The 1,027,087-nt window shown below is 46.7% G+C and overlaps 347 protein-coding genes across 347 annotated transcripts, besides 4 other annotated features; 175 read left to right on the top strand and 172 right to left on the bottom strand.

Moving 5' to 3' along the window:
* Window positions 1-609: 609 nt before the first annotated feature.
* Window positions 610-1,026, bottom strand: N7479_000827 (uncharacterized protein; the record flags this gene model as incomplete). The annotated part of the gene is made up of 3 exons (XM_057248525.1): window positions 610-641; window positions 729-939; window positions 997-1,026. 3 exons carry the CDS (start codon window positions 1,024-1,026, stop codon window positions 610-612), a joined length of 273 nt encoding a protein of 90 aa, XP_057112957.1.
* A 1,352-nt stretch (window positions 1,027-2,378) lies between these two features.
* N7479_000828 (uncharacterized protein) lies at window positions 2,379-3,166 on the top strand (the record flags this gene model as incomplete). Its single annotated transcript, XM_057248526.1, has 2 exons — window positions 2,379-2,472; window positions 2,568-3,166. The coding sequence occupies 2 exons, from the start codon at window positions 2,379-2,381 to the stop codon at window positions 3,164-3,166; spliced, it is 693 nt and encodes a 230-aa protein (XP_057112958.1).
* A 637-nt stretch (window positions 3,167-3,803) lies between these two features.
* On the top strand, window positions 3,804-5,126 carry N7479_000829 (Acyl-CoA N-acyltransferase; the record flags this gene model as incomplete). The annotated part of the gene is made up of 1 exon (XM_057248527.1): window positions 3,804-5,126. The coding sequence occupies one exon, from the start codon at window positions 3,804-3,806 to the stop codon at window positions 5,124-5,126; it is 1,323 nt and encodes a 440-aa protein (XP_057112959.1).
* A 685-nt stretch (window positions 5,127-5,811) lies between these two features.
* Window positions 5,812-7,330, top strand: N7479_000830 (argininosuccinate lyase ARG4; the record flags this gene model as incomplete). Its single annotated transcript, XM_057248528.1, has 3 exons — window positions 5,812-5,866; window positions 5,929-6,759; window positions 6,822-7,330. The coding sequence occupies 3 exons, from the start codon at window positions 5,812-5,814 to the stop codon at window positions 7,328-7,330; spliced, it is 1,395 nt and encodes a 464-aa protein (XP_057112960.1).
* Window positions 7,331-7,596: 266 nt separating this feature from the next.
* N7479_000831 (uncharacterized protein) lies at window positions 7,597-9,299 on the bottom strand (the record flags this gene model as incomplete). Its single annotated transcript, XM_057248529.1, has 2 exons — window positions 7,597-8,459; window positions 8,543-9,299. 2 exons carry the CDS (start codon window positions 9,297-9,299, stop codon window positions 7,597-7,599), a joined length of 1,620 nt encoding a protein of 539 aa, XP_057112961.1.
* Window positions 9,300-10,276: 977 nt separating this feature from the next.
* Window positions 10,277-12,524, bottom strand: N7479_000832 (uncharacterized protein; the record flags this gene model as incomplete). Its single annotated transcript, XM_057248530.1, has 6 exons — window positions 10,277-10,496; window positions 10,555-11,943; window positions 12,000-12,163; window positions 12,221-12,294; window positions 12,357-12,411; window positions 12,483-12,524. 6 exons carry the CDS (start codon window positions 12,522-12,524, stop codon window positions 10,277-10,279), a joined length of 1,944 nt encoding a protein of 647 aa, XP_057112962.1.
* A 685-nt stretch (window positions 12,525-13,209) lies between these two features.
* Window positions 13,210-14,713, bottom strand: rpt1 (proteasome regulatory particle base subunit RPT1; the record flags this gene model as incomplete). The annotated part of the gene is made up of 4 exons (XM_057248531.1): window positions 13,210-14,089; window positions 14,144-14,373; window positions 14,432-14,546; window positions 14,619-14,713. The coding sequence occupies 4 exons, from the start codon at window positions 14,711-14,713 to the stop codon at window positions 13,210-13,212; spliced, it is 1,320 nt and encodes a 439-aa protein (XP_057112963.1).
* Window positions 14,714-15,037: 324 nt separating this feature from the next.
* Window positions 15,038-16,968, top strand: N7479_000834 (chaperonin-containing T-complex subunit CCT4; the record flags this gene model as incomplete). Its single annotated transcript, XM_057248532.1, has 7 exons — window positions 15,038-15,085; window positions 15,139-15,190; window positions 15,241-15,263; window positions 15,320-15,349; window positions 15,400-15,429; window positions 15,484-16,056; window positions 16,114-16,968. 7 exons carry the CDS (start codon window positions 15,038-15,040, stop codon window positions 16,966-16,968), a joined length of 1,611 nt encoding a protein of 536 aa, XP_057112964.1.
* A 1,015-nt stretch (window positions 16,969-17,983) lies between these two features.
* Window positions 17,984-20,836, top strand: dapB (dipeptidyl aminopeptidase dapB; the record flags this gene model as incomplete). The annotated part of the gene is made up of 3 exons (XM_057248533.1): window positions 17,984-20,342; window positions 20,412-20,681; window positions 20,757-20,836. The coding sequence occupies 3 exons, from the start codon at window positions 17,984-17,986 to the stop codon at window positions 20,834-20,836; spliced, it is 2,709 nt and encodes a 902-aa protein (XP_057112965.1).
* A 443-nt stretch (window positions 20,837-21,279) lies between these two features.
* Window positions 21,280-30,052, bottom strand: gtb3 (glycosyltransferase family 4 protein; the record flags this gene model as incomplete). Its single annotated transcript, XM_057248534.1, is given in 4 exon segments — window positions 21,280-22,214; window positions 22,234-29,740; window positions 29,802-29,891; window positions 29,975-30,052. The coding sequence occupies 4 exon segments, from the start codon at window positions 30,050-30,052 to the stop codon at window positions 21,280-21,282; spliced, it is 8,610 nt and encodes a 2,869-aa protein (XP_057112966.1).
* A 2,012-nt stretch (window positions 30,053-32,064) lies between these two features.
* On the top strand, window positions 32,065-34,963 carry agd3 (putative extracellular serine-rich protein; the record flags this gene model as incomplete). The annotated part of the gene is made up of 2 exons (XM_057248535.1): window positions 32,065-34,635; window positions 34,697-34,963. 2 exons carry the CDS (start codon window positions 32,065-32,067, stop codon window positions 34,961-34,963), a joined length of 2,838 nt encoding a protein of 945 aa, XP_057112967.1.
* Window positions 34,964-38,118: 3,155 nt separating this feature from the next.
* On the top strand, window positions 38,119-39,099 carry N7479_000838 (endo alpha-1,4 polygalactosaminidase; the record flags this gene model as incomplete). The annotated part of the gene is made up of 1 exon (XM_057248536.1): window positions 38,119-39,099. One exon carries the CDS (start codon window positions 38,119-38,121, stop codon window positions 39,097-39,099), a length of 981 nt encoding a protein of 326 aa, XP_057112968.1.
* Window positions 39,100-43,573: 4,474 nt separating this feature from the next.
* On the bottom strand, window positions 43,574-44,922 carry N7479_000839 (spherulation-specific family 4 protein; the record flags this gene model as incomplete). Its single annotated transcript, XM_057248537.1, has 3 exons — window positions 43,574-43,894; window positions 44,160-44,517; window positions 44,699-44,922. The coding sequence occupies 3 exons, from the start codon at window positions 44,920-44,922 to the stop codon at window positions 43,574-43,576; spliced, it is 903 nt and encodes a 300-aa protein (XP_057112969.1).
* A 791-nt stretch (window positions 44,923-45,713) lies between these two features.
* N7479_000840 (NAD-dependent epimerase/dehydratase family protein) lies at window positions 45,714-47,024 on the top strand (the record flags this gene model as incomplete). Its single annotated transcript, XM_057248538.1, has 1 exon — window positions 45,714-47,024. The coding sequence occupies one exon, from the start codon at window positions 45,714-45,716 to the stop codon at window positions 47,022-47,024; it is 1,311 nt and encodes a 436-aa protein (XP_057112970.1).
* A 734-nt stretch (window positions 47,025-47,758) lies between these two features.
* On the top strand, window positions 47,759-48,546 carry N7479_000841 (mitochondrial 54S ribosomal protein mL54; the record flags this gene model as incomplete). Its single annotated transcript, XM_057248539.1, has 2 exons — window positions 47,759-48,239; window positions 48,296-48,546. 2 exons carry the CDS (start codon window positions 47,759-47,761, stop codon window positions 48,544-48,546), a joined length of 732 nt encoding a protein of 243 aa, XP_057112971.1.
* Window positions 48,547-48,811: 265 nt separating this feature from the next.
* N7479_000842 (uncharacterized protein) lies at window positions 48,812-49,667 on the bottom strand (the record flags this gene model as incomplete). Its single annotated transcript, XM_057248540.1, has 2 exons — window positions 48,812-49,566; window positions 49,619-49,667. The coding sequence occupies 2 exons, from the start codon at window positions 49,665-49,667 to the stop codon at window positions 48,812-48,814; spliced, it is 804 nt and encodes a 267-aa protein (XP_057112972.1).
* Window positions 49,668-50,198: 531 nt separating this feature from the next.
* On the top strand, window positions 50,199-52,677 carry N7479_000843 (putative phosphoinositide-specific phospholipase C; the record flags this gene model as incomplete). Its single annotated transcript, XM_057248541.1, is given in 5 exon segments — window positions 50,199-50,603; window positions 50,702-50,903; window positions 50,918-51,451; window positions 51,507-52,107; window positions 52,512-52,677. 5 exon segments carry the CDS (start codon window positions 50,199-50,201, stop codon window positions 52,675-52,677), a joined length of 1,908 nt encoding a protein of 635 aa, XP_057112973.1.
* Window positions 52,678-55,129: 2,452 nt separating this feature from the next.
* N7479_000844 (uncharacterized protein) lies at window positions 55,130-55,432 on the top strand (the record flags this gene model as incomplete). The annotated part of the gene is made up of 2 exons (XM_057248542.1): window positions 55,130-55,215; window positions 55,264-55,432. The coding sequence occupies 2 exons, from the start codon at window positions 55,130-55,132 to the stop codon at window positions 55,430-55,432; spliced, it is 255 nt and encodes an 84-aa protein (XP_057112974.1).
* A 1,178-nt stretch (window positions 55,433-56,610) lies between these two features.
* Window positions 56,611-57,047, top strand: N7479_000845 (uncharacterized protein; the record flags this gene model as incomplete). Its single annotated transcript, XM_057248543.1, has 2 exons — window positions 56,611-56,705; window positions 56,828-57,047. The coding sequence occupies 2 exons, from the start codon at window positions 56,611-56,613 to the stop codon at window positions 57,045-57,047; spliced, it is 315 nt and encodes a 104-aa protein (XP_057112975.1).
* Window positions 57,048-57,242: 195 nt separating this feature from the next.
* N7479_000846 (putative transporter) lies at window positions 57,243-59,133 on the bottom strand (the record flags this gene model as incomplete). The annotated part of the gene is made up of 5 exons (XM_057248544.1): window positions 57,243-57,267; window positions 57,324-57,407; window positions 57,466-57,584; window positions 57,646-58,815; window positions 58,873-59,133. 5 exons carry the CDS (start codon window positions 59,131-59,133, stop codon window positions 57,243-57,245), a joined length of 1,659 nt encoding a protein of 552 aa, XP_057112976.1.
* A 1,240-nt stretch (window positions 59,134-60,373) lies between these two features.
* Window positions 60,374-61,766, top strand: N7479_000847 (TauD/TfdA dioxygenase family protein; the record flags this gene model as incomplete). Its single annotated transcript, XM_057248545.1, has 5 exons — window positions 60,374-60,570; window positions 60,625-60,830; window positions 60,900-61,391; window positions 61,459-61,592; window positions 61,653-61,766. The coding sequence occupies 5 exons, from the start codon at window positions 60,374-60,376 to the stop codon at window positions 61,764-61,766; spliced, it is 1,143 nt and encodes a 380-aa protein (XP_057112977.1).
* Window positions 61,767-61,934: 168 nt separating this feature from the next.
* Window positions 61,935-63,896, bottom strand: N7479_000848 (HECT-type E3 ubiquitin transferase; the record flags this gene model as incomplete). The annotated part of the gene is made up of 3 exons (XM_057248546.1): window positions 61,935-62,231; window positions 62,333-62,634; window positions 63,167-63,896. The coding sequence occupies 3 exons, from the start codon at window positions 63,894-63,896 to the stop codon at window positions 61,935-61,937; spliced, it is 1,329 nt and encodes a 442-aa protein (XP_057112978.1).
* Window positions 63,897-64,395: 499 nt separating this feature from the next.
* N7479_000849 (questin oxidase family protein) lies at window positions 64,396-65,787 on the bottom strand (the record flags this gene model as incomplete). Its single annotated transcript, XM_057248547.1, has 4 exons — window positions 64,396-65,093; window positions 65,160-65,287; window positions 65,350-65,495; window positions 65,581-65,787. 4 exons carry the CDS (start codon window positions 65,785-65,787, stop codon window positions 64,396-64,398), a joined length of 1,179 nt encoding a protein of 392 aa, XP_057112979.1.
* Window positions 65,788-66,123: 336 nt separating this feature from the next.
* Window positions 66,124-68,445, bottom strand: N7479_000850 (GABA permease GabA; the record flags this gene model as incomplete). Its single annotated transcript, XM_057248548.1, has 15 exons — window positions 66,124-66,293; window positions 66,348-66,426; window positions 66,489-66,636; window positions 66,686-66,814; window positions 66,875-66,952; window positions 67,006-67,207; window positions 67,261-67,318; window positions 67,368-67,396; window positions 67,445-67,479; window positions 67,534-67,612; window positions 67,663-67,777; window positions 67,831-68,072; window positions 68,136-68,205; window positions 68,267-68,300; window positions 68,360-68,445. 15 exons carry the CDS (start codon window positions 68,443-68,445, stop codon window positions 66,124-66,126), a joined length of 1,554 nt encoding a protein of 517 aa, XP_057112980.1.
* A 1,145-nt stretch (window positions 68,446-69,590) lies between these two features.
* N7479_000851 (uncharacterized protein) lies at window positions 69,591-70,796 on the bottom strand (the record flags this gene model as incomplete). Its single annotated transcript, XM_057248549.1, has 1 exon — window positions 69,591-70,796. One exon carries the CDS (start codon window positions 70,794-70,796, stop codon window positions 69,591-69,593), a length of 1,206 nt encoding a protein of 401 aa, XP_057112981.1.
* A 1,735-nt stretch (window positions 70,797-72,531) lies between these two features.
* Window positions 72,532-77,050, bottom strand: pex6 (AAA family ATPase peroxin 6; the record flags this gene model as incomplete). The annotated part of the gene is made up of 3 exons (XM_057248550.1): window positions 72,532-72,988; window positions 73,053-76,794; window positions 76,861-77,050. The coding sequence occupies 3 exons, from the start codon at window positions 77,048-77,050 to the stop codon at window positions 72,532-72,534; spliced, it is 4,389 nt and encodes a 1,462-aa protein (XP_057112982.1).
* A 2,613-nt stretch (window positions 77,051-79,663) lies between these two features.
* ace1 (putative C2H2 transcription factor (Ace1)) lies at window positions 79,664-82,456 on the top strand (the record flags this gene model as incomplete). The annotated part of the gene is made up of 6 exons (XM_057248551.1): window positions 79,664-79,758; window positions 79,820-80,172; window positions 80,293-80,546; window positions 80,630-80,874; window positions 80,929-81,204; window positions 81,265-82,456. The coding sequence occupies 6 exons, from the start codon at window positions 79,664-79,666 to the stop codon at window positions 82,454-82,456; spliced, it is 2,415 nt and encodes an 804-aa protein (XP_057112983.1).
* Window positions 82,457-84,426: 1,970 nt separating this feature from the next.
* N7479_000854 (PX domain-containing protein) lies at window positions 84,427-87,538 on the top strand (the record flags this gene model as incomplete). Its single annotated transcript, XM_057248552.1, has 7 exons — window positions 84,427-84,523; window positions 84,599-84,828; window positions 84,894-85,202; window positions 85,274-85,895; window positions 85,954-86,050; window positions 86,099-87,242; window positions 87,311-87,538. 7 exons carry the CDS (start codon window positions 84,427-84,429, stop codon window positions 87,536-87,538), a joined length of 2,727 nt encoding a protein of 908 aa, XP_057112984.1.
* A 238-nt stretch (window positions 87,539-87,776) lies between these two features.
* Window positions 87,777-89,093, bottom strand: N7479_000855 (ankyrin repeat domain-containing protein; the record flags this gene model as incomplete). The annotated part of the gene is made up of 1 exon (XM_057248553.1): window positions 87,777-89,093. One exon carries the CDS (start codon window positions 89,091-89,093, stop codon window positions 87,777-87,779), a length of 1,317 nt encoding a protein of 438 aa, XP_057112985.1.
* Window positions 89,094-89,477: 384 nt separating this feature from the next.
* On the top strand, window positions 89,478-90,581 carry N7479_000856 (Zinc finger GRF-type; the record flags this gene model as incomplete). Its single annotated transcript, XM_057248554.1, has 2 exons — window positions 89,478-89,634; window positions 89,719-90,581. 2 exons carry the CDS (start codon window positions 89,478-89,480, stop codon window positions 90,579-90,581), a joined length of 1,020 nt encoding a protein of 339 aa, XP_057112986.1.
* A 540-nt stretch (window positions 90,582-91,121) lies between these two features.
* On the top strand, window positions 91,122-92,736 carry trm5 (tRNA (guanine) methyltransferase; the record flags this gene model as incomplete). Its single annotated transcript, XM_057248555.1, has 4 exons — window positions 91,122-91,416; window positions 91,480-91,581; window positions 91,640-91,717; window positions 91,769-92,736. 4 exons carry the CDS (start codon window positions 91,122-91,124, stop codon window positions 92,734-92,736), a joined length of 1,443 nt encoding a protein of 480 aa, XP_057112987.1.
* A 387-nt stretch (window positions 92,737-93,123) lies between these two features.
* N7479_000858 (DNA-directed RNA polymerase II subunit RPB4) lies at window positions 93,124-93,747 on the top strand (the record flags this gene model as incomplete). The annotated part of the gene is made up of 3 exons (XM_057248556.1): window positions 93,124-93,314; window positions 93,379-93,506; window positions 93,620-93,747. The coding sequence occupies 3 exons, from the start codon at window positions 93,124-93,126 to the stop codon at window positions 93,745-93,747; spliced, it is 447 nt and encodes a 148-aa protein (XP_057112988.1).
* Window positions 93,748-95,138: 1,391 nt separating this feature from the next.
* On the top strand, window positions 95,139-97,258 carry N7479_000859 (putative C6 transcription factor (OTam); the record flags this gene model as incomplete). The annotated part of the gene is made up of 2 exons (XM_057248557.1): window positions 95,139-95,449; window positions 95,527-97,258. The coding sequence occupies 2 exons, from the start codon at window positions 95,139-95,141 to the stop codon at window positions 97,256-97,258; spliced, it is 2,043 nt and encodes a 680-aa protein (XP_057112989.1).
* Window positions 97,259-97,969: 711 nt separating this feature from the next.
* Window positions 97,970-98,403, bottom strand: N7479_000860 (uncharacterized protein; the record flags this gene model as incomplete). The annotated part of the gene is made up of 2 exons (XM_057248558.1): window positions 97,970-98,215; window positions 98,290-98,403. 2 exons carry the CDS (start codon window positions 98,401-98,403, stop codon window positions 97,970-97,972), a joined length of 360 nt encoding a protein of 119 aa, XP_057112990.1.
* A 1,964-nt stretch (window positions 98,404-100,367) lies between these two features.
* N7479_000861 (VOC family protein) lies at window positions 100,368-101,786 on the top strand (the record flags this gene model as incomplete). The annotated part of the gene is made up of 1 exon (XM_057248559.1): window positions 100,368-101,786. The coding sequence occupies one exon, from the start codon at window positions 100,368-100,370 to the stop codon at window positions 101,784-101,786; it is 1,419 nt and encodes a 472-aa protein (XP_057112991.1).
* Window positions 101,787-102,403: 617 nt separating this feature from the next.
* N7479_000862 (uncharacterized protein) lies at window positions 102,404-103,603 on the top strand (the record flags this gene model as incomplete). Its single annotated transcript, XM_057248560.1, has 4 exons — window positions 102,404-102,571; window positions 102,637-102,744; window positions 102,794-103,170; window positions 103,222-103,603. The coding sequence occupies 4 exons, from the start codon at window positions 102,404-102,406 to the stop codon at window positions 103,601-103,603; spliced, it is 1,035 nt and encodes a 344-aa protein (XP_057112992.1).
* A 573-nt stretch (window positions 103,604-104,176) lies between these two features.
* Window positions 104,177-106,087, top strand: N7479_000863 (GMC family oxidoreductase; the record flags this gene model as incomplete). The annotated part of the gene is made up of 1 exon (XM_057248561.1): window positions 104,177-106,087. The coding sequence occupies one exon, from the start codon at window positions 104,177-104,179 to the stop codon at window positions 106,085-106,087; it is 1,911 nt and encodes a 636-aa protein (XP_057112993.1).
* Window positions 106,088-106,428: 341 nt separating this feature from the next.
* N7479_000864 (mitochondrial 54S ribosomal protein bL21m) lies at window positions 106,429-107,214 on the bottom strand (the record flags this gene model as incomplete). The annotated part of the gene is made up of 1 exon (XM_057248562.1): window positions 106,429-107,214. One exon carries the CDS (start codon window positions 107,212-107,214, stop codon window positions 106,429-106,431), a length of 786 nt encoding a protein of 261 aa, XP_057112994.1.
* Window positions 107,215-107,652: 438 nt separating this feature from the next.
* N7479_000865 (rRNA-processing protein NSA2) lies at window positions 107,653-108,706 on the top strand (the record flags this gene model as incomplete). Its single annotated transcript, XM_057248563.1, has 5 exons — window positions 107,653-107,655; window positions 107,729-107,739; window positions 107,795-108,337; window positions 108,420-108,632; window positions 108,691-108,706. The coding sequence occupies 5 exons, from the start codon at window positions 107,653-107,655 to the stop codon at window positions 108,704-108,706; spliced, it is 786 nt and encodes a 261-aa protein (XP_057112995.1).
* Window positions 108,707-109,486: 780 nt separating this feature from the next.
* On the bottom strand, window positions 109,487-111,940 carry N7479_000866 (serine/threonine/tyrosine protein kinase MPS1; the record flags this gene model as incomplete). The annotated part of the gene is made up of 1 exon (XM_057248564.1): window positions 109,487-111,940. The coding sequence occupies one exon, from the start codon at window positions 111,938-111,940 to the stop codon at window positions 109,487-109,489; it is 2,454 nt and encodes an 817-aa protein (XP_057112996.1).
* Window positions 111,941-112,985: 1,045 nt separating this feature from the next.
* N7479_000867 (PWI domain-containing protein) lies at window positions 112,986-114,516 on the top strand (the record flags this gene model as incomplete). Its single annotated transcript, XM_057248565.1, has 6 exons — window positions 112,986-113,089; window positions 113,162-113,252; window positions 113,319-113,489; window positions 113,539-113,616; window positions 113,654-114,155; window positions 114,206-114,516. 6 exons carry the CDS (start codon window positions 112,986-112,988, stop codon window positions 114,514-114,516), a joined length of 1,257 nt encoding a protein of 418 aa, XP_057112997.1.
* Window positions 114,517-115,421: 905 nt separating this feature from the next.
* Window positions 115,422-117,398, bottom strand: N7479_000868 (putative cell wall protein; the record flags this gene model as incomplete). Its single annotated transcript, XM_057248566.1, has 1 exon — window positions 115,422-117,398. One exon carries the CDS (start codon window positions 117,396-117,398, stop codon window positions 115,422-115,424), a length of 1,977 nt encoding a protein of 658 aa, XP_057112998.1.
* Window positions 117,399-120,886: 3,488 nt separating this feature from the next.
* N7479_000869 (uncharacterized protein) lies at window positions 120,887-122,221 on the bottom strand (the record flags this gene model as incomplete). Its single annotated transcript, XM_057248567.1, has 1 exon — window positions 120,887-122,221. One exon carries the CDS (start codon window positions 122,219-122,221, stop codon window positions 120,887-120,889), a length of 1,335 nt encoding a protein of 444 aa, XP_057112999.1.
* A 528-nt stretch (window positions 122,222-122,749) lies between these two features.
* Window positions 122,750-124,430, top strand: N7479_000870 (uncharacterized protein; the record flags this gene model as incomplete). Its single annotated transcript, XM_057248568.1, has 4 exons — window positions 122,750-122,871; window positions 122,924-123,870; window positions 123,923-124,074; window positions 124,128-124,430. 4 exons carry the CDS (start codon window positions 122,750-122,752, stop codon window positions 124,428-124,430), a joined length of 1,524 nt encoding a protein of 507 aa, XP_057113000.1.
* Window positions 124,431-124,614: 184 nt separating this feature from the next.
* On the bottom strand, window positions 124,615-141,132 carry N7479_000871 (non-ribosomal peptide synthetase; the record flags this gene model as incomplete). The annotated part of the gene is made up of 5 exons (XM_057248569.1): window positions 124,615-126,316; window positions 126,394-127,402; window positions 127,464-128,558; window positions 128,629-140,486; window positions 140,552-141,132. 5 exons carry the CDS (start codon window positions 141,130-141,132, stop codon window positions 124,615-124,617), a joined length of 16,245 nt encoding a protein of 5,414 aa, XP_057113001.1.
* An 844-nt stretch (window positions 141,133-141,976) lies between these two features.
* Window positions 141,977-142,784, top strand: N7479_000872 (Oxoglutarate/iron-dependent dioxygenase; the record flags this gene model as incomplete). The annotated part of the gene is made up of 3 exons (XM_057248570.1): window positions 141,977-142,003; window positions 142,068-142,395; window positions 142,465-142,784. 3 exons carry the CDS (start codon window positions 141,977-141,979, stop codon window positions 142,782-142,784), a joined length of 675 nt encoding a protein of 224 aa, XP_057113002.1.
* A 776-nt stretch (window positions 142,785-143,560) lies between these two features.
* N7479_000873 (Cytochrome P450) lies at window positions 143,561-145,093 on the top strand (the record flags this gene model as incomplete). Its single annotated transcript, XM_057248571.1, has 7 exons — window positions 143,561-143,567; window positions 143,619-143,800; window positions 143,854-143,975; window positions 144,026-144,254; window positions 144,303-144,460; window positions 144,515-144,765; window positions 144,813-145,093. 7 exons carry the CDS (start codon window positions 143,561-143,563, stop codon window positions 145,091-145,093), a joined length of 1,230 nt encoding a protein of 409 aa, XP_057113003.1.
* A 1,138-nt stretch (window positions 145,094-146,231) lies between these two features.
* On the top strand, window positions 146,232-147,992 carry N7479_000874 (flavin monoamine oxidase family protein; the record flags this gene model as incomplete). Its single annotated transcript, XM_057248572.1, has 1 exon — window positions 146,232-147,992. The coding sequence occupies one exon, from the start codon at window positions 146,232-146,234 to the stop codon at window positions 147,990-147,992; it is 1,761 nt and encodes a 586-aa protein (XP_057113004.1).
* A 992-nt stretch (window positions 147,993-148,984) lies between these two features.
* Window positions 148,985-150,926, top strand: N7479_000875 (cytochrome P450; the record flags this gene model as incomplete). Its single annotated transcript, XM_057248573.1, has 7 exons — window positions 148,985-149,183; window positions 149,243-149,375; window positions 149,435-149,626; window positions 149,688-149,839; window positions 149,896-150,143; window positions 150,192-150,463; window positions 150,530-150,926. The coding sequence occupies 7 exons, from the start codon at window positions 148,985-148,987 to the stop codon at window positions 150,924-150,926; spliced, it is 1,593 nt and encodes a 530-aa protein (XP_057113005.1).
* A 3,044-nt stretch (window positions 150,927-153,970) lies between these two features.
* Window positions 153,971-155,501, top strand: N7479_000876 (glycosyltransferase family 1 protein; the record flags this gene model as incomplete). Its single annotated transcript, XM_057248574.1, has 2 exons — window positions 153,971-155,175; window positions 155,234-155,501. The coding sequence occupies 2 exons, from the start codon at window positions 153,971-153,973 to the stop codon at window positions 155,499-155,501; spliced, it is 1,473 nt and encodes a 490-aa protein (XP_057113006.1).
* A 272-nt stretch (window positions 155,502-155,773) lies between these two features.
* Window positions 155,774-156,182, bottom strand: N7479_000877 (uncharacterized protein; the record flags this gene model as incomplete). Its single annotated transcript, XM_057248575.1, has 2 exons — window positions 155,774-156,022; window positions 156,135-156,182. The coding sequence occupies 2 exons, from the start codon at window positions 156,180-156,182 to the stop codon at window positions 155,774-155,776; spliced, it is 297 nt and encodes a 98-aa protein (XP_057113007.1).
* A 348-nt stretch (window positions 156,183-156,530) lies between these two features.
* On the bottom strand, window positions 156,531-157,440 carry N7479_000878 (fumarylacetoacetate hydrolase family protein; the record flags this gene model as incomplete). The annotated part of the gene is made up of 3 exons (XM_057248576.1): window positions 156,531-156,958; window positions 157,077-157,288; window positions 157,385-157,440. The coding sequence occupies 3 exons, from the start codon at window positions 157,438-157,440 to the stop codon at window positions 156,531-156,533; spliced, it is 696 nt and encodes a 231-aa protein (XP_057113008.1).
* A 1,402-nt stretch (window positions 157,441-158,842) lies between these two features.
* tif1 (putative eukaryotic translation initiation factor 4) lies at window positions 158,843-160,356 on the bottom strand (the record flags this gene model as incomplete). The annotated part of the gene is made up of 5 exons (XM_057248577.1): window positions 158,843-159,496; window positions 159,554-159,912; window positions 159,971-160,039; window positions 160,099-160,173; window positions 160,323-160,356. 5 exons carry the CDS (start codon window positions 160,354-160,356, stop codon window positions 158,843-158,845), a joined length of 1,191 nt encoding a protein of 396 aa, XP_057113009.1.
* A 536-nt stretch (window positions 160,357-160,892) lies between these two features.
* N7479_000880 (putative F-box and JmjC domain protein) lies at window positions 160,893-162,506 on the top strand (the record flags this gene model as incomplete). Its single annotated transcript, XM_057248578.1, has 2 exons — window positions 160,893-161,176; window positions 161,312-162,506. The coding sequence occupies 2 exons, from the start codon at window positions 160,893-160,895 to the stop codon at window positions 162,504-162,506; spliced, it is 1,479 nt and encodes a 492-aa protein (XP_057113010.1).
* A 199-nt stretch (window positions 162,507-162,705) lies between these two features.
* Window positions 162,706-163,549, bottom strand: N7479_000881 (low-affinity Cu transporter; the record flags this gene model as incomplete). Its single annotated transcript, XM_057248579.1, has 4 exons — window positions 162,706-162,823; window positions 162,883-163,060; window positions 163,190-163,394; window positions 163,466-163,549. 4 exons carry the CDS (start codon window positions 163,547-163,549, stop codon window positions 162,706-162,708), a joined length of 585 nt encoding a protein of 194 aa, XP_057113011.1.
* A 319-nt stretch (window positions 163,550-163,868) lies between these two features.
* On the top strand, window positions 163,869-164,811 carry N7479_000882 (chromatin modification-related protein EAF6/MEAF6; the record flags this gene model as incomplete). The annotated part of the gene is made up of 3 exons (XM_057248580.1): window positions 163,869-164,066; window positions 164,212-164,439; window positions 164,512-164,811. 3 exons carry the CDS (start codon window positions 163,869-163,871, stop codon window positions 164,809-164,811), a joined length of 726 nt encoding a protein of 241 aa, XP_057113012.1.
* Window positions 164,812-165,165: 354 nt separating this feature from the next.
* Window positions 165,166-168,494, bottom strand: ams1 (alpha-mannosidase; the record flags this gene model as incomplete). The annotated part of the gene is made up of 2 exons (XM_057248581.1): window positions 165,166-165,793; window positions 165,844-168,494. The coding sequence occupies 2 exons, from the start codon at window positions 168,492-168,494 to the stop codon at window positions 165,166-165,168; spliced, it is 3,279 nt and encodes a 1,092-aa protein (XP_057113013.1).
* Window positions 168,495-168,786: 292 nt separating this feature from the next.
* N7479_000884 (Transferase) lies at window positions 168,787-170,160 on the bottom strand (the record flags this gene model as incomplete). The annotated part of the gene is made up of 1 exon (XM_057248582.1): window positions 168,787-170,160. One exon carries the CDS (start codon window positions 170,158-170,160, stop codon window positions 168,787-168,789), a length of 1,374 nt encoding a protein of 457 aa, XP_057113014.1.
* Window positions 170,161-170,436: 276 nt separating this feature from the next.
* Window positions 170,437-171,793, bottom strand: N7479_000885 (uncharacterized protein; the record flags this gene model as incomplete). Its single annotated transcript, XM_057248583.1, has 4 exons — window positions 170,437-170,956; window positions 171,006-171,373; window positions 171,422-171,526; window positions 171,575-171,793. 4 exons carry the CDS (start codon window positions 171,791-171,793, stop codon window positions 170,437-170,439), a joined length of 1,212 nt encoding a protein of 403 aa, XP_057113015.1.
* A 404-nt stretch (window positions 171,794-172,197) lies between these two features.
* N7479_000886 (uncharacterized protein) lies at window positions 172,198-174,051 on the top strand (the record flags this gene model as incomplete). The annotated part of the gene is made up of 6 exons (XM_057248584.1): window positions 172,198-172,335; window positions 172,385-172,455; window positions 172,513-172,709; window positions 172,758-173,132; window positions 173,195-173,532; window positions 173,590-174,051. 6 exons carry the CDS (start codon window positions 172,198-172,200, stop codon window positions 174,049-174,051), a joined length of 1,581 nt encoding a protein of 526 aa, XP_057113016.1.
* A 228-nt stretch (window positions 174,052-174,279) lies between these two features.
* Window positions 174,280-174,639, bottom strand: N7479_000887 (uncharacterized protein; the record flags this gene model as incomplete). Its single annotated transcript, XM_057248585.1, has 2 exons — window positions 174,280-174,545; window positions 174,627-174,639. 2 exons carry the CDS (start codon window positions 174,637-174,639, stop codon window positions 174,280-174,282), a joined length of 279 nt encoding a protein of 92 aa, XP_057113017.1.
* An 811-nt stretch (window positions 174,640-175,450) lies between these two features.
* On the bottom strand, window positions 175,451-176,817 carry N7479_000888 (LysM peptidoglycan-binding domain-containing protein; the record flags this gene model as incomplete). The annotated part of the gene is made up of 3 exons (XM_057248586.1): window positions 175,451-176,480; window positions 176,534-176,703; window positions 176,800-176,817. The coding sequence occupies 3 exons, from the start codon at window positions 176,815-176,817 to the stop codon at window positions 175,451-175,453; spliced, it is 1,218 nt and encodes a 405-aa protein (XP_057113018.1).
* Window positions 176,818-180,629: 3,812 nt separating this feature from the next.
* Window positions 180,630-181,906, top strand: N7479_000889 (NADP-dependent oxidoreductase; the record flags this gene model as incomplete). Its single annotated transcript, XM_057248587.1, has 5 exons — window positions 180,630-180,805; window positions 180,853-180,968; window positions 181,026-181,196; window positions 181,250-181,381; window positions 181,431-181,906. The coding sequence occupies 5 exons, from the start codon at window positions 180,630-180,632 to the stop codon at window positions 181,904-181,906; spliced, it is 1,071 nt and encodes a 356-aa protein (XP_057113019.1).
* A 168-nt stretch (window positions 181,907-182,074) lies between these two features.
* Window positions 182,075-183,102, bottom strand: N7479_000890 (uncharacterized protein; the record flags this gene model as incomplete). The annotated part of the gene is made up of 2 exons (XM_057248588.1): window positions 182,075-182,925; window positions 182,988-183,102. 2 exons carry the CDS (start codon window positions 183,100-183,102, stop codon window positions 182,075-182,077), a joined length of 966 nt encoding a protein of 321 aa, XP_057113020.1.
* Window positions 183,103-184,163: 1,061 nt separating this feature from the next.
* On the top strand, window positions 184,164-184,955 carry N7479_000891 (uncharacterized protein; the record flags this gene model as incomplete). The annotated part of the gene is made up of 4 exons (XM_057248589.1): window positions 184,164-184,244; window positions 184,439-184,537; window positions 184,629-184,837; window positions 184,898-184,955. The coding sequence occupies 4 exons, from the start codon at window positions 184,164-184,166 to the stop codon at window positions 184,953-184,955; spliced, it is 447 nt and encodes a 148-aa protein (XP_057113021.1).
* A 3,507-nt stretch (window positions 184,956-188,462) lies between these two features.
* On the bottom strand, window positions 188,463-189,710 carry N7479_000892 (uncharacterized protein; the record flags this gene model as incomplete). Its single annotated transcript, XM_057248590.1, has 1 exon — window positions 188,463-189,710. The coding sequence occupies one exon, from the start codon at window positions 189,708-189,710 to the stop codon at window positions 188,463-188,465; it is 1,248 nt and encodes a 415-aa protein (XP_057113022.1).
* Window positions 189,711-190,110: 400 nt separating this feature from the next.
* N7479_000893 (ATP-dependent Clp protease proteolytic subunit) lies at window positions 190,111-191,154 on the top strand (the record flags this gene model as incomplete). Its single annotated transcript, XM_057248591.1, has 5 exons — window positions 190,111-190,278; window positions 190,344-190,362; window positions 190,448-190,473; window positions 190,534-190,675; window positions 190,733-191,154. The coding sequence occupies 5 exons, from the start codon at window positions 190,111-190,113 to the stop codon at window positions 191,152-191,154; spliced, it is 777 nt and encodes a 258-aa protein (XP_057113023.1).
* Window positions 191,155-191,609: 455 nt separating this feature from the next.
* N7479_000894 (DSC4 family protein) lies at window positions 191,610-192,733 on the bottom strand (the record flags this gene model as incomplete). Its single annotated transcript, XM_057248592.1, has 2 exons — window positions 191,610-192,429; window positions 192,513-192,733. The coding sequence occupies 2 exons, from the start codon at window positions 192,731-192,733 to the stop codon at window positions 191,610-191,612; spliced, it is 1,041 nt and encodes a 346-aa protein (XP_057113024.1).
* A 308-nt stretch (window positions 192,734-193,041) lies between these two features.
* N7479_000895 (M18 family aminopeptidase) lies at window positions 193,042-194,768 on the bottom strand (the record flags this gene model as incomplete). The annotated part of the gene is made up of 6 exons (XM_057248593.1): window positions 193,042-194,051; window positions 194,098-194,190; window positions 194,242-194,377; window positions 194,433-194,534; window positions 194,588-194,649; window positions 194,711-194,768. The coding sequence occupies 6 exons, from the start codon at window positions 194,766-194,768 to the stop codon at window positions 193,042-193,044; spliced, it is 1,461 nt and encodes a 486-aa protein (XP_057113025.1).
* Window positions 194,769-195,876: 1,108 nt separating this feature from the next.
* Window positions 195,877-197,872, top strand: N7479_000896 (WD40 repeat domain-containing protein; the record flags this gene model as incomplete). The annotated part of the gene is made up of 4 exons (XM_057248594.1): window positions 195,877-196,184; window positions 196,277-196,404; window positions 196,456-197,048; window positions 197,108-197,872. 4 exons carry the CDS (start codon window positions 195,877-195,879, stop codon window positions 197,870-197,872), a joined length of 1,794 nt encoding a protein of 597 aa, XP_057113026.1.
* A 554-nt stretch (window positions 197,873-198,426) lies between these two features.
* On the bottom strand, window positions 198,427-199,733 carry pdx1 (uncharacterized protein; the record flags this gene model as incomplete). Its single annotated transcript, XM_057248595.1, has 3 exons — window positions 198,427-198,465; window positions 198,748-199,523; window positions 199,655-199,733. The coding sequence occupies 3 exons, from the start codon at window positions 199,731-199,733 to the stop codon at window positions 198,427-198,429; spliced, it is 894 nt and encodes a 297-aa protein (XP_057113027.1).
* Window positions 199,734-200,198: 465 nt separating this feature from the next.
* On the top strand, window positions 200,199-201,056 carry N7479_000898 (uncharacterized protein; the record flags this gene model as incomplete). Its single annotated transcript, XM_057248596.1, has 1 exon — window positions 200,199-201,056. The coding sequence occupies one exon, from the start codon at window positions 200,199-200,201 to the stop codon at window positions 201,054-201,056; it is 858 nt and encodes a 285-aa protein (XP_057113028.1).
* A 412-nt stretch (window positions 201,057-201,468) lies between these two features.
* Window positions 201,469-205,514, top strand: N7479_000899 (cohesin subunit SMC1; the record flags this gene model as incomplete). The annotated part of the gene is made up of 6 exons (XM_057248597.1): window positions 201,469-201,499; window positions 201,551-201,644; window positions 201,696-204,651; window positions 204,701-205,008; window positions 205,068-205,434; window positions 205,497-205,514. The coding sequence occupies 6 exons, from the start codon at window positions 201,469-201,471 to the stop codon at window positions 205,512-205,514; spliced, it is 3,774 nt and encodes a 1,257-aa protein (XP_057113029.1).
* A 761-nt stretch (window positions 205,515-206,275) lies between these two features.
* N7479_000900 (uncharacterized protein) lies at window positions 206,276-207,280 on the bottom strand (the record flags this gene model as incomplete). The annotated part of the gene is made up of 1 exon (XM_057248598.1): window positions 206,276-207,280. One exon carries the CDS (start codon window positions 207,278-207,280, stop codon window positions 206,276-206,278), a length of 1,005 nt encoding a protein of 334 aa, XP_057113030.1.
* A 1,159-nt stretch (window positions 207,281-208,439) lies between these two features.
* N7479_000901 (lipase family protein) lies at window positions 208,440-209,381 on the bottom strand (the record flags this gene model as incomplete). The annotated part of the gene is made up of 2 exons (XM_057248599.1): window positions 208,440-208,824; window positions 208,921-209,381. 2 exons carry the CDS (start codon window positions 209,379-209,381, stop codon window positions 208,440-208,442), a joined length of 846 nt encoding a protein of 281 aa, XP_057113031.1.
* Window positions 209,382-210,529: 1,148 nt separating this feature from the next.
* N7479_000902 (endo-1,4-beta-xylanase) lies at window positions 210,530-212,027 on the bottom strand (the record flags this gene model as incomplete). The annotated part of the gene is made up of 9 exons (XM_057248600.1): window positions 210,530-210,619; window positions 210,678-210,743; window positions 210,806-210,879; window positions 211,050-211,138; window positions 211,193-211,338; window positions 211,394-211,515; window positions 211,579-211,627; window positions 211,686-211,726; window positions 211,781-212,027. The coding sequence occupies 9 exons, from the start codon at window positions 212,025-212,027 to the stop codon at window positions 210,530-210,532; spliced, it is 924 nt and encodes a 307-aa protein (XP_057113032.1).
* A 1,173-nt stretch (window positions 212,028-213,200) lies between these two features.
* Window positions 213,201-214,187, top strand: N7479_000903 (glycosyl hydrolase family 62-domain-containing protein; the record flags this gene model as incomplete). Its single annotated transcript, XM_057248601.1, has 1 exon — window positions 213,201-214,187. One exon carries the CDS (start codon window positions 213,201-213,203, stop codon window positions 214,185-214,187), a length of 987 nt encoding a protein of 328 aa, XP_057113033.1.
* A 5,644-nt stretch (window positions 214,188-219,831) lies between these two features.
* N7479_000904 (DUF2841 domain-containing protein) lies at window positions 219,832-221,499 on the top strand (the record flags this gene model as incomplete). Its single annotated transcript, XM_057248602.1, has 5 exons — window positions 219,832-219,924; window positions 219,996-220,197; window positions 220,260-220,721; window positions 220,790-220,975; window positions 221,054-221,499. The coding sequence occupies 5 exons, from the start codon at window positions 219,832-219,834 to the stop codon at window positions 221,497-221,499; spliced, it is 1,389 nt and encodes a 462-aa protein (XP_057113034.1).
* Window positions 221,500-222,192: 693 nt separating this feature from the next.
* On the top strand, window positions 222,193-223,904 carry N7479_000905 (glycerophosphocholine acyltransferase; the record flags this gene model as incomplete). The annotated part of the gene is made up of 2 exons (XM_057248603.1): window positions 222,193-223,118; window positions 223,172-223,904. The coding sequence occupies 2 exons, from the start codon at window positions 222,193-222,195 to the stop codon at window positions 223,902-223,904; spliced, it is 1,659 nt and encodes a 552-aa protein (XP_057113035.1).
* Window positions 223,905-224,400: 496 nt separating this feature from the next.
* N7479_000906 (MRS7 family protein) lies at window positions 224,401-226,179 on the top strand (the record flags this gene model as incomplete). The annotated part of the gene is made up of 3 exons (XM_057248604.1): window positions 224,401-224,467; window positions 224,535-225,037; window positions 225,106-226,179. 3 exons carry the CDS (start codon window positions 224,401-224,403, stop codon window positions 226,177-226,179), a joined length of 1,644 nt encoding a protein of 547 aa, XP_057113036.1.
* A 1,187-nt stretch (window positions 226,180-227,366) lies between these two features.
* N7479_000907 (NUDIX hydrolase) lies at window positions 227,367-228,650 on the top strand (the record flags this gene model as incomplete). The annotated part of the gene is made up of 4 exons (XM_057248605.1): window positions 227,367-227,499; window positions 227,598-227,624; window positions 227,822-228,181; window positions 228,448-228,650. The coding sequence occupies 4 exons, from the start codon at window positions 227,367-227,369 to the stop codon at window positions 228,648-228,650; spliced, it is 723 nt and encodes a 240-aa protein (XP_057113037.1).
* Window positions 228,651-229,064: 414 nt separating this feature from the next.
* On the top strand, window positions 229,065-230,387 carry N7479_000908 (uncharacterized protein; the record flags this gene model as incomplete). The annotated part of the gene is made up of 1 exon (XM_057248606.1): window positions 229,065-230,387. The coding sequence occupies one exon, from the start codon at window positions 229,065-229,067 to the stop codon at window positions 230,385-230,387; it is 1,323 nt and encodes a 440-aa protein (XP_057113038.1).
* A 1,952-nt stretch (window positions 230,388-232,339) lies between these two features.
* Window positions 232,340-233,022, top strand: N7479_000909 (LURP-one-related/scramblase family protein; the record flags this gene model as incomplete). Its single annotated transcript, XM_057248607.1, has 2 exons — window positions 232,340-232,670; window positions 232,745-233,022. 2 exons carry the CDS (start codon window positions 232,340-232,342, stop codon window positions 233,020-233,022), a joined length of 609 nt encoding a protein of 202 aa, XP_057113039.1.
* Window positions 233,023-235,339: 2,317 nt separating this feature from the next.
* N7479_000910 (alpha/beta hydrolase) lies at window positions 235,340-236,599 on the bottom strand (the record flags this gene model as incomplete). The annotated part of the gene is made up of 2 exons (XM_057248608.1): window positions 235,340-235,439; window positions 235,689-236,599. 2 exons carry the CDS (start codon window positions 236,597-236,599, stop codon window positions 235,340-235,342), a joined length of 1,011 nt encoding a protein of 336 aa, XP_057113040.1.
* Window positions 236,600-237,324: 725 nt separating this feature from the next.
* On the top strand, window positions 237,325-238,457 carry N7479_000911 (cytochrome P450; the record flags this gene model as incomplete). The annotated part of the gene is given in 3 exon segments (XM_057248609.1): window positions 237,325-237,607; window positions 237,622-238,355; window positions 238,425-238,457. The coding sequence occupies 3 exon segments, from the start codon at window positions 237,325-237,327 to the stop codon at window positions 238,455-238,457; spliced, it is 1,050 nt and encodes a 349-aa protein (XP_057113041.1).
* A 491-nt stretch (window positions 238,458-238,948) lies between these two features.
* Window positions 238,949-240,482, bottom strand: N7479_000912 (uncharacterized protein; the record flags this gene model as incomplete). Its single annotated transcript, XM_057248610.1, has 3 exons — window positions 238,949-239,734; window positions 239,783-240,362; window positions 240,424-240,482. The coding sequence occupies 3 exons, from the start codon at window positions 240,480-240,482 to the stop codon at window positions 238,949-238,951; spliced, it is 1,425 nt and encodes a 474-aa protein (XP_057113042.1).
* Window positions 240,483-241,170: 688 nt separating this feature from the next.
* N7479_000913 (uncharacterized protein) lies at window positions 241,171-241,510 on the bottom strand (the record flags this gene model as incomplete). Its single annotated transcript, XM_057248611.1, has 2 exons — window positions 241,171-241,270; window positions 241,296-241,510. 2 exons carry the CDS (start codon window positions 241,508-241,510, stop codon window positions 241,171-241,173), a joined length of 315 nt encoding a protein of 104 aa, XP_057113043.1.
* A 1,447-nt stretch (window positions 241,511-242,957) lies between these two features.
* N7479_000914 (uncharacterized protein) lies at window positions 242,958-244,174 on the top strand (the record flags this gene model as incomplete). The annotated part of the gene is made up of 5 exons (XM_057248612.1): window positions 242,958-243,041; window positions 243,110-243,131; window positions 243,232-243,300; window positions 243,351-243,442; window positions 243,506-244,174. 5 exons carry the CDS (start codon window positions 242,958-242,960, stop codon window positions 244,172-244,174), a joined length of 936 nt encoding a protein of 311 aa, XP_057113044.1.
* Window positions 244,175-244,668: 494 nt separating this feature from the next.
* N7479_000915 (uncharacterized protein) lies at window positions 244,669-246,859 on the bottom strand (the record flags this gene model as incomplete). The annotated part of the gene is made up of 3 exons (XM_057248613.1): window positions 244,669-245,230; window positions 246,190-246,225; window positions 246,732-246,859. The coding sequence occupies 3 exons, from the start codon at window positions 246,857-246,859 to the stop codon at window positions 244,669-244,671; spliced, it is 726 nt and encodes a 241-aa protein (XP_057113045.1).
* A 744-nt stretch (window positions 246,860-247,603) lies between these two features.
* N7479_000916 (replication factor C subunit 2) lies at window positions 247,604-248,937 on the bottom strand (the record flags this gene model as incomplete). The annotated part of the gene is made up of 4 exons (XM_057248614.1): window positions 247,604-247,768; window positions 247,818-248,630; window positions 248,681-248,759; window positions 248,813-248,937. The coding sequence occupies 4 exons, from the start codon at window positions 248,935-248,937 to the stop codon at window positions 247,604-247,606; spliced, it is 1,182 nt and encodes a 393-aa protein (XP_057113046.1).
* Window positions 248,938-249,210: 273 nt separating this feature from the next.
* On the bottom strand, window positions 249,211-250,519 carry N7479_000917 (putative protein transport membrane glycoprotein Sec20; the record flags this gene model as incomplete). The annotated part of the gene is made up of 3 exons (XM_057248615.1): window positions 249,211-249,797; window positions 249,854-250,098; window positions 250,200-250,519. The coding sequence occupies 3 exons, from the start codon at window positions 250,517-250,519 to the stop codon at window positions 249,211-249,213; spliced, it is 1,152 nt and encodes a 383-aa protein (XP_057113047.1).
* Window positions 250,520-251,071: 552 nt separating this feature from the next.
* Window positions 251,072-251,392, top strand: N7479_000918 (mitochondrial 54S ribosomal mL53 protein; the record flags this gene model as incomplete). The annotated part of the gene is made up of 1 exon (XM_057248616.1): window positions 251,072-251,392. One exon carries the CDS (start codon window positions 251,072-251,074, stop codon window positions 251,390-251,392), a length of 321 nt encoding a protein of 106 aa, XP_057113048.1.
* Window positions 251,393-251,825: 433 nt separating this feature from the next.
* On the bottom strand, window positions 251,826-252,886 carry ipp1 (inorganic diphosphatase IPP1; the record flags this gene model as incomplete). Its single annotated transcript, XM_057248617.1, has 4 exons — window positions 251,826-251,967; window positions 252,030-252,457; window positions 252,536-252,655; window positions 252,710-252,886. 4 exons carry the CDS (start codon window positions 252,884-252,886, stop codon window positions 251,826-251,828), a joined length of 867 nt encoding a protein of 288 aa, XP_057113049.1.
* A 1,024-nt stretch (window positions 252,887-253,910) lies between these two features.
* On the top strand, window positions 253,911-255,297 carry N7479_000920 (tRNA-dihydrouridine(20) synthase (NAD(+)); the record flags this gene model as incomplete). Its single annotated transcript, XM_057248618.1, has 2 exons — window positions 253,911-254,291; window positions 254,347-255,297. 2 exons carry the CDS (start codon window positions 253,911-253,913, stop codon window positions 255,295-255,297), a joined length of 1,332 nt encoding a protein of 443 aa, XP_057113050.1.
* Window positions 255,298-255,781: 484 nt separating this feature from the next.
* Window positions 255,782-259,144, bottom strand: N7479_000921 (DEAD/DEAH box helicase; the record flags this gene model as incomplete). The annotated part of the gene is made up of 1 exon (XM_057248619.1): window positions 255,782-259,144. The coding sequence occupies one exon, from the start codon at window positions 259,142-259,144 to the stop codon at window positions 255,782-255,784; it is 3,363 nt and encodes a 1,120-aa protein (XP_057113051.1).
* Window positions 259,145-259,611: 467 nt separating this feature from the next.
* On the top strand, window positions 259,612-260,065 carry N7479_000922 (vacuolar ATPase assembly integral membrane protein VMA21; the record flags this gene model as incomplete). The annotated part of the gene is made up of 3 exons (XM_057248620.1): window positions 259,612-259,706; window positions 259,775-259,866; window positions 259,929-260,065. 3 exons carry the CDS (start codon window positions 259,612-259,614, stop codon window positions 260,063-260,065), a joined length of 324 nt encoding a protein of 107 aa, XP_057113052.1.
* Window positions 260,066-260,440: 375 nt separating this feature from the next.
* On the bottom strand, window positions 260,441-261,036 carry N7479_000923 (putative cystathionine beta-synthase (beta-thionase); the record flags this gene model as incomplete). The annotated part of the gene is made up of 2 exons (XM_057248621.1): window positions 260,441-260,875; window positions 260,932-261,036. The coding sequence occupies 2 exons, from the start codon at window positions 261,034-261,036 to the stop codon at window positions 260,441-260,443; spliced, it is 540 nt and encodes a 179-aa protein (XP_057113053.1).
* Window positions 261,037-261,982: 946 nt separating this feature from the next.
* On the top strand, window positions 261,983-263,432 carry N7479_000924 (putative mitochondrial phosphate carrier protein; the record flags this gene model as incomplete). The annotated part of the gene is made up of 6 exons (XM_057248622.1): window positions 261,983-262,258; window positions 262,323-262,487; window positions 262,556-262,809; window positions 262,875-263,220; window positions 263,278-263,297; window positions 263,357-263,432. 6 exons carry the CDS (start codon window positions 261,983-261,985, stop codon window positions 263,430-263,432), a joined length of 1,137 nt encoding a protein of 378 aa, XP_057113054.1.
* Window positions 263,433-264,145: 713 nt separating this feature from the next.
* N7479_000925 (DUF3602 domain-containing protein) lies at window positions 264,146-264,984 on the top strand (the record flags this gene model as incomplete). The annotated part of the gene is made up of 4 exons (XM_057248623.1): window positions 264,146-264,193; window positions 264,271-264,326; window positions 264,385-264,643; window positions 264,865-264,984. The coding sequence occupies 4 exons, from the start codon at window positions 264,146-264,148 to the stop codon at window positions 264,982-264,984; spliced, it is 483 nt and encodes a 160-aa protein (XP_057113055.1).
* A 565-nt stretch (window positions 264,985-265,549) lies between these two features.
* On the bottom strand, window positions 265,550-266,930 carry N7479_000926 (DUF2406 domain-containing protein; the record flags this gene model as incomplete). The annotated part of the gene is made up of 5 exons (XM_057248624.1): window positions 265,550-266,199; window positions 266,254-266,340; window positions 266,395-266,517; window positions 266,582-266,659; window positions 266,744-266,930. The coding sequence occupies 5 exons, from the start codon at window positions 266,928-266,930 to the stop codon at window positions 265,550-265,552; spliced, it is 1,125 nt and encodes a 374-aa protein (XP_057113056.1).
* Window positions 266,931-270,697: 3,767 nt separating this feature from the next.
* N7479_000927 (Major facilitator superfamily domain general substrate transporter) lies at window positions 270,698-274,104 on the bottom strand (the record flags this gene model as incomplete). Its single annotated transcript, XM_057248625.1, has 8 exons — window positions 270,698-272,073; window positions 272,311-272,315; window positions 272,380-272,647; window positions 272,745-272,992; window positions 273,059-273,220; window positions 273,272-273,319; window positions 273,384-273,794; window positions 273,854-274,104. The coding sequence occupies 8 exons, from the start codon at window positions 274,102-274,104 to the stop codon at window positions 270,698-270,700; spliced, it is 2,769 nt and encodes a 922-aa protein (XP_057113057.1).
* Window positions 274,105-274,682: 578 nt separating this feature from the next.
* Window positions 274,683-275,890, bottom strand: N7479_000928 (glycoside hydrolase family 12 protein; the record flags this gene model as incomplete). Its single annotated transcript, XM_057248626.1, has 4 exons — window positions 274,683-274,926; window positions 274,991-275,406; window positions 275,473-275,531; window positions 275,599-275,890. 4 exons carry the CDS (start codon window positions 275,888-275,890, stop codon window positions 274,683-274,685), a joined length of 1,011 nt encoding a protein of 336 aa, XP_057113058.1.
* A 919-nt stretch (window positions 275,891-276,809) lies between these two features.
* N7479_000929 (glycosyltransferase family 2 protein) lies at window positions 276,810-279,211 on the top strand (the record flags this gene model as incomplete). The annotated part of the gene is made up of 3 exons (XM_057248627.1): window positions 276,810-277,097; window positions 277,178-277,897; window positions 277,958-279,211. 3 exons carry the CDS (start codon window positions 276,810-276,812, stop codon window positions 279,209-279,211), a joined length of 2,262 nt encoding a protein of 753 aa, XP_057113059.1.
* A 2,132-nt stretch (window positions 279,212-281,343) lies between these two features.
* On the bottom strand, window positions 281,344-281,671 carry N7479_000930 (uncharacterized protein; the record flags this gene model as incomplete). The annotated part of the gene is given in 3 exon segments (XM_057248628.1): window positions 281,344-281,499; window positions 281,512-281,544; window positions 281,654-281,671. The coding sequence occupies 3 exon segments, from the start codon at window positions 281,669-281,671 to the stop codon at window positions 281,344-281,346; spliced, it is 207 nt and encodes a 68-aa protein (XP_057113060.1).
* A 1,312-nt stretch (window positions 281,672-282,983) lies between these two features.
* N7479_000931 (aromatic ring-hydroxylating oxygenase subunit alpha) lies at window positions 282,984-284,173 on the top strand (the record flags this gene model as incomplete). Its single annotated transcript, XM_057248629.1, has 2 exons — window positions 282,984-283,648; window positions 283,708-284,173. The coding sequence occupies 2 exons, from the start codon at window positions 282,984-282,986 to the stop codon at window positions 284,171-284,173; spliced, it is 1,131 nt and encodes a 376-aa protein (XP_057113061.1).
* Window positions 284,174-284,477: 304 nt separating this feature from the next.
* Window positions 284,478-285,656, bottom strand: N7479_000932 (uncharacterized protein; the record flags this gene model as incomplete). The annotated part of the gene is made up of 1 exon (XM_057248630.1): window positions 284,478-285,656. The coding sequence occupies one exon, from the start codon at window positions 285,654-285,656 to the stop codon at window positions 284,478-284,480; it is 1,179 nt and encodes a 392-aa protein (XP_057113062.1).
* Window positions 285,657-286,771: 1,115 nt separating this feature from the next.
* N7479_000933 (putative anaphase-promoting complex subunit Apc5) lies at window positions 286,772-289,395 on the bottom strand (the record flags this gene model as incomplete). Its single annotated transcript, XM_057248631.1, has 7 exons — window positions 286,772-287,492; window positions 287,548-287,684; window positions 287,745-287,851; window positions 287,902-288,025; window positions 288,075-288,489; window positions 288,544-288,637; window positions 288,687-289,395. 7 exons carry the CDS (start codon window positions 289,393-289,395, stop codon window positions 286,772-286,774), a joined length of 2,307 nt encoding a protein of 768 aa, XP_057113063.1.
* Window positions 289,396-289,597: 202 nt separating this feature from the next.
* On the top strand, window positions 289,598-290,672 carry N7479_000934 (phosphoribosylaminoimidazolesuccinocarboxamide synthase; the record flags this gene model as incomplete). Its single annotated transcript, XM_057248632.1, has 3 exons — window positions 289,598-289,747; window positions 289,820-290,195; window positions 290,293-290,672. 3 exons carry the CDS (start codon window positions 289,598-289,600, stop codon window positions 290,670-290,672), a joined length of 906 nt encoding a protein of 301 aa, XP_057113064.1.
* Window positions 290,673-290,857: 185 nt separating this feature from the next.
* Window positions 290,858-292,039, bottom strand: N7479_000935 (CIA30 family protein; the record flags this gene model as incomplete). The annotated part of the gene is made up of 3 exons (XM_057248633.1): window positions 290,858-291,579; window positions 291,677-291,910; window positions 291,961-292,039. 3 exons carry the CDS (start codon window positions 292,037-292,039, stop codon window positions 290,858-290,860), a joined length of 1,035 nt encoding a protein of 344 aa, XP_057113065.1.
* A 928-nt stretch (window positions 292,040-292,967) lies between these two features.
* On the top strand, window positions 292,968-295,945 carry N7479_000936 (uncharacterized protein; the record flags this gene model as incomplete). The annotated part of the gene is made up of 5 exons (XM_057248634.1): window positions 292,968-293,329; window positions 293,375-293,510; window positions 293,576-293,666; window positions 293,774-293,958; window positions 294,014-295,945. The coding sequence occupies 5 exons, from the start codon at window positions 292,968-292,970 to the stop codon at window positions 295,943-295,945; spliced, it is 2,706 nt and encodes a 901-aa protein (XP_057113066.1).
* An 859-nt stretch (window positions 295,946-296,804) lies between these two features.
* On the bottom strand, window positions 296,805-301,803 carry N7479_000937 (mediator of RNA polymerase II transcription subunit 12; the record flags this gene model as incomplete). The annotated part of the gene is made up of 6 exons (XM_057248635.1): window positions 296,805-299,196; window positions 299,257-299,558; window positions 299,610-300,245; window positions 300,306-300,510; window positions 300,564-301,161; window positions 301,221-301,803. 6 exons carry the CDS (start codon window positions 301,801-301,803, stop codon window positions 296,805-296,807), a joined length of 4,716 nt encoding a protein of 1,571 aa, XP_057113067.1.
* Window positions 301,804-303,351: 1,548 nt separating this feature from the next.
* Window positions 303,352-304,124, top strand: N7479_000938 (uncharacterized protein; the record flags this gene model as incomplete). Its single annotated transcript, XM_057248636.1, has 8 exons — window positions 303,352-303,388; window positions 303,445-303,495; window positions 303,571-303,602; window positions 303,663-303,679; window positions 303,750-303,761; window positions 303,814-303,911; window positions 303,971-303,987; window positions 304,044-304,124. 8 exons carry the CDS (start codon window positions 303,352-303,354, stop codon window positions 304,122-304,124), a joined length of 345 nt encoding a protein of 114 aa, XP_057113068.1.
* Window positions 304,125-304,281: 157 nt separating this feature from the next.
* N7479_000939 (uncharacterized protein) lies at window positions 304,282-304,608 on the top strand (the record flags this gene model as incomplete). Its single annotated transcript, XM_057248637.1, has 2 exons — window positions 304,282-304,313; window positions 304,410-304,608. 2 exons carry the CDS (start codon window positions 304,282-304,284, stop codon window positions 304,606-304,608), a joined length of 231 nt encoding a protein of 76 aa, XP_057113069.1.
* A 67-nt stretch (window positions 304,609-304,675) lies between these two features.
* Window positions 304,676-305,489, top strand: N7479_000940 (translation initiation factor eIF1; the record flags this gene model as incomplete). The annotated part of the gene is made up of 5 exons (XM_057248638.1): window positions 304,676-304,703; window positions 304,948-305,022; window positions 305,117-305,209; window positions 305,274-305,404; window positions 305,475-305,489. 5 exons carry the CDS (start codon window positions 304,676-304,678, stop codon window positions 305,487-305,489), a joined length of 342 nt encoding a protein of 113 aa, XP_057113070.1.
* Window positions 305,490-306,517: 1,028 nt separating this feature from the next.
* Window positions 306,518-307,299, bottom strand: N7479_000941 (uncharacterized protein; the record flags this gene model as incomplete). The annotated part of the gene is made up of 4 exons (XM_057248639.1): window positions 306,518-306,769; window positions 306,832-306,979; window positions 307,040-307,095; window positions 307,195-307,299. The coding sequence occupies 4 exons, from the start codon at window positions 307,297-307,299 to the stop codon at window positions 306,518-306,520; spliced, it is 561 nt and encodes a 186-aa protein (XP_057113071.1).
* An 821-nt stretch (window positions 307,300-308,120) lies between these two features.
* N7479_000942 (uncharacterized protein) lies at window positions 308,121-309,169 on the top strand (the record flags this gene model as incomplete). Its single annotated transcript, XM_057248640.1, has 3 exons — window positions 308,121-308,446; window positions 308,507-308,611; window positions 308,674-309,169. 3 exons carry the CDS (start codon window positions 308,121-308,123, stop codon window positions 309,167-309,169), a joined length of 927 nt encoding a protein of 308 aa, XP_057113072.1.
* Window positions 309,170-310,071: 902 nt separating this feature from the next.
* On the bottom strand, window positions 310,072-312,560 carry rgd1 (putative Rho GTPase activator (Rgd1); the record flags this gene model as incomplete). Its single annotated transcript, XM_057248641.1, has 9 exons — window positions 310,072-310,183; window positions 310,259-310,329; window positions 310,393-310,487; window positions 310,556-310,699; window positions 310,764-311,277; window positions 311,330-311,538; window positions 311,605-312,211; window positions 312,271-312,324; window positions 312,393-312,560. 9 exons carry the CDS (start codon window positions 312,558-312,560, stop codon window positions 310,072-310,074), a joined length of 1,974 nt encoding a protein of 657 aa, XP_057113073.1.
* A 419-nt stretch (window positions 312,561-312,979) lies between these two features.
* On the bottom strand, window positions 312,980-315,328 carry N7479_000944 (transcription factor domain-containing protein; the record flags this gene model as incomplete). Its single annotated transcript, XM_057248642.1, has 7 exons — window positions 312,980-313,200; window positions 313,273-313,779; window positions 313,832-314,097; window positions 314,158-314,595; window positions 314,644-314,964; window positions 315,039-315,145; window positions 315,251-315,328. 7 exons carry the CDS (start codon window positions 315,326-315,328, stop codon window positions 312,980-312,982), a joined length of 1,938 nt encoding a protein of 645 aa, XP_057113074.1.
* A 1,183-nt stretch (window positions 315,329-316,511) lies between these two features.
* On the top strand, window positions 316,512-317,064 carry N7479_000945 (putative quinol monooxygenase; the record flags this gene model as incomplete). The annotated part of the gene is made up of 3 exons (XM_057248643.1): window positions 316,512-316,568; window positions 316,642-316,754; window positions 316,824-317,064. 3 exons carry the CDS (start codon window positions 316,512-316,514, stop codon window positions 317,062-317,064), a joined length of 411 nt encoding a protein of 136 aa, XP_057113075.1.
* Window positions 317,065-317,957: 893 nt separating this feature from the next.
* Window positions 317,958-318,924, top strand: racA (putative Rho GTPase Rac; the record flags this gene model as incomplete). The annotated part of the gene is made up of 6 exons (XM_057248644.1): window positions 317,958-317,990; window positions 318,045-318,077; window positions 318,153-318,211; window positions 318,276-318,456; window positions 318,536-318,768; window positions 318,854-318,924. 6 exons carry the CDS (start codon window positions 317,958-317,960, stop codon window positions 318,918-318,920), a joined length of 606 nt encoding a protein of 201 aa, XP_057113076.1. The 3' UTR covers window positions 318,921-318,924.
* Window positions 318,925-319,473: 549 nt separating this feature from the next.
* Window positions 319,474-320,757, bottom strand: N7479_000947 (RNA-binding protein; the record flags this gene model as incomplete). Its single annotated transcript, XM_057248645.1, has 3 exons — window positions 319,474-319,735; window positions 319,856-320,084; window positions 320,160-320,757. 3 exons carry the CDS (start codon window positions 320,755-320,757, stop codon window positions 319,474-319,476), a joined length of 1,089 nt encoding a protein of 362 aa, XP_057113077.1.
* A 356-nt stretch (window positions 320,758-321,113) lies between these two features.
* On the bottom strand, window positions 321,114-322,201 carry N7479_000948 (uncharacterized protein; the record flags this gene model as incomplete). Its single annotated transcript, XM_057248646.1, has 4 exons — window positions 321,114-321,292; window positions 321,368-321,519; window positions 321,589-321,766; window positions 321,835-322,201. Coding segments are annotated over 4 exons (876 nt in total), but the record flags the coding sequence as incomplete, so codon positions are not given.
* Window positions 322,202-322,506: 305 nt separating this feature from the next.
* Window positions 322,507-324,135, top strand: N7479_000949 (uncharacterized protein; the record flags this gene model as incomplete). The annotated part of the gene is made up of 5 exons (XM_057248647.1): window positions 322,507-322,590; window positions 322,654-322,903; window positions 322,970-323,396; window positions 323,451-323,981; window positions 324,036-324,135. The coding sequence occupies 5 exons, from the start codon at window positions 322,507-322,509 to the stop codon at window positions 324,133-324,135; spliced, it is 1,392 nt and encodes a 463-aa protein (XP_057113079.1).
* An 85-nt stretch (window positions 324,136-324,220) lies between these two features.
* On the bottom strand, window positions 324,221-325,361 carry N7479_000950 (cytochrome oxidase assembly protein SHY1; the record flags this gene model as incomplete). Its single annotated transcript, XM_057248648.1, has 4 exons — window positions 324,221-324,320; window positions 324,382-324,487; window positions 324,548-325,057; window positions 325,121-325,361. 4 exons carry the CDS (start codon window positions 325,359-325,361, stop codon window positions 324,221-324,223), a joined length of 957 nt encoding a protein of 318 aa, XP_057113080.1.
* A 186-nt stretch (window positions 325,362-325,547) lies between these two features.
* Window positions 325,548-327,004, top strand: N7479_000951 (UBX domain-containing protein; the record flags this gene model as incomplete). Its single annotated transcript, XM_057248649.1, has 5 exons — window positions 325,548-325,632; window positions 325,687-325,739; window positions 325,791-325,909; window positions 325,957-326,905; window positions 326,960-327,004. 5 exons carry the CDS (start codon window positions 325,548-325,550, stop codon window positions 327,002-327,004), a joined length of 1,251 nt encoding a protein of 416 aa, XP_057113081.1.
* A 442-nt stretch (window positions 327,005-327,446) lies between these two features.
* N7479_000952 (uncharacterized protein) lies at window positions 327,447-328,100 on the bottom strand (the record flags this gene model as incomplete). Its single annotated transcript, XM_057248650.1, has 3 exons — window positions 327,447-327,479; window positions 327,539-327,791; window positions 327,889-328,100. 3 exons carry the CDS (start codon window positions 328,098-328,100, stop codon window positions 327,447-327,449), a joined length of 498 nt encoding a protein of 165 aa, XP_057113082.1.
* A 674-nt stretch (window positions 328,101-328,774) lies between these two features.
* Window positions 328,775-329,594, bottom strand: N7479_000953 (Sas10/Utp3/C1D family protein; the record flags this gene model as incomplete). The annotated part of the gene is made up of 3 exons (XM_057248651.1): window positions 328,775-329,140; window positions 329,196-329,362; window positions 329,414-329,594. 3 exons carry the CDS (start codon window positions 329,592-329,594, stop codon window positions 328,775-328,777), a joined length of 714 nt encoding a protein of 237 aa, XP_057113083.1.
* A 335-nt stretch (window positions 329,595-329,929) lies between these two features.
* N7479_000954 (ketopantoate reductase family protein) lies at window positions 329,930-331,252 on the top strand (the record flags this gene model as incomplete). Its single annotated transcript, XM_057248652.1, has 1 exon — window positions 329,930-331,252. One exon carries the CDS (start codon window positions 329,930-329,932, stop codon window positions 331,250-331,252), a length of 1,323 nt encoding a protein of 440 aa, XP_057113084.1.
* A 121-nt stretch (window positions 331,253-331,373) lies between these two features.
* N7479_000955 (uncharacterized protein) lies at window positions 331,374-332,921 on the bottom strand (the record flags this gene model as incomplete). The annotated part of the gene is made up of 5 exons (XM_057248653.1): window positions 331,374-331,695; window positions 331,777-331,891; window positions 331,949-332,066; window positions 332,126-332,731; window positions 332,781-332,921. The coding sequence occupies 5 exons, from the start codon at window positions 332,919-332,921 to the stop codon at window positions 331,374-331,376; spliced, it is 1,302 nt and encodes a 433-aa protein (XP_057113085.1).
* Window positions 332,922-333,313: 392 nt separating this feature from the next.
* Window positions 333,314-334,241, top strand: coq4 (ubiquinone biosynthesis protein COQ4; the record flags this gene model as incomplete). The annotated part of the gene is made up of 2 exons (XM_057248654.1): window positions 333,314-333,521; window positions 333,592-334,241. 2 exons carry the CDS (start codon window positions 333,314-333,316, stop codon window positions 334,239-334,241), a joined length of 858 nt encoding a protein of 285 aa, XP_057113086.1.
* A 283-nt stretch (window positions 334,242-334,524) lies between these two features.
* N7479_000957 (DNA-binding protein) lies at window positions 334,525-335,163 on the bottom strand (the record flags this gene model as incomplete). The annotated part of the gene is made up of 4 exons (XM_057248655.1): window positions 334,525-334,808; window positions 334,912-334,922; window positions 334,977-335,071; window positions 335,140-335,163. 4 exons carry the CDS (start codon window positions 335,161-335,163, stop codon window positions 334,525-334,527), a joined length of 414 nt encoding a protein of 137 aa, XP_057113087.1.
* Window positions 335,164-336,690: 1,527 nt separating this feature from the next.
* Window positions 336,691-338,743, top strand: N7479_000958 (guanine nucleotide exchange factor SEC2; the record flags this gene model as incomplete). The annotated part of the gene is made up of 2 exons (XM_057248656.1): window positions 336,691-337,245; window positions 337,307-338,743. The coding sequence occupies 2 exons, from the start codon at window positions 336,691-336,693 to the stop codon at window positions 338,741-338,743; spliced, it is 1,992 nt and encodes a 663-aa protein (XP_057113088.1).
* Window positions 338,744-339,568: 825 nt separating this feature from the next.
* N7479_000959 (SURP domain-containing protein) lies at window positions 339,569-341,119 on the bottom strand (the record flags this gene model as incomplete). The annotated part of the gene is made up of 1 exon (XM_057248657.1): window positions 339,569-341,119. The coding sequence occupies one exon, from the start codon at window positions 341,117-341,119 to the stop codon at window positions 339,569-339,571; it is 1,551 nt and encodes a 516-aa protein (XP_057113089.1).
* Window positions 341,120-341,944: 825 nt separating this feature from the next.
* On the top strand, window positions 341,945-344,968 carry pmt1 (protein mannosyltransferase 1; the record flags this gene model as incomplete). Its single annotated transcript, XM_057248658.1, has 4 exons — window positions 341,945-342,204; window positions 342,279-342,852; window positions 342,912-344,375; window positions 344,465-344,968. The coding sequence occupies 4 exons, from the start codon at window positions 341,945-341,947 to the stop codon at window positions 344,966-344,968; spliced, it is 2,802 nt and encodes a 933-aa protein (XP_057113090.1).
* A 497-nt stretch (window positions 344,969-345,465) lies between these two features.
* N7479_000961 (uncharacterized protein) lies at window positions 345,466-346,267 on the bottom strand (the record flags this gene model as incomplete). Its single annotated transcript, XM_057248659.1, has 4 exons — window positions 345,466-345,516; window positions 345,627-345,828; window positions 346,020-346,063; window positions 346,127-346,267. The coding sequence occupies 4 exons, from the start codon at window positions 346,265-346,267 to the stop codon at window positions 345,466-345,468; spliced, it is 438 nt and encodes a 145-aa protein (XP_057113091.1).
* Window positions 346,268-346,903: 636 nt separating this feature from the next.
* erf2 (palmitoyltransferase ERF2) lies at window positions 346,904-348,847 on the top strand (the record flags this gene model as incomplete). The annotated part of the gene is made up of 3 exons (XM_057248660.1): window positions 346,904-347,892; window positions 347,948-348,056; window positions 348,110-348,847. The coding sequence occupies 3 exons, from the start codon at window positions 346,904-346,906 to the stop codon at window positions 348,845-348,847; spliced, it is 1,836 nt and encodes a 611-aa protein (XP_057113092.1).
* Window positions 348,848-349,658: 811 nt separating this feature from the next.
* On the top strand, window positions 349,659-352,188 carry N7479_000963 (putative histone-lysine N-methyltransferase (Ash1); the record flags this gene model as incomplete). Its single annotated transcript, XM_057248661.1, has 4 exons — window positions 349,659-350,772; window positions 350,829-351,202; window positions 351,254-351,453; window positions 351,507-352,188. The coding sequence occupies 4 exons, from the start codon at window positions 349,659-349,661 to the stop codon at window positions 352,186-352,188; spliced, it is 2,370 nt and encodes a 789-aa protein (XP_057113093.1).
* Window positions 352,189-353,078: 890 nt separating this feature from the next.
* sC (sulfate adenylyltransferase) lies at window positions 353,079-355,220 on the bottom strand (the record flags this gene model as incomplete). The annotated part of the gene is made up of 5 exons (XM_057248662.1): window positions 353,079-354,274; window positions 354,329-354,474; window positions 354,649-354,831; window positions 354,922-354,949; window positions 355,052-355,220. 5 exons carry the CDS (start codon window positions 355,218-355,220, stop codon window positions 353,079-353,081), a joined length of 1,722 nt encoding a protein of 573 aa, XP_057113094.1.
* Window positions 355,221-356,072: 852 nt separating this feature from the next.
* On the bottom strand, window positions 356,073-358,633 carry N7479_000965 (uncharacterized protein; the record flags this gene model as incomplete). The annotated part of the gene is made up of 2 exons (XM_057248663.1): window positions 356,073-357,181; window positions 357,247-358,633. 2 exons carry the CDS (start codon window positions 358,631-358,633, stop codon window positions 356,073-356,075), a joined length of 2,496 nt encoding a protein of 831 aa, XP_057113095.1.
* Window positions 358,634-360,225: 1,592 nt separating this feature from the next.
* Window positions 360,226-361,113, bottom strand: N7479_000966 (uncharacterized protein; the record flags this gene model as incomplete). Its single annotated transcript, XM_057248664.1, has 3 exons — window positions 360,226-360,730; window positions 360,788-360,885; window positions 360,934-361,113. 3 exons carry the CDS (start codon window positions 361,111-361,113, stop codon window positions 360,226-360,228), a joined length of 783 nt encoding a protein of 260 aa, XP_057113096.1.
* A 603-nt stretch (window positions 361,114-361,716) lies between these two features.
* Window positions 361,717-365,162, top strand: N7479_000967 (LYR motif-containing protein; the record flags this gene model as incomplete). The annotated part of the gene is made up of 5 exons (XM_057248665.1): window positions 361,717-361,767; window positions 361,854-362,018; window positions 362,179-362,241; window positions 362,309-362,358; window positions 363,038-365,162. 5 exons carry the CDS (start codon window positions 361,717-361,719, stop codon window positions 365,160-365,162), a joined length of 2,454 nt encoding a protein of 817 aa, XP_057113097.1.
* Window positions 365,163-365,806: 644 nt separating this feature from the next.
* N7479_000968 (putative ubiquitin conjugating enzyme) lies at window positions 365,807-369,289 on the bottom strand (the record flags this gene model as incomplete). The annotated part of the gene is made up of 2 exons (XM_057248666.1): window positions 365,807-369,060; window positions 369,127-369,289. The coding sequence occupies 2 exons, from the start codon at window positions 369,287-369,289 to the stop codon at window positions 365,807-365,809; spliced, it is 3,417 nt and encodes a 1,138-aa protein (XP_057113098.1).
* A 1,482-nt stretch (window positions 369,290-370,771) lies between these two features.
* N7479_000969 (uncharacterized protein) lies at window positions 370,772-372,535 on the top strand (the record flags this gene model as incomplete). The annotated part of the gene is made up of 1 exon (XM_057248667.1): window positions 370,772-372,535. One exon carries the CDS (start codon window positions 370,772-370,774, stop codon window positions 372,533-372,535), a length of 1,764 nt encoding a protein of 587 aa, XP_057113099.1.
* A 977-nt stretch (window positions 372,536-373,512) lies between these two features.
* Window positions 373,513-374,290, bottom strand: N7479_000970 (cytochrome c oxidase subunit VIa; the record flags this gene model as incomplete). Its single annotated transcript, XM_057248668.1, has 5 exons — window positions 373,513-373,558; window positions 373,718-373,725; window positions 373,785-373,944; window positions 373,992-374,016; window positions 374,107-374,290. 5 exons carry the CDS (start codon window positions 374,288-374,290, stop codon window positions 373,513-373,515), a joined length of 423 nt encoding a protein of 140 aa, XP_057113100.1.
* A 362-nt stretch (window positions 374,291-374,652) lies between these two features.
* On the top strand, window positions 374,653-376,903 carry N7479_000971 (DNA-(apurinic or apyrimidinic site) lyase APN2; the record flags this gene model as incomplete). Its single annotated transcript, XM_057248669.1, has 6 exons — window positions 374,653-374,680; window positions 374,748-374,760; window positions 374,813-374,858; window positions 374,912-375,005; window positions 375,093-375,868; window positions 375,920-376,903. The coding sequence occupies 6 exons, from the start codon at window positions 374,653-374,655 to the stop codon at window positions 376,901-376,903; spliced, it is 1,941 nt and encodes a 646-aa protein (XP_057113101.1).
* Window positions 376,904-378,392: 1,489 nt separating this feature from the next.
* On the top strand, window positions 378,393-379,466 carry N7479_000972 (uncharacterized protein; the record flags this gene model as incomplete). Its single annotated transcript, XM_057248670.1, has 2 exons — window positions 378,393-378,789; window positions 378,838-379,466. The coding sequence occupies 2 exons, from the start codon at window positions 378,393-378,395 to the stop codon at window positions 379,464-379,466; spliced, it is 1,026 nt and encodes a 341-aa protein (XP_057113102.1).
* A 1,226-nt stretch (window positions 379,467-380,692) lies between these two features.
* Window positions 380,693-384,562, bottom strand: N7479_000973 (putative cytoskeleton assembly control protein Sla2; the record flags this gene model as incomplete). Its single annotated transcript, XM_057248671.1, has 12 exons — window positions 380,693-380,779; window positions 380,845-382,059; window positions 382,117-382,266; window positions 382,318-383,363; window positions 383,423-383,607; window positions 383,669-383,726; window positions 383,784-383,864; window positions 383,957-384,114; window positions 384,188-384,263; window positions 384,362-384,379; window positions 384,453-384,499; window positions 384,555-384,562. 12 exons carry the CDS (start codon window positions 384,560-384,562, stop codon window positions 380,693-380,695), a joined length of 3,129 nt encoding a protein of 1,042 aa, XP_057113103.1.
* Window positions 384,563-385,285: 723 nt separating this feature from the next.
* N7479_000974 (uncharacterized protein) lies at window positions 385,286-388,137 on the bottom strand (the record flags this gene model as incomplete). Its single annotated transcript, XM_057248672.1, has 3 exons — window positions 385,286-387,593; window positions 387,669-387,748; window positions 387,778-388,137. The coding sequence occupies 3 exons, from the start codon at window positions 388,135-388,137 to the stop codon at window positions 385,286-385,288; spliced, it is 2,748 nt and encodes a 915-aa protein (XP_057113104.1).
* Window positions 388,138-388,949: 812 nt separating this feature from the next.
* Window positions 388,950-390,365, bottom strand: N7479_000975 (trans-hexaprenyltranstransferase; the record flags this gene model as incomplete). Its single annotated transcript, XM_057248673.1, has 2 exons — window positions 388,950-389,111; window positions 389,178-390,365. The coding sequence occupies 2 exons, from the start codon at window positions 390,363-390,365 to the stop codon at window positions 388,950-388,952; spliced, it is 1,350 nt and encodes a 449-aa protein (XP_057113105.1).
* A 532-nt stretch (window positions 390,366-390,897) lies between these two features.
* Window positions 390,898-392,974, bottom strand: N7479_000976 (proteasome regulatory particle lid subunit RPN3; the record flags this gene model as incomplete). Its single annotated transcript, XM_057248674.1, has 3 exons — window positions 390,898-391,041; window positions 391,117-392,411; window positions 392,491-392,974. 3 exons carry the CDS (start codon window positions 392,972-392,974, stop codon window positions 390,898-390,900), a joined length of 1,923 nt encoding a protein of 640 aa, XP_057113106.1.
* A 575-nt stretch (window positions 392,975-393,549) lies between these two features.
* N7479_000977 (uncharacterized protein) lies at window positions 393,550-394,398 on the top strand (the record flags this gene model as incomplete). The annotated part of the gene is made up of 3 exons (XM_057248675.1): window positions 393,550-393,614; window positions 393,670-394,035; window positions 394,089-394,398. 3 exons carry the CDS (start codon window positions 393,550-393,552, stop codon window positions 394,396-394,398), a joined length of 741 nt encoding a protein of 246 aa, XP_057113107.1.
* A 2,283-nt stretch (window positions 394,399-396,681) lies between these two features.
* On the top strand, window positions 396,682-398,617 carry N7479_000978 (putative transcription initiation factor TFIID subunit 12; the record flags this gene model as incomplete). The annotated part of the gene is made up of 2 exons (XM_057248676.1): window positions 396,682-398,295; window positions 398,363-398,617. 2 exons carry the CDS (start codon window positions 396,682-396,684, stop codon window positions 398,615-398,617), a joined length of 1,869 nt encoding a protein of 622 aa, XP_057113108.1.
* A 3,430-nt stretch (window positions 398,618-402,047) lies between these two features.
* Window positions 402,048-404,728, bottom strand: N7479_000979 (1-phosphatidylinositol-4-phosphate 5-kinase; the record flags this gene model as incomplete). Its single annotated transcript, XM_057248677.1, has 2 exons — window positions 402,048-403,542; window positions 403,611-404,728. 2 exons carry the CDS (start codon window positions 404,726-404,728, stop codon window positions 402,048-402,050), a joined length of 2,613 nt encoding a protein of 870 aa, XP_057113109.1.
* Window positions 404,729-407,521: 2,793 nt separating this feature from the next.
* On the top strand, window positions 407,522-408,852 carry N7479_000980 (oxygenase MpaB family protein; the record flags this gene model as incomplete). The annotated part of the gene is made up of 3 exons (XM_057248678.1): window positions 407,522-407,914; window positions 407,970-408,699; window positions 408,758-408,852. The coding sequence occupies 3 exons, from the start codon at window positions 407,522-407,524 to the stop codon at window positions 408,850-408,852; spliced, it is 1,218 nt and encodes a 405-aa protein (XP_057113110.1).
* A 1,330-nt stretch (window positions 408,853-410,182) lies between these two features.
* Window positions 410,183-411,416, bottom strand: N7479_000981 (histone H1/H5 family protein; the record flags this gene model as incomplete). Its single annotated transcript, XM_057248679.1, has 7 exons — window positions 410,183-410,308; window positions 410,377-410,517; window positions 410,571-410,680; window positions 410,822-410,952; window positions 411,050-411,072; window positions 411,229-411,254; window positions 411,350-411,416. The coding sequence occupies 7 exons, from the start codon at window positions 411,414-411,416 to the stop codon at window positions 410,183-410,185; spliced, it is 624 nt and encodes a 207-aa protein (XP_057113111.1).
* A 2,267-nt stretch (window positions 411,417-413,683) lies between these two features.
* On the bottom strand, window positions 413,684-415,104 carry fen1 (multifunctional nuclease RAD27; the record flags this gene model as incomplete). Its single annotated transcript, XM_057248680.1, has 5 exons — window positions 413,684-414,205; window positions 414,265-414,826; window positions 414,889-414,893; window positions 414,955-415,040; window positions 415,092-415,104. 5 exons carry the CDS (start codon window positions 415,102-415,104, stop codon window positions 413,684-413,686), a joined length of 1,188 nt encoding a protein of 395 aa, XP_057113112.1.
* A 314-nt stretch (window positions 415,105-415,418) lies between these two features.
* On the top strand, window positions 415,419-417,781 carry N7479_000983 (Transcription factor; the record flags this gene model as incomplete). The annotated part of the gene is made up of 4 exons (XM_057248681.1): window positions 415,419-415,678; window positions 415,741-416,575; window positions 416,626-416,902; window positions 416,955-417,781. 4 exons carry the CDS (start codon window positions 415,419-415,421, stop codon window positions 417,779-417,781), a joined length of 2,199 nt encoding a protein of 732 aa, XP_057113113.1.
* Window positions 417,782-418,522: 741 nt separating this feature from the next.
* On the top strand, window positions 418,523-419,975 carry N7479_000984 (acyl-CoA dehydrogenase; the record flags this gene model as incomplete). Its single annotated transcript, XM_057248682.1, has 4 exons — window positions 418,523-418,727; window positions 418,792-419,707; window positions 419,765-419,874; window positions 419,929-419,975. The coding sequence occupies 4 exons, from the start codon at window positions 418,523-418,525 to the stop codon at window positions 419,973-419,975; spliced, it is 1,278 nt and encodes a 425-aa protein (XP_057113114.1).
* Window positions 419,976-420,848: 873 nt separating this feature from the next.
* N7479_000985 (putative ubiquitin conjugating enzyme (UbcD)) lies at window positions 420,849-421,629 on the top strand (the record flags this gene model as incomplete). The annotated part of the gene is made up of 5 exons (XM_057248683.1): window positions 420,849-420,892; window positions 420,948-420,993; window positions 421,114-421,143; window positions 421,250-421,433; window positions 421,490-421,629. The coding sequence occupies 5 exons, from the start codon at window positions 420,849-420,851 to the stop codon at window positions 421,627-421,629; spliced, it is 444 nt and encodes a 147-aa protein (XP_057113115.1).
* Window positions 421,630-422,603: 974 nt separating this feature from the next.
* N7479_000986 (VOC family protein) lies at window positions 422,604-424,447 on the bottom strand (the record flags this gene model as incomplete). Its single annotated transcript, XM_057248684.1, has 2 exons — window positions 422,604-424,212; window positions 424,272-424,447. The coding sequence occupies 2 exons, from the start codon at window positions 424,445-424,447 to the stop codon at window positions 422,604-422,606; spliced, it is 1,785 nt and encodes a 594-aa protein (XP_057113116.1).
* Window positions 424,448-426,150: 1,703 nt separating this feature from the next.
* On the bottom strand, window positions 426,151-426,974 carry N7479_000987 (18S rRNA pseudouridine methyltransferase; the record flags this gene model as incomplete). The annotated part of the gene is made up of 2 exons (XM_057248685.1): window positions 426,151-426,627; window positions 426,693-426,974. The coding sequence occupies 2 exons, from the start codon at window positions 426,972-426,974 to the stop codon at window positions 426,151-426,153; spliced, it is 759 nt and encodes a 252-aa protein (XP_057113117.1).
* A 2,445-nt stretch (window positions 426,975-429,419) lies between these two features.
* On the top strand, window positions 429,420-430,639 carry N7479_000988 (ESCO family N-acetyltransferase; the record flags this gene model as incomplete). The annotated part of the gene is made up of 2 exons (XM_057248686.1): window positions 429,420-429,451; window positions 429,505-430,639. 2 exons carry the CDS (start codon window positions 429,420-429,422, stop codon window positions 430,637-430,639), a joined length of 1,167 nt encoding a protein of 388 aa, XP_057113118.1.
* Window positions 430,640-431,042: 403 nt separating this feature from the next.
* N7479_000989 (uncharacterized protein) lies at window positions 431,043-432,351 on the top strand (the record flags this gene model as incomplete). The annotated part of the gene is made up of 2 exons (XM_057248687.1): window positions 431,043-431,079; window positions 431,165-432,351. 2 exons carry the CDS (start codon window positions 431,043-431,045, stop codon window positions 432,349-432,351), a joined length of 1,224 nt encoding a protein of 407 aa, XP_057113119.1.
* A 592-nt stretch (window positions 432,352-432,943) lies between these two features.
* On the top strand, window positions 432,944-433,897 carry N7479_000990 (uncharacterized protein; the record flags this gene model as incomplete). Its single annotated transcript, XM_057248688.1, has 2 exons — window positions 432,944-433,014; window positions 433,099-433,897. The coding sequence occupies 2 exons, from the start codon at window positions 432,944-432,946 to the stop codon at window positions 433,895-433,897; spliced, it is 870 nt and encodes a 289-aa protein (XP_057113120.1).
* Window positions 433,898-434,626: 729 nt separating this feature from the next.
* On the top strand, window positions 434,627-436,913 carry N7479_000991 (translation initiation factor 2A; the record flags this gene model as incomplete). The annotated part of the gene is made up of 5 exons (XM_057248689.1): window positions 434,627-434,731; window positions 434,818-434,887; window positions 434,943-435,014; window positions 435,072-435,709; window positions 435,760-436,913. Exons 1-5 carry the CDS (start codon window positions 434,707-434,709, stop codon window positions 436,911-436,913), a joined length of 1,959 nt encoding a protein of 652 aa, XP_057113121.1. The 5' UTR covers window positions 434,627-434,706.
* An 869-nt stretch (window positions 436,914-437,782) lies between these two features.
* On the bottom strand, window positions 437,783-443,956 carry N7479_000992 (anaphase promoting complex subunit 1; the record flags this gene model as incomplete). The annotated part of the gene is made up of 1 exon (XM_057248690.1): window positions 437,783-443,956. The coding sequence occupies one exon, from the start codon at window positions 443,954-443,956 to the stop codon at window positions 437,783-437,785; it is 6,174 nt and encodes a 2,057-aa protein (XP_057113122.1).
* Window positions 443,957-444,373: 417 nt separating this feature from the next.
* On the top strand, window positions 444,374-446,373 carry N7479_000993 (uncharacterized protein; the record flags this gene model as incomplete). Its single annotated transcript, XM_057248691.1, has 2 exons — window positions 444,374-444,432; window positions 444,498-446,373. The coding sequence occupies 2 exons, from the start codon at window positions 444,374-444,376 to the stop codon at window positions 446,371-446,373; spliced, it is 1,935 nt and encodes a 644-aa protein (XP_057113123.1).
* A 532-nt stretch (window positions 446,374-446,905) lies between these two features.
* N7479_000994 (RPAP1 family protein) lies at window positions 446,906-448,280 on the bottom strand (the record flags this gene model as incomplete). The annotated part of the gene is made up of 2 exons (XM_057248692.1): window positions 446,906-448,077; window positions 448,103-448,280. The coding sequence occupies 2 exons, from the start codon at window positions 448,278-448,280 to the stop codon at window positions 446,906-446,908; spliced, it is 1,350 nt and encodes a 449-aa protein (XP_057113124.1).
* Window positions 448,281-449,382: 1,102 nt separating this feature from the next.
* Window positions 449,383-451,540, top strand: N7479_000995 (uncharacterized protein; the record flags this gene model as incomplete). The annotated part of the gene is made up of 2 exons (XM_057248693.1): window positions 449,383-451,070; window positions 451,120-451,540. 2 exons carry the CDS (start codon window positions 449,383-449,385, stop codon window positions 451,538-451,540), a joined length of 2,109 nt encoding a protein of 702 aa, XP_057113125.1.
* A 3,629-nt stretch (window positions 451,541-455,169) lies between these two features.
* On the bottom strand, window positions 455,170-456,979 carry ste7 (MAP kinase kinase Ste7; the record flags this gene model as incomplete). The annotated part of the gene is made up of 4 exons (XM_057248694.1): window positions 455,170-455,826; window positions 455,886-456,423; window positions 456,475-456,632; window positions 456,692-456,979. 4 exons carry the CDS (start codon window positions 456,977-456,979, stop codon window positions 455,170-455,172), a joined length of 1,641 nt encoding a protein of 546 aa, XP_057113126.1.
* Window positions 456,980-457,861: 882 nt separating this feature from the next.
* Window positions 457,862-462,255, top strand: spt6 (chromatin-remodeling histone chaperone SPT6; the record flags this gene model as incomplete). Its single annotated transcript, XM_057248695.1, has 4 exons — window positions 457,862-458,032; window positions 458,084-458,245; window positions 458,298-461,949; window positions 462,005-462,255. 4 exons carry the CDS (start codon window positions 457,862-457,864, stop codon window positions 462,253-462,255), a joined length of 4,236 nt encoding a protein of 1,411 aa, XP_057113127.1.
* Window positions 462,256-462,743: 488 nt separating this feature from the next.
* N7479_000998 (oxysterol-binding protein related protein OSH3) lies at window positions 462,744-465,667 on the top strand (the record flags this gene model as incomplete). The annotated part of the gene is made up of 2 exons (XM_057248696.1): window positions 462,744-462,779; window positions 462,827-465,667. The coding sequence occupies 2 exons, from the start codon at window positions 462,744-462,746 to the stop codon at window positions 465,665-465,667; spliced, it is 2,877 nt and encodes a 958-aa protein (XP_057113128.1).
* Window positions 465,668-466,220: 553 nt separating this feature from the next.
* N7479_000999 (IFRD domain-containing protein) lies at window positions 466,221-467,816 on the bottom strand (the record flags this gene model as incomplete). The annotated part of the gene is made up of 2 exons (XM_057248697.1): window positions 466,221-467,469; window positions 467,626-467,816. The coding sequence occupies 2 exons, from the start codon at window positions 467,814-467,816 to the stop codon at window positions 466,221-466,223; spliced, it is 1,440 nt and encodes a 479-aa protein (XP_057113129.1).
* Window positions 467,817-468,604: 788 nt separating this feature from the next.
* On the bottom strand, window positions 468,605-469,857 carry N7479_001000 (exosome non-catalytic core subunit RRP4; the record flags this gene model as incomplete). Its single annotated transcript, XM_057248698.1, has 2 exons — window positions 468,605-469,565; window positions 469,646-469,857. 2 exons carry the CDS (start codon window positions 469,855-469,857, stop codon window positions 468,605-468,607), a joined length of 1,173 nt encoding a protein of 390 aa, XP_057113130.1.
* Window positions 469,858-470,173: 316 nt separating this feature from the next.
* N7479_001001 (uncharacterized protein) lies at window positions 470,174-471,291 on the bottom strand (the record flags this gene model as incomplete). The annotated part of the gene is made up of 3 exons (XM_057248699.1): window positions 470,174-470,963; window positions 471,018-471,134; window positions 471,194-471,291. The coding sequence occupies 3 exons, from the start codon at window positions 471,289-471,291 to the stop codon at window positions 470,174-470,176; spliced, it is 1,005 nt and encodes a 334-aa protein (XP_057113131.1).
* Window positions 471,292-471,502: 211 nt separating this feature from the next.
* N7479_001002 (putative RNA binding protein Rnp24) lies at window positions 471,503-472,621 on the top strand (the record flags this gene model as incomplete). Its single annotated transcript, XM_057248700.1, has 1 exon — window positions 471,503-472,621. The coding sequence occupies one exon, from the start codon at window positions 471,503-471,505 to the stop codon at window positions 472,619-472,621; it is 1,119 nt and encodes a 372-aa protein (XP_057113132.1).
* A 1,006-nt stretch (window positions 472,622-473,627) lies between these two features.
* Window positions 473,628-475,589, top strand: N7479_001003 (uncharacterized protein; the record flags this gene model as incomplete). The annotated part of the gene is made up of 3 exons (XM_057248701.1): window positions 473,628-474,241; window positions 474,297-474,603; window positions 474,654-475,589. The coding sequence occupies 3 exons, from the start codon at window positions 473,628-473,630 to the stop codon at window positions 475,587-475,589; spliced, it is 1,857 nt and encodes a 618-aa protein (XP_057113133.1).
* A 961-nt stretch (window positions 475,590-476,550) lies between these two features.
* Window positions 476,551-479,262, top strand: N7479_001004 (ZZ type zinc finger domain protein; the record flags this gene model as incomplete). Its single annotated transcript, XM_057248702.1, has 4 exons — window positions 476,551-476,682; window positions 476,876-477,716; window positions 477,773-477,984; window positions 478,036-479,262. 4 exons carry the CDS (start codon window positions 476,551-476,553, stop codon window positions 479,260-479,262), a joined length of 2,412 nt encoding a protein of 803 aa, XP_057113134.1.
* Window positions 479,263-479,833: 571 nt separating this feature from the next.
* Window positions 479,834-481,153, top strand: N7479_001005 (serum paraoxonase/arylesterase family protein; the record flags this gene model as incomplete). The annotated part of the gene is made up of 2 exons (XM_057248703.1): window positions 479,834-480,142; window positions 480,215-481,153. The coding sequence occupies 2 exons, from the start codon at window positions 479,834-479,836 to the stop codon at window positions 481,151-481,153; spliced, it is 1,248 nt and encodes a 415-aa protein (XP_057113135.1).
* A 1,664-nt stretch (window positions 481,154-482,817) lies between these two features.
* N7479_001006 (uncharacterized protein) lies at window positions 482,818-486,773 on the bottom strand (the record flags this gene model as incomplete). The annotated part of the gene is made up of 4 exons (XM_057248704.1): window positions 482,818-483,004; window positions 483,059-486,013; window positions 486,069-486,217; window positions 486,294-486,773. The coding sequence occupies 4 exons, from the start codon at window positions 486,771-486,773 to the stop codon at window positions 482,818-482,820; spliced, it is 3,771 nt and encodes a 1,256-aa protein (XP_057113136.1).
* Window positions 486,774-487,286: 513 nt separating this feature from the next.
* On the top strand, window positions 487,287-488,774 carry N7479_001007 (ubiquitin C-terminal hydrolase 37; the record flags this gene model as incomplete). The annotated part of the gene is made up of 5 exons (XM_057248705.1): window positions 487,287-487,412; window positions 487,462-487,556; window positions 487,616-487,715; window positions 487,785-487,966; window positions 488,015-488,774. The coding sequence occupies 5 exons, from the start codon at window positions 487,287-487,289 to the stop codon at window positions 488,772-488,774; spliced, it is 1,263 nt and encodes a 420-aa protein (XP_057113137.1).
* A 728-nt stretch (window positions 488,775-489,502) lies between these two features.
* N7479_001008 (putative oxysterol binding protein (Orp8)) lies at window positions 489,503-491,092 on the top strand (the record flags this gene model as incomplete). The annotated part of the gene is made up of 6 exons (XM_057248706.1): window positions 489,503-489,579; window positions 489,671-489,747; window positions 489,807-489,846; window positions 489,908-489,977; window positions 490,029-490,088; window positions 490,142-491,092. The coding sequence occupies 6 exons, from the start codon at window positions 489,503-489,505 to the stop codon at window positions 491,090-491,092; spliced, it is 1,275 nt and encodes a 424-aa protein (XP_057113138.1).
* Window positions 491,093-491,474: 382 nt separating this feature from the next.
* Window positions 491,475-495,402, bottom strand: N7479_001009 (condensin subunit YCS4; the record flags this gene model as incomplete). The annotated part of the gene is made up of 5 exons (XM_057248707.1): window positions 491,475-491,645; window positions 491,702-494,092; window positions 494,139-494,280; window positions 494,335-494,458; window positions 494,511-495,402. The coding sequence occupies 5 exons, from the start codon at window positions 495,400-495,402 to the stop codon at window positions 491,475-491,477; spliced, it is 3,720 nt and encodes a 1,239-aa protein (XP_057113139.1).
* A 286-nt stretch (window positions 495,403-495,688) lies between these two features.
* N7479_001010 (serine/threonine protein kinase CDC7) lies at window positions 495,689-497,273 on the top strand (the record flags this gene model as incomplete). The annotated part of the gene is made up of 4 exons (XM_057248708.1): window positions 495,689-495,932; window positions 495,983-496,424; window positions 496,472-496,532; window positions 496,584-497,273. 4 exons carry the CDS (start codon window positions 495,689-495,691, stop codon window positions 497,271-497,273), a joined length of 1,437 nt encoding a protein of 478 aa, XP_057113140.1.
* A 134-nt stretch (window positions 497,274-497,407) lies between these two features.
* N7479_001011 (ubiquitin-specific protease OTU1) lies at window positions 497,408-498,400 on the bottom strand (the record flags this gene model as incomplete). The annotated part of the gene is made up of 1 exon (XM_057248709.1): window positions 497,408-498,400. The coding sequence occupies one exon, from the start codon at window positions 498,398-498,400 to the stop codon at window positions 497,408-497,410; it is 993 nt and encodes a 330-aa protein (XP_057113141.1).
* Window positions 498,401-499,068: 668 nt separating this feature from the next.
* On the top strand, window positions 499,069-501,881 carry N7479_001012 (putative RSC complex subunit (RSC1); the record flags this gene model as incomplete). Its single annotated transcript, XM_057248710.1, has 5 exons — window positions 499,069-499,251; window positions 499,307-499,469; window positions 499,517-499,585; window positions 499,637-500,887; window positions 500,943-501,881. The coding sequence occupies exons 1-5, from the start codon at window positions 499,112-499,114 to the stop codon at window positions 501,879-501,881; spliced, it is 2,562 nt and encodes an 853-aa protein (XP_057113142.1). The 5' UTR covers window positions 499,069-499,111.
* A 991-nt stretch (window positions 501,882-502,872) lies between these two features.
* On the bottom strand, window positions 502,873-504,665 carry N7479_001013 (putative spindle poison sensitivity protein Scp3; the record flags this gene model as incomplete). Its single annotated transcript, XM_057248711.1, has 3 exons — window positions 502,873-504,201; window positions 504,286-504,407; window positions 504,500-504,665. The coding sequence occupies 3 exons, from the start codon at window positions 504,663-504,665 to the stop codon at window positions 502,873-502,875; spliced, it is 1,617 nt and encodes a 538-aa protein (XP_057113143.1).
* A 562-nt stretch (window positions 504,666-505,227) lies between these two features.
* N7479_001014 (uncharacterized protein) lies at window positions 505,228-509,157 on the bottom strand (the record flags this gene model as incomplete). The annotated part of the gene is made up of 6 exons (XM_057248712.1): window positions 505,228-505,649; window positions 505,714-505,738; window positions 506,695-508,008; window positions 508,057-508,176; window positions 508,230-508,959; window positions 509,051-509,157. 6 exons carry the CDS (start codon window positions 509,155-509,157, stop codon window positions 505,228-505,230), a joined length of 2,718 nt encoding a protein of 905 aa, XP_057113144.1.
* A 656-nt stretch (window positions 509,158-509,813) lies between these two features.
* Window positions 509,814-512,684, top strand: chl1 (DNA helicase; the record flags this gene model as incomplete). The annotated part of the gene is made up of 6 exons (XM_057248713.1): window positions 509,814-509,922; window positions 509,976-510,295; window positions 510,350-510,988; window positions 511,039-511,704; window positions 511,755-511,925; window positions 511,974-512,684. The coding sequence occupies 6 exons, from the start codon at window positions 509,814-509,816 to the stop codon at window positions 512,682-512,684; spliced, it is 2,616 nt and encodes an 871-aa protein (XP_057113145.1).
* A 324-nt stretch (window positions 512,685-513,008) lies between these two features.
* Window positions 513,009-513,782, top strand: N7479_001016 (60S ribosomal protein uL15; the record flags this gene model as incomplete). Its single annotated transcript, XM_057248714.1, has 3 exons — window positions 513,009-513,040; window positions 513,173-513,371; window positions 513,564-513,782. The coding sequence occupies 3 exons, from the start codon at window positions 513,009-513,011 to the stop codon at window positions 513,780-513,782; spliced, it is 450 nt and encodes a 149-aa protein (XP_057113146.1).
* Window positions 513,783-514,334: 552 nt separating this feature from the next.
* On the bottom strand, window positions 514,335-515,457 carry N7479_001017 (uncharacterized protein; the record flags this gene model as incomplete). Its single annotated transcript, XM_057248715.1, has 2 exons — window positions 514,335-515,032; window positions 515,085-515,457. The coding sequence occupies 2 exons, from the start codon at window positions 515,455-515,457 to the stop codon at window positions 514,335-514,337; spliced, it is 1,071 nt and encodes a 356-aa protein (XP_057113147.1).
* A 699-nt stretch (window positions 515,458-516,156) lies between these two features.
* pld3 (phospholipase D) lies at window positions 516,157-521,628 on the top strand (the record flags this gene model as incomplete). The annotated part of the gene is made up of 1 exon (XM_057248716.1): window positions 516,157-521,628. The coding sequence occupies one exon, from the start codon at window positions 516,157-516,159 to the stop codon at window positions 521,626-521,628; it is 5,472 nt and encodes a 1,823-aa protein (XP_057113148.1).
* A 449-nt stretch (window positions 521,629-522,077) lies between these two features.
* Window positions 522,078-523,834, bottom strand: N7479_001019 (M20 family dipeptidase; the record flags this gene model as incomplete). Its single annotated transcript, XM_057248717.1, has 5 exons — window positions 522,078-522,261; window positions 522,312-523,429; window positions 523,476-523,543; window positions 523,593-523,624; window positions 523,677-523,834. The coding sequence occupies 5 exons, from the start codon at window positions 523,832-523,834 to the stop codon at window positions 522,078-522,080; spliced, it is 1,560 nt and encodes a 519-aa protein (XP_057113149.1).
* Window positions 523,835-524,245: 411 nt separating this feature from the next.
* Window positions 524,246-524,845, bottom strand: N7479_001020 (mitochondrial 54S ribosomal protein mL58; the record flags this gene model as incomplete). Its single annotated transcript, XM_057248718.1, has 1 exon — window positions 524,246-524,845. One exon carries the CDS (start codon window positions 524,843-524,845, stop codon window positions 524,246-524,248), a length of 600 nt encoding a protein of 199 aa, XP_057113150.1.
* Window positions 524,846-525,395: 550 nt separating this feature from the next.
* On the top strand, window positions 525,396-526,310 carry N7479_001021 (uncharacterized protein; the record flags this gene model as incomplete). The annotated part of the gene is made up of 1 exon (XM_057248719.1): window positions 525,396-526,310. One exon carries the CDS (start codon window positions 525,396-525,398, stop codon window positions 526,308-526,310), a length of 915 nt encoding a protein of 304 aa, XP_057113151.1.
* Window positions 526,311-526,514: 204 nt separating this feature from the next.
* Window positions 526,515-528,443, bottom strand: N7479_001022 (cystathionine gamma-synthase; the record flags this gene model as incomplete). Its single annotated transcript, XM_057248720.1, has 4 exons — window positions 526,515-526,643; window positions 526,693-526,735; window positions 526,780-526,963; window positions 527,012-528,443. 4 exons carry the CDS (start codon window positions 528,441-528,443, stop codon window positions 526,515-526,517), a joined length of 1,788 nt encoding a protein of 595 aa, XP_057113152.1.
* Window positions 528,444-528,746: 303 nt separating this feature from the next.
* On the top strand, window positions 528,747-531,959 carry N7479_001023 (rRNA-processing protein UTP22; the record flags this gene model as incomplete). Its single annotated transcript, XM_057248721.1, has 1 exon — window positions 528,747-531,959. The coding sequence occupies one exon, from the start codon at window positions 528,747-528,749 to the stop codon at window positions 531,957-531,959; it is 3,213 nt and encodes a 1,070-aa protein (XP_057113153.1).
* Window positions 531,960-532,247: 288 nt separating this feature from the next.
* N7479_001024 (uncharacterized protein) lies at window positions 532,248-533,390 on the top strand (the record flags this gene model as incomplete). Its single annotated transcript, XM_057248722.1, has 1 exon — window positions 532,248-533,390. The coding sequence occupies one exon, from the start codon at window positions 532,248-532,250 to the stop codon at window positions 533,388-533,390; it is 1,143 nt and encodes a 380-aa protein (XP_057113154.1).
* Window positions 533,391-533,736: 346 nt separating this feature from the next.
* lreA (uncharacterized protein) lies at window positions 533,737-536,496 on the bottom strand (the record flags this gene model as incomplete). Its single annotated transcript, XM_057248723.1, has 4 exons — window positions 533,737-535,181; window positions 535,233-535,671; window positions 535,723-535,817; window positions 535,893-536,496. The coding sequence occupies 4 exons, from the start codon at window positions 536,494-536,496 to the stop codon at window positions 533,737-533,739; spliced, it is 2,583 nt and encodes an 860-aa protein (XP_057113155.1).
* Window positions 536,497-537,084: 588 nt separating this feature from the next.
* Window positions 537,085-538,249, top strand: N7479_001026 (putative RAS small monomeric GTPase; the record flags this gene model as incomplete). The annotated part of the gene is given in 4 exon segments (XM_057248724.1): window positions 537,085-537,127; window positions 537,405-537,814; window positions 537,898-538,014; window positions 538,025-538,249. 4 exon segments carry the CDS (start codon window positions 537,085-537,087, stop codon window positions 538,247-538,249), a joined length of 795 nt encoding a protein of 264 aa, XP_057113156.1.
* Window positions 538,250-540,023: 1,774 nt separating this feature from the next.
* Window positions 540,024-541,108, top strand: N7479_001027 (Zn(II)2Cys6 transcription factor domain-containing protein; the record flags this gene model as incomplete). The annotated part of the gene is made up of 3 exons (XM_057248725.1): window positions 540,024-540,131; window positions 540,225-540,322; window positions 540,388-541,108. 3 exons carry the CDS (start codon window positions 540,024-540,026, stop codon window positions 541,106-541,108), a joined length of 927 nt encoding a protein of 308 aa, XP_057113157.1.
* A 1,546-nt stretch (window positions 541,109-542,654) lies between these two features.
* On the top strand, window positions 542,655-543,744 carry N7479_001028 (Glycoside hydrolase-type carbohydrate-binding subgroup; the record flags this gene model as incomplete). Its single annotated transcript, XM_057248726.1, has 2 exons — window positions 542,655-543,151; window positions 543,246-543,744. 2 exons carry the CDS (start codon window positions 542,655-542,657, stop codon window positions 543,742-543,744), a joined length of 996 nt encoding a protein of 331 aa, XP_057113158.1.
* A 1,012-nt stretch (window positions 543,745-544,756) lies between these two features.
* N7479_001029 (nicotinate-nucleotide diphosphorylase (carboxylating)) lies at window positions 544,757-545,846 on the top strand (the record flags this gene model as incomplete). The annotated part of the gene is made up of 3 exons (XM_057248727.1): window positions 544,757-544,912; window positions 544,989-545,044; window positions 545,117-545,846. 3 exons carry the CDS (start codon window positions 544,757-544,759, stop codon window positions 545,844-545,846), a joined length of 942 nt encoding a protein of 313 aa, XP_057113159.1.
* A 266-nt stretch (window positions 545,847-546,112) lies between these two features.
* On the bottom strand, window positions 546,113-550,807 carry N7479_001030 (putative anucleate primary sterigmata (ApsB); the record flags this gene model as incomplete). Its single annotated transcript, XM_057248728.1, has 3 exons — window positions 546,113-548,788; window positions 548,838-550,570; window positions 550,624-550,807. 3 exons carry the CDS (start codon window positions 550,805-550,807, stop codon window positions 546,113-546,115), a joined length of 4,593 nt encoding a protein of 1,530 aa, XP_057113160.1.
* Window positions 550,808-551,398: 591 nt separating this feature from the next.
* Window positions 551,399-555,538, bottom strand: N7479_001031 (Sec7 domain protein; the record flags this gene model as incomplete). The annotated part of the gene is made up of 1 exon (XM_057248729.1): window positions 551,399-555,538. The coding sequence occupies one exon, from the start codon at window positions 555,536-555,538 to the stop codon at window positions 551,399-551,401; it is 4,140 nt and encodes a 1,379-aa protein (XP_057113161.1).
* Window positions 555,539-556,810: 1,272 nt separating this feature from the next.
* Window positions 556,811-557,952, top strand: N7479_001032 (unc-50 family protein; the record flags this gene model as incomplete). Its single annotated transcript, XM_057248730.1, has 5 exons — window positions 556,811-556,914; window positions 556,964-557,063; window positions 557,126-557,129; window positions 557,242-557,579; window positions 557,641-557,952. The coding sequence occupies 5 exons, from the start codon at window positions 556,811-556,813 to the stop codon at window positions 557,950-557,952; spliced, it is 858 nt and encodes a 285-aa protein (XP_057113162.1).
* A 347-nt stretch (window positions 557,953-558,299) lies between these two features.
* N7479_001033 (PDGFA associated 1 family protein) lies at window positions 558,300-559,178 on the bottom strand (the record flags this gene model as incomplete). The annotated part of the gene is made up of 3 exons (XM_057248731.1): window positions 558,300-558,932; window positions 559,005-559,072; window positions 559,130-559,178. The coding sequence occupies 3 exons, from the start codon at window positions 559,176-559,178 to the stop codon at window positions 558,300-558,302; spliced, it is 750 nt and encodes a 249-aa protein (XP_057113163.1).
* Window positions 559,179-560,104: 926 nt separating this feature from the next.
* N7479_001034 (putative MFS monocarboxylate transporter) lies at window positions 560,105-561,523 on the bottom strand (the record flags this gene model as incomplete). Its single annotated transcript, XM_057248732.1, has 1 exon — window positions 560,105-561,523. One exon carries the CDS (start codon window positions 561,521-561,523, stop codon window positions 560,105-560,107), a length of 1,419 nt encoding a protein of 472 aa, XP_057113164.1.
* An 863-nt stretch (window positions 561,524-562,386) lies between these two features.
* orlA (putative alpha,alpha-trehalose-phosphate synthase subunit Tps2) lies at window positions 562,387-565,325 on the bottom strand (the record flags this gene model as incomplete). Its single annotated transcript, XM_057248733.1, has 3 exons — window positions 562,387-562,553; window positions 562,607-564,863; window positions 564,918-565,325. The coding sequence occupies 3 exons, from the start codon at window positions 565,323-565,325 to the stop codon at window positions 562,387-562,389; spliced, it is 2,832 nt and encodes a 943-aa protein (XP_057113165.1).
* An 865-nt stretch (window positions 565,326-566,190) lies between these two features.
* N7479_001036 (uncharacterized protein) lies at window positions 566,191-567,759 on the top strand (the record flags this gene model as incomplete). The annotated part of the gene is made up of 1 exon (XM_057248734.1): window positions 566,191-567,759. One exon carries the CDS (start codon window positions 566,191-566,193, stop codon window positions 567,757-567,759), a length of 1,569 nt encoding a protein of 522 aa, XP_057113166.1.
* A 481-nt stretch (window positions 567,760-568,240) lies between these two features.
* On the top strand, window positions 568,241-572,178 carry N7479_001037 (DNA repair protein SMC6; the record flags this gene model as incomplete). Its single annotated transcript, XM_057248735.1, has 12 exons — window positions 568,241-568,318; window positions 568,365-569,294; window positions 569,341-569,568; window positions 569,619-570,178; window positions 570,226-570,319; window positions 570,365-570,630; window positions 570,681-571,337; window positions 571,384-571,486; window positions 571,537-571,695; window positions 571,748-571,890; window positions 571,937-571,985; window positions 572,032-572,178. The coding sequence occupies 12 exons, from the start codon at window positions 568,241-568,243 to the stop codon at window positions 572,176-572,178; spliced, it is 3,414 nt and encodes a 1,137-aa protein (XP_057113167.1).
* Window positions 572,179-572,717: 539 nt separating this feature from the next.
* dhh1 (DExD/H-box ATP-dependent RNA helicase DHH1) lies at window positions 572,718-574,390 on the top strand (the record flags this gene model as incomplete). Its single annotated transcript, XM_057248736.1, has 3 exons — window positions 572,718-572,772; window positions 572,822-572,894; window positions 572,945-574,390. Exons 1-3 carry the CDS (start codon window positions 572,732-572,734, stop codon window positions 574,388-574,390), a joined length of 1,560 nt encoding a protein of 519 aa, XP_057113168.1. The 5' UTR covers window positions 572,718-572,731.
* A 795-nt stretch (window positions 574,391-575,185) lies between these two features.
* On the top strand, window positions 575,186-576,483 carry N7479_001039 (putative mitochondrial tricarboxylate transporter (Ctp); the record flags this gene model as incomplete). Its single annotated transcript, XM_057248737.1, has 9 exons — window positions 575,186-575,218; window positions 575,269-575,323; window positions 575,383-575,403; window positions 575,452-575,583; window positions 575,632-575,779; window positions 575,827-576,084; window positions 576,140-576,175; window positions 576,226-576,375; window positions 576,426-576,483. The coding sequence occupies 9 exons, from the start codon at window positions 575,186-575,188 to the stop codon at window positions 576,481-576,483; spliced, it is 891 nt and encodes a 296-aa protein (XP_057113169.1).
* A 61-nt stretch (window positions 576,484-576,544) lies between these two features.
* Window positions 576,545-577,897, bottom strand: N7479_001040 (putative mitochondrial translation release factor (RF-1); the record flags this gene model as incomplete). Its single annotated transcript, XM_057248738.1, has 3 exons — window positions 576,545-577,546; window positions 577,594-577,766; window positions 577,816-577,897. 3 exons carry the CDS (start codon window positions 577,895-577,897, stop codon window positions 576,545-576,547), a joined length of 1,257 nt encoding a protein of 418 aa, XP_057113170.1.
* Window positions 577,898-578,190: 293 nt separating this feature from the next.
* N7479_001041 (DnaJ and TPR domain protein) lies at window positions 578,191-579,784 on the top strand (the record flags this gene model as incomplete). The annotated part of the gene is made up of 2 exons (XM_057248739.1): window positions 578,191-579,159; window positions 579,209-579,784. The coding sequence occupies 2 exons, from the start codon at window positions 578,191-578,193 to the stop codon at window positions 579,782-579,784; spliced, it is 1,545 nt and encodes a 514-aa protein (XP_057113171.1).
* Window positions 579,785-579,982: 198 nt separating this feature from the next.
* On the bottom strand, window positions 579,983-580,803 carry N7479_001042 (protein-L-isoaspartate O-methyltransferase; the record flags this gene model as incomplete). Its single annotated transcript, XM_057248740.1, has 2 exons — window positions 579,983-580,591; window positions 580,642-580,803. The coding sequence occupies 2 exons, from the start codon at window positions 580,801-580,803 to the stop codon at window positions 579,983-579,985; spliced, it is 771 nt and encodes a 256-aa protein (XP_057113172.1).
* Window positions 580,804-581,301: 498 nt separating this feature from the next.
* On the top strand, window positions 581,302-582,084 carry N7479_001043 (uncharacterized protein; the record flags this gene model as incomplete). Its single annotated transcript, XM_057248741.1, has 3 exons — window positions 581,302-581,449; window positions 581,503-581,571; window positions 581,621-582,084. The coding sequence occupies 3 exons, from the start codon at window positions 581,302-581,304 to the stop codon at window positions 582,082-582,084; spliced, it is 681 nt and encodes a 226-aa protein (XP_057113173.1).
* Window positions 582,085-582,436: 352 nt separating this feature from the next.
* N7479_001044 (uncharacterized protein) lies at window positions 582,437-584,343 on the bottom strand (the record flags this gene model as incomplete). The annotated part of the gene is made up of 11 exons (XM_057248742.1): window positions 582,437-582,481; window positions 582,531-582,602; window positions 582,652-582,719; window positions 582,768-582,822; window positions 582,876-582,935; window positions 582,995-583,387; window positions 583,438-583,764; window positions 583,828-583,883; window positions 583,937-584,008; window positions 584,060-584,118; window positions 584,174-584,343. 11 exons carry the CDS (start codon window positions 584,341-584,343, stop codon window positions 582,437-582,439), a joined length of 1,377 nt encoding a protein of 458 aa, XP_057113174.1.
* Window positions 584,344-584,820: 477 nt separating this feature from the next.
* On the top strand, window positions 584,821-585,244 carry N7479_001045 (NADH dehydrogenase [ubiquinone] 1 beta subcomplex subunit 9; the record flags this gene model as incomplete). The annotated part of the gene is made up of 3 exons (XM_057248743.1): window positions 584,821-584,994; window positions 585,043-585,163; window positions 585,219-585,244. Coding segments are annotated over 3 exons (321 nt in total), but the record flags the coding sequence as incomplete, so codon positions are not given.
* Window positions 585,245-585,712: 468 nt separating this feature from the next.
* N7479_001046 (histone H2A) lies at window positions 585,713-586,266 on the bottom strand (the record flags this gene model as incomplete). The annotated part of the gene is made up of 3 exons (XM_057248744.1): window positions 586,184-586,266; window positions 585,834-586,126; window positions 585,713-585,765 (listed from the first exon to the last, which is right to left on the bottom strand). The coding sequence occupies exons 1-3, from the start codon at window positions 586,234-586,236 to the stop codon at window positions 585,713-585,715; spliced, it is 399 nt and encodes a 132-aa protein (XP_057113176.1). The 5' UTR covers window positions 586,237-586,266.
* A 541-nt stretch (window positions 586,267-586,807) lies between these two features.
* On the top strand, window positions 586,808-587,382 carry N7479_001047 (histone H2B family protein; the record flags this gene model as incomplete). The annotated part of the gene is made up of 3 exons (XM_057248745.1): window positions 586,808-586,982; window positions 587,056-587,127; window positions 587,204-587,382. 3 exons carry the CDS (start codon window positions 586,808-586,810, stop codon window positions 587,380-587,382), a joined length of 426 nt encoding a protein of 141 aa, XP_057113177.1.
* A 385-nt stretch (window positions 587,383-587,767) lies between these two features.
* Window positions 587,768-589,248, bottom strand: N7479_001048 (cysteine protease ATG4; the record flags this gene model as incomplete). Its single annotated transcript, XM_057248746.1, has 6 exons — window positions 587,768-588,134; window positions 588,183-588,410; window positions 588,459-588,627; window positions 588,751-588,841; window positions 588,875-589,050; window positions 589,110-589,248. The coding sequence occupies 6 exons, from the start codon at window positions 589,246-589,248 to the stop codon at window positions 587,768-587,770; spliced, it is 1,170 nt and encodes a 389-aa protein (XP_057113178.1).
* Window positions 589,249-589,953: 705 nt separating this feature from the next.
* On the top strand, window positions 589,954-591,682 carry N7479_001049 (uncharacterized protein; the record flags this gene model as incomplete). The annotated part of the gene is made up of 2 exons (XM_057248747.1): window positions 589,954-591,179; window positions 591,229-591,682. The coding sequence occupies 2 exons, from the start codon at window positions 589,954-589,956 to the stop codon at window positions 591,680-591,682; spliced, it is 1,680 nt and encodes a 559-aa protein (XP_057113179.1).
* A 162-nt stretch (window positions 591,683-591,844) lies between these two features.
* On the bottom strand, window positions 591,845-593,506 carry N7479_001050 (putative C2H2 finger domain protein; the record flags this gene model as incomplete). Its single annotated transcript, XM_057248748.1, has 2 exons — window positions 591,845-593,336; window positions 593,394-593,506. 2 exons carry the CDS (start codon window positions 593,504-593,506, stop codon window positions 591,845-591,847), a joined length of 1,605 nt encoding a protein of 534 aa, XP_057113180.1.
* A 454-nt stretch (window positions 593,507-593,960) lies between these two features.
* N7479_001051 (uncharacterized protein) lies at window positions 593,961-595,883 on the top strand (the record flags this gene model as incomplete). The annotated part of the gene is made up of 4 exons (XM_057248749.1): window positions 593,961-594,370; window positions 594,445-594,598; window positions 594,652-595,655; window positions 595,709-595,883. 4 exons carry the CDS (start codon window positions 593,961-593,963, stop codon window positions 595,881-595,883), a joined length of 1,743 nt encoding a protein of 580 aa, XP_057113181.1.
* Window positions 595,884-644,242: 48,359 nt separating this feature from the next.
* Window positions 644,243-644,260: a sequence feature (Short protein (N7479_001052, KAJ5971134.1) was converted to a misc_feature.).
* Window positions 644,261-646,842: 2,582 nt separating this feature from the next.
* Window positions 646,843-646,851: a sequence feature (Short protein (N7479_001052, KAJ5971134.1) was converted to a misc_feature.).
* A 33,204-nt stretch (window positions 646,852-680,055) lies between these two features.
* N7479_001053 (uncharacterized protein) lies at window positions 680,056-682,283 on the bottom strand (the record flags this gene model as incomplete). Its single annotated transcript, XM_057248750.1, has 4 exons — window positions 680,056-680,201; window positions 680,256-680,538; window positions 680,592-682,149; window positions 682,279-682,283. The coding sequence occupies 4 exons, from the start codon at window positions 682,281-682,283 to the stop codon at window positions 680,056-680,058; spliced, it is 1,992 nt and encodes a 663-aa protein (XP_057113182.1).
* Window positions 682,284-682,995: 712 nt separating this feature from the next.
* On the bottom strand, window positions 682,996-684,105 carry N7479_001054 (uncharacterized protein; the record flags this gene model as incomplete). The annotated part of the gene is made up of 3 exons (XM_057248751.1): window positions 682,996-683,190; window positions 683,470-683,676; window positions 683,737-684,105. 3 exons carry the CDS (start codon window positions 684,103-684,105, stop codon window positions 682,996-682,998), a joined length of 771 nt encoding a protein of 256 aa, XP_057113183.1.
* A 348-nt stretch (window positions 684,106-684,453) lies between these two features.
* N7479_001055 (putative AP-3 complex subunit delta) lies at window positions 684,454-687,618 on the top strand (the record flags this gene model as incomplete). The annotated part of the gene is made up of 6 exons (XM_057248752.1): window positions 684,454-684,634; window positions 684,689-684,885; window positions 684,939-685,322; window positions 685,389-685,617; window positions 685,672-687,398; window positions 687,457-687,618. The coding sequence occupies 6 exons, from the start codon at window positions 684,454-684,456 to the stop codon at window positions 687,616-687,618; spliced, it is 2,880 nt and encodes a 959-aa protein (XP_057113184.1).
* Window positions 687,619-687,910: 292 nt separating this feature from the next.
* Window positions 687,911-688,251, bottom strand: N7479_001056 (RAMP4 family protein; the record flags this gene model as incomplete). Its single annotated transcript, XM_057248753.1, has 2 exons — window positions 687,911-688,017; window positions 688,068-688,251. The coding sequence occupies 2 exons, from the start codon at window positions 688,249-688,251 to the stop codon at window positions 687,911-687,913; spliced, it is 291 nt and encodes a 96-aa protein (XP_057113185.1).
* Window positions 688,252-689,105: 854 nt separating this feature from the next.
* Window positions 689,106-692,722, bottom strand: N7479_001057 (SacI domain and endonuclease/exonuclease/phosphatase family protein; the record flags this gene model as incomplete). The annotated part of the gene is made up of 7 exons (XM_057248754.1): window positions 689,106-689,533; window positions 689,582-689,910; window positions 689,958-690,067; window positions 690,119-690,418; window positions 690,481-692,119; window positions 692,180-692,363; window positions 692,413-692,722. The coding sequence occupies 7 exons, from the start codon at window positions 692,720-692,722 to the stop codon at window positions 689,106-689,108; spliced, it is 3,300 nt and encodes a 1,099-aa protein (XP_057113186.1).
* Window positions 692,723-693,129: 407 nt separating this feature from the next.
* pxr1 (telomerase inhibitor/ribosome biogenesis protein PXR1) lies at window positions 693,130-694,078 on the top strand (the record flags this gene model as incomplete). The annotated part of the gene is made up of 3 exons (XM_057248755.1): window positions 693,130-693,152; window positions 693,205-694,006; window positions 694,058-694,078. 3 exons carry the CDS (start codon window positions 693,130-693,132, stop codon window positions 694,076-694,078), a joined length of 846 nt encoding a protein of 281 aa, XP_057113187.1.
* Window positions 694,079-694,658: 580 nt separating this feature from the next.
* On the top strand, window positions 694,659-695,807 carry N7479_001059 (uncharacterized protein; the record flags this gene model as incomplete). Its single annotated transcript, XM_057248756.1, has 2 exons — window positions 694,659-694,729; window positions 694,781-695,807. The coding sequence occupies 2 exons, from the start codon at window positions 694,659-694,661 to the stop codon at window positions 695,805-695,807; spliced, it is 1,098 nt and encodes a 365-aa protein (XP_057113188.1).
* Window positions 695,808-696,054: 247 nt separating this feature from the next.
* On the bottom strand, window positions 696,055-698,982 carry N7479_001060 (putative kinesin family protein (KipA); the record flags this gene model as incomplete). The annotated part of the gene is made up of 1 exon (XM_057248757.1): window positions 696,055-698,982. The coding sequence occupies one exon, from the start codon at window positions 698,980-698,982 to the stop codon at window positions 696,055-696,057; it is 2,928 nt and encodes a 975-aa protein (XP_057113189.1).
* Window positions 698,983-700,279: 1,297 nt separating this feature from the next.
* On the bottom strand, window positions 700,280-701,549 carry kin28 (TFIIH complex serine/threonine-protein kinase subunit KIN28; the record flags this gene model as incomplete). Its single annotated transcript, XM_057248758.1, has 2 exons — window positions 700,280-701,295; window positions 701,351-701,549. 2 exons carry the CDS (start codon window positions 701,547-701,549, stop codon window positions 700,280-700,282), a joined length of 1,215 nt encoding a protein of 404 aa, XP_057113190.1.
* A 403-nt stretch (window positions 701,550-701,952) lies between these two features.
* On the top strand, window positions 701,953-702,696 carry N7479_001062 (mitochondrial 37S ribosomal protein mS41; the record flags this gene model as incomplete). Its single annotated transcript, XM_057248759.1, has 1 exon — window positions 701,953-702,696. The coding sequence occupies one exon, from the start codon at window positions 701,953-701,955 to the stop codon at window positions 702,694-702,696; it is 744 nt and encodes a 247-aa protein (XP_057113191.1).
* Window positions 702,697-703,104: 408 nt separating this feature from the next.
* On the bottom strand, window positions 703,105-704,848 carry N7479_001063 (cytochrome P450; the record flags this gene model as incomplete). The annotated part of the gene is made up of 4 exons (XM_057248760.1): window positions 703,105-703,170; window positions 703,223-704,284; window positions 704,336-704,533; window positions 704,603-704,848. 4 exons carry the CDS (start codon window positions 704,846-704,848, stop codon window positions 703,105-703,107), a joined length of 1,572 nt encoding a protein of 523 aa, XP_057113192.1.
* A 783-nt stretch (window positions 704,849-705,631) lies between these two features.
* Window positions 705,632-707,764, bottom strand: N7479_001064 (uncharacterized protein; the record flags this gene model as incomplete). The annotated part of the gene is made up of 6 exons (XM_057248761.1): window positions 705,632-706,242; window positions 706,297-706,313; window positions 706,368-706,498; window positions 706,554-707,149; window positions 707,202-707,673; window positions 707,726-707,764. The coding sequence occupies 6 exons, from the start codon at window positions 707,762-707,764 to the stop codon at window positions 705,632-705,634; spliced, it is 1,866 nt and encodes a 621-aa protein (XP_057113193.1).
* Window positions 707,765-708,267: 503 nt separating this feature from the next.
* On the top strand, window positions 708,268-714,328 carry stt4 (1-phosphatidylinositol 4-kinase STT4; the record flags this gene model as incomplete). Its single annotated transcript, XM_057248762.1, has 5 exons — window positions 708,268-708,275; window positions 708,326-708,506; window positions 708,572-711,496; window positions 711,523-712,992; window positions 713,051-714,328. 5 exons carry the CDS (start codon window positions 708,268-708,270, stop codon window positions 714,326-714,328), a joined length of 5,862 nt encoding a protein of 1,953 aa, XP_057113194.1.
* Window positions 714,329-714,870: 542 nt separating this feature from the next.
* Window positions 714,871-716,933, top strand: N7479_001066 (sugar porter family MFS transporter; the record flags this gene model as incomplete). Its single annotated transcript, XM_057248763.1, has 4 exons — window positions 714,871-715,293; window positions 715,361-715,617; window positions 715,678-716,101; window positions 716,175-716,933. Coding segments are annotated over 4 exons (1,863 nt in total), but the record flags the coding sequence as incomplete, so codon positions are not given.
* Window positions 716,934-717,458: 525 nt separating this feature from the next.
* On the bottom strand, window positions 717,459-718,199 carry N7479_001067 (uncharacterized protein; the record flags this gene model as incomplete). The annotated part of the gene is made up of 1 exon (XM_057248764.1): window positions 717,459-718,199. The coding sequence occupies one exon, from the start codon at window positions 718,197-718,199 to the stop codon at window positions 717,459-717,461; it is 741 nt and encodes a 246-aa protein (XP_057113196.1).
* A 1,101-nt stretch (window positions 718,200-719,300) lies between these two features.
* N7479_001068 (putative YT521-B-like splicing factor) lies at window positions 719,301-721,217 on the bottom strand (the record flags this gene model as incomplete). The annotated part of the gene is made up of 4 exons (XM_057248765.1): window positions 719,301-719,789; window positions 719,844-720,439; window positions 720,514-721,098; window positions 721,160-721,217. The coding sequence occupies 4 exons, from the start codon at window positions 721,215-721,217 to the stop codon at window positions 719,301-719,303; spliced, it is 1,728 nt and encodes a 575-aa protein (XP_057113197.1).
* A 4,296-nt stretch (window positions 721,218-725,513) lies between these two features.
* Window positions 725,514-729,129, bottom strand: N7479_001069 (putative ARF GTPase activator (Csx2); the record flags this gene model as incomplete). The annotated part of the gene is made up of 4 exons (XM_057248766.1): window positions 725,514-726,900; window positions 726,949-728,801; window positions 728,866-728,996; window positions 729,066-729,129. 4 exons carry the CDS (start codon window positions 729,127-729,129, stop codon window positions 725,514-725,516), a joined length of 3,435 nt encoding a protein of 1,144 aa, XP_057113198.1.
* Window positions 729,130-729,784: 655 nt separating this feature from the next.
* Window positions 729,785-731,682, bottom strand: N7479_001070 (C2 domain protein; the record flags this gene model as incomplete). Its single annotated transcript, XM_057248767.1, has 2 exons — window positions 729,785-730,859; window positions 730,913-731,682. The coding sequence occupies 2 exons, from the start codon at window positions 731,680-731,682 to the stop codon at window positions 729,785-729,787; spliced, it is 1,845 nt and encodes a 614-aa protein (XP_057113199.1).
* Window positions 731,683-732,402: 720 nt separating this feature from the next.
* N7479_001071 (DNA repair protein RAD16) lies at window positions 732,403-735,333 on the bottom strand (the record flags this gene model as incomplete). Its single annotated transcript, XM_057248768.1, has 2 exons — window positions 732,403-734,358; window positions 734,410-735,333. 2 exons carry the CDS (start codon window positions 735,331-735,333, stop codon window positions 732,403-732,405), a joined length of 2,880 nt encoding a protein of 959 aa, XP_057113200.1.
* Window positions 735,334-736,077: 744 nt separating this feature from the next.
* rad7 (uncharacterized protein) lies at window positions 736,078-738,065 on the top strand (the record flags this gene model as incomplete). Its single annotated transcript, XM_057248769.1, has 4 exons — window positions 736,078-736,155; window positions 736,209-736,679; window positions 736,818-736,983; window positions 737,038-738,065. The coding sequence occupies 4 exons, from the start codon at window positions 736,078-736,080 to the stop codon at window positions 738,063-738,065; spliced, it is 1,743 nt and encodes a 580-aa protein (XP_057113201.1).
* Window positions 738,066-738,581: 516 nt separating this feature from the next.
* N7479_001073 (pirin family protein) lies at window positions 738,582-739,691 on the bottom strand (the record flags this gene model as incomplete). The annotated part of the gene is made up of 1 exon (XM_057248770.1): window positions 738,582-739,691. The coding sequence occupies one exon, from the start codon at window positions 739,689-739,691 to the stop codon at window positions 738,582-738,584; it is 1,110 nt and encodes a 369-aa protein (XP_057113202.1).
* Window positions 739,692-740,481: 790 nt separating this feature from the next.
* Window positions 740,482-742,053, top strand: N7479_001074 (PRKCSH domain-containing protein; the record flags this gene model as incomplete). Its single annotated transcript, XM_057248771.1, has 2 exons — window positions 740,482-740,595; window positions 740,656-742,053. The coding sequence occupies 2 exons, from the start codon at window positions 740,482-740,484 to the stop codon at window positions 742,051-742,053; spliced, it is 1,512 nt and encodes a 503-aa protein (XP_057113203.1).
* A 921-nt stretch (window positions 742,054-742,974) lies between these two features.
* On the top strand, window positions 742,975-746,467 carry N7479_001075 (cytoskeletal protein-binding protein SLA1; the record flags this gene model as incomplete). Its single annotated transcript, XM_057248772.1, has 3 exons — window positions 742,975-743,172; window positions 743,264-746,381; window positions 746,442-746,467. 3 exons carry the CDS (start codon window positions 742,975-742,977, stop codon window positions 746,465-746,467), a joined length of 3,342 nt encoding a protein of 1,113 aa, XP_057113204.1.
* Window positions 746,468-747,383: 916 nt separating this feature from the next.
* N7479_001076 (uncharacterized protein) lies at window positions 747,384-747,891 on the bottom strand (the record flags this gene model as incomplete). The annotated part of the gene is made up of 3 exons (XM_057248773.1): window positions 747,384-747,536; window positions 747,590-747,756; window positions 747,831-747,891. The coding sequence occupies 3 exons, from the start codon at window positions 747,889-747,891 to the stop codon at window positions 747,384-747,386; spliced, it is 381 nt and encodes a 126-aa protein (XP_057113205.1).
* Window positions 747,892-748,608: 717 nt separating this feature from the next.
* On the bottom strand, window positions 748,609-750,843 carry N7479_001077 (putative C6 transcription factor; the record flags this gene model as incomplete). Its single annotated transcript, XM_057248774.1, has 1 exon — window positions 748,609-750,843. The coding sequence occupies one exon, from the start codon at window positions 750,841-750,843 to the stop codon at window positions 748,609-748,611; it is 2,235 nt and encodes a 744-aa protein (XP_057113206.1).
* Window positions 750,844-751,178: 335 nt separating this feature from the next.
* Window positions 751,179-752,451, bottom strand: N7479_001078 (phosphosulfolactate synthase; the record flags this gene model as incomplete). The annotated part of the gene is made up of 5 exons (XM_057248775.1): window positions 751,179-751,671; window positions 751,735-751,817; window positions 751,895-751,974; window positions 752,034-752,142; window positions 752,221-752,451. 5 exons carry the CDS (start codon window positions 752,449-752,451, stop codon window positions 751,179-751,181), a joined length of 996 nt encoding a protein of 331 aa, XP_057113207.1.
* Window positions 752,452-753,352: 901 nt separating this feature from the next.
* On the top strand, window positions 753,353-754,840 carry N7479_001079 (phosphatase PAP2 family protein; the record flags this gene model as incomplete). The annotated part of the gene is made up of 3 exons (XM_057248776.1): window positions 753,353-753,739; window positions 753,838-754,360; window positions 754,425-754,840. The coding sequence occupies 3 exons, from the start codon at window positions 753,353-753,355 to the stop codon at window positions 754,838-754,840; spliced, it is 1,326 nt and encodes a 441-aa protein (XP_057113208.1).
* A 1,869-nt stretch (window positions 754,841-756,709) lies between these two features.
* On the top strand, window positions 756,710-758,677 carry N7479_001080 (uncharacterized protein; the record flags this gene model as incomplete). The annotated part of the gene is made up of 4 exons (XM_057248777.1): window positions 756,710-756,833; window positions 756,950-757,409; window positions 757,481-757,847; window positions 757,904-758,677. 4 exons carry the CDS (start codon window positions 756,710-756,712, stop codon window positions 758,675-758,677), a joined length of 1,725 nt encoding a protein of 574 aa, XP_057113209.1.
* A 755-nt stretch (window positions 758,678-759,432) lies between these two features.
* On the bottom strand, window positions 759,433-760,818 carry ppmA (type 2C protein phosphatase PTC7; the record flags this gene model as incomplete). Its single annotated transcript, XM_057248778.1, has 1 exon — window positions 759,433-760,818. One exon carries the CDS (start codon window positions 760,816-760,818, stop codon window positions 759,433-759,435), a length of 1,386 nt encoding a protein of 461 aa, XP_057113210.1.
* Window positions 760,819-761,361: 543 nt separating this feature from the next.
* On the top strand, window positions 761,362-762,967 carry N7479_001082 (putative pre-mRNA splicing factor; the record flags this gene model as incomplete). The annotated part of the gene is made up of 2 exons (XM_057248779.1): window positions 761,362-761,437; window positions 761,490-762,967. 2 exons carry the CDS (start codon window positions 761,362-761,364, stop codon window positions 762,965-762,967), a joined length of 1,554 nt encoding a protein of 517 aa, XP_057113211.1.
* A 444-nt stretch (window positions 762,968-763,411) lies between these two features.
* Window positions 763,412-764,062, top strand: N7479_001083 (J-type chaperone JAC1; the record flags this gene model as incomplete). Its single annotated transcript, XM_057248780.1, has 1 exon — window positions 763,412-764,062. The coding sequence occupies one exon, from the start codon at window positions 763,412-763,414 to the stop codon at window positions 764,060-764,062; it is 651 nt and encodes a 216-aa protein (XP_057113212.1).
* Window positions 764,063-765,078: 1,016 nt separating this feature from the next.
* N7479_001084 (uncharacterized protein) lies at window positions 765,079-766,830 on the top strand (the record flags this gene model as incomplete). The annotated part of the gene is made up of 2 exons (XM_057248781.1): window positions 765,079-765,104; window positions 765,159-766,830. The coding sequence occupies 2 exons, from the start codon at window positions 765,079-765,081 to the stop codon at window positions 766,828-766,830; spliced, it is 1,698 nt and encodes a 565-aa protein (XP_057113213.1).
* Window positions 766,831-768,686: 1,856 nt separating this feature from the next.
* On the top strand, window positions 768,687-769,913 carry N7479_001085 (tellurite-resistance/dicarboxylate transporter family protein; the record flags this gene model as incomplete). The annotated part of the gene is made up of 1 exon (XM_057248782.1): window positions 768,687-769,913. The coding sequence occupies one exon, from the start codon at window positions 768,687-768,689 to the stop codon at window positions 769,911-769,913; it is 1,227 nt and encodes a 408-aa protein (XP_057113214.1).
* A 1,502-nt stretch (window positions 769,914-771,415) lies between these two features.
* Window positions 771,416-773,055, bottom strand: N7479_001086 (RNA 3'-terminal phosphate cyclase-like protein; the record flags this gene model as incomplete). Its single annotated transcript, XM_057248783.1, has 3 exons — window positions 771,416-771,628; window positions 771,684-772,783; window positions 772,824-773,055. The coding sequence occupies 3 exons, from the start codon at window positions 773,053-773,055 to the stop codon at window positions 771,416-771,418; spliced, it is 1,545 nt and encodes a 514-aa protein (XP_057113215.1).
* Window positions 773,056-773,102: 47 nt separating this feature from the next.
* Window positions 773,103-773,828, top strand: N7479_001087 (3-hydroxyanthranilate 3,4-dioxygenase; the record flags this gene model as incomplete). The annotated part of the gene is made up of 2 exons (XM_057248784.1): window positions 773,103-773,134; window positions 773,282-773,828. The coding sequence occupies 2 exons, from the start codon at window positions 773,103-773,105 to the stop codon at window positions 773,826-773,828; spliced, it is 579 nt and encodes a 192-aa protein (XP_057113216.1).
* Window positions 773,829-774,326: 498 nt separating this feature from the next.
* N7479_001088 (CAP-Gly domain containing linker protein BIK1) lies at window positions 774,327-776,309 on the bottom strand (the record flags this gene model as incomplete). The annotated part of the gene is made up of 1 exon (XM_057248785.1): window positions 774,327-776,309. One exon carries the CDS (start codon window positions 776,307-776,309, stop codon window positions 774,327-774,329), a length of 1,983 nt encoding a protein of 660 aa, XP_057113217.1.
* A 548-nt stretch (window positions 776,310-776,857) lies between these two features.
* On the top strand, window positions 776,858-778,260 carry N7479_001089 (putative serine/threonine protein kinase ENV7; the record flags this gene model as incomplete). The annotated part of the gene is made up of 3 exons (XM_057248786.1): window positions 776,858-776,977; window positions 777,033-777,651; window positions 777,716-778,260. The coding sequence occupies 3 exons, from the start codon at window positions 776,858-776,860 to the stop codon at window positions 778,258-778,260; spliced, it is 1,284 nt and encodes a 427-aa protein (XP_057113218.1).
* A 355-nt stretch (window positions 778,261-778,615) lies between these two features.
* Window positions 778,616-779,682, top strand: N7479_001090 (putative oxidoreductase, short-chain dehydrogenase/reductase family; the record flags this gene model as incomplete). The annotated part of the gene is made up of 4 exons (XM_057248787.1): window positions 778,616-779,197; window positions 779,255-779,381; window positions 779,433-779,504; window positions 779,567-779,682. The coding sequence occupies 4 exons, from the start codon at window positions 778,616-778,618 to the stop codon at window positions 779,680-779,682; spliced, it is 897 nt and encodes a 298-aa protein (XP_057113219.1).
* Window positions 779,683-780,933: 1,251 nt separating this feature from the next.
* On the top strand, window positions 780,934-781,312 carry N7479_001091 (putative MFS transporter; the record flags this gene model as incomplete). Its single annotated transcript, XM_057248788.1, has 2 exons — window positions 780,934-781,002; window positions 781,097-781,312. 2 exons carry the CDS (start codon window positions 780,934-780,936, stop codon window positions 781,310-781,312), a joined length of 285 nt encoding a protein of 94 aa, XP_057113220.1.
* Window positions 781,313-781,657: 345 nt separating this feature from the next.
* N7479_001092 (glycoside hydrolase family 43 protein) lies at window positions 781,658-782,728 on the bottom strand (the record flags this gene model as incomplete). The annotated part of the gene is made up of 1 exon (XM_057248789.1): window positions 781,658-782,728. The coding sequence occupies one exon, from the start codon at window positions 782,726-782,728 to the stop codon at window positions 781,658-781,660; it is 1,071 nt and encodes a 356-aa protein (XP_057113221.1).
* Window positions 782,729-783,100: 372 nt separating this feature from the next.
* On the bottom strand, window positions 783,101-783,811 carry N7479_001093 (uncharacterized protein; the record flags this gene model as incomplete). Its single annotated transcript, XM_057248790.1, has 1 exon — window positions 783,101-783,811. The coding sequence occupies one exon, from the start codon at window positions 783,809-783,811 to the stop codon at window positions 783,101-783,103; it is 711 nt and encodes a 236-aa protein (XP_057113222.1).
* A 474-nt stretch (window positions 783,812-784,285) lies between these two features.
* On the bottom strand, window positions 784,286-786,528 carry N7479_001094 (oligopeptidase family protein; the record flags this gene model as incomplete). The annotated part of the gene is made up of 2 exons (XM_057248791.1): window positions 784,286-786,410; window positions 786,497-786,528. 2 exons carry the CDS (start codon window positions 786,526-786,528, stop codon window positions 784,286-784,288), a joined length of 2,157 nt encoding a protein of 718 aa, XP_057113223.1.
* A 1,047-nt stretch (window positions 786,529-787,575) lies between these two features.
* N7479_001095 (ATP-dependent RNA helicase BRR2) lies at window positions 787,576-794,268 on the bottom strand (the record flags this gene model as incomplete). The annotated part of the gene is made up of 2 exons (XM_057248792.1): window positions 787,576-788,122; window positions 788,177-794,268. The coding sequence occupies 2 exons, from the start codon at window positions 794,266-794,268 to the stop codon at window positions 787,576-787,578; spliced, it is 6,639 nt and encodes a 2,212-aa protein (XP_057113224.1).
* A 321-nt stretch (window positions 794,269-794,589) lies between these two features.
* Window positions 794,590-797,726, top strand: N7479_001096 (mismatch repair ATPase MSH1; the record flags this gene model as incomplete). The annotated part of the gene is made up of 3 exons (XM_057248793.1): window positions 794,590-794,943; window positions 795,001-795,931; window positions 795,991-797,726. 3 exons carry the CDS (start codon window positions 794,590-794,592, stop codon window positions 797,724-797,726), a joined length of 3,021 nt encoding a protein of 1,006 aa, XP_057113225.1.
* Window positions 797,727-797,950: 224 nt separating this feature from the next.
* Window positions 797,951-798,748, bottom strand: N7479_001097 (ureidoglycolate hydrolase; the record flags this gene model as incomplete). The annotated part of the gene is made up of 1 exon (XM_057248794.1): window positions 797,951-798,748. The coding sequence occupies one exon, from the start codon at window positions 798,746-798,748 to the stop codon at window positions 797,951-797,953; it is 798 nt and encodes a 265-aa protein (XP_057113226.1).
* A 1,324-nt stretch (window positions 798,749-800,072) lies between these two features.
* Window positions 800,073-800,364, top strand: N7479_001098 (uncharacterized protein; the record flags this gene model as incomplete). Its single annotated transcript, XM_057248795.1, has 2 exons — window positions 800,073-800,191; window positions 800,268-800,364. The coding sequence occupies 2 exons, from the start codon at window positions 800,073-800,075 to the stop codon at window positions 800,362-800,364; spliced, it is 216 nt and encodes a 71-aa protein (XP_057113227.1).
* Window positions 800,365-804,895: 4,531 nt separating this feature from the next.
* N7479_001099 (ribonuclease P subunit p30 family protein) lies at window positions 804,896-805,893 on the bottom strand (the record flags this gene model as incomplete). Its single annotated transcript, XM_057248796.1, has 2 exons — window positions 804,896-805,743; window positions 805,818-805,893. 2 exons carry the CDS (start codon window positions 805,891-805,893, stop codon window positions 804,896-804,898), a joined length of 924 nt encoding a protein of 307 aa, XP_057113228.1.
* Window positions 805,894-806,320: 427 nt separating this feature from the next.
* N7479_001100 (casein kinase II subunit alpha/alpha') lies at window positions 806,321-807,541 on the top strand (the record flags this gene model as incomplete). Its single annotated transcript, XM_057248797.1, has 4 exons — window positions 806,321-806,435; window positions 806,543-806,916; window positions 806,971-807,390; window positions 807,443-807,541. 4 exons carry the CDS (start codon window positions 806,321-806,323, stop codon window positions 807,539-807,541), a joined length of 1,008 nt encoding a protein of 335 aa, XP_057113229.1.
* A 1,170-nt stretch (window positions 807,542-808,711) lies between these two features.
* N7479_001101 (valine--tRNA ligase) lies at window positions 808,712-812,079 on the top strand (the record flags this gene model as incomplete). Its single annotated transcript, XM_057248798.1, has 4 exons — window positions 808,712-808,742; window positions 808,793-808,912; window positions 809,003-811,018; window positions 811,073-812,079. 4 exons carry the CDS (start codon window positions 808,712-808,714, stop codon window positions 812,077-812,079), a joined length of 3,174 nt encoding a protein of 1,057 aa, XP_057113230.1.
* Window positions 812,080-817,516: 5,437 nt separating this feature from the next.
* Window positions 817,517-818,108, bottom strand: N7479_001102 (uncharacterized protein; the record flags this gene model as incomplete). The annotated part of the gene is made up of 3 exons (XM_057248799.1): window positions 817,517-817,698; window positions 817,760-817,844; window positions 817,920-818,108. The coding sequence occupies 3 exons, from the start codon at window positions 818,106-818,108 to the stop codon at window positions 817,517-817,519; spliced, it is 456 nt and encodes a 151-aa protein (XP_057113231.1).
* A 3,306-nt stretch (window positions 818,109-821,414) lies between these two features.
* Window positions 821,415-822,503, bottom strand: N7479_001103 (fungal specific transcription factor domain-containing protein; the record flags this gene model as incomplete). The annotated part of the gene is made up of 3 exons (XM_057248800.1): window positions 821,415-821,808; window positions 821,841-822,325; window positions 822,405-822,503. The coding sequence occupies 3 exons, from the start codon at window positions 822,501-822,503 to the stop codon at window positions 821,415-821,417; spliced, it is 978 nt and encodes a 325-aa protein (XP_057113232.1).
* Window positions 822,504-822,520: 17 nt separating this feature from the next.
* On the bottom strand, window positions 822,521-823,234 carry N7479_001104 (fungal specific transcription factor domain-containing protein; the record flags this gene model as incomplete). Its single annotated transcript, XM_057248801.1, is given in 4 exon segments — window positions 822,521-822,639; window positions 822,674-822,958; window positions 823,085-823,118; window positions 823,133-823,234. Coding segments are annotated over 4 exon segments (540 nt in total), but the record flags the coding sequence as incomplete, so codon positions are not given.
* A 347-nt stretch (window positions 823,235-823,581) lies between these two features.
* Window positions 823,582-823,898, bottom strand: N7479_001105 (uncharacterized protein; the record flags this gene model as incomplete). Its single annotated transcript, XM_057248802.1, has 3 exons — window positions 823,582-823,668; window positions 823,723-823,757; window positions 823,817-823,898. 3 exons carry the CDS (start codon window positions 823,896-823,898, stop codon window positions 823,582-823,584), a joined length of 204 nt encoding a protein of 67 aa, XP_057113234.1.
* A 516-nt stretch (window positions 823,899-824,414) lies between these two features.
* N7479_001106 (uncharacterized protein) lies at window positions 824,415-826,217 on the top strand (the record flags this gene model as incomplete). The annotated part of the gene is made up of 1 exon (XM_057248803.1): window positions 824,415-826,217. The coding sequence occupies one exon, from the start codon at window positions 824,415-824,417 to the stop codon at window positions 826,215-826,217; it is 1,803 nt and encodes a 600-aa protein (XP_057113235.1).
* A 1,648-nt stretch (window positions 826,218-827,865) lies between these two features.
* N7479_001107 (glycoside hydrolase family 3 C-terminal domain-containing protein) lies at window positions 827,866-829,254 on the top strand (the record flags this gene model as incomplete). The annotated part of the gene is made up of 4 exons (XM_057248804.1): window positions 827,866-827,904; window positions 827,956-828,262; window positions 828,494-828,752; window positions 828,870-829,254. The coding sequence occupies 4 exons, from the start codon at window positions 827,866-827,868 to the stop codon at window positions 829,252-829,254; spliced, it is 990 nt and encodes a 329-aa protein (XP_057113236.1).
* Window positions 829,255-832,686: 3,432 nt separating this feature from the next.
* On the top strand, window positions 832,687-834,248 carry N7479_001108 (uncharacterized protein; the record flags this gene model as incomplete). The annotated part of the gene is made up of 5 exons (XM_057248805.1): window positions 832,687-832,842; window positions 832,893-833,037; window positions 833,122-833,408; window positions 833,473-834,092; window positions 834,209-834,248. The coding sequence occupies 5 exons, from the start codon at window positions 832,687-832,689 to the stop codon at window positions 834,246-834,248; spliced, it is 1,248 nt and encodes a 415-aa protein (XP_057113237.1).
* An 893-nt stretch (window positions 834,249-835,141) lies between these two features.
* Window positions 835,142-839,903, bottom strand: N7479_001109 (uncharacterized protein; the record flags this gene model as incomplete). The annotated part of the gene is made up of 11 exons (XM_057248806.1): window positions 835,142-835,285; window positions 835,394-836,326; window positions 836,377-837,054; window positions 837,121-837,176; window positions 837,240-837,499; window positions 837,570-837,835; window positions 837,902-838,952; window positions 839,003-839,200; window positions 839,262-839,310; window positions 839,376-839,676; window positions 839,733-839,903. The coding sequence occupies 11 exons, from the start codon at window positions 839,901-839,903 to the stop codon at window positions 835,142-835,144; spliced, it is 4,107 nt and encodes a 1,368-aa protein (XP_057113238.1).
* Window positions 839,904-840,197: 294 nt separating this feature from the next.
* Window positions 840,198-841,213, top strand: N7479_001110 (SDR family NAD(P)-dependent oxidoreductase; the record flags this gene model as incomplete). The annotated part of the gene is made up of 3 exons (XM_057248807.1): window positions 840,198-840,359; window positions 840,425-840,986; window positions 841,056-841,213. 3 exons carry the CDS (start codon window positions 840,198-840,200, stop codon window positions 841,211-841,213), a joined length of 882 nt encoding a protein of 293 aa, XP_057113239.1.
* A 191-nt stretch (window positions 841,214-841,404) lies between these two features.
* Window positions 841,405-843,501, bottom strand: N7479_001111 (putative transcription factor; the record flags this gene model as incomplete). The annotated part of the gene is made up of 1 exon (XM_057248808.1): window positions 841,405-843,501. One exon carries the CDS (start codon window positions 843,499-843,501, stop codon window positions 841,405-841,407), a length of 2,097 nt encoding a protein of 698 aa, XP_057113240.1.
* A 498-nt stretch (window positions 843,502-843,999) lies between these two features.
* Window positions 844,000-845,007, bottom strand: N7479_001112 (cupin domain-containing protein; the record flags this gene model as incomplete). The annotated part of the gene is made up of 3 exons (XM_057248809.1): window positions 844,000-844,335; window positions 844,448-844,901; window positions 844,955-845,007. The coding sequence occupies 3 exons, from the start codon at window positions 845,005-845,007 to the stop codon at window positions 844,000-844,002; spliced, it is 843 nt and encodes a 280-aa protein (XP_057113241.1).
* Window positions 845,008-847,514: 2,507 nt separating this feature from the next.
* Window positions 847,515-847,728: a sequence feature (Protein overlapping with rRNA (N7479_001113, KAJ5971195.1) was converted to a misc_feature.).
* A 15-nt stretch (window positions 847,729-847,743) lies between these two features.
* Window positions 847,744-847,793: a sequence feature (Protein overlapping with rRNA (N7479_001113, KAJ5971195.1) was converted to a misc_feature.).
* An 898-nt stretch (window positions 847,794-848,691) lies between these two features.
* On the bottom strand, window positions 848,692-850,917 carry N7479_001114 (uncharacterized protein; the record flags this gene model as incomplete). The annotated part of the gene is made up of 7 exons (XM_057248811.1): window positions 848,692-848,724; window positions 848,974-849,444; window positions 849,498-849,705; window positions 849,760-849,947; window positions 849,999-850,276; window positions 850,335-850,601; window positions 850,662-850,917. The coding sequence occupies 7 exons, from the start codon at window positions 850,915-850,917 to the stop codon at window positions 848,692-848,694; spliced, it is 1,701 nt and encodes a 566-aa protein (XP_057113243.1).
* Window positions 850,918-853,961: 3,044 nt separating this feature from the next.
* On the top strand, window positions 853,962-854,336 carry N7479_001115 (serine palmitoyltransferase small subunit family protein; the record flags this gene model as incomplete). Its single annotated transcript, XM_057248812.1, has 1 exon — window positions 853,962-854,336. The coding sequence occupies one exon, from the start codon at window positions 853,962-853,964 to the stop codon at window positions 854,334-854,336; it is 375 nt and encodes a 124-aa protein (XP_057113244.1).
* A 3,641-nt stretch (window positions 854,337-857,977) lies between these two features.
* On the bottom strand, window positions 857,978-870,666 carry N7479_001116 (AMP-dependent synthetase/ligase; the record flags this gene model as incomplete). Its single annotated transcript, XM_057248813.1, has 2 exons — window positions 857,978-864,697; window positions 864,760-870,666. 2 exons carry the CDS (start codon window positions 870,664-870,666, stop codon window positions 857,978-857,980), a joined length of 12,627 nt encoding a protein of 4,208 aa, XP_057113245.1.
* A 1,033-nt stretch (window positions 870,667-871,699) lies between these two features.
* On the top strand, window positions 871,700-876,030 carry N7479_001117 (ABC transporter integral membrane type 1; the record flags this gene model as incomplete). The annotated part of the gene is made up of 10 exons (XM_057248814.1): window positions 871,700-871,783; window positions 871,849-871,929; window positions 871,990-872,105; window positions 872,161-872,215; window positions 872,267-872,868; window positions 872,925-873,519; window positions 873,584-874,163; window positions 874,223-874,395; window positions 874,443-875,948; window positions 876,004-876,030. 10 exons carry the CDS (start codon window positions 871,700-871,702, stop codon window positions 876,028-876,030), a joined length of 3,819 nt encoding a protein of 1,272 aa, XP_057113246.1.
* A 3,294-nt stretch (window positions 876,031-879,324) lies between these two features.
* Window positions 879,325-879,543, top strand: N7479_001118 (uncharacterized protein; the record flags this gene model as incomplete). Its single annotated transcript, XM_057248815.1, has 1 exon — window positions 879,325-879,543. The coding sequence occupies one exon, from the start codon at window positions 879,325-879,327 to the stop codon at window positions 879,541-879,543; it is 219 nt and encodes a 72-aa protein (XP_057113247.1).
* A 387-nt stretch (window positions 879,544-879,930) lies between these two features.
* On the top strand, window positions 879,931-880,269 carry N7479_001119 (uncharacterized protein; the record flags this gene model as incomplete). Its single annotated transcript, XM_057248816.1, has 1 exon — window positions 879,931-880,269. The coding sequence occupies one exon, from the start codon at window positions 879,931-879,933 to the stop codon at window positions 880,267-880,269; it is 339 nt and encodes a 112-aa protein (XP_057113248.1).
* A 1,970-nt stretch (window positions 880,270-882,239) lies between these two features.
* On the top strand, window positions 882,240-883,468 carry N7479_001120 (rRNA-binding ribosome biosynthesis protein RPF2; the record flags this gene model as incomplete). Its single annotated transcript, XM_057248817.1, has 2 exons — window positions 882,240-882,403; window positions 882,460-883,468. Coding segments are annotated over 2 exons (1,173 nt in total), but the record flags the coding sequence as incomplete, so codon positions are not given.
* Window positions 883,469-883,906: 438 nt separating this feature from the next.
* Window positions 883,907-884,945, top strand: N7479_001121 (Tim17/Tim22/Tim23/Pmp24 family protein; the record flags this gene model as incomplete). The annotated part of the gene is made up of 6 exons (XM_057248818.1): window positions 883,907-883,921; window positions 883,978-884,093; window positions 884,163-884,189; window positions 884,257-884,467; window positions 884,563-884,786; window positions 884,888-884,945. The coding sequence occupies 6 exons, from the start codon at window positions 883,907-883,909 to the stop codon at window positions 884,943-884,945; spliced, it is 651 nt and encodes a 216-aa protein (XP_057113250.1).
* A 1,368-nt stretch (window positions 884,946-886,313) lies between these two features.
* Window positions 886,314-888,381, bottom strand: N7479_001122 (uncharacterized protein; the record flags this gene model as incomplete). Its single annotated transcript, XM_057248819.1, has 2 exons — window positions 886,314-886,839; window positions 886,895-888,381. The coding sequence occupies 2 exons, from the start codon at window positions 888,379-888,381 to the stop codon at window positions 886,314-886,316; spliced, it is 2,013 nt and encodes a 670-aa protein (XP_057113251.1).
* An 818-nt stretch (window positions 888,382-889,199) lies between these two features.
* N7479_001123 (uncharacterized protein) lies at window positions 889,200-890,405 on the bottom strand (the record flags this gene model as incomplete). The annotated part of the gene is made up of 1 exon (XM_057248820.1): window positions 889,200-890,405. One exon carries the CDS (start codon window positions 890,403-890,405, stop codon window positions 889,200-889,202), a length of 1,206 nt encoding a protein of 401 aa, XP_057113252.1.
* Window positions 890,406-891,277: 872 nt separating this feature from the next.
* On the bottom strand, window positions 891,278-893,793 carry hrdA (E3 ubiquitin-protein ligase HRD1; the record flags this gene model as incomplete). Its single annotated transcript, XM_057248821.1, has 3 exons — window positions 891,278-893,536; window positions 893,604-893,708; window positions 893,770-893,793. The coding sequence occupies 3 exons, from the start codon at window positions 893,791-893,793 to the stop codon at window positions 891,278-891,280; spliced, it is 2,388 nt and encodes a 795-aa protein (XP_057113253.1).
* Window positions 893,794-894,339: 546 nt separating this feature from the next.
* On the top strand, window positions 894,340-896,079 carry N7479_001125 (putative MFS transporter; the record flags this gene model as incomplete). The annotated part of the gene is made up of 2 exons (XM_057248822.1): window positions 894,340-894,591; window positions 894,661-896,079. 2 exons carry the CDS (start codon window positions 894,340-894,342, stop codon window positions 896,077-896,079), a joined length of 1,671 nt encoding a protein of 556 aa, XP_057113254.1.
* Window positions 896,080-897,109: 1,030 nt separating this feature from the next.
* On the top strand, window positions 897,110-898,004 carry N7479_001126 (putative GPI anchored glycoprotein; the record flags this gene model as incomplete). Its single annotated transcript, XM_057248823.1, has 3 exons — window positions 897,110-897,229; window positions 897,316-897,446; window positions 897,500-898,004. The coding sequence occupies 3 exons, from the start codon at window positions 897,110-897,112 to the stop codon at window positions 898,002-898,004; spliced, it is 756 nt and encodes a 251-aa protein (XP_057113255.1).
* Window positions 898,005-899,467: 1,463 nt separating this feature from the next.
* Window positions 899,468-900,847, top strand: N7479_001127 (uncharacterized protein; the record flags this gene model as incomplete). Its single annotated transcript, XM_057248824.1, has 4 exons — window positions 899,468-900,293; window positions 900,350-900,414; window positions 900,470-900,729; window positions 900,790-900,847. The coding sequence occupies 4 exons, from the start codon at window positions 899,468-899,470 to the stop codon at window positions 900,845-900,847; spliced, it is 1,209 nt and encodes a 402-aa protein (XP_057113256.1).
* Window positions 900,848-902,192: 1,345 nt separating this feature from the next.
* N7479_001128 (cytochrome P450) lies at window positions 902,193-904,178 on the bottom strand (the record flags this gene model as incomplete). The annotated part of the gene is made up of 5 exons (XM_057248825.1): window positions 902,193-902,394; window positions 902,472-902,641; window positions 902,703-902,979; window positions 903,072-903,931; window positions 904,125-904,178. The coding sequence occupies 5 exons, from the start codon at window positions 904,176-904,178 to the stop codon at window positions 902,193-902,195; spliced, it is 1,563 nt and encodes a 520-aa protein (XP_057113257.1).
* A 658-nt stretch (window positions 904,179-904,836) lies between these two features.
* Window positions 904,837-906,018, bottom strand: N7479_001129 (class I SAM-dependent methyltransferase; the record flags this gene model as incomplete). The annotated part of the gene is made up of 1 exon (XM_057248826.1): window positions 904,837-906,018. The coding sequence occupies one exon, from the start codon at window positions 906,016-906,018 to the stop codon at window positions 904,837-904,839; it is 1,182 nt and encodes a 393-aa protein (XP_057113258.1).
* Window positions 906,019-907,961: 1,943 nt separating this feature from the next.
* N7479_001130 (COP9 signalosome complex subunit 1) lies at window positions 907,962-909,584 on the bottom strand (the record flags this gene model as incomplete). The annotated part of the gene is made up of 4 exons (XM_057248827.1): window positions 907,962-908,960; window positions 909,012-909,292; window positions 909,346-909,390; window positions 909,470-909,584. The coding sequence occupies 4 exons, from the start codon at window positions 909,582-909,584 to the stop codon at window positions 907,962-907,964; spliced, it is 1,440 nt and encodes a 479-aa protein (XP_057113259.1).
* A 1,055-nt stretch (window positions 909,585-910,639) lies between these two features.
* On the top strand, window positions 910,640-911,867 carry N7479_001131 (Short-chain dehydrogenase/reductase SDR; the record flags this gene model as incomplete). Its single annotated transcript, XM_057248828.1, has 5 exons — window positions 910,640-910,733; window positions 910,786-911,214; window positions 911,309-911,406; window positions 911,479-911,550; window positions 911,622-911,867. The coding sequence occupies 5 exons, from the start codon at window positions 910,640-910,642 to the stop codon at window positions 911,865-911,867; spliced, it is 939 nt and encodes a 312-aa protein (XP_057113260.1).
* A 429-nt stretch (window positions 911,868-912,296) lies between these two features.
* N7479_001132 (uncharacterized protein) lies at window positions 912,297-912,998 on the bottom strand (the record flags this gene model as incomplete). The annotated part of the gene is made up of 3 exons (XM_057248829.1): window positions 912,297-912,689; window positions 912,743-912,837; window positions 912,908-912,998. The coding sequence occupies 3 exons, from the start codon at window positions 912,996-912,998 to the stop codon at window positions 912,297-912,299; spliced, it is 579 nt and encodes a 192-aa protein (XP_057113261.1).
* Window positions 912,999-913,181: 183 nt separating this feature from the next.
* N7479_001133 (PX domain-containing protein YPT35) lies at window positions 913,182-915,373 on the top strand (the record flags this gene model as incomplete). Its single annotated transcript, XM_057248830.1, has 6 exons — window positions 913,182-913,256; window positions 914,429-914,860; window positions 914,931-914,956; window positions 915,025-915,119; window positions 915,188-915,245; window positions 915,301-915,373. The coding sequence occupies 6 exons, from the start codon at window positions 913,182-913,184 to the stop codon at window positions 915,371-915,373; spliced, it is 759 nt and encodes a 252-aa protein (XP_057113262.1).
* Window positions 915,374-915,835: 462 nt separating this feature from the next.
* On the bottom strand, window positions 915,836-917,485 carry ergS (the record flags this gene model as incomplete). Its single annotated transcript, XM_057248831.1, has 1 exon — window positions 915,836-917,485. One exon carries the CDS (start codon window positions 917,483-917,485, stop codon window positions 915,836-915,838), a length of 1,650 nt encoding a protein of 549 aa, XP_057113263.1.
* An 819-nt stretch (window positions 917,486-918,304) lies between these two features.
* On the bottom strand, window positions 918,305-919,416 carry N7479_001135 (uncharacterized protein; the record flags this gene model as incomplete). Its single annotated transcript, XM_057248832.1, has 3 exons — window positions 918,305-918,676; window positions 918,732-919,116; window positions 919,166-919,416. 3 exons carry the CDS (start codon window positions 919,414-919,416, stop codon window positions 918,305-918,307), a joined length of 1,008 nt encoding a protein of 335 aa, XP_057113264.1.
* Window positions 919,417-919,828: 412 nt separating this feature from the next.
* N7479_001136 (GNAT family N-acetyltransferase) lies at window positions 919,829-920,523 on the top strand (the record flags this gene model as incomplete). The annotated part of the gene is made up of 2 exons (XM_057248833.1): window positions 919,829-920,415; window positions 920,475-920,523. The coding sequence occupies 2 exons, from the start codon at window positions 919,829-919,831 to the stop codon at window positions 920,521-920,523; spliced, it is 636 nt and encodes a 211-aa protein (XP_057113265.1).
* A 209-nt stretch (window positions 920,524-920,732) lies between these two features.
* Window positions 920,733-921,131, bottom strand: N7479_001137 (uncharacterized protein; the record flags this gene model as incomplete). Its single annotated transcript, XM_057248834.1, has 1 exon — window positions 920,733-921,131. One exon carries the CDS (start codon window positions 921,129-921,131, stop codon window positions 920,733-920,735), a length of 399 nt encoding a protein of 132 aa, XP_057113266.1.
* Window positions 921,132-921,280: 149 nt separating this feature from the next.
* Window positions 921,281-922,011, bottom strand: N7479_001138 (Amino acid/polyamine transporter I; the record flags this gene model as incomplete). Its single annotated transcript, XM_057248835.1, has 3 exons — window positions 921,281-921,441; window positions 921,588-921,823; window positions 921,881-922,011. 3 exons carry the CDS (start codon window positions 922,009-922,011, stop codon window positions 921,281-921,283), a joined length of 528 nt encoding a protein of 175 aa, XP_057113267.1.
* A 382-nt stretch (window positions 922,012-922,393) lies between these two features.
* Window positions 922,394-924,613, bottom strand: N7479_001139 (uncharacterized protein; the record flags this gene model as incomplete). Its single annotated transcript, XM_057248836.1, has 12 exons — window positions 922,394-922,557; window positions 922,622-922,806; window positions 922,870-923,059; window positions 923,113-923,325; window positions 923,385-923,412; window positions 923,468-923,491; window positions 923,550-923,737; window positions 923,786-923,974; window positions 924,027-924,203; window positions 924,269-924,319; window positions 924,369-924,449; window positions 924,502-924,613. The coding sequence occupies 12 exons, from the start codon at window positions 924,611-924,613 to the stop codon at window positions 922,394-922,396; spliced, it is 1,602 nt and encodes a 533-aa protein (XP_057113268.1).
* A 1,544-nt stretch (window positions 924,614-926,157) lies between these two features.
* N7479_001140 (DNA repair protein RAD50) lies at window positions 926,158-927,510 on the top strand (the record flags this gene model as incomplete). The annotated part of the gene is made up of 3 exons (XM_057248837.1): window positions 926,158-926,261; window positions 926,323-926,786; window positions 927,299-927,510. Coding segments are annotated over 3 exons (780 nt in total), but the record flags the coding sequence as incomplete, so codon positions are not given.
* A 1,827-nt stretch (window positions 927,511-929,337) lies between these two features.
* On the top strand, window positions 929,338-931,590 carry N7479_001141 (PAS-associated C-terminal; the record flags this gene model as incomplete). Its single annotated transcript, XM_057248838.1, has 5 exons — window positions 929,338-929,783; window positions 929,832-930,508; window positions 930,563-930,713; window positions 930,764-931,190; window positions 931,258-931,590. The coding sequence occupies 5 exons, from the start codon at window positions 929,338-929,340 to the stop codon at window positions 931,588-931,590; spliced, it is 2,034 nt and encodes a 677-aa protein (XP_057113270.1).
* A 401-nt stretch (window positions 931,591-931,991) lies between these two features.
* On the top strand, window positions 931,992-933,563 carry N7479_001142 (succinate--CoA ligase subunit beta; the record flags this gene model as incomplete). Its single annotated transcript, XM_057248839.1, has 6 exons — window positions 931,992-932,030; window positions 932,084-932,158; window positions 932,207-932,433; window positions 932,492-933,246; window positions 933,297-933,418; window positions 933,468-933,563. The coding sequence occupies 6 exons, from the start codon at window positions 931,992-931,994 to the stop codon at window positions 933,561-933,563; spliced, it is 1,314 nt and encodes a 437-aa protein (XP_057113271.1).
* A 433-nt stretch (window positions 933,564-933,996) lies between these two features.
* Window positions 933,997-935,638, bottom strand: N7479_001143 (uncharacterized protein; the record flags this gene model as incomplete). The annotated part of the gene is made up of 11 exons (XM_057248840.1): window positions 933,997-934,102; window positions 934,158-934,586; window positions 934,668-934,854; window positions 934,909-934,934; window positions 934,984-935,024; window positions 935,080-935,155; window positions 935,229-935,270; window positions 935,321-935,350; window positions 935,409-935,465; window positions 935,516-935,568; window positions 935,618-935,638. The coding sequence occupies 11 exons, from the start codon at window positions 935,636-935,638 to the stop codon at window positions 933,997-933,999; spliced, it is 1,068 nt and encodes a 355-aa protein (XP_057113272.1).
* A 4,458-nt stretch (window positions 935,639-940,096) lies between these two features.
* N7479_001144 (putative esterase) lies at window positions 940,097-941,226 on the top strand (the record flags this gene model as incomplete). The annotated part of the gene is made up of 4 exons (XM_057248841.1): window positions 940,097-940,405; window positions 940,457-940,548; window positions 940,608-941,146; window positions 941,201-941,226. 4 exons carry the CDS (start codon window positions 940,097-940,099, stop codon window positions 941,224-941,226), a joined length of 966 nt encoding a protein of 321 aa, XP_057113273.1.
* Window positions 941,227-941,318: 92 nt separating this feature from the next.
* Window positions 941,319-942,131, bottom strand: N7479_001145 (sulfotransferase family protein; the record flags this gene model as incomplete). Its single annotated transcript, XM_057248842.1, has 1 exon — window positions 941,319-942,131. The coding sequence occupies one exon, from the start codon at window positions 942,129-942,131 to the stop codon at window positions 941,319-941,321; it is 813 nt and encodes a 270-aa protein (XP_057113274.1).
* A 605-nt stretch (window positions 942,132-942,736) lies between these two features.
* N7479_001146 (uncharacterized protein) lies at window positions 942,737-943,409 on the top strand (the record flags this gene model as incomplete). The annotated part of the gene is made up of 2 exons (XM_057248843.1): window positions 942,737-943,013; window positions 943,084-943,409. The coding sequence occupies 2 exons, from the start codon at window positions 942,737-942,739 to the stop codon at window positions 943,407-943,409; spliced, it is 603 nt and encodes a 200-aa protein (XP_057113275.1).
* A 98-nt stretch (window positions 943,410-943,507) lies between these two features.
* Window positions 943,508-944,686, bottom strand: N7479_001147 (gelsolin family protein; the record flags this gene model as incomplete). The annotated part of the gene is made up of 1 exon (XM_057248844.1): window positions 943,508-944,686. The coding sequence occupies one exon, from the start codon at window positions 944,684-944,686 to the stop codon at window positions 943,508-943,510; it is 1,179 nt and encodes a 392-aa protein (XP_057113276.1).
* Window positions 944,687-945,618: 932 nt separating this feature from the next.
* Window positions 945,619-946,218, bottom strand: N7479_001148 (RNA recognition motif domain-containing protein; the record flags this gene model as incomplete). The annotated part of the gene is made up of 4 exons (XM_057248845.1): window positions 946,079-946,218; window positions 945,948-946,020; window positions 945,771-945,877; window positions 945,619-945,715 (listed from the first exon to the last, which is right to left on the bottom strand). The coding sequence occupies exons 1-4, from the start codon at window positions 946,096-946,098 to the stop codon at window positions 945,619-945,621; spliced, it is 297 nt and encodes a 98-aa protein (XP_057113277.1). The 5' UTR covers window positions 946,099-946,218.
* Window positions 946,219-947,320: 1,102 nt separating this feature from the next.
* Window positions 947,321-948,460, bottom strand: N7479_001149 (cyclin-dependent kinase; the record flags this gene model as incomplete). Its single annotated transcript, XM_057248846.1, has 4 exons — window positions 947,321-947,564; window positions 947,620-947,783; window positions 947,849-948,351; window positions 948,424-948,460. 4 exons carry the CDS (start codon window positions 948,458-948,460, stop codon window positions 947,321-947,323), a joined length of 948 nt encoding a protein of 315 aa, XP_057113278.1.
* Window positions 948,461-951,416: 2,956 nt separating this feature from the next.
* Window positions 951,417-951,690, bottom strand: N7479_001150 (uncharacterized protein; the record flags this gene model as incomplete). The annotated part of the gene is made up of 2 exons (XM_057248847.1): window positions 951,417-951,616; window positions 951,681-951,690. The coding sequence occupies 2 exons, from the start codon at window positions 951,688-951,690 to the stop codon at window positions 951,417-951,419; spliced, it is 210 nt and encodes a 69-aa protein (XP_057113279.1).
* Window positions 951,691-952,997: 1,307 nt separating this feature from the next.
* On the bottom strand, window positions 952,998-954,191 carry N7479_001151 (phytanoyl-CoA dioxygenase family protein; the record flags this gene model as incomplete). The annotated part of the gene is made up of 5 exons (XM_057248848.1): window positions 952,998-953,144; window positions 953,196-953,278; window positions 953,338-953,795; window positions 953,862-953,921; window positions 953,980-954,191. 5 exons carry the CDS (start codon window positions 954,189-954,191, stop codon window positions 952,998-953,000), a joined length of 960 nt encoding a protein of 319 aa, XP_057113280.1.
* Window positions 954,192-955,225: 1,034 nt separating this feature from the next.
* Window positions 955,226-956,306, top strand: N7479_001152 (fungal specific transcription factor domain-containing protein; the record flags this gene model as incomplete). The annotated part of the gene is made up of 2 exons (XM_057248849.1): window positions 955,226-956,061; window positions 956,117-956,306. 2 exons carry the CDS (start codon window positions 955,226-955,228, stop codon window positions 956,304-956,306), a joined length of 1,026 nt encoding a protein of 341 aa, XP_057113281.1.
* Window positions 956,307-957,019: 713 nt separating this feature from the next.
* On the top strand, window positions 957,020-957,945 carry N7479_001153 (hexose transporter-like protein; the record flags this gene model as incomplete). Its single annotated transcript, XM_057248850.1, has 3 exons — window positions 957,020-957,121; window positions 957,170-957,414; window positions 957,555-957,945. 3 exons carry the CDS (start codon window positions 957,020-957,022, stop codon window positions 957,943-957,945), a joined length of 738 nt encoding a protein of 245 aa, XP_057113282.1.
* A 1,634-nt stretch (window positions 957,946-959,579) lies between these two features.
* N7479_001154 (uncharacterized protein) lies at window positions 959,580-959,759 on the bottom strand (the record flags this gene model as incomplete). The annotated part of the gene is made up of 1 exon (XM_057248851.1): window positions 959,580-959,759. One exon carries the CDS (start codon window positions 959,757-959,759, stop codon window positions 959,580-959,582), a length of 180 nt encoding a protein of 59 aa, XP_057113283.1.
* An 881-nt stretch (window positions 959,760-960,640) lies between these two features.
* Window positions 960,641-962,535, bottom strand: ftmC (cytochrome P450 monooxygenase ftmC; the record flags this gene model as incomplete). Its single annotated transcript, XM_057248852.1, is given in 5 exon segments — window positions 960,641-960,828; window positions 960,895-960,996; window positions 961,057-961,304; window positions 961,324-961,996; window positions 962,058-962,535. 5 exon segments carry the CDS (start codon window positions 962,533-962,535, stop codon window positions 960,641-960,643), a joined length of 1,689 nt encoding a protein of 562 aa, XP_057113284.1.
* Window positions 962,536-963,362: 827 nt separating this feature from the next.
* Window positions 963,363-965,248, bottom strand: N7479_001156 (FAD-binding oxidoreductase; the record flags this gene model as incomplete). The annotated part of the gene is made up of 4 exons (XM_057248853.1): window positions 963,363-963,789; window positions 963,856-964,535; window positions 964,585-964,776; window positions 964,838-965,248. The coding sequence occupies 4 exons, from the start codon at window positions 965,246-965,248 to the stop codon at window positions 963,363-963,365; spliced, it is 1,710 nt and encodes a 569-aa protein (XP_057113285.1).
* Window positions 965,249-966,374: 1,126 nt separating this feature from the next.
* Window positions 966,375-968,658, bottom strand: N7479_001157 (Zn(II)2Cys6 transcription factor; the record flags this gene model as incomplete). The annotated part of the gene is made up of 5 exons (XM_057248854.1): window positions 966,375-966,492; window positions 966,549-967,510; window positions 967,564-968,060; window positions 968,117-968,501; window positions 968,551-968,658. 5 exons carry the CDS (start codon window positions 968,656-968,658, stop codon window positions 966,375-966,377), a joined length of 2,070 nt encoding a protein of 689 aa, XP_057113286.1.
* Window positions 968,659-976,121: 7,463 nt separating this feature from the next.
* N7479_001158 (beta-glucosidase) lies at window positions 976,122-978,510 on the top strand (the record flags this gene model as incomplete). The annotated part of the gene is made up of 5 exons (XM_057248855.1): window positions 976,122-976,643; window positions 976,697-977,413; window positions 977,475-977,629; window positions 977,691-978,098; window positions 978,135-978,510. 5 exons carry the CDS (start codon window positions 976,122-976,124, stop codon window positions 978,508-978,510), a joined length of 2,178 nt encoding a protein of 725 aa, XP_057113287.1.
* A 1,421-nt stretch (window positions 978,511-979,931) lies between these two features.
* Window positions 979,932-980,908, top strand: N7479_001159 (uncharacterized protein; the record flags this gene model as incomplete). Its single annotated transcript, XM_057248856.1, has 2 exons — window positions 979,932-980,153; window positions 980,201-980,908. The coding sequence occupies 2 exons, from the start codon at window positions 979,932-979,934 to the stop codon at window positions 980,906-980,908; spliced, it is 930 nt and encodes a 309-aa protein (XP_057113288.1).
* Window positions 980,909-982,199: 1,291 nt separating this feature from the next.
* Window positions 982,200-982,936, top strand: N7479_001160 (uncharacterized protein; the record flags this gene model as incomplete). Its single annotated transcript, XM_057248857.1, has 4 exons — window positions 982,200-982,386; window positions 982,444-982,541; window positions 982,593-982,837; window positions 982,897-982,936. The coding sequence occupies 4 exons, from the start codon at window positions 982,200-982,202 to the stop codon at window positions 982,934-982,936; spliced, it is 570 nt and encodes a 189-aa protein (XP_057113289.1).
* A 1,613-nt stretch (window positions 982,937-984,549) lies between these two features.
* N7479_001161 (uncharacterized protein) lies at window positions 984,550-985,287 on the top strand (the record flags this gene model as incomplete). The annotated part of the gene is made up of 1 exon (XM_057248858.1): window positions 984,550-985,287. The coding sequence occupies one exon, from the start codon at window positions 984,550-984,552 to the stop codon at window positions 985,285-985,287; it is 738 nt and encodes a 245-aa protein (XP_057113290.1).
* A 3,002-nt stretch (window positions 985,288-988,289) lies between these two features.
* On the bottom strand, window positions 988,290-990,007 carry cpdS (uncharacterized protein; the record flags this gene model as incomplete). Its single annotated transcript, XM_057248859.1, has 4 exons — window positions 988,290-989,113; window positions 989,169-989,589; window positions 989,639-989,784; window positions 989,845-990,007. The coding sequence occupies 4 exons, from the start codon at window positions 990,005-990,007 to the stop codon at window positions 988,290-988,292; spliced, it is 1,554 nt and encodes a 517-aa protein (XP_057113291.1).
* Window positions 990,008-992,235: 2,228 nt separating this feature from the next.
* Window positions 992,236-993,031, bottom strand: N7479_001163 (uncharacterized protein; the record flags this gene model as incomplete). Its single annotated transcript, XM_057248860.1, has 3 exons — window positions 992,236-992,355; window positions 992,409-992,479; window positions 992,542-993,031. 3 exons carry the CDS (start codon window positions 993,029-993,031, stop codon window positions 992,236-992,238), a joined length of 681 nt encoding a protein of 226 aa, XP_057113292.1.
* A 2,706-nt stretch (window positions 993,032-995,737) lies between these two features.
* N7479_001164 (fungal specific transcription factor domain-containing protein) lies at window positions 995,738-996,496 on the bottom strand (the record flags this gene model as incomplete). Its single annotated transcript, XM_057248861.1, is given in 3 exon segments — window positions 995,738-995,932; window positions 995,944-996,339; window positions 996,488-996,496. 3 exon segments carry the CDS (start codon window positions 996,494-996,496, stop codon window positions 995,738-995,740), a joined length of 600 nt encoding a protein of 199 aa, XP_057113293.1.
* A 719-nt stretch (window positions 996,497-997,215) lies between these two features.
* N7479_001165 (MDR family MFS transporter) lies at window positions 997,216-998,899 on the top strand (the record flags this gene model as incomplete). The annotated part of the gene is made up of 2 exons (XM_057248862.1): window positions 997,216-997,383; window positions 997,445-998,899. The coding sequence occupies 2 exons, from the start codon at window positions 997,216-997,218 to the stop codon at window positions 998,897-998,899; spliced, it is 1,623 nt and encodes a 540-aa protein (XP_057113294.1).
* Window positions 998,900-1,000,946: 2,047 nt separating this feature from the next.
* N7479_001166 (uncharacterized protein) lies at window positions 1,000,947-1,001,606 on the bottom strand (the record flags this gene model as incomplete). The annotated part of the gene is made up of 2 exons (XM_057248863.1): window positions 1,000,947-1,001,218; window positions 1,001,534-1,001,606. 2 exons carry the CDS (start codon window positions 1,001,604-1,001,606, stop codon window positions 1,000,947-1,000,949), a joined length of 345 nt encoding a protein of 114 aa, XP_057113295.1.
* Window positions 1,001,607-1,004,179: 2,573 nt separating this feature from the next.
* N7479_001167 (HVSL domain-containing protein) lies at window positions 1,004,180-1,005,171 on the top strand (the record flags this gene model as incomplete). Its single annotated transcript, XM_057248864.1, has 3 exons — window positions 1,004,180-1,004,426; window positions 1,004,481-1,004,706; window positions 1,004,757-1,005,171. 3 exons carry the CDS (start codon window positions 1,004,180-1,004,182, stop codon window positions 1,005,169-1,005,171), a joined length of 888 nt encoding a protein of 295 aa, XP_057113296.1.
* Window positions 1,005,172-1,005,504: 333 nt separating this feature from the next.
* Window positions 1,005,505-1,006,071, top strand: N7479_001168 (DUF3807 domain-containing protein; the record flags this gene model as incomplete). The annotated part of the gene is made up of 2 exons (XM_057248865.1): window positions 1,005,505-1,005,528; window positions 1,005,586-1,006,071. 2 exons carry the CDS (start codon window positions 1,005,505-1,005,507, stop codon window positions 1,006,069-1,006,071), a joined length of 510 nt encoding a protein of 169 aa, XP_057113297.1.
* A 695-nt stretch (window positions 1,006,072-1,006,766) lies between these two features.
* N7479_001169 (uncharacterized protein) lies at window positions 1,006,767-1,007,027 on the top strand (the record flags this gene model as incomplete). The annotated part of the gene is made up of 1 exon (XM_057248866.1): window positions 1,006,767-1,007,027. The coding sequence occupies one exon, from the start codon at window positions 1,006,767-1,006,769 to the stop codon at window positions 1,007,025-1,007,027; it is 261 nt and encodes an 86-aa protein (XP_057113298.1).
* A 1,142-nt stretch (window positions 1,007,028-1,008,169) lies between these two features.
* Window positions 1,008,170-1,009,788, bottom strand: N7479_001170 (neutral amino acid permease; the record flags this gene model as incomplete). The annotated part of the gene is made up of 5 exons (XM_057248867.1): window positions 1,008,170-1,008,951; window positions 1,009,023-1,009,354; window positions 1,009,413-1,009,485; window positions 1,009,540-1,009,553; window positions 1,009,616-1,009,788. The coding sequence occupies 5 exons, from the start codon at window positions 1,009,786-1,009,788 to the stop codon at window positions 1,008,170-1,008,172; spliced, it is 1,374 nt and encodes a 457-aa protein (XP_057113299.1).
* Window positions 1,009,789-1,011,331: 1,543 nt separating this feature from the next.
* N7479_001171 (uncharacterized protein) lies at window positions 1,011,332-1,011,724 on the bottom strand (the record flags this gene model as incomplete). The annotated part of the gene is made up of 3 exons (XM_057248868.1): window positions 1,011,332-1,011,490; window positions 1,011,551-1,011,652; window positions 1,011,716-1,011,724. 3 exons carry the CDS (start codon window positions 1,011,722-1,011,724, stop codon window positions 1,011,332-1,011,334), a joined length of 270 nt encoding a protein of 89 aa, XP_057113300.1.
* A 1,854-nt stretch (window positions 1,011,725-1,013,578) lies between these two features.
* Window positions 1,013,579-1,013,782, top strand: N7479_001172 (uncharacterized protein; the record flags this gene model as incomplete). Its single annotated transcript, XM_057248869.1, has 1 exon — window positions 1,013,579-1,013,782. The coding sequence occupies one exon, from the start codon at window positions 1,013,579-1,013,581 to the stop codon at window positions 1,013,780-1,013,782; it is 204 nt and encodes a 67-aa protein (XP_057113301.1).
* Window positions 1,013,783-1,014,862: 1,080 nt separating this feature from the next.
* On the bottom strand, window positions 1,014,863-1,016,807 carry N7479_001173 (acetyltransferase SAS4-like domain-containing protein; the record flags this gene model as incomplete). Its single annotated transcript, XM_057248870.1, has 2 exons — window positions 1,014,863-1,016,007; window positions 1,016,066-1,016,807. 2 exons carry the CDS (start codon window positions 1,016,805-1,016,807, stop codon window positions 1,014,863-1,014,865), a joined length of 1,887 nt encoding a protein of 628 aa, XP_057113302.1.
* Window positions 1,016,808-1,017,751: 944 nt separating this feature from the next.
* Window positions 1,017,752-1,018,690, top strand: N7479_001174 (dihydrodipicolinate synthase family protein; the record flags this gene model as incomplete). Its single annotated transcript, XM_057248871.1, has 1 exon — window positions 1,017,752-1,018,690. The coding sequence occupies one exon, from the start codon at window positions 1,017,752-1,017,754 to the stop codon at window positions 1,018,688-1,018,690; it is 939 nt and encodes a 312-aa protein (XP_057113303.1).
* Window positions 1,018,691-1,019,126: 436 nt separating this feature from the next.
* On the top strand, window positions 1,019,127-1,020,902 carry N7479_001175 (beta-N-acetylhexosaminidase; the record flags this gene model as incomplete). The annotated part of the gene is made up of 1 exon (XM_057248872.1): window positions 1,019,127-1,020,902. The coding sequence occupies one exon, from the start codon at window positions 1,019,127-1,019,129 to the stop codon at window positions 1,020,900-1,020,902; it is 1,776 nt and encodes a 591-aa protein (XP_057113304.1).
* Window positions 1,020,903-1,027,087: the final 6,185 nt, after the last annotated feature.

Here is a 1,027,087-nt window from a genome sequence, read left to right on the forward strand (position 1 = left end):
GCCTAATTGGGTGATAACTACCTGATAAAGGAGAATAAGGCTGTTTGAACTTGAAAAACGTGTATTTTCGACCTTGGCAACTTCGGCCTCAGGATACTTAGTTGGAATTGTAAGGAATATGTAGTATGATGGGGTTTCTCAAATGAAGTTTAAAAAAAAGCGGACTTTAATTGGTCCTTTGTTTGACACCTGTAGGCAATCTGCCTGTATATACATGATTGACGTTAAATATATGCAAAATGAAGTAACAATAATAAAAAAGATATAGCCCCCAATTTAGGCTTCCCAATATGTGCCGAAGAACTCCTCCCCTCGCTGTAATGCTTGCCCCAAACCCAGATGGAAAAAAAGACACGCTTGTAAGAACGAAATCAAGGTCAAACAAAAGAAAAAGATGGACGTGGAGTCGTGCCTGAGGGCATTGTTGAACATCAAAAGGTTCGAAAAAGGATAGCCTCGCATAAGAGGACATTAGGATGTCAAGAAGTGAATCGCTGGCCGTTTGCGTGTTGGTCAAGTAAATTGCCAAGGTAAAAAAAAAGAACACGATTCATGCAGTTCGTGCAGTTCGTGCAGTTCGTGCAGTTGCCCGAGATCCTCGACGATGTTTTAAATCGTTTCGGCTGAGGAGTCGGCGTAGTCTAGAAACAAAGCGGCCTGACTGACCATCTAGGGCAACGTTAGGAATGCGACCGAAGAAAAAAAAAAGACAAAAGGATTAAACTCACCATTCATACGACGCATGGACATGAGAGGATCATCAATAGGTTGTGTTGTGTAGGCTGCGGCCCAATATCCCGTGTCACGGTAACCAGTGAAAGTGCAGTTACTGGGGTTGTACTGTGGCTGCAGGGCAACGACATGCGGGTAGAGCGTTGCTAACGGTGAGAGAAGTTCATCTGGTGGAGGTGACCGTCTGCTATCGATGCTTCCTCGAGACTGAAAAAAAAATCAGGTCAGATTTGATTGAAGAAGTAAAGAAGGGATGTTACTCACGTGAATCTCATAGTTGGTTTTGTAACTCATGGTTGGGTGTTGAGTAGTGTGGTGTAGTGATGAAGTGGTATTTTTGTATATCGTATAAAGCCTTGAGATGCAAGATGACGACTTGATTAAGAGACTTAAGAAGTATTCTGCAGTTGTGTTGGGATGTTGACTTGATCAGAAGCGAGCCAGGCTGCATTTAAACAGTTGGAAATACTCAGCCGCAGTAATTCAGAGCGGGGGGGGGACGTCAAGCTGATCAACATTTAGTGGGCTAGCTAATTTAGGATCTTGTTAACCGGGGACTCGGGTTTTAACACTATGAACGTGGATATATCCTGGCCATTGGAGGAGATGGTGGCGTCTGAGCGTCAGGGCCCGATCGGAGTCCCCGATGTGGACAAGTCTATACGAGGATGCGTTTGAAGTAGGGACCCCTGCAGATACACATAATCATGAATTGTATCATCTCGTTCTACTTTTTTTTTCTTCCCCCTTGCATTTCTGAAGCTTTTTTTATATATATTATATATTATATAATTTACATTTTACTATCTACCCACGTTATTGTTTAATTTTTATTTTTCTCGGGAACATGTCAGTGTTACAGGGGATATACAGCAATAACTCATCCCCGAATGTGATATGAGATCCACCCCCGAATAGATCCGGCATCCTACTTCTCGGGCTAAGTTTAATTATTTTTTGGGGAGAAGTGGACCTTTTGGAAAATGTCAAGCATATTGCGGTCATTGACTACGCCGTATTGAGTAGAGACTAAGCGAGTAGAAATTTTATGGGAAAAATCAGATCTCTGATCTCCCGCTAGGCTAGTAAGGCTTCCAAATTATTTCAGGTGATCTAGGGCGAGATAGTCTAAGAGATCCAAGAGATCCAAGAGACTAGCCCCCCGAACTATTGAACTATTGATTACCACAACGGAGTAAGCCCTGGAGAGATCTGGATCGACCATGGAGGTTGCCTAATAGGGACTAGCGGACAATTCCATTGTAGCTTCACAGCCACACACCCCTTGCTATTTGAGGATAAGCGCACGCGCCACATCCTCGGTCTGACCGTGGCTCACCGTGGCTAGTGATCATATCTGTGGCTCAAGCTAGATTTTTCTTCGATAGCTTCCCAGATCCACCCCACCCTGCTTTCACCTCCGAAAAGCCGAACTAGTCCGCCCTTGATCTTCACAAGTTATTGATTTTGGGTACCCTTGATGGCTCGGTCTTCCCCGTCTGCGCTGAGGCGCAGAACTATAAGGCATTCGTTTCCCCCAGAATCATAGTCTATTCTAACTTAAGTCTAAATCCACCTCAACCACCTCAAGTCTGATATTTTCTCCCTCTTCACATACTATCATTCACACATGTCAACTGTCGAACATGTCATTGAGAATGCAGGGTTCTGGAAGAGAGTGTTGGGAAAACTCCCGTATGGATATGCGCGATCCTTATTCTCACGAACAACTCGTTCAAAGTGAGTTACTTCTTCCTTTCTCTCTACCCCGGTCTCTCCTATTGCACTGGTAGCACAATGAGCAATATTCTGAGACTTTTTTGCCCTTGTTCCAGGATCCATCGAACGAGACGCTGAACGCATCTCCGATAGGCACGAGCATTCTCGTGAAGAGGGGATGACCAACCCAGAGACCCAGTCGGTATTGAACGACGCCGAGTTTGGACGCGTGGACCCCACAGGCTGGTTCCCGCACTATAAGAATTGTACTCAGCACTTCATCGACTATAGTCAGCACTCACCCCAAGTGCAGGCCATTGCCGCGTTCATTAATATTCGACTACCCTGCCAGCGACCTTCTGAATCCAGTGCACCGGTGTCAACATCGTCATTTGTTTCACTGCGACCGTATATTAGACGGTTGATTGTCACGGCGCAGGACTCGCCGGCTGTTATGCAAGGCTTCTTCGGTGGAGACTGGGAAGCTGGTGTGGGCTGTATCTACAAACAAGAACGGGTGAACTATCTCTTCACGGCTAAGAGCAGCGGCTGGGCATCTACAAAGGCTGCCTATGACATTTCTCCAGATGAAGAGACTCCCTTCTTAAGGCCCCTCCGTGACCCCTCGGAGGATGAGATTCGAATGGCCGAGGCACGGTGGAGTGAATGGTTAGCAATGGAGGATTGGATGGTCGGAGCGCGCAGTCCCTGGTAGGATGCCGCGGTGATGAGGCACGAATTTTCTTTTTTCTTTTTTTTTTCCTTTGTTTCTCGTGCCCCCAAAAAAATATATAGTGCTTCTGTCATATATATTACAGAGTATAATGACAAGCTAGTCTTATGATCTTCCTCCTCTGTGCCCTACATAGGAAAAGCTTTCTCCAATCTAGCAATGTAGCATAAGCATAAGCACATCAAAAAAAAAATGGATAAAGGTTACATTCATTTAATCTGTGCCCTAGAGAGTTGAGATCGACGGGTCGTCAGAATCGATAGTCCCGCACCGCCACGGGCACTTTTAGATTAAGTGACAAATCCTTAAGCGATCCCAGACGTGAACTCGGAGATTCAATGTTTCATATGGACTACTCCGAGCTTTTTTTTTTTTAATCGAATATTCTAAAACAAAGGTATGTAACTAACTAGACTTAGCTAGGTACAATTTAGCCATATTGCAGGGATCCACAAGGGTCTGACTCACACGCCTGTCAACCTGTCAACCTGTCACTTTATGATTAAATTAGAGATCAATAGTCTACAAGTTTGTGATTCGTTTGCCATCCTTTACCCTCCCGCGGAGAAACTCTCCTGAATCGAAACCAGGCTCCCGGTAATCTACATCCACGATCGGAATGGCATCGGCAATATGCATCCACGAGCACGATGCTACCACAATAATACCGACACTCGTATCTGAATTGCCGTATTCTACAACTCTGCTCCGACGCATCCAACATGGAATCGCGTATCCGTCCGAGACTGCCCACATACTAGCAACTTTCCCGCCCGGCTTAACCCCTGAACCTGGACAGCCATGGCTGGCTGCGCGGGTGGATCTCTTTGCTGGCCGCACAACACAGATGCTCATCTACTCCAGCCTCGAAGCGGAGCACACGTCAATCCCTCCGATCGCCACTGTCAGCGATAGTTCCAAAGCCACTACACCGGAGATATTAAATGTGGACTCGATGGGAACCAATGACAAAAATAATGCCAATGATAATAATGATCATGTGGACAACGCTGACATCAACCCCATCGCCGTGGTTTCCACCTTTTCCGCCAACCCATCCGTCCTAGCCCTAGTCCGCGCGCAGGTCTTGGCTTTGCTGTCATATGTCAAGACATACCTGCTGCCATCCTACCTGTCATATTTGGCGACGTCAGCCCAGGCCACATCTGAAACTATTTCCGTGTCGATGTCCTCGGTCACCCCAAACAACACCGATCCCATTACCAATCGTGGTGTTCCCCTGATCCCCACGCCAGATCCGCAGGCCTTCCTCATCGGCAGCCTTCATACAGGTCTATTCTCCCTCTTGCAGCGATCGGGCTCTTACACGCTATCTGACCCGATACCAAATATCCGGGTCCATCGTTTCGATGATCCGCCTTATTACAAATACTTCTTTCGCAGATCTAACTTCAGCCCCAGCATAGAGTATACAGCTGCAGATCTTCCGTCCGCCGATCTGTCCCTCCCCTCTGGATATAGGTTCCATGATCGAGAAGGGAGGGAGGGTGTTCTAAGCAAACATCTAGATCTTGTGCAGAGCCGGACAAATATCCCCCGGCCACGAACACAGCTATCTAAAATGCCAGGTATGGCAGTTTATTTTGATTCTGGGTCTAGTGGTGCTGATGAAGTGCCTATTGCATGGGCGTTCTTGGGCATGGATGGAGCTCTGGCGACGTTGCATGTAGAGCCGGAGCATCGGGGTCGCGGGCTTGCAGTTCCATTATCCATGGCTGTCATGCGCCGAGGGATGTCAGTAGATGGTGTTTTTGGGGCCAAAAGACTCAACTCTGAGGACAGTCAGACTCAAGAGCGCGCTGGGGCTTGGGCGCATACTGATGTGGCTGGGTATAATAAGGCGAGTCGGAGGGTCATGGAAAAGATTGGGGGTCAGGTTTTGACGACTGTCACTTGGGCTGTCATTGAACTACATGACTAAGGGTTCTGGTCTGCTTGATCTTTGTCTCTATAAACAGAATACAGCTACATGTTAGAAATTGCGTCTAGTATATATAGATGCACCTGGGTTATCTTTACGTTGCTAGCAGAGATACCTGCCGGATTTTACAATAGGTGGCCAATTTGAGAGTAAATTATGTTTTAAACCTCTAATATTTACACATATATATAAATTGACTCCTCCCGGATTAGGTATATGTCTGCAAAAGTGAAGGTGAGCCCATGCAGCTTTGAGAATCCCTAAGCAAATATACCGGGAAAGGAAATTGAATCCCCGGGCTTGTTGAACGCTATATACACCATGACACCCTTTTAATATTCGGGTTCGGATATATGGCGCTGAATTCACTGGAGGGTAATGAGAACAAACTAGTGTATTGGGGGGCCTCGTCGGCTTCGGTTCTTCTAGGCTAGCCAAGAAGGAGATACTATGGATTAGGGAGGAATAACAGAGGATTATTAAGCTAGTTTAGTCGAAAATCATAAGAATGTAGGTGTTGGGGGAATTGTCAAATAGTGTTGACTCATAGTAAACATTGTCCCCAGATATTCCCAATTAGGTTTAGCGGGTGATCGGATGCGATTCCACGAGCAGGGGGGAACTTCAACTTTGAACTTCTCTATTTTCTCTCAATTTCAAGCCATTGACCAATTTCCCTTTCAAAATGAGTAACCCTAAAGGCGTCGCTGAGAACATGCTCTGGGGAGGCCGCTTCACCCGTGAGTACCGCATCCCCTCCATCCCGCCAAAAAACCCACTGACTCATACCAAAAAACTCCAGAGGGCCTTGACCCCCTCATGGTGCAGTACAACACGTCGCTCCCCTACGATCGCGTGTTCTGGAAGCAGGACATTGCTGGCTCAATTGCCTTCGCCCGCGCCAACACCAATTCCGGTCTCCTCACACCGCATGAGTTCGCCGAAATCGAGCGTGGTTTCAAGCAGATCGCCCAGGAATGGCAATCAAACACCTTCGTGGCCAAGGAGAACGACGAGGACATCCACACTGCCAATGAGCGCCGTCTGGGTGAGATCATCGGCAAGGAAATCGGCGGCAAGCTGCACACCGGTCGGTCGCGTAACGAGCAGATCGCCACGGATATGCGCCTGTGGCTCCGTGACGAGCTCCGTTTGATCGAGAAGCACCTCTGCGATCTCATCAAGGTCTCCATTGCCCGCGCTGAGAATGATATCGCTTATCTCATGCCCGGCTACACCCACTTGCAGAAGGCTCAGCCTGTCCGCTGGTCCCACTGGATCCTGTCGCACGCCACTGCCTTCGCTAGCGAGTTGGAGCGTCTGCGTGAGGTTATTCGTCGCGTCAACAAGAGCCCCCTCGGTACCGGCGCTCTTGCCGGTAACTGCTTCAACATTGATCGTGAGGCTATGGCCAAGGAGCTTGGCTTCGATGGCTTGCTGTACAACTCCATGAACGCTGTTGCGGACCGCGATTTCGCTATGGAGACCATGCAGTGGGGCAGCTCGTTCATGCTGAAGATCTCCCGCTGGGCCGAGGATCTGATCATCTACAGCTGTCTGGAGTTCGGCTTTGTCCGTCTGTCGGATGCCTACTCGACTGGATCGTCGCTCATGCCCCAGAAGAAGAACGCAGGTAAGTTTGAATTCTGTTGACGTAATCTGAAGCAGCATACTGATATATGTTCCAAAATTTAGACAGCCTGGAGCTGCTCCGCGGCAAGGCTGGCCGTGCCTTCGGCCAGATGGCCGGCCTGATGTGCACAATCAAGGGCCTGCCTACTACTTACAACAAGGATCTGCAGGAGAGCGTTGAGCCCATGCTCGACCACGTCAAAACTGTCAGCGACAGTATCCAGATTGCAACCGGTGTGCTCTCTACCCTCACCGTCAACCCCGAGAAGATGGTCGCCGCCCTGGCCCCAGAGATGCTGGCTACCGAAATTGCCGACTACCTTGTCCGCAAGGGCGTGCCTTTCCGCGAGGGACACCACATCTCCGGCCGTGTCGTCGCTCTGGCCGAGAACACCAATGTTCCCATGGACACGCTCACTCTGCAGCAGCTCCAGGAAATCGATGCTCGTTTCGGCGCTGATGTCCAGACTTGCCTTGACTACGAGCGTGCCGTCGAGCTGAAGGACGCCATTGGCGGAACCAGCAAGCGCGCAGTCCTCGAGCAGACCGCTGTGCTGAAGAAGTTACTGTAAAATCTTTTGGGTACGATATATGACAGAAAACAGATGTTAGGCTTTTGGTTAGACAAAAATGAATATATGAATTGACTTGTTTAGGTGTCTTCTAAAAATAAAATGGTCATGCTATATGGTGCTAATAAAGGAGGGAATATCATACAACATACCTGTTGGACCGTCGTTCAAATTTCATCAAAAAGGTTAAACTGGAACTCCAACCCTAACATAGAAATACCCCAGCATTATCCTCCACAATTAAAACCGAAAATAAATCGAATCTCTCAGGCCCCTCTTAGGCTCATACCCATCGTTCCAGATGGAGACTTAACGTCGTGCCCAGGGGCGCCCTCTTCCGCTTGATAGGCAGGCGGGACGTCAACAGTACCATCCGCAGCCGTAATATCGTGTTCCAAACTGCGCTCCGTGGGCCTAGGCCTCGACCTGGACGCACTGCTCCCACGTCCCTGCGGATTTGAAGTATTGTTACTTGTGATTCCAAGCCCGTTCCCCAAGCCGCGATCCTCTGGCCTCCCACCATACTGCATAAAACTCATAACATGATCTGTCTCGCCGCGCTCCGCGCTCCTCCCTCTATCCTCCTGGGCCTGGGACTCTCCAATCTCCATGCCATTGGAGTATCGATCCAAATTCGCGCCCAGGACAACCCCCTCGGCCGTGACAACCCGTCCAGCTTGGTTTCTCCCTGAACTACTGCCGTCGCTATTGCTATAGCTGTGGCCGCTGCCATTGCCGGTTCCTCTTCCCAGGCTCGCATTTGTACTGGCTATTGACACCAATGCAGGTGATTCCCAAGCTTGTGGACCACTCTTCGACCTGATATGATTCTGCTGTCGCTGCCGTTTCTCCATGGGTACGTTGATTAGCTCGCTCTGGGAGTGGGATGCTAGTTCAGCGCGCAGCCGATGGAAGCCTGTGTCTTGTAGCTCTGGGGTATACCCTTGGCGTGGAGGGACTGAAGCGAAGAGCTCGTTTGAATGCGGTTTGGTTGGTGGGATTGGGGGCGTTTTGTGAGGAGATTGTGCGATAAGGCTGGTTGAGGATGACACCAATGCTAGGTCTGGGGTGAGAATCATGCTTCCCCGTGTGTTATCTGCAGTGAATGGGGAGACCGCGCCATGTGAGTCTATTGTTAATTCAATTTTTGGCATCAGTAAAATGTTATCTTGCCTCAAGTGCCGGTTGGCCGTTGGATATGTTTTTGCTCACTATTTGCTTCGCTGTCTGTTGGTGATAGGGGCCCTTTCATTTCGGATGCAGTTGCTTGGTTTTTTCGACTCAATCCGCGTGGATACCATGAGACGAGAGTTGACCCATTCTCGCGCTTCCCATACTTTCTCTTGCGGCGACAACAGAACAGCAGAATGGCACATATGACCAAGGCTGCAACCCCTCCAACAACACCGCCGATTATTGCGCCCAGGTTTGAGGATGCGCCACCTGGGGTGCTGGATGAAGTACTGGTTGCAGACGCGCTAGCAGCCAGAACCGAACCTGTGACTCCTGTGGCCGCGGATGTGTCAGAACTTGTAGAAACGTCTGAAGCTGTGAGTGTTACTAGAGAGACTGGGGATGTCTCTGAGGCTGTGGATGTCTTCGAACCTGCTGATATTTCTGAAGTAATAGAAGAAGCAGTGGCAGATGGCACAAGTGCCGTCGTAGAACTGGTACTTGATTCCGACAAAGTAGAAATAGAGGAGGTGGTGGTTCTCGGCGTTACATCGGGCGGCAACAGACCAATAACCCCAACTGTGGTTAATGAGAGGGTAGAAGACTTGGTCGACGTTGTGCTCGCATCATCCTCGCCGTCATCTGGACAAATGCCCGTCGTACACGGATCACTTGAGCAGCATCCACGAAAGTTGCCTGCCGTGCAAACATACCACAGCTTGCCCCCAGTGCAAGCAGTAGATTCTCGAGGAATAAGAGACCCGAGGGACTCGAGAGACTCCATCTCGAACACCATACTCAAAGATCAAGTCTCATCCACTGAATCCGAAGACAACTCGATCAAATCACAAGATACGCATAAAATTGCACAACTAGAAGTTAGAGATCTCGTCCTTTCAACGTTTAGGAGATTTGAGGATCTGCTAGCAGAATTGACATGAGAAATCAAATAGATCGGCTAGGCTACGAGAGATATTCTTGCAAGAAGCATTCATTCACTCTCGAAGAAGATCACGACCCTGTTCCTGAAAGAAGACACGAAGAGATTTCTTTGTTGTTAGAGGTGCGGGGTGGCAATGAAATACCAAATATAGATAGATTGATGCTGCCACCAATAGGATTCCCTGTGTAGTGTTGGTTTTCTTCTAGCTCAAGTACTTTGTAAACAGCCCAGCAGGCCCCTTGGCTCTTTGATAAAGGCATGATTAGTTTGGATATGCTCCGTTTGATAAATGTTCGTAGAATCAAGTGAGTTAGTTAAGGAAAAAAAACCAGTAAGAAATCAACCAAAGCTTAAAGTAAGACTGGGGAAGAGGCTAGTGTTTTGGGTTCTTTGATAGGCCAAGGGGGCTGATTCCCCGGGGATTTTTTTAGCCGAATCAGACAAAGAAGCGGAATGTCTACATACGAGTAGGAGAAAACTACAATAGATACTCCATACCTATGGGTAGAACAGGGGAAAAAAAATTAAGAAGTAATAAATCCAATCATATGAGACAAACTGAGGGGGAAAAAAGCACTCAGTACACCAACTCTTCGCCTGTTAAGATAAAAGGAAAAAAATATGGCTATACAGGATGGTAAGTAACATAGTCAATAAAAAAAAGGTCTTTTTCATAGATGGTTTCCCCTTGAAACGGGGCCTTTCGACGCCACAAACCCTAGTTCCACCTCAAAAACCACGAGGTTGGGAGAGGGCGTCGATAGGGTACATCTGAAACAACTCCGTGGTATCCTCCGTATTCTCTGTGGGTCGGTTCCAAAATAGCGAGCTTAGTAGGTACGCTTGAAAGGAGGGACGGCCTTGCACTCCGACTCATCCAAGGTGTTAGCCTCAACGGCACGGTAGCCCAGCTTGACCTCGCCGTGGGGCTCCTTCTGCCAGGAGAGAGTGTGCTTCATCCACTTCTCGTCATCACGGTCGGGGTAATCCTCGCGGGCGTGTGCACCACGAGACTCCTTACGAGCGGCAGCAGAAGCAGCAGTTTGGGTACTATGAGATATATGTTAGCAAGCGATCCTAAACAAAGCTGTTAGTAAGGGATACGTACGCGCAAGTCAGCAGGTTGCGGAGTTCAAGGGTCTCCACCAAGTCTGAGTTCCAGATCATGCTGCGGTCCTTGGTGCCGACCTGGGCGTACAACTGGTCAACCTTGTTGACCTTCTCAACACCCTCGTCCAAGCTCTCCTGGGTACGGAAGACGCTGACATCGGTCTGCATGGTCCTCTGCATAGCATTGCGGATTTCGAAGGTCGACTTAGGGCCCTCGGCGGTACGGGCAAAGTCGAGGTCCTTGATGGACTGAGCACCGGCATCGGAAGCAAGCTCCTTGTGGGGCTTGCCAGGGGTGGATTTGTCACGGACAGTGTGAGACACAGCACGACCGAAGACAATCAAATCAAGCAGGGAGTTGGCACCCAGACGGTTAGCACCGTGGACAGACACACATGCGGCCTCACCGCAGGCGTACAGACCGGGAACAATCTTCTCCTGGCCGTTCTCATCCACATCCAGAACCTCACCAGTGTACTTGGTGGGGATACCACCCATGTTGTAGTGGACGGTGGGAAGGACAGGAATCGGCTGCTTGGTAACATCAACACCTGAGAAAATCGAGGCAGTCTCGGAGATACCGGGCAAACGCTCGTGCAGGAGCTCAGCGGGCAAGTGGCTGAGCTGAAGGTAGATGTGGTCCTTCTCGGGACCGACACCACGGCCCTCACGGATCTCTAGTGTCATGGAGCGGGAGACAACGTCACGGGAGGCAAGATCCTTTGCGGTAGGAGCATAACGCTCCATGAAACGCTCACCCTCGGAGTTGAGCAGGTAACCACCCTCACCACGGGAGCCCTCGGTGATCAGACAACCGGCACCGTAGATACCAGTAGGGTGGAACTGAACGAATTCCAAATCCTGGTTAGGCAGACCAGCACGAGCGACCATAGCCATACCGTCACCAGTGCAAGTGTGGGCGGAGGTACAGGAGAAGTAGGCGCGTCCGTAACCACCGGTGGCAAGAACGGTGTGGTGGGCCTTGAATCGGTGCAGAGTACCATCCTCCTGGTTGTATGCAATGATACCACGGCATTCACCATTCTCCATCAGCAGATCAAGGGCGAAATATTCGATGAAGTAGTTGGTGTTGTGGCGGAGGGACTGTCCGTAGAGGGTGTGCAGAAGGGCGTGACCAGTACGGTCGGCGGCGGCAGCGCAACGGTAGGCCTGACCACCCTTACCGAAATCCTTGGATTGACCACCGAAAGCACGCTGGTAAATACGTCCATCCTCGGTACGTGAGAAGGGGCAACCGTAACCTTCAAGCTCGCGAACACTGGCCGGAGCCTCGCGGGTCATGTAGTGAATGGCATCTTGGTCACCAAGCCAATCAGAACCCTTCACAGTATCGTACATGTGCCATCTCCAGTCATCCTCGTGCATGCTAAAATCTAGTTAGACGCGATTCACTACCCTTCGGCGGTTGTGGGAGAGACCTACTTTCCAAGGGCAGCGTTGATACCACCCTGGGCAGCGACAGTGTGACTTCTCGTGGGGAACAGCTTAGAAACACAAGCAGTCTTGAATCCAGCCTCGGCCAGACCGAAAGCAGCGCGCAGACCGGCACCACCGGCACCGACAACGACGGCATCGTACTCGTGATCCTGCGCAAGTTAGACCCAATCAATCTCCTTTCGATCTAGAGAGCGTTATTGTCTTACAATGATAGGGTACTTGTCAGTCAAGTAGCCATTGGACTCCTTAGCGCGCAAAGGCTGGTTAGACCATATCCGGGCTGGCGCAGTAGTAATTAGTGGTGCATTCGTGGGTTGATAATTCGAGTGTTCCAATGCGTACCTGCGGGCCTTGAAGATGAGAAAAGACGTCTCTGGTCCCTCAAGATGCGGGAAACCTAGAAAAATAGACGTATGAGTATGCTGCGGGTTTTACGGACCGACCGAAAATCGTTGCACGGCTACTCACTTTGGATGCAGGAGCTAGGCTCCGCAGGCTCATGGAGCTCATGATGGCGGGTCAAGAGAGAATTGGGATTCCCTAATTAACCAAGAGAATAGCAGAACACCGGGGGTCGGTGACGGGCTTAGCAAAGAGGGGAGATTGTGGAATAGCGAACTCCTTCCAGGGCAACACTTTGATCTGGAATCGGGTTGCAGTTGGTAGTTTCACGCTGACATAATCATTCTCCCAGTTGCCGACGGGGAGGACCGGGGCCGAACTATCCAATCAGCGGCTGCGCAATGAAAATCAACCTCGGGCAGCCGGCTGTCCGTGATTGGTCAGATGGCACGTGTCCACGATCATTTTGCCGGCCAGCATAAGCTGCCGGAAGGATACGGTAAAGCATCAACGAGATTGAAGAGAGCCGCTCGGATCAATTATTATGGAGTCTTGAAGCTATATCTAGCTACCCTTTCTGATTTTAGTCCCACTTTTCCTAGTAGAATGACATACAATTGCTGGATGTCGTACTTTTCAATTGCATATACTACATGCTTTGTCCCTCTATATCAAGATGGTCACGTGAAGTCACATGACCAGTCGTGCCAATCGAGAAAGTACAGATCATACCTACATTGGAAGTTAGAGGGAATTTGATTGAAATTATATTGCATTGACCAGGAAGAAACTCCCACGTAACAAGACAATAGTGATCGTACATCCCATCCATAATGCAAGAAAGTCAGAATCTCTAATTGTACTGCATATATGTCGCCGTCGAGTTGAACTTGAGGTTGCCCTTAATCACCTTCTCAACAGAGGCTAAGAAGTCCTTCTCGGTAGCCACCTTGCGGCGAGCCCGAATAGCAAACATACCTGCCTCAGTCGCAACGCTGCGAAGTTCGGCACCTGTAGCATTGGGGCACAATCGCGAGATCAACTCCCATCGAATATCTCGCTCGACAGACATGCTCTTGGCATGAATTCGGAGGATGTTGGCGCGACCCTCGACATCCGGCAGTGAGAATTCGATCTTACGATCGATACGACCAGGACGCATCAGGGCTGGGTCAAGTGTGGACGGACGATTGGTAGCGAACATAACCTTGATGTTACCACGAGAGTCGAAACCATCCAGCTGTGTGATCAGTTCCAGCATGGTTCGCTGCACCTCGTTGTCGCCACCAGCACCATCGTCAAAACGTGCACCACCAACGGCATCAATTTCGTCAAAGAAAATGATGCACGCCTTCTTGGTACGGGCCATCTCGAAAAGTTCGCGGACCATCCGAGCACCCTCACCAACGTACTTCTGCACCAGTTCACTGCCAATGACACGAATGAATGTAGCATCCGTTCGGTTGGCGACTGCACGCGCGCAGAGGGTCTTTCCGGTTCCTGGGGGTCCATAGAGTAGAGCACCCTTGGGTGGGTCGATACCGAGGTTCACGAAACGTTCTGGCGATAGCAAGGGCATCTCAACAACTTCTCGTAGCTTCTCGATCTGTTCTTTGCATCCACCGACATCGCCATAGGTCACATCGGGCTTATCCTCAACAGTCATCATTGTCACACTGGGGTCAATCTTTGGCGGCAAGGGCAGCATGATCTGGTACTTATTACGGTCGACGCTGTGAAGCCTAGTCAGCACCGAAAAATGACGTATAATCCACTAGATAGCTTACCCAACTCTCATGCCTTCCTCGATATCTGTCGGACTAACGCGCTCTCCTAGGTTGACAACGAACTTGGCAATTTGCTTGACGTTGATCACATATTTGCTCTTGTCCGAGTCCTTCTCGTCCTGGATAATCTTTGTGCACCTCGCGACCTGTAGCGGCTGTTCTTCTGCCATGCGTTGTCGATCGGCGGCAACATCCCAAAGGTGTGGAGGCGCAAGACCGGTGTCGGATTCCTGGTAAGGCGTAAGCTCCAGTTGTTCAAGGGGCCGAAAGAGCTGGACAAGTTATCACCTTAACGCCGATCTTCTCATTGACGCTGTTCTGTTTGTCCTTGATATCCTTTTCGAGCTTCTTTAGCGCATTCGCGTAAGGTGCGGCACCGTAAGTCTTGAGTACTGCGATGTCACTGTGATGAACGTCAGCCACTCATTGTCATCGCACCTTGTGTGGATTGAATCGACAAACGCCGGAAACTCACTCATCTGTAAGGGGCGTAATCTTTTTCTCTGGTTCCTCATCGTCTGCGTAGTTCTTCTGGAACTTCTCCCAGTTCTGACCCGTGGCGCTAGGCATGATGAAAGGTGTTGACAGCCCAAGGCCGAGCTAAGGGAGGTTTAAGGAAACAATAAAATCGAAGATGTATATGCAGATAGGACAAATTCGACGTGCTTTGAAAGAAGTGGCAAGTTGAAAAAAGATAGATAGGTTGGGTATTCGGAGAGCAAAGAACGGTGATGTAGCAGAGCTGCGGTGGTCGAGCTAGCCTCACTAATCAGGTGCCAAGCTTCATCACCGCCTCAGAACCTCGCAGAATTTCCTGTGTGTCCTCCACCACAACAACTCAGCTATCTCTTTTCACTCATTTTCGAAGGTTAATTTTGAATATCGATTTTCAAAATGGCCGCCGCAGTAGCACAAGGAGCCTCCGGCAATACCTCCTTCAAGGTGCGAGGCCTCAAAATGATGTGTGTGGACCACTGATTTCTGATTGCATGCAGGACAAGGAGAAGCCGATGGCCGTGCGGGCCTCCAACATTCTCGCTGCTCGGGGTATGTATATTCTCATGGTGTTGAAGTTGCCCATGCTAATGATAACATAGCTGTCTCCGATGCTATTCGAACAGTACGCTCGCTCAAACGATCTACAAATACCTATATGAGGGGCTAACAGGAATATAGTCGTTGGGACCCAGGGGTATGGATAAGATGGTGAGTACATTTCAGGTTTTCGTTCTATCAAGATGCTAATTTCTCTCGAGATCCAAACCGCCAAGGGACAGACCATCATCGTACGAACCCCAATTCCATTCGAACATATCGGGAGCCTCAACTAACCCCCGCAGACCAACGATGGAAACACCATGTTGAGGGATATGAGCGTGATGCACCCGGCTGCCCGTATGCTCGTCGACCTGAGTTCGGCACAGGATGTCGAAGCTGGTGATGGAACGACATCAGTGGTTGTCATTGCTGGCAGTCTGCTCGGTGCTGCTGAAAAGTTGCTAGGCAAGGGCCTTCATCCCACTGTCATCTCCGAGTCTTTCCAGAGAGCCGCCGGCGCTGCCGTCGAGATCCTCCACAACATGTCCCGTCCTATCAACCTTACCGACCGTGCCACCCTCCTCCAAGCCGCCTCTACTTCGCTTTCATCCAAGATCGTGTCCCAGCACTCCGGACTTCTGGGCCCAATGGCCGTTGACTCCGTCCTAAAGGTTTGTGACCCGAAGACCGCAGAGAATGTGGACTTGCGGGACATCCGTATTGTTAAGAAGGTTGGCGGCACAATTGAGGATAGCGAGATGGTCGATGGTGTGGTTCTCAACCAGCCCGTGATCAAGAGCAGTGGTGGCCCCATAAGAATCGAGAAGGCGCGGATAGGTCTGATCCAGTTCCAACTGAGCCCGCCCAAGCCAGACGTATGTTTATTCGCGCCCCGAGTTGTTACTATAACAAGACTGACAATCAGATTCTAGATGGAGAACCAAATTGTGGTGAATGACTACCGTCAGATGGATAAGATCCTGAAAGAGGAGCGCCAATACATGCTCAACATGGTCAAGAAGATTCAGAAGACCAAGTGTAATGTTCTTTTGATCCAAAAGTCCATCCTCCGTGACGCCGTGAACGAACTTTCTCTGCACTTCCTTTCCCGCCTCAAGATTCTCGCCATCAAGGATATTGAGCGTGATGAGGTCGAGTTCCTTTGCAAGAGTCTTGGCTGCAAGCCCGTCGCTAATGTCGACTCCTTCACTGAGGACAAGCTCGGCACAGCCGACCTTGTCGAAGAAGTCCAGAACTCCGGTGCTCGTTACGTCAAGATCACCGGTATCAAAGCTCCTCTTACCTCTTACAACCAGACCGTCTCAATTGTCGCCCGCGGTGCCAACAGCTTGATTTTGGATGAAGCCGAGCGATCTTTGCACGACGCCCTATGTGTCATTCGCTGCCTCGTCAAGAAGCGTGCCATGATCGCAGGTGGCGGTGCTCCCGAGATCGAAGTGGCCCACACACTCGCCATGCGCGCTCGTGAGCTTACTGGTACTGAGGCTATCTGCTGGAAGGCCTTCGCCGATGCCATGGAGGTTATCCCCACTACTCTTGCTGAGAACGCTGGTCTTAACTCCATCAAGGTTGTGACTGAACTGCGCCACCGCCATGCTCAGGGCCAGCACAATGCCGGAGTTAGCATTCGCAGCGGTGGTGTGAAGGATGATATCACAGAGGAGAACATTCTCCAGCCCCTGCTGGTCAGCACCAGTGCGATTGAGCTGGCTGCGGAGACTGTGAAGATGATCATGAGAATTGATGACATTGCTCTGTCGCGGTAAACGCCTTCGGCGGCCGCAAATGTGAGCTGTATGATGGAAAGCGATCTGATCGCGACGAGTAATTAAAAAAAATATCCCGTTCCTGCATAGAATCACTCTCAATTTGTATACACTGCCTGTGTGATATATATAGTAAACCGAGCTTCCTGCAATGCTATGTTCACATATTGTCTTATGAAAGGTAGGCAGTGAGGTCAACTTGTATATCCTTAGGCTCGAGGGTGGTATGTATTATGTTTCGAAATTGGTATTGCGCATTCCGAGAGCATACTGCACCTCGCTATGTATATATATACGATCTCCAATGACCTCTATTAATCTCATTCTTCGGTTTCTAACTTGGTTAAAAATGCTGTTTATTACAATGGACGAGTCTCAGGCAAACCGAGAGATTAAAATTAGATTGGAAGTCAATCCTTGGAAGATGTTCATTCATCATTTCCATTAGGCATATATGTATCTTTTTGTGCATTTCCTAGGATATTATATCCCTTGGGAGCTTCGTTATCTAGAATACTAACAGAACATTTGCCACATCCTTTTAGAAAGGAATAGTGCCGCTCAATATAACAAACATGTATTAAAATATATACAGTAACCCTTGAGCACCAATTGCCTCGATGAACAGCGAATAATTGTTCGAAGAATATACACATCAGTAACAAGGCTAGTCCGTAAGCAGCAAACTGATCGCCAATATTAAAAGCCAAAATGGTATTGAATAAGGATATTTGAAGCTAGAGAGATGAATAGACGACTCTTTGTCCGCGCCAAGAGATGGCCTCGGCCTGTTTCACAAGATCCCCCGACATTAGAATCCAGCTCTCGAAAAAGTGATCTCTGCTTTTTTATACATTGTCTCAGTCATTGAGCATATATATATGATATATACACTTACTGTTATTGAAACAGTGATTGCTGGCATATGCCTGCCTCGAATTGTTGGCGATAAGAGATAGCGTGACGATCGGGACGGGACGTCAGCTCCGCTTGTGAACTCCGATCAACAATCACCATGGGGAAGTTCGAAGATGAAGGGACCTCAGAGTCCGTACCGTTGACACGACAGCGGTCGGAATCCCTTGTCTCACAAACATCCACCGACTCGGGCCTATCGATCGCCTCCGAATCGTTCATGAAGAATCACAAGGCAGGCAACACGCTGAGGGAGGAAGGGGATGGGGATAGATACCGGGATATCGAAGATGGAGGGGAAACCGACTTAGATGAGCCTCTTATATCAAGTGGAAAGAAGGCAAGCTCATCCAAGCGCCTGCGCCAGATCGTCTGGTTACTGGTGTTTCTCTGCGTTGGTGGCTGGGTGCTTGCCTTCGTGCTGTTCCTCACGCAGAAACGACCAGATACCGCGGCGCTCTCGTCTACCTCGGGCGTGGAGATTCACAAACCAGACTCAGCCACCGGTGGTATGAGCCATGGGAAACCAGTGACACTTGAGCAAGTCTTATCTGGTACATGGTCTCCGAGGTCTCACGCGATCTCCTGGATTGCAGGCCCGAACGGCGAGGATGGACTTCTGGTTGAGCAGGGCGAGAAGCAAGATGCTTTTCTGCGGGTTGAAGACATCCGCAGTAGTAAGGATGGCGCCGATAGCCTCGAGACCAGAGTGTTGATGAAGAAGGGGTATATCTGGTTTGATGGAGAGGCTATGCTACCGACCAAGACGTGGCCAAGTCCTGATATGAACAAGGTCTTGGTCATGACTGATATCCAGTCCAACTGGAGACACTCGTACTTTGGGAAATATTGGATCTTTGATGTGGCGACGCAAAAGGCCGAGCCGCTAGACGCTGGGAACATGAGTGGACGTGTACAACTTGCAACTTGGTCACCAACCTCCGATGCAGTTGTATTTGTTCGTGAGAACAACCTATATTTGCGTAAGCTGGCCTCCTTGGAGGTCACCCCTATCACCAAGGATGGCAACGAGAACCTCTTCTATGGAATTCCAGACTGGGTGTACGAGGAAGAAGTCTTTGCAGGCAGCACCGGCACCTGGTGGTCTGGTGATGGAAAATTTGTTGCATTCCTTCGAACAAACGAGTCAGCGGTTCCTGAATATCCTATTCAGTACTTCCTTTCACGGCCATCAGGCAAACAGCCACCGCCTGGACTTGAAAATTACCCCGAAGTCAGGCAGATCAAATACCCGAAACCCGGCAGCCCGAATCCAATCGTTAACTTGCAGTTCTATGATGTCGAGAAAAATGAAGTTTTCTCATTTGAGATGCCAGAGGATTTTGTTGACGATGAAAGAATTATCATCGAGATTGTTTGGGCGTTCGAGGGCAAGGTTTTGATCCGAGAGACCAACCGCGAGAGCGATGTTGAAAAGATTTTTGTTATGGACACAAAGTCCCGAACTGGAAAACTGGTGCGGTCGGACGATATCGCAGCTCTCGACGGTGGTTGGGTTGAACCTTCACAGTCGACTCGGATTATTCCCGCTGACCCTAAAAATGGTCGACCACATGATGGCTATATTGACACCGTTATTTATGAAGGCTATGACCACTTGGCTTATTTCACACCTTTGGATAACCCAGAGCCTGTCATGTTGACGAAGGGCAATTGGGAAGTTGTCAAGGCGCCGTCTGCTGTTGACCTGAAAAAGGGTCTGGTATACTTCATTGCCACAAAGGAGGCTCCAACTCAGCGTCACGTATACTCGGTCAAACTGGACGGGTCTGATCTCCGACCTCTCACGGATACATCTGCACCCGGATTTTTCGATATTTCATTCTCCCACGGAGCCGGCTATGGTTTACTTAGTTATAGAGGCCCAGAAGTGCCGTGGCAGTCCGTGATCAACACCCAAGGTGACGAAATTGAACTGATAAACCTCATCGAGGAAAACCTTGAACTTGTGAAGATGGTCGAAGATTCTGCCCTCCCAACTGAGGTGTACACCAATGTTACCATTGATGGTTACACGCTCCAAGTTCTGGAGCGCCGCCCTCCAAACTTCAATTCTGCAAAGAAATACCCCGTGCTTTTCTTCCTATATGGTGGACCAGGATCGCAAACAGTCGACCGCAAGTTCACGGTTGACTTTCAGAGCTATGTCGCCTCGAGCCTGGGTTATATTGTCGTCACCGTGGATGGCCGAGGGACAGGTTTTATCGGGAGAGAAGCCCGGTGCGTTGTTCGTGGTAATATCGGCCATTATGAAGCTCTCGATCAGATTGAGACAGGCAAGATCTGGGCTAGCAAGAGCTACGTGGATGAAACCCGTATGGCAGTTTGGGGCTGGAGCTACGGCGGCTACATGACCCTGAAGGTCCTTGAGCAAGATGCGGGCGAGACATTCCAATATGGCATGGCCGTGGCACCAGTCACTGATTGGAGGTTCTATGGTAAGCTGATTCAAATTACTACTGTTCCATTTGTTTTCCCACACATATTGACGTGCTACTTTTCCATAGACTCTATCTATACAGAACGTTATATGCATACCCCCGAGCATAATCCTTCAGGTTATGCAAATGCCTCCATCACTGATGTCATGGCCCTAGGCCGCAGTGTTCGATTTTTGATCATGCACGGTGTTGCCGACGACAATGTTCATCTCCAAAATACCCTTGCGTTGATCGACAAGTTGGATTTAGAGAATATCGCCAACTACGACATGCAAGTCTTCCCCGACTCGGATCATAGTATACAATTCCACATGGCGCATGCGCTTGTTTACGAACGTAAGTTGATTTCTGATACCCTCAATTTTATGGCTTCCCAAGCTTGGAAAAGGACATGACTGATCATAAATCAAGGTCTCTCGAGCTGGCTCATCAATGCGTTCAATGGTGAATGGCACCGGATCGCGAGCCCGACACCACAGAAGTCGACGTGATGTAGGATCTCGCGCCATTCGTGGACTCTTGCTTTCTTTTTGGCTTTTCGGGATAAATCATTTGTTTTACAATTATCTACACCACATTTGAGTAGACTATATTCTCTTAGATATATATAGCTTCGAGGAACAATGGATGCATATTATAATTTAATATATTCTCACGATTAAGACTGAGATTAGAAGATGAAAAGACTGTAGTCGCTGGGGTATTCCACAATTTCTCGATACGTGAAAACATCAAAAACTGGTATAAAAAACCAGACAAAACATATTAACATAGGGCTTTTTAAATATTTCCCATGGTTCCTCCTAGGAACCAAGTCAGACACCGAATAATGCAAGTATTAACAGAATGTAGCGAGAAAAGTGTACAGGCGTGCAGTATGTGCAATTAAGGAGTAGTAAGGACGGTGAGGGTGTCCACGGGTATAAAACCCAAATCAAGACGCGTGACTAGGAGAGAGCCCACCGGCCCGAATGAAGTCATCCCTGTTGGCGACACTAATATCCGAATTTCGGTATGGAAGGAGGTCTTCACGCTGCAAGCCACGCAGCTGTTCTCGACCGACAGTTGAGACGGAGCGCGAGTAGGATTGAGGACGAGAGATGGTTTGAGGACGGGGATTCAGCGTAGACAACCGATGGTTGGAGGTCCACATGGGTGACGGTGACCTATTACCCGGGGAACCGCCGTTGGACATGGCGGAATGCCTCGGCGCAAAGACAGGCAGACGAGCGAAGGACTCATTATCCGTGGAGGCATTGCTCATGCTCATAGCCGAGATATCAGACATGGGACGCTGGTAGCCACCGCGACCAGGCAATTGGGACGCAGAACTGTAGATCGTGGAGATACCGGACTGGGCAGACGAGCGCCAGGAGTGCACTGCACCGCGCGGAATCGTGATGATCTCTTCATCGACGCCAGTCTCAATGGCGGCTGCCACGTCGGCTGGCTCGATCGGGTCGCCAGCTGCGCGGCTGGCCATCAACTTGGCAGACTTGCCAATCCACAACATCTGTTCGTGCTCGCGGAGGTACCGATCGCCGCTGAAAGACTTCTGAACAATCTTGCGGGTCATCATGCCGAGTTTGCGACGGTGCTCGCTCTTCTCGTACATACGGCGGGTGATGGCTGCTACTTCCTCGGGTGTGGGGGAGGAGGTTAGGACTGGTGCGGGCGATTTGTCTTCGCTGTGTTTGCTCCATTCGCCGAGCATGGCAAGCATGCCAATCTGGGCCTTTGCTAGGGCGAGGGCGTCGTTTGGTGCGACGACGGCACTGAAGCGGGAGAAGTCATCTGGGTCGCTGAGAACTCGGAGGGAAGCACCGACGTCTGTGCAGACGACGGGAGCTCCAGTCAAAGCAGCCTCTCCTAGGGCGAGAGAGGAGACCTTCGGATAGAGATGAGTTCAGGAAAAGCCATGTGTTCTCCAGGACCTTCATGGGGTCGGCGGTTCCACGGAGTGTGACTCTGCCACGAAGACCCTTTGATGCGATAATCTCTTGACACTCGGTAGAGTAAGTCGGGGCCTTGTCAATCGCACCATAGATATCCAGATGGTACTCGTCGAACTTCCACTGGTTGATGATGATATCCGCAGCGAGAAGGGCAGTCTTGATGTCCTTGGCATACCAAACGTGGGACAACATGGTCACAGTCGGACGCTCGGATTTGATTTCCTTGACTGGAGAAAACTTCTGCATGTCAGTGATACCGTTGACGACAGGATCGATCTTTCGGCGGAAAGTGTTTCGGTGCTCAATCGTGCCCTGGCAGGTACCAATCTCGACCTCCCAACCGGGGTTGAAGAAGTCTGCACAAGGAAGGATGATGTCCGCGTGATGAAGGGTCAAGACGGAGGTAATTCGCATCAATCCAAGAAGCGAATTTCGAACAAATGGCGAGAGCTTGCACAGGGCAGAAGACAGGCAGAGATTGGTTTCACGCCAACTGATGGCGTGGTCCCAAATCTGCAAGGTACAGTTGCGCTTGATCTTGCATACAACACCATAAGAGGCACTCACACTGTGATGCGAGGCCTGGAAGGTTGAAGGGATCTTTTCAGGAACCGGGATCGAGAAGATGAAGAGATAGCGGTACCAGAGCTCCAGGGCGACATCGAGTGATGCTAAGGTAGGAAGCTCAGTGTCGAACCAGTCGGATGACGGGATAGTGTTTGGCATTTCCTGGGTCAGCCACAACTCCCGCCAGCTCTGCTTGACCAATTCACTGTTCCACACCTGAGTCCAATGACGGGACTCCTGGAAGTATGTGTTTAGGTTCACAAGTGCTCGAGTCGCCTGGTGGATATCAGACTTTGAGAGATCAACTGCACGGGCACCCTTAACCAAAGCTGTGAGAATAGGAATGAAGTTCATCTTGATGTCGAACTCGCTCGCGGATGTAACATTGTCAACCTCAGCATCCAGCTTGTTGTGGAACAAACCGTGCGTTGGAGTGAGGAAGTCCATACCCCAAAGCGGGATGAGTTTGAGAGACTGGATGTTCTGTTCGGTCTGATGCTTGGGGACACCGAAATCGTTTGCAGACTCGCAAATCATATGCCATTTGATGGTTCGCAGGGAGTTGATCATATCTCGTCGACAGGCGGAGACACCACCACCTTCATTAGGCCAGGTACCGTTGTCTGCCGCCATGACATGGAGTGTCTTGTCGGTATCAGTGCCAAAGTTCTTGGAGCGGGTGTTAACAACAGCATCTCCTCCAGGGCCAAAGTTGAGCAGATCAGTGAGCTTAACAGCGAGCGGGGTCCAGCTGGAAATGTTGTCGTCCAGATCCGCACTAGCCATGATCGCATCGGCGCGGAGATCCACATACTTCTTTGCAGATCCAAGATTGCCCCAGTCACGGCTGCGCCAGTAAGGGGTAAGGACTTTATCTCTGCGCAGAATGCGGTCATCCATCCAGCGAACAATAATTGCATCGAAGTCAACTCGGTCTTTCCACGCCTTCCACATCAAAGAGCGAGCCCGAGAAGTCGACACCACAAAGCGCTTCTTAGTAAGGCCCAGTGTCCGGGTAAGGAGGTTTGACTGGAGACTGTCGCAGTAGAGAAGGGGGTTATCATGCACAAAGCTGGTATACTTCGGCTTGGACAGGACACTCAGATAATCGTGCTCAATCATTGGTGGAGTCTGCATCTTCTGCCCGTTGATAGTGGTGAAGATGGTGGGATGGAACTTATGATCATAGAGCCAGCGACTTTCATAGACATCGGCGCCTTGGACAAAGCTGGCCTCGGTGACCTTGGAGTGAGGAATCCAGCGCTCAATCTTCTCGGGATGGCGACGCGGAGGCGCACACCAAGATACCGTGCAACTGATGTGGGATAAGACGAACTCGGCTCGAAGCAACTCATCACCAAAGCGGGGGTTCTTGCGATAGTGGTACTTGAAGCGGATAAGATTGCCATCCTTCATGTAGGAACCTGATTCGATAAGACCCTTGCGATTGTACTGGACGCTTTGCAGATGGTTTGGTCCCGACACGCAACGTCGTCCCAGCGGAATGCGGGGCGAGGATTTGCCAAGTTTGAAAGCCTTCTTGGTCGGGGCTCGGTAATCGTAGTGGTATTCGTTGGTCACTTTGCCGTCCTTGAACTCCTGCTTGACCAGAAGCAACATCTCACCTGAATAGGTGCTGACGTACTTTAGGGATTTGACCTCCTTGGGCTCGGTCTTATGGTCACCTGCATAGTGGTAGACCTTGAAACCGCCATCAATCTCGTGGTGCCTGAAGCCTGTGAAGGTGCCGTCCAGACTCTGGATAATGATCCGGCTCTTCTTGATATGGATCGTCATGCCCTTAGTCTCTTCCCACAGCCGTTTGACGTTCTTGCGGCCATAGAAAAGGAAGAATGACAAACCAAGATCTTGAACGAGCTTGGAATAAACCCAGATCATATTGAATACGAAGACGGTTGGCACACGAACAACGGTCGGGAGGTTCTGAGTGACGTGATTGAACTCTCTCTGGAATTCCGGATCTGCGACCAAAGCCACCACAAGGAACTTAACCATTGTTCCCAGTTTGTGGTAAATGTAGCTAGCTGGTGACCGGACTAGCGACAATGCAATTGGGAGCTTTCGAGGTATGTAGGAAATGTACTTTGAAGTCTCGGGCTCTTTCGGAAGAGCTGCTTCTCCAGTTCCCCAGTGAGCATAGTCGAGAACGCTAATTGCAGTGGCTGCTCCAAGGTTGCACCGAGCAACATGGACCTCGAGATCATCAGTATCGAATGTGCAAAGACTGTTCTGGAGCCATTGGTGTTGGCTATTGGAGAGACTGGATTGTTGACCCAAGCATCGCTTCAGCAGCACATCCCGAACTTCGGTTGGCAGTTTGTCCCAATGGATATCGGGCTCGAAACCAAGGCAAAGCTGTCGGAGGAGTTCCTTCTTAGCCCAGCGTACGACAGTAGTTGTGTTGGCCTCCTCACGAAGCTGTCGAGCCATTGTGTGAGTCACTCCACCGGAGACAATCGATCCTGCCAATGATGCATATTCATGGGGAACACCCATCATAAGCTCTGTGACAGCATGAAGCAATGTTTCAGCAATGATCTGACAATTTGCGCTGATATCCAGTCGCTCATCTAGGAGCCCTCCCACGGTGATGGCCAACTTCAACTGGTTTCCGGTACTGCAGCTGAGGGCTCGAATGCCGGGACCGAGAGACCCAACAGAGACAAGCTCAATGACAATGTCGCCCTTCTCCCAAGATGCGAGCGCGGTATTGACAATATTTTTGGAGCCGGGGAACGCCTCTTCAATCCTAAGTTCTTCTCTGCAAGACATCATAGCAGTCTTGATTTCGATGCCGGGATGGACACCGGGATTGAGCCTGAATCGGGAATCGGAAGGAAGCAGCGAATAGCTTTCGAAAAAGGTTTGAAGCTCTTGCTGGGACCACTCAGGGTCCGACCAGGGAGTTGTAAACGCATGGAAGGTCCGGCCAAGTTCCACCGGAGAGTCCACTTTGTTTGGCATACCCATTTTGGCACTCCATAACGAGAGGATAGCAACGGTCCAGGTAGCAGACGCGAGTCCAATGACCTGCGAGTACGGGAATTTCGGGTGAGTGACCTTGAGCGCGATACCGACTGGCAATCCAATACAGATACCAACGAGGAGAGGCTTCAGCGCATGAGGCCCCGTGAAGATCTTCGTGTATTGGTACCAGATCAAACCAGTGTAGGCGAGAACGTAGGAGAAGAAGATTTTCATGCCGTCAAGCGAACCTTGGAAGGTCCAAATGAGAGCAGTGGAAAGCGCAAGACTCCAGACATGCCACAAGAGGAATCTGAGAAGGACTTGCCAGTATACCTTTCGGCGGAGTTGGGTCTCCTTTTTCTGTGCGATCCGAATATCCTTTGCAGATCTGACAGCAAAAGGCGGGCTCCTACCAAGAGCATCATGGAGCTCCTGGGCTTTGGTATCAATGAGCACGGCTCCGATCAAATAGTAGGCAAGAGCGAAGCCAACCGCCATTCGATTCGCATCATTCAACTCGCCACCGAGACCGAGCATGCGATCGCCACTCAGCATTTGCGCCCATTTGTCGAGAAGCGCAATGATAAAGTAGAGGACACCACATCCAATCTCTTTGCTCGATTGACGCCAGTGAACGAATGCATTGTGCAAACGAAGACCTTTCTGGGAGTTGCGCAGGGTGTCAAGTGCGACCTTGGTTTGGATGTTCCAACCAGAACTGAACGGAATCGGCCTCGGAACATCCGCATGACGACAGTACCAGTCGAGCAGGAAATTGGTAGACTCCCAATCGCGGGCAAGCTCAATGACCATTTTATCTTTAGATGCCTTTGAGAATATGCCACGCTTCGTCTCAGCCAAGACGTCCTTCGCCAGGGCTTCTCTTGCCAGCTTGAGGGCAGCCGGGTCACTCATGTTTGCGAACACTTTCTCATCATCATGTCCATAGACAGTGATATACCACTTACGGATCTCAGTATCATCGGTGCGTCGCACGGATTGGTACCAAGTAACCCATTTGGAGGTAACCGAGCGAAGGCAGAGCAAGAGCACACCAATGAACACATAAATAACGGCGAGATAGATAGCCGAGTCGTGGCCAGTCCAGGCTGTGATGATTGGCGACAAGAACAGGATCGGAATGCACATAATAATTGGCTTGCGACCAGACAAAAAGGTTGAGCCAGGGTAACTGAAACTTGCAAGCGAGGCGAAAGTCGAGAAGTAGATGGTCAGAGCAATCAGGTAAAGGTAGAAGATGATACCAGCGCGAGGGCCTCGAACACTTGAAATAGCAACAAACCCGATCAAGCCACCGGCCACAGTGAAGGCAATACCAGCAATCAGACGAATGAGAACGAACATATTCGCTGCTGCGAAGGCCATCGAAATGAGGTAGTAAGGGCCACCGCATGCAATCCAGGTACCGATTGCACCGGAAAGCAGCAGAGAGATCATCAGCGCCATAGTTGCACTGTCCTGTTCCTCGTAAGTCATGGCAGCAGAGAGATAGAGTCCACGGCCAATCAGGGTAAGCAAGACAATATCAATCAAAGCTGGAATAGCGAAGACACTCAAAAATGTGAATCGCTGATATCCAGGCATGGCCTTAGGCTGGTCATCGGGGTTGACATCGATCTGAGCACCAGCGTAGGAGGTAGCGAGCTGTGGGGCACCGTTGATCCAGTTCGGCGGCTGATGGTCTCCGTAATAAGCTCTAAATCGGTCGGATAGCAACTTTCCGAAGACGCTAGGAGCGACGTCAAAGTAAGCTTCACATCGCGACCCAAGGGCAAATGACTCTGCGAAGGCGGCAGCCTGATCGGTATGGTTGTTAAATAGGGGATTCCGATCGGTCACTTCGGCGTAAATCTCATCGAAGGCACCTTGTCTTGCGGCACAGAAAAGTGCAAGAGCCATCATATCAACATATGTGTCAACGGAGCCGCCTTGGAGAAGCGCACAGAGACCGCGAGTAATAGCAGCGAGGTCATCCTCGCGGCGATATCTCAAAATATCGGAGAGAACACTGTCGGCCTGATGGAAAAGTTCAAGACAGACATCGAGAGACGGATATTTGCATCCTTGATCCAGGTACCAGTCAATACGAGATCTGATCAAATCCTCGGGAGAGGTAGTTTTCCCGAGATACCCAACTGTATTCAGCGCTTTTAACTGAGAAAAAGAAGGGGTATCTACCAGTTGCTTGCGAATGTAGGCGCAGATGGCTTCAGATAGATCGCTATGAGAATCAGTCAGAGAGAGGTGCTGCAAGAGAAGAAGGCGTTCTTCGGGGCTGAGAACATCGATGTCTTGAATCAGACGACGGGGAAGGCCAGTATCGCGGGAAACATCCCGAGACCAGGTCGCAAAGGTCGCCTCGGCCTCGAAGCAAACATGCCGGGGAAATCCCCTCGCTGAGAGGAAGGTGTGAAGAATAGTTCCAGCCAGGCCTTGCGCGTTTTTGGATACAAAAATTTCAATACCATCATGTTCCGTATCAAAAACGGCCCAAAATCGGACATCAGAGCTTTTACGTAGACCAGAGTCGAGACAAAGATTCACGTGCAGCAGATCGTTGCATGCCCAGTTCGCAAGCTCTTTGATTGTGCTGGCCAAATGATCGTCATCTTCAGAGACTTCCAGAGAGTCATGGAATTGACGCAGAAGGAGTCCAATGCTTTGAACTTTTGTTGGTGGGACGGGATGAAGAAGGTTGAGAGACTTGAGGCGTTGTTGGGATTGGACGATTTCTGCAAAGGCCAATGGAGTCGAGTCGGAACCAAGAGGGAAGCAACCAAGTGAATTGTAGGCCAGCCCTGACATGGAGATGGAGAGAGGATTGCCCTGTGACTTGACCTGTGCGACCCACTCTGGAGGATCGCGCATTCGAAAAGCCGGACTATCGGGAGCATTGGAGTCGTATTCTGATGAATCTAGCAGTGCATTAATAGCAGGGAAAAGTGGCCTGAGAACGTCCCAGCCAGCCTTCTTGTCCGGGGAAGGCAATATGTTCAGGTTGGCACGCCAGATATCGTGGGCCTTCATCATTTCTGCTTCCTTCAACCAACCAAACGCGGGAAGAGGTTCGAGAGTCGTGACGTTAAGATCTGCATCGTGAAGAGCAGCTTTGGAGCCAATCCAGGTAATTGCGCTGTAAAAGCCGCACCATTGGATAGATCTGCGGACTATAGCATTGGGAATAGTGACGTTATCGTCGACGGTTTCCCAGGCCATTACGACAAAGTCTCTCATGCAAGACTCGGAAACGAATGCCTTGATGGTCGATTGTAGTTCAATCATTTGGAAATAATCCCGCTTTTCGCCGTCAGGCAAGACGCTGGCGTTTCGAATGACCAAACCCGCTACGGCATCGCTCTGTACGGCCTTTCGATCCTTCAAGAAATGCGGTGGCTCCGACTCGAGATAGACTGCGAGGCCGAGGCTGTTGATGGTTTCGAAAACCATTCTTCGAGCGGTAGGACGGAGCATATCTTCCCAGTTCGCGAGGAGAATACCGGAAAATGCACTCCCTTGAAATCCGCTTGCGAGTAATTCCTCGATCTTTTCAAGGACGGCCAAGGGCGATGCCTTTGGAGGAAGGATTTTCCCAAAATCAATACGTCCTAGTACTTGGCCGCGCTCGTATCTGGAAATAGCTTTGGCGACACCTGACTGGAAGGGATCCACAATCAACACATCCCATTCTTGTAAAAGTCGTTCTTGCGAGGCAGTAGGTGGGCTTTCGAAGCTTCCCAGGTAGACTCCGAAGCTCGTAGGCTTTCCCTTGCGCGGACCTCTGTCGATTAAGTTGAGTTCTCGGTTTGCTAGGGCGGAGATACGTTTGGATACACTCGAAGACACATTGTCCGGTGGTGGTCTCGACTAAATATAAGCTAGAATTAGCATTCAAACCAGAGAACAGCTTGCTGGTGGTATATCATACCTTATAGTATTTGATAAGTCTCCTTACTCCAGAATATACGATTGACGAAGTTCCAACGGTGACTGTGAATAACAAGACTCCAATGAATATCTGTGGAAATGGTCAACATATCTTGTTCTGTGTCTGCAAGAGGGCTGAAGGTCAAGTTGTAAAGAGGACCAGAATCAACATACGAATTGCCACCAATGTTTGGTCATATAAGCCCAGCCAAGAGGATGAGGCCTGACTGGGAGGGAATCTACACCCTTCATTATGTCGAGATGTTGAGTCCTCGACTCAATATGTCTTTGGGCGTAATAAGAAAGGTTAGGATAACCTGTTGCCAAGAAGAGATGTGACTTTCTCCAATGCAAATGCTTATAGCGACATGCTTAAACGAGTGACTGCCGTGTTCTGCAAAAGCCAAGGATGTGTAGAACAAAAAAAAAAAGAAAAATTGGAGAGCAGAGAGGAGCTCAAGTGTTGACAAGGTGATAAGGTAAAAGAGTAGTGGGGGAAGAACTAAAGTGAATATCCACTTCTCCAAGCCGCATAAGTAAAGTAGACAATTTTTGCCTGCTAGGATTTCCCTTGTTCAGTTGTCAGGGGGGTGGGGTGTTAAAAAAAAAAAGCAGGGAAGAAAAAAACTAAGTAACTTCGCCTCGTTTAGACTATTTAGGACAAAGGGTACATGGGCGTCTACTGAAGTAAAGATCTTAAGAACATGGGGCTAAAATAGCACCGATTTTTTTTTGTTAGATGTAAGAGACTAAAGCCGCTAACCAATGCACCAGGCATTACCGATGAGACGGTGGAACCATAGCACATTATACAAACACATACAATATATATGCTGCCATGTGCGGAAAAGCCATGCGATTCATATCGTGCCCATTATTACCCCGACGGGTATCTATCTGTTTTTTTCCTCCGAATCTAAACATATCAGATCAACCCATTGTGCTTTCTTTTTTTTCTTTCCCCAGGATGTGTCTCTCTCTCGGATCTCGCCTACTTGGGACCTAAATGATGCAGTTGGGCACGGGCTACTCAGAAACATTATATCATTCTGCGCTGGACAAAATTTGAGGTCTTGGCAAAATGAAAATAAAAATAGAAATTGGAGAACAGAAAAAAAAAAAAAAAAGAAAAGAAATAAAAAAGAATAGAAAATGAAAATTACAAGGAAAAGAAAAGTGGAATTGGGACAAGGGAAGAATTGAAAAATACACTTTACCCTGTACAAACAGGTAAATGAAAGTTACCAAGTATTTGCAATTAAATCGTAAAATATACAGTATCCGAATCACCCGATAATACGGCCTCGTATACGGGAATATACAAGATCAGATGTACACATGTACGGAGTACACACACCCCTACTATGTATAGTACTTCGTATCCAGCCTAAGACATGCATTCTCTTCCGCTTCCCCAGAGGCCAAGATTTGGACCTGCCGAGTCTCCCCTGAATCCTCGTACCTGCTCTAAGAGCCCCAAATTTGTACCTGGAGAGGGCAGTGCACTGGGCGATAATGGGCCTTTGCGTAGCTCGGCACCGAAAAATGGAATTATGTGTTGTCGGAAGTTTTAACCCTTGTATGGCGTTCTTCATGTCTCGGTTAAGTCTATTTCAATTGCCTAGCCTCGTTTTATTTTGATTTTGATTTTCTATTATTCTTCTTGTTTCAGTTTGATTCCAAAAAGAAAAGAAGCAAACACGAGAATGAAATGAGACTTCTCACCTGGCCGGCCCTTGCGATATCAATTGTTGATTAGCCAATAGTATAGCTAGGAAGAGCTGCGAACGCCATATATATGTATTAACCTACAGCATAGTCATCCTCATAATCTCCCCTCCGCATTTTCAAATCGTCTGACCTCTCAGAACCGGTGAGATAGAACTCGCCTTATGCTTCCTAAACCAGCCATTAACGCCACATGGAGCAAGAGAGACCCATATAAAAAAGTGTTCTTTTCTTTTATTATTATTAGATTAGAACACAGATTACTTTCCGAAATTAAGTTCCAAAGTTAGTAACTACGTAGACACACAACGCGATAGGCTTTGAAATCTTGGCTTACTCCACAATGGTTTTATCTAGGTACAAGCGACTATAAAGAAAGATGATCATGCACTTGTGTGGGTTGCAGACGCAAGCTAAGTCCACTCGTTCAATATACGTACACGTATTTCATTTTCCTAGCTGTCAGTCGTTAGTTGCCAGACCTGCATATTTTGTGTGTGTGACCTTCCCTATCAAGGAATTTGGTCAAGATCGTCATGGTTGCCGTCCCAGTCTGGGCCTTAAAGGTCGGCTGCTACTATGCCTTTATAACATGCGACACTGCCCCAGGTGTTTGGCCTGATCACACGCCGACTGTCATCGCCTATCGTCCTCCAGTCTCGTCTCCTTCTAGTACTCCTAGTAGTTCTGTTGGAGTGAGCTCGACTTCATTCGCTACTTCTACTCACTTGGGTTCCTCTACTATCTCGGTGTCTCTGACCACCCCTATTGGTTCCTCTAGCACAGTTGCACCAAGCACTACTGGAGCATCTACCTTCGTTACTTTCACCTCCTCGGGCTCAATCCCGTCGAGCTCTGTTTCCCAATCTGTAATCGTCACTGTCCCATCCAGTTCTTCCAGTGTCCCTACCCAGAGTGGGTCGTCGTCTGTCTCATCAGCCTCGGCTTCTAGCTCTGTTGTTTCGTCCGGAAGTACTTCGGTCAGCTCATCCACCTCCGCTGTTTCTAGCAGCTCGCCTTCTTCGTCAGCCGTCTCGTCCTCGGCTGTTTCGTCCTCGGTCGTCTCGTCTTCGTCAGCTATTACGTCTTCGTCAGCTGTTACGTCTTCGTCAGCTTTCTCGTCTTCGTCAGCTGTTGGGTCTTCTTCAGTCGTCTCGTCTTCTTCAGTCGTCCCGTCTTCTTCAGCTATTACGTCTTCGTCAGCTGTTGGGTCTTCTTCAGTCGTCTCGTCTTCTTCAGTCTTCTCGTCTTCTTCAGTCGTCTCGTCTTCGGCTGTTTCATCTGCACCTGCCTCCTCAAGTGCTTCTGTGATTACTCATAGTATGTCGTCAACCGCTGTCTCAATCTCGGCTTCTGCCTCTGCCTCTGCCACCGCAATCAGCAACGCTGCTGTCGCAGCTAACATTCTGGTCATTGCCAGAGATGCTGCCTCTGCAGGCGTGGCCAGCTCTGGTCTCAACGGATACGGTATCCCATTTACCACTCTGATTGTTCCCTCCGCTGGTATTGCCCTTCCTGACCTCAATGGCACCGCTGGAGGAAACTTCGGCGGTATTGTCGTCGCCTCTGAAGTCAGCTATGACTATGGCGCCCAAGGCTTCCAGAGTGCCCTGACCACCGATCAGTGGAACCAGCTTTATGCTTACCAGCTTGAATATGGTGTCCGTATGGTCCAATATGATGTTTACCCAGGTCCTAAGTTTGGTGCAACTGCTCTTGGCGGATGCTGTGATACTGGAGTTGAGCAACTTCTGTCGTTCACCGATACCAGTGATTTCCCCACATCTGGCCTGAGAACTGGTGCAGGTGTCAGCACTAGTGGTCTGTGGCACTACCCCGCGACTATCAGCAACACCACCTCTACTAAGCAGATTGCTGCATTCGCCCCTACCACAGGCTTTACCACCGAGAGTGTCGCTGCTGTGATCAATGACTTCGATGGTCGTCAACAGATGGCCTTCTTCATTGGTTTCGACACCACCTGGAGTGCTACCTCCAACTACCTGCAGCACTCATGGATCACCTGGATCACTCGCGGTCTGCATGCTGGATACCGCCGTGTTAACCTGAACACCCAGATTGATGACATGTTCCTCGAGACTGAGATTTACTCCCCCGCTGGTAAAAACTTCCGTATTCGCGCCCAGGATCTGGCCAACATTGCCACCTGGACTGATGCCATCAACGCCAAGATGCCTGCTGGCAGTTCTTACTTCGTCGAAGTCGGCCACAACGGTAACGGAAACATCGAGAACTCTTCCGATACCTCGGATGCTGGTTGGGATGCTTGCGGCGCTGCTATCGAATATGATTCGCCTCTCGACACTCCCCTCGAGTGGGTCAAGCCTCTCGGAACTGGCACTAACCTGTGGCCCGACGTTCCCACTACTTACGACTGGACTGCTACTTGCACTGCCATGGATGAGCTCCTAGCCTGGTGGACCACAGAAAGCAACCTTAACAAGTTCGGCCACATTTCCCACACCTTCACCCACGAGGAGCAGGATAATGCCACCTACAGCGATGTCTACAAGGAGATCAGCTTCAACCAGGCTTGGCTCAAGGCTGTCGGTATCGACAAGGCCACCAAGTTCACTTCCAATGGTATCATTCCTCCTGCTATCACTGGTCTGCACAATGGCGATGCTCTTCGGGCCTGGTGGGAGAACGGAATCACCAACTGTGTTGGTGATAACACCCGTCCTGCCCTTTTGAACACGGAGAATAAAATGTGGCCTCTCTTCACAACTGCTGCCGCCAACAACTTCGATGGTATGCAGATCAACCCTCGATGGGCCTCTCGCATTTACTATAACTGCGATACCCCTGAATGTACTGTCGCCGAATGGATCGCCACCTCTGCTGGTGCTGGTAACTTCCAGGACCTCCTGGAAATCGAGAAGGGTGAAACCATGCGTCATCTCTTCGGTCTCTTCCACGATGGTTACATGTTCCACCAGGCCAACCTCCGCAACATCGATGTTGATCCTATCACCATCAACGGTGTGACCGCGAAGTACTCCATCATGCAGGCTTGGGTTGAGGTTCAGGTTCAGGAGTTCACCCGCCTCGCCGAATGGCCCATCATCACACTCACCCACCAGGAGGTAAGATAAAATTCCCATCTAACACGCTACAATCTCTCATTCATGTACTGACTCCTTATAGATGTCCGCTTCCTTCCTTGCCCGCTACAACCGTGACAAGTGTGGTTACTCTCTGAGCTACGCCATCAGCAACAAGAAGATCACTGGAGTCACTGTCTCTGCCACTGGCAATACCTGCACTGACCCTATCCCGGTGACCTTCCCTGTTGCTCCTACCAGCACCCAGGGCTTCGCCACCGAGCAGATCGGCGCTGACCCCCTGACCGTCTGGGTGAAGCTTTCTGGCTCCCCTGTTACATTCAATCTTTCCACCCCCATTTCCCTTTGAGGCTGCAAAGATTATTGACCTGCCTTCATTTGAAGGTTGACGTAGCCTTTTGGCTCTTGTTGATCACCTCTCACTTTCATTATAATTTGTGGATATCTTTTTTGGATGTCAATAATTGTTTCTATATATGTGAAGGAAAAACAACCTTGGCTTCTCTGCTGATACGAATATTTCATGTGCTACATTTTTTTAATGCTTGGAAAGCTCAAATCTAATTCTGCAATAATTTACAATGATTCTTTCTCTGATGGGTCTTCGTACTTCCAGCGTACCCAACACCATACACATAATGGGGCTGAGTCTGTACCGAGTACTGAACAATCTCCTTCCTAAAAAAAAGGAGGTCCTCGTATTCTCGATAGTACCCTCGGACAATGTAAATATGCAGTAGGTATCATTTGGTAGTCTGGTAGAGCGGGAGAGTGTCAGCAATTTCGCGCTTTAAGTCCGAGGTGACACGGTCAAGAATGTCTTTTAGGGTTTTACGAGCCAAGAGGACGATATTCGTCCGACTGATCCGGCGCAAGGCGCTGGAAAATACTTCCAGTATATCTTGTACGAGTCAGGTACCCCGAAAGGGGAAGCCCAAATTTTGATTTCTACCGATGAGACCAAGCCATTCAAAGCCAATCGATCGTAAAACGTGGCAAAAGAAACGTGGGCACGACGTTAGGAGCCTAAATTGTGTCTCAATACCACGCCACGGTACCCATCCCGCCCACTTGATGATTGCCATCCGGGGCAATCTATTCTGCTTGCCAAGTGATTCGGAAAATAAAGATCATGTCTCGGAAGTCGGAAGCTGGTGGGTGTAGCCCAAATGCAAGTATGTGGTATAGGGTGCTGTCAATGTCTGAGATACATGCATATCAATCTACCTATATAGTCTACGTGCAGGGTACCTAGGGCAATCTAACTCAGCCCCGATATCTGATTCCAGACCTATTCCATAGAGCGGGGAAGCATGTACATACGTATACAGAGTACGATGGGGGGCTTAATGCAGCTAGTGCATCGAATAAGTCAATTGACTCAGAAAGAAGGAGGCTCAATGGACTTACGGCCAGAACATGGCACCATATCGGAGATATCCGCTGAAATAGTCCCCTTGGCATTAAAAGCCACCCGGCCTCGGGGTTAATGCGCTTGACTTTGTACCTGGTAGGGTCATGTAGAATGTATGTCATGTAAGCCTCTTCGGCCGGGGTTGCATTCGCTGTTTGGAGTACTCTGACTGCTGTCAGGTACTGTTGCTTTATTTTCTTTTTCTTACTCCGGGATATCCCCAGCAGTGGCAGGTACCAGGGAGGCAGATTTTACGAGATATTAAAATGGAAAGAAAATGAATAAAAAAACACGTGTTAGTATGCATTCTGGGCAAGACATCTGAATCAAAATTTATCCATCGGGTCAAGCGTAAGAACTTGGAAGCTGTTAAACGCGATCTTGGCATAGGCTCGAGCTCTTCAAATTCGGCGGAAGAGCGCTGGAGATTAATACGACGGGATCTCGTATACAGGATTTGAAATTGCCGGGTGTGGCGTCCAAAGGGAAGGGAATAATCAGGCGATTGGGTTATCTAGGACTAGATCCGCACGCCATCGGGTTTAGCTTTGTTCTAGTGTATATTTTAGTGGGCTGTTAGGTTCTAGTAGGGCTGTGGAGATAGTGTGTTGTAGGTTCAATAGAAGCGTTCAATTCGAAACATACTACTCCGTAGTACTAGTAGAAATAGGCAAATGATACGGAGTAGTAATAGTGAGTTATTTGAACTCACCATTGCAACTTTTGAGGTATTTGAAATTAAAATTTCAACTTGATCTGCACATACGCGTCCAGAGAGGAATCCAAGACATCAGATGATGGGTATCCTTGTTGTTGACCAGGGCCCAACAAGTCAGCACTGGATGATTTCTAAACCGGCCGATCATTTCAAATGCAGTTAGGGCTAGCAAAATACCGTTTGGTCATCAGGTTTTGCAAAAAAACAAAAGAACCACTTTCTGTGGGGCTCCATGGTATTTACATATATATAACATACATAGTAATAATTACCAAAATGAAAATACAACAATACCATGCTTCGGGTCTTATGACTTGAAAAAAAAAAGGCTCCCAATTTTGATGTTCTAGACACCTAAGGCTAAGTAAGGCGCTTGCCAACACATGCATCTACCCCTATAGGTCATTGGCAATGTTCCAAATGTGAATAATCAGAAGTGGAAAGTAAACTTTTCTACGTGTTTTCCCCTCAAGCCTTATGAGTCTTTAGATTGTAAGGTTTTGTTCTATTTTAAAGACGTTGCAATAGTTCACTATAGACCCTGGGAATCCTAATCCAGCATATGGAGTACCATGTACAATGTAGAGTACTTGGCATACCGAGGTTTCTCCTTTTTTCCCTCTATTTTTGGGGAAATCAGGAAATCCCTCTCACTGTGGCTATACTGCATATGTATGTACCAAGACTGAAATTTTACTTGGCAATTTGGAATATCCAACGGGCCCCTGAAACTGCTGTGGCTTGGAATTGTCTATTTCTCATGCCTCTCTCTACAAAATTATGTATATGTTCTATGTCATACTCCATATACCGATATTATCAAGATCTCGGCCAATATAATCAAATCAAAAGATCAGCAGGTCCCACCATCTTATTCGTTTGCCGCCGGAGTCTCCAAGTGGGGTCTTGCCTTCCCTTACCCTCTCAAGCCTCCTAAGCCTCCCAAGCCTCTCCAGCCTCTCTAGGCATCCTCATTTTCTTACCTCAAACTCCATAAAAAGATCTGTTGATCACCGTCTGCCTTACCCTTTCAAGTGTTTTCAGGGTCTATTCTTCGGGATCTAAACCTGAGCTTTGCTTTTTCCAGACATTTGGGCGTGACATTCAGGTTCCCGATCGTACCCTTGAAGATCTCCCCTCAGCCCCGCTGGACCTGCGCTCTGGGCCCTGTTTATTTTGAGCTTAAAGACGCCTATCTCCCGTTGCTGATCATTTCATCTCTTTTTTCTCCCCTTTTCCCCTTGGCCTACCCCATACTTACTCTCTTTCGTTAAAATATCCCGAGATTTTGTTTTACCCTTGATCTCACATATCACACACAAGCCACTAAGCCTCTCCTATCGTTTTATCTCCCACTTCACAATCTGCCCTAATGGGTGAATATTCCAAGTCAGGCTGGTGGGCCTGGTCGACCAAAAAGAAGGTCCTTGTCATTGGAAGTATTGGCTTCATCATCGTTGCTCTGGGTGTGGGTCTAGGTGCCGGACTGGGACTTGGCCTCAAAGGCGGAGACGATGACAATGATAACGGCAATGGGGGCAGCGGTCCCGACACGACAACCCCAACAACAAACACAACCACACCAACAAACACCACTGTGAAATGGCAGCCAGCCGTCGGCACCAAGTGGCAGATTATCTTACTGAAATCGGAGGAGACTAGCCAGATCGCTACCTCTGTGGACGCCCCAATCTACGACATTGATCTTTTCGACAACAGCAAAGCCGTCATTTCAGATCTCCAAGGCATGGGCCGCAAAGTGATCTGCTACTTCTCTGCCGGTTCCTTCGAGGATTGGCGCGATGACGCTAGCAAGTTCCAGGACGCAGACAAGGGCAGTGATCTTGACGGATGGCCCGGCGAGAAATGGCTGAACCTCAAGTCTGCCAACGTGCGCAAAATCATGCAGGCGCGTCTCGATGTTGCCGTAGCCAAGGGCTGCGATGGTGTCGACCCTGATAACATTGACGGCTACGACAACACGAATGGACTTGGTCTCACCAAGACCGATGCTATTAACTACGTGAACTGGCTTGCCGGCCAGGCTCACAGCCGTGGTCTCTCGATTGGATTGAAGAATAGCGGAGATATTATTGATTCTGTCATTCATAACATGCAGTGGTGTGTCAATGAGCAGTGTGCTGAGTACGACGAGTGCGATACCTATGCGGCCTTCATTGAGGCGGACAAGCCTGTCTTCCACATCGAGTATCCCAAGGGCGATACAACCAACAACAACAAGGCTGTATCGACTACGGAAGTGAACTCCGCATGTATATCCAACGGCGCTGGCAATTTTTCAACTGTTATCAAAAACATGGACTTGGATACTTGGGTTGAATACTGCCCGTGATTGAGGTTTCACGCTTGGAGTTAACTTGGCATATATAATTGGGACTTGACATTGCATGTATAAGTAATACGACATGATATTTTCGGCAGCATCCATGATTTCCTCTTTGCATTATGTTTAAGCGCTGTGTATTTATTGATCCCAAAAGATGAGAAGAAATAAATTGGCAAATTTTTACCAAGTGCACGAAGACTACTCCATGCATATCGAAGAATTTCTGGTACATATTCGTCATTGTCAGCACTAGGTGCCTTACAAAGAAAACACTTCCCTCCGTATCTACCTAATTCATCATCACCCTCAAAATCACGCATTCGGCTTCTATTGCCTTCAATAGACGGCGACAAGACACAGGACCAGGGGAAAAACACCTTGCAAACTTAAAGAAGCAAAAGTAAAAAACGCATTGGTGAGAACTCAGCTCGCCCACGACGATTTATAAGCCCAATGTGAGCACATACTCCCGCGGTCGCCATTTTTTGCCTCAATTGAGGAGGCGCCACCCTTATAACAGACCCCGACATGATATGTGCTGTGCACAGCTGATGCTTATTCACTTTGACAAAGCAGCTTAATTCAAGCGCACCTGTCATAAGTTGGCTCTGGCTCTGACAGCAATGCCAGCCTAAATGACGCGTGCATCACAGCAACCACAACCAGCGCCATCGTCGGCGCAAAATTCTTGTCTTTCTAGCGTCTTTTTGAATATAGCCTATTAGACACTTGTGGCTGTGACTACTGCCGCTAGTGAAATGTCCAATTCCCTGATTCTTCCGTGTGCCCGGTTTGTTCTTGGCGTCGTGATGTGACGGGGAAATTGAGGGGCGGCTACTCCGTACTTAGGGCTAGGCTTTTTTACCCGGCAATACATAGTTCACTTCTTTTTGCTTTTTACGAGGTATTAGGCCTCGCTTATAGTAGCCGGCTTGGCTTAAGTTGTGAAATGTCCGAATAGATGTAAAATCGAATATAACATACAATGTAAGTAACAGAATTTGATCCTAGTCCATTGTATCGAGTATTTTGCCACCATCGATGGATATGTATAATTATAGATCATGTACTTCTTTGTACCCTTGGGGTAGAACAACGCAATTACTAATATGCTCTCAGCACCCTGACCTCGATGAGACATTCTAGAATTCTAGCGCAATTAGCGGGGTTAAGAAGAGGGGGCAGTTTCCTAAAGGCAATGCTGATCAGTTAAAAGGATGTTTTGTTGGATCTTGGCGGTCTGGGCATATGCATTATATGGAAAGGTGATGGTTTTGATCTGATTGGCCAGGTTTGAGAGTTCATCCAATGCTCGGTTACGCAGGAGTTCCTTTCGGGTTCATCCGGTAACTTTTTTCTCATTACACATGTTGCTTGGGGTACTGCTGGGGTATTTTTGCAGTATTTTTGGTGGTTTAATTACATACCGCGAGGTCAAAGCTGTTATTGAAATGTATTTTACATATCATCTGTCAGGTACCCAGGTAATTGTTCAGACCCCAAGTTTATTTTCCTCCAATCATATATTGAGAATGTGCTAGCATAGTTGATCTATCATAAATCCTAACGGGGGGCATTGGAATTGACCCATCGCCCTTGCATACCCCCTGGGGCTGAACTCACACATAGTGTGTTACTTACTTACCGAGATAGGTATGCTGTACGGAATACTATCTTTACCATATTGAACTTACGCAAAAAAGAAAAGAAGGTCAAACAGGACCGAATAGTCCAGAGTCTAGAGGCTCTTAAGATCAACAGTACAGAGTTACTCTGACCTAGTTTCGCATGAAAAAAAATTTGCATGTCTCACGGCCGATCTCGATACAAAGACCGGTGAACACGTGGACTTTGGGTCTCTCTGATCACCGATGCTCACTTCTGACTGAAATAGCACCTTTGTTTTTTTGTTTTCTTTGTTTTTTCCCTCTACTTTCCTGCTTTCCTTCTTTCCTGATTTTGGGCCCAATCCTTCTATAGCCACGTGGGATATACCCGTCTAGGTACCAGTAAGTAATAAACGAACCATGGTAGCTGGCCGCCTCGCGTGCCTGGGCCCAAAAAGCAAGGATCCATGGAACAAAAATGGCGCTAAGATCGACTGCCCGAGTGGCTCTCCCGGGGCAGATCCCCCCGTTCCTGGCCACACAGCGATAACTGGTTGGCTATATGTTCCCTCCACTTGTTTAAGTTAGTTCCTCCGTTCGGTACGGAGTATAACCTTGGAAATCTCTGCATTGTAACCCAGGGTTTCTCTAATGGAACCTAAGCCGAAGTGACAGGGTGTGTACGGAGTAGCTTCGGAGACTTTGATGTAATGATGCCGAGGTCATAGTAAGCGATAATCCGGGATTGGGCATTCTATGACCCATGCTTGACCGAGAGCATGAAGAACCTCCCGAGTTCCTCATTTGAAATTGTGGCTTTTTTTTGAAAGCCTGCATGACGAACATCATGCGAACCCAACTTCAAACCTTGAACCCTGGACGCGCGCGTAGAGAACATTATGCCATTTGTTCGGATTTAGATGTGCTCCCATACATATTCATCGCTGATCCGCCGATCGTGCAGCCAAAAAGCCATCCCGGAATCCTTCGGTTATTCTCGTAGCGCTGATCTTTGCAGTTATGCTGTTAGCGCATCCACTATTGACTTCGTATACTAGCGATCGACTAGTTTCACGTCCGTAACCAGTCAGATTTGCTTAGCCCAAGCTCCCATGGAGTCGGATCAGCGATGCACGGCAGGAAAGGATTTGCGATGTTCCTACTGTATTTGTCCTGTTCCCCCGGCGGCTAGCAGGAGGCAACCCGTAGCCAAGAGATATATCGAAAATCTTTCTTGCCGAAATACCCGGCCATGCCACGAGGTGGTGGCGGTAGCCACCGGCGGCCAATTCCAGGGGTATAACCGGATTTCCATACTCCAACCTGATAGTACAACATACGTATACAACATAAACCTCAATAACAAGGGTAAGCTGGGTAAGGTGGTATTCCAAATCTGCATCTTGCAGGCAAATTAACAGGGAAGGAACTGGCTTTTGAGGGGATGGAAGATGCATACAAAATCATCTTCGGGCGAAGCATGAATATTGCCCGCGACTGTAGCATTTCGTATTGCGCCGGCAACCAGATACGGGGGACGGATGAAAGGTTCATTGAAATTGCCTGCTGTCAGTCATCCTCTGTGTAACAACTTATTGCCCCCGCTAGTCCCTGGAATATGACTCCGTTGGCATGGAAGAGGTCGGGTTCGTAACTCGGCACAGCCGCAGTTGCACCACATTCAACCTACCTACATGCATACTCAGTACGGAGTACATCCTTCCCGTTCCAGTGCAGCGTTGTATCATAGAATCTGAGTTTGGACATATGTATAGCAATGGCACACGCCAATAGTAAGTGATACTAACCGAAGTATATGTTCATCTATGTTGTATGTCATGTGCTACATTACTTTGTACTGTTTCGGTCTTTGATCACTTTGTGCGTTCTCAGATTTGGAACATAGAACATACTTTAGCTGAGCACTTGGCTTAGTACTCCGTATAATAACTTCCAATGTTAGACTCTGTTTCGAAATGTTCCAGTTGAATATATCCTAATCCTAATCTTGAATCAAGGATGATATCCATCGCCAATTGAAACAGCGGCTGTGTCATATTCCCTGCCAAGAGAGTCGAACGCCAATCCTGCAGGGTTATTTTGGGCGTACGTCCGAGCATTCAGATGGCATTGGCTATGAACCTACAGGACGCTAGTCCTAGGTCTCATAGATCGATCGGATGGCCGGTAACCCGGAGACATTGCAAAGGAATACTAGTCGGGATCGAGACCCAGGAAAGGAAGGTGTTCAGTTTGTGCATTTCTATATCAACAGTGACGTTAAATCAAGTCAAGCCAGGTTGAGCCACGTTTAGCTTATACCTCGTATCTAGTGGACGCCCTACGACCCTACATAGCCCACTGGTTCCGGTTCTCAGTAGGTAGATATATTCATATGCTCCGCAAGCCAATACTTTTGCTTTGTCACATGTCTTAATTGTACTTTGTTAGTGGTCGGAATAGATGCGCTTTTGGGGTTTAGTGGTATCGGGGTAATTTTGTTCTTGGCATGCGAAAATACCCAAGAAAAAAAAACTCGGATGAAAATTACCACAATACACGTATTCTCCACATCTTGACCTAAAACGTCAGTAGCTCACTCGTTAACAAAGACGGGTTACAAGTTGAAACGATAGGAGGCGAAAGAGAGCAGGAAATTTTTTTTATTCTAGCGTAGTCTATACTGTGAAACATGAAAATTAGAAAGAACTAGAAGGTAGCTCGAAAATCAGCTCCTAGAATCATTAAACCAAATGAGTGAAAAAAATGCTAGCTATACTAAAAAAGAATATGCACATAATCGCTTGGCCCAATTTACCTCAAAAGCGCACATTATACTAAGGCAAGTCATCCGAAAACAGAAATTCAACCCCCTAGGCTGCCATCAGACCAACGAACTCGTCCCACTTGTCCCCAAAGGAGGCATAATAGTCTGTGCTGAGATGGGTGATGTACACTTCATCCGCAACCTGGCGCACATCCTTGATCAGGCCGCGAAGTTCCTTGCCCTCCACAGTATCAGGTACAGAGTGAACAATGGCGCATAGTTGGGTACGATCACTATTTGCGATATTGGTAAACAGCTGAGCGCCTTGCCGTTCCTGGAAAGTGGTATAGGCGGCCTCGAACACAACAGTTGAATCAGCAGTTGCCAGATATCTAGAATCAGGGACAGCGCCCGGATTATGGACAACCTAATAGTCTTCGTTAGTTCAATCGGCTTCGCCTATGTACTCCAGAAAGGGGAGCAAATTGTGATACAGCCTGGATTGGAATATGGGGTGTAGGGATATAGGTCAATAAAACCAGTGTGGCTCTCTCTCCAAGTGAACTTGGGAATAGTAAACCGAGGGAATTAAAAAAAAAAAGGTAAAATGATACAAGACAGGGGGTGTATGGTATGGAGCAATGAATAGTTGTAAAGTAAAAGCACAGGCTCGGAAGAATTGCAGAACTCACAAATTGATCAGGACCAAGACCCTCAATGTCCTTAACAAAGTCCGTCAACCCTTGCAGATAGGTCAAGACCTGAGGATCGTATTGCTGAGGAGTTTCATCGAAAAAGATTCCGCGAACCGCCAGATTGGGGTTCGAGGAATTAGTCGGCCAGTCGGCGTATGTTTGAATATCCTTGCGAACAGCCGAAACATCGCGCTTTCCGTATGAGGTATACACATACCCCAAAACACGCACGTTTTCATAAGCAGTGAGCTTGGGGATTTCACGGGTGTAATTGCCATCCGGCAGGGAGTCAGGCCCTGGGCCATTCCCTGGATTGATTACGACGGTAAAGTTGACATTTGGGTGTGCAGATATCCTGTGGCGTTCAGTGACTGTATTTTCTTTCTTTTTTTTTTCCTTTCTTTTAAGGCTATGTGATGATATTGTTTGGCGCCCGGACGGCGCGACACAATTATTGTGGCGGGCTACCGGCCGGAATGGAAAGCATTCGGGAAACTGGGGAAAGGAAAAATTGGAATGAAAAGGGTTAGACATACACTTTTTCCAGCGGAGCCCAAGCCTTAGGAGCAGGGTACACATAGAGTGGAACGAACACCTTCGATTTCGGACCCATGTTATCTTTTTTGCGGGTAGTAGTGACCACAACTGAGGGAACAACAGCAACAATAATCACAATAAGGACTGCAATTGCTAAGATGAAACGAGAACGCTTCGACTTAAGACATGCCCGCTTGCTCACGTGTTTTTCGGGGCCGGACATATTGGGGATTATAGGGAGGAAGTTGGAATGAAGAGAGTGGGTTCGCGAATACTATCGGTTACATATGGGCATGAATTTTTCAACCAACGGTGGCCAACTAGGAAAAAAAACGAGATGGGAACAAGTTGCTGGTTGACACGACCTAAGCCTTAGTGTCCCTACGACCAAAAATGGATATGGGGGCGCTCGACCCCATATGCAGAAAAGGTCTTGGGTGAGGCGTCAAAAAAAATAGAAAGAAAACATTTAAAAAGAAAAATATATATGATTATATATTATATGTATACAATATATACATAAAGATAAAGAAAAAAATATATTATTATTTGGATCAACTAGCCCCAGCTGAGATCCTGACGTACAGGTGGAGAGGGCACTTAGGGCATTTTGATGTACAGAATGATATCCCAAGGCCCAGCCGCATGTCTGGCCCACCTAGGGGCATTCTGCCCGATGGTTCTGTCCCAGGTTGTTGTGCCTACCCCCCTTATTACGCTCTCTTTGTGCTTTTTTTTATTCTGCTTATGCTTGTTCTTTTTGTTTCTTCTATTTTTGCCGGGGGACTGTGCTGAATCCTTATTCGCCAAGGAAGGATGGCACAATAGATGAACTCAAACGGAGAATCCGAGTGAGGCAACGCAGGTACCTCGCTTGTATTGTATAAAACCTTGGTTAAGGGCCCACCGGAGAATCAGGATATCTCAGTCTTCATCATATAATATCATATATAACATTTTCTCTCTTTGCACTGGTAGCATCTGTTACTTGGCATTCATCATTAACTTCTCGCCATGGCTGAGCCAACCTCAATTTCCACTTCGAGATCGGACACTCCCCAAAGGTCCGATGCCAGCAGTCCTGTGCAATCCCCCATCTCTCTGGACACACCCAGGACAGAGGATGGAGACCCATTCGACAATCTCAATGACCTGTTGCGCAGACTCCCTTCACAAAGCCATATTCTTGTCACCGGTGGCCTCGGCTTCATTGGAAGTCACACCACGCTTGAGTTGCTCAAGGCAAACTATAACGTTATTGTGATCGACAATCTCAGCAATGCATTCGAGGATGTCTTCAACCGTATCGGCCGCTTGGCCAGAAAGCATCACGAGGAGAATGGCACCAAGATGCCATCTATGAGATTGCATGCATACGATTATCGTGATACCAAAGCTCTTCAGCCGCTGCTTGAGGAGTACCAGCTTCCATCCCGGTGGGGAACCCCCAAGTCGAGAATCGCTGGAGTCATCCACTTCGCAGCTTATAAAGCCGTCGAGGAGAGCATTCGGAAGCCACTGAAGTATTACTCCAACAATGTCAGCGGCCTTATCGACTTTGCCACAACACTTGGAGACTTTGGCATCAAGACCTTTATCTTCTCGTCGTCTGCCACTGTATATGGAACCCTCGCAACCTCGGGTCTTCCATTGAAGGAGGAACTCTGTGTTCACAAGGAAGAGGTGTACACAGATCACGCAGGCTCACAACAATCCATGCAACCAGGATGCACTGGCATCACTAACCCATACGGACGCACCAAATGGATGTGTGAAACCATCCTGGCCGACTTGGCCGTATCAGACCCCGAATGGACCATTGTTGCACTCCGCTATTTCAACCCCGTTGGCTGTGATTCTTCCGGTCTTTTGGGCGAAGACCCAAGACAGGCTCCAACAAACCTGCTTCCCGTCGTTGTCAAAGTCATGACCGGCCAATATTCCGAACTTTCGATGTTTGGGACAGATTGGGAAACCGAGGATGGCACTGCCGTCCGCGACTTCATCCACGTTAGCGATCTGGCTCGTGGGCATATCGCCGCGCTCAGTTCGGCCAACGAGGGCAAGCTGGTAGAGAACTTCCGTACATTCAACCTCGGAACTGGAAAGGGAAATTCCGTGATGGATGTGGTCACCACTATGGAGTCTGTTATTGAGAAGCCCATTCCTCGACGTGCTGCGCCACGTCGTGAAGGTGATGTTGGAGCCTGCGTTGCAGTCGTCGACCGGTCAACGGAGGAGCTTCAATGGAAGACAGAAAAGAGCCTGAAGGATGCATGCCAGGACATCTGCAACTTCTTGGATGTCAGTGGTCTGTCTTCATAGCCCGGTCCTCATTGTTGGTCTGATATGAGAGCTATGTTTTGTTTTGCTTTTCTTACCTGTTCCTAATATACCTGTCCACCGGAACAATGGCCCTTTGGAGGCATATGTTTCAGTATAATGATTGTCGATTTTCTGTTTTACTTAGCATGTTGATTAGAATCGCATCACTCGCGAGCATTCTCGGTCCCTTGTGACATTTTACCCCTTGTGTGTACGAGTCATTTATATACGTCGATTTCTCGTTATATTGAATGGACAAAAAGTCCCATTTTATCCTGAGAATTTGCAGCAAGTACTCTCAATGAACACTAGTAATCGAGAACTAATCCATGGATGTTTGTTGGCTGGATATGGTGCAAATATGTATCATATCACGTGATAAACCGTCCATGACTGGTTTGGATACCAACATTTGGACAATAAGTTTTTGAGAGTAATGGTAGTATGTTTAGGATATTCGTATTCGAAGTGTTTATTGTACGAATAGTCCAGAGCCATCAATGCCACAGGAAATGAAGTTGTCATACCCCACTGACCATATTTGTTGGCATATCACGTGACTGATCTCCGTCTTGGCATCAAATATGGCCGCAGTTTTCTGCGACAGCTCCGTCTGCGCGTGTCTAATTGCATCTTCAACGCAATTGGGATTCCTTGTCGTCCAGGACCTTCCGTCGAACATCTTGATATCGTCCTAGTCTCTTCTCCGTCTTTCTCTAATTTATCCCGTCATAATGATCTGCAAAAGCTGCCGCACGACGATGCTGTCCCGATTCAACCAGCAGCCAGTGATCCGGACGGCTTCAGCATGCGCGCGCCAGCTGCCTCTGGTTCGCAGTCAATTCCGCTCATACAGCAGTGATAACAACCCTTCCGTGGCTGCTACTCCTTCCCCGCCCTCCCCCCGTCAACCCACAGTCGGCGACCTCACAACCCCGTCCGCCATCTCCTCCGCTACTCCCGGTGTTTCTCAGCCTTTGAGCACCCCCGAAGGTGTCCACACCGATGTTAACCCTGGAGCTCCCACAAAACCCACTGCCGTGCGCCCACCGAGCAGCTGCCCGGCCGGAACCAAACTGAACGGACTCAACTACTTCAAGAACAAGCCTGATGTCTTCGCCAAGGAGGATTCCGAGTACCCAGATTGGCTATGGAACCTCTTGGGAGATGCCAAGAAGGATGCAAAGTCTAAGCAGGGCGGTGTTGACCCAAGCAGTAAGATACCCCGCGGACTTTTTATTCCCCATTCATAAAATGCTTACCATGTACAGCCTTGAACAAGAAGCAACGAAAGCGTTACGAGAAGAAGCTGGCCGCTCGTAATGGTCCTCTTGCTGCTACGATCCCCGCTCACCACCACGCTCACGATATCACCCCCGCACCCTACAACCGCGACGCACCTTCAACGGATGTCATGGCCGATGCTACCAGCGGCTTTGAGCAGCGCTCGGAGATCATCAAGAGTGCACGCGATGCTAGACGAAAGGCCATCAAGGAGTCCAACTTCCTACGCGGCCTGTAAACTTGTTCCATGTCAATTCGAGTGGAACACATGAAAGCGATTGTACTTTTCTTGTTGGGGTTGTGTCGCAGGCGCCTAGAAACGCCTCGATATTGCATTGAATATTGGATAGACCGGGCCCTTCGGGGCGCCCCGGATGTATTATTACATTGATTTGTTTTTTCGATTGTGCTATATATCAAATGATACTTGTCTCAGATCTAAGCTCGCCGCAAAATATCCCAAACACCCCACCTCTATCGCTGAGAAAGTCGAGGTATATGATTTACTGGGGAATCGGCCACTCCCGTTCCTCCCCCTGCCCTTCAAGCCAGGGCAAACAAGCCTCATACAGCGATTTGAATTCCCCATTCCCGAGAGCAAGGATCTTCTCAAAGGTATCCGGGTCAAAGCGCTGGAACCAAGCCAGAACCCCAGCGAGAATCATATCCGCATAGCCAGCCTTCTCACCCTCAAAAAATGGCCCCTTCTTCCCATCCCTACCCTTTAGCATCTTAATCAGCGTCTCCGACTCCTTCTCGACAAGCTGCCACAACGCAAGCAACTCTGCCTCATCTGTCGGCCTGACCTCGGAAAGTGGCTTCCCGAAAGCCGCAGAGCGAGTCCGGATAAAGTACTCCCGTCCACGCTCATCTAGTTTATATGGAACGTTGGGAATAATCAGCGCCCTCGTACTCGGTGAGAGCAGGCTCAATAGCTTCTGCACGGCAACCATCAGCGAGTAGCTTGCGTCGCCGGAAGGAAAGAGCGGGGGCGACGGGTACAGCTTGTCGAGGTACATGGCGATCGGCTCAGAGTCCATGAGCACGCCTTCTGGGTTGCTCGTTATTGACCCCTTGTGGCTGATTGCCGGTAGCGTGTAAGGTATCGTTGACGATGACTTGCCCGGTGGGATGCCATGAGCCTTGAGTAAAGGTGCAATATCAGGGTACGATACCCAGCTTTGGGTGTAGGGGATGCCCTTGAAGTTAAGGATCATTCTGGTCCGGAGAGTATTGGGAGACCATGACTTCGCAGTGCCTGGTTGAGTTAGTTCCTTTGCCCTGGAGTCATCTAAGGGTCTGATCCATACCAGGTATCTCTGATAGGATATCGAAGAAATGAATCTTGGACTCAGTCATTGTGCAATATATGTAGTTTGTATATCTGTGTTAAGGTCGAAGTTGAAATAACTAAATTGTTGATCTCCTGATGTAGTTCTCCTTTATAAACAAACGGGAGCGGGGCTCTGATTTATCAGCTGGAATTTTAGTGCCTTAGAAGTCTCCGACAGGGAAGAATATAAAAGATTGCTGATCAAGCTTGAGGCTGTGAGGTTTCACGATTTTCGCTAATAGTCGAAAGTTACACCTCATATACCCACCATGATATATGCACAGAGGCGCCACGTTGGCAGTGGGGAGTTGGACGCACGGGTCACATTAGGATTTTCTTCTCACATTGCATATTATTGTCATCTCTACATCCATGCTATGATCTATTATTCGATATAAATCCAGAAAACAGATACTTGACATAGCCCCTGAAACAAGCGGGGCATCCTTTGTCAATAAACCTACCCCTCCAGTTATCACCCAACATCAATAAGGTTGGATCTCCTATACGCCATCCTCACTACCAGAAATAGCCTACTAACAATAGATCAGTGCAAAATGGAGAAAGTCGAAGCTCTCGTGGATCGTGCTAAACAACTAGCATTCCACGAGCCACCCAATACATCGACATATACCGTGGACAAATTCCACCCATCCTTAGATGATCATATCCAGAGAATTCACAAGTCTGTTGATACATATGCCCCAACCACAAGGTATTTTCTCGAGGAAATGCAACATGACACTATCGTTGCAAATTCCTCCGAGCCAGTCGCCGACGTTTTGGCTTCTCTGGATGCCTTTCGTACCTACATGAAGGACGCGAACTCGTGTGCGATGGGACCTGAAGAGGCCTTGGATCTTTCAGCGCCTATCTCAGACTACTTTATATCGTCGAGCCACAACACTTATTTGACGGGGAATCAACTGTACAGCGACGCTGCTGCTAGTGCATATACATCTGTGAGTTGATGCTTTGCAAAATAGTCCTACCAGTTATGCAGCATGGACGTTATGACCTGCTAGGACCCTAGATTGAAGATTTACTTATCCTCCAACAGGTCCTTCTCCGCGGCTGCAGATCCGTCGAGATTGATGTCTGGGATGGGGAATTGGACACCCCAAACTCAAGCGACAGCGAGACAAGCAGCAGTGATTCGGAAACGGAAGAAGGGAGAAGTATTGGGGGGAAGTTGAAAGACAAGACGAAGACTGGGAAGAGTGGAGAGGAAAAGCCCACGAAAGAAAAAAAGAATCAGTCGCGTCCAAATTGGAAGCTAAACTCAACGGCGTTCTTCGTCGCAAATCCGTCAAGTCGCCCCAGCGACCAGTGGATGAAGAGACTGCGACGAGCCACATGCCTGTTCCGGTTGAACCTCGTGTTCTGCATGGTCATACCCTTACCAAAGGAACTACATTTCGTGAAATCTGCCACGCAATCCGTGAAAGTGCATTTGTTGCCAGTGATCTTCCACTGGTCATTAGTCTCGAGGTGCACGCGTCTCTTGAGCAGCAACAGACGATGGTTGATATCATGTTGGAGACGTGGAAAGGATTGCTCGTGGAAGCTCCTCCGGATGACGGGAAGCTCCCCTCGCTAGCTGAGTTGAAAAGAAAGATCTTGATTAAGAGCAAATGTGTTCCACGAACCGGCGAGGACGAGAAAACTGAAGGAGAAGCTCTGACACCGCAGAAATCTGATGATACATCCTCGGGCCAACAGTCAACAAAGCCATCAAAGATTCTCGAAGCTCTAGCCAACATGGCTGTTTATACTCGCGCATACCATTTCAAACATTTTGACCAACCAGGTATGCGTTGTCATTTTAGATATGATCATAGAGGCGATGCTAATGTGATCAACAGAGGCCAAAACTCCTCACCATGTGTTCTCGCTCTCCGAGAAAGCAGCGCGAGAAGCTCATATCGATTATCGGGATGCTTTGTTCGAGCACAACCGAAAGGCTCTGATGCGTATCTACCCGTACGCATTCCGAGTCACCTCGTCGAACTTTGATCCAACATTCTACTGGCGACGTGGCGCTCAACTAGTAGCATTGAACTGGCAGAACCTAGATAAAGGCATGATGCTCAACCACGGAATGTTTGCCGGAACCCACGGTTGGCGACTGAAGCCCTCCGGCTACCGAAGCAGTCATTCTCCGACAGCTGTTATCGAGCGCCGCAGCTTAACGCTCTCAATCGAGATATTCGCCGCGCAAGATCTCTCTCTACCGCCCGGTGACCACAGCGAGAAGGGGTTCAAACCGTATGTGAACTGCCAGCTGCATGTCGAAGAACCGGAAGGTGATGTCTCCCCGGATAAGGACGATGCCAGCTCCGACACCGAAAAGAGTAGCTACAAGCGGTGCACGAAGAGTTCTTCGGGTCGGAACCCGGATTTCCACCGCCAGAAGTTGCAGTTCCCGACCGTGACGGGGATAATTGAGGAGTTGAGCTTCCTACGGTCAGTATTCTCGATTCCCTTCCTTACTTACATCGATGAATCGAGTAATTTATCTCGTGATTTGCCCTCGCCCTTGCTCTGCAATATTTCCCCTTGCTGCGCTTCTACCTCCCATCGCATGAACTGGTTTTCGAGTATGCAGGCATAGACCTTGCATTGTGATACCCGTTAAAGAACGTATGCAGTTGCCCGCATCACATGAACATGACGATTGGGCTTAATATTTGCTTCTTCCGGGCTTTGCGCCTTGGTAACACGATGCATCGTCTGGGCTGTGGCTTTTCTCGGAATCACCTCCACTATCATGCACACTACCCTATAATGCGTTTTGCCTTCGAAGATGCAAGTACTATGCACTCTGTACGAACAAGCCACTGACTCGATCCTGCTTTCTTTTTTCTTAGGTTCAAGATCAAGGACGATGAGATCGGTCGGGATCCCTTGGCTGCGTGGGCTTGCATCCGACTTGATCGGCTGCGGGAGGGCTACCGCCTGGTCCATCTCCATGACTGCGCTGGCGAACAGACCGGAGGTATCTTGCTGGTTAATATTGTGAAGCAGTTTACTTAACTAGCCCGAAGATGCTGTCACCGAACTGTGTGAATTGGTCTTTCAAATCGTTAGTAGTATGACTATAACATAGGGCATGTGACAAATTGTGATATTTTACCAGAAAAATGCCAGTCAAAGAGACACAGAGCTAGGGCCGCTGTTCGTCTTTGGGCAGGGTTTGGGCAGCATGTCGTACAGCCTACTTCCATATTAGGAGCACCAGGAACAAAAAGGTTGCAGGAAAGCACCCCGATATCTGGCAAATGTGACGAGTCCTTCAGCATGTGTATCACAAACTCATTTCTACGTAGCCAAAAGCGACCGGCTACAGATTAGCGATCGTGATTGTGAGATACAATCGTGTAAGTCAGCATGCATATCTGATTCGAGGGCATTGTACGGAAATAACGGTACTTCGACATTTGGGTTTTTCGACTCTTTGGGGCTGCATTATGCAAAGTCCTGGCCGCAATGGTTTCGTAGGCGAAAAGCAGTCACTATAAACAACCCGCTAGTCCATGCCCTTGCAATTTCTCGTTGAGGGTGTCAGAAGAAAGGCAAAGGGACCGAGCTTAGAGTGGGCCTTGTTTTAGCTAGGCGGCTCCATGAGAATCTGAAGTAGGTGCATATGTATGTAGGTCCCTCCTCCGTGCCGTATGTAGTGACGTGCTGGTGCCATGTATTACTTTAGAGAGAATTATTATTAGTCGCATGATATGCATTGTACCGATGCCGCGTAGAAGTATAATGGAAGAGAGTCCAATATGTTAGTTTCCAGATATGCACATCGCATTCTGTGTCTTAGGTGATATCTGAATAGCCCTCGCTTTGACTTTGCTAGGTCAGATGTGTGAGTACTAACCTAGGGTACTTCGTATTGCCATCAACTGACATATTCTGAGACCTTGAAGAGAGAGAAAAAAGTAGCGGTGACAGATCAAACTGGCCACAACGGGCGCAACGGTGTTGAACAAAGAGGATTGTTCGTAAGTCATGTGTAAAAACGTGGGGTAGTAGTCCAACCTTGGGAGTTCGACACACTTCAGCCTACATACAGATGGTACGTAGGTGAACAGAAAAATCTCGCATGCTGCGAGCCATAACTACAATCGTGGGGATCATATCATGAAGAGGAAGATCGGGGAGGCCGAGAGGAGGTAGAGCCTGAACCCACCACGAGATCACCTTGGAAGGCCTAACATCAAGAGCGATCAACGTGCCAAGCGATATGCATCAGATTTCAGATTGATCAACATAGCTAGTGGGGACTAACAGATAAGTCAAGCTGACCGGTAAATCCCCCGATAAAGTTGCCAAAGATTATCACACGTTAAACAATCGCAATACAAACCCCTCGTCCTCCACATTCACATTCTCAGGGCCTCTAACAGAATAGATGGTGAAGCCAAGGACAAAACACGATGTGTTTCTTCAGATGCACATGCACTGATGCACATGTACTCCGTACTTCGTGGATATTTGTCATTTGACATATCCTGGTGGAGGGGTTCATGCGTCACGTCTGTGAAATTTGCATGCATATCAAGGTGATAAAATGGCTTAGGACAAACGGGCCACAGCGATATAGCCAATGATCGGGACTGATCGTCTTTTCATAAATGGAGAGACCCGTGTCGAATACCGCCAGCGAATCACAGCACTAGTAAGTCCGAAGGTGGCCGAGCGCTGGACCCATCTTGGATCTGCCATGGAGTTCCGGGGTTGATACATCAACTGTTAAATGTGCTGAGCGCTGCAATCGTAGCCCCTTTTCCTTTGAAGTATCGGTGAATTGATGCAAGTTACCGAAGCACACTAAATACATTTCTTTGTCTGATCCCCTTGAATTGCTGATCCTTTGGTCTTTTACGAAGCAAACATCAAGACCTATAAGGCTCGGAGTTCTCGGGAGGTACCGAGGACACCGTTGTGATTGGCTTAGTGGACCAGTGGCGTAAGACAGAATAGTGATGACTCTGTTTTTTTTTGGCTCCTTTTTTTTGGCTTTGATACCTGTGCAGCTAAGCCAAGCCGTCAGGAGGAGCATTCATCTACTGTCAGTGGTTGATCATTGAGGGAAACAAAGAAGAATGACCGAGCTGAGCGGGTACTACCGAGACTCCTAGTTATTCTGCTATTATTTTGCTTATTATTTTGAGATTAATTTTGAGATTACAATCCTTTTTTTTATTTTTATTGTTTTATTTCTTTTATTTCCTTTAATTCCTTTCTTTACCTCTGATTAGCCAGTGGAAACTAGATCTATTCTTCTCTTTTGGTTTTTTTCCCCTTGCTTTCCTTGCTTTCCTACGCTCTATAAGAACCGTCCTCGTCCTAATTTCCATAGCCTTGTCTTCAGACTTCAACCTAAGAGAAAATCTAAATCACACTATCCTCGGGCTCAGGCAAAGAACTCTATTCATATCCCTTCTTTACATTCTTTCTTGACCAACATACCTACCAAAATACCATGGCTGCCTCTTCCGAATGCACCGTGCCTGTGTGCTCGAACTCCACTTCCGACACCAAGGTTCGTACTCCTATGCTGCATCATCGGTCCGATACTTCCAGTACTTTTTCAAAGACATACTAACTGTTCCACAGATGCCTGGTGTGCGATGCCCCAATTGCCAAGCGCAGGGGAAAGAAGTTTGGGTTATCCCAGGCAAAAACTGTCACATCTGTCACACACCTTGTGCGTGATAGGCTCGAGGTCCTGCATATCACTCATGAGGAAAGAGACTGTATATGTGTCAATACTTTCCGGATATGAGCTGATTCCTTCATGTCACCTTCATGTCATAACCTCTCCCAATCATATGGAAAAGACTCACTCTTGAATTTCAAGAACGAGTTCAACACGTCCGAACACACAAAAAGCCCGCGGACATCTTGGAGATTGACACCCCACGCTTGTTCGTCACCGGGTAGACCTTGGGCAAAGGATGCAATGGGTTCCTACCGTGGTGTATCTATTTCTCTTTTCTTTTTAGCGTTTTTGATCATGAGATATGATATCTTTGCTTTCCTTCACCAGTGGATGTAGTGTCAACAAATATTATCGGGTACTATCTTTACAATCGGGCCGAGTCCGTCAACACTTTATCAGATCGTCTAGAAGTACCACCAACGTTAAAGTGGGCTTCAGGTACTTTTGTCCTGCATATGCTCGTGGACAATTATGTACTTTGTAGTAGAGAATGGCCCCACGTGATACATCAAAAGTTGCTAGATTGTATGACATCATTTACCCATATCTAGAACTAATATACAGAGTGTATGCGCCCCATATACATACGCAAATATAGCTACGATACGCATTGGGCTTCCTCTGATGCGTAGGGCTTTCTGACCTGACCCAAAGCTGTGTTATTGTCGTATTCGAACTAAAGCAATTGCATAATAGCTAATACTTAGTCCCTAGTTAGCGAATAGGTACTTGGTAAACCACTACTTATGTAGGTAGGTACCGAAACAGATATGAAGATATGCATCGATCTAACTATTATTTTTATGATATGTTAGTTACTATCTCTATGTTTTAGGGCAGGATATCAAAGTAACTGTATAAAAAATACATATTGGTAAATAAGAGAGTTGAAAAGTGCGCAAGTAGTATATCCCTGTATGTATAACAGAATATGTCAACCCATACAAGCACAAGTGACTCGTTTCTCTTCCTCAAATCAAAGAGAGCAAGTCATGTCCTCCAGTCTGATTTAAAATTATCCTCATGTCCTTACGAATCCAGGTCAAAACTAGCTCAGCAAAACTATACCTCACTTTTTGTAAAGCGGCAAGAGATAAGCCCCAAAACAGAAAGGGGAAGGTTCCGAGTGACTAAGGTTGACATTTATCCGGTAGATACGCATGCGTCAGCCTCCAGCTTCTATTAGTATATTTCATTGCATCCACAAGAAAGTGACACTGAAAATCCTCAGACAAGCCGCCATGACGGAAAAGTATCCCACCGGCACACGCGCCGAAAGCGAGAGTCTCGTCCGCAAGTGGGGATTTAGACATATCTTCACTTGGACAGATGGAAGGTACGTATATGAATGTATTTCCTAGACTTGATACACCCAAAATTCGAAATTGGACTGCATTGCTGCCAACAAATTGGTCTTCCTTTCGTCCGGTGCGTGTTGATGCTGACTTCGCCCATTAGCAACTACCATTATTCCCCGCACTCGCATAGTGCTCTGACAACACACCTTATCCGCCGTGGAACCCTGACAATCACTTACCCTGAGGATAATGCTAAATTGCATAATGGGGAAGTTAAAAAGGAGACGTTTGGAGTGGGAGAGAGGATTGATGTTCCTGCTGGAAAGGTCCATGAGGTCTGGATTGGGGGTGAGGGGTGTGAGTATGTGATTGGAGAGTAGAAAGAATGCAAACTTTGTCTTTAAATCAATATATCGATGGATTTTTATTGCTTTGGGAATGTTCGTTAACGAATGTTTTGATGACATTTCTGCCGAATGAGCTCAGCTCATTGTTTTGTTCTATTTGATGTTTTAGAGTCTCGCTAATGTCTCTATAATCAAATTCTACATGTGCCAGACAATGTAGTCGTGCCTCTAGTGCAAAAATCGGAAGTCAATTCTGTGGCGCAGTCATTAGCATCCGGTTGCGCAGCGAAAGACAAATGCTAGACATACCTCTTGTTTCCAAGATCTTTGTTTTCAACAACATATCGTGACCGCTCTTCACTGGACATCTTATCCCAGATAGCGGCATTTTGTCTAGAAGCAGATATCAGCAAAAGAAACTCGACCAATCAGAGTGCACAGTTCAACATACTTGTTACGTCTCACGTAGTAAATCTTGGCAATGATGAATATCGTCATACTCCACACTGCAAGACCTATAAGGACCTTATTACCAGTGTGGTAGAACGGCTTGTCTTCGGTGCGATAGACCTAGACATGATGGTTAGGTCTGATAACTTGGGCACACAAAGAAACCGGAACAAGGACTCACGTTGTTACCAATGATGTTACTAGCCTGCACCGCCATATTGTAGACAGCTGTAGCAACCGTCCGCGTCCTCACAGAGCCTGCATTACGTGATGTAATTGCAACAATAATAGCGTGCACGTAAGGCATGCCAATTAACAGGACTAGCAGAGCCCAACGCACCCAAGGACTAGCTTTCTCAGAAACAGTCTCCAACGCGATCAACAGGATCAAAGCCCAAAGTTCAGCACCGACACCAAGCAGTAGTCGCTGATTAAACCGTTCAGATATCCAAGTCCACAATAGCAGATTGAGGATGAAGATCACATAGGCCGGGATAGTGAGCATATTGGTGTTGAAAGTACTGAAGCCGAGCGACTTCAGTTCCAGACTAATGTACGACGTAGCCGGTGTACTGGGAACCAGCCAAGTCAGGCCGAGCAGGTAAATGATCCACATGTCGTAGTCCATTAGGGCCTCCCATAGCAGTTTGGGAGTAACGGCCTGACGATTGTGCATGGTTCCCTTGCTCGGGTCATCGCGTAGCACACGGTTAACCATAATTTTCTCTTCCTGCTCATTGAACCAGCCATTCTTACCGCGGAACCAGCCCGCAGTTTGCGTTGGCGAGGCTGGCATCCACATTGCAGCGGCGATACCAATCAAACCAGTAATCAAACCCTCCAGGGCAAACAGGTATCGCCAGCCACCGGTGCCATCTGACTGGCGAATGTGGAGGAAGCCAAAGGCAAGGAAAGCGCTTACAATTGCGGTCGCTTCATATGTCATCCAGAAGTAGCTGAGTCTGATAGGCAATTCCTTGGACGTGTACCAGAACGATAGGAAAAGGATGGTGTCGGGAATGAAGCCGCCCTCGAGCAAACCGAGCATAGCGCGGGTCGCGAAGAATCCGCTCCTGTCCTTGATAAATGCCTGGCACGAAGCAATGATGCTCCAGCTTACCATTTGTACAGGAATCCAGCGATCGGGGCCGACCCATTTTGATATAAGCTGAGAGGGCAACTCAGCAAAGAGAAAGGTTAAGTAAAATATTGTTTGGCCAGTGTTGTAGTCGTTCGTGGTCATGCCAAGATCATCCAGCATGTTATCCGATGTGGCTTGGACAATGTTTCCACGGTCTAGCTGGAGTGCAAAAAATGTCATACAAGCAAATGTGCAAACGCGCCAGTCAATCTGTGGAACAAGTTAGTCACTCCTAAAGCAATACATGGTAGCTTCAGTAACTCATACCTTTCTGATCACGGCTTTCTCTTCTTGCTCTGTCCACTCAAACTCCGGGTCCCAGCGATGGGCACCTTCATATTCAGGAATGGGCTTATAAAACCGTGGGTCCTCAGTAGTATCGAAAGCACATTCGGTCTGCTTAGCACGAGGTCCCTCGAACGCTACCGAAGACGAAGACAAAGACTCTGCAGATGAGACTGTAGGAGAAGCCTTAGAGTCAAGGCCCTCGGCATCGGAGGCCGTTTTTTGGGCTTCTTCAACCGTCATCTCGCAGTGACTGGGATTAAAAATCTGATAATGAATTGTAGAGGAGAAGCATTGGGTTGGATGGGCATTAACTCATATAAGGACAGCAAGACGACATTGACGTTTACTTATCACGCCATATTTAGCAGATATATGGCTTTGGCCTCTACACGTGTGGGCCAAGCAGGCAAAGGTCAAAAAACCTTGATAACGAAATGCTGTGGAACTGTTATTATATGCATGGGCAATTTCGATGCCTGATTGCCACCTATTAGGGTACAAATGGTGTACAATATAGCTGACTAGTTTGACTTGAGGAGGCCTCGATTCGAAGGTGGAAACGCCCTCTGCGGGATCGTGGATATTGTAGATCAGAATATATCCAGATAGAAAAGATTTGATTCAATTAGATATCAGTATTTGAAAAGAGACGACGAGCCGATGGATGTGGTCCAGTTGGATGTTGGCTTGGCTGAATCACGCAAGTGCAGTAGGAGTGACGTTAGAGTCGACGAGTCAATGGAGCTAAATCAAGCAGGGGTGATTTAGACTCCAGTTTAAGATCTACAGAGTAATAGACGAAGTATAAATTGTATGGAGTATATATAATTTAGGCTACCAACTACGTGGAGTATCTCTTGTACCCCTTAGTATTCTAACATTTCCCCATTAACAATTGTTAAGTTATTAGACACGGAGCATTTGAATAGTAGAATCATGTAAGCCAAAAGAATTGTGCGAAAATATGTTTGCGCTAGGGGAGTTTTCTATCACGCCATAGTGGATTGGACTATCGTGTATCTCGTCCATAGCCTACGGAATAACTATGTACTTTGTACTTTGTACTTTACTCTTTGAATCAAATCACGGGGATTTTAAGTGGACAGCATATTCATTTATCACGTCATTCTCATTCAAAATAGCATGACCTCGGAAAGGGACAATGCTTATATTATCATATATGTACGGAGTATACGCATTATACTATACCTTCCTCAACCCCGCTGGCCCGTCGGCTCGCTCGCGATGATCACGGAAAGTTGATATGCTTCATGTAACATTGATTTATTGTCATCCCGCAAATACCGCAAACCCCCGCAATAATGTCGCAATTCGTGTCGGTTTGAACATGCCGAAACGGTTATATATTGGATGTGTTAACCCTCCATACGGGGAAAGAACCTGAGAAAACATATCTGGTCACAGGGGCAATATACACACACATATACTCTCTTTCTCTCTCTAAAACTCATTCCTTAATATGGCTCCATCCCTCACTGAGACAGTGGCCCTACGGGCTCCGCCTGTTTCGCTTCCGCTGAAGTCGGACGGTGGCCACAACAAGGAGAACTTGATTGGATACAAGTGTGAAAAGGAGCTTGAGATCAAGGGCACAGACAAGCTACCTCCCGTATCCTTTCCAGAATATCTGCCCGTTTGGGATAACGAGACAGAAAGGTATGTCTATACGCCAGACCTAATGCGTGAACATCATGTCTAAAATACGTCCAGGTATCCTCCTCTGGAGCCCTTTGAGCACTATGACCATGGAAAAGATGCCGACGCCTCTTTCCCAGACCTGCTACCCGAGGGCCAAGTCAAGATTGACCAGCTCACTCCCTTCATTGGCTCTGAGATCCACGGTGTGCAGCTAAGCCAACTCTCCGACAAGGGCAAGGATCAATTGGCCCTCTATGTTGCACAGCGACGGGTCGTCGGTAAGTGACCGGAGTCATTTCTTCGATCTTCACCCCTCTTTTAAGCACCAGTCTAACTAATCCAAACAGCCTTCCGCGACCAAGACTTCGCATCCCTCCCGATTCAAAAGGCTGTTGACTATGCCGGCTACTTTGGCCGACACCACATCCACCAGACCTCGGGAGCCCCCAAGGGCTTCCCAGAAATCCACCTTGTCTTCCGCGGTGCTGACGACCGCACTGGCGACGAATTCCTGAAGCAGCGCACCAATACTATTACATGGCACTCGGATGTCACTTTCGAGAAGCAGCCCCCCGGCACGACTTTTTTGTATGCTCTCGACGGCCCCACCACAGGTGGTGACACTCTCTTCGCCGACATGGTCCAGGCATATAAGCGCCTGTCGCCTGGGTTCCGGGAAAGACTCCACGGATTGAAAGCCGTACACTCCGGCCTCGAGCAAATCAATGCTAGTTTGAATGGCGGTGGCATTGCCCGCCGTGATCCTGTGACATCAGAGCACCCCATTGTCCGAACTCACCCGGTAACTGGCGAGAAGGCACTTTACGTGAACCCTCAGTGTAAGTTTGATTCAACGCATTTGGAGAAGGATTTGGAAAGCTGATATGTCTTGTTCTTGTTGCATAGTCACCCGTTACATTGTTGGATACAAGAAAGAGGAATCGGACCACCTGCTCAAGTTCCTGTACGACCACATCGCCTTGTCGCAGGATCTTCAGGCTCGTATTCGCTGGAAGGCTGGTACCGTCGTTGTTTGGGATGTAAGTTATAGCACCAACTTATTGTTTCTTCAATATGAGAAGAGACGCTGACTTTCACAGAACCGTGTGGCATGCCACTCTGCTGTTTTCGACTGGGAAGATGGCCAGCGCCGCCACATCGCTCGTCTCACACCCCAGGCTGAGCCTCCCTTTGAGACGCCCTTTGAGGGTTAGATAGGGCTCTGGAAGCCTTCAGAATTATAATAACGCATAGCTGTGATAATATCAAAAACCAAATTGAGAAAAAAAAGAATAAGAATGGATCATTCAATTCTCTTTCTTACAATATCATCTGCTGCATACACGTCGTAGCCCTTCTTTGTATCATACAAACCCAACAACTCAAGTTTTCTGGCGCCTGAAACGACTCAAAAGCCCAACGTGCCACTCGTTAAACCTCCTAGCAGAGAGCGGTAGCATCTTGTTGCTCCTAGTCAATGCTTGTGACATTGCTTCGAATATCATAGACGGCAACTCCAACTCTTCCACCGACAAGGGCGAAGGATTCCCAATTTCCGGATGGAGAAGCTCATCCACATCGAGAGAATTTTGATAGAATACTTTCATCGCTTGCTGAGCCATGATACTACAGCCTGCGCTAGAATTCGAGTATCGCATGTCTGGATTGAAGACCCAAAGCTAGCAAGTAAAATATTCGTTAGCGGGTGTCACATGTAAATTTGATTTCCCAAAATGCCTCAAATTCAAACGCAAGTAGAGTTAAATGGAATGCCACCTACCACAAGACCGCTCTTCTGGCCACAATGAACGACGAATCGACGGGCGCTTTCTCTCTCGATCAACTCAAGTAACTGTGCAGCAACGATTGTTTCTGTTGGGTGGACCTCCCATTTTGAAATATCTGTCTCGCAGCTGGATGAATTGGTATTCAGAGATACATTGGCTTTGAGTAGTCGCCATCCCTTGGCGACCGGATCTTCCATGCCGATTATAGCATTGCAGTTTGCGCAGTCGAGGGTCCGTTGCGCGGAAACTTCAGTGTTGGATTTTTGCTCTTCGTCATCGCCCTGAATTGCATTACCTGTTAGCAAATTGTAACCGTAACGGGAATTGAAACTATTGCACCGAATAAAATACTTGGAAATGAAGGGAAAGGCATTGCATTCAAGATCATGGCTATATAGATGCCCATAGCGCATCACGCAAGGAGAATAATATAATGTACCTCTTGTAATCACGACCGCTACATTGCTCAAATAGCCGGCGCTGAAAAGAGAGGACACTTTGAGTCACAAAACAGGAAAAGAAAGCAGCTCACACAAGTTCATTGTCGCAAACACAAAGAGCGAAATCCATCTGCGGAGAGAGGATAACTACCCAAAGAGTCCGTGGTCCTGTTCCTGCGAGAGTACCACCTTCCCCTTGGATTGCAAGTACACAAAGTGCATTTTGTCCATCTTGGGCAATTGTATCGGAGGCCACCCCACTGAAAAAATGAGTGGTCCCCTTCTAAGTTGCCCGGTTGGGGGAAATAAAAGGCAGGATGAAACGAGGGAGGGAAAAGGAGAGAGAGGGGGAGAGAGATCTAAATCTTACCTTTTTCAATCCTGTACAGTCTGTTTCAGCCACAAGGAAAGTGGCAACATCAACAAAAACCGTCCCGGAAATAGCCACAACGTGGCTATTCGCACCATATCCTTTAGTCTGTGCAGTTTGATCCTCGACCTTGAGTGCAGAGTCTTTCTCGTGTTTCTCGTGGCCTTCATGGGGGTCAGGTTTGTGGCAATGCCAGAAATCCATCATTTCAGCCCAGTTGCCACTTGGAAGGTCTTTCCAGATCCATCCCCGAGCAGGGCTTTCGTCTGTTCCCTGATCAACGGACTCAGATATTAACGAGGGATCAAGGAAGACATGTTCGCACTCTCGACAACGAATTCGAGTCGAGGACGACATCTCCTCTGCTGTCCAGGGTGCAAATTCATCGATTAGTTCATCTCGAGGCGCCAGCGCCTCTTCATCAGGATCAACCTGCATGCGGAAAGAGAAATCGTAGCTAGAGTCCCCAGTGCCATTAGGATCTGATTTTGGTGCTGGTCCAGAAACTGTCTTCAACACGCGCCAGGACGCGTCATTAACGCGTGCTGGCAGCTTGATTGTTTCTGTGACATATTCAAACGGTTTTGATAGGGAAACTGTGACTGCTTTTCTTGATTCTGAAAGTTGGATATCTGGTCGGATTCCATCAAATGCTGTAGTCCCGGGGAGGGAGACGTAAAGGGTTATTTGGCGGATGTTTGGTAGGAATTCTGCATGGAGATAGAGGGGTACATCGGTATCCTGCATTGTGGAAGTTTGCACGCACGCACGTATGTGTACCAGGCGGAGTGATGCTGTTCAATGACTGATGATTGATGCTCCTAGGCTAGAAGGACTAGGGGGAAGAGAGCGAGCAGCCTAGGTAATTATCTAGCGAGCACACTGTTCTGGGAATTATGACCGTCTAAGGCCACAGAAACATATCGAGCTTAGAGAAGACTTGTCGATGCCAGTGATGATGATCTCGATCAATCGTCAATCGCGTGCCCGCGTTTCTAAATGCAAACAATGCAAACAGCTAACATCAAATCACGTGACCGTATACATATCTGTAGTAGTATAAAGTTTTGCTTCTTTAAGGTAACAAAGGAACAGTAGTCAATCAATATATTTTCTTCAATTATTCATTAAATCGTATGTATTTGAGCTGAGTAGAGCAAAAAAGTTACAAATGGATCCTACAGCTCATATCCGATAAAGTTACCGCGCCACCCTTTAAACTCAGTCGCAAATCGCACAGCAGCCTTCAAAAGAAGCTATCGGAATCGCCCCAAGTCGAGGCCAATTCCTTTAGTGCTCGGGTAGTCGTGACAAAGTACACATCAGATGAGTATTCACCTTTAACAGCTTTCTCGGCAACCCATTCCCAGTCCTTTCCATTCAGATCATAATTCCGGATTTGGTCCATTTTGATCTCGGGCCGCAATTGCGCGACGTAGATACCAACGCAGATTAACCACCATTGCCGAAGAAGAGAAAGTTGGAACTGGGGAGGAATGAAAGGCAGCACGACACGGACGGCGTGACTTGTTACGAGGTTCAAAGCGAAGAACCAATCGTAATGCCCCGTGGAATCGTCTGCTGTTCCGACTAGCAAGGCAGCTGCAAGCTCTTGGCTCTCGCGGAACTGTTCAATCGGATTCTCTATCTTCCATGCCTGCCAGTGGTTGAGAAGCGCGGCGTTGCGGTTGGAAAAAAGGGCTTCGAGGTTGTCGCTGCCGGGAGCGGAAAAGAGGCCATCCAAGTTCTCATCTTTCCTAACCAGATCAAGAATGGCAAAAAAAGACTTTGATTCATATGATGAATCGTTTTTGGAGTGACTAGGGCATCCCAGGCTCTTGTATATGTCATTGTGACAGGTTGCCGCAAGGGCGAGTGCTTCCATTGCGATTTCACGACTGTCCATCTCAAAGGCATACGCAAGATGGATCAATGGCAATCCAACTAGAAAAATTGTTAGCGCGTGCAAACTCAAGCTCGGGTTTCTCCTTGAGGAGCATGAAAACATACGAGAAGCCATTATAGAATCAAACATGGGATCTTTGTCGGTAAACAGGTATTCGGCCACAGCTTCCTTCCAGTCATAGCTGAGATTGACCATTTCATCTTCGAACAAATCCACAAAAGCTCGATCAAATCTTCTTAGAGTTAGCGAGGAGTCCCAGATGGAAGAAAGGTCGAGACAAGCTCAGCAACTCACTTTCGACATCCCAGGTGGCCTCGCCAGTCAAGAGTAGTAATCTCAGCCGGTGATGGCTTCCATTTAATTAGATTAGCCGTTTTCTTCTCGTATAACCGACCTAAAGCGTCGGCGTCTGCGCCTTGCAGAAAGGAGGAGCTCAAGAGCTGCAAGTAGGTTAATCTCATGGACTAATGACGAAGAATGCATACATAGAAAGCTCTTGTTACCAAGACGATGCAAATCACTCACATGTATCAACTGGTTAGGGAAGTTCTGACGGTCGAACAGTGAGTTCTCGACATGGTTCAATTTCAGTAGGTGCTTAAATGCCCGGGCTGGCTTGTCTTGAGCTGTCTCGGTTGCATGGATATTGACCGGGGGTAGATCGATCGCCTGGGTGGGCGAGGATGAAAATAACCCAAGTGAAGGCAATGATGGCCACCGAACATTAAACATCTTGGCGATGAGTGAGGCTATGTGTACAACAGTTTGGATGGGATTGTTGGGAAGCTATCACGTGAAACAGAAATTCATATGACGTAGAATAGTATTTGGGGTTATCAATCTGGTCACATGATCATCATATGATCTATACTGACCAGTGACCACCACAATTTGGATAAGTAAATATTCTCTGTATAAGCCAGATGGAAAATTATATCATTTTACGACATAGTACTATTTCTAAATGATAGAAGTCAGTTGCTTGAATCGCGAGGAATTCTATTTGAAACTTCCAGATTTCACACTATCATGTTACATTTGTAGAATATATCTTGGCCATCTATAGACCTATTTCTTATGCTGTTCAACGAATGGAATCGGCTGCTCTAGTTGAGCACTCGCTTCTCCATTGAAGACTTCGACGTGGATACGGGGACCAACGAAATTCTTGCGTCCATCTACAAACCACTGGATGGTGGAAATGACAAAGACAATACCAAATGCCGCAACACAGTAATCTGTCGCATCTAATCAGCTTCGTGCTTTAGAATCACAGGAGGGAGTCAACTCACTCATGTTGCTACCTGTGGCAGGCAACTCAGGGGGGAAGAGAAAAAGAACAGTAGTCAGCGAAATGTACACCAACGAGATCTAAGAAGTTGCAAGTCAGTAAAATAATCGTTTTAGTGAAATCGCAGGGGGAGATATCATACAATGTTGATGGTCCAGCCAACAATTTCTGGCAGTTTGAATGAACGTTCTGGTAGCATTCTCCTTCCTCGACAGCAGTTCACTGCAATTGGCATTCCATATGAGAGGTCGAGCAGCACCACTGACGCTGAGATAATAGCATTGAAAGCACTTGAAGACGTTAGCATTATCCAGGATAAAGTTTTACGCATATGCTTACCTGGATGAACCCAAGAAGATACAACCAAAGACAGTCACGAGAGCCAGGTTGAGGTATAGGGAGTTCAAGGGAACCTGTAGTTTGGGGTGAACACGAGAGAAGAACGGAGACGCAGGGAGACCGCCATCACTATAACTAATATCAGTATAATGGCCGATGTTGAAAGATGAGGTTCCCATGATAACATACCGCGCGAAGGCGTAGATCATACGACTGCTTGTGGTCATAATAGCGGTTGCAGCGAACAGAACACAGACTAGCGGGAAGCTTGAGAAGGTGTCAGTACAACGAGAAAGTGATGGAAGAGCGGCGATGCCTACATCAAGAGACAAATAGCGCCTGCATTGCTCGAAGTGGCATTCTTCAAGATTGCAAGGAGCGGAGTTGCCGCAGAATCAATAATTTTGTTGATATCGCCAGCCACAAAGAGCAGTACAACAAGAAAGATTGTGCCAGTAACAGTGCCGATACCGACACAAGCAATCATGATCTTGGGACCCTCAATCGAGGGGTTAGGGATCTCTGTAGTCCATTAGCCTGAGATCCATGATCAAATGCAATATCGTGGAAACTACCTTCAATCATGTGGGCAACGCCATCAAAACCAGTAACACCAAGACCGCCTTGGAGGAGCTGTTGATATGTTAGACATGCTCATGAATTTTTGCATCAAACGACATACCCCAAGCAACCACGCAACTCCATCAGGCCCTTCAAGAGTCAGTCCAAGAAACATAGGTAATTGTAGGGGAGACTTACATCCAGTCCTATTAATGAAATCGGTGAAGACAAATCTGTCCTTTGTCAGTCTGTTGATTCTAGGGAATGGTCAACCGGATACGACGTACTCTGCAGAGTTATAATCCGGCGAGGCACATGCAAGGACGGTGATGCAAATAATGGCAAATCCCGTCAGAGACCAGATAACTATGGAAATTAGTAGTGGATCCCTGACAGCTCGATATAGGGCATCTCACAGGCGCCCTTGGTGACATAAGGCATAATGCTGTTCATAAATGCATTGACGAGGAAGGCAACGATATTGTAGCCGAGGTAGATCAGGAATTGGTGCCAGCGCTGAGGGTTATAACTCTAGATTTGAAAATCAGCAAAACATGTCAATATTGTAGTCTAGAAGGACCTACCGGGTTCATAAGGGAGATCACACCCTGAATGAGCTCACTGCCCAAAAGACCACCAGTTGCGACCAGCGCAACCCAGCCAGAGCAGTTGACCCAACCCGTAATCCAGGAAAGAATTGGCATCCATTTTCTCCATGAAGTCACAGCGACCCAATGATATTGTCCTCCGGCGGTAGGGTATGCAGAAAGAAACTCGGCAAGGGAAGTAGCCATGCACAAATTACAGATTCCAGCTGTAACAAGACCTATTAGAAGTCATGTTAGCTTTGGATTTTGAGATTTGGGCAAAGAGCCAAGCGGATACATACCCCAGACAATACTCACACTGCCTCCCGAGGGCAAACTGAGTGACAAACTTGCCGATAAAGCGGTCCATGACTGTCGAGTGTCAATTGTTGATTCTTATGGAATTTAGTATGCTCCCGGTCGCATCACGTACATTTAGAATGGCAAAAGCAAGACCCAGCATCGACCTTCGAGGAACACAGAGGTTAGCACAATCCAGGAACATGTGTACAATTGCAGCACCTACATCAGTGAGAAATTTCGCTTGAGCTCAGACTTATGGCCCATCTGGGCCAGCTGAGCATCATCGTTATTGTATTCATCTTTGTCCATGGCGAGTGCTATGTACCACGGGCAAGGGATGAAAAGAAAAAGGCGAGACAAGGAGGAACAGGCATCTTAAGCAGGCCCCGAATGAAACGCCATGACGACATATTTTTGAATATCACCAATTCACTAATCTTCACCTCTCTCCACGCCCGTTCGTTCCACGCGGGGAAGTAGAGGAGAAGTGTTATGTAACGGATTTGGGGTAACTATAAACAAGCTAAGAGGCGATAACCAGCTGTGTCTATGAATGGTGCGGCGGACCGAGAGCGGCGTTTTCAGCCAGTCACAACGTTGAAAGTAGGAGATCGTCGGAAGGCCCTTGGATAATCGCGGACCGACGATCCATGGCTTGCGGCAGCCCAAGAGCTTATGTATTCATCGACATATCATTGGTCAATATCTCACTGGATCTACATGGGGAAATGGTAAGGGGAAGTACAAACAAAGTACAAAGTACAGAGTAGTTGATCTAGAATGTGAAAATATAATGTGATACATAATATATGATAATATATATGATAATATATATGATAAATGAACATATCATATACTTTGTACTGTCTTTTTTTAAGGGCTTGGCTACTAGTCTGCAGGCTTGTACGGCCTTCGTTCCTGTTTCAGTGAATTGGGCCGAGATGCTGACTTTGAGTGTGGAGCAGTGGGCCACCGCTATCTCTACAAATACTCCTTTGTAAAGATATCTCTCGCCCCGGGGTTTCATTTCCCGAGGTCGACGGGATGCTATTTCTTATTCATCTATTGGGTGTGGATCATTCCAAATTTGAGCTTGGTCTGATTCCAGTCTGAGGGCGTATTTTAACACATTTCACTCTGAAGTCAAGCAAAATCAAAAGTATCTCCTTCTTTTCGGGGAGATAAAAAGAGAGAAAATGAAGAAAAGATGACAAGATATTGAGAATCGTAGAGCCCATAAAGTAAGGGAAAACAAATTTGCCATCAGCTAAGCACTTTCATTGCCCCTATGATGTACCAAGTACATCGTTTCTCCTAAACGCCAAATTAAATTTTGAAATCATACAAGGAAATTCAAATCCCAAACTTTCCAAGCTTTCATTGTTAAGATATCGCATTGATCCCCCTTTCACCCACTGTTCCTTCTCCGAATCCCATGTCCCTGGTTGTCATCACTATTCCCATGACCAGGGCAACCCCTCATTCAGACACTCTGCATAAAGCAGGATCCAACCTCCGAGGCACTCAGTTCGAACATGCTGGATCATCTCGGTCTCACTCCGCATACGGAAAGTACGACGGTAGATTTGATACCCTCGCTCAAGCGCATCGATTTCGGGGTCAAGCCCCATCATCTTCATGTGGCTGTCAGATATGTCTCTTATCCGAGGGTGTGTGAGCATGGCAGTGCAGCCACGGCACATCTGGAGGGGGGTGCGGGTATTCCCATGAGGCACCACAGGTGCCCAACAGACAACGTCATGCCGGTAGGACTGCGGCTCAAGACTGTCTGGTAGGTCAGGTGAATACCGTGGGGAGGTGTTGATAGTCAGGGAAGCAGCACGATAAATGTCATTCTGGTTTTCGACCACAAATTCATCGTTATTGGGGATACCTTCTTCTACATCTGCGTCTGCGTCTTCGTCAGAACTTGAAGAGTTGTCCTCCGCAGCACGCTTAATAGCCTTGCGGCTGCCATACACCTCCAGGGCTCTGGCCAGTACCGCTTTGACAGGAACAACCCAGGCACCAAGATCCCCAAAACCCTGGCCATTTAGGCTCAGCCTCGACAGGTAGATGGTTCGAAAGTCAATGATATCAGGTAAGTCAAGAGCGAAAATTAATCCTGCCTGTTCAATGGGAAGGCACCAGTATGCGGTGTTGTCGTGCGTGCATGCATGGCAGATACGCTCCATCGTAGGAAGGAAGAGTTGAACAGCCGGGTCACCACATGACATGCACGTTTCACGGCGAATTGCGTCTTTAAGCTCACAAATGGACCAGTTCTTATGGATTTGGGTCTCTTCGAGAATCTTCGGCAGGCCAGGAGTCCATCGCCTCAGAAATGAAAAGGAGCTGTTCTGAACAAAGACATTGGCGGTACGGTTGACATATGATAGACTGATGGCACTGGGCACGTCTAATTTGTTAACAATCATGTCCACGACTTCGTTAGGGAGACATCTCAAAGTCCCCAAGTCAGTCGTACCCTCCTCCTCGAATATGATGGCCTCTGGCAGAGGTACTCCCTCGAAACTATTGGCTTCACGTGTTGGGATATGGGGGTACTTTGCGAGCCGTTCCAGCAGTTTGGTAGGCTCACAGTTGTTGGCGTAAGCTTGTCCCCAGGACAACTGCTCTGGGTCCAGAATAATGTTCATGATGGCGGGACAGCGTGCAAATCACGCAAGAGTGTGGAATTGAATGTGTTGGAGAGAAGACAATCAGCAGAGCCTGTGGTTGGAGACACGCTCGGTCAACAGATGAAAAAAAACCTATCAATGTGATGTCAGTGAATGATGTGATGAACACCTTATGTGGATGATAACACAAACCTTCGGGATGAGAAGGATGGAAAATCAATGGAAAGTGATAGAAGAATGGAAGATATGATGAGAAAGGGTGGAAAGATAAAGTGATGAGAAGAGGAGAGGAGACGAGACGAGACGAGAAGAGGAGACAAGAAGAAAGCTACAAATCCCCAATCTGTGGAGGGACGCGAAGCGGAAAACGCGAGACTGTGACCTGGCATGACAAACGCAATGCGAGTGGGGAGCGGAACTTCACCATATTTCTTTTATTTGTTTACTATGTACTATATTGTTTAGGCGCGAGGCTTCCAGTAAGCTTGTGCTTGTAGGGAAGGCCGAGCTCGAGGTCATCCTTCCCCGTCGCGCCTTCCATATATGCTCCCACTCTGATCTGATTGAGCATACCTGAGGGGAACCATCTCACTGAAGACTAACTCAAACTTATAACAGTTTCCACCGAAGTGGACAAAGTTGAGCTTGAGGTGATATCCCACTGCGGTTTTCGGGCTCTCTGATCCGATCGAGCATATTCCGAGCTATTGCATTAGTGTCCGCATACACTGGCTCTTAGAATGCTACAACTTGATCTAGAAACCATAGAGAAAGAGAGGAAGGCTTTAAGAAAGATACTGTATACAATTGAGTTGCTCTGCAACAAGGTTACGGCCTTGGAAGCCTCATTTTGAATATTCCATCTTGGACCCAATCCTTGAAAAGGGATCCCATGAACCGGAATCTTTGTTGGATGGCTCTGAGTTGCATGATCTGGGAAACTTAGGCCGGTTTCTAAGAGAAACCCCCGACATTATTATTGAAAAAATGGACCGACTGTCTTGGAACGTTCATTGAACTTCCGTTTTGCCAATAAGCTCGTTCAGGAGTCTAGTTGCTCGCATTTTCTGAAGAAGTAGGCAATAGGAATGCCGAAAATTACCCTGGGACTGCTAAAGGCGAGAGAGAGGTGTTGCATTTCTATCGGAATATGCTCCTTATAGAATTTATGTTTTTTAGTGCATTCGCAAACATCTAAAAAGACATCTAAAAGCACATCGGACTATTCTTTTTATATAATGTCCCTAATATCAGACTATCAAAGTCTTGCGTCGAAAGCGACTATTCTTATGTTAGAATAAACTAAAAAAAAAACTTTAACCTTATAACGCCTGGAGGTATCATCCATGGATGGTATTGAAGGTTAGCTAGGTAAACGCGCGGATAATGGCTCAACCTTGGAATATCAACAGCGAACCTTAACCTAAATTTCAACTGAAGGGAACGACATTGGAATACATGCTCTGATCACAGAGAAATCTCAAAATAACGAAACGATAGCCCTGCCAATCCGATGCAATTATGAAAGATTGGCCCATTGAAAGATCTCAGGATTTCATCTGGTCTAGCGCCGCAATATTGACCTATGTAGTTGGTGATAGAAAGCTAGGGATGTAGTAATGGCAGAGAAAGGAATTAGAAATGTACAGATAAACAATAGGTATATCAAATCAGCATAGTAGATACAAAGGCCACCTGATCGGCCAGCTGAACCGTGCCGGCACGTTAAAATATACAGACAGTGCCGGACTTTCTATTCGACCTTCTCCGTAGGGCTCATCAAGTGATCAGTCCGAACAACGTAATCATCCTCATCTCCATCCTCTTTAGCATTGGCACCATCTGCCATATCTTCATCGTCACCATAAACAGATCCATCAGATTCCGCACCAGTGCGGGACCCCTTCCCCTTCTTGCTAGCGCTCTTGCCTTTGCCTTTGCTGCTGGTCGTTGACTGGCCGCTGGCGCGGCGGACAATGTTGCCTGGCCATTTGTTGTTCAGGCCTTTGAGACGGTTGTGGATACCCCCGGTGGTGTGGCTGTCACCATTCGTGGCCGGTGCCTCTGCTAGTGTGGCCGAGCCGCCCAGGTTGAATGCCTCCATTGCCTCGGCGATTGTCTGTGGTGCGGCTGCGGCGGGATCTTGCTTTGACTTGTCCACTGCTTCGAAGGTTTGGCGAATGCGCTCGAAGTGCTCGAGTTCCTTGGCACTACGGGGGGTCAGTATCATGGTATGTAGGTAGGGTAGGATAAAGGAAGGGAGTAGATGCATACCTAACACTTGGCACAAGCTCTCCTTGAGCAGACAGGAAATCCTCCTCGGTTACCATCACATTCACGTCGTCCTTCGTAGCAAGGTGGTCAAAGAACCAAGCAGTGCTGACGGGACCATTTGGTAGGGTCTTGATCTTTTCGTCGACCGCAGTGGCCTTTCGAGTGATAGCTTTTAGCATGGCATCCGAGCAAAGTGCATACAGATCAGCACCAGTGTATGTCAAAGGAAGCTGTTCTGAAACGCGGTCAAGCGAGACGTCGGGGCTAAGAGCGAATTTCCGCGTCAGGGCCTCAAGAATAGTCGCCTGCTTCCTATGTGTATCGGACACACCCAGGTAAAGCATCTTGTCGAAGCGACCAGGACGAAGAAGTGCAGTGTCAAGCAGGTCGGGACGGTTAGTCGCACCAATGACGAAAACTCCACCGCTATTCTCCTCGCCGCCGTTCATTCCATCTAGCTCTGCGAGCAATTGACTGACAATACGGTCCATGACACCACCGCTGTCTCCTTGGTTACCACGCTTGGGTGCAACGGAATCCAGCTCATCGAAGAACACAACACAGGGACGAGCATCCCGAGCACGCTGGAATACTCGGCGCACGTTTGCCTCGGATTCACCGATGTACATGTTAAGCAGTTCGGGGCCCTTGACGGAGAAGAAGTTGAGAGAGAACTCGGTGGCAATGGCCTTGGCAAGCAGGGTCTTGCCAGTGCCGGGCGGGCCGTAGAACAAGATACCACTGCGCTTCTTCATACCCTTGGCGAAGAGCTCGGGCCGTTCGAGTGGCAGCTGAATGGTCTCGACTAAGGCATCCTTAACATTGGTCAATCCACCGACATCATCCCAGCCAACGTTTGGAATCTTAGGTGCACCGATCGAATCGGCAAAGTTCTTGCGCGCAGCTTCTACAGCAGCGTCAAAGTCTGCCTTTGTAACACCACGTGCACCGTCGCCTCCTGCCAACAGGACGTCTCTGACAAAGACCTCCGAGCCGGAGAGCTTCTTGCTAGCCTCGACCAGACTTTCGAGGCGAGCTGTTCTCGCCCCGGCAGCTCTTTCTACGACGTCAACCAGATCTCCTGCAACAAGAGCTGCAGTCTTTAGAGCAATGCTGCCTAGTTCCACATCCGCAGAAAGTCTGATACTGCGTTCTGCGACGGCATTTCGCAGAATACCTTCACGCTCTTTCTCCTCCGGGGCACCCATCTCGAACTCATGGGTGATGAGGCTGCGGATACCCTCGGGGATAGTCTCAACATCTGTGGTGGTGGCAATAATAACTCTGGCGTCGTTCAAGATATCAGACATTGCCGTGACAATGCGATCAGCTGTTAGAACCTCGATATGCCTGATCAGCAATGCGGTGCAGTTTGCTCCGCAGTGGAAAGCTCGTTCTGCTCGGGCTTTGAGATATGCTTCGGTCTTGACATCGCCACCATTCGCACCGCCTTCTGTCAAGATGTCGTACGCATCAATAGGGAATGTGTGGAGGCCGATATCCGAGCACGCTCGAGTTGCGATGGTTGCCTTGCCGATATGTCTTTGCTGGGATCTAAGGAGTATAAAGACAGGCTTCATTCCCAGCTGAATAGCCCGCGGGCTTGTGGCAGCAGACATCAGATCACGGATCCGCTGCTGCAATGATGGGATAAAGGAGTGAGGTGGGTCGGCAACAATGCCATGAGGCATTGGCACATCATGGACGCTCTTTGGGATCGTCTTGACGCCCAGCCAATACTCCCACCCGTTGCGCAACACGCCTGGAACCCGGCTCACATCGCTTCCAGCCTGTACCATGCGCGTAGTCGCCGGGTCAAGTACAGCGACGCCGCCCCACTGATCTTCACCAGTCTCCTCCAGCTCTTCTACGGTAGTCGGGGCTACCTGCCCGACACGGAACCAAGCGACGCCGATTTTGCGGGCTCCAGCATTATTGCTATTAACAACTTGGCCCAGCCGCATAGTGATGTCTTCTTCCTGACTGGCACTGTCACCGCCAGCGGTGCCAGAGAACACGGCTCTACCGAGTGCTTCATCCACGCTAATTCCGACCAAATCACCACTTTTAAGGATACGCCGACGTGACTCAAAGTACTGCTTTAGTCCTGCAAATAGCGCTGGTTGAAGGGCCCGATCCATTGAGAGAGGAGTGGAAATCTTGAGCAGCGTGACCTCTTTCGCCAAAGGCGGGTTCTTAGCAGCAGTATTCTTCATCTGATGCAAAAGACCAGGTTTAGATGAGCTATTAGGAGTGGTGAAGTTCATGGGGGAAATCCGCAGATACTTGGGGTTTTCAATGTTACCAAGAAGCAACGGGGGAACGAAGACTGAAGGGGTCAAGCGGGCGGGTGGACGTTGCGAAATACTGGGCCGGCGTTCACCGGAGTGATTAATGGCATACCGGGGTTTGGAGGACGGAAGACCCGAAAGACCAAAGATCTTAACTGGGCGCCAGTCACCTGAGTCTTCAGGGGTATCATTGAAACTTCCAAATTTGAGTGAGGCGAACATATTCAGCTGGGGCTCCTCGGCGGCTTCGATTCTGACCCAATCGCCGGAGAAGCATCCAATCTTGGCAAGGGTGCTGATATCTACAAAGACAAAAGAGTCGACGTCTTCATCGTCGCGAGGCCGGGGATGCAGCACTTCGTTTGGGACTTGCTGCAGCAGACCTTCCACCTTGAAGGTCTTGCCTCCACCACGGCCAGGGCGCATGGTGGTTGATGTGAAATTTGATGCGACAGATCCGGGGGTATGAATTCCATCTAATCGTCGGCCCCCGGCTCTAGGAGTCGCCGAGGTCAAGGAAGACATCACTCCCGATGGTGTTTGTGGCAATTCAGGCGCACTAAGAGAAATCATGTCTTCCAGAGAATCATCAGAGGAGTCACTCATAGACCCTGCTGAGCCTTCTGTTTCCGACTCCTCGGCAGCTGATGTTACCTCCATTTCTGTCCCGCTTTCACCAGGCTTATCCTCGGCTGCAGAATAGAATTGCTCGTTGGAGGTGTCGTCAGCTTCATCCTCGGCCACTTGCTTCAGAAGCGCAGACCTCGAAGGCACAGTTTGTTGAGCACGGAGTCCTTGAGGGCGGGCTTGAACAAGCACGATCTTTGTCGTCGACATCAGCAAGCCTTGCGAAACGGGCTCGCAGAATGAGATCCGCGCAGGGGGTGGCGGCGCATAAGTTATGGGATGAGAAGGAAGGGGAAGGGGCAACACGTCTCCGGTATGCACAATGCGCTGAGCCCCCAATGCTTCACGAACAGCTGCAGTAAGACGTTGTTCGGTATCAGCTGCAGCCCTTTTCGAATACTTCTTAGCTTCTGCCGACTTCCCCGCCTTTCCCCAGACTCCATTCGGCCCCTGCGCATTCGGGAACCCACCCCCAAATTTGCTCTGAATATCATCGTGATTGCGCAGGAGATTTCGCTCAACGGTCACAAATATTGTATCGAGATGAATTGGGGCGACATCCAGAATCCGAATCTCTACGGAACGGTGTGCCTGGAGGGAGTTGCGTGACAAGTCGACTTTCCCCAAGGCCTGGAGGAAAGGCTGGAGTGAGTCTGCTGATTCGGGAAACAGCACGGTCGATCGTGACATTGGAACTGGTGATCTCTCTGTGGGCTGAATGCGCACTGGGAGTATCGTCCAGGCCTGATCTTCCACAGATGTATAAGTCGGCGTATGCGGGGCAATTGCAACATAAAGCACTCCGTCATCGGAAGTGGTGACATCTGATCAGAAGGAGACGGGCCGGTTAGCATTGTTATAGTGAACAGTCGAAGGGGTTTCACACTCACCTTGAAGGGCCTGCTGCTGGAACAGGTCATTTGCTAGATCCTCGGATAATATGCCGACCTTCCCACGCAGCTGGGGATCCAGCGCTAAACGTGCTGCGATAGGTGCCTTATTGTTCAATCGCCGCTTTCCAGCTCTTCTTCTCCGTTGTCGAGGCTTCTGGGAGCTCTGTCCGTACTGTTCGAAGTCCATTGCGATGTCTTGGCCGGTTGCCGTCGGTAAATGAAGCGGGGGAGATAGGGAGATGTGAACGGAGTGCAATCACCAAGTCATCCGTTTAACAAGCACCCATGAGAAGATGTCCTACAGAATCCCGCGCCAAATTTAACGAATTACTGAGGGGAGAAGACGAGGTTTGCCGGATCCAAAATCCGGGGGAAATCAACACGCAGGCATCTCGGCACCGCCCGCTATTCTGCCATATCCCGAAGCCGAGGTCCAATCAACCGGGGAAGTAGGAATGGAGAGGATACATGTGTACATATGCACTACAGTTCTACTGCACTTTTCATGAATTAGAACTGGGTTTTTCATAAACTAGGATGATAATCCTAATAGTATCAAATACTGTATGGCTTTCTGTCCGATGGAAGCCTGCTCTAACACCATTGGCTGGGTCCTGCTTGTGATAACGTCCAAGATAGAAGCTTCCCCAGCTCCAAATGGCCGATATCATTTGGTGTCGGATCCAATTGACTGCCGCTGTCTTAACCAATCTGAGCGAACAGATGAGCTTATATTTGGGGGCGTATATTTATATATTTCTGCTATAACAACTTTGGCCAAATTGGGTTCCTTGGAGATATATATTTGTCAACTCTTATGATCAAGGCAGACTCATTCATGCACCTAGACTTCACCGCAAATACCGCCCAACATTATTCAGTTGATAACTACGGAGTACTCCGTAGGTAGTTGCATATTGAATTAATAACGTCGCAGCCTAGAATAGTCAGGCCGATGACGGGTGACTACGCCAAAGATGTAGATCAGGCACATTCGGGGATTTAAAAAAAAATGCTGTTGACTGATTGCTTTCCCCGGATGGCTTGCCAGGGATGTGCTTCCATACTAATTCCATGGCCTAAAGCTGCAAGGTTTTAGGGGTTTAGGGTTCTTAATATAGTCCTGTGGTTGGTATACTAATGAACTATGTAAGATTCTAACAAGGTTGTTGTTAACCCCTTGCAAACACGACAGGTGTTGATTTCAGGTACAATGTTGTAAAGTCAATTAAACGTTACAAACAAGACTCAAGTATGTTTTATGCAAATTTTTTTTTTCGAAAGTTGGTCCCTTTTGATGGACGGGTGGGCTGTGTACGGGCTGTGCACTGGGGAAGACGAGTCAAATGGGGCGGTGCTGTCGAGGGGTGAATGCCACTTGGCACGATACGAGTACAACATAGATAGGCCCGATCCGCATAAAATAGGGAAAAAGCTGTTTCCGACGGACGCATTTTCGTCCGAGATTAAACAGAACTATTATTGGGCCGGTCAAGTACAACAAGTGGCTGGAGGCTCAAATACACACGTGCAGCTCGTATTTGATGTGAAATCGATGAATCGGCTACCATTTGGGGTCTAGAACGAAACCTCTTGCATATGGATCTATTCCGTAAAGGATAGTTTATGGTGTTCCTATGTAGATACTCCGTACGGAGTAGGTTCGTAGGAACGGACCTTTTGTTGGTTAATTGGGGGCCAAGACTCTGGTCAGGTGCTCTGATCTTCTAATTGTTTTTTTTTCATGGCATGATCCTGGCAATGGGTGACGTAGACAGAATCAGAATGCTGACTCCGCCGGATTTCGCCGTTGAAAAATATTTCACAGTGAGGATTTAGGAGGACGCGTAGCTGAAATAGAAAAAAAAGGTTGCCTGGACAAAGTGAGGCTCTAAGAGGGGAATTCTCATCTGTTTCCCCCTTCCATTTTAAGAATCCAGTGGAACTAGTGGAGAAACAATACAATACCCGTTGATAGCCACGCGGGAACCATAGTACAACACTACATTATTTAATTACTGTCATCACTTTACAGTACTAACTTCTTTGATGACCAATCATAAATCGTAGAATGTGCTCAGCCATCCATAGTCTATACCATTTCGGTGTTAGCGTCTTCGTCTATCAGGCAGACATCCAACACGCAATGAGCCTCCCCGGCATCTTCTCTTCCTTGATCCGCTTATTCCCCCATCATTCTGTGTTCGGCTTTATTCTTTTCAATATTTTTTTGCTCGCCTTCAGTCTAAGGAATTCCACAGATTTCATATTTAGTGGGGCTCACCGCTTGGAACGCCTCGTCTTTGACCTTATATCTCTGCATTGGACAGCACTTTGAATCCGGGGAATTCATTTCATCTTCGGGCATCGCTATCGTTGATTAAAAGCTATTTAAGCCAGTTTTGTTGATCCTCTTCGCCCCGAACCCCCGCTTTGAAGTCTTCCGTTCCCCTGTCCGCGACACATTGGATTAGGAGTGCATGTTCATCGAGAGATCAGACGATCACTATCGTGATAGATCTCCAGGGCCTCATAGCGGTACAAGTCTGTCGATTACAATCGGTCTTGAGTTGCCGTATCCAACCTTGGAAGAGAAGCGGTCCTGTTATATACCAAAGAACGGAGATAATCCGCACCAAATTCGAGGCTTGCATCTCTGACTCGACTGTACGTCACTTCTCGAATCATCTGGACAACTATCCGGTGAGTCATGGCACGGGCCAATCAGCCGCAATCCACTGTTCCTTTCTTGTCCGAATATGTATGCTAAATTTTAGTCGTTACAGTAGTACGCCCAATAATGTCGGCCATCCAAACTGAGCCATCGCGGGTGCACCCGCGTCGCCGGCCCGTCTTAAACACCACCCTTCCCACCCTGTCAAGCGACTCGCCTGAGTCTAAGATGCTTTTGAAAAAAGGGGGAGACTTTCAATACCCCCACTTCTCCTCCATCGAGTGATCGCGACCCTGTTTTGAACGTTCGCTCCCTACCTCATCGCTCGGCTACTTCATTGGAAGCTATCGCTGCTGCTGAAGAGCGCATGACTTCCATCCTAGGCCGCCTGACTCTGGAATCTACTGAAGACCAGAGCTCACAGGTCGCTGGTGAGAGTCCTGTGGAGAGTGGATTAGTGCGCAGTAACTCGAAGTCTATGCCCAACTCCCCGCGTTCCTCAAGTGAAGAGGGTCGCAGCATTCCCATCCCACTAGACGAGAAAAAGACCCGTCAACAGCATAGCCACGAGTCCGACAGTGGACTCGGAACCTCTGTCAGTAGTGAAGAGGGGCTCGCTGACTCGAAAAATAAAGGTGGGTGTCACATGCCACAAGCATAAAGTGTGGTTGTTTGCTTCCCTATTCTTGCCTATTCTTCCCTATTCTTCCCTATTCTTCCCTATTGTTCCATATTTGAGCCCTAACAATCAATAGTGAATGATGGTATTCACGACAACCAATCTGCCATTACAAGCTCTATTTCGGCTTTTGAGACTGGCTCGTCGCCAAAACGTCAGTTGGGTCCAGCTGCCTGCAAACAGATTGAACGTTTTGTGCTTGTTCCTATTTTGAAAGAACCTCGTTTGAAACCATTCCACCCATTGGTCCGAAGTGTCCCTCAGCGCATTATCAATAAGCAGATTGTCTGTTTGCGCGACCTCGAAAAAACCCTATTGTGGTTGGCACCGGTAAGTCAATACATTGTTCTATTTAAAGGGTTTATGGAGTTCTAGTTGAAGCTTATTCTTTTTTTTTTTTACTTTATTTAAAGAACTCCGCCACTTCTCGGAATTCCTATCTCAACTTTTGCGAATTTACGATCCAGTGCTTGCATACTTCGACTTCGCATCTCAACGATCGTGATCAGCGACTACCAGCCGATCGACCTTACACTAACGGATACTTCCTTGACCTTGTTTCGCAGGTCCGACGATACGCAGCAATGGTTCGTGCCGAACGTGAACGAGTCCAGGCGACTCAGGGCTCCGAATCCAACAAGGAGTCCATCACTCTTATGTATGTAATATCCCATCTGATTTGGACTGCAGAACCTAACTAATTCAAAAATAGCACCGAGAAGGCTACCCTGGAAGGTGGTCTATCCAAGAACGGGAAGCCTGCTGAACTTGTAGTCATGCAAGATGGAAAGCTCATTTCCATGGCCACGGGAAAGCCCTACGAGGCGGACGTTCCTGGTGTTGCTAAGCGTACTATCAGCCTTGACGATGCGGTCGATGAGGGCGTTGAGCGCTCTATGGCCCGTCGCAAGAAGGATGCTCCTCCCATGAATATCAACCAAAAGTGTGCCGACTGTGATAAGGTCTTCAAGCGCCCTTGTGACTTGACGTAAGTTATCCTGTCCATTGAATCGAAGTATCTGAACCGAAATGCTAACCCATGTTATAGGAAACACGAGAAAACACACACTCGCCCCTGGAAGTGCGAGTATACTGACTGCAATTACCACACCAAAGGCTGGCCCACCGAGAAAGAACGTGATCGCCACATGAACGACAGGCATTCGGACAAGCCTACCCTCTTCAAGTGTCAATTCCACAAGTGCCCCTATGCTTCGAAGCGCGCCAGCAACTGCAAGCAGCACATGGAAAAATCCCATGGATGGGTTTACGTTCGATCCAAGAACAACGGCCGCAATGGCAGCAATGCTAGCAAGCGAGGCTCTTCTGCCCAGGCCACTCCTCAGACTCCCAGCGTATCCACTCCTGCTTCCAAGACGACCGACTTTGCCTCTCCAATCCCTGGCCCTAGCCCTTCTCCCAGCGACCAGCCTTACAACTGGCCCGAGAATCCCCAGTTCAACTTTGCTGACCCTCCTGCGCTTGCTCATGGGGAGGACTTCCCTCTATTCGGAGAAACATCGCCCTATCTGATGACCGATGTCAACTCCTTCCCAACCTCGGTGAACCTCAGTGCCTTCCAAAGTCAATTTGAAGCCGGGGATCCGAACAGCTTGATTCCGGCCCTGGAGATGCACCGCCAGTCTATGAACTCCATGTCTATCCCATCCGCCGAATCAGTTCCCGACTTGATGGGACCAGTGTCCTTTGACGGATCCCCGCTCACCGGCACTGAAAGCATCAACTTCGATCTGGATTGGAGCAACTTGGAATATCCAGCCAACGAGGACTACACCGCGATGGCTGCGCACCTCCCTCAGGGTCATTCCCTCGAGGTGATGAAGGGTTATTCGAATGAATACGAGCAAGTGAACCTCAACCACTGTTCCTATGATGCCTCCGGAAAGCCCACTGGCCTCTCTCCCGGTGCGCAGGGCAACGCCATGCTGTACTCGCCGGACTCTTGCAACGTCGGCGATACTCTTTCTGAGCGCTACGAATATGGACTCCAGGCCCAGGCTAGTAACGACTTCACCCTTTACAACCAAAGCGCTCAGATGGGTGCCCAGCCCATGATGCAAACTTCCAGCGATCACTCGGCTCAATACCACCAGCCTCAGCAGCAAATGTTCCCCTCTCTTGAACACGAACGCGTCCTGCAGAGCATGCAGCCCTGGAACGGCCATCAACCCCAGGGACACTACCTGCCTCGCGACATGGAGCTGGAATTCATGAAGTAGAAAGGTGGGGTCGGGTTCCTGGGGTTCTTCGCAAATACTCCCTTCTCGATGTTTTCTGAAGCGAATTTAATGTTCTTAGCGATGGAAATGCGGGTTGTTTTTATCCTTTTATCTTTTCTATCTTGATCTTATCTTAATCTTTCTACGGAGTATTTCTACCACAAATAACATGGCTGAATTTGGAATTTCTTTCCCTCGTTTCTTGCATTTTCATATCGAATATAGTAGTCTTAGTATTCTTCTACATGAGAGAGATGTATGTCCGAATGAGGGAATACGGGAACCTGCTACTATTACCACTACCATGTAGTTAGTATGTACTTAATTTCTCTCTTCTTAATTCTGGAGAAACAGCTGCCTTCCCCGTAACTCTGAACGCTTGACCTTCGTTGAGTGGGGCCAACACTAGAAATGCGTTGGACACTTGATTACTAGGACACTGCTTTTGTAAGCCCCGTCGAGCTCCCGAGGTCTGTGGGTCATTGTCCTTGATGTTGCTCAACTTCACTTGTTCTCCGCGTTTCCACCAAAACCAAATGGCAGTGTTATTCCCCATTGTCTGCATACAACATATTCCACGTAATGTAATACCTTTCTTCGTGCATCCCATAGTTTTTATCTCATTCGATCCATAGATACTTTCCCATATTATCTTCACAGCCTACCGAAGAAGCGCTCTTCGACCAGAGAGCCTCTACATCCTTGAAGTCGACTCGGACATTGAAGAATACGCATGGTCTGCCCTTCCCGAGTTTGATTGCTATGACACATCTGCGTTCCATGGGAAATGTATTGACGAAATTATTCGCATTCTTCGAGAAGGCGTTACTGGAAATGAAGTAGCAGCAAACTTGTTCTTCATTGCGGACGACCAGACGATCAGAGACCACACCTTGCTCCTGGTTCAAGTTCAAGATCAAGCTCAAGACCAAGGGAATGATATATGCAGTGTTCGACTCGCACCTGAATTTGCGAATGGAATGGCGATATCGATATATGATCCTGAATCTAACATATCAATCCAAGATATTCAGAAAGACGCCGATGATGATGGCGTGTTTAGAGGTGGGAGAGATACCCCATACATATATGTTGGGACGAGGAGTTTTTATTTGGATCTTCCAGAGAAACTACAGTCCTAATAATATATTAGCGAGTAGATCCTGGGGTTAACCACTTGGACAAATATAAGCACGTTTACGACATCACAACTACTGAACTAGATGAATTCTTCAATATTTAGATCACAAACAACGTGAATCTTTTGGTGACCTTGAGATTTATGTCGGAGATAATAGCTCGGGGTTTTATAAAAATGAAGATTCCGACAGAGATTTACTCAACATGACTCGCGATCATAAAATGGGGATGGGAAAGCCCCACCAAAGGGAACATGGTACGTACAGCTACTAATAGTACACTAGTACACTGACTAGTCCACAGTAGAATAAATGATCAATGACCGTGCCGAGAAAAAATCCCTCCTTGTAAGGCGTAGAACTAGTAGGCAACACTTTAATAACTCTTGGCGTACGTGACCCCGGCGTTAGGGACTACAGGCTGCGTCAGATCAAAATCATATAGTAACATAGACTGGGGGGCTGAGTTGGAGAGAAGGATAGTATATATATAGAATCACATATAGAGTATATATATAATAGTACAGCCTGGTGAGAGACTAATTTAAAAACATTCCTCGGGTGACGACATCGTTTTTCTCCGTCTCCGACTCCACTTAGTGCCCCCCCATCATCTTTGTTCCCACATCTTTCACAACACCAAAATATCCTGAGACCCAGTTCAGCCCTGTCTACGTAGCCGCTGAGTATTGCGGCGCCAACTAGCCCTTTTTTTAGGCAGACGCATTCTGTGCTTCCCCAGTTTTCATCACATTACCTGGATACTGGCCGTGCGATTCAATACCCTAGGGACTCAGCTTCCCCCTCAACTGAGGAGAATTATCTCTCAACATGCCGGAAATACAATCGCTTGCTCCAGCCCTCAATGTCAAGGGAGATGTGGATGCAACCCCGCCTGGCCAGGTGCTGACGGGCAAGCAAGAACACTGTAAGTTGCAGGATATGATGATCCCAAGCTCATATTCCGATTTCATAGTTGCTGACGTGTAGATAATTTGCGCAGACCTCAAGCGCGAGCTCATTTCTCGTGAAGTCCGTGGAGAAATCTCCGAGCTAAATTCCCCTACCGCGCTCCAGCGATTCGGCGCCCCCTTCAGGTCGGAATTCGGCGAGGTCGCACCAGTCGACTCGGAGCTCCCTATCCTTCGGTATATTTTCGTCCACCACGTTCGCAATTTCCCATTTCTTGATCAGGCCCGCGAGAAAGAGTTTTGGCAGGATAAGCTACAAGTAGTGGGTGTTTCGCTTCACTGAATGGAAACCAGAGGAACAGAGTGACTGACAAGTTGGGGATATAGTTCTTAGAATCGTTTGCTAATAAACATGTCTCGTCTTCGGAGGATCGACTGGAGGAGACAAAGCGCCGGAAGTTGGCTCGGAAATGTGAGAAGCTGGTGGAGCTGATGATGGTTTCGGGTGTGCCGACGGCGTCGGGATACGAGGAGCGCATTCAGTTCTCGGAGATGGAGATTGTCGAGCGTGGCGCTCAGGATTCGGGCCTACTGTTTAATACGCCCGAGGGTAATTCAATCAATGGTTGGGATGTGAACGTGGCCGCTGTTCGGACAACCTCTGTCAAGCGGACAGTGCGATACCATCAGCATGCAGTGAGTTTCATAATTCTGAAAATTGCCTTCTTTTGGAAGCTGGGACTTTTTGCTGACAATATCTGCTGTAGGAATTCATTATTCGAGTTCGTCACCATGACAAAAAGGAGATTCATATTGGGAGGAGATATGGAGAGTTTGTCAAGCTCCACAAGAGACTGAGGACTGAACTGCCAGGAAAGCAACTCCCCCCTCTTCCTCGTAAGAACAAGACTTCCACCTCGAGCTGGTGGGGCTCTAGTGCAGACGATGACGCTTCGTCTATTTCATCTCTTTCAACACTGGAAACGAATGCTCCTGAGGACCGGCTCTCTGCACCAACTCTTGCCCCAGGGAGTGTCCGCCGGTCAATCTCCCGAGGATCAATGCGATCAACAAAGTCACCGCGTACGTCAACGAGCGACGTGTCGAGGGCGAGTGTGTTGTACCGAGAGGAGCAGCGTGTGTCGCTGCGCGCGTTCTTGCGCACTGTATTGCAGAATAAGCGTATTGCAGAATCCAAGGCCATGGAAGAATTCCTGACTGCTCACCCCATCGAGTTAAATGAGGAAGAGTTGAATGATGTTCAGAAACGGAAAGCCATGGATGCCGTGAGAATTGAGGAACAGAAGAGATTCTACGAGATTGCTAGGCAGCGAGCGGCGGAGCTGGACGTGTACATGGAGCGGTTCCGGCGGGACATTGTGGAGAGCAGTAAGTTGCGAGCTTCTTCCTGCATAAAATGGTTTGCTAATCTCACTTGGATTTTTAGATGGGTTGACAAAGCTGTTCGGCGAGATCCGGGAGAAGTCCTCAATCCAAGACCTCAGCCCGCAATATCAGAAATTCGCTGAGTGGCTCCGCATTGAGTAGGTAGTATGATTTCCTGAGCGCTTCGCCTTACTAACATTGAACAGGGTTGCTGCAACCATATACCACCTGTTCCTTGCCGAGGATAACTCCCCCGAACTGTTTGCACAGGCGAAGAGAATCCACGGCTTGGTCCCATACACGCTAATGAAGAATGTAATTCGCATCGCCAACCCTGCTGCAGTCATGTCTGGTGTTCTTGACCTTTTCATGGCCCAGCCCTTCGGCTCGCGATCACTTTTGCAACGCATCTTCTCATTAACACTAAATGAAGGTATCAAAGATTTCCAAAGATCAATTGATTCTCTGGCTTCGAAGGTTGGAGATACAGTTCTTACTCAGAAGCTCAAGAGCTTCGCGGATGCCCCAGAAGATATCAAGAATGAGATCCGAGACGAGGCTGTTACCGACGATGTTGACATTATCGTGGCCATTCTCCGCTCCGAACTACTGTCACCCGAACTCACCGTGGAACAGATTGGCAAGGTGTTCAACGGCTATGTGGCTTGGAACTATGCCGTGGAGAATGTAGATCTGGAAATGCAGCAGGGCGCACAATGGTTCGCCCACATGAAGCAGCTTCTGAAGCTCTACACCCGCCAGCGCGACAAGGCGATGATGCTCGGCATTATCGAGGAGCCAGTCACACTGCAGCTCTTCCGCGATCTGTTCACTATCTTCTACGAGCCGCTTGTCCGAGTTTACAAATCTGCCAATGTATACAGCAGCATTACGGACTTTGCTCACTTTGCCGACGATGCTATTAATGTGATCGAGAGTGCCCAGCGCCAGGATGCCTCTGCTGATCCGAACCAAACAGTACAGGCCTTCATCGACCTGTGCGCCCGCCATGAGCACAACTTCTACAAGTTCATCCACGAAGTGCACCAGCACGATAACGGCCTATTCCAATCTCTAATGGGCTGGATTGAGGAGATTCTTGACTTCCTGCGCAACGGCCCCACCGGAGGTAAAATGGACATCAACGCTTTGTTCCAAGGATCTGCTGCAGTTGGTCAAATCGATAAAGACCTTGCTCTCACGGAAATCAACCAGCTTATCAAGTGGCACGAAGACCGGAAACGCTGGCATTTGAACAAGACCCGCCAGAAGATGGCTGCTGAAGGTAACTCTGCGGAGACGATTCCAGGAGTTGCAACTTTCAGGGGCAGTGATTTCGGTCTTGACGAGGTATGTGTTTTCCACCTATTCGACTTCGAAACTGTATTCGGATTTTAAGGCTAACCCGGGGTTTACAGGGTGATCTGGAGGACCTCACCATCTCAGATGAAGCATCTGATGCCTCTGATGAAGACTCTGCAGATGAGGACATGGATGACCCCATCGCCGTAGAGCGCCGGCGCCGGATAAAGAAGCAGGACCAACTTCGCCGCACTGCGGGTGAACCAGTCAAGCCCGAGGTTACGGAGATTCTCAAGCTTACTGAGCCGTTTAGTGCCATGTTGCGGCATGTGCTTGCGGATTAGATGCTCATGTTAGAATTGCTTTGCTACATTCGTGATACCGCCATAGACATGGCCTCTCCCGTTTGATTCCCCCCGGCCATTATCCGATTTTGTTTTACACACCGATACATTGATCGTTTGCTTCTACCTGCTGGCTCACTCATGGCTCCGCCGAGTACTTGAGAGGATTAGATAGATATAGCGGGTAGGAACCCCACACGCTAGATAACTAGGTCACGATACCTAAAACAAGAAATATTCATGATGGACTGCCTATGTGCCTCTGCAGTGCCTTCACTACCTGGTGATTGCCATTCTCCAATGCCACCTCTAACGGGGTCTTCCCATCTGTATCACTCACTTGTGTATCAATTCCAGGCGCCTGGAGCAGTAGCTCCATAACACCTATGTGACCGTAAAAGGCAGCATTAAACAGCGGCGTTTGACCGTTCTCATCCCGAGCATTGGGATCAGCCCGTCTAGAGCCAGTTAACAACCGTCTAACAACTCCCTCGTGGTTTCTTTCTGTCGCAACCCCCAACGGCGTAGTCCCATGCATATCAGGAATTTCCAGCCCAACCCTCTCACATCCAACCAGCAAACCCACGATCTCCTCGTGTCCATTCTCCGCAGCAACAAACAAAGGCGTCTGTCTCTTCCAATGCGTCTGCAAATTAGGATCTGTAACATCCCACTCCAGTAAAAACCGTACAACATCCACCCGCTCCGCCGAAGCCGCAATTGAAAACGCTCCCCGCCCATACTGCTGTCCCTCGGCGTTGGGATCGAGCTTCTCCCCAAAATAATTAACTAGATACCGCACAATATCAACATGCCCCATGATAGCCGCATAGAAGAACACATGCTGACAGTGCACAGCACCATCGTCACCGTCAAGAATCAACCGCAAATGCTGAGCAAGCAGCAAGGCCACGTCCCCATCTGCTTCGCGCGCAGCACGGCTGAGCGGCGTCCATCCCTGCCGATTTGACACACGCGGATCCACGCGCCCGCTACAGAGAAGCATCGTCATCATCTTGGGCTGGTGATTGACGGCAATCATAAGTGCGGTATCACCCGACTTATCTTGCAAGTTGACGTCGGTACGGTCGTCATTCAGGAGGGTCTGCACTATGGCCGAGTGGCCCTCTTTGACGGCCCAGGATAGCGGCGGGCGGATCCATTTTCTGTCGCGGGCGTTTGGGTTTGCTTCGTCGTTTAATAGGAGCAGTTTGAGTACCGCGATGCTATTGTGCAAGGCGGCTAGCATTATTGGCGTGCAGCCTTTTAGCCGTGGGTCTGTGTCTGTTTTTGATTGGATGTCGAAGCCTGCGGAGAGGCATTTTAGGGCTGTTGAGGGGTTGTCGGTTGTTGAGGCCCAGAAGAGGGATTTTGGATTTGGCGAGGTTGCATCGCGCTTATAGAGGGTCTTGTTGAGGAGGTTGTAGGTTGTTGTGTTTGTGCATGTAAAGGCGTTCAGGTCTGATGGTGATGGGAGGAAATCGGATATTATGAGGTATAGTTCTTTAGGGAGGGTTGAGAGGGGCCCTTGCGGGTGGATGCATAGTGTATGCATTTGGGATCTTTAAAAGGGCACTGAAGCATGGGGGGTTGATCATTTGGGGGGTGGTTCGAGTAGTGTATTTAAGAATTGACTTGACGTGGGGTTAAGCTTCTTATAACAATGGCGTTGGATGTGTGGGGATCCTACCTCAGCCTCAACAATGCATGAGGTCATCTGTGACCGGGATAATGCAATATATGCGATATTGTCTCGGATTGTTCCCCATATCTTAGCTATATTCTATTCATAGCACTGCTATAATCCACTTGGGTAGGACCCCATAGATGTCTTAGAAGTGCCAAGACCTTGCGGGGTGATAAGATAAGCAAGTTTCCATGGCGACAGGCAACTTTCAACTTCCCTCTGAACCACAATCCGGGGGAAAAACAGTGGAAAATGTCGTCCCCTCAGAAATACCCAGGCTCGCCAGGGAATACAGCACCTCTGCGCCGTGGCCTCTTCAGAGATGGCCTCTGGTGTTGTAACTGCCCAGACCGCCCAGTTGCCGCCCGTCGTCAAACTAAGAAGCAGGGAGCAAACTTCGGGAAATGGTGTATGTCAAATCTTGCTCAGGCTTTCAAGGATGATGCCTGGGAAATAACTTGAGATAGATTAATGACTGACCTAAAAAAAATAGTTTGGACCTGCGCGCAACCTTCACATCTCAAATGCAGCTTCTTCCTGTGGGCAGATGAGGCTACAATGCGTGAGCAAGCAGCCGTTCTTGCCAACTCTCGATCCGAGCTCGACCCTATCTCGCCCACCCCACCAAGGCATACCCCAGGACGTATGAACAACGGCTTACTCACTCCACAAACTGAGCGCAGATACATCAATACTCCCCAGCGCAACTTCAAGTCGCCTCCTAAGACAGCCAAGGCTAGAATGATCTCAGAAGCGTCGGATGATTTTGGCTGGGATGACGACTCAGATGGCAATGAGGAGCTTGTAAAGGCACTATCTTCCAGCCAGACTGAGAGCTTCATCTCACAGCCCAACTTCCACCCCGAATCCCCGTTCAAGACCCCCCGCACCTCCACAGTGACCTCACCCGGCAAACACAAACTGGCAGAAGCCACAAATGATAATCCTTTCCACAGCCAGTATACACCCGCGACGCCTTTCTCCGCCCGCTCCTCTCGCACCGATATATTCCCCCCCTCGTCTGTGGAATTATGCATGACACCCACGCCTAGCAAATACAGCAATGTACTTTGCGCAGACTCGAAGTTTGACACCTCGGATCTTGCAAAGAGTCTACTCGATATTCTGGAAAAGCATAGTGTTGTTTTGCCAAACAAAGCACAGGATGAAATTGTTTCGCTGCTTAACCGGCAGGACTTGAAGACGCAGGGGATTATTCGGGGGCGGGATATGACGCGGCTGGCGTTAAAGAAGAAAGATGACGATATTAAGAAGCTGCAAGACCGTATCTCAAACCTGGAAGCTCAGGAGGAACTGGATCGCTCTCTTATTGAAGGGATGAAGCCCTATTACTGAGGGGTGCAAATCGGATTGCACATGCAGCAGACATAACCGATGTTGGTTTCAGAGGACATTAGGATATCCTTGTATACTTTTGGCTCAGCGTTGGCCACCCATCTCACGAACTGTTACGATGATATGATAGCTTTGCGATATGCGATTATTGTGTTATCGTTTCAACATTTTGTAAAGCAGGGAAATAATAACCCTGTTTCATCAGACAAAACCAGGATGCTCAAATGAGAAAATATGATGAGCTTTATCAGTCTAGTAAATGACTTGACCACGCTACCACACTCAGTCGTCGTAAAAGATCCCGTATATTGATACTACTCAGTGGGCCAAGATAGATCTTGACGCAATTATCACAACACTAAAAAAATTAGTATTAAGCCTGATTCCGACACATTCCACATCTGGGATCTAGATAGATCTAGATCTAGATAAGGGCGTCACGTGGCTGATAAGAAATAAATTATCGCGCCGCAATGCGCCTCGAGCTTCGAACAAGGAGACAATCCCGAATAAGCCAAAAATAAACACCCTCTACTTCCAATGAAACCGACAGACGACGCTTCCAAGCAGGCCACTCTCCACGAGACCCCCGCCATGTTCCGACCTCCTGTGAACCGTGCCATGCGCACACTCGACCGGTCATTTTTCCGACGAAACGTGCCCCTCTCCGTCGCCCGAATTTTTAAACCAAGCGATATTTCGAACGTGCGGAAGGATTTGACCAAGAGCCGTGATATACTCCTTGTGCCACGCATTAGCTCTGTCCGTGAGGTGACAGATCAAGATGGCAAGGTGTGGAAGGCTATGTTGTTGCGCGAAGACCTGAAGTTTGATGGTAGGTTTACTGGGCTTGGACCGGCCGCAATCTTGATGGATAGGTTCTAATTCGAGTTTACAGATAAGGCAACATGGTCGCCTACTGTCAATGAACTCGTAAATAAGGGAACGGTCGCTTTGGGACCTTATGAATTGGTATTGGAATATGACCATTGGTCATACGGTATGCTTGCCATCGTGTTTTCTTTTCAAGGAAGTATATCATACTAACATTTTCGTAGCTGAGATCGTCTCATCAATTCTACCTGAGGACCTGATGGAAGAGATTCCTCAAGGCTTCACTCAGGTGGGGCATGTCTGTATGTTCGTCTGAGTCACTGACTATAAACCGCAATACTGACGAAAAACAGCGCACTTAAATCTCCGCTCCCAATACTTGCCATATAAGCACATAGTTGCCGAGGTTCTTATGGATAAGAACCCAACGATCCGCACAGTCATCAATAAGACCGAAGACGTCGGCTCCCACAGCCAGTTCCGCACCTTCCCATTCGAACTGCTAGCAGGCGAAAATGACCTTAATGTCATCCAGCATGAGCAGGACTGTGAATTCCGCTTCGACTACGCCCGTGTCTACTGGAACAGCCGCCTGGAGACCGAGCACCGCCGGCTGGTCGAGAAGTTCGAGCCCAGCGAAATGGTCTGCGACGTGATGGCCGGCGTCGGCCCCTTCGCCGTGCCGGCAGGCCGGAAGAAGATCTTCGTCTGGGCCAACGATCTCAACCCGCATGGATTTGAGGTTATGCAGGATGCTGTCACCCGTAATAAGGTGCAAGATTTCGTTACGCCTTTCAACCAGGATGGTCGGGAGTTTATCCGTTCCTCGGGTCGGTCGTTGCTCGCGGCCGAACCTCTTACCATCACTATCCAACCCAAGGTGGGCAGAGAGAAGCAGCGTAAGGCTGCGAAAGGCGAAGGGGCCCCGCTACCCGCGCCGAAGATATACACCCGTCCTAACATTGTCAATCACTATGTTATGAACCTGCCTGCTACGGCCATTGAATTCCTTGATGCCTTCCCCGGGCTGTATGTTGGGGAGGAACAACGGTTTGCGCCCAATACGGAGCAGAAACTGCCCATGGTCCATGTTTACTGTTTCTCGGGACACTCCGATAACGAAGTGGATGATCACATTGATATCTGCGAGAGAATGTCTGAGCGTCTCGGGTACAAGATTACTGTTGATGACTGTGTGGGAGGCAAGGGTAACCAGGAAGTGGAACTTGCTATTCACAATGTGAGACTGGTTAGTCCCAAGAAGCAGATGTTCTGTGCTAGCTTCCGTCTGCCTCGGGAGGTCGCTTTTCGGAAGGTATAGAGTTGCATAGTTGAATAGCTGCATGACTGCATGTGAGGCGTTTGGGACTTGTTACTTGGTCCATTGACAAAAATAAGACTCTGGTACTCTAAGAAACTTTGAATGCATATAGTATTAGTAGTAATAATGGATATGTAGATGACTTTGGCTTCGGGATTTCATTGTTTTCTGAAGATAGAGGCGGTAACGGCGTCACCGCCTTGAAATGCCGGATGTCAAACTGCAGAGATCAACGTTTCGCGCTAAATAGGTCACCTCATCTTCTTTACAGCAGATCCACGGCGTTGACGAAATAGCTTCGAACAAGTTTTTTTTTTCATCGATACATTCAATTCAGACGCACTAGGCCGCATACCCGAACCCACAGAATTTCCCCCAAACTGCACAATGAGTGTGCAATTGCCCCCACCTACGAACCGCAAGCGCGCGCTGCCGCAAGGCGAGCTCGAAGCCTCGTCCACGCTCAAGCTGGGCGCTGATCAAAACACACACACCCTCTCACTTTCCGAGGCCCGACTTGTTATCCACAAAGTGTTGGAGAATAAGCGGCGTGGGGGGAACAAATACGAAGAGCCGGAGTGAGTGGACCACCCGATATCGAGATCGCGATGGAATACTTATCTGTGATGTTTTTTTCTACAGAAACTTGACCAAGACGTTGGATTACCTGGATGTGTTTGCCCGGTTCAAGGATGAGGAGAACATCAAGGCGGTCGAACGTCTGTTGAATTCTCACACGGAGCTGGAGATGTTTGAGCGGTCGCAGCTGGGTGAGTTTTGTTTCGTGCTCCCCCATGCAAATCCATGGTACTTGTACCTGGATTTTGTTGAAGAGGAAAAAAAGTGACTTGGATTTTACTGACTTGGATCTTCCTCTGAACAGGTAGTCTTTGTTGCGATAATGCCGAGGAAGCCAAGTCTCTCATCCCTAGTCTTCAGAACAAGATCTCCGATGGAGACTTGCAAGAATTGCTGGATGAGCTGACCAAGCTGCGGAACTTCACCGAGTAAAAAAAAACCCCCGGATACCAAGCCAAGTTGATCGCATTTCCACCGTTGGAATGGGGGTTTCTCATTTTAGGAGCATGGAGTTTTCAAGGCGTTTGTTTTTTTTTTTTTTCTGAATTTCAGGATTTCCCAATGGAGAATCCGACGGATTAACATACCATAGGTACATATGGGGGAATTGATGATTCATAATAGAAATGCTCCCGAGCCAACCATTGCCACTCATTTCTTATTACACTCTAGGCTGTTAAGCCAAGGCCGTTCCATTCCGTTTGAAGTACCGGGGAAGGAATGATTGACTCCGGGTTGAACTAGCTTAAATAGGAAGTTTCAGGAATATGATACAGATACATTGCATATTTACGGAGTACGGAGTAGACCTTGGAATGTTCAACGTACACATATAGCACATATATAGCACACATATAGTACACATATAGTACTCCGTACACACATGCATATATTGCACCTCCACATTATACCCAAAGTATAAACACCCCACAGTCTCCTTCTCTGAGACTTCGGGCGCTACTGCGACTTTAGTAGAAGAATACAATGTGATTGGTCAGGTGCAAGACCGTTATCACTGGGTGATGATTGGTTCGGGATATCCCTTTTGACCAGTCAGAATGCCATGCAAAGGGGGATTAAATAATATTCTTATATTCTTATTATCTAACTATTTGATCTAGTTTGATTTCTATTCGACTACTTTGTACTTTTGTATATAACTAGGTATATATATAGCTATATGTATGTTAAATATATAATGAAGATGCTGACCTAATGGATATTGTACGTAATGCCATGTCTCCTTTCATAACCAATCAGCAAAGTCCGACTTATCTTTGAACGATTCCAAGTGTCATAATTTCCCTTTTTCTTCTTAATTGCATTTAGTTTTTGTTACGAGAGCAAAAGACATGATCTTCTCACAGGTATAAACCCGTAGTTTACATTACATATTACTTGGATCGTAGATGTCATCGCATTATATTCCGGGCATACATTACTTTTTCCCTTTCTCTTCCTCTTCCTCTCGGAATTTCCCATAGGAATGACGGAGCGAACTATACAGTATCTCATCCTGCTACAATCACTTGCAGGTTCATGTGCTTGAATATATATAAGATCTATATATATTATAGATCTCCGGTGCCGGCTTGGGATTATCGTGATCTTTCAAGATAACACCCTTTTTTTTTTTTTTCTTTCTTACCTGATAAGCGTATGTGTGTCTTATCACTATGATTCTTATCCAATGACTGACTCGGTATATATTCAGAAAAAGTGATTGACGCTAGAGATCCCTAGATCCCTAGATAGAGAGATATTGCGGAGAGAGGAAACTCCGGACCCTATCGTTTTCTATCTTACCCTGACTAGCTCCACATATGGCTACCGTTATCATTCAGTCAGGCTATTCCCAAGCCCATTCACCTGATCTTCGCCGAAAGACGGCCTCGACCCCAACGCTCTCTCCATCCCCCATCTCCGTCAACTCGAACCTTCCCCGCGTACGGAATGGAGCTAGCTGTGACGCTTGTCTCCGCAGAAAGAGCAGATGTGCAATGAACGAAATGGTCAATAAATGTTACTCATGCGACTTTCACCGCCAGGAGTGTACTTTCAGCCTCACTCAATCCGAACTGCCATCCAAGAAGAGGAAATTGGATGAACCGGAACTTACAGAATCAATTAAGCGGTATGGAAATTCCAGTTGGGGGATATATACTTCAGCTATAGAGAGAGGCAGAAAGATGATGTTCTAACAATCTTCAGACCCTCCACAATTCAACCGGCTCCTTCTGCTCCGGAGACCGAGTCTCACCCGCTAGCAGTGAACATGATTCGCCCCGGGTTCTTTAACCAGTCAACCCAGCATATTGGCATGACCACCGAGCTGGAACCGACCTTACTGGATTATCTACCACTAGACCAATATGACGAATGTACCGTTTCGAACTCCCGCATACGGAGATGTGCCGACGATGGCACCTTCATGCGCGTTGTCGATACCGTACCCGTCGGTGACTCACAGGCCCTGTCACTCGATGCCATTGAGAGTCTAGTCGCTCCCTACGGCTCAACACTCATCGAGAAGTTCTTCGACCATGTACACCCTTCGTTCCCGATTTTGATAGAAGAAGCATTCCGCCAATCATACCGTGAGCGTCGTAACCTCTCACCACTCCTACTCGCCGCAGTCTACGTCTTGACATTGAAGTTCGTCGACGTCGGTGCCACCTCGCAAACTGCACGCAAACCCGATGCCGCACGGCTGGAGGCTTCCGCCTTGAAGCTGCTGATGGAGTCCTTGCAATTCCCCAGTGTCTCGACTATCCAAGCCGGGCTCCTGCTGACACAGAAATCGACTCTAGCTACGGCATCGTTAAATGGTCAGCTGGTTACAGCCGCTTTCGAACTGGGCCTGCATCAGGACTGCACGAACTGGCGCATGGAGACCTGGGAGAAGGGTCTGCGGAAACGGCTCGCGTGGGCTTTGTATATGCAGGATAAATGGTCGTCGCTGGTGCACGGCCGCCCCTCACATATCTTCGCCTTCAATTGGACAGTCAAGGATCTCGTGGAGCAGGACTTCTCAGACGCCTTTGCCTCCGGCACTGACTCATCACACGATGAAACCGCCGTCGGCCACGGCCCTCTCCTCTTCTGCCACATGGTCGCACTAACAACCATCCTCTCCGACATTCTCGACCGATTCTACACACTGCACGCCATTGAAGAGTTCTCCGCCGCCGGAAACCAGCGTACACGCATGATCTTAGAAAAGGCCAAACCAGCCCAAATCCGGCTCAAGGACTGGTTCTCCTCGCTCCCACCATCACTCAAGATGGAAACCTCCACCGGCGAACTCGTCGAAACAATCACAGACGAACACGCCCGCAACGGCGCCCTCCACCTCGCCTACTTCGCCACCGAAATAACCCTCCACCGCTGCATCGTCCGCTCCCTCCTCGCCGAAGGCACAGACCAGTACCTCGCGCACATCTGCCGCTCCGCCGCCAAAACCCGCCTCATCTCCGCAATGGACTTCGTCAACCGTCTCCGCCCCGCTCATCTCCGCTCTTTCTGGCCCGCCTCGGCCAGAACCAACTTCTCCCTCATTGGCTCCTTCGGCATGCTCCTGCGCATTACTGCCCCGACAAACGAAGAAGCAGACTTCTACCGCGTCCGACTGTGTGAATACCGCTGGACTCTAGGTGTCAGCCACAAGAACGCTGAATTCATGGGCTTCGCTCTACAAAGTCTCGATAATGCCACCGCGCTGCATAAGCACGTCCCCGCGAAGCCCGGAATCGCAGAGCTCATGGCGTTGAATAGCAAGAATGCCCCACCGCGCATGCCGTCTACGGCTACTGGTTCTTACGATGATGCTATGATGGATGCGGCCGGCGCCGGGCCTTCGAGCTCGGTTATGTCGGGGCTTGCATCGCCAGCTACGTCTGTTAGTGATATGGAGGATGGGGAAGCTTCCATGGCGCCGCTGTGATAACCTTCACCTCTACTATCTCTCCTGGGTTCGGCTCCATCTATACTTCTAAAATCCGCCCCGACCTCGCATTTACCTCACGTCTTGTCATGATTTCCCCTTCTACTGCGGCGTTTTCTTGGGAATTTGTTCTTGATTTTCTGACATGAAGCGCTTGATTTAATTTGAAATTTTATTGATTATGGGTGCATGTACCCCATGTACCGAGTCTGCTTGCACAGCAGACTTAAAACCAGTTACTTTGTCACGACGGAATTACCCTGGCTTGGAATATCTAGATTGGACCGGATTATTGTGTTTCGTGCTTTTTGGGTTTCTTTTCCGCCAATGTTTATAGACATCGATTATGTATATAGATTGGATGACGAATTATGATTTTATTCTTTTGATGAATTTTGCGGCTGTTTTAGGGACAGTGTAGAAATGATCTCTTCTGACAGCGATGTTCGTTTCTGGCTTGATGTTTGGCTGTTTTCCTAGGGTGTATGACTCGAGTCTGCAGAAAGACGGTATCAAAATCCTTTCTGAAATACCCAGTGAATGGAAAGCAACAGAAAGCGAAGAGCGCTATCCACGGAGAATCTGAAGTCATTGATGATCTAGGTTCGCATTGGATCCATCGAGACCAAATAAGAGACCTCTTCGTTGTAGACGGAATCACGTATCGCCCACGATTTGGCTGTTTAATCGCTATGTGTATGACTGAATAAACTAACACCCAAGCGCAGGGTATGTAGCAAGGTCGACTTCGGCGTTGGCTGGGCTGGTACATGATCTCTGGTGGTATTTCAATCTCTTCATGCTGATGCAGACCATCGAAAGCAGCCTATCTCGACCAAACGTAGGTGTTCTAGAACTTGCATTCCCGAAAACAAGCTCACATAACGCAGAGACTCCCTTGCCCGCAATAATGGATTTGAGGGCATCGTCGACTATCCGCGGTTCTTGGGTAGAATCCTGAGAAAGACGAAGTTAGTAATGCTCGACGAATACGTATTCATAGAAAAAAGAAACAAGCAAATGCAACTTACGTTCATAGCAAGAGCCGAGTTGATTGACTGGATCTGGTCGAAAATTCCGAGTCGCATTTGCATACCATCACCCTCTTTGCACTTGATCACACGTTCGACGTCGACGCGTACCATGGAAGGAAGTGGGAGACGTGTAAGACTTGGATTCAAGCGTGACTACTTCATCCCGGTCACCAACCGTCTAGGCGGCTGGTCCTCGTCTTTAAGCAGGACATGTGAAATGAACGGAAACCAGAGTCCGAGAAGACCAGGTCTCCTTTAACATCAGCGGCGAATAGATTATGATCCCGGTCATTGTTGACTTCAAGCGTATCGGCACTGTCATCTCGATCCTCTGTGGTGATATCAAATTGTGGATGGATTTCATCACTAGAGGTGTCATCAAAGGAACCGGGGTTTCAAGATCCTATCGTCTGCATATATGGGCAGTGTTGTCAGTTAGTCAGGGGCTTGGAGATAATTGGGGATCTCCAAGGTCTCATTGTACGCCTGGGCAGGTGCGCTCCCTGAACACATTCACACCGTCATTCTGAGCCTCCGTGATGAGGTCAGTATAACAATATAACAGTATTTATAATATATAGATTTATGTAGCATAGATTATCGTAACACTCCAAGAACCTTTTGAAAGACTAGAAAGATGTACAAAAGGGCATCTGGAAGAGGATATGGATGAAGTCTACCTGTGGACGGGTATAAATACATAATGTTTAACTAATTAGACACCCGTTTTCCAATATGCTGAATAGCCCAAATCTCTCGCTTTGAAGAAAAATATTGATCCTATTCTGTTTGAGGACCATTGCAGGTGATCTAGTTGTTTGCCTGAGGATCCTTCTGCTGAAAGCCCAAACATACTAGTGCCTGCCTATATACATATGCACCTTATTGGGATTGTTCGTTAACCAAGTCCAGATGCATGATGCTGCCCTTCTCTCACTGTTAAATCCATCTTCCTCCTCCCTTTCCCCCCTCATATCATATAGATCAGCCTCCGAGATCACTGTTGTAACGGACAGTAGTTTCAAGTTCCTGTGGCTTCTTAGCATGATCCTTCTCACCATTTCCACGAATAGCAGGTGGGCGATTTCTTCATATAATACACGAAGCTATGACTAATAGTATACGCAGACCAAATTGGGTTCCCAGTTTCGCTTCTCTTATTTGGGCTCATGCCAGCTGACCGTACGAACTCTTGTGTCCGCAACATACTCTCTACGTACATATAGTTCGATAATGGGGTCAGCGCTCATCTGAATACTTATACACGTTGTGTTTGTGCCGTTGCCGGAAACTAAAGTAAGGAGTCCCCGTCATCTTGTTAGATCAATATGTTATACTAGAATAGACCATGGTGTGTCGAGGGACAATCCATGTGTCCGTGTAGGCAATGTTGCGGCTGATGAGACGATCTCGCCTCCTATTGACATTGAACTCGCCGTTAAATGATTTCGTGCTAATGGGCCTGCATCTGCAGCTGTTTGGGACGATTAAGATTCCTGTTGATGTATAGTTCTACCGGGAAAGTATCCATATATCCGCAACTACCGAAAATGGAAAATAAACCCGATCTTTTTATTAAATCATACCATCATCAACAAAATAGATGTGTTGTATAAGATATACTACCCTCCCCTCTGTATTACTATGAACTTTCAGCTTATCATATTATAGTACCTTTGGTTGTATAGGATAGGAAATTCTCTATCTATCTATCTATCTATAAATATAGTAGATACAAAGATACATAGATACATAGAGATATATGAGATGTTCAGGTTGATTTTTGACTTTTGGGGCGGGTTTACGGATATAGTAGCCCAGTCTGGGGAGTTATCTATCTGTGGCTTACCCCGACGGAGATAACCAACGAGTAAGCATGGCGAGTCGAGATCAGCTGCTTTCTCTAGTGACATTCCATGCACCTTCACAGATATATAAAATGGGGCTTGGCCAATTCAATACTACAGTTCGTATCAGCCTTCATTCCTACTCAATCCTAATACACTACTACCGACCCTCTATGCTCCTCGACATTCATTATCCAGTCAAATAATCTCTCTAAACAACCCTCCAAGATGGCCTACGACCAGAACGTTTTGCGAGCGCACTTCTGTCATGCCCTTTCAGAAATGTACAAGAGCGAAGTTCCTCTCTACGGCGACCTAATAGATGTAGTCTGGAATGCAGACGCGAAAACAGTTCAAGACAGCCACAATATCGAGGGTAACCACGTTATAAACCCAGATGATGTTCTACCCGCCCGGCATCGCGTTGAGAGACACGGAGCCATCCGACTGGGCACAGCCCATGAGCTGGCTACAATTCGGCGTATGTTTGCTGTGATGGGAATGCATCCTGTGGGCTACTACGACCTCAGCCTCGCTGGATTCCCCATGCACGCCACAGCCTTCCGACCAAATACCCAAGAGGCGCTCGACGAGAACCCATTTCGCGTGTTCACGACAGTATTGCGGATGGAACTGTTGACAGAAAGAACTCGGAAACTAGCGCAGAAAGCGCTGGACCAAAGAAATATATTCACACCCAGACTTCTTGCCCTGTTGGATATTGCGGAAAGCCAGGGCTTCTTGGCATCGGATCAATGCACAGAGCTCATCAGCAATGGCTTGGAGACATTTAGGTGGCACTCGAAAGCAACAGTCACCTTTGAAGAATACGAGGAGCTGAAAGCTGAGCATCCTCTGATTGCGGACGTCGTCTCTTTTCCCAGCTCCCATATCAACCATTTAACGCCTCGAACGATTGATATCGATCTTGTACAGAAACTGATGTTGGATCACGGAATGCCTGTCAAAGAGCGTATCGAGGGACCACCGAAACGATCGTGCCCAATTCTTCTGCGGCAGACAAGCTTCAAGGCGCTGGAGGAAACTGTCTATTTCAAGGATCCGTCTGGTTCCTATGTGAAGGGCTCCCACACAGCACGATTTGGCGAAGTGGAGCAACGAGGCTATGCTTTGACTCGAGAAGGACGCCAGCTTTATGATCAAATCTTGGACCGAGTCAATGCAGAAGCCGCGAAGAATGGGCTGAAAGGAGAGGCCTATGACACGCTACTGGCAGAGCGCTTCAAAGAGTTTCCCGATAGCCTGTCAGAGCTTCACGATCTGAGACTGGGATATTTCATCTATCGCTTGACATCACCGAATGACCAGTCGGTTAACGAAAGCCTATTATCGGAGGAAAAACTGCATCCAATATCACTTCAGGATCTCCTCGACAAGCAGATCCTGAGTTATGAGCCTATCACATACGAAGACTTCCTTCCTTTATCTGCGGGAGGAATTTTCAATTCCAACTTGGGTGGTGTCTCCCAGTCCAAGCAATTGATTATGAGCGCGGATCCGGACCTCGATGGTTTCCAGCGGCTCCTTGGGGCATGTGTGGCTGATGAGTTCCATCTATATGCCGTAATGCAACAGAAATCATTGGAAATTTGCCGACAGAAACTGCAGTTAAGGGAGGTTATATAGGATGAATCGCTTTATACTAATAGCGCCTGTTTCAATGTTTGAACACTCTACTATATTCTTTTCGGCAGATCATGGCTTCAAATTTCTAGTGTTAGTTTTATATTCATGTTTCCAGCAGAGCATATTGAATCATTTTATTTAATCTTGACTAGGATATTATTAGCTTTTCATTCAACGCGAAAATCCAATGTTATAGATCATTTTGTTCGGCTCTTCCAAGCCCTGTGGAATGTCCCTCTCAACTAAATTATTCTTTGAGAACATTCAAACCAGAACATACGTACGATCTGCAATCTTCATGGTCTTTTAGAAACGGTGAATCGTGATTCGCCTAATTCCGCCAAGACCAATTACAATTGATGATGCTGACATTCGGGCTGTGAGATCATGTCGCCCGATCCGGACAATATCCATTTTGCAAAATGGAAGAAAAGCAAAAGGCCCTGCAACATGACCGTGCACATCGATCGGCTCCAGCGATCGGCTCCAGTTTCTCCAGACTCTTTCCAGATTGTATCCTATATCCATCAGGAGGAGTAAATAAAGTACATCCTCCTATAAATGGGTGGTGTTGGAAATGAAGAACTGCTTCTTCTATAGCTAATGAAATTGCCTCCATGGCACCAGTTCAGGATCAGCCAAATGATGATATTTCATGGCGCATCCTGGTTGGTACAATTGTCAGCATTATCCCGGCTACCATTTGCGTAATCTTGCGATTTATTGCCCGTCATATCGCTCGTGCTAGCCTGTGGTGGGATGACTATACCATTGTGGGGGCTCTAGTAAGTGATGCCCTTGAGCTTTAGTGTCTCAATCCCAAAACGAACACACGAGGTAACGAGGCTAGACGATCAATTGGGCTATGGATTCTTTACGATGGGCGCAGGTTGCGTTGTACGATTATGGTCATCACGCTCAATATGTGTCACAAGATAAACTTGATGAATTTGGAAAGGTATTCCATCCAAACCTGGCTATCAATACAATTTCTAACCAGTATACAGAGCTTCACAGCTGTTCAAGTTCTATACTTCACCAATACCGTCTTTACTAAGGCGTCGTTACTGCTTCTCTTCTATCGCATTTTCGGTATTGTCAGAAGCTTTCGTTGGGCCATCTGGGTCGTTGCCTTTCTGGCTGTTGCCTACTTTATCGCATGTTCACTTACTGCGCTTGTGGGATGTTTGCCACTATCCAAAGCATGGGATACACGCGAGCCGGATCGTTGCATCAACGAAGTGACATTCTTCCGTGCGAATGGCATTGGGAATATGGTCCTTGATTTCATCGTGCTCTGCCTCCCATTTCCAATGGCCTGGCGGCTAAATACAACGACTCGACAAAAGTTTATTCTATCCGGAATCTTCTTACTTGGTGGCTTGTAGGTTTCTTTCGCATATCAAAATGGGATATATCACTAACTATACACCAGCGTCTGTATCGTCTCGATTCTCCGTATAGTCAGTGTCAAATCAGCAGTCATCCCCGATCCGACCTATACAAGCCTTGTCCCGGCCACTTGGTCCACGGTTGAGCAATCCGTCGGGATAATATGTGCCTGTCTTCCAACGCTTCGACCTCTCTTTCGCCGGTTCTATGGCGCAACAAAAGTAGCCTCAACTAGAAATAATAGCGCTGATGTTGTTTTCGCCCAGAATCGGCCCTCAATATCTGGCCGAAGGTCGTTCTGTGATGAGGAAAGCAGCTCCATGAGCCGTAATCCATCTTGTTCGACACAACAGCACAACCGTCCCGCTTCCATACGCCAGCTAAATGAATTGTCGGGTGGATATCGCAGTCCAACATTTCAATGAAACTCATCAGCATCCTGAGTCGGAGTCTTTATAGGATGCACAGAGCGAACAGAGCGGCCTCTGCAGCTGCATTTGTGAGGAATCTTTACTAGGTCTTGTTGGCGTTATAGTGGTGGTCTTTTGTTGTATGATACCCAGGTCTCAAGATATATCATTGCATCATTTTATTTTTTATATTCAAAGATTTGTTTTAACAACTTTTCTAACCTCCAATTATTTCATTTCAAGCATTTGGACCCTAAACCCGAAACCATATAAATGTTGCATCAACGATTCCCTGCGGTGCATACGGAGTACATAGGTTTTGTTCCTTTCTTGGCCACAGAGGGAACCCCCTAATAATGCGCTTTCTATCGAAATTTCCTTTCACACGAAATACCATTGGAAGGTCCAAAGAAGGTCCCACCGGCTGGATGTATCCAATATGCACAAGAAAATTCCAAGGTTACTCATGCGCGAGCTCATGTGATATCTGAATGATCGGTGTGTGCTTTCAATCTACAGCAACATACTCCGTAGACATTTTTCTTTTCTTTCACGACAGCATTCTAAATCTAGCCACCTGCTCCAGTGATGCACCCTACTGATATTGTGTGTGCTCTCCTCGCCTCATCCCTGCTGGGATTTGCATCGGCGACTCCGCCGAACTTGAACCTCTTTGCCTACGGTAATTCGGGGTCATTGCTTGGCACGTCTTTCGGCATTTCTGGCGCGAATGCGACTTTCGACTATGTGGTCGTTGGCGGAGGCAATGCCGGGCTCACAATTGCAAGTCGTTTGGCAGAGAATCAAACCGTGAGCGTTGCAGTTATTGAGGCGGGCGGCTTCTATGAAACCGACAATGGCAATTACTCCACAGTTCCTGGATATTCCAGCCATTACACAGGCTCAGACCCAACAGACTACCAGCCGCTCATCGACTGGGGCTTCAGTACGCAGCCCCAGCCTGGATCGGGAGGCCGGGTCTTGCATTATGCCCGAGGCAAGACTTTAGGAGGTTCCTCGGCTAGGAACTACATGCTCTATCAACGGCCGACGATTGACAGCATGCAGCGCTGGGCCGATGAGGTAGATGACCAGAGCTACACATTCGAGCGCTTATTGCCGTACTTCAAAAAGTCTGTTCACTATACTCCTCCCAACCAGGCGTTATACGGCAATTCCACGAACAGCCAGACTCCAGATGCATTCAGTCCTACAGGAGGGCCCCTAGAGGTCTCCTTTAGCAATGCTGTGCATGCATTTGGAACATGGTGCCAGAAGGCATTTCTCGCCCTTGGTATGAAGCAGATTGATGGATTCAACAGCGGTGGACTGCTTGGCTCTGCCTTTGTGACCTATACCATCGACCCGCGAAATGCACATCGCTCCAGCTCCGAGTCCAGCTTCCTTCAGACCGTGCTGAGCAAAGGTGTCGGACCCACAGTGTATAAGAATACCATGGCGCAAAAGATCTTATTTGACCGCGATGATAAGCACGCAACAGGGGTCCAAGTATCGACTGGAGGCACCTTTGGCACTCGATCGGTCAACTTTACACTCCATGCTCGCACCGAAGTCATTATATCAGCCGGTGCCTTTCAGTCTCCTCAGCTACTGATGGTTTCGGGCATTGGACCATGCGACCATCTGCGTAGCTTTAACATTCCCTGTATCAAGAACCTCCCAGGCGTGGGCCAGAACATGCAAGACCACCCAACATTTCCGATTTCACACCGCGTGAATGTTCTCACAACTTCAGCCTCAGCCAGCAACGCAACTATCGCAGCACTTAATGTGAAGCAATATACAGAAAATGCCACAGGGCCTCTTTCTATATTTGGGCCAGGCTACTATAGTTGGGAGAAATTGCCTGACCCATTCCGCTCAAACCTGACTCGCGAATCTCGTCTCGCCTTATCAAGTTTCCCACCTGACTGGCCGGAACTAGAATGGTTACCCGTCAGTGCATTCAACGGTTATAATCTCAACAAAGTCACAGCCGATCCAAAGGATGGACATCAGTATGCAACCCTCAGTGGAGCATTGATTGCTCCTCTATCTCGAGGCTCAGTCCGTCTCGCCGGCCCTAGCATGAACACTCCACCCTTGATCGACCCGCAATGGTTTACAGATCCAACCGATGTAGACCTTGCTATTCAGGGTTTCAAGCGGCAACGGCAAATTTGGGCGGAATTGGCTAAGCTAGGCGTGGCTGAGCATGAGGAGTATTTCCCAGGCTTTAATGTTTCTACTGATGCTCAGATCCTCGAGTTCATCCATCAGAGTATGATTACTGTTTACCATGCGTCAGCAACATGCAAGATGGGACGCAAGAATGACACGATGGCTGTGGTTGACAGCCATGCCAATGTGTATGGTGTGCGGGGGCTGAAAGTTGTCGATGCCAGTAGTTTCCCATTTCTGCCGCCAGGTCATCCCCAATCTATTGTGTATGCATTTGCTGAGAAGATTGCGGATGAGATATTGGGCTTTGTCGGATGAAACTCAGTGTTGACGCGATGGTAATTCAAGCCGACCCAAGCACTGGGAAGAGCCTGTGTAAAGAGGCCCTACACTATTCCAAGGTTGCAATAGAGAGATCTTCAGAAAAAAAATTCAATACTATAGAATACAATGCATACAGAGAACAGTCCAAATCCATCTATCCGTACAATATGCCGCAGAGATATCAATGCATCACGGCAAACAATTACCAACAGCCCAAAGATCAAACCATATCTCGACCAAATAGTACTGTCAATACCTCGAACCACTATCGGATCATGATCCGGCATCACATTTTCGCCTCAAAAAAAGCTTCTCCCAAACACCGAACAACCCAATTATGACCTGGGTTCAATTACTGAGCTATCCTCTGAGTCTTCCACGACTACCGCACCTTCCGCCAACAACTCATCCGGCGTCTTCACACGCACATCCATAACACGCATGAGCGTATAGCGGTGCTTGCTCTTAGCCTGCTTAACGTGTCTTTGTCTCCGCTTCGTCTTCTCCTTGATGCGCAGCGGCTCCGCGTCCACACCCGTCACACGGACCCGGCACTCGTAGATACGCTCGTCGATAGTCGGTGTGCCCTTCATTGTGAAGTCGCGGGATCCAAGTGCCGAAGCACGGTTGAATCGCAGAATATCGCCTGCCTTAACCTTGGGCATGAGGAAGGGCAACCGGATGTGATCACCTTCTGTCAAGAGGTATGGTCGTGCGTGTAGTTGAGCGACGATGTAGTGTGGCTTCTGGCCGGCAAGGTGGGGGAGCTGTGACATGAGGGATTTTGTCACTTTGAGAGGGGAGTTGAAGGTCGGGGCAACGGGTTGCTTAGCAATGGGAACGTGTGCGCGTGTTTGGGGTGTCATGGTGTTTTCGTCGAAATTGGCGGCCGTGACGCCCTGGTAAGTCTTCGGTTGGGTATCTTGTGCCCGGGGAGTGGCGCTGAGAGGTGATTCAGGGTGGCTGGATGCCGATTGGCTCTGGGGCTGTTGCGAATTCATCAAAGATGCACTTTGGTGAAGGCATGCTCGTTGCTGCAGGGGAGCTGCGGATGAGATTGTAGACGGCGCAGTCCAGCGCAGTTCGGAGGCGAGGCTCCGGAGAGCAGAGCGTGAGAACATGTTGACTGACCGCTTGCCAATGCTCAATGATCGAGTGTGGAAGTGGTTTGTGGTGGTTGATATTCAAGATAGAAGAGCGGTTTCCCCGTAACTAGAGAAATTCACTACTTGCGCAAATGGCCGCTCTGTCACCCGTAGTATCACGTGATGATTACAATGCAAGTTGAAGATGCAGATTTGGAGCGAGAAGAGGCCAATATTTTGGTAGTGACTGTAAAGAAACCTCTTGTATCATCCCTATTTCAAATTGCTACTCTTTGATATCCAATTTTTACAATATTCCTTGAATCTATAAAAGTTGATGAAACGGCCTTACCGATAAGAAGCGTCACGTGTCTCACTATCTTTTCCGCATCACAACTTTTTCGGTCTCGATTAGATCTTCAAGGCAAGAACTTCATCACCCATTCACCTTGTGTTGTTCATTCTTCGTTCATCATGGTATGCTTTTAATAATTTTCCAATCTCTCAGTGTCTAATTCCATCAATTTACTAACTATTTTCCTACCTACAGCCTCAGAACGAGTTCGTCTCTCCCCGCCAGCCACCACCCGATCTCCAACTGACATTTTCCCACCAGGTATATCGAGCGCTGGCAGAAGCAGCACGGCAAGCGCCTTGATCACGATGAGCGCAAGCGCAAGCGTGAGGCCCGTGAGGGACACAAGGCGTCGCACGATGCCCAGAACCTGCGTGGTCTGCGGGCCAAGCTGTACCAGCAGAATCGCCACAAGGAGAAGATTCAGATGAAGAAGCGCATCAGGGCCCAGGAGGAGAAGAACGTCAAGTCCGCCGCACCCGACGAGCCTTCCAAGACCCCTCTGCCCCAGTACCTGCTCGATCGCTCGCAGGAGACCAACGCCAAGGCCCTCTCCAGTGCCATCAAGAACAAGCGTAATGAGAAGGCTGCTAAGTTCGCTGTCCCTCTGCCTAAGGTCAAGGGTATCAGTGAAGAGGAGATGTTCAAGGTTATCAACACCGGAAAGAAGACTCACAAGAAGGCCTGGAAGCGTATGATCACCAAGCCTACTTTCGTTGGCAGCGACTTCACCCGTCGTCCCGTCAAGTACGAGCGGTTCATTCGCCCCATGGGTCTGCGTTACAAGAAGTGTAACGTCACACAGTATGTTTTATCTCTGGGAGGAGAATGCTCACCCTCCAGCTCATTTCGGTTGGATATGGTATATTGACTTTTTCTACTTCAGTCCCGAGCTGGCTGTCACCGTGCAACTCCCCATCCTGTCCGTCAAGAAGAACCCCCAGAACCCTCTCTATACCCAGCTGGGTGTCTTGACCAAGGGAACCATCATTGAGGTCAACGTCTCCGAGTTGGGTCTCGTTACCACTTCCGGTAAGGTTGTCTGGGGTAAGTGGGCCCAGGTGACCAACACTCCTGAGAACGATGGTTGTGTTAATGCGTAAGTTCCTTCGATCACTCTTATTTCTTATGTTATATCTCAAACTAACCTATATTAGGGTCCTCCTTGTCTAAATTGACCACAAGCACTTCCTCTACATTCCCGGCAGACAACCAACCCGTCTGTCTTTGATACCTCCGTGCTCAGGCAGTTCTATATTTTCATTTCTTGACACATACAGTCTATCAAGACTGTTCTACTCTTGGGCGGTGTTAATGGCGCAAAGTCAAGTCCATTGATTTCAAACGAAAAGTATTCCGCATATTTGGCTTTTGAATGGACACAGCTAGTTTTTAGATAGTCAGGAATTTATCAACTATGATTTTATGAAGACAAGCCGCATTTCCATTGTAGAGATCATAAGATGATGGATCAAAGACTTGATCCAATTTCCAAGTAGCCCACAGAGCAAGAAACATGCAGTATCCAAGTAAAGAAGATAGAGGAAGGTTGTCAAATAAACAATTTGATCAAATGGAGAGTTATTGTCACTCCAGGAACACTGACACTGAAACAGTATCCATCCGGATGCAAGAAAAAAAAAAGAAAAGGCTAATGAAATCATTTACACACGCTGCGCTGAACCGAAATTCGTCATGAAATACCCACCACAAGGCAACGTAGTTGGGGCAGACAAACAACCCGAAGGATGATGTAGAAGGAAGAGAAGAGACAATGCAAAGAAACACAAACAGTCAGATATCCCGCAAATTAATCAACCAGACCCAGACAGAAAAAGATCAACACATCCAACACCAGTCATTAAGTCGTTCTAACCAAGAATGGAAAATGAGAAAACGCCAATAGGGCAGTCAAGACAAAGGAAATAAAGTGAAAGGAGTGGTTGGGTGTTGTCATGCATTTTCTTCTTCAAGGGCGGCTTTGATTTTTGCAAAGAATCCTGCTGGCCATGCAGCCAATTCCTCTTCCCTAGGTACACCGCGGGCCTTGCAGTGGTTAACGACGTTGGCCAGAATACGGCCGAGCATGTCCTGGGTGACCGGAACAGCACCCTCAAGCTGGGCATCTGGATGCAGGAATGGATCGCGCGGACCAAGCATCTCCTCAATAGTTGGTCGGAGAGTCTGGTCGCGCTGTAGACAGCGCTTGAGAGTCCGAACAAGGCCAGGGGGCACTGGAATGCCACCGACGCCAAAGGCTGGGAAATCGATTTGTACACGGGGGTTGGGAATAGCCATGATGCGTTCATAATATTTGGCGATTTTTGCGAATGGTGGTTGTCCGTAGACCATCTTGTACAGAATACAACCCAAACTCCAGACATCGCTGGGTTTTCCTAATTTCATAACTTTTCCAACACTTGCAGGCAGACCGAGGGACACGTTGGAATCAACCAATGCTTCGGGGGACATGTAATTGGGTGTGCCAACTTGCTGTTCACGATGAACGTTGACCGTATTATCTTGGATCGCATTTGCAATTCCAAAGTCGATGAGCTTCAGCCGGCCTTGAACCATGAGGAAGTTGGCCGGCTTCAAATCCGAGTGGACGATGTTGTACTCGTGGACAGCTTGGACACACTCGAGCATCTCCTTCCAATAAAAACGGGTAAAGTTGATATCAAAAACAGCATCCTCCGCGTTTAAGCGGTATGTGAGAATCTTTTCAAGATCAGACTCTCCAATCTCCATAAGCACACTAAGAGCATGTTTGTCATTGTTCAGCTCCCAGTCAAACAAGCGCACGACACGGTCCACATTCTCCAACTTTTTCAGCAGGTCGATTTCACCCTTATATCCAGTCAAAGTCACTGGATCGACATCTTCAAGATTGACACGCTTGAGAGCGAAGATCTTGTAATTCTCAGCCATCACTCGATAGACACGCGAACTACCGCCTCGACCAATGCAATCAAGTCGAGTGAAATGCTTGCCATTGATAGCGACTTGACTCCTCTTTTTTCGTGATTGTGATGCCGATGCGCCTCCTGTGGAAGTAGCAGTCTCAAGAACTGACATTTTTGGAGGAGGAGGAGGAGCCCTATGAGGGGTGTTGTTGCTCCGCGTGGCAAGTATCTTTCGCGCAGAGTTCGTTGCTGGCGTCTCCGCTGCGTCCTTCTTCTCGATATCGTAAACAACATTATACTTTTCAGGTTTATCCAACACATTCAATACTTGGGGCTTTGTGCGCCGGAAAGTTGGTGGTGGTTCATTCTCTTGGTCACGTACCGATGGCAAAGCCGGCATTGAAGGAACCTTGAATACAGGTTGTTCCTTCGCAATCGAGGATTTGGAAGACATTTCTGATGTAGCAGGGGTGGACTTTGAGCCATATGATTTTGGCGAAGATGACCTCGAGAACGGTCCTTCAACCTCAGCAGGGCGGAGCGGATATTCTGGTCTATTAGGCTCACGGACGAGAGATGGACTTGGGTCAGCCCATGACACCTTGGGGGATGAGGGTTTTGCTGGGTTGTGAGGTCGGTATTCGATATTCTCCTCCTCTCCTTCAATGTCTTCTCGGATGCCGTCGGCTGAGAGATAGTGGTGATTTTCCTCGTTGCTTTCCTCGCTCTGGCGTCGTAGCACGCCTCTCCGGGCAGGGCCGTTCAAGAAAGTGCCGGCAAGTCGACCAACCCGCTTCACACGCAGTGAGCTGTGTGGAGCGATTTCTTCGCCGCCACGGCCCCGCAATGCAGAAGAAGGGCCATATCGTGACATTGGGTCATCGTCATATTGCGATTTCCGATCACTATCCGAGCGATCTACACTACCATACTCATCACCCGAGTTGCGTTCCGATGAGCGGTTTCCGGAGGGCGAAGCAGAGGCAGGGGATTGTGTGTTGCTGCGCGAAACATTGATACGAACACTGCGCTGGCGTGGGGCGGGAGTGATAAAATCATCGCGGCGGTTGTGGTGCTCTGGTTCTGCGCTCTGGCTATTTGATAGTGGGGAGCCTTCGCGTGAAAATCGAGAACCGGATGAGATGGCCCCTATACGAACGACTCTTGGAGCCGGGCTACCATTAGATGAGTCGTGTGGGGACGAATTCCGGGGTGAGCGGCTTTGCTGTCTAGATATTCCAATTCGAGGTTCGTGCGATAAGTGTGACTTTTGTAGATGAGGCGAAGAACCTAATCCATCTCCATGCAATAAGGCTTTTACAGAAGCACTAAATTTAGGTTCCGGTACCTCTTCGTCGGAGCTATCGCCAGAGTAATGTTTGGGCAAAGCTGATGGAGATACCCGTCTGGAACCCGAGCGTGAAACCGCGGGTCGGGACATCGGTCGAGGTGGCTGTCGGTACAGCTCGTTGTATGCTGGGAGGGAATTCGGGGACGCCATGGCGATAATACCTACATTGAAGTTGTGGATCAATGTGGCCCCCTCCAAAGTTGTCGATTGTTTTGTTGATCCTGGAGAAAGCCCAGTCTCGAGAGTCCGTCGCGGGCGCGCTATACAGTCACGTGTTTATTGTTGCTATGGCGACGTTCAACCCACAACATACCAGAGCAATGAAAGAAGTGATTCTGGGCTTGAAGGAAATTGCAGAAAAGAAAGATAGACACAGCTCTAGTCTGATAATACCCCGGTTTGTTCTAGTAGGAGGGTTATCATGCCTGTAGTGACCCCAAAGGCCACAGTCCGTACTCCGTACCACATAAGGGATCGGCCGGATCAACCCCCACTTATAGTTAGTTACTACTTGACTTTGTATGTCCACAGCTCTATAGACTACTAGGTTAAAATTGGCAATGACAAGAGGGACATTATCGTGTAGGTGTATGTTTCTATCAAATTTCACCATCAAACAAACTACTGTAACTAGAAAAGAAAATCACATAAAGATGTCGCCTCTAGTTGTCGGACCACTAAAAGTCCATATAGATACTCCAAATAGAGGACTTGTCGTGCATCTTAGCTTACCTATATAGCCTTTACGGGGTATAGTGCAGTGAAATTGCTAATAATTAATTTTCATCACCTTATGGTGTACAAAAAAGCAAAAAAAAAAAAACATTAATGGTAGTTGTTCGTAGGGGCCGAGACATATATACTTGAAGACATGAGAGTAGGGAAAAGGCCCACGGGTAAAGAACCAGCTCAGCATATCATTTTCGTTCTTTTATACAAGATTAAAAAAGAAAGAAATAGCCATGGAAGACCCCACCAGCATTTTAAACCTACCTACATATGTAGGTAGTATATTGTAGATATTCTTTTGGCAAGTTGACTGGGCATCGAGATCGGCGCCTTATAAATCGGGCGACAACGAAAGTACGGCACCCGCGAGCAACCACAAATGCAAGTCTCGAACACCGCGGCATCTATCTCGCTCTGCGTTTGCTCGCAATGAACCTTCCTACCCTCACCCCAAATTCTAGCGAAAATGGCGTCGAGCGTGGATGCGAAGCTCATTCGGCGGACTAAGTTCCCCCCTGAGTTTAATAAGAAAGTGGACATGACCAAGGTCAATGTCGAAGTTATGAAGAAGTAAGTGGCTTTCCTCGGGGTTTTTTCGGTATCTCCGCTGTACTGACATTGGTCTTCCCCCACCTCCTGTAGATGGATCGCAAGTCAAATCTCCAAGATATTGGGGAATGAAGATGACGTCGTTATTGAGCTCTGTTTCGCTCATTTGGAGAGATCACGCTACGTATGTTGGGCTGTCGGATATCTGGTGTCTCGACCCTAGTTTGCTGACATCTGTTTCTGATCCTAGCCCGATATCAAATCTCTCCAAATCCAACTCACCGGATTCCTAGACAAAGATACCCCCAAGTTCTGTCAAGAGCTATGGTCCTTGTGTCTAAGCGGTCAGGCCAATCCACAGGGCGTCCCGAAGGAGCTCCTGGAGGCTAAGAAGCTTGAGCTCATACAAGAGAAGGTGATTGTAAGCGCACTCTCGAGCTTGGATATTGTCTAATCGTATTACCTTATAGCTCGAGGCCGAGAAAGCTGCCGAAGCACTTCGACGCCAAAGAGAACAAGACCAACACCGTGAACGAGAGCTGGATGATGTGAGACGGCGCGAGCGACCAGACCGCGGACGTGGAGGAAGAGCTGGTGACCGCAGTGGCCGTGGAGGTCGCTCCCTCGGAGGACGAGACTTCAACAGAAGATCTCCACCTCCCAGAGACCGAGACCGCAGCCGAGACCGATTCCGCGAGCCTCTACCTCGACGTGACTTTGACTCCTACGTGCCACCCGGTAATCGTCGCGGCCGCCGGCCATCCGTGTCTCCACACAGCACCCGTTCCCTATCTTCCCCAAAGCCGTCGTCGCCATCTCGCCGAAACCGCGATGAGCCACGCCACAGGCGACGCGAACGACACCCCCGTTCCCCAAGCAACTCAGTATCCCCCGACCGACGCAACCGTGGAGGAGCGAGAAGGCGCAGCAGTCCGGATTACGGTGACCGTGTTAAAGCAAGACCCATTTCCCGCAGCCGTTCCCCGCGCTCACGTTCCCCCAGAGGAGACCGCCGTCGACGAAGCTCCGTCTCTCGCAGCCGCAGTGTATCCTCGTCGCCTCGCCACGCCCGGCGCCAATCTCTTAAGTCCGTATCTCCCGCAATGTCCCGCCGCTCATCTGGACGCTATGCTCGAGACCGCGATTCTCGTCGCTTGAGCCGCAGCCCTGACAGTACTGGTACACGAGATCGTGGTGAGAACCGTCGACGCCGCAGCCCCAGCGGTGGTCGGAGCCGTAGTCGCAGCCGCAGCCCCAAGAAGGATACTGACGGCAAGCGGCGCCGCTCTATGGAAATATACAACCCCGATGAGAAACGACGCAAGATGGCTGATGAGAACGAGGACTCCACCCGACCCACGTCCAAAGCGGATGACCCGCCCAAAGCTGATGATCTGTCCAAAGCTGATGACACAAAAACAAAAGATGCCGAGCAGGTTGGTCATTGAGAATTGAAATTCCTGGTGCAACACTCACCTTGTATCCTTTACCACCCAGATTTAATTCCTACTTAATGTTCGTCTAAAAATTTCACTTATCATGTTGTTTCCCAAGTTGCTCTGTTGAATCGGATACTAACAAACTCATAACAATTAGACCAAGAATCCGATTTCTCTGTGGATACATTCATCTGAGTTTCGTGAGAAATTACTTCGTGAGAGATGTATTGCTATGCATCGCCGATCTGGCGAGAACTTGAGCAATGCCTAGTAGCCAAAGCAGGACTAAAAACGAGAGCAGCAAAACTAGTGAGAGGGATTAACACTGGCCATGTGCGACTTGAACTTTGAGATTTATGCCAACGAAATGTGTGCGTTTTAGCGCTGTACATGTACTTTGTAACAATTCCAATTACTTTTTTTAATCATGATTGACGTGCCCAGTTAGGAAGATTTAAGATAGAAGCTGAAATAATTTCAAAAGTCACGCGATACTACAAATGAATATACTTCATAGAAGTGAACGAAGGTATCCATATATGCCCAAGTCATTCATAGTTGATAAAAAAAACTTCTGACACCCAGAGCCATACATAAGAATACTAGAACATGCGATATGTATACATGCGATATACATCATGAACAGGGTATTTCAATCCCCACACAGGCTGATCAGAAGTATAATTGATATTTACTGAGACATCAGAGACGCCAGTGGCGGAGACAGCAGATCGCAGGGTGGGATGGACGTTTTGTGCATGGACAGCCACGTCGACACCCCACGTGTTGAAAACCATTGTCATGAAACGGGGTCAAGAAACAGAAATTTAACAGAGACGATGAATGAAATTCTATATGAGAGACCTTCTAGTTAAAGTCGTGGCTTTGGAATATGTCCAGGTATGGTGTCTGCTTTACTCGTGATCACAGACAGTAGCGGTCACGGTGGCAGTCACGGTGGCGGTGGTAGTCACAGTCGCGGTGATGGTGATCTTATCGGATCCAGAGTCACCACCGGATGGGACAGTGGGAGGGCTGGTAGGCGCAGGGCCAGATGCAGCGGGCCAGGTGCCGGTGGGCAGACCTGGGACGGAGACGGTGAGGCCAGAGCCGTTGGGACCACTAGCCCCGGGAGCACCGGTGGGCACAACAGGAATAGTGACAGTGATAGAGCCGGAGCCGTTGGGGTTGGGGATCACAGTGGAGGTGACAGTCTGCGAGGTGGTGGTGGCAGCAGGGCCGCTAGGGACAGGTCCAGTGGGAGCAATTCCGGTGGGAATAAGTCCAGTGGGAGCAAGGCCAGTAGGAGAAAGCCCAGTGGGAATAAGTCCAGAGGGAGCAAGTCCAGAGGGAGCAAGTCCAGAGGGAGCAAGTCCAGAGGGAGCAAGTCCAGAGGGAATAAGTCCAGAGGGAATAAGTCCAGAGGGAATAAGTCCAGAGGGAGCAGGGCCACTGGGGACAGAGGTGCCGGTGGGAATAGAGACAGAGACAGAGACACCGGGACCGGAAGGCACAACGGAGGTGCCGGGCAGGTGGGGGAGGCTAGGAATGGAAGACGAGGGAGGGCCAGAGGGAGTAGGAGCACCGGGGATGCTGCAGCCGGTGAACCATTGGAGGATGATGATCTGAATGCTAATATCAATGTCAATGGAAGTGCATCCACCGAGGAAGGCAGCAAGCTCAGCACGGGCGTCGAGGGTCAAGTCAATGAGGCTACCGCCGGCACCGATGAGGGAAAGGGCACCGCGGAGGTCAACGCTGAGACCGGGGAGGAGGGTCTCGGTCAGGAGACCGGTAACATCACCAAGGAGGCCACCAACCAGGTCCAGCGAGACTGAGACATCAGCCTCAACACCGAAGGACAGCCAAAGAAGGACGACGGCCTTGAGCTCAACGCCGAGAGAGCAGTCGACGCTGGCGAGCCAGATGGCAAGCTTGGTGCGGATATCAAGGTCCACGGCAACGGCGAGCCCACCCTTGGCGCATGCCTCGAGTGCGAGCTTAACATCAGCAGCGAGATCGACAGAGAGATCAAGACCCAGGAAGGCGGCGAGGGAGGCCTTAGCGCCAATAGAGAGGAGGCCGGACTCCTCAACGTGTACACCCAAGGAAGCACCAACGGAGACGGTAGAGAGAGCAGTCTCAGCAAGAGCACCAATCTCAATCAGATCGCCACCGGCATGACCGTTGATCCAGGCGAGGACCGAAACCTTGAGGTGAGCGCTAAGGTCACAGTCCTTGCTGTGGATCCAAGCAAGAAGGGAAGCCTTGATGTCAGCCGACAGACTGGCGACAACACCACCAACGGCGCAGACATGCAGACCGACCTTGACATCCAAATCAAGATCAAGCTTAGCTTCAATCCAGGCGAGAAGGGAAGCTTGAGCATCAACACTCAGAACGAGAGCAGACTCTAGGCTGGCGGCATCAAAGATACCGTCAATTGTCACGTAAAGCTGGCCCTTGGCAGCGATGTCGGCACATCCGGGGATGTACACGGACAGAGCAGCGAGGACGTCAGCAGAGAGGACGAGCTCGTCGTGGCCATCACACCAAGAGATGAGTGACTTCTTGAGGTGGATATCAAGCTTGGCGTGGAAGAGCAACCAAAGCTTAAGGGCGGCCTTAGCCTTGTGTTTGATAGCACCGGACTTGCAGCCGAGAGCACCACCCTCGAGAGCGGCAGCAGCTTCAGCATTCAGACCAGCAAGAAGTTCAACAGAGGAGTGGACATCGAGGACTGCACCAAGGATAGCAGTCACATCGACAGTGAGGTCACCAAGGAGCTCACCGAGGAGACCCAGGGTACGGGTCTCAACGGCCACCGTTTCGGTAGGGTAGGCGAGAGCCGAGCTCGCTAGACCGGCGAGCAAAACGAGAGAAGAACGCATGTTGAGTTTCGTGTTGTATTAACGAATGTATGTGAAAAGCTATTAGGAATATAAAGGCTTCTGAAAGAAGGATATACAGAAGCGAGAGATCGGACAGGCAGGCAAAAGCCGCCAACAAAAATTAACGATAGACTGGTAGAAAGAGTGAAGAGAGAGAAAGACAGTTGAACGATCAAAGATCAAGAGAAGAGGTGATCGCCATTGTTTATATACCCCTGATCAACTATACTAGCCGGAAGGCTTCCTAGCATTGATTCAAGCCACCGCATCGGAACAGATCGATACTGGTTTTACCCCGGTGTCTAATTCAATATTTGGAGATATCTGCCCCCTTTAGGCTTCAGGGATAATGAGAGATGGAGATTTGGATCTTCCACATGTGGATCATGACTCCTGCCAGTGAGAGGCTAACAACAGGCACATTACCGCATTGTGGACCGCCCTTCATCCGTGCGATCTATTTCAAGTTAGAGAGTTGCAAATAGTATCACATCTTCATATCAAAATCCGGATCTCAACCACGTCATCCGGCTCATTAAGGTAAATCCATTTGGGAACCCTGGAAGATATGCCCTCTCGAAGTTCAAAAAGGGAAATAAAGAACGAAAAAGAAAAGAAAGTATACAAAAAGAAAAGAGAACTGCCAAGTCGTAAGGGGAAACAATCATCGTAGATCGTCGGACACATGAAAAGGATCAACGTGATCAACGGTTGGGACGTTTAACACCCAACTCTTTTGTATTATTTCGAGCCACCCTCTTTCCACCTCCACACTCTAAAATATATTGTGCTCTACTGACATGGTTGGGATGTACTACACCATACATCATACAGTTTACAGTCCAAGTCCGAGTATCTAAATCTCCTGAACGTAGGAAGTGTATGCGGCATTCCGAGTGGCTCCCACAGCCCCGGGGAATTAGCCCAGGCACATTATGCATACTCTTGACTATATCAGGTAAAGATAGACACGTCTGATTCTGCTGAATACGCAGGACGTATTAATCGAAGAATTTAAAGCCATTGACTCCCTCTCAGCCACCAACTGAATTTTGAGTCTGCTCTTTGTAAGGCACATGAACTCACTTGGGCCGTACTTTCTAGGTTACAGTCGAATCCGATTTTCCAGAGTTTGTTTGAGATAGAGCTGCTCGACATAAACACAAGGATAGCAGCATCTAGGCCCTTCGAGTGTCCTGCACTAGTCAAGGCGCTACTTAGTCGGGCTTATAATACGAATATGAAGTTATGCAGGTCCATAGGAAAATCTCCACTTTTGTGGGATGCAAGTCAAATAAGAATAATCTATATATTAAAGATAGATTAATATCAAGATTGTACTAAGAATTATTTAGCCCCCATAGTGGAGAAAGGAATACATATGATACATATCCCTTGAACTCGTAAATATATTTTCGTTTATCCTGATGGCGGATGTTCGGATGTTCCATATAGGGGTTAGATAAATATGGAAATAGTACGAAGTAGTTGGTAAGGGGCTGTTAAATGGATTAGAAGAAATGATCCTAATCATTCTTTAATATTGGACTTCTCTTCCAACTACTGCTCCACAAACTACCTGTCCTCAAACAACACTAAAAGCGCCATTTCCACTAACCCCAATCCACTTCGGGAACCAGTCCATTTTTGACGCCTTACGGATCTTGAGGCGGGATTTCATGGCGATCAACCGCTATTATTGAACGCACTAAAATGGCGAGTTGGAACGATTTGTATCTAATGTCTCGTTCCACGCGGATAAGCCCCACGAGCACTGCAGACAGTGCATGTGATGGTAAGTCTCTCGACTGGATCACCTCCCAGCCCCTGCGCCATGGAAATTGCGCTCGGGCTGATTTTCAAGAGGCGAGAGATGTGGAACTGTAAGCTGCAGCTCCTCATCTCTAGCTGCATCTGTCCGACCAACTTTCGGGATCGGTCCAATGCAGGAGCGCATGTTTGCTCTGGTCTATGTCGGAGAAAATGACTCAAAGGAACCCCAAAATCCTGGATCAAGCATTTGTAGATCCACTGTTCGAGATATCTTGTTGTGATTCGAAGGACAAGCACACGCAAAGTACGCGTTTTCATCCCTGAGTTCATGGCCCCCTGATTCTCCAATAATTCTGCTCCGTACTTCCACCCGACCAACACAACGCTTAATAATATCTGTGATACCAGTAAGGAGTACGGTGTAGAACAAAGAAAACCATTTAATATAAAGCCCCCAAAATCAAAGGATCCAACTAGTCTAGCGCCTTTCTCCTTGGCTGAGATAGTCTTTCATTCGGAACAATTGGCCGAGAATGGTGTCAGAACTATAGCTACAATGTGCTATATGATCTTTTAATGCTCTATACCGAGTACTAGAAGAAGAAAAGCCGCTGAAAGGCCGCTCTGGCTAGAGTAGATGTATTGAAATTATAAAACGTGGAAAACCGTTGAGCCAAAGATACTCCTTTCCTATTAGATATCTGAGGTGTAATATTTCCCCCACCTTCGGAAGGTGTCGGATGTTTTACTCGATAACCAGGAAGAAAAGAGTTCGGACATGTTCGAAAACCTAGTCCCGATGCTCCGATCTATAGTCCACCGGTTCGCGACTCTCCTTGAAATAGTTGTCGATTTTGTTTTCTCCTACACGGATAATCAGTGACTCACCAGTTGACGGTAAGATCTGTCGGTAAAACGCCTCGAAGCCTTAAAATCTCAAGATGTACTCTGTACTCAAACCCAACGCCCGGTATTTTGAACTTGAAATATGAGCTGGGGCTAAGATCTGTCATTAGGAACACGCGATCTAGACAGTACACACCGTTATGGAAAAGAAGTGCACCGGCAAATAAATATCCAGCCCGCCGGTAAGTTCCCCACTGCCCATGGACACATGAGTGTTGGTAAGATCGATGGCTCTCACCATCACTGATGGGAGAATGACGTCTCAATTTTACTGAGATGAACTAAATAGGAGATTCTATTCCTGCCGAGTCTCTTCAATCGATCAGCGCCCTTATACTCCGATACAGCAACCCAAGCACTTCCACCACATTGTGAGCCCCTGCATCATTGACAGCACCCTGAAAACACATCCCCCACCATAACTGTCACTTATTCCGGATCAAAACCAACGCCAAAGAATGTTCAGAGTTCACCGGCTTAGAGAAAACATGACGTCTGATATCACATGCGAAGAGCAGTGGATCGCCCCTATCTGGATTTGATTTGCAATAATTGCCCAGGTCCACGTGAGTATATACGGAATACAGAGTACCACGTTACACACTACAATGTAGACCAGGCGAGGGCTGAGAGTTTTGCCGTCATTTGAGGATTCCCCTATTCAAAGGTTCTCGATCAAGTGTATTAATCGTATGGGCGCTAATCTTCGCATAGTTGGAGAACAAGATTCTGTTTATCTACGTCCAAATTCCCATCCATATTCTCCCATCAGCATGGCGAAGCAAAGACCAGCGTGCTGATCGAGAAACTCAAATTGAATCCTTGATCTGGCCTAGTCTACTTCGGATCCAAGTAGCAAACGGTCCGAAGAAATGTGTATCAATATTACCCAGCCGCTCGCAAAACTCCAACAGAGCCTGATATCGCTGAGACGCAGACGTGGAGGTGGCACAGAGAAGCTTCGCCAGATCGACCGGACATAGATAAGGCGGCTGTCTTGCATCCTCGCAGATAGACGCGGTGCCTTGCATTGAGCACGCGTAGTACACGCAATGAGCAATACCGAAGCAGTGCCCCAATTCATGGCTCGCCGTCCGACAAACACGACCCAACCAGAGGGCAGAAAGCAATGAAGGCGATGAATCTACCTCGGGGAGGGAGCGGTAGACCGAAACTGCATCCTTCACAGGTCCGTTTAGCTCCGACGTCGAATTTTGTGATCCTCGGCTATTGGCCTGGGATCCTTTGCGTCTTTTGGCACTTGGTTCTGTCGAAGAACATGCAGACAGGTATTTCTCACAATGTGACGCAGGCCATGCATGGAGACGCTCGACACCTTGAGGAATATCCAGTCTGGGATTGTATCTTGCACTGGACACCACTGCAACGCGACTTCCTCCGTATGCACGGCCACATACAAACTCGTCATCCTCGTCCTCATATAGATCAAAGTCCACGAGTATCAAGAGGGCATAAGCATCTTTCGGTAAAATGCTAATCGCAGTATCGAGAAGGTCGTCTAGATTGACTTGGCCCCCATATACCCCATTTGACAAGGTACGTGAGCGAATCCGCACGCACTCATTGCCAAATTTTAGACCCAGATATTGGGGGCCTATCTTCTTCTGGGATCTTCTTTTGGGTTCTTCCCATGGAATAAACCGCAAGGTAGATGGCGGCATCATCTTGACAGGAAGACCATGATAGAAGGCAGTCAGATAGTCCTGGACGTCCTTCGTACTAGGAGGCTCTATGGAAGGCTCATTGCCTGGACATTTTGGTGTTGTCCATGATCGCATGAAGTCAACATCTGCGTCAGTTTGAGGAGATGGAACGAGGTACACTGTTTTTTGCTTTTCGGTTACCAGATTACGGTGTTCTCCATCAAGCCATTTTTGAAAGCTCTGAGGGTCTTCTGGATCTCCGGCAAGATCATCTCCAGGAAGTAACAGAGGGGCAGGGAAAGCACTGTCATCTTCTTCAAGGAAGAGTTTGTCTTCTCGTGGAAAGCTTCGGTTGTCTGCTTTTATCGCAGCGAGACGTTGCCGTTGGCTTTGTCTCCTAAAACCTGCTACGGCAGCATGAGGAGAGGAAGACAAACAGACAAACTTATGATCGCACTTTGAGATGGGTCTTCGTGGCATGTTGGAAAATTCATTCCAAATGTCAATAAAATGATGTGGAAGAAAAGTGTTGTTGAATACGGCTTAGGCGCACGAGCCCTCACGAAGTAGTCATCAAGGAATTGAATCGTCTTTATGCAAAATTATGCTCTCAATATATATATAGAATACTTACTATATTACACAGGAATTGATTTAATTGATTTTTATAGTAATAACATTGAGAAAAATGCTAAACTTGGGGAGCTGGTCTGATAAATGCCTTTCTGTCTTTCTACTGATCTTTTAGCTTGTTTGCTATTCCCCTTCACTAAACAATCTCTCATATTCCAGATCCTTCTTGACAAAAGAACTGATTTTCGGAATCGATAACTCACCATACTAAAACTAAATTGACAGGGGGTTCTGATCCAGACGAGCCTATCAACATCTCGTGCTTTAAAACGCCCACATATACCTCAGGACAAGATAACGCGCCAAGACAATTCCCCTCTTCCAGACCCCATTAATGCCCCCATGGATGCGACTCTCAGACACCCACATTCAGAAATGGAAAACAACGCTGCTAAGAAACCCACTGTACGAGGCAACATGGTGGAGGAACAGGAGGAGCAGGAGGAGACAGAGGTGCCAGAAGTTGTTCCAAAGCCTAATCCATGGAGTCGCGAAACGTGAGTGTATATTTCCCAACATCTGCTCGAATAGGGAATCTGACTTTGGAAGATATTTCGGTTCATTCTTATTCAATTTGGGGGCCTTCGCCCTTCCAGCCTTGTACAGCACCCTTAGCAAGCTCTGGGTGGCAAACATCGATGCGAAACAAGTGGTTACCACGGATGTTTACACTTACATTGGAGTGATTGTCGAAGTGCTTAACGAGGGCCTGCCCCGTTCTGCATGGCACGTCATTGGGGACAAATCTACGCGGACTATCTCCTCACGATTGAATCTGGCATGCACCATGATTTTTGCGCAGACTGCCCTTGGAGTGATAATGACAATCATATTCCTGGCTGCCTCCAAGACTCTGGCTTCCGGATTCGTACCGGTGGAAGTGAGACAATCCTCTATCACCTATGTACGACTGTCATCTGTACAGGCCGTGACGTCGGCTATAGAAGCCGCTTTATCGGCATCGACAAGGGCACTAGATAACCCGGACGTGCCTTTGATCATCAGTTCTGCAAAGTTCATCATCAACATCGTTCTCGATTTATTAATCATTTCAAACGTACATGTTGGTGGCTGGAAACCTACGATTGTCATGCAGGCCATAATTCGACTGGTTTGCGATAGTGTATCGTCTTTAGCCGGACTGATATACTTTCTCACGGTTGTCGTGCGACGTTGCCAAAAGGATACAGATGGTCCACATAAACTGCGCTGCAAAATATCTGCTTTGTTGATACTTATAAAACCCAGCGTTTACACATTCGCGGAGTCAGCTATCCGAAATGCGATTTATCTGTGGCTTGTCCATAGAATAATTCTACTGGGGAGTGACTATGCAACTTCATGGGGGGTCTTCAACACGATCCGCTGGGGACTTGTCATGGTTCCCGTACAGGCATTGGAGGCTTCTACTCTGGCTTTTGTCGGTCATAACTGGGGCCAGTTCCGTGCTCAAAGTGGCACTGAGTACCCCAAGGCGACCAAGAAAGACCTTATTGGTAGGTATGATGCCGAGATTTGTCAGAGTAATTTACTGAATTTCCCTCGTAGAACTGATTCGGCCAGCGCTTCGCTCCTGTTTGATTGTGTTGGTTTTCGAGACCATCATATGTATCGCATTATCGCTGCGTGGGATAGAGGCATTTGCATATTACCTATCTGACTCGAGTATTGTGGCAAAGATCACCCAAACCATGTGGAAGGTGAGTGCTAAAAATAATGAATCATGAGCATAGCCTCCATTGACATATAACAGAATATCGACTGGACCTACATATTTTATGGTTTAAATTGCCAGATCGCGGCAATTCTTCTTGCGACATCACCACGATGGTACCTCTACCAATCACTTGGGTCCAACATCCTTTGGATGCTGCCTTGGGCGATTGTCGTTACAGTTGTATCCTTACCAAAGTCTTTAGCGTGGACATACTATGCAATAATATTTGGCGGAGCCTTGGTTTTTGATTTTATTGACGTGAGCTTGACTGCTGCCCTGTGGATTTACAGGCTCACCAGAGGAAAGGTCGGAATGGGCCCAAAGCCACAGAGTGACTAGAACTTATTAAATCGGCCATTAACCAAGTTATGTTGGTACTATTGGCACGGCTATAGATCAGATCAAGAAATTAAAACAGTTGCTCGATTTCTAGACATCTTCTGAACTTGAGAACATTGACATCTGGAAGATAACCCCCCCCAAAAGAAAATAAAAATATAAAAGGCTGCTCTCCAATGACAGGTTAAATGTTACTCAGCACTGTTTCCAGACCTCGGACAAAGCGTTCAACATCATCCTGACTGATCAACTGGCGATTACCCTCGAATTCAAGATCCAGATTTCCATCCCGTGGGGTAGCATATATTTCCGGCCGGTTTCGAGGTAGTAGATCCGGCTCGTAGAACGATATCCGACTTTCTGTCCCAAGGAAAGTGAAGTTACGGTCATCTTCTTGCTGGAAAGCTGTCCGCCAGCCGAAGTCTTTTGCGTCATCGGGCCAGTCAGTGCAGTTCCGGATGATTTCTTCCATCCCAGCGGTTTCATATCGAGAATCTTCAATGAGCTGACGTTGCAATTGCAATGCAATGCCCGAAAGAGTAGCATGGTCATCAATGTGCACGCTGATAGGGATCTCGGTCATAGATGGTCCGACCACATTTTGTAGACTGCTCGGTAGCATCGATCGGCCAGTGACCAGACGACCGAAAACAACATGAGGTTGTTGGTATTGGCGGGATAATACAATAGCACAAGCGGCATGGAATAAAGTTGCGGGCGAAATCCCCTCAACCAACTGGCCTTTGGGAATTGGGATCGTCGCTTTCATCGTCAGCCGATCCATGGTAGTGTACACACGCTTAGAGCAATCTACACCACTCCAGTTGGGATTTCGAGTGTCCTCGAGTCGCGAGGACCAGTAGGCGAAAGCGTTTGCCTTATTGTCCTCCCTGTAGGCGATATATTGGGAGAACTTCGGTTGGTCAGGGAGAGTGTCACCGCAGTAGAGTGAAGATAGACTACGAAGGACAGTATCCCAACTAAAGCCATCAAATTGGGCGTGCGAAATCCGGAAAATGAGTCGATGCTGCCCAGCGGCACTCCGTATTGCCATAAATCGAATGAAGGAAGAGCCAAATGTCCGAATCCTTTTTCGATCTAGCTCACAAATAGAATCAACAAAGGTCGTAATATCATCGTCATCTTTGGCCTGGAGATTGTCATACACGGGGTTCAAATGATCGAGCAAGACTTGCCAGAATCGACCGTGCGTTTCAATGAACACCGTACGAAGGATGTCGTGGTGGTCTACTAGCCTTCGGCAGGACCATTCTAACCGTGAGAAGTCAACATCTGCCGGAAGATCAAAGATCCAATGCGGCAATCGGCTGGGCGGGTCTTGGAAAGCATCTAAAATTGCGCAGGTTTGGAAGTCGGTGCAAGGAAGCACATCAAGAACGGTCCCAGCCCCTGGGTCAAGAAGCGGATCGACAAAATCAGCGAGGAAGGGCTTTGGGTCATTCGTATCGAGCAATGCGAAGGGTTGTAACGATGGCAAATTCTCCTCCATAATAATTTCCTGCACTAAAAGGGCGAGTTGAGAGAGCCGTGGTGCGTTGAAAATATCTGCGACTGTGAGCGAGAGCTTCTCATTTCGGGCCGCTGCCACCAGTCGCATGGCTGCGATGGACTCTCCACCAATTCTGAGGAAGTTGCTGTCGGAATTGATAATGTTTGAATCCATCCCAAGAACCACCGACCATAGTACTTGCAGTTTCTTTTCCATGACCGTAGTGGGCGCACGATGGCTGCTCCCGTGGGACTGCAGCTTTGCCAACGTCTCTAAAGTCTGAAAGGCCCCCAGCTGCCGTAGAGCTTTTCTATCCGTTTTGTCCGTGGTAGTCATTGGAATCTTTTCAATGGGGATATAGGCGCCAGGAATCATGCTAGGAAAGAAGCAAAATTAATATCGGGACTATTTGTCAAGGGGTGGAAAGATGGAGTTGAGTTAGGGAATACATACTATTGCGGTAGAGAATTGGAAAGTCTATCCTCCAAACCGTCGATGAAGCGCGCCAACCTCGATGAATTGTCTTCCTCGGATTGTGTCTCTCCAGGGGGAGATATGGCAACAAAGACGGCGAGAATGGGACTGCTGTTGTTAGGGATAATAATCTCTGCCGCAAGGCCATCGCATAGATCAGGATCACGCAAGTTAGCACGGATATGGTATTCTACTTCGGCTAGCTCAATTCGTTGGCCCCGCAGCTTAACCATACCATCCTTACGACCAAGGAAATCTAGCGACCCATCTGAGTTGTATCGAAGCAGATCACCCGTCTTGTATAAGGTGGCCTGACGGCCAGGAAGGGTTGGTGCACCTTGCAGCAACCAGGATGGGTTCTGGATATACGCAGCGGCAGTCTTATCAGAGTCACCAAAGTAGCCTTGACTGACTGTGGGACCCTCAATGAAAAGCTCTCCCATGGCGCCAATAGCGGCGAGTCGATCGGGACGGCCTGGTTGCACCAGCCATGTCCGGGCCCCATATGAGTACCCTACATGATTGTTGCGTCCGTTTGGTTGGAGAAGTGTGAACGTGAGGGCCTGTGCACACTCAGCCGGACCGTATATTCCAATCACAGCCTCAGCCTGCTTCCATCGAGCAACCTCGGTGGTGGGAATAGGTTCGCCCCCCATGGCTAAAGTTTTGAGTCCAGGCATGCTTGGTGGATCCAAGGACTGCACTACCGAAGGGGTGAAGTAGGAGTAGTTGCAATTCATGCGATTGAAGGCCCCCGCAATGTCGTTTCGTCTCTCAAACTCGTTAGGAATACACAGGCAGCCTCCACGGATCAATGTCTGAAGGGTATTGGACCATGATACGTCAAAACTGTAAGAGACAAAGTCGAATACACGGGTGCCTGGTTGAATACGCAGCATCTCTGCCTGATGCACTGCAGCAGATGAAAAATTCTGATGTGTAGTCACGACACCTTTAGGTGTTCCTGTGGAGCCGCTGGTGAACACGACTGATATTGAGAAGTTAGTACAGTGATTGGAGAGTCGGAAGAATAACAAATAGAGACGCACCGTATAGCACATTGGATGGGTGAACTGTGGGCAAAGGCGGGGTGGGAATATCTGTAGCTACCAAGTCAAGGTAATTTTGGTCAATAATCATGACCTTGGCGTCAGATAAATGACCTGCCAATTTGCCAGTTTTGGCTGATGCCAAGACAACCAGAGGATTGACTTGGCTGACAATGGATTGTAGTCGGGACTCTGGTTGAGTTGAGTCCATTGAGAGACACGCAGCACCCGACTTTATCACCCCAAGAGCTGCTACTGGATGCCACATGGACTTCTCAAAGCAAAGTGGAACGATGGTACCGGGACCAACACCAAAGGCCACCAAGTGCGACGCCAACCGATTTGAAAGTTGATCCAGCTCGAAATACGATAAATGGCCGTCCCAGGCGCAGATAGCTGAGTGGTCTCCATAATTCTGAGCAGTTGTAGTAATCAAGCTGTGCACGCATTCAGAAATTGGTAGAGGGATAGATGAGTTCCACTGCCACAGTTCTGCTAGATCGCCACCACTCAGAGTCTCAATGTGATCCACAGGCTGGGTCGTGGCCATACATACTTGGCGCAAAACGTGCTCGAATTGCGAGGCAATTCGTTCCATCTGAGCTACATCCACCACTCTAGAATCGAAGCTAAACTCAAGGTTCAGGCCATTCGTGTTCGTAAGTTGGCACATGATCATGATAGCATTTGGATTGGAATCATCCAGATCTTGAGTTGCGGAGACTAGTTCCCTAGGATTCTTGTAGGGGCCACTATGATGGTCGACAGACTGGACTTGACTTGCAGGCTGAACAACGAGAAGAGTATTAAATCGGCTCCCGCGATCTGTATTTGTATCAATGTGCCGAATTGTGAGCAGCTCAGTCTGTTCATAGGCAATCATGTCGATGGACTGCTTTTGGATGCTAGTGAGCAGACTATCGACTGATTCTTGGAAGTCAAGTTTGACTCGGACAGGAACAGCATTTATAAGAGGTGCGACCATGCGGTCCAGACCTCGGAGGGGAGCTTGTCGGCCCGTAACCATGGCGCCGAAAACCACATCGTCCGAGTCCATGTACCGCGCGGTGAGGATGGCCCATGATGCACGAATGACTGGTGATAAACATGTCAATAATTTCCAAGGGAAATAGTAAAGCAATGAAAGGAAATAACATGAACATACTGGTCGATGGAGTGACATCTCGCTTTGGCCACTGGAATGCCTCCAAATTACGTCGTACTGTGCTATCCGCTTTGGGTTGATGATCCGCGTGAGGTAATTCTGGGAAGGGGATTGCCTCGAAATTTGCAAATTGACGACCCCAAAAGTCCTCTGCCTTCTCGGTATCAACCTCCATGACGTGCTTGATGAAAGCCTGGAATGATGCCACAGGGGGATGATCATCAAGGATACCATCATAAGCCTTAGAAACCTCGTCCACGAGAAGGTTCAATGAGTACCCATCATATAACGCATGATGCTGAGTGAGCAGGCAATACCTCTCCTGGCTGCATTCGTCTTCCACAATGGCAAGCCGAGTCAAAGGGGTGCCTAGACCCATTGGCCTGGTTTTGTATTTTTGGAGATATTGCTGCAGCGGTTGAGTGACATCCCAGTGCAGAGGCTCATTCACGATGCCTTGCACGAGTCCGTTGCTTTTACAGTCCACAATTCGTGAACGAAGGATGGGCGCAGAAGCTCTACTCACCATTTCCCAGGCATTCCTCAGGCGCGACTCATCGATATTCTCCTTCAATTTGAGCAAGAGTCGAGCGACATACGAGTTGGCGCGTTTTGCGGTCATCGAGAGCAGCGACTTTTGGACACCCGTACAAGGGAAGATGTCTTCAATTTGGCTGACCTGGATGTGGCATTGTCTCGCGAACTCATCCGAGATAATGTTTTGTTCCGAGGGATGTTTGAGGAGAGAGAAGGGGCTGACAAATTCTATCTCGCTGACGTCTTTCAAAATCGAAACAGACATTGACTGTGCCATCTCCGACAATCGAGGTGTGGTGAGAATAGTATGAACCGACAACTCCAGCCCTTGCATACGAGCCAAAGAGGCCAACCGCATCGCCGAGATTGAGTCGCCGCCTAGACGAACGAAGCTACTTTCTGCCCCAATCTTCTCAGCAGGTACACCAAGGACTTCGACCCACAAGGCTTGTAGGTGACACTCAGAGGCTGTGCTGGGGTCCAACATAGTTACAGGGGCATCGCTGCGTGTCAAGAATTCTAGAGTCAAACTGGAACCCATCTCGCGCAACCGTCGTCGGTCTGTCTTACCACTTGCTGCCATCGGCATAGACGGAGTTGCAATATAAGTTGCTGGTACCATATAGGACGGAACCCGGCTCGGCAACTCAGCTTCGAGATAGGGCAACAAGCCGGCCAACTGTGCTTGCTTGCAGTCGATAAAAACGGCAAGCATTGGCCTGCCTGTGGCTACTGGCTCTACGACCTCTGCTACTGCCGTCGGCGCAGTCCCCGAAGATGATCGATCCATTAGGCACTGCATCACATGGTGCTCAACATCTGCAAGCTCGATGCGTTGGCCTCTTAGTTTGACCTGCGTGTCCTTTCGTCCCACGAACGCGAGATTTCCCGTGAGTGGATGATACTTGACAAGGTCGCCAGTCTTATACATTCGACCACGACGTCCTGGAATTGTTCCATCAGGAGAGCCCTGACCTAACCAGTACGGATTCTCGATGAAGGCGGCTGCTGTCTTTTCTTCATTCTGGAAGTAACCCTGTCCCACTAGAGGTCCCTCGAGATACAGCTCACCTACCGTTCCAAGAGGTGCTAGTCGGTCTTGATTCCCTGGGTCCACTACCCATGTCAAAACTCCAATACCTTTCCCGATAGAGTGCACTGCAGCGGCTGCCGTCTTAGGTACTCGATGATAAAGGGTGATAGCAGAGCATTCTGAAGGTCCATATACCTCATATGTGTTAACAGATGGGGACCATCGTGCGAGGTCCTCTGGCAAAACTGCCTCACCCCCGAGAAAGAGATAGCGCAGGGTAGGAGTACGCTGCGGGTCTATCCACCGCGCAGTAGAGGGAGTTAGGAAAATATGCGTGGTGTCAAACCGGCGCACACTCTCAGTCAGATTGCTTTTCCGTTCATCTTCGCTAGGGATACATAGCGTGCCTCCGGCGTTCCATACATGAAAGAGGCACCAGTAGACTGCATCAAATGAATACGAAGAGAAATCGTATAGGCGTGTCGTTGGACTCATTTCAAGCGTGGATTTCTGGTGTATGACTGCACTGGTGAATTGTTGGTGATGCATGAGGCATCCTTTGGGGGTTCCGGTGCTACCACTCGTAAAGACGGTGTATAAAAGATCGTCTGGAGATATAGATGGTGGATTATGACTTTCGGCGGCCCCATTCACCACATCGGCCTCGGGAAACGTGGATCTTTCTCCCAGGACCACTGGGTGAGCGACCCATCGGAAACAGCGTTGTTCCTGGGAGATCGATGAAAGTAGAACAGTGGGGTTTACCTGTTGCAATATACCATCAAGACGAGAATCTGGCAAAGATGGATCTAGGAGAAGGGTGGCACCGCCTGCTTTTATGACGCTAAGGACGGCGAGCATGGCGTACATGCTTTTCTCAAAGCAAAGAGGCACGATCATGTTCCTTTTTACCCCCATCCGGACCAGGTAATTGGCGAGCTTGGTTGACAGCTGGTCTAGCTCAACATACGTCAAGCTACCATCCCACGCACAGATGGCCACTGCGTCAGGCTGGCGTTGCGCGACTTCCCTGATCAGATCATGCATGCATGCATTTATAGCGGCAGGCACCTTTGCGTTCCAGGTCCAAATGTCATTTAAATGGGACTCTGTCATCATATTTACAGCCCCCAGTGTGGATTGGGGCAATCTTTGTGTGCACATGCTCCGAAGGGCCTGATCCAGGTGTGCTGCCATGGTTTGAATAGTTTCTGACTGGACAATGGCAGAATCATAGCAAAATTCGACCTTCACTCGACCTGGCTCCAAGTTGCACACTACCGATAACGCATAAGAGCTAAAGCTATGGTACCGGGTGGCCTCGTATTCTTCAGCAGACCGGAAGCAAAATAAGCCAGTATCATCCATAGCCTGCTCGGGTGGTTGGATCACGAGTAAGGTTTGGAAGCGACAAGCCTCTTCTGCCGGAGTGCTAACTTGCCGGATGTTTGACAATCCTGTTTGCTCATGAGGGACCATCTCTCGCTCTTGGTCCTGGATAGATTGGAGAAACTGCGGAATAGTCGCGTCGCTTTTTATTTGCACACGCACAGGAACTGTGGCAATGGTTGGACCTGCAATCCTCTCCGTGCCCTGAATGGGTGCTTTGCGTCCCATGACAACTGTGCCAAACACCACATCAGACGAGATTGCGTATTGGCTGCATACGAGGCTAAATGCTGAACGGATGATGGTAGAAGGAGTAAACCCATCTGTGCGCCATTTAACATCATCGATAACAACAGTTTGAGTGGATTCTGTTCTTGGCTGGTAACTAGCTGAGGGAAGAAGTGGAAACTGCGAAGCTTCACAGCCTTCAAATTGTGTCTTCCAAAACTCAGCTCCAGCTTCCTTATTCTGACTGCAGACATACTTGACAAAGGCCTGGAAGGGAATTAGTCGAAGAGGTGTTTCCCCGTAATAAAGGCTCTTCAGCGTGCCCATTATCATGGCCGAAGCTGGCCCATCATATATCGAATGATGCATAGTCAGTGCAAAATACCAGCGCACTGGGCCGGAATCATCGGATTTTTCATCAGTTGATTTGCATGAAAACAGTCCACAGCGCATGAGAGAGGTACCCAACCCCATAGGATACCGACGGTCCTGGTCCAGGTATTCCTGTACGCTTCCGGCCTCGCTCCAAGCAGTCTTTTCTCGGATCACGGCTTGAACAAATCCATGGCCAGGGATATCGACGATTCGTGTGCGGAGGATAGGCACAGTGAGTACCAGCTCTTCCCAAGCGTGTTTGAAGCGATCAACATCTATCGAAGGCCCTAGCTCCTGCACATTGCGGCCGGTATAATCCCCTCGGGACTTGATTGACAAAGCAAGCAGACCTGTCTGAAGAGAAGTGCAAGGGAATAAATCTTCGATATCGGTCTCATTGACAGTACAGGCGGATGCTGCCTGGCGGCGGGCGAGCTTCTGGTCTCGGCCAGGATCCAGCAGCGTGAAAGGTTCAATGCTGTCATCTGGTGCATCATCAAGGTTTTGCAGCAGATTGGCCATCTCTGCTAGGATAGGGAATTCCATCACCCCGGCGACAGTGAGCAACAAGCCATGTTGGCGAGCTGTACCTACCAACCGCATGGCATCAATAGAGTTTCCAACCTGCAAGAAACTGTCAGTGGCTGAAATTGTCTCCAGCTCCGTTCCTAGAGTAAGAGACCACAGCCTCGCTAACGTAATCTCAGCAGTCGTAACTGGTAGTCGACCTGTGGATCCTTGGCTGGATGGCGTGGACGACGCAGCAATCTCAAGCAGCCGTCTCCGATCTCGTTTCCCGTTTGTAGTCAAAGGAACACTCGAAAGCGCGATATACCACGAGGGAACTGCATAGCGAGGAAGAACTGCCTGAAGCTTCTGGCTAAGGCCGATGGTTAGCTGGTCGATATCCTCTTGGGTGACGATGAATCCCACAAGTATGACTCCGCCTCCACCTGGGGGTAAAATAGTATCGACGATGACCTCAGTGTGCCCACCTGGCCGATTGAGACATTGTTGAATCTGGGCCTCGACCTCCTTGGGCACCACTAGTTGACCAAGTACTTTGAGCTGGGCATCCTTTCGTCCCAAGAACACCAGATAGCCGTCGGAGTCATATCGTGCCAAATCCCCTGTTCGGTAGACACAACCTTGCCTTCCTGGGCGAGCTGCCCCGAGGCCTCGAGAGAGGAATGTAGGATTTTGGTAGAAGTGCTTATTTGTGAGAGACGAATTTCCAACATAGCCACTGGCAAGTGCAGGTCCTTGCACCACTATCTCACCGATTGCACCAAATGGAACAAGTCTGTGGCAATTTTGAGGATCGACAAGCCAGCAGCGGCAAGTGTCAATGTGCGCAATCACACTGCTGGACCAATTGGGTTCATCGGCCGGGTAGACGGTAACTGCGGGGAATTCTGCAGGCCCATACCAATTACGGACAGCACAGTGCCCTTTCCACCTTTCAACATCGCTCTGCAACACGTTCTCACCCCCCATCACGATAGTAGATAGACCTGGTACATCTTGCGGGCGCAGCAGCCGGGAAGTGGAAGGGGTGATAAAAGCCCAGTTTGCCCCGAAGTGATTAATTGCAGCCGCAATACCGTCGAGGCGCTGTGCTTCTGACGGAATACAGAGACAAGCTGTGTGAGTTAACCCAATGATCGTTTCCAGGGTAGCGACATCGAAATCGTATGATGAGAATTGGAAGATTCGTGAAGAAGGGTTTACTGACAAGCGCAGTGTCAGTTCCTCTGCGTTTGCGGCCAGGGCTCGGTGGCTCCAGAGAACATGTTTTGGTTCGCCGGTGCTGCCAGAGGATGTCAGAATTGAGGCCGGGCTATCCATGTCCAGGATTGGGAATGGCGTGAGAATTTCTTCAAACGGAGTATCCAAAATTTGCTCCATGGTGATACAGCGAGCGTACTTCGAGACTGTCGCCAAGCGTTCGGGTGAAGCCAGGGCAACTTCAACACCAAGGTGCTGGAAAGTACGACTCATTCTCTGCTCTGGCATGTCTGCCGATTGTAACAAGGTCACTGCGCCAGCTTTCCAAACGGCTACCTGAGCGAGTGGCATGTACCGAGACTTGACAAAGCACAAGGGCACAGTAGACCCTTTCTTAACCCCCAGATGCAGAATCAACTTGTGTGCGACAACGGTTGAGATTTGATCCAGCTCGCCGTATGTGAACTGACCGTCCCATGCATCAATGGCGATAGCCTCGGGGTTCGCTTTGGCACATAGAGTAATCTTGTCATGTACAAACATGCTGGGATCCGGGGGTAATTCCGCATTCTGGGCCCAGAAGCGTTCCAGGTCGAGTTCGCTTGCTGTCTGGATGTTTTTCAGTGTCATCCGGTCGGGGGACTTTGTACACAACTGGCGAATTATTCCTTCTAGCTGACAGACAATTTGCTTAACCTGCCGCTTGTCGATGATCTTTGGGTCAAAGCTCATTTGAATGTCAATACCCGAGGTAGTAAGCTGAAAGATGACCATTAAGCCATAAATATTGAAAGGATCGATCCCCATGGTGCTCAAACTGGAGGCGAAGCTACGCGCCTTAAACAGCCGGCTATCCTCATGCAGACTGTTCCCTGTAGCTATTGGCTGGACAACCAACAAAGTCTGGAACAAACCGGCATTGCGATCTCCGTTGGCTCGTTGAATGTTTGGCAAACCGTATTGCTCATAAGGCATGATATCCAAACCCTGTCTTTGGAGGCCTTGAAGGAACGTCTCCACCGTATTCTCCCAATCAATTGATACTGCAATTGGAACCGTTGCGATAGTTGGCGCAACACAGTTTTCCATGCCGTTTACATTTGCCTGTCTTCCACTCACTGTTACTCCAAAGATGACATCGTTGGAGGCTACATACTGTGAGGCGAGGACCGCCCACGCCGCACGGAGAATTGTGGATGGGGTTGCTCCCTTGGAAGGCCATTCTAGAGCAACCGGATGCTCCATAAAGCCACTGGCTTGTGGCTTATACGCGGTAGATGGCAGAACGGGGAATGAACGGAATTCAGCGCGAGACAGCTGAATCTTCCAGAAATCGTTCGATTCCTGGGTATTTATCTGGCTCAAATGGGAAATGAAATGCTCCACTCCAGTGACTGTCCTGCCCGGCTGATCGTAGTACTGTGCCTGGAGTTCTTCGAGAATCATGGGCAGTGAACTGCCATCATACAAGCAGTGGTGAATTGTGAAAATGAACGTGCCATTGATGATGGATGCACGACAGAGCTGGGTCCCTAGCCCCATCGGCTCCGCCTCATCGTCGTGCAAGTACTGCTGGATGTTTTGACCAGATCTCCAGGGTGTGTCATTGAGGACGACCTGCACAAGCCCTTTGCCCGGAAGATCCATGATTCGGGTCCTCATAATAGACAATTTGGCGATTGTCTTTTCCCAGGCAATTTTGAGTCGGTGTGGATCAATATCAATTTGAAGTGGCAATACACTACGAGACACATATTGTCCTTGTCTTCTGGCCCCAAGCGCAAGCAATCCCTCTTGAAGTGCTGTACAGGGGTAGACATCAAGAACTTGGTCTTGCGAGACTGAACAGATTTGAGCAGCATATGATCGACAGTGTGACTCCTCCACTCCCAGGGGTAAAAGGGAGAATGCTGGAATATCTTGCATATCCGAGTGACCTTCACCGTGGACCATTTTCTCAACCATCTTCTCTAGCTCGGGGATATCAAACACATCAGCAACAGTGAGGGAGAATCCCTGGCTACGAACCATTCCAACAAGGCGCATGGCGCTGATTGAGTCTCCTCCCAAGCGAAGAAAGTGGTCAGTCGCGTAGATGACATCCGGCTCAACCCCTAGGACATGAGCCCACATTTGCTGTAATAGTTTCTCGTTCTCCGTGGTCACCTTTCTGGCTTGCCTTCGGGTTGGTTGAATTTCTGCCAATTGCGCCAACGTGAGTGACCCCCCAATCTCTCGCAATTGCCGCCTATCTGTCTTTCCGGTCGGACCAATAGGAAATTCACTGAGCGGTATGTAGATCCTGGGGATCATATAAGATGGGAGAATGCTGGCAAGATGGTTTTCCAGATCATCGGCCGGCCATGTACTTTGAATATATGTTTGGGGATCCGCCCAGTCAGCGGCATCGGCGGGACTGACAAAAAGAGCCAAAGTATCGTTGTCACCGCAAGCCGGGGAAAATATCTCGGCAACAACCATTGTCTCTAGGAAACCAGTCAAGAAGTCTTGGATGCACCGCTCTATCTCTCCTAGGTCAATCCTTTGTCCTCTGATCTTTCGCTGAGAATCTTGTAGGCGGCCAAGGTAGATTATACGACCATCCGAGTCGTAGGTAACCAGATCCCCAGTACGATAGACTGGACCTGGTCGACCAGGGCTCTTCCAGTGGCCATCCTGCAGCCACGATGGAGAAATAAAGCTCTCTTTGTTCAACGCGGCGCCATTGGCTCCAGAATACTGAGCCAGCATAGAGCCCTCCATACACAACTCGGCCACTGCTCCCACTGGAGCCAGTAGGTTTGGGTCTTTGGGATCGACAAGCCACGCTAGCCCAGCACAACATTGCCCAATCATACCTGGACGCCAACTGTCATGATTCACAAGGCACGAAGTAGCCACTGAGGCTTCTGCTGGCCCGTACCAGTTATGTACAGTTTTCTGCGTGTCAAGCCATCGACGAGCAGTCTTGTGCTCAAGTTTCTCACCTGCAAAAACCACTGTTTGCAGAGATGGCAAATCACCTGGGATCATGGTCTCCGATACAGACGGGGTCAGACACATCCAATTGGCTCTGTAACTGTTGATTGAGTCCGCAAGTCGGTTCTTTCGGTCTGTCTCTGATGGGATGCATAAACAAGCACCAGCAAGCAAGGTAGCCAAACTCTCTACTGTGCTCACATCAAAGTCATAACCGGCAAATTGGAAGACTCGGCTCCTATCAGTCAGTCCAAATGTCGCAATAGCGGCCTGAATGTTCGTTGATAAGACGCTGTGGCTCCACGCAATGGCCTTTGGTGTTCCTGTAGATCCTGAAGTAAACAGAAGAAGAGCCGGATCACTAGGCAGATGGCAATATGGTGAAGATTTGACAACAGCATTGGAGCCTTTGCTCTCTGGCATGATGAGGTTGGCAATATTAAGGACTGGGAGCAACTCGTGGAAGGAAGATAAATCAGACGACGTAGAGGTAACAGCAATCTGGGGCTGCAAATTCTCAACAATCTGTAGGGCTCGAGTTTTTGAAACTGGTACAGACATCGGTAGAACAGTTGCACCAACTCTGAGAGCCGCAAGCATCATAACTGCCTGCCAAGCATTTTTCTCAAAGGCCAGGATAATGATCGACCCAGGAAGCACACCTTCATAGAGAAGTCGATCAGCCAGCGTTACAGACCAGACCTGCACCTGCCTTGCTGTTAACTGATGATCCCACGCGGATATAGAAACTGCATCTGGTTTTGCATCGCTTTGCCGACAAAAGCAATCGGTGACAGATTCAAACTCGGGCTCCGACTTTGCTGCATTCCATGTCCAAATATCAGCCAAGTCGTTCTTAGTGAGAGCAGTGATATCACGTAGGTTCATCTGAATGACCTCCTCTGAGCACAGTTGTCGCAGCAAATGTTCAAGTTGTATTGACATTCTCTCGACCTGTTTGGCTTCAATGGCACCAGAATCAAAGGTGATCTTCAGTTCAACCCCAGACTCATGCAATTGGCAGATAATCATAATCGCATATGGGTTGAACATGCCCACAGTATCCGCTTCTCCATCCTTGCACACTATTTTCAAACTGCCGGTTTGATCAGAGCTGCTAACAACACTACTCGCCCGGTTGAAAAGACCGTCAACCTTATTGCTATTTGCCTGCTGAGCCGGTTGGACAACTAGGAGCAGCTGGAAAAGGTTGGAATTCTCAACCAATCCAGCAATCTGCTGTAACCCTAGCTGTTCGTGCTCAGTGGCCTCCACTGCCTGTCTTTGAACCTGTTCGAGCCAGCTCTCAACTGTTTGATTCCAGTCAAATTTAGCGCGGACTGGTACAGTCGCAATTGTCGGCCCTGCAATTCGCTCGATACCGTCCACAGTAGCTTGTCGCCCGCTGATCGTGGCACCGTACCTGACATCGTTTGAATTGGTGTATGAGGCTAGTAATAGGGCTAATGCTGCCCTAACGACCGATGATGGTGTGGTCCCCGAGTGTGCCCATGGCATTTCAGAGACATTATAGTTGAAATCAAGCTTTACCCCCGGCCGATACCCAGGAGACGGAAAAGTTTTCGTTTCAGACCCTCCGTCCAGGTAGGTTTTCCAATAGAGCGACGAAATTTGCTTGTTTATCCCTTTTGTGTATTTTGCAAATGATTTAAAGGGCAGGATGGAAGAGGGAATCGCCCTCTCATAGTATTCAGCTTCAATGGCATTCAATATCAGCTTGGTGGACCAGCCATCGAAGATTGAATGGTGCATTTCTATGATCAGACTGGGGAACTCTCCAGAAATCAGACCGGCACGGCACAAAGGAACCCCCAATCCCATCGGAATGGAGTCTTTGATGAAGTCTGCGATACTCCCGTATCGATCTAACATGATGGGGGAGTCGACAACAACTTGAACCAGACCATTGTCGGTCAGGTCGATGATCTGTGTTCGCAGGATTGATGCGTGATGAACGGTACTTAACCATGCCGTTTCTAACCGGGAGAGATCTATGTGACTGGGAAGCTCAAATAGTGTCCGTGCAACGTTAGTTGTCTCACTTCGTGCTGTGATGGAGAGCATGCCCTGTTGGAGTGCGGTGCACGGATATATATCTTCAACTTGAGCCGATTCAATATTGCAGAGCCTAGCAGCCTCCTCGCGCATTCTTTGAATATCCGAAGAACTGTCTACCAGAGAGAATGGGGTAATTACTTTCGCTTCAGAAGAGAAAGAATCCTCCTTGATAATGAGGGCAAGGTCACTCAGCACTGGACTCTTGAACACATCTGCTACCCTGATGGATAAATTGGTCTTTCGTGCTGCCGCAACCAACAGCATGGCTGCAACTGAATCCCCTCCTAGGCGGAGGAAACTATCTGTGGCGCTAATTCCAGTCGCTGTTATGTTTAACACATGCGCCCAGAGCTCACAAAGCCGCTTCTCCATAACAGTTGATGGGTCACGGTATTCTTGAACCAATAGGATGGTAGACTGCAATTTAAGCAGCTGCTCCAAAGACAAACCAACTCCCAACTCTCGCAGTTGTCGCCGGTCGACCTTGCCTGTCGCAGCCACCGGTATCTCTTCGACTGGGAGATAGATGCTTGGAAGCATAAATGCTGGCAGCGCACCCTCTAGGTCACGCACAAGATTGTTCATCACGGGCTTAACTACTTTGGGGTCTTGATTCTTTGTCTGCACAAATAAGGCAAGTAGTGGACTCTCGCTTCCCCGAGGGAGCACAATATCAGCAATGACAGTCAGCGCATCATTCAGACATGCACGTGCATGATGCTCCACATCACCAATTTCGATCCGCTGACCTCTAATCTTCAATTGAGAGACGTCCTTCCGCCCCAGAAACAGGATGTTTCCATCGGAACGTGTCTTGACTAGGTCCCCGGTCCTGTATAGACGGCCTTGTCGTCCTGGTACACCAGGGCTCCCAGACAGAAGCCACGGTGGGTTGACGATAAACGCTTCGCTGGTTTTTTCTTCATTGGAAAGATACCCTTGGCCAACCATGGGTCCCTCGAGGTATAATTCACCCGGGGAACCAGGAGGAACAAGCTGGCTGCTATCGTTGGCGTTGACGATCCAGAGACAGAATCCCAGTCCTCTTCCAATATCCGGCCGGTCCTCCTCGCAGCGACTGAGCTGTGAGAAGGTACATTTCCAGGTACACTCGGTGGGACCATATGTATTGAGCAGACGAACACGACCAGCCCATTGAGTCACATTTTCTCGATACGGCATTTCTCCACTCAAAAGAACAGTTTGAAGTGTCGGTGGGACTGAGCTAATTGTTCGCAGAACAGTGGGAGTAACGTTGATCAGACTGGCCGCAAAGGCTGTGATCGCAGCCGACAGGTCATTCACCATATCCTGCTCGTTGGCAACGCATAGACAGCCACCTGCGCACAATGTGTGAAGAACATTACTCCAGGCCACGTCAAAGGAGTAAGGTGCAAAGTCGAAGACACGCGACTCTTGATGGAAGCCAAGAGCTTTTCCCTGGTAATGTACAGCACTTCTCACGTTGGCATGGCTAATACATGCTCCCTTAGGCTCGCCAGTAGTTCCCCTAATTTGAAGCACTAAAAGTTAGCACTATTATTCCCCAAGAGAATTAGGCCGTGGATTTCTTACGATGTAAAAGATATGTAGACTATGTCATTTGGTGATACCACAGGCAAGTCAAGCGTCTGTTGTTTTATGGTACCCACAATTTCCAGCAGACTGTCGTCTAGTTGAAGGACGGGTGAATCGCACAAGAGGGATACTCTGTTTCGAGTATCTGGGCAGCAGATCATTGCTTTTGGCTTCGCATGTCTAATGATAGATCGAAGTCTTGCATCTGGATGAGTGGAATCAAGGGCAATGGCCGCGCATCCGGCTTTGATAATTCCCAGCATGGCAACAGATGTCCATCGAGACTTGGGGAAAAGAAGGGTAACTGGCGATGTGGATGGATTGCCCATTTCACATAGATAATGAGCAACATGATCACTCAAGCTGGATATTTGAGCATAGGTAAAATCTCCATCCCACGCGCAAACAGCGAGGGCATCGGGTTGTCTTTGCGCTACCTCAGTAATCAAATCATGGACGCATCCTGTGATAGACTCTGGGACAACAGTATTGCTAGCCCAGATCTCTTCAAGTTCTTGCGACGAAGGTGATTTAGCATCAGGTACATCTGGCATTGGTAGCTGAGTACGTTCGTTCATCTTTGTCACAAGCATTCCTATGGGTTCCCAAGATGCTTCTGGTTATAGAACTGTAGGGAGAGGTTCTCCTCGGCTCTTAACCTGAATTTTGAGAAACCTCGGGCTCTGTCCATCAGCGATGGGGACATTGAGCATGTCGGCATTCATCTCCACTTTGTAGATCTCCACTCAATAGCGCGTGCTCATTAATGCATATGCAAGATCGGGTTAGAGTCATGCGGTCAGTAATGACAGATTACACCGCTGGTGTTTCATGTGGTGCAGACTTGTCACTAGATTAATATGGTCTCAGGGCTCCAAGGGCCCGCTTCAGTACAGATGCGACATCCTCAATTTGGAAAGGATCAGGTGTCCACATATCATTACTTCCGTGTTTTATTCAGGGCACTATCAATCTGAAATTCTACCGTTTTTTACATGTACTAGAAGAAAACTAGCCTTTATTTACACCTTTGGCCAACACCACATTCCTCACAATATCTCTATCAGACATGTTCGAACAACTTGACTTTTCGAGATTTCACTGCGGGAGCACTGACGAGCGAGATCAGTTCTGTCGTGAATTGATTTCTGGATTGAGCCAGTCGGGCTGGGTACGGCTTGTCAATCATGGCGTCCCTCCAGCGAGCATCGACCGGGCATTTGAAATGGTGTGAACATTCCCTCGATGTCTGTCCGAAGATCTTCTCACTCATCACCATCTCCCCAGAGTCACAAATTCTTCGATCTCCCATTGGAGCAGAAGCTAAAGTCGCCTCATCCTCCCACGGCTCATCCTCACCGGGGGTTCAGTCCCGTTGGACTGGAAAATATATCTACCGTGTCTAATTATCGCTCCTCAGCCATGCAACCTTTATTGAGGGATATGAAGGTACAAGTTACTTTTGTCTGAGTTATTTCATTACATATATTTACATATCTAACTAGTTCATCAGGAGTCCTATGACATTGGATCGGAACAAGATCCGCTATACTCCAATATTTGGCCCCCAACAGGAGTTCAAGATGGATTTCAGGAGACAATCAGCTCATTTTTTGCCGTCTGTTACGAGGCCGAGTTGATGATTCTGGATGCTATTTCAATTGGCTTGGGGTTACCCGTTCACTCTCTACGTGAACTCCACACGGCACAGACCAACGAGCTGCGCCTTACCCACTATCCTGAAGTGGATCGGGCTGATTTCGCCAATGCCACTCGCATTGCCGCGCACACGGACTTTGGCACTATCACTCTATTATTCCAAGACAATGTTGGAGGCCTAGGTAAGCGATACTACCTTCCACTTTCGGGGGTTATTTATCTACACTAGCATTGAGCTAACAGAGTCCTAGAGATGGAACAGCCGCCTGGTAGCGGGGTCTTCGTTCCAGCCGACAGTGGTGGCCCCCACGAGTGTATCGTCAATGTAGGTGATTGTCTTCAGATGTGGACAGGGCTACATAGTGCCCGACATCGGGTGCATCTGGCAAAGAGTGAGAACCAGGGTAATATGGTTCCAGCGCGGTTTTCCATTGCGTATTTTGCAAAGCCTGATCGTGCAGCACTTCTCCGTCCACTGCTAGACTCGCTAGTGGACAACAGCAAGCCAGTGCAAAAGGTCTTGACAGCCAATGAGTTCCAGCACATGCGCATCGAGGGCACGTATGCTTAGTCTTTCAGCTGCATGCACACGCCATTCTTTGCCCCTTGAAAATAAATATTCGGCTTTCAGTGTACGGAATATGCAGTGTTATATATCGCATGTGTGCTTTCAAATTTCATATGTCAATCCCGATCTCGGTCGGGTTCTACTTCATACAAAGTACTCGGTAGTGTCCACCAATCTAAATCAAAGTACGGAGTACTCTGTACGGAGTAGCAGTACATTGCATGTACTTTGGTCACATAAAGTGGCGTTGAGCTGAAGGAGCTGGGTGTCCTGCAGGGTTGTTCCGACCGACGGGCTCCGGGCCGCGTTCCCTTGGCCAGCTCCTCCCCACTATTTGTGAGGGGGTTCCATGTGCACGCAGGGGAATTCAGGGAATTCAGCTCAGGTTGCAGGGTTACAGGTCATATCACAGACATGTTTCCAATTCCCAAGCGATCCAGACGATCCGGACCATCCTAATGAACGCAAGTAGTTTAACCATGAGGTCTCAGCCAGAACTGCTTCATCCTGTACTCCGTACAGAGTCTCCGTCTGAAAAATCACCTCAACAATTGATCCTTGGCTCCACTCCATCTACGACATGGACTGGCTGGAAATTTGCAGCAGGATTCTGTTAATTTGCTTGGTTGGGGTTGTGTGTTTCTTCTTGCGACGAGTATACTTCCATCCATTGTCGGGATTTCCAGGGCCGAAGCTGGTCGCTGCCTCCAGCTTCCAGCATTTTTACGCTGTGTGGACTGGACGAGAGAAGACCTGGTATCAAGATTTACATCGTCAATATGGTCCGTAATAGAGCCACACCCGATCTTGCTTTTTGTAGGTCTAATTGATGAACAGGCCCGCTCGTTCGCTGCGGTCCCAACCACCTGACGTTCAATGATCTAAACCTGATCCCGGTGGTGTATCATCGCCAAAGTGACAAGACAGACTATCCCCAAGACTTTACCTGTCCAGGTGCTGCCACCAATAAGGCTAGCTATCTTGAGTATGCCGCGGCCAAACGGCAGTTTGGACAAGCAGTAAGCCACACATCAATTGTTCCCTAGGGAAAGTTAGTAACTTATCAAAATAGTTTTCGGTATCGCGGGTACAGTTGTTTGAGGGTCTGGTAGATGAAAATCTTATCAAATGGGTTTCCATTCTCAACGAGGAAACTCACAAAAACCCCTCCGTCGACTGGGGTACCTGGGTCAAGTAAGTGTCCCATATGAGGAAATTTTGAATTTGGAACTGACCGGGCAAAGGTATTTTTCATTTGATGTCTATGTGCCAATGAGCGTGGGGGAGAGCTTCGGCTTCTTAGACCACAAGTCCGATGTGCGTAATATGTTGCAAAGCAGTTATCGTATCTTCCGGCAATGGACGCTCAGTCGATATCGACCCATCGCGTGGCTAGCTGCGAATACTTCTTTGGGTCGCCGATTGTTTGTCAGTGGCCGCGATGACCCAACGGGCATGGGCATGTGGACTACTGTAAGCACTTTGCATTTTCCATGACTAGCAGCTCTGACCTTGGTTTAGGAAGTGCATGATATAACTCAGAAGCGAATTAAAACTTCCACAACCAAGGAAAAGCCACGATGGGAACACTCCATGTTAGATCAATGGCTGGCGACCAAATCTGCGACAGGAGAAGGCATTCCCCTATCGGATATCGAAGACCAGCTAGTTTCTGATGTGTAAGTTCCCCAACACCAAGTTCATGTTTGTACATTCTAAATCTATTCGCACAGACTCGGTGGTCCCTATGCACTTGCCACCACGATCAGCCATTTAGTGACCACGATGGCCAAACATCCCGAGGCTGTTCGGCGTGCCCATCAAGAGATCGATGACGCTTTTGCCCAGCAGACCCTCTCCACCCCCTCACCCACCTACACAGAATGCTGCGCTCTCCCCTTTATTGATGCCTGCGTCCGGGAGGCCATGCGGATTACGGCGACAGCCTCTCCTAGATGGCGATGCTCGCCAGACAGGCCCCTGCGTCTCCTAGATGGCGATGCTCGCCAGACAGGCCCCTGCGTCTCCTAGACCGGGACGTCCCTCCGGGCACTGCGGTCGCTACAAGTCCTTTCACAATCTCCACTCATCCTCAGCTCTACGGTAATAATGCCGAGAAGTTTGTTCCCGAACGGTGGCTTGAGGCGTCGGAGGAGCAGTTGCGAGTGTGGAATGCATATGATGCGCACTGGGGATTTGGCTATCGCAAGTGTCCTGGGCGGCACATAGGAGTCCTAGTTCTATATAAAACCTTGGTTACGGTAAGTGCTCTATTTAAGTTGATAATTCTGATTTTAGAGCTCTGCGGCTAAGATTCTTGTTCAAAATAGGTCTTACGAAATTTCGATATCAAAGAGGGGACTTCAGGATCGGCATCTCTATTGATGTTGCCACGAAAACATTCATCCAATGACGCCAGGTAATATCAGTGATAGGTCAGACAGGAGGTAGAGGAAGGTAGCTAGGATAGATAGGCTTGAGTATCACGAGAATGTCATATAACGATATTCTAACCTAATTTTTGATTGCCAACTTAATAGGCAAATGGAGTGGATGCGCTTGAAAAAACTCCATATATAGCTTTCATCACTACTTATGCGCGAAAGTGGATTTTCTCACCTGGGCTGAATACATTCTGAACAATGTCTTGATGTATCTAAGCCCACGGGGGTCAGCGCCTCCCCCTCCAACGTACTTTGGTTTGGTGGAGACTTTCAAAACAATTGAGCAAGAATATATCCAAGAAGTCCCGCTTCAATTCTATATTCTTAGGATTAAACAAATAGAAATAACATTGAACCTTGGTTCACAGTACTGTATATATGGACTTCTTGTACCGATCGCCCTTGGTTATAAATGAAAAGGGCCCTAACTATTTGACCGTTGAAAAAAGAACCGATCTATCAATTCATCCCGAATTTCCACGAAACGTGCATTGCAATAATATGCAGAGGTCATTACATGGCTGGAGCATGTCATCATTTAGTTGCATGCACGTTCCCGCCAGTTACGACTCTTCACATCCCGGCATCAAGCCTGCATATTCTCGATCCGTAGTTCAGCCAGCCTCGAAGATGTGGTACTATGCACTCAATCGGTATGGCTGGCTGGTTCTGAATTATCACGCCAGATGAAACCATACACATTCTAACCTTTCCCTCTGTGTGTCTACCCCTCCCACACAGCACCTAGTTGCTCAGGTGCATGCTTATTGATCACATCAGCGGTATTGATTGCTTCGAAGTTTGAGAGCTATCAGTAGTAGCCATTGGATAAACTACACCAGGTGCGAGTTCATTTGATTGATGCAAATGGAGAACTGCCCCAAAGTCACCAAGATGACCTTTCGTTCACATACTCTGGGCAGCAAAAGTATTTTTCATACCTCCCGCCGACCTTGCTACTTTGTAGCCAACTTGCACTGGTCTGTGTCACTCCTTGAACCTCGTCATGCAGCTCCAGATTCCATATCGTGATTTGTTCTCGAGATCTTCCATACAGGTTTCTCTATGTCAGGATCCTCTTAAGCCCCCAGGTGTCCATTCGTTTGAATGTCCCTGTTGTCCAGGCTGTTCAACCTGCGGTCCTAGTAATCCTATAGTGACTAGGACCGAGAAGATTCTTCCTTCCATTCTCGCGGGCTGCCGTGAGGAAGAGAGCTCAGACCATCCATTTGAAAAAAACACTAAAGTATGCATTATCGGGGCCGGAATTGCAGGTCTGTATCTCGCGCTGATTTTGCAAGATCTTGAGCTCCCAAATCTTTCCTGGGATATCCTCGAGGCCAATCGAGATCGCATTGGCGGCCGCATTTATACCCATCGGTTCTCTGAGGCGCACAACGACTACTATGATGTGGGCGCCATGCGGTTTCCAGATATTCCCATCATGTCTCGGGTGTTTGACCTTTTTCGCCGAATGCAAGTACCATTGAAGAGATTCGATATGCGAGAGAGAAGCACGAACATGAAGGGCCAAGAGATGTCAAAGACTGGAGATAGCCCATCCGCCAATATTCTCAGTCGATCCTTCGGCCCGTATAAAAATGTCATGCAAAACGATTTTGTGCAGGGCTTCCAGCTCTTGATGAAGGCCGATTCAATGAGCGCCCGCGAATACCTCCGATTTAGGCAAAAGGCGGATTTCACGACAATCCAGTCTGCCGAGAGCGACACGACTGGTACAGGCATGTTTGATCAAGCTTTTTCAGAAAGTGTGATGGACTCCTTTGACCTGGATCATCATGCGACAGAGTCTGAGGACGGCGGGGCAGGCGTGAATTGGTATTCCGTGGATGGTGGTTGCTCTGTGGTGATTGAGCGAATGTGCCATCAAATCAATGGAAACAGCACCATCGAGCTGGGAAAACAAGTTCGTCGCATTGCCATAGACCGTAGGGCTGATCTGTCTGTATCGTGTGCCGGCGAGGTAGAAGCTCGTGATGGGTATGCGACGGTCTTCAGCACTACCCCATTGGCATGCCTGCAGCGCATCGATACTGAATCACTCCACCTTGATCCTACCCAGGTAGAGGCAATCAGGTGTTTGCGGTATGAGGACTCCACTAAAGTGGGTATCAAGTTTTCGTATCCATGGTGGATCGTAGATTGTGGGCTTCGAGGGGGCGGTAGTGCCTCATCGACCCTGCCGTCACGGACCTGCGTCTATCCATCGCATATCGCCGAAGAGGACTGGGACAAGCCAGCCGTGCTATTGGCCTCATACACATGGGGCCAAGATGCCACTCGCATGGGGGCCCTGATCAGTCCATCCCCCGCCAGCTCTGATGGAAGTGAGGATGAGGGGGATGATCTGCTGGATCTTGTCCTCCGCGATCTCGCTCAACAACATCGGCGGCATGGAATCACGCATGAGAAGCTGAAAGACCTATACCAGGACCACCATGCCTTCTGCTGGGGTAATTCGCGCTTTTCGTCGGGTGCCTTCGCGCTTTTCGCTCCAGGGCAGTTCACCCATCTCTACCCTTCCTTGTCTCTCCCAGCAGCCAACGGCAAGTTCCATATTGTAGGGGAGGCCGCTAGTGTCCACCATGGGTGGGTCGTTGGGTCACTGAATAGTGCATATGTGGCGGTATATCGATTCTTGCTTCGATATGGACAACAAAAGGCCATCGAGAAGCTGAAGAAAAACTGGGGAACCGTGCATGAGTTGGATCTTGCGGGTGTTGGTCGCCTTAATACGTCGATTTGATGGGTGCGCGGGCTTTGTGAAGTGAAATCCACTACTCTCAACTCGAAGAAACGACACTATAATGCCGAGTTATCCATTCTCACCATGACCTGTGAGTGAGTATAAAAAGTCAGTACATACATGTCATCAATATAGACTCGAGTTAGTGCTCGACGAGGGCCATTAGCCAAACCCAAAATAATTTTATTTTCGGGCTAGAATTGAATGTTTTGTCGCATATCAGTTGTAGATGTAAACAATCAGTTTATGCCGTTGTTTGCATAGGCCAGGTGGTGCCTTGGGGGAATCGGATGTATTGTTTCTCTCTTTCCCTCTCTTGGGGAAGCATCACCCAGTCCATGATTTGTTCCTTCTCCTCTACTTTGCCAATCTTAACAGTAGAAAATGGCACCTCCAGACTTCCAATATCTATTCGGCGATTGGTGCTTTGGTCTGAGAGCGGATGCTTGTGTCTTATCGCTCAACTTCAAACATAACTGCAATGCCAACTCCGCTGCCCACGGCAATTCCTATGAGCGGCTGAAAGCCAATATATTTTGCAACACTGAAAGGAATCATGCGCAGATCATCATTTGTGGATTGAATCATCGGAGGAAGTTACTATGTCCAGGCAACCCCAAGCCACAAAATAGCCCATACCATGCTAACAGCTCACTTCCAAAGTGGTGTGGTGAATGCTGATTTTGGATTGCCTTCGGTTGCCGGTTGTTAGGTATGAGTAGCCGATTCCAAGAGTCTAGTTAACTAGCGCGTTAAGTAGCGCCACGGGGAAGTAAGGGGTAACATGACTCTCCTAAACTGAAGCCAATAGGAGAGAATCTTGAAGCTTCAGTGGAGACTTTTTATACAACCTAGGCCTTGTAAGCGCAAGTCGCCAATAATGGCAATGGGTGACATCAAATAGAAACGGTTGGGAGGTGCCATATAGATTACTTGTTTTATACCCCTTTTCATTTCCCTCGCCATCTTTGTTTCTTAGTATATTCACATCGATGTCATTTGCCGTCCTCTTGAGTTTGTTGCTAGGAGCCCTCGTCCTCTATGTCACCAAGATCCTGTTCACCCGCCAGAGGCCTGTTGCCCCACTGCCACCAGGCCCGAGGCCAATACCGGTACTTGGCAACATATATGATCTACCGCCCTCGGGAACACAAGATTGCATGCATTGGCTTAAACATAAAGAGGCTTACGGTTTGCTTTTACGGCGGTGCTTGGTTGTCAAAATGCAGGCTAATGTAATGAATCTCCAGGACCTGTCAGCTCTATCACGGTGATGGGACAAACCATCGTAATATTGAATGATGCAAAATCGGCTATAGAACTACTAGTGAAGCGTTCTTCCATATACTCCTCGCGGCCAAATCAAGTTTTTGCATGCGAAATGTTAGCATCTCCTTTTAGAATCTGGACACGGGGTTGACAAACTGATAACCAACATTTAGGGTGGGATGGGAACATTTTTTGGGACTGATCAAATACTCTCCTCGATTTCGCTCCTATCGCAAGGCAGTGCAACCATTCATTGGATCTGAGTCGGCCGTGGCCCAGTTAAATCCTTTGCAAGAGATAGAAACCCACCGCTTTCTGTTTCGCGTCCTCGAGGATCAGATGAAGCTCTTGGAGCATATTCGGACGTGAGTCGATATCGCAATGACCCCTTTCAACTCTAAGATCTTCTATCTTATATTTTTACAGAGAAGCTGGTGCAATCATTCTTAAAATTACATATGGGTATACGATTGAGCCGCACAAGCGGGATCCGTTGGTGCATATTTCAAACCTGGCCCTTGACCATTTTTCCCAAGCCGCTATACCAGGTGCCTGGCTGGTTGATATCATTCCAGCTCGTATGTCTCTATACTCGCGTTGCACTAGTTGCTGAGGAGGTATTAACTGAAAACAGTGAAATACATTCCCTCCTGGCTTCCCGGTGCAGGTTTCAAGCGCACAGCTCAGGCATGGAAGAAGAATCTCATGACTGTTGCGGAAACGCCCTATGCATTTGTCCAGCGGCAAATGGAAGAAGATCGGCATCAGCCGTCGTATCTCTCTAATTTATTCAAAACAACAGGGTGCCCTCAACGTGGGTCGGAAGATGAATTTGTTGCAAAGTGGACAGCTGCGTCACTTTATGCAGCTGGTGCTGATACTGTGAGATTCTTGGCCCTTTCTTCCTGGTCTTTGACTGAGATTCTCTAGACTGTGTGTGCTATCGAATGCTTTTTCCTTGCAATGACGTTATATCCAGAGGTGCAAGCCAAAGCTCAAGATGAGATCGATCGGGTTTTGGGGCCTTGCCAACTTCCGAAAGCAAGCGATCGCTCTCGTTTGCCGTACATCGATGCTGTGGTCAAGGAGGTTTTACGATGGCATCCGGTGGCACCTATGGGACTTCCCCACGCGTCAAGTGAAGATGATACCTGGGGAGAATATTTCATCCCCAAGGGGTCATTGCTGATGCCTAACATCTGGTAAGTCTGTAGTCAGCTAATGCACTGACTCACAGATTTATGATAGTCTACTAACACCTACCAAAGGGCTATGACGCACGATTCTACTGTTTATCGTGATCCAATGGTATTCAGACCAGAGCGCTTTTTGGGGACTGATGAACGTGATCCCGAATTTGACCCTCACGATCTTATCTTTGGATTTGGGCGTCGCATCTGTCCCGCGCGCAACTTGGCAGATGAAACACTGTATTTGAGTGCAGCGCAATCGCTTGCGGTCTTTAATATCGGGAAAGCTATTGAAAATGGGAAAGAAGTTGAGGTCCAACCAAAATTCCAGCCTGGGGTTGCCAGTCATCCGGTACCATGGAAGTTCCACATCGAACCTCGCAGTGCAGCTCATGAATCCCTAATTCGTTCAGTGGAGCAGAAACATCCATGGGAGGCGAGTAATGCACCAGACTTGACGAATACTCAATCATGATTTTCATTTGAAATGCGCATGATTGTTTTGCTGACTACCTGCTTGATATATGGCGTTTTTATATGGCGTTTTTCATGTCATTTTTGTTTTTGACTCCGGATGATCTTGATTTGAGGACTAGGATGTTACCTGCTATAATGACCCCTTGAAATAACAAATCATGTTTATAGTTTGGGTTCTCGCCGAGCATTGGCATTTGTGGTGGTCATCAGATGATCGATGTCCTTTGTGTTCAGCAACCCCGGATGCGCCTGTGAAACATTAGTGATTCCAATAAATCTCAGTTGTTTCCAGTGCGCTTTGCGTGAAATCCCACGCTTTATTTCCAACCGCTATCCAGCAGTCATTTATCTTGCAGTGTTTGGCCACCTCTTGCACCGAAATTAAATGTTTTGGACCCAGTTTGCGGGGTATGTCGACGACCTAAAAGACCAAGGGCCTGTCACAACAATGAAGAATTCAAGAGAAACGTGTAAATCATCTACCGGAAGCATAAGTTGGAAGTCGATACAAAGTATCACCATCAAAATGTATCTCCAATCGGGAGAATGATGGTTTCCTAGCTTTTCCACGAGGAGGTAGGAGGTAACTGTTATGAATTTCATGAAGATTGAAGTTGTCTCAAAAGGGAACAATGCAGCCACCCTACGCCAGCCTTTTTTTTTTTAATCTTCCATTTTATATTTAACACCTTGAGTTGTAATATACATGCAACCGATCACGAGTTATAGGAAATATAAAACAAAGAAGTCAGATTTATGAAAGAGTCAAGGCAAAACACTGAAAAACACCAAGAATACTAAAAATCACATGAATACCAAGCTGCCAAGGGGCATAGTGGACCAAGATGTGATTGGTAGCTAAGATTACAATACATTCAGCTCGTCGGCTTTATTTGCTTTTTTATTTCTTCCTGGATTGAAAATATTCCTTTTCAAAATGTTAGACATCTCAAACATTCAATGATGCACAAAGATAGACTTACTCTGTCGGAATATGAATGTTTAGATGATCTTCAGATCCCCGAGGATCAGCCGCTTCTCGGGACCCCCTTCACTCACTCGGAAACCACCGGCTCTCACCATGGACTGGTTATCGTAATTTGCACTACCTCGATATTGTTTATTGCCAGTGCAGTGAATGGCCTAGTCACTCTCAATATCACAAAATTTTCATCCGAGTTCGGATTAGACCCTGGGGTTGAATTATGGTGAGCGACATATCCAGTGCCCAAGCCAGCTCACAGAATGCCAAGCTCACAACTTGACAGGCCAATGTCAATGTACTATCTTGCTCAAGGTTGCACATTCCTGCTGGCAGGATCTTTGGCAGATGTCCTAGGCAGCAGAAGGACATTTCTATCTGGGTACTTTCTACAGACTCTTTGTCATCTGGCTAGCGGATTTGCCCGGAGTGGCGTACACCTTATTGCAGTGAGATTTGTATCTGGTGTGGCTTACCCAATGTGTTTTGTTTCTGCAACGAGTATTCACACGGAGAATCTTCCAGTTGGGAAGTTACGCAGTTTCGCATTTTCCTGTACGAGTGCAAGTCAATATATTGGTTCTGGGGTAGGCATCATCCTGAGTGGAGTACTCTCCGAGACTATCGGCTGGCGATGGGGCTTTCATTGCGCCACCATTTTGAGCATATTTGGGGTTCTCCTATCAATTCGGAGGATTCCCCAACAACCCCAAGACCCAAAATATATCCCATGGACAGAACTGGCTGAAGATATCGATTGGTCTGGAACTCTGCTTGCTAGTTCATTGATGGGACTCCTTTTCTCTGCTTTGGCGTACGTATCCCCATTCCAATTATGTTCTATATTTTCAGAACGCTGATCAAATGACAACTAGTGTTATCACAAACAATGTGGCAAGCATTGGCAGATCGAGCCTCTTCGTTCCCCTCGCTCTCGGTTGGATCCTCCTTGTCGCTTTCCTGTTCTGGCATGATTGCTGGGAAAGGGACAACACACAGAACATTCAGAACTCTCTTTGGACAAACCGTCATTTTCTTTCCATCGGTCTGGTTATCTTCTTTGTCTACGCATGTTCTCACTCTACTTCGCAGCTTATCATCTTCGTATTCCAACGGGCACAAGGGCTTTCGATTCTACAATCATCTTGGCAGTATCTGGCAATCCCAATCGCTGGTTCCCTGAGCAGTCTACTCACTGGACTTTACTTATCTCGTGTTCGAGTCAACAAGATCCTCATCATTGCAATAGTGCTCTCTAGTTTCTCTCCGTTCTTGATGGCTACTTTGAGCCCAGTTTGGTCTCGCTGGAAATGCGCAATGCCCGTTGTTCTATTAAATTCAGTGGGATCAAATTCCGTTATCCCAATTGCCGCAATGATGGTCGCTGGATCTTTTCCATCTGAGACTCAGGGGCTTGCAATGGGAGTGCTATGCACTGTGGCAATGATTGGAGCCTCCCTAGGCATGACACTGACTGCACTTATTTCAAACGATGTCAGCACACAACTACTCCATCCCCCCGACCAGAGTACGTCCTTGCTCAAATCCCCGGAGGTATGGATGAGCGGCTATCGGACTGCATTTTGGTTCTTGTTGTCACTAAACTTGGTCGGCTTGGCCGTCACTGTTGGCTGTTTACGAAATCTTGGATACTTGGGTCGATGATTAGATATAAGTCATTAGTTTGTTCATTTCTTCTCATCTATCTGAGGTCCATGTTCCCAGTACTATGAGAGTAAGTATTCTCATTGATTAAAGGATCTTCAATGGTACACAAGCCAGATTATTGGACCCGGGACTTTTATGAGATTGGCCACAAATATGACAATTGGCTACTACCTTCCCTATCAAATTAATATGAAATCGTTAAGCCATTAATACTGTGGTTTTTCCGATTCAATCATCCCTGAGTAACCACACATCGGCTAGTATTCAAAGAATGCGACAATGCAATCTTATAAGGGCTAGATGTGTGTTTAGACGCTTAAATAAAACCTATACTCAGGAACCAGCTATTTGGTTTGCACACCATGGAAAAATCGGTCGAAATAAAGAACACAATGTCACCTACAAAACACAACATTCTTTTCCTCACAAGTCCCGAGCATGGACAGTCCAACGTCGCAGTTGCAGTAGCCGAAGAGTTTCTGCGCCGTGGCGAGTTCGAAGTCCACATCGCCTCGTTCAAAGACTTATCGGCTCGTGTGCAAGCGATAAATGATCAAGCGGGCTACGACCAAGTCATACACTTTCATCCAATTTCAGGACCGTGCATGACTGAGATCGTGACCCGTACAACACCGGATATATGTCACCTGCCAGGGCTTGCCGGAACCCATGATGCATGTAACATAATCAACGTCTCCGTACTGGGATGGAAGCCTGCCGAGTATATAGGGTCATTCCGAAGCTGTCTCGAAATTTTGAAAGATGTTCGTCCGGTCGTCGTGGTTGCAGATCCACTGTTGCATCTAGGACTAGATGCTGCTCGCAGTATTGACACACGAATAGTGATACTTTGGCCTGTGCCTTTGAAAGATATTGTGGTAACTATCCAACCGAAAGCTGGAATTCTTTGGAAATACCCTCTGTGGGCAATTCTATCTTATAGGCAGAGTTTGAGGATCTCGCTGACTCGAATCTTTAGCACCGGATCTGGATATCCATATCCCCTACCATGGAATCTCATCCTTGCAAATATATACATGGTATTTTGCTTTGAATTTATTGTTCGATGGGGGAAATCTTTGCGCAATCTTCTGGACATTCGAAAGAAAGCAGGAATTCGGACTGTATTTCCCCACGTGGCGCCTTACTGTGAAGACCATCTGCACCTTTCACCTTCATTCCGAGAGATGGATTACCCGTTATACGTCCCGGATAATGTCATCAGCTGCGGCCCGATCCTCCGGTTATCTCCGTCACTTCTAAAAAGCGATGAAGCACTAGATTCATGGTTAAAGGAGCCAACAATTTTGATATGTCTTGGATCGCATGTTCAGGCTCCAGAGAATGATACAATGGAGATGACGATGGCAATACAGACTGTTTTGCTCGAATTTCCTAACATGCAGGTCTTGTGGAAGCTCAAATATGACTGGGAAAGTTCCCCGACGGTCAAGACTATTCTCGGACCTCTTGTCAACTCTGATAAAGTGAGGGTTGTTAAATGGATCCAGCCAGAGATTATATCTCTTTTGGAAGGCGGTAATATAGTTGCATATGTCCACCATGGAGGAGCCAACTCATTTTTCGAAGCATGCAAGTAAGTTTCCTTGGATTTATACATTGACGAGAAAAGAAGTGCTGAAATCTCTTCCCAGGGCTGGTATTCCGCAGGTCATTCTGCCCCAGTGGTTCGACACATACGATTGTCCGGCCCGAGTAGAGTGGCTAGGTATTGGCTTACACGGAAGCCGCAAAGTGGCACCGAAGATAAATGGATCAGAACTATCTTCGGCCCTATTGCGAGTGCTGAAGGATAAGGAGATTCAGACGCGGGCTAAGGCGATTGGAGATTTGTGCGAGACAACAGAAGGACGTGTAGTTGCTCATGATCATATCGTACAGTACATCCAGAAAGAGATGTGACCGTTTGTAGATGCAATAAATACATTAACTCATGGGCTCCGCAGTACCCCTGTCAAGGCTGGGGGCGTGCGCGCATGCATTTGGAAGAAGGTCATAGGTAAAGACCAAGGCAACAGCCATCCAATATAATATTTGGACTAAACTAGTTAATCGAAATCCATTCACTCGGTCGTATAAATCGTGAAGGATGGAAGGAGAGGGAAAACAGCAACCGCGATCCTCGACGCCCATGCCCACCTGGGCATATTCAAGCAGAAGTCTCGTGACTGTGATTAGACAGTCGACAGCTCTCTCAAAACTCGCCGGACATCTTGTCGAACTTGATTCAGCTCCTCATCGACAGTTCCATTGGCATGTCGCGCCTTGACCTCGTAGTGTAGCTCAACTAGCTCCTTTGCACGACGAAGATCGGCCTTGTCATCTGCCTTGCTCTTATCTGCCAATGCGCTACAGGACTCGGTTGAATCTGAGCCTGTGGCATTTTTGTGTACATTCACCAGTGCCAGGGCCTCGTTGTGACCCTGTGACATGTTGTCAGCATTGTCATATTGCCCGGTGGAATCCGGTATCTAAGACGCGGCTTGGCCGTGTTATCGGTGTAGTGGGACAGGAGAAAGGAAGCGCGATACTTACGCAAACTCTCAGGGAATTGATATCTGAGAGAATCTCTGCAACTTGCATGTTGATGGATCTAGTGATGTTGGAGTCGAGAGAGACATTCGGTATCCAACTCAAAGCCAAACATTGCAATGTCTTGGCAGATGGAACCCGCCATTTACAGATTCACTCGCCTTCGTACTCTTGACTCTGATGGGAGCTTCATATTATGAATGCTCCGGTCCCTGAATTTGATTACATTGTTTACATTGTTTATTTGGTTTTTTTTAATTTGTCATTTGAATGTATCCCCGGTAGATGATAGGCACACTCCCGGTTCGACAGTTTTGTCTTTGAATCCGTAAATGATCATTTCACCATATATACTTCTAGTCTCTATAAGTCAAAATGTACAATCCTCAAAAGACAAATTTAAGTCTCCTTGAACTCATACCGCCCCTCCCGGTCCTGCACCTCAACCTCAATTCGTCCCTCCTCAATCTCCTTCCCATCAACCTCAATCGTTGCCCTCATAACATCGCCCGCTTTAACCTGTCCAACACCCTTGGGCGTACCGGTAAGAACAATATCACCCTTCTCCAGGGTCATCACGCGAGAGATCTGCGCCAGCTGCTGGGGAATACGGTACAGCATCAGGCTAGTCGAGTCGGCCTGGCGCTCGGCATTGCCAACACTCAGGCGCAGGAACGCGTCGTGAGGGTTAGGGATGCGCGACTTGGCAATCTCCTGCGAGATAGGGAGGAAGGTGTCGAAGCCCTTAGCGATGGACCAGGGAAGACCCTTCTTCTTGGCCTCGTCTTGCACATTGCGAGCTGTCATATCAATGGCGAGCACGTAGCCTGTTCACCTCAATGGGATTGTATTAGCGACTTGCTACTTCGAGCTCATGTCCTTGGTCCACCGCTGTGGTATAAAATGCGGTATGTCCTTCAGATCTGGATTTCATGCTGTACTCACTCTGAATCGAGTCCAATGCAGCCTTCTCATCGTTGGGATCGAGATCGCGCACAGTCTTGCCAATCACCAGACCCAATTCAACCTCATAGTGCAAGCTGACGCCCTTGGGACGGAGGACGGGACCCGAGCCGGGGGAGAGGATTGAGGATACAGGCTTGAGGAAAAAGAATGGCTGCTTAGGAGCTGTGTTATTGAGCTCAGTAATGTGATCGCTGTATCAACTCACGCTGTTAGCAATTGTGAGAGAAAGCGACATCGCTGTCGGAGCTCCCGAGGGAAACGGGGCGCAAGGAGACAGGGAGACTCACGCATAGTTGCGGCCGATGCACATAACCTTGCGGCAGTTCGCGCGGATAGAAGCCATTTTGGGCGAAATCGAGGCTATGTGATTGACAAAGAAGAGGAATTAAAGAAAGAAGTCGTGGGGGAGCGTCAATCGGAGGTTCGGGTGTCCTCCGAAAAATGCGGAGAACTCCAGAACTATCTGCGCCGACCGCTTGTATCTTTACCCATTAGACTAAGACGCTGGAAAGGAAAATGAAGAGGAAGATACATAGTACGTATCGATACGTTTGATAGTATAGGTTTTAATAATAATTCAGGGTACTATCCAACCTGATATCAACCTCCATTACTGTATGTATGGCTCATGATATATATTATGTTTGATCAACGAATTATATACCTCTCAACTTCAACGTAAATGGGTTATTATCCAACAAAAGAGTTCGAATATGATCACAGTATATTCTTTAAATTACAGCTTGTCATTATCTGAGAGTTGAGATATCAACCGTTTTCATATCAAGCAACCTCCCTCCATCGGCTCGCCGGTCCGAGCATCGGAACATGTTCCGAGCAATTCAGTGTCCATAAAAGACAAATAAGAAGATAGACATAGAATGAGCCAAGGGACTGGAAATTCCGGAAAGCCTTGGAATTAACAAGGTAGAGGTGCCGTTAGAAGCTCACACATTCCAAGCGCTGACAGCGTATTTCCAGAGAAGGCCTGGATGACAACCTCCGACCTTCCTTGCGAGTTCTGAACTTGTGGCTCTTGACTACGACCAATCGGGGAAGATTCCGCTGTACGAGAGTATACGGGGTGGTGAAAGATTCAGGACGCCAGAAAGTACAGCCTCATTCTCCAACTCGTGACAAAGTCTTAGGCTACCAAGGACAAATGTCCAGGAGCCGAGACCATCGAGGCTCCAAGGCTGTCAAGAGGGCTCAAATTGCACATGTGTCCCACTTTGGTCCTACCACAATCGCCAGAGTTGAGAACTATAATACAAACCGAATTCAGACTGTTATCGAACAAGTGGAGAGAAGTCGACGGCGGCTACACTAGGTATATCTACTCAATAATCAGAATACAGGTTTTAATATGGTTCAAGGACAACGCCCTGAGGAACAAGTCACATTTTGGCCCGGTCTATTGATTAAGTACGAGAAAAGGCAGCATCCTTAACCAACCTGAGCGAGCTAGATACAGACGAGGGTAAAACAGGGGAAATGCATAAAAAAAAAGGATAAAACGGAGCAGCAAGAGGTGAACGCAAACATGTCTCATCTCCGTTAGTGCAAGACAAAGGAAACCATAGCAAGGGCTGAGAAAACGGCCTGGGCGTCGATTTATCGACTCAATATGTAGTAGCATAGCCCAATTCACTTTCTCAACACACTGCAGGCGGAAACGCAGAAAGCCACTTTTAACGCAGATTCTGCGATCATAAACCGCATCAAGACGTCAAGAGTTAGGGTGTTTAGATGAGGTCAGCCACGTTCATGGGCATCTCCTCAACCTGGGTGGAGTAGAACTGCTCGATTTCGCGGAGCATGCGAACATCGTCAGCGGTGACGAAGTTAATGGCAACACCCTTACGACCGAAACGACCACCACGACCGATACGGTGAATGTAGTTCTCACGGTTGGCGGGGAGATCGTAGTTGATGACCAGGGAAACTTGCTGGACATCGATACCACGGGCCAGAAGATCAGTGGCGATCAGGACACGGGAAGAACCGGAGCGGAACTCCTTCATGATAACATCACGCTGGCCCTGCTCCATATCACCGTGCATAGCGGAGACGGTGAAATCACGGGCAGTGAGCTTGTCGGTAAGCCAGTCGACCTTTCGGCGAGTGTTGCAGAAGATGACAGCCTGGGTAATAGTGACGGTCTCGTAGAGATCGGAGAGGGTATCGAGCTTCCACTCCTCCTTCTCAACAGCAATGTAGAACTGCTTAATACCCTCAAGGGTGAGTTCCTGCTTCTTGACCAGGATACGGACGGGGTCGCGCATGAACTTGGTGGTGACCTCAAGGACGTCCTGGGGCATGGTAGCGGAGAGCAGGGTGACCTGGGTAGACTGGGGAAGCAGCTGGAAGATGTCATAGATCTGCTCGGTGAAACCACGCTGAAAAAAAGAAGTTAGAACCATTTGATACACATAATATCAATTACAGCAACTTACCGAGAGCATCTCATCAGCCTCGTCGAGGATGAAGAGCTTCATGGCGGTGGTGGACAGAACGCGGCGCTGGATCATGTCCTGGACACGGCCGGGGGTACCGACAACGACCTGGGGGCCGGCGCGGAGAGCGTTCATATCCTCACGGACGTTGGTACCACCGATACAGGCGTGGCAGTCAAGGGACATGAAGTCACCAATGGCGACAACGACCTTCTGGATCTGCTGAGCCAGCTCACGGGTGGGAGCAAGGATCAGGGCCTGGCAGGCCTTGACCTCGGGGTCGATCTTCTGCAAGGCGGAGATGGAGAAGGTAGCGGTCTTACCGGTACCGGACTGAGCCTGGGCGATAACATCGTTGCCTGACCTCACAGGTTAGGCGCAAATTTAAAAGTGGGTTCGAAATAAAGCAAAACTCACCCTTGATGATGGGCATGATAGCACGCTGCTGGATAGCGGAAGGACGCTCGAAACCGTAAGCGTAGACACCTGCAATCCCGTCAGTATTTTTTTTTCAACCCCACCTGATAAGACCAAGGGGTACATACCGCGAAGCAGCTCGGGCTTCAGGTCCATAGCGTCGAAGGAGTCGGTAACCTCATCGTAGTTAGACTCGATCTGCCCTGTAATGAAAATTGGAATTAGTTTCTTGTCACACTAACACCTGACCTGTCTGGCGCCACCCAAGACTGAAGGTGATCGCGATCGCGATTTCCAACGAAAGCCAAGTAACGGGTCCTTAATCACAAAGTAACGGGAATTAGAGACATACCCTCGGCAAGATCCTCAAGTCCCTTATCAGCCATATTTGCGGTTCTGTAGAAAGGATCACAGGCGTTGGCTGTGATCGGTGTGGTGGGGTAGTTTTAGCGAAGTGTAGATTCGCTGCGTGGGAAAGTTGACTTCTAGTACCTCAGACTCTTTATTAAAGAGTCTTTTGATAGGATACTAGGAAATGTTGAAAATTGTGGTTGGATGTGAAATTCACAAATGGGGTGGGAAGAGGAAGAGAAGAAAAGCGAAAAAATCGAATGGCCACAACTGCGGCGCCATTTGCTACGCTTTTTTTTTTTACGGGGCATTATTCCACCGCTTTCCCTTTTTGGGTGGGGCCAAGCCCAAGCGAGTTTAGAGTGAGAGATGAACATGAAAACATCCTCTTGTTGACTATATCTTATTTTTGGGTTTAATTGGTGTTGTGCAAATTGTTCATCTGTTCATTATCTTGGACTCTGTCAATTCAGTTTCACTTGTTCCCATTCATTTGGTGAACTACCCTCTAGTTGGGCTCAATCACCACTAAGAAGAACCTTTGAAGCCCTAAAAGTGCCAGCCTCAGATCATGCCTCACATCATATCGCTGCCGAGTCATCCACCACAGGATGCAGAGATTGTAAAGAAGGCTATTCCTTCTCACCCACTAGGCGTGAAGCCAAGTGGAAATGCTCTGCTGGCTACCTGGAGTCTTCGCAACGCCATAGGGACCTTTCAACATCTGCCAGACGAACTAATTTTGTTGTTGTTGGAGGGCTTCGACGGACCAAGCCTGTTGAGAATCGGGCGGACATGCAAGGCTTTCTATGCGTTTACCCGGGCTGAGGAACTGTGGAAAGCGCTGTTTGTTCGGTAAGCCACCAGCCTGCAGATCCAGTTGAATTTATGTAGATCCAAGTCATGTTTTGGTTTTGAGCACCGCACTTCTTCATAATATAACAATGTCCTAATGAATAAAAATGGTATTCATACTAAGTCTGGTTGCAGTGACCAAAGAGAAGATTTCACATGGCGAGGGACATGGCGGTCGACATATCTCAACATCCCTGCCTCTAAGGTGCCCATGATGGACTGTTCCCAACTATTCTCCGATTCTCTATACCGGCCGTTCAACTGCGCCCATATCTCACTCGACCCTTATGTCTCCAAGATCCCGGCGCGGAACCAAATTGCACGACTCCCAGACCTGTCACCAGAGGAATTCCAAGCAAATTGGACCGACCGACCATTCATCTTGACCGAGCCTGTCAAGGCCTGGCCAGCATACAAGAATTGGACTGTCGGATCACTGCTCGCCAGATATGGAAAGACCAAATTCCGTGCTGAAGCTGTGGACTGGGCCATGCGCACTTACGGCGACTACATGGCAGACAACTCCGACGAGAGCCCGCTGTACCTATTCGACCGGTCCTTCGTCTCCAAGATGGGATTGTCAGTCGGATCTCCAGAAACCATACCAGACGCATCATACTGGCCCCCAGCGTGCTTTGCTGAAGACTTCTTCTCCGTGCTCGGTGACGACCGCCCTGATCATCAGTGGTTGATTATCGGGCCCGAGCGGTCTGGCAGCAAGTTCCATAAAGACCCCAATGCCACCAGTGCCTGGAACGCCGTGCTACGCGGTCCTAAATATTGGATTATGTTCCCATCCAGCACCAAACTGCCCCCGCCTCCGGGTGTGTTTGTGTCGGATGATCAGAGTGAGGTGACTTCTCCACTAAGTATTGCCGAATGGCTACTGGGCTTCCATGCCGAGGCACGCCGGACTCCAGGATGTGTGGAAGGGATCTGTGGCGAGGGTGAGATCTTACACGTTCCGTCTGGGTGGTGGCATTTGGTGGTCAATCTGGAGCCGTCAATCGCTATTACGCAGAACTTTATTCCCCGAGGCCATCTCGGCGCTGCCTTAGATTTTTTGTCTAACAAGCCGGACCAGGTGTCTGGATTCCGGAAGAACGTGGTTAATCCGTGTGAGCGATTCATGACCGGCATGCGTGAGTCATATCCCGATCTACTGGAACAGGCTTGGGATGAGCTGCAGAAGAAGAGTGAAGGCAAGAAGCGTAAATGGGAGGATATTGTCCATGGGAAAACAAATGACACCCCTGACGGGCAAGACACCGAAAGAGGCGGATTCAGTTTTGGATTTGGCGATGATGGGAGTGATGTTGAGGTTCCATGAACTATTAATGCTATATGGAGAGAATGATGGGGCCACAAAACCATGAGGTCGCCACCACAGACCAGCACCATTCTCCACCGGAAAGGGCTTCCAAACCCATCAATTTCAGTACCAAAACTAGTTCCAATTTGGACATACGGATCATTGTCTCTACGCCTGCCCCCGAATCTGCAAATTATGAATGTCCTGGATGCATCTTTCAATGACACGCGATTGTCTTTGCGGCTGGGGTGCCTTCTGAGAAAACCAAGTACCCAACGAACGCTCCCACTGCAACCGCAATCATTACCTGCCCATTATACGTCATGAAGAGAAGCCTAGACCACCAAGTCAGCAAGCCAAGACGAGGTCAGGATGTTGGCTGGGAGGGACTCACATAATGAAAAAGCTATAGAAGACTTGGATGGCATACAAAGCCGCCATGATAAGCTTGCCCTTGCGCACTAACGTCCCTCTGTTGTCCCTTCCTACAAGCAGTGGTGAGCCTTCGTTGCGAGTGTTATGGATTGTATCCGCCAGGCCGTTGGCAATGATAGGGTCGGCGATCTCAGCGTCTGCAAAGAGCCAAGACATCAATAAGAAGCTTGCTCATTCACAGTGTACCATCTCCAATATCAAACAAAAACATCCCTTGGGACTAATATCCTTGAGATCTTGACCCATGGAAAGAGCAAATCACTTACCCCCAGTAGTGGCAGGAAGACTCAAAAACGCACTTAGCCGCTGCACATGGGCAGCCTCGTATTTCCGAGTCGCTGACCGTACTCCCTCGTAGCCTGCAGTAAGGATAACGATAGCGATGAGCGACAAGAGGAAGGAGAAAGGACCGGTGATATGCCAGCTGCGGAAGATGATGCATAAATTCTCGGAGGACCAGTTGAACAACATCTAGGATTCAACCATTCGATATTAGCATGAGATAAACCAAGATCAAAGCAAGACCGAAGGTTAGATCTCACATTCATATTGCATTTCGCACCCATGTTCATATCGCCGTGACCCATATCGCCGTGACCCATGGCCATATGCATCGAGTGGTCCATCTTGAATATTAGTGTATAGATATGCGAGAAAGATAACGAGAGACCTCTTTTGTCTCAAGATATACTCGTAAGTCGTAAGTTGGCAGGTGCGAGACAACAAAGGCGCTGACGATCAAGAGAGGGGAATACAAACAAGACAAACATTGATAAGATCTCCAAGCCGCTATAACTTTCCCGATCCCAACGCGGTCACTGACTACGATACGCTTCGGCACAACTTCCAACTCAATCACAACCCCAATTCGCCTATTTTGCGTATGCAATACGCCTCTTTGACATAAAATAAACATTCTACTTCTTGCGTTTCAACTCTCCAATAATGGCAGACACAGCACCGGCTCCAACAACCGCGTCTGCAACCACCGGAGCCGCGCCGCCCACAACCAGCGCAACAGCAGGGGCACCGAATGCGCCTGCGGATCAGAATGCCGCGAGTCGCGGGTTACCGTACTACGAGAAACTGCGCCGCGAGCTGAGGGACACACTACAGAAAAAGCGATTAATGGATAAGAGCATGGTGAGTCCATCCGCGCGTTTTTGTGCTCCGGGGACCGGGCATGGTCACCTCTCTGCAATTTTGTTTTCTTGCTGCGCGAGCATGTTCCCCAATGAATGTGTAAACCACCCTACCGTGATATGCTGCTAACACACCTTTCCCCCAGTCTCAACTCGAAGACCAAATCTTCCGCTTCGAACAATCATACCTGGAAGAAACCACCGCTGGGAACATCATCAAGGGCTTCGACAATTACATCAAAGGCTCCGCGAATGGGTCGAGTCTCGGCGCTGCGGGACTGGGTCTGGGCGGCAGCATGGGCGGGTCGAGGCGAAAGGCGCAGGTGACGGAATCAGATCGAGTTTTCTCGCGGAGTTCGGCGAGTTACATGCTGGTATGTAGAAGCGAACCGAGTAAAGGATTATCCACATTGGATACTGAGACTGGTGTTTCTGATTTGGACTAGGCACTAACGATTGTTGTGTCTACACAGGATTCCCCAGGCCCCTCCTCTGTACAAACAACGCCTTCCCACGCAGCAACGCCGACGTCTACGACTGGCGGAAACAGCATGTCTATGAAGATTGACCCACTGTCCGCCTCCATTTCTGGCAGCGGGATGAAGAACCCGAATGGCTCATCGAAAAACAAGAAGAAGGCGACTGGTGGATCAAAGAATACGAAGGGCAAGAACCAGACCGAGGATATTTCTGACGAGGACAAGCCTTCTGTTAAGCGATTGAAGATTAGTTACGGGAGAGATTGAGTCTTGAGAGATTCAGTCTTGTCTATATCCTGAGCCCGTCTTGCATCTGCTTAGCTTTTTCTCGGTTTGGAGTTGGTTGCATTGTCTTTTCACATGGCTCCTAGGAGGAGTCGTGTTGCGGGCGTAGCGGGAAATGGGAATGGGATTTATCTGTCTTATTAATCTGTCTTATTACATCTACGATGCGATATCATGTAAATCACGAACTTATACAGACAACAGCGTTTGTCGGATGTGACATTTATTCATTGCTTCCGATTGAACGCGACATGAGCTACGTACATACGATGAGTGTCTTGCAATCCTCCCTGGGCTTAGTTGGTACTTGCCACTCAAATACTTTATTCCTTACGATCACAGCTCCAGTCGGTACGTAGCGACCTCGAACGCCCTTAGCTCAATCTTGATCGCCGAACCACCATCTGCAGTCTCAATACCCAGGCTGTCATTCTCATTGTCCTCAAGTATATTGCACTTGAAAGCATGCTTCACAGGTAGTGTGGTTTGAATGACACCACGGGCCTTGCCACCAAGCGATTCATAGACACGCAGAATAATACTCTTCCCAGGACGTGTAGGAGCGCCATCCCATGAAACATCAACATCATCCTCGCCGCGCTTGACAACATCCAGAATCAAGGATGGCGCGCCCTTGATAGACAGACATTTAAACAGGGCATTGGAAATAGATGCTTTAGAGCCGGCTTTTTCAACGACGAGTGGGTTATTGAAATTGAAGCCGGCGCGGATTGTTCGGGCATCAAGGGCACCAGCGTGGGGAAGAATTGCATAACGAATGTGGTGGCGACCCATATCAGCGTGGGCATCCGGTGCCTTAGGGGCACGGAGCAATGAAAGGCGCATCAGGTTGCCGCATGTTGCAAAGCCGTACTTAGAGTCATTTAGAATGGAGACTCCGTAACCATTCTCAGAGAGGTCAGCCCATTTGTGGCAGCAGACTTCGAATTTGGCCATGTCCCAACTGCAGAGTAATTAGTATTGTTGTGAATTATGTGCAAGCTCGGTGCATACCTTGTATTATAGTGGGTCGGGCGCCTAACGATGCCATACTGGGTCTCATAGGATGCTTCGGTGTTGGTGATATCGACTGGGAACTCGACTTTGAGGAATTTCATCGTCTCTTGCCATTCCACTTCGCTTTCCATTTCCACATATGAGGGCTCATCAGAAACGGATGCCGACAGGCTGATTGTGGTCTTGATCCAGCTCTTGTCACTGATCTGTGTCTCAGTCATGACACTCACCCGGTGCGGGTCATTTTCTACAATAGTCGTCTTACCCCCGGGTAACTCCTTTCGTGACTCAAGATGGAACACCTCCACATCCCACGCTTGCCAATAAAGAGGCTTGTCATCAAAGATGACTAACTGGCCAGCCTTGCGGTCCTTTGCGACGATCTCTCTATCGGCTTCCACATCGTACAAGGATGTGATAACCCCGTCCTGAACATAAACCCTGAGCTTACCATTCTCCAGGCGGAAGACTCCAGATGTGACCTCGGCCACGGTCACTGAAGTGGTAGTTTTGAAGTCAGCCGGCTGGACTTGCATCACCCCAGTTGTACCATCAGCCACAGCGTATCTAGATCTATTGTATGCGGATACTGCTGGAGGGACTGCAACAACTTCAGATCGAGGCCATGGCAAGGTATTGAGGGCCATGAAATTTTCACTCGTGGCATCACCAGTGAGCCCCAAAGCCTCGAGGGCGTTCTTTCGCAGCTTGGCTCCCGTCTCAAAGATCTCAGCATACAGCTTGTCGGAGTCGTCGTAGCACATCTCGATGGAGCTACCCGGCAAGCAATCGTGGAACTGGCAAAGGAGAGTTCCTTCCCACATCTCGTCAATTTCCTTCTTGGGATACCGATATCCATCATCGGAAGCATTGATGGTGGCAAAGGTCGCAAGGAGCTCGATCTCACGCAGTAAAAACTCGGACTTGCGGTTATTGCGCTTATTATTTGCTTGAGTGGTGTAGGTTCCACGGTGCAACTCGAAGTAAAGCTCGCCATACCAGGTAGCAAAATCAGTGCCAGAGGCAGCCTTTGCCTCCAGCTTTGCAAAAAAGTCATCCACCGACTCGCCCATTTTCACTCGGGGCAATGAGCCAACCTGATCACTGAGACCACGGCAACGACGTAGCTTTTCGAGGTGCCCGAAGGTTGGACCGCCACCTCCGTCACCTTTTCCAAATACAAGTAGAGATGTCTTGTCCGTGTCTAACGACTTGTGTTGAGTGATACTGCGCTTGACATCACCGAAATGCGCTTCAGCCGTATAGGTCTCAGCAGGAGCCATGTGGCACATGACTTGGCTGCCATCAAGCGCAACCCACTGGAATGTAGTGTGAGGGAAGTTGTTGATGTTGTTCCAGCTGAGCTTCTGGGTAAAGAAACGGCTCATCCCAGCCAGGCGACATATCTGAGGGATCTGGGTAGAGTATCCGAAGGTATCTGGCAACCAGAATGTTGTGCTTCGTTTCCCGAAGTTTGCTTCGAAGAATCGCTGTCCATACAAAAACTGCCTGACCAGCGACTCTCCACTTGGCATGTTCGTATCGTGCTCGACCCAGCTCCCGCCGATTGGCTGGAAGTTGCCCTTCTTTACCCAGCGCTTCACGCGATCAAAGACGGATGGGTAGTACTGTTTAAGCCATTTGAACTGTTGAGCCTGAGAACAAGCAAAACGGTGCTCAGGATACCGTTCCATCAGGTCACATTGGTTAGACCATGATCGTGCTACCTTTCGCTTAGTCTCAGCCCAAGGCCACAGCCAGCATGTATCAATGTGACAATGGCCAATGGCATAAACTATTGGCTGTGTGTTTGTGTCATAAACCTCGGACGAATCGACTCTGTCGCCGAGGTACTTCCTAGCAATCTTCCGCGCCTCGTGGATAGACTCATTGCTTCCATTGCCTGCAATGAAGGCATCGATCATAGAATTGGCCACGACGTTGGCTTCGTGCGACTCCCATGATTCTCCTGGGAATTCCCGGGCGGCATCCCCAATGATCCAGAAATCATAATAAAGTGCTCGGGCAGCTAGATTTACCGCAGTGATTCGGGCTGTGCTGAGCGTGAAGTGTTTGTCGGGATTCGGTGGCTGAATCGAATCGCCACCAGGAGCATTGCCAAACATGCCATTACAGGCCATTTCGATATAGAAGGTATGCTCCTTTCCATCACACCAGTCTTTGGGGAGAATGAACTCGGTCCGTTCTCCGCCTCCAGTTAGACCTTGCAGGGGATGACCTTCTTCTGTCCAGATCAGACCTTCGTTGTTAGCATCCCAGTGGAACTCTAGATGCTCCCGTTGAAGCATGTCCTCGGGCACTGTGAGATGAATCCGGAACCAATGTGTGGACCAACTGGGGCCAAAAGAGGCGCCTATGTGAGTTGGCTTGAATTCTTGAGAGGTCGCCTCTTTGAAGGTCGGTCGCTGCAGGTCCGGAACCGAGTAAACAGAGAGCTTGACATGATCTTCGTCCGAGTTTGTGGCTTCGTGATACTTTGAGACGAGGTTTTGACCTTCGTACTGGCCGTTCGATGTAAACTGGTTCAGACGATCGGTGTAGATCTTCTTGATACGTTGGCCGACCGGGCGTTCAGCTAACTGGGGTAAAGCTGGAGAAGCGGGGTGAAAGGGAACTTCCCCACCCATGATGACGGCTTCAGGTATAAGAAAGAAACAACGATAATATAATATGATTGAACAAAAATCTAAGTAGCAGTATAGCAAGTAATCGAGTGAAACAGCCCCAGAGAGGAGATGATGAGAGGTGAAAGAAGGAGCCCGCCCTGGACTCTCCCAAATGCGGAGACATGACGGAATGCGGAGACAGTGATCGACAGTGGATGCTACCTATACCCTGAACTATGTACATACTCCGTACCTGGATAGTAAATACATTAGAGTAAGTGTTTTGATAATTATTCTTCAACAAAATATACTACTACCCAATATACTTGGCATACTTCGTGAACTCCCCATCTACCTTTAGCTGCTCCCAATCTTCATTTCTTAGACAAATAGCAACAGGCATCTCGCCAGCAGCTGATCGAGGCATCAAGTACCCCAATCCCTCCACAGGGGTAAAGTGGGGTCTCCGCACGGCTTCGGGTTTGCCCAATCCTAGATTGAAATCGAGATCATAGCAGCTAATCCTCGACCACGAACTAAGCATAAAATCAGATGAAACATTGACTGTGGCTGTAAAAGACGCCTTGGTCCTGTCAGCCGAGCGGCTAAGAAACGTGGCGAGAGCACGGGTTTTGAATACAAGGTCATTCTTCTTAGGATCGAGCTGGGACCGAAGCTCGGCGGCAACGATGCCCAAAGGCTCTTCGCATAGCTTCTGGATAGTGTCGGTGTTGTATGTCAAAGTCTGCAAGAGACCTGGATAGCCCTGAGGGATACCAAAACGCTGTCTCATATCGACTGCGCGCGTAAACATTGATTCGGAATTCCCTTCCAGGCGAGAAGCCCGGGCGCGGGTGATAGATTGCCAGATAAAAGCGCTGACAGCATCGTCGGTAGAGATGAAGTCCGTGGTGGCGGGCAATGTATTCGTGGCGAGAGCTTTGAGGGAGGCAAGTTGTGCGGTAGATAGCTCAATGTAAGCCCAGGTGGACTTTGGGGGTGTAACAGGATTCGAGACAACATCTTTGACACTTGGCGGGGGTTTCACAATCTGGCGAGCGAGCTCAGGGCCCGGGGTGTACGAATCATCCAGTAGGGGAATGACATGACCCCGATCCATGTTACCGACTGCAATTTCCTCACTTGTGAAAGGCTCATTGTGGCAAGCCTTGGACAGCAATCTGATGATAAAATCTTGGCCAGTCATGTCCATGACATTATGCTGAGCAACCAGCGTGAGCATCAAACCGCCCTTGATGAAATTCGCCTGAACACAGAAAACTAATGCTGACTCGGTCGTGATACTCGGCAAATTACCCGGTAGGTTTAGAGTCGTGCAAGGAGCAATGATGTTCTCGTCGAGCATGGTTAAAGGGTACTTTGCCTGGCGAAGCCCGTCCATTGTGGGTGCGGAGGGGTCATGTCGTAGATCTTTCACCACGAGCTGGATTTTGTCGAGGGGAGTTATTTTAAAGACACCCGTATTACCATCCCCTGCGCCATCGTTGAAAACTTGGCCAGTAAGCCATGGGAAATGTTTTGCCAATCGGTCAAGTCCGTTCGATAAAGTATTGACGATGTCGTCATGAGAAGATGCGTTGGGAACGCGGTAAATGGAACATATCTGTGTATATAGCTTATAGAGGCCTGGAGTTTGACCCAACACATCAAGAACGTTGTCTGACATTGTTTAGAAAACACAAGAGTACATGTAGTTTTGATATGCGATGCCTTTAAACTCTCTTACGTTCCTGGCTCGAGTGGATATAACCCACATTGCCCCACTAAGTCCCTGTGAGTCAACATTGCTCACGAATCACTCGGAAATTCACTGATATATCGAAGTATCGACATAGGTATGTAGGTTGATGAACTTCAAAAATAATATTATAATCTAATTAGGTATATAATCGACAAATATTCAAACATATCCACCATAGTAGGATGTACTTTTCCAGGAATCTCAACCGTTCAGCGCCTGTTGCCTTAAGGTTCCGCCATGTGAATATGTATTTAGACCATTACTGTCATAGTTATGAATAGAAGAGGCCCTAGAAGAACCAGATCCTTCGTAAAAGGCCTCATAGTCGATCGTTCGCACAATGGCGTTTTCGCGCAGATTCCTTTGACTGTCCATGCGCTCAACATCGAACGAGTCTGTTTGAATTCGGGAGCGGGACGCTGACACTGGTTCTGATCTTTGCCCATTGGTATTGTCAGACTTGGATGCTGATCGATCTCCCGAGTTGGTGTGACCAGAGACGGATTGCTCAAAAAAGTCTGAGACGATGCCGGCCATCATGCCTGTCTGGAGCTCAGCGAGTACCCTTTTGAGGGTTGGGATGCATGTGCAGAGAATCGAGGAGCTGAGGATTAATTGTAGCCAGATAGCTGGCATGAGAGCATTCCATGTTTCGTCTAGGGGCTTGGAGGCATATACTGGTCGGAGGGAGTGCAGACCAGCAATGGTCAGAGCTGGAACTCTGTGTGAGATTAGATGGGGCTTTTATTAATCTTTAAAAATATACGCACAGGATCCGCATCGCAAACAGGGCAGAGATTTGGTGGCGCTTCCACCGTATTATTTGAACTTGATGTAGTAGAGTCACTGGCAGCCCAATGACTACCACATCTAATAATATGTGGGTACCCCCCAATGCGATGTATAAAGCTTCTTGGTTCACGCATCGCTCGGGACTGAAGTTCCATGGTTGCGGTTGATCGCATTGTTTTCCGAGCGCTATGAGTGCAGCCAGGATCCATGTGCCGATCAAGCCCAAAACAGCCTTGCATGCGAGCGTTATTTTCTCAAAGGGTTGCAAAGATAAGACGAGAAGTGCAACGGCGGCTTTGGAACACCCTAAAATGAGAACGGCAAGAAGCTGGCTAGCAAAGAGTGTCTTGATTCTGTTAGAATATAACCCTTTTGGTGTGTGTAAGCTTCTTACCTTGCTGTATTTCTCAAATGAGGACTTGCTCAATGCATATCGGTGCTTGCCAATGCCATGGGAGCTAGCTAAATTCACACACACAGTCTGGGGAATAAGTATAATCTAGTGGATTGATCAGAAAATGTAACTGTGGAAGGCAAAGATACTTACACAACTTAAAAATAGAGTTGAATCACTCCACGAAACTTTGCGCAAAACGCGGATGCGAGATATAAAGGTCACTGTTGTTGCAAGAATAGTAATGATAAGCAGAATGGTGCTCACGGTGATAACCCAAGCACCATGATCATGCTCGGTGACAGGTAAGAGTGGCGGTAGGAGAGTCGTTATCCTGGATGGCATGGCAGTCGAAAGGTCTTCATTGGACATGATTAAACAGTATCATTTTTACACCGTTCATTAGCAGAGGAGGCATTACAGGACATATGTAGAACTATTGTCCGAGTGCCTTCATATCGGGTTCTTTATTGGATCTTCCACACCAAAGGCACACGAGCATGATTATTCCTGTCTTGCGACTGATCAGTCTAAATTAAGTTCCACAACCGTGCGTCTTCCAGTCCCTACTGGTGCTGCAGCATACGCCGATTCCATCCAGGCAAGACAAGGAAAATTCATCGTAAGACAAGAATTCTGCGTAATCCATGTTTTTTTGGTTTATGGCCTTTATGTCATTTTTTTGCTTTCTTTTCTCCGATCTTCCTTCGGGACGTTGTCTGATGTGGTGCTTTGTTGCTTCCTGTCATTAACTGCCTTTTTGCTGTCGAGAACAAATGGAGCGCTTGGAGATGCAGTCTTTGGAAAGGGAAAATATAGGGACCGGAAAAATCGCACTAGATCAAGGTGCAAATGCCTCCAATGCCTATGACCGCCCGCGTAAAACTGGATCCATAGCGCAGGCTGCGCCTAAGGTACGATTTGTTAAGTCGATGAAGTTTTCCCGGCTGATACAGTATACAGCGGCTTTTCAATTTCACCCAGATATTCTTTTTCTCACTTACTTACTTGTCAAGCTGGGAAACTCAGGCTTTGTTAGAGAATCTTATCCCTCCTTGTGCTTCGGCACTAATAACACAACCGAATTTTAGGAATTTGAGTACCGTCCTGTCAAATGGTGGCCCTGAAGCCTTAGCTTGGGGTATAGTGATTGTGGTTTTCGGTGCAATGGCTCAATCTGCCTCGCTAGCCGAGATGGCATCGATGCAACCAATTGCTGGGGCTCAGTACCACTGGACACACTACCTGGCACCCACGAGCCAGAAGAAGTTTATCACTTGGATGCAAGGTATGTCACTAATCGCGTACTTCCTAGCTAGATACTAACATTATACAGGTTGGGTAACCTGGTTTGCGTGGATATCTACGCTCGCCGGTGTTGCCAACACCACCGCTACCATGATCCAGGGGCTAGCAAGTGTGAACTACCCAGAGTACGAACCAAAGCAATGGCATATCACCCTCATTATTGTTGGCATGCTTATTGTCGAAGCTTTGATGAACATGTATACATTTTGGCTGATTCCGTGGATTGAAATGATGGCGGGTATTCTGCACATCTGCCTTTTGATTGTGTTTCTGGTTGTATTCACAGCTCTAGCACCTCGTCACACACCAGAGTTTGTCTTTCTACACACGCAAAGTACTTCAGGATGGGCAAAATTCCCCGCATGGAACATAGCTCTGCTCACCCCTGCCTGGGGGTTCGTCGGTACGTACACACTACATGATTGAACCAAAAATGAACCAAAGACAGCAAGCTAAATATCGCAGGATTTGACGGCGCTGTACATATGAGTGAAGAAGTCCGTCGAGCAAAACAAGCTGTTCCTAGCTCTATATTCTATACTGTGGTTGCCAACGGTATCCTGGCGTATGCAATGGTTGTTTGTATGCTCTTTACGATGGGCTCGGTGGAGGAAGCCCAGAAATCAGGGTTCCCAATAATCGAAATCTGCCGGCAAGCAACCGGGTCCGTGAAAGCCGCCACCGCAATGGTCAGCGGGTTACTTGTAATCTCGCTGTCGGTCAATCTGGCGAGTATCGCGTCTGTATCAAGACTGACGTGGGCATGGGCTCGTGACGGAGCCCTGCCTCGGTGGTTTAGTTATGTATGTATCAGCGGCATATAAGATCATGTAGAAGATATTTGCTGACAAAAATGGCAGATCGACCGCGAACACAACGTGCCAATTCGTGCTGTTTGGCTCCCAGTACTCGTTGTCATGATTCTAGCGTGTTTGAACATTGCGAATGGTGCCGCCTTCGGGGCATTCGTTGCACTGGGATCAATTGGCCTCTTTGTGTCATATTTTATTGCTATTAGTTGCATGGTGCATAATCGGTTTCAGAAGCATGCGGCGCCTCTGGGAAACTGGAATATGGGGATCTGGGGACTTCCGGTTAATATTTTTGCTTTGCTATATACTGCCTGGGTAACAGTATGGCTGGCATTTCCGTCAGCATTACCGGTTACTGCCGAGAACATGAATTATGCGGCACCAATATTTGGTGCGACAACTTTGTTTGCTTTTATTTACTGGTTTATCAAGGGACGGACTCGCTGGGAGGGATTGAACAAGGAGGTTATTCGGCTGGTTGTAGAAGGGGGAGAACTTCAGTTGAAATGATCTGGTTGTCATTGGATATTTACACAATTCACCTAGTAGAAAAATCACTATTATAGTAGAAACTTATAGAAGAGGCAGTCTGTTCTATTTGTGTTGCTTTCGACTAACCAGTTAGTTTAGATAATATGCAGCGCTTTAGGATTGGATCAGAATAGCTGAAACCTTTACTCGTAGACTGCAAACTAAAATAACGAGCTTGAAAATAATCGAACTCTAGTATTTCTAATATTAACGGCCGAAGAGAAGATCCATGTCGATCTCCACAAAGCCTTGCTGGATTTCATTCAAGCGCGTTTCCGCAACTATTACAGCGGTTGCAAGAATGACGGCACTCGGAGCGTCACAGGGCCCATAAACTGGCAACGAGATGCATTGTGGAGTGAGGCGATGGAGAGGTCTAAGGCTAACTTCGGCTCTCCCATCTTTGATTCGACGGATCATACTTTCCATGAGCTTTTCACTGGAATACCCCCTGTATCTCTCGTCGAATTGCACTGTGACAAAATAAACACATTCATGACTACTTATCTCCCACTCAGGAAGACCCGGACCCCCAAATCTATACCTGAACATACCTGATTGCATCATGTTGTGAGCTTTTTGGCGAACCTGTTGGCTAGTTAGTTTATTGCTTACTCGTATAGTAGATCGAACCGCTGAGTGCAATGAGTGATTATAGGCAAGTAGATAGAGCTCAAACGTGCTTATATAGAAGACCAGAGACAGTCATGATGAATCTTTGACCATATTGTTTGATTTCCGGCCTTTAGTAGAGATAGTGATCTTTCATTCAAAACAACAGCTTTGTAAACCTTTCCAATGCCTTTCATATGGCCAGAGTCTCGGGTTGCTCTTTGTCTTCTTTTGTACCTAACGCACAAGCGACATGTGACAATCTCAACTAAACCTCATTTCAAATAGCATCACAGATATTCAGAGATTCCCATTTCTAGAGGCTGCAAATACGCATAAATGTGGTTTCCTCTGTTCCTTTATGGGAGAATGGCGGCCACAGTGCTTGCGAAAATCGTGGTAGAATTGCCGCAATACAAAACACAAGCAACCTTAAGTCATAGCAAAAGCTGTAGCCTTGTGGGTGGGGATTTGCCCATTACAAGCGGTGGTACCTATGCTTCACAATTTAGAATGAAGCTTGCCAAAGTGTTATTCCGTGTATCTACTTTAGAAAGATCAAAGAAGGGTAGAAAGCCCAAAAATATGGAAAGAAAATGTTCGCTAGTGTCATTCGTCATAAAGGGACTATGGGCAAGTGCCAGAATCACCCACAGCCATTCTTTTTGCAGAGCAAGCTCATGCTATGTACAAAGAAGGCACCGCCTTAAGGAGAGGAAAGAAGGGTAAAGATAGATCCAAAAGTAGATCAACCAGAGGCCCGTACTTAAGCCTTGATACAATACTGATATCCAAGCCACAGATCCGAACATTCCTCATCAAGACCACTGTTCAATCTGCGGAGATCGGGGAAGGAGACCCCAATGGTCTCGGTCAATCTGTCGCAGAAATCACCGCGGCTGACGGTGTAATATTTTTGGCATGATGGAGTGGCGTAGGGGTAGAGAGGGGCTGTTGCGGAGGATGAACTGGAGGCTGCTGGTGCAGTTGTCGCGGCTGGTGTGGCCTTGGTTGTCCAGGCTGGGGTGGTGGTTGGGGTCTGCTCGGCCACGTTTACGTGCAGGTGTGGGAACCAGGTGGGCCGAGAAGCCTTGGTGGTGGTCTCAGTGGATGTGGAGGAGGTAGTCTTGGTAGGCTGGGCGGGTTCGACAGGAGCCGGAGAGGTCTGCGTAGACTCAGCAGTCTCAGTGGGCTGCTCAGTAGTGGTCGAGGAAGAGGAGCTACTCGGAGCATCGCTACCACCGAGGGCGGGCTCCGAGCCGCTGGTAACACTTCCAATGGTAGCTTCGCTACACTCGCTCATGTCCCCGGCCCAGCCACGGACACGATTAGCAATGTCGGAGGCGTAGCAGTGGGTTGCACCACCCTGGCCCAGGTTACCAGACGAGTCGATGGAGCCCGAGTTGTAGGTGCGCGCGGCCTTATAGTACTTGGCCGCCTCGGCGCCGCTCTGGGCCTCAAAGCACTGCTTGAGACCGTCACCTTGGGTAGTTCCAGCGGTACCGTCTTTGATCATTTGTTGAATCATGGAGGAGGGGCAAGGAGTTGCCATGTTCCCGTCCTTATTGCAGGAGCCCTCGCCGGCGTGACTCTGCATGAGACCAGTGTTCTGAACACCGTTGTTAGTGGAATGGACACGAACGCAGCCCTTGCTTTCTTGCATAACGATTGCAAGGACAAATCGAGCGTCGATGCCCGTTTCCCCGGCAATCGACTTGATACTGGTGTTAATGTCGCTTGTTTCGTCGTCAGAGTTGTCGCATGATGCGGCAATGAGAATTTGGTTGAGACCCCAACTAGAAGGAACTATTAGCTTTACGCTCTTGTCGTTTTATATTTCTCTACTTACAGAGTTTCGTAGTCCGACCATTGACTCATGGACGGCCATCCGTCGGAGGCATCTCCGGTACCACCCATGACAGCATAGGTGGCAGCGGCGCGACGGTGCAAAGAGTGATGGGGCTTCGCGCCATGAGGAATGGCTTGAATGAGAGTCGGTAGGCTGCCAGCAGCCAGGATCTATTACGAAATTAGTCATGGCTGTATGGTTGGTTGGGGGTGGAGCTGTGGACCATGTCGCACTCAGCCATCGATTCATGCGAAGTGTAGACATACCAATGAAGGAAAGAACATTTTTATAGAGGGAATGTGGAACGACGAAATCAAAGCGACAAAGAAACGTTGAAGAACTGTGGAAGAAGCCCTGCTTGCACGGTCGAGAGAAAGAAAAGAGGAGACGGGTAAAGAAAGTATATGTACTCACGAGTAACTGTGTGCCCTTTGCCCGTCCTTTCTCGTTGGATAAAGTGATCAGTCGAGGCCCGCAGCAGAATCGAATTACGTTCAGAGGTGGCTGAGAAAGTGGTCCAATAGCGGGCTTAGGGCCTTGCGCAGTAGGGTATACTTTGTACAGTACCTGTACGGAGCAAGGGTTGAAACACTGTCCGAGGGGACCCAGTCCTTTGGGTATGGAGCGATTGGTCTGTTTCAGATAGCATTAAGCCCCTGTGGGCGAACCTAGTTGGCGCTTCAAGTTGATGGCGTTCATCCCCCCGTTCATGGGCTGGTGATTGGCCCTATGTGGGGAGGCTAGGATCATCCATGTGGAACTCCGATGGCAAACTTCGTCCTTTTCCCCTCCTCCTCTGGCCCTCCCGAGTGGCTGATCAGGGAGACAATAGACGTTGAAATTTTGAATTCCGGTTGGTTGTGTTCCTGAATTTCTCCCCCTGGTACCTGGGGCTTCACCCGTGTGCTTCCAGGGTTTCATTGCATGTGACGGGTACTCGTCCGGCAACTTTATCACATTATCACATTAAGCCTTGAATTCGAATGGTCAATTGCTTCAGATCTAAAGGTATAGGACCTAGTCTGTTTCACAAAATAAGCCGAACAAAGAGGCGATGTACTTGTAGGGTTACATCGAAACAAATAACCGACGAGGCGCTGGTGGCTAATTGTGGCCCGTTCTCTCAGGCACAGTACGCTAATCCTACCTAACTCGTCCTACCATGTGGTCTCACTTAAACAAAGATGAATCTTTCGTTCTTTCTTCCATTTTCTTACGGTAATTATTGATCATGGTACAGAGAGTATTATCTCGATTGATCCTACTCAGTCCTATTAAGACCATTGTATTATGCATTATGGTTCTACCCGGCCTGTAGAATTTTAGCCCAATTAGATCCACCTTTTTACGCTTGCAATGAACCACGTCAACCTTGCAATACACAAGTCACACTAAGAGACACGAACACGATGTCATCCTGAGGATTATCCATAGTGCAGTGGGGACGATCAGTCTGCTAGGCTCACCGGTAAAACAAAGTTCTTTTAACTGTTAACGCGTACTCCTCCGCCTTGGCTAATCCACAATAGAAGGTGGGGGCTGATCACCACTTATTCATTTCTTGGTCTCTTTCACTTTCATCTCGAGGAGTGTATGTTGTACACCTACTTGCTTTGTCCTCTCCGAAGTAATATGAGTCTATCAATAATAATTTCGGTCGGATCAATCGCCTCCGGTGCCGAGCCTTCATCGCAAATGCGGCTTCGGACTTCCGAGGCTGATTCATGCAATTCAATACAGCATATTATGCACAGGAAGCATGACAATGATGGACCGAAGACCTACTCCATATCCACGCATCTAACCAGAAATCTAGGACATGAGGCCAGGCCATCAGCCATCAGTGATCTATGATCGCTTTGTAACACCTCGGGATTTGCAATTACGATCAATTTTTGTGAATTCACCTCGCATTAGAGATCGTATCAAGGGTCCAAGCTTATGCCTTAACTCGATCGCTATAGTTACAGGCCTTCAAAGCGCCTGCAATAACCTGAAAGAAAGCCTGCAGGATTTGATGTTAGAATTGATCAAAGAGTATCCCGAAGTAATCTTTATTCAAAAAAGGATTGTATAGTTTATTAAGATATATTAACCAACGACCACCGGATCTCCGAAACGAGTGCTGCCAGCTCCATCTTGGCTTAGTCCGTTGTAGAAGCTGAAAACGCCGAGGCATGATGAATACAGCTGACATCTGTTAGACAAAAGTTATTGGGAGTATGTACTCCGTACTCCGTATGGATCCCAATCACTATTCTGTCCACGTGGTTACTCGTTGTACAAGAAGCTAATTATCACTGCGGTTTTATAAATCAATACGCTTCGTCTTTGTCAAAATAGTGATATTGATCTCTGATATTATTTCAAAACAAAAAGAATTGACAGGGAGTTCGGAGTACTCCGTACTCCATGTAGATCGTACAATACTGTAGCATACAATACCATAGTGGCTTCAATCAAGGATTGTGGCTGTGGCTGAGAACTGAGGCTGAGGCTACAGGCATCAGCTAACCCAACGCCTAGGGATTTGACACTACAATACGGAGTGGTGAGTACATAAATCACTAGAGAATTTGAACCAATCATACATCATAGTTTTAACGTTTCCATGAGGGTTTCGGTAGATTCTACCTTGCTTGGAGTCTAATAATATGTTCCAGTGTCTCAAGTACAGGTCAAACCTTGCCTAGAGCTCAGATCATTTCCAGATGATTGACGTGGATCACCAAGATTTTCTAGATTGGGTATGCAACAACACGAGAGCCTGGAAGTGCGTAGTGTTCCGATAAGACAGTTTTCGATATACAGAATATCAATCAATACGGAGTACTAAATTGCCCATGGATGATTTGATCCGCAAACACTACTCATCATACTACTCCATCTGCGTAGCTGAAATTAATAATATATGAGTGCATAACTAGTTACTTATCTCAGTAGTTCCTCGCAGTGACCCGTGATCGTCACTCGCTACATTGGTTAGACTTTACAGCCGCCTTTTCGGTTCAAATGATCATTCCGAACGAACAGCCTCCTGTTAACCAGCCCCTGAGAATGTCAACCCCTTCCCCCTGCCTACGATGTACAACGGAGCGAGAATTCTGACATCATGTAAAGATTTGTATTCTGTGGCCCATACATTTGCAGAGGGGAGAATTCCCCTTAGCACAGTGACCGATCATCAGGTCACCTTTGCCAGTCTGAGTCGGTTTCACTTGTGGCCACCTACCTTGGCTAGCGCAGGGCTCGTGTTTGTAGAGAATTTATAGAAGACGGAGTACTCCGTACTAACACTAGTGGTGTTTATCGGCATCGCGCATGAGATACAGCTATTTCGTACCGTACCGTATATATATAGTCCAGTGGCTAGGATTTACAGTAGAAACCACCAGATCATATCGTAGTGGAAAGTCTAGTCAATATGAAATTCAGCCATATCCAATGGTTTTCCCAAGTTATACAACATGCATTATATAACTGAGTTGAAATGGTGGTGGATTTTGCCATGAGTGAGCAGACGGTATCTACCCGTCTAGCAAGATAAGGTTCCAGCTCAGTGATGAGGTATCTATCCGTGAACCTGCCCAGCTTCACGCTTCTAAGGTAGTATAGTACTATATTGTAGGTATTGAGACGCTTGTTAGCCTGCTCCTAGGCTTTTGGTTGAGCTTTATAAGATATATATTGTAGAAAGTTGTTGCAATTGTCTGCAATAATTGTGTCGAGGTAAACCGATATATATACCATCTTGCATACCAAACAAACAAATGCTTTAGAAAATTTCTTTATTAAATTGGCCATACCCCAAACATCCCACGTTCAATAATAGGTAACCTCTACGATCTATTCTCGCAAAGAGTTGATCAGAGTTGGGATGTTGAATAATCTCCGTGGACAGCACCGGATAGATAGTTGGCCCGTTTACCCGTTGCTGTGGGCTGTTGCTGTGTGGGTCCTGGGGTTGAGCTACTTTGTATGAGACCGATCCGGAATCTGAATCTTTATTTCACCTCAACCCTCAACTAATCTATATAATGTGGTCGCGACTTATCATTTTTCACATTTCTACATCTTGAAAAAATTTCAGCTTGATATGTTGGCCTTGAATATCACGTCATACTCAAACCCATCGGGCTACCAGCTTTCTGAGTTAGCCAAGCCGGAACTCAGCGATTCAAAAGATGTGATCATTAAGGTTCACGCAGCAAGCATCAATCCAATTGATGTGAAGAGGGCTAATGGGATGCTGAAGTTGGCGCTAAAAGACTCGTATGTGATTTTATGTACATTGCGAAAATCGTACCTGACACGAATAGCTTTCCATATAAAATCGGCTATGACTGTGCCGGTATAGTCACAGAGGTTGGATCGGATGTGACCCGGGTCCAAGTCGGGGCTGAAGTTTATACTAGGCTACCAGAGGTTTCTCGAGGTATTTTCGGGCCCGACGATCAAATAGTATCTCACTGATATTCAATTCAATTACTAGGATCTTGCAGTGAATTTGTTAAATGTGCAGAGGAAGAAATTGCCCTGAAGCCGCCTTCGTTATCATTCGAGGATGCAGCTTCAATTCCCCTGGCAGCAATGACTGCACTTCAAGCACTCAAAAAATATAAAGGAGACCTGGCTGGAAAGACTGTCTTTGTGCCCGCCGGCCGTATGTTGCTTTCGTCCTGCAAACTGTTGTGTATGATTCTAATATGGTTGAAGTGAGTGGGACAGGTTTATTTGCATGCCAATTGGCAAAGAATATTTTTCATGCAGGCAAAGTCATAACTACAGTCTCGACTTCAAAGGTGGAAAGGATCAGCGACTTCCTAGGCGAAGGAACAGTCGATCAGAGTAAAGAGTCGAATTTTGCCTGGCTGAATTCTTGCTTACAATTTCATAGTAATTGACTACACAAAATCCGACCCAAGAGAGGTCATCGAGTTTGGCTCTGTGGACTTCCTCTTCGACACAGTTGGCTCTGCGATGGAGTACCTCTGCCTAATGAAACCACAATCAGGATCTATCATTTCGGTTTCGACTTTGCCATCGGGTAATCAGCTCCAGAACTCTTCAATTATGGATCTGCCCCATAAACCTAGCATTCCGATCGCGTTCCGAATGGCACTCAATGCTTTCGATTGTGTGCGTAAACTAAGGGCACGGCGGTATGGCGTTGAGTATTCATATATGTTTTTGGGATCGAGTGGTCGAGCTCTGGACGAGTTGAGGAACTATGTTGAGGAACACAGATTGAGAACAGTGGTTGGAAAGACTGTTGAGCTTTCCGACATTGAAGCGGTGCGATCTGCATGCCAGATCGTTTACAGCGGGAAGGGAGGTCTCGGGAAAGTGGTTGTTAAAGTTGCCAGTCGGTAGTTTTTCCAAGTAATGTACCTCAAAATATATCCTTATCAGCTATACGGCAAGTTTGCTCATACTTGGAAATCACAGGGCAAAAGAAATTTGAGTTCATATCACCTGACTAGGTGGTAATACATACAGATATATCATCTGCCAGCTTGGGAAGAGATGACATGAATCTTATTACAGATTGGCCTTGATAAGTTCCAACTCGGTCCACTCCCACAAGCGCTTCCCCATATCCTCACTGCTTGACCATTTGTTTTGCCGCTTCAAAATTCCAACAGGCACATAATATCCTCCATTGGTGAGCTCCTCCTTCTTCGCGCCAGCAGCAGCCCACAGTGAGTTACACGCACCCTGGTACACTGTCGAGCCAGATAAGCGCAAAAACCTGGAGCCCAAAGCAACAAACGGAGAACGTGAGCTTAGAGAGCCATAAAGGTTCGTTAAGATAATACCTGGATGAACCGACACTGATGTTATTGACGGGTAACGCCTGGCAAGTTCCGCGGCGAAAAGAATATTGGCAGCTTTTGACGCTCCGTACCGAGCAGTTGTGTTAACCTTCTTAAGCTTCTCTTGGTCTAAGATTTTCTCGAATGCCGGCGCGAAATTATGCCCCACAGAAGCGAGCGACACGACGCGGACATCTGAGCCAGGCTGCTTGGCTGTATTGAGCAGTATTGGCAGCAACAATTTGGTGAGATAGAAGTGACCGGTGTGATTTGTGCCAAGCTGGATCTCATGGCCCATTTCAGTCTCGCCGGGGGGCAGAGCCATCACACCAGCATTAAGGATGAGGATATCGAGATGGGATGAGTGGGTGTTGACTTGCTCTGCTGCGTTCTTGATCGATTTACCCGACATCAAGTCCAGCGGTATCCAGATAATTTCGACATCATTTGAAACGGATGATTTCAGCGACTTGATGGCTTCATCTGCCTTTGCTTCTGAACGCGCGCCGAGGAAGATCTTCTGCGGGTTGTGCTTGCTCAGCTGGAAGACTGTTTCTTTGCCCAACCCAGCATTTCCTGTAGAGGTACAAAGCGTTAGATGCGGCATTAATCCCCCATTGATGTACGGTTCAACCCACCACCTGTGACCAAGATGACCTTTCCAGTCAGGTCTGGGATATCCTTTTCGGGTGTGAAGCTCACTGCACCCGCATAATTGAGTGCGTCCATAACCGCTGTCACCCATCCAGACATTTTGGCGAAAGGTAGGAGATACTATGGTTTAGGTTGCGCTGGTGTCAGATTGTTTAATAGCCGATGCACGCTTAGTATATATGCCGGAGTAACTCTCTCCTCGGGCGATAAAAATGTCGAAAGGGCAGAGCATTCAAAATTCCAAGGCGCTCAACGGTTGGCTATCAGCAAAAGTGCATATCCCCTGTAAAACAAGCCGCTTAAAAAGCCTTCTGGGGCCTAGATAGGTACATAGGTAAGGCTGGCTTTATCTTACTTAGCACACTAGTTCTAGCTATCTCCCATTACATATATGGGTTGTTCTAGGTATTATACAATTGAAGATCTGAAGACTGCGACGATAGCGGCAAAATGTCTGAATGGTGGCGATGAAAGGGTGTTGACCGCTGGAGGGTTTATGCGACAGAGTACAGTATGGTATTGGGGGATATTGAGGTCGGTGCTTCCAAAGCGCGTTGAGGGGTTTTATTCAAGCACCCAGAGGCGTGACGATTGGTGATGGCACGGGGTTATCAAGATATGCGCGAGGGTCGTGATAAATTGCGGTAAGAGCATTGCTGGTCTTGCTTGATCTTAGAAATGGCCCAGAACCTGACGACTCTCTGTTATATCGCCCACTGGTGCCTCTTACACCACGCGCGTAGATATTCATGAGCTCCGCGCTTCTGCTACTCCTTCACCACGTGTACCCCTTCCATATATTTTTTAATCACATATAAAGCTCAACAAAACCCTCATGGATGGGTTGTGCATACATAGATGCCTATATCATGACCAGACGAGATGGGTAAATGAAATTTGATTCCAATTTGAAAGGAAAGTGAGAGGTTAATAGCGCAGTATGGCGTTCTTGTGCCATAAAATTATATCTGTGTTTGTAGTCAAACCACTATCTCTTTCGTTTTAATATAGGTTCAGAATGCTTGCATTTGGTGTTTCCCCTTTTGGACCCAACGTCAGTTATACCTGAGATCTTGCTTGCTTCCTCTTCTTTCTTCACTCACCCTCTTTTTTCCTTCATTAACTCTCCCATTTTGTGATTTCTCTCTCTGATAATCATCATGGCAAGTGCAGGTCTTCCCAGAAATGGAGGAAGCTCTTTGAATAAACTGGGCAACTCCCATGAACGTGATCCTGCAAAGGTAAGTCTGTATTTTGATACTGTGTGCATTCTGCTCAATTAGGCTCACGCCTCCCATATCTTTTGTTTGACTTCGGCTGTCGTGCCTCTTGAAACTGAAGCTACCTATGTTATCAGAATGCACAATGCTATACTAGGCTGCAATATCCCTACGAGATCTGACCAGTGACTAATATAATATGTGGACATTTCTAGGGCGAAGCCTGCCACTTCTGCAAAAATGGTAGCCATCATAATTTGGAATTCCCACTTGGAATACTCTTTGGTCTTAGAAATGGCCCAGTGACTTTCTGGGTAAGATTCACATACTTCGTTTTGTTTAAATGAAGTGACTATTCTTCCTATGAGCGGATAAACGTTTCCCATGATGCTAAAGACCGAGTAGCGCCGAGCTGCCGCCGAAGAAGCTCAGCTACGAGTTCAAAATCCCTATCCACAACCCGGGGATGCTCCGGTATACCGTCCACAGATGCCGCTTGTACCTCGCGCGTTGAGGTGGATGAACTCCGCCCTCCCGCTACTTGTTCCCGATGCGGCTAATAACATACCGATAATCGATTCCACTACTTCCGGTGTGAGCACCGAAAAGACTCGGTAAGTTCGAGTGCACGCGATCTGGTACAACAGAAAGCTAATACAGGGACATTTTTATAGTGTGAAGAGCGAGGACTTGAATAGAGCGAACGATTCTACCAAGCATATTGCTACCTAGATCTTCAATTTATGGAGCAAATATCGTGATCGGTGCAAGTGGCACCTGTTGTGAGTGAGATTAGTGCCACTTAATGGGCAATGAAACCTAATTCAAGTTTTAATGGAAACTGAGATCCTATCGACTCACTCTGTTGTAAATTTGTATCTCTATATTTGTATTCGTAACTAGAGATGTCTATAGTAGTCCGGAAGTTATATTTTCAAGCTCTTGTATTTCACAGTTACTGTGTACATACTAGGTTACTTCAGCATCCAGGTCCCCGTTTTCATCACAGACCACCTCCATCAACCTTTCTCCATCTACAACCTCGTTCGCAAAACTCTAGGGGGCCATACCATCGGTACTGCCATTTAAGATTTTCTAGTATGACATTATGCTGTACTACTCCTATTATGGCCTTTGATTTGTGCTCTGTCATCCTGGATAGGTACGCCTCAGGCACCCCAATGTCTGCCAATATAGATCGGGGATACTGTTATACACACTTTGATACACAGAAGTTTGTTCATTATTGAACTGGTGGCTGACTTGATTCATATATATTCAAAGGAAGCCACACGTCTGTGTCCAATGTGCAGCCCAATCGGCCACCTGAAAGTGTATACTTCGCAACTTCTAGGAATCAGACCGGGATATGACCTTTATGGACTTGTGATTTTCCTTCACCGGACGCCTACTTTCTCTATACTGATTACTATTGAATGCTCTCATCTAGCTCTAATGCCTGATGGCTCCCACGAAGGGACAGGTAGCGCACCCACTCCAATCCCTTTAGTTCCAGAAACTGAACTCATCATTATTGGCTCTGACCTCCGAGGTGTCAATGCCTAGCAAATATGCCATGATACTACTCCGACCAGATTGACCACATCACTACTAGTTTGGAGGACCAAGTCTATCTCAGACCATTTACGATATATAGTAAGATTGAAATACAGCAGGGCGAGCGGGATTATAATGACTCTGAGAATTATGATAGGTGAAAAGTTCACTTTTAGTTCCAATTAGGAGGCTGAATAAAATATCTATGGATGCGTCGCGCCTAACCATATGCCTACATCATGACCATATGGGATGGGTAAGAGATTTGATTCAAATTTGAAAGGAAAGTGAGAGGAATAGCACACTATGGCGTTGGTTTGCCGTAGATTAGATCCGTGTGTGTAGTAGTTAAACACCTTCTATTCCATAGCTCGTCCCCTATCTCTTTTCATTCCAATTGAGGATGTCTATCCCATTTTGGTGTTTCCTCATTTGGCCCAAAGTCAGTTGCGCCTGATATTTTGCTTCTCTTCTCTTCTTTACCTTTTTCATTAACCCTCTTCTTTCCTTTCTTCATAAACCCTCACTCTCGCTCTGTGATTTCTTCTTAAACATCCACTATGGCAACTTCAGGTCCCCCTGGGAATGGGGGAGCTCATTCAGATAAACCAGAAGCCTCTTCTTTCAAAGGAGGCACTGAAAAGGCAAGTCTGCATTTGGAAACTGCGCGCACTCTGACTAGACTCCTACCTCCCATGTCCTTATTGTGTGACTTCAGTTGTCGTGGCTCTTGGGACTAGAGCTAGCTACGTTATTAGCATGCACAATGCTATCAAATCCTACTATACAATACTACTCTGCAAGGTTCCACTGTTGGCTAACATAACATGTCAATCTTTAGAACGCAGATTGCCACATCTGCAGAAGTACGAGCCACACTAGTTCGAGATGCCCATTTGCCATCCTTTTTGGCCTTAGGGAGGGCCCGATGATTTTCCAGGTACGATACACACCTTTGGTGATATTCGTGGGTAGGGGCTATTCTACCTACGAGCAGATAAAGATTATCTTAAGTGCTAAACTACGAGTAGCGCCGGGCTGTAGCTGAAGACGGTCCGCCACAGTTTCGAAATTCCTTTCCACAACCTGGGGACTCTCCCATCTATCGCGCGCCAGTGCCACTTGCGCCCCGGGTATTGAGAGTTATAGATACCACGCTTCCACTGTTGGTTTCCCCGCGTGAAACATCTCCGCTTATCATTCCACCACAGGAATCGGAGCAGGAAACCTATGGAATTGACAAAACACTCATCACTTATCCCACTGCTTCTAACATGAGCACTGAAGACGCTCAGTAAGTTGAGTGCTCACGAGCTAGTATAACAGAACACTGATATGCGGCGAATTTTCACAGTGCGACGAGTGAGGACTCGAAGAACGTGAATGATCCACCCAAGAAGTCTGTTAGCTAGATCTTGACTTCTGCTTCACAAAAGTTATGATCGCTGGCACTTGCTATGAGATATGGCTCTCACGAAGCGATGGGTAGCGCACTCACTCGATCCCCTGCATTCAGGAATCTCAATTCATCATCATTGGCTCTGACCTCTGAGTTATCAATGCCCAGCAAATATACCATAGATACCACTTCAACCAGCAGATTGACTACCTCACTATTAGCTCTGAGAGGACCAATTTTGTTTCAGTCATTACATAAAAAACAGAATGTAGAGATGTGGCAAATGAGGAAGTGATTATATTGTGGGGATAGGAGGATGAGGCAACGAAGAGGATCTTATCGTATCTTAACTTCATGTGGTTGAACATAATACGAGGCTGGAAATTATCTTGTTAGATCTACAGGTATTCATTATGACAAATGAAAACTAGATGAAAGAGAACCAATAGGAAGAAGCCCATTGGCTCTCTTTCATGTCCATCTACATTCATCTAAGGATATCTATATCCTTAGTTTATAGTCGAAGGGACGTGCACCTAGTACTCGCTGCCTATGTCGGAACGGCTGATCTTGGATTATAAGAAGGCACAATATAACATTCCATATCACCCCTTTGTAACTAGAGAGCTAGGCGTACTTCAGGAGACAATGATTAAATTCTAATTCGGAGGATGGTAAAAACTTTCAAAAGGCTAGATATGTCAAACGTATAAGCGAACGTATGAATATAGGTGTCTGATGTTGACAGACAGAGGGAGAGAGAGGCAGGGCAGTTGAATTCCTAGGAAACTGCTAGGACTAGCTTTAGTTATATAAAATAGGCTGAGATGAAGACCTGATCGGAAAGGTAAAAAACCCAGGCAAAGTAAACATTGACTCCGCAAGAAGTGAAGTGATATGAGTACAACCATAAAATGATACTGATCAGATGCGGATCTTGTACGAGATAGGATTATCAGAAACTGGCTCAAAGAGAAAAGTGGAAGTGGATGATGGTAAACACTTATATCAAATGTAAACACGCACTCATGATCCCGGTCCTCATCAAGATATGGCTCTTTTCATTGTCATATAGCTGTGTCTAGCGTTGGTGATAGACATCACTTTTCATTTCACTATATTCTTATTCAATGTCATTTGTATAACTCTAATCCACATCAATTTGCGCTCCACCCCGACATGACTCCCGTACCTATGGCCTGACAGTCCGATATACTTCTCATCACACTATAGTCGAGCGACTGAGTGCATGGATCGCTTAACTATTTGATTATCCGGCGATCTCATTGCTTTGTGAGATCAACACCATCAAGAAGTCGTTTGATTCTCCAGAGGAATATCATTGCATCAATGCCAAGCGGATCCTCTGGCCTGAAGAACAGTGCAGTGTGTTGAAACTGGCCGTGGGATTCACGGAGTTTGTTTATATCAGACTCGGAAAAAAGCACTGACAGATCAAATACCGGAACCTTCGACCCGGTTTGCGTGAGAGCCACTGAGTCCAAAGAGCCATTCGATCGAGACATATCCCCGGCAGACGTGGAATTCTTTGAACCAAGAAGCAGGACTCCACCACATTCCATACGATCAAATGGCTCTAGACTTTCCAGTGCCTCCTTCAGCGCAGCATCCGAGTACTCGGGTAGATCCAGAGCCCTCCAGACCCCATTGGGAGTGCCAACGCGCTTGTATTTCTCGAGGACTGCGCCCAGCTTCTTGACAACGACATCCCTCATACTCCGCAGCATAACTTCCGGTGTATTCTCCGACCAGATTATTTTTTTCTCTTCGTGCGCCGTCACAGGGCCCTGGGGATGCTTCCATCGGAACGGTAACAAGCGCATAATAGCTGGTCTTTTTCCGCTCTGCTTGGAGAGTGGCACTGAGATGGATCGAATAAGTGGAAGGAGATCAGCAATGCGAAGGACGAGCTGGCGTCCAGTCTGCTTATCTGGGAATGTTGGAATTGGTGATGCATCCAAGGAATCCTCTTCCGGGGCTTGTATTTCCATCCTTGTGCTTTCATGTTGGCTTGGAATGATTGGATTTGATGATGAGCCGAGATTCTGAGTCTTATTGCTTTGCAGCGAGTCTTGTAGCAGACCCACAGGCATCATATAAAGCATGTCTTCCTTTGGTTGTCTAACAAGCCCCCAAGTCCCCATCAGCGCAGATGGCATTCGTGCACCAGTTACAGAGCACATACGTGCCGGCGAAGCCAGCATTAAGGCCCATGGGTTCTTGAGCAGGTCGGCTTCCTCCTGTGTCGTGGGGCGCCTCTTGCGATTCTTCACCGTCCCAGCGCGAGGATATGTGAGGAGAGGAGACTGCGGAAGCCGCTGTGAAGGAAGTATGGAGTTCGCATTTGAATCGCATGTCTTTGCTTCCAACGCAGTTTCATTGAGTTGGTCTGTTCGTCGCGAGGTCGAGATGCCCCGACTGACTGACTGAGCATGTGAAGTCGCTAGCAAATGTCGGAACGCAATTAGACGCCATTTTGCGTACGGGATTCGCGTTCCCACACACTCCATGGTCTAGAAGGTTAGGGGAGTAGAGCTAATTGTGAGTTGAGTTCGATTCAAGGCGGAAAAGATGATCTCGGAGCTGTTGACAGGAGCCAATCGGAGCCCCTTATTTGCGGAGAAGTTGTTGATCGAATAGTGGTTGCCGAATAGCGTTACAGGTGGTGTTATCAGACGACCTAATTGTATTCTCAGAGGCTAGTCAATGTTTTGTCCCAGAACCGTTCTATTCTCTGGAGAAGGTTGTTATTAGAAGATGACCGTCGCTGGCGATATTGCTGCCGTTGTTCAGCTAAGCGCTTTATCTTAGCGCCGCTCTTATCGTATTAGACAGTTCACTTTCCAGGGTTTCCCAACCCTGCATTTCCACCTCCATAAATCTACAAATTGCTTTCACACATTTATGAAGATGCTTCCAAAAGCTTCTTTACACCAGCTCGGGCGGTCTTTTCAACATTCCCCCGTTGCTATCGCCCGACCCACCGCCAGATTCGCACGGTGCTTCTCGAACCAAGGACGCTCACTTGCGCAGCCCCCGCGGAGTTGGACACCGACGCCATTCGTGACGGAGACAGTGGTATGTTGGATGCCATATATTGGCAGGAAATTACCCAATGCTGATATACTGACCACATTGAACAGGGAGGAGGTTGGCACACTTGTATGTTGCACAATTGAATCGGTCGACGAAGCCTGTATATGACCCGAAGCATGATCAACATACTAACCTGTATGGCGCACTCCAGATGACATATTTTCTCGATTAATGAAGGTAACCCAAGCCCGGAAAGATACTCTCTCCGCAACGTCCCTGTGCTAATCAAGCCTCCAGGAACGCATCATCTGTCTTAACGGCGAAGTCGACGACACCCTCTCCGCATCGATAGTCGCACAACTGCTTTTCCTCGAAGCAGATAACCCTGCCAAACCAATCCACCTTTACATCAACTCGCCAGGAGGCTCAGTAACTGCCGGTACGTGAACATCCTCCAATGGTTATGTCCGACCTATACTGACTATCAATTTCGCAGGCCTTGCGATCTATGATACAATGACATATATCGCCTCTCCCGTGAGCACTATCTGCGTTGGCCAAGCCGCTTCGATGGGCTCTCTTCTTCTCGCTGGCGGCGAAGCAGGCAAACGTTACTGTCTCCCGCACTCCTCGATCATGGTGCACCAGCCCTCGGGCGGCTACTTCGGACAGGCGTCCGACATCGCTATCCATGCGAAAGAGATCCTGCGCGTGCGCACTCAGCTCAATGAGATTTACCAACGCCATCTTACCGGCAAGAAGCAGTTGTCTCTCGATGAGATTGAGAAGCTTATGGAGCGCGATTACTTCATGGGTGCTAAAGAGGCACTCGAGCTGGGTGTCATTGATGAGATCTTGGACCGTAGAGTCCAAGGCAAGGACGGCGCTGGGGAAGAGTCTAAGCCTCCTACTGCGTAAATTGCATCATATGTTTATGGGGCCTTGATATATACTAGGGGTTTTTGGTGTCTCTGTTTAACCCGTAGGATTATCAACTGCTTTGTAGGATTACGTGTTAATAAAACTAGCCATAGTCATTTTGTTTCAGCTACTTGGGGGGTTGCCCCCCAATTTCTAGTAGTTTTGGTTCTGGATACTGCTGGGATGTATATAAGCCCAACATTGAGCCAATATCAAAGAATGTAATTTCTCTGAATCTGTGACGACCCTAATGTGCCACCAATTGCCCCAATGTACATGTAAGGTAAGTTTTAGTCCACCGGTTCACGGGTAGGAACGCTTGGGTAATGGGGATGTGTTGATGGATGTAAATCCAATGAAACAACCTATAAGCATGGTAGTAAACTTTTGTTCATGGGAATTTACTAGTACATATGTACAGTCTACTACCGGGGCTGAAATACACATTTGCATCATATTGGATTTGCACGCTCAATGCGACCATTAGTCCCAACCTGGAGACCAAAGCGCTGGCGGAGGAAGGTTGCCGTTTCGGGAGATGGTACAAAGCCCGACGTCGGCGGCGCCTGCGCATTTGAATGGCGCCACTGATCACGAATTGTACCTAGGAAGCTCATATTGACAATGACAGCCTCGCCAGCGGCGAACTCATCCATCGGGTGCTCGCCCCGAGCGCCACTGCCAGATTCAGTGTCGGCCGGGTCGGCCAAGAGAGTTGTGCGCTCTTCTTCAACCTCCTCGTCGAGTCCGCTACTGTGATGTGAATCGGAACTATAATGAGCGGGGGATGTTGTTTCATCGCTATCCTCTTGGCGTAGAGTGCCACGCTCTTCGGCGTCATGGTCTTGTGATTGGGACTCCGCATCTGGGCTTGTATTTGTGGTTGTATTCGTGGTTGTATTTGTCGCTGAATCTGTATTCGGTGTTGTAGGGGTTAAGGCGGGGGTCCCATTAGTCTTCACCCGCTCGATGATCAAGCCCAGCATGATAAACTCGATTAGAAAGATTACAAGGTCGAACGAGAGAAGCCGGTAAACAGAGACGGGAGCCTGCCCGATGAAATCAATGAACAGCCCCCCGTGTAGGTAGCCGCGTGTTTCCTCGCTAGCCTCGGGACGGATCAGGAAGGCATGAAAGAGCATGCAGATGAGGTTACTGCAGATGATGACGCCAACAAACGGCTGATTGCGTGTGGGCTCAAAGGGGGGTACTTTTGGCGTAAAGAAGATCAGTTCGACGATGGCACGGAAGGCAAATAGGATAATCGAGCAGCTAGACCAAGCGGGAGACATGTTAGGAGTTTGTCGCGGTGGAAAGAGGGGTGCGGAGCATTGCTGGCTTTGGGGTGAGCTTACTCCATGTAATACAGGGCGGAGAGTTGACAATAAATTAATATATCGAGGTCGCGCAGCAATCGATCAATGAAGGCGACTTTGGCAGTCGACTTGACTTTCTTCACACGTGCGTTTTGGCTACTGAGCGTGCCTGTTGGCCTTGGGGGCTCCGCATCGTCATAGGATATGCCGGACACGTCGCCGATGTATTCCGCATCCCGATAGGCATCAACGTCTGTCATAGAGGGTCATGAGGGCTTGGACGGTATCCAACAAGCGAGGTGTAAGGAGTCGAGGTGGAGACTCCCCGTTGGTTTGGTGAGAGCTGGGGTAACTATGAATGGGTTGGAGACGGCCCGGGAACATCTGTCGAGGCGGACTTTCCTCGGTCCGGACCACGTGCTCCTCTTTAAGGCACAGGATCTCTCTGTTGTATTTTTAAGTTACAAAGTATGTACAATGAGGTGGACGCTGCAATGGGTTAAAAAGCAATAGTACTCTGTTTGAATGTAGTTTATTATTTGTGCTACTTCATATTCTTATCCACAGCTTAATCCACAAGGATCGTCTTCGATAGCTCCGAGTAATGCTTGAAGAAGCCAGTGAACAGACGAATGGCATGGGCAACATCATAGGTACCGCCTGTTTCACGGATACTGTGCATGCTGAGCTGGGGATTGCCCAGATCCAGTGTCCGCGCGCCCAGCGCAGCAGACAGCATGGGACCAATGGTGCTGCCACAACTGGAGTCATTACGAACCACAAATAGCTGGAGAGGAACGTGCTCGCCAGTCTCCTTGGAAGTCTTGCGTGCAATCTCCTCTAGGAGAACAATTCCAGGAGAGTTTGTCGCATAGCGAGCGTTGGCGTTAATCTTAATCACCGGGCCCTTGTTCATCTCCGGCTTATGGTCTGATTCGTACTTTGCTGCATAGTTGGGGTTGACGGAGTGGGCCATGTCAGCGGAGACAAGGAAGGAGGTAGACAGGGTCTGTTCATAGGCGGTCGACACGTCGGTGCCCTTTGAGGAGGAGGACGGGAGAACGGACAGACGGCGAATGATCGACGGAAGAACGTTCGAGTCCGCGCCTTGTGCTGTGCGGCTTCCGATCTCCTCGTGGTCGAACAAGGCAATCAGGCGGATGGCTTCTTCGTCATCGAGGGCTGACTTGTCGGCCACAGAGTCAATGAGACCAACTGTAGCACAGAAGGTGCTGTTCAGGTTGTCTAGGCGAGGGGAAAAGATGAACTCATCCCGCAAACCACCGAGGCAGGACTTGTGAGTGTCGAAGAGAATCATTTCGAAGTCTAGAATGTCGCCAGGCTTGACGCCCGCCTCAGCAGCAATAAGCTCAACAAAGTGAGAGTGGTGACGTTCTGTGACAGACTTCAATGGCGAGAATAATTCAGAACCCTTGTCTGTGTCAGGGGTGTCGGTTCCTCCATTACGGTTGAGCTCTGCAGCAACAAGGCCAGCGATGGGGAACAGCTGTGTTTCCTTGTTGAATCCAAAGGTCTCCTGGCGGTCCAGATGAATGGCCAAAGTTGGAATACGGAGGACTAGCATGTTAGCAAGGAACATTTAGCGGGTCAACATAGAACATACTGGGACGGTCAATCTTGACCAGTTTCTGCACGATGGATCCATCGCTTTCACGAGTCATAACCCGGCCAGCGACACCCAGATCACGATCGAACCCTGTATGAAATTAGCAGCAGTAATAGTTCTAGGGTGATGGATGGCACTTACAGGTGTGCCAAATGCCTCCGCCGTATGTCTCAACACCGACCTGGACGAAACCTTCCCCGCTCTTCTTGCTAACGGGTTTGACCCTCAATACCGGAGAGTCGGTGTGAGCACCGATCATAGAGATGGAATTGCCAGGCTATATCCATGATTAGTTGAAAGATTGATATAAAATTTACGCAATGGATACATACCTGCCATTTCTTGCCAATGGCAAAAGCCACAAGGGTAGTAGTGTTGCGAGTCAAGTAGTACTTGCCTCCCGGTTGGCAGGTTGATGCCCAAGAGTCTCTTTCCTATTGATCGATGAGCCCCAATTCTATTACTCCGGTGTTGAATTCGAACAAACCTTAATTTCTTGGAATCCAGCCTTGCCCAGAAGCTCCTTGGCTTCGTGGACAGCATGGAAAGCTGGAGGAGAGATACGTCAGCGACATTCCGCGTCATCGGATGGGGACCACTTTGTACATACGGGTAGGAGCAGCATTCACAAAGGACAAGAAGTCCAGAGCAGATTGCTTGGCGGCCATTGTAGAATAACGTTGAGAACAACCAATAATATCGGGATAAAGTCGTCTGAGGACCATTGCAGGGGGACAAAGAAAGAAACTTGGCTTTTGCCGCCGGAGGTTTTATTGGTTTGGCGGTGACTGCGGATGGGCAATGTCACGTAACAAAACCACTAGTGAAACCAAAGCGCAGTCTTGAAGCTGTTAATATTCATTAACTCAGGTAGACATTGCTGTTTGAGTTATTACTATTATATGGAGTATGGAGTATTACTATGTATATATAGATTGTTGGTTACAAAGGATATGGTCAACCCCACTATAGAAGCTGGGCATAATTTCATTGATTGGTATTGTCGTTGCCATGGCCCAAGCTTCATCGCGTCGCGTCCAACCAAGCGCGTATAGCAAATCAATCTGCGGATTTCGCGTCAGTGAAACGGCCCATACGGAGTACACATCCCTCACATCAACCCCACTTTTAGTGTTCCAGTTAGAGGTTGGGCGCGTCCATGGAATTCCAGTAAACAACAGGAGTGGCATTAGTCTCGATTGTAACAAAGCCATGCTGACACGGAACGTTTCTAACATTATCGGCAACCAGCATGACAACCTTTGTGGGAGTAAAATCAAAGATATGGTCTCCACTTTTGAGATAGTTAGCATATTAATATCAGGTGTGGTCAAAGGGCAAAGGACAAAGACTGATTTGACCTTGATGGGGCCCGATTGCCTTCGCTAAATCGGGTTAGCGTACCCGACGCGTGACCCAGAGAGTCGCCCTGCGCAACTCCGTCACTCCCTTGAAGACATTCATTCATTCACATGTCTGCAGTTCAGACACTTCTTTGTTGATCTGCCTGGTGAAACAGTGTCTACCCGTGCTTTATTCTGGAACATATTTCCTCTTCAGGCGTCAGCGGCTGAGGCCATCATTTCGCCTCTGGATCAACAACAACGGACCCTCTGCGAATCGCCCTTCAAATATCCTTGACCTTACACCCGAATCTCTGAATATTTTGACATCCCCGGTTGGCAGATACTTCACTCTAGTCTTATGCAACTCTTACCTCTGTCGTGATCGGTTGCACTTTGTCTCTGGGGCTTGTACAGATAACCAGGTATTGCCATGGCGGACAAACCTCAGAATTCTGGGAAGACCGGGAATAAGTCGGCAACAAAACCTCAAATATCACAGATCTCAAACATTGCATCACCACCTGGATCGAAAACACCGCCAAGCATGCCATCAAAGCGCACGCTGTATTTTCCAGACAATTCAAATTCGGGCAGCCGCCAACGACAAGATGGAGCAGAGCCAGTCGACCCTAGTGCGCTGGCAAAAGCATTGAAGGATTACGAGACTGCTGGGGGTCGCCGCGACAGGACCCCGGCATCCAGCCCATGTCGCAAGAGACAGCGAGTCTATGGGGACCGGTACGCCACACTTCACATTTTTGATTGTCTACAATCAGAAAGCCTGAGTCAAAACAATGGCAGTCGTCTCTCAGCTACTGACTATAATTCAGATTCATTCCTAATCGCGATGGACAAGATCTACAAGCGACTTATAGTCTGTTGCATGAAGATGGTTGCCCATCTACTCCTTCCAAGGCCAAGAAACGCCCGCCTCACTCTGAGCTCCATTTTCAAAAGAGTATGTTATATACCGGAACACAATGTGTGGTAGATTTGAACTGATGTTTAGTTGCAGCCGAGGAAGCCAACCGTACATTTTCTCGAGTTTTGCGCAGCGAGTTGTTCGGAAACACGGTCCCCCAGCCCGACTTGAACTCTGCGCCACCCGACCCATTGCTCGGTTTCAGCAATGGAATCAATGACAAGACTCGATCCCATACACCCCCGGCTCATATCGCTGCCAATCTCCCACCCGCTAGCATCACCCCCACTACCCCACACAAGAACCTCTTCAATTATGGACCTTCACGGCCCGGATCGGGACATCCAACTCCCTCCAAAACCCCACGAAGTGTGCATGGCCCCAACTTAGACGTACGCTCTGAGCTCTACAGTCTCTCTCCTATTCGATATGACAGTCAGCGTATCCTCGAAACACCCCGAAAACAGGCCCGGTATGTAAACAAGGTGCCTTACAAGGTCCTGGATGCGCCGGATCTTCAAGATGATTTCTATTTGAACTTGGTGGACTGGGGCAGTAGTAATGTTCTTGGCGTTGGATTGGCCAGTTCTGTCTACATGTGGAACTCTCACACAGGTGGAGTGACGAGGTTGTGCGAGCTGAAGGATGATACCGTGACTAGCGTGAGCTGGATTCAAAGGGTGAGCTAGAAATCTCCATGCCAACGCTCCATACATGATACTCACACTAGGGACTATAGGGTACTCATCTTGCAATCGGCACAGGTAAAGGTCTGGTACAAATATGGGACGCCGAGCATTGCCGGCGGCTACGAACCATGATTGGACATACCAACCGAGTTGGTGCTTTGGCGTGGAACGATCACATTCTCACATCAGGGTCTCGAGACCGTCTCATTTATCACCGTGATGTTCGGTCTCCGGATCAGTACATTCGAAAGCTTTCTGGCCACAAACAAGAAGTTTGTGGTTTGAAGTGGAATACTGAAGATGGCCAACTAGCATCCGGCGGAAACGACAACAAACTGATGGTTTGGGATAAGCTGAGCGAGACACCCCTCTACCGTTTCTCCGACCACAATGCCGCAGTCAAGGCAATTGCATGGTCTCCTCACCAACATCACCTTCTTGCTTCCGGCGGTGGTACCGCTGATCGCACCATCAAGTTCTGGAACACACAAACTGGCTCGATGATCAAAGAGGTCGACACTGGTAGTCAGGTCTGCAACCTCTCTTGGTCCAAAAACTCAGATGAGATCATCAGCACACACGGTTATAGCCAGAACCAAATCGTCATTTGGAAATACCCACGTATGGAACAAATTGTCTCGTTGACCGGCCACACTTTCCGCGTTCTTTACCTCGCTATGAGCCCTGATGGCCAGACTGTCGTCACAGGAGCAGGCGACGAAACACTGAGATTCTGGAAAATATTTGATCGACGAGCTACGAGGGATACTCGCCGAGAAGGCAGCAAGTTGGCTGAATGGGGCACCATCCGGTAGTTTGGCCAATCCTCCCTGATTCCTAATTTGTCTCTTTATCTGCATTCGACATGGCGTTTTTCGGTTCACGAGTTCGATTTGGTCATTGGGGGGAAAATCATTGCATGGTCCGAGGGGGATTTGGGTCTTCGTCTTTTTATGCGTCATCATCTATTGCATCTTTCTTTCCATCGGTGGTTCAATGCATTTCGTGGGTGGACGTCCGGCGCTTGTTCCTTCGGAATGGGCGTTTTGCTTATTTGGGGGTTTTCCTTTCTTTTCATGCTTTATCTACTTCCTGCTTCTTTCTTTGATCTCTTCGATTAGTTCGTCCCTTCTCTGGCTGTCATTCAGGCTCGTCGGATGCCTGGGAGTCAGGCGAACATTTCTACATTCATGTTTTTTTTTCAAGGCTTTTAGCGGCGGCGCTTGCGGTGTTTCCTGGGTGTCGGTATGCGGCTTTGCGCGGGGTTTCTTACTGCAGTTTGTCTTTTGCAAGGTTGCTTTTGATGATGACATGACCCAGTCTTTTTTTTCTGGCATGGGTTTGTGCCTGGGTTTGCATTTCAGAGGATTTAGCTATGCTGGCCGACCTTCATGGGATCTAAACCATGCTGGAAACGAAATGACAGTTAAAATTGATAAACACCTATATCTCGTTTTGAAAGTCGAAGTGCGTATTTGATTTAACTGAGAACATTTTTAGTATTGTGATCTAATTTCCTTTTCACAAGTGAAGTAACCCAATCAAGGAAAGACCTGATTAACTATGCTATACTGTATACATTCATGAATGAGCTTCGCCTGCCCGGTGTTTGGCTCAGATGACCCGGAACAAACAAAGCAAAAAGCTCGAAGAAGGGGGGATTTAAAACACTAAGGACAATCTAAAGCACCAACCGCGCCGGCTCAACAGAGAGCAGAGTCTTGATTCGCTCCAGGAATGCCTTAGCGCGGATCTCCTCACCAACAGGGATGGTCAAACTGAAAACATTGGAAGCAACATCAGACGAGCCCTCAACCGAAGACTTAGGCACAGACTTCTTAGACGACTTGGCACTAAGGAAATCGATCAGATCCTCGGTGACAGGCTGAGAGCGAACAGTCTTGGGAGCGTCGAAAGCGTTCAGCTCGGGAATGTAATCACCGCGTGATGTTTTGATCGGCTCGGCGCCGAGAACCTCATCGAAAAGCTCATCGGCGGAGGGCTTGAAGCTAGCTAAGCGGGGCAGGTCGTCGTTGGCAAGGTCTGTAGCCACGGCAAGGAAGCGGGACAGCGGGACCGTCACACCCAGGTTATCCTGGAGCTTCTTCTGGGTAGACAGCACGGCAGCTAGGGAAATGGAGATGGCGACGGAAGTCATAGGCAGGGGCTTAGCCACAATCTCCTCTGCGGCCGCGACCGGCGCGGCCGGGGCCGGAGCGATCTTGATGTTGCTCAGATCGAGGTGGGAAAGCTTAGCCAGAGTGGCAGCCTGGGTTGACGGGTAGTCCGCGGGGATCTGGCCAATATATGCAAGCACATCGCCCTTCAAGAGACGACCCTTGGGGCCTGAAGCTGGGATCTTGGAGATGTCGGACTTGGGGATGCCCTTCTCACGAAGAAGCTGGGCGACAGAGGGGTAGAGCGGATAGGCGGGATTCTGGATGGTGTGAGAGGTGGATTGCAGGCCTAGAGTGGATGACAATGTTAGCACATGACAAGTAATGCGTGTTATATCGCAAGTAACTTCCGCCGAGCTCAGAGGAACTGCTTTCCGTTGCGGAGGTGTTGGTTGCCATGAACATGGATGAGAAACTCACGTCTGCCGACACCGAACACCTTCTGCTGACGCCGAGCAAACATGGCCGGAACCTGGCCGACTGTGAACTTGGCTGCCATTGCTGAGTGATTCTAGAGTGTTGGAATATTGGGAGCGCTGCGGTGCCGGTTCGGATCTTCGACCGGTGTCGCAACTAGCCGGGGACGATGGATTCGAAAGGAAAAGCAGGATCAACAAAGAGCCCACCACCACGTTGAAGCGCACAAATCTCCGAGTTCAATTCGTTTGAGGTCGTGTGCTTGGAGGGATAATTCAAACCAACCGCCGGAGGTGTTGAGGGCGTTGGGAGCTTTCACCGGCGGCCGGGACGGGAACATTTTTCTGCCGCCTACTGTTTTGGATGTTGTCGGCGATTACCGATGAGAAAAACGGCCAATTGATTCTTGTCCTAGTAAGTTACCAAGCGTAGCTATTTGGTTGCTGATTCTTTGCCATTTCCCCTCCAGATCCATTGGTGTCAATTGGGTGCATGTTATGGCCTTGATCGCTTTATTAACTCGATCCTCTATAGGCTCTGCGCAACCATGTCCGCCAGACCACCCACCTTCTCAATATTCTGGCGCCAATGCCTACAAAGTCCAATGCGACCTGGCTTCCGGATAAACTCGACATCATCCTCGCGCTACTTCAATTCTAGTGTGCCGCATTACAAGACCAAGGGCGTGGCCAGAACTGTTGATTCCCCGTGGCAAGCCGCAAGCCCTTATGGGAACAAGAACCCCCGCGCCCTTGCGAAACTGCAAGCGAAAGTATTCCAAGTTGGACAGGTGCTTTTGTTCAAGGCTCCTTCTCATCGCCCATATGTCTTAACTGCATATGGTCTGTCCGCGTTTTGCTTCGCCTATTCCATCTACAACTCGAATGCAGTTCTCCGAGATCCTCTGATTCCTCTCCCAATGTGGCAGAAATCCCTATTTGGTGGTATCTGTATCATGATGAGTGTTGGAGGCACCTTGTTCATCTCCCGAACTGGCGGCCTAGTCAAAAATATCAAAGCGATCAACTCCGATGGTCGTATGCGTGTTCTCTTCACAGTGCGAAGCATGGTACCTTTCAAGAAACCTTACCAGGTCGAAGTGGCGCCGGGCGATCTCTCTTTCAAGCGCAGAATCTCAGTCTCTCCGGAAACCATGAAGCGTTATGAGGATAGTACTCAACTCGGCCGTGGATTGGAAACTAAGCCAACCTTCTTGGGGACTCTGAAATCTATGCCTCGCCGGACTTTCCAGAGCGTGCGACAACTTTTCACAAACGAAGATTTCATCATTGTGCAATTGGCGGGTCACAAATCCCATTTCCGACTGGACTCCAATGGATACATCTCGGATGATCTCCTGCACTTTGGACGCATGGTGAACGTGAAGATGCCATTCAGAGATTGATTGGTGATCATTATCCAAGTATCTTCAAGGCCTTTTTCTGTTGTGTCGTATCTAGTTCAGTTTGTACACCATTTTAGCTTTGTCTGTAAGATAGCGACACAGCATTTGTAACACCAGTCAATAACACAGTATGAATTGAGAACCACAATAAATTTTATTATTGTATAAGTGCTACGAAGTGCTAGGTAGTTAGTTGTCAGAACAGTATGTAATGTTATAGTTTTGACCATGCATCACATCACTAAATTTGGGCAGCCACGTGATAGCCTAGGCGCGTCTTGGGGTGGACGCGATTCACCCGTTATCGCGCCCCTCACATCTTGCCCACAACCCGTGGACTCAATCTTTTACTTCAATAACAGGGTCCTTGAATTTCTCGGCGCGTTGCTCCCTCAGGGAAGCCGCTGGCAAGATGGGAAAACTCATTCGTTTGGAGCTTTTCAGTATGTACGACCGGAAGATCTGCCGCGGGCAATAGCTAACTTTGTCACTAGACTTCAAGTCCTACAAGGGACACCATGTCCTCCTATTCGGAGATGCATATTTCACATCGATTATCGGCCCAAATGGGTCTGGCAAGTCAAACTCGTGAGTGCCTCCTAGGCTTAGTTCAAAGAGCCCGAGGCTAATGCGCATTAGGATGGATGCCATATCTTTCGTTCTAGGAATTAAGTCTTCTCACCTGCGATCAACTAATCTCCGTGATCTTGTGTACCGCGGCCGTGTTTTGCGCACATCCAAAGTGGATGGAGAGCCTGCTGCTGATGAGCAGGATGGCGAGCAAGAGGAGGACCCGGAGAGTATGGATGTATCCCAAGATGCCGGTGGAAACGACCCGAAGTCCGCATGGGTGATGGCAGTCTATGAGGATGATGCAGGTGAGGAGCAGCAATGGCGCCGGTCTATCACCAGTCAGGGTGTCAGCGAGTACCGCATCAACAACCGAATCGTGTCCGCCCATCAATACAACGAAGCTCTAGAGGAGGAGAATATCCTGATCAAGGCCCGCAATTTCCTTGTGTTCCAGGGTGATGTTGAAGCGATCGCATCGCAGTCACCAAAAGACCTCACCCGGTTGATTGAGCAGATCTCTGGCAGTCTGGAGCACAAGGCTGATTATGAAAAGTTCAAGGCAGAGGCGGAGGAGGCTGCAGAACAGCAAACCATCCAGCTCAATCGTCGAAGAGGCATCAATTCCGAAGTCAAGCAATATCAGGAACAGAAGCGAGAGGCCGAAAACTATGCGAAAAAGGCCGAAGAACGCGACCAGGCCATTATCACTCATATCTTGTGGAAGCTGTTTCACTTCCAGCGGCTGATCGATGACTCCAGTGCGGATATCCAGAAGTACCAAGATGAGCTCAAGGAGTACCGCCGTGGCGTTGAGAAATATGAGAAGAACGTCGAAGACGCCAAGAAAGAGCACGCTCGAGTCGGCAGAGATGTTGGCAAGGCCGAGAGAAATATAACGAAAAAGGAGAGGGATATTGAAGAACTCAACAACTCGCTTGTGCCTGTGGACGAGAAGATCGACATCACCCAGAAGAAGGTTGAAAGATACTGTTCAAAAATTACTGAGATCGAAAAGGAGCGCACGTCACAATCCAACAATGGCAAGCAACTAGAAAAAGATCTCGGGCTGGTTGAGAAAGCTCAGGCCCAGTGGGAAACTGAATGGCAGAAGACGATGAGCAAGAAGGGTGTCCAGCTGAGCGAAGCCGATCAGCAGGAGTATCACAAGCTCAGAGAAGAAGTCAATCGACGTTCATCAGCGGACTCCTTAAACCTTGACAACCTGCGCCGGCAGAGAAAGACCGAAGCCGAAGCAGTCAACAGCTTGAAGGGCAAGTTTGAGAACACCGAATGGCAACTGAAGTCTGTTGAATCCGATGCCCAGAACATGAACGAACGCAAGTCGGCTCTCAATGACACCGTCAAGTCCACCTCCAAAGATATCGACCGTAAGAAGAAGGAGCTGAACGCATTGACTTCCGAGCGTTTAAAGGTCTCACAAATGCGGACCGAGCTAGAGGAAAAGCTTCAGGTCGTGTTAAGGAAGCTTCTCGAGGCCGATGATGGTAAGAAGCAGACTGAGCGTGAACTCCGGGCCAAGGAGTTGATCTCAGCCTTGAAGCGCATCTTCCCTGGTGTCAAAGGCCGTGTCAGTGATCTTTGCCGACCGAAGCAGAAGAAATACTCCGATGCAGTCAGCACCGTGCTGGGTCGACACTTCGACGCCATTGTTGTGGACAACGAGAAGACCGCAAAGGAGTGCATTCAGCATCTACGCGATCAACGAGCAGGTCAGGCTACGTTCATCCCGCTGGAAACAATTCAAGTCAAGGCCTTCAACTCGAACCTGAAAGGCATGCATCGGGGCATGCGGCCTGCTATTGAGACTATCGACTACGATGATTTGGTTGCGCGAGCAATCAGCTACGCATGCGGCAACTCCATTGTTTGTGACGACTTGGCGACAGCCAAGTATCTTTGCTACGAACGAAATGTTGACGCAAAGGCTGTCACCCTCGATGGAACTGTCATCCACAAGGGTGGTCTTATGACTGGTGGACGTGGTCCTCAACATAATTCTAAGCGCTGGGAAGATTCCGAGGTCGAGAATTTGTATAAACTAAAGGAGAAACTCATGAGCGATCTCGCCAGTCTCCCCAAGAGTCACCGCCGAGGCTCTGAAGAGGAGATACTACAAGGCGAGCTGGTCGGTCTCGAGCAGCGCCTCACTTACTCCCGTGATGAGTTGAAGGCCCTTGAGAGGAACCTCGAGAGCAAACGTAGCGAGCTGGACTTTGTTAAACGCCAGATGGAAGATCTGCGACCCAAATACACTGAGCGTAAGGAAAACCTTGATGAACTAGATGAGACAATCGAAACGTCACAAGCTTCGGTCAGCACCGTCGAGGATGAAATCTACCGCAAGTTCTGCAAACGCTTGGGGTATGATGACATCCGAGAATATGAGGCCCAGCAGGGCTCTATGCAGGAAGAGGCTGCGCAAAAGAAGCTTGAGTTCACCACCCAAAAGAGCCGAATCGAGAACCAGCTCAGCTTTGAGAAACAGCGTATCCAAGCAACTGACGACCGAATCAATGGCCTCAAGGCCCAATACGAGCGCGACCAGAGCCTGATTGAAGAGCTGCAAAGCCAGCAAGAAGCAATCCGTAACCAGCTCGATGAATTCGAAGCTGAGCTTGAGCTCCTCCGAGAGGCCCTCGAGAAGCAGAAGGAAATATATGGCCAATCAGCAGAAATCCTGGCAGAGCAGCGCCGTGACCTCCAGAGGCGTAGCAAGCACGTTGAAGCAGCTTTAAAGAATGTGAATGCACTTGAAGCAGAGATTCAGCGAAACTCTTCCAGTCGTTACACTCTTCTACGTCGCTGCAAGCTTGAAGACATTGATGTTCCTTTAACCGATTCTTCCAATTCCCTCGACAAGCTTCCTATTGATGACCTTGTGCAAGCAGCAGACCCGGATGCCATGGAAGTGGATGAAGGAGATGGTTTGGACGATGCTTCTCCGATGCACGACTACGGTATTGAGGTCGACTTCGATTCTCTGGGGGAGACCCTTAAAGAGGTTTGTATTTGTTATCATGTTAGTTTATTACTTGCTAATTCAATTACAGGAGGCCGATGACAAGTTGGAGGATGAACTACTCGAGAAGATCCGCGTTCTCAACAGTGACCTCGACAAGATGGCGCCGAATGCTCGGGCTATGGAGCGCCTGGAGAGTGTCGAGAACAAACTTCGTAGCACTGAAAAAGACTTCGAGGACGCCCGGAAGTCTGCACGAAAGGCCAAGGAAGAGTTTGAATCCGTGATGAAGACGCGATCCGACCTCTTCAACAAGGCATTCACCCACATTTCTGAGCAGATCGGGCCGATTTACCGTGAACTCACGCGCAGCGCCAATTATCCCCTGGGTGGTCAAGCGTAAGTTTGTTTTTTTTTTTCCAACTCCCGACTTGAAACAATCACTAACATCTCAACAGCTACCTCGATATTGAGGACTCAGACGAACCCTATTTGGACGGCATCAAATACCATGCCATGCCTCCTCTCAAACGTTTCCGAGACATGGAGCACCTTTCTGGTGGCGAGAAGACCATGGCTGCACTCGCTTTGCTGTTCGCTATCCACTCATACCAACCCTCTCCATTCTTCGTACTAGACGAGGTTGACGCAGCCCTGGACAACACCAACGTCGCCCGCATTGCCAACTACATCCATGACCACGCCGCGCCTGGCATGCAGTTTATCGTGATTAGTTTGAAGACCGGACTGTTCCAGAACAGTGAGGCTCTGGTCGGTATCTACAGGGACCAGGTCGAGAACAGCAGCAAATCGTTGACACTTGATGTGAGTTTTGATGTGTTTTGTATACGCCGATGTGGAAATATGCTGACAATGATCATTCACAGCTTCGGAAGTACACCTAAAGCCTCCAGGTGGGGCTTATGCGGATTGGGTGATGACTCTTTGCTTTTGCTTTGCTTCTTATTTCTTCATATTTGTAGATTATTGAGTCTTGCTTTATTTTCTTCCGCTTCTATCGGAGTCGATTATAAGGGGTAAGAAGCCCAGTCGCTATTCTGGGCAATGATTTCTATCGACAAGGCTGCTAATTGATACCAGTTTGTGTACTGAGTTTTTCAAGTTCCAACCCTTCTTACACGTAGCTGCTGTTAACCGTAAAAAATCTCTGTTTTGCCGACTGCTCATATACTTGTACGAATTTCAAACAATACTTATAGGATTTACGAAAGTAGATAAGATAAAGTCACGTCCATGTAACTAGATATGCCGAGGCGCCGTGTTGAGAATCCCCTAAAAGGTGCGCCACTTCATGGCAAAACATAAGGGATCCCCAAGGCCTCGCGAAAAAAGAAAGCAAAGAAACATCCACCCGTAAACCCACGAACCAGCCGAATTCAAGTCGTGTTTTGATGCACTTTTGTGACCAAGAAAGAACCTTACTTCCACCATGCAGAAGGCTTGGCGCTTGTTGAAAGTACCGGTGCGGGACGAGACAAATCGAAGTCTCAAAGGCAGGAAACAATAAGAAAAAAGAAAAGCTGCAAAAACCGGAAATGAGAATCCAGAACCAAGGAAACTGTCATCTGCAAGACTTGCGACCTATTAGATGTACCACCATAGCGAGAGGCAGGTAGTCATCGAGGTCCGGTAAGTCAGATAACTACTAGTTTGTAGCTGTCTGTCCCACAATCTCAGTTCTCAGCGCAGACTTGGGCTTGGGAGTGAGCTTGATCCCAGAAACTCCCTTTGCTAGAAGATTAGCCTTAGCCTGAGTAGCACTCTTGGCCCCAGTAGCAGGCTTCACCTGAGTAGCACTCTTAGCCCCAGTAGCAGCCTTGGGTAGAAGAACTGCCTTGGCTTGAGGAGTAATATTGGCCTGGATTCCATTGGTCGCAGTAGTGTTCTTGATCTGAGCAGTGGCAGTATCGACCTGAGTTGCAGTCTTAGTCTGGGCAGCTGCCTTAGGCTCAGCGACAGGCTCGGTTTCGGTAGGCGTCTTATCCTCGCTAGCCTCAGTTGGGCGATCCTCGGAGGACGATTTAACATGGGCCTTAGAGACAAAGATAGTCGGAAGATTGCCATCAGCGGAAGACTTCAGCTCATTTGTCTCGTCGACGGCAGGTTCATTCACAGCCAAGCTGTTGTGTTCACACTCATCGAGTGGCTTCGGGGCCTGGCCAGGGATGCCTGTGAGAATTTGGTTGACCGAGTCGGCATTTTTGCGAATGTGGACTGTCTGCTTGAGCTTGTCCTTGACCTTGAAGTCACAGGGAAGCAGACGGTAGTCAGGGTTCTCGTCGCGGTGGTATTCGTAAAGGCGGACTTTGAGGCCGCGGATGAGGATGGCCCAGCATCGTCCACCGGTAATCGGGGCACCGATCAAGCGTGGGATAGATTGATCCCAGGTTTCCTCAATTGGAGCAGATTTGTCGAGAACAATCTTCACGACGGCGTGGAGAGCCCTGGCTTCACCAGTAGCTTTCACGACGAAACAGATGGAGTGGCGGTTTTCCTGGTCATCTTCCCACTTGAGGAGCCAGCCATCCTTCGAATCAAAGGCGTAAGTGAGGAGACCGCTTACCATGATCTTGACATTTTCAGCGGTTGGTTTCTCCTCGTAGGCATTGACGAACTCCGCAATCGCGGGAAGTGAGAGGTAGTTGGTCATTGTTTCCGCAACGATGAAATTGCAAGAAAGAATAGCGCTGTGGTGCTGAGAAGGAATTGATGGCGCTGTAAGAGAGGGAGAAGAGTGAAGGGAGAAGAGTGACAGAAAGAGGAAAGGAAGAGGAAAGGAATAGGAAAGAAGTAAAGAGTGAGGATTAAAAATGAGATCAGCAAGACTCACGTAATGCAGCAAATATTGAGGCAAACATTTATACCAGGCTTCTACCTGAGAAACCCCCTCATCAAGACAAACATTCGTTGCTAGTATCTAAGATGTTCATTGCCCATATAGCGGGAAAGTCATAGCTAAATGAGGCAAAGTACCTAGTAACGGAGTAATTCCGTGGGTATCTATTGCCTAATATAACGCAGAAGTCCGAGCTAAGTGAAGCAAAGATACCTAGTCAGGAAGTACTTCTGTGGATGTCCATTTCCTATTATAACGCAGAAGTCCGAGCTAAGTGAGGCAAATATACCTAGTTATGAAGTACTTCTGTGGTTGTCTATTGCCTATTATAACGGGAATGTCCGAGCTAGGTGAGCGGATATGCTACATATGTATCTATATACAGAGTGCTACACTTCTTGTGCCTAGGTTTAACTTTGTAGCCTGGGTATTTGTCTTTGAATGCTTGACAGTAGTAATGTTAGGACACGGATTCCAAAATCAAACGACGGAGATCAGCCAGGGGTATTTGGAGACGTACATAATCTTTCCTATATTTCCCCGTAAAAATGTGTAAGTGATAAGAAAAAGCTAGTTTCTCATGATATGCAGTTACTGGACTTCTTCTGTCTCTGGACCCGTAAATATTCTATGCTGGCCGGTGCTATTATACGGTCTCTACTGCCCTGCAAAGCGAGAAGGCTTTATATAACCGTCACTTTACTGCTATACTTACCTTGAGATGCTCATCCAATTTTCTTTTTCATACCAGATACTAACAGATTGCGCATCGAAAGGTAAAATGCGTACAATTGATAAAAACAAATGCTCATCTATTTTCTCTGTGAGTCTAAATGTTGTTCAATACTGTCTAGCTATATAGATTGGACTACAGGAAAGATTGAGTAATCAAACAGTAAATAAATTCAATTCTCTTCCGCTTTTCAGGACCGAACAATTAACTCATCTTGTCGCCAGGACAAATTAAATATGACTACCAGGTGCAAGCTCCGCTCGTCATCCCAAAATAAGTTACATGAGCATCGTTCACCCCCTGTCCTCCCTGAGCCTCGCAGCACTGGATCTCATTCCCCGTGCAAACAAACATGCTATCAGGGCTTTGGGGCTCAACACTCCAGTATTCAACCCCGGAATGGACGTAGCCTTGTTCGGCCGGGGGCAGGTTTGGGATACCATCGTTGGCATGGGTGACGCGAAAGTACCGGGTTGTCTCGGGGCTCGCCGCTTGGAACCTCTCATTCATATACGATCCGTAAGCCTGATTGCCGGTCCGCGGCTCCCCGAAGGTGTACAATCGGACGTGGTCGTATATAGCGGACAGCTGGGCGGCAGTTATTGCTGCTATTGAGGCGCCCAGACTGGATCATGTGTGTCAGTCAGGTCGAGTAAGGACAGTCGATGGATAGAAATAGGACAAGATAATTGTGAGATTACAGATGGGAGTGCTCTCATACCTGTGGCCCGTGACCGTCAGTGCATAATCATGATACTTGTTTGCCTGCTGTTGAGCAAGTGACTCAACCTCCGCTTGGACAGAGGTCCATCCAAGATAGTATCCACCATGCACAGAACAACCGACGCATTGAGGCAAAGTGTCAAAAGGAGCGAGGGTGTAGTTGGTATCGAGCTGCAAGTTTGTATCACTGCCCGTGCCGCGAAAGACGATGACAATTTCCTGACGGCTATCGTCGCGGAGGACCCATCCGTTAATATCCGTGTGGGCATTGTATATCTTCTTCACCGTGGTCATGGTCGCCGGAATGTTGCACAGGTCTGCATAAGCAGCTTGGGAGATGGTGGCCATCTCAACCAGACGGTTGTAGATGTTGTCAGAGACACCCTGCGTAGTGGCGGCTAGACACTGTCCTACAGCTACAGAAAACCCAAAAGCGCGTATTGCCGAAAAGGGTTTCATGTTGATAAATTAGTGTCCAAAAATGTTTGATGGAGGATAGGTCAAAGAGGTGAAAGATTGAGCCCAGTGTTTGGGTGTGTATCCCTAAGAGCACATCTATATATTCTGGATATTAGGCTGGGAACCTACCTTTAGGATAAAATAGATAAAGTGAAGATGATTATATCCTATTGAGGCTATGAAATCACATCAAATTCTCCCGGCCGTAGATGCTCACAAAGTAACCTCTATCCGGAAGAATTGCCAGATTAGGCAGGTCAAGAGCTCCTGTCTACCAGGCTCAGTTGGAGGGTAAATGTCTTAAAAGAATAACATGTAATGAGTCCACCGGGAAGATTCCCTGTCTGGATTCGAAACTTAGCCTTGAAGTAGGTCCGTTCGGCAGGTGTTGATGCTCAAAGTACCGTATTACTTCCAAATCAGGAAATCCGCCCGGCTAGTGTATCAGACTAATGAAGTGGCGTAAACCATGTGAAGGATCGGCCCTGGAGAGTCCAAATAATGCGGGGGGCTCCATGTCTTAAGTTTGATCTAACTTGTCCTGGTTAATATCCATATATGGTGGATTCAGCTAGCCGTGTGTGGATATTCTCCTTAAAAATGCTGGACCCTGAAAGATCGGGCCGTTCCGTGAAGCATTTCAATTCTACATATTCAATTCAGCCAAATAAAATGGGTGTACCTTGCTATTATATTCAACCGTCTGTCATTCACCATTTACCCGGTGCCTAAAATGATATCCACGGGGGTGAATGAGTAGTCGTCTGTGATTTCCAACGCAAATCTAGAATTTATCTGACTACCGGCAGTTCTAATGTAGACGAAGCAATCTTCTAGTCATTCTCATTTACATCTTTTTCTTGATTAAATATACAGACGGCAAGTTCTGTACAACCGGGGAAAATGTTTTCAAATAGTTTAGGGAAGCGAGATTATCTAGCTCAAAGACACAACTATTGGATGACAATACGATCATTCTCTCCTATGACCCTTATGTTGGGTGGCTATGGGGGCCTTAGGCCCATACAGTGGCAGGACCATGCAGGTTGCTAATCTTCTCCTCCCATCTCTCCCTTCTGTTTCCTCCCCGCCCCACGCCATGGGACTCACAAATTGCTATTTTCCCATGGAGAAAAATTGTACATCTTCTAGATGCCAGATGCGATAGCATTATATGCAGCCTTGGGGTTATAGTTCCCGTCGAAAAGCAATGGGGTTGACTCGGAGCGCCACGAATCCTAACAAAAGAGGTATTAGTATACAGTCTTGTTTTTCTGGGGAGAAGCGGATATTTACTGGGTCAGCAACTCCCCAAACTGTTATTCCGATGCACTTTGCCTGGTTCAGGCAAGCTTGAACAACCTACAAGAATAGAGATTTAGTGATTAGACAACTATACCAGTCACGGAATTGTGGAAACTCACATTTAGATAGTCGGTAGAGCTGGCACCAGCAATATCAAGCTCAGTGATGGCGATCTCTGTTGTTCCTGCACTAGCTAGAGCATTAAGAGCTGTGAGAGGCTGTAAGCTAATGTTCGGCCGACAAGAAGCCAATGGGTACTTATCCAGAAACTGCAGCACCGCCACCAGCGCCTAGGTGGGTTTGAGAGCCTATAAATAATTGAGCAATTGTATGCGGTGAAGTGCAATCACAGGTTTTTTTTACCGATTCCGTCAATTGGGATACCAGCAGCAATCCATTTTTTGACATGGCTAACCATACCATTCACCTTAGAATAGGAGGCGGAATCCAGGCTGTGTAAAGTCAGAATTTGTACAAAAAGAAATGAGAAGTATGCTCTGACTCACTTGTAGTCATTGATGTAGAGCTTTGCACTTGGATCTGCAGCACGAGCTGTTTCGAAAGCAATCCGCACAAAGTCTTCACCGATCACCCTGGAGAAAACACTGTCGCGAAGGGAACCATCCTCGTTGAAAATCTCGTTCACGACGTCCTGAGATCGATCAGTAATGTAGCTCTGTATAGCTCATATTATAGATACAACCTACCCAGGCGTAGATTTTGCCCTTGTACCGGTTCATTATGGTAGTAATGTGATTCTTCATAACATTGGTCAGGGTTGTTTTGTCTGAGATAGAATTGACCCAAGACGGGAGTTGAGAGTGCCACACTTGACGAGTTTAGCTTCTCTTGTTGTGACATGCGTGGATACAAGGGCCTTGGGAGAACTTACCGAGAGTATGGCCACGGATCAGCTTCCCATTTGACTGAGCAAAGTTGACCTAGAGTTCGTAAGTACCAGACAAAGGAGAGTTACTATTGAAAAGGCCGACTACATACCAAATAGTCCGATCCCGTGAAGGAGAACTGCCCTTGGTTTGCTATTTTGTAAATCAGCATCTGTTACATAGTTATCCCGAGCCAATTGTACTCACGCTCAGTGGCATCCCACTTCATGCTATTCTCCGGAGTCAATTGACCGAAGTCAGCTTTGATAATTGCCGGGGTCTTTGCGTTCTTGTTGAAGGTGTACTGGTCACCAATAGTTCCCAGATACTTCTTCCCATGGGCCTTGAACTTGGCATCAATGCTCACAGAGGCCTGTCGAGCTTCAACGGGTCCAGAAAGTACTGGACCAGCGAAAAGCATAACCAGAGCAGCAGCTGCCTTGATTTGAACCATATTGGGAAACATGTTAGTTTTGCAAGTCGATGAATAGAAATGATAGTAGTATATAGAAGATACCGATGGGAAGGAATGTAGATGATATTTATACAGGATTGGAGCCAACATTCCTTAGGGGAGAACTTCATAGTTGAGATGTTAGCCTTAAGGAAAATCCTTTCCCGATGGAAAACGGGGGTTGCATCACGTATCTCTTTCACTGATGGAGAACGGACGTTGTCTATTTTATCCATAGTGTTACTGGATGATAATATTCGACCATTTTTAGCCTAATATTCACATTGAAGAATTCAGCCTGGAATATATGTGGGGTAATATGCTACATTATACTTTTAATCCTACCAAGTCGCCAGGCTGCTTTCAGGTGGGCTAATTGTAATCTAGCCTCAACACGTAGTAACGAAAGGACTGACAAAGCTTGGCTTGTGTTAGAGAGTAGAACAATGTGTTTAGTGGAAATGATGAGGGTCCTCACGTGTGGGGACGACGTCGATCACCGTCATATTAGAGATCGTCGAAAGTAATTAGCTGCCAAGTAGGGGCCATATACCTCTTATTTTCAAATATACTCCGCTATTTTTTAATTTTCCCCAAATTCACGAGGAACCTCCGAGTGGGACGACCCCTGATGTTCTTCAAAGAGCTTACAGTAAGGCGCAACCTACACGCAGAAGATACTAACCACTAAGTAGAAAATCCTGGACTAGTCTGTTTAATAGTGAAACACCCGTATAAAGATAATGTATTAGAGAGAAATCAACCCCCTCCAGCGTCGTTGTCAAGAACCACGGCTACATTCATGATCTCTTTGGTGCATTTATCCAACCTCGGTCTGAAAACAAGGCTGAATGGTTAAGCTGATGCCAAGTTTATGCTTACACCTATTTCCAAGAAAGGCAATAGTCCGATGGAGTGATATTTCTGGCTAATGTAGTTTATCCTGGACCGTCTTTTCCGCTGGCAGTAGAACAAAAATGCATACCAAAGGGTGCTTAATTCTTTCCAATAGAAACATTGTGGATTTTACTACTGAAAACAAGGACTTCGTTCAGTTCATTTTCCCCGCATACTTGGAGTATTTAAACAAGGTCTGCTCCTGCGCAGATGCTCTAGCTTTCTGCTTCAACTCTTCAACCAAATAAACTGCCGCATACGAGAAGTCGAACGACAATGAGATTGTTTAACGCACAATCTGGCCTGGTGTCATCTGGCATATTGTTGCTTTCATCAGTGTCAATTGTCGTCGCCGACTGCGCACTTCCCTCGACTTATAGTTGGACATCAACTAGCGCTCTCGCGAATCCCAAGTCCGGATGGACCGCACTCAAGGACTTCACCAACGTTGTTTTCAACAATAAACATATTGTCTATGCATCAACCAGTGACGCAAGCGGGAAATATGGCTCGATGAACTTCGGTGCCTTTTCAGATTGGTCTGGCATGGCAACCACGAGTCAAGTCGGAATGAGTTTTTCAGCCGTTGCACCCACTTTGCTCTACTTCCAGCCAAAGAACATTTGGGTCTTGGCCTATCAATGGGGCTCAAGTACATTCACTTATCGAACTTCAAGTGATCCTACCAATGCCAATGGATGGTCATCTGAGCAAGCCCTTTTTTCCGGAAAGATCACCGACTCCAGTACTGGTGCCATTGACCAAACAATTATCGGTGACTCTGCAAATATGTATCTTTTCTTTGCGGGAGATAATGGCAAGATCTATCGTGCCAGCATGCCCATCAACAATTTCCCTGGAAACTTTGGAACGGTTTCACAGGTGGTACTAAGTGACACTCAGAACAACCTATTCGAGGCAGTTCAAGTCTACACTGTTAAAGGTCAAAACAAGTACCTGATGATTGTCGAGGCAATTGGGTCACAAGGGCGCTATTTCCGTTCATTTACTGCCAACAGTCTTGGTGGTTCGTGGACAGCGCAGGCAGCAAGCGAGAGCAACCCCTTCGCCGGAAAAGCCAATAGCGGTGCAAGCTGGACCAACGATATCAGTCACGGTGATTTGGTTCGAACCAATCCTGATCAGACAATGACCATTGATCCATGCAACCTGCAATTCCTCTACCAGGGACGAGACCCGAATTCCGGTGGCGACTACAATACCCTACCGTGGAAGCCCGCCGTGCTCACTCTGAAAAGCTAAAGACCTATCGGTATTTTAGAGTGAGTTGGAGGAGTGGGAAGATGGAATTTTGAAGAGAACACGAGGTGAAAGGGCTCATGCAGCGGCAAATGAATATGGAATGCTCCAGATTAGTTACAGACCTATTTGCTAGTGAATTGAAATTTGTATACAGTCTCTTCTATTTGTTTCACGGCCCAGTAAGGTAGGTTCCTGTTGAAAGACCGGATTCTCCGGTGATCGGAGTAATCACTAAAAAGGAAAGGTTCGGGATATATATTGTTCTTACAGTTCTATCACATCACGTAACAAAAGGACGTAGCAAGAGTAGAAAAAGAATCAATCGATCAATATGAGATAGGAAATCTAAATAATTTGCACTGCAAATTGCTGCTCATAGAGCCCCATCGCCTACCAATGTGCAACTACAGGCAAACTAAAACAGATCGTGGCCGTGAAAAGGTTTTGAGGCAGGCGAGGAGGAAAAACACTGCATTTGGTTCAGAAGTACGCCTGCTGCCGCCGTACGCCATAATTAATTAACCAACATCTGGAACTGGAATGACTGTTTGCTTGATATAAATATCGAGACTTTCTACGACTGCAAGTGTGTATGTAGTTCGGTTGTAAACCTATTGGGATCCTTTCAGCTTGAGACTTTAGAACCAACGGCTATCACATCAGCAAAATTGTGAGAGGATTACAGATGGAGCTTTACGGAGAAGGCAAGGTGTGAAAGTAATCATGTCCTTAATTGAGCTAATGGTTGGGTATGGGAAGAAGGAAGATCAACTAAGACTTGGCAATCTCCAAGGCGTGGGACCGTGTTTGGTTTAGAGGCAATGTTCTGTATGTAAATATAGAGATTCGGAAACTTGCTTCCACTAAAATGTACACAGAGACATGCTAAGTACGATCCAAGTCCGAACACGTTAATCGGAACGATGTGCCAGTGGTATATTCGGATTTTGTATCTACTGTTTGCATCTTCCGTCGTACTTTGGATCGTACTTTGGGTCGTACTCAGGATCTCCTGTTATTTAATTTATGTAGGGCTTCGATATTGTCGCAGTTGGTACCATAGGAATGGATAAGATTTTCTTTATGACCTCTTACCTAGAAAGCTAAAGCATGCAAATATGGAACAGTGGCTTGTTGTGCAAGAAGCGAACTGAGCTATTCAAAAGCAGTCAACTGGATCATGCTGTCAATTTGAACTCTATACACAAGTGACTTAGTTCGGATATATATAGCTCTGTAAGGTACTGTTCACTATTACCTTAGCTAAATTGGCGATACATATATGCCAGTTGTGACCCTGCTGCACACTTTAATAAATCACACATTAGCGGCCCAAAGCATTCACCAGTACAGCTAGTAGTACCTCCCCAGAATCAAACTTCACAAAACCTGACCAGGTATATCCTAGGTTAGATAAATATACCTCTCTCTACAGCTAAAAAGTCCAGGCCTCTCGGATTCCTTCGGCCCTCTGGGCGTGGAATTCAACCTCTGTTATGCCTCGCAGACTGTCTGTTCAAGACAACTGCACAAAGACAAAGACTACCGTAATTCATGTCAACCAGTTCAGACTGACTAGCACACACTTGAAAAAAAAAAAAAAAAGGATTCCATACTATGGAATACCAAGTCGCCGGGATGCTGAGCGGCGACCAAAATGGCGGGATCTAGGTCCACAAGAATGTCGAGTGCGACAAGGTAATTTCACAATTGGTAAATCGGTGAGTGCTAGTAAAGCGCTTAAAATTGAACTTCCTTTGGTCAAGTTGTGATATGGAGAGAGACCCGCTCTCGACTTTGGGTGTGTTCTATCTATTCCGAGGGTACAAACGTATTTGGAACCCTTTTGGAAGCTTTAGCGCTTTTCGAATCATTTTGGACCCACTGATAGTCCATGGATATAGGGTTAAAGTCAGCCCTGGAGTTCCCGACTGATAATGTACTGTAGTCCGTGGAGTCTCTTTCCTTCTAGGGCTATTGTGGCTGATCAGTGTGCTTGTCCCCGACTTTCTATATACGGGTACATCAGGACAGACAACCCCCTTATCTATAATCCAAGGTCGAATTGATTCTAGACTCTTCCTTGGCAGCCCTCGAGGTGGCGATATTTAATATAGCGCTTTACGAGTATAAGATTAAAGGCCGAGGAAAGCGAGAGCGACGGAATCAGTGACCACTAAGAATAAAACAATAAAACCAAGCTTCTACGGAGGGCTTAGCCAATGACTCTAGTCTCCTTCCTGGGAACCCAATGCCAAGTACGGTGAGAGTCACCAGGTGCAGTCTACTTGGGTATAGTCACCGCCACCACTCAAGTAACTGTAACCCCAGCGAACATTGCAAATCATGCCCAGCGTCAACACCCCAGACACCAGGGAGGCGACCGGAGGTCAGAGTTCCAATAATGCATGTTTCCTGCACCTCTGGTACCAGGATTTAGTCATCTGCACCCAGCTAGCAATGGCAATGGAATGTCAACGGGAGCCTCGGGAGCACCACCCGCGGAGACGCACATATTTATATATGCTAAATGACATTGTGTAAAGTAAGTATATAGCGAGCATACTAGATATTCCGTTTACCAAGCATAAAAAGATTAAAGCGAAGCGGTATCTTCAAATACACAATTCCTCGAGGTGTTGTGCAACGGTAGCAGTACATGTAGGAGCAGCTGGCGTCCACGGGCATGGTGGTGATCTGCTCATGCGCATAATGGGGCCATGATCAGGGGGAGATAGCCTCTCTACAATGTCCAGAATAAAGAGTACAATAATAGAATTCGTTGTAATATTGTATATGTATTCTTTTGTTGATCATTTCATCTGGGTGCTCCGCCCCGCAAATATACGCAAGGGACGCATGTCTTTTCCACGCCACTGACTGAGGGGGCTTTGTATTCGCTTCGTTTATGGGGATTGTGTACCCTTGGGTATTACAGAGTTTGGGGCCAATGCGGCTCAGGGGATGCTAATGTACATATGTCTGCTTTGCTGCTTGCCTGGGTGCAATGTACTCCGTACCTAGCCCCGTGTTATTGATTGCGTGGAATTAATATTGTTTCATTTTCGATTATCTTGCTTTTTTTTCTTTTCTCAATGATAATAAGGATGCCTGGCAAGAGCGTCGGACGTGCAGTATCCAGTAGATTTTAGACGTTGAGCCACAGGATATACTTTGTATACGGAGTAAGCTAAAAGCCATCAGACAGATCGGTAAAAAAAGTTTAAAAGGCCTATATTTGCTCATCTTCTCGAAGATAGTCAAGTGCTGAGTCGAAATCGAGGCCTTCGATATCTCTCTTCATTGCAATATAAAGTGCAATTTACGAGTACGGGCATGTCGCATGGACTGTACAGAGGCTCAGCGAATAGCATCAAATACAAGTGGTACGGTTACATTTTCCGTGTTTGCTGGTGGGCCTAGTCCCTAGTCTAGATGGAAATACGACTAGCCTCCCTTAAAAAAAAAAAGCAAATTGAAACGAGAGCAAAGAGACGGTGGAGGAAAATAATAATAATACACAACACCCATAACTTTGGGCCTTGCTACAGATGCAGTCCGCTGCCGTCGTAGACCGGGATCCTAGTGGCGCTAGCTAATCATAGCCATTTTTAGTTGGCTACATCGTATACCACCGGATCCGGAAAAAGAAACAACGCCTAAAAACTGTAGAGAATAATAGGGCGGTTGACCAAATTCCTCAAACTCCCAATGGTTGGCTTCTTAGTCTATGATCCGCGGCCCCCGCTCCCAGGAAACACCGTCGATCCGGGAGCAGGGAACCGATCCCAGTGGTACATAGTTCAAAATCCAATTAACCTCAGAGCTCTTGTTTTTTTTTTTTTTATGGATACAGACGATTACTGTCCTTTTGCTTTTCAAAAATGCTTCGACTCTACCTAGCTCCGGGTTGCCACGTCCACTTATGCACGATGCCGCAGGACAGCAAAATTTGGAATCGCCGACTGAAGAATCCATGCTAGTGGCGCTTCGATAAATACCTCGGACGGGTATGTATTTTGACAAAAAAAAAAACAAATAAAGCATCTCGAAAGCAAAAGGTAAAAAGGGAAAAAAAAAAAAGAAACAATGAAGATTGAACAGGATGCATTTTGTATCTTTGTATATATTCTCGGGTGTGGTATCCGCACACCCGGAACCAAAACTCCCGACTTGAAAACAAGCTCAAGTTTCGATGGTCGGCGTCTACAACTTTGGTCCCCAGGGGAATCTTTTCCAGGTCTCTTTATCCCTGACCCCGTTGTATGTTGTAGATTAGGTTAGAGAAGGTCTGCACGGACAATGGACCAAGCGCCCGGTGGAGATAAACATTATAGTACTCCGTACGGGAAGCCTTGACTGTCTTACACAAATTCCCGAAGAAAAAGAAAACAAAAGGGAAAAAAAACAAAACCATTGAGCTGTGCAGCTGCGTGTGCGATGTAATTGAAAAAGCCCACTAGGCTGACGCTGACTAGCAACGCAAGTAAAGTATCCATACGGAGTAGATCCATAGAAGTTAGAGAGATTCACCTACGCTATGTATTAGTCAGTGATCCATTAGCCTCTCTTGGCTTGCATTAGATGGTCTCAGAGGCGTCGAGAATGACCGCTCTTCTTTATTACCTGTCGTGGCTAATGTGGCCAAGGGATCGCCGATCGGTTAATTCGGTTGGGTAGATGATTGCTTCCACCTTGGGGTTTATTGGACCGTTTCTTGATTAGGTACTATTTTTGCTCCTGCTGCCATATCTACGGAGTACTGCGTACTTCGACCATTCCTTGATAAAACCGGAAGGATAGAGAGGGTAAACTTGGTAAACTTGGCTTATTGGAGCGGGCAAAATAATTATGGATACAACGGCCTGCTGCAGATAGCCTACGAAATCGTTTTAACGGAGACACCATGAGAAATTGGGATCTATTTAGACCATTTGATTTGTCGAACACTTGACGATCTTTGTGGCTTTTCTCTCTAAATCCCACAAGGAAGTTGAGACGTTCCAAGATGTTTTTGGGCTAACCTCGGATCCGCCGACAGAACCATGGATCGAACAAGGTTATGTGACACTCAACCATGGATCATAGCCCTAACAAAGTGTCAATGCGCAGAATGGACTCGACCCATCGACTAACACACTTGCAAAGGGGCAGAAAATGGATGATCCAATCATGAGATGCAGAAAGAAGTGACACGGAAGCTTTCGTATTGCCACACGCTCGGCTTTGCAGCTATTCATTTTCCTTGCATTGGCACTAAGCCGATTTGTACTTTCAGGGGACATCGATGTCAAATGGAGATCTGCCAATACTCGGGGTTTGGCGTCGGAATTGGGAGATCATGGATATGTCCCCGTATTATTACTTGTATATTTATCTAGACTGGACCCTGCCCCTGATCAAGAGGCGCGGATCTCTTATCCATCGGTAACCTGCGTTTACCCTTGTTAAAGAGCGTATCTCTTATTTCTATTCATTAACCCCGTGGGACGATTGTTGAAGGAACCAGGTCCATTGTGTTTTTTTTTTTTTTCTTTCTTTCTTCTTTCTTTGTCTTCTATATTTGCGACGTACTACGCTGGACAAGCGCAGTGAGCCCGGATCTTGTGGATCTTAACTTTCATACCCTGTACTGTCCCATAATATGGACATGAATCGTGGATATCCATTTCCTGGAGAGGCGATGGAGCGAAGACACTCTGATACGTGCATCCCACCGCAACCACCGATGAACATGGTAATACAACTTCCCCAATTGCGAAACGGAAGACAAATGCAAGGGTCAAGTTTGGCTAATCATAAAAATAGTCGATCATTCCTAAACAACCACATAACGCCGAATACACACACCCACACTTCGCTATGATATACCTTGACCACAACGGTCAATGGCAACTACAAGCGTCGCCCTCGATTGCAGGCTGTGAAGGCGCTATCTTTACACCAGATGTTACAGACCGATTCATAGAAATGACGGGCCAGACCCCACAGGCCAGCCCGCAGTTCACAAGTGAGCCAAATTTCTAGAATCAAAGTTCCAGAGCCGGCAAAACTGACTTTGTCTCCTTGCAGACCAAACCCATGCACCCCACTCCCCTTGGGACGAGCAACCATCGTCGGGATGGGGGCCAACTGGTCAGGCAAGACAGGCCGAGATGATTCCATTCCAATGGTCGTCACAACAAAGTCGAAAGAAATCGAAGCGTGCCGGCGGTATGCTCAAGTCTCGACCTAAATCCAGCTCGCCACCACCTACCACACCTCCACCCGGACGGACTGTTCTTCGTGTCGGTAACCGGGCGCTACTACGACGCTACTACGAGAAAGCATTTGAGGATTTCCAGCAGCTTAATTGCCGCGCTATTGCAAAATCCTATATCAAGCTTGTTGAGCCGAGGAAGCAGGTCCATTATCCGTACAATGGACGTAGAGTCATTGCCGGTGTCTCTCAGCGTGTGGATCCGGAGTTCACTAAGCCAGCATGGTGGCCTGCTAATGTCTTGCACAAGGAGCCTGATCATCTCCTCAAGCCTGGTGAGCATATCCTTTCCGTGTGACTAATATGAGATCAGATCATGATCAAATACTAACTGAAACGATAGACCGACTGCGACTTCTTGTCCATATCCTCTGTGAGCTAAAGGATAGCCATGGAGTCACAACCGACAAACTACGAGACGCTGGCCAAGACGTGAGACGCCAGATTACACCCGCCCACCGGCTGCAGGTTCTAGACGAGATCTACTTTGTGCGACAGATGGAAGAACAATTTCTGGATGGTGAAATCGGTATGTTATCGCTTTATCCCAACACAGGACCCAATCAGCGGTTTTCACTAACCTATGTCTTTGTTTCTGTCACTATAGACGCTAGTACCTTGATCCAGGTGACACAAACGCATCTACCGGAGGCAATCTTCCAAGACAACGATCAACTATCATCCCGTGCACACGCAGCACCTGTAACAGCGTCTATGGTCGAGTCTGAACATGACAAGCATGATGCAGGTGATCGACCTAGCAGTTCGACGTTGGAAGAAGATGACTCAAAGCTACACCACTCGCATAGCTTGCCCCTCTCACCTACCACTAGCGAGTCAAGTGGTCCACATAGCCCGGCAGGCAGTTTCGGCTATCCAATGAGCATGGCACCATCAGTGCATGTAATCCCCCCGGTGGAGACCCCGAATGTCACAAAACCTATGCATCCAGATCCGAGTTATCTGTCTGGGTACTACCCGCAACAATTTGTGGCTGATAAAGGGCCCGGGTTCTGGTCACAGACCAATTCGACATCACAATTTGGATATTGATGTTAGATTTTTTTTTTTTTTTTTTTTTTTTTTGGTTTCCCTCTCTTGTTTTCACCAGTACAGACTTGGAGTTTGTGAGCGTTTGGACACGGATCTGGGGGTTGGGGAGTTTTCTATATATATATTTTTTTCTTGGGACAAGTTTGTCACCTCGCTTTACGAGAAGTCAGGGAGAATGTGCAACAAATTAATGGAGCAAGTCATGACAAACACAAAGTACAAACGTTGGAAGTACATAAGCAATTTTGTAAGAACAAAAATATTCCTTATATTTATCTGCCTCAGGCAACAACATCACACCTGGGCCGAGACCGCTCATTGATTGGATGCGCATGACGATGCCCCCGAGGCCCAGCGTAGCTTCTCCGTCCAACCATCATCAATATCTCAAGCACACGTCAACTTCTCACCTTCTCGCTGGTTCTGGGTATCTCAACCTTTTCGTGAGAGTCTCAGCGTCTCTATATCGCCGCCTTTGTGTCGTGCGCCAGTGAGTGCGGTGTTGTTCACCCTGTGGATCGCCAACCACAGTTCGCCCTGAGTCCAAGGCGTGATCTACCAATAAGGTAAGATAGCCCATTATCTTTTTTAATTGCCCCTCATATATCTATATAGTCGTTGTGTGTTCCCGCGGTCTTGGGTACTTCTGTTTGGCACGTATCTAATAAGCTGTGCTCTTTTGGGCTTGCAACTATGGGGATGCTAACATTCAATCGTTTCCTCAGTCGACCATATCCCAATAACAGGGACGGACCAACAATACTCTCCTTTCAGCAACAGTTTTTGATGCAAAGTACGAGCTCGAGAAGAAAGTCCGATCCCACCATGTCAGCTGAGCCGCTGGCCTCCACGCCAGGCCTGGACGAGATCGATGTGCCATTCCCTGCAGACGACTTCGCCGACAACGATGAATTTGGCTCTGTTCCCACATCCCCACGCAATCTGTCCCGCAACGGCTCGTTCTCAAACAGCAGCTCGTATCAGGAGGACTGGGAGTCATTCCCACCGCTGGACAAGCTGACGGTTTTCGATCTCCTCGACAACATCCAGCTCTCGCAGCGCTTGGAGAAATGGCAGCAGACCATCGCCATGCAGAAGGAAAAAGTGCGCAAGCAGCGGGAGAAGCTGAAGTCCTCTTCCTTGAACGCCAAGGATCGTGTTGTCGGTGAATGGAAGCGCCGGGCACCGACTGCCGATGAGAAGCTGGAAAAATATCGAGCTCGGATGATGCAAGGTGTAGAGCGTCTGGGCAAGCAGTGGAGCAAAACGGCAACTGTCACCCTCCGGGAGAAGACGTCTTTTATTGCTGGTGTGCTCAATATCTTCATCAGTGGCTACCTAATCGGTGCTTGCCCGGAGTACTTTTATATCTGGTTCAGCGCCCAGCTGGCATATTTCATGCCCATCCGCTACTATACGTACCATGCCAAGGGCTACCACTACTTCTTGGCCGATCTCTGCTATTTTGTCAATATGCTCTGCATGCTGAGTATCTGGGTCTTCCCTAACTCGAAACGACTTTTTATAAGCACGTTCTGCTTGACCTTCGGAAACAATGCGGCTGCAATCGCCATGTGGCGCAACTCTATGGTCTTCCACAGTATGGACAAGGTTGTCAGGTATGTTAGATATCGAAAGGAAAAAAGTTCATTTGCTTATCTTGTCTCTGCAGTCTCTTCATCCATATTATGCCACCCGTAACTTTGCACTGCATCGTACACCTGACTCCCCTTGAGAGACTCAAGGAGCGCTTTCCTGCTGTGTACAGCATCAAGTTCAGTCAGCCCGGGGACCCAGAGCATTATGGTCTTGGTGCTATGATACTCTGGTCCACAGCCCCCTATCTGGTGTGGCAGCTCATGTACCATTTCCTGATCACTGTGCGCCGCCGCGAACAAATCGCAGCGGGTCGCCCGACTAGCTTCACCTGGCTGCGCAAGTCATACTCTAAGGCGCCGATTGGGCGATTTGTGCTGAGTCTACCGGAGGCGCTGCAAGAGCCATGCTTCATGTTCATCCAGTACTGTTTTGCTTTGTCCACAATGATCCCCTGCCCGATTTGGTTCTGGTCCAAATGGGCGAGCGCTATGTTCATGTCTTCCCTGTTTATCTGGAGCATCTACAACGGAGCAACATACTACATCGACGTGTTTGGAAAGCGCTTCCAAAACGAGCTGGAGCAGCTCAAGGCAGATGTTGCACGTTGGCAGAGCTCCCCCGAAGGAGCAACGAGTCCTTCCCTTGTCCCCGAATCCAGTCCTCTCAGTGACGCTATCAATGCACACACCGAGGAGAAGCGATCTAGTGTTGATCGAATCCCCTTGTTGGATACTGCCGAGGCCTCTTCTACTGATATTCTGGATGGAAATTCGAACAAGGACTCCGTTGTTCGAGAGAGAATCTGAATCCTAGGGACGTACTATCTCATTGCCATCGTTTATGCTAGTATTTATATACCCTAATTGTTGGTCTGTTTTTTTTTGTCAAGATTCAACAATCTTGACGGTGCTGAGCGAGTTTTCATGTATAAGATTGCTATTCAAGTTAATATGAATATATTGATAGTATTTGCCACAATAATGAAATACGTATGTAGCATTAGCTCTACCTATTAGTAGAAATGTCCGGGTATCTATTTAAGTCCGAGTAAAACCCGAGGCGGTAACTCTCTGTCACGTGAAAGATGACTGCGGTAGTACATCACAACTTTAGAACATCTCATCGGAACCGGTTCCAGGACATTCCAAACTTTTTGTGACTATCATTTTACTACTGTGATTATTTTTTTTTGGGGCTCATCTCGTGGACATTAGAATTGCTCATTTATTTCATTGTTGTTGCGCCTGCAAACTCCTTGCTCATTGTTTCGAGCACTTACTTTTTCGCTCAACATTTCCGCAAATGTCCGCTACGATGAGGTCGACCGGATTAGTCCGCGGAACACCTGCCTTCCGGTCTGCGCTGATCAGTAAGTGTTGAAGAATCTCTATTAATTAGATGGTAATGCCAGTTGCTTACATTTTTCTCCCGGGCAGGCCGTAGTCGTTCCAGTGCACTGAGCCCGGCCTCCGTTGCAGCCCGCGGCCTTCTACGGAATGGCCGTGATCTGCCATCCCAAGTGTCGGCGCTTGCTATCCTGATCCCACAGCGTGGATATGCGACCGAGAAATTCACATCGAGCAACTCTTCACAGAATTATCCTCCCCCCGGGTTCAATGCAGAGCAAGCCAAGAAGCCGCTCTCCCAAGAAGAGACCACGCAGTCACAATCTACAGTTACTAAGACTCAACCCACCGAGACACAGTCAGCTGTTAGCAAGCCAGCGCCCGCTGGGGTTGTCACAAAGACAACTCCAGAGGACCAGAAGTTGGCCGAGAAGAAGAGTGCGAAAAAGTTGACACTTGGACAAAAGGTCAAGAAAGAGTTGCAGCACTACTGGGATGGCACAAAGTTGCTTGCCACTGAGGTCAAGATTAGTTCGAGACTGGCGTTGAAGATGGCCGGTGGCTACGAGCTCAGTCGCCGAGAGAACCGCCAGGTATGTTTTGCGCCAGCCAAAATATTTCAATATTTTTTACTGTTTGGCTAACCCAGTTTTGACTATAGCTCCAACGTACTACGAAGGATCTGGGACGTCTGGTTCCATTCTCGATGTTCCTCATCGTTCCCTTTGCCGAACTCCTTCTCCCCGTTGCCCTGAAGATCTTCCCCAACTTGCTCCCCAGCACTTACGAGGGGCAGAAGGCCCGCGAGACCAAGGCGTTGAACCTGAGCTCGACCCGCAAGGAAGTTTCCGGATTTTTACGCAACACTCTGCGGGAGACCGGTCTACCTTTCACCGCAAGCACTGTCAAGAACGATGAATTTACAGACTTTTTCCGCAAGATCCGCACCACCGGCGAATCGCCCTCAACAGAGGATATCATCAAGGTTTGCAAGATCTTCAAGGATGATCTTACCCTCGACAACCTTTCTCGGCCCCAGCTGGTTGGAATTTGTCGCTACATGAACCTGAACTCCTTTGGTACCGACGCCATGCTCCGATACACCATCCGACACCGCATGCGCCAGATCAAGCGTGATGACCGTGCGATCTTTTACGAGGGTGTTGATTCACTCTCTGTTCCAGAACTGCAGATGGCCAGCGCCTCGCGCGGAATCCGCACACACGGCGTCTCCCCCGCGCGCCTGCGCGAGGATCTCGGCATGTGGCTTGAGCTGCGTCTCAAGCAGGGTGTTCCCTCCACTCTGTTAGTTTTGAGTAACGCCTACCTATACACCCAGGGCGGCAAGGAGTCCGAGATGGCATCGCAAATCGATGCGCTCAAGTCTGTGCTCTCCAGCATTCCCGAGGAGTTGTTCCACGAGATCGAGCTCGAGGTCCACAATGCCGAGGGAGCTGCTACCAACAAGCAGCGTCTTGAGGTTATCAAGGAGCAGGAGGAGCTGATCCAGGAGGAGAGCAAGCAGAACAGCGAGAACGAAGGCAAGGGTGTTGCCGCGCCTAAGGATATCGAGGATATTGACGAGAAGGAGGAGGCCAGGATTGAGGCTGCAGCTGACGGTGTTGAGAAGCAGACTACTGAGGCTAATGAGGCCATGGTAGAAGGTGAGCGCGCCGAGAAGACCACCGAGAAGACCACCGAGTCCAAGGAGGCGAAGAAGAGCGAAAGCTTGTAGTTGATATGAATATGGCCGATGTATTTGTGTTTTGATTTTAGGCATGTTTTGGTTTGGGTAGCACTTGTTATATAGATGGTTGTTTTGTTTCTGTTGGCTCTCACTTGGTGTCTCCCCCTTGAGTTCTCATCCTGTCTTATTTATTCTCGCTATGTTGATAGACCATTTGATCCCCGCCTCTCTACCTGATTTTATTGCTCTATGTGATCTAGCTGTCTGGCTGGTATATTCTATTGATTCCCTTTGGTTATTTTGATTTGACTACGGCATCAGGTGGATAACTATAAAGTGAATGGTATCCAGTAACTCCAGTTCATTTCCTCCCATTCATCAATAAGTCCCTGTAACACTATGGGATAACAAAGGATTCTCCGACGCCGGTTATATCATTAGTCACCAATATTACCTCGGCTACTACACAAGCCAAACCCCATCTTTCCCCAGTATAGTCAAACTGCCCAGGAGGACTAAGTACATAGTTCCGTATAACGAACCTTTGTTTTTTTTTGCAATGCGGAGATCACAGTTCAGCCTCCTCCAGACACTTCGCTTCAGTACAACCTGCCAGAACAAAAATCAACCCAAATTATTCCTCAATTCCAACCCCAGCATTCCCAAGCCAGAACCCCGAACTTCTAAAATAATGTCACCCTTAAATCCCGCCTCTCAGGTATGTGTAACTCGTTCTCTGCAGCTACCCGAAATGACCGCGTGTCCCTGTGTGATATGAATCTGTTGTGTCCATTCTGCCATGCATATCATCCCTACCGTTTTAACCCCTTGTTTCCCCCCCTTTAACCATGGGATGTCTTCAATTGCCATGATTCTTTTCTTTTATTTTTTTATTTTTCTATTTTTGAGGTCGATCATACCCGGATGTGTCTCCAAGGAGGTCGGGGGAAGAGAGAGAGCCGTTTGAGTTTCGGCTTCAAGTCTTACATCCTACCCCGTTCATTGGACTTGAACCCTTTTGATCTGAGGAGTCACATATGGAACATTCTTTTCTTTGAAGACTATTCTAAGACAGGATCTTCACGGTCAAGGTTCTGCTCTAACTGAGACCTTGCCATTCTCTTGTTCATTTCCCCGTGGATGTCCATCCCGATGTTGAAACCCAACCCCAGGGATTAGCATAACCCTGACAATTATGATGTATCAATAGGAAGCAATCACAAGACTCCGAAACTATGTTTCCCCCGCCAACAACGTACAACTTGGTCCCGCTAAGCAGACGGGCGGCAGTGCTGATACTGCTCTTCGCCGATGCCAAGGGCGACCTTAGGGTCGTCGTTACGATCCGGGCTAAGACACTGAGTTCCTGTAAGTTAAGGAGAATACCGATAAGTGGATCAGCCCTGCTTTCAGGTGCATGACATGGGTTGGTTGTTCGGGATTGAGCTAATCTTGTTCTGGTGTAGATGCAGGAGATGCTGCTTTACCTGGTGGTAGGTTGAGATGACAGCTTCCCCGGCAAAATCAAAAAAAAAAAAAAAAAAAAAAAAAAGAAAAAAAACCAGAAGAACATGAAAATATGAAAACATGAAAAGAGAAAAGAAAGAGCCCAAAGCTGAGTCGAGATGGATGCCTAATATGAGTCGGGCAAACCAAAATAAACACCCCTACATAAACTAATTCCTTCTAGGCCGAGCAGACAACACAGAAACAGCCTTCCAAACGGCGCGCCGCGAGGCAAGCGAGGAGATCGGCCTCCCCGACATTAACCAAGAGCTTCCATCCCCGTTTAGCGTGGAGCATCTCTGCGAGCTTCCGGCAAATCTTGCCAAAACGGAGGTGATCGTACGTCCCTGCGTGGCCCTCCTCCACAGCTATGATCCGTGCTCGGGGCTGAATGCTGACCCTGAGGTGTCACTTATTCCTATTTTGGATGCAAGAGAGGTTGAGGCTGTTTTTACTGCGCCATTGAAGGACTTTTTGAGTGCAAATGTACATGATGAATGGTATCGTGGGGCTTGGGGGATGTGGCATAATTCCCAGTGGAGGAGTAAGTTTTCCCTTTTTTCCTTCTTTTCTTTGTTCTATTTCGTTTCTAGACTGTGTTATATCCATATGGGAAATTCCCTAGGTTGTACTATGCCGAGGGTGGATCGGATGTTTATTTTATTTCGCTTTCATTTCTTATATATTTTATTTCCTATTCTTTGTTCCAAAATAGGAAATAGGGGGCCACTTGGGCAATCCTCAGATGGAGAAAAGGAGGGAGAAGAAAAAAAAGCAACGAATCAAGGTGGATACTGACGACGCCACTAGTGCATCAGTTCTTTGTCCGCACCGAAATTGAAGTCTATCGCATCTTTGGAATGACGGCACGAATTATTGTCGACGCAGCGCGTGTCGCATACGCGCAGGAACCGGAATTCGAACATAACAGCCACTTTGGAGACGAGGAGATGATTTCTAAACTTTGTCGGTTAGGCCGATTGAGTCAAGAAAAGGCAGCCAAACTTAGTTAGAGAGGACTGTGCTTAAGAGAAAAGGGCAAAGGGTCAGGCATAATATAAGCCCAAAAGTCCGGAGTACTCCATATATCCAGTCTCTAATCCAATCATAGTATCTCATTAAGCGGAGCAAGGGCGATCCGAGTTGTCCTTGCGTCAGGGATGGTTCGTTTGATGATGTTTACTGTCAAATGATATTGTGTATTATTATAAGTTGAGAGAGCTAAAAAGTATACACACTCCTACTCTCCTTACATCTCTATTCTTACATGAATATATATCTTCTCTCTCTCCTCCCTGGGGCTTTGTCTTTGTCTTTAGACCTTCACATTCATTGGCGTTCATTTATTGATGTATTATTTTTATTCCTGATTGTTCGAATCCCGTGCCTCGAAAATGCCTTCCCCGACCTTTTCGTATCACAGCCGAATGGCACCCCCCGTCCGACCATCTCGCTCACTCGAGGGACTTGAACGAGTAATCCCACCACTTTCACCACACATTTCACCAAATATTCCCTTCGCTACTCGCTCCGATCTCTTTCTCAATAAACCTCTCCCCGCAAAACCCCCTCCCGAACAGCCAGAATGTTCGGTTATGTGGAGTGACTCCAGCGACAGTGAAAGTACACTCGATAGTATCACACCAAGTGAACCCCGCCACTCAGCAGACAGTTATCCTATCTTTGTCAGTTCTGGTTCCGACTTGGACTTCGATCATCCGTCTCCATCGGCCGATCAACTTCCACTATCCCCACCTCAAAAACGCACGGACTCTATCGTTATCAATATACAACCCATTGCCGAACCCTCAGTATCAGTTTCATCTTCGTCTTCATTTTCCGACACACAATACGGACATCCATCGCTTTGGACCCAGAATCGCCCAGGCACAAATCATTATTTCCGCGAGAAGAAGTGGGATTATTTCCCCGAATTAGCACCTTCCTCTCTACACTCCACCGGCCGCATCAGCCCCAATACAGTTGCACAAAACCATAAAGTCTGCAAAATGGGCAGCCCACTGAAATTTGCTAAGGAAAAGTGTCGCTGGCATTCGCTCGATCACGGCAGTCTTGGTGGAGTTCGCGACTCAATCAAGACTTATGTCCACCGCACTCTCTCGCGCGAATCAACAGGAGAAAATAAGTCGAAGGAAACTCCCCGCCCGGCGACAGCGCCCATGGACTACCACCTCAATGATGTAGGAGGTACGCTCAACAGCACAGCTCCGACGCCACAGCAATCTGCCTTGGCCTTGGATACACAGGTTGCCGAACGAGCTATATCCGTAGCTACATCCTCGAGCAGTGAGTATGACTATACCAACCACAAATTTCATCTTGAAACACCAATCTCGCCAACATCGCCTATTTCCATCGCAACTCCCATAACACCCCGGCCGAAACAATTAGCAGTTCCGCTATCTGAGTATCAGAAACATGGCCCCGTGATCTGGGAATCGTCCAATAAATCCAAGCGGAACGTTCAATTCTCGAGATTTAATTCCTCGTCCTTGGCTGCAGAGGCATCTTCATCATCGGCTCCCAATATATCTTATGCAAATACCACCCTTGCTTCATCCCCGTCGCGGAAGCAGTCTCATCACAGTACCCGAGGGGTGTTTTTAGGTGCGAAGAAAAAGATTGCAGAGTCAAAGGATAATCGCAGAAGGGAGCAGTTGAAGGCTCAGATCAAGTTTGTTGGGCCTGTCAACCCACACACTTATACACAGGCCGATCCATGGGTTTGAGGTTTGACCTTTTTTTCTTCCTTGCTGAAACTCGGTGTTTCTTGTTTTGTTTTTATTGTTTTCCAGCACACATCACACATCTCACGACATCTCACGACAACATACCATATATATACCTATACCCTCAAGCCCAGGAGGTTTGTTTTCAACTTCCACTACATCATCTTTTTCACTTGCGTATCGAACTTCATTGTCCCTTTATCCCTTTACTCCCCAGTTAATTTTCCTTCTACGCTGTTCATGTTCTACTAGACTATCATTACATGCCATTTTTTTTATTTTATTTATTTTATTTTCCTTTTTCTGTTGGCTTGGACTTTTGTGAACATTATAGACTTTCGTAGGCGTTTTCTAAGCGAGGGTTTCTGGCTTAACATGGCTTGAGCAGCTGACTGACTAAAACCCAGTGTTCATTAATATGAATTATCAACAACTTTCAATTAATCACCTTGGGTTTCAATATTCAGTTTTAGTATCATTAAACCGAAGCAATCTAATTAAAGATATCCAACACCTATATCTTATATCTTATACAGACGTGCATAGCTTGGTTTCTTACATGCACGTACATACGCACAGACACAGATGCAGATGCAAGAATAAGATCGCCACTGTCAGACAATCATTCCGGTAATACACTGCAGAGGCAAATGTTAAGTCCACTCTGGTTTAATTACATTTCACTATTAGATTTGTATACTCCAATTGGTTTATGTTGTAGGTAAGGGTCTTTATATTGCACGGGACGAGACTAAATTATAAGTGAGGGGTAAACATGGGATATGAACTATTCTCACTTTCCAGTCGAACAATATGAAAATATTTTCCGAGTGTAACCATACCCTCGTGTCAAAAAAACAGCTCTCTTTAGAACTAGCGGTGTCTGATGTAGATGTGTTGTTCGTCGACAATAGTCCCTCAAATACTTTTGTACAGCACATAGAAATCGGGTTTGGGGGACTTCAGCCCCTCATTTGGAGGAGAGTTGTCACCGACATTTCGGGGCTGATGTACCTCCATGTGGATGAAGTACCTGGTAGGTTACGCTAATGCGATGTGTTCTGCATTACACTAGTGAGCTAGCTCTCGGTGATGGGTCATAATTCTACGGTCTAGATTTTGGGGACGGGATGTGTTTGCTTTATATTGTGGCTTAGACAGAGAGTATTGAACTTTAGATTGGCATTTTGTACTCAGTACGTACATATACGGGGATTAGTTTGAACTTTGAAATTGTTCTGCTCTAATTTAATGCACATAGAATTATCTAGCCACTCTCGGGTAAAATGTAGAAGATATGTCTTGCTGTACTGTATACGATCAGTGGGCTGCATAAGCGGCCCTGTCATGTCCTTTTGGTGGTCTTTTTGCAAGTCTTTTTGAATTTTCTTTTTCTTTTTTTCGTTTCTTTTTCTATATTTTCTTCCTCTCCGGGGTTTTATAGTTAAAAGGATAAAAATACGGGAAATTGTGAAGATGTGCAGACGATGTTTCTATAACCTTTCATGTAATTGTACGGAGTACAAGGAAGAAGGATATTGCAGCATGATCTAAACTATGATACCTGACCTCAGGCTATTCAAATGATTTGAGTCCTTATCAAGGAAGAGGTCATCTTCGGATCGATATATGTTCTGATCCTGATATGTTTTGAAGTGTAGTAGCTGCCTGAGGCCTCTACCCGGCACCAAAACGCCCAACTCTACACAGCTGAGTTAACTACATCCTTGATTGTACACATTCTACATGAACAATATGTAAAAAGAATATCCAAAACAACAACAAATCTGCATGACGCCAGATGACGCCATGAGCTACAAGTGTATATCACGTGACAATGTCGCCAACCGATGACCAGTTTCAGCCTGACCCCGCGCTCTTCTGGTTGAGTTCCATGGGGTGATTGTTTAATATTTACCTTTGAAAAGATTTAATTGAATTCACCTGTTGTCATGGGTATCCTAGGTCATCACAATCTCGACCCTGTCGCTGAGCCTATCGCCTTATTCGAACAATTTGTCGCGAAGGAGCCGCAGACAATAGTCCTGAGAGAGAAGGTGCTCTCTGTCTCTGGTGATAGCTTTGAAATCAAATTGGCCAATGGCGAGCCGTTTTTGAAAGTTCACGGAGCCTGGGTATCGCTTTCTGGTCGCAAGAAGGTAGAGGACGCCCATGGCAACCACCTGTTTGATATTGTCAAGGAGCTTCTGCATATCCATGCGACCTATGCAATCGAAGACACCCATCACAAGAAGATTTGCGAGGTGAAGAGTAATCTCACATGTACGTACCATCTTTCAAGATCTAAGACTATTCAGCAAAGTAGACTATGTTATACACATTACTAACTGCACTAGTGGTCGGCTCCAAAGCCACTGCCAGTTTCACTGATCGTTACGGCAAGGCTGTGACTCTCAATATGAAAGGAGGCTGGTTCGATTACACTGCTGATATTGTTGACCATAAAAGCGGCCAAACGGTGGCTCGCATTGATCGGAAACTGCTTAGCGGCCGCGATCTTGCGTTTGGCCAACAGACCTATGCCGTTGTTGTCGCACCTGGTGTGGACGCAGCACTGATCGCTGCATTATGTATTTGCTTTGATGAGAAGAATAATGATGAGCGCGGCGAATAGTAACACTGGCAGCACCGAAGTGTGAAAATGAAATGTGTTTCCTACTAGTTCGAAAGTTGGATCTGCGCTGTGTCGTTGCGGAATTTGATGATGGCTACTTCAAGTGTGTGTACTGCGATTGGGATCTTGTTGAATGTCCAACAACTTCAACATCCTTATGTTTGAGAAGGATTGAAATTCAGTATAAACTAATTAAACATACTTCTGCTTCATAATCCATTTCTGGTTCCCTCCCCCATGCTCAGGCCAGGCCGAAATCCTTACACCACATCCTACCATTCCCCCAGCAAGATCCAGAATGCAATCGATGTCTCGAACATTACGGAATCTGTCCATATCAATTAACAAGGGCAATCATTTACACGGCGATGAGAAAATCGAATGGCGTACCGGTACTGATTGCCGCCCAGCCGCTCCATTCTCCAGCGGGCTTCAGGGATGTAGGCATCGTTAGTAAGGCTTACTGGATTACTATGACCTAGGATTCGCGGCTTAATCAGTGACAACATGAAAAGTTGGTTCACGGTTATCAATTTGCCTACCATTCGGCTTGATCCAGGTATGGCTTGCATCATTAATGAGTAGCACTTCATCATCGCTATTACCTATGGCGCATATATGCCATATTTGCCAACCATTGGTGAAATTTTCGGCACCGTCCTCATTCCTGGCTGGTTTAAGCATGATACTCAATTTGTAGAATGAATACTGCAACATGAAGGTCCCCGTACCAGCCACAGACATTGTCTTTGTCCAGATTGAGCATGCTCTTGGACTCCACGTTTTGCAGACAACAAATGTGTAGGAGCGGAAACATAGATTGTATTCTGTTGCTAGGCATAATGTTGGTTGTATAGTAGGATACACAACAGAGTCAAGCATGGAATGGGCTATGATAAACACGAGGAGAGCTGATGAAGCATTCTTCTTTTAATATATGCTCTAGATTTAGTAAAATATCAAGTGACTCTCTTATGTACATCTGTAGCTGAATATCGAGGTTATTATTGCGGAATTCTATCGGCAACTCTGTCCAGTTGGTGTGGATTTCCCAAAAGCAGTCTCCAGCTGAACCCCGTGTGTCAAAATGTTCAAAATTAATAAAGGCTCCCTAATGTAGTCTAAGCAGGGAGCTGTCCCATTATTGCTCCTTACAATGGATCAAAGCACAAAGGTTAGGCCCAAGCCCTTCATCTTTCAACCTCGATACACTGCGATTACTTACGCATGTACAAGAATGAGGCAAAACATTGCCAATCTGTATTGGTAATTAAAGACCCCTCTGTCCTCCCGTTCTCCCGAGGTCGCCAGTTTTGTCCATTTGTTTTGTTTCTCTTCTTTCCTCGGAGTCTACACGAGGCCAATCATAACCGTTCGTGTTTCGGTTATAATGACTTTAACGTCTATTCATAATGATAAAGTTCTGTCCTCTTCCTCAGTGGTCGACTGAGGTAAGCTCAAATGGCCCAGCATCAGCTGAAATGCATTTCTTGCAAATACGGACCAAATCATCCAAATATATGGCGTTGCTGTCTTTCCAAGCAAGGAAAGAGAGAACGAGAAAAATAATATCGACGAATAGTAACCTGAGGATGCATATCCTAAGGTTAGAATCCTGTCGGAAATACCAATCCCACGCTTATCCAGACGAATGTAACACCGAACGATCCGGACACTGAAAATCGGCGAAATCACCTTCATTTATTTCGACAAACCGATACCATGGAGTGCAGCGCCTGCCAATCTGTCGGGGGCCCGACTACCTACCTAGTTGATTTGACAAAGACCCTGGACAATGTGTGCGTCAATTCAACTGGGAAACCGCTGCGGAAGACATTGTTGGACCGCGGCCCCGACTTGGAACACATCGGGTCAACGTGTGCCACTACAGACAGAACAATTCTGTACATCGACCTTGTCAATGAAGTCCTGAAATCCTATATTTCATATAATTTTCCCTCACGAATGCTGCAAGAACAGTTCAATATAGAAGAACATGCGACGAAAGACGTTCTAGCTCACGCCCCGCGACACTTTATCACGCGGTCTATGAATACATCCTACAGAATCAGGTCTACCCAATGGAAGTATTCCCATACAACCACGCTGTTGATTGCTTGCGGAGCTTCGCCATCAGTCAGGGTACGACCCTAGCAGAGATACAACTCAATTTGATCTCCCCACAGAAAGTTCTATCATGTCATACCCAGCAGTGAGCAGAGCAAACTAGCCGAGCCCTTTTTGCGACGTACGGTGGCGGCCGAGAACAAGACTGACCAAACTCTACTTGACAATGAGAGTTAAGTTGTTGTCGGTCTCATCTCAGCACAGACTCCGTTCGGCGTAGTTCGTCACAGACATCGTCTACACTGCCAATAGCCAGCGCATGCACGTCGAATGCGGTAGCTGTGTGCAGCCTGAGATGCGATGTGTCTCTCTTGACTACTCACTACAGAAAACGCCATCTCGCTGAGCAGCAGGCCTAGTTATAAATAAAATTTTGCCATACTCGATCCCAACTTTAGAAAGTTGCCCATGCAGGTATTGTAAAACCTAAAAGAAGTTCTTGAGCTTTTTGATGAATCTCCGTTGAACTGATATTAAAAGTACACTAGTTGATCCTAGACCTCCATAACCTTCTCCCCCAAGTAAATAGAAGTACACACCTTCCTACTATGTGGCCAAAAGCCAGCGGGAGTCCAAATTTGAACCATGTGGAAGGCTGCGAGATTGTGGCCCTCGGTACTACTATCGTATCGTCGTAGCCATTCGTCCTAGACTTGTTTTCCCCGAGCTGCCCTGTAAACCGCTCAACAGCCTCTATAATAATCCTAACCGTCATTTCTGGTTGACTCAGAAAGGGCGAATGGCTCGTTTGCAGCTCCCTATGCTCCACGCTAGCACCCATTTCCTTTGCCATGCCCACCTGCATGCGTTGTACCATAACCGGCAGACCACGATCCTCGGTGGTGCCAATGTACCAAACAGGCACATCTGTCCAACCGGCGTATGTGTATTCTCCCCCCTCAAACAATGCTTTGAGGCTCTGGGTAGTAAGTTCCGAAACCCAGAATTCTGCTTCATCTGCTGGCAAGTCGTGATAGAAGAGCTCACGTGGAGAAGCAACAAGTTCAGCATATCCTGTCTCGTTATTGACCCGCCAGGAAGGAGGGGGTTGGCCGAAAAAAGGATCCATAAAGGAAAGCCCACCCAGGGTGAATCCAGATGCTATGAGGATCAGGCCAACAACATAGCCCGTTGTTGAGGTTTGATTTCGGCTTTCGGTGAAATCTCGTGGTTGCGTGAGACCCTTGATAGCACTATTGCCAACCATGCCGCCATAGGAGTGCGCAATGACTACAACATTTCGCCCGTGGGTTGTCTCGCTCGAAATAGCTTCGCGTGCAGCATCGAGATCGTCTTTGAAGGTTGCGGCCGGGTTTCCCGTCGTCGAAGGCAGAGTTATTGAGATGCATTTCAACCTATGCTGGCCTTGGAGGAGCTTGATGACCTCATTGTAGCATGTAGGTTTATGCCAGGAGCCTGGGATGAAGACTAAAGTCGGTAGAGCGGACATCTCGGAGTATAGGTGGTGGTCCCAGAAATAGCATATGATGAATTATTTCCGTAGGATATATCCAGGGCTTGGATGAGAAAGAAGCCAGACACAAGCTGTTGGAGCTACGTGTTTTGGGAGTTGGACAATGTTTTAGGAAGTTGGCGTCTTCTGCTTTTATAATATTTCGTGTACAACATATAAATTAGCAGAACCTGGTTGCAACTTGAATTGGGGGACTCAAGTCATACTCAGTTCCCATTGGCCGATGCGGCTCCTGTTTGCTCCGATCATCGGACCCGATGCCAGCGGCTCCGTTGTGGAGCTCCACGAAATAAGCATTCTACTACTTCGTACTTCGTACTATGTATGTTGTAGTATGTTATAGTATGTAGTGCGTAGTATATTATACTATTTTATTAAATACTAGAATTAGCGGAACCGAGATGGCACCAAGTTAAATCAATTGAAAACATGGCCCTGTGAATTCATATATCTTTATACATCCTGGATTTCGCACCTTGAGACCAACATACTGCTTTTCTTTTGAGACAGTAACGAGTGACGTTCAATATTTGGTATTTTGTTGCTATTGTAGATAATATACTTGAAGATCGAAGGGGAAGAAAAACAGTCTGAATGATGTTGTTATTACTTGTCCTGCTTGCTGTGCTCCTTTCCCTTTTCTCCTTGAAATTATTTGGACCATCTACTTCGATCCACTTCGCAACATCCCCGGTCCTAAAATGTGGATTGCATTTCCTATCAGTCGTTTTATCGCCCTTTCCCGGGGTGAATTGGAGGCTAAAATGCGATATTTCCACGAAACATACGGTGAAGTCGTTCGCTTTGGCCTAAACGAAGTCTCTTTCATCACTGCCCAGGCATGGAAAGACATATATGGACATGGCCACCGGCAATTACTGAAGGTGCTTCATTCAACGAGCAACCCGGCTGACATTGTTAGCGCCAATGATACAGATCATAGCCGTCTCCGCAAGTCCTTAGCACCTGCCTTTTCTGCGAAAGGTCTGCAATCCCAGGAACCATAATCACCAAGTATGTGGATCTCTTGCTAGAGAAACTGAAAGTCTTTGCCGCCTCATCCGCCCCGGAAGTCGATATGGTAAAATGGTACAACCTGACCACGTTTGACATACTTGGAGATCTTGCTTTCGGTGAGCCATTTGGAGGATTAGAATCTTCAGAATATCATTATTGGGTATCGACCATCTTTCAGGCAATCCAAGGCATGTCCCTTGTGCAATTTAAAGATGCCTATCCGCTTCCGTTTAGAATATTGTCCTTTTTCGTCGGTTCAAACCGTCTGATGAATGCACGGCAAAGGCAAATCGAATTCAGCCGGGCCACTGTTCAGAAACGTCTCCAGATCAAAGGTCACAGAGAATGCACAGACTTCATTGGCAGTATGTTGCGGCAACGAGGAGAATCAGATAAAGCGATCACTGAGGAGGAGTTAGAAGCAAACTCCAACGTTTTGGTTATTGCTGGCAGTGAGACGACAGCTACTTTACTTTCTGGGGTTACTTATTGGCTGCTGCGAACGCCGCACGCCATGGAGAAAATCACTCGAGAAATAAGATCTGTTATTAAAACCGAGCATGACCTCACAATATCAAGCACCGCAAATCTGCCATACCTACTCGCATGTCTCAAGGAGGCATTGCGTATGTATCCGCCGGCGCCCTCTGGACAGCAGCGGATAACGCTTGGGCCCGAGCCAACTCGAATTTCGGGCTACATAATGCCCCCAAATGTAAGCAGCGACTTCTCAATGATTTCTTTTTTCAATCAATGGCTAATCATTACCAGACGAAAGTCTCAGTCCATCAATATGCTGCATATCGCTCACCCATGAACTTTCATGCTCCAAACCAGTTCATACCTGAGCGTTGGCTAGAGATTATTAGTGACAATCGTTCCTCACCTTTCTATAACGATACTCGGGATGTCCTCCAGCCATTCTCTGTGAGACCAAGGAACTGTATCGGGAGAGAATTAGCATATAGTGAGTTACGAGTGATTCTTGCACGGGTAATTTGGAGTTTTGACTTGGAACTTCATGAGAAGAGCGGGAAATGGGATATACAGCGCTCTTATTTGTTATGGGAGAAACCTCCGTTGATATGCAAGCTAAAAATGAGTGATAAAGAAATCTGGTGAACAGTCCATGAGAACTAGCTTGTTTTCTGCTAAGCAAAACCAATTCAGCATGAATTGGGTGCCAACCTTCTTGATACAATGAATGAATTTCAAGGTTTATTCAAATCCATCAACTTGCTATTTCCTAGGTACTAGCCGTCTTTAGGCTTTCTAGATCCTATTTTTGTGCGATATTAACAAGACTGTCTACAGACGCGCCTCGGCATCTGGTACATAATCCCTCTCAAAATTAAACCCAAGCTCTTCCAAGGTCTTTATCTCACCTCTCCGAGTACCAAGCGCCTGGGACGCCTTTTTAATCAATGGAACTCTGGCACGCGTCCACTTCTCCTTCTCACCCCAGAACGGTGGTCTTTTACCATGCCCATCATTATCCAATCCATCCACCCGAGCTGCATACGAGCTTAACTCGTAAAGTGAATTAATGTAATCCGCATCGAGCGGAAAGCCAAAGGTGTTAAAACTGCGTCCCTCGCCGCGAGTTACTGTCCAGGCGCCAATCCATCGCTCCATTTCAACCTGAGAAGGCAATGACAATCGACCGGACAGCACGCGTGCCACCCATGCGCCTTGAGCTTGACTAAAAGGGAATGGAACAATTCGCTGGGGAAAGCCTATTAAGGCGAGGGTTGGTTCTTTGCTGTAGAACACGTGCTGGTACAAATGGTGAGGGCGCACGCCATCTGTCACAATATGCGGTTGGACACCTGACAAGAAAGGAATGGAGAAGTGGTACCCCGTGCAAAAGACAATGTGATCAACATCTCTCTCTTCATGGCCATCGGCAAATTGGACACATCTCTCTCCTATGCTGAGAAGACTGATTTCTGGAAGGCTTTTGGAGATGGTAACCTGCTCTGGAGAGAGGGTTGTTGCTGTACGTTCAGAGATCAGAAGTGGATGTTTCGATACACGCCCGATTTGATTCGCGATATCGATTCCAGAGGCAGAGTGCCCAACCACAATGACTTTCTTTTTCTGTGTTAGTTGTGGCTTCTAAGTGAGCGAACGGGTACATACCTTGTTTGAAAACGATCCAGCACGCCTGTAAGAGGATGAATGTATGATAGAGCCAGGGTAAGCTCGACCCCACTCAGCTAGGCCAGTTATATTGGGGATATATGGGTCATTATGGTGCCCATTAGCCACCAACACTGCATCGAATTGCTTAACCAAGATCTCATTGGTCTTCAAATCGCGCCACGTTATGGTCCATTCTGGCTTCGGGTTCTTTTTTGAGAGCGAGACATCCAAAACTAAGGATTGGAGTCTTATATACGGCAGTAATTCCTCTGCATACCGATGAAGATAATTCTTCACAACGGCATGAGTCGGGAAAAGCGCAGTGTCCGCGGAGAACGAATAATCAGCGAACTGCATCATTGATTTGGGAATGTTCGTTTCAAGTGAGTCATATACAGGAGAAGCAAAAGTCCCACCCACGGGCTGTTGAGGCTCCTGGCTTGGTTTGGGACGGGCAAGTGCCGATGTAGATGTACTGTTGATGCCTTCATCGCCGGTATAGTTCCAAACACCGCCAGGTTGATCGCGCTGTTCAAATATTGCGATAGACTTGAATTTTTGTTCGGCAAGAAGATACCTGGGCATATTTGATCAATTATTCGCTCTCATGACTCACTACTCAATAGGCAAACACATACTTTGCGACTCCTAGGCCGCAAGGGCCAGCGCCGATGACAGCCACCCGTTCGACTTCCATAGTAATTCGTAATTCAGACCTCGGATTTGAATCAGGAACTATATACGTTGGTACCCGATCGATATGAACCCCCCTTGCGCCATAAGTTCAGATAACGTGCAACGGCCTAATTAGGTAATAATCGGAGGTATGCCGATAGGGTGCTACGGAGTATACAAACCAACCAACCCGATCAGCCGCTATGGGTATATCTGTGCTGACTGAGGATGATACTAGTCATGGAATATTTAAATGGAATATTTAAATGGACTCCTTCCACCGATAGTGTGCTGATGCCAAGAAACATAGCCTGTCGAGTGATGTGTCGAAGTCGGCTGAAGGCAAAAGTATTCTTCTTTTCACAAGGGAGGTTATAAAGGTCGGCCGCTGAAGAGGGAAAGAACGAGGCTATACCGTAGTTATATAGAAAAAAGAATCCAATATTTTAGCAAATGATCCTCAAGTAAAGTAGAGCAGGACATTCTCATGAGTTTTTCTCATCAGTAGGAAACTCGTCCTAAAATTTGCCGCCACTGGAACTTCGGTTTTGGAAGCGCCTCCGGCTTTAGTGGGCAAAAGAAACAATTTGCTAGACATATAGCATAGGCCGAACTGCGAGCGTTGAGCCTATTTTCTAGATCTTCGCTGACCTCCTTTTTTGCTTCCTCCGAAAGCTCGAAGCCTCGAAAACCGATACAACATCGGCACTCTATAGTGCAATGACCTCTACCTTTCTTCCTTCTAGATAGACACCTCTGTTCACAGCATCCACAATCGCGGCTACAACATCCGCCTCGATCCGAACAATCCTGAACCATTTCTTCGCGCATAAACCATTTAATATCACGCCTTAGGCTGTCATAAAGGTCTTTGAATCGTGGTTTGAGCATAGACTCCGCTTTGTAAAGGTCGTACTCATTTCTTGCATATTGTGTTTGAATCTCTTCGAGCTCTTTATGTGCCTCTCCACGCTCAGCCCCATCAGACTCGATAGCTGTGGCCTTTTCAAAGGCTAAAGCCTTGTAGTGTAGCGCCTCCTCACGCTGCATTAGTTCACGTAGAGTTTGCTCAGCAAGAAACAAATTGGTGATTCTGAACCGGGCAATAGAGTATGACCCGTATCTCATACATCTATTATCACCGCCCGAGAAATAAAAAGTTGTACTCGAGGGCCTATCGGAAAATCCCATGATCCTATCGTGAGTAAAATTCTAGCTTCTAATGTTAATATGAGAATAAGACAAGAAAGATTCAGCGGTAAGTACCTGATGGGAGAGACTAGGTATAAAATATGAATATTAAACGGAGTATGTAAAAAGAAATTAAAAGCAGAAAGAATTTGATATGAGCGAGAAATGATTCTTCCATGTCAAACTACCTAAGTAGGCCGCCGCCCAAAATAGAATGTATCGAAGCGTGACGCAACTAGACGTAAGAGTTCGAGTACTACTTGAATCTCAACATGGAATTTTCCCCTTATGGGATTTGTTGTGGATACTCTTTGTAGTCAGATAGTCAGATACGAGGAGCGAGTAATTTCTTAATTTTTTTTAATTTCGTTCATCAAGAATATATGAACTGACGAGCAACGCCTAGAAATTTATAGTACCTCAATTCGTGCTCTCGTAGAAGTCAAGACTTTTACTTGACCTTTCTCGGGGATTAGGTGGGAATGCTACTCAAACCACAGTTCTTACTGTCGTGGATCAGATCGGCGAATACATAATAGTAAATCGGTACCTAGTTTAGTAGATATGTGACCATATTTGTATATTGCATGTTGAGAGGTGTCATTAAGCCTACATTCTGCTGCGAAACATGCCGCATGCAGCTTGCGCATTTTTTGAGCAGTTTTCGATTGCTGGTGTCTAGAGCCAGAAGAGCCAGATACCAATCCTCCTCGAGCTTCCCCCAATCGCACTCCGCTCCGTCACAGTTGAATTGACATACCAGCTTGGAATCCTCTAATCTTCCGCCTTGCTCATGATCAAATCCATCCCTGGCGACCGATTGCAATTACCAACTAGGGTCGATGCAAAAGCACGGTTCAATTATGGTAAGATCATCGACATATTCATGTGCGCAGTCTGGGCTTTTATTCTAATTCTTCCTCGTCTGGGGACTTGAGATGGAGAAACCCGGGAGCACTGTATTTGGATAGACTAAACAAAGTGTGAATTTGGCGAAAATTGGACAGCATCAATTTCGGAAACCGCGTGAAATAAATGACGGACATTGCACAAGAGGGAAGAAATTTCAGGTCAAGCAAGTTTCCTAGAAAATAAGTAGACAGCATGTACTCCGTATATGTTGTACTCCATACATTGACGATTGGATGCCAAGAAAGATAAAACCCCCGCGATTCACCGGAGATTCGCTTCGGGTGTTACAGAGTCATTGCTTCGATCTGCTTCAAAGTCTGACTTGACTTCCTCTCTTCCCTTTGTGATCTTTGCTACTGTACTCTATCTGTGCATTCCCAATCCTCTCCATACCATGGCGCAAGAATCTTCGCAAGTCGCGCCCCGCTACCTGACCGGCGATAAGGCCGGCCTCCGGGAGTTCCTGGACAAGTTTGATGTCAGTACACGTTATAGATCGGATTGATGTACTAGAGAGGTTCTATTTACTGACTGGAATATATACAGGTATTCCTCTTCGATTGTGATGGTCTGTCCCCCGTTCTCGCTCTATCGGCTTTCCCTCCGCGTGGTCCCCCGCAGCGACATTCACCGCGTCGCAAACAACCGCTGAGACAATGATAATTTAGGCGTTTTATGGTCTGGTGACCTCCTCTTCCCCGGAACAGTAGAAACACTGGAACTTCTCCGAAATAATGGTGCGCATTAAATATCGAGTCGGTTAAAGCGGAAGTTGACAACCCCGCAGGAAAGCAAGTGGTCTTCGTGACGAATAACAGCACCAAGTCGCGCGCAGACTACCGTAAGAAACTCGAAGGCTTGGGAATCCCAAGTACGGTGGTCAGTGATACCACCGATTACCATATCCAATCACCCATTGTCTAGTGACTCACAACCAAATAGGAAGAGATCTTCTCCTCCTCATACAGCTCCTCTATATACATCTCTCGCATTCTCCAGCTCCCCGAAAACAAGCGCAAAGTCTACGTGATTGGTGAGACAGGAATTGAGCAAGAGCTCCGCTCCGAGAACGTCCCCTTTATTGGTGGTACAGACCCTGCATACCGCCGCGACGTCACGCCAGAGGACTACAAGAAGATTGCGGCGGGCGATGAATCCCTTCTAGATCCCGAAGTTGGTGTCGTGCTCGTTGGTCTCGACTTCCATATGAACTATCTCAAGATCGCATTGGCATACCACTACATCAAGCGTGGTGCGGTCTTCCTCGCTACGAACATCGACTCCACCCTGCCTAACTCAGGGACTCTGTTCCCTGGCGCTGGCTCTATGAGCGCGCCGCTGATAATGATGCTGAATAAGGAGCCTGTCGCACTTGGTAAGCCCAGCCAAGCTATGATGGATTCTATTGAGGGCAAGTTCAAGTTCGATCGTAGTCGGGCTTGCATGGTTGGTGATCGCGCCAATACGGATATTCGGTTCGGACTTGAGGGGAAGCTTGGTGGTACACTGGGTGTGTTGACTGGTGTCGCTTCAAAGGAAGAATTCGTTTCTGGCGACTATAGGCCTCATGCGTACTTGGATAAGCTTTCTGATCTGCTCGACTCGGAGTAGATCGAGCTGAAAGATATGTATTAGATGTATTAGATGTTGGATTTAGAGATAAACGCATACAAATCAATTGATTCACAGTCTACGTCTGGTGTTGGTTACAGAGTACAGTCATTTTCTAGTAGATATAAAAGATGGTTAGTTTCAACGAAGGTTCAAATATATATTTCTTAGTTTAACCTGCCTCGGTCGAGCGACAGCAAGTTCAATTTATCTCAGCTGGAAATCCGTAGTCCTTTTGCGCAAATAATGTCAAGCAGTTGGAATTCTCTGTCAACTAGTGGATTCTAGTCAGTTGGTGGTGTCAGACAACTGGTGGGATTTTGTTAACTGGTGAATTTTCAACAATCTCTGTGAGAAATACGAATGGCGCTTCCTTTTGCTATACCTGCCTCACTTTGTTTTAGTTTACGCAGAACCTCGCTGTTCAACTATCTGATGCATGTCGACTTTTCTTTGCAAATGGTATTTTTTTCGGGATTAATTTATTCACATATTCAGGAAACGGCTTCGTCAACATCATATGTACCCAGTGATGAACCCAACGATGAAGGACTTTCGAGGTCAAAGTCGTTCGATTCCAACCAAATATTGAAATTTGATCCAGCCATGTATTCGAGAGACTCAGGAGTCAAATTTGAACTGTCTTCCAATGCCTTCTCGATATCCCATAAATTCTCCCCAGCCTGATGGCCCATAGATGAAGAGCATTCTGTGTGTTCTTTCTTTTTTGCATCTTTTAATTGATTTTGGGAAGCGCAGTTGATATCAACTGCATGGATGGCGGGGATGGATGACCCAAGATGTGCTGAAAGTGAATTGTGCATGATAATGACTTCAGTCAAGATGTCTACAGCCTGGAGCAACTTTTCAGAGCATTTGTGGTGAAACTCTTCCACATCTAGTCCATCAATGGTGTCTCGATGGGGCCTTGACATGCCTTTGATAGAATGTAGCTCGAGCTGCTCTAGAACGTTTGGCGGTAACATCTCCATCCACTGCGCGACTTCATTGCCCACGTTTTGCGATGGGCCTTCACTAAGGCGTGTTTTTTTTGGACTAGTACTTGGGGAATCCAAACTTCGAGGACGGCGTTTCCGTTTCTGTGATGATACATCGGTGCTGTTTGACTTGGCATCGTTGCACTTAGGGTCTATTATTGTAGAATGTTGCGATGTATGTGGTGATAGTGGCTTTCCATCTGCCCGAGCTTCACGACAAATAGATCGGCTTGGAGCTGCTGCCTTTCTTCTCCTTCGCAGCGGGGCAACACATTCCTTCATATCAAGTTTGCAATTGGTGCATTTTGTACCTTGATTTAGTGCGTCACAACGCACTTTTCGTAAATGGCAGGCATGGCAAGCCCATTTTGCTCGCCTGGGCCTGAATACCTTTTCGCTTTTTTGGCATTGGATTGTGTTGTTCCCAACGGCGGGTTGTTGTATAGGTTGAGAAGGGTATTCGATATCCGTCATGTTTCTTGACATATGTCACAGGTCGTCCTCGTAACTCTTTGAAAACGCATGGCTTTTATGCATTATTTATCTAGACATCCTGTAATGGATGCTGGTCCTTGTTCTTCGGTACTCGGTAGTCGGGGGGCCGACTACCGAATTGATTTTTGATCCTTTAGAATCGCCGAAAGCTGCCGAGGTCTCCTCATCAAAGAGACAAGATTGGCAGTGAGGTTTCTCTTTTGATTATACACTCTGGGGTGCTGAAAGTATACCAGCATTACGTAGGGGATATGACACCCAGCCCGGGGGGGGGGGGGGGGGGGCCCAGGGCCCTAAGAACGACGAAACCAGGCATCTTTGATAGTCATACCTGCTTGTTAACAAACAAGAAGCCCCCCCCCCCAAATCCCAAGGTATTCAATTGAGTCAAATTTCATTCTATGGCTCGATAAAGTTGAAGTTACTGTTCATGTACCTTTTAGAGCTTAACTGTGGCTTCCTTCTCGCATCCTAAAACCCGAGTCTTTGACTAGAAAAAGAACCCCTTATAGAATAACTTACCGCATAGGGATGTCGCCATCCCCATCGGGAAGAGCGCTAGTTAGAGCAATAACAAGGATCCCCTATATCGATAGGTTAGTTGTGGTGCAAGATACTCATACAAAATACCTACGAGGTCGATTTGTTCAAAAAGGTTCATTGGATCGATATTGCGGTCCTTGGGGATATCATGTCAGCAATAAACCAACCAACTCCAGCTAGGATGTATTTTGTACGCAGCAAAGTCTCTCGATGGCAGATCTCCAAAGGGCGAGTAATGGACAACTCCGCTGAAGATGTCTGGGATCGTGGCAGAGGTAACAAGTCAAGTTGGTACTGCTCTATAAAATAACATTTTCTTTGTCAGTCATTGGTTCAAAGCGTTCATTCTCAGACGGCCATATACAATATGAAAGTGGCATGTTAAATACCAAGATGGGAAGGCAGAAAGCTTCAAATGCAGTAGAAATATCGCCAAATACATTCTTCAAGACAATATCATGGTGTAGGCAACATTACACAGCAGTGGAGAGCAGGTATTATTTCAGTAGAACATGGCTTACCTGCTGGTGATGGTGTTGGTTTGGATGATGGCATGGTTGCGTTCGGTAGTGAAGCTGGTGTTGTCTATCATCGTGACCAGCTCCTTGGTTAGCTCTACCAGCACGACGGGGGTCACGGCTAGCTCCATGGCGTTGTCTGGCATATGTAGAATCCATATCAAGATGAGCAAGAATATGAGTCCTGATGTAGAATCAGCAAAATATGATGACCTGAAAATCTCGGGCTTTTATTGAGAGACGAGAGTTTGTAAAGTGAGAAATAAAATGCAAACTTTTAAAGAATACCTATCAGTAGTCATGATTGATTTCAAAGATTCAACAGAAATTGTAAAGTAGAGAGACAGGGTCCTCTAGCCTCCTACGGTTCTCCCTACCTAGCCTTGTGTTTAATCCCAAGGAAGATCAGAAATATATATTCAGGGAGACCTTGACCACAATGGCTATCTGTTGCTTCACGCCATTTGCCAGGTCTGCATTGTTATTGGCGCCACCTCAAACCCAATGTCCCAGGTCTCAAGTCAAAATCACCGAATCACAATAGCTTGTCTGCCAGCTAATCGAGGAGCCAACCTCTAGGTGTGGTCATGTAATTTCTAGCTATATGGGTGCATAGATCACTCGTCAACCCGTTCAGACTCATCGCCTGGCTATGTACCTAGTTTGCCGGGGAAACGAACAACGTGGAAGGGTATCATGATCATTCCATTCGAAGAAGACCTGTGTGCTAGAAAAATCCGAATATAACGCCTCAAACACATAGGCCGTCTTTGTCCCAAACGCCATCTTTCTTTTCAATCGAGTATTCTGAGAGTTTCACTACTGACCATGAGGGTCTAAGCTCGAAGCGAGATTTGATATAAAAAAAAAGCCTCTCAATTTCCTCGCAGAACTCCAGCAATGCGTAATGACAAGTCCAACATGGAGAGATGCTCATCGGACCCGTCAACCAGCCGCTTGTCCATTTCCGAGAAGAGCATGACAATCTTGTTTTTCTGGATATCGGGGATTGCCTCGCTGAACACTACGCGTCGGTATAACTAAAACAGGTCAGCAAGACGTATTAATAGAATAAAGAGAAGTACAAACCTGTCCAACAAGCTGCGTAGCACTCCAGCCATCGGCCACAAGATCCGTAATCACCCCCGAGACAGCCTCGTAGACCGACCCACTACTCTTGGGCTGCATAGCCTCCACAAGAGAATCCAAAATGTCCTCCGGCAACACACCGGCAATTTCCTCGATGCTGGAAACCGTAATAACACTAGAGTTGCTACCAACGTCCGTCATCTCCGCATCATCATCAGCATCCTTCGCGATAGGCGGCTTCGTAGCACCGACCAAGCGCGCCGCACTTTGAAGATACGTGATAGCACGACGCAAATCACCCTCACCACATCGGATAAGCGTATCGACAACCCCATCCTCAAGCTGCAAGCCCTCCTGTTCCGCAATACTCGCGATCCGCTCACCAGCAGCGCTATTATCCAGCATCTTGAATCGGAACTTGCTGCATCGACTAGCGAGCGGCTCAATGATGCGCGTGACATAGTTGCAAACAAGACAGAACCGTGTAATCCGACTGTATGTCTCCATCGTGCGGCGTAGAGCGGACTGTGCGTCTTGCGTCATGCTGTCTGCCTCGTCGAGGATAATGATCTTGAATGGTGGGCATGGGTACTGTGCGCGGTAGGCGGCATCGAGGCCTGTTGGTTGGGAGAGCTGGGCTCGGGCAAAATTCTTCACTTTGTCGCGGACGATTCCGATACCGCGCTCGTCGGAGGCGTTCAGTTCTAGGATTCGAGAGCGGTAAAGAGCAGGCCCGAAGAGGGATTTGGCGAGGGCGAGGATTGTGGATGTTTTTCCTGTGCCGGGAGGTCCGTAGAAGAGCATGTGGGGTAACTGGTTGGGGTTATTTCATTGTTTCAATTGTTCGGAGCTGGGTGGTTTACGTTTGAAGCTTGCAGAGTGCGCCGCAAGACTTTTGTGGTGTGGTCTTGCGCAGCCACATCATCCAGTGTTTTAGGGCGACTAATTAACATTAGTCGAATCCTGGGTGAGCTCAAAGTAAAGCATTGACTTACTATTTCTCAACCCACGGCTGGAGTCGAGTCGAATCTTCCTTGTTGTCGCCAGCCTTGAGTTTAGAGCTGCCAGATGCTGCAGCCGCAGCGGCACGAGCCTTATTATTGAAAAAAGAAGAAGCCATTATAGCTTAATAGCACAAAATCAGCAAAGTGAGGGTTCACTTGACAGCTGTTCCGCGATGTGTTGAAGATCTCTCTCCCTGACGCCCTCCACAATCAAGACGCGTCTCCACGTGACACGCGCAGCACTTAAACATACTGACCAATGAGAGCAGCTCACTACCCAGTTATACTTCAACCCCATCAGCTCCGTTATACTGGTCTTAGAAACTACAAAGAGCAAGGTTGCAGGGGTCATCATTGCATGGTATCTCATTAATGCTTGGGATCAATATCTATAGCTCGTCTCGCACTGGTTCCTCCATCCCAGCCTCGAACATCCTCTTTTTTGTATTCCGAGGAAGCGCTGCTTGTCTTGCCCTCTCCTCCGGGGTGATATTGTCGATGTCTACACTTTTTTGTTTCTCTTGTTCAACCATATCACCAATTTTGTCAATTACACGATCGCTTTCGATCGGTGCTGACGGTTCTTGCTCCCAGGCAGCGCTATTGGCTGTCACAGTTCCTGTTTCAGCCGCCGTGGCCATTTGATGGATAGCAGTAGAGACATCTCCTGAGAGAGATTGAGAAGCAGATTGCACAGCTGTGGTAGACAGCCCAGCTACACCTAGTGTTGCAAATGCAACCCGGGCGATGAACTTCAAAGGTAGCCATACAAGCCACCAAAGAGGCCCATAGAAGACGCGTCGGAATAGAAGCCAGCCAATTGTCCCCAGAAGAACATAGAAGGCAGTCTCAAGATACCATGTGTCGGACTTTTGGGAGCGCAGAAGAGAATTAGCGAGACTGCGAGATGACGCGAGAAGTGTATCGAGGCCGCTATAGGACTCGGACAAAGATGAGATCGCGGCTGTGGATTGTTCTAAATGAAAATATATTAGCGTTTGTTAGATCAGAGAAACGGAAAGAGGTACTCACCAAGAGTCGACTGGGCAAATTGACTACGGGAAAGCTCAGCCTGCATGAGTTGATGGGTTCTGCGTAGCGCAGATGTCACGTCGTTGGAGGCATTCAAAACAAGATCGTCTTGAGTGAACTTCTCTGTCGGTCGCTTCTTCTCGGAAGAATGCGATCTTGACAGCAGCAACTCTCTCTCTTTCCGCTTGGCGAGCTCGGCATTCCGCTTCGCTTGTAATTGGGCAGTTCGGAAATCACCTCGTGTTCTAGAGGCCCCATTAGCAAATGCTGCATATTTAAAGGCTAAACAATTGACCATGACAAGGAAATCACCCCAGCCTGCGCAAGTCATCTAAGGATATCTTACCTCTTGAGATCCTCAGCCAATCGACCTGCCATAGAAATGACCCGCTCTCTCTCGGCCTCTTTCTGTCCATGGACAGTTAATGACTTGCGTCTACTATCTGAGCCAGTTTCCAACGCTTCGATCTCCACACGTAGCAGCTCTAACTCATGCTCGGCTTCCTTCAGACGGGAATGTATTTCACTCCCAAGCTCCAGGCGGGCTTCATCGCCCTGTCCAATAGAAGCAGTAAAATCGCGCAATCGATCCACCAGGGGCTGGATTTGTCCTAGGGAATCTGAGAGCTCTTTCACGCGGCTCTGGAGAGTTGCTGTGGGGGACATCTTGCGATAAGAGTATTGCTTATTCGTTGTGTCACATTCAAGTGCTGTCTGTTCCGGGACTTGAAGGAATGTTTTGGAAAATAAACACTAGCGGAGAATAACTTGAGAGATTTGAGCAATAAGTTGCTTCATAAGTGTCGAGTTGTTCAACTCAACATGTTGATGGGCGTCATTCGGCTTTGTGTTTGCATCCGAGACAAACATGCCCCATTTCCTTCAACCGCAATTCGCAACGGAGACTCTGATGTAGATAGAACTTGCAATTGAACTTGCGCCATTACTTGTCAGAGCTGTCGCAGACCGACTGAGATCCACGCAATTTACTTCCTTGGTGCAATCTTCCACTGAGGGTCATCTATCCAACCATCGCAGAACCAACCTCAGACAACACCACATTCAAAAAACTTCCTATCAGCCCTCATCGACTCAGGTACGCAACAACGGAGCCGATACAGAGCTACAGGGTGTTGTTCAAAAGATCAATTTACTGATCAATTTCCTAGTCCACAAACCCTTCCCCACCCTGCTCACCACCAAACCAAAACCGCAAGAATGACCATCCCCATCGCCACGATAACCACCTTCCGGACCGCCTACAACCCCTTCTCCCGCGCCTCCCGGCCATGCCGACTTTTCCTGGGTATGCTGCGCACACCAGACACTATCCCAACAAGCAGCCCGACCCACATCGATATCAAGGTCAAGCAATTGCCGCGCAACTCCACCGAGTCACCGACCATGACTATCGGGTTTAAGGGCGGCAAGGAGCTTACACTGGATGTTGGAAAGCGCGGCCTGAAGATTGGCGATGTTATCGAGGAGGTGTCCCGTGTTGGCAGAGCTCTGCAGCGGGAGGCCAGCTTGAAGAATTAGTGAAAAGTTTTATTGTTCGAATTGTGCATTCGTGTATTATATTACCTATCATTTTGTTTCATCTGACGATTTTTGGCGCTGTTGGGCATACTGGAATACTTGAATTATCCTTACTTTGCTAGAAAACATAAACTGTTGATGCTTGATAACTGATATTGAGCATAGTGGAATAGACTTGAGGATCTCATACACACGCTGGTGTTGAAAGTGGTGATTGTTTCATTGATATCTGGTTGTTCAAATTGCATCTGTCCATCGGACACTACTCTTCTCTACGTTGTGGTGGTAAAGAGCAAGTATTAGGAGCAATTCATTCACAATTCAAAAATGGGTTCTTTCTTCGGGAAATCGAAGAACGTAGTTCCCGCCAGGCAGACGATCATAGGCTTGAAAGTTTTGGTTAGTTTTATATTTTTTTTGCAAAAAATATCATTTATACTGCGGCACCTGAGATGAAGAACCACTTATCAATGCTGCCATCAATGGGAGCAGGGGGAAGGGTCTCATTGCGGGGGATGGCAGCAAGCTGAGCCTTGTCAGCGCGGTCGGCGGAGTTCTCAACAGTGGAGTTGGCACTGGTACTGGTTAGCTTGAATACCCTCAAAGGCAAGGATATATGTATATGGATAGAACTCACAGGCTGATCTCGCCACGGGCGGTCTTGCCGGAGACAAGCTTCTCCCAGGCATCGGAGCACTCGCGGATGACATCCTCGGCGTACTTCTTGTTCTTGCACTCGCCGGAGAAGGCGAACTGGTTCTCGGGCTTTCCGTCGGGGATCTTGTAGATGCGGAACCACTCGTTGGTGGCGCGCATGAGGCCGGGAAGCTGGCGCTCGACATCCTCAATGTCGTTGAGCTTAGGAGCAAGGGGATCGTTGATGTCGATGACAATGATCTTCCAGTCGGTCTCCTCCTCGTCAATCAGGGCCATGACGCCGAGGACCTTGACCTGCTTGACCTGGCCAGTGTAGCCGACAAGCTCGCCAATCTCGCAAACGTCAAGAGGATCGTTATCACCCTTGGCCTTGGTCTCGGGGTGGATGGAGTTGGGGTCTTCCCAAGTCTAATTCATAACGTGTCAATTTTTTTTCCTCACTCCTCGTTCCTATCCACGTGTGTGGGAGGGAGGTCCAAAACTTACGCGAGGGAAGGCACCGTAGTTCCAGAGGTAACCCTTGTGGGGGAAGCAGTTGCGAACGAAGCGGAGCTTGCCCTTCTTGGTGTCCTGCTTGATGGGGTTGAGGAACTCATCCTTGGAGATCTGTTGATGCAATCAGCATGTGTCGAGGATCAATTGAGGTGTGTGTTGCCGTACTTCCTGCTTGGCGTTGGTCCAGCGGGGGATCTCAACGACCATGTTCAGGATGGTCTGCTGCTCGTTGGCATAGAGAGGAATGTCGTGGAAGGGGGAGACGGGGACGCCATCCTTCTCAATGAACACGCGGTGCTCAAGGGTGTAGGGGGAACCGATCTTGCGGATAGAGTAAGACATGTTGGACGAAGTAGACGAAAAGTGTCTAGATACTTGGGCCACACGGGATAAGGAAGAGGAAAAGGAAGAAGAAGAGAGAGGGGCAATAGAAGTGGGGGGAGCCAGCGTTGCTGATGTACGCCAAACAAGGCGGGAGGCGGTGGAGGTAGCACTTCCCAGTCGGACCAAGGGAGGACAAGTCATTGGTTGTGTTGGAAGTGCTTTTTATGCTTTTTTTGGGTTGATATTATTTAGTATTTGTGATACAGAATACATGAACCCTGCAATCACAGTATAAGTTGTGCTGCGCGGTGTTAACCCCTTGTGTCGGAGGTTTGTACGGGGAAAAGAAAATCATAAAAAATAACATGGCAGTTCCGAAAGTCGGCATGTTTACAAATGATCAACCCGAATCAGATTGATATTCGGACTGAATCAGTCAATTGCTGATGTATGGAGGATGTACATTGTATATAATTGGAGTCTCGTGCTCTCACTACATATTAAGATTATACTATACCATAGCCCTGTAGATCTACGCTATATCTTAGCTATTTGACAAGATGTACACTGCATGTATCCGAGTTCATACTGCGATATATGCCGATGTCGGCAGGATACGTGGCCTATAGATCAATTGCAAGTTGTGCTTACTTCAATTTTGGAACATTATAACCTTAGAATCATCAAGCCCTCGGAAGAATGGCAAACAATCGCGTTCAGAGCTACATATGTACAGAGTACTAGTAGACATGGATGTCGTGATCCTTGGCAGGGAATAGACGCTAATCATTGGCTCTGATTTCGGAGAAATGATCGGACCGGAAGAGCAAAAAAAATACCATGATTACTAATGTTACAGGAATACATGAAATCCTATGACCAGCTTTTGGTCCTGAAAACATTGAAGATTTGTTATCGCCACTATCTTCACGTGACTCAAACTTTCAATCGGGAGGCCATACGGGAAAAAAGACTGTTCAATACATACTCCCCTCTCCCCGCAGCATCTGGGAATGCTATGATCAGAAATCTTCGCAAGACAATGACAACCCTCGCAACAGCAACCGCAACCGTCCCCGCGCCGGCCGTGGTGCCGCGCGTGCCCATCCCCGCCAACGGTGTCGACTATCGCAACAAAATTGTCCTCGCCCCAATGGTCCGATCAGGCGAACTACCCTCGCGCCTACTAGCGCTGAAATACGGTGCCGACCTTGTCTGGGGCCCCGAGACAATCGACCGCTCGATGATCGGCGCTGAGCGTCGCGTGAACCCAAGAAACGGCACAATCGAATTCACCCGCATGCCCAGCAATGGCGGACGCCCCAATAAACCAGTCAAAGCATCAATCATCTACCGCATCGACCCAGTGCGCGAAAAGGGCCGGCTGATCTACCAAATGGGTACCGCCAATCCAGAGCTAGCAGTACAAGCGGCGCGCGTCGTGGCCGCCGACGTCTCAGGCATCGACGTCAACTCAGGCTGCCCGAAACCTTTCTCTACACACGGCGGGATGGGTGCTGCCCTCCTCCGCACCCCCCGACCTCCTCGTCTCGATCCTGGAAGCTCTTGTCAAGGAGATTGGCGAACCCTTCCAAATTGGTATCTCGGTCAAAATCCGCATCCTATCCAGCCCCGAAGAAACAGAGGCCCTAGTCACCCGCCTCGTGAAAACAGGCATCACAGGCTTGACAGTGCACTGTCGTACGACTCCTATGCGGCCGCGTGAACGTGCAATCCGCGATCAGCTTCCCATGATAGCAAAAATTTGCCACGATGCTGGCGTGGCGTGTGTGATGAACGGCGATGTTACGTCGCGCGACCAGGGACTCGCGCTGATGTCTGAGTACGGCGTTGATGGGGCTATGATCGCGACCTCTGCCGAGACCAACTCGTCTTGTTTCAGGGCTGAGGAGGATGGCGGCGTCGCGCCGTGGCGGGACGTCGTCCACGAGTACATGCGCTTCTGTATCGAGTCGGAGAATCGCCTGGGCAATACCAAGTACCTGCTCAATATGCTGATCCCCGGCAAGGACAAAGAGTTCAAAGATACGAAGCTATCCAAGACTTATCTTGATATCTGCCGCGGGTTGAAATTCGATGGTTTGCTTACTGCTGCTGCAGCTGTTGATCAACTACTTGGTTTGGATGATAAGTGGGAGACCACTGCCGGTGTGCCCGATATCCAAACCCAGTCTGGGTCTAAGCCGAAGGCTGTGCAGAATGCTATGGAGTCTGAGGCTGCTCGTGCGGCTGGTGGCGGTGCTGTTCGGACTAAGACGCCTTCGCCAGCTGTTCATGGAGGTGGTCCTATTCGGCGGTCTTCTGCTCCTCAGCCAGCTAAGGTCGCTCAAGTTGATGCTGAGCAGCCAGCTGTTGAGGCTACGATTCCTGCCGCACAGACTCAGGCTCCATCTCAGCTGACGGCGTAAATACTGCTTTGCGCCTTTAGTTCCGTCCATCATCTATCATTGCTTACTTCCGCGCTCTGTTCTCAGCCTCCATGCATAGCCCTCGGTTTTCTCTCAGTTTACTATTCCTTTGATCTTGTTTGCATCTGCATTCTGAGGTGTTTATGATTGCTTCCATCTACTCTGTCTAGATTATTCCCCACTTACATATCTCATGCTTATCTTAGATGACTACATACCTAGCCTCAATACATATCTAGGTGTCATCCTACTTCCTACAAAGCCTAGAAAGATCGTGCACTAAATAACAGTTGGATTTTTGAATCCTCTAATCTAACAAATGATATGCGATTCCCAGAATCGCCATGATATCAATCCTACCGAACGCCACGTGCTAACTGTGCTACATTCAGCACAGTATTAAATGCAGTATCAGCATCACCCTGCTGATACTCACAACAGAAACTCCAGTATTCCTTTTTTTGTTTTCTTTTTTTCTTTGTGCTCACTTCTCTGCCTTCACCTGCAGCTCGGCCATCATCATCTCCTCAACAACCTTCATCCCAGCCTCCTCGCCTTTCTTGGCGCCAGCCTCATCATCTCCAGCCACGGCCTGGTCAAGTGCCAACTTGGTCTGGCCCAGTGCGTAGATCTGCTCCTCAATGGTCGCCTTGGTCACGAGGCGATAGATTTCGACCTCGCGGGTCTGGCCGACTCTGTGGGCACGGTTCTCAGCCTGCACATCTTCTTGTGGGTTGAATGAAGAGTCGAAGATGACCACGCGGTTGGCACAGGCCAAGTTAATACCGGCACCACCAGCCTTGGTGGACAAGAGGAAGACGGGGATCTCGGTGCGCTCATGGAAGGCGTCGAGGATGGACTGACGGTCCTCGACGTTGGTGCGGCCATCTAGACGGACGAATTCAATTTTCAGAGTTTCCAGGACATGCTCAAGGATGTCCATGACCATCGTGAATTGGGAGAAGATCAGGGTGCGATCGCCATTAGCGATGAAACGGGTGAGAAGCTCTTTGAGGTGCTCCACCTTGCCGGAGTCCATCCACTCATCGTTCTTGAGCTTGAATTTGCCGAGGGAATTGGGGTTTTCCACACACATGTGGTGGCACTCGAAGTCGTTGTAAGCCGTGAGCTCCTCAAAAATGATCTTAGGGTCAGAGAGCGACCACTTGTCTTCCTTCAAACAGGCCTTAGCCATCTTCTGTAGAATTTCATCGGTGTAGTGACGGCGAGCAAGGAGGGGGTGAATAGCGGCCTGGCGCAACTTCATGAGAATGTTGGCGGACTTTGAGCCAGTCTTCTTTCCAGCAGCACGATCTGCCAAGAGCTGGCGCACTTGTTCCTTTTCATGATCGTAAATCTTGACCTGAGAAGGTTTCATTTGGCACCAACCAACATGGGAATGCTTGGCTGGAAGATCAATGACCTGGTGCTTCTTTCGTCGGAGGATAAAAGGCTTCATCATGGACTTCGCGCGCTCGATGCGCTGCTGAGATAGGAGAGTAGCGTGGGACTCGTCGGTAGTCTTTGCCTTGTTGGAAAACACTGCATGAAGGTCTTCCTTGTGCTCATGGAAGACTGAGGGAAGAATAAAGCCGAGAAGAGAGGCCAGCTCCTGCAAGTTATTCTGAAGAGGAGTGCCGGTGAGAAGTAGACGGAAACGCGCCCGAATTCGAATTAGTTTTTCATACAACTGAGACTGATGGTTCTTCAGCATGTGGCCTTCATCATAGACACAAACAGTAAAATCCATGTCGCGCAAGAACTTGGCATCAAGCTTCGCCTTAGCAATCGTGTAGGTGGTGACCACAACGTTGATCTCGTCACGTCGTTCCTCGATCTCATCCCGGATGAGAGCACGCTCGTTGAGACCAGCGTAGTAAGGCATGACACTTAGGGCTGGACAAAACTTTTGGAACTCGCGAAGCCAGTTCTCAATGGTGGAAGATGGGACAACAATCAGGTGAGGGCCCTTGATGCCCTTCTCAAACAGATGTGCGAGGAATGCAATGACCTGGCAAGTCTTGCCCAGGCCCATGTCGTCAGCCAGAATGCAGCTGAGATTTTTTTCAAACAACAATGCCAGCCAGTTGATTCCCACAACTTGGTAATCTTTCATCACCAGATCGTCGGCCATGATAGCAGGCTGTGAGATAAAACGAGATTTGCGCTTGGAAACGACCAGTTTGCCGCTTTCTTCATCACTTTCGGAGGATTGGCGTTCAGATGCGGGAGTGGCAATACCCGAATCGTTTGCTGGTTTGGAAGGTGCAAGGTTGGTAATTTCCAAGTCACCATTTTTTCCGAAGGTATCGACACCCCATTTCTTCATCTCTTCAGCAACTGGCTTGCCGAGTTCCGCAATCTCACCAACAAGGGTATCAATAGCCAGATATCCAGTCCACATATCAACACACTTGTCAACAATCTTGTCTCCAATGGGCTTGGGGGCCTTGCCTCCTCTCTTGCCCTTGGGTTTCGCAGTCTCGACAACTGGCGCAGAGACAACACGCACCTCATCGAGGGTCTCGTATGGACGGTTCGAAATAATAATTTGAGCAGTTTCTTCGGGGATAGATGCAATATCAGCGAGATCCTGAACACGACACGTGTTGAAGAATTTCAAGACCTTGGAATCTAAACCGCCAGCGGTGGATCCTTGGACCTGGGCATTGGAATCGTCCGAATCACTCATCATAGCCTCGGGGGACTCCGATCGATCAGGCGAAGGAGCTTTGCGACCCTTCTGAAGCCGTCCTAGCTTCTTTTTCGGGGGACTGACATCGTTGATTGTGATAGCACGAACAGGAGAAATAGCACGGGAAGAGCCCTCAGACTTAGGTCCACGAATAAGTCGGCGGCGAGGCTTTCCTTCGTCATCAGACTCCTGGGCCTTGGGCAGCTTCATTGCCGCCCACTTGTCCTGAATTGTGCCACGGGCTTTAATGTTCTGCTTGGCCATGGGGGCGGGGCCCGTAGCCGGGGAGCCGTCCAATTCATCATCAGAGGATTCAATCACCACGGGACCATTTTCCTTGTCGGCAGCATCCATTTTGGCAAGGATTTGAAGGGCGTCGTCGTAATTGCCCTTTGCCTTCAACATAGCGTCCATGCAAGTTCGAACAGTCATATGCGGCATAACTTTGAGAATGCGCTCAACTTTGACGCGGAGTCTGAAGTCATTGATTTCATGAAGCAGGATGTCTGGAGCTCCCACAGGTTGTGCGCGAGAGGGCGCACCTTGTCGGGCTTTTTTCATGGCAACTCCCTTGGGTGCGGGTGGGCTCATCTGATCCGCAGTGCGCTTGATTGCGGTTCCAGTATTGTTCGGATCGTACATGGCAGAGGTCGTAATTTCTCGGAACCGATCCATTGGCCCGGTGTCTGAGCGGACGGGCGACTCCATGATCTTTTCTTTTTCAGGACTCCGAATGGTTTTCGCAAACATAGACGGTTTGATATCTGTACTTTGTAGGTGGTACTCTTCGTCTGAGGAGCCACCTCGGTATGTCGGTCCGTCGTCGAGATCAAATTTTGGAGTTCGTTTTGTAGGACCAGAAGCAGGAGGTCGGAATTGCGTCCCAGAAGGAGCGATTAAGGATGAAAGTAAACCGCCTTGAGGTCGGCGAGGAGGAGAAGGGATTGGTACTATGGGAGAAGATGCAGCAACTTGAATGACAGTATTGTTATACCGCGAGTAAGGATGTTCAAGTAGTTGTGTTGGTTGGGTCAATCTTTGCGATGGGGTTACCGCTGGAAGAGTGGCGATAGTTTCGTAGTCTTCGCCAGGAGGGGTACTCGGTATGGTTTTGATATCTCGAGGGGGGGTAATATTGACAGATTCATCCATCGCTCCAGGGCTCACAATAATAACGATGTTATTCAATCATTGGTGCCCATTCTAATTGTTCTGTTCTATTCAGGAATGTTTTTTCTGCCAAAGCGGACACGCGCGACCATGGACGCGCCCAATCACGTGCGAGGTCAGTCAATTAAGCACTAAATTAGAACAAAGGAATTTAAGGTATATGAATCAGTGAATATCATTACAGTTGTTTGAATGGGACTTAGTCCTCTATATTCAATGAACAATAGACCTCAACTTTCCCTAAATAGGAAAATGAAACAATAAGAGAGTCACATGGGGCATATATACCTCAACCCACCAATCAAATGCCAGCATGTGATGGCGGGCACTAAGTTACCTCCGCACTGATAGCTTCAGATGCGTTCCTTTGTTCTCTCAACCCAGGCCTTCACTTTACACCACTTGGCCTTTGACTTTCTTGATTACTATTACTCTTAAAGAACACGAGTATGTCTGCCCGCCGTCCCCACAACCAGTCCTACGCGAATGTAGCGGCGAAGCCTGCGCCGCAAGGTAGTTCCGACGTGGCCCCGGCGGTTCCTGCGTAAGATAATAGCCTTAGAAGCTTAAATCGATCCTTGAAGACAGATTCTTATTAGCTCTGGTATCTAGCGATGTGATTTACAAGCTCCTCTACTTCACAGCTGCCATGGTCGCTGGCCCCATTGGCATGTATTTCTTGACTGTGAATACAATCTTCAGTGGTAAGCGTTTCTCTGCCTTCCAGCTTGCAATGACATATCCTAATTGAATTGATTTTATCAAGGGAGCTCTACACTCGCCGGAATCACCGCCGCCGTTACCGCCAATGTTGTCTTGTTCGCATACATCTATGTCGCCTGGACAGAAGACCAGGAGGATAGGCAAGCAGCCACCAAGTCAGACTCCAAGAAAGCCCAGTAGCCTGGATGGAACTCGATCTATTGGATTTGATAAAACGATTACTCTTTTTGGCGTTACTGCATTATTCGGGTGGTAAGGGCTTCTGTTGCATAAATGGGATGGAACTTTGACCATCCAAGGACTCAAATGTAAAACTACACATTGACCGAGCTATTCCTCTAAATGTGAACTATGTATCTTGAATGTTCCCAAGATATCAAGCTTCACACTTCAATCCCATCAGCCAAGGCCCATATTAAAGATGTGTTGTTCATGTTGAAAGAACCACATAGAGACAAAAAAAAGACCTCGACCCATGCCCTCGGTATAGATAGATGCGCCAATATGCAGTGCCAAACAGAAATCACTCCTTCACATATTCCCATTCCCATAAGCTTAGGTAGGTCTGCGCTTGACAAACTCTTCCAAGTCCGCCTTGGTAGCAACACCAAGCACAAACTTGCGTGCCACATCAGTGACAACAGCAAACTGCTGCTTCTCGCGGGGCTCGCCATTTGGCCCTGTCTCGCTCTCGAAGAACTGCTCGAGCTCCTCGAGCGGTGTCTCCATCGTGATGACATGATAGATGCCACGTTTGCGGTTGAAGCGCTGCATTGCCGCTGAGACTGGGTCGTCTTCTTTCACAGCACCGCTCTGCAGCAGCTCCCGTAGCCGTGGGATGTTGAGGTAGCCCAGCAGGGAACGCTTTGTCGGGGAGATAACGGTGAGGTGGGTGTAGTCTCGCTCGTAGGCGGCCATTACGGCTGTGGAAATTGGGTCATTGGAGGAAATTGAGAGGGCCGGGGGAGGGTCGAGGTCTTCAATTGTTGCCTGTGTTGCGTGTTAGTTTTGGGGGCCGGGAAATGATTTTATTGGGAAAGACGGACACCACGGTACTTGTCGGCCCAGGCTGCTGTAGATGATGTGTTTGTGTCGGAGGTAGTTTCCTTCTCGCGAGTGAAGGCTTCGCTGCCGGTCAGGTATGATGCCATTTTGGGTTTGATCGCGATGAGGGGTCAATGAGGGGCAGTGGATTGGTTAGGGGGTAGTCGAGAAGAGGTAGAGTTAGGTAAAAGGTGGAGAACAATTGGCCCAGATGTAAATATTGAGAAGTCAAGTAAGGTTTCTCCGTATTGTATACCTAAGTTGTGCAGGGTCAAGAGCTTGCAGCCGGTGGATGACTTTTTGATGTCAAGCTTGGCATCTTTAACTCCACTACAGAAGACGCTTGCGGCCACGGAGGTTATCAGATTCAAAATATCCATTTTCCTTTTGTTTTTTTACTTTGAATTTCAAAATAACTACTTCCCAATCACTGGGCTAAAAGGAATGTAAGAAAGCACACAATTGAGACGGCCCAATTGCTATATCTAGCCCTGTGTGAGTATCCTAAATTTCCAGACTATAGGAAACTAGTATTAATACGATGTGGTATAATAAATAGCCCCAAGTCAATGTTTTTTTTTAATCTACTTTGTGAAGCGCATGTTAAGTACGTACTACTTCTCCCCATATACAACCCGGTTTCCCTTTTGGCCCCCGGCCCCCGGGATTGTAATCCTAGCCAGTTGCATGAAGAGCGGCATATTCCAAGGTTAAGAGAACCTATAAGTAGGTCCAATCTCGATGGCATTATTTGGAGTGTAAATGTTAGCTTCTATAGAGTACTTGTGGACGTATTGATAGTAAATTCTACGCAGGTACTATAAAGTGCCTTGTCGGAGCCCGCCGGTGCTTACAAGCCCCACACGTCATTGCCTCTGTGAGAATCATCTTTATCCCCCCGTTGCATTGTATCCTGTTTCATCCCGATTCAAGTTCTCATACGGATTCAATCAAAAGGAGACACGCTCAGTATCACTCGACATCCACCCTTCGGTGGAGATCAACGGATATCCAAGCCGACTCCACTCATACCCACTACCCGAAGTGTACACCATGATTCCTGACTGGATCAACGCTTTCGCCGCCCGGCATCCTCTGGGTGCTGTGAGCAACAATCCGAGCAACAATCCAAGCCCCATTGCGAAAAATAGACCGTTCGCAGCTTGGAGTGCACTTGACGATGTGAAGTCAAAGGCCGACGACATTGCACACGAGGCGAGCCGGGAATTTAATGTCGCAAGCCAGAAGGCCCAGGAAAAGGCCGGCAAGATCGAGCCGGGCTCTCTGAAGTACTATGTAGCTTGCACATTCGGTGGAATGATGGCATGTGTCAGTACCTCCTTTTAGCTGAACTATGATCGCTGTATTAGCCATATACTCACATATATACCAGGGCCTTACCCACACTGCCGTGACACCCCTCGATCTGATCAAATGTCGCCGCCAAGTTGATTCGAAGCTCTATAAGAGCAATCTACAAGCCTTCCGAACTATCCGGGCAGCTGAAGGTATCCGTGGTGTCTTCACGGGCTGGAGCCCTACCTTCTTCGGCTATAGTGTAAGCCTGAGCTTTATGTGGATCTTGTACATCCCTAATTATGCATATACTGATTACAGTTATAACAGGCCCAAGGAGCTTTCAAGTATGGAGGATATGAGTACTTCAAGGTCTTCTATAGCGACCTGGTAGGCCAGGAAAATGCAAGCCGATTCAAGACTGCTATCTACCTGACAGCTAGTGCCTCGGCAGAGCTCATTGCAGATATTGCCCTGTGCCCATTCGAGTCTGTCAAGGTCCGCGGTCAGACTACTATCCCCCCTGAAATTACAGGTACTTTCAGCGGTATCTCGAACGTTGTTGCCAAGGAGGGCGTTGCTGGGTGAGCTCGACATCTATCGCCTACCGATATTGAGTCAACACTCTATATGCTAACCCTTGCCCCAGTCTGTACAAGGGTCTTTACCCGCTGTGGGGCCGCCAAGTTCCCTACACTATGATGAAATTTGCTTCCTTCGAGACCATTGTTGAGATGATCTACCACAATCTGCCAGGTCAGAAATCCGACTACAACAAGGGTGCCCAGACTGTCGTTGCATTCTCGGGTGGTTATCTTGCTGGTATTCTGTGTGCTGCTGTATCGCACCCTGCCGATGTCATGGTCAGTAAGTTGAACGCGAATCGACAGGCGGGTGAGGCATTTGGCGCTGCTATGAGCCGTATCTATGGCGACATTGGCTTCCGAGGATTGTGGAATGGACTGCCTGTTCGTATTGTAATGATCGGTACTTTGGTAAGTTGTTATTATGTTCAGGTTTAAGTTCAGCGCTAACAAGACTACGATGTACAGACCGGACTCCAATGGATGATGTATGGTTCCACTTTATTTTGGTCTGTGTCCTGGATATCTACTGACTCTGATCTTATAGCTACGATTCATTCAAAATTTTCATGGGACTTCCTACCACCGGTGGCGCAAGCGAAGACAAAAAGAAGACAAACTAAGGACATGTCGAGTTTAATTCGGGTAGCATGCGCAGCCTCCATTATTATATTCGCTATCTGGGCTGTAGCCACGCTGATCTTCGCTATATCTTTTAGGAATATTCCATCATTGCACAGGCTCAATAACACATATTATCTCCTATTTTGTCTTAATATCCGTATAGTAAACGCCAAGTCTCCCTATCGGCCAATTGTAGTTTGTCACCATTCTACCAATCGGAGATTGTTATCTTATCGACGTCACCAATGTAGTTCGTCTGCGAATATAAATGTTCAATGTAGTTGAATAACAACATCTAATATAGATAGAGAACGACTTAGATACCTCTTGGCTCGACATACTAGTATTATCTAGTATTATCTAGCTCCCGGGATATCAAAGGTGGGTTATACTTAAAAAGATCTAGATCCCCCAAAATCCACTTCCATATCCCCCCTGTACAACTTATAGCTTTCTGCGACCTTTTAAGAGAAAAAACAGTAAGCCTGCAGTTTGCACCCACGTGGATTTCCCCACTATCGCATCTTGTACCTGCATCTGTCGCCCCATCGATAAATCGATAAATCGATAAATACTTCCTATCTGCCCCCAGTCCCTCTTCCTTTCGCATCTACCCCCATCGTATCTCATCCGCGAACCATCTCACTTGCGAATTACCTCACTTACAATATACATCTACTTCAATATCTGACCAAAAAAAAAATCAGTCAAGATGGCCGAGAAAACCGACCAGCCCAAGAGCGAGCCAGAGGCACCAATGGTCTCTCACGGCCGAGGAGGCAAGCTAAACCCCCAAGCCCTAAATGCGCTTGCCCCTCCACATCTCATGACCGCCAGCTAACGGACTTTTACCCAATAATAGGTAAAGGAAATATTGGCCAGGACGCCACCGAGTATGTTCAAACAAGGCATACATACATGCGACAACATACTAAAAACAAATCAAAACAGATACGTCGATGGCGAGATCGTCCGTGAAGGCCCCTACGGCGACCAAGGTGATGGCGCTTACTCCGCCGGCGTGAGTACCTCTCACCCCACCAAACCCCAATCCGCAACTTCCACTGATGCACCCGATTCTACCCAGCGAGGCGGCGCAGGAAACATCGGCTCCCCAATGGTCCGACCCCAGTCCAGGGCTCCCCATGACGCCGAGATGATCCCCGAGCTTGCAGTGCGCGACTCAACCGATGAAACATACCACACCGGGGTAAGCAACATGAGCAGCAGAGAGCTCTTTCACTTGTTTACCTTCGATTTATTTTATGATTGATTCCCCATGCCTTTCCCTGTGGTTTTCGGTTTTCCGTTCCCTCCTCTGGATGTGATGTCTATTGCGGAGTTCTGCTTTGTTTTCCCCTCCCCCGCTTTTCGGAACCCCAGGCGCATTTTCCCAGGACATTATGGCTGACGTTTTTTTCGGTTCGGTAGCGTGGTGGACAGGGAAATGTTCATCTTGATGCGGCTTCGCTCAAGGAGAAGAAAGAGAAGAAGGTTGCGCATGAAGGGTTGGCCGACAAGTTGAAGTATAAGTTGCTGGGGCGGAAATAGGGTAAATTGGGGGTTTTTTCCTCAGTTGCGTCTTGTGCTTCTTTTGTGATTCCCATTTCTCGTGCGGTGGTGATGGCGGGTTAGCCTGGTATCAATTTATTCCAGATTTTATGGTGGACTTGCTCTTGCTTTGTGTTATTTTTTTTCACGTCTTTTGGATCTTAGATAGGTACCTGCAAATGTATGTATGCACCTAATGGTCTGAACAGTAAGATGTGATGGAGCTGATATCCTAGGAAGAGCCATATGGAGTAAATACAGATTGATATGAATAAGAAACAGGGAAAAAAAGACATAAAACAAACAAACTAAATAAGTCTCAATCCATGACGCATCCCATGTATCCATGTATCATAACCTCATTATAGTATGCGGAAAGAATTAGTCATGAAAAGCAGAAATAATAATAAACACGTCCCGCATATCCTTTCATACAAACGGAAAGAAAGGGACAAGAACGCCAGTTTGTAGAACCCGAAAACAAAGGATTATGCATCTTGAAATGCAGTGTGCGGATACAGTATCAAGCATTATCAATCTCACATCTCACCCGAGACATGTTGATTTAATCTTTGCTGAACCGGCGTTTGAACCAGCTCTTCCTCTTGGATTTCTCCTCACTAGGCGGAGGTTGGTTCACAGTCTTGTGTACAGGCGGTTGTGCAGGCGCAGCCCCCGTGGAAGTCGGAGTACCTCCAACAGGTCCACCCCAGTTAGGGCCACCTCCGGGCTGGGGAACCCTGGGTGAGCCGAAACCATACTCAGCTTGGGAACGGTCACCAAAACGCTGTTGCTGCAGAGCCTGCTGCTGCAATTGATCGTTGGAGCTGTTCATCGAGCTGGGGTCTGTAGACTGGCCATAAGGGTCTGTATTTCCAGAATTAGAGTTTGACATGGCAGCCATGTTGTCCCGTGACCGCTGGAAACCACTGCCTTGTTGAGGATAGCCGTATGGTGAGCCATTGGCCATGTTTGGGTATCCCTCGGCGGGCCCTGACCCGCGTGGGTGGTGAGATGGGCGTCTTCTGCTGTTTGGGCTATGTCCACTCTGGTTATATCCGTTTTGGGCGTAAGGGTAGGGATTCGGGGGGGTGGTGCTCTCGGGGGATAGAGGCGCGTTTTGGTACGCGTTCACGATGCTGTCCGGGCGCGATTGTGATTGGCCGTATTGACCACTTTGATCGTAGTTTCGGTTGGAAGGGCCGCTGTTTTGACCTATTGGTGAAAAGATTAGAAGCAATTGATGAATGGGAATCACAGAAAATATACCTCCATGGTAACTTGTTCGTCGGCTGAAGTCGCCCATCTGTGATGCAGCATCCTCTATCAAATAAATCAGCCCATGTTCCCCGTATTCTTGATTTTTCACGAGCTATTGCCAAAAAGAAAGAAAAAAAAAAAAGGGAGTACCTGTTCTGATGTATGACGCACGATTATTACTGTATGAGCCGTAGATAGCTGCCTCGAATGATCGAATGGTATCCAAGGGGCGCTCGAAGCGCGGTCGAGTGGGATTTGACAGGTCGGGATCGGCTATGACGAAGCAAGGGTTAGCCACAAAAGCCCCAGGAACCAGTGAGTGTCAATGGGTACGAACTGATGACATTCCCGTACTGATCCTTGTGTTGGATCTCGCGCAACGAGCCCAAATTCGAGGCTTCCAGCGCGACCGCCACTATTAAGTGTCAGTTGAAATGAAATAGGAAGGAAATGCGACCGGACCCAAATCAAGGCCCAATGTCTCAACTGTTGAACGTACTAGGCTGCAGTTCGTTCATGGCGACAAGAGGATCTGCTTTGGTGTGTAGATTGCGACGAGCTTTCTCTTCTGATGACTCGGAGAGTCCACGTTTATGGGGGGTTGGTCCTGATTTGTCTGACTTGTCGGATTTCACACTGAATCCACGACTCCTCTTGGAAGAGGTGGGAGATTGAGGAGTGTCCATTTTATTAGCGCAAGTTCCACCGTATTTCTTAGCGTCCGAGATTCAATCAAGGCAGGTCTGAAACGGTTGTGATCTGCTGGGGTGTAGTGGAGCGTGGTGGAGGTGGGATCTGCCAAGAGGCGCAATCAGTGCGTTTGCAATTTGAGATACGGTGAGGTTTGGTGCCCGGTTGTCTAGTTGGATCCCCGATCGATATGGTGAATGGGATATGGTGAATGGAGACTGAATATGCACTGAGGTGATTTGAGGTGGAGTTGCCCAAAGTGGTTGGGTAAATGCAAGATAATGTGAACTGTCAAAGAGAGTGGAGTAGAGATTGAGTGACAATTAGGAATCCTGAATCCTGAATTCTCCAAGTCCTGTGAATAGTGAATAGTGAAAGAGATTATTATTCTTCAGACAAAATGGGAAATGGGATAGTTTTTATCGGGGACCACGCAATCCCTAAGCCTTCTCTTTTTTTTCCCTAGGTAACTTTCAGGTACACAACGCGTGGACTAGTACTCCGTACAATGTTTTTTTTTTCTTTCTTTCTTTTATCTCCAATTCCCAATTCCGCTCTAGTCTATTTTCATTTCACTTGTATAATATTCAGATTCAGAATACAAAGAAGAATATTCACAATATCTCGGCAAATTACTATTTCCTGGTAAATGATTTGGTCCTAGGCTGCCATTGGTGATGTTCCTCCGCTTAGTCCACAAGGTGGCAAGAGATCCGAGGTAGTATATTCCAGATATTATATATTTAATATTGTTCATCAGGAATTAATGTGAGAATCAATGTTATGTATTTAAATCCTTTGACTGGGATTCTGTGGAACTGTTCCTGATCCTATAAACACAACCTGCGACCTTGACCTCGTATAAGTACTCTCTGTACGGAGTACATGGAGTTAAGAACTTTCATCAAAAAAAAGTCTCACTTTCTACCTTTCACTTCTCACCTTTTCTTTCCTTTTTGCTTTTCCCAGCCTCTCTCCATAAAACCAGGATTGCCGCGTGATGCAACATCATCCGGACCGTTCCAATTGGCCAACCTGATTTCAGAAGGTACTCCGTATAGAGTATGTATTCTATCCCATCCATGTAGGTACATTTATTATGAACGCTATCTACCTTGTGCAAGCATTAGGGCTTTATCTGGAAAAAATGAAAACAATTATATAGAGTACCTGGCATAATCTCTACTTTCCCACTTTAACTAGACTAGGTATAGATCTAAAAAAAGCTAAGACCACACGTGTTCATCAACCTCGGGAGCATCTCGAAAAAATCACCGTGTGGGTCGATGCTGTCTACTAAAAATAGAGAAATTCATGACCCGAGGTATCGATATTATCTAGTAAATTCAGTGAACTTAATGAATTCAACATCGACCATCCGGGAAGCGTTAATTATAAGAACCTTGGACTTCCTACGCCAAGGGGTTTCAGAGTGAGGTTGGGTAACTCGCCTATTCTGATTGGTACGTTATATGTTATGCACGCCACAGCATAACTTGATGGTATGCCCAATATTGATTTTACTATTTTGTTTACATAAATTGAACAAATTTTTTTTAAAATAAAGAAGTACCGGATATCCACCATACTATGCATTTGTGTTCAATTATTTAACGTATTAGACAAATTATATCCTTTTGAACAATAACAGCTTGGACCAACATATCCCTGCCGTCCCTTGACGATATTATAAGATAAAAACCCCCACAAAAAGAACTACACTCCAGTTAAAGTTATCTAGAGTGTTTCTCGGTATCATCGGGATATAACGGCCGGAAGAACGCGAAACAATAATATCACAGCCCAATAATGTTGACACCCAGTCCCCACCCTATATCCCATCGAGGTGGGACGGTATCAGGATACATACCAGGCTTGTAACAGAGGCTTGTCAGGCTTGTTTTATCCTATTTACAGACATTCATTAATTCATTATCGCCTCGATCTCTGAAACGGCATCAATGGCTCCAACTTCTGGTGGTCAATACCATTGGGTTTCTGAGCGTCCTTGCCTTGATATCAAAAGTTTCTAACATATATATTCTATGTCAAATTATCCTGTTCTCTCTAGTTTGAATGATGTACTTTAGTTTTCTTCGTGTGCAATAGAAGAATTTTGGTGGTAGATCTACAATAAGGTCGAGGGTGACGGTGAAACAAATATCAGCTCCTACGGCTCTCTACATATATATTATCCAAGCTCCAAGCCTACTACGTCTCCCAGTCCAGATAGCCGTCTCTCGGCATATAGTTCAACGGGATAATACCGAGTAATATAGGTCCCTATACACTAGCGCACATGTCCGAAGAGGTATAAGATGTAGCTCGAGACGTGCCTATTGCCATGATCAAGGTATACTTCAGTAGCAGTCTTACAGCCATCGTCATAATTGTTAGCTTTCTTTTCGCCAAGCCATCTGTGGAAGACACTCTATATATCGTCATTGGTTTTCCGTTCCTCTGCGTCTTCTAAAACATAGGGAACCTTAATCGTAGGAGCGAATAGACAAAGCGCTTCTACCTGGTAGATCTTTGCCTTCACTCTCCTGCGTCGTCAGCCATACGTGTTGTTACTTATTAACATGGTAATCTTGGGCCCTAGACTACTTCTAAGGCTATGATATCTCTTGATGTGGTAGTCCTGATTTACATGTATATCATATCAATTAGCTGCGCGATCAAACGGAAGAACTTCGTAGTTAGAGCTACATTAAAGCATTCACATAAGAATGAACTCTAATGTTGCTTGCAAAACCGACGCAAAACTTAAAGCGGCCACAGTTCATTGGTTCTCAGGTTGGCAATGCCAGATATCAACGCAGTTCAAGTTTTGCATAAATGTATGTAGCAATGGCATTTTGCCTGTACTAGAATAAGAGAACTGCCCTTCGATTTTCGGAAACATAGGGGAGAAAAAACCCCCTCCAATGATCTAGCACATGTCGGGTTGAAGGGAAGATGGTAGCCCGATTCCTTCGTGATAGTCATGTGGGGAATATCTACGCCACAATATATGTTAAAAGTATAACCTTGTCTGGCGGAGATGATAGTGGACACTATGTTGTAATATGTATGGATGGAGATGCCGTAATAGTCGTAGTGCGTTGGCTCTTTTCCTTGCGGAAAGTCGCGATTAGCAGCTCAAATCTATGTACCTAACATTGAGGTACATAAAGAGTTGGAGGGCTGAGTTGGCAAGGATAGAGCGGGTTATACACCTAAATCCCATGAGGACGTGCCTTTAAGCTCTATGGCCCATATATGAACACCTGTACAACACAAGATGCCAACATGTCAAGAACTACGGGCGCATACCCTGGTCACGCCCTAATGCAGGCTTATATTGGTGGCTGATTGATCACAGAGTTAAGTTAAACCATCCCATTGAATGGTCTAATGTATCGAAGAAAAGAAACCTGCCACTAGGTTGTTGAATTAATCCTTAAATGAAGGATCTATTTATTCCAATAGATTTATACTTAACCTAAAAGGTGATTCCGATTTAGTAATGAGTCAAGTACCTTACGAAAATCCTTGGAGAAAGCTCAAATCAAAATAGCCGATCGGCTGAGGTCCATTTCCCAGTTTTGTCTGTGGAAAGGTTCTATAATTCTATACATTGTTTATACATAATGCTCGGCGTTGAGTGGGAGCATGTGGGGGGTATCTTATCTATCTATTAAAATAAAAACGTGAGTTCCCGGGTTGAATCCGGAGAACCAAGAAGATCGAAGAATCAAATGACTCAATTCGAATGAGGGGCTCAAGCTGTTGAGCCACCCGCTGTTTTGGGCGCGACGTCCTCCGCGGTGACCTGCACCTCGTGGCTGTGTTCCAATTCAGATAGAACAATCCACGTGGGGACGATGGCAAGAATCGTGATTCCGAAGTTGAGACCGATGCTGACGAAGTGGTTGGCACCACCTTCGGTTTGCATGGCCCATGCAACGGTTTGTCCCAGAGCCTCGAATCCACGTAGGATTCCGCAGTGGTAGGACAAAGATGAGAGGTCGGTACTATACTGACCAACCAGCCAGTAGAGGAATTGCTGGAAGGCTTGGCCACCGAAGGTCCAGAAGAAGATAAGTGCGTATCCCTTGTTGAAGCCGCTTGTGAACCAGTCGAACATCGGGGGCTCGGGTGCGTCGTAGTACTGCTTCTGCAGGACGGTAGCCCAGATCCAAGTGCCGATGATTATGGTAATGATGGAGCAGAAAGCAATTCTAGCGCGGGTCTTGATGAAGATGGTTTGGCGATCAAGCAGAGAGGCTAGGATGAACGAAGACGCGATTCCGGCGAAGTTGGTGAGGAACGATGAGAATGCGCGAGACCGGACGGTGAAGTAAGTGGTCAGGAATGTGCTCTGGAAGCCATTGTAGAAGTAGCTGATAAAGAAAGCTGGGAGGAGGAGGAGGACCCGGCGAGTGAAAATGAGAGCAACGGCAGCCTTGAATTCTTTGGCCCAAGTTTCTTTCTTGTTCACAATCACAAGAGAGTGGTCCTTGCGCTGGACTTTCTCGGCGGGACTGAGAAAGAGCGAAATCGGCAGACCGAGACACATGATGACAATGAAGACGATGTAAGTCGCAGCGCTGACCGTTCCCTTGTTAGAAGACTGTGCATTCAGTCCCAAACTGATTGCACCGCCAATGATCGGACCGGAACACTTGGCGGTCTGCCAGATAGCAAGGTAGAAAGCGCGCTCCTTAGGACTGGGGTATCCAATGATAATAGCGGCCTCGGCAGCCCAGAAAAATCCAGCTGAGATACCGCACAGCGCGGAGCCGAAGAGCAGGAACCATGTCGTGGGGTGGTAGTTATTAGTGTACAGACCGGCACCGTAGATCGGGTAACCGATCGCACCGAGGATCAACCCGTACCGAAGACCGATTCGGTTGTTAATTGCGCCAGCGGCGACGCAAACAACTGCAAATAATCCATAGACCAGAGCGTTCGCCGCGGAGACAGCATAGGGTTCGGCTGCACCACCTGCTCCGAGGTTGTTCAATGCATCCCACATACCAGGGGCGGTGAAGGAGACACCACTAGCAATGGCAATTTGGAAAGGGATGGAACGGTACCAAGATGGCCGAGACCCGATATTTTGAGAGTCATCGTGGATTTGCTCAGAAGCAACTTCTGGTTCAATTGGAGGGGCCATAGTAAATGTATTCCCTCAATAGTCTATACAGAAACAATTAAAAAGAAGAAGGAATAGGTGAAGATATATTTTCAAAAAAATATTAAGGTGGATCCCCACAATGTCGTGCTTGATGCCAAGATATTTTGAACCTTGGAAGACGCCAGAGCCCCCATTTTAATCAGGTTCCCAAGGTCATGACTGGTTATAACTGGCTTTGGCGCCTCGGGGCTTACCAACCCTATAAAAGGGCATTGCTTGACATACTAGAGTTCCAGGTCATGGGTTTTTTTTGATATACTCACACAGTAGAACCCAATTGCTCTTTTCGCGCATCCCGATATACGAGAAAGGTGATCAAGCCAACACTCAAGAGTTGTGCGATAGTAGTGGCCAGATTTGAGATGAATCCCGTTCGAAAATTTGGGGCAGAACTAGCCGGATACTGAAATATCTGTGTCCACGCGGCCATGGCTTGGCCGATCGCGTTCATACTTGCCGTGACAATGGCGCGTTCTTCAGCATCCTTGGCCATGGTGATACTCGCCCAACTCATAGTGAGCGGACTAATTGCTGTAACATGAGTCAATATCGCCACTTTTTAATATGAGAAATAAAGATATGACAAATAAGATCAAGGTCTAGGTATGAATATTCGGAATCCACATACCTCCTTCAAATCCAGTGAGAATGAACCCCACCAGCCGCCCCGTCTCCCCAACGTTATAGGCAACGAGCAAAATAACCCCAACCAGAACGGGAATGCTGGTCACCACGGAGGGAATCCAGAAATTTCGTAGGCGATCCGCGGTAACGCCCGCTACTAGCGCGGCTACGACGGACAGTGCCGTTGCGATTGTCGGTAAAGTGTTCACCCGTGAGACGGAGTAGATTTCTGGTTTAGCCTTCAGATATAGACTAAAGGGCGTCGAGTATGGTGTGAAATTCTGGTCCATTAAGGTCCAATGCACGACAAAGACATACCAATGCCATCGCCCGAAGACTCGCTTGAAGATGGCCCGTGAGACTTTTAGTTCGCTTGGCGCTGTTAGTCCTGCCAGACGAATGTTGGCAATATCATGCTCGGTGGCTGTTAGAAACCGTGGCCTTGATCGGTGAGGAACATCTGGGAAAATGATATATCCTCTGGTCTGTGTTAGGTGAACAAGTGAAATCTTAGGTTAGGATATAACTTACACAATGCAAATGGGAATTGTAATAATAGTGCAAATAATGAACAACCATCTGCCAACGGGTTAGTGCCAAGAACATCCAAGTTTTTTACATCATTAGAATCAGATAAAGTTACCTCCACCCAGCTAATCCATGCCTCCCCTCTAAATTTGTATAAGCAGCAGCCTGCAAATAGCCCGCGAACATAGTCCCAAGTGGTGAAGCAACAAAGAAAAGCGCAACTCGACGTGTCACCTCGCCGGGCTTATACCACGACCCGATGACATAAATGACACCGGTGAAGGAGCAAGATTCACAGATCCCGATGAAGAAGCGCATTGCGTATATAGTATTCAGGTTCTGTGCCCAAGCACAACCGAATGTGAAGAGTCCCCATCCGATTTCTAGGGTCGGTAGCGCAATGTTGATACGCGTGCGAGTTAGCCAGTAGCAGGCCGGGATCATGGAGGTGCAATACGAAGCCCAAAATATCGCCGTTATGTAGTTCAATTCATTGCCGTGCAGCTTGAGGTCTTCTTTCATGCCTCTATGATAGGTTGTTAGTAATCGAGGTTGTCTGCTAGAGTGGGTGTATTTCCGACATACGATACATAAGCATTGGTGATTGCCTGCTGGTCAAGGTATTTGGTGAAGAATGAAAGGCAACCAAAGACTAGGATCATGATATCCAGTTTGAGGACTAGCTTCTTCTCCTGGTGTGCCATGTCCTTTGGATACCATTTGGCATACGTAAGAAATCGGAGCCATAGTCCATCTTGTGGACCTGGGTTGGAACGGATTTCATGATCGGATACTTCGTGGATCGATTTGGTATCAGTTGCATGTAGATTTTCCATTTTTGAGTAGTTAGGTTTCTTGAAGCTCGTATGGGACAGCTGAAAGCGATAATCCAGGAATCACCCAATATCTATATAATAGTGATCATCTATTGGGAGTATCCTCTGGTTTTTCTAGCATGTTGTATTTGGTTAGATACAAGCAGATAATGGAAGATGGAGGATGCGAGGATTATGGCGCCTGATGGCGCCTGATGGTGTCATCTGTCCCTGCACCTGCTGCTTCATCTTGCAGAGATATCACGAATCCCCGAGTCTGGCCGAGTCTGACATAAATTCTCATTATGGCTAACCTCGGGAAATCAACAGCTTATCTTGAAGGATGGAGTATCATAATTTACAAGTAAATTTGAAAAAAAAAAAAAAAAAAAAAAGTGTCATGATTAGTTCTTATTTGCAGTCGAATCCTTGGCAAATGACAAGGGTGGAGTAGCTGGGCTTGAGTATCGAAGGTAAAGAAAATGAAGAAGTTTGAGAACTGACATGATGTGTAACGCTTGATGTGTATCGATGTGAAAGGAAAAACAAACCCCCAAAAATAAATGCTTATAATCATACAATGTACACTTCCTTCATCCTCAACTCTTAATGTCGATCTTGTACTGCTCAGCCCAGAATGTGACATTGTTGTTCACAGAGTAAACTTCCGTTCCGAAACTGAGACTGCCAAGGAAGTCGTCTTTGGCTGGGTAATCATCTCCTTCCAAGTTGTAGAGATCGGTGATGAGAGGATAAATGTCTCCAGTGAACCTCTCGAGCACCGTTTCCGGGACCCAGGACAAAACCTGCTGCCCATTGTCATTTTTACCGGTGTAAAGTGTGCTGATGAAGTTACATGTCAGCGTATGTTGGGATATGTTAGGTGCAAGTTCAAGTCTCAACTCACAAGTTCGTTCCTTCCAAGGTCCGGTTGATTCCCGGATGTCCCCATCCATGGGGCTGGGCCTCCTCGTTTGACATCCAGAACCAAACCATCACCTCAAAGTTCGCCTCAGATGCATTCGTAGCTTTGTCGGAATCGGCATCCAAGAACATATCAATGGCGACGTTGGTAGCAAGGTTTTCATTCGCCAACGCTTGGACATCTGTTGACTCGGCAGGCTTGTCACCCACTCCGTATGTCCAATGCAGGTCAACATTCAATTCCGAGATCTTATCCATCTGCTTTGGCAAGACGTTGTCGACGCGAATATTCGGGTATCCATGGACAGGCATAGTTGGAGGGCCATGGTCGTACTGCCAGGTGATGGAGAACTCGGGAGCAGTCTGGGCTGCATAAGTCTGGTTGACGAACGTCGTGATCTAAATCAAGATGTCATGTCAGTAGCCCCCTCAGTAAGAGTGAAGGTGGGTATGTTCATTGCGTACATTCATGCAGAGCCCATTTCCAGTCGAGTCTGCTGTCACACCCCACTGATTGGGATTCACTACAATCTCGGTCAGTCATCGTTGATGAATTAACAGCATCTACGCTGGTAATTCGAGGGTACTCACGGGTATATTGTTCTGTTTTCGACGGCGGGGTGATTCCATAAGAGAGATCGCAGTACAGAGTGTGTTGCACGCCGTTGTTGGTGATCGTGTGGTGACCACCGCCGCCACCGCCAGTACTGTCGCCGCCGTTGCCTTTTCCAGGATTGGTGCTATCATCATTATCCCCGGTGAATAGAGGCTTCTGACCATTAGCAGCTCTATGGGCATCAATGCCCATGAGAGCTCCTACGCTCCCCCCAACTGGGATAGCTATAAGGATCGCATTGACCAACAGTCCTACTCCGAAGACCATGACCAAGAGCAAGAAGGGTATGGTGTTTAAAAAAAAAGATGAAATAAGTGATAGATGGAAAATGAATAAGCAAGTTCGAAGATGAGATTAAAGGGGAACAAAAAGGGAGCAAATTGAACGAATAGCAAAGACGAAATTCTCGGTATCACCACGTAAGAAGGATAAAAATGCATTAGGTTAGCGTTAAGGAAAGATCGGGAAAGACCACCCAAGTCTTGATAAGCAAAGACTAAGTGGGTATTTACGTAGTTTAGTGTGGTGTCATATAGTACTTTGTATGTAATATAGTGTCTCGGGATTTCAGGTACAAATCAGGTAATAGATCAGGTACCCGATAAAAAAGAAACTTTGGATTGTATCTATCGTATGGTATGATTGGTTCGATTAGGTGGCAATCTGAGAAAAATTACTTTAGAATTAAAATTTCTTTGTAATATTACTGAAATATACAAATTTGTTTTTTTTCAAAATATCATATTTTATGTACAAAGGATGTACATATGTATGTACCTCCATGGCTTGATGCAACCAGAAAAATACTGAAAAAAAAGGAATGAAAAAAAAAACAAATCAGACAAATTGCGTAAGAAAACCACCGTTTGAAGTGAAACATTTTTGAAAAAAAAAAAAGAGAAAAAAACGGAAAGCTATTTTTGCTCGCGGCTCCGGCCCAAAGCGGCCATGCAACTCGGTCCTTGGCGTGCACTAGTCTCAGGGCTTAACCATCTGGTCCCTTAGAAGATCGCTGGTACCGTATTCCGACCATAACTGAGGAATGTGACCTTTTTCTCTTCCATCCTTCCATACCAGTCTTTGGGCTGATCACACTCGTTTTCAAACGATTTCCAACGTTTTCAAGATCCCACATTCTTGACTTACCTTTTTTGATCTTTACATAATCTATAATTTCTGTCTCAAAATGGATAGACGTTATGGTCATGAGGACCAAGATGAAAAAGTAGAACTGGATACCTATCGAGGCTACCATTCAAACAACAGCTTCGAACATCCAGAGCCTTTTGTGCCCCCAGGAATCTCTGCAAGGCCTCTTACTCCTATCAGACCAGGTCATTTCCCTACCGACGAGTACGGCCAACCTGTTTGGCTTCAACCCACCGCTCGCATGTCGGGTACCTCCGATTCCTTCAACAATTCATCCTGGAACTCACAAACCCCATATGATTCCCGGTCGGGCTCACCAAGTCTAGTTAGTACACTACTCTCTTTATTCTCTTTGTTCCCCGGTATAGTTCGCAGCCTAACGAGTCCTTCTTCCCCCCCGTACAGTACCAAAACCATGGAGTGCAAGAAAGTCATCAGAGTCTTGCCCCCTTAGTGACCTCACCTGCTTCTCCAGGATTCGAAAAGGACTGGGTCAAATCTGGATCAATTGCTCGCATTCACGACCGTGATGATGTGGATACATGGAAAGGATGGAAAAGATGGGTGTTTGCCCTGGTACCGTTTCTCACATTTGCCAACACTGGAATCTACTTGTTCTACCTTGGTCTGAGAATCGCCTGCATTATTATGGCTCAGAATATTGAAGGGGTCTCATATGCGGGAGCTTGGGTCTTTGTGGCCATCGAAATTACTGTTGCCATCCCCTCCCTCATGCACAACTGCTGGACTATGATGGCTTTGAAGAAGAGAGGCCGTGCCAAGCTGAGATTGACCGGTAATGAATGTCCTACAGTCGATGTCTTTATTACTTGCTGTGGAGAGGATGATGAAGTCGTTCTCGATACCGTCCGTGGTGCGTGTGATCAGGATTACCCCCGCGAGATGATGAGAGTTATCATCCTAGATGATGCCAAGTCTGCCACCCTCGAGGCTGCCTGCAACCAACTTGCCTTGAATCATCCCAATATCATTTACATGGCTCGTGAAAAGATTCCCGGAAAGCCCCATCACTTTAAGGCGGGTAACTTGAACTACGGTTTGGAGCAAGTCAACCTATTGCCCGGAGGTGCCGGCCAGTTCATGGCCGCCCTAGATGCTGATATGGTAAATTACAAATATTCCAGCCCATCTTGAAATTGAAATTTGTGTACTAACAATCCGCAGATTCCCGAACAAGAGTGGCTTCGTGCGATTGTTCCCCACTTGCTGGTGGATCCCAAGATGGCCCTTGCATGCCCGCCGCAACTTTTCTACAACACCCCTGCATCCGATCCGCTAGCCCAGAGTCTGGATTTCTTCGTTCATGTTATTGAGCCGATCAAGGATGCACTTGGTGTGGCCTGGTGCACTGGATCCGGTTATGTCGTTCGACGCGAGGCTCTCGAAGAGATTGGCAACTTCCCGCTTGGTTCCTTGGCTGAAGATGTCGCGACCTCAACGCTTATGCTTGGCAAAGGATGGAGAACCGCATACATCCACGAACCTCTTCAATTTGGTACCGTGCCGGAAGACTTTGGTGGACATCTCAAGCAACGTACACGATGGGCCATCGGAACCGTCGACACGGCCGCTAAGCTGAAGTTCTGCCTCTGGGGTGACGCCGTTCGAGAGATGACCGCCGCTCAACGCTTTTCTGGCTTCCTCTATGCAACTCTCAGTGTCTACACACTCCTGCTAACCGCTTCCCTCTTCGCCATTCCGATTATCCTCTTGTGGGGTAAGCGCCTTGTCGCCTTCGCGACTGAGGAGCAACTTCGCTGGCTGATCTGGGCATGCTTTGCCGCAACCATATCCAACCGTCTCTGTGAAATGGCCCTATTCATCCCAGCTGGCTACCATACCGGCCAACGAGGCTCCCGCTACCAACTTTGGATGTCGCCGTACATCGCTCTCTGCATTGTGCGTGCCTTCTTATTGCCCACCTGGCTGGGTGGCCAAGCCCAAGCCTTCAAGCCAACAGGTTCTCTGGGCTCGGCTCTGAATGAGCGCGATGCAAAGAATTCCAGGAATATGTTCGTCCGCCTACGTGTGATCCTGTTCAACTACATGGCCAGTTTCCACCTTGCCTTCGTCTACGTCACCCTCGTCGGAGTTGTCATCTCCTCTTACCGCTGCTTTGCCCAGAACTCCGGCTTTAGAGATATCATCCTCTGTCTCATTACCCACGCTTTCTGGCCCCCGCTTACCTTCCTTTTCATCTGCACTTCGCTGTGGACCCCTGTCTCCTATGCGATCGACCCGCCCAGAATGCCAGAACGCGAGGAACTCCTGACACGAGACCCTAAAACTGGCGTCGCACATCCGACGAAGAAGAGCAAAAAGATCGCCTTCGGTGGCCAGGCTGCTTGGTTCGAGCTCGAATACACGGTTGCCACCGTAGCGACAATTTTGGTATTTGTCTACTCATTTATGTTCTAATTTTCATGACTTTCCCAAATGCGTTTTTTTTTGGGAAATGTGTCTGCATAGCTAACGTGTCACATGCTTCTCTTCCAATCCATTTTTCTCGCGTTATATGTACCTATCTACGGAGTCGGTGTTCAACTTTGTGCCTCTCAGGTGTACAACGTACTATAGTACTGTATATTTGGTCATTATTATACATAAAATACATATTTTTTGATCAACTACGAAAAAAAAACAAAAAAAAAACAAAGTGATCCCCATCTTCCTGGGGCTGTGTACATATTTCGTACATAAATAGTCGGTGATAACAGCACGGAGTACGGAGTACATACATATCCCGTAGCTCTCAACCAATCGCCTGGTCTAAGCGCTTTTAGTTCGGACCAAGGCGGATATGTTGCCTGGGTTATTTTATTTCTGACACCAAATTTGTAATTTCTGCATTGAGGCCTGATACGCCCCCTAATTTGTGTCAAAAGATTGTTTTGCCTTGCTTGATTTCTTATCTAGCGTCACTGATCGCCAGTGCCTTTTTGATGCAATTTTATCGGACATGTTCATTGGTTTTATATTATCGAAATCAATGACACCGCTGTTCTGGTGACGTTGCTTGGCCTAGAACTTATGCAGGGACATAAGCTTAGAAAGCTTGAGGTGAACTGGGGTTTTCGAAGTTGAGACCAGATACGGACTCCGAACGGAGTAATAACTTGGACTTCTATTATATATCATTTGGAAAAGACAAGGGTCTGTTACTAGCTCAGACGTTAGCAATATTACAACATTTGTACAAGAAAATGCCTAAAAACCCTTTCTTTTCAGTTTTAGTGCTTCTTGCTTTCTGATCACTATGTACAGAGTATACCAGAGTACTCCGTTAAGTATTCTAACTTGATCACGTGCCATTATATAATTTACGTGATCAACCTTTCAAGGAATTCCAATATGGAATCTCAGTGGTATTGAAACTCTCTAAAATCTAACAAGAATTTTCACAGACATCACTAACGGTAATATGTACTTACGTATGGCGACCATTTCAATGGTCACATTGTTTTCAGGAAATACATACATATGTACCCTATATTCAACCACATCCTCCACTCCCGAGGTCGGTATTCGACACTTTATTTAACCTAGAAATTTTGAGGATACTATCAATGGTCTTGTCAGGGTTTCCGCACATACTATATTCAGCGTAATCGCCTTGATCAGAGTATTTACTTCGGCGTCCCTGTGCTGCAGCTGCACCTGCAGCTGCAACGGAATCTCCCATGATACAAAAAATATATGGGCACATTCTGCTGTCAGACTGTCGCATTACTTGCACCTGATCCACAAAATGATAGAAATTTTGACTATCAAGAGCCCGGTCCGAGATTGCACCTAGGCGATGATTTGTATGGGATCACACATCCAGAAATCCCAGGTGAGAGATCACTATAACCTTCCTTTACAGCACAGCCTGTAGAAAGGCTTGAAATAGAGACACTACTCGTAGACCTACGCGACAGCAATTTCATTCCCTGAAGATGGTCGAAGAGCTTGGCTTGCTTTTTTGTCGTCGTGTCTAATCGCGGCAACATTTGGAATCACCGCCTGCATCGGTATTTTCCAGTCTCACTGGCAGCTGTATCAACTATCGATGCACAGCTCGCAGGATACAGCGTGGATCTCATCGAAATATTTCTGACTCCTATCCCTTGGCGTGCAGGTCGGGCCGCTTTTCGACCAGTATGAACCACGAGCGTTGACATCCATAAGCTCAATGGGGTGTGTTTTGTACTTGCTGCTCCTGGATCAATATACAAATTATTGGCACTTCCCCCTATGTTTCGGGGTTGTGGGTGGGATTAATGGTGCAATTATTACCACGGTTGTGCTATCGCTAATATCTCATTGGTTCAATGCTAGGCGAGACCTGGCCACTGGAATTACATTCACGGGGACCAGCCTTGAAGGCATAGTGTTTCCAATCGCCCTGAGCTCTATATGAAAGCATATATCTTGGGCATGGTCGACGAGGTTGTTAGCTCTGTATGAGTTTATACTGCTGCTGGTTGGGAACTTGCGCGAGGCCGATTACCAGTACAGAAACACGGAGATATCATAAATGTATAGTGGTTCAAGGACTCGAGGTTTCCCTAGACAACTACTAGGACCTCATGTATCCAGATCCCGTATGTAATAGTCTGGAGGTTGCTACGGGCATCAACGCTCACGCCAAAGGCCTGCATAGATTTCAGCACAACATCTGTCACCATCAAGACCTTTTCCTCTTCAAGCCGGCGGGCAACAAGCTACAAACTTACGGGCATTCTATTCTCCATTTTGGCGTCATTTATCTTTTAGAAGGTTGAGTTAGTTATGATTGGGCTAGAGGAATAAAACAGCCTTCGCACTCACAGTCGCATTGCACTTGGGTGTCGATCTCACTCAGCGGGCGGTGCTCACGGTATACTGCGTCAACATTTTGAACAGGAGAACGCCGACTTGCTAATGCTCTACTGGATCCAACTGTAAAATTTCATGCCCAGCAGTTCTGAGCCTTTCCATAGTCTCTCTCAAGGCGCGTGCAACAGGCGGAGTCGGGGTGACTACACCGCCGTGCCATAAAATGGCTAGTTTCAGGTGCTTCTTTGGTTCGATGAATCTCCATGGAATCGGAATGCACTTTGGATCATGGAACTATAGCTGTTGGTATATTATTGTCTTGGAGTAGAAGGCTATTTCCTCGAGGGTTCTGGCCAACGGACCATTCATGCTATTCGTGGCTTCTTGGCCAATTAACCCCGAGCAGGCTCGATCATGAGGGAATCGGCCGAAGGCTGGGGATGATCACTGTTGAGTCTGTGTTGACATCCATCGATTTTCCAATGTATGTACTCTGTGTCTATGTAGCTACCTAGATAGGTACTCTGTAGCCCGAACAACCTCATAAAAGTGCTCAAACAGGAAACCCCATCCGCCATAGTTATATGTACTATTTTTCGGTTGGACTCCTAATATCCAAGGGTTTTTCCTCCCCGAAACATCTTGTTCATTGTCAAATGAGTCTTTCGGAATCTTTTTAATTTAAGGTTCAATGGAGGAATATCTTTTCTTATCCTGATCTAATAAAACGGTAAACGATCCCGCGACGTTAGTTTGCCTCAGAAAGCATTGCAAAAGCAAGAGATTACGATCTCTACTGACTCTCGTGACTACCCCGTACTAGCCTAGTGCCGGCGATATCGGAAATGAATATTATTTCGCTATTGCCATTGGTTTATGTCTGATCATCCTAGCTATCGGAAAGTCTTACAGAGGGTCCCATATCATTTAAGATATGTCTCAATCACCGGGGTCGGATTTACCCCGAACCGTTAACGGTTCGGGGCTTTATCAGCTGTCCGTCTTGCCATACCCCAGGGCTCTTTTTAATGAGAGGAGTATTTGATAGGCTTCAAGCCACTCGGTCCGGTTTGTACCCTGCCGATCACCTGATCGGTGTCTGGGTATATCTCCCCTAAGAGATGGCACATCCGAATGCAATGAGCCTCCGGGTATGTCATGGGAATCGGATTCAAAAGGTCGAGGTCCGTGTTATACATCGGATGGCTTGTTCTAAGCTCCGTGATTCATGAATTGGGTGTGATTGTGATGGCTATTTAGAAGATTAGACGTCTCCGAGTTCAAATGTAGTCAATAGCAACTTCAAAATACAATTATCACAGTTGAAACCTCAGTCTCAACTTTCTTTATCAATAAATTACAAAGATATATCTTCAAATCTTTATTCCCAATGTCCTTCCTGAGGAACTATTTCGGTACCTCCGCTGTTCTAGCGAAGGACGAGAAGAAGCCTATTCGTGCTCTACCCGCTTCCTGGTACACATCCCAAAATATGTACGAGCTTGAACGACGAGCTATTTTCTCGCGGAAGTGGCTTCTTACTACACACAAACACCGAGTCCCCAACACCGGTGACTGTGTCCGTTACGATGCCGCAGGCTACGAGTTCATTGTCACCAAAGACAACAATGGAAAGATCAACGCTTTCCACAGCAACGATCTCTTTCCCGCCCATGTGCACATTGATAGAAATGGATTTGTCTGGGTGAATCTGGACAATAGCGATGTCCCCGAAGTTGCTTGGAAAGACGACTTCGACGGTGTCGATGAGCAGCCCCGGTTCGAGCACTATAACTTCGAAGAATACGTCTTCGACCACACCTGGGATATGGAGGGCGAATTCAACTGGAAGATCCTGGCTGACAACTACAATGAGTGCTACCACTGTCGAGTCGCTCACCCCGATATTCCTACCATTGCAGATCTCAACTCCTACTATGTCCAGACTAAGGCTGGTCATATCCAACACTACGGCGCCCAACGACCTGATCAGATTGCGAAGGGCTTCCGCATAGCAACTACCTATTTCTGGCCTAATGCCTCGTTCAATATCTCGTGAGTATACATATCCCTCGCATCGGAATCTATTAAAGGCTAATATCGAACCTCCCTAGTCCCAATTTCTTCTTTATGCAGCGATTTACTCCCACCAGCCCGACGCAATGTGTAATGCGCTACGAAGTTTACCGGCACAAGGATGCCACCAACGAAGCCTTCAATCTCATCAGCGATATGTACAAGCGAATCATGTCCGAGGATAAGCACCTGTGCGTGAACACGCAAAAGAACCTCAACGTTGGTGTCTTTGTCAATGGCCAACTTCATCCGGAGATGGAGAAAGGTCCGCTTCACTTCCAGAAGACTGTGCGTGAGGTTGTGACAGAACACCATGCCAAGGAGGAGGCTGCGGGTCATCAAATTTGGCCTGCAAAGCATAGTCTTCCTGGGGACGTTGTTGTCAGCCAGGATCAAGATAATATCGCTCTCCATGCGGGTGTGCACAGCTACGGTGCTGAGGTTGACACTTTCAAGAATTCCATGGGTACCGATCTCTCCACGGTAACGGCAATCGCTGTGTAGGATTCGTGGTGATTTGGGAAGAGAGAACTCCATTTGCGATAGATATAGTTTGATATCATTTGGAATTTAGCCTTGACAGAATGGATCCCTTTTTATACCTTCTTCAATTACCTCTTACCTTCAAAAGTATGAATACATTCCTCAGTGCGCTTGATTAATTCACAACCATGATTACCCAGGTGGGATTTAGCAAGCGTATAACATAACTTGTGATCCAACATGCTACATTCTAAATCAAGTTTATCCAGTTAATAATTACATTCATATATATATACATACACTCCCGCTGGACAGCAACGAATAATCACTCGGCCCAATCAACAAGGAACTCATCCAGCAAATCATAATTAGCCCTCTCCCTCTCCCTCCGTCCCCTCAGAAGATCAGCAGCAATATCAAACTTTGACTCGGGACTCGAACGACCCTCTGGCGACGAAGCACGACTGGAAACATTTAAATGTCGAGCAACATTGGTGCTGCCCAATTTCCCATTCCCAACAGGCTTGATATTGGGTATCTCGGACTCGAAATCTACTAAATCAAGCTCGACTCCAGGATGTCTTTTTGTGTCATGTACTTCGCACCCATCTGATCTCAAGATGGATTTTGCACCGAGTAGAGATGAACCGCGCCCAGGAGCCACCCTGGGATATTGATATGGCTCATGCGATGACGCTGGTGACTCAGACCTCGTGTGGCTATCACTGTGATCTATCGAACCAAAGCTCTGTGGAGACCATGGTAGTCTCTGTTCAAGAGAGTCCTCCACTACGTGATGCCTACGAGCAGCACGCAAATAACCCCTCCCAGGGTCGCGGGAACATTGGCGATGTTCACAGCCATCAGTCAACAACTCGGTAAGAAGGACATTTAGCTGCGCCAAGCGTTTGACCTGTCTCGCCGGGATCGTGTCTTCAGCATATTGAGGTAATTTCCTTTTACGAGACGTGCGCGCGCCCATCTGCGTCTGCTCTGGCAGTTCTCTTTCTCTTGTGTCCCTCAGCCCACGAGACTCGAACCTCGGCGACTGGCCGGCCTCCATCTTTAGCGCTTCTTCCTCATCATAGGCGATGGCGGGCTTGAACCCTATGCCGTGGTCGATGAGGACCTGGTTGAGATAGTTGACGCGGCTTTCAAGGAAGGCCACGTAGCTGCGTGGCACCTCTTGTTTTGTGAGGGGGTCGTAGCCCACGCAGCGGACTTGAGCTTTTTCGCATGACTCACAGCGAGGGAGGCGCTGGTCACAGCGGTGTTTTCGGAGGCGACATCTGTTGCAGGCGGAGACGCTGCGGAATGGAGGAGCTGGGGGTTCAGGTGTGGTTGTGTCGTTCGGTTTTGGTTTAGGGGTTTTTTGTTCTGATGTGAGTGATACAGAGGTCTGGGGGGTTCTGCGGCTAGTTTTCACTGAAGTTTTGGAGTTGGGGAGTGGACTACTCCGTTTGCTTTCTAGGGAGGATGAGGTTGGGGATGGGAGTTTCAGCATTGCGAATTGAGCTTATGGAGTTTTATGATGTTCAAGTAAAGGAAAATATTTTCAATCAGTAACGCTTTCAATTCAATATTATAGATTAATATTATTACGGTCGAACTCCGAAAATAGGACATTCAGTATGTCTCATGGAGTTCGAATTCCGGGTTTATGCCGGAAGTTCTTGGTCGGGTTCCGGAATGACTACCCTAACTCCGGGAGCTCTTTATCGAGTACTACTATAGTTATATAGAGAGCTTTCATAGTTTCTATACACAGTTGATTCTTTTCCCCCCTACTATTCTACACTCCCTTTGACTCATTTTTCACCAAAAGACCCTGACTCGGCCGAATGCGGAGACTCCACGTGGATAGGGCTGTGGAGTCCAACACGAGAGCTCCTCCTCTCCACTATACGGAGAATTAGAAAAATTGGAGTACTCCGTAGAAGGCTCAATACTCCCGACATCCAAGTTCTACCAGTGTGCTCCTTATCATTCTTTTTGTTGAACTGTTAGTGTGGTTTTTTTTGGGGGGCAAGTCGTGTGGTGAAAATTATATAGTACGAGGAATGTCCTAATTCACACACGATGGAGAAGGCTAGGGTATGTTGAACGATGCTTGTAACATAGGCATTGAATAAAACCCAAATATAGCCCATCAACCATGGCAAGGCTGGGAGAATTTTCCAGACTGTAGATTTGTGCTGAGACACATCAATTCGGATCGAGACATGATTTGTAGTGGGCAATACATCTGGGAATCCCGGCCAATCCTCCAGATATCAACATTGCTAACAGTAAGGCATTTCGGCCCCCTATGTTTTCCCCGCCTTTCTCTCCATATGATGTGAATGTGTTAACTATGTACCTACATTCTAATTCAGGGTGCGTTCATTTCAACGGAATCTAATGTCGTTTTTGCTATCTTTAATTATACATTCAACAGGGATGATCTACAGGGAAATTCATAGATAGGGGCTTCTATACGGAGTACGGAGTAGTATGATTGCAATCATTTTCATCCAACAATATAGTTTCACCTACGGTGTTGTAACTTTTTGAACGGTCTGCATAGATTACGATAATCAGACAAGTTCTTCGGCGTGTGTTATTGTTGCTGTGAGCTATTCATATTTCAGTACGTCGTCTCCGCAGATCCAGATACTTGGCAGCATAATCATTAGCCAATACTGGATCACCCGTAAGATGCATAACAGTGGCCTTCTTAGCCATCATCTCCGTTTGGCCCTTGATATCCTCGATTTCCTCAAAGTGATCATATGCCGAGTCAATGTACCCAAGAGCACGGTTAATATACTCCTTTCTCGCGGACGTCGAGTCCCCACCCTGCAAGCTCCACAGCTCACCCGCCATGCCCATATTTGCATCCACAAGAAGTGAATACGCCTGCGCGACAACGCCGTAATTTTCTAACTCCAGAACCTGAGGCATGATGCTCTCGACTAGTTCGCCCGTAGCTTTGAATTCACGGAGACTAAGTAACACTGTCGCTAATGTGCAGATAGCTTCCCAGAGGTCGGCGAGGACCTTTGAGCGATGCGCAATATTGGCTGCGCGCATGGCGAGGGAGAAGCCGCGTTGCGGTTGGCCAGATTTGCTGAGGACTTGTGCTTTTAGACAGAGAAGCTTGACTTGGGAGTGGATGTCGAAGTTCTCTGGTTGCATGGAGTGCGCGGCTTGCTCGACCATTCTCAACGCGCGACCGTAGTCGCCTTGGCGCATGGTAAATTCTATTGTATGGAAGGCAAGAAGTAGGCGCATGTCGAAATCACGGAGCTGCACTGATTGGAGTTGGGATAGAATGTGTTCGACGGCTACCTTGTCGTCGCTGTAGGTTGTTAGGGATGGATTTGAAATCAGTTGGGGAAGGAAGGGAAACATACCGACAGATTTTTCGCTGCAATTGCAGTAATCCTGAGAAAAAAGTCCAAGTGTTGTTGTAGCTGAAAGCTCGGAGCTTCTCTGGGTCGATCCTATTCATCTGTGTGAATGCCTCCTTGTAATTGCCCTTCTGTGCCAACTGTGCGTGATGAATCAGCAATTCCGTTACATATTTCCAGCTAAGGGAAGCTTCACATACTATTTGACAATTTCGGAATGTGATCTTGACAAAGTCATCATAAGGTTGGCCCTCCGAATAGCATTCGCTGAATATCTCGGTATTCAACCAAGCAAGATGAGTAGCTCCTGTGAGCTGTGTTAGTGCCATGGCAATTACTATACACTTGGTACCATACCTATCCTGGCGTACATCGAGCCCTGTAACAGCATGTATGCACCCGTGGGACTCGCAACGCCCTTTGTCACATTGACGTGGGATGCTCGCACGAATGATTCGATAATTGATGCAAGACTCGCTCCCTGTTCATCATGAGCATCAAATTAGTTAAAGGGGAACAAGAATCCTTACTTGCTGCATCTCTAACTTAGCTTCGCTAAGTAACGTGGTACTCATGAGAGACCACATCTCAGTCTCCTTAGACTTGGCCTTGAGGAAAGCGAGCCCCTCTTTTTCATTGCCCAACATGCCACTATTTTGAACTTCCCGCATCTGCTCTGGGAAAGCTTTGCCGAAATGATACAGCCAGCTCATGCAGAAGTTCAGGCAGTTCGTATCGTGAGACTCGCGAGCAATCGCTACGGCCTCTTGCACGGCTGAGATAGCTTCATTGAAACATTCAAAATCTGCTTGCATGATAGCCAGATTCAGAAGGGCAAATTGATATGCACTTCGGTCGAGATTAGCGTGCATGGTATAGTCGAAGTAACGGTGAAGATTGTCGAAGGCTGAGGTATAGTCTCCAGCTCTCCAGGCGTCAAGATATCTGTTATTTTGTCAATCAAAATGTACTTTGATAATGATGTATACAACAACGTACTCCAGGTAATACATCAATACTGGAACCGACGACTCTGAGGTCATTATGCGTTTCAGCTGGACCCTCATTTCATCCGGAACTCTGCCTCCCATTCCTGTGTCCGTTAGCACATGAGCATGACAAGCCGGGAGAAAATTGCATACTTTGCAGTTCACTGACTTGGAATTCAATTAGTCGCTCTGCATCCTTGACGCTAACCTCTCCTTCCCCATCTTCATCATCTTCGATGTTACCATACACCACCTGTGAAAGGTGGCTGGTTGGATCCAGTCCCAAGTCGCGTAGATTAACATCAACGGCAGTTTCCTCGGCTTCGCGATGTCTGCGACTCCAGTAACTGTATGTGGGTAGACGGTGCTTGACAAATCCCGTCCAGAGCTTTACGGAATCGTGAAACTGCAGCCGCGTATATTCAAGATAAGCTCTCCGTATAAACCCGCCAAGCGGCGAACTCCTGGACAGGCGCATACGATCATCTGCAACTGGTGCAATTCCATGGTCCCTGTCATAGATCAGCTCCTCGCGTGATTTAGCTAGGAGCGATGGGATAGCCTCGCCGAAGAAAGTTTCCAGCGCATCCAGCGAATCGATGGACCAGAGATTCTTGAGAAACAAATCCCAGAGCGTGCGCCCAGGGATAGAGGACTCCAGGCGGGACAGGCATTTTTCAAGCTCTGAAATCGTCGGCACGTAATGCTCCTCCCATTCCTTATCGGCAGCATCTAGTGGGAACAGACCCGCTGTGAGGAACGAGAGGACATCAATAGCAGAAGAATTGGGCACAACTCCTTCAGTGTACAGGGTGACCAGACACAGGAAGGAGACTCTCCAGGGAGTCAAATAACGCGTCATTTTGACTTCGCTATGGCTGCCTCATCTTGCTGTGTTCTATCAACGGTATATTGTTCCAAGGGCGCGCGTGTTGGGGATAATTGATTGACACCTGAGGCGGTAAGGCTATAAGGCTGCACTGCGGGACAAGCACTCGGAGGGGAGGAAAAAAGATGACGCATAACCATTTTCCTCCGCGACTCACCAATTGAACAATTTTACAATGGCTCAAGCTTTGACAACCACAGATTTGCAGGGTGCCCTACCGCTTGTCGCCAGAGGCAAGGTCCGCGATCTCTATGAAATCGACGATAAGACCCTCCTCTTCATTGCGACCGATCGCATCTCCGCCTACGATGTGATCATGGAGAATGTACAATTCCCCCACCAACACCGCAGTTGTCTAGCCAGACTGCTTGCTAATGCCAGTCCTGGTCCGAAATAGGGTATCCCTAACAAAGGCGTCCTCCTCACCCTTTGCACAAAAACGTGGTTCAAGGCCCTTACGGATGCAAACCCCGCCCTCCGCACCCACTTTATCACCCTCGATCTCCCGCCCCAGATCCCGGAATCCCTCCGCCCTATCCTGCAGAACCGGAGCATGCAAGTGCGCAAGCTGCGCATTCTTCCCATTGAGGCAATCGTCCGTGGATACATCACCGGCTCGGCATGGAATGAATACAAGAAGTCCGGGACCGTGCATGGAATTCAGGTCCCCGCCGGCCTGCAGGAGAGCCAGGCTTTCCCCGACGGCCCTATCTACACCCCCAGCACGAAAGCAGAGCTGGGCGAGCATGATGAGAATATCCATCCAGATCAGGGTATGTTCTTGTTCTCGAATCTGTTGGCTTGAGATATCTGCACTATATGTGTACATACCACGGGACAAGACCTTCACCTAACATTCGTCACTCACAGCTGTCGCCATCCTGGGCGAACCCTATGCCTCGACTGTCGCTAAGATGGCCGTTGAGCTCTACAAAACAGCGCACGCGTACGCTCTCGAGCGGGGTGTGATCATCGCTGATACCAAGTTTGAGTTTGGAGTCGACGAGGAGACTGGTGAGGTTGTGCTGGCTGATGAAGTCCTAACGCCCGACTCCTCCCGCTTCTGGCCTAAGGAATCTTACGCCGTCGGTCGCGGCCAGTCCAGCTTCGATAAGCAGTTCCTGCGTGACTGGTTGGTCAGTGAGGGTCTCAAGGGTAAGGATGGTGTGCGCATGCCTGATGATATTGCGCTTAAGACGGCGGAGAAGTACAAGGAGGCTTGGGAGAAGATCACGGGTGGAAAAATCTAGAGTGAGCTACACAGTTAAGCTCGATATATTGAGGGATATATATATGAACCAAGTTTAGATTTTTTTTTCTGTTTTATGATTGATTCAAGAGAATGAAATTTAAGTATCATGTCCAATGGCTGTGGCCCACCGTGGAAGGCAGCAGGGATTATTATACACATAAAAGGCCTTATATTATCCTACCTTCACTCCTCCCACTCGGACTTCAACCCCTTGAGACCCTTCTTATTCGAATCCTGATCCCGCTGCTTGTTCTCTTCCTTCACAGACTTCTCCTTGGGCTTATCAGTCCAACCAGAGCTGACGCCTTCATCAAGAGGCAGCGCATGTTCACCGCAAATACGCCGCTCCTCTTCAATCTCCGCCTCACTAATGCCATTGGTCGCCCAAATCTTATGGATGCGTAGATCAAAGGGCCCGTCAACACGGTCCGTGAGACCAATACCAATACTTTTAACACGCTGCCGAGTCAGAGAATGCTGGGGCTCAATGACAAAGCCATAATTCGTGCGCACAAACGAGTTAAAAGGCAATAGAACGGTCTCCCATCCATTTGAGCCAGACGTCGTTGTACTAGTAGAGGTAGACATGATCGTCGACTCAGGTGGGATGTCTGAAAGCGCAGCAGGCAAGCCGCCAGGATATAGGTCCTCAATGGCATCGGGTGAGTCTGCTTGGAAGTCATATTCCTCCTGCAATTTTGGCGTATCACGCACGCGGTGGTGTCGTGTGTATAGTCTGTGTTGATGGATATCCGTCTCGACAACCGCATCTGTCTGCACGTTGACGGTGTATCGGCGACCGTCGGACTTGATCCGCAGGGCAAGGTACGCGTAGGGATCAACGTCCCAGAAGAGCCTACCGAAGAGCCAGAAGCCTCGATCTTTGTTGCGGAACGCTGCGTAGCCTAGGTTGCGAGTATTAGTTGCTTTTTCTCCCTTAATTTTTTTCATGTTCTAGACCACTTGGGTGTGTTGCTACCTAGGTAGCGGGTAGGAACATACCAGTCCTTTCAACACGCCAGTTGTCAGGAAGCTTGGTTGAGATGCTACCGTGGAAACGGGCATGTGAGGGAGTATTTGAAGAAGGTTCAGCAGGTTCGTAGTCTAGGCTGGCTGTGCTAAAGCCTCCTACTGCTCGGTCGGCCATGGTCTTGCATCCTGTAACGGTGCTCTCGTCTTCGAAATTCAGTAGAGTATAAGGTTTAGTCGGGGTGTGGAGGGCTTCTGTGTTCCAAGCTGCGGCAAATTAGTTGAGGTGCAAGACTGACGGCATTGACACAACTTACCGATCTTTGATAAACGGCCGAACTCATCGGCACTGCGCTTGATGAATCCACCCTGGGCTAAACGTCGGGTTGGAAACATATTGGAATGATTGTAATTCAGAGGACGGAGACAAGCTCAGAGATGAAGTCGGAGTTCCTTAATATCGGCTTCCGAGTTGCCTAGGTGGCGCGGGCCGATAAGATAGTGTTTGGGATGTTTGGTCTGTTCTCTTTATGCCCCAAACTTCCTTTTTACTTCATTTTCATTATCTCCTATAGTATATGTATACATCTAGGAAGTGTTTTGCAATGATATACACGTCATCATGTTGCAACTTTACCTTCCAGGGATTCGCAAACATTCAAGACTAACGCTAAGCGCACAAGCCAGCATTTTGAAGACTTGATCTTCCTTTATCTTTGTTGAGTTTAGCACTGATATCAAATGCTACAAATATGCCGAGGACTGACGACATTCTGATCCTCAGGAGTATCTTGTACCTAGATATACTTCGCCAGGCCGATACCTGAATCGGCATGACACGTATTTCCTTTTTTGGAGGGTCAGCTAGACTTCATGGCCAACTCTATCTGAAGAGTCATATGGATGTTATGCGCGATAAACCTCTTCGTGAGGGCCCGGCTTCTATTGCTCTCTTGGATGTCCGATTTTGAACCAGTGGTTTGATGGTCTCCTGGACTATAGAGCCTTGGGTAAGGCTTGATTCCTGAGTCAAGTTGGCTTCATACTAGCCCTATGAAGGCCCTCCCCAGAAATTTACCGTGGTTAACTTCAAATCTGCTTGTCTCTGCTGGGGCATCCCAAGTCTGGAAAGCGGATATTCTCATATTTATCCCAATGTGGCGACGGAGGTGGTATTCATAGAGGATATACCCCCGTAGTTATCTCGCTCTCTTCTCTCTATTTTTCTATCATACATCCATACCACGCTCGTTTACCGCATTTGAACAATTCGTTTACCGCAGTACAATTACCTAGTTACTCTCGTTGATTATATACCTCCCCAATGGCCATTCATTATGTCGAACAAAATGGCTCTACGCCCAGTGTCTCTAGGCATAGTGCCCCGGAGCCTCTCATCTCAAATAAAGATGCCCACGAAAATACAGCTTCGGAATCTAGTGCTCACCAGTCTAGTAGCTCGAAGCCTAGTACACCGGAACAAACTGCCAAGTCAGCCGAGCCATACGAGCTCGAACCAGTCAATTCAACCAATTCAGCAAATCCAACCAACGCTGGTAAGCCAGGAAAACCGGAGGAGATAGAAAAGCCGGTATACCTCCCGCGTGCCGACCGATTGCTACAACGGCCAAGCAAGGAAAATGCACAGGGCCTCTTTCTTCCCGATTGTTGTGTTTTTGTGGGAAAGTAGGTATTTCCCCTATTTGACACTATATATACTGACTGAATTAGTCTCTCCATTAAACATTCTCTTGAAAAGTTGGAAGAAGATCTTACAGAAATGATCTCTACATTTGGCCGGTGTCATGTTAAGATCAAACTGTCACAGGGGTTGAAGAAACTACCTGTTGCATTTGTACAGTTTGAAGTGAGTACAAGTTGATTGTATTGTGATATATGGCATATATGGGACATACTAACATACTAAATTAGGACACCACAGCAGCAAATTCTGCATTGAAACAAAATGGAAACCTGATGCTTCATAATCGTGTGTTGAGATTGGAATCATCTAGGGCAAGACGTGAGTTCCTTTTTTTGTTTTTTGGGACTCTTCATCTTGTCTTTGCACCTTCGCATTTTCTCACTTTCTCTCATCTTCACACCTTCCTAACCTTTCCTTTTACTCAGGAACTGCCCACTTCGGTAATATCACTGATGCTCCCATCGACAAAGCTGAAATTGCTGCTGCCCTGAAAGGACGTGGTAGCCTTGAGGGCATAACTATTGAACCCTTTGTCAACTCCGAAGGCGTCGAATCTACCTTTGGCGTTGTAACTTTTGCATACCCCGACGATTACGCAGATGCCCTCCAGGTAAGTCGACTTTCCAATTTCTTCTCTGAGTCTACTGACCACTTGTCTATTCTAGTATTTTCAAAACAACCCTGATTACTATATGAGCAGACCCACCATGGACTCCAACGACAACCAGCTTCCTCAGGATTACCCTGCCCCAGGACATAGGCCTTCTAACCAACCTCCTACAACCCGCGGCAATGGCAATCAGCAGCGATACAACAATGGTCGCAGGTCCTTCCACCGTCCATGGTATAGCGGCGGCGGCAATAACAATAACAACAGAGGCGGATTTCGAAATGCTCCTGGGGCTGCCCCCAGACACCAAAACACACCCTTTGCAAATCATGGTCACAGCCAAAGCTTCAATGGTCAAGGCCATTCACCTCAGGGCTCTTTCTCTCAGAACTTCCCTGGTGGCAACGGTTTCCCTCAGAACAACTTCAATAATCAGGGCTATCCCAACCCCAACTTCAATCAAAACTTCCCTGGCAACTTCCCCCCGAACTATCAGGGCAACTTCCCCCAGAACTACCCCAATCAAAGCTTCGTGGCTGCGGGTGCCTTTCCCAATCACCCTGTTATGTTCAACCAAATGCCTATGCCTATGTCTGAAGGCCCGCCCCCGCCATACCATGCTGAGTACACTGCTATGCCAGCCCCGGGGTTTCCTATGTTCTTGAGTAATCAATCATATCAGCCTCCCAATACCCTTCCTGCGATCGTCACTCAGCCCCAGCCTCTGCCTCCGCCTCCGCCTCCGCCTGTTGCTGGTCTTATTCACGGTCGCCGGCGATTGCCCCCCCGTCCTGATTGTCCCTTGATTGTCTCCAGCCAGCCTCAATTTGACACCGAACATCACAAGCAACTTTACTATGAGACCTACCCCGCTGATGAATCCTTCACGAATATGCAGCCAGGTTGGGCCGGTCATCCAGGTGCTTGTTTCGTGCACTCTGACTACAACCAGCCCTATCCACCCAACGCATATCCTCGCAGTCGCCAATCTAGCATGGAAAGTCAGCAGAACATCAGCTCACTGCCCAGAGCCATCGAATCTGAGTCGGCGTTGACACAGACCAAAGTCCAGACCTCTGAGACTGAGAGAGGTCGCCAACTATTTAGGCCGCGTCACCCCAACACCGATGGAGGATGTGATATAACACCAGTATCTGCTCCTGCTGAGATGACTACAGTGTCTACCACTGCTCAGACCCAGAGCGATCCCGTCTCTATGCAAGCTCTGGATGGTCCACAGGAAGAAATTAATACGGCAAATATGAGCAAGTCCATTGAGGCTCAAAGTGAGCCCACCGCACATGTGGAAGAGCGTGTCAAGTCTCAGGGTCAAACCACTGAGCCTGAGAATGAGCCTCACCTGCCTCAGACTGAATTCATTTGTGTTCCAACTCATGATCAAGGGAATGAAGGGTTGATGAATGAAACCAAGCCCCCATTGAAAATCGATACCAAGAATGAAGAAAGCGGATCTTCCTCCGAGGCTGGTCCCAAGACACCAGACACCGATGAATCTCGGGAAAGCGCTAAACTTCAGACTCCAGCTCAAGCTGACTCACTGGAATCAGCCGATACTGAGACTCCTGATACCGACGAGACCCTCAAGCCAGTCGACAAGGGCATCCCGGATAAAGGCAAGTCCCCGGAAGTGGTCACACCTACTCCAACCAAGAGTGGCAGCAAAAGGCTCGAGCCTGCAGTGCCAGACAACAAACACCTACTAGCCCGCCATGCTTTCCAGCACCGCAAACCCCTCAAGAAAAAGTACCAACCTAAAACCGACACTGGCAAAACAGTTGAGCAGTACACCCGTGAGATAAATGCGCAACGTGCCTCTATTGATCCTGACTCGCGTGTCCCTGAGCATATCCTCCAAGAGGTGATCCAAGAGCTCGAGAATGAGCGCAAAGATAATATTCGGAAGAGTCAAGGTCTCGGTTCCAGTGATAAGAGCAGCGTCGATAGTGGTACTTCTCCGAAGAAGTAGGTTTGATGTTGACAAATGATTGAAATGGGGATGGAGGAAGTTATGCGGTTTGATCTGCTTGCTATGAAGGGTCGTTTTATTCTTATCTTTTCTTTACTCTACTTTTATGGTCTGTTCTTTCAAATGTGTGCGTTTTTCAGGGAAAAGAAAAAAACATCAAAAAAGGGGGAGCATGTACGTTACTATGAACATGCTCGGGTCAATCATCAAATTTCAAATTTTATTCTGCAAGTTTGCTCGTTCCTAACAGTAATCCAATGCATCTTGTACATGAGTTCTTAGCAGGGTATTATTAGTTCTAGTGGTCACATACCATAAGTTGTTTTGATAGCCCCGGGGTATGAATATAAAGACGAAGAGTGGAATGGCTTATCGATATGTGTAATAATATGATCTGATTTCATTGACATAGCCGAACGGCAACTTGATCCCTGCCCATGTGAACGCCGAGACCGAAAGCCGGTTTATATGTACAAAATGCTTCTCGATGCCAGGCTGCATGCCATAGATACCGAGACTAAATGCCAGTGGGGGATAGTGATGCACGTAGAACCAAAAAAAAAGAAAAGAAGAGGGAAAAGGAACGCAGAACGCAGAACAGAAGAAATGGCAAATTCCCATATGCAAACGCTCATGGTTAAAATAGATGTGGGTCGTGAAGATAGAGAGGATATGCTGTGAGTGTGGTAGAAGGTCCACGGGTAGAGGTGACGTTGAGAAGTAATCGGATATGACGAAGATAACGCTGGGAATCAAAGCAGAGGGAGGAACATGGCGAGGAATAAAGACAAGGGAAAGGAGGTGTAAAGTATGTATAGGAGCGTGACCTCTCCCAAGAAATTAGTGATCAGCCTAATCATCAAGCTCTCACACGTCTAGCATCGAAAAAGCCCAGATTGACAGCCGTATCGTTGACGCCCAGAAACGGCGCCGCATCCTCAAGTAGTTCCCAAGGACGCACTGGATATGGACCGACAATACGACCGCGGTGTTGAAGACGAAGTCTGTTGGCCATACAGTTCGAGTCTGGCAGTCCGGTAGACGGTCCCGACGCTGCTGCGACAGACTGCTGCGCTGGAGATGATCCAACGATAGAGAAAAGAGCAGGTGACGGGGTTGGGGTTGACCCTGATGCTGCGGGAGAGGGGGCTGAGACTTGCTGGGCATTTGCAGAGAATTGATCTGTCATTGGGCCCAGGAGGTAGAGGAAGCGAGAGTCGTTCTGGAATGGAACGAAGGATGGGCATTTCTCTTTCAAAAAGCGTGCACATTGGTGGCGGACCTCGTCTGGGAAGACATCGATTAATGAGGCGGCCACGTCTAAGGCGTGGGTCTGCAGGAGAATTCCTGGGCAGGGGCGAAAGCCTTCAGTCGGGGTCGGGTGCGGGAAGTAATCGGCTGCAGGGAATAGACGAATGACATCTCCGGGGAGCCGCGAGAGTGCAATGCAGAATATTGATGTTAGAAGTCGGAGCTGCTCGTGCAGAGGATTGGTCTTGAGGGCTGCGGGCGGTTGGGCGAATGCAGATCGGTGGAGGACAATCATCCTGAGCAAAGCGGAGAACCAGAATGCAAGAGCACGCTCAAATTTTGAACGACCTGTGTTAGCCACACCCTTGACGAGGGTACTGTTGTGCATGGTGATAATCTTATGCAGGAGGGAATCCATCTTTTCCACAAGCACTGGAGCGACAGATGGAGCTCCAGAATCGGGGATGCTACTCGCAAGCTCTTCGATGATGGTAAGATACATTTTGGCAGTTTCCAATGATCCCAGTTTATCAGACGAATCAGGAATATCACCTATTGGCTCTTCAAGCAGTGGGATGGAGAAGAATTCTTTCTCGGCACGTTCCCGGATTTGGCGTACGGCGTCCGGGCTCATCAATGCAACCAGGTCAACCCAATGGAGTCTGTGAGCACGACAGTCTGATACAGCAGTTTTGAACATGGCATCAACAATATTAGTTCGATCTTCAGACCCCGAATCCGCATGGAATAGAACTTGGAGCTTCAATTGGCAAAATGGGAGCGAGAAATCGTCGGTCATACAGGCAAGTTTTTCGACCTTTGAGAGGACTGAGCTACCATCGGACTGTGACTCGACGCCCAGTAGAAGATCAAGTGCTTTCTGGACAATACTCAAAGCGGCTGGGTATTGGTCGATAAGCTTTTGCATGCCATTTTGTGCCGCACATTCGGGGTTTCGCACAAGAAGATCACGTAGCAACATGACTATAGAGCGTTCCAGCCCGCTGTGCCCAGTAGAAGAGACATCGGCATTGGAGGATGCGGCGTCACAAACAATTTTGAGCGCTTCCTCGGAGTTCTTATTGAGAAATTCCTGCTGTGCCAACTGGAACCGATAGGATACCAAATCGAACGACTTGTTATCTTCGTCATCAGAGACAAGAAGTTGGACAAGGTCAGCAGGTAGCTGGGCTGCATTGGGGACTGTCGCTGGCGTAGAGAGTGTGAGTCTCTTTGCAAGGGCCAAAAAAGCTCTGATAGTAACGCATCCGACACCAATTAACGGCGGTAGAATCCGCAGCAAGATGGTACGTTCAGGGGATCGCAAATGGCCACAGACCCAACGGGCAAGAATCCCATCAAAATGCTTTGGATGGAAAGACCTGAGCTGTGCAAGGTAACGGCAGGTGTCATTTGCTGACAAGTTCGCATGGCCATCATCGGACTCCAGATGCTTTATGAGTATGTTGAAAATCGCGTCTAGAGTGGGTTCATCCATAACACTCCCTGATTGCAAAAGCTGATCTAACTTCTCTCGGAAGAGGGGATCGACATCACCAAAACCATCTGGAATGTGGTCAGAGACTGGAGAAGATGCGGCCATGATTGACTTATTCTCCATGCGAGAGAGATCCTGGCGAAGAATGGACACAGTGTTAAGTTCACTAGGAATGCGCAAACCAAGTTCGATCAGAGAGAATATCAGATCAAGACTTGGCATGCCAAACCTCTTCATGCCGGCATAGGCATCAATGAGTCTCCGGAATAGATCCGTTGTGGCGCCAATCACGCAAAGAGAGTCGAAATGGCAGTTTGTGGTATCTGCAACTGAGGCAAGAACGGTACTATCACCACAACTAGATGCAAACTTCAACACATCTGCTAACATTGAAATGTCGCCAAATGATTCGAGAGCATCGCGGACGGTATAAAACTCAGCAGGAGTCAGCGCAGATACCACAGAGGCAATGCCAACGGGAAAGGCTCCTCTGTTAGTTGACCTATTAGCGAGTTAGCAAGGTAGGTGACGGGCTTAGGAGAGAGAAAATTCAAATGCTTACTCTGCACTCCGGTTGTGTTCCGCAATTACTCTGCGAAGCCACTGGCCCACCTCGGCTTTGACAGCCCAAGGCAGGTTTGGTGGTAACGAGTCTAATGCTATTGACGTAGATTCATTGACGCCAAAAATTCCGGGTAAACGTTGGCTGATGATATCTTTCACGTTGTCGATAGCTGCGTTCTCCTCTGAAGTAGAGAGCCCAGTACGAGTCAACAGAGTACTCCGCAAGTTCCCAACATGTTCTGGAAGACGAGCAACGGGGAGTTGCGCTATCAGTCCGATATCGATTGGCAAGTCCTTCACCTACACATCCGTTAGTGAGCAGAAGGGTTTAGGGTGTAAATTTGATCTTACCTTGTGCTCCTCAGCCGAAGATGATCCATTGGTAACGCCTCGTGCCATGAGCCATTGAAGATAGCGGCCAACTGAGAATGTCTGTGACCTGACAAGTTCAGAGACGACATGATAGATTTGATCCATATTAAGCTTTTGATTGTTATGTCCGCGCGATAGAAAGGCCAGTATGTGACTGTCAATATCGACGCCGGCCAGTTTCCATTTTCGGAGCAGGCGAACGCCAATATAAACCCGGCAAAGACCGTGACGGAACGGTGTGGACAGCCATTCTAATAGCTTGAAGACTAAAATAGCCTTGTCATCAAAAGCGTCAAGATAACCAAAGATAGAAGAGAGATCCTGAGCGGAGCGTATAGAGTCGAGAAGTCGGATGATGCGTTGATGGGGTGAGCGTTGAGTTGTTTGTTTCGAGTGTCTAGGTCGCTGCACTCGCGCATTGCGCTCTGCGAGGCTCTGGAAAAGAGCTCTTTCTGCCTCGTTGCCCAAATCAAGAGTAGATGACACCTGTTGTTTATACGTCTCCCAAGAATTTGGGAGTATCATCGAAGACGTATGGTCAAGAACAAGCTTTTTGATAAAGCGAGAAAGACGGTCGATAAGAGGTTGGAGTTGAATTAATTTAGCTTCAGTTGCCTATTGCTTGGTGTCAATATTGACTGCGGGCACAGAGCAGTTAGTTAAACTTGAACGCACCTGTCGCACTTTTTGGAGCAGCAGCTCAGCCAAGCGTCGTCCCCTTCGCCGATATCGCATGATACTATTCCAGTATATCCCAAGCATCAAAAGCCAGACTGGAATCGTGCCAATAGAAGCAGCCTCAAATGATGACAAGAACCATTCAAGAAAATGGTCATGATCCAGTAAGTTTTCGGAGAATAAACGAGCAGTCAGCCCAACACTAGAGATAAAAGTTAGCATATTTCTCACAACTGAGCAATCTGGAGCACGTACGCATATGTCATTTTCGCCTTCCAATCCGAGGACTTGGGGGCAGCAAATACCCCTTCAATAAATTGCTGGACATTTGTCGTCCAGTCTCGGACCCATTTCGCCTCTAGCCCAACAGCCAAAGCACCACTGGTGCCTTTTCGCTTGAACGCACGGATTTCATTCGCACCCACACACTTTGCTAACCAGACAGCACGTGCAACAGGGATCCATTTACCAAGGCACTGGTCCAAGAGGACCTTGCCACGGATACCATGGGGAATGGTTCGGCTCAACCTTCGCAGCGGAACAGACGGGTTGGCAAGATCTCGTAGCCATGCTTCGCGCTTGTTATCAGTGAGCGTGACCCGAGGTGGCGGTTTGAAAGTTGACGGAGCATGAATAGTGTTGTGACTCTGTCGTTTCTCCAAAGCCGCAGCGAAGACAGACGAAAGCATTTGCAACCCTGTGCGATTCTTGAGCTGCGCATATAATGCAGGACGCGCTGTATTCGATTCGTTCTGGGAGACCTGTGTACGATCATAGTACCCTTGTTTCGCAGTTTGTTCGCTCAGGATGTCCTCCTGGTGGTTTCCAGTCCATGGGGCGAAATCAGCGGGTTCTGAAAACAAGGCAATTAGTCACGATAGATACAATTCAGAAATCCGGGTGTTCATTTACTTTGACCTTTGTAGACCGGAGCGACTGAAGGGATCTCAATGCGATACGGGGTCGTCTGTACAGCCCCGACTGGGGAGCTTTCCCTCGACTTCACGACACCGCTTCCCTCAGGTTCGGCCACAAAATTATTCTTCCAAGGCTGAGCCGGCAACGGAGGCGGAGATGGGGGCTTAGATCCGGTAGCGCCATCGCCCCGATTCTCATTGCTTGGGAGTTCCGACACGACAGCCTGGAAGGACCAGGCCGGACGACCGCGCCACGAGACTGCAGGTCGCGAACTTGCACTTCCAGGAGTATTTCTCGTTTCTCCCACCGCCAAACCAGTATCCGATGTATTCGATCCACTCGGAACCTCCAATCTCGGTCGTTTGGGGGGCGGTTCTCTATCTTGCGACTCCGGACCGCCTGCGGTCAAGTCAACGACGGCGGGTTGTCGAATTGGCGGTTGTGGTAGTGAGGCTGACCTCTCGAGCTGATCATATTGTCCCAACATCTGCGCATTATCAGCCCATCCGGGACCGCCATTGAAGGTCCGCAAAGGGTGGCCCCACGGTTGGCCGCCGGCAGAGGAATGGGGGATCATCTTAGGCTCATGATGTGTCCAAAGGATGGAGTATTCGGGTCATCCAGGCGACGTATAATTTCGAGGAATTCGAGTCAATGAGAATGAAAGTAAACGCGGTGAAACTAAGTGAAGGTTGGCGGGTAGGGTGAGCTGATGTCGGGGAACGGGCGACTCGGGTATCTGGGTAATCTGGGTATTCTGGGGTCGGGGAAAAACACAAATTCCTCTTAACTAATGTAAGGGAAAAGATTAGGGGTTATACAAAGAAGTAAGTACAACCTTAGAAACATATAATGTACTTTGTGAAGTCAAGAAAAAGGTCAAGGATTTGTGTTCATATCGGGCTATCATATGATTTGATGGTAATGGGCTGACAGTACTACTGTACATTTTTTTTTCTAAATAATCGCAATATCCCGGGTTTATTTGCTTCTCCGAGTCTTTCAAGGTGCTATTAAAGGCTGACATATATCTACATTGTACTCCATAATTTCCAATGTTATAGCCCTATCTTCCTTTCCCCATCCGTCGGCTCCCGGAAAAGGTCCTATCTGGTGATATTCCTCCTTGGCAAGTCTTAGCCGCGCGGAATTATTCTTTGTTCCCATGACGGAGTACAACATATATACAGAATATTGTGCTCTAATCCAAATACAAGTCTACCTGTTACACAGGCTAGAGGTCCAAGAGCGCAACGGGCCGTTCCCATTCTCTCTCGGCATAATCCCCGAGGCCTTCCAAATGGCTTATCATCTGGAGTGTCCACCAGTGGACATTCCATAGAGCGCATATCGGGCCCATCGGATCTTTGCATTTCCAATTTCCAATCTGACTCTGAATCCGTGGCATGTTTGACTCAGCCTGGACTTATAGTGGCAAATACCGTGCCGATCAATGTCTACCTGCATATTCAAGATGCTATGAAACTATACAGTGAGGACTGGAATATGCTAACTGTAAGGGGGACTAGCAGTAAACTGAAGCCTACGGAGTATTGAGTACACTGTACCATGTCATGTAGGAAGTGATCGATGCACAGCCATCACACTAACCTGCAACATATCCAGACCATTACACAAACCCCGTATGTTGTATGTTGTCGGTGGGTATTATACTCCGTATTGATTTCCACATTCAACCCGTACGACTACATATGTATCTTCCTCCTATTAAATTCATAGCTAAGATCCGAAGGACTCTATTTCCATATACAAAGTACATTGTACATTATTGTACCTTAGCATTTATAGCGGTAAGTGTCAGGTTTATCTATTTGTACACCCGGGCAAATTTGGAGTATCCCCTACTCCGTACTTATAATGTTCTCACTTGAGAACCAATCAGCCAATAATGATTTTATTCTGAAGAGGAGATACAGACGATATAGATGCATAACATAAAAGGTACAAAGAAAAACAAAAAGAAGTGTCCGTGTCCAGGTCGGAGATATCAATCCGGGGTGTTGTCGGAAAGTCTAGCCCACACTGGCACCGCCTTGGCACGGGGAAGTGGCCAGTTCAATCCTTCTGACCTCAACCTATCATCTTAATATCATATCTCAACACAATGTCGGCAAAGAAAGATATGCGCAGGGCTGATCTTGGTGAGTAGAGCAGTAACTGCTTCAGGTCTTGGTTCGTCAAAGCTAATGTTAAAAAGCGATCCCCTATATCGATCCCCCTAAGAGCAGTAGCGATGCTGATATCTCAAGTACGCCATATCTACGTTTCAGCAATGGAATATTTTAGTGCGAGGACTATGAAGACTGACTCAGCTACATAATAGGCACAATGTCAAGCACTATGCCCATGGCGGCCGTAAGTCGTTGCACCCCAATATCCGACCTTACGATAACGTGACCCTAACTTTTCTCTTAGATGTTTACTCGGAACCGGTGAGTCGCGCGTCTGATACAAGCTATGAATATCGGGCTATGAACATTACTGACGAGTCTCGCGACACAGTATGATTGGATGGTAAGAGGGCAAGCAGTCAATGGTTGGACCAGTTTATCTGACTGGGAAACAGGGTATCATTCGTCTTCTCACTTCAGTCCTGGTTGGGTGAATCCCCAGAGCAGAAGAAGACTGCTTCTACACCGGCCTACATGTCGGTTCTCATGTCCTGTTCGTTCCTCTCCATAACTGCCCCCTGGTGCTTGCAGGACTAATCTCGTGGTATATAGTGATGGCATTGGTTGTCGTATGTATCCCGAACCTACAGAACTGCGGCGCGCTCAGCTTACCGACCCATCGCAGACCTACTTCCCTCTCTTCTTGCCTCCTCCGGCTCGTGGCGGTACCACTGCCGCCGCCGCACCGACCCCGCTGGCCTCCTGAACACACGAACTTCCTTGATACCTTTTCTTTCTATCCTCATATACGTATCATAATCTCCAAAGTCTTATCATCTGAACTAAGATGAATTAATTGTCCGCGGGTCATCATATTTTGAGTCTGGATTAAGAGATCTCCACCTTTATCTATTATTGTCACGATGTACCAATATTCAACCCAAGTTCTGTCCTTGTGATCGTATTACCACCATCACTGCCACGAATTGCTGGTAGTTTGAATTAGGACTGTGTATTACTGCCACCTAATAATAGTTCTTGCACATTATAGAGATGTCCACGGCCCTGGGGGATTGTCTTTCCCAAGTGCCCAGCACCTGAGCATGAGATATCGCTTAGTCACACACCGCCTTCCCCCACAACGTGACTCTTGCCTCAAAAGGCTCTGCCACTTCTTCCCTCCCATTCTTCCACCACAGCAACTCCTCTCTTCTAACCACACACGCTCCGATATTTTACAGAGATATTGAATCTCGCCCTTCGCTCACTCCATCAATACCCATTTTAAACGTCGTTTACTACTAAAAGGCCGAGTTTATGTCCATCGAAAACCTCAAGACCTTCGGTAAGTTCGCCACTTTCCCCTCCTGGGCGCGCGTGTTGGGCCTCACCTCCCCCCTCACCTCCCCCCTCCCCCCTCCCCCACATACACGCATATCCAAAGTTATGATTCCTTCTTATGCAGATGGGACATACGTCTTTCATCATGTGTGGTTTCAAAGCTGTAGATCTCAGCTCTCCCCATCGAGTCTCACGACGGCGGGGTAGAAATTTGGTACTGGACTGAGGCTGACATGTGCATCTTACAGACCCCTTCGCCGAAGCCGACGAAGATACCGGCGAGACTAAACAGTCTCAGAACTATATCCACATACGGATTCAGCGTACGTTCAATTTATTACCCTCACCGCCTATGGCTACTCTTGCGACTCGCTGGCGCTAAAGGGGGGTACATGCTAACTACTTGTTCCACAACAGAACGCAATGGTCGCAAGACTCTGACCACTGTTCAGGGTCTACCCAAGAAGTTTGACCAGAAGAAGATTCTTAAGGTCATCAAGAAGAAATTCGGTATGTCTTCTATCTTATGATATGTGCATATGTATGTCCGGGCCATATTCTAACCATATTCTAGCTTGCAATGGCACCATCGTCTCTGACACTGAGATGGGCGAGGTGATTCAGCTGCAGGGAGACCAGAGAAAGGATGTCCAGGAGTTCTTGACTGACAAGGAGGGACTCGAGCTTGATGCCAAGACCATCAAGGTATGTCGCTGCCCCACCCCAATATCTGCCCTTCATCACCATTATCACTGTCTAATTTGTCATATCCTAGGTCCACGGCTTCTAATCCCATCACCAACATCATGCCTTGTTCCGCTCCGCTCTTCCCGGTTTATGTTGCCCTGTGAGCGGTGGGATAGGAAGCATCCCTCATCCGCCGGCCGTATACAATACTGTATGCAATACTGGCCTTCACATCGATCGAATGTCTTGCTTTCTTCCCCCCACCACTCTGTGCCTGGCGTGTTAGACCTGGGCCCTTCGTCGAAATGACCCGCTACACCTATGTGCCTCCTGCCTCTCGTTACTGCATGATCGGCAGGGAGAGCGGGGTGGTTCGACCACTAGTCTTAAGGATGGGATTATGACGGAACGAGGAGTTGGTAGATACCCATTATCTGCATAGACAGACAACACTTTTTTTTCTTTTCATGACTTTGCGTGCGTTTTTCAACCTTTTATCCTCTGAGAAGGTGTTGCCTTTTTTTTGCCTGTATTACTCATTGCCATTGCATTCCTATGGTCAATTTGTAGTCTGGCTGATTGAAGAGATCCAGATTGAAGGGCGTGCTTTTGCCGAACCGTTTTCTCGGTATCTACCGTCTACTTTTAATATTTGTGTCGTTCTCAATCTTGTACTGCCTCTCTCTTGGGGATGCAGTTCATTGCTTGGAAACAAGGAAATTGAACCGTTTGTCCGTCATCTTTCAGCCAATGCAGCAACATAAAGTAAAATTTGAGATAGGGGACCGACCTGATCTCAGTCTATCCAGGTAGTTTGAGAGAGCCCAAGGGTAAAATGTCAGATTGTGAATCAATTAATAAACAAAAACAATAGATTAGACCTATCAAAGATCGCCATGTCTGAAAAGAAAAACATCCCTAGACCAGGGGTATCAAGCGCAACAAAGCCCAAAGACAAAAGAGTCTTCAAGTATCTTTCCTAAATCAAAATCAACCCCAAAAATGTACAAATCACCCACTCTGTCTAGCTAAGAACACTTGTCCAGCTTGTTCAGACGGTGGAAATCAACTCTGCGAGATATCCCGAAACAAGAAAAAGAAAATCCAGCAACCAGCAGATAAGTAAGCAAGCTATAGTTCTCCAGCAGCAATACGGTCATCCGCAACTCGCATGCGCAGGAAAATAGCCACAGCCCAGTCCCAAAGTTTGCGGGTGATGACAAAGACAGGCACTTCTGGTTCGTTTTCACGGGTCAAATGCAGCTGCATAAGAAGTGAAGACATGCTTAGGAAGCTTGCGACGGAAACGACTAGTAGTGATGCTGCTGTTTCGCGTTTGATGGTTGTATGGTTTTGCGTTGCATGGTAGACAAACGTTAAAGACTGGGTAAAGGGTCAGTGGCTGTTGTAAGCTAGATCAACAATTGGAACTCGGGGTAACGTACGGTTGTTATGGAAATCCAGGCTGGTAAAAGGAGTCTGGGGTCAGAAGATGCACCAGATAGGTAAAGGACCCAAGAAGTGATATATGCAATCAGGCCGTTGGTTGTTAGAAGACGGATCACAACCGCTGGTGGGGTGTAGTTTAGAAGCCTGTGTATATCATGGATTAGTATTACGGACGACAATGGGACGTTCAAAGAGAAAACTGACCATCGAGACATCATGCAGTCAGCAAAGAAATAGGAAAGATATGCGGATGCACAGCACTGTCAAGTAGTCAGTATAAAAGTATGCAGTTGGACACCAGCAAGTAGCATATCAAAAAAAGATATACGGCCACATGTCAAGGCAGGAATATCACATACCCACATAATAGCCAATGCCACCTCTGTCACACGGAACCTCCGCTCAACATCCCATTCCTGTCCAACACTGCCAACAATCGCCGCCGCCCACCCCTCTCGTCCCATACCCGGCCTTATGTGCAGCAACTCGGCGAGGAAGGTAAAGGCGCATCGCAAACCCCACCAGGCAGCAGGAAGCGTGCTCAAAGCCCGACATACCAGCAAAGGAACATACCACCTGCGGTCTACCCCGAGGATGACAGCGACCCGCGGGTGCAGTGCTGATGTAGAGCCATCACTGCTGAGTGGGGTATGGGACGTGGACGTAGAGGAAGTAGGGGAGGGCGGGACAGTCGAAGCAGATGGAGGAGCCACCTCTTTAGCTAGTTGGATTTGCAGTGGTGCAGGGGAATTGCTGAGGTAGCTAGGCGGAAGAGCCGATCGAGCAAGATTCAGGTCTGGACCAAGGTGTGGATGTGGGTGTGGATAGTCATGGGGAGTGTATGGTGGAGGAGAAGCATTACGCCGAGGAGGAGCCAGCCTTTATTCTGAATCGCGGCATATGCGGCCGCCACGCAAGGAATGGAATGGGTATAGGATAGGCGTTACGATCGAGCCGTTCGCTCTCGAAAATATTCAAAGTTGGGTTGTTGAGCTGTTTGTGAGTCCCCTAATTGGCAGATATCAGACCCAGTGTGTGGCGGGCGGTGTCTTTTTCGGGCAGTTTACAATTCTATACGTTCAACTTATTTTTATATATGACAGTGGCGTTATAGAATACAGCTGGGGAGGATATAAGCTGTAGCTTGTAGCCTCAATAAGAGGGTTCGTTCACAAGAACCTCACTCGTTGCTGTCGACCGAATTAATTCACGTGACCTACAGTTCCGCGGATTTCTGTTCCTTGGCCAGGAACAGGAACCATTTCTCTTTCCAACCCGATTAGCAATGGCGTCTACCCTACGATTTCCCGCGGGCACATCCGCTCGGATTGTACCATCTGGTTCCTTTGTCCAATGTCGGGCCTTCTCCGAGACCTCCCAACAATGGCGTGGGAGACAAATGAATTTCCGCCCTCCGAGTCAAGCGCAACCGTCTTTCAAAACCAGAACTCAGGGCATGAAGTTAGCCGATCTGCCAAATGACATTGGCATATTACCAGGTACATTTGTCCGACCATTATGGAGGGATATGCCGTCGATTTTCAAGGCACCGCGTGATAGGTGGCATATGGAATGGACATGGCTCAAGGCCTGGTTGAGCAACCATGCCAGGTTAGTTCACCCCGAATCCTCGGAATATTCGGTAGAATACCTTTGCTAACTGGATTACAGTCTGCTCCAATATTGCAAGCGCGAAAATACCCTTCCTCTTCTCCTAAGCAAGCGGCGCCACTTCGGCGCAAAGCTCCAGGAGGAGATGTATACAGCATTTGCCGAGTAAGCACGCACCTTTTCCCCATTTACCTTTGAGCGGGACTAACCATCATGAATTGTTGTAGAGGCAATATTCCTAAAATCCGCCAGATCTGCTGCGACGGTCTCGCCAAGCAACTCAGTACAGGTATCGAACGCCGCCCGAAAAATGAGAAAGTGACCTGGAAACTGGTGAAATACCTACGTAAGCCAAGTACAAGCTTCACCGGCCTCCGCGTCATCTCAGATCGTGCGACATCCATCCCCGATATCCCAAGATCCGGTATCCGTCAAATTGTCGTGCGCATCACGAGCCGACAGTCTACAACCACGACTCAGCTCCAAGCCCCCAACGGAAAAGAACCTACCGAAGCTGCCACCGTTTCCACCAAGGAGCAGGACTGTACCGAGCACATTGTCATTCAACATCTCCGCTGGAACAACCAGGATAAGGGCTGGAGAGTCTGGGGCCAGATCAACCCCACCACATTGCATGATGCTTGGACCAATCCCTACTTCATGCCTGGCTTGTCAGCTATCGAGCGTTTAGACATGATCAAGGACTCAATGGGCCAGAAATAAATTTGAGTCACATCTCGAACTGTGATTTGTTCTTTCCTGTCAGCATTATATGCTCTGAGCCATCCGCCAATTAGTGACTGCAGCTGCAAGATCCGACCTCAAATACTGGATGAAACTGTATGCCCTGCCAACAAAAAATTGTTCTACCATCTTACCGGATCAACAACGAATGGTTTTGACACGGTATCCTTTATTTCACCTACTTGTTTTATTTTTGGTTTACCAACTCCTAGTTTTTGGCCTAACACTGGACAGAGGCTCAGGTCAGCTTTTTTTCTGGCCTGTTCTCTTCCCTGCACGGGAAACCCCTGATATAGAAGCATTTACAACTCCCATGTACCATAGCCACCTGTTTTGATCAAATTCTACCTTTCTTTTGTGTTACTTGTATAAATGAATATTAATGTCTCAGAGTGTCCTTCCTTTAATCTACTATTATTTTTACTCTAAGGAATACACGACAAGACGAGATTTGCAATTAATAGGTTAGTTAGACAGCCACGTCAACTAACTAACCAATCCCTAGGCAATATCCTATTATGTTCCAAACTTCACTTCAAAGATGCCACTGTACTTTCTACTACGGAGTAGTATGATACCAAAAAAGCCACTATTTGCCGCATCTTAACCTGACATCATCTGTAGCACGATTAACTATGCGTTGTTCATGACCGGCATAAGTCAAAACTAAAAGGACTAACTAGGCAGTATGTATATGTACAGTCGGAAAGCACAAAGGTACAATATTAATGTGTAGCACAGGTATCACTGAGGAAACACCAAAAAAAGACAGGAACAAGAAGTTCAACGGGAAGCGATGCACTAAAACATTGTCGTGAACCAACGCTCTATTCCAAAAACAAAACAAGGAAGAAACTAGGAATATTTCAGGGGCAAATTAATCAGTCATCGTCAAAGATCTGGAATGTATTATTCAGGATCGTCTCGATGACACGGACCTGCCACCCGGCGTCGGCAATATTGCCACCGGAATTGGCGCCCATGAGCGTAGGTCTATCACGAGAATTAGCGGGTCTGTATCTGATAACGTCGCTGTTTATATAGAATGTGGAGTGTGCAAGGACATACCCGAAGCAAATGGCTAGATTGCCCGCATTCATGCGGTTCTGGGTATAGTGTTCTTGAATCTTGTTGAGATGCTGCAAAGGAAAGGATTAGTGTCTGGATGAAAATAAAGACTAATTTCTTGTTGGGGATCGTACCAGAATGATGGCCCGAAGAGTAGCATAGTGAGCATCGGGCAGACTGTTAATAAGGGCGTGCATCGAGTCTCGGCGTTGGATGTCGTCGTCGAAGCCTGCAATTTCATGGTCAGTTTCTCAATACGGGGTTATGTACTCTCTCCGTGGCAAGAGTACTACTTACGAGCTGCGTCAATAAACTGGTGGTAGAACTGAGTGGTGAACAGAGGATCAGGTAGATCTCTGAAGAATTGCTTCGCAAGTCCTGCAACACTGTTGACATCATGGTAAAAGTTCTCTGGATTTGTGAAGTCAACTTGTGATGAGTCTGTTCATGTGAAAGTAGGGTTAGCAAGTTGCCCAAATTTCCTTAAATGTCTAATCAAGCTTACCATTGTCGAACACAGCTTTCATGTGACTAATATGATTGGCACTACCCGAAAGTCGATAAATACCCTCCATATCCAGACCGAACAGCTCAACTGCTTGGAAGCACTGGTAGACAATGAACGGAACTGCTGTTCCATCCCGGGCGTATAGGTCGTTCAGCGAAACACCGAACACTGGCTTCAATGGAGGGAGATTCGATTGGAAATTCCTGTCCACTGGGGGAGGTCCTGCCATTGGCACATGAACCATAGGTGCGGGTTCCGGAGCCGGCGGCCCTGAGACTGGGTAGGGAGGTGTGCCGGCTGTGGGAGGAGTGAAGGTTCTATCCTGCTGGGGAGGAGGATATGGTGACTGCGGCAATCGATCACCGCTCTGCGGTGGCTGAAGCGCCGGCGAAGAGACGTTATTCGGGGTGAATGCCTGCGGCATGATTGACACGCGCTTATTTTGAGTGCTTGTTTGCGAAGGTGCCGCAGGAGCAGAAGTGGAAGAAATAGCCCCAGCACCACCGAGTGTCTAATCAACGTGTTAGTATAGTTAAGCAATCGAGGAGCAATGCAGGACTTACAGGGTGGCGCTCATATTTGACCTGTTCTGAAGCCACAGCCCCCGGGTTGCCTTCATGGCTTAGAATAAACTCGTGGAGATCTTTCTGGTTATCCACTTGGCGAATAACTTCGGCAAGGCTCTTAGGTGCTAATGGCCCGTTGATCGCATCGCTCTTCAAAGGGCTGACGCAGAGACCTTGGCCCAGAAGCAGTTTCTCGTTAAACGTGGCTGCAAATTATAAGCCGATGAACCATGAACAATGAAATCACCTGTGGAGAAAGACATCACACATACCAAACTTCTGTTGTTGCAGGGTCAAGCCCGAGTCACACTCAGCGATCAACTGCTGAAGATTGTGTACAGCTTGAGGCCGGTGGGTAGACACTAGCTCCTTGCGCGCCGCCTGAGCAGCCTGAACCTTAGACGCATAATCGCTATCCGCGTTCTGGACCTTGCGCAACAACTCCTCCTCGTGCTGCGCCGCAGACTTGTGGCCCTTCAGACCGAACTTTCCACCCTGCTTGTCTCCCGTGCGAACGCGGTCATATTGCTCTGCCAACGACTCGTATTTTGCCTTTGCCTTCTCCGCCAATGATTCTGCATCGACAACCCTCTTCTCCGCAGCTAAACCCGTCTGTTTCCATTGCTTGCGGCCGCGCTCGATGTTACCGGCGAGCTCGTGCAGATCATCGGACATCTGGTGGAGGGAGACAGCGAATTGGAGCCCATGATCGACCATTCGCTCCTGGATTCGGTGGATATCCTTGTAGCTGGAACTGTAAGTTCCTTGTCGGTTCTCGCTGCGTTGCGACGCATCACTGATCACGCGAGACAGTTTTCTCAGCCCCTGAGCATGTTCTTCTTCAAGGGATCCACGCTTTTTCAGGAAGGTTGAGAAATCCTAGTAGATACCATGTCAGTGTTTGCAATCGTCATGGGAGTTCTTTCACGATTACGAACCCTGGCGGAGGCCACGCTTTGCTTCAGCCGAGTCAGGAGTGTTGTTATGCCGATCTATTTCACGATCAATATAATTGTGTCTTTTTTGAATATGCACCTGACGGTGAATTATTTCTGCTCACATCAGAGTAGATAACCTTGTCCAGGCGGGCTTTCAGCTCGTCTGAGATGGCTTCGTGGACCTGGGTCTGCTCGCCCCCGTGGCTAGGGGATGAGCGACCGGCGCTTGACGGAGGCGCATCGGAGAGCGTCGATAGCGCCGTGGATTCGTGTACGGCTTGATCCGACATGAAAAAAAGGTCTTGACTTGAATGAATGTCAAGAAAGAGGAGTTAAATAGAGGGGGGAACGGGAAGCCTCACGGGCCACTATTAATATCGCGATGGGGGGCGTTAGGTGCCGATCAAAATGAGGTCAGTCCAGGGACTTGAAAATGCTGCAGCCTGCCTTCTCAATTTCACTTGGGCTGAAACGCTGGCGCAAACCTATAGGAATTTCCTTAAGGAGAATGGTAGAGGTTAAGACGTAATGGCGGGTTCAGCCACACAAGTGGATCTTATGTTGTAGGCTTCAACATACGGAGTACAAATGTATTTATGTACATTATTATATAGCCCTATACACAATAAAAATCACTTTTAATTCTGGTATCTTCGCTGAGAATCAAATATCAACAGTTATACAGAAACGCCATGGCAGTGATTGCCATCTATAAAATCGGAGGCGCGACGAAAGAGTCAGGAATGCCGTCAAAAACCCAATTGAGTGAATCAAAGACTTCCGAGAACCCAGATTCGCTGAAAAATGCTCCACCTTCATCAAACTGAGCTGGTATCATCAAAGATTGATCCTCAAGGGAGCTATCCTGCTGTTGCCGCGTCATGTGTCCTGCCGGGCCTAGTATATCTTGGTTCGCTGCTATGGCAGCAGCTATAAGAAATTTGTTAAAAAAAAAAGGGGGATCAATCAACTAAAGAGAAGAGGAAAGCAAAGAAAACTTACCTTGCATTTCCTCAAGGCTTTTGACCGGTCGGAATCGCTGTCGCCAACGCCAAACTGTGTCGTAGACATGGCTCATGCTCATCCGGCAGCGGACTTTAAGCTGTAGAGCATCTTCCTCGGCGGGCTCCAGGCTCGTTGCATTCCACATCTGAGCGAGGATGTCTGCAAGGCGAATCGGACGATCGTGATCCATGACACTGATTCGGCGAATTGCTGAGATCGCACCGTTGAACAGTAGCTTGCCATGGTTGAAATCGAGGTGTCGACTGAAGCTGCTCTTCAACAACTTCATGAGAGCAAAAGCGGCTGACACAATCATTTGAAGGATATAGTTGGTGGAGTGCCCGATTAATTCGCCTGGTGATGTTTCGAGATCTAGTACTCGGCCAAGGAAGGAGGTTGTTGCAAGGAAAAGTTTGATCAGATCGTCGCTTCGTGCAGTAGACCCCAAAAACATGAAGTATCGGAAGTGCAATTCTGCGGCACGGAGATGGATCGTGTTGATTGCTTGGGAGGAGTGTGAGCGGTGACAGATTGAAATGATACGACAACAACTTACCGGAGATTTTGCTGTCAAACTCGACATCCATGTCCCTAAGTTCACTTTCCAAAACCTGCACGACCACGAGCTTGTCGGCACTAATAAACTCCCCAGGCTCAGGTTTACTACTGTACAGTGACTTGGTCACCCGGTCGCAGAACTTTTCGATGCGCAATCGAATGGCCAGGTCATCGGGAAGCCGGTAGTCGGCATCCCTTAAAGAGGCAGGCTCAAGGGCCCAGTCGTATATTGTGCTCGGTGGCTGGCCATAACCAGTCGCAACACTGCCGAATCCTCAATCAGTTTTTGCGATAAACGACCGTATATGGAAAGGAGATACTCACTTTTGAGCAACGATGTTGCAAATAACCCACGTATGTAGTCGATCCTTTAGAGCTTCACCTTGAACTTCCATGCGGAATGTTGTGAACTCTTCTGCTTGAACCGGACGGTGCAGCCCAAGCTGCATAGCAATCTGCATCATCAAGCCGCTGAGCATGAAAGTTGCATCCGTGCGCTGGCTTGTAGTCGGGAGAGGCCATGTACACAGAACACAAAGGGCCTTAACTACCCGGTAGTCCTGTGGGACACTGGTAATGGTTGACCACAGCAGCCTGCTAAATGGTCCAGACAGTGCACTCAAGAGCCCAGGCTCATATTGAGACCGTCGACTCGCAACACAAATCATAGTCCACGCCAAAAGAGGGCATCGATTGAGATACACCTCTGGGGGCTTGGGTGGATTCAAAAGAGGAAGAAAGGGATGATAATAAGTGAAATATCTACGCAGACGTTAATCACAGAAGATCAAAGAAAGGGGTAGCACATACTGTTCATATAGTCGAAGAACTCGGGCTCTAGAAAGACAAATATCTTCCAGCCTCCACTGGCCTTCATCCTGTGATATAATAGAACCATCCCTTTTTATAGTCAAGGGAGTTGCTATAGATGAGTGGCTTTCAACTGGCACTGAAACGTATCGAGATGGATCAATCGCGGCCGAGTCGCGGCGAGAAAAGACATCCTCTGAGCAATGAGACATTTCATCACCTCCATGAGACTCATGAGGCTCAACTCCTTGCTCATGATCTGAATTAGGTCCCAGACGGCGGCGGAGATCTGCAATCTCCTTTTCCATTTCAGCATTGCGCCTGTGAAATTGAAGTCAATAAATAAGATGCGAGAGAGAGGAAAATAATATAAACATAACCCGAACAATAATTACCTTCTCTTAGAGATGCGCTTGAATGACTGTTCAACCTTACAGTCTATCCCAAGCCTGCGACAACGCGAACAGGCCGCAGCTGGCGTTTGAACAATATCACATCTCAGCTAGTAAGGGTTCCAGATATCAGCGCGATTGTCGGAGAGACCTGATGCGGTCGAAGTCGATTTGGGTAAAATTGCATAGTGCTTGGATATATGCACATAACTCACCTTTTGCTGCTTACATTCATTACAGGCTTTCCGGCTACCACCTCGGCGCTTGCCCGTGACAGGCGGGGTCTTCTCCATATCGCAAGATTCGGAGCTTCTCTGCATGAAATCGATTACCGGGGGTGGCCGGGGTAGTGTGGGGGACCGAAAGTCGGTCGTCGGTATTGAATAATGCGGCCCATCCGGTGCCAGTATGTTCCGATACCCCAAATCCATCGAGGTCAGCCTGCGTTCAGCCGGTATAAAACCCCACGAAACGTGAACGAGTGCTCGTGGAGTCCATGTGCCGCAAATCGGAGAAATCGGCCCGCTGAAGGGGGATGTGGGGAACCCTTCTGCTCATTAAGGACGGTGATTTGCGGGAGATTTGACACAGAAACGAATCTCGGCAGTTGCTGATTCATCTAATGCCTAAGGCATCTATTTATTATGTAATCTTTACTAGAGGTCCTATCCATAGATAGTAACGTTGGAGCAGTTGAACATGTATATACATATATGTATTTATGGACGGAATACTTCCATCATCAGACACTTTTTATTGCTGAGGATATAAGTAATTGCTATAACTAAGCATAACGTACTTCGTACTCTGTAGAGGGTTCATACCTAGGTAGTGTATATTGCCGTACCATCCTACCGTCAGCTAAAATCACATAAATATATATATATACAAGGTGTATATAGTATTAGCTTTATATTCAAGATTATCATAGAGATCAGAGTCGAATGAAAAGTATATGATTGTTGACATTTCGATATATCTCTCGACTCGAGAGTCACAACGAACTCTCTGCGGAGTTGGGAGTGTAGGTTGAGGACACAAGATTCTTGGATAATAGATGTGTCGGAAAAGGTGGAGTGAGAAGCTCCAAGGCCCTAGGGGAGAAGGGGGGGGGGGGGGGGGGGTTTATAGTAGATTCCCTCTGGTGGGCTGCGCCTTCCGATCTATATATAAGTAGGGAAGTAAAGTAATGGATCACGGCGGATAAGCCATGCAGAGAGACATTGCAAGTCTGGAGACATCATGCCCCACTTGCCCTGGCCCGAGGTCGATGTGGATTATATGATCCGCATTCCATACATTCCTAGGTTACTTTGGACATATTTAATTCAATAACTCTTCACTCTCCTCATAATTTATCACTCCAATATCTGATCTCGGATACCTGAATACCATTGAATTTAACTGTGAAATAGTGGGTTGTATTATTGCTCCATTAATCTTGGGGCTGTAAGGTTGACAACTCAACCCCAGATCATGTCCGAAATCAACGTCACTGCGGTTTTCTTTCCAAAGCCAGAGAAATTTGAAGAAGTTCGCCCAGCCTCATATTTCCCATCAACGACCTTGTCAGTCCAGATATCTAACATATCGTGTTATCCTCCAGGTAGCTACTCTGGTAACCGAAGTCATCAAACAGGTGCAAGAACACGAACCTGATACACTGCTCTATTACGCATTTAAAATCAAGGAAAAGAATGAGATTGTGATTGTTGAGAGGTAAGTCAACCATTGAGTATCGATATACATCCGTCCTCATTGATACCTCCCCCTCCCCCGCATGGAAAGGGCGCGCCTCGGCACAATCTACTTCACATATATCCATGGATATATCTTTCCCACAATTTTCAACAACACTCTGATCATCGCTACAATATATAGGTATAAGAACCAGGCAGCGATCCAGACCCACGTCAAATCAGCCTATTTCCGATCCTTCTCAGGAAAATTACCCACTTTGTTGACGAAGCCGGCGGAGATCAGGGCAGGTGGATTCCTAGGTGGTTCGCGGGGGGTGTCGCGACTGTAGGTCTTTTCTTTTCTTTTTAGGTATTTTGGTTTAGGATCTAGATTGAATAAAGTACCATATATAGCTGATGTCCGGGGGTGGTTGGTAGATATAAATAGGATAGTTGATAGACCATGCATAAGCACATATTCCTGGAGATTTCCCATAATGATTCGACATTGAGTAGACGCCATCCCATGTCCTGGCGTCACTCGTGATTCAATTGTCATGCGATTGGTGCATTAGTGATCGCTGACCAACAGATAGGAGGTCTGTGAGATGTTTTAGGAGAGATTAGACCCTATCACACGGGAGAAGGGAAGATACTAGATTCTGTTTACTCCGTACGGAGTATAGTCAACAGCAATACTTCGTATCGGTAGTATATAAAGATATTCAGATATATGTATATATATATAACCACATAGTATTTAGAAATAAGTGGAGACTGTGTTTTTTTTTTTTTTTCAAAGGGTTTTGATCTCTTCCACTTCATAAGAGAATAATCTATTAGTGACCTTGGCTAGCGGACTAGTCTGATCACTTTCCTTTCTTTTTTTTTTTTCCTTCCCCATCTTTGAATCTCTCTTTCTCTCTCCTTTGGATATATGTACTTTTTTCTGTGAGGTGAGTCTCTGTTCCAAATCTCCTTTCATCTTCATTTTCGTCTCCACATCTTTCCCACCCCCTCTTTTTCCTTAGCTCCAGCCTCCTCGAGCTTCTTTCCCAAAGCTGACCCCCCTGAAGCTAAAGCTAATATTCTGAAGATACCCTTGTTGCCATTGTGTCCTCTCACGTTATCGTTGTTATTTGGTCCGAGCCCCTTATCGCCCGCACCTCCCCTCTCCCCACACCCCCCCAACAGCCCCTGTTGGAATTTGGCTTGATTTGGTTTTGATTATACATTTTGCGACATGGCTTCGGGTCCGGCTACTCAGTCATTAAAGGTGGGCAGTTGATCTGATCTACAGCGATGCGCGGCTAATTGACAATACTTGCAGTGTGTGGTGACTGGTGATGGTGCAGTTGGCAAGGTTAGTATCCCGACACTCTTGATCCCTATTAATCTTGCGATAGTAGATGCTGACCTCCAATTCCCTTTCTCCTAGACATGTCTTCTGATCTCGTATACAACGAATGCTTTCCCGGGTGAATACATCCCTACTGTGTTCGTACCTACTGCCCTTCAATGCGAAACCATGGATCTCGAACAGACATTGATTCCTTTACAGCTTTGACAACTACACGGCCAGTGTTATGGTTGACGGCCGGCCGATCAGCCTGGGATTGTGGGATACTGCTGGACAAGAGGATTACGATCGCTTGAGACCGTTATCCTACCCCCAAACCGACGTCTTTTTGATCTGCTTCTCCATCGTTAGCCCACCATCATTTGATAACGTCAAAGCGAAGGTATAAATGAACCGAACATACCCAGGAGCCATATCAGGCCCTCCTTATTTATATGCGACTAACTGTTCCCCGTTTCTAGTGGTTCCCTGAAATCGAACACCACGCCCCCAATGTCCCTATCATCCTCGTCGGTACCAAGCTCGATCTGAGAGATGATCGCGCGACTACGGAAGCACTCCGCGCACGCAAGATGGAGACCGTCTCCTATGAACAAGCCCTAGCCGTGGCTAAGGAGATTCGCGCACATAAGTATCTTGAATGTTCGGCGCTGACACAACGCAACCTGAAGAGCGTGTTCGATGAAGCCATCCGGTGCGTTTTCACACCCTTTCCCAGAGAGACTACTTGCGTATATCCCTGTTTTTTTCTTCTTTCTTTTTCTAACTATCTGACACAGAGCCGTTCTCAACCCCCGCCCCGCTACGAAATCCGGGAGGAAGGCAGTCAAATGCAGTATCTTGTAGAGCATATTTGTTTGGCTTGACTCGTCTCCCATGTTCTCGTATGCTATAATGAATAATATATAGTTAATACGGCGTCTGGGTAGTTAGAGGCTTTGTTTTTTTAATTTCGCCGGCCTCTCAGTCCTGTTTTGTGATGAAATCCATTGATCATTTTTCTTGGGGATACTTCCTGTCTCTGCCCCCGTGGCCCGTGTTCATAGTCTGTCCTAATTCATTCGCGATGTTATTGACTCTGAGATTATACTCTAGCCATTTTAAGTTATCTGTAGTTCGTGTCACGATACATGTCCAGTGGGGCAATATTTGGCGTGAAGGAAATACAGAAAAGAGCATATGAATTGGTATCTTCAAAATCAAGCAATAGAGACATGAAGTAAGCACTTTTTGGAATAAGAAAAAAAACGGCCAAACATGATGCTTCCCGGAATGCATGGCTATCAAAATGTCCAGCTGCCTGCAGATGCTCCGGACACCATGCTGTGCACTGTTCCGATCCAACAAGTTGAGACCATCCGAAGTAAACCCCAACAGTGAACCAGCGGATTTTGTTGATTTAAACGCGGCCTCTGCGGCTAGGGTGAAGACCGGCCCACTGATCGTTGTTACCGTTGTCAGCCGGGGTAGCCTTGTCGGCTGCGCCGTCCATATTAGCAGCGTTGGCACCAGAGCCGCCAGCCGGGGCAGCCTTCTTCTCGTGCTTTCTCTTATCCTTCTGGATATCCTTAGCCTGGCGCTGGCGCTCCTCATTGAGCTTCTCGTTCTTAGCCTGGATCTTGGCATTGCGATGTTCGGATTTGGCGCCGCCGCCACCAGCACTAGAATTTGTAGTTAGTATACGGTCTATAGTTGCAATTGCTCTCGCTTGCTTGGAAAAGACTTGGAAATGATGATCGTCTTCCACATTTGTGGGGGGGGGGGGGGGGGGGATAACTCACGTCAGCTCAACGTTCATGCGTCGGGGTGGGTACTTTCCATCGTCGAAGGTAGAGTGGTGGTACAGCTTGAGGCAGGTCTTCATGCGATCGTAGTTGTCAAACTCAATGAATGCAAAGCCGCGGCATTTAGTAGGGTCTTCTTTCTTGGTTGCGACGCGGATTGTAGCCGGGGGGTTCTTCTCGAAGTGCTTGCTCAAGGACTCGTGGTTGGCGGAATAGGGAAGGTTGCCTGTATATGCGAATAACCTTTAATTAAACCTGTCTCTTTGCTTCGGAGTAGTCCATCTGGGTGAGAATCACTTACCGACAAAGCAGATGAAGCGGGAACTCTTCTGGGCCTGCTCGGCCTCCGCGGGTTCAGCGGTAGGCTCTTCTTTGGTCTCGGCCGCGGGCTCGGTCTCCTCCTTCTGCTTCTTGTCCTTCTTCTTGTCCTTCTTCTTGTCCTTCTTCTTGTCCTTCTTCTTGTCCTTCTTATCGGTGTCTACCTTCTCGGCAGGGATCACGTCAACATCCATAGCGTCATCGGAGGGAGCAGCAGGCTTGGCGTCGGCGCCCTCGACCTTGCGCTTCTCCTTCTTGTCTTTCTTCTCCTTCTTCTCCTTCTTCTCCTTCACTTCTTCCTGTGGAGGGGCAGCAGTTTCGGCGGGAGTGACAGCCTCAGACTCGTTGTCCAGCTTGCGCTTTTCCTTCTTTTCCTTCTTCTCCTTCTTGTCTTTCTTCTCCTTCTTCTCCTTCTTCTCCTTCTTCTCCTTCACTTCTTCCTGTGGAGGGGCAGGAGTTTCGGCGGGAATGACAGCCTCAGACTCGTTCTCTAGCTTGCGCTTTTCCTTCTTGTCCTTCTTCATCTTCTTGCCCTCGGGCTTGACCACCTCATCCTGCACGAGCTTGCGTTTATCGCCCATTGTGGTGGTGTGTGGGGTAAATGTTGTGGTGAAAAATGACAATGGTGGGATGGGAAGAAAATAAGACAAATGAAAGTCTTGGGATGTCCGAGGAAATAAGAAAAGAGGTGGGGAAATTTTGTAGCGCAACGAGACTCAAGCTCCAAAAAAAAGTCGGGCGGAGAGAAAAATGAAATTTACTTTTGCCGCGTCGTCTCCAGAGGCGGTGAAGACAGACAACCCGATAAGGTTTTTTATAGATCGCAATTTATGTATGTACGCACTACGCAAAACAATTATATGAATACAATGTTTCAAGGTTGCATGTACTCAAATTTTATACCAGTATCAAAGTTCGTGATAAGTCCTCTGTTAGATTAGAATACCAAGATCTTCACACCCTTTTTCGCTCCATAGCGCTCACGCAGTTCCGGCCGAGTAAGCAGCTTTAACAGCGGCATGTGCGTGTCCTTCATATCGAATATGCCTCGTTGCTTCTGGTCAACGTGTGATCCGTCAATAACAATGCGTTCCAGCTCCTCTAGATTGAGAGTTCCTAAAAGATAGATTATCAGCGTCTGTATACACAACCAAGTAGAGCTATCTATAGATAGCAACCGAGTAAACTCACCAGACTCGATCAAATCAGATATTCTGGTTGGGGTTCCAGCCCCGATACCAGAACGAGCACGTAGAAGGAACTGCTTCGATTCCTCCAGCTTGATGTGCTTCGCGAACAGCTTGCCTACAATGCTATCCTTAGTTTGGAAAGAGCGTAGTGCCCTAGTAACACCAATCGTTAGTCCTTACTTGAACTCATACCAGAGAAAGGATTGAAAGTTGCCCACTCACCGTACAACATCAGCAGATCGCATAGCAGCACCCGAAATGACTAGTGTATGAGGGGTGCCGTTTTTCTCGGACGACTTTGAGAGGTCGGAGCCCTTGGGACTGAATGACTTGAGGAATTCGGGGAGCTGCTCTAGCTTTCGGGCGGAGGTGAAGGAAGAGGTATCGAGGAATGCAGAATCTTTATGTTTGTTAATGTCTAGGACACCTCTCGGCCTTGGCCGACAGAAAAATGGCAAGTACACATACCTGGAACTGAAAGATCACTCAGCTCAACAGCAGAGAGCTCCTTCTCATGTCTTTTGGCCTTCTTCGCAAAGTGATCGCCTAACAACCGGCCGTCCATCTTGCCAATCGACTCGTCAATACCATCTTTACGCGTCGACTGTTGCTCATCGTGTTCAGCCTGCTTCTTTTTGTTTATGGTCTTCTTCTGCTTTTTCTTGCTTGATCCCTCTGCGGCTCTGCCTGTCTCGGGCTTTTCTTGCTTGGCAGCAGCGTCGTCGGCTTGTCTCTTGCGCTTGTTTTGGATCTTATTGGAAAGCCCTTTGGGGGGGTTTGTGTCGGCCATTGTGACAAGAGCAAGTAAACGTGACAAAATAATCTTCCGAGTATTTCTAAGCTTCAATTGGTAAATGCAATTTGCATTAAGAAGACTTCATTGCGCCAAAAAAAAAAAAAAAAAGGCCAGCTGATTCAGCCAACTTTATCGCGATAAGAACCTTGGAAGGGACCAATCATGTACGTACTGGCCCGCAATTGTTCCAAGGTGATGTCTAGACGCGACAGACCAACATCAACGTCAATCTTGTAATTCACCATACGCCCAGTTGGTCCAGGGTTTTATTGCCTTAGTGATCATATATGTGATCTGGTATATCTCACATGATATAACTGTGCTCCATGCGGAAAAACCAAGCGATGTCTACTTCTACCCCAAACGCGCGTGGCAGCTGGTCACCATTTAGGACCGCTACCCCATCTGGGGATGCAACATTGTCAGAAGTAGGTGCGATCCATTACATTTTAGAAGGTTGTAAAACCACTAACCATATCATCTTCCTACAGCTCCAACGCTTTCCTAGCCATACACGCTACCCTCTTACACCAAGTCGACTTGTTACTACAACCACGCCGGGCACCCAACGGTCCGCCTCTCGATACACACCAAGCACTCGAGGTGTGGGTGCGCCGGCAACACCATACGGACTCCGTGCCCGACAACAACGAGCGGCGAATACCCCTGGTCGGGATCGCCGACGAAGCGGCCGAATGCAGCGGGAGACTACATTCGATATTCTTAGAAACCTAGGCCGAGGTAAGAGAGTTTCCCCACGTACCATTCGACATCAGGAATTGAACTGATTATTCGGGCCGGGCTTAGCACTCGCTCCTGTATCTCAACCTATCCGCTCCTCGCCTCAGGATAAACCACAGCCGATTGAAGAGCCAATTGATGAATTTGAACAGCTTGATAATGAGCCAGAAATCGAGCGACCACGCTTATCCCTCCCTATTCAGGAGTCCGAAGAAGAAGGCGAAGAAGCAAGTCCTGAAATCCAACCCCCGAGGATGTCTCTCGCATTTGCAGAAGAAGATATGGATTTTACATATCGGTCTGTCGAATACCCTCGCGACGCCAGCATCAGAGACCGGGACAGGCTATCAATGATGAGCCGAATTACTGGCAGAATCAGTGGAGATTTTGACGAGACACGATTAGAGAGCGACGATGAAGATGAAAATGGTATTGTGGGCGAGGATGATGAGGCAGAGGACACAATGATGAGTGGGGGCGATTTTGATAGAGGGTGGGTATACAAGAGTTGGATTGTCTATGTTACAAAGGCTAATATCACAAATAGGGGAGAGACAGAGGACCTGGGCCGCTTCCATTTTGACCTTCACTTTCCATCTCCTGCGGCTGCTCCGCTGGAAGATCCCACTGGTGGGGATATGACCGATATGGAGGATTTCAAATTGTCCACCGCGGAGCCACTCCCAGCTCCATCAGACGACGATGACGACGATGACGCTAGAGATGAATTTGGCTTCGGACTGGACTTCCCACCCGCAGCATCCCCTAGCGAGAGCCCTGGGATTGTTGGAGGTGGACTGCGAGATGAAGCTATCCCTGCCCAGGGAAAGCAAAAGAAGATTTCACGACATGGAATTTCTATCCCAAACTTGCCTGCAGGTGTGGTAAAAAAGCTAGCGACTCGCTTTGCGCGTTCGCGGGCTGGATCAAAGGCAAAAATCAATAAGGCCACGCTAGCCGCGATCGAGCAGGCGTCCTCTTGGTACTTTGAGCAAGCAAGTCAAGATTTGGCTGCGTACTCAAAGCACGCAGGACGGAAGACCATTGATGAGAGCGATGTCACCACATTGCTAAGAAGGTCAGTTTCCTTGCAAGCCAAAATTTCATGCGAGTAACTGCTGATTTGTTCCAGACAACGCCATATCAACAAGTCAACAACCGTATTTTCCCTCGCCCAGAAGCATTTACCCAAAGAGCTTCAGCAAGACATGAGATTGGCTATGCCTCCATGAATGCCCAGAACAAAATTCTCCATAAAAAGTAACGCTTTCAACGCCAATGAATTATGCTAAGGTAAAGCTGGAATCCCACTACCCATTACCAGTTTCGGTTCTGGCGAACCCGGCGCAGTGCCTCGTTGGGGTTCTTCCGTATAACCATCCACATCATGATGGTCGTGGCCAAAGACAGGCCATACCTGCAGAGTATGAGCGAGAATCTCGATCGAGAAGGGAAAGCACGCAACTGATCCAACTTACCAGGTGAAGATGTATTGAGAATGGTTGTTTCGCAAATTTACCTCTGCGGCGCGGCCAATAGGGATACCCTTGGCCTCGCGATCATAAGATTCGACGAGGTCAGGCACTGGAAACGCAATTATTGTTAGCCATGCCTTAGGCAAATAATCGAATCTAGCCTCCTTACCCATTGTTTGCTCAATCCAAACAGGCTGGCTACCGCTCAACTCTGCCATCTGATTGATGTCGGGAAAGTAGAACTTTCCCTCTTCCGGCTTGTTGTTTGGTGTAAACATATTTTTCTTCCATGGCTCTCGTAGCAAACCCTCTACGGTCACCTCTTCATCCAGTACACCCAAAGGCCGGTCTTTTTGGTCCTTCAATTTCCTTGAGATCCAACCCCGGTTCACAAGTACGGTGCTCTGTCCCTCTCGCTCGAGGGGAGTCACAACGATAAACCCGTCCTCTCCTTCATTCATGCGGGGTCCAACAAGCATCTCTTTGTCATGACGGAAATGACCGGTAGCATACACGCGGCGATAATCGAACTCTGAGATGGCCTCTGGGTCAATTCGCGGCGGGAGTGGCAGAGGAGGCTTCACGAGACGGTCCTCAAATTTGGCCATCAGTTTTGTTTTCCAGTCCAGGCGCTGCACCTGCCATGTGCCCAGGATAAATGAGATGATAGGAATGAGAGCTATAAACATGTAGAATAATATGTTAGTAATTATCTCTTAGCTAGCACTAGACATTGACCTACCCAAGATGATCAGACCAGGTCCATGCTTCTTATTAACACGGACAAGCTTCGCCGGGTGGTCTACAATATTCAGACCATCAGCCAGCTGGCGTGATTGTGAGATACGGCGGAATTGTTGTAGGCGGAAGTTGGCGCAGATGGAATTGATCTTCGATGATACACGAGGGGTTCGAATGGTCCGAGTCGGCGGTGTCCAGACCCTCGCGGATGTTTTCTGCAAAGCAGAAAAGATCGGCCGCATTTCGACAATCAAGAAATTTGAATGAATTAATTTGGGCGGGTTAAGAGTTCGGGTTGCTTGAAAATGCGACGGCAGTTGGAATTTTGGGATCGGGGGTACCCGTGACCGCCCAGGCTTCTCCAATCTTATACTTGTCTCTCCGCACTGGCCTTCTCATATGCCACTAATCTTTACTGGAATGCGATTATGACACTTTTTTACCACGGATCCCTTCAGGAGGGCATTGCTGCTGCAGTGAGAGATGCCAAAGCGGTTACTTGCTTTGTTAGAGGTGGCTGATTTTCTCCCCGCATCGAATGATGTTGCTGATCTTTGGACTGGACAGATGACGAGGAGTTGAGCTCTCAATGGGAAGACGCTTATTTTGGTGATTATGAGGTACAATCACTCGCTACAATTGAATGTCTAGCGGTATCTGACTCCTTGCAGGTCGCGGAAGCACTCAATGCCAAAGCAGTTGTATTGCGCTTGACAGCGGGGTCACAGGAGGCTGGATTCCTGGCCTCTTTCTGTCCGATCTCGAAATTTCCGACTGCTGTCCTTATCAAGTGCGTTCATCCGTCCAAGGGGTGTTGGTTTGCTGACTTCATTCCAGGAATGGCACGCTGAAGGAATACATTGGGCCAGATGTCTCGAAAGATGACTTCCGCAGTCGATTGATTGCAGCTTTGGGAAATGAGCAGAAGCTCGGTCCTACGCAGCAACTGCGAGGGAATGACATTCCTACCGCTTCAACTAGTAATGCGCCGGCGTCAGTCGCGCCATCCAATGCTAGCAAACCCGCAAATCAAGCAATCGGTATGGCAATCGAGAAACGATCGCCGGTTGAACAAATACCCAAGAAAGCTACAGAACCTGCAAATTCAGCAGGCTCTACGCCTCAAAAGCACTTATCATCCAAAGAAGCAAGCAATAAAGACATTAAAGGCAAAGCACCGGTGGGGTCTAAGAAGCCCACTGGCAAACGTGTTGCAAAGAGCGAGCTCCAAGGGCCAAAACCTGTAGTCCCTCGAGGACCTCCGACCGAGTACCGGTTACAAGTGCGCCTGTTTGATGGAAGCTCTGTGCGATCTAGCTTTACACCCACTCAGACAATCCGAACTGATGTACGGGCTTGGCTTGATCAGAAGATGGAAGGCGACAACCGGCCCTACAACCTCAAACATATCTTAACCCCCCTCCCTAGCGAAACTCTTTCTGTCACCCAAGAGTCCCAAACTCTTCGAGACTCGGGTCTCGGTTCCACAGCGAATCTAGTCATGGTTCCGGTATCAACATACACGGAGGCCTACTCCACAGCGGGTAGCTTGCCCGTTCGTGGTATCTCTGCCGCCTACAACCTGGCGTCTTCTGCCGCCAGTACTGCAACAGGTTTTCTGAGTTCATTGTTAGGATATGGCTCAACCGCACCGGCAAATGGTGCAACCACCTCTTCGCCATCTCCGGCTACTGGCAGCTCTACTAGGATTACGGGGCCTAATATTCGCACGCTGAGGGATCAACAAGATGGACGTGAGAATACTCAGCTCTACAACGGGAACCAGGTATTTGATGCTAGTCAGAATATCTTATTCAGGATTAACTAACATCTTTCTCAGCTAAACTTCGAGCCACGAAAGAACCAGGATGACAAGGACAGATAAGTCGCGCGGTATTGCTTCGGTGTTCTTGTATTATTTCTATATGGCATTGATGGATTGGGTTAGCCCACAATACTCTGTATTATGGCACTCTGGCGATGGATTGTTCACTTTTTGCTTACTGTAAAGTTGGTAGCTGTAATACGCGACCTTGTGCATGTAATTAATACTGCTCTTTTCCATAATATTTAGATTTGATGCAGATATTAGCAGATGACAACAAAGGTAGGAAGTTCATTGAATTCATGTATTCGATTCTTGATTTGGTAGTCAAGCATTGATTTCTTTATCGAGGAGATGGTATAGAGTACAAAGAGGGGACATGGAAACGGCTATGCAAGAGAAAGATTTGCCTATGAACGATCAAGCCCATAGACCCCATCCCTTATTACTAAAAATGATATCTGTCTTTCTGACCACCAATGGTCAAATTGGTATCAAACCCTTAGTAGGGCTTGGCAGCAGCCTGGCAGGCTTTCTGTAGGACATTAGTATTGTATTAAAAAATCAGAGTAAAACAGAAAAGTGAAGACATACCAGCTGGTCAAGGTACCAACCGCAGATGCTCATGTTACCCTGGTTCTCATCCATGCAATTGCGGAAGTTGCGGACGTCAACCTCACAGGCAGGGTTTTCGTACGAGTTCTGGGCAGCGTTGCTCTGGTAGAGGCCGTTGTCCATAGCCTGGGATTGAGCAGGGGGAGCCTGCTGGGCCTCGGCGGGGGCGCTGGAGCCACCGCTGAAGAAGCCACCGATGGCATGGCCGATAGAGGAGCCGACAGCAACACCACTGTATCAAAATAACCGTTAGCGCATATGCCGGAAAACTTGATCCTAAGCCCGGATTTTATCGGGTGACGAGGCACAAAGCCGGATCTGAGACTTACGCTGCGGTTGAAGCCATCTGGCCGAAGAGTCCAGGTCCAGCACTTTGCTGCACAGGAGGGGCCTGCTGGGCCTGTGGGGGGTGAGCGGCGGTCGAGTGAGGCTGCGACTGCTGCTGGGATGGAGGAGCAGCGGGCCGAGCAGGAGCAGCGGTGGGGCGGCTGGGAGCGCTGCGCGCAGGGGTGGGAGCGGCACGGCGTTGTTGACGAGGCATTTTGAGATTATGTGTAGATTTGTTTGGACTAATGTAGAGAAAAAGTGAGGATATGCAAGTTGAGATAAGTGAAGTGCTAGTGGAGACCTCGGGAAAGAAGAAGCTAGAAGATGAGTAAGTTCGGCCACTGAGGCAAACTCCGATGCAAACCTTGGAGTTTTATGGACGCTGATTGGTGAACGTTGTCACGTGGATCGGACATTACAGTGCCGGTTGTCCGGCGGAGACAGGAACGGGGATTAGTTAGTTAGTTAGTAGTACTGTAGGAATTATGTACTACATATGTATGTACTATATTAAGAACAATAGAATGGATGTGAGCGAATTATGTCATGGAAAGGAGCAGTCGATTTCATTACTAGCTTGTGCATAGGTAGTTCCCATTGCGGAAGGGTATCTTGATTCATGGAGACATTTTAGTCTCGTACATAGTACAGAGCCACTCATCGTGGTCTCAAGATGGCCGAGGCATCCATCTAAATGGAAGCTCATGGTCGGACAGGCTTGGCAAGGCGATTACTAGATTCGACAATGCATATCGTGTCGACAAAGGTTCTGATAATGATGACGCATAGCCAATGCTATGCTTTGAGACCGCCCGGCAGTCCATCCTTAGCATTAAAGGCGCAAGGCCGTCCGTACTTAGTTCCCACCAAAACCGTGGTGCAATGCATTCATTGGGCCTTTCGAGCCTTTCGAGCTTCCTCCTTCTTCAGCCGTCGCTCCTTCTTCTCTTCTTTCAGTGTCGCCTTGTTGATTTTCCTCTCCTTCTTTGCCTTGCTGTGTTCTGATTTTTTTTCTCCTTTGAATTTCTTTTTGCTATCCTTCTCGGTCTTGGGGGGATTCGTGTCGATCTGGGGCTCTGCTGTTGTTGCAACCTCCACGCCCCCTTCAGAGTCGTCGGAGTCAGAGTCATTATTGGATTGTGCTTTCGAGGCCTCAATGCTCTTGCGGGCCAGCATGGCTGCTTTGAACTGAGCACGGGCTCGTTCTTTGGCCTGCTTTTCTGCCCGTTCCAAGTCATACTTATCATTGCCAGCCTGCGCGGAATTATTTAGTAGCCATTGCAATACAATACAATATGACAATACTTACAAGGCCGTGTTTAATGAATCTTCCTGCAGCTGCCTTGTCAAGGGTCATGGAGCGTTCCTCGGGCTCGGTCTCCAGTACCTTGATCTTTTCAAAGTACTGCTTCACACGAGTCAGTTCCCGGAACACGGGATGCTGCTTCGCATCCACACCATGAAGCCGTAAATAGGCTGTCCAAGTTCATTAGTAAAAGTAAATTTTGTAAGCGTAGTGTGACGTACAGAAGATTAGTGATTCTAGTGTGTAGGTGATCAACACTTGAAGTTTTGCTTTGTCCATAACAGGCAATTTGCTTGAGCTTTTGAGGAGTGTTTTGGCTAAAAGAGGCTGGAGCACACTCTCCAAATCATCAACATTGTCGTCCAGCTGCTCAAGCAGCGGTAGTAGATCTGTCGGCTCCATAGTGGTGAGATATGGTGTAGATGAGAAATTGCTTGATCTAAGAAAAAAAATAGGACGGATTCAACTGGGGCGGTGGGACAAGGCGGTGTGGATTCTGTGATCATCATCTGCAATTGAGATCGCCGAGCAAGTTGCGCATATCCAACAATTGCTTGATTGTTCAAAAATAGGCCTTGGTGGACACACTAGTGGCCAGGCTCTTACCTATTTGGTCATATTCATCACACAAATATCGATTTCTCACCAAGCCCATCGTTCTGACCTACTCCCGTCGCCAAACACATACTTGCAATCCAATCGGATATCCCGGGGAGATTTTCCTCAACGGTCTCAGAATGCAGTCGATATTTCGGTCCCGCTCTTTGTGTCGACCTGGTATTCTTGATAAATCTTTTCGGTTGCGGGTTCAGGTCCATGGTGGTTCAAGCACACGATTTATCTCAACATGGAAAGACGAATTGGACGAGATCAACCATGATACCAAAGTACCCCTGTCAGGCCGAGTGCATATCCTAGGAATGGGAAATCTAGGTTGCTTCTTTGCTCATTCTTTAGCCACGAGACAGTCACCACCACCAATCACAATATGCCTGCATAATGACTATCTCTACCAGGCCTTTGCTCGGAAAAGGGGACAAATTTCTGTTAGCACCCATGGCCTTGACGATGTTAGAACGGGATTTGATGTTGAAACAGTGGACGAAGAAGGAAGATGGTATACAATGCCGCCTGTTGACAACCGGCCCTCGCCGTTCAATTCCGAGTCACAGTCTCTGTCAGATAATGGTCCCATCGAGTGCCTGATTATCTGCACCAAGGCGCATCACACGGAGCTTGCCATTAAAGACATTAGCCACCGCCTGACGAAAGACTCGACTATTTGTCTCGTCCATAATGGCATGGGCGTACTCGACTCTATCAATCAAAATGTTTTTCCCGATCCCAACAATCGACCACATTACATCCAGGCAGTCTTCAGCCATGGTCTCGGGAGGAATGACTCGTTCAAGATTTCGCATTTGGGAGTTGGGACCACAATCCTTAGCCCGGTTGGAGCTCCTAATATCCCTCCCACATCACCTGAAGCTGATCATACATGGGCGCCGTCCACAAAATACCTTCTGCGCCTCCTGACTCTCACTCCGCCCTTGGTCGCTGTGGCTGATACACCGGCGGGCCTATTACAATATCAACTTGAGAAATTGGCAGTGAACTGCGTCATTAATCCTCTGACTGCACTGAGCGACTGTACCAATGGTGAAATCCTCTATTCATTCAGTTTTACCCGTGTCATGCGGCTACTACTCTTTGAGATCTCCGCCGTGATCTGTGCTCTTCCTGAACTGCAGGGCATCCCTGGCATTGAAGATCGCTTCTCCCCAGAACGCCTGCGCCGTTTGGTCGTGAACATCGCGAGCAACACGGCCAAGAACCACAGTTCTATGCAGCAAGATATCAACCAAAGGAGGTTGACAGAGATTGAATACTTCAACGGATGGATTGTGCGTCGCGGTGAAGAGCTGGGTATCAAATGCGCACTCAACTACATGATCAAGCATTTGGTCGCTGCTAAAGCGGCTACCCATCGGAGCCGAGAAGCTGGCGCGATTCCCCTTGATCTCGACAATGTTATCTCTACCAATGAGCCGCCCATTTAACAGCTCTGGGGTACCTTCTACTCTGTTGAATTCTGCCTCTGCCTTGATTCATTGTCATATCTCTCTATGTGTGAGCAGGTCGAATGATTCAATAGTAATCTAAATTCTTTACGGAGAATCCCTATACAGAGACACTTTTGGCCGCATGCTCGCAGAGATCCTTGATCTGCCTCCACCGTCTCAGCAGCATCTCTGCCTTTGAACGATGCGCTTGAACTGTAGTGTCGAGTTCCATGGCCTTCTGCAGCGCCGTTATAGTTGCATCTGCCTCTGCGGCATATGTCAGAATCCACCCCTTGATGGTGGCCTCAGATCGGCTCTCATCCAAGCCCTGTGATTGGCCTTCAAGAACATGGTTCCGCCAATCCTCCTCCTTCATATAACTCAGACATGCGGCGACCTCTGTGCGGTAACAGGGTCCATGGGGAGTGACTTGGTAGTTACTAGCGCTGTGTCAGTGGAGAACTGTATATATCGCATGGAAATTGCGCATTATCATGTAAAAGATCAAATGGAACACATACCCATAATACTGATTCAGCCACAATTCTTCTTGCTGCCCAGCGGAATGAATGTCGCGAAAAACAATGTCGTCAAGATATATCGAATCTGCTTCATTTTCATCAAGGAAGAAGCCATCTATAAAAGCGGGCGAGTCAGCATGCCGAGGTGAAGAAGATAATGACACTTTCTCACATTCTGCTAGTAAGGTATCATTTGGATGACTGCCATAGTTCATGAACACTTCATCGCCCTTCTCATAGTCTTTCGTAGCACGAAATTCGTATGAATTCTCATCGAATTTGACATCACGCTGTTTCCACCTATGTGTTAGCTCGGTCAGTATAAATGAGACCCAGACAAAGCACGTACGGCAACATCCGCATGATTGAAGTAATCAGCAAAAGGCACCAGCCCCATTGCATCATTAGGGTCTTCCGGGGTTTCTTGTCCATCCCCAATCCAATAGAAGCTCCTCGTATTTACAATCAGCCAGTTGTATGAGAATGTCTCCCAGTTGGTGTCCGGCAAGGCAGAGATGACGTCCATCCATGCTTTGCGCAGGCGCTGAGCCTGCTGGGAAACAATGTTCTGGTGGTCTGGGCTGTATTTCCTTGTCTTTGGGCCCGGCTGCAGACTATTCCAGAGCCCTGAAATTGACGTAGGAAGAAGACTTGGCTGCTGCGAGTGAGTCGGGGCGTCGTCTTTGCTGCTAGGCAACTGCGCTCCTCCCAGGGCTGTCGGCCAGAGGATGGGCATGCTGTCTTCGAAGTCTTTTCGGCTGGGCCATGACTTCCGCCATAGATCGTATCTTGATTGTTCATCTAGTGCATCATGCGTTAGATATGCCGCCAGGAGTGCGTGCACAGAAATGTCTTCTGGGAGTTTGCCGACAAAGGTGGAAGGAATATCTTCAACCCGTAGCATCAACTGTGTCGGCACTTGGAGAACAATTTCTCCTTTCTGGGCAGATACTCGCTGAGTAAGCATACAAATGAGGAGTAGATATAGATTTGGGGGTTTATACTTTGATGTTCCTGGTGGCCATCATTCCCAGCCCACGTCCTTGGAAGCGAGCCGGGGTCACCGAGTTGGTGTCTATGCCATTAGAGATTGCCCATTCAGTGAAGGCCTCATGCTCTTCCCCGGGCCACCATTCTGGCTTCATATTTGATGGATTTTGTGCTTCTTAGCGGACTTTTGAGATGCTTGCGCTAGTCAGTATATACTACGAGATCCATGGATAGGAATTGAGTTGGAGATATATACGTTTGTTATAACACACCTTCAGATGGGCCTGTTATATCATACCCTGTTCTTTCAAGACAAAAGGCCTAAAAATAATATTTAGTAGTCTCAATGGGCGTCAAAAATAATGTGTGTCTGAAATTCACTCTACAATGTGGAGCAGGTGGTTATCGGCGATAAACGGAGTTATGGTAAATTACGGCAGGGTACAGCAGCCATTTGTGCTATCCCGGTCGATCTGATAATCATACCACTTCCATTTCAGCTTTCGTTCCAAAACATGCAAAATTTCCTCTGGCTTTGGGATTAATAATGTCGGTACTTGGGAGACGTGGAGTAACTGAGCTTCGATACTTGGCTGCCAGCCCAAATCTATCAGCTGCAAGCACTCTACGGCCTTTTTCCGTTCTGAACCGCCCACCACCAAGCTACCCTGGCCATGTCCCATTGACTACTATCGAACGTGGGGCTCTTGCTGTAGGCTCAGCAATTGGATCCCTTATAAACCCTAGAAGAGCGGGTGCGTGGATTTAGTTTCTCACAGAACCAGTATAGAATCTCGGATCATGATTTAACATGATACACTATAGATCTCATTGCGGCCTTGGGCGAAGCTACTGCGACACCATTTTTCATATACCGGCTACGCGATGCCATGCTCTCGGATCCAACAGGGCGACGCATTCTCCGTGATCGCCCACGCATCACCTCGGAAACTCTCAAAATGACCCATCTCCGCACCCTCCCCGAGAACTCCGTCGGCCGAACATACGCCAAATGGCTAGACCGCGAGGGCGTATCCCCCGACACCAGAGACAATGTCAAGTATATTGACAATGAAGAATGTGCATATGTCATGCAGCGATACCGCGAGTGCCATGACTTCTACCACGCAGTGACGGGTCTACCGATTTTTGTGGAGGGCGAGCTGGCTCTCAAGGCACTGGAGTTCCTGAACACACTTCTGCCTATGACGGGGCTCAGTCTATTCGCCTTTGTGCGGATGAAGCCCGCTGAGAAGGAGCGGTTCCTCTCGTTACATCTCCCGTGGGCTATTCGCAGTGGACTGGGGAGTAAGGAACTTATCAATGTTTATTGGGAGGAGGTGTTAGAGAAGGATGTGGATGAGCTTAGGGCCGAACTGAATATTGAGCGTCCACCAGACCTAAGAGAGATTCGGAAGATGATCCGGCAGCAGCAGAAGCGGGAAAAAGAGAGGCAGCAGCAGACTTTGAACTGAGCTAGCTAGGTTGCGTCCTGTCGGAGCGATAGATCTCCAATATAGGGAGATATGTATTATTATTGGATTGTTGTAAAACATATCACCGATGCGCATGTGCGCAGATGCGAGGCGGATTGCACTGAATTCAAACCAGCTCCAAATAGTGTAATAGAAAGAGGGACCATAACGCCTGGGGTAGATTTTCCCATAGCCCACAAGCGGATAGCAACAGAGGTATCTGAATGCAATAAACAAAAAGGTCACAGGCACAAGTGATCATAAATCACATTGTATGCGACCCTTACAGGTCCAAGAGATCATCGTCGTCATCCCACCCACCTTTGCGGCGAGAGATAACGATTTTGTGCTCCTCCTCCTCTTTGCGCTGGTTCTCCGCAACAGCCGCCAGCAACTCCTTGAGCTGTTGTTCAGTTACCTTTGCCCGTAACTGTCCAGACTGGGCGAGCATGATGAGGCGGTTCTCAATATCTGTTGCACGTGATTCCTTAACGAGGCGGATACGACCAAGGCGATCGGCAGCTTCGGGGTCGAGGATTTGTGTCAGGATAGAAGCGCGTTGTTCGGCTAGGATAAATTAAAGATTGATTAGAAATACAGCAATACAAAGGACATTTCTTATAACCCATCGAATGCGAATGGACTGAGAATGTCAGATCTAGGGACCCACCCTCTGCTTGTCTTATTGGGCTCATTAGCATACAGCATATTCCTGCGACTTATCCTAGCACTTACCTCCTCTGCTGTGCCTGCTCACCACCATCCTGACCAGCTGGACCACCTCCGCGTGGACCTTGTTGCTGGAGTTGCGCGAGCCGAGCTCGTCGGATCTATTTCCTCTCTTAGTACCGGGATCGAAGGGCGCAGACCTCTCATGATATATGCCTGTAAAACTGACCTCTTCTAGCTCTGCGTCCGCCATGGTGAATATTCAAATAAAGTGAGGGGTTTGGATTGACTAAATATTGAAGAATCTAGGATTAATTTGGTGAACCCCACTTGGCTCGCCTGAGTACGGAGGGGTGCAACGACCATACTTGATTCTGGGGTAGTTTTGGACTACAAATGTATACAATAGTGTAAATGGCTAGAGTGGCTACTGGTATGGGGATTGAATTCTTCAATTGTCATGAAAGTAAAAATTCAAATGTTGTTATATATATTTTACTATACAGTCTGCCAGTTTTTGTTTTAAATTGCTGTCATTCCTCTACGGTAGAAAATGAACACCACCCCCACCAAATATCAACAATACCAGATAGAAATAATAGAAACAAAAGAGTAAATAACCGATAATAAATTCTGTTCTCACTGTATAGTATTCTATGGCATAAGAATGCCATTCCCTAGGGCCGGAGTTAAATATCACACCGTATTACTGCTACTCCATACCTGTGGGGGGAGAATCACACGTGGAACTTCAATGTTTCATACCACACCTATAGTTATATATAACTTGAGGGTGTATATTTATGTTGTATTTGTTTAATTGGCCTTTATCACCTAATTAATACATACCTTACTATTCTGTATATTAGCATGAACAGTGGACGCTATCCTGAGATAAGATCTTAACACGTACTTTGTACTTTGTATTCTCTACGCGCCTATCATACAGGCAGCCACTAAAACGCAAATATTGGGATCCATCCAACTGCGCCTTGAGGGGCAAAGATCAAATTGCAAGTAAATTAATCCGTACCGATCAATAGCTTCAGGTTTAGCTCCAAATTAATCCCCGAGGCACTATCACACGCGCCCGGGGCCTCCGGTCCGTGTCCGAGTGGCAATGCTGAATTCATCCCCTCACATTGGCCTTAAGTTCCCTACGCAGCCCAAGCCCATTTTCATATAAGATTAAAGTCTTCAACATTTTCTTACAAGTTCATAGCGCAGCCGATCCTTCAATAGTACGGGTTCGTATCCGGGTGACTAAGCTTTTCATCTCCAGGACTCGCGGTGCCAATCCCGACTTCGTCGACACCCTCAACAGGCTGATATTTCCGATCAGACCTGTTTGTGGCAATTCAATCCTTCTCTTGACTTTCAGCGCATTCATTTCTGTTGTGTCTTCCGCCATCCAACTCTCCTCATTCCCAAATCCCCCTCACTCCCAAACCCGGATTCGGCTATCTTTCAACTTATTACGTACCCGTGGGCCTACTCGACCGCACGCGCGACCTTTCTATCCTAACACTTGTCTATTTGGGTGTGAATGGCGCAGATATCAACTTGTCTACCGAGGATTTTCTAGACGTGATCTTGATCTTGCGACAAGCGAACCATCTTTTGCCTTACATTCCGAACGCCTTCTACGTCACTCACTATGGCCGAGTAAGTTATCCATCGAGACATCCTTTTTGGGAATTTAATCAATTATTGACACTTTAGGTGGGGCAGTTTAATTGCCTTTCAGACCTCTCATCATAGTTTCTTCTCACCATCCAACATGATTCCGCGCCACAAGAGGTCGCTTTCCTCCGAGCACCCATCGTTATCCTCTGACCGAACCGTCATTAAAGCGAAGTCCACTACCAATCTCTCCGACATCGCTGCTTCCAATGGAACACACAATTCTGGATTTGATGAAAGCGGTTTCAGCACCTTGCAGGATCCGCGATTGATGGTCGGGTCGGAGGTTTCACATTCGACGTCATCGCCTCAGCACCCCGATTTGAGCAACGAAGTAGCAGCATTGTCTGTGAAACTGATCCAAGCCATCAACAACCAAACAAACCTTGATGATAGCCTAGTTGCTACCCGCCAAGAGCTAGAACTAGCCCAGGGCAAGATTCAAGCTCTGGAGTTTCAGAATGAGAAGTATCGGCGAGACATTGATAACAAAGTTTATATAAAAAAGGCCGACGCTGATCGCGAAATTTCGCAATTACGGGCTGCATTAGCGGAAGAGAAGACCCAGCGTCTCGCCGCTGAAAAAGGCAAGAAAACTATTGAGCAAGAAGTGGAAACTCTTACTGCGGCTCTTTTTGAAGAAGCCAATAAGGTCGGTAATCCTTTTCAACATATGCATATGAAATGTAAACTAACTTCTAACACCATTTTAGATGGTAGCTTCAGCTAAGATCGAACGTGAGGCAGTGGAGAAGAAGAATGAGCAGTTGCGTTCACAAGTCAAAGACACCGAGTTACTCCTGGCATCGAACCAGGACCAGCTTGCCGAGCTCAAGTCTGTTATGCAAGGGATGAATCTTCAGAAAGATGATGTAGAAAGCCGTTCCACTCCGGCTCCACCATCTCCGGATGGACATTCACCAGCGCAAGGTTCTAGTAACGAAGAGCCCGAGCTTGACCCCGTTCCTATATTGATTGACAATACCGAGGAGCTCACTCCGGGGCCTTCCTCCAGCTTCCCGCAGCTCCTCCGCATGGTCTGCCGGACGGATTTGCAGGCTTATGAGGATTTCCGCGATCTCCTTGTACTCTCTCGGAGCTCCAAACCTCCTAGCCGTGCTGCTAGTGGATCGTATGGAGGCCTGAACGTGATGGGGCTGGCAAGCTTTGCTAGCGGAGGATCTCCGTCGGCGACCTCATCACCCACCAAGGGGTTTACCCATTCTCCCAATGGGAGCACGTCTTCTGCAACGGGATCACATTTTTCCTTAAAGGAAACTCGCTTCTACAAGCGCGTGCTTCTGGAGGATATTGAACCTACATTGAGACTAGATCTAGCGCCGGGGATCTCATGGTTGACCCGACGTACTGTTCTAAGTGGTATTTGCGAAGGCAGTCTTGTCGTGGAGCCAATGCCCCCACAATCCAAAGTATTCGAATTCCCTTGCTCTGTCTGTGGTGAACGCAGACCTGGCACGGCTAACGCGAGAACCCATCGTTTCCGAACTTCAGATAGCGAGACCGCTCAAAGGTACTCACTTTGTGTTCTCTGCTTAGAAAGAGTGCGCTCCTGTTGCGAGTTCACTGGTTACTTGCGTCTCATCCTTGATGGACACCTTCGGGCTGGCGATACTGAAGAAGAAAAGGAAACATGGGATGAGACCATCCGTCTCAGAGAGAGGATGTTCTGGTCCCGTATCGGAGGAGGAATCATTCCCTTGTGCAATCGCCCAAGCGAACCAGAGACGGAGCTGGTCAGAACAGAGTCTAATACTGGCGCCGAGGACGACGATGACCGGTATCTTCATCCTGTGGACGTTACTTACCTCGAGCCCAGGATAGAGGAATTATCTCCAGCGGAGGATGAACTCGCACCGGAAACACCAATCACAGAATCCGACACTGATCATATAACCCACCCTGATCTTCCTCGACCTCAAAGTTCTATCTATGACAGGGACGATGCTGCTTCCTTGAGTGACTCGGAACGTAAGCGAGTTTCTATGGATTCCGTAGCAAGCGTTTATGAAGAGGCTAGCGCTGACGTGGATACCAATTCCACGATACCTGTTCCCAATGAGCCCTCAATCATTCAGAGTCGAGACACAGACACAGATCTTGCAAAACCTAATGGTTTGAGCAACCCTTGACCTCTGTTGATCACAAGCGATCGACACGAGTGAGATGACTATACGGTTTACCCAGCATTTAATGATCCGCCTAATGTCTTCCCCTATTCTTTGGCATTGCATCCTTCGGTCACTTAATTCTCGTCTGCTTTCCCGCGTTGATACAGACCTCTACCTTTACTTTAATTACCCATTAGATTACATCTTGATGATGTCCTTCATTGGTTCTGGCCTCTTGGGTATCCATCTCTTCACAATCAGCAACATGGCCTCTTGTATTACTATCAACCTTTTCACTTCTGACCATGTATACATACTAATCCGTTTTGTTTTCCCTTCTCTCTTTTTTTTTTTGCGGACATTTGGACCAGGTGTGGCATTTGTGATCTTCACACTTTCTGTTCTTTCCCCCCCACCCTTTTTTTTTTTTTTTGCCTCTACTTCTGACTCGCGGGAATACTGGTCCCGGGCCCCATTGGTGGTCGAAGTATCGTCATAAATGATAGATGAATTTGAATCAAATTGCATAAATAGATGATATATACCTTAGAATAATATACCGTAGAAGATGCAAGCAACACATGCCAATTACCAATCTCCAAAGGATCACCACTAGAAGTTAAATAGAGAATGGGAATACACATAGACCAGACAGGATGTTTCGTGAGGTTAGAGTAAAAGAGGGCGCTATTGTACACAAATAGAAACAAAGAAGCTCATCATCCAGATTTCATCACTCCCAAACTCCACAAATGGCAGAAAAGACATGTTCGAGATAGAAAAACCCCGCGAAACCTCAATTTGAAACGAGAACATCCCGTCTGAACTTCATGTGGCCGGGGGATATCATTTCTTGGCAAGCTGATGAATATGTCTGAGCTGGTCTTCGATGTTCATACTCTGGACGTTGGGATTCTGCACACCAGCTGGAGCGTTCGGGTTTTGTGGGCCAGCTGAGCCATCGAGACCCATAGCCAGTCGCTTGCGGCGATCTTCCTCCTCTTGATCGAGAGGAGAAGGGTCGAAGACGTCGGTGCGCTGGCTTGCAAGACGCTTGAGGTTGTTGACGACATCGACGGTGGAGAGGTTGGTGGTGGCACTGCGGGCTTCGGCCTTCGCACGCTGTTCTTTCCAGCGCGGGTCGAGCAGCTCGATACGGATGTGCTCGTCCAGCTCGGCGAAAGGCACTCTCTGGTTGCAGTAAGGGCAGATCGCCATCTGGGCTTGTTGACGGCGAGCCTGGGCTCGGGGCACGTAGTCTGAGCGGATGCGCATTGGCTGTTGACCGGGGATGGCCGCTGCCTGAGACGCGGCGGCTTGGTCGCGCGCTTGGGTTCGTTCACGGATGCGCTGGTCCTCTTCAGCGGTGGGATACTGGCCTGGTGGGGGGTATGGGCCTGGTGGGTAGGGAGAGACCGAGGGGTGGGGGGCGTGCATGGGTGCGGGGTGAACTGGGTAGGCGTTGTAGTAGACAGGTTCGTCGAGGCCGGTGGGCATCGCTTCCTCAATGCGTCGCATGTTGAGGGACATTGCTGCTTTTTGCTCGAGGGAGGCGGACTGTAGGTCATTGGCTGAGGTCGGTGGTGGCAAGTCGGCGTGGTCGTCGTGCTCAGTGAACTCGACGGTTTCGACCACGACGAAGTCTTGCCAGTCGATCTGGGCGTACTCAATCCGTTCCTGTTCACTTTGCTCTTCCTTCTCTTGCTTTTGTTGTCGTTGGTATTTCACCCATTCCGCCCGCTGCTTCGCACGTTCCATGACGTGAAATTTGTTCTTTGCATTTTGTTCTAGTTCTGCGATTCTTTTTGTGGCTGAAGTTGCCTCATCAATTCCCTCTGCGCGAAGCAAGATAGTGTATTGGTCAACCAATCGCGTGAAGAATTGGTACAGACTATGCTGTGGTCGTAAGAAGTCGAATTGGAAATTTCTGGCCTCGCGCTGCGACAGCGCAGTCATGAATGACTTTCCTCGCTTTGCGACGAATAACGCTGTGTGCTTGACCACGTCCAAATCCTGTGCATTGATAATCGGCATGCGCGCCGAGAAGTGGAACGAGGCTGGTTCAGGTGGCCCCTTGGGCTTTTCGGGTTCCGCGGCGGCGACAGACTCGCCAGCTCGGCCAGCTAATCCTGCTACTCGGCCTGCTTTGTACTCGGCTGTATACCATTGATAGTAGGGCTCATATGCATCTCCAGGGGTTAGGAAGGAGAACTTGTAGTTGTTCTTTTCCTTCTGGCGGATACGGTCTTCAAAAGTACCCTTATGGCGAACGACGTAGCTTGCTGTGGTCTCAATGGCTTTTCGGATATCCTTTGGAGGAAGAACCATGCCCTCTGGAGGCTTTAAAGTCCCCTCGGACCCTTCTGGATGAGGTGTATTCGCATTTGACGGTTCCATTGTGAATGGTAAGGATATGAAAAGATGGGGGTCTTGTTAATAGGATCGCAGATCTATCTAGGACTTGCTGACTAGCCTTCACCAGCCACAATTGATTTTCACCGCCACAGCAAGGGCATTACTGTGGCGCATGTGGCTGTGTATTCCGTGTGCGGCTATATTTCCTGTCTCTTCGCATTTTGGCCCTTCTCCACTGCCATGTAAGTCCAGAATAGGGAATGTTTATTTTGTTTCGGTTTTCTTTTCATGGATATAGTCAATTGATATCTCCAGATCAGCTAAGAATTATTTATCTATCTATATATGTATATCTATAGATTAGATATATCGATATCCAAAAAATGTAGCTTAACTTTTAAATCTCACTAGTAAAGACCGTTACAATACTAGGGGACTTAAAACTAAGGGGGCCGCTCACATGCCCTCCACAGCCGCCGTCGATCTGGCCTCAAGGCGGAATTGCACGCTTTCATCCATCTTGTGTTCACTTCTATTCTTGTTTTTCAACATCTTTTTTTCTTTCTTACTCTCTCTTCAGCAGCCACTTTTCTTTAATTTCTTATCTCCCTGTCATGGGGCTGTTTCCCTCATTGTTACACGATCATTAACCGGTGCCTGAAGCCATTGAACTGTTGACAGCTCGAGGTCGAAAGCAGCTTTTGACAGCGTCCACCCTTCCATTAAACCTTGAGAAGCCTTTCATTAACGATCTAACTATAACCCAATTACACGCAATTCTCCTATCATTTCCCCTCGACATTCCGACTCCCGCGCTGTTCTCCTGAACCGCTGACGTCGTTCCACACCCACCTTTATCGGAACAATATGGGACAGAAATCCAAAGACACATTGGCCGTACGGCCTCAGAGCCGTGGTAGGCGCTCGCCCAGTCGGTCGCCCAAACCCAAGAGCCGCAAGCCTTTGGCGGTGCCTCAGACATATGCCTCGGATGGAGTGAAGAACAATGATATCTTCAAACTCCCCGGCTCGGATTATAAGCTTCTTGTACTGGTGACTCTGATCGCTGCGGTTGTTCGCCTATTCAGAATCTATCAGCCCACCAGCGTGGTCTTCGATGAAGTCCAGTACGTTCCTCACCAACCTTTTGTCATAAATCGAAATGAAAATAAACAGAGACTAATATTTTGCGCTTCAACAGCTTCGGTGGATTTGCTTCCAAATACATCAAGGGGAAATTCTTCATGGATGTACACCCCCCGCTAGCTAAACTACTACTTACGCTGGCTGGCTGGCTGGCTGGCTTTGACGGAAACTTCGACTTCAAGGATATTGGCAAGGATTATTTGGAGCCTGGTGTGCCCTATGTGGCAATGCGTATGCTTCCAGCTATCCTGGGTGTTCTGACTGTCCCATTGATGTTCCTCACCCTCAAAGCTACCGGGTGCCGAACCTCGACTTCACTCCTAGGTGCTGGCCTTGTTATCTTCGACAACGCTTTGGTCACTCAGTCCCGTCTGATTCTGCTCGACTCCCCGTTGATTTTCTTCACCGCTCTGACAGCTTTAGCCTTCACCTGCTTCACCAACCAACAAGAGCTGGGACCGCCTCATGCCTTTCGCGGCCCGTGGTGGTTCTGGCTGGTGTGTACTGGTCTTTCTCTTGGAGCAACCCTGAGCGTGAAGTGGGTTGGTCTCTTCACTATGGCTTGGGTTGGATCTCTCACGGCTCTCCAATTGTGGGTACTGTTGGGCGATGCTAAAAATGTCACTCCGGTATATATTTCCAGATTCAAATTAACTCGTATTTTATGCTAACAAGAGGATTGTTACAGCGTCTGTGGCTCAAACATTTCTTCTCCCGAGTATTCTGCCTCATCATCATTCCTCTAGCCTTCTACCTTGCCATGTTTGCCATTCACTTTACATGCTTGGTCAACCCCGGAGAAGGTGATGGCTTCATGTCATCGGAATTCCAGGCAACTTTGAACTCAAAGTCTATGCAAGATGTTCCCGCGGATGTCTCCTTTGGATCCCGAGTCAGCCTCCGCCATCTGAACACGCAGGGCGGCTATCTGCACTCCCACCCTCACATGTACCCAACGGGTAGCAAGCAGCAGCAAATCACGCTCTATCCCCACAAGGATGAGAACAACTTGTTTATTCTGGAGAACTCCACTCAACCTCTAGGTCCCTATGGAGTGGTCGAGGGCCCGCTCGCTTGGGACAACTTGACTGCTCCTGGTTTCATTGAAGATGGCTCGACTATCAGACTTTACCACTCGATCACTCACCGAAGAATCCACTCGCATGATGAGCGCCCTCCCGTGACCGAGGCCGACTGGCAGTATGAGGTCTCTGCCTACGGATACGAAGGCTTCCCTGGTGATGCTAATGACTTATGGAGAGTTGAGATTGTTAAGTCCATGTCCGAGACCCCAGAGTCTAAGAAGCGCCTGCGGACTATCCAATCCAAGTTCAGGCTAGTGCACGTCATGACTGGCTGTGTCCTATTTTCTCACAAGGTCAAGCTTCCGGACTGGGGATGGGAGCAGCAGGAAGTGACATGTGCAAAAGGTGGTACTCTTCCCAATAGCGTTTGGTATATCGAGTCCAACTACCACCCTGCTATGGCCCCAGACGCCGAGCGAGTCAATTACCGGAACCCCGGCTTCTTGGGCAAGTTCTGGGAATTGCAGAAGGTTATGTGGACCACGAATGCCGGTTTGGTTGAATCTCACGCCTGGGATTCTCGCCCATCTTCCTGGCCTACCCTCCTTCGTGGCATCAACTTCTGGGGCAAAGATAACCGCCAAATCTACCTGCTTGGAAACCCACTTATTTGGTGGTCAACCACTCTGGCAATTGGAATCTATTTCGTTTTCAAGGCTCTCTCCATTGTTCGGTGGCAGCGAAGCTGTGATGACTACAAACACACATCGTTCAAGCGGTTTGACTACGAGATTGGCACAAGCGTGTTGGGCTGGTTCTTCCACTATTTCCCGTTCTTCCTCATGGCGCGCCAGCTCTTCTTGCACCACTATCTCCCCGCTCTTTACTTCGCCATTATGGTCCTCTGCCAAGAACTTGACTTCCTCACAAACCGCATTAAGAGTTTGGGGCTTGCATCGAAGCCTTTGATTGGCAAGGCTCTGATGGCAATCTTCCTGGGTCTTAGTGTTGTCGTGTTCACCCTCTACGCTCCACTCGTGTATGGCAACCCCTGGACCAGGGATGCCTGCAACCAGGTGAAGCTGCTCGGATCCTGGGATTTCGACTGTAGCACCTTCCACAGCGACGTAAGTGTTCCGGAATGGAGACCTCCCCGGCGAGGTTATTAAACGAATCGACGAGACCACGACTAACATGGACTTTTAAACGCCACTAGTTGAGCCAGTACATTACTCAATATGTGCCGAACGTGCCGACAGTGGCTGCCCCTACGACTGCAGCTCAACCACCACCCCCGCCACCACCAGTCCAGGCTCAAGAGCCTGCAGGTGAAGCTGTCCAAGCCTCAGAACCAGCGGCTGTCACTGCACCCAAGATCCAAGGCTCCATGGCGCGTGTTGAGTACCGCGACCAAAACGGCAAAGTTCTCGACGAAAACCTGGTAGCCTCGCTCCGAGCAGAGGGTAAAGTGAAGTTCGAGACTCGCTATGAGCCTGGTCAGCCTATGGAGAACGCCCATGATGTTCCCGTCGTCGATGGCCAGCTCGCGCCCCCGCACCCAGATGTGCAAGGCCAAAATCCTGAGACTGGCAGCGTGTTCGGGAACTCCGTGCCTCCTGAGAGCCCCGCGTCTGTGGCTGATAGCATCGAACGCTCTATTGAGCAGTCAAGCTCCATGGAGGCTAAGCCTGCTAGTGAGGGTAATGAGGCCACTAAATAGTGGTCGCGTGGAAGATAAAAGCGTAAGAGAGCGGACTTTGCCATGTATAATGAGACTCCCTAGAGTACTTGTCTATTTCTCTATGAGCTTTTTCTTTAGTGTTGCCATAATTGACACTAATACCCGCTGATTTTGGGCTGTATATCGTAACGACAAAGCTACATAGTTGGCCATTTTTAGCGATTATGCAACCAGTTTGTTAGGTACCTATGTAGGTATGGTTGGTACCTATGTAGGTATGGTTCTACTCAGATTATTGCCAATTTAACCTTGCAACCAAGCCAGTAGAGTACGGATATAACACAAGAAAGAGACCTATTCCCAATTGACACTTCATCTGAATACGGATACTATGCACAAATCTCTTGCTATCCCAATAGCAAGTTCACGCAGCCCTCTCCTCTCCCCGGTCTTAGTGTACATCAGCCGGCCGTAAGAAACGACGATTCGCTCCATTCAACTTCTAAAGGCACTTCTTATGGCCAATCAATAGCCATCTAGTAGTCCCACTCCTCCTTACCGTACTTGTTGAATCTCTCGTGGAGGTCCTGATAGAAAGAAGCTAATGTCAGCAATTCCCCACCAAAATAGCCAAGGTGATCGGTGCTTGAGCGATCCCATGTATGGCATAAAATAGAAAGGTCCAACGAATTCATACCTCAGGCAGGGTGACATTGGGAACAATGACGGTGTTCATGGCGCTAGGAGCAGCGCGGAGGGGCTGGCTTTTGTCACCGTGAGGGTGGTACTGGTACTTGTAGACCTTGCCATCCTCGGACTTGCCCTGCCAGGGCATAGCGCTCTCGCCAATGCGAACATTGCTCTCAGAGTTCACGGAGGTGGGCTTGCGGCCGAAGTACCTAAAGTGTTGCGAATACCAAACTGATTAGCGACCGCGGTGCTTGCTTTCTATTGTATTTGCGTGTGCCATTGAGGGTGGGAGGTCGATCGAGTAAAAGCCCGAAGAAGTGCCGATACGTCACAATGGCGCAAATGGGGCGAAATATTTGGGCACGAGGCATTGTAGGGCAATTTCGGGAGGGATGCTCACCATCCGGCAATCAGGAAAGCACCAGACATGACACCGAGAAGAACCTAAAAGCCCATTAGTTAGAATGAAAATTTCGGGGTAGTTCAATGGCTTTGTGGGATCCATACGTAGAGCTCGGGATCACGCTTGGGGGCCTTGTCGAGGCTGGACTCCTCGACCTTGGAGGAACCGAAGCGGCGCGGGGGAGCGCGGAGGAGGGACTGGCGGGTCAGAGCCCGGCGAGTAGCTAGAGCAGCAATTGAGGACATAGTTGCAGCAATTCAAGCGTGCGTTGGAAGGAGAATTCGTGGGCAGAGAACTGGAGACGGTGTAGTGGGAGAGAATCATGAACATCGAATGATGTTGCCGGCATATCAGGTGACGCTGAGTCATCACCGGTTTAAGCAATCTGGATCATGACTTTCGAGCTTCCTGTTGGTTGATATTCTGTGGTTCGACCTATTCGACTTGCTGACACATATACGATCATCCCGGTGTTGATTTCTGTGATGTAATTGGTCTTTACAATTTGTTTGGCCTCTCGATCGCTGTCCATGCCAGAGGTATTTTGTTCCGGTTTTCTCCATCAGGGGCTCTGCGTCTTGGCCCCAGCTTTGCGGCGGGTTTGTCGGTGGAATTCAGCATTGAGATCTGAGACTAATGGCACTATAGGACCTTAATTAGTCCATTTATTCACTTTCGCTCATTATACCTTGTGTCGACTCCATTGTCACTCCTTTTGCTCCCCCGCTCGCTGCTCACCATACGTACCCTTCCGTCGACATTAGCTGCCTACCTTACACCGCGGTTCGCTTCCACTCCTTCGCCATTACCAATTAGAAACGCAATATGATAGCGCGCATTTCTATCTAGCCAATTGTTAATATTCACATCCTTCCACAGCCATGGAAAACTCCGCAGCTCATCCGGAGGCTGGCGACACCGGTGATACAAAACAAGGCTCAACACCGCCCCATATATTAGGGATTCCTCGCCCTCCCTCTGTAGACGGAATTTCGTCCCGAGTGACAGATGGAGATGGTGAGCGAGCACCATCTTACACATCACCTCACCCTGCCCTACAGTCGCAGCCCTCTGTTTCCAGGCGTGGTCCACCTCCAACGCGGAACTCTATCAATGCGCCTAGCCAAGTGACCAGCAGACCTGGTAGCTCAGGTAGTCGACTGAGTAGAACACATATCCCCTCCCTGACAGCACATGCGTTTTTTCGGCCCATGAGCTCGCAACGATTGCAAGCACACCGAGGAACACGCCCTGTGACTAAAGGGACGATTTCATCTACCGACGACTGGACAGAGCACGGAAGCCAGAACCGGACGAGCTTGATCTCCAATGGGACAGTCCCGCAGGGGTCTCTACCCGCGGCTGATATGGAGGCTCCTCCTCCTTCTCGAGGAACAGAGTTCACAGATCCTATCATTCCAGACCGCAACACTTCCAACGCTAGCCCTAATGGTAACACAACCATTCGGAGTCTGGGTGAAAGTGTTAGACTGCTGAGGGATCGAGATCAAAAGGAGAAGCCCCCGCGTCTCAACCTAGGCGCCAACTTTACAGGACATGCCGTGCCGGATGCTCCACCAAAATCACCCCTGTCCTTCCTATCATTGCAAAATAGGGGTGCAGGACACGTCCACGATTCTCGGGCCCAGAAAGGCCACGAACATCTCTCCTCTGCTGGCTCCTCTCCGGGTCCACATGACGTGAAAAAGCCCCCTCTACCAAAAACAAATTTGGGCAAAAATTACGAGTATTTCCTCGGCAACACATTCTTCTGCGGCGGGGGGCGTTTCCAAAACTCGAGAGACAAGCCTGTTAATATCGCAACAGGGCTTTTAGTCGTTGTACCTTCGGCATTGTTCTTTGCCTTCTCGTATGTGAACACAATTGGGATGACCATCGGGCCAATGGCTAACATATGAAACTAGGGCTCCCTGGCTGTGGCATAATATCTCTCCTGCCATTCCTATAGTGTTTGCTTACATTTTCTACGTGTGTTTCTCGTCATTTGTGCACGCATCCGTTGTCGATCCTGGAGTAAGTGATTCGGTCTTGATTGGGTTTCGTGATTCTTAACTTGATACTCCTAGGTTATGCCTCGTAATGTACATCCTATGCCTCACCCGGATTCTTCGGATGACCCTCTGGCGCTTGGTCCGCCCACAAATGACTGGGTTATGGTCAAACTTGCTACTTCAGATGTAGCTGCCATGGACGTCCCTGTGAAATACTGCAAGACATGCAATATTTGGCGGCCTCCTCGCTGCTATCACTGTCGTGTCTGCAACAACTGCGTCGAAACCCTCGACCATCACTGCGTGTGGCTCAACAATTGCGTTGGTCGCCGAAACTATCGATATTTCTTCACTTTCGTCAGCTCTTGTACTCTCTTGGCTCTCTTTTTGATCGGTGCTAGTCTGGCACACATCTTGGTCTACATGTCTCAGGAAAGCATCTCATTCGGGGCCGCAATCTCCAAATGGAGAGTGCCATGGGCTATGGTGATATATGGCTTGGTTGCAGTACCATACCCTACATCGCTTTGGGCATATCATATCTTCCTAGTTGGTCGTGGCGAAACCACCAGAGAATATCTCAATTCGCACAAGTTTGCCAAAACTGATCGACATCGACCGTTCACCCAAGGAAATGTCCTTAAGAATTGGATTTCTGTGCTTGGGCGTCCTCGGCCTCCTACCTACATGCAATTTAAGCAGCGGTATGAAGATGGCGATCAACGCCTGGGTTCCCAAAAACGCAAGTATCGTGTCCCAGATGTTGAGTCCCAAGGCATTGAGATGCAACATGTTGGTCCCCAACAGGATTAAAAACAAAAAGTCATTTTTTTGCCTGTCGGTCTTGTTTCGGCGGCTACGACCTGTGAAGATGATATTCATGATCCCCCCTTTTCTTTCTCCCAACCTCTTTCTGTTCTTACTGAGATATTTTTCCCCTATGGACACATCTATCACTTTCTAATCACTGCATTACACATACCCTTCTTGTCGTCAATTCTGATGTGCTACACTAGCGCAAACATTCTGTCTTTCTACTGATCTGTCATGATCTATTTCTTACCTTGTTATATCTTGTTACTTGTTGTGACTACTTGGGAATGGGCAACCCTATCCAGAACCAGCCTCTTCTTTCCATACCCTATTGGGACTATATATTCACCTTTACTCACCTTTACTTGGAAATTTGATATTATCCTGTGTATGTCACAGCTAGAGTAATCCATATACCGACATCCATCCTAGACGTAGAGTCTCTCACGTTCATGTGGGGGCGAGGGTGAGGGATTTTGGCATTCCACCAGCCACGAGATCCAACATTTGTAAATCCCTGGCGGATGCTTACTTTTCCCCTTCTCCCTTGCCTCTTCATTCTTTTTATTGCATTAGTACTCTTGTAGGTCGGGAAATTCTACGATTGGGGTGTTCGAAAGTGTTGTTGCACGCGTCAGACCCTCGCCCTAAATTGATAAGAAGCGCGCGGGAAGCTGATCCTCTTCGATCCGGCACCTTCCCCTGATATTTCCCCATCCCTGTCCAACCACACGCGCCAGTTGTTCTACATCGATAGGAAAAGGGCAGTTCCAGGTGGAATTGTCCTTCTTGTTATCCTATTCTCCCGAAAATGGCTCGACAAACGTCCCGATCAATCGCGTCCGCGGCTCCCGACGCCCAGGCTAACGAGCCTATCGATGACAATATGAGCCTCGACGTCCCAGAACAACTCTTGACGCCTGAAAACAGCCGATCAGAGACTTCAAGCAACAACGAGAACGCATTGACCGACGAAAAACCCGCAGGACGGCGAAGGTCAACACGGGTTGCACGCGCATCGTTGCGGCCCGGTGAGCCACTAGACGATACACCTGAGAACGAGGATCCTGCGGCCTCATCTAGCGAGGCCTACGTCGACAGTCTTGCCAAAGCGAAACGATCACATTCTTCTCTACGTCACAGTATTGCAGTGATGGAATCTTCCTTGTGGAGCAGTGCTCCAGTTGACGATGATACTGTGGCGGACGACACCGCAACCCCTGATACACCGGTCTCGAAGTCTTCCCAGGACTTGCAATCCGAGGATATGAATATGAAGCTTCAGCAGCGGACGCTGCGAAAGCGTGTGGGGTACGCCTTTGCCAAAGGTAAAGGACCAGCCACGGGTGAGCCGGTCCCATCCCATACCTTTCCCCGCAGATCTCTACGACGGTCAGATCGCTTCGATCTGATGGATAAGGTTTCAGATCTAGTTGAGCAGGCTAGCAGTATATTGGGAAAGCGCACAAGAGGCCTGGGAGACAAGGATCTTGGTCGGCGCGCTAGTCTTCGCCCTCGCAAAATTGCCCCGCCGCAAGACGAGAAGGCTCTTTCGACGGCCAACGAGCCTGCATCAAAGAAGCGTCGAGTATCTGAGAGTGATTTGTCCAAGCTTCAAGATCAGGATAGTTCTGAACCAGAGGAATCGGCTGTACCTACTTCGCCACGACCTAGGCGCAAGATCTGGCTGTCACATGGCCTCTATACAGGACAGGAACCCTCAGACTCGCCTCCTAAGCAGCGTCGAAGTAAGAATTCGAAGAAAACTGGAACCGGTCCCATGCACCGCACCATCCTTCCCATGCCGATGTTCAAGGGTGCTCGCCTTTTGAAAACTGGACGGGACTTCCAGTTGCCGTTTGATATCTTCTCGCCACTACCACCTGGGCAACCTAAGCCTGATGAGTGGCGCAAGACTAACAAGAGTGAGTGGCATGTCGAGTATTTTACATTATGAAGTGAGGGCTAACGGGCGGTTTAGATGTTTTTGTTGGTGATGCCGGAAGTTTTTGGAAAGCGAACAAGAACCTTGAGCTGTCCACTTGTATGTGTATTGAAGACACTGGCTGCGATGATAACTGCCAGAACCGCTATATGTTCTACGAATGTGACAACGGTAACTGCAGGCTGGGTCCCGAGTGCGGCAACCGAAATTTCGAGGGCCTTAAACACCGGACCAAGGCCGGGGGCAAGTATAACATTGGAGTCGAAGTCATCAAGACAGCAGATCGCGGGTATGGTGTCCGCAGCAATCGTTCCTTCGAGCCCAACCAGATTATTGTGGAGTACACCGGCGAGATCCTCACCCAGCTTGAGTGTGAGAAGAGGATGAGAACAGTATACAAAAACAATGACGTGTGTGCCCTTTCTCCTGATGCTTTACTATTTATTGACTTCATCAACCAGTGTTACTATCTCATGTATTTTGATCAGAACATGATCATTGATGCTACTCGTGGGTCTATTGCTCGCTTTGTTAACCATGCCTGTGAGCCAAACTGCCGTATGGAGAAGTGGACGGTTGCTGGCAAGCCACGCATGGCACTCTTCGCTGGAGATCGAGGTGTCTCGACAGGGGAGGAACTAAGCTATGACTACAACTTTGAGTGAGATTTCTATGCATATCAAGCCACTTGAGCATGTGCTAACACTAAATCAGTCCCTACTCTAACAAGAATGTTCAAGAATGCCGCTGTGGATCAGCGAACTGTCGAGGCTTTCTTGGTCCACGGCTGAAGGAGAAACAGCAACGTGCCAAAGAACTTGAGAAACGAAAGTCCGAGGGAAGCCCCAAGAAGGCAACTGCAAAAAAGGTCATCGGCAAAAAGCGAAAGGCCTCAGAAGAATCTGAGAGCGACGAGTCCGACCAAGGCAAAAAGCGCAAGATTATCAGGTCCAAGACCATCAAGGCCGGCGTAAAAAAAGCAATGGCTAGCGTTCGTGGTAAGAAGACGACCAAGTCAATGGTAAAGGGCAAAACCACAACTGTTGTGAAGTCGAAGACCCATGTCAAGCTACCAACTGTCAAAACCACAGGGCGAATCAAGGCCACTGTCCGTGCTGCTCGATCCAACAAGGCAGCCAAGAAAACCCCGGCTTCTCCTAAGAAGACAACATCCCAGCTCAAGCGGCCTTCTGCTGAAACCAAGAAGCAAATCCTCGCTGCTGCTTCCAACGGCTCCGGGGCTTCTCCTCGCAATCCTGCGAAAAAGATCCCCTCCAAGGTCAAGGCCAAAAAGCCCACTCTCAAGGCTAAAAGCACTACCAAAGGGGGCTTTGGCAAGGGAGTCAAAAGTGCGGCTCGACGTGTTATGAAATCTGTCAAGGGAGCAAAAAACTGATTAACTTACGGTCAAACTACGGCTAGGAACCTCGTCTTTCTGGGTTTTTATGGACTTTGCTGCTTGAAAGAACCGAATTATTTCCCCAATACGTCTTTTTCTGGCAATGCCAGGTCTGTGACTCTCTAAATCCCTTTGGCTCTAATCTTTTCTTTTGACCTTGCTTTTGTGGCCACTTGGTCCATTCTCTCTATTCTACTTGATAATTTCCCCCTCTCTTTGGTAATCTTTTATTCCTACTTTGGCTAAAAATTCGTGTTTTGGCAAACCCCCCTGTACGACATTCCCTGTTCCCTCTGGCGTTGTTCTTCCCCTCCTCCCTTTGCTTTTCTCTTATCTATTTCCGTTTGCCTTTTATTTTTACTGTGGCTTCATGGCTTCTTTGATTTATGCGTCATGGTTATGATAGTGAGAGATTGCCCTGAGCCATTGAGTGTTGGTCCTGATATAGCTAGGGTAGATGCCTCTTAAATTCAACATTGTTTTCCCTGGAAGTTTTAGTCTCTGTAGATCTAAAGTCTATAGTACTCCATACAACATTGGATACGGTTACTAATTTGTTATTTATTTTCTATCTCCAAGAACTGTAGGATTGATTGCAAGACTTGGTTCTAGATGTTCAAACTGATCGCTTCTGTCCGAATCCCATTCAAACCAACTGCAATCGTCGAGGTCGATAATCCTACGCTATGGCCCTATTCATCTATCCTGGACGAAGATATGGGTTATAGTGTAAAAGGTTAGATCATCAAACCAAATCTATTGGCAACTTGAAACTATCTAAGCCAGGGGAATCCATAAAAGAAAAAAAAAAAAGCCCACAAGCCAGTACGTTCACGTACGGCAAAACATATAATCATCCAACAAGCCTCATACAACCTTATAGAATTTTACTGACGCTCCAGGAAACCCTGGCTCTCCAAAATGAGAATGATCTCGTGCACAATGCTGCGCACACTCTGCTTGGAGAAGTCAACAACGAGATCAGCCTTCTCAGGAACCTCATAAGGGTCATCGACACCAGTGAAGCCCTTGATTTCGCCGCGACGAGCAGCAGCATAGATACCGCGCTTGTCGGACTTCTCGCAGTGCTCGAGAGGAGTGGCAACGTGAACCAGGAAGAAGGAACCAGCTTGGGAGACGGCGTCACGGGCAAACTTGCGGGACGCCTCGTAAGGAGCAATGGGAGCCGCGATGACGGCGGCACCGGCACGGGTAAGCTCGGTGGCCACGAAGGCAATGCGCTGAATGTTGGTGTGGCGGTCCTCACGGGTGAAGCCCAGCTCGGAGGAGAGCTCATGGCGGACAGTGTCACCCAGCAATAGGGAGACGGAGCGACCACCCTGCTGGTTCAGAGTAACCTGCAAAGCACGGGCGATGGCATCCTTGCCGGAGTTCATATAACCAGTCAGGAAGATAGTGAAACCCTGGGTAGCGCGAGGGGGGTTGGACTCGCGCAGAATTTTGACAACCTCCGGGTAAGAGAACCACTCGGGGATGTGGGCGCCGGAGCGCAGACGACGACGGAGCTCGGTACCGGAGATGTTGAGGGTCTTGACGCCAGCGGGGACCTGGTCAACGGGGCGGTACTCGTCAGTGTCAGGGAGGTAGGTAACCATCTGGAATTCGACAACCTCGATGCCAAGCTCGGTCTTGTACTTCTCGACGGCGTGCTGAGCATCATAGGGGCCGTAGAAATCCTCGCCCTTGGAGTTGGAACCAGGACCGGCGTGGTCACGACCGACAATGAAGTGGGTGGCACCATGATTCTTGCGGATGATGGCGTGCCAGATGGCCTCACGGGGACCACCCATACGCATGGCCAGGCCGAGAAGACCCAAGACGGCCATGCCGTTGGGGTAGCGGGGAAGGAGAGCCTCGTAGGCGCGGACACGGGTGAAGTGGTCAATGTCACCGGGCTTGGTGAGACCGACGACGGGGTGAATCAGGACATTGGCCTGGCGGGAACGGGCCGCGCGGACAGTCAGTTCACGGTGGGCACGGTGCATGGGGTTACGGGTCTGGAAGGCAACGACACGGGACCAGCCCAGTTTGTCGAAGTGGACGCGTAACTCTGCGGGGGTGTCTGTGAAGAACTATTAGCCAAATTCAAGAGCCGACGGAAAGGAATTGAACATACAGCGCAGGGCGACATAGTCGTAGTGGTTCAGCTTGTTGACAGCCTCGATCTTGCCACCAATGTAGAACTCCTCAACGGAGTTGTTCAGGTACACGATAGCGGGGTGCTCTGGGTCACCGCCGAAGACAAGCTTAGCCTCTCTGGTCCTAAATCAGGGTAGAACCACGTCAGCAAGCCCCACTATAGCGGGTTAATGATTCGAGGTTTGTGACATCAAACGCCCAAAAATAAAGATAAAACAAGGTACCCGAGAATACAAAATAACGATCGACTAAGCGACCCGTTCCAAACGTCAGATTGAGAGAAAGACGAAAACTCACTTGTCGGGGCGATAAATGTCATCAATGGTAAGAATAGCCAAGTTACGGTCGTCACGGAAGTCACGCAGGGTGATGCGAGAACCAGCTTGGAGCTTCTTCTCGTCGATAACCTGTTGGCTAGCATCGAGGGTAATGGGCATCGAGAACACATTGCCGTCGGCAAGGCGGTTCTCCTCACAGACACTATGCACCTTGTCAGCCACCGCTGTTATAGATTGTCGGTCCAAAATGAGGGATTCCTCATTCCAATAAGAACATCCGTGTCACACATACTGGTCGTAGTCTGCCTGGTTCATAAACCCTACATGGATGTTAGCTATTGCACCTCTATGTCCACATCCCTCCAAAAACAAAACAAAAAAAAAGAGGGATTTGAATGCCAAAAAGAAACAATTGACCTTACCCTCAAGAGGAGAGAAACCGCCGTTCATAATCAGCTCGAGATCGCACAGCTGGCGCTCAGTGAGCACCACAGCAGGGAGAGTCTCAGCCTCAGCGGCAAGCTCAATCTGGCGGGGAGCATCGCGGGCGAGAAGGTCCTTGAGGACACCACCATGAGGGGCGTTGGCCATAATGAATATGAAAACAAAAGGAGCAAAAATAGAATAAGAAAAGAGTGAACAAGAGAAGGAAAAAAAGAGGAAGAAAGCTTTGCTTATCAAGAAATTTCCATTTGGAGGGGTGTGGATTGCACCATCCGCACATCCAACAAACGTCGTCAACAAGTGGAGACCCTGGAAGTCTTGGCTTTTTCGATTTTCTTTGCAGAAAAGGTACTATACGGAGTACAATATACGGAGTATGGAGTACCTTGTCCATCATTCTACGTTATTATGGATCTCTCAAGGCTATTAATATCTTTTTAGAAGTTTGTAATCTATTTAGTTCCATATTTAATAGTATGAGTGTATGTATAAATCTGGATATCTTCGAAACTAGTATCGGAGTATGGACTATGGAGTACAAACTGGGGATTTTCGGATTTTCAGGGGCAAATAGATAATTTCATTCTAAAGAAGGATCAGGTATATAGTTGTAGGGTCTTATATTCTAGAAATATAATCTTTTATTTAGTCTCCATCTACTCTGGTGATACTGACGCTTTTGTAGTATAACGCTATAACGCCATCCAGGAAATCTAAAACCGTCTTAGCCCCAACGCCACATCTACAGAGGCTGAGGTCATGTGATCTATCACGTCACCTCCGCGCGGAATCACGACATTGCATTTCCTAATTAGGAATAGATCGACACGGGTCTAGAAAGCCTAAAATCCGGCAGAATTTCCAAATTTGGAATCTCTCAATTGGTTACCTTGTACTCCGTAGTATACAACATATAACTATAGTTAGATAGTATATACAACAAGTAATTAAATTGACTGTCTCTATGAACAACCTATATACATCTTTTCCTACATATTTTCACTCAGCCTTCACCGTGCTATTGGGAAGTGTGATGGTCAATTTCTCAAAATCCACAGTAAAGGCCCCCACACTCATCGACGGATGAGTCGAATTCGCATAGGAATCGACTAGGTATGCTTGAATGTCCTCCCCTGAGGACAAAGCCGAGTCAAGCGAGCCTGTCTTCTGTAGAATATACAACACTGCAACCCGAGAAAACCCAACAACGTCCCCGGGAACGGTGGTTGCAGTGGATGTGGACGCCTTTGCATCGTCGGAGGTAGATTGAAAGCTGATCTTGGTGGTGGAGGCGCTCGTTGCTGACTCGATTTGAGTAGGTGTCAATATGGCCGTGGCCGACTTGCTTGGCTCCGAAGCTGAGTCATCGTATAGGATACCATTCATAGTGGCCTCCGAACGGACAGCTAGGGTAGATGTTGGGTCGTTTTTTGAGACAGATGGGGTTGAGTCAGCTATCAACTCTACAGATCGGCGGGTCTCGCTTGTGTTATCACTTGTAACGTCACTGAAAGCCACAAGCGCGTTTTCGGTCTTGCAGGAGACGTCATTCATGCTGAAGAGAGCCATGATTGTAACTTGGTCGAGGGTGATATCGAATTTCTTCTTGGATTCTTCAAACAGAGAAGGAAGTGCACTGCCCATCGTCGCATTTGATCCGTTGGATATCAGGGCGGTGGTGCAGCTACCATCACCCGCAATATTGCACTGTGAGCCAGTATAACCATTCGAACAAACACATGAGCATTCAGCACCACCTGAGACACTCACGCCTCCATTTTCACAAGGGTTTTTTTCAGCACAGGGCGAGTTCGCTCTCTCGCGGGGCACGGCGACAAGGAATACAGGGAGAAGAACTGCGAGAATGACGACGATGAAGATTGCGATGCAGATGAGGATGAATATCTTCCGAGGCATTCCACAGCAAATCTTCCTCCCTCGCGGTGCATTGGGATCATCATCATTGGAGTTGAGCGTCTCAGCATTACGCAAGTTCGAGCGTCCAAAGAAAACAGGCCATGATGCGCGGCCTTCGGGTGTCGCCAAACCCGGCGGGGGGAAGGAGGCGAGCATGTCAGATAGAGAGCCGGAGTTGCGTGGTTGGTTTCCTAAGTATACACTGGTTAGTACTATTTCCGGACTTCACATGGTGATCTGGATCCAAAAGACTCACCCATCCCAGCCCTAAACTCTGCCTCACCACCACCAGCCAGATCAGCTCGGCTGGCGGTTCTCCCATGATCCAGGTTCGACGCGAGCTTCGTCGCCCTCCGAATCAAATCAGTGAGGCTGGAAAGGCTCCCACGGGCCTCTGCATCCCGCAACGCGTGCATATTTAGAGCAGGAGGCTTGCGACCGCCAGGCCTTTTGTCACTCATTGTTGGTGCAGCTTGGGGAAGGTCTCCCAAGGCCTCGAGCTCTTTTTCGAGCCGTGCATCGGAGGGCGAGTCATACTGCAGGGGAAAAGGTGGCTTTTCTGGGTCCGCGCTGTTCAGTGATTCATTTGATGCTGTAGAAGTAGACAATTTTCGTAATTGACTTGGTCGATGGAGCATCTGGTTTGCAGCAGCTCCCATCCCGAAAGATCGTACTGCTGTGCCCTTGGCAGCTTCCTCCTGGGTGGGTGCTGGCATGTCTATAACCGAAGTAGGGTTGGATTTGAGGATGGTACGCATCGTTGGCTTTCCTCGCTTTCCAAGACTGGCACTTCGGACAAGACTGGCATTGTCCTCTTGGAAGCCTGGTGATCGTTGTTCATCGTCTGAATCCATGTCAAGATATGCCCCTGGAATCTCGGATTCAGCGGGACCGGATCCCCAACTCGAGGGGATGGCTCGGCTCGACGCGACAGAGCATTTTGTAAAGCGAGAGTCGACGAATTCTTCTGGAATGGGCGAAACAGATGATTGACCAGGTCGGAGAGGCCGTCGCGCATTGGGCGGTGCGACAAGACCCACCATCCGGCGCCTAGGATCGTCCTGATCAAGACGGGACTCGGGCGGCGGGAAATTAGGCGGAAAGCGAGGTACATCAGGAACAGAGGGCGTCGATGAAGCCACTGACTGTCTGAACAAATCATCTGTCGCAATCGATATTCGAGGAGTCATATCAATTGTGCTGGTGGGACTAGCCGGGGCATCATTTATCGGCTGGCGTGACTGCACCAGCGGAGGGGGCTGAAGTTGTGAGAAGGATCGAGGAGGTCTTGGGTTCGGGCCCAAACTCCTCTCTGAGACTTGTCCATCTTGTTCTGAGTAAATGGACGCCGAAGGGATTTCACTCGGATGAGGTGGTCTCTGGGGTGGAGGGACACGCGGAGGACCAGGGGGGGTTAGATACCCAAGACGTTGACTGATCGGGTGCGGTGGGAGACCAGAATCAGGAAGAGGCCATTGTGTTTGATGAGAGATATTCCTGGGGACAGGCGGATTTCTCATCTGCTGGGGTGGTGAGGCCCGTTCTGGACGCACGCCGGCATCGAGCATCTGTCTGGCCCGCTTGACGGATCCTGTCCTGCCAGGCTCCCCAGAGGGCCCAGAGCTCGGTAAATTTGCGCTCATTGGAGGGTCGCTTGGTCGAAAGAAGTATGGCTAAATAGAATACAGATCTAGATGCTCTTGTATAGTTTGCGAGAAGTTAGGGCTTGCCAGGTATCAAGTGTGGTGTGGCGAAACTGCAGCCCAAAAAAGAGATTTGTCTCTTGAAGAATAGGAATGGACAATAACTCGATACTTGAAGGAAGAAATGATATCGAAAGGATGGAAACGAGAGGAACGGCGTCTGGCCACTGAGCAAGTGTCTACAAGGTCGTAGGAAGTGGATAAAGCAATGAAGACAAGATAGAAAGACAGGATCCACAGGATCAAGATCACAAAGGAATGGAAGGGCATTCAATGCCACTGTATGTAACATTTAGCATCAGCTCTATCCAAGTGCATTGCGTTAGAATAGCCTACCGTTCAAAAAGGGGAGAAAACGAGAGGAACGAATCGCTAGTATCAAACTGGCGTTCAAGGCTAGGCGGATTAGACACCAATCTTTAGCATGCCTGAGTAGACTTACAAATTCAAAAGGGGAGAGCCTCAAGCCCTTTAGGAGTAGGGGGGAAAGGAGAGAAGGAAAGGCATAAAACCTGACAGGCTTAACGCCAGGACTAACACGATCCCCGACATAGTCCACTCTCAAACGGGAAATAGATTAATACTAAACCTCAACCGCGGACTATTAATTTCTTTGGATTGCCTCTAGTCCTGTAATCTACGAACTGCTCCGTACTAGGACTTTATATCCGAATCCGAATATATTCCGTGCTTCATATACTTCAACTCTCCTTCTGATGAGTATCGGATCTACTCCGTACATAGTATACCAATATGTTGGCTTTTCAACATACATAGTACCATTATTTATTTATTTAAAAAAAGAAGAGAAAAAAAGGGAATGAAAGGTCAATTGGGACGGAGTAAACATGAGACTTAGTCGAGAGATGCGACACTCTGATTCGCTTAATCTGGTCTGGTTGGAGTTAGTCTCGGACGCTAACGTCTCACATTAAGACTCCCTTTGAGAATTTGAAACTTGAGATGGTCAGAGAATAATGAAATTCATACATTGCATATTGTATGTTTTACACACTTTGTACTTTGTAAATGGAAAATCTAAAGACATTGAAGTGGAAAAGGTAAAACTTAGAGTATGTTGTAAGAGATTTTGATCTAACTCGGCTTTATTGTATAAAGTACGGAGTATATAGACTAGGTTGTGCACTGAAACATCTTTAAGCCTATTTGGTACTAGTAATACTATGCCCCTTTAAAACTTCATGATGTATCATACAATTACATAGATGTCTCTCCGCTCTCCAGTCTCTACACATCCACAGTAACTAAACCTGATCCGGGACCTTCGCCCAGCCCCATACATAGTTCGTAAATCATGTGGAGGATACATATATTGTAGCTAATTGTTTTCCGGGTTTGATTTTGAGATGATCCGATGCATTCGCGACTACCAATTTTAAACATATCTGGCCACGCAAGTTGATCTCCTTGGGACCTCAGGAATAAAATGCTGTGTGACTTTTCAACGTCAACGTCAACTTGGCCTTGCAACAGCTGATCAACCATGCAATATCGGACAAGCTCACGGATGATTACAACGTAGTTGCGCCAGAGGATTCAGTTTTAAGCTGAGCCCGTAATTGGATTATCTGCTGTTCCAGGGCTCGCATTTCGACTGTTGTACTAGCCAGATCAGGTACCTGATTGTCTATCGCATTTGCGAAACAGTCTTGGGCTCTGCGTAGTGACTGAGGGACAAGTATTCCATACCAATGAATTGGATCGGCAGAACGAAACTTTTTAGAGCCAGGCTTTGGTTTTTCGATAGGGGGGGTTTCGGTTTCCGCAATGTCAGAGGGTTCTGGGTTAGCCGTCTCGGCTGGGCTAGTTTCCTCGGAGGCCCTAATATGTCCACCTAGGACCGGAGAAGAGGCTTTGGTTTCATTGCTCCCATCGGCTTGCTCTGACGGATAGGTGGGTGTGGATTTGACGGAGAATGTATATGCAGGACCAGATAGCGCAGCGGTATCCTCTTTCTTTTCCTTATCTTGCGAATCATTCGTAGAGTTCTCCGCGTTTTGTTCGAATTGGATTGATCTGTCAATTTCGGCCAGTTAACAAGCGCCGGATACCAATGACAGCGGGTGAAGTTACATCTTTCTCGTTGCTTTCATGCGACTATCGTAATAATCAGGACCATAGCGACGACCAGGAGGACTGGAGAAATTGGCTTGGGCGAGGGCGAAAAATCCCTACTTTGTCTTAGCATGTTTCAAGAACCATGATTTATAAAGTCACACCGACGACAGCTGTTCTGCCAAGCTGGAATGTAGTTTCTGCTGCCGATCAAGCAGTTGCAAGTATTGCTCAAGAAGTATATCCAAACATTGGACCGAATCCTCCAAAGCTACCTGCTTCACCTTCACTTCGGCTGCCGCCGAGTTTGGTCGCGACGCTAGTGACGTGGGCATTTGAGTCATAGAGGAAAAGATCAAAGATCAATGAAGAGGATATACAAGACAAATATCTGCGAGGTCAAGTTGCTTGAATAAATCCAATGCACAAGACTAAGAGATACAGAAGAAATACGGAGCTGGAAAGGAGCTCGGCCCCGGTAACTCCGTCATTCGTCTCCGACCGCAAAAGAATTTCCCACTTTGCATTTCTTCTTCCCTCTTGCATACTTCAACCAACTGTGTCTCTTCCTTCGTCAGAGACTTTGTTACGAGAAATCAAAACCATCGATTGCTTTGTGGTTTAATTTCCCGGATTTTTGGTTCTTGTAAGATCGAACCGCCATTGAACCGCCACCTTCGATTGCGTCTGTGATACGAGTCATTGCGCCCAACGTACGTGAACTACATTCCAATACCCCTTGAATACTGCAATATGAACCATCTCTCTAAACTATCGATTCTCAGGACAACTGTTTGCTGCTGCGACACCGTGTCGACCGCACGACCAACGCTTCAGTGATAACCTGGGGGTTGGCCAAGCAAACATCTTGCGTCACTCGCCTTCGGTTTTCTGACTCTTATCGCCATCTGGACCCTTTCCATACTTTTATCACAGCCTCATCTATCATGTCTGTTGCACCCTTGCATCGTGAGACTGCCTTCCAGGCACGATCTTTGGTATGTCCTCTCAGCTCTCCATGCGCTTCGACCTCGTGCGTTCATCCTTAATACATCACTAACGAGTGTCTTTCTCTTTTGCTTAGTTCCGCTCCCTTATGCGTTATTCTGGACAGTTTTCCAACTACAACTTTCGTGAATACGCTCGCCGGAAGACAAGGGATTCATTCCGCGAGCACCAAAACACCACAGAGGAACGCAGGGTACAAGAACTGATCCAAGAGGGGCTTCAAAGCTTACGCTTGCTGAAGGTCAGTGGTATTGCATGGTCTTTTGGGGTGACACTCGATCGGTAGCAGATATGGGGAATCCCTTTTCAATCTCACGTACTGAACGAGTCTCGCCTTGAAACATTACCCTACAAATCATTGAATCCAAATCTGAGTGATAGGTATACTGACATAACTACAGAGACAAACTGTCATCAGCCAGTTCTTCCAATTGGATAAGTTGGTGGTGGAAGGTCAGAAGACAGTAAGTCCTACCTTGGTTTAGGGCCTTTCTCCATTTAGTACTCAAACTTATATTATTACTTTTGAAGGGAAAGGAAGCTGGGAACCATGGAGGTATTGTTCGCCAGAAGGACACTGGGTAGGTCATTTGATTGAAGCTCCATATCCACTGGTTCTGCGTGTACTAACCTGTAGTAGTTGGGATTGATTTTTAACGGCCGTATGGGAACTTGTAACTATTCCATTGAGTCTGTTTTGATAACTTTCCAATGGTGGACTAATTAAACACCTACTCATTTTCTGTATTTATACACCCAGCGCTGCAGCTGTAGCTATTCTTTTTTTTATCAAGTACCAGAAACACCCCATTCCACTCTTGGATTACAACAAGCATCGCAGTGAATTGAATTGCATTTCTTTCTATCAATTGAGGGATATTGTCACAATATAAATGGCTGCTATAGCAAGATGTCTATGGGCTGTATTGATGTTTAATAAGTATTGATGTATCACGTGATGACTCTTTATGGTCTTGTAGCATCGCAACGCGACGGGGTTGCTACCATCTAACCCATTGCACCACATTCTGCCAAAGAATCCTCCCCGCTAGCACATCACAATCTTCCTGATCGGGTGCACCTGTCTTTGAATCAGTACAGAGGCATCTCCTAACCATGCCTTCCACGGTACGTCTCAACTTGCCCCCGTAGTCATCAATCTTATCTGGCCCGACCTGGTTTCCCAAGACACATGGGTATTCCAGATATACTAGATCTTAAAATGCCTGAAATAGTTGGCTAAAATCTTTCATAGTTCAGAGCTTCGCGCTCAGGGCGACACCTTGACGGTGCCCCGAACCGTACCCGAACCGGCCAAATCGATCACGATGTCTTTGAGGGATTGCCAGTACGTCGCTGGTCCCGACAGCAGCACACCTTATCTCAAGCACCCAAGCCCGATGACTCGGAATTTGGTGTTCAAGGTCTAGGCGGAGGACCAACGCTACCAGAGCTCCCTATGCCAAGAGACAGCCAGCTCTTGCCGCCAATCAGTCGCGCACTCCTGCGGGCAGCCCGTGCCGGATGTATCCATATCCGCCAAGGCAGCCGAGCTGCCGATGATGAGGAGAAAAGCGTGGCAGATGCAGAAGAGTCGGCTTCAGCATCTCATATGGCCGATCGGAGCTTCACAACCCGCAAATGGATGACGCTTCCCAAGCACCTCGAGCCTGCGGAGGTGGAGTTTCTGGCAAAGAGGCGGCCTGGTCTTTCATCTCTTTATGGTGCCACTGCTGGTACAGATGGAGGCTCCGCTTCTGGGCCTATGAGGAGGACGAAATTCCAGAAAGTTGATCCTGAAACAGGCAACATCTCTATCTACGAGGCGTGGGTGCCTGAGGGCCATCGCATTGAGGGAGAGGTTACTGGCGATTTGCAGACGATTGTCGAGCAGAGCCAAGTTCCTGTGAAGCCTGAGGCGCCTGCACCTGGAACAGTCGTCGAGGGGGTCGGTATTGTCAATGCTGAGGGTGTTGTTGTTGCGGAGGCTGGATCAGCAGCTGTAATGACACCCCCAAAGCGACGTCCACCTCCACCTAAACGAAAGGGCAAAGGCATTGGAAAGGGCCGGAAGAAGAAGGTCATGTTTGCGCCTGGCGAAGGAGCTGATGCTGCGACGGTACATGGAGTCGGTCCTGCTACCGGCAGTGGGGAGGGCAGCATCAAGGAAGAAGGCCAGCAGGATGTTTCACACATGTCCATTGACCAGGCTGGCCAAGACGAAGATGATGAAGACGGTGACGACGGCGATGAGAGCGACGACGGTGACGACTCCATGATGGACGCGAAGACTCCTGATACCCCCCAGCCTCTGTCTGGCACAGAGTTCGTGGATCAGCCTTCATTCGAAACTCCCGCTTCGCAATCAGTTGATATCGATATGTCAGATGCCGTTCCTGAGACTCAGCCTTCTGCCCGCGAGATTTCTTTAACCGAAAAGGGGATGCCTTCACAAAACCAGCCGATCGAGTCAAGAGTATCACAGGCTGAAAAGACCCCAGACAGGGAGTTCGGCCCCATAGCTTCGCGTATCGCCTCAGAGAAGGCTGGGGTCAACGATTTGAATGACAAATCTGTCATTTCGGAGTATAACAAGACTCCCACTTCTTCTGCCATAACAGCCGCAACAACAAATGAATTAAGCCAGCTTCCAGCTGCAGTTGGCGAAGCTCAATACTCAGATATCAAGGCGCAGAGGGAAGAGGAAGGTATAGATCCGACGGCTGACCTTGCATCAAGAGAAGGACCTGCTCTCGCAAGCCAGCAGGAAAACGCGACTGCTCTGCCACCTGTCAGCCCCGAAAAATCCTCAGAAACCCCAGTAACACGACCTTCGACCGCACTACAGACACTTGAGCATTCAGAGCCAGAGCAGACCGCGGTATCGACAGATGCCTTGGCAGAGACTCGGGAGCTTCAACGGATTCCAAACGAGCCCATTTCTCATGCCGGCACACAAGAAAAGCTATCGAGAACCATCGAGCGCGAACAACCAATCTCCTCCAACTCTTCTGGGCCCAGTCTACACTCAGACGAAGCAAAAGATGTCGAGATGGGAGATGCCCCAGCACCGGAACAAACCCAAGGACTAGATGTCCAGTCTTCCCCGAACCCAGACTTGCCTGGAGCACCACCAACCGCAGAGAAACCACAGTCCAAGCCCACTCCAGCGGACACTACAGCTGCTCTCGCAGGTCCCGGTCTACTAGAGAAACAAACGCTCGCCGCAGACGAAGGGACAGGAGCAGCAACCGAAGCAAGTGTCCCTACGCAAGGTGTCGTCACCGAAGCAGGGCTACAAGAAGATTCTCGGTCTAGGGAAGCTGAAGCCAATGACGAATTCGAGCAACACGCAGGTCCGATCCCCAAGGCTGGCTCGTCTTAGTCTACATGAACCACATGAGATTTCACTTTTTCTAGCCAACTAATGTACAATGAATGCTATTGGCTTTTTCTGTTGCTCTTTTGGTGGGAGGTTTCGTTATGTTATGTTTGTAAACCAGATGAATGGTTTTTTTGGGATCATAGATCATCGTAGCATATTGTAGAACTACATAGTTTTATTCTTCAATTGGAACTTTTTCTTCGAATTGATACCGTTGACTCGTGCTTTGCCCTATATTTTTTTGTTCAACGGGCAATTATTTTAACGGGTGGTGGTTACGAAGCTACATATATATACATAAGGGAGCAAACTCCCATGTCCACAGCCAAAATGTTATGTTTATCAATTTTAATATTGATTACAAGCAAAGAATAGCAAAGATATTCTCCGAAAGCCGAATATCAATCCTGTGATAAAAGTCCAAGGCAATAATTTATATCACGATTTCATATGGCGTATTTAGAAATGCTGAATACCTAGACAGAAATGTCTTTTTAGTAGCTCAACTACGTTATGCCTACAGAGATGAGAAAGAAGTATCGAGGTTGATTTTGGATATGACACATGTAACCGAAAAGCAAAGGGGAATTTGTTAGACTAAAGAAAATTCAACTCTACACCAATGTTTCTTCAGAGCAAAAGAATCACCAGGCAAGTTGTTCAATATCCTTTGAGATTTTCCATCCATGCGTCTTCGCAACTCTTCTGTACGCCTCCACAGCCTCGCCCACTGAATAATCGGTATTTGCGGAATGTAGATTGAGACGCGCGGGTCTTGGATCTGTGTTGGTAAGAGCCATGCGAACCTGCAACAACACACTCTCAATCGAAGCTGTCGGTAGCCAGCCCGAGTGTGTAAGTAGTTCCATGCACATAGAGCCACCGATGGTAACGTGGCCGCCACCTCCAGCAGCGAACTCGAGAAAACGGGGGCGGATGATCCGTACAAGAGGTGGATCCATGGGGAACTGCGGGGGAAAACGGAGCTCTAAGACAATGCTTTTTTGGTTGATGGTTTCGAGGTCTTTTGTTAGTGGGAGGGCTGGCTCAAACGTGTGTAGCTCCACGATCCACTGGTAAACTGTCGTAATCAAACTGTGGTCGATATACCATCCAAGCTCGTGAAGTGGCACTTGCTCCTGGATTTTTATTGTAGCCTGGAGATGACGCTGTAAGACTTTTGTGGCTGAGGTCGTTGCAAACTGGGGCGGAGAAAGTGGAGGCAAAGAGTTGCACTGTAGGGTTCCAGGTTGGAAATTAGTCTCGAGGCCAGTTTCTGGGACGGCTCTTTCTTGCATAATGGGATCTGGAAGAGTTCCGCACATTTCATCGTCGGATAGAAGAATGCTGAGATCCTCCATGGTCGTCTCAATGCTGACATTGTCGTCATTGTCATATTGTTCAGTATTTTCGACTGAATACTTGCGTCTCTTGATGCGTAGCTTAGGTGACGGTGTAAGCTCTGTAAGCCCTGTTTCTCTAGCGGTACGAATAATTTTCTCCCGTTGGCCGCTAAATATCGAAATGGGAATTTTGATCGGCTGTCCGCTGGGACCAAGAGCCGGATAACGCTCATCTTGTTTGTACATAAGGCTTTCATCATGATCGTAAAACGGTGGCTGGGCTTTTGAGCTCGTTGACATACTCCCATACGCAGATCCACCTATTCTCCCTGCCATACCAGGGACGTTGAAATCTTGAAATTTGACAAAAAGATACCTTGGCTGGATCCAATCCAAGTGTTGCACAACGTAGTGTGGGCTGCGGCTCACAAACTTCCGGGGGGCATTGACGACCTCGTTCAGAGAAATCACTGTCGAGAGTTTCAGTCGACTCTCTGGCCACGTAGGCGGAAAATTCGTAGTAGTGTATCCCAATGAGGTATGGAAGTTGTTTGACATGTAAACACCATGACCACAGGCACGGCCATGGATAATTTGCTTGAAGTGAAAACCCTCGCGTAGAATACTATGCCAATTATTCACAGGGCTGCCATGCCAAGCGAATATAGTAGGGTGATTGGGATTCTCGGCCAACGAATTGGAGTTAACCGCGTTGATAAATCGTTGCTCTTTGTCAGCAGCACCTTGAACAAGTCTGAATTGGATGTAGTTACTCATTCCAACTATCTGATGCCGAGGCTCATCGTCATCTTGCTTGATAAGAGATCGATTTGAGGCAACAACCCAGCGTAAAAGATCCAACCCAGCGGGAGGTATGACGTTTTTCCATGACGAAAGAAGCTTGCCCTTTTCGTGACTTCCGATGAACATCTTCATTTCCTCGATACGAGGGAGCATGCCCAATAGACAAGAAATCATCCGCGTTTTTTGTAAGGGTGTTAAATCGTCCAGATCGGTGTCATAAACAATAATGCACACATCCTGGGGGGGAACCCGCAGGTCTCGTGGCTGCAGTTGATGACCCTTCCTAATTGGAAGTGAAATGAGAACATGGTTCGAGGTCTCACCGACCTGCTCAACACGACAATGCCATTCTTCTGTTCCTACGGTCGTAAAAATGAGGACAATCCAATCACCAACTTTGACCGCAGTTGGCTGATTTAACCGAATTTCAAGATTGGCTGCATTCAATTGCGCAGTATGATATGCAGTACTACTTGCAGCTGTTGTAGGGAACAATTTTTCGGGAACACGCAATCGAAGACCAGTCGGGAGGTCTTCAAGGAGCCCCGCTGAGGCCCTCGCGTATGCCAGGCTGGTCAGCAAGTCAACAACAAAGGGTTGGGAGCGGATCTCATGTTCAAGGCTTGGGCCCAGACCCAGCGACATGTATTGATACAGGCACAGCGCGTTGGAGCAGACATACGGCTTCAGTGCCTCGAAGGTATCACCAGTCTTGCAATGACAAACCAAGCAGAACTCTGTGCATTTGATAAAATGCCGCAGAGTAAACTGCATAGCAAGAAGAGGGAAAGACAAATTAGAAATATTGCGATCCAATTCAGTCATATGATCAGCCGTAAGAATATCCGGCGTCGAAGTGGCCCAGGTGTCCGACTGACGGTACTCTTCGGAAGATATCTCGGAGCTAACATAAATCCTACCCTGGTTGGTCTGGAAGAAAAGTTCTGCCCCTGTCCACGAAAACTCATGTTTTAGTCGGAGATTGATGATGCCAAGCAGTCGCTCTCTTAAAAGTAAATTGAGCGATCTTCCAATGAAAAGTGGCCTGACGAGATGACCACACATTGTTTTGTCTGAAGTTGTAATCTTGTCTTTCGCCTGTTGGTCCTGTGGCCCATTTATGGCGTCCATGGCGTGCTGAAAGGATGGCTTGTATGAATTACAGAGGCCAACATGCATCTGAAACTGAGCGTTCTTAGGATCACCTGCTGACTTGATAATTGTTTGGAGATCAAGGTAGGTCGGTCGATAACGGATCAGCAAAACCAGATACTCCGAGGGTCTGATACTCCAGGAATTCATAGCTTCCTCGGAAATTCCAAGCTTATAAATGCGGCAAGATACTGACACAATGATGGTGCCATGCTTCAACCCCAGGTATCCCACCTTGAATCCCGCGTTCTTGACTGCACGAAGGTCACGGCGAATATTTTCTCGTAACTCAGTCTCACTGTGAGTGGATTTGAATATTATGTTTTCATCGGCAGAGTCCCAGTCAGGTTCAGTGTCACTGGCAGCTGACTCATTGTCGTTGAAGTCATGAGTGCCTGGGTCCTCTGCATGAGTGGATGCTGAATCAGGATCAATCATACAGTTGGTGATAATGTTCTCAATTTTGCTCAATAAGTCGTAGATACTCAAGTCATTGAAAAAGGGCACTGCATTTTCCAGGGAGGAGGTGACTGCCTTAGGGCAGTCCTCGGACGATGAGAAGGCCAAAAAGCTATGGCCATTGGGATAATCGTGAGAGTCTGTTTGTACGCCAGCAAAGGATTAGAGCCTTAGAAGATATAATATGAGCCACAGGTGTTTCTTACCAGACACAATGACCTGGAGATCAAGGGTGATGCTTGCCCCAGGCGCTGCGAACGTGAAGCAAATTGATCCATCATACTCCCCTGTTCTGATATCAGAGATACAGGGGAATCGGCCAGGGACCGCTGCATTTGCGAGATCTCGCAAAAAGGCTTTGCGTGGCATGACGTGATTTTACTGTATTGAAAGCTTGAAAATAAGGTGGAAGAAAATAAACAATGAGACGCGAAAGTCAGCGAAGGAGTCAACTCTGGAAGTCAACGAAAGAAACAAGGAAAGAAAAGAAGAAAGAAGGCAGGGAAAGAATGGGGAATACAGATCAGGGAGACAATAGAAAAGGAAAAGAGAAGGAAAATAACAAATGGAAAAGTATCTGGACAACTACGTACATACCAGGCAGCCTCAGGCCCTGGATGTGGGATCGATATGTAGACGGGTAGCCCCACCTTCACTATCTAATCGTTATCTAATCGCGGCGATCAGTCTTGGCATCAGATCCACTATATGTGCATATACAAAAGTACTTCCAGGGTACTACTTGTACATCATGTAGACAGTTATAACTTGAGGTAATATTATAGCCAGGACTTGCAGCAAAAGAAGTGTTATTTTGAGATAATTCTGGTAGATTTTAACGCATAAAAAGACCTAGTTGCTTCCCTCATACCCAAGCGTAAGTTAGAGAAAGGGCTCACTAGTATACTATCTTGTGACCTGAAAAACTCACAAACCATACATAAGCTTAGAACCTGGTCCTTGTAGCTACAATGCTTGGGCAATTTAATAGATGGCAATATATCATCAGGCGAAGCATGACTTTTGTCATGAGAAAGTTTAAAGCAACACTATGGGCTTGAAATTCAATTTTGAAGAAAGAATTCCAAGCTGACGCATATCTGCAAAGGAACTGTGGAATTTTGATGCTATCATCAGCCGACATGTATGCCCATTTCAAAGCAAGTTTTAGAAGCAAGGATACTACATATCCCTTTGCCAATGCAAAACTAGATTTCGAGATGTCCCATATATCATTCTAAACAATGCTATTACAAAACAGATAGATATAAGGATAAAATTGTTAGAACTCCATATTTAGATCAAAGTTTTGAATCGACATATTCGAGCAATGGGTGTGGTCCACGGGTGTTTCCAACTGTGGTGTCTACCCTGCCATGCCAGACCGGCCGAGAAGGGACGAACTTGCTTTTTTTTCGCCAGTAATACCAAGCTTGAATCAGCTGTTAGTATCCATGCAGTTCATAGCCTTTTTAGTATTCATTTGATGTATTCATTTGAAAGAATACCATGTTTACCCTGCTTGGACAACTCAGAGGCAAATCCCGCTGTTGTGGGTTTTGATTCACAGTGAGTAATACGAATACCATAGTCATATTAAACTGATTAAAAATGCCTGTAGTATTTGTAAATATTTGTAAAAGAATACTGTATTTAATTGGCGGGAGATCGGCCTTCAAAGCATTTGCCTCCAAGTTGTCCAAGCAGGGTATTACTCGTGGCGTGCCTACAGTAGCGTCGGCCGAATCGCCTGAAGGTCACGTGATGGAGATAGACAAACAAGACAAACACGCATCAATCACCAAGTACATAGTAAAGGCTTCAATCTCCAACCTTTTTGGTAATTCAATCATGTTGCCTCCTCGAAGCCCCATCAGTCGAATATTGACTCATACTCGAACGACTCAACTACCTCAGATCCCTAGCCCCAACATACATATTCGACCATTCACCCATCGCACACGCCTACTTCTTCTTTCTCCGGCACCAGGTCGCCCTCAGCTGCCCTTCCTATCACCTCTTGCGCCCACCCGTCCACTCTCACCGCTATCAATACATCTTCGCCAGCATTTTGGTCGCTTGATATCTACCGAGAGCCGCGAGCATTACAAGCGAAGGGTATCGCGAGGCGTCAAGATCGCCCTATCAGTGTCTGCCATTCTTGTCTTGTTCTCCGCAATACAGCTCGGCGTCTATCAAGAAGACATCGAGCATTCATGGCCCACTCCACCAGAGTGGTCCTGGAAAAGTCGGTGGTGTCTGCGATCCGCGCAGGCACTACAAAATCCCGAGCAGATTGGTAAGCTGATGACAAATTGGCCCATGGTCGCTGGATATCTTCGTGAGCTGCTGGAGCGGTTGGAGGACCTAGAGGGAGAAGGCAAAGGTCTTATGGAACAAGCTGAAGGTGGATTTCTGGTCGAAGGCGTCGGCCGCACTGGATTCGATGTCTCCGCAAAGAGTGAACCTTGGCGTCGCGGATATTTTCAGGCCCTGATGGGCGCTGCCAAGGCTGCTGAGAACCTCGACGGCTGGCTGACAGATCGCAAGCAGAAGATATCTGCACCTGCGGAATATGTTGTTGGGCCCTCAAATCCTCGGCCAAAGCCCATGCCCGCTGGCCAAAAAAAGATCCCGCAGGAAGAGAACTGTGAGCAGGCATCTCCGTCTCCGGAGCACTTCTACATGAAGCTGTTGACAACCAAGGGCTTTGACACAAGGCAGAAACTTGATGCTGCCTTGGCTTATGCTGATTGGCTTGATTTCAAGGGCTTGGGCCTTACGGCGGGCGATATGTACACGTGGGCCTTTGACATTGCTGCCAGTGGGCTAGAAGGAGATGCAAGCAAGATTGTGGATTTGAAGAACGGCCTTTTGAAGAACCACAGCGGAGACCTTCCTTCAGAGAACATTCTCCGTGTCTCCACGGCCCTTGCCGTCCACAACGCCCGTCAAGGCAATCTTCCAACAGCTTTGTCCCTCTTCACGTCGGTTCTCAAAGCCCGACGCAGCCTCCCTAGGTCATTAGACTCTAATATATCCCCCTATTTCCCGACTCTGCCTACCTCAAACAACGACCCATTCGCTTCCCTCTTCAAAACTCTCAGAAATGTCCTCATCCCCGTGGAGTACCCAAAACCCCTCCCATCAGGCGATGAACCCCCACGCCGTACCACCGCATCCGACTGCGAAGAAGCAGGATTGATGACCTACATAGGCGAGATATTGTACGCCTCCTCATCAAAGGAATCCGGCCTTGCCTGGACGCGTGATGCAGTCGAACTGGCCGAGTCCACGATGCTCGACCTCAGCAATTCAGCCGACCGCGCTGCTCGAACTCGCTGCGCACAGTGCCTGAAGGTTGGGCTAGAGAATTGGAAAACAATGGTCTCTTCCTTTGTTACACATGCTCGACAGGAGGAGCAGGAGAGCAGGGAACAGGCTAAGGGTGCTTGGTTTGGTGGTGAGCGCCGCGCAGAGGCGAAGCGTCTTGATCGTCAACGTTGGGAGGCTGAAGATGCCATTCTAGAGGATCGAATCCGTCGCCTCTTCCCTCTCCTTGAGGTTGAGTCTGGGCTGGATCTCCTCGCTCCAAATAGCTCTTTGTTTGTGTAGTGTTATTATCTACTTGTATACCTGGCCGTTTCGTTTTGTAGGCTTGAGGTTTTAAACAGGTATATATTATATTCGCCACAGCAGTCCATTTTACTGTTCAACCGCAATTCCACGTATATTAAAACCCCTCACGCTATATCAGCCTATAACCCAGAGAGACAAGCAAATCGACTCTGAGAAGTATCGACTACTACTGATACAAGTACGCCTTTCCTATTATTAACTGTGGGCCAACTCGACTACTAGTGTAGTTGTACCACAAAGAGACAAGATATTCTTATTCGGTATGTGGATCTTTGTATAGTCCTTTCTGCGTCCACGGGTGCTTTATGGGCTCAGCCATTCAAAAAGTACCAGACGTTTTTGCTACGTTTTTGCAAAGCTTGACATCCCATTTACTTCATGGCCTGACTTCTAGCTCATTAGATATGTTGCGTGTATCAACCTCATTGTTGAGGCTTTTTATATAGCTTGATGACTGCTACGAATTAGGCTGCAGTAAATAATTTGATCTCCCATGCGCTCTGGTGTATCTTTCTATGGAGTGAAGCACATTATAAGAAATGTATTTTAAACATTCAAAGTACATGATTCTACACCATTCAAAGCACTAGTCGAAAAATGGCCGGTCTTTAAAGATCTTAGTCACAGTATCTACTTATCCGGATGGGCGATTACGATCATCAGCTGATGCAAGCTTGGAAACACATGTGTAGGTTTCGAGACGAGTGGATAAACCAGTGATCCAAAAAGAGACAAAAGAAATAGTAGCAAGAATGAAAGTTGAGTAGTAAATAGTAAGCTTCGCTTCATTCTGTCGGACCTTCAGCTCCCTAAGCTTTTTGACTGTGTTTCAACCCTAGAGCGACAGTGGGGTACATGTACATTAAAAAGCCAGCCCTGGCATGCACTCAATGATTTCCTGGCGGGATTCGAAGGGAGTCTCGAGTATGCGGGAGGATTGAGAGCAAGCTAATTTAGGTGGCCTTGTCCTTGTTGTGGTAGTTGACATCAGAGTTCCAGCTATTCATGAGTTAGTTCTGACTTTCAGTGGGTGACATTGTAGTGAGGGAAGATCAGACAATCCGCTTGGAAGCAGATCATCCAATTAAAAATTGCAGAAACTAGCTGTTCTGCAAGCCAGTGTAAAGTACGTGATGGGCGCGGAAACTCGGAACTCACAAGATGGTCTATTCCAGACATTGATTAGCTCGAGTCTTCAGCACATAGCATAATTGAGTTCACATACCTTATCACCGTCTCCCCAAGGGAAGTTCTTCACGCGGATGTTCTGGTAAGGGTACTCGGTGCGCTCCTCGAGCGGGGGCATGTGCTCCCAGTGCTCCCAGTGCTCGGACCAGAGGTTGTAGGCGTTGAGACCGCCACCAATCAGGCAGGGGATCACGGCACTGTGAAGGAATTAGATTTTTCTCTGCTATTGAGGGCGGAAACATACAAGATGGACAGTTTGCGCCATAGGTCTGTACAATCATCGGGTCAGTAACGGATAGTATCTACAGTCAACGACCATGCGGCAAAAAATTGATTGGGCTCAGTTATGTGGTACATACCACTGGTAGAGGCAGCATGGTGCTTGACGGCAGCTCTCTCGCGGTTGAATTCGTTGTCGACGATCCAAGAAGGCTTGGCCTCGGCGCTGTTGAAACGGCGCTGGATAGTGGAGCGGACCGGAGCGGAACGCATCTGCTGCGAAGCACGCTGGGACAGGCGACCAATATTGCGCTGAGGGAACATGGTGGGTGATGCTCTAAGGAGTTCTTTGGTGGTGGAGGTCAAAAGTGGTGCGATGAGGTCCAAAGCCGCTTTTAGCGCATCCCCGTGATTTCCCGGATTATGTAATGTAAGTAGCCTGATGTCATGAAGCCTAATATACCAGGCAAACACAGGCCCACGCAGGTCACGTGTCTAATTTAGGATATGTATGGACGTCAGGATGCACCCTAGGTATTACCGTATCCGTGACCTAGATTCAACAACTAGAGGAGGGGTCCTGGTCCTTGATTAACTCGGATTTTTTATTTGTAGCATCTCGATCTCTCTCAATCATTTGCATCCTAACAAATACTGCATTGTCCTCTAGTGCACTAGCGTCCAACATGGGATTCCGTATCACCACATGGAATGGTAAGTTATCTGAATTGTCTGTGGCAATGGGAGTGGTAAAATATAACAACGACGCATCACTTTCTAGTTAATGGTATACGGTATGAGAAAACACCGCCAGTTGAACCTGTCCAACACTAATATAGCAATCAGAAACCCGTTCTCCTATGAGCCATGGAGAGGAACGCGCACATTCGAGGTAAGTGTGCATTCTTACATTTCCCGAGTACGCCAAGCTTATTTGGCCCAAAGTCCATGTTTGATATACTGGAGGCGGATATTGTAATTCTCCAAGAAACCAAGATTCAGCGCAAAGACCTACGCGATGACATGGTCTTGGTTTCAGGTTGGGACTGCTATTTTAGTCTTCCTCGAGTCAAAAAAGGCAAGCTATACTCGGATAATGTCTATACAAAACACTAACGGTCTTTAGGATACTCGGGTGTTGTGATTTACACGCGCAATGCCACATGTTCTCCAATAAGGGCAGAAGAGGGCATTACTGGAGTACTTTGCCCACCGAAATCCTCAACATCTTTTTACAGTCTTCCAGAAGATCAGCAAATTGGTGGATATCCAACATCTGGTCAACTTTCCAGGCCCACTATAAAGCCCAAGGGGCCGAACTCGGAAGAGGAGCAAGAGGATTTGAGCTCGGTACCCAATATCAGGATAGATGCACCAACCCTCGACTCCGAAGGACGCTGCGTCATTTTAGAGTTTCCTGCATTTGTCCTCATTGGTGTCTATTGCCCCGCCTATCGAGATGAGAGTCGGGATACCTTCCGGATGGACTTTCTCAATGCCCTAGATTCTCGAATCCGCAACCTGACTGCGATGGGGAAGAAGGTGGTGATCGCTGGGGATATAAATATTTCAAAACAGGGCATTGATGCCGCTCATGGAATCGAGGCCATACGAAAAGGTACGATGACAGAGGAGGAATTTGTATCTAGCCCTTCTCGACGTCTATTCAACCACTTGATATCAGATGGCGTGGTTATTGGCGAACGCGACAAAGGCAGGGAAGATCCTGTCCTTTTCGATGTCTGCAGGTCTTTCAACCCAGATCGTACAGGCATGTATACATGCTGGGATCAAAAGGTCAATGCTCGGCCAGGGAATTACGGCTCAAGGATTGACTATGTGTTGTGCAGCTTGGATATGCAGAACTGGTTCTCTGACTCAAATATTCAAGAGGGATTGATGGTATGGACTTCTCTCGTTTGTGCTGTGGATTATCGATTGACTGCTTTGTAGGGATCGGACCACTGTCCTGTATATGCTGTCATCAAGGAGTCTGTACATCAGCCCGGGGGCGAGGTAAACATACGGGATATTCTCAACCCATTAGGCATGTTTAACTGTGGCAAGCGTCAACAGGAATACTCAAGCGAGTGCACATTGCCCGCTTCAGGGCGTTTGCTCCCCGAATTCGACGTTGACAAGCGCAGAAGCATCAAGGACATGTTCGCTCGTAAACCAACCAGCGTTCCGTCAGAGTCGGTAGAACTAGCCGTTACACTAGACAACATGCCTACGACTCAAACCATAGAATCCACAGTTATGCACACACCCTTGAAATCCACTGACTCGGCCAAAAAGATTTCTACGCCTATCACTGAGAGAAATCAACACGCTCAGACTGTTTCTCGCAAACGCCCACAGCCCCTACACACTAAATCCGCGAAACGCTCCAAGTCCACTGTATCGACGCCTTCCGAGGTCTCTGTGACAGGCCAAAGAACATTGATGGGCTTCTTCAAGCCAAAAACGCTCAATGTATATGAAGCTACTCAGTCATCCATGGCTTTCTCAGGCTCCTTGACATCATCACTCAACGACAGACTATCAGAAATATCACAAGAGAAACGGGAAGCTCCAGTAATCAATTCGCAGCCTCCAGGGTCCCAAGAAGACACCATAAGAAAGGAAGCTGACACTTCTACCGAATGTCCGACGGCCAGCAAGCTCATTGACGACATAACAATTGACCCGATTGTCAGCAAGGAGGATTGGTCAAAGCTTTTTACCAAAAAACCCGTTCCACGGTGTGATGGACACCAAGAGCCGTGCATCAGCTTGACCACGAAGAAACCTGGAATGAATCGCGGCCGCTCCTTTTGGATTTGTCCTCGGCCATTGGGGCCTAGCGGAGAAAAGGAAAAGGGTACGCAATGGCGGTGTCCCACATTCATCTGGGCCAGTGACTGGAACTCACCATTTGCAACGCAAGATCAATAAATCCATGTCCTAGGAAGGGAATATCCCTCGGTAATCAACAAACATGCTGAATATTTCATAGCTGGATATCGATTTTTGATTGCTATAGCTGATATGTATACGCTCATTATAGAGTCAACAGGGTTACTGGATACTGAAAGCTCTGGACAGCTCATGGGCGTACGCATATATGACTATGTCGTAGCTTCCCAAGGTCTCCTCTTGTCCCAACAAAATACGTCTGCCAACAACTCGTACAAGACACTTGGCAATTCAATTTGAGAGGATGCAATGCACCGAAATAGCATGTAATGGACAGTTAATATCAAGAAAGTTTAATGAAGACTTCTAGGTCCTGACACCATGGCTGCCTTGGGTGAACCGTTTGCGGTTTGCGGTTTGCGGTTTGCCATTCCACCCTGGTTGTATTTTCTGATTAGCTATCGGTCTCTATTGTCTCTATTGTCTCTATTGTCTCTATTGTCTCTATTGTCTTGGTTTCTTTTTATTCATTGACCCAAGCTTTGATTGGGTGCCTGCTTCTTTGTTTAATTTCTTTGTTTAATTTGCCCATATGCCATATGATTGTTTGCATACTTTGTTTGCCTTTTTTTTGCTATAGGAACATGAATTTTAAAGTAAAGATACACCTTGGGTAGATACCTTATTGACACTCTGGTAAATGGAATTGGATACTTGGGCTTCCTCCCATATCAATCATATATATAGTTTTGATAATTATTTCACAAAACTAAGATTCTCTATATATATAAAAAAAAAACCGGCTTAGTACATGCTTTAAGCTAGGTATGTATATACCATGTATTTTGTGCAAATTAATTTTGTTATATTTTAAGGTTTAAGTAGCTGCGGGCACTAGCCCCCGGATCTACAGTGCCACGTGGAGAAATTGGGAAGATCCACTAACCCGTTGCCTATGTACATATGTACATAGATACCTAAGGTATCTAGGTACATACATGCATATGTTGTAGCACAGAGCTAGCACGGATAGAAATCATATATTAAAAATCTATCATGATATATAAAATATTATATTAATCATTAAACATGGAAGCAATGTGTTCACTAAGCAATACGATCCGTATGGCCAAAGGTATCTAACATGTACGACCTGGTTATCAAAATAGTACTTGATGTCAATGTGACTTTTTGCCTAGTCTTATCCCTCTATAATTAACTTTCTTTGTTCTACTGGTACTATTCCCTATAAAGAAGTCTCTCCTGGGATAAGACCTTGTGATTGGTGTTGCTGCGCAAACAAAGAAATCACCTACTTCCTCACCCACCTCGTCCCCTACCTCGTCTGCCATCAATTTACGGCCAGTATTTATGTTTACTTTCCCCCTCGTTTATTCTTTTCCTCCTTCTTCTCTCTTCTCTCTCTACCTCATTTTCTTTTTTTCCCCTTTCACCAACACCTAAGATCCCAACTCTTTATCTCTTCACTTATTCTCTTTACTTTGAACATTTACTTGCATTGCTCAACATGTCTACTGCTCGTGGTGTTCCAATTCCCCCGGGATACGGTCCTGCTCACCTTGAGATGCTTTTGTTTCGGTACATTGAAACCTTGCCCTTCCAGCATGCCCTTAGGGTCCTGGGACGTTGGCCAGAGGATTCTCCTGTGGGACAGTATGCACACAGCATCCTACGTGAGCTTCCTGCAAACTACTTCCAGCAGCCCCGACTCTTGCCTACCGGACCGCGCTTTGTTTATGCAAATGGCGTGCTGGAGCTAAAGCGTATCGACCAAGCTCTTCCTATGCAGGAACTCCACCCCGACTCTACTACCGGATGCGTTGGAGAAGTGATGCAGGATGTGCTCCCGTCCCCATTGGAGCAACGTCGCCTGCGTCCGCTTAATTCTTTTATGATCTTCCGCAGTAAGTAGCATCTTTCTTGTTATCAATTCACTTCTGACAGTGTTATAGGTTTTTGCGCTCCAATGTTCCCTGGGGTCCCTCAGAAGGTAAAGTCGGTTGCCATCAGTGAATTGTGGCAAGACGACACCTTGAAGCCTCACTGGACTGTCCTCGCCAAGGCCTACACCATTATCCGTGATCATTTCAATGTCGACACTCCTTCGCTCCCTGAGTTCGTTGAGCTTTGCCTGCCTTTGATTGGGATTGTGTCTGCCAATAACTATCTCGCCCTGGCTGGCTGGAATGTGCAGCCCCATGGACATGACGGCCTCGCTTTGCAGAAGATCGCCGTGTCATGTTTGGCTAACTTCAACCCTCCCATTATCTCTGTTCATGAAGTCGTGCAGCACTGCATCGACAACAACTACGCTCAAGTGCGTGATGAGGAATGGAATAAGCACATCCTCTCAAATGGAGATGTGTTCGCGGTGGAGCCAGCCTTTGAGGGCACAATCCATGAGCCTCAGAACTGGGTATTTGACAACGTTCCTCAGTGGCCAATTGAAGAGTTTGAGGTTGAAGAAATGTACTCTTCTCTTGACACCGAGTGCGACCATGGACTTCCTATCATCTATGACCCAGAAAACGTCGACTCTTTCACTACTACTATGGCCAGCCTGGGTGAACTCTACACATAGAGTTCTCCAGTGTCTGCTCCCTATGGATTCTTCTCGATTCGGTTCAGCGATACCTGACGTGGCCTGGTCAACAATTTTACTACGTCTTTTACCTCCTTTCGCGAACCGGTTGCCCATGAGGATACAACTATCATTTTCACCAATCAGATGGACATTTTTCTTTTCGACTACAGCTCAGAACGATGCCCCCAAAAAAAACTTGAAAACAAAAAACTTCAAAAAAAAAAAGTTCATTTCGATCGAGGATTTCCTGCATTTCCTCGATATCTTTCCATTGCGAGTCTGTCGCAAGATTCTCCTGTATTACTAGCTACTTCTCCGCCGATTTGTTTCGGTCTTCAATTCTTCCGTATGGGCTCATGATAAGTTCTCAGGAACTGGGCTGACTGGCTTTCTTTCCCGCGGGGTTTTCCAGTCGCTCTTTTCCTGCCATTTGAGTCTTTTTTTAATGTATTTTAAATAGCAATTCAATTCAATTGATTTTGCGCCAACTGCTTTCTCTTTTGTAACATGTAAATTAAATGGAGATCTAGAAACGCAGTTCAAGGATACGGTCGCATCTTTTTGCATTGTGGGTTTTCAGTAAAATATTTCGACAGCCAACCATTGCATGAAATCCCACGTTTTCTGGATTACGAACGAGACAAGCCCATTACCTCGCTCAGGGCCTCTTTGGGTCTAATTTTTGCCTTTTGCTTTGATCTCGAAGCTCCGATAACACAGTGAAGCCCATACACTTGATTCTTTGTCTCCATGCATGAGGTGACGTCTCGATAGTCTTTGTTGACATGCTGCCGCTAATAAACTCCACCCACGGGTCGGCATGCACTAACACCCACCTGGGCATGGCTCCATCAATCGAGTATGGAGACAAGGCTTGGCATGCAGCGTTAAACAGGGGACACGCAGGAGGCGAAACGTGCATGTCCGATTATGCAACCTTGCGACCGTACGCCGTGAGCTCTACAAGGTTGTCTACTGGGATCATAATATGGGCACGGGGATTCAGGAGAGCAGATTCATGTGCTACAATAATCCAGAGAACTGGGTGAGTTGCTTGGATTCGCTATGGGAAATCAAAACAAGAGACTAACTAACTACGGGGTCTGGGGAGAAGAGCCCATCGAAGAGCGAAAAGTGCGACACGGACAAAACAAAACTCCTCGAAATTGAGATGCAGAATATACACATACAGCCAAGAACGAAAGACACATGGGATGGTTTCCCTAATCCTCCTGGTAGGAGATCTTGCGCATTTCGCCCAGACGCTGGCGTGCGCGAGCGAGACCGTTCTCAAGTTGGAGGATTTCAACCTGTTGGGAGGAGACATATCAGCATTGGACAAAGGGAATACAAGGGGGAAGGGGACGTCACATACCTGCTGCTCCATTTCGCGGACCTTGAACTCATGCGAGCTCAACTTTCCATAATCCTCTCCATCGTCGCCGTCGCGGTTCTTCTCCTTGATGATGTCCTGCACCTGTCGTACGAGGGCACGGCAAGCGGCACCAACAGCCTTGCTGGCGGTCTCCAGGCGGTCCTGGGTCTTGCTCATGAACGTTGCCTTGACACGACTAGCCGCGACAAGCTGGGCAGTACTAGCTGCAACATCGTTGGAGGCGACGATGAGTTGCTCTGGCGAGTTACGGCCTGAGATTACACCGTCGGCAGTCTCAATCAATGTGTTTGTCGAAGAGGCCACTGCTTTGGCGGCAGAGATCAAGCCCTCCGTCCAACGGTTGTTCTTCTTGTAGAATGCAGTGCGAGATGAGCTTCCGCGGCCTTCGCGAACGATCTCCTGCTGGGTCTCTGTGGCAGCCTTGATCAGTTCCGAGATTGCGTTGGTGACGGCGATGGCGGCAGCAAGGATGACATCGTTGATGCGCAGCTCGTAGGTTGAGTATCCATCACGGGGCTTGTTCTTGAGTTTGGCCAGACGCTGAGCAGCTGCGTCAATGGCATCGGCGGCCTTGAGCAGTTCCTGGTCGACAAGGTCACCCAGATCACCACTGGTGCTGATTTTAGTATTCCTGGGAGCGAATGAATCAACCAGCTTGGATAGCGACTGCAGATCACGCTGGACCTCGAGGTTATTATTGATAACCACATCAGTCTTCTGTAGTGGTTCCAGACCTTCGAGACGGAACGACTGCAGGCCACGGAAGAACCGCACGGTCGCCTGAGCAGCCTTGCGAGCCGCATTGACTAGGTGATCGGAGCTCTTATCGTCATTGGCGAAGCGGATGAGGCCCTTGGTGTTGCTCAACACATCCGAGACAGATCCAGAGAAGATGGACACTGTGCGGATAATCTCAGCATGGGGACTGTTGGGGCCATCGGCGATAAAGTTGTTGAAAGCTGTTGAGAACTCAGTGGCAGAAGCCGAGGCCTTTTCAATCTGCGAAAGAACATATGGAGGAGAGGCATTTTGGTTACCGGCCTGCATGGACGAGTCCAGTTCATACAGAGCATCGTCGACACGCTGCACACCAGTCTGCAGCACGGAGTCAATAATATCGTTTATCTTCGCGACTGCGCCGTGAAGCACGGTATCAATCTGGCTATCTAGCGCATGGTCGACATCGCCTTGGCTCTACATTGAAACATGGTCAGTATGCAGGCATCGAATGTTGTCAAGATCACCACTTACCAGTCTCAGCTCTTCCAGTTCCATAAGAGCCTGTTCCATACCAGACTTGTACACCTCAATCTCCTCGTCCTTCTCACGAAGAGACAGGTCGAGGTCTTCTTGGCGATCGTTGTTGCGACTGGAATGTTCGTCCAACGCACGCGTTTTAATCTACCAGGTCAGCATAAATCGCAGACCTAAGCAGGATGAACAGCTACTCACTCGAAGGGACTCTTCCAGGTCAGCCATCTCACGATTATACTTGGACAGCAAGGACGATATCTCGGTGCCCTTTGAGCGTTCTGCGTTTTCAGCACGCTCAAGAGCCATGCGAAGCTCGCGCTTGACCTTCTCTAATTCATCCTTGTTGGTTCCTGTCAGACGGTCCCGGTCATGCAGAGCACGGTCACGTTCCCGAATCATGTCGGCCATCTCCAGGTTCTTGGTCTTCAGCTCGCGCTCCAGCTTCTCTCGTCGGTCAATTGCCTCTTGTGCAGAAGCTGCCTTAAGCTTGAGGCTCTTTGTGGTCTGCAGAAGATCGAGGTGCTCTTGTCGAAGCTGGGAGTACAACTTCGCCAATGCCTCGTATTTGGATCGCCAGGTGTTCACCTGCTCCTGCAGGGATCGTATCTGATCGTCCTTCGAGGCATTCTGCAAGTTCAGATTTGAGTTCAGGTGGTTCATCTGCTCCTCAACCTCTTTAACACGGCGGTCATATTGTTGTAGCATCAGTTGGTCGCGCTCATACTGCGCACGGGCGTTAAGGTTCTCCTGCTCCAGTTCTGCTAGTCGACCTTGTGTCTGTGTCTGGTACTGGTCGCGGAGAAGCTGCTCCTGTGCCAATCGCTGCTGTTCCGCCTGCATACGTTGCTGCTCCTCGAAATCGTTCTGGGCTTGCTGTTGAGCGAGGACTTGTTGGCGTTGCTGGTCCTCCCATTGTTGCTGCAAGCGTTGTTGCTCCGCCTCGTACTCTTCTTGTTGGCGTTTAGCTTCGTTTGTCCAGAAATCATTGATCGGCTCTGGTTCAGCAGCGACCTTTGGCGGCGGCGAGGGCTGATGTTCCACTTCTTTCGCTGGCCGCCTGGGAAGAGCTGGGCGATCGTCATCTTCGGCAAGCAAACTTGGTGGGTCTTGTGGCAACTTCGGGATGGTGATGAGACCCGTTAGGTAGCGCAGGTTGGAGCACTCATAGTAGAACCGAACAAGGCGATGGTGTTGGGCATCATATCGGCCTCGGAGTGGCTCCAGAGCTTCATCCTCTCCGGTGGCTACAGGAAAAATCAGTCAGCGGCTATCGAACCCGAACTCAAGGGCCAAGACAACATACTTGTGTGCATGGCTCGCAGCATGCTGGTGATAAACTTGTAGATGCCATAACTCTCCTGCACAAGTGGCACCAATGCCGAGATTCGACATTCATTGTTGGTGCCGGACTGGAAGTTCGAGAAGATGAGCTTTTGGAAAGAATCAATTTGATCTTGCAGAGCCATCAAATCGGTAATGGTCTCATAACTGTGTGACTGTCAACATCTCTGTCCGTTGTCGTTGTCGTAAAGACCAGGTATGTACTCACCCTTCGTTCGGATCGTTGATCGACTTCAAACTAATGTACTCCTCATACTCGAACAAGCCTACGACTGTCAGAGACACCCGCCCGTCACAGAACTACTCAACCGCGGACGACTTACCGTTGAATTCAGGGTGGTTGCGGTGAAAGTTCAGTTTCGCTTCGAGGAAGAAGACATACTCCCGAATGAGCGGCGCATATCCTATCCAGAACTGTCATTATACCGTCCATCGCATGCGTCGCCACTCCTCGAGCAGAGAGCAATTACTCAGTCGGCCTGCGTGGAATCCATACCTCGAACGCCGTCGCCTCCGACTCCTCGCATCAAGCTATCAATCCAGTTGGAATGCTGCTGTGCCTCGCGGACAACCGTGGGGTGGCCCTCCTGAAGAACCTTATGTATTGTGATCAGAGCCTTGAACGTCTGGACCTCATCGGCGAGGACGGGTTGCCTGTGAAGGGTTGTGTCAGCCATCTTGAGAATAACAGCCCATTTGAATGCCTGCCGAATATCTCTAAACGTACACTTTCATGCCAGCCCAGAAAGCCGCGGATGACTTGTGGTCCCACGTATAGACAATGCAGCTCCGCACATGCTTCCCTACAGGCGCGGGGATGGTCAGTTCAATTCGGACGGGGCAAAGCCGAAGTAGCATCAATCCGTTTGATGGAGGGCAAGGAAATATGATCAGTACATACGTTTAGGAGCCGTTTCCTCTGTTTGTTGTCAAATTGTCAGCTCATCATGTCCGCTCTCCCAGGTCGGCCTCATGCCCGATCCATGACTTACCGATACTAGTAGCCTTGCGGATATTGATGGCCAAATCGGCCTCGGTCCTGCGAATCCCTTATCAGACAAGCACTCGCAAAATTCAATGTTGATCTTGCTTACCGACTCATCGTGGCCGTTGGGGTGTGTGCTCAGGGGTGGGGGCAGTGGATGAATGTCGGAAAGGTTTGTCGCGTTGGCAGATTTCAAGCCCGGACAGCGCACAGATGCTAGAGATAGGTTGCGCTGACCGGAATAAGCGGATAATTCAAATTGCAAAGCAAAAGGGAATTGGTGAAGCACCAAAAGAGACACACGTGGGAGTTTGAGCAATGACGTTGATAGGGAACGGGAAAGCTGGCGCCTGTCGAGAGTCTTGGCGACACCTAAACCGATGTGGGTTTGGGCCACGGCTGTGAATTTATTAAGGATTTCCAAGTTTATCACTTGTGAAAACTATCACAGTCTACGCGTCAAACATATGATGTACACAGTGCAGGCCAGGCAACAAGAATACATGAGGTATTCGTCTGCACCAACATATGCTACAGTTTGGTTAGTCTACTGCGAAAGAACTTATGGTCAAGATGGATATATTGAATATCACAGGATTGGCTACAAACATAAAGAAGTCACATAGGGATTTGGAAAACTATGTGCGAGAGAGAGAGAGAGAGAGAGCAATTGCATGCAGGAATAACCAGCCCTACTTGGAGACTTGTCCAGCACAGCAATAGACCAAGGAATCAAAAAGTACAGCCATCTAATTCGATAGTTGCATGGATCTATGTGAACTAAAGGTCCGAGGTGGCCATTCCTTCCCCTCTTTTGTGTCGGGGTGAAGGTAACTAGCATTATGATGAAGGTACTTCCACCCTTCCAGTAGATGGCAAGGCTTCATGACTGCTTGAGGTTGGAGAGGGCACCTGATGAACAGAGCGCCGCAATTCAATAACAGGCAACTCTTCTTGTTCTTCGGAATCAGCCTCAAGCTGTTCAGCCTTTGATGATTCCTCACTCTCAACAGGAATCGGGGCTATTAGACCAGAGTCTGATTCTAAGTCCCCCGGGGCCGGGCTATTTGGCTCAGATTCTTGAGGTGCCTCCACCACGAGCAGTTCGTCAGTGCCTTGGTCAATACGCACTTCAGGGGCCATTGGTTTCCTGCGAGGTAAAGGTGATGGCGGGGGCTGTTGATTTCCCGTCTTCGAACGTTCAGGCACTGTATGTGCTGCCACAGGTTTACGCTTGGGCAATGTTCCTGCGCTCCTCTTCAAGGCATATTTGTCTGGGCGTGGCAAGGGTGTTCCAGGTAGTGGATGAGGATGACCACGCCCAATGGGTTGGTTAAGCGTAGCCGGAGGAACCCGCGACGACTCTTGGCCGTTGTTTGGGTCCCCTTTACCAAACACGCTCCAGCTCCATTTCTTGGCGGCAGCAGTAGCTTGCCCGAGACTCATGGGACCGGAAGACCTATCGTCGGAAGATGTAAAGGTTTTGGTGATGGTTTCAATTGTGCTGCGTCGTCGACCGGTGTCGCTGACAACGGACGTGGTGGAACTACCCCGAGAGTTTCTCAAGCCGGAGAAGGACCCGCTCTCCATACGAGTAGAAGAAGGCCTTTGAATAAGACTTTCGTGGGCAAAGCTAGCGCTATCAATAGAATCTACAACCGACGACTCGCGGCTATGCACCGCATTTTCTGGCATCATAAGGCCACCTGTGGGTGGCGAGGTGCTTGGAGTTCGGCGCGGGGATGTAGGTGGGGACCGGCTTGATATCTCTATCATGGCGCTTGTTGCATGACTCTTTTCTTCGCCTTTGTTCTCTGGAACAAGCTTGTCAACCTTGGCATTGTCCGCTGTAACCACAGGATCTGCAGCGTGAGTGAAGGTCTGTGACCGAATAGCTCGAGGCAGTTGTATGCTGTCCAACTTCTCAACACCGGTGGAAATTGCAGTGGAACTATCCGACTGCAAATCCGAGAGTGAAGATTTGACGCCTTTGCGCGGCTTTTTCTTGACCGTTCCGGGCTCGGAAAGGACAGGCATACTCGTCGTGCGATCATCCTTGGACTTGAGGACTTCAATGGGATCAATAGGAACGCTCTTCGGAGTCGGAGGAGCTTCACCGGATTCATCGGGTATCTCTGGTATCTCTACCTGAGCACTCGATACTGGAGTTTCTCGCTGCCAGATACCACCGCGGAAATCCTGGCCGAAGGTATTATGGAAAGGAACGTCGTCCCAGAAAGGCAGAACGATGCTCTCTGCCAATACTTCGCGGATCTTGCTCTCGATCGTACGCAGTATGAGGCTGTATGTGATTTGTTTGGAGCTGACAATGGGTTGGATATCCATTTCCATCTTCGGCGTGGTTTCGAAAGACATCCAGACGCGATTGCTGGGTGGGGGCTTGAAGCGTACCAACAAATGTCCTTCAAGTTTCTTCAGCACAACGGCAAGAACAATGTCGACCTCTCTGGCCTTGAACCGAGGGCCCAAGTCAATGCGCACAGTCGCCGATATCTCGACCCGGAAGTTTCCAGTGTATTGAATATCGGCCTCCACACAACAATTGCCGTCCACCGTCAAGTCCTTCAGTCTTGGGTTGGTGATAAACGGAGCCCCTTCGCCCATATCAATTCTTTGTAAGCCGATCTTGCTAATGAAATTGGGTTTGTTGACGCGAGAGATCTTCTTGACGATCTTGCTTCGCACGAATTCCTCCAACTCTGGTGTCCGATACAGCGCTAGAAACCACCTTCCAAGGAAAGCATTGATCCAACGTGTCTGCAACTGCTCTTCGGAGGAATGCAGGCGCTGAACCAATGTGACAATATGCGTGGTATCAAACTCCTGAGGCTTCGGCGGGCGATCAGACGAGTCCCACAGCCGGTTTTGATTCTGTAGCATGGCGATATAGAAATCCTCCTTCTCAGACAAGTTTTCAGAGAAGAGATAAAACGGCGGAGTCGGCCCTCCTAGATCCCCAAGCGAAGCCAGTCGCCGTGAGAGGCAAATGGCGTTTCTTTTGAGCCACAGCTCTCCTTCTGGGATATCCCCTTCTCCGCCATATATAGTCACATCATGGTGAGCAAGCGAAATGACATACCGCACCTCGACCTGATTTACATCATCGTAAAGCATCAAGTGGCCATGTCTGAGAAGATATCATCCAACGTCAGCAATAAGCGCTTGAGTAATAACCTACACATCCAGACGAAGAGACGCATACCGGAGAACAATGTAGAAGACATTCCGCGCCCGCTTGGTGGCCTTTCCATTCGCCTTCGCCGGATCGATACTGGGTGTTTGCTTTCGATCGAAGAGACTCCGGTACATACTCTGGTACACGCTAGGACTTTCGGCCGCAACGACTTCTCCTGCGGGAGTCGTTCTCTCGGGGGTTTCCCATTCACACCACCAGGAACATATTCACGACAGACAGCGAAGTATCCAGCAGCAACATCTGACTCGTGGGTACGATGGAACTTTTCCGCCAGCTGGTCGGTGCCAGACTTGAGACTGAAGTCGTCATCGGTAGGTTGGCGGACGGGGTCGGGCGCTTTCTCGCATGATTGAGGCAGTTGAGGCGCAAATGGAAGGGTTAGGTAGGCATAGAGGAGGATCAAGGACAAAAGTAGTGGAATGAAAGTGATCCCACCTAGGGCATAAACGAAGAGGAAGCTAGCGAGCGAACCCATCGGGAACCAGTCAATCAATGCGGGAGGATCGAAAGCTCCATAGTTTGGGAGAGCGACCTCCAGCAGTTGAGAAATGATGGAAGGAAAGAGACCGGCTCCAGAATAAAACGAGCGAGAGGGATAAAGGGTTTATAGCGCGCAAGAGAGTTGCAGGGTGTTGCAGGTTGTTGCAGCTTCCACAGACACGACGGGATGACGAAGGTGCTAGGTACCTCAGATTCCATGTAATGTATTTGTATTTCATCATAATTACTTGTTTGAGTAGAGTAATATTGTATTTATACTGTATTTTAAGAACTTACACGCCCATTACGTGTAGATCTATTCGTACCCCCGCCCTGATCCGACCAGCTGTCAGGAACCTGAAAGGAATCTTGGAAATGCAACCACTTTATCTGTTACTGTTTTAGTCAATTCAATATAGTATATGTATATACATATTTAGAATATACATATAGAGGTGCTTTATCCCAAGCTGGATATTGAAGATTTGAATTTAGCAAAATAATCGATTACATATTCTCCCATGTAGTGCAAAGCTGACTTTTAGGACCCACTGATCTGACACCAAAGCCTGTGATAAAAGAGCTTTATACATATGTATATATGTAGAACAAGAACCAGGGTATACAACATAATGCGAGAAGAGAAGAAAATCTTTCTATTGGTGAAGATCAAAGTATATATCCAACCATCTAAGTGTACACAGGCATATAGAAAGAAAGGAAAAAAAAAAAGACAGTCACCTGAAGAAACAACAAGGGATGGGCAAGCTGAAAGACAAATATGTGTACATGGGAGTGCAACCTCCTCTACTTCCTGCGTTTCATGGTCTTCTCGCACATCTCAATCAGACCGGTCTTAGCATCACTATCCGGGAAGTCACTGATGGCAGCAATAGCCTTGTCAGCGTATTCCTGGGCTAGAGCACGGGTCTGCTCAACACCATTGCTGCTGTAAACGAGCTCACGAGCCTAGTAGAATAAAAATAATTAGTATTATCGTACCAAGCAAGACCACGTGCGATTTTGACCACTCACCCGTTGTACATCACCCTCCTCGCGGAACTTCCGTCCGACCAAAGGACCGAGCTCCGGGTTGCTCTTCCACGCAAACAATAGTGGCGCAGTTGCCAATCCAAGCTCCAAGTCTGCACCAACAGGCTTGCCCATCTCCGCCTCAGTGACCGTGTAATCCAACATATCATCAACAAGCTGGAAAGCCAGACCCAAGTTACGGCCATAGGCGTACGAAGCCTCAATCACCTCCGGGGCACTCCGTCCTAGAACTGCAGCAGAGCGGCAGGACTTGCTGATCAGACTGGCAGTCTTTAGGTAGGTCTTCTGGAGATAGTAGGCGAGTGTCTCATCAGTGTAGACGGGTTTCGATTCGTCTTGCGCAGTGTTCTTCAGTTGCATGAACTCGCCCTCCACTAGATTAGCAATTACAGTGGCCATGAGTTCGGTGACCTCGGGGTCGCGCAGACGAGCCAGCGCTACCGAGGCACGCCCGAGCAAGAAGTCACCCGCCAACACGGCCATCTTATTTCCAAACGCCAGGTTCGCGGAGCTGTTGGCGCGACGTGTCACGGCATTGTCGATAACATCGTCGTGCAGGAGAGATGCTGTGTGGATCAACTCTGTGATCTCGGCAAGCCGCCGTTGTGAAGGCAGGATGTTGTCATCTCCCGTGATATCATATTTGCTCTCGGCGTTTGGGGCCACAAGCGGGTTCATTTCTGGGTTGGCGTCTTCGAGAACTGATGGTGCACTGAAGGAGGAATCGACGGAGCTCGGTATATCCGTGTAGGTGTGGTGCTTGCGAGGGTCTAAAGCTGTCGCTTGGGACATGAGAAGGACAAGCATGGGCCGCATGTGCTTGCCCTCGCTATGAGTGTAGTACTTGGCGACCTTGTCCAGTGCTGGATGGCCCGACCCAAGTAGTTGTCGGATATTCTTGGTGAGAAACTTGAGCTCTTTTCCAACCATTCTCAACGGGTCAACCGAGATCCCCGGAGGCGCCTTTGGCATACCCTTGAAGATAGCCTGGGCCGCTGACACGGCAGCCCCGAATGGCGAGGCATCCCGCCGGCGCGTCGGGTGATATTTGCGGGATTGGAGAGCAATATGCGTGAAATGGAGGTCATCGCGGAGGCATTGGGAACAGACGGTGGTCGTCGTTCGTGATGAGAGGATCAGCCGGGTGGCTGAAGCAGTTCGAGCTCCCATACTCAATGCGAGGGCTCTTTGATTTTTAAACGAGAGAATCCAAATTAAACCATGGGAACCCGATCCCAGGAACCGAGACCGATGTGAGGTGTTTGCGGAGTACAAGGACGAACAATCTTGCGGGCGGGAAGATTTCGAGCTCTCTCGGGTCGGCACGGACCCGGTGCTACGCAGCCAAGTATGACTGACTCGGCGACCTCCAGGCCTGTTTATCGACATTTATGTACTTTAAAAACAGGATCAAGGTGATAATAGGGGAAAATTTAAATTTACAGCTCACTGACCACTTAGTTGACATACGATTCTGATAAAGGCATAGGGCAAGAAAAAGGTCCAGTATAATAGACACAGAAGACTGCGCCAGCCATCTGCACATTCCCCTACACGTCCGAATAAAAAGCCAGAATAAGGAAAACAATTGCATAATTAACACACGGGTTGAAAAAGGCCGCTACGAGGTAGAGACCTATGCATGGGACCAGTGCGGTAAAGGGGAAATGTTGTATCGATTATGGAACAACCACACTCCTCTTTAAATGGCATCGAAATCACCACCAGCATCTTCATCATCCATGTCTCCCTCCTGGATCTCCTTGGCAAGTTCGCGCTCCCGTTCCCGAGCTTCTTGGGCACTCTTAAGCTCCAGGCGGTGCTGGTTCATGGGGAAGCGCATGGCCTGCGATCAGACGAGTTCATGTTAGCAAGGACCAAAAAAACATTTAAGTGTTCAGCGAGGCGAGAGATCACATACCTTAACACTCTCATCGTGGAGGGCCAGACAGGCGCGGATACGCTCGTGGAACGCCTCGCCGGGTTCTCTGGTCGCATAGATGTCACCCACTTCCTTGCTCTTCATGAAACCGTGCTCGTGATCAAGCGTGGCCTCGATAACACCGTCACGAATAGCCTTGGCGACAATGTACTCGGCGGATTCTTCGCTATCGAGTCCAAGGCGAAGGCAGATATCTCGCAGAGAAATACGGGAGTAAGACAGTGACATCATGCGAATACCGGTCTTGATGACATTCTGTCGCAAACGCAAGATCAAGGTGTATGTGCCATCCTTTCGGAAAGTCTCGCTGTGGGTGTTGACAATGTTGAGGAATGCATCCAGATCAGCAACACTGACTGCCTGAGAAAGCAATAGATAAGGGTGCATGGCCCGTTCCAAAGCCGGCTGGCGGAAGACTGCGCGGTCAGGAATATCACCCATCAACAGCTCCACAACGACCAACAACTTGTGGGAAGCCTGGTAGAATCCACGAGCAACCTGGCTAGCAGGCGACTTGCGGGTAGCCCCAATCAGATGGCTATGGGCCTCGGTGTATTGCAGCTGGATGGCACGAATGCGGCCGAGATAGAACATATACCGAGCAATCTGGTTGTTAGACGCAGCCACTGGGAAGGGGTTATGCGAGATCAGTAGATCTGCCTGTGAGATATGGGACGTGGACAGGTAGTTGCGAAGCAGCAAAGTCATCACAGTAGCCTGTGTATCGACATCTTTCCGGAGCACAGCTGTGCGCAGCGCGGCCAGCAATGGCTGGCGGATAGTGGTAACAGCTGCTGCAGGAGAAGGAGGAAGTGGAGCAATTTGCTCGAAGAAGAGGGAGTAGTAAAAGTACACGCGGGCAGCAAGAGAATCCAGCGTACGGCGGTTGAGTGCTCGCAAGCGCTCGATCAAGCTTGTTGAGAACTGGGCTCCCTTCTGAATCTCCCGTTGGTCGAACAGGTATATCTGGACGAGAATAGAGAGATATGCATCCACCTCAGCAAGGGTCTCCTTAGGGATAGGCTTCTTATCCGAGTCAACCTCCATCTGCGAGCTAGCTGGAGCATTCTCGAAAGCATTGACTTGGCCAAGGGCTTCCAACAGAAACGAGGCTGTCGAGCTAGAAGCGGAATAGGTTTCCACAATGACTTCTGCGAGGACCTCTGGGGTGAGGTGTTTCCGCATCGACGATATCGATCGCAGAACGCGGAGGGTAAATCTGGGGTCAAAGTGGGCAACGGCTCGCTCGAGCAAGGTGAAGTTGGATTTGATATCTAAACCCATGCCGAACAAACATGCATTCATCGTTAGAGATCTGAACTTATTTTGATCAATGAAGAAGACAAGACGAACCTTGAATCGCCTTAGTTCTGGGGTCGACCTCTGGCTCGGTGTTCTCAACATCGCCATCCTCCACACCTTCCATTGTCACATCCTCCTCCTTATCGTTGGCGGACGATCTGGAACCCTTGGTCGGGGGCACTACAACAGTCATCTTCTCGTTACTTTTGCGGTCCTTGCTGGTGTTGGATGAGGATGTAGGCGCACCTGCCGTATCCTCTCCCATCTCAACATCCTCAGATCCATTCACACTGTTATCGGTTGACTTCGATCCATTCGTATGCGACTGATCATGCTCTCCCATGCTGTCGTTTGATGCACCGTTTGCGTCTTTCTTGGTCGAAGCTGACTTGGCCTTGTTGGCGGCGGCGCGAGTGGCGGACGCCTTGTCTTTCACACTTGAGCTCTGGGAGTTCGAGTTTGTCTTTTCGTCGTTGGCGGATGAAGAGGTGTCAGATTTATTATTTGATCGCAAAGAACGCCTTTCGGCCGGCATCTTTCTCAAGCTGTCGAGCTCAGCTGGGCAGCCACCAAGCTATCGGGAGAAGTAGGGGGAAGGGCGAGTGAGCACAATATGAAGACAGGAAGGAGAAAATCAATTTCAAGAGAGCCAAGCTGCCGGAGATCACCAGTATGATGGGGAAAAACTTGTGCGGACAGATAGATGAAGTTGATGGGTGATGTGATGTCAAGAGATGGGATGAACGGGCGCAAGAGACCAGATGAGCGCTTAGTCAGTGGAGCTTACTGCCCAGGTGGGCGGTCTCAACTCGGCAGGGCACTTTTTGCTATCGAAACTGTTAGAAGGACGACAAAACGAACATTGAGAAAAAAAAAAGAAAGAAATCGGCAAAACTACAGGAGAACAACACCTGAACCCGAATCAAATTGACACCATTGTGTTCAGTCAATTTCAGTGTGGCTACTCCGTAGACGTGGCTGATACACAGACACATTCTGGATTTAATGCCTCAGGTATCCATGCAGCTTTCCTGAAGTAAACAAGTGTGGTACAGTGTAGAGCATTCAACCACTCATCCTTCACAACAGAGCTTCAAAATACCCGCAAACATGTCGCTGCTCAGCTCTCACTTAGAGCAGATTACGCTCTCTTCCAATGCCATTGCAGATATGCCGTTAGTGCTTGTGATACCCCTCAAGCATGTTGCTTCGACTAACGCAAGCGTCCAGGTTCCCTCCTCCACGTATTTTCACTACTGCACTGTTGGGTTCCCACGACATCACAGCCTTGATCCGTGATACTGAGCCCTATGAACGAGCACTTTTCCAGGTTGATCCCTCTGCTAAGGTTCATGGGCCACAAAGACGCGCTACACGACGCGGGACTATGTTCCCCATTGAGACAGAAAGGGAGTCAATGGCAAGTCGTATCTATTTGGCGCGGGATAACCGTAACCGGTCTGCAGTGGCAAGAGTACTGGGACATGATATGATGGAAGTGATCAAGCGATCAGCGGGTACTTCAAGTAAAGGCCCCCAGGGGGAGGTCAACATTGAAGCGCTCCTTCGAGGCGCCGAGATCCTGTGCAATGTTTAGTAAGTGCTACATATCTAATAATAAATTTTGGTTTGGTCTAACTAGCTCAAAGTCCTGTTGCTGGTGCACAGGAAAAGATTGCCAACATTCGCTATCGGTATGAGATGATCAGTGAGTCCATAGCGCAATTGGAAGGCCGGGTTGCAAGGAACACTGTGGAACTGGATCAGATGAGATTGTCTTATGGAGATGATGAGGATAATTTTCCCCTTCCACCGGTGACAGAACCAGAGATTCCAGGGGTCACTGATGAGGATATTGAGCAAGAGTTGGCAGAAATCCGACACTTAGAGCAGAGGAAGCGAAGATTAGAAGAACGGGTTACGGGCATGGATCGAGATCTGGGTGGTTTGATAGGCTGAGCCTTTTCTTTCACCATGGTCATGTTCCTGCACTGTGGAAGACTTTCTATTGACCTCTTTGTCTGCCTCTCTCTATCCATCAAAAACGGACTTCATGCTCTGTTGACACCTCCAGCTGGATATCACCTCATTTTCTCAATAAAGAGTTTTCCACGTTGATGACTTGCCCTAGGTCTATCTTGCCCTAGTCATGTCTCCAATGGCTTGGCATCTCCTGACAAAGTCAAGGGAATCTCCAAGAGCTATCTAGAACACCTCTGGCACACTTGGCCATCGTCCTTTTACCGAATGGTTGGTTTCGTCGATATGGTGGTCGATAGTACAAGAGCATTGCAACTATATCCGCTGCCTGGGACTAAAGTACGTTGATCATGCAAAAGAAGCCAGCCTAGTTCTACCCGAGGCCCCGATCCTTTTTACCAAGCTACAAACTTCTCGATCCCGCCCTTACCTAGCGGCGGTCAATATTCCCAAACGTACACAGGATGGCGCGGGCAACTACGAAGCCAAGATGTGTCTCGTCATTGGAAAGAGTGTCCATGACCATTCCTAAGGAGGATGCACAAGACTATGTAGTAAGATACACGTGTCTACACGGACAATGCAATTGATCACCCTACAATAGTGCTTCCCTTATTTCGCTAGAAGAAAAGGCAAAAAGAACATAATGATATCATGTATGCAGGCAGCCACTTAAGAGGGGCTACTAGCCACATGGTAAGCTGCTAGCTACAACTTGGCGCCTTGTTTGTTTGTGGGAGGAGAATTATCCTTCCTTTTTTATTCTTTCTCCTCCAGTTCTCTGTCAGCTTGTACGACTGACTGGTTGACTATGTATGCTTGTTGATCCCTTTAATAAAACTTCAGCGTCGTATTATGGTTTCCAAGGTCTCCACGGATCTGATGATCCTAATTGACAACGGCATTTTGATTATCTCATAGCTACATATGTAGCTTAGCTAGAGAGTTGTTGGTCCAATTCCATATGCTAGACCCTATCACAGCTTCATTCTTCATTCTTCGTCCAAAAAACAATCCGATGGACTGGGAATAGCCTTGTCTAATTTATATCACTTAGTTCCCATAAATTATGTGTCATGTCTTCTATGAAGTTCGAAAGAGATCTCATCCACAGATAACTACTTCCAAGTCTTGGTCTTCCGATAATACATGGCATTCAAAATTTAGAGACATGCATTATCGGTGCGGGAATCCATCATCTCACCACGGGTATGTCATTAACAGAGGCATTGACAGAGGATTACAGAACGTTCGAGTCTATGAAAATCCACCAGCACTAGAGTCTATCAACGCGGGGATTCAAGTGGCGCTAAACATGACTTTGATATTGACGAGGAAAAGGTGAACTCAACTCCATCTTATACACATGTATCGTTGGTCAAAGTCACTTGTGACTGAGAGCATGTCTGACAGGAATCATGTTCTTTTTGGATGTTTCTGCAATCTAATAGTCCCATGCTGTTACTAGAAAACCCCTTTGTAAGTTAGTCAGTTTTCTGTTTCTCATGAGTAGGGCTGCAAACAAACCATCTATAGAGATAGGATAGGTTTTATCCTGCATTTCATTAATACGGGAGCAGATGTGACATGGTGCAGAACTTCTCAGTCTGCTATATAGAAACCAGACAATCAGATGGATCACAGAGATACCATTCATTATACACAACATAGATCTCAGTGGCCAGGCACGTGATAGTGATCCGTGCTGAACATGACCACCTTTTAACCTTAGTCCAGGGCTGGCGCCCCAGAGCCTAGGCCTGCAAGGCTTTCTCCGGGCCTCTCTCCAGGATTCCCAGGGTTATAGGTAACCCTAGAGCTACCAGTGCACTATATGCTCGTATTAGGAGGATTGGATATGATATACCCCAGCAATATCATGTACATTACTTGATAAGAAAAAACCACACAATATCACACACAATATAAAATAAAGTATCCAAATTTCCAACCCAAGCAATAAAGATCTCTGCGAATTGTAATTTGACAGAACAGGATTGGCCTCTTAAAAGGCGGATGCCAAGACCGGGCACCTCCATCACCGCCAAAAGTTCCACCCAAGGTCCATTTCAAGCAGAGTCGGACTTTCCTACTCAAGTGGACTATCTTGTGCGATAGTCAAGCCTTTGTTTGATATCCAGGCAAGTGCGACCCGGTATATTCATCAACACGGGTTATTTCAAGTCCCTTCTCCTGTCTTTAACACCATTCAACTCGTGCCCTTGAATCCTCATCAGAGTACCAGTACATCATTGTGTGAAGATGGATGGGTCTCAGGGCCAAGTTGGACAGCCAATGGGTGCCCCGCAGCCACAGCACTCAAATCTCATTCGAACCGATCAAGTGCAGAAGCTACCACACCTCAGTGACCAGCAGAAGGCCCAGCATACCCAGCTAGTGCGCAGCCTCTGGGATCTGCTGAACACTCGCGATCCACAGACCCACGAATACCAGCAGGCGCATACGAAGCTTTCGCAGCTATCCCAGAACTTGATGAAGGGAATGCGGGTTTTCCAACAGAACCGACAACAGGCAATGCAACAGCATCAGCACCAGCAGACAGGGGCGGTGCAACAGGGACAACCAGGACAACAGCCACAGCAAGGGCAGCAGACACAGCCAGTACAACAAGCTCCTCAGGGAACGCAAGGACCACAAGGGCAACCAGTCCAACGAACGCAGTCCAACAACCCACAGACGATCAACCAGCTCATCCCGCAAATCCAAGCCCGGGTTAGCGCGCTCAATTTTTTCCTGCCTCCGAACGTGACCCCCGAGCAGGTGCAGACATGGATACCCGAGGCACGGCTACGATATGGTATCGCTCTGCAGAAACAGGAGGTTGGACGAGCTCGGATGGCTGATCTTCGTTCGTCATATGCTCAGCGGCAGGCTCAGGGCAATATGAGCCAAGAGGAAATGCAAGAATTCAAAAACCGACAGTTGGCGGCTGAAAAGCTTTTCCGGGAGGGCAGCGAGTTCTTGAACAAGTTCAAGGAACAGCAGGAAAGCTTCAAGATTCAATCGCAGCAGAATCCGCAGAATCAAGCGATGAATCAGACAGCACAGGCAAATACGCCTGTCAATTTGAACCAAGCCCCAGTCGCTCCTCCCGTGCCAACTCAAAGTGTACCAAATCCCCAGGTAGGAACGGCAGTAAACCCTATGCAACCAGGCCAACCTCAGCCCCCAGCTCCCCACACTATCAACTCAGCGGTCAACGCAGCACGCCAAACTGCCATGTCCCCCTCTGCCTCTCAGCCTGGACAACAAACTTCTGCACAATCCGCTGGAAACACTCCAGTCCCAACCAGTGCACCACAGCCTCAGGTCCAACGTCCACAGCCACCATCCCAGCAGGGAACTCCAGGAGGGCAACTCACTTTCAGCCAAACCCCTCATCCTGACGGCTCCACCCCCACACCCCCAGGGCCTCCCCAGCAGGTGAACCAAGGCCCACCTCGTCCTCTCTCGCACCAAGCTGCTATTTCACAAGCCGCCCAAACCTACACCAATCCCACCCCTCAGCAACAAACAATGAATCAACAAGCCCAGGCCAACCAAGCTCACCCCCAGGGCTATCTTGCCAATCGCCCAGGTGAAGCCTCCACCCGCAACACCAACATGGCAATTCCCAAGAACTTGCACGTCTCAACCCCCGAGCCCGTCTCAATGCCAGGCTCCCGTCCCTCTCTTTCCGGCGGTCCCAGCCACGGCGCCATGGGCATGATGGGCCAGCCCGCGATCCAGAAACACCCCGGCTACGTTCTCGAAGGTGAAGGCCAGCGCGTGCTGAGTAAGAAGATGCTCGACATCCTCGTGCGCCAGGTCACCGGTGGCGGCGAAGGAGAAATGCTGACACCAGATGCGGAAGAGGTAAGTCTGTCCCTCTTCAAAGTGAGAGACAAATAAAAAAGAGATCAAAAATGTTAACATCTCTCAGTTCATCCTCCAAATGGCCGACGATTTCGTTGACGAAGTCATCACCCAAGCCTGTCGTCTTGCAAAGCTACGCCCTTCCTCGACCCTCGAGCTGCGCGATATCCAGCTCGTCCTCGAGCGCAACTACAACATGCGTATCTCCGGCTTCTCTACTGATGACCTCCGCACCGTCAAGAAGCCTCAGCCTACCCAGGGCTGGACTCAGAAGATGTCTGCTATCCAGGCTGCTAAGGTCACACAGGGTAAGAACGAGTAAGATGTAAATACAATTTGCACCGCAGCTGCTGTTGCTGTTGCAATCTCGCGTGTAGTCGGGCTAGTCTGCCTCTTTCTTATGGTTATCTTGCACACTACGCTTTGCTTTACGTTTCGTGTTGCTTTCTCGGGTGTCAAATGGGGGTATTTTCTATTTTTTTTTTTTGGTTTCTTACCCTTTCTATCGATTCTTCTGGTAATATGGCGTTTACGTGATGAATGGGCAGGTCTTGCATATCTTTCTTTGCTTCTCTTATTTGACTTGCGTTTCATCATGGTTGGAAGGGGTCATTTTAGTGGGCTCTTGCTTGAGCCCATCTTTGCTTTCTTGCGGCCCAGTCTATGCTGTGTTTGAATAATGAATTGCCTACCATGGCTTATCTAGGTTGATTTCACTCCGTGTGCTAACGTATTTCACCACCGAGTGGCCACAACCACCGAGTGGCCACAACCACCGAGTGGCCACCCCAACCCTACATATTAAATTTAAATGCATTTTTCTCAACCAAAACTCCATTAAATTAATTCAACTAACTAATTGGTCTATCTGGACATGTTTCTCTTCTATACCCTGGCAATCTGTATATTCCACATCCCCGGGGGGGCTTTGTACGTGGTTGTAAACCCGATTCTCTAGGTATACCGGCGGCGGGGGAAGGTGCTTCAGTTGCTTCCAGTTGCTGTATAATTAATACAGATACTTCTTGAACTGAGAGGCCTTCTTCGGCGGGTATCTACCTTCGGGATCGAGTGCGCTTTTGCTTCTGCTTCTCGTTGGCGGCGCGTAAATCGCTTACTTCTTTCTCAAGAAGTGCGGCGGATTGTATAGTGATCTGGCACGCCTTTAAAACCTGGTTTATAGCGGAATTGAGAGGACTTAGAGGGCTCCTTAATCTTATACGAAGCAATACTTTAATTGACGAAGCTTGTTTTTGTAATTGGACGTAGTTCGAAGGGGTTTTTGGGTCCCAATCACTACCCCGGCTCGGAGGGGGGGTTAGGGTTCGAAGACGAATATCAAGCTTTGAAATCACTCGATCGGGTACAAAAGGTATTAAACCAGCTGCTCCGAAGCTATTTTTAATAGTCTCTGATTTAAAAGCTTCAATTCGTATAAGTGGGTATACTTCGAGGAAGTCAAGTTTATCGATATGATTTATCCCACTCCGCATTTTAAATTCAACAAACCGACCGTACGTACGTTTTAGTACCGCAAAACAGCCGATATCGAGAGGTTATAAAAGGTGAGAGGAATACGGAGGTATACAAATTGGTATAATACCATTTTGTTCGCAGATTTCGTCGAACTTCGGTGTTAAATAGCTTCCGTGACCGTCGAGTACTAGAAGCCGATACCTCCCCTTCGTACGCGAAGAAGTCGAAGGAATAAAGAGCTTTTCGAGCCAACGAAGTCCAATTTCATCCGAAGTCCAACCGTTAGGGCTTACTTCAAAGCGCCAGTTATTCGGGACGCTTTTAAACTAAGATTCGAGGAAGACTTTACCTTTAAAAATCATATACGGAGGAAGCACCCAGCCAGAAGCACCCGTACATTCAATTACTGTCACCCACTCGCGAGTTCTAGGTTGTAAAGTCTTACACCGACCGGTTATATCACTTCTCGTAATAACCTTCGCGGTCGCGGTTAATCCTAACGCGAAACCGGTCTCGTCAAAGTTATAAACGTTATCGGGGTCGATTCCAAATTGAAGGATCGTCTTTTGAACCAGATTAAACTACTCCCCAATGATTTTAGGGTCTTCGCATTTCGCACGCTCGTAATTATACCGTTTCGAGAATCGGGAGGAGAGGAGAGGATATCGTTTCACGAATTTCGTAACCCAATTTTCGCCGACCGAAAGAACCGGGGTAGTTCTACGTTGTTGAAGAAGAAGATCCGCTATTTCTCGTACAGAAGAGGGCCGGGGGGCTGCTCCACGAGAATCTATAGAGATAATCCATTTTTCAAGAGATTCCTCTTCAAGTTCTGTCAATTTATGCGAATTAGCGCGAGAAGTCGCGCGGTCTTGGACGCCGCTAAGGCGGCGGCGGAGAGTTGAACGCGGCACATTGAAAGTGCGAGCAGCGAGAGTAATATTACTGATATCTCCATTTTTAAAAGCCTGGATAGCTAATAAAAGCCTACCCTCTTGCTCAATTGAATTTTTCGAGCTTTGAGAGCGAATTGGTGGCATAGTGGGTGGTTGAAGAAGAAGGGATTAAATTAATTAACGCGTTTTGGGTAGGGTGGCCACTCGGTGGTTGTGGCCACTCGGTGGTGAAATACGTTAGTAATCTTGTGTGCCCACTTAGTCTTCCGCTAGCTTTAGGCTCTACGCTTATCCACTCCGGTCTAGAAAAGACATGGGTATCTTGAGTAAATCAAGCCCTAATATCAAGTCCACCTAGACAGCCATCATACTAGTATCCAACCTGCATAATACCTAGGGGGTTACTGTCTATATTGTGTCCACAGACTTTGCTAGAAAGCATCTACTCTACAACTCGTTGGCTTTACTAACTATCTACAAAAGGATATAAATAACAAAAGATGGAAGTATAGTAAGGAAGTTCCCACGCTGGATTTTGCTAAGTTGATCACCCTTGGCAAATAAGAAGCACGAATATCGAGAGAAAACATGTGGTATAGTGGTTGGTACAGGGTATGGAGAGAGACTCGATCAAGGAACAAGCAAATCAAGAAGAGAAGAAGAAGAAGAACAGGATACACAAGAGAGATACAATAAGGAAAAGCGTTCGATGAACGGGGTGAGGACCGGATTCTGGTCCCGTATTGTTTGACGATAAGTGTGTTCTTTCGAGAAAACAAAAAAAGCAAAAAAAAGAAAAAGGAAATGAGATGGTTAGTGGAAAGATTGGATAATCGATGTGACGTTGGCACAGAATATGAGGGTAACACATTATTGGGCTAGAGATGAGTTGTGGTTATGATATAGAGAGTGTAGCAACGGTATGTGCGATCAATGAGGGTGGGACCTGTACAATCCACGGGTGGTCTGTGGGCAGTAAATGGTCTTGGTAGGCAAGGCCAGAGAGAATGAAGGCGCTTGAGACGGCGAAGAAAAGAGAGAAAGAGTCGGTAAGGCCCCGTCTTCGGGTTTGGGACTTTGTCCCAATGTTCCAAGTAATCCAGGCAAAGGTAAACAGGAAACACAGGAAGAGACGGAGATGAGCTGCTCAACAAAAATTATACACGTCACTCGTGAACATCAGTTTCTTGCGGAAAGTGTTGGGGGAAAGTATGAGGATAGGAAGATGATATGCCTCGCGCAGACCCATGCTGAGGAAACAAAATAGGTGGTTCTATCAAGAGCAACAAGGGGGATATCTCGCTGAATACAAAAAAAAAAGGAAAAAACAAGATAAAGAGACGAATGAAGGTATCAAGGGATGCCAATCGCTGCAAAAGGCTAGCGTCGGACCGGACTTGGAGACTGGAAATTCCTCCGATCAACTTCCTTGCCTTTGCTGGGAGTTGGCGGTGGAGCGTCGCGAGGGACAGGAGGTAATTCCTTGTCCGATGATGGAGGGCTGTGTCGGCTGTGTGAGCTATGCCCTCCGACACTGCTTGCCTCGCCAGCTTCGTCCACGATAGGGAGAGTCGAAGTCGGACCAGGGCCCCCGGCGTCTGCTGGGTCCCAAACAGTGGCTAATGTTCGGGGATGTGTGACGGACACGTCTTTCGATGCCTCCTTCTCCGCTGCCTGCATTGTTCGCTCGACAGAAGAAGATCTCGAACGTCGCTTTTCGGTTGATTGCTGGGGTGCGCCAGACGCGGAGACTCGAGACTCGCGTCGTCGTTCGGCTTCTTCTCTCGACATAGTAATGCCCTTGATGAAATTAATGAAGCGCTCTCCGTAGCTCTCTGGCGGGATTGGAGAAATCTGTGTCCGATCATGCGAGAGTCCTTTGAAAAAGTTCTCGAGTTTCTTAGTGGTTCCGTAATGAGTCAAACAATCAATAATACCGAGATAATAGATCTCATCGCCGGGTTGGCCATTCTCATGAGTAGCCCGGAAACCTCCATCATCTGCGTAGAAGACATGATATTTTCGTTCATCGAGGATTTCATCTGGCATCTTTGCAGCTGCCTTGTCTAAGGGAACAGGTCTTTCACGTTTGATTAGCATGCGCAGCTCCCGAGCCTTGCGTTCATTCTCCAATTTCGACGGAGTACGCATCAGGTTGTTTGGGGTGGTATCCTCTTCGCGGTGTCCTCCTGGCTGGAAGACTTGAAGAGTCTTGTCACGCAGTTTCTCTTCGTTGCCCCTGCCCGCATCATGGATTCCTACCAGAAGAGAATAGTCCATGATCTTGAGTTTCTGAAGTAACATAACGTCGCGTTTCAATTGCTCAATGAAGAACTCTCGTTTTGTTGGGCCACATTCCAAGTGACGGTTGCGACGAACCCAGTTCAGGTCCTTCATGGTCGCTCTGGGGTTTCTCTCGAGATCTGACTCTTGCAGATCACGTCCAATAGTCGAGCCCTTCAGGTCAAATGTCTGGTGGATATCCCGGTGAGGCGGGAACAGGTTGTTCATCACGACGAAATGAATCTTTCGGCCGTATGCCATCTTAACTCGATGCAATCCGTAGAATTGTGAGATAAGAGTGTTTGGGTTGTTCTCCACATGCCGATAGTATTCAGGAAGAATCTTCCGGAGAAGCTTGTGCTCGGAATGGTGGATGGTCTTGATGATGTACTTATAGTCGCGTGAGAAGTAAAAGAAGCTCCCGCTCTTGCCGGGAGAGCCCAGCTCTGACAAAATGTACTTGCTTGTAAGGGACATAAGGTAGTCGGCGGGATCGAGGCGGAATTTCGCGCGAAGGTGTCGGAACACCCAAGGTGCGTAGTCTTTGAACTTGAAGTCGTATTTTGCGGAGGGGATCAGTTCATTTCCGGTTCTGCTACTGTCAGTCATATCCAAAAAAAAAAAAAAAAAAAGAATGTCAATATTAAAAGGGGTGCACACATGTCAAAGGAGAACTTGTGTTTTGCATCAAAGTCCGCCGAGGTGAGTTCTCGGTCCATTTTCGCGTTGATTCTCGAGACCGTGAAGCGGATACCAGTCAACATGTTGTACGCCGTCACATAGTTGACGTGGTTCTGATCCACCTTGGTGCCGACAATAACCCGCTCGTCGTCCTCCTCTTCGCGGCGTCGTCGCGAGGCTCGCTTTTGTTTGATAGCTTCAGCCCATCGGGCCGCATCTTCATCCGGTGGTGCCTCATCTAAAGTAATATCTTGATGGGTGCTGTTTTTCGTTGCCCGTCTAATAAGACCGATTGATGCGCGTCGGAAGCCGGTCGTCGGTGACATTCGGCCACTGCTGTATGCAGCATCGTCATTGTATTCTCGGCTCTCTCGCCGAACACTAGGCGTTCGTGGAACCTGCAACGAATGTCGTTGTCGCATACTAGAGTTTTGTGATTCCGGCACGGAGGTAGCATCGAGTATGGATGAGGCGGGAGGGGAGGAATGGCGCGGTGGGCCGGGTTTCGAATTTGGCGTCAGACGATCAGGGTCTGGAGAATGACGACCGGTCTCATCCTGCTGCGGGATTTGTAAGAGCGAAGCCGATGGCGAGATCGAAAACTCATCGGCGTAAGACCGATAAACGTCTCCATTAACCATGAGTTTCCCCTGGACAGGTCGGCCATTTGTAGTGCCATTGGGTTGTTGATTGGAAAGGGGCGATGTTGTGGAAATAGCTCCCGGTCCATTGTCCGACGGTTTACGGTCCAGCATAGCGGACGGCCGGCCGTTCTCGCGGGGATCCCTCGTGGATCCATTGCCTACCGAATGCATGCTGCCGTCCTTGGACAGGGGCGGGTCGCGCGTGTACGAGCTGACACTAGAGCGAGGGCCATTCAGGGAGTATGCACTACCGTTCTTAATGTTGGTCAGAAGGTGTCGGTCATTCTGATGCGAGTCGTGATTCGCGTCGTTGCCGTTGGGCCAGTTAGTCCACAGGAAAGTATTTCCGACGGGAGTCTTGTCGTGCGACTTTCGAGGTGATTCGAACGAGCGAGGATGGGTAGCTGTGGCAGTGGCAGTCTGGTAGGAGACTTCGTTGGAGAAGGATGGCATGTTGAACTTCAGGGAACGGGGGGTGACGTGAGTTCTGCGTGGACCGGCAACCCGAAGTGACGGCAGTCGCCCTTATTGGCGGAGATCCAGGAAAGTTATGAACCGGACGGAGTCCTGGGGGAAAAAAAAAATTTGGAAAACAAAGAGAGTATAGAGCCAGATGCCCAGAGCGAGAATATTCAACCGATCAACATTATTCGGTCAATGCAAGAAAAAGGGTAAATGAAGTTGTAAAATGGGGGAAATATGGGGGGCAAGAGTGGAGGGAAGAAGGGAGATTGGTTGTCTGGGAGAAAATTACACGTATGTGTACATCGAATGGTTAACACTCCACCATTCAACTTGTTTTTTTTTTTTTTTTTTCTATATAAATTTCTTTCTATGTTTGAAAATGTATACATGTAATATTCTATTTTGATAGGTACTTTTATCCCAATTATTTCTTTATCTACGAAGTACGGAGTATATAGATATATATAGATATATTCATGTATATATGTACTCCGTATATAACTATTGTGTATAATGTATTACTACTATCTGTGGATTGTATGGAAGGTAATATATCATACCATATCAGGCTGCTACATAAAAAAAAAAAAACTCGGATGTTCAATGAAAGCGGTTTATCACATCAGTTTTATATTTCTTTTTTCTCTTCTCGATATACTGCTAATTCCATTGGTCTCTCTATAACTTCCATCCCCCTCTCTGCAAGTTGTTTATGCAAGGAGATCAGCGCACAAACCCCTCTGGTACTGACTATATTGAGTCTCTATAGACGGAGTACTCCGTACTCCGTATCAAGATTAGGATATCATATAGTCCCCATATATGGAGTAGTCTGTTATAACACATATGTACTGCCGTTTCCCTAGATCAATACCCCGTACTCCGTACAGACTAATACACTGGCGTAGAAATGCAAATGGTGGCCAACTACAATGTCAAGCCTATCGGGTCCCCTGCAATTCCTTTCATTTCAAAGATACAGAATCCAGGAAATAGAGAGTTAGACAATATATCCTAAATTTGTCTCTATAGTTATATTGTATGCTTCGTACGAAGTACATAATCCAATAAAAGCACCTTCAATTCCAAAAATAGGGCTTTCCATAGTAATAAAATCTTCCGCATCTGCGCCACAGGGGAGCTTCTCCACTTCAGATACAAAGATACAATGTAAGGATCCTCTCTGACCGGCGTCCCCGATCCCCGGGTAAAGAAACAACATCCGTGCCGATAGCAAAATTAGACAGAACTAAACTGTCTTCCGTACTCCGTAGAAGAACCATTGTAGGTGCATCCGTCTGCAGATCAGACTTTGAAGCGTTAATCCCATATCAGAGCTAGCTATGAGGACAAGCGCGCTTCGCGCTAACAAAAGACTGTATTGTTTATCATTACCAATTACCCTAGGTTTCACTTTTCGTGTCATGGCATCTTCCGCCATAACATACACAGTCATATCATAGTTCACAGTTATTCTCTCTATGCAGTTGTACTTTCTTGTTCAACCATATAGTCTGACTTCCGCCCAGGTCGTAATCCTTGGCGCAACCCTATTCATTGTCTGTGTGATGCGAACTACTATTAGAAGATTTATGATCGACTGGTCAGTGATGTTTTTAGCAAGGTGAAACAATGGTATAATGGAGATGGGGATGTGCCTTTGTCTTGCGCTGCTGGCATATATACTTACACCCGGCTAGTTGACTCAAATCCATGTGTACATGCAGATGGTAAGGTAGGATCGAACATCCAAAATTTCTGCTTGGTATGACTTCTGTAGCTCGGTTGTGGCATGCACGTGGCCTTCCCAAGCATATATTCATGAGCTGGAGGGAAGATCCTGTTCGATTTACTTAGTTTTATTTTCCATTCCCACCGGGGCGGAACCCACAAAATCTTAAGATACACCCAATAAAGCAATATTGAATCGGATGAAGATGAGAAGCTAATCGGATTTCGCTTTCCTTATCACTTCCTCCTTGTCGATCGTGAACTATCGGTGGCCGAGGCTATGTGGCGTACTTAGCCATTTCTTAGCTTGATTTAAGACCAAATAAAAGCAGCCTCACTGTAACCTATTATTCCTGTAGTCCAGACCCCGGCTCAATATTGTGACTTCAATTGCATAATATGACATATAATGTATCATTTGGGAATGGTCGACTTCATTGTTGGACGTGAAACTTGATTTTGTCGTAATTGTGCACTCTGCTAAATTTACTTACCCTAAGTTAAAATATAGATGGGCAAAACGTAAACCTATCAGAATTTGGCCACCGATGTTCCCAGGGTTATTTTTAAAAGAAGCAAAAAGATGGAGAACAAATCTGACATGATGCAAAGTCATCTTTTTACCGGAATAGTTGATGCAAGTAGTCATAACAGGTAAGAAAGGACACCTTTTGACTTACGTGACTGAATCAAAATTGGCGAATCCAATAGTCATAGTCTTCTACTCCGTATTTCACTTCCCACCTGAGTCAGTCACAAAGTCAAATCTATAGAACTGCGATAATCCTTACCTAGGTGGACACTGATTATCTACCTATTATGACGGTCTAGTGAGATAATCCGACTAAAGGACGCAAGGAACTTGAGCACGATCAAACATAAAGCCACTACTATGGGGTAACGCCCAATGCAAGAATACAGGTAGTAGGACTATTAAAGGACTATTTATTTCTTTGTGTCGACCTGCCAGCAACGGCTTTCACCCAACTACTCATCCTTCGACTCCTTTCCTTCAAGACTTGTATCCACAGTGTAATACTGACCACTACCATGAACGCATACAAACCCCCGAGTGACAATGCCCGAAAGGTGTGGAACCATGAGTTCACCTGGACGGGTAAACATTTCACGCCCGAAGAGCTGCTCCCGTTAAGACATCAGGCCGATGATCTTGCCGTTGATGCTGTGGACCGACTGCAAGCTATTTCCATAAAGAGCAAGCAAAGCAATACGGGGCAATGTTTTGGCCGATTTGGCATGTATAGTGTTTTGAAGGAACATCATGAAGAAGACAGCGTGTTACGAGAACTCTGGGAAGAAGTGAACACAGTCCCTGAATGGGTTGATTGGACACAAATTGAGCGCGGACAAGAATTTCTTTATCGCTACTTGATACCCAATATTACTGGACTTGCCCTTCAGGGATTTCTAGGGGGCACTGCGGTGAGAAACCATTCCAGTGCCATATTAGTCTATAGAATATTGCTGACTTTCAAAGACAATTGCAGGTGGAACAGAAGTCCTTATTAGAACAGGAGGCTTTTCTCTTCGGGTCATGCCTAGGCGATTCCTCGAAACTTTCCTGTGGCTGCTGCAGGTGACAATGGATCTGGATTCAATTAAACCAGGTGGAGAGGGACACACTTCGACCGTGCGTGTTCGCCTACTACACGCTACAGTCCGGAGCCGCATGCTGAAGCTCATGGACCAAGACCCGACGTACTTTGATGAATCCAAGTATGGCGCAGCTGTTAATATGAGAGATTCAATCCATGCGACAGCTATCTTCTGCTGCATGCCGCTCTTCCGTCAACTACCTAAGATCGGCATCCAGCCTCACCCACGTGAGATGGAGGATTACCTGGCGCTGTTCCGATATATCGCCTATGTTATGGGGACTCCAGACAGCTTCTTCAAGGGCACTGAACAATCAAAGGCCACTATGGAGAGTATTATGATGTGCGAGCCTGAGCCAACAGAGTCCTCCAAGTCTATTGGAGCGAATTTCGTCACTGCTATCCAGGATTATCCAGGGGTTAATGTGTCCAAGCCAATGCTCGAGGTTGGTTGCCGTGTATTAAACGGCGAAGAGTTGGGAGATAAGATGGGGTTTTCCCGGCCTAGAACATTTTACAGGGTCTCATTCAGAGGCTGGTGCCAACTTCTTGTGTTTATTACCGTTCTTCAGCGGTTGTCCCCAGCCTTTGATCGAATACTTATGAAGGCGAGTTGCTGGGGGAAAATGACAAGTTCAACTGCCAACAGACTACTAATATCTTTCAATAGAGGTCAAAGCAGTTCGTGCTCGTCAACGTGTTTGGGGCGTCGATTTTGAAAGAAGGCAACAAATTCGAGTTCACTTACCACCCACAATTGAATAAGCTCACCAAAAGAGAGACTAAGACAGACATCAACCTCTCCTGGTTTAGGCCGGTTGAAACAATTGGCTTTGTGGTATTCCTATTTGAATGTCTTGTTTATGCCCTAGCCTTTGGCATGCTGGCAAATATGCTCTGTGCAAGTGGCATGGTCTCTCGTACTTTTCTAAATATTCTTAGATAATGCCCAGGTGCGCTCATATGCTTAGTCAAGTTCTTCGGTGGCATTTTCCACTTCATTCACAATATATATCCCTTTCTCTGCTAGCTTCAGGGGGCTGTTATACATATGTATGTATGTACTTCTCGGTGTGTTTTCGGCGTTTTGATCTTCAAGTCGGGGTCAAATCGGCGAAGCAGATCACCAAGCCCCTCGATCTTGATTTAATTTTTGGAAAAAAAAAAAACGCTCTTCCAATTACGAAGCCCAGGGGAAAATTATAAAGTTGTAGCACACTAAGGAAGAAAAAAAAAAGAGTATAGATATAATATATGTTACTATAGACCATAACCTGCTTCCATTTCACCCCCTTGTGGATTTGGAGACCGTGCATTATCATTTTACATTGGTTTTACCGTTACCCGGTAATTGTATGGATTAAATAAAGCACCGGTACCCGAGCGTAAAACCTATGTATTCGTTATATTCGGGTTTATCAACGTTCTGTGCGGAGTATAAATTGCCTCTTATTCGACTATGTATGTACATTAAGGATTTTGGGCATTCTATACGCATGTATTCCATTAATTTCCAACATGTTCACGTTGCATTCCTGTATAGATTGGACTACATATGTACATATGTATCTTGAGAACAATACAGAAAAAAGAATGAATAATACTTGTTTTAGTCCAGTAGACCAAATTATATGTATCTCGAAGATAAACAAATAAAACACAGACATGGAGAGATCTACGGTTTGTTTGCTACAATATACGCGGTTGATAGTCTATGTATAAATTCGACCAAAACAAAATTGAATTCCATGAAGATAATGGAATTAATCACAATATCAAGGTAATAAGAAGACTGCAGTTCCCCATTGCAAACCCCACCGCAGGACGCCATCCATTGGACTTTGGAAAGAAGCAAAGCCATCATAACAAAGATCCCAAAAAAAAAGCAAAAAGAAGCAAAAAGAAGCAAAAAGAAGCAAGAAAAAAGGAAGAAAAAAGCCGAGGAAACCATCAGAGCCACAGATATCAATGAGTCCAAAGAAATTACAAGAGAAGAACAAAGGAACCAGTACCAGGTACTCTCCCTGGAAATGCGCACGTGAAAATATAGGGAGAGCTCAACCTAGTGGGGGAAAAAAATAGGACATCAAAGCCTCTATTTCTTAGTGGTACGCTTCTTGGGAGCTGCCCGGGTTGTCGTAGGCTGCGGGGCAGTAGTCTTGGTGATACGGCCAGACTTGGTCTTTCCCAGAATCTTGGGCTGCTCAACAACAGCAGGTGCCTAGAATGTTCATCAGAAACAGATCAATCAAGGGGAAAGATAGACTTAAACATTCAGAGTCAACTTACGGCGGTGGCGGTCTTGCGGGCCTTGCCAGAGTTAGCCTTGGGCTTGGTGGCAGTGGATTTCTTGGCCACAGGCTTCTTGGGAGCGGCAGTCTTTGTGGCAGTCTTTGCGCCGGTCTTCTTAGGAGCAGCCTTAGGGGCAGCCTTGTGTTGCAATTAGCAGGGACCCCAGAGATATGTACTTGGTGGGAGCTTACCTTGGCAGCAGAAGGCTTAGCAACGGGCTTCACAGCAGGCTTCGCAGCAGGCTTAGGAGCAGCCTTGACAGGGACTTCCTTCTTCGCAAGCTTCAAGGGGCCAGATGGGCCTAGAGGACGGCACATCAGATAACTGGTCAAATAACGGGACGAAACTATCCGAATAACATGCAGCGAAATGCAGAAGTCGAAACAAATCATGCAGAGTAGGATAAAATCAATGTGCGCAGGCAGGGTAAATAGGAACTTACCCTTGGGCTGAGTGAACTCATTCTTCTCAACACCGGCCTTGATAGCCTTATTGAACTGAGAGTCAAAGACGCTCTGGGAAGTGACGTTCATCTTGTTGTTAGACTGAACATATTTCTTGATAGCCTGACGACTAAATAGGGGGAATTCGGTCAGTGACATGTTTCTTGGATAAATGGCGCGAGATCCGGGGCCCATCTTAGAGATGAGGAAAAACACCAAATCCATACCTGCTACCATTGCGTTCCTTCAGCTATAGGCAGAAAAGACTTGAGTCAGCAATGAAAACCAGTAAAAACTAAGAATTGATTTTGTTGTGGTTGTCCATGCCCAAAGGCAAAGACGTGTCACGGTCGGGCGCGCGACCTGAATCACAACAACCAGGTCGCGCCGGCACTGATCAACTCACACTAATAATTGCATCCTTGATCATATCTGTATCAATAGAATCAGCAGATATTCGCGATTATAATCATGTCCATATCGCTTTTACGCGATATGGTGGGCATTCAGGATCAGTGGAAACACACCGCGGTAGGAAGTGTGAGCAGCAGGCGCAGCCTTCTTGGACGCGCTAGTATTCTTCTTAGGAGGCATGATTGATATTGATTGATTTAAGGTGAAAAGGGAGAATATCAAGAAGCTTGGATCAAGATATGAGAAGAGCTCAGAAGGAAAAAAAAAAAAGTGGTCTGAGTGAAAGCAGAGGAAGAAAAAAAGAGCAGAAGGGAAAGGGAAGGCCGCGGGGCATCCGTGATTTATAGGCGACCGGTGTTGACAAGATCACCAGAGAAAAAAGGACTTCCTTTCTTTTGAATTTTCTTTCTATATATTATTTTCTAGCTGATTCTCCTTTTTAATTAATGTGTGTTTCTTGCCTGTCTTGCTGTGTTCTTTGCGAGTGTCTCCTCGTTCCAACTTGAAGAATGGTTGATGTCTACACATTCCCTGTTAGTTATATCTCAATGAGACAAGAGTATTCAAGATGATTTGTTATCTTTTTTTTCATACATATTAGAATAACACAGGATCATACAAGATTATAACGCGACAATAGTCATATAAGCAAGTAAACTAGTAAAACTGGTGCTTCTACGCGTCCCTTTTCCCCTCTATAGAAATCGCGCATACTCTAGTTTGGAGGCTTTTTGGGACGAACACATCTCTCTCAAGAGAGGGCCCGGGGGAGATCGTTTTCTTATGCTACATTCCAATGCCGTCTAGGGTAACCTATCCCTCTTCTCTGGGTCGGGTCTAGGAGTCCTTCTCGAGACCTGGAATCCAGGCATGAAACACAATCGTTCCTATAATATGACCTTTTATACTAACGTTGATGCATCGAACGCTCCTTACTTGCGGGACCTGCATCACCTCGTGCTAAAAGATCACGTTGTAGGTTTTACCTGTGACTCGATTCCCATGGTACAACCCCTAGATGATGTCGATACTCGCTTTAGGGACGCGTTATACAGACAACATTTATAGCAATGAATCTATCTCAAGGTAATTGCAGACTTGAAATACGAGCTGATGATGATGTGTTTTTTTCAAGGTTCAGTCTTTTTTGATGAGACAGACAAATACAGTAGGAATAATAGCAAAATGAGCATTTGCGCTCTGAAGAACAACACATAGGACCACATATATATTATCGAAACAAACAGAGCACATGAATTTTCTTTTGTTTGGACATTTTATCAAATTTGCTAGATACTAAAAGTCCCATAACAAACCACAGGATTTATGAAGCCCAACTTCTCTCAAAATCAAGGTGGCACACGATATAAATCGCCCAAGAGAGGGGAAAGCTCTCTCACCTGGGCAGCGGCAACGCCACTACCTGATCACATCCAGATCAGCAGACACAACCAATAAAAGACGCAGAATAGCCCCGATCCTACCATTCCCCGCTGATACGCACCCATAAAGTTACCGAGAAGAAGAAACCTTGAAAGGTAGCCTGGGATCGGCCGGGGATAGATGTATACCGGACCCATCTGAACATGTCTTATCACGCCAAACCAACCCACATAGATAATAATAAAAATGTAGTCTTATTGGACTAATCTCCTAGTTTCCTACCACATGACCATGATAGTTGGTCTATCAACGTAGCTGTGCGACGGGGATCATCGTATCTGCATCCGCAACCGGCGCGTCGAATCAAGGGTTCAGCTGGTGAGAACGCTGATCCTGCACTAGACGGACTCTTGCTGCATCTTTTGATCATGTAGATTGCTTATGTTAAATAGTGCCAGCGTATATTTTCTGCATTCGAAGTGTTTGCTGCTTTCCCTCGCGAAGATCAGTCGCGGTTGGTGTTATGAGGCCTTGATTAATCTCGCTAATCGGACCCGATCTATACAACTATATACGCGAACGCTGGATATCGACAACATGAAATAGCTACACCAGGACATCTGAAAAGGAGATTTGATATACTCATGTATGGAGAACAGATGGGAGATAATAAATATATAGATTTTGGACCTTTCTATCAACTGTAGCCACGAGGATCAGACAAAATGCCTGTGTCTGCTCTACTTGATCTTGTCTGATCCTGACATCTATATGGCTGAAAAAGTTTACTAGAACAATGGAGAAGTATCGGACTACATATTTCTCTAGTTTTGTTTTAAAACAGACCGCCTTTTTCTATGATACACAGAACTTCATGCTCTGTCCCGATTCTGAGTCGAAGCGCACATTCCCCGTAATGAAAATAATCCATGAGAAATAATGAAACAAATAAACCACAGAACGCCCACGCCAGTCCAGCTCACGTTAGATCTGCCAGATCAGGAAATAATTTTGTATCATTAGTTGTTTTTGACGACAAAAAAGCGTCTCTCATCATCAAGAAACTAGGCCGCTCCACGCGGCTTCGCCTTGGCATCCTTCTTAGCCTTTGCTTCTTCCTTCTTTTTCTTCTTTTGTTGCTGTAGCTTCTCGTCATGCTTGCGCTTGAGAGATGCCTTCTCGTCTTCAGTGCGGGCGATGGGCTTGAAGAAGCCCTCCAGCCGGGACTGCTGGGCGGTCTTCAGATGTTTCGACAGACGGGCGGCACCGTTGCGCACACGGTCTTCGTTGAAGCCCTTGTCCCCAACCAGGTACTCAATCAGGCCATCAACGTTGGGAGCTTCCCATTTGAAGTCACATTCGGCATGATCTGCAGGCCGGACGTCCGGGTTGATAAAAAGTTCTCGCGCATCCTCATATGGCCAGTCCTCAGGGACTACAAATTTCTTCTTCGGGTCGTTCTTCATGAACTCTAGGACCTTCTCTAGAGACTTGTGCTCCTTGATTAGGCTGAGAGCAGTGGTGGCTCCTACCTTGGGAATAGGCTCTAGGTAGTCACAGCCTAGAAGAATGCAGAGATCGATAAACTGCACGGTAGATGTAGTCAGTAATTGTGATCAGGCGTATCATAACCAGGATACTGTACCTGTGCGCGATCCATATCGAGACCTTCAAGTGCTCGATCCAAGTGGATCTCCTGGATAGGTTCCTTGCGCTGTTCACTGAATGTTAGGTGGCGCAGGAGAATCGGTGACTCAAAGCATAATGTATCCATATCCTCTGACGCAGCTGCGTACACCTTACCCGCACGAGCCAGGACGGCACATTGGGCTTCGGCTTCCGTCGGCGCGTTAATGTAAGGAATTCCCATCAACCCAAGCAGCTTCTTGCACTCCGCGTTGTGTTCACGGGTGACGCGGACAGTCCGTCGTGAGAACTTTTCGATATCCTCTGCAGTTCCAGTTTCCTTGGCCTCTTCATGGGCCTCGGTTGCCTCAGCCTTGCGTGCAACACGCTTCGCCAATTCACCGGACTTGAGCTTCGGCGGCGCTCCGTCAAAAACGTAAAGAGGTTTGATGCCGTTGTCTACCATCCGCAAAGTACGGTAGAACATGCCCATCAGGTGAGATGTGGTCTCGCCGGACTCACTCATGAGCTGTTGCCCCTCCGAACGCACGGCGATCAGGAAACTGTAAATGCTCATCGACCTACTCTGGGTTAGCGACTAGAGATTCTCTTGAGCTACCGGGACAGCAATCCGATGACTTACGCATCCTAATTCGAAGAATTTGTATGTCAGCATCTGAAAGTATATCACAGGTCATACAAGACATACAATTGCGACCTTGCGGCCAAAGTGGTTCTTGATCTCGCCCGTCTTGATCGCATCGGGGGCATTCTCAGAGATCACCTGGTACAAATCTGGGGTTGATTAAGCAAAAAGGTATAGATAATTGAGAGCGAGATCCTTACGTTTAATACCCATCTTGAACGTGAGCTCAGCTTTTCTCCCGTTGGAATCTTGTGTCTGTGTAGAGAGTTGAGCTTGACCTGTCGGAGTACGCGAACGCGCTGGACTGGAAGCGCGACACTATTTAAACCTAATCGGGTATAGTGTACAAAGATCAGGTGACCGGCCAATCCATGCTTATTCTGCCTCAATATGCATGTCTGCCTCAGGCGGCTAACCGGCAATGAGTAATTCGGGCCAGAACCGGCCGGTGAAGCTGCTCCGAACCCCGCCTTCTGTCTTCCCCGGAATGTGCCAGGCGGAGGAATGAGTCCAACCACCACACCGATATGAAGCGGAATCGCATTCAATTCGAGGCCAATGGTGACGCCTCGTCCGATTCTCCACCGCAGGGTGTCTTCACCCCAGAGGACCGTCCTCACCATGTTCCGAAGGTTTCTCGACGGATACGGGCATGCACCGAGTGTAAACGGCACAAGGTGCGCTGTGATATGAAGGCAACTGACTCGGTGTGCTCGCGATGTGGGCGCATGGGATTAGAGTGTGTTGTGAACAAAAGCCTCCAAACATTACTGGAGGACGAAGCTGAGTGAGCGCCTTATTTTCAATGTTTACATCTGTAACATGTACTGATTGCGCCGGCTACGACAGGTGGAAATCAATGATCGAATCAGCAATGACGGACCTGCTTAGGAAATCTCAGCTACCGGAGCTATCATACTACCAAGCAGGCGGCAGCACAATCGAGACACCTTCGAACAAGAGAGGCCGGAAAGATTCCACCGTTTCAACTGACGATAATGGACTTGCGCAACATAGAAAGGCCGAGCCAGTTGGAAGTGCAGCACGAAATGGCACAACTGCAGGGTCAAACTTTGGCTTCTCCCAACATCAGCCACGATACTCTTTGGACCGCGAGGACACTGGGGCAACCTCTCTGGTCACAGCGCCGATGGGCAGTTTGTACGAGGTGACGCAGCTCAGCGAAAATCGTGAGAGCTCTCCCGGACAAAAGCTTGCCCCTGACCAAGCACTGGGCACTGATCTCATCTCGCGCGGAGTGGTTCATATCCAGGAAGCGGAGGAGCTGTTCTATCAGTTCGACCAGGTACTCAACCGTTACCTATGGGACGGGGCCTTGCTGGCACATGAAGACTTGAAATCTGTCAGACGGTCTTCATCAATGCTGTGTGCTGCTATTTTGGCTGTCACCGCGCTTCACATGCCGACCAAGGAACGCACATTTGATACATGCTACACTGAGTTTGCAAGATTGGCATCGGAGTCTATGCTGGATCATCATCATACCTTGGATGATATCCGCGCACTATGTATTGGAGCATTTTGGCTTGCAGATGTTAGTTGGAAGCTCTCTGGCTATGCGGTTCGTATTGCAACCGAGCGCAATCTGCACCAGTTCTTTCGCAAAGCTACACAAGGGTCGCCAGAACACTTGGAACAGGCAAGGCTATGGTATCTTCTCTACGTGAGTAATCTTTGACCCGAAGCGTTGTTATTCTTGCTCATACTGTTCAGACCTTGGAACATCATTTTTCTATTGCATATGGCCGACCACCGATGATTCATGAAGATGCTAGTATCACTCAACATAATGTTTTTACACAGAATCCATCAACTTCACAAGGAGACCTCCGACTTCACAGCCAGGTTGACCTGTTTATCATTCTCACCCGTATATATTTTGCATTCGGTCCAGATGTCGACCTAGAGGTTCCTGAGAGTGATTTCCCCAAGATTGATCAATATGATGTTGATATAGGGGACTGGAAGTCAGCATGGCTTCCTAGACTTGGTGAGTCTTGAATTCCTGAGACACAACTACATCGTCTAATATGTTTCTTCAGCGGGGAGCCGTTATGTCGGCGCATACCCCTACAAGGCCGTATACATGCACTATCATTTTTCTCGGCTGCAGCTGAACTCAGTTGCTCTGCGCACATACCACTCATCTACTTCATCTGGAAAAATGTCATTTGAACGCAGGAAGCGTGCCAATATCGCTGTTGAGTCAGCCATTGCGACTCTCCAGGTTTGTCTAGACGAGCGAGATATACAACTAGCGCTTGTCGGCGTCCCACTATATCTCCACAGCATGATCACATTTGCTGCAGTGTTTCTGCTAAAGATCGCAGCCAAGGTTTGCTCAAACGGGGCTATTCCTGGGAGCCAGGGCAAACAGACCTCAATCGCTTCGGCAGGCCTACACGTTGACGTGAGCTACGTGCGTGTACTTGTTGGGCGGGTCGTCGAGCTCATGGTTTCCTGTAGCCAGCGGGCGAGTGAGCGCCATCTGAGCCATCACATCGCCCGGGGTCTCCGCAAGATGCTGAATGGACTTGAAGAATGGGAGAGGCGCACTGCTGGTACCCAAAATTCCATGGGGTCAACTGTGCAGGAACCTCATTCTCTCTTCAAGGCGGTGGTCATCCCCGGAGCGCAGATGCTGGGTGAACGTGACACCATCTTGAATCATCCGCCTCCATTGCTTGGGGTGGCCCCTTTGTCCGCTGAACGCAGCAACGGGCTTGAACCTCCTTTGACCCCAGGAAAGCAGGAGCCCGGTCTATCGGAGGGTTCGGTTGACCCTATGGTGGCAGATCTTTGGGGATTTGACGAGGATTATTTCCCTACAGGAGTGTTTGACTTCCTTCAGAGCCAGATGCCAGCGTGATATACCTAGGACTTGGAACGCTTTCCCTCGACTATTCTCTTTGTACATACATTACTAACGGCCTATGATTGACGACCACAGTCGCCGAGGGAAATATGGCTGGAAACATACATTAGAGTGAACTATTAATTAAGTCGGGATATATATACATACGAAAATAGACCATTTCCCTGATAAATGGCACTACCGAGTATGTACATATGAAAGGATGGACGGGAATTTGGCTTAGCGATTGTCGTTGGCGACATCCATGGATTTGGCGAACTATTTTTAGATCCCCGTTCATCCTCAGCTTGAGTACCGTTTGATCTCAAGTTGCTAAATCACCTACGGGTGGTGACTTCTTTGTTTTGGAATTTTGTGTTTTGATTCTTTTTCAATTATAACCATGTACAAAATATTCAAGCTCCCAATATTATTCCGTATACACCTTGGTGCTTGGCATAGAGCCCACCCGGATAGACCGAAAAAGTCCGAGTCGGTCGAACATGCGGAACCAAACAGCCATTGCTCGGGAATTTTGTCGAATCATATTGATCAGGATAAATACTAACCGGGCCGAGTTACTCTTGATCTTTTAATCTCATCATTTCTGGTTGCACTCGGTGATTTCAAATACCCCAAACCTGCAAAACTGCCGAGGTCTCATTAGTGCATATTTGATGGAGGTCCCCCGCAACAATTGACACCTTTTGATTCTCTCTTCACTTTGTAAAATTGCCTTTCTTCTTTGTTTTAGCCATGATGAAATGCTCCCTTCTTCGTGCAGCTGCGCGCTCGATCCAGGCTGGTCCTACCTCCGCCGCAGGCCGCCGGTATGCCTCCTCGGCCGTCTTTAATTGGGAAGATCCTCTCGCCGCAGCAGAGCTGTTTACAGAGGAGGAACTGGCAATCCAGGATACAGCACGCCAATATTGCCAGGATAAGCTTGCACCCCGCGTATTGGGTATGTCTAATTTGCTTTGCTTCTGTCGTGAAATGGTGAACTGACGTCAGTGACTCCCTTGCAGAGGCTTACCGCAACGAGAATTACGATCGTCGAATTCTAGAAGAGATGGGCGAGCTGGGCCTTCTTGGTGCTTCAATTGAAGGATACGGATGCGCCGGTGTCAGCACTGTGGCATCGGGCCTCATCACCAAGGAAGTCGAGCGCGTGGACTCCGGATACCGATCAGGCATGTCAGTTCAGAGCTCGCTAGCCATGACCGGCATCTACGAGTTCGGCACAGAAGAGCAAAAGCAGCGCTTCCTTCCTAGTCTCGCTAAGGGTACAGTCGCCGGTTGCTTCGGTTTGACAGAGCCCAATCATGGCTCTGACCCTGGGTCCATGGAGACCGTGGCGCGTGAACACCCCACGCAGAAGGGCATGTACCTGCTTTCTGGCAGCAAGACGTGGATCACGAACTCGCCCATCGCCGACCTTGCGCTCGTGTGGGCTAAGCTCGAGTCCACGGGAAAGATCCGTGGCTTTATTGTGGAGCGTGAGCGTGCGACGCCCGGGTCGTACGAGACTCCCGCTATCAAGAATAAGAGTGCACTGCGTGCTTCCATCACTGGTATGATCCATATGGATAACTGCCTCGTACCAGCGGAGAATATGCTGCCGGATGTCGAGGGCCTCAAGGGCCCCTTTACGTGCTTGAACAGTGCCCGCTTGGGAATTGCGTTTGGTGCCATGGGTGCCCTAGAGGATTGTCTTTCCCGTGCGCGCGAGTACAGCCTGGAGCGCAAGCAGTTCAAGGGCAACCCGCTTGCCAAGTACCAGCTTATTCAGATGAAGCTGGCTAACGCTGCTACGGATGCTGCTTACGGAACTCTGGCTGCGGTTCAGGTGGCTCGCCTTAAGGATGCTGGCAAGGCTACACCTGAGATGATCTCGATGATCAAGCGTCAGAACTGTGACCGTGCGCTAGCTAATTCCAGAACGTAGGTTTCCCTATTTTATTTTTCTGGTTTACTCTGCTGACATTGCCAATGCATTAGCCTGCAAGAAATCTTCGGTGGCAACGCTGCTAGTGACGAGTATCATATCGCCCGCCATGTGGCTAACCTGTTTGTGGTGCAGACCTATGAGGGTCAGAGTGATATCCATGGTAAGTTATTTCTGCCTGATTATGTTGGGCTGAAGCTAATGCATATTCCAATAGCTTTGATCCTGGGTCGTGCCATTACGGGTAAACAGGCCTTTGTCTAAAAAATAAACATTGAAAAGAACACACTTATATATAGAATATATCCCAATCGAATGCTTCAAATAGGTACCTACGCACCTACAGTAGTAGCCCTAAGTTATCTAAATATGTAGGTATGTAGTCAACGTATGTAATCAGCGTATGTAGTCAATGTAGGTATATAGTTCCTTCCTTTTTGGGATAAGCGGGAAATTGCGGGCGCCTCACCCGCACGTGACATCATCGAGGGGTAGTGTATCAGTATCACATGGTGCAATACAGGTTTTCAATACAGAGGTATATTGAAGTTCAGAGAGATTTGAATATGAAATATGAAATATTATATGTAGAGATTCACTATTAGAAGATCTACTTGATTACAAAGTAGATATATACATATGTATCTCCATAATTACTGGTAGGCACTGCTTTCTAATGACTAATCTGAGCAGTTGAAACATCTGCAATTGCTGTCTTGTGTACATCTGTGCCCCGCCAAATTTTCGATGATTCAAACCAATCGAGACATTTACCTTCATTAAGCAATTAAATTTGATTTGAAAGTCATATCCCATATTCTATCTGCTTCTACCTTGTTCTTTAACACAAATAACAACAGGTTAATAACCTCCAAATGAGAGCTGATCATGATGTGTCATCTCAGTGTGGCGCCCGGTATTCCTGTATTGGGCCGTACAATACCGACAGAATCGATTCCGCCCACCTGGGGCACTTTTCCCCCTCTTGAGACTCCCAATTATCTTCTTCCCTCTTCTTTTCCACACAAAGACGTAATCGTAAGTTGACCAACTTCACTCTCTAAACTTGAATCAACATCTGACGATCCATTATCCAGTTTCTTTTTGTTTTCTACACCTTTGCAATCTTTGCTCGTCATGGCTCTCAAGCGTATTAACAAGGAACTCACTGACCTCGGCCGGTAAGCCTATCCTGATGCTATCATTTGCGCTTCATGACTCTTAACTCTCCTTTAGAGACCCACCCTCTTCCTGCTCCGCTGGCCCCGTTGGAGATGATCTGGTATGAACACTCGTTTTCTTGGTTGGCGCCGTGTGGCGGGGCATAATCGCCCCGGTGTTGAACTAGAATTGATATCAATGAGGGGATCATAAATGACTGACTTTGGTTTTTTTCTTGCAGTTCCACTGGCAAGCGACCATCATGGGTCCTGTAAGTTGTTCTCATCTCTGCTCCGGAGGACCTTGAGGGGGCCATCTAGCTCTCTACGAGGTGTAGAGATTCATCACCGGATTCATGATACTAATTTATCTTATAGGGTGACTCCCCATACTCTGGCGGCGTCTTCTTCCTTGCCATTCACTTCCCTACCGACTACCCCTTCAAGCCACCCAAGGTTAACTTCACCACTCGCATCTACCACCCCAACATCAACTCCAACGGCAGCATCTGTCTGGATATCCTGAGAGACCAATGGAGCCCTGCCCTCACTATCTCTAAAGGTGGGCAATAACTTTCCTTTCATTATCTATTACGCACAATCTCTAACTTGTCATAGTGTTGCTCTCCATTTGCTCGATGCTCACAGACCCCAACCCGGACGATCCGCTTGTGCCCGAAATCGCGCACGTCTACAAGACCGACCGACCCCGGTACGAGGCGACAGCTCGCGAGTGGACGCGGAAGTACGCTATTTGAGTGAAACGACAAATCTGATCCCTTCTGCGCTTCTGTTCTTCCTCTCCCTCTCTCAATAACCCTTCTTGCGGCCCCTATCCCGCTCGGTCACTTTCTCTCGGTGTCATCTCAACGTCGCTCTGCATCTTTCTGCTTTCTCTGCCCTCCTGCTCTAGATTCAGAATCCGCGAAAGCCTGGCGTACCTGTGGTCGTAGAAACGTTTTCAGTTTTTTTTCACCCAACTCTGTGTGTTGATTTCAAATGCACCTGTTCTTGCTCGCGTTTGCTTCCTGCTTTCGTGTCTAAAAACTCCATTTGCGCCGGGTTTGACCTTGTCTTGTTGGGTTGAGTTTCTGGGACTTTTCATATCCAACGATCCTTATGACCAAATTCTCATGCATTCATGGCATCCGTTTCTTCTCTTTTTCAAACGCTGCATGCGTCTAGGATTGAATTATGGACTTTGCCGAGTTTTCTCCGGTTTTTTTTAAAATTCTTTGCTTGTACTAGGCGGTGCTTCGAACTCGGTGGGTAATGCTTTGATTTGGAAGATAGTTCGAGATCGCCTATTGTGTGTCTTGTGTTTAGGGGCCTTTCTCTTTTTCTATCTCAAATAGCACAATCTAGGCAGGCCGGTCTTTGTATGAACCTTGGATGTTGTAGACTGTAGTTTGTACATCGTATAATGTTGGATTGATCAGTGGGTGAGTGTACAACCTCAAAACACCGATTCTCTTCAATAATGCATTCATTCCAATCGCCCAACTCCCAACTCCATATATGTATGTATATGTATATGTATGTATATGTATATGTATGTATATCTATGTAGATGCAAATCAAAAGATTAATAGTAAACACCATAAAATCAAATCAAGTACAAGTCCAGCACCAAGAATAGAGGAAACAGAAATAAAATGCAAAAGAAACCAAACTCAGCCACCCGTTACAAGGAACAGGAACCAAGCATGCGTATTTCACAAGATGCATCACATCAAACAACCTGACTCCCTCGTCGACTCCCAGCCTTCGACCCCTCCCCAGCCTTCGCAGTCCTCTGACTGGCCTTAGAAACCTGACTCCCCGAATCCGCCGATCTCACATGCTCCTCATCATTAGAGCTCCTTGACCGATGCGAGCGATGTCGGTGAGTACGAGACCCAACCTGGCTAATCGAGTCATCGGGCGAAACCTGCGAGTCAACATCCAGATCCGCAACACTCTCCGGCAGCGGGATATCCCGCGCAGACAAATACGCGTTCCCATCTCTAGCATCCTTGCTGTGGATACTCGGGCTGGAGTAGTATGTTGTGTTCGAGCCAGCGGGGAGGGGGATATTGCGTGCAGAGCGGGATGATGATGCAACACTAGCGTTATCCTTGCCGACATGCGAGGAAGAGCGCACTGATGCAGTCCGGTGGGAGTGCGTACTTTGCTGACTCTTGTGCGAGCGCTGCGAGACGCTCGACTCGCACCCGTCGCGGTCATCGTGGCTGTGCCGGCGGTGTGTGCTCTGCGATGCTTTGATAGTTGATGAGCTATGCACGCTGCTTGGTGCGCCGCCGCGGGTCCTATCGTCATGGTAGCTGCTGATGAAGGTTGAGGGGGCGCAGGCGTAGCGTTGCTGGGAGGCGTTGCTTGCGGGTGGGTACTCGATTGCGCGTAGCTGGATGTCTTCCGGGATACTGTAGATGCTGCCTTCTGAGGCGCGGCGTGGGTTATCGTGCATGTATTCGGTGCCATCGTAGATTGTGCTGGCGCGTGGATTCTTGGAGGTCACACTGCGTGTTATGGTTGAGCGCGGGTTTGAGGCCGTGGTGTAGGTGCTGCGAGGTGGTTGGGGTGCTTCGATCGCGCGGTATTGGGATTGTTGGTCGTCACCGCCGAAGAAGGATTGGGCGGCCGCTTTGATTTGGGGGAAGCTGTTCACGAACTGTGTTGGCTGTTCGGGTTCTTGGGTTGTTGATTGTGAATCGCCTTTGACCATTGCGTAGGCGATTGCTGCGCCTGCGGCAGCGCCAATGAGCGTGCCGACAATGGTCTTAGCTGCTTTGCTGCCGTCATCAGTCTTTGGCGGTGCGGGCACTTGCACAGTGTATGATGGTGGCGGTGGGCCGCGGGAAACGACAGTTGGTGCAGACCGCTCAAAGGTTGTGGGTGCTTTGGAAACAGCGCGAGACTTGGCTTCAGATCGGGCTTCAGATCTTGCCTCGGATCTTGCCTCGGATCTTGCCTCAGACCTTGCCACAGATCTGGTTTCAGACATGGCCTCGGACCGTGGGGGTGCAATGCTCTCTGCCTTGATGGTGCTAGCTTTACTGCTTGCCTTTGAGACTACAGAGCGGCTGGAGCCACCCTCCAGAAGAGCTATTGTCGGCCCACTTGCCTCGGATATAACCGAGGCATTGCTGGGCCGGTACACAGCTTCAATGCTGTTGCCGTCGAAGTCGATAACGGCTGCACTGAAGTACCCAGACTGCGAATCTCGCATCTTGGGCTCGCCGTGGATCTTCGCGCCGGCTTTTAGGGCGCTTATGAAGAACGAGCCGACTGCGTCTTTTGACGGGGCTGGAAAGGCGACATGGACTGCACCAGGAGGGGATCTTTGATTTAGGTTAGCCTTGTTAAAAGATAGGATATTTCTTTGTATATTATCACTCACCCAGGCTTAGTCTCGGTCATCCAGAAATCAGCAGGTTCCCCCTGCTTCTGACCGAAACCTATGTAGTCGTCATGTCGACCGATGAATTGATATCCCAATGGCTGTAAGCATGATAAGAAGAAAGAGGTAGAGGTTGGGAGGTGGGAGACAGTCAGGGTGATATGCGAAACGGGCATTGCAAAGGTTGAAGTCGATGTGTCTGGATGCCAGCACGTACAGATAGTGAAAAAGAATGAGGATATGAAAAAAACGAAGGTGAAGGGGAAAAAAGAGAGAGATTAAATGCGGTATGGAGGATATATACGGTGAGGGAATCCAAGTCTATAACCAGAACTATGACGCCAGGAAACGAGGCCACATGAATGATCCCCCAAGAGCCAGTCAGAACAAAGGCTGCGTGACTCTAATCCACAAGCAGAGACGGAATAAACTAGCAGCTTCCAAAAATCCTGCCCAAGCTGGCGAAAAGGGGTCATCCAGACCACCGCATATCTCCGATAGTACGTTGGTGGGCACTAAGGACGTGTGATTTCTGTATGGAGTCAGGCAAGTGGGGTCCAGAGACGATTGGCCAAAAGATCAAGTCAATGTTCAGTACACCTGATCTGCACGGGCAAGTTGAAACAGTCCGAGGACGAGGCGTGTTGAAGCCCAAAGCCGTACTCTGTATAGTCAAAACAGAAAGCAAGTGAGTCCGTACAAAGTACTTCCAGTGGCACTTCCAGTAACACAGTAGCCAGACCGAAGGCCGTTCCTGTTCATGGCTACTTTCGGATGTCTAGTGGCCCAATTTTTTGCAAACTGAAACGCTCTATGGCTGGAGGGGTACAGATGGATCCCTGCCAGGTCATCGCGGGGAGCCAATGTGGATTCCTGTTGGCGGATGGGGCGTCTCTTCTGGATGCCCTGAGCGAGGTGCAGGAGCCTATCGATGTTAAGTGGGCATTTTGCTTACTTGTTTCCCTTGTCTGAGCAAATGGTAGACTTTCGAGTGGAGGGAGAGAAAAAAAAGGACTCTGCTAGGTGGACTTGGGTAGATGTGCTGACCGCTACGGAGTACAGGCTTTGAGTCATACAACAGTACGTCGTACGTTGATAATTTAGGATTGTACTTTTTGATAGGTTAATTTAGAGAAAATAATATGAATTCACATAGAATAGTAATACGATATCCATAATATCTAAAATATACATATATATGACGATGGGCACGAGTGCATCTCAGATTCGATCCGATTCGCGCACTCAAAGTGAGGCGAGCCTAATTGCATGCCACGTCAAGAATCACTAATATTAAGTATTTTAAGAGAGAAAACGAAGTAAAAAAAATAAAAAAGCCATTTATTGAACACAGAAGTTGAAGATATGTGTCTCAGGAACCAAATCAATGGACCCTAATCTATGTGCTGTTCACTTTTTCTGATCTACGCATCGCAGCAGTCGAGGTTGAAGCTGGATGGAAGCAAGATGGATCAAAGGACTGGCGAAAAGGAACCAAATGCCATCCGACCCGTTAACGTGTGCTGGGGAAAAGAAGTGCTCTCTAAACACCCACAGGCAGTCTGGGATGAATCCCGATGCTTGATAGCTGTCCCAGTATCCAGTATACCCAGTGGATTCCCCAAAACAAAACAGAGAGATAGAGAGAAAGGTATGTAGAGAGAGCTGGGCTTAGATAACAGCCAAAATACCCGAACAAGGACAACCAAAACATATACAGAGATATGACCGGTACCTGTATTCTGTGTGCTCAATCCCCGCCCGTAAAAAAAAAAAAAAAAAAAAAAAGCTGTGGCAAAGGTGCCGTCAGTACAGACGGTAAGGACGCGCGCTCTCTGGGCGCGATTTCTTTCTGTCTTTTTTTTCACATTTGAGTTTATCAGAGGATATCCCAGACTTCTTCGGCAGCGTGGCAGAACTTGCTGCAGGCCACACTGGCACTGAGACTGTAGTTGCTGATACTGATGGTTTCATCCTTGAAGGAATCGGCAAAGTCATCGTGACCCTTAGCCATAGCACCGACAAAGATGGCCACACTCTCGTTCGGGTTAAGCGACTCCAGGTAGTCCTTGGTGCGGACCACAGGGGCCTCGAAACTCATGGTCACCTTGCGGCAGTTGGGGGGCAGGTGGTCGGTGATCGGGTTCTTAATAACCTTGAGGAGCTTTTCCTGCGAGTTGGTGGAACGGATGGAGAGTCGGTGGAGCAACTGGACCATCAGACCGGCAAACCGCTTAAATGTTCTTGGGATGCGGACGGAAGGGTTCACTTCGATCAAGACGCCCTTGGCGGTGTGGATGAAAATTTGAAGCCGACCGGCCTTGTTCACAGGGGAATCGAGAAGGGTGAGTAGACACTACGGTGGGTTAGTGGGTATTCCTTTTTGACCTTTGTATTGCCACTGGCGATGTTGAATCGTACCTGGTGGGTAATATCTGGTCGGGCTTCACTGATGTCACGGTTCATCTTGCGCATGATACCAATGTGCTCATCACTGTTCAACAGAGAGAACTTCTCATCCTTGGTTCCTGAACGTCCACTGGAGACAGCCTTGTAGGTTTCCAGACTGGCATTGGAAAGAACCACGATCAAGCGTTGCGTATCCTTATCATGGGATGGAATTGGAACATGCTGCTCAGCGACAAGCTGAGGGAGCTCCGGAGGAGGACATGACTGGGTCCCTATAGGTGAAATATTAGACATTGTGAAGTTTTAAGCTTAGAAGGATTTCAATTTCGGCGCGGGGAGGGGTAAAGGGAAGGGGGGGGGAAAAGGTGACAGATGTGGCTGGGATGTGATTTGGGGAGATTGGGTGCCCATCGATATGTCACACGGACCAAATCAGAATTCTGGAAGATGTTGCGATTCAAGTAACTCATATGTGTTGTAGTTGTGGAGAGAAAACCCCCCAAATCAAACAGAATGACAGTATTGCTATAAAGCAAGGGGGGTGGGAAAAAGAGATAAGAAAATCAACTTACTCGCACGCTTTCTCTTTCCAGCAGCTTGTTCTTGTTCTGACATTGTGTTTATATCAAGATGGTGTTGGAAGTTGGGAAGAGTTTTTGGGTTAAAAGATGGGGAACTCGGAGAGATTAAAAAAAAAAAAAAAAAAAAAGAGAGAGCGCGGGCTTCGGGGACCGGACCATCAGCTGGTAGAGAAATATTATAACCTCTCTGCATTCTATAATAAAGTAGTAAAATACTAAGAACTTTGCTTTTTATTTATGTATTAGAATGAATTCTTCACTTTTTTTTGTATGTTTGATTAGCATAGTCAAATATAGGACTTACTACTCCAAATACTAACATTTATATATAAACCTAGAATATATAATATCTATATCTACCTATAGTCTTTAACCCTGAAAATTCCCTGTTAATCTTAGCTCCAACGGTGCCATTCTTCGTCAGGGAGATCGACACTAACCCCCTCAGTTGTGCCGCTTACGGAGTACATAGTACATAGTACATATCTGTACAATGTATGATTCCAGCTGCGTTTGAACCAGCCACATTAGGGCTTCTCTTTTTGCAGATAAGTTCAACATCCCAGCCCCGACAAGAATGTACCCAAATTGCTTGAGGCTGTCTACCTCTGGACTAGACCCTGATAGACTGGCAAGTTTGGCCACAGAACTCTCTCTCGTGCACAACACCACTGGAGGATTTGATTACAACATAGACCGGATGATGAGGATCTGTGTAACATTCTCTGCATCAGATTGCGTTGGTGACTCAGAACAATTAGATCTGACTGGCTCATACCCAACATTGCCTCTTGAGGGCCAGGGTGTACACCGAGAGGTTGCTGTCCAGTGGATGAGAAGGGTGGAAGGGTCAGCACAGATATGAAGGCCATGAATGGATCAGAATGGTCAAGGTGGTACAAGCAAAGATTTGTCACCAGTAGCAGCAAATCTGAGGGCCTTGAACGAGGAGCTCTCTTCCAGCAATCTCTGAGGCCAGTTCAACTGTTCAGAGGTGCAGCTTGTGACGCCTGTCAACTCTTATGAATTAGGGACCCCGCAGTCCCGGTTAGTGACCGGAATGTATGTGTATCATGTATGCTCCAGCACTGAGGGATCATCTTTGCACGATAACACGCCGCGCGCCCAGTTGCCACCAAGTTCATGTGTAAATCGGGGAGATCAGATTCCCATATGTCGATGGGACCTCGTAACCTGGCTAGCATCAAACCAATCACTAAACAAGGTCAAAAGATCTCTGTTGTGTCTTGACCCAATCAGCATAAAAAAGTTCATGTTGGCCCCAAGCGATCCGATATATTCCCTGAAAATGAAAATAATAACCTATAAACTGTAGCCTGTAGGCGCTGGAGGTGAAGCATTGGAGCGGTCAAATGAGGATCACAATTCCAACGTGGGCTTCCTTGCACAATGCAATACGGGGAAGGCCTTACTGGGTGGAAGCCTTGCACACTTGGCGAAAGGCCAGGGGTGGCTTAGGAAAGCGTCATCTTTAATCTCCCAATCTGGTGGACTTAGCCCAGTGCAACAAGATAGTCTTATTGGTTGAATTTCGAAATTGGAGCCTGTCTGCCAATTGCCAATTGTGTACTCCGTACTCCGTATATTTATGATTTTAGAAAGGGGGCGAAGGGGAAAAAAAAAAGAAAAAGAAGAAGTGCCCGACAGCATACCAACCACAAGAATTTGACAAAAAAAAAAGGCTGGTTGTTATTTGTTATACTCCGTTTTTATCTCTGCACATCTGCACATCTGCACATCTTCACTTTCTCTTGACTCTGTCATCCTTCATTTCTCCTTGGTCCGGTATTAATCCCGGCTGGTGGCGAGATTCTCCTTTTTTTTCTTTAAAAAAAAAAGAGAGAGACTCAGCTCTCCACCGGAAGTTGTTGATCATTTTCCATTTCATTATTTGTTTTTCTATTTGAACTTGAAACCTCTTCAAATCCGAAGAAAGAAAAACCCCTCAAAAAAACAAAGGCACAGTAAAGAATCCCTAGTCCTCTGGAGTCAACCTTGGAACAGGTAAGTCAACCGTTAGTCATCGAAACAATATGACCTAAAACAGACTAGCGTCCCACGCGTGCCGTCACCAGCTCGACTTTCTCAACTTCTTCATCCCACCTTGCCCTGAGCAAATTTTGGAAAAGTCAGGGTCATGCCGTGGACAGTTACCAATTCATTTAAGAGGTATATATGTGTTGGTCCAATTTCTAGGGTGAGCGACTGACATTCCACTTCAGAGGCCTTATGAAAACTTACGGACGACCAACATGGCGCGTCTACGATGATGAGCGCGCCACGAAGAAAAGACGCGTGGATGAGTCCGATGAAGCTGAAGCTAATCTGCAATATGCCATACGTGAGTCTTCAGCCGCCGTGCTATCGAGCCCGTCGCGTCGCAACTCCCTCTTGTCGGAAGGCACGCTCGATGATAGTGATGATCTCACCACACCACCATCGTCACCACCTCAGCGGTTAACCCCGCCGCCAGCCAACACCCGCAAGCCGACTTTTGCGTTTCTCAAGCGCAAGCACAAGGAAACCCCGACCGGAACGCCCTTGACAGAGGTTAATTCGAATAGCGTACGCGCATCCGTGGACCCACCCAAGCAGAAGGGTCAGAAACAACCCGTCATGCGCCAGATGCAGATTGACCTGGGAAGTGATACACGAAAGACCTGTGCTACCTGTGGGATGGAATATATCTCGTCCAATACAGAGGATGCGGCGCTGCATAAAAAGTTCCACGAGATGAATGCGACTGGGATCGATCTGGGCAAGGCATTTATGCGTGCGAACGCCTCACGCTGGGTCTACGAAGCGACTCGATTTGATGAGGGATATGTGGTGATTGTGGACCGCAAGGCGTCTCCCAGTGCAAAGAGCCAAGCGAAGAAGGTTCTCGAAGTTGTCAATAAGGAGCTCTCATCACCGGAAATCGATGATGAGACCCTCTGGAGTCAAACGGAACCGCCCAAACATTTGCAGGACGGTCCGACCGAGAAAGTAGATCGCTACAGGGTCTTTTTGCATATGAAGGACAGTCGCTGTGTCGGGCTCTGTCTAACCGAGCGCATCTGGGAATCGCGACCGGTGGTGAAAGAACACAATGTCAACGCACCCAACGGCTCTGTCTCGACGCGAGATGAAGTCCGCCCGGCCATTGTCGGAATCTCTCGCATCTGGACCTCCGGATCCTCGCGGCGAAAGGGAATTGCTTTAGATCTTCTCGACTGTGTGGTCATCAACTTTATTTACGGGATGGAAATAACCAAAGGACAAATTGCATTCAGCCAGCCCACGGAGAGTGGCAATCGCCTGGCACATAAGTTTTTCGAGGATGAAGAGACATGGCATGTCTATAACGAGCGGTGATGGTGGAACTTGAATATGGGAGGGTCAATTCTTTTTTTCTTCTTGTTTCTTGTTTTTTGTTTTAATTCACAGCACTGGGTGAGGCATATGGGGGGGGGGGGGGGGGGGGGGGGTTTGTTTTTGTATTCTCTGGAGAGCGTTTTATTTTTTATATGCTTCTGTACCATACCCTTTTCCCGTGTACAATAGGGGATCTGGGACGCATTCGTTTCAACATTCCAATTTGACTGAAAACTATTATCGACAATTATGTATTAATGAATTTGATTGAAAAGCCTCTCGGGAAACCGGACTCGACGGAAAGCGGCGCGTAGGAACTAGGAACCTCATGGATAAGAAACTCGGCGGGGACCCCTCAATTCTTCTTCCTTTTCTCTTTATTCTAGCATATTTCATTCTCGACATGTCTGGATCAAATCCTTTTCGTGCTAGAAACCTGGGTATTGTTCTCCCCCTCTTTCCCCTCCATTGAGCCTTCCCGGCAACACGGGGAAATCATTACATGGCGCTGATGCATCTGGACAGGCAATCCCGCAGATTTGCCTACCAAATTTGGCATTTTTGCTCCTGTTTTGCCCTCCAAGTCTCTATCCACTCCACCTATAGCTCCGAACTGTTATCCCGGGAAGTCTTCGTTATCACTCGAACGCGAGGTAGATGACTCCAGCTCCTCGGACGAAGAGACGAACCCGTTCAATCCGGATGTCTCTGCGAGCGATAGCGAGAACGAAACCAATGGTCACAAGAGCCTAGTTCCCCGTAAGGATGATCGACCGCGAGAATCTTTTGGATCAGCTCCACACCCATCAACAGATGGATCCCCCATATCACCCGACCACAACATGCGGTCTGCAACAGGTGTAGACAGCTCCCATGCAGGACGTGCTACGGCGCAGTTGTCTCCAGAGCTTGATGCAAGCAGCCCGTTCGGCCGAACTAAAGACAAGAAGCCGCCACCTCCGCCTAAGAGTCATCACGGCCGCAGAATCGGGTCTCCAGCCACCGCAGAATCATCCCAGACCGCCCGGTCCCGGTCTACTAACCGCCTGTCCATCCATGGCTCCTCTGGAGATATTGTGCCTGGCGCCTCGCATCCAAGCTCTGTGTCTCTATCATCGGTAGACTATTTCTCGGTTTCTACGGGAGTGACAGGATCGACGGACTCGCTCCAGCGCAGCCAGTCTCAGCATAAGCGTCCTCCGACGCCACCTCTCAGTCGACGGCACAGCCAGATGCGGAGATCCAAGTCTACACAGTCCAAAACTAGCAGTCGATTAACCATTTCTTACGACTCGGAGAGTAATAATAGCTCCCTGCCTCCTAGTCCGGGGCCTTCCAGTCGGGCGCTGGAAAACAAGAGAATTAGCATGCCTCCGCCATCATCGGGAGACTTCCAAGCGACGGCCCCGCTGGGAGATATCTCGCTGAACTTGTCTCCCCCAACTAATTCCAGACCATCATCGCTGAAGGCTGGGCGACGAGCATCATCCTATGGGAGTGTACCGGCTGGCTCTGGACCACCTCCGCCCCCTCCGCCTCGGCGCACTCGAGACTCCATTGCCCGTAGTAGTGATGTGATGGGGTCGAAGGAGAACCATACGCCAGCCCCTCAACCATCCAATGCTCTTGATATCCTGGCCGATCTCACCAGACTTCAGAAGGAGGTGGATGATCTCCGGGGGCATTATGAGAATCGGAAGGTTAATGATTGAAGAAGGAGCAGCGGGCTGTTTTCTCTTCCTTTAGTATAGGCGATTGTATACATGAATGAACGAATGCATGAATTTGGCGTTGTATTTACCAGTAATGGATATCTGGTAAATTCTGTACAATGACTTTATATGGGGGAAATACATATTTTATATGGGGAAAAGATGAAAGGCGGGGATATCGTAGGGTGCTGTTTAGTGTCCACTATCGAAGAGGCTTGTATAAAAGAAATCCGAAATATAAGTCAAATACAATTCTCTGATGTCATCTTGAATCAAATAAATCAGATAATTCAGTCTTTCACCAAGTATTAGGCCAAGCATCTTGGGACTATATAATATACGGCACCTCGATATTGTCGTAGTGGCCACTAAAATGCTACTGTCCACAGTCGGAGAGGTATGACGTGGGATGAAATTAATTATTTAGCTACATAGGTAGTGTTCTCCAAGTCCACCATCTCTCCTTCTCTCTTTCTCCAACTTCCATCGCTTTTTTTTTTTTTTTTTTGAAATTTCTCACTGAAATTACTGACCCTACTCAAATTTGCAGGGAATCAACTCATTCTTCCCCTCATCTTCATATCTTCGCATCATGTCTACTCCAACGCTGATCAACTTGCCTCCTCCCCCATCCGACCCCGTCACTCCATCGGATATGGGACCGTAAGATTTCCATACCTCTGTCTTCCCCGTGTCTATAAGTAACATAGAGAGTTGACTGACTTGGTTAATTAATGGGGAATTCAGAGGCACTCCCAATTCCGGCACTACATCGTTATCCGCTCTCTCCACAACAGCTATCAAAGATGGCCACCAAGGCCAACCATTTTCCCATGGCCGCCATACGCACCAGTCCTCCACATCCTCCACTACAACACTAGAGGCTGAGCGTGCAGACCGAATTTCCCGGCTAGCCGGCCTTGAGCGCGTTGCCACAGCCCGCGCCGGTGGCCAGACATCCTCCGGTCCAGTGCCTCTGCCGTATGCTCCAGGATACTTTGAGAGTCAAGCACTGAGGGAGCGCAGCACAGTCGGCAGCGCCAGCGCGACGGGCAGCATCGCCGGACGCACAACCTGGGCGAGCAGTAGCGACACATACGACGCCGACAAAATGAGCGAGGATCACGAGGACGACGGCACCTCCAGTGTTGGTAACATCAGTGACGAGGGCAATGCCAGTCTGGTTGGCTTTGGCGAGGGCGCCAACAGTACTTACAGTGGGCCGATTTCTCGTCCGCCTGCAATGAACCGTGTGTCCTCGGGAGGTCTTGGAGCACGACCTACTTCTATTGGGAGCTCCAATGTCAACCGTCCAAATCCATTGGCTTCATATCTTCAGCAGCAACAGGGCCATGTTGGGGAGAGCTCCATGATATCGTCGTCACCGGCTGGATCAATGACCCCCGAGCCTATGAATGAGGATGCTCGCATTGTTGATGGTATGACTTTTGACGCGGATGTTATTGATACCACTGCCAGAACTCCTCGATTGGTTACCACGCCTGGTCACAGTAGCAGTGCGTTTGGCTCGCCAGGCCGGGATTAGAAGGGCCATGCTTTCCAAGGTTGGTATATTCAAGAGGCTACGAAGGCGTTTTTCTTTTAGTGGCTTGATGCCTCCAATGAATTGACTTTTCTTTTTCTTTGTCTGTTTCAAGCAACAATGCCTATGCATGTAATTATAAAAAGAGAGAATAATATATAAAAACTTTTTCTTCCAAATATCTATGTTGTAGGTGTTGTTAGTACCTGATTGGGGGTGTCTTCCCCTCCAAAGACCATTGCCACCTGTCTTTTCCACATGAATCCAGACACCGAGACAGTATTCAAGGATATATGTATTTAGACATATAGAATAATATATAACCAAGCTACCAATTAGTTTCATTCAAGCTCCAATCGAAGTCGAAGCGTACAATCTATACAATTAGGATTCCCGGCACAACGCGTATACCGCAGATGACGGCATGCCGCCGAGCCACATCGCCAAACTCGAATTTTCTCTTCTTTCAACTCTTCAACCTCCCCAACTACCTTTCTTCGCCCGACCCTTTTTGCTGGCATTGACTTGTCTAGCAGTCTTCTATTCCGCCGACTTGCTGTTTTCACTTGCCCAGAAGCCCTCGAAATCCCAATCCGAGAAACACCTTCGAAAAGCCCGTTTCGCTTCGCTTTGTTCCACTCCCGTTATTCCACCGGGATCATTGTTCGCTGCGAGGCTATTTTGGTCCTATAAGTTCACTTTGTGATTCGTGTTTCTTCTTAGAAGAATCTAATTTTACCTTGTGTTCCCGAAAATCATTCGATTTCTCTTCATTTGGTGGATTTATTCTAGACCCGCGAGTCGAAATCAAGATGGCTGCTCCTACGCAACTTGCTTGTACGTATCTTCCTCTCCTCATATTTGTTCTGGACTTCGGGCCATATTTGTCGAGAGTGGATGAATGATCGCTGATAGTAGCACAGTCCGCACGCTCAAGGGCATTAGCATTATGGATGCCGCCCCTGTCTATCAGCCCCTTTCTGGGTTCGCGAAGTAAGAATTGAGTCGGATAACAATCCAAAAATTTTGCTAACTCTTTCTCCGCTAGACCAGAGGGTAACCTCCGCTGTAGCGCCTACTCGCCGTGTGGCCGGTACTTCGCCTGGGCGTCGCCCGAGAAGTCAGTTGATTTCACCCCACTTTCACGTCTAAAATCTAACATTCGTCTCTGACACAGGGTTACAATTATTGACCCTTCCGTGGGCCTTGTCGTTGGAAGCATCGCCGCCGATAACGTGTTCGAGCTGGGATTCTCGCCACTCGGCACTTATGTGATCACCTGGCAGCGCACATCCAAGGACGAAAACGGAGACGCCGTCAAGAACTTGAAGGTGTGGCGTGCCATTGAGGACAGTGACGATCACTCGGTTGTGGGAAGTTTCGTCCAGAAGTCGCAGACCGGTTGGAACTTGCAGTATACTGCCGACGAGAAGCTGTGCGCTCGCACCGTGACCAACGAGGTTCAGTTCTACCAGAGCGACAACCTGTCTACTGTTTGGAACAAGTTGCGCGTGGAGGGAGTGGCGGACTTTGCTTTGTCGCCTGGTCAGACTCAGTCGATTGCCGTGTTTATTCCTGAGCGCAAGGGCCAGCCTGCCCAGGTTAAGGTGTTCATTGTGCCGCAGTTCGCTGCACCCGTGTCCCAGAAGAGTTTTTTCAAGGGCGATAAGGTTCAGTTGAAGTGGAATGCCTCTGGAACTACTTTGATTGTGCTTGCGCAGACCGAGGTGGATCGCACTGGCAAGAGTTACTACGGCGAGACGACCCTGTACTTGCTGAGCGCTAGCGGTGCATTCGACTCGCGCATTGATCTTGGTGCGCTTTTCTCGATTTACTACTTGTTGAACTCAGCTGACAATCAACAGATAAGGAGGGTCCTATTCATGATGTTAGCTGGAATCCCAACTCGAAGGAGTTCGGTGTTGTGTACGGCTACATGCCCGCTAAGACGACCATCTTCAACTTCCGCGGTGTGCCCAAGCACAACTTCCCCCTTGCACCGCGCAACACTATCCAGTTCTCGCCCCATGGCCGCTTTGTGCTGGTTGCCGGTTTCGGTAACCTGGCAGGACAGATGGACCTCTACGATATGGACAAGAACTACCACAAGATCACCACCGTCGAGGCCTCCAACGCCAGCGTGTGCGCCTGGTCGCCCGACGGACAGTACATCCTGACCGCGACAACCAGCCCCCGCCTGCGCGTCGACAACGGTGTGCGTATCTGGCACGTTACCGGTGGTCTCACCTACAACGAGGAGATGACTGAGCTATACGACGTCACCTGGCGCCCTCAGAGCATCGAGCACCACCCGTTGGGTGAGCCGCTCACCAAGGTGCCTGCGCCCCATCCCTCCGCCACCGCCTACATGGGCACGCGCAAGGCTCCCGTCAAGCCAGCAGGTGCCTACCGCCCCCCCGGCGCACGCGGCCAGCTGACCCCGCTCGCATTCAAGCGTGAAGACGAAGGCGGCGCCGCCTTCGTCCGTGACGGCGTGCCTGGCGCCAGCATGAACACCTTCGGCAAGCCCCGCCGTCGTGAGATCCCTGGGGCCGAGCCCTTGGAGGAGTACCTGCCTCCTGGAGCCGCGCCCGGCGGCGGCGTCGCCCTGCCTGCCGAGAACCTGTCTAAGTCTGCCGCGAAGAACAAGAAGAAGCGCGAGGCGGCCAAGAAGGCCAAAGAAGACGGAACTGATAATGCTCCTCCTGCCAACGCCCCGACTGGACCTAGCCCAGACCGCAACCGTAACCGCGGCAAGAATACTGGTGCCATGAATGGAAGTGGTGCGGCCAAGTCTGCTCCTCCCCCTTCTGCTGCCCCCGTCGCTGCCCCAACGCCTGTTGAGGATCCTTCTGCTCAGGATAAGAAGGTTCGTGGCTTGCTGAAGAAGATCCGTGCTATTGATGAGCTTAAGATGCGTCTTGCTGGTGGCGAGAAGCTGGAAGATACTCAGATGAAGAAGATCCAGACTGAAGACGCAGTGCGGAAAGAGCTCCAGGCTGTTGGTTATGACGGTTAATTGGAATTGAACAGATGAGAATGTGTGATGCGTGACGACGATGCTTGACGACGTTGATGCAGATTGCACCCTTGCATGGATATACTTAGATCGACCTACATGTATTGCATCTGGTATAAGAGCTGTTCAGATTGACATCGATATCAATATCAATATCAATACCACTCACTATCAATATGGACTTCAACTACCTGTAACTGTAACCATCTACGTCTATAAATCTACAAATATATCTACATAAAATATAAAAGTTAGAAAAACAAAATCCTCATCCGAACATCGATAACTCGTCTGAGACACCCATTTCTCTCTCAACCCGCGCATTCTCTCCCAATTAGCCCTCTACCACCAAATCTCCGTCTCATCCAACCCAGACAAACCCCCCTCAACAACTTCCTCATGCCAAGGCTTCGTAGCAAAGATATAATGCAAAGTCTGAACCTCTCAGTCCCGATAAATACAATCATACACACCCTCAATCCGCTCTGTCTCCTGCAACGCAGCCGTGATCTCGCCGTACACCCGCGTAGAAGGCCTCACGATTAACACGCCGCTGTTCAGCATCCCGATGCCAGAACTTAGTGGCAGCGCCGTGCTTTGCGCGTCGGCGGGAGTGAAATGTTGCGTTGTGTATACGCAGTTCGAAGGGGTCCTGGTTGGAGAAACATTAGCATTGGTATGTATGTAGCTTGGGTTTTTGGCTGAAGAGAAGTAGAAAAGAAATGGCGGGATACCGAGTAGACTCGATTGTGTTACCAGTTGCCCCTCAGTGGGAATGAACTTTTTGGGATGTTATATTGTAGAAGGAAGAAAAGAAAAGAATTAATATAGCATTACTGGTTTGATATCTCTTCCTAATGCGAATACAACTATATCTGAGTCTCTCCCTCAAGATCCCCAACTTGCACACCCCAAACTTGCCACCTAGCTTCCTCAACAAAGTCTCTCCGCAACCACAGCCCATATGGCTGACCCTGCGCCGGGGATAGCAGCCCTCTAGTTGAAAGATGGTCGCGTTCATCACCAGGCTGAGTGCGATCTAGCCAATCAAACAGCAGGCGAAGCTGCCAGATCCTATCACGAATTTGGTCTGGATCAGCGCCGCGGCCACGTGCGGATTGCACGATGTTGCGTACGGTATGCAACAGAGCGAGTCTCGCATCTACAGCTGAGGTACGCAGCCAAGGCGGCACAGAGATAATATCGGTTGTGATGCGCGCCGATCGCATCGGGAAGGAAGATGGGAGGACGAGGGAGCGCTCGCGGATGTCGAGGTCTTGTAGGGAGGGGAGGTGGAAGACCCAGTCCCAGGGGTTTTGGGATGGAGTCATCGCTGCAGATGGATTGCCGGCGAGTAGGGCCGTGCGGGTTGACCATGCCGAGGGTGGGAGGCCCTTGGCTGGGTTTGAGAAAAGACTGGCGGTTGCTGGGAGGATATCTTGGGCTTCACTGAGGCCGATCAGGGTGGAGGCAAAGACGGAGGTTGAGGAGCTTGGGCTGTAGGTTGCCTTGCGGCGAAGGTAGACGGATGGGTCGCCGCGGAGGAATTTCTCGCGCAGAGCATCGTTCTGGCTGAAATCGAGAACGAGGGGCCAGTGATCTGGTCCGCAAATATCGACACGGGCAATGCTGCTAGGATCTGGAAGCAGACAGGGGGCGCTGACGGTGCGGGTGGTCTCGTCATGAGATGTTATTGTAATGGGGATGGAGATTGGGCGGCGGGTGTCAAGATCACGAGGGACAAGGCATCGTGGTTCGGCAGCAAGAACCCACAGATGGCGGAAGGCTTGGAGGTGGCACTTGTTATCAAGGACAGTTGTTGGGAAGAGCGGGTAGAATGCGCAGATTAGCGCGGCCACAGCGCGGTTGGATGTGCCAAGCGTATGGCTTCCTCCTCCAAGGAAGAGTATTCCGATAGCCATGTGCGCCGCCATGTGACTACCATATGGTGTATGGGCGTCGATTCGACCATGGAGCGAGCGCAGGCGCCGGAACAAAGCAAGATCACCCGTGCCAGCCATGACTGCCGCGGCAGATAGGGCCACCACATCTTGACAGTTCCGAACCGAATTACGGCCGAGTCTAGCATCGTAGCTTCGCACAGGTAGCCGTGAGATGCGGATAAGCTGGTCTAGATAAAACAATAAAAGATCTCGGGCCTGTGCTTGTCCCGATCCAGCATGGCGAAGGCCGACAGCAAAGCAGAGGCCTGCAATAATGTTAAAGAATGGCATATCTTCGCTGCGCAGTCGGCGCACATCTGCGAGTCGGAATCGTTCCCGGTAGGCTTCGGGTAGACTCTGGCTGATCCACTCAGCAGTGGGCTTGATACTATCCCACATGATCAAGTGTCGTGCCAGTGTACGTAACAGGAACAGGTCTGGCCTCACGTAGTCGAAGCGAACAGTGGTATCAGGGATATCAATCTTCCTGGCTAGTACTGAGTCGTTCGTCTTCATGAATATGATCATGAGGGCAACAGTCGCGCCAGCCGTGGCACGGTCGAGTACATGGGCTATTTCGACAGTTTTGGTGCCCACGGCGATTGATAATAACCGTTCAACAATGTGCATATCGCGCATGCCCCGCAAGTCATCGCCTTTGCCAAGGCTGATGAAACCAAGGGCAAAGCCTGCGGCCAGACGATATCCTTCGTCGCGGAGTTCCTCTCCGGTGGCAGCAGCTTGCTCATCCTGCTCACTGTTTTCAATTTCCGAGAGCATGACTTCGCTCATACGACGGTGCTGGGAGCCACAGTAAAGTAACCCGATGCCCATAATCCCAGCAGTCTGAGTCAATGGCGATAGGTTTAGCTCAGCTGCTCCAAGCGGAAGCATTCTTGTAACATGTACCGAAAGCAAGCGTGTGATTAGAGTATCCGTTGTACCCAGGTACGACGCAGAGAGACCGAGAAGGAGTCCGATTGATGTCATGGTATGCTTGGGAGTGAGGTACTTGAAAGCAACCCACTTGGCTAAAGATTTAAGATGACCATTCAGACCCAAAGCCAACAAGAACCCTGCGTGCCGGTTGGTAAGATCCTGTGGCTTGTTGAACAAGATCCACGACGTGTCAATACCCTTTGAGGACTTGGAGATTGCCAGACCGGTTGATACTCCGTTGTGGAAGAAGGCCCAACAGACCTTTTCTTCTGAAAACGCAGATCTATCCGCGCTGACTGTCACATTGTCCGGCTTCATGACGCACTGCAGGGAGAACGAAGGGATCGGTAGTTTCTCAGTCAACAAAGGCAATCGGCCACTAAAAGTGAGCATTGCACGGCCCGTTGGAGTAGACAACGTTCGAACCGTCACGAGCTGCACGATTTCTTTCTGCGCCTCCAACAAGTCCGAGTCACTCCAGCCAGGCTCGGCTATGCACTCTGCCACCGGTGCTTTGGACTGGTTTAGTAATTTAGCTGCTTCCATAAACCGCTTATCGTCTCGGAATATTAGCCTGGTGACTGAGTATCGGTCAGCCTCTGCGGAGGCCTCGAAGGCGAAGATGGCATCAATGTCCAAGGCCGAGCTGCTGATATAATGGAAATCTCGGATGGCATTATGGTTAGGCTGCTGTAGTGCTGCCATAGAATTAGTTTGAACCGGGTTCATCGACATATAAAGGTCTTCTCTGTCAATAAGCTCGAGGAGCGTCGCATTCCATGACGTGGAGGCTTCAATCTGGCATTGCGTAACGGCTTCATAGAGCGGTGCGCTGACACCTTCTGGGAAGCTATCAATAACACTCTTCGTGAACCCCCAACGCTGTAAAAGTTTGATCTTTTCCAAGGGTGTCGATACACTGTGCACTTCGGTGAAGAAGCCATTCAGCGCACACGTCCTTGGTGTGATGCTGAAACATTCACGCCACATTCGCCCTTTCCTGGGAGTTCGCTCGGATGCATTCACAATATCGAGGAGAGAAAGAAACGGCGTAGGGCTCCGATGAGCAGCAGCAGCCATCAAAAATTCGAAGATGGATGGAGGCGGGAAGGGTTCGGCGGGAACCTTCAACCCAGCGATCTGGGTATTATCCTCAAACTGCCAGCGCTCCATACTGGCCATTTCGGTGCCATAATATGCATCCTCGGTCCATTTCCAGGATTCCCATCCTAGCCAGCCGGCCAATTGTGCGATGACAGGAGCAAGTAATCCCAAAGGTCTCTGAGACTCCTCCGAGTCGCAGATGGAAAGCTTCTGCTCTTCACGCAATAGGTGCAAGGCCACAAGAACACTACACAGTGCTGTACATCTTGTGTTCTCCGAGAATGCCTCAGAGATAGGGAGGTAGCCGTCACGGCCAATAGCCCTGAGGCCTCGGGGAGTTTGGAGGAATTCCCGACTGAGGGAGATGCACCGGATCAGGTACGAATTCTGGCGATATGTAGACCGACTTGCACTGCCACCTTTGGATGCATTTTCTGATGCGAGACCCTCAATTGCGTCTTGTTCAATGATCCACCCCCAGGAGCTGTCCATCATCCACGGAGCCACGACACCAGATGAGCCAGACTCTAGGTCCAGCATGGACTCCCAGCTTTCTAGATCTAGGTGTCCTCCACTACTAGATCTGAGTAGACCCTTCTTGCGACGTGCTCGTTTGGGGGTCTGCGTTTGTGGAGGAGTGATAAATGGGACTGCTAGACTCAATAAAACGACTGTCATGGCAGTCCACTCAATGTTGTTTTCCTCCTTTCCCCGAAGCCATCTCATAACCTCCCACCATGCGACCATAATGCCATCGCTCGCTTTCTCGGACTCACGCAATGCAAACCCGCAGACCTTGAGTATTTTCTTCACCAGTTCGTTGCGAGGCTCCATCCGGATTTGGAGTCTGTGATGCTGTCTGTTGGTGTCTATCAGATCGATCTTCCCTCGAGAGCACCCGTGATCAAACTTGTTGAAGACCAGGTCGGGGTCTGCCATGACCCGGTTGACACCACTTTCTCTCGGGCGACTCTCGAGTTTGTTGGCAGAAATGCGATCCGGTTCATACATCTGCAGTGGCACAGGAACCTCGACTTTGACAGGATTACCCCACAGTGTTTGTAATGATAGCTCGGGGCATCCGCTTTCCGTTTCACTCAGTGAGAGTATTCGCGAAAGATCCCTATCGTCGATTCTACAAGCATCCAAGACATTTGAGACATTTTGGATCCTTACCGCACGCACAAGCAGCGGACGCTGGTCGGCGGTCTTGGACTTCTTCCAGTTTTTGGGGGTTGGCTCTCGGTCGGCCCTCAGATTCACAATGGTTAATTTCCGTGCCTCTTGGTCCATGACGTATACTGCTAGAGAAGCCGTGTTGCCTTTGTGGGCGCTCCCAAACTCGGTGGACGCTAGTGTAGAGACTCTCAGCCGACGGGATGCTGGCTGCTTTTGAAAGCTTCCTGAGAATTGGGACGAGAAACTTTCAACTTTGGTCAATAGAAGTTCTTCTGGGAGTCCAGATGTCGATTCACGTAGGGCAATGTTCTCGAACCCAGAAGATAGACTGTCATTATTGAGCTCCTCGAGTAGCTTGTCCACTGGGGTGTCCAGAAAGCTGCCGGCAGTGCTGTAAACAGATCCTGTGCCTGGAGGTAGAGAGCCTCGAGGGTTGAAACCAAAGCTTCCACGAGTGCTTGCTCCTCCTATAGACTGCCTGAATCCAGCACCATGAGGCATGGCGCTGGATTGACTGCCAGTAGCTAGGTCCGAAAAGGTGATACGGTCCTGGCTAGCTGCAAGTTCTGTTCGGGCGAGCAATGAGCTGACTCGCCTCGATGTTTTAAGGGGAACACCGACGTCTCCAAAGTCTTGGGCTACTCTCGAAGCTAGGTCGTCTTCGGCATCAGTCTTCCCCTCGGATAGCTGAGTGGAAGGCCAGTTGTCGGTCCGAGGCCCAAAGCTCTCTCGGGTCGCTCCAGAGCGACCGGTCGGTGTTGTTGCGCCCGTCGCCATCCCGAAATGCGAGCTTCGCCTTACTGACCGAGTACCTCCTGTTTCCTGTCTAGTTTTATCTTTCATTGAGGCTCCTGATTCATCATCTTTGTAACGCGCAGTCCATATCGTATAGATACCTGTAGTTGCGTTGACCGTAACCACTAGGATCAAAGAGCCACTATTTGGTCTGTTTGTGCCCGAGAGTTCGTCTTTGGGAGAGATATACACAATCTCATCACCGGGGTCCAACACCTCTAGCCCAGATGGCCTTCTTCTGGTGCTATTGACGCTGCTCTGAAGCCAGCGGGAGGTTTGCGATGTCACAACCAGTCCCATCTCGGAATGAGGATTAATGAGAGAGAAAACTCGGGGTAAGTCAGAGCCTGAGTTAGCGTTTGGCACCCAGGAAGGACCTGAAGCAGACAACGACTTTGTCGATGGACGCTTGCTTTTGCCGAGAGAAAATGACTGAGAAGCACCCGGGTCGAATAGGGAAGCAGACATGAAGGAATTCGGCGGCGCAGTCGGATGTTGTCTGCCACTATTTTCATCCTGGACCTTTCTTTGAAAAATAAGACCCCGAGGCGTAGCGAAGACGGAGTCAACCTCGAATGGAAGGGGAATTGTATGGCTATTGCCAGCCACGAAAAAGACATGAGCCTGCGATTTAAGGACTATCACCAAAGCCCTCGAAAGAGCCTCGTTGGAATGCTGGGGAGGTACAACCGCAACCTGTGCATCTCCATGTAGATCCAACGTCGAGAAGGTTTCAGTCCGCTTTTGTTTCTGCGTGCCAGTAGTTGGTTCAGGGCGACTTGGAGGCGTGGTTTTATAGCGTTCCGTGTCTCCCGCTGCAAACCAAGTAAATAGAGCATGCCGAATCTCTTCCTTCTCAGGGTCCATTCGAAATACTCGCTTCAGCATCCCTGCGCGGGACCATACAACACAGTGTCTCGTCCATACTAACTCATCGTCCACGGGGCCAGTCAATCCGCTTTCGTCGACGCATAGCGTCCATTCGTAATGATTTTCAGAGGGTTCAGGAGGGAGGATTCCTTCTGCAACTAGGTAGGAGACGGCCGAGGGTTCGTGGATGCCCAGAGAGCGAACTGACGCCATGGTGCGTTGATTAATAGCCGGGGTAGCGATCGCGGTGCGCCGTCACAAACAGTTCTGCGGTCAAAATTGTCGAAATCATTTCCATCGTTCATGTAAGTTTAATTAACAGTGCGCCCAGAAGACATGCCGAGTGGTTGAATGTCGAAGTTGGAAGACGCGCTGGAACGCGGACTTGGATTGGATTGTCTTTGCCTTCCCGACCAAAACAACTTCCTTTCTTCATCTACGCAACCATCCACTCCCCCTACCTCTAACGCCAATATCTCTGTGTGCTTTTGTTTGGAAACAGGCATTAGTTAGTGGATTTTACTTTGACTTCAAATCTTTGCCTGTCCATCACCCCGGCGGTGCCCTACGTTGCCCTACGGTGCATTTGCTCGAAACCACCCGTAGCTCGACAGTATCGCAACTTACACAATGCCCTCATTTCCCACTACTCCCTTAGTCCGAGCTAGGGAAGATGGCTTGCAGATTAGGTATGGGTGGTGGTCTTGGCTATGATACTTCGATTGACGCTAACTTCATTTTTGCAAAATTTCAGCTATCCGCTCTCCCATCGCATCCACACAGCCAAAGGCTACCCACTTCGATCTCCGAATGGCTCCTCAGTCATTATTTACGGCTACGATGCTGGTCTAAAAATTGTGTGGAGAGGAGGGAAACGCTTTGCAGAACTAAAGCCGACTGGACCTCAAGCAAAACCTAAGCCTACAGCAAACAATGCGGACCCCGATTCAGTCATGATCATTGACTCGGGTGAGGAAGAGGAACCCGAACCAGCACAAGAAGAGCCAGTGGTTGAATTCAGTTTGGAGGAGAGCGAGGTTGATCCCGCTGCCCCGTACGAAGCGATTCTGCGACAAATTGATATTCCCCTTGGAAGTCGGGTGCTGGATGTGGCAGTGCCTCGTGTTCTCCCTGAGGAAGCTCGCTCGCCCCTAGACCCCTTCCCCCCTATGCTGAGAAATACAATCGTTGTGTCAGTAGTTTGTTCCGACCTGTCGACAAAAGTTGTAACTCTACCAATCATCCCTCCTCACCCTACGCGAACAGATTCAAAGAGCTGGCGCATCCAAACACTCACGGTCAATGGAGCTACCACTCATCAAGATATTCCACGAGGTTTATCTATCACATTCACCTGTCATGAATTTGAGGATGAGCAAGATCAGCGAAAGTTGCGGGGCCGATTTGGAAACTTCGGTAAGTGGGATCTGCTTGTGGCCACGCATTCTGGAGAAGGGTGCGGTGCGCTATTGCTACACCGAATTCCAATACGCGGGGAATCCTCTATCCGTATTGTGGAAGAAGATATCGTCTCCCAACGGCGCCTCTTGCCAGCACCTGCACAGACAATTGCCTTTAACCCATCAACGTGGCCATCCACCCGCCATGCCAACCTCCTTGTCGCATTCCACAGCGGATGTGTCAAGATTTATTCCTGCTTTGCCAAAAAGGTTTTGAAATCTTCACGGCGGGCTTCCATATTGCAAGAAGATTACGAAAATATCGATACGGAAGGTCGCTGGTTGATTAGTCTGTACCCCGGCTTCGAGCAAGGACCCACTGGAGTTCCTCAGCGGAAGAGAATCATTGATGCCGACTGGGTGCTAGGCGGTCGAGCAGTTATGGTGCTTCTCGAAGACGGCGAATGGGGCGTATGGGATATTGAAGGCGCCGGTCCTGGTGCTGTTAAGGGCCCGCTGCACCGCCAGACAAGTGTCCAAGGTGTGACTGGCGGTTCATTGACGGCATACGCTGTCTGCGGCCGTATAATGACACCTCTTTCCAACACCAACTCCGAAACAGAGCAACGGTCCCGATTCGCGCCTATGACACCATCCACAAGACGTGTACGCGAAGATGGCTTGCTGAAGGGATCGATGAGCACAGCCAGTCCGTCCCACCGCGGCCAAATTTCTGTCTTGCAGACAAATCCATCCTCAGACGCATTGCCCGACGAATCGATTCTTCTCCGTCACGGCCGCCAGAGCGCGATCATCACAAGTTTACTATCTCTGTGGCGCAACGCTGTCAAAACCACCGGTACATTTGATTCTTCAAACCGATGCCGCGTTTCTCCTTTCCAGGATGTGAATTTGATGGGCCAAAACTTCCAAGCCATTGGACACCTACCTGCACCGGCACGCCGATCCCGGCAAGCAGAGCGGCAAGCCTTCGATGTACTCGTGGTAGCAGAGCACCAGATCATGATTCTCGCCCCGAAGTTGACCGAATCCGTCGAGGAAAGCCTGCCTATAGTGAAACAGGAAGAAATATCAGAGACCGATCAGCTGATGCTTCGACGAGGCGAATTAGATGTGGAGGGAATGGGCCGTTTACTGAATGGTATGGCCGGCGGAAACGTGTCTATGCGCATGGGCAGCCCCGTGAAGCGGACTCGTGTTTTTGCTTGATCTCAGCCATAGTCTACTAATACCCATACTCCAAGTTTCTTGCTTCTGCTGTGCTCACGTTTGCTCCCTCATAGGTTACTATTCGCGCTGTAAGGTGGAGCGCAAGGCGAGATCTATGCCTTGAAATTCACTTCTTCGGAAGTGAATAAGCTCTGTATCGGATGCGATATATCAATGACCATTGCAAAATTGCTATGCACGAGCCCTTAATATTGCAACATTTCGTTGCAATTCTCGTATTTGGCTTTGGGTTCCCATCTTCGTCTCTGTTCTACTGCGGATACCGATCTGTCTCTTGACAAATCTTACATCGATGGCCGCAGTGGGCGGAGGAGAGGATGGCTAGAGTTGAATACGAGTTATCATGGCCTGATGGGACATTTCAGTTAGAACCCGTAGACTTCTAACTGTTAGAATTGAACATTAGCATGGCTTTTTGTACTGTATGCATAAATAACTTTCTGGTGTTAATTTACTTTTCGTTGTTACTTCTCAACGAAACTCAATGCAGCAAAAATACCATCTATACTGACTATAGAGATCGGTGCTGGCCTTCCTTCAACAAACCACGATCACCACCACCGCCCTTCTGCCACAACCAGATACCCTCAACCGCCCACGCAGCAGCACTGGCATGGCGACCAACACCGGACGCAAGAGGCAAGATTTCAGCCTCGGTATCTTTTGAACTATTGCCTTTATTTCTACCTTGGGTCTGACCAGCAACGCCATCGGCCTCGGCAAGCATACCAGCAACAATGCCTTCCTTTTCAATAACAAACCACAGTCCCTCAGAGAGCTGCCCACCCCTATCTCCAAATTCTGCCCGGCCAAGACGGAATAAGATCCGGCCAATGACTTGCCATGCGATGCATCGCTGAGCTGGGAACGTCGAGCGCGCCAGAATTGCCAGCTCAGGGATCGTGTAGCCCGCAGCATGAGGATCCTCGCCGTGATGGTGCAGGCCCATGGTTGTCGGGAGGGAGAGGGATGTTTCGGGAGCAAGTATGGTGCCTCTTAGCGAGAAGCGGATTGCCGAGGGCGCCAGTGATATGGCATTGCTGGCTGGATGGTAGGCTGACGTCGAGTCTGGGTCTTCTTCGTCAGAGGAGAGGGGCTGCATCCAGGAGAGGGTTGCTGGGTCCTGGGCTATCTCGGGGAAGTAGTGCGACTGGAGATCTGACAGGAAAGATGGCGAAGACGGGTCCAGGACTGGCATTGGCGCTGTTGGCTGGGGGAAGTGGAAGGTTTCGAGCGTAGCTGGGTCAAGGGAGGGTCGTTGAGAGGCCGGGCGGAGGTCTTGAGGGACGTTGGGTGGAGCGAGGTCTTCATTACGGGGATGCGGCTTAGGTAACAGTTTTGGTAGAGAATGGGGTTGTGCGCTTGAAGGTGAAGAAACCGATGTAGATAAAGGAATGTCGAAAGAAACTGATTTCCTCGGTTTTGATTTTTCGTCCGCCGCAGGTGCTGGCAGTTCAAATCCAGTCTTTTGGTCATCTTCGATATTTGCTCTTCGGAGGAACCGTTCAAGAAGTCCTGGATCCATCTGTTCCATCAGCTCCTCTCGTTCCTGTTGGATCTGCGCGTCCGACATGGCCGCTAGCTGACGGCGGTTCTCCTCGTCGATGGATTTCTTGTCATCCTGGACAGTCGGCTCAGTAGGGGTAGGGGGGAGGAGGAGTGGACTGGTTTGCTCGTCGTTGTCTAAAGGAAGAAGGCTTGCGCGGACGAGGGGCAGGGAACCCAGTTGATGAGGCCGACGAGGTCGGTAGTTTAGGTGCGGGGGGAATGGCGGTGGAGGCAGCCCGTTCTTGGATCTCGCCGATGAGAGAGAATGGAGAGGGGATTTCTGGAGCACCAGATTCCTCATCCAGGTTGAGGAGGAAGCGTTCACCACGAAAAGCCATGATAAGTAAATGTAAGGTGAAGAGGAGAAAAAAAAGTTATGTCAGCGCGGGGAGATAATGGATGCGGCTCCCAAAGTTAAAATGGGGCTGCAGAACAGTCTAACCGTAATGGGCTAGTGGTAGATGGCTGATATGCTAATCCCAATCGGGTTCCTCACATTGATATCTGTGGCATCTATACAGCTCACGTCGATCTTCGATGCTATATATAAAGAGTTGAATAATGATCGGATCATTCAAATCAATTGGTGTATAATATAAAAATATTGACGTTTTTTCCTCTCTCTCATAAGCTAAAGAATGTTGACGAACATTGAAGGCGATATTTGTCGTACCTATCATAAGCTTCCACGGGGATACACAAGCAGGATCAATACTACCATCACTAGTCTTATCTATAAAAATGAAAGAAGGAAGTGTATGTCAGGTCTAAGCCTTCAAAACAAGGTGTACACCTTCTAAAGAACACGAGGTCATTCGGTAAATGAAGCCCATCCTTGTATCAGGTACTCCGTACTCCGTACTCCGTACAACTTACGGTTCTAGGCTAAACGATCAGGGGAATATTGAGATATGATCTCTAATACTCAACAATGACCTCAGTAAATATGAATTCTATATAAATAATGTAGTGGCATAGCTCTATGAAGACTCTATATATGGGTTATATAATTCCGCCATGTTTCCAAGTACTATATAGCTTGACATATCAAATTGCAGTTATTCAGTACTTTGCCATGTAATGCTTAATTCCAATCTGCTTTGCTTTCTCTCTCCCCTTTCTTCCTTTTTTTTTTTTTTTTTTTCCCTTTTCTTTTCCCTTTCCTTATTTCTATTCTCTTCCGTCAACATTTCTCCCCTTCTCCCCTTCCGCGTCTCTCTCTTTTTTTCCTACTTTCCCGCGTTTTTCTTGGTGTTTTCTTTCTTCACCATCTTATCTTTCTTGTGTTCTGTTTTTTTTTTCTTTCCGCCAATCTCTGTTTCCCGACCTGATACCGACACGTTTCACCACTTTGACACAATCCTCATCTTCATCTCGATTTTGACCAAATTCCATCAATTTGTCAATTTATCAATTTGTTACTTTTTGTCTTGCCAAATTATGTCGGATCCTCCTAATAATATGGAATTACCCAAAGAACAAGGGCCTATTGACACTGATGTCAAACCCGGCACAGGCGCCCGACGTGCCTCTGGTACCGCCAGGCGGTCGCGTCGTAAGAAGGATGACGACCCCGACACGAAAAAGGACAAGGAACCCAAAGAAGCTAAAGAAAAACCGGCCCGAGCTCCTCGTCGCCCGCGAGAGAAATCAAACAACACTGCTTCCCGGAAAAAACCAAAGCTAGAGCCTGCGGCAGAGGAAACGAGGGCTCCTCCCGTAGACGCCCGAAGCCCTCCACACGCCCCTACAGCGCCTCAACCTGCTCAGCCCGCTCAATCTCAACTTACTCAAATAGCTCAACCTCAACCTCCTCAATCTCAACCTGCTACAACCTCATACTCAAATCCACATCCTCATACAGCTCCAGGAGCTTCATATCAGCTGTCGCAACCTTCTCGCCCACAATCGCAATCGCAACCTCCATTGCCGCAACCACCACCTCAACGAACCAGCGGACAAAACTTTGACCCTATTCGCTCTGCGTTTGACAACCCATCTCCAGCACCATCATATAGTCCTCCTGCTCGCGCAATCTCTCCTCGCAATACTTATCGTGCCAGTGCATCGCCAGCGATATCAAGCATCATCGACCCGCCAAACCAGAACTCTCAACAAATATACAATCTTCAACGCTCCTCTAGCCATGTATCCGGCCTCTCTTCGCCGGCACCCCCTGCGATGGTCCCTGCGCCCTCACATCCATCCTTAGCGCCATCGCCCCTTCCCATTTCCTCTACTTCCCGTGGAGCCATACAAATTCCGCAGGCTATGTCGCAGTCCACCCCCTACACCACACCATACCCACCCACCGAGCAGCGGCCAACACCATCAGAAACTCCTAAACTCGAACCGTCTCCGCCAGCGATGCGCCAACCTCAACCTCCCGCGCAACCTGAATCCGCTGTGCAGCCGAGTCCGCCCAGACAACAACCAGCCGAGTCAATGGAAATCGACCCCAAAGAGCAGCATGCACCCGGCGCCAAAAAAGAAAAGAGCACAGCTACCGCGCCAGCATCAAAGGCCTCATCTCCCAAGCCAGCGCGACCCGCCAAAGAAGCCCCTCATCTGCCTCAAGGATCTAGCTTGATCACAAACGCGCTGTTCGGCGGAGGGGAAGATTCTGCAAAGTCACCCGACTCGCGTAGCACACCCAACATCATTGTTCATGTTCCGCTGCAAAAGGGCAACCAGATTGTCAACTTTGCACGGCTTGCAGAAGAGCAATATGGCTTCGCTGCCTTGCACCCTCGTCTTGCCGCTCACAAAGCGCGCATGGCTCGTGTGGCAGCTGCTGGGGCTGCGTTAGAACGAAATGATAAGAATGCCAAAGGAATCTCTGCCGGCGAGAGTGCTGATGAGGACCTGAGCCTCGATGCAGAACGCGATAGTGATATGGATGGTGATCTTCCCATGGGCGGCACTGGTGCAGGAACCAACGGTGCGCCCTCAGAAACTAGCGATGGGAAGAAGAAGCGACGCAAGAAGGTCGAGGAATATGATCGTGATGATCCATTCGTGGATGACACCGAAATGGTGTGGCAGGAGCAGGCTGCTGCCAGCAAGGACGGGTTCTTTGTTTACAGCGGGCCACTGATTCCGGAGGGAGAAAAGGTCCAGGTGGAGCGGTATGTCTATTAACTATTCCCTTGCTACAAATTTACTAATTATATGCAGCGCCGATGGTACAATCAAACGTGGCCGTGGCCGTGGACGAGGAACAGGTCGGGGTCGGACCGTGACCTCGCACCCACACGTTCCTATTGCAGCTGCTGTACCTGTCTCTCAAGATACTGGCCTGCCATTGCGTGGACCAGGTTCTCGGGGTGGCACCTCGCGTCGTCCGCGAGGGAACAAGAAGACCGATGGTGGCAGCGATCGCGCTGCTGCCACTGCTTCCGCTGCTCATGAAAGCCGTGGTGGCCGTGGTGGCGGCAATGTGACCTCTGGCCGCGGGGGAACTAACAGCACTCGGGGTGGAAAGTCGTCTATATCAATCCCAATGCCAGACCTTGCCCCTGCACCATCAACCCCGAGTGTTGCCCATACACCTTCTAGTTCCAGTCAGCTAGCTGGCCCAGAGCTCATGATGAAATAGGGAATATTTTGACTGATTTGTCGTGGGGGTTGGTGTTTGGGGCTCGGTGATTTTGTTTGCTTTATTCTTGCGCTATCACTTTGCTCATGGGTTTGATTTGCCCTTGTTACATGTTTTCGTTAGTTTGGAGAAACCGTTTGCTTTATAAACACATGAGCTCTCTATGCATACCTCGGTCATGCTGTCATGGCTGAATATATCAATTTTCAGCCAGTCATTCAAGATACTTCTAATAAAACACCTTGTAAACCACCCGTCCTCAGCCGCCTCAAATATTAAGTATGTTGTACTGTTATCTACTTTCTCTAAAACAACATATATGAAATAATATGCGACGGAGTAGCTCATAAAACAGATCGATTGTACAGCTCATGGAGTGAATCCCTAAATGAATGCACTACGTACAGGATGTACAAGGATTAGTATACAAACATCGAACGATGTATTTACTGATCTGCTCTATATTCATCTCGTGAGAGTGGTTACTACATTGTTACACACCAACCATGTGTTATAGACTTGACCCCAGCCTTGAGCTGCCCAGCACCATGAACGAACCAACAAATACTGGAATACAAGAATCCATGTTGATCTGTGGTAAAGAAGAGCCACGTTAAACGGTTGGAGCATCTGTTGCGTCCGTAGCGCTTTGCTTTTATATATAAATCCCCGCGTAAAACTAATACTGTATTAGCCTGACTCAAGAGCACTTCGCAAGATGCAGATATTCCACAGCAGTTGTACATATTTTCCAGAGACGGCAGACTTTGTTTCCTCGCCAAACATCCGAGGGACTCTAGATATTATCTGATTCTGTCTCAGCGTGATAGGCTACTGCACTTAGTCTATCCTCCATCTCAATGTCCCAAATCCAGTCTAAACCATCCAAGAAACTCGAATGGACGGTTATCAATAGGGAATTGATATATCGACACCCCCCTGGTGATTACAGGTCAAGCGGTCCCTACTGAGATCTCAGTAGGATGCGTGGCCTGAGGCGTTTGCCAAGACTAAATGGATGCCTTAAACTTTACATTACCTGACCACCCTTCTCTCACTATCCACTTCTCTTTTACCGGTATCTTACCACTACTCTCTTCTATAACCTACACTACTCTATTTGTGTTCACTATAAAGTATTCACTCTACAATATATATAAGTATTGATTCCGGAAGAAGGGGTACAAATTTAATCACTGCTGCAGAAATCGGCTTTGTGGTATTACTATATTACATCTAAAAGTAAATTTTACTAGTTATAAAGTAGTAAATATACCTAATACTTGTTGCGGTGGTATAGGATCTCCTTATCTTTTTTACCCTTAAGCTCTTTATCTATAGGATAGATCTGGCTGAAAGGAGGGGGGGGGGGTAGGATAGGCTCAGTTCTCTTAAGAAAAGTCCTGATTTTGCGATCCCGGTGTTACTACTAGGTAGATTGGTAGTCTATTATTCGAAAAATAGACGAAAATAAAGGAAGAAAAGTGAAGCTGTTAGATAAGTAGAGTGTATAGGAGCGCACTACACAGATATATACAGTCTCTCAGCAAAAGTCTTAACAACACTGGGCCCCACACCCCCTTGATTATATAATTTACTGCCTGTCAAAACCTCCATGAATTCATACTATGGAATCTAGTATGCAGTATACCACCCCTGGCTCTCGATAATCGCTTCCACCCGGTGCGGCATAGTCTCAGAGAGATGCTCTAAAAGTGAAATTGGATAGTGGGACGCGAGATATCGCAAGATATACGCGCTATAGCTGAGGTATATTAGCGCGTATTGGATGGCGGTGTAGGTTAAATAGGAAGGCGGTATAGAGGTGGGGCTAGGGTGTTGTTGAGACTTTTGCATAGTCACTGTATATCTGTATATCTTACTATAAACCTCAGAACTAGTTATTTACTAGGAATTAAGGGTGAGGAATGTGAATCTAATTTATCCCTAGATTATACGTAACTAAATACCGGATACATACATACCAAAACAGGATAATAAATAGAATACAACAAGGATTTCAAAACCAAACCGTAGTATTTGGCCTGAAACAAGGGGCCTCCTACTGAGCACGGTCCACCGCCTCCTACTGAGATCTCAGTAGGGGCCCCATGACTTGTGATCTGCCCCCCTGTAATTTGACACCCCCTGCCTGAAAATTCAGGGATCAGCTGACCGCCTTCTACACCGCCTTAATGTCAAACTCCCCACGTAATACTAGCAAGACAACAGATACCTACAATTTATATTTAAACCCCATACAAAATTAAGTCACTTTTGTCACAACACCCTGTATATACATATAGATTATGTAGGATCGAACAAATTGATATCCCAATTCTGGTTTACATACACTAACCTGCCTTCCTCCTACCCATTTTCTCATCACTTTCTTCGCTAAATTCATCGTCACTACCGTCAATATGGCCTCCTTGGGCCTTGAATATTTGGATTCAGATCCAGATTCCGATCTGGAGATATTTCCCGAGTCCAGAGCGCTCCAGCCCAAAATTCAAGTAGATAAAATCCACATCAATGCAGAAATCAATGAAATGGACGATTTTTTACGATAAAATTACACGCTTTTTTACCATATAAACCAGAATTATATGGTGATGGCAGAATATATAGCAGAATCCAGTGTCACACCAGATATAGAAGGCGGTGACTGAATTTTCAGGCAGGGAGTGTCGAATTAGCAGGGGGGTGTCGATATATCAATTCCCTCTCAATATTCTCGCCCCAGAGTGGGCATCTAGAATGGCCTGCAGTGATATGTGCTCTATCGGGATACTCAAAGCCTGATTTGCAGAGATTCCTCGATCATATGTATCCGTTCGAGCTTGGTTATCAGGCTGTTGCCATGCCATTTGTCTATCTGATTAATCAAATCTTAGAACCAAATTGGTTAAATGGATTTAAGATGGAAAGCCAACCAAGGATACTAGAATTGGCTGAGAGATCTCTGATAGTACTCAATGTGGTCATGTTTATTCTGGCGAGACTATGTATAATAATCGAGGTCGTTCGCTCATTAGCATTTCTTCCCCCAAGCGCGTTTATAACTACCTGGACAACGAACATACCCCATTTTAGTTGAGTGCAGGGTCTGAAATCTACATATGATTGATTGGTATAAGGGATTTATTGGAAAGATTTATCGAAAGGACGCATATCCATACATTTCTACAAGGGTTTGAAAGAGTATGTATGAAATTGCATTTATTTATGTACGCCGTGTAATGCAGGAAGACATCCCAGCAGACAAAGAAAGATTTGAAATGAACAAAATAGGGTTCGTTGCCAAATATTTCAGTCGAAGCAGAGTCATTGAATAAGAAGTAAAAAGAAGAAAATTGGAAAAAATAGAGAGATATCCATAGATCGATGGAAAAGAAAATGCTGCTAGCAGAGTTTGTCTTGGATTCTTGTTTTGTTCCATTGAGAGGGCTGTGAATACACAGACAGAACAACACAGCTAACAAGGAAATAGCAGAAGTCCATAATCACCAAAGCCGAGATTGTATTACATCAGCTTTTCATGTTTATATGCACGTTCATCTGGACATAGCTATGACAAGGAAATAGCACGAATACATATCCGAGTACACCAACTAATCATCATCAGATTACCGGGGTGTAGTTCCTGGTTGGATGCGCCAGTTTCCGCCTGCTGAAACAGGTGGCGGGGGAGGCGGGCCGGTCGGAGGCGCGCTGCGGATGGGCATCGTCGTGGAGTGCAGATTAGTGCGGGGATTGGAGTTGTTAGAGCTGGTGGAGCGGGGACTCATGAATGGGTGGGATGGGGCATCAATGGCAGAAGCGGGCTCGTTGAGGTGCTGACGCATAGCGCGACGACCGGATCGGCTATCCTCGTCGTCCAGCGAGAGGTGCTCCAGAGAGGGGGGTGGTGGAGACCGTGTGATTCGGGACGAGGACGATGGGTAGTATTGAGGTTGGGGCTGGGACTGGGGGTAGTAACGGTGGCTGGATGGGACCTCGTTGGCGATCTTTAGAGGAATGTCGCCAGATACTGAGTTCGATGGGAATGGTGACTGCTGTGGGGTTCGGGTTGGCTTGCTGATGAGAGGGGGTTTGCCAATGGTAGCTGATGTGGGAGCTGCGGGAGATGAGGTTGAGGTTGATGTCGAGGCCTCCCTAGAGAGTGATGTTGGTATTGGTGGCCCCAAGTAGGACTTGCGTTTGTCTTGGTCCATCATGCTCGCTGCCCATCCTTCGAGGTTGACTGGTGTGCGCTTCGCAGCCTGTAAGAAGGCATCTTTGTCCTGGAGGGAGTTAGTTTACATGAAGAAGGGATGTAGGTCGAAAGGAGAGATCAACATACATAAAGCTCTCGTGGGGTTGGGCGCTCCTCGGATTTTTTCAAAAGACACTTCCCAACAAAGTCATGCAAGATGGGCGGGAAGGCATCACTCTTGGGCAGCTTGGGTGCTGTTTCGTGCACAATTTGCTGGAGTAGATCCAGGATTCCCATCGGTCCTGCACTTGCACGGTTTCCAGCAGCAGAGTCGGAGTGATCAAAGGGGAACTTTCCAACGGCCAGCTCCATGACTGTCAAGCCCACACTCCACACGTCGGAACGGACTGTATACGCGCCTCCCTGAATTCGTTCAGGAGCCATGTATGTGGAAGTGCCAACGAATGTATCAGCAATCGAGTTAACTGTCTCGGTAGCAACACCAAAGTCACAGAGCTTGATGTTGCCACGGGAGTTGAGCAAAATGTTGGATGGCTTGATATCACGATGCATGATGCGGTGGGCTTCGTATAAGTAGACAAGACCAGCCAAGACTGACTCGGTGATCTTTCCAAGCACATCAACTCGAACAGGGCCGAAATCTTTAGAAACGCGGTCGAGAGATCTGATTGCTCGTCAGCTATATCCTCTTTGTTTCCCATATCAGTCAACCTACCCGAGATCCATATATTCCATGCATAGCACAATATCTCTCGCTTCATTTTGAAATGCACCATAGAATGTGACAATATTGGGACAGTTGCAGTCGTGTCCGACTCGAAGTTCTCGTAGAATCTGTTTCCGCACGTTCTCTTTGGCTTCGACACGGATAATCTGCGGGGGAATAAGGGAATCAGAGCTGACCAGTAGGAAACACAATACACAATACACACCTTTCGAGCCATCACAACCTTGGTAGATGCGTGCATCACTTTGGAAACAGTACCTCCATTTCCAGCGCCGAGTTCCTTCAATGTAACCAGATCTTCGCTGCGAAGATCAAGACGAAACTCCAGTCCGATTTCGAGCGTATCCGTGTTATTGACTTCGCTATTCCCAACAGGCCCGGGGGCCTGTGTATCGCCATCGGTAGCATTGGAGGTGGGTTTAGGGGCTGCATTGAGAGCAAGACCTTTGACATTCTTGCGTTTCAACGTACGAGCCTGGAACTGGTCCGCCATGGCGCTTGGTTGGTGGGGGGTTGGAGTTGCACAAGGGGAAAGTTGTGAAAGAAAGAAAACGAAGAGCCCAGCCGCTTAAGTGATATCAAGTCCGCGTTACCCAAGCCGATGGGATCAGAGTGGTCAGAACGAACCCCGAGCTAACAGCGGGGAAGCCGATATCACCTTGCGATGTTCTTGGCGACGCTGATTGGGCCTTTCGGGCGCGTCCAACTGACCAAAACGTGCCGGTCGGCGCCAAACAGAAGTATGTTGAATTTTACGGGTGTTATGGGAAGGAGGAAAAATAAGAGATGATCCGAAAGAGCTACGAAGGCCACTAAAATCCATGAAAGAATAGGTGTTTAGGGGTTCCACCAGTCTTTTAGGCTGGCTTTGGGTACTTGTGGATTTACACAACAGGTTTATGGCTAAATGAAATGGGTGATAATGTTAAAATTTGGGCATAGCCATCATTCTGGGGCCCTACATCAATAGTACAAATCGATATGCATATTGAGGATCCGACCAGGGCATCGTTGAATGTACAATAGTGTACAATGTACTTTGTACTCTGTACGATCCATATATGACCACAAAAAGGGAATAGCACGTGACACTAACTGCTCAAGCCACAATCAGGCCGCCTCAATAGGACTCAATAGGACTAGTGTCTAGCCACACTAGGACTAGCCAATCACCGCCACCCGCGTCCTCCCTCGCCGATGGCCGTGATTCTTCCTCTTGACAACTATTGCTTCAATTTTACCCTCACTGTTTCACTCTTGACCGTCCCAACGAGCTGGGCACTACCTGGCGTCGCATTTGCACCATTGTATCTTGAATTTTTCATCCCAAACCGTATTCTCCTCGGTCCCTAGCAATAGGGATCTTCACTTCAGAATGAGCCTTCGCGACCTGATCGAGGGCGAGGCGATCATGGATGATGATGATGAGGAAGTCGCTGACGACTACGATGCCGAGGGCCGCCAGGGTGCGGGCATCACTAACCACTACAACGACTCGAGCGAGGAGGAAGACGAAGAAGAAGATGACGAGGAGGCTGCTCGCGCTGTCAGTTTTGAGCCTTCACCGGCCTATATCTCTTTGCTGACGAACTTTTAGGTCCGTGAAGGTTTCATTGTTGATGAGGACGAGGAAGAAGAACGCGCCGCTCGCAAACACAGGAAACGTCCACGCACTGCTCGCGAAGAAGAGCACCTTGATGAAGAAGATCTGGAACTCATTGGACATGGCCCAAGTCAGCACCGCGGACCAGCTACTGAGGTATGTAAGCTACGCCTCATGGATTGACAATATTCTGATGCTGTGGTATTAGCCAAAGTTTAAGCGTTTGAAGCGCGGCAAGGATCGCGAGAGCCACCAACCATCTCACGGGGTCGATGATATTTTCAACTCGGACGAAGAGGAAGAAGCGCAACAATATGCTAGACCAGGCCAGCGCCGTGGTCTGCGCGATGAGATGGATGACTTTATTGAAGAAGATACCTTCTCCGACGACGAGGCTCAGCGCGAACGGGATGACCTTGGGGTTGCGCCTGCCTCCAGAGTCAATAAGACCGGCTTGATTCCAACTGACACCTCGGGCTTGGATGAAAATGCACTTGAAGATATGCGCGCTGCATTCGGTGATGGCACAGAGTACGATTTTGCACTGCAAATGGAAGACCAAGAGGATGCCGACAAACAAACCGAAGAACGTCACCTAGACTTGAAGGATGTCTTTGAACCGTCCGAGCTGGCCGAGAGGATGTTGACTGAGGATGATAATGAAATTCGTCTCCTCGATGAACCCGAACGCCATCAGGTTGCTCGCAAGCCCTATAAGCATGTGACATTGACCGAGGATCAATTCCGGGAGGAGGCAGTCTGGATCTCAAACTTGATGTTGCTCAAAAAGCGCATGGATCCCGAATTGCGAGAACCATTCCAGCGCTCCGTCGCCAAGATGTTGGAATTTCTGATCACAGACGATTGGGAAGTGCCCTTCATTTTCCAGCATCGCAAGGATTACATGATTCATGCTGTCAAGGATATGGCCAATGGTGCCGATCCCGACGACGACTCTGCCCAATACAGCATCCGCGCTGAGAAACTCCTCAATATGACCGATTTATGGGATATCTTCGACCATGATCTCAAATTCCGCGCTTTGGTCGACAAGCGTGGTACAATTAAAAAGACATACGATAACCTGCAAAGTCTCTTCAACGTGAATGATTCCAATGTTGAGGATCAGCTTGCTGCAGCCGCGACCATGGAGGAACTCCAAGATGTGCAGGACTATATCCATTTCCAGTACTCCTCACAGCTACGTGATCTCACCCAGGTCAATGGCGAGGCTACTGGAGAAACACAACGCCGAAAAGCCACTGGCAGATCTTTCTTTGAGCGGGTTCGGAACGGCAAGGCTTATGGTTTCGTGCGTGCTTTTGGCATCACAGCGGATGCGTTTGCTCAAAATGCCTCTAAAGAAGGTCGCCGGCAATACACTGAAGACCCCACTGAGCAGCCCGAAGATATGGCAGATCAGTTTGTCGACAACGACTTTTCCAACAGTTCGCATGTCCTCAAAGCTGCCAAGTCGATGTTCGCTGAAGAGCTTGCTGTCAGTCCTAAAATGCGCAAGGTGATGCGTCAGGCATACTACATGAACGGAGTAGTCGATTGCTTCCGCACAGAGAAAGGACTTCGCCGGATCGATGAGCAGCATCCGTACGCCGAATTCAAATATCTGCGGAACCAGCAGCTAAGCGACATCGCCCGTCGCCCAGAGATGTTCTTACGCATGCTCAAGGCCGAGGAAGAAGGACTCGTTGATGTCCGGGTGCGGTTTGAAAACTTTGACCAGTTCCGCACACGTCTCTACGCCGATATTGAGTCAGATAACTACAGTGAACTTGCTGATGCTTGGAACCGTGTTCGCCGTGAGGTGCTGGATCTGGCCCTGGGCAAACTGGAAAAGTTGATCAATCGCAGTGTAAAGGAAAACATTCGACAGGAATGTGAGAACCATGTGGCCAAGGAGTGCCGCGAAGCGTTCTCACAACGTCTCGACCAGGCCCCCTACAAACCCAAGGGCATGGTCCTAGGCACAGTTCCCCGTGTTCTCACTCTCTCCACCGGATCTGGTCAGGTGGGCCGGGACCCCATTCATTGGGCTTACACGGAAGAAGATGGCCGCGTCTTGGAGAATGGCAAATTCATTGATCTTTCAGTAGGAGACGAGAGCCGTGGCATTGCAGACGGTGAGAACCTGGCCGCCTTTGTGGATTTGATGGATCGTCGTCGACCAGATGTCATCGGTGTTTCAGGCATGACGCCAGAGACGCGCCGCTTGTACAAGCTTCTGTCCGAAATTGTCGAGCAAAAAGACATGCGTGGTGCATCATATACAAATGACCACGATGAGGAGATCAGCGACCCCTTAGAGGTTGTCATTGTCAACGACGAGGTTGCCCGGTTGTACCACAACAGCCCGCGCGCCAGAAGCGACAATCCAGGATTTGGACCTTTGACTCATTACTGTGTGGCTCTAGGCCGGTACCTGCAGAGCCCGCTCAAGGAATATGCGTCTTTGGGCCGTGACATTGTCTCCATCCAGTTTAAACCAGGCCAGCAACTAGTCTCCCAGGACCTGCTTCTTAAGCAGCTGGAAACCGCCTTGGTGGACATGGTCAACTTGGTCGGCGTTGACCTCAACGAGGCAGTGGCCGACACGGCAACAGCTAATCTCTTGCCGTATGTTTGCGGCCTTGGTCCCCGAAAGGCGGCTCACTTGCTCAAGATTGTCAATATGAATGGCGGAGTCGTTAATAACCGGGTGGAATTGCTTGGTGTCAACGCAACATACCCGGCTATGGGTGTCAAAGTTTGGAACAACTGTGCTAGTTTCGTCTACATCGACTTCGAAAATGCTGATCCCGATGCCGATCCACTGGACAACACCCGCGTGCATCCTGAAGACTATGATATTGCACGTAAAATGGCCGCTGATGCACTGGAGTTGGACGAGGAAGATATCAAGGCCGAGACTGATGAGAATGGCACCGGTGCTATCATGCGGAAACTGTTCCGGGAAGAGGCACAGGACCGTGTCAACGATCTTATTCTAGAGGAGTATGCAGAGCAGCTCGAGAGAAATCTCAACCAACGCAAGCGTGCCACCCTCGAGACGATCCGAGCCGAGTTGCAACAACCCTACGAGGAATTGCGCAAGCACTACGTCTTCCTCAGCACTGACGATATTTTCACGATGCTTACTGGCGAGACACCCGACTCTTTAATACCTGGTATGGTGGTGCCCATTGCCATCAAGCGGGTATTTGAAGATCACATTGAGGCCAAATTGGATTGCGGAGTTGATGTGCTTGTGGCCGAGACCGAACTCGGTGTCCCCTACGATATTCCTGTACGCAACGCATACCAAGTTCATCAGACTGTGCCGGCCAAGATCTTGTTCTTGAACCGCAAGGGTTTCTCTTGCAACGCCTCTCTGCGCGAGGATCAAGTCAGCCATCCAGCTCGCCGAAACCAGGACCACGGCTTCGGCGATTGGGATGAACAACAGGAACGAGCCGATAAGGAGTCGCTGCAGGAGAAGACGCAGCGTGGCGGCCAAGCCATGCGTGTCATCAAGCACCCACTTTTCCGGCCGTTCAACTCCACCCAGGCCGAGGAGTTCCTAGGCTCTCAAAGCCCAGGCGATGTTGTTATTCGCCCGTCCTCCCGAGGCCACGACCACTTGGCTGTCACTTGGAAGGTGGCGCAAGGTGTGTACCAGCACATTGATGTTCTCGAGCTGGACAAAGAGAACGAGTTCTCTGTCGGCCGTGTCCTCAAGGTCGGTGGTCGGTATACATACAGTGACCTGGATGACCTGATCGTCAATCATGTTAAAGCGATGGCTAAGAAAGTGAGCGAGATGGTGCTGCATGAGAAATTTCAAGAGGGCAATAAGACTGAGACGGGTATGTTTTCTTGACAATTTGTCCATCCAACTAGCATCCAACTAACATCCAATAGATCAATGGCTCGAGACTTATACCAAGGCCAATCCTCGCCGCTCGGCATATGCATTCTGCATCAATGCCAAATATCCCGGTTACTTTTTCCTTTGCTTCAAGGCAGGCGAGCATGCGCGACTTCAGAACTGGCCGGTCAAGGTGATTCCACAGGGCTACGAACTGCAGAAGAACCCCTACCCGGACATGCATGCTCTGTGTAATGGCTTCAAGCTGATGTTCAGCAACATGAACAAGGGCGGCCGGAGATGAGTGTGAGTGTTTCTCGTCTGTACAGTGTACTATCATCTATCATTCCAAAAATCCCAAAATCCCAGAAAAGATGGGATGGAGTTACCTTTTTTTTTTTTTTTTTTTTTTTAATTCGATACACCTTTAGCATCGGGCATGTAACCAATATCAATGAATTTCAAGCGATAACCTAGCTCGAGACTGTATAGGCGGCTGTATACATAAATTGAAAGAGTGAAGAGAGACATCTGAAGGCACAAGATCTACCATGTGATCATCGACCTCGGTTTCAATGTGTTCCACTCTTTCCCCTCTCCTGTTTTCTTGTCACTTCTTGCTTTTTTTTTCTTGCTTCATCTTATATTTCCTCTCTTAATCAAATCCCCAATTCCCGTATGTTCCTGTGACATCAGTTGTATAGTGTGGCTTGTTCCCCGCATCGCCACATTCAGCCGCACCCGGACCGCGACGGACACATTGCGGTTCTTTCAACCCCTCACTGTGCAATTATGGCGGCCATGGAAGAGCTGGAGATTCACAGCAAGGTAGAGTTTGTTACAGCAAAAGTCTAGGTCTCAACTAATATCTCTAGTCTTATTTTGTACGCTGGATCAATGTCAGCGCCAACCATACCATCTCTTGGAGTATTCAACCTCACAAGAAGTCCGTCAACTTTGGCATTTTCAAACACCCAGGCCAATCCTCAGCTCTGAGCTCCCATATTCCTGCCTCCGATTCCCAGAGCACCGATTCCACCGAGAACCTCCCCGCAACAACGACGGCCGCCGGCGCACGGCAACAACAATCTGCCGTTATCGAGAAGCTAACGGGTATTGGGCTCAAACCAATCAAATGGACGGGCAAGTGTGAGGCAGATAAGATTACCCAAGGGACTTACGATGTACCGTTCAGCGAAGGGGGCAACTATGCGCTCGTTTTTGATAATACATTCTCCAAACAAATCTCTAAAACCTTGACACTTGTCCTCCTCACCTATCCGACCGGCCTTCAGCCACATAGCTCTGCATCGATTGCCACCTCACGTTCTCAGCAAGGGGCATCGACTGAGTCGCTGCCGCAGCCCAGGACTCGCCGACGAGGCAACAGTCGAGCCACACTCAACTCGCAGCACGTCGACGTGTCAAACCAAAATGTCCACACCGGACTGTTGCAGAAGCGGCGACGAAAGCGTCACCAGGGCTGGGCACGCCGGTTCTTTTCACTGGACTTTATTTCGTGCACGCTGTCATATTATCATGACCGCAACTCGTCTGCACTGCGAGGCGCGATCCCGCTGTCGCTAGCTGCCGTTGCGACCAATGAAAAGTCCCGTGAGATTTCTATTGACTCTGGTGCTGAGATCTGGCATTTGCGTGCCAGTAACGAGCATGAATTTGGCGCGTGGAAGCGTGCCCTTGAGAGAGCTTCCTCCAAGGAAGCTTCCAAGGACAAAAACCTAGCCGCACCTCCGGAGCTGCGGCTTTATGCTCCATTACAGCCCTCCCCAGCAGAGGAAAGTGAATGGACCCGCGTTGAGAGCCTTGTCGGCCATATTTCCGGATCGCGAGATGCGATACGCCGGCTTGCCAAGGATACAGATCCTAAGTATCTCGCCTCGCCGCTCCCAACTCCTGTTGACCGGCCTCGTTCGCGTGGTCGGTCTCTTAGTCTTGAGCCCGGTGTTCGTGAGACTGCCCCCAGTGAGACAGAGACCAAGCGGTCGTTCTGGAAGCGCAAGACAAGTGGACAGTCGCAAGCCACCGGCAAGCGCCCACCGGCCACAACTACGAACTCCAGTTCCTCGCAGCTTGTGGTGCCTGCTACTGACAGTAAGGGGAAGCCCGGCAGTATCACAAGTCACACAGATCCCATGGATGAGATACATGACCATTTAATAGCGGTACTACGCGATCTTGACAATGCGGTCTCTGAGTTCTCCACGTTGATTACCGAGAGCAAGGAGCGACGGCACCCGCCTCAGCCAGCTATGGTTCCCCGGCGGAGCATGGAGTCTGACATGTCGCAAGAATTCTTTGATGCAACAGATGGAGGTGGTGATAAGTCTCCACTCCTGACCATCCGTGACAGCGACGACGAAGGGCCCGAAGAGGGCGGGCCTAGCTCTGCTGCCGAGGAAGTCGAGGATGACGCTCCCTCTGACAGCGATGGTGAATCCGACGCGGCAGCAACTCGCCAAGAAAGCGGCAGCGCATCAGGCCTGTTTCCAGTCAAACCTAAATCATTGATTCCGCTGCCACTAGATCCCGTACAACGCCGCGCGAACATTCTCGCCCCAACAGTCCTGCCACCCAGCTTGATTGGGTTCTTGCGCAAGAACGTCGGGAAGGACTTATCCACGATCTCGATGCCTGTGTCTGCAAACGAGCCCATGTCTCTCCTGCAACGCGCCGCCGAGGTCCTAGAGTACTCGAATCTACTTGACCGCGCCACCCAATCGACCGACCCCATCGAACGCCTAATGTATGTAACCGCCTTCGCGATATCCTCCCTCTCAAGCAACCGCGTCCGCGAGCGCTCCATCCGCAAACCATTCAACCCAATGCTAGGCGAGACCTACGAGCTCGTTCGCGAAGACCGAGGCTTCCGCTTCATCGCAGAGAAGGTCTCACACCGACCTGTGCAACTAGCCTACCAAGCCGACAGCAAAGAATGGAGCCTCTCGCAGTCCCCAATGCCCAGCCAGAAATTCTGGGGCAAATCCGCCGAGATCACAACCGAAGGCCGTGTCCGTATTACCCTACACAGCACAGGCGACCGCTACAGCTGGACACCCGCAACATCCTTCCTGCGCAACATCATCGCAGGCGAGAAATACGTTGAGCCCGTCGGCGAGCTAGCTGTGACAAACGAGTCCTCAGGTCACCGCTCCATCTCAACCTTCAAAGCCGGCGGCATGTTCTCCGGCCGTAGTGAGGAAGTCTCCACCCGCGCGGTTGACGCAAACAATAACCCCTTAACCCTTGGCTTATCCGGCTCCTGGCCCTCCTCGCTGATCCTCACCCGCGACGGTAACCCCACCGGCAACACTATCTGGACCGTTAGCACGCTTGTCCCCTCTGCGCCGAAACACTACGGTCTCACTTCCTTTGCGGCCACGCTGAATGAAATCACCTCAATTGAGGATAAGCATTTGCCTGCCACGGACTCACGTCTGCGTCCTGACCAGCGAGCGCTGGAAGACGGTGACCTCGACCGTGCAGAGGAGGTGAAGGTGCAGCTGGAGGAGGGACAGCGTGCGCGCAGACGCGATATGGAAAATGCTGGGGAGAGTTGGGTTCCACGCTGGTTCACGCAGATTAGTGATGACTCTGATGGGGAAGTTGCTTGGCGGCTTAAGGGTGGGAAGGATGGATATTGGGACGAGAGGGCTAGGGGGAGCTGGTCTAATGTCGTGCCTGTATTTGAGGTTTAAAAGTTAGACCGGACGGTTGTTGATGTTGGTTAGCCTTTTTTTGGTTGTTTTGTTGATTATTATATTATCCTATTGGACACGCAAGACTAAGATTATCAAGGAGGGATGGGGCTTCGCTCTGTGGGCGAGGTGTTTGGGCGGGACCTTCTTCACTCCATATAAACATAAATACGGACTTTTTCTTCTTTGGATCTTTTGTTCTCCTGAACAGTTTATGAATATCTGAATATTGTAACAGTGCTTGATGTATAGTGTCATTTCGTTGTCCATGTAGGCACAAATGCCTGAGTATTGAATCATGAAAAGCAAGTCAAGCGGATAAAGACAAGGACAAAAGCCAACAGAAAGGCAGAGAAACAACAAAGAGAGAAACTGAAAATAAAGCTCATAAACTGAGGCTTATGCGAAACTGATATCCTTTATCCACAGTGGTATTAAACCCTACGCTGTTGTATCCCATGTCCAATTAAAAGACTAAAAAGGATCTGATTCCTTCTCTTTATGCATCATTCGATTACGAGCCACCACCGGCGTGAGCATGCAAGGCGCTCATTTACTCCTCATCATCAGACTGATGAGTAGTCCAGCGACGCGCGTTGCGAAATTTGGCTGCCTTGCGTGCACCTTGGCGGTCCATCGAGCCATGACCCTGGTCTGCCATGCGCATCATGACAGGAAGGCTGTTGAGGACGGCACGGTTACCTTGGAAATAATGTTCGGAAAAGCCGCCTTGCAGTATGCGGCGCAGAGCATTGAGTCGTACCCACTTCCACCAGCGGTCGATAGCCATGACTCCGTGGCGGCCAATCTTGACAGTGAGAGTGCTGCCGTAATGGCGATTGGTGTTCTGGTTGATAGCGGTATTATAGCGAGGACCGCGACGTGGGTTCCCTACAGTGGTGAGGATGGATGCAAAATTGCTGTGGAGTGATTTCTTGTCACGCTTGCTGATCTGCTTGCCGTGGATGGTAGCCAGGTTCTGAAGCTGACTCTCCAGCTCCGGAGTGTTGTGGTAAGCGTTGTATCGTTTCACGAGCTTGGGACCGGACGTGGCATCATGCTCGTGCTCGTCGCTGTCCTCGTTTAAATCTGTGCTCTCTTCGTCTTCCTCTTCCTCTTGGGGGGTGTAGCTCTTCTCATAGAGTAGGGCGATGTTCTCGCCTGCTGCGATCTGCACGTTTGAATCAGAGCTGTCGAGCTGATCCATGAAGATCTGGACTGCTTCTTCGCTTTCTTCCTCAAAATCATCAACTTCGGTGGCGAGGAATCCCCATTGCTGGAGCGCGGCGGTCACAATGGAGGGGTCGTCCGTGGCATCGATGGATTGGCCGTCAGAGGCGATGATATCCAGGAGATAACCCATATGTTCAAGGATGCCATCTTCACCGGCACCTCCGAAGATAGTGCATGCCCCGAGGCAGTGAATAGCGGCTGTTTTGACAAGAGGGGAGGTGGAGTCGCGGATGGTGCGGGTAAGGAAGGGCTCGGTATTTTCGTAAACAGTGCCATCGAAAGCGGAGATGGCAAGCAATTCGATAGCGCGCAAACCTAGAGTTGCTTCGCGCACACTGACCTCGGTGCGGACGCTTCGCTCAAATGCTGCCAGTAGGTCTGGGACGGCACCATGAATTTCTTCCACTGTGTAGTGATATTTGGTCAGGCGGCAGAATGCTTGCAGGGCATCTTCGCGGCCTTGAACACTGCTGCGCTTGCGATCGAGGATTTCTTGTATGCGCTGGCTAAGGTCATGTTCCCAATCGGGATTATCTTGTTCGGGATTCTCATCGTCAAGAGATCCGATGCTATTCCCACTTTGGTTAGTGCCTTGATTATAAAACTTGCCGACATCATTGGTGACATCATCCCGCCACGGGAGTGGGGACCATGTGAAGATACAAAAAAAAAACCTCGGGAAAAAAAAAGAAAAGAAAAAGTGCAAGGGGTTATACGTCACTTACCTCATAGATGTTTCATCAGAGAGAAATCCAGAATCTTCTTCATCCGAAGGAGCTCTACTCGTATTGCGAGAGCCCTGACGCGAGGCTGGCTTCGAACTAGCGGGGGAGTTGTTGCGGGATGCTTCACGGGAAGCTGCCTTGCGTGAGACAGTCTTGCCACTCTCCAAGACCTGGCGACGTAGATCGGGCATGTTGAAGTATGAGATGATAGATAGAAGAGAGTCCTTGAAAGAGATGGAGTAGATTGGAACCCAGTGTGGGGTCAAAGTAATCGAAAAAGGATCAAGCCAATAAAAGATTAACCTATGGGTACTAAACAATAGTCGAAAATTAGAAGAGAAAGAAGTAAGTAATTTGGCATGTTCTCAAGATTCGAGTACAGTGAGAAAGGGAGGGAAGAGAAGAATAGAAGAACAAAGGAACAATAGAATGCTAAACGTTTACAAGGTAGGCTCGTGACTGCGTATGTAAGCCTATCAGATTTATTTGTTCCTTTCCACCAATCAGATATCTATTGATGCTATTGTTCTGGTTATTGTTCAGATCATTATTCATGTTATTGTGCTATTGACTGCCTAGGCGAACTATAATATTCTAGCTATTTCTCTTTGAGAGAACTATTCATCCTCATTATTGTTCATCAACACATAAATCTGCATAAAATATCGAGTCATAACAAAATACAGCGACTTGGTTGGCCAAATCTGATCCCTAAATTTTGAATTGCTTATAGGTGCACTTACACAGAGGCTTCCACTTCCAACACTTACAGATTATGAAGCTATGAAAGCCGATCTAAGATCAAATACCACCATCTACTTACTTTAGATATAAGAGACGTTCAAATAGTGAATCTGCTATGACTAATAGTTTTCATACTGTGATTTGGACATGGACTTTGACATTACGCCTGCTAATTGTTCCCTTAGATCTTTGTTTGAGGGGTATCATTATCATACATCCTAGTAGTTAGAACCTGCTACAGCTGCGTTTTCACCAACTCGAGGATCTGTTGCGCCTTGGCGCCCTCCAGATACTCACGACCTTCCTGTCGCCATTCATCTTCCTCGTCTTCATCGTCCCCAATTTCCAGATCCACCTGCAGACTAGCATTGTAGGCACCCATAACCGTCTCTTCATCCACACGTACTCCGCTCTGTACTAAAACTCGAATACACTGTGCCAACCGTGCAATCTCCCGACGGGTCTGTGGCGGGATATCGTCGTTCTGGCTAGAGTAGATTGTACTCGACACCATTTCTTCCATGCGCGTGATGGAGACATTCCCGGTGGACGAGGCATCTGCCCCATCGGTATGCTTGGAGATATAGATGTACCCATTCACTCCAAGGATGATATTCACCTCGCCACCACCATTGGCAGTGGGAACTGTCCACACTTGTCGACGAGACCGCACTACACCGCCAGTACCAGATCCCCCAGGAGCAGCCAAGGCGCTGCCTGAAGACGAAGTCGCAGCCCCAACACCACCCTTAACGCTAGAGGTAGACGCTGCGCTGCCTCCTGTTCCTGTAACGGCAAGGAACACGCCGTTGCGTAGCTTCCCGTACTTCAAGGACCGTGTGTGTAGTGACGCCGACCCATCCTGGTGCACGCTCTGCACTTCGGCAACTACGAGGTCACCTTCACTGAAAAATGTTCTGATCTGGAGCTCATCGGCGCTTGTTCGTCGACGTAGAATACCGCCTGGAAGGTTGATTGCGGAAAGAGGGAGCTGTGCGAGTAGTGGCGCGGCGACGTCGACCTTCCACCGTCGTGATTGCACTTCGACAATGCGGCCAACGACCAGATCTCCAATCTCCGGGGTATAGCGGGCGCGCAGAGGGTGAACAGAAAGTAGCTTATTTGTCTTTTGAACTGTGCCGGCAACGGTGGCAATAATAGATGTCGAGAGCGGGTTCATATAGGTGCCGTGACCTCTGTAGATTGTTAGTGTTGAAAAAATGAGGATATGAGCCCCGTGTTTCTGTTTTGGCGCAGTTTTCAAGGTCGCACCAACCTCATCCATTGTGGATCATCTGTGACCACTTCTCCTGGTGTGACAATTCCTGTGCCAATATTCGAGTTTCCTTGTAAACGGGGTCGCTTGTGAGGCCGAGAGATGCCAGTCATTTCGACGTCGTCCTCGGAGTCCATGGACATGGAGTCATCTGAATTGACTTCATAGGGACGGGCATCCTCCACCACTGGGGGAAGAATAGTAATTGCCATTGCAAAAGATGTTGTCTGTGATTGATTGCAGTTGACTTCAAAATGGGAGTGGAGAGCGTATGGGTTGCCAGAGAGAAGAAAATCCAGGTCACATGATAGCTCCACTATAACCATGGACTTCGAAGGATATTGACAAGAGAAAATACAAAATCTGGATTGGAGCTACCTAGAAATCTCATAGAGACTACATATTCATATAACTATATTTAAAATTCCACAAGGCCAATGATCAATCATCACATTTGAAGCCAGTGAATAAATCCAACGCCAGTATTAATACACAAAATGAGTTCCCTTTATAAAGCAAACTGCTTGCTCAAGGCTTTTTGGTCACTTTGCTTGGATTCGAAGTAGGCTCTTCCTTCTTCTTTTTCGACCGGCTGCTACCGCCCTTGGGCCTATAACCAGTGTCCTCTTCACGCTTGCGCTTGTTCTTGGGGGTAGGCTGGGCCTCTGTTCCATCCTCGTCATACATATCCTCGTCTTTGCGCTGAGCCGGCGCTCGCTTGGAAGATCGTTGATTGGAAGGACGTGATGCAGACTTTTCAGAAGCAATCTCATTATCCTGCAAGGTCTGGGGTTGGTTGCGACGCAACCAATTGTATACCGATGCGGGATTTCGCATAGAAAGATCACGCTCACGTTCCGCAAACGTGGGACGATCTGGAATGCGTGCAAGCTGCGTAGCAGCCGCTTCATCGCCTAGCTTAGCGTCTAAGGCGAGGTAGTACTCAGTCTCGTGCTCGGGTGTAAAGTATCCAAGTTTGCGTTCACAATCATTGTCAGGCTTCTTTTCAACAATTTCTGGAGTGATGTGATGGGTCTGTGACAGGGAGCTATACTGCTGGGCTGGGGCAAACGCCTTGTTTCGTTTGATGTTATCTTCAATCATACGATAAGCACTCGTATCAATGCTACCAGCAGCCAAGCCGGCTTTGGCTTCCTTCCATGCTTGTTTCGCGAGTGTTGCATCGTTGATCAAAGGTACAATTTCCTGCTCGGGGGTTGGTAGCAAGGGAGGGTCGGTTGGCATGCTCAGATCGAATCGCACGTCGGGAGAAACATGTAGGCTTTCGTTGAACTCAAGGAGAACCTCCAGCAATTGACTAGCACCGAGAAATTAGCGATTATTCATACAGGGGGATTTGGAAGTCCCGTACTCATTTTGCTCCTGAATGCGCTTGGACAGGTCTTCTATGCGCAACTCTTCCCGAATCAAGCTCTCATTCTCTCGAGTTCCTAACTCGAACTTGACTTTCAGCTTGGCATATTTCTTTCTAAAGAGAAAAGAGAGAAAGTCAGCATTGTCTGGTGGGCTGATTGTGAGGACTCGTACTTGAAGGACCGGACTGATTGCTTTGCAGGAGCCTGTACAGAAGGTGGCACATTTGGCAAACTTTCTGCGGTAAAAGGGCCGTCGTTTGGTTCTGCCATGGTGATATGGCAGAAAGAAGTTCAGAAGAGATGAAGGGGGATGTGGTCACCCTGCGCGTTCGTGCCAAGAAGCGGATCCGGGCTGCGTGGGAGGCGGGTCCTGGCCGCCGTAAAAAAAAATTAAATTATTGTCGATCTGATTTCCTGTGAGAACTATCTCAGACTTCTGATTGACTATTATTTAGTAATCACAATTTAAATCTTTCGCACCATGCCAGAACCTACTGAAGTCAGTCAAAAGAAGCGCAAGCTGCAGGATGGCCCCGAGCTTGAAATCGATGTCTCTGCACCCGAGCCAGTCTCAAAAAAGGCTTTGCGCAAAGCGAAAAAGAATAAAGGAGGCGATGCGGGCGATGATGAAAAACCCAAGTCCGGCAAGTCCGGCAAACCCCAATCGAAAGAAGCTGAAACAGAGGGGAAGCGGTCCAAATATGGTATCTGGATTGGAAACCTATCGTTCGCAGTGACCACTGAAGAGTTGCGCATGTTCTTCACAGTCAACTCTGACATCTCCGAGTCAGATATCACTCGAATTCATCTCCCCAAGGGCCCTGAAAGATTTGGAAGGTCGCAGAACAAAGGCTTTGCTTACGTTGACTTTACCGACAAGAAGTCTTTGCAAGAAGCAATTGGCCTAAGCGAGCAGCTCATGGCCGGCCGCCGCGTGCTCATTAAGGATGCAAACAGCTATGAAGGTCGCCCTGAGAAATCCGAGACCCAAGAAAATGCCGCGGCCAGATCTGGCCACCCTCCTTCCAAGCGAGTCTTTGTCGGCAACCTGAGCTTCGATGTGACCAAGGAAAACCTGGAGGAAAATTTCGCCAAATGCGGGACTGTTACCAACGTGCATATGGCGACTTTCCAAGACACAGGAAAATGCAAGGGTTATGCGTGGGTGGAGTTCGAAGAACTCGCTGCCGCAGAAGCAGCGGTGAGAGGATTCATGTTAATCAAGGAGGATGACGAGGAAGAGGATTCCTCTGACAGTGATTCTGATTCCGACTCGGCATCGGAGAAGACGAAGAAGAAGAAGTCAAAGAATCTAAAGCCCCGGATGCAAAGGGTTTGGGTGAACCAACTCATGGGTCGCCGTATGCGAATGGAGTTTGCCGAAGAAGCGTCTGTGCGATACAAGAAGCGCTTTGGAAAGGATGCCGAGAAGAAGGATGAACCCTCTATCACCGAGGTCGATGGCGAATCACGAGAAAGACCCCGACACAACAAGAAAAGACCTGAACCCATCGATGAATCTCGCTACTCCAAGGAAACCGTCCAGAAGCTCAGTGGTGCCATCGTTGAGGCCCAAGGTCAGAAGACCACGTTTGACTAAGTTATTCATCTGCGGTTCGTGGAGTATCATCTGCGGTCTTCCTACAGGACCGTTCAATTGTCTCATACACAAATGGACCAGTAAAATTCTGATACCTGTCAATGATCTGCCTGCAATCGAGGTAGCATTGGAATCAAACTCCGACCGTGGTCTGCCCTATGACCTCAAGCGCGACTTTGGGCCATAATTTTCAATATTTGTACGATATTTCAGATATCCATGATCATCGAGTTCACTACTCGGTGGCACCAGCTTGCAGAATGTGCAAGAAAAATGCATGTATACTTCCGGATACCAGAGCACTCGGTGTGCTTATTAGGGCGTAACCTCGAATTTACCAAAAAGCAAGAAACCATTGAACATAACCTCAATATTTTATATAAAAGACCTTCTAAAAACACATCGGAGTGTGCTTATATATAAATTCCCAAATATGAATCATCTTTGACCAAATATACCTACGTCGTCAAGGACAGAGGCCGCATGAGCAGTCTACTATTCTTGTTGTCAATATTTAGTTCGCTCCAGGGCTAGACACTAACCAAATCAAGTAACCTTCAATGTTAGAAAACAATTCTAGGCCCAATCCTGGCAGAAATGGCTTCACCGCCTGGGATAGACAGCCTCACCGCCTGAGCTAGGCCCGATCAGGCCTGACGTCTCTTGCGATGTCATGCCCTTCTTCTGAACTTGAATCTCTCTGTGCTTCTCATCTTTTTTGGGCTGCATCTCCTTTCTTCTCCCCCCTTGCTCTTCCTCTTCTTCCTCTTCATTTTGGTTAGACTTCTTACAGAAGGTGTCTTTTTGTTGCTGCTAGCCTATCTTCGTATTTTGACCTTTCTTGATTTCATTTGCTATTCCACCGGTTTATCGTCCTTCAACACCCACTGCTCTTCCCAAATTTCCTTCCCTAAGCCAAACTCGCCCCGATAACAACTCAGTCAATAGCATATCGACAGGGAAGATTTAACCTACCCCTAAGTGATTAATCCCTTGAATGTCCAACATGGCTCCTGTTCGACGTCATATCGGGGCCAGCCGCAGAAAGCGACGGGAGGAAGATGGCGAAGAAGAGGGCTCAGTAGCTGGGGACATAGGAGACGACTCCTTGAGTGAAGGCTCGGCCGACAGCCACCAAGATGACGAAGATGCAGATGGAGAAGTCAGCGAAGAGAGCGAGGACGAGGTTTCTACGTTGGGCAAGGCGGGCAAGGTCAACGGTCGTGGGATGGACAAATCTACACGGAACAGCTCTGCATCACCCGAAAAGCGAGGGCTCAAGACAACGGTTTCGGAGACAGAGGTAATGTTGAACGGCCTGAAAATCTCAGACGGTGCGGGCGACCCTGCAGAGGTTCATTTCGACGATCTGAAGGAGCAACGGGAGCCACACACTGGAAGAACACCTTCCGCCCCACCAACTGAACCAAATCGAAACAATCTGGCTTCCAGAAAGCGCCGCGACACTGACAAGTATGTCAAGGAACGAGAGCAGAACCCAGCCTTCGTCCCCACTCGCGGCAGCTTTTTCCTTCATGACAAGCGATCCACCGACAACGGTCACCGACTCAAGAGCAAGTCTCGTCCTTACGGCCTAATCGTAGACGGCAGCTCTCGCAGGTATGTAATGACCCTTTTCTAACCCCGAATCCTGTTTCTTACTAACATGATTCAGATCTTCCAAGCCCGATGCCAGCGGAGGACAGTGGGCACACGACCTTCACGATACCGTGGCTGGCGAGGATCGACCTGCAGCAAAGCGCCCAACATTATCCGCGATGCCTAATCCTGGCGCATCCGTCCCCACCGCCCCGAGATCTTCCCCGCCCAACCGGTCGTTCTCTAGCACGACGTTGGTTGGGAATGTACCGGTCGTCGTTTCCTTGCCCGGCATGGCCAGTCCTGTTCATTTTTCTTCTGTACCCAAGAGACTCCACACCCGCCTACCTCAACATCGACCCCCCTTGCGACGCGACAAGCCAGTACGAATTTCCCTTCCCAGCCAACCCCCCCCGATACATATTCCCCTCAGTTGAACGTTCATTTATCTTCATCCCCCGCGCATTGCGGCCGAACCAAGTCTCTCGCGGTCGAGGTGGTCGAGGTGGCGGATGGTACAGTGGACGACGTCCTAGCTACTACCCCAACTCCTCTTACACGCCGAGCGTTGTCAGTCGTCGATCTTCATTTGGTATGCCACCTTCTCAGGATGGGTGGCCATCACCTGCTGGGTCTGTCTACTCCAGACCCACAATTCCCACCGACGCTAAGCCCGTCGTCCGCCTTCCCCCCTCCACCTCGTCCACCTGTAGGGATCCCGCCATTTGGGCCCGCCATGGCCATGTCCCTTCCCCACCCAGCCTATCGCGAAAGCCGCCCCGCCCCGATCCCCATGCACCAACCTCGTCCTCAGAAGACCGTCTCTGTTGCAGACATTGAAAGTCCGGCAACTTTCCCGTTCGTTTTCAACCCACCTCAACCCCAGCATGAGCAGCCCTTCCACCATCAGGTCCCTCTTCCAGCTCATGGCCCACCCAGTCAGCCTTCGGCCACTCCGCTTTCTCAGATTCCGGAGCGGGCAATCCACGCACCGCCCTTCCAACCTTACAATTACCATCAGCCTAGCTTCTACCCTCCGAGTTATCCTTCGGGAGGTATATACTACCCGACTTCGGGACCCGATTATGCGGGTTACAATGGACCCGTTGGCCCTGGAGCATCTGTGCCAAACTTCCCGGGTCAACCAGCGATCACCTATTCAGCTGGGGAGCAGCCCCCTCAACCGGGTACTGTTGCTCATGAGTCTGGTGGCACCGTCTACTTTTATGATGCCAATCATATGTACGGAGGTCCCGCGCCTGGACAAGGGTCTGGGCCTGGGGGTGTGGTTGGCATGGGTGGGATGATGACGCCGCCAGGCACGACCTTCTATTACCCTCAACAATCGGGTCCATATTATGGGCAGTGATGAATCTTTTGTCTATCTCTTCTTCTTCTTCTTCTTCTTCTTCTTTTTCTTCTTCGTTTTTTTATCTCAACATCTTCAATTTCCGCCAATTCTCTCTTTGTTTTCAAATTTCTCTCAAATTTCTCTTTCTTTCAGCTCTCAAAGATCTACAGGGATCTTTCACTTAACATTTCTTTTTTTCTTCTTCTTTTTAACCTGCATCCACACATTCTCTAGCCAAGTTTTGCTTTTTGTTTTTCCTAATTTTGTCTTATTGAGTCATTTTGGCCCTGGATTTTGATGCATTTAAGCGTTCCCCCCCAACTTTTCCCCACATAGGGGAAATATCATGTATTGAGATTCTAGCCCAGCCCTTTCAAATCCCCCTCTCAAATATCCTCCAATCGGGCTATCGAATCCCCCGTTCTGCATTATTAGTGCATGACATCATATTTCATGCGTTTTCTATTTGATTACTCTGTACTCCGTACTCCGAGTACTCCCTCTATAGGGCGTTCTGAGACGAATTTAAAATATTAAAAAAAAAAAACACAACTAGCGTTTGTATGGAGTACTTTATAGGTAATTCCTTAAGTCCATTAATTCCGTTATAAGACACCTCCGTACTTTCCAAGCACATACTCCCCGTATACGTAAATCTTGGCATCTTCCCAGTCCGGCTTTCTGGATACGTCATATTATTATGGAATCTAGAGTAAGCACTCACCGCCTTCCTCGTCAGTTCGCAAGCAGCTGACCATTCTCTCCGCTTTTTCCCTTCTCGACGGCTTCTTGTACAACTCCCCTCTCATTTTCCTTAACTCTCCTCTGCTTTTCTTTTCCCTCTTCATCATAAATCATCATTTTCCCTAGCATTTTTTTCCCTTCCAGTAACTCAGTGCTTATTTTGTCTTTTCCCATAATCCTAGCGCTCCTTATCTCAAGAGGTGTATCCACCCTTTGACTGTCACAATCGTCTACGATGACGACCCCATCTACTTCTTCTCATTCGGTTCCAGAGCATCTAGTTACTGTCAAGGTACTCTACAATGACAGTAACCGTCGCTTCAAGGTCCCTCTCAAGGAGCTGAAGGCCCAGGTGTTTCCCCAGATGGTAAGTCTCCACTCAAGCTCAAGCTCCGGATCTGTAGTCCGGCTCCATTCCTTATCTTCAGCGATCATCACATCAAGTTTTAGATCTTCCAAATATTTTGTGCCTACCTTAACACAAAAAAATACACTTCTTTTGTTTTTTTCTCTCTTTTTTTCCCCTTCTTCACAAGCTGACTGGAATGATTTTTGTTTAGCTCAGAGCTCTCATCGGTGTTCCGGCGGATGCCCACGTCATTCTTGAACGCTATTCTGACAGTGCTGGTTCTTACGTCCGTTTAGACTGTGACAACATTGCAGTCTATAAGCAACTCTACCGCGCTGCCAAGGCCAAGTCTAAGCTCCGTATCAAGGTTACTACTCTTACTTCCCCAAACACATCCGTACCAACACCGGTACCATCAGAACCCACTGTGCCGATGGATTCAACCAACCACACTCGTCACAGTTATCTCGAAACGGTTCTGAGCCCCCTGGCATCTCCCGATAATCTCCCTCTCATCGATTCGGTCCAGGTTCCTCATCCCACCAGTGAGAAGCAGTTGCCTCTGGGTCAACCTCGCTACCGCCCCTTCGAGATGGACCAAGAAAAGCATCAGTTCCCGGTCATCTCCCACACCTCGTCCAACGGAGTGTTCTGCATTGACTGCAATAACTGCGGTCGGTCTATTGCAAATGGCCATTATCACTGCAGTATTTGCGAGAACGGGGACTATGACTTGTGCCTACAGTGTGTCGGTGCCGGCACATCTTGCCGCGGCGAGGGTCACTGGTTGATCAAGCGGACCGTCAACGATGGCGTCGTCACAAACAGTACTACCGAGACTATTCCTCCTCGTGATCAATCAGTGCTGGAGTTCAACCCCATCCTATCTACTCAGATTCAGCGCGAGGTGATCACCAAGCCAGTGGTCCATGTCCCAGAGTCGGTCCCTCAGTCGGTCCCTGAGTCGGTCCCTGAGCCAGTGGCCCCATCGGCTTGTTTGGATGCAGCTGTTCAGGGTGATGACAAGCCAATGTGCAATGGATGCTGCCGTGGTAAGTTTTCTCTTTGCCCATTTTGTATTTCTCTTCTCTTTACTCATAACACACAGAATCCGATGAAAGTAATCTCGTCCGCTGCAATGACTGCGAGGACTATGATCTTTGTCTTCGCTGCCTCCTCCGAAATAAGCATGGGCACCACCCTGGCCACACCTTCCACCTTGGATCTGACCGAAACTTCTGTTTGAAGAATCTGATCACCTCTCGATGCCTTCCTGGTCGGCAGTTCCGACACGCCGCTGTCTGTGACGGCTGTGACAAGGTATTTATTCACCCATTCACCTTACTTGGGAAGTCGGCTAATCTTTGCTAGCGCATCGTTGGTGTTCGTCACAAGTGCTTGGCCTGCCCCGACTGGGACTTCTGCCCTGATTGCATCTTGACTGCTCCTCAGAGCCACCCTGGTCATCGGTTCGTGCAGGTTTACGGAAATATCGGCGAACCTGCTCGTGAGCAGGAAATCCACTATGGCATCTTTTGTGATGGTCCCCTGTGCAAGAGCAAACCTGCCCAGAGTTACATCAACGGAGTTCGCTACAAGTGCGCTGTTTGTGATGACACTGACTTCTGTGCGAGCTGCGAGGCCCTTCCGACCGACCACCACAACCGCACTCATCCGCTGGTCAAGTTCAATACTCCAGTCCGCAATGTGACTGTGAGCACCATGGGCGACGACGGCTCGAGTGGAGCAGTTGCCCTGGGTGACCAGCTTCATACCTCCACTCAGCTCCTTAACCAGGCCGAGCTTGAGGAACAGGAACCCGTTGAGGTCGATGCCAGCAAGCCTGTGGAAAATTTCGAGCCTCAGCCATTCATGGGCAAGCCCGATCCCGAGGTCGATAGTTCCGATATGTCGGACTACAAGGCATTCTTTATCCGTGACACTATCACTGACGGTACAACGATGGCCCCAAACACCATGTTCCGCCAGACCTGGACTCTCTATAACCCTGGTCCTGCAGCATGGCCCGCTGGCTGTGATGTGCGCTTCGTCGGTGGAGACAAGATGTTCAACGTCGATGTCTGCCACCCGTCTAGCGTCGAGTCTATTCGCTCAGCCATGGAAAGCAACAAATTGGCTACCCCTGTGGAGCCAGGTGAGAGTACTGACTTTACTGTCAACCTTCGCACCCCTCAGCACGAAGGCCCTGCTATCTCCTACTGGCGTCTGAAACTCCCTAATGGTGTGGCCATCGGTCACCGTCTGTGGTGTGATGTCGAGGTGCAAAACGCTTCTCTGGAAGAAGCTAGCACAAGCGAGGCATACCCTGCGGTGTCTGAAATTGCCGGCAGTGGCATGATTTTCCCTAAGCTGGAGAAGGAATCTCCGGAGTCAAGCACACACCAAGCCGAGACTCCTGCACCCCAGGCACCGACGTTATCAAATTCTTCAGAAGGGGATGTTCTAGAGGACGTTGAGAGCCTAACTCTGGACGATGCCTCTACTGATGCTGACACTGGTTTCCTGACTGATGAAGAATATGACGTTCTTGACGCCAGTGATCAGGAATATCTTGACGCCAAACAGTCCACAAACTGAAAAATGTTTAGGGAAAATTATCACGACACGATATGGGATTGGGAATTTGCACCAGTGCACTCTTTTTTACTTGTTTTATTTTTTCTTTCCTTTTCTTTTCTTTTCGGACTTTGCCGCAGAGGTCTAGTCACTCCAAGCATGACTAGACTTAATGAGAGTGATTTTTTTTTGGGTCTACGAAAACAGAGAAAGAAGAAAAAAAGAGTCTGCATCATTTTTTGCCTATGATAGTTTTTTTACCAAATGCAGTTGCTGTTTGCGGTTGTTTACAGTCCTGTTCCCATAGTTTAGGTGTCATATAAGCTTAAACATAACCTTGGGGCCTTGAAACCTTCTACAGAAAGCGGCTTTTCACTTTTCATACTTCATTTATATAAAGAACCTTGGAATCTATGTGAAGTTGACTTGCAAGAGAGAAAATAGTGATCTTCGTAGGATATTCCCGAGGTTCAATTTATTTAGTGAGGGGTTAAATGGATACCCATAAATATGGACTTTCTATGTTCTTCAATTTATACCTTTGTATTCATTTACACTTGATAGAGTGATTCTGAATTTGCTTTTAAATAACATGGGATTCAGCACTACATTCAGTCTCAGCGTCGTTGCTTTAGTCGCCTTTTTGGCTGGCCCAATAAGCCATTTTGTGCAAATTACAGGAATCTTTCTCACCCCCAATTCGACAGTACTAGGTGAAGGGCAAGGCCCAATCCACATTGAAGACACCATTCACTGCGAGGATGTTCACCACTACCGTCCAGCGAACCTGCTGTTCACTGCCTGCGAGGACGACAAGAGCACACGGTTTAGTTGGTTCCCGCCGTTAGGAAACTTGCTGCCACGCACAGCCCAAGGCTCTATCCATGTTGTGGATCCCAATGTGAGTTTGTTCGGGACATATTGAGAAAGAAAGAGACAGAAAAAAAGCCCCAAGAACTGACCCCCTAGATAGACTATGAAATCCACTCGTCTGGCATTCAAGAACTTCCAAGGCCCCTTCCTGACACATGGAATCGATGTCATCGAGGATCCCGAGCAGTCGGACGCAGTCTATATCTACGCCGTCAACCACATGCCCAACCCGGCATACTTTGAAGCCGGCAAGCCCAAGGGCGTCCCCAAAGCTCAGTCTCAGATCGAGGTCTTCCACTACATTCTAAAATCCGATTCCATCCGACATTTACGCTCAATTAACCACCCGCTCATCAAAACTCCCAACGACATCTATGCCGCTAGCCCGCTCTCCTTCTACGTTACCAACGATCACTCCTACCGCGACGGGCCCATGCGACTCGTCGAGGACGTCTGGCGCTCAGCCAAGTGGTCCGATATCATCCACGTGCAGATCGCCAACCTGACAAGCAAAGACGCTCCCATCGAAGCCTCCGTCGCGTTGAAAGGTCTATGGAACAACAATGGCCTCGGGCACGGCCGCACCGACAATGAAATCATTGTTTCTAGTGCTATGGGCGGCGAGATCTTCCTCGGAACCCAACACGAGTCCAATCACTCTATCTCCATCGATACCTCGGTCTCCGTTGGTGCTCTCGCGGATAACCCGTCCTACTACGACGATCCATACCGCACTGACTCGCATGATGCGAGCGGATACCTTGTGGCAGGTGTCTCGCAAGCTATTCGTATGGTGAGTAGTTCTAAGGATCCGAATATCATGGTTCCCATTGCAGTTCAGGTATGGTATATGACTCTCAATTCGCGCACTGGAGTCTGGGAGAAGAAGATACTGTTTGAGGATGACGGGTCTAGGATTAGCACTGCGAGTGCGGCTGTTTTGGTGCCCATTCGGCCTAAGGCTAGTAAGAAACTTGCTTGGCTCTTTGTCACTGGGTTTATGTCGGAGAGTATGGTGGCCGTGCAGGTTGAGCTGTAGATTAGAATTGTAAACCTGAAATACTATATAGAACATTGAAGTTTGCAATGAAAGGATTTGCAGATAATAATCAATGTCTACTTTTCTAAACTACTATGCACTTTGTCTATAAATTCCAATCATTTCCCCTCCGGATCTGTATCTCACGCTAGATATCAAAAGCTTTACATATTTCCTTAACTTCACAACCCATCATCTTTTCAACTCATCTCATTCTGTCCACATCCATTCCAAGGACAAAACTCCGAGTGAATGGATACACCGAAACCGAAAATGTTGATAAGGGATCAATCAATGTTCAATTAACCTGTTGCAGTCTAACTAGTGGCGTATGACTATGCAGGCGCTTCATCCAGTTGAAGCATCGAAGTCAAACGCCGAGTTGGAATCCCTCCCGAGAGTAAATATAGAGGCTGGTTTTCAAAGAGCGTGTTATTCATGGCTAGTTGCCCGACATACCTGTCAGTTTTGGAGCTTCTTGTCTCGCAGCTTCATTTTTCGTCATTGGCTAATGCCCATCGTCTTCCACACCTAGATCCATTGCCGCAAGGCCTGTTGGTTCGTCGTCATCGTTTTTCCTCCTCGAGCCCCGCGAGTTGAAACTGTTGGGGGAGACTTGTATGGTATGCATAAAGTTGGCCACGTAGCGGATGGCCTGTGTTGAGGGAGCGTATGGGCATAGCTGCCCAAGCCTTTGAGGATGAACCCCAAAAGAGCGTCTGCCACGAAGCAAACGGGAAGGGTAAATACTCATAATAAAAGCCTTCACTGCTTATACCTAATTTCTAATATATAATTATATGAACTTCTTCCTTTTCTCTCCCAAAATTCTAACCCCTTGAATTTCAATTCTTCTATCAAACAAGTCCCTTCACTTCTTCATGGAAATGTTGGAAGCGCCAGAAGGTACTAGCTGTGTGCAGAGGTTTAAATTTCGAAAGGGGGAAGACTATACAATAATGAAGTTCGTTTCCGGCTCATTCTCACTACTTTAAGCTAAACATATTCCTTTACAGACCAGAGCAGCAAACTGCTATTAACTCTGGAAAAAAACCTCGGGGCGCCGCTAATGACGGGGGACTGTGTGGTCATATTTTCATACTAACCATGGAGCGCAAAGACCGCCGTTCGGCGTTGTGCAGTGAGCTTTGCAAAATAATCAGTCCAAGAAGCACAGGTCCACATGTGGCCATACGCTACGAAAGAGCTAATTGGAAGGGTACATGTGAGATCTACGATGCTGGAATGTTGGATTGGTCAATAGAATGCTTGTGCTATCTACAACACCTCCTACATATATATGAGCTTGGATCCCACTTGAGCTCAACTGCTCATATTGCTTCTTGATAGCTTAATTTAGCCTTGATTCCAAGAATATCCGTGATTGTATTTATCAAATGAGAAGCCCGTATAAGAACAGTCTCGCGATATAGCTGGGCTTGAGTAGACCAACAGAGCTTAGGTATACCGTCTTTGGAGACAAAGTCGAATTAGTTTGACAGAAAGCATGGAGATATCTGAAATTGAAGTACTAACGCCGCTGCAATGCAACAAATTGGGAAGAAAAAAAAAAATCAATAGAGCCAAAAGAGAAGGTAAATAACAAGATTCATCAAAACACCAAGTATTACACCACATTCATCACATCGTTTGATTTCTCTGCTTCATCTATCTAACTTACCCGACGGGGTCTGGGAAGAGAACGAGCAGAACTTGTCCTTGATTGCGATGACCTCGTAAGTTCCTTCATCGGAGGTCTTGATGGTCTTGATGTGTTCGTAGGAGATGTCGTGCTTGATATCAAGGATCTCGGACTTCTTTCCCTTGCGGACATTGGAGCTCCGGATGTATCTGTATAATGTTAGCAGATTGTGGTACAACTTGGGTGGAGGGTATTTGACTGACGTGAATTCAAATGGTGGTGTACCCCAGAACTCGAAGTGAAGTTCGGCTTCTCCACCTTCGTGAATGTCCACCACCGATTCTTTACCTTTGCTGATCCGCACACTCGGCATAGCGTGGATGACCTTGGTGATATCTTTGTGGGCCTTACATTTCCCACTGGCTCCGTCACTGACAGCGTTGATCGTGAATTGACCAGGAAGTTCCGCAATACGACGGAAGTTAGAGGTTTGAGTAGTGGCCTTGCGCTTGGCGCCGTCGAAAGTGTAAAACACGTCGAATGGAGCATGGCCTGACAGCGAGAATGAAAGTCGTTCGCCCACACAGTAGTCCACCTTGGATTCAAGTGGGATAATGGTAGGAACATCGGAGATGGCGACCCGCACCGAGGAGGCATCGAGGTCAGTGGTCTTTTGACATCCTCTAGAATCGCGAACCTTGTGGATGCTGACTTGGTGTTGTCCCAAGTCAAGATGGCGACGAGGAATCAACAGGCTGTGGCGATTAGAATTAATCTTGGGAATCATGACAATCTCCGGTTTGGCGTTCGAGTGGTGTTTGATGTTGATCTCTAGCGAGAAAGGTGGGGCACCCTCCAGTGTAATGGGGATGGACTCCTCGCCGCTGATGTCTTCCTTGCAGAAGCCAAAGACATGACCAGGTTGGTCGAATTTAGCGGATGGCAGTGGGTTGACCTTTTGTGTCACGACCAAAGCTTTGCTTTTGGGATCGTGGTCGTAGAGGCTGTCGCCAACATGTGTGAACTTATAGTTGTATTCTCCAGCCTCGGATGTGTCCATTTCCATTGAAGTCACATGGAGGGCAGACTTCAAAGCCCGTGGCTTCGCCGAAGAGAAACCTCCACGGTCCACCTTGCGTCGTTTTTCGTATTGAATACTGTATGGAGGATTGCCCGACAGCCGAACCTCGAGGCTATCATCGTCGCCTTGACAGACCTCGGACTTTGCAAACTCCTTGGCGGCTCCAATGGGAGAACCGTCCAAGGCAGTGATCTGAGGGCGTGGAATCCACGAGACCTCAAACTCATTTGCAGACTGGTCCACGGTTCCAGGACAAGCGGCGTCAAATACTTCACTGATCTCATAAAGGCCCTGCTTGTCGACGGTCAAGACACTGTTTTCGTCCCAGAAATTTTTCTGAATGGGCGCCGAGTTCATGTCAACATTCTTATACTTGACAGTCCAAGGGCGTTCGCCACTCAGCCTCAATGGAATCTCAATCTTAGAGCCCTGCAAAGCCAAGACACTTCTCTTCTTGTCAATCTGGCCGAAAGAGACGTGCGGGGGTTGTGACCGGGCTTCAATATTAATGTTGTCCTTGATAGTTCGTTTGCAATTAGACTTATCCTTGACGCTGGTCAGAGACACGGTGTAGTCACCGCCACTGGTCAGTTTGTCGGTCGTGATAGTTGCCACATCGGTATCGGATTCCAGTGTCTTCTTCAGCCTCTTCCCATTGTGGACGATCTCATATTGCAAGACCCAAGGAGCCTCTCCAAGGAAAGATACCTCCACAGAAATTGCTTCACCGAAGCAGGCAGATCTCAATTTTCTTGATAAAAAATGAGCCGAAGCCGGTGGTTTCACATCTTGTTCAAGCACCGGTATTTTGAGAGATCGCGGCGAGTAGACAGCATCCTCTATGTCCAGGAAACGATAGGTGTATGAGCCGGCTTCCGACGGGGTGAAATCGAGCTGCGTACGCATTCCATCGATGGTTTGTACTTTGGAAACAACCCCCTTGGAGCTCTCAATGTTGTATCGGAGAGAGAATGGAGGGGATCCCGTGAGATCCAAATCCACAAGTAACCCAATAGCGTTGTTAGCACAGCGGTCAAATATCTTTTCAGCCTTGACTGTCAAATCCGGTTCAGGCGGGTTATGCAAATAGCAAGATGAAGGCTCAAGGATCTCTCCCGGACAAAATTTGGTAGAGATCGATGTCAATGCATACAAACCAGGCTCCTTGATGTCCATAGTCTGATTCATATGCTTGAGTTCAACGGTCTGTTCATGTGCTGCTCCTTGGTTGTTGCCTGTAAACGAATAACCGACTGAAAATGGACCATCACTGGTATATGCGTGCCCACCAGGATGGAAGCTCAAGGGGAGCCTTGTGCTGTCTCCCTTGGCCACTTGCAGTGGGTTTTGAGCATTGCAGTTTTGTAGTGACAACTGTGGGCGCTCGTGAACGGAGAACTGGTACCACTGGGATTGTGACTTTGTGGACGGCCGGTCTCCTTCCTCAAAGATAGTGGAATAATTGGCCACGTTTCCAATAGCATCGTGGACCTCTTCGATGGTGTAAACCCATTCTCCGCCGTCATTCAATGATTCGTTCAATGGAACTTCAATATTTTGGCTCTGCGCCCATGAAACATCCGGCTGGTTGATGCTGTACAGAGCAGCAGTAGTTCTTCCATTGAGCAGCGGAGAGCGCAGATGATCGGGCTGAATGTTGAGAACCGAGAATCCACGATCGAGATTGTTAACCTGGCGACTGTATTTGATCTTCAACGGAGGCGTGCCTTCCACCTCCAGTTTGAAGTCAGACAATTCTCCTTTGCACTTGTCGATGTGTGAATTTTTGATCAAGGCCCGCGGACAAGAGACCACTAGCGCATCAAATGTTCGTGTATGTACATCAAGCTGAGACTCGTCCACCACACGTTGAAGACGATAGACACCAGTCTTGCGTACAGGGAAGAGCAAGTCACGATGGAGTTGACCCGGAACATGCTTCTTTTCCGCTTGCTTTTTGAGAGCCTTCAACTGCTTTGTCGGAATGGCAATTGTTTCGTTCTCGCCAGTGTTAAGATCCAGACGCAACACTTCAATCAGTACCGGGTCGGTCTGGTTGACACGGATGGGCAGGTCGATTGTGGATTGCAGAGAATCAAGGCAAAGCGAGTTCCGATCCGGATTGAGGACAGCGGAACTATTAAAAGTCAGCATGAGTGTAGGTAGGTATATTTGAACGGGATAAAGCTTACCCCTCTGGTAGAATGTGCACAATTTGCCTTCCCAAGATCAATGACGCATTGTGAATGATATCGCCGGGCTTGACCCTGCGCTCAGAAATGGATAATTCGCGATCGTATGCCACCTTTACTAGTCCAGTAATCCATGCAGCCCAAGGAATCTGCAAGTATTAGGGGGCGATCAGCAAGCAGTCTAAAAGAAAAGAGGAGGGGGGGGGAGGGGGGGGGGGAACTCACTGGGATGCGGAACATCAAAAAGACATTTCCCACAGCGTGAAGCAGGAATAGAGTGAGAGTGGTCGGGAATGCCCACTCCAGCCAAGGTATGTGTAGAGCTTGCAGGCCGAACAAGAAAATTCCATCTATCGTGGCCCATTTCAACAACAGCCAGGTTGAATCTAGGTCATCTGATGCGGTCAAGGACTCATAAATCCGCCACGCATTTAGGGCAAAATATATTGCAACGACATAGAGTCGTTGGGAGGGAGCATCGATCACACTGGTGGGGATCAGTGGCACATCGGTGTTCGCGTTCGGGGGTGGCAGTCTCGAGACTTTCGAGGCCGATTTGGATGCTGATCTGAGCGGCGTTCGTACAGGCCGAGTCTCTTGTGGCTGTGATCTCGAAGGAGTCTCAAAGAGCTTTCTCCTTCCAGTTCCAGGGATTGTTTTAGGCGTCTGCGGAAAGGCAGACGAGAGGAGGGGAGTGCCGTTCATGGCATGCTGTGGCTGCCGGAGCTGGCAAAGAAGGGGATGTAGCTAGAGCGCAATGCTCTTCTAAAGCTGTAAAAAGTTTGAATGATGTCAAATGGTGTCAAATGAAGCTGTGTGAAGCTATTCAGTGGCAATTCGCGTCTATAACAGATAGAAAGAAACAAGAAAAGTTGGAGACGCGGGAAGCGCGTAGAAGCTCGGTCCACTCAACGCCATATGACCTAGCCGCTTTTTCTCTAACTAACTAACTAACTAGGTAAGTTATTGTCTTTTGTCTTATTATCTACGTCTTATTGTCAATCTATTATCTACCTGTTTCTATAAAGCCCTTCTTATTGCTCAATACCCAAGTTCTGGCTCTATTTCTGTTTTCCTCCATTCAGCAAGGAGAAGAGCAAACCTATTATCATCTCAGGGCTCATTTCAATCTCATTTTGAAGCTCTGCGGTTGTACTACTCTACTGCTCCACAGCTCACTACCTCCGTTTAAAGAAGGGGGGGGGAAACACCTCCAAGATGGGTCCTCGAATTAAAAGGCGCCGCTTGACGGATCCAGAAGATCTCAGCGACGACATCTGCCAGCCTGCGTCCCGTCTGGAAAAAGACAGCTGGAATGGATTTTGCGAAATCGAATCAGAACCGGTATGTTGGCTTGTCTTGCCATCAGTGGTTCTTTGCTTACAACGTTTAGGCCTTGTTTAATGTGATGCTACGTGAGTTTGGGGTCAAGGGAGTAAAGATCCAAGAAGTCGTTTCTCTTGATGAAGAAATGATGGCATTTCTCAAGTATGTTGCAGTCCCTCACTGCCCTCTTACGTAAGGGCTCATTAACTGACAATGGGCAGTAATCCTGTTTATGGCTTGATTTTTCTTTTCCGCTGGCGTGAAGATAACGACGGAAAGCAGGAAGCGACTTGCCCTGATGGGCTGTGGTTCGCAAACCAAGTCAGCGTCCCCTATTCTTTAGCTGAATAGTTCCTTGCTGACTGAATATATATATAAATATATATACAGACTGCCAACAATGCTTGTGCCAGTGTAGCACTACTAAACATTGTCAACAACATCCCAGATATTGATCTCGGAGAGAATCTACGGTCCTTCAAGGAATTCACCATGCCTTTCACCCCAGCTCTGCGTGGGGATGCAATCAACAACTTTGAGTTTGTCAAAAGGATACATAACTCATATGCACGGTATGCCATTTGGCCTTATTCTGTACCCAAATACTGACTCCATATTAGAAAAATGGACATTCTAAATTCAGATCTGCAGCTTAAGACTGAAGCTACCACGAGAAAAAAGGGGTCCAAGGGCCAGGCTGTTGATGAATCTGATGCCACTTTCCATTTTATTGCATTTATGCCCGTGATGGGACAGCTATGGAAGTTTGATGGCCTAGAGCGACAGCCAAGAGCACTCGGTGAGCACCACAACCGACATGTTAGGATGGTCCTACTAACTCTAGTAGGGGAATGCTCTGAACACGACTGGTTGGAACTGGTGAAGCCCAATCTTCTGGACCGAATGGCGGCATACGAAGAAGAAGAAATTGAATTTTCAATCCTCGGACTTGTGCGCGACCCTCTCCCTGATCTCATCAATGACTTGGCTATCAACGTGAGAACCTTGGAAATCCTCAATCAACGTGCCACATCCATCCACCCATCATCAGATGCACTGGCTTTGGATGAAACTGTACTTGGCCCTGACCCTTCCCTATCTCTGACACGCGAAGAGATCGATGCAGCGGTGATCCCTCAGGAAACCCTTGATGACTACCAGACGTGTTCCGATGAGAAACTGCAAGCGTATCAACGGACAATCAGTAGGGGTCAACGAGAACTTCGTGTACGTATTCGTGAAGAGCAACAGTCGCATTGGTCGGATGACGAGTACGCAGCTGGACGGCGGTTTGACTATGGGCCTGCAGTGCGAACATGGCTTCGACGCTTGGCGCAGAAGCAACAGCTACAGGAGCTTTCCGCCCTCGTGGCGTATTGATTGGATGGCCTTTTATGTAGCAAATCACCTAGATACCATTCTATATCTCATCCCTTTTTCGGCTTATAATTCTTTCATTCCATTTCTGTTATTATTATTATTATTTTCTCTATGTTGTACTCCGTTAAGTCATTTTCAGTGGTGACGTAGTGACATGACCTATAGTATTCCTGGCTTCAATTTATCTGCACGGCGTTGAATAGTTTGTATGTGCGTAGTAGGCAGCCACAATTCTATATATACAGTAACTATATAAGAAATATACTGAGTAATATGCCTTACATTCTTATTTTGTACTCCGTACGGAGCATTATGGAGGACATTTCAATATACAAACATGATAGCCGTACACAGTATATTAGTATATATAATAAAAAAAAAGTATCTTGAGATTTACGCCTGAGGTACCCCACTGGGCAAAAAATAGTTCACACGTCACCGCCTCGAATGTTATTGAGTTGCTTCTACGGAGTACCTCCTTGGATGATCTGTGACCTTTCGCGAATCGGGACTTTTGGGAAACTTCAAAGAGGTTGAATTACACTATCATCCTCGTTTCGGTATAGAGGCAAGACCCAAGCCACTAAACTCCCTCCCCTCTTTCAACCTCTCTTAGTTTGCCACCTTCTCTGTTCCTACTGAACCCCCAGCTCTCTCTCCCTCCCTCCCTCTTTCTCCTTTCCCTTTTCTTTTTCTTCACAAATCCTCATCGCTTGAACACACACATCATGTCTGCCATCACAGTGCCTGAAAAGGCCCCAGATGATTCCTCCAAGTTGAAGACTTTCCTCTCCATTCTTCGAAAGTAGGGCAACCCTTCCATGGATCCCCCACCCGCACCGCTGCAATGCGCAACACCTAACCAGACATCAGATGCTAATATGATTGCGAATTAGGTTCGTCGGTGTGGCAGATATCGCTTCGGTTCGCTTTTCACTACCAGCGCAACTGCTGGAGCCTCGACCAAACCTGGGTAGGTCATTGTACGTGTTACGCTGTGCGGGGTTGGTGCTGACTGCGGATGGCGACAAGAATACTGGCATTACCTAGATCGACCGGAAACCTTTGCGAGGTCAGCAAATGTGCCCAAATATTGGCGAACGGTTGTGTGCTGACCCAAGAGCTACATACAGCATTGGCAAGTCGAATGATGACCTAGGTCGGATGTTGGAGGTGTTACGGTTCTGGTTTACCAAGGATCTGGTAGGTTTCAGCTGCTCAGATTCACTGGACTACTTACTGATCTTGCTGCAGAAATATGTCAAGGGAAAACCGTGCAAACCATACAATTCAACCCTGGGTGAATTCTTCAGAGTGAGCACTAGTGTCCGGTATTTCATTGGCAATTCATTGCTAACACCATCTAGTGCAGCTGGGACGTTAGCGACAATATCCCTGAAGAAGCAAACCTCCCCGGCATCAAACCAAGCTCCAATGGCTACCCTACCGTAACTGACAGCGATGAGAAAGTCAAAGTATGCTATCTCACAGAACAGACCTCCCACCACCCACCAGTATCGGCATTCTACATCGACTGCCCTGAAAGAGGCGTGTCAGCGCGCGGATTCGACCAGATCAGCGCCAAGTTCACGGGCACCAGCATCCGCGTGAGTCCCGGCCAGCACAACCTCGGAATCTTTGTAAATATCGAAAAGAGGGACAACGAGGAATACCAGTTGACCCACCCAAATGCCCACCTGGGGGGCATACTGCGCGGAGCTCTTTCAGTCACAGTCGCCGACACATGCTACGTCACCTGCCCCAAAACGGGCCTGAAGGCAATCCTGCAGTACATGGAAGAGGGCTGGATCGGCCGCTCGCAGAATAAGCTCGAGGGCTCGATCTTCCGTTATAACCCGCACAAGGATACGATCACTCGACTGAAAGATGTGCCAGATGGCGACATTGTCGCTCGTATCACCGGCTCATGGCATGGAAAGATATACTTCACTCCGGTTGGTACTAAGGAGCCCCGCCTGCTCATCGACATCACCCCGCTTCTCCCCGTCCCAAAGACCTTGCCCCCATCCGAAGAACAGCTATCCAATGAGTCATTGAAGTTCTGGTCGGGTGTCACAACCGCCATTGTCGATAGGCAGTTTAACCAGGCTACCAAGCTCAAGCAGGATATTGAGGAACGACAACGGCAGCGGGCTGCGGAACGAATTGAAAAGGGTATTGAGTGGAACCCCCGGTTTTTCACTGGCGCGCTGACGCCGCTGGGCAAGCCAGAGCTCACGGACGAGGGACAAAAGGTCCTGCAGGGGATTCGCTCGGGCGAGTTCGCTTTGACAGAAAGTACAGTGCAGGGCGCATAGATATAATTGTGTTTCCCTTTTGACAGTGTAAGCAACTTTGGCGTATCTGGCATGCGACCATACGAACATTGAAGTCGGAGTCTCTTTGTCGTTTTTTACTTTCCCCCCCTTTTTTATATCTTTTTGGTTACACTCTTATTCTCATATACTTAGACATCATTCCCTAGAAACCTGTTTGAATAGCTGGAATGCCGTTCCGTTGTGGTTATTACGACAAAATTGAACAGAACAGTTCCAGGTCCATCTGGGTGAAGTCCATATCAGGTTCAATAGAACGATTAATCCTATTCATAAAAAGAATTACAATCTTTTATCCAAAGACATAACGCCGCCAGACTCCAATCATTAAGTACATCAACACGTAATCCATCTCAAATCAGTCTCAGGCTGTGGCACTGACGACCTTGAACCCTGTACTGACGGTCTTGGTAATCTCCTCGTTCTTATGTGGCAGAAGAGCCAGGGCATATGCAACATCGTTCCACTGTCGTTCTGTTTCGCAACGAGGAAGTCGAGCGGCCAGCTTGTCGGCCAGCTGGCGAGCGTGTTTTTCCTGGGCCAACATTAGCATAGATCATTACAAATTAAAAAGGGAGGGAAAAAACACACCTTCTCGACAAACCCAATCAAGAACTTGATGATACGGCGGAGAGACGCCTCATCCAGGTTGTGCTCTGCACTCAACAGACTGAACATGTCAACAAAGTGGTTGTATACGGCATTGTCCTTGGTCGACAGCTCCGTGAAGAACATGCGAGCCATATCCGCGATCTTCTTGTCGTCGTCCTCCAAGCATTTCGCCATCTCGCCCAGTTGTCCCTTGACCTTGACTTGACCAGCCAAGATGAGGAAGGTAAGGGTCATAAGACAGGTGCGCTTGACGGAGTCATCCTCATCATTTAAACGACGGTAGAGGAAATCAGTGTTCTCATCGATGAGGTGGTTGAAGCAAACAGCCATGTCTCCCAGCGCAATGACAGCATTGCTACGGACGATAGGATCTTCGGACCGCTCCATGATAGTGATGAGGAGTGGCAGGTTCTTCTCACAGTACTCTGCAGACACGCACATGAGTTTGGCAAGGCAAAGGGTCGCAGAAGCCTGCAGGTCACGATCCGGGTAGGAGTTGTTGTTGGCCAAAATTTCCACTACAAGCGGGCCAAATTTAGCCAAGAGGGATTTCTCTCCATACAGTAGCTCACGTTCTCGGATATGGGCCATGGCGTCCTGGAAGTCGTCTTCTGTTGTTCCGCCAATGAGATCAAGTTCGTCTTCTTCCGCATTGTCTTCTTTTTGGGGGGCAGCGGCCGCCTTGTTCTTCTCTTGTTCGACTTTGCGGCGTTTGAAGTCGAGTTCACACAGCTCCAAATGCACGATCTGCTTGATTGCAACGTGACCAACGACATACAGCAGCTGCGAGAGTGCAGCAGATGCTGGCTTGGGCTTGGGTTCCTGGTCCTCGGTGGACGCAGTCCCAGATGGTTGCTGCTCCTCCTCTCCGTTGACAGAGGCATGGGAGGAAGTTGGGCGTTGTTGAATATGTGGCGCAAAGACGAATCTAGTCTTTCGTCGAAGGATATCAGAGCAGAGAACGTCAGGATGCTTGGACAAAGTGTAAATGGCGTTGAGCGCGTGCTCTGCCACTCCATACCATTCCTTGCTGGACGTCTCAATCTCAAGCATGGTCACCAGCTTGACTAAAACAGAATGGTCGCTGGCGAGTTTGGGAATGCCAACAACCTCATTTGATTTGGCTTGACGTCCCGGAATCATGCGACGCAAAGCAATACAAGTGTATTTAGCGAGCACAAGGTCAGCTCTTCCAAAGCCACCCAGACCGATGCGTAGCATAGCTTCAATCTCTTTCACCACAACCTCTGGATCTGCTAGGGCAAGCATTCCGAGGACAATGATTGAACCTCTGCGCTGCGTCCGTGAGATGTCCTTCTTCTGGATACTGTAAACTTGCCATAGCTTGGCGATGACTGCCTCGGATACGTTTCCAGCCTTCATCATCGTGCTGAGCAACTGTTCGAGACAAGTCAGTTCCGCAGGAGTTGCACCAAACGTCAAACTGATCATGTTACGGGCGATGTAGTTTGCAGCATCGTTGGGTGTGAAAGAGCCAGGTGCGTCGAAGAACAGGCCCTTGTAACAATCAATCAAATGTGTCTGGACGCCCTTTCCTTCGTCGCTGTTGCCCTTGGTCCAGATCAGGCGCAGCATACGGCGAATCCCACTGCGCGCAGTCTCAATTTTGTACGCATCGAGAACAACAAAGAAATCCATGGCTTCAATAACCTCACTCTTGTTTCGGGATGAGAGCAACTGCGTGACGATGGTGGATCCAGAGTGAAGCACTTCAATGAACCGGATGGCCTCGTTGTAGTACTTCCGCGTCAGTTGGAGGCGTGTCATCAATTCAGAGGTGGCCGCCTGTTCTGCGGCTTTCTGCACAGCAGCAGCCTTCTCTTCATCGCTCATCCGGGGCGCTTTCGATGGAGAATCATCCGGGATTTGTGTGGCATCATCCAACAATTCGGGGTCAACTTGAGTCATGTCGCCTGCCCCGAAGCCGGGCGTTTCAGGAGGACGCAGGGAATTCAACTCGGCGTCAACCACATCCAGTCTATCTGCCCACTCCTTGTATGAGAGGAGCCCACCATGCATCACACTGAAAGGATGTGTGGAAACGAGCTTAGATAACAGTTTGATTGCGTTGCGTCGCACATTGCTGCTCTTATCCTCCAGGCTCCTGGCGGCGAGTTCTGCTGCAGCCTGTCGTCTCTTTGGGAACTTCTGCTCCAGATCGCAGATTCGCATGAACACCTGGATCGCACGACAGCGGCAGTAAGGGTTGATATCAAGGAATCTTTCTTCTAGTACGTCAAAAAAGGCGTTGATCTGGGTCTTATAGTTATCACTGCGCTCTTCCTGTCGGCTGAGGTCGGAAATGAGATTTCCGCAGACTTCGATCACTGCACAGCGGAGAGTATATGCCTGAACTTGTCAGTGGAGCCTCAGGAAAATGGAAAGTGTCACACACGTCGCTATCTAGCTGTTTGGCCAGAAGGGTCATTTGCTTGATGATCAATCTGGGTGCAAGCTCGGACAATTTAATAATAAAGGTCGATACAGACTTGGGGCCTCTCGTATCATTAGAATTAAACTCTTTGTTTCCGAGCTCCCTACATATAAAATTAGCAATTATCCGTCCGGCCAGTTGACTGATATAATCTCACTTCAGGATCTCGTCAGAAAGCTGTGGATAGTCGTATTGTTCTGCCAGAATATGGAGAAATTCGGCCATGGGTTCAGAGAGATGCTCAAAGTAAGTCAAGCTCTGCACAATCGAAGTTTGAGCTCCTATACTACAAGTCAGCCATCGCTCAACCGAAATATGCATCAGGACACCTACCGAAGGCCTGGCCATGATGCTTAACTGCGATGCAAAGAACCTTGAAAGCATGCATGCGAATGGCCATACTCTTCACCCGCTGCTCGCTCTCAAGGACCAGGTAGATTGTGCGCGTGAATAGGGTAATAAAAGTATCACGATCTGAAGTAGTCAAAAAAATGCGTCCTAGCTTAAGCTTCATCACCTTGCACATAGTCTCCATAGACATTTGGATCTGGGGTGTCCAATCCCATTGGCCATTATTGGCGAATTTCTTGGATTTGGGTCCTCCTCGTCGCACGGGTGCTGCTTCGGTTGGTTTCTCTGCAGCCTTGACCTCTACAGCAGACAAAGCCCACTGGAGAAGGAACCCATACATCTCCAGAAGCTGCTTGTGGTGTTGAATGGCATCCTGCTCGTCGGATTCAAGGTCTCCATGGATGATGTCTGCCTCGACAGATAGACCAGAGACAACCAAATCCAAAAGTTTGCTCAAGTACTTTGCGGGAAGAAGGGTCGCGTATCTGCAAGAGTGAAAAGGATCGTCAGATTCGAGTCCAGGCGGGCGCCAGCCTCCATGGGCAAGTTGGGAAGGGACCGGTGCGCACTTTAGCAAAAATTGTAGGGAGTCAAATAATGATGCTCGTGTTAATGCTTCGGGGTTCTCTGCCACGGCATCCACAATCGGGTTCAAGATGCTGTCAATCAGCGCTGGTGAAAGTTGATCAGGATCCGATTCGCAATCTAGCAGTTCCGGGTCCGCATCAGGAGTCGGGATCGAAGCAGGATCACTCAAATAATACTTGAGTGATTCATTTATGTTGAATTGTATTCTGTCCTCCATTATAGCGGGCGTTGAAGGAGAAAAAGAGGTGAAAGCGGGGAGGAAAACTGATTTGTTGATAAGCTCCATTTGTTTGGTTTTTGCCATTTTTGGTCCATCTTATGTAAGCACCCAGTCATTTTTTTACCGCTAATGTTGCAAACCCCTCTCATACCGCCTTGTATTGATTGATTTGCCAGGCAATTGTATTGTCATGATTGTCACCGCGTGTGGTAATTGTTGACATATTTTGATTGCGATATTCTTCTTCACCTTGACCTACTTTGTACACGCGACATGATCTTATGACTTTTCGTTTCCATTTCGCTACTCAGCAGGTCCAAATCATAGAATTCTCATTGCCTTCCGTGCCACTATGTCCCTCCGCGCTGCCCCGGGCGTGTTTGAGCTAAAGCGCAGCAGCTCCTTCCATGAGCCACAATCGAAACACAAATACTTGTTAAGACATGATGATGAACCTGTCTCACAAAGTGATATGGCCCATGAGAGTGACTATGAAGAAGAGGTAGACGAATCAGTCAGGGATGATATGAGAAAGCTCGAAGACACATTCCCGGGAATCTCAGATCGGTTTCGTCTGGTGAATAGGATCGGAGAAGGTATGGCTGGTTCTGTCGTTATTGGCGGGCTTCATTGTTGACCCTCATAGGTACATTCTCCACGGTCTACAAAGCTGAGGACCTTCATTATGATGCACACCAAAACGACTGGGATGTCTCAACACCAGCCCAAGAGACCTATGTGGAGCCTCCAACCAAACGACGGCGAGTTGAAGGCGAGCCAACCGGACGGAAAAAAGCGAAATTCGTCGCGTTGAAGAAGATCTATGTCACAAGCAGCCCGCTACGGATTCAGAATGAGCTAGAACTGCTGCATGATCTCCGAGGATGCGGGTCTGTCTGCCCGCTGATCACTGCTTTCCGATACCAGGACCAAGTGGTTGCTGTATTGCCCTATTTTCCTCATACCGACTTTCGCGTTCAATATCGCACATTCATGGTTGCAGACATGCGGCATTATCTACGATCTCTCATGACCGCCTTGAACTCGGTACATGACCATGATATCCTTCACCGTGATATCAAGCCGACGTAAGCGTGTCATTCCCGGTGACATGGATTATGCTAACGCCTTTTAGTAACTTCCTCTACAATCCAGACCTGAAAGAAGGTGTCCTGGTTGACTTTGGGCTTGCAGAGGTATGATTTGTGGCTGCCATATGTTGATGCGCTTACTGACTGTCACAATAGCGCCAAGGTTCGGAATATACCAGCCCATGTCTATGTACTCATCAAAACTATGTCAGGCGAAGCCGGATCCTTTCAAGCTACTACTCCAAGAATCCCCCATCCACAGGATTGTCAGCTGGATACCCCAAGAATGATTCCCGACCATCACGACGAGCAAACCGCGCTGGAACTCGAGGCTTCCGAGCTCCGGAAGTTCTCTTTAAATGCACATCACAGACCACAAAGATTGACATGTGGTCAGTGGGTGTCATTCTTTTAACTTTGTTGGGACGTCGGTTCCCCTTCTTCAACTCTGCCGATGATATCGATGCGATGATCGAAATGTCGAGCATCTTTGGTACTAAACGCATGAAGACCGCCGCAGCCATGCATGGTCAGATTTTTGAAACAAATATCCCAACCATCGGCGAGAAAGGCTACAGCTGGGAGAAACTAGTGAAATGGTCCAGCTGTGTGGAAGATTTGACAGAAAGTGAGCAGCAAGCAACACGCCTCTTGTCTGGATTGATGGAATTGGACCCGTCTAAGCGCCTCAGTGCCGCGGATGCTTTGCAGCATGAATTCTTTACGGATCCCGTGCACCATGATGTGGAATGGGGAGGCAATCCAGAAGAAAGCGCAGAATCGGGAGAGGAGGAGGAGGAGGAGGAGGAGGAGGAGGAGGATGCAGATGAGGTTTCCATGCTATGAGACCCAAGATTATTTGTACGATATGTGAGATCGGTTTTATGCCATACAGCATACTACTTTATTTATGACAATGAAACAGCCTTCATATGACTTCAGACAATCCCGAATTATGCTTATCTATGCTATATGTAATGCTAGCTCGCCTCTCCAAAATCGTAATGCCCGGTCTCCGCAGCATGCTTCGCAGCACCTCTCTCTCCAGTGAATGTGCCTCCGCAGACGTTGCAGAGAACAGTAAACCCAGAAGTGTCCGTGTAATAGTGCTTGTCTTGTAGCACCCGGCACAATTCTTTAGCCTTTTGCAAAACAACCGGATCAAACGCCTCAAAGATCTTTACATCGTTGTGCGCCAGTGGGTTGGCACGAGTATAGGGCGGGCGAGAGGGGGATAGCGCGAGGACATCGTAGTGAATCCCTGAGTACACCACAATACACCGTGTCGGTGCTCCCTCATTAAACTGGAACATATTCAGAGTTTGTACATCGATGGAGCATATCTCGATATTGAAGTATTCACTGAGAATCTTGAGTTCGATGGCGCCACCCCACGAGTCCTCGTTCTGGATCCAGGTACAGTATTCGTCGGGGTTTTTGCCCAAAATTGCTGCTGTATATTCTGTTGGATTCGATTGAATAGCTCCTGCGATGATTGATCGTAGCTCAACCATCGTATCCATATTGTCCATGACTGCAGCGCCCACTGCTCGGAAGAGGCACGAGTTGTCGTCGGGCATTACCCGGAGAACAAACGTCCCAGCATGTTCTGGGGACGCGATTTCTGGCGGGTCTTTGGCGTTGTTTTCTTGTGGCGTTTGCGACATTGATGGTTGTAATGGTTGCGACGGCGCTGTTCGGGTTGTTGGTGCATCGTCGCTCACGCCCCGGGTGGCACCCTCTTTCTGTGCGATGATGAGTGACTCTCCATTCAAATTTATCCCAGCTTCTAGGATCCCTTGATCTGGTTGGAAGCTGTCAAGCTTGAGTGGTTTGAGGGGGTATCCATATTTGACGTTAAAGGTAGCAAGGCCAGTCTTCTCCGCAATTTGGATTTGGAGATCTTTGATGGTTGCGGAGTCGTCCAGGGTAACAGTCGACTGACCCAAAGGCCCACGGACTCTGATTCTCATTATATGTGATAAAGTCCGAAAGAGGCAGAGAGAGAGGTTTGGGAATTATGAGGTGGGCGATCTTAAGAACGTTGGAAGTTCCACTGATAGGAAGATATGACGACTTGCCATGTGGGGTATATACTGGGTATACCTGAGGCTGCGATGCAAGCCAAATGGTACAAGACTCCCCTTTTTTTGGGAAGTGAGAAGAGGTAGAATACATATAAGAATCAGTTCTCCATTCCTTCAGATCCAAGGCATTAAAGTCGCAAAGACTACTGCAAACGGGGTGATACATACTACCCAGGTACTAAGCCAATCATAGCAATCATAGCCTTGAAGAGCTATCATACTTTGTAGGTATATTGAATGTACGTTGCCTTGGTGACAATTCCAACCCCAGCCACAGTAGACAGCCATGAATCATAGATACCCATAGAAGAGATGCAAATATGGAGTAGAAGTAACACGATTGAGTCCTTTGAAATACACCAGTTGACACTTTTCATGAACATGAATTAATGTGAGGCTATCGTCATGAAATTACTGTAACGTAACGTAAAATGGTCGCTGAGTCAGCAATAGCTTCACGCGCTTGTAAAACATTCTCCGACCTCTCAAAGGCTTCCCAACTGTCTTACCTGAATGCTGGCTTACTTACTTGGATTTCTTTGATCTCAGCGACTGCCAAATTTACCGTTGCGTGGAAACGCGCTTGTCGCCAACGACATGGAGTCCGAGAAAGAGCTATCGCAACCCCCACGTGAACAACCCGTTAACTCCATCGAGAATGACGGTGCGATCACCCGCGAAACTTGGAAACTGATGATGGATGTGGTCATGGCAATTTATGACTATCGGGAAGAGGAGTGCGATTGACCCTGAGATATGCACTGATCCATGGCTGATTATTATCTTGCGCAGTGGTCATGACCCGTCGCGATTATTCCATCGCAGTGTCAACAAGCGCTATGTTCCCGACTACTACGATATCATCAAGGAGCCGATGGCCCTAAGTATTTTGAAAGCGCGCATTAACAAACGGGAATATAAGCACTTTTCTGAATTTGTCCGCGATTGCGCCTTGGTGAGTGATTGCGCCCCTCCAGGTTTTGCAACTAGCTAACAATCTAGATCCCGCACAATGCACAAACATACAATAGACCTAAATCACAGGCCTACGAAGATGCACTGGTTATCAGGGTATGTTCAAGTAAATTCCGCCACCTTAAGAATTCATCTGACAATTGATAGGAAGTTTTCGCCGCCGAGTTCAGAAAGTTGGCCGCCCAGGGCGCGATCCCCGCTGATGAGGCAGAACTGCCCGATCTTGGAGAGATCCCAGAGGCCGATCCGCTGCCCGATGATGACGAGGAAGAAGAGGAGGAAGAAGAAGACGAGGACGACGACTCTGAGGATGATGGCCGACGAAGGAAGAAGCCTGGTCCTAAGCCTGGCTTCAAGCGTGGATTGACTCAAAAACACGAACCCGACCTGCGTAAGAAACGAGGCCGTCCTCCCCGTGTGGACACACCTATGGAAATCCGCATCAAGACAATTCTAAAGGGAATTCGGAAATTCAAAGGCGCTGGTGGCCACCTGAAGATCACACACTTTGAACGTCTCCCTGACAAAGCCGCTTATCCAGACTACTACATGGAGACGAAGGAACCCATCGCCATAGATATTATCAAGCGCAAGTCCAAGCGCAAGAAGTACAACTCCGTCGATCATTTCATGCGCGATCTTGATCTCATGTTCGAAAATGCCAAGGCTTACAACCAGTCCGACAGTCAGATCTTCAAGGATGCGGTTGATCTACAAACCGAGTCACGGAAGTTGGCTGAGCAAGAAAAGAAGAAGCCTGATAGCGAGTTCCTGATGGAAGATGGACGCTTCCCACTCCCTGATGGTATCCTCCACCGCGGTGAACTGTGGAAGGTTGGCGACTGGGTTCATATCCAAAATCAAAACGATGTGACCAAGCCCATCGTTGCGCAGATATACCGAACCTGGCAGGATTCCGATGGAGAAAAATGGATAAACGCGTGTTGGTATTACCGTCCTGAGCAGACAGTGCATCACTTTGAGAAACACTTCTACCCCAATGAGGTTGTGAAGACTGGGCAATACCGAGACCACCGGATTGATGAGATTGTCGATCGCTGCTTCGTTATGTTCTTCACCCGCTACAGCCGTGGTCGTCCAAGGGATCTCGCACCGGATAAGGAAATCTACGTGTGCGAGGCTCGCTACAATGAGGAGAAACACAAGTTAAACAAAATCAAGACATGGGCCAGCTGTCTGCCCGATGAAGTTCGAGAGAAAGACTACGAAATGGATCTTTTTGATGTGCCGCGCAAGATCAAGAAAATCCCTAGTCCGATCAAGCATCTTCTGAAAGAGGATTCCAAAGAGACCGATGATCTTCCTCGGCCGACCTGGGGAACTGACAATGCACCCCCTGTTGCCGGCGCTGTTCACCGCCGTCCACGAGATGAGAATGTAAGTCCTTTTTTCTATGACATGAGAAAAGACTCTGGTAAGCTGACAACATTAGGAATCTCCACCACCCGAGCCAACACCATCCCCGCCTCCTCCTTCCTTACCCCAGTCTGTAGCACCTCGTCAATCACTGAGCCAAGCACTCCCTAGATCAGCTATGAGCCCAGGTACTGCTGCACTCCAAACACGTTCCCCAGCACCCCCAATCATCATACACACCACTCCCGCCCCTATCCGCCCACCAGGCTTCCACCAAATGACCCCGTCCCAAGCCTTTACAGCATCCCTCCAACGCCGCGCAAGCAACCTCGCCACGCCACAAACTCAGGCAGGCGCATACCAGGCCTCACCAGCGACCCAGCCATACTCAGTGCCCCAGCCATCTCCCTACAACAGCTACCCCCAAAACCGCATGCAAGCCCCGCCAGCCGTGTATAACCCCAACGCACCGCGGCCTGTGGAAGTCTTCCACCTGAGCGACGCAGCCAACGCTGCTATTCCAGAAGACATCCGTGAGCAATTCCACTGCGACGACCACGGCCGCGTGCTCTTCTTCTCCGCGCCGCCGGTGGACTTCATCCCGCCCTCTACGCAGAAGCTCGGTCATTCCCTCAAATATCTCGCTACCAAGGAGGAGCACCAGAAGAAAGTAGAAGAGAGGAAACGCAAGCTAGCAGATGAGCAAACGGAACGTGAGAAAGCTGCGAAGCGCCAGCGCGCTGAGGCGGAGACCAAGCTTACAGGCCGTGCTGAGGCACTTACCGGTAAGGCGTTTGAGACGTTAGTGCAGCGCATCATTACGGGTACGGATGAGCTCTATGGATCTGTTCATCTGACTCAGGATGATGATGCTATGGATCTTGATAAAACACGGGAGCGTGGTTCTTTGGCGGATCGCCAGGCTATGGAACAGACGGAGCATATTCAGTCTCAGTCTACGAGGGAGGGTTTGGTCAATTTGAAGGGTACTGCTTTGTACCTGGATGAGGCTTAGTTAGAAGAAGGGGAACATACTGGCGTGGTTTCATGGTTCAATTCCAAAAGGTGTAATCTTCGAGGCGTCTTATTTTAGTTTAGGGATATGTATGGTTAGGTAGAACATGGAATGATTCTAATTTTTGTCTTTCATATACTTGTAAATCGCATATGTTAATAAGAAGGATATGTAACTAGGCTTTGTCTGGTACAGTTGCCACCCGAATCTAGCTGTCATTAACCCTCGGCAACTTTGAATATCAAAGTGTTGTCATAAGAGAACTATATAACTAACTACTCAATATATCCACTGGATGACTATCCATGGATCTACTGAATGATTACAAAAGTATCAAGGAATTGTTTATTGACACATCTCCAATTTTTACATATCTGCAGTCCTGAGAACCAGGATCACATAATCCGACAGTAGGGGACAAAGAACAAGGGAGAAGTAGACAAGAAGCACCTCAGAAACACCAGAGATCGCAGTGGTCGTGAAATCATGAAACAAAAGCAAATATGAAGGGGGGGAAAGTTGGGATATGTCAACCCAGGTACACTGCGATATCCAGAAATAGAAACGAATAAAAACAGAGGGAAAGCAGAGATTAATACAGTGGATGGCTGTTCAGAGAAGTTCTCTGAAAGCCCAGCAATGAGAAACACATATGACTGGTCTAGATGATCCCAAATGAAGGAATAAAACAAGGCAGATGATGCTAAAGGCCAGTCTATGATGAGAGGGCTGTGAAGCCTTTTTTTTTTTTTCCTTTGTTTTTTTTTTCAGTCACCTTCTGTTTTTGCCGAATCAGATATCGCACTTGGAGAGAGAAAGAAAGGGATGTATTGTCTTGGATCATCTTTTTGTTTTGTCTCTTTCATGTATGTTGCCCAATTGAACTCCAATATCCTTTTGTGTTTTTTTTTTGGTGAATATGAACATTTCCCAATGTTGGAATTGGACTTGACGTATCGTGATGAAATTGATTGTAACAAAGAGGAGCAGTTTAGGAGGAACTTTCTTTGTTCTCATTCCATGAGGCACTGGTCTGCTTATTGCCGACCTCTTCCTCCATGTCGAAGACCAGGTCACTCTGCTCTTCCTCTTCGATCTTGCTTGTGCTGACAGGAGAGGAAATAATTCGGTCAAGGCGGCCGCTATGACCGGCGGACGACTGGCGAGCAGAGCCAGGGTGAAGGCCCATCCCGCCGAGCTGTTCAGAAATCATCGACATTGAGGATTGACGTCCAGGACTCGAGAGGAACGATGGCCCTTCGTGGGATGCTCGGCTACTGCCAATGGGTCCCAAGCTAGGACTGGTGATTGGGTTCAGCGATGATTCACGGAGAGGAGAGCCGATGTGGAAAGAGGAAGAGCCATGTGATTCCTCTTCCTTGCGCTGGCGCTGCTTTGCAAACAATGCACCAAACCGAGATGGGCTCGATGCCAGGGGAGAACCAGTCTTGGAGAAGCTGGTGCTGGTCATGCCAAGGCCACTGATGTCGCGGTGGCTGGAGCTCAGGTCGTTATCGGTTCGGGAGAGCCGGCGCAGCTTTTCCTGTGGGGTCAGAACATCATCGTGCAGGTTGACTGGTAGGTAATCCTCCTCCATAGGGAAGTTCTCATCCCAATCCTCAAGGGCCGCGTGACGAGGAACACTAGCGGAAAGCATGCGTGGCTTAACGGGGCGCGACGAGTGCATGAATCGGGTGCCAACAATATCTTCAGGAGCAGGAGGAGAGGATCCGATGTTTGATGAAGGCTTGCGCAAGCTGGTACCGTAGCCAATGTCGCGCAGGTTCCGGAATACATCTGCTTGTCCCGGTCTCTGGGCTGGCGGTGATTCCAATCCAAATTGCGAGGGCATGGAAGCAGCCACCGGGCCGTAACGGGCAGCATGAGAGATACCTTGACTGTCGAATGAAGCCGGGAGGCCTGCATCAAGAGCGCTAAGGTGGTTGTTATTAGGCGACATGGGATATCGGACATCTTCAGCTGGAGATCCATACTTGGAGCCGGCATCGGAGGCCAGACCCGTATCGATTGTGGGGATTCCATCATACGACGGCTGTTGCTGCCCATGCAGGGATCCATAATCCTCCTGCGGGCCCAGCTGCGGGGCATATCGAGGCTGCTCATGGCCGTTCATGCGCTGTTGGGAGAGAACCGAGTTGGTCAAGGCGGAGTCCTGGTTGACATAGGCCTGCGGATTCACCCGGCCGCCCAGATTGAGGTGGCCGCTTCCTATTCCCAGGTTCCCAGTTGGCCGATTGACTCGCCGACCATCTGGTAGAATATGCGCCAGTGCGCATTTTGCGCCGAACTTGCAGTTTCCCTAAAACCATTGCCCCGTTAACTTCCGACAGCCTCGGAAAACGCGCAACGAAGGGAGAACTCCGAAACAGTGCCAATTTCATACCTTTGCAAAATACTTGCAAGGAGCGTAGTCAATTCCGGCATCGGTGGAGTGTAAAAAAGGACAAGCGGGGCCTGCCTGACAGGCACCCTGGCGGAAGAATTTGCACGGAACATGTTTAGTGTCTACATAGAAGATTGCATAGGATTAGCTCGCATGCTAGTATTATGGGCAGCTGCTGCAATAATGGGTATGAATTAATCAAGGCAATACTTACTCTTATTGCTCTGATTTGGCGGGCTGCGGGCCACGTCAAGTCCCGATGGATTGCGAGAATGTCCATTCTGGGGGGCCGCCCCAGAAGCAACCGGAAGAGGCGCACGACCTCTCATCTCTGAATGACTGGCTCGACGAGATGACGGAGGACGAGAAGATACCTGCATGGAGAAGTGGGAGGAGGGGTTGGAGATTGGAGAGGGGAAAGAGAGATAGAGGCTCGGCGGGCGGGGGGGGGGGGGGGGGGGGGGGAAGGAAGATCAATGAGTCGATACAAGGGTTGACAGCACACTTCGAGAAAGTTGTGAAGAAGCGAAGTTGTAGAATGTAGAATTGCGTTAGAATAATATTAAAGTCAACGATATAATACCATTATCTTATACAATCGCATCACAGCCTTTTTTTCCTCATGACAATGTCCATCTGATTACAGTTCACCTCCCCCGTTGCCTTCATTCCATACTCGAGCTGCTCTTGCATACCGGCGAATCAGATATCCATCGGAAATAGAGCACACAGCCCTAAAGCCTCTAGAGACCCTCTATAGCTCTCTCGTAGTCAATAATAATGTGTACATCGTCGGTGTCAAATGATGTGACCCGAGTGGGGAGGGATCACCACTCCATGATGACTTCTTATTGGAGCGTTCCTTCAAGCCCCAAAGATTCCTGATAACATTTGTTTGTCAGAATTCCAAAGGATTAACGATTGGATCACCTGCGGGCTATTTCACTCGTCACTCTCAAAACTCACCCACAACTCTGCCGCAGTCATGTCCTCCGGGAGTACCTGAGAGCATTGTTCCCAGAGATCATGACAGATCCGACGGCGCACATTGACATGCCGTTGCCAACGTTTCCATTCTTTTTCCAGCTTCTCTCTTTCTACCGATGATATCTGAACGGTGTCGCCCTCGTGGTGACTTGCCAAGCGAACGTGGATCGCCGATTCCTCGCTCTCAAGACGGCTTATGTCCCACCGGAGATCAGATATCCGGGGCTTCGCATGCAGGGCTGTTAACGCTGCTCGGGCCTTCTTTTCATTTGCCTTCAGGGTTGAAATCTCATCCTCGATACGTTCAATGTCAAGCTTGATAGCTACGGCTGCCTCTGGGGCTGTACTATCCGAGGGATCTTGTAGAGCATGATAGACTGTCTGTTTGCCTGTACGTCATTTGGTTTTCTGTGTCTCTATCTTCAAGTATACCTAACTTACCAGAAACTCTTCCTTCAATCTCTTTCTTCTCATGCAAATCCCGGAGAACCGTTGCGGCTTGCGCTAGAAACCCATACATTAGGAAAGCATAGACAGGCTCACAAAACCAGTCTCACTTTTGGTCACTTTGTTGTGAAGGTTTGCAGAAATATCAATGGCCTAGATAATACTTGGTCAATTGTTTGTCCCTATGGTTGCCATGAAGAGAGAGAGAACCGAATATGGACGACTGTGCCCAGCACCGGTGCTGTTAGCCACCAGTTCAAGTTCGATTTCTAGTATAGAAAAAGAGCCAACATACTTTTGTTGACCTGCAGATTCGTTAAGTAAGTCGATGGGCAAACAAAGCTAAGGTTCAGATTGTCCGGGCGCTCACGAAGGTATTCCCGGATCATTGAAGCATCTTTGCGCATGATCAAGGTCAGTAAGTCAGCCTTGAGGATTTGATCAAGAGAATATCTCACAATCATCTCCGGCAGATGCATCACTCTTGGGCTTACGCGGAGCCATGGTGTAATTATTGGGAAGATGTTGCACTGAGTGGCACTGAGTAAAAGAAGTTCGCACTCGTGAACCTCACGTGGAAGAAGTGACAGCACTACGTACAATTGGAAGAGTTTTGACCTTTCAAGAATGAAAACAATGATTTCATAACTACTCCTTATATCTAATTCATGCACAAACTTACAAAATAATGGTATGTCCAGGGGGTTAAAAAAAACTGCTCATGGCAGAAATGAAATGGGTACAAATGCAAGTTATATGGAAACAAGGAGGAGACCCATTGAGACTATTCGCCTCTCGGACGGCGAAAACTTTTGAAGCCCCGAGATTATAGAAAGTAGAGAAAATGCGTAAAGTTGAACGGAGATAGCCAAAAGTGCTTGGATAAAAAAGGGAACAGGGGCCGGGGTATCACATCACAATCTGCAGAAGTCAGCTTTGGTTCGAGTTCAATGGCCAAAAGTAGGGTCTACATACGCAATCACTGTCTTTATTCGCACTAGGAACACCCATCTCTTCAAAGGTCTTGGGTCCCTTGCTTGGCGGCTTGGCTGGCGCTGGCGCTGGTTTCTGCTGCGGCGCAGGTGAACTCGACGACGCGACCGAGGGCGCCGGCTGAGGCGTAGAGGAACCCGAACCGTGAGATTGTTGCCGGGACTCCATACGTGGAGGGAACGACGGCGAGCCAGGTGGACCAGGGGGGCGAGGAGATGCCACACCGGATGAGGGCATCCCAGGGTGGCCAGAAACAGGAGGTCTCATAGGCTTGCGATCCGGGGCCGAGTCGAGTCGAGGTGGTTGGCGTCGCCCAGCTGGAGGCGGCATTGGGGCAGAATAGCCAATATCGAGGCGAGGAGTCCCGCCAGGACTTATCATGTTACCAGCCTGCGGGCTCACAGGCCCCGTAGGAGCGCTGAGAGGGGTTCCAGGACCAGGCTGGCGGTAGTTCATGGATCCACCAGGTCCATAAGACGGAGTGCGGTTTCCGAGGCCCTGGGGCGGTGGACCACCATATCCCGACGGTGCATTAGATCGAAGGTTAGGATTGACACCGAAAGCAGAGCTTGGGCGAGTGTCTGACAGTTGATAACCCTGTTGGGGCCGAGGACGAGTAGAGTGAGGACGATCGGGGTAAGGAGCCCCAGATGGTGGGCCGTCAGACAAGGTCATCCTCGAAGGATCTGGCATTTGGATGTTCTCCGGGGTTGATTCTAGTGAATTACCTCGCTGGTGAGCGGTATATCGCGTCGACTTGATGCGTGATATTGCGACCTTCTCGTGGTCCTTTCTGGATAGAGTCTTTGAGCGCGAGATACTTTCAATCCGACCAGACGCATCCTTGTTGCCACTAGCAGCGGCCTTAGCGTACCAGGAGCGGGCTTCCTTAATATTCACCGGCACAAAGATACCAACCTCATAGAAGTAACCCAGAGCGAATTCGGCTGTCGGAAGGCCACTCTGAGCCGCGCGCTGGGCATATGTAAATGCCAGCTCGTCGTTCTTCTCAAAAATACCTTCATGTCCACACAGGAACCATTTGCTGATCGCCATCTCAGCTTCGGGCTCGCCCTGGCGAGCTGCCAGTGCATTGTAGTGCAGAGACAGCGCAGGGTTGAAATCACAGCTCAATTGACAGAGTTCATATGCAGCACCCATCTTGACCTGGGCCTTGGCAAACCCGTGATATGCCGCCTTTTCGATATTGACACGTGCCAGGTTCAAATCAAGGGGTAGGAAGCTTTCAGGGACGCTCACTTGAGGGAGCTCTCGAGCCAAGAGCATGCCGTATACCTATTCTCCATTAGAATAGTTTCAAAGGTAAATTTTTATAGAACTCACGTATGCACCTTGCGGTGCATTCTGGTCGCATGACTGCGCCGCCAGCCGGATGTATTCTAACCCAGTGTTAAAATCCTGGAGCTGTCCATGCTGACCTAAAAGAATCATCATTCCCAGGCGCTGCAAGTATGTTAGTGTCTCCACTTTTTTGCACCGTCTATCTGATAACCCACATAGTACGAGGCAGAATCCGCTCGCGCAACACCCCGCTGGTAATGTTTGATCGCCTTCTCCGGTTCACCTGAGCTCTCAAATTGCATTCCGATCCGGTATTCGGCACGCGCATATCCCTTCTCAGCGGCTCGGGAGTATGATCGGAATGCCTCCTTGCGATCCACGGGGCAGCCAAATTTGCCAAACTCGAGCCACATGCCCTTAATGAATTCCGCTTTGGGGTGGCGCTGCTCGGCGAGAAAGCCGACGATGTTCATTGCGTCGACCCTCAGCTGCCGCTCCACCTGCGGGGTCTGCGGGCGCGGGGGTTGGGTTAAACAGAGTCGGACATCGTTCTGTGCAGCGACCTCGACAAAGGCGAGGGCGTCCAAGGCCCATGCGAGTTGCATCTCCGGGTCTGTGGTGGACAGCACGGCCATCCTCGCGCGCTCTAGGTTCGCTTCTCTCTGTTCATCGGTGGGGGGGACGTTAGGTGGTGGGTTTCGCAAGACCGGGAAAGGTGAAAAGTTTGGGTGATCCATGCTATCATAAGTTGCAGATTGCGCGTAGGAACTGGGATCGTGAACTTGACTGTGTTGTGGTGGACTTCGGGCGGCGGAGGAAGTGCGCTCGGGATAGGTCTGGGCGCGTTGGTATTGCGGTTGTTGTTGCCCGCGGCGGGGATCATGAGCGTGGTATTCCATCTCAGCAATATTATCTTGCATGTTCTCGGGCACTTCCGGCATCACTCTAGGGTAAATTAGCACTCGTGGTTTCGGCATTAGAAATTTCGCAAGATTTCGCAAGATTTCATAGAATTTCGTAGATGTTCAAATCATACCTTTGAGGAGACGGGGATATGACCTCTGGCATGTAAAAGTCATCTTGACCCCCTGGATACCATGTTGCACCTAGGTGTTGCTGACCACCCTGTGGTGGTCTGTTCATTGTGATTTTGTAGGGAAATTATAATAATCCCCTAGTTTGTCAATAGTCAATGTGCCAATAGGTCAAATAATGTCAAGAAAGAGGTGGGGAAATGAAAAGAGGAGATGTTTTTTTTTTTAAAAAAAAAAAGAACAACAGACCCCCCACCCCCGCCAGGTCAAACGGTTTGAATAAATGGGTATTAATAGTAATAGTTCGAAATAAAGGTTGAAACAGTAAATATATACGGAGTATGGAGTATAGTTAATAGAGCCGACCTTTTAAGCTACATATGTATATGTTGTATTGTACGGAGTACAGAGTACATGGAAAATCATATTATGGTGTAGTATATATCGACTCAGCCTCATACTATGTACTTTGTAGATGTGAGACAACCTAATACATATCATATCAATCATAATACATATAATAAGTACATACATACATATGAAATATACAAAATACATAAAGTTATATAGAACAACCATATTTTAAAAATGTCACTGGTACATATGTGATGTTTGTACTCCGTACTCCGTAATTGTAATTGAAATTGCAAAAACCCGCAAATTATTTCCCCTTTTCAAAATGTTTTTCTGCCTCTTTTTTCGGGTACTCTATTTTATTTTTATCTTTCTTCCTTATTCTCCTTTCTTACTGGATCTACCTCCACTATGGATTTCCACCATCCATATACGCCATATGATATTCAATTACAATTTATGCAGGCCTTGTATACCTGTCTAGAAGATAGCAAGATCGCCGTATTTGAATCCCCTACTGGTAAATGTGTTCTTTTCAAAATATTATTTTAATTTTACTAACATATTATACAGGTACTGGAAAATCTCTAAGCTTAATCTGTGGTTCTTTGACCTGGCTTCGAGATCACAAGCGAAAGGCCTTCCAGGAAACCGTCGATGCAACATGTGGGTCTCATTGTGAAACATATGAGCTATATATGTATCAGCTGTCTGACCTTCTAGACGATGATGATGATGAGCCCGAGTGGATGATAGAACATGCCAAACGGAAATCCAGGCGTGCGATTACCGAAAGGAGACAAGAATTTGAGGCCCGACTGGCCAAGATTCGACAGGAAGAGGAACATTTGAAACAAGTCCAGTACATCTCAGACCGACCCCGTAAAAAGCAGGTACGTATATATTCTCTGCTTGATGAAAGGCCCGTTGTACCAACTAGAAAATAGCGACTTGACGAACCAACACTCGAACTTGTCAACGATGAGGATCGATTTGTTCTCGATGACTATGATAGTGACACAGACAACCAGAAAATGCAGAATAACTCTAGGGATTCCGACAGCTTGTCTGCAAGCACTTTAGCCTTGCTAGAACGGTTTCAAGGGAAATACTCCACACAAAAGAAAGACGAAGAGGATGACGGAGATGATGAGATCAAGATATTTTTTTGCTCGAGAACACACTCACAACTAAGCCAGTTTGCCGGTGAATTGCGACGAGTCACCTTTCCATCTAGTATACCTAGCGATCTCGGCCCAGAGAGCAAAGATGACCTCTTTAAACTGGAAGAGCGTGTGAAACATCTCTCGCTAGGGTCCAGAAAGAACCTGTGCATCAACCCTAAAGTCCGGGCCTTGGGGAACAACACCGCAATTAACGAGAAGTGTTTGGACTTACAGCAAGCGGGTGCAGCAGCAGACAAGAAGTGCTCCTTTATTCCCTCCAAAGAAGACAGAGCTTTGGCTCTTGAATTTAGGGACCATACTTTAGCGACAGTAAAGGACATTGAAGACATTGTCCAGGTTGGGGAAAAGCTCGGAATATGTCCCTACTATGCATCTCGTCCAGTTATCAAACACAGCGAGGTCAGTTTCACCCAAGGATAGGTGTAATGTCGACTCTAACCTAATCCTAGATCGTCACACTTCCATATCCCTTGTTGCTACAACGATCAGCTCGTGAGGCCCTCAATCTGTCCGTCAAAGGTCATATTGTCATCATCGATGAAGCCCACAATCTCATGGATGCAATAGCTGGCATTCATTCAGTGACAATCTCACTAAGTCAACTCCAAACTGCCATCGGGCAGCTGACAACATACGCCCGCAAGTTCAAGAACAGATTAAAGGGAAAGAATAGGAACTATGTTGCGCAAGTCATCCGGTTGGTAAGCTCCATTGCGGAGCATGCGAAATCAATCTCTCGGCAGAAAGGACAATTGGAAGGCTCAGTGCAAACGGCAGATCTCATGGCTGGAAAGGGAGTTGACCAGATCAACCCGTATAAGCTCTCTAAATATCTGCAAGAGAGCAAGCTGGCCCGGAAAGTTGATGGCTATCTTGAATCCTCGCAACAGCCACAAGCTGGTCGACCCAAAGATAAGACAACAATGCCGGTTTTGTTTCATATTCAAAGCTTTCTTCTTCCTCTTATGAATCCTTCGGAAGAGGGAAGGCTCTTCTTTCAGAAAAGCCAAGACGATGTTTTGTTGAAATACATGCTTCTTGACCCTACAAATCACTTTCGTGAAATTGCTGAAGATGCCAGGGCCGTCATTCTAGCTGGAGGTACTATGTCTCCTGTAAGTAGAACTCATCTTCTAACATTGTAGCTCTCTAATTCTTGCAACAGATGTCAGATTATGTGAATCATTTGTTTTCGTATCTGCCCCCAGAACGACTAGAGACATTCAGCTATGGTCACGTCATTCCAAAATCCAACTTGCTGGCGCAGTCCTTGGCTCAAGGGCTGATAGGAAACGAATTTGATTTTACACATGAGGCGCGAAGTTCCGAAAAAATGGTATGTACTTAGTCTGTAGGAAATTTTTGTTATTTACATATCAACTAGATCACCGACCTTGGGCGTACGATAGCAACCCTCTGTCAGGTCATCCCAGACGGTGTCGTCACGTTCTTCCCCAGTTATGACTATCTCGGTCAAGTTCTGAGTGTCTGGAAAAAGCCCATCCCCAACGGGAACGGTCAAAGCACTCTCAGTCTACTGGAACGGACGAAGAAGATTCTCTACGAATCTCGTGAAGCAGTGACAACGACAGACGATTTGCTACGAGAGTATAGCAAGGCCGTTGAATCAGGATCAGGAGCCTTGCTTCTGTCTATCGTGGGCGGCAAGCTGTCAGAAGGCATTAATTTCTCCGACAAGCTAGGGCGCGGCGTCTTTATCGTCGGCATGCCATTTCCCAACATCCGCAGTGCTGTTTGGCAGGCCAAAATCCAGTACCTCGAGGAGAAGACCTACAAACAAGCTTCTGGGTCTGAGCCGGAAAGGAAAGCAGCAGGCAAGGCAGCGGGCAGGGACTTTTACGAGAATTCGTGCATGCGGGCAGTGAATCAGTGTATCGGTCGAGCCATCAGACACGTGAATGACTATGCCGCTATCATTATGATCGATCGCCGGTATGACTCGCCGCGGATCCAGCAAAAACTGCCTGGTTGGATTAGAGGTAGCTTGGTCACAGCACCTCCCACGCGGGCGGCTCAGATGACTGTGCAAAAACTTTCAAAATTCTTCGCCGAAAAAAAGGAGATATCAGGATAGTCAACAGAATAAAAACAATACAAATGATACAACATCATGGTTTTACATGAAATCCGTACTCATTGGACCTTTGGTATGCGTACTTTGTAGATGGACGTATGGAATACCAAAGCTCTACATTGTAAAATAACGGCAGAATGAGAAAGGGCGGTGTAAACCATACATGACATAAGTTATGACAAAGCCAGGGCTAGGGTTCCATGATCACGGGACAAGCGAATCTGTTAGCGCACACTCTAAGCCTGGATTTCAACATCCTGTAGACGGAACGATCCCTTCAACGCCAAACATCAACGGTCTTGTCGAAACACCCCCGCCGACAAGATGCCTACCCGTTTCTCGAACACCCGGAAGCAGTGAGTCGACACCCTTTCCTGTGCCGTCTGAATCGAATTCTTTTCTCGTCGATCGCGACCAGAAGAGCCAAATTCGTCATAGCCCGTCGCAATATCACACCAACATATCACTAACCTGTCATTCTCCTACAGCCGCGGCCATGTGTCTGCCGGTTACGGTCGTGTCGGCAAGCACCGCAAGTCCCCCGGTGGTCGTGGTATGGCCGGTGGTCAGCACCATCACCGCACCAACATTGACAAGTTCCACCCTGGTTACTTCGGTAAGGTTGGTATGCGTTACTTCCACAAGACCAACCAGCAATTCTGGAAGCCCACTATCAACGTCGATAAGGTACGTTCCATCTACATCTTGCGAGTCGATTCAATATGAAGAAGAAATTGTGGACTTGTCTGGATATGAAGGGTATACAAATATCGACATGAAAAGAGGCGGGAGGCCAATCGACAAGAATATGAACGATTTGCAGAATTTCATGGAGAAGGACAATTATCACTGACTGCGACTTTTTTTTTTTTTTTACAGCTCTGGTCCCTCGTTCCCGCTGAGCAGCGTGATGCCTACCTGAGCGGCCAGAAGACCGATGTCGCCCCCGTCATCGACCTCCTGCCCCTCGGCTACTCCAAGGTTCTTGGAAAGGGCCGTCTCCCCCAGATCCCCGTCGTCGTGCGTGCCCGCTACGTCAGCCGTGACGCCGAGGAGAAGATCAAGGCCGCCGGTGGTGTTGTTGAGCTCGTCGCATAAGCGTTGATTCGTCGAGAGGTTCTGGAGAAGGGCGGGTGAATAGGGGCAATTTGAAGCCCTAGCTGTGTTCGTTCGCCAGCATGGAGGACGATCGGAACTCAAAGTGAGATCTGCCCGAACCGACTTGGTTTCGGTTCGGGCGGTCGAAAATAAAAAGGGTTTTTTTTGTATGCAATCAGCATAGCATATGGCCTCCGAATGCCCTTACGATTTCATCGGTGTATTACACAAATACCATAAGGAGGATTTTTTTTCAAATGTTTGTGGTCCATGCGTGTCCATTGTCATGACTCCTGGAGGGCAGATTATTCGGTTTGAATCATTCAGACATTCTCACGTAGTATACCCAATGCTACCTTGGTTGGAGCATGAAAAGCTTCCCAAAGTTACTTGGCAGGCTCGCTGTTAAAAGCTACGGTCATCTTTGTAGATTTAGGGTCTATCAATCTATCTGATTATGATTGTAGAACTAGATCTTATCACATCACATCTAATTCCATTCTATATACATATATTGTAGACATCGACACATTTACCACCATGCCCCAGTGCTCAGATCTTTGACTCTCTATCGGGACCAGAGGCCAGTGTCTCGCTGATAAACCGAACAGCCTCATCGACCATCTTGGCAGTGACTTCGTGGCCCGCCGTCTGGTCAATGATATCTTCAAAGGACACTGCACCATCACCAAACCACCCATCAGACGAGACAGTCTGTTTGAACCAATTGAGGAACAGCTCCCCGCGATGATAGGGAACAAGCTTGTCCTTGCCGCCAGATATGTTCAAAATTCGTTTGCCACCCAAGGCACGAACCAGCAACGGTCGGAGCACCTCCTGCTCACTTTCTGAGGGCTGAGGCAACGGGCCTTCGCGCAAAGGACTAGTCGATGGCCCGCAATCCACATGCTGAAGCATCATACCGGCAGGATCATATCGGTTGACTGTCTTTAGGAAAGAAGTCGGCAGAGCTTCTGAGCCAAGGACCTCAGCCCCAGGCGGGTCACTCTTAGTCCATGATGGCAATTTCGACAGTCGTGCGCGGTCTGCCATCAAATTGATATAATCTGGACAGCCGATGATGATAACCCCGGTGCTGACTCGAGGCTCGTGCAATAGACAGCTCCATGCTGCGTGCCCGCCTAGTGAGACTCCCAGAACCAGGTTCTCAGTGATCTCATGCTCTCCGTTGGGAAATGTATAGGAGGGAAGGTAGTCCATGAGCAGCGATGTATCTCTTGCAGTGCCCTCTAGCCACAGTTAAAATATCACATGTATATCTTATTTTTACGATTCACTTACGGAAGATGGAGAACATATCCTGGGCATGCCGTGGATTCCCCTTTCTCCAAGTCTCATTGGCAAGAGGGTCAACCATCCGGGAGCCATGGTTTCGTTGGTCGAACGAGACAGCAATTAGGCCCTTGGCTGAGGGTGTGTCCTGAGTTCTGTTGTTCCAGTCGCCGATGGCGGAGTTGGCAATATTCATCATGCGCTTCTGAGTGGCTAGTCTTGGGTGAAGAAGCCAGAGACATGCGACCTCTGAGGCCTCTTTGCAGAGCTCTTCCAATCCAAAGACCGTGACTGAGATGCCGGCAATTGCGTAGACATGCTGGGAGACGGCGGCAGGTATGGGCCTGCCTGAATCGTCCAGGGATTGTAATGGATCAGTCATTATGGTTGAGCAGATATGAAGAATATGAAATATAAAGTTGAGATTTGTTGAAGAAAGATGGTTTAAATGGTGGGGAAGATAAAGGCAACTCGGGTAACTGTACTGCGTAAAGCCGAGGCCTTAGCTTTAGATATTTAGCATAGTTCTGAGACTACCTATGTAGGTATTACAGATTATTCTGTATACTCTATGTACTGTTGTAGGTTGATTCTTTCTTATATAGTTATATTTATTTAAATTCCAGTGTTGTTCCAATGTCCCCAATTAAGGCCATATATGCCATTTTATTTCATACTAAAGAAGAGACCCCTTTGAATACACTCAATCTAATCCAATATTCCCTTCTCATACTGCATAACTAAATACCCAATCCCAGATATACTACATACTTTGAACGCATAGTACCTACAAAGTAAACGTGCTGCCCCTTTTCCAAACTGACCGCCCGCTTCTTCTCCAGTCGGAAAACAGCTGGGAACTCCACTGTAAACTTATTTATCTATGCTCCTTTTAATGTCAACACACGCTCTTTACCCCCTTGGATTTTTTTTCTTGTTTCCTAATCCTAGGGAGGATAGATCATTACATAGTCATACCTGACAGTACATTGGCAGTGGATTGAGTATGTACAATGTAAATGTGGTCGATCCCCGTGAACTGCAACTGATAATCATCTTGCATTAGCATCAAAATCAAAACATGTCGACCTCTTCAGTTCACAAGGACGTGGAAACTGGCTCACTGAAGGTCGACACAAAAAAACCAGAACCCCTTGCGGCTTCAAACAAATCAAAATTGGCATCCCCGTTGCCTTCTCCCACCGAATCCAAGAAACCGGCCTCAATAAAGCAGAATCAGTCTACCCAGCCCACGGACGATCATGAAACAGGTGGAATACTAGGCGATAAGGAAAATGCGCGTCCATCGTCTTTGAAGCATGGTTCACCGAGGGGCAGGTCATCCCTGAGCACTCGACCGCCAAACCGGTCAGCCGAGGACCACCAACCATGGAGTCGCCATCAACACCAGTCGTCTAACCCCGGAATGTCCCCTCCATCCCGTGCTCAAAGTGTACAATTCCGAGATACCGACACTGAGGCTCCCGACGCGTCCCACTCCCGGCCGCAATCTCGACCCGCTTCTCAACACGGCGACGATGATGATCAGGGTCCCAAAGGGAAGCAGTCGTTGTTCGGCAAATTGAAGCTATTGGCTACTGCACCCAATTTTTCGTCACATTCACGGTCCCCTAGCGGCGCGAGTACGGACTTTCGCTCAGCTCAAGGCGATATAGCTACCCCGGGGTCGGAGAGGGGGGAATTCCGCTTCCCAGAGCCCCTAGAAGAAGAGGGCAGTGAAATCGATGCCGACGCGGAAGAGAGCGGCGGTGAGCAACGGGATCCTCGTGAAAAGAGGAAAACGCAACGGCGGCGAAAACAATGGGAGGAAGAAGCTGGATCCAACACAGCCCCTACAACGCCCAAAACATCGCGCAGACCATCATTCCACTTCTCATCCTCTTTTGCGCCTTTCGAGAACTATCGCACTAATCTGTTCCCCCGAAGAGCAAGCACTACGGACTTCATACCTCAACAACGCGAAGGTGTTTCGGAAGATGAAGGCCGTGAAAGGCTCAGCCGGCGGACGAGGAGCCGCCCGTGGGCAAATACTCGAGTTGGTAGCTATACTGACCGGAATCCGGATGCCAACCCGGATGAACAGCGCCCGAGCAACCTGAGGCGATTGACTGGGTTTGCCGGGCCATCTGGAAACGACGAGAGCATAACGGCGAGCTGGAGACGCCATCGAACCGAGCGAGGTACCAGTGCCAGTGCTCAGCGATGGAAGCAAATCAAAGCTGGTCTGAAACTCATTGGGCAGCGACGAAGGCCAGATAACACTGTGGACAACAAGAAATCTGCAGAGCTGCTTGCTGAACTCGCTTCCGCCGTGCCTGCTGCCCTTATACTGGCCAGCGCGTTCCAACGAGATGAGCATGGCAGCAAAAGAATACCGATTCTTTTGGAGCAGTTGAAGGTTCGTGTTACGGACAGCCGGATTGATTCCCACTCCGGCGATCGTCATCTGGTCTTCCGAATCGAAATGGAGTACGGAAGTGGCATGACTCGCATGAAATGGATCATCTTCCGCACGCTTAGAGACTTTGCCAATCTGCATCTCAAGTATAAGCTTCACCTGGGAACTCAGAAGTACATCCAGCTACGCACGAGTGAGAACAGCCCAAGTCTCCCTCGATTCCCTAGAAGTGCTTTCCCCTACATGCGAGGTGTGCGAGGCCTGGAAAGTGAATTCGAGGATGAAGATGAAGAAGGTGGCTATGAGACTGGCGCGGAGGGGATGAGTGGGACAGAGAGGCCTCCGATCAAGAAAAAGCAGAGCCAACAACCGCATCAGCGTCGGGTCTCTGGTCCGCTTGCCCGCAGAAAGTCCAGCATCACCAATCAAGAAGGAGACTCAGCCGCAGGACCTTCATCCACCCATGAAGGTGTGTCGGGAGCTCGGAAAGAAACATACCCTGGGAAGCAGCGAAAGAAGCTTGAGCTCTATCTGCAAAAGATGATTAGGTTCCTGATCTTCAGGGCTGATAGCAATCGCTTGTGCAAATTCTTGGAACTTTCCGCTCTAGGCGTCCGTCTGGCCGCAGAAGGCAGTTACCACGGCAAAGAAGGATTCCTGATAATCCAATCCTCCAAGGGTCTTGATTTCCGAAAGGCGCTCACACCGTCTCTGGTCAAGAAGCGCCATTCGCCCAAGTGGTTTTTGGTTAGGCACAGCTATGTAGTCTGCGTGGACTCCCCTGAGGAGATGAATATCTATGATGTCTTCTTGGTGGATCCTCATTTCAAGGTTCAGACACCGAAGCTCAGTCTTCGTAAACAAAATCCAAAGGATCTTGCCAAGTCTGCGAAGCAGTCTGCAAGGCACCCTCAGCACCACACTCTGCGACTTGAGAACTCTGAACGCAAGCTCAAACTGCTGGCCCGTAATGAGCGTCAGCTCCAACAGTTTGAAGACTCGATCCGCTTCATGGTTGCTAATACTCCGTGGATGCACCCCAACCGGTTCGACAGTTTCGCGCCTGTGCGACAAAACTGCTTTGCACAGTGGCTGGTTGATGCACGAGATCACATGTGGGTTGTTTCACGAGCAATCAACCAGGCAAAGGATGTCATTTATATCCATGACTGGTGGCTGAGTCCAGAGCTTTACATGCGCCGGCCTGCTGCCATCAGCCAAAAATGGCGATTGGACCGTCTCCTGCAACAGAAAGCTCGAGAAGGCGTTAAAGTTTTCGTGATCATGTATCGCAACATCAACTCGGCAATTCCCATTGACTCGGAGTATTCCAAGTTCTCTCTCCTTGATCTTCACCCAAATATCTTTGTTCAGCGATCACCAAATCAGTTCCGGCAAAATACTTTCTTCTGGGCCCACCACGAGAAGCTTTGTCTCATCGACCATACTATCGCATTTGTTGGAGGTATCGACCTGTGCTTTGGGCGTTGGGATACTCCTCAACATCAATTGACTGATGACAAGCCTACCGGCTTTGAGACTACTGATGGTCCCAAAGATGCGGATCATTGTCAACTCTGGCCGGGCAAGGACTACTCCAATCCGAGAATCCAGGATTTCTATGACCTGGATAAGCCATATGAGGAGATGTACGATCGCAATGTTGTACCCCGGATGCCGTGGCATGACATTTCTATGCATGTCGTGGGCCAGCCTGCTCGGGATCTCACTCGTCACTTCGTGCAACGCTGGAACTACATTCTTCGTCAGCGAAAGCCCACGCGGCCGACGCCCTTCCTCTTGCCGCCACCCGATTTCAACCCCGCTGATTTGGAAGCTCTGGGCCTTGATGGAACTTGCGAGGTACAAATTCTCCGTTCTAGTAGCATGTGGTCGACAGGAACACCCGATGTTGTCGAGCACAGCATCATGAATGCCTATGTGAAGTTGATCGAGGAATCCGAGCATTTCGTTTACATCGAGAATCAGTTCTTCATCAGCACTTGCGAGATTGAGGGCCGAAAGATCGAGAACCTTATTGGAGATGCACTAGTTGAACGTATTGTCCGAGCTGCCAAAAAGGAGGAAGCATGGCGCGCCGTCATTGTTATCCCATTGATGCCAGGCTTCCAAAACACCGTGGACAGTGAAGGCGGAACAAGTGTTCGCCTTATCATGCAATGTCAATACCGCAGTATCTGCCGTGGTGAGACATCCATTTTTGGCCGTCTTCGTGCTCTTGGAATTGAGCCAGAGGACTATATCCAGTTCTACAGTCTGCGAACTTGGGGCAAGATTGGACCGCAGAAGGCACTGGTGACTGAGCAACTTTATATTCATGCCAAATGCATGGTCGTTGACGATCGCGCTGCTATCATTGGATCAGCAAACATCAACGAACGGTCCATGTTGGGTTCGCGTGATTCAGAGGTTGCATCTGTTGTGCGTGACACCGATATGATCATGTCGAGCATGAATGGCAAGCCATACCTTGTTGGTCGATTCCCACATACCTTGCGTATGCGTCTGATGAGAGAACATCTCGGAATTGATGTCGACGAACTCATGGAACATGACTTTGCTACTGAAGAAGAGCTACGCAAGATCCAGGTCGCCGAGGGGAGTGAGCGCCTAGTTGACAACCGAGAGCGGAGAAATTCGGGGTCCTCGGCCATCGAACGACAAGATGAGAGGGAAATGGTTGAACGTCGGCATCGCGTCCAGGATGAGTTCCTTTCTCGCTCTGAGGACATGTATAGCTTCAACCATGATGTTGATTGGGAGCAGGGTGCTAACCCTAACCTCAAATCAAACCGCAAGCTCACCACCGACCCTCGCGTCACCGAAAATCCCGATCACAGAAAAGACGTGGAAGGTGATGGCGCCGATCATCTGAAAGCCGCTGCTCGGGCCGGATTGGTAGTTGGTCGTGATTCAAATATAGAGGGCCATGGAAGAGAAGCCCTTCTTTCGCCCATCGCTCCTGAGGGGAGAGGTACTATTGAGCGACCGAGATCATCACAGCAAAAGCTCTGTCGAACACCCTCAACTCGCAAGGACCGCAGACCTGGGTCATCGAGTGAAACCAATGGTGACTCCGAGATCAATGCGAATACTACATCACAAGGGCATGGAGCTACCGGGTCGTCGAACCGTGAGTTCGAGACTGGCAGTACCGGTTTGAACATGCCTAGAGAAGAAAATGGAACCACTAAGCACAACCACCCATCTGTTCCAGACCTCAAGCGTGTTTTCATCGACAACGACTGTATGAGGGACCCGATCATTGATGGCTTCTATCTAGACACATGGCAAGCCGTCGCCGAGCAGAACACTAAAATTTACCGATCTGTGTTCCGCTGCATGCCCGACAGCGAGGTGAAGAACTGGAAGGAATACAAGGAGTATGCCACATATGGCGAGCGCTTTGCAGAAGTGCAGAGCCAACAAGGCAACAGGCCCGCCCAACCTCAACAAAAACAAAATGGTCCTCCCCCACCCGGGGCTACGGTCAGCTCTCCCATGTCGATCACTTCTCAGATGTCTTTCATCACCCCAAGGCCCGAAGGACCACAAGTAGATCCGAAGAGCCCTCAGACAATTGACGAGAAGGTCGGGGCTGGGAACGAAGCTGGCCGTCCTCAGTCTGAGCAGCTAGCGAAACAGGAGACGTTATCGTCCATCGATGAAAAGGCCGCACTCAAGATGGTGTCTGATCCGAACCTATTGGGCAAGGTTCCGAACGGGACCTGCGATGATAATGGCGTCGTCGCCAGTGAGGATATTGAGAAGTCCCGAACAGCCTCGGCCCATGTCGATTACTCTGAAGCCGTGAACCTGAATCTAAACTCGACGAGCCAGTCTCGGAGACGTAGACGTAGAGCCACAACAATTGGCTCGAAGCGTGACCCCCATGGCACAGATGAGTATTTGGATAAGGGCCGTGCGGAGGATCTCCTTAACAACACTCAAGGTCATCTCATCATGTGGCCTTATGACTGGTATATCTCAACTTTGCTTATATTTGATCTGAGGACATATTCACTGACGAATTCTATTTATAGGCTTGAGAAAGAGGAGCAAGGTGGAAACTGGCTCTATGCTTTGGATCAGATTTCTCCTCTGGAAATCTAGTAAGTTGTCCCTCTTTACTGATCCCTGAACAGAATACTAACGGATATATAGTAACTAATATCGAATTGCTTTGCACTTGACGGCGTCTTACTCTTGATCTAATCTTTGCTCGTGTTTGTCTGTCTACTGGGTGTCTGTTGCAATCCTCGAGCACCACTATAGCGATTGATGCATTTTCATTTTCTTACACTCTCCTTCTTGGTGGATTTTTGGCTAGTCATTTTTGGAGTTGTCGGTGCTTCATGGGGTTCCCTATATCTATTCCCCCCTAAGTAGCGCAATACAAGTAATCAACCCTTTTCGAATACGGGATAGTATATTCTCCCTTTCGAGGTCCTTGTGTGTGAGGTGTAATAGATGTATTATTCCAAGAGTTATTGATGAAATGGCTTGTGTTTTGGTAAACGACTACTTAAACAGCAGATTAAGAATCGAATCCATGATTAGATCTATGAAGAGGTAGGCTCTTCTGCAACATAGTGTAGGTAAGCTCCCAGCAACTTAGTTCCCTCAATGTAGTTTCTCTTGTCAAGCTTTTCGTTGATAGAGTGGGCAGCATCAGTCGAGCTTCCCATGGGAAGGAGCAAGACGTTCTTGCCAGTGGCTTGCTCGAAGGTCAATGTGACGGGAATACTACCAACGGTTAGCTGTGAAACTATTTTAGTGGGAAAAGATAGTCCTACCTTCCACCTTCGCGAGTCATATCTGGCTCGACTCCAAAGACCTGTTGAACAGCCTTTCCGGCAGCCGAGAAGTTCCAGTGCTTGGGGCTGGCGACCCACCACTTGCCGTCGTGCTGCAGCGAAACGTCCATAGTGTTCTTGCTGTTCAGCTTGGCGAACTCAGTCTTGATATGGTCAAATACCAGCTTGTTTACATCCTCGCTCTCCATGTTAGGCACGGTACGGATAGAGAATTTACCAATGACCTTAGCGGGAATGACCGTCTTAGCACCAGGGGCCGAGTAAGCACCCTCGATACCGTGGATGGACAGAGATGGGTAACGCCATCTAGCCATCAGGGTACGCTCCTTGGTGGGGTGGATACCTGTCTCGGAGCCCAACGACTCGTGGAGGTTGTCCATAGTGTAGCTGATCTTTCCATAGAGAGTCTGCTCGTCCTCGGTAAGGGGAGCCACCAGATCCATGAGACCCGGAATCAGGATGTTACCCTGGGAATCAACTAGCTTGGAGAGAAGGTTAACCATATCAGTCATCGGCTCGTGGGCAGAGCCACCAAAGACACCACTGTGCAGGTCTTGAGCGGGGCCCGAAATGCTGAGGGAGTAGTAGTTGCAGCCACGCAGACCATAGGTGAGACAGGGCTTCTCTGTGCCGAGCCAGTAGTTATCAGAGATACAAACAGCGTCCGTATCCTTGAAGTACTTCTTGCTCTCAGCCTGAATGAAGTCGTCCAGACCCTCGGATCCATACTCCTCCATTCCCTCGAAGCAGCACAACAAGTTGACAGGGAACTCGATACCAGCTTTACGGTGGGCATCAATGACATTGAGCCAGCCCAGAACGGGACCCTTGTCATCGGTAGAGCCACGACCATACATCCGATCCTTCTCATCAATGGTCAACTCAAAGGGCTCGGTGGCCCAGCCGTCTTCCATTAGAGCGGGCTGCACGTCATAGTGTCCGTAAACCAGAATGGTGCGCTTGTTCTTATCGTTGCCATATCTCGCAATCACCACGGGTGGCAGCTCAAGATGTTCTTTACCAGGCTGTTTGCCCAATGGTCGTTGCTCAACCTCGGCTCCAAGAGCCGTGAGCTCGTCGGCAAGGAATTGGCCCATCTATAAAGATTAGACCTGGATTTTATGTCTCTGCTGAGAAACTCACGCGGAACACATCTGGTCGGTTTTCATCTTGTGCCGAGATAGATGGGATCGCAACCGCCTTCCGTAGACCTTGACTAGAATCAGCGAGGACCTTGCGAGAAACCAGTATTATACATACGCTCAATAAAATCGTTGGATGAGTCGTCGACCCTTTTTGACTGTCAGTTTAAAGTCTCTCTATTTGGGAGATAACATTGCATACTGCTTGAAGAAGGGTTCCAACTGGGGGGCCATTTTGGTATCGCTGATATTGCCGTAGAAGAAGCGACGAGAGGAGAGAGGAGAACGAATGGCTGGAGAAAATTGAGAGGAAAAAGAAGCAAGTTTGAATGAAACACGACGGAGGGGAAAGAGGGGCATTGCCGTCTTTGCCCTGAAGTAACCGGAGGTCCAGAAGTGACTTCTTATCACGTAATTTTTTTTGGCCCTATCACACAGTAGAGATGTTACAAGGGGTTGATTAGCTACATATGTAGTTTTTGATTTGAGACATCATATTTTCTACTCCGTACACACATATATATAGATATTATAGATAGTTATTCTAGATTTCTACCTTGATGGCTATTCCTATATAGTTTTTTATTTTTTTATTTTTTATTTTTTTTATTTTTTATTTTTTTTTTGGTTGATTGGTTGGAAGAATAAATAGAAAAAGATTTGGTATGGAATACAATAAACAATGCTAGAAAATAAGCTAGAATACATGGATTTTCTTTTTAAAAAAAAAAGAAAAAAGACCTTTTCCTGTGGCTTGGGATCATGCTATCACTATGCGTCTCGTCCCCAGGCCTCCCGCCGTAGTTCACGATCCTCTCTGGCCATGCGGCGCTTGGGACCCCATCGTGATTGCACTGCTTCCAAGATCCGGGCCTGGATCTCTCTCTTCTCTGGGCTTGCCTGGCAGACCATGGCAATAAAAACGGGCGAGCATTCAAAACGTTTGGCGAGCTTGTTTCGGCTCCAGGTCATGGGGTCATTCATGCGAAGATTGCGGATTTCTTCAATGTCCGAAGGGGTGAGGTGGTATTTTCTTTCGGGCATAGACTTGTAGACACCGGGAAGATCGTCGGCGTTAGGGGTCACGGTGGAAGAAAGGATGGATGCTTTCCGAACATCATCGGCGGGCAAGAACTTGGATGGGGTATGGTAGGCATTTGGAGCACTGGATGGCGGGTTGTGGATAATGTGATCGTGACCCAGGTTAGACAGATCAAATGAGGAATCTGGCTTCACACGTAGTCGCTGCTTGGTTCGTCGGTATGAAGATTGGTTTCGTCGAAATCCTATCGCCAGAGAATCCGACAAGGAGGGAACAAGGAATGGCAATGTGAGAAATGGCCGCTTCGTCGCGGCAAGGAAGGTCGCCATTGCTCTGGTCAATTGAGGGGGGGAGAAATTGATCAGAAACTGGAATTAAAAAAAAAAAAAAAGAAAGAGTTAGTAGGTATTCATATATATTATTTATAATGGTGAACTGACCTAATGGTAGGACTGGACTTGGAGTTGAAGGACTTTACGTGTTGGCATCTGTCGTGCTTCAAACCCGAACTTTTTCCCCTGGTCTCGTGACCCCCCTTGGCCTGAGTGTATTTACCATACCGTATTCTTTTTTAAAAAAAATATGTACATACAAATATGTATTGAAGTATCTAGTACCTCAAAAGCCCTCTTCCTCATTGCTCAATCAAAGGTACCGGATACAAGTATTTTCCTACATACATACATACATAGGTATGTATATAGGTATGTAATAATAATCCTTGTTGGGGCCCGTCACCTGGTCTCTACGTACATCAATGTCTCAAGAGATGTCATCATTGAGACTCTCTTAGAGACTCTTTTACTCCGTACAAACTCCCATTTACTCTACATTCTTGATCATGGCTATCGGATTTTGAAAATACATCATCTTATCGCAATGTCTCATTCTACAGATCAGAAGCCAAACCCCGTTGGAGCGAGTACACGAGCCCCAAAACCCACTGCTTTCACATGGGACAAGAATCAAATCGACACAGGCTGCATATCACCTGTGAGATCATCCGAAGCCCTACCAACACCAAATCATGATTTGACCAAATACATGAGGCACCCCTCATCGCCCGAAAGCTCGTCATATCTGCCGCCCCGTATACATTCCCCCGCGTCTCAGATATTCGAACGAGATGTGCAGGAAGATATAGTACCAGCACAGGCGTCACCTTCGATACCTGCGCATATTCGAACCGATAACTATATTCCGCCTGTCCTAGAAGCATCCTCGGCCGCGATCACAGATGACCGCCTCGATCCAGATTCAGTCGAGATAATCACACATAGCCTACATCAGTCAGCGGGTGGTGCATCGGGGGAGCAATCAATGGCATCATCAGGCATTGATCATCTCTTGGGCCAGGCTGATGCAGATGAACTCTCATCCGGTTATGGAGCACTGGACACGACAGATATACGTCGGCTGAGCTTCATTTCCTTTGCTGACGTTGTCAACGCCGAGCATGCAGAAACAAATGAAGCTCATCCTGGTATAATGTCTCGGGGGCGTCTGGGAGATCTCAACCAATCCCCGTCTCCATTGCGCTCCCCATCTTCTTCGCATGGACTCGGCACATCGCCACCAACAAGCATTGCGACCTCTTCTAGAGGGCTTGATATGTCTCCCACTCGGTTTCCCACTGCTAGTACCGCTCAAAGTCCAGTCTCTTCCAGTTTTGGGGGAGACCTCAATGTAGAGACCATGCGACAGGCTTTAAGGAAAACTGCCAATGAGGACCTGGGCGTTACAAGCCAGGCTGTGAGTACCATAGGGGATGACCTGCTAGACCGTACGTTTTAGCAGCCAAACTGCTTCTGTTTGGCGTTGGACAGTGAAGGGTTCGGAGCAGGATCTCGTTTTCTTCTTAGTGCAGTGTGTTAAGTTACGGTAGTCTACTTTATATCGTGTTATATACCTCAATTTACGGATATGGATATCATAGCACTAGAAAAAGCCCAAGTTGTTGTATAATGCATAGGCCAACTTTGATTGAGCTGGGGTAGACTATGTACTTGCCTGCCGAACGCTTTGCACTGCGTCCAAGGCCCGTTGTACCCTGGAACGCAGATCAGCTACCTCTTCTAACCCAACACTGATTCTCACTAGATCCGGATCGACATTGAAGGATCTCGCCTGACACATGTTAGCTATGGCCTGATCAGCATGCAAGTGGTGTACATACCCAGTCTAATTCGCCGTAATGGGCCAGGAGGACGTACGGAGAGCTGGAAAGTTAGCAAGCCCCAAGAGAGGGGGGCTGCATACTTACCTCAACGTAAAGTTGGTCCCAAGACTGGGCCCTTTCAAAACTTCAATGCTGTCAAAAAACGCAATCGCCTCGGCTTGGGAGTGGAATGTGACAGAGAAGAGACCACCATAACCACCATTAGCATTGCGGAGGCTATCATATAGTGGTTTCGTGGGGCTGTATTTTGGGTAATAAACTTCTTTCACTGTGAAATTGTCAGTACAGCTCTCATTCAAAGTAAATGAATGCTAACCTAGGGGCGACTCCTTCAACATAGCTGTAATATTCTCGGTGGTAGCATTGATCTGCTCAATACGGGAAATAAAATCACGGCTATTTCTCTCCAGGAAAACAGCATCCTCTGCCCAGTAAATATCTTCGTAATCCCGGTTATAAGTTTCCTTAATGGCTGGATAATACTGTGCTTGAGGGTTAAGCACAGCACTTCCTCCCATCACGTTGCTATCCCCGCTGAAAATCTTAGTCAAGCTGCTGACAACGATGTCTGCCAGGTGCAAAACGTTGATGTTCAAAAAGTTGCTGATGGTTTCGTCGACCACTACGGCAAAGCCATATTGGTCTGCCAAAGCACGAATCCGCCTGAGGTCCGGTGTTTTGAGAAGGGGGTTACCTGGTGCCTCAGTAAAAAGCCCAAGGAAGCGCTCACCAGCCTTCAGTCGAAATTCCAGATCATCCAGATCTTCCGAGGAGCCGTGACCATAGAATACGCAGCCTGGTCCCCACTTTTGGAGAATCTTCAATGTATCCGTGTAAGGGAATCCGAAACAAATTGACCGCAAATCGCCTCTAGTAGCCAGCAAGGTCTGATGAGCGTTGAAGATGGCGCTCATGCCCGAAGGATAAAGAAGGACATCCTCCTCGGAAATACCGGCGACTCGGCCTTCTGAGGAAGCTGTCTGTAGAGCTTCTGGGAGTTCAGCATCTACTGTCAATACACCCGCAATACGTTTGCGAACAGCCAGCTTGGCTTGATTGGCGAGAGAAGTGCTGAGATTTCGGCCAAATCGCTCTTCAATGAATTGAGCATAGTCTCGGCCATCTTCGGTGTTTGACTTGGGAGGAGATTCCCCAACAGAGCCCTTTCTCGGTCCACTGGCGCTTTGGTATCTGCGGGGTCCCTTGCAAGGACGCTGGGAAATTGACTCCGCGGTCGAAAAGCCTTTGTCTTCCACCAAAAACCCGTCCTCCAATGCTCTAAGGCAGAACTCACCTCGTCGACTGGAAATACCGTTGCCCGAGTGTTGCCATACCTGCTTGGTAATGGAAGCGTATTCTTTTGGGTAAATGACACACGACAAGGAAGATGTCACTGTTGATCCAGCTTCGGTGTGTGGGGATGGGATGAAGTTAACAATCCGTCCTTTGTATGCCTGGTCTGCGGGGATTTTGCTAAGCAAAAAGGAATGACAGATGCGCGCTGGCTTAGCTGATGCGAATAGGGTTGCAGACTCGAGGTTAGGATCACCGACTCGACGAACAATCTCCTGGGCGAGCTTTTGGATAATAGGATGGACGAAGAACCGGGGATAACCGCATTGCATTTTCTTTATGACCCAATCCTCTCCTTCTTCATATCCGACATTCTCCCTCCATGTTGGAAGCGATACACTGACGGCCTTGTAGATGTTAGAAGACTCATGGAGGGGTTGCGGGGAGTTCACCATACATGGTCAGTGTTTGGAGGCACAGGTCCTCCCAAAGCCTGTAACATTTTCAATTGAAAATATAAACCCGACGCCAGAAAATATGATTATTTGGAGATATTTGTTATAGAATGAAAGAGAGGAAAAGAAAAGACTTTCAAAGGTTGCAAATGATACCATTCCTCCACTACGATTTCGGCAATGCTCCAGGTACCTGACCTCATAAAATACGAATGAGTCAGCTGTATGGTACATCGTTGATACAATACCGTTATCGCCAAAAAAAAATCGAGTGCCTCTACTAACAATTAGTACACTCACGAAATGTCGGACCACACATCCAAGCGCAGGAAGCTCAGTCCTTCCCCGGAGGATGCTGTTACTCGCTCTTCAATGAAACAGACATCAAAAGTGACCGAGAAGCGAAACCCGACTCGAGGCAAAGATGAGCGCTCTGCAGAGCTTGCAATGGCCAGCGGCTTTTACAAATCCAGTTTCTTCAAGCTTCAAATGGACGATCTGCTAGCGGGGTTGAGACCTAACTACAGCACGCAAGTCTCAAAGGTTCAGGAAACACTACATCAGATCAAGACCGCCATTGAAGGCCTGCCCGAAAAGTCTCCGCAGTTTGTCCCCGATGCCGAGAAGGAGCTACGTGCTTCTGGTCTGGTTGTGCCATGGCCTGAGCCTCGGCCAAGCAAAGATGTGAAGTACAGCATGACATACGCAAAGCCAGCGAACATCAATGTGGTAGGTAGCTTTGCGCTAAAAACAGGCGCTCGCACTTTGGAGTCGCGCCCAATTGATCTTGCAATCACTATGCCAAGTTCGCTCTTCCAGGAGAAGGACTACGTCAACTTCAGATATTTCCACAAGCGGGCCTACTATATCGCATGCGTCGCTGCTGGAATTCAAGACACCGCGAATACCCTCGGATTTGATATCAAATTTGCCCACCAGGATGGAGATAGTCTCCGTCCTCTCATCTTGTTGGAACCACGTAAAATTGAATCATCCCAGCCTACAATCCGAATTCTGACTGCAATTGATCCTACGTTGTTCCCGATCACAAGAACGCTTCCACTCAAAAGCAATATCCGCCAGGCCTCCAATACCTCGGAGATCGGCGAACCGACCTCGTATTACAATGCCAGCCTCCGTTCCGATGCCACAGTCTCTCTTTATCACAAGTATATCTATTCGGTCTCCAAGAGGTGCGATTCTTTCAGTGATGCATGCATTCTTGGCCGCACTTGGCTGCAACAGCGAGGCTTGCATACCCCATTCCAGAATGGAGGCTTTGGTGGTTTCGAATGGACTGTACTTCTGTCTTTGCTGTTTGAAGGCGGCGGTCCGACTGGTCAACCCGTCCTGCTACCATCATATAGCTGCTATCAAATTTTCAAGGCCACTATCCAATTTTTGGCTGGCAGGGATTTGACTACTCCTCTATTCTTTGGTCAAGAGGTCCCAGTTCCTTCCGGGATACCTGTTGTTTTTGATAGCCGCAGAGGATTGAATATTCTTTACAAAATGACCCCTTGGTCATACACAACACTGCGTCATGAAGCCGCCATCACCCTAAAAATGCTCAATGAGTCACGAGAGGACAATTTCGATAAGGTTTTCATTCTCAAGGTTGACGAACCAGCCCTCAGATTTGATCGCTTGATATCATTCCCCAGGTCATTCAATGGAGACACGCTCCGCGCTCTTCATGAACAGAATGCTTTGCATAATGTTCTTTCCCGCGCTCTGGGAGACAGAGTCAAACTTGTCTCTATTGTGGGCCATGCTATTGACTCGTGGTCAGTCAAATCCAAGCAGCCCAAACGGTCAAGTGAGGGTGTGTCTGTCGGACTGCTATTGAATGCTGAAAATGTCGGACGAATTGTCGATCACGGCCCGGCTGCAGAAGAAAAAGAAGAGTCTGCCTCGTTCCAAGCTTTCTGGGGTGAAAAATCGGAGCTCCGGCGATTCAAAGATGGCAGCATCCTAGAGAGTCTTGTATGGTCCGACGAGTCGGAGACATCTATCATTTCTCAGATTTTGGAGTACATACTCCAACGACACTTCAAGATCACCACTGATGAATTCGGATTTGTTGGTGATGAATACGACGAGCACCTCAAAGAACATGGCGATGGTATTCTGGCATACTCCAGCCCTGCTTTCAAGTCAATTGACGATGCCTTCAAGGATCTTGAGCGATCTATTCGCGGCATGGATGAAGTGCCACTGGAGGTTCGTCACTTGGCTCCGGCCAGTTCGCTTCTTCGTTATACCTCTCTCAGGCCAATGGGACCCACCGACGTTGTTCTTCAGTTCGAAAGCTCCTCGCGCTGGCCTGATGATTTCGCCGCTATCCAAATGACCAAGATTGCGTTCCTTTTGAAGATAGGAGACTCTCTGGAATCATCGGGTGCTGCCTCGTCTTGCCGTGTAGGCCTCGAGAACGAATCGAGCAAGGTGATCAACAATGCGTATTTGGAAATTCCCCATTCCTCTGGCGTGTTGTTCCGGTTGAGAATTCACCATGAGCGTGAACACACCCTACTCGAGCGCAATCTCAAGAACCGAGATCTGAGTCCCCGGGAACGAGAAGAGGCCGCCTATGCTCTCTTCGCCTACAAGAAAACGTTTGTCCAAACTCCACGCTTGACACAGGCACTCAGAAGTCTGTGCACACGCTTCCCCTTGTTGTCGCCCACCATTCGCCTTACCAAACAATGGTTTAATTCTCACCTGTTTACTGCTCAAATCAACGACGAGTTAATTGAATTGCTGGTGGTTCGCACCTTCATCCAGCCCAATCCCTGGGAATGTCCTTCGTCGGTCATGACCGGATTCCTCCGGACTCTTTACTCCCTTTCTCGGTGGGACTGGCAGCAGGAGCCGTTCATTGTTGACCTGGGAGGTGATCTGACCCCACAAGTGACGGAAAATATCCGCACTCGCTTTGCAGCCTGGCGGAGCATCGATCCTGCGATGAACAGTCTGGCCCTTTTCGTCGCCTCTGATCTCGATACTGAGGGAGTGACCTGGACCCAATACGAGATGCCCTCCAAGGTTGTAGCTGCTCGGATGTCCAGCCTAGCCAAGGCAGCAGTAGGTCTGCTACGAAGCAAAACCCACGATATGGAAGTTTCCGAGCTGTTTAATACCTCACTTGCTCCCTACGACTTTGTCATTCGTCTTCGGTCAAAGCTGTTCAGTAGTTCCTCGGCACCCAAGTTCAAGAACTTGGTCGAACCCCGTGCTGGAATGATGCAGACTATCAAGTCGTTTGTCTGTGATGTACAAGCCTGCTACAGCCAGAGCATTTTGCTCTTCCACGGAGACGATCGTTGTACAGTGATTGCTGGCCTTTGGAACCCTGTGACCCTGAAGTCGCGAACCTGGAACCTGAAGACGGCGTACTCAACCGCCCCAGGTGATACCAAGGGGGAGGTTGTCATCAACCGGACTGCTATTTTGAACGAGATTGCGCGGTTGGGCAACGGGCTCATCGAAAGCATTGAGGTCTGTGAGGAGTAGATATTGTCTTTGATTTCAAATTGATGTACGGAGTACATTAATTACCTTACAAAATAGTTCGAGGATATATAGCATGTTTCTAATGAATTCCGTTCTTTATCAACCGACTTGGAACAATGAGAGATATTACGATGAAGCTCTTAGCTCTCAGTACTATAATAGATGATACTCTGATCCCGAGGTCCTCTTGGCCCTGCATATCTCTCGCATCTTGATATTGATGCCTAAGGTGTCAACCACTAACATGTGCAACAATCGGCCATAGTCTCATCTTTCACCATCTCAATAATGACCAGCATAACTCGGGGCCAGCGAGTCCTCCATACTCAATTCCAACCTTGGAGCCCCTCTCATTTTCATCCCCACCTCCAATCCCAACGACTGCCCATCTGCGCACAATCCCAGCTCTTCTCAACCTCCACCCCGAGCCAGCAATATCGCCGACCCTCCCCATCATCAACTCCTACAACTACCGTCTTAATCCCGTCCAAAACCGAAATAAATGCCCCAGTCAGCACACACCCTGCCCCTCTCGCAACTCCCTCCCCTCTTCAGCCCTCCGCAGGCGCGGTAGATAAACTGAAACGCTATGTCGAATTCGGCCGCGCATACGTGACCTTCTACAAAACGGGCCTAAAAAATGTCTACCACAACTATCGCGCCTCACTCCCCCTACGGAGAAAATTAGGCCTACCCGCCTTCATCCCTATATCTCCACCGCGGACAAGCACACACAACAACCGCAGCGCGCCATCAATAACACAAGAATCCAAACTCGGCCGCGCGCAATTCCAGCTCGTCCGCCGCTCAGCCCGCGATGTCCGCCGAATGATCCCCTTCACAATGATCCTGATCGTCTGCGGCGAGTTCACACCCCTGATTATCCCGATTTTCGGCTCTGCCATTACGCCCGCAACGTGTCGTGTGCCCTCGCAGATGAAGACGGAGCGCGTCACTGCTACGATGCGCAAACTTACGGCACTGGATGTGTTCGTTGCTGAGGATGAAGATCGATCTGTGCATTTGCTCAAGTCGGGCGGTGTGGAGCAATTGGCTCTTCTTGCTAAGTGCTTTGCCGATCCTGCCTGGGTCGCTGGGGCTGGGTCCGCTGATGTCTTGCGTGCCTGTGCTGTTTTTGGTCTAGTTAAGCGACATGATAAGACTGCGGGTGAGTTCCTTGCTGGTTTGATCTACCGACCTCGACTAGCACGGTATGCCGAGTACTTAGCTATTGATGATGGGATGATTCGTGTTGGTGGAGGAGTGTCGGCAATGAATGCCACCGAGGTGCGGATTGCGGTTGAGGAACGTGGTGGTGTGGATGTCTCTTCTGGTACCCAAGACCGAAAACGGGCAGAGCAATTGGAGAGACGTTGGTTGGAGCAGTGGTTGACAGTTCGTGGAAACAGTCACATGTCCAAGAAGCTGTAGTTTTGTGTGAAGCTAGACTCTAGAGGTCCCTGCTTGCACGGTATATGTTTATTTAGGTATCCTTTGTATTGTATCCAACGATTCGACTCAGAAAAGAGCCGTTTTTCGATCATTACTAGCCGTAGAGCCTACAGTCTTAGCCGTCAAGTTTTTTTTTTTCTGCATTCAATTTCAAAGACTGCATATGAAAAGGACAATGTGCGGGGGGGAAAATCAAAAAATCCAAACGCTTAAAATGTATCTTATGTCAATTTCGACAGTCAAACGGAAGGGGTATCAAGAAACCAGCCCTCCAAGCGGAGAAGGAAATCAATTACAAAAAAACGGTTGATAGGTATACTCACCATCAGTCCACTGTAACAGACGAAGAAGCCACAGCCTGCGCCTGCGCCTGGCCACGGATTTGCTTCGCCCACCGCAGACCGCAGCTATTGCAAAGATCCCGGTTTCCACTTGGACCACGCCGCCACTCGGGGGTGTTTTTTGTGCTGCACATCGCGCATAGCTTCTCGACCGCCATAGCGTTCTGCTTGCGCTTACGCTTCCTACGGCGAGCCAGCAGGCGTTGCAATTCATCACCCAGAGTGCGGTTCTGCTTCTCTAGCTCACGCAGCTCGATCTGCCAGCTCGATCCGCGAGTGGGATTGAGCTCTGTAAAGAAATTTGCTGGGTCTGCAGAGGGTGAAATGCTGCGGTTGCCAGTGGGCAGACCGTTGAGGCCGATGAGGGTTGATAGATCAGGCATGCGTTGGCCAAGGGCGCCATACTGGCGGGGAGTGGCAGGATCGTCAATGGCGAGAGTTGCGTTGCGTGTGATGCCGGGTACCATTGCGAGACTTTTGTCTTCGACCGTGGCGGATGGAGGGAAGGATCGAGCAAATCGGATCTGGGCGACGAGGAAGGTCGGTTTGATTCCCTTCCGTGCATCGCCGGTGTACAATGTGGTATGTGCTAAAAGGGCATGGCCTTTCTTATGCAGCATTTGGTGTTTGAATGAGGGTGGTTCATCCGCTTCTCTGCCGCTACCCGTAACGACGGCTATGCCAGATCCTTGTCCACCACAGGCTGCCTCCAGGGCTTGTGTGATCGTGGTAACGCCACCGGTCTCGGGCTCCATGATTTCTTGTAGGCCTTTGCCAATCAGATCATCAGGCGAGCGGCCAAGCACCGGCTTTACCTTGGTCGTAATGAACAGAATGACACCAGACAAAGAAACCTTAGCCCAGACGTCATTCTCGGCTAGTGCTGCGGATGAGCCCAGGCGGGCAATCTGATCCAAGGTATAGACGGGTCGCGGGCGGCCAGTCATGACAAGATGCCTCCGACCCTGGTTCGGGTCGATGTGCCACGCGCCGTGACTCTCGAACCACATATATCCTCTGTGCTTTTGTCTGATACGATACACAACATTCACTGGAGCCGTTGTCGTGCTCGCCCGCAAGTCACGGATTACAGGACCAATATCACTAGGATGACAGATAGTGGACAGAGTCTTTCCGATTAGCTCGACTGGGTCGTACTCTAGAATCTTGTGACAAGAGGGCGACATATACAAGAATTCGCCGTTAAATGACAGCACATGGATCACATCATCGGTATTCTCAACCAGAATGCGATCCAGGTAACGACGATTGACATCATTGCCAGCTGCACTCATAGCGTTGAGAATGGCAGTCACTTCGTCATGACCATATCGCAACCCAAGATCTGGTCGTGATGAGTATACATCTGGTGGTGGGACGATATACTGTGGCAGCTGATCACGCTGATAGTTAATGGTATAGTTGCCATCTATACAATGTCAGTTGAGGGCTCGCCCACAAAGAATACAACAAAGCATACCAGGATTCCTTCCCCTCACGGCATCGGGCTTTTCAACCAGATCGACCTGGAAGCCGACGTAGTACCGATAAGCATCCGACTCCCACTGTATGGGGATCATTGTGATGAGATTCATGAAAGGTTGTCCACCCTTGCGATAGTTGATTATACTAGCCTGTATCTCACTGCGATCGTCAATGGTTGATCGTAGCCGATAGACAGTCTGACCATCAACAAAAGTTCGCTTGGCGCCGGCGTTGATCTTGCCATCGGGCGCTTGAAGGAATCGACAGTTCCGGCCAACAATTTCATCTTTAGTATAGCCGGTCAATCGTTCAAAGGCCTCTGACACATAGACGATTGGATGATCCTCGACCAATATATCACACATAACAAAGGCACATGAGAGATCGACCGCGCCAATGTTGATTTTAGGGTTAGGCCGCATAGCCACACGGCCCTGAACAGGGTTAGTATACATCGTCAGATGTTTCCCATGGGAAAGACATACCAACGCTCCCAGCACGTCAAAGCCAGTCGTCGAATATATGCCGGTATGCTCAGTCTTGCCAATCTCGGGCTTTTCTAGCCCTGGTGAGATATCCTCTGATTGCGCGTTCCTGTGTCAGTCAAACCATGGGCCAGAGCCAACGGAGAGTGCCAGATACAAAGGCAACTCACCTTTTGCAGCAACGGGCTTCTTGGGCTGGATAGCCACCGGTTGCGATGCACGGTACGGCTGACTAGCAGGCAGAAGGCGCTCCAGAGGTTGTCTCTGAGACCGAGCCCGCTGTGGCTGCGCTTGTGCTTGCGACCAATCACTTGTGCGACCTGAAAAGTCGGAATCCTCGAAATTGGTTGTCGAATCGGTGTTTATATCGTATGGTTCCTTGCGGACCAGCAGAGCTGGCTGGGAATAATGGGGTACCGTGATGGATGGTGGGAAGGGCGGGTATGTAGACTGGAACTGTGGATGATCCATCTGTGGAGGCATCCCCATGGTGGTGGGCGGGTAGGTGGTTGGGATATTGTAGGCATAGGTATTGGTGGCGTCCATGTTTATCGGCATTGAGATACCCGGGGTCGGGATCCCGTCGTATGGCATGACATTAGACCGTCCTTCCAGGTCTGAAGGCTGTGATCGTGCGAAATTCTGGAGAGGCAGATCTGAATCCTGAGGTAGCATAGCACTGAAAGCATAATTGCTATTGGAAAATGGCATATATGACGGGTCGGAGGGTTGTGAGGAGGGTTGTGAAGAAGACTGTTCATCATCATATTCCATGTTGAAGCTGTTCATATTTAAAATATCTCACCCATCTGGGCAGAGTTTCAATATATGCAGTGATTTTTCGAATGTGTTGAAGATATTTGTAGAAGAGAAAAAAGGATCTCTCCAAAGTACAAATGTTGTATGTGGAGAAAAAGTACTCGCCAATAGATCTTCGTATAGGATTTGACATTCCCATTGTTTAAATGTTTTTCTGTGTTGTCTTTTGTTTATTATATCTATATATTATAATCTATTCTACTTTTTTTTAAATTCTTTCTATTCTATATATTGTAGAAACTGTGAAAAGCGTAGGAATGAAAATGGTAGAAAGTGTCTAGTGTTAACTATGTATCTTCAAGTCCTTAAGAGAGGCAAACCCCCTAATGAGATGTATCACAATCATCACAATGATAATTATAGACCCGAAAGAGGTATCATTAATTGTACTGATACTTGAAAAGAACGAGAGAGATCAACTAATAAAATAAAGGCAACTCCATTCCTCTGTACAGGTATACATACTTCAGTGTTATTTTATATCAAATAAACCCCCTGTCACTCGTATTTCCCCTCATCACCCCTCTCCGATGTCCACTGGCCATGGACAAGATCTCAATCACCATCTGCGGAGATGGTGGATGCGGTATGTTACAACCTTCTATTATCTCCTGGGATTATCCTGACGCCGTGATTCGGTGCCACGTTTCCGGGTTTCGCGATCGAGATCTGATCAGATCGGGACTCAGGCAAATCCTCCATCATGCGGTTGGCCCGTAGTCGATGGGTTCACGAGTAAGGCCTTCCCCTTGAACTTTGGAAAAACTATGCTAATTTCTCATTTCTATATGTAGATATTCCCACTATCGGTATTGCGCCCATTCCGATCGATATGTATCATTCCCAATTCTAATCGGGCCCAGAGGATTCCTACACCGTCACCCGCAATGTTGATGGTCACCCCTACGTCCTTTCTATCACCAACACTGCAGGCCAGGAGGAGTACCGTGGACTATGGAGTATCTCGACCCTGAATTCGGATGCCTTCCTCCTTGTTTATGATATCACCAACCCCTCGAGTGTTGAACCGCTAGATTATTTTATGGATATGATTCATATGGGGACAGACCAACGCGTTGAGAGCGACCAGCAACTCCGGGAGTTGGGAAAGAAATCTGGAGATGTAGGCCATATTTTCGTACCACCGCCAATCAAAATCGTCACGGGCAACAAATGCGATCTCAATGATGATCGTGTGGTGACATCTCGTGACAGACTCGAGTATGCGCGCAAGCACGGTTGCGGGTTTATGGAGACCAGCGCTCACGAGACAGTCAACATTGAGGGTACCTTTACCCGTATAATATGTCTGTCGGGAAGGAAGGGAGAGTAGAGCTAATAACTAGATAGACCTAGTCCGTCGCATTGTTGAAGCCCGACTCTAAAGCAAACACGGTGCGCTTCCTTTCCAATGCCCCAATGCCCCGATGCGCCGAGGAATCGGCGCATACTACCCTACCAACCACTGTAGACGTAAGTGCAGGCAAGATCTGACCCCGTCGAAGTCGCGCGTGGGTGTTTATCAAACACCGGAAGACAACGGAACCAAACGGCAAACAGGGTCAGGAACAGAGTGAAATCCAAAACAGAACCAAAAAAAAAAAAAAACAAAACAAAACAAAACACAAGGAACCCCGTGAAAAGTGCTGTCGAGATTGCTGACTCTGTCAACTCTAGTGCTTTTACTCTTCTTGTTGATAGATCATAAGTCTGTACATTATAAATGTAGACTATGCCCCAGTCAAGTATATATAGATATAGATATCCGGGCAATAATGTCTATGTACTCCGTAAATGGTGTTGACTCGGGAACATGTAGAGAAAACATGGCCAGAAGCAAGCCCACCTTCGGGGTGAATGGAGTCGGAATGCGTCTCCGCGCGATTTCATATTACGGGGGTTGCTTAATAGAGTTCCCACGGTTGGTTGGGTTTGAGTTGAATTGGAGGTGATATGACTCGATATGGACTTTATATGACTTGATATGACTTGATATGACTTGATATGACTTGATATGACTTGATATGACTTGATATGGACTTGATAGGATTTAATAAGACTTTCGTCGCATATTTCCAAATGCAGTAAGTATTTAGCTAAGCTTTTAGGTGAACTGCACGGGATGTCAGCCGAGGAAAAAGCCCTGGAGGAAAGAGAAACAGGATATATTCTAGAAAGAGTGGTCTAGCCCTTTTAATCACAATATAATAAATGTAGTTATAATAGTTATAATACAATAAAGCAGTAATAAAGTAGTATATATCGAAAGGGAGATAGTTCCATATTAGGGAGAATATGGTCACGTCATGGACTTTTTTTTTTACAACACATTGACTGGGTTGCTTTAATTGCTTTAATTGGTAATGACCCTGATTAGACCTGTTTAATGAATCACGATGCTTTGAAATGATCATGACCTTTTCTTTTTCTTTTTTCTTTTTTCTTTTTTTACACTAATTATTTGTAACCTATCTCAGTGTTGACTAACTGGTTAGTTAATAGATTTTGATTAATAACTATGTTATAGTACTCCGTATAACTAGTTAGTTAATAGTTAGTAGTAGTAGTAGTAGTAGTAGTAGTAGTAGTAGATAACTATAGTATTACATTTTTGACTTATACCTCGGAATTCATCCTCGGAATACATAATATAATGAAGTCTCTCGGGTGCAACATGCAATTCGGCATGGGCTTGCCGATTTTTATTTTCCTTTTATACCCTTAGGGTTATGCTTATGCCAAGAATATTCATATTTTATGTATTCTAGTATACTACTTAGAAGATTATACAATTCTACCAATCTTAATACTATATATTCTAATTCTATTTCCTTCCAGATTATGATTATATATATTCTTTATACAAAGTACCCAGAAATAAAATAAAATATAAAACATAAAATATATGTGTGGCTGGAAGTACAGTCCACTCGGATATACGTCAGGTTTAAAGTCTCCGAACTCCGTCAGTAAATGCCGAGTCATCCTGTATTTTTCATGGTGTATTGGATTTGTATTGGATTTTATGATCTTCGATCCGATCCCTTTATGCTCTCAACTCTACTCCGTACTCCGTACATGTATAATCCATGACACTCTAAATAATATTATATATATATATTTTATATTTTATATATAATCCTAAACAAGAAAGCCCCCTCTTTTTTTGATTCCTATATATGCACATCTACTCTCCCATGGTGACCTTGCAAGTTACCTTTTTTTTCTACTTATATATTACTCTATTACTTCTCCTACTATCCATACTTCTTTTAACCTTCCTATACCCACGGATTCCAAAGATTTCCTATCTGCATCCGTCTGCTTTATTTGAACTCAATTTACTTTTAAATGATCTGTTAACATCATTATATCATTGATCTTTGACGTCGACCCTTGGATCTGAAAGTATAGCTAAGGGCCAAATTCCCCTATCATCTCCTCTCTTTTCTTTTTATTCCATCACATCTTTCGACTTCACAATGGCTGCTCGCCAATCAACACCAACATCGGAGCACTCGCATTCGGATAGCAATGTCCGCAAAAGAGTATGCAAAGCATGCGATCGGTGCCGTTTGAAGAAATCCAAGGTATGTATAACAACCAAAAAAAAAGAAGAAGAAGAAAAAGAAAAAGGACAAGGACAAGCAATCGCCCCCAACATACACTGACCATCCGGACAGTGTGATGGATCCAGTCCTTGTTCCCGTTGTCGTGCAGATAATGCCATCTGTGTCTTTGGAGAGCGTAAGAAGGCGCATGATAAAGTGTACCCGAAGGGGTAAGCTAAATAGTTATATTCAAACCCTACAAGAACTCCACTGACCAGCTATTCTCCTTCTATAGATATGTTGAGATGCTCGAACAACAACAATCTTGGCTTGTCCACGGTCTCCAGGAACTATACCGACGTAACATCGAAGGCGAAGGCTGGCCTGGCGAGCAGCTGAAACTCGAACCCAACGGCCACCCACTTACTCACGACCTGCTCATGCGCCTCGGCGCTCTTGATGGCTCCAAGGGTGAGCGCTTCGAAGAAAACCCCGAGGCTCTACAGCAGGATCTATGGCACACCAACGCCGGCATGCAACGCCAGGAATCCTCCGACGGTGGTTCTGATAGCCCCCAGTCACCAGTCCCTCGCTCGCGCTTCTCTTCCGATGCTTTCTCCCAGCAGCACATGCCGCCCACGCCGCCAACATACAGTCCCTCGACACGTGCGCACATCAAGACCGAGCAACCTCAGCCTCAGCCACAGCCTCAGATGCCCAACACCCCGCAATTCGCCCAACCCATGTCCATGCAGGGCGTGGTCAACCCATTGGCATTGCAGGGCCCGCAACAGTGGCCTAGTAACGGGTTCAATCCTTTCGATGACATGGATTTGATGTCCACTGCGGATTACTCCAATATGTCCTTTGACGACCAGCAACTATCATCACCTATGTTCAATCGCCAGGTGCCCATGAACTGCTTGTCTCAAGGGTCATATCTTGATTCCAAGAACGACTATGAGGATTTCAATCAGTTCCTCAATCCAAATCCTACCGAGATCACTTCGATCTGAGCCCTTGTTTTTTTCAAGGGTTACCTTTTCGACTTTTTTTTTTTTTTTTAACGCCGTATGACGTGATGCATGTATACTATACATGTTCTGCCTCCCCCCCCCTTCTCTTTTCTCTCTCTTCTCTTCTGGGGCTATTTTCCCCCGCAAGTTCTGACTGGATTCAGGCGCAATTGGGATCCTAATTACCTCTGTACAGTTAAGCCGGGTTTCGGGATTTCAGGGATTTGGAGTTTTGGTTTATTACTTCTATTTTTTTTTTCTTATTTTTTTTTGTCTTGGGGAGTTCTAAAACGGAGGTTTCAAGGAGGCGTCTATTCTCTTCTAATTTACAATTGAAGTTCATGTCACCGTTACAACATCCGAAACGGGAAATGATCTCATACTCTATAGCTCTCACCAGGTACGCGTTCTAGAAGATCGAAAAGATCTTGAGAGACCGGAGGAAGATGCCGTACTCCACCTAGAGGGTTCATTAATGAGACAAAACGGGAATAATTCGGGAGACTCCAAGGAGTTTAAAAAAAAAAATTTCTTAAGAAAGTGTCCTAAAAGTCCCTCCAGGGCTTGATTATTGATCTTCTGACTCAGCGGGTACTTTCTTGACTCCGTTCTCCACATTGAGCGATTTTTGCTAATTTCCTTTGCTTACGTGAGACGATTTTATAAGCCCTAGTGATTCAAAGTCGCCGAATTCCCGACTTACCCTTACCGGTCAAATGCTCCGAGATACTTCTATCTTTTCTAACATAGATATCTTCTAAACTACTCCGTACTTCGTACATGTATATGTATTCGTATTCGGTGATGTTGAACCCTGACACAGCCCCCAGTTTATCGCCAAACCTGCTTTGGGGCCAACTTTACTAGTCTAGTAGGAAAAATGCCTGCCTAATATAATTGCCAATCCAATGCCAATCCTTTCCAAGGTTACTCCGTATCATGTATGTACCTGCCCATTATTAATGCTTAGACCTTGGCATATCTCCTTTTTTTTTCAAAAATGGGCCAACACGAGTCCGGGGTATACATAGAGATCCATTCGGACGCCGGACTTCGTTCCCTCCGACCGGATGCTGGTAACGCCGATATGTTATGTCCGCTTTATGCGTTATATTATAGTTCCGTGTACGGAGGAAACCTTGAGCTCTTTGATTGGAAAATACAAGCTTTCGATACAACAATATTACCTTTTACTGATGATTGAGGTTATATAGGTTGAGGCCTTCCAAGGGCTCTAGCCCTGGAGGTTTATATGGATTACGAGAAGTCACGAGTTGGACTTTACCCTAATTCAAACCGGTTAATTCCTTTTTAGCCTAATGACCTTAAAAACCCACCCCTCTCAGGACAAGCAACACCTCTTAACAGCCTTGAATATCAGGATTTATGCTAAACAAACAAAAAAAATTGAAAGGTGTCATGTTGTCGGTGATGGATCCCGCAAATTGCGGGGTTGTAACGTCATGTCGACCCTAAAAATGAGAGAGAACTTCTTTCTTTCCCCCACCATCTCCCCTTTGAACGAAAAATAAAACAAAAGCTCATCATGTCCGCCCCCGAACTAGCTGAATTCACCTTCCTGCCTTTGGGTGCCATCATCCAAGAGTTCCGCGTCGGAGGCAAGAACATCGTTCTAGGTTTCCCCACTCAAGAGGACTATGTCAAACACAACTCCCCGCACTACGGTGCCACCATCGGCCGTGTTGCAAACCGCATAAAGGATGGTCTGATTCAGGATCTGAATGGCCAGAAGATTCAGTTGGCCCAGAACAACGGTCCCAATGCCCTGCACGGTGGTGAGAAGGGTTGGGGTAAGCGCGTCTTTGACGGTCCGCACACCGTCCAGCGCAATGGCCACGACGCCTTGCTGTTCAAGTACCTCTGCAGAGATGGCGAGGAGGGGTATCCCGGTACCGTCGAGGTGCGCGTGTGGTACACCGCCAGCAAGGAGGGTGATGCCAAGACCGTACTGACGGCCGAGTACGAGGTGGAATTCATTGGCAATGAGTGTGAGGAGACTGTAGTTAACCTCACCAACCACAGGTAAAGAACTACCCGGCCTACCAAGTTGATGACGACATCGGTCTTGAAATTAGAGCTATCCCCCCCCAGCTGACCAAGTTTCCCCCTCTTATAGCTACTTCAACATCGGCGATGGTCCCGATATCTCGGGCACCACTGCTCAGCTCGCCACAGGGGACTATCTACCCCTCGATAGCACAGGCATCCCCTCAGGTGGAATCGCCAAGTTCCCGCGCGACGTGACCACCCCGTTCACACTCGCCGCAACGGGCGCACACATCGACGACGTCTTTGTGCTGGAGACTGATCCCAGCAAGATCCCGCTGGACACTCGTGGCTTGCCGCTGCGCAGCCTAGCGCAGTTCAGCAACACAAACACGGGCCTACACCTCGAGGTGCACAGCACTGAGCCTGCATTCCAGTTCTACACTGGCAAGTATGTCGATGTGCCGTCGATCAATGGTGCGCCGGCGCACCACGAGGGAGCTGGATTCTGTGTGGAACCTAGCCGATACGTGAATGCGATTAACGAGCCTGAGTGGCGGTCCATGGTCCTGCTGAAGAAGGGTCAGATCTTCGGTTGCAAGACCGTCTACAAGGCGTGGAAGGATTGAATATCCGTGGCAAAAAGGTACAACTGTACATAAGTGTGTACCTTGAGACATTTCCATTCAAGTCAAAGATGTGGAGACTTGGCCCAGCCTAGACATATCTATATTTTGAATATTATACAAAAGATGAGCCTCGGCATTCTGTATACACAAATTTGTAATACAAAATAAAGAAAAATATATAAAAACAAGTGCCGAGCCCGGGTTATCTCCGTAACATCTATCCGGATCCTCGGCAGCCCGTGTTTTCTCGGGGATTTAAATCGTCTTGTTTTATATATACGTTCACAGGTGAATATATTTCTTATAATAATTCCTATGTACAAAGTATATTATTAGGTTAATATACAGTGAAAAAAAAAAGGTACAAAGTACATACAATACAATATATACAATATAGATATAGAAATATATATATCTCACAGATTCGAATTAGAGAAATTCCTAATTCATTCTGACCCGCTCCCTTCGAGAACAATCTCTTCTCCACTGGAAAAGCCCGTGACGATCTGTTTTTTTTTTTTTTTTTTTGTGCCGTATTCCCGTGTAGCACTATAAGGCAATAATAGTATTATATATACTCCGTATGTATGTATTTACTATTGGACTTACGGATATATACTAGGTAGATTTGGATTTTAGGGTTTGCCTATGGGTAACTAACATATATCCGTTATTACCTTCCAATATTTGTATAATCTAATAGTGTTAGGGATCTCAATAACCGGACACAACCATACCTGTATGGCTTTTGAAACATCAATAAGTGAGGGCTTAGTGCCTCATGTTGTAAAACAATGCCGAATTTGGGAGTGTATATAGTACATACGTATATATATATATATATATATGTACCTAGATGAAAGCAAAAGTGATGTGTATACTCCACGTGACATCGGTCACAATCGGAGACTGGGCCAACCCGAGCCTCTTCACCCCCGCGCGGGGGAAGTTTGATGAACTTGATCAACGCAATTTCTCCAACTCAAATTCATTTGCTTCAACTCTATCTACAATGGCATCGTCTCATGGTGATTTGCGCCATCTGCTTCCCGGCAACTACAAGCGCCTCATAACATCCTGGCTTGAGGAAGACTGCCCTAGCCTGGACTATGGCGGCTTTGTCGTCGGCGAGTCAGAGGGCGAGGCCCGACTACTAGGAAAGAGCAAGGTAAAAAAAAAAAACAACAGAGCCTATAGAAATTTTTACCTATCCGAAAAAAAGAGCATCATCTAATCAACACCAGGGCATCGTCGCGGGCGTACCATTCTTCGACGAGGTCTTCACACAACTAGGCTGCACGTAAGTCTCCTAGTCCAACTCGTCCACCCATTTCCCACCCACAATCCAACTCTATCTCTCTGACCCACCTAGAATTGAATGGCACATCAAAGAAGGCGAAACAATTGCTCCAATCCAACACTGCGCAACCGTTCGCGGCCCCATCCGCAAGATCCTCCTCGGCGAGCGTGTAGCGTTAAACATTCTTGCCCGTTGCTCAGGCATCGCTAGCAAGAGCGCCTCCATGCTTGCTGCGCTGCGTGCTCAAGGATGGAACGGCATCCTGGCCGGTACGAGGAAGACAACACCTGGGTTTCGGCTTGTCGAGAAATATGGGATGCTTGCAGGTGGCGCTGACCCGCACCGCCATGATCTGAGCTCTATGACCATGTTGAAGGATAACCACGTTTGGGCGTGTGCGAATAACCGGGCTGCGGCGGACGGTGGTGTTGTTGACCCGTCGTCGATTGACTCTATTGCGGCGGCAATCCCACGCGCTGTGCAGGCAGCCAAGGCTACTGGTGGGTTCTCGACTAAGGTTGAAGTTGAGTGTCGGAGTGTGGAGGAGGCTAATGCGGCAATTGGGGCTGGGGCCGATATTATTATGTTGGATAACTTTACGCCCGAGGGGGTGCGGGAGGCTGCGGCGCGGCTGAAGCGCGAATGGGCCTCGAAGAAGGCTTTCCTGATTGAGGTGAGTGGTGGGTTGACGGAAGAGAATGCGCCGGCGTATGTCTGTGCCGATATCGATATCCTGTCTACCAGCTCGATACACCAGGGTACAGGGATCGTGGATTTCTCGCTCAAGGTATCGTTGCGGTAGATTGCAATGTATCATACCAAGTTTGGATTCGTCTTGATAGAGCATATGGACGTGTACAAAGTACAACGAAACAAAGAAAACGCACAAAAACCTGACAATCCTCCAGTAAGAGATTGTAATCTCGAACAAAACGAAACAAAACGCCTTTCCTCATATCATAATCCTCGTGAATGATCATTACAAGCATATGCGATCAGTGTAATATGGAAGCGAAACACAAACAGACAGTGGGTATTATATAATACAGGAGAAAAGCGACAACAAAATCAAACTTCGATGTCGACAGTGATGCCCTCCCCTTCACTGGAGCTAAGACCCTCATCTGAGACAGGAGGACGACTGCGACTGCCGCCATCTGCTATAGTCCCTGAAGGTCCACGCCGCGTGCGTTCCCGACTAAGCTGATCCCGAAGTTTCTGGTTCTCGGCATCGCGCTCCTCAAGTCGCTTGCGAGCGCCACTGCGGTCTAGGAGGCGACCTTCACGTTCAGATTTGAGTCGCCTCTCCAACTCATGCAGCCTGTGAATCCATTTCTCATCACTACCATCCCAGCCACTATGTGAGCTGCGCGTGCGTGGTATCATCGTTCCAGCATTGTTGTTGGCCAAAGTGCTGCTAGAAGAGGATTGAGAGGGCTGAGGAAGTCCTGTAAGACTGCGAGCGAGGCCTTTCTCGGGGCGAGGTCTTTCAGTGCCAGCCGTAGAGGTAGAACGGCCCAAGGATCGTTCCGACTCTGCTGTTGACGCCAAAGAAGGGGATCGGGGTCCCGATGCCATGACTGCTGCTGTAGCAGCAGACGCAGGACCCTGTCCTCGCGAGTTGGGTTGAAGCAGGTTCAATTCGGCCTTCAGCAGACGATTCTCGCCACGCAATTTAGATATCTCCGGCGTGAAGGTTGACTGTCCACGGCCGGATCGCATATTTTTCAAAGCCTCTTCGAGGCGCTCCAGCTTCTTGATCCGTCCGTTATATGACAGCTCAAGCGTGTGGTAACGCTTGGTCAACTCGTGGTCGATGTTCTTAATGCGAGTCTTGAAACTCGCCATCACGGTCTCCACGGTCTTCATTGCAAGCAGAAGGTTGCGACTGAAGCCTGGCCAGAACAAAATATTACCAATGACCTCCTGGCTCGGGAGATTGCCATTGATAAGACTGTTGGAGTGCGCCCAGTCCGGCCCGCAAAGCCCAGATATCCTCTTCCAAATGTTAAGGAACATGATGTTCCTCTCGCTAAGCTGGTCCTTGAATTGCTGTTCCAGCGATGTGTATCTTTTGCAGTCCTCGGTCCGTGCTTTTTCCAGATCTGTGATACGGGAATTGCTTTGTGTAATGGTCCGGGATGCCTGCTGATGGGATTTGAGCGACGACTCAAACGACTGCTTGTCGGCTCGGCGTGCGTGTCGTTCGCGATCCAAGAGTTCCGAGAGTTTGCGTGACTCAAGCCCATGACTTTCAAGCAGAGCGTCACGGTTTCGAAGCAAAGATTCTTTCTCATCTAACTGTGAGCGGATGCTCTCCAAGTCAAGGGCGGTCGACTCCAGTTCCTTTTGCAGCTTCATGATATTGGTAATCAAGCTAGACCGACTACCGCTGAGATCACCAAGGGTTTCTCTCAAATTGTTTTCGAGGTCCATCAACCGTTCTCTCCAGGTGGAGGTTTCAATCTCCTGAGCTGAAAGGCTCTTCTTCAGACGTCGGACCTCCTCCTTGGAAGCTGAAGCCTCGCGGTTCAATTCATTCATGATACGCTGGACATCTTGCTTCTCCTTGCTTCCAACCACCTCTCGCTGGTGACGTTCATCTGCCAGTCGTTGCTCGAGTTCTCTGGTCTTCTCTTTTTCACTGACCAAACTCATATGGTAGTTCTTGAGATCCGACTCGAGGTCTCCAATGCGGATCTTATCGCCGTCTTGCTCTTCGCGAAGGAAAGCAATTTCATTCTGGCTCGACTCAATCTGCACCGTCAGCCGCTGCACTTTGGTGTTGGCTTCGAATAGGCTCTTCTCCATAGACTCCATCTCGCGATTAGTCTCCTCAAGCTCTTGCTGCACAGACTTGTATGCAGCTAAGTTGTTCTGTGCATCTTCCTCGAGACGGATGATGCCTTCGCTGGCAGACCGCATCTCGGCCTGCAAAGCCCCGAGGTTATCGTCCTGATTTCTCAGGTCCTCATTCATGCGCTGGCACTCAACAATCTTCTGATCGAGTTCGTCTCCGAGTGTGTCCAACTCTTCCTGTGCCTCGGCTCGCAGGTCCTGGAAAGCGGCATCTCGTTCATTTGCCATATGCACGGCCTGGTCTCGTTCTTGCTGTAGATTTTGCATCTCTTCTTCAGCTTGATCAACATCAGCTTGGTATGCTTTGTCAAGAGCTTCTAGTTCTCCAACATAGTCCTCTAGTTCGGCTCGGATGGCTTGATTCTCAAGCTTGAGGGTCGACACTAGGTCCCGGAGTTGTCCATTCCGGGCTTCGAGTTCATCACGGTCCATGCCGCTGCGTGACATACCTGTCCCGTCACTAGCCTGAGACGATGGTCGGACATGAGTGTGTGAGGCGGAACGGTCAAAGATACTGTCTCCAGCTATGGATCGGCCAGTATGACGACGCTCTCCAAGTTTCAATTCTTCGATCTCCTGATAGAGACGTTCCTTTTCTCGGTTGCGAGATGTGAGCATTGATGTCTGAGCACTAACTTCTTTTCTTAGTTCTGCATTCTCCTGTTTAAGGAGCCCTAGCTCTACAACAAGCGTGTTGTTGGGAACATTAGGAATTCGGTTGCCATCTCTATCAGACGTATACGAAAGAGAGTCGTATTGGCCAGGCCTTGTGACAGAATACATCTCACTCCGCAAACGAATAGACTCATCCCGAAGTCTTCGGTTTTCTTCCTCGGCTTGCTCTCGCGCCGAGGTTTCTGCGTCAAGCATATCCTTCCACATCTCCTGCATAGCTAATTAGTTTAAATCGATTGTTTATGTCCGTCTGACTTACTCGCTCTTCTCTCGCGCCTGCGTCGGACTCTCCCGCACGATTATCGCTAAGCGACTTGACCATCTCGGCCAACCGTCGCTTCTCACTTTCCCGTGCAATGGTTTCGGACCTCATACGCTCAATCTCGAGTTCATAAGTTTCAATTCGTTCGCGTAGGAAGATGATCTCTTCATCATGGGCTGAGTCGCGATCACCTTCCTCTGATCCTTCGGGGTCATGATTGACCATGGAATCCTTGTCTGATTGATGGTCTTTCACCTGCTTTTCCAAGTCCCGAATCTTGCGTCTTAGACTTTGATTGTCCTTTGAGAGCTTGACCTTATCTGATTTGAGCTCAACATTTTCCGAGATCATCTCCTTGATGCCTTCCTCCGATCGCTTGTTCAGCGCCTCATTAAGAAAGTGGATTCGCATTTTCAGATCAAAGTTCTCCTTCGCCAAGCGATCAATGGTGCTGCTCTGCTCCTTGAGAGTCAAGTTCCGGCCACTTTTCGCAAACGCAGGGGTCGAGGCCCCCAAACGCTTATCCGGGGACGCCTGGAAGTCTTCCCGGAATCGTTGTGCAAACGCGGTAGGAATTTGAATGCCTTTAACTCGCTCGGCAATTACTGTATCAGTAGGGACATTGTTGTCTTGTGGCTTTGCCTTTGGTGTCACCGGTGTTGAGGTGTCTTCGTGATCAACAGAACCGGCATGGGAATGTGATGAGCCTTCCTCCGCTAGCGTATGTAGGCTGCCATCCGTCGGACCAGGCGTATTTTTTTTGTCAAGGGGATTTTCTTCGCTAAATCCGGAGATCCCAGATGCCATGCTGCCGAGACTGGTCGTCCTGGCCATCTGCGCACGACTTATAGCGTGCAAATTTCCATAGTTATCAGATGTCGCGCCTCCAGTTTGAAGTGCATAGTCCACACCCAGTGTGGCATCAGTGTTGGTTGTTTCAGTGTTGTTACTTGCGATCGAGGATTGTGAGAGACGGTGGGTTGATTGTCGGCTAGTCAGGTACTTGGGTCGGCTGGCTCTACGACTGCCAGTACCACTGCCACTCTGGTCACTAAATAAGTGCGACACACCGGGCGACAGGCTGCGGGAGGTGTTTCGAAGCTTCGAGGGAGTGAGTTGCGATTCGTTCTCGGCCATGGAAAATTCGGATCTGAAGGGACGCTCATCCTGGGAGAGCTGGCTGTTTTCTCGCGTGTTTTCGGACAATGTGGATTGATTTTGGCGCTGCGCTGCAGCTGCTGTGGGTGACGAGGAGAGGGAGTCAAGCAATGAGTTGTCCGCATGTTGTTCTGCAAGGCCGGGTGCCGAGTTTAAATTTGTATGTCGCTGCTCCTCCTCGCTGTGTTCTTCGTTTTCCATCGGATTTGTCTCGGCTGGTTCCATGAATGAGAGCTGTGAGGAGTCTTGCGTTGTGTCTGCAGCGTCGTTTTTTGGCACCCCAACTAAGTATGTATCATCTGCACCAGCAGCACGACCATTCGCAGCTACATCAATCGTTGAGGGCTCTGGCAGAAAGCTTGACTCAATGTCCATCAGTTTGCGGCGCATTTCGTGCTCTTCGATTAGGGTTTGGTTATTGCCGCGTTCGTCGTCGCCATTTTCGCTCGATGGATGGAATAGACTGCTCTCGTCGCGGTCGACCGAGGAAGGGATAAAGCTGTGATCATCCAGATCAAGCTGCGTCGATGCCATAGTAAAATCAGGGTCTTCATGGTCTTCATGGTCCTGCTCTGAAGGAGTTGTTTGCGCGTATTCAGATTGTGTTACCGAATTCGGGGGAGACCCCCCGGTGCGTCCTCTGCCATGAAGTATTCTGAGCTGAGATCATTCAAGATCTGACCTGGCGTCTGGAATGCCGACACAGGGGAGGTACGCACCGTAGTTGTTACAGGGGAAATGACGCCCAGTGTTTGGGTATCCACTCCCTGCATCTCGCTACCCGCTTCGATCGGCGAATGAGCGCTCATGATTATATTTTGATGTATCAAAAGTTGAGTTGAGAGAGAGATGGATTTATTGTAATATTCAAATTAATGAGTGAAAATGAAGGTCAACATTATTCGGACATATTTGAAAGTCATCTGGCAAGAGCAATTAGCATAGATGCGTGATGCGTGGATGCAACAGAGTATGGGTACGGTCAGGCACAATCATGTGGTGATATTGCCACGCATTATCAATTACCAATACTGTAATACCACACCTATATCACAAAACTAACTATAACTACTCCGTACAGCATGCTGCGTTGTCAGTACGGGTTTACATATACACAAGGAAACCTCGGAAGGAAATATACAAATCGACGATATTCATATGTAAAAACGACAATCATGGTATCCATAACATCACATCACCGTCCCAAACATTAAACGGAATAATCAGCAATCCACACCGTCACAGAACATTAGAAGGAAAGAGGTATACTAGACAAAGTTGTATCAAACAAAAACAAAAATAAAAAGACCAAAGTATCAGGCCACTTTTGAATGCATGTACCATAGAATTTTTCAAGCCAAATTGGTGCATCCGAAGGAGAGGAGAGAAAGAGTGCGCAATTATGCTACAACCTCTGTAGGCTCAATGGTTGCTTCCTCGCCAATTTGGGAGTGGTCGGTATTTGAAACAAAAATTCTCTCTTTAGAGTCAATGGCGTTGCGCAGGGAGTCAATATAGGTGCGGAACTTGACAATCTCACGCAACAGATACGATGATTTCCGTTCCCAATTTGCCATGGCTTTAGCGGCGTTGGGATGGCGTGGAGAGAAGGCAAGATTCATCGCAGAACGCAGCTCATTGTGGCGAGAGAGATCATCTTCCACGTTCTGCACGTAGGCCTGTAGGGCCTTCCACTGTTCCTCCTCTGTCAAATTGGAGGCGACCATGCTTTGCTGCGGTGGGCTCCAGTCACTGATGTTGACCCGGTCCGCAGGAAGTCGGGGTCGCACACCCTGATGATCGATGGAACTTCGGATGGAGCTTTGGATACTTGGTCGTGCGCCTGACGAAGGCGGCGGGGATCGACTTTCACCACCGATCAGCGCGCTGTTGATGACACTGTCACTCCATCCATATTCAATGTTGCTGATACCTCCCACCAGTGGTTGCCTGGATAGTCGCGCGCTCCAGTAGTTGGCCGTGGAGACAAATTCTCGGACAATCTCAGGCGTTCCAGCCTGGAAGAGATGAACTGCACCAGTAGGCAAGCTCAGGGCCCAAACGTGGGGACGAGATTTGGAGTATCCAGGCGATGGTAAGGCACTGGCGATAGTTTGGCGCAGCATGAACTTCCAGAGCTCTTCTGCATTTTCTGTCCAGTTGCCGCCACCGACTATAACCCCTCCGCGCTGTTTAGCCTTTTGCCGCATTGACTTGGTGGTATTGCTGAACGAGAAAAGACGCATCCAGCCTTGTTGTATAACTGCAAAACAGTCATTCCAATTGCGGTCCTTCGCCCGTTTGTCCACCGCATCTAGATGATGCTTATGCTTTAGGCTTCCCTCCTTGGCCCACGGGGCTCCAGCTAGAGCCAACGTGTCATCTTCAAGTAGAGGGGTCGTTCGCTCAGGCTCTTCATAGCTGTACACCGAGGTAGCAGAGTCCTCCCGAATAATGGCCTGACTAAGAGCGTTGGCAAACCCAATAGATTGTTGATATTCGCCGCGGGGAAAGTCTGAGCCAAAAGAGTCTACGGACGCTGAAGTGAACTTGCTCAAAGAATATTTACTCCAGGTACTAGACCCAGTCGGACTGCAAACTGATTGGTCATCTAGGCTGGTACGGCTGGAGCCCATCATCGAAGGAGGATAAAGCCTCCCAGCTCGAGAGCGGGGTTTGGATGACCATCGCGCAGCTCCGTGGCTTGAATTAGCAGAACGACCGCGAGGGAAGATATCGGAACCACTCTTGCTAATTGTACTGGGACTCCTCCGAAGAGTACCGCTAGAGGGGCCCAAAAAGTTGTTGGACGACATGCGAGATACTTCACGTTCTGGTTGAGCACCAAACAGAGGAAGCCTTTCCTTTTGAATGGATATGTAGAACTCTTTGAGTACCGCTTCAACCTGTTGCTCCCAGGCTCTGACTGTTCCGGTGAATGGTGTGTTAACCAGAGGCCCAACATCAACATTGGCATCGCCATCTTTGTCAAATGAGCTGCGGGTGACCTCTGAAGGGAAAGTTGCAGAACGTGCCGATGTAGGGGTAGAGCGGGCTTCATGGTATTGGGTCTTTGAGCGGTTGATTGGACGCAACGTCTCAAATCCTTCCGGTGCAGCATCCATTGCCACACGATGGATAGTGGGCATGGTATTTCGAACGAATTGGGATTTGGTCATTTTTGAATCGATGTCAGCCAAGTGCAGATCAGTGTTTAGTAGCAAGATCGAATAGCAAATGGTATGGACAACATCAGTAGCTTTAAAGCCATGACTCGGGTTGCAATCACACCATCTGGTCGAAAAGGCATCCAGCACTCGATCCACTTGTTGGGTTTCTCCCTTGAGTACCAACCGATCACAAAGAGCCCGAAGAGAGGCAACAATGTTGAGATTAGACCAGTTGTATAGTCGCATGTATGCTTCGCGAACCATTGCCCGATCAGGGTCACCCAGCCAAGCTGCAGCAGGCTCATTACCCACCACCTGATCCTGGCTGTCGAAGAGCCTTTGAGCTTGTGCTTGGTCCGCGGCCGTGGGTCCATCTTCAACAGCTTCGCCAGGTCCATCTGTCTGATCCTCGGTATCATCATCTGGTTGATGCTCTTCCTGCTCAATGAGTGGGGTGTTGGCAGCGGTCTGATAGTTTGATGCTGTTGATATAGAATCAACAGGAGATTCGCAAACACTATCATTAGATGGAAGCGCCAATCTAGCTACATTGATTTGAGGAACATCAACATGTGATTTGATGCTGCGCGAGAAATCTTCCACGACGGGTGACAGAGTAGCAATGGGAGCAACATTTTGAGACGTTTCCTGTAAAGCAAAGTCTGTGGAGACGTCGCCATTCGAATATCGATCCTTCTCTGTAAGGGGCGAGAGGTCCTGGCCACGAGAGGCAGCAGAGGGCTGTAGAGAAGTCTTTGTTTTGGGAGTTCCAGGGGCTGAAACACTTTCTCTTTTTTTCTGCGCCTGCAAAAATGTCGGCTGTCGAACCTTGTCCTCCCAGTCCGCATTTTCTTTCCGGTCTAATTCCTCGTCGAGGTAAGGATTCATGACCTGCCGTAGGCTGCTCACAGGACTTGGGGCCGCTATAGTATCCATAGTTTGTGGTGCAAGATGTTGAGGAATTACAATTGGTGGAGGAGCGTTGTCGGGCACCGACCTCTTCCTTCTACGGAAGAACGAAGGTTTCTTGTTCACGACCTGCTGGGGTCCTGTGTGAACGGAGGACGGAGAAGCACCTGTGGAGCTCTTTACTGCCTGTGGAGGACGTCCCTTCAGGCCGGCAGTCGTCCCAGTGGTTTCTCTACTCTCGGTTTCTTGTAGGTGTGATATATCGTTGGCAATCATGCTTGCCGTATCTGCTGGACCAGGAGCTGGAGTCTTAGATCCAAAGACACGCCGGAAGAAACCTGGGCGTTCTTTTGTGCTTGGAGCAGGATGATTGGTGGGGATATTGGTCGAGTTGTTGGTCAATATTGTGGTAGTTGCCGTTGGTTCTCGGGGAGGAAAGTCTGGCTTGTTATAGGAGATGGTCGGGCTAGGAGCAGGAGGATCCAAAGATGCCGTGATGGCTGGAGGGGAGTCAAGCTCCGTATCCTCCATATTTTGGAATTCGTTATCCCGAGCTCTGAGGGTCCCCGTGCCGATGTTTTCTGGTCGAACCTTTCGAATCTGAGGTCCATGAGCAGATTTCATGCTGTTCCGTCGCGATGCTACCGGTGTCCGTGCGGCGGCAGCAGTTGATGTCATATTATAATCGAGAACCTTTCGCGGTCCTGCTGGGACACTCGGGGTGGGTGCAGCATCGTGGTCGTCGTACAGCGTCGAGTCCTGGCCGACACTGGAATCAGCATAAGGTGTGAACGCTCGTCTTGGTCCACAATCGAAGCTGGCTGAGCGTCGGTCCAAGCATTGATCTGGTCGTGCTCTGGGGATTGTGTATGAGTAATCCGCAGTGGAGGATGAGCTTCCTTTGCTGCCTTTTCGGGCGGTGTTTGTTCGTGGCATGGTTCCGGTACCGCCGCGCGAGCTTCCCATCTGCCTCGGCGTCGTCTGATGATTGGAACTACTGTTGTTGCGCCGGCCGTTGGTCGCCGTGATTGTTGTATAGCGGCCATTCCCATCTTCGTAGCCGTAGTCTGGTTCTGAGGACATTGACGAGGAGAATGTGTGTCCGCGGTACCGGCCGTGCGAATCAGATTCTTGCGAGTAATGACTGTGGTGGTCGGTTTCAAAGGCGGAATTGAAAAGACGGTAGTCATCTAGAACAGACGAACTGGGGGCGAATTGATCGAGAGAAAGAAGCATGTTGTCGACAATTGATGTCCGTGTAGCATGTTGTGGGGATAGAGATAGATCGTGCGGGTCTCGATCATCTCCCGACTCACTGGTTCTCGGTGGGTTGTCCATGACGTCTGGGAAAGCATCACGAATGGATGGTCGAGCTGGGTATCCACGCTTGGGGGGCTTGTATCTCGCGGTTTGGGAGGGAGGTGTATGGGGAGGAGAGTACGCTTCCCGTTGCTGGGACATTATCGCACTAAAGGAAGTTAATGATTGCCTTGAAGGCACTAGTAGGATCATTGTAGTTAAAGGGAGCCAGGGAATTGGAGCAAGTGCCAAGTGTGTTGTAACGTACCAGATATCTTGCAGGTTTGGAGAATGGTCGTAACCTGCAATATCCGATTTGACGGATTGAATGGTAATTCACTTGGACATTTTCCCGTGAATTAAGGGAGGTTAAAAGAGAGAGAGAGAGAGAGAGAGAGAAGAATGTAGATACAATGGCAATAGAGCCGAATAATGCAGAGAGACGACCGGGGGAACGAACTCCTGAGAGTCGGAGGTTTGGCGGGAACTTTTAAAGTAACTCCGGTGAACTTGTGGGACTTACTTATTTTTTAATATTATAGTATTAAACAAGGGGATTGCAACATATGAAACTGAATAGAAACAGTCCAGGGGAAATTACTATGTACTTGGGAGAGAGTTTTAGCCAGGATCTACCAACACTGCCAACACACAGATTTCAGGGGTTTCATATATTGTACGACATATTATGTGTTTATATTTGTATACTCTTATACGGAGTATATTATACTTATATAGTATATAGTATGCATGTATAACTATCGGTGTATATGTATATTATGCAATATATCAATATTGCCGACCCCGTACCCTAACTATAACTAATTACTTTACTTCGTACGGAGTACAATAATATACAAATGTTGTATAGCAAAAGTACACAAGTGGAGCTGTGGGGGGGATATGGAGCTCTGTACAACGTACGGAGTATATCAGATGACTTCCATGGTGAATAGATATCGGGAGAAGTAGACTACATACATAGACATTGAGTATGGAGTAGATGTATAAGTATAATTTGAGGTAAATATAGCATCCTAGATGTAGAAGATTCCGTGAAAAATTCACGGTTAACTATGCTGACTATTGGCCCCTTGCAGAGTGGATTGCCTGGAGAGGAAACCTGCTCCAGGAATGATAGTTTGGAAGAAGATATGTATAAGATCTGTTGGGGGTTTGAATTCGATCAGACAATAGTATATTATATGTACTATGTCTCTTGGAAACTATGTACCCAGGTAAAACATACATATATAAGATCAAAATAAGAAAAGACATGGCCTCGATACCTATACATAGCACGTGACCAGGATGACATAACCGGTTTCAACTTCCCAGGTTCCAACCAAGGATTTGGATATACGTACAACAACCGGACTGCATGGTGTATGCTCCGAGACTGATTTTCCCCTCTCGAAAACGGGGTCTTAGATCATGAACCCTCACATCTCTGTCCCCCGCCAACATGCCGGCTCAGCTAATTTTGGCTCAACGCCTGCAACCCGGTCTAGTGTCCGCATGCCGCGCTTCTTCAAGAGGTAGGATCAAAGAATCTCCACGCGAGAAATAACCACTGATATGAGACAGACTCTTCAAATTTCCACAAATGGACTTTGAGATGGCAATTTGGGAGATGACCTCTTTATTAATCGCACCCAAGAAGGTCTTCAAATCGATATACTACCATGTAAGTAATCTTAACTATCCTAGCTGGCCCTCGAGCTATGCTGACTATGCCTTCGGAACTAGAAACGTGAGTCTACCTATTCCAGGCTCATCTCGTATCTCAATTGAGCAAACATCTACAACCTTGGCTCTGCCAACTACCATTACCCTAACTGAGCACTATTGACGCCTTCGAACAGAAACGAAAAACACATGGCACCGGCCTGATCCGTCATTCACCTACCTACTATCATTCTTCCTCCTCCTCACAGCCTTCGCATGGGGCCTCGCTTATACGCCAGGCTTCGGCGCAATCTTACGCCTCACCTTCCTTTTCGTGTTCGTACATTTCATCGGCTCGTCACTGCTCGTCTCAACAATTGGATACTTTATTATTGGCCGTCTATTCGGTCCAAACGGAGCTGCCGCGTCTCTGGCTGGCCTACGGGGATCCCGGGGCCGCAGACGAGGTGCTGCTCAGGGCTTGTTCACTCAACCAGGGGAGAAGGAGCAGTTGGAGTTTGGATATTGTTTTGATGTAAGACTCCTTGCTACGAATCCAGTGGAGTTTCCGATCTTCTGACACTGGCCTTGTGTAGGTGTCCAACCGGGCCTTCTTTCCTCTCTATCTCCACCTCTACGTGGTGCAGTTCCTCCTTCTGCCGCTCCTTACCCGTAGCCCGAGTAATTTCCTGGCTACTTTCCTTGGAAACTCGCTCTACCTCTCTGCTCTCATTTACTACACCTATATCACATTCCTAGGGTACAATGCACTCCCCTTCTTGCATAATACGGAACTTCTGCTTGTCCCCATCATCATATTAGCCATTATGTGGCTAGTCAGCCTGATTGCCGGTTGGGGCATTGTCATGCAAGGCCGCAGTGTTGAGGGGTTGTTCTGGGGCGTGTGAAGTAGCAAGCTTCCCGCTAACAGACCTCTTCTTGGCTGTCTTCTCCCTAGGATTCAATCCCGCGTATGAAACTTGAGATATCTTTTTTTGCCCTCATGAATGTTTTTTGGGCCTGGCTCATGCATTTTCAGAAAAGCCAGCCCAAGAATGAGGTATTTCTCTAATGATTCAGGGGCGTCGGTGTACATAATTTGAATTTATAAGATTGAGCATATTTTCTACTGTCCAAATCATTCCAAAATATGAAGAACATTCATCTCAACTGTTTGCTTTTTTTTTGTTGTCTGGATATGTAACAAACAAAAATTCAACCCAAGTCGTGACCACATAAATCCAAAGCATCCAGCTTATTTCTTCTTTCCACCAATTTTCTTAGAAGACTTTCCTGAAGCTGCAGCGCGCATACGATCCTCCCGCTCCTGAGCGGCATCAGCACGCTCCTTGGCTTGCTCATCCTTCTCCTCCTTCTCAGCCAACCTGCGTAGGCGCTCTGCCTCACGCTGCTCACGGATAACGGCGAGACGAGCCAGATCCGACTTCGCCTCATCGGTCTTACCCTCGGCGTGCAGCTTCTGGTAACGCTCACGGGCCTGCTGAGCCTGTACAGCCTCACGCTCGCGTCGAGACAACTGTGAGATATCCTTGACCTTGGCGGGCTTCTTGGGCTCAGCAGCGGGCTCGGTTTCAGCAGCTTTCAGGGTCTGGGAGCGGGACTTGGCAGTGTGGTTGGGGTTTGCGGGGAGCTCGTTATCAGACTCTTCCGAATCTGAAGGGGGTAAGTCACCCGGTTGGGCAGGTCCTTGGCCTCGCTTCTTCAATGCGGCTGCCTTCTTAGCCTTAGCAGCTGCGCGACGCTCCTCACGGGTTCCTCCAACTGTGGATGACTCGGTAGGCTTGGACTCGTCCTCGCTGGATTGCTCTGAACTTTCTTCTTCAGATGAAGAATCTTCGTCCGAAGACTTGATTTGGTCACCAGGCTCCTATGTAAGAGAAATGTCATGGTCAGTGTGATGTTGTGGAAACTGAATTGATTGGGTTTGAAGTTCACTTACTCGCCAGAGACCCATTTGGTTACCATCCTTGTCTAATGGCTGAAGATCTCTGCTGAAGTGCTTGCCTCCTATTTATCGTCTGATCAGCTTGAAGTGTCTCGTGCTCTGCATGTGGCGCAACAAACCTCCTCGAGAGGGCTTGGAGAACTTTCCTCCGCGACCACGGGGTGCCATATTGATATGTAGGAAATATTGACAGCTTTTAAAGAAGGCTCAAGCAATGTATATGTCTATATGTTTATGTCAAGAACGAATTAGCAGGTTTTCATTGAGGGGGGTTTCGCACACAATGGAGGGGCAAACTGGAGGTTCGCCGGTTCCTGAATGCGCCAGAATATATTAAAAACAACAACCCATAGACTTGCCTAGAGAATGTAAAGTATTGCAAAGACTTGAAATGTTGTAAAAGACAAAGTGGAAAGGGAAGTTCACGAGTCACCGCGCTCGCATTAATCACATGTGGGGAACCCTTTTTTCACGTCAAACCACAACTCATTGATTTGCTAGACATCATAGGTAGTATTAGGTATAATTAACAATTAAAACTTATAACTACATAACTATATACTTAGATATTTATTCATGGATATATATGTGTGTGTATATTTGTGTATGTGTTTGTGTATGTGTGCGTGTCCCTTATATGCTAAACATAACACAAGTAGAAAGGGTACAACTTTTAAGAACATCGGAGAGTACCTAAGCCGGTTTAGTATTATACAAACACTAATATAACTAAGGCCCTCCGTTGCCTACGCTCTATAGCTGCGCTCTATACGGAGTAGGTCGACGCGGTATAAAAGTAAGAGAACTATAAAAACTAATCAAATTAGATTGGAAAAAAAGGGAAGTTATATTTATTAGTACTATCAATTTATGCTGAAGAATAGAAGTAAATCAGTTGAAGGGAAAGCCTAATATATTGATTTAAAAAGCAAATGTAATTAGACATTTTGGTGAGGAAAATGGCAGAAAAATGTAAGCGGTCAACTGAGTCATACACCCAAACCAATTAGAGTGCACGATTCACATGCACCCACTAACATACATACTCTGTACTCCGTACACTGTTATGATATAGATTCCAAGGTTACATATTTTCAAACTCGAGCCAGACCAATGCCAACCTTAGTCACTCGGGCGCCAATTAACGTCAATCCACCGATGAAGATCGCAGATCCCATGAACATTTGGGCATACAGGTAGTTTCCATCATTGCGAACAACTAGCTCACCAGCAATAGGAGACCCTATAAGGGCCGCAACTGCCACCACGCTGAGCACCATGCCCATGCGTACACCGATCTTCTTCATATCAGTAGTGAGGGTGCTAAGGGTCGCTGGGAATAACGATTGAATACCCGCAGCAAAGAGGCCATAACATGCGGCAAATGTCCACAGCCCGGACATACCAGTGACTGCCGCCCAACAGTATCCAACTAAGGCTGTCGCGAAACTGAACGGGATCAACAGGTTGAGAGGACCGGTGAACTGATCAGCAAGTAGATTGGGGACCAATCGCCCGACCAATCCAACTCCATTCATGACCAGGAGCAAATCAATGGATCGATTGCTTGATACGCCAATGATGTGACGACTGAAACTGCCAATGTAGAAAAATCCAACATACAGGCCCCAGAAGTTCATGAACATGCCAATCGCAAACAACAAGTAGGGCAGCTCGGTGAAGGCAGACCACTCAACAATTGGACCACTCTTGCGTGGAGGAAGACGCTGCCTAAGGAACAAGACACATGGAGTCAGCGTGGCTATTGAGATAAAGCCCAGCGCCCGGATTGTCCACCCATATCCGACCTGGGGCAGCATCTTCATGATAACAGCTGGGAAGACAAGACCCCCCGTCGCAGAGCCAGAGGCAACGAGCCCAATAGCGATTCCACGGTTCTTGGCGAAATAAGTCGAGACCAAAGCCAAGGTTGGGCAGAACATCAGCCCGCATCCAATTCCTTGGCCAACACCTTGTGCCAGGAATAGCTGCCAATACTTCGTGCAGAGCGAGGTCATGAAGATACTAAAGCATTCCAATATAGCACCAGAGGCCAATGTGAATTTGAAATAGCCGGCATCCGTGGCTCTGCCAGAGAAAGTGCCAATAAAAAATAACAAAAAGATCTGAATACTCCCAACCCAGGAGATATCTGAAGGGGAATGTCCCAGTGTTTGGGAATAGTATGTCTGGAAGACACCGAAACTGTTGATATAGCCCCATGTATTGAAGATGACGAAGTGTGCGAGGGCAACCTGAGACCAAGCCTGAAATCCACCATCTGGGGGCGGGCCGAGATCTTTGCCAGATTCCCGAGTGCGCACTACCGATAGTGTACGTTCCAAGACGCTGGTGTTGGTGGGCTCGCGGGAAAGGTTGGGTTCATAGTCAATAGTTGATTCTTCGTCTGAGGAATGGCGAGTATGGCTTTGACATATTTTATTATTTTCGTTGGATTGCTCTTGGCCCTGTTCTTCGGTGCTTGAGGGGTTGGGGAGATTGTTGTAGGCCATATTAGAAGTTGACATAATTTATCTATCGCTGCGCCTTGTAAGTTCAATACTCTTTCCAAGCAAAATCCTTTTTTCAAATTAGTCAAAGTTAGAGATTTTTCTTATAACGGGGATCCTTCCGATCAGTCTCTCGCCCATTCGCAGAGATGACCGCGCCCTTCCGATGACACACGGGTCCACTTCCGAGGAGCTTCTCCTTTTATATATTTTATGTTTGTACGGAACAGATGCTTTACATATATGATTTGGCGTTTGATTCTATTAGAATAATCTTAGTCTTTTGTATAGCGTGTTATATGTAGGGTATAGGGTTGTAGTCTATTCGGCTTTTTCTCATTTGTCCCTTTTGAACCCTTTTCTCCAATCTGAATAGCCTATAGTATATATTATATATGTATACGGAGTATGGCTCTTTTACTGACCCCACATTTAGTTAATATGGCGCAATCCCGGGGTCCCCGCAAAACCAGTTGTCTCAGATACTTGGTAGTCGTGTACGATGTAACTCGGGAAATCCAATAGCTATCTAACATGTACATACATGCGAGTCTATACAAAAACATGGCAAAGGATACCCGTCTTAGACGGTAAAAGCAGGAGAGCGAAAACCCGAGCCAAATAAGCTAAAAAACAATAAAGCGTGACGGAGGTCATGCTTGTATAGCAACCTGTATGGAGTGTCCGAATATGAGACTAATGGCCCTCCTGGCAATAAATCAAACCATCTTCAAGCCCGGGTAGGTGGTGATAAATTTCGGCATACTGAATCTGAAACAGATGCCAAGGCGGGACTCCCGAAGCATGGCGTATATTGGTTGTGGCCGGGTAATCCTGGGTTTGTTGGTCCAGGCCTTGTTCAAATATCAGTGATCTTGATTAGCGCTGCTAAAAAGCATCTGGATTGATCCAATAACATCGGCCGGTTCCAATAAGTGCCAGCTGGCATCGGTCTGCTTGGAGCTGGCACCCACCGTAACTGAGTAAACGTGGTCGCGTGGTAGTTCAAACTTCTTGAGGGCTCGGAACATATCTAATTGCATGTCAATTCACTGTTTCAGCAAGAACCAAGCGAGCAATTTTTACCTTCATCAGTGAAGTCATCACCCAAACATAGGATAAACTCCGGTGCCTTCCCTGGGGCCGTGCCATATTCATTGACTAACCGGGTGGCGATAAACCCCTTATTCACAAAGGTTGGTCGGACCTCCAGGTTGGCTTTACCTGCCATGACTTCCACGTCCCATCGTTTGGCGACAGTGTCCTCCAAAGCCTTTCGACACTCGCGAGCTTGGAATGCACCGTACTCCGGGTCTGCGCGACGATAGTGCCAGGTCAATGCTACCCGTTTTCGTTCAATGAATGAACCCTGTGTTCGCTCTGTGTAATGCTGGAAAACTTCAACCACTTCCTTCTGCCATCCCATGTTGCTTCTCTCAGCCAAATTCTCCCAATCCTCAGATCCGGGCTTTCGGATAAAACAACCGTGCTCAGCACTCAATCCGAGTTCTGGGATATGACCCATCCATTCGTCCAGGAATGCCTGGTCTCGTCCGCTGATTATCCATACAGCATTTCGTGGGTCGGCTGACAGGCTCTTCAGAGTACGGAGTACCCGATCCGAAGGAATGGCCGCCTGAGGATCCTTGACAATTGGCGTCAATGTGCCGTCGTAGTCGAACATAAACAGTCGTCTGCGAGCCTTGCGGTACTGCTTCATTAGTTTTGCGCGATCGAGTGCAGGTGTAGCAACCGATTGGTCAAAGGACGAAAGATTAGTCAGTAGGCGATTAAGGTACTGCTTGGACCACATAGAGACTGTGTTGGTCACCACATGCTTGTATAGCTTGAGGTGTTGCTCCTTTCGCTGCTCGGCTGGCATATTCAATGCCTGATTGATCGCTCCAGCCACCCCAACCAGATCCCACGGGTTGATGTGGATGGCACTAGGCAGGGTACCCGCCGTACCGGAGAACTCAGAAAGAATCAAAGGACTGTGGTTGGTCTGCTGACAGACAATATATTCCAGACTCGTTGTGTTCATGCCATCTCGCACCGTAGTGATCAATCCAACATCGGCCACACGCAAAAGAGCAAAATACTCGCGTGGGGACAAGTATTGCGGATAGTACTGGACGGGAGAGAAACTCAAAGAGCCGAATCTTCCATTGATGGTCGAAACCAAATTAGATATTTGGCCAGCAATTTTGTTGTCTGGGTCTTCCTTCTCCTCTTCCACGCTAGTTGGACTCGTCACCTGGATGAGGACAACTTTGTCGCGCCATTCCGGATAGCGCTCTAGGAAAATTTCAAATGCCTGTAGCTTCTGCGCAACGCCGCGAACACTGTCTAGCCGATCACGGCCGACGATGATTTTTTTTCCAGCATAGAGCTTGCGAATACCCAACACTGTCTTCTCAATATCTGGAGCCCCAAAGGCGGCTTTTTGAATCGAGCGTGCATCGATACCAATGGGGAAGACATCTACCGCAACATGGGCCCCGTAAGCATCAACACCGGCAGAGTTGGACTCAAAGCCTAGAACACGCGTGCAGCACGATGTAAAGTGTCGAGAGTAGGAAAATGTCTGGAATCCAATCATGTTGGCGCCTAGGACTCCCTCCAGGATCTCTTTGCGTTTCGCAAGACACCGGACAAACTCGCTGCTGGGAAAGGGGGAATGTAAGAAGAATCCCACGTAAATATTCGGGATACGTTGCCGCAGCAGACTGGGCAGAAGGAATAAATGATAATCATGAACCCAGACAACGTCTCCTTCTTGATATTCCTGCACGATGCGATCTGCAAACAACTGATTCAGACGCACGTAGTCGGCCCACCACCGTCGCTCGGATCGACCATCTGTGGGGCCATGTTGCTTGTAATGGAGTAGAGGATATAGCTCACGTTCGGCATAACGGCGCCATCTCCCTTGATCTTTTAGAAGAATAGTCTCCTCTGGTTCTTCTAATGCATCCGACAACCACACAGGCAATACCCGGCCATGGCGACATGAGCTCAATTGTTCATCGAGTCGTTCTCGGTCCTGTTGGGTGACACTAATTCCCTCAACCAATGGATGTGCGGGTGGCTTCTTGGTTCCATCCACGGGAACTGGTGCGGCAGCCTTGTTCAATGTTTGGTTGGCAACAAGGTTACTGGGAGCTGGAGGTGTCTTGACTGTAGAATTGGGATCTATTTGCTGCAAGGGAGATTTCATATCCACATCAGGCTCGACCTCTCCGGTCCAACCTACCAAGGTGTGTGACCAAGAAGTCTCATCCGATGCAAGATGTGCAAATGAATCAAACAGCGCTGAGGTACCAGAGCGCGATTTGAGCGTCTATCATCTAGTTAGTCAATACAATCTCCCAAATAAATAGAATCATCCACATACCCAGTCTGATCCCGATCGAAAGTTGAGCTTGTATGGTATACAGAAAGCGGCGCTGATGAGACGGCCACTCAAACGAAGTCCTGGGTGTTGTACGCGTGGATCAATCTCGGGGGACACGGGGGAGTCTGAGGTCAAGCTTAAGCGGCGCAGCAAGTCCATGCCGGATGAGGCTCTCCCTGCAGTCTGCACTGGCTGGGACTTGGTGTCAGACGAGTCGGTAGTTACAGGCTTGACTCCCGGGAGACTGTCAAAATATGAAAGGGCCTCGCTCGGCATCTTCTCCAAACTAGGTGTCGCATTTGTCGCTTCGGTATATGCTTTATCTTTGAGAGCCTTTAGCCCAGGCCCGACGAGGACAGGGTTTGGCTGGCCATCGGGCACCTGCGCGGGGCTCTCTGGTTCAGACATAACGAGCAGTGCTTATACGATGAAATCAAGGATAAGATCCGGGGTGTTGCAAATAGACTGTGAGAGTTAGGCTGCAACTGTCACAAGCACCAAGGTCCGAGGAAACCTTGACATCGGTGGGTTGAAAATGGGAGTGGTGGAGGGGGGAAAGATGATCAAGATGCTTACCTCGGGGGATTAGTACTGAGTCGATAAGCGGGGAAATGGACTATCGCAAGAAAGCCATGGACAATTTAAGGAAGATGATATCAAAAACAGATAGATAAAATAAAGGAAGAAATTCTTTGGTTAGGAACAGGAAATAATAAGGATGGAGGGGCAAGCGGTGAAGTGAAGTTGGTCTTATCGAGAGTTATCAAGGAAATGACCTTGAGGGAACGAACCAGTTAGACTTAAGGAGAGCTCTTCAACTTCACGAGTTTAATGTAATACTAACAATATAGAAATCGTTTTATGACGAAGATAGATAGAATAATATGGAGGAGGTTTTGTGGATATTTTCTCAGTGCTACGTCATGTATGGATTTATGTACTCCGTACAGTTATTGTACAAAGTACATAGTATGTATGTAACAACATAATATGAGTGTTGTAACTAGTTGAGTACTTCTACTCCGTATGTACTTTTGATTCAGGTGAAGCATTTGGTACGTTAAAAATACTGAAAATATTGAGGTATTTTTAAGTGTACATGAGATATGATGAAAGAAATTATCTACCTATATCTACATGTAGGTATAAACAGAAGTATCCAAGTTGAATCTGTTCAAAATGCAACGTCACATGGCTATTTTTGCCTGAGGCAGTCAATCTAAAAAAAAAAAAGTCAAGGAAAGAATCTTGGGAAGCTGCATGCATCCTCGGCATGGTGACATCCACTCCGGTGTCCTCTTTTGTTATATTTAAATGCCGTGACACTGTTATGCAGCTTTCGAGCCTACCTTTACGCATCCGTTCCTCTCGCCTCTTTTGCCCATTCCATAGCTCCGTTGCGGCAGCTAAGACTCCCGATGTCTTTGCCAACAGCCTCCGAAAGACCCTAGAGGCCCATCGGTCCACAAATCGGTCTCGGTTGGTCCGCAAAATCTATCCCAGTGAAGATCCCGCAGGACTCTGGCGGCCTGAGATCCCACCTAAGAGTCGCGTCGACTACCAACCACCCGTGGAACCAGCTCTATCCAACTCGGAATGTTCACCTGACACTCCTGCTCGCGTGTCTAAAAAACGCCAGAAAAAACGCAAAAGCCATGTGTATATATCATCTCACCGATCACTTATAAATCGATATGGAGAAGACGCGATTCAACCTACAGGAACAGGTCGGGCACAGAGTCCATGGCTGAGAAATTTGGAGCTGCCTCGCACCAATGCCGAGATCACCCTGGATGCAGAAATTCGAGCATTGGATCAATACCTGACCCCAAGAGCTCAAGAAAAAGACTGCATAGAGAAGCTTATGACAGAGGTAGCCTCAATTCTCAAAGCAGTGGTCCCACATGCTCCAAGAGTCATTGGATCCCACCGCACGGGTCTTGTACTGGCGCACTCGGGTCTTGACTTTCTATTACCATATGAAGATCTTCCTAGATCGCTAGAACGTGATCGAAGGCCGAGCCCCACGCGGCCTCAGATCCAAGATGCCCATATCCGCCTTCTACGTCAAGTCCAAAGAGCTCTACAGCACACAGATACATTCAGTGACCATGTCAAACTATCTGACAAGCGAAACCCTGCAATATCCGCTCGCCATCAGCCGACTGGACTGCTGCTACAATTCTATTGTGGCGAGGGTATCCCTGCCATCACGGAGTATCTGCAAGATTATCAGGTTGAATATCCTTCACTGCGACCTCTATACGCAGTAACACGCACGTTGCTAGAGGCGCGTGGTCTTTTTGGCTCACCGCAAGCGAGTATTGGACCGGATGCGCTAGCTATACTCATCGTGGCATTTCTGAAGATGAACCATGGCCGGTTTCCCGGGCCCAACAACTTGGGCAACCAGTTCCTTGCTTTTCTTCAGTTCTATGGCACTCAAGTTGACCTACAGTCTGTCGGTGTCGCTGTGGATCCTCCCGGACTTTTCAGTGAAGACATGTTACCTGTAGCACCCGACGCTGATGAACTTGCCCACCAACGCGGTCAGCGTTCTCTGATCAGCGCCAAGCGAACCGCTGCAGCGAAGCGGAATTTCCTTGTTGCACAACGATTATGCATACAAGACCCTACTCATTACATGAATGATCTAGGCCGGTCGTGTACTCGGACTTCTGAGCTGCAGAATGCATTTGAAGCTGCGTATCATCAGCTTCGTCACGCGTGCGACGAATGGACAAGCGATGGCAATGTCAAGAGTTCAAGTGTCCTTGCCACTACTCTACAGGCTAATTTTGATGTCCTAGAGAACGTACGCAATCAATTCGTGTATCTCTAGTCAAAGGAAGATATAATCTAGCGGTAGATAGAACGAATCAGCTAACAATCAGACCAAGATCCCCCTCTACATATGTCTTATCACATGTAGAAATTGCCCAAGGCAATATCATATTGTATTCGCATAGTCGTCTATAGTTTTGACGTTGGATTCTCTTTGTGATCACTGAACAAAGAAACACTGCCCTTATCCCCCTCGGTTTTTACAGGTAATGCAAGTCCCTTTCAATTTCCTCTATGAGTTTCTTCTTAAATTTCACAAACCATAAAAACAACGCTGAAAGCTACATATTTACTCGGCGGTGCCCAGCTGCCAAGGTGTGCTCATTTGATTACTAAGTCTATTTGACACGGACGCGACGCGACCTCGGGACTATCAGTTCGCGAGGGTCTTCGTGGCCGAAAACCGCGAAAATCAGCTAAGACTGACGAGTCTGATCGCTATGCTAGCCGCTAGCTTTGATTGATAACTATTTCTTCAAATGCCATCCTACAAGCGTGCGCAGTCTACGGACTCTAAGGAAAGCGATGAGTCCAACCAGCCAACCATGAGTTATTCGGTACGATTCAGCAAATCATAAGTTTAAGCAAAGCTAACAGTCACAGAGAAAACGACAGCGGGTGGATTCAGAGAGCTCAACGAATTCACCAACTTCTCCAGGCGCTGTTACCGACACCGCCGATTCGCTTCTAGCTGTTAACGACGATGCGCTTCTTGACGACGAGGACGAGCTAGAGCTCCGCCAGACCCAGCTCATACAAGAAAAATACTCACATCTGATCGACGAAGCCAATGTGCCTGCCGAACATGGAATTCTCGAACGCGTTGAGTGCTACAATTTCATGTGCCATGATCACTTTTATGTGGAGTTAGGCCCTTTGATCAACTTTATTGTTGGAAAGAACGGCAGCGGCAAGAGTGCGATCCTGACAGCCATTACCCTTTGTCTAGGTGGTAAAGCATCTGCGACAAATCGTGGCCAAAGCCTCAAAAATTTTATTAAAGAGGGCAAAGAAAATAGCACAATCATCGTTCGCATCAAGAACCAAGGCGACGGTGCCTATTTGTCAGATGATTTTGGGAAAACTATCATTATTGAGCGTCATTTCTCCCGAAGCGGTACCAGCGGGTTCAAGATCAAGTCAGAGAATGGGCGCATCGTCTCAACTAAAAAGGGCGAGCTGGATGCTATCACGGACTACTTTTCCTTGCAGATCGAAAATCCCATGAACGTACTCTCTCAAGATATGGCGCGGCAGTTCTTGAGTACATCAAGCCCAGCTGAGAAGTACAAGTTCTTTGTCAAAGGTGTTCAGTTAGAACAGCTCGATAACGACTACCGGCTGGTGGAGGAATCCCTCGACTCAATCGAAGAGAAGCTCAGAACATCAGCCCAAGACGTACAGGTCCTCCAAAACCGCAAGGAATTGGCCAAGAAAAAACTCGACATTTCTGACCAGCACGATTCCCTGAGAAAACGGGTCAGAAATATCCGAAGCCAAATGGCTTGGGCTCAAGTTGAAGAGCAAGAAAGAGTCAGTCCCACTCTGCCACCTTTTTGAGGATTGACTGACAAAACAGATGGAAACTTCACTCGCCGAACAAATCGCTGAAGCCGACCAGAAAATTGCTGAGGCTGAGTCTCGCCTCACTCGGTTTGATGCTGCCTTTGATGCAGTCGCCGCGGAGGAAACAGCCGCCGGTGAACATTCCTGGCGAGCTGCTGTCGCAGTGAATGAATCCCAGGACGAAAGGGACAAAATAAAAGAAAAATTGGACATTGAGATGGCCGGACGACATGATCTACAGGTATGTCCTTCCGGTCACTATGAAATACCTTCCCTAACTGTTCTGTATAGGCAGAACAACGCCAGATTAGGGAATATCTCAAAGCCGCAGAATCGAGAATCCAGGAAACCCAGCAAAAAGTTAACGATGAGAATCAGCGTCTCGCTGATGTGAGCGATGGCGGCTACGCTCGAAAACAAGAAGAGTGTGAAAAAGCCGCCAATGACGCTTCTGCTGCCCAAAAGGAATACGGAGAGCATCGCCAAGGTGCCGCTCGCATACGGGAAGACATTGAAACCGCTGAGAGAGATTATACAGAAGCAAAAGGTCCGCTTGAACAGAAAAAACGCGAGATTGGTCAAGCGGAGAACCAACTTCGGAATCTCACTAAAGAAGGTGGATCGAGACAGTCCGGTTTCAATTTCAAAATGCCTGCACTCCTCAAAGCCATTGAACAGGAACAATCATGGGAGTCAGCCCCTGTTGGTCCAATCGGTCACCATGTCACTCTGCTAGAACCGAAGTGGTCATCTATTTTGGAAAGAGTGTTTGGTGGCACGCTTGCCAGTTTCATTGTTTCATCCAAAAATGACATGAAGCTTCTTTTCGAAATCATGCGGCGGGTTCAGTGGTGAGTTTGACCAGAGGTTCACATTGGAACTGAAGCTGACCTGACAGCAACTGTCCAATCTTCATTGGCTCTGGTGGCCGTTTGGATACCTCAGCACACGAACCAGATTCTCAATACAATACTGTTTTACGAGCACTCCAGGTAGCCATCCCCTCCCGCGATTTATAGAATGTGCTGACCATTCAGATTGATAATGAATTAGTTCGGCGACAACTGATCATCAACCATGGCATTGAACAAATGCTGTTGATTGAGGACGTAAATGAAGCCTCCGCTGTACTATTCGACGGTGCACGACCAAGAAACGTTAAGCGCTGTTACTCCATTGATCCAAAAGATCGACGTCGAGGACTCCATCTTTCATACAGCCGAGCCGGAGAACCGAGTCAGGCTCCAGTTATGGGGTGGACCGATGGCCCGCGCATGAAATCCGACGTAGCCTTGCAAATCAAGTAAGTAAGCCCTTTTCCTCTTAATATGTGACACTGGCTGATGGTTTCAGTGCACAACGCGATATTATTGCCGACCTGAAGCGCCAACAGAATGAGATCGAACAATCATTATTAACTGCCAATTCACGTGTCGAGGCCTGCAAACAGGCACTGTTCCTACACGGTAGAACCGAGAAAGATCTGCAAATTCAAATGCAACGAATGGAAGATCATGCCGAGGGACTCAAAGACGCCTTAGACAAAGAGAACGCCGAGGATGGACGCATTGACGCCCTGCAAGCAGCCTTGAAGGAAGCCGAAGACGAGAAGCAGCTCAATGAGGGATCATACAAGGATAGCGAGGCAGCCATGAAAGCTATGTTGCAGACTCTCAAAGAAATTCGGCGGGAACTATCCGCCAAAGACTCCGAGCTTGGAACCCTCCGGGAAAAGCTACACGTTGCTGAAAGCGAGCAAAATCTTGTGAAAACGAAACAAGCCAAAATCCTCGACGAGAAGAACGAAGCTGTTAGACTTATCGACCAAGATAAACAGAACAAGACTGCAATCGAGGCGAGAAGAGAGCTAGCCAAAGCACGGGTTATTGAATACAATGAAAAGGCCAACTTGGTTTCTCCTCGAGTTCCTGTGGACGAAGGAGAAACACCAGGCAGCCTCGACAAAAAGCTTGATAAACTAGGCCGTGACTTAGATCGGTACAATTTGGAGTATGTATCTTGCAGCTTGTCGCTTAACAAAACTGACAGTCAACAGATTGGGAAGTTCTAGGGAGGAAATTGCGGCTGATGCAACAAGGACTGCAGCAACCTATGATCGAGCCTTGCAGCAACTTGAACAATTTTCGGCCTTGAGTCAGGTGATCACCCTTGATTTTTGTCTCTTTGATGTGATCTAATGTTTGTCTAGGCCCTCAAAGATACTCTACAGAACCGTAAGAAGAGATGGGAAATATTCAGGTCCCATATCTCGTCTAGAGCGAAAGCTCAATTCACCTATCTCTTGAGTGAGAGAAGTTTCCGTGGTCGGCTTCTGGCTGACCATACCAACAAACTTCTAGATCTACAAGTAAGCTTTTTTTTACAAACAAATGGACCGATCGATGCTGATTGCTGTCTAGGTTGAACCTGATATTACCAAGGATGATAGCACCGGGAGAGGTGCAAAGACACTGTCCGGTGGAGAAAAATCATTCTCACAAGTTTGTCTGTTGTTGTCTCTCTGGGAAGCCATGGGATCTCCGATTCGCTGTCTTGATGAATTGTAAGTTTTCTTCATGTCTTGATTTATTATCTGCTAACTTTTGAAGCGATGTGTATATGGATCATATTAACCGAAAGATGGCGATTGACATGCTTGTAAGTGTCACTTTCCCTTCCTAAGAATCCTCGCTGATTATTCTAGATGGTTGCTGCTAGACGATCTATTGGGCGACAGTTCATTCTGATCACGCCTGGTAGCAAGACCGACATCACCATCTCCGCGGATGTCAGAGTGAAGGAGTTGGCAGAGCCAGAACGTGGCCAAACGACCTTAACCTTCCGGGGCTGAAGCTACCAATTTCGGTAATGCTAATAATCTTATTTTCAGCGAAATACCCTTAAGAAATGCTATGATTGAAACTTATTCTTCATATTAGTACAGAGTACCGGAGTACATGTAGTACCTCTAGCAAACAGTAGTGATGGCACGTGACCATACCCAGCGGAACGTTTAGCTTCACTTTACCTCAAACCTCTTCGCTCCCCGCCATCATAATCTCAACCTCTACCTTTTTTCCCCCCTACTTGTCAACAAAACCGGTTTCTACCATTCTTTATTCTATCTGTGAACTCTTCCGCCTTTGGTATCAGAGAACTTGTCGGTTCCACACAGAAAGTTCATCTCATTGAATACCCATCTCCCGCATTCCCAACAACCTGACTTTATCAGTTTCAACAAGCATCCCTCTCCTCTCCTCAAGTTTCTATCACCTCAACTCTCTGCCAAAAATACTCCTCTTACAACTTCTGCGCACCCCCTTTCACATACACCCTTGATCACAAACAAAATTGGTCACCTCGCTTGTTTCCCAGCTCATCCTCTTAAGCACCTTATCGTCACAATGGCCGACGCGCTTGCTGCACAACTCGGCAATACTAAGCTGTAAGTCAATTATATTTTCTTTGTCCCTAAGCAAATCTGACTTGACTAGGGAAGCAACCTCAGAGCAAAGACTGCAGGACACATTGAATCTCCCCCCCAAAGATGCTCGCCCACAAACTGAGGTGAGGATTTTGTTAGCCTCAGTCAATCCCAAAATACTGATTCTGAATAGGACGTCACCGCCACAAAAGGCCTTGAGTTCGAGGATTTCTACATCAAACGTGAACTCATGATGGGCATTTTTGAGGCTGGATTTGAAAAGCCCTCCCCTATCCAAGAAGAAACGATACCAGTTGCCCTCACAGGCAGAGACATCTTGGCCCGAGCTAAGAACGGCACTGGAAAGACCGCTGCCTTTGTTATTCCCACCCTCGAGCGCATCAACCCCAAAAGTACAAAGACCCAGGCATTGATCCTAGTCCCCACACGAGAACTTGCCCTCCAGACATCACAGGTCTGCAAGACCCTTGGCAAACACCTAGGTATCAATGTCATGGTCACCACCGGTGGAACTGGCTTGATGGATGACATTATCCGATTGAATGACCCTGTTCACATTCTTGTGGGAACCCCGGGACGAGTACTGGATTTGGCTAGCAAAGGTGTCGCCGACTTGGCTGAATGCCCGACATTTGTGATGGATGAAGCAGACAAATTGCTGTCCCCTGAGTTCACTCCTGTTATTGAGCAACTTATGTCCTTCCACCCTAAGGATCGCCAGGTTATGCTCTTCAGTGCCACTTTCCCTCTGATTGTCAAGTCATTCAAGGACAAGCACATGCGCAACCCTTATGAGATCAACCTTATGGACGAACTTACTCTCCGCGGTATCACCCAGTACTATGCTTTCGTTGAGGAGAAGCAAAAGGTTCATTGCTTGAACACTCTTTTCTCCAAGCTTCAAATCAACCAATCGATCATTTTCTGCAACTCGACCAACCGGGTTGAGCTTCTGGCCAAAAAAATCACTGAACTCGGCTATTCGTGCTTTTACTCTCATGCCCGGATGCTTCAACAGCATCGTAACCGAGTCTTCCATGACTTCCGCAACGGTGTATGCCGCAACTTGGTCTGCTCTGACCTGTTGACCCGCGGTATTGATATTCAAGCCGTAAACGTTGTGATCAACTTTGATTTCCCGAAGAACGCGGAAACCTATCTTCACCGTATCGGTCGTTCGGGTCGCTTCGGACACTTAGGTCTCGCCATTAACCTCATCAACTGGGAGGATCGGTTCAATCTGTATAAGATTGAGCAAGAACTAGGTACTGAAATCCAGCCCATCCCTCAGAACATCGACAAGAAGCTTTATGTCTATGATTCACCCGAGAACATCCCTCGACCCATCTCCAACCCTCCACCTCAGACTGGGGCTGGATCCGTGAACATGAACGGCGACCGTCAACCTCGTCGGAACAACCACAATGGCCAACCGCAAGTGCATGGTCAACAAAATAGCCAGCAGCATGGTGGACAACCTAGCCAATACTACAATAATCGGGGACGCGGTTCTTACCGTGGTCGTGGACAGGGGCAACGTCGTGGGACACAAAATGACGCCAACCGGATCACCTTTGGTCAACCAAACCCGGGTCAACCCCAGGCACCCATCTCCTAGGTTCAAAGATACCTAAACAACCTTTTTTTTTTTCAAATCGCTGCGCTTTGGTTTCCACGATCCTCTTATTCTATTCCGCTCTATCTTCGAAATCATGCCAGGCTATCCTAGCATTGATTCTCTGGTCATAATGATACGGGAGTGCAATGTATCATATGTCTTTTTCATTCCAGTTCCTTGTCCTGTGAGTTGGATCCTTGAGGGAAATGCATTTTCGGCGCCCACACCCTGCGTTTTCGGAGGCTGTATTCTGTGTTTCAGGGATTTGCAAGGCAAATGGCGTTCCACAGGACAAGCGTCTAATGTGATTTTTCCCAGGGGGACTATTTTTCTTATTTTCCCCACGAGGGACGACGTCACCCTTTACCAACCTTTTGTTGGCAGCCTGGAGTTCTCCCGCCACTCTACCATGCTTAGCCCTATTCTTGCCTACACCCACTTACTTTGTGTAATCGCCGTTGTTAGAGACGCGATGAAACACCACTCTCCGACTCTCAAAAACCCCCTAAAAAAAGAAGAAAAAAATGGAGGAGCACTAGTTGTTTAACGGATCTAGGTAGATTCAGCTAGTGAATTGACAATATCCCTCCAGTTTGTTCTTCTGTAATAATTTGTAGGATTTGATTAACCCGTTTTCGATCTTTATATATATGAATGAGATGTGTTAAAGAACTGGTCTCCCAGACTGATTTTACAGATCCAGCATCAACTCTGCGGTAATGGCACGTACCGAGCGCCGTATCTCGCTGGATCTCCGAGGTTCGGCGACTACAATTCCTCCAAACTACCAAAAAAATGGCGACGGTAAATAAGGATCAAAAAGCAAAGGTATATTCTCGAAATAATATATTCTGCTTGAAACTCACCAATAGACATAGCCCAGTGCCCTTCGCTCTATCCTTGCGGGGTCCACTGCTGGAGCCGTGGAGATCGGTAAAGAAGCTCAATGAACCCCTACCCTACCAGGCCACTAGCTAACCCGTATACTACAGCGATAACATACCCAGCCGAATGTATGATCCTTCGAATTTCTTACAACAATGGTTGCTAATTCTATGCAGTTGCGAAGACCCGCACTCAGCTCAATCGCCAGCTTACCCAGGGCCAAAAGCTACCATGGCCACCGTTCGGAAGCCAGTGGTATGCAGGATGTACGACATTGATTATTGGAAACTCGCTCAAGGCTGGAATTAGTGCGTCTACCTCCCGTAATTGTCTGGGCCGCCGCTGATACGTACTAGGATTCGTCGCTTTCGATGCCATAAAATCGGTTCTTCAGGATGAGAATGGCAAGATCTCAGGACCAAGGACGGTTGTTGCTGGATTTGGCGCTGGATTCACCGAGTCTCTTTTTGCCGTCACCCCCTTTGAGAGCATTAAGACCCAATTGTGAGCTCCCCTCGTATTTCTGGCTGGCTCTACTGACCGAACTATAGGATTGATGACCGGAAGTCTGCCAACCCTCGGATGCGTGGTTTCTTGCACGGTAGCAGGATCATTTTCAAGGAGAGAGGTGTCAAGGGCTTCTTCCAAGGTTTTGTTCCCACTACAGCAAGACAGGCCGCCAACTCGGCAACCCGATTCACAGCCTACACAACATTGAAGCAGTTTGCAGAGGGCTATACGGCGCCAGGCGAAAAGCTGGGCACTGCAGCCACCTTTGGAATTGGTGGAGTTGCAGGGTTCATCACTGTGTAAGACTCCCTGGAGGAGATGAATCAAATTCAAATCCAAACTAACATGAATCAGTTACGTGACCCAACCATTGGACACGGTCAAGACAAGGTTAATATTCCCGCGGGCTAATGGTATATCTAAGATATTAACGATATCAGAATGCAATCACTCGAGGCCAGCAAGCATTACAAGAACAGCATTGTTTGCGCAACAAGAATCGTCAAGGATGAAGGTGTCTTCACATTGTGGTCTGGTGCTATGCCGCGACTTGCGAGACTTATCATGAGTGGGGGAATTGTGTTCACCATGTTTGTGACAGATCCAAGTCATACTACGAAAGTTGCTAACTGTTGGACAGGTACGAGAAGGCTATGGATGGGCTGGACCTCTTGGATCCGGAGCGAAAGTATTTGTAGAACAATAAATTCAGACTTTAATAGAATATATGGTATCATTGTACATGAAAAAAAGGCTCTGTTATTTACTCTTTATTTTTGCCATGTCCTCAGCAAGCATAGCCTCAACTTCAGTATCAGCCATCCACGTCCGTACACTATCCATCACAGTGTCTAAACCATCACCGCCATCAAGAATACTATCCAGATTGTGGATCGTGATGCCTGTGCGATGATCAGTGCAGCGACTTTGACCAAAATTGTAGGTTCGAATTTTATCACCTCGACCCATTTTGGCTACACCACCCAGTATACCTCGTCTGAGTTGCATAAGCTCTTGCTCGCGGGCTTCTTGTCGGGCTTCAGCCAGTTTTGCCCGTAGCATCTGCCAGGCCTTTCTGCGATTGGCCTGCTGGGACCGTTCGTCTTGCATGGAGACGACTGTATGCGTGGGGATATGGGTCAGTCGAATGGCGGACTCGGTTTTGTTAACGTGTTGCCCTCCAGCACCTGAAGCCCTCATCTTTTCAACCCGCACCTCTTGCGGGTCAATATAGTAATCGCTGTTTGGATCTTCAAAGTTCACTGCGCTATCCATCTCGCTGCCGTCCTCTGGGAAACTCGGCAAGACCATTACACTGACAGCGCTAGTATGGGTGCGACCCTTGGTCTCAGTTGCGGGTACTCTCTGCACCCTATGTACCCCTGATTCAGTTCGTAATATATCATATGCACCATTGGCTTCAATTTCAATTACTGCCTCACTGAGACGGTCGTCGGACGCGCCGACCTCTGTATCCTGCTTCAAAATTGTTGGACGGAGGCCCTTTCGGGAGCAAAAAGCAACGTACATCCGTAACATCTCAAAAGCAAACAAACCTGCTTCATCTCCGCCTGCGCCAGGTCGAATTTCGAGCAAGCAAGGAAGGTCTGCAAATGGATGTCGCGGAATGAGGGCCTTCTTCAGTCGGTCTGATATCGTTGGCAAGGCATTGCGACTACTCTCAAGGTCTTCTGTTGCCAAAGACCGCAGTTCAGCGTCGGTGCTGGGGTCGGTTAATAGGGACTTGAGCTCGATGATAGACTAGCGGAATTAGTAGGGTTCCAATAAAAGACTCCGGAGGTGCATACATCATTGGCATTAACCCATTCTTTCAAGATATTCGCAATTGGTGCCAGTTCCCCGGCTCGTCTGGCGGTTTTTGCATCAAATGAGTCTCCCAGTCGTTCGGAAAGCTTTGTGTGTTCAGCTGCAAGTAGGCGGGCTCTGGTTAAAAGTGCTGGAGACAAGGCAGAATCGGATGCTTCCTCGTAATTAGCATATTGATCAGAAAGTAGCCAAACCGGTCTTACCGGTATGTACGCCTCGCAAAGGCGAGAATTTCAGGCCAAGGCTAGGCCTCAAGATAATTCGACATATTGAATTGGCGACCATACTTCGAGTCACTTAATGAACATCAAAATTTGGAACGAAAGCGATTGGAGACAATTACATGTCACATGACGGTAACGGAACAATACGAGACGTAAAGGCCACGGAGTATGCTCATCCAGCTTCAACTTCCTTGTTCATTGTTCATTGTTCATTGCGCTTTGCACTTTACCATTTTGTCCTGGGTTTTTGGATCATGCCCCTCTTCTTGCTCTCCTAGGGAGACTAATTCTACACCAAAATCTTCATTTACATCTCCATTAACTACATAGTTACTGCGTCGCATACTCCCCAAGATGCTCGTTTCCTTGGAATCACTCACGGCCTTCCTGGCTTGTTTCTCGGCTGGATACGCCCTTGAAATCCCCTCAGACATCCCTCTCTCTGAATTGATCTCTTCCGCCAAAGCCCACCTCGCGCATGGCTCACCCCGAGATGCCGTGGTATACTTCGACGCCGCCGTCTCACGCGACCCAACCAACTATATCACTATCTTCCAGCGGGGTGCAGCTTATCTGTCCATCGGCAAAAACTCACAGGCCTCAAGTGACTTTGATCGAGTTCTAGAACTCAAACCAGACTTTGAGGGCGCTCTTCTACAACGATCTCGCTTAAAGGCACGCTCCGCGCATTGGCAAGACGCCTTGCAGGACCTTGAGCGGGCCGGAAAGAAGTCGACGGACGATTACAAGGAATTAGAAGCCGCACGGGATGCAGCCACATTGGCTCTCGATGCCGAAAAGCAGGGCGTCTGGGAGACGTGTGTCTCGGAGGCGAATGTGGCCATCCTAAAGGCAAATACGGCACTGCCTCTGCGGCAAGCTCGAGCTCATTGTCACTTTGAAAAAGGCGAGACCGAAGAAGGGCTTAGTGATTTGGCACATGTTCTGCAAATGTCCCCGAGCTTGGTCGAACCTCACCTGCAAATGTCGTCAATGCTGTTTTACTCTCTAGCGGACAGTGGCCGTGGCCTTGCTCAAATCCGTAAATGTCTCCATACTGATCCCGACTCGAAACCGTGCAACCGTCTCTATCGGCGTGAACGCAAGCTTGTCAAGCAGGTAGAGAAATTGCATAATGCCCTTGGCGCACGTAAATTCAGCAATGCGGCAAATATCATGGTCGGCGATAACGAATCCAGTGGACTGATTGCAGACATCAAGGCCGATGTTGAAGAAGCAAGACAGGCCAACCATATTCATCGCTTGGCACCGGATAATCTTTACACGTTCCTAGTCGAGAAGACCTGCGAGGCTTACCGTGAAGTGAGTATCCGCATCGCAGGTTTTGGTTTTCTGTCACTAACATGTATAGATGCATATGATCAAAAAGGCCGGTCCTTACTGCGCTGAGGCTCTTCAGCTTGTTCCTCACTCGCTTTCAGGGCTCCTGTATCAGGCCCAGACCGCTTTGGATGAGGATCGATTCGAGGATGCTATACGTACGCTTGAATCGGCCAAGGAGCATCATCCCAGTTCCCAAGAGGCGCAAACTCTCCAGCAAAAGGCCCAGACCTTACTCAGGCGTTCCAAGCAGAAAGATTACTATAAAGTCCTGGGTATTAGCCGTGATGCGGATGATCGGACAGTCAAGCGCGCGTATCGCCAGTTGGTGAAGCAACATCACCCTGATAAGGCCCACGCCCAGGGTGTAAGCAAAGAGGAAGCAGAGAAAAAGATGGCGGCCATCAACGAAGCCTACGAGGTTCTATCTGACTCCGAACTCCGGACACGGTTTGACAACGGCGATGATCCCAATGATCCTGAATCGCAGCAACGGGGTAGTCAGTTCCAGGGTCATCCATTCGGTGGCGGCGGTCAACAGTTCTTCTTCCAACAGGGCGGTCCACAATTCCAGGGAAGTTTCAAATTCCCTGGTGGATTCCGCTGATCGGATTGTTTTTTTTTTCTGTGGGACATACCAGGTGTTCGTGGGGTTTCTCAATGTATTTGGAAAGCTATTCATGGATTTGAAGCTCACATGAGAAATAGGTTTAGGGAAGTACATAGACTCATTCTCTTCTTGAATTAAATTGATTTGGATTGGAGTAAAGATATCAAATAAAATAGAAGTATCTGGATTGCAATTTCATTCTCGTGGAGCATCTGTCAAGGGCACGTAGCTCACTTGGAAGACCTTCTCCTTGTGAATGGATCCGTCTTCCCTTTTATCCACCACCCAGATATACTGACCACCGCTGAGGCTATCCATGGCATTCTCGTCATCTTCCGATTCCACCGGGATGAAGAGTCTCCCGGGAGCACGCAGCTGATCCACCAGCGTTTGGTGAAGCTTGTCGGCAGCGGCACCAACGTGGATGGCATCATATGGCGCGCTTTCTTTCCATCCAAGGCGTCCATCGCCAGTAATAAACTTGACGGTTGTAGATGTCTGGAACTCAGTACCTTTCTTGGACTTGTTCATGTTGGTGCGCGCCAGGTTTGTCAGCTCGGAGATATGGTCAATGCCAATCACCTGTCCCGGGGCATTGGAATCGGTCACCAGATTGGCAAGGACATGAGTCAAGTATCCTGAACCAGATCCAATATCCAACGCTCGAGCACCTGGTTTGAGATAATCAATCAGATACTCACATGCATGGCCATGCATGTGGGGTGCTGATATAGTGGCTCCATGTCCAATGGGCTGAGGCGAGTCTGAATATGGCCTTGATGGAGCATAATGTGCCCGATCAACCTTGATCATGTTAGAAAGGACATTGAATAGGATATATTGAATATGCTCACTCCTATCATGGCATCTTTCACACGCTCGTTCTGTATCAATCCAGCCTTGAATAGGTTCTCGACCAATTCAGTATTGGTAGATCCAGAACAATACCACGCCATGGTCATAGCCTGTGTTGCTTTGACGGGTTTGAGTTTTGGTTTTATGCGCAGACTAGACATGGGTTGTAGGGTGTTGAATGGTGACAGGGGAAAAGTTTCCTGTCTACTATGTAATGGTTAATTACATAGCAAGTACATCATGTATGTGTGACTCTCCCACAGATGGTTATATATAAATGACGCCATGATATCCGCATTCACTACACATCACAAGTAAAACCTGATTTATACATACATACATACATATATATATATATATAGTAAAAGCAATGTAATTCCAATATATCCCAAGCTACATAGCAAGTAGTTGCATATGTAGTAAATATAATACTAAAATGGGACTGAGTCACGTGAAAGAGATATCAAAACATCCGGGCATATTGATAATCCAGCATTGACGGCACCTAGGCAGGTGACATTGCCGACTAATCGTGCCGACTAAGCGCTTTCACACAATTGTTGTTGGAAAAGTTACACCTATAAGGCACCATGGACTCCTCTAGGACTGCTCATATACCTTTCATCTGATACCTTTGCCGCCTCGGCATTGACTTCAAAATGGCGGAACGAAACCCGGGCATACGAGCCACAGTGGATTTATTGATCTTCGACTACATGGTCTGTATGTGCATCAGTGGGCTCCTAGAAGCGGTACATCAAGCAAGACCAACGGAGGACATTGAATGGTTTGCGCTTCTTGTTGAACGTAAGCACTAGAACTTCCTAGCAAAGGAGCATTCATACCGACTAATACTCTAGAATTCCACCGGCGGCTCCTCGATCATCGTCTTGAGGGCCCCCTGCCCTGGGACTTGGACCTCAAATTGCGTATCCTCTACCTGTCCAATCATTTTCTCCACTGGTACCCCCCCCAAAGATCGTGACCTCGGTCACTTTGTGACCCTGTCGGATATCGCGGTTCAGTTCATGGACTTCTGTCACTCTGCAGTTGCCAACGTATCCCGCAGACGTTGGTTCGACCTAGGTGCCCACTTCATGGTCCATGCAATGCTTGAAGAAGAAGTGCGTTTCCCAGAGCAGCTCAACAGACTCTGCAACTGGAGAACCAACGACAGCGAACTCGATATATGGTGGGAAGTCAGCCGGACCATGTTCCTTGAGCACATGCCACCTCCATTTGGTACCGCGGATCCAATGAGCCGAGAAGAACTTAGTGAAAAGTTTCCTCTCCAATGCTTGCAGCATCGTTATGTCGATTTTTTCGAGGATCTTATGGAAGTCCTGGACGCGCCTCTTCTTTTGCAACTGGAGCAGGGCCAACTGGAAGGCCTGACCCGGGAGCAGACACAGCAGATTCGAGAATACTGTGGATTCTGGTAGTCTCGCTCAAAATATACGAGAGCAATGTCCTTCTATATGCTCCTATGTGTAGTTATGCCAAGTCGGACACGTGAGGGCCAGGGATCCGCGGACCACGAGTGGTCTGAAGCGCGATACAACATGTAAACCAACTTGACCTACTGATCGTTGAATCTCAATCAATTCTCAACAGCCGATCAAATATCGAAAGCAATGTAACATATAACATATAGTACTTAAGGGCCCCGCTGACAGACTTGTCCTTGACATGGCATTTATATCTTAGAACAGAATAATTTACAAAGGGCGCAAGGCCGCTCTAGGTACGAGAACACAGATAATTAAAAGGCGTGTGACAAAACACTCATGTCACCTAGCCAAGCAGCATGCGCCGGGGGTCCTCAATGTATTCCTTGACCTGCGGTGGGATTAGTGATTGATTCAAGCGGATGAGGAGGAAGACATACCTTGACAAGGAAAGTAACGGCCTCGCGACCATCTAGAAGACGGTGATCGTAGGTGAGAGCCAGATACATCATCTAGAAATATCAGTAAATCGAAGGAAGTAATTGGATTGTCTGTACGTACGGGACGGATCTCAACCTTGCCGTTCACAGCGACAGGCTTGTCCTTAATGGCGTGGAGACCCAAGACAGCTAGACAAAATTAGATTCAAACCCCAAAGATATCACGAGAGAACTGACCTGTTTGGGGAACGTTGATAATTGGTGTGCCCATCAGTGAGCCAAAGACACCACCCTGAGGTCAAGTTAGCCATGTTATTCTTAAACGTATGGAGGCAGAAAACATACGTTACTGATGGTGAAGGTACCGCCGGCCATGTCTTCAATGGTCAACTTGTTGTCACGAGCCTACTGCAGGTCAGTGAACTGGACATCTCCGCCATAAGGAAAAAAAAAAAACTGCCCACCTTCTTTCCAAGGTCGGCAATGGCCTTCTCGATGCCAACAAGATCCTTGCCTTCAGTGTTACGGACAACAGGGGTCACAAGACCCTTCTCGGTGGCGACTGCAACGCTGATGTCAACGTAGTCGCGGTAGACAATGGTGTCACCGCCGTTAGGACCCTCGATGGAAGCGTTGACAGCGGGGATATCCTTCATGGCAAGCACACAAGCACGAGAGAAGGCGCTCATGAAACCAAGCTTCACACCGGTCTTCTTGAGCACATCATCCTTGTACAGTTTCCGGAACTCCATCAGCGAGGACATGTCAACCTCGTTGAAAGTAGTGAGAGAAGCGGCGGTATTCTGGGACTGCTTCAGGCGCTCGGCAATACGCAGACGCATACGGTTCATTTTGACCTAGACAAAAAAAATTAGTTCAAGCCAAAATCAAAGACCAATCAACATACCCGGCGTTCCTCACGACCGCCAAGAGCTGGCTGTTCGGCGGCCTGGGGCTTGGACTCCGCCTTGGGAGCCTGCTTAGGGGGTGCAGCCTTCTTAGATTCGGGCTCTTTGGGCTTCTCAGTCTCGACAGGGGCGGGTGAAGCATCCTTCTTAGGCCCAGATTCCTTGGGCTCCTTGGGCTTCTCGGCGCCCTCGTCCTTCTTTCCACCCTCGGGGGCCGCACCAAGCTCGATCTTGACGAGATCCTGGCCGACGGTAACGGTATCTTCCTCGTTCACAAGGAACTCCTTGATGGTACCGGACTCTGGAGCATTGACCGAAACATCAATCTAACAGAAAATCCATATTAGCAACAGTATTAGTTGTGACGGGGTGGGGTAGTTGGTATTGACCTTGTCTGTTTCAATTGTCGCAATTTCCTCGTCACGCTCAACAAAATCGCCAACCTCTATACTAGAATAAGTAAATGCCAATTGTTTAACCACGGATAAAGCACCATACGTTTTGAGAACTGCTTGAGGGTACCCTCTGTAATCGACTCGGCCATGCTGGGGACCTTGATGATGGAGTCAGCTAAGCAGGATTAGCAACTGATCAAAAATACTGCTCAAGAAAGGCATTTACCATAGGTACGAAGTTGGTGACCTCCCAGAGGAGCAAGGTTGAGTCGCGAGACATTGATGCTATAGGGTTGTATGAGCCAAATTTGCGACGAATGGTAATGACATAGATACTTACCAGGAGGAAGAGACCTGTAACAAGCTCGAAGCTGAGCTAGCCAAAGTCTTTCGTGTGAGGGTAGACAATCCCTTGAAATTGCGGAACTGGCTTGATGCCCGAGGAGTGGTCCTGGCTACAGCCGAGAAGCGCTGGCCCGAGAGGCGCGCAATAGAGACTCGAGATGCCATGGCGAATTGAAGCTAAATTTATTCAGCTAGGAAAAAGCCGAACCAGTTTGGTAGGAGAAGATGCTTCAACCCTAAAAATTAGTGGAAGCAAAGAAGATCAAGCTCGGATTGGATCGGGTTCTAAAGTAAACCGGGCGCCCTTCGGCAGAGGCGGAGTATTCTTCTTACACTACGGTGACGAGGAGAGACCTTTCAAGCAGTTTGTTGCTACGGGGCCGGGTAGTGACCATTTGGGCAAACTGATACCGAGCGAATTAGGAAGCCCAGAATAGTCAACCTGACGACATTGAAACTCTCAACCCCAACGCATTATCCACCAGGAACCCTAATAATCTCCAAGGTTGTCATTTCTCTTTGATAGATCCGTTTATCAACACATATCCTTTTTTTGTTTTCCTTTTTCTCTTCCAGCTGGCCGGAATTGGACCCGGGACAAATCTTGAAGAACAATGTCCACCTTCGCTGTTAAGTCGGTAGGCCGGTGTTCCCCTAGAGGACTGTTCACTGATCTGCTGTAGGTCGCTTTACCGGCGCTCCCTGAAACTGTCCCTTGACTGGGCCGTCCACCGGCAGATCTGGCGTGGACAGGCTGTCTATATCCGATCCCTTTTCGAAGCCAACAAGGACGTCCGCGATCCTCGGCAGCAACAGGTATGTGGGCCTGAAATCTATGGTTGGCAACTCTAACAGATGGTCTAGGTTTTGCTGCGCGAGACAGAGAAGCTCTTGGAGAGCTGGAAGCACCCTGACCCATACCGGGCGCCTACTGCGCCCGGCGGCAACAAATGGGAGCGCAACCTGCCAGCCCGAATCCTGCCATGTAAGTTCACATCCCCATATAACCTTGAATTTGCACTGATCATGAAACAATATAGATGCCCAACCCCCCGCTGCACACTGAGTCAAATCGATACCACAAAACACAATATGAGGATTGGGCCAATCGCAAACATGAAATATGCATTTCTTTCCTGAAGATGTAGAGTATCCAACCGGAATGTAGAATTTACAATTTTGTTTTTGTACTATAAATAGCTACCATGAATACCATTTTGAGGTACAAAAGTCGAGCCCGTATATTTATTTTATACACTTGGGAAACCTGGAGTTTTTATTGATTTGGGCTCAAACCTAGGGCTAGTATCCGAAAGTTGAAATCCCTCAAGCAAGGTTAAGGTCGCCGGTATCATTCCATGTCCGTAGACATAATGTACAGCCAGGAAATTGATAGAGAGAAAATGGAAAAGAAAAAAAAGAGAAAACGCAGAGCCATAACGTGCCCGTCCCATAACCCCATTATCGTGTCAAAGAACCAATCCGCGCCGGAAAAACAAACAACCCGCGAGAAAGAAAGAAAATAGAGAGCCCCTTACAGCTCCTGGCTGCCCTTGCCGGCCTTGGGAGTCTTCTTGGGGAGAAGGTCTGAAACACACATTAGCATATGATACAAGAATAGAAATTTGGGGTGAGTGTGTATATATATAACATACTCTGGTGGATGTTAGGAAGAACACCACCCTGGGCAATGGTGACGTGACCCAAGAGCTTGTTCAACTCCTCATCATTGCGGATGGCAAGCTGGAGGTGACGGGGGATGATACGAGTCTTCTTATTGTCACGAGCGGCGTTTCCAGCCAACTCGAGAATCTCAGCAGCGAGGTACTCGAGAACAGCAGCGAGGTAAACGGGAGCACCGGCACCGACACGCTGGGCGTAGTTGCCCTTCCGGAGAAGACGGTGGACACGGCCAACGGGGAAGGCCAAACCAGCCTTGGAGGAACGGCTGATGTTGATGTCAGTATGAAACGTATATGCAAGACGCGAATTATAAACAACTTACGACTGCGCGTTCTTGCTGCCGCTAGCCTTGCCGCCGGACTTTCCGCCAGTCATTTTGATGGTTTTTGAGAAAAGGGGAGTTGGGTAGAAAAGGAAGAGAAGTTATTGAAGATGGAAAGCTTGGATTATGGTGTAAAGTCGCAAGAGCAGGTGGGAGAGCGTGTGGAAGCGGAGGACCTTTATAAGGACGCGGTGAGGGTGACGTTGGGACGGCATCAATGGCCCTCCAGATCACGGCCTCGCTTAGATGTTGCAGCCAATGATCAATCAGATCAGACATTCCCCTTCGGGAATGGCTTGGTAATTAAAGTCCATTACCATACATGACAGTCATCTGAACGTGATTTCACCCCACCTCTACCACCTTAAGACGCGTCAATGTCAGTTTAATCATACAGATCATACCATAGTGTTACCGTATTGAAATTCGGCCTCCTTTGCACCCCCCTCCAGGATCAACTGGCCTTTGGAACACGAGTATAAAGACGGTGTCTCCCCTCGTCACCGCGTCTCTTTGACTTTCCCTTCCACATTCCATCTCTGTTTCCCACCCACACGCTTCATCCATCTTTACACTTAACTCTTCCAACTCCTTTCCCAACCAACTTTCCGATTTACATTCAAAATGCCCCCCAAGGCCGCTGAAAAGAAGCCCTCCACCGGTGGCAAGGCCCCCGTTGGCGGCAAGGCCCCTGCTGAGAAGAAGGAGGCTGGAAAGAAGACTGCCACCGCTGCCACTGGCGAGAAGAAGAAGCGCGGCAAGACCCGCAAGGAGACCTACTCTTCTTACATCTACAAGGGTGAGTTGATTCTTGAAAACAACGTTGCAAGAGGGGGGAAACAAAGACGCGTCCATACTGACTTCATTTTTAGTCCTCAAGCAGGTCCACCCCGACACTGGTATTTCTACCCGTGCTATGTCCATCTTGAACTCCTTCGTCAACGGTATGTATTTCACCCAAAAAAAAAACGCGTTTACGTGTTTGTCATGTCTCATTTTCTGACTTGTCTCATTTTCCAGACATTTTCGAGCGTGTCGCTACTGAAGCCTCCAAGCTGGCTGCTTACAACAAGAAGTCCACCATTTCTTCCCGGGAGATCCAGACCTCTGTCCGCCTTATCCTTCCCGGTGAGCTGGCCAAGCACGCCGTCTCTGAGGGAACCAAGGCTGTGACCAAGTACTCTTCTTCCGCCAAATAAGCGGCTTTTTTTTAACGTTATTTTTTTCTTTCTTTCCCTCTCCTTTCCTCCAGCTTGCTTTTGTTTTTATCGCCTCTTGATCTGTTATAGGCTTTGAGGTGGTCGGTTATGGGTGTTTTGCGGGTTTCTAATGCGTCATGGGATGGCTTGAATTTTCTTTTCCCCGATGGGTGATTTTTTTTTTTTGAATGGTTACCACTCGATACGTGAATGCGGTGTAACATAACTCGGGTCTGGGGCAGGCATGGATTGGCCTCCCCCTACTAGAACGCGAAATTCCAAATGCTTGATTGCATTGCATCATGATTCTATTTCTCTTTCCTGGTAAATTTCCAATATGCAACCTAGAAACTTAGGGAAGGTGAGCCTGCGCCTCCTAGTTTGTCTATATCTCATCTGAATCGTCCAGCGCCTCGACTTCATCCAGAGCCTCGGCCCGACCATGACCATGATCCGGCTGGTGCTGACCAGGGAATATGTGCACAATAGGCTGTCCAGGCGTGGATTGAATTCGTTTCTTCCAGTCAGCCCAGTCATCTTCATCCTTGATGAGAAATCCAATGAGCATGCTGGGATCCACGTCCTTGATATGGATTCTCCGCAGTCGGCTGGTGTAATAGCTATCCAATTCCTCCTGGGTGTAAAGCCCATCTGGTCGATAAGATGTTGCAGGTCGGGTGGTATGCGGATCCAGGAAAAAGAGATGACAGTCTTGAGCCCCTACAAAGTAATGCGATGCCGATGGGCGTCCACTATTTTTGTTAGTACACACTTCGTATCGATCAGACAGGTGAACCTACCCTGCAATGCCAACGGATTGGGGATATGTCAGTGCAGCTCGGAGTCCATCCCAGTACGCCGGGGTGACATTATCGATCCCCAGTCTGGTTCCAATCAGGATGAGTGTTGGCTGAATTCGACCTGATCCATCGTGGGCCACGTATGCAAATTTGTCTTCATAGACATCCGATGTGTCATTGGTTACATAGACCCTGAGTTGGGGGATCTTGCTTTGAGTGGAAAGTAGCCTATCGCCATCAGTATTAATCTATATCTTGGGTCTTAGTAACACGCACTGGATACATTTAGCAGTTGCTGAAGGCCCAAACCATTCACCTGGATATTTCCCGCATGATTCTGCACCACGATTGACAAATCGATGTATAGAGAATGGAGCATCCGGGTGATCGGCGAACATTGATATTAGCTTCGACTCTTCCTCCACTTTCTCCCCTCGACGCCAGTCTAGTTAGTATGTCTGGTTAGCTCTGTGCTTTTTTATTTTTTCGTTATTTTTTTTGGATGATTTGATTTGTTTTTTTAGTGTGGGAATTTTTCCCACAAGACATTATTGGACTCATCTCTCACCTCGTCCTAGTAATAGAATTGAAAAGGTATTTGCCAAAAGGCTTTGTCCAGACCTGATCATGCAGCCCCACCCTGTATCTGATGTAAAACCCTGGGGGTCCATCAGCTGACTTCTCAAACGTACCCCCAGTGTCATCGAGGATGTTGCTTCTGGTGTGTTTGTTCGTGGAATCGGTGTGAAATTTGATCGGTATGTGATCCAAGTCCTCGATCCGAAATCGAAGAGAAATGCCTTCGGCCATGCTGTGTCATTTAATGTGCTAGCATCGGACTGTCTTGAAGGGCTATGTGGGTTGTTGGCTGTATGTGATGTTAGGGAGTAGAATATAGAGTTATATATTCACTTGAGGAAAACGCACTGGTCTGGTCACTGGATGGTTGCCGGGGGGCATACTCCTTACCCAGACACCATATCGACGCCGCAGGTACATCGTTTCTGGGTTCTGGGTCCCAGAAGTATTGTACTATTCGTTTACACTTTTCCATGTCCACGGTCATGGCTGAAGTTGGATTTCTGCTTTTTGTTTGTTGTGGATCTGGTGGTTATAGTGTAGATGGGGGTCGGTGGTCCTGGATCGGAGGTGGTTGGATGAATATATATATTCCAACCCTGGAAGCTAGTAACGTCGAAACTTGATTTAAACCCAAACCAAGCAGGCCACCAAAAGAACCCGAGGTAAAACACAAACAAAAGGGAATGGAGATAAGACAAACGGTAAAAGCTCCAGGCCAGAGTTGAATCCTCCTTTCTCCCCGATGAGGGGGAGGAGCTTTCCAGTCACGAGCTAAGACGTCACCGACTACAATGCATTTAGTTTACGCTCCAGATACTCTGCAATTCAAGAATGGGGTTCGTTTTAGCTTTTCAAAAACCCATAACATTCAAGTCTATAATGGTCAAAAAAAAAAAAAAGGTCTTATACAACCATACGGATGTTGTATTTGGTACATACATACATAGGAAGGTACCATTTGTACCAGGTCCGTCACCGCCCGGACCCGAAGGCGAAAGAATCCCCCCTAAGTCACTTCACCCCCCACCATCAACAGATCAGATTCACCACACCTATGGCTCGCCATGGGAAATCCAAGGCCCGTACCAGGCGGGCACAGATGGGCGGAGGTAATTAGTGTGCTTATGTGCTTTTGATGAATACTAACATAAAAAAAAAAGGCCTATCGCCACAGCCACACCAGTTTACCATGCAGCAAGAAGCTCGGAATACTGAAATCCATCAGCGATCATGGGCAGACAGCAATCTTCGTCACAAAGCCGTCCAATTCGTGAGCGCGGGTAGTTTGGAGCCAACATTGGAACGAGCAGACGAGGATCAGGCAAAATCGGACACGCACCGGGAAGAACCAAAAATCGACAGTATACCGGACAAGAAGGCCGACATTGAGGTTCCATTCTTCTTCGACTCCAAAGGACAAGGAGTTATTCAAATCGAGCACCCAAACCCAATACTACAGTCGAAATTATCGGATATAGATGACTCGAGTGAGGATGAGGTTGTGTTCACCGGCAGGAGGAATACAAAGCCCGTGCTCATTGGAACACATCAGAAAGAGATTCAAGAAATTGTGCAGACGAATACTGCTGCATTCATGCAGAAATCACACACACCAATGTTGGACTCTACGCCCTGGGACCTTTCGCCTGCCGCTATTCCCACAGGCTACCCTGAATCGAACGCAGAGAGGCCAGATTGGCCACCGGAAGAAGAGACCGACCCACTAGCTGACTATATTGCCAACATTGACAAAGACTACCACGAGGAATTGGCATCTGGTGCAAATATTGACGCAGAAGTCGACATTGACGTCGTAAAAGCTGCAACTCAACTGGATCTGTCGGCCGCAAGCCCCAGAAGCTCCAAAATGGAATCACCAAGATTACTAGCTCAAATGCAAATTGACACCGAACATGATACAATTCCAACATCAAGCGAAAATGACGAAGGCGACATGATGACCTCTGAATCAGATGACGACAACCTTGAAGATTTCGTGCTGCTCGAGGACCTGGCTAATGATTATACTGGGTCCATTAAGAAGAGTTCCCGCCATGAAAGGTCTTTATTTCCATCTGCGTCGGCAGTTGCGGATGCTCTCGAGTCTGACCCGTACTTTGGGTTTGATATAATGGACTTTGACAGACCAAGCCTACGGAAAAAACCGAAGGGCAAGCAGTCCGTCCCAGACCTGGTACTATCCGACAGTGAGTTCGAGATCGAGTTACAGGAGGCCTGGACGAATGACCGAACCAAAAAGAGGCTGCGGAAGGTGGAGCGGGAAGAGCTCCGGGCGCAAGGACTATTGGGCAGGAAAGCAAGGGATCCAGACCTCAAGGTCAAGTATCCCAAGGAAATGAACATGGAGGAGTTTATGACTGAGCTTCGCTCATTCCTTATGTCCGCTAAAAATAGGTTCGTTTTATACCTGCCCATTCTCATCGACCTAACTAACTCAATATAGCCTGTCCTTGCCGCCAATGACCAAGCAACGCAGAAAGCTGATACATGAATTGGCCAATGCACTGAATCTGAAATCACAGTCACGCGGCCATGGGATATCTCGATTCCCGGTCCTCAATAAGACTGCGCGCACTCCGCGATACACACCTAAGACTATATCTAACGTTGACGATATCTTATCCGGCAGGAAATTCAACCGTCGGTTGTTCAAATCATGGGGCACAGAAGTGCAGAAATTTTCTCAACCTAAGCGTGGAAAGTCCGGTGCTGCTTCATATATGGATGGCGATGTGGTTGGCGCCTCCGCCCCGGAGATCGGAGCCGAAAACCGAGGGCGGGCCATGCTAGAGAAGATGGGATGGAGTACCGGTACTGCTCTGGGTGCCGCCGATAACAAGGGAATTCTGCAGCCTGTGACGCAGATCGTGAAGAACTCGCGGGCTGGGTTAGGTTAGATGTTTGGGTCTGTGTTTGGAAGGGGAAGATTTCTGAAGTCGGCATATGCGGCCTTGTTAAAACACTGAAATTTAAAACGTAAGACTTGATGGATCTGACATATCTCTTTTTATCTTTTATCTTTTGAAAAAATTGGGTAAGTGAGCATCACGGATGTTTTACTAGTGTTTCTTTCCCTTCCTAGCGACAGACCTCGTCAAGGGTTGTGCGTGGTCGAGATCTCTAATATGATCGAATAATTTAGACTTGGATGTGAAGGGAGCCTGGCAATTTGCACAAATAAACCCTGTAGGTTGATCCGCTTGCCTCGCGGCCTTTTTCGCCCGTTTTTGCTTGGCTTTGCCCATTTTGAGAGATGGTGACTGCTCGGTGAGGTCCGAAGATGGTAGATGATCAGGTATACTAGAGGAGTCTCGGGCACCTGTGGACAAAGGATCCATATCGATGCGGAGCCTTGTTTCAACATATTCTCTGCAGGCATAATCGTCATCGTGCGAAGACATTGGGGAGTTCGGCTCGGCTCGAGTTAGTTCCTCAAGACCATGCAAACTTCCTTGATCCTCAACATTGATATCTTGGCTCTTCAAGGCGGCATCTAATCCCAGATCAACCTGTGAGACAGCAAAAACCTCATCTTTCCCGTCATCAGCCTCAAGAGGTTTGGTTGTAGCTGCATTGGGACTCGAGCCATCTGCGGACTCCAAATCCAATTCGTCGTTCTGCATTCGCATTTCCCAGCATAGCTGTTTGACTGCCTTCAAATGCTTCTTGCTACGCTCGTGTGCCTCGAATTGCTTCTGGCTTTTGAAATATTTGTGGCATACCACACATTCAAAGCTCTCGACTTCGCTCTCTTCGTTCCTCTCCTGGTCGTCATTTGCCACTGGTTGCTCTGACTGGGCCCACTCGGGGAGGACATGATCCCGCATCCTGGCTTGATTCACAGCTCGTGATCTTGCAGCTTGTGCAGCCACAGACTGGCGGAGGGTTTCCTGGCGTTGAGCTTCACTCTGGGCGTTAACTTTATACCGTGGGTCACGTTTTTTGACAAAAGCCACAAGGGACCTGACAGCATCGTTGAATTCTCGGATACCTTCCTCCCGAAGACGTCTGTTTTCCTTTTCCATCATTCGTCGCACCCGGCGGTCAGGCGCTTCAGAATAACGATGGGCATCTTTCCATGCGAAGGACTTTTGGGTAGAGAACCCGGTCCATGCAGCATAGAAGGGCCGTACAACGTTCTCAAAATCATCACTACCAGATCCGAATGAAGGATATTCAATAGGGTCTTGATTCTCCCACTGACAGGCCAACCTTTCTTCCAGCGCGAGTTGTTCGAATTGCTCTCGCAAACCACCAAAGAATCCAGTTGCGGAGTCGGAGAATTCCATTCGAGGACTGAACCTCGAGAAGAGTTTGAGGACATCCTCAGCTGTTGTGATTCGAACATTGTACGAGTGTTGATCATCGGTATTTCCGTTGGTCCCTAAAAATGCATCGCTATGGGAGTCGTACCATGCTCGTTCCTGGGGATCTGCCAGTACTTCGTAGGCAGATTGGATTTCGGCGAACAGCTTGGTAGCCTCATCAACATTCCCATAATTTCGATCTGGGTGCAACACAAGAGCTTTTTTTCGGTATGCTTTTTTGATTCTAAAGGTCGAGTGAGTTTTAGTTATGTCCGTAGGTCACATATCCATGCGAACTTACTCCTCATCTGTTGCATCGCGTGTTACACCAAGCAGCTCATAATAGTCGGTCTTCTGATCTGATTGTTCCAAAGCACCGGGATTTGCCTGGCTCGTGGAATGAAATTGGCCCATGGCGTGTAAGAGAAAGAGAAATAATGGTGGGGAAGGATGGCAAATACCACAACAAATTCCCACGGTTGTTCTGAAGCAACACGTTTTTTTTAGTAATTCATTTCAAAATATCTCAAGGAAATCATTAAGATGGTAGAGCAAGATTACTGTCTATAAGTGTTTAAAAGTAGAAGAAAAGAAGAAGAAAAGAAGAAGAAAAGAAGAGGGAAAAAACATGGACGAGGAAGTTCAAGGCTTGGCGTCTTTGATAGAGAGAGATAACAAAAGCGGGGAGAATCTTCATGCGTCGGTGGTATTTTTTGATTTTCCTACTTTCCTACTCTCCAAATCTCAGATCTACTTTTTGGTTTTAATTTTCTTACTTCTTGAGGAATGTAAATCGGCTATTCTACCGTTCTGATTGCCCTCTCCTTTGTCTTCCCCTCCCAACATCATCAGTCTTCTATCTTCAGGGATGGTTCGGTCTTTAATCCATCTTCCAGACGAGATCCTGCATTTGATTCTATGTTATTCTTCTCCTCAATCCTGTGCCGCCGTCGAACAAACCAATCGTCGATTTCAAAACGTAACGAGTGAGAATTTACTATGGCGTCACCATTGTCAGTCGCATTACAAGTTCTGGGATGGGCGACATGACATGCCCCGGAAGCTTGCCTGCCCAACGAATTCAACCAATTGGAAAGCACTATTTGTCTTCAAATATCAGATTGATCAATCTGTCACTCGGATTCTTGATAGTATTCTTGGTAGCCAGACTGGCCGGATCGAAAAGTTTCGCCGTGTTATCAATATGGGATACGATGCAAAGGATACTCTTCTACGATATAGCCGGATAGATTCCGGGGATGATTATTTGGCCAGAAGGTGGGCTACTAATTCTATGCAAGTCCGCATGTGTTTCCCTCGAATTGACCAGTGTCTTGTACCAACCATAAAAGGTACTACGCCCACGCGCTCTTGACTTGCCTGCACCGAAGCATTGCCATACCAGAATGGGTGAAACTCAAACGCGGAGAACCTGTGTCAATTGATAGAGCCTTGGCATGTTTCGATCTCTTTATACCCGAAAGTGGAACTGGAGATTTGGATGAAGTGGGTGTTGTCCTAGTATCCCCTTCACAAGTCTATACCTGACCCTGATCTAGATACAAGACTCTCTGGATGAGATCCTCAACCGCTTTGTGGCGTCTCACCCAAATCTTCACCTTTTCACCCCCCGTGAAAAGGCATTAGCCGTAGCATCCTGGCTAGAGCAGAATGATCTTATAGGGATCAATCCAGAGCGGGAATATCATTCCTTGGAGCATAACTTTTTAGGGTTGGCTCTAAGGAGTCCAGAGCATAACTCTCTGCCTTTGGTGTCGGCCGCGATTTACTGCTTTGTTGCGCAGGGGGTGGGCCTGAACGCCCGTCCTTGTGGGTTTCCATTCCATGTGCATGTGATAATTACCCCCCAGCTCGGCTCAGACATTGATGGAAACGCTTTGAGTGAGATGGAACCAGGGGAACCCCTTTACTTGGACCCGTTTCGGGGTGCAAGGGAGACTCCTGTCTCAAACCTACGCAGCCAATTAACATTTCTGGGTATGTCCAACATGGACCAGACCACAACCCTGGGTGAAGCGTCGACTTCAGGCGTTGTCTTGCGCTGTGGTAAGAACATATTGAACTCGATTCGAGTGGAACCTCAAGATCCAACCTCGCGTGCCACCTCCATAGATGTTATGAGCGCAAAGTACGCTGCACTTTGGTCTATGATGCTACTGTCCGGCGATTCGAGGCCGATGGATCTACGCCATCAGTTACCATGGCTCATGGAACTATTCGCTGCAGACTTTTCTTTTGATATCTTTCTAGTCGAGCAGTACATCGCTCCTTTGTTTCATGGGCTGTTTGAGCATGAGCACATACTGGAGAGCCTTCATGTGATGAGAGCTGTGGATGAGATCCCAAAGCAGATTCGGAGGCGAACCGGTGGTAATGCAAATATACAATATAAGGTGGGCCAGATTTTCCGCCACCGTCGCTATCATTACGAGGCTATTATCACAGGCTGGGACTCGGAATGTGGCGCGGGCGAACAGTGGATGAGGAGAATGGGCATTGATCGATTGGAAGCTGGTAGGCACCAAAGCTTCTATCACGTGCTGTAGGTTGTTCTTGTGTACTCTTCTTAGCTAATGGCTGACAATGAATACATAGCGTGGCAGATCGAAGTGTCCGATATGTGGCCGAGGAAAATATTGGAATCATTCTGCCTCGCTTCACGGAAATTCCGGGTAGCTTGACTGCTATTGCGGGTAAGCATTTCAAACGATGGGATGAGAGAGAGCGGATGTTTGTGAGCAATATGAAGGATGAATACCCTGATGACTAGCTTAAATAAATTCCGCTTTGTCAAGGTATCTGTCAGCTAGAAATGCACTTCCCTATACCTAGGTTCTAGATATCGCTTTGCTGTTATGTGCCAGTTCTTTGTGGAAAAGAGTGTATTTCATTCAGAATTATAAGTATGGAGAAGGAAGGGGAAAAGAGAAGAAAGGAATTGTCAGAAATACCGTATATACAGTCAGTGGATATATATTTTTGACACACCTATTGCCCTATATAGCTCACCGCCTGTATGAGAATATACCGCCTACCTAAAAGGTATAGGAAAACTATTCATACGACACTATAAAGGGTATTTTGTTGGCTACTGCGCAGCAGGTATATAGTAAATTAAAGTGTGACATCAAGAGTATCTCTGTGAGATAATACCGCACCGGATAGAAGCTCTTATTGAAAGCTTATATTTTGACACTTAGATTATATTCGATTCATCTCTTTTCCGAAGAGTATAGTTTGATAGGTAAAACTGTAAGCTTCAACCTTATATTTAGACCTAGCAGTGACCCTCCGGGTGGTCTATAATCTTAGACCCTCCACCTTATCATATTTTATCAAAATTTCTTATATATCATATTTATAAAAATCTAAAACTATAAAATTTTGTAAATAAATAAACAAATAAATAAATAAACAAAAAATATAACATTAAAATAATACTAGTATAAATATAAAGATATTGTTACTACGGAGGTCGATGCCGTGAATTCGTGCCCGAATTTTATTTGCTTTTTTTGAATAAAACACTAGTATGTTATAGCGGTGTACGGAGTACTCTGTATATACACGTAGCTAGACTGCGACATCGCCCATAGACGGGCGGGTGGGCAGTGCCCACGGGCCTTATATAAGCGGGCGATAGGCACTATCTATACGCCTATAGACGGGCCCTACCCTTAGGGCCTATTGTCTATAGACACCGTGGGCGCCTATAGGCCTTTTTAGTAAGCAGAATTTCTTAACCTCGTGACCTATATTATTTGTGTATTTTTTTCTCTGTATTTTTAAGTAATTCGATTATATATACAATAACTTAATACTACTGTCAATTTTCTGACCTCGGTCAGAAAAATAAACTGTAGAAGCCTTTGTACAATAACTTAACACTACAGTTAATTTTCTGACCGAGGTCAGAAATAAGCTTTAGAAGCCTTTATACAACAACTTGATATATTTTCACTTTTTAACCGGGGTTAGAAATAAGCCTTAGAAGCCTTTGTATAATAGCTTAGGTATTTATTATATTTATATATTCACACTAATACGATACAAATTGATTATTATTGGGTTTACTACGCTTCCTTACTTCTCTTAAACCAGGGCGCTTTTAAGTACTACCCTTATCTCTATAATAAGGGAGATAAGGACTACTCTTATCTTCGCTGTTAACTAGCTTACTTCTCTGTCGCTTCCGCGTACTTAGCACTATAGAAGGACAAGGAAGCTAACTCTCTATTATAAACTTATACTCGATCAGTCCAATAGGATTATTATCCTCGGAATCCTTACTATCGCTGATTGGTTTAGATTAGACTGCGGCATATCCGCTCCAATGGATATCAGATTGATCCTTATATCCGCACTAGCATAACTCTCGCTTACTTTCCCCCTTATAGCCTATCATATGATCTTAATACAGCTTACCAATATTTCCTTACCACTGAAATAAACGTATATTTAGTCCTGACAGAACCAACCCCTTAAATCGACGGTCGGCACTTTAAAATTTTAGGAAATAGATATATATCGAAGGTCTCCTTATACAGCATTTGCAGGTGGTCTTATAGTTTTCTTAGTCCGACGTTATATTGTAAAGGTGGCCGTAGATTGACGATTTTGTGGTAAGTTATACGTAGAAATATATATTTACCTACTGTTAACTATAATAAACTTCGTAGGAAACAGAATATAGAAAATCAAAACTATTATTATTAGATAAATTCTTTTAGTTTTAGGCTTAAATAAAAGCTAAAAGTCCTATCTATCTACTAATTATTTTTTTAATTTGTTCCGACTACTAGAACTTAAGAAATCCGAGATAGAAGTTCTCGAAATACGGACTTAACGAGTTTCGAGGTCTTACGGATATCTTATAGATATCCACAAAATATCCACAATATATCCACAGTATATCCACAAAATATCCGTAAGATATCCGCAATATCCTTAAGATATCCTTAAGATCCGCAGGATATCCTCCAATTATCCGCACTAATATATAACACAGCCAATTATCTAGGTAAACTATATTAAAAGTAAGTCTAAGTCAGAATATCCTAGTACGTTTACTTTACCCCTAAAAAGCTCTACTAGTTCAGATATAAGCCTCTCTATTCTTTTAAGCACCCTACTATATTATATATTATAATTGTTAACTTCTCAATATCTTAATTATAGTTCTTATTCACTAATTCGGATATAGATTTAGCTTCTGATCGGATTTATCCTAATAACTTCTCTGATTTTTTAGGTATCTAAACACCGGTCCTATCGATATCGCCGACTCGTTTAACTCGTTTAACCTTTACGCCCTTATCCCTTACTCGCGTCGGACCTCCCCTTTAAAAGCACTAGGTTTTATATCTATCTAATTCTATATATAATAATATAGAGGACTTACGGAATAAATTCGTTAGTTAGTGGCTTATAACTAAGTATAGATCTTAGTCTGATATAAAGAATACAATTCGATAGGAATCAAAAAGTAAATCGGATATCTAGGACAGCTTCTACTAGGTTACGAATAACAAAAATAGAAAGCCGAAGGTTATATATAAGGTATACCTCTGTACAATTGGCTATCTAAGATTCTAGTGTGCTGGTTCTTCGCCTATAACAGTGTACCTTAAAACTAGAGTATATTTAAAGAAAAGTGGCCCGAGAATCGACTAGCTTATTAAAAGAATAGTATATTAACTGGGTTACTTAACTGGTGTTACTATAGTAGGTAAGTCCTTTATAATTTAGCAGCTAATATTAAGTACTACAATCTAGCTAGGTACTACTAGTATATTATTTACCTAAGACTGTCTCTCCGATACTATTCTGAGATTTATTTTAACTATATATCTACCCTTTCGAGTGATTAAATACCCTTAATTCCACTGTATATTAGAGGTTACTTAGTAATTATCCACTAAACTTACGATTCTATTAGCACGAACTATTCGATATTATCTCGATATCACAGTCCAGAATAACTAGAAGGGGATTCTATAGAGACTTCTAGAGGGGTACCAGCTATCGATAGCCTTAGATTACTAGACTTCTCCTTTCTAGTAGGCCTTTATAGCTATCACTGGTTACTTTATCGATTATAACTAGGATTACTGTGAGGTTCTTCTAGGCTTTAAGCCTCTCTATAGCTCCTACACTAGTGAAAATCTCAGTAAAACCGTGACCTAGATCCTAATAGAATATAGTATCTCGGATTGTATCCTATTAGTAACCACAGACAACGTAACTAACAACAATACTTTGATACAGAGTATCTAGGAGAACCTTTAGTCTCAGTATTTATCAGATATCTCGATCTTCCGTATCCTATATATCGCGTATATAATCTAACTAAGTCTTAATAAGCTTCTTAGGAAGCTTAAGGCAGTGCTAAGTAATAAGGAGATCGAGTTAGAGTGGTCTAACGAAAAAACCCACTCCTTCCAGAATAAGCGCAATATCTCCGGCGGTATCTAGATCACAGATATATTGAAAAAGGTATATCTTCTACCCCTAGATCCTTATAATAGCTAGACTAATAAAAGTATAGAAGATCCGAGGACTAGTAGTCTTTATTAATATAAGCCTATAACGTCGGGAGGTATTTATAGCCCTACAGCCGGAGCCTATATTAATTCCAATCTAAGATATTCGGACACGATAGAACTCAATATTTCTGATACTTAACCGGGCTAAGAAGCTCTAGCTATTCTATAATCAGTATTGTACTGATTATCAATATCTTTATTTTAAGCTCGATTAAGAAGAGTGGCGTTAAATCGAATATCTTCTTCTTCTAATAAAGCCCTTCTTTGATTTCACAATAATACTATTAAAGACTAAGGATATTACCGCACACAATATCTATAGTATCTATAATAAGCTTTTCTCCTATCTCGATACAGCCGAGGCGAAGCTTAAGAATAAAGGTGTAATCTAGAAGAAACGGATATTGTAGGTACTCTAAACAGTAAAGAAAAAGCTCTCTAAGTACTACACTACCACCGAATATAAGCCTTATAGTGATATCTACGCTCTAGTAACAATCTTCTCTCTATTAAAGAAGGTCCGGTACTTTTCCTCGACTGATTAGTAGGGCGATATTGATTATATAAATCGTTATTAAGAGGTCCTAAACCGAGAGTTTGATCGATATAGGAAGATACTTACCTATAATACCAATAACCTAGCGGCACTGGAGACTTCTAGAGTAGCTATTAATAAGAATAATAACTGTGATCTTAATACTGCTTATATATCGCAAAACTAGCTATTAGAAGAGCTTATAAAACTAGATAACAACGAGATTGCACGATATCTTACTCGTAGAACTAAGCGACAGAAACCTCGACTTTTCTAGAAGGAATATAAATAGAGCTTCCCGACCCTAGCAAGGATAGTAAGGGATATTCTATCTATCCCTACTAGTAGTGCTGGTATTAAACGACTATTTAATTGTGCTTATAATATCTATTATTACCGTTGTGGTTAATTAAAGCCGAGTACAATCTATAGCCTAATACTATATTAGTTTACTACTAACTTTGATCTTCGATATAAGGAGCTAGGGATTATCAAAGAGTATCTATCCTAAGATAAAGCTACTTTACTAGATTAAACCCGGAGATTATTACTATAGCTTAAGGTCTTAGAGCCTATCAGTAATAACGAGGAGGAGGATTAAGAGACTGGACTCGAGGCTACCCAGTACACTAAGAGCGGTGGTAATAACTCGGATAATAATAGTGCTGAGCGACGTAGATAGGCAGAAGGAAAATAACCCCAAAAACGACTATATAACGCTGTTAAAGAGGATAATAAGCTTCCAGAGATACCGGTAGATAGGAGTATACTAGGCCGTTCAGAGCGGATTCGAAAACAGCCAAGGCTACTAGATAGCTTCTAGTTAGTATAATAGGATAGTGCCAGTATTAGAGCTCGGGCTTTACCTATATACGCTGCCAGTCTCCCCCCAGCCTAAGTTTCTGAACACGGTTATAAAAGAGGGAGAGACCCCTACTATAAGAGGATTTCTGACCGAGGTCAGAGAATAGGCGCTGGGGCCTAGGAACTACCGGCGCTCACCACCCTATAACTTTAAGAATATATAACACTATTGTAGAGTTCCTATATAGTAAAACTCCTAAACTTTAGCTAAACAGTATATAGGCGCCGTTTAATTACCTCAATTCGACCGTAGCCCTTTACAGTTAGATCTATAAATAGTATATATAAATAAATAAGAAGATTTAAATTTATATAACCCCCAAAAGATCCAGATTTTGATTATTTGATATAATATACTATTACACGAAAAATACAGAGGAAAACATAAAATTAATATATACCCCTCGAGGTCACGAGTCTAGGTATATTTGTATTGTTTGATATCTATTGGATATCCGCAAATATCCAATGGACATAAGATCTATATCCAAATCCGCAAGGCTGCGGATCTTGGATATCAAAAAATATCTATATCCGCAGTTTGCGGATATGGATTGTGGATATCCGCGGATATTGTGGATCGTGCCGCAGTCTAGTTTAGATATATCAGTGGTAAGCTTAGCCTCTCTCTGTTCGTCTACTTCTTATATTGAATCTAAGGACGTGTCCTTATCGGGTAGTTCTTCTATTTTAATATCGAACTAGGTTTTATACCGGAATATTATAATATCCTAGACTGTCTTCGCACTCAGCCGCCTATATTGGTAGTGGTAGATATCTATCAGCGGATACAATAGAATCAGATGTATCTATTGGTGCGGTGATCCTGCTACACAGTAGATATTGATAATAATTGATTGATTGCTTATCAAGACTAACTAGGATCGAGAATGCTAACTATTTTGATATTCGAGTCTAGGTTAGAACGGTCTATAATCCAGTATATAACACTCACGTAACTAGACTTCGGCAGAACCTATTTTAGGTCGGAGTCTCCGACCCAAAACCCAATAGGTTAAACCCATAACCCAATAATAACCTATTTGAACCTATTTTTGTATAAAAGATAGGTCTTAGCGTTTATAACAATACTAAGTTATTTAAATAAATTACTGTTTTTTACAGCTATTCTGGTTTGTTTATTAAATATTGCTATATTATCACAATATTAAGTTGGAAAATTTATATAATTACCCTGAATTTAAAGCTAATAGGCTTTGTATTATATTAATTACTAATAAAAATTTATATTAATTATAGTATAGTGGTGTTCTATTAATTTAAGTATTTATTGACTATAGACTATTGAAAATATATATTTGTGGTAGAGGGGAGTATATATATATTATAGGATAACTATAAATATAAATAGAAATATCTTATTCTTATTTGATTTTATATATAATTGATATTATATTAAAGCTATATTTCTCTTCTCTTATATTTAAGTTATTATATATACTCCGAATTGTATTTTCTAACCGCGGTCGGAAAATCACTTCTAGGAGGTAGGTAGGTATATATATTATTATTTCTAACCGCGGTCAGAAAAGCCCTTCTGGGGGGGGGGGGGGGTAGATATATATATTATTATCTCTAACCGCGGTTAGAAAAGCTCTTCTAGGAGGGTAAATAAAATATTTTCGAGGGATCTTCTAGGGGAGTAGGTTATAAATAGGTCCTCTTAGGTTTTAATAGGTTATAAATAGGTTCTCTTAGGTTTTAATAGGTTATAAATAGGTTCTCTTAGGTTTCGATAGGTTATAAATAGGTCCTATTAGGTCCTATTGGGTTCTCTTAGGTTAGACCTATTTAAATAGAGCTTATATAGCTAATTAAACAATATTATAGCTTATACCTTTTGATCTATCTACTTTACTATAGGACTAAGGTATTTACTATTTATATACCCTTCTCTTATAAGTATATACTCTCTCTGCCTTTCCCCTTTACCTCTATAGTATTCCCCTTTTCGGTCGCAATATCCTAAAGCTAGTATTCTAACTTTTTACCTACTCTTTATAATATAGATATAGATAACCTTAGCTATCTTATACCCTCTTCTCGAGTTCTAACCCTATCTAGTAGCTAGCTTACAATTGAGCCTTTTGATACTATTAATACTAACTTCCTTCGGCCCTCTAACCTTCTACTAATTCTATACTCTCTTACTCGCGTTAGCCCCGATCGGAGAAAGGTATATATACTTTATAACAATATAGTATATAAAGAATAGGTTAAGTGGTGGCTATAAACCGACTATAGGTAGAAAAGTAAGATTTCCTAGGATTCAAATCGCAATTTAAATATATAGAGTAACTTCGACTAAGTTACCTATACTAAAGATAGTACGCTAAAGGTAATATATAAGCGCTGCTCAAAGATCCTAGAGTATCCTTATTCTCTATTACCTAGCGGAAAGGGCTATTATAGTATATCAACAATATTAAAGTATCTAAAGATAGTAGGCTGTCGTAAAGCTCAATAGGGAGGGAAAGGAGAAATTACCCAGTTCCTTCAAAAAGTAGTATCTCCTTATCTCTTTATTTAGCTATCTGATTTCCCTAATACCCCTAGATATATAGGATCACAGCTTACCAGAGGCTCCTTTTTTACAATCGGTATAGGAAGAGTATCTTCTCCAATTTCTCACCCTCAATCGACTTCTATTCCACCTTATCGAATATCCAATATTTTATAAGCTATTCCGATTAGCCCGCTCTGCACTATCTCTCCCTCCGATACCCTCTGCTACTACAATACGTCGTCGTTTACGTGATATAATTATAGAACGATAGAAATCTATCCTCTAAACACTACCTAATAACGTAAAAATCTCGATTATATTAGATTGCTAGACTTCTCTATATAACTAGGCGTTTATAGCTATTACTAGCTATTTTATTAATAGTAACTAGGTAGATATACTAAGAGGTTCTACTTAGATTTAAACTACGTTATAGCTCCTATACCGGTTTAAATCTAAGTAGTATACTCCTTAAAACTCTAGTTAAGTATAAGATCTAGGATCGGGTATTTAGAGTTATAACCAATAATATAACTAACAATAAGATAATAGTTAAGGCTATTTAGTAGGCGCTCTCTAGCGATATAATAGTAATCCGAATACCCTATCTTACCTATATTATCTAGCTTTATTTAAACTAGCTCCTTAATTATTTAAAGGCTATCTCTAAATAAAAATACAGAAATAAAGTAGACTAACTAGAAGTTATCTAACGTATTTCACTACCGAGTGGGCCACCACTACCGAGTGGGCCACCCCATCTAACCTACCAATTTTAAATGCATTTATCTCAACCAAAACGCCATTAAATTAATTCAACTAACTAAGTGGTCTATCTGGACATATTTCTCTTCTATACCCTGGCAATCTGCATATTCCACACCCCCGGGGGGGCCGCGTACGTGGCTGAATAGTTGATTCTCTAGGTATACCGGGGCCGGGGGGAGGTGCTTCAATTGCTTCTTGTTGCTGTATAATTAATACAGAGGCTTCTTGAACTGAAAGGCCTTCTTCGGCGGGTATCTGCTTTCGGGATCGAGTACGCTTTTGCTTCTGCTTCTCGTTAGCGGCGCGTAATTCCTTGTTTTCTTTGGCGAGTAAGATAGCACCTTGCATTGTAAGACGGAAGCCTTTTATAAGCTGGTTTAATACACGATCTGATAGGCTAGGCGGGCTTCGAGATCTTGTACGAAGTAAAGCTTTGATTGATAAAGCCTAACGACGTAGATCTTTCTCTGTAAAAGGGGTTTTTGGTGTAAAATTCCGGCTTGATTCACTACCCCGGCTAGCTGGGGGGGTTGGAGTTCGAAGCCGAATATTGAGCTTTGAAATCACTCTCTCCGGTAAAAAGGGGACTAAACCGGCTGCTCCGAAGCTATTTTTAATAGTCTCCGATTTAAAAGCTTCAATTCGTGCGAGGGGGTATACTTCGAGGAAGTCAAGCTTATCGATATAGTTGATCCCGTTCCGTATTTTGGTTTTAACTATCCGACCGTACGATCGTTTTAATACCGCAAAACAGCCAATATCCAGAGGTTATAAAAGATAAGATGAATATACTGGTATATAGATTGGTATCACCTTATTTTGCTCACAAATTTCGTTAAATTTAGGCGTTAAATAACTTCTGTGGCCGTTAAGTACTAGAAGCCGATACCCCCCCTTCGTACGCGTAGAAGTACTAGGAATAAAGAGCTTTTCTAGCCAACGGAGTCCAATTTTATCAGAGGTCTAGCTGTTAGGGCTTACTTCGAAACGCCAGTTCTCCGGAAGGCCTTCGAACTATAATTCAAGAAAGACTTTGCCTTTGAAAATCATATATAGAGGGAGGGCCTAACCTAAAGTATTCGTACACTCAATTGTAGTCACCTATTCACGATTTCTAGGTTATAAAACTCCTCTTCGACTAGGTAAATCACTTCTCGTAATAACCTTTATAGTTAAAACCACTCCTATAGCGAAACCGGTCTTATCGAAGTTATAGATATCGTCGGGGTCGATTCCAAATTAAAGGATTGTCTTTTGAACCAGATTAAACCACTCTTGAATGATTTTCGGGTCTTCGTATTTCGTACGCTCGTAGTTATACCGTTTTGAGAATCGGGAGGAGAGGAGAGGATACCGTTGTATAAATTTCGTAACCTAGTTTTCGCCGACCGAAAGAACCGGGGTAGTTCTACGCTTTTAAAGAAGAAGATCCGCTATTTCTCGTACTATAGAGTGCCGGGGGGCCCCTCCACGAGAATCTATAGAGAGTATCCATTTTTGAAGAGATTCCTCCTCGAGTTCTGTTAATATATGACTATTGGCGTGTGTTTCAGGACGAAAGGTATCACCAGCGAGGCGGCGTTGTAAGGTAGAGCGGGGGACTTCGAAACGGCGCGCCACTTCACGAATTGAAGAGATTTCTTGATTCTTAAAAGCCTGGATAGCTAGTAAGATCCTACCCTCTTGCTCTATTGAATTTCTAGAGCGTTGAGAGCGAATTGGTGGTATAGTGGGTGGTTGAAGAAGAAGGGGTTAAATTAATTGACGCGTTTTGGATAGGTGGCCCACTCGGTAGTGGTGGCCCACTCGGTAGTGAAATACGTTAGTTAAAGAAAGTTAGTTACTACCTACTTTATAACTATCACCCAATATTATACTTAGGAGGAGATAAAGAAGTGGCTCACTAAGTAAAGGCGATAAGATACAATCTAGTGCTAAGGATAGTATAGATAAAGAGGGCGAAATTCCTCTCCCTCGATTATCTAGAAGAGTTCGGAAGGTTTTAAAAAGGCTTAATAGATATATATAGACTTCGGCACAACCCACTCTAACCCGGACCTAACCTAACCCAACCCAACCTAAAATAGGTTTTGGGTCTATTGCTTCGACCCAACGATAGGTTTTGGGTTATAGCTTATAACCTAAAACCTATTGGGTAACCTATTGGGGCCCCAATATAGTGTAAACCAGATAAACAGACTTCTAGTGTATAACTGTATAATTAATATATTTTTTGCTTATAATATTGAGTATTTTACTTACAGCGCTCTTCTAGAAAAAATAGAGAATAAATCAAATAATTAAACCAGGATATATTTCTCTAATATTGCTTAAAATCCTTATCTACCCTACTCTTACGCTTCCTCCCTAAGGCCTATCTCTGAGTTGTAGTCTCTGGTAACTCTAGCTCTGTTACCTCTATATCTATATCTATTAAATAAGGAGATATCTCTCGCAGTCTATTATCTACTCCTTCTTCCTCTTTATTATCACTAATTAGGTTAAGCTCAGTATCCTCTGTATATTTATTGTTCTACTCCTTCGCTGACTTAATCTTAGCTAGTATAAAGAACTACTTAAGCTGCTTTACCTTAGTATCCTTAATATTAAATCTTATTATATATAGAAATAATATAAACTCCTCGATTGTTTCGGACTTTAGATAACTACAGCGGTAGTGATAAATATCCCGAGTAGTATTGAAGAGCTGTTCGATACTAGCACTAGTTACTAGGATAGAGAGAATATCGCGAGTAAGTAACGTAATTATAGGGAAACGAGATTAGTTCTCCCGCTAGAATTAAAGAGGTTTAATATCAATTAGATCTAGTAGTATAAATATATTAGTATTATCCTATATAGGGAAGAAATAGATTATAAATATACTACTATCGAGATATTAAGTTATCTTATCACTAGCTAGTTTTATAGATATCTTATTACTCTTTAGTATTATATTTAGCCTAGAACTAGATAATACTATTATTAGAGTATTAGTCGATCCTTAATTTATTATAAGGCGCTCTTAATATAGAATTAATAATTCCTAGAATAATTTCCGGTAGGTATTATACTAGTAAAGCTCCTAATTATTAGATAGAAAGAACTAAAATCTACTGTTAGGTACTAGTATTATCCTAACTATATAGATATATCCTTTAAGATTGTCGGTTTAAGAGTAGTACTTATTAAGTTTTAAGCGACTAGCTATAAGTACTTTAAGTATATCTAATTTCTATAGAATACACTTATATTTAAGTAGTATCTCTGCTTTAAAAAAGTGATTAAAGAGGGTATTATAAATCTTAAAGATAAGATATATAGTGACCTCCTTTATCTTCGAGAGCTCTGTTATATAGTTAAAGAATAGCCGAGTGATTTATAGAAGATAGTCAATTTAACGCTATTCTTAAGTATTAAGCAATATCTCCTTATAGTTATACTCCTTACAGAAGGGCTGGAAGAAACTACGTAGTCTCTTTATATAAAGAAGGTAGAATTCCACTGAGTCCTTATATCCTAGATTAGAATAAGCTGGGATCCCTTTTCTTAAAGTCGGAGAAAGGCCGCCTAGCGTTGCGGACTTATATAGATATATACAGTAAGATAACGGACCTTATTTAAGGTATATAAGATCCTCTGTGTCTAGTGCTAAGTATTTACCTTTACTGTAGATAACTTCTAGTCAGTCTACTTTGTTTCTATATTCTTATTTAGAGGGATAGCCTTTAAACGATTAAGGAGCTGGTTTAAATAAAGCTAGATAATATAGGTAAGATAGGGTATTCGGATTACTGTTATATCGCTAGAGAGCGCCTACTAAATAGCCTTAACTATTGTCTTATTATTAGTTATATTATTGGTTATAACTCTAAATACCCGATCCTAGATCTTATACTTAACTAGAGTTTTAAGGAGTATACCACTTAGATTTAAACCGGTATAGGAGCTATAAAGTGGTTTAAATCCAAGTAGAACTTCTTAGTATACCTAGTTACTATCAACAAAATAGCCAGTGATAGCTATAAACGCCTAGTTATATAGAGAAGTCTAGCAATCTAATATAATCGAGATTTTTACGTTATTAGGTAGTGTTTAGAGGATAGATTTCTATCGTTCTATAATTATATCACGTAAACGACGACGTATTGTAGTAGCAGAGGGTATCGGAGGGAGAGATAGTGCAGAGCGGGCTAATCGGAATAGCTTATAAAATATTAGATATTCGATAAGGTAGAATAGAAGTCGATTAAGGGTAAGAAATTGGAGAAGATACTCTTCCTATACCGATTGTAAAAAAGGAGCCTCTAGTAAGCCGTAATCCTATATATCTAGGAGTGTTAGGGAAATCAGATAGCTAAATAAAGAGGTAAGGAGATACTACTTTTTGAAGGAACTAGGTAATTTCTCCTTTCCCTCCCTATTAAGCTTTACAATAGCCTACTGTCTTTAAATACTTTAATATTATTGATATACTATAATAGCCCTTTCCGCTAGGTAATAGAGAATAAGGATACTCTAGGATCTTTAAGCAGCGCTTATATATTACCTTTAGCGCACTATCTTTAGTATAGGTAACTTAGTCGAAGTTACTCTATATATTTGAATTGCGATTTAAATCCTAGGAAATCTTACTTTTCTACCTATAGTCGGTTTATAGCCACCACTTAACCTATTCTTTATATACTATATTGTTATAAAGTATATATACCTTTCTCTGATCGGGGCTAACGCGAGTAAGAGAGTGTAGAATTAGTAGAAGGTTAGAGGGCCGAAGGAAGTTAGTATTAATAGTATTAAAAGGCTCAATTGTAAGCTAGCTACTAGATAGGGTTAGAACTCGAGAAGAGGGTATAAGATAGCTAAGGTTATCTATATCTATATTATAAAGAGTAGGTAAAAAGTTAGAATACTAGCTTTAGGATATTGCGACCGAAAAGGGGAATACTATAGAGGTAAAGGGGAAAGGCAGAGAGAGTATATACTTATAAGAGAAGGGTATATAAATAGTAAACACCTTAGTCCTATAGTAAAGTAGATAGATCAAAAGGTATAAGCTATAATATTATTTAATTAGCTATATAAGCTCTATTTAAATAGGTCTAACCTAAGAGAACCCAATAGGACCTAATAGGACCTATCTATAACCTATCGAAACCTAAGAGAACCTATTTATAACCTATCGAAACCTAAGAGAACCTATTTATAACCTATTAAAACCTAAGAGGACCTATTTATAACCTACTCCCCTAGAAGATCCCTCGAAAATATTTTATTTACCCTCCTAGAAGAGCTTTTCTAACCGCGGTTAGAGATAATAATATATATATCTACCCCCCCCCCCCCCTAGAAGGGCTTTTCTGACCGCGGTTAGAAATAATAATATATATACCTACCTACCTCCTAGAAGTGATTTTCCGACCGCGGTTAGAAAATACAATTCGGAGTATATATAATAACTTAAATATAAGAGAAGAGAAATATAGCTTTAATATAATATCAATTATATATAAAATCAAATAAGAATAAGATATTTCTATTTATATTTATAGTTATCCTATAATATATATATACTCCCCTCTACCACAAATATATATTTTCAATAGTCTATAGTCAATAAATACTTAAATTAATAGAACACCACTATACTATAATTAATATAAATTTTTATTAGTAATTAATATAATATAAAGCCTATTAGCTTCAAATTCAGGGTAATTATATAAATTTTCTAACTTAATATTGTGATAATGTAGCAATATTCGATAAACAAACCAGAACAGCTATAAAAAACAGTAATTTATTTCAATGACTTAGCATTGTTATAAACGCCAAGACCTATATTTTATACAAAAATAGGTTCAAATAGATTATTATTGGGTTATTGGGTTTAACCCATTGGGTTTTGGGTTGGGTTGGGTTTTGGGTCACAGGTTCCGACCCAAAATGGGTTCTGCCGAAGTCTACTCTATACCTATACCAGTAGCTAGGATAGATATAATATTATAGGTAATACTTATAAGAATCGGCTATTTGTATTAGTTTTCTTTCTAGAATATATAAGGTAATAAACGCTGCGGGGCTAGATATTTATTAATATTAGTTAGATATAAAGGATAAGGATAGACTATTAGACTTACTAGAATTAAGATATTAAGTTAGCTTATCCTCCTATAGAGCGATAGACTACTAGGAGTTATTTAACTCTAACGTAGATTTAAGCTCGGATATTCTAACCCTAGATAATAGACTACTTAGCGATAACTAACTATCCCTAATATTAAGCCACTCCTTATAGCGCTTAACCTAAGTCTTAAGACTACCTCGGTAAATATCCTTCTAGCTAGCTTCGCTAGGATTGTCTAATTCCTATTCCTTTAATAAGAAGAATTGAAGCTTTTAGGATAGAGATAAAATTGTACCAATAGTATAAAGATACCTATCGATACTATCTGTATCCTTATAGTATTTTAAAAGCTTTTCTGATATAGCTTTAAGGGTAGATTATATAAGCTATTTCTATAGAACCTTCTTCCGCCGAAGTATAGCGATCGCCTTAAGATAGTTAAAAAGGTAGTTATATATACTAAAGATAAGGTAGATACTTAAGTCTTTAGTCCTAGAAATAAGATATAAACTTATAGAATAGTTTAAGAATAAAGAGTAGATATTCAATCTACCTCTATTCTCCTAGGCTTAATATAAAGTGAGGCTGCTTATACTGCGAGCAGAAGGTATCGAATACTAGCTACAGTCTCTTTACTCGCCGGAGTATTAGGAAAGTTAAATTCTACTGTATCCTAATATCTTAGATTGGAATAAGCTTAGGCTCTTTATCCTAGAGAGTATAAAATATATCCCGCCGCTATAGGCTTACGTTAATATAAACAGTAAGGTTACGAACCTAAAAGAGATATTAGTATATAGAAGTAATACTTAGAATATAGTATACCTTATTAAGTGTATCCGCGATCTTATACTTTCTTTAGTGTATACGTAATACCCTTATACAATTATTAGACTAGTTTAACTCAGCAGTATTATTACTTAGGGATACCTTTATCTTCCTAAGTAAATCCGTAAGACTAATTTAGATAATATAAGCAATATAAGGAATACGAATAATTATAGAATCAGTGCTTAGTTAGATAGTTCTTACTAAGTCGTTTACAGCCTAAACTAGCGTTATATTGTTTAAGGTATTATCGGTAGTGATTATAAGTACTCGATTAAGAATATTATATTTTTGTAATATCTAAGTAATAACCTCACTAAGATTCGACCTAGAGTATATACTAGAGAGTGGCTCGAAGCTAAGGAGAACCTCGCGGTACTCCTAATCTTTATCTAGAAAGTAGCCTATTACTACTATAAGTACCTACTGAAATAGCGATATCTAATAGTCTAGCGTAAGGGAGAGCTTTATCTTTAGTAGTAGACTCTAGAGGAGTCTTTCTTAGTATTTATAGATAAATACCTTTAACCGCTTATAGATAGTTCGTCGTAAGGGAATAGTTAGTATAGTTAGAGTAAGGTATATATATTTAATAATATCGATAAACTCCTAGTGTTTAAGGAATAAAAATAGGAGATATAAAACAGTGATAAGACTTAGTAGCTTTTACTCCTAAATATCCTATAAGAAGATAAGAGCTAGTTTATTTGATATCTATAGATAATTTAGTAACGAAGATAATATAAGGGGATATAATATACAGCTGTCTCTAGTAAATTCTTAATATTTAGTCTTCTTAACGCGAATTTAGTATAGTTAACCCCCTTCCTATACTTATTTATAGATAATATACCTATATAAGCAGCTACTGGATAATTAAGAACCTTCCGATATTACTTATATATTATACCTAGCTTCCTATCTTTAGTATTCGCTACTTAGTCGAAATTGTTCTAGTATTCTACTTAATAGTATATATCCTAGTTTACGCGCTTAGACTTCCCGAATTCTGTCTAAAGCTACTATTTAACGAATTCCTTACTTATTGTATTATAGTATAAGGTAAAGGAATTAATACAGTCGGGATTTAGTATTATAAGATAAGGAGGTAAAGGTATGTATTGCGAAGAGCTAAGAGGGACGAACTAATAATTATCGCGTACCGATATTAAGGTTTATTAACTTCTTAACGCGTAAGGGGTTATAAATAGTGTATTGTTAGGGAGAAGGTATTAAAGAGTGTCTAACGAAGCCCCCTTATAGTTTAAGGAAGTATAAGTGTTAGAAAATTGTGATATATTTAATATAGGTAAATATAAACGTAGTAAGGAGTAGATAACTTACAGTAAATTGTTTTCTATAATTAAAGTGTAAAGGACTAAAATTTACTATTTTTACTAAGTAGATCTATCAAACTATTTAATAAACTATTACTATTGGTTAGTTTATAAGGGTTACCTATAACGAACCTCGTAGACCCTTAACGAACCTTATAGACCCTCGATAAACCTCGTTTAGACCCTCTAACCCTCGTCCGGACCCTTAATAAACCTCGTTTAACCCCTCAGTGAACCTTATATTTCTAACCTTAGTCGGAAAATAGATAGTATAGTCTAGTGATCGTATAAAGCCTTCTAAACCCTATATTTCTAACCTTAGTCAGAAAATAGACAGTATATCTAGTTATTATATAAAGCCTTCTAAACTGGTTTAGATATAATTCTCTTATATCCAAAGGGTAGAAATAAAATATATTTCTTTTAAGCAATATTATATATATAGATATATATCTTCAATATATATTTCTACTATAATACAGACTGATTACTTCTACCTCACTAAGTACCGCTTCCCTACGGTCGTATAGTATAAAAAAAGCACAGAACTAAGAGAACTATACTTAAAATATAATATTATCAAATAACTTTACAATATTTAACAACTTAAATAGTTATAAATTGGTGATTATAATCCAGTGGACAAAACAGATATAAATAACTGTATTTTATTAAGAGATATAAGCAGTTTTATCCACCTTAATTAGGCTAGCGCTCGAAATTTATATATCCGAGGGTCGCTGCGGGTCGTAGAGGGTCACCCGCGAGCGACCCTTGGAGGGTCACCCGCGACTATGAGCGACCCTGACCCTCGGAGGGTCGGGTGGAGGGTCCAAGATCATGGACCACCCGGAGGGTCACTGCCAGGTCTACCCCTGTATAGCTGCCCAATCACCTATCCAGTCCTATACTGCAGCAATTGTTTCGAATTCTCGTCTATTCACTGGTGGTGGAAGTATTTACCTAGGTAGTTCGACAGGCAGTTCGACAGGCAGTTCGACAGGCAGTTCGGTAGGCAGTTCAGCAGGCATTTCGGCAGGCATTTCGGCAGGCAGGCAGGCAGAAATAGATGAAGATAAAGATAGATGAAGATAGATGAAGAAGATGGCAGCTTTTATATAGGGGGACTGGAATTATCAGATGAATTTGTTAGCAAACAAATTAGTTAGCAAACAAATTACTCCTCCAGGTCATGTGATTTAATTGGTGGGTTGGGGGGAGGGGGGGGCTGGTGTAGAGAGAGATCAGGTGATATTTTTTTTGGGGGGGGGGAGTGTAGAGAGATATCAGGTGATTTTTTTGGGGGGGGGGGGGGGGGGCGGTAGCCCTAGTAAATTAGCCCTATACAGGTCATGTGATTTTATGGAGATATAAGATGGAAGCATTAATGCAGAGAATTAATGTGGGGCCAGGTATAGAGCAGATCATTGAAGTACTATGTGGCTGGAGTGGTTCGGGGGCTGTGTTTTTTACAGTGGTGATACCATAGTAAATGGCACTCGTATCAAAAATTGACTGCTAAGGTGTACTATACTAAATGCGGTTAGCTGTCTGTGCCAGTAGTGTTTTCGACTGTGCCAACAGTGTTTACCTAAATAACGCGAATACAGTCTTAATCTATCTGTACTCTATTGCTATTAACAATAAATCCTAGAAATTCAATCTCTTTCTAGTAGAAGGTATATTTTAAAGGTTTTACGTAAAGCTCTACTTTTTATAGTCGTTTAAAAACTTAGTGTAGTGCTTTTATATAGAATTCCCGGTCGGGTATAAAGATTAAGATATTATCTAGATACACTATATAAACGATATCGACTAGCCTACTTAGTGCTATATAGATATAGCTCTAAAAGGTAGCTAGTATATTAGATAGACCGAAAGGTATAACTATATATTTAAAATAGCTATACCTTATTCGGAAAGCGGTTTTCTATTTATTACCTTCTTATATACGAATACAATAGTAGGCGTCTTTAATATCAACCTTACTAAAGTATTGTGTACCTAAGAGTCTATCTAGGATTTTAGAGATAAGAGGTAATAGGTAGCGATTCTTAACCGAAACGCGGTTAAGGCCCCGGTAGTCTATATATAAGCGTAATCCGCTGTCCTTTTTTAGAATAAAGAGGATTAGTACTCTAGCGGGACTCTTTAACGGTCGGATCCTTTTTTTCTTAATATTGTCTATAAGGTAGGCCTATAGCTCTTTTAGTTCTACGTGTGAAAGGGGATAGATTAGACTATAAGGTAGGGTTTTCCTGTAAAGGTATACTGGTCTCAGGTGTAAGGCCTGTCAACCGGGTAAGATACAAGGACTCGGTGAGAGGAGACGAATACAATGTATTGTGTGGAACTGTCTCAAGACTAATTCTTACAGGAGTAAGTGGGATCCAGGGGGATCCCAGACTATAGGGTAAACCATCTGATCGACTGACGTGGCCGTCATGTGACGAACCCCTCACGATCAGGTCACGATACTTGGCTGATTATATATTGGTCCTATATCAGCTGACTCCCGTATTGTCAGTCTCCAGGTTGTAAGGATCTTTATCCGTTACATTTCCCTTCTTCGAGTTCGATTATATAATCGGAAGCTTTTATAATTAGTAGTTCCCCTACTTTCTTATAGTCGAATATATCGAGATATACCTCTAATTCGGGGGGTATTCGTAATAGGTTAAGGTAGGGGTGATCCCTATTCTTATCTAGAAACTAGACTTACACCGGTATTTTTTTATAAGGGTATAAATAATAGCTATATTCCTCAATAATTCTGCGAAATAGTAGGGTTTTATAAGCTCGAAAGTTTTAATTCCGAACTACTACTTATCTATACTAGGATAGAGGATTATATTAAATTTATTGATAAAGGTATAGGATAATAGTACTAGGCTCCCTTCTATATAGAGGTCTCTTTTAATACCTATATAGGGCCTTTTAACTATTTTCTTAGTTCCTCTAGTCTCTTACTGAAAAGGAAACCTAGAATACTCTATAGGTACAGAGTCTTTTATACCCTTTAGAGATAGGGATAAAAATAGAGCGGCGAGTAATCGATTCTTATAAGCGAATTCCTTACTAACTATATTATATTCGGTACTAGTATCTAGGTCTATATAGGTTTCGACGCTGTTATCGAGAGTAATTAGTATATATAGGTATATTACAGTCCCGATCAGTAGGTACAGAGCTAGTATATTAGGGTCTACCCTAGCTCTTCTACTTTTCCTGACTACCTTAGGGTATTAGAGCGTAATACTTAGATAAGTGATTGTACTATTACTTTTTGGGGGTATTTGTTCGCCTAGTAACCCTTATCTCTATAGAGGTAATAAACGCTAGTCTATACCGAATCGGGGCTATTTCCCCTTTCGGTAGGGGTAGTGTTTATACCGGAGGTATAGGATTTTAATCCTCTATAACCCCTACCCCGGCCCCTAGATTAGCCTCTTCCTCTCGGGTTTATACTTCTAAAGCCCCTATATCCCCTATAGGGCTTAGAGTTTACTAATAATAAGGTATTAGATTGGGACTAATTCGTTATCGAATCGGTATAGTTTCCCTTCTTCCGCCTATCCGGGGTAGATATAGGATATTCCGTCCTTTTTAGCCCGAGAAGTATATATTCTAGAGTATCGATACTTTTAATTCTATAAGCGCCCTTATCTTAGGTAACACTCCGTTAGTTATAGTAATAATTTAATCTCGAAGCGGTTTTATATATTTTCTAAATAGAGCTTAAGCCCTCTACTCTTCGGTTTAGGCTAGGAGGTATCTCTCTAGTAATATAAGATAGTGGTAGACTGCGACATCGCCCATGGACGGGCGGGTGGGCAGTGCCCACGGGCCTTATGTAAGCGGGCGATGGGCACTATCAATACGCCCATGGACGGGCCCTACCCTTAGGGCCCATTGTCCATGGACACCGTGGGCGCCCGTGGGCCTTTTTAGTAAGCAAAATTAGCGCAACACGTGATTTTTATTGACAGATTTCAAAATATTTCAACTAAATTTATATTTTTTATATATTTACAATCATAATTCCGGATTTTTAATAAGATATATATAAATATATATACTATAATTTACTATATATCTAATTTTTATATATATTTAAGACAACTTTATATAATGGTGGGCATCGTGGGCATGCCCGCCGTGGGTATGCCCGTGGGCCTTGGGCGTTATGGACGGGCACTCGAAAATCCAAATAGCCCAAGGCCCACCGTGGACGGGCGATGGGCACCTCCTAGGTGCCCATGGACGGGCGATGTCGCAGTCTAGATAGTGGGCGAAAGCGCGTAGGTCCTAGTTTAGATATATCTCGGCCTTTTAGTAAAGGATAAGGATATCGGTAACGATATTGTAGGAGTTATAAAGTAGGGTTTTTATCTATTCTTTAAAGGTTTCCTAGTCCTTTTTGTCCTTAGGGTAGTTCGATAAGTGATTTTACCACTTATTTTTGTAGGAACTATAGAGGTAGTTTTTAGCGGTAAGGACGACCTAGGAATCCGAGATATATTTCTTAGGCGCGCCTTTAAAAAGTGTATTAAGATTAGCTAGCTATTCCTCTCTCTGTCGGATACTGTAACGGATAAAGATCCTTACAACCTGGAGACTGACAATACGGGAGTCAGCTGATATAGGACCAATATATAATCAGCCAAGTATCGTGACCTGATCGTGAGGGGTTCGTCACATGACGGCCACGTCAGTCGATCAGATGGTTTACCCTATAGTCTGGGATCCCCCTGGATCCCACTTACTCCTGTAAGAATTAGTCTTGAGACAGTTCCACACAATACATTGTATTCGTCTCCTCTCACAGAGTCCTTGTATCTTACCCGGTTGACAGGCCCTACACCTGAGACCAGTATACCATTACACTTAGCTTATCAGTAGTTGATATTCTAGTACGGGGAGCTACTGTATCTTAAGCAGTTGAAGAAGAAGAATTAGAAATATAAAGGTATACTGGTCTTAGGTATAAAGCCTGTTAACTGGGTAAGATATAAGGACTCTGTGAGGGGAGACAAATACAATGTATTGTGTGGAGCTGTCTTAAGACTAATTCTTACAGGAGTAAGTGGGATCTAGGGGGATCCTAGACTATAGGGTAAACTATCTGATCGACTAACGTGGCCGTTATATAACGAACCCCTCACGATCAGATCACGATACTTGGCTGAATATATATGGGTCCTATATCAGCTGACTCCCGTATTGTTAGTCTCCAGGTTGTAAGGATCTTTATCCGTTACACCCTACTACTTCTAGGAGCGCACTCTTTACAGATAGTATAAAGATATATACAGCGCTAAAGGAGAAAGGTATAGCGGGTATAGCGGGTATAGTAGGTATAGTAGGTAGGATAAGTAGGGCAGGGAGGCCGGGGAGGGTAGGTAGGATAGGCTATATAAGGGGTATCTATCACTGGTTAGTAAGGTTCGCGAGATATAGAGAAAGGGATTATACCTTCACTAGCGATAGACTAACCTAAATAAACAGAGTATTAGCTCTAGTAGCTAGAGCAGAGAGAGTTTACCTTTACGAGACAGAAGAGCGAATAAGCAGCTGTAGAAGATAATTAAATCAAAGGGTACTTACTAGTAGGAACAAAGAAAGCGTTAACGAAGTGCGTAAGGTGATATTGTAGATATAAAGTTGTGGTTATTAAAAGGAGAAGAGTGGAAGAAGAGAAGAGCGCGCGGAGCGTATAGTACAAAGAGATCAATTGCACTACTAGAGTACTACTCTAGAATATTAACAGTGAGCAATAACTGATATATCTCTATACTAGCAGCGTCAATATACTTAATTATCTCTACCTATATAGACTAAGACTGGCACTTAAAAAAGTGGATTAAGCTAACGCTCAGTAACTGAGGCTGGGGGTCCGGGGGGCGCTAAAGCCCCCTGGTAGGTTTTGTTAGAATACAATCTAATTTTTCAATCTTTGTTGAATATTGGACTAATTTACTGTAAGTTATAGTCTACATTGATAATTTACTAGTTCTTTTGTCCAGTGAAAAAGAAATTCAGATATGTAAAGAAGCGATTTCGAAGTATTTCGACACAATAGATAAAGGTGTTCTTAAAAGATACCTTACGATCAATATCTTCTACAATAACGAAAATAAAAACGGTATAATTTATTTATCTTAATCCGATTACGTTAAGATTCTTACCCGCTTTAGGCTTAAAAACTGTAAGCCTATATACACCACTATAGATAAAAAAAACTAGCTTTAGTCCTATTCGATAGGACTACGACTAAGCTTTAGATCAAAGAATTTCAGACAAAAATCGGTACTTTAATCTAGCTAATAGTTTTAACTAGGCCGGATATCTTATTTGTTATAATTAAGCTAGTAAGATATACTAAGAATCCTAGCGAAGCGTATTTTTAAGCGTTGAAACGCGTATTTCACTATCTAGTAGGTTCTAAATGCCTTATAATTAGCTTTAGCCGAGGTGTAACTCTGTCTCTTTACGGATACTGCGATACGGACTAGGCTAGTCCCTACAGCGAGAAAGGACTTTCTACCTCTAGATTTATATTCAAAATAGAGGGTAGATTAATCTTATAGACTTTAAAAAAAATAGCCCTGGGTAGTATTGTCTACTACAGAGAGTAAGTATATTACAGAATTACTAGCTACTTAGGAGGCTATTTAGCTTTCTTAACTACTCACTGAACTTAGGATTGAAGGCTTTCTTATAAAGCCTATTCCAATCTACGCTGATAACAATAGTGCTATCGCTTTAGTATTAAATCTAGAATTTTACACGGCTACAAAGTATATCGCGATACGATTTCATCGGCTCAGGGATAAAGTGGTAGCTGGAAATATAAAATCTGTGAAGATCCCTACTGCTGAAATAGCAGCTGATAGTTTGACTAAACCACTTAGCAAGGTGCTCTTTAAAAGGTAGATAGGCTAGATAGGCCTACACGAATATCGGAAGAGCTGATTTCCGATTTCTGATTTACACTGAAAAAGGTAGGAAAAAGGTAGGTATTTATAGGATTTAAAAACTGGTTTTTTATATAGAGGGTGGAACTTTTCTATATAGGGGATTTTTACTATATATACAGCATACTCGCTACTCGTGGGGGGTGTTGAGGGTGGTTATATAACCGCCCCACTCTCTTAGCTTTAGCTATCCTCCCATTAGATAGTTTCTTTTCTTTTCTTCTCTCTCCACGCGCAATACAGAGTTTTCCAGTTACTTCTATATCTTCATTGTAGATACTGTATCTCTCTCTCAGGTTATAAGCCTCGTGCTTTCGAGTTATTTTTATATAACTGTATAGACTCGAAACCCTGGTTTTTCCTACTATTGGTGTACCGCGTCACACCACCCCACTGTGGAACCTCTATAGTCTCGTTTAGACCTACAAAAACAGACCTACAAAAATAGAGTTTTTATCTCTTAATTAGACGAGACTAATATCTTGTCCTTTATAAGGTTAGGATCTAACCTATTGAAGGTAAATCCTACCTTGCTTTCTCTTCTGTCTCTCTCTGTCGTTTGTTTTTCGACGAAAAAGATATCACGATACACGATACTCCTAAATTCGGACTATCGAATAACCCCTCCCTCTATATCCTTTTTTGACTAGTACCCCCGTACAGTAAGGCAATAGTATCAGGGGATACAATAGAATCAGATGTATCTATTGGTGCGGTGATCCTGCTACACAGTAGATATTGATAATAGTGACTGATTGCTTGAGACTAACTAGAATCGAGAATACTAACTATTTTGATATTCGAGTCTAGGCTGGAACGGTCATATAACCCAGTATATAACACTCACGTGACCCAATATCCCCCTTCAGACTCTAATCTTATCAAGACAATTCTCTATAAAAATCCAGTTATCTCCTTTCGTTGTTATTGTTGTTGTTGTTATTTTTTTTTTGATTGTATACTTCAATTGTAGAGATAGAGTATATTGATAAATATTTCGAATTACTCTCTCTCTAGTGGCTTAGTCAGTCCATTAGCTATATTCCTTTTTATATTAACTCGTAGAATATTAATCTTTCTGAGATAAACTATATCCTTAACGAAAAACTATTTAAGATCTATCTAACGAGTAGAGTTCTTAGTACCCTTCTTTATTATTAGAATCTGCGTATTAATATTGTTAGTTAGGATAATAATTGGCTTTTTAGTATCTTCTAGTTAAAGAGACTCCGCAATTTTCTTTAGCTATTCTACGTCTCTTATAGGTCTATTAAGTATATACTACTTAGAGGTAGTTAATAAAGGTATATTAATAGTCTGTTTTCTTGAATTCTAGATAATCGGAGTACTAGTAAAGAACTAAATTGTTCCTTTAGTTAACTTCTTATCTAGCTAGTCTCTATAGGAAGTATCTATATAGGTGTAAAAGCGTTAGTCCTTAATATATCCTAGAGTAATCGCAAAATCCTTTATTCTTTTTAGATAACAGTAGACCTATCGAGTAGCCTAGAGATCTCTTTCGGTAGGATTAATAGCCCGATATCAAAGTTTTATAACTATAAACTTAATATTAGGTCTTATCTCTACTACTAATTAAGATATCCTACTATCGATCTATATCTAGTATATTCTTTTCTATAAAGAAGTGTCTTAGGGTCTTCGTTTTTATTATCCTAGATCTAGGAGGATAAAAGTAGGATAGCTACTTCCTTATAATTCTGTATTTCTATAAGTCGAAGAATTTCCTTAATATATACTTATTAGGAAAGAGTAATCGTTCTGTTTTTATAATCTCTTATAACTACACTTCTAAGAAAACGTAATAGTTCACCTATATCCTTAATATCGAATTTAGATTGGACTTCCTTAAAGATTTAGTCTACTTCTTCCTTAGTTAGAGTAGTAGTAATAAAATTATTAATATATATAATTAGGTACTAGACTGTCTTACCTAAACCTTTTATATATATATAGGGATCGTTGTTAAGTGGTATAAAACCTATATTATTAAGTTTTATATTTAAGTCTTTATTCTATAGCTTCGCCGAATCGCGTAGTCTATAAAGCACCTAGTTTAGATAATAGACCTAGCCTTTAGGACTAATTTCTAGCTTACTGTATTTAAAACTAGGTAGTTATATAACGTAAATAACTTCCTTATATTCCCTCGACGTATTAAGGGATACTATAACTGCGTTAAACTATTTCTAGGTATAGTTTCGTTATACAATAATTATAAAAATAATCTTAAGTGTTTAAGATAACTGGCGAATAGAAGATTAAGTCTTCCTTCTTCTGTTAGTAGTTTCTATAGATAACCTATCTTACTTTAAATCTATAGACTTTATTCTTATAGTTTACCTTAAGATTAAAAACCTACTAACCTAGCAGAGCCTTTACTCCCTTAGGCTTTCTTATAACTTCGTAGGTCGCCTTTATAGTAATATTATTAAACTAGTCTGCTATTACTATAGTCTATCTATCGGAGAATTTGTATTTTATTACTTATATAATAGATTTTAGGATCTATATATCCTTAACTAGAAGTGGTTTTCTATTATAGATAAAAGGATTATTATAAGTCTATATCTAGATACCGCTTATTTTACGGAGAAAGAAGAGATAGTTTCCTTTTCTTCTTCTTCCTTAACCTAGATAGATATTTCTCTACTCCTAGATAGTCTCCTCTCTGCACTTTCTCTCTTTCGACGTTCTATCAGTAGAGAAGGTAGATTTAGATCTATATAACGTTCTAGAGAACGGCGAATATAGGATAAACGACGTAGGATTATTTAGGAAGATTCTATCGAGAGAACTAAAGAATCTCTTATAGTCGGAACTGAAGATAACGAACTCTCTAGTTCTTCTCTTTCCTCTTACAATCCTTCTTAGGTCTATTTCTCTAGTTAGTGTTAAATTTATATAGGCTGAATTACCTATACTTATTTAGGAATTAGCGGGGTCTTTTTAGACCAGAATCCTATATATTCTTCCTTTTCTAGGCGTAAGAAGTCTTAGTAGGTTAAAATAATATCACTTCCTTAGAATACTATCGATTTAGGAACTATTTCTGAATTAGTTATAGGTTCTATATAAGGATCTTCCTTATTGTAAGAGGCTCGCTGGTCTAGAACTTCAATATCTACTATCTATTCTATATCTTAAAGAGTAGTCTTTTCTTACTAAAAAATCTATCAGCCTACCTTAGGTTAGGGTAAAGAAATATTCCACTTTTAATTTATCCTTAATAAAGGGGAAAGACTATCCCTTAAAAGGTATAGTCGGGGAGTCTCAGAAACCCTAATAATTTTAAAATTAGGTATCTCCGACGGTAAACACTGTTGGCACAGCTCGAATCACTACTGGCACAGCGGTCTAGCCTATTTAGGATAGGTCTCTCTTGGCAGTCAATTTTCAATACACGTGCTATTTATTATGGTATCACCACTGTAAAATACACAGCCCCCAAACCACCCCAGCCACGTAGTACTTCTATGATCTGCTCTATACTTGGCCCTATATTAATTCTCTATATTGATACTGTATTTTATACCTCTATTCAAATCATATGACCTATATAGGGCTAATTTACTAGGGTTATCTGATCCCCCCCCCCCCTATCCCCCTACAAATAAAAAATCTGTAGGAAAATTATCAGATAAATTCCTATCCCCTGTACTCTGTAGTAAAACATACATTTTTACTATATTTGTACTTTATTTTGTACTATATTTTACACTATATTTTATATAAATTCAAGGACAAATCTAAGGTCTATTTGAATATAAAAACAGGCGTTGTTTCAAAGAGATTTCAGTGTCCCCTTCCCTGTCCCCTTCCCCTTCCCCGTTATACAGTGTAAGAGATCACTCTTCTTAGTGCCTACTGACTAAGTTTATTATCAGTAGTCTCCCCCATATTGTTTTATCCTCGTGGAGCTGCCTTATATACCTTTCCCGCTGCGATCACTGTACAGACGCTACCTCCTACAGCCGGTATTTCTCAATTTCTAAGAGATCTCGCCGAGTGGATTGTTAAGAAGATAATTGAGAAGAAGATAATTAAGAAGAAGATAATTAAGAAGAAGATAATTAAGAAGATAATTAAGAAGATAATTAAGAAGATAATTAAGAAGATAATTAAGAAGATAATTAAGAAGATAATTAAGAAGATAATTAAGAAGATAATTAAGAAGATAATTAAGAAGATAATTAAGAAGATAATTAAGAAGATAATTAAGAAGATAATTAAGAAGATAATTAAGAAGATAATTAAGAAGATAATTAAGAAGATAATTAAGAAGATAATTAAGAAGATAATAGACTATTCTGAGATAATAATATAGCTGTTAGATAACCACGCGCCTATATAATAGCTGGATCCTAGATCCTTAGGTAGAATAGTATTGGCTGCTAAATACCTAGTACCTAGAGATACCACTAGAGATAGAAGTTAGCTTAGGAGCGGCTTTACCCCCTCTCCTAAGTAGACTGCGGCATATCCTCTCCATTGGATATTGGGTCATATACCATATTCGCAAGTTGAGGATATTGGATATCATACCAATACCATATCCTCAATAAGGATATTAAGAAATAATCATATAATATATAATATTTATTATTTAGTTATTCTTTATAGCGTCGATTTTATTTTCCAGAATATATTGGAAGATATAGGTAAGTTTTTGTCGTTCTATAGTACGTTACAATAGAAATATATATTAACTCTATATAGTAGTATAGGGTATTTTAGCCGAATAAAATATATATAATTAAAATCGCTATTTCTTAGTTAAATCTTATAAATTTAATATAAAATAAATATTCTAAGCCTATCTTTAAATTATTTTAAGTTTTTAGACTATAATTTCTTATAATATTATATAGAAATCCTAGTTAGAAGTTCTGATATTGTGGACTTAGTGATTTTATTGTCTTTTAAAACTAATACCTAGGGATAACTAAGGATATCCGCGGATATCTATATAGATATCCACAATATATCCCTAATTGTTCTTAAATATCCGCACTAGTGGTTAGTAATAGCTAATTATCGCTATCGGAAGTTAGAGATATATCGAAAACGCGCCCGCGAGTCGCGACCACTATACCCCTGATATTCTTAGCTAGTCCTATATATACGTTTTTCTCTCCTTACTTCTATATAACCCGTGATTAAGTGCAATATATCTTACTTATAGGTATCTTAGTCCTAGTACTCCTTTTACGCTAATTTAGATCTAGGTCTAAATACTAACCTACTTTATTTAGATAATATCTCCGATCTTATTAGCAGCTAAACTCTATTAATATCTATATTAGAAGTATTATCTCTAATTATACTCTCCTTACTCTCTTATATTAGTCTCCCTCTTTAGCGGTACTAGGTCCTATTTTCCTCTAAGCCTAGTAGCGAAATAGATAAATCCTGTAAGAGCTTTGCAAGGTAGTAGTTCACTATAGAGTTTAGATCAAAGCCTAATATAGAAAACTCTATCCGTTAGGATAGGAAAAAGATATCTAATTTCTAGGATCACTTTAACTAAGTTATATATAAGAAGACCGGTAAGCTAAAAGTTATATATACAATATATCTCTATATAATTATTTATCTAAGATATCGCTGAGCCGGGTTATCGCTAATAAATATATATATTAAGGGAGGTACCTATACTCGGAAGCCTACCAAGAGGGTTAATCAGCTGCTAAAATAGATAGTATATTATTATTCTAAAATATAGTCTCTTATATCTCTCTTACTAATATTTATATACTACTATAAAGCTAACTCCCTTAAAAAGCCTAACCTTCTCTTAGGAGTGTCTAGCTAAAGCTATACTAGACTTTATCTCTACCGCCTACCTTCCCTTCCGAATTATTAAGTATACCTAGTTGAAGGATCTAGTAGAGGTTATTTAGTAAGCCCGAGGTAAGGTTAATATCCTATCTGCGCGAAATATACAGTGTTACCTTAACTCTATAGTCGAAAGTAACTAGGAGATTCTTCAAAGGCTTCTAGATAGAAGTTAACTTTTAATAGCGCTTAATTACTAGATATTCTTATTCTAGTAGGTATTTATAGCTATTATAGGTTACTTCCTTAATTAGGATTAGAATTACTATAAAGTTCTTCTTAGATTTAAGTATCTTTATAGCTTATATACCGGTAAGAATCTGAGTAAAACTGTAACTTAGCTTCTTAGCGATTATAGGATCACCGACTATATATTATCCGTAACTACAGATAATACGACTAACAATAACACCTTAATAATAAATATCTAAGAGACTATCTAGTTATAAAGCCGATCGGATACTCTAATATTCCGAGTTCTATATATTGCGTATATAATCTAGCTTAGCTTAAATAAGCTTCTTAGGAAGCTAAAACTGATACTACCTAATAAAGAGGTTAAACGAACCTATTCGTTTTAGACTAACTGATCTAGCTCTAAATAAATTGTAGATATATTAAAGAAGGTAAATCTCTTATTATCCTAAGTCTTTTAGGTTTATTCTAATACGAAAGTCTAAGATCCGAGGTCTTATAGTCTTTATTAATATAAGCCCGCAGCGCTAGGAGGTATTTATAGCTCTATAAACTAAAGGGCCTCCTTTAATTCCTATTTAGGATATCTAAACCTAATAGAACTTAACCTTTATAATACTGAATTGTATAAAAAAGCTATAACTATTCTACGATTAGTATTATATAGATTATTAATATCTCCACTTTAAACTTAACTAAGAAGAGTAGCGATAGATCGAGTATCTTCTTCTTCTTACTAAGCCTTTTTTTAACTTCACTACTATATTATTAAAGACTAGGGATATTACAGTATATAACGTATTTCACATGCGAGCTGCGCAGTCGAAACACCATAGTAAAATCGATGTATGCTACACTTATATCTCCACAACCAAACGTTTTTTATTAACAGTAGTTTGCCGATAGAGATTGATAAGAATTTTTAGTGGTATACATCAATTTCGAGTGGATTAAAAACCTGCATTATTATGGTATCGAAAATTACGTCTCTAACTCCTGTGAATTTATATATCTCAGTCATGAATTTCTTAACCTTGCTTAAATTCCCCCAAACTCCTAAAAGGAGCAAGATATTACATGAAAAGCATTAGGCTATAAGGAAAAGTTCGCAAAGACAAGCATTGTTGAGATATCTAGTTGTAATTTATCGCATTTACTATGGGTATCGGACTGCGCAGCTCGCTTGTGTGCGCAGCTCGCATGTGAAATACGTTAATATCTATAGTATTTATAATAAGCTTTTCTCTTACCTTAACGAAGCTGAGAGTAAGTTAAAGAATAAAGGAGTTATTTAGAAGAAGTGTATACTTTAGGCTCTCTAGACTATAAAAAGTAAGCTCTTAAAGTGTTACACTGCTACTAATTACGAATTATACAGTGATATCTATACACTTATAATAATCCTTTACCTATTAAAGGAACTTCGATATTTTGTATTATTAGACTAGTAAGGTAAAATTGATTATATAAAATACTATTATAGAGTCCTATAAGGAGATACTTCACTATAATTTAGACACTTCGGTCTTATAAGATAATACTAGAGAGGCCTTAGATAATAATAATTATTGTAATCTTAATACCGCTTATACTTCCTAGACCTAGCTATAGGATAAGCCCTTAAACCCCGAAGCCGATAAGATTACGAGGTATCTTATACGCGGGATTAAGAGACAGAAGCCCCAAGTATTCTAGAAAGAGTATAAGTATAAGTTTCCTATTCTTATAAGGATAGTATAGGATATTCTCTCTATTCTAGCTAGTAGTGTAGGCGTTAAGCGATTATTTAATTGCGCTCGCGATATCTACCACTACCGTTATAGTTAACTAAAACTAAGTACAATCCGAGGACTAATACTTTATTAGTTCGCTACTAAGTTTAAGGTTAAGCAGCAGGAGATAGATATTATAAAGGAATATCTTTCTACTAGAGAAGCTATATTGTTAGATTAAACTTAGAAACCAATACCCTAGCTTAAAACCCTTAAGCTAATAAGTAATAACGAAGAGGAGGATTAAGAGCCTAGTATTAAGGATATATAACAGATAGGGAGCTACGAGAATAATTCAGATAGTGGGAAGGCTGATCGAAGTAGGTAGCTATAATATAAGCAATCAAGGAAACGATTATCTAAGGCTTTCGATTATCGAAGGAAGACGATAACCTTCTAGAAATACTAGTAGATAAGGGTATATAAGGACGATCGGGGCGGATTCGGAAGTAACTAAGGTTACCTAATAGATTCGAAATCGATCTTTGATAGTCTATATTAGGAAATAACAAAATTTGGTCTATGAATTGAAAGCTTTAATTACAGTATAGTTACTTGATAAATACAAAGGAATCTGTATAATTAATATATATTCAAAAAAGTCACAACGCTTGGTATATTTAGTATGTTTTATATTCACTGGATATCCTCAAATATCCAGAGGATATTGGATGGTATACTATATCCACAAAATTGAGGATTGCGGATATTGGGTGACCTACTATATCCGTAAGTTGCGGAGAGTATATGCGGATATCCATGGATATTGAGGATGTTGCCGCAGCCTACTCCTAAGCTTTAGAAATAGTATATTTATATAGTAGACCTCTCCCTACTAGAGAGAGTCCTATATATAGCGATATATCGGCTTATAAGAGAATAGCCGATTTATAGATATTAACTGATGGTAAACGCTGTTGGTACAGTCGAAAACACTACTGGCACAGACAGCTAACCCTTTTAGGATAAGTCCCACTTGGTATCTATTTTTCAATACGAGTGCTATTTATTATGGTATCACCACTGTAAAAAACACAGCCCCCGAACCACCCCAGCTATATAGTACTTCAATGATCTGCTCTATACTTGGCCCCACACTAGTTCCCTATACTGGAGCTTCTATTTTATACCTCTATAAAATCACATGACCTGTATAGGGCTAATTTACTAGGGCTATCTGACCACCCCCCGATTAAATTATATGACCTGTACAGGGTGAATTTTGCATTATATCACATGATTTTCAATTAAATCATATAGTTTGTACAGGGTAAATTTAAAAAATCCGCAGGAAAAATACAGTCAAAAAAAGCAGTTAACAAAAACAGTTGAAAAATAAAGCTTTTACTATAGGGGATTAAAATTGTGCTTATAATTGCCTTCGGATTTTTTATTGTGGGGGGTTAGTAAATTAGCCCTATACAGATCATGTGATTTAATTCAAAATTTACCCTGTATAAATCATATGATTAAATGCAAAATTAACCCTGTATAGGTTATATGATTTTATAGAGGTATAAATGGAAACATTAATGTAGAGAATTAATGGGGGCTAAGTATGGAGCAGATCATTGAAGTACTCTGTGGCTGGGGTGGTTTGGGGGCTGTGCTTTTTACAGTGGTGATACCATAATAAGGTAAACCCTATTGGCACAGAGTAATCACTAATGGCACAGAAGTCTTAACCCTTTTAGGAAAGTCTATCTTGGCATATGATTACCTAATTATTTACAGTGGAGTATGGTATAATATATCACGTGATAAATATTTATCTCTTCAAAAATAAGTATAAAGTATAAAGCAATAAGTCACGTGACAAAATATAACAATCACGTGATATTCTAGCAGAATCTAGCTTTAAGTATTTAGGGCTGTATATAGGGCTTTTTTATATTGATTAAAGCCCTAATATATAGATTGAGGGTTAGAAATAGCCCTAAAGCTCTTTTAGGAAGTATATACCTTATAATAGGGCTATAATCTATATTATTTATAATCACGTGATTATAGTCTCAAATCACGTGATACTTTTGACTTGGATATTTATACTCAAAATTGAAAGAGCAAATTTTGATCACGTGACAAGATTTACCATACTATACTGTAAATAATTATATAATCATATACCAAGAGAGACTATCCTAAAAGGGTATAGTATTCTGTGCTATTAGTGATTACTCTGTGCCAATAGGGTTTACCTAAGATATAATAGAAATCGGACCCTAGATATCTAGATAAATAAACTCGCTAGGTTTTAATCTAATAGATTGTTCTTTACTAAAAGGTAGAGTATAACCTTTACCCTTAATACAAGGAGTATAAGGAAAAGTAATACTAGTACCTTTTTTTAATTTAACACTATCGGTAAATATCTCTATTTTTCGTATACGTTCTTTACCGGCGTGATAGGCTCGACGATATACTAGATTAATAGAGATAGGCGAAATACCAGCTTATATAGCGAAAACAGAGTTTAGAGAGCCAGTAACGAGATTACAATTAAGTATTTAATCAACCTTATCGATTCTAGTACAGTTTAACCAGTAATACTCTCCTTTATACGTAGCAAAACCAATAGTAGACTCTAGGCTGTAGTGATCTTGATATTTAAATATTATTATCCTATTCTTCGTCTATATACCAATGTTAACCTTATCTAAAGTAGATATAGAAATCAGACTAGACTAGACTGCGCCAAAACCCGCAAACCCGCAAATAGGTCGGGTTTCGGGTCGACTTTCATAACCCGCATAGGTTTCGGGTTTGCTTGGGTAACCCGCGCGGGTTTGCGGGTTACCTATACGGGTTACTAAACAGTGCAAATATAGGAAGAGTCGTATCTATATAAATTATATATTTCTTACCTGTATCTTATTGTATTTCCTTTTCACCTTAAGGGGGTAAAAGCTCCTATAACCTGCTCTTATTCTAATACACCACTACTATTTCTAACGGCCATCAGAAATTACTTATACGTGAAAAGCCACTTTAGCCTATACTATTTCTAACCGCGGTCAGAAATAGTGCCTAGAACCTTCTTCGACTGCTACTATTATACTATATTTCCTATATATACTCAGATTGTAAATAATACAGTTATCAATTTGAAGCTAATAGTATTCCTATTTATCGTTATCCTACCTTATACGTTTCCGGGATCTAACAAATCTACGTACCTAAGTATTCCCTTCCTTAGGTATAGGTAGTGGGATATCACACTCTGGAACTTAATCCTCGTTACTAGTTAATAGAGTAGGCTGCTTATCCTCCCTTCTATTACTGATCTCTACTATTATCCTATCTTCCTTATTATCGCTAATCGGATTAAACTTATATATATAAAGACTATTATTCTGCTCTTTGTTAGCTGTCTCGACCTTATCGCGAGAGAAGAATTCCTTTAGAAACGTATACTCGGCTTCTTCGAAGTTAAACCTCGACGTACAAAGATATATTATAAGATCCTAAATAGTGTCGGTGTTAAGTCTACCTCGGCGGTAGTGATAGATATCCCGAGCAGAGTTAAACAGCCTTTCGATACCCGCCCCGGTTACTAGAATCGAAAGTATATCTCGGGCTAGGCTTATAAGAGCTGGGAATCGATATTGGTTATCCTTCTAGAACAGAAAGGGGGATATATTGATAGTATCTATATATATTAGTACTATATTTTATAATTCTAGTGGTCACACTTTATATATACCACTTTTAAGATATTGTAAGAGCTTATTACGCGATAGGTTATTAGGTTACTGACTTCCGAGTATTATATCGAGGCGAGACCCTAACCTTTTCGAAGACTAGGACAGTAGAGATATCTGTGTACTTCTAAGATATATCTTATATAGTATAAGGTAGTCTTAAAAGCTACGTCGATACCTCTAAGCCTATTGCTCTTCCTATTTATCGGTTTAAAAGAACCGAAGCTTATTGGTAGGAGTAAGTATAGTTCTAATTGTATAAAGATTACCTCGGATATTATCTGTTTCGGTGTAATAGTCCTTAAGTTTCTGCTATATAGCTTTAAGAGCCTATAGTATATTTATTTTCTAAGGGACCCTTTTATATCGGGGCTGTGTAATAGATTGCTTAAGGTGCTCGAAGAGCTTATTATAGATCTTAAATATATAATAGGTAGTGGTATCCTTTGTCTTTGATAGTTTAAGGGTAAATTTAAAGAAAGGCTAGGTGATCTAAAGAAGGTACTCGATCTATCGCTATTTATCGTTATCTAACGTAAGGTCCGATCGCTTATACTTATCACAAAATAGCGTAAAATAAGGGCGAAGCCGCTTTGTACACCGGAGTATAAGAAAAGTAGAGTTCTATCGCGTTTTGATATCTTATATTAGCGCGAGTTTAGCTGATTCAGTCTAAAGGGTGTAAAATATATCCCGTCGCTGGGGGCTTATATTTACGTATATAGCGAGGTTTCGAACCTAGTAAAATAGTTAGTAAGGTATAAGAAACGGTATTAATATTATAAAATTAGATATAACTGACCTTACTTAAAGTGTTAACAATCTCTCGCTTATACTACCTCGCGTTCGTTCGGGCGGACTGAGACCGCTGTTCTATCTATCGAGTCTCTGTTAACTTATTCACTGGGCTCGCTTTTATATATCTAAGTAACTTATTGAGATATAGCTGGAGGATATAGGCAATATATAGAACTGTAATAATAGTGGTATCTTCTGGTATTGCTTACTAGAGACTTTCGACTAATATTTTATTGTTCGAAGTATTGTCGGTTGTAATCGTAAGTACCTTATATTTGATATTATACCTCTTAAGAATATCTATAAGTATAACACTAAGGTTTACACTAGAGTGGGTTCTGTAGAGGTTCGAATCTAAGAAGGATCTTACGGTACTGTTAGTTCTCGTTAATAAAATAGCCAGTAATTGCTATAAAGGCCTATACGAACGGTAAGGTCCAGCAATTAAGTGTGTTGAAGATATTAGCATTTACTATGTTTGTCAGACTGAGCAGTCTTTAGATGTTTTTCTATTTACAGGGTATTTAAACCTGCTTTTACTAGTTTTACAATCAACAATTCTTTACTTCTCGATCTTCCTTACAAGTACTCTATCTCAACAAAGTGTAACAGAGAGTTTTACACTAGGAGGTAGCCTCTGTAGGATACTCTGCTGGCGCTCTTATACAGTGCTTTAAAGACGGTATCTGATTGTTTTCGCGGAGGGGATTTTAGGTAGGGAATCCGCTGCTTATATAAGTGCGACTAATATATAAAATTCAGGGTGCTTAATCAACCGGAATAAGAGGCGAGCGACTGTAAGAAATCGTAGTAGCTAGTCCTCCTAGGCTATCTAGTTAAATATTATCCGTGCTAAGGAATCCTAGTTCTAGAAGGTAGATATATTAGTAATAGTAAAGTACTAAATAAGAAAGGTATAAGTATACTGTGGCCTTTATAAACCGAGTGATCCCCGACTTCTGTATACAGTGTCGAGCTGTCTTAGTACAGCTAGTACCTTTAAGGTACTTTCCTATCGTAGAGGTACCTTAGTGTACTGTTATCCCTAATAATAGGGATTAAGGATACTCTGAGATTGCTCTATATCGCTTATATATTACCTTAGGTGCGCTATCGGAGCTATATACGACCTGATCGAATTTATCCCAGGATTTTGACTAATACTTCGAGTCCTATTTAATCTTAGTATTACTAGGACCCCTATATTGTGTTCTAATCTACTAATCTATAAATTCTTTATTAACTATTTCGTTATAAAGAATAAATACCTTTCTACGGTCCGGTCCTATATATATAAGACCTTTAGGGACTAGGAGTGGAATTGGTGGGTGTAGAAACTTAGGGTTAAATAAGTTAATTGTAAGCTAGCTAGTAGAGAGTTCGGAAATAGTAGCGAGCTACTCGTTCTTAGGCGTAAGGTAGGTAAGGTTAATATCACTATTATATAGAGATAATAAAAACGCGTTAGAATATTGGCTTTAAGATATAGTATCGAGGAAGGGTAGAGTTAAAGATTTTAATAGAAGGGCCTTACGTATAGGAAGAATCTTAAAGACCCTAGCAATCTATCCTAGGGTACTATATCGCGTTTAAATACGGGTTGATATATCGTAGTACTAAACCTCTATACAATAATAATTGGCTTATCTGATTCAGCTTTAGTGGGTAGAGCCCGTAGAAACCTATATAAAACCGCAGAAAACCGCGTTAATACCTATAATAACCCGTAAACCCCGCAGTATAACTCGAATAACCCGCGAAATAACCTGTAGAAACCTATAGAAACCCGCAGAAACCTATATAACCCGCGAAATAACCCGCAGAAACCCGTATAAAAACCTATAAGAACTAAGAAAATCACGAAAACTATAACACCCTGTCAAAATATATATCTATAAAATATATATCTCTAACTCTACCTATAGTTTCTAGCTTACAGTACTATAACCCTAATAAAGACGTAATTTCTGACCGCGGTCAAAGATAGCAGTAGTCTTAAGGGAGTTTTTAATATATAGATAATTTCTGACCGCGGTCAGAGATAGTAGTAGTCTTAAGGGAGTTTTCAATGTATAGATAATTTCTGACCGCGGTCAGAGATAGCAGAAGTCTGAAGGGAGTTTTCAATGTATAGATAATTTCTGACCGCGGTCAGAGATAGCAGAAGTCTGAAGGGAGTTTTCAATGTATAGATAATTTCTGACCGCGGTCAGAAATAGCAGTAGTCGAAGGGTGCCTTAGACGTATAAACAAAACCGCCGTATATTACTGTATTTTATTAGTATAAATCAGTATTTTTATACACTTCGCCATGGCTTAATTGGGAAAATTATGCAGCCGCGGGTTTTTGCGGGAACCCGCGCGGGTTGCGGGGCGGGTTGCGGGTTGGTCGAGTCTACCTATCGGGTTTGCGGGTTCGGGTTGCGGGTCGACTTCTCTTACCCATTCTCGGGTTTTGGCGGTGTCTAGACTAGACCGAAGATCTAGAGTAAGCTAGACCTTTTGAAGAGTGAGAGGAGCTAGTTTTTATAGACAAATTTTTATCTAATAGATATAGGATAATATCCCTATAACCCTCGGTGTAAAAAATATCCCTAGTGGCTGTCGAAATAGGTAATACACACTGTCTAAAATTGACGAAGACAGATCTATAAGGAGTTATATACGTACTAGTACTAGAATCGATTATCCAGCGTATAATATTATTGTTGTTATTAGCTATTAGGCCTTCCTTTGATATAATATAGGAATTATAAACCGTATTTACCTAAAAAAGGGTATTCGAAAAGAGGTTATTATATCGAATAAGAGGATCCCTAGAGGAGACCTTATTACAGTGTAGTAGGATAAGTTACCGGTGCAAAAATCGTATTAGCTCTTTATCGAGGTTACTATTAAGGCAGCGAAATAATTCTTCCTTAACTGTTAACTTAGCTAATAACTTATCCTAGCTAAGGAACTATAACCTATTGAAATTAAGGTTATTACTGTTGATTCTGCTGGATCGTAGTTATATTTACCGAGTTCTTTAGTAGGGGATATCTATTCGAGTAATAATTCCCCAAAGTACTGTAATATTTACAAAGAATCACGTTCTCCTCTCTAATAAAGTCAGACTTCTTAGAGGATTTATCCTTATTATTATTTAACGAATTGCTTAAATTAGATTACCTATCGCTTCCTTTCTTTATATCCTTTTTCTTATTATTGTGTAAAGAAGTAGGATAAGTTATTGTTAAATTTGTAGAGGTATAGGAGGGATTTATAGTTCGATTATAAATATCTACTTCGAGGAACTCAGCGTAAACTTAATCTATAAGATTAGTATCCTTATCTACCCTAAGGTTCTAGAGAAAGGTATAATATTTTAGATTTTTATTAATAGCTTTCTTGAACTGGTATAATATATACACCGAGTTTATCTTACTATTGACTGCAGTAAGATCACGAAGTGTCTCTTAAAACTTACGCACAAATTCAGTAGCAGTCCCGCTCTTAAAGTGTAGATCAGTCCACTTAATATAGCGAGTAAATAAATATTGGTGTGATAAAGCTGCGTATATTAATCGAAGCTTCTTAAATATCTCCCGAATATCCGTAAGTTAAGAGATATAAGCAAAAAGATTTAGGACTAAGAGTGCTTCTAAGTATTATAATCGCTTATGAATTGTATAACTCCTAATTCGTATATTTAGAATTATACTCTTTTCGGAGTGTAATATTAGATTCGATAATCTCTTTCACTCGAGTATAAACGTCGGTAGCAGAAATAGTTACTATAGTAGTCTTATCGCCGGCGAGGTTTTTAGCTTCCTAAATTAGGACTTCGCGAGTATTATTAGGAGGTATCCTAATACTTAGCCTAAGGACCTCTAGGATTGCAATACCCCGAGAGATTATATATATATAATAACAATTGTTAGCCGTAAGAGCAGATAGAGAGCGGTTTCCTAGTCTCTAAAATTAGATTATCCCTTTAATTTCGGGACTATAGCTAAGATATCAATCTCACTAGTGTTAAGAACAAAGTCCTCGATATTGTATAAACCCTCTATCGCGGCACCGGGGTACTTATTAACTGATAAATATATAGAGGGTATACGGGATCGATAGCCCGATTTTCGGGGTATCGATTTATCAAAAAAGACAGAAAAATAAGGTAGGATTCACCTTTAATAGGTTAGATCCTAACCTCGTAAAGAATAAGGCATTAGTCTCGTCCAATTAAGAGATAAAAACTCTGTTTTGTTAGTTAAAACGAGACCACAGAGGTTCTACAGTAGAGTGGTGTAACGCAGTACACTAATAGAAAACTAGGGTTTCGAGTCTGTACTGTTAAGTAAAAGATAACTCGAAAGCACGAGGCTTATAACCTGATAGAGATATAAGATCTACAATAAAAGTGTAGATATAACTAGAAATCTCTGAATTGCGTGGAGAAAGAAGGAAAGAAACTATCTATATACTAAGACTAAAGTACTAGGAGCAATAAGTGATAGGTCACGTGACCTCCCTGTCAACATCTATATAAAGAAACACTGTAGATAGTTAAGTACCCCGAGTTATACCTCTCCTAGCTACTAGAGATACCTACCTCTAATAGAAGAGGTAAGAGAAAGGATAAAATCGAAGGTCTAAATATATTCGAGGAAATAATAAATACTCTCTAGGCGGAATAGGATAAGCCCTTGCTAAAGGAATGGTTTTTACTTTATATAGAAACGAGCTAGGAGACTATATAGACGCTGCTGTTTTATATCTTTAACCGAGTGAAGTATCAATAAATTAAGTCCGATAAACAGAGGAGGTAACTCCTTAAAGACCTAGATTTAAACTAGATAATAACTAAGCTCTACGCTTAATATAAGAAGGATAAGGTTACAGCCGCAGTAATACAATAAGCGAACGAGGCTCTAATCGAAGAAGTTACTAGAGCTAAGCGAGCCCTATATAACGGAGAAATAATATAAGGAAGATCGATACAGAGGAGCTCGGATTAGGCTCTACCTTTAACGGAATTCGTAACGCGTAAATTTAAGATATCGGTCCGAATAGAGCTATATACTAAGGGAAGTTAACTAAACCTCCGGACCTACCGGTATTCACCGATAGGAAGAACCCTCCGTTTAAGGAATAGGAAATATAGATTAGGAATAAGCTCAAGGCTAATACCGACTATTTTTTAGCAGCGGTTCTCCAGATTTCCTATATTGTTAGTCGATATAGAGGAGAGGCTATAAAATATATCCTACTAAGGTAATATATCGGTATAAGTAACCGATATCTCTTAGCTAACGAAGTCTTCGAGTACCTAGATAGTATCTATAGAGATCCTAATAACTAGTTAACGCGAAGCGAAGCTACTATCTACTAGCTGTAAAGAAAGGAGAGAAGTTTAGAGCCTTTTTATCGGAATTCTATTATCTCGCGGATAAGGCCTAAGCTCTACTACTAAGCCGTAAAAAGGATCTTTACTATAAACTTATAATAGAATTATAGAGAGCACTGATAGTAGACACGAATAGCCTATACAGCTTTTATAAATTTACCTAAGTTTATTCGTAAACCTTGAACCGGCTAGATTAGATCTAACTGCGGGAGAAAGAAAGAGCGGCTTAGGTAAGCTAAGCCCCGGGGAGAGCTTCTAGGGGGCCGATATATTTAACTGTTCCGGCGCTAACTATCCGAGTTAGGGATAGCTAGACCCTGAGGATTAAGTAAGAGTTAAGTATAATTAAGTGTTACCAATATAGTAGAAATAGCTATTATACAAAGGATTATTAGTCTAAAACTACAATTACTACCACTATAGACTAACTTATACCGATAAAATAGGTAGAGGAACTTATAGACCTAGAAGAGGTAAAAAACTGATTCCTCTAGATTAAGTCTCCTTCCTAGGTAGAAAGATTGATATCCGGTCCTTTAACCTTATAAAGGAAATATAAAATATATAACCCGGATAAGAGTATAGTTTTTAAAGCTTAGCTCTTGGATAATACCTATACTATTAAAGTATAAGCCTTAGTGGATATAGAAGTAGACTATTTTATTATTATTAATACGTAACTAGTAATAACGTATTTCACATGCGAGCGGCCACCACAACCGAGTGGCCATCCCAAAAACACATAGTAAATATAATAAATCGCAATTTCATATCTCAACAACATTATCATTTCATTTCATTACTTGTCGATAGTCATTGATAGGTCCCATTAGCACCATATATCAATTTCATAGTTAGTAAACAGCTGTAGTATATTAATTACAAAAATTACCAAAAATTACGTTACTAAAAGCTAGAAATATATATATCGCAATCACAAATTCATAAAACTTCTCTAAACTTCCTAAAAAGGCTAGATATTATCTAGAAAGGATTAAGCTATAAGGAACACCCCTTACAACCAACCGTTGTTGAGAAGTGAAGTTGTAATCTATTATATTTACTATATGTTTTTGGGATGGCCACTCGGTTGTGGTGGCCGCTCGCTTGTGAAATACGTTAGAGATTACTTATAGGTTCGGAGTTTATACCGAGAAGCTATCTATCTATTACCTAATCAGAGGTTTCGATAGGTCGGAAAGACCGGCGATTACCTACTTTATTAGGTTAGCCTTATCGATAGATAAATATCGATAAACCTAGCTTCTGTTCTTTATTACCGACCTCGGAGCTATAGATATTATACTTAGAAGATAATAGCTAGCTTACTACAATATATTACTAGACTGTTATAGGTATAAACTAAGGTAGCTAGGAGAACTACTACTGTTTAAAGAAGTAGTAAGTAAGTAAAACTAGTACCTAGGGAGATCCTAAGGAAGAATAAGATCAGCCCGGAGCACTAGACCGATATAGAATAATAGGACCGGAACACCGAGAAGGTAGAAAAGCGCTATTTATACCTAAGAACCCTAAAGGAGGATTAATAGGACAATTTATCTAAGATAAGTCGAGTACTTATAAATCTAGAGCGTTCCCTACCGGCTAAACCTAAAAGAAACTACAGCCCTCTAGAAGGAATATAGGTAATAGATATTGTAATACTCGGAGCTATCGGATTCAGCCGATATATAAGGAGAAGTAATAGCGACGTCTTTATTATAAGTATTTATAAGATCGACCGAGTGATCCTAGATAAGAAGGAGAGGGAGGAGCTAGAAAGGGAAGTCCCGAGGGTCTACTATAACTTCCTAGATATATTCTTAAAAAAGGAATCTAATATATTACCCCCTTTCCGAGCCCCCTTTCCGAGTAAAGGTAGATTATAAGATCACTATCGAAGGGGAGAATAAACTCGGATATAGTCCCCTCTATAAGATATCCTTAGAGGAGCTAGAGGTAGCTAGGTAGTATATTATCGAGAATCTATATAAGGGCTTTATAGTACCGAGCAGTATACCCTTTATATCACTAATTATTATAGCTCGGAAGCTAAGAGAAGGACTATAGTTCTACGTAGACTATAGGAAGCTTAACGCAATTGTTGAGATAGAGTAAGGAAGATCGAGAAGTAAAGAATTGTTGATTGTAAAACTAGTAAAAGCAGGTTTAAATACCCTATAAATAGAAAAACATCTAAAGACTGCTCAGTCTGACAAACATAGTAGATGCTAATATCTTTAACACACCCCCCAGACTGAGCATCAAAATAAGTATATAATATAGTCAAAAAATATTCTGGTTTTTATAGTAAAATCATCTGTAAAAAAAAATTCAATCAATTGCTTCTTTTTACTACAAATTTATATCTCAATCTTTCAAAGTCAGTTTTCGACAAAGCTTTTGTCAAAGTATCTGCAGGGCTATCTTTTGAATTAATAACTCGAATGTCTATCCAGTTCTCTCTCTATATATATCGTATTAAGTGATACTTTATATCCAACTATTTTGTGCTTTTCTTGTATATATTATTTTTCAAAATTGCAATAGCGTTGTCGCTGTCAGTGTAAATTAGCACCTATAATTGATAATTCTAGATAAAGTTGTTATAATAGCTTTATAAGATAGAGAGCTTCTCTCACTGCACTATCTAAAGCCACGTATTCTACCACTGTACTTCTAGTAGCTACTATATCTTACTTTCGTAAGCACTATAAAATAGGTACTCTAGTATAGTAAAATATATATACTTCAGTGGATTTACTGTCTTCACAATTATTATAAAAAGTATTAATATAACCTATTAGGCCTTATTTTGTATTACTTACTAATTGTATTCTATAGTCTAGAGTTCCTATTAGATATCGTAGTATCTAAAATAAAGCTTCTAAATCTTATTTTTGTGGATTAACAGTTCTTCTTTGTAAACGATTAACAGCAAAAGCAATATCTAGTCTGGTTCTTATTGTTAACCAGCCTAATTTACCTATATCTTCTCTAAAAGCTACTTTTTCTTATACTGTGGTTAATTCCTTATTATTGTTTCTAGTAGTAAAAGGTGGTTAGTATAATACTCTTATCGGTAAATATATCGAACTAACTCTTCTAAGGCTTACTGTTTTTAATAAATCTTTAATATAAGCACTTTGATCTATAAAGATTCCTCTATTAAATCGAGTGAGACTATATCCTAGAAATCTAGTAGGCTCTTCTATCACTTTGATTTTGAACGAAATTGACTTTTTTAGCTATTCAATATTATCTTTTGATATTGCTGTACAGAGAGTATTATCAATATACAGCAAAAGCTATATATTTCTCTCTTTATATACAAAGATATATCGTTTATCTTACAGTTATCGGAATCCTAGATCTTCTAATTAATATCTGATCGTTTTATACCAAAGATAGACTAATTGTTGTAAACTATATATTGCTTAGTTGATTATATACATTATACCTAGGATTTTATATCCTATAGGTATTCTTATAAAGATACTTCTCTTATTAATTAATGTATTCAAATATATAGTTATATAATCAATTTGTTCGCAGTATAATTATCGTAAGATAACTATTATTAAAAAAAGTCTTATACTTTCTAGTCTTATAACTAGTGTATAAGTATTATTAAAATCAAATCCTAGTCTTTAACGATTGCTATAAATCACCTATCGAGCTCTAAACTCAGTAATAATATCTTCTTTGTTATATTTGATATCGAAGACCTATTTTCCCGGTAAGATTGTGCTTCCCGGAGGAGGATTATTGATATACTGGTAAGCTTTAGTAAGACCTAATTTATCAATTTATAAGTCTATTACTTTCTTCTAGAAATCACTTTGTAGAGAGTTCAGCGCTTTAACACAGTTCCTTAGAATCTTAATTTACTAGGTTTTTAAGCCTTATAGTATATTAACTGCTACCACTCTAATTACCTCTAAAGTATTGCTTTCAATAGCTAGTAAAGCTTTACCTTTCTTATCCTATTTTATATCTTTAAATCGTTAAGGGGGGGCTGATTTTCTGCTAGAACTTCGAGTCCTCGCTGGCTTTAGGGGTATAGGAGCTAATAACGGGTCTAGAGATAATACTGTTAGTAATAGTATAGGTATAAAACCTCCTAGTATACTCTTTTCTTTTACTTTCGGAGTTATAAATTTAATACTCTAATCTTTATCCTCTTTATTATCTTCAATTTTATAAATCTTAGGTTCAATTTAATAATTATCACTTCTTATCAATCGTGAATTTTACTGCGTAATTATCACTAGAGATCTAACTCTATCTCCTTTTCTTACTTTATTAGGTCTATCAATAATATCTCTACCTATAACAATTTCTCTATTGTTATAATACGGAATACCTTATTTTTATTCCTAGAAAACAATATCTCTATATCTCGATACTTTCCTAGTTTTAGGATTGTAAATTCGATAAATATAACTATTTTCTCCTTTGTATCCAATAAGATAACCTATCTAAGCTCTTAGTTCTATTTTCTGGCTTTGAATTCTTCTTTCTTTTAGAATATAAACGTACACCTTAGTATACTATATTCTTAAGAATAATAGGGTTATATTGTTAGGAGTTCTTATATTTAATTGCTTCCTCTATAAAATAATTAGAGTATCCTGTTATTTTCCTTATCGATCTGATTTGCGTAAACGATTGATAATATAGTATACAGTATTCAATACTTCAGTCTATAATTCTTTAGGAGAACCTATATCTATTCCTATAGTTCTTGTGATTTGAAGATAATATCTAGTGAATTCGGATACCCTATTTTGCTTATAAGTATAGGGAACTGATATTGTCACTATTATTATCTTTTCTCTTACCTATATTATAAAAATAGAGAACTCTCTTCCTCTATCTACTCTCTATTCTGCTGGCTAATTACCTATCTTTTAATAAATCTCTTCTATAAACTTTTATAGAACTAAAGAAACTTCTCCCTTATTAGCTAGATATAAAGTAAGACGATAGCGTATTATATTATCTATCACTACTATTGTATAGTGTCTGTTATTCTTACTATTTTCTGGATTATATCTAGGTAGACTAACTGGTTATAAATCTATATAAAATATATATCTAGCTCTTATAGCTCTAGTTTAACTAGCCCTAGAAATAATTCTTTTAGACTTACTAAGTCTATATACTTTACAATTAAAAGCTTCTTAAATATTATATCTAAGATCTGCTTAATTGATTTTATTCTTATAAGATCCTGTATAGCCTAATCTTCGATAAGCCAATTTAGTAGAGATAACTACAGCTCCTAGTATAGGAGATACTAATTGAATAAAAGGTACTCTGTGAAAGTCCTTTATAAAACCAATAATTCTGTTATTTTTATTATACAGCGTCTTAGACTTACTGTTCTACTAAATTCCTAGCTCTCTCTCTGCTGTTCCTAGAGAAAAGAGATTGTATTAGCCTACTCTGTAGATACAATAAATATTTATTTAATAATATTCTAGAGTTCCTTAAATAACTCCTTTCTTCCCTATTTTAATAGGAATATTATCAATATAAAGACTTAATTGCACTGTTCTATAAAATTCTGCTTTAACTTTTTTATTTCCTAATATTAACCACTTATATTCCTCTCCCTTATTGTATTGTTGAATTGTTAAAAAAGTAGATTGATCACTATAAATATATTCCGATACTCCAGTATCTAAAATCTATAGATATCCTAGTGCTGGTGCTGCAAATTTAATAGCAATTATTGAGTGATCTACCTTATTAAAGTTTCCTTCTTCTTATTTCTCTTACTGATTTACTAGTAAGTAAGAAGGATTAAAGTTAAGTGGTATCTTATTAATTGATATTATAATAAAACCACTACTTTTGGGTATAGATAGATTAGCTTATCGAGATCTATCTATAGGAGGTCCTTATACTTACTGAGTTTTATCTTATTTAAACTCAGTAGTAGGACCTAATAACGAAGTAATAGTGTTTCTATTATTATTTCCTCTATTCTTCAATTTATATACCTAGATTCTAGGTCTTAGAAACTATTTAGGATATCGTTTCTCTGGATATAGATACCAATATATTGATATTCTATATAAATCCACTCTACAGTATATACAATTCCTATTATCACTTCTCTCTGGTTTATATACCCTCTATTTTGCAATATAATCTTCAATCGAGGTACCTTTTAGAGGAGAGTTCGTTAATCGGGTAGATATTTAAATCGAAGAAGTAGGAGTATAATTAGGCTATCGGTTTTGCTGATTTTTGATAGTAGATAAAGCGATTCCTAAATTAAGGTTCTTTGATTTAATATAATCAAGAACTGCAGTACTATACCGATAAAAATCAGTAATAGTAATCCTTATAACTAGATCTTTAATCGCGTTAAGTTTATTGTCTTTAACTACAATAAAACTGTTTAGTTTAGGTACCTCTATCAGTTCTATTAATATCGTTTAGAGAGTAAAGTAAGGGGACAAATTAGGCTTTAAATCAGCCAATATTTTGTACGTTACCTTTATCGCTGTAATAAACTCTTTATTTAAAGAGAACTGCTTTCGCGATATCGACCTAAATCTTATTATTGCTACCTTCAAAGCACTATAACCTTCTCCTTTTATATATTTTCGAATCTTATTAAGTAATTTATCAGCAAAAGAGGTTAGATTTCCTCTGCTATTGATTTCTTCTATTAAGTCTCTATCTAGACTGCTAGACAGCCAGCTTCGTACTTATTTTGAAAGAATTTTCTATTTCTGACTATCGGGATTTCTTCTGCTAGGCTAGGGGATAGTTTTCTTAATTAAATTATACAAGTTATAACTCTCTAGGATCTTTTCAACTTTGTTAATCTATTTATTAAGATCCTCTCTTTCTTTGAGAGGTAGACTGATTTTGTACAGGTTAAATATTCCTATTTCAGGGAGACCAACTGCCTGATCAGAGACTTGAATATCTTCTTTATTATACTATTTATTGTTATCTAGCGGCAATAAAGTGGATATTTTGAGTGAATAGTCGATAAAAAAAAAATGATAGTTCAGGGATAGAGTAAGGGCCTTATAACCTGTTGAGATAGAGTACTTGTAAGGAAGATCGAGAAGTAAAGAATTGTTGATTGTAAAACTAGTAAAAGCAGGTTTAAATACCCTGTAAATAGAAAAACATCTAAAGACTGCTCAGTCTGACAAACATAGTAAATGCTAATATCTTCAACAGCAATAATAAAGAAAGACTAGTATCTACCACCACTAATTCTAGAAACCTTAGAACGACTTAGGCGAGCTAAGATCTTCACTAAACTAGATATATAGTAAGGATTCTATCGGATCCGGATAGACCTAGAGTCGGAGGAGTATACTATATTCCGATCTAGACTAGGATCTTATAAATTTAAAGTTATACCCTTCGGATTGACTAATAGACCTATAGCCTTCTCAAGATATATAAATAATGCCTTAATAGAATATCTAGATAGCTTTATTATAGTATTTGTAGATAATATATTAATATATAGTGAGAACCTAGAAGAATATACAGAGTATATTAAAAAGGTTCTTATATATCTTTGAGAGGCTAGGCTATAAGTAGTACTATTAAAATACGAATTTAGTACTAAGAAAACGAAGTTCTTAGGGTTTATTATTAGTATAGATAGGATCGAGGTAGACCTATCAGCGGATACAATAGAATCAGATGTATCTATTGGTGCGGTGATCCTGCTACACAGTAGATATTGATAATAATTGATTGATTGCTTGAGACCAACTAGAATCGAGAATGCTAACTATTTGATATTCGAGTCTGGGCTGGAACGGTTATATAACCCAGTATATAACACTCACGTGACCCAATATCCCCCTTCAGACTCTAATCTCATCAAGATAATTCTCTATAAAAATCCAGTTGTCTCCTTTCGTCGTTGTTGTTTTTTTTTTTTTTTTTCAATTATAGAGATAGAGTATATTGACAAATATTTCGAATTACTCTCTCTCCAGTGGCTTAGTCAGTCCGTTAGCTATATTCCTCTTTGTGTTAACTTGTAGAATATTAATCTTTCCGAGATAAACTGTATCCTTAACGAAAAACTATTTAAGATCTATCTAACGAGTAGAGTTCTCAGTACCCTTATTTGTTATCAGAATCTACGTATTAATATTGTTAGTTAGGATGATAATTGGCTTTTCAGTATCTTCTAGTTAAAGAGACTCCGCGATTTTCTTTAGCTATTGTACGTAGACTGCGACAACGCCCACCAAAGTGGAGACACTTTTAGCGTCGCCAAGACATATGCGGGCACTCTTGGCAAGGTGGATACTGCCAAGAACTAGTTATGTACATAAAATAGCCTAATAGGGTAATTTTTGCATTAATTTTGCATAACGGTGGGCGATGGGCGTCAAATTTCAAAAGGCCCACGGGCCGTGGACACTTTCTAGTGCCCATGGACGGGCGATGTCGCAGTCTAATTGTACGTCTCTTATAGGTCTATTAAGTGTATACCACTTAGAGGTAGTTAATAAAGGTATATTAATAGTCTGTTTTCTTAAATTCTAGATAATCGGAGTACTAGTAAAGAACTAAATTGTACCTTCAGTTAACTTCTTATCTAGCTAGTCTGTAGGAAGTATCTATATAGGTATAGGTAAACCCTATTGGCACAGAGTAATCACTAATGGCACAGAATACTATACCCTTTTAGGATAGTCTCTCTTGGTATACAAGGGATCTCGGTGGCCTTAGGCCTCCGGATAGTTATCGCGGAGCGAAGCAACTAGTTAATTTCAAAGCTCACGTAGTAATAAGTAATAGTAAGCGATCCTCTCTGGGAAGGCTCTTATAGGGGGAGACAGGAATACGTTAGGCTACGTAATAAATAGCCTTCTCTATATATTATTTATTTTCCTCTCCTTTATATATCTTCTATACTTCCCCTCTACTACTTCTTTCTGTATACCTACTTCAGCGCCTCCTATACACTTCCCTTAAGGTAAGAAATATATCCCTACTACTCCGCCGCTAAGCGAGGTTCTTACCTAAATTCCTAGCTAAATAAACAGCGAGGCTCTTAGCTAAATTTTAAGCTAACTAAAAAGCGAGGATTATAGCTAATTTAAAAGCGGGGTTCCTAGTTAAATTTCTAGCTAACTAAAAAGTGTAACTTACAGCTAAACTCCTAGCTAAATAAAAAGTGAGGTTCCTAGCTAGACCTCAAGCTAGATTCTAAGCTAGATTATTTACTAATTAAAACTAAGGTCTATAGATCTATTCCTAGCTAGGATTCTAGCTAGTTATATAGAACGGTATATAGTACGTAATAGTTAAGTACCTAAGGCCCCCTCTACGAAAATAGTAGTTATATAACCCCTACTAAATTCGGAGTAGAACGGTATATATCACGTGATATATACTGTTAAAACGTCTGTAGTAAGTCCCGAGGGGGGTCACGTAGTAGTATAGATTAGGTATAGTGTATATTTATTCTGCCGGCTATCTTATTCTGCCGTTTCTCACCGATGACATTTTCACCGCATTAGAACTCTATGGATTTGAGACCTATTAGGGATCCCTAGTCACGTGACACCCGACCCCTTATGATTTAATTGCTTCGCTTCGCTCCGCAATGATTATATAATTATTTACAGTATAGTATGGTAAATATTGTCACGTGATAAAATATACTCTTTCAATTTTGGGTATAAATATCCAAGTCAAAATTATCACGTGATTCCAAATAACAAGTATAGTATAGATTATAGCCCTATTACGAGGTATATACTTCCCAAAAGAGTTTTAGGGCTATTTCTAACCCTCAAACTATACATTGGGGCTTTGATTTATATAAAAAAGCCCTATATACAGCCCTAAATACTCAAAGCTAGATTCTGCTAGAATATCACGTGATTTATATTTTGTCACGTGACCTATTACTTCTATACTTTAAACTTATTTTTGAAGATAAATATTTATCACGTGATATATCATACCATACCATACCGTAAATGATTAGGTAATTATATACCAAGATAAACTTTCCTAAGAGGGTTAGGACTTCTGTACCATTAGTGATTATTCTGTGCCAATAGGGTTTACCATAGGTATAAAAGCGTTAGTCCTTAATATATCCTAGAGTAATCGTAAAATCCTTTATTCTTTTTAGATAATAGTAGACCTATCGAGCAGTCTAGAGATCTCTTCGGTAGGATTAGTAGCCCGATATTAAAGTTTTATAACTGTAAACTTAATATTAGGTCTAGACTGCGACAACGCCCACCAAAGTGGAGACACTTTTAGCGTCGCCAAGACATATGCGGGCACTCTTGGCAAGGTGGATACTGCCAAGAACTAGTTATATACATAAAATAGCCTAATAGGGTAATTTTTGCATTAATCTTGCATAACGGTGGGCGATGGGCGTCAAGTTTCAAAAGGCCCACGGGCCGTGGACACTTTCTAGTGCCCATGGACGGGCGATGTCGCAGTCTAATTAGGTCTTATCTCTACTACTAACCAATTAAGATATCCTACTATCGACCTATATCTAGTGTATTCTTTTCCGTAAAGAAGTATCCTAGGATCTTTGTTTTTATTATCCTAGATCTAGGAGGATAAAAGTGGGATTACTACTTCCTTATAATTCTATATTTCTATGAGTCGAAGAATCTCCTTAATATATACTTATTGGGAAAGAGTGATTGTTCTATATTTATAATCTCTTATAACTACACTTCTAAGGAAATATAATAGTTTACCTATATCCTTAATATCGAATTTAGATTAGATTTCCTTAAAGATTTAGTCTACTTCTTCCTTAGTTAGAGCAGTAGTAATAAAATTGTTAACGTATACAATTAGGTACTAGGCTATCTTATCTAAACCTTTTATATATATATATAGGGATCGTCGTTAAGAGGTACAAAACCTATATTATTGAGTTTTATATTTAAGTCTTTATTCTATAGGGTAAACACTGTTGGCACAGTCGAAAACACTACTGGCACAGACAACTAACCCTTTTAGGATGAGTCCTTCTTGGCGCTAGATTTTCGACACGAGTGCCATTTACTATAGTATCACCACTGTAAAAAACACAGCCCCCGAACCACTCCAGCCATATAGTACTTCAATGATCTGCTCTATACCTGGCCCCACATTAATTCTCTGCATTAATGCTTCTATCTTATATCTCTATAAAATCATATAACCTGTATAGGGCTAATTTACTAGGGCTACCCCCCCCCCTAAAAAGAAATCACCTGATCTCTCTCTATACCAGCCCCCTCCCCCTAACCCACCAATTAAATCATATAACCTAGAGGAGTAATTTGTTTGCTAACTAATTTGTTTGCTAACAAATTTATCTGATAATTCCAGTCCCCCTATATAAAAGCTGCTATCTTCTTTATCTATCTTATTTATCTATCTTTATCTATCTTTATCTTTATCTATCTATCTTTATCTTTATCTATCTCTGCCTACCTACCTACCTACCTACCTACCTATCGAACTGCCTATCGAAATACCTACCGAACTGCCTACCGAACTACCTACCGAACTACCTATCGAACTGCCTATCGAACTACCTATCGAACTGCCTATCGAACTACCTATCGAACTGCCTATCGAACTACCTATCGAACTACCTAGGTAAATACTTCCACTACTAGTGAATAGACGAGAATTCGAAACAATTACTGTAGTATAGAACTGGATAGGTGATTGGGTAGCTATACAGGGGTATACAATTTTAAAAAAACGCTTATACACTGATCGCAATAGTGTAGTCCCTAAGGTATAGTTTTATTACCAGCGAAGCTAGACCTATAGGGACCGGAGAAAAAGACCAGTTAATAGTATCAAGCCCCGTTAGACTACTTATCTTATAACCAGCTATCTATTTACCGGTATAATTTATCTCTCTAGGTATAAATTTATTATCGATATTACCGATAGGAGTTATAATTATCCCCCTGTACTAAAGGAAGCTTAGACTACCTATCGCAGCGAGAATTAAGGGACTGTAAGGTATATATTACTAGTTAGATAAACCAGTACCTTACTAATCGAGCGATTCTTGATTTTTGCTGTATAAATAACTAATCCTCCTATCTCTTAGATAAGGATCTAGAGAATCTAAAGCAGCGTTTTTAATAAGAAAAGCTTAGTGGTAATACCCCTCTATAGGCCCTCCTCGATTAGCTTCTACAATATAGTGATTGGATCATTCGCTATACAATAAAACCCGGTACAGATACCCTTATATTACTATTTCTGATATATAGAAGTAGCCTAGCTTTACTACAATCGTATCTATATATTCTATAGATAGATTATACGTATAAGATAAATTACTTCTGTATACTAGTTCTAGATATTGTTAGGTTAACTGCAACGAGGAGGACTTTTAACGCTAGGTTTTGCTTTATATACGAAGAAAAAACTAAGGTGTATATTGATACGCTTCAGTTTTTATAGGGTATCTACTAGTCTTTTACTGGTAGTATTCCTAGTCCCCTAACTATCCTTACAGATAAAGAGAAGGCGCTTATAGCGGCGATTAAAGAGGTTATTTTTCTACTCCCTTTAACTATATAATTTATCTATTATTTACTAATAACTTATAATTTTTAAAGGTCTTCCCCGATACTAAGAATATACTTTATCTCTAGTATATTTCTAACTATATTAAGAAGTATATAAGACCAGCTATCTATAACTTTGTCGGTCGGACTATCTATAAAGGCGAGCCTAGATACTAGGATAAGGTTAATAAAGTATAGGAGACTATAAAGGAAAATTGGTATAGCTTAGTTTATTCCTACTCTAAAGATACCCCTAAGCTCTAGGGTGAATTCAAAGCTCTATACCCTAGGCCTAACTTCTAAGTATTCCTACGCTATATTAAAAAAGAGTGGCTATCCGAAAGTATAGGTTATACTAAGCACTTCTTACACTGTTATACCTAGTACTACTTCTACCTTAACGAGATAACTACTTTACGTGTTAAAGATACCTACAATAGTCTGAAAATCAACCTATATACACTAAAACACGACCTTTTTACCTTAGCCTAGATTATTAGTACAGCGATTCTACGATAAAATATAAATATTATATAAGAGATAGAGCGGTAGAGAACCCAGCGCTATTCTACACGGTAAACACTGTTGGCACAGTCGAAAACACTACTGGCACAGACAGCTAGCCGCATTTACTATAGTACACCTTGGCATCTATTTTTCAATACGAGTGCTATTTATCATGGTATCACCACTGTAAAAAGCACAGCCCCCGAACCACCCCAGCCACAGAGTACTTCAATGATCTGCTCCATACTTAGCCCCCATTAATTCTCTACATTAATGTTTCCATTTATACCTCTATAAAATCATATAACCTATACAGGGTTAATTTTGCATTTAATCATATGATTTATACAGGGTAAATTTTGAATTAAATCACATGATCTGTATAGGGCTAATTTACTAACCCCCCACAATAAAAAATCCGAAGGCAATTATAAGCACAATTTTAATCCCCTATAGTAAAAGCTTTATTTTTCAACTGTTTTTGTTAACTGCTTTTTTTGACTGTATTTTTCCTGCGGATTTTTTAAATTTACCCTGTACAAACTATATGATTTAATTGAAAATCATGTGATATAATGCAAAATTCACCCTGTACAGGTCATATAATTTAATCGGGGGGTGGTCAGATAGCCCTAGTAAATTAGCCCTATACAGGTCATGTGATTTTATAGAGGTATAAAATAGAAGCTCCAGTATAGGGAACTAGTGTGGGGCCAAGTATAGAGCAGATCATTGAAGTACTATATAGCTGGGGTGGTTCGGGGGCTGTGTTTTTTACAGTGGTGATACCATGATAAATAGCACTCGTATTGAAAAATAGATGCCAAGTGGGACTTATCCTAAAAGGGTTAGCTGTCTGTGCCAGTAGTGTTTTCGACTGTGCCAACAGTGTTTACCTTCTACACTAATATCTATTTTTTTAGATATTGAACGGGTGGTTTCAAGATAAGCAGTGAATAAAGCAATTTGTATCTTCGAATCAGCTTCAATATCACCAGCTTCAATATTAATAAATTCAATATCACTAGCTTCAATATCAATAAATTCAATATCACCAGCTTCAATATTAACAAATTCAATATCACTAGCTTCAATATCAACAAATTCAACATCACCAGCTTCAATATCAACAAATTCAATATCACTAGCTTCAATATCAACAAATTCAATATCACCAGCTTCAATATCAACAAATTCAATATCACTAGCTTCAATATCAACAAATTCAATATTACCTGAATATATAGGCCTCTCTCTAGTAGGGAGAGGCCTACTATATAGGTATACAATATCTGAGGCTTAGGAGAGGGGGTAAAGCCTCTCCCTAGCTAATTTCTATCCCTAGTGGTATCTCTAGGTACTAGATATTCAATAACCAGTACTATTCTACCTTAGGATCTAAGATCTAGATATTGTATAGGCCTATAGCTGTCTACCTACAGCACTATTATCCTAAGAAACCACTCGGCGAGACCCAATATTACTTAAAAGGTACTATCGATTAGAGACAGCAGCAGTACAGCGATCGCAGCGAGAAAGGTAGGCGAGACAGTTCTACAGCGATAAAACAATACAGGGGGAGACTACCGATAACGAACTCAGTCAGTAGGTACTAAGAAGGGTAGCCCCGTATACTGTACAGCGGGGGAGGGGGAGGGGGAGGGGACACTAATATCTACTTTTATATTTACTTTATATAGTCGAAATACACTTTGAATTTGTATAAAATATATTGTAAACTGGAGTAAAAACTAGAGCAAAAACTGTAGGAGATATAAATTTATCTAAGAATTTACACCTACAGATTTTTTATTTGTGGGGTAGGGGGTAGTGTAGAGAGAGATTAGGTGATTTTTTTGGGGGGCTGGTATAGAGAGAGATCAGGTGATTTCTTTTTGGGGGGGGGGAGGGTAGCCCTAGTAAATTAGCCCTATACAGGTTATATGATTTTATAGAGATATAAGATAGAAGCATTAATACAGAGAATTAATGTGGGGCCAGGTATAGAGCAGATCATTGAAGTACTATATGGCTGGAGTGGTTCGGGGGCTGTGTTTTTTACAGTGGTGATACCATAGTAAATAGCACTCGTATCGAAAATTGACTGCCAAGGTGTACTATACTAAATGCGGTTAGCTGTCTGTGCCAGTAGTGTTTTCGACTGTGCCAACAGTGTTTACCATTCTATAGCTTCGCCGAATCGCGTAGTCTATAAAGCGCCTAGTTTAGCTGATAGACCTAGCCTTTAGGACTAATTTCTGGCTCACTGTATTTAAAACTAGGTAGTTATATAATATAAATAACTTCCTTATATTCCCTCGACGTATTAAGGGATACTATAACTGCGTTAAACTATTTCTAGGTGTAGTTTCGTTATATAATAATTGTAAAAATAATCTTAATAAGTGTTCGAGATAACCGGCGAATAGAAGATTAAGTCTTCTTTCTTCTATTAGTAGTTTCTATAGATAACCTATCTTGCTTTAAATCTATAAACTTTATTCTTATAGTTTACCTTAAGATCAAAAATCTACTAACTTAGTAGAGCCTTTACTCCCTTAGGCTTTCTTATAGCTTTGTAGGTCGCCTTTGTAGTAATATTATTAGTCTAGTCTACTATTACTATAGTCTATCTATCGGAGAATTTATATTTTATTGCTTATATAATAGATTTTAGGATCTATATATCCTTAACTAGAAGTGGTTTTCTATTATAGACAAAAGGATTATTATAAGTCTATCTAGATACCGCTCGTTTTATAGAGAAAGAAGGGATAGTTTCCTCTTCTTCTTCTTCCTTAACCTAGATAGATATTTCTCTATTTCTAGATAGTCTCCTCTCTATACTTTCTCTCTTTCGACGGTCTATTAGTAGAGAAGGTAGATTTAGATCTATATAACGCTCTAGAGAACAGCGAATATAGGATAAATAATATATAATTATTTAGGAAGATTCTATCGAGAGAACTAAAGAATCTCTTATAGTTAGAACTAAAGATAACGAACTCTCTAGTTCTTCTCTTCCTACTTATAATCCTTCTTAGGTCTACTTCTCTATTTAGTGTTAAGTTTATATGGGCTAAATTTCCTAGGTTTATTTACGAATTAGCGGGGTCTTTTTAGACTAGAATCCTATATATTCTTCCTCTTCTAAGCGTAAGAAATCCTAGTAGGTTAAAATAATATCACTTCCTTAGGATACTATCGATTTAGGAACTATTTCTAAATTAGTTATAGGTTCTATATAAGGATCTTCCTTATTATAAGAGGCTCACTAGTCTAGAACTTTAATATCTACTGTCTATTTTATATCTTAAAGAGTAGGCTTTTCTTACTAAAGGATCTATTAGCCTCTCTTAGGTTATAGTAAAGAAATATTCTACTTTTAATTTATCCTTAATAAAGGAGAAAGACTATCCCTTAAAAGGTATAGTTAGGGAGTCTAAGAAACCCTAACAATTTTAAAATTAGGTATCTCCGACCGTTCGATAGAAGGGATTAGGAGATTAGGTAGGTCCTTAAGAATTAGAGATAGAACCTATATCTCCTTCTATTGTCTTTTCCTAGGCTAAGGTAGAATTTTCGGTAAAGGATTAATTTTCGACTGTTTATATCCTAGATATATCTGCGGAGGATTCACCGGATTTAGTCTATAAACTTATTTATAAAGCTTCCTATTAGCTTTAACTCTCTCTCTAAGATCTTTAGTTAATTCTTTAAGAGAACTAGTTATCTAAGATCCAGTTAGTTAGCTATTTAGGACCGGTCTCTTTAGAATAACTACCTCGATATTTAACTAACGAGTCTAGAAAATTAGTTATCTTAAAGGAGAACTAGTCTAAATAGTAAAGTACCTTTTCGGAACCTATAGAGTTAGGTTAAAGATCTATACTATTCCTAGAGTATCTAGGCTAATTAAAGTCCGCTCTAGGAGCTTCTTCTAGATCTCTTCCTCTTCTAAATCGGAATTAGTTTTAATCTTAGATCCTAGGTCGGGATTATAGCTTCCTAAAAGGGTAACGCTTCTTTTTATCAAAAGTATTCAAAACTATAGCTTATATACCCTAATTATCGGAATCTAGATCCTTAGGTTTCGGTTTAATTCTCGGAGTATCCCCCTTTAGATTATTGTCTCTATAATCTGTAAAAGGAAAAGTAATATCTCTCGATCGATAAATCCTATTTATCTCCGGGTCCTATACCTAGTAGATATAGCTATTGTCTCCTTTATAACCGATAAAGTAGTACTTAGTTACTTATAGTTCCGATTTCTAGGATTTAATATATCTCTCCTCTAGAATATATATAAAAGCTGTTTCGCTCTAAGTATATAGAAAAGAGAGATCGATAGGTTCTATTATATTATAAAGTAGATCCTATCCCTTCCGAAACTTAATAATCGGAATCAGTCCTATATATAGATTCGCTTATCTATTATAGATATAGACTACTATTTCTACTTAGAGGCTAAAGTTTATCTAGAAGCTTAGTGTCTAGACCTATTATCCTTTATATCTTATTAATTACACTACCTATTATTTCTAATCTTCTATTTACCTAGGGAGTATACAGCAGAGAAACCTCTATAACTATACCTTTATTTTTACCCTATTTCTTGAAAATAAAGAATTCCGATCTACTATCGCAGCGGGAAAAAGTAGGTAATCTCTATCTAAGTAGACGCTGTTATTTAGTATACCTAATCAGAGTATTAGAGATTTAATCTTTTATCTAAAGGGTAATTATATTAATATATCTAGTTATATCGTTAATAATTAGAATATAGTAGCGCTTACTACTAATACTAACTAGTTAAATTTCTTAAGTATTACAGTAGAACTTAACTCCTAGTTAACTATATCTCTTCTAGAGAGTTTATAAAATCTGTCTTTTCGACTTCCCTAGTTTATAAGGCTTATAGGTAAATTCCTAGTTAGTAATTTTATCGTTTAGGTCCACTAGAACTATATTCTTTAGAGTGAATTTAACTTTCGGCTTCCTAGTATATCCTAGTCTTCGATAAATCTTATATACCGAAATTATATAGTTTATAATCCCGTTAATATCGTCCGGTTTACTTTTAATATCTAGTTCGTTTTTATCCGAAAAATCGGCTTCCGAATTATTATCGCTGTTATATAGAAGTCTATTAAGGTAGTAAAGACTATCAATTTTTACTATATATCTAATAATCTTATATTCCTTGTTTATAAACGTATAAAGGATTATATCTAGGTAATAACCGAAGTTCTTAATTAACGTCTCCGGTACTATTAATCTTAAATTAGCTTTAGAAGAGTAGTATCCTTAAACAATAATAGTTAAGATACTACCTAAATTATAGAGATTAATCGGGAGTTTTCTAATACCCTTAGCTTTAGTAGATTTCCTATCTACCCTAGTATAGGTATATACTTCCTCTCCCTTTTTATATATCCGGATTTCGTAGAAGTCTATCCTATAAGGAGTAATTAGCTTACTACAGCTATAATCAATTATCTAGAAGTACTCCGGATTTATCTAACCCTATATTTTGTTAGTAGTAGCTATATAAGCGACTGATACTTTTCCCTTATCTTAAGAGTATTTCTTTACCAGTGTATAACACTAAATTCCTTTCTAAGGTTTTAAAACCCTTATTTAATTCCTCTGTAAGATAGAAATATCTTCTTATAGTATAACTAATAACACTATAGTAAGAATATTTACCCTTTTTATACTATAGGTTCTACTTATATTGTTCTTCGGCCTAGTCTTTAGTAGAAGTACCCTTTAGAGATATATTTTTCTAGCGAGGTTTCGACTTATCTTTAGTAGACTTATCCTTTTAATCTTCTTACTCTTCCCTTTCGCTGATTTCTCTTCTTATATTTTAGATTTCTTTGAGTCTCGAGTAGACTTTACTATCGAAGTTAGTTTATCGCGAGATTCGAGAGCTAGTTTCGTAACTATCCTTTTAAACTCGTCCTTAGTATAAGTCTTCGGAACGATATTCTTTATATTTTTATAGTAGTGTTTAACTAAGCGGAACTTATCTTCGAGTTAGCTAAGTAGCTAGAAAAGTATATCGAATAGTAGAACTTCCATATTGAAGCGAGAAAGTTTATTATATTAATTCTAGTAAGCTAAGATAAAACTTTCTATAGTTATATAGTTTTCTCTCTTAATTAAATAAAGGTAAACCCTATTGGCACAGAGTAATCACTAATAGCACAGAATACTATACCCTTTTAGGATAGTTGAGAGAGATATACAGTAACTACAATGAATATATAGGGGTAACTAGAAATCTCTGTATTGCGCGTAAAGAGAGAAAAGAAGAGAAGAAACTATCTATATGCTAAGACTAAAGTACTAGGAGATCACATACAAGTCACATGACCTGTTAACACCCCCCACGACTAGACTGCGACATCGCCCATAGACAGGCGGGTAGGTAGTACCCACAGGCCTTATATAAGCGGGCGATAGGTACTATCTATACGCCTATAGACGGGCCCTACCCTTAGGGCCCATTGTCTATAGACACCGTGGGTGCCTATAGGCCTTTTTAGTAAGCAGGATTTCTTAACCTCGTGACCTATATTATTTGTATATTTTTTCTCTGTATTTTTGAGTAATTCGATTATATATACAATAACTTAATATTACTGTCAATTTTCTGACCTCGGTCAGAAAAATAAACTGTAGAAGCCTTTATATAATAACTTAACACTACAGTCAATTTTCTAACCGAGGTCAGAAATAAGCTTTAGAAGCCTTTATATAACAACTTAATATATTATCACTTTTTTGACCGGGGTCAGAAATAAGCCTTAGAAGCCTTTGTATAATAGCTTAGGTATTTATTATATTTACACTAATACGATACAAATTGATTATTATTGGGTTTACTACGCTTCCTTACTTCTCTTAAACTAGGGCGCTTTTAAGTGCTACCCTTATCTCTATAATAAGGGAGATAAGGACTGCTCTTATCTTCGCTGTCGACTAGCTTACTTCTCTGTCGCTTCCGCGTACTTAGCACTATAGAAGGATAAGGAAGCTAACTCTCTATTATAAACTTATACTCGATCAGTCTAATAGGATTATTATCCTCGGAATCCTTACTATCGCTGATTAGTTTAGGTATATTAGTAGTAAGCTTAGCCTCTCTCTGTTTGTCTACTTCTTATATTAAATCTAAGGATATATCCTTATCGGGTAGTTCTTCTATTTTAATATCGAACTAGGTTTTACACCGGAATATTATAATATCCTAGACTGTCTTCGCACTTAGCCGCCTATATCGGTAGTGGTAGATATCCTGTGCTAAATTAAAAAGATATTTAACTCTAGTATCTATTACAGGAATAGAGAGAATATCGCGAGTAACACTTGAAAGAATTAGGAATTTATTCTTATATTCCTTCTAGAATTGTAAAGGATCGACCTTTCTCCTTACTATTATAGGTATTAGTATTCCCGCTCGTAATAACAGTGAATATAATATACACTTTTTAAGGTATCTAGTAAGTTTGTACTCCGATATTAATAGATCAGAGTGGATATAAGGCAGAAGGTTAAGGAGGGTATCTAGGTCACTTATACTAGCTAAGTAATACTTTAGGGGTTACTCTTCTTATAGGGACTATATCTAAGTGTATCTTTAGGTGTAAGGAGCTATAAACTAGCGAAGCGTTTCCTTATACTAATCACTCTAGTTTATATCGTTCTCCGATATACCCTACGCTTTACTTAAGAAGTGAAGCTTATACTAGGGTATAAGAATTGTTCTAATCGTATAGAGACTACTATAGATCTCTTTTATCTTTGTATAGTAAGAGATAAGCTTTACTATCCTAGTATTAAGGGCTTATAGTATCGCCTTCTTCTAAGGTATAGTTTTCGGAGTGAGTTATATAATCGATTCCTCGAAGTGCTTAAAGAGGGTATTATAAATACTAAAAATATAATATACTGTTATCTCTTTAGTCTTTGAAAGCACTATAGTAAAGCGATAGAACGGCTCTGTGATATACAGAAGGTAGTCGACCTACCGCTATTCTACCTTACTGAGTTTATATTTCTAAGTCCTAATATTATCACAGTATTTATCGTAGGGCTTACTGAGGCGTTTCGTATAACGAAGTATTAAGAAGGTAGAATTCCAGCGGGTATAGATATCTTAGATAGGCGTAGGTTTTACTCTATTAGTCTAGAGACAGAAGAAATTATCGCGACGTTAGGGGCTTATATTAATAAATACAGTAAGCCCTCGAATCTAGATAGTTATTAGATATATTAAGTGATAAACAAAGTGATACACTTACCTTAATAAGGGTTTATACAATAACTTATTTACTCTGTAAAGTACAGAGCGATTAAGCTTAGGCTTAGGCTTAGATATCAGAAATATTCCGATCTATAGTATCGTTCTAGGGATCGGCCTTCACCGATCCAAGTAGCTCGCGAAGGCTTAGCTAGATAATATATATAAGATAAGGGATTCGAATAACTACTGGGCTATTCGGTAGTTTAAGGGAGTTAATAGAGTCTTAAACTACCTATACTAAAGTTGTGTTATTTAACGCGTTATCTGATATAATCGCTAATATACAATTAGTAATATTAAGCTTCTTAAAGATCTCTATAAGTACTTTATTTAGATTTACACTAGAATAGGCCCTATTAAGTGGTTCGAAACTAAGTAGGAGCTTATAGTAATTCTAGTCTCGGTCGATAAAGTACCCTATAATTACTATAAATACCTACTGAAAAGGCGATATCTAGTAGTCAAGGGCGATTAAGAGCTTTATATCTTATAGTAAGGTAGCGAGAATTATATATTGCTCCTTATCGACTAATTTCTTAAGCCGGCGTTAAGTAGTGCGAGGATAAAGTAAAGTAGGTTTAGCTAGAGCCTTTTATACTATTCGAATTAAGGAAGTAAATTGCTTCCTCTTAAGTATCCGGAAAGGGAGGTTTAGACTAGTAAGATATTTAATCTACTCTCTTTCCTATTTATTATTCGAGAATTTTAAGTTATAAGATAACTCTAGTACCTAATATATAATATATTAGTTATCTTAAAGGGTATAATTATATAAGACTTACCGGTATATACTGTATAGTCTCCTTAATCGACTATTATATAGACTTACTTTTACCACCCTTTTAGTATTTACCTAAGGCTAGATACCGCTTAAGTGTATTAGTACCGCTTTACTTTGTACTTAGATAAGGTAATATAACCCTACACGTCCGATATATAACTAAAGGTTCGCCTATAATATAATATACTACCTAGTCGAAGTTCTCCTAGATATCTAATATATATTTTATATCCTACTGTAGCCTTTGTTATATCTTAGTACTGCTACTGTATACTGTAGTATACTACCACTCGATAAACTTTACTTTAGACTCGTTATTTATCGCGTTATAGAGGATAAACTACTTTCTCCGATCGGGGCCGACGCGTTTAAGAGAACAATTAAGAATAGCCGGTTAAGTGAACTCGGACTCTATCAGTAAGATAGAAGTCTATTAGCTATTAAAGAGACTAGGATTAATATTTAGATTAAGGTTAGGATTAAATATATCAGCGATATAGGAGAGGTCTAGTTAGGAGCTCGGAGGAAGTAAAGAAGGCCCTATAGTATAGGTACTAGGTTAGGATATAGTTAATTCAATATAAGGGATAATATAACGACTATAGGAGAGTGAGTGATCTAAACTTACAATAGGTAACTTACGACTGTATAAAATAAGGATTACTAGTAAAAGGGGTGCTTTATATAGATCTAATAGATCGTAAATTGAGTGTAGACCCACTATATATTATAAGCTGATTGGCTATAAGTGTCTTTATCTATAGGTATACCCGTAGGTATACCTATAGGAATATACCTAAACGCCTATCTTAAGTTATAATCGAAGGATTTAAAGCTCCTAGAATAATAATATAAGTCTTTAAGTGATATAATTGACAGAATTTAGTGATATAAGCTTATAAAATAAGAATTATACTAAATATCTTTTAATCTACCTATAAGAAATATACTAGAGTAAGAGATAAAGTAGAATCTATAAGTAGTGTTTTACTTATAGAAAATACTAGGTATATACCACTGACTTAAATATATATCTTTAAGCTGTTACAGTATAATTTGATAAGTTAATAAAAATACCACACAATATAATATATTTCGATCAAAATTTTATTCTAAGTCGTATTATATATATACTAGTTTCTTATATATATAGATATTTCAGTAAAATTTATAGATATTGTAGATTAAAACTGCTATTTTATATAGAGTTAGCAAAATAGGTATAAATAACAGTTATTTATTATACAAAGTCAGCGAGTTATACGTCTATTTTGGGTGACTTTATACAATAGTGGGTATCGTAGGTATACCCGCCGTGGGTATACCCGTGGGCCTTGGGCGTTATAGACAGGCACTCGAAAATCCAAATAGCCCAAGGCCCACCGTGGACGGGCGATGTCGCAGTCTACCCACGACTAGTATCAATAGTCGCCAGTATAGTTTAAACAACTATAACTCTCAAGAGATAGAAACCAGTTTTTGACTTCTTCAATAACCCCCTATATATAGTATACAAGATATAAATCAATACGCTTCCTTATAGGCTATAAGACCTATTTAAGTAATCCAGCGCTTAAATAACGTTTTTGCAAGAGGTTTTATAAGTCTATCAGCCGCTATTTCAGCGGTCGCAATTTTTACAAATTTAACATTTCCTACAGCAACCTCCTCGCGTAGCCTATAAAATCGAATAGCAATATACTTTATCGCCGTATAAAATTCCGGATTCGAGGCAAGGGTAATTGAGAAGAGTAGCAGTGTCTACAATAAAGATATAGGTGTAACTGGAAAACTCTTATTCGCGTAGAGAGAGAAGAGAAGAAAAGAAACTATCTAATAGGAGGATAGCTAAAGCTAGGAGAGTGGGGCGGTCATATAACCACCCTCAACACCCCCCACGAGTAGCGAGTATCCTGTATATATAGTAAAAATCCCCTATATAAAAAAACCAGTTTTTAAACCCTATAAATGTCTGCCTTTTTCAGTGTAAATCAGAAATCAGTTCTTCCGATATTCGTGTAGACCTATCTAGCCTATCCACTTTTTAAAGAGTACCTTACCGAGTGGTTTAGTTAAACTATCAGCTGCTATTTCAGCAGTGGGGATCTTCACAAATTTCACGTTTCCGGCTGCCACTTTATCCCTAAGCCGGTGAAATCGTATCGCGATATACTTTGTGGCTGTATAAAATTCTGGATTTGATACTAAAGCGATAGCACTATTGTTGTCTATATAGATTGGAATAGGCTTCACGAGAAAACCTTCAATCCTAAGTTCAGTGAGTAGTTAAGAAAGCCAAATAGCCTCCTAAGTAGCCAGTGCTTCTGTAATATACTCACTCTCTGTAGTAGACAATACTATACAGGGCTATTTCTTCGAAGTCTACGAGATTAGTCTACCCCCTATTTTAAATATAAATCCAGAGGTAGAAAGTCCTTTCTCGCTGTAGGGACCAGCCCAGTCCGTATCGCAGTATCCGTAAAGAGATATAGATAAAATATTGTCTGGAGAGGACAGAGCTGTATTGCGGCTAAAGCTAATTGTAAGGTATTTTAATCCTACTAGATAGCGGAATACACGTTTCAACGCTTAAAAATATACTTTACTAGGATTCCTAGTATATCTTACTAGCTTAATCACGATAAATAAGATATCCGGCCTAGTTGAAACTATTAGCTAGATTAAAGTGCCGATTTTTGTCTAGAATTCTTTAATCTGAAGCTTAGTTATAGTCCTATCGAATAGGATCAAAGCCTACTTTTTATCTATAGGAGTGTATATAGGCTTGCAATTTTTAAGACTAAAGCGGGTGAGAATTTTAATAATATAGTCGGATTGAGATAAATAAATTGAACTGTTTTTATTCTTATTATTATAGAAGATATTGATCGCAAGGTATCTCTTAAGAACACCTTTATCTGTTATATCAAAGTGCTTCGAAATAGCGTCTTTAAACACTTAAATCTCTTCTTCGCTGGACAAAAGAACAAGTAAATCATCAATATAGACTATAATATACAATAAATCTACTCTATTAGTCCTATATTTAACAAAAATCGAATAATCGGATTGTATTCTAATAAAACCTATTGAAATCAGTATATTATGTAGTAGTAAATACTACTTACGGGGACTCTACTTTAATCCGTAAATTGTCTTTATAAGCAGACCAATCTAATTAGGGTGTTCTTCCTTCTGTCCTTTAGGAAGTTCGATCTTAATCGGTTCCTTTAATTCAGTATAAAGAAAAGCTGTTATAATATCAATATAATATAGGAACCAGCCTTTAGCTACTGCAATTGCGATAAAGATCTTAAATAATATTGGTTTTGCAACTACTATATACACTTCGTAGAAATCAACGTCTTTGACCTAGCGGAATCCTCTGGCTACTAGTCTAGCCTTATAGGTACCGTTATATTTGATTTTGAAGACCTAGTGTAGAGTTAGAGGTTTCTTTTTACCTTTTGATCGTAGAATTATCCTCTAGATACCGTTAATAATCTGTCTTAACAGCTCCTTATATACAGTAACTAGCCACTTATCTTTCTCAATATAAGATATAGCTTCTTTCCAGTTATTGGGTTCGAAGCCAATATCTTTGGCTATTAGCTTTGAAGGTATATACTTCTCTTCTTAGAATCTAGAAGTAGAAGTAGCTAATATATAGTAAGCCACTAGGATATCTAGAAAATCCTAAAAGAGTTAAAGTATATTACTATCGAAAAAGGACTTACTAGTAAGGCTGTCGATATATACCTAACTAGGTTTTCTAGTCCTAGTGGAGCGTCTTAATTGTCCACTATCTTATATAGGTTGAGAAGAAATATAGCTCCGATCTTATCTCCTATTATCTAGAATAGGGTCTAGGTACAAAAAATCTAACTAAAACCCCTCCTGATTACTTTATCGAGGTATCTCCTAGGTAATATCCTTATTAATAACCTACCGGGAAGTAGGCTATAGCTCGATAGGAGCCCCTCGCCCACCTACTTTAAAGTGGGTACTAGAATCCTCCCGTTATACCTCCACACTAGTACTAATACTACCCTCTATTTCAGCTTTGTTCGGTAGTTCGAAGAAATCGGGATTAGGCAGCGGCTCGGATTCGAAATCTTCGATTTATTTAAGAACAAAAGGGTATAAGGAATCGAGAGGTAGACTCACCGGTGTAAAAAGGCTTTCGTTAAGCTCTTCTTTAACTGTCGGTGAAGGTATCTAAAGGCGGTATCGGTATCGAAAAGGAGAAAGAGACCGAATTGGAATCTATTCCTTGTTATCGAAGCTAAAGCTCGTATTTTTATAATACTGTGTAGGCACTGTATATTAATCGTGAATATTGAGAAAATCAAGTGGAATATAGCGATCAGAAGGAGAAGTAGATCCTTAAGAAGAACCTTGTTCTTATAGAAGATTGTGATTCTCAATAATATCAAGATTATAGTCTGGATTTAGTAGCGCAGTTAGACTAGGATTCTTATTAAAAATGATATTCCTAGAGCGCTCAATCTTCTTTGTATATATATTGTACAGTATATAATTATCACCTTTATCGTAAGCGATCAGCCTTACTTCCTCTATATAAGGATTAAGCTTTGTATTGCGCTTCTCTTTTAGAATTAGGAACCAGTATTAATAACTAAGAGCTCGAAGATTGTTAAGATTAGGCTTCTTTCCGAAGAGAGCTTTATAGGGAGATATTCCTATTTTTAAAGCGTAAAGCCGATTTATCGTGTAGTTAATACCTCTAAGAAGTAGACCCTAGAGATACTTTAGAAGCTAATACTCCGATATAACAGTAACCAATAGTTCGATAAGGTATCTATTTTTGATCTTAGCTATACTATTTAGCTGCTTAGTGTAGGGAGGAGTTAGATCCTAGACTGTCCCTTTAGTCGAAAGATAGGTAGCTAACGGCTTGTATTCTGGAGCGTTATCTCTATAAACCCTCTTTACTGTGTAGCTAAACTGGGTCTTAAGATAATTCTCTAGTTGAATATAGACCTCAGTTACCTAAGAACGTGATTTCAGCAAGTAAAGCTAGGTAAATCGTGTTATATCGTCTGTGAATATTATAAAGTAATACTCTCCACTATAAGATACGATAGAGATTGGTCCCTAGATGTCTCGAATATCTCGCCGGAGCGGGAGCTAGAGTAGGTTCTGGTGCGGGTGTAGGTTCCGGAACTAGATCCGGAGTCGCCGGCGGTGATCCTTCTGGAGTGTCTGATATCGTGTATTAAACGGTATCAGTAAGGGTTATCAAGGTGTAAATCTTGATAGGATAATTGGTGGAGAAAAACTATGTTGTGGGGTCTTGTGGAGACACCAGCAGAAATCAACACCTAGGCGGGACGCGATCCGCCAATCAGCTAAAAACCGGGGAACTCAAGACTTGCAGTTATACAGAGAGCTTGAGAAGAAAGGGCTCATAACCTGAGAAGAGTAGCAGTGTCTACAATGAAGATATAGGTGTAACTGGAAAACTCTTATTCGCGTAGAGAGAGAAGAGAAGAAAAGAAACTATCTAATGGGAGGATAGCTAAAGCTAGGAGAGTGGGGCGGTCATATGACCACCCTCAACATTATCAAGGTGTAAATCTTGATAGGATAATTGGTGGAGAAAACTATATTGTGGGGTCTTGTGGAGACACTAGCAGAAATTAACACCTAGGCGGGACGCGATCCGCCAATCAGCTAAAAGCCAGGGAACTTAAGACTTACAGTTATACAGAGAGCTTAAGAAGAAAGGCCTTATAACCTAAGAAGAGTAGCAGTGTCTACAATGAAGATATAGGTGTAACTGGAAAACTCTTATTCGCGTAGAGAGAGAAGAGAAGAAAAGAGACTATCTAATAGGAGGATAGCTAAAGCTAGGAGAGTGGGGCGGTTATATGACCACCCTCAACAGTAATCGCTCTATTATTATCTATATAAATCGGTATTGGCTTTAAAAGAAATCCTTCAACTCCGAGTTCCGTAAGCAGTTAAGTTAGCTAGATCGCTTCTTAAACTACCAGAGCTTCGGTAATATATTCTGATTCCGTAGTAGATAGAGCGATATAGGGCCACTTTTTTGATATCTAGGAGATAGCTCCGCCAGCTATTTTGAATAAGAAACCAGAGGTAGATAGGCCTTTTTCACTATATAGCCCCGCCTAATCGGTATCGCAGTATCTATATATTGCTGCATTTTCTATACTAGGATAGAAAGAAATCGTAAGAGACCTACTGCTAGCAAGATATCGAAATACACGTTTTAAGGCTTAAAAATATACCTCGCTAGGATTCTTAGCGTATCTTACTAGCTTGATCACGGTAAATAAGATATTAGGCCTAGTTGAAACTATTAGCTAGATTAATATACCGATTTTTATTTAAAATTCTTTGATCTGAAGCTTAGTCGCAGTCCTATCGAATAGTATTGAAGCCTACTTTTTATCTATAGGAGTGTATATAGGCTTACAATTTTCTAGACTAAAGCGGGGGTAAACACTGTTGGCACAGTCGAAAACACTACTGGCACAGACAGCTAACCCTTTTAGGATAAGTCCTTCTTAGCGCTAGATTTTCGACACGAGTGCCATTTACTATGGTATCACAGTGGTGTTCTATTAATTTAAGTATTTATTGACTGTGGACTGTTGAAAATATATATTTGTGGTAGAGGGGAGTATATATATATTATAGGATAACTATAAATATAAATAGAAATATCTTATTCTTATTTGATTTTATATACAATTGATATTATATTAAAGCTATATTTCTCTTCTCTTATATTTAACTTATTATATATACTCCGAATTATATTTTCTGACCGCGGTCGGAAAATCACTTCTGGAAGGTAGGTGTATATATTATTATTTCTGACCGCGGTCAGAAAATCACTTCTAGGAGGTAGGTATTTATATTATTATTTCTGACCGCGGTCAGAAAAGCCCTTCTAGGGGGGTAGATATATATATTATTATCTCTGACCGCGGTCAGAAAAGCCCTTCTAGGGGGGTGTAGGTGTATATATTATTATCTCTGACCGCGGTTAGAAAAGTTCTTCTGGGAGGGTAAATAAAATATTTTTGAGGGATCTTCTAGGGGAGTGGGTTATAAATAGGTCCTCTTGGGTTTTAATAGGTTATAAATAGGTTCTCTTAGGTTTTAATGGGTTATTAATAGGTTCTCTTGGGTCCTGTTAGGTTCTCTTAGGTTAGACCTATTTAAATAGAGCTTATATAGCCAATCAAACAATATTATAGCTTATACCTTTTAATCTATCTACTTTACTATAGGACTAAGGTGTTTACTGTTTATATACCCTTCTCTTATAAGTATATACTCTCTCTGCCTTTCCCCCTTACCTCTATAGTATTCCCCTTTTCGGTCGTAATATCCCAAAGCTAGTATTCTGACTTTTTACCTACTCTTTACGATACGGATATAGATAACCTTAGCTATCTTATACCCTCTTCTCGAGTTCTAACCCTATCTAGTAGCTAGCTTATAATTGAGCCTTTTGATACTATTGATACTGACTTCCTTCGGCCCTCTAACCTTCTACTAATTCTACACTCTCTTACTCGCGTTAGCCCCGATCGGAGAAAGGTATATATACTTTATAACAATATAGTATATAAAGAATAGGTTGAGTGGTGGCTACAAACCGACTATAGGCAGAAAAGTAAGATTTCCTGGGATTTAAATCGCAATTCAAATATATAGAGTAACTTCGACCAAGTTGCCTATACTAAAGATAGTACACTAAAGGTAATATATAAGCGCTACTTAAAGATCCTAGAGTATCCTTATTCTCTATTACCTAGCGGAAAGAGCTATTATAGTATATTAATAATATTGAAGTATTTAAAGATAGTAGGCTATTATAAAGCTTAATAGGGAGGGAAAGGAGAAATTACCTAGTTCCTTTAAAAAGTAGTATCTCCTTACCTCTTTATTTAGCTATCTGATTTCCCTAATACTCCTAGATATATAGGATCACAGCTTACTAGAGGCTCCTTTTTTATAATCGGTATAGGAAGAGTATCTTCTCTAATTTCTTACCCTTAATCGACTTCTATTCTACCTTATCGAATATCCAATATTCTATAAGCTATTCCGATTAGCCCGCTCTACACTATCTCTCCCTCTAATACCCTCTGCTACTATAATATATCGTTATTTACGTAATATAATTATAGAATACCAGAAATCTATCCTCTAAACACTACCTAACGATATAAAAATCTCGATTATATTAGATTACTAGACTTCTCTATATAACTAGGTATTTATAGCTATTACTAGCTATTTTATTAATAGTAACTAGGTATACTAAGAGGTTCTTAGATTTAAACTACTTTATAGCTCCTATACCGGTTTAAATCTAAGTAGTGTACTCCTTAAAACTAGTTAAGTATAAGATCTAGGATCGGGTATTTAGAGTTATAACTAATAATATAACTTATAATAAGACAATAGTTAAGGCTATTTAGTAGGCGCTCTCTAGCGATATAATAGTAATCCGAATACCCTATCTTACCTATATTATCTAGCTTTATTTAAACTAGCTCCTTAATCGTTTAAAGGCTATCCCTCTAAATAAGAATATAGAAATAAAGTAGACTAACTAGAAGTTATCTATAGTAAAGGTAAATACTTAGCACTAGATATAGAGGATCTTATTGTAATGGTATACTGGTCTCAGGTGTAGGGCCTGTCAACCGGGTAAGATACAAGGACTCTGTGAGAGGAGACGAATACAATGTATTGTGTGGAACTGTCTTAAGACTAATTCTTACAGGAGTAAGTGGGATCTAGGGGGATCCCAGACTATAGGGTAAACTATCTGATCGACTGACGTGGCCGTTATATAACGAACCCCTCACGATCAGGTCACGATACTTGGCTGATTATATATTGGTCCTATATCAGCTGACTCCCGTATTGTCGGTCTCCAGGTTGTAAGGATCTTTATCCGTTACACTTATATACCTTAAATAAGGTCTATTATCTTACTGTATATATCTATATAAGTCCGTAACGCTAGGTAGCCTTTCTCCGACTTTAAGAAAAGGGATCCTAGCTTATTCTAATCTAGGATATAAGGACTCGGTAGAATTCTACCTTCTTAATACTTCGTTATATAAAGAGACTACGTAGTTTCTTCTAGCCCTTCTGTAAGGAGTATAACTATAAGGAGATATTACTTAATACTTAAGAATAGCGTTAAATTAACTATCTTCTAACGTATTTCACCACCGAGTGGTCCACCCCACCCAAAACGCGTCAATTAATTTAAACTTTTCTTCTTTAACCACCCACTATACCACCAATTCGCTCTCGAGGCTCTAGAAATTCAATAGAGCAAGAGGGTAGGCTCTTACTAGCTATCTAGGCTTTTAAGAATCAAGAAATATCTTCAATTCGTGAAGTGGCGCGCCGTTTCGAAGTCCTAAAGTCGACTCTCCGCCGACTAGGGAATACCCTAAGCCGCGCGATTTCTCGCGAAAATTGCTCTAAATTAACAGAAATTGAAGAGTAATCTCTTAAAAAATAGATCCTCTCTATAGATCTACGTAGAGTAGCCCCCCGGCCCTCTACTGTATAAGAAATAGCGGATCTTCTCCTCGAAAAGCGTAGAACTACCCTAGTTCTTTCGGTCGGCTAAAATTAGGTTACAAAATTCGTTAAACGATATCCTCTCCTCTCCTCCCGATTCTCGAAACGGTATAACTACGAGCGTGCGAAATATAAAGACCCTAAAATTATTGGGGAGTGGTTTAATTTAGTTTAAAAGATAATCCTTTAATTCGGAATCGATCCTAATAATATCTACAACTTTGATAAGACCGGTTTTGCTATAGGGTTAATAGCTACAGCGAAGGTTATTATAAGAAGTGAATTCTACAGTCGGCGACTACTTTTATAACCTAGAAATTGTAAATAGGTGACTACAATTAAGTGTACGAATACTTCGGGTTAGGCCCTCCCTCTGTATATAATTTTTAAAGGTAAAGTCTTTCTTAAATTATAGTTCGAAGGCCTTCCGGAGGATTAGCGTTTCGAAGTTAGTCCTAACGGCTAGACCTCCGATAAAATTGGACTTTGTTAGCTTAAAAAGCTCTTTATTCCGAGTACTTCTTTATATACGAAGGGGTTATACTAGCTCTTAATACTCGACGGCTACGGAAGTTATTTAACGCCTAAATTTAATTTGATTTATAAAATAAGGTAATACTAATTTATATACTAGCGCACTCTTTTCACCTTTTATAACCTCTAGATATTAGCTGTTTTACGGTGTTAAAACGATTGTACAGTCGGATAGTTAAAACTAAAATACGGAACAGGATCAGCTATATCGATAAGCTTAACTTCCTCGAAGTATACCCCCTTACACGAATCGAAGCTTTTAAATCGGAGACTATTAAAAATAGCTTCGGAGTAGCCGGTTTAGTACTATTTATACCCGACCGAGTGATTTTAAAGCTTAATATTTAACTTTAAATACCTACCCCCCTCTAAGCCGGGGGAGTGAATTAAGCCGGAATTTTACACTAAAAACACTAGCTGCAGAGAAAGAACTATATCGTTAAGCTTTATCAATTAAGGCTTTACTTTGTATAAGATCTCGAAGCCCACTAAGTCTATCAGATCGTGTATTAGACCGGCTTATAAAAGGCTTCCGTCTTACAATATAAGGTGCTATCTTACTCGCCAAAGAAAATAAGGAATTACGCGCCGCTAACGAGAAGCAGAAGCAAAAGCGTACTCGATCCCGAAGGTAGATACCCGCCGCAGAAGGCCTTTTAGTTTAAGAAGCCTCTGTATTAATTATACAGCAATAGGAAGCAACTGAAGCACCTCTCCCCGGCCCCGGTATACCTAGAGAATCGGCTATTCAGCCACGTACGCGGCCCCCCCGGGGGTATAGAATATATAGATTGCCAGGGTATAGAAGAGAAATATATCCAGATAGACCACTTAGTTAGTTGAATTAATTTAATGGCGTTTTGGTTGAGATGAATGTATTTAAAATTGGTAGGCTGGGTGGGGTGGACCACTCGGTGGTGAAATACGTTATAAATCACTTAGCTATTCTTTAACTATATAACAGAGCTCTCGAAGATAAAGGAGGTCACTATATATCTTATCTTTAAGATTTATAATACCCTCTTTAATCACTTTTTTAAAGTAGAGGCGCTGCTTAAACGTAAGTATATTCTATAGAAATTAGATATACTTAAAGTACTTATAGCTAGTCGCTTAAAACTTAATAAGTACTACTCTTAAACCGACAATCTTAAAGGATATATCTATAGGGGATTGATACAGGGACCCCCCCCATGGCTAATGGGACCCCCCCCCTGCCTGAAATTTCAGGGTATGGCTTACCGCTCTCCACACCGCTTTCTAATCTTATACACCGCCTACCTGGTACACTCCTTCTACAATAGTAGTAGACAGAAGGTACCTACAATTTGTATATAAACCCTATACAAAATCAAGTCACTTTTGTTATATAGATTAGATCAAATAAATCAATACTCCAATTCCAGTTTGCACCTATTAGACTCTATCAATCTCTTTATTATTAACAGCTTCAAATCTATCAAATCTGTTATCAATTTATCAAAAAGTATTATTACTATAGCCTCTTTAGGCCTTGATTACCTGATTTCCGACTCGGAATCCGAGCTAGAGATTATCCCCGAGTCTCTACTAGACACTATACCAATCAGCGAGACTCTACCCAGTACTGTACTACTAAGTACCGAGTCCCCTCCCGCTGAGCCGATCCTAAGCTTTACGTTCCCGCTTCTACCGAGTGATCAGATATACAGTACACTAGAGGAAGGGATAGATACTCTTAATACCTTCGCCGGACTATATAGCTATATAGTAATAAGCTGTCGGTCGAAATTTATAAAACGTAGGTAGACTGCGACATCGCCCATGGACGGGCGGGTGGGCAGTGCCCACGGGCCTTATATAAGCGGGCGATAGGCACTATCTATACGCCTATAGACGGGCCCTACCCTTAGGGCCTATTGTCCATAGACACCGTGGGCGCCTATAGGCCTTTTTAGTAAGCAGAATTTCTTGACCTCGTGACCTACATTATTTGTGCATTTTTTCTCTGTATTTTTGAGTAATTCGATTATATATACAATAACTTGATACTACTGTCAATTTTCTGACCTCGGTCAGAAAAATAAACTATAGAAGCCTTTATACAATAACTTAACACCACAGTCAATTTTCTGACCGAGGTCAGAAATAAGCTTTAGAAGCCTTTATATAACAACTTGATATATTGTTACTTTTTTGACCGGGGTCAGAAATAAGCCTTAGAAGCCTTTGTATAATAACTTAGGTATTTATTATATTTATAGATTCACACTAATACGATACAAATTGATTATTATTAGGTTTACCACGCTTCCTTACTTCTCTTAAACCAGGGCGCTTTTGAGTGCTACCCTTATCTCTATAATAAGGGAGATAAGGACTGCTCTTATCTTCGCTGTCGACTAGCTTACTTCTCTGTCGCTTCCGCGTACTTAGCACTATAGAAGGACGAGGAAGCTGACTCTCTATTATAAACTTATACTCGATCAGTCCAACAGGATTATTATCCTCGGAATCCTCACTATCGCTGATTAGTTTAGGTATATTAGTGGTAAGCTCAGCCTCTCTCTGTTCGTCTGCTTCTTATATTGAATCTAAGGACGTATCCTTATCGGGTAGTTCTTCTATTTCAATATCGAACTAGGTTTTACACCGGAATATTATAATATCCTAGACTGTCTTCGCACTTAGCCGCCTACGTCGGTAGTGGTAGATATCCTGTACTGAATTGAAAAGATATTTAACTCTAGCGCCTATTATAGGAATAGAGAGAATATCGCGAGCAACACTTAAAAGAATTAGGAATTTATTCTTATATTCCTTCTAGAATTGTAAAGGATCGACCTTTCTCCTTACTATTATAGATATTAGTATTCCTACTCGTAATAACAGTAAATATAACGTACGCTTTTCAAGGTATCTAGTAAGTTCGTGCTCCGACGTTAATAGATCAGAGTGGATATAAGGTAGAAGGTTAAGGAGGGCGTCTAGGTCACTTATACTGGCTGAGTGACGCTTAGGGGGTTACTCTTCTCGTAGGGACTGTATCTGAGTGTATCTTTAGGCGTAAGGAGCTATAAACTAGCGAAGCGTTTCCTTATACTGATCACTCCAGTTTATATCGTTCTCCGATATACCCCACGCCTTACTTAAGAAGAAGTGAAGCTTATACTAGGGTGTAAGAATTGTTCTAATTGCGTAGAGACTACTATAGATCTCTTTTGTCTTTGTATAGTAAGAGGTAAGCTTTACTATCCTAGTATTAAGGGCTTATAGTATCGCCTTCTTCTAAGGTATAGTTTTCGGAGTGAGTTATACAATCGATTCCTCAAAGTGCTTAAAGAGGGCGTTATAAATACCAAAAATATAATATACCGTTATCTCTTTGGTCTTTAAAAGCACTGTAGTAAAGCGATAGAACGGCTCTGTAATATATAGAAGGTAGTCGACCTACCGCTATTCTACCTTACTGAGTTTGTATTTCTAAGTCCCAATATTATCACAGTATTTATCGCAGGGCTTACTAAGGCGTTTCGCACAACGAAGTATTAAGAAGGTAGAATTCCAGCGGGTACGGATATCTTAGATAGGTATAAGTTTTACTCTATTGGTCTAGAGACAGAAGAAATTATCGCGACGTTAGGGGCTTATATTAATAAACACAGTAAGCCCTCGAATCTAGATAGTTATTAGATATATTAAGTGATAAATAAAGTGATACACTTACCTTAATAAGGGTTTGTACAATAACTTATTCACTCTATAAAGCACGGAGTGATCGAGCTTAGGCTTAGGCTTAGATATCAGAAATATTCCGATCTGTAGTATCGTTCTGGGGATCGGCCTTTACCGATCTAAGTAGCTCGCGAAGGCTTAGCTAGATAATATATATAAGATAAGGGATTCGAATAACCACCGGGCTATTCGGTAGTTTAAGGGAGTCAATAGAGTCTTAAACTACCTATACTAAAGTTATATTATTTAACGCGTTATCTGATATAATCGCTAACACACGATTAGTAATATTAAGCTTCTTAAAGATCTCTATAAGTACTTCACTTAGATTTACACTAGAATAGGCCCTATTAAGTGGTTCGAAACTAAGTAGGAGCTTATAGTAATTCCAGTCTCGGTCGATAAAGTACCCTATAATTACTATAAATACCTACTGAAAAGGCGATATCTAGTAGTCAAGGGCGATTAAGAGCTTCGTATCTTATAGTAAGGTAGCGAGAATTAAATATTGCTCCTCGTCGACCAATTTCTTAAGCCGGCGTTAAGCAGTGCGAGGATAGAGTAAAGTAGGTTCAGCTAGAGCCTTTTATACTATTCGAATCAAGGAAGCAAATTGCTTCCTCTTAAGTATCCGGAAAGGGAGGTTTAGACTAGTAAGATATTCAATCTACTCTCTTTCCTATTTATTATTCGAGAATTTTGAGTTATAAGATAACTCCAGTGCCTAATATATAATATATTAGTTATCTTAAAGGGTATAATAATATAAGACTTACCGGTATATACTGTATAGTCTCCTTAATCGACTGTTGTGTAGCCTTACTTTTACTACCCTTTTAGTATTTACCTAAGGCTAGATACCGCTTAAGTGTATTGGTACCGCTTTGCTTTGTACTTAGATAAGGCAATATAACCCTACACGTCCGATATATAACTAAAGGTTCGCCTATAATATAATATACTACCTAGTCGAAGTTCTCCTAGATATCTAATATATATTTTGTATCCTATCGTAGCCTTTATTGTGTCTTAGTACTGCTACCGCGTACTATAGTACACTACTACTCGATAAACTTTACTTTGGACGCGTTATTTATCGCGTTATAGAGGATAAACTACTTTCTCCGATCGGGGCCGACGCGTTTAAGAGAGCAATTAAGAATAGCCGGTTAAGTGAACTCGGACTCTATCAGTGAGATAGAAGTCTATTAGCTGTTGAAGAGACTAGGATCAATATTTAGATTAAGGTTAGGATTAAATATATCGGCGACGTAGGAGAGGTCTAGTTAGGAGCTCGGAGGAAGTGAAGAAGGCCCTGCGGTATAGGCACTAGGTTAGGATATAGTTAATATAATATAAGGGATAATATAACGACTATAGGAGAGTGAGTGATCTGAACTTATAATAGGTAACTTACGACCGTATAAAACGAGGATTACTAGTAAAAGGGGTGCTTTATATAGATCTAATAGATCGTAAATTGAGTGTAGACCCACTATATATTATAAGCTGATTGGCTATAAGTGTCTTTGTCTATAGGTATACCCGTGGGTACACCCGTAGGCACGCCTATAGGAATATACCTAAACGCCTATCTTAAGTTACAATCGAAGGATTTAAAACTCCTAGAATAATAATATAAGTCTTTGAGTGATATAATTAACAGAATTTAGTGATATAAGCTTATAAAATAAGAATTATACTAATTATCTTTCGATCTACCTATAAGAAATATACCAGAGTAAGAGATAAAGTAGAATCTATAAGTAGTATTTTACTTATAGAAAATACTAGGTATATACCACTGACTTGAATATATATCTTTAAGCTGTTACAGTATAATTTGATAAGTTAATAAAAATACCACACAATATAATATATTTCGATTAAAATTTTATTCCAATTCGTATTATATATATACTAGTTTCTTATATATATAGATATTTTAGTAAAATTTATAGATGTTGTAGATTAAAACTGCTATTTTATATAGAGTTGGCAAAACAGGTGTAAATAACAGTTATTTATTATGCAAAGTCAGCGAGTTATACGTCCATTTTGGGTGACTTTATACAATGGTGGGTATCGTGGGTATGCCCGCCGTGGGTATGCCCGTGGGCCTTGGGCGTTATGGACGGGCACTCGAAAATCCAAATAGCCTAAGGCCCACCGTGGACGGGCGATGTCGCAGTCTAAACGTAGGGTTAAAAAGACGATTCGTATTATTTGTAACTGTAGCCGGAAGGTAATATAGGATCGCTCTCCTCCTAAAAAGCGACAGAATACTATAACTATTACGTACGAATACCCCTTTTCTATTACCCTTAGGCTTAATCTTTAAACCAATATTTAGTATCTTACTGTTAAGAATCCTATATATAATTATCCCCCCTCGCCAATATCAACCTATACTACTCAGCGGGCTCTCGAACTTTCTCGGAAGAAGGATAAGGTAGAGAATACGCTTAAATAAGGACGTACGACCCGTTAAATCCTTACTGAAATACGTAAGGCTAACCCCGAAAGCTCCCTTATCTCTTATAATATCTACAATACCCGGATAAAGTTAAATATAAGGTTTCTTACTGGTCGTACACCGCTTTAGGCGCTACTTAAAGAACTACCGAAGGATAGTTCCTAGATATTTAAGTACAAGCTCGACGATAAAAACTATATTACTGCTTTATTCTATATATATAAGATAAGCGTTAAGATACTTAAAATAAACCCTTAGGTTATTTTGATAGACTATACCTATAAAATAAATCGATATTGTTTACCCTTATTTAATATCGTCGGCTTCGCAGTAATAGGCCAAATCTTTTACCTTACCTTTGTATTTATATAGGATAAGAAGGATGATTTATACAAAGTTATACTTAAGTGCCTTACAGAAGTCTATAAGTCCCTTAGTCTTAATCCTCTGTATACAATTCTGACTAATAAAGAGAAAGTATTGATAAATACTATTAAGACTGTCTTTCCGAATACTAAGTATATAATATATATTTAGTATATCAATATAAATATTATAAAATATACCTGTCTACTTCTCGCTGATCAGCTTACCTAGGTACAATATAATACCCTTATATCCTCTCAATCCTAACGTTGTACTGCTATATAGCTCTGAGAAGACCGTAAGAAAGTCGAGGAAGGCTAGAAGAAAATATTAAAGCGCTAGAATCGGGTCGTTTATACTATTACTGTTAAAGAATACGAGCGCTAGTAGGTATACTTCAAAGAGCGGTATTCTGATCCGATCTTCTAGCCTTTAATCGAGTATATCCAGAGTGAATAGCTAGACAACTACCCTAAGTACTTTCTTTATATTTACACTGCGAAATACCTCTATTTAGATAAGATAGCCACCTCTTGTACTAAGAGTGTATATTAGTTATTAAAATTAGGGCTATATATCTCGAATAACAATTTACTTATTATACTCCGGAGCTTTACCCGCACTGTAGATAGTCAATTCGCAAAGATTAAGTACTAGATCGAAGATTAGAAGATATATACTCCAATACAACGTAAAAAGCTTTACTAACTTCTTTATAGTTATATCTCAGCAAAGGCGATTCAACTTATAAAGGATATTTACGAGAGATATCTACCAGAAGGGGTAGATAGGAAGTAACCAATCCCCCTTATCTATAACTGTAACTCGAAGAATACCGCTGGATTTCCCTGTATCTATCTTATCAAGACGTATAATAATAAGAAAAAGCCGCTTAAACTAAGCCTTTACCACCAGTATTGGCACTTATACAGTGTAAATAATACCCCCCCTATTAATCCCCTACTTCTAGTCTAAGATCCCCTTTGTGTACGTCGATAAGGACGGCCCCGAGGCGCTAGGAACTTCGGAAGTACCTAGGTAACTGAGATACAGGCTACCTAGGCCTAGAACACTTAGTCTTCCCCCGATCCGTTAACCTAAACTTAAGAAAGCTCCTCTATTTATCGGGATCTATTATTATAGGAATTAAGCCGGGGATAGGTTCGTAGTACACCCCGGGGGCGTATATAGGGGCGTCCTCGGGGGACAGGCACTGCTGCTCGGGGGACTCGTGGTCGCGGTCGCAGTCGCGGGCAGAGTGCTATAGATACCGAGGATACTGGGGGTGCTGGAGAATCAGTCTGATACAGAACAAACAGTTATATAAGATTAGAAAGCAATAAATCAGTTGAAATAAGCATTTTTTTCTGAGTATAAAGGTGTATTCTTTACTATATAGACCAGAATTATTATGGTAGGCAGAATATCTGGCAGAATATATTAATACCTGAGGAATCAGGCAGGATAAGGCACAAATCAGGCAGGATAAGGCACAAATCAGGCAGGGGGGGGTCCCATTAGCTAAAGGGGGGTCCCATTAGCCAAGGGGGGGGTCGCATTAGCCATGGGGGGGGGGTCCCTGTATTAATCCCCTATCTATATAGTTAGGATAATACTAGTACCTAATAGTAGATTTTAGTTCTTTCTATCTAATAATTAGGAGCCTTACTAGTGTAATACCTACCGGAAATCATTCTAGGAATTATTGATTCTATATTAAGAGCGCCTTATAATAAATTAAGGATCGACTAATACTCTAACGATAGTATTATCTAGTTCTAGGCTAAATATAATACTAAAGAGTAATAAGATATCTATAAAACTAGCTAGTAATAAGATAACTTAATATCTCGATAGTAGTATATTTATAATCTATTTCTTCCCTATATAGGATAATACTAATATATTTATACTATTAGATCTAATTAATATTAAACCTCTTTAATTCTAGCGGGAGAACTAATCTCGTTTCTCTACGATTACGTTACTTACTTACAATATTCTCTCTATCCTAGTAACTAGTACTAGTATTGAACAGCTCTTTAATACTACTTAGGATATTTATTACTACCGCTGTAGTTATCTAAAGTCCGAAACAATCGAGGAGTTTATATTATTTCTATATACAATAAGATTTAATATTAAGGATACTAAGGTAAAGCAGCTTAAGTAGTTCTTTATACTAGCTAAGATTAAGTCAGCGAAGGAGTAGAACAATAAATATACAGAGGATACTGAGCTTAACCTAATTAGTGATAATAAAGAGGAAGAAGGAGTAGATAATAGACTGCGAGAGATATCTCCTTATTTAATAGATATAGATATAGAGGTAACAGAGCTAGAGTTACTAGAGACTGTAACTTAGAGATAGGCCTTAGGGAGGAAGCGTAAGAGTAGGGTAGATAAGGATTTTGAGCAATATTAGAGAAATATATACTGGTTTAATTATTTGATTTATTCTCTATTTTTTCTAGAAGAGCGCTGAAAGTAAAATACTCAATATTATAAGTAAAAAATATATTAATTATACAGTTACACGCTAGAAGTCTGTTTGTCTAGTTTACACTATATTGGGGCCCCAATAGTGTTGAGGGTGGTCATATGACCGCCCCACTCTCCTAGCTTTAGCTATCCTCCTATTAGATAGTTTCTTTTCTTCTCTTCTCTCTCTACGCGAATAAGAGTTTTCCAGTTACACCTATATCTTCATTGTAGACACTGCTACTCTTCTCAAATAGGTTACCGAATAGGTTTTGGGTTATAGCTTTTAACCTAAAACCTATCGTTAGGTCGAAGCAATAGACCCAAAACCTATTTTGGATTAGGTTGGGTTGGGTTGGGTCCGGGTGAGAGTGGGTTGTGCCGAAGTCTAGCCACAGAGTACTTCTATGATTTGCTCCACATTAATCTATGCATTATTGCTTCCATTTTATGCCTTTATAAAATCACCTGATCTGTATAGGGCTAATTTGCTAGGGTTATCTCTCCCCTCCCCCCCCCCCCCCCCTAAGCCGGGGGAGCGAATTAAGCCCGAATTTCACCCTAAAAACTCTATTTACAGAGAAAGAACTACGCCGATAAGCTTCGTTAATTAAAGCTTTACTTCGTATAAGATCTCGAAGTCCGCCTAGCCTATCGGATCGTATATTAAACCAGTTTATAAAAGGCTTCCGTCTTATAATACAAGGCGCTATCTTGCTAGCGAAAGAAAACAAGGAATTACGCGCGGAAAACGAGAAGAAGAAGTGAAAGCGAGCTAGATCCCAGAGGTAGATATAGGCAGAAGTAGGCCTATTAGTATAGGAAGCTTCTCAATTGCTTACTACACCGGTAGAAGCAGATAAAGCACCTCCATCTAGTACCGGTATATATAAAGAACCGGCTTTGGAACCACGTACGCGGGCTACACCAAGGTGTAGTGGATACAGAGAGACTGGACATAGATTTAATAGATATCCAGCTAGATAGATGATTTTAGTGGATTTAATTTGATAGCGTTTTGGTTGAGATAAATACATTTAAAATTAATACAATTGGGTGGGGTGGCCACTCGCTTGTGGTGGCCGCTCGCATGTGAAATACGTTACTTTAGCAAATATGGTATCTTAAAAATCATATTTGAGTTGATATCAGTCTTAGGCGCAATTCAAAGTGGATGTCATATAACATACTACAGGCATTGATCATATTCGTCATCATGTTCCAAGCGGTATTAGCAAAGCGATGTTTATGCCTCTCTGTTGCCCAGAAGGTCTATAGGTATAGTGGCCAAAAGCGATCTGAAACCAATCCAATCATCACATCAGACCAAGCAGGGTGATCGGCGGAAACTAATTTATCATGGTGCAGTTGCTGGGGAAGAGGCATCAGGCTTTTTTTCCACTTTAGGACCCCCTTTGCCTCCCCGGCGATTGGTGCCACCCAACATCCACATCGCGAAACTCCCGGGAACATCTGGTCCTCTGGCCTTACCTTTTTTAGGGGCTAGATAAAAGGTAAGCGCATGTCTCTGTGAGTAGTTGAAAGTGAAAATCTTACCATCCGCTTTCTTCTTTGGCTCGGCAGGTGGATCTGGCGGTTTTACCGGGGCAGGCTCTGGCTCTGGCGCTGGCGCAGGAGGGGGGGGAGGGTCTTCTTTTGGCTTTTCGGGAATTGGCCACATGTGCATAGTGATAGCCCAGTCAGGCTCGACCACAGTTTCCCAAACCTGTGGGAGGATAATATCGCCATTCGGACCAACAAGATCATAGTGGCCCTCGGCCACATGAGGTCCAATGACTTCAATATGGAGGAAAGCCTGCCGGATGAGCTCTTCCATTCCCTGCAACCGAAGTTAGAACAAGACACGATATAAATGGACAGGAGTTAACCTACCTTCCAGGTAGCACATAGTTCAAATGGAAAACTGAATTTCCTGCCAACAGCGTCCTTGAATTTGATAGGCTGCTTCTTCTCCGGGGGTGGCGGTGGTGGCGGCGGTTCGGCGGCCTTAGCAGCGGCTTCAGCGGCTTCAGCGGCTGCTTTGGCGGCTGCTTCATTAGCCGCAGCTGTCGCTGCAGCAGCTGCTTCATTAGCCGCAGCCGTCGCTGCAGCAGCTGCCTCACTAGCGGCCGCGGCCGTAGCTTTCTCCGCCTCCTCCTTAGCCTTTGCAGCATCCTCTGCTGCCTTCTTTTCGGCATCCGCTCGAGCAAGCGCCGCAGCTTCTAGGGTGATCTTCCTATCATGCGCTATCTGTGCCTCCTGGGCTGCTTTCTCAGCGGCCGCGCGTTCAATAGCCTGCTTTTTGGCAAGCTCTTTCGCCTCGCGCGCAAGCTCTTTCGCTTCCCGCTCTTGACGGTCGTCCAGAATCAACTTCTCTAACCTCGCAATTTGTTCATCTTTGGCAGTGTCGACTGGTGGAGGGGGAGGAGGCGGCGGCGGGGGTGGTGGTGGTGGAGGGGGAGGAGGAGCAGGGGCGGGTTCAGGGGCAGGGGCGGGGGCCGGAGCAGGTTCGGGAGCGGGAGCGGGCGCGGGCGCTGGGGGGGGAGATTTGGGTTCGGGTTGCGCTGGAGGAGAAGGCACTGGGGGATAGGGTGGCCAATAATGAGGAGGCATCATGCCCGGGATCGGTCCCCCGAAATAGCTGGGTTGATCTCGATAGAAACCAGTGTGGCCATAGGTCATCAACTCGTGAGGATATCCAGGGTAAGGGGAGTGGGCACCGTGAGGACCCATCGCGTGTGGCATTGGCGGCATTGGCGGCATTGGCGGCATTGGCGGCTGCATTGGATTATGCATCTGAGGTGGCTGGCGAGGCGCATGTCGTGGATGAAGTTGAGGTTGTTCGGGAAGAAAATGAGACCCAGGTTGAAATTGAGGTGGGTATCCAAAAGGAGGAGCACCGTAGGGGTTGGATTGGCCTGGATGAGCAATTCTCATGAGCTCTGATGTAATCGGGGGAGGATGGGCATAGGGGCCATGGCCAGGGGGAGGAGGAGGAGGGTAGGGAGTGTAAGATGGACCAGAGGACTGGCTGGGAGCATATCCAGGGGCGTGTGGCATGGGTTGTTGCCAACCTCTCCGATCATTTCGACCAAAATTGGTAGGGTACTCGTCGGCCGAATCGGCGCTATCTGGGGAATCTGGTGATTGTTGTCTTCGGCCTCGAGGGCCGAATGACTGATGTTCTGGAACCATACGTCGCGATGTTGGGCGACGGCCCGAAGCGGAGCGTGAACCGTGGGGCGGACGACTGCGGTTCGAAGTTCTTGGTCGAGAGGCTGAATCAGATGGTTTCAATTCATCCGGATATGGCAAATGCGCCCACTCATCATAATCCTGGTACTCATTATCGAACTCGGAAGATGTAGGTACATGGACACCAGACGAGCCCTCGTCGTCGGAAAGGAACTGATCCGAACCGTGGGGATCTGGATCAATCGAGATACTGAGCCTGTAGAGAAAGAGAGTTGAGGGTGAGAAAGTGAAGCTTTATTTTTTTCACCTGAAGAAGGGGAGGAGGGGGAGAAGATGATGTAGGGATAGGGAAAGGGGATAATAAAAAAACCCCCCCCAAACATACGTCATAGAGATAGTGAGAGCCTCGGGGAATATATATATATATATATATAATATGAAGAACTTGTCCTCTCACTCTTTTCGCATATGCGCGAAGTGAGGAGGGAATACCCAAGTAGGGTTTGACCAGTGCGAGAGGGAGAAAGAAATTTGGAGAGGAAGAAAACGTCAGGTGAAAATGATCGCGGGGGATTTGTTCCGAACTATTTTAGTCTCTCTCCTTCTCTTTTACTTCTCTTCTCTTTTTCTCTTGATCTGATAGAGAGGAATAAAAGAAGAATAAGAGAGGAAAACGAATAAAAATATATCCTTTCGCGGGGATAGGAGGGATAGGAGGGATAGAAAAAAGTAGGAGTACGGATACACGAAGTATATATAGAAAAACAACAAGTTCTAGGGTATAATATATGCAGAAAAAGAAAAAGAAAGAAGAGTCCTCTTTTTAATTCTCAAATCATGACTTTTATTATTAGGCCCGTTGGGCATTTTTTTGTGTGTGTTTTGTTTTTTTTTTTTAACTTACTTTTTTTGACATATCTGCCCAAACGAAAATGCCCAATATCTCTCTATATATATACTCCGTACTCTTTACCCACTTCATATTCCATTATACTATGTACATTGCTCCTTACATATAGAACACTCTAGAATCACAGATTTGTTTTTATTAGGGTATTCTCGCCAAATCAAAGGCTTAGTTTTAAGCCGCCTGAATATTACTTCACTGGCGATTCAGTAACTCCTTGGCTGCAATCAGCTCGCTTCGACTCGATGCCCAATGTTGGTCATCGACAGACCGTGACTCAACAATCTCGCCCAACTTCAGGAGCGCAAAGGCCTTCAATTGTTCCAGGGTCTTCTTGGAAAGTTGACCTGATACGCCTGCGTAATCATTGTCAAGAATCCGAGTTGAGGCCTACCGGGGAAAAAGTTGGGTTAGAATGGAAGGAGTTTGTATGATTATTTGCTGACCTACCAAAATTAACCCATAGAGCCCTCGTAGGTAGTCATCACACAGTTCAATACTTCGACTGAAGTGCTGCACTGACCTCCCAAGGAGCCTGCATGCGTCCCCGTCGGAGGCGCAGGTGTATAGCAGTTCACCAAGGCGGGAATGAATCTTACATTTTATGTCAGTGACCGTAATCCAAAGATAGAAAAAAAAAAAAGAAAAAAAAAAGTGCATGATGCATACATTCCACGAGTTGGGAGCAATGAGTAAAGCCTCTTCGAGGCTAAAAATGGCTTGGGAACCCAACCCCTGTGACTGATACAAGTCGGCTAGTTCACACCAGGCTTCGGCATCGGTAGGGATGGCATCGACGAGTTGAATAAGACCGGAGATCGCGTCAGATGGTCGGTTGAGCGAGCGTAACAACGCCACCCGGCGCTTCAGAATGGGCTGTGTGTATGGTTAGTCTTGCATAGCCTATAATCCTCAGGTCCTGCAACCAATACTAACCACATTAACCGGACTCTGTGACAGGGTGTTGTCGTATTCCTGCAGGCATTTTTCTAGTGCCGGCTCATCCTTGGCAGTTGCCTCCTCGTACAGGCCTCGAAGCCCCATAATCCTTTCATTAGAGGGTCCAAACCGGAGGCTGAGGCGATTCAGACAGGTCTGTGCTGACTGGTCATCTCCCGTCCGAAGGCAGACCAACATAAGCTGCTCTAATCGTGCATAATAATCTGCGGTGTCTGAAGATTTGGATGAAATAGCCGCAGACCCGGATTCCTGGCCAAGGATTGCTGGTGCTCGTTGGGCAAGATGAAGAGCAGAGATTAGATCCGATCCGCTGATCTCGCGGATATCAGTGACTGGACTAGCCATAATTGACTGTGAAAAATGAAAGTAAAGTTCCGAAAGACTTCTAGTTTTTCTTTTGAAAAAAAAAAGTGCAAGTTGAGAGAGTAGTGGTGATTCAATTAAGACAGTTAAGTGAACAGAGTGCACCGGAGCTTAGTTGGCCACAGTCCCGTGATCCCTTATCGGGGACCCCCAAACGTCAACTGTCCACCCCGCGGAGCTGGGGTTGCTTGCACTCAATTACATCTTTCATTCTCGTGAACTATGGCTGATCTGCCAGCCCAATTCACAATCCACCTCCAGTCTGACCAGGGGGCTTCATTATTATTCTTCTCTTGACTCGAGCTTGTGACGATTGATAGCTCCGACACGATGTGGGCACTCCCCCATGTTTCTCCTCCCAGATTGGCCAACACTAATCTTCAGCACCCTAGGTTCGAAAAGTCGCTCTACGACCTTATCAAAGGTCTCCGGGGGCATAAAGGGGGAGAAAATGAATACATCCAGAGTTCCTTGCGTGAATGCAAGGCTGAGATTAAAACACAAGACATGGGTACTTACTCCCACCTATTCACTCGGAAATGGACTTGATGTTGATCTTGAGTAGACAAAAAGGCCACAGCCCTGTTGAAGCTTATATATCTTGAAATGTTTGGATATGACATGTCATGGGCATCTTTTCACGTCCTCGAAGTCATGTCATCCGCCAAATACCTCCAGAAAAGAGTCGGGTATCTCGGAGCAGTACAGAGCTTTCGACCAGACACTGAAGTGCTAATGCTGGCAACAAATTTGCTGAAGAAGGTTTGTACTTTGCCTGGCTTCAAATTCCCCTTAGTCGCTAATGCTCTTCACAGGATATTGTCACCTCTAGTATTCCCAACATGTCACTTCCTCTGATCACTTTGCCGCACATTATTACACCTTCCCTAGCAATGTCCTTGCTTCCTGATTTACTTTCCCGGCTTTCACACTCCAGTCCTGTGGTCCGCAAGAAAACGGTTGTCTGTCTTTATAGACTTGCTTTGGTGTATCCCGAAGCCCTGAAGTTGGCATGGCCCAAGATAAAAGACCATTTGATGGACGATCAAGAAGATGGAAGTGTCACTACTGCGGCGATTAACGTCGTTTGTGAGCTCGGTTGGCGACGACCTCATGACTTCCTACCTCTGGCACCTCGATTCTTTGAGCTTCTGGTTGATAGCGGCAATAATTGGATGGCTATCAAACTCATCAAACTTGTTAGTCCCCCTATGCCTCCGGCCCCATGGCATGATTGTCTCCTGTGTATCCGCTGACTTTTCTAGTTTGCAACCTTAACCCCACTAGAGCCAAGGTTAACTCGAAAACTCCTGCGTCCATTGACGAATATTATTCAAACAACCTCCGCAATGTCTTTGCTCTATGAATGTATCAATGGCATCATCCAAGGAGGCATTTTGGATGGAGAAGAGAATCTCCAGGAAAGGGACGAAGTTGCCACCCTTTGTGTTGGGAAATTGCGGGGTATGATAGTTATGGATAGTGACCCTAATCGTGAGTATCATTTCATCGCGTTTCTATATATATGATTGCTGACCATCGTGGCAGTCAAATATGTCGCACTTCTTGCTTTGAACCGCATTGTTGCTACACACCCCACGTTGGTTTCCATGCAGCAGGACGTCATTATGGATTGTCTGGATGATGCGGACGTTTCCATTCGATTGCAGGCTTTAGAGCTTGCTGCTGGAATGGTCAGCAGTGATTCTCTCCAGCTAGTGGTGAACCGTTTATTAGATCAACTGCAAAGAGCCTCTGTCCCTGCAGCTGAATTTGTTGAAAGCCCCGAAAGCCCTAACGCCCCAACCTTATGGCCGAGCGACTACCAGACAGATGTTATCCACCGGATCCTGGATCTTTGTTCTCAAAAGAATTACTCTGAAATTCTTGATTTTGAGTGGTATGTCGCTGTGTTAGTACAGCTAGTCGGACTTCTCCCGCCATTGGAGAGTGAAGACGATTGGGCCCATCCGAAAGAGCAAGAGGCTATACCCAATGTGAGGATGAACGCTGCGCTCCGAATAGGGACAGAGATTCGCAATGTTGCTGTAAGAGTGAAAGGTGTGCGCATGGAGGCCACAAGAGCAGCCGAGTCTCTCATATTCGTCGACAATAGATCAACTTTTTTTCCTTCCGGTTCGACTATCGGCGATGGTGTTCTAGGCCCCATCGCCTGGGTTGTCGGGGAATATGCTGAATACCTGCTGTCGCCTAACGGGACACTAATGTCATTGATTGACATCTCTAATGCATCGCTTCCCTCCAGAACTCTTCCCCTCTTTTTGCAAGCCATTCCAAAGGTGTTTGTTCAGATTAGCCAAACCAGCCAACAAGGAGATTTTTGGAAAAGTGAAATGTCGCTTTTACTTGCTCGAGTCGTTGAGTTCCTCGAGGTTTTGGCAGCCCATCCTGATTTGGATGTCCAAGAGCGAGCCATCGAGTTTCTAGAAGTCCTCCGCCTAGCTGCTGAGGCATTGACTTCAGATTCACAAGAAATCCCATTTCTTCTCGCCGAGGTCATACCAAACCTGTTTACAGGGCTTGAACTCAATCCTGTTGCGACCAGTGCTCAGAGGAAGGTTGTCTTGCCGGATAGCCTTCGCCTAGAGGAAGCATTCAACCACGATCTGCCAGGACTTTTTCACAACCTGGAGAGCTTATCATCGTATGAGTCAAAGTCTTGGGAAACGTCAGACTTTTATCATCTTCCTGAACTCTCGTCACCCAATAAGCAGGGTCGTGATCTTGCATTGGTTGATTTGCAGCCCCATGCGTCATATCAAAACTTTACTGATGCTCCGGTGGAATCCTCTACTGCAGTACAAAGAAGAATGCTCGAGCGTAGGGAACGCTTCAAGGATGATCCCTTCTATATTGCTCCTTCCGGGGAGTCGTCTGGCATGTCTACCCCATTCCATGAAGCTCTGAACACATCCAATGGTGAAGTCTTGGACATTGATTCAATTCCCATAGTTGACTTGAAGTTGGGAAATGAAAAGCTTAGCCATGTTGATTTCGATCGCCAAAGAAGTCGTCGAATCCCTGTGGGCAAATTGGTCGTTGCTGGTGATGAGACCTTTGAAACCCCAATCTCTTTAACAGACACCTCTAGGCCCAAGGGTACTGGTGATGACCACCCCACTTATAAGCGCTCCTTACTTCAGGTTGACTCGAGCAGCCTAGGAAATTTGCCTCTGGCAAAAGGGCCATATCCTCAAGTTTCTGCAGATGAAGGGGACGCAGAAATGGCCCGAGCAATGCAACAAGTGGAGGAAGTACGATTGCGGATGCAGCGAGCATCGGAGCGAATCCAACTAGAGGGCACTCCGGCAGAAGGAACTCTCGTCAAAAAAAAAGAAGAAGACGAAAAAGCACATTGCATCAGATGGAGATGTTGGCACGGTGACCGAGAAACTTGCGGAGTCTGCGATAGGGAAGAAGAAGAAGAGAAAGAAGAAGGCGCAGGAATCAGAGAAGTTACCAGGCGAGAATTGACTATGTTTCGGGCCGGTGTAAATATTGCAACACATGTGGTATTTGGGTCAAGCAGTAACGGTAAGATAGAATCAATAATACAAATTTCAAAAGAAAAGAGCTCTGTGACATGCAAACCATTTTGATTTTGATATTCGCTTGTCCTCAACTTGTTCTCTGGTCGATTGACCACTCGTGAGTTGGGTGATCGGATAGGAGTATGAGGAATGATCGGTCAAGCTGACTCGAAACATGTCGGAAGTTTGTAAGCTAGGGTATTGGCGTAGTAGGAAATAATTTCTTGAAGTCCATTTTATCCTGTGAACTTGGTGAACCATGAGATCACGGTGGACAAGAGATCAGGGACAATTCGTAGGAGCTCTAGCAGAAGACCACCGCATACAACAAAAGCAAGTAACACTGGGAAATATTCAGCATAGTTCAATCCAACGGTACAGTTCGATACATACCAACCCAGCTTGCTGAAAGGGGCGACTTTGTGTTCTTCTTCGGTTTAACTGTGATTGGTGCCTTTCCTCTCTTCGCGGCCTCGGTCTTCGCGAAGCGGTCATTTGCTCGACGTTGCTGTGGTGTTTGCGCCTGACATGTGTTAATAATCATCCATGGCAATATTGCAACCTTTGCACCTACCATGATGGAGTTATGTAGGGGATATATTAGAGTGAGATAGGTGGGATGGGGAAGGGATGATTCAAGACAGTGAATATGCCGGCAAAAAAAGGCCACGTTTTTTTTTTTTTGGAGACACGTTACTACAAAGTAATACTTTAGTTATACACTTTTTGAGGGGGAAAAAATAAAACCCCTGAAATCAAGTCCCATCCCTAGATTAACTGCGCTATGGGATGAGCAGAATATATTTATAGTCAAAGCTTTCGACCCAATGGATTTAGCATTATACTCCGTTGCTCTGATATCTTCTCTTCAAAAAAAAAGGAAACTGGTATAGACAAATATAGGGATAGAGAAAATAGCTTGATTCGATCCAATTTTAGTAAGTACCACAAGATACACACCATTCGTACTTATTTTGGTGTTTATAGAAGGTAAATATCCATTCCTATATGTGTGTATGTATATATATATATATATATATATACATACATACCCGAAGCACTCCGTATATATGGAGTATACAGGGAATTAAACATTCCAAAGGCGGCGTGAAGCATTAGAAAGGGCGGTCAGAAATGACATCAGTCTTAGTCATCTTAGTCAGGTTCCTTCCAAGCTTGCCCAGGTGGAACCTCTCGAGGTCGGGACATCTTCGGGGGCTGGGGAGGTGCCGAGTTAGCCCTTGAGCTACAAAGACATGCCTAATAATATGAAGGTGTCAGCGATGCAGCTACTTTGATGCGTAGCAGAATGTCTGTTTTTTTAATACCGATTTTGGCTTATCAATGTGAACATTCGACATTATAATACGCTACTCCGTAGAATCTATCAGATAAGAGACTGTATCTGTCCGGATATATCAATGGAAATTGTCATTGAAGAAGCGGTTTCCACTCGATCTTCTCACTTGCAGAGTCACCGAGAAGATCTGTAGAGCGAGTACTGGGTGTCACGCCACTCCCTGGACTGTTCTGCCGCGATGTGTGTTGACCGCTAGGTGATATTGTCCCAATTTTTGTCTGAGAACTTAGTGATAGCGGTTTACGGGGAACAGCAGGTGGAGTTTTCCCAATTTCAACTGCCCGAGGTGATGAAGACCCCGTGGGTGATTCGAGAGTGTCACGTCGCGGAGGTAGCATGGGCTTCTTCCTTGTAACTTCAAGAGGGTCGGTGTTTTTGTTCTCTATTGAGTCTGGCCTTGGTACCCAATCCACGTCTGCAGAAAATGGATTGGATTTGCGTTGAGGATTTGGAATATACCTTTGCTTTGGTGGTTGTACTGTTGCTTTTACTGAAGCACCTATCATGCGTTAGCGAACCCACTATATTCACTGGTCGAAACACTCACCATTATCTAGCCACCATCGGCTTCTGTCAGAGCTTGCTGGTGGCAGCCCAGGCGCGATAGAGATATGTGTATTTTCCTCATCGTCGAAGTCCAAAAGAGAGACGGAGTCTGCAAGAGAATTGTGACCATGGTCTTGTTTCTCCCCATATATTGATCGCCTGAGACTTTCTTTTAGTGCATGGTCGACGATATCAATAACACAATCAAAGGTTGCCCAGACTGGGCGGTGGTCTGACACTTTCAAATCTGCAGTTTGATAGTTTGTTTGCCGCAGGTTGCTCCCTCTCCATAAGATTCGATCACACCATGCAGGGATTCGTGCCTTTTCACTGCCATATGTTAGTTGCCTCTTGGTTAGAATCATGGGGGCACTTACGATGTATCATAGTTGTCTCTTCCGACATCGTACTTATAAGTGGGCGGGAACTTAATTGGGCCTTCTGAGTAGAACCGGAACACCCTGCCCGCTACCATCTGCAGGTTCAACTGTATTTGTTGTTAGACCAATCTCGGGTACCCAAAAGATGTTTGACTTACCTGATCGTTGTCGTATAGCCTTTGGTAGTCCCGCTGCAAGATGAGCTCTCTTACGCTTGGGTTGCCCAATCCAATTCGATAGTTGAAATCACCCAACCAGATCACTGCGTCATGGTCAGCGATTGACCGATTCTTTTGAAATCTCAACCCCCGGTCGATGATCTCATAGTCCCTGTTTCTCTCATCGTAGTTTGCAAACCCGGCCGCAAGATGGGCTGTGACGAAGCAAACACTCGTGTTAGAAAAGTCGAAGCGAACAGCACAGCCTCCCTTGTTGCCAGCAATCCCGGAGAGACCGGTCTTTGAATATCAGTTAGTTGGAACAACCCCTTCGAAAATCCGGAATGACTTGCCTTTTTTACACTGCCTTCAACATTCTTGATGTACTTTAGTGAATCTTCTTTCACATAAAGCAAAACAGCAGCGCCGACTAACTGGCCACTTCTCAGGTGCACATATTTTCCAGTCCCTTTCATCTTCGAATGGGCGTTCAAACAATCGCGAACCGCTCGTTCCCAGACCTTGCGGGTACTAGGATCGGTGGACATAATTTGTTGAGGGCTCAGAACAACAATTTCCTGGAATCCGACAACAAAAATTGCCGGATCTTCGTCGGATTCATCCGACTCTGGAAAAAGCCACGGGGTGAGATCAGTACCTGGACCTTCATCGCGTCCATTCACATTGAAAGTGCCGACCCAGAACCGGACTTGTTTGCGCGAAGAATATTCTGGAGTTCGGCGGTTCAATTCCTCAATCACTAAATCATTGATTGGATCGTAGAGGTATACAGGAAGTTGATTTGTTAGTCTCCCCAAAAGAAGGTCAATCGTCTTTTGTCTGGCTTTGTCTGTGAAATTGTTGACATAAAGCCGAGTGGCACTCTTCCGTGCATCTGCAAGTGCACCTGCAAGTGACATCTTTCCGTGTCTGGTGAAAGAGGATTTGAGGGCACCGGTCCCGGCATAAATTTTCGAAAGAGCATCACCATTGTCAGCCCAAATGGTCGAATGCCGAACCTGCATGTCCGAGCTGAGCCTACCGCCTTGCTGCGATAAAAAGGATTCAAGTGCCATCGAACTAATAATAGTCTGGACGAGGTTTGTTCTGTCCAGGCAATCCAGGCAATTGGTCCGAAAAACACCCTCTTGCTGTAGAATGATCGAAGAATTGTTCACTGCATCACCTCCGTCATAGGGTTTTTTGTTAGGACGACCCGAATCTTCAGATAAAAAATAGGAAAATTCGTCTAATGAGTTGATAAGCTCATGCTTGATTTGGGAACTGGCTTCGTATCCTGAAGGACCTCGGGTCTCAGCAAGAAAATCATATTCAGTTATTCGCAAGAGGCTCCGACGTGGAGACGTCCCATCAACTTCTTTCTGTCGGGTCGAGCTTTTGTTGATGTGCTGTCGAAACTTGGATGACAACTCTGCTTCCCCGGGTTTCAGCTCACTTAGCAGATTTACCACATGTACTGCACCATACTCCAACTCCAAGGATTCAAAATGTTTGTTGAATGCGTGCTGTGTTGCGTCGCTCGACCGCGTGACCTCAATCTTTTGCTGGCCCGGAATAAGACCTGGAGCTTGTTCCCAGAAAATAGGCACCGAGCCTCGGACTTGAGCATATGAAAATACAATGCCCGGTGCAACCCAAAGAATAGTTTCAGTTTCCACGAAATTGGCAACGTTCCCATCATCATCAATACCTCTCGAATTAAACCTCGTACCCGCACGTCGGGAGGATTGTCGGGATATGATTGTCAACATTGAAGGAAAGTTTGTCCGCACATGAGGAAGAATTGAGACCGTCGCTGGTACTTTGAGTGTGCTAGCAAACCCGCGGATAACACAGGTTAACATCTGCGATGCATCTAATTTGGCTTTATCTGACGGCGGCAAGTGGCTCCGGAACAAGAGAAGTGGACTGATCATATAAGAATTCCACAGCATAGCTTCATCAAGGGTGTCGATGTCGAATGCCACAGATTTGTCGGCCCTTGCAAAATTGTTAGTTGAGAGAGATCAGCTAGTGAAGAGCAAGGAGCTGAAAACTCACCGGTCCTGTAGGCGATCTGTAAGGTTGAAATTGAGACTGTAATAGAAACTTCCATCCCCAAGGAGCTTCTTCAATGCCAGAAAAGGATGGTCAGTTACCATATCCTTCCCATCCGTGCCAGCGGCGAATTCAGACTCGGTCTCATGGTCTAGGCCATACTCGTATTCTGAACGGTTGAGACAATCTGATTTCCTTAGTAATAATTCGATCAAAATCTCGTATAGGAAACATACAGAAGCCTACATTGTCAATTCTTGACACAGTTTCTCCGGGTCTCACGGTGGCAGCTTGCGAAGAGCTAGTGACGACGCAGACAAACACATCCTCATTGAGAGTAACAAGGCCAAGAGTACCATATCCATATCCTAACGACCTATAGCCTCCCAGATCCACTGCCCCTAAGTCCGAGAACTCAACTTGACAACGTGGGCTCTCCTTCGCACCGGTATCTGATGTGTAGTGGAACACTAGGACATGGTCTGACGAGACCAGTGCAATTGTACGTTGGGGTTGATCTCGACAGAGAACCCGGAGATTCGACATGACGAACCCTGAACAATATCGCGGCGTTCGACGAGAGAAATTAAGACGTGGGGAGAAGCAGTGGCATTGCTGATTTCCACATCAATAGTTCTATCCTATTTCAGCGATTTCTATATCTCAAGAGAAGAACAACTTCACTCCAAGAGCCTGAAATAAAGTGAAGAAATACCTTCAAACCTCAATATCCGCAACAGAATCCCAAAAAAAAAATAAAAAATTAGAATATAAGAATTATTGTTGAGTTGAGATGAAGTTGTCGAGAGCTCCCGAGGTCTCTGTTCTCCCCGCGAGGTCGGGGGAGCCAGGGCTGGCCTTATCAGTTGCTTACTCATCCCGCTCATCTCAACCTTTTTTTTTTTTTTAATCCTTCGTCAATCTCCAACTACCGCTTGATCCATATTGTCACCATGGGCTTAGCAGGGCCGCGGAAGTATGCTACTTAACCTAATTATTTCAAACAAGATTTTCTAACACGTGGGTAGGAGTACCAAAATCGGCAATGATCCCAATAACACCAAATGGACTCGGTCTACAACAGGGTTCGGACATCGGATTATGAGCTCTCAGGGCTGGACTCCTGGAAGTCTTCTGGGAGCAAAAGATGCCGCCCACGCAAATTTGCTGACCGCCGCCAGCGCTTCCCATATCAAAGTAATCCTCAAGGACGATAATCTCGGATTGGGTGCTCGTATTGGAAGAGAGACTGAGCCAACTGGACTTGATGCCTTCAAAGGATTGCTTGGTCGACTTAATGGCAAGACTGAAACAGAGCTTAAGAAGGATGAACAAAAGCGTGATGACGTTCGATTGGCTCGATATGCTGCCCTGAAGTTCCCGGAAGTCAGGTTCGTCAGCGCTGGACTGTTGACACAGGAAAAGGAAATCGAGATTCCTCAACCGACCCCAAAGGACGAAACACCCAAGAAATTCAAATCGGACAAGAAAGAGCGCACAAAACCCACCGAAGATGACGAAACTTATTCAAGCGAATCGGATGCCCCAGCCCGCAAATCTAAGTCCAAGTCAAAATCCAAATCTAAGAAATCGCGCTCTCGAGACGAACCGGATGGCAACGAACAAAGTTCGGAATCAAAGAAGAAAAAGAAGTCCAAAAAGAGAAAGGCTGATTCCGAGAGTGAGTCTTCAGGCAAGACATCTGAACCAGAAGTCAAAGTAGCAGCAACAATATCCAGGGAGCGACGGCCTATGGGACGGAATGTAACTCGGTCACGCCATATTGCGCAGAAGAAGAGAGCTATTATGGACGAAAAGTCTCTCAACGAGGTAAGCTATGCAGCAACTATTTTCTACAACCTGTTTGCTGATATGAATCAGATCTTCATGATCAAAGCATAGAGATTATGCACATCCGCACCTGAAGCGCATTGAACATAAAACTTGGAGTTATTGGTGTTTGCACTTTTTATGCTTTCTCTTTTTGAACTAGATATATCCTATGAATCAAAAGAATTCCAATACTGAACATGATAAAATAAGTCTTATCCGATCTCCAGGGTTATTATTGTACTGTATACATATATATAATGTACTTATTGTATATGTCAACAAATGCTCTATGCACCTTCGGAGCTGATATGGATGCCCCTGGGGCCAAACATATGAATTACCTAAGCTGGACTTCTGGGTGCCTTGCGGGTATCCACATCCAACGTCATATCCAGACAACTTAACGTATACCACTAATTGTTGATTCTTTAGCATTGGGGAGGGGGTGCACAATCCTGACTCACATCCTAAGCAAAGTTGTACAGATCACTTGCACCGAACCCTCAACGGAGAGCTTCTTCCGGGGGTACCGCAGCTCCAATATCTGGCTGCATCAGCTTTAGCATCTCTCGCATTGCCACGAGAGCTAAAACAGGGAGCTGTGCAGAATTTCTGTCACTTTAGAAGACTTTTTATCCTCCATACAACAATGAATGGAGAGACTCAGTCAGCTGGGCGTGCCTCGGCACCTACATCTCAGTCTAGTCGTGGAAGAAGACAGTAAGACATGTCCAACAATTCTTCAATTTACCTATAACTGACCCCATACAGCATCCACTGGGCGCCTTTGAATATTGGTCTTGAGCGACGCCTACAAACATTTGTGGTGCTATGCCACACTTTGACCATCGCTATTTTCTTAACCATCTTTTTCTTTACCTGCGCTATTCCGTTGTCCTGGCCACTCTTGGTCCCATATCTCGTTTACATATCTCTTTTCTCTACTGCTGCCACATCGGGCCAGCTCAAGGGACGCAGCCCATTTCTACGCTCGCTTCCTATCTGGAAAGTGTATGCATCTTACTTCCCTGCCTGTCTTCACCGCGAGGAGTCGCTCCCACCTACAAAGAAGTATATATTTGGATACCACCCACACGGTATTATCTCACATGGCGCCTTTGCCGCATTTGGGACGGAAGCTTTGGGCTTCTCCAAGCTTTTTCCAGGAATCACCAACACTCTGCTGACGCTGGACGCGAATTTCCGCATTCCTTTCTACCGTGAGTACGCACTTGCCATGGGAATTGCCAGTGTTTCCCGGGAATCCTGTGAGAATATCCTCACCAAAGGAGGTGCAGATGGAGAGGGTATGGGGCGAGCAATTACGATTGTTGTGGGAGGTGCCCGGGAATCTCTCAATGCTCAGCCTAACTCCTTACGTCTCGTGTTGAAACGACGCAAAGGGTTTGTCAAGCTCGCAATTCGAACTGGAGCTGATCTAGTGCCTGTCTTGGCCTTTGGCGAAAATGATCTCTATGATCAAGTAGACTCAGACCAGCATCCCATCATTCACAGGATTCAGATGCTTGTGAAACAGACTTTAGGATTCACCATTCCCCTCTTCCATGCACGCGGGGTTTTCAACTACGACGTCGGACTGATGCCCTATCGAACCCCCCTCAATATTGTGGTCGGACGACCAATCCCGGTTATGCAGCAGAAGAACCGCGACAAGATCAACGATCAGTATATTGATGAACTCCATTCTCGATACGTGGAGGAGCTGATGCGGTTGTGGAATCAGTGGAAGGATGTCTATGCTAAAGACAGAGAAGGCGAGTTGGAGATCATCTCATAATAATATATCCACTATGTATACCGTTTGACCAGTCTACTATGACAACATGTAGACCTTTTATAGGTATATTATACAGCAGCATATAGTGAAATAAGCCAGAAACAAATTCATACACTCGATCCCCAAATGTAGTTTGGATTAAATACATGCGCGATAAAGTAAACCTATTGGGTATCAGATCAGACAAAAGCAAAGAGCTTGCGCGAAAGCATAAGAAAACAAAGAGAAAAACAACGCATTAAGTTTTTCATCCTCGGAATGATGGGCTGAGGCTTGGATCCCATGAGGGAGCAGTTGGATTTAGACCTGGCACTTCCGCTGAAGAGGATACTCGTCGGCTTTCACTAGCAATGCTCCTGTGCTTAGTGTTGTGCACATTTTCTGCCCGACTCTGGATCATTTCCTCCAGCATGCGTGAGACCTCGTCCATATTCTTTCCTGCCTCCTCCTTTTCACTCCTATCAGACAAGAGACGCTTGATTGGACTCTCGGATTGTGCAATAAAGCCATTGGTCCCTGCAAAACTGTCTGCATCTCCAGCTGTAGACCCGCTCTTGCTCTTCAGCTCTGGTGATTGCGAGTCATTGGTCACAGCAGCCAAGTCTCGATGCCGAGCTGCGGATCGAAGCGCGGCAAGCATGCGATCCTTATCATCCAGCTGCAGCCGAAGCTCATTAATCTCCATATCTTTCTCACGAACCAAAGCCGAGACATCTGGATGCTCGGCAATTGTGGTACTTGCAGTCTTAATGCCTACTGACATTCGAGAATGACTGGATCGTCTTGCCTGGAGCAGCCGGCGCTCCAGAGTAGAGATGTACCGGTTCTTATCGCCAATATCGGCTTGTAGCGCAGTGACCTGTCGTTGCAAGCTGGCTTTGCCATCGCCAAATTCACCAAGGTCATATTCGTCCTCATTGCCGAACGATCCTCCGGGATAGAGCATGCCTGACGAGGGATCGTTGCTATTGACAGACATGAATGAGATGGGCCGAATCGATGAATGGCCGGCACCCAGCGTGGATTGGCTGGCGGAAGAACGTAATGACCGGACACCAGAATCCGTCGCAGACATGCGGGAAAGACGTCCAAACGCAGAGAGGCTGTTATGGTTGTTTACACCAGTAGACTTAGAGCTCAAAATCAGGCGATTGAGATGCTCGATCCGCTCTTTGAGCGCAGTACGAGCCAACTGCATTTCCAGCACCTGCTCCTCGTGTCGGGCCTGTGCTTCCTTTTCATACTGCTGTTCGTCCCATTTGAGTTCCTTCTCCGCCTGGGATTTGGCCTGGGTGTCAAGCTGGCTGCGAAGAGCCTGGATCTCCATACGATACCGCTCAAGAAGTACCCGACTTCCGGAATCACTACCACCACCGCCGTATGCCTCCTCAGCCTTTTTGGCGTGACTGACAATATTATTCTTCGCCCTCGCAGCGAATTTCATGGTATTCAGAGTTTCACCGGTATGCGAATTGACTGCGCTCGTGAATTGAATAGTGCACAGAATACTCACAAGCGAGCCGCCGGACAAGGCTGGCTGCAGGAGTCTGGTCAACTTGCTATCTCGATAAGGCAAATGCCTCCCATCGCGGTCCGTAGGGTTGCCTTGCTTATCCTTGTTTTCCGATAGCCGAGAAATAATGGTACCTAGAGTGAGCAGACTTTTGTTGATATGAGCACCTTCGGTACGGCGTTCCTTATCATCAGCTGCACGTTCAGAGCCAGCTAGATCAATCAGACTCAAAGTTGAAACTCGCACACCACCCGGGGCAATCCCGGCGCGCTTATCTTGAGCACTGCTAGTGGGCACTCGCTCTCGACTCTCGACCACGATCTGAACCACCGCATGACTTCGAGAACTGCGCGCATTGAACTGGGTGCTGCTCGTTCGTCGTGCATGGTCACCTCGGGCGATAACACGGAGGAGTTGTGTGGGGCTCTGGACGATCTCTTCCTTGAGAGGCGTTGCATATACTCCACGTTTGCTGTCCTCTCTCAATTTGATTTCCTCCTGCGGGGCTCCTGCGGGACCGTTGGCAGCGGAAGCGGAAAGAAGATCGTTAATCTTCTCGTTGTATATTTCCAGATAGCTGACCCGCAGCAAGAACTCCCGATGTGGGGTCTCTCTGATGAATGAAAAAATGTCGGTGATCGCGAGCGGGATTACACCGGGGGAAGTTGCTGTTCCCTGCATAGAAAAGGTTTTCCCGGTTCCCGTCATACCATAAGCAAAGACCGTTCCATGATAGCCCTCCATGACACGCCGGACGAGGCGTTTGGCAGCCGAATCATAAACCTTGGCATTGTTTTCTTGTGGATTAAAGACATTATCTGCTCGACGGTTAGTTGCGACAGTTGGGCAAGTGAGAGGAGCATCTTTATCACCATAAAAGTAATCGCCTCCTTCTTTCCCACGGTATGAGATGAGGCTTTGCCGACTATCGATGGACCATTCGCCATGATTTCTTGGAGTCTCCCCTCCGCTATTGTTGTCAGGACGAACGCGCACGCTGACAAGCACATTGCCCTTGATCTCTTTAGGCTTAGAATTTGATTTTCCTATCGCATCATCTGCATCCTCAAAAGTCGTCGCACTCGTTGAGCAAGAACCTTGAGCGGAAGAACTTCTGCTGTGAGTTGGAGACGCTTCTGGATCTCGCGCATCTCCACTTGATATAAATTTCCCCTCGCCACTACCGTTAAGTAACGATGGGGTTTTCGAGCTCCGATAGCTGCTCGTTGTTCCTGTGCTTAGTCGCGAGTTTCTTTGGGGTCGCACACTAGAGGTTGCACCTTGAATTCCTTGGATCCCAGAGATTGATGATGCAGTGGATGGGCGGCTGCTGGTCTTTGGTGGTTGAGGAAACGAGGCGATACTAATTGTTCGGCGCAAAGATTTGTCGGGACTACTCGGAGTGCGCCCACCGGAAGCTGACCGGGCTGCATTTAGGTTGGAGGTTGAGTTTGAAGTTGATAGAGGTGACTTGAGCGATGGTTTAGGGCTGGATGGGGTCCGTAATTTGGAGGCTTGATAGGGAGATGCAGCCCGTGGTGTGTCGGAAGATGTAGACTTTCTGGGTTTAGGGTTGGGGATAGGCGGTAATGATCCAGCTGGGGGGTTTGAAACTGGCCGCGACAGCTGCGAGGGCTGCGGCAATGTTGTCATTGAGGTCATGGCGACTTTGTGTTTAAACCTTTCTTTTTAAACGCGAAATGGGGATTCAATAGGAATCTGTGAACGCGATGGCCATAGCAGATTGGCAGACCGACGGGATTGAGCCTGTGCTGTTTTTATTGCAGTTAGCCAAACGAATTGAGACATAAAATATTGGGCCCCTTGAGATGTTGAGAGAGAAGAACGATGACTCTTTTGGCTCGTCTCGGAGATCAAAACACGATAACACGGATGTTATGATGTTATGATTTTGTGATTTTGGCGCGAGGTCTCGGGAACTCACAGATTCAAACGTGCAATGTTGTAATCGTGACGGGAAGAAGTGGAGAGGATGAAAATAAAAGTAAAAGATGAAGATGCAAGAGACGGTCTAAGCAATGAGGTAGAGAGAAGAGAAAAGGGCGTATCAAATCCCCGCACAGAGAGAGAAATAGAGAGAGCGAACGACCAGACTACCTAATGTATTTTTATTTTATGTTTATTTATGTTATTTAAGTGTTCTAACACCTATTATATATCTTTATGGCTTCCTATAAAATCTTTCTCCTCTTTCCTCCTTCTATCCCTTCCCTAAACTCACTATAGCTTAGAATGTACTCCGTACTCTACTACTCCTTCTCCCATATATACCCCCTAATGAATCATAGAACCAAAGCCAAAAAATAGGGGGGGGGGGGGGAGAGGGGGCGGCAGATTACCATCACCCTCTAGACGTAAACCGTAGGAGCCATTCCCTAGGAAGCTCGGAGCATCTCATGCCCAATGATAGGCTGAGAGTGGAGGTTTCAAGTTCGGGAGGTTGAGGGAAAAAGGGGGCGAATGAGGTGCTTAAGCTTGCAGTTCTTTTGTACTCCGTAGGTGGACCCCAATCATGATTTTGACTTGAAGGATCTGGAAATCGGAGCTGGTCCTGTTGTGCTATTGTCCTATTTTGCCCTGCCCTACCTATACTGTCCTGTTGCCTGTCTGCCCTTCGGGGTTGAAGGAGTATATCTCCCCCTATAAAGGTGAACCCTGGGATGAACTCCTGTTCGGGAATCAACAACAACAACGGGTACTATTATTCGAATTAAGCAAAGATTGACATTTAGACCAAAATTAAAATTAATCTGGCGTTGATCCTCATTTACATCCCATTGTCTCGTGACCCAGTGTATATATCTACATCTACGGAGTACAAAGTATTTTATAAGTGGAAGCATCTCGGCCGAGGTGGCAACCATTAACATTAAGGTTGTTTTTTTTCCCTCTCTCTCTTTATCTGTATCGTACATTGTATTATGTTTTTATTGTGTCATTATTTCACACTGAAATCCAGTTGTCGGGCAGCACTCTTGAACATACCCTCATCCAGCTCGCCACCACGTCGGGTCAAATCATCTCCCATCTTTCTAGTCCCACCAGATTTCCGCGGGAGATCTTCATTCTTGGTCGGACGGGGTTCAATTATCCACCAATTGTGCCGCAGGCACTGGACGGCCGTACTACGCTTGCGTGGGTCAAGCGCACACATCGACATGAGCAGATCGGCGCCCACCGGACCTGCAGTGGGGAACTGTCGCGTGAAGAAATCGCGCCCTTGCAACGGCACCAAATGAGCCTTGTCGGTGGCAATGTAGTAAGGCAGCTTGCTGACCCCAGGCCAATTCTCCTCCGTGGGTGTGCCGAACGCTTCGCAGATTTTAGAGGTTTGATCCAGGTCAGTGTTGCCCGCTACAAATGGAACCCGTAGCAGGAGCTCAGCAAAGACCATCCCCATGGACCAAACATCGACCGCACCGGAGTATTGTCGCGCACCGTAGAGAAGCTCGGGTGGCCGATACCACCGAGTGATGACCTGATGGGTCATGTTGAACGAGGGATCGGCAAAGGATCTAGCGAGGCCGAAATCGGCCAATTTGACCTCCCCATCTGACGCGATTAGCAAGTTGTTGGGCTTGATATCCCGGTGAAGAACAAAGTTCTCATGGCACCACCATACACCCCGGGCAAGCATACCCATCCAAGATTTAATATCGGCTACACCGTAGTGAATATCAGTATCTTTGATGAGCATCTCAAGATCTCCACCAGGAAGAAACTCAAGAACCAAGCTTAGATTTTGATCTTTGGAGGAGAAAACATCATGGAGGGCAATGACGTTGGGATGTTTCAGCTCTTGGAGGTACTTCACTTCGCGAACAGCATCCATAGCAAGTCCATCCTTGTATTCGGCGTTGACTTTGATTTTCTTGATCGCAACAAGGGAGGATGGATCGTGTCGAAGGTGACCGACATATACTACGGCATATGTACCTTCTCCTACTTTCTTGTCTGGTTCTTTGTTAGCATATGGCCCCTGGAAAATGATATAGCAATGTTCAAATACCTTTGACGTATCGTTCCCGGACATTAATATTCAGTTGTTCAGTGAGTTCGCGATCCCCACTCTGCACAGATTTTGACATAGTTGCAGCTGCAGGTCCATTAAGTGATTTTTGTGCAACAGTAGCTCTCAGTCTGATTGCTGGATTTGGGGAATGCACAGTCATAGCTGGTGAACGAGAGCCAAAGGGTGAAACTGCCATGATTAGAGGAGGTTGAAGGTGAAAAGATCGAACTAAAGAGAGCGACAAGAGTTTATAAATTAGCCACAGGTACTCAGTGGTTGTGATAGATAGTAAAAAATTATCTTTAGCAAAAATATGAGGTGAGGGCAGTGTCAAAACGTTGAGGGTCATTTCCCCATAGGCTCGGAGTATTGTTGATCCTGGACTTTGCTGCCGACGCCCGAAATTTCTCCAAGTCAAGTCAACCGCGATCTCCCAGCCAACCCGCTAGCAATTGCTGGAAACCCGTCAATTTCAAAGGCATTGCTCAGCAGTCCTCCAACGATACCAATTACGAATTCAATTTTCCAAAAACGAAAAAAAGCTTGAGAGTTGCCAGCAAAGTCGGGGCTTGCGGCATCCTTCCCGCAACACCTTCACCATGAGCCTCATGGCAATGCGCAATTTACCACTAGGAAGCTTGACAGCACGCGTATTTAAGCCTGTGTCAGTTTCCAACCAATACATTCGATCACTCCACCAGAACGCGCCCCCGCCCGTGCCATCTCCGACCCCTTTCGTTCCCGACGTCCAGACCTTCCTCACGCTGATCGGTCGTGAAATGTCCAAGCAAGCGAGCAAGATTCCCTCATGGGAAGATCTTTTTACATTAAATTCCAACCAGCTCCGCCAAGCCGGCATTGAGCCAGCCCGCCAGCGACGGTACCTGATCCGGAAGCGTGAGAAGTTCAGGAACGGACTGTACGGCCCTGGAGGTGATCTGGAGAATGTGGTCGATGGTGTTGCACAATTGCGGGTTGTTGAAGTGCCTATCAATGCAAGAGGCTTGACACATGAAGGCACAAAGGTGGCCCTTCAAACCTCTTCCGCTACGCTGTCACCTGGCATGGTGAAAGCCATTGTCAACCTGGCGCCTGATGCCACTGCATACAAATATGCTAGAACACAAATGATCAAAAAATTTGCACACATGAAGATTCACCGTGGCTGTCAGCCCATGGGTCCGTTCCTTCAGCCTTTGAAGGGTTCCAATGGTACTGCTGCTACCATTTCGGTCCAGGAGGGCATGTGGGAGGACAGACGAGGACAGAAGATCGACGGTGGTGAGCGACGACGTCGGGAGGTCCAGAACAAGAAGAGGCTGGATGAGAGAAAGAAGGCGTGAATATGAACGGTGAAATACCACTTTGTGTATCTTGCATATTTCTTGTTGAGCCTGGATGTTCAAATTCAAACTGTACTATACTATTGCAATCATGATTTCATTTCCATATTTTTTTTTAGGTAATTTTTGTGAGGGAAATAAGTGAGGTCTTGTTATGTCTGATTAAAATGATATGATTGAGTTATGTAAAAATTTAGAGAAACATGCGATTCCAAGTCGCGAGAAGTGAAGTATTCATACAGCAGAATCGTCTCAAAGTGAAGAAAGAAAGAAATCGATGATGCTAGAGTTGTCGAATCCACCTAGTGAACTCGGCTCAAGTTCAGTCTGAACCTTTGCTGCATCAATGCAGGGCATTAAAATGTGAACAAAATTTAAATGGACATCTTTTCTAAAACATAACTCCGATCATGCTTTGACTCCACGTTTCTCGTACTGAACAAAGGATGTACCGAGAGGCTTAGAAAAGAGGGACTAGGGTATGGTTAGTCAAACGCCAACTTGATCGTGACAGAGCATCACTTACCGAATAATCTGTCTCGGGAAAAGGTGTATCGGCGTTAGGCGTGGAGAACTTGAAGTGTCTAACCAGCGCAGCTAGGATTGTACCCAGCTGCACGTAAGCAAACTGCTCACCAATGCAGCGGTGGCGACCAGCACCGAAAGGCAGATAAGGACTGTTGGTACCCTTGGTAACCAGTCCATAACCATAGTCGATCTGCTCCTCATCTTCCTTGATAGTCTCGGGATCAACCTCATCCCAGCGGTGGGGGTTCCACTTCAGAGGGTCAGGGAAGAACTCCGCAGAGCGAGCAGTAACACCAGGAGAAGAGAGGACATTATGAGTGGTAGGGATAACGAAAGAAGTGCCTTCCACGGGCATAGGGTTCTTGACGGCGCGAATGATCGAGTGAATAGGAGCGTGGAGACGGAGGGTTTCCTTGATCGCCTTAGAGTGCAAGTCGAGCTTCTGGAGTCCTTCGTGGGTGAGAGGAGGCAGATCAGAGCCCAGAATCTGGATTTGTTCTTGGTAAAGCTCCTCCACAAGCTCAGGGCAGGTGGCCAGGCGGAGAACAATCCAGGCAGCAGTAGAGGACGAAGAGTGCTGGCCCGCCATAAGCAAGGCAATCATCATGTGGGCAATTTCCTCATCGGGAATCGGGGTGCCATTCTTATAGGTGCACGACATCAGGTTCCAGACCATATCCTCGGAGTCCTTCTTATCACCAGATGCGCGACGCGCTTTGATGATATCCATGTATGTCTTGGTCATCTTCTGCTGTGCAGCATCGCGCTTGCGGTTGTGGGGAAGCGGGGCCCATGGCAGCATGAAGTTGATAGGAGCGAAACCCTTATCGAGGTCGTGGTACATTTCAGCAAAAGTCGAGTCAAATCGATCGCGGACTTCTTTTCCTTGTAACGAACGGGATGCTGTGTAGATTGTGATTTCGGAAATAACCTTGGAGACATTGAAAGTACCCTTTGTGTCCTGGAGAGCGGGAGAATTCTTCACAAAGTCATCGACCTCATTGGTGATCAAATGAACATAAGACCGAAGTGCCTCGGAAGTAAGACCAAATTTGACAAACTATGGATCGGTCAACGGCTGGTTCTTGTGTTATAATCCATTCCTTCATACCTTCTTCTGCTCCATGAGCTTAGCATTGGGGCAATCGTAGACGACGTGACGACCGAAGACGGGGGTAGTGAGGGGGGAGTAAACCTCTTCGGCGTTTACATCACGAAGCTTGCCATTGAGGATGAATTCGTTTCCCTTGGTGCCTAGATAGACGGTAGTCTTCTTGCCCAGGAGGATGAAAGTGAAGATGTCGCCGTACTGCCGTTTGACCCCAAATTAGCAATTGCATTCTTCTGTGGGACAATCATACATCTGCAATCCATATACCTTTGTGCGGGCGTTGTCGAAGAACTTGAATGGCTCCATGCCATAACTGATGGTGCTTCCAATAAAGGGGAACCAGTGGAAGACTACGGGGGGCTCATGGGCTTTCTTGAAGAAGAGCTGACGTAGTACATTGATCACGACTGATAGCGCAATGACTGACAATGCTCCAACAATAGTCAAAGTGTAGATTGACTGGGTCGAGCAGTGCTCGCAGAAGGTTGCGAGGAAACTTGCGAAGAGGCCCATGTTGGCAAGAAGCAGAAGCAGAAAGTGAAAGAAGAAAAGAAAAAAAAACCCCCCCCCCACGGAGAAAAACAGGTTCACAATGACACTGTTTTCTATAACTCTGTTTGTTAGCCTCCAATTGAACTAAACAAAAGAGAGAGAAAATGTTGAAGATGATGAAGATTAAAGAGGCAAAGAAGGGAAAATAATTAAGTCCGATATCATTCGGCGAGAGAGGGCCCCGCCCCCTGGTCTAGAAGAGAGAGATATGCCAAGGATATAATTTGAATCGTAAGTTATAGTATTTGTATTTCTTTTATATATATATTAATCTATTATTATTTTTTATCTAGGTAATGTACTCCCTCTACGGAGTATTTTATGCACTATTTCTCATGTCCGTTAAGCCAAATTAGTGTGCTCCGTACTCCGTACTCCGTACATAGTATGACTATATAGTCACGCCACTCCGGTCAAGAAGTTCCCGGTGTCTTGAGATAGTGGACGTATGATATTGACTATGAAATATTAACTATTGGCTATTAACGCTATTAACTATGGAGGACTCCGTACTGAGATTCTTTTCCTCTTGCTCTCCCTCTCTACCTACTTTATGCACATTCTATAAGACCACGTTTCTACTTATACATGTATCATTCTAGTGCCTGATTTTGACCTAACTATACATGAATCCCTTGTTGACACGCCCTTAGCTCTAATAATGATATCCCAAGTACACGCAAAGTCGATAAGAAGAAGAACAAGAATAAAAAAAAAAACTCCCATACAAAGCCATCCTACCCCTTAATTGTCGTACAAGGTGGGATCGCCACGCCCTCCGATGTTGATGAAATCTTTTGGGGCCCGGTTACCACTTGGTGAGACTTCACGTTGGGACGCCTTAGCTGGTCGGTTGTGGACACGCTTCCCGGCTTCGTTTCGGAATACTTTGACCGGTTTCTCGCTGCCCTCGGCGTGCTCACTGAAGTAAGCACCGTTGATGCTGCTCAACAGGGTTCTCTCCCGCTTAATCTTGCGCTTGGAAAAGTCCAGTTTACCAAGGGCCCCCGTCAGACCATCTGTGCTGTCAGTGATACTCGAATACTTTCCAGTCATCCAAGGATGCTCGAGACACCCATCTACCGTAATTCTCTTGTTGACATCCACAGTAAGCATCCTGTCGATTAGGTCCAGAGCGGGATCGCCAACAGAGTCCCAGTACGGTGACGGGTAGTCAAACTTGCCCATCTTGATTTGTTGGGCAAGAGTCAATGGGTTCTCTCGAGTGTTCAGTTCATCGGAGAACGGCGGGAAGCCGCATAGACAGATGTAGAGAACGACACCAAGGGACCATACATCCACAGCCTTGGTGTATTTTCGGTTACGGGTATCTTGCAAAATCTCCGGGGCAACATCTGCGAAATTAGTAAGACCATTGAGAATTCGAGATCCAATATTTTGCGACTTACAGCTCGGTGTACCGCAGCTAGAAACAAATGTTAGCGGTAATTCGCATTGACACGGGTAGAATTTCACTTACAGGGTGGTCGTGAAAGATTCTTCTCCAATGATTTTAGCCAGCCCAAAGTCACCCAATTTCACATTCAAATCCATGTCTGCAACCAGAATATTTTCTGGCTTGATATCTCGATGCACAATTCCTCGTTCGTGCTGATGGCAAGTTAGCTGACCTGGTGCCGCATATGCGACCTTTTGATATGCATACCAGATATTTCAATCCGTCAAACAGTTGTCGGAACACACCACGAGTTTCATCCTCAGTTAATTTCTGATTGTTTACAATCCAGTTGAACAGTTCTCCCTCGGCTGCCAACTCAAGTACCAAATAAGCGCCATCACTTTCATCAAACGATTCCTTGAGACATAGTAGATTCGGGTGATGAACGCCCATCAACAAGGCAATCTCTTGCTGCAGAGCATTGTCGTTCTGCGACTTTTGCGAATCACCGAGGCGTCTTTCAAAGACTTTGACTGCATACTTGTCTCCAGTAGATCGTTCAGCGCACAAATAAACGGTTGCAAAGTGGCCTTTGCCAAGCTGCTTGAGAATCCGATATTGCTGACGGAAGCCATTCGTTTCCCGAGTACGGGGGTAACGGAAGACGAAACGGGCTTCATTCAGAATCGAAACCTCATCGCCGTCCTCCAGTTCACGGTGCTTGTTACGCCCAACAATCGCATCATTAACAAATGTCCCATTACTAGAGAGATCCTCCAGCACAGCAACTATGTCACCTTTCTTCTTTTCGGCAAAAATCAGGAAGTGCCGGTTTGAAATTGTGGGGATTTCGAGGACGCGATCTGACTATGGTCAGAACAGACACTCGATAACGACTACCAAGCTATCACTTACCACACTCAGGGTGACGGCCAACCAAGAAGCCACCTGGTGACTTGGCGCTCTTGGAGTTCTCGGTCTTTTTCCCCTTGGCTTTGGAAGTATCGTCACCATTATCGCAACCATCACGCGTTCTCAGCACAAGCGGGCCATTCCCGTTCTCATCCAGTGGTAGCAGGTAACCCCATACCCCTTCATCATCCTCATCCTTCACGTCATCTGCGAACGCTCTAGGTGGATACACGAACTGTGAAAGCGCCTGGGTATCCTCCAATTCGGGTTGGGATGAGATTTGTTGATAGCTGTTGCGAGGGCTTTCGGGGGGTGTGACAGTCAACTCGTTCTGAGTCTCTGTAGCGGCAGATTGAGGAACGGTGACTGGGGTTGGCAAATAATCCAATTCGACTGGCGTGTCTTGTGGTTGGACTTGACTCGAGATCCTTTGAGAGCGGCGAGGTTTCTTTTGTGAATCTGCATCCACTGTAGCCTATAGTAATCCCTGTGAGTAAATGAGTGGCACTAATAGGAATAAAACGTACCCTTCCTCGCTTAAGCGAGCTTTTCTCGCGGGGGACCATAATGGTTGTTATCACGCCAACTAGAGGGTTCCAGACCAATTAGTGATAGTTGTCGGTCAATTAAACAGTGGCAAGAATTTCCACAAAGAGCTTTTCGCTGTAAAGAAGATACACAATTGAAGATAAGGGGTAAAAAAAAGAAGTACTGAAGAAAGGTACGTGGGTGAACAAGCCTATAGCCTGTTCAAGGGAAAAGAGACCTCGAGAAAGCTCTCTCTCTATCTCTTTCCCCTGTGACTCTCCGCCTCAAAATAATTTGGCAAGGGCAAATACGAAGAGACGTGATGATCTATGTTTACATATAATATAGATTATATTTTTTTAATCTGGTGAATCTGTAAATAATATAATATAATATGAACTATAGAGCATAGTATACTACTAGTATAAACAAACAATAAGTGTTCGGACCTAAGTTCGTGTGCTCAAAGCACGTGCGGTGTCCCCTGACCTCATTCTCCAGGTTTCCCAATTCCCCAACCTTGGCCCTTAGGTTCTTCACAATGGACGGGTACGTAGGATTATTCAATTCCCGGGGATAATGCTAATGGATAATACAAGCCTCTCGGGTGGAATAAGACGTTTCGCTTTCCAGAAGCTCGCTGCGTTGGCAGTTGAGGCCCCTGTTCGCGATGGATCCGAGCTCGCTCGCCTCGCGGAGCAGTCTCGATCGACTTCTGAGACTAATGGTGCTTTGAATGGAGTCTTGAAGCAACAGGCCCCGATATCCCAGGTCCCGATGGTGTGTCTCTTTATTGCCGCCGACCCCCGGTAGTGTGGTAGTGGTGCAGGCTAATACTTGGACAGGGAATCCGCGAACTAGATGTCCTGCTGGCCCTATGCAAGGCGGCCTCATTGGTGACCGATCTAGAAAATGCTGCTCAACTGGCGTCACAGCTCTCTCGATACCTACCGGAATCCCACAGCCAGATATTTCGGTCCTCACCCTTCCTCCACGGCGTAAAGCCGTCGCCTTGGGAGACTCTCACAAATAACCTGACTCTCGCGCTTTTGTCGCTGGGAACTAAGTATTCAGACTTGCGACAGACAGCCCTCGAGGCCGTACATGGGTATTTGAACAACTGCGTTGAGGCTATCAGTGCAGTCACGCCTTTCCAATACTCTAGATCTGAGGCCGGGCGACAGGGCGTTATACATGAATCTGTTGCCGTTTTGTCAATCGCCGTTTCCCTTGTTGGATTTATGGAAGCCTCCGCAGAATATACTTCTATCTGGCATGCGAGCGAAAAATTACAGATTGTCGATCATCTGCGTGCGATGCTGTCTGAGCCTTTTTTAATCGCAGTTGAGACGTCTTCGTCCACCCTCCGCAATGCAAACGTCGCGGAGCATGCTTTGAAGGACTGGAAAAAATATACCCGTCGATATGCTGCTCATGGTCGCCCATTAGGTGCTATGCTTGTGCAAGAAGGCTATATGCGCTTTGTAAAATCATGCGCAGCCTCTCTGATTGGATTCCATCACCTGACTGATGAGCAACTCCTGGATGACTACATGACTGGCGTCGGTATTGCCAAGAGCTATGACGAGGCGGATATCTCTCTAGTCGAGCGCGTCACGGATATCATTAGCGAGGAAATTCACTTGCTGGAGGATGGCTCTGACTACCTGCAAGTCGGGTCTCCTTGGCAGCAGCACCTTGCCTTCTCTGTTAAGGGACATGCCTTGGTAGGCTTCCTTAACTGCGTGATTCTTGGCGAAGATGCAACCAATAACGAAGTACTGTTATCCTGGCTCGAGGATACATTGCTTGACTCCCAGCAAATGTCAAACGTGGAACTTTCTGTGACAGTTTTGAAGTGTACCGCCATTCTTGCAAGAATGTCTCCAAATGGGGCATCTATTGGCAGACGCTGCCTTTTGAGATTCCTTGCCCAGGGAGGTGTGTCGGATCGCTCCACCGTTGCCGTCGCTTCTCGGTGCCTCGCCCAGATCCTGACTATCCTTTCCGAGGATGCTGTGATTACTACCCTTTATTCACTTGGTAATGCGCTAAGCCCAAGCACGAACGTAGATCAATCTAGCCAAGACCAACTCATTGGGGTTCATACTGGGCCCGGGATGAACCTCGAGGCATACCCAAAAAATGCAAGCCAGACTTCGCTCTCGGCAAATGGCGAAGATGACACTATCACCTACAGGAATGTCATTCATGCCATCGTGACAGTTGCGACTAATTGTAACGATGGCAAAATCAGTGCATTGGCCCAGTCTATGCTTCTCCAAAAGATTGGCAAGATCAATGTCGCAGTTGATGCCTTTATCATCCAGGAAACTGCTGTTCTTGCTCTGAGCGGCGGACAAGCAGAGTTGCAGCTTCTATTGAAGTTCTATGCACGGATCTACCTTGATGGCGTTAACAAAGGACTGAACACTGTCTCTGATGCTGTTCAATGCGCCATGGCTTACCTCTCGATTACTTTGGATCCAAAGTCACCACTCCACAGGCTTTATTTGGTTCATTTATTGGAAAGCATTATAAACAAGGGTGATGTGCCAGATCTCGAGTATGAGCGGCACAAAGAAATTATTTTTGCTGCGGATGACATCACTCCCCTCTTGAAACCGCTAGCTTTGCTTGTGTCTTCCAATTCCCCCGGGGCTTCCTGGTCAGCCTTGGGGTATGATGAGGCCATCCTGGCTCTATTTCGAGATGCTTGGTTCAATATCGCCATTCATGGAATAACCCTCAGTTCTAGTGTTGCCCAACGGCATCACAAGGAGCTCCGCCTTCTTGCACACCATTCTCCCCCTTTGGTTGCTGAGAACCACATGGACTCTCTGGAGAGCGATGTTGAATTGAACACGGTGCTCAGACGCGGGATGGGGCCACATCGAGTCATGGAACAGAAGAGAGCTTTGATTTCTGAACTCCCCGGCCGAGAATCCGATATCAAGAGATTGGACTATTCAAGAGCAGTGTTTCTTAACGCTGTGGTCCTGGTCGAGAGCCTCCGCGCCTCTTCAGGGGACTCTACCAAGACGCTCAGTTATTTCCTTGACCCGGCCTTGGCCACTCCGGAGATGGTTGTGTGCATGAATGCTGTTGCAGACAAAGCGGTTACCTGTTATCTGTCTCTTACAGTTTCTGGGGAACACGATGACTTTTCGACCCCTTACCTGTCTAAGCAGCTTGCTGGATTCCTGGTGGCCTGCTGTCATCGTATTGAAAGAGTTCAAAGTATTGCAACGCAGTGTGCCGAAAAAATCATTCGCGAGTGCCCTTCTGCCTTGTGCGAAAAACATTCCCTCTTCGCTTTGCTTGAGATTCTGACTGTCATGTGGTCTGCCTGTCTACAAGGAGAACTCGACGAGTTTGAGTGGAAGCCATCCTTGGTGTCTCCCATGGGGATTGTCCAAGTCGAATTACCCGACAATTACGCTTTGAGAAGGGCGACTCTGAATCGGTTCCATGAACGAGCCAGGACCTGGGTGACAACTGTCCTGAACATTGCCCCATTGGATGTCAAAGGTCTACTCCAGACTTATCTTTCCGAATATGACGACGACGGTGGCTATGGTCACATTTCGATGGGACGTTCATTCGCTCTCGAAATGGGCTCCCTTATTCCACAAAGTGACCCACGGCTTGGATCAATCGATGGATATGGGGGCAGCGACTTCAACGTCGCGTCTGATTTCATGGCGCTATACACAACACGCCAGAAATACCGACGTCCTGACATGCCTGCTCTCGGCGGTCTAGGGGGGGTAGATATAGCGGCTATGTTGAACAGACTCGCGTTAATATTTTGCCCGAGTCTGCTGATTCTTTGGAAGAAACCCTCTCTCGTCTATATGGACAGAGCATTGCTGGGGAGGAAATTCCCCTCGTGGAAGTCAGGGATGTCCTTCGGCAGGCTGCAGGACTTATTTGCAGTAGCAGCAAGCCACGACTCTCCGTAGTTCACTACTTGGTCGCTTTGCCTTTCCAGATTCTCACCAAGGAGACAGTCAAGCTTGGTGTATCTCTCTGGCTTGGAGTCATTCACGAGAACCCAAGCACTGAGCCACGGATCCTATGCGAGGTGGTCGAGGCTTGGGAGAGAAGCATGAAGCGCCGTCAAGGATTGTTCGATCCCACCTTTGAATACCTTGACCCACTGCATACTAAGATCGAACTTTTGCCAACTGATAAGGACCTTATGCTTCGCATGCAGCAAAAAGCTCAAGACACTCTCTCGCCGCACCTGCGAGTTCTACATTTCTTCGAGAGTCATTTCAATGCCATTCGCCTAGGAAATCTGCAAGACCAACAGCTGTTTTGTCGATTGATTGGTAGTACGGTTGTCGGACTTTCAAAGACCAAGGGCCATCCATTGGCAAGAGAAATTCATTTCCGTATTGTGCTCCTCGGTCTCAAGGTTCTGAGACATCTCAGCCCCCGAAGCAGTGGTGCATCTTGGAAACTCAAGGATCAGATTCTGTCTGCTGCTTTGAGTTGGTTTAAGCACCCTCCAAGGTGGTCATTCGGAGGAAATCGGCTGCAGATTAAGGCAGAGGATAGAATCCTTAGCGAGCTGACCACAGCTTTACGAGGCGTTGCAGGCATCGCTGCCAATGTACAGGGGTCATATAAGCCTTTGCAAGCCAAACAAGACCTGCTTCAAATTCTCGTGGAGAACGAACGATCCCGCCTTCGAGTTTGGCTCTTCCCCCTGGATCCGGAGCGAAAGCATCACATACCTTCGATTGGAGGCAAGCATCCCGATGATAGCCCCGTATCTTTACTTCAGCTTGCCTGGGTGGAAGATGCAGGGTTGGCTATTCAGATGGCTGCCCGGTTCCCTTCGCCCAAAATGCAGGCTGATGTTAGGTCATTGATCCTGAATTTCCCTGAGAAAGTCATTGAAGAGCCAAGTGCTCTGGAGATTATGTTTGATAACTGTCTGCCCGCTGATGTCGGTTCCCAGTTGAAATACATGCTATACTGGGCTCCCGTTACTCCTACGGAGGCTATCACATACTTTATGCCTGCTTACGGCAACCATCCTTACATCTTACAGTACGCCATGCGGGCATTGGAGAGCTATTCAATGGATGTTCGGTTCTACTTTGTACCACAACTGGTTCAAGCCCTGCGCTTCGATGCTCTGGGGTATGTAGATCGTTACATTCTCGAAACAGCTAAGTTGTCTCAGTTGTTTGCCCACCAAGTCATTTGGAACATGAAAGCCAACTCCTTCAAGGACGAGGATTCTCAAATCGTAAGTACTGATATTATCAAAGCCTGATCATCATTGGCTAACATCCTACTCTTCACAGCCGGACCCTATCAAAGATACACTTGACCGTTTCTTAGATAACTTGATCTCAAGCTTCTCAGACGAGGAGCGTGCCTTCTATGAGAGAGAATTTTCATTCTTCAATGAAGTCACGGATGTCTCCGGCAAACTTCGCCCCTATATCAAGAGAAGTAAGCCCGAGAAGAAGGAGAAAATTGAGGAAGAGCTGCGCAAAATCAAGGTGGAAGTTGGAGTGTACCTTCCCAGCAACCCCGACGGTGTAGTCGTTGGTATCGACCGCAAGTCTGGTAAGCCCTTGCAAAGTCACGCAAAGGCGCCTTATATGGCGACGTTCCGAATTCAGAAGACAAGGCAACGATTGATTGAAAAGGCCGAGGCCAACTCTGGTGACCATAACCACCAACGCCAATTGACCAATCATTCAGAATCTGAGCAGGAGACATATGAAGTGTGGCAGTCAGCTATCTTCAAGGTCGGTGACGATTGTCGTCAGGATATGCTTGCCCTACAGATGATTGCGGCCTTCCGGAGCATTTTCACCAGTGTTGGCTTAGACGTTTGGGTCTACCCTTACCGGGTGACTTCGACAGCGCCTGGCTGTGGTGTGATTGATGTGCTTCCCAACTCCATTTCTCGCGACATGCTCGGCCGCGAGGCCGTCAATGGGCTATATGACTACTTCGTATCGAAATACGGAGGCGAGGACTCTATCCGGTTCCAAGAAGCCCGCACCAACTTCGTCAAGAGTATGGCCGCCTACTCAGTCATATCTTACCTGCTGCAATTCAAGGATCGACATAATGGAAATATCATGATTGATGATGCCGGACATATCATCCACATTGACTTCGGATTCTGCTTTGATATTGCGCCTGGTGGAGTGCGATTCGAGCGTGCGCCGTTCAAGTTGACTTCCGAGATGGTCGCCGTAATGAGTGGAACCCACGACCCAGCCCATCACCAGGGCGGCAACTCGGGAATCAACCTGCCAGGCAACTCCCATAACCCGACCAACACACAGCCATACCGGTGGTTCGAGTCGTTGGTGGTGAAGGCATTCCTTGCATCTCGCCCTTACAGCACGAAGCTAGCTCATATTGTCTCTCTCATGCTTGACAGTGGCCTTCCGTGCTTCAAGCCTGAGACTCTGAAGAATTTCCGTGACCGGTTTGTGTTGGATAAGAGCGAGCGCGATGCGGCCGAGTACATGCGGGAACTTGTGCGCAAGTCGTACATGAGCGTGTCGACTAAGGGTTATGATCAGTTCCAGCTGATGACCAACGGTATTCCTTACTGAGACTAGATGTTGTGTATGTTGTACACCGGCCATTTTCTTTTCTATAAACGTCCATACAACTTGCTTCATTCTTTTTTTTTAAAAAAAAAAACAAGGAGCCATTCATTCTAATACACTATTATAATTAGTTCAATCTAATGATTCTCCAGAGTCCCTCAAGGCTGTCTCATCTCCGATTTTTCTTTTTGGACGGAAAAAGTACAGTTGACGTCACGACTTCATCGGCACCACGACATGGACATGTATACCAAGGACAAGACTGATTTTGTTCATTTTGTTACCCATATATTTGTATGGACTATAGAGAATAAATGACTTCTTTGAAAATGCAGTGTAAATCCGTCTATAAATATCCAATATCAACATGATAACTCATATTACAACATACCCTTCAATTAACTAACACGAAGTGGCGCATTCAATGCATGACGATCTACATCATACTAGGCCCGAGAACTGTTCCGGAAGTGGCAATATGACGATGCAAAGACACTTGACATTGGGCCAAACCTTTATAAAGTGCAAGACAGCCTCGGACACAGCTCAATTTCCGGACCAATGCCAAATATATCCCAGTTACTCAGCCAACACCTGGATTAACGCATGAAAATACACCACCTATATATTGCATACACCTCCAACCTCCCATCTCCAGGATGAGAATCCCATTCCTCAGCAAGTCCAAGTCCCCACCATTGACGGACTTGACGAGGGAGTCAACTATGGCGGAGCGAGAGAATGAGAAGAGAGGCATCACTCTGGATGAGTCGCGTGTGCCATGGGTAACATGGAGATCTGCGTTGCTTGGTGCGTTTGTCTCGATTGGTGGTGTTATTTTTGGATATGATACTGGCCAAATCTCGGGCTTTTTGGAGATGAAGAACTTCAAACACCGGTTTGCGCAGCTGAAGCCTGATGGGACGTACCACTTCAACAATGTCCGGTCTGGATTAATTGTTTCCATGGTGAGTGAATATTGTTGCATGTCTTTGGAAAGAGAATATGAATGTGGGAAAATCTAACGCTTTCCAGCTCTCCATCGGTACATTGATAGGAGCTCTCCTCGCCGGACCATTGACTGACCGAATTGGTCGAAAATGGTCCATCTTCTTCTGGTGCATCATTCTCCATGTAGGACTGATTATCCAGATCTCCTCGCCAGCAGGAAAATGGTACCAGTTCATGATGGGTCGATTCGTGACCGGATTCGGCGTGGGAGCCTGCTCACTACTGGTGCCAATGTACCAAGGTGAGATTGCACCACGACATATCCGAGGAGCGATGGTGTGGTAAGTAATAATCCAACACACAACATTACAATACACATCATAACCCTGACGCAACCCCAGCTCCTATCAATTATTCGTCACACTAGGCATCTTCATCGCATACTGCATCAACTTCGGCACGGAGCATCTGGACAGCACTGCATCGTGGCGAATCCCACTCGGTATCACATTCCTATGGGGTCTTGTCCTTGGAATCGGCATTCTCCTCTTCCCGGAGAGTCCTCGCTTTGACTACCGGCACGGCCGCGTGGACCGTGCCCGACGCACTATGTCAAAGCTGTACGGCATACCTGAGAACCACCGGGTGATCGTGCATGAGATTGCCGAGATTCAGGAACAGCTGGATGCCGAGAAGGGGGCGCGAGGTGGGCTCCGCGGTTGGTTTGAGATGTTCCAGGCGCCACGCATGCTGTACCGCATTGTACTAGGTGTCACGCTCCAAGCTCTGCAGCAGCTGACCGGAGCCAACTATTTCTTCTACTATGTGAGTCTGTGATTTCTCCCCCAGTGGTGTGATGCAACACTCGCATGTCGAGCTTAGGCTAATATATATCTAGGGAACGGTGATCTTCAACGGTGCGGGGATCGACAACACATATGTGACGCAGATGATTCTAGGCGGAGTAAACTTTGGCACGACATTCGGCGGCTTATATGTGATCGAGCACTTCGGACGACGCAAGTCTCTGATCGCAGGTGGGATCTGGATGTTCATCTGCTTTATGGTATTTGCATCTGTGGGTCACTTCTCGCTTGATGTGAATACGCCGCGTAACACACCCGGAGCGGGCAAAGCGATGGTTGTATTTGCGTGTCTGTTCATCACCGGATTTGCCATGACATGGGGCCCGATGGTGTGGGCAATTGTGGCTGAGCTGTATCCATCGCGGTACCGGGCGCGGGCTATGGCGATGGCGACGGCGTCAAACTGGCTGTGGAATTTCCTAATTGGATTCTTCACGCCGTTTATCACTGGCGATATTGACTTTGCATATGGGTATGTATTTGCCGGGTGTTTGTTCTTCGCGGTGATCATTGTTTACTTCTTTGTCATCGAGGGTAAGGACAAGACGCTCGAGGAGATGGATATGATGTATATAATGCGGGTGCCGCCGTGGAAGAGTAGCAAGTGGAAGCCGCCGGAGCCGGAGAATCGGCTCACCACTGATCAACTTATGGATCGGAAGGTTGCGAAGAAGTATAACAAGGAAGAGGAGAGGTCGGCGAGCAAGAAGGTGTCGGAGGGTGTGCCTGGACATACACATGCTGAGACTGCGGATGATGCTGGGACTGGACCTTCTTCGCATTTCTCCTGAGGGTCTTGGGTGACCTTGGAGTGACAGTGGTGGGCTGTATATGGACCGAAGGGGGTGGGCGAAATTTGTGTGATGGGTGTAATGAACATATGGGGAAGTTCAGTACATATGTGCACATGTGCGTGTATACTGAAAAGAAGAGTTATAAAGTACTTCAAAATACAATTTGTAGTCCAATAACCAGTGACCAATATATGTCAATTTAGTAGTCATAAGAATAAAATCATCACCAGGATGATGGGTAAGGAAGAAGGGCCTAGAAACATATGAGAACGCCAAACCCAGAGCTGAAAAGAGATGAATTGATGATCCTCCATGAATCATTTTGATACATATTCCACTTATTTTCAGAAAGAGAAAAAAAAAAGCCGGGAAGACACATCAAGAGGATGGGAATCCAGAATTGTACAAGTCCGTTGAGACTTTTTAGCGTCCAATGCGGGAAAAGAGAAAAAAAACAGCAAGAGAGGCCCTGTAGCACCGATGAGGATATACTTCCCTCGAAAAGTGACGAGAATCAAATTTTTAATCCATAAAGTCACCTCTCAAGATTTTCTCCTGGAAGAAATCCGGCTTATTCTGCTTCGGTTGACGGGGCATTTCCCGGCTAGGTTGCTCCATTGACGCAATGGAAGCGGCACGCTGGTGGTGACCGTTGGAACGCTGGGCTGCCTGCGGGGAGACAGGGCTGCCAATGGAAGGAGCACGCTCGGCACGAGAGCGGAGGGCTTCTGACCAGTTAAAGCCTTCGCCTAAGGGTCGGCGTGATGCGTTAGATCTCTCATCCAGAGGAGAGGTTGAAGTACTTGCGGAAGATCTGGTAGCAATGATGGCCGAGCCGGCCGGAGGGGAACGGCGCGGGCCTACGGCAGATGGAGGGGGGTGGTTTCTACCATTGCCTATGCTTCCTACGCGAGCATCACGCAGGGCCTGTGCACCAAAGGAGACGCGTCTCCCAAACTGCGAGTTGGGTGAGGTTCCTGTTCCTTGATCGTCCTCGAGGGCATCTTCGGCGGGGACATTAGAGCCCATTGAGCTAGATAGGCTACCTCGACGGAAATTGCGGTTGCCACCGAAGGCGGACGTCTGAGTGGGGGAACCAGAGAGGCCCAGCGTGGTGATTGACAGCCGACGCTGGTTGGACTGTGGGTTTGTAATATGGGTGGATGGATTGCTCGGCTTGGAGAAAATGTCGGCGATGGAACCGCGACGTGGACGGTTCTCCGCGTTTGGGACCGAGATGGGGGATGTGCGATCGTTAGACATTGTCAGATGAAGAAGGGTCTGAACTGAGAACAGGAAAATCTGGACGGACTAGCCGCCCTTCTCATAGAAAGAAGAAAATTGGAGAACCGAGCAAGATGAAAGTGACGAGAATGGTGTGATCTCAGCACTTGGAAAGGGAGGAATGACGGGAGATCTTGAAGAAAGATTGAAATATTTGAAAGAGTTCAGATGAAAATGAGATAGAGAATTGAGTATAGAAGAAGTTGTAAGTTGGGAAGAAAGAAGAAGAGAAGTGGGAAATATACTGAGGTTCACCGAGCAGAAGAAAGCTAAGCATCACATTATCTGGGGAAAGTGGCGCTAAGTGGAGAGTAATGCCCACGTGATGTCATCTAACTAATTAGTGAATTTTTGATTATAACTAGGGTATAATAGTTGACTCGAGCTATTATAATTTTATAACGTGGTTATAACTTGGTTATAGCTGCTTATGACTGGTTATAATTGCTTACGACTGGTTATAATTGGGCTTAATATTTCCAAGGTTTCACTCTAGGAATGTCTTAACCGAATATTGAGGGACACTATATAATGTATAATGTTATATAAAGCTATGTATATACTCCGTGTATATATAGGGTATAGGATATGAATCATGGCGACTTCATATATTCGAATTGATTTTACAGTCCACTACCTATAACACATATAATAGTCAAGCTGTTTTACAGACATTTGGGGAGAGGGAGAGAGAGAGGGAGAGAGAGGGGGGGGGGGGGGGGGGGGGGGAAGGGTATCATGCAGAATAACAAACGCCAATCCCTGCAGAAAAGAGGGGGGAAGAGGAGGAGGGAGGGAGCATCGTTCGTACCATAAGAACAAGGAGAGAAAATAAGTTAAAAAAAAATGTCAACGTACATCGTGTATTGCTCGTTTCCCATAAAGTGTTATATGTGCTGGATTTCGAAATTTCTGGTATTTGAGCCAGAAATTCCTATCCTTATTTTATTGTTCCAACTGGAATAAACCCCCACTGTCGATGTCTGCCACTTCAGGCCTGGAAATAGGGATATTGATAACCACACAGACAAAAGACAGAGCAGATCATTCCCAAGTCAGGAAACCAGGAAATCAGGAATTTCAAGGCAAATGAAACAACTGAATCAGCCTACGGCCAATCGTTGGCTCGATTTCAGTGCCATCACGAGCGATTTTGATTTCCCGATTCGCATTCCAAGGGTTACGAAGGCCACGAGTGCGCTGAAAGGGCACTCGCTCCGTCGAAATCCATTGAATGCGGAACGGTTTACCAAAGGTTTGGCCCTCTTCCGGATCCTCAGGATCGATGCTCTTCTCGCTGGAGTTGTCATTTTCATCTTCCGACGACTCAACTTCCCAGAAGATAGTACCCCGCACGGAATCATCGATGATTCGGCCTTGGGGCGCTGTCGAGGTGGCTGCTGTTAGGGTCACGTCGAGATCGTCGGACCCGCCCAGCGGGGGATCGGGCCGAGATGGCATCTCTAGGGCAAGCTCTTCGTCATCGCTGATTGGCGACATCATACGTGCGTATCCAAAATACTCGCCAGATTTGTTGGCAGAGAAGATTAAATAGACATAATCGGTATTCTGGGCAAAGGTCAGTTTCGGTCATTGGCTGTTACTGCATAGGTCTATACTCACCTCGAAAGCCTGATTCATCGCCGCCTCGTTGTGCGACTGCGTAGCCCAAATGCCACTTTGCTTGCTCAGCTCGAGATCCTCCACCGTCAAGCTTTTAACAATAAAGTACCGATCTATCAGCCGGGCTGGTGGTGGATAGTTCCCCGTAGCAGGCGAGGCTGAGCTGAGCTCCGGGGCGATTGAATGGTCCTCGCCTGGGTCTGTAGCTGTAGCAATATCCTCTAATCGTGGCCGGAGACCATGATTCACGGGACCTGTCACCCCCGCTGAGCCAGACCCTGGAGCAGTAAAACCCTTTCGTAATCGGCAGACAACGCGTACGCCTTGGAATCGGGAGTCGTGGAATCTCGCCAATGCCGCGACACAGGCGGCAGCTGACTTGTAGTTCACGAATGCACAATTACTCTTGGAGATCAGGAACACACTCTCGATGTCGTTCGTTGCATCTTGCGAGAAATGGTCCTTGAGATCCATGACATTGGCTCCTGGGGGGAGATTTCCAACCCAGAGCGCGTGGCCAGATTGCTTTGGTTTTCGGGGTGGTCCTCGTGGGGTACTCGGCGCGGTCGGGGCTGGTTGCGAAGGGGAACTATTGTCTTTAGATATATTGCATGTTAGTAGCGGTTTCAATCACGGTTCCAAAGCAAGAGATTCGAAAAAAAAGGCTCACCGGAGAGGAGCGGCTGGGGCACTAATTTCATGGGATTCGATCCATCCACGATGGTCTTTGAGACGTCATATTCCAATTCCGCCATGCGTTTATCGGCTTCTTTGCGCAAAGAGCCCGGTTTCGATGGCGAACTTGGGTTAGCACGGACTGGAGATGCAGCCTGGGGCATTTGGCCGGGAGACACTCCATGTCCATAAGGGGGACCGTATGCTAAATGGGGGTAATAGCCCGAACCATAGGGAGATACTTGCCCGGGACTGAGATTTTGCATTTGGGTTCCATGTGGATAATGAGTTCCAGATTGAGGGCCTGGGTGTTGAGGGATCGCATACGGCGGATAAGCTGGGTAAGGCATACCGTACGCCATGCCGGAGTTGTGTCCATACGGGGCCATTGGCATGGGATACATCATACCTTGCCCATGAGCCGAGTACTGATCATATGGCGAACCTTGTGAATGACGGGCTGGAAAGGAGTATCCCATGTTGCCCATATTTAAGGGAGAAGGGGCGGTTCCATATCGAGCTTCTGCGAAGCTGGAATAGGGTCTGGCATTGGAGGGTCGCGCTGAAGCAGGAGAAGCATCTGAGAGGAGATTTTAGTCGATATAAAACCTCTATGGACATTTTTTTTGGAAAGGACTAACCCTGTTCTGATACCGGGGCTGTCCCATCGGCTGTCTTTTCTGAAGAAACATTGCCCATGGGGGCTGTTGAAGGAACTTCAAATTGTAATGAAATGAGCACTACATTTTTTATAGTATTTTAGTGTGTGTACAAAATGGACACATCCTACTCGAGATCTTCCTTACCAATTAAGTCAAATAGCCGGGTACTATAGGGAATCCCACAGATCCAGATCAGACTTGTTCACGCGTGAAATCCGATAGAAAAGATAATAGAAGAGAATGGAAGACGGTAGAAAAGGGGAACTGTAAAGATTCAGATCCAGAAGGGAATGTAAAATCCAAGCTATGCAAGTTAGTTCCAGTAAGGAAATATAATTAGAATGTGGGATTTTGATGGTAAGGAAGAGGAATAGAGGAATTGAGGAAATTGAAAGGGGAGACAAGGAAGAAAAAGAAGAAAAATCAGCGCACAACTGCACTAACACTCCCCCCCCCCCCCCCTTCTCCTCTTCTAGGCAATAAGCCCACGAGGCTCACAAAAATAAAGTAGGTGGGACAACGGAAAAGATATCAAAAGAGGGATTATAGAGAAACAGTGGGTTAGGCACAATAAGGGGAAGTTTAAGGCGAATATAATCTGGAACAGGTCGAAAAAGTATACCACATCCTAGCCTAGCTAGTCTAGCCAGACTAGCCAGACCAGCCAGACCAGCCAGACCAGTCAGATATATGAGGGGAAGGGGGAAGAGAAATACCAGATCAAGGAGAATATGAAATTTATCTAGAAAAATAAGAAAAGAGTTGACTCACCTAGAAATTTGTTTCAAAGGTCGTCTGTGTTACTTGACAATAGTCTAGACAGGACCAAGAGCAAAAACTGTTTTTTTTTCAAATGTTGGTAAATGGCATTTGAGCAGAAGAGCTGTAGGAAAAAGAGGCTAAAATAGTGATCTGAGTTGGGTGAAAAGAGAAAGAGAGAAGTATAAGGCAGGAAAAGAAAAAGGTGCCCGAAGGGAGATAAATAGTGTATTGTATATTTTGAAGAGGGTCCTGGGGAAAATTGAAGCCAATCAACTTGACAAGTGATAGGCTATGTATGTCAATGGCTTTAATAGTTTCCAAGATTTAGAAAAAAAAGAATACTAATAGGGAAACCTTAGAAAATAAGAAAAAAAAAAAAAAGAAGCATAGGTTCGGGATATATTGTATTATATATTGTATTATATATGGATTATATATGGATTGTATATGGATTATATATGGATTATATATTGTATTATCATGTATATAAGCATTAGGCATTTTATAAATTGAATATATAGGCCTATTTTTGGAATTTCTTTTTATTGTTTTCAACCCTATATAATTCAATATATACAAAGTAATTCGGGAAAATAATTTGCTGAGTATCATGTCATTTGTGCAGGGTCTGCATCAACGCAGATCATTATTTTTTCTTTTTTTTTCCCAGTCTTTTTTAGCCGTCTGGCGGGTCCAGCAGAATTGTCGCGGTTGGGGCAAAATGTTACCTGAGAGAGAAATTGAAGTGACTTACACACCCGGGGAGCCTCTTCGAGCCTAGACCAATCGAGTTCAAATGCCATAGATTTGCCACTTTCAGGGGAAAGAGGACTAGGACAAGTGTTGTGATAAAAAATCAAGAAACCCCAATGAGGGAGGGTAATGAGAAGAAGAAGAGAGAGAGAGAGAGTACAAATGGATAGAATGAGATCGTGCAACCTGTACGGTACAACAGTACAGTCATATGTTGCAAGGCCAACGCCTATCAGACTTGGACAGAATGAGGCGTTTGGGATGCGACGGGGCGCCTCATAACAAGGGGAAAGGACCCGATGGAGCTATTTTGGATACACTCCCACTAGGCTCGATCATGATCCAACCAATTATGAATGGATATTTCCTTCCGACGTCTTGGATATTGGGAAGTATACAATATTGTATACTGTAGTTCGAGTTGAAGCCCATTTCAAAGACAAAAGGGACCATGTGCTACTGTATAGTGCAACAGAGCACGGTTGTCTGATCCTGGCCCATGGTAGCTGGGGGGGGGAAGCCTCAATATATGGTGTACTTTGTACGATGTAGTATTGACTCTGGAGCACCGTTTCAGAGTATATGCCGTGGATACAACATCCGTACCGTTTAGTGGGGATCAAATGGAGGTTGATCCCGAAAAAAAATAAAAAGAAGTGAGACATAAATCTGCACATCAAATTAGGGGATATTTCCCCTTCCCCCCCCCCCCTTCCAAGAATGAACCAATTGAAAAATAAAGTGACGGAGAGAGAAGAAAGGAAAAGAGAAAAGGGAAGTGAAGTTGGGATCCACTCAGTTTGTCCCCGGCATCTCGGGCCAGCCAATCAGAGGTTGTTATTAAGACTATATTAGGACTACCCTTCTACAAAGCCTCTATGTTAGCTGTTAGCTCTTAGCCACAACTAAAGATCTACATAGATAGATATAGTACCAAGTTAAATGCCTAAATGCCTCCAGAGTCATTGTGGCTGTTTCTGATATATCTGATTGGTTTGATAGAAAGCCACACTACAGTGGATATATATGTATGCCTTCTTTCACAGTGTATATGTATGTATATTGTTACTATATATATTCTGTACGATGGTCTGCCCAAACTACTATTTTGCATAGGTACACCTGTGATTGCCACACGAGGAAATAAGAGATAGACCAAAGAATTGATCATTCTCGTTCTTGTTTTTGATGGGTACGTACCTTGCATAAGACCTGGGAATGTCATATTTCTTAATATTAGTAGATATAGTAGAGAATAGTTCATACATATGTATTCTACTATGCTTCATTTCTTGGGCACATATGTTGTTATATATATTGTGGATACGTTGTATTTATTATATTGGCTGTTAAGTATCGGACTATTTACCCGGATCAGCTGACTAGGTTCTACACTTCAATCGACATAACTACATATTTCTCACACAGCACGGAGGTATACTTTGTCCATCACTCATATATTATTGTATTTCCAATGCCCTTTGCCTACTATCGACCACTACGATGGAATGGAGTATGCTCCAATTAGACTATAACCCTGTTTCCAAATCTGTATTCTAGCGCCTTCCATGCATGCTGCATACGATGAATAAGAAGAAATAGCGAAGTCTAACGGGAATTGGCGATCACTCTTAACATGAGTGGCCCAGCATCTTCTCGAAGTGTTGTCATTATTCCCTGTGGAATTAGACGCCACATGGACACCTTAGGCGCCCCACTGGATCCCCTGACGTCATGGAATTCATACATGTCTCTTCTGCCTTGCTATATTGATCCATGACTCGAGAAAATCATGAGCCCCCCTCTATGGCGGACGCCATGCTGGGGCATTTGACAACGGGAACCCAATCGAATACACCACCCACCCTAATACCAGCCTGCTACACAGGATGGAGCAACCCTTCACAGCCACCACGTCTCCATATCTTCGTATCCATCCATGTTGTATGATGTACGGAATAATCCGTAGTGATTGATGTACGGAGTACGGAGTACTCCGTCGGTGTTTCCACTTTCTGCAAACTGCAGGTCCTACCACAGTCGGCCACCGCTAGACGCCACAGCCCCACGGCTTTGCAGTTCTAGCTCTGTGATCGTTGGGATCATCATCAGCTGCTGGGGTCAGTGTGAAGGTTTGGGCGCATTGCCACTGTTAGGCAACTTCGTTTCTGTACAAGATACAGTACCAGTATACAGTAGTGTACTGTTTGATATGGAAAAGTGGTCGGCGAGGGGAGGCGAAAAACAGGTATATATGCCACAGGAGACAACCTATGTAGATAACGAACGGTTAGAGAACTTCATTCACCCATGGCCATCATGATTACTGGTATAGTAGATTCCCCCCAAACTTCGATAAGTACAAGTCGTCCGGAAATTCGGACATAGATGTCAGATATGGAGATACACACCAGAGCATAACTACATATGGTAAAACAGAATAGTCGAAACTCAGGGTAAAGGCAATAGACCTAAGCCATATTTGAATTTGTCCTAGGAAGACAATAAACCAAGAAAGTGGTGAGCAACCATCCAAAACAGAATTGACACCAAGAAGCGGAAAATAATGAGAAAGAAATCACCGCCTGGGCCCCATATAAGTCAGAGCCGAAGAGCAAAAAAAAGGGGGGGGGGGGGGATAAAGATTCCGACGACCAGAAACATAAAGCAAAGAGCGAAAGGAAAATCCAAAAGTCATCAGAGGGGAATTTTCATGCGGAATCTCATTAAACACTGATATAATTACGATTATGGGTGGCGCGGCTGATGTGCTATGACGGGGAATATAGACAAGATAAAGCGCGGAGGATAAGCCCTTTTATCGATCAATTCCAAGTGAAGCCACTTTCCCCGCAAAACGGGCACCAGCGCTTCCTCTCTTGGAGAGCTTCTCTCTATCTTTGTCTTTGCTCTCTGCGAGAGTTGGAGTGTTTGATGAAGAGGAAGATTCCTTGCTGCGGATAGTTGGGAGAGAGCCTAGTGTATCGTTTGCAGAGGATTTTCCACCTAGTGGCGGTGGAGGCACGCTAAAAGCAGATGTGCGGGCGGTCCGTTGGCTGAGGTAGAGTTTGGCTGCGGGGGAGAGAGGGATGGAGGGGGGTTGTGGCGGGATCTCGGCACCGTTTTGGACTAGCAGCTCGGCGATAGGAAACGGGATGGCCTTTGCGTTAGACCTGGCGACTAGAGTGGTCGGCGGGGGGCCTGGGGACGCAGGATCGGCTGCGGCAAGGGCTAGGAAGGTTGCGTGGGTGTTGCGAGAGCGATCGGTTATGTTTACATTGCCGCGTAGGGCGAGGCCATAGAGGACACCTTGGATGTCGTTCTGTTTGATCGACGCGAGAAGTGTTTCATCAGGTGTCGCGAAGCGAGAACGTGGTGAAGGTAGATTCTCAACGTACGTTCGATCAACATATTTGGCGGTGATGAATCTCAACCGCTGCTCTCGTGTAGAACTGGCACTTGGCTTGAGAGTTTGATCTAGGGTCGCCTCCCAAATCATGTTGCTGACGCGGTTGCCAATCTGCAGGAGAATTTCGACGATATCGTTTGAGAAGGAATGTACATCCAATGTGAGAGAGCGGATCTTGGATATATGCGTGCCCAGAGAGCGGTGAATTCCACTACATTCAATGCAGAGAATGATTCCGAGGTTGATGGACACCCACTCAACCTTGGACAATGATCCGCAATCAGCACACCAGTTGTTGCCTTGGTCCGCATCCCGTACAACCTGCAGTAGCTTTGCGGGATTCTCTTCAAAGCTGTTGCTATCATGACGGACATAGCCCGGGCGGGCGCCGACTGTTGTTCGGCGGAAAACGCCAGCGTTGTTGCTAGAGCTAGAGGAGGAATAGGAATGGTGGCCAGACACCGACGAGCTTTTCCCTGTTAAAGCAGACCCGATATCCCGACTAGCCGGGATATCATTCCTAGATGCGGAGGGAGGTGGGGTCTCTTGGCCTTCAACCGCACTCTGTAGCGCGTTGTTGATTGACCTGATCCAATTTGACATGTCGTCCTCAGATGTGGCTTGGTAAATACGTTTGAACTGGGGTGTGATCACTTCAAAACAGAACCGTCGTTCCGCGTTTCGAGCTTCACGAACGGACGCCATACGCAGATCGATGGGGTCCATGTGTAGATCTAGCTTTTGTTTCCAGTTGCTGTACTCGGATAATTTTCCTTGATCCAAGACAATCCAAAATCTGAGAAAGTTAGAAGTTTGATCGACCATTCATGCCGCTCGTACTTACTTGTGCCACGCCTGTTTGTTGATTCCCTTGGGATCGATGTGAGACCCCGGACGGGACAGTGCCCACAGGAGGCCTTCTTTTCGCTGTTGGCCACTGGTTCGATCGGATCCAAGACTGTTTGGTTCCTCGAGATCTCGGATACCTTTGAAGCGATTCTGGCCCGCAGTACCAACCGCCGTCGAGTTTGACGCAGGTGCACTGATTCCCGTAGCAGATGCAACCGATCCTGCATTTACTTGAGACGAAATTGAAGAGCTGTTGCTAATGACCCCTCGAAGCTGGGAGCCTGTGCTATCAGCCCGACCAAGTTCAACCTCAACAGAAGGGACGCCATTGGAAGTTCCAGGAGGGATAGTAGGTACACTCGTCGTACCGGTCACTGCATCGGGCTCAAGATACGGGTTACTGCCATTTTCCAGAGCCCGGCGCTTTTCTTCACGTTCTGTACGCTGGAATTGAAACTCCTTATCGGCCTGGTTCACCTCGTGAATTAAGGCATCTAGTTGGGGGGTCATTGTTTCGACATTTTTGGCGGCTAACAGGAAGTTCTTGGCCTGGCAACTTGCATACTTGGTGAGATGTGAGAGAACCTCTTGCTCTTTGCGACCTCCGTGGAGATCTTGCATAAACGAAGAATAATCAAATCGTCTCAGTTCAAAATTCCGCCGTTTGATTTGATACTTTGTATCACTTTCAGCACGCTTCTTCTCTTTCAGCGAATCCTGTCGCTGGCCAAGATACCGACTAACATATGCATAATAGTCGCGGCTCTCTTCGTCCCACTCCTTCTTTTTGGCTTCTGCTTGTTTGATATCGTTATTATATAGCTTGACCAGAGGATCAATCACGAGCTTCTGAAGTTGCATCGTGTTGAGCTGCTCGTATTTCAAAATCTGCCGAGCGATCTTCTCGAAGTAATGATCTAACGCAGGTTGAATGGCATTTGCATTGGACGTGGACGCATCATTCAATGAGCCTATGAACGCTTCCATGGCCTCGTTGCAACTGGTTTGCGCTAGCTGTGCGCTCTCAGCTTTCTTGAGCACTTTTTTTATTTTGCTTCGCATGTTGCTTGTTTTCGCTTCTAGCGCTTTCATAGTCGCTCGGAACAAGGGCCCATCCTCTACCCCGCTCATCTCATCACCTGCTCGCGAATGTGGGAGATCCACCTTGGCTGGTGGTGGGGGAGGGGGCACGGACGGCGGAGGAGGGAGCGGAAGAGACTTCTCCGCTAGCTCAGGCGAAACAGTGGAGGGGACCGGGCGTGTGGATTCGGCATCGCTATAGTAAGATAGGACGGATTGAGTTGATGAAATACGAGAGCGCGGGAAGACGGGTAACTCTAAGTTTGGTGATGAGATCTGAGGACTCGGTAGTGGACGATTGGAGTTGTGCACCCAGAAGGAAAAATGGGCGAGAGTGTTAAGGCGGTTTGTTCTTTGGTCGTAGTCTAAGAAGCTGCAGCTGTTGCGCCAGCCTCCGCCTTTGTCCTCTGTTGCTTTCGGAGGTTTCCATCTCCATGACCATTCGAACGACACAGACGGGCTGCCCCCAGTAGAATAATCTCCGATCAGCTGGACATTAGAATTATTCTGAAGGTTGGGGTTCGCATGGAACTCTCTTGTGATTAGATTATCGAGTTCCTTGGAGTTGGATGCGTGAGCGAACGTGAGACCCGTGAGACTGGTGTCTGCCACCTCGGGCATAGTTGTTGAGACACCATTGACGGAGTTTGGAGCATTTCCAGTCTGTGTCTGACGAATGATGAAGGTGAATTTGAAGATTAGCTCCTCGTCGTTCGACAAGCGTAGCATGAACGTCGGAACTGGAGCGGAGGAGGGGGTATCCGGGTCCTGTTGTGTTTGGTCTTGTTAGCCAGATGACCTCCACGCATCCAGGCTGTTGGGCACTGCGTACCTGAATATATTCGATCGGAGTGTCATCGCCGACATCGCGCTTGGCTGCGAACCTCGCCGCAGGGAACGCGTTGGGGGATAGAGTCAAAAGACGACGTCGTGAGTTGCTTATCGTGACCGATGCGATCGAGACTATTCACAAAAATTTCATCAGTATATCGAGAAACGACAAGTGTTTCTGATCCGATGATTTGAACTTACAGCGATTCTGATCCTTGAAAAACAAGTTCCCCGCATCGTCGAGGCGGCTGGCAACATTCCCCATGATGGCAAAAGGATCAGATCACGGCGCGAGAAAGGGACCGAAGTAGCGGGACCAATTGTTGGCCATCGACGGTCTGCAAACTTGCAGTCGGATGGCCTTTGTATTGAGGCGTGCAAAGAGACTGATTAATCATTCAGTGGTGTGTCTAAGGGATGAGAGAGAGAGCTCAGAGATCTGAAGGAGGGGGCGAGAGTGATCGGATAAATGCGTAGGTAACCACCCCCATATATGGATTGATTTTAGTTTAAAGCTTCTTTTTTGAAAAAAAAAAAAAAAAGGTCTTCAAGTATTTAGACTTAGATTGAATTTATATTTATATCCATTATAAAGGTATATGTGATTTAATTATCCTTTAGTTTGGACTTGAGTAGTATTTAACAAGGGAGGGGAATAATATCCAACTTACATATATACTAGTTATGACCATAGCCTTGCTTATGACACAAAAAATGCTATAAATACATTCAGAAACGTATATACCTTCTAAAAATATTCATATTAATAGGACTAACCATACAAATCAACGAAACAGTCTGGTATCAAGAATTATTCGTAAACATCGTGAAGACTCGTGGCCCCCGAGACCCGAAAAGCAGAAAAGAAAAGAAAAAGGAAAAAGGAAAAGAAGAGAAGAGAAAAATTAGGGTGTCAAGTCTCAAGTCGCGAGTTGACCTTTCCCATTATGATCAGTGGTGATCACACCAGGCGATACGGGGCGCTCACGACTAGAGAAGTACCGATGCCTGTGCTTATGGCCACCGGGCTTTTCATCCGCTTCTACCCATCGCATCACCTGTCCTCGTAGATCGCGCATCTCGTGGACTCGTCGGGAAAGATCTCCCCGTTGCTTGGATTGGCCACTGCGCTCGTTGAGCTCATCCTCTTCCGAACTGGAGATTGACAATGAAGACGCGCTACTTTGCTGTAGGAACGTAATCATATTGCCTTGATTCTTCTTAAATTCACGCTGCCCGTCCTTCAATTTTCCCATTCGTTCCGCATCCGCCTGGCAGTCCAGAGTCGTAACGTGGAGACCGGGGAAGTTGGAGGATATGAATTCCTGTAGAAGTGGTAGCTTCTCTGCGTTCGGACGATAGGTTCCACTGTCGTTATCAATAAAGAGTTCGTAGTCCGCTGGATCGGTCGAGATAGGAATCCCTTCTTCGGTTTGGTCCAGATCCTCGCCCTCATTGTGGTCCTCATCTTCCTCCACGGGAAACTTGTGCGTAGGCACCGTGTCAGACTCTGCACTCTCTGCACTTTCCGCATTCACTGCGCGCTCCGCACGCCTTTCTGAGGAGTTACAGCGATGACGGTGTTTGCGCCGCCGAAGGAAGAATTCACCTGAGTACGCAATATAGATAGACACGTCACTGTGCATAGTGTGCTTGCTCAGCATATCGATGCCAAATTCTTTGCCGGTCTCGGTAAATCGGAATTGTCCGTCCAAGGTGAGCACGTAGGTGAAGATCCGTCCACCCTGACCATAGTGCGCAAACTCCAGAAACTTCTGGGCGAATTCACGGCAAGGCGTCTGGACGGACCCATGCAAAGTAGTGCGGTCGAAATTGTAGATGCGCTGGTGTTGGTGATGGAGCGCTTTATGCAAGATACGCCCGCGTAGACTCTGCGACTGGAACATCCCCGCTACGAATGGCTTGAACTCTACATAGCGATGGTATAGCTCTGCAGGTACGGGGCCTGTAAGCTGCATCTGAATAGCCTGGAAACTATTTGGGGTCAGTATATAAAAGGCTTAGGTTGAATGGAAAGGAAGACACACTTATAACGGCTAATAGACTTGCCACTACCATCTGTGCTTTGAACGTGATCTTTAATGCCAGCCAGCCGCCCGATCATAGGAGAAAAATGCTTAAACCAAAGGTTGGGGCCGATAGTGTATATCTGACCCCCCTCCGTGCCAGGAGTCTTGCCGAGGCATTCGATACTGACTACTAACCAAGACTCCTTTTGGTGACCAGTCGCAAAAGCAGAGACATTAGTAAAGACGTAGACACGCTTGCTCCCGAATCGTTTTTTAACCTTGAAGGACTTCTCCTTGAAACCTGCCCAGTCCTCCGAGAGGGTAGGAACATCGATGAAAGCGATTCCCAGCTTATCATCATGATCCGCGGGGTCCTCGTCCATGAGATGACATTTCAATTGAAACCCCGAAGCGGGGACATTTGCAACAATCCACTCGCATTCCCATTTCGGGTTCATGTCCTTGTGTACGGTCGGGGTGCGAAAGCGCATGACGGGGTCTTGTTTATGGCGTTTTGGCAGGTCGACTATCATATGGGCGGAGACATACGGATCGGAGGAGAAACTGCCAAAATCCGCGATGGGAAGCTCCTCTGCGCGATGGAATGTAATTTTGAGGGTATAGCCTGGCGGGGCATGGGGAATGGGAGTGGCATCGAAGCCTCCGGCAGGCTTTGATTCTTCCTTCATAGTGACCCGGTGATGTATCTTGTCAGCCTTCTCGACGAATTTGGGGCCATATTTGTCAATGGGATGGACAGGCAATGATCGGGGTTGGGAATCATCCATGGCCTAGATGAACAAAATTAAAGATAAGAATCAAGTTAAGAATATCAATAGCCATGGGGAAGAGGGGAAGAGAAAAAAGGTAGAGAAGCCAAGCTTTCAGCCTTACAAATGAAGTACCTAATCCTATTAAGGAAATGATGAGACCAGGCAACAGAGATTATATTTGCCAAGAAATCACTGTACAGAGTACGGAGTACTGAGTACTTTGGAGTATTTTGGGGTACTTTGGAGTATCTTGACTACCTTGAATACCTTGACTACTTTGGAGTACCTGAATAGGGTTATTATGGTCTCATTTGAAACAGTTCAAATGCTTTTCGTGCTTGATTTGGTGGTCAACCCTATATATTCATCATGTCTTAACCGCCTATGTTGTGTACAATATCCATATAGATAGGAAAATTTCCTTATTTTTCTATCAAAATACAGACTTGGCAAGGAGACATCTGAAGAGACATCTAAAAAGACTACTAGAGGACCACTGAAAAGATTGTCAAACGTACTATCAAAAATGACGTGGCAAGGCCACATAAGTAGCCAACTATTCTTGTTCTAATATAGAGAAATCAATGCAAGGTCATAAGGATCATGTGGGTGATAATAAGAATAATAAATAAATAAAAAATAAAATAAGGACCAGCTCCATGAGTCCTTGCGTTCGTGGGATAGGAACTGACGAATGTGGCGTATTGGGGAACTTGGCATGTAAAGGTGGATTCTCTAGGTTCCTCGGAAGAGGAACTGCATGTCCTCCGGAGTCAGTTTTTCCAGTGCCGCCGCTTGATCCTTATTCAAGGTACCCCGGATGAGATTGGCTTTTTTCTCTTGAAGTTGAATGATTCGCGACTCGACCGAGTCCTCGATACAGAGCCGAGTGACCACACAAGGCCGCTGCTGGCCAATTCGGTGACTGCGATCGGCGCTTTGCCATTCTGCCGCGGGATTCCACCATGGGTCAATAATGAAAACTCGGGAGGCTTCCGTCAGGTTGAGTGCCACGCCACCCGCCTTTAGAGAGACTAAGAAAACCTCAACATCGGGCTTAGTCATGAAATGCTCAATGGACTTTTGTCGCTGTGCTGGGGTCATTGATCCATCCAACATAACGGTATTGAATCCGGCATGGCGTAGCCGCCACTCAACCAGTTGTAGCATGGATGTGAATTGGGAGAATATTATGGATTTAGGCGTATGGCTTTTGCTTCGCTCCTTGAAGAGTTCGTAGAGGAGCATCTCGATTTTCGTGGACGAGGTCCAACTCTCCATGGAGATGCGGTTGATGATGGAATTCTTTTTGACAGATTCTTCATATTCGGCAAGGGTGGGTTGTTCCAAATCAATAGAAAGAGCGATATGACACCGTGGGCAGTCAACATGCTTGCTATCGTCCTGGAAAGATTGGATATAGTCTTTGGCGCATTGGCGACAGAACTCATGATGGCACTGAGACCGAATGGCATCTTCTGCAGGCTCATCACAGACGCAGCACACAGCAATGTTGAACCCTACTTGAGCTTTTTTCTTCAGAATGAGATCGGGATGGTTGGCAACCTGACGCATCTGCATGATCAAACCGAAGATGTTGGCATAGTTGTTCAACATGACACCCTCGCTGACATAGGTATCGAATTTTCTTGTTGAGTTCGTCATGATGCTTCGTGAGAAATCTTGCTCGATCTCACCGAAAAATTCATTGTGCAGCGTGATACGTTTAGGTGGGAGCTCCATTGAGGTTGTATGCTGTTGCTTCATCCGACGGAGCATGATATGATCGGTGATGAGACGGAGCTTGTCGAGACCATCTTTACGTTGTTGCTGAGTTTTCCCCTCGATGATTGGGTTGAGAATCTCCTTGTTGAAGATTGAAATATGCATAAACCCAGTGTGAGAGCATTCAGTGCAGCGGCCTTCTTTAGTCGAGGTCCACTGGAGTTGTTCGCAGTCACACTGCTTGCAAAAGTAGCATGCGAATGGCTTCACTTGTAGAAAGCGTAGAAGGGAAAAGAATTCTCCAATCCGATTCTGTACGGGCGTGCCCGATAGGCACCATTTGTAATTAGCCTCCAAGGCAAAACACGCCTTGGCAACGCCCGTGGTACGCGATTTGATACTATGCGCCTCGTCAAGAATGAGGCGGTGATAGTGAACTGCGTGGATGACACTGTCCGCTTTGACCATCGTTGCACCGCGAGAGAAGCCTTTCTCCTGCTTGCGGTAAATGGATTCGAGACTTGCATAGGAAATCATGATGACATCGTATTTGCGAATTTCAGCTCGTGTCAACTTTTTGGTTTTCGCGTCAGAATTGTGATAGACCAAGACTTTCAGCTTGCCATCTGTGTATTCTTTGATCTCGGATACCCACTGCATCAAAGCGACCGGTGGCACGAGGACGAGAGTCGGGTCGGGTTGGGGGAAATCGGACATGATGAGTGAAACTGCTTGGATGGTCTTTCCCATGCCCATCTCATCACCCAACAAACCACCCTTATATTGAGTCTTTTCCTGTGCTACCATCCAATTCAAACCCTCTAGTTGAAACGGCTTGAGTTTGCGAGTTATCGAGGCGGGTTGCTTGGCTTCCGCTGGTTGGATAATCGGCTGTGCTTTGAGCACATCCCACATGGTCCCGATTGTGGGATGCTTATTCACAAGGTTCTTTCGGTCTTTTTCTGCCTAGGTGATGATTAGTTATGTAAGGGCATATGGGGAAAGAACCCGGCTTACACGACGAGCTTTCCGCTGCTCTTCCCAGGTTGGGGGCAGATCTGCTTCAGAGTCGTGAATATCATCGAGGCCTTCCTCAAGATAACTGGGAGATCCGCCCTCTAGTGGATCATCTGAAGTATCCGAACCAGCAACGCCAAAAGGAAGCAAGCCTGGTGGCTCAGGGCTCAACGGAGAGAAGAACACTGGCCTAGAATCTGGGTCCGAGTCGTATTCCAAATGTGCATCAATGAATTTGTCTACGAGCAAACGTTGCTCCGTTGTCGGACGTGGGTACTTATATTCGTCCATTTGAAGGGCATGGGCCAGAGCGGTATCAGCAGCCTCAAGATCAGTTTGGACAGATAGACCACCCATAGGTCGTTCTACCGTCTTTCTTTTAGGAGCATGGGCTAGTGGAACATCAGAGGTATCATCACCCTCGGCCAAAACAGCCACGGATCGTTTTCTTCCTCTTTGTAAAGCCCCTAGGGATAATGCGCTCGATTGTAGTTTCTTTACGCGATCAGCCGCATTGATACGCGTTGAATTTTTGGCTGCAATGTTGGTGTCAGGTTCAGTAACCGCAGCACCAACACTAGTAGCTGGGGTACTGTAGCCTGTGGACAGATTCCCGAGGGAACTACGAGAATTGGAGTCAGTGGGCGATTCATTTTTCACGGGCACGACCACCGCAAGTTTGTCCGAAGCAGAGTTGTCTGGTGCCACCGAGTCCGATAGATCGAGATAGTCATCCTCATCTGCCTCAGAATCTTGGATAACGCGAGGGGGAGATTGAGGAAGAAATGAACCACTGGCTCTTAGAGGTCCCGATCGACTTGATCGACGGAGGGGAGATGAATTCCTCAATGTCGGTTCACTAAATTGTGAATCGTCGTCCGAGTCAGGTATTGTGGCTCTGGGTCTCAGATTGTGCCTCATCATGAAACTGAGCGGATCTAGTGAGAGGCAAAAAGACAGGGTTTGAATGGAGGGTGCTAAATTGTAACAATGGATCTTATTAGCCAGGTTTGAAGAATATATAGGGGAAGTGACACGAAGGGGGATGTGGGATCTACCTGGGAAAGCCGGCTTCACTTGTTTGTGTTATGATGAAATACTTGCTAAGAGAGGAGATGAGATGAAATAAGCCGAGAAAATAGAGATGAAAATAAATGAAAGTATAGGAATCAGATGGAATCCAGGTAATCAAGAGAAAGAAGAGAAGAGGATGAAGTCTGAGAGGCAGCAGGTGCCTGAACCAGAAATTTTCCTCGGAATCCCCCGATTTCCCTTTACTAGTTGTTCTTTTTTTTCGGTTTTTTTTTTCTTCTGGTGGCAAAATATTTATTTTCAGTAATCATCAGCAGCAACTTTTCAAAGTCTCTCCATATCTCTCCTTCTGTGTATTCCCCCAGTGTACATTCCCCTTATCCCCCATATCCCCCGTGTCTTATCTCAGATAAGACCGCGTTAAGTGAAACGCGAAATCGCCACGGGTCCAGTGACTCGGGCCCAGACCGACTTTGAGCCTCACTTTTACAAGTACCTCAGGTAGTCTTCAAATATGTGAGTACCTAGTAGTTTTATCCTATATGATTGTATTCAAGCTGACTTTACAAAGGACAGGAAGGAGACGAGCAAGGCAGCTGAGACAGCCAAGTCAGTCTCAGGGCATTCGGGGCCCGTATGTTTTGGTTCCACCTCAATTCACCCTCAGGGACTAACCGTAACTCTAGACGCTCTGCCTTGACTGACTATCTTGCTGTATGTTAATCTCTCTTTACCTGGATGGTTCTGGTTTGGCTTACTGGGTTTAGTCAAATAATATCTCAGCCCAACAAATTCGGGATGATTGGGACCGCCGGCAAGCCGAGGCACAGCGCCAGCCTGACCAAGCACAGCAAGAATCATCCAATGCAGCTGAAGAATCTAGGTCTCCATCAGTCTTGGAGTCACCAGAGGACCCGATCAAAAAGCGCAAGCGCGAGCAAGCCATTGCAAGGATCAAAAATTCTAAGGAGTTTGCTAAACGAAAGGCTCGCCTTACTGGTGATTGCGATGATGATGACAACGACGATGACTTCCTTGCGCTGCAGATCCACGAAGCAAAGAACCGACCAAAGCCAGGTCAGCTTGCAAACTGTGAGATCTGTGACAAGCGTTTCACCGTGACTCCCTACAGCAAGGCTGGTTCAAATGGAGGCTTGCTTTGCGTTGATTGCTCTAAGAAGCAAAAGGCCGATGAGAAAAAGCCCCCGCAAAGAAGCGTGCCCCTGGAATTGGACGACGTCAGAACCAAGCTAATCTACTTGATGGACTGACTCCTCATGGCACCCAGACTCTGCTGGAAACTTGCATCAAGGTATCTCCATGGCATTCAAATTCCCCTGCATTGACCAATGAATGCATGCTAACCATTTTCTAAGAAAGTGGCAGATTATATCCATGATATTGAGGACTTCGGTGATCTACCTCCGTCATTACTGTTACGTCTCGGTCAGATCTTGTCTAGAAGGCGGGCCGTGACCTCACGGACCTTAGATCTGTTCTTACGACCTCAATACACATCCATCGACCTGTTTGATTGCGCTAGTAAGTAAAAATTAATTTCTATCTTTGAAGTAAAGAAAGTCTAACAGTGGCTAGAACTCGATACGGATGATTACCACAGGATCCTGGCTTCCATGCCTCGTCTTACGAGGGTCAACCTTCGGTTCACCACTCCAATGAAGGACCAGATCTTCCATTATATGATAGAGCGCGATATGCAGATTAAAGATCTCCATCTGGATGGGCCAAACCTTGTGACCGATGCCTGTTGGCGCCAACTTTTCATGAAACTTGGTCATCGTTTTCTGAGCTTGAAACTGTGGAACCTGGATGATGCCTTTGACAACGAAACCGCTCGACTGATGTGTCTTCATTGTCCCAACCTTCGGCGACTGAAACTGAAATTTTTACACAAAGTCGACAATGAGATGCTTGAGGGAATTTCGACGCTTAAGTCGCTTCAGCATCTGTCGCTGCGTTTTCTGCACGAGACCGAGACTAAGACTGAGCTTCTGCTTGAAATCATGGGAAGCATTGGTCATCAGCTGGAAACTATCTCTTTGGAGGAATTCGAGTCGGCTGATGACCGACTCCTACAGCATATCCATGAGCATTGCTGCCATCTGACCAAGCTTCGTCTTACCCTGAACTCGACCTTCACTGATAAAGGGTTAGCTGCGTTCTTCACAGACTGGTCTAACCCGGCCCTTACCTATGTCGACTTGAACTCCCTCCGGGATGTGGACATGACGAATCCTACTGGCCCAGAGGAGCCTATTGGGCTTGCGTCCGACAGTTTCATTGCGCTTATGGAACATTCGGGCTCGAAGATTCAACACTTGAACATCGCATCGTGCCGTCATGTTTCATACAAAGCCTTCGAACAGGTTTTTGCAGAAGGCAAGATCTATCCCAACCTCAAATATCTTGACATTTCTTTTAGCACTGTCATGGATGACTACCTTACGCAGTGCATCTTCCGGTGCTGTCCGGCCCTCCAAAGATTGGTTGTCTTTGCTTGTTTCAAGATTCGCGACGTCCATATCCCCAGGGGACTTGCTCTGATCGGCACCGTGGGAGCGAGTATCAAAATCGACGGAATCACCCAGACCGAGACAATTTAAGTGGCACATCACGGTGGATCGACGGAATAATCACCCCCTTCTCATGTAGTTTAGCGATATCGTGATATGAGCATATTTATCTAAAAAATTGAAAGAAAAAAAAAAAAAGAGAAAATTGCAGGTTAATCTGGTTTCGTCTACTTGCCTCTTGGAGTAGCTCTGTCCTTGCTGACGTAGGACTTCAATAATATGATACATTTCGCCCAAGATGATATTACAAAAAAAAAAGGTTAGAGACATTATATTAGCACTGTAGTGCCTCTTTCTCGATGTTGTAACCACAAGGAGAATAAGCGCGGTGAAAAGCAAAGTTTCTACAAAATGACCTTTTCATGTATAATATGGATGAGATATTATGTATAATATACATAATACCAATTACTCGGGACTCGCTGAGGCATTCATACAAAGGATCTCATTCATTCAATATCATATGTCTTTACGCCAAACACTATAATGTACGTAACCTCGTATATCACAAGAAAATGCAAACCAATTGATAACATCCATGATGTTTTATCCCATTCGCTTTCCAATCTCACTCTGCCAGCCTCGAGTTCTCTCAAATCCATTGGAGGCAGTCTGGTAATCGAGCATCGCCTGGTAAACTTCCTCCTGAGTGTTCAACACAAAAGGTCCATACTGAACAACCTTTTGGTCTAGAGGCTGGCCAGCCACAAGGAAGATGCGTGAGTCCCTTTCGGCATTATCTGGGACAGAAAGTTCAACAAAGTCACCCTTCTGCTCGAATTCGACGTTTGTGAATTCCTTCACTATGCGAGTGGAATCATTCGAGCCAAAGACAGTCTCACCGGCCAAAGTGTAGGCAAATGAGTTCCATCCTTGCGGCAGAGGCTGCGACATACGGCCGCCCGGCTGGATTGTGATATCAAAGATCCAGACAGGGGTGTAAGCCAAGTCGCGCACAGAGTCAACACCATGTGACTGGCCCGAGATGACCTTAATCTTAACGCGGCCCTCATCAACCATGGCGAGAGGGATCTCCTCAGCGCGCAAATCCCGGTAACGAGGCTCACAGAACTTCAGCTTCTGGGGCAGATCGACCCACAACTGCATACCGACATTGGGGCTACCGTCCTCGTTCTCGTGGGGCATCTCGGCGTGCATGATGCCACGGCCTGCAGTCATGAATTGCAGATCGCCAGGTCCGATGGTGCCCTTGTTACCGGCGAAGTCTTCATGGTCAACGCCGCCGGACAACAGATAGGTGATGGTCTCCTGGCCGCGATGGGGGTGGTCCGGGAAACCGGCGCCCTTGCCGATGGTGAAGTGGTCGAGCATGAGGAACGGACTAAAATTGCGGAGCTTGGCTGTTCCAATTGAGCGGCGCACACGGGCACCTGCGCCTTCTGCTTGCTCAATGGCAAGGAATGCCTGCCGGATTGCGCGAGGAACGGACATGTCTGTGATGGGGAAGAATATAGCAGTCGCGGTTTCTAGGTTGAGGTGGTGGTTCGTCTGATTGACGAAATTTTTTGACGGAATGTACTGTGATAGACTAGGAGCTTGTTGCTGGATGAATGTGAGAAAAGAGTCTTTGATAGTGGGGTTATAGGCAAGGAGGATTCCTGTGATGCAAATTAAGAGTGGTAGAAGTAGTTTCATGGATGAGACGATGGTTATTTATATGCGAAAGGAAGCGATTGAAAAGAGTAGAATGATCTGCATGGAAAGGAAATTCTGTCAGCTTTAGTCAATCTCATAAATACTCTATGTCGTATCTACCTATCCCCAATGCTTTGCAAGACATCAGTCAGCCCCGGTCCGGCCAATGAAATGGCTATGCTTTATTACCAACATCCCCGTCAGCAGCCGCTAAGCAAAAAGCTAACCATGTGTGGTTAGTGTAAATACCTGATAAATGAGGTACTAATGCTGAGTTCAGCATCTCAAATCAGGTGACCTGACAATTGAGGATCTATACGGAGCACATAAGCTAAGTAGTTACATGGATATAAGCATGAGTATATGCGTGTTTAAATACAGCCAATATTGCCCAATATTTAAAACAAGAAGTATTGTTTCCATATATTCTGCAATATACTGTAAATCTGCTTCCAAGTGTTCCAAGTACTACACCCGGGCCGTAGACAGTAGATTAGACGTTATCAGATAAGGCCACGGAGCAGATGCCGCTCTCCACTGCCAAACCTGACGTGCGTGGACTGCCTATTGTGTACAACATAGGCATTTGGTTCATTCCAAAATTGATTGCTTCTTTCTTAAATAACTACACTGATACCCATATGCGATTGATTTACTTTTAACATTGCCGAATTGAAGCTTATTGCGACAACCGTCTTTCGCGGGGAAGCTTCACGATACCCGACTTCCACAACCCCAGGCTCCACTGTCGTTCTGCCTGACTGAGTTCTAATCTGATCTGTTCAAAGAGATGGGTCGCTCAGCAAGCCTGTCTCCGTGGCTGGTATTGGCTTGTGCTGTGTCCAGCGTGTGGGCAAATAAAAAGCCGTTCAACATAAATGACGATATTCTGGCTTATCCCCAGGTAGGTTGAATCTTCCTTGCACTAATTTGAAGCAAGCCTAACATTGGATATTGCTCAAAGTACCAAATAACATTCCCCGAGGAGTATGTGCTTGAATCTCAAGCTGAAGCATTGCTCCAGTCCCAAGCCAGCCCTAGCCCCAATGACCAGAACAACCCCCAAGTTTACATAGGCAAGGATAAAACAGACTTCACCAGCCACCACGAACATGTGACTGGATCTTTATTCACCTACGAAGAAATGATACTCGAGGACCGGCGACTCCTCTGTCAGATCCCGCGTGTCATGAATGACGACCATAATACGACGAGAGACAAGGAGAATAACAAGGCCGAGGAGCAGAAGGAACTGGCTCGCGCAACAGATCGTGGTCTGGAACTCCTACGTGAAATGGAAGGGAGATGTATGTACTATTTCTCTGGCTGGTGGTCCTACTCCTTCTGTTATCAGAAGCAGATCAAGCAGTTTCACGCGCTCCCCGCTGGCCGCGGCGTCCCCAATTATCCACCCATCGAAGACACTACAACGCATTCCTTTGTCTTGGGAAGATTTATTGGTGACAAGGCCGGGGAAGAGAAACAATCTTCTAGAACGGATGTGGCAGAGCTTCACACCAAGGGTGGCTCGCGGTACTTGGTCCAGCACCTGCGTGGCGGGACCAAATGTGATCTAACGGGGCGCGAGCGCAAGGTTGAAGTGCAGTTTCATTGTCACCCACAATCGACAGATCACATCGGTTGGATCAAGGAGCTCACCACGTGCTCTTACCTAATGGTGATCTATACCCCTCGACTATGTGACGACGTTGCTTTTCTACCGCCACGGCAGGATGAGGTACACACCATCGAGTGCCGTGAAATCCTGATGCCCGACGAAGTCACCAAGTGGGAAGCTATCAAAGAGTGGTACACGTCCAGCCAACTGGCCGATACAGCTACAGGTGCGGATGCGGATGCGGATGTCGCCCAATCCGAGCGCCCGATTATCGGAGGAATCGAAGTTGGAGGCCGCAAACTTGTTGGCATGGAGGGCAAGGTAATTGAAAAGGGGCGTGTGGCATCCGCAGGCGAGGAGCGAGTGGAGGTGGTTGCGAAACGTGAGAATGGCGAGATTCGGAAAATGTCCAAGCAGGTTCTGAAAAAGTACGACATCGACCCGGAGAAACTGGAAGAGATGAAGAATCTATTGGAAGAACAAGCCGACGGCAAAGACTGGACGCTAGAGGTTGTGGAAAGCAACGGTGTGATTAAGTTCCAAGGCGTCCTTGAAGAAGACGAGGAAGACACCTGGAGCGACAAGCTGTCTCCAGAGAAACTACACGAAAACAAGGCATCTGAAAATTCCGCTGGTCAAAGATCTAAGAAGCAGGAAACAGAATCGGCTGAAAAGAAAAATCCCTCCTCGAACAAGCCCGAAAATAGCGAGGGCAGCAAGGAGACTTTTAAAGATGAACTATGACATTGTATAGTAGATCTTGTATATTTTGATATTTCACTTTTCAAGTCTCAAATGAATGATATCGTGGTTTGTGTGCAATTGACCTAGCTGTGGAAACATACACAGTCTACATACCTTATACGTTTGAATTCTCATGGGGCTTAGTTTTACTATAAAAGGCTACTTACTCATTCTACGCTTCGTCCACTGTATAGGTACACTTAGTAGATATTTATACGCGTTTAATCCTAGGTAGGCATCTTTGTCAGGGGCCTTCTAAGGCTAGATGTAGTCGATCTGGCTGCAATCTGACATAAACGTAGGGCTAAGTAGCCCTAGAGGTAGCCTATTGTACTAATCAAGAGAGAATCAAAAGCGATAACTACATACATATACCTCCGTACTATCGCCCGTAGATTGTCATTTGCCTCAGTTGCGGAGCCGAGGGACGCTTTGGATAGAGTAGTGTGTGCCGGGGAATTAGAAGAATTAAAATACGAATAGCAATATAACTAGAAAAAGAAAAAAAAAAAAATAGGCAAAAGGATCAATTGAAGAAAATGTCAAAAAAATCACCAGCCTAAGGCAACGTGACTGTAAACTCCTATCGCCCTGGCCCACCTTCCCGCCCTCTCCGTCTCCCTAATCCAACCTCGTCCGCCTTCTCTTCCCCTTTCTCTTCTCTCTCAATCCCTTGCGCCTAGACATTTGGTCTAACTCCGCGCGCTCCGACATCTGATCCGTATTCCGACTTATCCCCCCTGCTCTGTCCACTAAGGAGCGCCAAGGCTGACCGAGCAACGGCCAGCATCACCAATTACACCCTGTTCTTTCCCCAACTATATCACCGCGAAACCTAGAGTTGCACGTTGAGACGCTGCCATTTGCAGCGGATTGTCGTCATAATTGATCGGTGACGTAGGATCACGAGAAGTTTCCAATATGGGGTTTCTTGGTGTCTACTCGGCTGTGTACGACTACCAGCCACAGGGAGCGGGCGAACTCGAGATTCATGAGGGCGACCTCCTCTACATTTTGGAAAAGAATGCGGACGACGACTGGTGGAGAGCTAAAAAGAAGGCTGGGCGGGAGGATGAGGACGAACCTGAAGGCCTAGTCCCCAATAACTATGTCGAAGAGGTGAGTCCTGTTGATGTTGCGGAGCTCCACCGATGGAGTGCACCGGCGTAGGCCTCACTGCCAGAACAATTGCTGATATTAGATGAAATAGGTGCGACCAGCGCATAGAGCCACAGCTCTCTTCGACTACACGCGACAGACTGACGAGGAGGTCTCCTTCTCCGAAGATGCTAAGCTGATGGTGTATGACACCTCGGATCCGGATTGGACGTTGGTTGGAATCAACTCAGAGTATGGATTTGCGCCGTCGAATTACATCGAAATTATTGAGGATGTCTCCGCTGCAACGATTTATCCTCCTTCATCTTCCGTTCGAGCCGAGCCTGCCGCGCCGACGCTCCCACAGCGGCCGACACAGACTGCCCCGGAAGAAACCGAGGCATCGCCTGCCAGCTCTCTGGTTGGAATGTCTCACAACCCCGCTGCTGCTGCGATTGCTAGTATCATCCACAAGCAGCATGCCCCTATCGAGACGGCTAGGGATGAGCCCCCACCACCTAGTCTTCCGGTCCGGCCATCGTACGATCAGACAGAGGAACGTGAGGAGTCACCACCGCCTAGTCTGCCGCGTCGACCATCCTCAGAACATGCAACCTCGCCCATTAACCGTTATGCGCCTGACCCAACTCCACCACCCCGTCCTCAGCAGGTTGCCCCTGCTATGGGTACACATGTCAAAGCATCTCCCCCCTACAACCGGGCAGGTGATATGACACCTCGATCGCCTTCCGGCTATCATATTTACAACATCAATGAGATGGTTGAAGTTATGGGCAAGAGAAAGAAGATGCCGACTACATTGGGAATCAACATGGCTACTGGAATCATATTTATTTCTCCTGAAGGCGATGATCGACAGAACGAATGGAGTGCGGAGAAGCTCACACATTACTCGATCGAAGGAAAGCATGTCTTTGTCGATCTTGTCAGGCCTAGCAAGAGCATCGATTTTCATGCAGGTGCCAAAGACACTGCCCACGAGATTGCAGCAGCACTCGGCGAGATCGCCGGTGCCTACCGGGCAGAAGGATTGCGTGAGGTGCTCGAGGCAGGAGAAGGCGGCGGTCCAAAGAAAGGCCAGATCCTGTATGACTTCATGGCTCAGGGCGAGGATGAAGTTACAGTAGCTGTGGGGGATGAGGTCATCGTGCTCGATGATACCAAGTCCGAAGAGTGGTGGATGGTGCGACGAATAAAGAACAACAAGGAGGGTGTTGTCCCCAGCAGCTATGTCGAAGTCACGGGATTGATACCGAAGGCGCCGCAAATTCCTAACGAACCAGGCCTTTCGAGTGTGGAAAAGAACCGGATGGAGGAGATGCGGCTGTCCAAACTTTCGATAAGCAAGTCACGGACGGACTCCGTGGATTCATTGGATCGCCACAGCAAGCGCGACAGCAAAATCAAGTCGAAGCCTGATCCAAGTAAAGTGCGAAAATGGACGGATCGGACCAAGGACTTCACAGTTGAAGCCCAGTTCATAGGCCTCCAAGATGGTAAGATCCAGCTTCACAAGGTGAACGGTATCAAGATTGCTGTCCCTGTCTCGAAGATGTCCGTTGAAGACCTCGAGCATGTGGAAAAAGTCGCCGGTGTTTCGCTGGATGAGGACAAACCTCTTTCAAGCATCCGACCACGGATTGCTATTAACAAGGATTCCAAATCCGGGGTTTCCAAATCTGGGGCTTCTGTGCAACGTTCCGATTACGATTGGTTTGACTTCTTCCTTAAGGCTGGCGTTGGGCCACATCGCTGTGAGCGATATGCACAGTCATTTAGCAAGGACGCGATAGACGAATCTGTGCTACCTGATATTACATCTGACATCCTTCAGAATTTAGGTCTGAACCAAGGTGATACCTTGCGAGTGATGAAGGTTTTGGATGCCAAATATGGTCGTACCCCGGATAAGTCCAAGCCTCGAAACGTCAGTTTCGGCGGTGAGGAATTCATCGGCAATGGTGAGGACGGAGGGCAAGGTGGTCTGTTTTCCGGGCCCGGTGGTGTGTTGCGCAACAATACTCGCAGGGGCAGACCAACACCAAACGTCCAAGCTGGAGAGGTTGATCCCAAAGCGTTCGGAGTGGGAGACGAACCCAAATCACCAGATAGCTCGGCGAGCCCACCACCCCCTGCGGCAGCTGAAAAGCCTGCTGTAGCCGGATTTGAGGATGATGCTTGGGAGGTGAAGCAACCGAAGCAGCCTGCTAGGCCATCTGCGGCCACCCCGACCCCACCACCCGCCGCAGCTCAGGTTCCTCAGCCAACAGGCGCAATGGCGGATCTGACATTGCTCCAAACTCCTTTGCAGCCGACACCGGCCCAACCTACTGCACAGCCTGCCCTGCCCATGCCTACCCTACAGCCGCAGGCCACTACCGTGCAATCACCGTCTGTACAACAGGCTCAACAAACGGGTGCCACTCCTAGCTTGTTTGCACAAGTCGCACAGATAGGACAACATCAACAAGGTTTCAGCCCTCAGCAGACTGGGTTCCAAGCACAGGCCAGGCAACGCCCTCAGGCCCCTCAGACAGTTGGACAAAATTCACTTCTGCCTCCGCCTCCGCCTCCGCAGCGCACACTGTCCGCACCTCAGAACTTCTCGCAACAGCAAAACTCTTTTGGCCCCCCTCCATTGCAGGCTCAACTGACGGGCCTTCCCCAGGCGGGTCCACCGGTTGCTCCTCCTGGCCAGAGTCTGAGCGAAATGAACCAGTTGCGTTACCAAGCTGCGATGCACCCGCAAGCGACAGGATTTATTGGTCAAACCCAATACCAGCAGAATGGCTTAATGCCACAACCCGCAGCGTTTACTCCCCAGTCACAATTCGGTATCCAGCAGCAGCAACAACAACAACAGCCATTTGGTAACCAGATGCCCCCTCAACAAACTGGGTTCCAGGGTCTTGGGCCGCAGCCCACAGGGTTTAGTGGATACGGGCAACTCCAACAACCAATGCAGACTGGTGTTAACTCTGTCCTTCCTCCTGCACTGCAACCGCAACCCACTGGTATCAATGGCTATGGCAACCATTCCTACGCCTCTCCGTCCCCTGTGCCGCCAATTCCTCAGCAACCAACAGCCACTCCCCTGTCGCCACAGAAGACCGGACCGCCTCCATCCATCAGATTTGGTGTCAAGCCAGATGGCCATAAGAAGCTTGAGCCACAACCGACTGGACTCAGAGCCAACCTTTCGCAAGCTAGTAAGTGTTTTCTTACCATTACGGGTGATAGAAATTAACAGAAACTAACTCGGTCAACAGCGCCCACTAATCCGTTCGGCTTCTAATCTGCTTCTGTGTTCACCCATACTAGACTGGCGTATATAATCCTGGTTTCTTGGCAATTCCCCATATTTTGCCCTGAAGTTTTTCTCATTTTGAATCTGGGGTGTTCTTTTCACATATCGCAGCTTGTCCTTTCAAACCGATGCCTTTGGAATCGACACGTGTACATATCATGACCCTGGTCCCCGTTTTGATGCAGCGTGTATCGAAGCTCATACGAATCCTTTTCCTCTTTCTCCCTTGCAAACCTCCCCCCACCCCCGCACTTAGCGGGCTGTCCATATTGCTTTCCTGTGCTCTGTGACAGATCTGGTTATGCCTCTCATATCCTGCATTTTTCATTGTCTCTAGCTTATTGTCATATAAATCTGTCTATGGTGATGCTCTGTCTATGATGATGCATATTGTGTGTCCTGTCTTTCTCCCTTTTATCGTTTGAATGGTAATTATTTTGATCTTGTTCTCCCCCGTGCTAGCTCATACATAATCCATGGACTTGTTGGCATTTAGCACAGTCTACTCCATGAAGTAAATCTTTCTAGGCACTGCGAACATTGTTGCACATGGGGACACATCATAACTCAAAATAAGGTTATTTCTTTTTCTATTGTCTCTCAGCCTCACGTAACGATACCAATTGCATGATATGTGTGATGTACGGATGGGATGATTCATGAAGCATCATCACTGATCACACCTACAGGGGGTTGCTTTTATTACAATCTGAATATAAGCACAGTTCGACTAAAGCTTGCAGCTGCGTCATACAATCCCGAATCCCGAAAGCTAGGATATCTACCTCGTTAGATGTCACGGTTTCCCGTACGCGGTGGCTGTGAACTACACCCCTAAGCAACGTACAAAGCCCCCAAAGTCGGCCTGGTAATCTGTCAATATGGCATCGATGCGGGCCAACTGCTATGGATCTTCTGCACTGCCCAAGGCAACAACCAGGCACGGCGCGACATAAGCAGCACCAAGCGGACGGCAGCAAGAAGACAATTTAGCCTCGTTGATAATTCGCTTGCAAAAGAAGGCCGATTCCTGGGTGAGGATAGCGTTTCCTGAATCCTATGCACGGGACGGAGAACAGCGTTTGAAAGAAGTGCTAAAGCAATAACTACAGTGTATGGTTCTCGATGGCGCGACTGCCGACTAAGCACCAAGGAGGACAGACCGGCACGTCCAGTAGACTGATCTAGATACGGGTAGATATTCTGCGCGTCTTCTTGGAGCTTCATATATGCTGTGGGGGTCTCGGAGAGATGAAAGTGTGTGTGGTGAAGGTATTCTAGGAAATTTGAAAGCGGCAGTAGAGTCGTGGTTAGTCGCGGTATACCATCCGAGGATAGGGAGGAGTCTTACTGGATGAGAATCCATCACATCGCCCCGAAAACTTGGAGCCATTTGCACTCGAGGATTGCATATTCCGTCCGGGATCTGATAGAATTAGTGAGGTAGGGGGGTTTCATGTTTGGAAAGTATCACATACCATTGGCACACTCAAATTAAGGATCAAATCTCTTTCAAATCCACTTCGGTACTTGGAGATATCTACAATCCTGAGTAAATGTGCAATGGCTGTCCCATGGCTAGCCGGTTGCTTTTCGTACTCCCCAAGCCAAGCCTAGGACCATTGGGCTTAGCGCTGAAGAATAAAGAGATGTAGATGATATCATACCTGGCATATTGGGATGAGATAGATAGCACAGAGAGTATGCAGCAATTGAATCCCAACTGGGTTGTCCAGACATTCCCATAAGGCTCTCAGGGATTTCCCAAAAAGCATTAAAGCATCACGGCGGGAGAAGTGGGATTGTATACATCTATATGTACCTATATACGTATATTTCCCTATTTGGTTATTTGGCGCGCTCTAAGATCTGACCAATGCTACGCTAGTATTTCATTCTATTCTATACTATGGAGCACCAAATACATATTCACGTCCATATGTAAAGATAAATTGATTCGCCCTTGGGGGTATATAGATCAAGGTCAACATGTCCAATTATACAAAAAAGGAAGGAGTCATCGCATCATAAATATCCTCGCAAATAACACACCAGATCTGCGCCAGTACACCCGCTTTCCATCACATATTTAACTTTTGAAACATAATTTGTTTTCCGACACTGGGTAATCACCGCTCATCCCCCCAGATGCCAAAGACCGGGAGATCCTCAGCCATATAAAGCAGACCATTATCAGGGAACATCACGTCAGAAAGCGGAGACGGGCCAGACACCGGGGGTGGGCCGGAAGGAATAGTCCCACCAGGAGAGCAGCCCACCGGGATGCCCGAGGTGGTTAATGCAGAAATGGCTGCATCGTAGGACAAAGCTGCAGTGGGGTCTGAGCCATTGCATAGAGCTTCCCAAACATCGTTATCGGTTGAAAATTGGGGTTGAGGGGGTAACTGGGAAGGAATGTAAGAGGATGGAGTACCAACGGGCATTTTGTCAGCGGAGGTAGGGGATAGCCCAGTCGCAGATGCAGATAAGTGAGTATCACCTGGGCCAATGAAAGATGGACTTCCCGGGGTCAGGGAGTTGTGATCCTCGTCAACACCTACTTGGCCGAAAAGCTGGTCAACCTGCTTGCTGCGCCTATTCATCCATTGTCGATTTCGCCGGGAAATGTATTCGGTTACAGCAGCCCGGAGGTATTTGATGATTTGGAAGAAACGGCATGCGTGTGGATCATGCGGGACAAATAGCTCTAGGAACCGTTCGGCTTTGTTCATTCCTTCTTCCAAAGGGAGGAGATTATCGTAGTCAGCGAAGAATGCAGCGCCGAGAACGATGACAGAGTTAAAAACGGAGTTGATCAAGAAGGGTAGTCGACGTGGAAGGGATGTATAATGACTAAGATCATCGACCACGTCTAGACCTCGAAGCGCGGAATAGACACATGCATCGGCAAACAAGGATATTCGGGAACTACCGTTTCGGGTTTCGGACGAATCGGCTTTGCCTTTGACATATTGAGCGACGCGGTATATAAGGAATGGTCGTGTCAATAGGATAATCGACCAGTAATATGAGCCGAACACGTGAGCTGCAGCTAGGCTGGTTTCCATGGATTTGTTTTCGAGCTGTTCAGTCTGCATTTTGAGGATTGATGGCAGAGTACGAACCCAAGCCCGATGCTGGTTGGAGATCGTCTCTGCAACATTGATCGATATGACTTGCTTCATGTACACATCGGTCAAGATTCGTTCGAATATTCGACAAAGCGAAATCACCGCAACAGAAAGCTGTTTGTCCGAGGTCAAATGCGGTTGTGATTCTCCTGATATGATAGCATCTTCGCGTGCATCGTAGTCATAGTCTGAAGTTGCGGGAGGGCGTCCCAAGGATGCACTGAGGAATAGATCCATCATTCGAAGACTCTTCCAGACCCGCTCCCTCGCTCGGCGCTCACGCCCACAAAAGAGCGCATTTGCATCCTTGCGGTGGATTCCTACCGCATAGGCAGCACGCAGAGCAACCCCCAGATTCATAAATGCACCATTGCGCCTGCATGCGCCAAGCATATACATGGAAACCAAAACGTATGATTGGATGGTGTGTATGCTTGGGGTTTCTTGAAAGGCCAAGAATGCCAGTTGACGACCGCTGCCAAAATATTGTTCAGCTACTGTCTGATCAATATCGGAAATTTGAGCTCCAATGGCAAGGACAAGATAGAAGATAGAGCTAACGGTATCTTCGTCACCCGATGGGTTTGCAACCCAATTAGCTAGCCGTGGATGGAACTCTTCCAGATCAAATAAATCGAGCAATGGGCTTGTAGCAAGCACAAACTGACGAGCTAGTCGTTGGGCTTCATCATTGCTTGGTGGCGTAACTAGAGCTCCGGGTTGAATGCTTGGGTTGCCCTGAAAGGCCTCAAGCATTGAGTGCCGTGAGTTGTCCTCGGTGAACTCGCACCGGCCAATGGAAGATGTGACAACACGGCGCAGACTCTGTAAGAACGACAAACTCGCCGAATCACCAATATACATAAACTTTCCCTGACCGTCGCGCAGAAGCCGCGCTACTTTTGGCACGGGAGCCGTCCCTTCCTTCTCATCCTTTTCCTGGCGTTCTATATTCATTCCTTGGTCTTCAATGGAGTTCAAAAGACGGTCCATTGCCGTTTCCCGCTGCGGAGATGCTATCATGCGCTCACTGAGCAACATTGTCGAGTCCTTGGCGTCTGGCTTGAGTAGGCGTGCGGGCCGATCCGAGAAATGGCATTCCGACTCCTTGTGCCTCTGCACACAGATTGTACATGGTTGTTCCCCGTTGCATTTCTGTTTTCGCCTTTTGCAGCTGTCGCAGGCTCGTCGGCATCGGAGCCGTGCTCCTGGAGTAGTGCTGGCTCGAGGCATCCCGATCGCGCTCGCGTTTAGTGAATAGGTCGGGTCACTCGTCCGGGGTTTCAGTGATAATCATCGAGGCGTAAGGTATTTGAACCGATTGGGTCAGTCTCGATTGGGATCCACTCAGTTCATTGCTGAAGCCTAATATAATGCTGAAGACCACTAAGTGCGGGTGTCTACCTATGTACCTACCTAGGTACGGAGTACTTTGCCATTATATGACTAAGCATATTTATCCCACCTCCAGAGCTACACATAGATGGACTTCGATTCAAGATATCGGATGCATTGACACATTGACGTCACGAGAATACATGTACTTCAAGTGCAAATTATCCTGAAGCTCATGGTCGGAATGACACTATCTTGCCCCAGGTGTCGGCAGTACCCCAGATGCCAGTCCGCAGGCATTCTAACTGCACAATCTGGCTGTGATCCACAAATAGGTTGACATCAATTCCAAACTCACGGACGTACCAATTAAAAACCTTGGGATCTGCAGCTTCAAACATGACACGCTCAGGAGGAAGCTCCTTCATAATCTTCGACACCACATCAGTCCGCCAGGAGTTAACGTTTTCAGTGATACCTTCTGATTCAATCATCAACCGCTTCACACCAGCGTCAAGAAATCTACGACCCAAATTCACCAATTTTCCAGGATCAGATGTTCCAATTGCTTCAAGCCCCGAAGCAGGTGTGTCTCCACCAGCTCCAAATTGAATTCCCAATTCAGGCTTTGGTTCCAACTTGTATGAGTGGACTTTGTCAATAAGACGGAGCCAGTCATCCTCCGGGAATGACAGAAAACCGGAAGATAGTTCAATGACATCGAGTCTATGTTGACTAGTCAGATTTTGTATTCCAGGCTCCTGGGCCACGAGCTGAGGATGCACGTACCCGAGATCCTTGCATTTCTTCAAATAACGGTCAAATACCGTATTTGGGTCGGGGTGTGTGAGGAGATGCTCAGCCCATCCACCCTGAAATATGGAAGCTAATGTTAAGAGCATGCTTCCAAATGTGCTGATTCTAATGTGCTGGCCCAAGACAGTCTTACCGTTGAGATGTACACGCCTTGCTCGTGAGCAAGATCCACCAATTCCCGCAGTGGTTTCTCGTGAAAGAGAGAAAAAGCACCTGAGTTTGTTCTCAGCGCTGTGGCTTTTGGCAAGAACTGAAACCCTGTTGGGACTCACCTCCGGCAAACTTGAGACCATCTACATGGTCCCCCATTCTATCGATTGTTGTTAGATTCCATTTGGTGAAGTAGTTGGGGGATTGTGTAATATTACGTTTCGAGAATATCTGCGAGATATCTTTTGCCCATGACCTGGTTTAGGTTAGCTTTACGGGAACTTGTGATAAAGACTATATGGTACCTACTGAGTAGTATGGGCCTCGGATCTCAGTGACTCCCTTCGTTCTGGGCTTGGCAGGTCTGGGGTTTGACCGTGCGAAGCCAAAGCCATTTTGCTTGTCTTGCAGAAGAGTAACCCCTTGGTATATGCTCGACGTGGTGGAAAAGGGCCTGGATGGGGTGGACAATGCAATGGCCACTTGTGATAAGGTGCGGCTCATTACACGCCCATTTTTAAGTGAGTTAACAAATATCATATCTAGAAAGTTGTTGGACTATTTTGAACTGACCTAGTGTTCACATTCAAAAATTATGTAGAGGGGAAGGGTTGAAGGGTTGACGTCGAACATACTTCATATGAAAGTGATAAATTACGTAGGCACAGGCAAATATTACCTCATTTTAGAAATACTTAAGAGTATTTGAAGTACTTGAAGTATTAAAAGTATAGAAAAAAAGAGGTATACGGAGTACCTACAGCACCATATGTAGTACTATACTATATATGTACTATGTACTGGTAGTGCAGGTAAAGCAGGACTAGCGCCGGCTCGGAGACCGGATATGTCCATTTCGGGATCGGCAAAAAGACATCCGAGGTATTGGGTACATTTTGTTTAGAGAAATTATCTAGGATGATACAGGTATTAGGTACTCTGTACGGAATAAGTACTAGTTATTATAACATACGATGTGTGGACATGTGCTATATATGGCAAGTGATCACATGTATAGAATGTACCTAACAACTTGGCATCACAACATACTTATGTGTACAATTTTATGTATAATCCTGTGACACATGTTACCTCTATCCAGCCATGCCAAGAACAAATGTCACATCTTTGTGGATTTCACTTATACTTATTGGCTGTTCAATGTGTCAAGGCCCAAAAAAAAAAGAAAAGAAAAGAAAAACACGAGATAAGTATGTAGTTTGACTCCGGTGACTCCGGCGCCCTATGGCTGCCCTGGCACCTGCCCTGGGCATTCTTTTGAACACAACTAGAGATGGCCCTGAAAATCCCCTCATGACATATTCATTCTCCTCCTCCATTCTTAAGTTACTTCTTTATAAATTGTCAGGGCACCTCTTTCTTCTCTTTTTCCCTTTGAGAAACGGTACCTAGGTACTGGTTCCTTTGTCTAATACCCGTCATGGGAGCTGGAGCAGTAATAGAGCCTCTGGTGGTTATTGTTCTCTTATTCGGAGGTACCTGGATCAACCGCTCTGTCAGATCATCCTCGACTCGGCGTTACAATCGACGGAACTCGAATGATATTCGACGGGCTTCATCTGATTCTTTGGAGTCAGGATACTCAAGCCAATCGACAAAGGATGGCCTGCTGCGCTCTCGGTCCCACTCACCACAAGACGCGGAAGCCCCGGAAGATAGATGGCACAAGCGACAGGTTGGACTCCTGGGTTTGACTTTTGAGGTGTCATCGCCGAATACTATTGTGTTCCAAGACCGTTTCCTTAGTCGGTTGCTTCGGAGATTTCCTTTCTTGGTGGAATGTTGGTATTGGGCTTTGGTTTACTGGGTAAGTTGATTTGTTATTTCCGAATCCATCTTGGGCCCCATCTATACCTGTGGTTTTGTATTCATATGTTAGAGGTGAGAAGCTCACAATTTGTGCAGACGTACCAGCTTGGTCGTGCTTTTACTGCTGTGACTCTCAAGGATGACACTGTCGACGTCGCGAGGAGACATGCATTGCAACTAATCGTGATTGAAGAGAAGCTGGGCATGTTCTGGGAGACCTTGATTCAAAGACGCTTCCTTCGCAACCCTCTTGTCATGCCTTGGATCAATTGGATATATTCCTTTATACACATTCCCGGGACAATAGCGTTTCTCGTCTGGCTCTATTACTATACTACCGTGCGGAATCGGATCGATGAAGACCAGCCCGGAAAACCCAAGGGTACCGTGAGCGGGTCTCCTGCAGGTCCTCTTCTATACCAGGCACGCCGGCGGACTTTGGCCGTGTGCAATCTTCTCGCATTTGTGGTTTTCACTATTTGGCCTTGCATGCCGCCTCGATTACTGAGCGACACAACCGTGGATGGCGAGGAGGCAGATCTGGCCCGCAGTTATGGGTTCGTGGATACCGTACATGGTATCAATGGATCAGGCAGTGTTTGGACAGAAAACCGCTTCTGTAATCAATATGGCAAGTGTTGTCTAGCGCAAATCTCCATGAACCCCCGACTGACTCTTACAAGCGGCAATGCCTTCCTTACATTTTGGCTACTCTTTAATGATCGGTCTCACATTGATAACAATCCCTTTGCCACAGCACCACCGGCGCACAGCCCTGCGTACTCGGCTGACCCGTGCCCTAAGACTAAACCTCCCATCATGGCGCCGCCTTGTTTGCGTCACACTCGGCTTTCTATATCCATTTACCATCCTTGTGGCAATTGTTGCTACCGCCAACCATTTCATTCTGGATGCTGTCGCGGGAGCTGTTGTATGTGCCCTGGGTTGGTATTTTAATAGGGTGTTGCTTAATCTGTTACCGTTGGAAGACTACTTCCTTTGCCTTGTCCGGATCCATAAGCCGGAACCGTCACTTCTCAATGTCCCCGAAGAGGATTACCCCGCGAGTGAAAGTGCATCAGAACATGCTGTCATATGAGTCCACTCTCCGGGGGTTGAAATCTCATGGTTTGACTTTGGATTCAGCTTTGTTTTAGAACTTGATACCCTGTATGAAACCCCCACCAGACCGCTGGGTCTGGTTTATAATCTTGTGTATATGGACCTAGTTATTATTACCCATTTCTCTCTGTCAACCACTGTCAAACAACTCGCGCGTACCCTGATGCCTCTCTCCTGTACCTAAGTAACCACCAATTAATATGTTTATGCAAGAAATATTCTTTTATAAGAGCCTGAAAGACGAATAATTGAAACCCCAACGAAATACTTCCTTTGTAGCTGTGGCCATAACCTGCATACAAAGACAACCACAAATAACTAAGCATTGCAACGCAAGCTTCCATACAATATTTCTTTCAGATAGAAAATATATAACCTATTTAGAGAAACTATCTGCTTAGATAAAAATGTGAAATCGCATCATTTTGGTGGGGGGTTGTGCTTACAAGAGATAGAAGTTTGGACATGCCTACCTAGGTACATAGGAAACAATAAATCAACATTTTGGATTTGTTTCATTTATCCCTCGTGTATTCGCTCCCAGTGCAAAACAAAAGCACATCAAATCCTTATTATAGTGTGCTAGACCACATATTCCAACGTGGCCGTCGTCGCCGACGCGGACACGGCGGGTTAGTGACATGAGATCACGGCCAGGTATGTACAGAGTCGCAAGCTCCCTGGATTACCCTTGAGTTGATAAACCCTGCTCACATTTAAGTAGACGATCGCATATCATTTTTCAACAGCATTCGATATACAATCCATTCAACTGGCCTACCTCAATCTACATTGTGATTATATCGCTTTGGTCAATTGCGATGGATTGCGACTGAACATAATCCCTGGCTGAACAGGGTACTCTGGCCGTAGGAAAAAGGAACAAGTTCACTTTTCTTATACTGTGGCCCGGCTGGTTTGAACCTGCCATGAATTCGCATTTGAAGGAAACTAACATGAAGAATAGGCTCATCCGCACGTGCACAGCCATGCCCCGAACATCGTGATAGTTCGATGTATAAAAGAAGACAAAGACGTCTCTTGGCACTTCACACTCAGTGTATAGTCTTATATGCCATTTATGAATGAACAAATGACAAAGTGGAGGATATTCAACCCCCCCCCTCCTAAAACTAAAACCAAAACTAACAGATTGACTCGGGAATCGCTCATCCTATTGTGCCGTGTCCAGATATACGGTAGTTGTGAAGGCATACAGCAAGAGAGACGTCTACTATTTCATCTGCTGTGTACTATATGCTATCAACCTGACATTGAGGTATCTCCAGAATCAGAAGAGAAGGAGAGAACGGAAAAGCTCAGGGTTGTTCCTTCGATTTACGTCAAAATATCTCTCCGGTCCCTGATCTGCCCGATTTGTGTGATAGGCATCCCACTAGGGCATCAGGTGTCGCTTCCCTTTCACCCCTCAGAAATCGAGACAAAACTCCGTATTGGCATCTTGAGTAAGTCATCGTTGCTGTGAATCATATTGTCTGTTGACAAACTTCAGGTAACTATTCAGAGATACCCTTTGCCCATTGTGCAACCCTCCTGCATTGTCCATCCAAATACCCCCAGGGCTGTTCAAATTCGAAGAGCGATACAAACAATCATCCTCATCTCCTGTTCATTGTCTTACTCTTGTGGTGGGTGAACTTGAAAGGTGTGGCGTCATTGGGTCTTCCGTTCTCAGACGCGTCTTGAAGTTCCCGCGCCTTTCGCGACTCTCTTTCTTCTCCACATCTCTCTTACCCTCCCCTGGAAGCTTCTCCCACCACCTATCCCAGCTTCAATTTACCAATCGCCTACTGAATTTTAACTTATCTCATCCCAGCTTGCCGTGATGGCTGACGATGCCCCTGTTTCTTCGCCTGTCGAGGGCGATCAGCCCGAGCGCGTTGCTGAGAATCCTATCGACTCCGAGAAGAAGTCTGAGGATGTGGCCATGTCGGAAGATAAGCCTGCCGGTAAGCCTGAACTGATCAATATCAATTAAGTGTTTTGCGCCTATATTCCTCAACGCTGTCCCCCGATCGGTGTATCCCATTTCTGTGCGACACCACTAACCCACTGTCTCTTCCAGAGACTGAAGCTGCGACCGACAAGAAGACAGACGCTAAAGCTGAGGCTGATAAGCCTACTTTCTCTGATGAGGCTCCTGAACTCAAGGCCGATGGTGAAACTGCCGATACAGAGGCTGTTACGCCCGCGGAGCCCAACGGAACCCCTGCCTCAGCGAAGAAGTCCTCCAAGAACCGCCGCACCTCCACAGGTGCCACCCAGAAGCTGAGCCGCAAGAAGTCACAGATTCGCACCACCTACCTGCACGCTAAGCCAGGCGAGACCTATCTAGCTCGTCTACGCAGTTATGCGCCCTGGCCTGCTATCATCTGTGACGAGGGCATTCTGCCCCCCAGCCTACTTGAAACTCGTCCCGTTACCGCCATGCAAAAGGATGGATCCTACAAAGGCGAGTATGGTGATGATGGAAGACGCGCCCATGAGCGTACCTTCCCTGTTATGTTCTTCGAGACCAATGAATTGTGAGTCGACCCCCGCACAATCTCTACGTCAGACGTGAACTTCCTACTGACTATTTTTTTTTTCTTGACAGCGCTTGGGTTCCCAACACCAGCCTGACACCTCTCAACCCTGCCGACTGCAAGGAGATCTCCGAGAAGAATAAAAGCAAATCACTCATCAACGCCTACAAGGTTGCATCTGAGGGTCATAATCTTCAGTACTTCAAGAAGCTCCTGAACGACCATCAGGCAGCTATTGACCAGGAAGAGGCTGAGCTGGAAGCCCAGGAAGCGGAGAAGGCAGCTGCCAAGGCCGCAAAGGAGGCCAAGAAGGGCAAGCGCAAGAGCAAGGGCGCCGATACTGACGTTGAAATGGAGGATGTGGAGGACTCTAAAAAGTCCAAGGCCTCTTCTAAGAAGCGTAAGAAGGATGTTGAAACTGATGCTGAAGTGGAAAAGGTATGTGTTACAGGATTATTGCGAATGTTGATCTCGCTCATCTCACACAATTATAGCCCGCTAAGACTCCTAAGTCTAACACGAAGCTGAAGTTGACCACCCCGAAGGCTCCCACTGGGGAGGTTGGAAAGAAGACTCCAGCCAGCAAGGCCAAGAAAGCGCCTGCCAAGAAGGGCAAGGCGGCTCCCGCTACTAGTGAAGAAGGTGACAGTGCCGATGCTAAGGAATCCGAGAAGCCTATTGACCCAGAGGAGCTGAGAAAGAAAAAGGAGAAAGAGAGTACGCGAACCCCCTCCCCCGACGAGTCCGATCAGGCCAACTCATACCTTGCAGTTTTGTTCCTCCGTCACAAGCTCCAAAAGGGTTTCATCTCCCGCGACCAGCCCCCCAAGGAAGATGAGATGGCTAGCATGGCCGGCTACTTTGACAAGTTGGAAAAACATTCGGACTTGGAAGTGTCGATCATCCGTTCAACTAAGATTAACAAGGTCCTTAAGATGATTGTCAAGCTCAATTCGATTCCCCGGGATGAAGAGTTCAACTTCCGTCACCGTGCCATGAACATTCTATCTAGCTGGAAGAACATCTTAGACGCGGACACTCCCGGCCCGGCGGACAAGGATGAGAAGCCCGCCGTCAACGGCTCCAAGGGGGAGGATGGAGTCGAAACCCCCAAGCTAGAAACAGAAGAGGAAAAGGAGCCTGAGTCCAAGTCAACTAAGGACGGCGATTCCCCAATGCCTGACGCGGATGAGAAGGCTCCTGAGCCTGAGACAGAAGAAAAGCCCGAAGAGAAAGCAGCCGAGGAGCCCGTCGAGGCTGCTGCTTAAATGGACTGGGAATCACGACTTTGCGATGTCTGTTTTCTTACTCTTATCCATTTGCGCTCTCATTCATGTTCTCTTCTCTGTCTCTGTTTCAATCTACGCGGTTCTGCCGGTTTGTTTCTTTTTTCCTATTTTTTGTCACCTGTCAATGCAACACTGGGATACGGGGCTGGACCAACCAGTAAGGCTTCTTTGAATCAATTGAAAATGTGATTGTTCTTTTTTTTTTTTACTTGGCTTCTGCACACTGACCTGTGTCCTAGCTATGGAGCATGGGAGTTGCCTGGATCTGGGTATTTCCCAGAGGTTGCATGCCAATGATCCCTGTGATCATTCGATATCGAGCTGGCTTTGCACCGAATAGTGCCCAAAGTATCGGAGAGGAAGTCGCGTTATGACATGAAAATGAACAGAAAGGTCCAGAAGGGTATGTAATGGAGTGGCTGTCTCAGTCTTCTTCACTGCATGTATTGAGCTCTTGAATACAAGGATCTGTAATGGCTATTCAGTAAATTAGTAAACAGAAGAACGTGTAAGATTCTTAGAATTTCGAAATCCATGCAATTGGGTTAGCTCTATAAAATCTCTATTTGAATATTGTCAAGGTATTGAGGAAGCATAAAATGCTGGTATGCCTGGCTCTTTGCAAAATGAAAAATGCTCGCGCCTTCTATATATTCATGCATTTAAACATCATGTTTGAAAACAAATGGAAATAGTGTAACGCCGGTATGAAAGCTCCAGATTTCCTGTCCAGATCACACATCCGTAGAAACGCTATCATCAACAGCGATGACAACCACAACACAGATATCGTCAACTTTCCCGCCGCGATAATAATCGCCGGGGTAGTAGCGCTGAGCTTCCTTCGCAAAGGGCCCATCGCGACGATAGTCGACACTAGCAATCTTTGCCTCGCCAGCAATCGTCGCAGCAAGAACAGACTGCAACGTGACTCCATCCTTAGGCCCAGACTCAGTATTGGCTGGGTCCTTGGAAAGTGGCGAGCCCGTCGGAGTAGGAAGAGCATCAGCCAGCCCACTCGGCGCAGCCAGCGCACACAGGTCCTCTGAGACCCCAACGCCAGACTCAGTCGCTGTCCACGCCCCGGTCATAACCATGCGGCTCGTGACGAGCTTGAGGATATCCTGATTATTGAGATTATCAAAAACGCCATCGGTAGCAATAATGAGCACATCCCCATGCTGCATCTGCACATTCGTAACTGACGCGTCACGGGGGAAATCTTCCAAAAAGGCCCCGCCAAAGACAGACGCCTGGGCGCGCATACGGGGCGGGATCACGCTAAGCTGGTACGGGGTATTAAAACCATGCGTCTGCGGAACTGAGTAATGATGAACCGCCGCCTTCCTCAGCAACACCGATCCAGAATCACCCAAATTGGCCAATTCGACCCGTCCATCCGGCAGCGCGACGCCAACAGAAGCGGTACTACCCCCTGCGCGGATCGTCGAATCCGCCACAACCTGGTCATATCCAGCCTGCAGGAGATGCTTTGAGCGCAAGCGCTCGGCTGGCTCGTGCCAAGTCTGTGCGGTGTGCGCCATGTAGTTGCACAGGCCGTGTGAGAAGTCTGCAGGGTCGACGCGGGATTCTGTCCAGCCACCTACGCCATCTGCAACGCCAAAGGCGACTGCTTCTGCATTGGTGTCTTGGTGATCTGAGATTCGGTTTCCGATGCGGGATACGAAGAAGGCGTCTTCGCCTGAGTCTGGGCGGTTGCGACGGCGACTGACGGAGTTCCTGTCTTTTGACACGCCTAGGGCGTCGCCGGCGGGGTCGAAGTTATATGCATTTTTGACTGGGTGGAAGCGGCGGCCTTTGCCGGAGGAGGAGACAGCGACGCGGTAGGAGAGTTTTAGGGAGGGGTTTTCGAAGTTGGTTATTCGGGTTGCGTGGAAGGTTCGGCGGGAGGGTTGGCGAGTTAGGTCCAGGCTTAGACGGGTATTTGGTCTGATTCTTGTAGTGTGGGATGAGAAGCGCACATATTGAGTTTTAAATAGTGAGAGAGCGTATGTGTTTGGATTGGTCGAGACTGAGTAGACGCCGTCTCGTACGATGATGGCTTGTAGGCTACTGCGGACGGAACTGCAGGCTCTACAAGAAAGACTTGGCAGGATCATCGCAGGTCTGGGGTCTGGGGCCTTATATATATTTCCCTCGTGGAGAATGTGCTCCGATCTGAGAGGGAGAGAAACGAAAGGAGAGTAACAAGACGTATGAAGAAGGAAATAAAAATACCAAAAATCAAGGAGCATGAATCTTAACGGATAAGAGAGTACCCGCCCTTATCGCCCGACCGCCTGGCGTCATTGATTTTTCTTAGATACCTGATTTCTCAGGCAGAAATGGTTTAACCGTATGGAGTTGGACTTGGTGTAGGTGAAAAAAAACAAGAGAATGACTTCAAACATTCTTATTATATGTTGTTGAATTTGAATATTCTGAAATTGAATCAGACCCTACCTTGTATGAGAGTGCTAACTATACCGCCAACCGTTATCAATTCTGCCGCCCGCAACATCTTCCCTCCCGCCAACATTTTTGTTTTCTCTTCACCACGCGATACCCCAATTATTGTTTACTTTTACCCTAGGCCCTAGCGCAAAGCTTTCTTAAGCGGCCTTTTGAGCTACAGGAGAAGCAAAAGCTTCTAGTCGCCCAAAATGATGCACCCATCGCGTCAGGCTTATGTCGAGGAGACGGAGGACACAGATATGGGCATCAGCTATGCCGATCTTCGTGAGTCGTTATCGAACAGCTTTTACTTGAAGGCCTACTAATAAAAACATAGCCATGGACCAAGACTACGATATGCCCTCTACTGCAGGGGGTATCCCAACCGAGCGAGCCTCGGCCATTCTATCGCAATTCGAACGGAAACGGAGAGCAGCAGCGATGGTGGTTCCAACAGATGATACACGAGTGCGCGCACGACTAAGAGATCTCGGGGAGCCCATTACGCTATTCGGCGAAGGACCATCAGAGCGACGCGATCGTCTACGTGAACTGTTGACCGACATGGCGGAGACACAAGGCGGTGTCGAGGTAGAAATGGAAGAAGCGGGAGAGGAGGCAGAGGAACAGCAAGAAGAATTCTACACAGATGGTGGGCCCGATTTACTTGAGGCGCGGAGAAATATTGCGTGTTATTCTTTGCCGCGCGCAAAGGCCCGAGTGGCCCGGCTCAAGGACGAATCGACAATTATACTTCGAACACATGTCAAGCATCGAAAAGCCATCAAGGAGAAGCTACGAGGATTTGACCTTTACGGATCTCAGATTGCTGGCAATCGTCCGGTCAGCATTTGTCGATTCGCGCCGGATGGGCAGACAATCGCTGCTGGAAACTGGAGCGGTGAGATCAAGGTGCTCAGCGTGCCCAATCTGGAAGAAAAAGCGAGTTTCAAGGCGCATACGGACCGAGTGGGTGGTTTGTCGTGGTTCCCCGGTGCTACTCTACCCAGCTCAAATGTCTCACCCTCAAGTGTCAATTTGATGTCTGGAGGTGGCGAAGGACATCTCAACCTCTGGGCGCTTGATCAAGAAAAGCCGCTGGCTACGTTATATGGCCACACGGAGCGTGTATGTCGTACCGAGTTCCACCCTTCGGGTCGATATGCAGCATCTGCATCCTTTGACAACTCATGGCGGCTGTGGGATATTGAAAGGGCAACTGAGCTGCTCCTGCAAGAAGGCCATTCGCGAGAAGTATATGCTGTGTCATTCAACAACGATGGCTCCCTCGTGGCTACTGGTGGATTCGACAGCATCGGGCGTATCTGGGATCTGCGGACAGGGAAAAACGAAATGATACTTGATGGTCACATTCGTGAGATTTACGCTATGGACTGGGGCGTTGATGGCCACCGGGTGCTCTCTGGTTCCGGTGATGGCTGGGTCAAATGCTGGGACTTGCGACACACAAAGGAGACGGGTGGGATTGGTGCGCATAAGAGCGTGATATCGGATCTCCGATGGTACAAGGGTGCAGAGTCTTCGTCATTCTTGCCTTCCACAGATGGTGGGATGGACATTGATGGTCCTCCACCAGCAGCTGATAATGCACCCTCGCCTAAGAAAGCGGGCACATTCTTTGTGACTAGTGGATTTGATAAGAGTGTCAACATTTTTAGCGCGGATGACTGGTCCCTCGTGAAGGCGCTGAGCGGTCACTCGGGCAATGTACTCAGCACGGATATCAGTGACGACGCAAAGTGGATTGCTAGCTGTGGTCACGATCGTACTGTGAAGCTCTGGGGGATTGAATGATTAAGCTCACATGTTAGCTATTCCACTACATACCATATGCCTCCTAATTGGAAACTGCATATAAACCAAAGAAAAGGCTGTAATTTGGATAAAATCTGTCGAATTATCTAGATCGATATCTTCGTAGTCCAATGCTTATATCAAAAGTAGCCCATGGTCACGTGTTGAATGTGGGGATGACGTAAAGCAGTACGCCGAGGGCTTTTTATGAGAGTTATATACAGAGCTCTTACCTTGCCCATCAGCTTGGGAAAACACTACACCATAGTAGTCATGGCTATCCATGCACAGAGAATTGCACATCATCTCTATCGCACAGCAACCCCACGGTCTTTCTCACGACCAACCTCCTCGCTATCAAAGACAAGCCAATATGCATGTCACCAGCCAGCGCGAGGACTAGTAACCCTCCCAACACGTCAATCTCGCATAACCCAGAGACCCATGATATACCTTCGCTCTGCCTCAACAAAATTCTCCACCTCAGCAGAACCAAGCAAAATAACCCTTGCCGGCGCACCCGACATAACCAACCACTACACGATCTTCCCTCAAACGCTACCATCAGGCCCACCACCAGGGTCCCCATTTGCAATTCCAACTAGCGATCTTCGCCGCGAATTCCTTCAAATACAAGGTCTCGTCCACCCAGACAAATATCCGAACGGAGCAGAGAAGCAGCTTGCCGAGGGCCTGTCAGCACGTATAAACGAAGCGTATCGGACACTTCTAGATCCTTTGCAGCGGGCACAGTATATTCTAAGGGAATGGCACGGGATCGACGTGACTGCGGAAGATGCCTCAACTAAGCATGCACTTGATGCGGAGATGCTGATGGAGGTTATGGAAGTGCAGGAGACTATTGAGGAGGCTGGGGGGTCTGCTGAGGCAGAGGCGCAGATCAATGCACTTAAGAAAGAGAATGAGGAGAGGATTGTTCGGTGTGTTGGGAGACTCGGAGGGGCATTTGAGAAGGGAGATTTGGAAGCTGCGAGGAAAGAGTGTATTCGTTTGCGGTTTTGGTATAGTGTTGGGGAAGGGTTGAGGGAGTGGGAGCCTGGGAATACGGAGATTCGATTGATGCATACTAGTTGATGGGTTGGTTCTTTTGTATATTATTGGATTTGTTTAGATATCTGGATAGACCACCCAGCTCTTTTACATATGGCATCTGGAGAGTATTGGATGCATGAAGTGTGATTTGTTATATGTATTTTGCCAATTATATTCGGGGACCTGCGTTTTTGGTTTTTGGTTGTTTTTTTATCTTTTTATCTTTTCTCCCTTCGATAAGGATACATAGTGGAATAAGAGGTGCTAGAAAAGAGGCAAGTAATATATTCAGCCTGTACGGAGTAGAAATACCTATTTTTATAAAAAAAATATAGATATCTACGATATTAGCTGTTAATTCAAAGCTCGGTATACCTATTTAGGTAGCTGTACCTTTTGAAGGCACCGTTGTTCAACTGTTGACCGCCACATTTAAAATACCCAAAATATCCAAAACATGTCAAAAATAGAAATAAGTGAAGCTTCAAATTCTAGGGCCCGATGGAGCTCTTAGGAACAAATCAACCAGTGAGGCCACAGATTGGGTTCTCTCGAGGCTGGGGATTGGGCACAAACCTGCTGACGCCAACGTCGCCCGACAATTGGACAGTCCAAGATCCAGTTAACGCCAGCTGTTATGTATGGCTGCTCTGTATGGCTATTCTGCGTTGTTTTTTTTTAAGTCTCGGTGATAGCGGAATATCATTCAAATGGTTCAGATAGACGAGTGGATGGTAGTTATTGGCATTGGGAGTAACAAACCATTGGGATATCGAGGGTAGAGTGTAAGGCGAACATATACCACGACAACATCTAATTTCCTTTGGCCCCATTTCGCATATCTCATAAAGTCATCTGGTCTAGCGTTAGCATAATGGGTCCTAGAAACTGTTCTTGCCCCCATCACATCTGCACACGTAGCAGACTACTATCTTCGCCCAAGATCGCTTCCGGCGCCTCGGGAATTGGAGGGGGAATACTTAATGGGACTTACCCTGCATGTTAGAACGTAGATTAATTTCATTTCAATCCTTTCTAAAGAAGGTCAACTGTCTCTCATGGAGTCTGTTCCGGATTTTAGCAGGTATGTACAGAGATAGTATACACTGTTAGCAGACCGCTAATTCAATCTCCTCAGTATTATCCACTCACCATCATTCACCTTCCTTGTCGGCCCACAACATACGAAGCTGACAATCCAGTCGGGACTCGCCCAGCATGTCTCCAAACCACTGCATAATCTCATGAACGGCCCGACGAGGGAATCAAAACACCGAATTGCCGTTCTGGAAGAAGACGATGTTGAAACCTTTGTCGCTTTCTGCGAGTATGCGTACACTGGCGATTATAATGTGCCTCGTCCTGAGCCGGTCCAGGAAGGTCACAGGCATGGAGTAGTCGCGAGTTCGCCGAGTACTACCACCTGGAGAGAGCATTACCGGTCTGGTTCAATCGCGTCAACTGTGCCACCCCCAGCTCCGTCACCGCCTCCACAGTATCGCCATAGGGGACAGGAAGCGTACCGTCAGTCTGCGGCTTCGCCCGAGCCGCCAATGGCTCAGCTCGTGTCTGAACCTGCGCCCGCTGAGGCCAAGGAGCCCGTTACTCCAACCAATGCGCCAGAGCCTGAGGTCGAGTCGGCTCCAGTGCCCGAGGCTCCAGCCGATGCAGCAGAGCCAAAGCCAGAGACATGCCACGAAGTGGAGGTTGCACCAGAGCCACCAGCCGAGCATGTGCCTGCCAACGAGGAATGGGCAGGTCCGACCGAAGAACCTCTATCATGGGAGCCAGAAGAACCTAAGGCAAGCAAGAAGAAGGTAAAGAAAGGGAAGAAGGGCAAAAAGCAAACAGAGCTTGTCGAAGAAGAACTTCTCACACCAGCTGAACCTGTTAGCCTTACACCGCCATCAACACCACCTCCAGAAGTTTCTGCTGAGCCTCTTCCAGAGCCAGAAGTAGAGCTCGTTGAAGAATTAGCTTCAGCAGAACCAAAACCAAAACCAGAACCAGAACCAGAACCAGAAGTAGAACCGACCAAGTATTATGAACAGCCAGCCGAAGAACCTGCACCTGCTGAGGAACAGCCTGCACCCATTGCGGAGGGATCGATGGAAAGTTCATGGACTCAAGACAGAGGCTCAGGCACAAGCATGCAAACCCAGCGCCAAAGACCAATGCTCGACATGTCCTTCGCGCAACATCAAGTCTCCTCACCCTGCGAGCCAGGGCTCAGCCTATGGGATGAGTTCACATCTCTCCAATACAACGACGAGCCATCCACCTCCAAGCCCAGCCCAGTCGAGGCACCAAGCACCGATCTCCCCTACATCACGTTCCACGCAAAAGTCTACGTCTTCGCCACCCGGTACCTAATCCCCGCTCTCGCTCAGCTCTGTCTCCGAAAGCTGCACCGCGACCTTCTCATCCTCTCCTCGATAGATGTCGAAACTGCCGATCCAAGCGACTCCCAAATTCTAGACGGCTTGGCAGCAATCAAGGCGCAGATGGTGCTAGAGCTGGTGCACTATGCCTACACGAAGACGGCCCGGTTGGAGCCGATATCGCCGACGTCCGCGACGCAGCTTCGGGAGAACGAGCTTCGCCGACTGGTGGTGCATTATGCGGCATGTAACGTGAAGGAATTAGCACGGTATCATTCGGGCGATGATTCGGTTTCGGCAACTCCTGCTTTGCGGCCGGTGGATGCGAAGGTGGAGCGGGTTGAAAATTCCACTTCCCCTAAGAGTCTTCGTGCTTTGTTGGATTTAACAACGGAGCTGGCCTCTGATCTTGTCTACCGCATGATGTGAAATGTTGTGATGTGATTGGATCCTGGGACATATGTGCCCAGACTTTTGGTGTGTCTCTGGTTTCTGCATACAACTAAACTTGATATGATTTCATGCATTGCTGCCCTGGAGATATTTCGAAGGGACCTGGCGTTTGCATAATTTGGATTTGTCATTTTCACTTTTTCGAAGTGCATTATCTTTCTTTGTTCTGCATGATCTTGGCTTTGTTTTGGCTGAGAGGCTTTTTTTTTTTTTGGAATGAAACTGCGATTTATATTGTATCGATCATGGATGTTGTGGATGTAAGCTTCCACGTGACCAGTAGGATCCCAATTGATAAACTCTGTACAAAGTACTCTACTCTGAACATACATATATATATATATATATATGTATGTATATAGATTCGATAGATTCGAATCAAATTGACTCTATAAGAGCTAGACTGAAGTCAAGTGGATTTTCCACATATGAATTGCATATATCTAGGCATCTTGGCAAATAACAAAAGATAAGCAAATCTCGCAATAATTCAACTTTCAAAATGATCGACTGATCGACAAAACATTCATATTAAAATAGATTCTTGGCAAGAATCCCGATGTCAATAGTGTAGACGGGGCTGTGAAGAGAAGAGAAGTTCAGGGGAAAAGAGGAGAGAGAGTACGTCCTTCTCTTCAACCCTTCTCTGTCTCTTTTAACTTGATCAACTTTCTAAGCGTGTCTGCATATTCTATTTATTCTATTGACTCTACTAAACTTGTTCTATGCGCTGTCGCAATGGTGTTACCTAGTATACCAATCCTATCTCTTCTTCACAGCCACTGAACTAAAGCTTGGCAGCGGACCGTCAACGATGTACTGTCGATCATAATATACTTGGCATTTGGCGCTCCAGGCACGTTGGACGTTGGAAATCCCTGTTTATATCTTTTTTTTTTCTTCTTTTTTTCTCCTACGGAATATACATCTATCCTCTTATCGGAAGATGTCATGGAATAAGGAATAAACCGCTCAGAATGGAATGAAATCGGGGTTTGAGATTCATCATCTGAGTAACTTGTCTCTGATTCAAAGTGTGTTATGATGTTGAACACAATTCTCTTGTATAGATTATCAATCAGACTGGCACTCTTTCAAGGACCAGGTCAGATCCATTGCGGCACAGGGAAAAGGCGTTACGCACCAATGATTCCTTAATGTTCTTGGCAGAGTCCCACGTCCTTGACTTCATAACCCCCCTAGGCATCGAAGTTTTTTTTTTCTTTCTTTTTCTTTTTTGTATATGCCAAAATGCGCCTGATGCCCAGACATCCGCAGTGAATAGGTGGATCTTTGTTTCCGGAATTGCCCTACAAACTAAAGCCATTAACCGCCACTCCCCCTGATGCATATGGAGTATGATGGATCGTCCAAGCCCAACATCCTGGACCGATCTATTCTTATGGATTTCTTTTAGAGGAAAATCATAGGTCTGCCTTGCCCATAGAGGCCTCTGGGAGGTCCCCTGCGAGTGATTTCATTGCAGTACAGAATCCCTTTGGGGTTTCTGATATTTCCTTTTACTATTAAAAGTATAGTCTTGGGATTTCTTGGCTGATCTTCAGGGAATATGGAACATATGGAATATATGGGATGTTTTTGATGCCCATCCCGGTATATTAAAGATCTCCCTTTCGCTCTTTCTTCCAGTTCAATCACTTCAATCACTTCAAGCCTTGAGTTCACTTGACTTTACTTTTCCATTGATTCTATGACCCATTGGTCTATAGTCCTATCTTGAATAAAGTCACTCTATACTCCTCTTTTTTGTGTTCCAACTCGAGGCCTCATCTATACTTCATTGCATTTGATCTATATACACACGACACACAATGTCCAACCCAACTCTACTAGGGGTCTACCATAACCACAGCCAAGAACTTTATCCTATATCTGCACCAGAGTCCTCTCACTCTGATAAACCGTTCATGAACTCGGAAAAGTCCGAGAAACACTACCCACTGAGCTTCCGCGAGCGTCTGCGACATTTCACATGGGCATGGTACACCCTCACCATGAGTACCGGAGGTCTAGCCCTCCTCATAGCAAACCAGCCGAACAAATTTACAGGCTACCGTGAGGTCGGTATGGCCATCTACATAATCAACCTCGTCCTCTTCTCCCTCGTCTGTTCTCTCATGGCAGCACGCTTCATAATTCACGGCGGAGCCCTTAACTCCCTCCGTCATGAACGTGAAGGCCTCTTCTTCCCTACCTTCTGGCTCTCCATCGCAACAATGATATCCGGCCTGGAGAAATACTTCGGCGACGACGCCTCCCCATCCTTCACAACAACCCTCGAAGTTCTATTCTGGGTATACTGCTTCTGCACCTTCACAGTCGCCGTCGTACAATACTCCTTCGTCTTCACTGCACACACCTACCGCCTCCAAACAATGATGCCCTCGTGGATCCTGCCCGCATTCCCAATCATGCTAAGCGGCACGATCGCATCCGTCATCTCGTCCCGCCAGCCTGAGCGCGCATCAATCCCAATAGTCATCGCGGGGATGACATTCCAAGGTCTGGGCTTCTGCATTTCGTTCATGATGTACTCGCACTACATAGGACGGCTGATGGAGAGCGGTCTTCCTTGCCGCGAACACCGACCGGCGATGTTCATCTGCGTTGGACCGCCCGCATTCACGGCTCTTGCCCTGGTTGGTATGGCGCAGGGACTACCTGAGACGTTCAGCGTAATGGGGAGTGAAGACACAGCAGCCGATGGACGGATGCTGGAGATTCTGGCGTTAGCGGCGGGTGCGTTCTTGTGGGCGCTGAGCTTCTGGTTCTTCTGTGTTGCCGCTATTGCTGTTATTCGGTCGCCGCCGACGAGCTTCCATCTTAGCTGGTGGGCGATGGTTTTCCCCAATACGGGGTTTTCAATTGCCACTATTACGCTTGGAAATGCATTTGACAGCACCGTGATTAAGGGCGTTGGCTCTGCCATGACTATCTGCATTGTTTGCATATTCCTCTTTGTCTTCATCAGTCATGTTCGTGCGGTCTACCGTCAGGATATTATGTATCCTGGTAAAGATGAGGATACCTCGGACTGAGATACTTTTCCGACCGAGGGATTCATGCCTCTCATCATTTTTTGTTTTTGTTTTTTTCTTGTTACTTTTGACGTTTTTCTCAGCTTCTTGCACAATCTTTTCTTGCATACTTTCGTCTTCTTTCATTGCACACCGTTGTCATCTCATTCGCTGTCTTTTCCCCATTCCCATTTCGATTTTGCTGATTTCCCTTTTGCTCTTTCGACTGAAAAAGCGATCAACTATTCTGTTTTCTTTGTTTTGGTCCTGTGGGAACCCTTCTGCATCTCCGGCATCTCTCATGTTATGTCCGATCTTCCATCTGCTTAGCGTCTACTAGAAATAAATAGCATTAGAACGAGGATCATTTCATTATATTGCATAACTATCTGGTAAGCTACCTAGTAATCCAATCAAAATAAAAGACCTATCTCTTTGATGTGAACAAGCACAAAGTCCAAGAACCAGAACAAACCAAATCACGCTACCATATAGCCCTACCTGGAAGTCTCAACATTACAGAATAGAACACTACAGGGAAAAATACGTTGAAGAGGCTCGTCTTGGCTTCATCCCGAAGGATTACTGGACCCCAGCACCACGATGAGGTGCGAGCCAAAGCTGGGGAAATTGCAGGAGATGGCAGGATAAATAGTAAGACGAATGACAGAAGATATTGTAACGCAGATATGGTGACAAAGTCCCTCTCTTCACTTCTCGACCGGCACCAGGTTGCCCTGGGACCAGTGAGCAGAAGGTGAGGAATAAATGGTGGCGGCGAAGTCCCTCTCTTCACTTCTCAGCCGGCACCAGGTTGCCCTGGGACCGGTGAGCAGAAGGCGGGGGATAAATGCTGAACAAGAAACCCGAAAGATGAGTGAATAAATGGCATGGGCTCGTCTTGGCTTCACCCCGAAGGATTACTAGACCCCAGCACCACGGTGAGGTGCGAGCCATCGCTGGGGTAAATGGCAGAATAAATGGTAAATATATTAGAATGGGGTAGAGGACGTTGCAGAACCAACATGATGACGAAGTCCGTCTCTTCACTTCCCAGCACGGTACCAGGTTGCCCCGGGACCGGTGAGCAGAAGGCGATGGATAAATAGCAAACAACACAAAACCCGAAAGATCTGGAGACAGTGAGAGGGAAGGAGTGGGGGAGGAAAAGAAGAAGAAGATGATGAAGGATGATGAAGGATGGAGATGGGGATAGGAGGGGGGTGAAAAAGAAATGAAAACAAAGAGATGGAGAAGAGAAGAGAAAAAAAAGATTTTGGGGGGGGGGGGGGGGGGGGGAGGATTGTATTTATAAACAAGAGTCAGGATACAGTTTGCTACTTTACCTGATCCAGTACAAATGTATGTCACCATTATGTCAATGTCAACATAGAAGTATAGAAGTACATAGAAGACGTATATTTATTGGTTATTGTATCCTATGTAAGATTGTCACCTTGCTCTAGCAAGTTTGGTATGGGTATCATGATGACAGGAAAAGCAGTATTTTGCCGCACATGTGGCTATGTCGCTGTGGAGCGATAGGTCGAATTCATGTTCGACAGCCTTAGAACGTCGGGGTTTCTCGGAGTACACTGGCGCTGGGCAGATGGCCAGAAACCCGCGACGTCAACGGCATCTGATGGACTACCACGTGGTTCCTTCTGCTGGGAAGGAGTGAACTGCTGAGGCGAGACTTCCGGATTGGCAAGAACGGTCTTCAGAGTAATGGTAGACTTGGAATGAAGTGCGAGAGCCGTCCACATCAGCTTAGGCAATCTTTCTGCCTACGTTACCGATTCCACGGCCGACAATGCTGACAATCACATCACCATCTCCATTGTCAGGTGCATCTCGGATACCCCAGCCAGGGGCACCGAACTTGGACAGGTCTCGGGCAAGCTGGATCACGTTGGGATCAGCAATCACATCTCGGCCAACCTGTAACCGCCCAACATCCTCCGAGCCCATGGTCATGAGTGTGAACATCGTCGTCGCAGCCGCAGGAGCCACACAACCTCCCTTCGAAACCGTCTCCAGAAGCTGGAATGCACACTGCTTTCCAACATCCTCAGGGGCTTGACCACCCGATGGCGGAGAGGCCACATCAGCTGAGAAGAGGCAGCCCGTGGAAGACTCCGCTACCAAGGATAAACCGAACCCAAGACCGATCTTCTTCTTCGCCTGGGGATTGGTCTTATCCGGAGCTGATACCAAAGGCGCAGACGCAACGTCGGAGAAGATATAAGTATCAGGGCTGAGTGGGTTGAGGATACCACGGGCGGTCTCAATCATACGAGCGTTGTTCGAGCCGGAGACACCAACCGAGTACACAACACCACGGATGCGCTTGATGCGGCCGGCGTTCATCAAGTGCAGGGTCTTCGGCAGACGGACTTGGTGGCCAAACACAAGTTGCACTTCACCACCACCACCCCTACCAGTGGGGCCGGTGTTTGATCGCCTCAAGATACGGAGCTCGAGGTTGTTCCAGATACCAAATTGTTTGTACAGAGGGAGAATGGCAGTGCGAACGCTGTCGACAGACATATCGCCGGTCTGTGTCGACGAAGTGATCACACCGGGCCCTGTGAAGAGCACCTTCATGGGTGCTTTGGCGAATGGGGCCAGCAGACAGAGAGGGATCAGGAAGTAACTGAGACCGCGGTTACAGTTTGACGGAATCTCGTAGGTGATCATGCCGCCGCTGGCTCCAGTACCGGCCATGCTGCCGGTGATCAAGCCCGGCTTGTAAACCAGCACAGTTCCGGTGTATGAGATCTCCATTTGAGAGCCATTGGTGACTGCATCTAGGAGACGGAGGAAAGAGATTTCATGAGGCGCAAGACCTGGATTCGTGGGCGACGAGGAACGAATTTGCGAGATGTGGACTGTGCGGCCGGTGAGGGTGGACAAGACCAGCCGATATACCAGATTGTGATGGGATGTAAACCGAAGGGGGGTTGAGAAGTTGTTGCCATTTTGTGTGATCAAGACTCTCGCCGTTAAACACCTTAGTCTGGCTGTTGGATTCGAGATATGAAAAAGAAAAATTGACGGAGGGAAGTTGATCCGGGCCGATTCTTAAGTCCGGGGTGAAGCTGATATCTCCGGGGATTAGATCGTCGTTTTTGATTCTAGGTGTTCCGACCTCATGCGACATCTGCAAAAAGCTACACTCTGACAAGATCAGACGCTAATATATTCACAATGCTTCTTCCAGCACTAAATATTCCCAGATGGTCAGTCCATATGAGCTTCACATATCTTCCAACATTTCTTACAATACATACACCTCCCCCACTATACATACATAATGCTGCCATGATTTATCACGCGACCCATAAGCAAGCTATCCCGACAAAAGCTAACTGCTAATATCTATCTAGGCTCGAAGAAAACTCCCATCTACTCCAACCACCTGTCAATAACTACTGCGTCTACCACCCCTCAACACCAGCTACAGCCGGCTACACAGTGATGATAGTGGGCGGACCTAATGCCCGAACCGACTTCCACATCAACACAACCCCTGAGTTCTTCTACCAATATCAGGGATCAATGCTCCTCAAAACAGTCGACACCTCAACCACACCACCTAGTTTCCAAGACATCCCCATACACGAAGGCTCGATCTTCCTGCTGCCCGCCAACACCCCACACTGCCCCGTGCGCTTCAAGGACACTGTTGGTGTTGTGATGGAGCAACCGCGGGCCGAAGGTGCAGTTGATGCTATGAGATGGTATTGCAAGAGCTGCAAGGAGATCGTCTGGGAGAAGAAGTTCGTATGTGTTGACCTGGGGACACAGGTCAAGGCTGTGGTTGAGGAGTTTGCAGCAGACGAGGAAAAGCGCAAATGTAAAGCTTGTGGAGAGATTGCGGCATCGAAGTATCAGGATGGGGAAATTGCGCAGCCACCGACTCATCCTGAATAGTACACTGATCAGGCCCATTGGCGGGTGACGTTGGTGAAGCTGTAATATTTCTCAGTCATGAATGGCTACGAGTGACGAATTCAACATCATTTGATGTGACATGGATAGAAACAGAAATAGAAAAGAATGATATGTATAGGTCCTTCGACATATCAGCAACAAAAGTCGTGGTCATCCCGAGATACGGAACATGGAAAGCTGTTGTATACACCAACGAACGAAATCTTATTATGACCAAAGGTATGGTATTTGTTACAAGCACTGAGCCTCACCGTGCAAATCCTCTGCTTTCCTGAGAGGCACAAACCCACCCCCCTTCCCCCCAAGTCACCTCCCAGGAATCTCCAGCCTCCGAAAAACAAAAAATAAACAAAAACAAACACCAGTTATTAACCGGGGGTAACCCAACAAATCATGTACTTGAAAACACCCCATATATGCATGAAGCAGAGAGCTGCGATCTTGTGTGGTGTACCGAACCCATCCATATCCAGAACATTATTCATCAAACGGGCAGTCAATACTCTCATGGCCGTCTCGCTCACAGAGAGCACACCACTTAGACTCATCGATGACCCCCGATGATTTGCCGGCAATGGGAGCCGTGGATAAGCCGAGCCCGCCGATGCCCTTCAGTCCTTCCATGACCACATCCCGTCCTGTCTTTAGTGCGGGGGGAGTATCGGCATGGATGGACGACTCTTTGGACTGAAGAGTTTCTGTCTTCTCAACTGAGTGCTCATCGGCAAGTTCGTCGGCAGCATCATGTGTGAGATTCTTTTTTTCAGCAGTCTTCTGGCCAGAGCCGAACATGCTGGTGCAGTTCAGGATGTCGTGGCCGCCTGTTTCACAGATCTCGCACCACATGGTATCCTCGTCGGAAGAGCGTTCTGATTCATGCATGGTCTCCAGTCGCGATTGAGAAGAGCTGGAGATACCACGATGATGGCGGGGCTCCGAAGGAGCATCGTGCCAGTCAGTCGGGACCACTGTCCGGTCAGAGAGACGGTTGGGGTTATTGTTTGAGTGATTGGAGATATTGCCCGCAGAGTGCGATGGCTTATGTTGCTTTGGTGAAAGAGTGATAGTAGAGCTGCGGCGACGACCACTAGACTGTAGGTGCATTTCTTGAAGTTCACGCTCGAGCTCTTCGATCCGGTTATCTTTGCGGTTTGTAGTTTCTTCCACCTCTTGCAGTCGAATCTCCAGCTGAGTAACGTGCTCCGGATTATGGTCATAATCCGCCGAGCCATTCTGTCCCAAGCCTGCTACGCTGGGATTTCCACGGCTCAAAGAATGAATAATGGCCTTGAGTCCTCGAATCTCATCATCCTTCTGGTCCAATTCACTACTGTTTCGGGGTCCGTCTCCGGCGTGTGCATCTTTCAGCGCAGCGGCTGAGTGATCACGCTCTTTCTTCAACTCCAGCTTGGTTCGCTCGACTTCGCCGCGGAGAAACTCGACTTCGGCCCTAGCCTCGGCCTCTCCACGCCGGGCGTCCTCGAGGCCTTCCTCCAACTCCGAGACCAGCTCTTCCAACTGCTTCAGCTGCTGCGCAACAATCTCAACATCTTCGCCACGGTCCTGTAGTTCCTTGTTCTGCTGCATAAGCTCGTCGAGGCGCTGCTCGTAGACGCGTTCCGTTTCGGAGGCTGCAATCTCCAATGTGTCGAGGGTGCTTCTGAAGTCTGCACGATGAACGTCGAATTCGGCTGTTAATTGGACAATCCGCTCATTGCGTTCGCGTAGCTGTGTACGGACTGAATGACCATCCGGTCCCTCCAACTCCTCCAAGGTCTTCTGGAACTCACTCAAAGTTCCAGACTGCTCGTCGAGCTGCGTGTCTCGGTCCAGAAGTTGCTTCTCTAGACTCTTGATCTGATCTTTCAATTCTTGAGTCTCCGATGAGAGTGGTCGGCGGAAATCCGATGGCCGTCCATACGATGAAGCATCGTCATCCACACTAAGTCGCGACGAGGGTCTATCAGATAGCCGAGACGGCGCCTTGACGGGGCTCCGCATGGCGCTATTCAACCCACTGGTTCTCGATGCTGCTGATGGGGTACGCAAGCCGGCCAGGCTTAGTTTTGGAGGGGGCACGCGCGGGGATTCGGGTCGAGGGAGAGAGGGTCGTCGGACTCGAGGGCGAGGAGTAGTAAGAGCTGCACCGACAGATTTGCTGAAGTTGACTGGTCCCCCACGTGCAGGAGTGTTCGGTGTAGAGATATTTGAGGATCGCCTTGTGACGTATTTGCTGTTGTTCATGGGCACGAATATGCCAGCACCCGGGATCGAGGTTACAAAGTACTTCCGGCCATCGACATCGCCACTGTTTTTGCCTCTTTGCGCATGCTCGGAGCTCAGTTCGACTCCTGCAAATCGTCCGGGCTTCCCCGCTACTGCTCCCAGGTATTTGACGGTCCCATGCATGCCACCGGGGACATTCACCTTGTCACCAACACGTACATCATCGTGCGCCATTGGGAAGGATATGGGGGTGGATATGAATAGGATACAAAGGTGGGATGCGGCTTTTAAATAAGAGGACCGGGCGAATATCAAGAGCCCCTGGAAGGGTCAAAGTCAAGGGTTGTAGAGGGAGCGTCAGGAGAATGCAAGGATATTAAGTTGACGGCCCAACTTCCACCATGGCGTTTGGGAAGAAAAAGGCAGAGAAACAAAGGAAAAAGACAGACCCAACCAGTATTCAGCTTAACCAGTTAGAATATGAGGGAAAAAAGAGAGTGATCGAGAAAATCCGCGATATAACAACAAGAGAAAGGGGGGACAACAAATAAAAGGACTCCACTCCACGTAATGCCAACCATTGACACTTCCAACTTCCACCATCTCCTCTTTGCATAGTTATACAATCCTTACTTCTCTGCATCTCCCAAGACACACATCTATCTACTGCGACGATCTTGTCCATTCTGTCTGAGTCCCTGCGCATCTACCACCTACCGTGTGCCGCACGCCACTGGACCCCAAATACCGACACCCGCTACGTACCATCGCACTCTACAACTATGGCGCAATACTTCTTCGACCTCCTGTACAACTTCACGGATTGCATGTGTTGTTTCCCTAGCTCCCCACAGCTAAAGATCAACAATCGGAATTTCAAGCTCCTACGTTTGTTGGGCGAGGTATGGATACCCGATAACGATAACTGCAAGCTGGTCTGAACTGACAACGCAATAGGGCGGATTTTCCTATGTCTACCTAGTCCAAGATAAAACAAGTTCCGAGTTATTCGCGCTGAAGAAGATCCGTTGTCCATTTGGTCAAGAATCCGTATCGCAAGCCCTGAAAGAAGTCGAAGCCTACAACCTCTTCAACTCCCAATCCAACATCATCCACTCAATCGACCACTGCGTGTCCACAGAATCCGGCTCAAAATTCAGATCCGACGGCGGAGATCCAGGCTCGAAGACTGTCTATATCCTACTCCCATACTACCAGCGCGGTAATCTCCAGGATGCCATCAATGCCAATCTGGTCAACCATACCAAGTTCCCCGAGAAGCGGCTGATGGTCCTGATACTCGGTGTTGCTGACGCACTCCGTGCGATGCATCAGTACCGGATTAAGAGCGGGGCGACATCTACACGAAAGGCGAAGGGAGTTCGGGGAGAAGGAGAGGAGGCTGACGATGAACGGACCATGCAGATGAAACCCAAACGAAAGGCTAGCCATCACATGACTGGGAATGAAGAGGATGAGGAGAATGAACCCCTCATGGATGACGAGGTCACCCGGAGTCAGGAAGGTGTCGAAGATGGGGACCTGCGCCCCTATGCGCACCGAGATGTGAAGCCTGGTGAGTTAACATTCCTGTAGGTGCAGAAATTCTATTCAACTTGACGAGCTAACTGTCGGTACAGGAAATATTATGATCGATGACAATGGCCAATCACCCATCCTGATGGATCTGGGCTCTTTAGCACCCAGCCCGATTGCCATTACGTCGCGCTCCCTCGCCTTGGCGGTGCAGGATACCGCAGCAGAACATAGCACGATGCCATACCGCGCACCAGAGCTCTTCGATGTCAAGACAGGGTCGATCATTGATACCAAGGTTGATATCTGGTCGTTAGGCTGCACACTGTACGCCTGTCTCGTGGGCAAGAGTCCCTTCGAGGCACGCAGTGAAGAGACTGGTGGTAGTTTGAGCATGTGCGTTCTTGGTGGTGATTGGCGATTCCCTGATGAGAAGTCTGGTGCTTCTAAGGGTAAAACTAAGTCTGGCGAAAGTGAGGATGCATCCAAAAACGATGTCCCTGCGATCAGCGCACCAGTCAAGGATATTGTTCGCAGGTGTCTCACTGTTGAACCCGCGGAACGCCCGGACATTGATGAGCTTATTGAGCTTATGAAGGGTGTTATTGACCAGATGCCTGATGATGATGCGGCGGGTCCATCTCACTGATCTTACACATTTCCTATTTCGTCTTCGTTCTTAACCTTTGACCGGCAGGCTCCATATGCGTGCGATCTCTTTAGCTGTACTATAAATGTGCATTTGATTTTCTTACCAGGGCTGATTAATGTCTACTTTTTGCTCTTCGGAGTTATCCAGCGTGTTTATTATAAGTTGCAAACCATAATTCCATTCGATATTTATCACTCTAGTATTACTCGCTCTAGTCGCTGCTCTCCATGTATTGCCGAACATACACTCCGAGATGGCTTCATAATGACGAAATGCCGAGATTGTCCACGACTCTAATCAAGCAGACCTCTCTCAACCCAACCAACCCAAACCAAACAGACAGAATCTAGCAATGAGTACCTTTAATGGTGAGACACAGGGGACAGATGTGACGAAGGCGTTCCCAGACCGGGTGAAGGGAAAAACATGTACCACCATAACCCCAACAGACCAGGTATATAAACTAACACCCGCCACGACAGTCCTAATATGCGGTCTTAAACGAGGCGACCTAGCCGCAACAACGGCAGACGCCCTCGCTCACGGCGGCGCAGGAACCATAATATATACAGGCCGCTCACAGTCCGAACTACAGCCAGTAGTTGACCACATCAATCGGAAATACAAAATGGTCAAAATGATCTTTGTGACGGCCGACGTTGGCAGCCTGGCTTCGGTCCGTGAGGCAGCGAATAATATCAGGAAGCTGGGCATGACCATTGATGGCTTCGTTGGGTTTCCCGAGGTCATGGCTGTACCGTGGACGCTCACGGAGGACGGACTCGAGTCTCATTTCCAGAGGAATTACCTATGTTATTTCCTGACGCTAAATCTGCTGTGTGATGTTATGGGGCTTGGGTCGAGGGTTGTTCTGGTTACGTCTAGTCTGCGGAACGAGGCACCTGCACCTTCGTGGGATGATTTGGAATTTGAAGTGAGTTTGGTTTGGTCGATTTGGTTATACGCTGGTGGTAGATGCTGATTTGGATAGAATGGAGAAAATTACAACTGCCTCGACGGATACTCGAAGTCGATGCTCGCGATTATCTTGTTTATCAAGTCTCTTGCGAAGAAGTATAGTGATCGATCTATCGCTGCATTTTCTGCAAATCCAGGAAGTGAGTCAATTTGTGAGTGAGCTTTTCAGTATTTATTCTGATTCGATCCAGATACCAAAACCAACATCCAAACATACGTTGCAATGGAGGAGATCAAGTCCTGGCTGCAGCGGAAGAAAGAATGTATGTCCAGATAGCGAATAGCGGTGAAGATTCTTCGATCTAACAGTATTTCCTTTTTTCAGTGGGTGAAGATATACCGGTCCTTTTACAGCAAGCGCCGAAGTCTCTTGGTCAGGGTAGTGCAACAGTCTTGCGCGGATTACTCGATCCAGACCTTGAAGGTAAGATCATAAGATAACCATGTGATGAACAGATATTGATTTGTATATGGATGTACTGATTGTTGAATACGAGATATCAGACCAATCTGGAGCGTTTCTTGATCATTGCCAGACACCTAATTTACCGCATCTCGACTTTCCAGCGGGCGAAGAAAGTGCAGAGGCGCTATGGAGACGAAGCCAAGAATTGATTGAGTCGTTCATTTCCTGAAAGGGTAGAGGGCATTAGACCGTAAGAGGAAGAGAATCTATGGCGGCTATCGAAGGAGTTGGGGGGTTAAGCTGAGCAACATTTGAACTGCTCAATGAATGTTTCTGATAAGAATCGGACTAAACGCCAATGTTCTCCACATTTAATTGGAGTGATGATTGGTTGAAAGGTATAGGTCAAAGATCAAAGATTGCCTACTTTTGTAGGTATACATAGAAAAGTCGTCTACACAGTTTGTGCTTTTTTCCCCTTATGGCTATGAAGACGAGATGGAGAAGAAAAACATCTTTAAAAAAAAGATACCTGAGAAGAATATCTAAGAAGACCATCCAAAAAGCCTGCTAAAAAAGATATCACAAGGTATAAGCGACCATCCCTATAAAAAAAAAATAAGCCCTCGCCAAGACCGAGTTTTGCGGGGGAAATGATAGGAAGTTCATTTTTTTCATTTTTTCGGTCTATGATTTCCGTAGTATCTCAGTCTCTACAGAATATCTCCCGATCTGTTGATCTGCGGGGATTGATATATATGTAGAGATATACGGGTTCGGAGGAATTGTCTGCTCGGTTGTTTACTCGGTACTGAGGCGAACAAACGGGGTTTCCCATCAGTACTCTAAACGAAGGAACTGGGTACATGTTCTTGTTGGCTGGTTGGGGTTTGCTATTCTGGCAGCCCTTTGCTATGCAGTATGACGAGCGGCCGACTTACTTGCTGTCCATGTGTGGAATTTTGGTACGTCATCCCTTCGTTGGATATCACTTGAAAGTTATAGCTAAGGATAAACCCAGGCCATGACGATGTGGGCGGAAGAATTAGAACGCCCGCAATGAGAGACAAAGTATACTAACACCACTCAGACCATACGCAAGCACAACCTGTCAATGGCTTGCACGATGTATCCTATTAGGTTTCTTCACAGCGCCCGTAGAAGCGCCCCATCAAATCTCCGTCACGGGCGTGGTAAGTTGAAACTGCCTTAATAAAAGAATCCGTGCTCACAGAATATCAGTATTTCACCCACCAGCGAGGGAAATACATGGGCAATTACACATTATGTCTGGCAGGAAGCAATTACATCGCATCCGTCAACTGTGGCTTCATCGCCCAGTACCACAGCTGGCGGTGGGTGTTTTACTACCCTAGTATCTTCATCGGCTGTTCAATCTTCTTCCTCTTCTTTTTTTTTTTTTGCGAGGAAACCACCCATGTTCGATAGAGCATCAAGCCTAACAATTGTGCACGCACCCACTCGCCAAAACTCAGCTCGGAGGACGGCGAGAAGAAATCCGCGGTTGTTGGCACTGAAGCTGCTGAGACGGGTACAGTTTACACTAAGAAGACTTATATTCAAAAATTGGCGCTTTGGACTTCGAGAAAAGGTCTGAATACGATGTTCTGTTGCTATGGCTACTATGATGCTGGTCCGGATTAACATGTCATTTGCTATCTCAGAGGTTTTTCTCGAGTTCTAGAAGACAAAAGCTAACTTTATCTAGCGTCACGCCTTAGGTCAAAGACTTGGGGTACCAAAATTGCTTTATTTCTGCTGCCTTTGTCGGCATGGCATGCTCTTCGGTATTCTTCTTGATGATTAAAGTTGGAAAGACCTTCCGCGAACGATCTCACGAGAAGTACCCGTGGACTGGAAGCTGGCCCAAGAGAATTGGGAGAAGGGCATGGGAAACTAGATTAGACAGTTACATTCCACTTGCATAGTGATAAATGATTCAAGGCAAAAAATAATATCAAACCTAGATGCTAACCCATGCCCCGCCATCTATTCCATAGAAATCTGTTCCTCGGCAAGATGAATAGCCCCTTCGTCATCATAAACAATCTCTCTAACCTTGACTGACCTCAAATGACTAACTCCTTTGGAAAGCTCACAGTCATGATAAAACAAGTACCACTTCCCCTGGAATTCAACAATCGAATGATGCGTCGTCCACCCAAGCACAGGATTCAAAATGCGTCCGCGGTAAGTAAACGGACCCCAAGGTGATGCCCCCGTGGCATAAGCCAAGAAATGCGTATCACCAGTCGAGTAAGAGAAATAATACGTCCCCTGGTAGCGATGCACCCAAGCGGCCTCAAAGAACCTCCTCTCATGGTCATCCGCTAACAAAGGCTCTCCGGTCTCAGGAGCAAGAATAACAACCTCCTTAACCGACGATGCAAGCTCCAGCATATTATCCTTCAACAACGCAACACGCGGACAAAGCGCCCTAACACCCTCTCCAGTTGGCTCCTGGGGACCAGACATACTTTCATCGAAAACAAGTCTCTTCTTCCGTCCATCAACACCACTTTCATCCCCATCAACCCATTCCGCATCTGCACCTCCAGCATCCTTCTTCCCCTCAACCCAACACTGCAACTGTCCACCCCAAATCCCGCCAACATAGAGATACGCCTCACCGCCAGCTTCCTCATCAACGAAGACAGCAGGATCAATGCTGTAGGAGCCCTGGATATAATTATCCTGCGGGACGAAGGGACCTTCCGGGGAGGACGAGATAGCCACGCCGATGCGGAAAATGCCTTTTTGATCGCGGGCTGGGAAGAAGAGGTAGAATTTATTATTTTTTGTCGCAGCATCTGGTGCCCAGAGTTGCTTTGAGACCCAGGGAATGTCTTTGTCGCGGAGGACGACGCCATGGTCGGTTGCAGGGCTGGTGATGCTGTCCATGGAGAGGACGTGGTAGTCGGCCATGTCGTATTGGTCGCCATTGTCGTTGAATTGGATTTCTGTTTCACGGTCGTGGCTGGGGTAGATGTAGAGTTTGTTGTTGAAGACGTGTGCAGAAGGGTCGGCTGTGTAGATGTGGGTGACGAGGGGTTTGGACATTTTGGTGGTTATTATATGGTGATGGTTATAGGGCTGTGGAGTGGATTAGATGGTAGATGTAAAGTGGGCATTGAAGGATATTAATATTCTATTCTTCACTATTCCACCATGCCAATATTAGACTATGACCCTGTATTATCTCCATAATATCCACATTATACCCCTCATTATCCCACTATTAGCCTATGTCTTCTCTCTATAAGTTCTTTAACCGACGGCTAAAACAAATGCGCATGCCACGGCGCAAAGTCCGTCTTGAGAGGGAAGATCAGCGGGGGATTATAGCCTAGATGCTTCACAGTGTACATGTTTTGTTTTATATCTTTAAAGGATAAAAAAAGAGAAGAAAAAAAATAAGGAAAAAAAAAGGAATCACTTCAAATTCCACCGATGCGACTCCTCAGTATATGCCCTCTGCAATGCCTGCTGCCACTCCATCTCCATCTGGCGTAATACCTCAGCTTCACTCTCACTCATCTCCTCATTCCCATGGTCATATTCTTGTTCTTGTTCAATATCCTCATCCATATCCATATCCACGTCCTCCTCCTCACACCCCCTAAGCCCAAAAAATCTCCCCATCCTTTTCACCCTTGTAGGTAGACCAATAGTCTCCTCTTCCTCCGTTCCAATCCATGGTTTAATATAAACAGGATAATTAAACGTAGCGGTAACAGGTGGGTAGACCTGATGGAAATTACGGGCGAGGTTATTGACCTGGTCCGAGGTCAGAAGGTTGTAGGCCAGCATATTTGGTGGGAAGTCCGGGTGGTGAAGGCCTGTTTCGCTATTGACGAGGGGCCATAGTTTAGCGGACAGGTGACGCAGGAGGGGCAAAAAATGGGGGTGGAAGTTTGGACTCTTGTGGAAGGGGATTTTGGGGTATTCGATTGGGAATGGGGAGTCGGTGAGGTCTATGCTTGAGGAGACGCTTAGGCATACGCTTGAAACGCTTGAGGAGATGCTCATTGGGGTTAGAGGGTCTGCTAGGGTTGTGGTTGATGTGGTGGAAATTGAGAGCGTTCGTTCGGAGAGCCAGCTGATGCTGTGGGGGGAGTTGGGGGTTGTGGGTTCATTTTCCATTTTGTTGGGAGCTGCGTAAATGAAGCTTGGAAGGGGAAGTTCAAATGAATCACAGAGTAAATTATACTCTAGTGGTGATACTTATATTGATATAAGGCTCAAGTGAATAACGCTTGAAAGGCTGAGTAGGGCACACTCTCTATGCAAAGGTATGCAATGCAATGTATGAACTAAAATGCAAATTGAGGAAGTTGAGGACACTTATATACACGAAATGTATGCGATTGTCGAAATCTTCAAAGAAACCGTCGACAATGAGATGAAACCTTCCGAAACAGCTTCTTCTTAATACTACAAAGACAGCGTTATGAGCTCGCCAATCAAGGCGGCTTTCATGCAGAACATCCTCCTTAGCCTTTGTTTCCAAGAAAAGAACAATAACCATGTTCATAAATATCCAGCATGGGTGTTTCATATTCAAGTTTAGCCCCCGCTCATTGGCCCAAACTGCCAAATCAAAGAGAACAACTGTTATCACAGCGACAAACTGCCCATTCCGCGTGATATATCGGGTTCCTCTGACACTGGCGGAAGGCCCACGTACTTGTTAATCCAGTTCAAAACGGTCCGGTGCCACAGGAGCGAGTTTTCAGGGTTTAGAACCCAATGATTCTCGTCAGGGAACGTCAGGAACGCACTATCAATCCCGCGCATTTGGAGCACATTAAACGCAGCCAGACCCTCAGCAATAGTCAGACGGTAGTCCAGTTCGTTGTGAATGATCAGATGAGGCGTGTTCCAGTGTTCCGTGAACCGAGACGGATCCCACTTCGCCCAGTTCTCAGGCACCTTCCAGATTGGCCCTTTCAGGTCGTGCAGAGGGAAGTATTGCTCTTCACTAGCCATTTGGGAGGTCATGCTAAACACTCCGTCGTGGGTTACCAACGCCTTGAACTTGCGCCCGAGCAGATTTCCCTGTATCCAGTTCATCATGTAGCCACCGTATGAGGCACCCAGTGCAACCGCGCGCGTGGTATCGACGTAATCTAGGTGCTGCTCGATATACTCGAATCCCCTGACCAGGTCCTCGTAGGGCCGACCGCCCCATTGTCCCTGAATTCCGTCGGTGAAGGGCTGACCGTAACCAGTACTACCTGTTGGGTTGGGGGTGATCACGACATAACCCTGTTCGGCGAAAACAGCGGGATTCCAGCGCGTGCTCCACTGATCGTTCCACGCACCCTGGGGTCCACCGTGGATTAAATACGCAAGCGGGTATTTACTCCCGGGTTTGAAGTCGGATGGCTTCACCACCCACGCGTGGACCGGGTGGTCTTCGGCTCCCTTAAACCAGATCTCATCAACCTGGGATGAGGACAAACCAAATGCACTGCCGCCCCGTCCGTTTGAGGATACCATTTGGACATCATCTGGGTTGGCTGGGTCGATGATAGTCCACAGGCTGTTATCAACCAGGTTGCTGCTAGACACGAGTAGCTTGGAGGATTTGACAGCTGCGGGAACGGCGTCATTCACGTATCCTGACCTGGTCAGTCTCTTTAGAGAATCGGGCTTGATCGTGTGCACATTTTCTAACAGCAGCTGGTAAAGAACTCCACGGCCAGCCTCCTCGACGTGAAGGAGCAGCGACTTGTCATCTTGAGCAAACGACACGACCGAGGGACTGAGATCCCAGAGTCCCTCACCATCATCCGACTGGAAAATTTCGATCATATCCCCATTCCACGGGTTTGGAACATACAGGATACGGTTTTTATCAGATTCGTAGCCATCCTCGCGCATCGCCAGAACGGCAATAGAGCTACCGTCTGAGCTCAGCACAGGAGACGACATCGCTCCCTGAAGACCGGCAACCTTGCAGATCTTCAATTCAGGCTCGCTCATGCTAGTCCACGAGAACATAGGAGCATAGTAACACGAGCATGAAGTATGAGTCGCAGGGTTTAGGTTAGGATCTTTCGCAATAAACACAATAGCTGACGGGCTAATATCAAAGTCGCCAGTACCACCAAAAGGTGGGATCGGTGACTCGACCCCCGCGAGTCCTGTGACCGCAATCAAGTTCGTGAGGCCCGATACGGAATACTTCCCAGCCTGTCTACGGGCCGGTGACAGAGGAGCCTGTTCCAGCAAGCCATAGAAGATCGCATTCTTCTGAGGTTCCACATACGAGTCCCAGTGTCTAACAAATAGAGACGTGTACAGTTTACCGGTTGTATATGGCTTTTTCGCATCGTGAGGATTGTACAGCGATCCGTCCGGATTGGCCTTGCCTGTCACGGCAAAGCCAACCTTTCCTGGCTCAATCAGGACCACCTTCAGATCCGATACGGGACCTGGGACAGTGCCTGCAGTGTATGTCTCATCAGCCTGGCGGGAATCGCCGACGATGAAGCTTGTGTTGCCGTTGCCCTTGTTCTTTAGCCAGACTAGTTTGTCGCTGTCGTCCACCCACTGTGGGTTACTGGCGCCAGGGTCGTTGGTGATAAGGGCAGATCGGCCAGAACTGATATCTATAACGCGGATTTCATTGGTTTTGGAATGGGACTCGAAGGAGTAGGATGTCTGCGTGTAGACTGCTAGGGTGCCGGCCGCATTAGGGATGGCTGAGGACCTCCTGGGTGCTCCGAGCAGAACCCTAGAGGGATCAATGTCAGTCTAGTGATCTTGAATATGCTCAAGAAAGATTGATCTCAGCTTGTCGAGTGTATCAACACTACTCACTCGGGAGTGAACTTCATGGTCCGAATGGCCATATCAGATCGTATGGAGATAAGATAGGAAGCTCGGGGTGCTCCCAGGGTTGAATGGAGCTTAAATGAAGATATCAACAGAGTCTGGGGATGAACAAAATATGTGCTAAACAAAATATGTAGACCGCGACTTAGAATGCTATTGAGATGATATTGAAAAAAGAAATAGGGTGAGAATAGGCAAGAGAGGAGTTGGAGAAGAGGAGGTTGAGCAACGTGATCATGCCGGGGGTTACCCTGATCGGGTCAAGCGGTAAGACTTGCTTGGGGGTATTCTTGCTACGTACGAGTACCGTACAAAGTACTACAAATAATACATATAAATTAATTGAACTTTCGGGTCAAGAGTTACTACACATATATATATACACATACTATAGCGAATCTCAGGATGTCCATTTCTAGCCCGATTGAGAAAAAGAAATGGAAAAAAGAATATATCGACAGCTGCATGATTCGAACATGCGCCCACGAATGGACTTGCTTTCATTCGAGGCAAGCGCGTTAACCACTCCGCCAAACTGTCTTTTGCATTATGTAATCTGTCTTTATAATCGACTCTAAAGAACTCAATAAATTTAGAGGTGAGGCTGTGACCGATATTTATTCTATTGCTCGCTAATAACTATCTATGTTTATGTATCGTATTAGGGTCACTGTACGGAATAGCATAGCAATACTTGCCGACGAAGTGTGGGGTGTTTCTCTAAGAGAAAGAGGGGAAAAACAGGGAATTCAGTGCTTTCCTACGTATATATTATAATTCGAATATCTTTTGCTTGTCTTTCGAATGCTGAGGGAAACGATTGGCACTGTGGAAAGGATGTCTCAGTTGGCTGACACGTTAGGCTTCATGACGTTGATAGCTCTCGCCTGGTGTAATCTCCATGCTAGTAATATTATATAAATTATAGATGAAGTGGTGAATGTACGAAAATGAGATCTAGTGTTACATCGAAAAAAAAGCAAAGTAATATGGAACACCTTTTGTACGTTAAGGCTTCAGAAATATAAGCTATTATTACAAATTGCAAAACCAGATCATGACGTTTACTCTTCTTCTTCTTCTTCTTCTTCTTCTTCCTCCTCGTTCTCATCCTCGTCCATCCCCTCTGCCGCATTGACGCTGAACGTAGGAGCCTGATCCACACCAACATAGCTGTCGCTCATGAGGTAGAGCGTCAACCCATGGTCTCCAGGTGTGGGGACCACATATTCCAGACGCAGCTCGAGCTTGCGACCGATGGTGACCCGCTTGATAGCCAGCAGGCTCTTGGTCTTCTCATCACCAACAACCAACCACCAGTTCTCCATCTTCTGGCTGGGGTAGAATGGTGCGTGGACAGTAGCATCGGGCTCCTCATCTTCTTCGATGTCCCGCTCGATCTTGACCTTGAGATATGCGGGTTCGCCTGAAGTGATGCTATCGGGGTCCTCAACTTCAAAGTCAAGCTCAATGTTGGGATACTTCTCGTTGGTGAAAGCCGCAGCCTGTGCCAATTGCTTGTTATCGAAGCCGAGGCGCTTGACCAAAGTAGCGTAGTCCTTGTTCTCCGATGGATCCATGGCCTCCATGAATTCGAAGATATCATTGATCCTGTTCACAGGCAAATTAGCAAATGTGTGTGGAAATTTCTCTGACGATACATACTTGTATTCATTGGCCACCTTAATCACATCAGGAGAGAAGTGGGGAATCTGCTTCAGAGGGCTGTCACGATCCCACATGGCCTGAACCACCATCTGGGATAATTCCATTGCATTCATCGCGTTGAGATGACCCTCGGAGGAGAGTACATCCACACAAGCGCTCAGTAGGTTGAGGACCTTGCGAACAATGTCTTCCTGATCCTTAGCAAGATCAAGAGGGAGCTGCATGCGGGAGAAGTGGGCCTGAAGGAGGACGAAGGCCTTGAAATGAGGAGAGTCGTAGGAAACCTCTGACATCTTGACCGGTACACGATCATATACGCGGCGGAGAATATGATTCTCATGGCGACGCATCTGGATAGACTCGAACTCAGTCGCCGAGGTCACAATCTCCAGGATGCCCTTGAGCTTTGTCCGGGACGAGAGTGACAACAAGAATGTTTGCATTGTGATGAACGAGATGTTGTAGTAAGCAGCGATCATGGCAGCGTTCAAAGGCGAAACGCTATCATCTTCTTCATCAACGTCAATAATTTTTGCCTCTGACAACTCCTTCAATGTGTTCTCCACCAGCTCTGACAGGAACGTGCTAAGTCCCTCGTGGCTCACGTCGCTAAGACCGTAGAAACTGGGATTTGCAAGGAGGCGGCGATAGAAATAGGTATATGTCATCCAATCAACCGCATCCTGGGTGGAGGAGATGGTCTTTGTGCTGGCTTCAGTTACAAAGGCATCGTGGAGGTAGACTTGTAGGTGACTCTCAACAGGCAAGGCCTCATTCAAGAACTTCTTGTAGTAGTCGCGCTTAACTGCTGGCACCATAAGAACACCACGGCCAAGCTTGTCCTGACCGGGACGGGAGGCTTTGCCAAACATCTGCAAGATATCGCTGATGGGGTAGTCGATGTAGCGATGTTCCCGGCCATCAAAGAATTGAGTGTTCATAACAATGACCAAGTGAGCCGTGATATCCAGTTCCCAGCACACATCTCTTGAAGCCAACAATACCTGAATGGCACCAATGCTGAACAGGTGCAAGACAATGCGTTTGTCGGTAGCATTGAGAGCTTCGTGGTAGTAGCCAATACCATGGGAAAGCGATGTGGCAAGGGTCTGCTCGTGGACACGCTCAAGCAAAGGAGCAAGCTCACTTACATCGGCGTTTAGAAAACGATCTTCATCGTTATCGATGGCACATGCCGAGAGGAGATCCGCGGCCGTCGCACGGACCTGCTTGCGGCTTGGAACGAAGACCAGAGCAGGCTTATCGGGAGAGAGCTGCAAAATAGATTGGTAGGCTGGGCGAGCCATCGCGAGCATGGCAGAGGGGAAGTGAGGAATGGTGAAGGATTGAAGGTGAAGCTCCAGAGGCACAGGACGGGCATGCGGGCTAAAGTTGTAGATCGTGTGCTTGTTAGCACCAATCCACTCTCCGATGTCCCGAGCATTGGAAAGAGGCACACTAAGACCAACAATCCGCATTTCATTTTCAGTCTGGAGAGCGATGTAATGCATGCGGGACACGATCACTTCGTACACGTATCCAGCGTAGCCGCCGAGCAAGTGAAGCTCGTCTGGAATGAACAGTTGCACGGTCTGGATGTTCTTACGTCGCTGCCACTGGCGAGACAACACGTCCCACTGAGTAGGAGTGGCAAGTACAAGATCAGCCTGTTCGAGAAGCTTCAAATCGGCTGTGGTTTCGCCGGTAAGCTTGACAATGGTTTTGCCACCATCCAGACCACCCAGGCGCTTCTGCCAGTCAGTTAGCCGGTGGTCGACAAGCTCCTGGAAGGGCGCAATGTAGACTGCACGGCCGCTATCCTGTTTTGACCAGTGACGAAGCAAGGCCAACTCAGCGCAAACAGTCTTTCCACTTCCTGTGGGAGCACCGATGAAGATATTCTCATCGGTGTCGAAGACTGACTTGAAGACCTGAGACTGGATCTTGTTGAAATGCTGCCAATTGGGGTACAACGCTTGGTAGTCCTCACGCTTCAGTGCTTTGACGGGTGCGCGTTGCATGTCGAGTAAAGGTGTGTGTGGAGGGAAGCGCTCGGGGAGAACCAGTTTCTGGAAAGACACGGCAATCTTCGTCTCAGAATGCATCCATCGGTCGGACACAAGCGAGATAAAGTAGTTGGGGGGCATCGGCTCAGAGACAGGAACGGTAAATTCGACAAGATGCTCATTCATCTCAGACTTGGCAAATTCACCACGAAGCAAGAATCGATCGTGGAACAAGATCTCCTCTCCATCACAGTCCTCAACCAAAATCCAGAAATCTTGGGCATTGCCATGTATTTCGTCATCCCAGACAAAGTTAGGGGTAATGGTCAACTCTACACGCAGCATGGATCGCGTGATGGGCTGCACTTGAGCTTGAACATCGAGTCGAGGGAACTTGGACACCAAGTCGCACACAACACGTCCAGCTTTGGGCATGCTCAAAAGCTCACCCATGCGGGGAGGATCCAAATCGAAATAGCTGCCCCAAGGCACGTCAATGCGTTCTGCCTTCTGCAAAACATCTCTTGGGCAGTGAGGGAATTGACGAAGGGGAGACATAGTTGGCCACATGCGCTTCTCGGCCATTTTGCAAAGATCGAGCGCAGTCTTGGCCACTGAGGACCAGCCCTTCTTCAAGCAAATCTCGAAAATTGCGCGGATGATACGTCCAGCAGATTGGGTGACATAAACCATGTCTGCCATCAGCGCAAGCCCCTCAAGCTTGAGTCTGGAGATGTAAGCCTGCAAAAGAACATTGATCTTCGCATGCGGCTCATCAATGGTCTCCTTAACAGGGACGGGAACACGGCCTAGCAATTTTCCAAGCTCAAGCTTCTCGTCCTGGCGAACGGGGATATACTTGAACTCATCACTCAGGGCAAATATTCGGAACAGCTCAATGGTTGTAATGGAGGGTTGGAGATGTTGAGAGTAGGTGAGCATTGAGTTGTGACCAATGTAGTAGTGCGAAGAGATACGTCCAAGCTCAGTCGACTGCAGACGTCCAGTCTTCTTTTCATACTTAACGAGACCGGCCTTCTCAAGGACCGCAGCAGCAGAGTGAACAAGATCCACTCGCTTTTGCACCAGGGCATCGTCATTCTGATAATCGGCGCCAACACTGTACAGGCCAGGTGATCGGAGCATCCGAACGTAAAGGTAAGTGTAGCCGAGCCAATCCACACCTTCATCGCGGGTACGAACATTGCCAAGCACAATCTCAGCATTCAGATTGTCCGCTAATTTGCTCATAAGCTGTGACTCAATTGGAAGCTGTTGGTTCAAGAGCGAGAGATAGTATTGAATCTCAGCTTGCGATGTGATAATGATACCCTCACCGAAGGTATCATATTGGGGTCGACCAGCTCGTCCCAGCATTTGCAGAACGTCTTGCGGGCTCAACTCGACCCAGGCACCCTTTTCGGGGGAGTAGACCTGGGTTCCCTTGATGATAACGGTGTGGGCGGGAAGATTGACACCCCAGGCCAGTGTTGCTGTGCAAACGAGGACCTGGATGCTTCCATCGGCAAAGAGTGCTTGGACTGAATCACGATCGGCAAGACTCAGACCAGCATGGTGAATACCGAGACCGTACGGCATGAGATCCTTCAGGTTAGCATCGTCCACAGACTCTGCTTCTTCTGATAGAATGGCACGACTAGCAGCGTCACTGCGCAAAATCTGACCAATGGTTTCGTTCTCAAGGGCCTTGTCTCTGATGTACTTGGCGGTCTTGGCGGTCTCCTTTCGAGAGTGGACGAAGATAAGCATTTGATTTCGGTGTTGCCCGACCTGCTCCATAACCTTGGTATAACAAATGTCGTTCATCGTCTTTAACTGCTTGATGGCCTTCTTTTCGGTGACACCGATAAATTCCTGCTTGAGAGGGCATGGACGGTAGCTACCATCGAAATGGAAAATTCCCGTAACAGGATCTGCGCGCAGAAAGCTTCCCACGTCACGGTAATTAGGAAGTGTAGCACTGAGACCCACGATTCGCACGGGCTCTCCTGTCTGCTCGGTTTTGCGGATCGTTCGGCTGACGATGCTCTCAAGGACGGGGCCACGTTCATCGTGGAGAAGGTGAATCTCGTCGATGACAACAAGGCGAACAAGGTTGGTGTAGCTAGTCTCAGTTGCCTTTCTTGTGATAACGTCGTACTTCTCGGGGGTAGTCACGATGATCTGGGTATCGGCAATTTGCTGCTTGGTGAGCTGACGATCACCTGTAAGCTCGGATACTCTGATACCATAAGGTTCCAGGCGCTTGCCAAGGTTGCCAACTTGTTCTTGAACCAAAGCCTTCAAGGGAGAGATGTATATAATTTTGAAATCATCCAGCATAATCTCCCCCGTTTCAGGGTTGCGATTCTTCCCGATTTCTCGAAGGATCGTGAGCATAGCAACATTGGTCTTTCCAGAACCTGTGGGGGCACAGACAAGCAGGTTTCCATCATCATGGAACGCTGAAGGGTAGCACTTTGTCTGCACACGGTTAAGTTCCTTTGAGGTTCCAAATCCAGTGCGGGCCCATTCCGGTAGTTCGGTGGTCGGGATATTCTTCTCTCCAGCCTCCTTTTTGGCCTTGGGTGGTGGAACATGGATCTCTTCATATCCCTTGAACGCTCGCTTAGTTGAACCCTGGGGAAGCTTAACATTGGGATTGGTCATCAGGTGGTTGCCTTGATGAAAGACCAGGTTTTCCAAATTGATTGTTCTCTTGGGCTGAAGAATGCCACCTTCGGTACGTTCGGTGGATTTTTCGTCGGTAGCTGGACCAGAAGGAACATCAAGATCCATTAGGTCAAACTTCATCTTCTTATCTGGTGGTGCTCCAAGTTCCTCGCCAGCTTCTTTGCCACGGATTTCATCAAGGATGGCACGTTGACCAGCTTCAACCATCTCAATCTCCACGAGATTGCGGGCATCGGCATCCTCTGCGACTCTTCTCCAGCGGGTAACCCAGACGGCCTTGTCGCGGTTGGTGACTAGTTTAGCAACAAGATCAGGATGATCATAGTCGAAGAGTTCCATGAGGTCGTTCTCAACATCGCGTAGGGACTTTAAAGTTCCATTCTCGTCCTTTCCGCCGAGAATTTCAAGTGCCTCATCTGCTTTCTCGTGCTGGACGTGAGCATCTGTGTATATCGCACCGATTTGACGTTGTAGCCAGTAAGCATCGATTTGGCGAGCCGATACTTTCAATCCGGTCTTCTCTGCAGCTTTATCAGTTTGACCAAGACCTCCATCAATGACCATTTCATCTCCATCTCCGTCTTCGCCTTGGGCTGCTGCGGCTTCATCAATTGCAAGTCGGTCTTGTTCATCCTCTTCTTCTTCGTCGCTGAGCTCATCCTCATCTCGAACTTCGTCGATGGTGCCCATGCGCTCATCATCTTCGTCTTCGTCGAAGACGACAGCAACACCTTGGCGTTCATCTAGTTCGCCACCCTCTTCCTCGAGGCCACCTTCCATCTCTTCCTCTTCGTCCTGGGCATCGTAGTCTGTAATCTTTTTTCCCAGGTTCATGAGCTCGTTGAACTCCTTGGGATTCATAGAGGTTCCCAGAAGATCATCAATCTCCTTCTTTTTATCGAAATCCTTCATCTCTTCATCTTTCAGGAGTTCCAACACAGCATCGGCGGCACTTCGGACGACTTCATGGGGGACATCGCCCAGCTGGCTTCCGGTGATTGTGAGAATAAGGTCATAAGTGGCTCGCGTGGCGGGTGTGCGAGGACGGTATTTCAAGCCTTCGACGAAGGCATCGGCTGCTGAAAGGATGCCCTGGCCCCGTAGTTGTGCTGGTTGGCCGCGGTGGCGCTTTTTCTGTTCGCGTAAAAGCACATCTTCACCTTCACCAATTGCGCCCCGCTCGAGAGATGTCGGAGCTGTCTTCTTAGTTTTGGGCGCGTTATCACGCGCGACTCGTGCACCCATCTCCCGGATCCCAATGCGACCTGCTAGAGACTCCGGGTCTCCAGTGGGTTCGTCATGGGTGCGACTGATAAAACGACGGTCCGCCTGGAGAACCAGGTTGGACATCGCCGAGTACTTGTACTGCGAAATATTTTGATCTGCCATGTTGGGTGGTTGTATTGTTGAATCAAGAAAAAAACGATGCAAGAAAGAGTGAGTTGCGACAAGAATCTGCCTGCGGAGGGTCAAGATTCAGACCGCGCCGAGACACGAGATTTCGGCGATTGATCGATTTTAAATGGTCTCACAAACCTGGCTCATCCTCCTGCTGCAAGTAATATCACTTGTAAAGGAGAAATATCAGCCAAGGTTGTAGATAGATGAAGTCAAGGAGAGTGCAGCTCGGGAAGATTTCGGTGGCGAAGGCGGAAGGAGGGGAGCTTTGATGGTTCTGCCACTCCAAATCGTTTAGAGCGCGTCGCAACAATGCGCCCTGTTCTGTCTATTTCTCATTTGATGCCAGTTTGTATGAGACCAGTTACGACGTTGATACGTTCACCTTATCGCTGCCGCATACATCGGACTATATGTCATCATGCGCATCGAACCTCCATACATCCACGCGTGTCCACCGCCGCACCGAAAGTTTACATACGAAGCGCAAAAACCAAGGCGACAGCAAAGTTGAAAGACCTCCCTCAAGGAGTTTTGAAACTTGAGACATACGATGATCGGGTGGATGAGGCTCCTCGTTACCCGACTGTGGTGCAGGGGCACCGAAATAATATGCAGACGTTCAAGAATTGTGTCATCTTGACACGAGTCGGGAGCTTTTATGAGGTACGATAATAGGCGCTACTTAGCTATAGAACTCCCTACTAAGATCGTATTCTGTAGCTCTATTTTGAACAAGCAGAGGAGCTGGCGCCGTTGCTGAATCTCAAGCTCGCGACCAAAAAGACCAACGGCGGGCCGGTTCCAATGGCTGGCTTCCCCTTCTTCCAGCTTGATCGTTTTCTCAAAACCCTTGTCGGAGACCTCAACAAGTATGTTGCTATCAGTGAAGAGTTCGCCATCAATGCGGAAGACGAGGCACGCACAGGGGGCCTCCTATTTGACCGGAGGGTTGCTAGGATCATCACACCCGGCACGCTGATTGACGAGAAGTTTATTGATCCTTCCGAACATAATTTCCTATTGGCCATATACCTGGATGTCCCGTCTTTGCAATCGCAATTAAAGCAACATGCTGACAACGATCTCCAATCATCGCACCAGCATATATTGTCCTCTGTGCCCCAGCAAGTGGGATTGTCATGGCTTGACCTCTCAACTGGTGATTTCTTCACTCAGCTCACAACGACCCAAATGCTTCCGTCTGCGATTGCACGGATTGGGCCTCGTGAGATCCTGGTAGATCAGAATGTGCAAGATCTTATTGGGCATGAATTGCAAATGCTCGTTGGACACGATCATCGTCTTATCACCTTCTTTCAATATCCTGGAACATTCAAACCGGTATCTGAATGGGGGACAATGTTAGAGTCTCCCGTTCCTGAAGATGTTCGCGCCTCCTTCTCACTGGAGGAAGTAGCAGCTGGGTACAGCCTGCTCGAGTACATTCGTGTGCAGTTGCAAGGATCAAATCTCAAGCTTCAACCTCCAATTCGAAGACATTTAAATGAATCAATGAGCATCGATCGTAACAGTCTGAGTGGTCTCGAGATTTTAGAAACAGCAAGAGACGGTTTTGGGAAAGGAAGTCTTCTGCACGCTGTGCGTAGGACCTCTACCAAAAGTGGTGCACGGCTTTTACGAGAACGACTGAGTATGCCTAGCTAAATTCCAACCTTTTTTTTGTGGCTTTTACTGATGCAATACACGCAGCCTCCCCATCCACATCCTTACAAGTCATCAATGAGCGTCTGGACCTTGTCTCGGTCTTCATAGAACATGTTCAGCTCCGTGATAGCGTCACCCAACTTTTGAAGCGCAGTCATGATTCTCAACGTCTAGTTCAAAAATTCGCTTTTGGGAAAGGTGACCCGGATGACTTGATTTATCTTTCTCGTGCCATTGAGGCTTCCAAAGGAGTCAGACAAGTTCTTCTCGATCACAATAGACTTTCGGTCTCATCCAGCACTTCAGACCTGAATCATAGTCTTGCTGTCATGATCTCTCGGCTTTTTCTCGATGGCCCCATTGCGCTGGCGAATCAAATTCTTGCGGCCATTGATGAAGAAGGCTTATTACAAAAGCAACGCATCGAGGATAGTACTGCAGCAGAGGCCACCAGTCTGGCACAAAAGGTTACTATGAATGAAGCCACACCCAGCGAGCTCGAAACACTGCCGAAAAAGGCCAGAGTCAAGAAGGGAGAGCGAACGGCTGTGGCTGATACGGACTCCGGTCTCCCCGACACCTGGATTATGAAGTGTAACGCAAGTAAGACTTTGAATGTACTCCATGCGGAACTGGAACGGTTGGGCGATGAAAAGACTTCATTGACCCAACATCTTCGTAATTCGGTTGATTCATCAGCCCTGAGCCTTAAGTGGACACCAGGGTTGGGCCACATCTGCCACGTCAAAGGGGCAAAGATATCCCAAAAATCCCTAGAAGACTTGGGGGTCATTCGAAATGTCTCATCAACCAAATCTACCCGGTCATTCTATCTACCAGCCTGGACAGAGCTAGGAGTAAAAATGGACCACGTGAAGATTCGGATCCGTCAAGAAGAGCAAACGATATTTGAAAGTCTGCGTCGCGAGGTCATCCTGAACCTTATCAAAATTCGCCGAAATGCAGCAGTCATGGATGAGTTGGACGTGGCGTGTTCATTCGCAACTCTTGCCCACGAACAGCAAATGGTACGGCCGATTCTCAACGACAGCACCTGCCATAAGATTGTCGGTGGAAGACATCCCACAGTCAAATTGGGCTTAGAGGAACAAGGACGGTCGTTTGTGAGCAATGATTGCTTCCTAGGTGACTCCGAGCGGATCTGGCTCATTACTGGCCCCAATATGGCAGGTAAAAGTACCTTCTTGCGACAAAACGCTTTAATCACAATCCTCGCACAAGTTGGATCTTTTGTGCCCGCAGCTTATGCTGAGATTGGTATTGTCGATCAGATCTTCAGCCGAATTGGTGCAGCAGATGACCTCTTCCGTGACCAGTCGACGTTCATGGTGGAGATGTTGGAAACAGCTACTATTCTCAAACAAGCCACGCCCAAGTCATTTGTGATTATGGATGAAGTGGGCCGAGGCACAACCCCCGAAGATGGCACAGCTATTAGCTTTGCATGCCTGCATCATTTACACAATCATAACCAGTCTCGAGTGCTTTTCGCTACTCATTTCCATGCCCTTGCAGATATGACAGAGGACTTTGAAAAGTTGGCAAGATACTGCACCGATGTGAAAGACATGGCTACGGGCGCCTTTTCTTTCGTCCACCGACTGCGGAAAGGTGTCAATCGCCAGTCTCACGCGCTGAAGGTTGCCCAACTCGCTGGTTTGCCCGAAGAGACCCTCAAGCTGGCTAGGCGGGTCCGCCATGAAAAGAGGGATGAAATTCCATTTCCGGTTGCTGATGAACATCAACCTCGGCGTGCTTGAGGGCGAAATGTCGTGGTAAATATCCATGTACTTCAAGGTATGTAAGATATGTATGTATTCATGTACAAAAATTTCGGCTTCTTCTGTTAAAAATACCACCCAATCACAGCGCAAGGCTGGCAAATGCTTTCCTCGCTTCTAATTCTAATGCCCATCGTCGGAGTCTTCAACTTTAACCCAAACACTTGAAAGTCCTTTTTTTCCCATAGATATGCATCTACAAATCATAACTTAGCCGACCACAGTCCCGCCCCCTTCTCAGCCGGACTAAGTTGACCCTTCCGACCAAGATCAACTACAATACCCTCTCCAAACGCAGCCTCCTGACAATCTTCATCACCAATCCCATTAACAAACTGCACAACGACAAAATCAACCCTCCTCCGACCCAAAACAACCATGGGAGCATGCCATGTCCCAACACCATAAGTTACCGCCTGGCCACCACGGGCAATAAACGCTTTAACATTATCTAAATCAGGTGGGTTACGAATAGTAACTGTCTCACCGGCCTCATTCATCGCTGTAGCCGTTCTCCCCTTCAAAGTGGGGGCAACAACAACCAAAAACAGCGGTTCTTCCTCGCCATCCCCGACCTTCCTATGGGCCGATAGGTCGACGGGAATGAAAGTCTGATTTGTAAACGGGTGGCGCTCCAGGATCCGCACATCAAAGACCTCCGTGTCAGACAGCTGGGGGCCGGTGCTGACAGCGCGCAATTTGCGCAATTTCCGCGGGAAACAGCAGAACATGGTCATGCGTGCCTCGGAGGGCTGGCCGCTTGGACAGGCATTTGTGTAGCGGTCGAGGAGCGGGGAGATAGGACTGTATTTGAGAGCAGAATTTTGGTTCGCCAGGACCGGGGTAGGGTTACGTGGCGGTAGGGATGATGGTTGAGGGGCAATATTTAGTTGTCGCGGTAATGGGGAGACCACTGCGGTGCCGAATCGTGCGAAGTTCTCCGGTGTAAGAGGCTCCGGGGTGAGTGTGACTGTTGGGTTGGCTGAGAGGGTCGGCGCCATTGCGAGCTTTTAGGTGTAGGTGTGTGGGTGGATGTGTGTGTTGGTCAGTCGCTTGGAATCCGCCACCTTCTAGCGTGCAGGTCTATAGCTCTATGGGAGGGAGAGAAAAGAAATGAAGAGAAATTGGATTGGATGTGGTTTAAGCTAATGCGGATATATTCCGAAGTCGGCCCCTCCGGTGATCAGATAAGCGGCCGGGACCGGGGAAGTATAGAAGTTGTTCAGCATATTCATTTTCATATAGAACATCACTAGGGGGATAACGTAAAGGACTGCTTGGATTACTCTTCCGGTTCTTTTGGTGTTCATATCAACCAAATTGCAAGTTCTTCGGGGTGTGTTTCCTCTTGGCTCTACGCCTAAGTATGAGAATACGTCAGTCTCTTACGACGATAAAATTAAAATTGGTCCCTGCACAAAAACTGGAACTTGTTTCAAAATTGGAATGCTCTTGCACTAATTTCCGTGCTGAAACATATCTTTAGGTGCAAAAACTTGGCCGTCAATACTGATATAGACATAACCTCAGAGTATGTACATCTGTAGATGGTTGGGTGTAACTAAGTGCGGGGAATCAGTTTGTTTCACCGTTTATATCTATACATTTAGCCATATGATTGACTTTGATTCGCTCTTTATTCTAGTAAAGTCGGTCTAGGAAGCATAAATCCATTGTGTTGGATGTACAATCATGTACTCTGTAGTACTTGGTCGGTTAGCACGGGTAGATCTCAATCTGAGTCAATAGTCAATTTAAAAAAAAGTTCTTGGAAGACAACAAAGTCTTGGGGATTATATGGTTCGCACACTAGCTGCAAGGCAACCAGTGCTTGTCGCAATGAGTTCCATAACTTGGCCTTGTTTACTCCTTGAATGAGGCTCTGGAGACTGTGAAATAACATACTGGGCCGATATTACCTGCACATAGTTACTTGACGCTGGCCAATGAGTCACATACTCCCTCCATCCTCAACGACACACGCGAAATGATGGCGATAGTAGCTATTGATCTATTGGGTCCATTTCTCCGGACCCGATACCTAATCCAGTGATGGCAATACAGATTTGGATGAAGTTCACACACCGGTGTTTGAGAACTGCAACTCGGTGGCATTGAATTCTTGATGGTTTCTTGGTGCTATATGGAAGGCCCAGATATAAAGTAATTATAATTTCCTCTTGCCTTAAAGTACAGCACCTTCTGTCCTCCCCTTGGTATTTGAAACAGCCTGTTCGTGTTTAATCGTGCTTGAAATACTGTGGGCCAACTCGTGCCATTGGAAAGTAATATTGCTCTGCTCAAACCATATCATTAAATGCTACAATGAATTCTTCAAACCAATCTTTGCCCCAACAAGCTCCCACCACGGGTACCTCAACTACTGCCGTTGCAAGTTCATCCACTCCTACATCAAGCTCTAACTATACAGAGCCGAGATTAAGGTAAGCCAAATAGTTGCTGTCTCTTTTATTCCACCTTGAAAGTAATTAGCTGACACGAGCTCGATGACCTAAATAGCGACAAGGAAACATTCGAACGAAACATCGACTACGTGGGCAGTTGGATCGAACCATCCGACCTCAATCACCCAGAGGGATTTTTACTGACTAGTTAGAGACTGGGTGGACAGCCGAGTCTACCGAGAGGTAGCTATACGGCCACATCAACAATGCGGCTATTTGTTGGGTCTGAGAATTATACGTGCAGGAGATTGTGAGCTGGTTCGTGTCTGAAGGATGCATTAGTTTGCCGATGAACACACCCATGCATCCGGAGCCCGAGCACTTCCGAGATTGACGGAATTATTTTTCTGCCTATGACGCCTATTTGGAGGAATGATACACTAATGTATCTATACTTAATGTTGGAGATCCTAGCGGGGGGGTCTAGGGGGGAACTTGGACCGATGATACGAACATATGACTTGATTTGCTGGGGGGTTTTTTTCTACTTTCCTGCTTTCTTTTTCTCTTTGATTTTCTTTTCTTTTCTTTTGTCTTTGTTTTGGACGAAAAAAAAAGACATCACAATGTGATAACAAAAGAACTGAGGGGGAGAATGACCAGGGTATGCAGCAATCATTTATCCTGCATTATATGCCAGAAAATGGCAGATTTCGAGATTTCCCGGAGATCTGAGACCATGAGTGTGGAGGCCAATACCAAAGGAATTTGATGTTTTAGCCGATGGACATGCTATGTGTACTTACGCTGATGCGGCGCTTTTTCCCCTCCTTTCTTATCTCGGATATTTATCCTGTTGATTAAATTACGTGGTGCGGGTCATCGATTAGTTTGATTCTGAATTGAATCGTTTAAACGTGCATGTAGGTGTAACATCAAGTCGCATCCTTGATGCAGCCGTGCCCAAACCAGGAAGACGTCTATGCGTAACGGAGTAGGATACAAGGATGACATGGCCAAGAGCTACTAATCAGCTTACCACTGCCGAAGTCACACTTATAGGGCTGAGAAGAAGTCTCTGCACGTATGAAGCTTTTGCCCCCGGGTCGCTTTACCATCTGCGGCCTCAAATCCTTCTGCGAGATCACTGGTAATCCATAAACTAAGGAATTTCGATACATACGTCATACAGGCCTCACAATCCCTCTGTCTAATGAATATCTGATAATTTGGAATTTGATGATCCTCAAATTGTGTAAGAATATGGAATGGAAAAGTTGTTGATAATCCCTGGTCAGGCAGTCACTATTACACAATAAGGTGGTTTGTTCTTGAGGAAGAAGATGTATTCCCATGTACAGAGTAGATAAATCAGAAGAAAAAAAGAAGGAGGGGAGAGGGGGGCTATGCAATTGGATACTTGACTCTGATAGCTGGTGATAGTGGTCAAAGTTTGGCTTCCATTCATTGACCATACTGCCAATGGAAACAGGAGTGTGACTCCCAAAAAGGAGAGTGACCATGTAAATTATATTATCCAGGGCTCCTCGGATAACTTATGTAAGATAAAGCATAGTTAGTTAACTAGGTAGTTAACTACATGCGTCGCATTCAGGCCCCTAACAATACGGGTTGTTGGGGAGATGGGCCGGCCCTCAGCCCTAAAATCCACGCTTCAATTATCAACTGTAATCTTTGCATATAATTGGTGCCTAATATAGTCATCTAGAGTCCCTTTGTTGGTTATTTTTTCCGTGATTCTCAAAATCAATCGAGTGTTACCGTTGATCATTTTCGGGGTCGTAAGATTGTCTATGTCGAAGGGCCCTGTCCATTCGTGCATTGCAATTATTGCTGCCAGCTCAAGGATATCGTGGGACTCGAAGCCCCATGCGATTAATATCCACTGTTTGGTCTCTTCTAAATATAAGTATGAGAATAGGTGCTTGATTGTTTGTATCCACATCTTAGCTTCCATCTTGACCACCTCGTAGTATTCAATACAGTCTGTGACCACGGCGACCTCACTAACCTATCATATAGATATTAGTCAGAGAAGGTCTCTAGGGTGTATAGTTAAGTCAATTACACCCCATTTATCATCTGTCCTTTCTGAAAGAAACCTTAGAATGCCAGAGATTGAAATATAAGAAACCATAAACCACAGCACTTGCAGGGATCATCTTCAATTGATTAGTATCAAAATAGGTATTGCAATCCCATATACCACGCTCTAACAGGTGTAAAATTAAAATGAACATTATATGTTGTTCAAAATTTTGAGGCCTTGCTAGGGCATATATAAGGTGCAGCAAACAAGAGCGGATCCATATGATAATTTTGATTCACACATCTTTCTTCTCTGTATATATATAATATATGGAATTGTGGGTTATTGTCACATCGGATTCCTCTCGGATAAAGATAGTGCCATATGTAGAAGTTGAGGTTATATCGAAGCAAACGGCTGGTCATATATAGACTTGGACAAAGGAGCTACCTTTTCGTGTGGAGCCAAAGCTTCTATAAATTTCTGTGCATGATGCTCATCCTTTATCCGTTGAGACCTTCACATAGTGTTACTTTCTCGCTCTTCTCACAACTGAAATCTTGCTGAGATCCTACCTCCACTTCACTTGATATGTATCATTAAAATATTAGGCTGTAGTGGTGTATAGCATATTACACTGGCACGTTAGCATATCAATTTTGATTGAGCACTCAACTAGGCTGTGTTTCAACCAGAGCGGAGGGTATCTAAATCCTAGGACTCTACTATATAAAGAGTAAGCTCAGATGGAGAGGGCTTTCGGTTCCTTTGTATCAACTAGAAGAACGAGGTATAGTGATGATTTATCGGATTTTTCTACTCGAAGATCTAGCTGGCTAATCGGCTTAAAAATAGGCTAGATTCATTATAACTCGGACTCCTAATGGTGATTCTACGTAGATCGCTGATTCACTTCCATTTATCATATATAAGTCTGTGGCTGCATCCCCGTACTCTACCAAGGATATCCCGTTAGAAGATGACCTGATGGCGATCTACTGAAAACAGAATGTTACACTTCCTGTATAAATCTCATTGCTCCCTTGCTAGCTTGGGGCAAGCATATTATAAATCCCCCGCGGCCTAAGGACAGAGAAGCCCGGTACTCAAGGATTGAGCTTCTACGCTTGTTATTCACAAAAACTTCTTCTGCGTGAGCCGCTGTTCCGGTTCACACATTTCAGGTCCTCGCACAACACCGCCCTTCATATGCACTGAATGTTTGGAAATGATCCAGCAAAAGTTGAGTCTACCTGATTCCTGTGCTTCGATTCGCAGGATTTGGGAGGCCTCAAGCTTATCGATTCCCTCCAACATTCACAGCATACTTACAACTTCATTAAAGCACCTCGCACTTAAAATATCACTAATCATATTCTTCCAGACTCTAACCTCCAAGCCAGGTAGAATTGTATCGAAAATTTTGAACTTCTGATCGAAAAACACATTTTAACGCTATCAGAAGGCCTATTTCGATGCTCTGCCACTTGCGGTGTAGCTCTCTTAGGCGTCTTGCTCCGTAAAATGATGAAAATGAAGACATCTTGCTCGCTCGACACAGCCCGCTCTGCTCCATCGGTCACTATCGATATCCAGGGGCTTAGTCCTGCCTCTATCTACTCGATGATTCAGGGGTAGGACTCGAATATTTCTTGCCGTCGTCGTTCTAGTTAATGTCCCAAAGAAACACATCCTTTGGGATGATGCAAAAAGGCGAGCGACGCGAATTCATTGCTCGCTGAAGGGGCTTACGCTTACCTTCTAAATCATTTATTTTGGTATGTGCCTAGGGACCGCCAGCAAAACCTTCGCTTGTGCCACTACATAAGACAAGTTAGGCTGATCTTTACTCTTCATACAATCCTATATTTCGCATCTACTCCGATCTTCCTACAACAAAACTCAATTTCACACACCAAAATGAAAACCCATGCCTCACGGAACATCAATTTTCGCTAAATCGAAGGAACGAGATATGAAATTGCGCATTCTGTGTCAATACTCAGGTGGAAGGGCCCAGAAACCCCCAAACTACGAGACCTACGTGTGGTGAAGCTCCCTACCATGATGTACTCCTACCAGCCCATTACCTTGAAGATCGCCAGAAACCTAATGAATATGGACTCTTTGCTGCAGGTTATTGTGTTAATAGCCCAACCACAAACAATCATACTGGTCGGTAGTGGTTTAAAACCGATAGTTTTCTATAAAGTTGACTAGCAAACCACTTGAAATGTGTATTGATGACCTACTATGGGATACTGAAATCCATCCCTATAACTCCATTCCAGCTATGCTATACTTCGGAAATGTCAACAGGTCCCGGGCTCGAGTAACGGAACCACTGTGGTGATGATTATGTTTCACACTGGAAAGTGGAGGGTAGGAGTAATCAATATACTGGCTGGGAAATACTCTTCAAGAGACGATAGAATATCTCTGGGTATCATATTGTTCTGCTCTTCAGCGGCGCGTACATCATCAAGGCGTATTGGGTAGCGATTGGAGTCACAGCGGTTGCTTAAAAGAGTCTCAATTGAAACACCAGGGAAATGTTTCGAGCAGTTTGGCTCACAACGTATGACACTCGCTAAGAATAGAAAGTCAGAATATCAATATTCCTGATTTCTGCCAGTGACAGAGGAACGGACTTCCTCAGCAACAAAAAATTAGAGACGCCGTGCACGTTTGAATCAAGTAGCACTCTCTCCTTTTGCCTCAAAACGTGCTTTCTTTGCTCGTCGTTTGATTTCTCGCTTAGACAAAGGCTTGTCAGCGTCTTCCGTAACAGGCTCGGAACTGACGGAAGCTTTTCTCTTGAGACTGTCCACTCCATTTTCTGACTGCGTGGGTTCTTTGACCTTTTGGGTGCTCTTTTTCTTTGCCGCGGGTCCTTCAGGTTTGGCTTTCTCCCCACCGTGGACGATATCCACGATGCCTCGCCAACTGGTTCGCTTTAACTTGGCCAATGCGGTCACCTTCCGCGACTCTTCGCAGACTGCTTCCTTTCCGCGCTCTTGTGATAGACCCCAAACACAGGCAAGATTTATCACGTCCCACGGGGCTCGTAGACCCAAGGCCCTTCTTGCTTCGCTGGATATAATAATCCCTCGACCGCGTGTCGCGCGGATCAAGGATGTTGCATTCCCAATGAGGTTTCTTCGGGAGTCAAGTCCACTCCCCGTTATCCCAGGACCATAGCAGATCTCTATACGGACTCCACGTGAGATTGCCGCGGACAGCATTTTGAATTTGAAGTGATATGGAAGTCGCACCGAAAGATCCACGGAGATCACGTCGCATTCCAAGTTGGTGCACGCATTTAGAAGTGATTTTTCATTTGTGGGACGTAGAGCAACGATGTCGTACGCTTGACTCAGGGCGGCTAGACGCTGATTCTGCGCGGGGTCCGCCAGAGTCAAATTTAACCGGGTCAGCAGTTGTAGGGATTTCGGAGCGCTTTTTGGGAGAGGAGGCGGAGCGAGACTTGGGGGAAGCTTCCCGTTGATCGTTTGAGACAGGGCTACGGTAGTGTAACCAACTAAAAAGTCAGGTCAGTCCCTCATGTGCTCCAGACTACGGATCTTGTGCCGCGGCGCGGAATGCATGACTTACGTTCGGCGAGGAAATTTAGAGTGTGAGGCACCTCCAGGTCATCAGGGCTGTAAGGTACATTTAGGTCGTAAAACATGGTGGGTTTAAAGGAAGGCTAGCCCTGCCCGTGGGAGTTATTGCTTTGACTTCTCAGCGCTCTTTGTCACATCGAACTGTCCCAAAAAGGCAATCAGAAAATCTATCGGATTAATAGAGGATCCGTCATTGCACTAAACTGCTTTAGGTCGAGTCCCCACAAACATCTCTGATCCCGTGACCCTAGGCGGAACGGATCTCATTCTACTGATCATATCACGACAATATCTCACTCCGTCCATCCCATTGCTCAAGGCTTCTTGTGAGCACTGTGTTTGGGCTGAATATTCGCTGGGCCTGTTTTTACCTGCCTACTACGTCAAGCTTACCACCCGGCTCCTCGCTCCGTCACACGGCCGAGCCCCTCGTGACCCCGCCGCACATCTCTCAATTGTGGGCGCACTCGGAAATCGCCTGTCATCGTCAAGATGGCGCGTGTCTATGCGGATGTCAACGAGCATATGCCTCGATCCTACTGGGATTATGACAGTGTCAACATCTCCTGGGGTATCCTTGAAAATTATGAAATCGTTCGCAAGATAGGTGAGAGATGATCAAATCCTGTCTGTTTGCAGGATGTCGGAGATGGTTGCCGCAATGTGAAATGCGGGAGAGTTCTAAGAAGGAAATTTCTGACTTTATCTACTTAGGTCGAGGAAAGTATTCCGAGGTTTTCGAAGGTATCAACGTCGTCAACTACCAGAAATGCGTTATCAAAGTTCTCAAACCTGTTAAGAAGAAGAAGATCAAGCGTGAGATCAAGATCCTGCAGAATCTCGCGGGTGGGCCCAATGTTGTGGCTTTGCTGGATGTTGTTCGCGACAACCAGAGCAAGACTCCTAGTCTGGTCTTCGAGGCTATCAACAACACGGATTTCCGTACACTGTACCCCCGCTTTACCGATTACGATGTTCGTTTCTACGTTTTTGAGCTGCTCAAGGCGCTGGACTTCTGCCACAGTAAGGGTATCATGCATCGTGATGTGAAGCCTCACAATGTTATGATTGATCATGAGAAGCGCAAGGTTAGTGGTTAGCAATTAGTTGTGGCGGAGAAGCATAGCTCTAACATATTATAGCTTCGTCTGATCGATTGGGGCTTGGCTGAGTTCTACCACAAGGGCACAGAATACAACGTCCGTGTTGCATCTCGCTACTTCAAGGGTCCCGAGCTGCTGGTTGATTTCCAGGAATACGACTATTCTTTGGATATGTGGTCCCTGGGTGCTATGTTCGCATCCATGATCTTCCGTAAGGAGCCTTTCTTCCATGGAGGCAGCAACACGGACCAGTTGGTCAAGATCGCCAAGGTTCTTGGTACTGAGGAACTCTTTGAGTACTTGGACAAGTACGATATTGAATTGGACCCGCAATACGACGACATTCTCTCTCGTTTCCCCCGGAAACCGTGGAACTCGTTTGTCAATGCAGAGAACCAGCGTTTCATCAGTGAGGAGGCCATTGATTTCCTTGACAAGCTTCTGCGCTACGACCATGCTGTAAGTCATTCTAACTTCTTTACAAGTTGGCTATACTGACTCATCTTAAAAGGATCGCTTGACTGCGCAGGAGGCCATGGCACATGCATACTTTGACCCGGTGCGTGCCGATGCAGCGGCCCTTAGCCACAACAATGTGACACTGTCATGAATTCCTTTCGCATTAACTGTTGATGACCATGGCTCTGATCTGCTTGCTGTGATGCCCGGTTTATAAGCATGCTGCCATCAAGATTGCGTCGGGTATCACAACAATTACGTACCTTCTGCATTTGAAATTTGCCGATATGAACGGTACAACGATGATCGAAAACATGAAACAAGCTTGGTCTTCGTACTCCCTGTTCCTCTTTTTCACTGGCCCTTCGAATTATGGGCTGCGGCAAACGATCAAATTTTGAATGAAGACGACTTTGATGACAAGACATCATGACATTTAATTTGCTGGGTCTTTCCAACCCTCTTATCGCCTAGGTCGGTTGGCGTGTCAATGAGCATGATAAACCAACGTCTTAGATGTGGAAATCACTCTTCTCTTTCATCTTTTCCTATTTGTATAGCGCTGCTCGTGGGTTTCCCTAATTGATTTCTCCCTTGTTAGTTGAATTGGTGTTTTGGCCTTTCTACTGGGTGCTTCGTGTTTCAAGGGATGATTTTTCGTAAGACAACCCATTGCATTTTCTTTAACGCTTCCCTTTTTATGAATGAAACATTGGATGAAATTAAAAAAGAATTTCAAGAAACCCTAGACTTGTATAAAAAAATTGATGTGTATAGGTCGGATTGTTCTATATATGACGTGTACACAGAGATGTCTGAACCCATGTATAGACTGATATAGTATACTCTGTAGCTAGACTCGAGATCAGGCCAGAAGAGGCACATAAAGAATAAATTATCTCTAATTTGGCAAATAATTCCAATCTTCCAGGCTTCAAACTTATAGATGTAGCCTCAGATCACCCATTGGCTCCAGCGTATCACGTGAGGGTTATCGCAATGTCTTTCTGAACAAATAAAAAAAAAGACGAATTGCAAGCAAGGAACACGCAAAGAAAGAGAATATAAGATATTCAATGATACTCAATGAGTGTTGAATGCACATAAACGCGCTTCATTGAACTGCCCGCCGACTCCACTGAACCTCCCTCCCACCAAGCCCCGCGCTCTCATTCGTTCATTCAGCGTGGAAATTTAATTGCCCGCATTTCGCACAACCACCCCTCCTTATACCTCTCCATCTCCCAAGATACTTATCCGGCGATTCGTGGCGCGATCGGCGCCTTGGAGCTTTACTCCTCAATATCGTGCATTCTCCAGGATGGCTCAAAACTCTGCCTCCCAAATCCCCAGTGAGTTTTGTGACTCATTCTCAGATGCCGCAGAGGCTTATAGTGAACAGCGGGTGAGCCTACGGCTCCCGTGGCCAACGCACCCTCTCAGATCGACGAACAGACACGCTCCCAGACTACCGATGCCACTGATGCTGCCGGAGCTCCCAAGGTGAAGACCGAGAAGGAGTGTACGTTGCCGCCAAAATCTATATTAAGACCTTTTCTCTGAAGTCGTTGTTATATCATAAGCATTTGCTGATATTACGGGTGATTTCTAGTGGAAAAGGAGCGCAAGAAGGCCGAAAAGAACAAGAAGTTTGAAGAGAAGAAGGCGGCCAAGGCCAAGGCTGCTGCCATCAAGGCCGCAGCTCCCAAGGCCGAGAAGAAGGTGAAAGTCGAGAAGGACAAGACCGCCGATGCCTATGACCCTATTGCTATCGAGGCCGGTCGTCTCGACTGGTGGGAGGAGCGTGATCTCTTCAAGCCCGAGTTCGGACCTGATGGCAAGGTTAAGCCGGAAGGCTCCTTCGTCATCCCCATTCCCCCTCCTAATGTTACCGGTTCTCTTCACATGGGCCACGCCCTTACCAATGCCCTCCAGGACACCATGATCCGGTGGCAAAGAATGAAGGGCAAGACTACCCTGTGGCTTCCTGGAATGGATCACGCCGGTATCTCAACCCAGAGCGTTGTCGAGAAGATGTTGTGGAAGAAGGAGAAGAAGTCCCGCCACGACATAGGCCGAGAGGCCATGGTCAACTTGATCTGGGATTGGAAGGATGAATACCACAAGAACATCAAGAACTCCCTACGCAGACTTGGTGGTTCGTTCGACTGGAGCCGTGAGGCCTTCACCATGGACCCCAACCTGTCAGCTGCTGTGACCGAGACCTTCGTTCGCCTCCACGAGGAGGGTATCATCTACCGTGCCAACCGCCTGGTCAACTGGTGTGTCGCTTTGAACACGTCTTTGTCCAACCTCGAGGTCGAGAATAAGGAGATCGAGGGCCGTACCCTTCTCGATGTGCCTGGGTACGAGAAGAAGGTCGAGTTCGGTGTCCTGACTCACTTCTGCTACGAGATGGATGGAAGCACTGAGCGCATCGAAATTGCTACCACTCGTCCCGAGACCATGGTTGGTGATACTGGTATTGCCGTCCACCCCGACGACAAGCGCTACCAGCACCTGATTGGCAAGAATGCTCGCCATCCGTTCTTGGATCGTCTGCTCCCTATTGTTGCTGACCCCGAAGTCGAGCCCGAGTTCGGTACTGGCGCGGTTAAAATCACTCCTGCCCACGATTTCAACGATTTCAACCGTGGTAAGGCCCACAACCTGGAGTTCATCTCTGTCATGAACGACGATGGTACCTTCAACAAACATGCTGGTCCCTACGCTGGTATGAAGCGCTTTGATGCCCGTTACAAGGTTATCGAGGATCTCAAGGAGAAGGGACTGTACGTCAAGTGGGAGCACAATCCCATGAAGGTGCCTCGTTGTGCCAAGTCCAATGATGTCATTGAGCCTATCATGAAGCCACAATGGTGGATGAAGATGGAAAGCCTGGTTCAGCCTGCCATTGATGCCGTTGAGAATGGCGATATCATTATCCGCCCCGAGTCCGCCGAGAAGAGCTACTTCCGCTGGATGCGCAACCTCAATGATTGGTGTCTATCCCGTCAGCTCTGGTGGGGACACCAGGCCCCCGCTTACTTCGTCAAAATCGAAGGCGAGGATGGTGATGATAGTGACGGTAACCTCTGGGTCACTGGCCGTACCGAGGAAGATGCTCACAAGAAGGCCGAAGAGAAGTTCCCCGGCAAGAAGTTCTCTCTGGTCCGTGATCCCGATGTTCTCGACACTTGGTTCTCTTCTGGTCTGTGGCCCTTCTCTACTCTAGGCTGGCCCCGTAAGACCCACGACTTTGAGAACCTATACCCCACCTCCGTTCTAGAGACCGGTTGGGATATTCTCTTCTTCTGGGTTGCCCGTATGATCATGCTAGGTATCAAGATGACGGGCCAGGTTCCTTTCCGCGAGGTCTACTGTCATTCCCTGATCAGAGATTCCGATGGCCGTAAGATGTCCAAGTCTCTAGGCAACGTTATCGATCCTTTGGATGTTATGGAGGGTATTCAGCTGCAGACTCTTCATGACAAGCTGCAGTTAGGCAACATCGCTGATAAAGAGATTGCCGCTGCTACCAGATACCAGAAGAAGGCTTTCCCCAAGGGTATCCCCGAGTGTGGTGCCGACGCTCTCCGGTTCGCTCTTGTCTCTTACACCACTGGTGGTAGGTTTCATCCTATGTCCACGTTTAATTCTATGTACTAATAATGATTTGCAGGTGGTGATATTGCTTTCGATATCCAGGTCATTCACGGCTACCGTAAGTTCTGTAACAAGATTTACCAGGCCACCAAGTTCGTCCTCGGCAAGCTGGGCGATGACTTCAAGCCCCAGGCTAGCGTTAGGAAGACTGGCAACGAATCTCTCTCGGAGCGCTGGATTCTGCACAAGTTCAACGCCGCCGCCAAGGAGATGAACGAGGTTCTTGAGGCACGTGATTTTTCCAACTCTGCCCAGATTTCCTACCAGTACTGGTACGCCCAGCTGTGCGATGTGTTCCTGGAGAACTCCAAGTATCTTTTGGCGGATGAGGCCTCAGCTGAGACCAAGGAGTCTGCCAAGCAGACCCTCTACACAGCACTTGAAGGTGCCCTGACCCTGATCCACCCTATCATGCCGTTCGTCACCGAGCACCTGTGGCAGCGTCTGCCCCGCCGCGAGGGCGACGAGACTATCTCGATCATGAAGGCCAAGTACCCCGAGTACCTCGCCGAGTTCGACGACCCTGCCGCCGCTGAGGCCTACGAGCTCATCCTCAACACCTCCAAGGCGATCCGCTCGATCCTGTCCCAGTACGACGTCAAGACTCAGGGCGACATCATCATCCAGACCTACGATGCTATCAGCGAAAAGACCGTCTCCGAGGAGATGAACACCATCAAGTCTCTAGGTGGTAAGACCCTCGGCGAGCTGTCCCACCTCGGCCCGGAAAATAAGAACCCTCCCTCTGGCTGCGTGGTGGCTGCTGTCGGTTCCGAGGCTGCTGTCTACCTCCGCGTCTCCAAGGAAGTTGCCCTGGAGCAGGAGGAGAAGGCCAAGGTTAGCCTTGAAAAGGCCCGTGAGACTGTCCGCAGGTCTCAGGGTATCATCAACAGCCCTGGCTGGAAGGAGAAGGTCAAGGCCGAGGTCCGTGAGCAGGAAGAGAAGCGTCTGCGTGATGCTGAAGGTGAGGCTGCCCGTCTCGAGGAGCAGGTTAAGGAGTTTGAGAAGCTGCGTTTGGAGTAAATTGTCCGTTATTGGATAGATTTAAACAAAATATATCAATTGATTCCCTTTTTTTTAAACCGTGAATTTCGCTGTGAACTCATATCTATGTGGATATATATATACTCTTCAACCTACACCCATGTAAAAAAAAAAAAAAATACATATAATGAGGATGGACAAAGTCGGAAAATCAGAAGACATACATCGTACAGTATGCGAACAAAATGAAATAATAATATTCTAAAATTAACCAAATTTACAAATATCAAAAAATAGTTTCCCTGGGAATCGAACCCAGAACCTTTCCGGAACATCTGCTAATGACATTTGTTAACGGAAAATCATAACCGCTAGACCAGGAAACTGTTACGCCACATAGACCAATTAATGAAATTATTGGCCATTATTAACATTATGAGTCTCTGTACATTATATGTACATATCGAAGTGGGGTGCGCTGTCATAGATGCGGGTAATGCCTGTCTGCGAACCAGACAAAACCAGGGCAGGTTCTTGAATAGCGGAAGATAGGAGAAGAAAACCCAGGGGTAATTTGTAGGAGAAAGGATTGGTTATTCTTCTAATCTCTTGCTTCCAGCACTTCCAAGGTTAAATACACGTATTTTGCTTAGTCAGTTTACACTGTCATTTCCAACTCACGTCTCCCTCTACAATATAATCGTGCCACCGCCTTTCACCACCACCTATCCGGTGTTGGTGGGCCCCAGCCGATAACAAATTCTCACCTGATCACAAATAGCAAAATTAAGTATCTTTTGTATAGAGTTACCATACAAAGGATACTTACAGGCCAAAAAATCGTAACCTCAATTTTCTCAAGCCTTAGACCAGTCAGGGAGAATATAAGGTATATAGAGTGTAAATAAAGACTGAGGCACTTTATAGTCATCTATTTTGGTAAGACTTATTAATTATGCTTAAAGTAAGAGAATGATTAAATTTTTACATGCAATATTTAACATATAGTGGTTTTTAAGACGCTCTTTACATATTTACCTAGAATTTTAAAACTAATCCTAATATTAGATAAATAGAAACTGGCTTATATTAGATATTACTCGTTTTCTTTTTTTACTTGAACTGGTCTAAGGGTTGAAAAAATTGAGGTTAGGACTTTTGGCCTGTAAGTATCTTTTGTATAGAGTTACAATACAAAAGATACTTAATTTTGCTATTTGTGATCAGGTGAGAATTTGTTATCGGCTGGGGCCCACCAACACCGGATAGGTGGTGGTGAAAGGCGGTGGCACGATTACCTCGTTGGGGGAATAATACTTTGCAGAATAAATCTTAACAAGAGAGACCCCACGCAGCCAAGTCTTTTTGGTTAAATATTGTGGTAGTAATTTTGGCAGTCTTTCAGATGTCTTTTTGTATTGGATGTTTCTTATCGATGCTATAGTTAGGACGATAAGAATAATTAGCTGTAAAATGCAGGATAGGATATAACTAGGTTGTAAAAATGGCTTAAGCTGTGCAAAATGTATCACGTTTTACGAGAAATGGAATTTTGAGATAGGCCCCTTACGCTCTTGAATTTGGCTTTTCATGGCAATATATTGACTTCATATAACTGGTTATGAGAGTTGAGTTATGTCTTGACTCGGGCAAGCTCCTGTGGCAAGCGTTATTTCCGCTCCTATAAACAGCCCACCCACCAAATAACTATGTGAATATGTGAGTACAACAAGATCTGGTTAAGTTAAAAGCAACGCGGTCTATCGATTCTTACATGGGATAAGGCTTTGCCACTAAAATTCCAGTTCCCTCCCCCACCCAAAACCAACGCTCCTCAAGTTGACCCGGTTAACGCGGAATTTCAATACGTCCAACCGCACGCAACTCGTAAGTCCCACCCGGCATCTTCTCCGTATCCTGTATTACTCTAGGCTTTAGCAGGTCGAAATTGCGCCTTTTAGCCTGCTCTTTGTGGGTCCATATATACCATATGCTGATTGTGGTGATTGCCAAGATGATTGTAGCAACAACAAGGATCCAGAATTGCTTGGATACTCTGAGCTCTTTTACCTCATTGTCAAACTTGAGTAAACTCCTCCCGAAACCAGACTATGAATTGGTGAGAACGAATTTCATTTTGGAGTCTTGGGATACTTCTTACCGACACAAGGCTGATTGACAGGTATATAAGTGTTAAGATGGTGACTACCTTGACCCTTGCGTTGTCGTCGAAATTTTAGCTTCCAATTTGGAGCAGCTGTTTGTTTATTTCAACCATTTGGCTGGTTATCTTGAAATGTAATCCTAGTTTAGTCTTCATACCCGTCAGCGAGGGGAATAATAGTTATATTCTGGCAGTGGCTGCTTACCACGCTTAACATATCCTTGATCTTCCCCTTCAGCACTTCTACCCCTGCAACAAACGCCTCTAGACGATCTTTGTGGTAGGCTATACATGTGGTAAGTTTTGAAACCCATTGTCTGCGTCATTATACTTTGACGCTAGAACACTGCTGAAATAACCCAGTTTTGTGAGAGTTACCAATATCACTCTCAATCTGTATGATGTGGGGAGGAGAAGGTCGCGTGTGTGTGGTGAACTGCTGTCAAGCTGATGTGACCTCCGGTCAAGGAATGATCGATTGTAAAGTAAGAGAAAAGTCAGCACCTATTTAGTTTATTCAAATAATATCAAACTAACTATCGCTCTCGTAAATATAAATACTGGCTGGATCACTAGGATAACAAAATGTAGGATATGTTGAATTGGTAGCTATGTTGAATGCGAGTTCTCCAGGGAATTTTCCCTTCGGTTCAAGTAGGCTTTGAGGAAAGAGTTAACAGAATTATCATGACACGAGGTCATTGAGACTACCTAAGTATGAGGCGATGAAGAAAGGCTTAGATGAGAAATGAAAGAAAAAGAAACGCCTTGTCCTGTTGTAATGAGGGTATATGGATGCAAGATCCTAGGACATTGGGCGACACATGGAGGCAGTTCATGTCTGAGAAGTTCACATCACTGCGACGCATTTGCTAAGGATCTGAGTTATATTGGCTATTCCTGGGAGGCTATGTGGTTTATAGGGTATATCTTTTAGGTGATATTAACCCCTAAAAACTTCTTTTATGGCGACTAATTCAGATATTGAATATAGGAACACCTCATTGCGACTTATGGGGATCACTACTCGCCTGTCGGCTAGTCCTTGGTGTAGAGGGGTATGTTGATATTTTCTCTGGTTTTCTGTCTGTCCTATACAATTTCTCGTTCCTATTATCTGGCACATTACCATCTAAATAGATCGGATCAAAGGCCTCAATGGCCCCTATATTTGCTGCTGAAGCAGCGCCCGATCGACATCGAGGCCAAGTCTTAATGTTGTGGCAAATTTTTGATACATTGTACGTTCGAAATCTCCCTACAGGTTTTATCTAACCACCTTCCAGTAGAACGTTTCTCGGCTTCTTGTGCGCACTTATCGTAGGGGACAGTTGGAGAGTACTCCTAGCGACCGCAATAATTCCTGCTATCGTCCTTCTATGTTTAGTCTTTATATGTCCCGAGTCGCCCCGATTTCTGATACAGAGGAACTGATACGTCTATGCATATAAAAGCTTCTCCAGCTCCGAGGAACATCCATCCAAGCTGCCCGAGATTTTTACTTTATCCATGTCCAGCTTCAGGCCGAGGCTATAACAGTATGAAATTCCGAGGAAGGCCCCTCGTGGTGGTCAGAGCGAGAACAACTCTACGTCTACCAAAAATGGATCAAAATAGGCAACTTCTTCAAGCAGATGATATATCTTGCTACCAATGTGCAAAGTCGAAGAGCGGACACAGTGTCCTTGATCGTAATGGCGTCGCAACAACTATGTAGTGTGAGTTTTTACACGTACGTCTCAAATATTATAAGAAACTATTCGCTTGTGGCTAGACAGGCTAGATCGGAGATTGTTTAGATGTATAAGTTCAACGCCATAATTTTAGTTGGTGAAGTACTTTCGGGCAACTATGAGCTTGGCCTACATAATAGGGAAACTTGTAAGCGACCAGCCATATAGACTCATGCACTAATAAGACTTACTGAATAAGGCGCATCTAGTATACCGAATTGGTCATCTAAATGGCCCAAGATGATTTGTTTTGGAGGGTATCATCTCCTTGGTGGCTTTTCCGAAGCCACCCTCTCGAACCATATGGTCCACCTGAAATAGTGGTAACCGGAGATCCCTTTCATGAGGCTCTGTCCTATTTCCATTTCAAACAACTGGAAAGTAAATCCACACATCAGCCATAAATGCGCGCACCAGGCGGGCGTTTTTCCCAAGAAAGGAGGGGTTTTCAAGTTCCTCCCTGGTGAAAGTGAGGGTATTTTTGTCCCGGTAACGATCGGCGAGATCAGTATCTTGCGGGAAGAAAATCACACCGAGTCTCAACTATCCTGGCCAGTCTTGGGGAGCGATAACCACGAGGATTGATATCTATCGCACGCAACAAGCCACTTCGCGCTATATCTATCTCTGAGGCCCCTAAACCTGGATCTTGGGTCTGCAAAAACTGTTCCAGCCGATCCCCGGCCCATATCTCTTGGACACTTTTATACGGGATGAATGCCTCTGCTGTGTCATTGTAGTATGTCGCTTGCCTGAGCTTCCTCTGAATATCCTCTAAGCTCATTTGGCTGGCACTGGCCAAAGCAAGGCGAGCTCAGAGGTGGAAAAGTAGCGCAGAAGTAATCTCTGTTGTGAGCATACCCTGGATGTCTCGATTTGTGCTTGTTGGAGGAAGAGCGTGCGATAAGGAGGTTGGTGTAGCTAGAACCACAGAAATGTCAGCAAGAGACTGCCAGACATTAACGAGTTCGAGCGTACTCGGCCTCAGTCTCTATTGGTGCCTATTATAAGCTCAATAGAATACCTAGGTAGTATTATGCTAGAAATAAGCACTCGATGTTTGAGCTGTGGTGAGATCGAAGAGCCAGAGGGATAGTCCCGGGGATTACTCGGACTGCGGTGTAAGCCGGGGTAGGTATACACCTGGGCAGTTCTACCTCAGCACCTAGGCAGAACTCTAGGGTAATTTCAGGTGATATGGGTGAGAATCCTCGATACTGGAGTGATAGGGGCTAACTCACTCTTGAGTCTATGCCCGTCCTAAGAAAAAATACATGAATATAACCCCCGAGAACCCTTCTTTGGCTCTGCTATAATTTGCTTTGAATTTGTTCACTAATTAAACTATAATCTCCGAAAAGAATCTCTAGGAAACGCTAATCATATATGCTGCTAGTGTTTTTGTTCGTATCGTAGTTTTCTTTCATTGTGATTATTTATAGTAGTGTGACGACAAATACCTGTCTCATTCTCACACATAGTTATCCTTGAGAGGGGCTGCGATGGGTGGAAATTAAGTACAAGAAAACAACGAGGCACACCCCTAACTCTACCATATTACAGAGTGTAAGCGACATAATTACTGACATAGTTCCGCCGTCAGGGTGACTGGCTGGGGGCAGCCATAGACCTTCTTGTGAGCTGGGGTACTGTAGCAGGCCGCATCATTAGCCGCACAGTCAAAGACCTCACAGCCGTCCCCGGGACTGAGCGAGTTGGGATTCGCTGCGAAGGGGTTGCCCCATTCTGTACTCAGCTCATCTTGAAGAAAGATAGGATTAATAAAAGATTCATAGCCGGCAGATAGATTGGATGCACTCACAGTACGCATAGTCCGGGTTGGACGAGAACGAATAGCCAAAGAAGAGAGGCTTATCCAGCGTCTTTGTCTTGGCGATCTTGACGGTCTGTATATTTGATCTCCAGTCAGTTCTCTTGCGATGTGGAGTATTACGCAGACTGAATAGGACGGAGTAACGTACCGAGCCAGATGCTCTAAATTTCTCGGAGAAGGTTCCCCCCTCGGCAACGGTGGTGAGAGGGCCGGGAGCGCTACCATCGTAAGGAAATGACTGCACATACACGGAGGTGGCACAGTGGTTATGCACGACGGCATTCTGGGCCGAGACCAGGCCAAGAAGGACACAGAATGTGATCAGGGAGGTCTTCATAGTTGGTATTTCGCTTTTTTGTTTTGCAATAGAAGCTTATACTATCTGTTTTCTTCCCGACAATGGAAGGAATTGGGGGTCTTCATATAGGTCTGCTGCTCGGACCACAGGTGGTACCCATAATGTATTGATGGAGCATATACAGGAGGCCTTAGATCTAAGACATGGCCCCCATTCCATGTCTTGGATTGTCAGGCCAGCGCCCGGAGGTCCACCCCACAGCCAATCAAGACGAGTGGCAGGTAAGACATGCGCATCACCGACACTGCATGTACTCCGCATCAAAGGCATCGCAACGGGTAGCGTTACATCCACCTCACAACCCCGCCAATTTCTCAGCACTGGTTGGAGCTTTTGTCGATTGCTTCTCCATGTGGAGCAAAGAATAATTTCAGCGATGTGGAAAACCTGCCTGAATCAAGAAATTCCTTGGCTTAGGATCGATAATTCAACCGGTTTTTCCACTCGTCACGGTACCGTCAAAGTCATCTATGCGTACCCCGCTTGAACATGATGGAAGATGATGTCACGAGATCCCCTCGTATTTGAGCATATAGACAAGGTGATACGGAGTAGATTCTTCCTTCTTGGGCCAACATGCCCTTGGTCGGCTGATCCATACCAAGAATCACATACCAGCCATGCAGTCAGACGCCTGGTTCGAGCTCGTATAGTATCCATCTTGACAAACTCGAAAGGAACCGACCAGGGATTTTAGTAGATGAGAAGGCGGATTTAAACAACCGACCGTACAAGGCAAACAATGCAGCTATGGAACTAGTCCCACGCTAATGCACCGCTCTAGTATAAGGTTTGAAGAAAGGGGTGCTATTCTACTGGCTATAAATTGGTATATATGCTACTTGAGAGAGGATTCAGAGTATCTACAAATGAAGGTGTAGATATGACTGGAAATTCTCTGAATACATGGAGAAGAGAGAGACTATCTACAGGCATTAACTAGACTAAGAACTAGTGTGGTCCCTAACGGAAGTTAGGGCCTAATATATACCGCTGCAGTGACAAACACACGTTCTGTTTGTCCCTATGATCTTTTGGCCTAGCGGCAAATGCTCTTATGTAATCCCTTAGGAGTTGCGGGGTTTTGATACGCGCACCATCGATTTTACTACCCGCACAATTTTACATAAGCAAATCCTTAGATAATCAAGAAATCACGGGTATAATCGGATAAAAAAGTCATGTGATTATCAACCTCATCTATCAATTTACTGGGCTGATTGTAAGAGAGATAGCAGATAAAAATTGTTTATATAGTACGGAGTACTATTTGACTATATATTCCGGAGTAAGTGATCATATTAATCCACAAACAGCATAATTTAGCCCTATAAACTAGCCCAATCGGGTAGTGTACAGGTTCTTTTACTCCCTCAATAGGCCTAAGGTTCCTTTTAAGTATCAATTACCTGATCTTATCAGATCAAATCGGTCGATTTTATTGGATAAAACCACTCTATTCTGGTTTATTAAGCCTGTTCCAGCACAATTGCACCTAATTCTACCACCAAGTATACCCTAGCAGTAGAAACGGGTAGAAAACTACCCAATTGGGAAGGTAAGCAGTCCAAAGAGGAAGCAGAAAGCGCTAAGCAGGTGTTCCGGGTGTGAAGAGACTGGATATACGTTTAGGAGATACCCGATGCGGAAGTTTTGATGTTATTTGTGTTGCTTAATGCGGAAATAATTGTTGTTTGCTATTATATATGTATCAGATTGATAGATAAGGTTGATAATTATATGATTTTTCATCCGATTATACCCGTAATCTTTTGATTATCTAAGAATTTGCTTATGTAAAATGGTGCGGGTAACTAGTAAAATCGATGGTGCGCGTATCAAAACCCGGAGTTGCGGCCTAAGCGGTGCTTAGAATTACACTAGGAGCAAACGGAAGTCATGTGACTTCCAACTCTACTGTATCGAATTTGAACGCGGTTGGAAAGTTAGAGGAGCAGTATGGCTTTTTCAGGTGAGGCACAGTTTGATAGATGGAAGACAGCTGATTACGCCGGATGCCATTGGGTTGATAAACTGGAACGTTAGCTGCGAGAATGTTAGTCGGTCGATGTATATTAGGGATGACTTTTTGCGCTCTGGGCTACCAAGGAAGAGGGTATATACGAGCCTAGAGTGTCACTTTGGTAGAGTGGTCACACATTTGTTTAGAAGAAAGTCAGGGCAGAGCAGACAGTTGATTAGGAGTGTGGAGCACGGAGAGAGTTTGGACGCCATGGGTGAGGATTGGATAAAGGGGGGTATGTTGGTGGGACAATTTTCGGCGCAGATGCATACATGTAGTGAGTAGTGGCAGTTATCGTGTAAAGAATAGCTGAAGTTATAAGATGGTCAATAAAGGAGCCTTTCTTTTGATGTCTTTTTCCATTATTCATTTCATATAAATCGAATTCTCATTCGAAAACACGCTTAACAAATTCGTTTATAATAAGGCTGAGACTAGGTACCCAAAATGCAGCCTTGTAATAAAATTCCCTCGTTGTCTAGTAGATAAACCAGAGCAAGTGTAAAAAATAGTCCCGATGTCATTTATTTTAATGATTCATCAGGTTTTGGAGAAGCCTACCCTTGTCATCCCCTGGCGTGCCACGCTATAGGAGCGCTCACCCTTTCTCTTACTATAATTACAATCTATATTATTTCCCCCCTGAGACAAACACATACGACCATAGGGTGTGGAAAACAGGGCTTCCCGTCCGCTCAGCCGTACTTAAGCCACACGCCGGTGAGTTAGTAGTTGGGTGGGTGACCACCAGCGAATCCTCACTGTTGTATGTTTTTGTTTTTTTTTATTGCTTCGAAGTTATACAAAAACCCCTTGGTTGTCTGTCCGTTATGAACTCCGTATGTTGCTGTGATTTAAGTCTCCCAAGAAGCCCGAGTCTGTCGGATAAAAGATGGTATATAGTCAGCCACCTTATCAGGCCATCCACCCAATGCTTGTCTCCTTTATATCTTCTATGAGTTCTAAGTTTATTTATCAAAACAGAAAATGAATTCCGATTTTGTACACCGAATCTTTCATTTATACGTCAACGAAAGCCAGTTGAGTGTTTTGAAATAACGGACTATATAGGGGAGCCTCATGTTTCCATGTCAGGAATCGTTATATCAAAGAGATTGGTAAAATCTAAGCCAGCGAGGATGTGCCTATCTATGCCAACCTCGGTGATTGTGCTAGGGTAGCAAAGTGAAGTTGACGAAAAAGAAAAGCTTTCGCTATGTGTTAATGTTTCTTCCCCAGTGGGTTCTGGTCCTACTCTTAGGTCAGTCATCGAATGCTATGTCAGAAAATAAAGAATATGTTTCACTTAAGGTCGAGGTAGTGCCCTCTTCATGTATAGTCAGCGATGGCGGGCCATGAGGGGTCAACGGTGAGGAGACAGCCTGCCTGGTATCGAGCCCTGTGCTATTCACTAGAGGGGTGAGGACAAACGCATTTTGGCCCTGTTGCTTTCGAACAAATTCATAGGCAATATGGGCAAAGCCAGCTAGAAGTGAGGTGGGAAATGATGCACTAGTTGCAAACTCCAGAGGACTGAAATATCCCGCAGCCAGATCTAGAAGAGCCAAATTGAAATCTGTTTCAGGATGGACTGGGTTATAGACAACGAAGTCAAAAAGAACAAACATAGCTGATAAGGGTACTACGCTTAACATCCTACTAATAGTTAGATTTGAATTCATGAACACCGGGATTGGTATCGTACCAGATAGGGGTGAACGGTTGTGTGTCGGTATTTCTTGTCAGCTGGATCACGGTCCGAGCTGAGACCATGAGTCTTTTTTTTTTTCGTAACGTCCATCTGGGGAGAGGTTTCATCGTTGACATGCAAGGTCAACCGACAAATGGAAATACAAAGAGTAAAGTAGACATAGTGTAGACGGAGGGTCATGAAAGAGATGCTTGGGCGATGAATTGTCGGTTTGCACGACTCGCCTGGCCGGAAGACCGCTGGTATTGATAATCTCCAGCGTTCTAGATCGTGATCAATGATTCCGATAGCCGTGTTGTACTTATCAGCCGAGCGCATTGTGGCACTGGTAGAGAACAACATTTGGTAAGCCTTTGACAGTAGCCGACTGCACTGCGTGAACCTGAGAAAGAAATTAAGCTCCCCAAAAATCGCGTCTGGAGTTTCTGGAATTGGGGATCCGATGTCAAAGTCGGCCAGTACCTATAGATGTGAGCAAATATTCTATCAGGGGTGGCTGGAGTAGTTTACTCACTGGACTTCTCCCACTAAAGAAGCATACCATTTTCTCAAGTGAGTAGGTGACCCAGAAGGTTCTGTAGCATGTTGCTTCTTTTCCATCGGCATTCACCGTACGATGATATCCGAGACACTGGGCCATCCTAGCAGCTTCCGAATTTAATGTCTTCTCATTTGCACACAAGACAAGTTCAAGGTATATAGGGCCGATTGATCAATTGTTAAACTTGAAGATAGCCTTTGATTGAAAGACTCAAACTCACAATAGCGGTAATGGCCTAAGTATAGTATGTTAGAATATCATCAATATACTCTTTGTGGGTATAAACACCTGTAAATTGGTTATCCTCTCTGTCGGAACTAATATCTCTGGGAGCAGCCCTAATACCACCTGGTCGAACTTCCACGTCCGTCCTTTGCCAGGATTAAAAGAACCTTCCCCAGTATATTGACATCCGAGGGCGAGGACAGTGTGATATAGTGCCGAAAATGCAAGGTTCACCGTGAGGTATCCAGGTAAGGTTGGCGCAAGCGCAATTTTCTCAAATTCTATCCGATCCAAAAGTGGATACAATCGATGAACGTGATCGAAATAAGCTAGCGAGAAGTTAGGGGGACATAGAAAGGTAAGAAAAAAAGTATAAATGAAGTCATGCCATTTATGAAGGTGAAAGAGTCATTTTGAGAAATTTCAATGGGCACAGACGGGGCCCTAAATCTGACAAGTGGGTTGATCGGCCTGCTGGGTCTGTTCAGCCTAGAATCAATAACGCGGGTTATCGTTTCAATCAGCTCTCGTAATTTTGTATGACCAAGACGCTCTGATATTAGACGAACTCTGCTCTCTGAAAAGAAAGCTAGGTTAAAGCTTGTTACTTGGATAGATTATCAGCATCATATCGGATTTCAGCAGATGAATGCTACATACAATAACGATCATGGGCCTGTAATAAGGTCAGTACTTTCAATGAAAGTGATAGATCTAATAGTTGAGATTCCTCCCACCTTGAATATACAACTATCATTTGTACTGATTCCACTGGCTTGTGGATCGTCCAGAAGATGATCGATATAGCAATCAGATAGATATTGCCCCTTAGATGACTGTTCACCAGTGCTTGACTTCACCGTCGAAGTTGGAGATTCTAGTGCAAGCAAAGGATGTGTTAACACTCAAGCCTCATTTTGCGAGTATCTCTATTCAAGAAACCAAGAGGTGGTCACATACCCCGGTTAGGCGATTTAGCCCCACTCGTTTGCTTCAGTCGGCGCTTGGTATAGCCGAAATGGCAGATTGTACCTCGTTTCTGTAATCAATATATTAAGTTTAGGAAGTCTGGTATGTCAAAATGGTGTCTTACCAAACAATTCTCATAAATAGGAGAAGCAAACTGCACTATATTATTGAATTAATGGTAAATATTAGTTGGGCGAAAGGGTCCGGGAGATACATACCTAGGTAATGCAATTTGCGGGCTTTACATTGGTCACAGCTTCTTGAGACTCTGGAAGAAAGATGAATGGTGTCATCCACCATGGTGCATTATATGCACGCCAAGATGCTGGTTTGAAATATCATTAGTATTACAGGAAAGAAAACCAAGGAATCTTGCGGTAGTCGGCTCCTGAGGTGCCGAGCAACTTATGACTAAACGCCATAATGGACTTCCAACCTTGGAAGGTCCCCCCCCCCCCCCCCCCGGGCAAGCTCCGAGTTCCGTTATTCCAGTCTCGGATGTCGGAACTTGACAAGTGTTAATTAGAAAACTAGTTGTCAGTGAACAGTGTTGTGGTGCTGAAATTCGGTTGTCGGGGGTCGGTTATCTTCAAAAAAAAAAGGTCTGTATGAATATTGCGCCCGAATATTCAAGCGCATTCACGTGGGGTAGATCCCTAAGAATGATTTACTCTTCAAGTATCGGGAGTTTCCCCTTCTGCCTAATACAATTTATCTGATTATCTGATTATTCCCATTATCAGTTCAACTGACATATTTTCTTGCTCCTTCAACGGTCACGCCGTACTATTCTTCGTGATATAAATGCATAGAACCATGACCTTCCCCGAGTCAGGAATCCTGGTGGAGGCTGAAGCATTCAATGACTTCGGCGGCTGGGTCCTAGACTCGCAATTTGAGACACAGATGGGCTCCCCCTACCTGTTGGCACATGGAAACGGTGTCCCGGTTGCAGACGCCACCACCGATATTTCCATCGAAGAAGACGGTGAGTATAACATCTGGGTTCGTGCCAAAGACTGGGTTCCGAGTTATCATCCCGGGCGATTCACTCTCACAGTGAACGCAAAGACCCTGAAGACCGAATTTGGCGCCAACGACCAGGATTGGAACTGGCAGCTCGGAGATAGGGTAGAGCTAGTCGCTGGTAAGACTCAGCTAAGGCTACACGACCTGACTGGGTTTTGCGGACGCTGCGACGCGATATTTCTGAGTCGAGATGATACAGCTCCGCCTGAAGCTGTCGACGAGGAAACGCGGGCGTGGCGGCGGAAATTCCTTGGACTGCCCGATGAGGCGGTCGACATTGGAGCCTTCGACCTCGTGGTTGTCGGAGGGGGAGTTACTGGGGCTGCTGCAACGTTGACAGCGGCCAGGCTAGGAGAACGCGTGGCTCTCATCCAGGACCGGCCCTTCCTAGGTGGCAACGCGAGCGTTGAAATTGGCCTCAGCCCCCGCGGTGTGACTGGGCCACTCATCGATGAACTATCTCAGCGTAAGCCTGATGGCGATTTGGTTGCTATACAGCTACTCAATGCCGATCCAAATGTGACCGTCTTTCTCGAACACACTGTCTATGGTACTGTCACCGTGGATTCTACCATTGTCTCTGTACTTGCACGTCATGCTAGAAGTGGTCGGGAGATCCGCATCTCGGCCCCAGTATTCATTGATTGCACGGGGAAGTGTATCCTCGGACTGCACTCGGGCGCAGAGACAATGTTCGGTCAAGAGTCGCAGGCAGAGTACGGGGAAAGCCTTGCTCCGACATCTCGCGACAATATGCACCATGGAAACACCACGTTCTTCCGTACCCGGATGGCTGACTCACCTGTCCCCTTCCCATCTGTTCCATGGGCTATTGAGGTATCAAAAGACTTCTCTGACCTCCGTGGACAGCTGAGAACTCCAGGTCGTGAAAATGGACCTGGTCCGGTTGTTGTACCTCCAGGACATGTCCCAGATCCAACGATCCGCCAGCGCATGAAGGGGCCCCTCACCCACTTTTGGGAGTATGGCCAATGGCTCGACCCTTACACCAAAGCTGAACATATCCGCGACCATCTGCTCCGTGCAATTTATGGCACATTCTCCAACGTCAAGACAATCGAGCCGCAGACATATGCTAACCTCGAGTTCGACTGGGTAGCATATGTGCCTGCACAAGGTGAATTTCAACGATACAAAGGTGACTATGTCCTCACGGAGACGGACATTCGCACGCACAAGAAATATCCAGATGCCGTGGTGAAGAATGGAGGAGCCTTCTGTCTACACTACCCAGGTGACGAGAAGTACGACTTCCGTCTTAAGTTCTGGGAATGGGATGAGCGGGATGGGAAAACCTACGACGTTCCATTCCGCACGCTTTACTCCGTGAATATTTCCAACTTGATGATGGCTGGAAAACACATGAGTGCTACGCACGTCGCCGGGTCCAACACTAAATTCATGGGTAACTGTGGACAGCACGCTATCGCGACTGCTGCTGCTGCACACCTGTGCCACAAGTACAACACAATACCACGGGGCATCTACGAGAAACACCTGGCGGAGCTTCGGGATATCACCGTATCTATTACCGGGCCAGATACGCCCGTTGCTCCGAGTCGGCTGTAATTTTATTACAAGCACTACGTGTATACTTGGTAGGCTAAGGCTGCTAAGAGATTTATATGTGTAGAGCCAGATGCCCAGCTCTTTGGAAATATCCAACCGCCTTTCATCGCTACATACATATATATCTTGGCCCTCCATCCGAAAATTAAAGAAATATTTGGAATCCGTCAGGACTAAATTTCCTGTTCAGTTCTCGGTTGTCGGTTCTCGGCACTCTCAGCACTTGGCAAACTATTTTTTACCACTGTGTCCGCTACCTCGGCGTTTCGCTCAGATGCTATTGCTGTGTACTTGCTCATAATCAGTAACAGGGCTAACCTTGGGCCCGAAAGTTGAGCTTTTAATTCACATGATAGTGTCAAATTGGTATTTATTCAATTTATAGAATTTAGTTAAGCTGATCTTCATCACTATTGCGCAGCAGTGTAGGCGCCAGCTGGCAAAACCCCATTTCTAGTAAATATTGATGCCTTGATGCCTGATTTAATCTGGTTGTTGACCGCTCCTTACACCGCCCTATACAATGTAATATAAATTATTTATATCCTAAAATGAAGCTTTTGTCCTCCATTTGTACAGAGGACAAAAGCTTCATTTTAGATTTGTAAACGCCAGCAAAATCAGGCTACTTTGATTATCAGAGAAACTGTCATAACCAACTAGTAATTCAGGTATTTCAATTCTTCTGCCGGTCTTAATTTAGGCCGCCACGCCAAAAATAGGCATCGAGGCATCAACATTTACTGGAAATAGGGTTTTGGCAACTGGCTATACCGCTGCGTATCACTATGTCTCGCTCACTATGTATGGTATATGTTTCTTCCCCGTCAGAGTTTGAGCACATACGACCATAGGGTGTGGAAAACAGGGCTTCCCGTCCGCTCAGCCGTACTTAAGCCACACGCCGGTGAGTTAGTAGTTGGGTGGGTGACCACCAGCGAATCCTCACTGTTGTATGTTTTTGTTTCTTTTTTACATGACTGTATAGTTGACAGAGCAATAAAAAGAGACTCTGCAACATGCTCAAAAATGGAATTTGATTGGGGGAATTTTTGACTGAATCATGAAATTTAGCCAATCTGATAGCAAGTTTCGTCACAATTGAAGACATTTTTTTGGTAATGATTCATGTTAAGTACCATGTATTTATAAAATTGTACTCCGTAGAGACTATACGCAGCCACCAAGGTGGCAGCGTGCAAGCTACTGCTAAGCACTTTATCGGCAACGAACAGGAGACTCAGCGCAACACTACCATCGCTCCTAACGCAACCGTCACGGATGTCATTCAAGAAGCACTTTCCTCCAACATCGATGACCGCACTATGCACGAGCTGTACCTTTGGCCCTTTGCCAATGCTGTTCACGCCCAGGCTTCTAACTTCATGTGTTCAAACCAATGCCTGAATGGTTCTTATGCTTGTAAGAACTCGAACGCCCCTCAAAAGTCTGCTTAAGGAAGAGCTTGGCTTCCAGGTGTCAAGAGAGGACTACATCGAAGTGCTTGGTGAAATATGAGAAGCTTGATTGATTAGAGAGTTGTAGAAGCTAGGTTCTACAGAGCTATGAAATCTGACACCAGGGATACATGATGTCTGACTGGGATGGTACTCACTCCGGTGTTGCCTCCATCGAGGGTGGTCTCGACATGAATAGGCCCGGTGGTCTTGCTGTGGATGAATCTCGGGTGAACGATGTGATCGTCCGTATTATGACTCCCTATAACTGATTCGGCCAGGATAAGAACTATCCTAATATTGACCCTTCATCTGCCGACCTGAACACTTTCTCTCCCCGGTCAACTTGGCTCCACGAGTGCAATCTCACTAGAGAGCGAAGCCGTGATGTCCGCGGAAACCACGCCAAGCTGATTCGTAAACTTGCAGCCGAGGCCACTGCCTTGCCGAAGAATGAGAGGCAGGTCCTTCTCTTGAAGGCTCCTAAGAACATCGCCATCTTTGGTAATGACGCCGGCGAAAACACTATGGGTGCTGTCAACCAGGCAAAATTTGAATTCGGAAACATCGCAACTGGCGGTCACTCGGGTACCGGCTGATTTACCTATCTCATCTCCCCACCCGAAGCCATCAAGACCCGTGCTAAGAAGGACAAAGCCCTCGTCCAATAGTTCTTGAATAACACACATATTGCGACCAGGAACGTCACCGACTTTTGGACTCCTGCCACCCCCGACGTGTTTCTTGTGTTCCTCAAGACTTGGGCTGAAGAAGGGGCCGACCGCGAGAAACTAACAGCTGACTACAACGGAAACGAAGTTGTCGCATCCGTCGCCAAGTTGTGCAATAACACAGTCATGATCACTCTTTCTTCTGGAATCAACATTCTCCCCTTCGCCTACCACCCTAATGTCACTGCCATTCTCGCCGCACATTATCCTGGCCAGGGAGGCGGTAACTCCATCGTTCACGTCCTCTATGGCGACGTTAATCCATCCGGCCACCTTCCATACACAGTCGTCAAGAACACTAACGATTATAACGCCCCGCCCACCACAGAGGTGTACTGGCAATCTTGGTTCGACGAGAAGCTCAAGATCGACTAAAGGTACTTCGACGCTTAAAACATCTCCGTGCAATACGAATTCGGCTTCGGTCTCTCATACACAACCTTCAAACTCTCTAACCTCACTAGTAAGCCCGTAGCTGATTCCATCTCTTCTACTCCCGAAGAGGAGCCTGTCCAGCTTGGCGGAAATCCCACTCTCTGGGAGACTATCTACAACACCACCGCCTCAGTTACAAACTCTGGTCATATCGAGGGCGCGGCTGTTCCCCAGTTATATGTTACCTTCCCTGATAGTACACCTCAGGGAACACCGCCTCCACAGTTGCGCGTTTCTGAGAAGGTCTCTTCGGCTCCCGGCGAGACTTGCACTTTTGACTTTGAGTTGATGCGCAGAGTTTTGAGTTATTGGGATATTGTTTCGCAGAAGTGGCTTATTCCTGAGGGTGAATTTATTTTTCGGGTTGGATTCAGTACCAGGGATTTGAGGGAGATCACCCCTGTTCGTGCTTAAAGTGTGCTGTATATAGAGCCTGTGAGTCTTGGTCAAATGCCAGGGTATATACACGCTTCATACATAGTACATATAACCCTCCTATCACATGCATATCCAGGCTACAACCAAAGCAGTTAATCCCGGCTCAGATTCCACCGCGCAATTCCACTCTCATTTTCCTTGAATCTGGTAGGTACTAGCTAATATGGATCAATTTCTAATCTAAATCTCTTTAGATGGTTTTGCGCTTAATTCTGTTTTTGGGGTACATATAGGCCTCTGCAAAGCCCACAAAGCCCAAAGCCCAGCTCAGCCCAACCCACTAATGGGTTGGGCTTTGGGCCTATCCTTCGGGCCCATCGATGGGTTATAGGCTTATACCTCGAGCCTATAGGGCCCATTTAGGCCCATACTGGGCCCCTATTATTTATCAAACAATACATTTATACCAATCCATCGCAACTGTATAATAAATACATTTTTTGCTGGTTTTTTTGGGTATTGAGATTACTATCCAGGCTGTATATAAAGCTATACGTGAATCATTATATTCTTTATCTTCTTCTTCCTTTACAAATTTACAAGTAAATTTATAGAAAGAAATGATTCAAATGATTTGATTTGATTAATAAGATACTAGAATTAGTGTTATATTCATATAATTCCTACTTGTTACTATAATAATTAAATAATTGAATGCTACTGAGTATACAGGTTGGAATATACGTAAAATAAAGTCATTAATCAGCTACTTTATGTATACCAAGATGAAATTTATACAGCAAAATGGGCTTTGCAGAGGCCTAATATGGTGTTTTTAAAGACGCTTTTTACACATTTATATACAATTTTTAGAACTAATCCTAGTCTTAGATGAATAAGAACTAGCTTGTATTAGATGTTTATTGTTTTTTTTTTACTTGAAATGGCCTAAGGGTTAAGAAAACCGAGGTTACGATTTTTTAGCCCGTAAGTATCTTTTGTATGGAGTTGCCATAAAAAATATACTTAAAGCTTGCTGTTTGTGATCCAATGAGAATTTGTTATCCGCTGGGGCCCACCAACACTAGGTAGGTGATGATGGGCTTGGCACGATCATAGCATCTATTTTAGCAAGTATTGCTTTTTTCTAAATTAAAAATAATCGAAACCCACATACTAATACCTTGATGTCCCAATTGAGTGTGGTCAGATCAGTAATATTTTTTCCCTACCTATCTAGCTAGCTAGGAAATTTTGCCCAATCAAAGGTTTCTAAGTATGGAGCGGAGTAGACTAACTAGTCAAATAATTTAATGGCCTAAGGTCACCGACATTTTTAAGCTTGAACCTTGGAATATTTCCGAGCCTTATAACATCCATCACACATAAGGATACCAGAACATGCTATTAAGATATTAATATGATTGGCGAGGCTATATCATATTCCTTGGATGATAACTTACATATAGGAAGAACATATCAGGCGGGTATTCCTTCATATAAACCCCAGATACCGCTTACATGACTGCCTTCTATCATGGATGGATAGATATCCTACCTAATATCTCACCTAAGCCTCCGCGGCTGTTACAAAATTATTCTTAACTCCTTCCCTCGACTCACAAATGAGATCCATAGAGGTGTATGTGTCACATTGAATCTGAGATATCAACTGGTTTAGGAATAATGGAATTGGTTCTCTTCCTTGATCCTCGTTGATATATGACATACATAGGTCGGTATACTATGTTCTGATCTATTTCGGGGTTCCACTCCACCAGTTTTTCTCCGCAGGCCAGAATGTCTCTCACGATAAAAATTCTCCGCTAGCTATAACCTCATCAAGCGAGCAATCTTTTCCGAAAATGGATGCTCACGCAACAAAACTTCTGATGGAAGTTCCATATCATCCTTCTACCTAGAGTAACTAGAGACAATCTTTGCCTAGGAAAGAAGATTTAATTGATCGGGGGAAGTGGATCTATGAATCCATATATGGATGGAAGGTGTTTCTGAGCTAAGACCATAAGGTAGCGACGTTCAATCCCAATCATCAGTTCACGATGTATATCCGAGCCTCTAAAGATGAGAATTTGTTAAATTTACAGATGCAGAGACCCAAGAGCACACCTAAAAGGTTCTTGTAAAGCAGTGTATAATTTGATATTCAGAAATTCGATTTCGTTTCGCCTCCCCATTTCGTAGAAAGACAGTCTATATCTATTAGTCTACTTTCCATACCCGTTTCATAACCCCTTATTCTCTAAAATAAAAGTATATGAAAACAGGACTTGATCTCTATTTATAATCAAAGTGCTCTTTCCTGATGGTAAGTGATATTGCAATATTTTTAAGCGAGCTGATTTATACCGAGTATATTATAATTGCGTTTACTAGGGCCAACGCACGGCCTGTTGGGAGTCGGGCTGTGTAGGGGTGTTGGAGTGCGGGCGCACTGGGTCGGGTATACGAAGCTCTAAGCCCATACTTAGTTGATAGCCTCGATTGATCGACCCGACTAGTGCATTACTATGATCCTTCCCACAAAAACTCCCGTTGATGCTATCCGCTCAGAGTATCACGCGCCCCTCAACTGAAAGGGCCCCAGACGCCACTCGGTCTTCTTTCTTACAATAAATGGCCACATAGTAACTTCCAGAAGGTCTGCGCTAACCATAGTTATGATAACGGAATTGGCGAGGCGCACATGATTGTTGGTCTAGCGCTACTAGTATACCTAGATCTTAGATATCGATAAATTCCAATTTTCTTCCGACCAAGCCTAGACCTTATGATTATATCCCATCAACTAGGTTCTTGCGCATAAAAAAAAAAGCGATAGGGGTTATTTATCATTGTAGGCTTCTCATTACTTCGGTGCTTTTGGGTGCACGTCGAGCTGCCTATATTATTCGGCTTCAATCATATTTGACTTTAGTGCTTGCCAACAGAAATACGAAATTGGAACTCGATTACGCCGAGACTTTGAGCCACTATCTCCATTTCCACCTATAATAAAATAACATGCAAGAGACTGCAGTCCGTATGTCTGGATAGTTTGTGCTAAGTACACGAAGCCATATTTTTATTATTTATATCCCCAGATCCCCGCATCCCCGCATCCCCGGCAGTTACGAGGCATTATATCCGTAATTATCTAGTCCGGAGTTAGGCCAAATGATTCGTGCTAGGCGTAGAAAGTGAGCTTCTCCATTTTGCCTCCCCGCATGTTCGGCAGTTGCGAGGCATACTATCCGTGATCACTGTCAAGTTGGGGATAAGCTAGATGGAATGCTTTTATTGGATGAACTTATTATCTGCCCAATCCTTAACTCCACGGCTGAAAAACACTTCAAATTCGGGCATGGGCAGCGTATGGGATAAAGGCAGCCCTGGGCCGTCCATTTTAATTCTCAACAAATTACCTGAAATATTATTTGCACTCAAACTATCTTGTTCGTATCCATCATGGATCATAAGTTGGAAATTGGCCACGAGGAGGACATTCCTCCCTCTGGGGATTCTATCCAACAGAACATAGGCTTTGATAAAGACCCTGTGCAACACGATCCTCAAGGTTTTCCTGTTATTCCACAACCTTCATCCCATAAAGATGATCCATTGGTATTTGAAAAATTACCTTTCTGTTTTATACCAGCGCTAACTTTTGTTAGAATTGGAGTCCTGCACTTAAATTGAGTGTCTGTCTCCAGATTAGTTGGCTTGCTCTACTAGAGCCATTGGCATCAGCTGTCGTGAATCCAACTTTCCTTCTGATGGGAGAAAATTTTGATCTTAGCGTCAAAGACGTTAGCTACGGTGAGAATTATTATCTAAAAATGCCTCACAGCCCTGTTGAAGCAAAGATGTAAATGCTGATTCCGATAACAATAGAGCTAACAGTCTGGCTTGTTTCTGCGGGTATCGGGCCATTGATTGTAATTCCTTTTGCCAATGTATACGGTCGTCGACCTGTGTACCTGCTGGGTAATCTTCTGGCCGTAATCACTACTATTACCGCAGGCTATTGCAATACATGGGCAGGAATAATGGTCACGCGCGCTTTTAATGGTTTTGGTTCCGGTTCTGTGATATCAATGGGCGCAGCAACAATCTGTGATCTATACTTCGTCCATCAACGCGGCGTTTACCTCGGAATATATACTTTTGCACTAACCAGTGGGGCACACGTATGAGTCTTCATTCGTCTTTTTCTATATATTTTAACATACCTCAAACTTATACGTTCTCTAGGTTGCTCCCCTTTTGGGAGGCTTTATCGGACAGTCCCTTGGGTGGCGAGCATGTTTCTACATCCCGGGCTACATACAACTAGCAACATTTGTGTTAACCATATTTTGCCTACCTGAAACACTTTACACCACGAAGTATCCATCTGACTCGGGTCATTACGAGGAGCAAAGCTATATGCAAAATATCATGTTTAGACGGAGTAAAGTTCCGGGAGGTCGACCGAAGATACGAGACTTTACTCGCCCGTTTGAAATGCTGAAATTTGTGGCAATTTCCCTCACGGGAACCTTCTATATGGTGTGCTTTGGATATGGTGGTGTTATTTTTGCCCTTACAGGAGCCAGCCTCTTCAACAAGCTTTATGGATTCAACACTGCTGAAACAGGACTTATTCTGAGTTTACCCCTATTAATCGGAGGAGGACTTGGCGAGCTTAGCGGAGGATGGGTAACGGACTGGCTTTCGAATCATCATGCGAAGAGACACAACGGCGAGCGTCTCCCTGAAGCTAGACTGACTGCTATCTGGGGCGCCTTGTTGATTCCTATTGGACTTACCATTGAGGGAATATGCCTTTCACATGCAAAAACCACCAGCTGGGTCGGCAGTGCTTTTGGGATGTGCTTAGCGAATATGGGCTTGCAAATAGCCACTACAACCATATATACGTATCTAACTGATGTGAGTGATATATTGTCATGTAAAAAGTGTTATCTGACAAGATGCTTGACTACAGTGTTACCGACCCCAAAGTGCAGAAGTATCGACAATTCTGAATGTTTTTCGGCAGTTTTTCTCGTGTCTTATCTCCTTCTACGCGTCAGTATGAAATGCCTTTGAATGTTATGAAGAAATACTCATGCATGCCGATGTAGTCTTCCATTTGGGGAACTCATTGGAATCCAGTTTGCTTGGCTAACTTTTTCTATGATTGTTGTGATTCTCATGATCCCTGTCGTTCTGCTACGGTATTATGGTGCGAGATGGAGAAAGTTGGGCTCCCAGTCGGCTCTAGATAGAGAAGGTTAGAAGTCATATTTTATGAGTCACTTGAAATTTCAAGTGATGTTATCTTTTATGAAAATAACTACATAGGACTACGTCTACCATATTCATAAAGAAACACTGAAATGAAGACCACCGCAGCATAACCTTAGAATCTCAACGTGCGATGTAGGATGCAAAATTAGAGAGTGAACCACATTTCAGTCAATATAGCCTAAGGCTCGCAATTAATGGTTGATTGGCCAAAGATGTGAATTGAAGGGAATTAATGGCGCAGGAAAATAGAGAAAAGGTGACGAGGGAGGAGAGGAAAAGAGAGAAGAAGCATCCTGATTCTCTATAAATAAACGGAGGCTAGTTAACTAAATAGCCAATGGAAGTCTGAAAAACAATGCGTACATTATGTAGCTTGTTTTGAAAAAGGGTTAGGTAGAAAGAAGGAAAAACAACGAAAAAAAAAACAACAAACAACAAACAAAAAGGGGGAGGTAGAAGTTGTTGAAAGCGTCTCATTATCAATGGCATACATTAATAGGGATGAAGGGATCACTGGACGACCATCCTTGTAGAGTCTTGTCTATAATTGTATTCGATATAATGTCCACTTATGTCCGCTAAGTTTGATTAGTCCACGGGCGTTGGGAGGAACTAGCGGACAGTATCATCACCCTCGCGACCGTTTCCGCCATTTGAAAATGAAGATCAGATACGTCGCCACGACAGCCATCGTGTAATTGAAGAGAATGAACCCAATGAAGATTCCCACATTATGGCCTCTCTGTGAATAACTAAAGTCGTATTGTTTGACCTAGAGTTTCTACTGTTAGCTGGGTCTAATTCCAAAGAGCGAGTTCCGAGGAGACACCAAAAAAAAAAAAACAGAAAATACTAAGCGGATGAGGAAGAGAGAGCTTACATATTGATCTCCATCAGCATAACTGCAGTATTCGCACCGTCCCGTTGCGCTTGGATCCACCAAATATCCTGTCGAGTTAGACTGGCTGAAGTACGCGCCAGCATAGGAGCCGCAACTTTCCGATGGTGGGGAGTTGAAGATGTTCAGCTCGGAGTCTCGGCAAGTAATTTCCAGGGCATGCATAGCATTAGTACCAATGCCTTCGACAAAATAGAACAGCGGAGAAATGTTGTAAAACCAGCGCCAACCGCTCGGAGTCAGGGGAGGTGGTGAGAGCGGCCCGTTGAAGGTATTAACCACCAGCCATACGAAGCCAGTGGCAACCTGCGCAGCTAGAACGGTAGGGAAGAGAGCTGCCGTAAACTGGGCTAGACTGGCCACGAAGAGCGAGTAAAGCTCGTACATGAGGAATGCATAGCCCGCGCGCGTTGAGATGGTGAAATAACCCACCATGTAGTACCAGAGTAGCCAGTAGATCAGGCCTCCCAGCAGGGTGAACGGAATCTCCACAAGCAGGGCACTTATTGTAAATACGCTCCAATGATAGACGTGCGACTCATTCTCTCGGGCTAGGAATTGGTCCCGCAGGATGATGAACTTGGGCTCGATCTGAAGACTGAGAACAGGCCCGGTAATTACACCCACGAAGATGGAGAACATGCGACCGCGAGAATCTGTCAGGTCGTTGGATAGTTGCAGGAAGGTCAGTCCGTTCATCAGGCCCATCCAGACGTTAAGCTGGATCTTTCCCAGCACATAGTCCGAGTCACGCCAGTAATTGGTGAACGCACGTTGAGTGACCACACGAAGCTGCTCGAGATAAGAGGCAGCATGAGCTCGATCAGACCCCACAGAGGCTGTAACATCTTTTTTCTCAAGCAGACGTTGAAGGTTATCCTGCGTAGCCTTGAATTCGGGCGACTCTTGCCATGTCTGTTTCAGAAAATGAGTATTGGATCCTCGGAATGAGGGATATAACATACCTTAAACCAGTCTTCTTGGGGGTCAGCACTGATATCCAGTAGGTAGTCAGCTGGATTTTCGGTGTCTTTGCAGCGGCGTGTATAGCGAGCGAAGTAGTCAATGATTGTTTGACACCGAGGGCCAAGGGAGCCAAAGTACATAGTCTTCCCGCCAGGGATCAAAAGCAGCAATGAGTCAAATTGTTCAATCATCTGGGAGGACGGTTGGTGAATCGTGCACAAAATGGTTTGTCCGGCGTGTGAAAGCTTGCGCATCAGCTGGACGATTGAAAGTGCCGAATTACCATCTAAGCCCGAGGTGGGTTCATCAAGGAACAAAAGGATATCAGGCTTAGCTGCCAGCTCCACTCCGATACTGACACGCTTGCGTCTCTCCAAGTCGAGTCCAGCACCCGGAACACCGATGACAGCATCAGCAATATCTTCCATGTCCAAGAGTTTGATGACCATTTCAACATGCGACATCTTCTCTTCGAAGGAAATATCTGTCGGGCGGCGGAGTCTCGCACTAAGCTGGAGGGCTTCTCGTACCGTGGACGAATCAAGATGAATATCATTCTGATGAACGAAGCTGGTTTGACGACTCATCGATGCTGGAAGTGGACCTCCATCAAGATAAAGCCCTCCAGACAAAACACCAATCTGTATCCTCTGCGCAAGGGTATCAAGAAGAGTCGTCTAATGTATATCCAAGTCAATTTCAGGATTCATATTTGAAAAACCAAATCTGATCAAAGTGCATACCTTTCCCGCACCAGACATGCCCATCAGCGCAGTCATTGAGCCTGGTTGAAGCCACCCTGTATTGTTTCATCAATGAAATGTCTACAATCAAATTATGCAAATGATGCAAATGAATTTACCTGACACATTCTGAAGCAAGTGCTTGCCGCTGCCCAATTCAAGAGTCAGATCCTGCCATGCAAAGACATGCTTATTTGGCTCAAGTTGGTTAACAGCCGACTCGCTATCCGAGATTTTCTCGGATTTTCCAATTTCACCAGTTGGTTGTGGGTTTTCGATATCTGCCAAATCAAGCGTTGATGTGTTTTTCCACGGTAATTTTTGATAATAAATAGTCGACATGCGCTCAGCCGCATGACGGAATTTCTCCATTCCGATTCTGTTGCATCATGATGGTCACGTCAGTAATGTGAAGGGGAAAATAGGAAACGAGTGGAAGTGCATCATACGTGACTAGACATGAAAAGAAGACGAAAAAGGCAGCATTGATACCGACATTCCGCCACTTGTGAAGAGACTGGAACCCATATTCAGCCATAAGATACAGCTTCCCCGAAACGTCTAGGTGACCGGGAAGAGAGCCCGACACCGCACACGTCTGATACCTGGTGTCAGTATATAACAATCCTTCGGGCACGGTATCTTTGGGACTGCATTGGTACGTGCTGCTCCCAATCTCGTTCAGGGCGATGGACTCAAATATATAGTACATTGGCTGGGGGAAAATAGGACTGTTAGATTTTGATCACCCAGCGTTTTTGTTCTTGTCTGCAAAACTTACATCAAGGTACCGGATCCATCCCAGCCAAACTTTCATACCCGGTGGGGTGATATAGAAGCCGGTGTAGATAATTAGGACATTGAGAAGCAGGCCAACTGGCAGAACAGCTCGAGTGATAGAGGTTGTAAATACCGCAATCGCCCGGAACATCACGCAAAGGGCCATCAAGCCCACGTAAAGACAAACCAGCCACGTGAAAAAATGACTGGCCGTGCGCTCAAAGCCTATCATCCAGTAGATTGGAAGAGAGTAGAGGATAAAAATTAGCTTCCATGGCACATCGGCGAGTATCTGTCCTAGCGCGTACGCTCCGGGTCGGTAAAATCGCAAGGCCTTCTGTTTCAACAAAATTGGGCGTTGAACGAAGGTATTTCCAAATTCGGCAGATGCTTGAAGTCCCATAATGAGCACAGAAAAGAATAAAGCTGAGCCACGTGTGTATAGCCCCTCGGTCAGAGCGCGTTGGTTTCTAAACAGAGTTCCAAGAAGAAGAGCTTGCACAATGGTGCCTGCAGCTTCTGCAATCCAAGCCGCCCTATCAGTCATAAAAATGCGATAATGACGGATAGTGCACTCGTAGATCTGACGATGGAATGGAAGAGCGTATCCAGAGGGCTTTATGACCGCCGATGTGGGCTCGGGCGCCTTGGCTTGCTCGACTGCCTGCTGATAGAAGCTGCTATCCCAAAATCGGGCTTCAAAATCGACTGGGTGAAGAGGGACTGGGCGCTGAAGATCGTCGCGGGGGATTCGACCATCTGGAGTCCCCGACATGGATGCAAGGAAGTCTGATACAGAAGTTCGGGGCGAGCAGTAAAATCCGAGGGATTCGAAGTACGCCTTGGCAGAAGAAACAGGACCGTAGTAGGCTACATGGCCCTCGTTGAGTACTAACACTTTGTCAAATAGGGAAATAGCCAGGTCGCTGGCCTGATACAAAGACATTGCTGCTGAACATCCACTGCGCCTCGTATATTCCCGGAGAACAGTGAGAAAGCGGATTGCAGTTGAGGAATCCAATCCACGTGTAGGATTATCAAAGCAAAACAAACTTCAAGAAAGTCAGTTCAATCTATAGCAACAACTTGGGCATAAACAGACCTTGCACGGGTGCAAAATGCCTCAGCGAGAGATACTCGACGACGCTGTCCACCACTGACTCCGCGAATATGATCACTTCCGATACGTACATCAGCTGCATGGCTGAGACCCATGAGTTCCAGCACAGTTTGTAGGTCTTGTTCGAGGTTCGATGTGCGATCTAGTTGCGAGGTACCGCGCCGGGCATTGAGGGCAAATCTTCATTATTATTAGCAATAGTCCGCTGATGTCAAACATAGGAGAGCGATGGGAAAGATACCGAAGCGTGGTGCTTACAGACAGCGATGGAAAATGAACATCATTTTCCCCTATCCGAGACATCGAAGATTAGTATATATGATGGGAATGCAATAAGAGGGCTATATCCCCATACCGACGAAAGCAATTTGATCGGGTCTATTCTTCATCGCTTCAGCTGCACTTAGAGAACCATACCACACATCTCCCTCCATGCTGAGATACTCATCCCGCATGTTCGCTAGGGCTTTAAGAAGAGTTGTACAGCCACTGCCTGGTCGCCCGACTACCACCATCATCTCTCCCTCGCGAATTGTGCCGGTCAACTTGTGGAGCAGAATCCGAGATGGCGTAGGCTTATGAGACCACCAGGTAGCTGGATTTGCAAGTTTCAACAGTCGAATGCATGCTTCGGGAACATTGTTAACAAGTTGGTACTGTAGGAATCATCAGCGGTCTAAGCAAGAACAAAGATTCAAACAGGCAAACAAACCCCAACACCTGCTCCTATTACAGATAAGTCCTTGAAAACAACGTCTCCGCAATCACCTGGATTGCTGGTCGGACGAGCTAGGAAGTCGTTCACCAATCGATCAATTTCTTCAACATCATGGTGAGCTTCCTCAATTGGGTCTTGGTCTTGGGACACCTTTAATTCGTCCATTATGAGAAAGTAAAAGCTGATACCTAGAGAGCTTGCGCTGTAGCCCTGGAGCCTTTTAAAAGAGCATTTGAATATTTAAATTCGGACATTTTTCCCCTGCGCCTTTGTAGGCTGGATTACCCAAAGGGGCAACTGCTACTCCTTTGAGTTAGCACCACATGCGGAAGGCATGCCGACCTCGGGAGCTCTATAGGATTGAACATATATAGGAGAAATTCCAATCCCTATTTTTTTTGTTCTACTTTTTATCTTTGATTTATCCTAACATTTGTTCAAACTATACCTCAATTCGACATGTCTGATTCCTCTATTGACCCTGATCAATTTACCCGAATGGGTTCGATCACTGAAACATACTACCGAGATGTTTATCCAGCCATTGAGCCGACCAGGCCGGAATTCTCCCAGACCGGCAAAGTGACTATTATTACAGGTGCGGGCAAGGGGATTGGCAGGGTGAGTATCTATTTCACCAAAAGAAAAGAAAAGAAAAGAAAATCCTAACTCATATTCTATTGTAGGCAATTGCACGGAGCCACGCCCAATCCAATGTCAAGGGACTAGTTCTCATCACTCTATCTGAGTCATCTGCAGAGGAAACCAAAAATATTATCGAAGCAGAGTTCCCCTCAGTCGAGATCCTCACACTTCCTACCAATATTGCCGACGAGAAGGCCGTGGCACGCACTTTTGAGGCCATCAAAGATAAATTCGGAACGGCCAACACCCTGGTTAACAATGCTGGAGCTTTTGCACCGGGTGCCACCATTTCTGAATCCGACGGGGCCACATGGTGGAGCGACTTTGAGATCAATGTGCATGGCACATACAATGTTACAGCGGCATTCTTGCGTTTGATTGCTCAGACGCCTGAGGTTAAGCCCACAGTGGTCAACCTGATCAGCACAATTGCGTTGACGCCCCCGTCGCTGAGCAGCTACTTTATCAGCAAGCTGAGCGTGGCTAAGATGACAGAGTTTGTCAGCGCCGAGAACCCCAATGTTACAGCGTATAGTCTGTCGCCCGGGATTGTCCTGACAGGTATGACGTTAGATTCGTTCAAACCATTTGCTAAAGACACCGGTATGTTATACGTCACAAGAGGTCATAATTCCACAGGGGGTTATTGCTAACTTTGGGCCACTCATATAGCGGAATTGACGGGAGCTGCGACGGTATACCTGGCCGCAAAGCGTCCCGAGTATCTCAATGGCCGCCACCTATCTGCTAACTGGGATTTGGGAGAGTTGGAATCTCGCCAGGCAGAATTTTCTTCATCGGACAAGTTGAAGGTCGGACAGTTTATTTGAAGAACGTTCCCAACATCGTGTGCATGATCATTGAACGTTTCTTCTTTCTCTCTCTCTCTCTCTCTCTCTCTCTTGAATCTTTCCAACCCCTAAAAAAAAAGAGTCATGGTATTCTTATAGATACATAATTAGATAAAAATAAGATAAAAGACATATAGCAAAAGCACGCTTGCTAAAACATAACCTTGTCCTTACTGTGGGAAATGATCGATGCCAGAGGGGATCTCTGGGAGGTCTACTAGCATATCATTAATTTCGTGGCAGTAACCAGACCAAGTCTCAGGGTCTACTGTATTAGCCCAGGACCATAAGTCACCAGCCCCGGGAGTAAGTGTGGAAAAGCCCGATGATTGTTCTTCCAAATCTACTCGATCCCAATTTTCCGCAGCTCGCTCGCCATTAGGCGAATGGCAATGTGTATGGGATGTAGAAGCTTGTGCATTGAGTAATTCAGTAAGTGCATCGACTCGTCCAAGAAGGTAACGAGTCAGATGCGCAGCCCGGGACGCAATAGGATTTGAAGTCTTTGCTGTGTCAAAAACCTGGAGAGACAGCTCCACATGTTGCCGCGCGATGGAGAACCAATGGCACAAAGGATAGGCCAACATAAAGCCCACAAGAGTGAGAACAGCGTTCCAAACGTGCTGGTAGACATCGGAGCATCCATAAAGAGAATCATGATTGAGCATGCGCCGGTGGACAGTCTCTATGGCAGTCAGAGCGTGTTGAATAGCTGTTGTCGCATGGATGTCGGCTCCCGGGCTGCGTTGAGGTACTAGGCCAAGACTAGGAAACTGTATGAATGGGCGGTGAAACCAAATAACAAGATCATGAAATTGAAGCTCGAGAAGTGTTTGTTGCAACACGCGAGTGGGTGATTGATGAAACATCCATGTATCGTCGTCATGCTTCAATCCTTCCTCAACAGGGTGCGTTTGAGGTCGATTGACGCTACCAATAAGCACCAAGTCTCTGAATGGCTCTGTCTTCACGATAAGATTCCTCCATTCATACAAGCGACTGATTTCCTGAGTGAGATGCTCCGCAGACACTTCAATTTGTCCAATGGAATCGTTCGGACTCATCGTATCATGCCGAGCCGCTAATGATTCTGCAATCTTTTTGCCAACAACCGTGAGCATGATAGCTGCTGAGTGGAAGGCTAGCTCCGAGAGGGCTAAGTCATTGGAGGGATTATAACTTGGGATGTAAAGTGTCGTGTCTCTAAGAGAGACAATAACAGGTTTACCCAGATATCGCGAGCAGCGAAAATCGAGGTGAACCAACATCCACCACACGCGACCACGGAGTTCAGCCTCTTTTGAACTGACTTGAGATGCTGGAGGATTCTGCAAGTCAAGTGACTGCGCAAGGCGAACAGCCACCCCCGTAATGTTGTACGCCGCTAGGACTTCTCCGGAATTCAGCAGAAATAGGGCCATTAGAATATGACGTTGAATATCCGACACAGATGGCTCCGCATATAGAAGGAACTGGCTGTTTGTCGCCAAGGCTTTCTGAAAGAAGGCAGCAAACATAGCCACGAGAGGGCTCTGCTGCTTTTCAGAAGAGCGTTCTTGGGCCTCAACTAGTGTTATATTGACACCCAGGAGACGATGATGTAGTCCAGCATGATAGACTGATTGCAAGCAATATGCCATCAGCGCGTCTCGCAAAGACTCCCGCTTTCGACCTAGCTCGGAATCCAATACATCTGTTTGACTCACAATCGGTGCTAAGCACTGATAGCGAGCCCAAAATATCTTCAGCAGCCTTTGTTGAAGGTCTTCCGAGTTGGAGATGTTCGACTGCGGGAAACTCTGCTCTGCATTTTGAAGCAAGTCTGGAGTGGAATACGAAGTCTCTGAAGAGAGCGATTCGTCAGATACTGGAGATGATTGTGCTGACATTTGTGATACAACAGAGCAAAAGGTATTAATCCGTGAGATAAATCCAGTAAGACAGTCCGGGTCGCGAGCAACTACATGAGTCGGGTCCTGTGGTGAACAGATCGGGGCGGATGCGCTCACTGACTGGGAAGGTGGTGTACATGAGGTTAGAGATGGGGGAAGAGACGAGCGGATATGCTCAGCGCTAGCAGAGCGAGGCGGCGATGGGAGATGCAAGGCCTTGGGCTTAACGCACTTGACCCTGTTTGTCACACACTGTGAACACGGCAGTGCGCCATCGCATCGAACGCGATGCTGGCGACAGAAGTCGCATGCTCGACGCACTTTTCGTCGTTTAACCAGAGGACCTGATCGTGGAGGTGCAAAATTGTAAAGCATGAAGAAGAGTGGGGGCGTACGCTAATTACGGCTGTAGGTGGAGGTTTCACCTTGATGGTAACAGAACAGTTTGATTTGTATCGAGGAAGAGATTGATGTGACAACATATCATAGATGGGGCCCTTTACGGCAGTACTTGCCTAGATAGGTCCCGGGACAACTTTCTACGATTGTCCACCAATAGGACATCGAGGAAGCAGTGACCAATTGGAAACGAAGGAACGACGGCATTCTCGCACTTTTCATTAACCGTGCCAAGCATGCCGAGAATGCCAAGCTCCCAATAATACCAAGGTACACAATAACGGATACCGCCCTTCCCGCTTCCCGCCTGCATGAAAGGATTCCGAGTCCCACATGAAACTCTGCCTGAGTACCCAAAGGAGTAATGTCTACGGAGTACAAAAAAAAAAAGAAACTAGTTGTCTGTTGAATCAACATAAATGTGCTTTATTTGCTCTATTTGCCCATCTATTGTAATCTGGCAGTGGCCAATATTCACTTGTATCCGTTGGTATGGACTTTGACATTCGAAGCAACAAAACTCTTCGTTCCACCTCCATTTTGCCACTGAACAGCGCGCATTTGCAGTTGAGCCCAGGTCATGGCTGAAGTAAATGAACGGCCGACTGTCCGACGAGTGAAGGAGGATGCTTCCATCTTGTGTACTGCGTAAGCCCAGTCGGTCGTATACTCCTTGAAGAAGGGCTTGTAGCCGAGGAGACCCCCAATCCAGCGGCCCACAATAACTCCGCCCCAGTATCCGATAAACTTTCGCAGGCGATTGGGTAACCAATTGGGTGGCAGGAGATAGGCATCCCCTCCATCGTATGTCTGTAGCAGGAGAGAGATCAGTTCAATGATGGACCCATTTCCTACGCGTGGAAGAGTGGAAGAGGCGTGGAAGGTGAATTGAAATCAAAGGGGACCAAGATGGCACACTTACACACAGCAACTGAATGAAATCCATCTTGCCTTCGTGCACGAGGTAATCATGCCACAAGCCATACCAATTCTCGAAGAAGACCCGATCCAGCTGATAATCAAGACCCGGATCAGATGCACTCAAGATAATGACCATGTCTTCGGTGCTGTCTGGGGCAATATAGAAGCGATGGATACTTCCGGCCCGGCCCATGACCTCCCCATCTTCGGGAGTAAGGACACGCAGAACCCCATCCATCTCGACACACATCCGACCCTGCTCCACACGGAAGTACTCATTCTGGAATGGGTGGAAATGCAGAGGAGGGCCGGATGGATGATTCAAAGCTTCATTAATTCGGTCGTAGTGCGGGTCATCTTGGTCCATAGGGGGTTTGAGGCAGTATTTCTGACGAAAGCAGAAGCATCGACCTGGAGGTGGTTCTAGGAACTCTGTGACAAGAGCGCCTCCAAATCTAGGGCATAATCTGCTTAGCTATTGGGGTCTCTTTAGGGGTAGCACGCATACTTGACAATAGGGTTACTTCCTGCAGAAACATGGTAAGGTATGAGAGGAGGCATGATGGGCAATTGGTAAAGCAAAGAGAAATTGACTGTCGTCTTTCTGTTTTTCCACCCTTCCCCTGTCAAGTAGGAATCTTACTTATATACTTTAGATCTATTCCCGTAAGCCGACAAGCTGAAACATCCTGAGCATTACCTGATTAAGGTAGGCTAAACCAAAATAGACGTATTCTCTTGGGCATTAAATAAAATCTTTTCCTATCATACCAATGGGAAATTGCCCGAAAGTCGGCTGCTATGCACAACAGTGATTAGTTAGGCAGACCCCTGCAAGATCTCGGCATTCTCATATCAAGCAGGGTCTGGATTATGTACTTCGTACCCGTTCCGGGAACCCGATCAGCTGGAGCATCCTGAATAATGTCTGACTCAAGTGTGCTAAACTAAAATAAATTTATTCTAATCAAGAATTATCCACCAGTTGCGGGTTATAAGCTGACAGATAGGCTAGGGATGCTTGGGTATTAAATCAAGTCCTTTCTTATCATACTAATGAGAAGTTGCCTGAAGGTCGCCTATGCACAACAGAGTTGATTGGCTGTAAGCTACTAGACCCCTGCAAGTCTCAGAATTATCATTTCAAGTAGAATCTAGGTTATGGTGTATATATTTCAGACCTATGATTTGATGAATTGCACCGTCCAAATAATATCTAATGCAGCTCGGCTGAACTAAAATAGAATTACTCTCTTGGGTGCTGAACAAAATCATTTGCTATCGTACCAATAATAATTGCCGGAAGGTCGGCTATACACAGCAGAGTTGGTTACTTTCGTAGTCGCCTGCAAGATGCAGGACCTCACGCCAGCTTCACCACAGATTTTCCGGCACAAAAGTACATGATTGTCGCGAACCAGAGAAATGAGTCCTGCATTGTGCCGTATGTAGTTGGGTCTAGTGACAGGCCACTATACATCGCAATATATATGGATTACTATAATCCAGAGCCCTCTGGATTTACCTGTATTTTGCATCAATACCGTTATATATTAGTATCTCTGGTTCCTCGAATCAGAGACCTTGTACTTACTATCCCTTAATGCATTCGGAATTCCACACATTTTGTTTGGATATTCTCGTTTAATTAAAATTATACAGAAAACCAAAAGTCATTTTATTTTCGCGTTTTGTTTGGTAGAATGATCATCTTCCGATATGCAGAGTAATAAAAATCGAGATATCTATCATTCAGCTACTCCATACAGAGGCTTCAATCATAAGTAGCTGCTGTGTAGCTTTGATTGTGAGTGTAGCAGCTCTATCCACCATATTTCCTCGTTAATGCGCTATCTCAGGAATGCTTACTCTAGAATACGTTGTTAAAGTCAATAAATAGTGTGAGATCTGCATCTATTTTAAATGGAATGACGTGCCTGACTAGAAGGACTTCGCTTCGGTAGTTGAAAATCCGAGCATTGCCGATAGCCCTGATATGCCCCGGGTACGCAGGTGTATAGCGGCCAGGGCACGGATGCGGTTTTTTGTAGTATTGGTACCTGAAGATTTCTTAGGATGCCTGAATTAAAGCCGGCAAAAGATCTGAATGAAAAGGCGGTAGAAAACCAGGCAGATTCAGGCACCGATACTATAAAAAACCGCATCCGTCCCCTGGCCGCTATACACTTGTGTACCTAGGCCTCTGCAAAGCCCATAAATGGGCCCGGACCCCCGGCCCAAAGCCCAACCCGCAGTGGGCTATGGGCTGGGCCGGGCTTCGAGGGCCCAACCCACGGCCTATTGATGGGGGCCCATAAGGCCCCCATCAAAGCCCATTTTGCTGCATAAATTTCATCTTGGCATATATAAAGTAGCTGATTAATGACTGTATTTTACGTATATTCCAACCTGTATACTCAGTAGCATTCAAATGTTTAATTATTATGGTAACAAGTAGGAATTATATGAATATAACACTAATTCTAGTATCTTATTAATCAAATCAAATCATTTGAATCATTTCTTTCTATAAATTTACTTGTAAATTTGTAAAGGAAGAAGAAGATAAAGAATATAATGATTCACGTATAGCTTTATATACAGCCTGGATAGTAATCTCAATACCCAAAAAAACCAGGGCTGGGCTTTGGGCTTTGTGGGCTTTGCAGAGGCCTACACCATATATTAAATATTGTATATAAAATTTAATCGGGAGCCCACCTGGGCTTTATCCTTTAACTAAATACTATCATCATCTCTACAAATTGAATATTCTTGCCCATGGGCCCTTTGAAGACCAATTTCCAAGAACAGGGTATTGTGCCCGAAAAACATATAACACCAGCACCCGGCATACCATACCTACAAAAGTCCACTGTATACTACAATTAGTCATCCCCTCCGCACAGATTGTTCAAAAGCGGATTTTATCATATTTTATTAGTTTTATGCACACTGACCATACCATATCTTGATCTTTGTTAGCTATAAGTATTTTATGGATATTCAACCTGATACATACGACCATAGGGTGTGGAAAACAGGGCTTCCCGTCCGCTCAGCCGTACTTAAGCCACACGCCGGTGAGTTAGTAGTTGGGTGGGTGACCACCAGCGAATCCTCACTGTTGTATGTTTCTTTATTTTTTGATTCGTTAGAAAAATCACCTCGCTGCTACTTCTCATAGTCTTCAGCCCATTCACCAGAATGCCCTGAACCACTATTCTACACCTTAATATCCTGCACGCCTCTGAACCGCTGATGTGTCCTTCCCCTCCCGTACTGATTTTTTCTTACATGTAGAGTTTCCCCACGTCGGCGGGCCGCTCACCACTATGACTCGGTAGCTACAAAGTACAGAAAATGGGTAGAATATTGTACCAAAGCGCCAAAAACACAATGTGGACGAGGTAAGCGCCTCCCAGGAAATAAATATGGAGATTACTGAAACATCATGGAGTTGAGGTATGGGGGGCGGTAAGACGGCTAATATTTAAATCACCGAATTCAATTACAGTGATGTTTGAAATCAGCTTTTAACGGTCGAAATTGGTTTCACCATTTCACTCTCTTGCATACCCCCCCGAACCACACTGGTAGATGTATTTTGCTATACGGTTGTATAACAGAAATTATGTATTATACAAAAAAGCACTATACGTCTGCTGCCTCATGTGCCTTTTCCGGGAATATCACATGACCAATGGCTTGATGCACACGCCTAAATACGCCCCCACTCATCGGCGGTCGTTTTCTGAGCCTCTACACATCCCGATGTGTTTACCTTTTGCTTAACATGTCAAAAATAATTGGATATCTCAGTCTAGAGCTCATCAGTATTGTTTCTGAGCCCCTTGGATGCGAAGATCTTTGTAATTTTTGACTTGGTGCTCGATATCTTCGATACTGTTCTCTCACGCCTTTCACCAATCTCTTTTTCCGTGAACGAGTCCACCTATCAAGTCGATTTAGCCTTATGACATTGCTGGATATATCACGCCATCCATTGTTTGGGCTCTCAATGCAAGCCTTAGTCATTTCACCCGACCACTTAATCCCGGACGAGCTACGTGATGACCCTCACGCTTCACCATGCTGGATTCCGGGTATCAACTCTTTAAGTATTATCGACAGAAGGAAATAAATAGCACCTCAACGAGCAAACTTACTTCCGCTGTACAAGTCTAGATACCGCACTTTTGTCTCAAATACTCAAAAATGCAAGAAATTGTCGAGACATCCGTCTCAATGATCAAGATCAACCTTGGGGGGCTGCTGCTATTGAAAGAGAAACTGGACTTTATCCATATTCGAACGCAGAAAGCAATAACAGCAAAACTTACTTCAAAAGAGCTGTTCATGCTGTTATTGCTAGAGATGTCAGAAACCACATTGGTTTCACTATCTGTGCTATCAGAATTCATAGAGACAGCTCGATATCGGTTTACTGGCAAATGAAGCAAGAATTAGGCATTCATGGGAGATGGGACCATTTCAACAAAATTATATGCCCTGGTGACTGATTACCTGCCTGTTGCGTTCGCTGTCTAGTTCGGGTATGTCCCTCTTACTATCCACGGGAAGTTCCGAATACATATACGTGTCCCCGCCCAACTCAGACCGTCCATCCCTGGCACCCACTGGAAGCTCAGACATCGGCTGTACTTGGCGAGTTACAACCTCAGCCTCAGCCAATATCGCATTCTTTTGTTTCTTGTTCGTTGCAATAAAGAACCACAGCAGGCCTATTATCAGGGCTAGGCCAGCCACGCCACCGGCAACGCCACCGGCAATAGCACCCCTGATTGCTGGATCGGACGTGTTAACTTCCTGTGGCTCGGATGTGGAGGATGTTTCGTTATTAGCGGAAGTATTGATTGTTGCCTCACTCTTTCCAAATAGGGTTCTAAGGGCTGGATCAGCCCATTGTGAGGGAGATGCAGAGGCCTTGATATCGCTGGCCGTCGAAGAAGATAGGGAAAATGAAGATAGGGCGGGCTTTTCAGCTATTAATTTGTTGAACTGGGCTTCGAAGGGGGTAGAGTACTCACATCAAACGACGATCGCGTTGCCTCAGATTGAGCGTCATATATGAAGGCTGGAGCATCGTAACAGCCTGCCTTGCCGTCCTCTGCCCAGGCACGTCTTCCGCCAATTCCAAATATCTGACGCCCGTATGTCACACATGTGAGAGTCATGCGAGGGTCGTCAAGAGGGACGGCAGAATACCATTTGAAGGACGGAATTGATAAGTAATTTCTAAAAGGTGTCAGGCAGGTGCGTGGGGATCACGATAGAAAGCATACCACATACACATCCAGAATAGTGTCTTTTGATTTCAGATCTGCCCCTCCAAGAACAAATATCTGATATGAGAACGAGGATTTTTCCTGCTGCACGGAGGCGCAGAATTGTGTCCGGGACGCTACAGTTCCCGTCGTGGACTGGTTATACCATTTTGCCCCAGCAATGTCATAGACTTGGACATGGTTCCATGAGTTCTGCAACCTCGATTAGTATTCTGGTTTAAATATAGGCACTTCCAAACGTACCGAGTTCATCGTAGCATTGATTTCATCCTTAATCGAAGGAACATCACCACCAATATATACCAAAATTCCCCTGTCGCCAACTGGCACGTATGAAAGCGAACCTTCTTCGACAGCTTCGTAGGGCCCGTCGAGAGATGTGTACTGCCCGGTTGTAGTATTTAATTGAATCATTCCCGTGGCATACTCCTTTGTTGAGTCTGTGATTGAAGATGTCGTGCCACTAGCCCGATAACCACCTATCCAAAAGCCGGCTTGGATAGCAGGCGCATTCGTGTACACTGTCGGAAAGCTGATATCAAAACCACGTCTCGGTAGAACAACTGGATTATAACGTACCACCGTACTCCAGCCGCGAGGGCTGAATGGTGCCATCTTGTTTGGTCCACGATTTGTCTTTGACAGTATAGGTCCAGATCGTATCTTCGGAAGTGATGTTTTCCAGAAACCTGCCTCCATATTGGTACAATGTCGAGTTTTCCGCGTTGGACCAGAGCGCCATGTCTTTAATCTTGGGAACCTCGGCGCCGATCTTGGTCATCTTGTAGTTTTTGCCCTCGGAGGTGGAGAAAGAAGACGTGAGATCAAGCGTCATGAGATAATTGTCTAAGAGGGAGCATAAGTATACCAGGTCAAATTGGCGAGAAACGGCTTAGATTGACTTACTCGAAGCGTCGCCATCATCTGGAATGAGTCCTCCATCCAGACCAACCGTGTACAAAACATTGTTGGCAATATCCGCTACACAATCGATAAGCATCCGTCGAAAATCGACTTTTCTCCACATACCTCCAAATCTGTAACTGCGACAAAATCCCCCAGATAGATCCGACAAAACTGTTCTCTTGGCAAGATTTATGACTCCAGCGTTTGCAAAAGAAGGGTCCAATGCCCAAAGTAAAATAAACCACCAGCCCGCCATCTTGGCCGTTGCTTCTTAATAAACCCCCAAGTGCTAAAGAGAGTGGGAATTTTTCATCTAAGATGACATGTGCTGGGGCGCTCTATTTACTTTTCAATCACGGCGCAACCGTGAAGCTAGTGCATAAGAAGTAAGTCTACTGGACTTTAATCTTATTATCAGGGGCGAGAAGAGTTTCAAATTAGTCTCAGTAAGCGCTTGGGTCTTATGTTTCGGGGCCGGGTATGCAGATCAGAAACCCTGAACCAATCGGTTTAGCAGGCGCTAACTTGACGGCGCGTACGCCATGCAGTGTTTGATTAATTGTGTTTATACTTAAATAGAGAAGACTAGCTTAAAAAAAGATATCATTAACTAAGTAAATGATAACTTATTATTAAGTAAATGAGAATCTAGTTATAACTAAGTTAAATTATTATCATTACCCGGTGTTACCATGTAGATTAGTAGTCTATCATTCAAAAAAAAAAAAAAAAAAAAAAAAAGAAGGATGAAGAGTGAAGTTGCTGGACAAGTACAGTGTGTATGAGCGCACTGCACAGATATATATCCGTATATCTCACTATAAACCTCAGAACTAGTTATTTACTAGGAATTAAGGGTGAAGAATGTGAACATAACCCTAGATTCTACGTAAATAAATAATATATACCAAAACAGGATGATAAATAGAATACAAGGATTTCAAAATCAAATGGTATTTGGCCGGAAACAACCTTGGAAGTTCTACTGAGCACAGTTGGCGATCTAATCTCCCCTGGTTCCTCCTCTACTAGTACTAAGTACGCGATCATCCGCGAACCTCCAGGGCTGCAGGGCAGCCCTCAGCAATTCGATGTCTCCACAAATTATATGCGTTGCCAAGGAATTTTGCCATTTAAGATTTCGATGTCTATAGTACAACAGATTCTCCTACTTTATTTTGCCAGGATGTGGTTCATTTGTGACAAAGCAGATAATCACGATCAGAGAAAATAGAGGCACAAATATGGCCGGTCAAGGCGATCTAGTGATCCACACTTAAGAACGTCTAATTGTGGACTGCCCAGCATCTAGTTTGGCTTTGTTGTCTATGATCTGCAATAAGAGTATAGTTTGATAGGAAACTCTTCTAGTTCAGCATACAATTGAGACGAGGGTCATGGTAGCATCAGTTCGGTAGTCTGATGAATTTTGAAAGGCGGGGCAATAGGGGAATGTTGTAGAAGTGAAAGGAAGTTATTCTATTGGTTATACTCTGTGTCGATGTGAATAACATTCCCCCAGCATCCCTTTGGCCGCAAGGGTATTAGCACTATCTCTTGTCTGTACATCGTCAATGTTGACCGGCGTCATGATAAATAATTTGCAAATAGCGACCTAGCAACTTTATTAAGTTTTGCAAAAATCTTCTCAATACAGACTGCATCGGCTTTCTTAAGTTCATTAGTCAAAACGTCAACGATCCTAATCATTTTCCGGCTGAGATTCCGACCAATAATATGGGGAGTGATACGTCGCAATATTCATGCAACATTCCTAAGCTGTCGACAATGTTTCTTATAAAAATTACAAAGCACAAAGACTTTTTTTTCTTTTTGAAATTTACAGTTCAATCCAAACCCACCCCCCTCCAAATCGAACTTGATAGGGCTGATACGCGGGGAAGAATGACTTTTTTTTTAAGGAGTCGATGACCCAGTTGGCACAACATTAAGGATTTTGGCGCATCAGCATCATCCGTAGTTCGAATTGCCTTTTTGAATTCTTCCCAATATCCTTGGCATCATTCATGTTCTTCTCTTATGTTTCTCTTCTTCATTGGGCTATTCGAACTCGAAAGTTCCGACAGCTGGGCAGGTCTCTCTTAACTAGTTACTCCGCACTCCCAGACCTAGGTAATATAATCTTACCATTAAGTCCAACCTAGAAGCCCTACTACTACATTAAAAACGTACCTTATATCTATAAATGCTACTTTTATCTTATAATGTATTTTTTTTGTATATTAGAAGCAGCTCTATCGTCATAAATTTGTTTCCTTTCTTTTTATAATTTCACAATGTGGGCAAATATATACTAAGCTAGTTAAATATATGCATGTTACTTAGCCACACATATAATTGCTCCTACCTTACTACTACTACTACTACTACTAAAGCTACCTACAGTTCGAATTAAATATCGGACTTGAATTCGTTAATTCCCACTATAAATGGTCTAAACGAAATTTTCAGAATTAAAATATCCACATCAGTGATAGTAGAATTACTTGAACTTACCCTGTACGGAGTGGTGAAGTGGGAATTCCTACCATAACATATATATAAGATATTGGGCGAATAAAAGTCGAAATTTTATCCTTTGGAACATACGAGTTAGTAAATTCTTATAGTAACATTCTCTCAGGAGTACAAAGTAGAGAGACGGAAAATTAATCAATTATGTAATAATCTGTACGGATCTCTCGGAGGTCCTTTGTTGACATTGAAAACGCACCTCATCACTAGATTCCTTCAACTACTCTTTCTTTGAGATTATAAAAAATAAGCAAGGACTGTACAATTTATTGAAAGTTCCTATGAGGCCTTTCGTTCTTTTTTTTCTTACTTTTTTCTCTCTAGCATGTCTGGCCTCGTGGAAGTTCGGACGTTCGTGTTATACTATACTGGTGATGTCACCATCACCAGCTCAGTTATCCATCGGCTCCTACGGAGTAGAAAGAACTAGGTCAAACTAAAGCTAGCTAGAACGATTTGGGTATATGTATCTTGGGACAAATTAGTTTTCGACAGACCAATAATATATCTAAGGAGTACCTAGAGGTAGCTATATATTCGAACTTTTCCCCCGTTAAAACCCACCCCTTGCATCGTGGTCTTCCCTCCTACATTTCCACTCTGCCCCCATATATGAACTCTTGCAATCTAGCGTTTATACGTGGGTTTCTTGTGACTTTTCACCACCTACTCTCGACTTACGCCTACTGCTGGAATCAGATTTACAGCAAATTTTGATGTCTACCTCTTTTGTGTACGATTGGCAAAATCATCATAATGCCCACGATGACGATCGAGAATGAGTCCCTCTTTGCCCCCCTGACTATAACGTCGCAAGTGCCAGCGGCTATGAATGAATGTATCGATACATACTCGTCGAGCATGGAATCAAGCGCACTTTGGCGTAGCAAACGACGCAATCTTTTCCAACGGGCGTTTCACCGCGTGCAACTTGCGTACTACCGCTACGAAGTGACTTTCGGCCTCTATGTGTTGACATCCAATGAAAAATTCGTCGCAAACGCCTTCGTTTTGACCGTTATAGCCCTAGTCTTCTGGGCACTTCTTTACTTCCCAGCCTTGGTTTATAACAAGGGGGATGACCTTGTCTGGCTGCTGACAGGCCACCGTAACCAGGAAACTGGCACCGTGGTGTCGTGACAAATACAGCAATTTCATGATTACCCACAGCTGAAAATTTCTTCCAAGGTTGGCTTGATAATCACGTATTGGGTACACTGTTTTTTTGTATACCAGAATAACACCACACCGACGAAGTCACACCGGCGAAGTATGCGTCTCTTAAGGGCCTTTGCTGTTTTTGCCCCCTACCTACTGAAACAACATGTCCACGCTTTAAAATTTGCTTTTTTTTTGCAATTCATTTTGTTCTAAGCTTTCGGTGTTTTTTCCCCCTCAACTGAGAGGCGTTTATTTTGCATGTTTGAATTCAAGATCCCCCCCCCCCCCCTTTATTGTAAATAATTGATTAATTTCTTTCCACATTCGTTGCTCCACTCCTGATCTCGGGAGATCCCTGCTCTAACATATACATATGTAGTTACAAGTAGAAAGGGCCGACCCTCTGGGTCGGCTGAGTACAGCTTATAAGAATATTAGAGAGTAGGCCAGTTTATTACACAAACACTACTATAAGGCCCTCCGTTACCCACGCTCCTATAAAGCGCCGTTAGCGCTCTGCTATATAGGTCGACACAGGAGGCATACGTCTGGCAGAGAAAAAGCGGTTGTTAGAGGAGTTGCAATATCTACGATGAATAATAGAGGTACTGGAAATACTCTTGTTGTTGCGTAAAGAGGGAAGAAAACTATGTATCTACAGGAGTGGGGACTAGAGCTAGGAGCAAAGAGTGGTCACGTGACCACTGACAGCGGTATAAAAGGGAGAGAACTTTAGAAAAACTAAAGTTTATATAGTAAAGTGTAATCAAATGAAACCGAAAAAAGGGGAGTTAGATTTATTGGTGCTGTCAATTCATCTTGAAGAAGAAAAGTAAATGAGTTAAAGGGAGAGCCTAGTATATTGATTTAAAAAGCAAATGGAATTCGAAATTTTGGTGAGGGAAGTGGCAGAAAAACATAAGCGGTCAGCCGAGTTGTACACCCGAACCAATCAGAACACACGATTCACATACATACCCACACTACCATTACATATGTAGGTAAAGAGTACGGAGTACATGGTCATAATTGATTCTATTGAAAAAATGGAGGCAAGTTTTGCAATGCACACAAATAATAATAGTAAAAATAAGAAAAAATGAAACTTTAAAAACATACAACAGTGAGGATTCGCTGGTGGTCACCCACCCAACTACTAACTCACCGGCGTGTGGCTTAAGTACGGCTGAGCGGACGGGAAGCCCTGTTTTCCACACCCTATGGTCGTATGTATCAAACTGCATCCCACAATCAAATATCTTGTAATACTGCAATCTTATTTTGGAACACCTATATCTGGGCAAGTCAACTACATAGTATATCAACTATTATCGTAGTATATATTTGCAAGTCGTTTTCTTCCATTTTTGCGACCGCTGATTGGCTGTTACCCATGCTTCCTTTTTTATCGCTTTCCTCCCTTACCATATAGTCCGATTTGCTTTAAATTTGAGCGTTATATTATAGTAATTATCTATTTCTACTAACATTTACATCTTCCCGACCTAGATAGTTATAATACCTAGAGCAGAGCGCTAGCGTCGGAGCATAGGTAGCCTTCTCGCTTGTTTATTTTAATATTGTCTTATCCTAATAAACTGGCGAAACCTTTAATGTTTTTTTTTTAGTCGAGTGAGGCCCGTAGGGCTGGCCCGAGCTTCTTGTCAAAATATGTACATGGCAAGAGGCAAGCCGCATTCGCTTCTTCTGATTTGTTTGACTGATGTAGGATACGAGCCCTGTTTACTTCACCGAATTTGATAGTAAGTCAGAAAAGGGTTCGGATAGTATCAAGGTACCTTCATTCTCGACCTGCTAAAGTTGTTATTTTGGAAATCGTCAATCTGTAACCCATGTCATAAAGCCATGAAGTATAATAACGAAATTTATATTCTCTAGACTTTTCCACTTAGTTGGCCCATGTTTTTTCAAAATTCTGGAATTCCAGATCATTCAAATACCAGCAAGCAACATGTACGTTTCAGACACAGTGTGCGAAGATAGAACCTATTAGCGTAATAATAGAGAAGGTGATCCTGTGGTCTGACGATACCGAGTCTGAGTCTCTACAAGACTTTAGGCCGTGGATGCTACCCATAATTATCGGATATGATGAATATCTCACATTACCTAGGTAGCTCTGGAGGTAGTAGGCCGGGAGGCAACCTAGGTCCGCAGGTTTTCTGTTAGTCTAAAACCAGACATGTACCCTTGGGCTCCTACACTACACAGGTGTATAGGCGGCCAGGGGTCGGATGCGGTTTCTCGTAGTATTGGTGCCTGAAATTTTCTTCGAATGCCTGAATTGCTATAACTTATTCCTTGGTAAGCAACACTTGAATCCATCCATCTTATGTATGGATCCATTCTTCTAAGGTCAAGATAAACGCTTCAAAAAATGGGCAAAAAGTGCGACGCTATTCGCATTTTTACAAATGCTAGGATCCCTTTTTCCGTAGACCGATAAATACAAGGTCGGGGGTAGGTCGATGAGATTGGCGATATATATAATTGGTTCAAATTGTTGAGAAATTGGTTATTTGGACGATTAGAGGGCCTCAACGCTATAGAATGCCAAATTTGAGGCCTTTCAATAAGTATGAATAGCTTCACTATTGTCAGATAAGGAATTGTGCTCGGTTGGGGGGAACTTCAACGCCCTGAAATGGGTGATTTCGGAGATTTGTATAGTTGGGAATAGCTTCAATGTAGGAGTTTCGTTAACAATACACTGTACCCGGTTCTTGCCAAGCAACCCTACCCCCTTTCGGGTGTAGGGTTACCACAGGTAAATGCAAACGCTTGCCAAATGCCAAATGTACCTTTTGTAGGGGACTCACATATAAACGGTACATCCAGTTAATTAGAGTTTCTCGACTTTCGAAGGAGAAAGGATAATTATAATATTAGAATTCAAATCTCAGGTATCTCAAGACATATATCTTTTGTAAACATAATTTCTAGAGAACGGTTGGTATAGATATAACGCGAACAATTTTCTGGGGGTGTTCAAAACTCCTTCATGCTATAACACCATGATACCGCCAATCTTAGACATTAAAAGGGTACCAAATGGATTTGTATATCGATAAAATAGAACAGTCGAGCTCAATTTATTTTTATCAATTTTGATCAATTTTGATCGAATTTTGGCAGATATTGGGCCATATGTACCGTTTATATGTGAATCCCTTACAAAAGGTACATTTTGCATTTGGCAAGAGTTTGCATTTACCTGTGGTAACCCTACACCCGAAAGGGGGTAGGGTTGCTTGGCAAGAACCGGGTATAGCGGTGTGAAAAGGCGGTAGAAAACCAGGCATATTCAGACACCAATACTATACAGAACCGTATCCGACCCCTGGCCGCTATGCACTTGCGTAGCTACACCCGCTTGCACCTCTCTTTATCCCCCGAGCAAAACTTAATACAAAAATAGTATTATATAGCTCTTCTAAGTCCGTCAAATTCTGATCTCATTGCAAAAAAAGACAGGCAATTTGTGTATCGAATAACATACGAAACATTTTCGACGCGCCACTATCTCACAAAAAGACCGTCAACATAATTATGTCTGCAGTAGTTACACCACATCGCTTGTTCGAGGTAAGACAAGGTCTTCATATGTGAATCCTGCTAGGTATCCTTGCTAACCGGCACTGGGTAAACTTCGAGAACAACTGAATGGTAGCAATCAGCTTCTCCAACAGGAACTCAACGCTTCGTTGATCCATCGTCTCCTCAGTGGCTGTTATCATGAGCTCGAGCTGAGATCCGTGTTCAACGGAGATGATACCCAACTGGCCGTGCGCCAACTTGGAGCTGGCCCAATCGCAGGCAGACGATGAGCGAACGCCATCCATTTCGAAGGGCTCCGTGGCTTCTTCACTCTGATGGTGAACAAGGCAGGCCATTTTTGAGCCAGGCTGCCACCCTGTGCAGGATTCTGTGATAGAATCAAAGGATGCCTCGTCATGGGCAGTGATTTCCAGTTGCTGTACCTGAACATGATGCAAGAAATCCTCCACCGTCCAGTCTGGTTCAATCCTGATTCGAACGGGCAAGTGATTCAAGCAGGGCCCAATGGCTGTATTTGCGTCCAAAAAGGAACTTCCACGTCCGTGAACAACCTGACCTAAGATAATATCAGGTTGTGAGGTTTTCTCAAACAGGATCCACGAGAAAGCTGCTTTCACCAGTGTTGAAATGGTCATGTCAGGTGGGAGGGAGGGCATTGATGTTTGGCGCTTTTCAACTATGTCATTGTCCGAAATACGTGCCTTTCCAGTTTGACGAAGAGGATCAAGAGCAGCAGATGGAACACCTTGAAGGTATCGTCGCCAGAATGAAACCTCTGCTTTGTTCAGATCGCCCATCCGCTTGTAGGCGACATCCTTGAATTGCACAGCCTGTGGTAGAGGCTCGTTATGATAGGCTTTTGTGATTGCCTTCCAGAGCAACGGTATAGAGGCCCCATCATACTGTGCATGGGATATGCGAAGGATCAATGCAGAGCACTGCTTGATGGGACTAGTAACGAGAGTGAAGCTGACTGGCATTGCACCCTGGGCTGTGAAGGGTGGAACCTTTTCTTTGGACTCTCGACCAACATATGCCTGTGGATCATCGCATTCAACAACATTCAGCACAGGCTGAACTTCCCGGAGGATCACCTGGAGAAATCGGCCATTGGCCTCCATAAAGACTGTGCGTAAGATGCTGTGGTGAGCAACAACGTTCCTGCACGCGGTCTTCAGTCTATTAATGTCCAGGGCCACAGGGAATATTTGTGCCATCGAGACTGGCGATGCATGCGTCATGTAGAAGACTTGGAATGGAAGCGCCGGGATGATATCTTCCACATTATCTTTAACCACCGAATGTCCCCGTAAGAAGTGCGAAGCAAACAATTCCTCACGCTCGTGATCCGTAATCAGGGAGTAGGGTATGTGAGACCACAAGGAAGAATTTGCAGTCTGTATTCCATCCATGATATCGGTAGAGTTAATGACGGTAGCATGTTTGGCAACACGTATTAGTGTTTTCCACTGGAACAAACTCTCGACTGAATGCGCAATCCCAGCTGCCCGTGCCCTCGATGCGACTTTAAGAGCCGAGATAGAGTCACCTCCCAATCGGAAGAAGCTGTCCTCAGCGCCAATCTCGTCGGCTGCAATATTGAGTACTTGTGCCCAGATGTGCTGCAAATCCCTCTCCATCCCCGTGGCGGGCACTCGCTTATCTGAAGGGGCTTCAGCGAACAAAGACTCCAGCTGCACTCGTGTTGCGTTTGACGCCGACTCTCTCAACCGCTTTCGGTCAACTTTGCCACTGGGTGTGTGGGGTATCCACCGCAGTGGCACAAAAGCAGACGGTACCATATAATCTGGAAGGATATCACTGAGGTGGCGTTTCACATTTGATATTTGGGCCGCGAAGTTGGTCGGGGAAACAATTTCCAGGGAAGGGATCGCTGAGCTGGATACTAGTGAAGCCGTCTCAGCCGCCTTTGAAGCGACAAAGACAACCAAGCATTTGGAGCTCGTCGAAGACATCGGGGTCACAATCTCAGCCGTGATGTCCGTTAGATCTTCAGGCCAGACCTCCTGCAGTCGCTCCTCAACTTCTGCAAGCTCAAAACGCTGGCCTCGTAGCTTGACCTGAAGGTCTTTTCTTCCTATAAATGAGAGAGATCCATCCTTCTCATAACGAACAAGGTCGCCTGTTCGATACACCCGACCTTCCTTTTGACCACCGGTGAAGCCGAAACGTTGCATCCATGTTGGGCATGAGATAAAGTTTGCAGCTGTTTGGTCCGGACGGTTCAAATATCCGCGACCTACAAGAGGCCCCTGAAGAAGAAGCTCGCCCACAGCACCAATGGGAGCGATTCGTTGAGGATTTCGTGGATCGGCCACCCAGCAGGCGCCTGCAATCGGCTTTCCGATATTCCCACCCTGCGAGTTAGAGTCGATTGGAGACTGCACGGTAAACACGACCGTGCATTCTGCTGGACCGTAAACTGGCACGATCTGTGCATTCGGCACCCACTGCTTAATGTCGCTTGACCGGAGGGGTTCTCCACCAAGCATGATTGTTCGGAGCGACCCCAGCTCGCTTGGCATCATCGCGCGTAATACACTGGGGGTTAAGTGGGCATGCGACGGTTGTAGCACTTGCAATGCCTCAGTTAGCCGGCCTCTACGCTCAGGCTGCGTCAGAACGCAGACACAAGCACCCACAAGCAGTGGACCGAGTATTTCCAAAATACTAACGTCAAAAGCATAGGAAGAGAAGTTCAGGACGCGGTCACCTGGGCCAATACCCATAAGACGAGAAACTTCTTTTGTCATTGTCATAAAGGAACCATCCTCAATCACAACACCCTTGGGTTTGCCGGTTGAACCAGAAGTGAATACAGCATAAAGAGCACGCTCTGTTCCCAACCGAGTGGTCTTATGGTTTGGCATCGGTGCACACTCGGAGATGCTCCGAGGCATGATCACAACCTCGTGGAACAGCGCCTCTGCTTCATGACGATGCTCGGGAGATGTAAGTATAAAAGGAGGCTTTACTTCTTCGCAGATACTCCGAAGCCGTTCTTGTGGATGCGAGGTGTCTAGAAGGACAAAGGCGCCCCCTGCCTTAAGCACGGATAAAATTGCTACCACAGTCCAGCATGACCGATCAAAGTATATTGGAACGAAGACCTCTGATGACACTCCCTGCAGACGCAAAAAGCAAGCGATGTTGGAAGAAAGAAGGTCTAGTTCTTCATATGATAGGCTGAACTCGGATGATGAGACGGCTAGACTCAATGGTTGCCTCTCACAATGCCGAGAAATTACATCAGTGACCGACTCCGAACGTCGTGCCGGGAATCCAGCGTTCCAGGCTTGTAGCTGCTGGATACCTTTTTCATTCAGTGTAGCAATTTCGTGCACTGGCTTTTCAGGATACTGGTGCACCTGCTGCAAGTTGTGGCTGAATTGGTCTAGCATGCGTTCAACTTGCCATGTTGGAATGACAAGGTCATCGTTGGAAACTGCAACGGTTACCTCATTTGGCTTGAGCATAACGGCTAGTTGGATGGCGTATGTATTTGATGCAGCATCCCCCGATGATGTTCCTATGGGTTCCATAGGATGATTATTGCCAGTACCCAAGTTTTCAACCTCTCCTCTCCCTTCCACAAGTAGGGTTTGGAACGAACAGGCCTGCTTGGCCTCCGGCCCTATGGCAGAAATTTCAGGTAGTCCAACTTGTTCGAATGGAATCAGCTGTACTGTCCGCTCTTGCAAATTTCTGAGGGCTTGTGAGACGCTCGCATTATCATCGATTTGCACGCGCAAAGGAAGCGTAGCAATTGTTGGACCAGCCATGCCCTCAATGCCATTGACCAATGCTGTTCGACCAGGGGACACAATGCCAAATACCACATCATCATTGCTCTGGTAATGAGACTGAACAAGCGCCCACGCGAAACGGATGGCGGTGGTTCGACTGACGCATCCATCCACCACTGGGCCAGTTTCAATTGTTCGTACCGTTTGTTCTGAAGCCCGAGGCCGATATGATGTGGAAGGAAGTGTGGGAAATGGCTCGGCAGTAAGTCCGTGGAATTCACGGCGCCAGTATTCAAGCGCATCCTTTTGTTGGGACATAGAATATTTGATGAATTCTTTGAATGGAGTCATTTCGGAGGGCACCATTACCTGACCTTGGTAGGCTTCTCGGGCACGGTGCACAAGCAGAGGCAGTGACCAAGAGTCATACAGAGCATGATGAATGGTAATAACTAGGTCGGATCGCCCAGCTATATTGAAATCCTCGCTCACCACCGGGACAACTTCAAACTGCACCAGTGGCTGGCCCAGAAGGTTGTTCCATTGTAACCTTTTCTCTTTCATACCCGGCAAGATCCAGTGGAGCTCACTGTCCTTTAACAGGACTTGCATGAAGCCAAACTCCGACTGAATGAATCGAGTGTGCAGAATTCCGTTGTGTTTTGCTACTATCTCCCAAGCAGTTTTCAATAAAGACAGATCAATATCCGGCCCTAGTCGGAAACGATGGTGTGCGATATATGATCCGGGACGCTCCGCCGTTAAAGCTACCATACCAGCCTGCAATGCGGTGCAGGGGTATATGTCCGCGATTTTCTCTATCGGGAGGTTACATTGTTCCATTGCATGTGCTTTCAGTTCTTCTATGCAATTTTCCGGGAGCATTGAGAACGGGGGCACGGAATCACCCATTTCTTTTGGTTTGGACTTTGGAGGTTCCTTCGGCTCTGGAATTGAGCAATTCAGTGCAAGGTCGCTAAGCTTAGGATGTAGGAAAATATCTGAGACACCTAGTTGAATGCCTTTCTCGCCAGCCGTGGCAGCCAACCTCATTGCTGCGATCGAGTCTCCGCCCAAGCGGAAGAAGTTGTCATCAGGTCCGACTGTCTCTACAGGACGAGCCAGCACTTCAGCCCAACAATTTTGCAACTTGCGCTCCCGACTTGTCATTTCTCTGAAATTTCGTAGGCGATGGCTGGTCGCGTCTTGACCAATCTGCACCCGTAGCGCTTGAGATGCTGCATCCCGCACTTTTTCCCGGTCAATCTTTCCATTCACTAATCGTGGTACCTGATATACAGGAACGAATGCCGACGGGATAAGAGGAGCTGGAACATTTGCCCGAAGATGTGATTGCATTTGCTCCACGGCCGCTTCAAAGGTTTGAATATTGTCGCTGTCTCCTGGTTGAACAATGGAGGCTACTAAATAGGCATCATTGGTATCTTTTGGTGCGATCATATCTGCAAAGACTTCGGGGTCGTTGATAGGGAAGCACTGCTGAACATGGTGCTCAACTTCAGGAAGTTCAATACGCTGTCCACGTAACTTTACTTGACGGTCTTTTCGTCCGATGTATTGTATAGAGCCATCCACAAGACGCCTCACAAGATCCCCTGTTCTGTACAAGAAGCCCCTTCGGGAGCTACGGAGCTTGCATAACCAAGTCGGATATGGAACAAATGCTGCTGTCATGGCCTCGGGACGATTAACGTAACCGCGACCAACAATAGGACCCTCGATGAGCAGTTCTCCGATAGCGCCTATAGGTAAGAGACTCTCTGGTCTGTTTGGATGTGCTACCCATGCGACACAACCAACAGGGTTTCCAATATTCGATTCATCTTGGGCGAGATATTGCGGTGATGACTGGGCTGTGGCGATGACAGAGCATTCTGAAGGACCGTAGGCATTCATTAAGCGTACATACGGGGACCAATGACGAACATCGTCCCTAGTCATGCCCTCCCCACCGAGCACAAGTGTTTCCAACGTCGGAACTTGCTGCGGATTTAGGATGCGTGCCACAGAAGGGGTCAGCAACGCCCAGTTCACTTTCATATCATGGATTGCATGACTCAGCCGTTGGTTTCGGTCTTGATCGGAGGGAATACAGATACAACCACCGACCAAAAGCGTGTCGATCATTTCAATAATACTAGCATCAAAAGCATAGGAGGCAAATTGGATGACCCTGGCCTTTTTATCAAGACGAAGGACCTGGGTATGTGCAGCTGATGCTGACAGGAAAGACTGGTGCTCAATGAGGCTTGCCTTTGGCCTACCTGTCGACCCGGACGTAAAAACAGCATATGCGGAAGACTTTGGACTAGCTGCCAATGGGATAATGTCTTTTTGAATTCCCGAATGCAATATTTGGCTCAGGTCCTCGGCGATGATTGGGTTTGGCGCTAAATTGGCTGCGAGCTCAAAGTATCTTGTTGAGGTAATAATGACTGGACACTGGAAGTCCACTTGTACCATATCTTGTAGTCTCTCTGCTGGATGCGACGGATCAAGCAAGATGAATGCTCCACCTGCCTTCATAATCGCGATTATGGCGACTACTGTCCATCGGGATCTCTCACGGCATACTGGTACAAAGACCTCGGGACCTATACCAAGCAAAGCCAGCTCTTTAGCTAATAGCGATGAGAGAAAGTCGAGAGTCTCATATGTGAACTGGCCATCCCAGGCATCGACTGCAGGGGATGTGGGTTGCGCCTTCGTCATTCGTTGTATGTCAGTGTGAATACAAGATCGCACAGCTTGAGGTAGGTTGTAATTGAAACAAAGCATCCGACTCTCGTTCTTCCCCATTGACAGATTTATGTCGCTTAGATTGACGATTGCGGGATCAATAAGCTGCAGAACGATATGACGAAAGGTGTCGGCAACCAATTCAGCCTGAACTTCAGCCACAGTGTGCGGCCAGTATGTCAAATCACCATCGATGGTCTCCTCACGCGCCGTGATATTGATAGTCAGGTCATACTGTATTTTGGTAAGTTATCCAAATTTGAAAAAACGTCTTGGGGGCATTATTCCACACATACCTCAGTTGAGTCAATCCCGTCCTCTGGTTGCAACTTGATTTTTTCGGACTGATCAGAGAATATGATTCCTGGGTCCTTTTGTAATGACATCGCGGTATTAAACAAAGATTGACCGGAGAGATTCAAAGAATGCATGACCTCTGCTAAAGAGCAATGTTGGTGATCAAGGCTTTGGGCGTAGGCCGCATGGTTTCCGGCAAGCGTTGACAGAACCGATGATTCGTCAGATAAATGTAGGCGACAAATCAAAAGATTGATCAAAGGTCCAGAGATATTGTGCGAATCTTGCACTGGGATATCACGGCAAGCATTCAAATACCCGAAGCATACAGACTCGCTTCCTGTGTATACACGGAGGACAATACCCCAAGCAACTTGGAGCAAACTGGAAATCGTGATACCATGATGCTGGCAGAATGAGCGGAGATCTCGTCCAATGTTCATGGAGAATGGTAACAATTGTAGAGAGCTTTTGTTTGGCCTATGCTCTTTCAATCCAATAGATGGAAAGAGACATGTATGAACACCAGTCAAATATTGCTTCCAGTAGAGTTCCGAGGCCTCATTTTCCCGAGTTTGCAGATACCCTAGGTACCTGCTATAGCAGCCCGCAGACCCTGCGTCCAGTTTCCCATTGCATGCTTGGTAGAATTCTGACAATAATCTTTGCTCTGTGATACCGTCGACAAGAATGTGGTGGATAGCCAGCTGGCAGTATGCTCCACCATCAGGCCCAATTGCGACGGTAAGCTGATGGGGCGGGCGACCCTTCTCATTTGAGGATGTTGGATTGAGCAGGAACTCATCCGAAAGAGAAGTAACTTGACCTTCTGCATGCAATTCGGATTCGGAAATTGTCTTAATGTTTGCCTCGGACGTTCTCAGAACTACTTGGACTGGATGACCATGCCCTGTGACGCCATCGGTGAAGACAGTGCGCAGGATGGGTTGACGGTCAACAACCTGCTGCCATGCTTGCCTGATCTCATTGATATTTATTGGGTCCGCAGATTTTGGATATAGAGACCACCGGATATGCGACCAGTATACTTGAGGGTTTCTTAATTGGCTCAACCACATGCCAAGTTGAATGGGCGAGCAAGGGAACATATCCTGGATCCCAGACGGAGACACATCGAATCGACCAGAGACCTGATGGAGTAGCTTGTGAAGCTGCTCCTCGCTTGCAAGTGATAGCAACGGAAAATCGACAGCGCTGAGTCGCTGTTCCTGTTGCAGCTCTATGGGAAGTTCCTCAAGGGTTTGTAGGCAATTACTGATCCATTGATCTAGTCGGTCCTGATGCCTTAATCTTCGGTTATAGATAAAGGACAAGTTAAGAGAGCCGTTCATGACAGTCGCATTCACATCAATGAGAGCCATGCGCGGCAAATCAGCTGCCATGGGGAGAAGGGATTCATCTTGGACCGACGTCATCTGGAGAAGGGCGCCTGGTCGCTCAAATTGTTGGAAAAGGCCGGTATAGTTGAAAAGAATCTCCATTGGGGAATGACCCTGGAATTCGTTCGGTCCCTTGGGATGGAGGAATCGCGATGCAAAATATGCCCATCCGTTGGTGGATATGCTGCGGCGACCGGCTTTTGTCAACTGCAAGATCCTCCTGACGCTGTCTTCTTTCTTAACATCCAAAAACAAAGGTGAAATAGTGGTGAACCATCCAACCGTGCGAGATATATCAATATCAGCATCCCATGGCTCTCTCCCATGCCCTTCGCTGAACATGGTAGGTGCAGATCGATTGTCGAATGCCTGAACAAAGGCATAGAGTACTGCTGCCTGAATAATTTCCACTGGCTGGGTGTGAAACGCGCCATTCGCAGCACCAATTATTGCGTCGGTTGTTTCCTTCGATACCGTGATGTTTCGTCGTATTGCATCCGCCCAAGTATTCGCACCTAGGATAGCCTCTGAGCCCCAGTAGTTCATTGAGGGACGTGGAATTTCCGTCTTCAGCGTTTTGCTAGGATCAAGAGACTCTCTGGTATAGTTTCTTTGCAACCGGCACCATTGTTGGAATGATATGGAGAGAGGCTGTATTGTACGGCCGGTGCTGAGGATATCTTCAAGGTCTTGCAGAATGATGCGCCATGACACTAGGTCAATCACAAGATGATGGGCCATCAGACCCAAAAACTGCTCCCCCGCGTTTGTGATAATAACGTCAACAACAATCATCACTCCTTGGACGATATCCAGCGTGTTCTGGCTGGTTGATAGAATCGTCTGTAAGGCTTTACGGTCATTCATAGATGACACCCGATGCTCTCTAAACCGAAGGCTTCTAGACACATCAGGACTAATAATCTGTCCCCATTGACCATCCGATCGTCGTTCAAAACGGGCGCGGAGCATTGAGTGAGTGGCGACAATCTTCTCAATCGCTCGTTTTATCTCAGGAGGTGGAAGAGGCTTACCGAGCCGGAGAATGAACTCGAGAGTAAACTTGTTGTGACCATTGGGCACTCGCTCAAAGAAGAGCCTTTGGATTGGGGAAAGTTCAAACCACACCTCCGTCTGCTCGTCCTCCCCGGCCGAGGTGAAAGAGAGGGACCCGGAATCTTGGATCCTTTCTGCCAGTTGCCTGATGGTTGGAAAACGAAATATATCAGCAACCGCTACTTTCAGTCCGACGGTACGGCAACCTGCGGCGACTTGCATCGCGCTGACAGAATCACCTCCTAGACGAAAGAAGCTTTCTGTAGTGCCGATTTCTTCAACAGTTCGATTTAGTGTCTTTGCCCAGATCTGTTGAAGCTTTTCCTCGCGAGAAGATAATGGCGCCTCCGGCTGCGTTTTCACAGCTCGATAAGCCTGCATCTGCTCCAAGGATAGCTTATTGGCCTGCTCCTGGATGTAACGTCGATTGGTCTTCCCAGAAGGCGTCAGAGGTATATGGGAGAGGGGTAGATAAAACCGTGGAATCATGAAAGATGGTAGAACATCCGACATGCTAGCCTCTGCCGCAGTGCAGGCTTCACGAAACTCATCGTTTGGAGGAAGAAACTCGGCTTGATGATTGACGCCGTCTTTTGGAGGAGATGCAGGGAGACATATAAATGCTATGAGTAGAGCGTCTGGTCGACGATCATTGGTGCCATTCTGGGAAGATGACCGGAGGACGTCTGCAAGGGTCTGGTGGGATTTCGGAAATGCTTTGTGAAGATGGTACTCAATGTCTGCCAGTTCTAAACGTTGTCCGTGTAGCTTGACCTGAGTGTCTTTCCGTCCAAAGTATCGGAAACTACCATCCCCGGTAGCTTGCACCAAATCTCCGCTTGTGTATAATTTTCTGGATGGAACGGAGCCAAATTGCAGGCGCCAGGGAGGTGGTTCAACGAAAACCCGAGCTGTCTGCTCGGGCAAGGATAGATAACCCTTGCCAACAATTGGTCCTTCTATCAATAGTTCTCCAGTGCATCCAAGTGGCATGAGCACCCGATGATCTTCCGGATGAACAACCCATCCAGATCCCCCCGTGCTATATCCTATATTCGCTGGATCATTGCTCTTGAGATTTGGTTGTACACTGAACACTGCTGAGCACTCCGCTGGGCCGTACGCATTTCCAACGTGTACAAAAGGCTCCCAGCGGACAACGTCGCTAGCCAAAACTGCCTCTCCGACAAACATCAAAACCTTCAAGGACTTAACACTATCTGGGTTAATGATCCGGGTGACACTGGGTGTCAGGCATGCAACGGTCACTGCAAAGCGGTTCATAGATTCCACCAGATGACTGCGACAGCCATCCATTGATGGGATGCAAACACAGCCTCCATGAATTAGAGTACTGATATGTTCGATAATGCAAGAATCAAATGCTGGAGATGCAAATTGTAGCACACGCGACTCTGGTGTGAAGTGGTATGGCTTGCCATGAGCCATAGCACTTGAAGCAAAGCCTTCGTGATGAACAATTACACCTTTGGGGGTTCCCGTGGATCCAGAGGTAAATGTCAGATAGACGGGATCCTGTGAGCCAACAGAAGATTTCCGAGATGAGCTACTGCAATGCGGTTGCTCCGAGTCAAAATCATCCAGGTTTAGCAATACTTGAACTCCAAGCTGGGCCGCTAGCTCAATATGCAAACCGCAAGTCAATACTAGGGGAGCTTTAACAGCTTCACACATATTCTGCAATCGGGACTGTGGGTGTGATGGGTCTAGCAGCACAAAAGCAGAACCAGCCTTCATCACAGCAAGCATGGCGACCGCCATCCACTTAGTCTTTCCCAAGAGAAGAGGTACAAATGATTGAGAGCCAACAAGATGTCGAGAAAGATGGTCGGCCAATGCGGACGACAATTCATCGAGGGCTAGATATGAATAGTTGCCATCCCAGCTACTGATAGCCATGGCGTCAGGTTGTTTTCGCGTGCGTCTTTCAATTAATGAATGAACACATGGCATTATCTCAGAGTGCTTTGTCAAAATATTCTGGCGGCGGAGAATGCTCAAATTTTCGGGGCTCACGACACTAATATCGGAAAGTGCAAGGCCCGGCTTAGTGTCGACCTGCTCGTAGATATGAATGAGTTGGGAGAGAATTCGCTCCATTTGGCATGGTTCTGTTGCTGCCGGGTCAAAAGAAGCCTCAATTGACATCATCGTAGTCGAGGGGCGATATCGTAGGATCAAAGGATACATGTCGTACGTCAATTGGGTTGATCGACTCTGGGAGAATAAGTCGGGAAGTTGATGGCCATCTCTGGGCTCGACCGAGAGCAGGGTTTGAAAATGACACGCTGCTGCTGGACCAGGACCAAGGCGAAGCAGATTTTGCAATCCCACATGCTCGAACTCCATGGATGTTGCCCATTCATCCTGTATTGCAACCAAGGTATCTGCGACGGTATTCTGCCCGCACAGCTTGATACGCACGGGCACGCTAGCAAGTGCAGGTCCGCTTAAGTCCTGCACACCTGCAACGGACACTGCACGACCCGCGTTTACTGCTCCAAATAATATGTCATCAGAGCCAGTATAGACTGATTGTAGGATCGCCCATGCTAATCGAATTTTGGTGCCAACAGTGCTTGAGGAACCTTTGCCAGATTCAATGCTAAAGGACCTTTCTAGCCGCTCAGTTGGTCTGGCAGCATGACCCACTGTGGGTAGTTGAGGAAATGTCCCCATGGAGGCCTCATGTGCATCACCAAACTTGGATTTCCAGAAAGCATTGGATCTATCTTGGGTCCCCTGTACATGGTCCACTAGAGGCCGAAAGGGATGGAAAGACAGTTCTTCGCCTCTGTAGGCGGCGGCAGCTTGGCGCAACAACAATGCAATAGACCAGTGGTCGCAGATAGAATGATGGATTATCATTTTCAGCTTATTTTCGGTGACATTGAAGATGAAATACGCCAGTGGAGCGCCTGCTCGCCAAGAAGGGCTGGTAATCTCACCATTTATGCCGTCGTCGGTCTCCTGGACCTGCCATGGAATTGATCCTCGCACCACTGCCTGTACACAACCGTGCTGACTGGTTGGAATCATACGAGTCCTCAATATCGGGTTGGCTTGGGCCGTCTGAATCCAGGCCCCTTGCAGCTTATGATGGTCAACCTCTCGTGGCAGACGGTATTCGTGTTCGATGGTATATGCTCTTGGGTCTTTGAAAGTGAGGGCTATCATTGCTTCCTGGAGGGCGGTGCATGCATATACATCTTCAATCTCATCCAGGGAGCAGTGGCATTGATCCGCCACTTGTTGCCAAATTTCATCGATTGAATTCTCCTTGTCACTCGAAATACTAGGGGGCCCTTTATCGAATGTTTCCTCCGATGGGTCTCTCGACCCTATCGAATCTTCGGGTGGAGTGATGGCTCCCGAGGCAGGAACATATATTGGTGGTCTCATACTCAATACAGGATGCTTTGATACCATGATTTCAATTCCTGTGCTCTTCATTTGATTAGAAAATATACCTGTGTCTTTGGGGTCCATGTTAACAAACCTGTGCCACTCAATAGTAGGTGTATTGTATCGTTCGGGGTTTTATTCAACGCATGACCAATCTCGTCGGCATTGCCATGTTCTATGAGAATAGACAAGAGACGTTTTGAAATGAAGTTTATACGAGAATATTAGTGACATACATGGTACCTAGAGAGCTACGGCCGGGATATACATTATGCGCCCTGATCCAAAAGAAGTTTTCATAAACCGTGGTATAAGCACATGTCAATGTAACATAATAGATTCCTTGACGTACGCAGTGTAAACTCTACATCGGCTAAGCTTGATATCTTGTTCAGTAGGTTCTTCTTTGCTGCTGTTTTCAGCTGTTTTCGGGTTCTTTCTTTTCTTTCTATCAAGTACCCACAATGTATATTCATCATCGATCGAGCTTGATCAATTTCGATCAAGCTCGTACCATGGTTTCTGACAAAAATGCTATTGAGGAAGAATTACCTTCCGAAGTGGATTGCCTGAATGCCAGTTGTTCGAAATCCTAAATTTATCCAAAATCATTTAAGCTTAGGTTACATCCGCGCGGAACGCTTTTTGCACGGGTACATCGATCCACTTCTTGACATCACTGCCCCTCTGCATTATCCTATTTTGGCCAAATGTGAGATCAGATTAAATACGATGACTTTGAGACTTATCGTCAATAGCTTTGGAGGGCGATGGCCTTGAATTGTTCACGTCACGTGTCACTGGTATCCGAACGTTAAGTTCCGTCGGCTGATTCTTTGTCATCTGAAAGAAAGTACTCAGGGGATTCTGACACGTATATTCAATTTCCCAGTTACACACGAAGCCAGAATTACGATAATGGTGCAGAAGTTCACTTTGTTCGACAAAAAAGGGTCTTCTGTCATCGAAAATCCGTCCTCTGTCAGCTTCCCCGCATTGTGTCGAAACGCAGGACCTACCGATATTACTGGAGTATAACTCCATCACAAGTCCAGATATGGTCGCTCATTCAGCGAAGTCAAAAGATAAGAAAGCCAAGGAAGACAAGAAAGCTAAGCAAGCAACTCTCGCTAGCTATGCGGTAGGTTCTGACCCATCCCTATTGATGGATCTGGCTTTGTCTACCATCGCTCATACTTCCACCAGAGGATTTTATCATATGGTGCCTCGCATGGGGGTATTTACATTATGGTGCTGGGCCTGATTTGTGCCATGGCTTCGGGAATTGTACGTTATACCAAGTGTCGAATGTCGAACTCTACTCAAGATCAACTAATGAGACTCCAGGCTCTTCCGCTGATGAACATCGTCTTTGGCAAGCTGGTGGGAAACTTCAATGCATACTTTATACCAGGGTCTGGTATCACCGAGCAATCATTCAAATCTTCGGTTAACCAAGACAGGTAAATATCGCACTCTATTGCTCATGGCAGCGAAGAGCTTACCTTATCTTTCTAGCTTGTATATTGTGTATTTGTTTATCGGAAAATTCTGTTTGACATACATATCCATGGTAACTATGATTTTCTACCTCCATAAAATTCTTGTTACTCATACCCGACAGATTTGCTTTCGATTGACCAGCCTCCGTGCCTCAGGGGCCTTGCGCCTGGAGTACACCCAGGCTCTCTTTTCACTCCCCGTGAGCAAGCTGGACGAGATGTCAGTCGGAACTGTCACACATGCGATTACGGCGCTGTCAAATACGATCCAGCAAAGTGTTTCTGATCGACTAGCCATTTTATTCCAGTCACTCGCCTTGCTCATTGCGGCTTATGCAATCGCATTCCGTTATTCTTGGGCACTGACGCTTGTCGTCAGTTCGGCTATTCTATTTGTGGTCATTGGTTTTAGCTTGACAACGCCGTTTTTGGTGAAGGCGCAGCAGAGTGTGGACCAAGCAGACGAGAAGCATGCAGCCCTTGCCTCAGAAGTATTCGGCTCTATTCGGACAGTGTTCGCCCTGGGTGCTGAGCAATCACTCTTCAAGAAGTATAGACGGTGGGTCGAGGAATCACGAAAACGTGGCCTGGGTATGTCTTTAGTCAGTGGAATTCACCTTGCAATGCTCTTCTTTGCCATGTATGTCAGCTTCTCCCTGGCCTTCTGGTTTGGGCTGAAACTGTATCGCGAAGGCCACATTGCTAATATCAACACCGTCATCACGTATGGCTATCCCATATTTTGAATACTTATGATGCCGCATTCTGACAATCAGTTAGGGTATTCTTTTCCGTGCTCCTCGTGGTCACTATTTTAGGAGGAATTGCGTCGCCATTGATGGCTATCACGAAGGCCATAGGCGCATCAGGTGCCTTTTTTGGTGTTATTGATTCCAAACAGGATATTACACCTGGAATTCGAGATCCGGAGTTATCCCATGCTGATATCTTGTTTGAGAACGTGACGTTTGCCTATCCCACACGACCAGACATGGCTGTGCTTAAGGGATTCAATGCACGATTTGAGCGCAATAAAACCACGGCTCTCGTTGGATCTTCAGGTTCAGGTAAAAGCACTATTGTCGCTTTGATTGAGCGGTGGTATCAGCTTCAGTTAGAGGAAGAAGAGCCCACACTGGGTCATATCCATGTGGGATCTCACAACATTAATGACTTGGACGTGAAGTGGTGGCGATCCCAGATTGGACTTGTTCAGCAAGAGCCGTTCTTGTTCAATGATTCAATATACAATAATGTTGCTTTTGGTCTGATTGGATCGCAGTGGCAGAATGATACAGAATCTGTAAAGATGGAACTCATCACCGCAGCCTGCAAGCAAGCCTATGCAGATGAATTTATCGACCGACTTCCCATGGTATTGTCACGCATTTTCCGCTGTGTTCTTTTATTTCAATTTTATCTGATTATCCTATTTTTAGGGCTACTTGACTACTGTTGGAGAAGGTGGAATCGCATTGAGTGGCGGACAGCGCCAAAGAATTGCTATCGCGCGAAGCATTGTCAACCAGCCCCAAATTCTCATTCTTGATGAAGCAACCAGCTCGATCGATGTCCAAGGAGAAAAAATTGTGCAAGCAGCCCTAGATCGTGTATCCCAAGACCGCACTACAATCATGATCGCTCATCGCCTGTCCACTGTCCGCCGCGCGGACAAGATTGTCGTCATGAAAGACGGCAAAGATATTGAAGAAGGTTCTCACGAAGAGTTGATACTCAAGAAAGGCATATACCATGACTTGGTTCATGCCCAACAACTGGAGCCACTGACAGGCTTGATGGATGCTGACGTACCAGGTTCGATTTCTTCGCAGAAAGAAGAAATCATGCCTGAAGATTACACCACAAAAGAAGGCAGCGATCAAAATTGCCAAGATAATCTCGACCCCGAACCAAAGAGAAAATTTGGCTTTTTCCACAGCTTTGGGGTCCTTATTTACGAAAATCGTAGCCATTGGGTCTTATATGCGCTGACGCTGATCGGGGCTATAGGGGCCGGTTGTAAGAATACATCCTCCTTTGCCGCACATTTCCAGATATAAGCTTACAGGTGCCAATAGCCGGGTTTTCCCTACAAAGTTGGCTTTTCGCCAAACTTGTGCAGGTTTTCCAGTTCACTGGTGAGAAGCTCGTGCACGCTGCAAACTTCTGGGCATTGATGTTTTTCATCCTTGCCCTTGCCATGGCGACCTTCTATTTCATGCTAGGATTTGCGTCAAATTCGATCTCTATGGTGAGTCTCCATACGTCCATGGACTTCAACCAAGGCTAATTGTTCAGTTTGTCGTGTCCACCTCTCGGATGGATTATTTCTATAATTTATTGTCCAAGCCGGTGTCATACTATGACCACGAGGAGAATGCCTCGGGTAGTCTAGTTTCCAGACTCTCCACTGATTCAAAACAATTACAGGAAATGTTTGGCCCTACTGGTGTATTCCCTCTCATCTCGATTTTCAATATCCTTGGATGTGTTGCAATATCGTTCGCCTTTGGATGGAAGCTGGCAGCTGTAACCTTTTTTGCCGCCATGCCATTCATATTTCTCTCTGCCTTCATGCGCATTCGATATGAGATCAAATTTGAGAGCCTAAATGCTGAAGTTTATGCCGATAGCTCCAAGTTCGCAACTGAGGCAGTCGGGGCCTTCAGAACGGTCACTGCTTTGACCATGGAAGATACAATCTTGGAAAGATATTCAACTCTGCTGAAAGATCAGCGTGAAAAGGCCATCCGGAAGGCGTGGTACGCAACGTTGATATTTGCGTTTTCCGACAGTGTTGAGCTATGTGCCATGGCGCTCGCCTTCTGGTATGGCGGCCAGCTGCTCGCGTCCCACGAATATGACCCAGTTGCATTTTTCGTGGTTTATATTGCCATTATTCAAGGTGGCCAATCTGCTGGGCAGTTCTTCAGTTTTGGTCCAAATATCGCCCAAGCTAAGGCTTCTGCCAATCGCATATTGGCTGCACGGTTACCGGCCCAGGGACAGCTTCAACATGTTCCGACGGGACCGCTCTCTTCTTCAGAGGATAGCCCCAGTTCCTCTGTTGAACTACGGAATGTCTCTTTTCAATATTCTTCTCGCGAGGTGCCAACATTTGTTGATCTCAATCTCGCCATTGAGAGTGGCCAATTTGTAGCATTTGTCGGACCTTCAGGCTGCGGAAAATCTACACTTATCTCGCTACTCGAGCGCTTCTATGACTGCACTCAGGGAACCATCCTGTTTGGTGGCCGAGACATTCGTTCCATTGAAATGCCCTCTTACAGAAGTGCTTTATCGCTCGTCTCCCAGGAGCCGAAACTCTTCGAAGGTACCATCCGCGAGAATCTCCTTCTCGGTCTGGAAGCCCCTAACAACCCAACTACCGAGGACCAAATGATTCAAGCATGCAAAGACGCCGAAATTTATGACTTTATAGTATCCTTGCCAGATGGGTTCTTGACGGAACTTGGCGTCAACGCTCAGACCTCTATGAGTGGTGGGCAAAAACAACGCCTTTGCATTGCGCGAGCCCTGATACGAAAACCGCAACTTCTCCTTCTTGATGAGGCTACATCTAGTTTGGACTCTCAGTCAGAAAGTCTCGTACAAAGTGCTATGGAAAGACTAGCAAGTAAGCGGGACATGACCATTATTGCGGTCGCGCACAGACTAGCAACTATTCAGAAGGCCGATGCCATTTTTGTGTTTGGAGAAGGAGCATCGGGGCAGGGATCGAGGATTCTTGATTCCGGAACACATCATGAATTGTTGCGCAGAAAGGGGGTTTATTGGCTGATGGTATTTTTCCTCATCCTGAGTGACATCTACTTCTTTATAACTAACGTGAGCATAGTGTCAAGCGCAAGCTCTAGACCGGTGATAGGATTTATGTGCTTTTCAAGTAATACTGTTCTATTGACACGATCTCTTATCCTATCTCACTCATACTTCTGTATCTCCCAAGGCGCAAAACACGCACCATATGTCTCTAAGAATTCTATGCGTGAACTTTAAATAGGCAATGCGATTTCTATCAAGATATTTCACTTACTAGAGCTGTGTATAGCACGGGATCAACCTTGAGAGTGTTTCAGTTGACTTGCAATTTAATATTACACTCTGTGCCAACTGAGAGGATCGATACGGCCGTATGGCTTACGACTATTATGCCAGCTTCCGAGGCGCGTTCCTCGGTCTAGGCAGGTCATGTTGGCACCCTCGGCTGCAAGATGCCCCCGGGGCGTTAGTTACCTCCCCAGGGCATTTGATCGTCCAAGCCAAACGCTAGCCCGCGGGAAAATACACTAGCAAAAATGCCGGCTGAATCCTGCGAGTAGTCAGTCGCAAACACTTCCCTCTCAGCATTTTCACATGTTCTTGACTCTCTTGTTTTTTTTTTTAAAAAAAAAACCAAAGTGCCGCGACCTAGGATGATCCTCACTCTAGTTTTCACCTCACCTACCTACCACTTACCATTTACCATTTACAATCTATGTTCCTTTCTCATACTACATCAATCACATACGACCATAGGGTGTGGAAAACAGGGCTTCCCGTCCGCTCAGCCGTACTTAAGCCACACGCCGGTGAGTTAGTAGTTGGGTGGGTGACCACCAGCGAATCCTCACTGTTGTATGTATTTTTATTTTTGCATTCCACGAATGCATAGCTATTATGTGTTAGTGGGGTAGGAGAGCGACCGTGGCGATTTATGAGTGCAGATTTAGCCGTTTCTGTCTCGCTGCGGCACAACTGGGCAGATGATGGACACAGATCGTTATTCTCAAAGCAGTCTATGATGCATAATATTCTACAACATTGATAATTTGCAAGATTAGTTTTAACCATTTCTTGATATGGTTCTTGATACAACACAACCAGCCGTTGACATAAATAGAATCCTTGTTGGTAATTCGATTTTTTGGAGATCCATCGCCGCGGCGTCCATGACTTGTCTTTGAACACTGCGCGAGGAAAGAGTTTCTTGTTGCGATTAGAATTCGACATTCAATATTTCGATCACGTTCAATCTTGCCTGTCCAGGCTTTTGTTAATGGTATAGAGGTTTTCAATGTGAGAATTATTGCCGGTATGCTCGCTTAGGGAAGTTGATCGCTCCTTTAGCTTGAATTGGGGTAAAAGAAAAGGGTACAATCGCATCAACAACTGAATCGCACCAACTGGCCAATTCGGAAGCAAAGCAACCTCCCTAGGTAGATATGACAAGGAGATGGTAATAGAAAGTAACCAGATATGTTCGAGTGATAGTAATCATTGTAGTGGGCCTTGACACTGTGTATATTGAAGAGGGGAACGCTCAAGGCAGTATGCTCTATGGCATACGGGTCGATTCTGCAAGCGTAATGCAGTTTCATACCTTCTACAGCCTACATAGCAAACCGGGACAGCGAACCAGGAAGTTAACCAAGAGAGGTGTAGGAGTGTGTATTGTCAATCTGTAAACTATCTGCTACTTGTAACCTCTGAAGCACTAATTGCGCTAACTGCTTACCTAACATCTGCTTGCATAAATCAAAGGAACCACGGGCGCATAGTAGTGGGAGACCATGTCCCCCACTACATTATGTATACTAAGTGGGCGAAAGAAGAATATGAAAGAAAATGCTCCAGGGCTTAGGTATTTTATGAGCTACACAGCTGTTTGCCAGAGCGTAACAGGCCGTCCTCTTGGTTTTATTAGCCATCAATACGTATATCCACTCTGCTGGCTATGTCATGAACTAGTAATTGGTCTTGAATTTTTACTTGGTTTGCTCTGCGATCAAAAAAGAAAAGTGCATAACAGGACTGCATGTTATATGGGTGAGAAGATCCCCTCCGAACTCATTATGTGCGAAGACGAGGAGGTCAGGGACTTCGGATCCACAGTTCGACGAAGTTGGCTGTGTCGCCTAACTTGTACTATGACCCCTAGAATTAAAGCTATTTCTTAAAGTCTCTGTTGAGGCCACACTTCAGGTATTTCGATCTTCTGTTAGCCTGAACTGAGACGAAATTCGGGGTTTTGAACTATAGACTTCCGCACCGGCCCATAAAGCCCAAAGCCCAACCCGACCCAACCCGTAAATGGGCCGGGTTTTGGGCCCGGTCCTTAGGCCCATCGATGGGGGGCCCCAAACAATGCAAATATACTAAGTTGAACCCCCCTAAAAGGGGGTTTAAAATTACCCTTCGTTTTACCCCCGTTTCTAAGCCTTATCCCTAATATAATATTATATCAGTTTGAAATTTCTTGTGTCATAAAATATGGGTATCCACAAACGATATCACCTTTGCCGGCACAGCGATTTCCTGGCCCCAGATGAAGGAATCAGTCATTCTGCGGATGTGTGTGATTTTGTTGATTTCCTTTTATTGATGGAGAAGAGTGCTCTGATGCTTAAGCTACCATGAACAATAAGTAGCTGAGGGTAATGTTCGATAGTTATTGCCGCTTATCCCTCCCATCGAGATGCACAGTCACCACACTAGTTTTTGTATTAGCATAATACACGATGTATTTCAGAAAAATCCCTGCAGGATTAAGTGTTGACGGCCTTGGAGAAAGCCCTCTTTTTCAATTATGCTCACATGAAACAACGCAAATCATTCAGACTATATTCTAAACATGTGCAACCCAAGGGGCTGATAGTTGAATGAAATGGGATCAGAATATGGAGAAGCACGCAAGTCCCTCGTGTCCATCACTACCAAGTCTCTTATTACTCGGACTCTTGTCGGGCAGAGATACAACCACTGATTCGATTGATCAATAGGCTAGTAATAAGGGTTCAATCAGTCTCAATACTATATCCAGCCCTTCGGGTGACGTAGTGGTCAACTTGATATTTGTACATGGAGTCAACGGCGGCTTTCAAAGCACATGGACCAAAAATGGAGATTCACCATTGTTCTGGCCTCAAGAATGGCTCCCCAGGGATCAAGCTTTCCAGGATGTGCGAATTCACACGTTTTTCGATGCATCCGGCTTTGTCCAGGAGTCGGTTCTCAATGTCCCGGAATTTGCACAATCCCTGCTGTACTCTATACATGATTCACCAGTCATCCGGAGAGAGGGTAAGGTAGGTATATTTTGGATCATTTCAGGAGCCAAAATTTGATTTACTAACTGTTCGTTATTAATCATGTACCATTGGTCTTTGTTAGCCACAGCATGGGTGGGCTGGTCAATGAAGACAAATCAAAAGTCACCACAAATTCTTTCTTGAGATCGTTGGCTTGGCAGATGGCTCAGTTACATAGTGGCATTCTGTCGGCTGCACTAGACGTTGCGGCAAAGTGGCAGGATGCAACAATCAGCAAGGCGGGCCATAATCCTGTTTGGCAGAGACTTTACCTGCGCAGTTTGCTCCAGCTTCCTCTGATGAAGTAGCAATACTGGGTGATCGATGCTCTGGATGAGTACAAGGCAGGTCCCGAACTCATGCCTTTCTTGGAAAAGGCCCAAGAGCTCTAGCCGTTGTCCATCTTAGTGACTTCTCGATATCCAACGATTTTCATGGGTTTTACAGATCAAACAATTGAAGTGGTGTCGAAGACGATCGAAGAGTGCGACACAAAATGATATATCGCTCTTTCTTCGAGCCCACATCATTTCACTGCCCTCATGGAACGATGATGAGAAGAAAGCGATGGCGGAAGACATTGCTGAGACGTCTAATGGTTGCTTCCTTTGCTTCCTCTAGGTTGGTCTAGTACTGAAGGAACTTCAACAAGCGAATACATATATCTGGAGAGTGCTGGGGACAGTTCTGACAACATGGGTAACCTTTACCAGAAGATCCTCACTGATATTGCCGACCCTCGACTCGGGAAGGACTTGGCAAAAGCTATCCTTACCTGGACAGCATGCTCATTTCAGCCACTGTCAATAGATGAAATTCACCGGGTCATTAAGCTTGACATCAATAACAGCATCGATGATGTTGAGCGCTCCATCAACACATGTTGCCGCAACATCATCTACGTTGACAACCAGAAAAAGGCCCGGTTAATCAACTCGACAGCTCGAGACTTTCTCCTACGTCAAACTAGTGTTCCGAATCAAGTCAAATGCGCGCAGGCGACTTACTCTGGCGTGTCTTCAGTACCTCTCTAGGAGCGAAATGAAAGCCCCTCGGCCAAGAAAGCTAAGTCTCTCCACAGAAGCCGAGAAGAAGTCCCCATTCGGAGATTATGCATGCATGCAAGTTTGTCTTCAACCATTTGTCTCTGGTGAGATCGACAGACGACGATATCTTCATAACCCTGTCAAAATCCCCTATGTCACCCAATATCCTGAGCTTGATTGAATATCTCGCCAGACATCGAGATCTGCAGTTGGTGTTTCATGTTGGGAAGGCCATCGACAATGTGTTAGCTCAGCACTTCCAGCATACACCCCTGATTGGATTGAAGAAAGATCTTCGGTTCATTCAGGAGTGGGGAAATGATAAGATTCATCCCGTAACTACGTAGATTTGGTCAACAACTTTCCCTATACCCGTTGTCAATCCACCATTTCGTCCCTCCGTTTTCTCCCCGCGATTCGAACCTGCCGTGATTTTTCGGTTCATCGCCCAGAGGATTGTCTGGGCATGGTTTATCTGAGCATACTTAGGATGACTGCCTGTCCACCATTTCGTGTCCCAAATAGGCAAAACTGATGAGCATGGCAACATCAGACAAGTACCTGGCCGTAGACATGGCAAATGGCCATATCATTGTTTACGACAGTACAACATGTCACGATTATCATGTGGCCGGTCAACAAGGAGCGGTACTGAAATTGACATTTGGGGAGAGCCGAAACTATCGCGCATTGGCCGGTATAACCTCGGTTGTTTGTATGGAACTTAAATTCCAGGTCCAAGGTTTGCACGCTCCCGATCTCAGCAATGTGCATCGCTATGACATTCACAGAGAACTACTGTTTTTTGCTTGGTGCATTGAAGAACAACCAGTTGGTTTACTGGGATATCCAAACCGGTGGGATCATCCAGTACGAGCTAATCAATTGAATGCAGCATTTTGAAAACCGCTATATCCAGTTCAAGCAACCTACGGGAGCAGCATTTTGTCCTCACCAGAAGCTCCTTGCAGTTATATATCGCGGTATGTAGCTTATCTTGTGGAACTCTGAGCTGGAAGGAGTTCACGATATATATGAAAAGGACTCCGGGTCTCATCTGTACGAACCGTTGAAAGAAAGCAACGGAAACACCACAGTTTGGATTATAGCCTTCAACCCTGCCATCGACACGAATATCCTCGTTACAGCTTACTCTGATGGAGATACGGTGGTGTAAGATACCTCGTCCACCCAGTCATCTGGGCTGCAGATACACGTGTGGGATCTTGGAGACTTCAGTTCAGACGGGGCAATTCAATCCCCCGTGCACAGCTTTGGCGCCGTGTTATCAAGAGTCGAGGCAGTCATTGGCGCGATTGATGATCGACTTATCTACCTCGACACTGATCACTGGGTTCGCTCAATCAATCTGGAAAGGAGGGAGGAGCCTATGGTGTGATACTTCTTTTCCCCAATGACTGGAAAAGTCTCCCTGCTCAGTTGATACTGTATTTACCGACTTGACCTCGCTTAGATTGTTCCTCTATCTTTCGAACCCATAGGATTTCATAGATTATCTTAGCACGCCTTTGGTCCTCAACTTCCACTTAGTGGGTCTAGCAACTTCCTCTAACGTATCAGCTAAAATCCCGTAGCGACCGAGTTCGCGAAGAATGTGAATGAGTAGTAGAACGCGTTCTATAGACGTAAATTATCAGTATATACTAGGTAGAATCATCCTATATATAAATCTACCCTATACGGTCATATAATCAGGCCTCTTATATTGAATACCTAGGGGCCACCACTCGGGCTTAGTGAACTCCTGATTTCTAAAGAGTCTATACCCTAAATACTTATTATATAAATATCTAGATTGCTTTTAGGGCTTAATGGTAGCGATAAATAGCTTGGTAATCGTTCCATAGTTGAACTGTTAGAATTTACGAAGAGCGTATTTATAGTAAGCTCGGGAAAGACAGACGTACGCAATGTGGTAAAATCTAGGTGTATGAAGTGGCCAATCAGACAAGATTTGCTATTCAAAGCACGTGACCTCCATCCGTACCTGGCTTATCGATAAGAGTGCCAAGCCATCAGCAACCCAAAACTTTTCCGCTCATTCGATATTTTTACCCCAAGCCATTCTGCCGATCATTCACTACAAAATGTTGAGAGAAGTGTAAGTTATGGCGATTTATCGAGATTGTTGTCCTAGCCTAATACCCTGCCCTACAGAAAAGCCAAGAACCCGCGCACTGCGCGTATCCTGAAAGCGCGGGAGCCGCAACTCGTCGAACCTCCCAAGAAGACCCTGATTTTCCACGGCGCAAAATGCCCTCAGACACTCGACACCGTGTTGAAGACCTTCCACGCTTTGACGAAGCCCCACAATATTCTTTTCCACAAGAAGAACGAGAACTTGCATCCATATGAGAACTCGGAGAGTCTGGAATTCTTGGCGAATAAGAACGAGTGTGGACTCGTAGCATTCGGAAGCCACAACAAGAAGCGACCCAATTGTGTTACGCTGGCTCGGGTTTACAACTCAGAGTTGCTCGATCTTGTCGAGATAATGCTGCTTCCCCCCAGAGATGGAGAAGTCATCCCGCCCATCAACGAACTTGTCATGGACGTCGGTCTCGGCCTGCGACCTATGATGCTGTTCTCTGGTAGCCCTTGGGACGATCCTACATCTACTCCTCACGTTATCCTCAAGAGTACTCTTCTCGACATGTTCAAGGGTGAAGAGACGACCCAGGTCGACGTCGAGGGTCTACAGTACGTGATGATGGTTGGTGCGGAGGAGCCCCAGGAAGGCCTCTCGCCCGTCATCCATATGCGCTGGTACAGAGTCATCACTAAGCGTAGCGGCCACAAGCTGCCCCGCGTGGAGTTGCAGGAGGTCGGTCCCAAGTTCGACTTCAAGGTCGGCCGCACACGCCAGGCTGCTCCTGAGGTTCAGAAGGAGGCCATGAAGCAGGGCAAGCGTCCCAACGAGGAAGCCCGAACCAAGAAGAACATCACCATGGACTCTATGGGTGACAAGATTGGCCGTGTCCACCTCGGCAAGCAGGATCTGTCTGACATGCAGACCCGTAAGATGAAGGGTCTCAAGCGTCGGGCGGGTATGGAATCATCGGACGAGGAGGAGGAGCCATCTTTCGATATGATGGAGGAGGATATCATCTCTTCTGACGAGGAGGTGGAGGAGAAGGAAAGCCACAAGAAGGCACGGAAGAACTAAGATCGATTGATTTGCATGATTTCTTTTGCTAAGGAGTTTGGGCCGGACGGGATTTCGTTTTCTGCGCCTGTATGAGCAGTCTTACGGCATATGAAAAGTTATTTTTAAAAACCTCTACATCTAATAGAGAATTTCCTCCATCCATTACTTTGCACTAGACTCAATAAAATTCGCCGGTATGCTCGTAGCCAAGGTGTCTATATACAGCCACGTGACCATGACGTCGGCTGTATTCTCACATGCCGAGGCCCTTTCTCATTGCGGGAACCGATGAAATGCCGTCCCCCTCCCTCAACATCTCCCGCCGCAGGAACCCTTTATTTTTTACTTTATTTCCTCTCCATGTTTTGTAATAGTCTGCAGGTCTCCTCTCGTTGTCTATCGCCCCTATAACCACCCTAAAGCGAGTCCGACCTCTTACCGAGGCCTATAGACGGCATGGATAAACTGCTCGTGAGTTCCGCAGCGCTTCCGACCATACATAACAGTATTAACTGGTCTCTGCGCAGTCCCAACTCGATGCGCTTGTCCTAAAACCCGAACTCGCGCCGTTGTTGTCATTAGTGAAGGGTGCACGCAGTGGAATTGTCTATGGATCAAAAGTCCGCTTTCCGCATGCGCTGGTGTATGTTGGACCTCGGATAGCCCCAAACCCCGCTACAAGGCCTAGCTGACCGATAACAACTGCTTCTAGAATGATATTTCTGTTCAGATCTGGAACGTACGTCACACCTCCCATGCTCGACCTTACCTCTCCGCACAACGAAGCTGATCGCTTCGTTATCTAGAATACGCGAAAAAACAAAACTCGTTTTGAAAGCAACCCGTCAGCATGCGCGGAACCTCTCCATATTCGCTGTTATCTACAAGGCCTCGATGATCCTTCTCCGGAATATACCAGGCGGCGCCGGGAAAGAGGGCCGATATGATAGCTTTTTTGCAGGCCTGCTGGGTGGGTATGCAGTTTTCGGACGACAGCCGGGCAGTATTAGCCAGCAGGTATGTGATTTGAAAATTTCCCTTGATTGTGGACACGATTTGGATTTCGATGCCCGAATACATTCCGGTTTTCTACAAAGCTGACTCGAATCTAGATCGTTATTTACGTCTTCGCGCGTGTGATGCTTGCTCTCGCCAAGCTCGCCGTCCAACCCAACATGCACTCCTTCTCCTCCCTCATTACATCCGACACACGCGCTCAGATCACGAATAATGCCTACCCCGTCTTCGCCAGTATGACCTGGGCGATGGTCATGTACATTTTCCGGTGGCACCCGGAAACGCTGGCTTCGAGCCTCCGGAGTAGCATGGTGTATATGTATGTTTTATTCCAACTATATTTGATTCTGCCTCACTTCCGGCCATTCGAAAGTTCGGAATCGCTTTTCCCAATGATACTAACCTTCATCTCAACCATAGTTACGGTGATTCGGATCATTGGGATTCCCTCCGCACTCTGCTTGTACACAACAAATAAGCTCTTAACGGGGCCGGCCCTCTTAGCTTTTGGGTGCGTTATGGCGTATAGAGCGGTTGTTATTTGTCACTTGGTGTTTCTTTAAGACACATTGGAGATGTGCATCATTCCAGGCCTTGCTCATCATTATATTTTGACCCTACATTATGAGGCATGGGATTCCTTTTTGCATATTTTTGATTACAATGTAAACTTCTACAGACTTTACTCTGCAAGGAATTTCGTGACCAGCAATATAGCAGACTTAGCAACCCAAGCATCCATCCTTGAGCTTAGTTGAATGGATTAAGAACAGAATATATAGGTGTTTTACACTCTTCTTCTTAGAAAACACATTTCGTTTACAATGAGCTGTTAAATATTCAATATTGTGTAGGATGTTACTTGACAGGATAAACATATTTTAAACCTTTGATAAAATTATGGTGGAAGCTGGAGCATATATAACAACTCAGTATTCCGATGGGGATGTCACCTCTTTCAGCTCTTGCTGGATAAGGTGGTATTTACTGAGAATCTGGTATCACTCTCGGGTGGGAAGTTAGAGATTTGATGTTTGAGTTGAGAGGGAATATTTGAGAGGTAAATGAAAGGTATCATCTCTCGTCCTAGGAGCAAGAAATGAGAATAATCACATCGTAAAAGAAAAACAGAAAGGAAGATAAATAAAAATAAATAACTAGTTAGTTAATGGACAGAAAAGGTGCTGATTAATCGAATGATGCATGTGACCTCAATCAAGGTAAACCGCCCAAACCTCCCATCACCAAGCAAAGATAGACCAAAACCAACACGAGAAGAAACAGGAAAAAAACAAAGGCACCATAGGGGAAACTCTACAAACTGGGCACTTTCCTGCCGATGGTGTGAGTGGCAGTCACATCGGCCAATGACTTACGAGCAACCTGACCACAAGAAGAAGCCGTGAAGTCGTTCGTGTCTCGCTTTCACGTTGACCAAGTTCAAAGGCGAGGATTACCCCAGATCCCCGGCTCTCTGCACAGTAAAAGTCCCACCAAAACAGTCAATTACAGGCACAGGGTCTGAAGCAGTTCCCGCTGGGTTACCTGAGACGAGGCATTGAAATGCCTTGTTTGTCTCTGATGTATATAGGAAGGTATTGTTCCCAATTGGGACTAGTGTTTCTCCACCTTTGATTTCGGCTCCACTTTTTACAATTCTTACATAACAACCTTGGAAGGTTGAAGAAGGTTATGTTGACCGAGGAAAGACCTATACATGCAATGTACATGTTCGTTATAGATAAATTGAAATAGTCTTTTTAAATTGAGGGTATAACGGTACGACTTATCAACATAGAAACTATAGGGATATAAAAGCGGGGGAAAAAGTCACAAAATCATAGCTCTACTGCCCATCCTCTCCATCAACGTCAACAAGAACCTTCAACTCCCCATCCATCCAATCAACAGCATCAGCCAAAAGTACCGCAATGGTCCACTCTTTCTGGTTTTGCACAGGCATCAGACCATCCGACAACCAGACCTTGACCTTCCACCCATCCAGAACAACAGATTCGCGAGCTTCCTGCGCAGTAGGGTTAACCCCAGCGCCCTGAAACGCTGGTAACCCGGGGATTTGCCCCGCATATCGACGCAGAATTGCCTGTTTGACCGTATCGATGTTGGGACACTGGCTAGCCGGCAGGTCGAATCTGGGGAGAATGCGTTTTCCGTTGTGCAGGATATTGACGCGAAGGGAGATCTGGCCTTGGGTGTGAGAGGGGATGGTTGTGTTCGCCGTTGGTGTTGATTCTGGGAGAGGGGTGAAGGGTTGGTGGAAGTGAGGGTCGGGGGTTTGAGCAGGGTGGCCGTGTCGGGAGGCGATGTTCTCGCGGATAATGCGAGACACGTCGCGAGTGATGCTGCTTGCGCTATAGGATTGTTAGTTGGTATTTCACACGTGTCTGGAAAGAATGGATGGCTTACAATTCGTCGCGGGCTGGGAGGTTGCGGCCTCCACCAATGCGCCATTGGAGACCTGAGGTGGTGTCTGCGTGGATGATGCGGTTGATATTTGCGTCTTCACAATTCGGTGGACAGTTGTAGTCTCCGTTGTGGATGACATGGTAATGGCTGTCAACTGCAGCGACGAGCCCACGCCAATCCGGTTGCTGGAGACCGGAGAGGGACCATAGGTTATCAAGCTCGTAGCTCTCATTGTACGTATCGTAGCATCGGGCGATCTCTTCCCAGTCCACTGTGTACCCGTCTAGGAAGAGGTCTGTCAGACCAAGATCTATAGGCTGAGACCCATCCATTGCTGATTGCTGCATCGGCGGTGGAGGAGGGGGCATTGACTGCGACAGATCATCACGATGGGACGTCTGATTTTGCATTTGGAGATGCTGCTGCTCTGGAGAGAATCGCGGGCTATTCATATTCGAGAAATCTTCCGTTTTACGGCGGCGACGTTCTTCAGCACCACCTCCTTTGCGAGTCTCAATTGCGTATTGGCGTTGCCTTTCGTTAGTGACCATCCGTCTGAGCAAAGGAATGACTAATGAGATAATCTTGTGTTGATCGCGCGGCCAGATGTAGGCTCTCGGGCCCATGCCTTCATTAACGACACTTTCTCCGAAAAATCTTTCGCCATTCCCCTCGGCTTCGAGGAACTGACGAACGCAATTCCAAAGGCGAAGCTTGACCATTTCCGTGTCTCCCTTTCCACGTTGACCAACACAATCCCGTCGTTCAGGGTGTTCATCGTTCAACATGTAATTCTTAGCAGCAGCCTGAAGATGCAAAAAGTTCTCTGGTGAGATTTCAAGGGACGAAAACATCTTTGAGATAGGAGGCCGGGTGTACTTCTTATTGCCAGAAGGTTGGCGGAACAGTGCCGCCGCAGAATGAATGCCAACAGCACGAGCATCCGACAGGGATTGCTGCTGCTCGGAACGAATGTCTATACCTTCTCCGGTATAGCCATGGGGCGTTTGATGTGCTGAATGCGACTGATGCTGCGCGGCAGAAAGACCCGCGCCAGTCAGGGCCGGGTCGAGGTTATCGTCATTTCGCTTGCGCTTTTTCGTTGCCGTTCGTGTGAGCCCCGAGGACTGGGAATGGTCGGTGTGGCTAGATACTCTCATGTGTCTTCCGCTGCTCATGCCAGTTCCGAAGTTCGCATCGCTGAACCCGTTCTCGGAGAGATCCATATCTGTATATGAATCCAGCTGGTGGTGATGGCCAGCTGCACCGGCTGCTGCGGCGACTGCAGCGGCGGCGGCCCATTGTGAAACATCTTGATCTGCGGCGGCTGTGGCTGCCTCAACTAATCCCGCGAGCTGGTTGTCGTTGGGTGCATATCCGTTGTTGGCTAATTGCACGTTCGGGTCGAGGTGCGGGGCAGTCGCTGTCTGCTGGGAGGGTAGGTCGGAGGAGGTCGTGGGGAGGTGTTGGTTGGTGGAAGAACTCATGTTGTCGATTGGGGACTAGGTGCTTGGGAACACCCAGTTCGATAAGCTGATAGTAGTGTCGGGAAGTTGTGAGGATTCCAAGGTTGAGACTAAAAAAAAAAAGTGACAGAGAATTTTGCTTAATGAGAGCGAAGGCCAAAGCGAAGAGCAAACTGCGTTCACGGTCTGCAATTTATCTCTAGAGTACGTCTTCCAAGTTGAAGCTCTTATCTGGAAGTTGTAAAAAGCCTAGTGAATAGCTTCACCCATTGACAATTCAGCTCAGGCAGACTCAGTTGTCCCAGCGCGCCACACGCAAGAGGGCGAGAAGCGCGTGACAGCAGAAAGAAGTTCGAAGCAAAATAATACAAAAAAAAAGCTTCGACAGCTTTAGTTCGATTTGGCTGATAAGAGGCGCGCCGGTCGAGATGATGTTTGTGCAGTTTGAAGAAACAACAGACAGTGCAAACTGGGAAAAATTGGAAGATGTCACGTGATTGTGGTCATTTGGTCGTACATAGTAACATCATTCGATACAGAATCTACGTTCTATCTCTGACTCGAATGTGGGAATATAAGGTGCTAAATGATCGTTTCTATCCATTTCTATTTTGAATATAGCCCTATCGTAAGAAACCCAAGTCGCAAAACCAGAAGTTTTCTATAAGTACATACAAATCAAGAAATCACCAAAGATGACAAAACATGTGTCTAGCAGAAGACCTCGCGAGGAAATTGCAAATAGATGGCATATACGTAGATCGTTGGATCACACGATAGAATAAAAAGAAGATGACTGAGAGAAAGCAGCACCCGACTTGATCCAGCCAAGAAAGAGCTTAGAACCCATCACCCTCTTTCCAAGGACGACCGGCCTCCTGGGCACGGTACTGGGGGTTCTTACCACGCTCCATAGCACCATATAGAGTCTCAATGAGCTCCTGCTGCTTCTCCTGAAGTTGATTGAAAAGAACGTTGCCCTCCTCACTCTCATCCAATTCAGCATCGTCATTAAATCCAATTCCGTCAGACAACCACATCCAATTATCTAATTCCCGCTGGATCTCATTCTTTTTCGTTTCAACTTCTCGGTAAGTATTGAATTCCTCATTTCCGCCAAAACAAAACCCGTACCCATCACATAGACAAACATTTTCTTCAACGCAGAGAACAGCCTCCCCGGTGAATATATACTGCCAAAGATACTCCCAGATGCGACCAGTGATATAATCACTCAGATCCGTCGACAGCAGCCAATCACGGTAAAAAACAAACCGGGCGCGCGGAATGGAGCGAATGCGATCGCGGGACAGGGCGAATTGCGCACAGCATGGCTGCGCTAGGACAGATGGGATCTGCTGATCGGGGAATAGTTCTCCCCACGCGCGCGCCAGCATGATCTCCTCCTGCTTTGACTCGTCTTCTTCAACCGCACCAGGGTGCATCCAGGCTGGACAGCCCGGGCCAAATCCACAGCGAGTATTCATGTAGCCCTCGCGGATGACTCGGTTCAGATTGAGGCGGCGGAGCAGCTGCGCCGCGTCTCCAGCGAAGAGGTTATCGTTGTGCCAGGCGAATTGGTGCGAGTGCATGAACACCGCCACGTCTGGGAGCTTGTCGTAGTGGTCGACAATGTAGGTGAGGTAGATCATGACCTCGTGACCTTTGTTCTTGGGCGGATGGAGTGGTGCTGTGGGGTCGTCTGCAACATAGATGGCATGATCCCAATCTGGTAGTTCATTGGCGATCCAGCTGGTGTCTTCCCCCTTGGTCCGAGTCACGACCATCACCTTAGAGTACTTGTAGCCCGGAGGTTTGGGGGTGCCGGGGATGAAATCCGGCAGTGGGGCATAGAGGTCGTTGTTTGTATGGCTGCGGGTCGTGTTCCAGGCGTTTGTTATGTTGGATGACGAGGAGATCAGGTCACCCAGGCCGATGACTTGGGGTACGTCACGCCATGGTCGTGCGAGGCTCCGGGATGTGAAGAGGAAGCCGAGGAAGAAGCAGACGCCGAGGAAGATAACCGCTCGCCGTGGGAGAAGCATGGACAGAGGGTTGGAGCAATCGTATACGGGAAATTATCTGTCGTGCGAGATGATTAGCTGCGAGATCACTGCATACCACTAGTATGTCGCGTGCACAGGTGTTGAGAGTACTTTAGAACGCAAGGTGCGCGCATAACCTTTGGAATGGAGCCATCGAGGGGACACAATGACTTACATAGGTTAGGATATCATTTCCCCAACAGTCCACAAGTTTAAGGGGGTGAAGGAGAAGAAACCCGATCTAGATTTAAGGGACTGTGACCGGGGTGACCCTGCCTGGGGAATATCTGGACAAATCAGATGCAAGTGGAGTCAGGACTGTGCCGCCATGACGAAGCTTCTTTCGATGCGCTGTTATACCACTTCGCCGCAGAAAGAACGCCATATATAATACATAATTGACTGTTAATTAGTTAATAGAGTAAATATTAGCCAAAATGAAGCGATGCAAATATCATGAAGTATTATTCGTCATATTAAACCATCTAACTAACACGGGAAGGAAAGTGATGATCCCTCCACCAAGGATCAGCCACGCGGCCTGTCTCAGCCATGGCATAAGCCACAACCCCATATGTAGGTAGACCCGCGGACCCTCTACGTGATATCCATTGTGCTCTCTCCCAATCGAACTTAAACATTCACATCAACTGCATATACACATTTTCATTGAAGGTAATCATTGAGAGCAAATACCATGAGATTCAATCGTGGTATAAAAATCGTGAAAAATAACTCTGGGTATGATCTTTTGCTCGCGAACAACGCCATGCAAAAACACTGGTGTAAATCACTGGGGAACAGAAAGGGCTGAGCAGACCCTAGAGGGAGGGGAAAAATACAAAGGGGGTTATCAAAAGAGGATCCCATGATCAAGTTTCTTCATCGGGGGGTTCTTCAACTGATGCGGTCCGGCCTTTGCCGTCAGATGTGGATTCAGGGTGAGTCTCAGCTTGGCCAGAGGCATTATTTGCAGATTCTCGATTGCTACCCCATGTAGTAGGAATGGAGGCAGCTGGCCTGGTCTCAAAAGACTCTCCAGGAGCAACGTCGGTCCATTCTTGAGACGGGGATTCTGCACGATGATCTGCCGAAGGGATGGTGGGCAATACCGGTGGACTAGAGGCTCCATTTACAGGAGAGGTTTCAGCATCGGTGGTGCCATGTGCATTTACCCCGACGTTCCCGCTCGTTTGATCCTGAACAGGCACGGGGAATGAGGGGGACTGGAAATTTACAGCACTAGCCACGGCTGGCGCAGCTGGTGATGTCACTGTAGTGGTAGGCGTGCGCTGTACTGTTTGTGCCATACCGTTGGCACCATTGTCTACGCGCTGAAGAGGGAGGAGGGTCCAACCAGGGGGAAGAGTGAGCCCCTCAGGTAGACGAGGATCTCCAGAGTTTAAAACATCAGTGCCCGAGTTTGCGCCATACCGGTGACCAGCTGCGAAGACCGCAGATCCTGGGAGCACGTTGGGAGGCGGGCCTGGTTGAACGCCACCTTGTTGGCCCGCAGCTTCTTGGTTTGCAGCCCTTGCTTGAGCAAGCAGCCGCTCCAATTCCACCCGAAGCTGGCGAACACGATTTAGATGCTCTGTAGCAGCTCGAAGAGTGGCGATCTCTTGATTGAGCCGTTGCTCAATGTGCAGTAATTGGTCGTTGATTTCAGCAGTGATAGATCCCCCCGGGGGCGCAGCTTGTGGGGCAGGAGCAGGGGTGGGGGCTTGGGGACGGCGTCCGAACCCAAATCCAAAGCCAATTTGTCCTCCAGGCACATTCACAGGTGGGTTTGCCCCAGGCTGTGGTACGTTACGTTGGTCACCCTGTGGATGAAGATTGTTGAACAAATCTCCACGAACAGCTCCAAAGCCGACACGGAAGGGCCCAAACTGATAGACTCGAGCACGTGGTTGTGCATCTGGACCTTGTTGACCTGGCTGGATGCCACCATTCTGACCTCCGCGTGCGTTGTCAGCTCCAACCCCGGCAGCTCCTCGAGTTCGAGTGGGCGCTATGACAGGACGTCGGCATGTAGGGCAGTTTTGTTGCCTCTCAAGCCAGCTTCGGAGGCACGAAAAGTGCAAGATATGGCCACATGGGAGCTTCTTTGGACGCAGGCGGTCAGGAACCCGCTGTCTTCCAGCGGCCGGCTGTTGTGCAGGCTCTCCAGTAGCATTAGCGGCCGGTTGCGGTTCCATTGGCTGAACTGGAATCATCTCCTCACGACAGATGATACACACATCTTCCCGGGAGACTTCTTCTCGCGTCGCATCCGGATACCTTTGGTGCATATCCCTTGTCGCATTTCGGTAACGCATGAAGTCCATAATGCGACGGGCGAACGAGCGGATGGTCACAACAACGTCCCGCAGAATGTGGATGGGAAGGCCATAGAAAGTGAGAAGGATACCGAAGAAGCTCAAATAAATCACGAGTTTCAACAAATCGGTCAAAAGGTCCAGGTAGAAGACCCAACGACCCTTCTCCTCCCACCCGGGGACGTCAATCTCCATCTCATCGATATCGTTTTCGTCGGGCAGATTGTCAGGAGGGGAGGTAGCTCCGGCGCGGGCATGTTCTCGAATGGCCTCGACACGCGCAACACGTATCTCGTCCCGACGTTCCTGCATCTTGGCCTTTATTTGCTGGTGGGTTATGGAGATCTCGGTCAACGCGATACCATATCGCAGGAGGGTAGAAGTCGAGAGGATCGCCAAAATGGCGAATTCGAATCCAAACATCACCATCATATCCGGCCGTGCCTGCGTAATTACGGTTTGCACACAGTACCGCAACATGAAGGAGTTGAACAGCACTGTCAGCACGAGAGACAGCGCGAGGCGAATATGGAACAACCGAGGATTAGCTGGCGGCTGCTGCTCTAGGAACTCGACGCGGCCTTCGCCAATCCAGCCCCAAACCTTGCCGACCAGCAGCGAAATGAACATTACCAAAAACCAGCCTCCAAGTTCGCCTCGGAAGATGGTCATGGCCAGACATGTCTCTGTGACGGCGAACCAGGCCCGCTCGTATAGTTGCTCGGTCTCGATTGGTCGCAAGGGTCCGTAGAGAAGTCGCTGGAGCCAGAATAGTACGAAACCGGTGACGAGAAGACATAAATTCGTGAGGATCTGGAGATGGAATGATTAGTTAGGGACTATGATCACCGAGCGCCATAACCAAAACTGGACAACTCACCATAAGATTCGCACTACTCTGAGAGAGATAAACGCATGCCGAATAGAAATTGGACCTCTGATGAAGAGCTTTCAGAAACACACCAGTGGCTAGGACCACTGAGGCCTGCAAACGGGGGGTTTCCAAGGTTAGCGGGTGTCTCCCCATCCACTGTGGTACTACTTACCCCAGCATACGCGGCCAGTCTCATGGCTATTGACTGGATCGGACAAGCCGAAGGTCATGGACCGAAGGAAGAACAAAAAAAAGGCAGGCGTCTCAAGGTAGCATTTGGCGAAGAAACGAAATGAATGCCGTTTACTTAGGAGTAAGTAGCTTGATCTGGACAGCTTTCCAGAATATCCCGTAGACGCCTCTCCGCATCTTACGTCAGCGGCTCGCACGTGCCGCCACCGCCGGATCTATACCAGCCTATGTTCTTGATGTGAGGCGATCTTCGATTTTAGTATAGTAAGGTATATTATTTGTGAATTGTGTATATTCTAGTATAGTCTTGTTGATTCAAAACCCCTTAGACCTACTTTCAACGTCAACACATATCCGTCGATCTTCGGTGTTTATCTGATCATCTCTGTCATGTGACGTCCCACATTGCCCGCCTTTGGAAGAAGCAACCATTGTGACACCGTCCAGAGATCATTAGGTTCTCACCAATTCACATCGAGCAGAGGGAGATTGCCTTATCTTTATCCTTTTCTCATCCTTGAAACTCAAAAGAAATGAATCATATCCGGTGATGGCTTCATCACCGGCATTGTTTACTGCTTCGCGCAGCCAAACACTAACATACCTCTTGGCGGTGTGCCCCTTCTCTATCGCCTTCCTAGTCTACATCAATTCATCTATCTCCTTCGTGGTAACCGATTTAATTGGACTCCAGGATGGAGTGGGAGATGCAGTGGGAACTCTGGGATTCGCGGATGAACTCCTTGCCCTGGTTGCCTGCCCACTTTGGGGTGTTCTCTCGGACCGAATCGGAGTCCGCCATGTAAGCTTGCTACTAGCCCATATCAGGCCAATAACAATAACATTCAACGATATTGACATTATCATATAGGTATGTACTGCAGGCTATGCTATTGTAGCACTCGCGCTAGTCGTTTTTGTTCAAGCCACGAATATCTACCCTCAGCTTCTCTTCGGAAGGCTTCTTTTCAGCATCGGCGGCTCAGCAGTGTCGACCATGGTCACCGCGGTTTTGCCAACTGTCACTGGCACAGTCTTTAATGCCAAGGCATATCGCGCGTCTGTGTCTTCAGAGTTGACCATCACACCGGAGCGTGTTAGAAATGGTCATTCCATAGGTGTCGGTGCCTCCGGCGCTTCGCCGTCTGCGCGACTCTCTGGGTTTGTTGGCATGTGCGCTGGCTGTGGTGCGCTCGTGGCACTAGTTGTTTTCCTACCGCTTGCAGCCCGGTTTGAGAAGATGGGATTATCTCCATCGCAGGCGATCCAACGCAGCTATTATCTGGTTGCTGCCATATCCCTTGTTATTAGCCTTGTATGCTTCATTGGTCTCCGTGATCTCCCCGGAGAAAAGTGCAAAAACTGGAGTGCACTGTGGAAAACACGTGACGAAGGCGATGACGATGATGATCTATCTATCCATGGCCCAAGATTGTCATACTGGAAGCAGTTAACAACTGCGCTTACACTGGGATTCCAAAACCGTAGCATTGGACTGGGCTATGTCGGAGGCTTCGTGGCCCGAGCCTCTTCTGTGGGGATCTCATTGTTCATTCCTCTCGCCGTCAATCACTACTATCGGGCTTCGGGCCTCTGCGATGAGGAACATGAACCGGTGCCTGGGTCGGGATTGGGGGATATTAAGAAATCCTGCCCCCGTGCATACATCATCGCATCTATACTGACCGGGGTGTCCCAATTGGTGGCACTGATTGCAGCTCCAGCATTTGGGTACTTGACAGACAAATCACGACGGTACAATTTCCCACTTCTTTTCGCAGCATTGGTGGGAATCATCGGCTATATTATCTTCGCCACGCTTCCGAATCCTTTATTCGAGAAGCCTGACGGCAACCCGGCAGTATTTGTTGTGATGGCTCTGCTTGGAACCAGTCAGATCGGGGCAATTGTCTGCAGCTTGGCTGTGCTGAGCAACGGCATCTTGCGAGTCAGCATCGACAATGAAACATTAAGAAAAATATATGAGGAGCGACGTGTTCGTGGGGATGAGAATGACGCAGAACCCGACGAGAGCCAGTCTCTTCTTGCTGGATCAGCCAACCAGAGATTGGAGCATCTGTCTCACCTCAAAGGCTCCATCGCCGGAGTCTATTCACTATATGGTGGGGCTGGTATCCTGCTGTTGACTAAAGTGGGCGGACTGCTATTTGATGTCCTGTCATCGGGCACACCATTCTATATCATGGCGGGCTTTAATGGTGTGTTGCTTATCATGGGAATTGTGTGTGGGGGCCTCAGCCACTTTAGATCCTCGACCAGAAGGACTTAGGGTGGTCAATTTTGGGTTTAATTTCAGTTATAAGTTTGTTATGGTGTATGATCTTGTCGGATTGCGAATATAATTTTATTCTCAGTATGAGGTGGGAAGAAAAAAAAAAAACTCATTAAATCACCGGCATTGCTCGGCTAACGGGTCCATTGCAATTTCAAATACTCTGTACTCTGTAACTCCGTATACGTGGTTTGACAAGTGAAAGCGGGTAAAAAAAAACAAATCAAACTATTTGAAAGAAAATGGTTCATAAGATCAATTAACACGGCATTGCGCTTTCAGGCACGGGCTCTTTCACCGGTAATTTGCATCGTGCACGGTAACTCGTGGGCGCTAGTTTTCTGGGCAGGGGTCGGTGGCTGACCTGGGGAAATTACAGCGACAAAAGAAGAAATTGACCATTATATATACTACATATGAACGATTTCAACATATAAAAATGCCAATATGATTTACAATTTCGCTACTTATACTGTCTCACCTCACTTCTTTGTATAGTGTAGTCTTATAGTCTGTTCTTTTTTTAATATAAAAAGGAGCATCAAACTACCTTCCCAAACAGGTACACGTCCCAAGGGTCGATTCGGCCCCTAATCCTAAATCAGCCTAGTTCCACTTTTGCGTTAACTTCCACTAAAATGCCCCTAAAATGTCCATTGGAGAGTCCACGGGGGACACTTGTGGACTTGGAAATGGTAAATGCCCCCTTTTCTAATCCTCGAACCCCTGGGGCCCTGTTCTTGGGCAGATCCGCTATATGGGCCAATCCTATGCTACTTCTTGGCACAACGCTATGCCATAATGTGCGCGCCTAACCCCCATCTCCCTCTGGTACTTCTTCTTCCTTTCACATCTTCAGGCTCAGTCCGTCACTCTTTTATTCGACAGTCTTTCGTTAAATCCAGTCCTTCGTTTTGAGCTATTGTTGATTCTACTTTACTGTGTACTCTCATTCTTTGTGCAAATCCAACATCTTGATTATCACCAATTTTTCAATATAAATACCGGCCAACCATCTGCTTTCAACATGCGTTTCTACACCATCGCTCTGTTGACTGGCGCTACCGCCGTCGCTGCTGGTAACTCCGCGACCCTCCTCCTGCCCGGCTTTGCGGGTCAGGATCTCCAGGCTAGCGTTATCGAATCCGTACGTACCAGATTCAGTTGCGCGATCAATGCGCTCTTTCGCCAACGCGCTCTCCTATCCAAGCACTTTTGACTAATAATCCACAGAATGGCGATGCGACTACCTACCGTATCACCTGCCCCAAGACAGCCGATGCCTGTGGTATTGTCGGCGATGGAATGACCGCAATTGCCGCGCCGACCTCCATGCAGTTGCAGAACATCAACCTCCAGGGAACGTAAGTACTAGCACTGACTGTCCTCTTGCGAACCGCATTCTGATATCAAACAGTATTGGAACCGTTTCCTGCAACATTGCCGGCACCACTTACGCCTCCTGCGAGGCCTCTGCCGGCACTGCGCACCCGTCTGGTACCCTGGGCCCAGATGATCTGAATTGGATGCCCGTGACTATCTCCACAACCCCGACTCCGACGTCGACCCCCACCCCAACCCCTACTAGCACCAGTACCAGTACCAGCACCAGCACCAGCACCAGCACGACTGAGGCGCCGAGCACCACCGAGGTGACCTCCACCTCCACCCCGGCCATCACATCTACAACCCTCGTCGCCTCGGTCCCCAAGAAGTCCTCCTCGTCTCACATTTCGTCCGCCACTATTGCCTTCTCCACTCCTCTGGTCGCCGCGACCACCAGCACTGCTATCATCGGAACTGGTGGCCCTGCGGCTTCCGCTTCCGCTTCCTCGACTCCCTTCAACGCCGCCGGCCAGCTGACAGGCAGCATCTGGACTGTTGGTGGTGCTTTCTTGGCTCTTGCCTGCGCTTTCGCGTAAGCCTGATGAGTGATCTGTATACGTTTTTTTTTTTCTTACACGGCTTTCTGCTTGTGGGAATGATGAGCTTTGTGCTTGTCAATTTATTAATTCCGGGGTTGCTGACGTTGCTTCTTATGGATGTATTCATGTATTTTCATATATGTGTCCATCTATTCTTCTTTAATGATTTGATACCTTTCTCCACGACAGACTACGATCTAGCGTCTAGCGTCTATTCTATACATGTATCTTCAGCTACTGAATATACTACCTTTTCTCGAGCTTTAATTTTTGAGTTTTGCCTCTTTGTTGTCATTTGTTTGTTGTCTATTTCACACCCCAAACTAGGTGTGACCCTGTACATTGTATCCACTCTTTCAAAATATCCATATGCGCCTCAATCTTTCTCATTTTTGGATGTGCATTGGAGTACTTCACTGAGCACGATCCCTGGCTTCTACTTGAATATGCCACCAAATGCAAGGACGTGTCGAATCGAAGATCATCTCAGAAGGCTCAAGCTGTCACTGATAATAGGACGTTCAGCGTGCAGTTGGGCCAATGTACTCCATATTGGGAAACTAGCTAACTACACATATCTTGCTACCTTGTACCTTCCAGGGTTAAAAAGTTGCGAAGCTTTTGTACCCTGTGAGACATCCTTCTATTTATTTTTTTCTTAATCTTAATATTACTATATAATTTAGACTAAATTGATTTCACACTATGTCTATTTGATACAAAAATAATGATGTGGCCGAGATAATGTTGGCTTCAAATAGTACCTTTTGTATGTATATTCCATAGAAAAGGTACTTAAAATCAAATATTTGCATTAAACTCGTACAGCCGAGTAGAGCAATTTAGCTACACATTAAAATCAGCTAATCGCCTCGGCTTGTATCATACTGCAGGTACCACCAGTAGTACAAAGTCGGTACATAGATTGCTACTTCAGCATCCATCCATCCATCCCGGGGCCATGTCAAGTGCTTACTAAACGCGTTTAAGGCTCCAGGGCCCGAGGCTGGGGTTAGCCCCCGAATTAATATGTAACTACTGTTAACTAACTAGTTAGTTATATTCGCCCGTTTACTTAATACGTTTGATATTTAAAGATATATTTCGGTATCCGGCAGCCCTACCGGGTAATCACTTCCTCCTTCCCCCTAACTAGACACTAACTCCGGGTATAGCTTAGCTAGAATAGCCAGTACCTAGTGGATCTTCTCTTAGCGTAAGACCAGCCTCCCTCTATTCTATTGGAGCTCCGGCGGGATCTCTCCGGAACTCCTCTAAGTCCAGCTCCTCTATCTCTATCTTATGGACTGGCGAGAAGGGCTATGCGTCCCCGCTTCTATCTCCTCCTCGCCAACTAGCGAGTCCACTCCCTTCCTAGGGATAAGAGAACCTCACCCTTGAACTCCATTCCCCTGATCTTCTCTTTCCACATCTTTCAACTCTCAAATTTCCACATATTGATGCAAGACCCTGCTATTTCTGTGGCCAAAATGTCTCCAATCAGCGGCCCCTTGGAAGCCCTCCCTCCAGAGGTCCGGCGCCATCTCCTCACCATGATGGAATTCAATGGATTAAGAGCCCTCGTCCATGCATCCCCACTTTATCATGAGCAATATCTGTTGGACCGTCAATGGCTGCTCGGTCAATGCGTCGACAAACTACTAGGCAGCGTTAACATCGAGGCCAGCCTGGTTTGTCAATCTAGTACTGCCAGCTTTGCACAAACTCGAACTCGGGAGTCTATCACCCCACTTCTTGAATCATACAAAAATCGTCAAGATCTGCCTAGCTTCTCTCTTATCGAAGAAAGCCTTCCTCTGGATGATATCATCTGGATCCTGCTCTTTCACACCTCGATTGTCGTGCCTCTAGCCAATCGGTACAGTGCGTGGGCTCTGGAAAACCTGGCCAAAAAAACTGTGGCCAACGAAGCGAGCTCATCCCTGGTCGGTGTTCCTGACTCTTTGAGTCAAAGTGAAGAGACGCGCATAATCCGTGCCCTTTATCGTTTACAGCTGTGGTGCAATTTATTCGGCATCGGACTACATCAAGAGATAGATAAGCCATTTTATTCCGGATACAGCAGCATCGATCTTCTTACCATACATGCATCTCACTTTGAGCCTTGGGAAATTGAAGAAATGCACTGTGTCTATCTCTTCTCCGAGACGATATACAGGCAGATCTTTGATCAAATTCGCTGGGATGTGGATGAAAGAAACCCCAAGTTCGATGCAATAAGAAAGGATGATGATCCAGAAGGCTCATTTGATCTCGATTCCAATGGTTAGTATCAGATTCATATTTCCTTTTGGCCTTTTTGGGGGCTAACACTGTCGCAGAAGATGGCCTTCTGAATCGCATGGTTACGCAGGGCCTCGAGCTCCTTCACATAATCACTTCTCGTGTCACTAATCACTTCTCGTGTCACAGATCACTCTGGACTATTCTTAATCATGCAGGCCAAGCTTTGCCTCCACACGGGGTTGCTTACTGGAGATGACCTTAAAGGGATGGGGGCTGAGGAAGAACGACGTCGCTGCGCACCTTCAGATCAAGATTTGAAGGAGAAGAGACGAGATCCACTGCCATTCCAGGGTGATCGAGTAGATGGTGTGTATCCTCCGTTTGCATGGACATTCATATGGGGAGGAACCTACAACAATATAACGGGAGATTCGCTCTGGGATTTTATGGGAGGAAATGGACTACGGTCCTGGGGGTATGTAATGTGAGATAAAGAGCGACTAGAGAGTATGGGTGCAATTGAGGTCTTGGCCAGGCAGATAGAAGAAGATTCGTGGTTGGAAGATGATGATCCACGAACGAGTATGGGGTAGAATTTGGAATTTAATCCGCCGAGGAGTAGGAAGAAATTAGCTGCATACTTGAACCAAATGTAATCTTTTTGGGAGACACTTTTATAGACATAAATTTCCAATGAAGAAACGAGCATCGGCGAATGCAGATGTAGATTCAGTGCTGCATTCACACAAAGCAAATGAATTGCAGCTCTTGTGTGCGTCTTATGCAAGCTAGCATGATCGAAGCAGAACTAGAACAGGGAACAGAATATACCCTTGAATAAGTGTCCAGCCGGCAGATATGTAGGATGTCTAGATAATCAACTCAACGCCATAGTTGGGTGACGGTCGGGCCATGTTGGATCAATGGAACAAAAGACACGGTTATCAAAAAAAGAGCATTCCATAGTATTATAAGGTAATGCGATGATCGACGTTTACAAGTAGCACATTTATTTATATCCTTCATTCTCTACCTTGTCCCTTCTCCTCAGGTCTACTACCTGGAACTAACTATTAAAATTACCCGGGAAAGGATAGATAAAGATGCGGGTGGGAGTATGTAGAATTGAATGACGATTTTAATATCTAGTCTAGCCAGTCAGAACAACTAGATAGAACTATAAAGTCGTATAGTAGATATAGTGTATGAAGTCATTCCACGGGACCCCGGCAAAGGTGCTGCTATATCAGGGCCGAAGAAGATGGCCCGGGAGACCTTGATTACTCTCATCGAATCATGCCTTGATCAGGCGATTGGCTTTTATACATGTGAAGAAGCAGCACAGTCTGTATTTCCAAGGCGTTTTTTAGACTCCCTCCACGGGTTCTGTTAGAGAACTTATTCCAATCCAGAAGAAACCAATTATCTACGAAATAATTACTTAAAGGTAGTCTAATAAACCCAACATAAGGCCTTTGGATTGATTTTTTTGACTCCAACAAAACTAATATTATCAATAATCCAACTAGTTAGACCCAATATTTTCAAGTTAGATATTACTCCAACATGATTCAAGAATCAAACAAGCCTATTATTATGAAAGTATCAGGCGACGGAAACAGCCTCTAATCAAAGCAAATTTCTTACAATGAGACAAATAAAAAAATAAAAAATGGACAACATGCACACAAAGCGCAAACTCCAGATCCGAGTCCAATCGCCGCCGCAAGTCCAAAAATGCAAAAGAGCAATCTAATCCAATATACGAATGACATCAGCTTACAATCTCCGAACAGGAAAAGAAAACACTCGAAGGTAAAGAAAGGGAGTCGTAGATATCATAAACCTCATTCCGCAAAACCCCTTCTGTACTTATTGTATGACACGACCGCATATGCAAGGCATCTGCAAACCTCAAACCCCAACCCATCCCCATAATCAGGATAACAGAGCCATGGGCTCCTCAAAACTCGACAAACCCGCGTTGGGAAATCGGTCTTTCAGCGTGACCATGAGAGCCGGCTTATCCCAAAGGAAATAGGCTTTCTGGTCAGCCCAATTGGTGCTCTCTGGGCATAATGCTATGTCGAAGTGGTAGAGGAGTTTACATAGGATGAGACGCATCTCACAGTTTGCTAGACTATAAGAGGGGAGAATGTGTCAATATTAAGTTCGGTGGTGTAATATAAATAAAAGGGAGAATGGAAAACCACATACTGTTTTCCAAGACAGACGCGTGGACCAAGGCTGAATGGCTGGAGGACATCTCTCTTATCATTATTGAAGACCGGGTCTGATCCCAGCCAGCGCTCTGGCATGAACTTATCCGGGAAGACGAAGTTGGACTCGGAATGGTAGGAGGCGTAGTGGTGACATGCCACAGTTGTCTGGTTGGGATTAGTAACCAGGTTAAAATCATGAAAGATAAAATCGAAACGCATATCATACATTCTCAGGGACAAAACGGCCGTTCACAAGTGCTCCACCTCGTGGCACAACACGCGACAGATTCGTCACGAAAGGCGGGTAGATACGCAGCGATTCCTCGATGACAGCATCCATGTACTTCAGGTCTTCGACGGCGCGGAAGGTCATTTCGCTGTCCTGTTTGAAAGTTGAGCGGATCTCGGCGACGAGTCGGCTCATGACGTGTGGACTTGAACATAGGTAGAATATACAGCCGGATAGTAGGGTTGCGGATGTTTCGCTACCAGCTACGATTAGACTATTATCAATTAGAATTAGCATAATATATCAATTTCTCGGAAAAGCAAAACATAAGAGAGAAAGATTTGAAAGCAGCCAAAAAGAACTCACATGAACCCATTAGAATGAATTTCAGCCCGAGTCATAATACGCTCGCTGTCGCGATACTGGCCCTTATCCTCGCTAAGTCCATGCTGGGTAATAGCAGACATAAAGTCCGAACGGGGCATAGTCAATTCCAAGCGTCGGTCGACCTTCTGCGCACTCAGCTGAAAGTGTTCTTTGCCGACACGCTTGACTTCTCGCGGAATGAGAAAGTCCAGGATGCCCTTGAGCACGGGGAATTGATTCGCAGCTCCAATATAGGCAATGGCCTTCATGGAGTTGAAGATCAACTTAATCCATGGGTGAAGCTGGCTGTCCTTCAGGCAGTCGAAGGACTCCCCGAACATCAGGTCACCGGTGATATCAAAAGTGGTGAAGTTCATCCAATTTTTGATATCGACAATGGGCTTCCCCTGCCAAACTTGAGACTGCAGTTTTGTGATCAAGATATCAACATAGCCTATGACAAGACCTTCTTGGTCTCTTAAAGCCTTGTCAGAGAAGGCATGGGACAGCAACCGTCTCTGTCTTGCATGCGTCGCATTATCAATCGCACAGACCAAATGATCGACCCCATTCGCCGGGGCTATATAATTGCTCCGATTCTTAGGGAAGCAACCGCCAGGTCTGGCACCATATATGTCGCGAAAGGCCTGTGCTGTGCTGAAGGCCAGCTCATTGGGTCCAATACGCAGTATGGGGCCGTACTTCTTGTGCAGGTCCAGGATATCTAGGTGGTTATAACCACTGAGGACGGAGATATTTGACGGGATGCGAGATATTGCCCATAGCTTTGGGCCGGGGAAATGGCGCAGAGGGGACCAGCAAAAAGTGTAGATGATGCTGTAGGTGACCCAGAGTAGGAACTGTTGATTGCATGGCTGATTAGCACCGGATTCCGAGAAATCGCCTGTCAGAGGGACAAGGACTAATTAGATTGCATCGCTCAGAGCTGCTGTGTTTCCTGGGGAGATATCCTGGAGCGGACTAGCTCTACAGTAGGGTTCTTTTCGTGCATGAAACAAACGAGGGTTGGGAGTACGGGGCAATGCAACTTACCAGGACTCCTGCAGTCGCGGCCCAAAGGCCAGGGCCTGAGGTTGCCCAAGACATTGTGAGATTTGAAGCAAAAAAGGTCCACCAGGTCATGTATTGCCCTAAAGCCATCTTTAGTTCGGGGTCATGTTCTTTCCCGGAAAGGAGGGGAACACAGTAAATATTTTCTCCCCAGATTTCCAAGTGATTGGACACTGAACCGAGAGCATAAAAAGTAAAAAGAACAGAGAAACGCTGAGTTGTACCAATCGGATGCGGTTAGTGGCAGACACATAGATGAGGGGAATCACATCGGAGGCGGAAAGGAGTACGAACGGATATCTCATGACCGCATTCCACATATCAAATTTATCTACAATATACTTTTGAACTCCGAATATCCTCGGGACGATCACTGGTCAAATTACCAATTCGACTGGAAGTGAGGCTTCCGACCGTAGACGACATGCAGCTTGCAGTACGTATGCACGGCCGGATTCTTGAGATCTTTGCGCACCCCCGCCAGGAAAACCTGAGTATCATTATTCGACCATCCTAGTACTCGAGTGAAAAGAGCTAGGGAGTAGGATTCAACCGCCATGAGAAGGGAGCATTGGTTGTACCGACCAATCTCTTTTTGCACGGGATCCCTAGCCCAAACACTCGATGGGACCTAAGACATAATAGTCAGTTATGATGGGGCAAACAAAAAAATGCGAAGTGGGATAATAAAAGGTCACACCTTGTACACTTCATCTCGAACATCTTCAAAACCAGCCTCAACCAGCCGCTGCCGGTGCCCTTCGGCGATATTCATAGGTCGGTGGAATGCCTCGCTGGCCTGAGTCAGTCGATCAAGAAACTCACACAGCGCTGGCGCAAGACTGATCGAATTATCGTCCGACCTGAGCATAACCTCAAACTCCTGCAACTCAATCCATCCACCAGGACGCAAATGCTCGTAGCTCTGGCATATCAGCCGCGGCCAGTCAGCGATAGCACCGCCTAGATCCCGGGCATGGATGAAGTCAAAGGGCTTGCTTGGGCTGTACAGCCATTGCGACTCGGCGTCATCCACCACAAAACGAAGATTTGGTGGGACCCATGATGGCTGGATGGGACTTAGGTCAGTCCCTGTTACCTCGGCACTGGGAAAGCTGTCGGCGAAGTCGATGGCCCATATTCCGGTGCCGGTCCCAATGTCGAGAGCACGTTGGATATTATTGTCTAATGGGGCTCGAAACAGCCGGCCATTTAGCACGAGATTCCGGACGTGATGAAGAAGATCTTGTCGATCTTGTTCTGGTTCGTCGTTGGGAAGGACGTAGAGGCCTTCGCGGTATGAGTGATATCGTCTTCCATTTTCATAAGTGTAATTTTTCACATCGGATAGCAGTGAAGCTGTGTAGCTGGATGTATTTTCTGATTGTCCATCATCAAAGACTGAGTCTGAATCATTGTTTGTTGATGCTGCAGAGGATATGTCTCCATTACCATCACTGTCTGGTGATAAAGAGTTTATGGGTAAAGATGGTGTGGATGATGGAGTGAGGTTAGAACTATCGTGACCCACTTGGGGAGCAGACATAGTTGTTGGCTTCAGTGGAGCCGGCGAAGAATGCGGCGTTGGCAGATCCCTCGTTGAAGTCAAGAATTCAATTTCAGCGAATGACGTACTTGATGCAGGTAGCAAGGGGTTTATGTTCTCGCTGTCACTGTCTTCGGAGCTTTTCTCTGGAATTGGGGCCAGTACAGGCGATGGGAGAATACTCTCTTTTTGCTGGTTGCTATCAGCTTCAAGCGCAATGTCCAGCAATGGGAGTTCCGGGATATCCGGCAACCCAGGGGCACGAATTATTGGACCCGGAATTGAAGAATTGGGCGATAATCGCCTAGTGAACTCTGAAGCTTCTTCCATTGTGGACTCCATTTGGTCGAATGTCCTTTTCAATGGGATACAAGGGACAGGCACTGACCCAGCCTCTGGGATTGGAATGTCTGAGCTCATATTCGTGGAATTTGGCACGGAGTCAGACTGCGTCGACAAGACTTGCGAAGAATCAGGATTCCCTGTCGAGGCTGAGTATGTGTGAGAGGACAATAGGTCGGTACCTAGTTCAATTCTGGAGTTGCATCGCCGGTCATTCAAGCACATGGGGTAAATACAAATGAAGTCAATCATGTCAGAAGAGATAGCTCTGGGGAGCTAACCTATACAGTAAGCAATTTTTGGCCACAATGAGCAATGAACTACCTAGAAAGGTACTGGGAAAAGAAAAGAATAAATAGCAAGTTGGTTTAAGCAAAAGAACTTGACTTCTCATAGAACAGTCATTTTTCCTCGGGGTATCACAAAAAACATCAAAAACGGCAAAGTGCCGGAGTATATGGCCAATTCTAATATCTACCGCAGGGTTTGCGACGTATTAACGCGCATTTTGCCAGCATGAAATTAAGGCTAATGTACATTAAAATAAGAATACCACGAAATTTTGCGTTAGACAGGTATCTATATGACTATTTATATCTTGACGCTCTATCACAATGGAAGAGGCACATACCCAGGGCCTTGAGATTTGGAAATTCAAGTACAATCGTAGCACAGAGCACACACACTCCCAACATGCAGTGCCAAGAAACGTTCGTTGACTGGACATGAGAGCCGTGCAACAGTCCTAGCTCGGGATCCCAGGAAACGGCACTGTATAATGTGGCATACATTCGTTCAACAACCCAGCCAGGCCTATATGAATATTAGATATCAATTGGCGTTTTTGAGTCGTGAAGTCGGGCACATACTCTGGTAAAGATGGTTGCTTGCCTCCTGGTTCCGGTCATCTTTCTATTGTGCCAGCAGTACTAGGGCCCATGACTTTGGGTCACAGTGATGGAAGTTTTGCAGAAGCAATGGGAACAACAGCAAGTTGTCAGCACGAGTAGTAGGTTATAAGCTGTTATAGGTTTGAACGATTGGGTTTGAAAATTTCAGTGTACTTGGATAGTGCTTCTGTCCAAGCTGGGATGCCTGCTGCTTTGCTTGAGAATGGTCAAGTCATTAGGCGTCCTCGGAAGTCAATATGTCAAGATGGGTTCATTGATAATGACTATACATGGTGACGACTATATATGGTAGCTGGCCCGGATAATGATGAACTGAGAGACGAAGAGAAGATGACCGATATCATATGAAATCTGACTATTTGTAGGCCAGCCCTGGAGAGATGCCAAAGATACAAACAAAAAGCCATTTTATGGCGGTCTACAAGGCGGTCTACAAGGCGGTCTACAAGGCGGTATACAAGGCGGTATTATGATTTTTATTTGGCTAAATTGCCCTTAAGATTACCTATGCAAGAGGCTGAACTCTAATCCCGTTGATCATTAAATCTTCAAATATCTTCTCTGTGTATGTCTTTACCACTATGGAAATCCTAGTATTTTGGGATGCCTCCTTGGTATATAAGTGCTCTTTCCATTTCTCAAAGCGTGGCACTAGCCAGGTCATGTTGCACGGAGGACTAATAACCGGATTGGATCGAGCGGGATTGATATCCTGTCGAGGGTCGGACAAGGTGAGAATAATATGTATTCAGCTACCCAGTGACCGCTTCCAGAGCACACATTTTGTGCGATGTTTCATGCAGTTTATGTTGTTTATATAGTTTACTATTATTGGAGCAAAAGTGGAGATCATGTAGTGCAGCAATATGTTACTGAGAGTTGAATTTGATTTCTGTAAGCCATACAGTATCTGCATTGCAGTTGCAATCGCAGCTGAAGCATCGGGGTATTATCTCATTCATCATCATTCATGCGCCCGGATCGCCTAGAGTCGAGGAGGGCCGGTCTTATCTCCATCAATTAATCCCTACCCGAGCCTCGAGGAAACCGTCCAGCCTTTCCAAGTCCAGAACCTTCTCCTTTTTCGGGCTTGACCTCTAATCCTGCCTCAAGGACAGCGGCATGCAGAATCCGCCAATGGGCCTCCTCGTTGAATTCGCGTAGACTCTCCAGCGTAGTACGCTGTACCTCTGCCCGCAGGTCGATCTGATTCGACACCAGCAACCCCTTCTCGAGGTCGATACGAGCGTTCAGCACTCCATCTTGAATAAGGCCGACCAGCTCTTGCACAAACGGCGAGGAAATGTCCGTGGGGTGCGCTTCGCCGCCAACGATTGTTGGGGCAAATATCTTCGCCATGGAATCCAATGTGACACGGCTGAAAGGAATCATGTACTGCTCGATGGACTTGGTGCGGATGCGTTTGTACAACTGGGGGATATGGCGCTGAAGGTGAATGTCGAGTAGGTAGTCAGGGCGATAAGCTTCAAGAATGTCAAGGCATTGCCGGAACTTGAAGTTGCAAAAGAAAGCGATGGCGCGGCGGATATGAGGCTCGAGTTCGAGGAAGTTGCGGAAAGTCTGGCTGTCAAGCACGTTCTTCTGCAGGTCGTCGCGGTCCATAGAGGCGAGAGCACATAGACCACCGTAGACGGCGACATCATTGGGGGTGATGACTTCATTGTAGTTGTCACCCAAGTCCGGCGGGATGGATAGGAAAGAATTTGCTGCTTCGAGGTATGAGCCTTGGTGCATCTGTGAAAGGGCTGAAGCGGCTGTGATTTTAGATAGGTTTTTGGCGGCGTCATCTGGCTTTGACTGAGAGTTGCGCAGTCGGTGCACGTTTGACTGTACAGACATCCAGTCACCACGTTCAGTGGCGACGTTAACCATCTTGAAGAGCATGGAAGTGATGTGATTCGGGGTGGTGCAGTAGTCTCTCATGCGAGAATAAGCCTTGGAGGCAGCAGCTAGGTCACCAGTCTCGTAATGATGGTTGCCCAAATCCTCATGGCCCATCTATAGAGATCAGCGTCACGTATCCCCCAGCACGATATTTCCACTCCTTACCCGGATGCTCTCTTTAATCAAATTGTTTTTGTATCCCCGCAGCTCGTGTTCCAATCGCTCAGTCTGGGTCTGTACGTATCGAGTGGTTTCCTGGACCCAGGCGGCGTCAAGAGAAGCGTCAGGGTCGTTCGGGGCAACCTCCGCCAGCGCGCGGACTGCCCTCTCATATCTCGAAACGTCTTTGCTGGATCTAGCTTCGGCTATGGCTGCCTTGAGAGCGTCGGTCGAGAGCAATGGGGAACATGTGCCTATGAGGTAAAGACGGTCGTAGCGGGTGCGACCTGGCTATGGATTAGAATAGAAAGCTGGCTTAGAGATAAGGAAGGTTACTCACCAGTGTAGTTTGCAATGTAAGTATCAAGGTCGAATTTGGGGGCCTCTACGAAATCAAGCGTGTCAGCGTTATCTGAACACAGCGACATAATCGCGGAGATAGCCCTGCGCGGAGGTAAACATACCCTCCACTTTCACTAGCACTCCTGCTCGTGGGGCAGTCACAGCTGTGTTAGCTTCCAGAGCAGCATCCATGTCTGCACGAGACGAACCAGAGGCATCTGGAAGCGTGGTATCCATCTTGCCGGGCTGTTCAGATTGTGCGGTGCAGGCAGAAATGGCACTAGCAAATTATCTTGAGAAACTGGGGCTTGACTAACAAGCTTATTTTGTAATGAATAATAGAGCAACCAATTTGCACGCTAAGAGCAATATGTTGTTTAGGGCAAAGGAGTATGAGAGGTGGGAGACAGTCAGTCGGTCGATCATTGTGATGGTAATTGTTTTGTCCAGCAGAATATGACCGCCTACTACACCGCCATTCAGAAGTTGCCCGATGAGCACTATGAAGCAACTAGATAAAAATCTACATACAAGGAGATAGGGCAAAGAGAATGTAATTTTCTGAGAGTAACTACGATTTTTGTTCTAGTCATCCTTTTACATGGTCCGAAAACAACCGGAAGGCCTAAGGATGAGCTAGCACACTGGAACTGCCTCTCAAATCATAACAGCATATGTCCCTGGGGCAGCCTGGCTGCTTTATATTGCTATTTGATGGTCTTTCAATCACCGGGAAGTATATAATAGAAGTATTGAGCTATTGATGACTACATATAGATCCATCCATGGGCTTGGATGTTAATTTGTCGGTGCATGAAGCCCGGCATACCGGAGGATTTATTAATCCTTCATGTTTTGTAATTAATATTATGTAATCGAGGCTTCATATAAATTGTACCCGGAAGCCGATACAGAAATACAGAGAGTTGAAACCCATTCATTGGACCCCCCTATTTTACAATACCACTTGCTCCAACATAATTCAAGTGCCTGAGGCATCAAAGATCATCGGGTGAAGCCCGTGGACCTGGGTTACCTCGGAACTTCAGTAATCAGGAAATTAAGCATCAAATCAACCTATCGGCTATATAAAAACGGCCCAAGACCCAAATATTTTGATTATAATTCTTGTTGTTTGCGGACTGCACAAAAATATATATAATCGACCAAGCTCGGCATTCAGTAACCACCAAGACCGAAGTATATATAGCGAGCCTAATCCAGGACGTCAATCGACCCCCCCCAACTTCTAGCAACATAACTAAGCCACAAATCCCACCAAAGCCCTCAAAATGTCCCAAATACAGCAAGTCGCATTGATAATAGGCGCATCCCGCGGAATCGGGCGCCAGATCGCTATCGACCTAGCAAAGAACAGCTACACCGGTACAGCCACATGCAACCCCACATATATCATCTGTACTAACCCCGAGCATAGTAATGCTATCGGCAAAAACAACATCCGACGCATCAACAGTGACTCCATTCCCACCAGACCCAAACTCATCGCAGTCCACCATCAACACCGTAGAACGCGAGATCCGCGAAGCGGGCGGGCACGCGGGTACTGTCGCGGTTGACGTGCGTGACGCCACACAGATCCAGCATGCTGTTGAGGAGACAGTGCGGGTCTTCGGGAAGCTCGATGTACTTGTGTACAATTCCGGCGCGATCTGGTGGTCGGCTGTGGAGAATACACCTCTCAAGCGGTTTAAGCTTATGCAGCAGGTGAACCCTGAGGGGCTGTATGCGACTGTTCAGGCTGCTTTGCCTTTTTTTGAGAAGGGTGGATGGAAAGGGCGCATCGTTGTTGTTTCGCCGCCTATTTATTCAAGGTTCTTTAGGGGGAAGACTGCCTATGCGATGGGTGAGTTTATCTCTTTGATCCGTGGATTTTGGAGGGAGTTGGTAGTATGTTTTTTATATGTGCTGATTTTGATATTGTGATATGTTATATGTAGGCAAAGTCGGAATGAGTGTCTTGGTGAAAGGACTGGCCATGGACTTTATGCGTCAAGGCCGAAATGAAATGGCGGTGACGAGTATCTGGCCTGCATCGGTATGTGCCTTGGATTTGATTTTATCCTGTCCTGGAGTCTGCGAGGAGATTGCTGACTGCATTACTTTCTAGTCAATTGAATCAGCAGCCACAGAGCATAATAAAGGATCGGACAAAGCCTACAAAAATGATTTAAGAAAGCCTGTACGTCTATTTATGAATAAGTCACGCTATCAAATTTCTCCAGTCTGTTCAATACTGATACGATATAACAGACAATATTCTCAGATGCTGTGCTGGCCATGCTTCGTGCCCCGCACCAAATAGTGAACGGGCTCCTGGATACAGATGAGGACTTCCTCCGTGAGAAATGTGGAGTCACTGACTTTTCCAAATACTCTGTGATCCCAGGATCGACGCCGCGGCGGATTATGCCGGCCAATTTCCCAGTCCTGGAGGTTGCAGAGCAAGATGACGAAGGGCAGCGAATGGACAGCACGAAGTTGCGGGCAAGGATATAAGTTTGGAAGGGATTAGAGCTCAACTAAACCAGTAGATCATTCAATCCCATGCGCTTATATATAATACTTGCAAAACTCGAGAATTTAAATGACCTATATATGTATTAAATATGGGTTGAATAATGTTCCATAACAAGACACATTACCAATGTAGGCAATGTTAAAACACAATGTAACGAAGGAGCGACCGGTAATAGATTGCTCCATAAAATTACGAACAAGAAAGGGAAAAAAGAAAAAAAGAAAACAAGCGCTCAATGCTAATGCAGCCAGAAAATGCAAATCCAAAAGCAACCAAAGACTAGCCCATATTAGTAAAATCTCGAGCAGGAACAACCGCAACTCCAATTTTCATTATCCAAATCACCACCTGGACCCTTGAAACAAAACCTTGAGGGCGAGCCAATCAAGATATAGACCGCTTACACTCTACAAGAGAGTAGCAAAGCCGGCAACAAACCCACCGACCAAAACACAAAGCCCATAGACATGGCTCATATCAACCAAGGCCATGCGTGGAGCAGCGCCAGTAGCGCCAGTAGCTCCATTGCCATTGATATTGGTATTGACAGGGGTCTCGGTTGCAGCAGGGGTAGCAGATTTGGTGGTGGTAGTAGTAGTAGTGACATTGACACGCTTGGGATCCTGGGCTCCACAGGGGTTGTTGACTCTGCAGTTATTCTGGCAGGTGGAATCACCGTTACATTTGAGGACGCATTGGTTGTTGGATTCCGTGCAGGTGTAGTAGGGGATTGTCTGGGAATATTCGGTGGCATTGGGGGTGACATTGTTGCTGCATAGACAGTAGTAGAGTAGTGTTTCCTAGGGGCTTGTTAGTTGGCTCTAAAGAAATGCTTGTTATATGAAGGGCTTACGGCTTCGCAGGTGTTTGATATCGGTGTGCCCGAGGCCCCTGGTATTTGCAGGCAGAGGAGGGGACATGCAGATGTTTGGGAGCCACACCAGGCCTCTAATAGTAGGAAGACATGTTAGTATAAGAATTTATGTATAGAGAGAAGGTATATAGGATATCGACTGACCTCTTGTAGCGATGGGAACTGATGTCGGGTCGAATTGGCTGTTGACTAGAGTGGCAACCGAGGCGAGAATGAACATGGTCTTGAACAGCATGGTGTCGGTTGAGCTTGGTGATGGTTGGGGAGGTCAAAAATTAGCAACAGATAGCTACTAAATTTTAGGGTTAGCCATTTTGTCTTCAAGAATGCTAGTGACAATCTGATAACACGCCCTAAAGCTCAAATATAGAGCCGGTGATACCTACCTAGGGTAGATAGAATGAAGGGGGAAAGTGTAATGAAAGGAAATGTCTTGGAACTTACTGAACTTGAGTTCCGATCCTCTTTCGAGAACAAGGCGAGGAATGGAGAGGTATGTAGGTGTTGATGATCTAAAGCCAATAGCAAGTGGCTGTGTTCTTTGAAGATGTCAAGGTGTAGGGGCGTAAGTAAAGGAGAGAAAGAAAAAAGTAGCCAACAAGGGAGGAGTGGGGAGCTCATAAAGGGAAAAAAAGCAATCACAAGACTAAAACTGCCTATGTATAGAATGTACTAATTGGTTTGCATGGTGGCACGCACTAGTGCCACCCTCGCTGTTTTACCGCATCGAATGACTTTTATTTTGCTTTTTTTTTGGCAAGTTCAAGGTATTCCCTGTCAAGTGAGTTCATTAGTGAGACTCCTTTGGAAGTGAGGCGTAGATTTATTGAGGGGTCCGCTATAGGGGGTTACCCTTGAGATGTGTCGATCCGGGGATATGAATCGGATAAGGACGTTTGTTCTAGATGGACAGCTCACTGTGTGTCACATCTGTCATCCGGATCTCCGGTCTCCACTAGACATCTCTGTGCTTTTCAAAAATAGTACTTCGTACGGAGTACATGTAGGGAAGTGGCATGTCTCAGTCTGAGTTGAGAGAATTAAAGATTAGATCAATTAACGCTTACCAGATTGGGATTAGTGTGCTGCTAGGCTTTGAGTAGGATGAAATTCCGACATTGTCAAGTTGAAGTTGAGAAGCAGACAGATTTGAAATTCTCGAATCTCAGATCTCAAATACATTTAAAAATGTCAGTTAAAAGGGAATTGGCTATTTCTCCGGGATCTATCCAGGTAGAGGGTGAAATCTGTTCCCTTAGCTAAGCCAACCCCGTGACCACCTTTGTCTCATATCGGCTCCAATTGAATTTCCTTATTCGTCTACACTAATCTCACTATCTGCAATATACACTTCAATCTCACTATCTTGCCACCGCATACAGTTCCTAAGGTTAGTTTGTCTTACTTCGGATCGCTTGTGCAACTCCGCCGAAGCCCGGCGCATCCTTGCGTCAGCCCCAAAGTCCAAAATAGCCCGCTTTCCTCCACCTGGCACTTTATACTTGCCACCCCGCACAAGGGAGGGGAGGAAGACCTCGGGACCATCCCTAAATCGAGCCACACCACTACCAAACGCATTGAACCTCAAACAGCAAGGCTAACGCAAATACCATCCCAAACAGGCCAACACCGTCATCCCTTACAGCATCTAATGGATGGAGCCAGCACCCGAGGAGGCCGGACCGGCATCTAAGCCGCACCACCCCCTCCTCCCCACACTCAGATATCCAGGCCGACCCCGCACTCCGACCTGAGACCGATAACACCCATGACAATTCAACCCTCGGCACAAACCCACACAGCCAGCATGGCACGCCGCAGAGCTCCGCATCCTCCGCCTCGGCAACATCCCGCCCTGTCTCCGTCGTAGTGCCCCCCTACTGGCGCCGACACGAGCACAATCCCTCTCATGCGTCGCAGTCATCTCTGCGTGCCGCTGCTCGCATCACTCTGGAAGATCATACTGCCGACCCAAACTCGGAGACGAGTCGTGGGCTCTGGGCGAGTAGTGTTTCCATTGATGATCATGTTGTTGTGCGGGGTATGACTGGAGTGGGGTCTTATGTTGTTTGGAATTGTACAGTCCAGACCCTTGATGTAAGTTTGGGATTCGGATAAGGGAATGTGGCTGCAATGGTTTTTCTAATGTTGGTGTTTTCTGGTATAGGGTGGCCCGATTATTGTTCGGATGAGGTACGTTGCTTATCTCCCCTTGTCCCGGTTTGAGAGCACATTCAGCTGATCCTTGAGATTTGATATAGATACTCCGAGTTCGATGACCTGCGCCAGCGTTTGGTTGATTCTTTCCCGCACGCAAGGAGTGCATTGCCTGCATTGCCGCCGAAGAGTGTTATATGTATGTTTCTGTTCTCCTCTTCCCTCTTATATTACCACCTAATTGGCTAATAACCATCGTGATCTCAGATAAATTCCGACCAAAGTTCCTGGAATCAAGGCGTGTGGGCCTGGAGTATTTCCTCAAGTCAGTATCTCATCGCATTCCCATGGTCACCATGCAATTCCTAACATCCCTCCAGCTGCGTCCTTTTAAACCCAGAGTTCTCAGGCTCTCCTATCGTCAAAGACTTCCTTTTTGGTCGTATTTGTTAATCGAATCACCTCGTCTTCACTGAGTCATGGGCGTTGAGAATCACCTTTTGCATTATATTGTACATGATGATTCATATCTCAAGCTGATACTGGCATTGAAAACAACTTCGACTATGAAGTTCTCAAATCCATTAATATTGGATACGTCTCTTTCAACTATGCCAATTCACCAAGTGAGACACTACTGTATAGAAAAGACCGAACCTACATATACATAATCATGACAGCCCACCATAAATATATCAGATGCGAGGAACGGTTTAATGCATGGACAGAAACTAGAATGGTACATAGATGTAATCAGACAAGGGATTTTTTTTAAGAGAACCGAACAATGACGCCTAGACTAAGGTACAAAGATCCTAGCAAAAACACCAGGCCTAGCAAAACTAGAACGGAACGCCTTGAGTATGATGTAGTGTCCAGTATCGCTGAAATAGCAACAAAAGAAGAGGAAGATGCTTAAACTTCACAAGGGGCATAGTATACAAGAACCTCCTCGTCAAAGCCTTTACCCTTAGCGGGCTGTTCAGTAGAACTAGAACCCTCCTTCTTACTACCAAGCGACATAACAACCTCGCCGCCAGCTTTCAACTTGCGAGTCAACACAAAAGCCTCAACATCCGCCCGGAGCATCTTCCGCAAACTGATATTCGCCATATGAGTCATAGCGAGCACATGTCGGGGACTGGGGATGCCAGATGGGAAAACAAGATAAAGATCAGAGTCCTGAGCAGGGTCCGGACGGAATTTATCATGGTATGCCTTCTTGCCACCAATGGGCAGACGATGGAACGCATGGCCATACAAGCCGCGTGTAACCTTCTTACAGGGCCACGGCATTCCACTGACATCTTCATGGGTGAGCGATTGGAGCGGTTCGACGCCAAGGCCGAGATATGAGATGTCAGCGCGTCGGAGGAGTGCCATTGCCATGATGAGAAGGAGATCGCTGATTCCATTTACGCTGCCTGGGGCTGCTATGCAAGGGTCAACATGGTAGCCACCGGAGCCGAGGCGTCGAAGAGCGGCAAAACCGTTGACTGTACCATCTGGGGTGCAGGTGTAGATGAATGTCATTAGAGTGGGGAGAGCAAAGGGATCATAGACAGTTATGAAGGCTTGGGGACTGGCAGAGGCATTACGCTCGGCGCGCCAAGCATCGTAGATGGTGATTAGGTTGGATTGTAGTTGCTCGTTTGTGCCGTGAACGGCCGGGGCGTACACGCCCATGGTGATACCGCCTTTGTTTTTGTTTGTGAGCTGACGGCACTTGGTCAAGATGCGTCTTCCGCCGTTCTCAAGAATCACTTCGTTTGTCTGGGGGTTGAGGACACGCTCTGTAGCGAAGCGAATCGTCGTCCAGTCGTTTGGTTTGGAGTAGTCATTGAGGAAGGACTCGCTGGCGCCCATGAATGCCATGCTCAAGTGATGCTGCTGTCGGTAGGCCGCAAATTCGGATAGGAGGTCGGGGATTTCATCTTTGTTGCATAGTGGATCTCCGCCGATGACTGCCACCCCATTCTGGACCTTAAATGACAATGCTGCCGTTCTTGATTTGTTCACGAAGAATCGGTAGCTGTGATCGAGGATTCCCATGTGTGCTACCCTGCCATGTAGTGTAGCTATCTGTTGGATGGCTGTCATGGGTTTGAAATCATTGAGTCTGAATACCACATCTTGGTCTTGGCCTTCTGTTTTCGCTTCAAGGGTATCAGTGGTTGGATGTAGGGCATTGACCTTGATTGGTGCTTGTGAGCAAGTGACTAGGAATGGTTCTTGACTGTTCACACTCGTTGCCGGGCTGGAATCGGATATCGTATGAAAGCTTACTGAACTGGAAGAGGAAGAGACCGTGGGACGTGCTGCAATATTGTTGCGTAAATGATCCATTAGGGAAATTGACGTGGCACCAAGATTGTCATCACCATCCTCGCGCGTGGGGGTTTGATAGAGCTGGTCGAACAAAGAATCTCCAAGCTCATCCACATACAAGATCTTTTTCGGTTTCACTGCGACAGGTGCCGGCGTGTTTCCTTTGCGTCCACGACGTGATCGCTTCTTCTTAGACGTGGTCGCTGCTTCGTGAGATTCCGTAGCTGCGGTCATCATGATGAGAGGACGTCGGAAACTTAGGGCGTAAATGAAAAAAGTAGGATAGATGATAAACAAGAGTCAAAAGGTAAACAAATAAATGTAATCAGCGGTCAGAAATTTGTCGGGGCTGGAAGTTAAGAACGGCGAGAGCCAACTGAGTATGACATTGCACTTGCCTGGGTGAGGTACGCAGGTACCTGGTGTACATGAGGTGTACACCTCATTAGGCAGAGGCATTTTCATAGGCTCTTCCCTTCATGGGACCCGGTGTTACCAGACTCTGTACCCATGGGGTATAGATCAACTCACCAATCACAAAGCAGCAATGGGGCTGCGATCTACCGGTACGAGCCTTGTGGGTCCTCTATTCATCCTATCACAGTGAGTATTTTGATAGCGACCAAGGGTAAAAAAAGCTTGGATAAAAGATGATCCATGGATATCATGAAAAGTGAAAGTAAAAGGAAACGTTGAAAGATTATCTGATCATTTCGATTTACCTCTTCAGATACTTTTGTCTTTTCAAATTATTTCCGCCTTCAGAACGTGACCATGAAGAAAAGGCACGTGGTCCTCAGCATCTTACATGTCCTCACCGTATTTGTTCTTGGGCCTGAACCATGCCAAAAGTTTCTTCTTCATTTTGAAATCGCTGCATGCATCTTATAGGACACATAGAACCACCAGGTAACCTATCGCCACTTGTATAGTTGGAAATACCTACGAACTGGATTCCTAGGGAATGGTGGGTGCTCTCCCGTTAAGCTGAATATCCTTTGAAAATGGGCCGTACATAAGAAAAGCAGCATATGTCTTGAAAGAAGCCAAAGTAAATCACCACTTATCCGTATCAGCGTTATCACCATCACGCTCCGCAATCTCCTCGTCCCGCGCAATTTTACCTCCATCGTAGTCCCAAGAGAGCCCAGCGGCTTCAAAATCATCAACTGTAGCCTCCTCGTACTCCTCGTTTTCAGCATGGCGACAGTCGTCAGGCCCATCATTGCTTCCCTCAGTGGGATCACCGGGCTCGCTGAAAGAGTCACCACTTTCGTATGTCTCACTCTGGATACGATGTAGGTCCGCTAGAAGCTCCCTCTCCCGAGTCAAGAGATTATTAGTCAAACGAGAGATTCTGTCGGTATCCTCAATGCACCTCTGCAAATCCTGGGTCTGATGATTGGTGCGCATGCCTGGCATGTGATCCTAAATCTGTAAATTAGCATACAAGTATCTAGGCAAGCAGACTTGGAGTACTGACAACGTAGTTGATCCAGACTTGTCCAAGAACAGGTTCTGGAATCCCGGGAAAATATGCCGGATGAAGATTTACAGTGCGGCACACAGGGCAGTCACACGCGCGGCGGGTGGTTGTTGCAGTAGTGTTGCCTACATAGTCTGATGGAGAGGCCTGAGGAGAGGCCTGGCGACAGGCAGTCTGGGTGGTCTCACTTGGTTTGTCTGCATTCTCTGGAGGCTCGCCGATGCTGCTACCAGCGTTGCTATTTCCTTCTGCACCGCCTGGGACGGAGGCGCGTGGAGAGGCTGACTGCATCTTCTCAATAGAGCTGGGGAAGTTGTCGCTACCTGTAATTTTGATAGTCGTGTTGGTGTTGATCGTCGCCGGTTTGTCGCCGTTGTTGTCACTAATGTGACTGATGCTGGTGCTTACTGCATTATGGCTCTTGCTCTCACCGGTGTGATAAACCCCATTTATCACTGGTATGGGTGACGGTGTGAGTGACAGCATTGTTATTCATGGGCTCGATAACAGGCTCAATAATGGCCTCGACTGTCTCCATGATGGGATCGATGGTAGGTGTGGTGGTGGGCTCAGCACCAACGACCGCAACGGCAGCAAGGGTGTCTAGAACAGTCAAGTGAGCAGTCTTGTCCTTCTTTGCGCTACTGTGGTCATTCTCACGAACGGGGTGGTTAAAAGCCATTATTGAATGTAGTACCAGGAGAAACTTCCGGGTTGAAAGAGGAGATAGGAGAGATATATGCAACAAAAGAAGTACGTGGAAACCCCATCAGATGAGGCAAGCGCCATGGGGCGGCAAAGTCCAAAGTAACACGTTTTGATCATATTCTACACAAAACTACCAGGTGTTGCCATCGCTACCATAAGGCGATATTTCCCTCTCCTTTGTTCTATACTCCTGATTGGCGGGGTAGTAAATACGCTAGTCCTACAGCATTTAGCGCAACTATTTACCCGCTAATCTTACTTGGGAAACTGACATCCCGCATCGATTTCGACAACATGTCTGCCCACTTCACACTTGTCTGACATCCCTTCTTGCAAACATTCACCTTGATTGTTTATATTCTTGTACTATTACAATAAAACCCAAAATGATCACAAATCGCCCCGCTACTCTGTCCGATATCCCACAAGTGCGGGATATCAACCACTGGTACATTGTTAACAGTTGTTCCACTTTTGCGACTACCCCACCACCGATATCCCACTATGAGGACATCCTTCGGGATCTGATGAGGAGAAATCTTCCATTTTATGTCGTTGTGTCCGACACGCGGAAGACACCGGACGGAGCGGATTTAATTCTTGGCTACGCTTATTTGTCTCCTTTCCGTGGCCATTTGTTGTCCTATGCACCGACCGTTGAGCTATCCATTTTCATGCGCCATGATCAGCAGCAATATGGTTATGGAACCATTATTCTTAGAAAGCTCTTGCGCTTGGTACAGGAGGGCGAAGTGGAGCACCGCTGTGAGGAAAGAGTGGGCGATATTCCTCGAATCGGCTTTGGTAGCTCCATGGGTGTCATGAAGACTTCTCTTGTTCAGAATGTCATCGCAATCATACCCTATGACACTGAGGCTCCAACTGATGGAGAGAGACTGAGGAATTGGTACATGAAATGGGGATTTATCGAGAAAGGGCAATTGGAGAATGTCGGGAGAAAGATGGGTCATTGGTGAGTCGCTTATTATAGGGTTAGACTAACCGATCGGTTTAGCTGATGAATTTCTCTAGGATTGATACTGTCTATCTTCAATGGACAATGCCGGAGCAAACAGAATAGTGAGTGGCTTGAAGTCAGCGAACATTATCTGAGTCAATGGACAAACAAAATAGCTTGGACAGAGATGAGAGTGGATATTCATATTCAAGTATTCATATTCAAGAACTAGGCTAGCCAATTTTCTCAGATATCATAAATGAATGGCCCATTCCCGGCGTAGTTCCCCTATATCAGCTCCATATCACGACGATAAGCGCTCGCCTCCGTTTCTAGCTTGGAGCAATCGTGTTGCTGACGGTGATATTGACGGTGACAACGTGATTGGTGTGACCACCAGTGTGGCTGGCGTGGTTACCGCTGTGGGTGATGCTAGTGTTCACTGCGTTATCGCCAGTGCAGTTACCGGAGTGGTTAACTACATTGTCACCAGTGTGGGTGACGGTGCTGGTGACAGTGTTGTTGCCCGTAGGCTCGATAACAGGATCAGCAGTTGGATCGACCGTCTCCGTGGTGGGATCGATGCCGGGCGCGGTGTCAGGCTGACTTACAACGATGGCAACAGTAGCGAGTGTCTCCGAGGCACTCCGGCGGGAGCTAGTATCTTGAATTTCTTCATCGTCATTTCGGCCACTGCCATCAGGACCATAAGTAGTGCCGCTGGTAGCCATGATGATATGTAGCGGGAGGAGTAACTCGCGATATGAAAAATAAGGAATGAGAAATAAGAAAGTGAGTCACAAGTAGATGGACTCGAGAGGTCCAATCCATGGAATACGGCGAGGAATAATGTCAGCCAAGAGGTTCCAAGTTGAGGGTTTCAGACAAGCCGGATATCGGTTTTCCAGCATTTGAGGCGCGAGGTGTTGGAAAATACTTTTACGTTTGTGATAGTAATTTGTTTAGATGATGGCAGGTCATCTGCTTGAGCTCGGTCTGGGGCAACTTCCATCGCGCTGATGGCTAGAGATGAAGGCATGACTAGATGGAACAATGAACATCAGTGATGATGGTCTGGTATTCCTATCGACTATCTTCGGTTTTCACTACATATGGATAGTTACCACAATGCGAGAGCCTTACTGTACCGCTCTGCTTTGTATTCATAATAAAACCTCCTCACATACCAGCCCCATAAGCCTCTATCCCCCTTTCCAGCTTGAGGTCATTCAATAAGAAAATTTGGATGATACTTTCGAAAATATCATCAAACTCATTGTAAGCCATATTGACAGACCCAATCTGGCAGTTGATACAGTAGGATAGGTGCAATATCTCTTTCTCCAATTTGTGAAGCATCAGTTTAGTAGCAACGTACCAGCTGATACTAACCTCCGGTTGTTCGCAGATGATAATTCGAGCACTTCAGGCAGTAATATAGGTAGAGATCGAGTAGAAGTGGTGGGATCACATGGATCACAGCTTGATAAACTCCTTAGACTGGATATCTTCTTCCTTGGGTGCGAGCAAGTCGAAGATCATAAGGTAGATCGCGTCGGCCAACTCGAGGCGAGGGCGGATAGATTCGAGGAAGGCGGCGAACTCCTCCATATTCAGGAACAGTCACGTACTAACGAGCTGGGATCATTTCAACCAGTTATCATAGCGGTCTACAAAAACGAACTGGATATTGGGTTTTCAGGACTCAACGAGATGTTGGATGGCTTCTTGATGTTGGTGATAGTGATTTCTTTGAATGATGGCAGGCCGTCTGCTTGAGTTCTCGTTGAAATGGGACGTTCCATAGCGCTGATGGCTAGGTTTGAAGACATGATAGCAAAGAAATACCATGCAATTTGTATAGAAGGATGGTTGATACAGATGAAAAAAAGATGTGAGAAAAATGGTTTGTAGAAAATTGTGGTGAAACACGCGACTCATTAAAATATTCTGTTGGAAAGCACGAGGCCCCACTAATTCAATAACTCCAAATTCACTCATCAGATTTTCCATCACCGATAACTACTCTCTCACTGGTCCCTTCTTCTCTTGCTCGCTGTACAGTCGCAGAATACTTCTTTCCGGCAATGAGCCACCAAGCAAGCTCAATGAACAAGAATCCGCCTACAACAACACAGGTATAGTTCATGTTTGTTACTGTGCGATTGTTAGGACATATCCTTGACAGAATATTAGGGAATAAAAAGACCGCAGCACTTACCAGTTACAGGCATCTGGTACGGGAACGAGAAAAAGACGATGGCAAATACCAGCCACGCCACAGAGACGATGTTCACAGTCATGCCCATCGTCTGTCCCATGAAGAATGGGCCACGGTGCATGGTTCGACGGAACAAGAGCACATTCGTCAGAATGGGCACAAGATAGGCAAGATTGTTGATTGTCCTATATCCATGTCAGTATTAAGTCATTTCTAACTAGTTTGTAGTATGGGGGAAAAAAGCTTACACTGCAGAGCTCATCATTGCATTGAACGCCGTGCTTGATCCCAAGTATATGCAGCCGAGGAGGGCGACAATCGCGGTAACACAGAGCTGCGCATTGAATGGCGAGCCCAGCTTAGGGTTGACACGAGCCCAGATCTTCGATAAAGGTAGGCCGTCATCACGGGCAAAGGCCCAGAATACTCGCCCAGTACCTATAAATGTCAGAAGGGGTTTGGCGTTTGAGGAATAAACAAGCACTACTTACTCAATTGTGAACCGATGACGCAGGGACCAAGAGCAATCCATACCATGAATACTAGCGCGAATGCTCCCCCTCTTGTAGAGGTTGCCTGCCAAAAGAGCTCAGCAAGAGGAAGTCCAGTATGTGTGTCAGCCAAGCTGTTGTAATCTTGAACTGAAAACATCAGGCTAAGCAGATATGATATTCCGGTCACGAAGGCGATTGATAGAGTGATAGCTATTGTCGCATACAGTTAGCCAGCTTATCGATGCAAGTAACTCTGCCGCCGAACTAACCTAGACCCAAAGGGGCATTTCTTCCGGGCTAAAAGCACTCATTAGTATAATGCACAAGATTCTGGGTCTCTGCCTCAACTCACATTGGGCATTTCTTCTGTGATGTGCTATGGTATGGTCAGCATCTGCGTTCACCTGAGCACTGTGATAATGGGCATAACTTACCGAGATTCCATCCAGACCTCCAAGTGAGTACATTGGATTAACCAGTCCGGTGATAAAGCAAATAACATTGTTGTCCCAGCCGGTGTTGTTAATCCAGGTACGGAACACAAACTTGCTGTCATTATGAACCGGCGCTTTGGCGGCCACCACAACCATAGTAATAAACCAGGCCAATTGCAGGTAGATCACTGAAACTCATCAGCTGTTGAACCATGCAGGAAAAAGAGCCGACATACATGAAAATTTGTTGAGCGCTGGAATAAACCGATTCCCGAACATGACAACGGCCGCAGTCAAAATATTGAGGATCTGATATGCGACAAAGGTCATCCATGGCTGAACCACCAGGCCATCGTGGTAAAGCGCAATTAGTGCCATGACCGTCGTGGCATAAATCAAATTTGTTGACGCAGTTGTAAAGATCCCTATGCTTCATCAGCTCCATGCCAAGACTTTCGATTTCGGGAAAAAACCCACACCCGAACACAGTGGACCACCCAGTGGCAAAGCTGAGCATGCTATTATATCGTTTGGGAGCAATGGCGGCAATCCAATGGTACATTCCTCCCTCGGTGGGGTATGCTGATACAAATTCTGCCAGGGAGGCACCGACGAAACATTGAAGGATAAAAACGAGGATGAAGCCATATATCACTAGAGACTGGTTATTTGCCGGGTTCTTTGCGACGGGTTCTTTGCGATGGGTAGTGGAAACTCACGGGCGCCAGGACCACCTGCATTAATCGCAGTCATTAAACCCAAGCCGAGACCTATGATTATGTGAGTGAAATGCTGTAGGCTTGCATGATCCCAGCTGACCTGTCCATGAAATGGTACAATTGGCCGCCAGTCCAATCAAACTCCAAAGCGAGAAATGTCGCTCCAACTCCTGTTTATGCCCTGGGTCCCAGTCAATACCATATCTCTGAATAGCACGGAATCAGAAACCTACCCATTTGGGCTAATCGCAGCTCATCCTCATTTTGCACCTTGATAAACTCGGTCGATTTCCTATCTCCAGAACCTGCGACCGGCGAAGAGACAGGTGTAATTTCGGCACTCATGATGGACACAAAATTGTATACCGCTCACGGTAAAAGGTGAGTGTCAAACGAGAGAGAGAGAAAAAAAAAGGGAGCACTCGAGGAATAAATCCTTCGCAATTAAGTACGATCATGCATGCTACCTCGTGATAATCTTCCAGCTCTTATCGCAGTCCGGGAAACAACGCAGGATCACCGGGTGGTTCACCGACGAGATAGCCGGGGGATGCGGGAGAGGGGACGTATCAGCGTGAGATATTCCGCCAAGGGGCGTTGCGCCCCCACTGGGTATCGCGAGATTCGCCGGTGCAAAATGTGGGGATGGCGGGAATCCCTCGTGTGTGCTTTATGCACATGCCGTTGCAACCCCATTTATGCTTGGCGACGTATAAGCTTGCGCCAAGAGTTTGAGGTAACATGCTTGGCTTGAATGGTCTGATTCGCGTTTGGACAATACGCCTGGGTTGAATCCCCAAAGGTTACAGGTACCGAGGTGGAAGGCTGCGACGATACAATTGACATAACCCACCATTCCAGCGTTAATCGCGCAGCTTACCATGCGACGAACGACCTTGAGATGATGTGGTCCCACTTACAGGCCCTACGTTGTAGGCTAGTACAATCCACATCGATTAAGCGCGTAATTCTGGATAAATAATAGTATCCACAAGCAACAACACCCGTTACGTAGATAAGCGCGTAGTTGGCTTCCGATTCCATGTGATAGGTATATATATACATATATGTGATTCGGTGCTATATTTATAGTAAATCTACGGTACATTCATACAGATGGAATTAACTGGCGAATCTGCAACTATAGGAAAAACTGCAAGTGTATTATGTGAAGAGTGAAAGAGATTTCCATATATTCAACGTGTATGTGAAGGTATAATAGAGGAAAATTTGATGCGAAATTCGCTCTATTTTGTACAAATGATAGCATACATAATCTCCCCTTCTGGAGTCCCTCTAGCCTTATCACATAAAGCTCTCGGCTGGTGCTGCTAACCTCTTGGCATTAAGGACTCTAGAGAAATTCGAAAATACCTAGGTACAGGTCCAAGTCCGTGTCATCGGACTGCATCTAGGTATTAAGAGGGAATAGTTGCCGATCCCAGAATTACCCGAACTGGAATTTTTGGTCGACAGGACAAGTAAAACCAGAAATCGTGGTAATGGTCATGATTGTGGGAGACTTGAGGTCTTTCGGGACAGGCCATATAAATAAAGAAGAACCTTTGGAAAGCCAAATACCTAACCTGACCGGTACCGGCTGCTTTCCACACGTGCAAGGTGGTATTTGCAAGGCCGGTCAGAGTCAGGATTTTTATACCTACCTATTTATTCCAAAAGTGCCCCATTCGTTGAACACTGTATTGCATAGTTGCCCCCAAAGCCATGGAGAGAAAAATTCGTCCAAGTCTCCGCTCCTGTAAGCCTTATTCTCTGCTCGGCCTTCCAATAGAAGTGCACAAAAGATAAGATAAACTGGTAGCTAATTTCAGATCTGCACGAATTATATGTGCCCACTGATAGCTTTGCCCTAACAACCCTCATTATAGGCCGCGGCCCTTCAACCTTCCATTGTTGGGACCTTCAAAACCGAGAGTGATCTTTCCTGGATTGGAGTAAGTTTCATGTTGGGAGATACCGCTATTTTGCCACTGTAAGCCACAAATATTTCTCCTTGGGTCATCGACAAAGCGATATTAACACAGAAATTTCAGTGGAAAGGCTTTCGGCAGATTCAACATAAAATGGCTATTTCTCTGGTGCCTGTTGATTTTTGAAATCGGGAGTGCGGTCTGTGCTGCGGCGCCAACAATGAACGCGCTTATTGTTGGTCGCGTTATTGCCGGCGTTGGAGGATGCGGCGTCTACGTGGGCGGAATTACTTTCGTTGCATTGCTTACGACAGATCACGAGCTTCCACTCTATCTGGCTGGAATCTATTGTGTCTGGGGTATCGGTTGCGTTCTTGGTCCTATCATTGGAGGCGCCTTTGCTCAGAGCAGTGCCACCTGGCGCTGGGGCTTCTACATCAATCTCCCCATCGCTGCACTGTTCGCACCCGCCTATTTTCTCTGCCTACCGGTCATCAGGCCACAGCCGAACAAGCCCTTCTTAGAGAGACTCCGTTCATTAGATTGGATTGCTACTATCGTGTTCCTCACTGGGGCCACCTGTCTGAGTATGGCTCTCAGTTTTGGTGGCACGTAATATACGTGGAGCAGCGGTTCCGAAATTTCCCTCCTCGTCATGACTGGCGTGCTTCTGATTGCCTTTATTCTGGTGACTATATTTCACCCAGGGGTGTGGGCGGAAGATAAGCTCTTGCTAGTGGGATTTACGCGCACTGCTGACCTCATTACGTTGCTAATTTAGAGTGCTATCGTGGCAGGTGCAATGTACACATCAATTTATTATGTCCCACTTCTTTTCCAGTTTACTAGGTCCGACAGTCCCCTTGAAGGTGTTGTACGCATGCTTCCACATATTTGCACCCTGGTTTTCTTCGCCCTCTTGAATGCGACTTTTATGCCAAAGCTTGGATACTATATGTCTTGATATGTTTTTGGCAATGCCGTTATTATGATCGGCTCTGCTCTCATGGGTAAGTGAGAAAACACATCTCTTTCACCGAGAAAGCGAAGAGCGTAACTCCGTGCTGACACGCGGGGCTTTTCCCTTGCAATACGACAGTCACTATTGATTCGGATACCTCTCCAGCACATATCTATGGATACACCTTTCTTATTGGTGTTGGAGTCGGCTGCTTCCAGAGCGCCGGTGTTGCTTTCGCGTCAGCAATTGCTTCACCGATTGAAGTGAATAATGCTGTGAGTCTCATGACTATTGGTAAGTGGCATATCCTGTTCGAGCATAGCCTTCCTTTAATTAATGGTTTCGGGTAATAAAAGCTCAAATTTGCGGCATTCTCACATTTCTCTGCGTTGACAGAGCTGTTTTCCAGAACCTCGTCATCAATAAAATCAGCAGCGTTCTTCCAGGGTACAGTACCAACGATATAAGTGAGCTCACCGCTGGCACCAGTGGCTCTGTCTTCCACAGTTTGAGCTCGGATCAAAAATCAGATGTTATTGACCAAGTTACTGATTCGATCCGACGTGTGTTTATTTATCCTCTTGCTGTCTACTCATTTGAGTTTATTCTTTCATTTTCCTTGCGTGTACGTTATCCAGACGCGTGTAGAAGTTCGTTGGAATTTGTTGCTAACATCAATCCCTTCATTTCAGCGCCGGAAGCTATATCTTTCCGCAGGCAAAGTTGCTAAATGATTTTTCTACAGTGGAGGTGACGCATTGAGGTAAAAAATTGGCAACTGCTTAAGGGAGGATGAGTGAGAGTTAGGTAGGGTGAGTATATTGCGAGGTTGACAAGTAAATGTTCGGAGAATATTTCTAGAGACAGAATAGAAAATTGGATAATTACTAGATCTCATCGAGCAGGATAGAACAGTGAGATCCCGGCTTTGGTAATTAATTTACTACCGGGAGATTTCTTATGTAGAATATGACGAATTTGAATCTTCTCCTTTTCATAATATTTGACTTTCTGCGCGAGCTCTTCGATGTATTCTCTCGCCTTGATATTTTTGCCGGTTGTTGCGCGAGCTGGATCTTCAATGAGAAATTTGTTCGGTAAGATACAAAATGTGCAAAATAGTGCAGGCTCAGCGACGGTCCTTGATCCTCGCCAATAATATGATATCTGCAAATATAAATTTGCTTTTACGCTTGGCTCTATCGAGCCCCGATCGATCCGACCCTACTGGAACAATCAGAAGGTATGGCGTGCGGACTCAGATATTGGAACTTCCACACATATGCTTTCCCAAAGATTCTATCATTGGCGATACTGAAAGCGAACCTATGCATTAGGCTTGTCGCCAAGGAATCTACGGCGGTAGTATTCAGTACTGACTGGAGACTGGAGCGCCGAGAGCACCTAGGTTCTTGGCAACACGCTTGTGATGTCCAGCGGCATATGTACAGTATCAGGCATCTCTCCATTTTCCATATAATCCCAGGTACATGCCCAAATCCCGAGGCCAGGTTCTAGACCGACAATAACTTAAGGGTAGTGCGTTTTCCAGAAAGAAATACAGCAAAGGAGATTCATGAAAGTGCTGTGAATCGTGGCCTGGGAGGTGATTTTCCAGAGATAAAAAACCAATTCAATGCTGCTGCTGCTGATTGGCGAGATCTGCGGCTATTGAAAGAATTGCCCCATAATATTTCCAACCCATCCTCTGAAAAAAAACAAAGACGAACAGTCCCATGAAGGAACTTTTGAAGATCTCTGAAAGAATCGGATTTAAATCTCGAATCCACGCTGTTATATCATTGATTTGACTTTGTGATCTTGCAGAATCCAATTTGGGGACCTGAAGATCGACCGATCGATCGGATCGACGGGTCTGGAAATTGCAAGGTTGTCGATCTTTTTTGGACTGCTGCTGGGGCATTTAGACAGTCTTCGCGTGAAAGATGGGATTCTATTTGCCCTCGTTCCATCAAAGCATGGGAGACTGAAAGAAAAGCGCCTGCCTCGTGCCTTGCGATCTACCTAATCATGAATGATATTATTTTTTTCTCAAAGACCTGAAAAGGCCTGAGCTCCCGATCTCGATTCCGATCTCTCATTTGAATTAATTTCGTCAGACCGCCATGAAATCCCCGTCCATCCCAGATAATCTTCCTCACAAGAGACATTCTGACATGTCTTATACGCCCATTCTTGAGCCGCGGGACCCTAGGGACGATCTCAAATCCTTAGCCCAGAGTTCCTCACACTCGCATTCCCCAGGGCAATCATATGAACCAGCACCATTTGGCCAGCCGGCTATTGGACCACCTATGGGACTGCTACAGCGATCAATGTCTAGATTCAGCGCTAATGGTGTCTCTAATGGCATTTACAGTGGCGATCAATCTGCCCGCAAACCCTCCATCGACCAGGAATCGGTCGTAGATTCAGTTACAACCCAAGATCCGGGCTACCACCCCATAGACCAGCCACCACGGCACGAGAAGCAACCCTCAAGCTCAACAGGCCAAACTTTTGACCAGCGATCTATCAGCACCCTCTCTCTGGATCAAGTGTCTATCGGAAACCAATCGCTAGGCCACCATTCTATAGGCGGGCTAACACCTCGCCATCTCTCGTAAGACCAAAGACTCCCAATTGCCAAGATTCTGCGCTAATCATGCAGATCGCCTTCACCCACCCACGAGGTCTACTCGTCTGGCTCGAACAGATCTCTACGAACCAACTTTGAACTTCCAGTTCTTCAACAGAGGAATCCAAATGAGGGCTCCGAGAAATTCCACCCAATCATTGAAGAAGATGACGAAATATCTTTTGATCTAGTCGCTCCCTACGAGGGCGATGCCGCCCCATTTCATACCCTGGAGCAACAGGCGGACATCATGTTTTGCTCAGACCATATGCTAGCGATCCTGAACAATCCGCGGTACCTCGCGCAGTTCCGTGAGTTCCTCGCCCAGGAACGTCCAGGGTCATTTTCGACCCTGACTTATTACCTGAATGCTTCCAAGGCTCTCAAGGCAATTGAATATGCCAATGCGCTCGTGCGTTTGGCAGTTGATGTGCCTACATTGGGTATTGAAACTGCAGATTACCCTGTTGGCCGGACTATAAATCTGGCCCTTGAACGGCGCGTGCAGGCAGCACTGAATGCGTTGACTGCAGAGGAGTTGCCTGCTTTCATTACTTCTACCTGTATAAATATCACTGGAAAGGTAGTCGAGGAGCGTGTGCGTGGAACCTTGCCGGATAGGTTTCAGGGAACGGCAGATGCACTGGCTGAGGTATTCTGTCTGACTGATCCATCGCGGCCAGACAACCCTATTATCTTTGCTTCTGGCGGTATGTCTGAGTTACTTCATAGAGTTCCTACAAAATTAGCTAACGCATCATCAGAATTCCACCGCACCACACAATATGGCATGGACTACGTTCTAGGACGAAACTGTCGATTCTTGCAAGGACCAAAGACAAATCCCAACAGTGTTCGACGAATCCGAGAAGCTCTCAAAGCCGGTCGACCCCACTCCGAGCTTTTCCTGAACTAGTACGCGTCTTCAACTCATTTCACTGTGCAAAATTAATCCAAAAAACCAGTCGCCGCGATGGCTCGCCCTTCATGAACCTCCTCCAAATGGCTCCGCTCTGTGACAGCCGCGGTAATATTCGCTACTTCATCGGCGCTCAGGTCGACGTCTCCGGACTCGCAATGGAAGGCGCCCAGATGGAATCCCTGCAAACCCTACAAGCGCAAAAAGAAAACCGTGAAACAGACGAGCTAATAATCAAAGAATCAAAGGGCGAGTTCCAAGAGCTTGGCGAACTCTTTAGTCCGCGCGAGCTACAGAACATACGAGAACACGGTGGAAACCTTTTCCAGCCGATTGTCAACGAAGATCCCACTCATCGTCTATTCCTACAAGACTCTGACACCGAGAGCGAGATTCATACCCCATACAAAGGGCCACACAGCCTTACACTAGGCACAGCTCCCTGTATTTCCTTGACTGGTGTCTACAAACACGTAGGTTCTTCATTCCCCCATCCCCGGATATGGATATGTATCAAAACCCTGACAAGAATTCTACCAGTACCTCCTCGTCCGACCCTATCCCTCGCTCCGGATTCTCTTCACCTCTCCCTCTCTCCAAATTCCAGGCATGCTCCAATCATCATTCCTAAACCGCATCGGCGAGACAGGCACGAAACGCGATAGTATCATCAACGCCATGGTGGCAGGGCGAAGTGTCACAGCTCGTATCAAGTGGATGACCAAATTCAATGACCAGGGTCGTAATCGCTGGATTCACTGTACACCGTTGTTGGCGAATAATGGTCAGATTGGTGTGTGGATGGTTGTTGTTATTGATGATGAGGAGGAATATTCGGTTAGATGGCAGGGAAATTGGCCGACTACTCAGTAAATCGTCTATCCTGTTCAGCTCGGGCTTTTGTATATAATATATTGTAATCTTCGTAAAACTGGATCTCATTTCGGATGCAGCTAATCTATTTGGATTCACCTCGCTGGGATTGGAATGTAGACTTTATATGAATTGGTGTGTAGCTTAAATGGCATTCCCTAAGTGAGGAGGATATACACCACTGACTTGAGATCAGTTTATGCAGCCTTTCCTTCTATAGAATTCAAGTTCTTAGGTCTACTTCCAACCAGAACGGACGTGACAAATAAACTTCCGGAAAATCCTCCGAACCAAGACCGATATATTGATGTCATCTCCAGATACACAATTTAGCAGACACGTATCTAACCTCAGACTACTCTCGGAGTTGAAATCCACGCATGAAAAACACATAACCCACGATGATTACCTGGCGTTCGCTTGTCCGCAGCTTCCAACGGGTATGTATAATGTCTAAGCGGTGATTTGTAACGACATACTACCCATCGTACAGAACCACGCACCCATCAGATCTCAAGTACGGCAGCTGAGTCTGCTTGAACATCATTCATACCACCTACTCAAAAATGTAAGATATCCCTACCTGCAAGAAAATCTAAATGCTAATACAACGCAGTTCAAACTGCCAGTTCCACCGGGATTCCTAGTAACAACCCCAGAGCAAGCCAAAGATGTCGTCTCTGAGATAAGCAAGTCCATACACTCCCCCAAGTTTCCTATTCTACCAAAACCTAACATCCGATCAGATGGACCCTCGGTGATAAAAGCCCAAGTCCTCGCAGGTGGACGCGGAAAAGGCAGATTCAACAGCGATGGCAAAAGCGGTGTTCGCATTGTGGACTCGTGAGTTTCTTCGATACAAATCACAAATAGCCACTGAGACCAAATCTAACACACACAGACCAAGTGAAGCCTTTAAAAGCGCCACTAAAATGCTCGGCTACTACCTAAAAACAGCGCAAATTCCCCATGACGGACTCCGCGTCGACAAGCTCTACGTCTACAAAGCCATATCTATCGCACAGGAATTCTACCTGGCAATGGCATTTGACCGGGCGCGCATCTCACCCGTACTGCTCATCTCCTCATCGGGTGGAACAAACATCGAATCGAATGTCGATAAACTCCACAAACTCTGGTTTGGACTCTCGACAGGCATAACCGACGAAATTGACGCGTATATCCAAGCCGAGCTTGGATTCTCAGATTCCGAGATGAAGGATATACACCGGATCCTTGTTCAGATGGTGAAATTATTCAAGGAGAAAGATGCAACGCTGGTTGAGTTGAATCCACTCGTTCGCACGAATGAGGGAGAGTTTGTTTGTCTGGATGCCAAGTTTGGGTTTGATAACGCGGCGCGGTATAGACAGAAGGAGATCTTTGCATTAGAGGAACGATCGCCCGAGGAAGAGGAGGAGTATCAGCTAGGAAAATTGGGACTTTCTTATGTGCGGCTTGAGGGGAATATTGGGAATATTGTTAATGGGGCTGGGTTGGCGATGGCGACTAATGATCTTATCAGTTTGTATGGAGGTGAATGTGCTAATTTTTTGGATGTTGGAGGTGGGGCTACGAAGGAGACTCTGTCAAGGGCTTTTGAGATCTTGAAGAAGGATCAGAGGGTTAAGGGGATTTTGATTAATATTTATGGTGGTGAGTATACATGTCAGCAGTGGGGGAATGGAATAGCTGATCAGTGATAGGAATCGTGCGATGTGATATGATTGCCGAGGCGATTGTTTCCGCTGCTGCTGAGATGGGTGGTTTCAAATGTCCGGTTGTGGTTCGGTTGCAGGGTACTAATTCTGAAAAGCGGTTGAAGCTGGTCAGTAGACCTGTCGGCTTTCTATAGCGTTGACTAATTCTAATTGCAGGTCGAACACTCTGGTTTGGATAACTTGGTTGTAGAAGCCGAATTTGAGAAAGCTGCTCAGATGATTGTAAAGAAAACACCTGGGGTTGAATTTTGAGAAATTGATTCACAAATCCAAAGATAGTCTAGTGTTCTGCTACCATAGACGTTGAAACCATGTCATAGTTTGAGGCAAATATGCCCAGCAAGACTCAAAGCAGAGACGAAAAAGAAGATGGGGAATGCTGGACGGTATGTAACCTAAGGGAAGACGATCCTACACTAACAGTATACTAGACTAGCATACTGGTAGGATTCATGCTGTCGAACATTCAGTATGGAAAATCCTCATAGTGATTTTTATACCATGTTAGAGGTTTATAGAACACTGTCAATAAAGGATCTGTATGAATATTGCTCCATCCGTTAATCTCTTCAATCTTATCGTTGCTCCAAGACTACTACATATATACCTACGTTTATGTATCCAAGATATAAACTTATTGTAGTCAAAGCAACACCCGTAAATGCAGAGTACACAGTATTCCAATTCAAGAGATCACAGATTGTCCAGGGCTCGCCTGAGAAGGTGAGCTCTTAATCGCCAAACCGGTTATTTCTTCATCCGCCGTAGGCTTCCTTGCCCATACCCGGCGACTAACCATGATTAGCAAACATTCTCTTAATACCAACACTCATATCAAAAACTCACGCATATTCATAAGCATGTGTCTGAGGATTCCTCAACTCAGCCCGAACCTTCGACAAATAAACCTGGACCTCTTCTGGCGTCCAAGGCGACGGCGCACCAAACCTAGTGAGCAGCCACATAGCCCAGCCCTCCAACGCAGCAGTCCAATGAGCATATTGAAGCTGTCCAGCTTCCTTGAGGAGCTTATCTTTTGGCCACGGCCCTAAAGGAATTTTGTATAGTTTTTCATGCACATCGACAAATCCAGCCTTCTCTATTGCACCTCGCATTGTCTCCTGCGTTAGAAGAGAACGGCCAGCTCGCTCAGAGCAGCCGATGAAATTATCTCCCCATGTGGCTAGATGGCCGCCTTCTTTCATGGTACCGTCGTCGCTGTATAATCGCACGTCTAGTTCGATCTGCTCGATCCAACCGCCAGAGGTAAGAGAGCTGGATAGTGTTGTGGTTAGATACGGCTGTTCAACGGGAGGGGGTGTAGATGGGGAAGGGGAGAAACGTGGAGAGACTCACTCGTAGCACTGCTTGTATACTTGATCCCATCCATCCGGTGTGAATGCTCCCAGCATTAGACGCATATGGATAAAGTCGAATGGTTCTCTCCAGGTCCAGTCGCGGAGGACATCGTCTACTTCGAGTACGCAGTTGGGCGGCATCCATGTCACGGGAGGGGGGAAGATGTCGACGCCGCGGACGGTTGCTGACTCTTGTTAGACTGATATAATAAGAGGAAGGAAAAGGGAGTGAGGGTTACCAGTAGGATACATATCTGCCATATCACTGGATGAGTGTAAGCAGGGATCCATTGAGGAGATGGGTGGATACTTACATAGCCCATGTTCCTTTACCAGTCCCAATGTCTAGAATATGCTGGAGGTTCCTATCAGCAAGGGGTAAATATCTAAAATCCAGATTCCTCTCTCACCTGAGGAGATTTGCCGATGGGAGCGTGGTGGAGAGGGTTTTCGCGGTCATAGTCCAATACGAGAAACACCATGTGGCTGAAAATCACTTATTAGCTGTTGCTTGGACCAAACCGAAAGACAAGAAAAAAAAAAAAAGAATAGTATTTACCCAATCTCAAAAGCCTCGAATTGCTGGTCATCGGAAGGACTCCTGGATCATGATTAGCCTCGAGTCTCCCATACTGAAGCATCGCGACCGACCAGTAGTCATCTTCCTTCATAGCCTGGTATCTGCTCGTACTATTAGCAAGGACACATAGATATTCGCTGCTGCTGTTAATTCACTCACCGTCTACCATTTTCCAACCTTCCCTTCGCAATTGAAGATGCTAAAGATGTAGTTTCCCTGGTATTGTTAAAAGGCAAAACGCCGTGGAAATAATTTCGGTAACTCACGACTGGAAGTCTGAGGGTTCCCAGTCTTGGGTCAGAGTATAGAAATCGGCATCCTGTCAGTGTTAGATATCAGATCAGAAGTTATAACTCTTCATAACTCACGACAGCAATTTTGTCCTTCATTTTGGGTTTTGGACTAGAGGAGAAAAAACGTGGCAAGTGGAAATGACAAGGGGCGGGGGTGGTCGGGTGCATCCGGCCACAAGCTAAACTTATATAGTTTCAACGGTATACTTAGGTACTTATGTTAGGGGTATATATTATTATGTCGGGTGTATAATACAGACATAGCTGATCTACTTCTAAATTCCCAAGGCTAGAAGGTACGGGCACGAACGCTGAGTCAAGAGGATCCGCTAGGTATCAATTTGGAGCAGATATCAACTAGTTGTGCATCGCTGGCTTTCATAATTCCACCGAAAAGCAACCAGTATCCCATAAAAATGAACAGTCGCACCAATTACCACGGAGATGTGGAATACTTGGTGAGATGACCCCCAAACGTCAAAGCTTCCGGGTCTCCAAGACTCCGGGAAATGTGTCTGCCACCAATCAGCATAATCCTGCGTGAGCTCGGTCTGGGAAATTAACGCACTGCGTAGAACAAGACTCCCATCTCGATGACGAGTCCTTCAAGATAGTAATATCGCAATCCAGCTTACTGATCTAACTGCTCATAGTGAAAGATACTAGCAGCGTGGATTATGGGGGCAAATGCCGAGAGTCCCGTCGCCACGAACGTTGATAATCGCCATAGTCTCCACTTTCGACTTTGGAGTTGGGGATGCACCACGACAAATGCGGTCAAGAAGCCCAAAGCGCCAATCTGTACGGAGTACACATAAGTTAGCTCGATGGTCAATGAGAACGTGAGAGAATCGGGAACAAACCATTGACCAGTACAGTTTATGTAGATTTCGTTCACAGTAGAATCCAGTATATATCCCCGAGATAAACGACCCAAGAATCTGAAATAAAATGGCGGCATAATCCAAGCGACTCCATATATCAGTGAAACGGGCAGAATGGCAAAGAAACATATGGTATAAAGACGAGATACCAAAGCAAATAACTGAAGTTGTTAAGTAAATATGAAAAACAAGCTGGTTAACCCAGATAGCGTCCGGGAACTACGTGGCGAAATATCCATAGAGGATTCCATTGCCCAGCAAAACTCTAGTGGCTGGGATGGGATGAGAGTAAATATTCACAGTTTCGTTGTGAATTGATAATAGGCTGCTCAGACACAGAGAAGTTGACGGTGTTACTGGCCTATAGCTGGCCCGAATGTACAGATTATGGCCATACCACAAGGGAACTTCATCACGGTTCAGCAACCGTGGCCCTGAGCAGGGGCTCTCTAGTTTCTTCAGGAGTGGGCTGTCGATATGATCCATGCCGTCCGCCAGTTGCGCAGTAGACGAAAACCGTTTAGCCATTCTCATCTCTCAACTTGGTGGGGTTTGTTTGATGATATCCATAGAAAATGAGAATTTTTGGATATGAGCGAGACCAGAGTGTTTTATGTGATGGTAGGGCATCGTGAGGCGCCTCAGTACCCTAGGCCCTCGGCCCCCCTGTTCGGCGCATACAAAGTAAGTCCTGTTGTGAACGGTGGCCTGTGATTGGATGCATATCAGCGGCGCCAGCGGCGATCGGTGTGATTATCATTTCGACTGTGGTTTCGGAATTATGCCTGTTCAACTTGGTTATTTGCAGCAAAATGCTAAGACGTGTATAAGAGACCCATTTTCCCTTGTTGATTCTTTCCGTATCGACTGTGTGATCTACACCACACATACTCCGACCGCCCTAGTTTAGTGAACCCATCTCTTTCCTAATCTCACTAGTATACAGTTCATTATGACCGGCAACTTATATGCGAGTCGGACCCTCGTTATCGCAAGCTCGACCACCTTACCCAACGGCTAAATCAAAGGATGGAATGATCAGCCCAACAGCAAAGGCGCTTCTGGCCATTCTGTAGATGTGCACCAGTAAAACCTTTATATGCACATACACAATGCTTGCTTTGAGTTTCCTAGCCTGTAATGAGAGTTGCTGGCAAATACAAGCGAGGAAGCTATTATGGATGGCGATTGCGATCGCTGGACCCGAACTTGTATGTTGTATTAAGGGTAGCTGCTGGACAGCTTTCATCGGCTCTCGAAATTCTGCTCAGTCGTATTATGCGCTTGTTATCATAGAATAGACAGAGTTATATGGCATAATTATAACTAGGAAGGCGGTACTCGATTTTAAGACGGGGTGTGTCGCGTGCCACAACCCACGGAAGGCAGGGGGGTGTTTGGATGGCTGTTTCATGTATAATAAGCGGGGACTTTAATCCCACAAAATCGCTGTCAATGTCCTCTCGGATAACGTGCACGAGAGTTATTTCGGACAGAAGTTGATGCTAATGGCTAATGTATGCATTATGGCCATAAGGTGGACTCATATTGAAGTGTAGCAACCACCTGAGCATAATACTTCGGGATCTTGGAAGCTTCTTGGGTTCCGAGGCTGTCACGGTCCGTCCCGCACCCATGTCCACCTAGGTAGGTAGGGTCCATCGTTCGAAAAGGACCCTTTTTTGGAATTATTCATGAAAAGGCGACATGGAATCCCAAATGCAACATTGTTCAAGTGAAGTCCAAAGATTTCTTTGTGATTTAAGGGGCTAATAGCCGTTATACACATCACATTGGTGATAACACCCCCGCGCATCGTTTGTATTCTTGTCATAATCCACCAATGTGGAGTGGAATATGGAGTACTTTATTCTGCTTGGCCTAGAGACTCACTCGCGATACGGATAAATGCGGCTCGTTTGAGCACAGCCTCTTCTAACCAAATTCATCACATGTAACCTAGACGCCTCAAAGTCTGTACTCCGTACTCCGTAGTTTCCTTTCCAATCAATATCATTCTATTTCTGGTCGGCCGAAGGCAGACACTCTTAAAATTGGTCTTGGTTGCGCCGTTTTCCCAGCTAGGTAATGATAAACTCCCCAGTTTCGAAATTCGAAGATTGTCAAGCAATGCTGATTGCGTTTTCTAACTGCAAATGATCACCCGACCAAATTGCACTAGTCAACAGGGTCCGAGGGATGATGCACACAATGGCCGCATTGGGGCCATGGCACTACACTAGTAGCATAGAATTTTTTAAGAGCCTCAATTACCTGCCCAAAACTGTCACAAAATCTAGGGGAAAGATTCCGCCAGGGCCCGTGTAGTTCTGGAATTCTTGTTCGGGATAATTTACTGTGGCGCCAGTGGCAATACACTTCTCATGCAGGGCAACGAGAAGGAATTAGATAAATTTAGTGATTTCTTTCGGGGGTTTTCTTAGGCCGGCGATTACTATATCGATCTGGAGATGGTCTATCATGGCCGTCTCAATCACCTCCGAGTGACTACAGACTCAAGTACTCCGTATATCACCGTATGAACCCAACGGATGTAACCTTGACATAACAAAGGCCGCATAGAATCTCTGGCGACAAGCTAGTCTCTATGTCGACCTAGTCAGTTCGTATTCATTCAATAGATCATTTGATCAACTCATCGGCCCGCGGACATCCATAGAGTCCGATAAAACTACCGCCAGGGATCCTTTGAAAGGTGTTTATTTACGGGGCACTATTCCGTGTGATCCCATTTGCCTCAAGCTAATAAACTAGTCCCCGCTCCCTTTGTATGAACACACGTCCCTCTTCGGGGCGGAGGCTCTTTGATCAAGCCCTTCACTTGCCCAAAGTGATGGGGCGCATCTTATCTCCACGATTTGAGACAGGCGTTCGATAGCCTCACGCTACAGAATGGCGCAGCAATAATATCCGATAAAATGTCTGAGTCACCGGAGGATGCGCTATATTGAGACCCCGAATAGTTCAATATGGTGCTATCGGTGAATACCTTGGTGTATTAGGTACCATTTCCACGGGCGCTCAGGCGGATAACCGGAATGAGGGGTGACAGGAAGGAGTGCATTTATTCCAAGGTCTTGGCAAGTGGACATGCAATCGAAGTATAGCCGTTGATAAGGTTAAGCCATTGGAAACCACGTTGTAAAACAATTGGAATGGAATGTGTGGGAATTCTGTCGCGTGGAATTGCAGAAAAAGCCAAGTTTGATGAAAGACTCAGCATAAAGTAGGCTATACCCAAATGGGAACAGTCCAATATTGATGTGACCAGCCTCCAAAGAAAAAAAACATTCAAACCTTTCCCCAGCCTTCCCAATCATATTTTACCAAAATTCAAGGCAGCGCTATATATCTAACCATGAAAACAATGAAGTCACTTCGACTCGTTTCAGAGATCGCCAGGGGTTTACAACCAGTTTGGCTTATCCTGAGGCTTAGATAGTAAGATCGGCCCCTGAGTCGAGCCCAGCCACCAACTCAGTGGGCCTAAATTAGCTCACGCAAAAAAAAAAAACCACCGGCAAATCAAGTGGCTTAGAGGGCACATCTGATCGCCCAAATCTGACGTTAAATTTGTCAAGACGGTGAATATAAGAAAATGGGTATTCCCAGTTAATATAATCCTGCAAAGTTCCCTCATAACACCACCATGAGGCAGTCGACACCCATTCACTGGGTTGTCCAGGCTTGTCTAATATGGTTGACATTGGTATTATTGGCATCATCTGCCCCCACTTTTGATAATATGGCGTCTTCGGACTCCCATGACCCTGCGCTGCAGACCCGTGACACAAAGCCGTTTCCATTGAGAATTCTACCCCTCGGTGCTTCTATCACCATGGGGTACAAATCAAAAGACGGAAACGGATATCGTAAATGGCTTCGAGAGCAATTGCGATATGTTGGGTGGAAGGTTGACATGGTTGGTACCTTAAAAAGCGGTACCATGCATGATAATGTGAGTTGTTTTGTCTTGTGATTGAAAGAATATATCTTGACTCTTTCCCAGGATCACGATGGACACATCGGCTGGAGAATCGATCAAATAGCCGCCCATGCCAAGCAGATCATCCCTCAACAACCTAATCTAATTCTCCTCAAGTGGGTCTCCAATTCCTATTAAACATCTTCTCTTCGCAAGCTAACATATATCCCCGCAGTGCTGGTACAAATGATGCTCTACAAGAATACAAAGTAAAAACCGCAGGCCAGCGGATGGACTCACTCCTAACCTACCTCTTCGACAAAATCCCTAACACAACCATCATCATTTCAACCCTCACATTCAACGGAAAGAAGCCCCAAGTAGCCACAGAAATCAGCAGGCAATACCTCGAACTTGCAGCGAAACGCCGAGCACGAAATGAAAGCCTCGTCGTAGCTGACATGAGCATCTTCATCAAGTGGAACCAACTTGTGGATAACATTCATCCCACAGAAACTGGCTACGAGGAAATGGCATCGGTGTGGTGGGCGGCCATTCAAGAAGCTGATAAGGAAGGCTTGCTCAAGCCGCCAAATCCTACTCCCACAAGTAAGGGGACTATCAGCAAGGCCCGTGAAACCCAACTTGACGATAGCACCGGGGATCCGGATTTGCCTGCATATACGGCCCCGCCTCAGCCTACAATATCACTTGGCAGCTCGGATCGATCCAGACGGTGGCATCTCTGGGCTGTTGGATTACAGATTATTATGAGTATGTCCCCTTTTCTCCCATTCATTTCTTGGGGGTAAGACTAACTTCGTCTAGTTGGCATTGGTTTGTTTTATGTATGATACGATGGGAACAAAACATCAAAAATAGTGAAAAACAATTTAAAATTTATTAAAATAATCATTCCAACCCCTCACAAGCCATGAATAAAAGTCTACATACCTAGGTTGGGACCTAAGTATGCAACTAAAGCCAGTCCATACATCCACCCCAACCAAACCAACCCCCCAAGCGCTATCCAACTAACAACCCCCTTCACAATCAAAACCCGTTTTATAAAAGCAAAAGTCTCCCTCTCATTAACCCTCGGAAATTTCTTCACAGGAATATCTCTGCCAAGAAACTCACAAAGCGGCTCCCATCCATCCTCCGCCTTAAATTCCAAAATCTTTCCCCCGCGTTCTGTAACAACCCCTCTAACAAGCTCATTATACCTGTCATAAACGACAGTCGAGAAGATATCCACCTCCTCCCCAAATTTCTCCTTACCCCACACCAAAATCCTCATATTAAGCCTATACCACAGCCGTTCAGTCTTCCAAAGAAACCCAAGAACAGCGAAAATACCCGTAAAAAAGAACCTCAGACTCTGCCCACAACTCTCCGCCCACGTCTCCGCGCTAGGCCGCGTTGTCAGAATTACCCGTGCATCCGGGTACATGTCCATTAAATCAGGGAGGAAGAAGACAGCAGGCATATCGCATACTGCGGCGTAGCCGGAGATTAGGGTGTAGAGTTGTTTTTGCCGTGTTGCCGCGTCTTTGGTATATGTGGCGGCGATTAAGAGCTCTTGTTGTGAACTGTGGGGGATTATTTGTGCCATGTGAAGGCAGGGGCCCATGTTTAATTCTTCTAAGGCAGCTTGGAGGGAGGATGTTGCTGTTCGGGGAAGACCGGCGCCGATTACGAGTAGGGGTTGTGTGTTAGGGATTGGGGCTCTGCGCTCATCACTGAGGAAGCGGACCATTTTGGGGGTTCTGATTGTTTATTTGGGGTGGGTTTTCTTAAGGAATTTTGGGATGGTCTGATGGGGACTTGTATGGCGTTAGTGATGGGGGAGGGTTGGAGGAGTAGGTAGATATTAAACGTTGTAGCCCAATCTGACATCATCTAGGGAATGGGTCCTGGTTGGCTAGGCGTATAGCTATTCTTACATAAATATACAGGCGCATATAAACTTCATCTTTAACTGAAATCGAGTCAGATAAAAACGCGAGTGAACAGTGAGATGTAGAAATCACTATATATTCCGGCGTGAGACTAGGAGCAAGATGTGAGTGTCAACAATGGGTCAACCCTGAGAATTCCAAATGTAGACTTAGCCCTGATAATAGTGCGACCGGTATGGAGAATTGAATCATCTTCTCGTCTTGCCTCTAGACAACTTCCAACGTCGAACTTCCAAGGTCGGTTCCCACTGGGGAACCATGACGTCACCATATGAACCACCTGAACCTCGGGAAGCTTCGGACCTGGTTATTTCAAGCTGTTATACATTTGAACCTCTTGACAACCTCCTAGTCACAGATCACCACAGACCACTCCTCATTACTTTAACTAATTCTAATCAAAATGTCCGAATCCGTCGCCATCCTCCGTCAAGGCCGCTCCGATGAGCTATCCAGGCTTGCCGACGAGCACCTTCAACACGACCTCCAAGCCAGCGACCGCGACAAGCTTAACGCAGCCGCATCTTCAATCTCTCTATGGACAACAGTCGGCTCTGCAGTTGGTGTTAGTCTCGGTCTTCTAGCCGCTATTCGATTGCGCGGTTCGCGGAAGGCGTTCTTCTCTGCTATTCGTGCGCAGGAGAGGCCTACGAAGGTAATTTTTGAGGATGGGAGAAGCGGTATGTCTGTTTCTATGTGAAATTGGAGGTGAAAAGAAGGACTGTGTGGTTAATTTGAACCGGTGTTTAGAATCCATTCCGGACCTCACGCCGTTGTTGAAGCCGACTACTTTGGGTGATATTGCGACTTATTTCTTTGCCTCGGCTGGTGGGCTGCTCTTGGGTGGAGAGCTTGGTAAGATTATGTTTGGTGTTGTCGTGGGTGTTCGGGATATTGTGCTAACTTCGACCTCTGTAGGCTTTGCTGGCGGCGTGGCGACTGGGACGAGGACTATCACCAAGGACCCAGAGAGCAAGAAGAGAATCGAAACTGCTTTTAGGAAGTTCCGGGCTGACGTGCTGCGGAAACAGGCTGATGCTTTGGATAAGGGGGTACAGGATTACGTTCTGATTTAGGAGAAAAATGGATGTTGGATCTTTGTTTAGAACATAGACTGCAGAGCTATCAAGATGAGTTACATATTTATTTCATTTACATATGATACATGTACAAGTTAAACCTCCAAAGCCTTTAAGAACGCCGGGCTTTCATAGCCTTGCGCGACCTTCGAAATCGGCGTCAGATACGCCTCCGAAGATTCCTGGCTCTCCTGAATCTTCCGAACATAGAACTGCGCAACCCTGAGCCACATCGCCTTCTCACCCGCACTAGCTTCAGACCCCTGCCAAACCCAGAGTCTATTCCCGGCATCATAAAGGAAAACATCATTCCCATCCAAGTCAGACCGATCAACCCGCTCCCCATCCTTAACAAGATCAAACGACAACTCCCCAGAAGCATCGCTGAGTCTGAAAAGCTTGCGCGAACGAGCACTATCATCACCATCCCTCTTTGCAAACCGGCCAGGTCTAGGCGCCTCCAAGGTAGAAGGAGCGACATCCCTCCCACCGAGCAAGTCAACAAAGATCTTCGATCTGGACTCAAGTTGCGACAGAACCTCAACATCAACATGCTTAGCCTGCGTCATGTCGTTGACCACCTGCGCGGCCTTAGCCTTCTCCATCGGGCTACACTTCTTCCCCTGCCAAACCCAGATCTTATCCCCTTTATCCAAAACAAAGACATCATTCTCATCGAGACTCTGCCAGGTCGGCTCGACCTCATGAACAATAAGCGAATCAATGCGCGCAATACCGGGATGTTTGAAAACACGCAGTAAAGTCAGCACATCCGGCCTTGCCTCAGGTTCAACGTGCGTGAAACCCGAGCGCACACCACCGGACCTGATCGCGTAGTTCCGGAACAAGGCGAGGAACTCGTCCGAGGGGTGTTGCTGGACCTCGCGGTGTTGTGTTGCAGCACCGTGGAGAAACTCGTCTAACTCGACGGTCTTGTAGGCCGCGACACCTGCTTCATCTTGTGTTGTTTTGCTGCCGAGCCAGAAGAAGATATCGTGTGCGAGCTTGTCGTCGCCGACTTTGTAGGTGTGGAGGACGATGAAGCTGTCGCCATCGTAGAATTGACCGGTTTTTTCTTTCGGCCAGAGGATTACTTGGAAGTTTTCGATCCGCCAGGTAGTTAGCCCTGGTGCCTGACCGACATTTTGCCAGGCGGGTTCGGTGAGGGCTGAGTTGTACTTCACGCGGTGGTCAAGGTCGCTGCCGATTAGTTCCACATTGCTGTCTTTGATGTCATATTCTTTTGGGTGGATGAGGCCTTCGTGGGGTGCCATGTTTGTAGATTTGGTATATTGGAATATGTGTGTGTTGTGTATAATATATAGAAGGTAAGATGTTGACGTTGATAAAGAACACCATGTGGCGGTGGGTCCTGCGCGGGGCATCGCTCTTTGAGAAGAATTGGCCAATGACGTCGATAATGTTCATACTATTTTTAGTTGCAACAGGGTTCCAGGGCTTGATTCTATGTTTATATGAGGCTGAAAGTTGTAACCGCATCGTCAGGGTTCTTGCTATATGTCTTTGAACCACTCTGGTGGCATGTCAAGAGAAATACTTTTCGTCATGCTGTGGCTTCATTTGAGTCGGATTTTATGTTTAAAAAGTATTGGCTGAACAACGGATATTAAGAATAGCTCATAGATCAATGAATGTTTAGTTTAGTGGGCGCAAGTACGATATCAAAGATATCAATATCACCATGTTATGCCCTGAAAGAATTTTTCGAAATTTTCAATTTTCAAAGCGGAGCCAGAGATTTCGTGCGAAAAAGGACACGCAACAATATTCCTGTTTACATTGAAAATAGGCTATGGTGACACCACTTGTGTGATATATATTGCAAGATTCAATATTGCAACCACTAATTTAATACAAATCTGGCCCTGTGGCATCCTTGCATCAAGTTGGGCACAATAAAATTCAAGTCTACAGGGGGAAAAAAAAGAGCAAAAAAAAAAAAAAACGATGTTTGTGTAATTCAGTGCACGAGATTATCGGCTCTGAAATGAAATTCAAAATGTCTTCTGGTATATGAAACATCGAGGGAAAATACTATCTACTTCTGGAGTACTCTAGTAACTGCCTTGTGACTGATTTCTCAGAGGCGCACAGAAGCACCGTCACCAACGCTGAGCGTCAATATATCACGTTTTTCTCGCTCCGCATAAAACCATCGCGCACTTTTTCAAGTCACTGATCACGTTTACCAGCGGCCACCGCCGGCACCACCACCGTTGAAGCCGGAGCCACCAGCGGGGCGAGCGTTGGCGAGGTTGACACGGATGCGACGACCATCGAGACTAAATTGGGGTTAGCGACTTGTGTTGGGATTCGGTAGGAAAGGATTGAACATACTCCTGCTCGTTAAGAGCGTTGATAGCGGCCTCGGCCTCCTCAGCGGAAGAGAAGGTGACGAAACCGAATCCGCGGGAGCGGCCAGTCTCACGGTCAACCATGACGATCTGTTAAAAGGAAAAAAAAAAATTAGTTTTTTGAAGTCAAAAATGGGAAAAATTTAGGATTTTCACGTACAGAGTCGACAATGTTGCCGAACTCACCGAAAGCCGCGCGCAGCGACTCGTCGCTGGTGTGCCATGAAAGGTTTCTAGTATTGTCAGTATAAAGCGCTCATTCAGTATCAGATAAAATAGAATTTGACATACCCGACGTAGATCTTAGACATTTTGAAAGAAAGTGGGAGTCACGAGGTGTTGATGAAGAGAATTAAAAGATGCGGGGCATCTGAGGAGATATAGGGCCTTCGTGGCGGTGAGAGGCAAAATTCATTCGCCCCGCATAAAATGTTGGTTATGGAAGGAGGCGAAAAGAAGCAAACTCTGCCCTGGACCAGATTCATTTTAACCTCGATTTCCTAGTTCATTCTAATTTCTTAGTTCTTTTCAAATTACTATTCGTTAATGAGAATTTCCCCCCACATAGGTGGCCATAGGGGATCTGAGTTTTTGTTCAACCACAACGGCAGAATTATCTGTAGCAATATAATGGGCTGATAGTATCTGGAACCCTACAGAATGGCCCTGACTGCGGTATGGACAAACAGACTACCTGGGTAACATGATCTATAGGTGTTCTCCAAGAGGGATCATGCATAGAGGTAATGGAGCACAGCGCCACTGCCTGGACCAAGGTGGGATATTAAGAGGCATAGAAGTGGACAGAAGGGGCAGAAGTGGATATAGTCAAGTTAATCTTGCATAGGACTTACATTTGGAAATACTACCTGCATGCTTAAAAATAACCCAACTCTAGGTCTAGAATGTTTCTCTGTGTCTCCAGAAGATACAAAAAGTAATTTTTAAAAAAACATACAACAGTGAGGATTCGCTGGTGGTCACCCACCCAACTACTAACTCACCGGCGTGTGGCTTAAGTACGGCTGAGCGGACGGGAAGCCCTGTTTTCCACACCCTATGGTCGTATGTGGTTGATATGGCCTTAGCAAGGAACATACACTATAAACGGTAAGTGGTAGGTAGGTGAGTGTGAGACAACTTGCACTGACCTTCTCAGCTGAAGTATAATATAACTTATGCGTATATGTTTAATAGCTCCGGGAATGATATTTTTACAAAAGGCTGGACGCTAGGAACATGTACGTCCAATAATTATGGCATGGAGAGTGGCTTTGAGGTAATTGTATAGGAGTTTCACGATACTTGCATTGACCACACCGAAATGCAAGCAGATCATAGGCTCATAGTTATAAGGATAAGACTGTCTATGAAACTTGTCCGACTCTATTTAATTTTACCCGAAAAGAATTCTAAAAATATGTGACTAACTACATCATCAGAAATATCCCATCCGACTAGGTTCTGAGAGAGTGTGTGTCATATTGGTCACATCAAAAGCAGTAGGGGTCGCAAATGCATTGCTTTGCTGCTTTAGTGGGCACGTCCGGAGTAATATGAACTTCCATTGCGAAAGTAATGATGGAGGCAAGCCTGTTTTGCAGAGAGCCTTTTCGCGGGGTCGTATTGGAGGAGAGCCTCTAGTAGCTCGTAGCCAGCGCTCTCTATGTTAGGAACCAGAGGGGTGCTGGAACGCCTCCATTGAGGGAAGCTGTTTTTGTAGTCGGGGAGCACAGTGACACCGGGCCAGGTCTTTTCGTTGGGAGTACCAAGAAGACTATCGGAGAAAGTCAATCCCACTTGTAATATAGACATGAAAAAGCAGCGTTTACCGAAAGATCGTGAAGATTTCTTCAATCTCCGAATCAGCAGGGAAGAGAGGCTTGCGGGTGCACATCTCAGCAAAAATAGCTCCCACAGACCACATATCGACGCCGGTGGAGTACAGGGGGCTACCAAGAAGAATTTCCGGGGCACGATACCATAGAGTCACAACCTTATTATGAAACACATGTTAATATCCAAGAGTAGAGATAATTTCCCATTGAGTGGGGGCTTCACCTCATGGGTATACCTCCTCAATGGGATACGGAAAGCCCGAGCTAGTCCAAAGTCACCTAATTTCAAGGAGCCTTCCCGGTCAATCAGCAAGTTCTGCGGTTTTAAATCACGATGTAGAATGCGGTGACTGTGGCAATATCGGACACCCTCAAGCAGCTGTGCCATAAACTTTTTCACCACCGCATCGTCTAAACCGAGGGTTATTCTCGATCCTTTCGGTAGAGGTTTCCCACGGCCACCTTCGCTGAACGGCAGGGCGTCCATGTATTTCTTCAGGTCCAAGTCTAAGAACTCCATGACAAGATAGAGGTTCAGACTGTCGACGTGCACAATATTCAGCAACTGGACAATATTCTGGTCCTTCATTTCTTTGAGAAGAGAGATCTCTCGGATGGCTGTACTAGGGACGCCCTCATCCTCGGCTTCGAGTCGGATCTTCTTTAGAGCAACGATGCGGTGAGGATGTTTCAGCTCTCGAGCCTTGTAGACGACACCGTATGCTCCTGCGATACACCAGAAATCTGTTAGCTAAGGTCCAAGGTAACCATGCCAAACAGACACGGCAAAAATGTCACCTTCGCCAACTTTCTCAATTTTCTGATAATTCTCCATGGGGAAAGTGACAACTTATTGGTTATCTCAATCTTGGTCACCGGAGAATTGGAAATATCAGATATAACGGAAGATATTCAGGATGATAGAAAAAAGTTGAGTTGTGAAAATGCTGGGCAATGCGGCTGAGTTTATAAACCCGCATACCAGGAATAATTATTCGCGTGTTGCTAGGGTGAATGGGCTACAATATCTACGGCGTGTTGCTATGGCGAATGCACTGTAATATCGACGGCACGGCACATATTTTTGGTTATGTAATTTACTCGCGAGCTGCACACACTGATTGGGCCTGTTTGAACATTTATTTCTCTTGTGGCCATTATTTCCATCTGCCCCGCCCCCTGACAATTCTCGTGTTTTTGCTCGCTGCTATAAATTGGGGGTATCAGTGCTTCAATTTCTTCTCGAATTGAATTGCATAACCACCTCGGACAGGTCTGTAATTAGAAGAAAGAAAAATTGTCCATCGTAGTACTTAGTGGGTAGAAAATTCTAGTTTCTATCCATAGTTGTTTCATCAAGCATGTTAGCCTAGAAAGGGTTTGAATTAGAACCTAAAGAAACATTACTTCCATGATATTAACAGTATTTTAACAGTCATCAGCGAATGAAATGGCTTTTTGATTTCATTGTTTTATATCATTTCGATATTATCGTACTCTAACCTACTGAGACTATGCATCTCTATATACCAACGTAGCATATTATTAAAAACAACGAGATCGCAGCAGGTATAATGACATTACTGAGTTTGGATTGGCAATCTTGAATGATGTGAGTCAAGTTGTCTATAACCAGCCTTATCCCTAGGAATGTTCATTCTGTTACAACCACGATGACCGGGAGTCCACCATCAGAAACGACTTCTGGGACACCCTACGGAATCTCAGGCACAGATCTAACCTCACTGGCCACCCTAAAACCTACGAGCTTATAGACAGCTATAATATCAGCATCAGCAGTGTTTCAGTAGTGAAAAAGTACTTGTTTGATTGGTATCGTTATTGGTACACCCGCTAGCTATATTATCGAATTCGATTCCGACTCTGGGGACTGTTCTATCGATTATAATAACAGGATAACCCAAATGGATCATCGCATCTGAATATACAGAGGTCAAATTGATATGGAAATTGCAGAAATTTGCCTCTAGGATAACTCTAACGGCATTGACCGCAATGCGCTGAATGGAGGCTATCGTGGCTCTGAGTCTTGCTTCAAACAATTCGGTTTCTCATTCATTAGTAGTATACCCTGGGAGTTGCAAGACTGAACCTAGACAAAATCGATCCAATAAATATATTTGAATCAATGCTGCAGTGTCGGAAGAATGATGCTCAAATACACGCCATCTACAGTCAGTGGACATATGTTTTTAACACACATATTGCCCCACATAGCTCACCGCCAGTATAAGAATATACCGCCTACCTAAAACGTATAGGGAAATTATATATGCGACACTACAAAGTATATTTTGTTGGCTACTACGCGGCAGATATATGGTAAATTAAAGTGTGATATCAAGAATATCCCGCTGAGATGATACGGCACTCGATGGAAGCTATTATTGAAAGCCAGGGGTTGTATACACCATACTAGATTCATGGTATGAATGTTTTTGACCGGCAATATATTATACAGTCGAGGGGGTGTGGGGCCGTGTGTTAAAAATTTATGTCCAGTCACTGTGACCTTACTCATCCCGCTCATCAAAAAATCCTCTCGCGCACTCCGGCTTGATCGCAGCGGGAAATCAAGTAATCAAGGATGGCTTGGCGAGAGATCGTGTTGTGGGCGACCTCCGTGGTGACAATATGTGCTTTGAGACGGAGGCAGTAGGACTTATGAACGACTTCAAATGCCTGGTCATACGCGGTATCTGCGGCGGTGCATATTCGCATAAGAACAAAATGTGGCAACCCTATGTAGCAGGGGTGGCAGCTGACCACAATGACAGTACACTAATTTGATTACCATCAACCTTGACAGAAAATGTCCATTCCATAATTTTTCTATACAGCTGAAGCTGAAGGTTCCAGAGAAATTCGGAATTAGAAGGATATACGCCCTTTTTGCAACTAGCTTCAATATCTTACAGGCGAGTTGAGTGAAAATGGAGCAGAGCTAAGGTAAAATCCCTTCTAATCTGCCTACACTAAGAAAAGAGATACAAAGATTTAATAAGATCCATCGCGCTGAAGTCTAGGCTGATTATCCCACAGCGCCTTGCGCCTCGTGCACGTCTTCGGCTTCCCCTCCTCATCCGCCCCCCCCCCCCCCCCCTGGCCTAAGGTGGCTAACTCTCCTAACTCGCTGGAGAATATTATCTATATTATAGAGAGGATAAAAATAAGAGGGGCTCGTTATCTAAGTCAGCTACAACATTGCCGGTAGTACCACTACCAACGATGATATAGTCGAATATGACACCTAGCCATTGTCCTAGACAGACATAATGAAAGCAGGACAATTAAAATATAGTGCAAATGACTTAATAGATTGAAACATACGAAAAGGATGGTTTTCTCAGTCTATAATAGACGAATTATACAAGCCTTTTATAAGTAAGGTGATCAGCTTTCTAGTATAGAAGACTCGCATCCCATGCTCTGATCCCTCAATAGCCGGCATAGACTTGGGTGCAAGGAGAAAAGCCGTAGTTCTGCATACCTAGGTATCCAGAATCGTCTCATAATTTCCCATTGGTCTGATAGTTTTCCCATATTGGGGTGCATGATGGTCTGGTCGCCAAATTCGCTTTTATCTTCAACGTATGGACATTGACACAGGCAGCCATAAATAATCGCATTTAATTTGATATGATATTATGCCAATAGATAAAGCGGAGGAATTGGTGATAATTCAATTTCTTAATATGCAACTTACTATCTAGTTGTCTGTGAAGGAATAGTCATAAGAAAGGAAACGACGCCGAGCAAACGTAAAAGAGTTACATCAAGCCTCCGTATGTCTGACCCTCTTCTTCGAGCTGCCTGTCCTCTTTGATGTATTGCTTGAAGTCTCCTTGATCCTTCTTCAGTTCGGAATGCAGCCCGCCCTCGGTGGCCTGGCCCTCGTTTCCATGCTTGTCATGGTGATGATCGAGGATCTTGTGGAAGAATGACTCCTTGTGCTCAGTAGGGTGAGTCTCTACAGTCGAATCTCTGGTTAAAATCTGGGGGTGGAAGGTTGAATGAGTGATAGAGTCGCGAACCTTGAGGCATCTTAATTAGATTTGATGAAAGGTCCGTATACAGTATAGGGCTCTGGATATTAGATGTTAATTGGCGTTTAAGAATGTGCGGAGGTTGAGCACCGTTTGATTACCTACTATGTATCTTCTAATATACATATGCTTTCTATGCAAACATTGGAAATGACGCGTTGATCCTCGATCTGCCTTCTGAATCCGGCAGTACCAATCAGCCAATCAGAGGACACATCTAGCATCAGATCACCTAGGCATACCGATCATCGGTGGGACCTGCTAGGTAAAGGGATCGATGTAAGAAGTACTATCAATATGTCACAATTTATTCAATTATTTCATGATTAGGAGTGGACTGATAGCAAGTGTAAATCTGAAGACAGCCTACTAAGTGCTTATGGCTTCCTTCATGGGGAAAAACCATGGTTACAGAGGAAATTTTGTCCGTGATATAAATGACTCCCCTAGAATAGCTTGTTTTACAAACTCATTCCAGCACCCAGTAGTATACGAGATGTAAAAGCTGTAAATTGCAGCCTCATTTATCAAGAGGGAATAGTTGCCGATCCAAGAAACTTTATTAGACAAACGATTATAATTGTTGGCCAATGAAGGAAATATGCCCGTATATTGATTGCCCTGACATGGAGGGAGCGCAATTAACAACAAAAATTTTTTTTTTTAAAAAAAGAAGATAACATGCAACGGTGAGGATTCGCTGGTGGTCACCCACCCAACTACTAACTCACCGGCGTGTGGCTTAAGTACGGCTGAGCGGACGGGAAGCCCTGTTTTCCACACCCTATGGTCGTATGTACTTGAATTTCTACTGATAGTACTATGTAGAGTTAGTTGATGAGAAATAGGCGGGCGCCGCTTTGTGTCAGCGCGACCCTATGTGGATATCTTTCTTTTGTGTTCCCGAACTCCATATAAATTACATGTGCCATGGCTGCAAAGTGAGATTTCAGCCGTGTTTTCATCTCAATATACAAGAATGGCACATATAGAAGCTTCGGGAATATTGAATAAAAAAAACTCAAACTTGAGGGCTGGTGTAATATCAATTTACTGCTGCAAGCACCAATTGTATGTGCAATTGACGCTGTTTGAAGCTGTTTTAAATACAAAAACAAATATCAAGATCCTCAACCAGAGGGCACTCATTTCGGCCATCGGACTACAATTCCTATTTGTATCAATTGGAAATTGATAGGAAACTGACGAGAGAATACTCGGAATCCACATTTGGAAGTAATGACGTAAGGAGAGATGGTAACTAACTAACTAAAGACATAGTTACCTACAGGAAACAACACATGCCTAATATGATTTTACTCCAGCAAGCTTCAGTACCAGCTCCGTTTCAATCGGATATTCAAAGGGTTGGTCCCTATCACCAATATCTATTTTCCCAAGACGATCTCTTTTCTCATTAACACCCCAGAGATTTGCATGTGGCCAATGGGTCTATTTGAATTAGTAAAAGAAATTCTACAGAAATCACAAGATAGAACTCACACTGCCTTGTTTGTTTTTGAATAATACTGCCTTTTTCTCAAGGTTTTCCGGAGTAGCAAACCGAGCCGGAGTATAGCACAAGTCTGAAAGAATGTTAACCATCTCTCTATATCGCAACATCTTTGCTGGAATGAAGACATACAAATCAACGCCCTCATTTGTTCACTCTGAGGGGGAACACTGTAGTGAATAGTTCTAGAGTCCCACATAATTAGGTCTCCCGGGTCGGCGCAGACCTTCTTTGGCTCACAGCCTCTCTCTCTGAACCAGTCGATTTCGGAGGCCTCGAAACTAAACCAGTCTTCAGGGCCCCAGCTCTCACGGTTGGCCTGTTCCGGAAATGTTTCAAAGAATTTCTCTGTTAATTTGTGTGTTCCTTTCAGTACCATCAGCCCGCCGTCCTCTGGGCCATTGGGAGTGAAATTGATGAATCCCTGCACACAATGAAGACCCTTTTTCTGAGGGGATTGGTCAATATGAGGCCATGGTTGAGAATTCGTTGTATTTGAAGATGGAAAGGTGATGTTCATTGCGTCAAATGAGACGAGTAACTCGTCAGTACCCCAGAGCTTTGCGAAGGCGTCTATAATTCCAGCCTCTCTGGATTTTGGCACCCGTCAATTGAGTCCATTTGACACGGGGATTGGAGACGGGCCGGGACCTTACTGTCTCGCCTCCCACATGAAGGCTTCATGCTGGACCCCATAGCGAAAATACATCCCCCCTCTATTGGGAAATATTAGCAAATGTAAAGATTCGATGGATCGGTCCGAGCGATGAACACCTTGCATGTGCTGGAAGATATTCTGGAGTCCAAGTCGTGGAATCATCTTTTTTGAAGCCATATGTAAACTTCTCTAGCCATTCAATCTGCTGCTGTTGATAGTATTGGGCCTTCTCTGGGGATATAGCATTTTTGATGATGGTATATCCATGCTGTTGAAGATGGTCCCTCCAGTCGTCATACTTGACAGATGTAGCCATAGTTTCTTCCATTTACCTTTTTGTCACGAAGAAGCTTCTTAGACATGGTCGTAAATTAGACGTGGCTCGTAAATTTAAAAAGAGGAGCTATATAGGCCATACCTGACTATTCGGGCGAGTTTCGGCCGGGCTTATCGTAAGCTTACTTAATATCATCTTATCACATCTAGTTACCCCACAATTATTTTCCAATGAAAAATAGACGAACAAATTCAAGGCATGATTGAGTTGCGAATACCGCGAAGATGTCTAAATTGTCAATTCGTGAAAGCCAAAGAAGGTCGTACTCATGCATAAAATGCAAGCAACGCAAAGTCAAGTGCGACAAAAATTTACCTTGCAATCAATGCTTTGCACGGGGTCTTGCTCACGAGTGTCAACGAGAGATTGTACGCGTAAAGGGTCAAATCGCTGAGTGAGCCCTATTGCAGAAGTCAAAATTGTCTTCGCTACTAATTTGGCCAGGGATGTCCAACGACCAACCTATGAGCAACTTGTCAGAGAGGTATTCGGACTAAAAGCGGAGTTGACTCGCCAGAGAGTTTACAGTTACCCGAAGCCCGACATCGTCATGCCTGTACCCCTGGATGATAGCATTGAACAAATGGAGCGACGGCTCTTGGAATCTACACGCTCTACGGATCGGATTAACACTGTGGAACAGATTAAAGACATCCTAACTCCTTCTCGGAAATGCAGTGAGTTTCTATTGGCTCATGGTGAAGTATGGATCTCTTGGATGCATTTTGCCTTGCATTCTCCAACTTTTGCCCTGGAACATCAGAAATTTTGGGACATGGGTGGTGACTTGCGACCCCAATCTAAGGATCAAGCACTGTGGTTAGCCATCTATTTCAGCTATTTATGCGTGCGTTGGGGGAGAGAAATATTCCCTAGTTAAATGAGTAGATCTGCTTACTCAATTCCAGGGCGTTGTTCTTCTGCTGTCTAAAGAAGAAGCTGCTAATGCAGAACTGCCAAGAAGTAATCAATTCCCCATATAAACCATCTTTGATTTTTCATAACATGGCGAGCCAACAGCTGACATGACAGGTGACTTGAGCTTTGTGATGATCAATTGGTACAACGCAGCCCTATTCTACCTCAATCAAGGGGACTTTCTCCGCAACCACCACATACGAAGTGTCCAGGCAGTCGCTGTGCTATCAATAGTGTTCAATAATATCAAGGACACTAACTTCCAAGAATCCCTACTCGCAAGCGCAATCCGGATTGGCCAGGCACTCAATTTGGACCAAGACTCAGCAAATATACACGAGACTTTTATTCAACGGGAAACCCGACAAAGAGCATGGTGGACATTGATAATTTGTGAATGGCTTGCAACCCCACGCCGACCGTCATGTATCAGTGAACTAGACTTTGATGTTGCCCTTCCATCGGTTGCGACGGACGATGAGATTTTCCGAGAGGAGATCCGCCTTCAATACCCCGAACGACAGCCACGATCCATCCAGTACCATATTGCAATGGCAAAGAGTGCACTGGTATACCACAGATTTAATTCTTTACTTCGTTTATCTCAGTGGGATACTTCACATATGACCAGTGCGGTGATAGATGCAGATCAAGAACTCGCATACATCATTGATGACTTGCCCTCGCATCTCCAGGCCGATGAGGTTCAAACCTGGAAGACGGATCAACGGGACTTGCAGCATCCTTGGATACCATGGCAAAAGGCAAGCTTGTCTACCGTGCTCTTGTACTATCGGTCTGTCATAAATCGTACACTCCAACCACACTGGTTGAAGGGGGAGAACGTGCAAGCCAGAACCAGCTCCATCTGTCTTAGTTCTGCCCAGGCAATTATATCGAATCTACGAACAGGGTTTGTAAAGAAAAGTCGTTGGAGGCCTTGGTGAGATATTTCTATCGGGCATGTTTGAAAATGCACACTTACTAACGCATTGCAGGGCGATTACCTTCAAAGGTTTTTCTGCAGCATTGACGTTGATTCGGGAGATGAAAAAAAGTGAGGAAACGAATGCGTCTCATGCGGAAATCGAGTTCGCTCTCAAATTTCTTGATGCTGGGCAGGAAAATGACCTCTTTGCTTCTACTGCGGCCCGGTTTCTGCGAGAATACATGTTGATCGATGAATAAGAATTACGTATTTGCCCAGGTTTACTACCAATGTGGGTGGCGGTGCATATTATTTAGACATATGCATTGCCTTGATTGAACTTTTGGCAAGTAGAGTGCGTAGTGCCATGAATGGTCCAATATCTGATCATTTTCAAACTAGCGGAAAACAAGAATAGTCGGCCGCTCATGTGGCCTTGTAATGTATGTTATGGTGGCCTTTCTGAAATTATTTTCAGATGCCTTCTTAGATGCTTTGCCAACAGTGTTTAACTTTATTATATGTGTTTTTTCTCTAGTCACTTTAACCCTTATTGGTGTTTTAGCCTGGAAGAGACAAATAGTTAGCTGTAAAATGCAAGATTCAAGCGGTAAAAAATCCGTAAATTGTGCAGATCAGCTTTGCCATGTGGAACATACGATATAGAGTACTTCGCTATATAGTAGCATCAATCGTAGGTAGCACCTGAGGGATTATAAATTATAAGGTGGTGAATGGGCTATATGGCATAAGCCAGTGTCAGTTACAGAAGCACAATTATAGACTTTATAGCATTCGTATATCTCGTCCGAAACTCGACCGAGATTGTGTCTAATATACCAATTTTGATCTCTAGCACTTATCTCTAACTCTCCTTATCCAGCTTGATAACTTCACGTGGAATTCCAGAGGCATAAAGTACACTCAAAATGCCGTTGGTATCTTCCCGGCCAACTCTGTACAACACAAACTAATGATGGGCGATCTTGAACGCAAGTATGTATCCCGGCTGGTCCCCAAAAACCCCCGGATAACGGCAACTTTGCTGGTCCTTGTTGCAATCGTCAATTCGATGGTAAGAACTCGCTTGCATTTTATCTACACCTGTCAATAAGTTATTAAGACCTTGGGCTACGATACCTCAATGTTGAATGGATTGAACATGCTCCCCCAGTACAAGGACTATTTCCACCCGAACACAGCCACCACGGGATTGAACAATGCCTCCCTTTGGATCGGCAACATCCTAGGCTGCTTTCTCATCCAACCAGTTCCAGATCGTCTGGGTCGAAAGCCCGCGATCTTGGGATCTGCCCTTATTTGCGTGGTGGGCTGTATCATCCAAGGAGCTGCGCAGAACATGGCGATGTTCGTAATGGCTCGAATCATTATCGGTATTGGATCCGAGCTATCCTGTGGAGCATGCCCTGTTCTACTGGGTGAACGCTTCCCCCTGCACGCCGAGGCGCAATACTAGGCTTCTTCTTCTCTTGCTTTTATATGGGTAGCCTGATAGCTGTGGGCATCAATTACCATATGGTCAACATTCCAACTACTTGGGCTTGGAGAATTCCTTCTATTCTGCAGTGCGTGCCCAGTCTTCTTGCGATCTGCTTTCTCCCATTTGTTCCCGAATCACCCCGATGGCTGCTCGCAAATAATCAACCCGAGGCGGCGAAAGAGGTCCTCGCCGTGGTTATTGGTGTTGAATCTCTGGAAGAACCGGATTTCGTGCGGGTTTTCAATGATATCAGCACGGTTCTAGAGACGGAAGCGATGAACCATCCGGAGAATGCATGGAAAGAGATATTTACTGGCAAACCAAACCGCCGGCGGCTTGCGATCTTGGTCAGTTTTGGTGTCATGGTGCAACTGCTTGGCAACTTTGTGGCTTCGTAAGTCGTTCGGAATTATTCAAATACAATAACGAAGAGGGCTAAAATCTGACATTTTCTTCCACAAAGGTATTATTTGGGTGAGATTTTGACTCTCGCCGGTATCAGAAGTATCACTACTCAGCTACAAGTCAACGTAATCCTGAGTTGTTGGGCATTTGTGGTTGCCGTGGTAGGCAGCCTTTTGCTTGATGTTGTTGGTCGTCGAATCCAGGCACTCAGTGCCATAGTTGGCATGGTCTTTTCATTGTATCTGTTAGGTGGGCTAACGAAAAGTATGCACCCGCTCCATTCAACGTGTATCTTTGTCGAATTGAAACTGACTTGTAAGAATACGGAGGGAGCTATAATGAGAGTGGGATTTACAGCACAGTTGCTGCACTCTTTATTTCCCAGGGATTTTATTCAATCTGTATTACACCTATGACAAACTTATACCCTACGGAAGTGCTCCCTTATCGGATTCGCAATACCGGCATAGCAATCTTCAGGTTCTTGGACTGCTCTTTTGGGTAAAATTGTCTATTTCCTTTTCACGGCCACTGCGAATACTAACTTGTGTCTAGAATGATGGCATCTTTTACAATGAGCTTTGCCATGGCAAACCTTGGCTGAAAGTTCTACATTATCAACGCCTCGTATAACATAATCTTCCTTCTTGCTGTGTATTTGTTCTGGGTGGAAATGGCAAGAATGCCATTGGAAAAAGTGGCGGAGCAGTTTGGGGATTTGCTTGATGTGGGACTTGTTGAGGGAGTTCCGAATAGCATCCAATCTGATGAAGGGGTAACAATATGTCCAAAGAGTTGAAATGAGCACATTTTGATTTTTGATTCCCATAGTTGGTGCTGAGACAGTCATACTGTCTGAGGCGGAGATATAAGATCCTTATGCCTCGATCAATTAACCCTTATTACTCTCCTCTTCCCAGCCAATGGCTTAATTCAATGGTTTCTTTCCCATATCCCTTTCTATACTCCCAATTTCATCAATTTCATCAATAAATCATGTTTGAGGATTTGCCTCTCAACCAGTGTAATAATTGAGCGAATAACGATTCTATAGTAAGTAATGGGCTGTCACTTAACCAGTTCTAGAGCCTTGTCTGAGGATATCAGCATAGGGAAGAAATTGTAAATGTAACGCCATCTTTATCAGGTTGTTTGAGCCCCCTCCACTGACGTGATTTTTCAAAAATCCTCATTGAGTTCAAGTTGCTACCCAACGCTCATGCTCACGCATAGATCTCCACTCAAGTCGCAATCCAGGTTTCTCGAATACTATTATCCATACTGATATTCAAAGATACAAACTGGCCGAAAACTGCCAATCATACCTTTTAGCCTTCGCTGGTGTAATTCTGATGGCCACGAGGAATCTCATTATGGTTTGGGAGGTGAAAACTCTGAGGTCAGTTAGATCCATGTGGCTTGAGTATCCTGTGTAAATATTTATTCCCACATGCATGACGACTCATCTACTGCATGACAGACCTCTTGCCGCTTCTACCTCATTTTTAGGGCTTCATGTTTTAGAAATAGATCAATCCTCTTGGAACAAAATGAACTATCGCCCAACACACAGAGAAAACAACGAACTATTTACATAGGAACTCGTCTTGGCTTCGCTTGAAGGTTACTAGTCACCAGCACTGCGAAGAAGTGCGGACCCGTTGCTTGATACATGGTAGCGTAGGGTCCAACGTTTCGACTGGCTGGACGGAGATTTCCCCCGGGGCTGCTTTATTTCCCGTTCAATATGGGGCACAGTGACGCATGGCTCGATCAACTGCTCTAAATCAGTGTGTGTGAGTGCCATAGTGGTCTAGACGTCATCACTCTGAACTGGGTCTCAATTGGCTGGAGGGGACACATCCTTCCGGTGTGGCGGCGGCCACAGCCAGCGGTAGACCTCCGCAAAGCCCACAAAGCCCAAAGCCCAACCCTCCCCACCCACTAATAGGCTGTGGAAGGTATGAAGCTGGGTTACGACTACTGAATCGACCCGTATGCCAGAGAGCATACTGCCTTGACCGCTCCCCTCTTCAATATCTAATATTAAAATATATATTAACCTTTTCTCGACCTTCACTAGTCGGATTTAATTTAAAATTAGGATGTATACTTAGATAGCAATCGCAATTCTAGAGTCTCAATTTAAACTCGACGATTGCAAAATGCTAGTTGAACCCCCTAAATGGGTTATAATGGGCGCCTATAAGGCCCCCACGAATGGGCTGTGGGTTGGGTTGGGCTGCGAAGGTTAAGCCCATAGCCTCCTGAGGATTGGGTTTTGGGCCCAGGGCCCGGGCCCATTTATGGGCTTTGTAGAGGCCTAGCCAGGGGTACCGGTGATGTACCCACTCCTTGGCAACGGGCAGGCATGCGCCCGCGATCAGCCCGATTGTAAGTCCACAAAGTATGTAGATGAGGGTTTTGACGATTTCGTTTTGCATAATTAAAAATAGAAAAGGGCCACTTCCTCGAATTGTGCTTGTAAGGCGAAGAGAAGAAGAAGAAGAGGAAGAGGGGCAGAGGCAATTAAAAGGTGGGCAAAAGTATCAAGGTGCCGTTACTCTAGTAATTGGAAGGAACATTGACAATCCGATTATCATCTTTTAAGCTTGATATCATCACTAGTTAGTATACTCTTAACTTAAGCAGACCACAGACAGAGCACAAAAAAGGAATAAGATTAGGCTATTTAGCCTTAAACCTCATTTGAAAACCCTGAATGCCCATCGTAAAGTGATCCTTGCTCATGTTCATCAGCGAGGAACCATCCTCACCAGGAGCCATCTCAATACTCTCGAAACGAGAAACAATATGGCAAATCACGTTCCGCATCTCCATCAGTGCCAAAGCTCGACCAATGCATCCGTAAGGGCCTATTAAACGAAATGGTTAGTGATATCGCGACTATTTCAGTAGGAAACGAGTCCAAGAAAACATACCAAGACCGAAGGCGGCAAACGTATGCTTATGTTTAATCATTTCTGGCCGAGAATACCAGCGCTCGGGAATGAACTCGAGCGGAGACTCGTAGACTTGCTCGGCTAAAAACATGATACATATCAGTAAGTGACCCCTTGGAGTGAAGTCAGAATATCACTTACAACGTCCCATCGCCCATAGTGGCACCGTCACGGTCGTTCCTCCAGTGATATAGGTGCCATTAATCACGATGCCCTCCTTGGGTGTGAGCCGCGGGAAGCCAGATGGGATAGGAGGGTGCAACCGGAGGACTTCGTGGATGATTCCATTTAGATGCTTGGCCTCGCCGACGTCCTTAGGGTCCAGGGTATCCTGGCCTACTAGGAGTGGCTCGACCTCAGCGCGCAGTTTCGCGAGTTGCTCTGGGTAGCTAGCAAGATAGTAAGTACATGATGTGCGTCAAAGTCGATGCAGTGGTGTCACTGCCACCCACAACAAAAAGTCGTGTATCACCGCGGAGCCACTGGAAGTCAGGATCTGCCTTCGGGCTATCGTTATAGCGGTCAACCAGATATCCAAGTATGTCAGGCTTAGTAGGAGGCTCCTTAACACGACGCATAGCCTGTTCTGTAAAGAAAGTCGCGAATCGCTTCGGACCTTTAGCAGCGAATGGAATTTTGTGTAATAGAATCGTCAGCCATGGTACGACTTGTAGTTGTGCTATCGGAGCCATCCCCTCCTCGAGTAGATCTGGTACGTAGCGGTTCTTTTCGTTTTCCAGCATCTCGAACCCCTTGCCAAAACCGAGTTCGCCCATCACATCCCAAGCATAGTACTTGAATAATTGCGTCGCGTCAAATGGTTTCCCTTTTAGATCTGCAACATAGCGGCATAGCAGCTCTGAGTGCTCAGCGATACGCCTGTCATATTCGGTCAACGCTTTGGGTGAAAATGCATGGGCCCAGACTTTCCGACGGTTCTCGTGGGCCTTTTTGTCGCGTACAGTGTGCAGATTCTGTAATGGTAGTGAGACTTCATACCATGCAGTCTTGTCGCACAGTGATTCTGGTCCGTATAGTAACTGGACTGCCTCGGGGACGTTGAGGCTCAAATTGGATGGGCCTATATGGAAGATGTTAGCTGAATATGCTTGGGGAGACAGAATCATCAAGTGTAAGCATACCAGTTCGTACAATCGGACCATGCTCTTTGTGGAGATTGTAGACCACACGGTAGTTATCCGAGTTGCCCAGCAAAGAGGAGTGATACAGATTGGAGAACCGAGCCAGGAAAGGCCCTGGAATCTGACGAAGTGGATGGAAAAATCCTCGATAGAGGCCCATAGCCCCAAAGAGGCCCAGCAAGTATGCGGCAGTCACAATAACCGCCTGGATGGCGGAAATCGTGAGATGATGGCCATTCTTTCGGATGAGAAGACCCGCGATGATAATCTCAAGAGCAATGTGCATCTTGACAATTTTGTAGCAGCCTCTGTGGTGCTCCCCATGAATGAAATACCCAACATGGGACGTGACGCCGGCAATGAGGGCGATCCAGAAGAGATTTGTATTGGAATCCAAATCCTCCAGCTTCGTGGGCAGATTTGGGATACCCAGATTCCTGAAGAGTCCAGCCGGTTTGCTTAAATATGTAATATGCATTGTGAAAGTTACCTGATGCTTGTGAAGTTGTTGCGATCTCCAAAGTCGTGGGCGTCTCTTATCACATTGATATAATTGTCGTAGGGTAATGACCATGTATCCAGACCATAGCCTAGTTCCGGTTGGCTCGGGCATTGAAAGCCTCCGGTAACAAGACGTAGTTGCTAGTTGGGTTTTGCTAATCAGCACCGGAAATATGGTGGCGTATGAGTATCGGCTCCAGGCTTCCGATGAGGGTGGAAGCGGATTGCGGGGAAATGGTCGATCTGCGGGGATTTCGGGTTCATCGCCCTGGGTAGAGTTGAATGTGCACTTTATACGAGGTTGAAAAATTGCTGTATAGAGATACCCGAGTTAAAAGGCGGAGATTATTGAAACTCCTGGTTACATGCCAAGAGCTGTGATAGGTTTTGTACTATTCTCGACGGTCTCTTCAGTTTCAAGCTTTTTCGCTTCGGAAATTTTTCAATCAAATTCGCAACACTTTAATGTGGCACTTCTCGGAGGATCACTGACATATTGTGTAGTACTTTTATTTGCACGGACAAAGAACGCTATCTATGAATCCAAGTCTATGGAAAATTGCCAAAGCCGGTAGAGAAGAAAAATTAAAACTATATTTGTTTAATGGCAACTGGGAATATAAAATGTTTAAGCATCACATTCTCACATCTAGTAAATAAAGATAGGTCTACAAGCTGGATTCTAGTATTCACTATAGAGACAAGCGTCATGTAATGAGTAGACAACAAACAGGAGAAGTACTGAAATGCCCAGTCCTTAGAAATGTCGCGCCTACCGATGGCAACCAAAAGATTAACAAAAACCTACAATTGGGACTTTTCTTTGCGTCGATAATGCTTAGGCCAGATACCCTGTTTGCCAGGGCTCAAGATACCATTAGGATCCAGCGTATCCTTGATTCGCTCATTCAAGCGCATCAAAGCACCTCCACCATAATCGTACTGCTCGGCAACAAGATCCATATGTTCAATGTGTGCACGGTACTCACCATAACCGGCTTCCCGTGCAGCGTGAACCATATCGACGAACAAGGCGCTGGCAGAGTCTTTGTCCTTTTGAGAATTGCGGTCGAAATGAATCATGTTGATGTGTGTCATGTGCCGCAAGTGCATATGCAGACCAGCAACAAAGTCATAGCCATGTTTCTCACACAGCTTCTGTGCTGTGTAGTAGAATTCAAGAGCTGCCTTTCCGTCTGAGGGCAGAACGGGGGAGAAGGAAATGTGTCCACTGTGGGTTGCTTTGTCAGATTCATTGGTCTCTGTATATTGGGGTTGATATTGAGTTTAGTCTTACCCGTCCAGTGCGCGGTATTCAATTGATGTGATAGGTCGCAGGCCCGGATTTCCAGTCTGCAGATCGTAAGGGATATCAAGGGCATTGACATATTTCTGACCGGGCTTGGGATAATACGCAGTTTCCTTCAACACATGGCCCTTGATTGGCTTGAATGCGTCTTGAATCTGCCTAAGATTGTACTCGATCACCTCCTTAGGCCCATATAGAGCAAAAGTGGCATCCCAGAATCCCAATCCAAGGTCCTTTTGAATTTCCTTGATTCGATTATATGGAATCGAAGTATCCTTGTCCCAGAAGTCCTTGCGAAGGCCCCGTTTATTGATTTCACGAATCACGTTTCCGATAACAGGGTGATTTTGAATCTTTTCCCGCAGAAGCAATTCACGCAAAGTATCTACCATAGGTGCTAGATCGCGCTCCTCGGGGACTGAGAGATGGACTCGCATGAATCCTTCGGGGGCAGGGGATGACCAGATTGACAATTTTGTAACAATGCCGAAGTTCGACTGACTGAACATGGAGTCGTAGGTTGGACCATAGCCACCACGGAACAGTGGCCCGCAGACAGATTTTTCCAGGGCCCCCATGCCTGTCCGCACTAGTGTCCCATCAGGGAGAACTACCTCAATTCCGCAAATTTGGTTGGAATGATCGCCATGCGGAGTGTACCCCCAGCCCTGTTCAATTTCAGCAGGGCTTCCCTTTAGGTACAATTTCAAAACTTACCCGATCGAGCGCATTTCCAACCACGCTTCCCCAGCCCAATGCGGGCGATGAACACCAAATATGCTTCTTTTGTACCTGGATCTCTTGGAACAGCTGGAAAAAGCTCACACCCGGCTCCACTGTGTAGTAGGAAAACTTCTCATTGACCTCAATGACCTTGTTCATGTTCTGAAGATCCACAATAATCGAGCCCTGCAGACAGAAAAAGGTCAAATTTGACGAAAGGAACAGTAGACGAAGAATCAAACCCCACCTTCACACGCGCTTGAGGGCCACCATAACCAAGATTCTTGCCACGAGAGACTGTCCATAGAGGGATCTTGTACTCATTTGCAATCGCCAAAACTTTCTGAATTTCTTCCACAGTCGTAGGTCGCACAGCGCAGGCACTGCCGCGCTTTTCCTTCTCGTCGGCATTCATCGAAAATGGGTCCATGTAGTTTATGTGCAATTCTTTGCCAATGACTACCTTTTCAGTACCAAGCATGTTCTTCAGCTTGTTGAGCACAATTGCCCAGGAGTGAATTGTCAGGCCCGGTGGCAGATACTCAATTGCTTCGTCAAGCTCGGCCTTGTCATACCAGCGCTTCAGGATAACCGTGGCAGCCTCATTGTCGCCAGGGTTATGGCTAATAGTAACTGGTTTGAAGGAGTATGAAGTCATCTTTCACGATCTCAAGATACAAAGTGGAAATGACCCCAAGTATCCAACTGATGATTATCTATTTATTTGAATCTTTCCATCTCCGCAGGCCACCGGTTCCCTAATGCCGATGATCTCCACTTCGGGCATTCTACATTTAAAGCCTGGATGCTGTCGGATCCTGTAATATCTGGTATTTACCCAGTCAGTCATTATTTGTCAGGCTGATAGGTTAGTTCGTGCAATCGGAGTTGTAGTGCCGGCCCCAAACCACAATACTCACTAGTCCCAGAAAAGCAAAAGACTTCGCTTCGTTAAATCCGAGATGGAGTGGAGCCCGGAAGCTGGGATAATTGATCTGTGCTCGAACTACTGCTGCCCATGTGGTCGGGATTAACGATTGGCTCTGCGAAATAAATGTAACATTATATAATTCGCCTTTTTCTAGTCGAAGGCATGCTAGTTGTCATTGCCATAACTGTCTTACCATTGAAAAATCTATATTTCTTCCCTTATCTAATTCCATCATGGAGCGAATAACACATAAACTTCACGTTCATGTAAATTGCTGAAATGCCCCCTGCACACTTGTGAGGTGTTGCATATGCTCTGGTGTCCAGCTAGGTGACTTTGGGCAGCGGTATCGGAGCCGTAAGTATCATATTTATAACGATTGATCTCCTTAATGAGTAGATACTAATTTTATATTAATGAGATCTCCACAATCACGAACCGCCTCTCCTATCAGATCCTGCTCTATATCCTTTATTTACTGCCTAAAGTGATGCTGGTGGATCTTTTTTTTCCTCCGGTAATCACCTGTGAGTTCATTTCCCCTGGCTACACCGGAGGAAAGCAAGCGGCTAAAGACTTGGATCATGAGTAAGTCAAGGAAGGGTAAATTGAGCACATCAAGTCAACCTCTCGGACTTGAAATACCTTCATGGGGCGTATCATTTTACAGTATATAGCAATCTCATAGCATGCAACCAATTTGAAATGAATGAGATCTGAGATCGATAGGTGCATCGCTAGTTGTATGAGCAAGATGTTCTAAATCTGATTCTAGCAGAACAAACATGTCCTACGCTATAGTCTCAATACATTTATACAGAACTAATCTGTTCATTGAACTATACATCTTGGATCAGAACAAGTTCTCCATGCCAGCTGCAAATATAGCATCGGGGAAAGTATTCATCAATTGGGCAAAGGAATCGGGACCTGGGGGCTGGAACAAATCCCATTGGGAGACATCAAAATCACTATAATTCAGTCAGAGCGGGTCCATTTCAGCAATCATGAGATATGGAGAACTTACAACTCCATATTTTCCGAGCTCTCTGGTTCATGAGATATCATATTTTGCTCTTGGATCCCTGTTGGGCCCTCCAAGTCCAACACGCCGCTCTCATATACACGCGCTTGTATATCAGGCACAATCCTCTCACACCACCCGACTTTTTCCATGCTCGCCACGGTTCCGAGGCAGGTCCGCAGCATATCTTGATGTTTGGTACTTTGAGCCTTCCGAAGGGCTAGCATGAGAACGCACATCGCGTCCCCTGCACAATGACAGTCGTTCAATGTCAAGCTAGACAATATTTCCATCGTTTTCATACGCTGCAAAATATCAATCGACATCTCTGCCGCTTCAATACAGGCGTTGCTAAGTCGATCAACACACTTCAGCTTGATGATGGAGTCAATTTCCCCGGCTTTTGATACCGAAAGCAATAAAAACGGACGTGAGATTGAGATCACTAACGACCAGTACCGTAAGTGAAGAACCGCAATTGATCGCAAATGTTGTGGTGGTGCAGCGCAACCCCAACGCAGATGATGAGGTACCTTGTCCAACCAATTCCTCAGCGTCGTTAGACTCTGGGTAATCAAGCTGATAGGCAGCCGACCACCACCATTACATAGCCCAAAGAAACACTCTATGTTAATTTTTTTTTGGAGCTGAACGAGACCGACCGAGAGTGCCTGGAAGCCCTGTGGCATGTTGGGAGATGGATCCAAAATTTGCTCTGACGCGGGACCTGTCGTTATAAAACCGAGATCGTCGGAAATAGCGCAGGGGTAGCCAAACCGATTTGCCATCTCGTGATCCAGGATGTATACTGTCCACCAGACTCGCCGGTATCGCTCTCGATCGACAGTTGATAGAGTCTTCGGAAATATATTGCGGTGCAACCCGAGCGAGAACCCTATACGTGCCGCTGTACCGACGTACAGATATGCCTCCAGGCTATAACAGTTTGAATGCATCGCTAGGCTCTAAAGACTGTTAGCTTCCTGAAGCACTGGAGATTCTAGGAGGCAATACGAACCAGCAATGCAAATGCTCTAACGCTCTCAATATCGGCTTCCTCTGCCGCACGGGGGACTAGTTCCCTCGCTAGGGCAAGGTAACCAGCCGGGGTTGTAACATCGTCAGGAAGGTTTTTATCGGGTGTTGTTGGCGTGCTTTTTGGTCGTATTGATCCGATCGCGAAAATAGAGTAAAGCGAGCATAGCCAAGAATAACTCGAGGTTCTTCCCCGATTTTCCAAAGTGTGGTCAAGCAACGTGTAAAATTGTTCCAGCGAATAGAAACAATGCATTGAATGGGCCTGTGCAAAAAATCGGGCAGTGTACTCCATACATAGCCGATGACAAGGCAGGTAGTGCTCGACTCGGTGTTGACTAGCGACACATTCAGGTGTGGTTGGTGGAAGCAAGCCAGTTTTCAATGGAACAACGACGCGTGGGTCTGAAGCCACGGCGCGCTCACTGATCAGACGTGTAGCATGATACCATCGGAGTGACCAGTTTGCGCCGACATATCCTATGGTTCAATAAGTATCGAACTCCCTCTAAACCACTGATCAGAAGTAAAATTACGGTATTTTCCTAATGAATCCAGCGTCATACATCCCAATTCTTCTTGAAAGAGTGAATTATCGTTTGGCACCGTCAGCTCTTGCGGATCGTCATGAGGATTCGAAGCTGAGACAGCGTGGATGGGGCCTGTGTCAACACCACGATCATCAGGTGAGATGTGCAGAGAAGGGTCACTATTCATTTGCTCTAGGTAACAGCTTATGCTTTCGACTGTGAGCTCTGGTAGATCCTCTTCGGAAACAAATCGTCGCAGCAGCTTGATCAAATACTCGTAGCTTTCCTCGGATACTCTGTAGAACGGTCGTTTTCGACTTTTGAGGTTTAGCTCGCATGTTAAATTAAGCGATTTGCAATACTCGCAGTCCCCATTCTCGACCCCGACACACTAGATGGTTGGCGTTTTGTTTCCCCTCGCATTATTGATGGATTCTTACCTTTGTTTTGCGGGCCTTGCAAGCCTCACAGCTTTGGCGCGCCCGTTTCCGTGGCAATGAGTTCTCCTTCTCCAATTGCCTTTTCTGTGTCTTTCTAGATACTTGCATGGTTGGAATGGTGCAAACATGTAGGAAGTTGGGAATGTTTGTAGAAATGCGGGGAGCCGATCGTGTGGGGTAAAAGGGGGAAGAATTCGGATACAGTAAAACCCAGTTATAATGATACAAACCAGACGAGGAGAAAATATCGTTGTATCCAGGTATTCGTTAAATCGAAATGCATAGGTTAAATATATATTTCTGGTCTACATGCACATTTACACTCCCAAATTTCAAAAGAAAAGCTTCTAATATTGCTCTACTTCTCTAACCCCTAATTTCCTCGTTTTCACTAACCTTGTATATCTATTAAGCACCCCAATTAACTACTCTTATAGAGCCATTTTCTAGCAGGTTTAGTATCGATCAGTGAAGTATTTTAATTGGTTGAAAGCGGTCATGTGTCACGTGACGAAACAGCAAGGTATTTAATTGGAAATTTGTTAAAACCACGTGACAGACCCCTCAATATACCGATTTTTGTATGGCAAATTAGTTCAAGCACCGGATTTTTATCGTTATAAACGGGTCTTACTCAGTGAAACCTGTTCATAACGATACAATTGAGACACAGAGAAAATATCATAATAGCCAGGTAATCGCTAACCCGACTCCTATATGTAGTTAAATATATATTTCACGTGTACATACGCAAATTTATACTTCAAAACAAAGCTCCTAATATCGCCCTGCTTCTCTACCCCCAATTCCCTCGCTTCCAATAAAATTCTATGTATATTATTATTAAGCGTACTAATTAACTACTCTTGTAGAGCCACTAGGTTAAGATCGGTGAAGCATTTCAATTGGTTGAAATCAGCTAAGGGTCACGTGATCAACCAGAGAGGTATTTAATTGGTTAGAATTGGTCACATAATCTGGATATAACAATTTTTTTGCGTACAAAGTAGGAGAAGGTATGAATTAACGAAATATAAAAGAGGGTTTGATGATTTTTGTATGGTAAATTAATTCAAGCACCGGATTTTGATCGTTATACAGAGTACTCGAGTTAAGGCGGTCACACACCACGTGACCCATACGGCCTTAGCCTCAGCAAATATGATCATCTTCTCTTCCCCTGGCTAGCAGCGTAACACTCATCCTTTTTTTTTTTTTTTTCGGTTGCATCCTTTGATTGCTTTTTGCGATCGCCTTATCAGGTGTGATTGTCATTTGTAAGAATAGTCAGCCGCTTATGCAGCCTTAGATCATTTTAGTGGTCTTTTCTTCCTGGTTTCTTGGATATTTTTGGTTATGTTATTTCCCCTTTCTTATTGGTGTTGTGACTATGATCATAAGGTCAATTGGCTGCACAATATAGAATCTAGGTGGTGAAAAAGGGTTCGAAATGTGCAAATTGACTTTGCCTTTTTTTGAGTGACTTCTATATCCATACATACTATGTATGTTGTGGGTTGTGATCTCGAAATATGCAAACATGTGGGCGCCTGGTATATATGTCAACTACTCCGTATGGTGGAAATGTATGGGTCCAATCAATGGTATTCAACTCTCCGTATTGCTGTATTGACTTCCTGGCAATTTATACTGTCCTGATTACATAAGAAATATTACTGCATACTTAGGATTAATAAATCCTCCGGTATCCTGGTGTATCTGCGCCGACACACCCCCTCAGCGGTCCCAGTATACTTGCTGAGATCGCTGTATCATCTTGTAATTCCTAGTCTATAAGATAGCCTATATCAACCATGTTGAGCAGTCGCACGAAGCTCTTATGCTTTTGCCGAGTGAGCAATTTGGTAAGGCTATCAGCAACCATGCTTACTGTAGGCACCCAGCGCACCCGTATTCGACCCTGTTGGACTTCCTAGCGGAGCCAATAGTGGTGAATATCGATATATCGAAGCTTCGTTTCAAAAGCTATATCCTCGCTTGTCAATAAGCTGATAGTCCTCTCGTTATCACAGTCGATTGTCAGGTAGTGTGACAGAGTAAAGGCGAGGTTTTGAAGCAATCGGCGCCACTATTAGAGCTGCTTTCCTGCCTCCGATAGGCCGAGTAGCTCTGCTTCTGTGGTTAACGTTGTCACTGTGGGTTGCTTACTTACTTTCCAGTCAATTGGACCGCCGTATACTTGACAGATATACCCAGCTAAGCTTTTTCTATCCGGGTAGTCTCTATACGAAGCGTCACTTACAAACTGCACCGAGTCGGTCCCAGTATTGGCTGTTCCGTACTCAATCGCTAGGTTCTGGGTGGAGTAGAGGTAGGTAATAACTCGATCAGCTGCTTACTGGTACTGTGGACCGGGGTTCGTGAGAAATTGCGCGAGCTTCGCGGTCGCCTTTGCAGCGTCGGGCCTAGTGATAATAGTGGTATACCCTGCTGAGCCTACCTTTTGCTGGTATAGTAGGATTTCCTTTGGCGTTACTACCCCCTGAAAAGGGGTCAATTCCTTAACCGGCAGTGGAGTATAGACTAGTGCCCTTTCTGTTAAGTGATATCGGGTAGCAATACTTATTATATAGCTATCTTAATATAACCAGAGCTTCTTTTGTTACCGGTCTCGAATGATTCGTATATTTAGGAACTATACTGCTTCTCTATAATCGGTTAGTTCCTAGTGTACTTCGAGATCTCGCTCTAATTGCTGTACCTACGCCTTTATATTAGTATAACTGGCGATTAGGATATCATCTATATAGAAGAAAACCAGTAGTCCTTTTCCTATAAAAACGTATAGGTCTTCTGGTACTTGCTGTAGACCTAGCTTACGGAGTACGCTTGCTGCTTCTTGCTGCTAAAGTCGTGGTAAAATCTATAGACCGTATAGCGCGCGATATAACTTCCAGTATTTACCTAGGTTTTGAAATCCCTTAGGTATATACGTATATATCTCTTGGTCTAACTTACTGTTTAGGAACGCGGTAACAGTATCTCTCTGTCTTAGGTTAAGATTAAAGGCAGTAACTAAGGCAAAAATTATCCTCGCTGTCCTTACTGCTAGTGTAGCAGCTCTCTTTTCCTTGTGAGAGATAGTTTTAAGGTCTCCGCGTATATAGATACGGGCCTTAAGCTTCAAAAGGTACCCGTCCTGGTCAAATTTGTATAAGAATACCTATAAAAGAGGGAGAATCTGCTTCCCTCGGTCTCTTGGTTTCTTAATAACCTTAAAAGTCCCCTTTTCAGAGAGGGAGTTAATCTCCTTCCTTATCGCTGCGAGAAAACCTTCCTGAAATAGGTGGTTTATTATATCCTTCCAGTATTTTAGCGGTGGTAGGAGGTCGTCTCGGTGGCGGTGAGTGTCTGGTTTCTCAGCGTATAAGCTAGCGGCAAAAGTATAGAGTAGCGCCGGCGGTTCTACTTCTTAGGTAGTACTTATCGCGTAGGCGAAGTCTTTTTCCTACCTTACTTAGCGTCTACGCCTACCACTGAGTATATTGCTGGTATCTATATCTCCGATTATCTCTCTTCTCGGAGCTAGTAGCTCTACCTAAAGTTGCTTCTCTAGTTCGTCTTCAGTGGTTTTAAGATCCGCTTCTTCTTACTGGATCTAGTCCCTTTAATCTCCCTCGGTATCCACCCCCTAACCAGAGCCAGTATACCTCTCTTACTCCTGCGGTAGGGTGATTGGTAGTGGTGGTAGGGGCTATTCAATCGGAAAGGAACCTAGTAGTACTTGTGGTAGAGGGTCTAGGGTCGGCCAATATAACCTATCACCCACCCCCTAGACTAGGGTAGTCCCTCGTTAGTTAACTGTTATCTTTTAGATCTCTGCTTACTACGGAACCTCCTCTTGCTGCTGTACTTACTGAGGCTCCTGTGCTTCCTATAGATCCTGAGTCCTCTCTTCTATCGTACTAGTCTCCTCTTAACTAGTAATTTAGTGGTTTATTACCTATACGACCTCCTTAACAGTGAGTTCCTATGGTCCCGTTATAGCTGGTAGTGGGATAGGCTGATATTTCTTATAATTAGGGGTATATTTTCGTATCTCGTCAATAACTATATCCCTAATATACCTCACTTTCCCACTATATAGGAACTAGATCTTCTAGATATTCGAGGTAAGGTATCCTACCACAAAGCCAATCTCTGTACGTAGGTTTATCTTATCGGACTGTACTTACTTCTCAATCCTGCAGTACGCTAAGCTTCTATATAACCTAATATTTAATAGGTTTATCCTCGGCGCCTATAGTACAACTTCCTTCCTTACTTCCTCCTATAGTACTACCCACCGATTCTCGGCGGCGATATACGTTAGTGTACGATTTAATAACTATACAGCGGCGCTTACGAACTCCGGCTATAGCTCCTTTGGGAGGTTCCCTTCGAGGGCGAGTATACGTATCCGGGTGATAATCATTCCACCTAATCTCTCAGTATACCTATTTATCTCTGAGTGCCCTAGGGGGGAGTGATATATCAGGATACTATCGCTTATAAGACTATACTCCGCTGCTCTACTAGCTGCTACTTTATTGTTATAGTGGAAGGCCTTAATTGGTAGCTTCCACTGATTTCTTATAAGTTATATAAACTGGTTGATAGCCAATTAATATTTAGGTTTCACTTCGTGAGTTATGATCCAGTGGAATCTCGGTCCTTCTAGGTAGAAGTAGGATATCCAGCGGTGCTTATTGTAGGCTGGCTGCAGCTAAATTAGGTCGAAATACACCCTTCTAAAACGTCTAAAGGTACGTCTAACTTATTGTCTTGAAATCTACCTCGGAGCACTTCCTGTCTTATAGGTCTAATATAGAGATTCTTACTCTGTGCTTACTCCTCCTTTATCGTTAAGAACAACGCTATCTACTATAGTAGTAAGCTTTGCTACGGTCCGCGGTTGAATATATACTAGGCGTCGGTGCCAAATTTCAGAGGAAGCCCTTGATTCCTGTGGCTTCACTGATTTCCGTTGTGCTTACTGCACAGTATATACTTATTATAGCGGAGCCTCGCCTGGCTTATCAAAGATCCAGAGATTGAATTGATCCTATAGGTTTATATAGACGATAGGTCTATTATTTGGGTCCTGTATACAGTTTGTACGTTGGTACTAGAGGCCGCCTTTCTTCTTTAGTATCGCGTACAATACGAGACTCGTATAGAAACTTAGTGAGTATAGAGCGTCGCTTAAGGTGATCTCTATCCTTCCCTTTACCGGGTGTCTCCCTAAAAGTCTGACTTTACCTCTCCCTAGTACCTACGTAGTACTATCTCCGGTTATTAGGTTAATTATATCAGGTGTGAAGTCGACGAATAGGGCTCGGTTATTGTAGATATACGCACTTAATCCGGTATTAAGAATCCACCGGTCACGGAGGGAGGGCTCGCCTACCTTTACCACAGAGAGTATATACTTGCTAATCTATATAGCTTTACTTAGCTTGCTTCGAAAAGTAGTTGTAAAGCTGACTTGGTTAGCGGATTCGGCTGGTTTTTCCTATACTTACTGAGCTTACTGAGCTTCAGCTATCACTTTATCCACCTATTGCTTCTAAGCGTGGTCCTTTCCTAACTTCTTCTTTGCTTTCTCTAGTTTCCCTTCGTTTAGGGTATACCCTTCTAGCCGAATCGCTTTGTTTAGGAGCCAGTAAGTAGCAACTTTATACTTCGGGTGTAAGCTACTATAAGGGTAGTGTCTCTTCTTAAACGGAAGCTTCTCTTACTTTGTTTCCGGTTTCGCCTCTTAGTGACCTTACTAGGTCGAGAAAGCGCCTTTTAGAGGAGTGGTTGATAATACCACCTATGCTCCTATCTCGCGATTTATCGCGCGGAATAATTTAAGGAGATCTCGGGTATCGTATACCTTCTTTTCTATCACTATTTCCTGGTATTTGCCTTACCACTATATAGGTAGAACTTCTTTCACAGTGTGTAGGAAGTCCCTATTGGTATCTCCGTCCTTAATACTAAGACTAACCGCTTACTCCCTTAGCGAGTTCTACTTTTAGAGCCACTTATCGATATCTCCAGTCGGCTTCTGTATTGCAAACACTTTCTAACTTATTCGGATTTCCTCCTTATACGCGGTCGATCGAGCGAACCAAGACTTTAGATATACAAGTCTATTATACGGTGTACGATATATAATCAGTGCGAGGTAGTGTACTGGGTTAAGATAGGTAAGGATATATTTATTTATATCACTCAGTCCCTTTGCTTACTTCTCCTATCGAGTATAGCTTATTTTATATACGTCTGCTTGGTCTCTCTATTTCCTTCGATCTATTTCGGTGCCCTCTTCAGGATATTCTGGTTATACCGGTTCCTTTAGAGTATTAGGTCGTTCAGTTGACGGGGTATCCGGGTTGCAGTGATCCCAGACATTTTTTTGCATTGCGTATAGCTGCACCTTCGCAAACCAGGTAAGCCATTGCGGTGTATCCTTCAGTTTATCGCCCTTTATAGCGGAGAGAATCGATGCTGTTTCTATTGCTGGATACTGTGTTGTTTTGATGTGAAACAAGGGATGACTTTCTGCGGAGTGGCTTCGTGGAGGTTTATAAGACAGTTTCTAGCAAGTTGCTAGGTACTATATGCCGATATAGTAGTCTTATTCAGTGCGAACCGGGCTCATAACTGTCAACTACTCCGTATGGTGGAAATGTATGGGTCCAATCAATGGTATTCAACTCTCCGTATTGCTGTATTGACTTCCTGGCAATTTATACTGTCCTGATTACATAAGAAATATTACTGCATACTTAGGATTAATAAATCCTCCGGTATCCTGGTGTATCTGCGCCGACAATATATATTGGCCTCAGGCAGCAAGCCGTTGGGGAATGGGACAAATTTGTACAGCTACTCGAGCCCATCTTGGCTCTTTGGAAGTTTTTATTCCTATGAATCTTGATATGTAGAAAAAAATAGTTGATTCTTCTGGCTCGATTTTCAAGCTATGGTGATCAGCCTAAAATAATCGGAAAGCCTCTAGGGGCTACTATTGCTCCTCCTACTCCATACGGAGCACACGGGGAGTGCCTCGACAACCCCTTTCTAGTGATAGAGTATTGACGGAAATTTCCCTAGATAGCACAAAACTGCGGGGTCGAAACCTTCTGATATGCTGAGTCTGGCTACCGACAGAAGCAAGATATTTCAAGAGATTTAGCCTAGATTTCAGAATAGCCGGCCGATCTTTCCACATTCCTTCTCTCGCTCGCCAATCAAAGGGAAGTTTCCCGATGATCCTCGGCCATCGGTAGACTACCTTATTCACCTACAAGGTTCACTGTGAAAATGCGGCCAAATGCGTGTCGCTGTAAATGTGGAGTTCACCTTGTGTTTTCTTGGCCGGAGAAAACACCGCTTCATTCTGGTCATGAATTGCAAATCACCACTGGCATTGCCAAGCATCGGGGACTAGGGGAATCTCATGCCCTGGGAATCTAAGCCAAATTATCCCTATACTGGGGGAGGGGGTATAAAGGGTAAGTCTATACCGCTAGACTAGGGGAAATTTGATCAAGCGACCATCTAAGGCAAAGCGCATTATGCACAATCTCCTTTTCTCTGCTCTGGCATTCAGCATCGGGGCTAATGCCTATGTCCCGGGAGCTGCTGGGTGGGATGCAGCTTATTCAAAGGCCCAAGCAGCTCTTCTCAAGCTAAATCAGACCGAAAAAGTCGGGATTGCCACTGGCATTGGCTGGGCAAAAGGGCCCTGCGTGGGCAACACCTATCCCGCCAGTTCAATTGACTATTCTTCCCTATGCACGCAGGACTCACCCTTGGGAGTCCGCTTTGCCAACCCTGTCACAGCTTTTCCCGCGGGTATCAATGCTGGAGCAACCTGGGATCGCAGTCTCTTGTACGCGCGAGGAGCTACAATCGGCAAGGAAGCCAAAGGTCTGGGCGTCCACGTCCAGCTAGGACCATCCGCGGGGCCTCTAGGAAAGAATCCTGATGGAGGTAGGAATTGGGAAGGTTTTTCCGTCGATCCGTATCTCAGTGGAGTTGCTATGGAAGAGACAATCCAGGGGATGCAAGATTCGGGCGTTCAAGCCTGTGCCAAGGTATGCTGGCTTCCACTCTGCTGATTCTGTTGTCTATTCTGACCATGACCAAGCACTGGCTTGGGAACGAGCAAGAGTGGAATCGCGATATGATTACCTCTAATATTGGCGACCGCGCGACGCACGAGCTGTATATATGGCCATTCATGAACGCAGTCAGGGCCAATGTCGCATCTGTCATGTGCTCCTATCACAAATTAAATGAGACTTGGGCCTGTGAAAGTGACGCTGTCTTAAACGATCTATTGAAGGAAGAGATGGGTTTCCCTGGCTACGTTATGTCCGACTGGACCGCGCAGCACACTGGTGTCAACAGTGCCTTGGCTGGACTTGACATGACGATGCCCGGCAGTGATTTAAATACCCCACCCGGCAGCATATTTTGGGGACCCCATCTCGTGGAGGCTGTTGCTAATGGCTCTGTGTCTCAAGCGCGTCTGGATGACATGGCAACTCGTATCCTCGCAGCTTGGTATCTTCTTGAACAGGACAAAGGCTACCCTGAGGTGTCTTTCAACTCTTGGAATGGCGGAAAAGCCACTGTCAACGTCACAGAAGATCATGCGACTGTCGCTCGAACGGTTGCCCGTGATTCCATTGTCCTATTGAAGAACCAGAAACACGCTCTGCCTCTCCAGAAACCTAAGAGTCTTGCCATCATTGGACAGGATGCCATCGTCAACCCCGATGGTCCCAATGCATGTGCAGACCGCGGCTGCAACACCGGCACGCTAGCTATGGGGTGGGGCAGTGGCACATCGGAGTTCCCTGTAAGCAAGCTATCGCCAGCATATCGACTGCAAATCTGATAGACTGACAATGCCGCTCTAGTACCTTGTTGGTGCTCTTGACGCAATCCAACTTCAGGCCAAAAAGGACGGTACGAAAATTATTGAGAGTACGACCGACAGTACGACGGCTGCTGCCTCTGCTGCAGCAGCAGCAGAGACTGCCGTGGTCTTCATTACCGCAGACGCCGGAGAAAGGTGAGTTACACTTGCACCACCGCAAATATAACGTATTTGCAATTATTAATACACTGTCTAGTTATATTGTAGTGGAGGGTCATGCTGGCGACAGGAACCATCTCGATCCCTGGCACAACAGAAACGAGCTCGTCAAGTCCGTCGCAGCAGTGAATAAAAATGTCATCGTAGTCGTGCACAGCGTGGGACCCATTATCCTTGAGACCATCCTAGCGCAACCCGCAGTGAAGGCAATTGTTTGGGCTGGGCTACCGGGTCAGGAAAGTGGAAACACCCTAGTTGACGTGCTGTATGGCAGCACCTCTCCAAGCGGCAAGCTGCCTTACACGATCGCCAAACAGGCTTCAGACTACGGGGCCGGCTGGACCAGCGCCCTAGTCGACAATTTCGTCGAAGACTTGTTCATTGACTACCGCCACTTCGATAAAAACGACATCGCCCCGCGTTATGAGTTTGGATATGGCTTGTCGTATACGGAATTTCATTACACTTAACTTGCTGTTAGCATTTCTGCCACAGCGGGAGCATCAAATGGACGTATTGTCCCTGGCGGGCCGGAGGAACTCTTCAGATCGGTCGGCAGGGTCTCTGTCACTGTCCGAAACACTGGCAATGTAGCTGGTGCTGAGGTTGCCCAGCTCTATCTTGGTCTTCCGGACTCCGCTCCAAGCACTCCACCAAAGCAGCTCCGAGGATTCCAGAAGTTGAATATCCTATTGGGACAGCCGGGGATTGCTACTTTCGAGCTCACTCGTCGCGACTTGAGCTACTGGGATATCCAGACAAATAAGTGGGTTGTGCCTAGCGGCACCTTCACTGTCTATGTTGGAAGCTCCAGCCGGGATATTCGCAAGCAAGGGGAGTTTACTGTCACTCAGTAGTACTACCCTTTGCCTTTGACTTGTACATATCTCTTGTCCGGAAATGAGTTGTTTCAAGGTGAAACTTTCTGTCAGAATAGTGGGAACTACTTTCGCGCCTCAATGTATTAACTGTCTATAGATATAGACTTGCTTCTTTGTTGAGATCCGTCTGTCTTTATCTATACGCCATACTGCCGTCGGGATGTTTCACTCGAAACAACAAAGAGAACAAAGAATGGGCTTCATAACAGCTGTTTCTGTCATTGCCAATAAACATATTATTGTATGGTCTATATTCAGCATGTATAAATACAGCCAAGTCAATTTTTCTCGAGGCAACAGATTCTAACTGCATTTTGTTCCATCTTCAGTGACTATCATATACACACACACCTCTCCCACGTCGCCTCAAAAATTTATTCGCTCATTGATCTCCAAAAAGGATGGCTTGGTAGGACAGTTTTTCGCCCGGCTGGGCCGAGAATCTCGTGCCGACCTACTTACAAGAGATCGCATGCTTCCGAACAGAACTCCAGTGCCAGATTGAAATTCTGATCCATCACCCCGGCCACCAGCAAGTAGTGGGCCCGAGACTCATTGCAACCGCGCGACCCATGCGGAAAATCAAAACATTAGCATCTGATATCGCGGTGTATTTCCCGCACCATCCATTGATCACAGGCGTAAGCCCTGGCTTCTACCACGAAAATTTCCCTCAAGTTTGCGATTTTATCGAAAACGCTTTGATTGAGTTGGGTAAAGCTCTGATCGATTCTCCAGAGAATGAAGGGTCTGTTGCCTGTCAGCTTCGAGATTTGCTGGGTTATCTGTAGGTTTATACATTTGTTAAGACGGTTTCATGTAATTTGGAAGATGTCAGTAGAGTGGATTGTTTTTATTCGTTTTGGAATACATCTTAACCTATATGTAACAAGTGCTCTGGAAAAGAAAGAAATACAACGAATACCAGTAGAATTAAAGCAGAAAAATCTCCTTTCGATCTTGGAATGAGATTCGCCTGAACTAGTGCATTGCGCAAGGAGGCTGGGAGTGGCTGAAATACATTTCAACTAGCCAAACACAAATATGTGACGGCGAAAAGCGTCAAGCTAATGTAGTATATTCGGATTGGTAGTTTTCTTTTAAAAAATAAACCGGAAATCATGCATTATATGTTGTACTAGTCTGTTGATTTCGAATGTGTTGTCACGAGAAGCTTACCCATGACTGCAATACTGCAAGGCTCCTACAATGTGACCTAAGATTTCTACAAGTCCAGCTGATCTTCGCCACTTTGTTCTTAATATTTAATGACATGCCCCTCATGGAAAGTGGAATGTCATTAGTGGAATTCCTCATAACAAGATACTTCTTCGCATACAAGCACCAAAGCCTCTCTGATAGTCAAAGCCAACTCAGCATAATCTCACCCCGAAGCGATGGAAATGCATTTCAAATCTGGTCGATGGAGCTTTTTGCTTGCAATTATATCTACTTGTTTGTTTGCTTTTGTCGAATCTAAGGATTGCCCGGAGCATACAAAACCAGCCTTCACGTTTGACCAGCTCTGGAACCTTGAGAAGGGTTTCTGGGATTCCTTTATCTACCCTGCAAATCTCGAACAGGCTCAAGGAAATTCCTCGACTGTTTTCGCACCAGATGTTAGTATATTCTATTTTTGCATTCTGGCCAATCTGACACAGTACAGGTACAAGGCCGTGTCGACGTCACGCGCACCTTCGATGGCGACGAGCTAAACCGCGAATACATCTTCGGCCTGTTTGCAGATCCAGATCACGTCAGTATCGTCGGTACCCCGATCGGATATAACATAACACAATTCAATGCCAACGACAACCTCGCTTTTGCGACAACTGTTATCACCTTCAACGCAACTACTTTCGGCATCGTCATCCCTGTGACGATCGAAACCTGGATCGAGTTCAACGCCGACGGCAAGATCGCACAGTATGACGCAACATTTCGCTGGTTCGACTATCTGATGGAATTCCTGATCGAAGGAGTCGCCACAAAAATAAATGCCACTTCGCCTGATCAGGCTGTAGCTTATGTTGCAGATCTTCTAGCTACGACAATCTGTGATACACACGAGAAGCACTGCACAGGTGCAAACCAGCAATATAAGGATACCCCTACTTGCTATGACTATTTGACTAAGACTGTGAGATTTGGAAAAGGACACGAGATGGGTCGTAACACATTGCTATGTCGAGAGGTTCATGAGCATATGGTGCAGTACCGGCCTGAGGTGCATTGTTCACATATCGGTCCCAGTGGTGGAGGATACTGTGTTGACGATATGGACTACCCACAAACTGTGCTACAGAGATATTTCAATGACTCTTGGATTCCGTTTGGCTATGGCACAGATCAGAATATTTGGCTCGCCAACTGAGGGGAGGACATTATTTGGTGCAAGGAACCCAACCTTTACTCATGTTATTATGCATAATCTTCCGGGTTGAATATACGGGCTTATATCCATAAATTATCCAGCGTATTCGAACTAAGTCTTTGGCCTTCTGGCAAATGTGCGCCAGTATAATAGCGAAAATTGTGCCTGCAGACTCAACATGGTGAAGCAAAATGGACGAGCTACGTGAGGAAGAATACTGTTGCCCTTTAAGTAGTAATCGTGGTAAGCCTTCCAAATTTGGTCCTCTGTCACATGGAACTTGAACTCACAGTTTACAGAAATATGCAATCAAGTCCGTGCTCTTTGAATACCGCATGTCATTCAGAATCCTGCACTGGCCAAATCTGGTCTCATGATCTCCTAGGAGTGTGACCAAGGCAAAGAAACCCCGAGCGAAACAAGATTGCGGCAGACCATGGTAAGCGCTCACAGACATGATATACTGGCATGCTGTCATTCGCAACATCTTGCGTGCTATGTCACATCAGACAGGAGATGATTGGCGCTCTTGGAACCCCTTGATTATACGATCCAAGCCCCCTCACTCATCCTCCTAACGTGGCACTACGCGGAGTTGTACCGAGCAAGGGGCTGTCTATTGATCTGCATCTCGGAGCTTTATGAGTGATATCATAGGACATATATTGGCAGAAGTCTCCGACGTCTCCATCCTCATTTGGCGATGATCATACTCTACATTCCAATCCCTTCGGATGTCCGTCCCTAGCCGTCTTGTATGATATCCCAGCTTACAATCCTCCGTTGTAGACCGAGGGAGCTCTCTATTCTCCACGCAAAGCACGTCAGTTTCGGCCTTTCAAAACCGAAGTTTTCTTAAAAGCTTCAAAGCAGGGGCTCGATATCACACGCACATATGTATCAAACTGCTCCTATTCATTTGTATATAGCCTAGATTAGAACCATCAGATTCCCAGTCCGATTGCGAAATCGGCGATATGGTTACTCTTGAGCTACCACTCATGTTTAAGTTAGATACACAAGTTTATAATATTCCGCTCGGCCGTTGAATTCGCATGCCAGCCTTATCAGTCTACGTACGGAAATTCCTTCCGTCACCTGGCTGATCCTTACCAAGAGTTCTTGCTATCCCTTCGAACGCTTGGCCTCCTTGACAGTGATCAAACAATGTGACCAAATTCTCCTATTGCTTAATATAGATGCAGTTAAAATGGACACATTCACCTTTGTAAATTACCTTCGTCTCTAATGTCACTCTTTAACCAGACCCATGAATTTCCATATCACCACCATGGAGAGAAGACGCTCTTCCTGCAGCAACTCACTACCAGGCAGTGAAGCGCAGATACGCCTGTGCCCTGAGAAATCCGAGGAATCATCTACCGATGAACTAAGCAAGAAGTTGCCACCCGTCGATGGAGGCTTTCAAGCATGGATGTTTCTGGCAGCCTGTGTAATGCTTGAGGCTCTGATATGGGGTAAGTCAGTTCGTGTGAGTCTCGGAATTAGAAAATTCTGAAACTAATTATGAACAGGCTTTGCTTTTGCATTCGGAGTCTTCCAGAAATACTACCATGCCCACGAAGCCTTCCAGGACTCTAATATGGTAGCTGTTATTGGAACATGTGCCACGGTTAGATCACCGAATTCACTCAGAATATTCCACTGCTAACACTATCAACAGGGAATATCCTATTTGAGTTGTCCACTAGTCATTGTTTCTATGATCCTCCTCCCTCAATGGGGCCGTTGGTTCTCATCTTTCGGACTGATCATCATGTGTCTTTCACTGGCATTGGGCTCGTTTTCTTCCAATATCACTCACCTTGTTCTCTCCCAAGGAGTTGGCTTCGGAATCGGCGGCTGTATAGCATACAGTCCATCCATTCTGTATATGGACGAGTGGTTCGTCAACAGACGAGGACTCGCGTTTGGCATAACCTGGGCCGGATCAGGGGTATCTGGACTGATTTTCCCAATTGGCCTAGAGAAGTTATTGACTCGATTCGGATTCGAAACAACGCTTAGGGTAATCTCCGTGGTGGTGTTTGTTCTCGCTGCGCCTTTTTTATATTTTCACAAACCCCGCCTCCCAGTTAAAAAAACAGTCGATTATCAACGTCTTAACTTCCGGTTTATTACAACCAGGATATTTAGCATATATCAACTCGGCAATGTCATCGAGGCACTGGGATTCTTCTTGCCGGGAATTTATCTGCCAAGCTTCGCACGGAGCATTGGAGCTACGGATTTTCTCTCCTCGTTGACTGTCACGCTTTTGAACCTGGCGTCGGTTTTTGGGAGTGTTACTATGGGCCATTTGGCGGATCGATACCATGCTATCACCTGCATTACTATTTCAACTGTCGGCAGTACTCTGTCCGTGTTTTTTCTCTGGGGATTTTCATCAACCTTGCCCACTTTGCTAGTCTTTAGTATCGCATATGGATTATTTGCAGGCTGTTACTCGGCGACATGGTCGGGGATAACTCACGAGGTCCGACGAGTCGACCCGACAGCCGATGCAACTATCATCTTCTCGGCCATTGCTTTTGGGCGAGGAATTGGAAACGTCGTTAGTGGCCCCTTAAGTGAGGCTATACTTGGTGCAGACCCGTGGAAGGATTCTGCTGCAGGGGGCTACGGTAGTGGATATGGGCTTATCATCTTGTGTACGGGGCTAAGTTGCTTGTTGAGCGGAGTATGTATAGTGGCGCATTATATGAAATGTATATAGGCGAGTCTCGTTGCACATTTATGCTGATGATTAACGTCTGCCTTTTGCTGGGACAATGGATGGTGGAACTTGCTACATATACTACTTTTTCGAACTGATGGGCCATACTTCTCGTCTGCCAATTATTTATGTCATCTTCGAACACACCCCTCCGTTCAATTCTATTTTTATTGAAGGAATTAATTAAACAGAAAAATGTTTAGAGCTCTCGAAACTACAAGTTCGCTACAAGCCTTCGACATCAATAATCCTGTTCACGATCCGCCAACTTCCGAGTGCACGGAAATAGAATATAACCTTCTTACCATCACCACTTTGACATTCACCTTGAAGGACATATCATGAGTAGGAATATGTTGTATATTAAAGATTCAGTAAGAGCTAATAATGTAAGCATCTACTTCATTCAACATTGTAGACTTTTCACATCCAAGACGCCATGACCCACGTCACCAGGGTACACCGGGTATCCCGACGATCCCGAACCCACTTAATCTTGGATCTTCGAATCAATGTTTGGATTTTCGGAGCTTTAATGTTGATATACTTTGATTTGATTCAAATCAAGACTATTCAAGCTAGGAGTGGTCAAATGGTCGACGTCATTCTACAAGAACATGCCAATGTTGATTCCACGACACACTCCCAAGAGCTTATATTGTGGTCCATGACGCCAATGTATAGAAGACTACCGGTTATTTGGAAAGTCAAACCTCATACAATGTATTGGAAGCCTCACCGCATGCGTCGCTGGGGCGATCATGACTTGAGATGACTTGAAACATTGCGCAGCTTGATGGGTTTAAAAGGTATTTAACGACCTGAGGATGTTGTATTCTGCATCTTAACAAAGTCTCACTCAATCGCACTACACGATACCTCTTCCGAGACCACTCCAAGAGCCATGCGTTTCTTCAACATCGTCAGCCTCCTGGCCGGAGTCACCTCCGCAGCCACTGCCACCTCCTCGTCCTCAGGCGCAAGCGCAACCTGCTCGCCCACAGCCTCTGATGCAAAGGTCCTTGAATTTGCTTGGGGTATCTCCCAGTTCATCGGTGGCTACTACAACTCTACTGTCCCCAGCACCTTCGGAAACTCCAACAACGCCACCCTCCAAGCGTACCAGAAGATCCTCTACGGTCTCGAGAAGGACAACACTCTATCCACTGCCGCCGTCGAGAAAGTCGGCGCTAAGGCGCCTGGCTTCTCCAAGCCCCAGTGCAGCTTCACTTTCCCCCAGGTCAACACTACCCAGGCGTGGGCATCCTATGCCTACCGCTTCGAGGATACCATCACCGGTGCCTTCATCGGTCTTGCCGGGTACACTGAGTCCCCCGAGGTCTCTTTCCTCATGGCTCGTCTAGCTGCTGAGCACAGCGCCCACTCTGCCTTGATTGGTAGCCGCGTTAACTCCACCATGTTCTCTGCCAACTCTTCTTCCCTTGTGGCTGCTTATGGCCCCGCCCAGGTCCTGTCCTCTCGCAACCAGACTGGTAGCCTCGGCGAGTATCTTGGCGGATGTCTCACTGCCCCCGTCAGCCGTTGTGGCCCCCTGAGAATCGGCCCCTTGGCTGCTACTCCCTCCTCTTCCGGCGTTGCCAGCAGCACCGGCATGGCTACTTCTTCTGCCAAGAAGAACTAAGGGGTCAATTGGAGAATGAAGAAACATTAAACTTTTGAGGAATGTTTCAAAAGGTACGATTATGTACTAAGTTTGATCAACTCGATCAATTCGAGAGGAGGAGCATCGCTGCTGAATAGAGCAGGATTGGAATATATGAGATACTTAATGGACTAATTGGAGATATGTCGATGATACTTTATTTTTCTATACTTTATTTTTCTATACATCTAATTGTAATTAAATTAATAGAGAGATAAAGAGACCCCAGCAAAGTGTAATTAGTAAATTTCATCTATTCTCGAGATAGACAGTCAAACCATCCCATTTTCCCAAGTATATATATGACGAAGGCCCTACATTTTGACTTTCTAATGATATCATAAATATTGATTTTTTAAACTTGAACAGTCGCTGAACAGAATCGGGTCTCATTTATATTAAGAAATTATTTTTAGTCTCTTTTTTGATACAATGAGATAAATAGATATCTTTACTTACATGTCAACTGCTGATGCTTGGCTGTGGACATTACCGCAGTCCGGCGGTAGTTAAGTTTGATATCTGCCTTCCCCCGGTGTTTCATCGCCCCATCTTTTACATACTTGGGCTCTTGGGGACTTATGTAGACAACCCGAAAATCTCTTCAAATTCCATACCTTAATATACTATCTTTTGCAAATCACTAGGAGGTAATATGAAACTAGAAAAGAAAACTAGGCGAAACTACAACATATGGTTTGGTTGCCATGGGTGATGATTTCCTCATACAGGTAAGAACACGAATGCGAAGTAGAGCCAAGATTCGCTGTTGTCAGATCCCAACAATTATTCTTAAAATTATCTTCAACTATTCTGCCTTGAATATGCATCCTAAGCGGTTACGAGACCCAGTAGGCGTAATTAAATATTTAAACAAATCGACTTCCCTATATCTAGCTCCAATCTAAACTTTAGAAAGGCCCTCGGAATCGACTACTCCCACACCAGTGCTCAAATTGAAACCCATGGTGCCGATTCAATAAGAAAGTGACATAAAAGCTACACATCGAAATGAATCTATCAGTCGAAAAAAGCCCGGTGATCAAATTCCGACTCCACATCATGATCGGCGTTTCGGTCTTAGTCGTCTTCATTCTTATCATTGCACGCATTGCTGACAGTGGCACTCCAAAAACAAGAACTAACATTTGGGGCATTGTAGTGGTGAGTGATTCTCTTATATTTGTATTGTTTTGTATCAAATCCACTAATCCATGACTAAAATGTCTCAAATCAGCCGTTTTCATGGCCTATCAAATACTCACGAGTCATATGGATCGACTCAAACGATGGGCAAGCACAAAAGCGTACATGATATTGAATATTATTGAGACTATCTTTTGGTTTGCCCTGTTTGTTATCACAGTCATGGGTACTAGAGGGTCGACTAGCGAGAGCAGTCGGGCGTTTGGTGGTATTACTGCTACATTAGTCTTCTTTTTGTAGTAAGTGGTATATTAATCGAAGCGACAGCGGTGTGGTTTTTTTACTAACTTCGTTTTTCTAAGTGGATTTTCTGGGCTTTTGGCGTTTGTATCTGTTCGTGACAGGCGGTTCTTCAAAGCTCATGGGCTTCTTCCTGGTCCTGGAATGGCTAAAACTTCGGTCCATGCTTCTTGCTGAAGAATGAAGCGACTCTTTCTTTTTCTTTTATTTTTCTTCTGTCTTTCAATTTTTGCTTCTCTTGGCTATTCCTTTGGGTGTTTTAGACCCTTTATACAGACACATCTGAACTTTCGCTTACCTGTTTAGAATGGATTGTCTTCTTTGATATGGGGCTTTTTAGAAGAGTTTCTCAAAGTGGTTTCAGATATTTTGCGCCGTTACGAGCACCCATAATATATTGAATATAGGCGGTCAAAAATTTGTGAAACGACTCTTTCATGTAAAACCCACAAGAATACTTATGTGGCAAGGGTTAATCTATCTCCATAGTCTTTTTAGATGCCTTCCCACGTGTTTTCCTACATGTACCTTTGTTGTATATAGATGAAATATTGATATTATAGAAGAGGTAGAAACCGAGTCAAGCTTCTATAGAGCTCGTGGCAGCAAGTATTCGTCAATATGCCATGTAAAATGCGCAGGAGGCAGGTATAATCTAATCATAAGTCCCCAACCCATATGAGAGCCATCGAAGCGCTGACTTGGGAGTTGCCAATAGAATATTGCCCTCGAAATTCCCACAGTAAGTCGTCGAATATGGCAAGTCCGTGATAACGCCGAGGTATTTTCGATACTGGCAGTTCCTCCCTGCTTTAGATTATCTGAAGCCCTGTTCCAACAACTTATATAGCTGCTTTGCCCATTGCTTCCCTCGCATATGCTATATTTTGATTTCCTGTTTGTTATTTGATGGCATTCAGTCATATGGTCTGAGCTACTTGCCCAGGTCTGTGTCCAGACAGGTTATTCTATCCACCTTGGCCCTTTCCACGCCTCAAAGATCAAACTACGACGACACAAAAGTTTATAGAGGAACAGTAATGTTGTTTATAGAAAGATGAACTTTGTGAATATCCAATGCCGCCCGTTATTAAATTTGACCTCGCATTGTGCAGTCTCCTTTTATACGAGACCTGTTGTTGTTGTTTTTTTTTTGTTAACAAGACTGGCTTGTGGATAGAAATAGAAGACAGGGCAAGTCCTTGGGGCAGACTATCAAGCCCGGCCGCTCGGCATAGCTTCGCCGATTTTAAGGACACAGGTTAGCAATGATGCCCCGCCCAAAAATCTTGTTGTTTTAAGTCAGGTAGCATAACCTGTCTGGTGGTGCAATCTGACGACTGAGTCGCTTTCGCATCCTGAGCCCACCATAATGTCAGCTTATTGCCCGGAATATCAGTGATGTTTATTTTGAAATTGATTTGCAAGATAGGAGGTACTCTTTTCATGGGAATGCAATATAAAAGGTAACTGGTTTCTGTTCAGTATGTTATAGATGGCTTATATGCAGCTCTAGGGAAGAAAACCTCATAATATTACAAAGTTGTAAAAGGACCCCTCTGCTGGAGATTCTCAATCCTTCCAAGCAAGAACTCCAAATGCCTATAAGCCGCACCTGGAGTATATTGCGGGATCTCATGACCGGCCGTATAAACCGAGCTGAAGGTAAGACCACGCTCCGTATGTGCCGTTCCAAGAATACCACCACCGGCATCATAATTCCAAGGCGAACCAGCATTCCCATTAGAGATATCCTCGAGCTCATCCGTATACGGCACGAACAGAGGCTCATCCGGTGGCCTCTGGAATCCCTGCGCTCCATTCCAAGTCATATTCTGAATCGTAGCGAGTGTTCCGTTCGCGAAGAGCAAGAAATCGTACCATCCATGGCCGATGAGCACGTTGTTCGTGCGCTCGATGACTCCGGGCAGTGGGCCGAGCGCGCTAGGCACGGATCCATCGCCGTCTGCGAAGATTTCGCCGCCGCAGATGGCGTAGTTTGTTGGTGGGAGGTTGAGGGCTGCTTGCACGGCAGACTGGTTGAAGTAGTTGTTTGGCCCGCCTGCTAAGGATGGGAAACCCATTTCATCCCAGAGGAAAGGACAGAAATCTGTTAGGTGGTATATGTTGAAACATGGGTTGATGTATGTTGCCGCCTTTATGATCTCGTCCCAGAGAGCGCAGCCATTCTCGAAAGGGTCTGGTGCTACCGGGAAATTCTTGGGTGGGGGATAGGTTAGGGCTTTTTCTAGGAAATCGGTGTAGCCGCATTTATCGGCGCGTTCGTTGATTTCGGTCATAAAGGTGGAATTCAGGGCAAAGACGGAGGAATAGTGGTTCAGTGCTGCTACTGCCGGGGCTATTGAAATTGGTTAGTATGAGGGATCATTTTATCGGGTGGAGGGATAACTGACCATACATCAAGACGTTATTGTCATTGATGGACGGGTCGTTAATCTGGATGCCCTTCAAATTAAAATGCTTCTTGTCATTGCGGTTCAACATCCCTTCTGCCATATACGGGATGTATTGGCCAGCATAGCTCTCTCCGGTGAGATAAACCTTGTACCCCTCCATGCTGAAGGTTTGAATGAAGCGCTCCCAGAAGTCATTGAATTGATTCGAGATGTCGACCTCATTCTGAACAGTGGATGGGCCAGGAGAAAAGCCAGTGTCGGCAGGCTGGTCGATGTAGACGACATTTGTCAAGTTGGTCCACGAGTAGGGGTTGCGCACAGGCTCGTACGCTCCAGATTGCCACAGGAATGGACCGTTTTCTTGTAACAGACCGTCAAGTGAGCTGCACCCAGGGCCTCCATTCAGCCAGACAGTAATCTTAGAAGAAATTAGATGAAACCCTGCGGACACATTGAGAATAAAGTACCTCCTTAGCTGCAGCTGGGTTGGTAGATGGGAAGAACCAGAAGAACAAGCTCGAGTTTCCAGCAGGCGTATTTGACAAAAGACCTGCATAGCTTTCGCCGATGTCGAAGGGGACTTGTGGAAAGTGAGTACCATTCACGGCGAATTCTAGCAATAGCGAGTTGTAAGTATATAGTCTTAGATCCCACGACAAAATTCCGGACTTACTTTCCGTCTTCTTGTTCAAATACTTATGTTCGGTCCGAGCAGCTGAAACCTCTCTTTTGTGCAGACCTTTCGCAGGCCGTTTAAAAGATGCAGCCTTACGATGAGGATTTTCCAACGCAGCGACCGCAGTCACCAAGAAAACAAAGGGTGCCAAAACTAACATCGTGGGATAATCTTCCGCAAGCTTAGAGAACCTGAGTTAGATCCCAAGGAACACCAAGTTCTGCAATTTATAAATCCCATTGTCCCCTTGCAACAGCAAGGCACGCTAGTCGGGGCGCAAATCGCTCCGAGCGGATATTAACGCACTACCAAGCTTTGCCAATAAAGATGGTCGCTAGTTGGGGCTCGACCCGCTATAAGGCAGACACTCGTCGCTGACAAGCGGGGTATCTGTCAGATCTACAGTGATTGCAACCTCGTCAGGAACATCCAGGATTGCGATTCGATTGAGTATCTTTTTACTCCGACGGAGTCCGTTATCGGTCGCATGTTTCTCTCGTAAGGTCAGCCCACTGTCTAATTGAAGAGGTATCTGTGCATTTGGATCATATGGATCATATTCTCATTGCGCAGGTATGGTCGTGCCGGGGCAACAGCGTAATATCTAGGTAGACATTTTAGTAAATGCATTCCATAGCGTTAAATCATGTGACGTTAATACTGCTACCTTTATGTTCAGAATGATCTCGACTTGGATTAAATCAAGCGATACCACCCAAGTAAGGTGGATCAGTTCTTTTGACAAGATTTTCACCTGCTGAAGAATCTAGATGCCGTCGACGTCATCGAATGGATCATAAGCTCTGTTGGGTGGCTGACGATCTTCAGGGGTCCTAGTCAGGGGGGATTTGAAAAATGAGCATGTGGAATTGAATCAACATAGCGGTTCTGGGAGAAAATATGGTGAAACGATGGCTACGTGTATAAAAGAGAATCTTTGAAGATTGAAAATATCTGATCCTGGCAAATATGTAAGCCTCAGGCAAGCATCCAAGTCGTGCAGATGTAACGTCACGCTCATTTTCTCGATATAGCTTATAACATGTAATGTCTTTCCATGTTGGCTAAATTTCACTAATGCCCTTACGTTGAACTATACAGTAGCCTACCTATAAGCTACATATCCATAGGTACGTAAGTACCTGACCTATGTACGCATCCTAGCAATAATGCCGACATACCAGACTGTTAACATGTCCCGAGAGCGAAGCAAATTAGTCTTATAGAATGAAGAAGATCTAGTTCAAAATAGAGCGAGTTTTAAAATTCACACAAAGGTTGTAGACAATTATCTCCCCTTGAAGACTAAGTAAGTTTCTTTATGCCTAATGCAGTCGACCAATAGCATTACACCCGCATAAGCTTCCCGATGTGGCTCGTAATGAATGCAATGGACACATCTGCCCAAAATGGTTTCGGCGCCCGACCTATATCTCCCGAAGCGCTTCTCAGATGGCCTTTCTAAATCCACAGCATTGTAGTTTCGACATTGAATTGAGCAGTTCAATCTCATGTGAATAGCAATTCATCCCCGCAAATTTCAGTAGGCGCCAAGGATATTACATGTCGAAAAGGCAGTATTAAGATTTTATGGATGCATGATCTATTGCATGTTTTGCGGGGTGATGAGAATGAAGTACGCAGATTGACATGATTGCCCGTTTAGGAAACGGTTCGTGTGGGAAATACTAGTTCATGCTGATGGGATGATTAAGGTGGCTAGTTAATGAATTCCTCTGTTCTTGACCATTTTGGACCCCGGATTGGAAACCCAAGCTATCATTATGATTTTAGTCTGGAGGGGAGACTTGTGGCCTGCGTCTGCATCTGTATCTGTGAGGGGGCGGACACGGCTCGAGGCCGATGGGTCACTGTGTAACAACATTCCTCGATCGTCAGTGGGTTTGAGGGTTTTAGATTAATCTATAGATTGTACGCTCAATGTAAAATTAGCTCGATGAAAAGAGTAATTCATGGAGCTGGATTCGTATATAAGTGCTATCTAAGGTAGACATAATGAGCATGTTGGAATACGGAGGTACAGGAGCTTGGGGACTGCAGTCACGTTGATCAACACGAACACGAACACGAGGGAAGGTTTGAAATGGGCCTTTGGCCTTTCATTTGTGAAATTACATACATGAAGTATCGGTATACAAGATAATTATCCATACCCCATAAGTAAACGAACCAAAAGTTGTAGTCTCTGAAATCATATAACCCATAAAACTCCCGAAGACAAAAAGGATAACACATGACCGTTTCCAAATCCCAAAACTCAAACCCAGCCAAAGCCCGAACTCCGAATCCCAAAGAGTCCAGGCATTAATCCATCAATCATGTCATAATAATCAGTCTGTCATCAGGTCATGAAGTTGGAAGACCTGTTTAATTGGTGTTGCGTCGTTTCTTGAGTCGCAGACTGATCTTCCTTCGTAGTTCAGAGAAGGGATTCACCAGGGGACGGTTGTAGAAAGGATCATTCTTGAAGTCCTCATCGGTGAATTTCTAGAACGGAGTTTAGTAATGGTGACACAAATAGAAAGAAAAAGAATACATACCATGCCAGGAATGCGCATAAAGTTACCAGCAAAGTCGTTCATCATGTTCGAGCCCTCTTCGTAAGAGTACTCTTGGCCGTTGCGATCCGTGGTTCCAGGGGGTAGAAGGCAACGCCATCCAGTGGGCGGTGACTGTTTAGAGCGTCGGCGATTTTGTGGTTGGGAGTCGCCCGGAGTGCCTCGGCGTTGGACTCCTTCACAGCCTCAAGTGGGCTGGATTGAACAAAGCGGTTTCTTTCAGGGCGCGCTGCGTCGTACGGACCCTCGTGATGATAAGAGAAATTGGTGACATCGTCCAGCTTGTCGATGATATCTGGTTGCACAAGCTGTGAATGGCGGGAATACTTGTTGTTGCGGCGACGATGAGGAGCAGAGTGCTCGCGTTTGCGTCTCGGCTCAACCGGGTAATGTTCGGGGGTACCGGAATACCAGATAGAAGGCGCGGAGTTCACAGACTCGGAACGCGACCGTCGAGAATAGGCCGATGATGGTGAAATGTAGCGGGCGTATGGATTGTTGCTTCCTATACTTGTCCCCACGTTTTGGTGTCGATCTTGGCCGAGTTGGGTGAATGGGTGGTGTGGATTGTGGCCTGAGGCCATAGGGATGCAGTCAACTGCCATTTCGTTGTTGGATGAAGTTGTTTTGTAATAAGAAGAAAAGGTATCCAGGGTGAAAAGCGCAAGGCGCAAAGGTGACCCCGTATAAGTAGTACTTTATTTAGAACAAGTGAGGCTGAGCTGTGATGCAGGGTAGCTCGTACAACAGCTGATGATGAAAAGAGATGAAATAGATGAAGATGGGAGTTGTAGAAGGAAGAATAGCAAGTGAGTTGAGGAGAGCTTATATCAAAGGGAAACCGCGGACGTGACGTGATGACTTTCCACGCTTAATGATCCTCGTGGCTAGACGGGGCTTAGTAGCTTTCTAACAGGTGCCTAGGTGGGCTTAGTACTTCACTAATATGTTCACGGACTAAATGTACCAATTATTACATTCGAAAAAATGATGTGGGTCGAACATCATAGGCTTAGTATCTTCATAATTGACGATGCCGACTCCCGACACCGTATATGGAAATATGTAGAGTGTGATATCATCTAACAGGTACACAGGAACCATTTACTACTTACACTTCATCTACTTTCCCTATTACAGGTACAAAATCCAAATTGAATATATCCAATTGAGATAATATTTGACTTGAGAAAATTTTTAGTATGATTCACCATTCACCATGTATGAAGACTCTAAACGCAAGGCCCATGTTGCATCCACACATCCGAGACTTCCACTGATCGACTCCTATGACGGTATCCCCTACCTAAACTACCACATATAGAAAATTTGCTTGATTTTTTTGTCCTCAATCGTCATATTGTTAGATTTCCAGAGAAAATTCAATTTACTTAAAAATTATATATATATAATTGTGAAATGATTTAAAAAAAACCGATCGGATATGTGTTCCCGGGAAGTTCCGACCGATGACTCGTTCATAGATTAAGCTTATCGCTAAGGAAAATAGCGCCTTTTCACTTAGTGCATCTATAACCCCTAGCATATGGTCTTAAATCTGAGTACGGAGTACTTAACAATCTATTGGGGAATTCCAAATTGATTTAGTTATACTTCATTTTCACCGCTTTTTGCTCCTTGTTACTATTTATGTATAGCGTTAATCGTCCTACACATAATCGGAATCAGATGTCTCGAGCATAGCTACACATGTATACAATATCTCCAATTCAATCATTGAAGACTTTTAATGTGCTTGAAATTCGTTTTGTCGGGCAATAAATCAATTTTAGGTCTTCTAACATGTCGATATTGATAATAGTGTAACTTTCCTGTCAGCGGGGAATATTCTTTTCCCTATAGCGCGGTGTACAAAATAATCCATGGCATGTATATAATTAATAACGCTCATATTGCATTTGGATGGGCTATATTACGCCAAAGAGCAGATGATCAATACAACCTGGCGTAGGCTTGCCACTATTCCAAGTTGGAGCTGGCAGCCAAGGTGGAATTAGAGATCAAACAAGAAAACCAAAGCCTTGGGAATCATCTACGAAGACCCTCGGCGTGACAATGTAATTTTGAAGGAAGGCTGGGCAAACGCTAGGTATCGACTTTGACTGCTCTACATTGAAATTTCGGCTTAGCCCCAAAGCATCACGAGGGGACAAACAACGGTTGCGAACAGACTCAAGAGATCCAAGGCGCTTACAAGTTTGAAATGATTTTTCTTGTTTTCTAATAGCGTTTATATTCGCATGATGAAGTGTTTCTACATACGTTATTTCCTAAACCTCGATGGCTGAGGGACATGGCATTCCCGAACACCATAGATCATTGCAAAACTTGCTTTGTAAATTAAGGTGTGATGCTGGCTCTTTGCGAGCCCTAGCCAAGGTACCAGGAGCTACAGGGAACGAGGCTACCTCCATGCACGTATATATTCAATATAGAAAGCCACCACAACATTCGTAAAGGTGACGCTCCAACAAACCCCCAAGTGCCATTTTGGAGGTGTTGTTGGTCCTTTGTAGGGCTCAACCAGATGAGCCTCGACTATGTGACATACCCTCCAGCTTTCACTGTCAACGAGTGTAACTGAGTGATAACCCAGGCTCTTCCCTTGATACCGATAACAAAACTAACTCTATTTCATGAGCTCCTCTTCCGAAAAACAGTCATCTTATCCAACCCCATATGTTCGCACCCCGTCCGAACCATCTCCGCCTCTCTCAGATGGATAATTCCCCGATTTCTCAATGCCATATTGCATTTCCTCACTCAAAGAAATCCTCGAATTTGTGGTCGCAAATTCTCCATAGATGTCCCCTTATGAAATAGGTTTGGTATTATTATACTGAGGTCAAGGTTACCAAATTTCACTAATCCATGCGATGCATCTGATATATATCCAGAGACGTGTCATCATAACTACATGTTGTAGTGGGGTACTCTGGACATTGACGCGTGGTATTGTCTGTCTGCGAACTAGGCAGAACTAGCAGGTTGTTGAGTAGCGGAGGATAGGAGAAGGAAACCCAAGGGTAGTTTGTAGAAGAAAAGATGGGATATTCTTCTAGTCTCTTACTTCTCGCACAAGAACACAAATTCAGCTTACTAGCTTACACCGCTATTCCGTAGAAGAGGCCCCCTCTACAATGTATACGAGAACCAGCGAAGCTACTTCAATACATACAATCTAGACAAAAAAAGGCATATGGTCCCTGTCTTCCAGCGAGAGGTCGGCACATCGACGGGGATTTCGGGTTGCCAGATATAAAGCCAATTGGTGGAAGGGGATCGAAGGGTCACAGTCCTTTAGGTAGGTGTCTCCTAGTTAGATCTTCGGCAATCATCTTCTCGGCCATGGTACCCACCACCGGTTGATGCTCCATGGCTGTCAACTTACGCATGCAATCGCCGATCTCAAATCGGATCTCGCAGAAGAGCATTTCCGTGGCTCCGGGCCGATCACGGACTCCCGCGTTGACGGCGACAGGTCGCTGTCGCTCACGTTGCGTGGACTTTCGGTGTCCCAGAAAGAATACGAGTAGGCGTTCATGGCTACACCACACAGCTGTGCTGCGCGGCTGTCTATGAGCAGAGCCTGCCACCAGAGTCCGCGCCGCATCTCCCACTCGAAGACAGGTAGCAATGTGACGCTGCGTTCGCGGTGGAGGCCCATGGTTTGGGATATGCGACTCGCAATTCCGGTTAGCGGCCACCTAGTCTGCGTATCGTACTTTTGGCGGGTCGCCAGCTGAACCCTCTGAACCCTCTCCGCATCCACATTCTCGAGCGGTTTGCTCTCAATTTCATCTACCGCACTGCTGCATCTGCTAGGCTTGGTAGTCAAGCCTTGCCAGAGGGGACTAGAGCAACAGAACCAGGCAACCAGATCAGATGACGTCTTCTCGGAGTAGAGAGAAAGAGTGAGTTCAATTTTCTACCTCACTTCTCCACATAACGAGACTGTACTGTCTTACTCACTAAATGGCCTTCCTAGGCTGATTATGAGCTATTGGTGAGACGAAGAGAAGGATTCTTGTCGGGCTCACCCCGGTCATCGAGGGATATTCCGTGGGCCTGAGGTGCTCTCTCGCAGAGCTCAAGTCGCTTTGCCAAATAATCTGTAACTCTGCTAACTATAGAATCTTTATTTTTTCGGCCCTGTGCTTTCGGCCAGATGCGTCTTATGCATTCCTGTCCGTTCCGCAGGGCAGGTTGAGCACGGTAGGTGGCTATCACAGCGCACTTTATGCTGTTGGCAGAAGTCACATGAGTGACCGCGAGTAATACTCCAGGCTGGGACCTGAAGATGAAATAATGCCAATTATTACAACAGTTAATAATACGTAGAGTACAAGCGAGAAGAAGGGTTGAAGGGTCTTATAATATGTGACGGGGCCCCTCAGCGGCCCAGCCTAGACCAAAGTCGGGAGTCGGGTTTCGACCCTGGACTTAAAGCCATGGAGAAAATTTACACTCATATATACACAGCAAAAATTCCTAGGGTCTTTACGGGCGTATATGGTGAGGTCTAGGTCAAGGGGAGTCACGGGGTATGTATGACTCGGACCCTTCGGTGTGTCGGCGCTACCCGTCGGTCCCCTCGGTCCCGCAATGAGGTGGACTGTTAGGTTCGGCGCCGAGACACTGTTCATCCCACTGCGTCGTTTTGTGTATTATTGAGTATTTATAGTCTACTCCTTTCCCTGGAAATCCCGAATTATGTTTGCCAATTTATTGCAAATCACTCACATACATCCTTTAACTATTCTCGATCATGGCTCATTCGGTAGAAGAAGAGCAACGGCTTGATCAGCCAGACAATGGCTCGATTGCCAACGAGAAGCCCTCGGAGGTCAAAGAAGACGATAGTCAATTTCCAACTGGGATGCGGCTGGCTGTAATCATTGTTTCAATTCTATTAGCTATGTTTCTAGTTGCATTGGTATGGCTTTCATAGATTCACCGTTGTTCACACGAATATACTAACGACTCCTTCGCACTAGGATCGAACTATCATTGCCACTGCAGTCCCCCGAATCGCCAACCAATTCAATGCCCTCGAGGATATTAGCTGGTATGCCAGTGCCTATCTCTTGACAAGTTGTGCGACCCAGCTCTCTTGGGGCAAAGTCTACACTTACTACTCGACCAAGAGCGTTTTCTTAGCCGCGATCCTGGTCTTCGAAGTCGGATCAGCGCTCTGCGGCGGTGCCCCCAACTCAAATGCTTTTATTGTGGGACGTGCGATAGCAGGTGTTGGTTCAGCAGGTATCTTTTCTGGCGCGACGGTGATCATCGCACAGATCGTCCCGCTAGCTAAACGGCCTATCTACGTCGGTCTAATGGGCTCAACATTCGGCTTCTCATCAGTTATCGGACCCCTACTAGGCGGTGCGTTCACAGACAAGATTACATGGCGCTGGTGCTTCTACATCAATCTTCCAATCGGCGGTTTCACCCTTTTAGTGCTCTTCCTATTTCTAGCGGTCCCGTCCCCGTCCGATACCTCCACCTACACATGGAAGCGACAGATCCTCCGCCTAGACCCACTAGGCAGCGCAATGTTTCTCCCTTCCGTGATCTGCTTCCTGCTTGCCCTACAGTGGGGCGGCACAGCCTACCCCTGGGCGAATGGACGTATTATCGCGCTATTCGTGATCTCAGGGATCTTAATGATCGCCTTTGTCTTCGTGCAGGTCTGGCTCAAGACAGATGCGACCGTTCCTCCGCATATCTTCAACCAGCGCAGCATTATTAGTGGGGTCGTGTTCGCTATGTGCGTCGGTGGCGGGCTTATCTCTACATTATATACCCTATCGCTGTGGTTCCAGGGAGTGCGCGGCACCACCGCCGTAAAATCTGGCATCGATACGATTCCTATGGTCCTCGCGCTTGTTGTCGGAGCCATCCTTTCCGGTGGTATCATTACCGCGACAGGATACTATGTTCCATGGATGTTTGTCGCGGCGGCTCTTATGTCGACTGGTGCAGGTTTGATGACGACCTTTAAGTTAGATACCAACCACGCTGCCTGGATTGGATACCAGGTGCTATTTGGTATCGGTATCGGTACTGGAATGCAGCAGCCGTCTCTAGCAGCACAGACTATTCTCCCAATGGAAGAGGTCGCTATCGGTGTCTCGCTCATGTTCTTTTCTCAATCCCTTGGTGGTGCGGTCTTCATTGCTGTAGCTCAATCACTCTTCCAGAATTACCTCAGCGCAGAATTGCCCTATATCCAGGGGATCGATCCTGCCAAGGTTCTAGCAGCTGGCGCGACGGGCCTCGTCCATACAGTACCAGCTGACAAACTGACTGAGGTTCTGATTGTGTACAATGATGGTCTTCGCCGGTCATTCATCGTCGGTGTGGCAGTTTCTTGCTTGATGATAATCCCGGCGCTGACGATGGAATGGAAGACGATCAAGAAAGACAAGGTATCTGTCCCGGCTGATTGAGCAACTTTGTCTGCGCATGCGAGGAAAGGTGTGTTGAACTGTACTACCACTTCACTTCATAAACCAATGGTCAAAGGCAGCCTTAGTGCGCTGATCAGGCGCGCCTTATTTTGAAACCTTGTATTTACAAAGCTGGGATTGTATTTAATATTTAGGCAGGATGTTGGTACTTTATCAAAAACAATGTTATTGCATATCCAACCATGTTCGTACTCGTGTTTCTTAGCTCTGTTCTTGAAGCAGAAATTAGAAGACTGTGGAAATGCTAAATTTTGGCTCGAATTTCCTCGCAAAGAATATGATCGAGATACTGGAGCATATTAGCCTTAACTGGGGCGTAGTTGCTGGGTGCAAGTTCAGGAGCAGCTCATCGTCCCAGGTTACGGGTGGAAATTCGTTTTTGGTAACAAGGGCTCAGTCGCAGTTTGAATATCAAGGGATAAGAGCCGTGCAGGGCAAAAAGGGTGTCCGATTAGGCGGACAGATTGCAGGGGCACAACAATGAGTGCAATATTCAGACGTAGGAAGAATGGAAGAGTGAGAGAGGAGGAGGAAGAGCGGCGTAGATGGGTCTTTTATGTCGGAGGGCATGAAGGGAGATTACGTGACGGCGTGTTGGGCCACTACCCAATTCTGAAAAGGAAAAGGTGACCGGATGCAGTACTTCACAGGTCCCCCGTTTACAATAGCAATAGCAGGGGGGTGTTGATGGGTTCAATATCGCGTTTAAATGAACAGTTGACATTCTCACACAGTGGCGCCGTCTTATACAGGTCAGGGGTCAGGCCGGGTGAGATTCTCACGCAACAGAACTCTGTTGGATAGTTTTAGACCAATAATCAAGTTTTCTACTAATTTATACGTTGAAATAACACTCACTTTGCGGATCAGGAACAGGAACAGAAGCAGCGGTAAGAGCGGTACTCAACACTGCCAGAAGAGTGTCCATTTTCATCTTTACTTGGTCACTTCTACATGAGTCAGTCTATAAATCAGATTTGCAAGAAGTGACCTTGGAACCTCGTCTTACCTTATATGTAATCTGTGTGCTTGGCAGTAGATTAGCCTAAAGGTGTTCCAAATTCAGGATGAAGCGTTCATCTTATACCTCAATTTTTGGGTTTTCAAAAATCGGTCAATAAATATCCCACGTTACATCTCAAATTAAGCAGGAAATGGCGTACTGTGAGAATAACTGTTGACAACTCAGCTCTTCTACTTCCCCACTCGTGGAAATATTTACTCAATACAAGTTCGAATTTACTCACTATAGCTGCTAACAATGAAGAATTCTCAGGCATGTTACTCAAAAGAGGAAGATTCTTCTATGCGTATTTTCATCCCCGACAACCAAGATGATCTTGCGTAAGGGATTACTACCTAAGTGGACCCTCAGTTGTGGCTTCCAATATAGAAAGAGGACTTTGCAGAGTGGGCGAGCCCACTAGCTTTATATCTGGAATGTCCCTTCAATCTCAGGTCATAGAACACCAGATTAAATGTTGACCTATCAAATTAATTTCCATCAATCCGGTCGTTACACGTGTTGAGGTGGTTTGTGCTGTCCCACAGTCTATGTAGGTACATAGATGTGTATGTTACGTATGTAACTAAATTTGCTTGTCGAGAATCACGCAGGAAAACCAAACTATTCATGTAGACATAGCAACTGGGTAGGTCTCTAAATATTGAGATCTACTTCAGGAGGTAGATCAAGCAGATATATACAGATAGTGAAGGTGTTAATTGTCTGGTTCATTAACCATGTTTTCGTTACAAAGCGAGAGTTTGCCCGTACAAGAATATAAAAAAATGAAGTCAGAACTATTATAGCATACATGTAGTTAAATAGAACTGAAACTTCAATCGTTAGCTAGTTATAGTAAGATATAACTCAAGGAACGTCGGCATTTTGGGTCAAGTCAATATTCGCTAATATCAAGCATCAAACATCAAGAACCAAGTCCTAAATGTCCAGCTTCCCTATCATTCCCAACACTGGCAGTATCACCACCTCCCAGTGATATATCTTCCAACCAATAACTTCTCAGTATCCCCCAGAAGGGGTAGGAGGAGTGGGAGGTGTGGGAGGAGTGGGGGGTGTCGGGGGAGTAGCAGGAAGATTTTGGTAATTGTTGTCACCGATAAGCGGACCATACACACCAGTAGGGGTCGGAGGAGTAGGGGGAGTGGGAGGAGTTGGGGGAATCGGCGGAGCATTGACATAAGGATATCCGGGAGCATTGACGGGAGCGGAATAAGTAGGAGAAGGAGGGGTGGGAGGAGTCGGGGGTGTTGGTGGGGTTGGAGGAGCTTCCACTACAGGGTAATAACTCGGGCCTTTTTCATAGGGGACGTTCTTATCCTTATCCTCCTTGTCCTTGCCCTTATCCTTGTCCTTATGAGGGGTAGGAGGAGCGGGGACGGGGACGGGGACAGGGACATGTTCAGGTGTGGGAGGGGGGTTGGAGGGGTCGGAGGAGTTGACGGAGGAACTTCCACTGCAGTGTATTTGCCCGGCTCTTTCTCATGAGGAACATCCTTATGAGGAGCAGGAACGTCACGTAGTTGAAGCTCTATATGAACTCATTTTTATTAAAAGTTATTCTCACTAGAAGGGAAAGGATTGCGTACGGTGCAGCGGAGCAGGGGCCGCAACAGCGGTAAGGCCCAGGCCAAGGACCGTAAGGATCATAGTGAGCTTCATCTTTACTTTGTTGAACTACTGCTCACCTGTTTTGGTTAGATTTGAAGGTTTATATGAACAGAAAAGCGCAGTTATGCTCACTGGGTTGAGTTATATTGTCACCAGATCTTGATAGATTGTTGGTTGATAGAATAAAATCTAGAAAAGTGGAAAATTACATTCAATTTATATTCGATCTCTTCTTTGGATTTTACATCGGAAATAGATCTAGACGGTCATCGATGGTTTGAGAGAGAAAGTCTTTTCGTCAATAAAATCAGATTGCAAGTAAGTATGGTTGTTAGTCCAACGGTGGTATGCATCAAATTTGCAGTTAACCATGCTGTCCAACCGTTGGGATTAGAATTGGACCAGGTATAGGTATCGCCTATTGTTCATAGTAATGTACACGATTGGTCTAGCTGTCTCACTGAAAACGATGATGTGGGAGCTCAATATTCTGTGTTGATCGGCTCTACTATGTACATATTTTGCCAAATTGCATATCTAACCTAAAGATCCTGACTTGTACATCCACCTAAGGCGCAGTTAGCTGCAATAATTTCTGTAGCTCTTTTATCAGTTTCATTGGGGTAACTGCATACTATGTAGGCATTGAGACTCAACATATACCTTTGGGTAGTAGTCTATTACGTTTCAGTCGCACTGCATAGTTCCAAAAGCTCTTCAGTGCATTTGATGACGACAATGATATTCCAGGAGCCACCACCATTAACCCGATTAATATATCTCTAGGGTCCAAAGTAACTTACAGATACATCTATGTAATAAGTTTCATCATTTTCCTCTTCCATGAAGTACATTTGTTACTAAGGACCTACACTACTCCAGTGATAAGACAAAGAAAGGTCTTTCAGGATAGCAGAATAAACACTTGGACAAGCTGCTGGTCCTAGTTATTTGAATAGTGAATTAGGTGGTTTCGTCGCGAGAGTGGAATGTAACTCTCGCTACGAAAGATGTATCTTTGCATGCACTGCCACATTTGTCATATCCGCCCTTCTCACTGGAGCCATAGAATAAAAGAATTGGACTAGCTTGATGAAAAGGAGAGGGTTTATGCATGGAATAAATTCAATTACCAACAACTCCCATCATCCGCTATGGCCCCATCCATAATATACCTACCGCCGCCCCTACTCCATCTGGTATCTTCTTCCGCCCCACTGACCTCCGCCGGGGTGGCCATAACTACCAGCAGCGGGGAATTGCAGGAAATTATTTGTTACGAGTAACTAGCAGTAGATTTTCGGAGTACCAACTTGGCCAGATATTGCTCAAGTCTTGAAGACATACCGTATCCTGTGGAATAGGGAAGCAGTTGCAGCAAATGCAACGCCGAGGATAGCAAACATATGATTTGACTTCATATTTGGGTTGAGCTAATGCGCAGCTTGTGTTAGTGCAGTCTTAACATGTGAAACTGTGTTAGATACGGGCCCACCCTAGGTAGAGCTGATCAGACTGAGACTTAGCTTCGAATGATATTGAGTCCCTCGAGATTTGTATGTCCTGTCATCACACTGTTTCCAACAAAAAGGATTGGAGAGAATAATTCCCACTGAAACCAGGTATAGTCTTTCTGTCGCCTCGGGGGGTAGTGTCTCTGATCAGTCCTATAAATCCCCAGAGGCTCACTAAAGAAGATATGAAGCTACCCAGTCCTCTATCTATGAAACAAAGCACGCCCCAAGGCTTGATCATGAACAGAGAACTTTTAATAGAAATAAATCGTGTTCATAAATGCAGTGTGGTGTCGCCGCTTTTGTGATTGTTCTGCTAACTAATGATTGTCACCTTGACATGCAAGATTCAAGTAGACGTTCCACAAATCTGAAGATTGAGTCTAGAAGCATTCGCTCCCCACAGTCTCCCCACAATCCCCCCAGCAGATATCTGATTAGCCCTTGATGTGTCTTGCACTCTGCTGGACTAGGAAACCGAAGCCACTGTGACCGGGGTGGAATCTAGGATGCAACGAAATTCTGTCATACGTGACCCAAGATATCGAAGCTCCAAACATCTCCTCCTAGATATAGTGCCTAGATTTGAGGATCATGATTTAAACGGGCATTGAAATGTTTTTATTGACGAATGGAACCTTGGGCAAAGGTGTGCTACCAGTTTTCGAGTATATGTACCCTTCATTAGTGTAGCAGGAACCAGGGTTTATGACCAGTGGTACCCCAATTTGAATATAATAATCGGCATCCTCTTCCAATTGCGAACCGTCGCTCGAATAGGTGAGATACAGGGAGTATTGAGGCAATTGTAGCAGAGGTAGACCAAATATTACATATTGCACCCGCTCGGTCCGGGCTTTCAGTGGCTGTTGGTCTCTACTTCGACTCCTCAGTCCTCACACCCAGCGACACAATGTGAGAGTAGACAAGAAAGAACGTATAACTGTATATGGGAACTCGAGACAATTTCCACATAGTAGAGGTGCCAATATCAAAATTTAAATTTAGAGATGAAATTGAGACTGATGATTGGCTCCCGACTTTAGCCTTTGCTCCACATCAGAGAACCCAGAGCTTTATCAGAACAACAACTCCCCTGTCACATCGGAGATGACTCTAGTACAATATTCTGATTCAGAATCCGACTCAGAGTCTAGATCCTCTCTCCGCCCAACCAAGAAACCTCGCCACGACAATCATCCAGGGCCATCGCTGCCGCCTCTACCTGCAGCATTCCACAACCTCTATGCCTCGAGCACACGTGTGAGCGTGCAAGATAACCCCAGCCTTCATGGCGGCCGAACACGCGTAATTCCTCATGTAGAAGGAAACTGGCCAACACACCTTTACCTCGAGTGTGAGTTCCAGGCCCTAGTGTCATGCCACTTGAACAGGGAGCTAACTTTGACAGGGTACCCGGGGAAAGACGAGCTGTCGCTCCTTGAAGATATCATCGCTCACTCTGGGAATCTGCCAGATGAGAAAGCGCCCACGGTGCACAGTCTTCTTCATAGCGATCTCGGTGCCCAGCTACCCCTTCATATCAGTCTATCTCGGCCGGTGATTCTTCGCACCGAGCAGCGTGTCTCATTTACTGAGGCGCTGCAAAAAGCCATCCATGATTCGCATGTCCTATCGTATGTGGCAGTCTTTTAATCTCTTGACCATCGTCTAATGCTCGAACTAGATTTGATGTCCAACCGGATACTTTATATTGGTCATCTAACTATGAGAAAACACGCTGTTTTCTCGTCTTAGGCGTGCAGAGACCGAAACATGATGGTCTGAACCGCCTCTTGAAGGTATCAAACGACATCCTTGCTCGCTTTGGCCAACCATCTCTTTATGCAACCTCCTCGACTCAAGGAAAGCAGACCAATGTATCCTTCCATGATAGAAGCGGCATGCTGAGCAGCGATGATTTCTCGGGGTGCTTCCATATCTCACTTGCTTGGAGTCTGTCAGAGCCCGGCCCGAAGGAACGTGAACGGGTCGCCGGGATCGATTTGCAAGCTTTGCGGGAAATACGGGTTGAATTCGATAGTGTCAAGGCAAAGATTGGGAATATTGTCGGTAGTATACCATTAGGAAAAACCCCATGAAACGCAAATTTGACGGGAAAGCAAACAAAGGAGAAGGATTTATTGTATTTGACAAACAGAAGATCAAGAAACCTGATCTGTCTCGACAGGATTTCTTCCCGTAAAATCATATTTTTCTCTTGTAGCCATATTGGCAAACAAATCCAAAAGAAAAATACACATTCAACTTGTTTTGAACTTCAGATATCATATCATCGAACGCGAGGCAGAGGAGAGTGAGGCGGGCTCAATCCTCACCGCCATTACATTATTCTGGCAGAAAACCAACCCTCCCGAGGTTCAAGGTGCTAAGCTCGCCCCAAACAACAAATCTCCTCTCAACACCGGGTCACCATGCAGATCCCAAACGTAACTGTGGTGAGCTTCTCCGGAACTAGTAATCAAGATGTCTTCTAACTTCTCTGTCTTGTCTAGGATGATCTCCAAACCTTCCAATCGAAGCACTTCCCTGGCCAACAGCTGGCGGTGTTTCCCCCTGAAAATAACCAGACCACAGACGAGGATCTCGGATACTACCCGGATGGAGTGAAGCGCACACTTACAGACGAGCAGATTCGGATTTTCAGACATAGTGAAATCCATGCTCTGGTACGAGAGAGGCAGCTGCGGGATGATGAAACGCAATACCAAGCTCGGATGCAGTCGTCTCTAGATGATAATGCATCAGAGGATAAAGCAAACACTGCACCGGAAAAGCGACCTCTAGATGCTGGGTCTCAGAAACAGGGTGGCGACCAGAAACGGTCACAGTCACGAAAGGGGTCTAAGAGACACACCCCAGAGCACAAGACTACCAAGCTCCTGGACTACGGGGACGACTCAGACAAAACACAAATGGAAAGGCCATCAGTGTCACAGATGCCCTACCAAGGTCGTAGGATTATCTCCTACAATGACTGATTTACCTGATATGCACAATGTCCGAGTCAAATTCCCTCTCACCTCCAGATGGAGTACCTGGCCAGAAGCCCCTACCTTTGATCCAATGGACAATGCCAACCTCCTTAGGCAACTATAACGCGGTAAGTTATTCACTTTCTATTCCACTGCACCCTTGCCCGTTCATGATGAACAACATGTATCATCCTTAGCCAGAAAGCCATACCATCTGCGGATGTGTAAGGCATTGACGACCTTAATCTTCTCTCTGAGGGCTCCTTCATACCTTTGAATCAAATGGCAATATATTTTTCGTTGGGATTCTAACACGTTATCAGTTAGAAGCCTCTATCTTTGATCCAACGAACAACCTTGGAACCCCGAACTCCCCGCAGAACTGATAAAGCGGTAAACTATCCACCTTCTATTCCACTGCACCCTTGCCCGTTCATGATGAACAACATGTATCATCCTTAGCCAGAAAGCCATACCATCTGCGGATGTGTAAGGCATTGACGACTTTAATCTTCTCTCTAAGGGCTTCTTCATACCTTTCACTCACATGCACACATGTTGGGTTGCGGTCCTAACAGCTTACCAGTTTCATTACTTCACGTCGGGTTCTTTTGATCAAAACATGTGACTTTCACATCCGTGCAAAGGACCGTCAGCCTACTGCTCCCACAGCACTCTCAGCAGTCTCTTCATATCGCTGGATGTCCGAGCGAGATAATGATGGAATGAATTCTGCTGGTCCTGGAACCAAACGCAACCGTATTGACCACAATCCGGAGATTGGTACCAACTCTCTACTGGCAATCGACTTCATTGGCGTAAAGTTGGATACTGGTGTCATCAATTTAATTGGTTTGCGCTGGGACATCGAGGTCACTCGTGGTCCCAAAATCCACCCCAAAGACCTGTGGGACCTCGATGATTCTACTCAACAAAAGCGACTGGCCGTCCTTGCTAGTTGATTAATTCATCGGTACAGACAGCTCGCATCTGAAATTCGCGGTCGCCAAGGGTGACAATATTAACATTGTTGAATACGTGACATCCGATCATCCGGATTTGCAGATTATCTCCCTCACACTTGTAGAACATCGATATCAGACCTGTCAGCCCCGTCACAAAATTATCACGCTTAGTCATATGTGCCATGAGGGCTCCAGGGCTGTTCTAAACTAGCGCACTATTAGCAATGAGCATAACTGTTCGGCGTATTCGATTATCAAGACCAAATTTATCAAGACAAAAATTTCACTCAGCCACCATTTTCTCCGCAAATTTATAATGTATTGTTCTTGGTCAAGCGTTATCGCAGCCATGGCCTCATCCCAGGGACCAAACTAGGTGCGTCAAACCCAGTATCTCCTCACTAATCGCCTTTCTCGTCTTCACTCGGGCGAACTTCGCACCTGAAACGGTCCTATGCTGGACCTCCCGAACGTCAACAATCGAACTGGTACAGAGATATCGCTTATGGCAAGCCCGCTAACTCACTACCCCAGCAGCACAGAAAAGCTGACAATTCCTCCTATATCCAACGTATCCCTAATCCTAGTCGGCACCCTACGGAACCATCGAACCGAAAACCAAAGTGCATCCAAGGCACCTAACGACTTCTCAAGCTTAGCCCCTACTCTAAGCTTCAACCGCATCATGATGTTCTCAATAAAGCCCCATTTACAAACCGCACATTCTCAAACAGATGATTGACTGAAACGAACCCAGCTGCAACCCGCAACCTAGGCCTGCTTGATCGCCCACGCAAGCTTACACTTATTGCCTACTTCAGGGACTGCTGACAGACACTTGAAAGCCAGGTATTATCTCCTAGGTAATATCCACGGCAAGGCGAAGAGTCGATTTTTCAGCATATGATTATCTTCGTACACATCTATTTACAAATCGCGCTGTGGTGTATATATGCAAGTGACAGTAAATACGCAAGACAAGGCCAACTCGAGCAGAACTCGAGGTCAAAACAAGGTATCCAAAATACCAAAAACAAATGCGCCAAATGCGGAATCAGAGCGCCAGAAACCCCTTCCCAGATACAGTTTTATACAAGCCAGGCTAACCCAGCAACAGAAACGCAAAAACGAACATGCAGCTAAGCATTATTCGCACAAGAAAAGCTCGCACTGCTGGGGTTATCATGAAGAGCCTTCCCAGAGACCCAAAGACCAAGCCCGCACAGCGCAGCACCAACAGAAATAACAAGAAAATTCAACAAAGTGAGCGCAATCTTCCTCGGCGACGAGAACCACCTCCCCTTATTCATAAACAACCAAAAGATCCCACTCAGACCATACGTAAACCAACTTGCAAAAAGCGCCGTAATCAAGCTGAGCAGATTACTGAACACGGGAATCGCAGCGGAAATAATCCACGCCAAGATCCACAACAGGAGCGCAATACCGATCCACGATCCCGTGGCGATCCAATCACGCTTGTGCATTCGGTCCGTACCCTGGAAAATACGCAAGTACACATACTTGAACGCGATATGGCCGTTAATGACACCAGCAATGATGATAGTCGGCAGGGAGATTCCATATGCAATTTTCGCGACGATCGGTGAGGCAGAGCCCAGCGCTGGAGATGTCACGTCGCTACCGGCGTAGCGGTAGATCACTAGCGCGGCGGTGATGTACAGGCCCATATCAATGCCTTGTAGGAGACAGAGGGATTTTGTGAAGTCTTTTGGGTTTTTGAGTTCGGCCATTAGGCCGAAGAAGGCGGCGTGGCCACAGAAGGCGAAGACGATGTTGCAGACTGCCGTGAAGCCGTGGAAGAGGTCTGTGTTTACGACTGCGACGACGCCTGTTCCGGGTTTTGTGATACCGACGGCAATCATGACGATTATGACTGATGTCATGATGCTTATGAATGCTGGGGTTAGAAGGGTTAGTGATTGGGTTTGGATTTTTGGGGCGGGAGAGGGAGGAGGGATGAAAACGTACAAACTATCGACAGCCACGACATCTTTACTAGAGTGCGAGGTAATGAACAGATAAAGGAGACGACCATGCCGATGATACCGAAGACGATGGAGCAGGTGCCGTGATTTGTGATGGTGTTCATAGCAACGGTGAAGGTCAACAGGTGGCTTGCCATGACGAAGATGAGGAAGATGATCTGTGCACCACCGAGGAATTCTCGTCCCCATTTTCCTGCTATCACTTCACCGGCATCTGCCATCGTAGAGATGTGTGGATATTTCCATTTCATCTGTCCGATCACATAGCCGGTGTATGTGGCCAGTGAACCTAGGAAGATCAAGACGAGGATCGCGCTGAGAATATAATTAGCTCCAATTACTGTGATTACATAGATCAAGCAGGTCAGCTTACGGAACTAGTCCCAGACCAGCCACAGCGGCGGGCAGGGACAGCACACCTAGTGATACTGTTTCGGCGACCATGACTAGTAGAATGTTAGAGGTGGAGGTTGATTGTGATATAACCCGTTGTCACATACGTAGACCACATTGCCTAAACAAGATACAAGTTAGCCACAAAAAAAAAAATCCAATTTTCAAGCTATGCAAACATACCACCACTTGAGTACTTTGTACTTGACCTCCGCGAACTCCTCATCACCAAAGGCATCTTGTCTGACTTTGGGGACTTCATCAAACTTCTCTAGATCAGACTGCAAGTCCGCAGGATTGATATAGGAACTTTTTTCGTCGGAAAGAACATCCAAACCAGCAGGTGAGGATCTCATAGCGAAGATATCAAAACTAGTGGCGGATACTCGGGAAGTAGATATCAGGTCGGGGATCGATCGAAAAAGCCAAGAACAAAAAGCCAATCTCTTGATACAACAAACTGAATGGGAGATTGAGATCTTAACGAAAGGAAAATAGTAATAAAAAATCAACTCAGCAAAAAAAAACGCGCCCACTCAGACAGTAAATTGAAGAATAAAGCATCCGCCACCCGAAACAGATGTGGATCGCCGACCTGCGGACCGAGACGACGAATCATCTCGAAGCGACGTAATAGAAAGGCCAAAAAGGACTTGGTTCACTGGATCCAAATATCCAAATCTGCCCGTCAAAACTGGGGAAAAGGAAAACTTCGCTCCGATGCCGGCCTCCTATGTAGAGGTTGGGACCTGACTGTTTTCCAGGGGTTCAACTCTTGGAATGATGAAATTTTCAAGGGCAAAGAGATCAGAGGCAAATATTTCGGCCCGCGTGCAGGATTTACCGGAAAACTCTATTTGATAAGCTTATTTCTATCAGTCTAGCCTATAATGACCTTGATCGCGTGCTTATATGCCCTAAATTGTAGGAGGCGTTCTGGTGTAGATCGGGTCGGAGTTGGGTCACTAATTCCGGTTCCTTTTTTATTCTATGACCCCATATGGATATCTGGGTTAACTATTATTATTCTCTCATTGGATAGAAGCAATCACTTGAGTGGTATACATTGTGAACTAAGTCCTTGAAGTGTTCTTGGAGAGATAGAAGACAATATTTTTGGCGATGAGAGTCCGATAGGCCCTCGCGAATATCATATTAATCCCTTCGAGCTTGCAGATGTTCAAAATAAGATATGCACGAAGAATAGGGCGGCATCAAAGATCGTCCAAACGAAGTTTTGCTGTGGGTTGGGCTTTGGAACGTCTGGTCCATGGGGATATTTTGAGCGATACTAGCACGTGCCTTGTCTATGTTACCAATTGCCATCTCGGGGGTATAGGCAATTGCAACTAGTTCCAGTATGTAGCATGACATATAGCCTGCCAATTAGAAGAAAACGGGAAGATCAAAGGGTGAAATATTAAGGTGAAAAGTGAAAAGCCTCAATGTCACAGACAGCCCAAGGCTCAGAATCCCAGAATCAGATCTCTCGTGCAGTGACGGCTATATTTACAAACTCTTGATCACACAAAATGTCACTAAAGTCACTAAAGTGTGCTAATACGGGCAATCTTAGACGAGTTAGCCCGCGGTGATGGGCGGCAGGCATAACAACGAACTTAAGGCCGCAGATGAGGCCTAAGAAAAGGTCAGCAAGCTGATCACGGGTATAGTGGAGATGGAATTTCCAAATTCCCCGGTAAGGCCGAGCGAGACATGAAGTAGGATTGATGACACTTGTCATAGAATGTATGTGAAGCAAGCACGTGAGTCCGCGGAGGATATCTACGATTCGTCGCATAACTTCTTCATAGATTTGGACGTCAGTTCCAACTGTTAATAAATTTGATTTTCATATTACTCTTCTGAGAAGAAGCTCAAAATGATGATAACTGGGTATTAGAGAGAGCCAATGGCAAAGCAAAAGTCTCGAGATGTGACAGCAGCTACACTGGCAATCTCGTTCTCATAAAGGAAAACTACATTAGGTGTGACCCCATAACCAGCTGCATTGCCGTGCCAGAATCCAAACCCATGACCACGGGTTCCTTCATACGACTGATTTGGAATGAGCAAAACATGCAACCAATATGGTACCAAAAGCCGAAGCGCACTCACCACCTCGCATTCATCTCGAGCCTGCGGACAGCCCTGGCACAGCTTCGACATGAACACGTCACGAGAACTATCCTCGTTCTGTTTCTTCTCAGTCTCGGACTGCTATTCGGAAGCAATAAATGCACCTTGCTGTTTCCACCGGAATGGGGTTCTTCTGGAGCTTACAGAAGGCATTGGGAGCCCCGGCAAGGACCTTGGTCTATTCTGTCACCTTTGGGGGGTTCTTATGAACCTTTCCAGCAGCTGAAGACTTTGCCGATACGGTTGCTCTCTTTAGAGCGATACTTGAGAGACGCAAACCGAATCGTGAACGAAGTGGGGATGAAGAAAGGAAAATAAGATAGGAGGCAAGATGTCCAAGAATATGACAAAGACACGTCAACAAACGAACACATTAGACGACTGGGGAATTATGACTCTATTAGATTCTCCTTTTTCTCATGGCGATGTTTTCAGTCCGCTGAAATCACTGGTTTGTCGAATCCCATTCATATTTCTCGAGTTTGATCATCGGTCTTCTGCGATTGCCAGTCAGTCTACCCACAGGTGCATATCACATAGTCTATGGATTCTGAAGCAGCATTTTCCACGACCACGGTAGGGCTTTGTAGGGAAGGAAAATGGAGAAGAAACCCATTGAACTAGGGGAGAGAAAGAGAGAGGAAGTCCCATCCAGATGCGGAGCAAAGTGGTCTTGTCCTTAGGCAGGAAGGCAGCCCCCACCTCATCGGGCTCCGGACTACATTGATATATCATCTTTGACCAACTATTTTCTTACCTTCGATACCTTCCCACAGCTTAGGCAGATCACTTGCGTACCCCCTGGTGACATTGCTTTAACGGATAGCCAACCGGAAATAGGCCTCCTCAGAGATGAGAGAGGGAGTGCGACTATCTGACGAGTGAACATACATGGCCACCAAGGGCGACATAAACAAACGAGAACACTGTCGATGTCGAAGGCGATCATGGTTTTTCTTGAGGGAAAGGTGACAGGGGTAGTGGAACACTGAAAGAAACTGATGAAAGCTCGGACGCTTTGAGATATATCTTGCTGTTTTGTGTCTATCTGCGTGGAGCCGGGCCAAACGATGCAGCCTAAGGATTGTCACGACACAACTACACTGCTCAGCCAGCGTGCAAAAGCATTGCACTCCCAACCTGTTTGCCCCAGATTTTGACCAGAAGGAAGCCAATGCAGCGGCTGATGATACCTAACAAGTTGTTAGCCACCTCTAGATTGGCACTCTCTCCCTTCCTCGCAATAGGATCATCAAATTCAACGAGATCCAACAGAACTGTGAAATATGTGGATATTTTATATAAGACGGAGCCCAGTTTCGGCGAATCCGGGAGTCTCAGTCCGAACCAACGTATATGCAGGAGATATGGAAGATGCTAGCAAGGTCTCAAATATGAGACTAATTCATCGGCGGATTTATTTGTCTGTATGGCCTGGGAAGGACCTATTAATCTGAAGCCACTTCTTCCTGTCATTGGACCTTAAGTGAAGAAAAAGAACAACTCGGTTGAGATGCGTGTGGAAGAGTGCTTGTAATCCTGGGGCTTGTAATCCTGGGTTAGCTGATTGAACTTTATAGATATTTATACTATCATAATAGAGGATTTGTTTAGAGGCTTTTTTGATAGCAGTGTCTCTTATTCCATTGAGCCAACATGACCTGAAGGTCTTTCAGCCATGCCGTTGGGTCCATTATTACTGGGATTAAGTTTATATCAGCCACTCTAAAGTGTCTATATGTGCTCTTTGAACCCTGAGGGTTTGTTCGAACTCGACTCCAATAAATTTATATCGTGGGGACTCAAGAGGATATCTCATTGCCCCTGCGTCAGAGGCTTAAGCATCACCCAATCACTGGCCGAAAGCAAACATATGGATAGCATTCGTCCGGGTCTTTACCCAAGGGGTTTATTGTAAGTATAGGTTCTCTCTGCTCTCGACAGCAGCAATATAATGCCATTTCTTTCTACAAAAGCGTGTCATGGTGACTGCTCATAATCGTCGAAATGGTTACCTATGATGTCGATGTCAATATTTACGGCGCACAATCATGTGTCCACCTAAACCTCCTAGCCTGCACGAACGATGCTGTTCACATGCGTGGTAGCATCCATGCCACATTCCCTACAGCAAACAGAGTCAAGCGATCCACTGACGCTATTGCACCGATGCTTAAGGATGGAAAGGATCAGGTGCAAGGATCTTCATGACTCCCTGTGACATGGACCGCATGTTGAGGTACGACAAATGGATCGGGGCCAGATGAGATCATATTCCTGCGCCCATCGCTGCCTTTCTCATCCTCTATGTACCGATTCTTTTCAGAGTAGTCTGAGTGCTTTCCTATGTAGACAAACTATCCTCCAGGAAATCTTTGATATAGTGCAGAACGAAGTTAACTATGTATGTAGTTACTATATACTTCGATCTTGTAGGCATAGCAGGGTGGACCCAATTGTGTTACCGTTTAAGCTTGTATCTACTATTAGGCTTCCTTCTTCGCCAACCTCATCGTCTAGGCATACTTCAAGCTTGAGACCTACGTTACCGGAGAATCCGGAGCAAAATATCGATACCAAGACAGACACACACACTCACACATCCTTGGCAGAATATATCCCCTTAATAACAAGAAGCTCGACGATCTTAGTCTCAAAGCAGAGATGGCGCAATGCAACACCCGATATGGCATGAATGCGCGAACCTACGAACCAGCACACACAATTGTAACCTGAATACGAAGACTAAATCAATACATTCGTAGGTTGCGTGATGAACACATCGCAAAAGCACTGTGACTACTAGTGCAGTGGAGGATCATCTCGGCGGTTGCGTAAATGCGCCATCTTAGAATGGTCATATGCGAGTTCATGCATGTCCTTGACACCAACAGCGGCAGCGATATCACCAACCTGCATAAAACATGCATATATGTACTTACACTGGAAATACAGAGTATCCAATTCAGGATAATACCTATTATCTATTCAATAATATCGGATTGGCCATGAAATAATGTATCTGTACAATAAAATAAAATAGAGGCCTCAGCCGAGAATGAATCCGAATCCCACCAACCAACACCAACACCAACAGACTTTTCAGTCCGAAATAGCAAGATAAAAAGCAAAAGCAAAAAAAAAAAAGCAAAACACAGAACACCATGCTAGTAAAAATGCTATCATACAAACCCATGCATCAACCATTCATTTTTAATGCACCATATCATGCACCATGCACCATGAACCACTATGCACCATATTGTAGAACCAATACAACACGCCTATCGTTCAACCCCCCAAACTACCCCGCTTAAGCCTCCTCCTCTTCCGCTGCGACTGCTGAATACTATCCTCATTCAGAATATCCGGTGGCAGCTCGAATTCCCGCTCCGTCTGATCGGGAACCGGATATCCGAATGCGAGGGTTGACCGAGACCCACCGCGGCGGATACCTTTTGTTGCTGCGATGGCTGCTTCGCGCACATGTCGTTGGCGGAAGAATGACGTGAAGGGGCCGTCACCTCGGGGGGCGGGGTTCCAGAAGTAGGAAAGGGGCGCTTGTTGGAGGGGTCGAGCAGGTTTTTGGATTGGAGTTGGAGTTGGCGGCTGTGGTAGAGGTTTAGTAGGTGTTGGGTTGGGCTTTTTACGTTTGGGAGTGGGGGTTGACTTTAGTTCGGGATCGTTGGTGTTGACAGTGTTGGCGTTGGGGACGGAGTTGGAGATGGGCTTGCGAGCAGCCGGCGTTGTCTTGCGCAGTTTAGCGGCACCCGCTGACCGAGCTTCCTCGTGAAGCTGACGCGCAGCCAAGGCGTCGACGTCGCTTGGGTCTGGTTCTGCGTCTGGCGTACTCTGTAAATCAGTCACCGGTGCCGGGAAGCTGTCCACGTCTTCAACAGGACGGGATCGTTTGCGTGAGTGCTGTCGTGGCAGGGCATTGGGTGCTACCTCGGTGCCTGGCACAGGGTGTGCTTTTTCCTTTTCCAGTTTGCGACGACGCTCTTCGTCCTTCCATGCTTGGAACTTGTTGACCAGAGCAACAAGCTCTTGTATTAATATATGGCGCTTCGGCTCGTAGAGCTTCTTGTCGCTTTCGTGGACTCCCGTCAGGCCCATCACACGCAGCCAGTCATGGCCGCGTAGCTCGTCCAGGAGACGCTCTAGGACTTGCTGTTCGTGTTGGGCGCGGTTGCGCTCGATGTTGCGGAGTTGTTTCTCTTGTCGTTCGAACTTGCGGTGCGCGCGGAAATAGATATCCTCGCCTAATGGGTCGATTACGGGTTTGTTTGATACGGGTTTGGGGAGGGTGATCTTTTCACAGTCGTAGAGCTTGAGTAGCGGGTTACCGAAGGGTGTAGGGTCGGGCTTGGGGGAGAAAGGTGGTGGTTGCGATAGATCCTCCACGAGAGTTATGGTTGTTTTGGCAGCGAGGAATTCTGTAAAGTATCCAACGTCAGTCCATGCGCTCAACACACTCATGGCCGAGTAGCCTACCAGGCTCGGGGTCTTCCAGACTGATAATCTGTTCATAGTTGTGGAAATACTGCGCAAGTTCGCTCTTGCACCGTAGTCCGGTATCGGTTGAACGCAACGACCGTCTTTCCGACCGTTTGTCTTCCGATGCAGGCTGCTCAACGTCAGGCGCCTTGCTCTTGCTACCTCGCGTCGGAGTCGCACCATCCACGCCACCCTCTTCCTTGATCGCGTTTTCGTCAGCGTCAGTCAGCGATCGATTCTCATTTCGACGAGTCGTGCGGGTCACAGGCGAAATGGGCGGTTTGATTTTCGAGTCTAAATTCGCCGGGGTGGCGGTGCGCGGCTTCGCGACCGACGGCGCTGGGGAGATCGTGTCCAATGGATCTGGCGACTCATAGAGGTCGCGTAACAAATCCTTTCCGGAAGGGGTTCCTTGATCACGACGGGCGCGTGGGGTCTTGAAGCTCCCATTTCCATTGGTACGTGTCGCCGGGGTCGCCCATTGCCTGGAGTCTACCGAGGAAGAGGAGTCGCGGCGAGTGCGATTGGAGGCGCGCGGGCGCGAAGGTTTCAAGGGGGAATTGGCACGGACGTTTGCAGTCGTAGGATCCTTTGTGTCGAGACAATCGGGAGAGCTCTTGCGGCGGTCGCCATTTTCTTGGATGCGCGGTTTCTTTGTCGGCGGTGCCAGACCGTCGGCAGGTTCTTCAGGCGCCCGTCGCACAGAGCCGCGGAGAGATGGCCGCGACAGGAGGGCCATTAATAGATTGTTTGAGGGAGATTAGTTCATTGTAAGGTGGTGGATTTGGGGAGAATCCCTTTTTTACAGGGATTTAGGGATGAGATATGGGCAGAGAAGTTCTTGGCAGATGCCGATGGAGGTTGAGGTTATAAACCAGGGAGATATGAAGTATCTATTGTGTTTATGAATCTATTCACAGATTCACAATGCTTTGTATTCTATTGTTCTATTCAGAATTAATATAATCGGTTCAGTATGTTCAGACATCCTAGGTATAGGCAACGGTTCTAATACTGGTAGACCCTTCACCCTTGGATTCTATCGGTTTTATTTCTTCTCGATGACTCCCTATATTAATTCTGCTCCAACAGAAATGTGATTATATCCTAAATATCCTAAATCCTTTCGGAAAAGAACATACCCCCACGGCCCTCGGTGTGGGGGACGGCAACTCATTGTAATGTCGGCATTCTAGTAAATTCCCATATTTGAGGGGTTAGGGAGTCTGAGAGCTTGGATATTTGGCCAGGGCCATGATATACATCACTAATAGACTAGCACATTCAGGGGTATATCCAGATCGTAGCACAAGACCTAACACAAAGAGAGAGCTCCGATTTTGTGTTCCCAATAGGGAAGATGTTGAAGTAATAAGTAGAAACTGTGGACAATAATATATATCGCCGCATATACGCGTTGACCCCGCAAAAGCGTGGGGGGAGGGGAAAATGATATCCGAAAATACTAAAAACATCAACTCCCACAGATTCGCCAAGTTTAGGCTTCAAAATCAGTGGGGTGAACGTGGGGGAGGTTTCCTAGCTAAATAGCTGAAGGTTCGCCAACATTGATATCCTTCATTCCCCTCCAGTGGCTGATATTTGGTATGAAGACCTAGGGAAACTTGGAGAAACTTAACACTAACAGACCAATAGATTCAACTCCTCTCCAATCCCTGCAAAATGACCAACGGAACCAAGCGGAATCCCCTCCCCCACGGTGTCTACGTTCCCACCGTAGCATTTTTCAAGCCCGACGAAGAGGTCGACCTCGCAACAGTCGAGAAGCACGCCACTTATCTCGCCCGTAGCGGGGTAACCGGCCTAGTAACCCAGGGCAGCAATGGTGAAGCCGTGCATCTAGACCGCGAAGAGCGCAGGGCCATCACAGCCGCGACTCGTCGCGCCGTCGACGCAGCGGGCTATACCAATATGCCAGTGATTGCCGGCACCGGTGCCGCCTCAACACGTGAAACCATCCAACTTTGCCAGGACTCCGGTGCAGCAGGCGCGGATGCAGTGCTCGTGCTCCCGCCAAGCTACTACAGGGCACTTGTGAGCGCCGAGTCCATGCGCGCCCACTTCCGAGCTGTGGCCGATGCCTCGCCCGTCCCTGTGCTCATCTACAACTTCCCCAGCGTACAGTCTGGTCTCGATCTCAGCTCAGATGATATCCTGGCCCTTGCGGAACACCCCAATATTATCGGGTGCAAGCTCACTTGCGGCAACACGGGTAAGTTGGCTCGTGTTGCGGCGGCGAAGCCGCATTTCTTGACTTTTGGTGGCTCGGCCGATTTCACGCTGCAGACGCTGATTGCTGGTGGGGCGGGTATTATCGGTGGGCTTGCTAATATGATTCCTCGCTCGTGTGTGCGGGTTATGGAGTTGTATCGGGCTGGGAAGGTTCAGGAGGCGCAGAAGGTCCAGGCTATTGTTGCGCGCGCAGACTGGGCTGCTATCCATGGTGGCTTTATTGCTGTTAAGAGTGGATTGCAATCCTACCGTGGGTACGGGGGTCTTCCTCGACGACCCTGTGTCGTACCCTCTACTGAGGCTGCGGCAGCCATCGAAGAAGAGTTCCGTGAGGGGATGGAGCTTGAAAAGTCGTTAGAGACAGTCTAATGGATATGAAGTAGATTAAATTATGATACCTGAAATCCCAAGTGGAAATTACTGTTGCTTTCAAGGTGTTTTCAATTTTGGTTTGTTGATAGATCAACACCAGAGTGTGACTGTGTCATTTTGAGAATCTGTAGATCCGTAGCTCCGTAGTTCTTCCCCTCTTTTAATTTTGCTCTTCTATTAAGGGAAATTGAAGTTGCATGAAGAGGTTGCACTTTCTCTTTAATTTCCTCTAAACCACATGAAACTTAGTCCGGGATGCAAATGTAACAAGGGATAGCTCCAGGGCTGTTTGTTGATTCCCCGATCTCGAATCTGCCCCAGGTTGCATCAATGTCCATTCCGAGGACGATCGGCAATGCAGCTGAACATAAATAGTTCTGGCTATCTCATTGCCTCAGTCCTTTTTATTCTCATCATCACTCATCTTATCAATATGAAGTTCGCCTCTGTTCTGAGTGTGCTCGGGGCCCTGACCGCTGTATCCGCCGTTCAGGTGAATCCACTTCCCGCCCCCCGTAACATCACCTGGGGGTCCTCCGGTCCAATCCAAATCAATCACTTGAAATTGAAGGGTCATCACTCTCCTGTGGTCATTCAAGCTTGGGAGAGAGCATGGGAGACAATCATCACCCTGCGATGGGTTCCTGCCGCTGTTGAAGCGCCTTTCGCCTCCTACCCAGCCTTCCCGACATCGACCCCTGCCTCCAAGGCCAGACGCGCGCCCTCCGCCATCCATAACGTCGATATTCAAGTGGTGGACAACGATGCCGATCTTCAACATGGTGTGGATGAATCCTATACACTGGTGGTAGCCAATGGCGGCATCCGGATCAAGGCCCAGACAGTTTGGGGTGTATTGCACGCCTTCACCACCCTACAGCAGATTATCATCTCGGATGGTAAGAATGGCTTGATCATTGAACAGCCTGTCAAGATCAATGATGCGCCCTTGTTCCCCTACCGCGGTATCATGATGGACACCGGTCGCAACTTCATCACCGTTCCCAAGATCTTCGAGCAAATCGACGGCATGGCCTTGTCCAAGCTTAATGTTCTCCATTGGCACTTGGATGATGCTCAATCATGGCCCATGCAAATGCGCTCCTACCCTGAGATGACCAAGGATGCCTACTCGCCTCGCGAAATCTATAGCGAGCGCGACATGCGCCGTGTGCAAGCCTATGCTCGCGCGCGAGGTGTCCGCGTCATCCCCGAGGTTGACATGCCCGGCCACTCTGCCTCGGGCTGGCAACAGGTAGACCCGGAGATTGTGGCTTGTGCTAATACCTGGTGGTCGAATGATGTGTGGGAGGAACACACCGCGCTCGAGCCGAATCCCGGCCAGCTTGATATTATCTATCCCAAGACCTACGAAGTTGTCAACAACGTCTACCAAGAATTGTCTAACATCTTCGGCGACAACTTCTTCCACGTTGGTGGCGACGAAATCCAGACTAATTGCTATAACTTTAGTACCCACGTCACTAAGTGGTTTGCCGAGGATCCCTCGCGCACTTACAGAGACCTTGCTCAGTACTGGGTTGACCACTCCTTGCCTATCTTCCGTAGTGTCGGCGACCACCGCCGTCTCATGATGTGGGAGGACATGGCCATCGCGACTGAGAGCGCCCACCACGTGCCCAAAGACATCGTCATGCAGAGCTGGAACAGCGGCGATGGTAATATCAAGAAGCTCACCTCGTCCGGCTACGACGTAGTCGTTTCGTCCTCTGACTTCCTCTACCTTGACTGCGGCCACGGCGGCTTTGTCACCAACGATGCCCGCTACAACGAGCAGCTTAACACCGCTGGCGGGGTGACTTTCAATTACGGCGGCTCCGGCGGCTCCTGGTGCGCCCCCTACAAGACCTGGCAGCGTATCTACGACTATGACTTCCTTACGAACCTCACTGCCTCTGAGGCGAAGCACGTTATCGGCGCCGAGGCACCGCTGTGGGCGGAGCAGGTCGATGATGTGACCATCTCCAGCGCGTTCTGGCCTCGCGCCGCTGCTCTTGGTGAGCTCGTCTGGTCTGGCAACCGTGATGCTGCGGGCAAAAAGCGCACCAACAACCTCACTCAGCGTATACTGAACTTCCGTGAATACCTTGTTGCTAATGGTGTGATGGCCACTGCTCTTGTGCCCAAGTATTGCCTGCAGCACCCTCATTCTTGCGGTCTCGATAGAAACCAGACTGTAATCTCTTGATTGCGGTTTAAGCTGGACTTTTAGTGCTCAATGACTGTTCAGCTAGCCCTGGCTACTGTCTACCCGTCTGTATATACTTAGTCTATCTTCGATACCCAATCCATTAGAAGCTCTTTTGGGATACATGCATTTCATATCCACTTTAGATCTACGGAGTACCACCGTAGTTAATCTACTATGATCGACAACCTATGCCAGCCACTAATACCTCTCATATCTCTACTCCCTGCCCAATCCCAATTCCAATCGCAATCAGGCACCAAATCCCCCAGCCCATATCAAAATCAAACCCCAACCCCAACCCCAACCTCTCGCCCGCTCCATACACCTCTCCATACATGTATATCTATGCCCATTGCCACAATACAATCCAATCCGATCTCCTTCAAGCAAACAAACCTACAACCCCAAAATGAACCCAAACCAACCAACAGATCACAAGACCATCCATCCACCTAAAACCCCCCCACAGACCCTCCCCCCTTCCCAACCCATCCAGCTCCCCTCCGCAACAAACCAAACCCCAAAAAGCAAAACTGCAGTGCAACCTCCCACCTTGGAACTCACCCTTCGGCCCCTTCCCGGACTCTATATGAGTTTTGAGCTTCGGGACGGGCTTGCTAGATGCAGTATGCATGTACTACGGGGTACTCGGTACACATTTATGTAATATGTAGTGTGTAGTGGGGATATACGTACATAGGCACCTAGCTATATATGTACACATCCCATGTTCGAGTACACAGTAAGCAGTGTTGAATGCAGGTCGGATAGATATTGCATAGCATGTATGGAGTACCGGTCTATACTGCATTTAATATCAACATTTGAATCATGTATACTTCCGTCATTGTACATGGTGAGGATTTAGACATGCGTTGTATGTACCTGTACATGTCGGTATAAGATAAATGTAATTGCATAATTGTTTATGAATATAAATGGTTTTGCAGTTGAATGTCGTAGTTATATATCTGTATTATATGTAAATCTAGTATTGCACCCTCGGAAAAACCCAGCCCATTCAAGCATCCATGCTGGACAATCCAAACTCGAGACCCAGCATACAGATTCGGGCCGGGTGGCCTGGGGTGGGGTTTGGAGGTTTGGAGGGGGTGGTTGGCTCACGTGTACACTTACATGCAGAAAGAACATATGTTGCACAGGACAGCGCTGAAAATGACAAATTGAAGGATCGAGAAGAAAGAGGCGATTACTTGGATGTTAATTTTCTTTCTTTTGGTATGTTTGTTTGGCTGGCAGGAGTTCGTCATACACGTGGAATTTTGTGGACTAGCAATGTCCTCGTCCTTGGTTGTAGTCTGGAACGGGGGTTTATTTTGAGATTTAAGATCAGGTCTTGAAGAATGAAACACACCTAGTTTACACTCTCGATGAAGTGGATTTGTACTTTCATCTTGTATGTACATGTACATATGTACATTCTTTCCTCGGAGGTATTCGGGTATCCCCCAACTGTAGCTTCTACATATCGTGTATCCATATAAGTACCGACTCCATTTCCAATTCGCTGTGCATGAGTAGATCGGGAACTAATCTCGCATTTTTTTTTATACGGAGGTACAAGCACGCGGTTGTTCTGCGTAACCGGATGGTTATATTATTTAATTGGGCGATGGTGTCTGTTCGGCTAATATGGACAGTTTGGGAAGGGGTACGCATATATCCTGGAATGGAATGCCCAGGTGCATGGTTTGGCTTACTTCAGTACTTTAGTTTGTAACCTACATGCTATTTTAGATATGAAAGCTTTTGGTAGATGTCCCTTTTGCCTTTGCCTTTAGTTTATGGTTTACGTCTTACCTGGCGTGGGTTGAAGGGTGAAATGGATTTCTGTACCACAGTTGTGTTTCAGCGTAGACCGGCGTAGATCGGGTCTTTTTCCTGTTATATTCCCTTGCCTTATGTTTCAGGTGGTTGTGTGGCTTTTTGTATAATGCATGTCTAGCATATTACATTTTATTTGCTCGAGCGTTGAGATGACGTTTGGTTTGGGGTTACTTCTTTGCAACATATATCAACCCGAGATGGTCGAAAATATATCTCAACGCGACGAAAAGAAATTGAAGTTCACTCGTTAGCAGACGTTATCAAGTTGCTAATTGGTCTTAATCTTACCCTGACTCCTATCCCATCTCGCCTTGGTTACTCGTTACACAGCATTAACCCCAAGAACCAGGTAAGTCTGATGGCAGACCACGACCAAATAGAAGGTCTCGTGTTGGTTAGGGCGACAAATCTGGAACCGTGCTTTCGACGGGACAGCGGAGAATTTGCGCCATTTTATGTCTGTCTACATGGTAGTTCCCTGCTTTGTTGAAGTAGTGTTTCATAATATATCCCGGTCGGTTCTGACGTGCGTGTTGCTGGTAAGGCTCGCAGGGGCTCGACATTTGCATGGAAATCCTTCTAGAACTTAACCTTGTCGTTGGACGTACATGTGTTCTAGGCATGTCTATATCGAATTTCGACGAATGATATCTCGCGATGTCGATGGATGTTATCGCATACGTGTTTGAAATGCCAAATCGGGATCCCGACTCGCAACAAGGTGCAAGACCAGGCCAAAGAGAAGATAGACAATTATTTACATACAGCACCCTAAATACAGTTGATCCAGCTCAATATTCAACTTGGTCATCACAAGCTGGAAGAGCATGGGCGATGCCTGTGGGCTGCCTCTCGTATACATCGTATAAAATCAGACATAAGCAGCGGACCGAGCTCAGACAGTGAAGATCCCCCACAAATCATCCCACGCCTCAGGCTCTACAATAGATGTACCTGCTCGATGTACGCCACAAGTCCTAATCCTAGGGTTATCATAGGAGTGCCTGACCGCGTATACATATCCCATCTCACCTAGCCAGTCTACCGGGTGCATCTGCATCTGCCGAGCGGATTGCCAAGCTATACAACCTAATCACAACCGAAAACTCGATCGACGGTATGAAATATAATTACATACTACTCTGTATGTGAACCTAAGTGGTGATCATTCTAAAGAGGTCTAACCTTACTAGATCGTCCACTAGACGATTGTTCGTCCTACCACACCCATACCTTCCGCGTGCTCTGTCCTGCACGCCCAGACCAATTGCACCCGGGTTTCTGTCTACGGTCGCGCCCTTTTCTTTTTTGTGCTGGCGATGCAAATGCACGTTTTGAGATATTTTTCTTAATTGCGTCAGCGCCCGACTTCACACGTCGAATCAGGAATTAATTGTGGACTACGGCATCCTTATGCCGTGTTACCCAGCGTCACGGCTCGGAAAGCCATGAGAAAAAGGAATGGATCGTAGCACCGCCTCAATAAGTGGAGTTGGGGATTCGCTGCGTCATCTCGGGGAGAGCGGAAGCGCTCCCCCATAGGTTGAGAAGAGTGGCTAGTGAGGTGGAGAGAGGTTAGTGTTGGATGTGGATTGGTTTTTCTCTTCTTTTTACTTCTTTTAGCTTCTTTTAGCTTCTTTTACTGTGTGGCACAGTCGCGATTTTGAAAGTCCTGTAAAGATCTGTAAAGATCTAACCCGAAAATCGTGAACAAGTTTTCCAGTGGAGATGTGATCCACATACATTTTCTCTAGTGAATACTTTGCATAAATATTTTATTAAATCGCAGTTCACTTCGCCTTTGTTCGGGATCGGCATGCCAAGTTAGATTCAAGGTGACAGATCAAAATCGGTAGATCCATGTGTGATAGATCTAGTCAAAAGATCATCACACCGATCGGGAATATATGATGTGTACTTTGTACTCCGTACGGAGTATCTGGCATTGATATATATAATAATCTGGTTCCCAAGATCCTGTGAAGTGCTGTTGTCGATCATCAGGAATAGGGAATTATTATTTTGGTTCATGGATTAACTTGATGCATATATAATATTATGTATACTCGATCTCATCGCATCGTGCATTGTGCAGCAAGACGCTCTTGCCTATTGTGTCCATGTCAAAACCGACAGCCGGGAATTGATCGGAGTACGGAGTACTGTGGCTTGACTGGTCACTTCATGCGTCCATTCTACATAATAGTATATTGTTTGTTTACAATATACGACGCTGGGAACAGATTATGAAGTGATCCTAGGCACAGGCAATAATGAACAACACATGTCGGACATGCAGGGAATATCCCCTCGGGGACCTCCCTAGTAAGATTGAGGACACAATACCCGAGATAGGCTATCAATCTACTCCGTACCCTCGGACCTGCCTATACTTCTCAAAATGTATCCGCCTCGGCCATAGGTGGCACAGTGCGACGCCTTTCCTTGAGTTGATCACGGGGTTGGAAAACGTCCACGGCATTTTCTTCTTTAGTCGGTTGTGATAAACTTCTCGAAATATCAGAGATCAGATGATTAGATCCCGGCTCTAATCTAAAGAACCACTCTATATTCGAGTCTGTGGGTACATTGTATATAGTCTAGTAAACCAGGGGAAATTCAAACCGAGGGGCGTTACAGACATGGTATGACCGATAAATGATTGGGTTACCTGGTATGATATACAAACAAACCCAAATGGAAAAATAGCGAGAGACTAGGTTGTTTGATCTACGCCAACAGATACCAGCAACTAGCCTCCAGGCACTGAATTAGGGCCATGTTTGGTCGACGGGTAACTGATTCTACTGGGATGAATAGCTTGGCCCCCTTTGTCAAAGTTAATCTTGCATCACCCTTGTCGTCAGTGGCCGGCACATAGCCAGGTGATTGGATGTGTGTTACCCCTCACGGAGGGGCGAACACACCCAAAACCCATGAACACGTAGATCAGCACCCGGGTGACTCTACCACTTAGTCGCACCAGAAAATGAGCAGCATAGGATTTGGAATAGGGCAGATATAGGTCGAATGACTCGAGCGCAAAGTGCAAGAGCCGCACCATTACGTATGGAACTGTATTGAATCAAATGAATCGCATCTCAGGATGCAATGTGATTAAAAGGATGAACATCCCTGTTCTACCTGCATTTAACCTTGTTCAGCGGTAAACGTAGCCAAATTTCCTGATTAGGAACATATATCGCGTAAACTACCTACATTTTAAGTAGTATGTCTGTCTTTCGCTTCCCAAAACTTAATGCCGCAGTCCCACATGGTCTGATAATCCTGTCTCAACCACATGGCACCGCGGAGCGAGAGGATCGGACCGCACCCACGGCACGGATTATCTTGCCCTACCTGTGGATGGGGCCAAGACCACATTGTCGAATATCAAGTTTTAGGTGCTGTGGTGGTGGGCAGTTAATATAAGATTACGTAATCCGTATCGCCCGCGGGCGGATGTGGGATTTGGGTTTATTGTCCACTGGTACGTTGAATCATGCATTCACCAGTTGTCAAGTCCCAATGTAGGCGAGCCGCCTATCTCTGCCGGCTAATACCCCTATTTTTAGCGGTGTTGACAGATAGATTATCATCGGATGGGAATGAAACAAGCAAGTTATTGGGACAATAACGATTTACATACGGATTACGGAGTATCCTGTACACTAGTAATCAGGATACTACTTTGTATGAGGTTGTTATATCATTTCTTCATTCTAACAAAGATCTACTATGAAGTCAAGAGACCACAATAACATTGGTTAGACCGAAATCCGGGTCACCGGGGTAAATGGTGCCCGAGGGTGGAGTATAAGGACCAGCTTCCGTTCACCCCGGCAAACAGATCGGCTTTTTGCAGCAGCATGACCTGTAATACATATCGCAATCAATAGTTCGACTAGTTCGCACACTAAACCCGTACTTGGGAGGTGCTCATTTTCTAAACAATCTCTCCGGATAATATTTCACTTTGTGGAGACTGCAGTTTAGGTAGTAGTTTTCCGATTAATTCCACCATAGCACTGGGTCTGTGGAGTACCTTGGTAGAAAATAAATGTGAAACTAGTGATATGACAGATATCCTCGCATCCTCGTCTAAACACGTGAGCAATACATGTATCCACCAAATCTACCCAGGTGGAGAGCATAGACACGTTACCCTCCCGTCCGTTTCCGCCCGGAAAAGTCCAGTCAGGTGCCTAGGAAAAAGCTGCCGGGCACTTAAATTGTGCCGTGTAGCCTAGCCAGTCAAAACTCGCCAAGCATCAAAGTCGGTTAGCCAGCGCTATATATACGAACTGACCTATGTATGTATATGATGATTGGGA

The sequence above is a fragment of the Penicillium vulpinum genome, assembly GCF_028829585.1.
Source record: "Penicillium vulpinum strain IBT 29486 chromosome Unknown utg000001l_segment0_segment0, whole genome shotgun sequence".
Lineage (NCBI taxonomy): Eukaryota > Fungi > Ascomycota > Eurotiomycetes > Eurotiales > Aspergillaceae > Penicillium > Penicillium vulpinum.